Source organism: Meleagris gallopavo, chromosome 2 (genome assembly GCF_905368555.1).
Source record: "Meleagris gallopavo chromosome 2, MGAL_WU_HG_1.1, whole genome shotgun sequence".
Classification (NCBI taxonomy): domain Eukaryota; kingdom Metazoa; phylum Chordata; class Aves; order Galliformes; family Phasianidae; genus Meleagris; species Meleagris gallopavo.
This window is the reverse complement of record NC_139405.1, coordinates 15,584,161-16,675,848: the sequence shown is the minus strand read 5'-3', so window position 1 is coordinate 16,675,848 and position 1,091,688 is coordinate 15,584,161. Positions and strand designations below refer to the sequence as shown.

General features: G+C 42.6%; 32 protein-coding genes and 5 long non-coding RNA genes across 91 annotated transcripts; 16 read left to right on the top strand and 21 right to left on the bottom strand.

The window, feature by feature from the left end:
• Nucleotides 1-15,766: 15,766 nt before the first annotated feature.
• SRP9 (signal recognition particle 9) lies at nucleotides 15,767-22,837 on the top strand. Its single transcript, XM_003203825.5, has 3 exons — nucleotides 15,767-15,945; nucleotides 18,748-18,816; nucleotides 20,644-22,837. The coding sequence occupies exons 1-3, from the start codon at nucleotides 15,874-15,876 to the stop codon at nucleotides 20,761-20,763; spliced, it is 261 nt and encodes an 86-aa protein (XP_003203873.1). The 5' UTR covers nucleotides 15,767-15,873; the 3' UTR covers nucleotides 20,764-22,837.
• Nucleotides 22,838-29,469: 6,632 nt separating this feature from the next.
• On the top strand, nucleotides 29,470-48,104 carry EPHX1 (epoxide hydrolase 1). Of its 3 annotated transcripts, none has more exons than XM_085219145.1 (9): nucleotides 29,470-29,754; nucleotides 36,000-36,184; nucleotides 38,133-38,313; nucleotides 40,412-40,639; nucleotides 41,270-41,399; nucleotides 42,200-42,414; nucleotides 44,801-44,909; nucleotides 45,811-45,936; nucleotides 47,053-48,104. In XM_085219145.1, exons 2-9 carry the CDS (start codon nucleotides 36,005-36,007, stop codon nucleotides 47,276-47,278), a joined length of 1,395 nt encoding a protein of 464 aa, XP_085075271.1. In that variant the 5' UTR covers nucleotides 29,470-29,754; nucleotides 36,000-36,004; the 3' UTR covers nucleotides 47,279-48,104. The 3 variants fall into 3 exon arrangements, with proteins under 3 accessions (XP_085075271.1, XP_003203868.2, XP_010704963.2); XM_003203820.5 differs by lacking the exon at nucleotides 29,470-29,754 and adding an exon at nucleotides 32,678-32,831; XM_010706661.4 differs by lacking the exon at nucleotides 29,470-29,754 and adding an exon at nucleotides 33,001-33,109.
• A 9,603-nt stretch (nucleotides 48,105-57,707) lies between these two features.
• Nucleotides 57,708-85,679, bottom strand: TMEM63A (transmembrane protein 63A). 4 transcript variants are annotated; one of them, XM_085219139.1, is made up of 24 exons: nucleotides 85,531-85,679; nucleotides 84,698-84,811; nucleotides 83,641-83,836; nucleotides 81,480-81,559; nucleotides 79,597-79,660; nucleotides 78,598-78,635; nucleotides 77,317-77,459; nucleotides 76,279-76,330; nucleotides 75,036-75,144; nucleotides 74,514-74,584; nucleotides 73,997-74,077; nucleotides 73,320-73,443; nucleotides 72,853-72,986; nucleotides 70,120-70,257; nucleotides 68,630-68,783; nucleotides 67,631-67,737; nucleotides 65,954-66,040; nucleotides 65,283-65,345; nucleotides 64,152-64,314; nucleotides 63,614-63,719; nucleotides 62,627-62,794; nucleotides 59,853-59,968; nucleotides 59,401-59,460; nucleotides 57,708-58,812 (listed from the first exon to the last, which is right to left on the bottom strand). In XM_085219139.1, exons 3-24 carry the CDS (start codon nucleotides 83,824-83,826, stop codon nucleotides 58,648-58,650), a joined length of 2,409 nt encoding a protein of 802 aa, XP_085075265.1. In that variant the 5' UTR covers nucleotides 83,827-83,836; nucleotides 84,698-84,811; nucleotides 85,531-85,679; the 3' UTR covers nucleotides 57,708-58,647. The 4 variants fall into 4 exon arrangements, with proteins under 4 accessions (XP_085075265.1, XP_085075266.1, XP_085075268.1 ...); XM_085219140.1 differs by having other exon boundaries at nucleotides 85,469-85,568; XM_085219142.1 differs by lacking the exon at nucleotides 62,627-62,794.
• Nucleotides 85,680-99,017: 13,338 nt separating this feature from the next.
• On the top strand, nucleotides 99,018-102,489 carry LEFTY1 (left-right determination factor 1). Its single transcript, XM_010706659.4, has 4 exons — nucleotides 99,018-99,384; nucleotides 99,865-100,096; nucleotides 101,046-101,285; nucleotides 101,447-102,489. The coding sequence occupies exons 1-4, from the start codon at nucleotides 99,018-99,020 to the stop codon at nucleotides 101,784-101,786; spliced, it is 1,179 nt and encodes a 392-aa protein (XP_010704961.4). The 3' UTR covers nucleotides 101,787-102,489.
• Nucleotides 102,490-107,234: 4,745 nt separating this feature from the next.
• Nucleotides 107,235-115,883, bottom strand: SDE2 (spliceosome associated SDE2). Its single transcript, XM_085219146.1, has 7 exons — nucleotides 115,718-115,883; nucleotides 115,443-115,560; nucleotides 114,256-114,367; nucleotides 113,194-113,363; nucleotides 112,515-112,626; nucleotides 111,936-112,350; nucleotides 107,235-109,372 (listed from the first exon to the last, which is right to left on the bottom strand). The coding sequence occupies exons 1-7, from the start codon at nucleotides 115,823-115,825 to the stop codon at nucleotides 109,151-109,153; spliced, it is 1,257 nt and encodes a 418-aa protein (XP_085075272.1). The 5' UTR covers nucleotides 115,826-115,883; the 3' UTR covers nucleotides 107,235-109,150.
• A 3,556-nt stretch (nucleotides 115,884-119,439) lies between these two features.
• On the bottom strand, nucleotides 119,440-131,748 carry LOC146544882 (uncharacterized). 2 transcript variants are annotated; one of them, XR_014881898.1, is made up of 3 exons: nucleotides 131,622-131,748; nucleotides 122,210-122,428; nucleotides 119,440-121,776 (listed from the first exon to the last, which is right to left on the bottom strand). It is a non-coding gene; the product is annotated as an uncharacterized LOC146544882 (long non-coding RNA). The 2 variants fall into 2 exon arrangements; XR_014881897.1 differs by having other exon boundaries at nucleotides 119,440-122,428.
• On the top strand, nucleotides 129,913-134,717 carry H3-3A (H3.3 histone A). Its single transcript, XM_085219147.1, has 3 exons — nucleotides 129,913-130,054; nucleotides 130,921-131,074; nucleotides 134,067-134,717. The coding sequence occupies exons 1-3, from the start codon at nucleotides 129,927-129,929 to the stop codon at nucleotides 134,193-134,195; spliced, it is 411 nt and encodes a 136-aa protein (XP_085075273.1). The 5' UTR covers nucleotides 129,913-129,926; the 3' UTR covers nucleotides 134,196-134,717.
• LOC146544881 (uncharacterized) lies at nucleotides 134,376-140,875 on the bottom strand. Its single transcript, XR_014881895.1, has 2 exons — nucleotides 139,151-140,875; nucleotides 134,376-136,206 (listed from the first exon to the last, which is right to left on the bottom strand). It is a non-coding gene; the product is annotated as an uncharacterized LOC146544881 (long non-coding RNA).
• A 3,368-nt stretch (nucleotides 140,876-144,243) lies between these two features.
• On the bottom strand, nucleotides 144,244-161,630 carry ACBD3 (acyl-CoA binding domain containing 3). The gene is made up of 8 exons (XM_010706796.3): nucleotides 161,271-161,630; nucleotides 155,103-155,244; nucleotides 153,961-154,101; nucleotides 153,061-153,219; nucleotides 150,979-151,153; nucleotides 148,237-148,429; nucleotides 147,196-147,480; nucleotides 144,244-146,311 (listed from the first exon to the last, which is right to left on the bottom strand). Exons 1-8 carry the CDS (start codon nucleotides 161,548-161,550, stop codon nucleotides 146,100-146,102), a joined length of 1,587 nt encoding a protein of 528 aa, XP_010705098.2. The 5' UTR covers nucleotides 161,551-161,630; the 3' UTR covers nucleotides 144,244-146,099.
• An 18,592-nt stretch (nucleotides 161,631-180,222) lies between these two features.
• On the top strand, nucleotides 180,223-181,213 carry MIXL1 (Mix paired-like homeobox). The gene is made up of 2 exons (XM_085219133.1): nucleotides 180,223-180,569; nucleotides 180,644-181,213. The coding sequence occupies exons 1-2, from the start codon at nucleotides 180,261-180,263 to the stop codon at nucleotides 180,962-180,964; spliced, it is 630 nt and encodes a 209-aa protein (XP_085075259.1). The 5' UTR covers nucleotides 180,223-180,260; the 3' UTR covers nucleotides 180,965-181,213.
• A 1,924-nt stretch (nucleotides 181,214-183,137) lies between these two features.
• On the bottom strand, nucleotides 183,138-218,923 carry LIN9 (lin-9 DREAM MuvB core complex component). 4 transcript variants are annotated; one of them, XM_085219131.1, is made up of 15 exons: nucleotides 218,836-218,923; nucleotides 208,583-208,615; nucleotides 207,587-207,681; nucleotides 203,862-203,966; nucleotides 201,859-201,992; nucleotides 199,002-199,127; nucleotides 196,437-196,594; nucleotides 195,088-195,221; nucleotides 194,023-194,142; nucleotides 193,743-193,844; nucleotides 189,126-189,206; nucleotides 186,457-186,582; nucleotides 185,926-186,108; nucleotides 185,719-185,816; nucleotides 183,138-184,524 (listed from the first exon to the last, which is right to left on the bottom strand). In XM_085219131.1, exons 1-15 carry the CDS (start codon nucleotides 218,912-218,914, stop codon nucleotides 184,419-184,421), a joined length of 1,680 nt encoding a protein of 559 aa, XP_085075257.1. In that variant the 5' UTR covers nucleotides 218,915-218,923; the 3' UTR covers nucleotides 183,138-184,418. The 4 variants fall into 4 exon arrangements, with proteins under 4 accessions (XP_085075257.1, XP_010704960.1, XP_085075258.1 ...); XM_010706658.4 differs by lacking the exon at nucleotides 218,836-218,923 and adding an exon at nucleotides 209,063-209,245; XM_085219132.1 differs by lacking the exon at nucleotides 203,862-203,966.
• Nucleotides 218,924-222,645: 3,722 nt separating this feature from the next.
• On the bottom strand, nucleotides 222,646-250,851 carry PARP1 (poly(ADP-ribose) polymerase 1). Its single transcript, XM_085219130.1, has 23 exons — nucleotides 250,626-250,851; nucleotides 249,643-249,805; nucleotides 248,803-248,921; nucleotides 247,539-247,753; nucleotides 241,826-241,922; nucleotides 240,402-240,518; nucleotides 239,716-239,892; nucleotides 239,147-239,288; nucleotides 237,506-237,646; nucleotides 236,882-237,124; nucleotides 236,023-236,091; nucleotides 235,109-235,241; nucleotides 233,753-233,948; nucleotides 232,452-232,580; nucleotides 230,103-230,186; nucleotides 229,098-229,220; nucleotides 228,597-228,725; nucleotides 227,797-227,895; nucleotides 227,159-227,311; nucleotides 226,734-226,861; nucleotides 226,294-226,355; nucleotides 225,119-225,233; nucleotides 222,646-223,192 (listed from the first exon to the last, which is right to left on the bottom strand). Exons 1-23 carry the CDS (start codon nucleotides 250,743-250,745, stop codon nucleotides 223,111-223,113), a joined length of 3,036 nt encoding a protein of 1,011 aa, XP_085075256.1. The 5' UTR covers nucleotides 250,746-250,851; the 3' UTR covers nucleotides 222,646-223,110.
• A 5,224-nt stretch (nucleotides 250,852-256,075) lies between these two features.
• Nucleotides 256,076-262,261, bottom strand: LOC116216372 (uncharacterized). The gene is made up of 3 exons (XR_004159038.2): nucleotides 262,054-262,261; nucleotides 258,355-258,514; nucleotides 256,076-256,428 (listed from the first exon to the last, which is right to left on the bottom strand). It is a non-coding gene; the product is annotated as an uncharacterized LOC116216372 (long non-coding RNA).
• An 11,724-nt stretch (nucleotides 262,262-273,985) lies between these two features.
• LOC146544879 (uncharacterized) lies at nucleotides 273,986-278,056 on the bottom strand. Its single transcript, XR_014881783.1, has 3 exons — nucleotides 277,999-278,056; nucleotides 276,693-276,822; nucleotides 273,986-274,054 (listed from the first exon to the last, which is right to left on the bottom strand). It is a non-coding gene; the product is annotated as an uncharacterized LOC146544879 (long non-coding RNA).
• A 3,801-nt stretch (nucleotides 278,057-281,857) lies between these two features.
• LOC146544878 (uncharacterized) lies at nucleotides 281,858-325,597 on the bottom strand. Its single transcript, XR_014881892.1, has 4 exons — nucleotides 325,412-325,597; nucleotides 323,883-324,048; nucleotides 321,445-321,546; nucleotides 281,858-281,991 (listed from the first exon to the last, which is right to left on the bottom strand). It is a non-coding gene; the product is annotated as an uncharacterized LOC146544878 (long non-coding RNA).
• STUM (stum, mechanosensory transduction mediator homolog) lies at nucleotides 294,767-334,164 on the top strand. 2 transcript variants are annotated; one of them, XM_085219129.1, is made up of 4 exons: nucleotides 294,767-295,064; nucleotides 324,638-324,817; nucleotides 330,515-331,437; nucleotides 332,480-334,164. In XM_085219129.1, exons 1-3 carry the CDS (start codon nucleotides 294,878-294,880, stop codon nucleotides 330,547-330,549), a joined length of 402 nt encoding a protein of 133 aa, XP_085075255.1. In that variant the 5' UTR covers nucleotides 294,767-294,877; the 3' UTR covers nucleotides 330,550-331,437; nucleotides 332,480-334,164. The 2 variants fall into 2 exon arrangements, with proteins under 2 accessions (XP_085075255.1, XP_085075254.1); XM_085219128.1 differs by having other exon boundaries at nucleotides 294,768-295,064; nucleotides 330,687-331,437.
• Nucleotides 334,165-342,439: 8,275 nt separating this feature from the next.
• CRLS1 (cardiolipin synthase 1) lies at nucleotides 342,440-347,282 on the bottom strand. 2 transcript variants are annotated; one of them, XM_085219126.1, is made up of 7 exons: nucleotides 346,774-347,282; nucleotides 346,263-346,400; nucleotides 345,578-345,707; nucleotides 345,056-345,141; nucleotides 344,568-344,636; nucleotides 344,123-344,214; nucleotides 342,440-342,756 (listed from the first exon to the last, which is right to left on the bottom strand). In XM_085219126.1, the coding sequence occupies exons 1-7, from the start codon at nucleotides 347,089-347,091 to the stop codon at nucleotides 342,669-342,671; spliced, it is 921 nt and encodes a 306-aa protein (XP_085075252.1). In that variant the 5' UTR covers nucleotides 347,092-347,282; the 3' UTR covers nucleotides 342,440-342,668. The 2 variants fall into 2 exon arrangements, with proteins under 2 accessions (XP_085075252.1, XP_085075253.1); XM_085219127.1 differs by lacking the exon at nucleotides 346,263-346,400.
• A 1,336-nt stretch (nucleotides 347,283-348,618) lies between these two features.
• Nucleotides 348,619-364,188, bottom strand: MCM8 (minichromosome maintenance 8 homologous recombination repair factor). Of its 3 annotated transcripts, none has more exons than XM_010706652.4 (18): nucleotides 363,845-364,187; nucleotides 363,642-363,716; nucleotides 363,045-363,127; nucleotides 362,706-362,855; nucleotides 361,882-361,985; nucleotides 360,729-360,927; nucleotides 360,136-360,221; nucleotides 357,924-358,075; nucleotides 356,840-357,038; nucleotides 356,035-356,065; nucleotides 355,593-355,733; nucleotides 354,029-354,170; nucleotides 353,247-353,442; nucleotides 352,768-352,981; nucleotides 351,636-351,845; nucleotides 351,026-351,102; nucleotides 350,364-350,553; nucleotides 348,619-349,315 (listed from the first exon to the last, which is right to left on the bottom strand). In XM_010706652.4, the coding sequence occupies exons 1-18, from the start codon at nucleotides 363,993-363,995 to the stop codon at nucleotides 349,223-349,225; spliced, it is 2,493 nt and encodes an 830-aa protein (XP_010704954.2). In that variant the 5' UTR covers nucleotides 363,996-364,187; the 3' UTR covers nucleotides 348,619-349,222. The 3 variants fall into 3 exon arrangements, 2 of the variants coding, with proteins under 2 accessions (XP_010704954.2, XP_010704955.2); XM_010706653.3 differs by having other exon boundaries at nucleotides 364,108-364,163; XR_004158787.2 differs by lacking the exon at nucleotides 348,619-349,315 and having other exon boundaries at nucleotides 350,483-350,553; nucleotides 351,636-351,748; nucleotides 363,845-364,188.
• TRMT6 (tRNA methyltransferase 6 non-catalytic subunit) lies at nucleotides 364,185-376,308 on the top strand. Its single transcript, XM_003203785.5, has 11 exons — nucleotides 364,185-364,336; nucleotides 365,558-365,685; nucleotides 366,084-366,193; nucleotides 369,097-369,188; nucleotides 369,280-369,363; nucleotides 369,788-369,912; nucleotides 370,025-370,389; nucleotides 370,597-370,682; nucleotides 373,853-373,955; nucleotides 374,038-374,124; nucleotides 375,362-376,308. The coding sequence occupies exons 1-11, from the start codon at nucleotides 364,230-364,232 to the stop codon at nucleotides 375,533-375,535; spliced, it is 1,461 nt and encodes a 486-aa protein (XP_003203833.2). The 5' UTR covers nucleotides 364,185-364,229; the 3' UTR covers nucleotides 375,536-376,308.
• A 4,076-nt stretch (nucleotides 376,309-380,384) lies between these two features.
• CHGB (chromogranin B) lies at nucleotides 380,385-448,115 on the bottom strand. Of its 6 annotated transcripts, none has more exons than XM_003203784.5 (7): nucleotides 447,964-448,115; nucleotides 447,398-447,509; nucleotides 445,841-446,013; nucleotides 387,132-387,175; nucleotides 385,695-385,788; nucleotides 381,968-383,715; nucleotides 380,385-380,801 (listed from the first exon to the last, which is right to left on the bottom strand). In XM_003203784.5, exons 2-7 carry the CDS (start codon nucleotides 447,487-447,489, stop codon nucleotides 380,718-380,720), a joined length of 2,235 nt encoding a protein of 744 aa, XP_003203832.4. In that variant the 5' UTR covers nucleotides 447,490-447,509; nucleotides 447,964-448,115; the 3' UTR covers nucleotides 380,385-380,717. The 6 variants fall into 6 exon arrangements, with proteins under 6 accessions (XP_003203832.4, XP_085075246.1, XP_085075250.1 ...); XM_085219120.1 differs by having other exon boundaries at nucleotides 447,983-448,002; XM_085219124.1 differs by lacking the exons at nucleotides 445,841-446,013; nucleotides 447,398-447,509; nucleotides 447,964-448,115 and adding exons at nucleotides 393,725-393,805; nucleotides 407,249-408,723.
• A 27,826-nt stretch (nucleotides 448,116-475,941) lies between these two features.
• On the top strand, nucleotides 475,942-517,703 carry GPCPD1 (glycerophosphocholine phosphodiesterase 1). Of its 5 annotated transcripts, none has more exons than XM_085219114.1 (20): nucleotides 475,942-476,174; nucleotides 483,321-483,406; nucleotides 487,543-487,627; nucleotides 488,685-488,769; nucleotides 494,995-495,070; nucleotides 497,065-497,106; nucleotides 498,250-498,373; nucleotides 499,546-499,792; nucleotides 500,910-501,072; nucleotides 501,157-501,289; nucleotides 501,516-501,570; nucleotides 503,697-503,789; nucleotides 505,663-505,740; nucleotides 506,501-506,540; nucleotides 507,283-507,344; nucleotides 508,501-508,566; nucleotides 509,125-509,261; nucleotides 510,059-510,194; nucleotides 510,527-510,687; nucleotides 515,896-517,703. In XM_085219114.1, the coding sequence occupies exons 2-20, from the start codon at nucleotides 483,358-483,360 to the stop codon at nucleotides 516,098-516,100; spliced, it is 2,037 nt and encodes a 678-aa protein (XP_085075240.1). In that variant the 5' UTR covers nucleotides 475,942-476,174; nucleotides 483,321-483,357; the 3' UTR covers nucleotides 516,101-517,703. The 5 variants fall into 5 exon arrangements, with proteins under 5 accessions (XP_085075240.1, XP_085075241.1, XP_003203852.1 ...); XM_085219115.1 differs by lacking the exon at nucleotides 475,942-476,174 and adding an exon at nucleotides 476,241-476,549; XM_003203804.5 differs by lacking the exon at nucleotides 475,942-476,174 and adding an exon at nucleotides 480,678-482,538.
• Nucleotides 517,704-518,898: 1,195 nt separating this feature from the next.
• Nucleotides 518,899-527,475, top strand: THUMPD2 (THUMP domain 2 tRNA and snRNA guanosine methyltransferase). 2 transcript variants are annotated; one of them, XM_085219118.1, is made up of 10 exons: nucleotides 518,905-519,412; nucleotides 519,544-519,676; nucleotides 520,063-520,475; nucleotides 521,609-521,686; nucleotides 522,464-522,516; nucleotides 522,800-522,887; nucleotides 523,486-523,557; nucleotides 523,902-524,016; nucleotides 525,061-525,178; nucleotides 526,645-527,475. In XM_085219118.1, exons 1-10 carry the CDS (start codon nucleotides 519,188-519,190, stop codon nucleotides 526,955-526,957), a joined length of 1,608 nt encoding a protein of 535 aa, XP_085075244.1. In that variant the 5' UTR covers nucleotides 518,905-519,187; the 3' UTR covers nucleotides 526,958-527,475. The 2 variants fall into 2 exon arrangements, with proteins under 2 accessions (XP_085075245.1, XP_085075244.1); XM_085219119.1 differs by lacking the exons at nucleotides 521,609-521,686; nucleotides 522,464-522,516; nucleotides 522,800-522,887 and having other exon boundaries at nucleotides 518,899-519,412.
• A 5,490-nt stretch (nucleotides 527,476-532,965) lies between these two features.
• Nucleotides 532,966-613,751, top strand: MAP4K3 (mitogen-activated protein kinase kinase kinase kinase 3). Of its 5 annotated transcripts, none has more exons than XM_085219111.1 (34): nucleotides 532,966-533,239; nucleotides 542,356-542,413; nucleotides 545,436-545,526; nucleotides 550,478-550,542; nucleotides 552,642-552,697; nucleotides 554,901-554,948; nucleotides 557,113-557,155; nucleotides 557,834-557,906; nucleotides 560,470-560,601; nucleotides 563,008-563,070; nucleotides 563,144-563,225; nucleotides 563,341-563,451; nucleotides 568,023-568,098; nucleotides 569,391-569,449; nucleotides 571,909-571,971; nucleotides 580,548-580,606; nucleotides 581,685-581,723; nucleotides 582,022-582,078; nucleotides 585,529-585,571; nucleotides 586,404-586,566; nucleotides 587,124-587,233; nucleotides 588,885-588,926; nucleotides 593,221-593,305; nucleotides 594,452-594,531; nucleotides 597,258-597,318; nucleotides 597,406-597,517; nucleotides 599,985-600,043; nucleotides 602,676-602,779; nucleotides 603,589-603,760; nucleotides 606,256-606,324; nucleotides 606,441-606,533; nucleotides 607,816-607,886; nucleotides 610,248-610,303; nucleotides 612,365-613,751. In XM_085219111.1, the coding sequence occupies exons 1-34, from the start codon at nucleotides 533,132-533,134 to the stop codon at nucleotides 612,450-612,452; spliced, it is 2,691 nt and encodes an 896-aa protein (XP_085075237.1). In that variant the 5' UTR covers nucleotides 532,966-533,131; the 3' UTR covers nucleotides 612,453-613,751. The 5 variants fall into 5 exon arrangements, with proteins under 5 accessions (XP_085075237.1, XP_085075238.1, XP_085075236.1 ...); XM_085219110.1 differs by having other exon boundaries at nucleotides 532,967-533,239; nucleotides 597,400-597,517; XM_085219112.1 differs by lacking the exon at nucleotides 581,685-581,723 and having other exon boundaries at nucleotides 597,400-597,517.
• A 3,090-nt stretch (nucleotides 613,752-616,841) lies between these two features.
• SOS1 (SOS Ras/Rac guanine nucleotide exchange factor 1) lies at nucleotides 616,842-665,553 on the top strand. Its single transcript, XM_085219109.1, has 22 exons — nucleotides 616,842-617,311; nucleotides 625,100-625,225; nucleotides 627,384-627,515; nucleotides 628,052-628,216; nucleotides 630,223-630,432; nucleotides 630,907-631,050; nucleotides 632,329-632,439; nucleotides 632,543-632,641; nucleotides 644,294-644,421; nucleotides 645,391-646,046; nucleotides 650,765-650,846; nucleotides 651,230-651,352; nucleotides 651,872-651,975; nucleotides 653,415-653,637; nucleotides 654,324-654,443; nucleotides 654,751-654,913; nucleotides 655,304-655,421; nucleotides 656,516-656,688; nucleotides 657,503-657,619; nucleotides 657,792-658,056; nucleotides 659,138-659,256; nucleotides 660,565-665,553. Exons 1-22 carry the CDS (start codon nucleotides 617,225-617,227, stop codon nucleotides 661,057-661,059), a joined length of 3,960 nt encoding a protein of 1,319 aa, XP_085075235.1. The 5' UTR covers nucleotides 616,842-617,224; the 3' UTR covers nucleotides 661,060-665,553.
• A 1,768-nt stretch (nucleotides 665,554-667,321) lies between these two features.
• On the bottom strand, nucleotides 667,322-693,751 carry ARHGEF33 (Rho guanine nucleotide exchange factor 33). Its single transcript, XM_031552317.2, has 15 exons — nucleotides 693,553-693,751; nucleotides 690,446-690,495; nucleotides 684,864-685,028; nucleotides 683,423-683,544; nucleotides 682,429-682,571; nucleotides 681,115-681,174; nucleotides 679,717-679,932; nucleotides 678,971-679,100; nucleotides 677,634-677,766; nucleotides 676,638-676,721; nucleotides 675,738-675,821; nucleotides 674,839-674,987; nucleotides 674,009-674,167; nucleotides 671,924-672,677; nucleotides 667,322-670,200 (listed from the first exon to the last, which is right to left on the bottom strand). Exons 1-15 carry the CDS (start codon nucleotides 693,572-693,574, stop codon nucleotides 670,063-670,065), a joined length of 2,409 nt encoding a protein of 802 aa, XP_031408177.2. The 5' UTR covers nucleotides 693,575-693,751; the 3' UTR covers nucleotides 667,322-670,062.
• Nucleotides 693,752-700,282: 6,531 nt separating this feature from the next.
• On the bottom strand, nucleotides 700,283-705,046 carry MORN2 (MORN repeat containing 2). 2 transcript variants are annotated; one of them, XM_085219108.1, is made up of 5 exons: nucleotides 704,965-705,046; nucleotides 704,793-704,843; nucleotides 704,259-704,365; nucleotides 703,151-703,287; nucleotides 700,283-701,008 (listed from the first exon to the last, which is right to left on the bottom strand). In XM_085219108.1, the coding sequence occupies exons 1-5, from the start codon at nucleotides 704,969-704,971 to the stop codon at nucleotides 700,906-700,908; spliced, it is 405 nt and encodes a 134-aa protein (XP_085075234.1). In that variant the 5' UTR covers nucleotides 704,972-705,046; the 3' UTR covers nucleotides 700,283-700,905. The 2 variants fall into 2 exon arrangements, with proteins under 2 accessions (XP_085075234.1, XP_010704831.2); XM_010706529.4 differs by having other exon boundaries at nucleotides 704,259-704,378; nucleotides 704,793-704,986.
• DHX57 (DExH-box helicase 57) lies at nucleotides 704,939-725,193 on the top strand. 2 transcript variants are annotated; one of them, XM_085219101.1, is made up of 24 exons: nucleotides 704,939-705,067; nucleotides 706,055-706,286; nucleotides 706,976-707,128; nucleotides 707,378-707,548; nucleotides 708,203-709,014; nucleotides 710,389-710,579; nucleotides 711,271-711,392; nucleotides 712,304-712,499; nucleotides 713,106-713,230; nucleotides 714,516-714,649; nucleotides 715,244-715,298; nucleotides 716,322-716,524; nucleotides 718,177-718,293; nucleotides 718,598-718,694; nucleotides 718,914-719,087; nucleotides 719,309-719,509; nucleotides 720,260-720,536; nucleotides 720,880-720,975; nucleotides 721,070-721,153; nucleotides 721,288-721,425; nucleotides 722,169-722,243; nucleotides 722,704-722,838; nucleotides 723,797-723,997; nucleotides 724,083-725,193. In XM_085219101.1, exons 2-24 carry the CDS (start codon nucleotides 706,063-706,065, stop codon nucleotides 724,224-724,226), a joined length of 4,125 nt encoding a protein of 1,374 aa, XP_085075227.1. In that variant the 5' UTR covers nucleotides 704,939-705,067; nucleotides 706,055-706,062; the 3' UTR covers nucleotides 724,227-725,193. The 2 variants fall into 2 exon arrangements, with proteins under 2 accessions (XP_085075227.1, XP_085075228.1); XM_085219102.1 differs by lacking the exons at nucleotides 704,939-705,067; nucleotides 706,055-706,286 and having other exon boundaries at nucleotides 706,992-707,128; nucleotides 707,383-707,548.
• Nucleotides 725,194-726,592: 1,399 nt separating this feature from the next.
• Nucleotides 726,593-733,735, bottom strand: LOC100542161 (serine/arginine-rich splicing factor 7-like). 2 transcript variants are annotated; one of them, XM_085219105.1, is made up of 9 exons: nucleotides 733,575-733,735; nucleotides 732,962-733,142; nucleotides 732,647-732,823; nucleotides 731,653-731,727; nucleotides 731,419-731,520; nucleotides 730,614-730,667; nucleotides 728,408-728,452; nucleotides 727,786-727,821; nucleotides 726,593-726,900 (listed from the first exon to the last, which is right to left on the bottom strand). In XM_085219105.1, the coding sequence occupies exons 1-9, from the start codon at nucleotides 733,594-733,596 to the stop codon at nucleotides 726,876-726,878; spliced, it is 717 nt and encodes a 238-aa protein (XP_085075231.1). In that variant the 5' UTR covers nucleotides 733,597-733,735; the 3' UTR covers nucleotides 726,593-726,875. The 2 variants fall into 2 exon arrangements, with proteins under 2 accessions (XP_085075231.1, XP_085075232.1); XM_085219106.1 differs by lacking the exon at nucleotides 728,408-728,452.
• Nucleotides 733,736-734,421: 686 nt separating this feature from the next.
• Nucleotides 734,422-737,407, bottom strand: GEMIN6 (gem nuclear organelle associated protein 6). Its single transcript, XM_003203783.5, has 2 exons — nucleotides 737,073-737,407; nucleotides 734,422-735,077 (listed from the first exon to the last, which is right to left on the bottom strand). Exons 1-2 carry the CDS (start codon nucleotides 737,198-737,200, stop codon nucleotides 734,702-734,704), a joined length of 504 nt encoding a protein of 167 aa, XP_003203831.2. The 5' UTR covers nucleotides 737,201-737,407; the 3' UTR covers nucleotides 734,422-734,701.
• A 953-nt stretch (nucleotides 737,408-738,360) lies between these two features.
• LOC104909563 (serine/arginine-rich splicing factor 7-like) lies at nucleotides 738,361-745,260 on the top strand. Its single transcript, XM_085219107.1, has 9 exons — nucleotides 738,361-738,518; nucleotides 738,800-738,980; nucleotides 739,126-739,302; nucleotides 740,187-740,261; nucleotides 740,344-740,445; nucleotides 740,688-740,741; nucleotides 742,904-742,948; nucleotides 743,580-743,615; nucleotides 744,947-745,260. The coding sequence occupies exons 1-9, from the start codon at nucleotides 738,491-738,493 to the stop codon at nucleotides 744,999-745,001; spliced, it is 753 nt and encodes a 250-aa protein (XP_085075233.1). The 5' UTR covers nucleotides 738,361-738,490; the 3' UTR covers nucleotides 745,002-745,260.
• GALM (galactose mutarotase) lies at nucleotides 744,743-754,725 on the bottom strand. Of its 2 annotated transcripts, none has more exons than XM_085219104.1 (8): nucleotides 754,443-754,725; nucleotides 753,363-753,517; nucleotides 751,164-751,370; nucleotides 749,677-749,758; nucleotides 748,163-748,304; nucleotides 747,914-748,088; nucleotides 747,647-747,755; nucleotides 744,743-747,145 (listed from the first exon to the last, which is right to left on the bottom strand). In XM_085219104.1, the coding sequence occupies exons 1-7, from the start codon at nucleotides 754,636-754,638 to the stop codon at nucleotides 747,678-747,680; spliced, it is 1,035 nt and encodes a 344-aa protein (XP_085075230.1). In that variant the 5' UTR covers nucleotides 754,639-754,725; the 3' UTR covers nucleotides 744,743-747,145; nucleotides 747,647-747,677. The 2 variants fall into 2 exon arrangements, with proteins under 2 accessions (XP_085075230.1, XP_019468126.2); XM_019612581.2 differs by having other exon boundaries at nucleotides 744,743-744,984; nucleotides 754,443-754,724.
• A 10,788-nt stretch (nucleotides 754,726-765,513) lies between these two features.
• HNRNPLL (heterogeneous nuclear ribonucleoprotein L like) lies at nucleotides 765,514-791,258 on the top strand. 4 transcript variants are annotated; one of them, XM_085219098.1, is made up of 13 exons: nucleotides 765,514-765,835; nucleotides 773,242-773,360; nucleotides 774,472-774,709; nucleotides 778,696-778,781; nucleotides 781,569-781,665; nucleotides 781,754-781,826; nucleotides 785,729-785,800; nucleotides 787,173-787,390; nucleotides 787,571-787,692; nucleotides 788,099-788,300; nucleotides 789,232-789,289; nucleotides 789,406-789,504; nucleotides 789,761-791,022. In XM_085219098.1, exons 1-13 carry the CDS (start codon nucleotides 765,680-765,682, stop codon nucleotides 790,066-790,068), a joined length of 1,848 nt encoding a protein of 615 aa, XP_085075224.1. In that variant the 5' UTR covers nucleotides 765,514-765,679; the 3' UTR covers nucleotides 790,069-791,022. The 4 variants fall into 4 exon arrangements, with proteins under 4 accessions (XP_085075224.1, XP_085075223.1, XP_085075226.1 ...); XM_085219097.1 differs by having other exon boundaries at nucleotides 765,514-765,871; nucleotides 789,761-791,021; XM_085219099.1 differs by lacking the exon at nucleotides 789,761-791,022 and adding an exon at nucleotides 791,033-791,258 and having other exon boundaries at nucleotides 765,517-765,871.
• Nucleotides 791,259-811,231: 19,973 nt separating this feature from the next.
• On the top strand, nucleotides 811,232-848,993 carry ATL2 (atlastin GTPase 2). Of its 5 annotated transcripts, none has more exons than XM_085219094.1 (13): nucleotides 811,232-811,386; nucleotides 826,967-827,247; nucleotides 832,022-832,156; nucleotides 833,533-833,637; nucleotides 834,583-834,633; nucleotides 836,766-836,822; nucleotides 837,735-837,827; nucleotides 838,084-838,222; nucleotides 839,016-839,143; nucleotides 840,757-840,813; nucleotides 841,977-842,048; nucleotides 844,548-844,979; nucleotides 847,020-848,993. In XM_085219094.1, the coding sequence occupies exons 1-13, from the start codon at nucleotides 811,326-811,328 to the stop codon at nucleotides 847,137-847,139; spliced, it is 1,731 nt and encodes a 576-aa protein (XP_085075220.1). In that variant the 5' UTR covers nucleotides 811,232-811,325; the 3' UTR covers nucleotides 847,140-848,993. The 5 variants fall into 5 exon arrangements, with proteins under 5 accessions (XP_085075220.1, XP_085075218.1, XP_085075219.1 ...); XM_085219092.1 differs by lacking the exon at nucleotides 811,232-811,386 and adding an exon at nucleotides 817,313-817,439; XM_085219093.1 differs by lacking the exon at nucleotides 811,232-811,386 and adding an exon at nucleotides 817,313-817,439 and having other exon boundaries at nucleotides 846,510-848,993.
• Nucleotides 848,994-850,097: 1,104 nt separating this feature from the next.
• EIF4A3 (eukaryotic translation initiation factor 4A3) lies at nucleotides 850,098-856,609 on the bottom strand. The gene is made up of 12 exons (XM_085219089.1): nucleotides 856,312-856,609; nucleotides 856,124-856,196; nucleotides 855,972-856,038; nucleotides 855,243-855,305; nucleotides 854,662-854,794; nucleotides 853,322-853,402; nucleotides 852,754-852,895; nucleotides 851,893-852,031; nucleotides 851,304-851,419; nucleotides 850,717-850,824; nucleotides 850,508-850,635; nucleotides 850,098-850,304 (listed from the first exon to the last, which is right to left on the bottom strand). The coding sequence occupies exons 1-12, from the start codon at nucleotides 856,481-856,483 to the stop codon at nucleotides 850,288-850,290; spliced, it is 1,239 nt and encodes a 412-aa protein (XP_085075215.1). The 5' UTR covers nucleotides 856,484-856,609; the 3' UTR covers nucleotides 850,098-850,287.
• Nucleotides 856,610-856,657: 48 nt separating this feature from the next.
• NINL (ninein like) lies at nucleotides 856,658-880,925 on the top strand. 12 transcript variants are annotated; one of them, XM_085219082.1, is made up of 19 exons: nucleotides 856,658-856,794; nucleotides 858,352-858,596; nucleotides 858,774-858,901; nucleotides 858,989-859,126; nucleotides 859,422-859,560; nucleotides 860,501-860,611; nucleotides 861,240-861,329; nucleotides 862,962-863,058; nucleotides 863,574-863,641; nucleotides 864,606-864,928; nucleotides 867,779-867,886; nucleotides 868,511-868,580; nucleotides 870,026-870,277; nucleotides 870,631-870,843; nucleotides 871,426-871,542; nucleotides 871,631-871,870; nucleotides 872,272-872,507; nucleotides 879,063-879,143; nucleotides 880,247-880,925. In XM_085219082.1, the coding sequence occupies exons 3-16, from the start codon at nucleotides 858,834-858,836 to the stop codon at nucleotides 871,817-871,819; spliced, it is 1,983 nt and encodes a 660-aa protein (XP_085075208.1). In that variant the 5' UTR covers nucleotides 856,658-856,794; nucleotides 858,352-858,596; nucleotides 858,774-858,833; the 3' UTR covers nucleotides 871,820-871,870; nucleotides 872,272-872,507; nucleotides 879,063-879,143; nucleotides 880,247-880,925. The 12 variants fall into 12 exon arrangements, with proteins under 12 accessions (XP_085075208.1, XP_085075204.1, XP_085075209.1 ...); XM_085219080.1 differs by lacking the exons at nucleotides 856,658-856,794; nucleotides 879,063-879,143 and adding exons at nucleotides 856,806-856,958; nucleotides 857,089-857,210; XM_085219078.1 differs by lacking the exon at nucleotides 879,063-879,143 and having other exon boundaries at nucleotides 858,352-858,499.
• Nucleotides 878,553-882,468, bottom strand: GINS1 (GINS complex subunit 1). The gene is made up of 7 exons (XM_085219090.1): nucleotides 882,334-882,468; nucleotides 882,195-882,259; nucleotides 882,017-882,112; nucleotides 881,724-881,814; nucleotides 881,052-881,168; nucleotides 880,251-880,325; nucleotides 878,553-879,985 (listed from the first exon to the last, which is right to left on the bottom strand). The coding sequence occupies exons 1-7, from the start codon at nucleotides 882,406-882,408 to the stop codon at nucleotides 879,917-879,919; spliced, it is 588 nt and encodes a 195-aa protein (XP_085075216.1). The 5' UTR covers nucleotides 882,409-882,468; the 3' UTR covers nucleotides 878,553-879,916.
• Nucleotides 882,469-884,610: 2,142 nt separating this feature from the next.
• On the bottom strand, nucleotides 884,611-983,487 carry SLC8A1 (solute carrier family 8 member A1). 6 transcript variants are annotated; one of them, XM_085219072.1, is made up of 11 exons: nucleotides 983,334-983,487; nucleotides 957,641-959,473; nucleotides 899,510-899,616; nucleotides 897,139-897,159; nucleotides 896,466-896,483; nucleotides 896,342-896,356; nucleotides 895,949-896,017; nucleotides 895,044-895,174; nucleotides 894,193-894,292; nucleotides 891,930-892,205; nucleotides 884,611-890,228 (listed from the first exon to the last, which is right to left on the bottom strand). In XM_085219072.1, the coding sequence occupies exons 2-11, from the start codon at nucleotides 959,434-959,436 to the stop codon at nucleotides 889,852-889,854; spliced, it is 2,910 nt and encodes a 969-aa protein (XP_085075198.1). In that variant the 5' UTR covers nucleotides 959,437-959,473; nucleotides 983,334-983,487; the 3' UTR covers nucleotides 884,611-889,851. The 6 variants fall into 6 exon arrangements, with proteins under 6 accessions (XP_085075198.1, XP_085075197.1, XP_085075199.1 ...); XM_085219071.1 differs by lacking the exon at nucleotides 983,334-983,487 and adding an exon at nucleotides 968,012-968,388; XM_085219073.1 differs by lacking the exons at nucleotides 897,139-897,159; nucleotides 899,510-899,616; nucleotides 983,334-983,487 and adding exons at nucleotides 899,124-899,227; nucleotides 968,012-968,389.
• Between the last annotated feature and the right edge of the window lie 108,201 nt (nucleotides 983,488-1,091,688).

Below are 1,091,688 nucleotides of genomic sequence, written 5' to 3'. Positions count from 1 at the left end.
ACTGAATAAATATTAGTTACAATGTAACTTTAATCTATGCACAATCTATGCTCCTGGTGATATCAGTATGAAATCCAGTGATAACTGCGGAGATTGCAGTGAAACACGATAGCCTGCTTTCTTCTGTCAGCTCTGCTCTATCATCTTCCCGATCCATTCCTATTTTCTCTGCCTGGACCTGCCCAGCTCCTTCTGAAACGAATAGGAGCTTTGCCATTGACTTCAGGAGGAGCACAGTCGGGCCACACTGGTGGATTATCGCAAATTGAGGCCAGCCTGGGCAGTGCGCTTGCTGAGGGGCCGGTTCCATTGCAGGAAGCAGGGTACATTTTACTGACAGCTTTAATGCACTGTGGAGAAATAAAACTACAGGGCTCTGCCCTGTTATGGAGCAACATGGCAAAAATTGCAGAATCCACAATATTACCCTACCCGCAGTTTTCCATTGACCCTAATTATAGCTTTGTTGCTAAACCTATGTAATTTGATTTTCAGCAGCACAACAAAAAGACAGGAGCTCAGCAGTTCCTGGAGCAATTGCACGCAGTTTGCTGGACAAATGTATTTTGCTCGTAGCCAGGAATAAGCTGAATAACAAACTGCAAAAATACATGTCTAAACATTGGGTCTCTAGCTGGATTGAAGGGCAAGAAGGAACACCAGTTAGTCACAGCTGTCCTGCCTAGAGCTCAGCATCACGCCCAGATGTTTAATGCTGATGACTGCTTGTTACACTAGCAGCAGGTGGTAGATTCAGCCTAGGCCACGATGACCTTGCACTTTTATTCCAGCTGCAGTTCTCCTGTATTCGGAGATAACAGAAGGCTGAAGCACCACTGATGCGGCACTTGATCCTTGGGTACACAACAATAAAAGCACAAATCTTTTTCTGCTTGTCCTGGTTATTCATCTCACATGCCACGTTAAAGGCGACTTTATAACTCAGTGCCCGCAGGTTGCTCAGCCCCAATCCTTGCAGATCTCACTGCTCAGCATACTGAGCTGACAACCACAGCCTTCCCCACAACAGCCCAATCTGTGCCGTGCTGAGAACTTGTAGCCTGACTAGCACCAATATCCTACCAGGACCTGGACTGAAATCAGTAAGCCACTTCATAGCAGATACCGCTCTTGAATTGTAGCTCTCCAAATAAATTATCATTTATTCAACACATGAACTTTTCTTTGGATCCTAAAGCGTTCTGTTATTCCCACACGTACATATCCCCGTTGGCTTTGCTGCTCAAGGCCCTGCCCCCATTCTGGCCTACCTTACTGTTGCCACGCAGGTGTCACCTCCAGTCCCAACAGAGGAGTATCACTGGGGAGCACCAAGTCCATCTGGCTGCTCCATCCCTCTCATGGAGGCTCTCAGCAGGCAGCAGGGTACCTGACAAGAATGCCACGCTTCCACCTCAAAGCGGTGCAAATCCAGTCACAAATCCAATCGAGATGAGTTTAAGTAGGCAACTGGGCTTTCCACAAAGGAACTGAGGTGTGGCTGAGGTCCTTCCTGCCAGCTCATTCTTCACCACCAAAAAATGTTTGAGGGAACTGGGCATTCTCTGCTACAGTGAGAAGAAGCAAGGGACAAGATTTCAGATCATTATTAATTTTGTTTTGCTTTCTAAGGCAGCATGATTGAAACTTGGATTCTAATTACCTTTTTTTTTTTTTTTTTTTTTAAATAGAGGTGCTTAACTAATTCCCATCCGTGCTTTTCCTAAGTTCAGAAGCAAAGCTGCCTTTAAAATGTATTTTTCGGATTCCAAGCCAGTTATATTAGAACAGCGACCAAGACAAATCCATTCCACGGCGCTCTCATTCTGTGTTCAATAATAAATAGGGGGGAAAAAATACTATTGAAATGCCAAATCCTGCAAGGTGCTGAGAAATGCAGACTATTGTCTGAGCTTGCACTCTGACCCCAGCTCACATTTGTTGGCTACAGCAGAGTAAGCACACATGGTACTCAGAAAGCAAATCAAACACAATTTAGAAAATACATTTGGGCAGATAAAAATAATGAAAGGTTTACCACTTTGCAAAAATAATACACTTAGTAGAAGACAGCCCCTCGGAGCCTGGTATGTGTCAACATAACAACTTTCCATGCTTAAATTTTCTAAACTGCATAATACAGACATTTATGGGTATGTGCTTCAAATGTAAAATAATCTCTTTGGAAGAAGCAGACGATTGCTTTTTCTGACACACAGACGGGGAATAATGTTCATTGTTTATGCATTTGCTCAAGCACTGGAATTCCACATGGCTAAACGTTACTTCATCAGATGTATATCAGTTTAAATTAGCTCAAAATCCATCCTAATTTTCATTCTGAGATCTCAGCCTTCGGAGGAGCTGATTTATCAGGGTGGTTAAATCCAGATGCACTACCAATAAGCTGGGAAAGACAAATAAGCCTCTTGACATAAAACAAATGAGCTGAGAGGAAAAAAAAGAGCTCAGAGAAAGTAAGAAAAGAGAAAACATGCCAGTGAGAAAAATGCAGAGTTTCAAATCCCTTCTGCTGTCCTGCTTGGATTTCTTCTCGCCCCACTTTCCTCTCAGCCCCTCATTTCAGTTCCTTTTTTACACATTGCTTTCCGAACCACCTTCCCTGCTCCCATCCACTGGCTCTCCATGCTTCCATTTGCATTCCTTTTTAAATCACTTTTTTTTTTTTTTCTTTTTTTTAAAGAAAACTTATAAACCATTCAGAATGCCTGAAAGAGAAAGTTCAGAAGCACTGAAAAGCTTTGTGGACAATCAGATCAATGGCAGCCATCTGAGTACATGTTTAGCTCCCAGCAAATACAAAGAAAAGCACAGGAGGACCTTAAAATGAAATGCGGCTGGCAGCAAACCCCTTATCATCCTTCTGTTGCTTATATCAGTTTTCTGATTTGTGAAGGCTTTGTTTGAATGAAGGAGGAATGAAAAGCTTGCTCAGTGCTGGTGTTGGCTAGAGCTTGTGGCCAAGGGTGGAATAACTGCCCGTTAAGGACAAGAGGTAAAAGTAATATAAAAGTAATATCCTTCCAGGTAAGACCAGGTCTCCTCAGTCAGGGTGTGCCCCAGCAGGGAGAAATCTTTCCTCCTGCACAAGCTCTCCTTTTATGATGGCTAATTAACCTGGTGTTACCTTAAAGATGTACCATAATTTTCAGCTCTGACTCAGTTCTTATTCATTGCTATTTAAGGACACGGGAGAGATAACTTGTCTTGTTTTCCTCTGTGCTCGTGTCATTCGGCTTGGGTAGAGGGTTAAGTGAACTCCAAGAATTTAGTTCTCTTCAATGCTTACGGTTTTATCAGGCAGCGCTGACTGCATATAAGGCAGCCTGTGCCACGTATACTGCCATTATACTCCTCCAGTCTTGATCTTGCTGCTTTGTTTCCTGTCACGCTCCCAGGAGGTCATAGCTGGGGTTCATTCACTCTCTCAAACACCTTCCCAGATACTCAAATCCCACTTGTGTTATTGCACTTTCTTTCAAATTTGCCTGGATCCCTTGTGCAGAGTCAGGACTTTCCTGTTCCTCAGATCAGCACTGTGCTGGCTGAGCTCCAGCTCAGGTAATTATACCCAGCTCTCCTTAATGCTTCTCCACTTCAGCTGCATTCAGAGAAGTTTTTCTGTATTTTCTTCTACAAACTGCTTCATAACACTCTGGGTACCAAGGACAGATGAGATGGGTACTTCAGAGAGGCTGCACATTTCGTATTGAGGGTAAACCAACACCTTCCAAAGGTTGGCTGAGAGCATTGTCATGAGGGACATCTTCCTTTTCCTTTTTTTTTACACTGAAACGCTATTTTAAGTGAATAGCTGTCGTACAGACTAGAAGCTGAAGGACAAACACTTGGTCCAGATTAACCTGCAGTTGCTATTTGAACATGGAGACTTCTTGCTCTACATTATTATTCTGAGCCTCGCCTAGATGCGTTCGGTGCCTCGTGTCACTTGAGCTGGTTGTCACAAGGCACTCACAAAAATAGATGGCTCACTTATTGTTAGCAATATCAATAGAGAGGCTAAAGGCAGAATGAGCACTGCTAGAGGTAATGCTGCTATTTCAACCACGAGGCAAATTACAAAGCAAGACAAATTAAAAACTTAATTTTGCAATAAGCCATGGCTCAACCTGCTTCAACCCCATGCTTAACCATAGACAGCTCAGAATGTACTTTCCAATGCAAGAGGATTCAAATAATCATATTTAAGACAAGAAAGAATTTTTTTTTCTCTAAGTATAAACCATAAACTGAGGTCAATCGCGGAAAGCATACAGAGTATAGAAAGAAGAGGGTGAAAAATCTGCTTACTAGGCGATGCCCATTTCCTCCAGGCTGTGGCCATGAGCACTGGCTATAAGCACTTATGCAAGATCATCTAGCTGCTCCCTGCAGTGCAGTTCTGCCAAGGCAAGAAACAGAGATTCGCACTGCAAGCCAGTACATTACAATCAATTCCAACTCCCTCACCTTGGAGGGATCTGAGCTGTTGCTGTCAGTCAGAGGTGGTTAGCAGTTCAGGAAGAAGTGCTGCGCTTAGGAAATTCTTGGGAAGACAAATGATTCAGGAGAGGTTTATGCTCACAAGAAGTTTAAGGAATGTTTTTCTAATGTAAAATCAAGGGCTTTATTTTCTCCATGGGCCACCTATCCGAGATGGATTCTCAAGCAGCAGTCTTATATAATTGGTGCTGGTTGGAGTGGAGTTTGGAGCAAATTATCTCTGGAGGTCTACTTGATCCCAAGTTATTCTACAGTTATTCTCCAGCCGGCATGCTACAATGACAGCCTGTACCTGGAAAGAAGCCATCCATGCCCCTCGGCGCTCACAAGGAAATCCTTCACTCCAGAGAAATTCCTACTGGGAAAAAAAGGAAAAAAAAAACATCCACCTGGTACAAGAGTGACACAAACTATATTCAGCATTTGTTGCTTTTCTCTTTCTCCAAAATCTTCCAGGTTTTAAAAGCTACCAGGTCCAGCTCAGCTTTCACATTAAAAAAAAATCCAGCTATGCTGTGACTGAATGTGGATCAGGTGCTGAATTGGCTTCTGCAGAATGGTCACAGAGTGACCATCACAGACCTCATCTGATGGCATCCACCCGGTGGGGATGGCTTCTGCCCTTGTCCTAGAAGGGGCTGAGGGGACGGGAGAAAGGGAAGGAAAGGTTGGACCAGAGGTCTGCGGAAGCATACATCTGCAGTCTTAAGCTGATTTTACCCTACTGCAGAATTAAAGTAGCACAGTTCCCGCGCAGTTTTGATGACGGGACTTTGGCTAGTGCAAAAATAGCTGGTGCTCAGTTTCTTCCCCTTCTGCTAAACAGAGCTTTCATGCAAAAAGAAAACGACCCCACTGTTCTCAGTAACATTCTCCTCCCTTGCAGTTCATTGATACACAAGTAGTAATAAATCCATATTTAATGTACAATTCACTGCTTTAGAACTTAAACAGCAAAAGAAATAGTGTAAGCAAACAAGCACGTACCCTCACATAGTTAAAAAGGGTACTCAATACTAGAAATAACTAAAAGCAGGGTTGACTAAGGAACTAAATAAAACTGTAATGCACCACTGTAAGGTTTATGTCACATGGATTTTTTTTTTTAATCTTTATAAGTGGAAACCAGGAATGAGTGTGCATGCTTGCACATGACAAACTACAAGAACAAACTCATTTTAGAATCCTTACTGGAATCAAAGCGCTGGGAATGAGGAGAGAATCGAAGATGGAGAGTTCAAATGTTTATGAAGAAAAATTCGCTTTGTAATGACATCCATGTAGAACAGATAAAGTTAGCTTACATTACACCAAGAGAGATGAGTCTAGTGATGATGATGCTACTACACCAATAGCTAATAAGAAATGCAGTTAGTATTATTTCATACTCAGATATTTTCAAGAGGGGTGATATCAGAGTAAAGGCAATTCCACAGCTTCATAAAGTTCAAAATGTTTCTTTTTTTTTGTTGTTTGAAAACTTTGAGCATCAAATAAGTTTTGTAAAAATTGCCTTATCAGGGCCAACTCAGGATGCTCTCATTGATTATTACGGATTGAGATGTCTAACAGAAGAACAACAAAAGTCTAAATTTGTACAATATCAATCATCCAAATATTTCAAGTATTGTAAAAATATTACTTGATTGATTTGCATCAGACAATTATATCCATCTTATTAAAGAGAAGCAAAGGCACTGCAATCATGGGTCAAATTTTCAGCAGTTCTGCCAGCCTTACTCTTTACAGGGTCCTTACACACTGAGAAAGCTCATTGTGATGCAGGACCTGGGACAACTTGCTTAGTCGCTTATGGAAGAGACCCAGACTGACAGTGCACATTTTTGGAAATGCTATAACAATGTCCTGTTCTCAGAATTCCCAGAGACAGCTCTGTACTTTCTTTAAAAAAAAAAAAAAAAAAATTGCTAAAAAAAACAAAGTGAATGCTTGAACTGCTGCTTTACAAGGAAGTCCTTTTTATCTGCATGATTGTTAACATTTCCAGATGAGTGAAAATATCCTGAGTCAAACTTTAAATAAATGTGGAAATAACCATTAGTGAGCCAGGGGTGCCTGAAAAGATCATAGATGGTATAGAAAGGGATATCTTGAGAGAGTTGTGGTTCAGCTGGGGAAAATCAAACAGAACCAGCTAGCAGCCAGGGGACATCAGAGAACCATGAAAGTTGTTGAGGATGTAGGCAAAAGCTGTGTAGTGCTGCGGGACATCGGGGATGCTGAAGAAGAGATGTATGTGGAGAATGGTCTCATGGTGATACAGCACACAGAGGAGATGTCACCATGACAGAGCTGTATGAGAAAGCCTCACAGTGTTACAAAATGCAAGCACTGGGCCTCAGGATGATGATAAAAACCATAGAAGGCTGAGAACTACTGGGGACAGAAGGCAGTCAGCTGTCTGGGGAATTCACTAACCAGGCATTGTTGCTGAACGCAGTCTGATGAAGACAGGCTACAACTGCAGGGTATAGCTTACAAAGACCTTTGAAATAATAAAGTCACAAAGTGTGCATATTTAATGGAGAGTAACACATTCTGCAGAGATCACGGCATCACGGCATGTTAAAGGAAATGCAGAAGTACTTAGAAACCAAGGAACGCCAAGGAAAAAACATATTATATCATGAAACAGGAAAAAAAAAAAGAAAAACCTGAGCTAATTACATTCATTGCTGGAGTGCATGAGGGAGAATCTGAAAAGCTCCCCAGCCTTAGGAACCTTCTGGGAGCAGCTGCTGAACCTAAAGAAGGTTAAGCATGTTAGAGAATGAGAGAGCAACCGTAAGATGCCAGAAACAGCAAAACAGATTGTGAGTTGAATGACAAATGTGTAAACTGCTGGTTGTTACAAAGGACCACAGTGTCCAGAAACATTAGAGACTACTGTTCTGTTTCTGGAGGCACCCAAGAGGAATGCAAGTTGAAAGGATGTTGGGTATGTTGAATAGCACCAAGAAACATTGGAGAAGGCCACAAATACCTTCAAGGTGGGGGTCCAGAGAAAAACAGTGAATTAGTGAAGTGGTTAGCTATGCAGTCACATAGGAACCAAGGCAAGGTTGTGATCTCCCACAGGCCCAAGACACTAGGAAAAGCTCAAGAAGGAATGCAGATTGCCAGAGGGACTGAAAAATCCTGCATATAAACTAGAGACAACAGAAAACCTGTGAGATCTGTCCGGAAACACAGGGTAAGATCACAGACTGAAACAACTCAGATGTCTGGTTTCACTATTTGACTAATAGAAGAAGGATGTGACCCAAGATAATTCTGCCCACTTCTCTTTTAGAGTGGGAATCCCTTCCAGTACTCCTTTAAAGTAATGAATGATTCCTCTTGAACAACCAATGCCATGTATGGAAAATAGCTATCTACACTATGTCATTGTATGCATTTAAACTGAGCCTTGGAAACCACAGGAGGGTAGGACAGCAAAATAATCTCTTTGGGACAAAGGAAATTTTACAGGCTAGGCTGTACCTACCTCTGCTTACTCACACAGAGAGCCCTTCTGCCCCTCACGGCACAGCTGTGCAGCAGGCAGACATCGCTGGTCTCTCATCATGCGTTTGTAAAATACTAACAGAGAAGAACAGAGTTGAACATATGCTTTATTCATGAAATCTCCAGCTCCACATCACTAGTTCTGAATGGAGTAACATGGCTAATGTATTTATAATTCATGGTGCTGACTGGCCATGCCTCGCTCCAGAACATGGGCAGGATAGGGGGACTCAGCCCCTGCCTCGCAGCCCAGCTTTGCTGAAGAGTCACTAAATCTGTGTGAAACCTGCTCCTTGCTGCACAGCTTCCTAAGGGAACAACGCAGCACATCTCCCTCCCCCCAGCGCAGCTCAGCCTCAGGAGAGGCATTCTGCAGTCTGCATTTGGGTGGGGAGTGAAGGGGGAAGGAGACAATGAGTTGTTTTTCACAAGAACTGCTACGGAAGGCAGCAAACAGCAAGGTTTCCAACCTCTTCCCTTTGTTTGCCTTAGGTCTCTTGATTTCTATATCAGGCTCTGGTTCAGCTTCCATTAGCACTTCCTCATCAACATCGTTAACAATGGTTTTCTCACAGAGGGTATCACTAGGATTATACTTACTGCCAGAATCCTCTGGCACAAAATCACTGTCTGAGTCAGAGCAGAGAAATAATTAACCCTCATGATACTTCTCTGAGGAATGAATGGAATACATAATAAGATTTATGGGGCACTTAATTGATCTTGCTCCTAAGGAGAAGAGCTTCCACAAACTGAAGTTAGCGTTGCCACTGAAGAATGAGGAGGCCGCTGTGTCAGTGCTGGAAGTCAGTGGACTGCGCTACCTTGATTGCCTTAGCTACCTTACATGTCGGAACAGCAAACCACCTGTTTACCACTGATACTGGATTAGATCATGGTTTTGTTACCAAAAAAAACACTATCAGTGTCAACAGATTCTCAGCTACTGGGAGGGTGGATTCAGACAGAGTAGGACTATCTTACTTGAAATTATCAACACCTGATTTGAAAACGGCCTTCAAACACTCCTGAGCATATTCTCAATCCATAAGACTAGATTTATGATTCAATCTACCACTACTGCAGAACTGCTGGAAAATTTGCCCTGCGTGTGAGAAGAGTGCTGCCCCACAAAAGAGAAACGGGCATCAAGATTTGCACAAATTTGCATGTTTTTGCTGTTTTCAGCTCTAAAGATAAGAATTTTCCTCCCCTCAAGAAAATAATCAGTTACTTCAGTAGAAGACATTCCCAAGCAAAGCTAATTAACTTACTTGGTCCAGAAGCATCCCCTCCCACAAGCCGATAATATGTCTCAGCGGGATTGAAGCAGGATAGTACAGTCCTAGCTGGCAGGGAGGGATCTCTAGAGAAGTATATATCATATAGATTTCTGTCTGCAAAAAACAGCAGCCTGCTAAGATCTGGAAGCCTCAAAATCCTTTCACTTCTGCCGGGAATTTAGTTCAAAGCAGATGCATGTAAATTTTGCATGGCAAATGCTATGCTGGCAAATCTTCCTCATGATGCTTGTTTTTAAGTCAACAAGAGTAAACTGTATAGAAGAAGAGTTTGCTTTAGGGCACTGAGATTTACTCTAACTGTTTTAAAGAAAAATGAAAACAGCCCTATGAAAAAAAAAAGAATAAAGAATTTGAAATATGTATGAGCAGATGCACTGCCTTGCCTCATCTCTTTGTGCCACATAAAGGGGACACAGATTGGCTGAATCCTGATAAATAGAGATCTGGTATAGAGATTTCTCAGAAAACATGCAGCTACCATTCCCAGCTCCCGTCCCTCCCATCCAGCAGGAGGTAACAGGCTGAGAGATAGGGAGGGAGTGTCAGCACCAGGCTGTGAATTTCCTGCAGGCCTCTCATCTTCCCCCACGCCCTAAAACGAACAGAGCAGTAGATATTTCCTCATTCACTCACAATCTTTTCATACACGTTTCTGGTATCTGCACAATGCCTAAAATTCTGCCACATGAAAGTAGCAGACTTTCTAATTCATTTCTAAAGTAGATCGCATGAATTTTGGCTTATTTGATTTGCGTAACAATAATAAAAAAAAAAGAGATCACGAAAAGTTGTTGATGTAGAGAGGAAAATACTTTAGCAAGAATGCAGTTGTCAGGACACATTTCAAGTCTTGTTAGGAATTAGCCTTTTGGTATAAAGTCGCAGTCCTGACGTATCATTTATACAACGTTCTCCCTGCTCACACACCTATACCCTGCCAAGCTCCCCTTTCCTATTTTTTACATGCTCCAAATGTTATGAAAAAGCTAAACTTATGGATTTGATGTTAAAATTTCTCTGCAGACTAAAGCTAGTCGATGGGCCAGGTAAATACTTGCTATTTCCTTGACAGGGATCGTAACAGCAACACCATATGTCGGAAGTATGGAAGCACTTCCAGCACAGATTCCAGCTTTTGCATATGCTCTACGTGGGCCTGCAAGCCTGACAGCTACAAAAGCTCTGTATCAGATATATTTTATAGAAAGCTGCCATACTGTAGGCATCAGAGGAGCAACGTGCATGCCTGTGGTTGTTTTAGGATCTGGCAATGCCAATACTGAGCATCCACTTTGACACTTGGTCAAACTCAATTGTGAGCTCCACCTGCACCAACTCTTGAACAAGAACCAATGCTCAGTGGAAGTGCAGGAGCTTGCAGAGGCTTTGCTCTGTGCTCTAGGCAACAGCTGGTCTTCACAAAGTTTTTTTTTACTGTTGTGATGATGAGAATGGGAGTATGGGATAACAGCTGTGCCATTGCAGCTTCAGAAGTCGTGCTGCCAGTCAAGTGGCCCAGCACAGCCCTGTGTGTGGAGCAGGCCCTTCTCCATCCTCTTCCGCTGCAGCTGAGGGGATAGAAGAAGCTGCTGATTCAGATCCACTTCCCCGGCTCAGCTCATCCTACTTCTTCCTGTGGAAATCACCACCTCTTCAGCTCTGCCTGCAAAGGCTCGTGTGGGCACCCCCTAACCTACTTTTGGTAAACTTGAGCCAGACTTAGCTTAAATGGATTAAGTGGGAGGTTTTTCCTAACCCAGTTTAATTGAAGTGGGTTAAGGGGCACTCACACAAGCATCTCTGTAAACAGATCAGGAGAGGGCATTAATTCCTGGGAAAAGGCAGTGACAGGTGGCTGGGCCTACTGACCCCTTTTACCAGCAGCTAACTCAGGAGGATTCTCAAACAATCTTACGGTGCTCAAACATCTTATGGGCTGAGACGTAGCTTAGTCTTAGAAATCAGTGTAGTTAAAAGTACCTTCAGCTTTCACCACCTATGCAGTTATTCTGGGCCAGATGACTTCGGCAGGTATTGCCATAAGCATCTAATATGGCCTGTCCATTCCATTGGTTGTACTATTCAATTCTATCAGCCATAGTAGCATCAACACCACAGGTAAATCAGACTGAAGACATGTCTATTCAGTAGAAAATGTCTCTATTTAAAGATTAATGTAAGAAATCAGGGCACCTCCGGTCTGTACAAACTGATGATCTAACCCAATCCTAAGCATGCACAGAAACTTCATGTAACGATAACACAAAATCTGAGTAGCTAGTGCTGAGTGCCTGTCTGCTTCCTGTTTGACATATTGGCCCATGAGCTGTCTACCAGATGTGCTCCTCTTTACCCTGAAGGCCATCATGAGGACTGCTATTTCACTCTCAAATCTCAACAGTCAACGTTATGACAAGATACATTCTGCTCTCCAACATACGTTTCTTGCATAACAAGACATTAATTTAAATGCACTATTATGCTGAGGGGACTAAACTGACCACTGAACAGGAAGGGATATATTTTTCTAGCTATCAAAAACAAAGAAATTAACAAGAACTGCACCACAACAGCATACAAAAATAAAACAGCAGTTTCTATTAAGGCAAGACGGCCATATGTAGGGACAGCCCTCTGGCTCATGGAATGGCTATTGACATGTACCTATATAAACACCCTAAGATAGAGCAAGATTAGATTATTAATTATGACCATATTAAATGCCAGTGTTTTTTTTTTCAAATGGTTAAAGCAAACTAGCAGATAATGCTGCCTTGGGGAAGGCTATGGCTATAATGTGGCAAACACAGATGATGGCACAGCCAAGGCTTCCAATTCCCCAGGGACCCAGGGATTTGTTTGGAGTGTGTTTCCTTTCCTAGAAATAAGGCCAGTGGGGAAAAAGGAAGGAAATTAATGGGCATTCAGGTCTCATCCTGGCTAGTTGCTGTGACTTGGCTGGGACAGGCACGTATATTCATGAACAACAGCCCAGAACCCTGTCATCCCCAAACAGCCTTCACTGCCACAAGCCATACTTTTGCTCAATTACCCCAATATTTAATTATGCTGTTGTTAGGATGAGTCTCAATCACTTGATTAAATGCTGATGTACAAGAAAGGTAGGAAATTAGCATTGATGTAATTAATCATATGCTGTTCAGCCCAGCAAAACCATTAACCAAGGTGTTTAAAACATAAAACCCATAGAAAGCAGCAGTGTGTTTTGTGCTCCTTCAAGAGCTGCAGAATGAAAAAACTGTAGCCCAGTTTGGCATGTTATAACCCATCCAGGAGCATCAACTGCTTCTGACTGCAGACTCAGTTCTCATGGGTACTGAGGCTCAAAAACCAATGAGATGTCAAAAACCACTGAGCTTCCTGTCCTCAAGATCAATCTGCATCCTTATGCACATAAATAACCCCGCATAATTAAAGTTTGCATCAGTACAAATCCCAAGCCGTTTTAGAACATACACACACAAGAATGGAATGTGTAATCACCATGCCCATGCTTTTCCTTTAATTTCACCAAGGGAAGATATTTTGAAAGAACTGACTATATCTCCTTAAAGCACTAAGCATTCCTGGCAGTAGTAATTGCCTCGTAACTAACTCCTTATTAGAACTTTTTTAGACCTGTATAACTCCACTGACTTTATGTTGCTCTTGTTCCAAAAACAGCATCATCAGCTCAGCATCAACTTTTGTTCTTATTTAAACTGTTTCAGATACAAAAAAAGAAAAACAAAAAACCCAATCCACCTGAGATCAGAGTTTGTCCTATTGTTCCATCACAACTATCATTTTATCATGATAGCTCACAGTGTTCTGTATGAAGCTACTTTCAGCTGGAAGGAACCACCAGCAGTATGCTGTGGTGATAGAGAACTGTTTTAATGAATTCAATACACTTACCTGAAAAATACTTGCAAATAGTAAAACAGTATCTGCTATAGGCTAAATAAAAGTATTAATCAGTGAACAGGAACAAAATATTAAACCCTGAGTGATGCTGAGCAGCTACAGTTTCCATGATCTTTCTAAACTCAAGATCTCAGTGGATGATATTTAAGTGCAAGGTCTTTTTCTACTGTTTTCTTTCATTATTTCTTTTTCCTTTATGCAAAGGAAGACATTATGTAAAGAAAATAACAGCCTTTCCATGTGGAAACCAGGTGCCTGAACATAACTACACAGAGCAGGACTTGCAGTGGCAATACATGTAGAAGCATGATCAAAGAGAGATCATTCATCATGTATATACATGCTGGATGAGGGGAAAAGGCCTGAGGGAAAACCACACAAAAAATCTTCATCATGCAAGTAATTATATTATTACTTCATAGTTCTCTACGGCCTTAAATCCAAGCAAAAAAGACATTATCTAAGGTGGCCTAGGGAATATAGCAAGGATATAAAAGGAGACAGAGGGATCAATGAGGTTTTGTAGCATTCCTGATTTCACTTACTTAGTGACGGAATAGCCACAAGACTGCTGGAATGATTTCTTGCATGAAAGAAAGCAGGAGCTCAAGAAAAGTAAGCAAGATAAGTATGTGTGTTTTAGCAGAATTCTTTCTAACTGCTAAATTATTATTGGCTAACTATCAAATATTTCACACAGTGATAAACAACTGTTCTTTTTATTTCACCAAACAAAAAGCCCATTGAAAGATTTCTACTATTACTGCATTCACCAGAACTTACTTGAAAAATACAGTTTTGGACACACATAAAATACAACTCACAGATGAATAACTGCAACGGTCTGGGTTACTTTTCAAACATGTCAGGAAAATGTTCTGTTCTTCAGGGACACGAGAAGACAGTGAAGGTGAAGCAGCACACCAGCTCTTGGTTTCAGACATCCACTGAGTTTTGGAAATAGCCTATCTTTTTAATTGTTGAGATTTCAGCAAACAGCTTCTCTTCCACGAGAGCTGGGGTTTTCACGTAGAACCCCCTGGTTTTGGTGCCAACCCAGCAAAAGCAGTAGAAATTCCCACATCCTGCTTTGCCACCAAAAAAGGTGCATTTTCAACAGCTATGTCAGCACAGCAGTCCATACGGCCACAGAGTCAACTGGAAAAATGAACCGACATTGATTAAAAAATGTGTTACTAAAAATAGTGCTGCTTTTAATCCACTTGAGGTCATTGGTTTGATCCCCAGCTTGGAGTCACAAACAGCTGTGGCAGCACAAGCGTGGGGCCATAGGGTGGCAGTGGCAGAGAGCAGGAAATCCTTAAAACCTGCAGCCAAGAACAGGCTATGTAGACTCTACATCACGTTGTATACAACCGTCAGAGGGACACACTACATTTTCTTCAGAGATGAGGCAATGAAGAAATCCTTCTTTTAGTTTCTTGTCCTGGTTCCTGCAGTCTGCCGTCTCTAAAAGTGAGCACATACAAGAATTCTAGAAGATACTAATCTGGATCTCAGAAATCATGCTGGTTAAGAAAAAAGAAATCTCAAAATGTGCTGTTTTTCCTAACCATTCTCTGTTACATTGGCTTAACTGAAGAAATTATGAACAATGAGGCTAATAACTGAGTGCTGACAAGCTCTTAAGCCAGCTCTTGTGTTGAAGAACGTACAGAGGATCTTGAACATTAAAATGAAAATCCTCTAAAAATCAACCCTAAGTTGCTCCTGACTAGACAACCCAAAGCTGGGATTCCTCCTTCGGAAAGAAAATATCCGTGTCTGATTTGAAAAACAGGTTCCAAACTTGGTGCGCCACGGTTCTGTGAAGTGCTGGGTTGTGTTACAGGGTTTGCACCTCCCACACCTTTCACTTTCACATATTTACAGCCCTTCTTGTCTATAAAACTACCAAAAAGCATTTCCTACCTTGAAGTTATAAATGGCTGCCCCAAACGTAAGATGGGAGAGCAGTGCTCCCTCCAGGTTAGCTTCTGTGTTTGGGACAGCTGGTTCACACTCTGCCAATATATCTATTGCCTTTGATAAGAGCTGTTGATCTGGAAGACAACACGTTTCTGAAGGTGGGTTCTCAAGCAGCACGACAGCAATACTGTCATCAAGAATAGAATGTATGACCACCACACCCATGCCTTTCCTTTAATTTCACAGTTTGTGGCACTGCCTACATGCTAGGCTGCAGCTGGTGCTCAGCTCCCACACTCCACCATGGGTACCGGTGACCGGGTCACGCGCACCCCCTCAAGGCCGGATCCCGTTAGCCAGCGGAAGTCCAACGCCGGGCTGCCGCGGGACTCGAACCCGCGATCCCACGGAGGCACGGAGGAGGCGGAGCCGCCACCTGCGCGAACCTTTCCGCAATCCGCCGCTCCTGGCGGGATCGCTGTGCCGGCTGGGCCGCAAACTCTGAGTCACGGACTTCGTGATTGGGCAGCCGCTTCCCACCGGCCAATGGGAGGCGTCGTTTCGCGGCGAGGCAGCGCCCGCCTACGGCGCCATCTTGCCGGCGCCGGGAGGAGAGGAACGGATTGTAACGGCAGGCAGCGAGTCACCGTGCGGCCCCGCCATGCCGCACTACCAGGCCTGGGAGGAGTTCACTCGCGCCGCGGAGAAGCTCTACCTCGCCGATCCCATGAAGGTGGGTGGCGGCAGCGCCGGGCCGAGTAGGCCTGGCGGGTGGGCCGGGCCTCCGGCTCCCGAGGGAGGCCTCGAGTAACGTGGCGCATCTGGGGCTCTCGCCGCCGCGTTCTTCAGCCGCCCGGTGAGGGAAGCAGCGCCGTAAGGCGGCCGCTCCGGGCCGCGTGCCTGCCAGCGCCCTGCGCCAGGCGAAGGAGAGCGTTTCCCTGCGTTTAATCCCTTCAAGGTGGCCTTCAAGGATAAAAATGGAGCGGTAAGGAGGGAGCTCCTTGCTGATACATCATCGTCACGCTCCGAAAAGTAGAACCAGTTCCCGTGCAACTTGCACCGGAACCGCGTTACCCGTGACACATGGGGACCGCGAAGACCTGATCTCAGAGAACTTGCGTGCGTGCCGACCTGTGGTACTTCTGTACAGCAGGTGCACCGTGACATCCGGAAAGGGGATTAAAGCAGTTCTCTTGAATGAAAGTATACTGAGAGCTGGCTTACAGCATATGAGACCATATCTGTTTGAATTAAAGGAATCACAGAGCTGTTGGGAGGGACCTCTGGAGATCCAACCCAAAAGCATTGATTAGCTCCCGTGCCACATTATTACCCACAACATCACTACAGACTGGAAGGGCTTTGTTTCCTGGAGAGTAATTGCTCTAGGAATTAACTTCTTAATGATTGCTTTTTGTTTCCAGTAACCTTTTTCTTCAGTTTGCGCAAACATTAAAAACCCTCAGCCAGAAAGTCATACAGAAGGTAACAGGACTTACAAGCTTGATCACCAGTAAGATAGGCTTAGTTTCATTCACCAGAAGTAGCATCATAGAATTATGGAATAGCATTAATTAAAGGGGACCTTAAAGCCCATTCAGTCTCAGCCCCCAGCCATGAGCAGGACTGCCCCCCCAGCTCAGGCTGCCCAGGGCCCCCTCCAACCTGACCTCAAGCTCCTCCAGGGTTGCAGCATCTTCAGCTTCTCTGGGCAGCTGTGCCAGTGCTACACCATCCTCTCAGTGAAAAACTTCTTCCTGACATCTAATCTAGATCTCCCATCTTGTAGATTAAAACTGTTCACCCTTGTTTATTTTCTATCTACCTACATAAAAAGTTGATTTGCATTCTGATTATAAGCTCCCTTTAAGTTTTGGAGGGTCACAATGAGGTCAGAGCCTTCACTAGGCAGAACAAAACTTCTTTCTTGTGCTGGGGGTCCCAGACCTGCCATTAGCATTCATAACCACTTCTTGTGCGCTTGCCTCCTACCTACTGATAAAAAACAAAATAATTTATTATATACTGCTTTGCAATATCCAATTAAATTAAGAGTTTAGAAAGGTTGTCGTTGCAGCCAGGAGCAGCTTTCCCTCTTTTCATAAGGGACCTTAAAGGCACTCTCTTCCTTCACACTCCGCCATAGCTATCAACTTGGTTATTTACAAGAGAGTTTATGTAGGCTCCAGAATCACAGTTGGAGTACTTTTCTTTAACTTGCCTGAGAAGCCTTTGTATGTAACTACACTTATAAAAAAAAAACTAAGAACTGTGGGAGACAGGTCTGTGTTGTTTGGGAGCTGATGAGGCTGAATAGTGAGTGGTCTTGTTTCAGTGGGAGCAGTTACCTAGCCCATGTCTGTAACAGCCTCTGTTGTGCTTCTGGGCCTGCCTGGCTGAGAGGCGTAGTTTCACAGGTGCTGTAGTCAGAAGGCTTTCTTGAACAAGAAAGATAAGTCTGTGAAGAGATCTCTCACAGAGACAGTCTCAAAATGAGTTTTGTAGTCATGGTGATTGTTGACCATATCATAGGTCAACAAAGACCCATTTATAGCATGGGTTGTCTTAGTTCAGAATGTTCTCAAAAGCACAAGTTGCTTTGTTTATAGATACTAATGCCAGCTGAGATCAGAAACAATAGAAGTCCCCTTGATCAGTTCTGCATTCAGGAAAAATCATTGAGTGCTCAGTCAGCTGCTGAGAGTTGATTTTTATCACAATGGTTTTGAGAACTTCTATAACTGGAGAATGCAGAAGGGCTGTGGGTAGGTTGAATCTCAGGGCAGGTTACTGTGGTAGGAGCCGTTTTTAGCAAGTAGAATGCTTGCTTCCTGACTTCAGACCTAGCCTTGTTGAATCTTGAAAGCAAATTTGAAAGAGCCCTCTTCAGTCTTCTGTTTTTGTTTGTTGTTTTTTTAAATTACACTAGAAGTGTTTTGTTACGTCTCCCCCTCCACTTGTGAAAGCATTAGAATGATTCAAGTCTGCCTGAATGCTACTGAATTAACTGTATGACTGCAAGTAGAACAATTACATCATACTCACCTAATACATAATTAGATACTGTATAAGAAAAGAAGTAATGCTGAATTTATCCCACTCAGTCAAGCCTTCTCAAGCCTTCATACAGAACTATTTTCCTAAGTATTTTTTGTCTACAAACAAGCTTCCACTTAGTTTTGCTTACGTGTGATATATGGTGAGAGAGTGTCTTACATTGGCAGGACTCTTGTCATCTGTTTACCTGTCACTGGAGTCCCTGCAGATGTCACTGCTGTATTTAGTGTGGTTTGTACCATGCCTGATGCTATTGTAGTACTGATTTAGCACGTTAGGCAAGGAAATGTGGTGATATAACTTCCAAACCATCTTGTCTGTAAGGTTAATAGACAGTGGAGCTGGGGTCCACTGAGAGGCAGTGAAACTGAAGCAGTGCAGAATTCTAATAAAGGCAGTCTGAACTCAGGCACTCTTCCCCCATGCATTCTATAGCAAGTGATTTAGATATTAATTCTTAAAATGCTTGTCATTTCAGGTGCGAGTTGTTCTCAAATATCGACACTGTGATGGGAACCTCTGTATCAAAGTAACGGATGATGTAGCTGTAAGTACAGAACATACTCTCGGGGCTTACTGGACTTCAAGTATTTGCTTTTTGCAAGTATGAGCTCTTAGAAAACTGTCAGGTACACAAGGCAATGGCTAAAACCTTGTTTTGCTCAGGTTTCCCTAATTTCCTTCTGTGACTGAAACTGACTTCTGTAGTTCAGCTCTGCGTAGTCCACAAGAAGCTCTAACAAACACTTCAGTGTTCCTTATAGGTCTCCCTATACCTTTGGGTTTGTAGAATCCTAAAATAGTTATCTGAGCACTACAAAAAAAATCCATCTTCATGGAACTTCATTGGCACTTTCTGCTGAAGCGTTTCAGGAGCATCTTCAAACGTATTTACTACTGAGTATGGTCCCTTCACTTTGCTCAAAGTGGTGACAGGTTTAATCTGTAGGGTAAGCTGCTGCTTTGTGATGAGAAGACACTAAAGTGTTATCACAGTAAATTGTGACATTCATTCACAGCACAAAGATCCCATCCTCTGAAATGATATTATGGTACATGAACTGCATTTACTTACTATTTTTGTTCCAAATAGCCTGGAAGAATGCTTAGAAAACTTTCAAGGGATTAGAAGAGGGCAGCAGGTAGAAATAGAGTAAGTACATGCCAGCAACAAGTTTTGGTGGTAATAACATTACAGCCAAGTTGTTGTGCAGCCCAAGTAAGCAACAGTATTATGTCCATTCCTTACACTGAGATCTGGAAAAACCTGATTTTTCCTTCCCAGGAGTGGTCTGGCAGTGGTATTTCCAACACCTGGGCAAGATGCAAAACCAGTAATGACACTTCTTGGTGGTGTGACAGGGCTTAGTTTGAGTGAGATGCTGATCATAGTGTACTGATAACAGGGAAGTAAAAGGCAGTTCAGTTTGAAGTTTTCAGTAATGGAAGATTGGTGTCTGTGACTTGTAAGCTTCAGCTTTTTTATTTGCAGGCCTTCTTACCTGCTGCCAGTTGTGGAAGGCTGTTATGCCGATTATTTTGTAAAGGGAGGAAATAAAGGGTTTCCTTGCTGCTAAGTGTACAACTAATATAGCTAAAGGAAAAGAAAAAAAAGCTTTTCTCTATTGCTCATCTCTGAATTAAAATAGAATTTCATTGCTGGCAAAAGTTGCTGCATTCAGAGTGCTGGAGGATGGAGCATTGTTGTTTGTAATTGTTAGGGAGGTCTGAGCAGTCATACTGATGCTGTGCAGGTATAAGAAATTACTCATGCAGTGAAAGCTAAGCAGCCATTTTATGATTAGTCACTAACATATTGCTCTTGTTCCTTTTGCATTTACAGGCTTGTCACATGAAGGAATTCCTCTTTATCTTAATTAGATATTATTTCCCTTATTAGAACCATTAGAACCATCTTTAAAATGGATTTTGCTTAGGGGAGGAGGATCCTATTCAGTGGGAAATACTGATTGTGTCACTGTCAGTGTATAAGGACCATTAGAGACAGAATACACTTTCAAGATTAGAGAACAGGATAGTGAACACTTTTTCTAGATAAAATTCAACCTAAACCAAGTGTGCCCTTAAAGACAGCTTTAAAGCCCAAGTTTTAGCATCTTCGAGAGAGAGAAGATAACAGAATAAATGATGAGCTTCACTGTTTTCAAAACAGAAGGCAAGAACCTTTGAAAGAAAATTAAACAGGCATTTTAAAAGAAGGTAGATGGGTATTGCTGCTGCCACATAATAGCAACATACCACCAATGTTCATTGAAGTACTTGTTCCATTGGTTCAAGCACAAATTCGTTGCAGCTGTAAGCGGGGTAAAAGCAGTGCAAGTGGAATCTGATACTAAGCAACTTTCTCTTGCAGTGCTTGCTGTATAGAACAGACCAGGCACAGGATGTAAAGAAGATTGAGAAATTCCACAGTCAGCTGATGCGACTGATGGTGGCTAAGGAATCCCGCAGTGCTGCCATGGAAACAGACTGAGCTGCTGAAAATAAAGGAGCGCTCCGGATTTCACTGGAAGAAAACATCTCTTGGATTTGAACAAACAGTGGGACAGGAGATGCTTTTACATACCGAAGTGGACTGTTACAAGTCTAGAGTATCTTCCTCCCCAGACTCCACTTTGGAAAACTAAGAAAATTAATGCTTTCAATTGAAAGCTTATATTTATTTTTGGGAATTGAACAAGAAACTATTCTTACACGCTGAGTACGCTAAGAAGACAAATCTTTACAATTCTACAGTACTTGTGTGTGAATTTGGTGGGCCACAAGCATATTTCTGGAAAGTTGTAATAAAATTTCATATAGGTTTTGTTGTGTTCATATGTTATGCTGATGTATTCTCAGTGAGAGGCTTTATTAACATAATACTGTAGTATGATTAATGGACCTAATAAATATTTACATAAATAATATACTTCAGTGGGGTTTAGAAGAATGGTTGCTTTCTGAACTGAAATGTTAAAATTGCCAACGTATTAACACTGCACCTAGCAAAATTTCAGCTTTTAGTATTGATTTTGGTCACGCGTAACATCAGCGATGCGTTTGTAGAATACATGTTATATTGGGTAAATAATTAAGCTTCTCTGTTTGAAATGTTAAAGTAACACTTGCTGTATACAGTTAGCAATACTCAAGCAGTTTCTTTTCTGGTTAGGCAAATATTGATGAAAAATACCAGAACATCTTTTCAGTACTTGAACTAGTGCATACTAGAAAGGGAGACCTTTCCCATCCATGCCTCAGGCAGAGTTGAAGTATATCAGCAGGACTAATTCTAGAAGCTTTTGCCTTTTATGTTAATAGAGGAATGCAACCAACCACTATCCAGTCATCATTTTTAGCTACTTGTGAACTGTGCATTTTCAAATGTTACATGAGGCATGTGGATGTCAACCAGCTGAACAGGTAGATAAAAACCAGCTTAATAAATACCACTGTCAAAAACAGACCCATGCCCACTAGGCTTTGACTTTTTTTCCACATGCTTACCTCTGGTAGGCTGATGAAAACTGTCTTTTGCAAATGCTTTTATGCTTGACAACCCAGTAGCAAATTGATAGTGGACCATGCATACTTAAAACTACATTTTGTTTTTTATATAAATATGCTACTGGTGTATTGTATGCCCAGATTGTTTTGGCTTTAAAAAAAAAAGAAAAAAGCCATAGGCATACAAAGACTCATCTGTACTAGCATTTAAATATGGCAAAGCAATTCACTTCAGTAGCTACCTGTTGTCACTGACATTAAATAAGCACACTCTACTTAGAAGCAAAAGAATTCTCACATTTGCTGAGGTCTCTAACACAAAACACAGGCTCAGCTGCTGCAGTAGAGTACCCAACCAGGTGATGTGCAACATTGCATGCTTTTGGAGAGCCCTTGGGTGCTAAATTGCCAGTAGCTACTCTGTAGGAGTGACCTACAAGTAATGGTTTTGGATTGGCTTTTGAAATGCAGATAAGCCCAGAGAGAAGGCTAGACTTCGTCCACAATTAAGCTAGAATAAGATGCTGTGATCTGAAAATTTTCCTTGATGCTCCAAATTGTCATCTTAATATTGCAATATAGTATGTTAAATACTCAAGGCATTTTTTAATCTAGAATACTGTTCTGCAATGTACAGATGCTGTACAGAAGTCACACAAGTGAAGTTTTACACTGCTAACTTGGCAGGTGCAAAGGCTGCTGCTATCTCAGTGTGATTTTTGGCCACTTATAAATTGGTTTGGCACGTAGATGTCTTCTATGAGCAGAGGGATAGAAAGATTTGACTGTGCATGGAGTGCATTCGCTTGTGCATGGAGGATAAAGGTAAAGAGAGAGAGAGCTGCCTGTAAACTTTGTGCACCAGGGGGCTGAAAGGATTGAACTAGAGACCTGAGGAGGTTTTAAAGGGGAGTACTGGTGACTAGCAGAGGGAGGGATTACAGTGCTATACTAAATTGCAGCTGTCAAGAAAAAGAGGCAAGAAAGTTTCTGGTTGTCTAAATTCAGACATTATTGCTGTAAAATCACGAGGGAATTATTAAAGCTGCATTCTTAAAGGTGGTGTTATGCTTATTCTTTGTATACTTGCTGGAAAATGAAGATGGTACTATGCAATTATTTTTATTATATTGCTAAAGCTATTGCTTTAAAAACAAACAAAAAAGCCTTTAGAAACTCATTTAGGGAAAAAAGGTGATGTATGATGTATTTCACGCTTCTTGACTTTGCCCTGCAGCTTTCAGTCACTTCAGTACTCTGTGTTCATGGGATGGTAGAAACACTGAACTCAAAGCTCTGCTTTTTACTGCTTATACTCTTGATGAGAGTAGTTTGCACTTGCTGCATATGTACTGTAGTTACCCGTTCCTAATAAACTTTGTGAAGGAGTTAGGCCAAACTGCCAACTGCTCAAAGGTGTCTGTTGATACATGATGAAAAAAACAATCATCTTAACATGGCTGCTGCTTTAAAAGGTAACTGATGTGAGTAAATATCTGCACTCAGAAGCACTGAATGTGGCAGCCCAGCCTATCAGCAAATGCTTCTGGTTTCCGGAAGCAATTATGCCAATTAAAGGATTCAAACAGCCAGCTTAGGAACCTATACGTAACTTGTCTGGTAATGGGAATCTTTGCAGGAAGACTGAAGTTATTAAAATCAAAGGATGGTTTTGCTTGCTTTAGCTTATTTTATTGCTGCTTATGTTAGTTATCTTCAGTCACCATCTCATTCTGTGAGTGCAGTTTAATAAAAAGAAGGCTCTATTACCTTTAGAGTTTTTAATTCTAAACCTCTGGATATGCAAGCATATTCTGGATTACAGGAAGATCCTTTAATTATCTGTAGAAGTGAGAACTGGTTACAAGTCATGGTTTTAGAGATGACTGTGAAAGAGGCTTTTGTTTTCATCAAACTCTTGAGCTAATGCTTTCAAGAGCATCAGATTTATTCTGGAAAATTAAGTGCTTTTGTGCCGAGTCTGTGCAAATGGGGAATTGAACTGAAGCCAAGGCTTTAATAATGTTTTAACTTGTCAAAATAATTACATTTTATCTCCATAAGTTCTTTCCTGCAGTGCAAGAAAAAAAATGTGGATACTGCTCAACATTCCCTGTAATCAGTGTGGAGGAACCTTGGTTTCTGCCAGCCACTGTCAGTAAGCCTTTGATGGTTGTTGTTCCTTTGGGTTGATTTTAAGGGATTACATCATCTGTAAAGTGTGTTGCCCTCTTGCTTCCGAGGGAGCAAATCCGCTCACTTCTTTATAAGTACGGGAACACACTGTTGTCCTGTGCTTGTGCTTTTTCCCCTTCTTTTCTGCTTTAGGGGAAGATGTTCCACAGAAATGATACTGTGGCCACATCTAAAAGGCATTTGAGATTGATCTGAGGTGGAAAAAGGAATCTATAGTAAATACCTATCACACTTTTTTTTACTTCTGTGTATCTTCTCATCTAGACACCAGATTCTGCAACAGTTCCCATTCTTTCAAGAGATTGAACATGAACACATAGCCTTACAAAGTTGGATCTCAAACAGAGCCTGATTTGTACAAAGCACTGTGCTGAGGTAACTCTAAGTGTCATTGACTGAAACGAAGTTGCTTCTGTCAAGAATATTTAGGAAGCCTTCTTGTGAAGATCCATTAAGAAAGATATCCACTACCTTGGTTTTTTTTTTTTGTTGTTGTTGTTGTTTTTTTTAAATCTAGTCTGTGCTCCACATCTAATTTTTGCTTAAGTTAATAGTGATGTCACTTCCAAGAGATGAGGTATCTATTCTGAGAACTTGATACCACTTTAAAGATAGGTGCTGCATGACTCAAGATAAAAATCTTTGTAAGCAAACAGCTGCATTATCTTTCACACAGGCCTTGAAAGGTATTTCAATCCAGGCAAGAGTTAAATCATCTTTGTGCTGGAGATGACATAACACCTTTCATCTGTTGTTACTTTTACAGCAAATACTCTTCAGACTGACTTCCAGATAAGCCTCCCCAGCTTTTTATTGGGAGGAATTACCATGTGCTGTAGGTAGATGTGGCCTTTTTAGTCTGTAGAAGTGGTGCATTTATAAGAGAATGATACCACAGTATTTCAGGAAGAGAACAGTTACTCAGCAGAACACAAAGCGTGGTAGTCCACTAATCCCTGACAGTTGGTGTAGGCTCTCTGGCTGCTGTAACAGACCAGAAGCTGGCAGGAGAACGTGGGCTTAAATTGGACCACATAATACAAGTCTGTGGGAACTGTAAAAACACAGTCACAATGTGATAGAGTTAGTTACCTTCATGCAAGTGCAGTTGTTATTTTTGTACATTGTCTTTGTTTCTAGTGAATATGCATTTTTTCCCCCCTTACATTGTGCCTCAGTTAGTCACTTAGTCACAGGTGTTTGCTCTTGGAGTCAGTCCCCTGATGGGAACAAAGACTTTCTGCTATTCTAAAAACATCTCAAGTCATTAGTGCCATCTCTGAAGGCTCTTGGTTCAAGAGCTGGCCAGGCTCCCAGCCAGAGCCTGTGTGCTCAGCCTGGGAGTGCCCCCCCATAAGGGCAGCCCCTGATGCAGGGAATTTGGGTATTAGAAAACTAAGAATACAATTTCTCTTATACTGCAATTGATGGCATTCATGAAACTGTTTTCTATTTAAATCAAGACCAGCTTTGAAGGGATTTTTGATTCTGCACTCATTTTTCTGTCTGCTTTTTTGTGGTGATTCTCAGTCTTTTTGCTAGAACTTAAAATATTAGTCATGCTGAAAGGCCTGGGAGAGGTTTGGTTTGTTGCTTTCTCCTTTGAAGTTGTGCTAGCACACTGCATTCATCTGTTGTCTAGAAGTGGTATCTCCATAAAAGGCCCAGTCTATTCTGCTGATACTGAGAAGAATCCTCCTGAGCATTGCGTGTGTTTACAGCAAGATTTCAAACACCAGTTTCTTAGGGGAGTTGAGCTTTCTGGAAACCTATTGAAATACTTGCTGACTGGTAGTGAGCAATGAGAAGTCACTGCTCACACTGGCTAGTAAAAAAATACATATTTTAAGGGGTTGCTGATGCATGTAAATAGAGCCATGTAAAATACAGTTCTCTTGTCATTATGTGACTGAAAGATGAAAGGCTTGCCTCAGGGCACTAACAAATGAGCTCTGGCAAGTTTTGAGCAAGCCTTAGAGAAGCTACCTCCCAAAGATATCTTTTCCTTTAAGGAGTCAGCAGATAGGAGGATGAATTAATGCTTCAGGCATATCAGTGCAAAAGTTGATGTCTTACTTTAAATTGCTATAAAATACCTTTTAAAATCGGAGAACAAGGAGGGAGTCGACCTTCTCAGTGAGCATTTAACAATTGGTTCATAGAATGGTTTGTGTTGGAAGGGACCTTTAAGACCACACCTCGTTCCAACGCCCTGCTATAGGCAGGGATATTCCCCTCTAGACCAGGTTGCTCACAGCCCCATCCAGCCTGGCCTCAAATGCTTGGTTGCTTTTCTTTGTTTCATGACAAGTTTCCCATGGCAGTGCTACCCAATAGCTGAGGGCAGTAGCCAAAGAAATAAATGAGATTCACCTGGGCTTACGCTCAGAGAGAAGCCTTATGTATGCTTCTCACACAGCAGAGCTACATAACAGGTGACTGCACTTAAACATGCAGCCAACCAACCACGTTTTCAGTGTTTCCATGAGAGCAAACAGCTGCTTTCCAAACAGCTCCCTAACCACTGCAGCAGTGCTCCATGTCATCTGAACAACATGACAAGACCAGGACTCCACACTAGCCTAGGTCAATGTAACAGCTGGCTGCTGATTCCTGTCATCTCTATCACACAGTTTCTGGCACACCTCAGAGCTTTGGCTGAACCCTTTCTGTTTACCAATACATCAAAAAGCTCCTTAGTCTGGAGACCTGCTATTACGGTATTCTGCCTGATTTGTGTGCTGACAGAGCATCACCAAAGGTCAGATGAGTGCTTGGGGAAAGGAAAGTCTGGGCTTGGAGGCTCTCAGGAGGGCTGAGAAGAGTGATTGGAAGAGAAGAGCCAGCAGTTAGATTGGCTTAGACCACCACAGAACCTCTATTACTTATATTCTGTTATCTCCCTAGCCTGCTTGTAAAAACCTTACATTTGTCCATTAAATGCTCTACAATGTAGATTTTACATATTTAACTGGAAAACTGTCAGTAACTGAATATATTTTCATGTTGTTCTAGTTCATATAGACAGTACTTAGTAGTACAGAACCAAAAAGTGTAGGTTCTCACTCAGGGCCTCTAGAAGCCTCTCAGATGGAACATCCAGAACTGAACATGTGCTACAAGGTAAAGCAATATCCCACAGATTCACAGAACTGTGTGGTAACTCTTAAAATGCTGATTGTTGGGATTAAGAGTGAACAGCATGTAGGAAAGCATATGCAACATCAATAGTAGCTGCCCAATGCACAGCTACTCCAAAACAGAATGTTTTTAAGGTACCTCCTGACTGCACCCAGATGGCTCCTCACAATAACGCATTCAAACACCACAACATCTACAGGGTACCATTTCACTGATAGAATCACAAAGGCTGAAAAAGCTCACTAAGATTGTGTAAAACCAACAACCCACATCCCCCATAACTAACATTCTACTCACAAAGAAGCAATATCACTTCTAACAGGTCATTAGGAACACAAGGCAAAGTACTTGCAGGTATACCAATAATCATAGACGCAAAGAAGAGTTGAACTCACCCAGCTGTGATGGGGCTCTCTCACCACACAGCACACCTCCTCAGGAAGCAGCCCAGGTCCAAGAGATGCTTCCTTAGTGGCAGCCCTTACATGAGCCACCCTGGGCCCACCCCTTCTGGTTACATGGGGAGCACAGGTGCAAACACTTAGCCTGTGATTCCTAGGCCAGCCACACCTCTTCTCCAGGTGCTCAATCACCATTTCAAGCCATGATCTATCAGTTCCCCTACTAACCGACTTCCCTCAATGCCATATCTCTACGTTTCTTTAACCCCTCCAGGGATGGTGTCTCCACCACCTCCCTGGGCAGCCTGTGCTACTGTCTGAGAAGAAACGTCTCCTAATATCCAACACGAACTTCCCCTGGTGTAACTGAAGGCCACTACCTCTTGTTCTATCACTTAGAGAGATGGGGCTCTTTGATTTCAGGATCAGAAAAAAGGTTTTCCTTCCTCATTCTTCCAACTTCTCTTATTAAACTTCCTTTTGGACTCTTTTTTTCTTCTTTTCCATCTGTTTTAAACTTAATCTTGCTCTTTATATCTATAAGGCTAATTCATCTTATTTTCTTCTCGTAGTTGACTATGGTGACTTTTCTTTGGGAAGAGGATTGTTCTGCAGTTGCATCTTCACTTTCTCCTACTTGTGGATTTAATAATGATTTTGTTCTCAAATCTGAGCTTCAATAGAGGGAGATTCTGTATTGTCACATTTGTTGTATGTTCCATATGAACAAACTTCTTTATTCTGAGAGTGAAAGAGCATGGGAACAGGCTGCCCAGATGGTTGTAGAGACTCGAAGATCTTCAGAGGTCCCTTCCAACCCCTACAATTTTCTGTGATTCCATATATTGTAAAATAAAAAAGCTGTTCTCTAACCACATGTGTGGTTCTCAGTTTCTTCTTGTTTATATGGTCCTTCCTCAGGGTTCTATGCAGTTTCACTCACTGCTGGTCCTGTAAGTGTCTACCATGGCCATTCCCCTCCTCTATTTTTTGTTGGCTGTTAACAAATACCAGCTCTTAAAAAAACAAAAGTGATAGATGAAACCTGAGATGGAATGGCATGACCTCTAAGAGCCAAAAACGAGTGTAAGCTGCTTGCTTTGCTCTTACTTGATCTGGACAGGCTGGATCGCTGGGCTGAGACCAATAGAATGAACTTCGACAACACCAAATGCCGGATCCTGAACTTTGACCCCAACAATCCCAGGCAATGCTACAGGCTTAGGGTAGAGTGACTGGAAGACTGTGTAGAGGAAATGGACCTGAGGGTGTTGGTTGATGCTCAGCTGAACTTGAGCTAGCAGTGTGCCCAGGTGGCCAAGAAGGCCTATGGCATCCTGGCTTGCATCAGAAATAGTGTGGCCAGCAGGAGTGGGGAAGTAACTGTCCCTCTGTAGGGAGCCACCAGCCCTGGAGGTGTTCAAGGAACAGTTAGACAATGTGTTGAGGGACATGGTTTAGTGAGAACTATTGGTGATAGGTGGTTAGACTGGATGGTCTTGTAGGTCTTTTCCAACCTTGGTGAATCTATGACTATGATTTTACACTACTGGCAATAGTGGCTGCAGCTTGCTCTTCTGAGGCTCACTCTGATCTCTTTAACCAAGTTCAGATGACACTGAATCATAGAACCGTTGGAGCTGGATGGGAACCCTTGAAGGCCATCTAGTCCAACTGGATGAAATAGACTGAATGAACAGGGACACCTAGCTAGAGTACATAATGCCTTGGAGAAGAGGCCTGGGGAAGAAGCAGGCGTTCTCCGTGCTCTCCATCCATTTAATTCACAGTTGTTCTGCACAGCGCAGCAGCTCGGGGGGTGGAGGAGTCGGAATGCGTGTAAGCCAGCCCTGCACAGCGCTGCACGGGCCGGCGGCTCTGTCTGTGAAGACACGGGCAGCTCACCTGCGATCTCTCGCTACTTGCCCGTGCCGATTCCGCAGCGCAGCAGCAAATCGTTTGCCGGGTTGAATCCTCGGCTGCCCGCGTTTCGGAGCCCGGCGGGCCCGCTGCCCCGCAGCACGCGGTTTTGGCTCGACGTCGAACGCGACCCGCGCAGGAGGGGCCCGAGGCCGGTAGGGCCGCCCCCACCGCACATCGTCTCTCGCTCTCGCAGCGGCCCGGCCCCCCGCCGCAGAACTACATTTCCCGGCGGTTCGCGGCACCGCGCCACCGGCCCGGCCTGGCGCGGGGGGAGCAGGCGATCGGCGAGGCGAGGCGCGATCCGGCCGCGGCAGGTAGCGCGGGAGGGCGGGCGGGGGCCGGGTTGGCGGCGGGGGGCCGCGGGGTGCCCTCCGAGCGGCGGGCGCTGCGCCGCGCTGCCGGCCGTCCCTGTTGAAGAGCCGAGAGAAAAGGGAACTCCTCGCGAAGGAAGCAGCAGGAGCGGGATGTCGGGGCGCTCTGTTCAGCGCTGCGGTGCTGCTCCAAACGTGGCAAACGGAGCTCTAATTAGTGTGCAAGTCCCCAAAGAAAAGGCGTTTGGAAAGCAGTGCAGTCTTTCTCTCCGAAGAGCTCCGGTCTGCTTGTAATTAAGGCTGAAATACGTTTTGTTTTTTTTTCTCTTTCTGAAAATTACTACTGAAAAAATTCCGGATTCCTCCTCTGAACACGTTATTTTAATTAAAAGAGCTGTTGTGTGTGCAAATGGACCTCTATGTAAAGGGTAAAGCGTTAACAAAATTCTGCTTCTGAAATGACATTTGCTTGAGTGGTTGGTCACAGTCTGCACAGCCAGGTGGGCAGCTGGTGTAAAGATGTGGACATCCTCTGCATTCTGTTTGGAGTTTGGTTTTGTTTTAGAGCAGCGTTATTATCACCCGCTATGGATATTGAAGCAGTGTTACTGACTGAATGCTTTCTGCCTGCTGGAACGCTTCCGTGCGGATTGCTCTGTTGGTAGATGCAGTAGATGTTTTATTTTCATTTCTGCCTTGAAGGTACTTAGTTATTGCTCTGTCAGCTTGTTCTGTAGGTCCTAGCTGCCCACCACATCTGCACACTAAACATACTCTGCTGCCTCGTAGATCTTTCCGTCAGATTACGTGGCTTTATGTTAAGAATCCAAACTAAAGCATGATTGCAGGACCAGTCCTCTCGGCTACTTCATTTTCAGCATTAAGTGCTCTGATGTGGTGGGTACAGGTAGTGCACTTCTGAATGAAGCCCTCAAATCCAAAGAGAACTCAAATATTTAGTTATTATTAAGGGAGAGATGAAGAAGGAAGAATTGTTCTCATTACATGTTTACACTGGCACATCCTTTTGGTGTTGCAGTATTTGACAGAAAATGATGACTACCATCTGTTCCTCTCATCATCATCTAAAGTTCCTTTTCTCTTTGAGAATAAAGTCTTCATAGAGAGATTACAAGTTTTGGTCTCTTCCTGTTTCCATAGTCACAATTATTTAAGAAAAATATTCTTGTTTTAAATCTCTGATACATTTTCATTCATATTGTCTTTCGTGCTATCCCTTTCTGCTTGGAGTCATGATCCTCATTGAATTTACAATGTGCACTTCGTTTCATTGCCTTACAGATTGCCAGAAACATCTCCTGTCAGTCTTTTATTTGTCATTTCCGCCTCTAAACCTTCTTTTAAGTGAAAGATCATCATGTCCTTTGTTCTGATGTACTTTGGAGTACAACATTTCTAACTGCTGGCACTCTTTTTCCTCTGCTAGGCACCCCCGCGTGCATGTCAGTTCTGCATGTGTTAGTAATTAAAGGTTTTAATAACAGTTTCCTTGCAGCGCTAATACAAAAAGCTTGTAAAGCTGCTAGTTAATGAAGATCTCTCTGATTTAATGGAGGAATCTTAAGAGAATTACTCTGTAAAATCCCACTGTAAGCAGCAGGACATGTTCTGTGCCATAGCAGCAGCTGTGCAGGATGAATCTGCATCTGACCTGGAGGTCAGGCTGGGCAAAGTGTTGGCAATATCATTGCAAGGGAGGGAGGCAGCCTTTGAATATTTAGCACTGGAGAATTTGGTGAAGCTAAAAATAGAGCCTGAGCTTAGTTTAAGATCTGAGGAACAATTACCTCAATCTCATTTCCTTATCTGTTTATACCAAACTCTCTTAGTTCATGTGCACATTTTTCCATTCCCATCTGTAAAATGCAGATGTTGGCATACAAAGAGGTGGTTAAGCTCATTATTGCTAGAAGGCAAAATAGAACAATGTGCTATTCATCATTTCTTTTTTCACATTAGAAATTAAATGTTGAAGTAAAGCTCAAGATGTACTTTAGTGTCGATTTCATTGAACGGTGTCATTTAACTGGCTGGACAGTGGCTATGAACGGCCTGAAAAACTTTTTACTGGCATGATATCCTCGACTTGTTTAGCTGGATTTGAGAGATGCCTATCTGGGAGACCCAGCTTCCAGCTGCGTTCACCCCGAGCCGTGTGCCAGGCTGCTGTCACTTCTTTTCATGTGTGTAAATTATATTTTTCTTGTTTGCTTTTCTTGTTGGAATCGCTAGATAGGATAAATTGCACAGAACCTTTGTGTTTGCCAACCTTAACGTTGTAGCTGTCAAATGCTACTATGGAAGTTTAAACAGTTCTTTTGGCCTTCATTTTTCTAACAGAACCATGCTGATTTAAGAATCCTTTAGCAGTCTTCAGACACAGAGAAACAGATGATCTTTCCCCCAAATCATGCCCACCATTCAGGCATTTGGTTACAGTAACACGCAGCACAGACAGCCTGGGGCAGATTCTGCCACTGTGTGTTTATGCAACCTGTAGTTGTTGTTTTATTTGGGATTTTTGACTCTTTGGAGGAAATGGGGTTATTCAAACATCATAGAAGCAAAATAAAAAAACTGAGATAAACAAGACGTGTGTTAAAGTAGCACATAGGAATACATTGGGTATGGATTTGAAAGAGCAAGTAATGTTGCTTCAATATGTGTTCTTGTAAAGTGAGCTCATTCCTCTTAAAATACTGCATACTAAATTCTTAAATTATGAGATGAGCTTTGACCAGGCAGTGGTTGTATAAATACACCTTCTCTGGGTGAGGCAAATTGGCTAACAGTGAACTTAGTCCCATAATACTTTTACTTCATGCTTATCTAGGCTCGAGTCTCCCTGCCTATCAGATTTCAGTGCAGTGCTGAAAAGTTCATGCTGCTTGGCTATCATAGGATGGCAGAATAGGTGGGAATGTGTTATAAAGGTACTCAAATACTCTTCCAGAATGAGGTGCAGCAAACTAACTCGCAAGCAAAAGCTCTGAGTGGTGCATTCAGAACCTTAAACCAGCCTTCTGTTGATGGTTGTTGCTGTCCAAAGGGCAAAGCAGGTGGGTAACTGCTAGGGAGCCGTGCCGCACTGCCGCAGATGCTGGGTGTTCCTCTGCATAGCACTCAGTGGTGCTGGAGGCATAGCCCCAGCTCTGTCGTCACCTGCAGTCCCATTCCTGTGTGATGCCCAGCCGCCCTGTCCCAAGGGGACAGCAGGGCTCCCATTCTTGGGGAGGTGACCTCCTTCCTTGTTTGTAGGCCTCTCCTTAGGTCTTAGGTTCCTGCTGGACTGCAGAACTCCCAGCTGCGAACAATCTAGAAAAAGATTGTGGAATGGGTTTGTATCACCTCTTCCTGTTGTTTTGGAGGTATTACTGTATGCCACCTCCCTGTGGCAATAAAAATGTAAATGTTAAATTTCTTATCAAGACAAAGCAGAAACTCTCCTGGATGTGTATTTCCTGTCTTTGATTTGCTTTCTTGCGTGGGACGCTTTATTTCACCCGCTGCCTACCGCTCTTCTTTTCCTACAATGTTAATGTATCGTTTTGTGCTCACTCGGGAGATGTTATCAGTTGAATGCAAAGCAGTTCCTGCATTGCTTGGCTATTCTGAAGTTTGTCATCATGCTCCATAAACCACATAAGCAGGAAGCTTTTCTTATACAAATGTCCTCATTTTTTTCCTTGATTCTGGTGTTATGAAGTGCCAAAATGGGGTGCCCAAATATGGTAGGACAACAGGCTGAAGACGAAACACATGGCTTTGTCCCTTTTAGCTTGTCAGTGTGAAGAGACTCTGTTAGAGGTGCTGTGAGTTCATGAAGTCCTTCAGTGGTTCTTCTTTCCACATCTGCTGGGAAAAGTCACCTGTAATTGCTGCTCTCTGGGCAAATCGATCTGTAAACAGAGATGCTGTGGCAGAGGGGAACATGTTCAGTAAAACCTAATGGGGGGTTATGTAACAGAACAAAAATAAACTGAAACATCATCTGTAAATGGAGCCATTATTTCTCCTGCTGAGTAATTATTAATCAATAAATCCTGTATCCGTCAGTGTCGTAGTGTGCTAAGTGCTCTGAGCCACCTCACAATTTGCTAGTAAACCAACCTCAGAGCAAAAATGTTATTAGCAATAATCACAATAACCTCTGGTCTGTGTCTGAAAGCAGTATGGTCTCTTAGAGCTCTTGCTTCACCTATGCCCTTGCTGCTTTCTACTGATATGGCTTAATAGCACCATTCAGAGGTGTAAGTACTGCACATTATTCAAGCTATGGTAGCCGAATTGCGCAGTGTTTGAGTGCAAGATATTTCCTTTCATATGTGGTGTTTTCATAGCTTTGCTGGCAAACCTTTGTAGTCTAGATATGGCAGGAGTTGTGTCATGATTTGGGGGAAATTGCTGTTCTCTGTGAATACGTAGCAGGAGAAATCCTATCTACTAAATGCCATGGTAGTTATTATTTCTGTGTAAAGTGCTTTGAAGTTTCTAAAAGCCCCTCGAGTTCTGTTCCGCAGTAAAATGTAATTGTGCTCTTTAATTCTGGGATAATCCGTGGTTCAAGTATAGTGGAATCACATAGAGACTTGCCTTGTACGTGGCAGAGGAAAAGTAGCACTTTCTCAAATTACAGATAGTACGGAAGGACCCACGAAGCAAATAGATCAAGTTCTTCCAGTGCCAATCATTCTAATTTATCTGGCTCTTGAGGATTTGGGAATATTAGGTCACTTCCATGGCTGTAGCAGTTGTGTGTGTAAGTGATACATTTTTGTAGCTTGCTGTCCTATCTGCATAGGGCCTGACTTCTCTACAAACGTTTTATTGGGTGCTTCTTTCAATGCTTTTATCCATCTAATTGCCTTATTTATTATATGTCAACCTTCAGAAAGTTCAACTTAAGTGAACATGTCATATAAAGGCACTTACAAGATAAAGTCACCCTTACCCCTGTTACATGTGAACTTGAGTAACTTTTGCTACAGTTTCTTATTTTGACCCAGGAATACGATTGCTCTGTTCTGTTTACTATTTGAGCAATTCCAGAGCATCAAATTATTTCACATAGCAGCAATAAAACCAACAAAACCTCTCAAGTCTGGAGATAATGTGTGCTGCTCAGTGCCATCCTTAAACAATGCCTGCTCTATGGAAGTTTTGAAGTACTTAATATTTTATCAGTTCCTCAGTGTATGAGTGCTTGAATCACGACATCTTTAAAATTATACACTAAGAAGATGACACCAGTGTTCCCCAGCAAACATTTCTTGTACTTAAAGGGATGCTTGAAAATATTAATTGTTGAAGAGAATGAGTAACCATTTTTTTTCCTATTTGCAGCATGAAGAAGTTCAAATATATTCAAAATTAATTTTTTTTAAACAATATTCTGTTTGACTAAGGCACAGCAGCTCTGCAGGCAGGTAATGCATCTGTTGCCACAAGATCAGGTTGTTTTTCACCTCGAAAGAACTTTATTGCCTGTGGAGGGGTGTTCTAGAGCTGGAGTGCATGTCTGTGGTCTTTTGTTTTCTTTTCAAAAACATTCAGGAGGAGAAAGAAAGGGAAGGCCCTTCCACTCTTTGCCCTTCAAGGGTTATGCAAATACTTCCCCTCCTCCAGAGTGATGGGGAGATAAAGGTGGCTGCCCTCGTGTTCTTGCTTCTCATTCTGCATACACTTTTTCTTTTCCTTTTCCTTTTCCTTTTCCTTTTCCTTTTCCTTTTCCTTTTTCTTTTTCTTTTTCTTTTTCTTTTTCTTTTTCTTTTTCTTTTTCTTTTTCTTTTTCTCTTTTTTTTTAATATGAGCTTTACTGAAGAGATGCTCTACTTAGGATGCTCTGAACTTGAGTTACAGCCACAGTCACTCCCTTTGCTATTGAAGAAGTCCAGCAGCAATCAATAGCCAATGAGGAAGTGTGTTTAATCAGAGGACTGCTTAATTACCAAGCCGTATATTCTCCTGATCTGCTTTAACTCTTATTTTTACTAAGTTTCATTTATGTAAAATGCTTAATTCTTTCCCAGTTGAGCTATGTAGGTTAAAACATCCTATTTCTGAAATCTTACAGAAGTGTTGATATCCTGAGACTGACAGAACATCTTGTAAACATGTAGACCAAATCCTATCTTAGAAAGCGAGTAAACCTTTACAGTCTTAACCAAGTACATCACATGTCTCTGAGTTACCTGTTGGGGCTCATCAGTTCTGTTCTTCTCTTGCAGGCATTATGCTGCTGGAGATATTCCTGATTCTGGGGGCAATCATCATCTACTTCTTAGCTTCCAAAAAGAAAGAAGAGACGCTCCCATTCAAAGAGGGATGGTGGGGAAAGGGACAGAAGCCTGACACTGAAGAAGATGCAACAATTAGGCCATTCAAGGTGGAAACTACAGAAGAAGAGCTGAGTGTAAGCGAATCTCTGTACTGGGGAAAAAGAAGTCAGAAATGGCCAAATAAATACAGGCCTTGCTGGAAGTATTTTTTACATTGAACCAATGTGAAATATTTGTGAAAATGACTGACTAGTGTGGGGGGGTTTGGGGGAAGGGACTTCCCAGTATTTCAGAAGATTGAGAGAGATAGACAGATTTCACATTCTGCTACATTATTTTGTTTTCAGCTGTCTGTCTCAAGATTGCTAGTAAATAAGCCTCCTCTGGAAGGCCTAATAAACATGAAAATCATATTACAGATTACTCAGCTGTGTTCCTCTTTGTGCACCTTCCTCTGCTTGATTGTGTAGACCAGAATACAAAGAATATCTTTGCTTTTGAAAGAAAAAAAAAAGAATAATTATATCTCATTTTCTTGAGTGCCTCATGTTTGCAGCTGCCTTGGATGCTAATTCTGTAATTTATGATCTACTTGGGTCAACAGTATTACAGTGTTAATTACAGTAAATACGTGCTTTGCAGAATTTGCTAGATAACAAGGCCTTGATTGTGAGTGCTTGTCAGGAAATGCACAATTTCATAGATCTCTATGGAGTAATCATTCAAATGATACTTCTGGGACTGCTCATATTATTCATTTACAATGGGTCCCTAGATCACTATTTTCTCAGTTAGGCCTGGATTTTTTAGGACTTTGTTGTCTTCCTTAGTAATAGCAGTGGACACTCATTTCCAGTACATCTTCCCTTTATACTGCAGACATAAAGCTACATAATTTATAACTTTAGGATTTTAGTGATATGCATTATTTGGTTTTATAATAGCTATTGCAACATAATCTATTAGTAACAAACTGTTTTCAAATACATTCTTATGTAAGCTAGGAATTATACTAAGTTACAATTTTTTTTTTCTGAATGTTGAGTGTGGAGAAAAAAACTTGTACATCAAAATGTGTTAAAGGCTTCATTTAAAAATCCATATTTTCTGTACATGTGTTAATTGCCAAAAAAAAACAAAACATAACACCAAACTTATGTACTAATATCTGCCTGTTCAGTGTGGGGCATGAGCCAGCACATACACCTAACTTGTCTTAGTGAGTGTGAGTTGTCCTTATTGGAAAGTGCTGCTTAAGTTTAAGCTCCACAGAGACCTGAGCAGGGTAGGATTTCCAGTTCTCAACTATTCTGTGGTTCTGCTTCAGGAAGAAGGGGCTCTTGGCTGTCCTTCCCTGCTGAGTGATTTTGGACTGAATTTGCAGTATTGGCAGCATTCCCCATGACCGTGAAGTGCAGTAGTGACCTCACATGATTTGGAAGCATTCACTCCAGTTTAGTTTCACCAACTCTTTAACTGTGTGAAATCCTAAGTGTTTCACAGTGAAGGAGACCAGCAGCTTGGTCTGGGAAGGAGAGCAATGAGCATTCACTGCATTCTCTGTGAGACTGAGCTCAAAGGTAGTCTCGGGAATAACTCACTATGAAAAGGCAAGACAACTTACATTGTGAGGTTAATTTGATACTTTTGGTAATTGGTTTGTAAAGTGCCTTATCTTGTATTCAGCTGGCAAAAAAAAAAACACAAAAAAAAATCACAAAAACAGTAATAATACGATATGGAGGTGAATTGCATAAGCAAGCTTCTTCATAATGCAGTATTGCTTTTTGGGTTCTATCCTCTGTGGCTATCAGCTTGGCAGACAGATTAGCCAGTGCTGCTAAAGAAAGTGAAGGTGTTAAGAACAGCTATAACTGGAAGAGGAACAGAGTGCATCTGGAGGAGAACAAGGAGTGAAAAAAAGTGATGGAGCATGGGTGAAAGGCACAGTCATCACTGGAGACATTATTCAGACATTGTTCTTCTTCCACTTGGGAATGATTAGAAACCGTACACAGTAGAGCATAAGACAGCAGACACAAGTGCTTCTAACATCTCTCCCTTCTTTTCTTTTCCCTGTAGGACTTATTTAGAAGACTTGACCAGGCTAGATTCACTGAGCCACTGGAGGACAGTTTCTTCCATTATGGGATTAACTTGGCGTGTCTCAGGAAGGTTGTTTCCTACTGGAAAAACCAGTTCAACTGGAAGAAACAAGTTGAAGTTCTCAACAAGTATCCACACTTCAAAACTAAGATTCAAGGTATCTGGCTTTTTTCCTTAAAAATAAACAGTAATGCATAATCTCATTTACAGGGATCTCAGTGTAAGAATGCTCTTGGCCATGTTGCATGAGCCTTCCCTCTGTGGCTGCCATAACGTTGATCCTTGCCACTGTTACAGCAGAAGTGAGAAACTACCTCATTGTAACTGAAACCTCTTAGGACAAACAGAATTTCCCTGTGCATGGATGGGTTGTCCACTGGTGTTAAAGAGAGCCAAGCACAAGCATTTGGAAATGGATTTGCATCTTGAGATGTAGCAATGTTCTCTGATTTGCATGCAATCATGCAAAAATACCCACAGATGCTACCTCTTGTTCCATGCAGCTCCCCAGCTGCTGCCATCACGGTGATGCTGTCAGTCTGGCAGCATCATCAGCTGAGTGTGCTGGCTGATCATGTTTATCACTGCCTGGCAGGGCCAACGTGCCCTGCTGCACCATTTCATGCTCTCATAGACCTTGGAAGGCAGAATGTCTTTCCTTTAGAGTTGATGTGTTGCCAGGTCCAAGTGACTGCTTTGTCTTTTCATTCAAAACAGACACATTTTGAAAGAAGCCATTCAGTTAAGGTCTGTTATTATTGGAGCTTGGTCAAACTGGATGTTTTAAATACTTCAGTTAGGGATGTACTTGGGTGATGTGGTGATACAGCTATGGATTTAGGCAAAGCAGACAGTTGTTTTATGCAACTGTAAAATTCACGCTTGAGATTATGCAATATTATTTTTACTTGCCCCCCTGAATGCACATTATTTGAAATGGGGCAGTTAACTGTAATATTTAAAATAAATTTGTGACCAAAAAAAGGAGGGAAAAGAAGTACCACCTGAGACGAGAAAGGGAAAAGAAGTTAAGAACAATGCCATGTGTATAGCAACAAGAAGAGAGATTTGAACATTAAGAGTGATTGCCATGAAAAGACAAGATCAGACGTCGAATACTACTGGATCCTTAGCTTTTGTAATCCATTGAATGTTTTTCAGAGAATGCAGAAATCCACAGAATTGTAAAGGAGGGGGATTCTCAGCCAGTGAGAGAGGCTGGGATGAAGTGGAGTTGATGCAAGTGAAATGTGCTTAAATACATTATAAAATGAAGTATTCAGGCTCCACTGAGAGCAAATAATTGTTTCCTGGAAAGCAGAGCCCTGAATGGATTTGAAGAAAAGCAGTTAACTCTGTAGGTCCTAATGCAACACTTTGCAAAATCCACCAGTACATTGTAAGGATCGTGGGAAAAAAATAGAACTGCAGTTTTTACCTTCTTGCTTTACAATGACCAGGCTGGTACAAAAACATAATCTTCTATTTTGATTTATCAAAAATATACTGAAAGGCTTGGATAAAAGGTAGAATGGAATCAAGAAGTTGAACTCTTCAACTCTTAGCAACATGTTTTTTCAAATCCTTGATTCAGGTTAGTTAGTTCATCAAAAGTTAAGAAGTGTGACTTGATCACAGGCCTCCAGACAGAGAATGCATAGTGATGGCTTTTAAAATTCCTTTTGCTCTAACATTAAAAGATCAGTGGCTGGAGAAAGAAGCTAGACATGTTGAAATGAGAAGTCAGGCACGGATAAAATAAGGAAAGTGATTAATGCCCCCAAAGAAACAGCTGCTGCTTATGATGGATTCCTTATCTCTTGCTGCCTTCAAGTTGCAATTGTATGCCTTTGAGGAAGAAAAATCTGTGACTAACTGAAGCCTAGCTGGTGCCATATATGGATATTTGGGTAAAATTTAAGGGCTCTTGGTCTAGATGATGCAATCGTCTCGTCTGCTTTTAAATTAGTGTTAGCAGTGGTAGATTGCTTCACTTCTGTGTCTTATTTTTCCAATTTATTTTAAAAGAGAAAGATAACAACCTCATTTAGGTGTTGTCATGCTTAACTGTATATTATAAAGTGCTTTAAACTCCTTGGATAACATGGATCCAGAGCGGTGCAGGGTACTTGCATGCACATTAAAAAAAAAAAAAAAAAAAAGATTTATTCAGAATCTGTGTGTAATTAGTTTCAGTGTCATAGCAAACTTAGGCATGTTCTTTTTTTTTTTCTTTTTCTTTTTTTTTTTTTCAGGCATTGATATACACTTTGTTCATGTAAAGCCTCCTCATTTGCCTGAGGGCCAGTCTGCAAAGCCATTGTTAATGGTTCATGGTTGGCCTGGCTCATTTTATGAATTTTACAAAATTATTCCTCTCCTGACGGATCCTGCCAGCCACGGCCTCAGCAGTGAACATGTATTTGAAGTCATTTGCCCCTCTATCCCTGGATATGGCTTCTCAGAAGCACCTCACAAAAAAGGTAAGATGTATAAGAAGAAACTGAACTAACAAAAGTCCAGACTCGTAGCGAGACAGCTTCTACTGGCAGATGGTAACTTCTGTCTCTTCTTGTTTTCCTAATGTAGAAGCAAAGATTTCACATGTCACATGGAGAGAGAGAGATGAGTGAGACTTTAGGTGTCACCATTAATTAGATTCAGGAGTAATATATAGATCATTTAGAAAGGACTACACAAGGTTATGAAGTGAAAACTCATGAATAAGACAGTTTCTAGCTATCATTAAGATAAGACTCTTCTCACAGAGGCAAAAGGGAAACACATTTCCTAGGCAATGCCAAGTGTCTCTGACAGGGTTCAGCTAGAATATGACTGTGGTTTAGAAGGAGTCCAGCAACCCCTTAGTGGGCCAAATGCATGGAGAATAGGTGGGATTAAGGGAGTCTGTAGTGAAGGCTAGGCTTCCTCCTCTGGACCTCACCCAGTGTGACAAGGGCTTCCATATACTGTCAGACAGGTGAGGAAAAATGGACTTGTATCTTTTTAGGAATTTGACTGTTGTCATGACAGGGAGAGCAAATGCTGTACATTCAGAAGTGCAGCTGAAATTAATGCAAAATTAATGCAATATTTTTTTTTTTTTATTGCAGGCTTTGATTCTGTAAGCGCTGCTTCTGTATTTTATGAACTGATGCTCAGACTGGGATTCCATGAGTTCTACGCACAAGGTGGTGACTGGGGCTGGCTCATCTGCACCAATCTGGCCCAGATAGCCCCCAAGTGAGTACTCATTTGATACACTGCTCCATGACTGGTGTTTAAAGCTATTTTATTCTTTAAATAGCTATTGCTCACGGACTTTACAGTGAGAATGATAGAGCATGGGAACAGGCTGCCCGGAGATGTTGTGGAGTCTCCTTCCCTGGAGATATTCAAGACCCACCTCAATACTTTCCTATGTGACCCACTGCAGGGGAATCTGCTTTATCTGGGAGGAGGGTTGATCTCCAGAGGTCCTTTCCACCCCCTACAATTCTGTGATTCTGTGTGACTTGACTATTCCAAACCAAGTCCTTAAACAAGCGAATACTGTGTCGTTTTCCTCCTCAGTGCTCTACGCAAAGCAGTGATCCAGAACTGTACCCCAGCACAAACAGTTGTGCAGTAGCTTTGTGATGGTCCCAGAGGGAATGGAATGGTATGAGTACTTATACCAATAGGAGGATTTGGGGCTTAGTAGCTGGGTTTGTATGCTGACCACTGGCAGCTACCGCTTTGACTTGTTGTGTAAAAAGCAACATTACAAAGTACAACTAAGGTCATGAGCAATGATGTAATAGGGAGACTGGAATTAAAGGATTCCCATTTCCGTATATTTTAAGTGTAAATTTTTATATATGTACATTTATATACGTAACCTATTTTATATAGGTTATAGATTAGTAATATAACACCTAACAACATTTATATCTATCAAAGCATCATAAAATACTATTATATTGTTATATTTCACAATTAACAATTTTGAATCATATTTTATTTCAGTAATTTGCGGGGGCTTTTTCTATTTTTATTTTTAGTCATCTGAAAGGTCTTCATTTAAACCTAGCCTCAGTTACAAACATGGGGTTCACCCACCTGCTCTCCATTCTGCTGGGCCGCTACCTTCCAGGGCTCTTTGGTTTCCATGAGGAAGACGTCAGGCGGATGTTTCCCTTCTTGAAAAAAGGGCTCTACAAGATCTTGACGGAGTCTGGCTATGCTCACATACAGGCTACAAGACCTGACACTGTTGGTAAAGAAATAAACAAAAATATTTATTTAATTTTAGCTGTAATGTCATACAAACAGAACACCTTGCTGAAATACGCAGAAGATGAGTGTTTTTCACAGAAATTGAAGTAGGAATGTTAGAGGTTTTAAACAGCAGGTGGTTCTTCTGCATGCATGCAAGTCGTAACAGACTAGGAGGGGGGGTTGGAACGAGATGGTCTTTGGAATGGCTCTCAGCCCAAGCCATTGTATGGTAGATGGGTATCTAGTATTAAGCTCACTTTTACATACAAAAGGATACATCTGTACATCAAAAGCGAGCATCCTCCAAGTGCCACTGAACTCATTTTCAGTTTTCATAAATAAAAATGGCATAATACTTTTCCACATCTGCTGCCACTGGGGACTGTAATTGTATTACAAATGCAGCTATGCTGAGAACAAGAGTTTCTTTACAGAGAATCAATCACAGTCAAAAGATGTAAACTCCAAAAACCTTGTAGCTGTTTCAGCACGCAAGCTAGTTTATTTATAGACATACATAATACCTGAAAGGTAAAATCAAATTTGGTTCTTACTTATTGCTATGAATCACTTGCAGGCTTTCAAGAAAACAAAATGTGTATCTCTATGAATGTTCTGCTAATCACTCAGATTGCTTAACTGTTTTAATTATTAAGTGTTTCTATTTTAAAAGCATCTTTTGCAGCTGAATTGAAAAACAGAGTCAAGAATACTAAATGTATTTTATTCTAGTGCAGCAGGATTCACTCACTACAGGTTTTAATAAAAACAGAGCTGTAGAAACTATTTCTCAATGTCCTTCCATAAACTTAGCTACAGAAACGGGTATATTCTAAAAATGTTGGCAAAATAACAGTTTTATGGATTTAACATAATTTGGCTTGCTTTGATTTGTGATTTCCAAAAGTTATCAGTCTCTAATTCCTTGTTTGCTGTAAGAAAAGACGAGGAAGCTGGCAGGTACCTAGTCACAGGTGGGCCCTCTCTCTTGTGGTTTTCTGGTCCCTAGCTGCGATCTGTGGTCTGCCACAGCAGACTGTGTGGACTGTACAGATTGGGAACCAGCAGAAAGTTCATGTTCTGAGAGCTGAAGCAGGAGTAATTCTGAGCACAGTGAAGAGAGGGGGAAGAGCAGAGGGGAAGACTTCCTGGGAAAATGATACCCAGGAGAAGGAAGCTGAAAGGAGCTGAGAGAAGCCCAGCCAGGGAGGCTGCCAAGGTCCTCCTGAGTATTCTGGTGGTACATGGTATGACATAGAGCTGTCCTAAGCAGGGAAGTCATTTCTGACTTTTAGCTGATACTGTTATGTTGGCTGTTTCTGAGTTGGCTTTTGATCAGACTGGCCTGCATGAATCTGGTTTTATACTGACTTGCACGAAGTGTGAGTTCGTTTTCAGATGATTGAAGAGGCAGTGCCTGTATTCACAGTATTGTGAGGATCAATGTAAATTCTATCTATGTGTAAACTGATGCACTCTTCTTTGTTCCCGTCAAAGTGAAGTATGTGAGAAGTATATTGCTTGTGCAATTCTGCATGCTAAATCAGCTTTTTGGATCACTTAGTATCTATCTACTTCAAGTGTTACTTGTTTGTTAACTGAAACTCAACTAACACATTTAAATAGGATAAAGTTGTGCTAGCTGTAGTGTTAGTTGTCTTACAGCACAGCTAGGTTGCACAGGTGGAACTTCAAATATACTGCCATATCTCAGGAAAACCTTTTTCTAAGCAGCTTGAACAGTTTATAGTCCCTGTTTCATGGCACTAGGATTTATTAATAAAGTTCAAATTACATGTGTGTTTTGTTCAATCCAAACAAAACAATTGTAAAAGTTATATTAAGACTTGTTCTACATTAAGGCACTTTGCTTTTGCTAGTGTGGAAGGTGGGCCTTTTAACAAAGCCTTGTTCTTCTTTAATTACTTTCTAATAATCCTTAAAAAGTTTTTGCTGTTACACAATGGTGTAAATTCTTCTGGTCGTGTGTAGGCATGTGGGATTTGGCCCTGTAGAACTGTTTAATACGTGCTAAACTTCCAGATTAATGATAGCAAACCCTGCATGGCACATCTGCTTAATCTTATTAGCTTACAAAGAAAAGAAAAAATAAAAAATAAAAACCAGCAGAAATTCCAATACTGTTGCATCAGTTTAAAAACATTCAGTATGAGTTAATTTGGAGTCTGCTGACTTGCACGTACTGTGTTAATGATTCAACAATAGATTAATAGAACAAGTCAGAGCTATTTATTTAGGAACATAGGTGCTGGAATAGCTTTGTGAAGTTATTTCTCCTGTACTACAGTGGGCAGAATCTAAAACAGTTTGAGAACAGCAGTAGAACATCTCATTTTTAGTTAAATTTCCCTCCTCCTTTTCAGGCTGTGGTTTGAATGACTCTCCTGTAGGACTGGCTGCATACATCTTGGAGAAATTTTCTGTGTGGACCGATTCAGAATTCCGTGACTTAGAAGATGGAGGACTTGAGAGGTAAGTGCTATTTTGGATGAGGTGATTAAGCCTCAAGTCAAAGCTAAATGAATGTCTGTCACATCTCATAAGGAGCTTGCAGAGACTACAAATGGTGCAGTGCAAACTTCCCAGTTTGATCTCCTACAAAGAGATACATCCCCCAGCTTCTGTAGAATGAAAACTGACTTAAGTGGAAGTACAGTGTTGGGACAGACAAATGTAAAGTTAACCTGATCTAGGATGCTCAAAAACAGAACTCACATTTCACTTTAATATTAATACTTAACTGTTCTGTGAACTTGCTTTAAATTAATCAGTATTGCTTCATCTATGTACAGTTTGCTAATAAGAGATCACACTTACTCTGAGGTAAAAATATGAGGTAGTTGAAGTTCCGTTTGAAAATTACTGAGGTACTTAGCAGGAATTGAACAAAACAGCAATTTTACAAAAGGGTCCAATTCATGAAAATGAATTTGAATAGAATGTTTTCGCTGCAAACAGCTTACAACTTGATATTGAATATGCACTAATTATTGCATATGTTGGAGTAACTGCAATTCCTGTACTGAAAGCTTATGGTAGCGTTTTAAATTATGAATAATAGCGCAATCTGCTTTATGGACTCTGCTGCTTCTATTCTCCCAACTTGGACAGTATAGACAGCTATGCTGGAGTCTATCTTCCTTGTACAAGTTAAAATTTCACTTTCCAGTTTGTGTTTGAAAGCCTTTAACATGTTCATTTGGCCACTGACAGGAAGGGGGAAGTTAACACACTTCCTCTCTTCTTTTTTTTTTTTTTTTTTAATCTTAATGAGTTAAACAGTTCTTTCAACAAAACCAAAGTGAAGTCCTTATAACTAAATACTATTTTGCACTACTTAGTAACTAAGAAATATCTGGGGTTACCTGTTCAGGAAGTTTAACCTGGATGATCTTCTCACCAACATCATGATCTACTGGGTGTCGGGCTGCATTGTCTCCTCAATGCGTTTCTACAAAGAAAATATTCAGAAAGGAATAGGCACACAGAAACATGAAAAGTAAGTGCTTTTTTTCTTTAAAAATTTTGAACTTAATTCTGTGTTTGCAGATAAGTTGCTTGTGTCTTGTGTTTGCTGCAAGTTCATGAATACAGAGGTAAACCTGCCCTGAGGTATGTGCAACCACAGCACTGCTATGGTATTTATTTAGCTGTGAAATGATTCTCCCAGGAAGCTGACTCAGTTCTTGAACAGTTCTTGAAGCTGCTGTGGCTGCACTGTGGGCAGTATCCTGTTCCAGTTCTGCCTACATGAGATGAGCTATACAGAACTTCTACATGCCTAGAGGAAGGAATCTCAAGAACCTACGTAAGAGTAGGCATCCTCTTCTGTCTGAATCTTAAAATCTTTGTCAGACAAAGCAGCTCACGTGTATGGGATATTTAGGCCCTCAACACATATTACTCTGTTTATAACAAGCAAACACATATTACTCTGTTTATAACAAGCATGGACACTTCCACTTTAAGGTACTTTTCCCTTCAAATGCAGTTGCTTCTCTTTACTTCCTCGTGTAGAAAATATTCTGTAGAGCACATTCATGCCAGTTAAAAGCAAGAGCTGTCTACGGGAGTACTCTTTACAGGACAAAATCTCATAGTAAGAAATTTTTTCTCTGAGCTAGTCCAGATTTACTGTTATTGCTTTCCCTCTTCTCACCTTCACCTTGCAGCCACCATTCAGGTTCTTCTCCTCAAACCCTTCCACTGTCCTGACAGGCTCAACATGTCCTAGTTGTAATTTGCTGTAAATTTCTTTTCAGCCCTTGTCAATTTGCTTTTCCCTCTATACATTACTCTTGAGCCCTGATTGCAGCATGAGGAAACTTTATACTCACTGCCTCCTGGAGATCTCAGTTTCCATGCTTCTAACTGCTCTGTCATGGATCCCTTACAAAACTGCCACCTGTATCAGCTGTATGCAAAAAGTTAGTCTTTTGGCATTTTCCCCCTGAGAAACAGGAGTGTTGTCTAGTATTCAAATTCAAGACCTGAAGTCAGCTTTAATTGCCTAGTAGGTCTGCCTGACTGTTGAAGAACAGCATTTCCAAGGGACTTTCCATTTCTTGCTCAGTGAAGTGTTTGAAAGATAAAATTATTCTCTCTTCTCTCTCAGGCTCACAGTACAAGTACCTACTGGCATTGCCTCCTTTCCTAATGAACTCATGCACACACCCCAGGCTTGGGCCCAGAAGAAATACACCAACATAGTTTCCTTCCATTTCATGCCTCGAGGTGGCCACTTTGCAGCATTGGAGGAACCTGAACTTCTTGCTGAAGATATTCTGCAGTTTGTTGGGAAAGTAGAGAAAGAGCAACTCTGGACAAAGAAAAGAAAGTAACTCCCCTTAGGAAAAGGAGGGTAATTGCTTATAGCTTAGCACATGTACCAGCCTTAGTAAGTCTACTGTAATGAGTGTAATTAGATCTCACTCTCAACCAGATGTGAGAGGACAGCAAGAAAAATGCAGGATAGCTAGATAAAATACAGCTTTGGAAACTTAAATCTGCTTATTTTAAAATGTTTTAAATTTTCTTAGCAGCTAGGCTAAGAACATAGCATGAAGGTTGCTTGGTTATTTTCTCCCTCTCAGCAGAGACTTCTAAAATCTATTCTGTAACACTACTGCCTCATACATAGAAATTGAAAAATAGACCTTCCCACTAATTATGCTCAGTTTAATTGTTACTAACAGCTTTTCTCCATGACAGCAGTAAAAATTGAGTTGGTGTATGTGAGAGATTCCTCACATAAACAATGGGGAACAGCCTAACAAGACCTAACTGCATCCATTAATCAGCATTGATCTACAGTGCCCAGTAAGCCAGCCAGCTGGCTGCCTTTCTCTTACAGCTTGTGCTGTTAAGCAGCTTTCTGGCTGCAAGAAAGCTCCACTCCCCTGCACCGGGCTCTCCCAGGAAAACAATGTGTGAGGAGCAGCTGAAGCATCAGCTGAGTGCATGAGCCACATCGGCTCCCATAGCTTGAACCAGGAGGAGGAGCAAGGATACGCCAAGCTACCTCTGCATTGAATTTCTGCTCTTAACTAAAATGTACATGTAAAAGCCCTGGACAAGTTCAAGGCAGAGTATCTTTGCACTGCTTCTACAGGGTATTGTAAGCATCTCATATTAAAGAATAAAACAATGATTAACTTGAAATTAAAAGGAACTCGCTTTAAATTTTGAATAACATTTACACAGAAACATTTGTGTTATGTCTTTGAACAGGTGAGATTTTGCTTAGTGACAGCAAAACTAAATGTCAAATTAGAAACTATTGATTCTGTATTGTATCTGTTACAGAGATCAGGTTGAAGGCAAACAGTTACAAGAAAATTGAATTTGAAGGGCTGAGTATCTTTACTTAAAACAATCCCCAGTGAGTGCAGCTGAGCTTCAAGCACTCTTAAGCAGATGAGTGATTTCAGAATGGTTTTGTTCTCCCATCATTTCTGATATACTTCCTTATGCTTGCAGGGTAAATATAATCCATTAATAACACTTGTTTAGATTAATTTTATTTTACAGTATTAATTGGAATGGAAACTGTTAAATAGCAGTTACTGCTTCTTCCCACAGTTTGATTTGGGGAAGGCAACGCTGATGCTGGACACATTTGAATCTGAGGGCTCAAAGCCAGCTATTTAGCATGACAGACTGCTTGTGGACCAACTTTGGCCATTTTTCCAAGCAGAGACGAGAGCTCTCATTACCAGTACTCCAGCCTTCTGTGTTTCTGCAGAGAAAAACACAGGAGCTCTCAGGTCTCCCTGCAAGACTTTACTGCAGTACTACTTTAGACCTTCAGGCTGTATGTGTAGCTCTTTAACTTATCTTCCAGATAAGTAGTGAGCACTAATTCTACGTGTAGTTGTAACTGATTTCATTAGACAAAATCTGTGTTCTCATCTGCTAAATATTGAGGTTTAGGCTGGTGTGAAGAGACGGGCAAGAAAATATAGAATTGTTCAGGTTCAGTGTTACCAAAACATGGCTTATTCAGAAGAAATGGGCTTACCTCTGACAATGACAGCTGCTCATAGGTCCCGGGCTCCCTCCTGCACTAATCCTTGATCTCTGGCCATTTGTTTTAGTCTTATTTCTCTCTCTTGTGCGGCCTTGTATTTCAGAGCTGGAGATCATCCTCTCTCATCTTTAACACGCATGCAGACATCTGCTGTGGTGCTAGGGAACACTGCCATACATAGATATAACTGAATGCTTCCCTAGAGGCTGCTCAGTTTCAGTACAGATAAAGTAAGTGGGAAGGAAGTTGGCTACATGATACCTGGCAAACCCTTTTTCAGATGTAAGTAGAAGGCATGAAGCATTTCTGTCTTCCGTCTCCTTTTCTGGAGCAGATCTCCTCGAAGGGGACCAGTCTCAGTGAAAGGAGGCGCATCAGGGCTCACTTAGCAACATTCTGTTACAGCACCCATCCAGGCTCAGGCACCAGAAAAAAAAAAACAAAAAAAACCAACCACCCCTAGACCCTTCTACTTTCAAGTGTGCCTCACAGTGCTCAAAGGTAATGAACACATGCTAAGTGAGCATGTTCTTGCCCCACTCTACATGCCAGGTAGAGTTCAGCCAACTACAAATTAGTTGTCCTTACTGTCTGTTTGACTTAGCACAGAAGACAGTCATAGAAATTAAATGCAGCATGAAAATGGGTTTGATTGACTTCTACTTGAAGAAAGCAAAAAAGACCTAAAAGGATATAGACTTTAGAAGTTAAGAAATGGTGGGTAAGTACCTGTTACATATCAAAGATTGCTCTGAATTCTAATGTCACACTTCTCAAACCTTAAACCCACAGCAATCAGCAGCTGTTGTTCATCACCTGCTTATCCACACCTCAATACAGAGCTGAATCCTGTGGCAATGTGCAAGTGTGCCAGCTATAAAGCTTGTCATTAATTCCCCTCCCCTTTAAACAAAAAAAAAAAAACAAACACCTGTTTTTAGCAAAATACAGCCAATTGCACTGCCTGTAGTACAAGCTTTAATACTAATTAAGTGTCTGTGGGCTACTGACAGCATCTGCATCTCTTCCTGCAGGCAGGAACTCTCCCAGGAGAGTGAGGTTAGGATTATAATCACCTTTAGTGAACCCAGACTCACTTCTGAAACACACTCTGCTATTTAATAGTGGACAATTATTTGGTACAGTACTACAGCAAGCAGTGAAAAAGTGAGTGTCAGATAACCAGAAAAAATTTTAACATTCCTTTTAGCAAGTAACACTGTGTATCATATTAGTACAATAGTAATAATAGTAAATAAGAACCTATGCTTTGGGATACTTCAGTGAGCCAACAGAGTATCATTAGAGTCTCCTCTAATGAGGCCAAATACCCTGCCATAAAATATCCAGTTGTTGGGCTGGCTGAGCTGTTGCTGGGGAATAAGGCTCTCTGAAATAGAAGCTACATCCTTGAGGAGAACTCAGAATATGATGATGCTTAAAGCATTTTGTTCTGCTGAAGGGCCATTTCTTGGTGAAACTTCCATTTCTGGACCGTAGTTCCTCTAAAATTCCTGCTCAATGAAATTACTATTCCTCCTTAAGCTGCCCCAAAGCATACATCTATTCCTCGTTGAAAACAGAAATAGGTGACCTAAGCCCTGCTTTTCAGGCGTTATGGCCTGTGAAGAGTCCAGATGAAAATCTCAAAGCCAGAGCAATGCCACTGAAAATAAGTGGAACTTACTTTTCAAAGAACTTCAGTTAGGGGATGGAGTATACTTATTTCTGGTATAGAAAAACATTTTAAATCATCACTTTCTCATACACTCCAGCAAAACTAACTCCCACTACAACCAAATTTGACTTCTAATTTTTAAACTACAAATCATAAAGTCCTAAAAATCCAAGCCACTGCATGCTGTCTGTACAAGACTTCGTTCACATCAAGCAAAAAAGCCAGGCTTACCCAGAGTGTGAGTTAAAAACAGTGTGAATAGACCCCACGCTGTCTACATCAAAAAGGAATTTCAACCATCATTTAGTGAAAAATAAAATCTGTTAAGTCCAGCATCACAGTGCTTGAGGGGCCCCGTTCATCACCACCACATCAGCAAAGAGAAGGATGTGTTTGCTCAAGGCAGACAATTGAATGCATACACTGTTTCGAAACAAGTACAATACATAACATGCATTACATGAAGATACATTCTTGTCTGCAAGAGGAGTAGAAACATCTCTCTGGCTGTTGTAGGAAGAGACAAGGAATAAATTCATACTGATTTCAGGCTTGCTTATTTGAAAACACTGAGAAATGATGCCATTTGTTTGCTTTGCTGTGATAGCACTTGAAGGAACATAAGTCACACTCTTGCTTAGGATTAGTTCTCTTCTGTGGAAGAACTATCCTGTGCAGTGCCAGACAGCCCTGGTGGTGTTATGCCTATGCTACCAGAAAATGTAAACCAGTGCCAGTCATAATGGGACATCTGGAAACTAATCTGGGCTGCAACAGCTCACTCCCCTTGCTAGATGTAGTCTGAGCTTCAGTCTTCAGAATCCCCTCCCAACTGGATTTTAAGATGTTTAGAAGGATGCTCATGCTCCCTGTGTTTAATAACTGAGTATTATAATAGTAATAATAATAATAATAATAATAATAATATCTGGTTAATAGCTGTAGTTTTGAAAATGGGAGGAACAATGAGATTTCCTATTTAACTGACAAATTTCCATCTCCATAAGGATAACCCCCACGTGGTAGATTCACGCCACCATTTCATACCATTCAAATGGTACAAACAACAGCACATGATCACTGCAAAGAGAGCATAGCACAAAGAAAAGGAGAATAGAAATGCAGGAAGACCAAACCACGTACAACCACTCAGCTACTGAATCCAACATCAAAATGACAATCTCAACTATATGTGAAGACTGACTTGTGACGTTTCAACAGCACAAAAGAAGTGCAAGGTAAAAAACAAAAAAAGACTGCTTCACCTTGTCTACTCTGCTTCACGGCTGAGGGGCAGACCCTGCCCTGTGCTGGAATCCAGCTGTCTGCCTTGCTCAGCAGCTGCAGCCCCTTGGTCTGGGGGATGGATGGGCCCTAGGGGCAGGAACAAACAAGGAGACAGGTAAAAAAAGCACACCCAATGACCCAAAATTCCTCCCTGTCCCTGATCTGGTACTGGCATCCAGTTCACATCCAATGCAAAACCAACTTCTGTCCATCCTGCTGATGCTGACTACCAGAAAAATACCCTTTCCTTCCTTTTCAAGATGCTTCACTCCTAGATCCCTGTTGCAAAAGGGGATGCAAATATGTTCTGCCCAGAAGTACTCAAGATAAGTGATGTCAATCTCTCCTTGTCCAAAGGGATCTGAAAGGCCTGGCACAGCTCCCGCCTCTCTCTGCTTTCTGGACAGCAGCCCTCCCTCAGCACAATTTCAGGAATAAGACACTTGGGCTGCAGCTCCGTTCCCGCTGGGCCTAAGCAGTTCCTATAAGGCCATTGCTGCCTTTTCACCTCTGCTTAGAGTAGAGAGGTTAATTGTTCAGTCTAAGAATTTATTTTCCAGCAGTTATTAAGCTAATTTTCAACCAAGTCTGCACTCTTGGGGTGATTTTGGATGAATATATATTTGCAGCTCCTGAGTTCTAGGAATTCTCATGCAGCATCGAGGGAGATGAGGTCTGTCCATGCTTTTTTGTCTCACTGTTTGTTTATATCACCCACAGGTTTTTTCATGGCTGTTTAACTTTTTATAGTAATCAGAAAGAACCCTTCATGTTCCAGAGAAACAAGAGACAGATTAAGTAATATCTTATGCAAAACTGAGCAGCAGAACCCACTGCAAAACACAGATATCAATTCTCTTAACCTCGCCATTACGTCTTTTTCCTTTTTAGGAAAAGCAACAGCCATTATTGCCCAAATGAGTCCTCCTAGAGGCACAAAACATTTAGTTCTCTATTTACGCGCTTCCCAAGGAATAAGCAGGTTCTAATTTCTAGTGTCATAGTAGATTTAATTCTTCCTATTTTAGAAATAATTTTGAAATGACTGATGTAAAACATGGAAGAGTAAGAAAAGCCTACTCCATTCTTTACTGTGAGACCCTTGTCATAAAAAAATAATAATAATAATAATCTTATGCCTCCAGCCAAATTACTGTTCTTAGCAATTCTCTAAATCACTTTCTGTTCTCTTTTGGAGATAGCTGTTGGTTTAATTTCTCCACAGATATAGATGAAAAAAAAATCAAAATACAGCTGATCTGCCTTGGGCAAGAAAAAATGTAAAATTCGAAGTCTTAACATGAAACACCTTCACTTGAAACAAGTTGGTGCTTTACATTTCAGCACAGCTGACTATAATAAAGGCAATTGATCTGAAAAGCCAAATATAAATCAACAGTAAATGCGTGGAAGATTTTCATATAGAAAGAAGAGCTGTGTGCAAAAATAAATAAATAAATAAATAAATATCTTCCCTCTGCTCTCAGTCTTCTTCTTTTTTTAAACATCTGAGAAGCATAACAAATAGATACCTATTAAAACAGCCACTAACATCTATCACAAACCTTCACCCCTTTGTCTCACTACATATGAATTGGAGGTTCACAACCAGACAGCAGTAATGGTTTGAGATGGCAACTGACTCTGGCTCTACCTGCAGGAGTCTGCACACAAGTTTTCTGGAACTCCATTTTAAAGATTGGTTTTGTCATTTGCATTAGCTATTAACCAGCATTTAATTAGCCACTGAGTCTAGAAACAGATATGACCCATTTCCATCTCTCCTTGGCTGGTTACTGTCCCACACATTCCTTCTTGAATATTATGAAGAGAGGTGAGAGATAGCAGACATATAACCACTGTCCTGTGACTTCTCAGAAATCCTATTCTACTTCAAAACCTAATCTTTAGTTTGTAGTCATAAAGATAAAAGTGTTCTAAGGCCCTAAAATGACACTTATCACATCTATGTTACACGATAGGCTGTGGTAGTTACGTGCTCAAGCAGGGTCCCCTAGAATACATGACTCAGAAATGCGTCCAGGTAGGTTTTCAGTATCTCCAGGGAAGGAGACTTCACAGCCTGTTTGGGCAGTCAGTTCCAGTGCTCTGTCACCCTCACAAAGATTTTCCTCATGTTTGTATGGAACTTCCTGTGTTCTACTTTGTGCCTATTGCCTCTCGTTCTATTGCTGGGCATCACTGGGAAGAATCCAGATCCATCATTTTGACACCTGCCCTTCGAAGGGAGGAAACTGAGGCTGGAAATAAGGTTAGCCTGTGGCATTAGTGAAGTCCTTACTCAACACCAGAGTATTGCTTTCCACTGACCATAAAAGTTGGTCTTGAGGTAGCAATTTCAATCCATTCAAACCTAAGAATATCAGCAACACCAGACTTTCCCTAAGGCTACCACAGAAGAGAACAAATCCTCCCCTACAAAAACAACAAAGTTTGCTGTCCAGCAGAAATCCAGAGTCACCACACTGCAGGTCCCTGGTTGAAAGATCAGTAGTAAGGCACTTTGAACAGGGAGAAGCAGCTTCAAATACCCCAACAGTTACATCAGAGAACCACGTTCATTCTTTCATCAGTGGAATTAAAAGCTAATTGCAGTATATGCAATAGACAGACAGCTGATCTTTCTATACATTCTCTCCAAACAACAAATTCTTACCAATTCTGCTGACAAGTCAAGATAACCCAGGAACTCTGTATTTGAGCACAAACATTTGGGAACCTGCACTTGTTGCAGCTGAGATGCTACAGCTTAAGCAACATGATGTCAGATATGCAGCAAGAGTTAGGAGATAATCCACAAAGTGAGAAATTAGAGAGAATAATGTTCTATTATATGACCCAAATTTCAGTGCCTTCATGTTCAGCCATTTCCTTTCCAGTTTGATCTGGCTGACAGCTGCCCTCAGAGAGAAAGAACTTCAGCAGCTCTGGAATATCTGAAACAGGCACTTGCAGCTGTTACAGACAGGTGACAAGCAAAACCCTTCCAAAAAGTCTCGTCCAGATTAGACAGAAGAAGAATTTGCAGAGCCACTTAAAGAATATGGGCACCTGTCCTCTTAGAAAGCTATGGCCTTGGCCATCATATGGAATTAAAGTGTATGTTTCCTTGCACTGTTGCAGTTCAGAGACAAAAAAGTATTTTCTCTGAACTCAGTGGAATTGTATTCACATTAGTGACAAAAAAAAAAAAAAAAAAAAAAACCACCAACTTCTCCCCAAATCTTCCTGTGCTTCTCACATTACTTTTGGTAGGAGTCAGGGGAACAGTTATCTGTGATCCTCTGCAGGCTTGAAGATTAGCCCATCTTCTTCAAACCATTTATTTAAAGAGTATGGAACAGTTTTTGGTGTGCTGTTAGCTACCTGTGAGTACGCAAAGCTTCAGGGAATGGACTTCTGTGAAGAGACGGACAGAATACAGCCTTCTGCTGCACTGAAGCACATAGAAACAGCCAAGAGATTTGAGAGGTATGAACATACGCAAATGAGAAATTACAACACATCCTCAACACCTAAATGGAGGTTGTAAGAGGGCAGGCAAACCAGACAGAGCTTATTCTGTACATACACCCAACTGGCACAGAGTTAGGTAGCGTCTAAAGAAGCCCAGCTGTGTGTTGTTTTTTTTTTTGTTCTCTCTACTATGGAAGGAACTTAGTCTTTGCAGAACTCAACTGAATTGCACAAATATCACAGATGGGCTCAGTTCTTCAGCTTTTCAGATCTCATGTCCTCAGCTGTGTCACAAAGAATCCCATCAACCACTCTGCAGGGCTTATTCACATTGACCATCAGAGTGCCTACGATTCTCATTCCAAAGAAGCTGTTAGAATGTAAGCAAGGGCTTTGCAGGAGATGACACATGGGGTAGCAGCCATTCCAACTGAGCAAGGCAAGGCAAACAGCAGGCACTGGATCTCAGCAAATATGGCTTCTGGGAGCTGCAATCAGTAACTCCAGCTGGGCCATTTGCTTAGGCTTTCTGCCAAAGGGATTTATAAAAAGCACAGTAAAGAATGTGCAGTGGCTTTAAATATGAATTTCAAATACAGTGCAGCCAAAATCCACATTTGTCAAGGCTTCTATCCCTCACATTTCTCCGAAGCTCTGCAAGGAATGCAAGGAGTTTCTCCTGCTGATCTAATTTTATCCTCTCAGAGATATCCACCAGCATGAAGGAATGTATTTGGATCAGTGCAGTTTATTACTTCCAGATCTCAGAGACAGAGACCCAAATGACGCTAGATAAGCAAGGGCAGCCTGAGAAATCTGACAGACCAGCCCTTAATTTGTGTGCTGCTACACTAGGAAGTATTGTGCTAATTTACTAGAGGACTACCACCATCTTTACTCGAATGAGAGCATGTCCTAACATCACAGATACTTCCATGAGCTTAACTGCAGCAGATTCCAGTGGTGAAGAAAAGTGGCTGCTGCAAGACAGGTGAGACACGCAGGCAGTTTCCACATCAGATACGTTAGGTGGTTCCTTAAAGGCTAGCAACAACTATTTAACAACACAGGATTTTCCATTACCTAATAGGTTTTCCATTTTCTATGATCTGAAGCATGTTAATGTGACTGGAATTGAGTTTATTCAAGTTCACAGGAGAGCTGGCCCTGTTACTTCTCCTGCACATTCTGAATTTATGCCAGCCACAAGCAGCTTGGTCGGTCACCAAGGCTAAGCAGCATCTGAACACAAGAAGGAAATCCAACAGCCAAGGAGATTTTGTCCTTCATACGACACATGTAACTTTACAGTTAATATAGAAGGCCATTTGTTCAAAGTAAGTTCTATCACAGAACATAAAAATCCCCCAGTGCCAGAACTGCAGACAGGTCAAGTGGATCATTTATTTGCTTTCACAGTTAGTATACTTGTAAGTGTTCATTGCTTCTGTAGATTTGCTATAGTACCCCATCCCATACAGGAGTGCAACAACTAGACTTCTGATCAAATTAATGAAACAGACTCTGTCTCCACCTTCTGTCCTCACAACTGTATGAAACGCTCAGAGGCAAGAAAATGTAGTCTGAATCCCAGCCTTACATGCCAGTATGTATTCAGGGTACACTAAGACCACAATTGCTAGACAAGCAGATATCCTTAAAAACAAACAAATCACACCACCCCGAGAGTCCCCCCTCACTAAATTATAATACTAAAGTGACGGTATAAAGAAAACTGGCACAAATCTGTGCCATTGCTAGAGAGGGCTTCTCACTTACCTCTCATGAAGAAGGACTTATGCACATGTCTAACTACCAGGATAGGATTGTCACCAAGGTTACCAGAGCTCTGCGGGGTCTTTCTGGCAGCATGGCAGGCCTCCCACTCTGCAGTTGTCCAAACCACTGGTCCCAGGAAACTAGAGGCCATCCTGTAAGACACTAAGCATCTGCACACGTTTATCTGTGGCACAAATTTTGCTCCAATCATATATTCACAGATATACTAATAAAGGTCATGTTCAGGATCTAATAATTAAGCAGTGAGCAGGGCTTTGGAATGTCAGAATCATCTTCTTACCCACAAGTCACAAAGATTCATCCCCTCAAGAAATGAAGAAATGTAAAGGCATACAAATCTCTCACGGAACATGTCATTGTGAACCTTGTGACAGTGCTTTATGAACAGCTTACTGTGCTGCACACGTTGCAAAACAACCAAAAAAAAAAAACCAAACCAAAAAAAAAAAAAACAAAAAAACTGTTTCAACATGCAAAGAAAAAAAAAGAGCCTGAAATGTCTCGGAACCCAGTGTTTTATTGCTTTATGATCACTAGTTACACTTTGATGCAATGTAGTCTGAAATAAATTGGCACTTACTACATAATTTAAAATCTTAGTATTGTACACCTTATATTGGCATCAGAAAAAAAAAAAGCAAACAAAAAACAAAAAACCCAGAGAATTGTTCTTCTGGCCTAAGATTAAAAGAAAGATAAAATGTTTACATCCTTTATTGGTGGCAGGTAAGCATTCATTGTGGAAGGTCCTTAAAAATAGTGAACAAAAACTAACAACTAAGTGCCCTCCATAATTATATAAAAGCAGTATCAGGTAAGTGACTCCCTTTTTTACACTAGTCCTATGCTTTGGCACTTTTAGTATCCAAGTGCACAGTAACTCCCTCATCTCATATAGGAAAATAAAAGTGCTCAAGTGTATACCAACTACTTTGAGGGGCAAAAGGAGAGATTCCCACACACCATCCTCAGCTCCCACACAAACAGTACTTTTATCAAAAAGTGGCACTACTTTCAGGATTTAGCACATACCAAGGAGTTTATAAATACTAAAGCTTTTAAAAAATTAGAATCATTTTCAATAAATAAATGACATTTGGTAATAGAGCGGCATTTGCTTTGGTGATCAGATATCTATATGCAGCATAAGTTATCTTTGTAAGGAAAGCAATGAAGTAGCAGACATGAAGTCCCTGAGGATCAGTAGCTCCGTGTTCAACATGTTTATTTTGCAATGCTTGTAGACAGCAGGGTAAACAATCAGTCCCAAGGCATCTGCTTTTTAATCTCCAAGCACAGCTGCAGACCACACAATGAATCATTTCTGTATCTCTTCTGTAGGCAGTAATCTGTGAATCAGAATTCTTAATAGACAATGGTAAGGAATCAGTTCTTCCAAAGTTGGATCAAGTGCTCCACCTTGTGTTAGTCCTTGGCACTCAAATGGATCCTTCTGCTATTCTTTCAATTGCTGATTGGGCAGAGTAAGTTGTGACTTCTGCCCCTAAAGTATCGTTGCCCATGGTACCATATGTTTGCTTCTCCTCATGGGCAAACATCGTCCTTTCTGTAGCACGAGACTGCAAAACTCGAGGGATGTACATCTGAAATCACAAGCATTAAGGATTTTACTGGTCTCTCAGAGTATACTGGGAAAATTTACCGAGGATAATTTTTTCCCTTGCCATTCTTCTTTTCATCCATTTCCCATTCTTCACCTTAACAACTAAGGCCTTTTGCATCCTACAGGATGCTTCCTGGTGCAACACTCGTCTGAATGCGCACAATGTGTAGGCTGTGGCACAAAGACCTCTATTTCTACCCCAGTCTCACAGCCTTTTTAGCATCAAGGCAAAGACCTGCTGGTCACGTCACAACTTCAAAGTCACAAAGCAGTGGCAAACGACTACACCTGACTGCTGTCCAGAGGTTAGGTACTGGCTGATGTAAGGCCATAACACAGCGTACAGTAGCATATCTCAACTACTCCTAAAGCTTCAGCCGAAGGTACTTCTGGAACACCAGCTGGAACAGTCAAGGAGCCCAGCTGCAGAACTTGCTGGTCCCACCAACACATGGGAAGTCCTACAGTCCATTCAGACTAATGCATCCTACCCAAGCTCTTTGCAGGGTGAGAAATTAAGCTTCTCTAGGAAATGTAAGAGAACGTTAGTAACTTTTTAACTTCTTACAGAAGATGCCGGAATGGTTCGTACATCTATGTCTCCACTTTCACCTTGAATATCTTCTATCTGTAACCGGTAACAGGGGAGGGAAAGGGAAAGAGAACATCAAACTGTTAAGTCAAAACAATATTAAGAAATGGTAAGCATTTAAAAACCTGCAGAAATAAATCATTGGGCAGTGCCAGTTCTCTACTGCAGTCTCATAATGAACTCGCCTCTAGCTTTCTTTCATACACTCCCATACTGCTTTCTTCTCAAATCTTGCTAAAATTGCCACAATTTTCACTGTGCCAAATAATCCACCTCTACTGATCAGCCCTTGTTGGTCATCTCACTGTAACACACCTCTGTGGACAGGCACTGCTGCTGACAAGGCAAGAAACAATCCCACACAAACAGCTGGCACTACATTAGGTGCATAGCTTGGTGCCAAAAGGTGTTACTATACCATCACTTACCTTATAGTTCAGTGGGCTCAGGTGCTTGAAACACGCAAAACAAGTATAAGCCACGCAAACAGCAATTGTGATGCTGACAACTAGCAATGTAAACATTGTTGTAGGTGCTTTAAAGCCTAGAAAAATATTCAGAGAATACAATATAAAAATACACAGCAAGAAAAACGCATTTTGTCTTCCCCACTTTCAGAAGCCTCATTTTTTTTTTTTCCTTAGAGGACCAGACAATTCACTTCCAGCCTCAGCTTGGAGAGCATGGTTAAGCACAAATCTGGCCTGTAAAACTGCTGAACAAACCATTTTCCCAGCTTTTTTTTTTTTTTTTTTTTTCCCCCCAGAGGTCAAGAAAGGCAGCTGTAAAACTTGAGCGACAAAGCTCACAGGTCCTTCTCCTCATCCCTCAGTCAACTATTCTGGATCTATTTCTAAAATGCTTTTATTGATGATCTGTGAAATGTTATAGGTAGAGTCTATTTATTAAGTGTGGTGATGGCACTAAATGGAATGGCTTGCAAATAACCAAAAGAGAAAAGCGACCTTCACAGATTACAGATGAGTAATAAGACTGTAGCTCCATTGCATACAGCTAATGATTACAAACTGGATTGCAGTCAGTGGTGCAACCACCCTATTATCAAAAAAGCAAGTCTCAGGTATGTATACCAAACAATAAAGCTCTTCTGTACTACTGGCCTTTTAAAACCAAACTACAGGGCACTGCACTAGAAGTATGGACAGAACTAGGAGGAACCTAAGGAAAAGGAAAAAAGACAAAAGCTGAGGAAACACAAACAAGCAAGGTGGGATTCTCTGAGGTGGTGTGGTAGGAGCATGGAATGAACACAAAGAAAAGATCTAGAAGAAGATTAGTAAGAAAACAGTTAGAATGAATACAGAGATTGTTGTCCAGGTAAACTCAGGAAGTACTCTGAAGAAATTAATCACATTTTGCAGTAAAGACTATTTGAGTAAGTATTAAGGGGAAAAAAGTTAACTCATCTGTTCTAAGTTTCTTTGGCCAGAAAAATAAACACCAGTCCTGTTTGCTTGGTTGTTTTTTGTTGTTGATGTTGTGATAACACCAGCATAGGTAATGATATGGAACAAACAAGTTTTTAGTAGGTTATATGAACAGATCTGTATGGATTGGTTGGAGACAAAAACAACAACAACAACCACCAAGAACAAAATAGACGTTGCTGTTCAAACAGAAAAGGGAAGTGGAAAAATACTCCCCATGGGTATTCTGGAATGTCCTTTGAAAGGAGATGGTTGTATAATAGTATGTTACAACAGTATTTATCAGCTGTAAACTGTCCCTGTCAACAGATCTAGAGAATCGTGCTACTTAGATGAACATTCTAGGAGACAGTGGTTGGGCTGCATACATGTTCTCTGCAGCTACACTGAATTCATACTGTATCCACAGCATTCACACTGTACTATGCAAACTATACAAGTAACTGATTAAGCAATCAAGCTCTATACATAACAGACTGATGTATTTTGTAGATAAGGAAGCAGAGCACTCTTCCCACTCTTTCCTTCCACTTGCCACAAGCAGCAGCAGTGAAATCAAAACTTCAAGTTCCCACCTCTCAGACTTGCATCACTTCTATACTAAACCAACTAAGAACTCAGTCTTTATTTTCCATCATGAAGTTTCATGGTGAGTGGTGGTCTTACAACAGGTATAGAATCAGGAAACACTGTTAAAAAGGGTTTCATTTTTTACTATGTCAGGTTTTCCTTCATAATAATTACTAATGCATCAATTGCTGTATGGTTGTAGCTGATTTTTTCTAAAACATGCTCTAGAAATTGTGCTGTTATTTGAGAGGATGTGAATTTGTTAGACCTCCTGCTTGCAAAAACAGTTCTTGAAACATGGGAAAAAACAAGCTTTCAAGCATACAACTACTGCAGCAACAGCTGCTCAAACCCAAGGATAGCCTGAAGCAGTAGTTCTGAGTGCCTTTTAAATCTACTGGGAGCTACCTAAAGTTAAATGACAGTCTGCCAACAGTATTGTTTAACTACTGGTATGCTAGAAAAACATTACGAAGCATACTGATTTGTCATCAGTGCTGTGAGAGCAGAGAAGGTAAAACACATTACAAAGGGCTCCCTTCCCAAGAAGTGAAATTCAGCTCCTTCAAGTCTCACCCTCATCCCTGTTCCTTGCCAAATGCCTCCTCCCAGGGGTAAAGAGCCATCACGTACCTCTTCTGATGTCAAAGCTGCTAGCATATTACAGCCAATGCTATTAGTGTTTACAAAATAAAGAACACCCATATATCTAAAATAAATTACGTAAAACCATGAGTTTTCAAATTATAGAATGGGGAGGAGAGTCACTATCTCACTGCAATTTTTCACGTGAAGTTTCATGGACAGTGTATAACAGGTCTTAGTAGCATCATTAGCTAACATTCTAACACTTTTTTCTTAAACAAAAGAAGCAGTAGCCAATTCACTCAGGCTGATTATACAAATGCATGTAGTAAAGCCAGGAGCCATTCTACTAGAGAGAATTAGTTCTGAAGAGATTGTTTTATTTTGTGTGGGTTTTTTTTCTTAATTTGTTGTAATAAGTCTGTCACTCCACAGCTCAATTGGCCAGTTCAAACTCAGTGCAACACGTAACCACTGTAACTTCATATTTACTGGAGCAAAAAGAAAAGCCCATAATGTCTATGAAGTTTCACGTGTAATTTAGATATGTTGGCAAGAGAGGTAGGAGTATCTTCTCAGTGAGAACAGGTTATACTTACCCAACCTCAAAAAAGAAAAAAAATAAAGCCAGAAAAGGCAGAGAATTGGAGCTGCAAGAGCCTGATTCACCGCTGAAAAGTGCATCTTTTTCTCCAGCTTAGCAGGGAGGTATGCATAGTAAAGGTTATAACGGTCAACCATGTGTTTCAGGAGCATATATATTAACCCTGGAAGGAAAAAGAAAAAAAAAGAGAGAGCCAAGGAGAAGGGGGTTGCAAACGTGATAAAAGCAACAATTCTGTGAGGAAACCTGCATGAAGAAAGTGACCCAAAATTCAGATACTAATGGTGGATACAGGCCAAATATGAATGAGATACAGTTGCATGACAGCAGTTTTAGATTAAAAAAAGATTATACAAATACTATCAAATGACTTCGTACAACATGCCTGAGAGTGGAAATAAGTGTAGCTGCTGAAATAGCTCTGCATACATAAAAACAATCTTCATGAACAAGAGATGGAATAAAATGAAACATAGTTCAGATCACAGGCAGTGAAAATGGGCAATTCTCCGAGAGTTCTAGACAGTGGTATGTTTGCTGCATGCTCATAGTGCATTTAACAACTGGTACAGCAAAAGCAAAGAAATACTCAAACCTAGATAAGTAAGTAACTTAAGGCATAAATTTTAATTTTGTTTGTGGTACGGTGCAAAGGAAACTTCCTAGAAAAAAATGTAGCCTCTGACTTAGAGATTTGGATAACTTCTGAAGGTCCTGCTCTCCTAAATAGCTGGCAGTCTAAGCCAGCAGGGCTATTGGAGCATACAGTATTTCCCTTCTTGTTCAAAGGCAAGACTAAGACCATGTGCCAAACAAAGCATCTTCTGTCCTTTTCTCCACAAGAAGGGATGGAAATGTGGATCAAAGTCCTAAGAGTGATCAGCATCTGACGAGTACACTAAGAACCCAGATTTGGGCTTTCTGTAGCTCCCACTTGCCTCAGCCTCACCTATGCAGGGCCCACAGCTCATTGGAAACTTACCAAATGGGACAATGATAGGGCATGTAATGCTATAGGCCATGATGACAGTGAACACGCACAACATCCAGGCATACATTGCTCCAAATTCATATTCAAATGCCTGTTGCTAGGAAAGATAAAAAAAAAAAAAGCACTCTTATCTCTCAGGTAATCTATCAACATGTCAGAAGTTAAGGTAGATAGACTAAAGCAACAGTTCACCTTCTCTTATATCGTCCTAAGAGAGATCACTTATTTCCTTGAGGGGTATTAACAGTAATTATGCACTAGTATTACATGTTTTAAACAGTTATACTTACAGAAAATACATTACTACTTTCATAGTGTTACAGGAATTCCTCAAAGTTGTTTTCAATTACAAGAAGCAGCTACACGAAAGCACAAGGTTAAAAGTGTCTGTGCCAAACACAGAACCTTCATCTCACTGCATAGCCCATTGTATCTGTACTGATCCCTGTGCTGGCTTTAGCAGTAGAGAAAGCTTAAGATGCCACAGCTTTTGGCCAATATTCCCATTGCTAAGGAAAGGCTTTAATACCTGTTGAATATTTTTTCTTTCTGCACTGGACTTGGCCATTATCATGCGTATGGTGTAAAGGATGAGGCCAGGCAGGCGCAGCAGCTCCATCCCATTGCCAACAAAAGCAGAGGCAATCACATAGTTCACAAAGAACGCTCCCTGGTCAGGCAAAAAGACACATCTACAAGGAAATACATCAGACAGTGACTGGAAAGCACACAAACAAGTAGAAAGAACATACATACACTTCTAGAAATCTCTCTCCATAAGGAGAAGTACACGACACCATGAGAAGTAGCTACAAGCTATATAACCTTACTGAAAAAGAATACAACATAGCTATAAAGGCAGTAAGTGCAGTACACTGTAAAAGTGTACTTTGATAGTGCTATTGCAAATTAGCCTGTAAGAAGATTTGCTGAGTCACACAGTTTGGATAAGAAATAAATTGCTCAAGAAACGAGACAGTGCAGTCTGATGGGTGGCTGATAGCAGAAGAGAGCATCAGTTGATGTCTATTAACAGCAACTTGAGACAAGATGAGATAAAATTATCCTATGGCAGCCTTATCTCCCAGCTTAGAAACTCCTAACTGTCTTCTCGTTACTGATCTGAAATAGCGGTGGGAAAAAATCATCTCTTAGTAACTGCATCCTAATCTTTCCCTCCAGTCCCTCACAAACTAGCCACTGTGTCCAGCCCATAGTCACAGAGCTTCTAATAACCAATATCTGCAAGTTTGCAGTACTGGCATAAAAACATTTGTATTTCTTAAAATCAGAAGTGAGTCAATGGATTTCAAGAACTGCTGCAGCTATTTTGTCTCACTGCAGTCTCCAGGAGGACTGTCCCATCAATGACATGCAACAATCCTCACTACATTATCTAGTCCCTTCACCCCATCCTGTCTTTTTGCATCTTTGACAGAATTTTCAAAGACATGGAAAAATAACTCTTCATTGAAATTTTGCATACACTACCTAGCAGGAAAAAGTATGGAATTCTTCACAACAAAGGCATTTGCACTGTCTCCTACTCTTATTTTTCCAAAAGTACCATCCCAGTGCTAACTTTAATAAACACTAACCAAAATTAGTCACAGATAAAAAGCATTTTAAATAATCTTGCAAGAAGTTATTTAATACTTACTCCAGCCTAATGGCAGAATCAGACGACTCTCTGTCAAACAGCCAACGGAAGAAAAAATCAAGGCTGAAAGAAAGATGGCTACTGTAATTCAGAGTTTATTTGTAATTTATTTTGTAAAAATGCTTCTTTTTCAGTAGTTCAGAATACTATTTTAGCTTTATAGTTACTGACAGTCATAAGCTGGCAAAGAAAAAAAAAAGATGAATAATCAAATATCCACCTCATTCTAAAGTTTTAATGATTCATTTTTAGCAACCATCATATAGATAAGGCAAACACATGCTACCCAGTTAGCTAACCACTGTACAGGTCAAAAAAAAAAAAAAACTGTAACTGAAGAGTCAGGAAATTTGGCTCTTGGCTGTATCAGTATGGGCTACTTTCAACTAGAAATCATCTTTCATTGTCAGAGATCCCTTCGCTACAAGAAAATCAGACTCCAGAAAAATGAAGGGCTAAGAGATCCTCAGATGAAGCGTGAACACTGAGATACTGTAATATTATCTAGTTGTAATACTGCAATATCTAATGTGTAATGACAAGATTACCAGACAGTCTGGAAAAGAATGAAGGTACACTACCTAAGCTTCAACTAGCAAACAAAGGAATATTACAAAAATATTATAGGAATATTATTAAAATATTCAAACATTACCAAAATATGGTTTTACCTAGTGAGACCAAGGGAAGGCAGAATCAATACCATGAAGATCAGAAATATGTAGACTTTATGCATCATTATTCTGTTCTCTGCAGATCTACCAACAAAAGAAAATTAATAAGAAATTCGTATGAAAGCCTTCCATGCATGAAGAATTCTGCCCAAAGAACATCAGCACCCAGAAGACTTCCAGCTTCCCCTGCATATTGCATTGCTACAAGATACAACAGAAACGCCTTTGAGACACTCACTGATTTGGACCAAGCAGACTCTCAGTATCTTCTTGGGCACAGAAAATATTTTAGAACATTAATCCAGATGCTGGATTAACAAGACTACAGACCTGCACCCCAAGCAAGGAGATGCGCGCCCATCACAGCTGGTTTGTCATCCAGTGATACTCATCTCTCAAGAGCTTGTGAACAAGCCCCTCTCCAAACCTTATGCCAGGAGAGATTAGGCAGTATGCAGAATGGCACCACCTCCAAGAAATCAGACACTCAGACAAGCTACTTTACTTGCCAAACATCAACACTTTGAGAACAACATGGCAATACTAATAATTTACCACTCCTACAGCAGCAAGAACATCTTTTAGTGACTAACTGTCACCAGAAAACTGCAGAGATTGCCATAAACAACAGATTTTCTTAAGGATGGTATCAAACTAGGCATTAAAACCACAGTGGCTTTATAGGATCACATAGCCCTTGGGCACTATGGGATATATCAGTTAGTACAACTATAGTAAGGCTTGAAATCAGATCTGCTATCACTAGCAACTCTAGAAAACTTGCCATCAATTTAAAATGGCTCAAAGTTGATGAGTCAAGTGCAATTATCAATAAAAAACATTGATGAAATGCATGCAACTTTGACAAATCAACAGAAAATTCTGGACACAATGACTTGGAAGGGAATGGTACAAAAAATTAAAAGGATTTGACCTTAGAATAAAATAAATAAACAATGTCTATAGGGGGAAGACTAAACAAAGGCAGGGATTCAGTGCGCAGTAACACAGGTAAACTGAGCATGAAACCCAGTACACTAATCAAGAGCTCCACCAGGTTAGCAACACATCACTTGACATCTCTGAGTGGTCCAGCTGTATCTGGAAAGTCTTATGTCAACAGACCTGACAGGCTGCGGTCCTGTAGGCCTTCTCAGATCACCACTAGCAATATCTAAGAGCACAGATTTGTGCACTGTTACATCCAGGTCACTTTTCATGCAAAATAACAAGAATGATGGCTTTCTTATAAGTGGTGTATCAGTAGTTGCAGCCCTCAAAATAGGATTTGAGACTCCAGTGTTCTCAGCCTTAGGGGATCAAAACCCCCACTTCTTACCTTCCCAGAGAATGACCTCAGGGAGATTTGAGGTACTACTCATGCTCCTGTTGAAGGAGTATTTTTTTCTAATTAAGCTTTAAACACAAAGTTCGTATGAAGGGTGAGCAAAAGTGAATCATCTGGTTGGTTTTGTACTTAATACTACAAGTAGAATAACTCCAAAACATTGGTTACAATATTAGAAAGAGATGAAAAGATGATATTCCCTGTTACAAGAGGTCTACAAAAAAAAAAAAACAACCCACGACCATAAACAGTTGAGTGCTTCTCCTATTTTTTTTTCCCCTAGTAATTCAGCTGATAAGGCCAAAATAGTGGAAGATTTTGCTTACTTTGTCCAGTGGGACTCCAGCAATGTTGAATAATAAACAATTGTTGGCAGCAAAGCTGAGAAGGACCAGAGCAAGAGCGTTGGGAAGAATTGACTGATGATAGGATTCTGATGGGAATAAAAAAAAGAGGCGGGAATAAATGTTAAAGGCATTTTAATTCAGCTCTGCTAGAATTACAGAGGCTGCAATAATCAGCTTTTTATAAATGGTAGCAGGTCAGACTATGGCAATCTTTTTGAGATTCAAGTTTGAATCTGAATAAGTTCAGAATGAGCTAGAGCTCAGCACTTGTGTGCAAGACAAGAAACAGGAGTTGGACTGGGGATTGAATTCCATGAGGATGAAGTCCAAAAAGCAGTTTTTAGGTAGTACAAGCAAGCTTTGGGAAATATCTAAAATGAACAATTCGTAAGAGATTTTAGCTGAAATTGGACGTATAACGGCATCCTGGTTTTCAACCTAGTAAGCAAGATGAACCATGGCATTTTACTTCAGGGCTTAAAATCTGAATTCCCATCTTCTCATACTAAAATCAAAACACAAATTGGATACAAAACTGGCAAATGTTTCAGATTTTCAACATTTTAAATGTAGTAAAAACTACATTCCAAAGATACAAGTAAATATAAGATTGATAATAATATGAAGTTTCAGATGAAAATATTCAGCCTATCAAGGAACAGAAGAGGAGGAACCAGGGTCTGATTCTGGATATATATATACATTCATATATACACACACACACACACATATATGCATATACATACATGTATATATATATGTGTGTGTGTGTGTGTGTGTGTGCATATATATATATATAATGTATGCATATGTGTGTTTTTTTTTTTTTTGTAAGTCAGCAGCTACACAAAACACTTCTGAAAATTTCAACAGATTTAGCTTATATACATTGATTTTTAATTTTTTAAACTATACATCCATCCCTTTAATAACATTTTGGTCCAATATACAGCTATATCCAAACATGGCGATACTCACGTTAAGGTAGTGAATAGGTTTAGTGACATTGAACTTGTCCATGGTTGATATGATTATGGATGGAGTAGTAAGAAAAAAGAGCAAAATAAGAAGAGACAAATTAATGCACCACCATCTGACCCACCAGTTCAGCCCACGCACTGAAAGATTATTCCTGCAAAAAAAAAAAAAAAAAGCAGTCAGCTTTTGCTGCTAAAAGTCCATATAACCTGTGTAGCAACAGGTGGCACTACTTTTTCATATTCTCAAAGTTATATAAACAAAGCACTTCATTTGTACAAACAAGTTATATAAACAAAGTTCCAGTTGTTATTAGAAATAAGAAAAGTTGCAGTGGTTTCATTAAGTGATAACATAGCTTGCACTTGCAGGAGAACTTTTTCAGTCTTTTATAACACCTAAGCACAATGTTCAAAGTATTTAAGACGTAGGATGAAGCAATTTCTGTTTTGTACCTACGTATTAAACTGAGAAAGTTAGAACAAGAGACTGAAATTATATGAAGAACAGTTCTCAAAGGCAGAATCTACCAAGAAGCTGTGATTTAAAAAGTAAGGAAAAAACATCCAACTGAATCCACAGCGAAATCTGGTCTTAAACAGTCAACGTTCTTAATATTTTCTGAAACAATTCCCCAAAGGACCAGAACGATTTGAGCCTCAGCCAAAGCCAAGCATTTAAAGTAGACAAAACAGGGACAGAGAGGCTCTTTATCACCCCCAGCAATGACAACTATCACGGTGAACCCACAGCAACTTACTGTTTCTCTTCTTCATGGGAAAAAATAAACACCACATTTATTTGTGCCTAACTTGCAACAGAGACGCCACAACTAATCTACTGTCATATAAACTGGGCATTATATGAATCCTAAGTTACTTATGAAGCAACTAGAAAATGTTTAGTCATTTTTAGCCTGTAGTACAACAAAAGATAGCACAGAAACAGCCTGATTTCCATCACTCTCTCCTGCCTGTGATGGGTAAAGGTACTGGATCACTCAAAAGATATTGGCAGACAGACCACGGTTCACAGTGTGGATCAAGCTATATTTGTCCTGCAGCACCTCAAAAAAAAAAAAAAAAAAAAAAAGATACACACCTATACAAACTTGGAGAATATTCCATTCTAACATCAAATTCCTCACCTCAGACCTCAGCAACAGGTATACACAAACCTCGAAAGACAGAAATGCTGAGGTACAGTCTGATGAAGCTTTATTTTTATTATTATTTTTTTATTTATGTATCTATTTATTTATTTATTTCATGTTAACAGAAAAAGCAGATGCCACAACTTTGGGGTAGCAAAACCCCAGTCAGCCTCTGAGAGGCATCCCCAAGGTGAAAGAAGAACACCATTAATAGAAATAAGAATTTACATCAGTCTCATTTTTGGATTAGAGAAAAAAAAAATACAGACCCTTTCTTCTTTCCCTATTCAAAACCTAAAGTATTACAAATAAAATAGATGGAAGACAGGAATCTTACCAACATATATTCTCAGGATACGTAGCATACTTAACTTCCCAGTTTGTCACACGCAGTTCCTTGCTGTAGGATGATGGCTGGGGTTCTCCCTTACACTTAATACTCCGACATTTGCAGGCATTGAAGTCCTTAAGGATACTGCAAGGAGGAAAAGAAATTACTACACCTGAAAATGCTGAAGGAATACTGCCAATAGCAGTAAAAGGCATTTTTTTTCCTTCTAATAACCAGAGATCAAGACGGTGTTTAGATAACGTTGTAACTTTATCTCATGCATGCAGTGACCATTAGATACAGTTATTAACAGAGACCTTTGATACCTGACAAAACTGGAAAACAAAAAAGTAACCTTGAATCAAACTGTATAGAGCTGCTATCAGTGCAGCAGAGGCTCATATTAAAAATCAAACTCTACGAGCTTTGGAAAATAGAAACAAAGGCAGCCAGAACCCCAAACATTTCGTGTCATTACAACTGTTTTCAAGTCAAAGCAAATGAATCCTTTAGTCTACATTCAGATTTGATGTTGGCATAATGAAGTTTAACTAATTTTGATTTTTCACACAATTTTTTATAATGTAGGTAACCTAACAATTTGAAAAAACATCATCTTTCACCCACTCCCAGAATATCTAAAATACTTATCTCCTGAGTTTATTATCAGTGTACTTAAACTAAGTTTAAACACAGCCAGAGTAAATCCTTCCAAAGATTTCTCAGAACACACCAACAGAAATGCTTAGCATTTATTTAGACACAGTACAACTGCGTGTGTGCTATGGTGCAAAAGAAGTTCTCTACTACACTAGCATGGAAATAGCAATATATCATATCTGAATGAGTGGACTCTAAAATTCCTGGTTATGCCCATTTCTCAGTTGTGCTCATAACATTAAGAAAGCAGAGACAATTAAGAAACCACACAAACAACAAACAAAGCAAAAATGACAGAGCAGATCTTTACCTTACCAGAATTCAAGCAGGGACCTCAGCATCTTGCAGCAGTAAGTATTTAAGAAAGTTAATTATAATTCAACCATTTGTTTTTTAAAAGTAAATAAGGAGGGATCTTTAGCACTTCCAGACATGCTACACAAACGTCAGCACCAGCACTAATCAAGCTTCTACAGCTATCTGATTCCATGAACTTCAGTCCTGGCTTTCTGCTTCTCCCATCCTATTTCAGGACTCTGTGGAGCAGAGACCACTAGTGACACCATATAATTTTCTAATCCAGCGGCTTCAACATCAAATGAAATCTAATTTTCCAGAGAATAGAGTTTACAGCAATAAAAATCTTTTCAGTTCTCCATGATTCAACTCAGAGATGCCTGTAATGCAACTCTGATGCGTGCACCAAGAAATTATCACATCCAAATTATAAACAAGTTAACAGTCAGAGAAGAAACCTCAGTGCTTATTTCTTCTTCCAGTTTCACACATTGAAAAATTATTCTGTGCTCTAAAATATTTAAATACAGTGTGCAACATGACAAGATTAGAAGAGGAATGCAATTCACTGTTTTTAGTGGGAGCCACACAGAATTTCTCCAGCATTTCAAATTCTTGAAATCCTACAGCCTAGACTTCCCTGAAAAGACAAAGACCCTGGAAGACTCTATCTCCAATGTGATTTGAAGGTCAAAAGAATGTAGAAAACTAGAAAGGCTATAGGGAAAAGAGAAAAAATAAAAAGGCACGATGTGCTACATTTGTAACACAAGTATTATTCTATTTCCTTTTACTCAACCTTGTGTTAGCAGAGGATTCTCACAAACTGTCAATTGAAAAGGACAGGTTACATGCATCTTCTGTATAAACAACTGGGTAAAAGGGGCTTAGCTTCTGATACTGCATCTACACAAGTATCTACAGAAACAGGTAAGAGACACATAACTGTAAAATCTGTCAAGATCTTGAGGGTCATATAAGCAATATGCAAGCAAAAGGAATATTAAAACAGGTTGTGCCACATAATCACCTCCCATCTTGAAAAGTAGTCACTATTACCAAAATCTAGAGTATCTTGTATAAGTCCTACAACACAAATTTTATTTTACAGGGCTTTTGAATCATCTTATCCTAGGTTATCTAACAACTTGTGTATTGAACACAATGAAGGGTCTTTTTAAATATATACTCACACATTTATACACACACATACAACATAAAAAGGTTGAGTGCAGACATTTTTTTTCTGTAACCTGCATAGCAAGTGATTAAGCTTTCCTTCTACACATTTAAAGACACACAGTGCTGGGAAGTTAAGTTTCTTCTCTTTACTCCACTCAGTACTTCACCAACACCAAACATCTAGAACCTACTTCTAAAACAAGCTCACTACTTCGCCAAGGTTACTCAGTAGCACCCATTGTGATAGCTTAGTAACTACTTTTGTACACTACAAAATGGAGAAATCAGTAACCCCTTTCCAAGATCCAACTAATTTGGCCTACTACTAACCTAGACTACTGGATCCCACAAAGTAGGGATTCTTATCCCAGTAAGTACTGGAGCCACTTAGTCTCTTAGGCAATTAATTCTTCATTTGAAGTATAGAGGCTAAATGCATACTTGCAGAAAAACTTACCAGTAAGCAGAGCAGAACAAATCCACATGATGGTGAAGAAGAAGAAAGAAGAAGAAGCAACATAAGCAGACAAGCAACACAAACAAGATCAGTTGTACTATTAAAGTTAAAAGAGAACAAAGAAGATAGCAGACGAAACTTACTAGGTTGCCATGGATTTCTCTTGAAATGTCACAAATGCCATTCCTAATGGTTTGTTTTGAACTGCTCGTTCCTCTTTTGAGAATTCTTCAATCAGTTCATTTGTAACTCTAGTATAATAATCTACAGCATCTTCCTGTTAAGAAATTGATGAGTGTTACATCCAAGCATCAGATGGCTGATACCTTCATTAAAATACAGTCTACACAAACCATAGTCCTCCTCCTTCCACTACTCCCACAAATTACAAATCACGTCATCACATGAAGACAAACAAACAGAAGGTTCTCTTGTATTTAGTTTTTGCACTAAGGTTACATTACAAAAGTTTTGGGGAATCCTTTCCTCTATTGTACAAGAACATGAAAGATAAGTCCCCTGCAATGAATAAACAATTTTTTTAAGCTCACAATAAAAACTACTCGATGTGATCTACCCAGCCACTGTAAAAATGAACACGATCTCTCACCCTTTCACATCCTTTCATTTCACAGCAGCAGAACTGACCACATGGCTTAGGGTTGATTTTGACTCGATTGCCATGCTTCTCATACATATGTTTATAGTAACTCAGGCTTCTTTCTGCCTCATTTCTAGGAAAAACACATCCAAAACATTTTGCAAGAAAACAATATCAACAAGCTTACAAAGAACATAAACCCCAAGAGAAAATATTGTGTCAAAGACTGTCAGCAAATCAGTCAACAAAGGCATTCATAAACCTTATTCTAGCTAATTACTACAATTAATTTTCAAGCCTGTAATAGCATTGAAGAGTCTACACCCCTGAGGTTCCAGAAGAAAAAAGTTGCTATTGTATAGTCCAGAAGTAAACCTATTTTCCTCTTCCCCAACCACAGCAGTAGAGTCTGCTACAATTACTAATTAGTATTACTAATTCAGCAGCTGGGTTTTCTAATTTGTATTGTCTGACCAAGCAAACAATGATACCAGCCAAGCCTTTAGGAACACATACTTCAAAATACAGTTGAATCTGACTGAAAAGCAGACCAGAACTGTAAAAGCAGAATTCATTTCTAGTATGTGGAAACTTAGTACTACTGGTAAATGTCAAAATGTTGATTAAGAACCTGCAAGAGATCTACAAAATTATGCTAAATTCAGATAGATTACAAAAACAAGTACCTTTTTCTAAATAGATGAATAAGCCTGGTTACATCATAACATAGCTGGACTTCCAGCACAGTGCAAGTTGGGTAGGCAGTACTGAAAATAAAGCAATACAGGACAAGTACATTGAATAAACTGTTTCAAAGACCATCACTGGTGTCTAAATGGTATCTCAATCACTTCTGAATGAGGCAGCACAGAAAGGAGTCTTCCACAGAGACTGGTATTCAAAGTTACATTAGTATGAGATGTGCAGCACTATTCCCAATTAAAAGCCATGTGGGAATATTTATGGGAAAGTTGGAAACCGCCACATTTTAGGTTCTAATTTTAAGATTAGCTAACTAGTTCTATTGAAATATAGCATTTTTCATTCTATTCTCAATTCTTTCTAAGGATAGAGATCATTTTAGAAGATGGATACCATTACGTGATTTGAAATAGCACAAGAGTCAAACACATTTCTGCCTAGGAAGTTAAAACTACTAGGATAATTCTAAATCCTTTGTTCCTAACTAAGCGTGGAACTTACATGAAATGGCCTTGAATAGCTTCTTGTTTTGCATTTCTTGGAAGACCAGTTATAAACAATGTGCACTTAACCTGCAAAAGAAAAAATAACAAGAAATCGTATTTTGAAAAATAGCATCAGTAAAGAGAGAATATGCATCATCACTGCCTTCCTCCTAAGTAACTGCGTTTTAGAAGGAGAGAAAAAAAAAAAAAGGTAGGATATTTTAATGGGAGCTGTACCTATTCAAGATAGCAAAACACCTCCTGCACTGGTTAAAGGCACAACAATTTCATAAGGTCCTATTACCAACCCCATCCATCCCAATCTCCAGAACACTTTTCACAACTCACTCAGTGGAGATTCATTTGCAGTGAATTCTTTCAGTTACATTACATTCTAGCAAGGAGGAGGCATCCTAGCAATTTGCTTTTTTAGCACTGTCTACTTTCAAATAGACCTGTCTTGTTCCTGTTCTCTCCTCCCCACCCCCGCCCACACACACAGACTGATTGTTTTCCAAACCCCAACACAGGAACTTACCATATTTTCTTCTTTATATGTGACTGTTTTCATGTGATGACTCATGAAGACAACAGTCAGAATCAGGTAAACAACAGCAAAACATGTGTGCAGCCAAAGAAGATTGTTACTGTTGGACAAAATGTTATGAATATGAGAAACGGGAAGAATTAATTATCCTACTGATACAAATTGTCATCAAAATGCTAAGCAGATTAAAACCTTTCTTTAAACACAAAACAACAAAAAAGTTAGTAACTGATAAACACTCATACACATACAGATCCTTGGACAGCCATTAGGGTTACCCAATATATTTTACAATGCACAATTAATGAAGGTGCAAGAAAAACTGCTAATTTTAGCCAACGCTGGGCTTATGCCTTTGCATTCAGATGACTAATAGGAAGCTCCATGATATTAGCCAAGATACTTTTTATTGATCAGTGGTTACTGTGCTGAACACATAACTGAACTCTCCTTGAATGCAATCCTTATCCAAACCAGAAACATCCTAATATAGAGGCTAAACCCCACTTTTCTGATGGCTCCTTCCTCCAAACTTAAAAACAGAAAAGTGTTCTGTATGCAGCTCTTCAGTTTTGTGAAGAGTACTACTAATAAATTAACATAAAATACTGGGATCTATTTTGAAGATAAAAACCCAACCGAACAACAAAACCCTCACTAGCTGCTAGGAATCATAACAGACAAAAGCAAAGTACATTGGCAAATATTCTATTGGACATTACAGCATGGATAGAGAAGTTTTGAATAATGACATAAAAGAAAAGCTGTACAGATTAGTATTACAACCATTTTTACAGACTTTTTTTTTAAATGAAGTTATTTGAATTGTGACCTCAAATGGGAGAGACATTCACAAATCTGGTTCAAGAGAATTGAAGTTCTCTGAGTTACACATTACAGTAAAGCTGTCAACTTTGTTTTCCTTTCCACAGCACGGTTTCTTCTGGCATAGGTATTTTTGAAAACAGTATTGTTAGATGTGCAATCATTAGCCAAGACAAACAGGTAGTAAAAAAAAAAAAAAAGAGCTGAGAGAGCAGAAGCCAAGATCGTAGATTTCTTATCAGAGCCATAACATATAGCCTGAAGCAGAACACATCCTGATTTCAGTTGACAAGGCATGATTAAGTAATTCCTACCCCTGAGAGCCACGTTGCAAGCATCAACGCATGTATTCAGAAACTATGGTAGGAAACAGACATAAGCATAAAAGTACCTTCCAAGATTTACTCACCCAGTTTCTAAGTTCTGTATAGTTGTTCTTCCAAAACTGTAGGGATCTTTAACTAAGAAGGAAAAAAAAAAACAAAACACATAGCATCTTTAGCTGTTATAAAATTCACCTGCAAACTGAAAAAGTTGGTTTTTTTTTTCAGATGTTGATCTACTTCAACATCAAAACAATTTCGAATTATAATCAATATTGGTTGGAAGAATTACATTTTAAAATTCACAAAAAAAAAAAAAGCACCTCAATATCATACCACTTTCAGCCCATCTAAAGAAATAGTCATTTTAAAAATCTGAATATTAGATTTTTCACAGCATGTTTCCCCTCTTTCTGTAGTCTTCTTTCATATCCAATTAACAACATTAGAAAAGAATCAATACTGAAGGCACAGGGACAACATACCAAATTACAGAAGTACAGAAAGTCACAAGGGTCTTTAAAGCATAGGTAGTAGCAAATTGAAAACAAAAACTGGATCACTTTAAGGGCAGTAGAAGAGAGCAAGTTGTTTGCATCTTTTTTCTCCCCAAAACACTGTATAAGAGAAACCAGACAAAATATAAAGAAGCACTAGAGAGCTCCTGGGGAAAAAAAAATAAATAATCAAATGAATTGGTGAATAGCAGCATAAACCAAGATGATCAACTGAAGTCTGTACAAGTCTGTAAATATGATCTTAGCAAGACTGGTAGGAAGTCAGCTCATAAGCACATTTTATGGGCTAATAAAGGCTTGTTATCAAAAATGGAAACATGTTTAAACAAGATCTGTCAGAGTTGTGTTCATTAATATTCTATAGGATAGGTGGTAGACTAAAGGACACACTGTATTTGTTGAGTACCAGTCAATCAGGATTAAGACTGCAAGAAACATGAAACAATTCTTTCAGCCCAGTCAGCACTGACAAAGCCTCAGCAAAATGATTTGCTACTCAAAATGGGACAAAACCAGGGCAGAAGGGAGCAAACAAACAAAAGGTCCTGGAAGCTTTTACAATGGCATTAAAGCTAATTCCTTTCAGAATTAAAAAAAAATTCTTACCAAGAAGATCACCCGATAAGTTGACAGGCAATATGACACCAACAGACAAAATGCTGACAGCAACCAACAAGCAGATGATGTGACGTTGGAAGGTAAGGTAATGTATGGCATCTTCACCACATCTGTCATGAATCTCATCATCACTACGTCATAGACAAAAAAAGCACGTAATCAGTCTACTTAGTACTCGTGGGGTTGTTTCTTTGTTTGGGGGTTTTTGAACACACATTCTTTTCTCAGTTAACCCAATGACTTCCCCTCCAACTCCTATCAGTTTTCAACACCACTGTGTTCTCTCATCTATAAGTTTAACTGCTTTGAGTTTCAGAAGCGTCTTTTTCTTGCACAAAATCAACATACAAAAATTAATATAATGAAAATTAAGATGGAACCAAGTAATGTGAAAATATGCATGCAAGTTCCTTATATCAAGCTGGAAGAGGACAAAGACATCTGTCACAACTTCCTGCTTTAAGACAGTCACAGTGGAAAGCCTAGAACTCAAATTTTAGGGTCACACTGTGACAGTGTTCACACATCTCAAGAAAGGCTCTCTATGAGGAAAACGATAACAGAACCACCTTAACCTTAGAACTCTTGGCATCTACTCATTTTCATCAAGACAGATGAGTAAAACATGAGTTCTTGAGAAAGGAAGGGACTAACAAAAGGGGACAAAGTCTCAACTGCACTACTTTCCTGTTTCAAGGTATCCAAGCTAGAAGTGCATTTTTTAAAAATCATTATTTACTAAGCTCCAAGAGTCATAAAGAACCAACACCACACATCTAGTGCTCACTTTCTGGGAAACAACAGGATGGGCTTTTCTTTGTCCTGCAATTCCAGGCCCAACTAAGTCACCAGTTCTCCACAGAATTCTTTGCATGGAAACCATGTTTCCTGCTCAAGGGCCTACTGGTTTCAAACAGGGGAACGCCCACACAGTACCCTTTGAAGGGTGTAAGCCTGGAGCCAAGTTCTTAGCTCAGAATCCTACAAATGGCCTAGATTCAATTCAGTTCACACATTGTTCCTAGATCAGGAAGTCTCTGGCCTGTCAACTGAAAGACAAGTGTATCCTGGAGAAGCATTCCTATATAGTCTCCTCGTTTTCATTTTTTTTTTTCCCCAACCCTCTACTGCCCACACACTGGAGGCACCTGCATTGCTCTTTGTATTAAAATTCTGTCTACTCAGGAAAGAAAGAAAAAAATAGTCTTTTTTTTTTTTTTAATAAAAACAATTTTAAAAAGTGATTTACTGTTTATGTTTTGTACTTACTGCATCCGAAATGCAGCCGCCATCCAAGAACAAAAGCCCTGGAAAGAAAAAAGTTGTAGGAGTTAACACAGAAACACTTCTCTTAATTGGACAGGGTAGATATTACGGGCTTTTTCTATTAAGCCAATCTCTTAGCTAAAAAGTTGGCAGCCGGATAGTCTGAAATCATTGTTTAGAAAGAGAAAAATACAGAAAATACATATAGAAAAATAACTACTGCTCTACACACTTTCTAAAAGGTAATCTGTATGTCTGCCTTCACAGTATATTTAAAATTTGAGGTGCACTGCTTGTATATTTACTGCTTGGGCTCCTTGAACTTTTAGAAGTGTGTCCAGATCCCATCCTCACTGAAGTCAAGATTTAATCTCGCTATGAAAATTGGTATTTCATACACAATTTTGGAATAGTGGTTTTCTCCCCCTAAAAAGAACACTTTTAGAGATTCCAATTTCAAGGAGAAGCTGTATGAGAATCTTATACAAGTTAACATCTTAAACTCTAGTTAGAAATCATCTAGATTTAAAAATCCTCCTGAGGAGAGATCACATCCCACTGAATGTTCTAGTATGGTTAAGAACAAAAAAAAAAAAAAAATCTCCCTTGAAAGGCCTATTCTTTCATGTTAGTATTCAATCAAGAGACATTTTTATTCAACTGTTTCAATGACAGAATTGCTAAGTTTAACCAAAAAAATTCTTCCGCTACTAACTAGTTTTAGTATTACAACGTATAATCCCTCTCCTAATTGAGAGAGGGATTTAACAGCATTTACACAAGATACTGATTCGTTATACAACGATAACTTGTCAAGAAACAGAGAGATTATTAACAGTTCTATAAAAACACAGTACATGATGTACTACTAACTTTTACACTGAAAGACCATCTATGCAGAAGTATAAACTAATTAATTGGGCAAGGCGGAATAGCAAATTATAACAAACTGCATTAGGCAGTTTAAATCAGAAAAACTTAAAGAAACCCTAAAATACTTACACTGTCATATTCAAGAACTTCAGGTGCTGATGAAGATGCTGATGAGTGGGTATATCTTACTCCACTGAAATAAATTAAATGATGCTTTCAAGTATCTTTCATAACTGAGGCTGGAGTTTCACATAATTATTTCCACTTTAACAATTCTGAAGTAACTACCTGAAATAATATTAAAACACTTTTTCCACTTACAAAGGCAGTAGTTTTCACCTTGTAGCATATGCCTAACTACGGAAGCTTGTACAGTACCTCACGTTCAAAAGTCAGGACCTGTAAGCTCCTGAAATGAGAGTAACTGAACTAGAAATAAAAGTGAGCGTTTTATTGAGGTATTAAATTGCACTCATATAAAAGACCATAAAGCAGGTTTTTAAGTCTAGGCAAGATCAATTCTGCAAGGTATCTCAGATACTCCTCGTCACAAGAGACCAACTTGTTTCCCTCTACCTCTCTCCCTTCAACCTACAGCTACCACTCAGAATTTCTCTTTACCTGCAGGGTGCCCTCCTCATTCAAATTCAGCCCCGTAGCAAGGCTAAAAACAATTAGAGAACGTGCAGCTTTCAATAGAAAGAGCAAAGTACCTGTTTTCAGTTTGTTGCTAACAAGAAATGTTGCAATGGTGATGTGCACATAATGATGGGATTTGTGGATGTATTAACAATAATTTTGGCCTAGGCCACAATGCTGTAGGAACAGGAACAGACTGCAGTGCAACTGACTGCTCAAGGACCTGCTTGTCCCATGCAGATCTCTACAGCCCACAAAGAAGCCTATACTAGAGCATCTTCACTCTTGCTGCCTGAGTTGGCTAGATTAAAGCTGCCTCAGTTACTGCCCTTTTTTTTTTTTTTTTTTTTTCACATCTAATTTTCACACGTGTACATGGATTGAATCTAGAAACACTTTGAGCCATTTCCTTCTGCTTAACTGTGGACTTAACTACAACTTAGAGTTTGGACAAGGGGGGATGGTTTTAAACTGAAACAGAGCAGATTTAGGTTAGATCTTAGGAGGAAGTTTTTCATTCAGAGGGTGGTGATACGCTGGGACAGGTTGCCCAAGGAGGTTGTGGATGCCCCATCCCTGGAGGCATTCAAGGCCAGGCTGGATGTGGCTCTGGGCAGCCTGGTCTGGTGGTTGGCGACCCTGCCTGTGGCAGGGTAGTTGAAATTAGATATTTGAGGTCTTTTCAACCCAGGCCATTCTACGATTCTATGAATTTATCTATATCATTAAAACAAGCAAGAGTCTCTCATGTAAAGCTTATCCACTTCATAAGAGATGACTAGTTTTTGAACATCGAAACATCACCTCATAGAAATAATAGTAAAATTAAAAACATATAAATAAATCAAAAGCTCAGTTGCAGTTTTCAGTAAAAATCAGTGGGGAATTTCAGAAACCAGTTAGAAGACATTCTATTTTAAATTATTTTTAAACCCTTCATGATATAGTCTGTGTAGAGGCGCTCTGGGAAGATACTGGGCCTGAACTGAGACATGCACAACAGTCAGTATCCTTCTGTCACAGAAGCACTGTAAACATTAATATGTAGCCACATGACTTGTTAGCAGACAAGCAATCCATTCTCTCTTTTTTTTTTTTTTTTTTTTTTACATCCACTTCCTTAACCCACAGCCGGAGAAGGGAATTTACAATGACAAAGGCAAACAAGCAGTTTTCAAACTGACACTGCAAAGAGGAACTTGCAACAGAACATATTTCAAACAAAGTAGGTGGATTACATTTTTAACAAATACACATGTGATTACCAACATCTAACTGATACAAATTCACTTAAATTAAGCTCTGCTTAACTCCACTGCTTCCACATTCCCCAGAAGGTTTCAACAAATCAATCTGATTGCATATCTTTTTACCCTTCAGCTTCTGACACAAGGGCAACACGTCCGTAGTCCCAGAATCTCTTCCTTATAATGGAAAACAACAATATTAAAATCTAGAAAATAAAAACAGAGATTTTTATATTTTATTTTGTAATCAGCTTTCTTGGGTGCATAAGTACTGTTAAAAAAATGCTGTCCTAGGTCTTAAACCAGCTATCGCATGTCAACGTGCCCAGTGGTGATCGCACTGCAAACCAACCTACCGGGACCAAAGGACCAGAAGAGCCACCTTCCTGTCCTCATTTATGAAGGAATTCTGAATGTCATATTTCTGAACTGAATGCATATCCAGGTTTGTGAAAGACAGCAATCCAAAGCTTTCACATATACATCTTTACCGTTTTCCTTTACTTGCACCCAGAACTATGACGCTAGACTTTCAATCCAGTTTTTTTTATTATTTTTTATTTAACATTAATGTAACTGGCTATAGGGAGTTTAACCATTTTCTCCAGAATTATTTTATATCCTACTCAGTAGTAAGTAATGCATTAGTACAACTCATAAAACCCAGAAACGTTTATTTGATCTCTCCAGTTTACTTTTTGACTTCCTCCCAATATTTTCCTCTTTTGAAAGAGATTAAATAAAAAAAATAATCAATGTATTTCACAGATGTACTGCCCTATTATTATTATTTTATATATTTATTTATTTATTTTTAAGAAGAACTTGCTCTGTAAGAGGTAGAACTAACAAGACCTGTTTTCCATGCACCATGTTAACACGCACGCTCTCGCCTTCCAGCTCCTCCTACATCCCATACCTGTTTGGCCAGAAAGCAGTGCCAGTGATGTAACTTATCTCATGCTATGCAAGTACTGAAGGGTCAGCCAGGATACACGTCAAGATTACCCAGCTAACTTCCGCATTTTGCAATAAATAAAGCCTTCTTACAATAACCTTCTTCCCCACAGGAAATAAAAGTTGAGATCCTTTTCCTTTATCTGTCCATTAAGCTTCATGCAATTCATAAATTTCAGCAATGCCAAGTCCTCTATAGTCTAAGACAACTCAGGTTTAAACTGGCTAATATGTTCTCCAGCCATTAGGAGGAGGAACTGACAGGCAAAATGGGTGGATAATGCAACACACAAGCCTCACTTCCTCAGGAAACTAGGCTAGAAATAATATTCAGAAACCCATCAACTGGCAGTTATTAAAGGGATCTGCAATAAACATGTCATAACCATAGGAGGAGTGCAGAACTTGCTAAATAAACTGCAGTACTCAGTAGTTGAACAAGAAAAAGTCTTCTGCACTGCAGCTAGTTCTTCCTGTTTGAGGTGAGGGTGCAGTGCAGAGGCTCAGTATTTTTACATTCAACCACAGCTTAGGAAAAAAAAAAAAACAATTTGACAAAATACTAAATGCCACTAAATAATTTTTAGGTACATCTTCTAGTTCTTACAGAACTAGCAGCTCAGACCTCATATGACTTTCTAGAACTTGGGAACTGTGATCCCTTCAGTCTGATTTATTATCAGAACCTCAATTATCATACCAATTTGCCAGCCTACAGCTCTTATTTTTTCTAGTGACTTAGGAACACTGAGACCTAACTCATAAAAATAACCAAAACTTTTATGAGAACCCCAGGCCTGCCTTAGCAAACTAATCCATTTCTTCCTTTTATCCAGACTGAGCTTCTTAGTACACTATTTCCTTGACTGCTTTATAAAAATCTAATTTAAATGCTTGCGAAGTTGCAGATTTTTCATATTGCAACTTCTCTTGCAAAACAATCAGCACTAAATTGCTTGTCCAGAGGAAAATGCGATGGCATTCCCTTACCAAAAGTATACCCAGAGTAAGGAAAAAAAATAAGACAAAACGTAGAAGTTTGAGTTACCACTTCAAAGACCACCATGGCTCTAAATACAGACCCAATCATTCTGCACTCTTCCTACATTTATACATCCAATATACAGTTCACATACAGGTGGGATGACAGCATCATTGTTATTAATACTTGAAAAGTGCCTTGAAGTTCCCATGATGGCCTTAGCATATTTGTTATTTTTGATGATTCTTAGAAACAAATCACTACCCGATAAACACAGAATCCAGCACAATCTATAACTTTTGAGAAGTCCCTAATATTTTCAATATAATAAATAGAAACCAGACTTACAAAAAAGCAGGTGACATCAAGCAGCAAGACAGTTGGGATTCCACCGAAAGTTACTCCCTGGAGCACCGTGCTGCCCCGGGCAGTGCTGTAGCAGTATGTCTCATTTGTTGAGTTGAAAAATCCACTTCTAGTCCAGGAATAGGCCAGATGAGAATGTCCAATACCCAGAAAGAAGAAAGGGCTCATCTTGTCATTCCTTTAATAAAAAGAAAAGAAACTACATGAAAAGCCTGCTTGATATTTGCAAGATGTACTGAAAGAAAAGCACAGGAAGATTCAACAAGGAAACTACTTTGGAAAAAAAAGTCACATCTGACAAACACTCCTCTTTATTTGGGAAATACTTTCACAATAATTTATAGACTCAGTTGTTGGCAGTGCCCAAGTGAGAATGCCTGACATCTAACCAATTCTGTTTTCCACAGACACCTTAGGAAACCTACTGAAGAACACACAGACCTTTCCATCATCTAATCTAGAACATTAAACTACTTATTTCAGGCTGGATTCTGACCGTAGGAGTAACACAGGGCACTAGACATTCTAACACATTATAGCCGCTCAAAGACTTTGTTCCTAGTTGATGAGCATGTGTGACCATACTGGCTTGTAAATGTCAAGGCCTTGAGATCATTCACAACATTGTCACTAATTCTCCTGAGAAGAATTACTACACAGATACATTCCTCTTTCTCTGTTCTTTGGACATCGCATGTTTTCCCTTTTAACAGGAGAACTTAGCTAAGAGAACAGGCACAGTGACTACAGTACCTTGCTAACACAAAAGAATATTTTCATTTTTCTAAGACAATAGCTATTTACCTCATTTTATTCAATTGACTTGCTCAAATTATTTAGTAGACAACACACAAGACTCAGCAACTGATACAAACACTTTTTAATCAGTGCATACAGCTGCCCACTTATTTTGAGACTTTCAGCTTCAAGCATTGCTTTTCTTGGACCCTATAAGCATGATGGTTCTTATCTACTTCAGACAAAAATGTGCTCCATGTAGAACATGCTTCTGACTGATAAATTCATAAAGAAAGCATACCCCCAAAAGCTCTATCCTTTGGAATCAAAGACCACAGGTCCTCATCACAGGCCTAGATGCACTACTTCGGGGATATCACACCTCTACAAGAAGGCCACACATCACAGCGCTATTCTGGAGGATGTAAATGAAAGAATATGATTAACCACAAGATCTCTTTTTAAACAGAAACAAAACAAAACAAAAGCCACCAAAGACAGAACAGTTAGCATGGGAGAATGCTCCTCCCAAATCAGAATTTGCTCAGTGTTAGACCGCACAAAGCTGGGAGGAAAGAGGCAGCCTTGGTCCCAGCTGACAAAGATATACACGATGTGTGCTGCGAACCCGTTCTTGCTTTCTAAGAAATTTAGCACTGACGGAAGAGCAGTTTTTAGCATACTGCGGGACCTTCCATCACATCCATCGCAGAGACCGCGGGTTAGAACGGTAGCAACGCACCCGGCTCATCAGATACAGTGTCCGATTTTGCAAGCCTTTACTTTTAAACGAGGTAGCTGTTAAGAAGATAACGAGAACAGCAACACCCCCAGGTGGAGCTGCGCGGCGGCAGCCCAACGAGACCTCGCAAGGAACGCGAGCACCGAGACCCGCACTGCTCCCTCTGAAGGGCTGAGGGGAACGGGCAGTACGCGCCTCAGCCCCGCAGCCGCCCCTCAGGGCTCGGCTCGCCCTCTCTCCCGCCCCGCGGCCGTCCCTCAGGGCTCGGCTCGCCCTCTCTCCCGCCCCGCGGCCGCCTCACGCCGCCCCTACCCGCCCTCCCCCCTCTACCTTCACGGCCGCAGGCCCGCTGACCCCCGCCCTCCCTCTGACGCCGCACAGCCCCGAGTTACCGGCCCGAGCAACTAGTCCCCGTCCCCGCGCATGCGTGCCGTCCCGCGTCCAGGCTGGCGGCCGCCGATGAGGCAGCGGGCGGGGCGGCAAGCAGGGGCGGCCGTTGGTCCCCGGGCTCCCTGGCGGGGCAGCGCGGCGGGCGGGTTTTGCTTCCTGACTGCGGCCGCCTCCTTATTCATGTTTGGCAGAGCCTGAAACGCTGCCCCCGGAGAAGGAACGATACAGGAAAATCACGAGGGGAAGCTGCTCTTGCTTTCATGATCTCTTTCTTCTGTAGCGCTGCCAAAAGTATTGCACGGCAATTGGGAGATTCGGTTACACGCTTTCACCCGGCGAGGCTTTATTTTAGCACAGGACTAACTTGGCACTGGGTTTATTCCCAGATAGCAGAGTCAGCTAAAGGCTTTCAGGTGGAGGCCAGGGTCTGACAGAATTCCTTTAATACATCAAGAGCATCACACAGCACTTTATACATATATCGTTAAGCAACCAAACATCCACATATGCACGTGAACGACACGTCTCTAAGCATGGTCTCAATGGTCGGGTCTGGTTTGGTTTTGTATTCTTCATTTAAATACTGTACAGAATTCAAAGGCTACAAACTGATTTTGTGATGATCTAACGCCAATAGGTGGTATTCGTAGTGGCTCACAGCAGTTCTTTTAGGCTTTCACTACTTATCTGAAAATTTTACGCTGCTTCCTAAAGACAGCAATTTGCTGAAGACTAAAGGATTTTTTAGCTTCTTGATGATAGCTAAGTTTCGATGTCATTGTGGGCTACAGTGCTATCACAGAGTCAAAAAATCGTTAAGGATGGAAAAGATCTCTAAGATGATCGCATCCATAAGGTTGACGCATCCCCACTGTGCCTCAGTGCCACATCTCCATGCTTCTTGAGCACCTCCAGGGACTGCACCACCTCTCTGGGCAGCCTGTGCCACTGCACTGCTCTTTGTGAAGTTCAGAGGAAACCACTTTGTGTCTTCATGGTGTACATTATCAGTTAGCCTCCCAAAAAAATTATCTCTAAAGTGTTTTTTCTTTAGCAGAAAAGGAGGAAGAGCAGTGAGATTTCTACAGGGTCAGTGCATTTCCCAGCTCCCAGACTGTTCCAGGGTGCAAGCACACAGGTGCCGGTGGAGCAGTCCATATGCTGGGATGAACAGCTCTGAAATAAACTCAATAATAGTAGGAATATGAATGTCCCATGAAATATTCAAAGCCTCTTGTCTCCATGCACCTATAAAGACAGAAATAGAATTCAAATCTTGTAAATTGGAAAAAAATATATATAAAAATAAAACAAGACCTAGGGAGTTTAAGTTAACATGTTTGCGATAGGTCTGGGATAAGACTGATTCCCAGCCATCACAAAAGACATTCTATCCCTCACAGAACTCAATTGCTTCCAGTCAACAGACCAAAACACAGCGTGACAAGGCCCTGCTGTCTGCTGCTTCCCTATCCTTTATTTCAGTGTTCCCTCAACAGTCATTTTATACCTGGCATTGCCACCTTCATTGTCTCCCATTTCTGCATCCTTCACTCTCAGTTGACATGATCGACTTCGATGGGCAGCAGATACCTGAGGAAGGAGAAGGTAATGAAGAAAGTTAATGGTTCAGAGGGATGCAGGGAAATTAGACGCTGTAAAGGATTTGCATGCTGCCTCTGCTCTCATGGATGAAGTAGTAGTGGTGTTTCACAATGGTGATCCACCCTAAAAACAATCCAAGCCATCAGGGCATTGGAAGATTCATTCTTATTTTACACTGATCAAAATCTCAGGCCAGTACTCAGTCATCCACTGATTTTTATGTTTTAAAGAAATTAACATTTGAGCTGCCTGAAAGACAGCATCTCCTCCCACTGGTAATCCCACTCCTTCTTCTCTGTGCGTACTTGTTCAAACTGCATTTCTTTGGTGTCTGCATGCATGCCTGCTAACTTGCCATTTTATTAAGCCATATGAGAAGAATTGCTTCTTTGTCAAATCTGCATCTCGTTTTTCAGGAATGCCTGCTCAGTGTATGGCAGCTTGCGGCTGTATATGTGCTGTGTGCCTTCTCCCACTCCATCTGGCAAAAAGGGAAAAAGTCCCAGTTATATACAATGGTGAAGAGATAGAATTATTTAATAATTCTCCTAGCAGCTGCATAGTACATAATCTGGGACTCTAAATTGGCCATAAATATTTACATTAGATAGAAAATAGAACAAAAGTCCTCATTGTAAAGGGGAGCTTAACGAGTTCAGATTCACTGCTGGAATAAAAAAATTTCATTATTGTTGAATGGTGTTACAGCTTTCAACTTAAAAGCACGCTCTTTTCTACTTGGGGTTAAGGTGATGGGAAAGTTCGATGCATTACGGAGTAATTATTCTGTTCTGACTTTTATGAAATAGATCTTCACATGGACAGATTATTTAGAATCAGGAGTTCAAAGTAGAATACTTCTTTCTGAAATTAAACCTTACTTCTGGTGCTATAGTTCTTACACTTTTGGAACCAAAATCCACTTGGTTGATTTTATCACTGTTTCCCTAAGCTGTTTGTACTTTAGATTTTTGTCATACTTTTCAGAGTCATGGAGATCTTGCTACGGCTGGGCTGCCTTACTCTGTGATATAAAATAGGTGATGTTCAGTGGACTTGACATCATAGTCTTGACATTCTTGGTTCTGAAGACTTTTGTCCAGCTGCAGAATCATTTTTCTCTCTCAGAAGAATAACATCAAGCTTTTGTCATTTGTTTTTTTCGTTTCCTCTGTCTAGACAGGCTCTTTAGCTAAGTGGTGCGATGTTGTTTATCTCTAATTTCAGCAGCAGAGTCACATTTCCCTCCTCCCTACCTCTTGTAAATAGGGATTTGTTTACCATTGTCTGTTCTCTTGGTGACAAAAGCCACATACTGTCATTAGTTAACAAACATTTAATTATGTTGCTAGAGCAGATGGAAGTCCAGCCTTAGTACTGAGGGAGCAGGTCCTCAGAATTTAAAATTCTTCCATCTTTGTTGTATTTCCCACTCTCCATAACCCCTTCACAGCTCCTTAGCACTGAGTTGAACAAGTGTGCAGGGTATTTACACTTACTCGTGGGACTCTTGCTTTGCATGAGTAAGGCAAAGGTATTTGTTAAATGTTCTTATGGCCGAGGAGCAGAGCTGTCACTTTCCGTTTGATTTATCACAGCAGGGCTTCCCTTGATGGGTGAACTTTCAACAGGACATCAATAGTCTCTGGGCCCTGAGTATGAGGTGGCCTGATGCTTTACCATGCGTGGCAGCTCTTCACAGGGTTACAACTTCTGCTCTCTCAGAAGAAACCCATCAGCCCAGCTTGCTGTTCCTTACCTATTTGCTTATTCAAATCTATCTTAATGGGTTTAATTCAGGTTTCTAGCCTTGCAGCTCATTGCTACCTTTTAATCTTTGCTTTCATCTTGCAATCTGTTTACAAGCCTCAATATACCAAAGGATTTAGGTTGGGCATTATGGAGTCTTCCTCTGAAACCCTGACCATTTATATGTGCACAATAAAAACAGAAAAATGTAGACAGAGAGACAAATTTAAGTGAACTTTAATCATAATCCAAATAAGCAAATTTAAGTTAACAAACTTACTTATACTTGATTTCTCTCTTCTCCTTTACTCCTTTCTTAGTGCTGCTTCTCTTTCAAAGATAATGTTGATTTTCTAGGTAAAGATAGCCTTGTGTTAAGAGTTGAATGTATTTTCACTAATAAACAGAATTCACTGTTATACAAAATATTTAACTAAATATATCTAACAATATATTATAGAAATCTGCCTTGTTTTTCTTTCACAATTTTTGTCAGATAGGAAATGGTAAGTGTGCTGTCGGTGTTGATGGTTGAGCATATTCATTTTTCTTGTGATCTTTGTCAAGTTATATTTGCATGAAAGCTGGAATAGTGTTGAAATAGACAAGTAACTACAATCTGAATTAGCAGTACTGAAAAGTACATGAGAAATGTATGGGGAAAAAAAGTATTCTGAGTAAAATGTTTTTGTTTTTTTTTTTCATTAAAAATGGATTTATTAAACAGTGAAGTATTGTCCCTATTCTGTGCATTGAGCTCATTGTTTTTGATCATCCTGATCGTGTGTAAGTAGGAGTCTTTGGGAGTGTTCTTGGACTTCTGTAATGATACCTCAGCTGGGAATACTGCCAGACCCAGCCATGCCATCTGCCAAACCTTGCCATAGCCCTGTCTGGACTAAGACACACCTATGATTGCCCAAGGACAATGCATGGAATTCCCCATCGCTCACCTGAGTGCAGCATGAGATTTCAAACCTTTGTTTTGTGGCTAGGTGTAGCTGTGGATAATCTTTTGCTGATATATAGAAAGTTTAGGTTCATTACTAGCATGTGGAAATGAAACTATTGTTGATGTGACACATTTTGGTATAAAAATAGGATGAGGCAGCCTGAAATACAGATGACGTCATTGTTTTATGACTATACATATTATGTTAATGCCTATCCATGCACTGACCCTGTTAATTTGTCTGAAGGGACTTAATGCATAGGTAGGGTAGCACTATCTGTGATTAAAGTGGCTCCAAGGGAGAGAGGAGAATGGAGAAACCATCTGTCACAACCTGGTCTTTTCCACTGAAGTGGACTGCACCTGGCCCAGTGTTTGATTTAGGTGAAACAGAAGGCTGGCGTATTTATCCGCAGCGTAATACTACAAGTCATTTATGGCTCCTTATGCCTTGCTTTTCCTGGACACAATGTTAGCTTTTGCATGGTGCTCTAGTGTACTTGCCTCTGAGCTTAGCAGCTGTCCTGACCACACAAAGCAACTCCTGTTGCAACAGCACTGGGGTGAGACCTGGGCAGATATTTGCATTCTTTCCCTTGAGCAGAAAGCTGGGCAGTTGCTTCCACAGGAGCCACACAATGCTCCAGGAGATGTAACAGCTTCATCTATTGGAGGGCTGAGACCTGTATCACCAGGATGGGTTTAAACTGACTATCTTGTCAGCTAACCTCTTAAATTCTGTTTTTAATGAGAACAGAAGAACATTTTCCTTTTTTTTTTTTTTTAATTTTTATTTTTTAAACACTAATCAGTTTGACAACTTTGAGCAAGCCGGTCATTAAACTGGTCAGTCTGCTTCATCTACTCTGTACCTGCAGTCTGTGGCTTCCATCCTGAGAAAGTGGGCTTCAAGGCCCTCATGCTGGCCTTGCTCACTGGCCTGGCTTGCCCTAAAAGTCAGCATCAAGCACACGGCTTGGCCATTTAGAAATGTCTTTTACCACATTTTCAAGTTTTCAAAAGCTTCAGTGTTAATATAGATAGTTATAATTGAAATAAGTATGCTTTCAAAATAATAATATATTTAAATGGAAATGTGGATTAAATAATTTTTGAAAGGACTTTTAAAATGAGTGATCTTTATTTTCCTTGGGCAAAAAAATTTCCCCTTCCAACTCCTGGATTTAAGTATGAGAAAAAATAAATCTGAATATAGCCAAAGAGCTTTGATTTCATTTGCTAACTCAAAGCAATCTGAACAACTGTACTAAGAATTACATTTCACAGCACCTTTGTCCTGCCTTGGAGTTTGCACCAACAATTATCTCTGTAGATTTGTGTGACTCAGCCATTAGGTCTGATCTGTTAATTTAAGGGCTCGGTTTTGCAAAGAGCACAGAAGGACCCCATCACAGTTGGCACTGCAGCAGCGGCTCAGCCCCTTTGCACATCCATGCCATGGTGTTTGAGCGTGGGGGGCACTATTGGCAGCAGGATGATCGTGGTGAGCCCATGCAGGGGGTCAGGTGCAAGTGTGCAGAGCCAATTGGTGACAGGATGCCAAGTGTCTTAAGGTGTCTTAAGCAGGAAGCCGTGAAGCTGTTGCAGTGACAAACAACCATGAGCAAGGGCACTAGGGCTACATCCACACAGAAAGATCCTGCAGCCTGAGACTGGCTTGAGCAGAGCTTGGCTGGAAGATGTGGGGTGCAGCCTCCCCCCATTCATCCTTTCTTACAGCTCCTTTTTTGTGATGATTTTATTTCTCCTAATCTTTTTTTTTTTTTTAATTATTATTATTTTCTGTTTTTCTCCTTTCAAATGTGTGCAAAGGGTATAAAGGTATTCCTTCACACCCATTCCAGTGATGGAAATATGACATGTATAACATTGCTTCATGAGTGTGTGTCCGAGCTCTGTAAAAACAGAAAATCATGTCTTCACTGCAAGCTGATCTTAAACACACTGCTGATCTATGGACCACTGGAGAATTTTCCTCCCATAAATACACAGTAGCAGATGACAAGAGCTATATTGTTCATTTAACTAATATAGTTTATGTACAGAATTTAAGTCTACTGGTGATTAGAGTTTTGTTGATAGAAGCTGTGGTTGGCTGGTACCTTTGAAAATCAGGTTATTTATTTTGGTGTCTAAACAGGGACTTGAAAATATTGGCCAAAGCAATTTGCTCAAGGTCATTATACTGACTCAGGGACAGAATTTGGAGGAAAGCCTGGATCATTTCCATTCTCCTTTCCTCTTGATATATTCTGTACAGCTTCACTAAAGCAGGTGCTTATATGTGCAGATTATATATCAGATTATAATGAGGTGAATGATGAGAATTAATCCAGGCAGAGTTACAAGTAGATTCCAGAGTGAGACAGCCTCCAGGGCAGGAGGAAGGTCTGTATCCCATTGCAGAACTGGGCAGGCTATTCCTGCTTTCACAGCTCCTTTCATTTTGTATTTTCTGGATCAGTTCCTGGCACTGCCCCACACGTAGGTGTACGCAAACAGCTGAGAGGGTCAGTGCAAGCTGGCACTGCTGCTCAGAGCCCCAAGGAGAAGAGACCTGTGATCTAAGGCCCCAAATAAAAGACTGCTCTGGAGAAGAGCGAGGCAGCTTGATCATAGTTCCTTTGTGCTGTGGTTCCTGTGATGATTAGGAAGGGTTTTATATATCAGTATGAAACCACAAATTTATTAATCAGATTATCACAGTGTGAGTATTTCTCAGAGGATGTGAATTCATGTCAAGAAACCAGTTCCTATCCACTTTTCCTAGGAAACAAGACAGCTGTGCTCTGCAATTGCTGTGGTTTGTGTACCAGTTTCAAGACAAGCCCAGGCAATAGCATATTTCCATGTTCCACCATGCATCTGAGCCTTTCTGTATTTAAGTTAGCAGATGTTTAAGAGTTTTCCAGCCTGGGAAGATAGAAGTAAGCTGAGAGCAAGCCAAGTGATACACTCTCCAAAGCGTTTGGGGAGACAATTTTCCAACTCTGTTGCACACTGTGATTTTCACATCTCCTGCATTGGATTTGCAAAACCTGAGCTTTATTGAGAACATTTTCCTGTAGTCTGCCATTGGGAGGTTTAAACAGATCTGGTCAAATTGAGTATTTCAAAAGAATTCCAGGTTATTTACCTCTTTGCTCTGCTTGCAGTAATTGATGTTTAGTTTTGTTGTCAGAAAGGTAAAATATTCCTATTATAGAGTCAAACAAAAAAAAACCAGCACACAAATTTCCCTTGAATCAATGAAAGTTGAGCTTTAATTTCCTTTTTCTGCCTTTGAAAACCTTTTTCATGTGTATGACTTGCTAAATGACTCTGGCTTCTGTGCTGGTGACTGCTGCAGCTAGCAGCCATGCTGCAGAAATGCACCAAATTTAAGTCACTATATATTCACTGCATTGTTCCTATAAGTTTTGTTGGAAAGCTTATAGTTATCATCCTCAAATACATGGCATTTTCTGCAGAACCTTGTGTTAACACAAAATTAAGGTTTAGAAATGTATGTGTTTGCTATGTGGAAAAGTTGGCCTTTCCTGTATTAATGCATTTAAATAAGCAAATGGTTAAGTAAGAAAAAATCAAAAACCTGAAGTTCATGTTTCACGCTTTAAGTGGTCTGGCCAAGTGTGGCTAGATTCCCTTTTAAAATCAAATGAATCCGATGCATCTCCCAGAGCCCTGCAGTATGAATGCTAAAAGGATTAAAGCTAGTTAGATCACACCACTTTATTTTGCTCTTTACAAGAGACATGTTAAATCCTAGACTTTATACCCTTTGTTTTCACAGATATGGCTACATGGCAGGAAATTACATAATTTAGCCTCTGCCATGAAGAAAAGTACTCCTTTGTGCTCTGCTTTGGAGTCGAATACACAAAGAACTGTATTTTCTCTCATTCTTTCCTACTGAAATCTTTTTCATTAAAAAGAAACAACATACAAAAATGGTTTAAAAAACACTATAATGATAATATAAATATTTGAGTGGAAAACAGCCTTGTAGTGACTGCTTGTAAAAGGCATCTGACCCACACACCCCTTTCTTAGCATTGCAGCTCTGTTTGAAGGCAAAAGAAAATCAGGGGCTATTGTAGTATTGCTTGTTATGGGACTCTGAAAGCTGTCCACAATCTGGACGGAAAGGGAATGGAATGAACAGTGTAAATAAGAAATCAGCACAAAGAGTAAAGAGCTCGGTAGGTTTTAAAAATGAGTTACTATTAACTACTTGAAGTCTTTTAGCAGAAATAAATTATTTTAAAATGCTTTGGGAATACTCTGTAGCCCTTTACAGTTGCTCTCAGAAGAAATGGAAGAACTTTCTGAGGAGAAAGAAATAGTGCTGTATAATGCAAAGTTTGCAGCCAACTAAGCCTGGCTCTTTCTGTTATAACAGAATGAAAATTAAGATGAGGGGCTATGATCTGATCTCTATCATTATTTTTAAATTGGTTTTAACTCTTGGCTCTTCTGACCCCATCAAAATGCCCAGCAGCTCACCCAGGGTCAGACAGCAGCTCCAGAGGTACTGCTGGACACATTCTGAATTCCACTTCATCAGCCTTTCCATCACAGAGCTAAAGTGCTGTTAGCATCAAGGAAAAAAGCCACGTGCAAGTGATTATTTTGAAACAGAATCCATCTAGTGTAAAACCTGCTGACATGCAATAGCTCCAACATCACCACAGCAGCAGATATTACACATGGAAAACAACTTCTGCTAACATATTTGCTAAGGCTCCATTCATGCTAATGTTAAATATTTCAGTGAGGTCTACTGGAAACCTCTGGGCAATTACTCCACTATTTATCAGATGTATCAAATTAGTGAAGTCTAAAGTATTTATCAGTTCTATCTTGTCCTCTCTGTCCAAACTATGGCCTAATTTTGTCTTTCATCTCACACTGTGTTTTGTGTGTGCATGTGTGTGATTTCCTATCCAAGAAACATCCTTTTTTTTTCTTTTTTCTCTTTCTTTTTCTCTTTCTTTTTCTCTTTCTTTTTCTCATTTTCTCTTTCTTTTTCTTTTTCTCTTTCTTTTTCTCTTTCTTTTTCTTTTTCTTTGCACTAAACCAACACATTACTATTTTGCATGTCAGCTTACTATGCATAACAGAAGAGGTTAGATTTAGATATCCCACCTCTTGGCCTTTCATCTCCATGTTTGGCCTGCAGAGGAAAAGCATCTTCCAGCAAAGTTAGCAACACGAATTATTCAGCTTTCTTTAACATGTAGTTCATAATCTTTCTGCCTTTACACCTTCTCCTGGTAATGAAGTACAGCTCCTGGAATAAAGCATTCTTTCTTTGAGTGGGGAAAAAGTGACTGATATTCTCTTTTTCATTGCAAAAGAAGAAAGAACATTCAGAAAGAGCATATACATTTATTAGAAAAGTATGTGGTGTTCCTATAAAATAGTGGTGACACATACCCCTGCCCCAGCTACAAATAAAGCACAAGTGAGGACAGCAGGGAGGAGGCTGCTGGAAGGACAGAAAAAGCTGTATTTAAACAGTTGTGTTTGCTTTTCTGTAGGAAAAAAATACCTCAGAGAGCTCTTTTCTGCCAGAACACTGGCATTTTGCAAATGCTGCCAACACATACCCTGTGAGCAAGCCAGCTGACATCAGCTGACCAAGAACATGGTGGGACTTTGGACATTTTATCCATTCCTCTTCAAACAGATGTCTTTGTCAAGATTGTTTGACCAGGACAAGCCCATGAGTAAATACAGGAGCCTACTTAAGGAAGATGTGTTGCAAGTCAACGGGATCTAAGTTGGATAGCACCATAGTAATGGGAATTAATAGTAATACCATCGTAATGGGAGCTTAAGATCAGACCAGATTTGCAACCTCTCAAATTAAATGGGGTTTTTACTATACTGGATACTTCGTTTCGTGAAAGGACTCCTGGCATAAGGGAATGCCATTCCCATTGCTGCGTGGGGCTTCACCACCAGTATTTGCATGAGGAAACCCAACAGGACATGACCTGTAAGGCATTTTCATTGGAGATGGCCAATTTAGCCTTACTGCCCAGAACAATTTGAAATCCTGGGCCCTTTTCTGCAGAGCTACTTTGCAGATTTGAGGTCCCAAGCCCTGGTGCCTGGAGTTGCTTGTTCCCCGGTGCCAGGACTCTGCATTTACCCAGGCTGAACTATCTTCTAAAACTTTTCCATTCTAGATTTTGCACAACAGGATGAATTGTGAGGTGCGTTTATGCAAATTCCAATGAGCTAAACTGGTCTGGGTGCTGTTATTCTGGCTCTTTATGCAAGCTATTCTTGCCCTAATGAAAAAACAGCAGTCCTTAGTGGTAGAGGAGTAATGAAAGCCACCAACCTGGGGAGATAGTTTCCCAATATCTTTCAGCAGTCATCAGGCATTTTCAAAAAACAAGTATTGTGCAAATCAGAGCATTTCTAGACAAGGCTGGTGGCTGGCAGTGTCCGGAGCTAAAGTGGTCAAGAAATGAGAAAACAGCCCTGTGGCCTGCTCATTGCTTTTGTGGTAGAACGCCTCCAATTTTTTGGGAAGAAGGTCTCACCTCTGAGGAAGAAAGGAGCTTACCACGAGATTTTCTTGCATTGTCATTTTTGAGAACTGGAACTGCTATTTGCCAATTTAGGGAAGAGCTGTATCATGACCCACAGCAACTTGCTGATCTGGCTGAAAGCAAACCCTCAAAAAAGAAGCTGCAGATCCTGCTAGTGTCATTGAGCAGACCCTGTGCAATCATTCCACCAGAACCAAACCACTTCCACCCAGTACTGCCCAGACACCTCAAGGAGGAGAGCGAGGCTTTCCCAGCCTTTCTCTACATGCATAAAGACAACAACAAATCCCAGGACTACTTCCCTGGCAGGGAATGCATTGCTGTCCCACAGCCATGCATGCACAAGGGAACTTGAGACTGAAAAAAAAATCAGAAATGGAACCTCTGCTCGGATTCTTCTTTAATGTGGCAAGTTCATACCTGTATCTCAACATTATTTTTTAACCACGTTTCTAGACCCAAAGGACAATGATTTTGTTTAAAAAAAAAAACAAACAAAAACAGACCAAAGTCAGGACAGAGATGTGTTCCAATCTCTATACGGAAAGTCTGTTGAACAAATTAGAACATCTCTTGGAGCTGACAAAAACTGTGGCCTTTCACGTCACTCAAGCAAAGGCCATTCTGGTATGGGCCCAACTGTAATATAACAGAATTATGTTCATGAGAATTCAGTTCTTGGAAAATCAGATCCTCACTGATGCACTGCAAATGTGTTTGAACCGTTCTCGTTTCACAGAGTAGTAGCCACGTAATTAGGCTAACTCTTTCACACTTTCTCTTTTAACTCATTAGATTTATTTACCAAAAATCATTGCATAGATATCTCCAGTAAGTATCTTAGAGATCTGTTTGAAACTAGCTAAAAGCATAAATATGGAGGTTCTCTCTTCACTGCATTCAGGCATCCATTAAAACTGTAAGTTCCTCAGGCATCGTGCCCTGCAGTCCCCCATAAATCCTCTGTTTGACACCCTGAATGCACCATGGAGGCTCTAATACACATTACCCAAAAAGAGCTACTATAAAATTCCTGACCTTTTCTTGTTTGTGTGACAAAAGAAGAATGCCAACTCCACCAATTGGACCAGATAATCACTCTCCTGTGAAAAGCCTACAATCCACATCCTCTGTTTTCTTCTTAGCTGAACTTCCACCGCCTTTGCTCAATCATTTTTTTATGTGTGAAGTCCATAAATCACCATCCAATACACATAAGACAAGGAAGAGATTTCATCCTGGTAGTTCAGATATCAGCCACAGGAGACATCACATCTTGTATCCAGAAGTGCTGGGTGCTGTGGTGTTCTCAGGCATTATCATCTCTTACATGCAGGTTTATTTGAGCAGCCCTCACTGTACAGCAGGACCGATCGCTTGAGTAAAGATAAAATGGACAGATAAAGGTTTACAGGACATTTTCTGCAAAAGGCTCAATAGGCAGAACAGGCAGTACCAGAGATGCTCGGTCAAGTTCTCTCAGAAGCTTTGCCCTCCTCCTTGCCCAGGAAGTCTGCCTCGGCTCATACTGCCTCCAGTGGGAGATGAACTGCACCCGGGGCCTTTGTAAAAGCTCAGTACTTTGGGTCCTGCAGCCACACTTTTCTCAGGACACAGCATTCAGCCCATACGCTGGGTGAAAATGGACTGCTTCTTCCTCATTTACAGAGACAGAAGAAGTCCAAACATCTGTTGTTGATAATGAAAGTATTTTGTACTTGTGCTCCAGATATCCCGTGCTTGTTCCTGCTGGAGAAGGATGAGAATCTGCCCCAGATGCTGAGTTCCTCAAGAATGTCACTGTTCAAGTTTTATTTTTTCAATTATCTTCTCCTTTTCTCAGTTTTAAAAACATGCCAGCAAAGGCCAACAAAGTCAAAGATGTGAGCTCCAGGTTTTAAGATTACTTCAAGGCAAACAGCAGCCTCCTGCACCCAGCTCCCTTTACCTTTACTCTCCATAGCAAGCTTTCTTTTGTTTTTTGATACTGTTCAGAACACCAACAATTATAATTGGGGTTGTGGAGAAGCAGAGTGGTTTCTTGTGTTCACTGGGAGATTGTCTGCCTGAAAATAAAGCCATCTGCTCTTAAGCACAGGCATTATTCAGCCCACATCTAAAATGCCAGGACTGTGCCTCTTCCGCTTACCTCCCTGTGATCCATAGGCTATGTAAAAGGCCATAACCCATCCAACCACCTCGATTCAATGTTGTGATCATCTATTCAGAGATCATAGTGGGATCTACCCAGCCCCCTCCCCCCCCGATATTTTAAGTTATTTTGTAACGCCCACCATAAAGGCAGATGTTCTACTGGAGCTTTATTCTCCTGATAGATACTGGCCACTTCAGGCAGCAACTCCATCGATGTGTGATGCTGCTCACTCAGGGGATTTTTAGGCAGAAGTTTACAGGGAGTTAAAAGAGCAGGGAAATGTCTTCCCAGTGCAGGAATCTGGGAGCTCCCCTAAGCCCCCCATGTCAGCCTGGTGGTGTGCGGAGGTGTTAAACTGGCATGTGTCTATAGAGGCGGGGGTGAGCCTTTTAAGTCCCCTGCTTCTTCCCCACTTGTGGAATTTGTTGTGCCAGTGGGATGAGGCTGGCTATAAAACCTCTGTCCCACTCCACAGCCAGCGAGTGCATCACAGCCCCGCTGACATCCCCGTTCCTCCCTGCGAGCCACCAACAGGGTAGGATGGAGGCAAGCTTCACCCAGATGCTCTATGTGCTCTCTCTGGTTGCCATGGCCTATGCCTTCACCCAGGAAGGGTTCAAGGAAGTGATGCTGAAGCAGCTGGGGCTCTCTGAAGTCCCTAAGCTTCATAAGAGAGACCTGGTGGACCTGGTCATCCCCGAGCATGTGAAGAACAAGTATATCTCCATGCTGAAGCGGCACAGGGGGAAGCGTCGTGCCTCTCCCAGCTTGGCCAGCATCCTGCAGGGGATCCCCGGCAATGCAGGTAACACCCTGGGCAGGGCAAGCCACAGGGAGTGGGGCTGGGGTCAGGCTCTGAGGGGGAGCAGGGTGGAAAAAATATATGTACCCCATGATCCTGGAAAAAGGTGGGTGATAGAAAAATGCTGGTGCCCAGGCACATAGCATCCTGGGCAGCGAAGGCAAACTGCCTGCAAATTATTGCAATTTGTGTGGTTTCCTGATACCATGCACTGCACTGGCACCAAAGGGACACATGCTTTTTTGTGCTTGCTCTATTTAGGATGAAAAGATTTCTTCCTATTGTCCCCACATTGCTGTTTCAGATCTAGAGGAATTAGTTTATTCACAAGATACTAAGTATGGTTAGAAAAAGTACATTTAGGGGCTGTCTCTGCCACAAGGGATCGTGTTGGAGCATCCAAGCAATGTGCTGTGATAACTGTGGATGAAATGCAGAGGATAGCAATGACAGCGTGTCTTTTTGTCTCTACATCACGGACAGAAGTCTTCTACTCTGATCCCATGCGCCAGAACTTCATCTTTGACATGGAGGGAAGGATACCAAAAAACAGTGAAGTGACAATGGCTGAACTGAAGCTTTTCAAGAAGCCCTTGGACAGGGTGAACCTGCCAGCCAGGCAGCCCCATCGGCCTGTCTCCAATGCCAGGGTCAGCATCTACTGGGTGCAGAGACAGCATGATGGCACAAACAGGACCTCACTGATCGACTCCCGGTAGGTGATGGGGAGTGTGGAGCTGATGAGAGCAGACATTAGGTTAAGGCTGCAAATATGCAACGATGTGTTGAAGTGATGCATTTCTGTGCCAAACGATAGGCTGCATAGAACCAATCATAAAATCATAGAATCACAGAATCACTGAATGGCTTGAGTTGGAAGGGACCTCAAAGATTATCTAGTTCCAACCCTTCTGTTGCAGGCAGGGTAGCAAGACCCTGAATCAGGCACAGAATCAGGCTCTGATGGGGCCCCATCCAACCTGGCTGTGAACACCTCCAGGGATGGGGGATACACAGCTTCTCTGGGCAGTGTATTCCAGTGCCTTATCACTCCCTCAGTGAAAACCTTCCCCTGATATCTATTTTTAGTATTATTAGATATATCTATTTTAAGTTTTTTGTAGTTTATTCTACTTATCTCACCCTCTTTAATTTAAAACCATTCCTCCTTGTCCTATCACTATCAGACCATAAAAAGGTTGATTTTACTCTTGTTTCTAAGCTCCCTTTAAGTACTGGAAGCTCAGCTGGCTGGTGACACAAGCACTGCATATAACCTTGCACTGTATGAACAAATACCTTGACACAAAGGTTTTTATTTCATCATTCAGTGCCTGTTAGCCTTGCATGCCTTGTGGGTCCAGAGAGGTTGTGTAGTTTCCTTCTCTGGAGATACCCAAAGCACGTTTAGATGCTTTCCTGTGTGACTGCTGCAGGAAACCTGGTTTAGCATGTAATTAAACCAGATGACCTCCAGAGGTCCCTTGCAATCTCTATGGTTCTATGATTCTTTCAAATAGTTAACTGCTGTGAGTACATGCCCAGCGCTGCTCAGCAAGCGTTATCATATGATCAAGGCACATGACAATGCACAGGAAGCAAATTATTTCACAGCAAAAAAAGCACCATGAGCTTTGTATGATGGGCTTCTCTCTGCCTGGCAGGCTGGTTCCCATAAGAGAGTCTGGCTGGAAGAACTTTGACGTGACCCAGGCTGTGCACTACTGGCTGCGGAACAAGAGGCAAGAACCAATGGTGCTGCAGGTTTGGATCGAAGGGGAAATGGTGGGCAGCTATGCTGCAGAAGTTGCCAAGGCCGTGCGCTTCACCTCACAGGATGCTGGGGACAGAGCTGTGGGAAGACCCGAGCTGGTGCTCTACACCCTTGACTTGGAGGACTATGGGTGAGTACGAAACCTGCATCCATGCAGCTTTGTCCCTACGTTACTGCACTCACTTTGTTGCCTGAATTTTCAAATGAAACCTGAGCGTGGTCTGAGCTTCCTAGCTCAGGGCTGTGCCATCAGCCTTCTCTATTTGCTAACATTTCTCCCATCGCACACAGTGGCCCTGGGGACTGCAAGGATGGAGTGCAGGCAGGAAAGTCCACCTGCTGCCGGCAGAAGCACTACATCAACTTCCGTGAGCTCTCCTGGACGCAATACTGGATCATCGAGCCGGCAGGATACCAGGCTTACAGCTGCCGGGGAGGCTGCCTGCAGCTTCCCGGCCCACTGCAGCACTGGGGGGGCAGGGAGCGTGCCTGTGCTGTGGCTGAGAGCTCCCCGCTCCCTATCATGTACCTGGTCCAGAGGGGCAACCACACTGAGATCGAGGCAACTGAGTTTCCCAACATGATCACTGAGAAGTGCAGCTGCATGGCAGATGGTGCAGCATTTCTGTGAGGGACTGACGGAGGAGAGGAACAGTGCTGGTGGGCCTGGAGGAGGTGCACCTCCCTAGGTTTGGTGTGGCCGCCTCTGGGTAATTTCAGTCCCCACTGCAGGGCACTGCAAGCAGCTGCAGGTGAAAGGCAAGGACAGTGATCACAGTCAGGTGCAGAAGTCAAGCTTGGGTTTGGATTTCAGTTCCTTTGTTCCCTGTGCTTTGTACATTTCGGTCCTTGTCTACCCAAATTGTGTTTACTATGGATAGCAGAGCAAAAGCACTTACATGTACATGTTGTATACATACACAGATGCACATGTATCACAAATACATGTACATATATATGTACGTATTGTATACATGCATATTGTATATATACACATTTTCTACATACATACATATATGTACATAGAATACTGCCTAGAGCTAAAATGAATGTATATATATGTAAGTATGCATTGTATGCATATATCTGTAGATACACATGTACATACAATATTGCCCAGAATTCAAAGGACAGTGTTGTTGGTCCTTGTACCAAGGATTTGGCACAGTTTTAAGCAGAATTTAGAGTCCTGAAGCCAGTGAACATATTGGAACTTGGATTTGCTTGCACAAACAAATGTTTATAGATTCAGGTCCTCATTTTTCTGATTGTGTATTACAGTTTTTTCAGCTTTCAAAATTAAGTAAACAATAAAATATGATTATTTAAATAGCCATGTTTGCTTATAATTATTTCTAGGTGCAAAAGTGGAGGAAAAAAATCTGTAACATTTCTGACTGTACCCCAGTGCCCAGCTTCTTCATGCATACACCCAACAACAGTCCTCAGCTGTGCATATGTCTCTGCCTGCTCATGATAAAGATTATCTGCTCATGCAGGCAGGGGAAGGGCTGAATCAGTGAGGAGCATGCACCACTGGTGCTTCTCCCCATGCAATGTCAGGTGTAATCTCCTTTTGAAAAACACAATCATAGAAAATGCTCCTTGAACTCTGACACTGGGGCCGTTCCCACCATCCTCTGGTGCAGACCATTTCCCTAACCCCCAGCTACCCCTCTCCTGACACAGCCCCATGCCATCTCCTCAGGCCCTGTCGCTGTCACACAGAGCAGAGCTCAGCTCAGCACTGCCCTCCGCTCCCTGTAAGGAGCTGCAGCTGCCATGAGGCCTCCTCAGCTCCTCTGCTCTGGGCTGAGCAAATCCAGTGGCCTCAGCCACTCCTCACGCACCTTTGCCCTCCAGACCCTTCTCCATCCTTGCAGCTCTCCTTTGGACACTCTCTAATAGATATATGTCCTTCCACCCTCATACAAGTACTGGGTTGCTGACTGGAGTTTCACTGATGGTAACTGACTCCTACACCAGTGTAAGCTGCACGTGGAGCCTAGCCTATGGGCCACAGACAAGGCAAACCTTTCCCCAAGTGCCTACTTCCTTAAGAGATATTCAAAAGCTGTCTGGATGTAGTTCTGGACAACCTGCTCTAGGTGTCCCTGGTTGAGCAGCAGGGTTATGCAAGGTGACCCTCAGAGATGGCTTCTTACCTCAACCACTCTGGAATGATGCGAAGAGGGGGATTGGATGGGCCCAGCTGTGACTTCGGCTTATCCATCAGGAAGATTGAGAAGTAAGGTATCCCTGACACCCTGCAGGAGGCCAGCTCTGAGGTCACCAGCCATACCTGCCTTCACCTCAGCCTGTGGATGGGCTGGTACCTCTCACTTGTGTAAATGCTGGTGGAAAAAAAAAAAAAAAGCTTTAAAGGGAGAAGAAAAAAAAAAAAGGAGCTGGGTACATATCACCAAGGGTGACCCAGGTTTGAGCAGGATGAGCCAGACTGGTCTTGGCCATTTTCTTCTCACAATTACATGGCATCTTTCTCAATGAGCATTCAGTTCCAGTTCCTACCCACCCAGGAGGGACAGGCCACAGCCGGAACCTCAGCTGTGAGGAACAAAGCAGAAGATTTATCTACACCCCTCTGGCTTCTGGGGAAGAAAGTGTTTGAACTGGTGTTTGACTGAGGAAGAAAAGCATTAACTTTGTTGTCCCTCCAGGCCAGCCTGGGAGGAACTTGTACTATGGGGGCCAGGATGGTGGATGGCCAGCAGCACTGACCTCACCAACCCATCATGCCCAAATATCACAAGCACAGTATTCATGCTTCATGAGACACACAGCACATGTCTCTGCTGAGTCACCCTCACTGGCTTTGCAATGAAGATCAGCAGAGTGGGAGGTGGGTCTAAAATGAAGAAGATTCCAGAGACTTCTATAGTGCAAACTTGAAGGCAGAGGCTGCAGATGAAGCCCTGCTTCCTCAGACATCCCCCAGTGCAACAGAAATTATCCCCAGCCAGCCATCTTCAGCACAGGCAGCAGTTGCTGTGATATCACGCGCATGCTGCCTTGCTGCTTTTGTATTGGTACAAGCTGTAGCAGACACAAAGCCTGTCGAGCTGTCGTGTTATTCTTCCCACCGGAGCAGCAGCACAACCTCTGAGGAAAGGCAGAACACCTTACATGCATGACAGCAGCTTGTTTCAGCATTAACATTTAGGCTTCACTAGAAAAAAAAGAAATAATAAGGAGGAGTAGCGCAGTTTTCAAGCCACACAAAATGCCCCTGCCAGTTCAGCTACATTGCCCAGTCTGATCTTTCCACATTTTCATCCAAATCGAGGCTGCTCTTCTATTTTCTTTGAGAATCCATGAGAAGTTGCAGCTTTGCCCTGCTGGTGAGACCTCATTTCTGCATCTTTTTCTTTTTTCCCCTTTGCATTTCACAAACTCCTACAAATAGCGTCTGACACTTGGCCTCTCAGGACAGCCTCCTAATTGCTGGTGTAAGTAGAAAGCCAAATTCCCAATCCACATCTCAACAGAGGTGATAATCAAAGCAGCTCCTCTGCCCTGGTTGGGAACAGCTGGAGGCTGGGAAAGAGGGACCCAGCACAAACAGACAGGGAGTCAAGAGCTTTTCAGGCCACTGTGTAATCTCCTAAGACTTTGATATTTTTAAGGAACCATCCAAAAGACTCAACATCTAGTTTTTGCCACTAACTTAATGTAAAATGAAAAGCCAGCCAACCATTATCTGGGCTGCATCAAAAGCAACATGGCCAGCAGGTCAAGGGAAGTGATCCTGCCCCTCTGCTCTGTGCTCCGACACCTCACCTGGAGTACTGCATCCAGATGTGGAATCCTCAGTACAGGAGAGATGCGGACCTGCTGGAGTATGTCCAGAGGAGGGCCACAAAAATGACCCAAGGGAAGGAACACGTCCCCTATGAAGGCAGACTGAGAGAGCTGGGACTGTTTAGCCAGGAGAAGACACGGCTCCAAGGAGACCTGAGAGCAGCCTTTCGTATCTAAAGGGGAGCTGTAAGAAAGAAGGGGACAGATTCTTTAGCAGGGTCTGTGGTGATAGAAAAAGGGGAAATCCTTTTAAACTAAAGGAGATATTTAGATTGGATACAAGAAAGAAGCTTTTTTGCTATAAGAGTGGTGACGCACTGGTACAGGCTGGATGCCCCATCCCTGGAGACATCCATGGTCAGACTGGACAGGGCTCTGAACACCCTGATGAGCTGTAGGTGTCCCTGTTCACTGCAGGGGAGCTAGATTAGATGGCCTTTAAGGGTTCCTTCCAACTCAACCAATTATACAATACTATGACCTTGCACTGCATGCAGCAACATCTATAACCACCAGAGATGTTTTCAGGGAGCTGTGCAATAGCTCATAAAACTGCAGCAGAGGTTTCACGAGCCAACTGGTACCTGACCAGCAGCTCTCTGCTCTCCAGACCTCGCAGGCAGCTGAGGAGCTCCTTGCTCCCCATTGGACTCTACCAGAAGGCAAGCAGGGTTTACGATCACGCTTTTTCAGAGGCTTCCACCAGCACGGCCCGGAACAGGCCACATCCTCCTGTTAGTACACTGCCACCTGCAGTAGCAAGCCTAGAAGTTGCCCTGCTCAGAAAAACGAAGACATAGCTGCGTGCTGTCTGCATCCTTTCTGCCAGCGCAGGCACAGTGGCGTTTGTTCCAAAAACAACAAATGGGCTTTTTGGGAACTCATTTGTCTGCGTTGCAGAGGAAAGTGGGAAAGAAGCCTTTTGACTGAAGGCAGCCAGCTGCTCTGTTTGTTCTTTGCAAACTTCCACAAATTCTTTTTCCATACCTCAGTTTAGGAAGTGGAGATATTCAGCCATAATCTTGCAGCACTCTTGTGACTATAAACTCCGGGACTTCTTACACTGCTATGAGATCCCAGGATGGAAAACATCCACGGAAAACAAAAACGTTAAGTGTTATTACAAGATATTCTATTTCTCCGAGATGAGGGGGATGAGAAAACTAATTTTCACTTAACAGTGTCATTCAAGTCACAGAAAGATATTCTAGACAAAATTATTCAGGTATAGCAATGAATGCTCCTCTGGGTCATCCAAACTGCTCCTTAAGCTGACCAACAGACAAAAGCATTGCTAAAAAGCAACACAGAAGAAAACATGTTCCAATTCCGAACTTCCCAGAAGTAAATTTGTACCAAAAACATGTATTTCACCTGGGTAGTCACCTGCCCTGCTTCCTACTATTTTGTGTATGATTAAACTTTCTTCCAGATTATAAATGGATCTGCATGAAATAAAAAGCCTCTTCCTCAGGTGTGCGTCACTGGTTTCTCTGATTCTATTATCAGCTAATAACTGAGAAAATGCAAAAGGAGCAGAAGGCAGCGCTCCAGCTCTTTTACATGTTCGGGGAGGAAAAAAAAAAGTAGTAAAATGACTCCTCACATAGAGAAAAGCTCTCCTCACTCACTGTGTGTACACACAGTTATGAGAAGAGCAGTAAGCACACTGACAGCGCGCCAGCCAGGTGAGATTGCTGCTGAGATGTAACCTGCGTTGAGGTGACCCCCCACCTCTTCCCATTCTCTCATGAAACACACTCAGGAAACCAAACCTTTCCATGTAAGATCCACTTGTCCCGTCACAATCCCCATACGATTTGCGGCATCCTCATGTTTCTTTTGCCTTTTTTTTAAATTTTCTAAGTCCTTGATAAAGTGCCATACATGTAAAGTATCAAACATCAACTTACCTGCCATATATTATTTTTAGCTATCTGCTGCATATAAATCTTCTCATCAAATAAACCACATTATTCTAACAATAAGCTGCAAAATGACAAGTTCACAGCTTTTGGGTCACATGCGTAGGGGAACAGAAGCTTATGCACATTTCAGCCTCAGGTGTCGCGATCCATGTTTTCAGAACACTATGTCAAATAGATCCAGGAGTGCTGGATTTGTGTATGATGGTATAATTACCAGCAGCACAAATATCTTCTTTTTCATAATTCCTTGGGATACTAATGAGATTATTTCATGAATGCTGGTAATAGAACTTCAGGATGACCAGTTGAAAGATCCAACGGGATACTGAAGATTTGCATAGAGTATCTTGTACTCCTAAGAATGTTTTATTTAGATGCACCACACACGCTTACAATTAGTGAGCAGACTCAAATCCATCTTACAGTTAAAAAACAAATACAGGAAGCTCTTTTGACTTGCCTATTAGAGACTGCATTATAAATCAATCCTGCACTTCCCAGTTCACACGCCTTTCCTTGGTATGACTCGGCACCACCTCCTACAAACTGGAATGCAGAACAGAAGCCCTGGCTGCTGGCTGTGCTGGGGATGCTCACACCGGGGCCCTCCGAAGCCCACAGCGACACCTGGAGGAACACCAGGCTGCTCACATAGTAAATAGGCGGATATGTCTCCAGAGCCAGAAATCCTCCAGCTACATTTTCTAACCAAGCGCCTCAGGGGAGGAAAAAATTAAATAAAAATAAAAATAAAAATAAAAATAAAAATAAAAATAAAAATAAAAATAAAAATAAAGAGGGGAGCTCTGCTTTGGTCAAATGCCAGGGACTGTGCTGAGTGGATGAGGCGCAACCAGAAGTGACCACCGCACTCCAGCCTTAACTTTCTCCAGCATATTGGCAAGTCACAGAACAGGCTGACTGGTGACTGAGTATAAATTGTCAGATTAACCAGCATTTTGGAGCAGCTGCACAAACACAATTGTATTAGCAGCTTGCCTGTACAGTTTGTCAACAATACAACTTCAGCTTTAACACTGTCAATCCAAAGCTAACTCCCAAGTATAAACATAACAATTTCTGAGAAGAAAGGTTACAAGATTGCAAAATGCTCACAGCTAACTGAAATAGTAGATAAGCATTGCTCATGTTTGAGCCATGAAACACTGCAAGTGAACTTGTTCCCTAGCATTTGAAACCCATTTCCTGCCTCTACTGCTTGTACAGTGTCAGAAAGGGAGGGAAATCTTGATTTGGCCAAGTCTCTCCGAGGAAAGCTGATACACAGATAGATCATGCATGATACTCTCAGCATATGGTGGCCAAGTCTGAAGTACCAATCCAAAGCCTCTCCAACAGAAATGGCAGCTGTAGCTGCAGTCATAAAAGCATGCTACCGTTCTAACAGGAGCCTTTACCACCTCATGGGATAACACCCATCTCTGAGGTTACAGGCTGAGCTGGGATAAAGCACCACCACTGCAGATACTCAAGCCCTCAGGTGCCTACTCCATTGCTTTTGCCTCTGGAAAAAAGTTAAAACCTATACTAAATTTCCCACTCAGGTTCAGATGAACACTCGGTAATGTACTAATCTTTAGCAAGGAGCAAATGTACTTCATTCTTTTTAATTCCTTAAGGATGTAATTCTTTCTTCTTCCCCCTCACTCTTTTGTTTTTAAAGAGCAAAACAAATTCATTTATATAACTTCTTATAAAAAATATTTTTACCAATTAATTACTGATGCCTGACATCTCACTAATTCATAGAACAGCATTTATTAAGACTGACCCCATCCATATGAAAACATTCTTTTCATACAAAGAAACTTCAGCTTTTAAGCCCAAATCATAAGTTTGATGTTTGCCTTTTAATGTGCTAACTGGAATATATATTGAGATCCAATTCGAAGCTAATAAAGGATTGATATTCTTTAAAAGGGTGAGGATGGTGCCATACATTCATTCTCCAAAAAAAACACTCAGGTTCTTCCTTTCCATCTGCAGGGAAGGATTACATTAAGATTTGTTATAACCGTTGGTAAAGCTTATCAAAAGGCAGAATTTCACTCCTTTAATATTGACCACATAACTAACTTGCTATCTAACAGCTTCCTCTGTGCTATGTCAACTAAACTTCATTAAAATAGAAACAAAAAACTATCCGGAGATGCCAAAGAATTCTCTATAACAGTACAGAATGACAGCAGAATAAGGAAAAATTAAAAGTACACAGACACAAAGTAATTTAAGATTTCCCTTTTTTCCCTTTAGAAGGCTTTGCAAATAAGGAAGGATCAATCTGGTCTCTGGACAGACCTCTCACTGAAAAAAGCCTTGCTGCTCTTTCCTGTAAGGTGCCTCCACATTTCAGTCCTAAGGCCATCAATTGCATCTTCAGCTTATCTAACCCCAGCGCTTCCATTTCAGCAGCAGAGCTGAAAGCAAGTAGGTCGATTGGTTCCACATCCTGCAAAGAGAAAAACATCCCATGACAATCATTGCTTTCTTCCTGAAGGGGAGGGAAGAGAACAAGTACAGAAAAAACGCTTCATTTCACAGAAGCCCTTAAATTAGGTTTACCCAATAAATTAGTTCAAACTTTGAGATAAAGTTGAGCAATATCCCCACATATACTTCTATTGCATATTCCCATTATTAGTGATGTCTGCTATTCAGGACAAGCAATACTGCATCATGTGCAAGCAAACTGAGGCTAGCTAGCAGCAGGGCCATAACAACACAAATGATAGCAGTGCTAACATACCCCAGAGCACAGTGAATGTCCAGCTGGGCTTCCTATCCAATGTGCAGCTGTGCTCCTACAACTTCACTACTGGCAGTGTCTCTGAGCTAGTCAGAGGCTCAATCCTGCATGTCCAGACAAGCTGCAGATGGTGTTAAGCTTGGGATGTACACAGCCCCCAGGATGGAAGTGCTGCTCATTTTAAATGCTACGAACATGGATGAACTTTTAAAGTAACTCCAGCAGAATTAACACATTCAAAATAGAATCATAATGAAAAATAGTAACAGTACTTAATTTATTCTGCAGACAAAACAGATAGCACTGTCTTTATCCCCATGAGAGTTAAGTACTCTCAAGAAAAATGTACTGAAAACAACAGCCCACCATCTCACCTAGTGGTTCAGCAGCTTAAATTTGCCTTCCAGCATCATAGCAAAGCTGTGAGACCCTTTTTAACAACATGCAGAATACAACCAGTACGCCCATAACAGCAGTAGCAAGGGGCCACCAGCTGCAGTTGGTCAGAGCTTTGTCCACCGAAGAATACAGACAAGGACAGGACGTCTCAAAAGCTGGAATTTACTAACACCCAAAACAGGACACAAAACCCCACCTCGTTCAGTATATAGAGCATCTATTAGTCCTAGGGTAGGTATAATGCTGGAGGTATCAAAAGGACTTCAGAGCAAGTAGCACCAGTGCGGGAGCAAGACCACCCCCTTACAAGCTCAACAAAAGCCAGTAGTGCTAGCAGAACGAGAACCTGTGCTGCTGACCATACAAAAAAAAAAAAAAAAAAAAAGCCTGGCTGTCACATTATTCTAGTTCTACTTTAAAAATAATAATAAAAAAAAATCCATCAAGGACTATTATAAAAATATTTCCACCTGCAATAACAATCTGCCACAGCACTGGTGGAGTTTCCTGTTCTAAGAATAGACCGTCTCAAATACTAAGCTAAAGGTAAACAGTGGAGAATGGTAAACATCCAGTTCAAAGCTTCCCTGTCTTAATGGTACAATAGATGATAAAGTTCTAACTTATCAGATTCCAGCCTTGGTTTTTTTTCCATTTAACTGTACTAAATTTTCACTTATAAAGAATTCAGCCATTGTCAATGGCAGCTGATGGGAGACTTTCTGCTCACGTTGAACAAAGGAAGAAAACTCAATCAATCTCTTCAAGGCTGAAATAAATACATTTTTTAGTTTGATATCTAGAATAAGCTGTTTCCTTTCATGCTCCTCGCTACTGCCAGAGAAAGAATCTCATGGTCAGCACTGCTCCTGATGGGACACCAACCCCAACTGCCAGCAGGGTTAATGGTACAGTAACAATACAGAAATCCTTCTATCCCTGATAGACCAGCTGATCTTTTTTAAAGTCATTCTTCCACCATCTTTTGCAAATTCAGGTGAAGCCTAACACATTAATCCTAATTCTCTAGAAAGGAGCCACTGCTTTCTGACTTTTAATGATCAAATAAAAGCTGAAGTTTGTGTCAGTTTGGGAATTAGACTCAAGTCTTTTATAAATAAAACACTAAGAAATATTAATTAGCTGATTGGTTTACAAGTACGTCTACAAGTAACAACTTCTAATTTAAAAACTGTGGTCCAGATTATGGACAAAGTACATCATAAATAAGATTAGTCAAGTTGGCAAGTGTTTGGTAGCGTCTCAAAGAGTGTTGCTAGGAGTCTTTCATTCTACAGAAAGGTTTTATTTTCCTTCATTCACCAACCACAAGTGATACTTAGTGCATCTATTTATGTGGAAGGAGAAAAAAATAAATGAATCAAAAAAAGGGAAACACAGATGTTGGGAAAAACAATGCTACACAATCAAGAGCAACTGCATCTTAATAGAAACTAGAGACTATTAAAAATCTTCCATCTTAAAAAGTTTTGCCCTGACCTGCTCTAAGGATCTGTCAAGACTGCTACTTTACTACAATTGAGTTTTCAACATGTGGAGTTAATGGGGATCAGTAAAGAGACACTCAACCAAGAGCCTCTTTTGGCTGTAGCTGCCATTAACTTCCACACTCCCTTAACCTAAGTAGTGTAATTCTAACACATCATCTTCAGATCAGCTGTTTTTCCTTTTTAACTTTGGGATGTCTGGTCTGAATCAAACTCTCAAGATTCTATTAAATTCCTAGGAAAACTGATTCTAATTCAAGCACTTACAGCGACTGCATCAAATTCAGATGATACATACCCTCTCTACCTCTTCACTTTGTGGATCACACAAAATAAGTTTTGTACTGCTTCATACTTACTATGCTCAGTAACTGATTTGTTTCCTGGGCCTTAGAAGAAACATTTTCTTGCCGCTCTTCCTTCAGAGTCTGAGTTATTTCACTCTTTTCTCGGGCCTCTTCCTTCAGAGGTGCTTTTGTCATTTCACTGCTTTCATCAGCTGGAACTTCAGGTTGGCCACCTGCGTGGGTCTCCTCCTGCAGATCTATTCCGGTAAGCTCTGGTTGCTGCGATGCCTTCTCCTCAGCAGCACTGGCAGCTGGACTGTGCTCTACCGAATCCACAGAGCTGCTTGAACATTCATTGGCATTTCCAGCATTTTCATTATGCCTGCTTCCTAATGGACAGCTTCCATCAGATGTCTGAGGGGAATCATCTTCACTGCCATCATCAGAATCTGAACTGTCGGTATCATCCAATCCTTCCAACCCCAGCCTGGCATAAGCAGTACATGACAAATATTTAGATATGTTCTTCTCCAATTTAATCACCTCAATGTAGTCACTGCTATTTAAGTCTACATTAAGATGAGATGCTGTTTACTTGCACTGTACCTAACTTACACTGTGTTCAAACCTTTATGGAGTCCTAATACTTACCAAAAACATCTCTTTTTTCCATATTTTGTTCCTTTCTTTCCAGATTCACCAGGACGCTTCCGACCACTGCCACTTTCTGGTGACACTACTTTGCTAGATGAGGCCTGCAATCCTAAAAAGAAAAGGTGAAGTCTACCTCACTGATACACAACTCACGTCTGCCCTAAATTCTATTTCTTTTAATTTCAGATTCAGCCTAAAACACTAACTAAAAATAATCACTGCTGGTATATATTTATGGAAACTTGAAGATTCAGCAATCTCAGAAGCAGCAAAAGCTTTCTTACACTGCTTTATTAAGACACAGAGTCAATCTTACAATTGAATTCCTGACATGAGCTCTTAGTTTCTACATCGCAATCAGCCTCAATTTTCATTATGAGCTGCCAGTAAGGGACCAACTAGTGGGTAAATATAATAGCTACAAAGCATAGCAAATGAAACAAGATGTTTCACAGACGAAGCATCATTTGTATCTTTGTCATGCTGTTAAACGCAATTTAAGAAAAGCAGTAGACAAAGAGGAAAAATGAATTCAACAAATTTCACTGGAATTTAAAATGTAATTCAATTGAAAGAGTTATCATCAGCCACACTTTTTTCCTTAAATTCCATGCTGAACTGAGTTTTTAGTTTGCTTTATGTTTTGAGGAGAGAAAGCGAAGCTAAATTGTGGTACCTTTAAGGACTGAATCTTCTAGCCGTTCAGCCATTTCATGACACTGTTGCTGGTAGTCTGTGTTTGTAAACAGGTGCTTTGGCTCTGCAAGTTTCCGTTGCAGCCTTTCCAAGCGCCTTTGCTCTTTTTCTGCTTCCCGTTCCGCTTGCTGCTTCACCCATTCAGCCATCCTGCAGATTACAGATCCATGGAAATGAGAGCATCTCCAACATTCAACATATTATTATTTTGCAATTACCGATGCTTTTACCACTTGCTAGGATAGGAGACAAGGAGAAAAGAAGAACAAAACCACCCATGGGAAATATGGAAGGATGATACAGAAAGTCTTTCGGACCTTCTGTAATCAAAATAAAAACTGCTGTAATTGTCACATGACCTCTTTTGTTAATAGCAAACTCTATCACTGATTTCACAGAGTCACAGAATGGCCAGGGTCGGAAGGACCTCAAGGATCATGAATCTCCAACCACCCTGCCACATGCAGAGCCACCAACCTCCCCATTTGATACTAGACCAGGCTGCCCAGGGCCCCATCCAATCTGGTCTTGAACACCTCCAGGGACGGAGCATCCACAACCTCTCTGGGCAGTCTGTTCCAGCACCTCACCACTCTCTCTGTAAAGAACTTCCCCCTGACATCCAACCTAAATCTTCCCTTCCTCAACTTAAAACCATTTCCCCTTGTCCTGCAGTTATCAGCCCTTTCAAAGAGTTGATTCCCCTCCTGTTTGTAGGCTCCCTTTAGGTACTGAGAGGCTGCAATGAGGTCATGCCGCAGCCTTCTTTTCTCCAGGCTGAACAAGCCCAGCTCCCTCAGCCTGTCCTCACAGGGTAGGTGCTCCAATCCCCTGATCATCTTCGTGGCCCTCCTCTGGACCCTCTCCAACAGCTCCCTGTCTTTCTTGTACTGGGGCTCCAGATCTGGGCACAGTACTCCAAATGGGGACTCACAAGAGCAGAGTAGACGGGGACAATCACCTCCCTGTCCCTGCTGGCCATCTCTCTTCTGAAGAGTTTATTTAACAGTGCTAGCTTCTAAGAAAATGCCTAAATGCTCACGCTTTCTCATGATTGACATCTCGAAGCCTCCTTCCGCTGAGGTCCCGGCAAGCCTCTCTATTGGTTGTTTTTTCAATCTGAGCACCAAGTGCTCGGAGCATAGATCCAAATCCTGTGAAAAAGAGTAATCAAGAATTAGATATGCAGAAACAAAGTGAGATGAGTTAGTACATAATAGAATTGCCCATGGAAAAATAATAGTGATTTGATGCCTCACTTTCCTTCAAGGTTACTGAAATACAGAGTAACTTGAAAGTTATAATGTTAGAACATCACTAGGAACGTTTTCACAGTAAATAATAAAAAAAAAACCATCCAACATTTACCATTCATGTCATTTCTGCTTTCCTAATATTGCACACCAAGGTTAGCAGGACCTGCGTAGCACTCCTAACCTAAGAGCCTATCCCTGGATTTCCCCAGAAGAATGGTTTGCAATCTTCTCCATCTTCAACTTAACATTCCCAGTCCTTCCCAATTTATCCAGAATATACTGCTCCCCTATGTCCTTTTAGCTCCCATCAAACTTAAACCTCCTTTAAAAAAATATTTTAAAAAACCACCTAATTTTTAAGAGATAGCCATGTCATCAAGCTGACCACAATTATGCTGTAGAGCTGCTCCAAATAGATTTTGATGGCTGGACGTGTCAATTTCAGTGTTTTTTTCCCACCTTAGTGATTCCATACACTCCTCAGCCACTAGACATAGGCAACTTCTGCTAACTGCTAACTTCTCTCACTCAGTCGCACCTTACATTGTCTGAAGTTTGACAAAATCCCTCAGCTACCTCAAAGAGACACTACATGGACTAACATTAATATAATTTTAAGCAGCCTAAAAGAAGCAAGCACGGTTTTTCAAGCAGAAGCCGGAACACGTCTATATATTGATGCCTTTAAATAATCTTTAAGGAGTTTGTAAATACTAAACAGCCTGCCATACCACAGAGCACTATTGCATTCAGCTAATAAAGCCAATGAGAATTCACATAGTTCATGAACTACATGCTTCAGCATTTCACATTCGGAAGGACCCAGCTGCTACACCTGGGCAGGATACATTCCCCAAAATCAACAGCAACGAGCTCGTTCACGAAGGCAGCAGGAGCTGCACCAGGCCCGAGAACAGAACGCTCAGTTCTTAGAAGCCCGCACGACGTGTACGCGGTAACAGAGCACACAGACCTCCTTTCCCCCCGCACAGCCGCAGCTCCAGGCTGTACACGGCGCCATCCCGCAGCGCGTCTTCTCCAGCCGCCAGCCGCCCGTTACACTTCACGTACAAACTCTCTTCGGGAACGTTCTAAAGAAAACAACCAAACAACAATTCGTCACCCGACCGACCGAGAAACGGAACACCCAGCCGAGGCCCAACAAGGGAACAGCGCGACGACAGAGGCCGGCCTACGAGACTCGGAGTGCCGCCCGCGGGGCCGGAGCCCCGTCCCGCCGCCACTCACCAGCTCCCGAGCGCAGTCCCGCAGCAGGCCGCGCACCGAGCCGCCGCCGGAGGGCAGCGCCCGCAGCCGCACCCGCGAGCACAGCGGCTCCCGCACCAGCAGCGCCATCTTGCCTCGCCGCCGCCAACCGCCGCCCCGCGCGCCCGTGACGTCAGCGGCGCGCGGTCAGGTGACGCGCGGGGGTGGCGAGCGCCGTCTGGCGCGGGGCGATAAGGGGTGGGCGGTGCCTGAGCTCGGCGGTCGTTGTGCCGTGTTTCTTGTGCCGTTCGAGCTTTTGGGACGGGCTGTTAATGACAATTGACTGCTTGTATTTCATAGGGGCTATAAAAGGCTTCCTAGCGGCTTGGATTCCGTATTTAAACTGCGTCGCCTAAGGCAACCTGTAGTGTTACACCTTAACCTTCAGGGTCGATCTGATGTTTCGGTCCCTTCAGAGGCTCAGTTTATCGCTTTCGAGGCCGTCCCGAACGCTGGCTTACAGCAGTCAGTTTGTGAGTCCGTTGCCATGGTGTAGCAATGAGACAGCCCTGTGTGGCCTAGTAACAGGATGGGTTGGGTTGGAAAGGACTTAAAACCCATCCGGCCCCACCCCCAGCCATGGGCAGGGCTGCCCCCACCAGCTCAGGCTGCATCCAACCTGCCCTGCAGTGCTTCCAGTGATGGGGCGCCACAGCTGCTCTGGGCAGCTGCGCCAGGGCCTCACTGCCCTCCCACTGAAGTTTTCCCCCTGATATCTCACCTAAATCTCTCCTCTTTTAGTTTGAAACTGTTCCACGTTTTCATATCGTTATCTGACTGAAAAGTTGATTTTCCTCCTGTTTACAAGCTCCCTTCAAGCACTGAAAGGTTGCAATGAGGTCTCTCCAGAGCCTTTTACAGGCTGAAAAAACTATTCCCACTCAGTCTTTCTTCATAGGAGAGGTGCTCCAGCCCTCTGAGCGTCTTTGTAGCCTTTTCTGGACCCACTCTGAAAACTCCACATCTTTCTTTGGCTGGAGGCCCCACAAGAACATGGTGCGGCTCTGAGCATGGCACACCTGGATCTCACCGTGCAGAGGATGTGCCCAGCATTCCTGGACAGGAAGCAATCCTGAAGGTCATTCCCCAAACTGTGATGCTTGGGGCTGATCCAGTGGCATAGTTACATGGAGCATTTAGGGTGGAAGTTGAGCTCTCTGTGATGCGCTGCAGCTGCCCATAAGCAGGAGGCCTGAGGAGCGGTTAGAAGAAAGTGTGTACCTCTGCCTCTCAAAGAAGAGATCTGTGCAATGGTGTGATGGAGATCCAGACAAGTGGCTTTGGTCTCCTTCACATCCTCAGCACAGCTACCTAATGAGAGCACACTTTGAAGGCAGGGTGATGCCTCCCGCGCCTTGTTGCAAACACCATTGAAAACGTCGTTTGGCTAGGTGGCCTCCTACCCCCGTGTCACTATTAGTGTGTCATTGGTCCCATTCTCTCCCCAGCAGAAGCCATGAGCTTTTTAGAAGGCAGGCTGTGACATGTTCTGCCAGAGTGCAGTGCTCCTGCTTCTCTAGTGGGGAGCTGGGGCTTTTCTCTAGGTGCAACCGACGCAGATCTGGCCTGAGATCAAAGCCACCAGGGCTGGATCACAGGTAAAATGTTTTCAAGGTAAGAGACATCCTCTTAGTTTCACATATGAGTGCAACTAATTCAATCAGTGAATCATGCAGGAATGTAAAGCCTGAACCCAAATGTGGAAAATCAGAAATGTCTGCGACCTGAGCTTTGTAGCTGAGAGATGATGGCTATGGCTAGCAGTGAGGCAGGGGGCTGAGTACTGGCTGTGCATGCAGCAAGTGGAACACTGAGCGAAGCTGCAGATTCAGCATGCCTGTCCAGTCCCTTCCTGGAGGGGTTGGCAGGGAGACCCAGTTCAATGGAGCCATCCCAGGTGCCTGGGAAGGTGCTGGGCTGGCAGCTTATCTGGCACTGGGCAGCAGTGTAATCTGCCTGCTCCAGCCCTGGCCCAGTGGCTCTCAGCCACCCTGATGGTTTGGAAGTGAGAAGAGTGCATGTATCAGAGCCTGGGAGTAGCATAACGCTTTCGGTACTGACTGTGCCTCAACAAAATAAAACTCATGTCTGGGCTGCTCGGCTGTTTTGGAAGGCTCGGTGCCATGACTGTCCCACTGTGTTTTTGCTCAGGGGAGCAAGGTGCTGCTCGGCTTGGTCAGCATGAGCATGGGCTGTGCTGAAATGTAGCTCTCCTGCCAGGCAGTCTGAAGAATGTGTGGCAAAAAAGAGAAAGCTGAGAAACTCAGAAGCAGAGAGATGATGTGACCAGCAAGCATGGACTTCACATAAACAAATGAGTAATTAATTAAGGTAATATGCTTGTTTTGACCAAATAACAAGTCAAACTTGGCCCACTGTTGTTACACTGTTTTCATTTTAGCTGCAGTGTTTTCACAAAGTATTTTCACCCAGGTGGGACAATCCCTTAGGTCTTACTTCCTAGAGCAAGTGGTATTGCTGAATTATATGCCATGTTGCAACAGTACAAATCTGATATCTGTGTAGCCAGGAAGAGTTGTGGTTATTTTGTCCTGGATTGGGCTCCAATTCAACCTACATTGTATTTCGAATCACCTGATGCTGATAGTTTCATTTATAATCATGTACTTAAATCTTTGGAATGCCATCTAATGATGAATTCTAGTAGATTTGATAGAATCAAAGAATAATAGAATGGCCTGGGTTGAAAAGGGCCTCAAAGATCATCTAGTTTCAATCCCCTTGCCACAGGCAGAGTCATTGGCCACTAGACCAATTTGGGCATTTTTATTCATATATAATATCAGATTAAAACATAATAGGCAATACATGAATTACACTGATATATGACAGATGAATAACTATTTTCTTAGGTTTGTAGGATTTCAGTTTGCATTCTGAGGGCATGATTCATTTCCTACTGTGAAATTTGGGCTGTTGGCACTGAGGGTGTGGAGCTTGCCAGTACAGGCCAAAGAATAGATGGAGTTGTCCAGGAAAGAGTTGGACCACGGGACTGTCTGGAAGATATGTTTAAATCAGTGTAATTCACAGGTCATTTGATCCATGTCTTGTCTAAATGTTTTGTACTACTCTTACATCCATGCTGATGAATTCAGCATTGACTGAATGACAACATCCCTGTGATGGCAGGGAAAAGAGCACCAAAAAAGAGGTGCCACTGGAGGCTGAGAGAAGGGCTGTCTCCATTGCAGCAAACAGTCATTCATAACTCTGACGCACGGATCCTGCCTGCAGATGCATGCTACTGCTGCAGTGCACCTGTGAAATTGAGAGCTGACAATAGTGGAGTCATCGCGACATAAATCAAGACCTTTATAGATCACACATTGTCACTTGCAGGTAATTTGAAGCTATTAGTGCCACACCGCAGTTCTGGATGGTTATATGTAGGTGACTCGCATGGATCCCTGCAAGTCATCAGGCTCCAAGTGACATCTAATAGGTAGAAGGGTAGTTTTCTTTCAGCTTGGTCTGGCAGCAGCACTAGGTGTATAGTCCTATTCTCATGATTTATGCAATGCCATTTAGCCGGTACCACATTCATGGCAATAGAAGGGCTGGTTGAGTGTTCCTGTTTCTCTTGTTCTTGATTACCCTTCTACTGCTAGAACTCATAAAAAATCTATTGCTTTGCTCTCCAGAAAAGAAATCTAAATAAGTCAAAAAGGCTGTTACTGTAATTTCTAGTTTGAGATATATTTTATTAAAATGTTATCCTCTTGATAAAACAGTGATCAGTCTCTGATTGTGCAATAGTGTTTCAGAGTTAATTAATAAATCATGCCTACCACTTTTCATTTAGAAAAGATTTTACAGACATAATTAATTAAACCTGACACTATCCTTGTGGAATAAGGAAGCACTCCGACTTTTCAAATAGTGAAACTCAGGCAAACTGGTTATACTGCTTTCTCAAGTAAGTGGCAGGACCAAGGCTAGAATTTAAAATTCTGTACTATTTTGGTATCTTTTTCAGAGCACCCATTCTTTTCTTGTTTCATTCCTTGCATGTGATGTCTGAGTTACTGAATGTGGCTTTATGGTCTGTTACATGCAATGTGTTGGACTATTTTCTGCTTAAAATCTGTTACTTCATCTAACGTGCAGCAAGGGATTTTCTTTTTCAGTATCTGGAACCATGAGATATGTAATCATCAAAATGCTATTTGGTCATTCATTCACTCATCCTCATTATTTCCTCCACTATATTGCATTTTAATAGCAGTAGCAGCACTTTACAGCAGCTAATAATGGCCCCAGTCAAGACCAGGATCGCATTATGCAAGACTCTGTGCTGAGAGATACTCACTGGCCCATCATTTCTAATGTGTGCATACAAGATGCCTGTGGTAGGGAAGAGCACAGAAATGGTTGTTCACCAAGGTACCCAGATTAACAAACATTGAGTCAAAAGTTGTTCTGATAAGAATTCAACGTTTCTTACTTTTAAGTGTATCACTTACAATATGAAACAGACATACATTTTCCTTTTACAACATTGTAAGTGTGCAGAGATGTTAAAAAACAGAAGCCACTAAAAGAACTTGAAAACCTATCTTTTAGGAACTGGTTTTCCATCTGCTAGACAGTCTGTCACATTCTGTTGTGTATGTAGAGACTGGCTCACCTGGCTATATTTTCTTTTACATTTTCATGGTGTCTCAAAGTGTAAGTTGCAGATAGTATATTTACAAACCATAAACATTTTATGCAATTTCGTATTATTTTTGCAAGAAGATCAGGACAGCATGCGTGCATATTCTCAGAACGCTAAGTAAGAAACTGTATGACACAAGGGAACACTTTTTACTTCAGATACTGACATCATACTGTTTGACAAAAATGCGATTAACCCTAATGAATCTAAGTTGATATTTGCAGGTGCAGCTTCCTGCCAAGCATCAGTAGTCATCTGCTTCAGTTTTTGTGTCATCAGCACAATGGCTCGAGACAGTGCGTTATGATACCTGATACAGGATCAGCAGCAGCTGGAGAACTAGAGACATCACATTACTTATGTGACCCTGTATTAGTGCAATGGCGACTGTTAGATCTGCTTATTGTCTCACAGTGAACGCCTACATATCAATCTCCTAATAAGTCTGTGATGAATATTTATTCTCCTTATAGACCACAGTTGATGATGATGCAGATACTTGTTAAGATTTAAAAATAGCTGCTTTTTTTTTTTTTTTTTTTTTTTTTTTGGCCATCACAGCATTCTCTTTGTTGTGTGCATATTTTTGTCTTCATCCTATGCAGGGATATGGAAAGTGTTTTTTTTTTTTCAAAGAAACATGTATACAGCTCTGTGCATGTAAATATTGAACTTGAGACACTAAGGCTTGTTTTTGTTTGGCCAGGAGTATCAGCACCACAGTCTGCCTTGCTTGTGTTGTCAATGATAATTTTAAATTTGTCAGCAACAATTTGAGATAAATTGGCTAATTAGAAACCCAGGTAATACTGCAGTTGGTACTTCCCTGCTAGTGAGATTCTGGGATTTCCTTAACCTTATACATTTCCTCTTACTTATTAGTTTTAGTGCTTAGATTTGATCTGTTCTGATCAATTTTAACCGAATGCAGTGGGGGAGCAGTGAAGGGGTTGGTTGTTGTTTACAGTATATTTTACTGGAAAACAATACCAAAAGTAGGTCTCTGCCTCCATACTTCTGCTCTCCCTGTAATGCAGCTAACTGCTTTTAATTATAGCTTGTAGAGACACTGCCGAATTACTTAATCTCTGTTTAAAGTCTGGATTCTGGTTTCTTAATTAGCATCTGAATGTTTGGCAGCTTTGAAAAAAGTCCAAAGCTAAGAGAGAGCAGAATGAAATGTGTACCACGTACATGATAAATGTGTCAGACCTCTATACTATAAAGTCTTAAGAAACAGCAGAGATTGAACGTTCGCATGCCCTTGCAATGTGAGCTTTTCATCCAATTGTGATGTTGTTGCTTGCAATAACTAGAACTCCAAGAGCAGAAGAAATCACACTGTTCTTGAAATGATCGGCTGAAGTGGAAAAAAGGAAAAGAGATCAGGTATTCTCATTTTCTTTTCAACTGAGACGGAAGTCGATTTGGAAATGTTCCTTGCTGAAACTGGAGTTGCATTTCCAGTAGTTGGGAGGAGCTCCCAGATTACATTACCCCACCCACGTCTGGTTGCTTTCGGTTTACCTCGGGAAATTCTACAAGGAAATTGAAGTAGAGAAAGAGGACAGCAGCAAAAGGAGGAGCACAGGGAACCTATCTAAAAAGATAAAAAATTAAAGTAGTGCTTCAAACAGGTATGCCCTCATTTTGAGTTATGTTCAGCACATAACGAGTGGCTAGCAGTCTGTTTACTGGGCACGGCATACTGTGTGTATTCATAAATCTCATTTAAAGCAGATCACATCACCAATTTGTTCACCCCTTGATAAAACAATGAGTCAGATCCTCACCTATTGACCACTGTCAAAGCTCCACTGGCTTCAGGGAGAAGTGTCTTAACTGAAGGATCCAGTCTGCAGCATAGAGAAGCCTCATTCTTTGAATGCTGAGTTTGATATGGCTTCCTTTCAACCAGCTCTTTATGAGTGCCACATACATTCAGACAACTTTCTTGTAATAATAATATTTATCTTCTGGTTTAGAGATATTTCTGCTATCTTGAAGAGGACCTGCAAATGGATAATGACAGGTGCACGTTTTTCTTTTTAGAAGAAACACTTCTGGGGGGGGAAATGCTTCTCTTTGTTTTATAAATTCAATCACTGACTTTATAACATTACAGCCATGAGTAGATTCTTGTTTGCTTGACATTGGAATAGTTTGCCATTTTGTTTATACAACTTTTCACACACATTGTTGAAATTAGCATGGTGTTAGGAATATCATTGGTGTACCCCGGACCCCTCTCAGTATTTCTTCTAATCCTTTCCAAAACAAAAGTAATTATGTGTCATCTGTGAGGAATTTACAGTACAGAATAGTATGCCCCCTGAGGATCTTTCTTAAGACATATGTATGTCAGTCTTAGAAAAATCATGTCCTCGTATGGTTGCTTTTGAACATTAGTGACACGACAGTGATACTGTTGTGCATATTTTTCCCTTCGTTATCCTGTCTAGCTTGGGCTCTGGCCTAGAAGTTGGTGTCAGATGGCTTGATTCTGAAAGTAGTGCTATGAAGAAGTTGTGCCAGTGTATAAATGTCACAGCCAGAAAGTCTTGGTGATGGCGTTTGTTGTTGGGGTTTTTGTTTATTTTGTTTCTGTTTTGTTTGTTTTGCTCTCCCCCAACATATTGTTCTTTTGGAGCAGGAAATCACAGGAACAGTTTGTCAGAAGAAGCCTTGTGTCGCTGGAGCCACGTCTCCATGTCTCAGGTCTGCAGAAGTAAGAGACTGAAGCGAGTTCACTGCATGGTGTGTGCAGGCAGCCCTTTGCCTGCTCAGGCTCTCTACAAAACGATCTTTGGGGAGTCATAACCAAGAATCTTAAATACTGCAGAGGTGGCTGATCTTCATGGCCCTCTGAGCCACGTACCAAAATTGGGTAGTGCCAGATAGCCTGCTCATTCTTCAGCAAACCAAGTGAGAAGGGTGCTTTGTGCTTATTGCAGGTGGGAAATGATGGCATCTCCCAGGAATGTTCCGTGTGGGTCAGAGCCAGGCTAAAGGGTGGAACTTCAAGATGTAATGGCATCGACTTCAGTAGCATTGGATAAATTATTCCCTCTCTCAGTGGGGATTTAGCCTGTGTAAGCACAGCCCCTCTGTTGGATGCCAGCATGGGAGCTCTGCCTGAAAACCTTATAGCCCAGAGAAAACAGACTTGCAACCTTTCCTGCAGCTTTTTGCTGAGGTGTTTAGTGGTTCTTCCCTGCCTTTGTTTTGAGACTCATGCTCTGTAGTCTATGCTAAACTCAGCTGATGTTCACCACTTTGGTAGCTAGATTTCAGCTACTATCATAACATTGCTTGTATGCTTTAAGCATTAGTACCAGGAGTTAGCGTAACAAAACTGTAGTCAGTCCCCAGAGAACATAAGGTTTGCCAAAAACACCATAAGTTTGTGCATTCTCGTTTGCCTTCTGCTGCTTGTTTGTTTGTTTTGGTGGGTTTTGGAGCTGTTAGGGAATCAAACCTGTCTCTGCAAGCACAACTGCCTGACATTTTCTTCAGCATTCAAAAATAGAAGATGAACTTCTGATGTTATCACCTGTCTGAAAGGATTTAGGGCTTATTGGCAACCGGCTAAGATATGGAAGTCAAATAGGAAGAACTGGAGCTGCCTGAAAAATTCTTCTCATACAACAAGGAACACAGAACTCTCTTAAAGCATCTGGGCCGTGTGAAGGTGCCCACAAAGGGAATGTAACTTGGAAGGTATGGAGTGTGTTTGGAAGCCTGGAACTTCTAATTCTTGCTCTAGCACCAGGCAAATGGGCATATGTGAAGCTTTTTTTTTTTTTTTTTTTTTAAGACAGCTTTTAACTGTGGTTCCTGTCTTTGGGAATGCAGTTAAAGTCATACTAAGCCAGATTAAGAGCTCAATACCTTCAAATCCTTTAAATCTCAGCTGGGATCGAAGATACTCAGCAATGTGTAGTAAGAACAAGTTAGTTAGTCCAGAGAGGGCTCGGGTGTGAATTATGCTGGATAAGTTTCTGAGGATTTGGAAATTGTACCAAGCAGCATCAAGCACTGTTAACAGCAACTGTAGTTTTCGCACTGAGATGCCTCGTGAGATGCAAATTTGAAAAAAGGAGGAGAAATGAATAAAGATGATTTTAAAATGTGACACACTAAAGTATAGACTACAAAGTATGTGAGTTACAAAGAATGTTGGGAAAATAGGAAGCTTTAATTTCTCTAAAACCCCACAAACTCTGCAGCCTCCTAAGACTGAAAGGAACTTAATTAACGTTCTTTGCTGTCAATGTTCTGTATGCCACTCCACCTTCTCATTCCCTTTTTTGCTGTCACTCAGGAGACTAGGCTTCCCAAAGTAGGTTTTGAGATTTGGGAGCACTTGTTAAGAAAGACAGTGGTGCTAGGATCAGACCTCAGAATAATAATTTCATTTCTGAAAACCTTTCTCAGTAGATTCACAAGGTGGGCTTGTGAAGCATCAACGCCATTTCAAGACAGTCTTGTTCATGAGGTTTTACATGGAAGAAACAGATCTATTTTGAATGTAACTCTTCCACAAAATATTGTCACAAATAAATTATAATATTGGGCATCATACCAGATGCTTTGCTTTGCTGTTGGAGCCTGAGTACTATGCTCGGTGTTGTCTGCATTGTATTAAAGCATGGCTGAGTTTCACTCCAGCTGCTATCCCCAGGGCCCTCATGAAGAGGAGATTCATATCTCGTGAGATTACCCCACCGAGCAAAGAAATGGAATAAATAATACTACTCTTTTAGTTCTGTCAAGAATAGTAGCTCACAGAAAGAGCTTTTAAAGGCAGTGTCAGCATGGGCTAGATACGGCACCACTGTGGAAAAAAAAAGACATCCTTTACAAGAACAGCACTGCAAAATGAGGCCAATGTGAGCTTAATGGGTGGTGGAAAACAGTGAGCCGTTTTTTTCTCCTCCCTAATGCAAGCCTGCAGGGGTTTATTTGCCAGCGTGTATGAGTCTTAGGGCAAGTCATCTTGATGAAACTCTACTACAACAGGAACTCAAAATAAATCATTATAGTAGCGGGGATCTTATTTGGAACCAATTAGAGTTTGTGCAGCTGGTTTCCCCTTGACAGCTTTAATGAATCTATCAACACAGAAGTACCAGGACATAAAAGATTTTACAGTAGTCTCCATTAGGATGAAGGCCACCAGCCATCTAGTTCCTTCCGCAGTACTATGCAATGCTTTTAAAAGATGAAGAAGGTTGTTATGATAAGGTAGTCATGTGTGAAGAACCAGGAGAGCTAAAAAGAGTCGAATAATTTTGTGGTACTGTAAGTGGAGGAGGAGACACTCCCCAGGACAATTGCTCTTCCGTATGCTGCAGAAAGACTTGCAAAAACCTGCTTGAAATCAATGCAAACTAACTCAGCCAGGTACAGTAAATTCGAAAATCCCGTATTACCATTAAAGGAAATGAACTCCCTTTTTATTGGTCGTTCACTCAAGGCCATAACATAGTTTAATATTAAAAATTCATAGCATATTTCTAAAATATGTTATGCCGTTTGGTTATATTTCATCTGAAAATCACAGATAGTCTGCAGTATCATCTCCAGTCTTTGGTGAGTACAACCACCGCACAACAATCTGCTGAACACTATTCCCTGGCTCTTGCTGGAGTTCTGTTTCTGTTTTGTTTAACTCTTCAGTGCACTCCAGACTGATAATGTCTGCTTAAGTGCATGAAAAATAGCATAGCACTACTTAGAAAAGGAAGAAAAAAGGTATAAGCTCAACAAAGACATTAAGAAGGGGAGGTTCTGTTGACGAGGGGAGGTCCATGACTGTGTAAAAGTGCAGTCCTGTCTGTATTGTTATCATTTTCCTTTATCATCTCATGTGTTGTAACAAAAGAGAGTGTAATTATCCAGTATTAAGTGTGTAAGTCAGAGAGAAAACATAAAATAGAACATAGTTGTTTGAAAAGCTATTTAAATTTCTGTTGAGGGTTTTTACAGTGTCAGTATAATTGGAATGATGTTTTTTTGGGGTGAAATATTTGATGTGCTGTTTTCACCCAAAGATAAGGAACTATTGTACCCAAGCTCTTCAAAGATGATTAATAAGAATGGAGGCAATGGTTACAGCTACGGTGAACCTTAACGCATCTGAAACTCTGTTCTTAGCTGTGCATCAGGCAATTAAAGCTGTTTTTAACTTCTGGTCTTTAAAAGGAAATGGACTTGATATTTTAAAGGATATTAAAATACTAAGCATCTTTTAAAGGCTATTGTAAATAAAACTTAAAACCAAACAAATTAAAAGAGAATAGAACTTTGGGGTGTCATTACAGTGTTTTCGTACAGGTTTCCTGTGTAACACTCTTTCCTCCAAAGGAAACTCGGTAGACCAGGGAAAAGAAAGAATTAATGCTGTTTTATGTAATGTTATTTACTCTTTCATGTTCCGTAGGACCTCATTAGAAGGATGATAGATGAGTTCCAGCAGCATGTGCATGTTATAATAGGCAGTACAAATGAGATTATAATATGAGAATCCTTGATGATGCACAGGGAATTAAGAGGCAGTAGCACATATATATAGGCAAACATGTGCTCAGGGGGATTGAGCACTGGATAAGTCTTTCAAAGAGAGGAACCACAGAGCTGGAGGCTGAATTAAAGTCATCAGGCCTCAATCTTCATGAGTCCAACCCCTGTGCAAAGCAGGCTGCACAGGTAGACGACCAGACGGGTGCTGAATATCTCTGTAGAAGGAGACTCTATGACCTCCCTGGGCAGCCTGTTGCAGTGCTCCGTCACCCTCACCGTGAAGAAGTTGTTATGCTAACTGGTAACAACACAGACTCGCCCTGCGTGGGTAACGGGAAGGGAACCTCTCTGTCTGCTGAGTGGGAGCTAGGCAAAGCGGTTTGCATTTTTGCTTTGTGCTTTTTGTGTGGGTGGGAAACAAAGATTTCTTCTTTGATCAGAGGCCGCTTGGACTTTGTGTGGTGATATAACAAACTGTGAACGTCTTTTAGAGTGAAAACCTTTTTCAAACGTTTCTTAACGATGCCAGCAGTGTCGTTTGAAAACTGTTGTACTCTGAGCTCGCATCTTCGGCTTTGTACAAACCTCAGGAGAAGTACGATTCATCTACCCTGGGGTTTGCAACCTGTGCTGCCGCAGAGGGAGGTGGCTGCCATTGTTTGCGGACCTGCCTGCAGCCAGCGGCGACAGTGGGGATGATGTTGGCTGAGAGCACGAGATGCTAGCCGGGGCCGAAGCTTTCTGCCGGTGTTGGAGCGGGCTGGGGGCCGCCTGAAGGACTCGTTATGAGAAATGCACGCCTTTCCCTGCCCAGAACCTCCTCAGCAGGATAAGAGCGAGCTTCCCAAGGAAGGGAAGTATTTTGGAAAACGTGGATAGAGCCCAAATGCGAACGGGCTCTGCCCTCTGCGCTGAATGGTGGCTTCCTGCGGGAGGTTTTCACCGCATCCCACACAACTTCCATCGCAACGTGCCTCTTCTGCCCGGCAGCGCTTCAGTCCCTGGCCGCAGCCCGCGCCAGCCGTTCTCCACCCTAACCTCATTTCCTACAGTCGAAGTCCGAAGCTCCGCGGCCGCCCTCGGCGCGTTCCCGCCAGCCGCCGAGCCGGGGAAAACGGAGGGCGGTCGAAGCGAGGACGCCGAGCAGAAGGGGCGGGCCGGGAGGCGGGCGCCGCGCCGCCACGTCACGGAATTCCAGGCGCTCGGCCAATGGCGGCGCGGGGCGGCGGGACGGCGGCAGAGGGCGCCGGGCCGGGCCAGGGGCTGCCCGCGGGGCCCGCGCGTTCCTGAAGGGCAGCGCCGCGCGCTCCGGGCCGGAAGCCAGGGGCGGCACGGCCGCTTCCCGCCCGCGTTCGCGCAGCTCCGCGTGCGGCGGGTCGAGAGGGTTCGGCTCCCCGCCGGCCTCGTCTTTCCCCCTCGCCCTTCGCGGCGAGGCCCCGCGCGCCGCCAGGCGCCGTTGCGCGGCCGTTAAGCGCCCGGCGGGGGCGGGAATCCCCCACGGCGCGCGGCGTGCCTTTTGTGTTTGTACACACGGCGCCGAGGGAGGGGGCGGGGCCTCGGCCGGGGCGGGGCCTTCCCTCCATTGTGCCCCATTGGCCGGCGGGCGGGTCGGGGGCGCGGCCCGGCGGCGGCCCGGCCCACCCCGGTCAGCCATCTTTCAATTGTGCTCGCAGCCGCCGCCGCCGCCAGCAGCAGCCGCCGCAGCTCCGGCTCCTCCTCGCGCCCGCCCTCGGCCCGCCCTCCTCCCTCCCTCCCTCCCGCACGGCAGCCGCGCTCGCCCAGGCGGACGGGGTAAGTGCGGCGCCGCGCCCCGCGCCCCCCCGCCGCAGCCCCGCCGCCCCCCGGCCCTCCCCAAAAACTTTTGGTGCCCCGCGGCCCGCTCCCCGCCGCCGCCGCCCCGCGCCGCCCTCCCCTTCCCTCCCCCGCGTCGCCGCTCGCTCCGCCGGAACCCCCGCTCCGCGCGGCCGCCGCTCCCCGCTCGGCCCCGCTCCGGACCCCCCTCCTCCACCCCTTTCGGCGGCCTCCTCCGGCCCTCGGCGGCGCCCCGGACCCCGCGTCCCCCCGCATCGGGACCGGGGAGCGGCGGCGGAGCGCCGCCGGAGCCGCCCGGGACCTCCCGGCCGCCGCCGCCTTCCCCGCTCCCCGCGGTTGTTGCTCAGCTTCACCATCTTGTCTCTTTTCTCTGGTCACCGACCATATTTTTTTTCCCCCCTATCGCATAAAAAACAATCGGGAGGCAGAGAAACGCGCTCCGGGAACGGCCCCATCGCGCCGCGATTTGGGGGTTTTCGAGCGCAAACTTTTCCGCCGCCCCCCTCCAGCGGCACCCGCGCGGCTCGGAGCCGCCGGCGGGGTTCCGCGCCTCGTTTTTGGCGACCGATCCCTTCCTGCTCGGCGCGGGGCTGCGCTCGGCGGCTGTTTCCATCTTGTGCTGCGGCCGACGTCGGAGTTCGCCCGCGAGAGGCGCCGCGGAGCGGGGCGCTGCCGGGAGGCGCTCCCGCACGGACCGAGGGGGGCCCGGCCGCCGCTCCCCGAAAGTTGCCCTCTCCCTTCGCGCTCGTCCCGGCCCTTCCCCCGCCCTTCGGGCGCCGCGGACGCCCGTCGGCCGCTCGCTCGCTCGGCGGGGCCGCGGTGCGGGAGGGAGAGAGGGGCGCGGGCCGGCTCGGGGGGGGAAGGGGTGTTCGGAGCCGGCCGGGGGTGCCCTGCCGCACCGCACCGCTGCCCCCCGCCGCTCCCGACGGTCGGGGGGGCTGCGGGCTCCGCCGCTTCCCGAAGGGGGGGGGGGAGGAGCGGGAGGGCGCTCTGGGGTTAACGGCTCCGCTGGGCGGAGCGGGCCGGCGGCGCGGCCGCCCCCCGCTCCCCCCCCGCACCCCGCGAGCGGGTGGGGCGGCGGGGCAAGGCAGGGCGGGGGAAGAAGCGCCCCGGCCGCGGGGTGAGGCGGGCGGCTTGTCGCGGCAGGTGTAAGGCAGCGACGTCGGCAGCAGCATGGCCCGTACCAAGCAGACCGCCCGCAAGTCCACCGGCGGCAAGGCGCCCCGCAAGCAGCTGGCCACCAAGGCGGCCCGCAAGAGCGCGCCCTCTACTGGTGGGGTGAAGAAGCCGCACCGTTACCGGTACGCAGCGCCACCCGGCGGCACCGCGCCGCCCGGCTGCGGGGGGAGTGAGGGGGGGGGGGGGGAGTTGGGGCGGGTCGGGCGGCAGGGAAAGTTCGGCGTGGGGGGAGCGGGGCCGGGCGGGACGGAGCGTCCGCGGAAATCACTGTTAGCGGGAGAAGTGCGTGCTGTCGGTAGTGGCGGCGCCGAGGTGAGTGCCGGGAAATAACACCGCTCCTAAAGCGGGCTGCGCCATACAGCAGATACGTTTTGTTCTTTCTGGCAATTTTGACACGGCGTGAAGTCAGCAGGCAGGAAGAGCCGTGTCCCTCTGAGCGCGTGTAGCTGTCAGGCTGACTGTGGGGATGGTGGCTCTGGGGTCATTGCACCAGCTAACTGACAGCGCTGCGCTGAGCCTGCCGCGTACTGTCAGGACGTGTGCCCAGCACCCTGAGCGCTGTGATCAGGACCTCTGGCGGCCTGATGCTGTCCTGTGCTCGTGAGGGGAGGGATGCTGCTGGGACAGTGGGAGTGCACACAGATGAGTGGTGAGTAACAGGAAAACGGAAAAGGAGTTCCTGTTGCTGCCGCTGGGATGCTTCTACTGAAAGCAACACATTGACGGAGCACTGGAACAGGATGCCCAGAGAGGCTGTGGGGGTCTCCTTCCATAGAGATACTCAAGACCCACCCGGACACTCAAGTGTGCGCCCTGCTGTAGCAGAGGGTGGACAACATGATCTCCAGAGGTCTCTTCCATCCCCTAAAATTGCATGTGTTTTTTTTATGTTCAGTTCAGGTTAGGTCATGAACCCTCTTAAGGTAATGCAGAATTCTGTTTTGAATACTAATTCTCTTTTTTAAATGATTATCGTGTATTCTTAAAGGCCTGGTACTGTGGCCCTCCGTGAAATCAGGCGCTATCAGAAGTCTACCGAACTTTTGATCCGCAAACTTCCCTTCCAACGTCTGGTGCGTGAAATTGCTCAGGACTTCAAAACAGATCTGCGCTTCCAGAGCGCTGCTATCGGTGCTTTGCAGGTAAGTGGTACTGGGAGCAGCACCTCGCCCAGATGGCAATTAACAGCTCCCTCAAGAAGCTGTACTAAAGCACGCACCCATCTGCTTTCCCAAAGATCTGCAAGATCACTGGGAGAGGTTTCCAAAAAAATGGTAATTGTGACGACACCACTGCTCCTATTGTGAATGCCGCGACAAGGAGGCTCCCACCCTCCCTCAGAAATGGAAGGCAGGGCTCAGCCCCCCAGTCCTGTTGGGCAGTTTGATCTTACTGTTGGCTCCAGCTGCACTGTGCTGTGGTGGGCACAGCCTCTGCTGGCAGAGCTCCAACATGGAGGATGCACTGTGATGTGCATTCTTTGTTTACAGTTACCCTCATGTTGGTCTTCAGGTGCCACAGCTAAAATGACATAGTGACAGGTCAGCAGCTCCTTATAACAGCTGTCAAACTGTTATCTTATTTAACTGGCCATCCCACCCTTTCTCCCAGCAAAAGAATAGTACAGTTAATAAGACGCTGTAGATAAATCTATCTACTCTGTGTTCAAAACATGAACAGAAGTCTTACCTTTGGAAGAATGGAAAGCGTTGTCATGTGGAACTTGTTCCAATCTGTCCAAATGAATGGCTTGATGTCCTGAAATTCAGGTTAAAGAAAAACAGCTCACTGAGCCACATCTAAAAGTGGTTGATGAAATGGGTATTTGTGCAAAGTGGTTTATAGTAAGCACAATATTTTTTGTTGTGTTCGTTAAATAACTTAAAATATGTTGAGGGTGAAGCATTGATTGCTCCGCCTGAGCCAAATTCCTGACAGTCTAACTGAGTCTAGTATAAGCTACCTAGAACTCAGTATTCCTGTTCAATTAGTTCTACTGAGGTTCCTTTTGCTCTGTTTGTTCTGAAAACTGATGGACTCCAGCCATGTGGTTGTGCTTCCCAAATCAAGTGCCCAAAAGTTTAGTCTTGTTAGGTCTCCTCCAAGGCTTTGTTATTCTGAGAGTGAGAGAATTTTCTCATGATAGGAATATATTCCCGATTCCAAAACCTAGTTGTAGAGTGTCTTTTCTTTTCTGTAGAGTAGCTCTCTTTCTGACTATTGGCTTCCACTTGGAAAGGGCCAAAACGTGCATCATGAGGTCCTACAAACTTGAGCACATGCTTAGCTTTGAAAGGTGACTGCATGCATTTCCAAGGTTGCTGCTTTTTTTTTTTGGAGTTCTGACTTCACTCCTGGCTGTGAATATGGTAATTCTTCCATCCTGAGGTTTATTGATGTGTGTTTACATTGTTTTGTTCTAAACTGGAATTGCTTGCTAACATTTAGACTGTAGTTGATGCATCTTCAGAATACTAGCTTGAATGTTCCTGGTTGTGCACTAAGCAGTTGTTGGTACACAAGTTGTTTGTGGAATATTCATAGTGCTTCCTACTTGCATATTTCAGAAAAAGAAAAACAACCCCAGCCTTAACCCTTTCAGTACTGTATTATTTATGTATGGCTTACTTGGTGAAGTTTCTTAACTTTTCATGTAGTGGATTAGCAGAACTGTGTTGGAATAACACAGAATATGAAGTAACTTAGTACTACAGTCCTCATCTGTAGTAAATATTCTTCTTCTAATTAAATGTTGTATGTAACTTAATTGATTTTTTGCAGTTCACATAAGCTGTTGCTTTGGATGTATTCTGAGAGGGTGGATCTCAGACTTCTTTTTGGAAGTTAATCCCATCATTTTTGCCCGCTCACCCTGTGTGCCAAGTCATGTTGGCATGTTTCTTAGGAGGTTGTGAGATGCTGGAATTTTGAATCAACCTGAGAACGTCAAAACAGTTACCATTGCTGTGCTAGGCCTAATTAGCAGCAAGCTTAAAGTGAGCCAGGAGGATAATTAGGTCTAAGTGAGCATCTGTCTAACCCCAGATCCTGCCTGCAGTGGCATAGTAACAAGGACAGGATTGTGATTTTGCTAGGACTGGGCTTGTTCTTTTCATTCCTAAGGTGCTGGCCCTGGGATTCACAAGTATGAGAGCCTTCTGTATTAACAGGGCTGTGCCCTCCACACCCCAAACAAGCGGATGATGCTTAGAGAGTGTAATGGTAGAAAGACTAGCAGAGTAGAAAGATGTTACAAAGGAAGGGAAAAGATTGCTCACCTGTCTCCAAGGATCTAGGTTCACAGAGGAGGGATCTCCAGAAGGAGACCCTTCCACAGTAGCAGTAAGCCCTTAAATGAGGTTCAGGAGAGGTGGAGCCTGGCTCCACCTCAGCGTGAATTGCCTTCACCTGTACTCCCAGGGCTGATTGGGTCTTGTCTGCAGGTGTTAATCAGTGGTTTAGGCTGTGATTCAACAGTTCCCATACAGGGAGGAAGAGACTATAGGAAAAGGAGAGCTGTCTAGTGGTGGTTTTCAGACTGCTGTCCTGCTTTTGGTGATGGAAGGAGTTTCTGAGTTAAAGGTGTTGTCTCCTTACATCTAATAATTCTCCATATGGTTTTTTCTGTTAGTTTGTGACTTTAGAATTAAGCAACATTCTCAGTAGCCACAGATCTTGCAGCGAGGAGCCTTGTGCCTTCACTGCCTCTTGTGAAAGAATGCCTCCTCTTTTCCCTAGCAACAGCCAATTGCACCAGGTGCTCAGCAGCTCTTACTCTGGAAGAGCAGAGGAGCAACTCAAATGATGTAAGCCAGCCTTTAAAAAGAGAAGTTCCTAAACAAACTCACCTTTTGATAAGATGGTCCCTTATCTTGTGAGAGTGCTGTACAACATTTATTCAGTTGTGTTCCAGAGGATGTCCTCACCAAATGGCATTAGTACACAGCTTTGACATAGAGTGTATCTGATAATTTATGTGAAAACGGAGACTTTTTTTCTTTGAAATTCTCAACCTTTAGATGTGTATTAATAGAGATAGAAACTCAAACTCAATACTGTGTTATGTTGTACTTGGAATTCTTTTCCTCATACTCAGAAAGTGAAAGTGTTCTTTACTCTTTTCTTCTATACTAGGAGGCAAGTGAAGCCTACTTGGTTGGCCTGTTTGAAGATACCAACCTGTGTGCTATCCATGCCAAACGTGTCACAATCATGCCAAAAGATATCCAGCTAGCACGCCGCATTCGTGGGGAGCGTGCCTAAACTTCACCATGATGGGTTTGTCATTCTCGAAGCAAAATCTTCTTCCTGTTATTGGTAGTAATGAACGTTAGATATTTTTTCCATGGGGTTAAAAGGTACCTAAGTATATGGTTGCAAATGGAAAAATAGGGGACAGAATTGGGTATTGGCAAGTTTTTTTCCATTTTCATTTGTGTGTGGATTTTTAATATAAACGAGGGGACAAAACATTTAATGCGGTCAAAAAAATGTCTGAGTGAACAAGTTTCAACAATTCAACTTTATAAAAAAAAAAAAGAAAAAAAAGTATAAATAAGCCTGTCAAATTTTTCTGGACAATGCCAGCATTTGGATTTTTTTAAACAAGTAAATTTCTTACCAATGGCAACTAAATGGTGTTTGTAGCATTTTTATCATACAGTAGTTTCCATCCATTCACTATACTTTTCTAACTGAGTTGTCCTACATGCAAGTACATGTTTTTAATGTTGTCTGTCTTCTGTGCTGTTCCTGTAAGTTTGCTATTAAAATACATTAAATGATGCCTGGTTTTAGTCTTGATTCTTAAACGTTACGTTTGGGTTATATTTGATTAAAAAATTATCCTTCTGTATCTGGGTGCATCTTTTCCCTTCCCTTTTTCTCTTCCATTTGTGGTCCAAGTACTTCCAGTAGGTTTAGGAAACAAACAAGGGTTGCTACCTTGGCTGAAGTACTGCATATGTAATGGCTTTTTTCAGAGCTTTAAATCTGTCTGCAAGCTTGGTGTATATATTGCTGGGTAAAGTCTGGAGCTGAAATGAGCTCCCTAACTTAGTAATAGAGCTAAGGAAAAGCAAGCTTTGTTGCTGTTCAGATTCCTCTCTTATTCGTGTTAATGGCAAGTTTGGAACCTTCTCTGTTCTTCATGGTTCACCAGACAGCGCAGGCAGTGCAAGCTGTGTTTTGTTTGCTTTTATTAAAGCTTTTTACACTCCATTATCTGGTTTCTTGGTGTGTAGGTATTGGCTTCTTGGTTGACTACCTCCTTTCTGTTTCACTGACATCCTCCAGCACGTTTGAGAGCCGAGCCCACACACAATTAGTGCCCGTTGTACGTTCTAATCAAAAAGACACTTTCAGAACCACAGAATATCCCACACTGGAAGAGACCCACAGGGATTGCTGAGTCCAGCTCTTGGCTCTGCTCAGGACCACCCAAAATTAAAACCATAATGGTGTTTTTTTTTGTTTTTTTCTTCATAGTTACAGTACTTTATAGAAGCAGTTCTTAGGCAGGAACATACGTTTGAAACTTAATTTTTTTTTATATGCATCCCTCCAATCACTGATGAAAGTCACTGTGAAGAAATGTACACCTGAGGTCACATTCTGTTAAAATGTGGTTGTAATTTTTTACCTGAAACTTGGTTATGGATTCTGATGTCTGAAAATGAGTTACGTGGTGTGTTTCTTGGTGTCTCTACAGAAGAAAACAATGTAGACAATGAATGGATTTCACCTCTGTGCTAAGATTCCCTACAAAGCTTGTTAGCTGCTAACTTTTCAAGAAATTCTGAGTGAGCTCTAAGCACACGAGTGAGGTTGTCTGAAGATTTCCAAAGAGGATTAATAGAGAAGTATTCTCTGCTTTGGTATCTTGAACAGAGCCCAAAATTACAGAATAAATCACATTATTCATAACTTGCTGTCTACCAGGGTTGTGCTGTGTAAAGTCTGTTTTAATGGAGTAGTTTGTCACATTGAGAACTAATGCTAGGCAAAACGTGATCACACGCTTCTGATGCCAAGCAGTTCATAGCCACAAAGTAAAAATAAGGAGCATTTGTCTGGGAGCATCCAGAACAGCACATACAAAAGGTGAGTAACTGAGGTTTAACTTACTTGAGACTTTGCTCCTGTCAAGTTGGTAATAGCCCTGTTAAACTTGATACAAATGCATTTGAATGTAGCACATCTGCAGCTGTTATCTACTTGTGTTGTCCTTTACTTCAGAACTGCTTCATGCATCTGTTGACAATGTTGCAACCACCTGCACAAAAAAATAATTCGTTGCTCTTTTATTAATAACATGGAAGCATTAATAAAGGGACTGAAGTTTTTTTTATATCTAGATTAGAGAAATAAATCTAGAAATTCTGGTATGCAAATGAAAAACTGACTTCCTCCTTTTGAAAGAGAAATTCGGGACAATGACAATGCAGGGAAAGTGATCAAGCTAGAGAAATTCCTAAGGGAAAAGACCAAAGGATCAGGAATTACATAGGCAACAGTGCTTAAGCACGCGGTGCTACAGCTTAGGTGTAGGCACTGCTACTTGGGAACATTCAGTCAGGCTACTGGAGAGGCCACGTGCACATGCCTGTTGAGACCAGATGTGCTGTCTTGGTTTTATTCTGTAGAATCTTTGGCTATTGCATTTCTGGTCCTCGTTTGTCTTTTCAAGTTTGATGAATTTTCTTCCACTGTGTCACAGAAGAAATTATTTAAGCTCCAGCTCTCTCAACGCCCTGCCCTGAGTGCACCATCTCATCTCTGATGTGTCCAAAGAGTCTAATTTCAGATGGATCTCTTGTTTGATACTGGTTAGGTGGGGTTCATGGAAGAAGGATGGTATGAAAGGTGACTTTGCTTTTTTAAAATTAGTTATTTTGGAGGTGCTCCAGGCCAGGTTGGATGGGGCCCTGGGCTGCCTGAGCTGGTGGGGGGACTGCCCTGCCCACGGCTGGGGGATGGGTGGGCTTTGAGGTCCCTTCCAACCCAAACCATTTTTGTGATGTTATGATCCATGTGATGGAAAGGCTGCCAGGCTGACACAGGGCTGTGTGAATGCCACTGGGGAAGGAGCAGAGCCCTGGATATGGAAGGAGCCCCCAGCTGGTTGCGCCCCAGGACCAGCTCCTGCTGAGGAGCAGCATCTGGAGGCTGGGCAGCTTCCAGCAGTCCCTGCCAGCCAGTGCAGGGCTGGGAGAGCTGCCAGGCCTGGCATGTGCAGCCCTGAGACCTCAGGTCTTGGCTCAGCCACGAAGCAGGTAGGGAGCAGTGCAGGGCTGGTGCAGGACTGTCACTGTGCCTTTACTGGGGGCCCAGCTTTTTCCTTGTTTGAGGGACTTTCTTTTAGAGAACTTGGGGGGAGGGGAGGTGTATTTTGGTGCTACTTCCTGCCCCCACAACAAAGGAATCCTTCCTCTTTTCCATCCCTGGCAGACAAAATGCTTTAAATTGACAGCTCCTTGTGCTTGTTGCAGAGTTAGAGGACTGGCTCTGATATCACAGCCAGCTGGGGAAAGCAGGGAGGGGTTCTGCCTGGTGTCAGCTTGAGGCCTACCAGGCACTGCATCCTGCTAGAGGAGGGCACATCTGTTCAGGAATCTGATCTCATTTCTACCCTACAAATTCCCCCACTAAATAGACCATTTGCTTTCATGGCAGTAATTGCTTTGAACGCTGTAGAAGCAGCAGCCAAAGCCACAGACAGTACTGAACCTTGCTACTATTTATTCAGTAAATTAATAAACACTAACAGAGAAGCCTTGAAGTTCACAGCAGTAAAGTAAGATATTTTCAAGCCAGGTGCTTGGTGACACATGTGACACCAGCATCACAGACTAGGGGCATGGGTGGTGGAGGATGAAGAGCAGCCCCCCTGCCTTTTCCCATCCTCTGCTCTCCCTCCTCAAGGAGCTGTGTCTAAACGATGCCCTCTTTCTCACTTTCTTTCATTAGGTGCCAAAACAGTCCCCTGTCATGGTGTGATCCCAGCCAGTGCTTTGCAAGCTCCTCAGGGTTGAGGTGCCTCAAGCTCTGCAAAGGTGGGGCTTGACAAGCAGCAACTACAAACGCCCAACTTCAGCAGTCTCCCTAGGCAGTCTGGCATCAGGCACTTTTTCCCCTCTGCCTTTACATCCCTGCCCAGTGCAAATGAGAGGAAGGCAGAGCTGTGAATTAAAGGGCACTGTTGTCCTGTCCCGCGCTGGCCACTTCTGCCGTTGGTTTAACAGCAGTTTGTTGGTTCTGAGGTGCTCCTGCAGGTTGTGGAGGCTCTGCAGTACCCCAGAGTAAGTCCCCCTAAGGCAAGCTGCATCATTGCCAGGCCTTCCCTGCACTCGCCTAAAAGCGAGGTGACTGCTCTCACCCCTGCAGGGTGCAGATATTAGGACAGGTTGTGCTGGGGCTCCTTGGGGCAGATGCGGGAGTCCTTGCCAGTGGGATTCTTTTTCCAGGAGCGGCACTGAGCTCCCTGATGCTTTCACTGTTAGTGAAGATGTCAGTAAAGATGTAACTGCCCTACTGAACAGCTTCAAACAGCAGGAAGTGCACCCACTTTACTTAAAAGGCAGCTGAGGAAATGGATTTTTTTTTTTTTTTTTTTAAACCCAAATGGCACAGTGCTCTCCTGGCTGAGAGACCCATCCTTGCTGGTTCCTGCAGCCCTGCAGTGTGCACAGTGCTGGAGACAGTAGCCATGAGGGGTTTGGGAGGGGCAAACTGACCCCAAGGGCTGAGAGTTTTGGCTCCACATGGCACTAGCAAGCAGCTGGCCCTAATTGAAGCATAATTCCATGAAAAAACATATATCTTAACTAGAGTTAATTAATTCTCATGGGAAATCAGTGTGTAGCAAAGCAGCTACCACCTATTTTTCTTCTATGGCTCCTTTACCCTCTGCTTCAGGAGGGCAGCTCATCGGGCTGCCCTGGGCCTTCTGTGGCTGCAGCTGACCCGGGACCATGCATGACCCTGTCTTTCTCCTCCTCACTGCTGCTGTTCTCCAGGGTTACACAGCATGGCTCGGAGGGTCACAGCCCATTGTACCCAACTTGGGACCATCCTGCTCTTACACATGGGCACTGGAATGTGCCAACTGCTGTGGGTACACCAGGAGTTTCTAGGCACTAAGCAAGAGCTAATTAATGTGTAAATGTGGCCTCATTAACGGGGAGACTATAAATACTACTGTACCAATACTACTGTACCTGACTGTGCACTGCAAGAAGGAGGTAGCTCACTCCTCAATGCAAAGCAGAGCTGGCTTCCCATATTTCTCCATACTGGTCTCAGGGGTCATCCTTCCTTTGCACCAGGTTCGTTGCTTCAGAGTCCATTCAGCACAACTGGTTCCAGCAGCCTCTCTCCTGTTACTATCTATGCTGCTTTAAGCAGTGTGACATCCATGGAGGTATATGGCAGGAATCCCTCATGCTCCCTCCCCCTGCATCTTTAATAACCAGACATCACAACCATGATAACACCACCACATTTCACAGTTGGGCCCCTGTCCCTCTTTGTCAGCTGCTGGGAACAGAGCATCTCCAGCACCTAGCTAGGGACAGCAGGGCAGGCTAGGAACACAGAGCAGAGGTCAGTGGGATCCAAAATAGTTGCCTGAAAGATTGAGTTGCTTTTTGGCCACCAAAGGCCTCAGCATCAGGAGGAAGGGGGCCTTGGGTCATGATTCACCTCTGCTTTCCTCTCTGCTGTGCATGGCCAAGTGCCTTGGAGGTGGTATGCGAGACCTCTAGCAAGATATAACCATGTTGCATTCTTGACACCAGGATGGTTCCAAAAAAGCTTTTGACTCCACTAAAGCATTAACCATTATAGCCTTACAGCTTATTCACATGTTGGTGCGGTGCAGTGACACCTCCCGTCCTGTCCTGCCTGGGACTTGGCTGTGACAAGGCCTGAGGATGAGAAGGGCAGAGGAGGTGGCTGTCCTGTGGGAACACCCAGGTCCCAGGTGCAGCCCATCCCGGCCCCCCAGCGCCTGGAAAACCGCCCTGGCTTCCCCTGCGGAAAGTGACTCTGGAGACACAGCAGAAAGGCTTTGTCTCCATTTCCTATTGTTTTTCCTGCTCACCATGGCCAGGCTGCTGGTAGTCCTGGGGGTCCCAGCACAGCCCTTGCTCCAAGGGATGCCCCCCACTGCCCTCTGCCCCTCCAGCAGAGAGGAGCAGGACAGGTTTGGGGCAGGACAGAGCTTCCTCCCCCTCCTGCCTGCTGTTGGGATGTGGCTGCAAAATAATGGAGGTAACAGGGAGTGCTGCCAGGAGCCTGGCTGCTGCTGACAACACTGTGGCTTTTCCTACCATTTCCTTTGTTTGGGATTAAACAGCCAGTGAAAAAAAAAAAAAAAAAAAAAAAACACCACAAAATAACTTTCAGGCCCTGCTGGTGCTCCAGAAATCCCCCTGCGCCCAGGCACAACAAGAAGCCATGGTGGAGGCATTCCCACGGTGACCGCCCTACTCCTACTCACCCTGATGTGCCTACTGATCACCACACCATAGTGAGGAAATAAGTAAATGAAGAAGGGATCTCCAGTGGCAGCAGTCACGTCCTGAGCATGTGAGCCCTTGGGGAAGGAATGTCCCGTGATCAAACCATCCCTCAAGATGGTGCTTTGCAGGCACAGCATGCTGGCTTACCTCAAATCCATGCAGGTTTCCCCCTGGGCACCCAATGCCAACTCCATGGCTGGCAGGCCCACTGCTCTTGTGGTGCCTCAGGCCTCTGAAATTCCCATCCCGCACTGGGAAGGCAGAACCAATGGCAGAGACTCATCCTCTCCACTTTTCCTCACGGCAGGCTCTGAAGCTCTAATTCCCAAATCCTGATTCTTTAACCACAGCCCCATCTAACGGTACAAACGACAGCTGCTCCGTGTGAAGTGATGGTGGCAGAACTACAGGACTTGTCTGACTCACCAGAGGGCGATGCAGCCATCCAGAGGGACCTCAACAGGCTGAACAGACAGGATCATGGAGTTCAAGAAGGCAAAGCACTGCATCTGCAGAACAACCCCTGGGGCAACCCCTGGGGCCAGCCAGCTGGAAAGGGCCTGGGGGTCCTGGTGGACGCTGAGTTGAACACAAGTCAGCAACGTGTCTTTGCTGCTAAGAAGGCTGATGGTTGGTCAAGCAAGACTTCCCCTCTGTGAATTCATGCTATGTCTATGACTTTTTTTTTTTTTTCCTTTGTGTGCTTGGAAATGGTTTCATCACTTTCCCAGTGATCAAAATGAAGCTGACCTGCCTGTTCATCCCCAGGTCATCTTTCTTGGCCTTCCTGAAGATAGGACATCTGCTTTCCTCCAAGCTTTGGGCACTTCTAGTTGCCACCATGACCAAAGATTACAGAGTAGCTTTGCAGCGACATCTGCCAGCTCCCTCAGCACTTGTGGGTGCATCCCATCAGGGCGCATGGAAGTCCAGTTCAATATTCCTTGATATGATCATCCTCCACTAAGGATCCATCTTCCTGGCTCCTGCCTTTCAGCTCGGTTCTGGAATTCCTGAAGGCCAGTCTTGGGGAGGCACAGAAGGCATTCAGTACATCAGCCTTTCCACTGTCACATGTAACCAAATCTTTTCCCTTCAGGAGACGGCCCACACTTTCACTAGCCTTCCTTTAAGCCCTAGAGTAGCTATGCTTTGCAAAGGCCAGAGCCACTGAAGTACTTTCCACCCTGCTCTTCCTTTCATCACACTTGAACTGGACCCTACATCCCTACACACATAAAGCATACCAAACCTTAACTTTTTTTTTTAGAAGGGAAAAAAAACCTGCAAACCAGAACCAAACTGCAAAAGGGTTTTAAGAGTCACACAAATCTCTGCTAGTTGTTCCACACTCGCTTTGCAATCTTGTTGGAATATCCCCAAGCAGGATACAAATAACTTCCAGGTGTTTTATAGGTTGCTTCAGAGGCACACTGCTAAGCACAGTCTAGAAATCAGATCCAAGGTTATGAGTGTTTGAGCCCTCTGCTGTAATCTACACCTGCACTACAAAGAGCAGAGAGGCCTTGAGTGTCTTGTATTAGCACAGGGGTTTGGTCATCTTGCAGCTCATGTCCCTGCTTCCCACTAAACGAGAAGAGAGGTGGGGGGGGAAGGGCAGCACTGGTACAGCAGGAGGGATAAAGGCCAGGAACAGAACTTGTTACAAAGAACAAGTGGCACCTTTTTTTCTTCATTCCTTGTGATTCCCTGTCTCCTAGGATACCCAATGAGATCTTTGCATGCATAGTATCACCAATCCAAATATTTTCATGTACTTATTTAAGCCCAGCAGCAACTGTTTCCATGACCCCTGAAAGGCTGTCAGTGTGCAACCAGAAGGAAGGTGAGGGAAGGTTTGGGATAAAGTTTCATGCTCTGCCTTGATCTTCCAGTACACAGTGCTAGATGCAGCAGGTATTTAGTCGCTTTTTAAACAACAGATCTGTAAGTACAGAACTCGCACTTGACACTGCCATATCAGCACAGGCAGGTTGCCCCCAGGTGTCTTTTTTCAGCTCCCCCTTGTACTCCTTTCCCTGCAAATGCACTAATGAAAGGCATGGTAGGCTCAGCTGCCAGAAGAAACAGCATCAGTAACATCAGAAAGCAGCCTTTGCATTGCTGGTCTAGATGCTTACAACTGCACTAAGCTGTTAGTTTGGAGAAGAGCACCTAGAACATGGACGAAGGGTGGCTGCTTTGCTTCTCTTTACACTTCAACAGGTCCACAGAGTCTACTTTTTTACTTTCTAGAGCAACCACATAAATAGGAGATGGTTTAATGGCTGAACTATCCCTCAGTCCTCGCTTGACAGCAGACTGGGGTACCACAGCTTCTCTGGGCAGCTGTGCCGGGACCTCACTGCCCTCTGAGGAAAGAATTTCCTCCTAACACCTAACCTAAATCTCCTATCTTTTAGTTTAAAGCCATTCCTTCTTGACCATTTACTGTCAGGACAAGAAGTCAAGGAAGACCGTGCAGCTGCCTCAAACCAGAAGAGGAAGCACAAGCAAAATCCACATGAACTCTGTCTCAGAAAACAGTGTCGTTTCTAATGACTCTTCATATAGACCCAGTTTGTCCCTCAGATTAATTACTGAATGTTTTTCAAAGGTCCACTGTGTCTGGAATCTAGGTTGGCCAGTCTAGGTTGCACCACCTAGCTCTGTTGCAAGTGACTCGATTTCAGAAACATTTGATAACCCTCTTGTAGCAGAGAACTACCTTAAGTGAGCTGTAAGCAGTACAGTGCTTCACTTTTAATTGGAGAAAGGGGAGTTTACGTACACATGAAACACATCCATTTACAGTAGGCTTGCTGCTGTAATTACTTTGCTTTTTGATGCACTTGTCAGTTTCACGTGAAACTAATTTGTGACAGAACCAGACCAATATAGGGCAATTAGAAGAGAGATGATGAAAAGGAAGTTCAAACAGCACAGCACTTACTTGTTCTGTTTTCATTGAAGAGGCTGCTGCTGCTCCCCTGTGAGATCCTGAAGCACGAGCTCAAGAGGCAGCTGGCTACAAACACAGATGAAAAAATGACTGAACCTATGAGAAAAGCCTCTTCTGGCTTCAGTACCCTGCTTGCTAGCAGCTTGGATGCAGCCAAGGTTGATTTAGGCCAAGAGAAGCCTCAGTGTAACCTGGCTTTCTTGCCTTCCCTCCCTCTCGTAGTCCTGCCTGTCTCTTGCTCTTTGAGCCAAGAGCCATCCCAGGAGCCTGTAGCACAACCTCAGGCATCTGTTACTGCCACACAATCCCGTACCAGTCCAGGACTAACCAGCAGGTCCCACTTAAAACATGGGAACACAATCATGTGAATGACGCAGCTGTGCCAGCAGTACTTGGCTGAGTGAGTTGGAACCACCTCACTGCTGCAGGGGGTTCAGGCACTTCAGGAGAGCGCAGCAGGGCCTGCTGCTCCCTGGGGCTGGGCCCAGCTCATTAAACCTCAGGGGCAAAGGCAGGCACATTTCTCCCAGGCAGAAACCAGCTCACAGCTTTTTGGCTGCCTGCACCTGACCCGTTTTCATGCAGATCACTTCCCAAAGCGATTACGCTGTTCGAGCTCTTCCAGTATTGATAGACAGCATCATCCAACAAGCTGGAAATAATTGTTGAAGAGAGCTTTTAGCCCAAGTGGTTAGGCTACTGAAACCACGGCATTAGCACAGCACTGACTTGTTAAAAAAGGAAAGGGAAGATGACAAGCTTATCTCAGCTGAATAGCCATACACAGCAATGCCAAGGTTCCCAAATTAATGAAAAGCCAACAGTATTACAGATAAATGTATTTTAATTAGGATTAAATACTATCTCAGGGTATCTTGAAATCGCACTTGTACTGTACTAACCAACAGCCAGAGGCAATAAAAAAAGTTTGAAAACGTAAAAGTTTAACATCAAGACATGACAGTAAGTGCTGCCATGTAAAGCGACAAACACCGCTTCCAAAGACAGATATTCCTTAGAGGAAAAAAGTTGTAACATTTTCGTATGGACAAAAATCTAAATCCAAGACTGGAAGAAATATATTAGTGCCTGCCTTTTTTAAAAGTTTGTTTTTTTGTTTTTACATTAAATACATTTCTTTCTTTAAAAGCAAAGTACTTTCTAAATTCATGGTTTATATACTGTATGTACACAAGAGCAGAACATTGTACAGTGTTTTGGATAAAGCAGCACTAACTAGCTACAAGCTGGTACGGTGTTGCTGAACCAAACGCAAGTTGACAAGTTAAACACTCTAGGAGAAGTATCTCCATGGTTGGTATGAGTAAAGTAAAATATCATGTATGTACAAAGTGATTATTCTAACAAACTCCCCTAACTCAACGCCATTTGCTGTGGAACTGTACATGCTGCAGCTAACCAATGGAAATCTTACTGCAGAAACTGATCTGACGGACCCTAAATAACCGATTCCTTTTGGTAACAAAGTGCATTGCTGATGCAGAGAGCACTCCCACAAGACATCATCGTAACACATCAGCACTTGGGCGCAAGGCTCCAAGAAGAGCGGGTATTTATCACATTCTCAAACAGCCACCTGCATTTTTCAGCTACGCAGAACAAGAAATGCCTTAACCAAGCCATTCAAACCATATGAGACTGAGATGAAAGCTACATTGTTAAGTGTCTATGTGCATCCTGGATTTCTGCAGACAGTTACAGACTGAAGCAGAAAGTCTGCACGAAAGCACCACCAGTTCAGATTCGAATGGACTGGCAGTGATTTCCATAATTAGTGCAACACTAATTTCTACACTTCAAAGTGACTTACTGCTCTTCAGATGCACAACATGCTTATTCAGGTTTTACAAAAAAAAAAAAAGAGTTGTGCAGATTTTTTTTTTTTTTTTAAAGTCTACTCCATGAAAAACCCAAATTTATAAACAGTTTGTGCCCTATTTCAAAGACAGTTGCCTCAAAAAATGTTCTAAGGTTAACAGCAGGGCAGAGATTAAGGTTCTACTTGTTACGTATACTTACAACTGTCCTGCAGTTTGTGTCTTCAGAAGAGGTTACCTGCTGTACTTTCAAGATGTCGATCGTCCGTGCCTAAAGCTTACACTGGTTTAAGGAATTGAATGTTTCTTCTTTGATGAGGACAGACTCGAGACAACTTGTTTCTAAACTTGCATCAACTGAAATTTTAAGTTTTAATGGTGTAAAAATCTGACATTTGATTACAGTTAAGAGAAACTTGCTACACAGCAAACTGCATCCAAATCTACCGGTTACTGATGGGACCTTTAAATTAACTGTTAACAAGTTATTGAAAGCATCCAGACTTGGAAACCTCAGATCACCCAGCCAGTGAACTAGTGATCCCCTCCCCCTTTTCACACAAGGCTTTAACAAATACAGCTGATGTGACCTTAAGCACTGGAGCCAATGATTGCCATTGGTTAACTCCAATACCCCAAAGGGCTAGGGAGATCCTGTGTTAAGCCCAATGCAATATGCATTAGTGTCATGGAGCAGGAAGATCCCAGTGTTTACTTGTTGAAGTTCACACAAACCATACAGATACAGACAGGATAAGACAGACTCAAAAGGATCCATTATGCTTGAAGAAATTCCAAATAAAACGACATCTTCTGCACAGCCCAGCCTCAAACACAGCCATACTTATCTAGTATAATAAACTCTGTAGTAAACTGTTTTTGACCGCCATAGAGAGTAAGAGTTGTCAAATTTCAGGAGATAAACTCCTCTCCCTGGGTACTGGTGGCTGCCAGCATACACTTCTTCATGACAGTCTCGTCTGTACACAGGCACTATTTCATCTAGCTGAGGCTTGTTGGCATTCTTTTTGGCTTTTTCTTCACTGCCAGCATTTTCTGTAAGCAAAAAATAAAAAAGCATCAGTTAACAAGGGTGACTGACTTTTAAAACGAAGGTCTGACTCTCCCTTGTATTTGTTTGCAGCGGACAAAGCATTCTACTTTGTTAGCTAAAGGAGTTCATATCAAGCCTGCAGCTAAAGCATTGAAAGGGAAAAGGAACAAGCATGGGTTTGCGTGCTATGCTCCTTCACTGCAGAAGTACCAGTTTGAGAGACTTCTTTACCCATTTAAGAAAGCAAATCATCAGTTTACCATTGCAAAACTGCACTAGAGGAAAAGGAAGTTTGCCTTTGGTTCAGTCTAGACACTGCTTGCTTTAAAGACAAGTTTTACACTTCAATATTAGAACATTCCATATCCAACATAGCTGTACCAGTTTGCAAAGATGCTAAACTCTATTTCTGACCAAGGCATTGCCCACACTGACTGCCATTGATCTTTTAACATGTGTACTAATAACTGATCAGCTAACAGAAATACGCAGATCTTCTTACATCGGAGCAGTTCCATCTAAGCAAGTTGCATGACTGTTTCAGAACACTGCTTTTTTTCTGATGGTATGCAGGGTTCCCCTATAGATATAGGCTGCAACCTGGGTCTTGGCCAGTATAAAGAACTGTTCTTTTAAGCACTATAAATTGCAAGCACTATATTGGAAAAAAGTACTTTCCCATCTTCAACTATTACAACCAATCAATGATCGAGTGAGACATCTGAAGTTACGGTCAGAATTTTACTTTCTATTTGAAGATGAGATGCCAGCTAGATGGAAGCCATGCACTGCAGAGCTGTAAGAACTAGGAGATGACAGGACAGAGTGGTTTTCCTGCACAACAATCCCTGCAAGACTAGGATTTCATAAAAATAAGCATACTTACCTTCCTCTTCATCCTCATCATCACTGGATTCGCTGACATGCACACTCACTGCAGTATTAGGGGAGTCTGTCCATTCAAAATACACCCCAAAACCAATGTCATAATTGTCTGTAGCAAACTCCCAAAAGAGATAAGACCCCTCTTCATGAGTTGGTACTCTAACTGTAACCACTTCCCCTCGGCCCACTGTGATCACAGAGTCTGCATCCTGCCGGATTTTTTCTTTGAAGTCTTTTATCTGGGGTCGTGTCCACATTGATGGAGCAGCTATCACTGGAACAGAATCTAGAGGAAGGGAATAACCCAGTTAAGCTTTTGTTTCAGTTATTTACGTTGAACACTAAAGTGTGTTTGAGATGCACTTGAGGACAATAAACATCACAGTTGCTTCCACTCAGACAGGGACTGAGGTAGGGAAGATTTCTTATTAGGCTGCAATCATGTCTTTTGAGGACTGCTGATTGTGGATGAATGTAAGAGAACAACATCCAGAAACACCAGTGGGTGATGGGAGAGCTGCTGGGAGGCTACAATTCCTGCTCCACTTCTGCAGCTTCCTCGAAGCAATCAGAGGAAGGTGGGAGAAGCGAGAGGACAGTAGTCTGGACTGCACACAGGACAGGTTATGCCACAGGAAGGGCAGTAGACACAATAAGATTTGGCCTTCTTTTAATCTCCAAGACTAAATCAGCACTCAGTTTTGGGCAACATTTGAACATATTTCTGCACAGAACAGCTTTCTGCAAGAACTGTTACATTCCTTTCCAACACTGCTGCAATAAAGCTGTCTAAGTCAAGAGTGAAAAGAGCTTCTATATCCCATCCATGCTGCTTGAAGTGCTTTCACTTCTTCCTCTCTCCCTGCTCTCAAAAACTGTTTTGCCAACACGATACGTTCTCCTTTAGGAAAAAAAAAAAATCCAGAAATCACACCTAGCTCCTTCACAGATTAATGAAGCCAGGTATGATCAACTGTGGTTTTTAAGACACCCGGATCCTAGTGAAGGCTTCTGTTGTTCATCTTTATCTAGCTAATCCTACCTTTTGGTCCATTCTCCAATGCTTCTTCCAAAGCCTCTGGATCCAGCTCTTTTTCAGGGCTGTCTGTGTGTGCACTGGCTTGCCCATTAATAGATGGCATATCCCCTTGGGCAGGTACATTCATCTTGGATGCAGTAGTCAGAGGTGTCCCTGCTGCTGCTACAACTGCCTCCTGCTGTTTCTGCAAGGCTGCCTAAAATGAAAGGAATTAAATCAAGTAAAACAACAACAACAAAAACAAACCCTAAGCCGCCTCTCTTTTCCAGTAGAAGGTGTAAAAGCAGTTAAAAAATCCCCTCTCCTACCCACGAGGAGGCTCAGCATGAAGGACCTGAAGCTGTACTCATTAACCAGTGAGAATTACATGTACTCCGCATCATGGGAAGTCTTTCCAGGCTGGTGGATACAATCAGAACAAGAAGATTCATCTTTCAAATTAATTAGGGCATGTATAATAAACTTAGGCCTAGCTACAAAAGTACTGCATTTCAGTAACCTCTATAACATATCTTTAAAAAAAGAAAATAATTACTTAAAAAAAATAAAAAAAGAGTTCCAGCCTGAGCTAACTTAACTTCTATAGAGAGATGTTAACTATGTAAAACTTTATTAAACTCTGATCAATTTGTGAGTTAACATGGCAAAAGAGTTCTCCAGCAAATGCACAAGAAAGGGAGTTTATTAATTTGTGAGAAATAAGAGCCAGAAGGACTGTGAGTGATCTGGGAGAAGAGTTATCAAAGCTCAGAGGTGCAGCATGACTTACATGTTCTAAACTAAATTCTTTAGTTAGAATTTATCATGCTGTCCCCTGTGCAAAGAATTAAATAAATACGAGATTACACAAGGTAACAACCGTCCTTTTGGATTCAGGCTGGATGTGTTACCCCTTTAGTATCAAGGCTCGTTCTGCCCCCCCCACTCTACACATCTCTTCTTTTCCCACAAGTTATCAGTCAGATTACATGCACTTTACTGGTGGGACAGGAAAAAGGTAGAATTGACAACATCATCCTTTAAGGAATAACTTAATAAGCATGTAATTTTGATGAATGAATGGAATATAGGTATTTTAAAGGGCTAAGAAGACAATATAGGCAAATATTAGTTAGATTCCAGACTTGTGCAATAACAGAGATGCTATCCAGATCCACCTTCTACTACTGAAGTCCCATTTCAGTGTGAAGCAGCAAGGAACTTCTCTACAAAACTTCTGTATACAACCTTTCCAAAATTAATGCAATCAGAAGCTCACCTAGAAACAGCCATGACATGGCAGTGTTTTTAAATTGCATTAACACATTCCAAGTTGACTGAGTTATAGAAATCCAAAAGGAAAATACTCCCCAAAAAAGTGTTATTATGTAAGCTAACTGAATCCTCAGGAACAAGTGTAACTAGATAATATTAGCTCTGTTACCACTTCTTTTTCATCCTTCCCTATAGAAGAGTTGTCCAAGTATTGATCTGAAAGAAACCTCATTGCCTGGTAGGTGTACTATTTCATAAGCTGCTGTAAAGGAAAGGATGTTGTTTTTGCCCAGGGTCTCAGAGGACATTAGTCTTCCATACGTAGAAATCAGACAGCTATGATTGAGAGGAGGAGTGCTGAAAGCACAGAAGAAAACTGGCAGCAGTGCCTCAGACACCTCAGCCTCCAGGGAGTGGTATCAATTACAGAAGTCACTGAAGACAAGACTGATGAGACTGCAGCTTTCACTTACTACTATGATACCAAAGCATTGGTACCAAGGTGGTATTAAACTTCAAGAGCAACTGCAGCAGGGCAGGAAGCCTCTGATTTCCCTGTACCACTTCAACTCTGTTCCTTCTTTGGACAGCTTTTTGCTGAAGGCATCATTCTCTTCAAAACACAAATAATTCCACAGGAAATTAGTTAATAAATTTTAAGTCTTTAGCTCGAAAACAACAGACCTCAGGCTGACAGACACTGGCCACTTCAGATCCTGGCATGTCTGACCTCTATGGACAGGACCCAAATCTTAAGTCTGACTTGCATCTGTTTAGGATGCTTACAAATGGATATCTCTGAACTTAAAAATGACTTCAGAGAATACAGCACATTTGACAGAGATACAAGATTCCCCTGAAAACAGGAGTACCCTTTCAAGCCCACACACAAAATCTGTGGTACTACTCCTACCCTTTGCTACCAGAAATAAGAAAATGTCTTTTCACCTAGACCACAAGCAGCCTAATGCAGACAAGCAAACAACATGCTAGATACTGAGGTCAGGTGAGATACAAGAGGGGAAAAGAAGTCAGTACTGCTAGAAGCTGACAGAGCAACAACTTCAAACCCAGTAGCAATGCAAGGCCAGCTAAAGCCTGCTGCTCTTCAATCCTCACATATATGTATGTGAAGAATTGTTTGAAACTCTCAGTTTGTTCATGCTCAGCTGCACTGGTACATACTCCCATAAAACTGGGCATGCAATAGACACTGCAGCACAGCACTTAACATTCTGCTTTCAGGAATTGTATCCAAGTGATTAGTAAAAGTTGTTTAGAATTTTCTTAACTAACGGCTGCCTCAGAAAACTACTTGGAAAGATTAAATAAAAGAGCTTTGGTGTTTGAGAAAGCAGCAGCTTTAATTACTAGAACTTTTTCCTTCCTTCTAGCAATTAGCTTTTCAAGGAGATAAAAGTAGGTAAGTTAGCATCTTCCAAAGAGCTCAGAAAAAAAAAAAATCCAAGTTTCTCAGCTGGTCCATCTTACCTGTTGCTGTGCTAGCTGGACTTGATACAACTGCTGCATGTATTGTTGATAGTGCTGCTCTTGGAGCTGCCGAATGAGGATCTGCTGCTGTTCATAGTTGCCGGGATACTGCTGAGCAGCATACTGCTGGAACTGCATGGCAGTCTGGGAGTTCAGTGCTGCCATGATCTGCTGCCTATATTAGTGGGAGAAGAGCATGAAGATTATAAGCAGCTGGGGTTACTGGGGAACTCCCTGGACTTAAGTGACAGTTAATTTAATTTCTGCAAAAATAACAAAACAAAAAAACACACAAAATAAAAGCCAACAAAAAAAACCCAAACAAGTCTACATAACAGAATAAAGCCTAAAGGTATATGCAAATATGAATTTTGTCTACCTCATGCTTTGAAAACATCAGGTGTTAAAAAAAAAGTACATCAAAAGCTCTGAGACAGTTCTCAATCTATAGTCCAGGAAAGAGGCAGTGGTATAAACACATTACAGTATTTCCCAAATAGACAAGGGAAAAAATTCCACGTTTGGGTCCTCCAGAAAACATGCAGAAACCATCCCAGCAGCCCTTCTGTAGCTACTAATAGGAACAAGCCTGCTGTGGTAGCGCACGCCAAAGCTTTTTGTTAAGCCTAAGCCCACTGTGTTACTACCTTAACTTCCCAGGATAGCATGCAACCATAGGAAAAGCATGACTGATTGTGGCCTAATTCACAAACAAAAAACTGCAAAACAGAGCAACTGCATCTCCAACAAACAGAAATGTTGAAGCTTCAGGAGGAATGTACTGGTTCATCAAGCACAGGCTCCATTCTCCTTCCCTCTCCAAAAGGCCAACAGAAACCATACAGTAAAAACCCTCAGATTGACCTAGGATTCATTTTTTTTAACTTGTGTTACACTCATTAGCGATGAGCTACTGATATTTCAGAGGATTCAAGAACCACGCAAAAGGAAAATAGTTCTCTCTCACCCTTCTTCCTTACCCTCCTCTAACAAGCTTCAAGATTAAACTGCTTTTTATTTTAACGGGCAAGATTCACCACCTTTCAGCAAACTGTGACCACTTTGGATATGCTTGGCATCTATGTAACTCACCACATTCCTTTTCTGTCCAAACTCTTCATCTCTGTAACCTCCTACAACCCTTGATACACAATTATTATTTCCAGAAAACCTTTTTCTTCTGCTTCTTCATCACCTCCTTAGCACTCATTGCATCCTCTGCTCATTTACATCTGTGTATTTCATGCTCTCACCATATTAAACAGTCCAACTAAAACCTGTGAATTATTTGCTCCCTTTCCAAAACTACTGCTTCAGAGATACCAAACGAATAGGCATTACTACTAAAGAAAATACTGCTGAGAGATGTATGATACTATTCCTACACAGTGTGTGCAATGCTGGATCCATGTTTTCAGCATCTGGATACAGCAACAGTGAAATAGAACATACAGTTCTAGTTCTACGTAAGCCACCGAATGGGAGTGCAAACAGGTTAAGCCCACTTGAACATGAATTCTGAACTCCTTTGAGAAAAGTGCTAAGATCCAGTGATTGCCAGCACAAAACTAAGACCTGCAAGCGCTTCACAACTTCTAGAAAAAGGATGCTTTCAAGGAGGTAGCTTTAGACTTCCAAGTTAGAAAACCTCAACCATGCATTTGAAAAAAAAACTGAAGTGCAGTTACCCTTTTTTAAGGCACTGTCCTCTATGAAAGAATAGAAACTTTCAATCGACAGTTTAAATAGTTCAGTCAAGTGCAGCAGAGCCCATTTAAAAAGCAGAGCCACAAGTTTTGATGAGGTGCAGTGCTTGGAGTCACAATCCCCAAACAGAGATTCCCTTCAAACAAGATTTCTCTAGCAATTTTAGCTGAGAAGGCTGCACACAACAGCATATTGGTATACTCATTCTCTGCAAACTGTGTCTCTCTTAACTAAGGACTGCGAATGTCACTGTCAGACTAGAGTGCTCTCATTTCAGACATTCAGTTCTAGCAGAACTATTTAAACAGCCAGATACAACTGTCTCAAGTGCAAGACAGTTACTTCTTCCCAATGTCAGTTCTTTCAGCTACTCACTTTTGCTGTTCCATCCGAAGCCGCTCCTCCTCTATTCTCCTCCTCTCCTCTTCTTCCCTTCTCAGCCTCTCTTCTTCCTCTCGCCTGCGTTTTTCTTCTTCTTTCTGTAACCGCTCAAGCTCCTCTTCTTCACGGCGCCTTCGCTCTTCCTCCTCTCTTCTGCAACATCACTCAGTAAGCTATTGCAGCATTCCTACAACCCTAGGATAAGTTGTTTTCAACAAGCTGTAACCTGCCTTTTGCCTACCTAAGGAATCTTTTCATTTGGCATCATCTCTTCCCACTTCAACTCGGAGAAATATCTTATTACACACCAGAAGAAAACCCATCACTTGGTGTTACTGCACTTTGCAGTAACAACCACTTTGTAAACTCTGTATTTTAATTCCACACTCATTCTAACCTATTATACTTGTAGCAGAGAATGGTGGAAAAAAAGTATCAAGAAGCCTTAAATACGTCTTCCACGCTTCAATATATGTTCAATAATCACAGACACTACTGTTTAATAACCACATTATGTATAAAGGATGCAGGGTAGCCTTTATCAAGTCACTAACCCTTACTAAATGAGGAATTTCAAGCATCTGACAATTTTGTGTTTTATACAGCTTTAGTAAACTAAACTATGAGGGCAGATATCTTGTGAATTGCATATCTCTTAAAATGATGACAGTATGAGCCACATTTTTAAAAGTCCCTGCATTCTAGGTATATGCACCTCAGAAATGACCATCCATTACAAGTAAAGTAAAAAGCTTTAAAGAGAGCAAGTGGTACCACAGCTATCTGAACATCAAGCCTCTCTCCTCCAAAGTAACTTTATCAGCTTAAGCTATCCGTGACACTGTCCGTAGATCAAGAATTACATATTCAATATACTGGGAAATCAAAAGTTACCTTTTCTTTTCTTGTTCTTCTTTTTCTATCTTGTGAGAAGTAACATATGTTGAGAACAAGTGGCAGCACCTATTTAGGAGTTTAACAAACTCTGTCATAGCTTCTTGCTTCGACATGTTTCCAAGGGCAGCCCATTCCTTCCTAAGAGAGAGAGAAGACAACTCAACTCTTTGCAAGCCAGTAGGGAGCTCAGAAAACCCAGAAAAGGAATAACAGTTGGGAGACAAGCAACCAAATGCCAGCATGCAGCACTTCAGAGAAAACCTGATCCATTCAAAGACAGAACTTAAACCCGTAGATTTTAGTGTTCTCTTCTACCAAATAACCATTTCATACAAGAGCACCAAGTGCTTATATGAAATTTATACATACCGTGAAGCCTACTTAGAACTCTAAACTGTGTCCAAAAACTTCCCAGATACAAATCAGTTGGCAAATTAACTTGTATTATTACTCATTTAATCATTCTTCCACTCCAGTTTGTGGGGAAAAAAAAAAGCATACATTCTTCCAGATGAACAAATGCAGTAACTAACCTAATCAAATCAAATGCAACAGCTTGGTTCTTCCTAAAAAATCCATTTGAGCAGAAACAGTGCACTAAGTACAGGCTTGAGAAGCAAAGAGCAACACAGCACTGACCTTCATAACTAGAAATAGCAACAGTCAACAAGAGAACTGCAAGCAACAGAGATCATCCTGATCTCATCAAAATCTACTCAGGGACTGAATGCAACAGACATGATTTCAGAGGTTCTCCTTAATCTACTAACAGGAAGGCTCTGCCAAGTGCTGTTAGCACTGGCAAGGGACTTGGTTTGTTGCAACTCTGGTGTAAAATAAGGAGAAAGATGCTTAGGCCTGCATGTTAACCAAGTCTTTAAACTGCTATTAAAAAAAAACTGGGCTGTTGGCAGAGCAGCTTCTCCTAATGTAGTTAAAAAAACACTCAATAATTGCCTCATGGCTCCTTTACTGAATTGTGACTCAGATTTCAGTGATGTTTTTGACGAGGCTGCTCTCACTTTCTACTACCACACACACCCATACTGAGGCAATCCATGTACTTTTCTTACTGCTGAAATTGGATGGCATTTACTTCAGACGGGAAAAACAGAGCTAAGATCAACAAAGGCCTTTACCTTCTATCATTCCCCAGCACATCAAAGAACCCAACTTCAGGGCAAGTATCAGGGTTATAAGGTCCCAGCAGAACCTGCTTGTGCAGTGCCACAAGTCGGAGTTTTTCTTCATATGTTGGATGAAAGGCTTTGCCATCTTTTTCTGTAGAGGAAAAGAACGTTTCACTGTTATGATTAACTGGTTAAACATAGGACAGCAAAGAATATTTCATATAATCACAATCTCCTCTCTGAAAAAGAAGAGAGGACATCAAAAGTTAAGTCACAAATTAAGTCAGGTCTACTCAAATAAAACAGTTCGTCCAGAAGAAACACAACTAACTTCAGCTGAGCTGCCAAAAGGAAAACAGAATTAAGGGAAAATTTTCCCAGAGGCAATTGGATGGCTGCACACTGCCATGGCTGCTGGAATAAGCCCTCACAATGAGAAATCTTACAGGTGACTCAACGAGCATCAGGGCCTACAGAGAGTTCTGGCCTTAAGAACTCAATCGGAATTCCAGGAGTTCCATACTACCACCTTCTAAAGCAAACCTGGTTAGATGCCATCACACATTCTCTATTGAGGAAAATGTGCCCTGATTTAAAGTACCTGAATTTCTCAGCTAGGACTTACCTCAACCCATTTACCAAACTGTCGAAACAGATCTAAGAAACAGGCATCACTATATGCAACCATGCTGCTTGTTTAAAAAAAAAAAAGACCATTTCCTTGAACAGAAAAGCAAGTAAATAAGCATCACCTCTTTCTGAAAGGACTGAAATGAAGAAGCTGCAATCAGAGGAACACAACAGACATTTCACATGGCTGTACCAACTGCTTTCCGTTCAGTTGTGAATCAGAGCAGAGCTGCCAGCAGCCCCCAGCTCTCCTTTATCATGAAGGTCACCCTGGAGCAAGCTGTTCAGAGCCCAAACCGGACACTTCAATTCATACTCAGACTTTAGAGCTGACACAAATTGCAGAATTGCTCAGCTTGTGATTGTAAACAGAGTTATTACTGGGAAATCAGAACAGAAGGGGGGGGTAGGAGTGGGGATCTCCCTTGAGTCCTGCTCAGAATTTCTGAGCAAATATTTCTGAAAGCTGCAAACTGGAGACAACCCCACAGGGAAAGTGTTTGCAGGGCACAGTGAGAAGTGGTGTTTTTGACACAGTAAGTCTGGTACATCGCTGGACTTTCTTGGTCAAAAACTAACAAAGAACGACTGCATGCATGCCATTAGTATGTAAGCTAGGATCATGGTAGGAAGGTAAACATTCAATTTCTTATTTTCCACTCCTAGAAGCCCATTTCACTCTTTCAGAACCTCAAGTGCTTGCACTTTGCCCAGCATCACGTAGCCTTACAGCAAATAGCTATTTCAGCTTCAAAAGACCAGAAGCCTTGACAAGTCCCAGAGGTCCCTTCCCACCCCTGCCATCCTTCAAAGATGCAAACCACCACATCCTGCAACTTCACCTGAGGATATGGCACTTTTGGCAACAAAGCCAGTACAGGTAAAAACTCTCTCCCTAGGTCTCAGATCTCGCTCTTCAGCCACCCCAAGAGTGCTTCAGCTTTTTCCTCACTTCTTCCCACTTCACAATTAACTCAGAACTAACTAGCTAGCAAGCATTTCCTTTAACCTCAATAAATAGCAAGCAGTCTGAAAGCACGCTTCATATCCCGGGGCAGCACGCTTAAAACCAAGCCGCTTCATAAAGGCACTCATCTGAAGTTTTGCTGGGCTTCTGTGGCCACCACAGCATCCCCGACTTTGTGCAACCTGTGTGCACACAGATGTCTGTCTGCCAGGAAGCACTGCTATGTGCTCTGCAGGGCTGCTGCCTCCGCCACCTAATGTAAGGGTTTGGGCTCACTTTTGAATGGGGTTAAAGCCAAAGAAAAAGACCATTTCACTCTACAGCTAAGGGCGGCATGTCTACCTTTGCACAGCAGTCAGACCTCAAGGCTTAACTAACAAGGGAAACTCCGCATGTACAGAGAGTGGTGGCCCAAGGGAAGAAGAAAAGCAAGCTAAACAAGGGAGGACAAAAATAAGAGACATATCCAGTGACTTGGAGATAATGCAGATCAGAAGCAAGCTCTAAGCAAAGCATTTGGGGTCAGCCAAGGGAATGAAGTCACATCCTAGGCATTTTTCAGTTGAATTCTTCAGCAGGAACCACGCTGCACAATTACCCCAAAGACTCGGATGTGTTGAGAGTTAAAATGAACCAGAGGAGCTGGAGCCATCTGCAGAGCTAAATACGCCAAAAGACATCCTTAGTCAGCCCACATAAGCAGAAGTGCCAAATCCGTTCAAGCATCTGTGGAAGCACTAATCAGGTAGGTATCACCCTTGTACCCTATACAGGAGGCTGAAGAATATCAGACAGCTTCAAGTAATATACTGAGAAATCCATATGATTTGCAAAGGAATAGTACAGCAACTGTACAGCCTTCCGTATGCCACTGGTATTCCTCCTGCTACAAGGCCAGAGAAAGGCTCAGCTTTCCTACAGATGGTTCAGAGTCCTTACTGACAATATCTCAAACGGTCACTCACAGAAAAGGCAATGCTCATCACCTGAACATCATACAACAGCCACAAAGAGATCACACAAGCCTAAATAGTAATTAAGGTACGCTTGTATGAACAAGGCTTTCAGCATGCTGCAGTATGGCCCATACATACTTCACTTGTGACATGAAGCAGTTTACTCAAAACACTGCAAGGACCAGCTCCCACCTACTGCAAACTCAGGCCTCAGGGATGCGTGCCACGAAGACACAGCACTGTGTTCCTGTACTGTCAGGCCTGACAGGAAGGTCCCTGCACACCTACCATCAGCTATTCAGGCCAGAGCCCTCCTGACAGAGACTCTTTGTCCAGATGCCCACCAAACAGATTCCTCAGCAGGGATTCAGCATACAAAAAGATGAAGCCAGTCCAATAGCGAGTAATGAAAAGCAGATAATGGGAATGGATGTCACTGGGTGGCACTGCACTACTGGCATCACCACAAATTCAGGCTCCAGGGAGTTTAACAAATATGCTTCAATGTGTTCGATGTGCTTTTATTCCTCTGTAACAGGGAAGAAGTATATCTCAAGTAAGATACACTGCACAACTCACTGCAACTTCTGCTCCAGCTCATCTGCTGCACTCCCTCTAAATGTCCAACTCCCACAGGATGGCATTCAGTCCCAACTGTCTACGAGAAGCCAGAAAACAGTTTCAAGTGTGATTTGTTGCCTCACAGCTTTAAAAAGCAGGTATCACAGATATTAATGCTGCTCATTCGCAGAGCTTTGATGAGTGAGATCAAGACTGAGAAACATGAGAGGCGAATCCCTGCCTGCAGACCCCACTGACTGTTCTCTTACACTCAGTTCTTTCCTCCCAAAGATGTTCTGCATCAATAGAAGGGTAACCAACTAGCCCTTCCTGTCAGGTCTGATCGAAGCTTAACTTAGTAACAAATGCAGATACATTACAGGGTTTTTCCATATTCTTTAAAGCAAGCATCTATGTAACTAATGAACAACAATCATGCCATCAAATTAAGACACAAAAAACAAGATCAAACAACTCATTTTGGATGACATACTGCTGAGGTTGAAGTCGCATTCTTGTTAGGATAAGAGGAAATAACTTGGAGCAGTCAAACAACATTAGAAAACTTAAGATAGCAGGAGAGCTTTCAGATAACAGAATGATACAGTTTGTACACTGCCAACCCAGACATATGGCACCACAAACCACTGCAGGCAGCACATGAACACTCCAGGGGGTACGATGGTATTTCAAACATGATATGGAAAACTGTTCTGATACTGGAAGAGATCTGCTGGCACAGCTAGCAGGCTGCCCCCTCCGACTGCAGGACACAGCCTACACTTCACCAAGCCATCTCCACCAACAGAGCTTGTACCAGTTCCACAGGCAAAATTAGCTGTCAAAGGCACTTCTGTCAGCTGCCTCTGTCTTTCTCAGAGCTGGAATAAAGCAGCTTTGAAGGCTCCATACTGCAGCTCAGCTTCCGTTGTGCTTTTCACATTGTGTTTACATGCACTCCCACCATGTCCTGTCTCTAAGCAGTTCTGCAAGATACCACCTCAGACAAGCATCAGCAGTCACCATAATATGTCTGAAGTATTTTGTTCCAAATCAACTTTCCAGGAAGAGCATGCATTATGAATGCATTATGAGCAGAGAGCTCAGTTTACACAATGATACGGAAAAGCAGCTGCTGAACTGGTGATCACTGCTTACCCTTCAACATCCAGTGACTTCTTTAGCCTCCCTGCCCCAGATCCCTCCACACCAACAGCAGCACTTCATGCAAATACTAAAAAATCTCTTCAGGTGCCTTTCTTAACTAATAGCTTCTGTTTTTCTGCTTACTTCATGGAAGTGGCACGGGCAGTTAATATCATAAACAAAAGCTCTGATATCAACCAGCATTAAGAACAAGTCTGTCAAACATCATCCCACCTCTGGACCAGTACAGTCTTAAGAATAACGATCAGAAATGAGACCTCAGCACTAATCTGTGTTGACAAGCATCAACCTTCAGACCCCCAAGATGTTACTCCTTTAAGTAAAGTAGGAATCTGTACGTGTCTTTCAGCATCCACATGGCTACCCACTTCCACAGTTGTTTTCACAATGGATAAATCACAACAATTTGGAAACAAGACAACTTATTTTCAGTGCCATGCAGATGTAGAACAAGCTAGATGAATCAGTAATCTGACTACTGTACCTCACTGTCATATCTACCAATAGGAATCCTTGCCTTATATTGCTTTCATCAAGAAACTACATATGAAGATACGTGCAACCTCTTCACATGACTTGTAGTAGTCATAAGGATAAAAGAGCAAGGCTTTTGTTGGAACGTCTGACATCGTCATGTAATGTGGAAAGTTTTCCTCTCATGATAAGAATTGTGCATTACAGCAAATAATGTACAGCTAAAGAGCAGCAGCAAAGTGCAACTGAGCCTGCAATAAGAAGAAGGCAACAAGAAAGAGACATTTGAGACAAAACAGATACACCGCAGTATCTGTAATCTAGATATAAGTAACACCTCACTGACTTCTCACTCTTCAAAAGGAGATATAAAGTGTAATTATCACTACAGGATGAGAAGTAACAGAAGTACACTACACACTGTGGCTGCGTTGTTTCATTTTTACACCACCAATGCTTGTTTCAGCAGAATATTAAACTTAAGACATAATGAGACGACACTTGGCTGAGATAAGGAATTTCCTACTGCAGAGATGTTTCTTTCTGCATTGTGACTTACAAATACTCATTAGGAAACAAGCTCCCTCAAGCTTCTTGTTTTACAGAGAGCAGCAATTCAGGAGTTGCAGAGTCTCCAGCCCAACACGTGGCTGCAGCAGCTTCTGGCACAGAAGATCCAGACCCTTATGGTTCATAGAAAAGTACAACTTAAAACAAAACAAAACAAAAAAAAGAAAAACCCAAAGAAGCAAACATAGAAACTATGCCAGAATTGAAGTTAAAGGAAAAAAAGATGATTTGCAAAAGTGCATCAGTAGAGGGTCAGGGCACAAGAACACTGCTTCTACCTTCACACACTCCTAACAAGCAAGCCAAGCACAGTGAGGAAAGCAGGCAGTGACCGTCCCTCGGGCGTGCTTCCCACTTGTGGTGCACTCAGCTCCGAAGCGGCAGCTCTCCCGGTGCCACCAAACAGCAAAGAACCACCAGCCTACCACAGCACAGCCTCACGCCCCTAACGCAGGCACGGGGCCGCTGTGCCCTTAGTGAAGCTGCTGCATATTCAGACGGTGCCGCACAAGTAAGGCTACAACAGACGCACCTCCTCCTCGCAGAACGCGCGGTCCCGAAGGAGCGGAGCGCTGCGGCACCTCCCGCTTCCTGCAGCCGCACCTGGCGGGGGATCCCGGCGCAGACACACAGCTCTGCCCACGCAGCCGTGCCAGCGCTCCCTCCCCATAGCCACGACGGCACAAGGCGCAGCCCCGACGAGAGTTAAAGCAAACGCTCTTCCCCCACGTTTCCACGGTTTTCCCCTCGCACGCCAAAAGGAAGGATGATTTTTTTTTTTTTTTTTTGCCCCGTTTTTTCAGGCCGGGTGCTGCGCAGCTCCCCGCCCCCCGCGAGCCCCAAAGGAATTACCCTTGAAGAAGCGCAGCGCCAGGCCGTACAGCTCCTCCAGCGCGAAGCCCCAGCGCCGCTCCGGGCTCAGCGCCGCCGCCGCCGCCGCCGCCGCCGCCGCCGCCGCCTCCTCCCCGCCGGCCTCCGCTTGGCTCGGGCAGTCGGGGCCCGCTCGGTTCCGCCCCGCAGCCGAATCCCCGTGGACGGGCCGCGCTTCGCAGGGCGGCGCCTCGGCGTTGGGACTGAGCGTCAGCCCGTCCACCGACACCTCCAACCGCTCCGCGCTCAGTGCCGCCGCCATCCTCCGGCTCCGCTGCGGCGGCCACGTCCCGACTTCCCGTTCCCTCCGACCCGGAACTTCCGGTCCCGCCCCGCCAGGGCCCGCCTCAGGCCACGGCCCCTCCCGCACGGCCGCTCTAAGCCCCGCCCACTCGCTGCGGGAGCGTCGAGGAGCGCGGGCTTTGGTGCCGGCTGACGGGCGGCGGGAGGGCGGCTCCCGGCTTCTCCCTCTCTTCCCTCGGGAAACGCGGCTCGGAGCCGGCACGAGAAGTGTGCCAGGCCGTTATTTCTCCGGAGCTGTAGCTGCAGTGAGCTGGTGACCGCCAGGCAGTGTTCGCAGTAACGCACTGACGCGTCCGTCCCCAGCGCTGCCCAGGAGCTGCCGTTCCCTTCGGCGCGCCTCCACGTCTGCTCGCTCATCTCTCGGCAGAGCTGATTATTAAGTCACGCTTACAGCGTGCTTTGAAGCCTTCGGATGAAAGGCAGAAGAGATGTGAAAGCTGTATTTAAAGCACTTCCTTTCCAGTCAGTATTTCTTGAAAGCGCCAATGTTGCGGCCTCTTCAGTACAAACGTGCCCGGATAGAGGCAGAGTTTGGCTCAGATGATGGTTAACCTAAGCTTCAAAAGACATTTCACAGTCACTTAGAAATCCTTTGTAGCTTCTTCATTCGCTTCTGTTTGTTTTGCTTTTGGCTGAGGATCACAAACATCACGCTACTCCTTCCTTTTCCCCAAGACTACAGAACAAGGGTGCATCGTCCCCTTTGGAGCGTTTTGCTTCCTAGGGCACTCAGCTCTGTCTGTCTGGCACCATCTCATCCACAGAGCTAAGGGCAGCACAGATAACGCTATCTCCTCCTGCACACATGCCAGCACCCTGCTTTGCAAGAACCATTTCAGCATCAGATCTGGCTTTGCATCAAGATTTGTTAGTTCATCTGCAAGATTACTTTCAATCTATTCTCAAAGTTTTCATCTGGCACGTTTCCTGCTTGGTTTGCAGAGGCCATCCTTCATAGATACATAGATACATACACATACATATTTTTGCATTAATTCTGCGGTTTAATACATAGCTAGCTTAATATTAAACTTTCTACTTTAAGAAATGTTGAACTCTTTATCCTAAAATACATCCTTAAAGAAGCTGACATTTTGATCCCCATGGGGTTTGCTATGTTTCTCTCAAATGGAAGGAAATATTTTCATTTTATATACCAGCAAACCCAGAGGCGTTTCTGCTTCATGGCAGAAGCCACCTAATCAGACAGCCCTTCGTTTCCCCACATGTCTGGAGGCCAAGCTAAACGCAAGATGCTCTGTGAGCATCCTGTTTGACAAGCTGATTTGGAGAATGATGACAGAAAATTGATTTGTCTCATAACAGGATCTCTTCTGCAGCAAATGTTTGACACTTCTAGTAAACGTGTGACTATTCATCTCTTCTCGTGCCAGCCCTGCATTGCCAGCCCTGCTATGCCCTACAACAGGCGTGCCAGCACAGCAGGTTTCTCCACAACACGCAGTGTTGTCTGCTGGAGAGGTCCCAGCTGGAGGGCAAGACATCTGTCAGTGTAGCACCCAGCTGAGGCATGGCTATGGCCGGCATGCTCTGCTGCAGCTCTGCAGCCTGGTGTGTGGCTGTTCAGAGCCAGCAGGCTCAGCAAATTTATCCTCAGCGCCTCTCTGCACAGCTATCTGGTGAGCATGGAATTGGCCCACTACATCCACTCTCCTCTGCTCCATGCTGCTTTGGGGTCCTGCTTATAAAGACAGATATGGTGTCAGTACAAAATACCAGGAAAAAAAAAAAAAAAAAAGAAAAAAAAAAAAAGGCACATTCAGATTTTGAGTCTGGAAATCCTGGTCTGGAATAATGTAATAAAAAATGAATAAATATTTTTTCAGGAGAAAATTTTGAATTTCTAGTGATGGCTGTTTGAGATAGAGTAGAATATAGATGTGTTTATCTGGCTAAAAACAAAACAAATCTACCTGGAGCTGCATGTTGTCCAGGCATCCCCAGGGCATGGATGGAACATCCCTCCCTGCTCCCACAGGTCTGCCTGTTCCCTGGCACACAGCTGGTGTGTGACTGCCACATCAGACTTCTAACACCTTCAACAAATTGCTCGTGAGTCATGTAAATGAGGGAGATTTTACTGAATGACTATGACAAAGAGTTCTCAATAATTTATATCCTTGGATATAAATCATGGATAAGAGGAAGATGCTAAGTTGAGCCAGTAAATTACTTATTTCTTGTAACAACTGGCTACATGTGGCAAAGAGAGACTACATTCAAGACCCAGAGAGGCAGTTTAGTCCAGCAACAGTGGCCTCCACTAGGAAACACAGTCCTAGAAACTTCACGTAGAAAAAATCAATTATTTAATTCAAGCTGGTGAATGTTTAACAGTGAGAAATACCAGCCATCTGCAAGTGCACAGTGAACCATAAAAAAGTTATGGAACACCAGAATGTCTTAAACAAACTATTCTGCTTTTCCTGTGAAACACTTGTGCTCCCAGCTGCAGGGGTTGTGCCTTCAGGTGCCCCCTGGTGCAGGGCAATGAGCATGTGCTGTTTGCTAGAGCAAGGGCTGCTAAATATTTGGTTATTTCAAATGAGCATCTCTGAGCAGCTAGGTCTGCCACTGCTGTGAATATAGGGTTAGCAGCTTTGCAGGAATGGCTACATTGAATAAAACAGGTATGAACACTGTTGCCAGGCCCACTGTTGTCATACCAGCCCAGAGCTCCTGTAGCTCAGGACTGCACCTTTTGGCTTATACTGGGGAGAGGAAAGTGGACTGCCTGGTTGGTAGGGAGAGCTATGTGCACTTTTGGGAAGGTGCTCAGATTAATGGAAGGAGCTACAGTGCATCTGCCAGTATTGCCCACTTCAGTGATCACTCAACCTCGTCCATGGCCAAGCTGCTTTTCATAGGGGCTTCTAGGTTTTCCTGGAGAAGAGAAGCCCAGTGTAACCCTACTGCAAGTGCACAAACCAGTGAATCTTCTCAGGAACCCTTAAGATGTTCCAAACACATTTAACACAAAGATTACACTTCAGGCATTCATATACGCACAGTAAATTGGTTTTGGACATACTGGGATCAGCAGAGCTGGCACAATAATGTATAATGGTACCATAGGACTAATTGAGTGAAAATCTTAGTGAGTCATTTCAATCTGTCCTTTCTCATTAGTTCCTGTTTGTTGAATGAAATCTATGGAGAGAAATAAGCTCACTCAAGGTTTTATGCTTCTACTTTTCAGCTAAGCAAGAGAGCATTCTGTTTCTTCAAGACCTCCACCGCATTCAACTCCAGATTTCAGTTTCAGTTTTTCTAAAAAATAATGAAATCAGCAGGAACTAAGAGAAAGAAAAAAAATATATGGGAGTTTTTTACTAGAAACCAGTGGATTGTTTTTGTTGATGCCTGAAAATAACCATAGTACTGTTCTATTTTTTCTTCCAGTAAAGCACAGTGTAATCTTGCCTTGCACGCAAGAACAAACACTGCTGTGTGTTTCACATCCTGTTGGACAACTGAATGACTGCAGTACAGCTGCAACCTTTAAAACACATTGGATCCCTTCTGGGACCTCTACACGGCAGGGTGCACAATACCTGTCTTTACTTCAAAGATAACACAGTTCACTGTGCTGCTTGCTGCCTTGTATTTATATAGGAATTTATGGTGACATTCACGCTGACTTCTTTAAATTATGACATGAGCTGCGGGATAACAGTTAATCAGATGTAGAGCCTGGCAATACCTTTTTCACAGTGTCAGCAAACACTGCTGAGAAACAGCTTTATTGACAGAGTGCTAGAGAGACTCATAAGGAAAAATACACGTGTGAAAGGCTATCTTCCCACTATATTCTCATTTTGACAGAGAGCACATGTTCCTTAGGATGGATGCAGTTATAACAGATACAGATGATCATAAAAGAACAATTCAGACTAATAAAATAATTACACCAGTTCAATATATCTTATGCTGATGCAATTGCATCTGCAACAGTACAGCTCTGTAACCAATCATGCTCCTTACAGGCACATGAGCTGAGAGCAGTACAGCACTGTTATCAGTAAGTTCTTGCTAAGCAAGATATGGTTAGAAATTTAAGCACTTCCTGAATTTAACCAACTCCTCTAATAAACTGATTTTACAGAAGAGAGAACATGGAAATCAGTGCAATTAGCGATTGCATTGTTGGCTATCTGCCCAGAGAAAAACTGAATCAACCAGAACAATGACTTACACTCACGTAAGGTCAGAACACTTTTTGGTGCTCTTTTGAAACGCTGCCCTCTGGTTCAGGATCTAAACCCCACTAGCACGTGTTCCCAAGGGGCCCTGCAGGGCCAGCATGATCCTGCCCTGAGTTCTGCTGATATTTCAGAAAACATCAGCATCCTCCTCCATACTTTGCTGTTATACAGCTTCCTCCCTCCTGTATTTTTTTCCTTTTGGCTTGATTTTTAAATGAGCTATATCTGCCTTTGGGTCTTCCAGGCACCCAATAGCACAGGGACTAATAGGCAGAAAGGTGCTTTCTTTTCAAAACTGTTTGCTGAGCCTCCTGCCTGTGTTTTGGGAAGAGCAGAGCTATGCATGCACTAAGTGGTGCTATTCACGTCGCTCCTTTCCATCCAGCAACCAGATGGTAACATACCTTTCAAAAGTGTGCATTAAGCCTGTCCTTCTTCACCTAATGATGAGGTGAACGCTTTTCAACAGAGTGTACAGTTGGTTCCCATTTGCTCAGCTGTGGCTCTCTTTTTTTTATGCTGTTTATTTTCCTTCTTTGGGTTGAATTGAAAATAAGCTGTTGTGAAATGGCTGCAGTCAGAAGGAGCCACCCTGGCCTCCTCCCAGTCGCAGACACCACACAAGCTCATCAGCATCCTTGTGCCAGGACTTACACTCATCCCACCTCCCTCCTTCACCTAATTAAGTAGGCAGAATACTTTCTGTTTCTCAGGTGCTGGGTTAGTTTGCTGCTGACTTAGAGGCCTAGTTCCCTGAGGTCAAGCAAGCACTGTTAGTGGCAGGAATATGCTGCTCAGAGCAGGGAAGAGAGGATAGGAGCAGGTCATCCTTGCAGTTAGAGCCGCAAGCTAATGCCAAGTAGTGGTGATCTCACTCCATTACTGCTTCCAGCTGTGTTCTCCATCTTTCTCCCTTGTGCTGAATCCAGTGATGGAGTGAATTCTGGGTGAGTTGATTCAGCTGGCTGATCTGGCTGAAAACTATTCATTTTTATGGCATGGTTAGTTTTCTGCTGCTCTGATGAGCAGATTTTGCCCTGTGGCCACACAGCTACTAGATGCAATTTAAGGAAAGCAGTGTAAATGGGAAACAAGGACAGCAACTAGCTTGTAGACAAACTCAGCCGTAATACCAGACTGCACCTAAGAAGCAGCTAGATCAATCCAGCTCCCCTGCTGTCACTGAAATAACCAGATCACTAGGCAGCTTACTTTCCTACCTGTGTTCTTCTGCTCTAACAAGCATATTCTCAGTGCAGAAAGAGTATTTTTATCTCCCTTAATCTGTGCTCACAGAATTGCATTAGAGCAGGCAATTTCAATTTCTTCTGATACGTGGACTGCCAGTGGACAGGCAGATCCTGCACGGCAGAACTGAATTTATTCTCTTCCATCCCTTTATGGTTTTTGTGTTCACAGTGGCAACAAACATAGACTGAGATCTAGTGCACAGCTCAGAACCGCTGAGAATCATGAAAGTCCCACCAAAATGGTGACAGTTATTGGTATCATTTTCTCCTCTTATTTTTTTGTTTTTCATCCAGGATAATAAGTAAGAGCAGATTATGGGGAGCAAAGCAACTAAATAAAGATGGAAAGGTTGAGCTACAACCTGCTCACTCCTGTTTCTTATTGGGCATCAATGGACAAATTACTGAGACAGTAATTCTCGCAATTATGTATGAGTAGGATATCCTCAAAGGAGATAAGCAATAACATAATTTCTTACAAGAGTAACACGAGAGCATTTGTTACAAAGTAATGTAACAAGTCTAGGTTTGTTTCCAGGCTGCACTTGTAATTGCGCCTTCCTTGGCCTGCAGAAGTCCCTCTTTGAGAGTCTGTGGCTCCTCTCCCCATCACTACAGAAGGCTGTTTTGCTGCAGTGGGGTTATAATGCCAGTGCTGGATCTCAGGGAAATAGAGCCTCTCTCCTTCCTTTTTTTTTTTCTGTCCCCATCCTACTGTGTTGTTATTGTCGTTGTTGTTTTTAAGTGGCTTTATTCCCAGGTCTGGCACGTAGTCCAGTCACATAAAAAACTGAATCAGTACAACTGCCAGGGCAAAGGGCTGCAAAGAGATGAGTGTGAACGAGTTAAATGGCAGACAGGATTTTCTTAACCTGCCAAATCCTCATTTTTCATCACATCTTGAGTTCAGGACTGGCACATCTGTCACCTGAGCTAGCACCTTTGGCTTAAAGTGCCTGAACTTTATTTACATACATTCTCACCCCTACGTTGCTGATACTTGAGAGGAATAGCTGCTGAACAAGTCGTGTATTTCTCCTCTTGAATACAGAGAGATATGAATCCTCTTCCTTTTGCATGCTTTCCTGCAAGATAATGAAATCCTTGGGTACGGAAGGACATAATAACAAATAATTGGATGTAATCACAGAGTCATCTGCTGGGGACCTCATGTATCTCATACAAAACAGGGTCCGGTGTGGCTGGCATAAAGGGCAGTTTTGGGAGGGAAAAACAAAGTAAGAGGTAGAAAACAAGTTTATAAAGGAAAATCCTAACCGAGTTGATTACATCCCACTGGCTGGATTCCTGAATCCAGGAGAGAAGAGTCTGAATGCATCGTTCAGTGGTGATGTGCCCCTGCACACCAGTCCTAGAATAGCAGAGGTTAATGCTCAAAATGCCAGCACTAGGCCCCCAAGATAATAATATGCTATCATAATGAAAGAAGCAATTCTCTTACTTCTGTCTTCAGAAATTGCCTGCCACTTGAAGAGCCTTACTAGCGCAAGTATGTGAGTTAAGAGCTGTGTCCTTTGCTGACACAGTCACACCGATAAAAGCCTTCATTTAGATGCAGCTCTACAGACACAGGCAGGAAGACCACATCTTTAACCTCACAGAGACACCCACAGCAACAAAGTCTGTCTAGCAGAGACAAGCTCTTAGGCTCAAAAGGATGTGAATGTGAATCTCCTATGTGTTGCTTTTGTTACAGGACTCTATGGAGTGCTTATCATTGTAATCATTGTGTAGCCTTTATATAACAGCAAAACACAGAGAATAAAACATTCACATAAATACAAGACATGTAATGAAATACTGCTGTATTTTCCAGTTAAATGGAAGCAGATACTGAAATGTCTTTTCAGATCAAACCTGGATAAGAAAATCTTTTGCCAGATGGATTGCAAAGCGTCAGCAGCTCTGTGTCCAGTACCTCCCAGCACCCTGCTATCAAGAACAGGCAGCCAGTTCTTGCTAAGCTTCTCTATTCAAAAAGAGGGCAGTAGCAATCTTTGCTAGTTGAACCTGTGGTGTGAAATGTCCAGTTCAGGTCCTTGGGCATACATGATGACCCCTCATATCATTTTGCGTGTGAAATGTAATTATCTCACTGTTGATCACCTAAACAGAATAATCACAAGGTCATAGAACGTCCTGAGTTGCAAGGGAACCATGAAGACTATCAAGTCCAGCCCCAGTTCCCAGTCTGTTTTGATCATGAAAGTGAGGTTCCGGCCCTGATTAGGACTCCCAAATTCCACAAAACTAAATAAGTGTTGAACATGACCGGTTTGACAAAAATAATACTGTATATGTAAATGCAAATAACTTAATGCACTACAAAAAATCCAATCATTTTGATCTTCTCAACAGTCATTTATAGATGGGAGAAAAACATCCATCAGGGTGAATGGAAGGTCCTAAGGGTCCAAAAGGAAAATCTCTCTAGCCACAAGAAAACAGGTCAGTTTTAACCACGCATTAATTGCAAAATGATCCAAGTTTTCAATTTTTATTTCATATATGTATATATTTTTATTATTATTTTATTTATTTATTTATTTATTTATTTTTGAAGGAGCTTTTTTCCCTGGAATTTATAAAATACACTATCAGGAGAACACCTGCTTTCAGAGAAAACTTATTTTTCCCAGTGGCCCTCTGCAAGATCTTACCTTCTAACATGTTGGTAAGAGTTAGTTCAGCAATTCCCTTTGACAACGTGAAGCTCCAAGTCTCTGCAAAAAAGTAGTGAAAGGATTACACGAACTAGTCACTGTGGAAAACCATAGCCATAGGACCAAGATAGCAGGAGCCTACGGTTTCTGTGGCTACTGCATGAGACAGGCAGCTTCATCCTATCACCGGTGTGGAACTGCACAGCATTTTTCCTTTGAACAGATGAGCTCACTGCCAGCGGCTTACTGATTTCAATTCTGGAGATGCGGGAGCCACTTACCTATTGCACAGCCTCAGAAAAAGGTAGACAAGAGCTTTACAGAAGGTCTCAGGCACCCTTATTTAGACTGGAGACTGCTCAGTATCTAACAAAATGAATTGTCAGCTATCAATGGATATATAAAAGTCTTAACCTGTGGAGTGTTACAGGATAAATAAAGGCTCTGGTTGGGGAGTTATTGAATGCTTGAGGATTTCCAGTATCTTGATTTCTAGATGCCATTAAAAATCCACAACCTCAAATTTCACAGCAACTCAGCTCCCCCTGTGAGACCATTATGCATCCATGACTGGACACAAGGATGTGCCACTTCTTAACCTGACAGCATATTGCTACACACTGTAGCATGTAAATTCAGCTCTGCTGACACGTCAGCCTCCTTCAGTGTAAGTTTATTCAAGCAACCGTGCAGTGTGTTTGCATGGGTATTTTCACATACAAGAAACAAGTTCTCTCTGCTCCTTATTCCGCTAATTTTGCACTCACAGCTGTTTCTTGAGGGATTTCATCTCCTGGACTGCGAGGTTGGGTGCTGAGCCCCACTGGGTTCACTGCTGTGCTTCGTGCTTTCAGTTTGAGTCTAGTGGTCTCTAGGAAATTCTCTCAGTCTGATTCTTGCATGAGCTTGCAACATGAACTGTTGAATAAAAATATACAATCTTTTACCATCTCTATACTTGTATGAGAAGTACATCTGGTTTCAGTGAGCTGAGAAAGGACCAGAGATCCACGGGGATCGTTTTGGTTGAGCAGTTTCCAGAGCAAAGCAATCAAGCGATGGCAGTGCCATGCTGTGCTGCCTGCTGCTTGCGCCTCTGGGATCATGAAGTAGAAGCAAACCCCAGATGACAAGACCCTGCTCCCAGCAGCCTCTGCTGGGCTCATTAATCCACGGGGTCGTTATGTGGCACTGCTGCCGGAAAACAGCTGGGGTGGGTCTGTTTTTCTCCAGCCTGCATGTAACCAGAGCTGCCAGACACTGCTCACACCTGCAAACAGTGGGAAGTGAGTGAAAGCAGGGGAGCCTCCCCAAGGATTTTCAACAGAGCCAGGAAGCTGACATTGAGGCTGCTCCTTGGCTTGCTCACAAGCTTTCCGTGTGTCTTCAGGCCACTTGCTTTCATTTCTGGGTACTTCTGCAATGTCCCTGTGTGGGTGCTGGGTGCCAGGGCTCAGTGAGCTCAGGCAGGGCTCAGACACAGGCAAGCCTGTGCCATGGTGGGCTCGATTCCAGCCCAGAGGCTTTGCCTGATGCAAAATCACTCCTCACATTGCCTAACTGTCTTGTCACCTTTGGTAACAGCCGTGTTGGAAGCCGACCATTTCCTCTCAGACAAGTGAGCTCAATGCCACTTCAGACCTGTGTCAAAGGACTTTGCGTGTCACTTACAAACAGGCCATTCTCCATCCCCACTACAAAGGCCCTATCTGCACTACAAAACAAATACAACTGGCCCAGATACAACAGAGCAGCCTTTTTGCATTGGTTTGTCCCACCAAGGAAGGGACCTGGAGCAGAGGAGGCTTGGAGCTTTCCATCAGCCTGAAGGCTGCACTTTGCTGTCTGGGCTAATGCACACCCAGCCTGCCATGGCTGACCAAGCCACAGGGCGATGCTCCACTTCTCATATTGCCTCAGCACACTTCTTGAACATCATTTATTAGTACATGATTTACAAGTTGTCTCCAGGAGTGAAGCTTACTCCAGGAGACAACTTTTTTTTCCTATTCTCCAGGAATATTCAGAGGCCCAGCCAAGACCCCATTTCCAGTACTGCCACAGTGTATTTTGCTAGCACAATTCCACATTTATTACTCGCTGTCTGCTCACTCTGGGTAAACAGAACTTGTTTTCTGATTTTGACTCTAGGAGAACCCTGAATGTGGTTTCGAACATGTGGTCACACCCAGCTAAGGACAAAGATGTGCTTCATATGCTAGGTAATATACTGCTGAACTCACTCCATGCAGTCCAGACAAGCTCAGTTTATAACTGTATATGAGTAACATGCAGCAAAGCTGCCCAAAGCAAAGCTTTGCATGTCTGCTGTCATTGTGCTGGAATTGCTAATGGCATGCAGTCAACTGCTAAGGAAAAAGCATGCTACATTGCAAACCCAGATAAAATTACCTTTTTGTTAAAAAACTGTGTAAAATTGCCCAGTTTGGCTCACCTCAAGTTTCTCCTAGCTTCTAGGGAGTTTATCCCCCATTCCTTGAGTTATATAATGAGAGGATTGCTACAATATTTTGTTTTGGCTGTGTGGCACATGAAATAGGGCAGAGTGATAATACAGCAGAGAGGGTGTAGAACAGCAGCTGTTAGACTTTCAAAGAGCATTACTGATCTTTTTATAGTTGGCTGCAGTTGACATCACAGCTAAATAGAGTCTCACTCTAAAATATAACTTGCCCAGCCTATGCAGCCTTAAAGCCATGCATCGCTGGGAGGAGAGAGAGTCACAGGAAGTGGTGCAATGCCAGAAAGGCAGTAAAAAAGCATGGGGATATGGCTGCTTCTTTTCCCTGCATCCATTACAAAAGGCTTCCCCAGGAAGGCCAACCATCTCTGGAGAAAAGCAAGAGAGCGTAACCTCTAAAATCACAGTTGCTGCTTTTATACTGGTGTCACTGTGATGCTGCTAGAAGTGGGTAAAAGCAACTGTGCTGTACAATTCATTGGTGAGGAGTATCCCACAGCAGACTTCCCTCATGAGCCTGAGTGCATGAGCTTTCAGGAGCGTGCTTTCCACCAGCAGGCCGCTCACTAGTAAGAAAATAATGAAGCTGGGTTTAGGAGAGGTTCAGACAGAACTCAAGGGCAATGGAAATAATGTCACAGTGGTGGCTGAAACTCAGCCAAATAAATAGTTTTGGCACAGCAGATTCACCAGTGCCCATTGTGTGAGGTTTGGCCACCAGAAGTCCTAAATCCATTCCATGCGTGTACATGTCTGAAGATTAATATACAGTTGTGGTGATGCCTTGACAGTTGGACTTGATGGTTTTATAATCACTAAGGTTGGAAAAGATTTCTACCTTATTGTACATACTTCATAAGAATGGCTTGGGTTTCCTGAAGTAGCTTTCATGGCTTGACACATACTGCACCTCTCCTAGGGTTCTTTGAGCAAAGAATGTTTGGTTTCCATCTGTTTTCTTCTGAGATTTCCCATGGGAACATGCCCCCCTGAAGTGCCCTGTTTCATTCTGTAGGGATTTGCCATCACAACAAGAAGTTACCTTCACCAGGAAAGGCTGCAAAACATGAGGAGACAGCGCATCACCACAGTCTGAAAACCTTTCCTTGGCACTGGTTATATGGCATGCCAAAAACGTCCTGGGTAAGTTATGAGTACAGCATCTTTCACAGTCCGTCACTGTTTACTGTTTCAGGGGTGTTACGGCACACTCTGACCTTAAGAGAAAACTGCATACACACAAGCCTTCTCTGTGCTGGGAAACACATCACCATCAGCAAGTGAACTAGCACATATTCAGCACAGTGGCCAAGAATGATCAGCACTGCCTTCCTCCTTCCAAAAAAGGTCAAGTGAATTTCTGCCTAAGCATATGACACTGCAACACAAAAGTCCACTCCAGCCCCACACCAATGTCGTTGCTGCCCTGCTTATGCTGTGCTCCCACCTAGCGCTACAGGAGGGGATCTGGCCCAGTGTGTCACACCATCTCCTTGCCAAGGCATGCCCTGCCTGCTCTCCTGGCCTGGCTGTACGTTGAGCAGGGCAGCTGAGAGTGCTGCCCTACAGTGACCCCACGATGCCAGCAGCGCTGCCCTCCAGGCATGCCTTCACCATGCTTCACAGGAGGCATTTCTCCTTTTCTTGGGAAGAAAACTCAATCTTTCCTACTGTGTGATGTGGTCCATGGTTTTATATCAGCTGAAGACACTGGCAAGAGTTGAGAGCTGATCCTCAGAAACACCAACTAAGAAAGGAGCTCAGATAGACCTGCAGAGTGCCCATCTTCTGCAGCTCTTTTTGCATACCATTTATGTGGTCCTAAAAAAAATTCTAATCTAAAACCAGCTTTTCCATTTTGATTAACCAAAAGAATCTGATGAAATTGCACTGCTGCACACCTTGCAAGCAGGACAAGAGGGAGGCCTGGGCAGCAGGCACAAGTCCTGTTCTGGAACAAGGATCTCCTGGGAACAATCCTATGTGCTTTTGCTGGCTCACTATGCACATTTCCTTCAGCAACAGGACCACAAGCAAGAATTTATCTTCAACTATCAAGCAGAAGCCTGCTCCATGCAAACAGTGGAGAGATTACCATTAGTCTGGAGAGAAGCAAAGTCAAGCTCTTTAGGCAGGGAGGAATGGTCCTCAGTCTGCCAGGACACTCACAGTCAGCAGGCTCCCTGTTTCCCCTGAAATGTATGTCCTAGGACTCCTGCTGCATTATCTGGTAGGGGATACAAAACAAGGAGAAAGGACAGTTCAACCGAGTGAAACTTCTCTCTTTTTTTCTCCCCTTTGAATTTCCCAGCTTTTTCCATCCTGGCAAGATTTGTAAGGAAGACAGCACTTTCAAAGTGCCAGAAAACCATTAATGCTGCCATGATGTCACTGGCCAAGACACACTTGATATTTCAGACATCCAGGTGATGCTGTGACTAATGTGATATTGTGTCCAGTTTTGCAGTTCCCAGTCACTGTCATAAGGACTTGGTGTTCACACTTCGGGAATGGATGGCCAGGCCAAAGGGTGGTGATAGTCATGGAGGAACTCCAAACAGAAACACAGACTATGCTGCTGCTGCAACCTTTGTTGATCAGTCAGCCTTGCAGCAAATTCTCATTACTCCCTTATGTCTATTACCTCAAAAACCTAAGGACAACCTTCCAGATGTGAAAAATATGATTGCAGAAGAAAACAAATACTCTCTCCTAAGGATACAGGGCATGGATGCAGTTATCTCATTTTGAATAACAAATGCATTTGCTCTTTGGCCTGCACCCAATGGCATAGAGAAACTTCCAGGGAGTGGGGAAGAAAAGCTGTCAAAGAGAAACGTCTTAAATCCCCTAATACTGATAAGACAAGCTTGGTTAAATGCAAAAGAGAGGAGAGAGAGTCTACAAGACTAGAAGATAACGGAGAAAGAGATAAAGCTACCAATAAAAAGAGGAAGACCTCTTGACAACAAAGGAAAGGGTCAGACTAAAGAAGTGACAACAGTGCGCCCTTGACAAACAGGGCCAAAGTCAAATTTGCAAAAATGCCCGGGGCACTGGGCAGGACGAGGGCAGGAACAGGGCCTAGGAGGAGACAATCTGTTTGCAGTGAGGAGCGAGGCAGCCCTTGGGGTGGTACTGGGCTGCTGACATGGGACAGAAGAGCAGCTGGAGAGGATAAAAGAGATACTTTCCTATGCAAGCACATGGAGCTTCAGCGTGAGTCAGATGCCAGAAAATCATGCTTATAATCATGCTTATAAGAATCAGGATAACTCACAGAAATAATGCCTACTGAGTTTGTTACATAGAATTATCTTTCCTTTGCTTTTCTTCAGTGCACTTTTAAATAGCAAAGTAATATGAATCAATTAATGCATGGAAGAGAATTACTTCATCACATGGCATAGTAACTGCTGCACACCCCAGCTCTGAACATCAGAAACTGCTGATTTAATTAATCATCAGCCACAAATCGTCAGCTCGGATAGAACTTCCCTCATTCCACCTACATCTTAAAGCTGAAAATCTTCCCAGCTGTACAGGGGTCTGAAATAAAACACTTCAGAAAGAAAAAACGCCAAAGAAAAGCAAAACAACTTTTTTGCAAGTGCCAAAAAAAGAGACCAATAGTTACTTGTCTCTAAAACCAACCAGAAAAGAAGATCAGAAACATGTAGATTGAATGATAAGAACAAAACCCGGGCATCAACCTTGGCATGCAACAAGTACACACACTCCAGCAGCAGAAAGGAAGAGCAGGGCTGAAGAAATTTGCAGTCAATACCATTCAGAGAAAAACGACTTGTGTGGTATAACAGAACAGAGCAGCCAGAGGAAGGATGGTGGCTCTGTGTTAACCTTGTAATGGGCATCCAACCTTACCAGGAGAGTGCTGGTGCTTCCCATTGCTTTCTGGTGTGAACGATCAGAAGAGAGTTTGCTTCGTATTTGGGTTCTTCTCTTCATAACCACAAGACATTAGCTTTAAAACAACAACAAAAAGATAAAATCGAGATTCTCATAAAATCTATTGATTTCAGAAGCTGAAGGCACTAAGACAGATACCAAACACTGCAAGACAAAACCAAAAAATCTTGTGATTGCCGTTTGTTAAGCTGGGATAGATAGAAGAAAGACTTCATCATGTGTGGAATGAGGAGGGCTTAGGAGCCTGTCAAACAGTGATAGAAAACAATGCCTTAACACTGCTTGCTAAGACCAGGAAGTCTAAAAGCAGTAGATAGTGGACTCTTCAGAGCCTGTTAATTATTCAATGCTGTTAAAGAAGATGTAGCCCCTGTGCTATATATCACCCTTCTGTTTCCTGCCAGCCTTGCTGGGTTTGCACATTCTGACTGCACCCTGCAGAGTGGCTCCAGGTAAAGAGCTGAGTTGCAGCACAAGAAAGAGAAAAACAGGGCTCTGTTTTTTAACCTAACACTCCCCTTTTCATCTTCCTTTCTTCTTGCTATTCATCTGCAGAGACAGAGATTTTCCTTTGTTTGTGCTGTGAATTAACTAAAGATCACTGGAAGTTCAGGCAACCCAATAATTTTATATGTACAAATGCACACATCAACGAAAGTTAAAAAAAAATCCTTCTTTAAAGGAAAATACCTGTAAGAATAGAGCATGACTGTTCTACAGACCTCATTCAGAGGATGTGAATTCACATCATTCAGAGGCAACAGGAAGAAGTCAGTTAAATACATGCTTTAAGTTCTTCCACAGCATCGCACTATAAAACTAGAGAGGGCACAGAGAAAACAAGCGTCAACAGGACTTGCTTCAGCCTAAGGCTTGCTGCTAAAAAAAATCTTTGAGACTGCCCTCTCACTTCTGAAGCACCGTGACTGCCAGGTGTGTGCATCCTGCCGTTCTCAGGATATCTCCAAAGTCAAAAACAGGCTCAGGTTTCACAGTGTCTTAATTCACCCCTAAAAACCCAGGTGCCTTCCAACCAGGCTGCGTGCCTCCAGGTGGCATGCTCCCTTCTGCCTTCTCCTTTTCCCATCCCTGACACCATCTCCATTTGCTTTCCCTCTCCCAAATCCTCGACCTTCCTCACTCATAAGGTAGGGATCTGGCTGCCAGCAGTCAGACATACTCTGCTTTTGCCCCTTTGCTGTCTATGAGTTCCCTCTGGACGTGGGCATCTCACCCCAAATCTGTTCCTGTTAGGATTTAGCACATGCAGACCTTGATCCTTTCATATGTATTTGTGAGGTCTTTGCACCTTTCCCACTGCTTTCTTCCAGGCCTGCTATATGTCTGCAGCTCTTATCGACTCCCCGGGACGGAATACACGAATGCACCATGAGGTCCTGAAGCCACGTCTCACACCTTATAGGAAATGGTTCACCCAACCAGGTCACACCCTCCTCCCAAACACAGGCAATGAGTCACAGGGTGCTACCGGTGCCTGAATGTTGAAAGCAGAAAGGCAGCATTTCAATTCTCAAAGAAAAATGCATGTATACATATAACAGCCAAGCATGATAGAATCATCCTTCAGAAAGGACAGATCCCATTTATTTTAACCCCACAGAAAACTGTGGTATGCAGCCACTGAGCAGGACTGGACCTTTATCTGGTGACCTGGAATCCTTACGGCACTGCACAGCTGTATGAACCCATCCTACACAGGTCTGGTGTCAGCAGGGTCTGACTGCACTGGGACACACTTAGAGCAGAGGATAATGTGTGAGAATGATGTGTGGAGTCCCACAATGACCAGAAGACCTCAGCTTTCAGGGCCACAGCTGAAGACTCGTGACTGAGGTCTCAGAGGTCTCAGGAATACAGTTCTACACATCTGCAAACAGTCTCAGAGTGAGGACGAGGTGCAGCTCACTCCCTTGAGCTCTTCCTCTTTGCAGCCTCAGAGCTGGCAACACCAACACTGCCAAAGGACAGCTGTAAATGATCAACATGAGATCATGGTGAGATCAACTTAGCACGGATGTGTCTAAAAATACATAGATATTGGTACGTATGCATTAGGAAAACCTGAAAAACCTCTAAAAGCTTTTGGAGGTTGTAAGGAGCTTTGTCAGAGGAGTTACATGGTAACTTGGAGCAATTAGAGAGAAATTAAGCATTCATTCTAAAGATTTCCTCTTAGGGAGAAAGAAAAAGCCCTTAAAACCTGAGCCTGATGTGCATTAATGGTTGTTGGTATTGGAGTCGGGTGGGGAAGCTGGAAATTACTTGGCATTATCATGCCAGAAGAAACTCTGGAGCAAACACACTTACACACCCATAAAAATGTCTCTGGTCTACAACTAATTTCCTTTTTTTTTTTTTTTTGGACAAACTAATATCAATTATACAGGCACTGCTTCTTCTTCAGTATAGCTTAAATTTTAGCTTTTGCAGCAAAAATTTATTTTCATTTTTTTCTTAACATTTCTCTAAGGAGATGAAATTGGGTGCATGACCATTGCTACTTCTTATGTTAGGCTTCTCTCATCATCTTCTGAAGCTGCTGGCCACCTCCCATTAAAGATACCACATACATTGGGATCACCAAGACATCAAGATTTGTGAAAACATCCAAGTAGATGAGATACCTAAATTTGTGCTATTAAAAGGTTCAACATTGTTTTTAGAAATGAGAAAATTCCCATTAAGGACATTCCCCCTCCCGTATCATACACTTGGTAGAACAAAAAATGATCATACCGGAGTGCCCTGCCTGCAGAATCCCAGCACGAAGCAAACGAAGGAGTAAAAAGCAACAGAGGTTCACGCACAGGACACGTACCCTAGTGACTGACAAACCACTGCATGGCAATGCCTCATCCCCTCCAGGCAGAGCAGCAACACTGCTACAAACACTAGGTATCCCAAGGAGAGCATTTAAGATATGACTGAATGCCATGCTGCTCCTTATATCTGCAGGCATTCCAGTACTCTACACAAAACTCAGCTCCAACAGTCAGTAAGGAGGGATGTCAGTGTACATGGTTAAAAGATGACTCTGTGACCCACAGCAATTGGGGAGACTCTGAGCAGCTTGGAAACGGAGCAGGCCAGCAAATGTAGGGCCACCTCTCACAGCCTCTTTAAAGCTGCAGTGTTTCAGAGTCCTCCTTACCGTGCTAGGTGCCTGCTGATGGCAGCAATGACATGGCAGCATGCTCTCCACCTGCTTTTGTTGCTGCATTCCATATTTAGAAATAGCTATCTCAATTTCAGATGTATTAATTCAAAAATGCAATTCACTTCTGGACTGATGGTACAGATTCTGCTTTTCAAGGCGAGAGGTAGGATCGTTCTTTGTGCCCAGCCAGGACAGAAGTAACGACAGGGTGCAGAACAAGATGGGGAAGGAGTCTCAATTTCCTCCTCAGGACTCTGAATTCCTAGCCAGCACAGATCGCGGCAGATGCAGGCACCCCGTGATGCTCTCCGGTGCTGGGGTAAAGCTCTATGGGATCTGGTGGGAGGTTGCTGGCATTACGGGTAGAGATGGTGGGAGAAAGCCTACATGACTGAGTACCTGATCATCAAGTGTGCATGCGAAAGCACGAAGGTACAAACGCCTTACGAATAAAAGCTCTTTCAGAGCTGATGCTCAGCACACCGTCCCTTCAGAGGGAGCAGCACCTAACACGGTTCGCTGAGGACAACCCGTACGTCTCACGTCCGATGGCGGCCGTGCTGCAGCCTGGAACGGCTCCTCGCAGGCACAGCGGCGGGAAAGGTGGTGGCATGGCCCGGCTCTGCCCGCCGCAAGCTGAGCTCTGGGGCTCTTCAGGTGCGTTCACCTGCAGCTCGCACAGATGACAGCACACACCTCGCTTGCAGGACACAAACCCCACAGCAGCGCCGCCCAGACGCGGTGCCACACACGACCCAGCGGTGCGGCACCCAACCCCGTGGCACCGAGGGAGCTGCAGCCCCGGCTCCACGCAGGACCCCCCGGGCCGGGGCCGCCTCCCTTCGGCACCCCCGCCCCCGCCGGTCCCCTCCCGGCTATAAAGCCCCGCGGGCTACCGGACCCCTCCTGGCCCGCCGCCATGGCCGCGCTGCGCTTCGGGCCGCCCCCGGCGGAGCTGCCCGCGGTGCCGCCCTCCTGTCCGCCGGGCCGGTGGCTGTGCGGGACGGCCGGGGGCAGCGGGGGAGGGCCCGGCGCGGCCCCGGCGCCCCTCGCGGCGCCGCCCCCGGCGGCGGAGGGGGTTCCGTCGGCGCAACGTCGGAAACGGACGAGCTTCACGGCGGCGCAGCTGGAGACGCTGGAGCTGGTGTTCCAGGACACCATGTACCCCGACATCTACCTGCGGGAGCGGCTGGCCGACGCCACGCAGATCCCCGAGTCCCGCATCCAGGTGAGGGGCAGCGGGTGCCCGCCCTCCCCGCCGCCCGCCCTCGCCGCTCCCTCACGGCCGCCCTCTCTCCCCAGGTCTGGTTCCAGAACCGCCGCGCCAAGTCTCGCCGGCAGCGGGGGCCGCCCCGGCCGGGTCTCCCCCCCGCCCCGCCGCCGCCCCAGCGCCCGCCGTGCGGCGCGGCCCCGCTGCTCCGCGCCCGGGAGGAGCGCCGCGAGTGGCCGCCCCGCGCCGCCGGCCCGCCCGGCTCCGGGCCGCGCCCGCACGGGGGGAGCGGAGGTGCCCCGGCCGGGCCCTACCCGCCCCGCTCCGCGTTCCCCCTCTCGGCCGGCGGCGGCTTCTCGGAGCCGGGAATGGAGTGGGAGGAGAACGCCCTCGGCGCCTTCCGAGCCCTCTGACGGCCGCCCGGCCCTGCCCTGCCCGCGCCTCTTGCACTTTATCCCGGAGGGACTGCGCCTATTTATGACCGGGAGATGGGGGCGGCTGCGCCGGTTGCCGGCACCGTGTTATATTGTTTACAACTTCTATTTAACCTTTTAAAGCCACCAAGCCGACCGACTGCACTGTTCTAGGGAGGATGGGGGTGGGGAGGGGGCTGTTGTTACTTTTTGTGAGAGAAAAATAAATAAAAGTTCCCATTTCTGTGCTGCGCTGCTCTGGAGCCGAGTTATGTTCGTGATGCGGACAGGGACGGGCTGCTGATCTCGGAGGGCCACAGCCCCCGAGGCAGGGGCTGCTCTGGGCCCTGAGAGCCACGGGTGCAGCGAGGGGGAACAAGAGAGCACTAAACCAGCACCCTTTTCCCAAATGGGACAGTGTGAAGTTAGAACATAAGAAATGCAAAAAAAGCCCCTCGAAGGGGGGCATTTATTAACGACCGTATTAGTGTATGTGTATCTTGAGTCAGCACTTCCTGCTTAAAAGTAGAGCAAGCTGTCAGACTCCAGATAATAGAAGACCAGTAATATCATCCAGTCCAACTGTCAGCCCATCCTCATGGTGCCCGCTAAGCCATGTTCCTTAGTACCACATCAGCACAGCTCCTGAACACCTCCAGGAACAGTGACTCCACCTGGACAACTCTTCCAGCATCACCACTCTTTCTGAGAACAAATGTTTCCTAATATCCAACTTCAACCTCCCCATGTGCAACTTAAGGTCGTGACCTCTTGTCCTATCACCTGGGAAAAGAGGCCACTGGCCTTCTTGGCCACCTGGGCACACTCCTGGCTCACTTTCAGCCAGCTAACAGCCCCAAATCCTTTTCCTCCATGTCTTTCCTGCCACTCTGCCCCAAGCCTGTACCAATACATGGGGTTTTTTGTAACCGAAGTGCAGGACCCAAGCCTTGATCTTGTTGCAGCTCATACAATTGCTCTCAGCTCATTGATCCAACCTGCCCAGATCCCCCTGCAGGACCTTCCTACCCTCAGGCATATTGGCACTTACTCTCAACTTGGTGTCATCTGCAAACTTACCAAGGGTGCACTCAATCCCCTCATCCAGATCAGTAAAGATATTATGTAGGGTTGGCCCCAGTACTGACCTGATGAACATCATACGAGATAACACCTGAACATCACAAGGCTCTTTTGGAGACAAAAACAGAAACGAGGGGTGTGTGTACTGTCGGTACTGTCAGGGAAAATAACCTGTGTCAAGAATCACACCCCATAGGACAAGGTAACCAATATCCATAATCCTTTGGCGTAACCCATCGCATACCTGTGCTTGCCCGATCTGAGACAGCCAAATTCCTGTAGAGCTGCAAGCTTGTGAGGCTGAGTGGTGCAGCAGGAACGCTGACTGAGGAACTCTCTCCACAAACAAAATAACAGAGCTGTCCTTGGCCAAACTGTAGAGCAAACAAATAAAAATGAAAATGTGACACCATCCATCCCAAGTGGACTTGGGTGCCCAAGGAGCTGTTAGGGATGGAGTACTCACAACATTCACCTGCATGCTCAGCTTCCAAGTGTACAGCAGTGGCTTGCACACTGAGCCTGCAAGCTGCTGCTGGGAATGGCAGCCCCTGCTGCTCGTTTTCCATCGCACTCTGCAGTGACTGAACTCATTGAGCTACACGGGCAGCAAACAAGGAGACAAAGGTGAGCTGCTTCTCATCAGCACAGCTCCCTGCACTGTGCACCAGGTGTTCAGTGAGCACCCAGGAAGAAGGGGAGGGGTGGAAGTAAACTGCAAGAGGATTTTTTCCTTTCATGCCAGCAGTAGATCACATTAATTATTGTCAGACCAAACTTTTGTGCCCTAAGTGAGGCTCTGGCATTTCTCTCTGTTTAAATGAAAACTGTGAATGTGGGGAACCTTTCCATCTACTTTACCAAACAACACAAAATAAAGGCACTGGAAGAACACAACCATGTTCTGTTACATGATGAGAAGGGCAGCTCTGTGGCTAACTCGAGCAAAAGTAGTGCCTGGTGTTCTGTAATACTCCTTCTACATTTTCTGGATGTCTTTAAAACAGCCACTCACCTTGTTACCCAGGCCATGTTTCGTTTCCAGCAATTAACTTCTCTTAAAAAATGACCTGAAACCACGTGCCAGAAGTTTGCATTTTTGTGAAATATATCAACTCTTATAGTTCAATTTATTCAGTTACAAATTTCACCGAGAATAAAAGATTTATGCATTTCTCTTAATTAACAGAACAAGTTTAGCTAAATATAAACTCTGCACTAAAGTTTTGCAGTGGCACAATACCAACACAGAATACAGAAGCATCTTTAAACTATACAAAATTTTAAAATTGAAAATAATCCTGTTTACATATTCTTTATACATTAACATATAAAAGACCTCATTTAATGAGGCATCTAAAGGAATCCAAAACAACTCTACAGCTATCTCTGAAAATCCATATCTGGAAATGATTCATTACACAGAAGCTTTACAAGACTATTTAAACAAACCAATACACACTTTTTACAAGATTAACATTCCAAAAATGTACTCATAGGCAGGTTGTCACTTTTAATTTTTGCAGTTTACCTCACTGGTTATATTTTATTATAAAAATCTTCGTATTTATATATGTTGGGTATGTCAGATAACCAGGAATTTAATTTAAAAGTTGTGCAAAACAAACCAAAAGTTGGAAAAACAGTATGTTTTATCACTCATTTATATAAAATACCAACTAAAACACTTCTCTTTGCCCCACATAAAGAGAAAAAGCTGTAATGACTCTGTTTCTGGAAAGGTATCACTTCCATTTTTATATTCCTTCATTAGACTTCTTATATAAGTTATGATAAATTAAGTGTTCCAACAAAACACTGACTGATCTACAGACCTGCCCAACATCTTCTGCAACTTTAGTTCTCTGTCCACATCCCACCGCTGCTTCTTTAGGCCTGGAGCCCTCAGCCCATGCTATTACCATGCTAGCTGGTGGCATCTCAGGTACCTACAGAAGTGCAGCTTTAAGGAACAAAGACTGCCACATAGCTACTGACGTGAGCCATTTCCTCTTCATCACTTCATCTAACATACCAGGAGAGCCAACAACAAAAGGCGGGCAGAATTAATCTGAACTTTTAAAAACTAAGTTCAAATTATATGAAAGTACGTTTTCAGGTGTATTATAATAAATGCAATTACTAAGAGATTACCAGTTAGCAAAACTACTGCATGTGAATAACAAATGGAGAAATTTAATGTAATGCTTGCCAGTAATGCTGGTTTCCTTAAGAAGCAAATATAATATATTTAGAAGGGTCCGAGAAGTCGTCTTTTCCCTTATCTTCTGGCAGTTAGGGCATTTGTTGAAGCATATATAAATGAAGAGGATTTTCCAGAACTACTTGCTATACACTTGAAAGAAAGTTTTCAGTCTCTGTTGGTGTTATTAGCTGCAAAGGCATGTAAATTTCCCATCTGGCTCAGACCACTCTGAATATGTGCAACATGGATCTCGACATTATTCTGAAAACAACTAAAAGGGAGAGAGGAAAAAAAGAAAAGGATTAAACCTCTTACTTAAGGGTTGCATATGAGTACTTCTTCAAGGTACAAGCAGTCAAATAAATCATAGTAGTGCATTCATATCAGTTATCAGGTTGCATCAGTAAATAGCATTTACAAAAACAGTTGCATGAAGTCAAAATTACTGACTTGGGTTCTTTAAAGAGGACTGTAATGTGGTTGGAGCTAATGAAAGAAAAACATTGTGAAGAGATGCTAAAGTACCCAGACTGAGTACAGTGAAATGCAAAGATCATCACCTTCTTAGCAGTGTTTATCAGCCCTTAGTTGAATTCATTCTGACATTTACTTGCAGTGTTGATAACAGGAAGTTTTTTTCTTTTCTTTTTTTAATCAAAATGGAAAAGTGCTATTAAAAAACAGCTTTTTAAAATCAAAAAGCTGCCTTACTATCTTGGCAAAAAAAAAAAAACAAAAAAACCCATGTAGCAATACCAGTGTGGAGGGCATAAGAAAATGCTTATCATTTCAGCATTATTTTTTTTTAAATTATATAATCTAGTGACTATGCAAATCTTAAAAAAAAATCATGGTCACAGATTGTTGGAGTTCACAGTATACTCAGGAAGAGTATCATCATGTTCTTGCTATTTTTATAATGCCTCCGCAGGCACCTGCTTGTGACAACTGTTGAAAAATGGACACTGGACCAGAGGAGCCTTTGATCTGGCACAATATGGCTGTTCTTTTGTGGTTGGTTTGTTTTTTTTTTCCCATTTAAAGTATTGTTAATAGAAGCCAGGCAGAAATTCTAGTTGTCGCATATACCAATTCCTGATATTTACAGACAAGAGATTGAGTAACACTAAAAAAAAAAGAATATGGAAATTGTACAGAAAATATTCTAAAGTAACAGTTGTCAATGAATTTCTTGCTCCTCAGTCATTTTAGTTGTTGCTGTATCAATTTATCACTTTTTTTTTTTTTTTTTTTTTAAATCAGGTTACTTCACTGCTAGGTTCAAACAGAAAACTGCCTTTGCACTGCCTTTAAGAAGATCCCTTTAAATGGGACCACTTCCATAAACAGTTACCAGATTAAAATCCTTACTTATACTTACTTACATTCACCTCTAAAAGACATTAACAATTGCTTGCTGACACAAAACGTGTAATTAGGAATTAAATATTCAAAGTAGTAGTACCTGATATTTGAGGAGTCTATTGAATTCTTAATGTCATTTAATGAATCTGTTAGTGATTTAAATTCAAAGGAATTCAGGTCACCTCCTTCTGCTAGACACTGCAGGAGAAGAAAACAAAAAATGTTCTAACAGTTCAGCACAAAGAACCTGACAGAGGCTTAATATTACGTACTTAATTGGGAGATACTATTTTTGCAATTATTTTACCTTAATCTGCAGTAATATTGCTGTAAGCCTAGAGATAAGGTCAGTTAAATTTTCACTTTCGACACAAAGCTGTCCTGTTGTGGAGGAGTTTGCTTGCCTAACAATTTCCTGAGCCTCCTCTTCACACCTCCGCCTCAGATCTGTTGGCTGGTCTGCGGGCTGGAGGCCTTGGTCTGGAGCAAGCTATCCAGAGATAGAAAGAAGGATAAATGAAGATTAAAGAACTCCTTTGCATTTGGTGCACGTATGAACTGACAAACGATTGCAAAAAAGTCCACAGGTATATAGCCTGCTTTGTTTTTTCTTCATTTATATACATGCATGTCTATTCCAAAACTGGCCACTGGCATCATCAGAAGTGCCTGCATTCAGGTAAGAGAAACAGAGAGAAATAGAGACAACAAAACAGACACAGCTGCTACCAATTTCAGTTCCACATGAGCCCTGCTTATGCACTATTCCCAGAAAATTCTGATTTATTTTTTAACTCGGGTTAAGCAGAAACAAATGCAGGTTCCAGCAAAATCTTACCTCATAACAATACTGCTGAACTTTATGCAACACTTTATTTAAGTCTTTGTTTAGTTGTTCCAGATCTAGAACAATAGTTGCATATCTCCTCTGAAACTCAATGCTTATTGGCATAGAATAGGATTTCTGTGGAAAAGACAAAGCATGTTAAAGTTAATGGGATATAAGTGGAACTCATCAAAAGGAATTTTCACTTTAAAATAACACTGGGGTATTTGAAATCCCAGTGCCTAATAGAAATGTTAACATGAAAAAACTTAAAGCCTAGTATCACTGCTTAGAACTCCAAGTGACAATTGGTGCAGTAACTACTATGCTTTTATTCTCTTCAGAAAGCACTATGATAATCTGTGGCACTAAACACTGCAGATGATAACTACAGCTTGACCTGCTTATTTCACACATAGTGGGGCATGACTTCTTTCTACACTATGAACAGAAGATTATTCTGTCAGTAGAAGAACAGTACTAGACAACATATCCAGTAGCTCCAGAACATAAGACCTTCTTCCTTGACCAGCCCCCTCTAGAGCATGCTGGCCTAATATAGGCTAGCCATGGAAGCCACAGGGAATTGTGAATTCTGCATCGGAGAGAAATGGATGATGGCATTTTATGTTGGTGAAGATAAAAGATGTATTCCAACAGCACCAGCACTATTTATGATCCAGTAGCAATCCAGACACTGACAAACAGTTCAGCTTGCAGACAAAACATGTTTGGCTTTCAGCAGATGGAAACAGATAGCATCTCTGTCACAGGGCATCTATGCTTCTCTTGAATGACCAGCATCCCCTTTACCTCATCTTTGTTGCAGGTCAAGTGAAAAAAAATGAACCAGCTATCCTTCTTATTTGCATTTGTTTATGCAACAATGTTTAGTCATCAGAAAAGTGGATACTGTTTGAATTTATTACTATTTGAATTTATTACTATTGCCAGATAAAAACGGGCTATACTCAATATCACTTCTGATTTGGGTCAGTTCTTTTTACTTATATGTTGAATCATTAAAAAAACAAACAAACAAAAAAAACAAAAAAACTTTATTTCAACAATTTTATTAATGATTATTAAAGTCTGACAAACTCTACTTGAATGAATGAAGTCAAAGGATTCTATTTTACTCATGTTTAAGTTTGATACTGGTATTTAAGTGGACTATTGTTGAAGAGTCATGTTCAAAGAAAACGCATTCTAAAGGAGAAGCAACACATACTAAGTGGCACAAATGTAGATGGGATTACCAAGAGGACAAAAGAACATTACAGACAGGCTAAGAACATGACCCAATATGTGTCTTCTATTTTTATCAGGACATAAATAGTGACAAGAGTTGCTTTATGATTGCTGACTGAAAAAGCAAATAGCAGAAGAAGTGTTTAACAGCTATATCTCCAAGTCCTTATCTAGGCTACAACTGAGTTAAGATTTATTTATTCCTGGACCATCATCTTCTCTATTGTTTCTTTGCTCTCTCAGTGTTGTTATTTTTCTTGGTATTCTTATTCTATAAAAAAGTTAAATTTATGACGCAGCAGACAACTCACATGCTAATATCTGGATTTTTGTCAAGAGGGAAGCTAGTGAAAACTCAGCCCTTCCTATGGATTTCTTTACCCCTACAAAGGTAAAGACAACTGAATTGGAACAAATAGCTTTATCATTTGTATTAAGAAGAGCTGGTAATTTTTCTGGATCAGAATTACAGTTTGCAATAGCATGTCTTAATCTTGCCTCTTTTTGCATCTACTTTAATTATTAGTTTTATTAAGCACAATTAAAAGACAAAGCATTTGACGTACAGGAGAAATAATATAACAACTGAACTGATAAGAAGGTTTTGAAGAGCAGCCTTGGGGCAATAGGTAGCATGATAACAACGTGCACATTGCCACCGAAGGGATAAAGAAGAAAACCACACCACAATAAAGTCTTCAACATTCAAATATTTTACATTTAAAAAAAAAAAAAAAAAATAAAAATCAGCATTTTTGGTTTAAATAAATAAAATTCTTTTTCCTCTCCACAGACTTCAACATTCTGTCTGTAAATGATAGAGACAACTGTCTGAATGGACACTAGCAGAAGGTTGAGACTGATAGCTTTCCACTTTCAAGTTGATTGATAGCCATGGGTGGTAGAAGAGGCATTCTTGTTATTTTGATTCACAGACTGATGACTAGATAAAGCCTAGCAAGAAAACTGTCCTGCTTCTGATAATTATGCTGTTGCTGGTCATATATTGTAATTTTAAATGCAGGTCAAGGGCAGTCAGAGATTCACGTAGAAAAAATCTGAACTGAGTTATCTCTTTGTCCAAAAGCCTAAATGCATATCTACCATCTACAAAATAAAAGTAAGACAAATGCTTTACTGATTCCCCAAATCCTTAAAGTACATAGCATACATCAACTGACAAAACAAGGAAATATCATCATCAATTGACACATAAAACAAGGAAATATTATACCAACGCTAACATTAACCTGTTCCCAAAGCACAATGCTTTTAAAGCAACTGACCTCTCTGACTTACCTTAAAAAACTAATTTAAAAACTCAAACATTATAGAAAGCAATAAAGAGCTTTTTATCTAGACTTTGTTTTAATTGTATCAATTTGCACTAGCTATTAAAGTATATCCTTAAGATCTGAGAACAATCTTACCAGCTTTTCTGCTTCTGTATTCATCTCTCTTAACTGTTTGATGTGCTCCTTCTTGATCATAAGGATTTTCGATAACCTGGTCTAAAACAAAGGAGCTATTTTTAGAATGAGCAGGTCCTTATGTAGTTCTGAAATTGCATACAAATTCAAGATAATAAAGTGGATGTGTTTTTTACCATTTTAAAATACATTTCTCAGTTGTTTATAACATCAAAATGTAGAAATAAAAATTAATTGAGACTAAACGATGGATATTTCAGAGGCTTTTACAAGCATTTTCAAGTACCTTAGATTGGAGAAAGCTGAAATCCATCAGCTGGAATTCCCTCTAGGAAGACTAACATAATTTATATTGTTAGAGGCAGAAGAATCAAGAACCTAATTTTTCTTCTAGCCTGAAGGAAAGCTGTATCATCACGGTGATAACATGTACTACAATTAACAGCACTTGTCTTTCCATAGCTTTTGCTCAGAATTCTAGTCTCTTCTTAGCTGTGCCCTGGACTGATCACTAGCTCTTTGGGTACATTCTTGCAATAAAACCTGGTATACAGATTGGATCTATTTCCTACAGTCTTGCTCTGGGCATTCCACTTTTCCTGTTTCTTTCAGAATGTGTATATTCTGTTCTTCTGCCTTGGGGACCTAACAGGCTGAAGAGGAAATCACTGGGACTGCACTCAGCACATACATCACTTCTAAAACTGTTCATACTCTCTCAAGCCCACAGGGAGAAATTTTAGCTTCACTTCAATCAACAACGGTTTTGTTGTTGTTATCAACAGAGTCAAGATGCCAGGTTTTAAAAATTTCAAAGGGTTTAACTGCATTCTAGAAGGGGAACATAAGACTGGGAGAGATAGGAACTTCTGATTCAACATACTCCATATGATGCAATACTGCATAGGTACTTTTCCAATTCCTTCTGCTTGCTTCTAGCCTTGTACTATCCCCCAACGCTCACGGTGAGCCAGCACATGCAGTTTTGCAGCTACATGGAAAACCACATAAGGAAAATGAAAATGATAAACAATACATTCAGGAAAGACAGGAAAAATGCTTATAAATCATTACTTTTGAGATGGATTATTTCCCTGATCTAGTTCACTACCACGCAAATGCACATGATGGCATTAACTTTCTCATGGGAAAAAAAAGCAGCTTTTAAAATTAATAGCACCTGAATATAGAGCAAGGAAATGAAGGCTGCAGAATTAAACCCTAAGGGCATCCCAGCAGTAGTACAGCTGATCCAGATGTACCTCTCTACCTGGATAGGAGAGATTGCCTGGATAATGATAATTTTATTGTTATTGACACTGTACAGCAAAGTCCATCCTCGGCATGCTATGCAAATAAGGAAAAAAGATTCTTTCAATTTAAGACTTCCACGGAAGCACACTTAATATGCTTTTTGTTCAAAACAGAGGGAAAGTAGTTATATTCAAGTAGTTCTAGGAATATCTGGTATATATTCTTTTTATGAACGACTACAGAAAAGGTAAGGAAAGGAAAGTGTTGGGAAACTACAATACTGTATTTTACAGCCCACAGAGACCAATACAGCTGGACATTCAAGTTTTGTGCTGATCAGGTATCTAACAAACATCAGCATTATCTTCAAATTAAATGGAACTGACTTTTAGTTCTCAAAATTAATCTTATCATACCAGGGGCACGATACTGTGAGTCAACAGGAAGATTAACATACAGTTTTTCTGCACTGCTTTCCAAGCAAATCTCTCAAAGCCTATACATAAACATTTAACTAGCCTCACGGTGCCCACATGAAATAAGTAGATATAATTAAACCAATGCAAACACCTATACTTAAACCCAGAGGTGTTGGCAAATGGCATCTGGAAGGAGGGAAAGAACTGAATACTCTCTGACAGTGCTGCCAAAAAGTTCTTTGCTAAGTTATGCTGTCATCACCACCCAGCAACTAATATATTTAAGCCCCTCTGAGGAAGCTGGTGTGTTCCCAGCTTAGTGCAGGCTATTTTATCTTGCAAGTTTTGGGAACAAATTCTTGGCGATAAGCTTCTATGATGATGTTCATATGTATTCAAGGATGTGATCCAGTCCATGACCTTCATTGTTACATTATATTCACCCTACTTCTAGAAGTACTCCAGTGGTCAAGGTAATTTAATTTTCCCTGCAAGAAACTCCGATCTTCCGCTGTTTTAAGATATTTACCAACTTTCTCCCAGTGCTACATTGTATTAAACAGAACTCAATTTTCATTTGCCAGTATCACCAGTGAATGCTTTACTTCAGGTCAGTCTTCACCTCCTTGAGGGACTCTAGCCTAGCAGCTGCATTTTCAGCATAACTCTTCCTGCTTACTGTTAAATAGTTCTCACTAAACTGGAAAAGATGTTTTAGTAGAATATTTCTCCAGATGTGAAAATTAAAAGACATGAAGGCACAATCCTTACAGCATACTTAGTATTTTGTATTTTTTTTTTGAGTTAAAAAATAAACAACAAGAATACAAACATTTCAGTGTATGCAATAACTTGATGGGGAATATATTTCAAAAACTCTCACACACACAAAACCAGACAAAAATCTAGCATTCATGGCTCTTTCTTCCTGTCGTTAAGATGAGAAGATACTTCTTTTTCCACAGTCAACGGACTGCTACACTTCTCTGATTGTACTGCATTAACATTCTCCCTCTACTGGACATGGAGTTACACTGCAAACAGTTTTTTGGTCTTGGACTGATTCCCTCCCCATCTAAACTTAATCTTTTCCCAAACCAAAACCCAAAGAAGCAAACAAAGAGAAAAGCATATCTTTGTCCACAGTAAGGATCAGAAAGAAGCATGATGGCAAAGTATAAATATGCAGAAATTAAAATAATATCAATTAAAAAAAAAAATAAAAATCAACAGTGCTGATGAAAAGTGGTTGCTACAAGACCGAGTGTTTGCATGCAGCTCCAAGTTGTACCTAAGGACAATGTCCTCGTCACTTAATCACTGCATACATTTCTGGACACATTTTCTTTTGCTGTGAATTAGTTTTGGAACCCATAAAAGAGAACTAAAAGGCTTGGTTGAAACCTTTTTAAAGGCACACAATTATTTTTTTCTTTAAATCTTTCGTCCCCAATACAGCTTTCCCATGAAATTGTTTATTCTGTGGTATCATAAGCTATGTCCTAATAATAATTGTCCTGAAGTGTTCCTTCACAGAAAGATTTTCTGACCATTTAACTGCTGAGTCGTCATTAAATCAAAATGAGGGCTTTGACATTTTTACTGCAGCAGAGCACAAAAAAAGGACAGAACATGTTTAACAGTAGTCTTTAACATAAAACTACTTCTGCATTAGTGAATACAGTGATCAATATTCATTGATCGCGGTGTATTTTGCAACACTGGTTTCAGAATCATTCTTTACTTCTAACAAGTAGCTCTAGGCTGAAAAACAATGTAAACTCCCACAATAAAATTTGTTTTAAGCCTCTTGACACCTGTATCAGAAACCTCAATCAAGTATAAAGATAATCACAAACCAATGCAAAAAATCTACAGCTTCACTTTTTTCAAAAACTTGACAATCTTCAAGCAAAAAATGTATAATACGGTACCTCTCGAGTGCCTTCACTTAAAAATCTCAGATTAAAAATGTCAGGTTTTCTTATAATGAGTAACGGTGTACCACTAAACATGACAGAAATCATACAGTTTTCAGATTTGAAATACAGAAACACTTTCACAAATGGAGCAGTTTAGTACAAAAGTCATAAAGCTTCACTGATCATACTCAGTGATTCAAGGAGGATGATAGCTACAGACCCAGCTTAGTAGCATAAGCAAAGACTGTATCTTTTGTTTATTTCATTTCTTAACGTAACCAACCTTAGGATTGGACTTAGGACTTTTTCCAAAATTGGCTTCACTAAGCATTACTCCAAAAACCTGAGTAAATCATTCTGTTAAGTAAAATTAATTATGCTGAAAGGTCAACATGTAATGTATCAATGGGAACTACAGACAACTTGATTCTTTGAGCCAATTGTATACATTGAAAATCTGATAAAAGTTCACAAGAACACATCTCAATTCTTAATAATTTGAACACTGAGTATTCCAATTTCTTTTAGCACATTTCAAACTACTTTACACCATTAAATAATTCAACCATAGATTGTAAACCAAGCTCACATGATCAATTACTGAAGAGTAAATTGCTTAGATTATATTTGATATTCAATAAATCTCATCTTCCTAACATTAGTTGCCTATAATTTTCTGAACTGAAGAATTATTTCATGAAGATGAATCATAAAACAATTTGGATTTGGGGGATAAAAATTATATCTTTTTAGACCACTGGTAGAACTAGGAAAGATAAGAGAGACTTCTGGAGACATAAGATCTTTCTGAGGTCCAAGAAAAGAGGAACGTATTTTAAAGTTCATTAATAAATGAGGAAAAAATTTTAAAATGTACTACTAATTTCTTCTGATAATTTAATCATTTTGATATTACTATCTTTCATATATCACCAGCATTTCATTTAACTGCAGAAGAATAGGTAGAATAAACACAGAAATGGCAATACACAACAAAATGAAGAGCAGAAGTTAACACTTACCACTTGAATGAGGAACTCTACTGGAAAGCCACCTAGCGTTTCACTGTCTGTGCCTGAAATTTTGTTTTTCCATGACGACTGTCCTAATAAAGGATCGCTGTCCTATACAAGAAAGAGTATTTCATTTATTAGCTTATTTTTAGAGGGATTTGCTAAAATTACCTTATTGAGAAACCTGAGAAAACTTACCTCAAAGACTGTATGAAGCTAACAGCTTCAAGATTTATCATAAAATATTTCACTGAATAATGTTATAAATTACATGAAATAAACAACTTACTGTAATTGGAGACTGGAGTGAAGGTGTATAATGCAGCCGGGGAGGGGTCATAAAGAACCTAGAAGGTCGTTGTTTCTGCCCGAAGGCAGCAATTGGCATGGTTTCATGAGGTTCATTACTCTGCAAAGACAAGAAAAATAAGGATATTCTTCAGGTGTCAGGCTAATTTAAAAGCTTAACATACCTTCTCAAATACATATTTTATTTCTGGAATCTGGATTAGCCATGCCCAACTACGCTCCAAGCCCGAGCAACAAAAAGGAGAAGCATTTTGCTTTGGGGTTAATGGCAGCTTCAAAACTATATTCCGCAGCTGGAGTTTGAAAAGTGTTATAGCACTGCATTAAAACAAACAAAAAACCCCACCAACCCAAATCCTGCAAGAGAGAGTAGACCTCAGACAATTTTATCTTCCTTTAGTAGACTGAATGATACACAAGATACAAAAGAACATGCTGCCCTCTAAAAATCTTGCAGTCTAGGTCAGACTATTTATCAGAAACAATTCCCTGAAATTCATAAATCAATATAAAAGCATGAGAGCTAGGAAATAAGTCAATTTTTTTTGGCTGAAGTAACATTCTCACAATTAGTTTCATTACCACAAATGTTTCAAAATTACTCGATCAACATATAATACTTGCTTCCAACTATCTTAAGCCTTTCCTGACTTCGGCAAATTACAGAGTCAGGTTTCCTTGAACAACTCTAGAAATTCTGCCTAGATCCCACAGCAGAATTCTCTTTGAAAACTTACATTACTCATTATACTTCTTCATACTCAGTCTAAAACAGTAACTCTATTCTGTTATTTCAGCCTAAGTCATTACATTTGTATTAGAGAAAGTGATTCTATATAACAATCAGCAGAAGAAACTCATTCTCCTGGAAATTCCCATACATCTGTTATGCTTGTTTCTGGTTTATAACAACACTACCCTGGATGTAATTGATACTTTGAATTTTCTTCTTCTAGATTAAAGAATATAACTGTAGATTTAAAAAAAAAAAAAAAAAAAAGAATTTGCATTACAGCTATTTTGAGAATGTATCATTAATACTTACAAGAACTTCATAATCTGGGATTGTTTGTGTTCCAAGACCTGCCCTGTCAAAAGTGACTCTGTACGTAGCGTTAAGGGTGTCTACTGCTTCTATCTGTCCTGTGAATAGCCCATCGTGGACACCTCGTAATCGTGCTAAAAAAAACAAAACAAAACAAAACACCAACAAATGAAAGAAAAAAATATCAATAACAAAAACCTCCACAAAATCGCAAATATTATAATGCTCTGATGTCATTGAGAAGAACAGATGTAGCAAATCTTCTGCATGTAACCTTGGCACCATCCAATACATGTATAAAAAAAGCCAAACAAACAAAACTGACTAGATTAGATGAAAAAATTGTAAGCCCTGAAAAAAAACCTGTATCTGCTAGCAACACTACCCAATTTTTGTCAAATTTATTTTTGCAAGACAAATATTTCCCACATCTAATCTTCAGCACTACACTTATGTCTAGACAAAATACTATTTAACACCCAATACCTTCTGACAATTAGGTTTTGCAGGCAAAAATAAATTTTGGAATGATTTTGCACACCATTTCTCTATGACCACTTGCACTGATGACGGCATGCTTAGAAGATTTAGAGCACAATTCAAGGATATAGCTCTAGGAGAGTGAGAAGATACAGGGTGCTCTGCATGCCTGCTTTTCAGCAAGAACTAAGGACAGTGATGCTGAAGAACTCAGAAAGCAATGAACAGAAGAGGCTAGAGTGGGAGATATTGTGCTCAAGTGAAAAGTTTCCTGCTTCACAGACAGGAAGCAGGAATTTAAGACTTTTTACAAAATTAAGCAAAGCTGAACGCATTTCCTTCAAAAAGGAACTTTTTAAACAAGATTCCTTCCTTGGGTATTAGTATTTTTTTCCGTAAGACAATGTCCTGTTCAGCATATGTATTCAACTACACTGCAGTATCAATTGTATGTTTGTTTTGAGACATGTATTTTTATATTTATGGAAAATTAAGTTTTATATTAGCTCATATTTTGAACTTTCAGACAGCACTAAGCTCTTGGCATTGAAACCTCTCCAGGATTTGTTGGATATGCTTTACTTCAAACAAAACAAACCCAAACAATACCAACAATAAAAATAAACAACTACAGTTTCAACACCAGAAATAATAAACCACAAGATCATATCTCAAAGCCACGTCACTGTTTTATAAATACTAGGTAATCATTATAAGCAGTTTCTCAATGAGCTAGCAACAAAAGCAATGAGTTTTTAATGTTTTAAATTTATTTTATCTATGCACACTATATACACTACAGTTTACCAAAATCTTTGCAAAAATCTTGGGTATTGTTTATTAGGTTTTTTTTTTCTTTAAGAAATTACCTGTAACTTTTGTTCCTATTACAAGGGGTAATGGAATTTCATCTGGAAGATCTTTGAACTGTGAAATATCTGCAACTTTACGCTGCTGCAAAAGTCTTATTTTCTGCCGCTTCTGTTTTAATGCTGATCTTTCTTCCTCAAAGAACGCAGAGGAGCACCTACAGTATGATAAGGTAAAAAACTATACTTAAATTCGACACTGAAGACATACATATACAAAGACATAGCAAACAAAAGAGCACAGTTTACAACTCAATGAGAATAATTGAAAAAGCTTGGAGAGAAGTGCTCAAGAGAGAAAGATTTTGGTGAACAGATTTAGATGGTCTGAGTCTCTGGAATTATTGCTCCTAGAGTAACAGTTTACTTAAAATTACAACAACAGAAAAAACAACAACAAACAAACCTAAACAAACATCAAACCATCCACAGAACAACCAGAAAGACTCAGGTATGCTGTTTGCATTAATATTTCAAAAGAGTACAACTTTTGAGGGCTTTTTCTGCTTACAGTGGTCCATCTGGCTTCACAACAAAGCTGAAGCAAGCCTCACATTCAGCCTATCCTGAACACCACTTCAATGCTTGTACTCAGGATTTACTGTAAGGTACCTGCCTGCCATCACCTACTGTACACAGTAGAACTCTTTGAAGGTTAAACTTAGTATGAAAGGACAGTAGACTCAACATAAAAGGGCATTTCCCCGTCTCTTCTACTTGCATTCATGCCAAGTACCTCTTAGACGCAGATCTCTATTATGTAGATTAATTGTTCTGACACTGATCACAGTACAGTATAAATTTGTTTGAACAGAGGTTCTCGTGTAAAATCAGATCATCTCTAACATTCATCTCTCCCTTTGCTTTGGTCTTACAATGTAATTCAAGAGATTGCAGACTTACAAGGTCCTTATTTGGTTTTGTTCATTTTCACTTTTAATCTCCTGAATAGGCATGATGCACGAGAATAATACTGAAAGCACAAAGTCATTGCTCCTATCTCTATGCCTTATTAATTAAGGAATCATTCCTGTGTGGACAACAGAAACCCTTTAAAGGAGTACAGATGCTATCACAGGTCTGCATAATTGCAGAAGCAGTTATTTATGAAATAATTTACTACAACTTTATTAATTGCTTTACTGTAGTCAAGTGCAATTTAAGCATTCTCTGTAGAACTTATTAGTTAAATATTGATCAGCGATCAATAAAAAGTGCTATTTAATGAGGTTATTTTAGACAACACTGATAGTTTCTCCACTGGTTCCCCATTCCATACCACCAACTATTTTCTTTTTAAAAACTCATAAAGATCTTGCTTAGTTATTTATCTCTCATGTCGTATTGAGCAGCCAGCTCCTCTATTTCCAAGTCTCCTTATTACTCTTATTATATGCTGAAATAAACATTCGTATGTTTTCTTCTGTATATCCCTCACTCAAACTGTTTCACAAAGCCACTTTGCTAATCTCCAAAATTTCTCTTTCTTGCAGTATGTATGATCACAAGAACTAAGCTGTCAATGTGCTGAGGCCATTTCCTTTTGCACTGACTTGCAGTTTTATACTTGCTTGTCCATGTGCATGCATCATGGCCTTTTGTCTTACACATAGTTTCAAAGTTACATGGGGAATGGAGTGTCTGTGTTGCTCAGGCAACTAGAATGCTGAAGGCATCTGGTCCAACTGCCCTGCTCAAGCAGGGACACTGAGAGCAGGTTGCCCATGACCATGTCCAGATGGCCTTTGAGCATCTCCAGGGCAGGAACTTCTCCTGGCAACCTGCTCCAGTGAAAAATAAAATAAAACAATTCCTTATGTTCAGAAGGCACCCTCCTGTGTTTGAGTTTGTGCCCACTGCATTTTCTCTAGACACCACTGAAAAAAGCCAGTCTCTCTCGTTTTTATATCCTCCCTTCACGTGTTTGTACACATAGATAAGATCACCCCCTGAACCTTTTCTTCTCCAAGCTGTAACGGTTCTGACAGTGGGTTTAAAAGTTATTTTATATATATTTTTATATACATATATAATTATATATATTTTATACATAAAGAATATGAATTCTTAAATAGAGGAAAAACTATGCTCTTCATTCAATACTGGATTCTTGTCTACAATGTCTGATATTGTATGACTGAGTTTTCCCCTCTTTGTTTTGGCAGCCAAGCCAGAAGAGGTTGAAAATCTAGAAAATAGTTTAAAGAAATGATACAATAAACGAGATGAAAATGTGCACTTGTTTTCCCTATGAAGAGGTACTTATTTCTAGAAAATACATAGTGGAAAACTGCCCTGCTTTCCATTCCAGGAAGTAATGCAACATAGAAGATGCAGTAATAATTTCAACATACCCTAGCTTATCACATATCCAGAGTGGGTAGAGAACATCTCAAGTACAAGCTTATGAGAATGGAGGGGTAAGAAGTGATGTATATGCTCAGAGAACACTACTCCACACACATTTGTTATCTACTATCCGTATGCAAAGTGATTCAGAAAAAAACAATTCAGGTAACATGAAAACTACGTGCAGTTATTAAATGAAAAGAAAAAAAAACTTACCTCCGCGGTTTTCCCATTAATCGTCTGATTTTTCCCCATTCAACTCTTGTCAATTTTCTGGTTTTCAGATTTGGAAAAGATTCCTTCAGGCATACACAGAAATCATTATCTCCTTCAAATAGTGGTCTGTTAAAATATAATTGGTTCTCTATTAACTACACTCAGTAAAGTTTTGTCAGAAGATTCTTAAAAAAAAAAATCATCATAAGAAATACATCAAAAATGAAAAGTACAAATACATATAAATAAAAAAAACCCTAATTCTATTTCAAGGATACATTTAATCTGAAATCAAGTCACTTGAAAACAAAAGACAGAAAGTTTCCAGGACTATTGTTCTGCTTGAGCCTTACTATGAATTATGTTTAAAAGTGTTCATCTGTCTTGCTACTATGGGGAAACACAGTCATTCTGCTTTGTAATGTGTATAAGAGCATCAAAAGAAACTTCAGCAAAGCCAACAAAATGTCATGGAGACACTGCACCCCACTGAAGGAAACCATTAAGATGCAGCAAGGTATTAAGAATAAAGGAAGGGACAATAGTCATTTGCAAGGTGATACTGAGGAATAGAAAAATAGTTCCTTTTTCATAAATTCATTCAATAATAAATCAGATTCTCAGAGGGTTCCCAAAATACAAGAAATTGAGCCAATTTGTCACTGTAGCTCTTCAGGACAGATATACATCATACCATGACTCCACAATGAAGCAGAGGATTACTACAATAGAAGTGAAAGTTCAGAGAACCTACCAACTTACGAACTTCTCTTAGATGCTATGATCTGTCATAACACAAAGATACACCTTGTGTTTATGACTGCATTTTACTTTGTAGTACTACATTCTTCTTGGCCTGAGGAAACAAGGGAGCTGCAATGGATATGCCTATCTAATAGCAGGTTAATCATTACAGACCATTGCAACTGGAATAGATCTCACCTGGTGAGAACAAAAGAAATGCATCCAAGATAAAGCCACTTTCCTCCATTCTCTGCAGGGCATTGGGATTTAAGAGTGGAAAGAAAAACTGCTAAAGATCATCAATCACGCTCAAAAAACAGATTAGGGAGTGCAGAAAAAGTTTTATTTTAATCAGATTTACTTTCAGTAACATAAGACATCCCTGTAAAGGAAAGCTTTTTAAAAGAAAGAGAAAGAGAAACAATCTGTATTTGATTTTTACTGTCACTTAATTCTAAGCAGGCAAACTGTAAGCCCACAGCATTTACAAGTCTGGAAGCTCTGGGAAATGGTGTAAGCCAACTGGAGCCCTCTGATCCCTGTAGTAGTAAGATGCTCTTTAGAAGTTTCCAACCATAACAAAGTCAGTGAAATTTTACAGAAAAATGGTCCTAAGTACAGCACTGTAGATAGAATCCAACTGAAACAGTTTAAATCACCTAATAATCTCACAGATGACATTTGCCAAGATTAAAGTATTTTACAAACTTCCAGCAAGTAAATGGCACTTAAATTGATGATAATTTAGGATAAGATTTGGTTAAAATATTGTAAGATGTGTAAAAAGCACCACATTTCATCAGTTGACAGCTCTATGCTTTAAACTTCACTATGGTTCATCTTGTCTAGATCTTATCACTCACAACAACAAAGTTTTTCTTCCATAGAAATGTAGTTTCTTAATAAATTAAACTATGATAATATCTTCACAGGATTGTAACTTAGCAGCATTACAAGCATACACTAATAATTATGAAATATATTTTTGGATTTATCTGCTAAAACAAATTCTTGTTTACTGATAGCCCTAAGGCTTCACAGACATTTGGGAATAAAAAGTTCTTGGACTGTTGTATAATAAAAAAAAGGAAAAAGAACAAAAAAGATTGTATATGTCATATACTAAAATTACTACTAAGAATAAGTAGAGTTTCCACTCCCTCCCTCCTGGGGAAAAAAAAAAAAGGAAAAAAAAAATGTAAAAACTACTTCTTTCAAAAGAACTAACTCCCACAGAAGATGAATTTAGAACAAACTGAAATGAACATGTAATTTTTCTGGTTGTGGTGAACAGATTTGAAAATGTTTTTCTGTAGCATTCTGATTGCACGCTAAAGTTAACAAAAAGAGCTGCAGCAATTCTTATTAAATTTGGAAACAAAAACAGTAATTAGTAATAAATTCTGGAAAAGAATGCTTGTTAACTCTGAAGGCATCCTTTAATTTATTCAACGCTAGTGATTCATATAATAGTTAATCCGTAACAATTTTTGCATTTCATTCCTTGATTAGGACTAAGTTAAAATGGTTCTTTTAAACCACTTTTATACCACCTTATGGTGTTAAGCAATAAAGTACCAAAGCCTGAAGCATAGACTTTGGAGACAACCTGGGAGATTAGGAGATCTAAGAAGATGCTGACATCTAGGGAAGAGCTGAACAGTCACAAGCCAGTAGTCTGTTTGCAATCACAATAAAAACAACAGGGATAACAGGGAAGAAATATACGTAATAAAAGTTTACAACTTGTAGGGAATGGGTATCTTCTGAAGAGGCAGCCTCCTTTCCATCTTCATTGTACACCACTGACCCAAGGGTTCAAAAAACATAAGTGTTCTGCTAACTTCATAAAGCTAAAAACAAATGAATAAAATCTTGCAACTGCTAGAGGCAGAGGCCATAAAAGAATTAATTATTTCCACGAGGAGACATTCCAAGAACTAAAAGAACTACCCAAGTAGGTTGCTCATGATAAAAAAGAAAAAAAAAAATCATTTTCAAGAATAAATTGTGGAGTGTCTAAACAGTATATGGAAATATACAGTTCAATTTCAGAAAACAACTTGTTTCTATACTAATAGAATATCTATATGCTTACACGAAGGACACATACTTATCTATATTAGAATAGAACCATTCATATATGCACCACTTGTGAGCTTTGGGAAGTTTGAGTAGGTTACGAAGCCGTAAGCCAATCTTCTGTGAAGCTTTCTTGTCTGGTGTTGACATCGTTGTATTAAACTTCTGTATAGCAAAATAAAGGAAACAGTTAAACAGTCTACTGTTCTTCAATACTCAAATAATGTAACTAGATTTTCTTGATACAAGTTCATACATTAACAATTGCTACATTTTAATTCCACATATTGTTACATGAAATTTTTTTGTTGTTGCTGCAAATCTGTAATAAACCTTACTGCACTTTATCAGCAACACAATCAAACAAAACAGATAGCAAACTTTAGCAGTGATCCTGCTAAAATTATCAACAAATTATCTTCGCACAAAGCTCTTCTAAGGAAAGCTTTTTCCAACACTGAAACTACATTGCTAATAACAGTGTTGGTACTGAAGTACACACAGGCCTCAAATGTTTGAGGCTCTACAGAATAGTCTCAAGTTGGCATATGTGATCTGGTAGCTCAAATGCCAGCAACATCAGTCACCTCATCTACCCTACTGCTTCTACTCTTGATAACTCTTAAACTTAAGATGAAGCTAGCACAATAATGTCAAAGCCCCGAGCAGAGCATCTACTTTTTGAAAAGCTGGAAGAGTACCTAGCATGGACATAAGCAATCAAGTTTAAACTAAGTTTGACAGCTATTTTATAAATTGCAGAAAGGCACTGTCTTAGATCGCATGCATAATCTAAGAACTGTTTAAAGAAGACTAGGAAAATAGCTCTGTAATTTCCTTACAGGGATGGCTATCTTGACTAACAGAAAGAAAAGCTTCCTGAAAACTAACAGCTTTTCAAGAACATTAGTTTAACTGGGTCCCTATGTCATAATTAGTTGTTATCCTTTCCCAAACGCTCACAAATGATCTTTAGCAGCAGCAATAACAAAATAAAGCACAAGGTAGGCACCTTGCAGGAAAAAACTGGGAGGAAACAACCTGTTATGCCTTGTACATACAGCCCCCCTTTCTTCCATTGGAACTCAAAGAAACAAAGGCTAGCACAATGTTAAGATCCATGTGTTAAAGCAGCTATAGGCTCTCATAAAGGTTTTTCTAGCAATCGTGGGACCTCCAACATTGAAGAACAAATGAACTAGGCACAGGACATTATCCAGGCCTTTCGACTGTTAAGAAATCATAGTAACAAAAGAGAGAAACGTCTTTGACAAAACAAATCCAGCAAAACAGCAGTTACTAAGTCTTCCCCATTCTACACAGCACAGTACGGTTCACAAGGTGCACATTCAAGTACTACTTGTTCAGTGTGGCAATCTAGGCTCACAAGGTGATGGTACACAGAGAAGTGATTTGGATGACAGAAGTGTCAGAGAGCCAATTCTTTGAAACTAAGAAATGCTGCCTGGTTTAACACAGCAAATAAAGGGCAAGAAAAATAACTGCTACTCTTTTGTGCTATACCAAGAAGCAGACAATCAAGCAATGGAGCAGATAAACAAGCTATCTGAACTGGAGGATGGCATCATTTCAGGACAAAGGTAGAGATGGCTATGAATATATTGAAGGCTGTAACTCTACAGCAAGTTTCCTAACTACTGAAATATATTAATTTATATAGAAGTCTTCTAAATGATGTAATCTGGGGAAGAACCCTAGCCAGTTTTTAACTGAAGCGGAATAAATTTGTGCGGGAGTAAGATATGCTGTATCTCTGAACTGCTTTCTAGCTCTGTATTCTTATGTCCAGCATCAAAAAGAACAAGCACTCTCATAAACAATCGTAGGAACTTCTTATGATGAAGAAAATACAAATGTGGTTTGAATTGAGGCTTACTCCTAGCAACATCTTTCCTCACAGGCATTTTCACAGACAGATAGTGCAACTTGAAAAGCAAACATATTCTATTCTTCAACTAAAACAGATGGGCATGTTCCCATTTTTGGTAAAAATATCTGCATACATGTAGGTACCTGTGGAACCATCACAACCTTCTGATTTCTTTTGGGTGACCTTGTGTTTATTTGTCTGTCATCTTCTTCACAGAAGAGTCGACTCCGTTTTGAATTTCTGAAGGGCTGCACATATCAAAATTGAGAATGAATTATAAGAAAAAAATAAAAACAGATTTCTCTGTTCATGCACGGTATTCAGTGAGAGAAATGGAATGCCTTTTCTCTTGCCACCTACTAGTTTTAAGGCACAAGGAATTTAAGGTCAAGGCTTTCCAGTGCTAACTATTATCCATTACCATGCTGCTGGCCCAGTCCCAGGCAAGAATTTAGAACTTAACTCCCACTTGTATCCAGATGAGTTAGATGTCTGAACACTTGTATATCTAAGCTTAATGCATTACTTATGTTGGTTATAAACAACTCTCTTAAACAGTTTGTTCTAAATTTTTGGTAAAACAAATTGTCTAAACTGTGTTTTTGGTATGCTCTCATAAAAAAATATTAGCTGTATACATATTTTTTCAAGGATCATACGGGCCTATTATTTTACTATTATTATTTTTAATTTATTGGAAGTACCTACACTGGAGAATTTTAAGTTCACATCTGAAGAACGTAAAGCTTGTATAAGTTATCAAGCTATCAGATACGAGAAGAAATTAGAAATTATGCTGACAAAAATTTACTCATGCTAAGAGGTTATAACCCAAAAAGAATGAGAAGGCTGACTAAAAAATATACTGTAAATGTGTGTTAGGAAGCTTGTCCCTCCTTTCTAACACTTCTGTTTAGTTATTCCTCAACTCTACAGCAAAAATTTTGAGTTTTCAATGAGGTCAAAACAACAATCTCTGACTGGCTGTCAGTACTGAAAGCAAGAAGCTTTCCCTTCCATGAAAATTGCAGCAGGAGCCAGTCATAATTGAAGTGTCTCTCCTTTGCAGAATTTCAGGGCTGCACCATAGTAATTCAAACTATTAACAAAGGTTGCGAATAAAGGTCGAACAAATGAGGATATCACTTCTGCCAGTAGAAGTGGTGGAATGCTGCAAATTGGTATTGGTATGAAATCTGTAGCTCCCACTATGTGAAGAATATTAACAGCAAAAGTAAGTCCCCAGTAGCAATCATAAAATAAATCAAGAAAGAAAAATAAAATTTCACTAACAAGCATTTATATATGAGAAATTTATTTAATAAGCTTGTAACTGATTAAAATATCTATCTGAAAAGACACGTTCCTAATTAAATAAATCAGTAGTAGCAAAAAATTGGCTTGTCCCATGCCATGAGAACAGCTGGTGCTTTCCCAGAGAAGTGTGTTTTCCCCTTGCAGTTGGATAATAGTTCTGTATATGTACTGGACACCTAAGCACATTGAAGAAGGAAACTCCCATTTCTTATACACTTTATGAATCAAGAGAGAGACAAACATTGAACAGAGAACTATATATTAGCATGGTACCTGAACAGTGCCCACATCATATTATCAGTGATTAGTTTACCATGTTAATTGTTCTGGATATTGTTTCTCTGTCTTCATGTACACGTGTTGATTTTATTTCTTCAAATCTGACAACTTACTAAATCTTAAAAACAATATTAGATTTAAATTATAATGTCTTTATATTCTTTTATACCATTTTTGTTTAACTCGACAACCTATCAGCCTAAAAAAGGAAGGTCAGAACTACTCTAACATTTGAGCATGGAAAGAAATCACAATCCTGTTTCAATAAAAACTCTTATTATGTTACTAAATTATTTTTTTTTTCCTTTTTCTTTTTTTTTCCACCTTAATCACATCATCTGGCTACCTGATTTGGGGTCAAGTTCTCTAGGATATTTTCTATTAAATTTCAGTATTTATGTTTGAGATGCTGGTTCCAGAACACCTGTTTTTCACTTGCAAATGTCTGTACAGCAGTACTTGATGATGATTACCAGATTAAAATCATGTGCCGATATAGGAACAAAAATACTCCACCTAGAAAAAACTTAAAAGTTCCTTCAACTTTCCGCTAAGGCTACGTTACTGCAATAGAACTGCTTTCCAATCCTCAATAAAAGCTATCAAGTTCTATTCCAAGGAACCACCCAAAAGTTTTACAGTCTGGATTAGTGACGTCAAACACCAGAATAAAATAACAGCTGTCAAAAAGAAACAACATCCACCTTAGCTAAATAGGTCAGGCATTTTGGGAAAGACTTTTCAATCAATAGCACAACCTAAAGCTTCTAGTGTACAGGGGTCTCAAAATAGTATAGAAGACAACAAAACATGTTGTCATAACCTGTTCTATGCAGCACGCGCCATTACTAACATATTAATCTATCCTCTGACCCACGTCCCAGCTTTATATAAAATACTGAGTTAAATTCAAAGTTTGACTCCTTATTTTTGATATCTAGAGTACTTAGAGACAGACAAAGTTTTGATATTATAGTTTTTTGATAATGTTATAGCTAGTGACTTCTGTTGTTTAGAGCATATTATCTTTTAAATTGCCAGTAAAGCTTGTTTCTGTGAGAAGATAACCATTCCTGGGACACAGCTGGAAACTGTCATGATCTCTGTCAGGAAGTCAGGGCCATAGCAAAGTTCCAGCCACTGCCTGGAGCTGCATTTTGTAGACTTTTGTGGTTCCCCAGCATAAGCACTCAGCAATGTGTGTATATACATCTCCATGAATCCTCCCAAAACAAATACTTTCTCTGAGTAAGATTCTCTCCACAGGGAGAAAAAAAAATATCACTGAACAAACTAGGTGACAGATGTTAGTCACACTGCTTTAATGCACTACTAGATACTGCTCAGTATTTTGGTTGCATGCAGAGCTGGCAAATGCAATAGTTTCCAAACATAATTCTCCACTTCAAATAAACAAGCACTTCACAATAAATAAATTATAATTTGAATTTAAAAAAAAAAAAAAAAAAGGTGAGAGCTGGAAAGTTGATTGTAATTACTCTGGAAGAAGGTGGCATCAAAAAAGTGTAGGAGAAAGATCTGCATAGCAATTGAGAGAGTATTTCATACACTCTTCAGTCTGTAGTAAGAAGAGCACACTAACACACATGCAGACAAACCAGGTATTGGAGCTGCTGGCAAAACCAAACCAAACATCAAAGAGCTAGGTAAGGTTGAGAACACCTAGACTAATCAAGAAAAGGTTGAACTCGATACAATGGGGAAATAAGTGACAATGGAATATTTCAAACAGAGAGGGGGAAATGGTCAGCCTAAACAATGGCCACATGATCTTGGAAGATTCAGGCTCTTTGACTTTTACTTCCCTACACCAAGGACGTTCTTTAACTCAAGCTCCTCTTATGAGCCCTCTCAGAGTGCTGCAGAACATTTCACAGACATCCCTTCATCTTTATTAAAATATCCCCCTCAGAAGGCACAAGGATGGAAGTGACATTTCCCCTTCTTTTTCCTTACGTGTCAGTTCCGAGCCTAACTTAGAAATGAGATATTTCATGAGATTAAAAAAATGGCCAATGAGAGAAAATGATTACCAGCTATCTTGAACAAGGTCAGCAATTTAATTTGTTTGCTTATTCATTTATAAAAAATGCTTTCAATTCATATTGGAACCTCATAGGCTGCTTGTGAAGCAGAAAGTTTAACATTCTGAGATTATGAAACTATGAATTCTCAGCCAAATTTTTTGATGCATTTGATCAACTTCATCGTATTTTGCCAATCCAAAAGTTATCTTTTTATTGCTTCTTACCATTTCCACAGTAGAGCCAACATTCTTGCTTTTCCAAATGGGAGTTTTCTGCAGTGAATTATATTTTTCATTCCACGTATTGGACAAACTTCCCTCTGTTGTGAGGAATTCATGTCATTAATACATAAACATTATATAAACGTATATATGCATATATACTTAGAAGTATTAACTACTATCTGAAACCTAGTGTAACATCTGAACATCAGTTAAAAAAGGAGAAACGTGAAAAGAACTTCATTATTTCTGAAACAAAGTTTAGATTTCATAAAGCCTCCTTTGGTGAAATCAGTTACTTCCATTACTTCCCCCGTCAGGGTAACAGGCTAAAACTGAATCTTGGGGAAAATAAAGTGATTAAGCAGGTGCAAACCAACAAGTAAAACAAAATCTAAGTGAAACAAGCTATGTTAATTAAAAGATTCAGCAAACCATGTCATCTTCCTCGTGTAGTACAAGCCTCATAATATGTAATGAAACTTCTCTATTGTTAGGCAGATTTTAAGTATTCAGTTGTCTGTAACGCTCATGAAGACAATTTCAAAGAAAAGAAATAGATTTTTGAGTTAGCCTACAACTTGCTGACAGAAAACACAAAGAGATCATGAATTTCCTTCCTAATGTAAAATTTGTCACATGTATAGATCTCACCAAGAATCCTTCTCCTATCTCATCCTCCAGAGAGGAAAAATTACCTCAATTTTCTCATCAAAGCTGCCGCATAAGCAAGTAACACTGTTCAGGAATGCCATCCAGAAGAACAGCGTCTGAACACATCACAGCACACACAGTTTCAACCACTAAGTGTTACCAGTCTACAGAGTTAACTAGTAAGAACAACAAAACTAATGATATTTTAAGAAAACACAACAAAACATCAAAATCAAATATTCTTCAGTGTTATGTTCTTCATGTTTTAGAGCCAGAAATTAAGCACACATGAAAGTCAGAGTGGGTGTTTCATTTGCCCATGTAAATAGCACATTATCTTCTTACCTTTCAAGCTCACAAGTGCTTTTGCTGAAGAACCTGAAATATATCAGAAAATCCACATAAACAATTTTGAAGTATACAACTTATTCATTCTTAATTCTTAGGAAGAAATGAGAATATTAAAACTTTCACTGTTGAATGAGTGAACTCAAGACACCTCCCACTGCACCAAGGACAGTATTAGATGATTATGACCCAATAAAATTCTTTTTGTTCTTCCTTTAGCTTCACACTTACAGAATTGTTTCAGATGCTAAGCACTTTCATTCACCATAGCAGCTTCTCAACAGGCTTAACGTCCAAATAACACACAGGTGCAACTACATTACATGATTTACTAGGATATAGTAAGTAACTTTCTTTTAATCATCTGACTAATTCAAAATTCTTCCATGCCAAAAGTGTCCACACAAGAAGTAGTCTGTGTGTGCTAAGCTTGGATCAAAAGCAGGTGGTCAGATAGCCAGTTGCCCCCAGTAGTACCTCCTTGCAGCAGATTCAGGCATTAGAAATGTAGACACAATCCTTGCTTTGTTTTCAAACTGTGTAGTGCATCCATCAGAACTTCACTGCTCCCCTTGAATGGCATCTGTAAGATCTCTGCAGTGGTTCTGGGTGAGAAAAGTAAAAGCTAGGCCTCACCACTGTCCTCATGCTCTGCAGTCAGCAAATGGCTCTCTAAGAAGAAAACGTTGGAAGCACTTACATTAGGAGAAGACAAAGGGAAAGATATTTCTGCTTGAAAGTGCTTCCAGAACTTCACGGCTTCCTCTCAAATCAACCTTACCTTCCCACTTATGTCCCACTGTTGCAATCTTTCCTTCTAGCACTGCTTCCTCCTCTGCCTCCTCACTTTCCCCAGGTCCTTCCTTCAGCTTCTCACAAACTGCAGTTCCAGAGAGAAATTTTTACTCCAAAGGTCTGGAAATCCCTTTACTTGTGACTCTTCTATTTCTGTGCCCTAAGCCCACTAACTTCATAATGCCAGAGATCCTTGCTTCAGGAGGACATATTACAAGGAACATCACAGAGCCAAAAATGAAATATTGCCCCTTTCCAAGAGAACAAAGTATTTTGGCTTGGGGTGGGCTGTTGGAAGTGAACACAGGAAGAGTGAGGACAGGAAAAAAAAGAAAAAAAAGAAACAAAAAACAACCACTTGCATTCCTTATTCTTTCAGTGTTTGCTGACAACACCTGTTTGAGTTTGGGCAATGAAACAGAACTAGCTTTCACTCATTGGTGGTTTGGAAGGCCCCTCTCCCAGTTTCTTCCAAGCTGCTCAACTGCAAGGTAACAGACTTGGGCTACGCTGTTGCCCTTCCTGCACATTTCTTTCACAGGTGAAGTAAACTTTGACAGCTTGAATCACAGATTGATGGAATCGCCAAGGCTGGAAAAGACCTCCAAGATCATATAGTCCAACCATCCACCTACCACTAATACTACTTCCCCACTAAACCAAATCCCTTAGGGCAACATCTGAACATTCCTTGAACACCTAAAGGGATGATGACTCCACTACCTCCCTGGGCAGCCCATTCCAGCACCTGACCACTCTTTTGGAGAAGAAATGTTTCCTAATATTCCAACCTATGTTGAACCTCCTATGGCACAACTTGAGGTCATTCACTCTCATCCTATCGCTAGTTATCCAGGAGAAGAGCCTGAACCCCACCTGGCCACAAGCTCCTTTCAGGCAGACGTAGAGAGCAATAAGGTCACCCTGAACGTCTTTTCCAGATTGAACAATCTCAGTTCCCTGAGCTGCTCCTCATAAGACTTGTGCTCCAGACCCTTCACAGCCCTTTTCTGGACACGTTCCAGGGCCTCAGGGACATTCCTGAGAGGCCCAGCGCTGAACACAGCACTCAAGGTGCAGCCTCACCAGAGCTGAGTACAGGGGGACGATGCCCTCCCTGCTCCTGCTGGCTGCACTATTGCAGGATGCCATTGGCCTTCTTGGCCATACTGCTGGCTCATGTTCAGCCGAGTGTCAGCCAACACCCCCACATCCATTCTTCTACACAGGTCCTTCAGCCACTCTACCCCAAGCCCGTAACATCGCCTGGGGTTGTTGTGACCAAAGTGCGGGACCCAGCACTTGGTTGCGTTGAACTCCATCCCATTGGCTTCAGCCCATCCATCCAGCCTGTCCAGATACTGTCCTTCCTACTCCCCAGATCAACACTTCCTCCCAACTTGGTGTCAATTGCAAACTTCCTGAGGGTGCACTCAATCCTCTCATCCAGATCATCAGTAAAGCTATTAAACAGGACAGGCCCCAATACTGACCCCTGGGGAACACCACTGGTGACCGATCGCCTGCTGGATGTAATTCCATTCACCACCACTCTTTGGGCCCAGTCCTCCATCCAGCAAAGAGCCACAGGCTGCCAATTTCTCAGTAACAATAACTGGAAGACAGTGTCAAAGGCTTTGCTGCATTATAGGTAGAGTACAGCAACAGCCTTTCTCTCATCTACCAAGCAGGTCACTCGCTCATGGAAGGATCAGGTTGGTCAGGCAGAACCTGCCTTGGAGACATAAAAGTGGCTGGTACAGGAACTTGCTTCTGTGCTGACCTGGTTCCAAGTGGATTCACCTCTTGTAACTGAGGAGTAGCTTTGTATCACAAAGATATTACAGGGTAAATTAAAGCCATCGTATATTTTCTGATCTAGGTGAGTTTGAAGTAAAACTGAAATATTTTAATGTAACAAATTGAAGAAAATATCTAGTTTAAAGCATTAGAATAAATGTAGAAAATCAAAATGACAACAGAGATGTGTAACTAAGCTTAATTTTACTGACAATAATTTGATGCATAGATTTTCTTGTCAAGTTTTCTTGTCTTATCAAACTTCAAGGAAAACAGTCCAATCCCTTCTATTTTCCATTTAGTTTGGCAGTATTTCATGTTCAACCAGGGACACAAAAACTGAAAGTAGGATGACCTTCTGAGTAGTAACAGGTTTCAACAAAACACACCCAACGTTTAATACAGATAAAAACATTTCAGAAACCATAAAGATCACTATTGTTCAGAATAGACTAAGTTTTCTGAAACAATTCTAATTTTCGGTCACAATAATTACTGGATTCATACTATCACAACCCCACATTAAATTGGGGCTAATTTTGTACACTACTTCTGTTCTGAATACAATTACATAATCGCTGGCAGCCTTTTTAATCAGCATTTTAATTACAGAGATAAAAGCAGAACACACACATACGCTTGAATGTAAATACCTATTATGACAAGCAGGCAGATTTCATTTGTGCGAACATTAAGCACTTCACAAGAAATGGGTGGAAGCAAAGAAAGAAGGCCTACGCATCACATAGGATGTTGCGACCAAAATCTATTTCCAGGTCCTCCAGGTTCACTGCATCACGGAGGTGACTAATACTGGAAATAAGACAGCTTTGGGATGAAGCATGGCAAAATTCACAACTGCTGCCAGGGAGGTGGTGGAGTCACTGTGCCTGGGGGTGTTCCAAGAAACATGTAGATGTGGTACAAAGGAACGTGGTTTAGTGGGGAACATTGGTGTTAGGTGGACAGTTGGACTAGATTATTTTAGAGGTCTTTTCCAACCTTAATGATTCTATGATCGTTAAGGTCTCTTCCAACCTAAGCCATTCTGTGATTCTAGGAATATCACTGTGATTCAGTATGAGAAGCTGTGAATGCTCCAATGTAGATTTTCAATACTAGCATTAAGCAAAACAACTTCTCAATAATTATCCTTTTATTTTAAATAGGAACACAGACAAAAGCATTAAATTTGTGAAAGACCCTTCAGACACCCTTTCAAATAACGAATTTGTAACAGCTGATTATATTTTTGAAAACAAAAGTTACAAGTGACCCAAGTGATGTTCCACAGCTACTGATTTTAGTGGTACATGAGTACAAAGAGGTGCTCCAAGAGCATATCTAAATCAATATAGGCAATTATATCATTTAGATAAGTAATAATATAATAAGAAAACTTTCCTCATCAGATTGTTAAAACATTTTCTACATTTGGCACAGGTGAGCATTTATTTCATTGCTGGTTGCAGGAAAATCCCTAAAGCCCATGTCAACAAGCTACACTACTGGCTCTAAAAATGGTGTGGCTAAGGAAACTTGTGGAGAAGGGAAAAACACAAGCCTTTATTACAGGTTGAGTCATTAATCCTCCTAGACATCATTCATCTACACAAGCACAGTGTGACTTGTTTTATCAAAGGAAACACCTCAAATGAATGCCCGCTAAAACAGTAGCTCATTCAGGAAAGCTTAGAAAATTAAAACACACCACACAAAACCCTGAGTTTCAAAGCTTAAAAGCTCCCCAAAACCTCAGGTAACAACAGACCACTAACTTTTAGCTTCCAGTATGGATGGATCAGCATTCTCCTCATGTTATGAGCCTACTAATCAAACTGACATTTGCATATTTCCAAATCCTAGTTTAACTCGGGGTAGAAGGCAATTTTTTCAGCCTTGTGAATCCTTTTACAGGACTTGTGCAGAGAATAACCACAATGCCAAAGCATTTGTTTTAAAAACACTGCATTCTCATGTTGGGCAACACATATCATACCATGGTAATAGACAGTTCTGAAGGCAAGCTGTTCAAAACGATTGCTGTGGGTACTGTTCAGCAGCCACAAAACATGTCTTGTGCCCTTTCCCAAGTGCTGTAATCTCAAGGCTCTGTTGAGTTTTTGCCTCAAATGCCCAGAGTGGAGCCAGGCTCATGGCTGCTTTGCCCTGGGGATGGAAAACCAAAGTGGTGAGAGGTATGCTCCATCTCTCCTCCGGCAGCTGAGGGAAGTGTCAGAGCAGAACAACTGGCTATGCAGGGAAGGGTGCTTGGAACCATGGCTGGAAAATGCCGAGAGCAAAGATGATGATTTCTGCCTTAAATACGACCCCGTGCTGCACCTTCCATCTGTGGGATAAAAGATGCTCATCCCCTTCCCTTCTGTCTATGCTAAAACACAAGACCCTACAAACTGTATTAGTAACATCTACCAATACAGATTTGGCAACACACTACCACTGTCAGTACTTGCATTGCACAAGGTTAACACTGTGCTACCTCCTGCTATCACATTCTGGCTCTGATTCACCTGTAGCTTGCCAGTGTTTTTCTGTGTGCATCACAACCACAGCACTCAGCAGCAGCTCAGTGGCTCGCTCACTCATCAGCCCCATGCTGATGACCCCATACAAGCTTGGCATACCTGTATTTCTTCAGAGATGGCATCTCACTTCCATGGAACCCATTCTGAGGGCTTACTAGTGCACAGGAATGCAAAAATACATAGCTGTGTGCCAGGACTAACCCTGTCTGCTAACCACATCTGCACATTTTGTGCTGGATCATCGCCTCACCTCAGCTTTACTCCATGTACTTTAAAACCAAGCAATTCACAAGTAAGGTTGTATTACTAGAAGCAAGAGACAAGGCAGCATTATTTACACTTCAATACAATCAACTGCTTTTCCCTTCTGAGAGTAAGAGAAACAGCCATCTGGCTTGCACAGTACAACTGCCCACTGCTTACCCCCGCTGCAGAATCACCAGGAGACAAAGGGAGAAAAAGGAACTGACTAAAATTAGTCACCCATTGGGCATCAACCCAACTGTCTGAAGAAACAATTCTGTCTTCAAAATATAAATCCAATGATCAGTATTTAAGGTAATTCTGCATATTTTAATATTCTGGAATTTTTCAGTGACAGATTTTGCTATAGAAATGCTCTTTCTTCACAGGACTTTCTGCACACAGTGTTACTGTTTCCCTCTCCCCTTTGCAACACCAGTGAGAAAAGGCTTCAACTCCTTCAAATGCATGTTAATTCATATACTGCCACCTTTTTGGTTGTTGAGGTGGTTGGTGTTAACTCTCTCCTGGGTTAAGAAGTACCCACTGCCCAGTTGTGTTACACAACTTGCCAGAAGGCAGCAGGTGCTACCAGAACACTGGCACAAGCTCCACTGAATCAGATTTCCAATTTGAAAGTGAAGCTGCACAGTCTTACCATGTTACAAAATTTCATTTCTCTTGTCACTGTGTTTAATTAGAATTACATGTGAACACCCAGTTACAGCCCACTGTTGACTACAATCTACACTGGAGAAGTCACAAGGATCACACTTAAGCCAGTCATGAGCTATCCTAACATTTCAGACACTTATCTTTATAGCACTACGGAAGATTCCAAACACAATTTTGTGATGTTCATTCTAATTAATCCTTACAAACTAAGTTGTATACATATGAAGATGGTGTGAAATCAACCTAGAATGAAAATACAAGCTTGGTCTAAGAATTGAATAGGAAACAAAAGATCCAGATATAGCGATAGTTACAGCGTAACTGGAAAACATCCAGTTCACCAAAAGTAGAAGGAATAGGAATGGAAGCACAAGACATACTTTTGGAAACTTCCACATTTCTATTAGCTCACCAGCACTCCATAAAACATGAAGGTCCCTCTCTGTCCAATGAAAACAACTAAAAAACCCCTACTTGCACTAAACAGAGGCTTCTACTGCACTGACCTTGCTCCTAAGGTCTGTATTTACCCCTGACCTTCACAAATACAGGCACTGTGTGTCTGCTCCACATGCCAGGCAGACTCAGTGACAGCCACACCCCGGGTAAGGGCTTGTACTACAGCACAACTCTATGTGACACTAACACGATGCATTGGGTATCTGTTCCAGGTGAAACAGCACACTTAGCAAACCTCACTGGTGCCCTGTAGGCAACATGAAGGTGCCAAAGGGAAAACTATATTGAGTTAACCTCTTGAAATGCACAGTGCTTTCTCTGGAGCGTGGGTATGATCAAAGTAGGAAGAGTATCACAGAATCACTGTTATAGTGAGAATGGAAAATAGATCTAATGAGCAATAAAATGCTACTATCTATTAATTATGGCTCTCTTAGTTGATCCGTGACTTGCATTTATCATATTGTAACAAGGTACAGTATAGACAACTGAGCTGTACCAAAGGAGGAGTATCACTTCCATCCTTAATTTTCGATGATCCTTCATAAATCTCCTCAGTTAAAACAATGACACTGGCCACATCACACTGTTAACCCTTTTCTCCCTGCAGTTGTCAGAGCTGTAAGATCCACGCCAGGCAGTCAGAAACAGGATCTCAACCCCTAGCCACCTCCTGTTACAGAAGTAGTTGGCACGTTCACAAACCACTGCGATGCACAAAACAGCATCACTAAAGATTCAGAACTACTCTGTTGTACATACGTTCACCAAAATTACCAGCTGCCCTAGTTTTAGCCTAGCATGTATTTGCAGTTCTGCAATGCTTTACGTAAGCACGGTTCTGCTAGAGCTGACATTCAGAACAACAATAGACACTAAGTGGCAGGTCTGAAAGAGATTTTAAACCTCTCGGGTATCCCAAGAGTGATTTTTATTTCTTCTTTTTGGAAAAGCGACAGTTGGAGTAACTTTAAAAAGAAATGGTTATCGGTCTGCGTACCTTCCTTAACTGCTGAATTATTTAGTGAATAATCAGAGTCACTTTCTACAAAGATGTAAAACTATTAAACTGAAATCCATTATCAAAATGTCTGTTGTCATGACCATGCACTGACAATAGTCATGGCGTGGTCTACAAGACTATCGGCCAAGCCATTGAGGAGAGGCCCCCTTTTACCTGTAAACTCCTTTTTGCTTTGTAACTCATGGAGGAACAATGGATTCCACACACAGATCATTGCAACAAAGTCTCTGTACGTTAACAACCTAATTGTTTCTCTCCTTAGAACAAAGCTCATTAGAAACAAAATAGCAAAAATACAGCATATTGTAAAACATGCTCTACCACGCAGTGACTAATTAACATGACTTTTCCTGTATAAACTAATGTGAATATCTCATGTAAGCCTAACAACATTAGTGCCTCATGAGCAAGCCTAAAAGTCAGTACTGTAAGATGCACATACTCTAGAGCTAAGGAAGGTGCTGCACAAAGACCTATAACAGTAACACCACTGATCTTGTAAAAATACAAGTGTATACTTCAGACCAGTACTTCTATGTAAACAGTTGCACAAAAGTAACACCCACAAGTTTCTGTAGCTATGACTGATGCCTGCCTACAGGCAGGCACCTACCCTTTGCAAGCAGCAAATTCACGCTCACTCCTTTCCACCTCACCCATGAGTACCATCGTGCACCACCCCTGTAAGAAATGCAGGCTCAGTCTTCTAACTTGTTGCTCACAAAAGCCATCTTTTCCTCTGTCAGTCTCTGGACCTTCTTTGCTCAGATGCCATCTTCAGCTGTAAGTACCAGGACTTAAAGTACAGCAGTGATTACAAAAGCACACGATAAAACACGATTGATCTTACAGTATCCCTTATCAAGTGGTTTCAGACTGAGGAGCATGCCAGAGCAAAGGGGCAGGCACAGTAGTGACCAATAACAGAACCCAAGGGAACAGCATGAAGCTGTGTCGGGAAGGATCAGGTGGGGCTTAGGAAAAGATTCATCACCAGAGGGCGGTGCGCATGGCCCCAGTGCCAGAGTTGAAGGAGTGTTTGGAGAACGCTCTCAAAGGGTTTGGATTTTGGGTGGTGCTGAATGGAGCTACGAGTTGGGTTCAGTGATCCCTGTCCATTCCAACCTAGGATGTTCTATGAGTCTATGACTACGACTCCTGCTTATCATATCACTATAAACAAAAGGGTTCCAAAATACTTGTAATAGGATAAGGGGAAGACTGCAATACAAAGAGTACTAAAGCTAATATATATATACACACACACACACGCACACTATACATACATATATATACACACAGACATATTTAACAAGCTTCAATTCATAGAGTCATAAAACCATTTGATTTGGAAGGGACCCCTAAAAGTCATCTAGTCCAGCTCTCCTGCAATGAACAGAACACCCGTCGCTTGATCAGGTGCTCAGAGCCCCTCTGGCCTGACCCTGAATGTCACTAGGGATGAGGTATCCACCACCTCCCTGGGCAACCTATGCCACTGCCTTGCCACTCTGATTGCAAACAACTTCTCCCTTATGTCCAATCTAAATCTCCCCTCCACCAGCTTGAAACCATTTCCCCTTGTCCTGTCACAGCAGACTCTGCTAAAGAATCTGACCCCTTCCTTACTACAGCCCCCCTTTAGATACTGAAAGGCCACTCTCAGGTCTCCCCAGAGCCTTCTCTTCTCCAGGATGAACAGCTCCAGCTCTCTCAGCTTGTCTTTACTGAGTCTGTCCTTGTAGGCTGAGAGCTCTGTTCAGCCCTTACTGAGTATCAAGGAACCCTTGGGTTATTTTTTCCAGCAGGCAGTTTAGGGGTCTTATGGCACATGCTAACAGTACATCTACAAACCATAACACACATATACTAACTACTTCTAATATCATTGAAGAGCACAAAGAAAAACAAAACAAAACCCAAAGTAAGTCATAATCTTTCCTCCTTTATTCGCCCTTTTTTCCTTCGTGTTTTCTCATCCTGGCATACTAGCAGCTTCAGTTACTCACTTGAAAAACATCATCTTAGGAAGACTGCCATATAATTTAGGAGGACAACATGTCAGCAGGAACATTTTACACTGAAAATGCCCTCTCTTATATCACTCAAGCACACGGTGCTCGACTCCACACACAAAGAAAGGTGCGCCCTTCTCATCCATACTCCAGTTTCCACCCGGTCCTCGCGCTCCCTGAACGCCACGCTCACACAAACCCCACGCCGTCACACAGGTCTGGACGTGGGCACACCCGTCCGCCCATGCCCCCATCCCACACGACCGGCCTTCCCCCCCCGCACACGACATGGGGTCCCGGAGGCCTCCTCCAGCCCCCCGCGGTGCCCATAGCCCCCGGCGGCGCCCGCCCCGCCCGCACTACGCGCCCCAACACCCCGCAGCGCGCACCCCGCCCGGTGACGCTCGGCCACCGCGCCCGGGCAGGTCGGTGGCCCGCAGCGCGCACCTCCGAGGGCGGCGGGGTCGCGCACCCGGAACGGGAGTCCCCCGCTCGCCGCCCTCCTCGCGCCGCCGCCCGGGCCGGGGCCTCGCCGGGGACGGGTGACGGCGGCGGTGGGGGGGCGGCCCGCTCGCCGGGGAGGAGGCTCGGGCCGCCGCTTCGCGGCGAGACGGCGGCGAGACGGAGGCGGACCGGCGGCGGGTGGCCCGGCGGAGGGGCGAAGGGGTGGCGGCGGCACGGGTCGCTACTCACTCTCGTCAGGCAGCTGATCGAGCTCCGCCATCTTGAACGAGCCGCGCCGCTTTTTCAAAGGCTGCCTGGCGCGGTGCATTGTGGGGGAGGAGACGGGGCCTTGCGCGAGGCGGCGCTGGCGGGCGAGGCGCGCGACGGGGCGCGTGCGCGGGGCGGTAACGGCATCTCGCCTCAGCGCGGGCTGAGGGGACGCGGCGCGGACTGGGCTGCCTGAGCGCTCCGTCCGCAGCCCGCAGAGGCGGCGTAGAATCACCGAATAGCCCGAGTTAGAAGGGACCCACAAAGATCACCGAGCCCGACTCGTGGCTCCGCACAGCACCACCCAAGAAGTCAGACCATACGTCTGAGAGCGGTGTCCCACCGCTCCCTGAGCTCCGGCACAGAGCCGAGCCCACCGCCCTCAGAGTACAGCCTTTCCACAGCCCCCTGCCCTCCCGTGGAAGCAATTGATCCAATGGTGCATGTACAGTAAACTGTTCTTATTTTCCTTAAACACACTCATAATAGCTCAAAACAATCACGAATGTTTGTGTGGGTTTTTTTTGGTACAAAAAAAAAAAAAAAGCAAATATAAGTTCAAAATCAATTAACAATATCATCTTAGTGAAGTCTAAAGTAAGTGTTGCATCTCAGAAGGAAACACATTACCAATAGCACAGTGCTGCGATGCATTCTGCATCTCTACAAGCACCTAGCCGAGATCAGGGAGCCCACAAAACACAGGAAAGTGGACAGGAAAGCAGCAGTTATCCAACACCTCCTCAGTGCTACAGTATTCACCAAGGCAAGGCAATTTCAGGGGAGGGTGAAGGAATAAAACTTTTCTACAACACAGTCACATTTTGCACTATTCTTCAGAGCTTGAATTTCTTGGGGTGGGAAGAGAAAGATGAACTTAGGAGAAAACAACAACAACAACAACAAAAACAAACCAACCCAAAGCTAATACCTTTAACAGATTCTCTTTACCTCAAGACTTCAATGCCCCAGACATCTCCTACTGGTCATCTTAGAAATTACCAGGTCAGAAAGGAAAACTCAGCTCCAAACAGCATTACACCTGATATTTCTGCATTTGGAAAATGTTTAGCAGGAGCTATTACCATTTGCTATGTTGAAAAGGTAGAAATCTGTGCAATAAGGATTCCTTATAAACTATTTTGGTCTGTTGTACTATTTTATACTGCAGTATGTCTGCATTCTGGGTTTTTCACTATTGTGCATGGTGTTTCCAAGCCACACCAACATGACTGACAAAGCTGCATCCAGAGCCTTCTGCCAGTCTATGGTCTGTCAAATACACAATGCTTCCAGTGCATCTTCATATCATTTGGGCAAATTTGCAGTTCATGCTTGGGCAATACGGAAATGACACAATTGTACTGATAGACGCACACCATGACTGAGAACTTCTGTGCACACACTGCTAACAACCTGTAATTAGGTATTGCTGACTCTCTTGCCTTGCACAGGTGGAGGAAGATCCTTAAATTGGCTTCACTCATGCTATTAGCTTTCCCAGAGGGTAACGTTAAGCAATTACCCTTAATGGTGTGTGCTGAAATACTGCAAAAACCACTTCCATTTTTCCTCAATTACTGCAGATGGTGTTAAAACACAGGTTACACCACCACCTAATCAACAGGTCCATAGCCTTGTTAGCACAGTGCAAGTAGCACTACATCCCAGGGACACGAAGCAGCAGGGTGCCACTGTAACACAGACTCTAGGCAGGTCTGGTAGTAGGAAGAAAAGCAGAGATAACTGGCAGAAGCCACAAGTGTGCTCTTCAGAAACTGAAGGACATTCTTGTGAAGGCAGTCCTACCTTATGCAATCAGAATTCATAATGAAGGGGGAAGCAATGGTTTCTCCTCAGTAGTTGCAAAGCTGTATCTACTGCTTGCCTTCAGGCTGTGCTTGCATCTCACTTTCTGTGAAAGCAGCCCACAATTGCCCATTGGTTTGTGTGCTGCCTCCGCACTGGACCAAATGAATAATAAAAGCTGGGCAACCTGTGCTGTATTTCTCAGCCACTTCTTTCTTTCATGAAAACGGACAAATCACTATTTACAAGTTAGCAGTTAGTGAACTTAGGCTGGGTTCCTTCAATTTACCCACCCGATATAAATGTACAGACTACCTTAAACTTTGCAAGCCATTGGACAACAAAGTTTTCAGACATGAAATAAAGACAAATGATTAAATATTTATACATTGCTGCTCATAGTTCAACATTTAGATCATTAGTCATTCCTCAACACATCTCTAGAAAAGAAGTCACAGGACCCAGTGTTTCAACAGCTCACCGCTGCCAAGCAGTTCTGACAGAAGTGGGTCTACCCATCCACCCAGCTCTGCTCTGGGCGCATCCTCCAGACGCCTTCATTTGCTGTCACCGTGCAGCTTCCCTCAGCCAGGCCCTAGGAGGAGGCTGCCAGTGCAAGGTTAGAGACTGTGAGATATACTTGCTCACGCTGCAACTAAAACAGCGCTACATGCACATCATAAAAGTGCTCCTTTGCACTGTTACAGTAGCCTAACATTTATAGTCATCTCAGGGCAGGACATTCTCAGAGCAGGAAGGGACTTTGAGCTACCTCTGGTATAGGTGATAGAGGACACATCAAAACCATCTACCTTTACTTCCTGGTCCAAAACTGAACTGCAAGCTGGAGTTCTGAGGAAAAAAAAGTGTACCTTAACTAAACAGCGAGTTCTCATATTTTCTTGCAGAGTGTGAAAAGATTGCATTTAAGTCGCAGACAAAAAAATTCTGTAAGCAAAACAATTAGTCATTGACAAAGCTACTGAAAAATCGTAAGAAAACGGCCACTCTTTCCACTTCTTTTAAAACCCATGGACAGCATCCTCATTTGATTTTCTCAGTTCAGCTGTCCTCCAGTCACACAACTTACCTGCCCAATCCCCATGTTTTTCTCTCCTTGGTTTTCCATCTGTTTTTCATCCTCCTCTCCCTCAAGAATCCTGGAAACAGCTACACTGTAAGGAACCACTCTGGCTGGGAGCTCATCTTTCGAAAGGCACCAGGATATCACAACATCTTAGGAAACAGATCTGATGTTTCCACACAAATAGTCAGCATAAGCTTTAATGGTCTTTTCTTGGGAAGGGAACTTTGATTGCAGAGGATACCAACTGCAGTGTCCATGCAGAGCTGCACCAGGAAATTAGACAATCTGCCCTTCACAACTAGAGGAAAAGGTGGATGTATGGCTCAGGGAAATTAGTACTTTTAGAACAGAAATTAAACTGATGATGCTCTGTAGTCAAGTTATTTCTGTGTTGCTCAATGACTTCCTGAAAGTGAATTGGTTTCAGTAACAACCATCACTAAACAATGAAATTGCTATAGTTTCTATTGACAGTTCAAGAGAAGAAATTCAAGTGCACCCACAGAGTGGCAATATACCTCACTCCAGGTCATGATGAGTGAAGCTTACCTTCTTACATCCAAACTCAATTTGGAGTTCATAAGGCTTGAAGTCTACAACAACCAATTTACATCATGTTGAAGGCATATGTTTAAACGAGGTTTATTGGGGCCAACACTAGATTCAAACAGCTACAAGTTCATTTTTCATGTTTACCACATCAGCTGTTGACAGATGAAGTCTCAGTGGAAAGTCCAAGTTTTCATTTCACCACGACTTCCTGAGATAAGACTGCTGCAGATTTTAATGTTTGGCATTTGACTTTCAGAGAGATATATCTTCAAGAAAACGCCAGCAGATACATTTAAATAATTACTCAAAGCAGAACAATTTGGAAATTTTGAAACGTAAAGCTGTTAGTATGAAATTATCTTTTATTTTTTTTAAACTCAAAATAAATGCACATTTATCATTTATTCAAAATGAAAACTGAAAAAGGGTATCTTAAACAAGTGGGAACGCTAACAGAACAAACATCACGAACACCTCAAGTTCCTTCTCTGCTATTGCCCCTCTCTGGCTAAAAAACAGTTCTGTTGCTGTTGTCCATTTTGTTTGGCCAATCAAAGGAAACACCTGATAGCTCCCACAAATAGAAGTGGTATAAAACAAAACCAACTAAGCATTCTCAACAGAATTCAGGTCCTTGTGTTGCCACATTATATAAAAACTTTCACTAACTTTTGTACTAAATAGGATTTAGTAACCGCTCTTGCAGTTTAGCTCTCGGTATCTTGATAAGTGAAGTCAATGCTTAAGCATGTCAGAAGTCAACGCTATAGTGTAACTACAGTATAACTAACAGGACTCCTAATTACTGTTCACCAGAGTGATGTCTTATAGTTGAATTTCAGTTTCAGCAGGTACTTCAGATTTACCTGAGCAACATCATACACAATATATCTAGGAAGAATGTTAAGGAACAATTATAGCTGTTGATGATAAAAACACACAAAAACTCAAAACTCCAAATATAATCAAACTTCATCTTTGAGCTTAAGTTATCATACAGTAACTTGTGCTATTATGCATTTTTAACATTTCAAGCTGGGAATCTTTAAATTTGATTTTTCTTTGAATCTGAAAATATCTTATATGAGTTAGAAACTGTCAACTAAACTGCACGTGAAGAAAAAATGATGGCATAGTAGGAATCCTGTGTGACAGGCAAGTGAACTGACTTAGATATGAAGCTGTAGCTCTTGAACATTACTTTTGTCAGGCAGAAAATACACCATGTCTTTCCTGCTACCTAAATAGTGGAACAACATTACTTAAATAAGATCTGAAATTACAGACCTGGCATCACAGAATCGTAGAAATTAGAAGAAACCTCAAGAGATCATCAAGCATAACCCCCTTGTTAAAGCAGACTCCCTACAATAGGCTGCACAGGTAGATGTCCAGATGGGTCCTGAATGTCTTGAATATTTCCATAGAAGATGGACAACTGGGACCGGATTACTCTGAGAGGTATTGTCCATCACCCTTACTGTGAAGAAGTTCTTCCATATGTTTGTATGGAACTTCTTATCATCAAATTTCAGGCCACTGCTCCTTGTTCTATCACTATACACCAGTGAGAAGAGCCTGGCCTCAATCATTTGCTTCTCACCTTCCTTTAGATATTTGTAAACACTGATCAAATCACCCCTCAGTTTTCTTTTCCCCAGGCTGAATAGTTCGCTCAGCCTTCCCTTATAAGGGAGATGCTCCAGGCCCTTATCATCTTTGTGGCCCTCCGCTGGATGCTCTCTAGGAGATCCCCGCCTTTTTTGACCTGAGTAGCCCAGAACTGGACACAGTACTCCAGGTGTTGCCTCATCAGGCAGAACAGAGGGAAGGATCACCTCCCTTGACCTGCTGGCTACTCTTCAATGCACCTAGGATTCCACTTGGCATTCTTGGCCACAAGCTATGTGTAAGTTCTACTGCTACCTCCCAGCAAAAAGTCACTAATCTTACTTCCCCCAGACAAACGAACAAGAACAACAAACCTGGAAGAGCTCTACAGTTATTGGCAGCGCAGCAAAGTTTAAGTGGCTGTGCTGTATTTTTTCAGAATACAGTTCTTGTCAATTATTCTTAATGCTTTAGGCCACAAACTTACCTCAAATCTCAACTTAAGTCTGCTTCTAACAGGAAAACAACTTACCAAGTGAGAAGTCAGTTTCTACATAGTCTGGAGATTGCATTAACTAGCTACTTATTTCACTGAGAGCAAGCCAAGTAGCTGACAATCTTTACACTGAGACAATAGACATCACATTCTCATTACATTCTCAGAGCAATGCTGATTTGGGGGCACTTCTGCCTGGAAAGAGGCTTAAAGGCTACACTCTCTGAGAGACATTCTGATGTTTACCTTCATATTTGCAAATGATGTGGGGGACCTGAGAGAAGCTGTGTGATGAGACTCCAAGTAGCCTGCTCCTCCATCTCCTCCCAGTCAAGCTGACCAGCCACAGCATCCAGAGGAAGAAACTATGTTAGAGTGATGTGAAACCAAAGGTTGCATTCCCCTTCCCTTGTCCTGCCACATATCAGCAGAGCAAGGTACTTGGCAACATCCATCCAGGTCAATTCAATACCTTCAGCCATTGAGTCTCGCTAGAACAACAGCTAATTTGGTACTGTTTCCTTTTTAACAAGATGATAGCTTAAGCATGACAACTGTAAAACTGTCTCCCTTTGAAAATAGAGTCTAACAGATGTACTCAAAAACAGACCTAAAAATCAAAACACTGGCAAAACTCCTGACTAATATTAGCAAGAGCCTGCTAAAGTCAACAACACCAAGTGCACAACCAATGCCACAGCAAAGGATACTCATTGTACAGAAGACAGGTATCATTAATTCCTGTTGAGATCCCATTCCCTAAGGGAACTTCTACACCATCAAGGGTTGTAGTGGCTGTGGGATCAGGTGCAGTTTTACCCAAGCCTAGAAAAGGAAAAAACATTAGTTAACAAATCTCAAAGGCAGATATCAAACTTTGCACATAAAGAAAAAAGACTCAGCCAGTCATGTATTACATTCCATATGTTGTCATACGCGGACTGGGAGGAAAAATATCTTAAAGAGAACATAAAAGACATTGTCAGTTTATTCAGTTCAGCACCACTGTGTTTATAGTAGTTGTACTCTGCTACATTAAAAGAATAGTTTCTCTTTTTGCTGTTAGCTTTGTCATACAGACTAGACAATTAGACAGATCAGACTACTCTTATTGCTCTCATATCTTAGCACATACATGTGAAAACTGTAAAATTTTCAGGAAGTTTTAATAAATCAATTCTTATTCTTTAGATTCTTCAATACAAATCTAATTTGACATTTGAAATAGTTGGAATGCACTGAAAAAGTGTTAGATCGTGTTTTAATAAATTTTAGAAAACTCATTTATTAAGCCTCTCAAAACTGAGCATTCAAGAGAAGTTGTTCACTACCAAATGCTATCGATCTTTCCTACCTCTGTAAAGACAGTCATGATTACTACTACTTGTGCTTGAATTAGAGAATGAAGTCTTTTTTCATTTTTCTTTTACCCCCATCTTTTGCTGATAGAAATGCAATGAGAACAGCTGTTGTATCTGAACTTCCATCCTTAGCCTTTCCCTTCGCTACAAGCTTCCAATACACTTTGAAAGCTAAACAATTATTCCTCTGATTTATTAAGCCTCTCATCCTTCTTCTAAAACATATTGTTGTTGAAAGTGGATATGGAAGTGGAGAATACACCTTACTTTGTTCTTCTTGTACTATGAAATGAAAGTCTCCTCCTGAACTTCAGGCAGCCCATTAACTTCAGTTTTACGTTTTCAAGCATACTCTCATCTCAAAACACTCTATATACATGTATTCAGATGCAATCATAATGCTGCATATTATGCAAATACTTAAGGAAGCACAGCTACGAAAAGACTGTAGGTCTATTCACGAAGAAGAGAGACAGACATAAAACGAGTTTGCCATCAAAAATGCATTACCAAAGAAAACTTACCTTTCACACTATGCTTTCCTTTGGGCAATTTTGTTATGTGAGAAGCATTCTTTAGCTCATACCTGGATAGCATAAAGAACACACAGCAGTGTTGGACATTCATCTTAAAATTTCTTGGTAAAAAAAATACATCTATGTTTTTTCAGGCTTCAGATTATGGTGAGTTAATTTAAATTCTATTTTTCTAAAGCTCAGCCGCCTTTATACCTCATCTCAGTGACTAATTTTATTGATACTGGCATTTACAACATGATTCTAGACTTCCAGCATGTTTTTACACCACCCAACAGTTCTCATTTGACAAAAAAGGCCAACGTTGTTTTTAAAGAAATACAAAGCGCTCTTTTTTCACACTGAAGAAGCAGCTTTCAATTTTAACATTAGCTTCTATTATAACACTCTAAAGCATGTTTAGAAAATGCTCCTAATGAGCTACTTACATATTTCCAAGGGCAACTTCTCCCAGTAGTATTAACCCAATTGGATCAGCTTGAGATGTGTGACAGTAGTTGGCACTCTTGGACACCATGTCTGCAAAGTAGATGCCTTTCCCAAACATGTAGCCAGTCTGCAGCAAAGGGGGGAGTGAAGTGGGAAAAGAGATTGAAAAATTCATATAATAATATCAGTAATATAAAGGCAGTACTGAACCCATCTAGCTGAGCTCTCAGGAAAGCAAAGCTGCAACTCACGCTCTCATAGACACCATACAGCAACCCACTCTGGACACTGAATGCTGTCCTTGTACTCAGAGACAATACTGGGTCCTCCCCAAAAAGAAATCCTACTATTTAGATTTTCTCTGACCATGACCACTTTGGGGCACAAGATGGAGGCGACCAGAGAAGCTGTCTGTTGAACATACCACAGGAGCTTCAGGGGGAGCTATCCGGAGACCCTGCGAGAGGATACCAGCGAAGTTGGTGGTGCGGGAACCGTGCCACAGCAGCTGGCGATTATGAAGCTGCTTAAATGGCTTGTAACGCTGACTCTCTCCTTCACGTTCAATCCTGAAGATCTTCAATTCAAAACGGGATAGGAGAAGAAGAACAATTAAGTAAATAAGCCATTGCCTTCACACAATCAATCTGGCAAATAGGCCAATCTACTATGAGAATTGATCTAAATGTTCTTCAGTGCTCACAGCTTGCTATGTCACGCTCACAAAAGAGGTAGCCTTGATCACACAGAACTGTATTAATCCTTTACCCTCTCTTCTGTATTTTCATGAGACCATCGCTTTCTGAAAAAAATCATTTAGGGAACTAAAACTTGATTTCAGACAACTACTCTTTTATGCAGCAAATTAAGACAAAATTAAAAAAGCTTAGTCTCATCTCTGTCTAGACTTCCCTATTAAATAAAATACTAATTGGTCTATCAAAATTTGCCTTCAACACAGGAAATGAGAAGGTACTCAAAAATAAACTGAAGCCATAAGCAACTAAATAGAGCGATAAAGCTAATCTGCACGAACTTAAATCCCAGTATTCTAATACTTACTTCCACAACTTTGAGGTCATATGCATTGTGAGTAGCAGCATGAGTATTTTTCACATATTGTTTAATAATCTTGGCTTCTTCTGAATCTTTGTCAACTACCTGCAAAGAAGCAAATGATACATTTCTTTAGAATACAAATTAGCAAACTTGTTATAAAATGAAGACATTCACTCTATGCTCCCCAGTTTAAACTGCCTCTCTAATTGATCATTTAGGTGGAAATTTATTCTCAACTAGAGAATTTGTAAAGTCTAAAGAAAGCACTCAACCAGAGAACTGCTGCTGGTGGCAATAGGAAGGCACCTCTGGAAACCTGCATGACTTTCAATCACCCTGTTCAAAGCAGGGTTAGCTGTAGCAGATCGCTGTAGTCTGAGTCCAGTCACACTTTGCAAAGATAGATCCATCAGAACCTCTCTGGGCAACTCTCACAGTTAGGGGAAAAAAAATAATAAAGAAATCCATCATTTCAATTTGTTCCCATTGCCTTTCATTCTGCCAGTGCATACCACCATAATAAAACAAGTCTGTCATGATGTTCTCTATTTCTTCACACCACCTGGTATTCATACACACTGGTAAGATACACCCAAAGCTTTTTTTCCTCCATATTAAAAAGCCCAAGGTCTCTTAGGATCACCTTGTGCAACATGTGCCCCAGCACCATAGCCATCTTGGTAGCCCTTCTTTGAACTCATGCCAATACACCTGTCCACTTTGAGCTTAGATGATCTGTTAACACTCCAAAAAGACATCAGCATGCATTCCTGGTCAGTTGCTCTTTTTTTTTTTTTTTTTACCTTAATATCAGTTCGAAGCTTTTCATAATTGATATCAATTGGGTCTTTATCTCCATCTTCATTTCCACCTCTGAGAAGACTGTAGGCAACCTCAATATCAAGCAAGTTGTCCAACATCTGCACTTTAGCCTGAATAATTTAAATAAGTTATTTTACTTGTGTCTTTGATGTTCAAAGTAACTCTAGAACACTTCCAAATTATATAAATTTATGTGATGCACAGACATTGGCATTTAACAAGACTGCCTTTTAAATAAATACTTTATATAATACACGTGTTCACACATATCTATTCAACGTTATAACTATTTTTATGTATCTTCTAAAACCTTATATATAATCTCCATATGTAAACACAAATAAACAAAATCAGATATTCTGAACAAACCCACAAGCTTAACCTCATAAAAGCCAGGGGTTGAAATAATACTTCACACCTCATGAATTTGGTCTAGTATTAGGCCTGTTGCCTGCAAACAGCATACTATTTCTAGTAATTACCTGGATATATTCTAAGTTACTGAGAAGAGGTGGTTTCTTCATCCCAAAGTCATGAGGGATCAGAGTATAGAAACGGTTTGAGAGGTCCAAGATCTGGGATTCAGAACCACCATCAGAAACTGCCTATACAAGACAACAAGCAGCAAGAAAATTACTGAATAGGCCAGAATATGGCTCCACAGCAACAGGTGCACACAGGTTACTTGAAAACAAATAAACAGAAGCAGCAATAGAAAGCATTTCAATCCTGTAAGTCCCAAAGGAGTAAAAAGGGCAGCTTTACACAATTCTTTTGCACATAGTAAATGCCAGGGCTTGCTCAGAAAAAATCTAATGGGATTATGCTTTCCAAAAGGAAAAATAAAGGTGTGTGTGTGGAAGTATTCTCAGAAAGGTGAAATCAAAACTTCTTTTACCAATGCTTTCCCAAGGTGCCCATAACTAAGAAAAAAAAGCAAACAGCAGCATATGCTGATGTACTTTTGCAAGCTCTTTCAGGCAGTACTATGCAGTGATTCTTGGAATGGTCCATGTCATGATGTGTAAATACAGTAGCCATCAAGCCAGATGCTTCCCTGAGTCAACTACTTCTACTCTCATGCTCGAACAGATTCTCTGGGGTGGCAACACCAGCTTCACCAGCTGAAGTTTGTGATACAAAAGCTTGAAGTAGGTATAAGCACTACATAAACTTTGAAAGATACAAATACTGCTTAAACTTTTACAACAACAAAGAGAACTAACTAGTTCATCATGGAAACCACATACTCTTCTACACCTAACAGCAAGCTCAGATCTTCACACAAATCAGTAATCATTTACATTTCAACAAAAAGGTTTCCTCCAGTCCGTTTTAAGATAGAAGTATCCACTCTCTTCCCATTGTCTCTTAAATTATGTAAAAACAAAAGAAACCTCCAGCAAACACACACAGCTCACCATTCACCCCATTCCAAGCCCACAACAACCAAATTCCCCACTTGCTCAAACATCTGTCACACTCACCTGCTGAACTTCATTAAGGATGGAGTATGCACTTTGGATCTGTCGCTTGCTCAGTTTCCCCAGTGGCATCTTCTGCAGGTCGATCTGATAAAGTTGGAAACAATTAAAACAGGATTTCACTACACTGAAACTTTTGCAGCACTGTCTCTCTGGTTTCCAGGGAACGAATTGCTCCACATTTCAGACTTGATATTAATCAAGGAATGGTACCAGAAGGACAGGGTTTGCTACTGAAAAGATGTCCTATAAACAAAGCAATGCAGCAACAGGAGACTAGGCTTGGCAGAGTAACATAAAATGCATCCTAAGTGTCTGACTGGGATTTCAGTATTAACCTACTATCAAAGGTGCTTCTGAATCATTTTGGTGAGTATACATTTCAGGCTAACAATGAAGCAATATGTTAGAAAGAATTCTTGCACATAACATCTTCTGTATACATATGTACAACCTAGGCACTCTCTTCCAGCCCCCAGCTTTAATGCTACAATAATCAATGGACAAATGTAAAGAGGTTACAAAATACTTCAGATATTTCACATCCATGACTGAAAAAAAATGAAAAGCAACTAAGTCAGAATTGATGCCTTGACTGCTGACATTTATCTATTAATTTATTTCATTTGTCACTGTTCCTTTTGTATTCACGGATCTTGAATGAGTTTCAGATTTGCATTAAATTCTCTGCACAATTATGGGCTGCCTGAATACAAAAGCGCATAGCAAAAGTAAACACCAATGGAGTCATTTATCATGTTCACACATGTACTCTCTGGACTATTTACAATACTCATCATACACCTGCAAGCGTAAACTACCATTTACTTTACTTGGTGGGTTTATGATTCAGCTCAATGACAAAAAGATTCTACGAAACCATGTACACATGGTATATTATCTGGATAAGCTATACATTATTCATTCACTATAGAACAAGGAACCCTGGCTGTGTGCAAGTCTTCTCTGCAGGCTGAACTCAAAAGATGGTTCTGAGCTACAGAGACTGGTTTGAAAGCCCTGAAGTGATTTCCACCTTGTATTGGGCTAAGGAGAGCTCTTACTATTTGCTGCAACTACGTATACATACAGTCAGTTACTAAGAGGAGCCACGATGGATGCATAAGAGAAGACAGACTTCAAAACTGATCATGTGTTGAGGACAAATTTGAAGATTAATACTGCGAGGAACACTGAGGGCAACATGAAGAATTAGCTCTGTGTCAGAGCTGCATGTGCCAGGACTGTAATGAGGAGCAAGAGAGATATTTACCCATGCAAGAGAGGGCAAAACACTGGAACAGACTGCCCTGTAACCATCAGCCTCATGCAAGGCAATGACATGGATAACTGTAATAACATTCCAGACACTTGGTAAGGGGAAACTCTCAAAAATTAAGTTAGAAGCAGGAACAAAAGTGCATCAGAACTCCCAGTTTAGGCATAAATAGTGCCTAGTTAGAACGAAAAGCTCAACACCAGGCTTGTTAAAGGCATCACACAGCAATTTTCGGAGGATGCAGAGAAACATGAGACTAGGAGAAAAAACTCCTCCTCTAAAGAAAAACCAACTGTTCAGCAGCAGCAGGAGATAAATCTAGTAGGAAGTGAGTCCCATGATTTTCATGTCTCCTACAAACATGCAGCTGTATGAATTAACGGAGTTTCAGAGCTTTACAAAGCCAGATGACACCCGATAAACGATCTAGGGCCTTTTGCCAGTTCCAGGTACAAGCTATTAGTATTGTTTTAGAAAAACAACCAAGAGAGACACTGAATATATACAAGAACATAGCTAACCTACAGCAATACAAGATGTTGGGCAATACACCCAAAAACATTCAGATAAGCTGTTTAAATATGAAGTCTTAGAAGAGGATAACTAAGCTGGCTGAAGAAAATTGACATCTGTTATTTAGAGTCAAAGCAGTCTGACTTGCATTAAAACAACCTGTAGGATCTCTGCTCTTTCAATGCAAGCAGAGATATTACCAGACTGATTTCTAAAAGTTGAAAGAAAGAAGAATGGATGAAAAGAGGGTATCATTAGAACAAATGAGAAATAAAACAACAACAAAATCTATAGTTCAGCCCACTTCAGAAGGAGATCTGATAAAAACATTCCCTGCTGTAGAACAAAGAACACGCTCATGTGCATCATAAGTTACTACTTCCATGGCCTGTCAAACGTTGGTCAGACTCTTGACCGTATTCAGTGCTGATCTAAAACTAGCAGTGACTTCTGCAAAGTATGATACACCCTGGATTGCAAAGAACTTACTTCAGGCTGCGCAAGTACTATATAGAGAGAAAGGGAAGTTATAATTGAGACACACGCATGCATGTAGTCACCTCAAATTCCACCATAGCTTTCTTCATGCTCTCCACATCAAAAATCATCTTAATAAGGTCTTGGATTGGCTTAGCAAGCTTTGATTTAGTCCCAGCACCCACTGTCAGTTTCTTGACAGCTTCTTCATCCTGGGAAGAAAACGTAGTACCAGAATTAGTAAAGTCACAAAGGAAAAGGTAACAGACTGGCTGCCATGGTATCTAATCAAAACCAATTTAATGGACACATAATACTACTAGCCTGAAGTTCATAGGCAGTATTAGATGCTGGTCTGACTTTCTGGAGCTAAGTGGTGTCAAAAATCCACCTATTCAGTAACTGGGCAGAAGTGTTTCAAGAGGCGGCATCGTAAAATAAAGGTAGAATTAAGGGAATTGAACTGCATTCATCTCTGCTTTACCTCCAACAGCAGTATTCACTTATTCTGCAAGATTCTGTTGCAGACACCATGGTATGAAAAAAAAAAAAAAAAAGCTTATTTCATTGTTTTATAACAAATAATTAGTTTCAGAACATTTTTTTAAATAAAAATGGCCATCAGTAAGTATAGGCATCATCAGTTACAAGTGATACTTCCTAGGAATTTTCCTGGGTAGAGTGTTTCATCCATAAAGCATCTGCCAGACGCTTCAGTGTTATAGCACACTGCAGTATAACAGTTAATTTCCTGTTGCAATATTCAAATTTCCAGAAAGAAAGCTAAGCAGTGGCTACTTCACACTGAAAGACGACATCCAGTAATGTGGCTATAGAAAAATGCAGTGTCTTGAAAACATCTTCTCTGATGTCTTTATAGCTAGTAGCAGCATTCAGCTATGTCACCTGAAAATAGTTTAAGTTATGGGGTATAAGTATACACACTCTCCCAATGGGCAGAAGGAATAGAATTCCTATTTAGCATAGATGTCTAAACAGCCAAATCCTACTGGTAACAAATATTTTCTCCTCCTCAGCTTGCTCAACATGCACACAAAGCATTGGGCTGCAAAAGATTCGTTTCACCATTTGGGAGAATTTTGAATGCAGAAAACAGATGAAGCGTGTCTAATTTAAATAAAATAAAACAGGGAGTTTGTGAAATGACTGCTTACTTCATCTCAAATTAAATTCTATAAGATTACACAGAGTAAACAAGAATAATTATTCTCCCAGCAGTCTCCTTGCTATGCTTACATTATTTGTGCAGCAAAACCCCTGCACTTCATCCCTCAAGTTAAAGTGTCAGTAAGTGCAGAAGAGAAGAGTTACAGGAAAGCAGCTGAGCAATGCTTCACCTGGCACAGGGACATTTAACAGTTACCTGTCCATAATCTATTTCCAGTGGGTAGAATTTTTTTGGATATTTAGTGAAGTTCTTTGAATGCCAAGAATTGCCAGTTTTCTCTTCATACAAATTTAGGAAGTGTTCAACAGCATCTTCTTTTGATGGCATCTGCTCCAGCTTGTTACTCCCAATGACAGTGCCCACACGACCCCAGGATCTGAACACCCAGTACCTAGAGAAGTGAAACGCAAGAAAAGAGCAGATGTAAAGGCTCTGGCTCTAGATCTCAGTCCAAATGAAACTGATTCTGCAACTGTGAATCAGCCATTTGCATGTCGTTATTTTAAGGAGAGATATTCTGCAAGAAAGCTACAGAAGAGCCACCACAGTGCCTATGTCCAACAACAGGTGTAAAGAACACCTGCTGTAAACACACCAGATGTACAGCTCTGAAGATAAATGCATGCACAGTGAGAGAGAGAAGGGAAAAGAAAAAAGTAGCTATTACCACTTAAGTCAATATTTTTACAAATATACATCTTCAGTCTTTTGAGTTCATGTATTTAGGGGAAAAAAACAACATGCATACATAAGCCTGTAATTCAAAGTCATAGAGTTCAGTTTCTTAGGGACAACAGAAATAACTGAAGTATTTGTCTTACTACCATTAACTTGGATAGCTTCAGCAATCAATTCAATGTTTCCAATTCGTCAGGCAGAAAGCACAGGTGTTGGGATCCCTCCATCTGAATCCAGATCCAAACTCTGGATCACAGCTCCAGATACAAACTCCAAGTACAGGAGCTAGCAATACCCCCCTCAATTTCCGTATCTGTTATGAGAAGCATAACCACTGGACAGATCCACCACATTTGATGACAATCATCTCCTGACCCTTTCACTGCATTTTGCTAAGCCTCAGTACCCCTCTAAGTCAGAACTACACTGTGATGTTAAGAGACAGAATCTGGTTTTGTTTCCCAAGGTCACAGCTCTGCAATTAGAAGACAAAATTAAGTTGGAGAATATGGGGAAGATTCCCAACATTACATACTTCATGATTGGGCTCCTGGATGTCAAAACAGAAAAACTTGTATTTTCATGGGCGGCTGTCAGTCAGAGAGCACTGTGACCTTCCTGCTATCTTCTTTGGACTGGGTTAATTGGATATCTATTGTATGTGCCTCACTCATCCCAGGATGTACAAATGAATGCTACCAGACAATTCAACAGCTCCCCCTCAGCCCCTCCCACCTTTTTAAACAAACATATCTATCCATAACTCCTTACAAGAACATTACAAGACTACTTTCTTGCTTTTGTAGAAACCAAAAATCCAGTACTTACTAGAACAAAGTGAACAAAGACATTTCTAGGGAAAATTGAACTCACCTGCTCTCTCTGTCATCCTCTAGCAGCTGCAGTTTGTAATAGGAATTTGTTCCTTTCACAATATCTACTAGGCCAAGAGTTGCACTGAAAATCTTTCCACCTTTTTCAAAGACGTGAGCAGAATCCTCCAAGCCTACAGAGAAGGAACAGAATTAGAAGACAAAGGTTACTATTTTAGCTTTCTTTCCTACATTCATGTTCACCCAAGTGTTTCAAAATTGTGAGAAAATTAACAAAATATCAGAAAGAACAGTGGTAACATGCTCATTAAAAACTATTTTAAGCTTACTTTTCAACACCTTGTAGGTACGTGCTTTCAGGTACACTGGAATGAACCTCAACCCTAACTTGAAAAAAACTGTACATTTGAGAAAAGAACCTAGAATCCAGCCCTGAACACTGCATGACTGGCTAGAAGAATTCTCAAGAGAGATATAGTTTTACAGTTGTCACATTACAAAATGAAGTGAAAAAATGAAGGCTGGTCTTAGTTGGAGTATGAATTCTAAGGACAACATCTGTACATAATCAATTTGGAGAGTAGCGTCATTTGCCCCTGCTCAAAGAGTCTTGAGGCAAATGCTTATGGCACAACCATAGTCACTGCTGCCTGAGCTTTTATACACTCCTCTAACATGTTACTGAAGCAGAAAAATGCGTATACCTTAGTTTAAATGGACCTCCTGAGAGATGCACTAGAATATCCTAGAATATCCAAGCTTTAAGGCAAGGAATTCTTGCCTTAAAGAAGAAAATCTGTCTTAAAAAATACCACTTTCCTTTACAGCATCCTGAACTTTTATATTAATGACCAAAAATCCTTTTCCTTCCACAGAAAGATAAAAATAAGAATGCTGCAAACAATCATGCATCCTGAAGACTTTGGTGAAGGCTCAGCTATTGTTCTCACTCACCAGAGTCAGGATCTACTGCTGCTCCACCTTTAACTGTTAGCTTCATTTTCTTTTCAGACTTGCTAGGTCCTGCAGGGATAAGAAGTTAATTTTTTCCTACACAGGCAATACAGTTTGACTTGAATCAAGATATAAATTCTCAATTTGCATAATTACTACCTTAATAAGGCTTCAAATCAAATTCTTGGAATAATACCACCACACTTCAATGGTTTTTTACCTGCCTTTAGCAGCTAATTCACAGCTGCCATCCCCCAGAAGGAAATGAAAACCAAGATCTCCCCAGATAACATCTACCTTCTTTCTCCTGACCTCAATATCGTTTGTCCAACTACACAATAGATAGAAGTCACATTTGTGGTTGTATTTAAGTGGGATCTTAAAACTTCACAGGGCATGTGGGACATTCAGTACTCTTGGAGATCCTGCTGCTGTTAGTCTGGCAATAACACAAAACTGAACAAGCTAAAAGCTTGGGGGCTATGGAAAAGAAGTTGAGCACATCTAATGGTTTTGTTCACTTTCCAGCATAAATAATGCAAGCTTGCTGTGGCAGTTGTGAAGACTACTGAACAGTGGTGATGGGCTGACAGTTGAACTACATGGTCTTAGTGGTTTTTTCCAACCTTAATGATTCTACGATTCTAAGAGTGCTACTGGGACAGAAGCTGTCAAGAGATAGCTTCATACTCACTTAAACCTGGTCTTACCTAAAGCTTGATTATTTAAAATTTACTATGAGGGAAAAAAAAAAGTCAGAGAACTCTAGGAAAGGATGAGGCTAGACTATACCCAGATTTTCTTTGTGCACACAGAGCATTAAACAGGCCTCTGGAGAAACAACCACTTCATTCTTCACCTTGTTCTTCTTTGACCTTCCCAGCACTCTTCATATTTGGGGGCTTGCTGCACTTCCCATCCACCGCCACCTCCTGGTGCTCCGTTTTCACCTCTGCACCCCAAGGTGAAATTGCATGGAGAGAGAGAAGCTCCTGAAAGCTCTTGCTGCAAGATTTCACATCCTTAAGAAACTCCTCTGAGACCACACGAACTTTGGCATCCTTCACTTCTTCCATCTTCTTGCTCATTTTCTCCACCTCCTCTGCAGAGGCAGGAAAGGGAGGAAAACAAACAAACAAACAAAAAACAAACAGTGAGATTTCAAGACTTCAGCCTCTACTTCTGACAACAATTCAGAACTCTGTAAAACTTTGAGGAGATGCATTTCCACAACATACAAAGCTGCAGACTGGACTAGAACAGGAACTCTCATATTTTACTCGACTGGTCCAGCCTTTACGGCACAACCCACATGACTACTTTTTGCTAGGTGAGTAAAACTCAACCAACTCACGTTTCCTTTTACTTTTCCAAGGCCACATGCAAGTGCAAACACACTCCCTAATCCAAACACTAACCCACATAGAGCTCTAATCAAGTACATGCGTCCAGTGCTACCAGTGACCACCCCAAGGCTGCTCACTCTGAGTGCTGATGCACAGGGTGGCCTTGTTAGCTGTTGTTGTCATTTTTCCTCCCAACTCCTCCACAATATTCTTCACTTCCTCCTTGTTCTTGGACAGCTTTCCAAGGGTCAGGATCTTCATGTTGGTCAGTGGTTTGTCTAGGGGTTCAGAAACAAGACCAACACATTAGTTAAAAGCACAGAGTTCCCCACACAAATAATAAGCATAAAGAGACAGCATCCCACACACTCAGAAAAATCAGCACAGCCTGCAGGGAGATGAGTCCAAGTGGGTCTGACTAATGAGTGGGAGAAAGCTTCCATTCTCTAAGGGAGATGATGAAGCACGTACAACAAACAGAATAAATGGAAGGCTGGAAAAGATGCGTATGTGGGCACATTATTTGCCTGCATTTAGTGTTGTTGTGTTTTGTTTTGTTTAAGTTTGCTTCAGAACTGTCTACTAGAGACTTTGCTCAGCTTCCCTCTTCATCTGATGACTGGACAACATGAAAGGTCCTGCCTCTTCAAAAGGAAATCTGCTTTTGAGGAGCTGGAGAAAGTCTATCTCTCAAAGAACAGCATTCTCACATGTTACAGTATATTTGAGTCTTGATTTTACAGGCAGTTCAAAGTCGGAAACTGGCTGAATCATGCAAACCCTGCAACAAGCAAACTGGTAAGCAGTTGATGCTTCACTACTTTGTGGTGTCAATACTGATGCAATGAGCTTTGCAATGCAGGTGGATTCAGAGCACAATGAATGTCTGAAAGCTTTTCCTGCACTTCTAAAGATGAATGCTAAACTGAAAGGTTTTTGTTCCTCCCATCCACCATTCCAGACACAAATGAGTTAGGCTGCTAGCAAACAAAGTAACCTGGGCTTAATTCTAGTCAGTAGTTTGTATTTATTTTCAGAACACACTGGAATGGGAATCAAGTTGCCAGTTAAAATAACATGATCTGGCCAATATCAGCTAGACAGAAATTACTTTCACCCTCTTCACCAAGTAACAACATCCCCTTGCTCTCCAAACTACAGCCAGGGCTAAATAAACTAAATAAGAAGTTACAGTTCTTAGTGGACAAGGCACATCACTGAAGGGTGCAACTTGTGCCAGTGGCTTATGTGGAACTAGTGGAGTTGAACCATTTGCCAATTTGCAGATCGGAGACAGCACATCTGTTCTTGCACAATGCTAGTCAGCAGTTGTTGAGACTAAGTACACAAAGAGGATTTCAAACAACTTCCTGACCTTAAAAACCTAACACTGGGTGCAGAATATGGAAGTTGATATTACTGAGGATCCTGGATGCTCCCCAAGAAACCAAATCAGAAAGTATTTCACAGCAGGTCCCAGCTGGGACATGGGCCTTTAACTCTTTGATTCATTGTGAATACACCATCAAATACCCAAAATGATTTGTCAGAAAAAGAAACCAGTACCCACACACACATGAAAAAACAACAAGATCTCCCGGTGAGCCAGAAAAGGGTCTTCCTTCACTAGGAAGAGGTAGCACATGACAATTTACAATTCTGTTTCTCACCAGGAGAGCTCAGACTGCTCAGGGGTAAGAGAACCGCAAACAGCAGGCCTCTTCAAGGGGCCCATTTGGATGGAAACGGCATCAAACACCACCCTGAACTCCACTGACCTTGGGGTGTAGAGACAGTCTCTGTCAAAGGAGCAGATACAGATGGAGGTGGCACAGAGTTCACAGTTGCAGCCTCAGGAGGGAATATCCTGTCCTGCTTCTTACACTTAAACTTTTTGAGATAAGGAATTTCACGAAATTCCTGTATGATAGAAGCATACAGAGTTTAAAAACAACAAATACTATTACAAAATTTAAAAGCCAAGTTAAGCAGTGGCCAGATTCTGTCATTTATCATAGGTCTCAAAGGATTTCCAAGATACTCATATTAAGATAGGCAAATATTCACTTCACTGATTCAGAAAACAAAGCTAGAGGAGAGTAAACGACTGGTTTCAAATCAAATCAGCAATATCTCTTTTAATTTAGCGTTACTGGGAAAAGGGATGATTTTGTTCTATATTAACTGCCCCCAGAGAGATGGAGCCGTGACAGGATTCCCCGCTGTCACAGCTGCTGAGCACTGCAGCACACTTTGCTCTCCAGCATCCAACATCCAAACTCCTCACAAGAGGAAGCATCAATTAAGAAGCATGCTTCAGATCATCACATTTACAGTCAACACCCACCTTTGGGATTACCCAGTCTTTCCTGTTGGGAGTCTGTGTTTTAGCCACACACTTAGTCCAGGCAGTAATGTCCCCTGAACAGTAGTATGCATCGCTCTTGAACACAAACTGCCCCTTACATTCCTCGCAGGGAAGCAGAGCTCCAAACGCCATCCCATCTGCCACTCGGTCCAAAATCTAAAACAACAAAGAATACAGAACTGGGCATTCAGGAGAGCATAACTCCCACACAGAGCCTGACCAGACAGCACTGCTGGAGACGAAAAGAAGTAGATGAGCTACTGCATCTGAGCACAAGTATGTAGGTGGGAACGTAGGCTCAGACAAGCCCCAGTTTTCCTGCCTAGAGATTTTCTTGGCCATTTTGAGTCTAGACACTTCCCACACCTCATCCCACACTCTCTACAGCCTTAATAAACAAAAACACTTCATGTGACATGTGCCTCTGAAAGAGAGAAACCTTTTCCCAGTTACACAGTCTAAAATGTGACTTTTTTAGGAAGCGTGCCAGAAAATAACTAGAAAATAACTCAGTCTTTGCCTCCTCTAGCCTAACGTAACAGTTAGAAGGAGGCAATGCGAAGCACCACAGCCAATGTGCTTTTGCAGAGCCAGTGACAAAAATACCAATCAGTTGGGACATTCAAGACCCAGCAGACATGCAAAATGACTACAGACCAACTTACTGCATTCTCCCCTGAAGGCACCTCCTGCTTGTTGGCAATCAGCAGCTCTTTCAGGTCATTGGTGGAGCAGACCTTCCTCAGCTCATCCTTGATGCCCCAGATCAGCTCTGTCTGCTCCTGTGGACAAAGCCTGTCAGCTTAGCTATTTGCAGACACTCACTACTGAACACGTCCATAACTGCAGCATGGTGCTTCACCACAGGGAGAACCACATGTTTTATCCAAACAACTGGATCAGGTCTTTAAAGACACATGCTTCAGATTTCAGTATGAATATATATGCACATGATAGCTTTCAAAAGTACTCTCACAAGAAGATTGCAAGGGAAAGCTTGGCTTTATGGGATTCTGTATAAGACAATGCTTCTGCATTGTATATGTGAGCAGAAAGACTGTGGAACAAGTCTTACAGCACTACCCCATACAAAAAGATACAAGTTTTTATAGCAAAACAATTGGCTTTTAGGTGGAGCAGAACCTGTGTTTCTACCACACTTCTACTCTCAGTGTACTCTCAACAGCCTCTGCAAGCATCAACAATCCAGTTCACACTGCCAACAGCGGGGATATCACTGCATTAGAGTGTATTTTATTAAAATAAAAATCACAAATGCTGGAACACATTGTCCTTATTTTAAGACACTTAAGTGTAAGAAGTACTTTTAGATCAGAAACATGAAATGGCCCAGAAAGGCCTGCACGTTCTTTTAGGCCTTTCTACAAAAGGTGAAAGGGTTAGACAGAAAAGAGATGTTCTAAAAAATCAGATCATGTCATTTTCTTTACAGCTCCATTAAGCATTAGCTTTAGCAAAGCTGCTTGTTATTTTTTTTCTTGGAAAGTACCTATGCCAAACTTTCAATGAATATAAAATTCTCACAGCTCCATTAGGAATTCTTCCCACAGTATTCCAAAATTAAAAGGTAGAAAGCTGCAATCAATCACACTTTGTACTCAACAACTGCTTCTCATAGGGTGAGAGAGATATGACCTCTCTGTAATCTAATTCCACACTTTGCTTCATTTTTACAGTGAGCTCTTTATTGGTTGCCAAGCTCTTCTGAAACAGTGCTTGGTATCAGAGCTTCAGCAACCACAGTCAGATGAAACAGGAAGGTTCGTGAAACCAACTTCTCTGAGAGAAAGAAGGCATTTAGCCTAATCTATTTAAATCTAATAAGCCTAAGTCCTAGAAAAGTTCCTTCTTCTATTTCAGGAGACAACAGCAGGGAGAATCGCCTTCAGCAATGGCTTTGCATCAGGCCACCTCCTGTGCCAAGACATAAGGACCAGCTGTACTGCAACTCTGCTTCATCTAGGCAGCAGGTACAGTTCCTCTCCAGGTACCACAGCTCTTCAGTTAGTGTCTGACACTGCATTGTTCTAGCTAGGCAGTTTTTAGGATCTAATCAGCTAAAACTCACCTTCAGCTGTTTTTCCTGCTTTGATTCTTTTTCTTTTTCTTTTTTTGATTTCTTTTTTGCAATCACATTTCCATCTACCTCTTCTCCTTTTCTCTTTCTAAGAGAGAAAAAATAAAGAACATACATAGTGAAAATAAGTTATTTAAACGCCTATCCATTAAAATGGCTCAGGTTACTGACTGCTGATATCTGCAGAGACTTGAATAAGTGGCAAGACCACTTTTCAAAATTCCTCAGTGCTACATCACAGACACGTACTTGGCTCTGCAACAACTGCCTCAATTAGATCAGGCACACTTTTGGGCTTTTCACAGGATAATTATGATCTGGCAGAACAGCACATAAAATGCTACAACATTGGGAACTGCAGGCATATTCAGCCACATCTGTATTAGTTACTACAAGGGCATACACAAAGACCCACGAGAATACATACACCTCTCCACATATGAGGAGGTGTAGCAATGAAGGTTATGACTACCATGGAATCGTCACAGAATGCCTTGTGTTGAAAGTGACCTTAAAGACAATCCAGTTCCAATCCCCAGCCAGGAGCAGGGCTGCCACCAGCTCAGGCTGCCCAGGACCCCATCCAACCTGGCCTTGAGCACCACCAGGGATGGGGCACTCACACCTTTTCTGGTCAACTTGTTTCAGTGTCTCAGTGCCTTTTGGGTAAAGAATTCTCCACTTAACATCCAACCTAAATCTCTCCTCTTTTAGTTTAAAGCCACCCCCCCAGTCCTATCGCTATCAGACCATGTAAAAAGTTGGTCTTTCTCCTGCTTATCAACTCCCTTGAAGTACTGGAAGGCCGCAGCGAGATATCCCCACAGCCTCCTCCTCTCCATGCTGAACAATAACAGCTCCCTCAGACTTTCTTCATAGGAGAGGTGCTCCAGTCCTCTGAGCATCTCTGTCTTCCACTGGACACACTGCATTCTTCGTGTACTGGAGACCCCATACCTGGGCACAGTACTGCACGCAGGGCCTCACAAGGGCAGAGCACCGAGGAACAATTCCCTCCCTCCCCCTGCTGCCACCTCAGCATGGTGTGCGGCAATCCTCACAATCAGTACATGATGAGGGATGTAAGGATGGAGCACTACCCTGCTGAAAAGGACCTGACAGTATGAGTGGATAGCAGCTGGGCATGAGCCAGCTTGTGGCCTTGAAGCCCAGAAAGCCAAATGCACCAAAAGAAGCTGCACCAGAAAGAAGCATGGCCAGCAGGGTGAGGGAAGTGAACCTGCCCCTCTGCTCTGTGCTGGTGAGACCTCACCTACAGTACTGCATCCAGATGTAGAGTCTTCAGTATAGGAGAGATGGACCTGTTGGAGCGCGTCCAGAGAAAGGCCACAAAAATGACCTGAGGAATGGAACAGAACACCTCCCCCTCTGAGGACATGCTGAGTGAGCTGGGACTGTTCAGTCTGGAGAAGGCTTTAGAGAGACCTAACTGCAGCTTTTCAGTATCTACAAGGGAACTGTATGAAAGAAACTTAAGCAGGGTTTGTTGTGATAAGACATGGTTTCATGATGTACTATTGTGCCGCTTTGTGTGAGGAAATTTACTGTTATTAGCTGAACCATTACAGATGTGCATGGAGAAGGTACAGGAAACTTTGCACAGGAAAGACGAAAAAAGAGAAAGCCAAACAAGAGCCAGAGATTTTTGCAGGATTCTGAATGAGACCTCATAAGAATATTCAGGTTTCCAGAGTCATGTCACCCCCTTGGTCTGCCTGTAACAGTATCAATAAATCACTCTCAGTGCATGTTCTCATCACGAGGAAATAAAATTAAATTTTACCCCATTTGGGGCAGGATGGGCCTAGAAATTGAGGTACAGCATGAGCACAGCTTGGATGTTCCACTGCATTGTCAAACTCTGTCAAAGAGTTACAATCATTTAAAAACATCAGATAGACTTAAAAGTATGCATAAGCTGTGGCTGTTGGGTAAGTCAAAGTTAACATTCTCAATTGCTCTCCTATTCACAATACTGTTTCCTAAATGGCACGGACAAGAAACAGCAAGGCAAGACTGGATGCAGTACAAGCACAGCCATGCTTCCAAAGGTCCTCAGGCCACACAAGGGTGCTCCTCTCCCTTTGGCTGCAGGCTCCACAAGGCACAAGCCCAGAGCATCCATTGATCACTGCAGCACCAAACACAAAGTGCTCATCATGCAAATTACAGCTCCTGGAAGTTTAACCAAATCACAGGCATACAGAATAATAAGGGAAAAACACACCAGCATGAACACAATGCACACATTGCTGTACCTTCCCAAGCCAGAGGGCTTAATCATGCAAGTATTTAGGATGGGTGCCCAAACACTGTGCATCTGCAGTGTCTCTCGTTGGCAGGCTGAGAGCCAGGGTGCCTCCAGCAAGCCAAGGCTGATGGCTGTGCAGCAACTTGCCTCCAAAAGGAGGAAAGCCAAACAAATGGAAGGCAGTCACCCTGCTGAGAGGCCCCTGGACCAAGGGAAAGTATCCAAGTCCCAGCAGGATTCGTACTTCTGGCAGTTTCTCAGAGGGGGGGGGGGACGGGACAGTGGGTTGCTTTGCCTGTACCCAACAACTGTCATACCTGCTCCAGCCAATCTGCAGTGTGAGGGGGATCATATAGATTGCAGAGAGGTACATAGCTGGAAGTTTCTCACCTTCTCCCCCGTCCCTGCCTATGCCCAATACTTAAAGCAAACACCAATTGTTATTTTATACAGCTTCAAGAAGGGATGGACAAAAGTGAATTCATCTCCTATCTGTCCAAAGTCACAAATTTTACAAAAAACTAACAAAGCAGATACTCGTTGACGCACACTCCTTTTACCTGCCATCACTGGGACCAGACACTGTGCTGCTAATAGCAGCCGGGTGCTGCTGCATACAGCCTTTCTTCTGCTGCAGAAGGGAAAGTCTGTGCACTAAACAGATACAGTCCAACAGCTTGCTTAGAAGACTAGCACTGACCAGACAACAGAGAACACTTTTCACCTCCCTGGAAGATACAGAACTACGAGATCCACTCCAGCTTTAAAAAGGATGATGAGGAAGGTGAACCGGCCCACCCCCAATTGGCCCTTCCTTACCATTTACTCCATTTTTCATGTCCTCATAAGAATGAAAACAAAGACATAAGGACAGTAACCTTGGATAAAGACAAGCACCTGATATAGGAAGGATCTGGAACCCCCTTCCTCACTCTGTAAAGCACTTGCAGATTGTTGCTGACACGAGTACTTATTCTCTGCTTCAGATTATCTGCAGCTAATTGGGTGCTGCCTGACAACACCTCCAGAATGAGGCTTTGCTACCATACTGAGCAGCAGTTCCATGCAGGGGAGGACTGCATCCAGTAATGACCAATGAAAGGAGCTAGGATCCTTGCTGGATATCTTCCCATTTTTGTCCTTCAGAGGGAAGAGATTTTTCCATCCTATTCTCGGTAGCGTTGCTCAATGCCTCAGTTTCACTCACCTGCAACACGTATGTGAGATCATTGCTTTTATGCAAAGGGCTGACAGCAGCTCCAGTCAGAGTGTCTCTGCTGAGCACAGGCCAGACATGCAGAAGCAGCAGATGAATTTGGGTATGTCGTATCCAAACTGCAAACAGCTGACTGGATGTAATTTGAATGCAGCACAAGTAGAGATAACTGAAGATCACTTTCAGAATCTCACCTACAGCAGATGCTCTGATATTGTTTCTGCAAGAAGCTGCAATTTCTGTCATTAATACCTGTTATCTGATCGAATGCACAAGCTAAAAAATGGGAGAGAGCTGCACCTCATTCAAACTTCTGGATTTCCCCCCCACCTTCTTCTTAGCTTCTTCAGAACTCTGTACTTTCTTGTCAGATAATCCCCAGCGAGGAAGCACAACCACACCACTCCACTCATTCCACTTATTTACACTCCCACTCACTCAGTTAGCTCTGAGACAGATGGTCTCTTTGCCAATTCATCCTTAATACCCTCAGGTCAAGCACACAGCCCAAATGGCAAAGAAAGGTGATGGCTCACAAGAGCCAGTCAGCACCCTCACAGGCAAGAGGCTTGTTCATGCAGTGCTTTGGAAGCAGGAAAGGTGGCATTTCCTACTGTTTTTCTGGCATAAGGTCCTGGTTCACATTACCATACATCACCACACTAAGCTTTTTTCCAGTGCAATTCTAGACTCTTATTTACACAGTGACTTGGCAAACTGTCTTCTGGCCTACCTTTGCAAAGCCTTCATATTTTGAATATCATCCCAGAGAGTGGCCCAGAAAAGCAGAATCAGGGCAGACAAAAAACAAAAAACAAAAAAACAAAAAAGCAACCAGTCAAATCTCTAGTGCTTTGCTGAAGACATGGGAGAAAGTTACTAATAACCTTATTAAACTCATTCACTGCCCCAGGATGAAGTGGAATGCAAAAAGCAGCAAACATGTAAAAACTTGGTACTCCTACCTACATTCTGCAATGCACACAGAAGGAAGGTGCCTACTATGTGAAAGGAAAGCAGTCCCAGATAGCACAGCACAGTCTGAAGGGTACCAGACTCCAGCAGCTCAGGGGACAGGGCTGAACACTGGCATACAGACCCACGGAAAAGTATCTGCATGACACTGCAGAACCCTCCCCACAGCATCTGCACTGCTGCTGAATACATTCGGAACAACCGCTTGCCAACCAAGAATCAAGCACATAAGTTGAATGGCAGACTCTTAACACACAGATCAATTTATGCAAGCTCTACTCTGTTATCTATAATCAAAACCAACGCTGATACTCAGAAGCTCTGAACCATGCCCATCAGCCACACACTTACACAGGACCAAAACTGACAAAGACTGCACAGACTTGATACAACTACATCTTTTCAGAACCCGATGTCAGTCTCACTGGGCAGATTCACAGTGACTCCTTGCAGAAGTATTGCTGAATTCAGTCTAGGAAGTACACGGGGAAGCCCAACACCTTACAAGACAACATCGTTCCTGTTTGTAGAACCCAGTGATACTTTATGCTTCCTCCTTCATGGGAAAAATGCAGCATTGGCTTGTGTTAACAAATGTGATGCTAGGCAAAGTCACCTCAAACATAAAAGCCTTCATTAACTGAGAAAGATCAACCAAAACTAGCAAGCCACCTGGAAGGGCTTCTCTATCAGTTCAACTTCTGTTAAGAGCCTCCATTCAAAATTTCAGTGCAAAGCAATAAGATTTCAACTGTCTATCATAAAAGGCTTAGCAAACAAAAGCATCCAAGTGTAAGCACCATGCAGGCAATAAGCACTGTTATCAGACTCTGTATATCACAGATCAGCAGTGTGTAGATGTCAAACCAATTCTGTAACAAGTGGTTAGGTAGAGAAATCAAGGCTGATAACAACATCACACAACGAATCCAGAGCCCATATCCATTTCTACCACATGCGTAATATTTATGGCTGAAAACCCCACATCAGTCCTGTAAGTCACAGCTGCCAGCCTCAGCCTTTCCTCAGTGCAGTCACATGGATAAACAGACTGCAGCCTCCCAGGGTTGAGGAATCAGCCCACTGTTACCTGCTCTAATGCCACTGGATGACCACATCCTCCTACAAGCACTACTCTTTTAAGACCGAGATAACAATGCCACAACGCATACATCACAAACGTATACGAAGGCAAGTAGCTGTTCCTTGAAATCACACAATTTGCTGCATTCCCCACATACCCTTCAGTCTTGGCAGCCGGTAGTTGCTTCTTCAGAGTTTCTTTATCTTCAGCTTTCAAGATGCTGAAACCCAGGAGCTGGGTGGCCCCATATGCTGGGAGGAAGCCCAGCTCTGCCCGGCGGCTCACAAAGCAGTCCGGGTGGTACCAGTTATCGATCATCCCCAGCTGTGGTTTTTCGGGATGCACCATCTTCTTGGAAATCCGAATCTGGCCCTGGGGCAGGTTAAAAAGACACAACAGCAATTGTTAGGCTGTTCTGGGAGGAGCAGGATGTTAGTAAGCTCATTACCAACATGATGCTTCCTGCACACCTGCTAAATGCCAGTAGTTTCTCCACCAAAGCCTGCAACTATTGTCCAAACCCTTTCCTTACAGATCCACTGCTTTCACTAATACCTTGTCTTAGGTTGGAAAAACAGCCTATTAAGTAACTTTCTGTTGAAAAAAGAACACTTGAAACAGATAATTCTGTAGTCTTTACACTTTCAACTCCCTGCCAGTTAACCAGAATAAGCAAAGATCACATCACCAAGCCACACGGAGGAGACTCTGAAAGCTGACTTTATGTCCTTATCAGTCAATCTTTACTATGATCTCATTCTCTGCAAATTACTTTTCAGATGCCCAAAGAATTACTTGGCTTAAGTGCTTTTAGACTGCAATGCTTCACGCTCCAAGAAGGGATTGCCTACTCCCCAGCCACCAATGTTTCTGCAGACACAAGTACACCAGCACTGTCATGTGGTCCTCACCAACTGCACAGAACTGGCAGCTCTATTCTCACCTACCAGAGGCTCACAGCTTCGCTTTGCCGATTGTCTCTAAAAGTAGAGCAACAAGACAAGCTGAAATATGGGGCATTATCATTAATTAGGTACTGCTGTTTTTGTCTGATTCATATACTACACAGAAACAAAGAAGGAGAAAGAAACTGACATGTCTGCAGTGCCTGAACAAGTGGAAGACATGGTTAGCGGTGGCTCTCACCCTTTTATTCTAACAAAGCATGCTGGCAAGCAACATTTCAGTCTGCTGTAACATCCAAGAAAAAGGAAGCATCAGCAGATCTGAAGTCCAGGCTCCAGTGCCTGAGGGACAGCTTTATGTCAGTCTTCCGACAAGGCTGCTTCTCAGACCAAGAAAAGAAACTCTACAACTGCCTTCCAAATGCAGGACACGAGGAGGCAGTTAGAGAAACTTCTGTTTGAACTGGGACTGGTGGGAGAACAGGTGAGATGGAGAACTAAAGAAAAGCTTTTTACCTTTTCTATTTTCTGCTCACAACCTTTGCAAGTACTCCTGTTAGACTTGGCATACTCTGCAGCAAAGTCAGTTAGGCTCTTCTCAGCCTTGCCACCTCCTTCCTGGTCCCCTCCTTTTCCTGGAGAGCAAAAGCAAATACGGAGCTTCAAAAGGCACCCTCCCTCCTTTTTTGTTTCTTCCCATCTGTTCCGGATTGTTAGCAGTCTGGATTAATAAACCTCTGTGTTCTGCTTCCAAACATGAAAAATGAAAGTCTTCTTTCAAAGTGATAACTTCCTTTCAAAATGAAAGTCCTCTTTCAAAGTGATAACTTCCTTTTTTTTTTTTTTTAAATTATTAATACACTTCATCAGGCAGTCATCATTCTGAAACTGCACAAGCACTCAGATTCACACAGTCACTCGTTGGCTTTGGTCTGCTCTGTACTCAGAACGCCTCATTCCTCCCTGGCTCAGTTCATCACCTAAGGGCTCTACAAAGCTACCACGGCTCTATAGAGCTACCACAAACACATGCTGCAGTGGCAACACCGTAAGTATTGCGTGTCAAAAGAGTATTAATACCAAAGAACTGAAAACAAAATACAGTATTGATAACAAAAAATATTTGGCAACATGTCTGCCGACTGCCTTAGCTTTCTTCCACTCCCCCCCTTTCCCCTTCTGCTTTAAAACTGGTCTGAATCACAGTGCTAGCATCCTGGCTCTGGAGAGTGGACACATCACAGCAATTCTTCTGACACCATTTGCTGCAGGGATACGGTCATTAGGTAACTCTAACAACAGCCTGAGAAGACAGAGCACGGTTCCAGCTCTGGACACCAGGACAGCTCTGCTTACCTCCTCCAGGGCCTCCAGTTTCAATGGCCTTCTTGATTTTCTCCTGGTCCTCCCAGCGGAGCTCAGGGAAGCCATCGATGTCCGTGTGGGACACGATCCGCGCCCGCTTCCAGAAGCAGCTGTAGTGGTGCCAGTGAGGGACTTTGCCATCAAACATGGGTGACTACAAAAAACACACGAGGCTGAGGTGCAGCAGCTGAGAACCAACTGGGCGGGGTGAGGGGGAAATGAAGAGTATTTAGGTAAACGCTGGCTACCGGCCCTGCCCCATAGGGACCACAAACATGACGCAGAGTCCCCACGATGCAAGGGGAACACCACGGCCTCCAGCAGGACAGCATCCCGCCCCGCTGAGGGAGCTGTGCTGGGCCGACTTCGAGCCGCCGGGTCGCAGCCTGTCAGCGCTCCGGCACCCAGCGGAGGGAAGGGAACGGCGGTTTGGCACCAAACACCGCGCACAAACAACCGTGGCGTTAATGACACCCGGCGCTCGGCCACTGGCGCTTCCAGCACGGCTCTCCTAGCGAGCACACGCCTACCCCGCGGCACCGCAGCGAGCCGCTCCGTGCGCCCGAGGCCATACGGAGAAGCTGCGGGCGGCCCATCCCTGGACGAGCGTCGGACGCGGCCCCGGGCAGCCCGAGCCGGTGGGGGGCGGCCCCGCCCACTGCCGGTCTGCATCTCTCCCAACCCAAACCGTCCTGTGATTCCGCGCGTACCCGGCGCCACGACACGAGCGCAGCGCGTGGCCCAGTCGAGCCCGGCAGCGCGCGCCGCGTCCCGCAGACAAAAGGCGGAGGAAGCGGGGCCACGTGCGGCGCCGCTCCGCTCCATCGGGCGCCCCGCGCGGGATGGGCGCCGCGCTCCCTGCCGACCCCTGGGCCGCATGCGGGCGCCCCGCGGCGCCGTGAGGCTGAAGCCCCACGGGACGACGGCGGCGTGGGCCCCCGGCAGCGCAGCCGAGCCCCGGGGCCGCACCGTACCTGCACCATGAGGGCCAGGCGCAGCGAGTCCTTGGCGATGCTCTCGCCGCACTTCTTGCACGACGCCCGCCCGCTCTTGGCGTACTCCGCGCGGTACGGCTTGTCCCCCGTCTCCGCCATCGCCGCCGAACGCCGAGCCCCTCACCCCGAGCCCAGGCGCGCCGAACCGCGCCGCGCGCCCGCCGCAGGCAGCGCTAGCCGAACGCCGAGCGCCCTGCCCGCCCCATCGCCCGGCCGCCATCCGCCGCTCGGGCAGCGACTCGCCGTGTCTGGCGGCGCCTGGAACCTTCCGGTGCGGTGCGGGGTATCAATGGGGGGGCGGGGAGCGGCGGTCACGTGGCTGGGGCCGGGCCTTCTGTGTCCCTCTCATCTCGGAGGTGATAGCCTCTAACGGCAGCAGGGGGCGCTGGCAGTACAGCCTCGCTGGAGAACGGCGGTGCGAGGCGCTGAAGTTCCTCCAACTCGTCGCCAAGTGTTTTTCTGTTCCTTTGATGGCGACTGCGAGATTTGTGGCTCGGGGACTTCCTGCATACCATTACCCTTGGGGGAATTCTTCTTCCACGAATGTGTGCGGCGCCTCTGAAAATAGTTTTTGTTTATACGATATTTATTTATAGGGCTCCTGCAAAGGAGGAATGGCTCCCTGGTGGTGTTCCCTCCCACTGGGGCCACTAAATTAATGCTGTTCGAGTTAGGTTTGAGTGGATTTTCTTTTTAAAAGAGAGTAGCAGGTTCTTCTGCAGGAATAAGCTCAAACCCGGCTCTTGAAAGGATCAGGCTTGAAGTAAGGCTGTCTGCACAAAGCATTACACTGCTATGATTCTAACTGCATTGCAATGTAATTTCCTACACAGAGTGTCTCCTTGATTTGTGGTGTTGTAGTGTCCGCGTCACATTAGTTCCCCTCATAAATCTGTTGCTCTCTGAAGCCTCATCTCGCTCTGCATCTCTGTGTCTGAAGCCTGACATGTGGATCATAACACATTTCCCCTCTCACAAGGCAGCAAGGCACCGGTGAGCGAGGACTCGTCCAGGGCCCTCAGTGATGCTGACAGCACTGTGGATGCTGTGCTTTGTTACAAACCAGTGGATGCTCTGGTGGCATTGAGAACTGGTGCCTGCAACGGCATTTTCCCAGGGGATCATACATTGGAGTAAATTCGGTATTTCAGAAGCCTCACTGTTTGGCTGCTGAGTTTTACAATAAGCTGCAGCAGCAGTTAGAGAAAGTAAGATTTTTATGGTCCCATGCAGGCTCTCCACATGCCTTTCTAACAGCACACCAGTGTCAGTGGGCTGCTGACTTTTGGGATCCTGCTGGATGACAAGTGCCACAAAGACACACGAGACCTGTAGTTTGTTTCCCCTCTCTGTAACCAGAGCAGGCTAGAGCCTCCAGATCCTCAGAGCTAAGTTTTGTTTATGTCCAGTACTGACTGCTGGTGCATACAGTGCGGTACTTGCCAGGAAAAGCCATGTATCACATATGGGCTCCCTGCATTGTGCACAGCAGTGTAGGCGAGGAAAGGCATCCAGTTGTTAGGACTGATCTGCAGGCTTCATCATAAATATCAGGATCCATAGTACTTCCCTTAAAGCCTCCCTATCTGGAGTCATATGATTATATAGGAATTCCACCCACAGTTTATGACACCCCCAGCAGAATTACATTTTGACTTCAGGGCACTAGATTCCTCTGAAAGCCAGAGCAGAACTGAATCAAACTCCCTACCTGCATTCTGCAAGCGCAGGTCCCAGGAAGCCATAACACAGCTCCTGTTGAAACAGGACCAAGTGCTTCCCCTCGCATTGTGCTGGCAGTGCCTGGAGCACTAAATCCTCCATACTGTGCTGCACTGATCTCCATTTCTTATGTATGCAAAGATGCCTTCTGACAAGTTTTCCACCCTGTGGAGCATCTCATAAAGGGTGAGAAAATGTTGGAACACTACTGTATATATCCTGTAGGGGAGCCAGAACTGTTCTTACTCAGGTCTGGATTTGTTGCCGGGGGAGACAATTTATTACTAATTGAGAAATTTGTACAAAAAACCTTTTCAGTGCTATGTTATCCTGTCCACATGAATGATTTGTTTCTTCCATGGTGCTGCACAAAATCACTATAGCTGGTATTGTTTGCATTTAGGCAGCTGACTAGGTGCAACAAGTGGCTATGACTCAGCTGTGCCTTCTCTCTTCGTGCAAGTGATCAACCCCCAGACCACTCCAATGGGAATGGAATGCAAAACTATGCATCCCACATCTGAGTGTCATATTGTCTTGCCACAGAATAAATGAAAGGGATTATCCTACTGTCTGAGAGAGAATGTATCTCCTACCATGGCTTCTGTGCAAGGATGGGGCTTCGGTGCCTAGAGCTGACTGGCACTGAGAGACTTGGATAGTGGTGACACCTTAATGATTGGATATGATGCTCTAAGTGCTCTTTTCCGACCTTAATGGTTCTATGACTCTTCCTCATCAGTCCTGAGCAATTTTGCATTACAATGTAGCTCAGAGCTCTCTGGGAAGCAGCTCTGACGGTTTCCCCCTTTTTAGAAAGCTTCTTTAAATAAGCTTCTGTTTTTTTAGCGTTCCAGATGCATGGGAAAATGGATGTGGGAAGAGGCGAGGGAGGAGCGGTTGGTGGAGGAGAAGCAATATTTCAAACCAACTGAGAACTCCACTGAGCAGCCTCATCTCAGTAATTCAGTGGCAACATAACAGGAGTGTGACTTGTACATCTGGGGAAGTCTAAGGTCTATATCAGAGAGCTCAGCACAGCCACAGTGCTTGCCATAGTTAGCATCCAAATGCTTGCCAGGAACTGAGGTTATTTGCACTGACATTACCTCCGGGTAGAAATACTGTGCTATCATCCTTGTTTTACAGTCCCTGTGTGGCCACTGAGACACAAATGACTATTTGATGAAATTAGAGAGTGGGAAATTAAAAAAGGTAAGAGGAAATTTGTTCTTATGGCAGGTTAATTAAACCATGGAGTCTACAGCCAGAGGCAGGTGTTGCGGCAAAGCAACGCTGAAATATTATTTAGAGTTCTCCTAATTGCGAACATTAAAAGGGACGTAACACATTGGACTTTGAAGGTTAAATTCATACCTAATCAATTATGATCATGAGGAGACATGATAGAGGGAAGACATGATTGTAAGTCTTACAATGGGGCCTTTCTTTGAGATGCTCAGCATGGTGAGCTGGAGGTGGATGAGCACTGGCCAAGTAGGCACCTATGGCCCTTCCTTGATTTCTGCTGCCTGTCGACATGAGCAGGAAAACCACCTCTGGGCAAAAAGCAGGATGCAGGTCTCCTAATCTGGGTCATTCTTTATCCATTTGGTCAGCCCTGGGCAAAACTATGGAAGACTCTTTCCTGGGCCACTTGCTTTTTTATGTGGATGCTGTTCAGAAGCTTGTGTCCCCACTTGAGTTCCCAAGCACCTTTTTTCACCAGGTGGTGATGGTTGCATACAATGATCCTAGTTGTCTTTTCCAACCTTAGTGATTCTATCACTTTATTCCACCACCTCTTTTTATCAGGCGAAGGCTGGGCTTGCATTTGTTCAGATACTCTGCAGCTCTGCCCAGGCGAGCAGCAGGAATTTACATGGCAAATTCCACTAATTCATTAAGTGCAACTAATGAGCAGTGGAAGTGGAAGATACCCCATAATACACCACACTTGGCCCTTGGTGAGGAGACGACTCCTGTTATGCTGGCAGCCACATCCCAATTGCCCCCCTTACAGGCTCTGCCTCATTCCCAGTTGCCTTTAGACACAAACCTGTCTGGGCATCTGATGTATTCACAAATCTACCAAAACAAATTAAGCCACTTAATTCAGATGTCTCGCATTTTTTTCAGGGATCTGGTTAAGATCCCATTTGTACAGTGTGTGATTGGTAATGATCAGACAGAGAGGGAGGGCTGGAAGCAGACCCCAAGAGCCCTGATCTCTGCTTTCCTAATCTTAGAACACTGTCAGCACTGAGCGCAAACCCTCCAGTGCTGCTCTAATGAGTGCAAGCCAGCTACTATTGGGTTGCATTCATCTGCTCTGTGCTTGTAGACAAACTGCACAAAGCACACCAGAGAGTTAAAGTGTGCTGTGCAGTGATGACATAAATTAGAGAAAGAAACAAGGGAAACAACTCACTGATAAATGCATCAGCCAAAAGCAACACATTTCAGAGTAATATGTCGATTCTAAGTAAAGCTGCAGCTCTCCCTCCAGCTACGAGGTGAACTTTACAGTGGATTAGCAACCCTGGAAACTGAAGTCCCCTTATGCCAAGAAAAATGGCATGAAGGCAGTCATGGGCCAGTTTTGCCACCCATGTCTTATTCCACGGCATGCTGACCTCCTGTTGGGTGAGAGGGGAGCATATCATCTCTGTGCTGAGGCTGCATGGAGCCAGAGCTGGCCATTCTGGTTAGTGCTGCAAAAGGAACACGTCCTCTCTGCAAATGGGCTGAGACCAGGCACTCCTTCTATGAGGCCTTGCACATGTTAAGGCTGACAGGAGCTACTTACAGATAAAACCAACTTTCAGTGACCTGCGGGGAGATCGCATGGCCCTGACTTCCTGCAACATTGCTGACCGTGGTTTGGCACTGTAGGGATGATGCAGAGGACAAGCAGATCTTGCCTGCCCAGATGCGCTGGAAGCAGCTGCTGCTGGGATACCATTTCAGCATTTATCAAAGTGGATGGCTCCACATTTGCACACTGGCACTTGTTTACAGGTAGTTTGCCTTGTCCTGCTTTTGCTCTGTCTGAATAAGAGAGTTATCCCTGCATGCCCCAGAGATGAGATGAGGCCTCAGTTTTGGCAGAAGCCCCAGTGCTATTCACAGCCTCCTCAGGTCATAGCAAAGCTGCTGCATCAATGCAATCCTGCGGTCTACAGTTACATTTCAGAAACTGCTTTTGGAAAGCATGGCCCTTCCTTATAGCATCTCTTAAAAGAATGAGCCAGTTGCAGGGATCACTCCTGACTGAGGAGATAATCCTCCTTTTTCTTTAAGGGACCAAGAAATTGAAGACCTCCAGGAGAGATTCTGGGGTCCTGTGGTAATTATCTTTCAGGGTTGCATCCATAGCTGCTAATTTGTTGTCATGTGTACATTTATCTCAGAGGCTGCTCATTAAGTGAAACCCATTATCATTACTGCTGATGGGAGGAAATGCTCACACTCCCCACTGAACAGAAAGTCTATAGGAGAGTATGGGATATGATAGTTTTCATTATCTCTAACATCAGGAATTCAGCGACCAAAGCCAGCAGGGATGTAGCAAGCAACTTGCATTTCCTGGCCAAGGGAAACCATATGGAAATCACTTGTCTAAGGCATGAAATGCTCATGGTTCTTCCAAAGAAAATACTGCTTAGTTTAATCATTCTGCAACTAGTCTTAATTAGTTACCCTGCGTCATATTTCTATTCACATCCTCAGGAACCAAAATAGACCAAAAGATGACAGTGTATGCTTCTTGGGACGAAGTAAAAAATACATATAGCAGCACTTTGGTTTATAACAGCTTTCATATAGTGCATCTTTCACACTGCTTCTCCATCTTGGCTACTTGACACGTTGGAGCTCACAGCACCCTGGCCAGGAGGACCTTGGTGTAAAGCAGCCCCAACAGATACTCCCACCTCCACAACCCTTGTGAGCAAGCAGCCACTCAAAGGGAGTTCGGTTATGGTTGTGCTGGTCATGGCCAGTCTGCAATGCTTGGTGTGTGGGGGCACAGACTGCAAGGGCAGGTGTCAGTGATGGCCTGGGGGGAAAACAAAGTTTCTATTTACTAGCAGTTATCCCAGCCACATGGAAGAGCAACAAGGCAAGTGAAGGGACTAGAAAATAAGTGTTAAGAGGAGTGACTGAGAGAATTGTTCTTTTTTTTTAGTCTGGAGAAGAGGATGCTGAGGGGAGATCTCATTGGTCTCTACAACTGCCTACTGCCTCTGCAGAGCAGTCAAGGTGGTACAAGCAACTGAAAGTATGAGCTTCCACAAGAAAAGAGCCTTGCTACAGTTCTACAGATACTTAAGAGTTCCCAAGAGACATCTTACTTTCAGTTCTTTAAGTCTCTTGTTTCACAGATGTCACTCTCATCACTCTGCATTGCTGTCAGTGCTGTCAGGCGACCAACGTAATGAGCCAAATTCAGAGTGGACCTTGGAGCCATAAAACATTGACAGCATTATAGCCCATTACTCTATCTTTGGTTTTCACACATGATACCAATCAGTTTTAGGGGAATCTGTACTTCTAATGGAATCTGTGCTTAATAGCACACATAAAATCCAACCAGAAAAACAAATGACCATCTCAGATATGACTACCACAAAATGTTGGGGTACTCTGAGAACAGTTTCTTAAAAAGAAAGTTGGGCAATTTGGTTGGAAACTTGCTTGGAGTGGAGTTCCTCTTTGGATCGCCTTAGTGACAAATATATTCAAGTTCCTTGGTGTGTGCAATGCTCTGAGCAATATTTGGTTCTCAGATCAAATATGATTTTTGTACATTTTTGTTCCTCAATTAAATGGTGTCTGAACCAGTAGTTCTGATTAATCTCCCTGCAGCTCTGTAATACCTGAAGTCTCAGTCTTGAGGTACATTCTGCCACTCTGCCAAATCTTTTTTCTTTTTTTTCTTACATGATCCAGATTCTGGGAATTTACAGAAGACAGTCAGACCCTCTGGAGAGGTCTACGCTTAGAAGGATGAAAGACAATGGACAATTCGGGACAGGAAATTTTGACTTTGATACCAAGAAGGAAAGATCATAACGAGTCTGATAAAAAACTGAAACAGGTGCCCAGGGAGGTTGTGAGATCTATATCCTCGGAGATATTCAAAACTAGCTGTACAAGGCCCTGAGCAAACTGTTGCTGAACTCAATTTGAGTAGAGGTCTGCAGTGGTCCCTTTTCATCTGCACCAATCTCTGACTTTTATGAAGCCCATTAGCTTCATAAGCCCATTAACAGGAAAAAAAAAAGAATCATTTCCACGCTTGCTTGAAGGAACAGTAATTCTTATGATCCTGGTGAAGAACAAATGGAGCAATATGGCATTTTAATATGTTAGCTAAGGAGGAAGAATCATAAACTACTTACATGGGCATATAGCAAAGGGGACAAATCCTGCTGGTAGTGAGCACATGTACTGACCTTCTCAGGAATCGAGCCTGTTCATCATTTTGCAAATTCACATTATAAGAAAAGGAATGAGTGTGAGATCCTTTTTATGCAGAATTACGTAGAAAAATCCCTTTCAAGTTGAGTGAATGCAAGCATGGATGCCTCTGTTTCCAAGCTCGGAATACAGTGTGAGGGAGGCTGATAAAGATCTGTGAAAGTTCCTCACCCCATCCTTTTTTTTCAAGCTAAAAACAGATGGCACACCCTTAAAGGTTATGCGGTGGCTGCTCGCTGAAGGGAGGCCAAAATTGCAACCATTTCCCTTCCCCTTCCCCCTGGCCTCAGCAGTTCTGTATGGCTTTCTCACTCCCAGCAACTTTCTCTGCAAAACCTGTTCTCTCATCGAGTTGTCTCCTGTACAGAGGAAAGACACAAATACCAGCTTGTCTCTTTTCAATCAAAGAACATGCAGTGCCAAAGGATGAAGCATCAGATTCTTTACTTTTGATTGAGGCTAATTAGTGTTTTCTCTAAAGAACATTAGAAAAAATACTCACTGGGTATTCAGATTACTGGAACTCACAGCCAGAGAACTTCTACATGAAGCAATGGGGCTGCCTGGTACAACTCCAGAGGTTCTCACTGAGGGGTGAGGAGGGAAGCCCAATGAAGGCAGTTTCTTCTATTTGTTTTGCAAGCAGCTCTGCTTTTAGGAATCTACAAAAAAAACAAACAAAACAAAACAAAAAAAAAAAACAAAAAAAAACAACCCAAACAACAACAACAACAACAAAAAACAAAGCCATAACAAATGGGTGCAATGCTCTGTGCTTTATCTGTCCACACTTAGCAAGCATAATCAAAGTATCACTACTGGCAATGAGACAAGAGGTTCTACTTCTCCAGCTGGTCAGGTTTCTCCAGGAAAACTCATTTCTAGCCCAGCATCTGAGATGCAACATAGCGTTTTCTACACATCTTTCAGACAAATGTGAGTACAGGGCTCTGGGTTCAGTGCCTTCCAAGTTAATGCTGTGCATTAGCCTGTCAGGCAGTTCAGCACCACACACCAGTTCACTCTCTAGGCAAAAGGATGGGAGAAAGAATCGGAAAAAAAAAATAATAGAAAAGAAACTCAGGTGTTGGGATAACGATCATTTAATAAGAAAGAAAAAAAAGGGAACAAAAAACACAAAAACAAGTGATATACATGCCATTGCTCACCACCAGCCAGCTGATGCCCAGCCAGACCCGGAGCAATGCTAGCTACCCCCAAACAGCCAACTGTCTCAGTACCATTGCTGAGTGTGGTGTCATGTGGTACAGAACATCCCTTTGGACAGTCTGGATCAGCTATCCTGGTGCTGTTCCACCCCATCTCCTCACTGGCTGGGCAAATCCTTGCCCAAGTCTTTGACTCTGTGCAAGCATTGCTCAGCAACAACTAATCATCACTGCGCTATTTCCATTATTCTCATAATGAGTCCAAAACACAGCACTACATCAGCTGCAGTAATGAAAATTAACTACCCCAGCTGAAGCCAAGACTCTCTCAGATCTACATTTATGACTGGTGACTATCTTTACACTTGGCCAAGACAAGCTTTATATTTCAGTTTAGCTCAGCTGTGTGGAAATGTGCCCACAAGTCCAGGCAGAAAGATTGCGGCCTGGACATAACACTCCTCACATATTGCAAGAGATTTCTTTTGTAGGATGAAGTGAAATCTCATTGCTTAATGGTGAGGATCACATGGATCTGTGCTGAACAGATGGAAGAGATATTGCATAAGGCCTAGTTCATGCATTCTTTGATTACTGCCTGTTAGCCTTTATCTCAGACTCTTGGAAACACCAGCTTTCTATCAAAAGGAAATGTCACCACTTTAGCTAATAGACTTTTTTTTCTTTCCCTTGCAAGAGACTCTAATTGACTTTTTTCCAGTTGAATACAGCTTTGAAAATGAATATTTAATGTCATGCATTAAAGTTCGTACATTGGCTTGCAGAGGAAATCTTGACTCACACAGATGCTTGTCAAGAGACAGAAAAGGCAGACCGTGCTTCCCTCCCCTCCAAGACACAGAAAAGGATTTGTCTTGGTGCAGCTCTGCAGTATAAGTGATTTTATGCCTGAAGAGATATTTCCCCACCCAGCCCTTCCTGCAAGGCTCTGAGCAGTGGGGCAGCCACATCCAGCAGCCATTGCCTCCAACAGCCTCACACTTTATTCAGAGAAGTGCTGCAGCTGGCAGCCTTGAGGCTTGCTCCTGTGCAGAAGTCAAGGAGAGGTGCCAATTGCCGGCAATTAATATTTACACTTTTTTCCAGCTGAATAATTCCCCAGCTTTGCAGATCAAGCAAGAGACATACTCAAATTGCTTTGCAGTACTAAATGCTGGGAAGCAAATGGAGGACTTATAACAAATCTGTTGAACAACTTGTTTAATTTCGAGCATCTGCTCAAGCCCCTTGACTGCAGGCTTAAAGTGAAAGCATATGTCTCGTGCAGTAGCAAATCAAATATGAGCAGAATCAGGGCCATTTTGAGGCAGTGATCATACTACACTGCCATCTCTATCAGAGCTTCCTGCCACTCCATGGTAGCCTAATAAGTGATGTCAGACTTCCTCAAGGGAGAAGTGTTAATTCTGTGAAGTGCCACGGATAACATGGCCCCTCCTGAAACCAGCAAGTTAGTCTGTACTACAAAGCGTGGAGATTTCCATCTGCCTTGAAGATGGTGAACATTGCTTTTGTCCAGAGGATTAGCTGACCCTTCCTGCTAATCAGCTAAACCATTTGCTGTCCATGCAAATCACGCCAAGAACATTTGAATGCAGCTAATTGCTAAAAATACCCCAACTTTCAGCTGACAGTTCAGGAAAAGATGACAGTTCTTCCAAGTCATGTTAAAAATATTGCTTTAGTATGGCTTCAGTGGGAGCTGCATCCTGTGAGTGCTGAGAGCAGAGTGGGACTGCCTCATCCCTGGGTGGGATTCCTCTAACACGATATGTCTTGTGGGTCCCACAGCTTAGCAGGAGGGAAGCTACAAGTTCTGAAAGTGTGCTTGCAATAATAATGAAGTATTCTGGGTCTGTATTTTTTCCCCCCCTTTTCACAGCTTTGCTCTTTTCCCCCTCCCCCCCCCCCCAAGCCTACTTTATGGGTATTGCTCTGACTATTAGGTCAAGCCTTCTGGTTTCTTTGAGTGCAAGCCTGGATATCTGAAGCCCCAGGAACAACATACAAGGCTGTCGGCATTGGCTGATGAAAAACAAGTCACAAGTGCTGGAGAATTCCAGCCAGCAATCTTTCTGGATGGTGATGAAAAATGACTTCAGTGTACTGATATATCCCATTTCATCGTGTGAGCTTAGTGAATTTTGGTTATGCCACCCAAGTTTGGTTATAATGAGGAAGGCAGTTCTGAATGTCTTCGCACATTAGAAGGTAGACTGTTAGAAGTTATCCTTGGAGATGTTCAAGACCATGTTGGATGAGGCCCTGAGTAATCTGATCTAATGCCTGGTTCAGTGGTTGGCAACCCTGTCCACAACAGGGCATTAGAATTCGATGATCTTCGAGGTTCCTTCCAACCCCAGCCATTCTATGATTCTACAGTAAGTTTCTAAACAGATTTTCAGATTTTTTTCTCCATTCCTAAATCTAGAAGTCAAAAGATGACTACATTTTTTGGTATAGACATTTGAAATGTCAAGAGGATGTAATTATCACCTAATGTTAGGAGGAAGCTCCTAAGAACAACTGGAATCTGCTACTCTGGATAAAGGAACTCATGCAAAAGGTGTCAGTGCTGTGCCTTAAAAATCCAAACTTACAGTGCATCTTTGCTTCAGTGTTGAATCTTGCTCCTGAAGTTACTCTTAAATCAAACATTACATGTTAGCCTAGATGTACTTTGAATTTGTAAATTTGTGTATCTGTAAAGTATGCCTAGCTCACAGAATATTAAGGACAGTACAACTTGAACAGGACCAGGGGTGAAAGAAATCCAAATGTGCCCACAAGATATCCAGTGCACACAAGTGCTGACACATTGGTAGCCCTAGAGGAACAACATCACAGTCATTGTGTTATGGTCAAATAGCCTTTCGCTAACCTACAGCTACATCTCAACATTTTGATTCCTCTTTGTATCAAATGCTATGTATCTGAAAATTGGTTACCATTGCAATTCAACACATCTAATTAGAGAGTAAAGCTCAGGGGGAAAGAAAGAACAAACTTACATTAACCAAGAAGGAAATTTCTCATTCATCATCCAGTCAAGTGCTGAGCTCCCTGTTGTATTGTGGAACAAAAAATTAATCTGAAGAGATGCTGCCTCATAGGTAAAGGCCAGATCCAAAATTCTGGAAAGGAGGGAGGGAAGGAGAAAGGTTCACAGACAGTACCTAACACAAGAAATACACCAGATTCACTAAAACACATGCTGAGTATGATGATGTGACACACTTGCTGCATAGTCACATAGTGAAATTGTGTGCCGGAGGTTTGGAGGAGGGGACACAGTCAGGATGTGGTGGCTGTGGGCAGTTGGCACACAGCTGTTCCTGCTGCCCTCTGGGAGGAACATGAGCAGTGCATGCTTTGTGTGTGCAAATGGGTGTAAGAATATCTCCAGCACAGCAGGGAGTGCTGCTGGAGAGTAGAGGAATTTCTGCTGAAAAGCAGGCTGAATTCATAGAGACCTGGTATTCCTAACAGTTATGGGCTAACCTCCATAGAATAGATGAATAATACACGCGTCAGAGCAAGAAACCCTAACAATCCAGGAAGGGAGATAGAAAACTAAGAGGTGAGCTTGTTGAGCAGCTGCCAAAGAGACCAATGACTGGCTGGACTTTGGGAGAAATTTCTTCACAGAAAGAGAGATTATACATTGGCACATGCTGCCCGGGGGGGTTGTGGAGTCACCATTGCTGGAGGGGTTCAAGAAAAGGGTAGATATGGCACTGAGGGACATGGTATAAAGCCCACAGACGCGGGCTGATGGACAGACTAGGTGATCTTATAGAACCATTAAGGCCAGAAACACCAATGAGTCCCCTGTGCTACCGCACCAAGGCCTCAAGTGTATCCCAGGCACATCTCCTTCCTCATCACTAAGATGAGCCTGGCCTAGCAGAATCATCTGCTCATTTTAAAATGAAATGTTTCCATTCCTGGTAGTCCAATGTACTCTTGTCCAATAAATTATCTGAATTTATTTGAAATTCAGTGGTGTTGCACTAAACTGAACAGCAGCAAGAATTAATTCTCCCTTCCAGCCCTGACCTGTTGTACAGTGACTGCACACTTCCTTTCTTCATCCCCACCACCCCTTGCATGCTCCAGTTCAATATAGCCTCTCCTTACCCTGTCAGATCCCAGCCCTGGGGCACTGTTGTGATTTAATGGTCCCACTATTGCTACATAAATATAAGGTTTTTGCTGGATGTATTTGGGCTGATCTGCCCCTCAGCTGCCTTGAGGCAAGATTAGAGGAACATTTACAGTGTTTGCAGGCTGCCTCTCTCTGTACTCCTAGAAATACTGCCCAGGGGTTGGGGCTTTTAGTTTGCTTGCTGACCAGCATATTATGCCCTTGCACAGGATTTTTATTTGTTAATTGAAAACTGTTTGATCATTAGATAAGATCCCATTAATAAATGGAATCTTCAACTCCGTAGGCAAGGGAAAGAAAAAAAAAAAAGGAAAAAAAAATCAGTAGGATCTCCCAGTGCAAAGAGGCCACAAGCCCACAAGCCCACTGTGCAGCAGTAGCAGAGGTCAAGACAACCCAGCTCAGCCTCCTGCTCCAAGTGCTAATGGAGTTCCCTGCTGGTGACAGATCAATGGCATATGTGCCACATAAGATGATAATATTATATAAGTACAAAGTGGTAGGATTATAGGTGTGGGGGAGAAAGATCTCCTGGGGAGAGGGGACATTTTGCATCAATCACTCCCTCCCCCAGAGCCACCCACCAACTGCGGGGATTTTTCTGAGCACTCAAGATGATACAGTTTGGTACATTTCAATCAGTTTCTTACCCCATCAAAGTATGGTGGAAACAGTGCTAAAGGAAAAGCAGATACAGAGCAAGTAGGGGCTGTGTAACCTGTAACAGAGCAACAGTTATATGACAGCATATGCACTGCAGCTATCATGCAAGAGACTGCAGCTGCCACTTCATACCTCATTTCACCCCACTGAACAGGCACTGCACCAAGTAATAGGTCTGCAATTTAAAAAGTGGCTGAAATCTGAATGCTAAATAAAGTAGAGGAGCCCAAGAAAGGGCTGTGGCAATGGGAGATGCACGTTTCACTGGCAGACATGGGAAAACTAGATTGTGCTTAAGAAGGAAGAAAGTTAATTAGAAGTGGACTAGAGCAGGGACCTTGGGACTGCTGACATCATGCTGGCCACGGTCAAGGCATGCACATCTCTGCTTATGAAGAGGCTGTGCATGAAAGCCTCGTCCCTTGAGAGAGAGCATGGATAGCACTAAAGAAGGCAAATGCAGAAATGAGAGCAGGAAGTCTGTGCTTATGCTGCAAAATCCCTTCTGGGCTATAAATCTATCATCTCTAATTTTAACAAACCATTTGAATCTGACAGTCATGAAACACATCATCTACTTTAGATATTTATCCACAAGAAGTGTCTTTTATTTATCTCAGCCACCAGATAACCATAGGAACACAAAAAAAATACCCTGCTGGGCATCCAGACCCTCCACCTGTCTCAGCACACCTGTGCCAAGCCAATTTCTACAGCCCACTCCCTGCTTAGTCCCTCAGAATATACATTATATTACAATATATACAATATATAGAATATATGGGTTAGGTAATAGACTTGCAGAAGCTCACTCATGTTGCAGACAGATACACCTTGCACCTCTAAGAAATCCATTCCCTACAAGCTTTGTTCAGCATCCCTTAGTTCTACCACAGAGGGATTTGGGGAGTAACAGCTCTGCATCCATAGGGATGCACTGTGGCAAGGACCACTGGGGAAGCGTGTTTTGGAGAACACATGCTTAGGGAAAGGTTCTCTGTGAGAATTCCTCCCATATAACTTCGACATTCAACTGAGGTATTCACAGTGAAGACTAATATCCCTAGGCTCCTTGTTTTGTCAGTGGAGAGGCTCAGCTTACCCTCGAGAGCAGTTTCAGCCCCATGAGCACACCTTGTCATACTGCTCATACCTGAGCTGTCATGGTGTGCTTGGTTCATGCCTGACTTCTGTGCACAGGGAGGGGTAAGTGGGAAAGGAGAGCTCTCTCACTATTGATTTTTCTGCTAGTCTTACACCCAGCTTGGCTAAGAAGGAAGCTATGGAGGGCTCAGATCTCAGCTACACTGACAAATCCTGTTGATTTATTCCTGCTTCATTGTTACTGTGAGTCAAGTAAGGCAGAAAGTTTTACTCACATAAACTAATCTTGGGTACTAGTTAACTATACAGAAGTACTAATAAATAAATTTTTACTTTCTGAGTTGTATTTCCACCTCCCCCTCCTCCCACAAAGGAAGTGTTTGTTTCTGGAAAAATCACTGTCATACCTGTTTTGTGCAGCAATAGCACCTGCAGCTGTAAGAAGCAAGCACAACATTAGGGGATGCCCTTTTGCAGGCTGCATGGGAAAGAGAAAGCATGGGATGAATTTAGTATAATTCCCCCACTGAGGCTGAGCAGGACACCCTAGTGTCTCCTGATACAGCTGCTGCAGAACTGCAGTAAGCACTAACCCACTCCTGCCTGCTCCTCCCTCCCCTTTCAGTCACCACACTCCAGAGGTCAGCATGCCTTTCAGCTGCCCAGTGCTTCTGTGCTCACCTCCCCTGCTGTTATTAGTTGGTGTTGAGAGTCCGTTAAGAAAATCTGCTGGCCCAAATGTTGCCTTCCCTGCCACTGGATAACTCCAGAAAGCCTTGTGAGAAACCTGCAGCTGTTGGAACACAGATCTTTTAGAACAAGACAAAATACAGCTTTTTGAAGAACTGCTTGCTTATAGCAAGTGGAAGAGCAATTTGAAGATGCCTATTCGGCACACCCTTCCTTAGGGGAGTGGTTTAAATTGCACAGAAAGGCAGTTTGATAATGTAATCAATATCAAGCCTGCAAGATCTTCCACCTCTGTACAGCTGCCAGCAAACAGGTAAAGACAGAGCATGTTGCAAGCAAGAAAGACATTGGAAGAAACAACCTGACACACTTCATTCCAAGTTGCAAGCCCTTTTGTGTTTGGGCTGGTGGAAAAAAAATGACCAAAAAGTAAGTAATTTGGGAAAGGATGCTTAAGAGTTAAACAAAACCAGAGTGATCAGGAGCAGCCTAAAAAGAAATACTGCACCTTAAATGAAATTCTGATTGGAAGTGGCTGAAAGTTGATGCAGAACCTAATGTGTGAGAGCTCTCAGATGGTCACGGCTCACCACCACAGCTCTGATAATCAATCATTTCTTGACAGGAGGCCAAGGATATGCCATGGGTTGCTACCTCTTCTGTTCCAAACAATCCACAGGATCAGGAGTGAACCCTGGAGTACTTTCAATTGCATTGCTGCCATCTGTGCTTATTTCCAGCAGAAGGCATAGCTTCCCTGCCTTGTCTGAGCTTGGCTTTTTTCTTTACCGTGCCAGGCTACAAGCCTACAGGGCTATAGAGTTGTTAATGCAAAACTGTTTTGTTCCTTGCAAAACTTATCACCATGGAAAGCAGTTCTTAGATGCTCTAATGGTAGGATGGTTCTAGTTTAACCCAGCAGCAGCTCAGCACCGCACTTTCCCCCTCATAAGTGGAATGAAGGGGAAAACTGGGCGGAAAAATAAGGTAGAATTTGAGAGTTGAGATAAAAGCTATTTTTTAAATACAGAAAAAGAAGAGGGAAAAGAAAAATAACATCAGTGATAGCTATATATATATTTTTTACTTATTTTTTCCCTACCCCACACACTTCCACAATGCAAAGTCTCATCACCTGCCACCACTACTGACTGAGCAGTGAACCACTCCCGACAGCTCACCACCCACCCACTAAAACCCAGCCAGCCCTAAACAACTCCTCAGTCTTCTGGTCTTTCATCAGAAAGGCCATAGCTCTTCATTAAGTCACCTAGTCTTACTGTGATCACACCACTCAGCAACAACCAAGCCATCAGCATGCTATTAACATGCTTTTTCTATCAAGGCCAAAATATAGCATCACATCAGGCACTAAAAGGAAAAAATCAGCTCAGTTTCAACTGAAACCAAGGCAAGGCTACATTAAGCTACATTCTCTGCAGAAGAGGGAGAAGTTTCTTCTGTGAACACCCTAAATTTTTACTTGAAGTCCTCCTGGCAGGCTCCAACAGGGACAAATACTTAAGGGAAGGCAACGGTAAACAGTATCTCTCCATCTCACTGTCCTAAGGGCAAGTTCTTGTAATATAAGGAGCTGTCCTGAGGTAGACAGTAGGAAGAGATGAAGCAACACATCAGGAAGCTCTCTGCCCTGTAGGTCTGCCTCTTCGTGAAGCTTTGCCAAGGTTTCCCTTCACTAGCTAACAAGGATACTAAAAGCATCATAAAGTTCTAAACTTCGCTATAGCTGGAGCAAAAAGGGCTGGACTAGTGAGTCCTTTTTTCTCCCTGGTCAGCAGGAGTAAGTATAGGTGGCAGCAGACATAGTTGCTTTCAACCCAAGAAAGGTAGTAGCCTCAATCCAGTAAGAGAAAAGGAATCACTTACCCCCTTTCTAAGGATCAGAGCATACTGAAAAAGGAGGAGATCTCCAAATACAGATGCCTCCCTTGCGGCTGCCAGCCCTTAAATGAGGCTAGGTTCTGGTGGCACGAGTGAATCGCTCACACCTGTGCTCCCGGGGCTGGGTATGCCCCGTCACTGGGTGCTCAATCACTGTTTCAGGCTGTGACCTAACAGTTTCTCTGAAGCAGATCAGCAGACAGCGACAAATCTTCCTTCCTCGTAGGGTGCTCCTGCACCCTACCTGGCCCTTTTTTCTTAGGAGTGCTGCTGCTGTGTTTCATTACCCTAGGTTAATGTGAGAAAGAGTCCCACACAAGCAGGACCAATGGAACCCCATCCCTAGAGACATCCAAGGTCAGGCTGGACAGGGCTCTGAGCATCTGATTGAGCTGTGCTTGTCCTTGTTCATTGCGGGGGAATCGGACTAGGTGACCTTTAAAGGTCCCTTGCAGCTCAAGCCTTCTCTTTTTCAGCAGTATGAGCTACTAGGCTGGCTCATCCCATCTGCGAAAACACAGCCTGGAAATGTTTCACAGGTAAGAAGGGAACATCACGTTGAATAAGAACACCTCTTTTCAAACATATGTAAAATTCTGGTTGTTTAAATTCAGAAAGACTGAACCCAAATTGGAATAGATACAAAATGGTAAAGACGCACAAGCTGATGTTAAAAGAGGAGAATGGAAGAGGCTGACTTATTTAGCTTGATGAAATGAAGACTGAAAGAGACATTAGTGCTCCCAGTACTACTTCCCTGTATTATATTATAAAAACAAGACAACAATATTGTAGAAATAATACTTGACATCTCTGTCATGATAAAACTTTCATTTGAAAATGGAAAGATTAGTGAATAACAGGGGTGAAATATTTTAGAATTCCAACCTAAATGACTGCAATTATTCTAGCATTCTAGAAATGAAACTGGCTCTATGCCTCTGCTTGAGCAGGGTGGTTGGACCAGGTGACCTTCAGAATTCCTTCAAACATTCACCAGTCTGTGCTCTGTTACATTACAAATAAATTAAAATAAAGGATTGCCAGGGCCAGAACAGCCATAGGGATGGTGGCTCCGTGACTCCTGCCTTTGCCTCGTTGCTCCCCTTCACCCCTATGGAGAGATCTGCTCTCCTTGGCAGCGACATCATGTTTAACCTGAGCTCCAGGGGATGAGGTGAATAAGAGAGAAAAATCGGGGCCAGAGACAACATTAATAGAGCTTGAGGCTCAAGAATGAATGAAGTGATTGAGAGTTGTTCCGCTAAGGGTTTCTGGACATAAGGATTTTATATGTCATTTTAAAAACATTGTAATCAAGGTTGGCACACTCAAATCTACAATAACGGAAAAGAAAAGCCCTTTCCAGGGGTTCAGTTTCTCTCCACCCTCATGTTCCCTGGGAGAATCAATGTTTGTGGTTTGTCCTGGCTTCTCATGACAGCTTCCTTGGCAGTGAGCTTGGAAAGAATTCCTGGCTCTGCTCGTGTGGAGATGGCCTCTGCACAGAGCAAAAAGATACCTCCTCTATCTGATGGATCTCCCAGAGACAGCAGTAACAGCACTCTGCTTGTGCTTAAAGCTGCTGTCTCAACACTGCTTGGCTTTCCCAGGCAGAAGGCAGCCAAGCAGCTCTGCTTCCTGTACCCTCTGCAGATGAGTGAGCACAGAGAACAGTTTGGTGAGGTGAGTCCCTAAGGATGGACAGCACAGCAGGAGAGAGTGGAAAGTCATCAACTCCTAATTGGTTTCCACTCTTGAGCAAGAGAGAATGGGAAATGCCAGTCTACCCCACATGGTTAATTCTGCAACCTAACTAGCAATTGCTTCCTATTAAATGGGAACAAGTTTTCTTTAATTAACATTAATTTCCATTAGGATGCCACCACAGAGAGCTCATTCCCTCTGTGCGGAGGACTAGGCACCACTTTTGTGCTGTTCTGTGGGACTAAAGAGCCCTTACACTTTGTGTAGGGCTCACACACCCCTCCTTGAGGATGCTGGCACAGGGGTTAAGGGCTGCACCAATCGTTTCTGCACTGAACTTTGGGTGCCCAGCTGTTCCAAGTCTTTCTGACAACTTGGCAGCATCCTCTAAAACCTTTCCAGGGTGCCAGATCCTTCTCCTTGGATCCGATTCAGTGCTTTGAGTGCCCTCGCACACTGTCTGTGCAGATGTGGGGGAATACAGCTGTGTCAGGTGAAATTTAGCAGACTAAAACAGATTTGGACACTCAGTGGAAGTATTTCCTTTTGAATTATCATGAAGCAAGAGTAAGAAAAAAATATCACAAGATGAAAGAAGAGTGAAGATGGAATCTCCAACTTGAAAAAAAAACTTCCACAAAGTGGCTTGAATATTTCCAAGGCAAATGCAAACTTCTGGGTCACCTTACAGCCCAGAGGATAAAGTAGGAGGGATTGTGCTGCAAGTATAAATTCCCCTAACTGAGATGCACAGAAAACTGCCGTATCTTCATTTGTAGGGGTCTGTTGTTTGCCTGCTTCTAAGGAAGCAATTGTTCACACTTTGATTTTCCTAACACGCCAGGACACTGGAGGTTTAGGTGTCTCATCATCCAGAAGGCTGGGGAGGCAGAAGTGGCAGATTCATCTTTGCTTTAGGGTTCTGTCAGTATTATGGCTCATGAGGATGAGTACCTTCAGGGCAGTAAATTAACTTGAGACCTCTCTGGCCTTCTGTTTAGCTGAAGCATGCTCAGTAAACTAGTACCTGAGTGGAGAGGAACTGAATTCAATACAGAAAGAAATGAGTATGAGTAAGGGTGAGAAAGCCTCTGTATTTTTTTTGCAAAATAATGAAAATCCTGGTGTAATAAATAAGTATAATCAAATTTTCCTCCAGCGGTCTGTTGCTATGATTGCTTTTCTGTCAATAAACACTACAGACTATGTTCCAGAGTAACACAGAGAAAAATAAAGGTCTTTTGAATGCTTTGTGTAAATAGGGGATATGAGAGAACAGTAAGCTACGTCTATATCAGGCAATTATTTGTCACCAATTACCCTAGTCTCAAATTCTTTGACCCTTTCACTGTCATTGCAAGGACAGGCAATGCTGCAATCCCCATTCCATGAGGGAGAAGCACAGCAGGGAGATGGAGGTCTGCAATGTAGCACCTGAGCAGTGTGCTCCATCTCTTTGCAAGGACCTCCTGCCCCTTTGGCAGCAATGCTCTGCAGGACAGGGCCAAGACCTGGTGAGAGGTGCCCGATAAGCCCCGTCATTGCATTTTGCTATCTGATCCTCACATCAGGTTAAAGTCATGTCAGAACAGTACAGCAAAATAGAAGAACAAAAACAATCTGCTCAATGATAAATAAATCATTGAGATCCATTCTGCAATTCTGCTTTTTGCCATAGCTCAGTGCTCAGTACTGTACTTCAAGTCAATGAATTCTTACTGGCTTGCTTAACCAGGCTAGACCCAGAGGCAGAGAATTTCAGCCCCTCTTCAGTCTATTGCACTCACTGACCTATTTCAGTCCTTCAGAATGAGTTCAGAACTCTTGGTGCTGGTAGGAAAGGTGATAGCTTAGAAACATTTCCTCCTGTTCTGTAAATAAGTTGTTGCTGCAGCAGCTGTTGGAAGCAGCACAATTTCAACTCTACTTTATTTCAATACACTTAATACATGCCCTTGTTGGTTATTCAGACTATATACAGTGCTATGGCAGCTTTGCAAACTGTGAGGAGAACCTGAATATCAGTCCCTTGGTATATGTCAAATTCAGTGTTAAGGCATTTGCTCAAATATATTACCTGAGTATTTGCTTGAACGAAGATATGAATTAGTCTGGCTTCATACACTTTCCATTCTCTTATTAAAGTTCTAGAAAATGAAATTCCTGATATATGTTTGCATTGGCAGAACTTTTAAATTAATTCATCCAAACAAATACAGCCCTGGGATAAATACCTAAGTTCAGTGATCAACCCAAACAGATCGCAAGTCCCCGAGGATCATCACGTCCCATCAGCGCCTCCACAAAGTTCAAGCAGAAAGCTAGCAAAATACCTGGAGAATCACACTAGAGGGATAGACATAAAAAACACGTACTCCCTCTGAGATCTTCCTCAAGAGGACTACTTGTTTGGTGTGCAAAAAAATAGAGGAATTTTTGCCAGACAAACTAGTCCTTTTAAACTGAGCACTCAGCATAAAGGCTGTCATGGTGTGAATTACCACCATGCAGTAATGTCCCTGGAGGTGCTCAAGAAAAGGGTAGGATGTTGCATTGAGAGACATGGTTTAGTGGTAAGGTGGTGATGGGTTGAAGGTTGGACCAGAGGCTTTCCAACCCTAATGGCTATCATTTTCCATAGCATACATAAAGGAAATTTGTAGGCTTATGTAGAGGTCAAGTGTTGCCTAAATAAGAGACCATCTGCATAACTACACTGAACTAGATACCTAAATCTTTGCTGACTTGTACAGCTTTCACATATTCTTTCCAGAAAAGTACGTTACAATTATATTTAAGCACATTTTGCATTTATTTTAATGGCATATCCAATTGGGAGAAAAAAAGTAACTGAATGCCTCATTTCATTAGCCTGTAGAGCATCTATGAATGAATATTTCCATCCAAGGGGCACCTACAGGTTTGTTTAATCAATGGATATACAGATGGTATAGATATATATCCAGGAGCTTGGCTAATATAATTTATATTGGAGAAATAAGAGAAAGTCACTCACCCTATCCTGGGCTCGCGAGATGAACTCCTGATGGAGCAGATCTCCAGAGAGATCCTTCCCCACTGGCAGTCAGCTCTTAAATGGGTCTAGGAGAGGTGCAGCCAGGCTCCACCCCTTCCTGCACCACAGGTGAATTGCCTTCACCTGTGCTCCCGTGGCTGACTCATTGCTCGCCTCAGGTGGTCAATCAGAGGTTCAGGCCGTGATTCAGCAGCCCCATACAGGGTTGAAGCAAACAATTCTATACTTCAAGGTCTCATTTTCCTTTCCCCAGCTTATTCGTAGGCTAATCCAAGGGGCTCAGAATCACTTGGCTAAAGCCTCCCCCACTGATCTCAGAAGATAAAGAGCTGCAGCAGCCCTTGCTGGCAATCTGCAAGCAAGATACTCAAGTGTCATTCCAAGTCTCAAATCCCCCACTTTCCTGTGAATTAGGCTAATTCAGAAAAGGCTATTTTGCTTATAGTAATCACACACAAATAATCTTAGTTTCCACACACTCTTCCTTTCTTCTCCACAAACACACACACACACAAAAAGGAAAAACTAAAAAGGAAGAAAGAAAAGAGGAAGAAAGAAAAGAAAAAGAGTAGGAAATAAAGCAAGAAATTGTTCTGGCTCTGGGTCACTTTGCTCCATAGCCCACGCTAACTGACTACTTGCGTTATAAATAATTGTTTGGAGATGTCACTGATCTACACTCAAGGCAGAACTTACTGAAGAGTTGATTTATTCTTTGAGAACCACCTTGTTATTATTGCAATTAAGTTGTTCCTACTGTACTGACACAATGGCAGTTGAAGACTTTCTGCTAACATTTCCACAGGCAATCACAGCATAACAAAAGTATGTTTTATTAAGAGCCATAGGCTTCCATCAGAATTTCATCTCCTGAAAATGGATTTTCACATCATTCTCTCTAACCAGAGAGTTAGTAAGGAAAGTAAGAAACCTTTGCAGGTTAAGTACTAGTTATTCACAGGACCAGACATCTGCTTCTGTTATAGTCAAACATTTGGAATTTGAAATCATTAAACATTTTTTATTGGAGAAAGAGATTAAGAGAAAAACTTAAATGCAGAATAAATTTAAAAAGAAGTCCAAAGAAGCTTGCATTGTGCTTTCAGGACTGCTTTGTTATTTCTCTGCTGTTTGCTGCTCAGAGCTGTGCCTGCTCCATCTTTCCCAGCCCTGCTTCACCACTTACCCATTGCCACTGTGAGCCAAATCCCAGTGCTGAGCTGGCCAAATCCCGTTCCTCCTTTTCAGCGAAGCTGGGGTACTCTGCCAGTTGGTTACAGCCAGCCAGCCTAGCCCAGCTACCTGCCAGACTCTGCCCAGCCAAGAGAAACTGGATATATGTCACTTTAGGGATGTGTTTGCAGGCAGGAAAGAGATGCAGTCCACCAGTGAGTTACACTGCAGTGTGACAGTGGGATAAGAACACCACAGGAGTCTACAGCGATTTGGATATAGCAGCCCAGATATGCATGGCTCCTTCCTTCCTGGGAAGCAGAGTTTCCCAGCAATGTCTATGTTACTGTCACTGTGATGGTGATGGGATGTGTAAGAGCCACACCTCAGATGCTTGCTAAAAAGCTGCTCCTCCAGGGACTTCTCTGTTTTCCTAACCTATGAGTTAGGAGTAACAATCCAGCCCTGGCCTTTTCCAGGTACCTGAATGCCACCAAGACTCCAGACTCAGCCTCTCCTCTGCTGCTTTCTAAACATGTGATCTCTTCCTTGGATGTCTGATGCAGCTCTGTAAAACAGAGAAATAGAGACTGCAGGTCTTCATCAGAAGAGTGGTTGTTCTTGAAGTTTAACTACTTTTCATGAGAGCATTTGAGACTAGATGTGTGTGTATATGTGTAAGCCTGCTTGTTTTAATAGACTTACACATAGTATTAATGCAGTTATTTACTAACAGAAATGCTTTCAGTCGCATTTTCAGTATATACCCTGGATTTATTCTTTATTTGCATCTTTAAAGTCTACTTGCTGAGGAAGCTGAGGGACATATAAGACGTCAGTATTGCTAGTATTACAGCTGAGGTGTCAGATTTAACATCCATGAATTAGAGCAGTACTTTGTATTAGAGTCTGCTGGTGAGAACTGTAATCTTGTCAGATCTGATAAACTAAAGAAGGTTGAGCCTTAGATGGAAACCTTGGAAGAACACCCATGGCTTTGTGAAATATTTTACCTTCTGAGTCATCCCTGTTCTCCTGAGTCATATCTGTAGCAGGAGCTCTACTGGGTACTTTGTTGTTAGTTATTAAGTTTACTATAGTTATCAGCTATTCAAAATACATTCAAAGGGGGCTGTTACCACTTGTGGTCAATAAGGAGCACAGAATTCTTCTACCAAAAGAACAGAACTATGTACACAGGTATTTTGCAGGCTGTACTTCATCTTAGGAAATCCTGCCAGCAATTACATTTGGATCCAACCTTTTGGGTCTTTCACTGGCCAGGAAGAGCAACAGACTGCTACAGGTTTTATTTCTCCTGGACACTTGTGAATAATTGCTCTTAAGAGAGAACCAGATTCTGGCCATCTGGACTCCTGCAGTTTCCAGAGAACACGGAGCTGCAAGTATTCAACATGCCTCTGAATCTGGGACCAGAGGACTTTGAATTTTGGTCACAGCTGAGCACTGCTTCCACAATGCTCAAGAGGAGCACCCTCTGCTCCCCATGACTGCATCAAGATCAGGAGATCTCAGAGATAGTCCTTTGCGCACCCAGATGGCTGCTATGCAGGCAGTGTTTGGGCATTCTGCGTATGCTCCTGGCATTTGCTAGGATCCCAGCAAAGTCCCAGCAAATATTCAGGGTTCTTGTGTCCTCTGTTGTTATCGCTGAGGTGGAATTGAGCTGCCAAATTTCAATGTATAATTTCACCACTGGAACCCAAGCCTCTCTGGGCAAAAGTCATTTGTACTTGGAACACAGGATGAGGGATCATTTACATTTTTCCTTGTTATTAGTATAAAAAGTCTTTGTTGGCTTTCTTGCTTTGCAAAGAATAAAGCATAATTTGGCCACAAATATTGTTTGCTATTGCTTTAGCAAGACAAATGGCAGCTTTCTCTTCTTAAGCATCTCTACAAGCCAAAGGAGACATGCTCTCCTCAGTACATTCAATACTTTAGTAGAAAGAATTGCATTCTTCCCGTACAGAACCATTTATTATTTATTTTTAATTTGTATGTGTGGCATAGTCTTGCCTGGGGAGCCTGTGACTGCAGGTCTTATAATTTAATATTTCAGGAAGATTAGGATAAGAAATGGTTTGGAAAAACTCTATGTCATCTTTGTTATTTAGTTCTTTTAACCACAAAAGCTAGCCTGTGCTGCTTGCTTCTCACACAGATGGCTTTTCCTTCCTTTTTTTTTGGACTGTATCAGAGGTCTTCTCTCAGTGACTTGTATTTATACAGCTACTTGACCTATTTCAGGTGTGACAATTTATCAGCACAGTTATAAAATTTAATGTATTTCTGGGTGAAAAAATGATGATAAAGTGGAAAGCCTGAGAAAGTTGTTTTCAAAAACTTCTGAGACTGGGAAATCATAATTTATTCATTATATAAGAATGGTTTGTTGCAACTTCTGTTATCCTGCTGTCTAGCAGAGACAATGCTTGTGGTTTTTGCTTCTTGGCTCAGATTTGACACTATAAATTGTTCACCAATATTTTTTATGGCCTTTGCGTTCTGACGTGAGTGTTATCATTAGATGAATGCTTGATATTACACTAAAACAGCTTAAAATGTTATCATGCCTGAACCAGACGTACCAACAGCCCCATAACAAACACATTAATCAACTGTATGTACTCACACTGCCTTGGCATGACATAAGATACGTATGGATGAATCACTTTCAGCAGGTCATGGCAGGAATTAGGAGTGTGTGATGAAGAGTTACTGCTAGAATAAACTGGGATCAAGGATCATTACATTTCAGCCACCTGCCTGCATGCAAATGATGCCTTTTTCAGCAAAAAGGGACCAGCACAAAGCAGTTCAATCTCTTTTATATATAACTCACAGGCTTAATATTTACTTCAACTGTCTGGGACAAGAGATTCTTACTAGGAATAGTAAGGCACAAGAAAGCAGGTTCAAGGAATTCAAACTTTAGAGAATCTCTGAGGATTAACATAATAATAATAATATTGTGGCTTCTCAAGATCTGCTGGTCTCAAGTTGAGAAAAAAAAAATCACCAGCTCACAGCCCCTCTCCATGAGGCAGGATTATGAACTAACAATAATGGTGGCCCACCATCTGCTCAGCAATTGATTTGAAAAGGCTGGAAGATCTCAGTCCACTTCTTAGCTTAGTTCTTAGCCTATCCAAAGCACCCATATCCATCATAGATGTACTCACTTGTGTGTACAGTCAGCTGTGAGGAGATGGCAAGCTTCCACAAAGGGAATGACCACATGTTGCTTTTACATGTGTATATCTGTAAGCTCCTCTTTACAGCAGCAGTCTTATTTGCCTATAAGCCCATATTCTGTTGAAAGATGAAGAGCGTGATACGAGATTGGATCAAACACGAGACACATATCAGATTGTTCTAGGGCCCCCACTGATGTATTACACCCCTTTAATAACGCCCATGGCAAGGCACTAATGGAAAGCATGGTGATAAATTATGTCCATACAGCCATCTACTAACACCACAGCTGAGAATTTTTCTGCTGGCTGCATTCTCCCACTGCAGGTACATGCTCTTCCACTCCATCTGCAAGCTGCACCAACTTTTCAGTTTCACTATTTGTAAGTCACACAGTATCACACCTACAAGTTTTGGGTAGTTGAACGGCCTGCAACCAGAGCATAACCAGTCTGCCGGCTGTACAGCTACCTGTTGTGATGCTGCTTTAGTGTTTCTATGGAAACAGTAACACAATGTTAATTTTAAAACACACAAAAGGATATGCCTTCCAGATGGGTTACTACATATTTTCTTACCTGCACTACAGGTTTCAATAGCCTCTAATCTTGGGGGATAATTACTATAATGAACTGGATCAAGCTGTCTCAGGCCTCCTACATACACCTGACATAGCCAAGAGCTTTCCAGGAAAGCTGTGCTAGGAGGTCTACCTATAAGCGTGGAGACAATTCCCTGGGTAATTTTCATAGGTAGCTCTGGTTCTCCAGCCCTAAGGAGATCAGCAGGCCTGGCAGAGGCTCCTGTGGGACCTGCCCCTGTTGTTGCTAAAGATACCATGAGGACGGCAGGCCTTGAGCTTTCTCCTCACTCGCTACAGCCAGCCTGGTGTGTATGCAGCAAAGAATTGATCCAACTGTTCCTGAGAAAAGGATAAGAAATGGGAGAGGCAGGAGGTGGCAAGAGAAGGCATAGAGAAAATTGCCAGTGAAGCCAGTATTTGAACAGGAAGATGCTCGTCACATGTGGAAAGTGACAAGGTGGAGAACAGCCGAGAACTGCTACTGTCCTTGAGTTAAACAGGCTTGGTGAGGTACCAAAACAATAACACTAACAGACACTCATCAGCATCTACAAAGCCAAATGCCCTTTTCTTCTCCTAGAATATCAAATAGGGCTCAATCTTAGAAAATGCACTGAGACAGTAAGCCTGGAAATTATCCAGTCACTGGCAACCAAGGCTGCAGTTGTATTCTGAGGAAGAATCACTGTTGATTTTCCTCTTACACTCACCCCTGGGCATCCTTGGCCACCACCCAGAAACAGGATGCTGAGCCAGATGGACATTTACTCTGAGCAAGTATGGCTTTTATGAGTTTCCTCTGTAAAGTATGACAAGCTGGCAGCTGCAAAAAGCAGAACATTTTAATTTATTGCTGACAAAAATGTCAATTTAATATCCATTGTACCAATCCTTGACCTCTGATAAATACACAAATTCATTTTCTAATGAAAACAGCAATGCTAGTTAAATGCAAATATGCTCAGCACCATGCCTATTTACCAGCTTCTTGGTTAGCTAGTTGCTTGTAATTTTTCTAGTTTTTTTCTACTTCTCACTGCATAAGCCTCAAACGATCTCCGCCAACCTCTCTGCAAACAAGTTAGTGAGCAGCCTGGAACTGCTGCTCTATTGGACTGCACAGGCTGGTCAGGAATACAGCTTGTCTTCCTCTGAGAGCCCTGTGAGGGTGTCAAACCACAGATAAGCTGTTTACTATTGCAGTTAGGCACACAACCAGATAGGGAAATAGCCTCATAGAATTCCTTCTAAACTGTCAAAACTGGTGTTCCTTTAATAAATTGGAGGTTTGCAGATAAATCTCATGTGGCTTCAAGTGAGCTCATGATTTCTTTACTTTCTATCTTAAGTCATTATGTAGTATTGCTAAGCTCAATTAAAAAGATGTCCAGGGTGAGACTGATCTCTCTGTGCTACTTACTGATGTCATCTGGGTGCTTTTGGATTTAATTAATATTCCTAGAGTGTATTTTAACTGTTGAGTTAAAAGCCTTATAGCACCCAAATGGAGGTGTTTTCTATGTTAACCTGACAGCAGTGTGATATGGGAATAGTGATTTTAAAGAGTAAGAAAGAGTAAATTACCTCAAGGAGCAGGCCAAGCAGGGAAATGATATAATGAAGTGCAAAAAGTCAGCAGTGTGGCTTATGAATGATGAACTTGACATTAGTGAGTAGGCCAACAGGATTCTGTTGTCATTAACTAGGAAATAAAGGCCAATTTTTGTACGCTAACAGTTTCAGCAGGGACTGCAATCTACTGAATGTTAACAGTACAATGTTATTTTCCTAGAACAGGACTGTATCATCAAAAGCTACCAGCTGCAGATTGCTAGTTCTAGTCCCTATGGCCTCTTTTTCCAAAAGCTTCATGGATTTTTAAGCTACTTTTTTTTTTTTTTTTAGCAATGTTAAAAAATTGAATCCTCACTGTTCCTCTGAAAAAAAAAAAAACCTAACTGCAGGTACCTGATGTGGGCAGCTACTCAAGTCCAGAAAGAATAGCCTATTTGGAAGAGTGATGTTTCATAGCACACAACAATGAAAGGTAAGCAGCAGGATGCCCACAATAAGGGATAGTGAAGTTTGCACTCCTTCCCATCTTGAAGCACATTAATTTCACGTACAGGTCAGAAAATATTATTATAAACTAAGAACTAAGAATTAAGTACAAATGCATATGTGTGAACTCAAAGGCTCCTGAAGAGTGCATCACCAAACTCGAAATGATGACTGTGTGTCAGCAGGGCTGTACTGGGCTTACTGTGAAGACATGGAGGAAAAGTGAGGTTTGGAAGTTACAGGAGTGACTGAAGGTCAAAATCGTGGAGCTGGGGCTTAGGTCTGTTTCAAGAACCACTATTTCTGTCCTTTCAGCCAGAAGCTCATCTTGAACCACGGTTCCTGCAGTAAATGATTCTATAGCTGCCTTGGCCTGAGATCAGCTGGCAGAGAAACCCACACATGAGCACAGAGAATAAACTGTTGCAGCTGTGTGCTGGGATTGCTCAGAGAATACCTGCTTTGAGGAATAAATGCCAATTTGTAGCTGTTTGTGGATACGGATGCCTTAGGCAGGATTGGTTGTAATTAAGGTGTCTCCTTATTTTTGATATCTTATAGCTTTGACACCTTTCATTGATACAGACTGATTCTTATGTTGGCTGAGTTTGAATTAATGTTGGACATTCCCCTAAACTGGAAAGAGAATAGAGAAAAGGCACATTATTTTGTCCAAATTAACAGGCTTTTCTTTTGCTTCTAAAAAGCAGTTGCACATCCCTGTGACAGTGCTGTCATTTCATATGAAGAATGTAGTTGAAATACTTGATTCACTACAGTCAAAGCAAAATCATCATTAGCTTGAAAGGTAACAGCATGTCATTCTATGAGAAAAATGTACTGTCTTGTGGTTCTGAAGTTTAGCTTCCATTAACAAATAAGTGGACACTAAATTACTTAAGATCAGCTCTGCTATTTTCACCTGCACACAGAGACTCCTCTAGCCTCAGTATTACTTAGCAGAGTTCATTGCTTTTTAAGTAAAAATAAAAACCTTTAGTGATTTTGTTGGTGTTTTGTTGTTGTTGTTGCCTTTGTAAAGATACTTTTGATAAAAAACTTGTTTTCTTCTCCAAAATCAAAGATAACAATGATCATTAAAAATAAAAATCCATTTAATCATGCTAAGAATGGTATTTTTCACAAGTACACTCAAGGTAATTTTAGGTAAATATGAAAACGTTTAAACAGTTTAAATCTTGAAGCTGCTCTTTGCTTTAAAACCTGGCCACCTTTTATATTTGTCATATACATAAGAATCCCACACATAAATCTATATCATTTTCCAGATCTACTTGGGATGAAGTTTTGACGAAAGCTTCCCTGTTGTTAGAAGGGTAAGCCGACATCATCTTTTTTACATTGCTACTAACTAACCTAAAGCAATTCTGAAAACGTGTTGTCCTGGTGAGGCAGTCACATTAGGAACAGTTTTGGTTCACTCCAGTTACTGCTAGAAAGATGAAGAAAAAATAATTTCATCTTGTACAAATCTCTTAGAGAATCACAAACCACTACATTTATTATTATTGTTACTCTTGGCTTTGGGGACTGAGCCAAATAACGTTTAAAAAGCAGATGGGTCTCAGCTTGGTCCTTCTAATGCAAGTTGGATGTACTATGTTGAGCAAATGCCTAATAACTCTGAGGGTGTTTATGCTTAGAAATGGCATTTAGATTAAACAGTGCTTCAGTATCTGTACTTTAAAGGGTCCAGTGTTGTTGCTGGATTTGAAAGTGAATGAAATGTAAATGCTTGCGTTGGCCATTTAGAACAGGCAAAATTTATATTTCCTTTTAGAGAACAGAAAGCTACAGCAACAAACAAAACTCAGGAGTGTGGCAACAACAGTGTATCTTGTGCAGTGATGTGCCCAAGGAGACAATGCCTAACATGCACAGAGCTGCTCACACTCCTGACCCGTGTTACATGAGATCTGTTAGTTCCTGAGACATTTCCAGGCTGGCTGTACCATCAAGGTAAGGAGCGTTTGCTCCTCTGTTGGAAAAACCAAACCAAACCAAACACCAGTACCCTTGAACTGTTACACAGTGAAGTTGACTTTGTGACACTAGATCAAACTAGAGATGGTCCCTAGATGGAAAGTTCATATTTAGATTCATCTTTTAGGGACACATAGTCACAATCCTGAGCTCTGCTTCCATCTCTGACCTAATTTAGCACGACACTGGGCAAAAGCCTTGAATTGTTTCAGAGCATTCAAATGCAAGAACCAAAACTCTGGCAATGATGCAGCCCTGCTGAGAGTCAGAAATGGGTCAATATATGGAAGTCTGCAGTAATTAGATCTTTGTGTTCCTTACAGTGAACCTCCTGCTCACTGCCTAGGTATGTCCGGCCAAGCATGGATTCCTGGACTGGACATTATACATGCTGAATATGAATAAAAGGTCATTTTCCATCTTGATACTATTATAAGCTGCAAGTCAGTTTCCATACTCTCTTAAAACAGCCCTGCTGTACAATTCAGTTATGTTGCTGTAATTCCTCTTTACTCATGACAATGCTGTAGAAAACACTGTCCTTACCTTCTCAGTGCTGCCTGAGCAGTACAATAACCGTTGGATGTTTTGACAGAATCTCCTTTGCAGTCTTTGGAAACAGAGTTTGCTGGGAATACCTTAAATAGCAAATCAGAAATCTGAGTTTATAAAAGGGATTCTTTCTCAGTTTATCTGTTCTGTGTGTTTTGTAAATCTTATCTCTACTAATGAAACAGCAAGCAGGAAGGAATGAGCTGGATTCTGTCCTGTCTCTGGCACCACCAGCAGAACTGTCAGCTTAGCGCTATTTGTAGATTTTCTCTTGCCTGGGTGATGTGAGAGACAGAACATGTTGCTCAGGAAGGGGATGAGTCTGTGGGTCAGATTCTCTGCTGTGATACAGACTCAGTGATTTCAAAGTGAGCATTATGGGACAGTCTTGCTCCAAAAGTCATCACAAGCTTCTGTAAACCTTCTACTCAATGTTTTTCAGGCTTAAAGACAAACATCAGGAATATGATGCCAAATGTTTAGCTAATGTAGCTAGAAGTAGCATCCAATCTATATAAAATTACCGGACGTGAATCTCATCTTAAGGGACTTGCTGATTTTTTCCTATCTTATCTTCTCCTCTTAGGCTTCTTGCAGAGTAATTTGTAGTTAGCGTTTGAAGCAATGTTCCTGCTTTCTGGAGGAAGGCTACCTGGTGTGGGGCTCCCAACATCACACCTAGCAGTTTTCAGCTGGGGGATCAAACTGCCTGTTTTTTTGAAAGTAGTTACTGGTTTTAATAAGTGATCCCATACATTCCTATTAAGTCTACCTATATGCCTTCAGACTTTCTGGACAAATGGAGTTGGATTTTACTGCCTTCCCAGTCCAGTACCCCCTTTGACACCTCAGCTTCTTTCTACAGACCAACTGTACTAACAGATTACAAGACACCTCAAAGTCTTTTTTCTGAAGTTTCATAGAATCACCAAGGTTGGAAAAGACCTCAAAGATCATCCAGTCCAACTATCCACCTATCATCAATATTTCCCACTAACCCATGTCCCTCAGTACAACATCTAAACATTTCTTGAACACTCCCAGGGTTGGTGACTCCACACCTCCGTGGGCAGCCTGTTCCAGCACCTGACCACTCTCTTGGAGTGTGGCTCACATATATACATTCTTTCTCTCCTTTTCAGTACATTCATTTTTCTTAATTTCTCCTTTTACTACTTGATGGGCCAATCACTTCAGCTCTGTGCTTTCTGGCTCTTTCTGATTTACAGCGCAGTAAGACATGAGAGCAACTGAGCACAGGACAATTTAAAACTAGTATTGGAGCAGATATTGCAGTGTTTTACACTGTAAGGAAAATTATGGGAGCCATTACCTTTAGCTATTATGCAAACCAACATAGTGTAGGAAAACATTACAGAGTCAATGGTTCATTTACAAGGAACAGTCTAAGTAAGAGGAGCTAATAACCAGTTCTCTTCCCGTTTCAGCTTATCCTCAGTTACACCTAGAGTAAATGGCAGGTGCAGACGTGCAGTGCCTATGGAGCACTCTCTGCTGAGATAAATCAGATATGGGAGACAGTCAGTCAGATCAATCCCTGTCACCTTTGCTGTATGTGGTGAAGAATTTTCTCTTATAATACCAAACATCTGAAAAGTGTCTCTTCCATGCATATTTTTGAATGAGAGAGGAGGGCTGATAAACTGCAGTTCTAAGTAAATGTCAACATATTGAATAGGAAATTTGTAGCAGGAGGTTTGTCAAAGTGATCAGAACTAGATCTGGTTTAAATCTGGAAGAGAATTCAGAGTCTGTGTTTGCAGAGAAGCTGAGGCCCAGTCATACCAGCTGGTCTCAAGCTACAGCTCTGACTTCAAGATCTAGTTCTGATTTACAAAATACTTTCCACATCATTATTCCCAATGGAATTACCAGCTGCCAAGACAAGGTGTTAAATAAAAATTAGAACCTTTCTTCCTCTTCTTTTTTATGTGCTGGCATGGCATTAGAAGAAAAGGAAACTCATGCAAGTAAAGAAGAAATAATACTTCAATTCTGAATTCACTTTAATTCAGTATTGACCTGGCAGCTGTGAAAAAGAGGCACTTCAGAAGCTACAGTTACACTGCTTTCACACCATCACTACCTCTAATGCTTTGTAACGGCTTTAGCACAATGCCTCTCCAGGTATAAAGAAGCTAATGGCAGAGTTCCAGGGAGAAGTGCACACTGATATTTTTCTAGTAGGAGGTATGAGTTAAAAATATTCTGCTTAAACTCATTTCCTTCCTTTCCTCCCCTCTTCTTTCTTCTCTCCTTTCCTACTACATTTGAGATATATGTATTTTATATACAAAGAGGCTATTTTACATGAAGGAGAAGCACAGCCCCTGCTAGACAATGAACTTAAGCCTTATTTTAGTCTTCAAGGAAAGCAATGATATGGAAAATTACTTAATGTGTGATTCAGTCTGTGTTCATCCATCGTGGCATCACCAAGGTCACTGCTACAGCACATGTAGTTAACACACAGGAACACATACTTGGGTGCAACGTATAGCTTATAGGTAGGCACCATATTGACTACTAAACACACTTGACCCAAGAAATACACTGTGGGAGATCTTCAGAAACCAAATGAGCAAGAGGTTAAAATGCAAAGGAGAGACTTGAGACTCAGGCATCAGAGTGGCTGGTACACCCAAGCTCAGCATCTGTCTCTGTTTTTGCAGGAATGGTCTTCCACTGCATTGCAATATAGCAATAGGACAGTGCAAAGGGGAAGTCTCAGGGCTTACACTACCATCCTGCAAAGCACCAGTAAGTCAAGCAATGTTTTGGGGATCACATAAGGACAGCAGGTGAGCTGCCTGGCTCAGATAATAGTGAAGAATATCTACCTGTGTTGAAAATGAGAAGGATACAAATAATTTCCAAGGCTGCAAACATTTCTTTTCATCTGAAACCCTGCATCACTTTTTTTTCTCACTGGCATTACATTAGCACTAGAATAACCTATTTGTTAATGATGATTTTCTTGATACAGTGTGATATGGCTTGTGCTCTCACTAACTCTTCCTCCTCTCATTTCCCCTCTTTTCTGTGCTAAATCTTTTCTTCTCTTCCTTGCCTGACAAAGGGGACTGCACACACCCAGCAAGCAGTACTGTACCCATTGGGCCTGCTGTTGCTAAGAGACTAAATGAAAAGAAGGAGGGACCCTGCCCACACAACTTCCCCTCCTGCTCCCTGTATTCCTCCCATTGTTGCTGTCAGTTCTTGCAGTTGATGCAATCTTGGTATCATCTGATCCATATGGTTTTTAGGGTACGTTTCTTCCCACTGACCAGCACTAATGAGAAAGCTCTGAAACACAAAAGTCCTACTGAAACGGCATGTGGTTAATCAGTTACCATTGCTAACAGACACAAACTAGTCTTTTTTTTTTTTGAGAAATCACTAGTGCCAGAACAGGTACTATCTTGGCACAGATTACGCTAACCAAAATTGAAATTCATAACTTCCTTGGAAAACAAAACCAAAAGTGTGCTATTAGAGGTCCTAACAATTGGAAAAGTGCTGGATTTGGTACATTTCCGTTCTACTGCAGAAAGTCCCTCAAAACCTGACCAATTACGATTTTATTTCAGAGTTTTAAATCACATTTTCTTTTTCAGAAAGCAGGGGAGTTCACTCTGACAGTACTCATGACTGCAGAAAGGATAGCAAGCTCCAAATGATAACAATCCTACTGACATATGACAGTTCTGGGGAGATTTTAGAAATATCGTGTTGCTTGACAGACTTCTGTAGGATCAAAGCAGTTGGGACTGTGAAGCATGTTTGCTGCCTCCCTCTTTCAGGCACATAGCCTACAACTTGCTAGGTATCTTGCTCTCTATTAATATGTGGTCAGTGCTGAATATGTGTGGTCAGAGTTCAGCCATCACAACATAAGCATTCAGTATGCAAGTGGGTAATGTCATGATATCTTTGTATACGCCCAGAAACATCCAGGTTGGGAAGCTTTCCTGCTATCTTCATGAGCCATCTAGTTATGCCTTGGCAAACGAGACCAAAAAGTCTTCCACGTAGTCAGATCACATCTCTGCATAAATACGCACATAAGGGGATCAAACCTTTTGTTGACCTTCTCTTTGATTAGCTGGATAAATGAAGGCCGGTTTTCTACTCTCAAATCATTTGAAAGCAATTTCAGGGACTTTTAGGATTAGATCCATCTGTCTTGTGAGGATTAAGGACTAAACCTATGGTAATGTTACATGGCATTTTTAATCTGTAGCTACTGCAAAGATTGTCACCACACAAGTATTCCTCTCACACGTGATAGAAGACAGTTCAGGATTAAAGTTCTGAGCAGGCTACCTGAGGTCAGAAAACATCTGTAACATGATGCAAATAAATCAGAGATGCATGGGAAGCAGCAAGTGGAGACTGACAGAACTATTGCACAAATGTTTTCTCTGATGAAGAACTAGAGGTAGCTGGAAAACTCAGCAGGTTTGAGGAGACAGCTCCTCAGAAGGGTAAATCACATAGAGAAGAAGCAGACGCTGATAAAAAAAAGTTTTCTACTCAGTGTTTATAAGGAACAGGGAAGTGGAGAAGATGCCAAGGACAGCCATACATTTTCTAGGGAAGAAAGCAGAAATACTGTCAGAAGTTAAGATCACGCCAAAAATAGTTATAAAGTTATTTAGAATGTCACAAGGCTGACAAAACATCAGGAGCAGATGGGATCTGTCTCAGAAAAACCAAGCAATTAACTACAAAAATACAGCAGTATGTGAATCGAAGGAGCTGGGTCCATCGTACTTCACCATGCCAGTTTCACATGGGCAATGGAGTGATATAAGCCCTGCCTGGCCTCAGAAAAAGGTCATGCAGAATGTGATAAAACTCAGGAAGATCCTGATTCTTATGGGAAAAACTTCACACTGTTGCAGCCATTTTAATGCTGTGTGTGAGGCAGCGCATACTTTTTGGGAACATTACAGTTCACTTTCTATTGGTAGTTGAGCATGAGGGATGCTGACACTGCCTCTGGGACAAGAGCATTAAAAGACAGAGATACCACAGAAGAGGCTCTAGTGGGCTAGAGAGGTGTTAGTACATATGGAAGTTTGTGAGGGATCCAAGAGCCAGGAAGAGACCCGCAGCTTGATTTCCACAGTGAGGGGGAGGATGAGGAACAGAGGCACTAATTAAGGACACACAAGAACCACTCAGGAAGTTATGACTTCGCTAATGATAATGACTAGATGGAGAATCATACTTAACAAATCTGTTGAGCATGGATTTTCCAGTTTAATTGGATGTTAGAAATGCTCTTTTAAAAGCAGTACAATCTGATATGGAAGTCTGCTCAAATAGAAAGCACACAGGGGCAAAGGTTCTCAAACAACAAGAGTAAGGGTTTAATGATAGAGAAGAAGAGCTTGGAATGTGTATTTTTCTTACAGATAAAGCACTGAGATGCTTAGGGTGAGATCATGAGATTGAATGTCAATCTCCAGTGACATGCTGGGGCAGTTCTCTACAATTGCACAATAAACATTCTTATAGAGCCCTGGAGAATTGTATGCTGGAGAATTAAATTTTTGCCAGCTATTTGTGACACAGATTCCAGTGCACGTTTCCCAGTTTCTTTACTGCAGAAAATCATTTTGGGATGAAAAGAGACACAAACAACTACAGTCTTAAAAAATTTGTTTAGAAGAAATCAGGCAATTTTATTCAAGAGTGGGAAACCGTGAGCTGCTGTCCCTCCTCAAGCCCCCACTATGCTGTATTCTTTCCCTGAGCTCACCACAGTTGTCTATCTAGAATCTATGTAGCCTGGGAAATTCAGAAATGTTATAACCTCCAGTGTAAACACCCTTCCAGGGCTAAGGAAATGTTTCCTGCTAGTCAACATTGCACTTAACTCAATGGAGATCAGCAAACACAACACTGATCACACTCTAGATTAAAAGGAACTTAAGTAGGCGTTTTTCTATTCTAAGAAATAATTTAAAATAAACTTTCAACTCCAGAAGGAAGGATAAGAAAGAAGTGGATAGGTCTCAGGAATTGAAGCTTATATTAGGGAGCTGTGGCTCAGGCTGATAGTACAAAAACTCTTTTTCAGTCACTGGCATCTCTCCCCACATTCTTTCCTGAGGCCTTTTAGAACACAGCATTCACTCCTTCTGCATACTACCAATATCAGCTCTCACTGCCTGAGAAAGAGTTTCTGCCATTATTGCTTTCTTGGTTCTGCTAATCTTCACTTTTACATTCTCAGTTTGTGCCAGCATTAGTTGGGTGCATCATACTTCAAGTGAAGCTTTGTGATTTCCTCTTTTGCTGAACAAGCTTAAAAATATCGTTTTTCTCCTATTTTAATTCCTAATAGCCATGCAACAGTGCTATGATTTGTAGCTCTCTGAAGCATGTCAGTGTGGTATTTACAAAAGGGGAAAGTACAGTCCCAGAAAATTAAGTCCTTTACTTGCTCATAAGAGACATAGACTTGGCAGCATCTAAGAAAGTTAATACTGCAGTAACTACTTGACTGCACATAGATAAAACTTCAGAGCATAACAAAAGGCGTGCTGATGCATACGTAAATATCAAGTCAGTTTCTACTGAGAGGCACAAGAGGGCATACATTTTATATAGTTTTTTCACACATAAGAGAGGCTCCCCTGTACCTCGCAGAATGACAGCTCATTGAGTCTTATCTCTACTGGAAAGCTTGAAGTCCACTGGGTTATATCACAGAAAAAGTAGTCAATACCCCTCATGATTACATTTCACTGCCCATCAGTAAGCTCAAGAAAGCAACCTCAAGCAAAAGCCTTCATCCATTCTCAGCGCGTCTGGTTGGAACTGGTAAACTCATAGTGAGAATATCCATACCATGCTGTTCCACAAAGAGCTGGACAAAAGCTTCCACCACAGGTCAGGCAGCCATGTGTAAGAGAATATAAAGCTCCTCATACTTCACTTACAAAACTCTCCATCCAGATGGAGATCCCTGAGCTGACCAGCAGTTTCTTACTGCTTCTGTCTGTTCAGATGTGACCAGTATCAGTTGCCACTGATTTCAGTTCATCTGATGATACAAAGATATGGAAAATTATAGAATAGAGACAAAGACTGAATAGCTCACACTTAATGAACTTAACTCATTTTAAAAACTGGTCCCTCCAGATGACTTGTGGAAGAGTATAAAAAAAAAGCTTGCATGTTCACTGCTCTTGTGTTGGTAAATAAAAGATTTCATTAAAAATTTAATGTTAAATAGATGGGTGCCTTTCACTAAGATCAAAATTTATATATGCCAACAGGATCAGCACCATGGTTCAAGGGAAGCAGCACATGTTTTTCTATTTCACAGCTTTCCAAAAAGATTGTCTTACAAAACATAGCATTTAATCCTGTCTAAACCAGTTTTTAATTGAGAAATAGAAAGTCTCATAAGTGGTGAGAAATTTGATCTGATTTAAGACAGAGCATGGCAGCTCTGCATTAGTTTACTTGATAGACTCTGATGTTGCTCTCAAGTTGCAGATTGTAATTTCATTCCTTCAGGAATAGTTTGAGAGAAAAGTCTGTGTATTAGAGCTCCCATCTCATCTCACATTCATATTAGAAAACATCCAAGAATAACAACCTTGAAGAGGTCAACTCAACCCTACAAAGAAGAGAATATGTTTCTACCCAAGAGTTGCTCAAGTTGTAACTCAGATAACCTATACCCACAAAATCAGGCTGCCCAGGGAGATTAAGGATACTCCTCTGGAGATATTCAAAACCCGCCTAGGCACCTACCTGTACAGCCTGCTTTGCAGGGGGTTGGACTTGATGATCTATAGAGGTCCCTTCCAACCCCTACAATTCCGTGATTCTATGATCCTCACAGTAATCCAGTCCTGCTAACCTTTCAGGACTGTTTAGTATTTTAGCACCCAAACTGAGAGATGCTTGGCTAAACAAACAGGATATTTCCTTGTTATGTAATTTTAGACATCTGTAGCCACTTATTAGTGCTCCTCTATGGAGGCTGGTATCTCTCTCCTACCTGCAGTTCTACTGTGGTTTATTTTAGGCTTTTGAGTATAAGTAGGGATTGTACACAGCTATGTTAGATTAAGTTGATTGCTTTGGATGAAGTGCTGTACGTTTTGCCAAGGTAGCATGTTAAGTGTTATGGACCAGACCTGGGACAGTTCTGAACTGCTAAAGGCTGACCAGAATACGGCACAAGAGGAGAAAAATAATTAGGCCTGTCTGTTCTGTGTCCTTCTACTGCAAACAATCACACTGCAAGGGGAGTAAAAGTCTTAAAGCCAAATAGAGAAGGAACAAGTTTTGTTGTTGATGGACAGCAATTCAGATGACGCTGGGTCTGGAAGCTATAAGGCAAGGCAGAAAAGAAAAATGAAAAAGTGGAGATACTGGGACTGGCTGAACAAAGGGACTGTGACCAGCAAGAATGAGGAAAAAGGAGTAGGGATGAGTCTGGAAAAACAAACAAACAAAAAAACCATCACTGCCCAAACAGAACAGCAAGCCACAGGCATTTCCAAGCACACTAACCTATCTACTGAGCTGTGGGATGAGAAAAGTAAGCATTACAGAATAATAAACATCACAACAGTTAGTTCATAGGAACTTCATCATGCCCACCATGCTTACCACATGTCATCTCCAGGAGCATCATATAATGCCTGTCCCAAATTGTTCATGCTGAAGTGAAGAAGACTGGCTGCATCAAAGAACATGATGGAAGTGCACAGGAATGCTAGATGAATAATGAAGATGATTGAGCTATATTATAAGGTAAAGTGTTTCACAGAAGAAAGGGGCCGTAAAAAGGTGGTAATGAGGTTACGCTAGGGAGAAAAATTATTTTCTTGCAGTAATTAAGGAGACTCTCCATAAGCAAAAGTGGGGATAAATACATTTATAGTTGTTATGGAGAGAACACAAGTAGCCAGTGCCACAAGATGATTGCTCATGGCAGTGGTAGCCGCTGGTGCAATAGGATAAATCTATAGCCTTCCTGACGTTTTCCAGAAGTGTTTGTTTCAATGGCAGAAATCAGAAAAAAAAGTGTTGGTCCTTGCCCTATTCATTTTGCACAATATGCAATTATATTTCTTCCCTAAAGATCCTGAGGGATGTTTGGAAATGAATTAAAATCTGTTTCTAAATTTTGTCACTCAAGTACATTTCTAACAACAGATTTTTGATTTTTTTTTACATGAAAGAATAAAAGAATAAGAAAAAGAACATTACTTCTGCAGCAGAGAAATACCAGTAAGATGCAGTTCAGAGTGAAGGACTCCTATTTGACAAGCAGTTGGTGTCAATGGGCAAGTAAGGTAAAAGTAGCAATAACATGGAACAGTAACAGGTGAATTGCAGTCTCTGTGAACCTTTGGAAGTTGTGCTAAAGGTGCTGCCAGATCAGTCCTTCAGACAGGTGCAGACTGACAAGCCTAAGACATACTAGTCTGAGGCAGCAACAAGCAGCTGAACTGGCAGCAGACCCAAACTTAAGACTAGGACGCAAGCGTTGAGGGAATGGACTCCAGATTTCCATCTGTATCTCACTTAAGCACTTTATTGGAAAACCTGGAATGTGTTGAGACAGACTAGAGATTTTAGAGTGTAAGCCCTGAGCCAGCTGCCTAAGTTAAGGTCATCTGTTTTCTCAAACTCCACGACAACTGACATTTAACTCAGTGCTGGAAAGCAATTTCTAAAATGGAGCACTAGACAAGTCTGATATGCATATGTGGGAGAAGCTCTCATGTCTTGACACTGGACTTGAGAAAGTAAAACACAGCAGAGAACAAACATGCAATTTTTAATATTGCTAGATATTTCTCAAATTCAATTTTGCTTGGGCTCTCAGTCAAAAGGTCTGAATTTTGGATAGCTCTGTGTGAAGCCAGGAGTGGGACTCAATCCTTTTGTGGGTCCCTTTTCCATTTTGATACAGCGCAGCCTGGAAAGGAAGGCAGGAGCCAGAGGAACAGCTCTTATTGGTGCCCCAAGTACCTCCCAGTGACCTCGCCAGCAGCCTTGTGTGTGCAGAATGTACATATGTACTATGTAAGCAAGAAGTGTAGGTCTCAGGGCCTTAACAGTCCACTCATAGCAGAGTCTACATGGGCCACAAATGGTACCAGGTGAATAAGCCACACCTCTGCACAGAGCTGTTTCTCTCCATATCTCTCCATCTCCAATTTTGTCCAATAGAAAGGATTTGTTAATTACACTATTAGATCTGAGATCCAAGAACTCTGTTCTCCTGCACGCGAATAGACTTAGTTGACCTTTTATGTTCAGACAAAACCAGGCTCCTTGAACCAAGCTCACCAATCACAACACTCAGCGGAACATCGGAGTTAATTTGGTGTAACTGGAGCATAGATCTCCTCCTGCCCCCAGGGAACCCTTAGCGAGCAATAGTGCTGCTTAGCTCCTTGTTGTCTTTGTTAATAACATTTCTCAATTGATTTGTATTACTGTATCTCTCAACACACCGGTGTGATACTTAAGACAACGGCTTTGGGAAGGATCCAAGCTCAGCAGCAGGGCCTATTTCAGAGACAGACCTGTGCTTACTGTAGGGATGCCAGTGATATTCAGTTTGCAGGTTTCCTCCTTTCACAAAGCAAGGAAAGGAGAGAAGAAAAAAATATTATTTGAAATGCATCCTGGCTATCCATCATTGAAATCCAGTAAAATAAAAGCCTTCTACTATAAAAATCTCACAATATAGCTCCTCGAAAGTCAGCTAAAGTCTAACATGAACGACTAACTCCTGAACTCAGCCAGGAGACTATCCCCTCTGACTGGGGGATTTGGTGCCCGAGCCACACATTGGATTCTTCCAAGTCTGAGGCACACGGTACCTGGGGATGCTGACTGAAGCTCCAGCACGTGCTTTCTGCAGCACCTTCCCCCTGCAGCATAACTAACCACACTGCTGACTGACCGTACAGGAAATAAACAAATTAACTCCTTTTTGTTGAGTGTCTCCAGATATTCTGAGGAAATACTGCATAAAAGCACAATCTCCTCTTAAGTACTTCTGACAAAATATTGTTTCAATTTTTTTTTTTTTTTGTTATCTTCTCCTCCCTGTTTGGGAGATTTCCACAATGGCCTTTTGCCTGCTTTTAGTGGGATCACCCACACAATTTCTAGAACCAACACTTGCTCATCATCTGCTTGAGTCTGTAGTGAATTACATTACTGTAAGTTACTGATTATGTTCCAGCTGTGCATTTTGCTTTGCACGGGCTCTAATTAGCCAATATTCATGCCATGAGGATTTGTCACTTGACTGTGGCTTGGCCAACCCAAAGAGAAACACTGAGTTCACGTTGCTTCCGTCAAATCCTTCTCTAGGAAGGATGTGGCCCTTCAGTGACTTTGTGTATAGGAGATATAATAGAATGTCAAGAATTATCTGTATATTAATAAATGATGTCACTTTAAAAACCAAATAACCTCTAGCCAAGCCAGCTTGGCAGCATGCCCCAGAAACATGTCTAAGCTGTGTATTTAATCAAAAAGAGATCAGAAGAATATTTGGATAAAAGGCATGCAGCAAATAAATCCCACTATTGAAATATAAGGGCTGCTCTGAAAGTAATGCCTCCTATTTTACGATGTTGGCCCACAACATCAGAAGTGGATGTTGGTGGTATGCTAGCAGAGGCTGAACCTCCTCAGTAGTATCCCGTTACATTTTGTTGCCTTCGGTCTGATAGCAACACAGGGATAGCCTGACACAGTGGTGTCTGATGTGGGAGTGCACATGAAGCAAAAGGGTGTCACTGAACTTCTCCATGAAGAAAAAAAGGCCCTCACTGACATTCACTGAACATTTATGGATACAAATTTACTGATGTGAGCACAGTAATGCAGTGGGCGGTGCATTTCAGCAGCAGCAACATGAAAGACAAGCCATATTTTGGGCAGCCATGCACAGCTGTCACACCACAAATGAAGAGCAGCTTGACCAGCTCATCCACACAATTCAGCTAATGGTGGTAACTACATTGAAAAATAGTGTTTCGTAGCTGAGAACGTGCTCTATTGTAATAGTGTTATTGTGATCTTTGTATCTGTTGTAGTTTCCATGGAAATAAGCAGGAGGCATTACTTTCTGAGCAAGTGACACATTTTAGATGGGATGTGTATGTTTTTACTGTTGAGAATTCAGCTATCAGAAAACTAACACACACAACCTAGGAAGTGCATTCTGCACCAGTGCCAACTATTTCACTTAACACGTTCAGTGCGCTAATTTCACTGAAGTCAATCAAATTGCTCATAGAACCACAGGATCATTTGAGCTGGAAGGAACCCTTAGAGGCCATCAGGACCAATCCTCCTATGCTGAACAGGGACACCTACATCTCCATCAGGTTGCTCAGAGCCCCATCCAGCCTGACTTTGGATGTCTCCAAGGATGGGCACCCACCCCCACCTCTGGCCAAGTTCATCCACTCAGCAGCACACAGCTTGACGACCACCAGCCCTACAGGACATTTCACTTTGTGGCACCGACACGAACTGAGCCCCATTTCCACATCGTACTGAGCCACAAGTAACTCTTGTGCATTTTAATTTTCTAATTCTTGCGGCTCTCCATTCACTCCCCACAACAGCGGCACTTTCCCAACAAGAAACGAGCAGGGTTTAACTCGCTCCTTTCCCCACTCCCGAAAGCCGCTATGCTAAGAATGCGAGGGGCGTTATTTCCCACCGCTCCGACACTCCCGACCCCCGGCTGTGCCCCCCCCGTTCCGAGGGCAGAACCGCATTCCGGCCGGGCGGCGCGCACCCCGGGTTTGAGCTGGTGGCGGCGGGAGCGCGCACGGGGGACGGGCGCTCCAGCCCCCGGGCGGGGCCAGGCGGCAGCGCGCTCGGCGGCAGCCGGGAGCCCGCGAGGGCACCTCCAGCGCTGCTCCGGCCATGGATCCCCTGCCCAAAGACGGCGAGAGTGCGGCGGGCGGGGAGCCCAGCCGGGGCGCTGCCCCCTCCAGCGGGGTGGTGGTGCAGGTCCGGGAGAAGAAGGGCCCCCTGCGCGCAGCCATCCCCTACATGCCGTTCCCCGTGGCTGTCATCTGCCTCTTCCTCAACACCTTCGTGCCAGGGCTGGGTAAGGAGCTCCGCCGCCGAGGGAGGGAGCGAGCCCCTGAGGAAAGTTTCGCGACGGGAGCGGCGCTTCGCGCACCGCCCGACGGCCGCGTCGCGCCCCGGGGCTGAGGAGGGGGAAGGTGGGAGGTGGGGTCCCCAGATCGCGATGTGGCTCCCAGGGCCACGAAGGCAGGAGTTTGGAGCTGGCGTGCTGAGGAACCATGCGGATTCTGTTTTTCTTGCTGGCAAGTCCGGGTGAGAGATGCGGATAACGCATTAAGTTGCAGTTGTAATTCCTTTCGTGTTTCTGTTTGACCCCTTCTAATTAAGAAATCCTTGCATTTACCTCAGCTTGGGGCCAGCCGGAGCCTTGTGAGAGCGAGCCTTGCACCTGGAACAGCAGGCAGGGTGCGAGCCGTCTGGCAGCAAACAAAGTGCTCCTTTTTGGGAAAATCAAAGATCCCATCCTACCTTGAACCTCCTATAGCTCCCGTACACTGCTGCTGGGGCTGATACTGAAACTCACCCTGCAGTAACAAAAGCTCCCACCTCACCCACACCTGCTTTATTTGTTCCAGGTGGCTTCATTCCTTAATGAATCGGAAAGTCCTTCTGATTAAAGTGTGACCCCCCAACCTGGTGTATTGTGTGCAGCGTGTATAAGCTGTTGCTACTCCTGTGTGTATGCTGTTTGCCTACAGGAGTGTTCCAGAGGAAAATGTTAGCTTACTAAAGTCCCTTTGAATTTTCCTATAGAAAGAAAGCCACTGGGATATAAGCTGTGATAGTATCAAAGCTGTAGTGCTGCACTCTGAGGTGTGCTGTTGTCACAGCCTTTAGTGCAGGCACCTGAAGAACATAGAGCAATGAATCAAACTCTCCAGCCCAGTACTTTCATGATTTTTTGACCTATTGTTATCTAGCACTTAATTCCTCACTGTCTTCAGAAGGAAGTTTTCAAAATCAGAGCTAAGTGAATGTAGCTTCCCACTGCATTGAAAGTGCTATGTCTCCACTGTAGGTTAGAAGAAAAAAGACCCCACAAAACTATAGAGGAGATTTCCTGTATGCTTTTACTCTTCTGACTAATCCTACACTTCACAATGCCGCTTTTGACAGCACCTTAGAAAATCCCCACTGTTCTTCCCTCTTCCTAGGAGGGAAACCCCATAAACTGTCCTCACACCAGGATTACCTTGAGGTGTAGACATCTGCCCCAGCAATTCTCTTGCTGCTGCAGGATTGCTGGAGGCAGCGGGCGCTGTGCCTTCCCTCCCATAGAAAGGGTCAGTAAAGGATGGCAGAATGTAGAGCTGCCTTCTAAAGGCTAGGATATAGGCCCCCAGCCTATACTTGAGATGAATCTGGATTTTGTAGCCATGGTATTATTTTGTTAGGTAGGTAATTCGGATTTTTAACAGTCTTAGATTTTCCATTTGGTGCACTGATTTCAGCAGTACTTTCTGGCTGTCCATACCACCATTCATCCCAATCACCACTGTGAAAGTAGCAAAACAAACAAACTACAAAACAAATCCTTTCCTATGGCATTCTCTCGGATTAAGAACCTTGCTTTGGAGATGCATCCCCTACTCCGCACTGCAAAGCACAGTACATAGTCTGACATAAATGAACTGTTCTCTTAATGAAGCTGCTAATGTCCTGTGCATTCTCATAGAAATTTTGCTCAGCACTAATACACCCAAGTAGAATAGCTTTTTACTGTCTGTACCAAATCCTGGCATGTATCACACAGCCCACACATGAGGGGAAACAGGAGGAACACAAATCTGCTTGTAGGAACAGGATGAAAAGAGATCTCATGATCTCTTCAGCCTTCTCTGTGAACTGAGCAACACTTGTAAAACAAATAATATTTAATACTTATGGTGATGTGAAGTATTCACATCTAGCATCTTCCTAGCGAAGTAAATGGCAAAATTCCCATTGATTCCCGCAGTACGGAGATATAACAGGTTAAAATAATGCCTTGCAGGCTTGCTGTATATTTTTCCTACTTAGTGCATCCATATATTTGTGATAATGGAAGTTCTCTGTTTTCCAACCCCTGAGTTCAATTCCCCTTCTGTTTTGCATGTAGTTGTCACTGATTTGTAGTCTCTGCAGCACAAGTGCAATAAAGGGTCAGAAGCCACCAGAATGGGCAAGTGGGCAATACTGGATAAACCAAGTGTTCCACTGCTTGGAGACCAGTGCATGTTCACTAGTGCCCAGTGCCTTAAATCAGTAATACCCCTACAGAACCTGTGTGCTGATGCAAGCTACCAGATACACAGATGGGCAGAAAGACCTTATGCTGTTTGTGCTTTGCTTCAGTACTGTTTGACAGGAGAAGTAACACTTTCTATTTGTTTATAGTCATTTTTTTCTTTTTCTTCCTTTCTTTTATTTTTCACTTTTTTTTTCTTAACAGAAAAGCTGGGATGTTTTCAGGATTTTATGTAGTAACCCAGAACTGCAAGTTCTGCATTGTAAACTGGGTTTTCATTATTCTTTATATAAATGTTACAGAAGTCTCAGGTGAAATTTTTCATACCCAGGGGATACGTTAAACTTGTACTGCCAAAAAATTCAATTTCAGACCAAATACAGCCTAGAGAAGCCTGATTAACCCACCTGCTTGTGGTCTGTTTTGTGGAACAAGCTATTAGTTGCACACTGCTTCCACCCACTATGATAGACACAACTACTTGGCGATATCCTGGAGGAGAATTTTCTGTAATCTAGTGTAGTCTTCCTCACGTGAGTCTGGTAGAGCATGTCCCTAGTTCAGGTTCATAAAAGGAGCAGCTGGTATGAAAGGGAGAAGACGGAGCTGGTGTCCTCAGTAAGTGCTGTAGCAAAGGCCCTGGTGCCATCGACTGCCAGCGTTCACTGCATCACGTAGGTCACAGTGGCACAGGGGCTCTGGGGATGTCTCTGAGGCCCTGGGGCTAAGTCACGTCCCAACAAGCTCTGGAGGAAGTCAGACAAAGACATGGCAGAAGTAAATGGCAGGGTATGGTCTGTTTTTCAATTCCTGCAGGATTGAGCAGCGTGCACCTCCAGCCAGTACGTGCTGCAGATGGCAGATGAACGAAGGGGCTGGCCGTGCCCTATAGCTGGCAGACTGTGTTCTCCTGGAGCTGCCGCGTGCCAGTCAGTGTGGGAGAAGATCTGGCTCTCTGTCATTCCCTGAGATGATACACAGGAATCTTGCCCTCCTTCCTACCCGTTTTTCCTTCTCTCGACATCACGTGTGTGGGAGGGGGGGGGAAGCGAAGGGGGGAACTTGAGGGGAATGTGAGAAGTGAGTGAAATTAAGTATGAGGTATTCTCCAAGATGAATCCCTCGTGTCAGGAAGGGGGTGGACTTTTGGATCACAGCCTCAATTACACATGTATACTATTTTTATGCAGAGAGTAACTGAAATACATAGCATAAGATCATGTTAGCACAAGCTAGAAGAGCAGCCACCTGTGAGGCATGAAATAGCCTATGATGGAGATCATGTGTGACAGCCTGTCACAGGCATCTAGAGAAAGAAGGGATGAGTCCCAGCCTGCACAACCTTTTTCTTGGTGGTATACATCTCTCCTGCTCCTGAGAGCATCACCTCCACATCATGAGTCTTCTGCTATCTGTTCATCCTGCTTCAGTCATGATAGAATTCAAGGGCTAGTCTTTCAGCTGTGTAGAATCATAGAATCATAGAATCACTCAGGTTGGAAAAGACCTTAAAGATCATCGAGTCCAACCATGACCTAACCGTACCACCCTAACTAACAACCCTCCACTAAATCATGTCCCCAAGTCTTGATTTATACAAGCCAAGCAGAAGGTTCTCATTAGAAGCTAGTGCTCTCTTCAGCAGAATGAGCTCTCTAAAGAACTGAAGGGAAGGACACGAAGCACCACTCAGGAAAGCTGCAGGAATGAGATCTGCTTAAAGTTATCAATATCTATTTTATTTTTGTTGTTGAAATTGTAACTAGATGCCTCAAGCAAATACCCATTGTCTTCATTAGTGAAACAAAGAATTTTAAGGAATAAACACATTTTCTTATCTAAGGTTAACACTGCCAAAAAGAAGTTGAGACTTTCAGTCATTTGTGTATTAAAACTCAAGCTTGCTATGGCACTTGTGATCCTGTCAATTCTTTTTCTTTTCTGTGGATATGCAAATAAATGTAGTTGATTGACAAGACCCTAGGTGGAAAACAAAGATTTTTCAGGTGTTTGTATGAATTTGTGTTTATGAACTTTACTCCTGAGATTCTGTAGCTAGAAGTGTCTTTGAGCTTTTGTTGCATAGGACAGTGGTAGTCTGCAGGAAGAAGCTATATTTTCATGACAGTGTTCGTAGTTTCATAACAAAGCAAACCTTTTGCTAGTAGACTTCACTTATCAAGTTTGTGTATCCACTCAAAATGGTCCATATGCTGAAAAGATCAAGAAGTTCTTTGTGGTAGTTTCTTCACCTGCATGTGCAAAGCAGGAGAGGAGACCTGTGGTAGAATCTGTGCTTTCACAAGTTACTGCTCCATGGTACAGCAGCAGAGGTACCAGCTGTAATCTAATTATTCTTCATGGAGATATAATACTGGGCATAAGAACAACTGAATCTACAGATTTCTACTGTTGCAGGTTCTGTTCTGGCCAGCATGGAGAAGGCTATTGATTTCCTCCTTTTCTTTTTAACAGAGAGTCAGAATTAGAAGTGTGTTATATAATTTACTTGGCTGATCGTAGCAAACAGCCACTCAAAGATCTTGCCAGCACTCAGTAGTCTGGAATATTTTTGTTCCATGAAGTGTCTGGACCATCGAGGATGACAAACAAGTTTTTAAAATTCAACATTAATTCACAGGTAATTTGTGACCAGAATAAATTACAAATTACTTCAAGTTTGTAGCTCCTCATCACCATAGAATCATCATAGAATGGCCTGAGTTGAAAAGAACAACAATGATCATGTATTTTCAACCCCCCTGCTACGTGCAGGGTCACCAACCACCTGACCAGGCTGCCCAGAGCCACATCCAGCCTGGCCTTGAATGCCTCCAGGGATGGGGCATCCACAACCTCCTTGGGCAACCTGTTCCAGTGCGTCACCACCCTCTGTGTGAAAAGCTTCCTCCTCTTTTGAGACAACTCTAACCTATGAGTTAGATCAGTTAAAAACCAATAAGAGTTGTATCTCTAATGCCTCTGGCATGGCTCCTCAGTTTTAATCAGTGTCCAGTGGTGTACCCTGCAGTATTTTATGAAAAAAGCTGCTTTCTGCTTTGCAGTTGAATTTTATTAGCCTAGACTTACTTGAATACTTTATATATTCTTTTCTTCCTCCTTTTCCGTTGTTTTAGATTGGACCCCTTCTTTGTGTTATTCTGCTGAGCCTATGTGATCACTTGTACATCTTCTCATCATCCTCCAATGCCCTTGCTTTACAAATGCAGCTATGAACATAGACAGCACAAGCACAGCAACACTTTGTTCTTGACTACTGGCTCTGCCACAGTCCAAATATTTACTATTGTTTATGTTGTTTGGTCAGTTTTTACTCCTCATTCATTGTTGTTGGTAAAAGTCTGCTGTTGAGCTCTATTTGTGTTTATAAGGACTTTTTGGTTCATTTCACTGTCAAGCTGCATAACTTATCCAGTGCTGCTGCTTTTTGAACTGCGGTCATTTCCAGACCAGCTTGTATGCTAACAAATTCCCACCCCCCAACTTTTGCTTTCTTCAAAATAGAAGACAAAAGAAGTGGCCAATGACATTTTTGTTCACTGCTGTAGTTTCAGCAGCTCTGTGGATATACTAATTACTTAATGAATATGAGAGGAGACAGGGTTTGCTCAGCATCTTGCAGCCTAGTTTGTAATTTAATGCAGTTTGGACAGATGTACTTGAAGATTAAGAGTGAAGGTGGGGGCAGACAGCAGAGAAGAAATATTAAATGGCCAAGTGAACCAACTGAATTTTAAGGACTCTGGAAAGCTGTTCCAGACAAAGGGTGTGACATTGGAGAAAAATAGAGAATCAAGCCCAGGAGGAGAAAAGGACAGCCTGGGAGAGTGCCTTAGCAGAGATTTGGTGGGAAGAAACTGGAACTTCCTGCAGCAAGACAGAAAACAAATGAAAGGATTTGAATAGAATTATAGAATATTCCAAGTTGGAAGGGACCTGTAAGGATCATTGAGTCCAACTCCCTCTCCTCCCTTATGGAGGTCTCTTCTTCCAAGAGCTCCATACCCACTATAACACAGAGCAACAACCTCAAATTCTCCAGCCAGGATCAGAAATGCAGGGCTCTGATGCAAGTCACAGAGCTGAAGACCTCATGATCTCACCGAAGATGCAAATTGGGTGAGGAGAGTTCTTTAACAGGTGAATTTTGGCTAGTCTGCATTACAGGACAGAGGTAAATTTTTCTAGTGCTCTGAATCTGTGAGCACCAGAAAGATTTGCAAACTTTGCTGAAGAACTATTGCCCTTTCCTTTTTTCCCACCATTAAAAGACCACTGAGAGGTTGTATAGAGGATAAAGGGAGAAAAGGAAACCAGAACTTAGATTTCTCAGTCTCTTTCTTACCCATCAAATCAGATACAGCACCTTAAACAAAAACTCCAATAGGTGGCAGCAGCTGGCGTAAAGCAGAAGAATGAATTTTGGAATCCATCTACAATTTTGTAGAGACTTGAGACTGGATGGTAAAAGGGTTCTAGAGATAGTCTCTAAATTTGTAAAAGAGATTGGAGTTTGCAACAGATTTATGAAAGCTTTCAGAGATAACCTGGAAAGGAGAAATAGGAATGAAATTTCTTAATTTTCTAGAAGTTATAAAATCAGTCTGACCTAAAACAGTCTTTCTACATCTTCCTCACAAGGGGAGTGGAGGCACAGATGCTGATCCCTCTGGTGACAGTGACAGAACCCAAGGGAATGGCAAGGAGCTGTGCCAGAAATGATTAGCCTGGGTGTTAGGAAAAGGCTTTTCACCAGAGTGTGGTGCTGTGTGGCACCAGGTATTGGACTCAGTGATCACTATGATCCCTTCCAACTTGGGATATTCTATAATTCTTTTGTATTTAGTCTTCAGTTCAGTGCAGTGTCTTATTTTAAACTCCAGTTAGAGCCCACCTGCTCTTCAGGTGGTCTATGAATTGGGCAATTATGTAGTGATGCACATAGGGCAAAGCTAGTGTGGCAGTACTATTTCTCAGCAGATAGCTGGGCCCAGAATCACACAGAAATCTTAGCCATCCTGAACAGAAGTCAGACCCAGGACATCACATGGACTCAGACTCTCATGAAAATGAAAAATCGGTATTGACCAACCTTCTCTAGAGACTCCAGCCACGTCAATCCCATGTTTCCCTGGTTTTGCTGAAGTTTGGGAACTTTTTCATGAAGTGAAGGATTTGATCCCACTTCCTTCTTTTTTTCCCCTCCTTTCTTCAGAGTTTTTGAGTATTTGTGTTAACTAGGAACCACAAGATGAAAATATTGTGGGAACTTGAAAATCCCTGGAGAAAATTTGACCTTACTGTTGGTTTCTGTTATAAAGTTATAAGCTTTCTAGATTTCATAGTGTACAGAATCAAGGAAATTAAGTAGGTGGAAATTGAAATTTTGACTTGAAGTACTAATTTTCACACTCTCAATCTTTTTGCTCAGAGGTTTTCACAGTACTTCCTCCAGCAACATAATCATCTTTATTTAAATGCAAAGCTCAGTTTTTCCATTCCAAAAGAGCTAGAGACCAAACTCTTAGTTTCTCTCTAACTACTTGACAGACCCTCAAAAGGCCTAACAGTGCAATTATGACTGTCAAAATATTTGGTGTTTCCTTGGAACCCTGTCCCCTAAGGCTCTTGGTTAGATGAGAAACTATTCTTTAAAGAAGAGAAAAAATGTAACTAACTTTCATGGCTTTGGAGCAGGATTCGGGGATATGATGCTTTCTCAAGAAAAAGAGAGAGAGAAAGAACAGAAGAAAGAATAAGTTACATGTTTTTCAATCTCAGTATTGAAAAATCTGATTCATGACTTTTAAACACTGGAGGACAGCAATGTTATACTGAGATTTTAAATTAAAGAAGTGGATATATTGCCAACTAATTCATGACTCACGTAGACTAGACAAAACCACAGACATTTATGCATTCAAGTCTGTGATCAAGAAATATCCAAAGTAATAAATATGTTTGAGGAAAGCTAATTGGTAGTCTTCTAACTTAAATTAAAAATTTCTGTTATAAGCATACCTAAAAAATATGCCCAGAATTGATAATGCTCAAATCTTGCTAGAGGGCAGAGTGAACATGGTCAATAGAAGGACTCTGGGAACACAATTAGTGAACAAGGTTATGTTCACTGCAGAGATGTAACCTGTACTGCATTTTTAACTTCACTAATGTTTATACAAGGCACTGTGTAGGGAACTAAGTCTGCCATCTTTGGGAACATGAATTTGAACACACTGCAGCATAGCAGCAGCTTGTCATTTATTTAGGCTGCTTTTCAGCACGATACAAGCATTGATGAATATCCACACAATACTTACAAATTCTGCCAGCTTGAGTCTGTGGACAATTGCTTTGTAAAAGTCATAACAGGCTAGTTTCTACAGAATGGAAAACCTAAGTGGTGGTGAAATTCATCTTGAGAAGTAGAAAAAAAATCAGTCAAATGAGTGACTTTAAAAAGTAAGTAGGTAAGTGTTATAAGCCACTGAAGAACTGAGTTTTTTTAATGGAAATTAATAAACTGTGCTATAATGTGCCATGGTTTACAAGCTTACTATGTTGAAAAATTGACTCATTTTACAAAGTATGAATCATAAAATATGAAAATAATCTACTTGAGATAATAATAAGCCTGATGATCACATTAGTATAACACTGTCCAGATGAAAGCAACCTTTGCTCTTTTAGTTTAAAATATGTATTTATAGGTATGCATATATCAATTACTTATGCCAACATCATGAAGTGAAATCTTCGTTTTAAATGATTTTGTCCTTATGTAGGTAGAAAACCATTTATTGCATTTTTTTAAGTGCATTCATAAAATAATGGATCTTAGATTTCATAAATGTGTTTTGTTAATTCTCTATTTTTAAAATACTTGCGAGACCTCTTCTGTTGCCATGACAATTTAATTTCCATAAACATGATTTTTTATGTGTGAATATTCAGCATTGTATGTGATATGCTGTGCTGGGGAAAGGAGATGACAACTTGGCACCACAGAAATTGCTGTGTTAAATGGCCTGTAAAGTCATAGAAACATAGAATGGTTTGGATTGGAAGAGGCCTTTAAGATCATCTAGATCATTACCCAACTGCTGTGGGCAGCGACATCCCCTAGCAGATGAGGGTGCTGCTTCTAAACCCAGTTACACTGGTCTACTTAGCAAGCAAACCTTTGAAACAATAGGCAGGTTGGTTTTGATACAATTAGACAATTTATTTCTTGCAGAGTTTCTGAACTGGACTGTTAAATTATATCCGTCCTTCGCACGTGACTCCATGAAGTGACCAAACTTTCATCTTATTTACACTGTTCAACTGCAAACATTAACCTGGTTTTTGTGCCTTAAATGCTAATCCTCTTACATTATATTTGTGGTAGAAGGCTAGCGTTCTTTTACATCCCCTCTGCAAAGACCTAGATAGCAGCTCCAGTGTAAAGCAGAGCTTGAGGTAAGCCATGAGTGTGGATAGAAGAAAGGGGGGGAACTCTGTGTGTAGACATCAACCATTCTGTGTGACCAACACATTTGAATACAAATAACTCTTTAATCAAAACTGTGCCGAGAGGCAAATCCACATCTCCATCAAAACTGAAGATTGAATGGAGCAATCTATTTTGAAAGGTAGATTCAAGGCAACACAGTTAGAGGTGGGACATATCTCCTTGTGATGTATGCAGCTGATAGAAGAAATCTGTGGTGGAGCCAGAAATGGAATTTAGATCAAGTATCAGTTCCCAGGAACCACAGAGTGAGTCCTACTGATGCCACAATGAATAAATGCACTAGTATTGACACTAGGAAGAAAAGATTTTTCTTCTTTGTGGTAAATAGTTTCTGGTAGCTCTGGCTTGACTGAAGATCTGGCCTCTGTGCACGTGTGTTCCTCTCTCATATCACTATACATTCTTTCACTGCTTATTTTATCACTAAGACAGAGCTCAGAGATATTACAAAGAGGACATCTCTGAGGGCTCCAGCTCGCACTGTTTAGTGCAACAATCACCTGTGCCAGTGCAAAACAGGTACAAAATGTTCCCATTTCAAAACAAATTCAAAACTCTGATTCCACACTGTGCAGAGCAATATGGAACTGAGGCTCAAGAAACACTTTACCTCACATCCGTTCACCATTTTCACTTTTTTGTAACATTTAGGAGACAAGTCCATGGTGTCATGGTATCTTAAAAGTACTGAGAGAACTAGGCTCAAAGATAAGCACTAACATGAGTTCACCTATTGAGGTTGCTACTGTGAATAAATATTATTTTGAAGAGAATTTGTGGGACTGAGCTCTCATGTTCTTAAAAACAGATAAGATTCGTTCTAGTTTGCAGTAATAAGTGAAAAAGCCATTGAGAACTGTATGTCCCAAAATAGCCAATAAACAAAGCTACAAATCTGAGGCTGTTGCAGTCGCAAGACATATTCTGATTTCTCCCTTACTATTGTGGTTTTAAATATTCCTGACACTTCAAGATATACTAGTAAATGTTCTTTAGTATACTTTGTAAAAGGAATAATACCTGACATGAGACCTTATTCCCGTGTGATTAAGTCTTTCTTTGAGAAGGCTGCTATGAATGGGAGTAAGAAGTACCAAGTCAGCAGCTGAGCAAGCTTTCAGTGCATTATTACTTTAGTAATGCTGTAAAGTGCAGACTACACTCAAGGCCTCTTATGTCACAGAAATATGAAGGAAGACATGTCATACTTTGTCTGTTTATGGTCTGAATGGAGAACAGAACTTCCTGAATGAAGATGATGTTAGAACTGGCAAGAAATCTACATGACTTCTTGAAGTTCTGTGCCTCAGATGACACAGCCATACTTTGTTTTCCGTAATCTCTTCTCAGAAAACTGTTTTACGTAAGCTACCTCTAATCACTCTTGGACTTCCTCAAGAAACGAGATGTTTGTGCCACACATTAGTGGAAATGCAATCAATAGGAAGGACAAACAAGGCAGTCTGTAGTTCTTAAGTGCTGGTCACTCCCTGACATGGTCCTGTGATCTGCATTATGCTTGTGAAATACACATCTTGTACATGAAAAGAACATCAGCATGTTTTAGTTACTACATGGCAAAACAACAACAACAACAAACCACCACAAAACAAAACCAACAGCTCAAGTAAGTTAGTTTGCCTTGTAGCACCGATGCGCTCTGGAGTTGCCATTTCAAAGAATGCTAATTTGTACTGTGCATTGTATAGTGCTAACAGATATTTGCAGCAGCTCAGCTCCATTGTATCCCCTCTTATTTACATCACAGTGCAGAATGAGCTCTTACTGCATCCTTAAAATGTACAACTGTAAAATAGGTTTGTTACCTATACAGTTGTGTAGGTCACTGTGGCACTGCACAGACAATGGGAAAAGAACAGGTCTTATCCTAGTGGATTGTAATAGAGATGTAACCCCAAGAGTCAGATGACAGAAGTCTTGATAGAAACATACAATATAGTGTAATGAAAAATACTTCCTGAGTTGTATGCTTAAAGGCAAAGTCTTAAATACACAGTTGGCACTTGTTTCTTAGCAACAGTGCTCATCTGAGCCATGCAAACATTGTCATGTTGTAAAAAGATACCCTTGAAGAGAAAGGTAATATGAAAGAAGCTAACATCAAATTTAAGGGATGCCTTCCTGTCATTGCAAAAAAGACAACCACATTTTATCAGCATTGCAAAGCCTTCAGACAACAATCAAGATAATTTTGACAAACTGTAATGATCAGAACTAAGAACTCGTCTTTTCTTTCTCCACATGGAAGAATCGCAAAAATAACATTTGAATATATTTTCATTTGTATTACAGGAGTACCATAAAAATATAGTTGTCTTCTCTTCCTTCTGTGTCCATAACAGCATGCCTGTACTCTACACTGAATGCAGAGGAGTCCTGCCAAACTCACCTCTTGCTCTGCTCTGTCCAGTGCTAGATTTTCAGAGAGTGAGCTATAATGAACAAAGTTGAATGCAATAACCTGCCTGTAGCAGCAGCTCCTCCCAAGGGAGTTGATTAACTAGCTAATATATCAAATCAAGAGATAATGTATATTAGTATTAATTATTCAAAATAACTTACTGGCATTCTTTTCATTGGACATATTAGATGGGATTCATCTACCTGTACTCTGAGTTGGTTGCTGATATGATCTGTGAGAAGGAATTAGGCATTATCAGCATGTGACTCATTACTGCTCTGAAGCAGGTTAAGTGAATCACACTTTCTGGGGTCCTCTGTCATTTCTTTTATTTTTGACTAAAATGGAGCTAAAAATAACTGGCTGAGAGAGACACATCCCTTGCAGATACTTGAAGTTAAATGAAAGCTACCCATTAGGTGGTTGCAAAGCAAGGCATTGGCTTTAATCATTTCAAAACACATCATACATTTCCCACGTATCTTCCTAGATCTCCTCTTGTCATTAAAGAGATCAAGTAATTCTGATCTCTGGGCTGTTTCTTAATGTACAAACAACTATCATGTCTCAATACATTAGTATATTTCTGAAACTTAGACCTTCTCTCTTTCTCATGATTCCTCTTATTCCAATTATTGCCCTTCCCTGTAACTCTGCTAGCTCTTTCTGAATATGCATAGTGGGTGTTGGTGGCAAGGTTTCAGTAGTGAGGAGCCTCTGTGAGAGGTCAGAGAGACCTGCACAAAGAGCCAGTGCTGTAGCAGGTAATCCCAGCAGGGACTGCAGCCTTGTGGACTGCAGCCCCATGGAATGATTAACACTGGCCAGGAGGAAAAAGTGGCAGAGAAACTGCTGTGAACTAACTACTCTCTCCTCCCATTCCTCATTCAGCCACTTATCCAAACTGCTTGCTGCAGTCAGGAAGTAGAAGGATCAGGGAATGGAGAAGTGAAATTGTACTTGGGGCGAAAAAGGGGGGAAGGATGTTTTAATGTCTTTGTTTCTTTATCCAGACCTGCTTTAATTGGCAATAAATTAATTTTCCTGGAGTCAAGTCTGTTTTGCCTATGACAGTAATTGGTAAGTGATCTCCCTGTCCTTATCTTGACCCACAAGCTTTTTTATCTTATTTTCTCCTCCTGTCCTGTGGGGGAAGATGAATGAAAGCCAGCGAACCACAGCATGTTCCTGATTTCTGTAATGCTACTATAGCCTCTTCCATAGCATCTTTTCTTTAGTACAGCCTACTGCCATATTAACTTTGTTGACTATAGAACACTTGGAGCAAGTGTTCTCAATGCACTCACTGCTCATGATGACACTTACATCCTTCCTTGAAGCATGTGCTGAACATTCAGAGTTCTTTCCTCCATGCTCTGATCATGGTACAGAAGGTAGGAGAGAGAGGTTTGCATGTTCTTTATGCATAGCATTGAGAACTACTGTATTTAATAATAGGACTGTCAGATGAGTATTTGTAACTGCCAACTGCTTCTCCTTCTCTTGCCTCAGCTCACTTCACCCCAGCCAACCAAGACAATGCCTGACAGTGATCTCTGGCTACAGTGACTGATGGAGGTTACCCATCTCACTTTTCTTCTGACTTCTCGAGTGCTGACCCACTCGATCAGAAGCTTGATTGAGGCAGTGAGATTACACTACCTCACAACGGAGACAGCAGAAGAAAACATCTCCTAGAAAGAAAACTATGTTAAACTAAGCTACATTTAAGCTTACATAAGCTTCAGTAAGACTTTGCACTTGATTTGCTGTGGCACAGGTGCATGTTCCCTTCTGCTGACTCTGATACGAGCTTACAACCTATACTAAAAAGAAAATGACTGCCTGGCAGCTGGTTTACTTTAGGCCATTTTTTTCTTTCTTGTGTAGTTGCACCATATAAGCATTTGATAATACACCATTAGACCTGTTCTGTTCTCCTCAGTAAAAAAATGAACAACAGACCAACCACACAACAAAACGAACCAGTGCTGTTTAAACAGAAACACTAATTATGACAGCACAGGAAAGACATTTTCCAGACAAACATAACTACCTTAAACACTCTGCAGTGCTATCATTTTCTGGTACAACCTTATTTTCAGAAATTAATAGATTCATAATCCTAGTCTGTGTTTTACTTTCACTTTGCAAAGAGCCTTGGAGGGCAGTGAGACTGAACTAAGAGATTCAGAATTTATCAAGTACTTGATAACCCTTTCACTATGGCTTTAGACATGACCCAGGCATGATTTGGGCTGGAATTCCTTGAGTTCAGTGGGAATTATGTGCCTAAAATTCTTCAAAAGTCCACGCTTTAGCTTCTCTGCCTCCTTTCTTTCATTCCTCAGAAGGAGGAAAATGATAGCATACATAATTACATTGCCTCATGCTAGGTTATCATTGATAGTGACAAAATGCTATGATAAAAAAGATCTAGAGGAAGTGCTGCTGTTGCTCAGTATGTATCTTAGGAGAGAAGTGACAGTATGTTCAAAACAGAATAAGAAAAAAAATATATATGCGGTTAGTTTCATATGCTAAAAAATATTGAAGGATAAGTTCTTTAGCATCGGAAATCTGAGCAGGATAAGAACTATATTCATGTTCTCTTCTTGCCGAGCAGTTTGGCTAAGCTGTTAATCTTCACTGACTGAAAAACAAAAAGCACTTTTCTAGTAGACTAGTATTGCCTTAATCCTAGATCTGGAAATATATGTTTCATGTGCATGGTACCAGCTCTGCTGCTCTTGTATCATTTGCCATTCAGCCTGCAGTGAGCAGATTGACCTTCCCAACAACTCTAGGCAGATTCTGCTTTGTACGGGTAGCCAATGTTTCAGCACATATTTTTCTGACATACCATTCTTCCTTATGTTAGAACTTGTGGGTACAGTACAGATCCCTGTAATGTAGAAGCCTTCGTTGACCTTTCTTCTTTGATCAGTATTCATTCAATTAGTAGTGATGGGAGTTGGTCACATTATCTAACTGTTAAATCCTCTTTCCATTCTCAACCTATCCCAAATCTAGTCTCACTTTCTTTCAGATGGGTAAAAAGAGCTAGTTCCACATAACCTATTGCTCTTTGTATATGCATTAGCTTGAAACATCCTGCTGCCAGCCATACCATCTCTTGGATAAGGAATTGGAGGTTGAGTGGGCTTTGCACATATAACCTTGCCACAGGCCCTACGTTACTGCATTTCCCAAATACTCCACCAGCAGATAAAACACAATTCTGATGGCAGTTCACATTTGCCTGGTTTCCGCTAATTGCAAAGTTACTGAGGAGCTCAAGCAACAATATTTATGGCACTTCTGCTGAAAGAGACAGGTTTTGCTGCTCTTCCTGGAAAGGGCAGAGTGATCTGAGCATCTTTTGCAATAGCTGACACAACAAGTTGCAAAGGCAAATACAAATATTTCTAAAGAGTACTGGGCCTCCTGTTTCTTGTAGGGAGATACAGTAGGAACAGCCATGGGAGCTCATGCTATACTTAGTGATCCTTTATGAATCATGCATATCAGCTAGTGTGCTTTGCCTACATCCCAGGCCCACCCATAGTTTTGATTTTGCTCATCTCCCAATCTCAAGCACGCAATGCTTTTATTGTACGCAGAAATTCATTTTCAATATGACAAGTAGATTTTGGGTGAGAACTCAGGTGATCTGCATTACTTCAGGAACCTCTTATTAACGTAAGAAATTTGATCCACATTTCCTGTCCCTAAGCTTTCTTTCTCCTCCACTGTCATTGGTACCAACATGCTGCTGCCTTCCCCTGTAAGGAGCTGCCATAGGATAGCATTCCATTTGTAGAGCACAGTGTAATAATTACAGACTTGAGATCCCGTAATAGGGCCTTCTGCTTAGATTATCACACTCTCCTAATCACCCCAAAGTTTGAGAGAGTTGGGCAGTTCACTGTGGGTAGCTCTGATGGCCTCAAACATAGATGGTCCTGTTCAAGGACCAAGGATGGTTCCTCTCCAAGGAAAGTTTAGTAAGATGCTGTTGCTTTGTGATATGGTCCCAATGCATTGAAATCTCTAGATTTCATGTGAAACAGACATTTTTGTCTAGAAAATACTTATTGTAAAATCTTAGGTGATTTTTTCATAAATGCATCTGGTTGAACAAATGTTCCTTTGAATGACAACAGCAGGTTTCTGCTATCAAATTGTCCTGTGTAGCATAGTTAGCTAAAAATACTTGCTTATTTTTCCATTGCAGGCACAATAGAAGATGGCAGAATAGCTCTAATGTCAGACTGTTGCTTTTGTACAATACTGTACTGGAAGTCTTTTTGGCAAAAAACAAAATTAAATGCTATGTTTTTATCTCAAAACTGAAGAAAAGTGATTTACTTTAGCTAGAAACATGGGGTTATTTAATGCTTAAGTGCAGGAAGCTATAATGAGAGTAGAAATACACTTAAGGAACCCATGGGGATTAGAATAAAAGAGTAAAGAATTGTAGGTAGGAAGAGAACAGTGAGATATAACAATATCAGCGGTTCACTCTTTCAGAAAGCACATAGTACTTCATGCTTTAAGGTGGAGGAAAGATTTGGGGGGGTATTTAGGAACTGTTGCCTTTCCACTCCTGTATTGCCTTTTCTACTGTGCTAATCTTTCTGACTGTAACGGAGGGGAAAGGGAGAAGCATGGACTCCCTTCTGTGTTCACCAGCAGTGGTTTTTCAGCTACCATTCGTAGATTTTGGGCAGGAGAATATACATCCTTCTGAGGGTTTGGTGGTTAGAAATGCAGCTATCTACATGCAGAAGAAAAGAAATCTGGCCTACCTGTCAGTCTTAAATAAATTACACAACAATGAATGGATTTAGCTTTTGTAAATTCCTAAGACAGATGGGGACATATTAACCGCAGAAATAAATTGTTACAAAAGATTACATCATGTCAAACAGAAAGCAAAACAGATCCCTGGTTCAGGGGTAAAGGTTCTATGTTGCAGGATATATACATGGTAATAGCAACATATGTTCATCAACTCTGAAATTAAGTGTTGGAATGCATTTGATATGGTATGTGAAAGAACTGTGACCGGAGACTAGGTCACAGTGACTGAAGCAAACATAAGGAAAGAAAAAGATTGAACTTGTTGATGTGTGAGAAAAAGGAATAGCATTTGGGATGACCTAAATGCAGAGGAAAAGGAGAGGGAGGAGTTAAGTACAAAATTCTCTTCCTTTCCTCTTCTCTTGCAAGCCTGATCGATGGAAAGTTTGTTGATGGTGTCACTGGCAAAATGCATTCACCATGCAGAGAAATGGAGTTGGACTTTGTCATCTTTCAGCTCAGACAAGAGAATGCACAAATAGAGACAGCAGAAAGAAAGGGAAGGAAGTATCCTACAAAGGTGTAGGAGTTTGAGTCACTGTCATAGAGACAGAGATAGCACTTAAAAGGCTTGTGTGTGGATGAAGTTTAGAGAATATTGGCTTGGAGGGAGAAGAAAACAAGGGAAAAAGAATGGCAAAAGCTCAGTGAAGCTCTGTGAGGCAGGAAAAGAAAGATAATGACTTGATAGGAGAGAGGATAAAGACAGATGACAAGATGTTGAAGAGCAAAGAGCTCTTAATGGACTCCAGAGCAGCCAAGAGCCAGCAACTCTGCAGGTGGAATTGGGGTCCTGACAATCATTGAGATTCACTGCAGATCTTGATGGCCATGGCTTCAGCAAAAGGGACAGAAGCCTCCAATCATTATCAGCTCCTGGAAGCCGCAGGGTTACTGGAGCTGGAAAACTGCTCTCACAGCTGTACAACCTTTGGGTTGCCCTGCAGAGCTGTTCCAGTACATCACAAACTCAAAAGGTTTGGAAAGGAGATGGATTTGATGTTTTGTACATGTATGGTGTTGCATGCATACAGGACCAAATTCCTAATTTTGCTCAAATTGCATGGATTCATGTTTGTGGTAATCCTTTTCAAGTCCACATATGGATTTGATTCATCGGCTTCACAGAGAACAGCAGACAGTGGCTTCCACGGCCTGTTACTGTTAACTAAAGGAACAACATTTCTGGTATTTGCACTTTTGAATTGCTGCCAAGGTCAGGTTAGACCCAATGACCCAAATTAATCTCCAGTGCAACTCTGTGGCAATGGGTTTAGATCAGAGATTAAACTGGGCCCAAAGTAGATTTATTTTTTTTTTTTGCACAGTAGGAGTATAGCAACAGAGGAATGAATGCAGGCTAGATGGATGGTCCCTCAGCTGAACCTGCCCCTTCAAGAATTTTTCCCTCTGTATTCAGAGATTCTTTCTTTTCTTTAGAACAAGTAGAATATTTTGAGGTTCACACATTGCCTACCACAGTGAGGTACTGGCCCTGGCTAACACAGAAGCAGCAAATAGGAATTCCCTTTCTCTGCAGGCCTTAAAGTGACCCAATGGAATGGCATAGAGCTGTGACAGGGCAGTGGGCATGGCCCCAGTGCTGGAGTTCAAGGAGCATCTGGACAACATTCTCAGACATAGGGTTTCAACTTTCAGTGTGATTCTGTGCAGAGCAGCAAGCTGCACTCCACAAGCTTTGTGGATCCCTTCTAACCAAGGATTTTCTATGATTCTACAATTTTTGTAAAAGCAGCCTCTATTTTAGAATCCACTGTGGAGAAAATGGATAAGAACTGTAGCTATTCACAATTTGTCAAACTGGAGAATGTAAGAGCAGAAAAGCATCATCTTTGTTTAGTTTGTGAAGTCTGATGCTGCAACATCAGTCCTGGTTATCAAATTGGTCCCCTGGCCCCAGTCTGATGGTTTTTCAGTAAGATAAGAAAGGCTGTTTTAAAGTCTGAATCTCATCTCAGATGCATCCTTTAGCTTTTATTTAAGTGCTTCTAACATTCTTACACAGGAGAGTTAAATACTTTTACTGCTGTGTCTAGCCTTATTGTAAGCTATTCAACATGAGAATTAGAAAAAGAGAATAAAAAATAGATAAAGCTATGACAGTTTCCAGTTTCTCTTCGTATAACACTTACCTCGGTATATCCCACTCCATGCAAGTCTTCTCTAACCTCTGAACAATGATATCCTCGATTTATTTTATGAGGCACTACTTTTCCTATTTTCACTCAGGATAATACCTTGCTACACTGAGGTACTTGAAACTCAAACTTTTGCTGTATTTTGAAAAAGTGTATGCATTTTAATATAACAAATACCTGTAGCTAGATGGTTAATATCAGAAGTTACTTTGTAAGGGGAAAGTAAGTCTGTCCTATAACTTAAATCAGAGTAAATTAGTTGCCGATTCCTCAAGTTGGAAATATAAGAATTCCTAGAGATGATGTTACCCAGGGGGCATATTCAGGTGAATTGTTTTGTTTGAGGGACATCCTTAGAAAAGTCTCCATGCAAAATCCTGCAAGTTGCATACCCACACCATGCTAGAGGCATCTTGGCTGGCAGAGAGACATGGGCTGTTTGCAGAGAATTCAGCTCATGAACAGGACCTAATGCTTATCTGCTTTTCTGGCCTGCTCAGCTAAGCAATATTCTTCCCATTAGCTTTGTTTTCAGACGAAAGAGTAGCTAGATACTGAAGGAATTATTTTATCCAAATCAATATTCCTTTTAAATATTTCTATTAAGGCAATAGCACACTTTGATATAAGGTGCTATTCAACTTAGAACAAAGGTACCTCCATTCAGAAGCTGTTAGATACAAGCACGCATGCACCCAGAGGGCAACATCGAAGGGCTGGAGTTGCGTACTTAACATCCACCTGTTTTGACATAATTAGTAACTTCTGCTTTCTCCTTGGGAGTACCAATTGCTATGGGAATAATTGCATCTGATGTTTAAGAATGAGAATAGCGTCTCAAGAATAAATTGAAAGTCATTAAGTTTCTTATGTTCAAGAGCTGTTAGTTTTGTGGTGGTAAGAGGATATGATTCTGGAGAAATAAACTGTTCCCCTACAGAAGTCAAGATAGTTTGAGATGGCTGCTAGGAAAATAGAGTTTTACTCTGGTTCCTACGTATGAGAACTGAAATGGGGAGGAGAGAGAAAACAGAAATTAAACAGATGCTTCTTTATCACATATCATCTTACTTATTAAAAGTAAAGAAGCCTCAAAAAGTTCAGGAGTTCTTCTTTGGAAATGTGTTAAGAAATAACTGAAAGCGGTAAAATTAACATCCTAACTATGCTACTATAGGAATAAAACCACAGGTTCAGAACTGGTTGACAAGTGGTAGTAAATTTGAGCAGGACTGAGTAAAAAAGCTAGGATTGAATTCTGGTCTCCCAAACCATATCTCAGACTCCTGGGAGCAAGACCACACATTCAGGCTATGGAGTGCAACTCTACCGTGTTGTCTTTAAGTCCCCACTTGAGACACTTCAGCTCACAAAATGTATGCACTGAGTTTTCTGTATAAAAGCGTCTGTCTCCTGTCATCACTGCAGGCATCCAAACACCTGTGTCATGTTTGTGTTCTACATTCTTCTGCTGCTTGAAAGATGGCTTCTACTTTGCTGTGATTTTTTGGAGGCTGGTGCAATTTATTACACCTCCATTTCAGCTATCTTGTTCTGTAGCAAAACCTCTAATCGTTCTGTTTCCCCATCTAACTTTCTAACAAAATTAATTCTGTCTTATGTCTTAGTAGTCCCTAATTAACATGATTTGTCTTCACAGTTAAGGACTCCAGGGTATTGCAGCAAGACAAGACTCACTGCTCAGTACATCTCGGCAGTAGTTAATGGGTTCTTCCACAGAAGCAGAGCAATTGCTGTTAGGTAGCTTCAAGGAGCTCAATTAGCTGCAAGGCAGTTATCAGAAAAGCAGAGGGGGAGGCAACAAGAGTATAGACTGGCTTTGAACTGTGGATGCTTGATTCAGTACAGACAAACAGGACAGATAGACCTTTACACTGCTCTTAGACTGTTGCTCTTCTCCTGCTAAATTAGAGCACCCTGAGATGGGCATTACTGGCACTTATTTAAACTGTGTGTGAAGGCAGAGGTAGGAAAACAAGTGAGTGTTTGATCTGTCTTCATGCAGTAAAAGAGTGCCAGTTTGAACCTTATGCTAGGAGTTGAGATTTCAGTGTCACAGATGCCTGACTTCTGCTCTGTGTCTGATAAGCTTTCCCTGGTATAGACAATTAGGAATGAACTTAAGCTCATTGGTGAGAGACATTCTCAGAGTTCTTGTGAAATCGCTGCATTTTTCTTGTTATTTTTCACTGTTAGACAGCTTTTATTTTCAGGATTCTTTGGGAACTGAAGGTACGAGAAAAGCAAAAAGCTCTCCTTACAGCTTTCAGGGCCGCTCTGAAATGAGGAGGGGCCATCTCCGGAGCATCTGCTTTTGAAGGTTCCAGGCTGGTAACTTCCGGATGAAAAGACACATCCAAGTTATTTTGATATCAATAGCAATAAACTGAATGGCTCAAGGTTTGTTTGGCTTTTGGCTGTACATCAAGAAAACTGAAAACTGATTTCAGGAGGTGCTTGAGAATTGTGAATTAAGATCATAATCTTTAAAATTAGAGATTTCAATGAAAGGTTGTTTCCATCTCCTTGGTTCTTCTGGTACTTGGACCCTGAGCTCCTGCAGTGGTGGTTGCAGAGCAACCTGGAATGGGGGAGACTTGGCCAAGCACAAACTGATGTTCCTGCATGGCTGGGGGGAGAAAAGGGAGTGCAAAGTGAAATAAACAACCAGCTTAACAGTGAATGGCATGAATACAAGAAATTCTATATGGCAGCAGAAAAAAAAAACAACAACTGAGAATAGCTGTTTCCACAGAATAGAGCTGCTCACTGAAGTTACAGAACAGCATGACTGCATCCACTTAAGGCAGAAGAGCTCAAAGAAAAGAGCCCTGTGCCATAAAAGTTGGTGATGCCTTTTGTTCTCTTGTATATTTATTGTTATAATTGGAAGCCAACTGCATTATTCCTCTCAATACTGGTATACTTAATAAGGATGCAAATTGAAGAAAATCCTCTCCTAATTCCATTAGCAAAATTAAAAAAAGCGAGTAGTATCATGCAGAAGCAAGGCTGCACTGTCTCGGTCCTTTTCATATCAGCTCCCTTCTCTGGCAGGGGAATAACTGACATGACCTCCCTGTCTGTAATGTGCAGACACCTGTTGCCTGCAAATGCATGCCTCAAAATGCAGAGCACTACTGGAGATCTGCATTAGCTTTCACCAAGCCTGTCTAGCTGTGAATAAGAAACAGGCCAAGGTCTTATATATGAGGATCAACCTACAGTTGCTAAATTGCTGGCTGTACCTGCATTACAAATTGCTTATATCCAGCAGAGCATCTCTTTGCACCACCACAATCAGCAGCACAGGTGTACCCAACAGCTATGGTGCTGCTTGGGCAGCCAGGGATTCTCAAGTGTCCCATCAGGAGCCAGCACATGGCAGGAAATGAAGAGAACTGTTAGCAAGGTGTTAGCATTGCATCAGGAAGAAGATGGGAACAAGTGACAGGTTTATGTTTCTGGAGTTGATCTGAGCATCAGTTAAGAGTGATGAAGAATTTCTCCTTGCAGTACATTATCTTAGAAGTATGGCAAAGGATTGTTCTTCTGATGGGAACATGGTGGGGGAGAGCTTAAGTAACTTTTTTTTTTGTGAATGTGGCTGGTAGGTATTGCTTATTACACGTTTCTAATTTTGTACATGTATGTTTCTGCACAGTATTCTAGGGGTTGACCTGCTAGAGAGGAGTTCTGCAGAGGAAGCCTGGGTGTCCTGGAGAACAGCAGGGCAGCCATGAGCCAGCAGTGTGCACCAGTGGCCAAGAAGGCCAGTGGGATGCATTACAAAGAGTGTGGCCAACAGGATGAGGGAGGTGATCCTCTCTCTTTACTCTGCCCTGGTGAGACCACATCTGGAGTGCTGTGTCCTGTTCATGGCTCCCCAGGTCAAGAAAGACGGGATATTCTAGAGAGTCCAACAGAGGGCCATAGAGATGATAAGGGCCTGGAGCATCTCCTGAATGAGGAAAGGCTGAGAGACCTTTCAGCTTGAAGGAGACTGAGAGGGGATCTCATCAATTCTTCTAAACATCTAATAGGAAGAAGTCAAGTAGCTGGGGCCAGGCTCTTTTCAATGGTGTGCAGCAACAGAACAAGGGGCAATGGGCACAAACTGCAACACAGGAAGTTCCATATGAACACCACTTTACTGTGAGAGTGACAGAGCACTGGAACAGGTTGCCCAGAGAGATGGGGGAGTCTCCTTCTTTGGAGACATTCAATATCCACCTCAACACATTCCTGTTCAGCCTGCTCTAGGAATCCTGCTGTAGCAGAGAGGTAGACTAGATGATCTCCAGAAGTCCCTTCCAACCGCTATGATTCTGTGATTACAATTCCTCACCTCTCCTTTCCTTTTGGGAATCAATTTCTCTCCAGTCATTTTAACCATTACGATGTGCTATTCAAAACAGAAGTGGCAGTTCCAAGACCACTTTACTTTATCAAAGTGAGGAAGTTAGTTTGAGATCTGGGCTGGTACAGATTGGACACACAGCTCAACAGCAGAGTTCTGGCAGGAGCCTGAGGAGCGTTCTGCTGCTGAGGGTTATGCAGCAGAGCCCAGCAGCACAGTTCAGTAGAAATTTCAGTTTCAAGTACCCTAAGCACAGGCTTAATTTAAAGCATTAAGCTAACAGAACTAAACAATATGATAATACAGGAGTTTGAAATTTCTTACTGATTAAGACAGCTGTTTTTAAGTGTTGAGAATGTAGCAGAACTGCAGAATTAAAGAAAACAAACAGGAAAGCTGCTGATGAAAGTTGGTTGCAGCCTGTTATTGAAAGTTTCTGTTAGCTCTACTGAAAAGACAGAGTTTTATTTTTTTGCAAAAGATTAAAAAAATTCTCATTTTTGATACAAAAGCAGAGCTATCTTGCACGTGGGCTGTCTGCTGTAGATGCTAGATAAATACTGTCAAGTCTGCTCAGACCACATGACACAAACCTTCTAATAAAACGGGCACAAAGCACGAGCTGATATTAAACATGGTGAAGCAGTTGTAATCAGTCATGAACATACAACTTTTTGGGGGTGTGCCTGGCATTTTTTCATATAGTTAGGGATACCAGAAAGCAAACTCTTCATCAAGACCACCTTGTGCAGACGGAGCCATAACAAACCCTGTGGAGACAAAAACTACAAACACAAGCTTTCACTTGTCAAGTTACTGTATACTTCTGTCTGCAGTGAGTCCAGAAGGACTGTACAGAGTCAGAATCACTTCAAGTGTCCTTCCTAGGAGGAAGGAGGAGAAAAAAAAACAAAACATGCTGACAGAAGCTCAGCAATACATTTTTAATAGCAGGCCACGGAGGAAAATTCATGAGCTGCTCTCCATGGCAACATCTAGGCTCTGTCACGTTTGCCTGCCTCCACTCTTTCCTCTTCTCCCTCTCCTACTCCACCACTCCTGGTTTCCTTGCCTGGGTTCTGCATGCAGTGCTGCCCATTTGCCACGAGCCACTTTGCCACCAGGTGTCTTCAGGCCATTGATTTCCCCCGTTACAGCTCATGGCCACAGCATTGCTTACTCATAGTTCATTATGCTTGGCCTGTGAATTTTGGATTGGGATTGTCAGTTCTAAAAGGTGATGACTAGGACCAAGCAAACCTGTTATTATTTTAAGCAGTCCATGGGTTCCACTCTTCTCCCCTCTCAAACTGGGAAAGCCACCAATCTGTTCTAGCTCCTTTTCACCGTATGCAGGCTTGCTTTCAGAGTACTGGGCTAAAATACCTTTACTTATAAAAGAAAAGGGGATAATTGCATTGAGCACTACATTAATTCCAAGGCTCAAATGAATTGCAAGGGGAAGGACTTACCGAATACCACAGACAAACACTCAGTTTACATGTCATATTGCAGGCGACTCCCACATTTCACTGATGCTGCAGCCTCACATTGTAGTTTTGCCACCTCTACTTTCTTTAGACACCAAAAGAAGCCCATCCAGCACCCACTAATGGGGGAAGAATTGCTGCATATGTGGTGATGTCTGTGCCCTGGGCTGAGCACTAACGACAGACCATAGTGGCTACAGGAATGCTTCAGTTCTCCCAGATCACTTAGTGTTGAGAAGGCCACAGGCATATTGGTTTGAGCAGTCTTTTCTATACAGATAGCTGCAAATTTTAATAGCTCCCTTTCCCTCATCATGATCCAGAGGGTTACAGATGAGGATTTTAATTGGTGTCACCAATAATGAGAGGCCTCCCCAACTGAAATGATTCCTTACAAACTGGAGTATAAAATGAGTTCAGGCCACTCAGAATCTCCAGATATCTCAAACAGTCACTATAACACCAAGCAAACTGCAAAATTTATCATTCATTTTGTGCTATTTTTCTGGCCTACCCAAGAAAGAAGCAGCATATCTCTTTTTCAGCAAATCCACAACATCTGCCTCATACACCTGCCAACATTGTTTAATGACAGCTAATAATCATTTTACTTAAAAAATTCAAAGGCACATTAGACATGTCCCCACACAGAGCACTCCCCTGGCACAATACAGATATCTCTCCTCCTCCACAAAAGACATACTCATTAATTACATCTCCCACCATCGATCCTGCAGCCTTCATTGTTCCCACAGATACCTCAGATGCCATTCTTCTCCCTATTCTCCCTCCCTGTACTTGTGCTTACTAGCAGCTGCACGCATCCTGGAGCCTTGATCCAGATCCTCAGTCAAAGCATGAGTTGTTTGTTCCCTTTGGGAATCCAGAAAAAGAGCTACTTACTACCTGTTTCCTCACAGTAATACAAAAGATGATCTTATATGACTCCCAAACTTAAGGGAAAAGGAAAACATATTTCTTCAACCCCTCCCTAGCTCCAACCTTCATACTTCTGTGGGGTAGGGAGCTTGACTAGCAGCAGCTGTGTGTGCTACTCTCATTTGTCTTTCCCTTCTTGGTAGTGTCTACGGCTGCTTCAGAATGGAAGCCCACTTCCCTCTGATATCTCTGCAGCAGCCCGGCTGTGTGCACTTACTGCTAGTTCCAGGCAAGCAGTTTGGCTCATCCAAGTGCTTGCAATGAGCATTGATGCCCTTCAGCTAAGTTTACAGACTTGTTATGTGACACCTGATGTCCTTTCTTCATGACCTCCCCCTCTGTCCCCACAGGGGTTGTATTAATGCATGATTCACTTACTACTCAGCATAAGACCAGAAAACCAGCAATTCATGGGTCTTCTGTTTTCCTCTGCTGGTGCAGATATTCACAGGGTGTGTTGTCTTCATTGTGCATTTTCTCCTGATACAGGAAATAAATAAATAAATAAATAAATGATCTCTTAACGTGCTAGGTGTCTCTGTTCAGCCCCGGCCCTAATTCCAGCCTCCCCACAACCTCAGTTTCTGAGTTATCCTGTTGTTTCCCACCCATGGAACTAAGCAAACCACGTCTGCTAGTGCAGTCAGCTCCTACTCAGAGCTAAATAGAGAAAGCACATGGTTTAGAGTAATGCCAGATTGCACTGGGTTTGGGCTATTTTCTGTTAGGTAGATATGAGAAATGCTTCATATCACTTACTTATCTCATGGTATGCTGGCACGGCTGTAGAGACTTTTAGTTTTCATTTACTTGCAGCCTTAGCAGTTTGTGTTCACTTGTTACATTCATAGCCTGAGATCTTTTTGGATAGTTTGTTTAACTGGCCAACATAATCCCAGTTTAGGTTACAGGCTGTGGGTATCCCTCAGCTGGGATAAGGAGGTGAAGGCAGGGTGCCCTAACTAGTGTGGTTACACAGCATCAGCAGATGCAGCTTCTCTTCCTCCTCTTCAAGAATGTGCTTCCAGTTGGAAACTCTACCATATTTGGAAACATGGAGCCAAGAGAGTTTCTGGAAGAGAAATATGCTTAAGACTTTCTTCTGCCTCACGTTTTGAAGTGAAGCTGAGGTTGAGAAGTGCATTTTCCTCAGCTTTGGTGCAACATAGATAAAATGCTTTTCCTCAGAAAGAAACTATGTTGATTAGAAGAAGGCTGCTTCCTTTTTATATCTGCTGGCTTGTCTCAATTCTTGATTTAAAAATGCCAACCACCTCCCAAATGTTAATTAATCATAACTAGTAAAGAAAATGCATTGGCTCCCATGAGCAGGAAAGTCGTATGAATGGGAACCTAGAGGGCAAGGCTCCTGAGAAAACCCCAGTTTTTGTATCAGTTCTCCCTCCAGACACAGACACCTATCTGCCTTTTTTGCTTTCTTCCCTTTGGAATGAGATTGGATATTATTAGCTTAGTCACTGCTGTATGTAAGGGACTCATCAGCTAATTCAGCACCTCACTCTAATGATGTAAAAATATTAAAAGCTTCACTGGAAGGAATTGAAGCTGTTTCTTAAGAGTTATTGCTCATTTACAACCTTTTTTGGTAACACATCTTGGAAGAGCAAAGGTAAGGTGAGAGGGACAGATTTTCATTTTCATTTTAAAAACAGAAATGCATTGCCATTTGGCAAGATTTGGCATCCTGATGGGAAAACATGAACACCCAGTTCCTGACCCTACCTCAATCCTGCCCTATGTAATCCCAGATTGTGCTGCATTGTAACTGCAGAGAACTGTTTCGGATGCACTGGGGAATATTCCAGTCCTCCTTCTAGTTTGAAGAAGCTATGAGAGAAAATAAGGTGGGGAAAGCAGGACAGAGATCTGGGGTAATCATGATCATAGAATCATTAAGGTTGGAAAGGGCACTAAGTTAACTTAGTCCACCATGTCCACTAAGCCACGTCACTCACATCCCACATGGAAGTTGCCAAAGCCAGCGAGCAAACAACAGAGCTCTCTCTCAGCAAGTAGCAGGGAGGCTGATGTAACACCCTTTGGGATTAAAGCCATTCCCCCTTTTCTTCTTCCCAGCCCAGCAGCGTTGGGTTGCAGGGCTGCCTCCTACTGCACCTTGCTGCAGTGCTGCAGCATGGCTGCTGTGTGCTGGCTGCAGCACTGAGCGGGTGGGAGGATGAGAGACGGGTGGCAAGAAAGCATGTGGGTTTGGGGAGCCGATGGAGTGTTAGGAGTATGCTGAGCTGAAGGCTGCAGAAGATGGTGAGATTAAAAATAGGCTGTGGGCAGACTTCCTACCCTACTAACTGCCTGTTCGCCTTGTGACCCACTGAGATGACAGCAGCAGCAGAGAGCATCTGTCCTACCATCCCGGCAGGGCAGGACAGCATTGTTTTGTTCCTAAGCAGAACCTCCTGCTCTGTCTGCCTGCTGCAGTCTGCAGGACTGATGCAAACTGATCCTGATTCCTGCCACCTGCATCCAAGCCAAGTGACGCTCTCCTTCCCAAAAGTTCAGTAAGGCATCGGTGTACATCAAAGATGAGCATACTCATTTGCATCTCAGAGGTCATTCACATGCTCCTGCTCTTGCAAAGAGAAAAGGGCGAGTTCTTAAAAACCACTGGATGTTGTTCTGCAAGGTTTGTAATTCCAAATATTCACCAAAGAAACTTTCAGAGATCTGGGTTATCTAGCACAAACCACACACCTTTGTACCTACCTTGGCAATGCTGTATTTCGACCTAAAACAATAGAAAGACAATGTATAATGATAAGAAGTGTTGAAATGCATACTTAGATCAGATAATGCAATCTCCTGACCGGCAGCTCATACACAGTAGGTGTCAGCAGCAGTTTCTTCTGTTCTTTGCAGATGCTGTGTGTTGCTGCAGGTTGGCTGTGGGTACCATGAGTCCTCCCCAAACTGTATTCTCAGCTATCCATGGAAACAGAACATCAGCTGCAAATAAATGCTCAGGCTCATCCAATGGGCTAAATGCAGGGAAAATCTTGTAATTTCTGATGTGTTCTCCTTCCCCCCAGCTTTTACTTTCATACATGCATTATTATTCATTTGAATTGTTTTAGGAAATCTTGAGGGTGTGTGGAAGTTTTGGAAGTTTGGCTCCGGTGGGTCTGCATCACTCAGTGCTGAACATCAGTTTAGCTTTTTCTACTCTGTTAAACAGGTATCCCAGGTATCAGTTTGTGACTCAGGGGAGCGTTACGCTGAGCTGCAGTGCCTCAGCAGCACCTTTTTTTAGGTATGCTCCTTCTGGAGAAGTATTCAGGAGAATACCTCAGACTGAATTTTCATGGACATGTTGGAGATGTACTGCTTTGTACAGCCAGTAGTGCTGTAAGTCTGGGTAGAAGTTTCCCTTTTAAAGCTTCTGTGGAGAAAATATGTGCCTCCATTTGTCCTTTTGTATATTGTTTGCAGATCCACTACAGCAATAGGAGCAAGACGCTCTGAAAAGTGGGTTTAGATGAAGAAATCTGACATGAATCTGTGGCTTCAGTATGTTTTTTGGCTACTTTCTCCATAGGAACGTTTGTATCAGCTTTCACTGTGCTGTGTGGAGCCCGGACTGACCTCCCTGACAGGCACATATGCTGTGTCTTCTGGCTGAACATTGCTGCTGCATTGATCCAGATCCTGACAGCAATTGTGATGGTCGGCTGGATTATGAGTATATTCTGGGGAATGGACATGGTCATTCTTGCAAGTAAGTACAGTGCAATATCCATTCCATCTGCCTTATGTTGCTAGGACACAACTAATGCCCCTACAGTCCCCACACAGCTCTGTAGGGTGCAGAGTTTCTCTGGTGAGAAACTTGTGGCATGGTTAGGGACATTCATACCCAGGCTGCCCTGTTGCTTGTCTGGATGAGATGCTTGCATCTCACCATGAAGTTTAGAATCTTCTGTTCTTGTCTAAAACATTAAAAATGCAAGAGGGAGTGAGGACCTCAGCACTGCAAGCTCTGTTGACTGGGGCCCTTCCTCCCTGGTTGCACTGGTTTTCCTTCACAGTCCCAGCTGCACCTCTCCCACAGTGTCTGTCTGTCAGAAAAGCCCTGGGGATGCTCTAGGACCTTCCATCTTCCCTAGATTCATTTATCCAAAGGCTCTTTTTTATGTTTCATCAAGTTCTTAGGCTGAACTGGACTGCTGAGCTATTCCTGGAAGGAACTCTCCTTCGCCCTTTGATGATATGAAACATTAGTCTGGGGGGAGAAGAGTCTTTCATTGAAGTTAGGTCATCCAACTGGTTAACCACATATTACCACTCTAGAACCCAAACTCTATCACTTTACCTGCTAAAGACTTTGATTGGTGTGAAATGGAGCATCATTTCCAATCACACAGCAGAGAATAGAAGTAGCTGCTTCTGAAGGAGAATATCTTAGCATCAGCTTTTGTCATTTTGTTTGAAAGGGCTCCACGTGGTCATCTCTGCTGACCTTTGCTGGAGCAGGAAGGGGGATCTCAAGAAACTCCCAGGATCTGCAAAGAACGAAATGAGCGAAACTGAAAGGATAGCAGGAGACCAGGCACATCTTCAGCTGCCAAACCCATGGGTTAAACCCACTTGCCAAACCATCTGCTGCTTTCTGAGCCAGCCTCAGTTTGCAGGCTGAGTTCAGGGCGATCCCCACACAGGGCAAAAGTTGGTTGTTAAAAACTTGAATGCCAGTGAAACAAAAGGCTTTCCTCAGGACACAGGCAGCACTACACTTTGCTTTCTTGTGCAAACCAGCTGCCAGGTTTCATCTCAGATGCATCTGTGTGTCAGGGGTAGCCTGAGCTACTGTTGAGGATAAAATGTGAATGAGTCCTTCTCAGTGGAATGGCTCTAGGAACCTGCCCAATATGTTTGTAATCAGATCGTTGTTTGTACCTACACACACCATACCAATGCTACTGCTCTGCTGGACATCTTCAGCATGTCAGGCACTGCCAGCAAAACCAGTTTTGCAGTGACAGGCACCTGTTCAAAGAGCTGCAGCTAAAACTGTGACTTACCTTTCTCCATAGTCCTGCTTGTGTATGGCACAGACACAGGTAAGCTGAGCAGAGAGCTGACTTTGAGGAGGCTCCACCTGTTTTTCCCGGTTGATTGCCAGGGAAAAAATTACAGCTTCATCTGGTTCCCTCTGCTAGAAGAGAAGAGAAGAGAAAGTGGAACCTGTGTGCTTCATGATAACCAGCTCTATATAACCCAACAAGTTGCAGCCCTCAGCAGTTTCTTGCTGCCTCATTAAATAGTTAGGTTATAAGCTTCTTTACAACGCAGAGGAAATCATGGATAAGTAAAGCAGCTCTTGGTTAATGGAGGATAAAAAAAAATGTAGTTTTTCAGTCAAAGCAGAAAACAGAAGTGACCAGTTGTGCTCACTTGAATCAAACAGCATGCCAAGGATGAAGTAAAATGGTTTGGGGTTGTTGTTGGTTTTTTTTTGTCTTTTTTTTGTCTTTGTTTTCATGTTGAAACAAAACAAAGCAAAACCAAACCCCACCAAAACAGAGTCATTAAAAAATGAAACAAGGTTTCAAGTGCAAGAAATAAGACATTTCATCTAAAAATACTGCTACGCAAAATAGTTTGCTTTGGTTGGGTTTGGTTTGCTTAAAAGGAGAAAAAAGTTGTTTGTGATTTGTTCTGCACTGGGATAAAGCTGTAAGCTGTTGAAACTTGAGTCTGCATTTGGCTGGGGAGGAGTTAAAAGATACTGAAGCAGTGCCCACCTCTACTTTTCCTCACCATTAAATGGCTGAGCCCATGCATCCCCATGATGGGATTTTTGGTGGGCTAAAGGACAATCTAAGCATGTGATATCCCAGACAAATGTGCTGGAGGGCTTTTGCTCTGGATTTCCATGCAGTGGGGGATCAGTTCCTTTTTGACAGGCTCCAGGCAGAACCTGTGCTGCAAACCATGCTTGTGTTGTTGGTTGGCAGAGTGCTGGGCAGCAGCCGGGGAGGCTGGTTGCAATTCTCCCCTTCCTAAGGCTCCCTCATTCTCAGCCACTGAGAGAGGAGTCCTGCTGGAGCCTTGTCCAAGAGGAGAGCCTGGAGGATAAGTCATGCTGTCTGTCTTTAATGAGGGGGAAAATGAGAGGAATTGTAAGTCAGTCAGGTGCACTTCAATTCCTGGAACAAGTAATCAAATAGATGACTTGCATGCATTTAGGAAATAAAAAGAAATAAAGCAAGTCAGCCTGGTTTTGTCAAGAACAAGCTGTGTCAAACTGGCCTCATTCCCTTCTGTGGCAGAGGAATTCATTTTGTGAATTGAGAAGATGATCAGACATACATCTTGACTTTCAGGCATGGACATTGTGTCACACAGCACTCTTCCCAGCAGGCCAAGAGACATAGTCTGTGTGAAAGATTTGAGAGCAGTTCTCTGAATATGTTTTTCTTTAATTCATTCTGAAATTGAAGCTACAATGAGAGATGTTTTGTAAGGCCCCTCCTGAAACTAGTTCTGCTCAGTACTTTCATTCCGGACTGGCTGATGGTTTTGGGCAAGCAGCAGAGTCAGGGTTCAGGTCAGGGTCAGGACCCTGACAAACTGAAGAAATGGCATGAGAAACATTACCAGACACATGGCTTTGGGGTCAGCTCTTTGTTTTACCTGCTATCTGAAAGTAAAGGGAGATGGAAAAGAAGCCCCTAATTCTTTTGCAAAAAAATAATAAGCTGGACTCACCTCCCTGCAGTAACTCAGATATCTCACGGGCAACTGCAGCACTGTGCCCTCCCTGAGACCCTTCTGGCTCAGGATACAGAAGTCAGGGAGTATTTGTCCAGGCATTGTTGTACCTCTGATGAACACAGCCCAGAAGTCTGTGGGCTTTGAAGGAAGCCCTTACTCCACTTCTACCCTCTCAGTTAGGTGTGTGTGGCTGTGCCCATGGCTGAGTGAAGGCACTATCACCTGCAGACTCAGATGATGGAGACTCCTGCTGCAGCAACCCTTGGCCTCTCAAAGACTCACTGACATCCAGTAGCAAGAAATTACCAGTACTCATTCTGCCCACTCATCACTCCTTTGCTAATTGTGTTGTTTAGACCTTGCCATAAGCACCAGATGATTGCATGGTCACTGCACTGTACGTTTGGCACCCAGTGACTTTGGCTGTCACCAAGGCTCATCTTCTCCATACAGGGCCTATCCCAGGTGGGTTCTGCAGTTGCTCTGGTAAAGAAAGAATGGAAAGTGTTTGAGAGACTCAGAAGAGTAGAGCATCCTCAAATGGCTGGTGACCCTCTATGAAATGGAGCAAATTCTGAGAGCAAACTGCTTACTTAGATTTTTTTTTTTTTTTAATCTAAATAGAGCTGTACCCCAGACTGTGCCCAAGATAGGTAGGTGAAATAACATTTGTTTTGCTCTTCTACCAGATGCTGCAATGGTAGGGTATATTCTTGTTGTAGCTGATGAATACTTGGTCCAGCCTTAGCCAGCAGTACCAGCCAGGCCAAGATAGACAGCACACACATTTGTTGCCTCTGGGTATGAGCAAACGTAGCAGCCAGACTGGAGATAATCCATCAGGTGTAGTTTTCCTGGCTGTAGGACTACAAACAATGCATGGCACATGCTATCTTTTAGACTGTTCCTTTTCTATCCAGCCCATGCAATGGCAGTGCCACTGAGGAGAAGCAGTATCACCTCTTGGCCTCGGAGGAGTTCAGCTTAGGGACAGGAACCTCAAAAACAGAGGAAGATTCCCCTATGCTCTCTAAACAAGAACCCAAAACAAAAACAATCTGATTCAAACACAAAGATCTCAGATAAATAGAGCCTTGAAGAGGTTTTGTCCTGGTCTGAATGTTCGGTTGTAGAGCAGACGTTCTCTGTTCACTCCACAGCCCTGATTTATCCATTCTTTTCTGATTCTTCATGTGTTTTGGATATATTGTCTACAGTTACATTTCTCCCTCTCTCTTTCTTTCATGTTCCTTTGCCTCCTTTTGTTCATCATCAAAGTTTCACAAGGTAAGTTTGTTTCTGTTCCTCCTCTTCATCCTTGAATCTCAGGGCAGCAGCGGCACCTGTCTGGGAGGAGGAGTTCAGGCCTGGCTGGGGAAGGTGCTGCCCGCTCCCAACTGACATCCAGCTGTGACTGTGTGTCTGTGTGTCTGTCTGCCTGTCTTTGTCAGTCCTGTGGCTGTGCCAATGGGTGTGGGAGCACAGGAAGGACATGGCCTCTGGCTTGCAGCCAGCAACCCCATCCTGAGAGCAGGGTGCCCACAAATCCCAGTGCTCCCACAGCAGAGGATGCCTGAGCTCTCATGGAGAACCAGCCAACCACGGTGTTGGATGGAAGGTGTCATTGTATTGCTATGGCTGTAAGACAAACCCGGGTCAAAACATTTTCTGATGCCCTGAGGACATCCCTGGAGCACACTGCTCTGGTTTCTGAGAACCCGGAGTAGGGACATTGGGACTGTGACTAGGACAGTCTGTTTGCGGATTGGTTGGCTCTTGCCTCTAAACACAAGTTGGTAATGATTTACAGAAGTGCAATTTCAAGTAAACGAGGTTAACTTGTTGATTTGGGGCCCAGATGCTGAGCTTGGAGCTGTCTGTTTTACCAAACTCTGCCTCAACTGTATTGCTGCACAGGCACACTAACAGAGCACTGCTTTGCACAAAGTACCAACTGTTACATCACGAGCGTGGTAGCTGCTTTCCCATATAAACTATTTCATAAGACAGATAAGTATTTTAATTACTAAATTTAGCATAGGAGAGCTCATTTGGCTTACTCTGGTTGGGTAAAGAGAGATAAAAGCTCTGCCATTGCAGTTGGCTTCCATCCAGTTGCAAACCAAGAGGCAAGCCTGAAGGGAGTTCTATCATATCTTATTAAAGGCAAGGCTGCACAAACAGCAAGCAGTGGGGCCCTGGCCCCAAGGAGCCATGGTGAATAGGACAGGACACTCGAGCCCTTACAGATGTGATTTGTACACACCTTGGTAGTGACATGCACTGGATTTGCTACTGAAAAGCTCCATTTTCCCCGCTGCTGATGTGCCCTGACCAGAACACCTCATTCTGCTGGCCCAAAGCAAAGCAAATGGGTAATGAGGCAGTGAGAGCCTGTGAAGGACTGAGGTTACTTACTCTGCAGCCACAGGTACCCACAGCAGTCTGGAACCCCTCACAGGAGCCAAGCCAGGCACTGTGCTTGCTGCCAGCATCTGCAGGGCTGTGTGCTAGGGCAGCTGTGCCCACGGTGAAAAGGGGCAGCACGCTATCCCCCTGCCCGGCAGCAGGGAGGTAGCAGCCCCTGGTCTCTTCACAGGGGTACCTCAGGCTCCTGGTACAGCTGGCTACGGGCCCACACTGAGGGAACTCCTTAGAGACTGGCACTAACAATGTTCCCTTCCCCCCCTCCTCACAGGCTCCAAGGAGCAGGGAATCCCACAGCAGCTGTAGTGGCTGGGACAAGTATGTTCAGAGAAACACGGCGAGTGATTTCCTTGGGCAGCTGTGGGCCACGGACCTTCTCATTACCCTTTGTCTCTCTTCTTCCTTTTGTTTTGTGCCTGCCCCCGGTCCACCTGCCTGTCCAGCGGAGCGGCGGTACCGAGCACCCGAGGGAGACTTGCACTGACTGAGCAGCAGAGATGGGGCAAGCGATCGCACCTTGGGACTGGCCCCAGCGAGCCAGCGATGGGTGGCCAAGGAGGAGGAAGAGGAGGGTGCCAAGAGGAGGGAGGCCCCTGGGCAAGGTGGCACCCAGTCAGGCAGTGGCACCAAGGGGGTGGGAGATGCTGCACTCTCTGCTGTCCCAGCAGGAAGTGGCCAGAGCTATTCTGCCTCCTGTTTCGCTTGCTGTTAAAGAAAACCAGCTGTGAGCATCAAATGCCAAGGAGCTATTAATAGGTACATGTACAGTCTGTAAAAGCAAACAAGTTGTACAATTTTTCCCCTCCAAGAAGCCATCCTTGACTGCTTCGTGGCAACAAAGGGCTCAGCCCAGCCTCCTCTGCTGTGTATTTATGATGCTTGGCGAAGCTATATCATTGCAAACGTCTTGAGAAATGTGTTCTCTGTAAATCGTGTTGTACTGCTGAACTGAATTGGGCTATTCCCTCCTTCAATCCATTGGCACCATGCAAGCACCTGCCCCCACCGGGCCCAGGAGGCTCCTGGTAGCAGCAGACAGGGCACTCCAAGCTGCCAAAAGCTCCTTCTTTAAAGGCTTTTCCTCCCCTGCCCCTGGAAGGGATGTGCTGGCAGTGTCTCTTTGCTTTGGAAATGGATCCCTGCAGTGCAACCCACGGTACCGACTGACACTGCGACTCTGCTCTGCTACCCAGGGTAAGTGCCTGGGGCATGGGGATCACACATCCTGTGGTGCCTGTGGTCTGAGGCCTATGGCTCTTCAGGCATGTGATTAGCAAGAGGATAAGATACAAACAAGGAGAAAACGGATTTATGAAAGAGCCCTCAGGTTAAATGTAAACTGATATTCCACAGGTCCAGCTATTCACAGTAAGCCTCTCCACCTGCAGGCAGCAGTGAAGTGGCTCTTGGGAAGACAGGTGTCAACTGCTGCTGCTTGTTAATCCAGGCCTGGGTGTACTTAGGAGGAAAGGCAGCACAGCTGTCCCACCTTGATGCTGTGCACAGCAGCAGTGCTTGGGAAATCCATGCCAAATGGATGAGCTGTGAGTTGCACTAGGAAAGAAGCAACCTGGGAGCAGCCTGCTCTACAGCCAAGAGATAAGTTCCTCAGGATCACCCTGGTATTATAAAGCAGCCAGACAAACCCCTAAGGTGCAAAAGCCCTTCCCAAGGTTTGAAACAGGGGCAGCAAGAAAGCAGCCAAGTATCATCCAGGAACAATGTGTTTCAGTGCCCACAAGGATGAATTCATTTGCAGAAGGATATGAATATTCAGTGGCCACTCCTCTGCTGCAGTAAAAATTGCTCTTTTTGGGAGCGCTGCAGGAGTCCAGGAGCAGTTGTGTGGTTGGGAGGAACAAGCTGAGGGCTGAAGTCAGGATAGCTTGAGCTCTGCCACTGATATGTCATGTGTCCCAAGGCTCCCGTCCTTCCTTCACCCCACTCACTGCAGCCCAGCTGGAACAGCAGCAGGGCTCAGACAGTGCTGAAACCTGAGTTCACATCTCCCTGGGGCGTGGCCCCTGGCCTGCAGTTCCCTTCAGCACAGAGATGAGCAGATCTTATCAGAGGAGAGAAGGCATTTATGGGGTAGAGCTGTAAAATCTCCACTTGCACAGGGGTGAGAACCACAGCTCACACACTGGAGAGAAAAGCAATACAACGAAAGCACAGGTATAAATGCTACTCTGAAGCTCTCTCTCCTAAGCAGTGCTTTTCATTATTATTTTTTTAGGGCCAGAAGAATCACCCAGCACCTTCATTCCCCCCCCCCCCCGCTGCAGGAGCACATTGCATCCTGGAGGTCTCACTCGTGCCAGCAGGAGCAAAGCCCCGATCCTCTCCTCACTGGACATATCAGCTGATGCTTCCACCAGAATATTCCCCTCTGCCTCCCCTACTGCCTCCTTTCACAGTTATAGTACAGCGAGGCTGTGGCCGTGCTTCTTGCTGATCCCTGCACACAATCCAGCTGCCAACATGGACTTAGGCGTGTGGCACTGAGCTGGCTCTGTATCATCCTTAGCTTTGTGAGAATAAATGTTTTAGGTGCAAGTGTTACAGCTAAAAGCAATAGTAACTGATGAAGACTGCAACTGCTTCGCCACCATCAGCCAGCAACAAACTATTTTCTGCTGCTCTTTCCTGATTGTGAAAACCGGCTTTTTCAAAAAGGGCTGCAATGAAACAGTTTCAGCCAGGCTGAAATGCTGCTTTACTGCTTGTCGGGAAGCACTGTCAGGTAGAGACCAAACCAAACACTTTTCTGGATTTGTGGTCAGTCATCGTGTAGCTTCACAGCTGAAGCACTGCAGTGGGGAGAGAGTGGAAATGTTGATGAATTTGTTGGTGTTGTCAGTTCTGTACTTACCATAGAAAAAGGGCTGTGGAAAATGCTTGCTGTCCTGCCCAAATCCAAGAAAGCTGCATGTTCCTCCCCATGTGCATCAGCTGCCACACATTTCACTAAAGACTTTTTGCTGGACACTGCTCCTTGGCGCACAGCCTCTGTGCTGCAGGAGGTGTTACGCAGAGCTCCACCTCCGGGAAGATCACACATGAAGACTCACAGGGCCGATACTCTTCAGGGGCAGCTTTGTTCCATCCTGGTGTTGCATTCTCTCCTTTTTGGGATGACCCACACACATGCTCAGCCAGCAGACTCTCCTCTCGCCCTACCACTGCACAGCACCACGGGGGCACTGCACAGGGCTTTGTCCCACAAATACTTTTTTGAGCTATTCATTCTGAACAACAGCTTCTACATGTCAACACTGGCACTCAGAATAGCCTAAGAAGAGCCATAAATGCAGACAAACCTAATGTTTCTTCCAGCCTAAAGTGGAGGCTTCTCCCAGGTGCTCAGAGGCAATGCACCCCTTTGGATCCCAGCTGAGGTTTCTCTGTGTTTGTGCGCACAATTCACTTTCAGACAGTTTGGGGATTAATTTTCCTACCTGGAACTCAGCACTTCCAGTCTACCTGCATAACATCCCAAGTGACCATGGCACCAGATGGACTGGGATCAAGCAACAAGCCCAGCAGGAGCCCATACCACATACCACCAATCCTTCTTCCCCATCATCTGTAATTGTGACCTCTCCCTGCACTCACCCAGAGGGCAGCAGCACTCCCTTGGTATGCTTCCGCCCTAGTGAGGAGGGAACTGATGCCTGCGTGCATCATCTGCTCCCTATATGGAGTTGGTGCTGGTGCCCTGACGTTCAGCCTGCATTCTGTTTCTGTGCTGGTGCCTGACCTGACCCCTGCAGTTCATGGAGGAGGGCTTGTGTGCCACTGATCTTGCTGGTTGTGATGTGCTTTGATACCGTGGATTTTCTCTCCCTCTCTCTCTCTCTCTCTTTTTTTTTTTTTTTTTTTAAGTTAAATATATTCTATTGCTGTACAGCTGGAATGAAACACATTCTCTTTATGTAGCCCAGAGAAACTCTACCAGGCCTGAATTTAGATGAGATTTCTTCCCATGGGGCAGCAGAGGCCTGGCTGGGGTTCTCACTTCAGTGTGGCCATCCCTGTGCTGCTGAGACAGTGAGAGCAAAGCCTGCCCTGTAGCTGGCAGGGTGCTGTCTCACCTCGGTCTTCTCTGCAACCTTTGCACTTTGAAACGACTCTGGTCACATTCCCATACGTGAGCTGGTGCCACTGGGCAGGTGGGCTCTGGGGAGGGTATGAAGTTATCGTGGTGGGGTTGCGATGGGGTCCCTGCCGGGTGTGCCAGATACCTGTAGGCTCAGCTGGGGAGTTCTGCTTGGAGGAGGTCCCACAGGGCTGACAGCCCACCAAAATGCAACTGGGTATTTTGACTGAGAAGTCCCTTTCTGGATACCACTATCCAAGAGCAGCAATGACCCTTTCCTTTACTCCACAGCTACTCCACAGCAGGCACATTGCACACACAGGTAAGGATCTGGAAACCAGCCCCCTCCCAAACACAGGAACCTTCCCGAGCTGCTGGACCCCACCAGCACCAATCCAGGCATGCTCACGGTGACAGTCATCACCTAGAAGTGATCTCTGCAGCTGGAGCTCACCTGGGGGCAAAATAGGATTAGCGCAGGTTGTATACGTGCTAATCTCATAAACCTTACAGTCAAGCTGTTCAAACATACATATGAACCCTAATAAAGCCATGAGAGGAGAACAAACGATCCCAGAAATGATGTTGCAGTCACAGTACGCTTTGGAGAGAGTTTGCGAGGGAGAATCGGAGCAGCGTGGAGGAGGACGGAGCTCCGCGTGACGCCGCGGGAGCAGCGGCGGTGCTGCGGCCGTGCAGCGCCCCGCGCCTCGCAACCACGGCGGGAAGAGGAGAGCTATGCCGTGTCTTCTGGAGATAGAGTAGCCTTGATAGTATGCAAAGCCGCAGGATGTGAAGCCTGGGTGATCCCATCTCCTGCCCTACAGCCTGCGTCACACAAGTCTCCCATTTAGGCCCTTCACACGCTGACTCCCACGTGTACATGCAGTTTCCAGACCATCTAAAATAAATGTGACTTAAAAAAAGAAACTAGTGAAGAGGTTCTGGGGAAAATGGGCAAGGAAGCTCCTGTTTAACATCTGTTCTGAGACACTAGGGTTGGAGTATCTCCCCTACTGGGACAGGTTGACAGAGTTGGGGCTCTTCAGCCTGGAGAAGAGAAGGTTCTGGAAGGACCTGAGAGCGGCCTTTCAGTGCCTGAAGGGGCCTACAGGAAAGCTGGAGAGGGACTTTCATAAGGTCACATAGCTATGGGATGAGGGGAAATGGCTGTAAACTGGAAGAGGGTGGATTTAGACTAGATATTAGGAAGACATTCTTTATTGTGAGGGTGGTGAGACACTGGCACTGGATGCCTAGAGGCTGTGGATGCCCCTCCCTGCAGGCATTCAAAGGCCAGGTTGGATGAGGCTGTGAGCAACCTGGTCTAGAGGGAGGTGTCCCTGCCCACAGCAGGGTTGGAACAAGGTGGTCTTAAAGGTCCCTTCCAACACAAACCGTTCTATGATTCTATGCTGAGAGGAAAGCAGCATATTGCATCACTTTTCCTTTCATCCACACACTCTCCACTGACCTTCCATTTTCATTGGCTTGTACTGCTTCCGCAGCAGGGAAGAAAGCTCATGGAGTCAAGGCCAAAGGTCAAAAGGTCCCAGGATCACAGTAAAATTACAAAAGGTCACAAAAGTCATTACAAAAGTAATGGGACAGAATTCAAAGGTCACCACGTCAAGGGTCAAATGCCAAAATGTGAAAAGGTCATGGTGCCAAGGTCAAAAAACCTGAGTCAGTATCAAAGCTTAAAAAGTAAATCAGGCAAAGGTCTAAGATCAAAAGATGGCAGATGGAGGTCAGAGGTCTAAATGTCAGAGAGTCAAGGACAAAAGGTCAAATGTCAAACAGCACGTGCCAGGCTGTAGCAAAAAAGGGTTGAGGTGGAATTATACCTTTCACAGTGTGAGGGAGAGTCTTCCTACCTTGCATAGGATTCTCTGGGAAGATACTGTCTTGTGCAAGCATTTGCAGAAAACTTAGCTGGTGAGCATTAGATCTCTCTGGAGAATGAATACATGCCAGCCCAGATACTGTGCTGCAGCAGCACCACCTAGCTCCATTCTCAGGAAGAAACCAAGGGAAAGAAGCTGGGCTGGGAGTAAGCTTCACTTGCAGCAGGAAGGCTGCAGACAGGCACTGGATACCTCTGGGTTTCCCTGAGCACTGCTCTTGAGGAACAGGGGCTGATTTTTCCTCAGAATAGTCTATTTGTGATAAGAAGCCAGATGAATCACACCAAAGCGGGTGTGATTTAGTAAAATTCTGCCTGTTCCTTTCTCAACCGTCTTTGCGGGGTTTCATTTGCAGCTTGCTTTCAATCTACCCATAAGATCAAATGCAGCCTGAGAAAGGGATGGAGATAGGTGCCTACAGAGCTCCAGGCAGTTCAGGTGATGGCAGCATGCTCTGTAGGTGTGTGGCAACAGCAGCCAATGACAAGTTTAGCCTGCTTATAGATTGTTTGGCAATGGCATCCAGGTGTGCTTATTGCTGGCTGGGAGTGGGAAGCTTTTAATGGAACCCTCTTTCAGGGCTGGACTGAAAAAACAGCAGTAGGTACTGCCTAATCTAAGTGTGGGGAGAGGCTGGTTGCACCATGATTCTGCTATGCTCCTGTGCCTTCATTTTCCTTCTCAGCAGATCCCTTCTCACCAAAGAGGGCTGCACCTGCTGGATCAGCAAACAGCACAAACACAGTTTCCATGTGCTAAGGCCAGCTGGCAAGTGAGTTAACATAAATTTGTCCTCTGTAGAAGGAGACGCTTTGCCATGACTCTGATGAGAGTCAGCAGGAGATAAGTCAACTGCTTTGGTATTTTAGGAAATAACAGGAACATCCTTTTTCCTCAGAAAAATTTTCTGATTGTCCTGGGGAAGCCTGTAGGCAACGTATTCCCTTCTTCAAATCTTTATAGCCAGAAGTTGTTGCTGGGGGGGCTGGGACAAACAGTGGCCTGGGGTGAGGTGGTGGCTGTAGATATAGCAGCTCCTGCTGACATGCTTTGCCCCTGCCCCCAGGAAGCTACCTGTGCTATTGCTGGGCCCCTGCCTGGGTTACTGTTGTCAGCTGTATGGTAACTCTGGCTCATGAAGTGTGCTGTTCAAGGCTGTACCAGATCACCGCCCCTAGCAAGCAGCCTCTTCCTATGACAGAACTGCAAGGAAGAAAGTTGAAGAGGTTTGAGGGGCAGAGCCATCCTTGCACAAACTGGTGTCTGTAGTAGTGATACAAGGCCATATGTTTTAAACTCTGGACAGTCCTTCTCTGCATAGATTCCCTGTTCTTCTCCTATCCCTGCTTAGGAATAATAGAGCCACTGGAAGGTGCTTAATACAAAATATTATTTCCAGTATTTGTCTTTTACAGTGGCAAACCTGCTAGTTTCAGCATTGTGGCCACTGCTTTGTGTGCTCTGTGGAAGCCCCCCTAAGAACTCTGTGCCTGCCTTCTGCACTGAAGTCACAAATTCGTTCTGTATGTTGCTCTTGAGGACTAAATATGAACTCTGTTTCAATTTCATATGCTGCCTTATAAGGGTTTCTCTAAGTTTTAGGCATTCTGGTCAGAAGCACTGTATGCCAAATGTCAGGGAGTCAGCGGTGACTAGAAGACTGGAGAGTTATCTCCTCCTGTTATGGCAACTTGAAACAGGGACAGACCTAAGTGTACTGCCACAACACAACTCCACAGGGATGGTCTACAGCCATCCTATTGGCATGGTGTCCTATGGACTCCTATTCCCAGCTGTAGATGCAGCATCTTTCCTTTGTTATATCCCACAGCGTGGGGATCAAGCCACAAGTTCTACTTCATGTACTTCCCCAATTCTCCCTCCCCTCCCACTGGTGGGTTCAGAGAGTGAAGGGCTGCGCAACGTGGAGCTACAGCTGGATGAACCTACCACTGCCCTTTGGGTCCTCTATGTGTGGCTGAAGGGCTGAGATAATGACAGCTCTGACCAGAGCATGTTAGCACTTAGAACAGTTTGGCTTTATTGTAACTAAATAGTTGAGGGTCATAGCATTAACTGGTTAGTTATTTCCTGAGATCCTTGAGTCTTTTGTTGTAACTATGCTAGTTAGCACCATACTTGCTATTCCCTGTTGTGCTGTTCTCATCTCAGGGTGGATGTGAGGTTGGGGACGTTATTTTTGGGTAGGCATTATAGGGATGGTGGTTATAGGGAGATGTTAAAGGGAGGAGGGTGTTACATTGGGGATGCACATCAGAGGGGAACCGGCACTATACCAGGGCAGGCACTGTGTCACTGTGGGGGTTATACTGCTGTGCAAATTGCATGGGCAGTGGGCATGTATGGAGGATAACTTATGGGAGTATAAACTGTGTATGTGTCTGACACGGTTACAACACTGTCTGGCATAGAGAGAAATCATGGTCACTTAAAAAAAATGATGTGAAATAGGATTGGAATAACAAAAGCTCCTTGGGAGTGGAGCTTGCTGTCTAGTTCTTTATTGGACTGTACAATGTGCACCTCCATAGTGCTATGATTGCAGAATGCTCCACCCAAGTGGCGCCTGCTATACTGAGGTTATGCAATAAGGCATGGAGCCATGAGGTTGTTGTATGGAGGGTCACATATTGAGGGCATTGTACAGAAGGGGTGAGTGCTAATTGGAAGGGGCAGCATACAGAGACACAGGCTTTATAGTGTAGGCAGGTGTGTTATGCAGGAAATGGATTTGGAACCAGAACCAGTGTAAGCAGAAACAGAAATGGTAGTATAACCAGAAGCAGGAATGAAACGGAAGAATTAATGGATGCAGGAGTGGAATCAGAAGTAAAAATGAAACCAGAAGTGGAAACAGAGTCATTCCAAACTACGTTGAGCCCTTACAAAACATGCCAGGCCAAACAAAGTGCTGTGATGAGCTTTGCTGACATGCTAGGTTAACTGGAGCTGCGCTAAACCATGCCATTCACTGTGAAACCATCCCGATCCATTTCAAGCCAATCCAATCTGAACAAACCTGGGCCAATCTGACCTGAGCAAACTCATGGCAACTTGAGCCAAGTCATTCTGAACCCTGCCATGCCAGTCTGAGCCATGCAGAGCTATGCCAAATCATGCTAGGCCAACTCCACCTGATCCATTCTGAGCCCAGTCAAGCCAAACTGTCCCAGGCTGACCCAATCTGGGCCAACCCAGGTCAATCTGAGCCGAGCCACGCAGTCCCGAGCTGTGCCAACCCTAACTGATCTTTTCAGATCTCAGCTGAACTGACCAGTTCCAAGCTAAGCCAATCCATGCCCAGCCACACTGAACCAAGCAATGAATCATGAATGAATCGTGCTGATCCATGCTATGCCAACCCAAGTTGTGCCAGGATAACCTGACCAGGTCCATTTCAAGCCAAGTTGAACTGACCCTGGCCAACTTGGTCTGAGCCATGCTGTCTTGAAATGAGCCACTCTTGCCAATGCTGTGCTGAGCCAGGCTGACCTGATCCAACATGAGCCAACCCAAGTTGTGCCATACTGAGCCATTCTGAATGCTACAAGGCTGACCTAACCCCATTTGTTCAGAGCTGAGCCAAGCCAAACTGATTGGGTCCAAACCAATCTCAGCCAACCTCCAATCTGAGCCTGATACAAGTTGCAGCGTTAAGCTTGTTAATGCTCACTGACAGATAGCCCAGTCACTTGTACAGAAAACAGGAAGAATCTCTGCCCTTGTAACAAGATAAAGATATACTGAACTCCTTGGGCCAAGCAGATAAGGAAGCTCCACTTGAATCAGATAATTTTGTTAAAGCCAGTATTGTGTGAACAAGGCAATGAGCTAAGTGAGCATGCAAGATGATTAACTTTGTATCAGGCAAAGAGGTAACAATTGCCTCTAACCAGTTTTTAGGAGGACTCGTGAAAGGTATTAAACACAAGACCAGTAGTATGGAAGAAAAGCTTACCCCATCTCAAAGGCAAGGACTCACTGGAACCTTCCAGAGAGGAGCAATCTCCAAATAGAGATGTTTCTCTCTCAGCTGCTAGCACTTAAATGAGGTTAGGGAGGGGTGGATCCAGTCTCACAGGTGGACTGATTGCTAGCACCTGTGGCTAGCTCTCAGGGCTAGCCACACCTCTACATCAGATGTTCAATCACTGCCATGACCCAACAGTTCCCATACAGAGTTCAATGAGCAAACACAGTGAGGTCCCAGGACCACCACCACAAAAGACTGAACACGTACAAGGAGACAGAAGCCCATATTAATGATCTGGGGGGAGGTATTGAACATGTATGTACTGCTCGGGAAAACCTTTGTGTAAGAAAGATCTTTTGTACCAGGGATGTGCAATTAGGTAGAAAGATCTCCCCGTGCATCTAGTGCCAAGTATAAAGAATGCCTGCTTCCTAACAGTCCAATTCGAGACTTAAGAGAGTTTCATGATCAACCAGTATACAGTATCAAGCCAATCTGTGCCAACTTGTGCCAAGCTGTTCTAAATCGTGCCAGGCTGACCCAACCCAATACACCCTGTGCTGGGTCAAGCTGCCCTGATCTGAGCCAACCCGTCCCAGGCCAACCATTTCCAATCCAAACCATACCAGAGCAGGGCAGGCTGGCACAGCGAGGTGGATCCTACCACATGCCTTCCACCCTCCTATCATTATTCTGCCTCTGCAGCAGCTGTCTTCTTTGAAAGTTCCTATTTCACTCATGATCAGAATTCCGTTTCACTTCTGATTCTCCATCCATTTCCACTTCTGGTTATACTCCTGGTTATACCCCCGCTTCCAGTTCCAAATCCACTTCTGGTTTCACTTCTACTTTTGATCCCACTTCAGCATTTACTTCTGGGTCTACTTCCATTGCCAGTTTCACGTATACTTCTAGTTCCACTTCTGGTTGCAGTCATGCTTTTACTTCAAAAAAGAGAGCTTATACCAAAGCCCTTTATGCAAAAGGGAACTACTAAGTAAAAATGGAGCCAGAAGTAAAAGTGGAAAAGGGAGAAAACTGGAATGGGAAGCAAAACCGTATCCACATGTGGAACCAGAAGTTGAACAAACTGAGATCAGAAGTTAAATAGGCAAATTCAAAGAAGAGGGTTGCTTCCGAGGCAAAAAAGAACTGCTAGGGAAAAATGTGACCAGAAGTGGAAAAGGAAGGTGAACCAGAAGTCAAATCAGAAGTGTAATTGTAACCAGAAGCAAAATTGTAACTGGAAGTAGAAGTGTAATGGGGGGATGGTACCATACCTGGAAATCAAAATAGAAGCGTAGCCAGAAGTTGAACGAAACTGTGATAAGAAGTAGGAACTTCCAAAAACAGCTGCTCATGAAGCATAAGACTACAATGCAGGCAGAAAGTCACCAAAAGTGGAAAGAAGGCGGCTGCTACATAAGCAGAAGCAGAAAAAGATGAAGTATGACCAGCAGTTAAAGGGAAACTGTAACCGAAAGTTTGAATGGAAACAGAAGTAATAATGGAAGTGGATGTGTAACCAGAAATGAAGTGAATACTAATCAGAAGCAAAATATGAGCTCTCTAATGACTTTCCATTTTAACTGGCTCGTACTGCCTCCATAGCAGGGAAGAATGATCACAGGGGTCAATGCCAAACATCAAAAGCTCAAGCAATTGCGGTCATAGAAGATGCACCTTGTTTCAATCACTAGAAATCACTTGTAATGAGAAACATAACTCCATGCCTACTTTGTTTGGATAGACTGTTCAATGCACAGCTGGCCATTCTGAGACTCAACACTCTTCTCTGCTGAGTACAGTTAACATTTGCTTGTATCCAAAAACAAACAGGAAAAAAAAAAAGGCACAGGGAGAGAAATAACTCTTCAGCGGCCTGCCATATTACCCCAGAAAATGAAACAGTGTTTGCCATCACTCCCACTTAGATTTTTGAAGATTCTGTTTGATTCTGTTTGAACATTGTTTGTTCAGCTGCAGGCTGAAATATGTCATAAATACCAATAAGGAAAGCTACTTTATTGACTTAGGTTGAGGTACAAAGACAAATTCTTACAATTGCTTTTTCTTCTCAGATCTAGCCAGCGTATTATATGAAGATACCAAAAAAGCTGGTGAAAAGTGCGTATTTCTGACTTCAAAAACAATATAAAATTATTAAAGATGTGTATATCAGCAATTACTAACCCATGTGTTTAAGAACATTATTTATTTGTTTTTATAAAGAACCTCATCTTTAAACAAATTAAAAATACATTGAAAAGTCTCTATATATACACACAATACATGTTCAAACTTCATTTCACTGCGATGCCATGGTTCAAGCAGAAAAACACAGCTCTTTTTCACAAACCCAGCTGCATTACAACCATCTTCTTCAGTACAGCAAACCATGCTGCCAGGTCCTTTCAAGAATACTTCATTTGTTATTTATCACCTGAACTGTTTTTCGGCCATAGTGGTAATAGCTATATGCAGATGTTACCGTTGTGAAAGCTGTGATGCACCTTTGAAGAAAACAGCTCCTGTAAAGCCATCTGAGCTCAAGCATGACAGTAAACATTAACACTTGTTTGAGAGAAGACAACAAATCTGCTTCCATATTTGGGGCCTCCATAATTGTTACTAACATGAAAACTGACTGATGTGAGAAACTATCCCTTTGCAGCACAAAAGGGGATTGTTAAAAAAAATACAGAAGACTTGAACTTATTTTAAGAAGTTCCACAGCTAAAGCACAAGTGTTGGCTTCAGCCTCTTTTGGTCTTTTCCCAGACATTACGTAATAACCATAATTTATTTCCAAATTAGCAGTGCTTCTCTGTGTCAAAGGCTGACGCCATTCAGGTGTGAGTCAGTAACAGCCCTCTGCCAACACACTGCCAGGCTCATCTATACTATTTGTAGAGTACACTCACACAGTACCCGGCTAAGTATACCTAGCATTGCTTCACTACTAACAACATGCTACCTCTCACAAAGTCCCAGAGAATAGAAAGATGTGTCTTTCACAGATGCAGTTCCAGGTTTAGCTTTCCAACAGGGTGAAAAATACATTTGACTGTTAAGATAAAGGTTCCTTATTCCTTAAAAAGCTTTAGTGACTTTTTTTTTTTTTAAAGACAAGTAATACTGGATCTTCTACTACTTTAAACTCAGTTACTACATAATTCTGCTACTACAGTTCAGCCTCATGGTTGTGAACTCTTACCTAACACCTTAGGAGAAATACTGCCACTTGTAACACCTGCTGTCAGCTACAATTAGCTGTTCAGGTCTCCAGTGATGGCAGTGACACCCAAGGTAGGCATTTAAAGTGCACTCCAGTAGGCCTGTTTTCATTTAATGCCTCTCCTTCCTTCCCAGAGTCTAGGAGGAATTGCTGATGTTTGAAAAGGTTTCAGAAATCTAAATTTCTGGACAGTAGGTACAGTCTAAAGCAAGGTAAGAAAATACTTCCTGTCTATATTCACTGATATCAAGATGTTTTTTTTCAGGGGCACTTATGGGATGAATATAAGAAACCTGTACAGCCTCTCTCCCCACTCCCCCTCCTTTGATACTAATCTGAAGACATACTTTGCACTTTGTGTACACCATGTTTTTTCTAAAGTCTTCCTTCTTCACTGCAATCCCTGGATCTTAATGAGTCTCACACAAATTCAGTAACAATAAATATACAGTTGCTACATCATTTAAGAATAAACATGTAAAAATTCAGCCACTGGGGTCTGAGATCATTTGAGCATCGCCTTTTTGTCTCCCACAACTATTTATTTCAATTTACTCAACTATTTACTTCAATTACTCATTTCTTAAGAAGCACATTAAATTATCTTAAATAACCAAATTAAAGATGAAGAGATAGGTTACCATAATGTCTGTAGATACACGCTGTCCACATAATTGAAAACAGGAGCTGCTAAAGAAGCCGCCACCAAAATCAGTTGAACCGCTGTATTCATCTGGTGAGAGCAAAACAAGAAGCATGGCCAAAATGAAGTGTATTACACAAGGAATACCAATATACAGTTTTGTTACTTGTTTAAATATTAGTCTGTGTACTACTAAAAAATATATATATATATTAGAAAAAATATTTTAAAACTTCTTTCAATGAAACATCTTTTACACTTAAAACCAGCCTATGTCCTGATTGGTTTTCATGGTGAAAACCTTTCAGGACTTCAGCTGACTCCAAATCAGCTGGCACTACCTCAACACTGTACCCAGTAATACGAAACAGCCTCTTCCCTCCAAACTACATGCTGCCCCAATTAAGGAAAAATTATCTTTTATAATATGTTACTAGTCTTACCTTGCTAATGAATGTTGGTTTTAGTTGGGCTGTAGCATAACAGGGATTAAAATATCTACTGAGTGTTCTCTGTTGGGAGAGGAAAGGGAAAAATAAACGCAGTTCTAGCATATTCAGTTTGATATACATCTTCACATGATACACAACAAAAAAGCAATTACAGTATGAGAGAATTACACTGCTACTGCCCTTAGATGAACTATTAGCCATCGTACAGAGGAGAGGAGAAAAAGTTACCAGTAGCTCTGGCTCACCTTACTCAAACTTATTCTACAAAACATTGTTCTGCTCGCAAACCCAGTACAGCAATAAGCACCGGACGATCCACCCAAGTTTGGGGCAATCATCAGGACTGGAGAAAAATCTCTTGGTTACAACATGTTACACGCTTATTCTTTATATATACATGTAATAGCATATAAAAAGATTCAGTTGTACTAAAGAAAGATGACACGTTCACAACATTTCGTTTGATCTTACACACTCACCGGTGGAGAAAGAGTTTTGTATCGCACGTAAAAAACAGCAGCAATGAGCGCTACATCTCTCAGAATGATCATGGAAGTAAGTGAAACTGAAAAACAAGCCAACAGGATGTAGTGAAAAACCACCTCCAAGATTAAGAAGAAAACATGACAAAAAAGATCACAAAACACGAAGCAAGAAATAAGCACTGCCAACTTCTGAAACAGTTTTAGGCACAAGCGAAGGTGTTTAACATGATTTCTGAATTCGGATCATCTGATGGCTTCAACCGGTCTAAGAAATCTTACATGTTTGGATGTAACAGCTGGCTTTGAAGAAATTACACTTGAAAGTAGCAGCAGTGCGTTTTGTCTGGGCTGGAGGGAGCTGGGTTTTGTTTGAGTATTCAACAGCAACAAATAGCAAAGCACAACTGGCAAGCTGCTAAGAGCTAAACATGGTTTTCCTTCCAGAAACAGAAGAAATATTAACTTACACCAGATTAACTTTTAACACAGCGCATGCAAGCAATGACGTTTTCTCACCTGGGATAAGATTTGTACAAGTTAGGCTCACATAGAGCACGCTGATGAGAATTTTATCAGCCAGAGGATCAAGAGCACTTCCCAATGCTGATTTCTGATTAGCCCAATTGCGTGCAATGAACCCATCCAACTAGAAAGAACAACAGTCAGGAATATTGTGTTAAAAAGCAAAGAATAAAAACAGGTGTCACATGCTGCTGTTAAGCGAGGTTTCACAAAAATCACGCAACTCAGCTACGTATCTATGAGGAAGCCTGTTAGCAGATCCTTGTCCCACCCTTCCCACCCCCACCCGCATCACATTCTAGATTCTGCAAGTCTTTAAACATGTTCAATTCTCATTATTTAAAACAAACAAACAAACAACACAAACAATTGCTACAACTGACGTTTGAAAAGGCACATCTGAAATTCACCAACACTGCTCTGGCGGGTGCACTGTGCACAGCTGCCAACACCAGCACACCTCCAGTACAGCGGCAATGCCCACTTGGGGACGGTCAGCACGTCCCCTCAAGGGACGTAGGATGCTACAGAGCAACAAATGTAACGCAATAAACTTCATCTCTTCCTACAGAGTATAATTTCCACGCGAGACAGATTCTAAACTCCAACGCACATCGATGGGATCACAGCAACCCACACTGTACACCCCCAAAGTATTTCCAAACTCACGTCAACATACCAAATCCGTTACGCCAGCCAAAACAAAGACACCTAGCGCAACATTGAAATTTTCTTCAACAATCAAATAGCCTAAAACTGGCGCCAAACCCATCCTTGCCATTGACAGTATATTTGGGATCGTCCACGGGTTTTCATACTGCAAAGTAAGAAAGCAAACACTTCAGGCGGGAAGGCGGACCCCGGCGTCAACCGGCGCACAGCCGCGGCAGGCAGAAAGCCGCGCCCGCCTGGTAAGCGCCCCGCCGTCGGAGCAGGGCGGCACAACGCGGCGCCCACCTGCCCGCCTCGGCCCGCGCTTCGCCCCCAGGAGAGCGCGCCGTGCACCGCCGGCTCTAAGCTGCTCGGCACGCCTGTAGCGGCAGGCCGCGGCTCCGCACTACAATGCAGGCGCTCCGGCGGCCGGTCGGCGGGACGGCCCGGGCGGTTCGGTACACCGAAAGCGGCCCCGACCTCGCGCGGTTGCCGCGCTCGGCGCCCCCCCCCAGGCCCCGCTCCCGCGGCTCGCGTACCGGCTCGGCGTAGCGCCCGGCCACGCTCCGCTCCCGGGGTGGCTCCGGAGGCGCGGCCCCGCCGCTCCCCGCCCGCCGCGGCCCGGCCCCGCCGCCGAGGGGGCTCCAAAGGGGCGCGCGCAGCAGCCGCCGGGGCTCGCGCAGGGCGAGGGCGGCGCGCGCCCCCCCGGCCAGGCAGAACGCGCCGCCGTTGCCGTGGCGACGGCCTCCCGCCTCGGTCCGGCCGGCCGGAGGCCCGGCCCCGCCGCACGGCCGCCTCCGCCCCGCGCCGCGGAGCGTCCCCCAGAACCCCCTGCCCAGCCAAGCGGCGGCCAGCATGCTGCGAGGCGCCCGCCCGCCGTCCCCTACGCGCTCTGCGGCCCCGCCCGCCGGAGCGAGCGGCCGCCCGCCGCCGCCATCCGCCTCCCCGACAGAGCGACGGGGGCTCGGGGACAGGGAACGAGCCGCGGGCTGCGCCCGTGCGGCGCGAGGAGGGGCGGGGCGACGCTTTGCGACGCTTTACGGCAGCGCCCTAGGCGGCGGGCCGCGCGCCTTACGGCGGGCTCCCGGCCGCTTTTAGAGCTCCCGGCCCCGACCAGCTACCTGCAGCCGCGGCCGCTCCTCGCTCCTCCCCGAGGAACGGGAGCTGTGCGATTGGGAGAGGGGGAAACGGCCACCTCGGGCAAAATTCTTAGCTCATATGTTCCTTCACGAGTCCTTGAAGGAAGAAGTGGATGGTTTGCTTTGCCGTAAGGCTTCTCAGAGAGCAGAGACTCGTGCTCAGTACTTGGCGTCTCGCTCCTCTCAGTCGTGTTTGCCTTGGCTCGAGGAAGGGTGAGAGTTGACCTCTCCAGTTGCAGTAACTGGCTCGTTCTTGGCCCCCGTCCCTGACATTCAGTGGTGTTAAGCAGATACAAGTTTGCACTCCAGTTCCTGGCAGTGCTGCAGACTCCGGTCAAGGTTTGATCCCCTCTGTTCCATCCACTGACTACAGACAGTGGTCAGTAACTGGCAAAAGAAATGAGAGAAAGAAACCCAACCAACAAGAAACACCATTCACGTGTGTGTTTGGTAACTCTACCTCTCCCCCACTCACTTTGAAAGGTGTGGTTAAAAAGGAATAGGTGAATGCTGTGTGACCTCAAGAATGTATTACTTCTCTCGGTACACCACATAGAGGGGGTAGCCTCTAATTGTTTGCACGAAGATGGGAGTGAAAGAACATTACCACCTGCAGGCAGAGAGCACGTTGTGAGTGTGCAGAGAACACAAAATGGGGAGGGGTGGAGACACGCTGAGGGACTCCAGCAGGCTGGGGCCAGGAGCTGCCAGAAACCTCATGGCATTCAACAAGGGAAAGGGTAAAGTCCTGCAACTGGGGAGGAGGAAGGGCCCCAGGTACCGGCACAGGGGGGCACCCACCAGGAAGTACCTCTGCAGTGAAGGAACTCCACAAAGCAGGGGGAGATGAGGCACAACCCCACTTGTGAAATTCCAGAGCTGTGTTTTATTTATCTCTTACACAACGCTGCCCTAGGTCAGATTGTGCAAGGGTGAGATGGAGAGAGGGGAAGGAAGAAAAAAAAAAAGAAATCACTTAATGGAAAAGATGAAAGACTGAAACTAATATTCTTATAGTTTATACAGCTTATCATTCAGAATTAAAAAGGGAGAAAAATAATTCTATCATTTTTAAAATCCTTATGCAAAGCTTCTCATCTGCTATGTTACTGCATTAGGGCATGCTCCATTTCATAAAATCAGACAGCCTTCTGTGGCAGAACAGTTAAAAGAAGACATACGCAGTATGTAACATGAACGTGTTCTGTAACAGCTGTTAACACCCATACAAGTGTTCACTATTAATATTATTCCCATATATCATATTTAATGAGAAATAAAAAGACAATTCCCATTTTACACATTAAGCATTGTAATGAGGAGACTTTCATAAATTAGACTTGCACGTCAAATAAAATCTATTAGGAAGACAATAAATAAAGAGTTGCAAATCAAAAAACTAAATCCTTCCAGCTATAAAACTGCAGAGGTGAGTTTCTCAACACGAACGTTCCCAAATTTTTAGAAACATATCTATACATTAAATACCTCAAATGAACTGCAGTGCTAAAAACACAACTCGCACCGTCTTTTCACAAAAGATTTTGGTTTTAAAATTTGTGAGTCCAACAATCACTTTAAATTTAGAACTGAAATTTGTTGTTATGATCATTTGGGCTAGCAGCCTTGCAGGATGAATCAAGCAGCAGTACCACAGAGCAGCGTGTCTTACATTAGCTTCTAGCAAGCCTGCTGGCATTACCAATGTTTGAACAGGAACTTCCAGTAAACAACAGGGGCAGAGGTGCTCCTAGGGCAGGCTGCAAGTCAGGGAACTCTATTGCTGCATGTTCATCAGTCCATTCCAGATACAGTAATTATGTCTCAAAGTTTATTGCAGCAGCTCTTCTCACATAGTCTGAAGCTGATAAAGTCTCGAGCCTTTTTTCAAGAGATAACCCTGATCATTCAGGGATTCAATAAAGCTCTCAAAATCAAATACCTGCAGTTGGAAGAAGAGGGGAGAGGGGGAGTGAGGGGGAAAGGAGGAGAGAAAAAACATAAATGCCAAACTGGAAAAAATAAATTCCATCTGATAAAAAGCAACACAAATGATTTAAAAGAATTGTAGTATTCGTGCATTACTTAGTGAATTGAATTGAGCTAGAACTGAGTTAGTTTCCTTCACAAAGCAATGACCTACAAGCAGGTAACACACCATCAGTTACACCCTTTGGTGCTTTGCTTGTACACCATTCACAAATGCACACAAAGTATGCAGAGTAGCATACATATAAAACCAAGTTCTGAAACACAAATACTGAAGAAAAGTCTATTTTCCACAGCTCTCACTGACTTCCAACTATTTATAATGTATCTTTTGGCCATTCAATATTCTGTATTAAATACATTAAAGTAAAATTAGAATTCACTTAGCTACAAGTAACTAGTTGCTGAATAAATGAATGGCCTTGTGGGAAGAGAGATGGCAACAACATACTCTGCCACATGGGATTCACATCAAATCTAGTCTTGCTTATAGTCAGCATTTGGACAAGTTTGGAGACAGAAGTCATCTTGTCCCAGCAGGACAGGGTGTGTTAACCAGGTAGCAGGAAGAACAGCAATACTGCCCACATTAAGCTCCATACAAAGAAATTAATTGTTTCCACTTTCTCTCTTATTATGCCTGAAATCCAGTTTCAAGTTTTACATCGGAATTTAAAGCTTTTCTCTATTAATCAAAAAGGTAAATTAACTGCTAACATTTTCGTTTGGCAACCCTGCCCACCTCTCAAGTACAGAATGTAAAGTGTTACAGGATAAAACACATTTGTGGCCACGTGTCCCACATGATGTTCCCACTGTGTTATAGCACGAAGATGCCCAAAGCAGGAATGAAAACCCAAAAGGCGTGTGCAGGCCGCTGAAGGCCAAGCAGAAAGCTCATTGCACAGACAGAGCAGACACCTCAACACTCTAAATAAATACAATAAGTAATTCTGACCGCTTTTCTAGTTGTTAAAGAAATGTTTGATTTCCAAACTTACTCGTATTTGTAGCTCCTTTGCAACCTGTCGAAGTTGTTGCAAATCAAAGAGATTGTTGTAAGTTCTTTCTGCAATACTGTTAAGGGCAGAAACAAATCTTTTTGCTTGTGACCGATTGCTCATCCCAGACCCATGCTGTGAACGTTCAAAGTCCAGTTTTCCAAACTCATCTGAGTAGGTTCCCAGCATGCTAAGATAAATATATCAAAAGAAATGGGATGTAAAAGTAAAAATGTGTGAACTTCCTTCCTGAAACATCACCACTTGAGGTGCAAAGTTTTCAGAAGACAGATAGTGACTTTTTCCTAGGGGATAGTTTCCTATCAAGGGAAAATAGAAAAAGCATCTGTCCAAATCACTTTTGAACTTAATTTGTTCAACAGTTACAATAGAGAGTGGTCACACTAGAGGAAAATCTTCAGCAGCATCTAAATTACTGTGCACTGATATTAATAACTGCTGCAATGATACAACTCAAAGGTCTAAGTGGTAGTATTCAACTGAGGGCTGCTGTCAGTTTTTAAACGAGAATTAAAAACTCTCAATGTTGGTTTTGGGGGCCTAAGTTTGCTAAAGTCATTTCTTTCCTGTGTTTGCATGTCTATTTTAGAAAGTGAATGAATAGCAACACAGTGCTTTATTTTAAAAGCACTGTATATTACCTGTATTTCATTATTTCTATCACATCCTCAGCATCTTCCTTGGTACACTTCTCCCTTAATTCCAGCCTTGATCGTGCCTTAAAACAAAGTATATCAGAAAGGTATATTTAAGATATTACACCTGGTGAGGGAAAAAGCTACAGCTCTGCCCTACATAATGCTACAATAAGCACAATTTTTAGGAGCACGAAGACAGAATCTGAGCCTAGAGAGTATAGATGACAAGTCTTCTATTTTGATAGCATTTCAACATCATCTCTTTCACACGCACGATATCAAGATGTAGATTGCAGTTTTTAACAGCTTATTCTCAGGAAATTATACATCACAAATAATATTATTAAGATACAGTGTTAGATAAGACAGTAACAATTCAAGATGGGCAGCAGTTTGTCCTTGACAGATAGGTTTTACTTCTAGCTCCTTAAGGATGTTTTATTTCATAAGAGGCTTTTAGCAACAGTAGCTGTTAAGGCATTTCTAAGACTCTTACCATCTTAAAAAAAAAAAACACAAAAACCCACACACAAAGGATAACTCAGCACTATTGGTATCATACAGGAACAATGTCTTTGTTTTCAATCCTTCAAGTATTAAAGCTCAAATTTACCTCCGTAAGTCGAATCAGTGACTCCAGCTGCCTGGTGGTGATTGGTGTGCTGCTTGCTCCCTGGTTCTGTTTCCGAAGCTCCAGGTAGAACTCCTGAAGGACCTGAGCAGCTTCTGGAGATAAATGTGGGTGAACGTACTGCCGAGCATAACCCACATACTTCCTCAGCAGCTGATGTGGAATGGCATCGAAGTTTTCTCCTGGTGAGATCTAACCCAATTACAAACAAGGGCCTGAGATTTCTGATCTTTCACCGCAACCTTATAGAACACAACCCAGTTTTTAAACAAACTTTTCATCTCCTATGCTTTATGTGGTGACGTCTTTCTGAAGTTCTGAACATGTACTGAAAGGGCTTTTATTCTTTTACAGTCAATGCACCACATTTAGACATGTTATTCAACACACCTGGCCAGTTCACAAAAAGCAGAAGCTTGTAATCTGCACTCCTTAGTGTCAAATACGAATTAACCTTATCAAGAATTCTTTCTCAAAAAGAGAAAATCCAATTTCCTACTTGTTACAAGATACATCACTACAAAGGTTAAGCTGTCACTCCTGACATCTCATTTTGAAGAGTGCAGGGGCAGCAGTCTGTTTTTCCAAAAACTGTGCATTTGCAGCATCAGCACTTCTAACCACAGAAGTTTAATAAAAAAAATAGTTTTCCTCCTGTAATCCTCAATTTTCTTTGGTTTGCAAACATCCAAGTGTTTGCTTTCACACTGCTTTACCTGCATTCAGTATTTCAAAGCACATCATGTTAAAAAAATTTACTACACCAGTCTAGTTCTGTAGCTCCTTATTGAAATCAGCAAGTTTGGTTTAGAGCATTTTCATGCAAAATACCTTCCCATTGCCCACAATAAAAAATAATAATAAAGCAACCCAGCTGATAAACTCTCTTCTGTGTGAGTTGACACAATTCTAGCAAATCCAGCATAGATAGATGATGTCAGCTAAGTTAGATAAGTTGTAGAAACCAGAGATTTCAATACTTTTTACTTAATTCAGAGCCAATTCTCATGAGAAGAAGGGGAGACTGAAGACATCTAGCAAGTCAGGGCTGCCAGGCCCACGGCAAAGAACACCACAGGAACAGACACAGCAAGAGGCACAGGAGGAGTGCTACCTTTAGTCTTTCAAGGAGAGGCCGATCTGAAACAACTTCAAGAACAGAGCGATCCTGCAGGCTGGCCCGGCTCACAGCCGCGCTGCTGCACGCTGCCTGCTTCCCAGCTCGGATTGCCATCACGTGCTCCGACAGCAAATGGTCATGATCTTCATTTGGGGTGTCCAGCAAAATAAAAACTAAGTCAAATCTTGACAGTAAAGCACTCCCCATTCTACAGTAAAAACAAGAATACAATGCTTGTATAAAAGTAGCAAGACTACAGCAACTCCGTTCTATATCAAAGACACTTGTCTTGAGAATCTTGTCCATTTCATTCAAAATAAAACAGAACAGCAATTTATCTCCAAAGAAGCATGAAAAATTACTATAGCTTGTGCTCAAGCTCTAGAAAACTAGAAATCAATCTTATACGAGACTGGCAGAAGCTCCTTCTCCAGAATGCAAACCATACGAGCAGCATTTCAGGAAGTGCTTACTTTAAATTCTCAGACACTGTTTTGGCTTTGTTATAATGTCCTCCAACTGGGTTTGCTGCAGCAACAATAGATGTTCTGGCTGGCAAACTGCAAACAATACCAGCCTTGGCAAGGCTGATACTTTGCTGTTCCATGGCTTCCAGCAAAGCCTGATGCTGGCTTCCCATCTTATCAAATTCATCTATTCCACAAATACCTGGAAACAATTAGCACAGGACAAAGATTTATTAGAAAACACACGAACTGATAGACAAGTGTATGCTACAGTCCCACACAGTGTCAGAAACTCAACTTAGGTTCTAGGTACTGCAGGATACGTTGGAACAAGTTGTCCTTTGAACAACGTCCATTTCCATTTCATGTTGCTGCAGCCAGCCTGCCTTGCAGAAGCAATGTCTCAGTTTCTCATTGAGATGACACAATAAGCTTTTTTTTTTTAAAAAAAAAAAAGCAATAGATGGCAAAACTCATAAGCAAGCTATTTTTCAAAAGCAGTAAGAATCCAGTACCTGACATTAAGCCAGATTTCTCAAAAAGGAAATCTTACATCTCTGACACATTAAATAAGACTGGTATGTGAATTACAGAGCAGTGTTTTACACATAACTAAGGCCCTAGGAAAGCAGGAACCACTGCTGGTGAAGCTCAGAACTTCCCAGATTCGAAATGCCAGTACTATACTCCAAACTTACATTTTCAACCCAGCCACACAAGCTGTGTTGTCTTAGACTCAGCAGCACCTCGCCCCCTCCTGTTTGTTCTTAATAAGCATGTAACATTACCTTGATCTCCGAGCACTAAAGCACCAGCTTCCAAGGCAAAATCTCCAGAAGCACCATCTCTAGTCAGCGTAACAGTCAGGCCAGAGCTGGTGGAAGTATTACCACAAACATACACACCTCGAGGAGCAACGTTACACACCGCCTAGAAGAGAAGGAAGGACTTTTTTCTCTCCCCATGGTAAACAATTTCATAAGCCTTATTCTAGAGAAACAGTACAAAGCAAAACAGATCTGTTTCTTTCCATTTAACATGGCCCAACAGTCAAGTTAGAGCTCCTTTCAACCCCAAGAAACCTATTTCTATAAAATATTAGGTATAACTACAGGTACATTACTGGCAGAGTCCCATCTACTGTGTTATTAAAAGTGCTAGGACCCGAGGCACAACGCTTACATTTCAAAGCACATCAAAATGCTTGGTAACTTCCCATCCAAACATCACCAAATCACACATATATAGTTTCTGTATCTTCATATCCCAAAGTCAATTCAGACTAACATCTTGTTGGAGTGCTCAGCACAAGCTGTTTCAGAAGAGGCACGCAGAGTTTACCCCACAGCTAAGAGATGAAAGACAGTACTAGTCTTCTCTATGCCCCTAGCATCCAGAAAACTGCTTGTAATTTGAACAGACTGACAAAACACAGACATGCTGCAGTTAAATTTCTCTAGAATGCAGTTACCATCACTGGATTTTCCTAGTAAATCTCTATAGTTAGTGGTGCCTATACTTTAATCAAAAGATAACACCCAAAGTACATATGCTCAGTGCCAAATAGAGGCACTGACTACAGAGTTGAACAAACCCACAAAAAAAAGCAGAACAAGAAAACCCACCACAGACTGGCTCCTACACAGCTTTGTTTTCCCCAAGAGACAGTGATGATTAAGAGGTGCCTTGTCTCAGGGTCTTATCAGAGACTAATAGCTCATTTTGAATGACATTCTATTATTTAGGAATGACATTGAGAAAAGAGACATTTTTGTGATGCCAGAATTTCCTGACTCAGTGAAAAAGAAAAATTAAAAATTTGTTTAAGAGGAAGAAATTCCACTAGCAGCCAGCTCTGCCACAGTCATACAAAAATGCCCACCAGGACTCCTACAAAAGTAGCAGCAGGTTCCTTTCCCAAAGGAGAAAGGTCTGGGCCAGCAACATAGGAATAGTGTAAGAGAATGGAAATACACCTTGCTGAAGGTGAGTGTCATGGTCGTTCTAAGGAAGCACTTATTTTATTTGACAGTAGGTCAACTAAAAGAAGATAGGAAGGAGCAGGGAGGAAGGCCAGTGAAATAAGCTAACAAGGGAAGGACAGCAAGCCTACACAAGCCTAATATTTGAAATCTCTCAGGCTTGACTGAGTATATCTGCTTGGATAAGTGCTTTAACAGGCTAGTTCCCTTTTGCAAGGCTCTCTGTAAAGAGAGGACAGTTGGAAACCCATTTGGATACTGTGCTATACCTGAGGCCTTCATGCTACATGAAGAGATCTCTCCAGCTAGGTAAGGCAGCAAGGATTTCAAGAAAATTACAATTATACAGGAGTAACAAATAAACCCATACTTGCAACATTTGACTTTTTCCTAATCCTGGATCTCCAACAATCAGAACATGTGGGTCTCCTCGCACCGGGATTCTGTTCTTGTCATCGACAAACTTCTGACATCCTCCAAACAAGGCCAGGGCCAAGCCTGCCTTTACAATCTGAAGTGGTACATACAAACATCAGTAAGTGTTCAGTCCTGCTCATCAACACTGATGACTCCCCAGACCTGTCTGTAAGAGCTCTTTCCCTCTGAATGAAAGAACTTAAATCCCGTAAGAAAGTGCCAAGGGCATAAAGCTGCCTCGTCAGTTCACATACTGGAACAACACTGAAGTCACCCACAAATACAGCCCCTGCCCCTTCCCTGCACCTCCAATAAACTTCATACATCCTGCAGGAGTTGAATGTGGCACAAACACTTCAAACTGAAGCTGCAGGCAGAGCTGATACATTGCGTACCTCGTGGCCGTAGATAGCAGGACAAAGAGAGCTGAAAGACAAAACATACTGTGACCCAGGAGGAATACAGATCTCACGTTCATGTTAATCAATCACTTGTTCTGTCTCTTTGCCCCAGAATACTTCTATAAGCACATGCATTTTTTGCTTAGTTGTCGAACTGTTAGAGTGAGTTTAAATTTAAAAAAACAGCATTGAATTTCTCAAAATTTTCAGATAACCAGATATACTTGAAACAATAAGAAAAACCTTTCATTTGAGTTTGCACAAATGCAGAGAACCTGTTTCCCCATGGTTACTGCACCCATCCTGATCTTTATCAAATAACTACGTGGAACTCTCTTCCAAAAGTGCTGCAGTTTTCTGTCTTTGACTCCAGTGGGAGGAGCTGAGGGATGGTCCAGTTGGACAGGTACCCTTCTATCTGGGCTGAGGATCTTTAGAGAACCCTCTAATCAATTCTCTCATCTCTCTCCTCTGCTGTGTAAAAGCAGAGCAGACAGCAAAACAGGCTCGTGAGTTAAAATTAGTTACTGAAATGAATGGATTGCTTTATTTACCTGTGGCTTTCTATCTCAGAGTCGACCTGAAACTCTCTGAACTTCCCTGCATTCCAAAGTTCTAAAATCCTCAGCTTCCATTTGCATTCCCTATTGCAATACTTCCTCTGGAGCCTTTGCCCACTGCGGTGCATTAAATCTGTACACTATGTATTGTCCAAGCCTCAGACATCTCATAGCTTTAAGATCAGCTGCCACATTGGACTGAATTTGGTCATGCCTGACCTAGCTCTGACACAACTTACTTCACAATAATCCTGAAGAGATTTTCCTCAGCTTGAATTTCTTGAACAGCATAGAGGTCCTTAAGTGAAAACTCCATGAATGATCGTTGAAAAGTCTCCTCCTCAAAATTCTTTGTTTTTTGTCCTTTACTGTTGCTGACAGAATTTGCTTCAATGTACAACAAGAACACACACTTGTCATTCTTATTTTTAGACACTCCTGTTAGAAAGATTGACAGACAATTAAGAAATAATTTTTACATCGTAAGTACCAATGTTACTTAAAAATGGCACAAGGCAACTCACAAATGTAAGGTATAGGTACGTGCAAAATACAGGCTGTTCATATTTTAAATAGTTCAACGCCTACGTCTGCAAAAATTTATGTACAGTGACTTACAGCTTCTAGTTACATTTGTTCATTAAGTTCCATGCTTTTAGGTACACATGTACCTTAGCAGTTAAACATTTTCTATATCCTCAAGAGAATGATTACTGAGCAGTGAATGCAGGCACACAGTAAATCACTACTGAAATTCTCTGCAATATATTCACTCTATTACAGCTGTGCACAGCATAGTTTTTCACTTGGGGAAAAAAAGTTTCTCCAGGGAGGACTAAATTGAGAAAGATAATATGCCTTCACAGTAGCATGATGGTTTTCCTGTCCTTCAAAGAAACATCAAGGGGAAAAGGTTAAGCAAAAAAAAAAAAAAAAAAAGAATCTTAATGAGACTTGAAGAAATAAGGATGTCCTCCTCATATTATTAGTTCAGAGAAGGCTTTCCTACCAGCTGACATACTACGAAGCACTTTGTGTCAGCGCTGCCACTTCAGGAGTAGCATTACACACAGACCAGTGAGTTGCAGAAGACAAAGCCCAACTATCAGTAGACATTAGAGGTGGTGCTCCTCTCAAACAGCAAAGCACACTGCTTGTTCAAAATGAAGCCTTGTTGTGAAATTCTGGGAACTTCTGAAGAGATATACATTTAATTCTTGTACAACTTTGCAAGCTCAAATGAAAGGGGAGGGCTGTTTATCTCATATAATCAATAGAAAAGCCCCCCAGACAAAAAGAAGTCTTCCAGGATCCATCTCTTACCTTCCTCAGTGCTGGACACTTTAACTACCCCTGTAATTGTGACCACATCTCCTGGGACACAACTGTCCACAAGATCTTGAACCAGCTCACATTCGATCGTGCGAGGGATTCGGCCTGCTTCTCTCTGATCATCTGACATGAGCTCCTGAACCCTGCAGCACACAAACCCACACAACACAAACTCCGTGCATAACGTTCCAATGCAATTACAGCATACAAACTCCGTAGACACGAACTTCTAACCAGTCCTTTCTGAACTGAGAAGGGAGGCACAAGAAATGTCCTGATCAGTACTAAAAACAGCAATGCTGTATTTGGAGAAAAGCATTTTTCAGTTCAGACTTTAACAAACGGAAATATATTATACATAAAACCCCAAAAGACAGTAACAATGAACTCCTGAAATAACAGCTAGCACCAGTGAGCATGTTAACATAGAAATAAGTACAGTATGTGAAATAAGATAGACTTCATGTACAAAGTGAGGATGTCAGACATTACAGCCCCAATGAATGCACAATTGGCATTTTAACCTTAGCAAAGCCCAAGAATTTTCTCAGACCACAGCAAGACCAGTAGCTCACTCTGTGTAGCTGCAGAGGGCTGGCCAAGAAACAGCTCTCCTGAATGTGTGTTACAGAACAGTCAGCGGTGGTGACAGTACAGCAGGAGTGAGGAAAAAAAAGAAAAGAAATCCAATGTCTACCTCGCTACATTAACACTGTTAGTTTCTGTAGAAATGGAAACTGTAACATGTTCCCCCCTAGCAAAGTTCTGACATCTTTAGGCATGCTTGCTGATTGGACATAAAAAGCAGATGAATGGGAAGGCCCTGCACTACTGCTTTCTACAGGGTATGCCTGGGGTATTGGAGACATGAGTATCATTTTAAAACAAGATTTTTAGCCCTTAAGTTTACATTTTGCTCATTCAACTGTCACAACTGATGGATGTAATTTAACAGGGTTTTCCTAACTGACCTCCAGATCATTAAAAGGAATTATTAAGCAATAGATGTTAATTAAGCAATAGATGTTAAAGTTAACAACAATTGAAGAAAGATGCAGAGGGCACAAACTTAACATTTCTCAATAGTATTGGGATCAGCACTATTTACCATATTTGTCTGAGATATGGACAGGGATCGCATGTAACCCCAAGTGAGCCCACAAATGGCACCAAGCTAAGTCATGTAGTCAACAAATTGCAAGGAAGGGATGGCATCCAGAGGGACCTGGACAGGCTGGAGAGGTGGGCTGTGTGAACCTCATGGAGTCCAATGAAGCTAAGTGCCAGCCAGCATGCCATGCTTGAGTTGGGGCAACTCCTAGCACAAGGCTGGAGAAGAAACTGAGAGCAGCCCTGCAGAGGACTCAGGTGTTCTTGTGGACAAAAACTGGACATGAGCCAGCAGCGTGCACTTGCAGCCTGCAAGGCCAACAGTATCCTGGGCTGCAGCAACAGAGGGGTGGCGGAAATATATTATACATAAAACCCCAAAAGACAGTAACAATGAACTCCTGAAATAACAGCTAGCACCAGTGAGCATGTTAACATAGAAATAAGTACAGTATGTGAAATAAGATAGACTTCATGTACAAAGTGAGGATGTCAGACATTACAGCCCCAATGAATGCACAATTGGCATTTTAACCTTAGCAAAGCCCAAGAATTTTCTCAGACCACAGCAAGACCAGTAGCTCACTCTGTGTAGCTGCAGAGGGCTGGCCAAGAAACAGCTCTCCTGAATGTGTGTTACAGAACAGTAACAGAACAGGGACGGGGAGGGCGTTATTCCCCTCTGCTCTGCTCTCGTGAGGCCCCATCTAGAGAACTCCATCCAGCTGTGGAGCCCCCAGAACAAGAAAGATGTGGAGCTGTTGAAGCAGGTCCAGAGGAGGACCACAAAAATGCTCAGAGGGCTGGAGCACCTCTCCTATGAAGACAGTCTGAAGGAGTTGGGCATATTCAGCCAGGAGAAGAGAAAGCTCTGGGGAGATCTCACCGCAGCCTTCCACTACCCGAAGAAGCCTGTAGGAAAGTTGGGGAGGGACTCCAGCAGGGAGCACAGTGAAGGGACAGGACTAAGGGCTTTAAACTGAAAGAGCATAGAGAGATTAAAGTTACGCAGTATAAAGCACAGTGAGCCTCTCTGTCACTTCTGGACTGCCCTGTTGCATTACATTTTTGTGCAGAAGGGAAAGAAGCTTACTTAACAGACTGCCAGTCCACTGTGGTAGTTAAAGGAGAGCTCCTGTCAGGTGTGAATGACCGGCCACGGCACTCAGGAACAAGGCACTGTAACAGTATTAATTCTAATTCATTCTCAAATCTCTTTAATAATAGTTTTTAAATGTTGTTGTTTTTTTTTTTTCCTTCCCCCAAAAGAAAGTAAGTAAAACAATGAGATTTACTAACACAATTTCAGGAGAGAAAATCCAAGCGAAATTAGGGTTATAAATTAACATATACATCGATAATAAAGAGCACAGCCAGCTGATCCCTGATTCAGCTGTTGGAAAAAATACACACGATTGGTACAATCCCTTTTTTGGCAGGAGATTCTACAAACTGCTTTGTCTCACCAGAATACATTTTTTTCCAAATAACAGTGTTGTGTAGTAATGCAAAGTTGGACGGTAAGTTTAATTTTTTTCTAATGCGTTCACTGTTTAATCTAGCTTTAAACATCTGAACTACTCCCCCTCACACTCACCTATTTTAAATATTACCAGTGTTGTTATTTTTCAAAGCCCTACAAAAATGCAAAAGGGAAAAACATAAAGTTAGATGATTTTAACTTACCTTAGTGGGAAGAGTGTACTTTCCATCAGGCAGAGGAACACTCTGAACATCTCCACATGTGCCACATACAAAGGCCAGCTTAGTGCACAGAGGCTTAATGTTACTGACACGTACAACAGTGCCACGCAAGGCAATGTATTTCCCGTAACAGTTGGCCCGAACATTTTTCAGCTGAGTTAGTGGTTCATAGTTGTACAGTCTACAAAAGATGTTAAGTAAGAGCAATTTGAAAGTTTACCACACTTAACTGATGAACAAAAAATGCTGCAGCCAAGCAAAAAGAGGCGTACATGCTAACTACCAACAGTACTCTTGAGCAATGACTAGAATGATTTGATCTGTGAACGCACGACATACTGCCCAACTCCTGTTCTTGAAAGCAGCACATTTAATATCCTCCAGTTGTATATACCTTCACAGCTATACATGTTGCTTGTATGGCAATACATCTCTCCTGGAAACAACTAGGACTGATACAAACAGAAAATATTTCACCTACAAGTAGATTTAGGTCCTACTTTTCTTTGCCTTGCTCCTTCTTCTTAGGATCCTAAATTTCACCAACCCTCTGCTCCACCCTGCCTGTGTTGCAGAAATATTTTGGAAGTATCATATATTGATTGTCTTATGAATACTTTCTTCTGCAGAATCACAGTCCATAATTGCCCCACAGGATTTGAGATATTGTATACACCTTCTCTGGTCAGAGGTTTTCCTAAACACCTTCTTCCACTGTCTAATTAAAAGGATGCAGGTTTATAATAAACTTCCTAATTAAAGGCAAACCTTTTACTACCAAAGGCCTAGATCCTTTTGAATATTTTCCTATTTCCTTCAATAACGAGCAAATACGTAAATATATTTCTTTTTTTTTTAATAAACATGTTTTACATCATACTTCATTTATAAGCTGTTTCTTCATTTTACAAACAGGGTTGTAAGGGTCTTTCTGCTTTTGCTTTTTCCTTCACAAGGACAGCTTAGCTTTTGTCATTGTGAAGACAAAAACAGACTGCTCTGGAAGTAGATTCACAGAGCAAAGTCTCTCAGCAAAACAAGTACGCCTCCAGCAGCATGCATGGACACTGATGATCCTTACAAGAGAGGCTAAAAGATGCTCCTGCAAACAGAACAAATGCCCAACACCCATTACCTGGCATGAATGAGAGGAACATTTATTATAGGCTCTCCATCCAGTGGTATCCCTTCCTGCACCTGCAGCTCTGCAGCATGCCTTTCAAGGTCCTTGGTTAGCACCTACACAGAACAGAAGGGCAAACATGAACATAGCATGTCATACAACATGGATTCAGTTGGCTGTTCTTTGACTGCTATCTGTCACATTAGGGAAGTCTAGAGAGCTCTCTGCTATTCAGCGACTCCTGTTACAGTATTTTCCTGTTTCTTCCCAGTTCTAAGCTTCATTCTAAAAAGAATTTAAAATTATGACATTTGTAAAGTTTTCTCAGTTAAAAAAAGTATATAATAACCTTTAATCTTGGTCAACGTGTAGAGAGTTGTTTGACAAAAATGTCTGAGAATTCATCTTTAAATACCACAGGAGATATTGAATGGAGCCAGGAATTCCTGCACCTGCTCCCCCAGCCAGCCACCAGGAATGGCTCTACTGTGAGCTGGGACAAACCGCCCAGGCAACCCACAATACATTAATAAAACAGGAATAAGATGTCTCTGTTATGTATCTATTAGAATTCCACTTAGTTTTCGTCAACTGTTTTGATACAGATAGACAAAATGCAACAAAACCAAAGCATTTTCAGAACAGGATTTTGTGGGTCATACAGATAGGATACAGAAAAGGAGGTTGTTGAGTTTCTGAATAAACAGCAGGTTTCCGTAATAGAGAAAAGCACAGAAATACGTTGTGTGTTTTTTTAATAACATAATTGCCTTTAAATTTGACTGACTACTTAATCATGACAGTTATGTTCACATCTAAAAGAACTTCAAGTTTACCTGATGAATTGCCAAACCCATGCACTGCAGTATTTTCTGAGGCATATCCCGTAGCTCAGTAGATACATTTGGTATTGTTTTAGTTAATTCTCTATCTTCTATCAGTTCCTTGTAATCCACAAGGATGCTTCCCTTTCTTTCTATTTCATCCTGTGAAATATTTCAAGTCATAAAATACACTTAAAATGATAAGCACCACACAAACAAAATGTCATAAAACATTTCACAGCTGTGATGGAGATCATCTTTGAAAGAAAAAACACATTAAAAAACATATGCTACTGCATCAATATAATTAGAGAGATACATACATACACAAAGAAATACATATTTACTTACCTTATCATAAAGTTCAATGCGTTGCATAAAAAATTTTTCAAAGGCTTGTGTCTTCTGGACAAAAGGTGACTTGTCAGCATAAGCTAACCAGAAACACATAGCATTAGTAACTGACAGAAACTATTGTTCCCATTTCAATAAATACATAAACAGGCTGTTTCTCTTTCATTCTATTTCTGCTTTCCGGAACAGAGAAAGATGGCTGCTCTCTACAGTATGACAGTAATGTTGTTACAAGGTCTCTGACAGAAGAGAACCATGTCTATGCTGACATAGGTCAAGCAGGTAAGAGAAAAGCACAGCAGAGGTGCCCATGTGCCAGCATGACAGACTGCATGCTTCGTGTAGCTAACCGAACACGTTTCCATCAAGTTTATCAATAGACTGTATTTTATACTATTCAAAATTCCTTTCCAAGGTTCAGAACCCACAGATATTACAGTATGCTACAAGACTGATCTTTTATTGCATTTATCTTCTCACATAATAAACACGAATTTCAGTTGCTTTCTATTCCTCTTATCCGCTCTATGTGTAACCAGACTCAGAGAAAAGCGATCAGGATATTTGCTAGACTTAACTTTGACCTAAAAGTACCTTCAGAGAAATAAAGCTTCCAGCCCTTATATGGAATAAACTGGTCCAAAGTTGACTGAACGAGTCGAGAACTTGCTGAAAGAGATTGAGATTAAAACAAGGTGGGTATGACAGTTTCACAGATCTCAGCGCACCAGGAGACAACAAACTGCCGCTGTCCAGTGACAAGCAGGCTACGAGGCAGCAGGGAGGAGCTGGCTCACCAGGCTGAGGCTGTCTCTTCCACTCCACCTTTTGCGCCCTTCCCCGCCAGCCTCCCCGCCAGCCTCCCCGCCAGCCTCCTCGCCAGCCTCCTCGCCAGCCCTGGAAGCCCCGTCCTCGGGAACACCCCCTGCCCCTGAGGTCCCTGCTCATCTCAGCCTCGGCGCTTGAAGAAGCAGAGTAGATCAAAACACATCGGAGCAAAGTTAACAGAAATCGCTGAGGCCGAAACCCCGAAGGAGCCGCTAAACTCTGTAAGGCGCACCGCTTCCCTCACACCCCAACGCAGGCGGGAAACCGCTTCCTGAGCGGCGCCTGCGCACTGTCACCGGAAGCAGCGCGGGGGAACTTCCGGCGAGAGCACACACTTCCGGCGGGAGCACATCGATGGTCATGGAGGCTGAGCGGAGGTTGAGCTTGCGAATTTGTGAGGGGGACTGCGCCGTGCTGAAGCGGGGTGACGTCTTCAAAGCCGTGCCCGTGCTGCGGCAGAGGTGAGGGATCGGTGGGCGGTTTTCCATTTTCTTTTGCGGTCTTTCTGCAGCTTCCCGCGGTCGTCGCGCCGTGGGACCCTTCGCTGAAAACCTAGGAGGTGTCAGTTCTGTCCCGCGTGCGGCGGCTGAAAGCAGCGAGGATTTAGTTGCGTTTTTTTACAGAGATGTAACGAATTTAAAAGATAGCTGAGGTGCCGTTGTCGAAGTGATGTCAACTGAAGAGCTGAGAGAGAGCAGCAGGTTGGAGATGCCGTCGCCGTGCTTCCCTTGTTGTGTGCGCTGCATTCTGCAAGGGGCGGTGTTGTTTTTGTAGCAGGGCAGGGAGCAGCTTCAGTGGGACGGTGCTGTTGTGACAGTCTGCTTCCCTTTCCTAGGCCTGCTGGTATAGCTAGGAGCCCGTGTACCCCAGCAGGAAATACTGTAATCAAGGGACAGCCCTTCCAGTGCTCTTCCCAGTGCAGCAGATGAGTTTGTAGACCATTGCATTGGCGTTCTGGCCTTTTTATTTAGTGGAGACTGAAAGGTATTGTATGTGAGCAAAGCCTAGGAAATGAAGCTGGGAATGCTGGTTATTGAGAGGCTTTATGCTGAGCAGAAGAATCGGGTGCCGGAGGGGTTCTTCAGTTAATACTTGTAGCTATTCAAATGGTGGTTACTCTGTTGGCCTGCAGAGCATTACCAGGACATTGCTGTCAGATCCCTTTTTGCAAATCTGTGCATAGCCTTAGTTTTGTTTAAGCATCCATCATAAAGGAAAGAATAAAGTAAAAGAGCAAATATAGGGAATGAAATAACTTCTGTGTTAATTCGTTATTTTCTGTAATCTAATCAGAGTAAGGCTGAGAACATGTGGCAGTATCTGTGGTTGGATGCTTTGTTTCTCGTGTCGAAAATGGTGCTGTACAATTTAAATTCTATATCCCTATGTTTTACTTCTCATTTCAGAGTTCTTGTGAACTAAAAACACATTGCTCATGCTGCACACTGAATTCAAGTTTTTCATTCTTTTCCTCACCAGTTTCAGCATAATGTGGTGGTGTGGTTAATAGTAGTTAGCATTTCGTTCTTTATGGTTGTCCTGGTTTGCTTCAAAGGCATAGCTAAAACAGGTGTACATCAAGTTGACTTCCAGCTGTTGGGGGTTTTCAAATCCTGTCACCTGTCCTTTCAGACATGGTTAAAATGATGCCTTAAATGTCATTAACTTTTTTATTATTTCAGAAAAATTATTTTTGAGAAGCAGGGCTTCTATCTGGATAATGCCATTGGACATGTGTATGGAACTACATTTGAAGTAACAAGTGATGGAAACCTGCAGCCAAAGCGACAGGTGGAAGAGACTACCACAGGTATTGCAGACGATTGATTGATGCTTCTGGGGAAAAAAGCACTAACAAGTTATTCTTTGATAAGACCAAGGATGATGGAAAAGCTTTCTATTAATTTTTCATTAAATTATGTTACTTATTTCTGTCATAGAAGTGCATGTTTTTTACTTGATCTGCGGTTCCAGTTGTCCTGTAACAAATATACTTCTTAATATGGGAGAAAATTTGAACCTTAATTTGGGTGAATATATGGAGGAAGATGTATCTTACATGTTAATTGCTTACAAGATACTTGGCAAGAGCACAAAGCATGTGGGTTTAATGTGGAGAGGTCTGCTTTCTGTGAAACTTAAATCATGTTTCTCCAACTGAAAAGTACTTAGAGGTAGATTTTACAAATCTATATCCTTTTCTCTTAGAAACAAAAGAAGCAGGTACAGATAATCGTAACATAGTTGACGATGGAAAGTCTCAAAAACTGACTCATGATGACATAAAGGCTTTGAAGGACAAGGGTATTAAAGGACAGGTAAAAAATAAGGTTTTGGTGTCATTTCTGTGCTACCTTGATGGTTATCTTTCAGTTTATGGAACAGGCTATTCTTTTAATGGCGCATAGACTTCAGTGCTTTTTCTTTTTCTTCTGCTCAAGATCTGTTTTTACAAAAATGCAAAAGCTGTTTTCAGAGAAAACTTCATGTAAGGTTGATAACTTTATCAGTAGAAAGTCAAGTATGAATTAAGAGTCGTAACAGACATATAAGGGAATACAATAGATGTAAGATAAATATAAACCACGAAGGAAATATAATTCACATGATCACTTTTTCTGTTTGTTTCTTAAAAAATTCAAAATATTACTTGTATATTACAGATGTATTAAAATTGTCCAATAATAAAACTGTCAAAGATGTAGTGAAGGATTATGGACAAACATATACTCATTAACTAATGACACTATGTAACAAACATATTATAGGTGTGCCTCTAGGCTGCTGCCTACCAAACAGTGATGCATGTGTTTTATCTGCACCTCAAAAGCTAAGAGTATTCCCAAGAGATCAGTTCTTTTAGAAAAGGTGTTGGTTTATACCCCACACTTAATCCACAAGAAGTGAGGCCTTATTAAATGTTATGCAGCACGTTCTGTTCTGCAGATGTTGTCAGCCAAAATTCTCTCTCATCTTTGGTTTATCCTTTCTCATAAAAGATAAGAAATTGCTCATGCTTACATCAAGTTCATCTCGTCTTTTCACTTTGCTTTTTGTTGCTGCTGTTCAGAACAGCTGTTCTGCTTTTGCCAGCTTAATAATGGATGAGTCCCAGGAGTTTAGAACGGTATTTCCTGCGTTTCCATGGTTGTGCTTCTCTTGGTGTTCTCTCTTTGATAAGAATGTACTAATGAGTCTGATAGCTTTGACATTTTCTGTTAGTTCTCATTAGCTCTGTGGCAGAAGGTCACCCTGTCTTTTCTTTATGTCCTCTGCATGTCTGTGCTGTACATGTACCATACTGATAATGTAGGTCATTAAAATAGTCTGCTTTGTGAACTGTGGCTTCTGAATATTCATTTTAGACTGTTATATTAGCAGCAATAGATACTATCCTTCCATGAATATCTGGTAAAATTCGATTTTATTGTATGTGAATGACATGTCTTTGTCATCACCATAGAATTGCAGGATGGTCTGGGTTGGAGGAGACCTTATAGCCCACCCAGCCCAATCCCCAGCCATGGGCAGGGCTGTCTCGTCCGTCCGGCCATCCGCCCCTTCCCCCAGCTCAGGCTGCCCAGGGCCCCATCCAACCTGGCCTGGAGTACCTTTAGGGATAGGGCACCACAGCTTCTCTGGGTAGCTGTTCCAGGGCCTCACCACCCTGAATGAAGAATTCCTTCCTTGCATCTAACCTATGTCTTCCCTTTTTAAATTTAAAGCCATTCTCCTTTGTCCCATCACTATCAGACTGTGTAAAAAGTCAATGCCCAGGCTTTGTGATGCAGGCTTAGTTTGAGAGATGATTGCTCTGTGAAATTAAGCTTTTATTTTTCCCATCACCTTCCCAAATTCCTCCCATATTCTGAAGTGTGTGGTGTTAGGCTGTAGTATTCCTGGGGTACTGCAAAGTGCTGCAGCTTGCCTTTAGCTTGTTATGCTTACCCTGCAGGAATATTATCTCGTTTCATTTTACTGGTGGAAAAAAAAGTAGATACCACATTTAACTTTTTCCAAGAATAAGGCAAAATATGCACTGATTCACCCTCTTAATAACACAGCTTTCAAAGGCTTGAAAAACTAGCAAGTGAAAACTACTGGCACCATTGTATTTTGGACTAAGTTCTCAAAGCACAGTGGGAGCTTTCAGCTGTCCATGCTGAAAATACTCCTTGCGTCATTTCCTACCACCAGCCTCTCCAAACTCCTATTAGGCCAGTCTACACTGTTGCTCTTCACGCATATTTAATAGGAACATAGAATTCCGTCATTCCAACTTTGATCACAGCAACCAGAACAGCACTGTGCAGCATTTATTATCTTGCAGGCATGAAGAAAAATCTGAACAATGAAAGCTTTTTTTTTTTTTCTGTTGGAGGTCTTAATGATCACTCCAGCTGGAACCTGAAAGCATGAGAAATGAGAGTTGGATTGGCAAAGGGAGGAAATAAGAACAAGACCTGGAAACAAAAACTGGAAATCTGGGAAAATATGGAAGGTAGAGGAGGAAGAAGTACTAGGACTCCTAGTAGGAAATAGCAAATACTAAAGAGTTTGATGTCCTGCAAGGAGCTGGCACAGGACTCTAGCACAATTTGAAAGACAGAAGTAATTAAGTGGGGTAAGGGAGATGCCTGATAAATAGCCAGAATAGAGAGGAAAAACTAAAGTGGTCTAGACAAAAAAAGTATATATATGCAAAAGATATCCTCAGAGACAGAGATGCTGAAGTCAGAGACCCAGAGAAGGATTAGATTCAAGTAAATACTGCTTATGACATCAGGTTCCTTCTTTTGTTCAAAGATGTAGTAACTATTTTACATGGCTGTACCCAATGGTGAAAGTTAAACTGAGAACTTAGAATATGTGTTAACTGTTCCGTAATTGCCAACAGACATAACTCTGTCCCATTCTAAATACAGCGTGACTAAAAACAGCTGATCAGCTACAGAGAACAGGGTAGTCTCTTTCATATTCAGCATGAGATAAAAATATGTAGGTACTGAGGCTTCACAGTTAAAGCTGAATTAGTGACTGGCTGATTAGTAGAATTTTATTTTGCCATTAATGTCAGCAGAACTTTTTCTTCCAATAGAGAAATGTATGTAGTATTTTTTGTGCTTGTTAGAAAAAAACAAACAAAAATACCCACTAAATATGAAATGAATGAGAAATACATACCGGCTGTAATAAATTAATATAAATTGTCTCTTCTAAGGAAATTGTTCAACAGTTAATAGAGAACAGTACAACCTTCCGAGACAAAACAGAATTTGCTCAAGATAAATACATAAAGAAGAAGAAAAAAAAGTAAGTGAATTTTAAAATGTGGAAAATATTTAGTAGCTCCTGAATTTGTTGTGCTTGAAGTAAGGCTGTTGCTGCTGTGTACTTCTTACAGATACGAGGCAGTTATTACAATTGTAAAACCATCCACTCGCATTCTTTCAACAATGTATTATGCAAGGGAACCTGGCAAAATTATGTAAGTTTTTATTTTCATTCTCTTCTTGAACGATAACAGAGATATGAATATTTTGAAAAAATATTCTAGTATTATTGTATATAATACCACTCTTTTTCTTGCTAATGGAAGGACTGTAAATTAATGAAAAATAATGTGATATAGAAAATGAATCAATATGCTCCTGTAGTGAAGAAAAAAATTCTTTTGCATGCACCATCAGCTTTTACCACTTCCCTGCCACCTCTGTTTTGCTAATTACCTTTCTGGCAGTAGCTCTTTGCATTTGTAGAGGTCTCTTACTTCTTACCTTTTTGTTTTATCGAAGGTTTCTCAAACCTCTTTCCTTCTCCTTCCCCAACATCCTTTGTTTGGCCTCTATTGAGCTATGTGTCCGATTCTAAGAAAAGAAATTTGATATTTGTTGAAACCCTTTGTCTTCTAGCCATTTGCGTTATGACACTCTAGCTCAGATGCTTACTTTAGGAAATGTCCGTGCTGGCAACAAGATGGTCGTAATGGAAACATGTGCAGGCCTTGTGCTTGGGGCCGTGATGGAGCGAATGGGAGGTAAGTCGTACAGTAACACAGAGGATGAGGGCTAATTTGAAATTTAAGAAATACTCTTGGTTTTCATATTTTTAAAAGGAACTACTTCAAAATATTTTTTTCCCTTTTGTAGGCTATGGATCCATTATCCAGATGTATCCAGGAGGTGGTCCCGTTAGAGCTGCCACCAGTTGTTTTGGATTTCCAAAACCTTTTTTCAATAATCTTCATGAATTTCCTCTCAGCAAAGTGGATAGTCTTCTCTGTGGGACGTTGTCTGTGGAGACTCTGCCTTCAGAACCTGAAGACGCTGCATTAACAGAGGAAGAAATGAATGGACTGGTTGATGAGAAACAGACTTCTGTACAGGGAACAGAAGAGGAATCTTCTGCTGAAACAGCTATGGAGATCAACCAAACGGAAGAGCAGGAAACAATAGACATTAATGCCGAGGATGCAGAATTTAAAGAGAATAAAGAAAGAGAAAACAAAGAAAATGTAAGAATATTGATTATGGTTATTTGAGTTTTATGATGTCAATACAGTGTTGCTGATTTCAGACATGCTAAAGTATAGCTTATTCAGGTGTTGAAATTGAGTTTTGAAACTTGCTTTATGTTGAGCTGTCTAAGGTGCATAAAACAAAAATTCAGTTCATGCAGTAGTGATTCTGAGTTAAAGCACAAAATGCTTTATTGTTCGAAGGTTCGAGAAAAGCAAAGAAAACAATGGGAGAGAAGGAAAAAGCTAACAGAAACTGCTGCTTTGCTGAGAGAGAAGAATGCAGATGGGTGAGTCAGAAAGCTGTTCTGTCTGAAGTACATCTATAGAAAATCACTGCTTTTTGAAATGAATAAAAGCTTTGTCTTAAAAAAGTTAATTCTCAATATTCAGTAGCTAGCAGTCAAGCCAGATGTGTCTCGGGTCTCGTTTGGTTCTCACCTGGTTTTATGTTTTTTTCATCACTTAAAGGGTTTGAGATTTCCTGAGCTAATCTGGAAACCATCAGTTTTAGATATGAGTAAACATCTAAAAAATATATGTTTAATGTAGAGTAGACAGAATCCAGGTAGAATTTAATATTAAATGACTGCAGATAAAAAACAGGATTCTCTTCTGTAAAAATGAACTTGAGATCCTAAGCTTAATAAATTAGAACAGTACTTGTTATAAAAAAAAAAAAAAAGGAAACTAATTTGTTTTAAAACAACAACAGAAACTACTTAATTTCATTTTACCTGCATTAGCTGTGATTTTTTTTTTTTCCAACAAAGTATTTCCCTGATGATTTTAATATCAGAAGCTTAGAAGAAAAAAATAAACATATTCCTGTCAGTTCAGCCCCACGATAACATAAGAGCACTTTGAGGCTCTGACTTTCTCATCAAATGAGATAGCAAATGCTGAGGTGATTTGATTTAATTAACACTGATTTATTTAATAGCATTCCTATTCATCTTTCCTTATAGGAATATATATAGGGTTCATATGCTGCAAAACAAAACAATTTTGATGTGGTGGCTCACTGGGAATAGACCTGTTTTTCTCGGAAAACCAATAAAAGTGTGTTTTTTAATGTTTATTTTTATTACAAAATATTTTAACTAATTTTCACTTGTATTTTAGTGCATTTCATCTAGCATGGTTAGGTGGTAGAATTCGGCTGTTCTGTGAAAGTTCAGATACAGGTCATTCTGTGTTGTCTGAAGTAGCAAAACAAGGTTTGCAAAAAGCATTGCCTGTCTCCTTGCCATCAGCATCACCAGTGATGTCTGCAGGTTATCACTAAACTACCACTAAACTGCCTGAATAGTGGCTGTGTTTTGCTGTGTTTTTACTGCTCTCCCCTGCACATCTTAAAATAATAAACATCAGTGCACGATTTGACAAAGAAAAAAAGGGTTTGACTTTTCTTGATTCTTCCTGAAGTGTAAAATAGAATCCAGTTATTGATTTTGAGTTCAAGGAAGCCTCATTAGTCTTTTGTCTCTTGTACAAGTGATTGCAAACAAATGAATGTTTCTTCTTTTGTTTATTGGTAAAGCAAGAGGGGTGTAATAAATTACATATGTGAAGCGAGTACTTGCTCGAGGAAGTCTTGAGTATGGGGGGGAGGGGTGGGAGAAGGGGCGAGAAGCTTCTGGGTGCTTGAAAGCAGTGCCCCTCTCTGTAGTCACCTGCCTTGTATAGCCCTGCATTTGTTAAGGTCAACAATCATGACTGCTAAGGCAGGAGAAATCGGCATGGAATAAAGCAAGCGCTTCAAACTAATGACTCAGTTGGCATGGGAGTAAATAGCAGGTGAGGAAGTCCAGATTTTGTTTTGTTTTGCAAGAGAGAAATGGGAAGAAGATAGCTGAAAGCTTCTTACATCACAGATAGGGAGAAAGGATAAGACATTGTCAGAGTAAGGGAAAACTAGTAATTAGGTAAAGATGAGCTCCAGCTTTAGGAGATTACTTCTTGAGACCTTGACTTTAACAACATTTACTACTTAATGTGGAAGATACAACTTTAGGATTTATATTTCTTTTCTGCTGTTACATGGGGAAAGAGTACTTGTACTAGACCTGTTTGTCAGTTTCATTTGTGAGTTAAAGGCAGATGTATGTCTCTGCGGGGAAAGAAGGAAGGCATCTATTAGGGATGCAGTTTTTGTCTTAGAGTAGGCAGTGATGGATCATCACATTTTTTTCTGATACTATAAAATTGGAAATTGGATTATAGATGCTCCCTGTGTTCAGAATTAGACCACGCAGCCTTCTCTATACCTTTTGTGTCTTTTTCTCTCGCTATTCCTTCTCCTCTCTTGTCTGATACATTAATTTTGAGACTGAGCAGACTACCTGCTGACAGCAGTGTGTGCTGCCATATGAAAGAACATAACTTGATTTCTCACGTTCCCCCTCATCTCTCTCCTACCTTCCTGTTGTCTGGCAGAGTTCCTTTCAGTGTCAGTACGGTACTCAGACCCTTCTGGAATATGGTTTAGAGTCTTATTTCCTCATGGTCCACTTGGTTAATTACTGAGCACAGACATTTTGCAGTTTGGATTTGAGGAAAGCCTGGAGCCTGCACAGGATCTGTCCAACAGAAAACCAAAATGTAAACAACTGCAAAATAACTCCTTCATCTCTTATTTGTGTTTCAAAAAAAATTTAACATCTTTACCCCCATTTTATTAGGCAAGTTTGACAGAGCATCCAGTGCAGTACGTTCCCCTGGAGAACAGTTGTTGATTGACAGGTCCTCTTATATAGCCGTATAGTGGAGAAGCAGTTTAATTATTTTCTGCACAAGCACAACCTGTTAACTACTTGAATCTTAACCATTCTTGACCATCTTAACCCTTTCAGGTTTAGCAGTGACTTTTTATTAAAACTCTAGGTATCTATACAGAATCCTCAGCATCTGTAAATACAAGTTACGCTGGGATATTAAAATCAAGGTAAAGATTAAAATATGAAGATTTTCAGTTGTCAAGGACATAAGTTCTTTTTTAAAAAGATTTCTAGTCATGCCCATTCATGAATTTTCTCTTTAAATTACAACTTACTTAAATATTTAATGAAGATTACAGAGTTTAAAGAATTGTGACTGAAGCTACATTCTAAGAAACAGCTAGCAGTAAAAAAAAAAAAAATTGTTATATTTTAACTATTGTCATAGGGTATAAAAGCAGTTCTTGGGGTTGTAAGAAGTATTGCAGAGTTCAAAATAGCTGAAAGGAATGTTTCTGCAATGTGTTCAATAGGATGTACTGTATACAAGCTTTTTATCCTCTTAACAATGCAAGTAGGAAATAATTTATTTTTATATTTGGGGAATTGTTAGAGCCATGAAAACATGCTGATGAGCAACATTGAAGCTGTAATTGATGCGCTGTGCTAACTAGAAAATGTCACTTGATGAATAGGCTTTAAGAAGCAGAAAACTAATGTGCATGAAATTTCTTTTACAGATTACTTGTAGCCAGCAAGTTTCATCCCACTCCTCTATTACTGTCTTTACTGGAGTTTGTTGCTCCTTCACGGCCTTTTGTTGTCTACTGCCAATATAAGGAGGTAAATGGAGCATGTTGCTCTAGCTGTTATTACTGTAAGCTTGAGGTTATATTGCCATAAACCCGTTATTTCTTTTCTTAAGCCCTTATTAGAGTGTTACACAAAGCTGAGAGAAAGAGGTGGTGTTGTTAACCTAAAGCTGTCTGAAACATGGCTACGAAGCTACCAGGTAAGGATTACACTATATTTGGGGAAGTGAAATGTGTTTTGGATTGATTGAAATTACGTGCAAGCTCATACATTTGTTTATATGACAGTAGCAAGAAAATACTTTGGAGCATTTTAATGCGAAATGGCAATGTTTTTTGAATGAAAATACTTCATTTCTACTTCCAAAGCAATTCACTTGCATAAATAGAAAGGCAGCACACTGAAAAAAGTTCATAATTGTGCTGTGTCAGAGGTTATAATAGCTAAGTGACAATCTAATGTAATATTTCTGCTATATTTCTTGTACACAATATTTATTAATTTCTAGTTGGTTGGATAGCTTAAAAGACTTCTGTAGCACAAGAATGGTAATGACCTCTAAAGTTGGTATCTTCACGTAACACGTTTCCTGGAACTAAAGGAGGAATTTCAGGTCTAGGAACATCTCCACAGTGAAAAATACTGATTAGACTAACTGTGTTCAAACAAGGTGTATATAAACACAGAGCACCCTTCCCCACTATGAAGAGCAGAAACACACCTCATTTGTAAGCAGCTCACCCCCTTCAAGGTTCTTGCATTGTATTGGCTTGCTCCTCACCCATAGGCTTGTGGAATCCATAAGGAATTATTTATTGTACAGAGACTGACTTAAGGCAAGGGTGGCCATAGTTACTGGCTGTCAAGAATGATGGTGAGACAAATGGACGTTCACACGTCAGGCTTGGCAAGGCTTATTCTGCCCAGGTGCAGTACTTTGTGAATATCAGGAAACCCTAGCTAGGAACAACACAGTGTCCTGCACTGAAAACAGATAAATCAGCTTAAAGCTGTGAGGGCAGTCAAAGGAAGAAGGAAGCAAAACAGGAAAAGACTTATAGAAAAGCGGAGCTGAAAGTCGTAGTTCACTGCTGTGTCTTACAGTAGTAGTAGATAGATAAAGATTGCTGGTATAGTAGACCCATTGTGGTTTCTCACAAAGTATGTGAGTTCTGAACACTTTAATGAGACTTTCAGGAGTCTGAGCCTTGAATTTGTAATTCTGCTGGAAGAGCTACGAAGAAGTAGGACAGTAGGTGTTTCTGTAGGTGGTTTCTGATATGCAAACGCTTTGCCCTTTCAAAGTAAATGCACTTTTCAAATGTCGTGGCTGGAACAAATACTGTAAACTGAAATACACCATTTGATGTGCACATACAGCATGACTCCTCACAGATGCTTGGTTTTTCAGTTTTTTTCTTTGTTCTGTTTTAAAGGTCCTACCGGATCGAAGCCATCCAAAACTGACAATGAGCGGAGGCGGAGGTTACCTTCTATCTGGTATAACTGTTGTGCTGGATAAGGGCAAATCTGATTCCAGTAGTTTAGAAGCACTGAAGATGGAAGAGCCGTCATCTAAAAGATGCAAAGTTCAAGACCTTTGTTGTTAACAGTGAGAGAATTGATTTGTTTTTCAGATCTCAGGAGATACGTGGTTAGTAAAATAACAGGTACAGTTTCTGTGCTCTTGACAGCACAGAAATAGTACCTGTCATACATCAGTCAACGAAAAGCAGAAGAATTATGTGGTAGGGAGAACTGTCTCTTCTTACTAGTTTACATGGTCAGAATGAGAAGATAAACTGTTGGAAGCACACCTGTGTCAGACATCACGCTGAAAGCACACTAACATCAAAGAAAAGACCTGATGGGCAGACTGAGAAATTAATGTGGACATGAGTGCTTTCACTGATGCTTTGTCTTTTCTTGTTTGATGCCAAAACTGGATAGGATTACATAGTTTTTAAAACACTGAATCTGAATTAACACATGTAATTTTGCTTCTGATTTTCTTAGAACAAAATTGGAGTAAAACGTTCTGTGTAGTGATCTGCTCCCTCTTCAGACACTGAGTCCTGCAGTGTTGAGTAATCTAAGGAAGCAGCGTAAGCAGCAAAAATTATTAGTACAAAAAAGTATTTTTCTTTCCAAAGGAGCAATAAAAAGAGAACATTAATTCCAGAACTTTGTATAATGACTCAGTGCTTCCTGAAATAAAAACAGGGGAAAGCATATGTTAGTAAATTAAATACCAAACACTTAACCAATATCTTTGTTAGTGTTACCTGTCATTTTCCTGGTAGTTGTCCTGTGTTTAAGATGTGACCATTTTGAAAACTGCCATGTGTATATATATTTATTTTACAGTTCTATTCTTTCATAACGTGTAGTTTTTTTTTTTTTACCTTTGCATTTGCCATTGTAATTAAACTGTGGGATATTTTTCCTAATGAGATTTATTTTCTTATTTCTCAAGAGAGGGAAAATTACAGTTTAGTTAAGGTCTAGAAGAGGTTTTATGGAACGAATACCCGTGGTGCTGAACCCCTGGTTGGAAGCCTTAAGTGCATGTGGGAACTCAGAGCCAGGGATTGGGCTTTCTTTTTTGAACTCCATTGCTTGACTGGAATTTGGAGCTTTGGGATCAAGTGATTAAACTTCATAAAGCTGTAAAATTCTCTATATTAATAAGAATGCTCTTTTAGGAGACTATTAGCTCAAAATAAAAATGGGTTATATTTTGTGTAAAGCAGCTACAGAGTGAATAATTAGAGTGCACCTATATTCAACTTTTTTTTTTTTTTTTCTGGAAACTTCCAATCTTTTTTTCCCTCTTTTTTAGTGAAAAGATCTTCTCATTACTTGGATAGAAAAATTCAGAAGATTGTAGATTCCACCCTCTCTCCTATATCCTCACTCCTGTGCATACATAATCTATTGTACTTTCGCCTTATTACCTTTTAATAGAGTTTAATTATTGTAAATCATACATATGGAATAGAAATCTGATGTATGGCTTTTAGTAACTGTTTTTTTTTTTTTTTTTTTTAAACTGCCTTTCTTAAATTTTTTTTCCAAGAATTTTTAGGGGAATATGTTGGAAGAGTTCTCCTTTACAGCTGCATGTGCATGCTGTGTGATGAAATTGTGAGCCAGAGTATTTAAGGCCTGGAGCCTAAGAGCTGGTGAAAGGCAGGAAAATTATGAAATGGCTCTAAGGCAGGAGGTAAACAAATACAAAAAAAAAGAGATTTAGAAATTGCTAGAGTTTTCTTACCTATAAAGCAGCCATAGATACTCCCTCTGCCACCTGCACTGAGCTGATGTGGGGGGGTCACAAAACCACAATAGTTGCACAGTAAGAGCTGGGGCTAAGCAGTACCTTATGTTTTAAATCCCACTTGTTATCATGTGTAACCTGACAAATTAATAACTTGAAGAAAATTCTGTTGAATGTTTTATTTGTGTAATTTAAAAAAAAATTTTTTTGGAGGAAAAAAAAAACTTAAATAGCTGGAAAGCTACTATAGATCAAAGACAAACTGACTTCATTTCACATGCATTACCAGTATCAAATAATGTCCTGCATTTTCAAGTGTGCTGTAATGCCTGTAACACTGAAATGTAGTAAGAAACCAAGTATCAAGCACTTCATGTAAAATATTTCAAATTATTAATTTCACACTGATGAAACATATTCCTTATATTACTATGGTACAGCCCATCTTGATGTAACCTTCCCAGTTCAGTTGAAACACAATACCATCCTAAAAACTATAATGGAAAGAAAAAGGTTGAAATGCAAGTAATGATTGACTGAAACTGTAGGAAGCCTTTTAAAAAGTAACAAAGTAAACAAAATTTGGAACAAATGAGAATGAGTGCATCCTATAAAATCTTTAACAAATTAGGAAAAAAAAAAAACATTAAAAGAAACATTTCAAAGACAAAAGGAGAGGTAGAGAAAAAAGGAAGATGACAGTTGAATACCTGTATGCACAGCTTAGAAACGTAACTGTTGCTAGTTTCAAGAACTTCCATTTCTGGAGGTGCAGAACATAAATTACTCTAAGTTAATTTTAGTCAGTGACTTGTAAAGAATAAGGAAAGGTCAGGGGTACTAAACCAAAGATGTCTTGCTTAAAGCAACCCACTAAGTTCTGCAGAAGACATCCTTTTGATGAGGTAGAGAACTTGGCTTGCGCAGACTGCCTGATAAGGGCAACTTCCAACCCTCTGTCTTATGTGCTCTACAAATATCCATTGCTGAGGCGCCAGATCATGTTCACTGCTGTGTGTGTTAAGCAGAACCATCTTGGCTGTGGTTACATTCAGCTTAGGCAAACTGGGGCAGCTTGTTTTGGTGTCTGGAAATTAGGGGATTTTGTGTATCTGCCTGCATTCCTATCTCATAAAGTACTCACCTAAGCTGAACTCTGCACAATGAAAGTGACAAAGGAGAGCTAGGCGCTGTTTACACCTTTCAGCTTTTCTCTAACAGTTGGAAGTGTCCAGTCTCAAAAAGCAACTGAAGTTCTCAAGCCTCAGCTTCTATAATACAACAAGAACATCTGACAGGGTCAGGACCTGGTCTGATAAAGGTATCGCTGCCACAAGACCAGATAGCTGCTTCTACTTTTATCTTCAATCACAGAACTGCTTTCTCCAGGTAAATTTGCTAAAAATATGAACAGATTGAAAGTAGTAGTCACCAGGTTTTCCATTGCTGTGTTTTACTGGAAGTACACATCAAATCTGCTATTTCCCACGGGTACACACACCAGGAGCTGGAAACACTCAAAAGCCAAAGCCACTTAGTTCTGCTTCATTTTATATGGAACACATTTCTGCATCTCTAATACTTGTTTAAAGGTCTATCATCATTCAGCTTCAAAGCTGAAAAAAAAAAAAAAACAGACCTTTTTAAAAATGCAAATTAATATAAATGGTATCAGAGGACTGCTTAAAAAAGTATTCTAGCATTACTCATCGAAGTCTTGAAGAGGCAGTGCAAATGTTTAGATACAAATGGAACAGGCAGAAGCAGTCAGAACAGTTGTTTGACCCTCAGTGCTTGCAGTGGTGTCAGCCCCACAGAGTAACTTGAGCAGAACAGAGAAAGATGAGGGCTGTCAGAGCTATTGGAGCCCACTAAATGACACCTGGTTTTAAAGCAACCTCTTTCACATCATAAGTTTTTAAGCAAAACACTGCTGATTCATGAATGTTTGTATAAGCTGAGCTTTTTTTTAAAAAAAATAATCATTTACAAGAATTACACACTTGCGCAACTTTAGAAAGCTTTCTGTGTTACAACTAAAGTTATTTACTTCTAAGTATGCACAGACATGTTCTCTTTTGCATGCACAGGTCTGTTTTCTTTTCCACCAGCTCAGAAAAAAAAAAAAAAGATCATTCCGCAAAATTTGCTGTATTTACTGTACTGTAAATTTTTTTTTAAGAGTCTTGGACAATGAAAACAACAAAGTATTTCTGCAGCTGGGACACATTCTAACTTTCCTTACTGTTGTTGGAAATGCCTGATGAAATCAGTGTCCCACTGAAGTCAAACTATGAAGTCAAAACTCTTTTCACCTTCTCTAAGGTCGCAGTCTTCCTATACCTTAACCAAACAAAATGAAACATTTGAGAGCACTTACCAAAATCCCTAGGCACAGCTATACTCAGACAGTTCACAGATCAGCATCTCACCAAATATTTTCACTGCATGTTGCCTTACCATTAAATGGAGAGCGTTTGTGTTTTAATGAGCAGGTGGATTAAATGGGTTAAGGTGGGAGGGGAGATAATGCATATTTACTGATAATGTTGCTCAGCTGAATTCTTTGTATAGCACCTCTTGCATGTGGTATTACACAAGCAACTGATACAAAAGCACTGTCACAGCAGAAAGTCTGCAAAAAAAAAAAAAAAAAGCACATTTGGATGAGTTAAATTGAACCCCAGATATCTGGAGTAATTAAAACTAATTATGGTATTGTTTCTGCTTCATAATGACACGCGATTGCCAAACTACTCCTTTCACACAGTATTTGTTATTCTGTACAGTTTATTACACAGAACACATCCTGCTCTCGCTTTACTGCTACTGAGATACTCACGTGGTGCAAAATCAGCACCACTCTAACACAGGCTCTGTAACGCTGTTTCTGCTACCTGCTTCTACCACGTACTATGTGGTGTTGTGACCTTTTTGTTTCTTTAATGACTAATTTACAGAACTAAGTTATTCACAGGACATTTCTGAGTTACTACAGCAAATTTATCAGGATTCTTCCTTACCTTTCATGCTCCTGCTAACTGGCAAATAAAAAGAATAGGCAGACTCCCTGTAACTTTTAAAAATAATAGTGAACCACAAGTCAACATTCTGCACACAACCTATTCACCTCTTAGAGCTTAAGCAGAAATAACCCAGTGAGTCAAATAACAAGGAAGAAGTTTGCTCCAAAATCAATGCTTTTTATTATTTCAAACTCAGACATATATATTTCTGAAGAATACTAACACAATTATTTCCACAAGCAATATTAAAAATATCTGCCTTGCATGAAAGGTTATAATATTAAAATTCACGCTATTCAAATTTCAATAGCAAAATAGCAAATTAAAGACATTTCCAGCTTTATACATCACTACACTATAGTGGACAGTAAATAGTATTTCTTGTTTTTAGGGCAAACAACAATCCAGTGGCAGTGAATTTACCACAAAATACAGGTATTGTGAGTACAGCTACACCTAGCTTTGAAACACCAAAGCAGATCATCTTCAGCCTCTCCTGTTGTCATTAAATGTCTCAGCTATTTTCTGCAGCTCCAAATCCATAGCAGCCAGGTTTTCCAGCTCTTTTGCCTGTGAAAGCAAAAAGAGCATTTAACACATCAATCAATCAATATTAGCAAATGTTTTGTTGAAAACTAGAGACAAAGGTAGTTTCTCTGAGGATTATCTCCTGCTATGTACAGGTCCCTAGACATGCTGTGGGACAGGGAAGTGAGTGCTAGTCCAGCACATGCTTCAGAGATTCGTGCAATTTCATGCTTTTAACTGAATTAGTGCTGAGGAGAGTATAAAGCTACTCTTTCTGAAAGCTGGACTGAGCTACAATTTGATCTTTTCAGCTATAAAAAACATTATCTAGTCACGACTTCCTGCTACCTCACAGCTCCTAGAAGCATGAAGTCACATCTTCCTAGGTGAAGTCCCTCAGTCCTTAGGAGACCACAACCTTATGCTCACAGTGGTTCTGCCTTATGGCGCACAGCAAGCATGGTGTGCAGTAGATGGAAATCTTCCAAATTGCCAGATTGTAAGGGAATAACAGTTATGCAGTCAGTTATTGTGATAACTTGTAAACATGGTTAAACTACATAAATTCCTGTCAGATCTCCACTGCTCTCAGTCCAGTCCAGCTTTGTGCAATAGATACAGTGACGTACAAGACGAGCAGCTTGCTGATGGTTACAGCCTCAGTTTTCCTGAACATTGAAGCAGAACACCCAACAAGAAAGAAATTCCCATACATGGGAACTACATGCACTGATCAAGCACATGAATTTGAGCCCAGATCTGCTCTGCAGTTACAGACAGGACATCAACCCAACAGACAGCTGAATCTCAATAAATGTAAAACTTACTTTCCAGCTGTATAAGTTAAACATCCCAACACATCAACTGGTGCCTGCTTAATTACTCCCTCTCCTGTTGCAACGGGCATCTTTTATTCTGTAAAGGCACTAGAGGAAAGGAAGAATTTCCTTTCTCTCCCTGTCTTGAAGCAGACAGAAGCTAATGAGGATGCACACTGTCTTTTTTAAATTTTATAAACTGGTGTAGCTCCACTAAATTCATTCTAAGACAGCAACATTTTTAAGTTGGTAGAGATCTGGCTTTTAGTATAACTTAATCTTCTTCGTTTTTCCCACTCGCAGTTAACCAGCCATCTTAGGAATGGATTTAGAAGCGTGCGTGTAAAATCAGCTTCCACTGCCTCTTCCGAGAAACATTTGTACACATACCTCCTCCTCTGTCAGAGGCCTCTGGTTCAGAGTTCCTTTGTCATTCCTGATTATGTGACGTTTCTTCATGTCTTCTCCAGAGTTGTACAATTCCAGGAATTCAGCTGATTTCTTCCTGTAATTCAGGAGCTGTGCGAGTTGATCCATCTTGTCGTATTGCCTTTTCATATCGTATCTGTTCCTTTTGCTAAGATTCCTCTTCTCAGAGCGCCCACGGTTCAGAGCGCTCAGGAGCTGCTTTTTATCCCACCAGTCATAGTCGCCGTATTCAGGGAAAAGATTCTTCTCGCTCAAGGTGGGCCTGCTTTCCTCTTTACTCTCTGGAAGCCTCTCTCCTGCGCTGTTCCTTTTCTCAAAGTGCCGGCTCTTCCACCACAGAAGTGGGTATAGAGAGCTGTAGGATGCTGTGGTTCTCTTCTCATTCTCTGCAGGGAGATGGCTTCTGTACTCTTCCTTCTCTGTATATCCTTGTTCCATACTCTCCTCTTCATTTTCTATCTGATCACTGCTGTAATGTTTTTTTTCTACTTCCTCTTCCTCCTCATCACTGTTACCAGGGTAGTGCTGCTGCTCTATATTGTCCTCAGTGTTGTAGCGTGTTCTGGCCTGCCCTTTGTGCTCTTGAGTGTATGCTTTCAGTGTCCCTTCACCTTCATCGTCCCACAAGTGGTACCTTCCTCCAGCATGCTGCTGCTTCTCCTTGCTGCTGTCACTGTGATACCTGTCTAGCTCTTCCTCACTTTCATCGCCACGATATGCCCTTCCCTCAGAATGGTGTCTTCCCTCCTCGTGCCATTTCTCATTACTTTCTTCACTGTTGTGATGCCTCTTATTTTCCTCTTGGCTCTTCTCTTCATTCTGCTGCCACCTTTCTCTGTACTCCACACTTCCCTGGCCTACACGCCTCTTCTCCTCCATACCTTCAGACCCATGCCTCCCACGATAACCACTCTTCTCTTCATGCTGCTGCTCAGATTCTCCATGGTGGTGTTTCTGACGGTTGTTCCTTTTACCCCAGAGATGAGACTCTTCTACGTTTGATTCCTCAGCTAGTTCCTCTTTTTCACCACCAAGGCCTCTATTCTCTTCAGAGGAATCACCCATTCTGTGTTTCCCATGATACCGTTTTGGTTTGTAGGACTTTTTTTCTTCCTCCACTTCTTCATTTTCATGAGATTCTTCTTGCTCATTACGTTGGGAGAAATCATGTCCCTTAGACTCACTCAGGTGGTATTTCTCACTTCTTTCTTCCTCTGCCTCTTCTTCCTCACCTTCATGAGTTCCTTTGTAAGGGCTTTGCATTCCCTCCTCTGAATGCCAGTGATCCATGGGGCGTTGATCGTTCTCCTCAGTGACCTCCTCTGTGCTCATGCCTGCAGAGTGGGACTTCTTGTTGAGAACAGCATGGTCTACTTCTCCATCACTTTGCTTGCTCTCTTTGCCTTCTTCTTCACTGTGATAGCTGTTCTCCTCTCTTCTGATTTCCTGATAGAGTTTTTTTTCTTCTGTATGAAGTTTCTCTTCACGAACAGGTATGTGGTGTCCCTCCTCATCTTCCTTGCTGTTACCTTCCCCAGGATGAAGCTTCTCTTCATCACTTCCTTCCATGCGCTTTTTAGAGTCACCTTCTGCCTGACTCTGTTCCCTCTCTACATTTTCAGAGTGTGGGTTTTCAAGCTCCGATGGCTCTTTCAAATGCCTCACTTCAAGCTGTTTGTCTTCACTTCTCTCTCTATCAGTTTTACCACCTACAACAAAAAAAGGAAGCCTAATGAAGAAAATCAAGTGAAATGCTGTTTCAATTTACATACATAACTGGCTCCTGAAAGTAGCAAGATTTGGAAAAAACTGATTTAAGTTCTGCTCTTAATAATTGTTATTTTCATCTATTTTGTACATTTGCCTGAAAACATGAATTATTTATCATTTTAAAAGTCCCACAGACATTTCCAGAATCGGTTTTCTCCTTTGGCCCTTTTGTTTATTTGTGATGGCATTTTAAAAATTAAACTAACTCTCACTCCCACTAAAAACCAATCACATCTGGAATTCTTTGAATGTCAGGCCACAGCTATTGCATTTGTTTACTGACAAAAAAGACACATTCATTTTAAGCTACAAAAATATATTAGGAGTAGTAAAAATAGGCTTTTAGCAAATGTAAGACTGATTGCACATAAATGAACTTGTTATTTTGCAATTATTATGTTTAATCAAATCATGCACCTTCTGTTACTTTGAAAATCCTAAACATAAGTCTGACCAACTACAACAGTAACAGTATATTTCTATACTGGAAGGCATTTCCACCTCACTTGAGCCTCAGTAACATCAGAAATAGATCGCAAATTCTAAAAGGTTCAGACAACAGCTACACAGATTTAAAAATAGCTTATTCTTTGCAAAAAGCTTCTCATTATCTGATGTTCTTGGAGAATACTTGTATAATGATAAAAACAGGATTCTTATTTTCTCCTTTCAATGAACAAGTTTCTGTAAGTAGACAGGTTTATCTGAAACTAACACTGCCATGTGACATTCAGTGACATTCAGCATCAAGTAGAAACTTGGGGCTTAGATAGGTACCAATAGATGTATTCCTAAAGCTCAAAACCCATCCTTTTCTGATAAACGTATTACAGCCACACAATATTTCCTCTATAAAGAAGCATGAGACAGATGAGTTTCATTACTGCTTCTTGCTGGCAGGTAAGTTCAAAGAGCCTTTTTATTGTTCTGTAGTCAAATGAACATATTCTGGGCAGAAAAAAATACATGCATTTTGCAGTTTGGCACACTGTCAACCACATTTCACATGCAGGCTTATACCTCTACACTGAGGCAGCTGCAGGAACAAGTTCATCAGAAACTAGGATTCCCAAAGGGATTATTCAGCATACGTCTCCAGACCTCTGGAATCAGCACAACAAATTTAATCGCTTCTGGGCTGTTTACATCCCAAGTGAGAGTCCCTCTGCTGAGCTGGGCATGAATTCAGTTGCCACTGGGCACCTTGTTGATTTGAAAAGAGGTTAGCTGAAGCCAGCTCCTATGCTCTGGAATGCATTCAGCACCTGGTCAGAACCTGGCTGCACCTACTGACTGCCCAGGCTAGATGGGAGCTTTTCAAGTTCTCTCAGAAGCTGCAGGTGGCTGAAGCAGAGCCACACGTCAGCCAAGAATCCCTGAATCGCTGACCGTTACCAGGTAAGACTGGTTGTTCTTTGAGCCAGAAAGACTTCAGAGAGGGAAACGGGAATTCTGACACTGAAATTAGGAGGCAACAGATTCACATAAGCTGATTCATCAGTTCATTGGCACCAACACTAGACAGAACGCATCTGAAAGCTGGTTTTCTCAGTGTTACCAACCAGAGAGTCTAATGCTGAAACGCCTCTTTAAGAATATTTCTAACTTACCCTTCTCATTCCACATTAGTCATAGAAGTAAAAACCAGTGACCATAGCGGAATAATTTCTAAGACTGGGGGATGACAATTCATGTTGTTTGTACTTGGAACTTAAGACATTCTGAACTTAAGTTCAGATGATGAACTTGTAGAAGGCAAAACAAGAAGACTGGCACATCATGATTAATAATACAAAGTACATAACTTCCAATACATTATTCTTACGTGTGAAATTAAAATCATTAATCTCTCTTGAAAATTGTAGTTTATAAACAAATATCAAATTTCTTTCACAAGTTCATATAAGGTTTTACTTACCCTTCTTGAGGATTTCTTTGCATTCAGGATTAATTGGTGGGGCACTTGGCTTAGACAGAGCATTGGCTAGAACTTCCACTATGCACCTTGTTATCTAGAAGAAACAAAATCAGACAACAAATTCTCATGGTGAAAATAGAAATCCTGCTTTTGACCTGTCAGTGAGTGAAGCTAGTTTAGGATTAAAGCTCATGGTTAGTAGTTATGAGCTTAGCATACTACTTACGAGTTTTGGGCAACCCTCAGCTCTACCAATGCTTTTGGGTAAAAAGCATTGCTCTGCTCCTCACTCATATATTAGTATGAGAATAGTCATTAGCTCTATTTATTCTCCTCTTTTGTATGCATGGTTAACAGGCTCCTTTTGTATGTTTTTAAACATCCTGTTCTATACAAAGGAGTGTCAAACAACATGTGGTAACCCCAACAGAAAAAACACCACCACAATACATCCAAAATATGATGATCATCCAGTAGGATCTGCCCAAATGAGGACCAAGCAAAGGTGCTGCTAGGGCTGTGGATAAACTAAAAAATGCCCTTATAAGCGACATGCTCCACAAACGTATTTCAGGAGTTTACTCTGTGAAAATCAAAGCCTTCCTAGATAGGTATGTGCTTTAAAGCACCACCTCTTTCTGTATTTCACATTTAAACTGGAGAGTCTTCTAAATGCTAAGGAAATCCATTGAAAATGGCACAAACACCTTTAATCCTAACTGCCCAGCAAATTAGCTTTTCTGCACAAATTCATCCAAAATGGTTTTCAAGTTTGGAGTTGTTGGTTGTGAGGAAGCGCTCAGATCCTTGGATCCAAGACGCTCCTTAGGTTGACAACCTGGGTAACTGGATGGGAGGAGACAAGAAAAATATGTGTATGGCTGATTATCTTTTCCCCACTCCTAGCTATTTACAGCTGTTTACTAATGTAAATAACCAGTGGAGAGGCCCCAAGGTCAGATTAGAAATTCGGATAGCAGCCAGGAGATTTAATCAAACAGGTTAAGAAACTCTTTCCAAGGAACAAGCAAGGACCGTGTTAGAAAGGCCATTACATAACAACTGTAGACATTTTCTACTATTACGCTTTACTCCTAACCTACCATTTCACTTTGTACAGTCCGATTATATGTACTATTAAGTAATATTTCAGATTATTTTTCAGGCAGCTGCAAAACATAGAGTTTCTGACACAAGAAGCCAGCTTCTGTTTTCTACAAATGCACTGAAGGCTAAGGGACTCTGGGCTTTACATCACTGATGATCTCTTAAGCTTACCTGTAGGAAAACAAACAAACAACAACCACCAAGAAAGAAAAAAAAAAAAATTAAAACAAAAACATTTCCCTGAAAGCTTAAAAAGAAAACAGGAGCCAGAACACTGGGGAGCATGTGACTGATACTTTTCGAAGTTTGCTTTCACTTAAAGCTACCCACCATTTCTTCCATGTGGTCTTTTTCCACTGGAACTGTGCCGATACCTGCAATAAAAATAAATTATTACAAACTCATTAGTCCTAGCAGGACCATACATATCACTGACAGAAGACCTCAGTACATTAAGGCTGCTTGAACTTTGGGTTGGTAGAGTAAGTAAACCAGATGCATTTTATCTTTTCTTCCTCAGAATGGGAAAGCAGTGTAGAGTCTCACCCTAGCAGGAGAGAATCATAGAACAGCTTGGGTTGGAACAGATGCCAAAGGTGATCAGGTTCCAACACCCACGCCACAGGCAGGGCCACCAACATTTCTAGCACTAAAAGAATATAAACAAACAAACAAAAAAAAGCAACAATCCAAGAATGGAGCCTGACAGTAATGGGTATTCATGTAGATGTACCTGTTTGGTGGTGAAAGAAGAGGAAACAAAGTCTGTTTCCAAATTGAGATCTATTTCACCATCTGCAGGGGCTTAGTTTGCTCCAGGACCATCTCCCCGGCAAGAGACCACTTCAAATATGAAAAGCAACTACTGCCCTAATCCTTCTGGAACAATCCTGTCTCACCTGGATTTTTCCATTCACAAAGTGGTCCATTATAAGCTCAATAAATGAACAGGAAGTTAAATATCAGTGGGGGAGAGGCAGGGGAGAACAATTAAAAAACTCCAGAAAGAAGTGGTACAACTCCTCTCCATCATAAGGACACTTCAGGTAATTAAGACCTCCCCTTACCACTTCTACTGCTGGTCCAAGGTATATAGCTTTGGAAAGAACCTGCTGTAAACAAAACCTTCAGGCTGCTTTACTTTTGCCATCAGTGCTGCATCACTACCATAGAATCATTAGAGTTGGAAGAGACTGGTAAAGGCCATGTAGTCCAACTCCCCTGCACTGAATAGGAACACCTACAGCTCCATCAGGTTGCTCAGAGCCCCTCCAGACTGACCATGAATGTCTCCAGGGATGGGGCACTCACCACCTCTCTGGGCATCTTGTGCCAGTGCATCACCACTCTCTTTGGGGAAAACAAACCAAAACCAAAACCAAAACCCCACACTTTTTCCTTATCTCCAGTCTAAGTCTCCCTATTTTTAGTTTGAAACCACTCCCCTTTGTCCTATCACAGGAGAGCCTGCTAAAGAGTCTGTCCTCTTCTTTTTATCTTATTATGTCTCCAGCTGGTTAATGTGCTTGTCTGTTAGGCATTAATAAACTTTGTCAAGTCTTATCCACCTAGAGATTTGCTGAAGATAAACAACTCCGCCAGCCACACAAGAGTAGGTAAAAGCAAGAGTTATTGTACCACTGCTTCACAGACTTACTACGTTTATTTTAATTGCCATACCTAAACACACAGCTTGGGGTGCAGTTCTGGAGTTTTTACAAGTATCACCTTCTCTTCAATACTGCTTGAGTAGGATAGCATTTGACCCAATGAACACAAAGATTATGGAGAGGATAGAAGCCAATTTACCTTACAGTAGGCATGTCCAACTCCCAGCTCATGGCCTACGTGCAGCCCAACCCCTTCCCCACACAATCATGGTGGCAGATCTGCCATGCCAAGTAGCCCAGCCTCTCAGCACCAACCAAGTATTGGTGCACCATTAACCCTATCTGGGCTGAAACCAGGACACAGGACTTGGTGCAGTGGCAGCTCAAGCTTTGGCAAATAAGTTTACAGATTGTGATACATTGGCTAACTGTAGTCCTGTGAACAGCAAAAAAAAAAAAACACGAATCAGTGGGGCTGCTCAGAAACTAATGCCTCCTGCTTTATTATATTGCATCAGGATGTCAAAGGCAGATGGTATGGCAGTAGACATTGAACCACACCACCAATATCCCAGTACATTTTGTTGCCATGTGACAGATAGCAGCAGAGAGGTAGCTCAACCCAATGACATTGACATCTGACATGGAAGTGTCTATGAGCAAAGGTGTCGAACTGAATTCCTCAATGCTGAAAAAATTGCATTTGTTGACATTCACCAACACTTGCTGAATGTTTCTGGAGACCAAACAGTGGGTGTCAGCACAGAAGGACAAGTGATGTGTTTCAGCAGTAGCAACAGTGGGTCACCTCTGCTGGTGCACATTGTTACAAGGGAAACATGCAGACTCTTGATCATCACTGGTAAAAATACACAGCTAATGATGGTGACTGTATTGAAAAAGAGTGTGTTGTAGCTCAGAATTTGCTCTATTAAATACTGTTATTGTGCTCTTTGCATCTGTTGTAGATTCCATGGACATAATTACGAGGCACTACTTTTGGAGCAACCTTTGTAGATGCGGCCCTAGAAAATTCCTCTTCACTCAACACAGCTGAGGTGAGCCAAAAGACTGGACACCCATGCCAGTAAAACTGACACTTTCCCCAGGAAGTTTACTGCAAAAGAGAGGAGTGTGCAACTTTAGACTTCTGCAGAAGCAAAACTCTTCTTCTTTTCCATCTGCAGAGGAAGCAGATATTGAACACAGATTCCACTCTGTAGCTATTGAGCACTGATTCCACTGATTCTGCATAATATCTGAATACTACGCAAATAGCTCTCTCGATATTCCTACTGTCTTCTATTTTTGCTCCCTGAAACACATATGGAGGAATGTGCTTCTCCAGCCCAAGTATACAACTACAGAAAAGGGAACCCACACGAGGTAGCACAGAAGGGATCTCCCTAAAATAGCACTGCATCCCTAACCAAGCCATCCTCCCAGAACGCCAGGTGGTGTACGGGGGAGATGGGCTATGCAGAGCCAATCCACTCCCCCAGTGTTAGCTGCACTCAGTGCTGAACAAGGCAGGTTTTAAGTTACTTTATTTACTAACCTAGTTATGCAAATAATTACTGCATTACACATTGATGACACTGTTGCAGTCTCACTTGCCTGCATTTTCCACCTGAGCATGAAGAAAAAGGATGAAGCAGCAGAAGGGCAGTAAAGATCCTACTACTGAGAAGAAAAAAAAAAAAGAAAAAAAAAAAGAAAGAAAGAGAAAGAAAAGGTATCTACTAAAATCTATTTCTTCATTTCTTAAGGCTTGGAGACACTGCACTTATGACAAGCAGAGGGGACGATCTGCCACTCAGACTCTTTTTGACAAGGCTCCTTGTGTCACGAGAAATCGGGACATGCACAAGGGCAAACACCTGATTTTGTCCTTTGTAGCAGTTCTCCTGTGAAGTGCATTGTCCTGTGGTGTGACAGTGCTGGAACAGACAAGCTTCTGAACATTGTTAACTATTAGAGATGCCGACTTTCGGCTGCCTCTCATGCACTATCTCAGTGGTACATAACATAAAGTCAGGTTGTGCTGACTGCCTTTGCTCTGTCATTTCAAAGTCATCTCTCCAAGGAGATTTACAGTTAGATTAATGATCATTAAAACAAGTGCTTGTTTAATGGTGAAAGCTGACTTGCACAAAGAGCTGCATCAGGCTATTGTAACAGTATCAGAAGAAACAGTATTGGACATACATCACATTAGCCTGTGCAGATGGACAAGAAGCAGGATCTGATTCATTCTAGGGCCTGGAATAACACTCTGAAGAAGCTGCTTTGCCAGAGCTGAGAGAGACAGTCCATGGGGAATCAGCAAACCCCACTTCACACCTGTGCCAGCTGACGAGAGCTCTCTGTGGATCTCCTGCCAGCTGTAGACAGCAGCTAGCACCTTTCCAATCCCCTCCACATGTGTCCAGACCACAGGGCAAAGCTATCACCCAGCACTGCTGACACAGCCTGGTGGCAGTGCACCCATCCACCTATGAGGGGGCCTATGGGGACCTGCAGATGGTACTGCTGTGGAGCTGTGGAGCAGAGGAAACAAAGAGGAAACAAAGTCAGGGCACACACTGAAAACAAAACCTTTGCCCTGCCCATACAGACAGCTCTGGGTAAGCTTCCTCCTCCTGAACCAAATCTGCCCAGGAAGTTACAATCAGATTAATTCATTTTGCAAAAGTGCCAAAATGAACATCACTGAAGAGGATGAGAAACGCAGACTCTTTACACCTTTGAAAATAACACAGAACAAATTCACATGGCTTTTGCTTGCATCTCCACAATCGGGGCAAACCTTTCGGTGGGTCCGTGTTAAAATCCTCACACGGATCTTTTCAACAATGCCAATGACTCAGTGCAGTGCCACTGGTCACCAAAATTTCAGGAAGAATCCTTCCTATGGAAAGATCACGGAAACTTCAACGTATTGCTTTGGAGAAGGAATACTAGAAAGTTCCTGAAGTTAGTGTTCCACCCATCCTTAGCCCTAAGCTCCTTAGTTCATTGATCCCGGCTGAGATTTCATTCAACAAGAGAGCCACAAAAGCCACACAAAGAGGCAACTGCCCCATCCTATTGCGTTTAATTTCAATTTCACGGCTCGGTTTCAATATTTAATGCTACACGCAAAAAGAAATAAATAAAAACCCCAAGAGCTGTTAATGAAAGCTGTAGACCTGCTCCTTCAAAGTTGTCTCCCTACGGCACGAACAGGCGGCAGTGCCGGAGTAACGCCGTGCTGAAGTACCACGGCACTCCACCTGCTCTCCTCCCCTCAGCGCTAACGCCCAAGCCTCCCCGGCATCCAGAGCGTAAAGATTCCTCGCCTGGGACCTCGGGCATCGGCTGGTTCTCCTCCGCAGCCCCCGGCCCGCGTCGCTGTGCGGGGCGAACCCCGGCTGCGGGGCGCAGGGGTTGCACAGTCAGAACGCCAGTACTGCCAGCCACCAACCCCCGATATAGGTATTATACATATATATTTCAATAAAATGAACTCCTGCAGGGGCTTTCCATCCTCCTCTCCCTAGCGGCGAGGACGCCGGACCCCGTCTCTCACAGCCCCCTCCCCGCAGGCACCGCCCGCGGCCCCGCTCACCTGCCAGGGCGGCGGCCGCCAGGAGGCCGAGCAGCGCCAGCGACCCCATGCTCCGCTTCGCTCGGCTCCGAGCGGCTCTTCGCCGCTATTTAAAAGGGGGAGCGGGGGCGGAGGGCCCCGCCGGGAGCCTGCGTCACCGCGAGCCCCCGGGGCCGGAGGGGGAGGCGCCGCCACCACCACCTCCGCCGCCACTCTCCCCACGGAGCCGCCACGGCCCCTCCGCCCGCCCCCGGCCCCTCAGCTCTCCCCGCCAGCACGGCGGGTGTTTCCCTTTGTCACTACCGCAGCCCTACGGCGAAGCTCTCTGCGCCCACCCCGCCGAAAGGAGAGGGGGGGTTCCCCGGCCCTTTCCTCCCGCCGTGAGGATGCGCTATCATCCTCAGGTCTCTCCCGCATCCATAGGATGCCGAGCGCCAGCTACATGCAGCAGGGCGGGGAGGAGGTGCAGCGACCAGTCCCTTCCGGAACAGCTTTCAGAAATTACCGCTGTGTTAGTTCTCATCAGAGCCTTTCCAGGTGCCAAGGCATCCTTTTTTTTTTTTTCCCTCCCCCCCGAGAGGTTTCGCTCCCTTCCACCCAAATCGCTGCTCCTGCTGTGCGCAGCAAACCCAGAAGCAGAGCATTACTCGAAAGTGCTCCCCGTGCTTCTGTCAGCCGGCGAGTGAATGACACCGTTCCTCAAGAGCTTTTACTAGGAAAACCACCGCTCCCAGCATCCACCTCCACACAAACCTCTTATTTATTCTGGCACTGCTCTGGGGAACTGCAACAAATCTACCAAATATCCCCATTCGTCCTGAACATTCCCCCCTACTTCCTTCAGAGCCAAAGACACTGTAAGACCAAGACATGCTTTGTTTTCCTTTCTTTAACCCTTCGTGGTCATCTCCAAATTACTTGCATTTTTTTTATTGCTTTTTTTTGTACCTTCTCGTTGATAAGCAGGTGGCCCTCTAATTGCCAGCATTCACAGAAGAATCTGTACATCAAAATGGCAGTTCTCTATTGTTCTGTACAATCATTATATTGCATATTAGAAATGGCAGGCTGCTATAACCGTGCATCTTTTAAACATACAGAGCAGCACAGAACACACAGAAGCACACAACACAGCAGTACAACTCACACACAGCCTCCGCTTTGCATAAAGGAAGTCAAGAAGCTCCATTTTAAGTTTGTTTTGAAAGACAGCCTTCAACTCTGTGAGGCAGTGTCAGATGCCTTGCTCACCTTGCATTGATTACAATTTCTACACAACACCAGAGCCCAGTCATTTGGCCACCCTGAAAAGCAAATCAATGCCACTATAACTTTCACACTTCCTCATCCCTACTCTCCTTCACGCTGTTCCTTTATTGCCTACAAGACCCATATCAACAGGCAGATGCTCCTCTGGACATCACCAGTCTTGACTACAGGGAGCTGGGAAACAGATTCAAGAAACTGAAGGATGACACTGGTTTCAAGGCTCCCATGTCCTTCTCTGCATGAGGATTCAGCCAGGCCTCAATCTCCTCATCCACTCACAACAAAGAATTTTAGGTAAAACACTTGACAGTTAAGCATTCTCCACTTCCCTGGAAATATAAAAAGCACACTCTGGTTATCTTAGTGTAACTGCTTTATTCCAGCATTTGCTTGGCTACACTCCTCAACAAGTCAAAAGAGGCAAGCAATAAAAAGACCTTGAATAAAAATAGTACCTGGAAGGATTTTCGTACTAAGTGCCTGTTCCATGCAAGTCTTCTTAGCAGTGTACAACCATCACCACAGAAACCTTCTAGCTGCAAAACACACAAATGAGATTTAAAAAACAAAAAACAAAAAAACCCACACCTTCCTAGCTCCCATGGTTTCTAGTCCATCCCTTGCACTGCAACCACAATCCTTGGGGCTTCAAAGGCTTTTTTCCCCTCTTTACTGGTAGGCTGATTTATACTGGAACTGACAAGATTCCTCTGAAACACTCCTTCACCTCAGTTAGGTGACAGCTGGCACAAACTTTCCTTCAGATTAGGAAGGAAAAGTGCACAAAAGCAGAACTACAGCAGGCGGTACATTTCACTGGATCAGCTGTGAATGGCACACCCCAACCTCACTTCTCAAATGTGTCAGAACCTTAATTGCAGTGATACACATGCCTCATAATGATGTGACAATCTTTCACTCTATGAATAAAGTATTTATCCTACTGGATTCTCTCAAATTTAAATGCTTTAAAAAATACACATTTTGGCTCATCCTAGAAGCTAGAACTTAAAAGGATGACATGCGAATTTCCATGTCTGAGATCCTTCTAAGCTGAGAGGGAACTGCTTGGGGAATAGGGGATTGCTATCCCTTAATTAGATGCTCTAGCAGGATTATGTTTATTCCTGGAAGCCAATTAATTTTCATGGAATGAAAATCTTATAACTCATTTCATTCAGAAGTTGCTGAAAGGATGAATCTGAAAACAGACACCAAACAAATCTGAAAACCCAGCACCTAAGTGACATCCTCTAATCAGCTTCCTTAATGGCACTGAAAATCCTTTCAGAGGTGTACCCAATACTGTTTGCAACGTAGCAAATAAGGAGTTGCATGGATGCTGAGCCTTTGCTGCTGTTATTCATTACCATGTATGCCTATTATACAACGTAGATACTTGGGGATTTTAAAACACAGACACTGCTTTGGTCTTCCAGCTAAAGCTCTACAGAAGCTGTAAAGATACCATCAGGTAAAAAATAAATAAATAAATCACCACAGGTAAAAGTAAGATGCGGGACTTAGCCTAAACACAACCATCCCCCCCACATCCCATGTTTTCTACGCAGACACCCACATGTACACTGTCCACATACAGTCTTCTTTTTCATCACTCCTTTTTCACTGTTTGTCAGCTCAGAGAAGAGAAAGCTAGATTACTCTGCAATACACAGCAAAATAAAAGAAAAAGCAGATTTTGAGGCTGCAGAATCAAGAATAATTTTTCCACATGGCACTGTCTGCAAGACCAACACCAAGATCATGACCACTACCTAGGCCCTTCTGTGACAGCAATTTGCCTACCTTGCTTGCTTTAGATAGTAAACGTAACATATATCTTGCAATTGCAATGGTTTGGCAACCATGGTAAATAGGACACTGATAAAAAAAGACACATTTCTTGCCCTCCTACAAGAGGAAGTCAGAATACTGACTTCCTAAGCCTAATACCATTGCACCACTGGGATTTTTAGTCACAAGTCTCTTTGTATTATCCGCACTGCCACTTCGCACCATGGTATAAATTTCTGATTTGCTATCAGAAAACAATATACTGAAGTAACGGTCAAATGCTGACACTCAATACTAACTGATCACCAAGCTAAAACACTGCATTGAATCTACCAGAGCTCAAAAAGGCCTTAAACAATTACTCATGGCTTTATGAATTTGGCTATGACTAAAGCCTTTCCCAGCTCCAGCAGTAATGAAATTGTCTTGATGACAACAGGAGAAACCTTTGCAGCCCCAGCCACATCTACAGGCAGGGAGGCTGTAAAAACCTGGCACACTCCTCAATGGAGACAAGTGTCAGACAATGAACAGCAGCACCTCCCAAAAGCTGCCAGCACAATTGCCAGACCAAGCTTTCAGATGTTTGGTATTGCTACAGGACTGCAGCTTGCAGGCAGCCACTGCCCAGAGAGCAGCTTGAGAGCTTTGGGCACCTCATCCTCTGTTCTGGGCATGCTGAACTTACACATCCTACAACCAAACCCTGCCCCTCCCCTCACCTTCCCCCCAAACAACACCCCTATACAACTCCATAAAAAAATAAATCCACATTTTTTAAGCATCCAATTAACCATGCTTGTAACCTCCTAAATGAAGAAGCTTGGAGCCTGTGCAACTCCCATAAAAGAGGATGGAAATTTCTTTCACTAACTCACATGTTGATTTAAGACCTTGTATTCTGGGTGTTGCTTGTCATTAAGGAAAAATGACTTACAGTTGCCTTTACACTACAAATAATTACATTTAGGCAATGAAACAGACCCATTCAGTGTTTCTGCCTTCATTTTGTCAACTGCATATGTTCCATTTAATATTTACAGACTGGGGCACTAGTTTGGTTTAGTAATTCATTTCTTTAAATATTTATGGCTCTTAGTCTCCCAGCATGGGTTCTGTTTGGTAAGAATAATATTGTGCTGTGGTTGATTGTGGCATGGAAATTTCATAGAAGCAAATTTCAATGCTGTAAGATAAAATTATATAGATTTCTGCAACAGACTGTAAGCTTTTCCAAAGAAACTTTTCATTGCTATGTACTAAAATATTAAAATAAATCTAATTACAACCTTGCACAAAGTTCCAGACCAAAAGCATAGTGCTGAGAACTAGCTTGTAACACTAACATTCCCACAGCAAAAGAAAATTTTAAACACTCATACCACCAAAGAAATTTTAGATAAATTCTATTTTTCATTTGCCATTGCCACTAAAAGCAGAAGCCCAGCTACAAAAAGACCCTATTAAAGAGAGAGCAAAACCCACAAGATCCAGGAAGAATCTTTGCTAAGATTTCTTCCCACTGGAAAATCTCTTTTCTTTGCTCTCCATCATTTCAAGTCTTTCAGGCTGTCTGCGTGAAATGCCGTGTGCTTATAAAAAAGGCTTAAGGGACTTAAGTTTAAAGGCAGCCTTGGGAACTGAGAGTATCTGGCAGACAGTATGCCAATGTAAGCTTGTCTAGTTCCAGAGACTTTGGAGACTGCTTTCAAATGACACCATCTGAGGAGCCAGGACTGGAGAGCGTATCCCTGGCCTATCATTTTAGGCTTTGCCACAGACAAGGGAATTTTCCAGGCACTCCCTCCTGGACAGCTACCTACATTTGCGATGAGAGGACAATTTCCAGGAGGCAAACAATAGTTCTAATTAATCTACAAAATACCATACTTATGAGGCAAAGCTTGCTGGGGCTGCTGCCTTTCTTGCATAGATCTTCTTGCTCACTCGTCACCACCACCCTTTCTGCTGGTTTTTTTTTTGTTTATTTGTTTTGTTTTCTTCCCAGTCTCATCTCCCGTGTTACTACTCCAGGGATTTCAGATAACTCACACAACAGCAAGGCAGAGGAACTGGAGGAACCGCATTTCAGCGCTCACTTGACATTTCACAAAACACCTTCCCTGTGACTCCAACACGACAGCTGGGAGAGCATCCCTCTTGCTCCTGGAAAGGCAGCCCCCATGATTTGTAAAGTCAGTAGGAATGAGCAGCTGGGAATGAGTAGGAACAGTGGGAAAAAGCCAAACAGACAGCAGCTCTGTAAGCCATACAGCAACCATTTCTCATTGTCAGAAGAGTGCTCTGAACTTTGCTCCTAAAAAGAGAAGGCTCTCAAATGCAAAATAAATCTCCCCACCCTCCCTACTATAACCCAAAAACATCCTTTTAAGGATAATCACGAAATTCTCACAGTAGAACTGCTTTCTGCAAGAGGCAGAATTAACAACATAGGAACTCAATGTTTTTGAGCCTTCTCTCTCCCTGCTTTCCATCCAGGGCTTCCAGCTTGCTCCTGCCCATGGACCCAGCCACCTGGCTCCAATGCCCTTTCCAGACTCTTTTTCCAACTGTTTTGGCTGAGCACAAGGCAACCTTAAGGCATACAAGGGCTGACAGGATGCATGCTGAGTGACCAGCTGGCAGGATGGACAGGAGATGACTTTTAACTGTCTTTCCCTCAGGGAGGCTTTAATTTGGGTTCTCTCTTCTCTATTTACTTGCCAAGAACTTTAATTTAGTTTCTTCACTCACAAATAGTTACTAAACTTTTGGCTTTACTAACTAAGCCAGGTGACACCAGCATACCAGCACTCCAAGTGCAGATTTCACAAGTTGATTCCATGGCTCCATACACAGCTACCACCCTGTCTCTTCCCCAGAGGTCTCTTCAGAGCTGGGGAAAGGAGCACAGTGCACTAGAAACACCAGATGTCTTACCTTCATGCTGCCTGTCGCTTGCCCACCATCCCATCCACCTTAGCTGTTCTCAATGAGACCTTTATGACTTTGTGGCTGCCAAAAAGCAAACATCAGGCTTCCTGGAGAAGCTCCAGTTTTCAAGGAGCAGCACTTACTGCGAGCAACAGAGGCTCACTGCAGCTGGCACCTGTCAGCCTACAGGTAGGACTGGGCAGAAATCAATGGGTATCTTTGCTGATGTTCAAAATACCACCACACACGTCTACCTCTGCTGCTTTTCAGCCAAAAAAAAATTGCAAAGCAGTGTGGGTCCTTTGCCAAGGATATAGAGGTAACACAGAGCCTGCCAAGGAATACAGAGAAAAAGCTCTTTCAAGATTAAATGTCCTCACAAGGTGGAAATCTACAGATGCCAAGAGTCACAACCTGTTATCTAGAGGGACTAGCATAGGAACCTGCCTCCACATCTTCCTCCAGACCTAGTGAAAGTGGCTTTCACTCACTGGTAGCCTGACTCCCATAGGAAGGGGTATTTTCAGCCCTCTCTGGGCTCCTGGGCACGTTTGCTGCCATTTGTACAATGCACTAACTGATCAACAGGCTTTTCTCTTGAAAAACCACACATGGGACATTCTCCTTGGCACACTCTCTGCTGGACTTTCAGTCATCAGCTGTGCCTACTACCCTGGGCTTGATTCCATATCACAGCCTTTAGTGATACCCCTCAGTCTACTGAACCTTTTCTGCTGGCAGCTGTTCAGCCAACCTCTCGAGGGTGACTAAGCCTATCTAGTCCATGTGAAGCTTAGAAGCAGAGCAGAAAGTATTTTAAACACTCCCCGAGGAAAAAAAAAAAACAATTAAAAACTTGTGCTGGTAACAGCCCAGTGTTCAGTTGTAAACCTGCAGAATGAAGGGATGAACCAAGTGGCATAAGCAGAAGATAATAACCCCGAAAGAGATCTCTACTACTCTGGACATGAGCAAGTGCAACGTGATGGAAAGCACAGCAATAACAGCAGAGCAGAAAAGTCCCAGGCTGCAGCAAGTGAGGATTTGCTCAAATATAGCAGCTGTGGACACAGAAATAAAGAGGATACTTACCTTTGAAAGGCTTCAGATATGCAGGGATCTTTAGCAAGATATCTTTGCCCCCACTGCCAGCCCTCAAATGAGGTCTGGGAAGGGGTGAATCCCGGCTCCAGCCCTTCTGGTCATTCAGGCGTATTGCATGCACCTGAGCTCACCTGGGTTGGCCTTGCCTTCCCACCAGGTTTTCAATCACTGGTTCAAGCCATGACTTAGCATTTCCACTACAGCAAGCCATAGCCATTCTGCTCTTGGTTGCAGCCTACTGAATGTTGCTACCTAAAATAGCCAACTCCTTGCTAAGGACATAGGCGCTTTCACAGCACCCAGCCCAACCAGGGCAGCCAGCTAGTAGACCCTTGTGGCCTGCTGGGCTCTGCAGGGTCTTGCAAGCAGGGCTGGCTTGGCCTATTAACATTAGCAGCATCACTCCTGCTTAGAAGAGATGGCTGTTGAGAGCACCTGCTGCACTCAAATGCTGAACAAAAAGTGTCTGCATTTAATCAGGTTTGTTTCTTTCTCCTTCCAGCAGCCTCTGAAGACCAGGGCCCTAAGAGCTCATCTTCCCTGCAGAGGCTTGGAGAAACCACTCTCCACGAAACATTTGGAACATTTCAAAAACTGGTAAGGAAGGTACCTTTCTAGCACTGTTTAAGATTATAGATACTCTTGCACAGAACATTTTTAAAAATATTCTGGTGTTATTGCTCCACCTGTGTAAAATGGGCATTTTCCTGTCCCATAAGATTTTTCTTAATAATTCACACCTGGCAATTTTACTCTTGAACACCAGACAACCAGCATAAACCTTCAAGGAGTCAAAGACTCAGACCCAGCCTATAAACACGCTTTTCTCATCTCTCCTCATGGTTCTCCTCACACAGTATTCAACCTTACTTGATAACTCAACGGCTAATTGCAGCCTTTTTAGGGGAACTACTGCTGGGCAAAGACGGGAGTGTAAATCCCACCCTTTTCCTCCTCCTCTGAAGCTTTCAGTTGTCCAGAAAAAGTTGTAGGGAATGTAGAATTAACTAATTTGTGAAGGCCTCACACAAAGTGGATTGTAGGGCACAGCACTGAAACTAACCTTGCCATATCCCCACCTCAATACTTCTAATCATAGATACATTCCAATTTCCCTGGCTGGTTTTAGGTACTGATTTCTAACATTCATTTAGCAGCATTCCCTGCTGCCCATGCGCTGCATCTTAGCCAGAAATGTCGTCATTGCAGATAACACTGGATAGGGTTACCTGCCCTGAGAGTGACTGACATTTCCCATTACAAGAATCTGCCTTTTACTGCCAATAAAACTCTGCTCAACTTGAACTGAGGTGAGATTTTCCATGCCAGATGTTCCCTCATTACAGGGCTTTCCCTCTTAATTCACAGAACTGCTGCAAAGGCAATTTAAATAAAAATTTGACCTTTCAGCCATGAGCTTTCTGTCTTTGGTTAGCTCCAGCTACTGTCTTAATCACATCTTACTTACTATTTCATGCTCTGTGTTCTACTTTTAAGGAAGAAATGCTGGTATATGTTGTTGTCTAATAGGTATGTGGAGAAAAATAGTCATTAGGGAAAGCCTGCAGAAGAGGGTATTTTTAAAAATGAACTTTGGCATTGTGGGAAAACACATGCGCCACACAAAGGCACCTACGCTCCATAATGAAACAGACACATCTCTACAGGTTGTATACTGCCTGTTGTATTCTGATTTCAGAAACCATATGTCCTGATATACCCACATATGTCACATGATTAATTACATGATTACTCTTCAAACCATGACAATACCGAAAACATCTTAAGCTCCTAAGGAAATATCTTCTGTGGTGTAAACAGCCCTGACTCCATTCGCTGGCTGGGAGTTACTCCACAGACACTGCTGAGGATCTGCTCCGATGCCTGCCTGGCACAGGAGCTAAGCTTCCTCCCTGCCTTTTGGCACCAGTATCAGGCAGGTCACTGGCATGAATCAGTGCCTCCCACTTAGAAGCTGTGTGGGAGGGAAAATAAAAATTCAGTCAGAGTAGGCATCAGAGAGGCCACATATACTAAACAACCTGGAGGAGCAGAGGAAAGTGGAGAATGACTTAATAGCGGGAGGATTCGTCAATGATGACAAAATAATTTGGATCAGACATTTATATAGTGCTCATTGTGGGAATAGAGATGTAATGCTCTGTCAGACTCAGTCCAAAGATTAGTCCCAGGGTAGCTGGTGCGCATGGGCAAGGGGACCTGGGCTTGCAGTAGCATGAGTCACCCCAGCAAGGGATGATAGTCCTTTTCAGCTGGTAAAAACCCAAGCCAAAGAGCAAGCATCTCTAATGAGAGCCCTGCTCAGGACCTCAGATGGGCTTTGGATGGACTGTGAAGGGCTGATATGTCCTGGGATTTGCTCAATGTCATGCTGAGTGGCAGCAGGGAGCCAGTGCCAAGCAAGAGCATCTCCCCCTGAAGAGGATTTTGCCACAGTGAGGGCAGCTCTAAGTCCTTGTGACACACTGCAGACAATTCAAGTAACACAACTCCAGATGGGAGCCAAGGGAAAGGAACAGCACATTCTGTAATGTCCTTATGCTGATTTTACCACTCATGCTGCTCTCATATTCACAAGTATCGAGATGTACCTGGTCAATGATCTCTCCAGACCTGCTTGTGTACAGCATGGAGGACAAAGGGCACTGGCTGTCTTGTACTCACCATGTCCTATTTTCCTCTTGATTGGTGGCGAAGGACCAGTTTTGGCCCTGTTTGTAAGCATGTAAGGTGAACATTATTCCTGATTTTTATTTCCATTACACATTTCACTTGAAGTTCTTGTGGGATCTTGTTTACACTCAACCTTGAGCAATGCTGTATTTTTTAAGTGTTATCATAGTGCAGGTTCAGAGTGCTGCTCCTCTGCTGCAAGCCAAGAGACCCTGAGCAAGCAGAAAGAAGAAAATCCTCAGATTTGTTCTGCAATGGAAGGTACCAAATGCCATCACCAAGCAGCCTCCTTGTATTATTGGAGTGCGTATAGGGACAAACAGGAGGGAGGATGGATGGAGGCAAAGTGGCAGGGTTACTGCCACACAGGAGGAGACAAACATGACTTGCACGTTAATAGTCCCTGTTCTGCCATCTGTTCAAATTGCCAGAATTCTAGCAGAACAATTTGGGAAAACTGGGAAAATTCCCTCCTAGAGCTTATAGAACCAGCAGGGGGTATCTGACAGAGGCTGGGATTGCCCTTCCAGGCAGCTCTGCCCTGTAATCATGCAGCCAACTCCTCAGAATATCAAATCATGCCTGTTCCAGAACAGGGAAAAGTAGCAACTTGGAGAGTTGTCCTCTATTTAAAAAAAAAAAAAAAAAAAAAAGGGACAACTCACAAGCTGTCCTGCCCACAGGCAAAAATGGACAGGGCATTTTCAAAGAGACTGTAACTTCGGGTGCATTTTCTTTCCTCATCAGCTGTATCTCCGGTGGTTATAGCTAAATCTGCTTTTGAAAGCTGAACCAATGCAACCCAGCTGCTTACTAAGCTAACAAAGAATGTTTGAGTACAAAGTGGTTCAGCATCAACTGGTTTCTCCTCGAGGAGAACAGGTTATTTCCTGTCTTAAATAATGCAGCAGAGAAAAAAAAATAAAACAACAGCATAAGTCACAGGTGCAAACAAAGCAGAGACAAACCAAACAAGGAGCCACAGCAAAAGGCCTCCAAGAAGACAACAATTTGGGCTTCTCTAAGCTGCAAAAACCAATTAGGCTTTACAGCAAAGCATGAGCCAGGCAAAGAGGAAAGCACCTTGCTCCCTCACAAGAAAAAGTGAACAATTTCCCAGAGATTGTTTCATAGCCTGGCAAGAATGGTATGAACGTGGAACATTTTGGTGAGGGCCCTGTACAAAATCTAGGTATGTCAGTTGGTTTGAAAGCCACATTCTCAATACCTAAACATTCAGAAGGAAAACTGTTCTCCACCTGTGAATGGAGAACCATGAATGTCAACACTTCCAGGCCATTGCTTCATTCCTTCTGAGGGCAGCCAGGCAAAATCAGGTCAAAATCCATGAGCCCATCATGGTGCTTCTGTGGCATGCCGCAGTCACAGAAGGCAAAAACAACTCAGAAAGCAATAGGGCTGAAAATTCTTGAAGTACTTGAAATTCAGGGAAAAGCAACACAACAGGAGAAGGCAATGCTTCACACAGTAACAGACACCCTGATAGTGTAAGACTAGGAGCATACTGTGGAAACGGAGCATGAAGTCACCACCCAGGACCATTAAGACTAATAGGAACTAACATCTAAGGGCAGGAATGACTGCATGGGAGCTTGAACCCTTTTACAAGCACATGGATGGGGCAGGGCAGAGTGAACCCTTTTACAAGCACATGGATGGGGCAGGGGCAGAGTGAACCCTTTTACAAGCACATGGATGGGGCAGGGGCAGAGTGAGATCCCTTCAAAAGCATTGGGACTTGGGATAAATAGTATGGGTTGATATTTTTTACTTCAGGAGGTGTGAAAAAGAAAGACCTTTCACTACAATTCTAAGTGCAACTGCTATACTTATCTGAAGTTATATAAGATTTCATTTGTTTTCTAGGAAGGAGCTCCAAGTACAGAACTTCTAGTTTCACTCACAAAGGCTTCAAGTTTCCTCTCTCCTCTTTGCACCAAGTGTGGAGCTTTGCCTGCAAAGTCAGTGACCTGGAAATGCTTTGTTGTTCAGAAGATGCTCTGCAAGCACTCAAACAACACAAAATGGTTTCTTCACAGTTGCTGCTATGGCCAACTATTTCCAAACCACATCCCAGATATCAAATTAACACCCACATAATCAACAGCTGAACCAAGAGGTACCCCCCAGATCTCCTTGACCTATCCCATTTGCCTTGTAAGTAATTTAACTTTCCTCAAATCTATGCACTTAATCATCTACTGTGAACACCGGAACAAGCCTCATACTCTAGACAAGAAATCAGATACAGATAAGAAAAAACATCCTCTCCTCTAAACAAGACCTGCATCAAACTTAGCACCTGTTCCAGGGATGTTTAATCCAAGGGGCTCTGTTTTGCCCTTCCTTCTGTCCCAGTGTGAGACATAGATCTATTTTTGGCAGGCATATTGGCGTCAGCTGAACATCGTATCTGGAAGTGAACAGTGCAAAGAAGAACTGCAGGTGCTCCTGACCATTAGAGGTGCAAACTTTTCAAAAGACTGCATGTTTCAGCAGCTCGGAGTTTACTTGCCGCGTCCTCTGTGAGATGCCAGCCAATACTTGTAGATGTCAGTCACAAATGTAGTATTTCTGCTGCATCCAACTCTGCCTATGTCTCTCTTTCAAAACAGTTTTGTGCTCTCCTTTGCTGATATCTATCTTCATGCTCTTTCAGCAACCACCTATTTTGTCATTACTTGCATCTCATTTCCTGGAAGGCTGAAGAGAAATGCATCCTACAATCCCTTTTCTTGCTGCATCAGAAGTTTCTGGTGAGAAAGCCAGGAGACTGAAGGCATTGGTTGCTTCAACCCATAGAAGCTAAAGCAAAAGCTGATACATGTGTGTGTGTGTTGTGTGTGTGTGTATAAATATAAGAAACCAGGTGTTTTTTGAGCTAATTCACAGCACAGACCAATTCATCACCAAACCCAATCCAGCAAACAGAGGTGTTCAGATGCTTTGACTTTGATTTCTCTACCTCTTCTTCAGTGAGATTATTTGTCTTAAAATGCCAGTTAAATTGCTTTGTGCAGCATCTCACTTAACACAGTGGAACATCATAAAGTCATAAAGACAGGCAAAAACTATAAATGGCATTTGATTCACACTGAATTCCTTCCCCACTGAACCTCTGTAGCAATAGCTGCCTACACTCATCAGTATGAATGTCCTTGTAGCTGCAGCAGATCTGTGGTGGTTAAGCAATGCGAGCTGGCAGGGACAGGCTAATTATCAAGAGAACACTCAAGAGTACATTTATTTTTTTCCAGCTATATCTATTGCTGTAGCAGTTGATATTGTCCTCTTCCATAACCTTTCCTGCAGGATGCTATTCTCTAGATTCTGACAGAGCAGCACCTGCTGGGAGGAGATATTTAATACCACAGAACTGACTGGTTCCCTTCACCTGCCAGATCTCTTCTCAATTCTATTTTTTCCCCTAGTTCTATAAACTTATGTAGCTGGGGGAGCAGCTGAAGGTCTGCTCCGGTGTTTTGTGCACCTACCTGCACACGTGCAATTACAGCACCCTCACCATAAAATCAGCTAAAGCAAATTATTAAGCAGAACCATCAGGAAGCCGTATACCTCAGTCTCATGATGATTCAAGGACAGCAACCTAAGCCCAGACAATCCCAGCATAAACCTACCTGCACAGATTGCACCAAACCCAAGCATCTTGGCCATAGTTTGCAGTCAGCTGGATTTCTTCCCGCTCTGGTTGAAGTCAACAGCCCAATTTTTATTGTCTCAGCTGGCAATGCAGAGTACAGCAGCTGCATCAATCCCCAGGAATAGCAGCCCTGCATGAAACTGCAGTGTAGAATCTGACGTGCATGAAAAAAATATCTGTGCTGGAGATTTGGCCAGTGTGAAAAGGAAATGGTTAAGAGGTCTCAGCAGCTGGACTGGCAGGGTAGGAGCCATCTCCTAACAGAAATGCTGAAGACCAAATGCTAAAATCCATACGAGTGCTGTGCCTGTACTGTAATATAACAGAATCACAGAACTGTAGGGATTGGAAGGGACCTCTAGAGATCATTCAGTCCAGCTCCCTTGCCAAAGCAGGCTCTCTAGACCAGGTTGCACAAGTAGGCATCCATGCAGGTCTTGAATACCTCCAGAGAAGGAGACTCCATCACCTCTCTGGGTAGCCTAGTTCTAGCGCTCACAATGAGCTGCTGAGGCAGAGCTTAGTACAGGGTAGAGTGAGTTTGCCAGGATTTTTTTTTTTTCAGAACATTCTGACCAGGTGGGTAGAAACCGATACTAGCTCTGGTGAATAGCAGGTTAGAGAGAGCCTAGTATACATTGTCTTCCTGTCCCCCTTTCAAAAATGAAAGGCAACAGGTGAGTGATAAACCATATACGAAGTGTACCTTAGCACAACCATGCCAAGTCGACTGTGAGCCTGAGACACCGAGCGACAGGAGAGATCTTGTATGTCAGAGAAAGGGTATCAAATAGTATGGATTTCACTGATTAAGCATGCAATTTCTCCCTTGCCACGAGGGAGGTGCACACCCACTATTGCAATAACGAAAACCGCCACTTCACGAAGATCTTTGCCTGATTGGAAACTACTGATTTTGAGTGTTTCTTACAAAAGCAACCAGAGAGTCTCATTTGGAGCACGCGGAAAAGGAGAGGGATGCGTTCATCTCCCCGTGTCTTGAAGAAACTGAGATGTTTATCGAGAAAATGAGTAATGCAAAACATTTGGCTTTCAGCAGACTTGGAAATACATACAGCAGGTTCCAGCACAGGTTTGTAAAAAATTAATTAGCAGTGAGTGGGAAAGGGACTGATGGGTGTTATTCTCTGTGCAGCAGTTTTGTTTAACTTAGTAACAGCGATTAAACTATAAAATCCCAGTGAAACACCTCCTAAAATTAAGTGTTCCTCCAGAAATGGAAACAGTCACTTCACAGCAGTAACGATCAGGTATTCTGAACTCAAATGTAAGTAGGCTCCTAACTTCACAATCAAGTGTCTGGCACAATGGTCAGCCTCCCCTAAACATTTAGTTTGCTTTGTTATCATTTAAAATTCAATGGAATTTTGGAGCTTTATTCAGCTGAGTTCTGCTCTGCTTCTTTAAGCACCTAAAACATGAAAATCTGTCATAAAACATTTTTTTTTCCAATTTTTTATGAAACTTAAAGAAGACAAAACTCACAGTTTTTCCAGCAAGCCCTTTGAGAAAACTGTGAAGCAATGCAAAAGCTACAGAATAGTGGGCCCAATAACATCGCTAAGAACTGCCACATAACTGTCTTTGCTCTCTTAAGAATGTCTTTTAAAGCCTGAGACATCATTCAAGAACAGAATACTTATACTAATAATTGCAGCTTTAATGACTGATAACCTTAGAGATTAAAATAGGGGGGTTGGAACTACATGACTGCTAAGGACCCCTCTAAGTTAAGCTGTTCTATGATTACCTGTCCAGAAAGAAATCAGGAATCTGACTGCTCCTGAATGACCACTTCAAAGGACTCCCACATGAGGGGCCTGAACTGCAGCCCCACATGACAGCAGCACCCTCACACCAAAGCTTCAGCAGTCCAGTCTCCTTCATAAATTTGTTTTCCTTGGGATTCACTCCTGGTTTCCATAAGCACAGAGCAAAGCAGAATTAGACTTGCCAAATCCAGTAGGGATGCATCATACCCAGAGCTCTGTAAATTTCCCAGATGGCAGTGATGAAAAAGAACTGCTGGAAATGAGTCCTTCAAGTCATATCTTAATGTCATCTGGTAAGTGACAGAGTCACCACAATCCAAGCTGGGAAACCAGTGTGTTAGGCCAGTTTCCACTGCAGTCAGTGGTAATTTTGCCAACTAAAACCAGAGCAAGAAAGCTCTGGGTATAAGCAGCAGCAGATTGTGTTAGAAGGAGTAAGTCTTTGCTGCAGACAGCTACTGCCAGCTGATCCTTAACTGCACAGAAAGCATTCCCATGGTTCAAAACTCACACAGAACTTTTTTTACTTCATCCATGAACACAGTAGAAAAGTAATCCCAAGGTCTTTTGCAGTGTCAATAAAGATAACAGGTTGTACTAAAGCATCGAAGATTGGCTTCCTCTCTGTAAAAGCTCCAGGCTCATATTTCATGACAGCAGAAATCAGCAGAGGCTACTGGGCAGGGAGAGCCATACTACAGAATCAACCAAACAAACCACAGTCTTAGGCATGCTGAGATGTGGTCTCTGCTTTTCTTAGGTTCTCCGCATCTCACAGCAGGCATATACCGGAGCAGCTGGTATCAACTCCACAGTTTCTTTATGAACATGATTCTATGAACACATCTGCAGAGTCCCTGCTCAAGCCAGCTATTTCAAGTTGTTCTTAAAATGGCTCACATATATCAGCAGAAAACCCATTCTGTTTAGCTAGTACCTCTGAGGCGTTAGTAACATCACTAAGGTGATAACGCTTTGCTTTCTCTTTTTTCCCCTCCTGTAAAAAAATAACCTACTCAGAAGCCGTAGTTCCTTTGATTCACGTGTGCATGTTTCTTCTGTTGAAGAAACTCACCCATGCTGCAGTGATAACCTGTGGGATCATATGTCTGTGGGTAGGCACACCAACTTTCAACCACCATCTTGGAGACAGAGGCCTTACAGTATCAGTCAGGTACAGAACAAAATCTTAAGTTACTTCCTTAAGTCTAGGGCATACCATGCTGAGCTTGTTCAGTTGTCTGGTATATTCAACAGCACATGCCTGTGCAGGGGCTGAATTTGGACTGTAGATGCTCTTTAGTTGGTGCTACCCTGCAGAAACCAGGTGGGCAAGGTCTGCTCCTTATGAACCCTCTCCCATTGAATATGGGCTGTCAAAAGTGGTACTAAGAGGAACAGTGTCTTTCCAAGAAAGTCACCGGTGACACAAACAATCCAGCATTTTGATCAATTCTCATGCAGCACATCAGGACTACATTCTATCTGTGTTTGTTTGAAGAGGAATTGCAGGACGTCATCTGATAGTCCAGGTATTCTCTTTCTGTCCTCTAGCATGACTTCTCCTTCAGCTGGCTTGGAAAAACATGCAGTAGTGGGGTGGTTCGGAAAGACCTTACATCCGTCTCTGTTCAAGACCAGCTGGGCCATCTGTAGGCAACGCAATGTATATTTGGTACCATCCCGGTCTGCTAGCTCTGAAATCTTCTTCAAAAGACATTGTGATGCAGCCTCATAGGTGGGATCCGTGCTGTCTGGCTGTTTCTTGCAATATGTTTTGTAAAAGCTATCAAGAGATTTCCTGATGCTTGCATCTTCCATACTACTGTGTTCATACATACTTGAGAGAGCAGCATCATTAGGTTCAGTGTGCTCACACATCCTGGCTTCTGGATAACATCTCACATTTGCTTTCTCAGAGCCTCCAGCAGAAAAGTCTGCAGGAACTGTAGAGGGTAGATTGCTCTCTCCTGCAAGCACAAGATCAATGAAACTCATTAGTCACCAGGTCACCCCTGTGGCAAAATCTTTTTTTCCTCCTCCCTCAACGCAGTCTGGCAAACAGCCTCTGTACTGGAGCAAGCTAAGTACTGTTTTAAACATGGCTGCATTGCTAGAAGGGCTTGCTGCATAGACTGATAATTATGAATCTTGTATTGGGAGATCTCATAAATGTCCCAGTTTCATCTCTCTGCAGTCACTGGATGGTACACACCTCTACATTCCTCTCACTCATACTTTCAAAGAGGTGGAAATTGGGACCTGCTGCTGTTAAAGACAACAGCTGGCCTACATGAAAGTCTAGTTTTCAGCTGGAATACTTTTGCCTTTCTTTTTTTTGCTTTCTTCTGTTCTTTTTTTAATCCCTTTCTTTTCATAGTTCTTTGCTCCATTTTTGAGCAAGACCTACAGCCTCCAAGCCAACACTGTTATGGTGACCACACAGAGTTTGGAAGGACCTTATGTTTTCCCATGAAATTCCACATTCATAGCCCAGCTACACTAGTCACTCTTCCCACATTCTGAAGGAGTTCTCCCAGTAAAAGTCAAGGACTCACTCTTGCTCTTCTCCTCTTCCTTTGCTGACCCACATTTCTAGATAACAGTCAGAGCTCTAGATCTCTTTTGCTCCAGTGCAATGCAGGGGGAGATACCAAGCATAATTAATACACCAGCAGCACAAAGACACTTGGCAGTGGCATGACCAGGATGATCAGAAGCCACATTCAGCTTCTAGTGTAACAGGCCTCCCTAAAGGGATATGGATTTCAGCTCTGGTACCCAGGCAGTCTCTCTAACCACAATCTCATCCTTGAGCCTGCCTCACCAGCCTGTTTGCCAAGCACTTGAGTCACCAACAGGAAAATTTTACAGAGGTTGCATATCCATCATCTGCAGGTTTCATAAGCAGGATGCAGGGATCAGCACACTGCTTGATCTTCCCTAATTCTGTGAAATACGAAGCAGAGCACAGCCCTTCATTTCATTACGAGACGACAGTCAAAGGAAATCTCAGTGTTATGGCAGAAGGCTGCTCCTTACCTCCCTGTATACAAAGAGCTTCCCTCCCTTTCTGAGTGGTCAGATTAACTAAAATGAAATTAAGATGTCTGTGCAGCCATATTATGTGTTGCCGCTTTCTCCCTCACCCTACTTTATTTGATTTTTCCTTTCACTTTGTCTGATTCTGCTGTTTTAAGAACTTCTCTTGCAATGTTATTGCCAATGCAGTACAAAGACAAGCTTAGTGGCCTTCTTTTAACATGAATATATGCCATCAGAGTAGCAAATCAGAGATAATCAAAGAGAATAGGTCTATTTTGCCTCAATCTCTCAGCCTTGATGCCTATGTTAAGTTAGGACTGAAGCCTCATGCATCTCCTATAACTCAATCAAGTTTCACTTGTGCTCAGGCTCCAGTTGCAATTGCAAACCCCTGTGCTGTGCTGTCTTCTTGCTACTTCTTATGCTCAGCTTGCTGTTATATTCTGTAAAACAGCAGTAGCTGCCTCCAGCTACATATCTCAATCCTACTGCATGATCCAGGGAAAGTAAAATCCTGTTGACTTCATGGTATTGAGGAAGATTTTTGCAATTCTGTTCTGGCTTTCTCTGTAATTATAAATGAGCAGGAGCGATATTTAGCTACTGTCCTCTAATAAAGCACAGTCCATACAATCATCAAAGAAGTGAGGAGTATATGTTTCAGGAGCATACTCAGGGATTTGATTAGTCAGAAAATAATGAATTATATTATTAGGAAGAAAGTTTTCTTTCATTTACTGATTCAAATCTACATAGGTCTGTTTGCCCACAGTAGGCCCTATTCTCAGTAAATTACACTTCCAGTGAAGTCTTCTTAAAGCAAGACATGAAAACACAGATGCAGAATTTACCAATCTAAAATCCAAAAAGTTGCATCTTGCCTGAGCTTTCCTGACAATTTCCTGGTACCATCTCAAACTACGTTCAGAGACTGATCTTTACAAATACGTTGCACATTTTCCCCCCCTAGAAGTGATCGGTCAGGGAAGAGGTCCTTCCTCAACACACCTTGAAGAGCTGATGCTGCCATTCCAACACACAAATGTCCTGAAATATTTATGAACCATCGGGCACAATACCAATAGCTGGATGCCTGCTAGGTCCAGACAGAGCTTCTCAGCTAGGACACACGTATAGCACACAAGAGTGCCCCACATGCACAAAAGCAGCATTCTACTGATCAATCCCCATTCTTCTGCACCCACTAAGAAAGCTGGGTTTCTCTGATGACATTCAGCAGCATTGCTGCAAAGCTTACACCTCTCTGCTCATCCTTCCATAGCAAACTTAACACATCTTTGTGTTGGCTTGGCCCAGTATCTGCAAGTAGTCAACAGAGTTTCATCACTAGGGAATATGCCCCAAATAATTAACAATTTTTAATCATTGGTAGTATCAAAAAGGTGTTAAAAGGAGATAGAGAAGTAAATAAACAGGTCATTACTCATGTCTTGATTTCATTTTCACATGATGGGTAATCATCAGGAAGAACATATATTATTTCATCTGCGCCCCCACTCCACATTAATTGAAGATCAGCACTTGCAGCTTATTAGCACGAGGCCCGGGGGCTGATAAAAGGATATTCTTTGTGTTTATAGATCTGCTGATGAAAATTTAAAGTCTCCATCTGGTACAAGCACATAACCTTACCGCCAGAAGCACACAACCAAATCCTGCTTTGGACTTGGGCCATTTCCAAGGATACAACAGCTCTGCACTTCTACAAAAGCAGCTCATGCAGCCGTTTGTCTGTGTTCCAGCGCATTTATAAAATAAGACATCCCTTAAACAGCAGAGCTTCCACACTGCTGGCTTCCTAGGGAAAGAGATTTCCCCACTAAGGTGGGCAGCAAACCCTGCAGGTGCCTGGGGCTTATCAGAGCTGGTGCTGCCATGATGCCTGCCTCTGTCCCTTTCAGGGGCTTAGCTAGACAGAAGGAGCTGTTTATTCCTGAGTTATGCCTGCAGTTGGATTTGTCCGTGCCTCCTGCCTTCTCCCACATTGTCCACTGTGCACATGTGGGCTCCTTTCCAGCCCAATGCACAAAGGCCCGTCCTATTGTCAGGCCTGGAAGATACAGGCTGTAGATCTGAGTAGGTGAGAACCAAACTAGAGTGTTTGTCACAGAATTTCACATAAATGCTATGAAAACGGCAATTATATCTCTTGTTTTAGGGCGGGAACTGTTTATCCCATGGCTTAGGAATGACTCACTTCTGGCAGCTGTATGCAGAATGGAGCCCAAGTCCACCAAAACCGACACCAAACCCATACCCACCTTTAAAAATGCTCTGATGCTCTCAGGTGTTACTGGAGGAGTCATGTTCAACAAAGACAGAAAAGTCCCATCTCCAAATGCGGAGGGCTGCTATGTTACTGGGGCTGCGTTTGGTTTTGTTGTTCTTTCTGAAGTTCAAGCCCTTGATGTTTTAGCAATTTGATCGGTCAAACAGAATGGATAACTTGAATCAAGGGCCGTTCTTCTCCTTATCGCCTCTGTCGTACCACCCTAAATAAGCATCAAGAAAACTAGAGGATTAGGAAGTGTGAATCATTTATTTGAACAGAACTAAGCTAATGACACAAATCTCCCTTATGTTCACAGTGGTGACTGAAGTTCAACTAGACATCAGTTAGGTGATGCTAGAGCTCATCTCTACTATTGTAAAGTCAACAATGGGACTGCAAACCACAGAGACAGATTACTTGGGCATCCAACTATGCGACGGTACACTGAGAAAAAGTCTGCTTCCCGCTACAGCCATCCTCTGTGCTCTGAAGGCCAGAAAAGACCACGAGAATCAGCTCAATTGAGCAAATGTCCTTGAGCAATGATTACCACAGAACTGAGCAATGCGACAGTAGAAAGGAAAAACACAAAAGAGAGCTGTATAGAAATAAAATCTTTCATTGGGTGGGACTAATCCAGTAGTCATCCCTACTTTGCCTGTTCTGTCTGGGAGCAAATAGGGCTGAGCATAACTGAAATACAGCTTTTTTCCAGAGTAGCTGAAAAGCAGGAGAAGGAGACGTTCTAGCTGGGGAGACAAACTCCAGCTGTGGATTCCCACGTCAGAGCTCAAAATACTGCCTGGCCTGAGGCATCACTATGATTTGATGCCAATTTCAAGACCTGCAAGAGACCTCAGATCCTGCCTCTTGGCTCAATGCAGCAGAAAATTAATTGATGCTCCCAAACTTTTCCTCAGAGAGGAAGATCTTCCTGGCCTGCTAAGACAATCACCAAACCTGGACATATGTGCCATGCCAGAGAGCTGGTACAGCCCTCTTATCACTCCTAGAAAATCCCTTCTTGCCTCTCCATCAGACATGGGCATACATATGGGAAAGGCAGAGGCAACACAGCTTGGGCTTGAGCAGAGCTCCCACATGGCAGCAAACCTGTGCCAAACCACATAGGGTGGGGGATGCAGCTATCAGCACAGGCAACAAGAACAGTTCTCAACTTGCTGCAGAACTACCTACAAGACCATGCACCTTAAAAATATATGTGGTGAGCATTTGAGATAGCTCATGGAAAAAACACTTTTTCCCTATCCCCCAACGCCAATCTGGTTGATTTCCAGTGGAAGTGAGGTAATGCAATTCCCCTCTGCTCTAGGAAGAAAAAAAAAAACAATCGCATTATACCTCAGTCTCACATAGCATCTTGGCTTGCTGGTAATCCCATATGAGAGCACCTAGCTGGGAAGCTAGAGTTTTTGGGACCAAATCCTATTGCTCTGACTTGTATTAACAAAATCTCTACTGATTACAACTGTTAAAAACCCACATGTGAACTGCTGATTGCATCCCTTTAAATGAACATTGAACACAGGGCAATAGGTACAAACTGGAACACAAGAAGTTCCACATGAACATGAGAAAAAAAAATCTTCACTTTGAGAGTGACAGAGCACAGGGACAGGCTGCCCAGAGAGGGCATGGAGTCTCCTTCTCTGGAGATATCAAAATTCAGCTGGATATTTCCCTGTGCAACTTGCTGTAGGAAACCTGCTGTAACAGGGTCTGGACTCAATGGTCTCTAGAGGTCCTTTCCTATGATTCTGTGATCCTGTGAACTGGAATACGCTTGTATTTGCATTGTATTTCATATGAGTCCCATTACTAACATTTCAGTTGGAAAAGCATCAAAAAACTAACCTGAGGCCTAGGCCCTTTCTATTAGCTGCCATACAAACACCTATCACAGTTTCAGTAGCAAACAGATCCTAAAGCCTTTTGAGTACTGAAAAATTACTGCAGAGTTTACAGTTTCTCTGCACTCTCCTCTGCCTTACCAAGAACAGCTGCTTTCTTCCTGTATCATTGTTTGAAAAACCTTCCAGCAGTTAAAGCACAGGCAAAACTGAATTTAAATCATTTTAAGAAGAGTAAATTTGCTCCTCGAGGGTATTTAAATAATGAACTAAAAGTGAAAATAAGAATATTATAAACCTTGCTACCTTGCCATCTCCCTGATGATACAAAATCCAGCCTTCCCATGCCACACTGTGCAGCAGGCTACAGCTCACAAGGCAGTTATCTTTGAGGTTCTGCTTTACACGTGACACAATCAGCTATTTTGTCCACCAGCCCAGGGGACAGGCACATGTTGCTGGGTCTGATGCTAAGGAGCCGTGCAAATGCTGGCTGTTCTGCCAGGAGACCTGGAGAAGGTGAGCAGCAGCAAGAATGGAAGGAAGAAGCCAGAGGAATCTGGGGTATGGAGCAGAAAGGGGAAGCAGCGATGGAGGAGTAGCATTGGTCATAGCCCAGTACTGAGTCAGGCTCTCTGCCCTGCTCTTCTACATGCTACACGCTTGTGTAAAAAGCTAAGTGGAGAAGTGGGGGATCTTTAATTTGTGCGGGGAAAAGGCATACGCAGTTATTCTGGGGAAGCGTAAACCCTTCCTCTTCTAACTCCCCCAGGAATTTGAAATTCAAGAAAAAGCCTGGCAAATGGTAAAGTGCTTCTGAAATGCAATAAGCAGGCATAGCTCATCCCCCTAGACACTCTTCCAAATGTCACACTTGGTATTAAGCTCTACCCTGCTCTGAGAGCTCATAGTTGATGCCTGCTGCACCATGCTTTGAAGACAGCTGGAAACCTCAGCTAAACAAAAAGGTAAACAAAGTCTTTCAGAGGAAGCACTAGTTAGACACTCTGGATTTAATAAACCACTGAGCTAGTCAGCTACAGTATGAATTGATTAACACCCCTTATTTTCTGAACGCCAAGACATTGGCACAGCTGTCATCTCACAAATCTGTTCCTAGGCAACCAAACACCATGGTCCAGGGCAGTAAGGATGGGCAGAAGTAGCAGCAACACCATAAATACCTTCACATACAGCTGTGCCCCAGAAAGAGCCTTGTGTGGATTTATCCTCAGCAGTGGGCATTGGATGCAACTGCCTGTGAACAGGTTGCTCTGAGTTCTAAAATTAGAAATAGCAAAGTTGGAAAAAGCTTCTCATTTAAGTTATTTAGAGTGGTTCTGTAGCCAGTAAAAAAATCCAAGAATATCCTAGTTGTATCAAACTGTGATTAAATACAGCTCCTTAAGATCTAAGGTTAAAGATTCTACTACCAACTTCTCTGGAGCTGAAATAGGCAGCTGAAAACTATTGAAGTTGTTATCCTGCAGATGAGGGCATCGAGGGCTTTATTAAAACTGCAGCTATCTGCTGCTTTCCTACTACATACATAGTCTTGAGAAATGACAACAACTCACCTTGGCTGTGTAATACTAAAGGCACCAATTTCCAAGAAGAAACTCTGACAAGGCTTCTTAAGCTAATTGCTCAGATTCCAATTAGGCATTAGCAGAGCATGTTCACAGGCACAGATACAGCAGTGCTGTGCTAGATCAGTCTCTCCTTAGATACAGCAAAATATCCCAGTGGATTTTCAATCTTTGATAGACAAGATGCAACAGGAACATCCTTAAACCAAGCTTCCACCTTCTCCCAAAATGAAAGTAAGAATCATCCTCTTTTGTGAAGTCTCATCCTCGCCGTGAAAACACCAGTGTTGCCCACGGGGAGGATTTGCACCATTTGAGACTGGAGCCTAGTTTGACCCCTTTCTCCCTGTGACCTGGGAAAAATGTCTTATTAAAAAGATCATACTTTCCTCTCTGGTGAGAAATAATTCATTTCATAAGATCCGAAAAGAATTTCATGAAGGAAAACTAGGATCTGCATTTTATGGTGCCTTTCTCACTTACACTGCACAGCTAAAGCAAATGGAGTTATTTCTCTCTGTATTTTCTTCCTGCCTAGAGATTATGAAACCGCAGTCTTGTCTATTCTCTTTTTCCAGCTGACTCTATGACCTCTTCACAAACTGTTAAGCTTTCTGACATAACAAGAATTTTTCAAAGAATCTCAACTGAGAACTAAGGAATTCTTATTCAGCCCGTGGGTCTGGTTACTAACTAGTTAACTCCAGAATTGGGAGGAAGACTTGCTATGCCCTCCTCTTTGCCTGGGAGGTGAGCAACTCACTGGGGAACCTGAGTCATCCAAGGCGATCTCTTGCAGAGACAAAAAGAACTGATGAAACGCATCGTTCTTCACAGCTCTAAGGTAAAAGATGAGCAGGAAAAAACTTCTAGTTTCTGGCAAGATGCATAATGAGGGAAAGATACTGCCCTTGCTGATGTTGCCATGCAGAACTGATGAAGTCAAGAGCTTAAATTAAAAGAAAACTTGAACATCTACCTGAATGACAATTAGCGATCATACACAAGTCTGACAAAAAAATCTAAAGTTATTAAAGCCCATTCTTTAACAAATCCTCTGCTAGAGACAAGAATGGATCTCAACAGATAGCACATTACATGTTGTAGACACCCATTCTGGAGGATGGGGATGAAATAAGGAATAGAAAAGTACCTCTCATTCCAATAACGACCACTCACAATTACAGGAAGCAACTCTACAACACAAGTCTTACTAGGCAATACAGTACCATTATAGTTCCCAGAATTAAAAACAAAACCCAAAGCAATATTCCTCATTGATATATTAAATACTTTCATTCAGTCACACATCTTCAGCACTCAAGAGAAGCCAGCAATTTTCAGCTGATGCCTTTGGCAAGAAGACAAACAGACGATGATCAATAGCTCAAATTTCAACAACAGGTTTTAAAAAAAATTCTTCTCTCCGCATTTCATTGTAGAGTGACATGCATGACAGTTTTCCTGGGGAAAAAAAAACAAAACAAGAATACAATACTATTCATACAGATAAAGCAGAAGAGGATGAGCCTTCCAACCACTTATGCCCAGCTCTTGTCACTGCAAGCAACTTGAGAATCACATTTTTTTTTAAATCCAGACAGCTTCTAGACCAAGAAAATATTGCAGAGCAAGATAATTTTAAGCACCTTTCTTGAACAGTGGTTAAAATTATACTGCTCGTACATACTTATGAGAGCAAGAGACTAACATTCTACAATATTATCATTATCCATCTTAAAGGGGAGCATTGGAGGCCTGAATTCTGCAATGAAAATGATGCCTGGGTACCATAGGACACATGTAAATCTGGTACTGTGTGGAACAGAAAGCACTTTATAAAGAGCAGAGGTGGAAAATTCAGTCAAATATGGCAGACAAAGGTGAAGACTAAATATAACTTCCTCCCAATTCTTCAACCTCCCCAGTCATTTAGATCTGTTATTTTTATTATATATATTATATATATAATTTTATTATATTATCTGTTATATTATTCAGCAGTTTTGAGCACACAGATGTTCTTCTCAAGTTTCACAGAAGCCAGAGAGACTTCAGCTCTTTGGAAGACAGTGAGGTCACCTTTAACAACTTGAATGCTACTAATTCCTTAGTAGCAGCTCACTGTACACACATTGTACAACAGAGAAACAAGACAGGTGTGTTTGGCTATTAGATTTGGAAGTCCTCCTTTTTTGTCTTTTTCTAAGGCTGAAAGCATCAATATGGGCATACTAAAGAGGTGCTTAGAGATTGGACTTATTCTCTCTAATGTCAAAGAAATAGCTGAACATGTGCAGTCTGTCTTTCTTCAGATCAAAGTTTTCTACCTCCAGTCAGGACTAACTTTCACCAAGAACAACAGAGAGACATTGGCAAAGATCTAGGTTTTCTGAAATTACTTGCAGTAAGATGATTGTAAAGCTGTGCCTCTCATCTGCATCATGCTCCTGAAGATATGCCATATGTCACAGAAGCGTAGCAAGGCTTGCGTTTACTATAAATGTAAATGTAGAAGAAAAGCAAACAAAGAAAACCCTTAAAAAGCACAGGCAAATAGCACGTGCAAAAGTAAAGAAATCTACTGATATTCTGACAAAGATTTGAACACAGAGTGAGGCATTTCCCAGCCTCCCCACAGGCTGGATACAGCTGTGTGCACAGAGGACGCTGTGCAGACATGCAGTCAGCCCCACAACACCTGGGCACTGAAAGAGCAGCTCTGTCCTGTACCCAGCTCCAGTCACACAGCCTGGGGCTGCTATTTCTGCACTGCCAGAAAATGTTTGCACATCAGATATTGATTAAAATCTTTATTATTAAAAAAAAAAAACGACTAAAAAAGTTTCTTTCCGTATGGAAGCAAGATACCGATCTCCATCTATGAACTTTCCACAGGCTAAACAAAACATCCTCATATTGAAGAAAGCAGAGAGTCAGATATATCATACAGTCATCAAGAAATTTTCAAGAGGCAGAAAATGTAATTTCAACAGAGTACAATGAAAAGCAAGTGAGATATACAAGTTTAATAACTTAGAGGTATTTGTTCATCACTAGTCTGTGGCATTTCGGCTCGCCAGTTGAAATGCACGCTGTATAAACACCTGAGCTATCTAGTCCTTTTGCAATATTCCATGAAGGCAAGTAATGAGCAAAGAGAATATTAGACTGATGGGCACATTTAGAGGCCGTTCACAAATGCTGGAAAATGAGAAGCACAAGGGCTTCTTTTTAATTATCTGCATGTCTTGCTGGGAATCGCTGAAAGTCTCTTCATCAGAACCACAGAAAATTGGGTTTTGAACAGAAGTGCTTTGCCATTTAATCAATCAGCTTTCTGCAGGAATTTTGCATTGCAAGCATCCACAAACTGAAATTGGAAATGTTTATCAGGTAAGAAGTGCATGAGGAGTGAATCTTCGGGTCCTTAATGGGCTGGCTCACCTGCCAAGCTTCACTTCTCAGTGGCATGGCTGTGTGGCTCTATAAGCCTCTGAAAACCACACTAAAAACCAGAAAGACATAGCATAAGGGAGAAAGTCTTTAACAGAGGAGTATGACTTGACTTTAAAAAGGAGAAAAGTGAGAAAAGTCACTCAGCAATAAAATATAGCAGTCAACTTTCCTATTTTCTCACCTTGTCCTCTCAACCAGTCACGAGAAAGGCTTGGTGTTCCCCTACTGTAACAGCTTTGTCCTCCGAGGCCAAACAGTAAAAGCTTTTCCACACTTCAGGTTTGTTTGCATCCCTTTGCTGGCTCCACAGCCTATTAATCCTGCATTTTATGCTGGTTTCTTAGCCATAAGCAGATGTGTGTGCACTCAAACCTCTCACTTCAGCCTCAAACCAAAGACTTCAACTGAATTATTCATGCACACAACTGGAGGCAAACCATGAAGGTCAGTGAGAGCCCAGATCTTTTTAAAAGCCAACAAAGCAGAAGACCACATTCCCTATATCACATCAAGCACTGCGTAGCTGGCCAGCAGCAATTCTGTACTGGATGCTTTACTGAGAGGCTGTACAAAAGCCTGAGGCTTGGTGAGAACCGCTTGCTCAGACAGTTCTTCAGTAACATCTTCAATTACTGATGAACTGTGGTTAGCGATAGTTAGTGCAAACACAATGTATTTTTTCATTACATTTGCAACACAGATGCTTAAGCCACACAACAATGTTCAGAAACGTAAAGATTTTGCATTACTGCACACAGCTTGAAAATATTTATATGACTACTTGTGAACAAAAACTAATTCATTCCTGCAAAGTAAGGTAAATAAAAGGACAGATAAGGCAGAGCAAGTTGTGGCAATTCAAATTTTCCTTTACCCAAGGAAACGTTTTTCACTGATCTCAGATCATGATATTGTTTAACTGAACTTAGTTGCTTCATTCAAAACTAACAAGGTAGGGAAAAAAACAACGCTCTTCTAAAATAAGTAGGAGAGTTAGGGCTACATTAATCTTCATAAAAGCTGCATGGATCTACAAACACTGCAATGCATTTTTCAAAACCCATCTGATATTTGTTTGCGTAAGTATCTGCAGAATTTAAAAACAGCCAAGAACAGCACCTCAACTTTTTTCCAGGCAGTGGGAGAACATTTGTATGACTTCCACAAGAGCAGCGTGATGAATTACAAACATGTTTGCTTAGAATTTGTTCCCCAGGTATGGGTCTGGGAAAGCAGACAACCAGATACCAGGAAACAGCAATAAACTTGTAGTCAATTGATCAGAATCTCAGAGGTATCTGGTTTGTATTTTAAATGTGAAACAACCAATGTTATTGAGGCATTTAGCAATTTCCATTGCTCTTTTATCATCTAAATGAAAACACAGGTCTCCACGTGCAACTGCATCCTAAGTAGCAAGTAAAGGTCGGTATGTCTGCAAATAGTGCTCTACTTACTGAAAATTTCAGCAACTTCACATTGTCAGCTAGCATGAAAAAGTAATCTGAAAAGAAAACCTGTTTTGAAATCAGACTACATTGAAATAAAAGGGAGATATATATTTAAATCAGTCCCCACCAGGATGATATTTAGTTACTTCTGGTACTCTGGGAGCCACTTACCAGTGCTCCTGGCAAACACTGATGCAAACAGTACATCATATTAATGTAGCACTTCACCAGTTGGAAGGAAAAGGCAAATACTTAAAGCAACAAATGCCTAAATATTGAACATTTATAGCCAATGATAAAATTGAATTATGTATGTAGGATTCTTTTGGGTTTTGTTTTTTTTTTTTTGTTGTTGTTGTTGTTTTGTTTTTTTTTGCAAATTTTACAGTATTTGGTTTCTTATATCCAGTCCGGAATTTTTTCTTACAGTTGAGCTCTGGTATAAAAGACAGCATAATAATATGGGCATTAAGGACATCCTCAGTAAGTTTGCGGATGACACCAAGTTGGCTGGAAGTGTCGATCTGCCTGGGGGCATCGAGGCCCTACAGAGGGATCCGGACAGGCTGGATCACTGGGCTGAAGCCAATGGGATGAGTTTCAACAAGGCCAAATGCCGGGTCCTGCACTTTGGCCACAACAACCCCAGGCAACGCTACAGGCTTGGGGCGGAGAGGCTGGAAGATTGTGTAGAGGAAATACCCGGTGGTATTGATTGATGCTCAGCTGAACATGAGCCAGCAGTGTGCCCAGGTGGCCAAGAAGGCCAATGGCATTCTGGCTTGCATCAGGAACAGTGTTGCCAGCAAGAACAGGGAAGTGATTGCCTGTACTCAGCTCTGGTGAGGCCACACCTCGAGTACTGTGTCCAGTTTTGGGCCCCTCACTACAAGAAAGACATCGAGGCCCTGGAATGGGTTCAAAGAAGGGCAGCGAAGCTGGTGAGGGGTCTGGAGCACAGGGCTTATGAGGAACAGCTGAAGGAGCTGGGATTGTTCAGTCTGGAGAAGGCTCAGGGGAGACCTTATTGCTCTCTGTAACTACCTGAAGGGAGGTTGTAGCGAGTTGGAGGTCAGCCTCCTCATGTAACTGGTGATAGGACTAGAGGGAATGGCTTCAAGCTGCGCCAGGGGAAATTTAGGCTGGACATTAGGAAATACCACTTTTCTGAAAGAGTGGTCAGGCACTGGAATGGGCTGCCCAGGGAGGTGGTGGAGTCACTGACCCTGGAGGCGTTCAAGGACTGTTTAGATTTTGTGTTGAGGGACGTGGTTTAGTGAGCGCTATTGGTGATAGGTGGATGGCTGGACTAGATGACTTTGAAGACCTTCTCCAACCTTGGTGATTCTGTGAAGCTAAAGGCTCCTGGTTCAGATTTGAGATAGGTTGGTGAGGTGGGATTTGACAATATAGATAATATAGCCAGACTATACAAGTTGGTGACATTCTTTTAGTTGTTCTGTGTTGTTGGTTTTTTTAGCCCCAGCATTTATGATCAGTTTAATAATTTTGTTTTAAGTGGCCTAAAGAAAACCTAATTCAAACAGATTGGATTCTGTAATTAGTAGTAAATACATCTGTTTTATTTGTAAATAAAGCAGGGAATTCTGAAGTAAAAGCTTTCAGTGAACATTTTCAGCCCATGTTGAAATTGATCTTCAAAGTCTACTTAATGCTTATTTCAGTTCAAGTGTAGACAACATCTGGAATCCAAGGATAAAAGTAATGACTTAGTATTCTGCCACATTGACAACCACTTCCTTAATCTCACATTTTCTCAGCAGATTGATTTTCTCCTAAGCCACTCTCAGAGCCTCGCTGACCTCCTGAGGAATGGCACTTCTGCAGACTGCATGGACACTTATGTCTCTTAAAGATGGTGTAGCTACAGGTACAGAAACATGCCAGAAAATGCCAGCATCCAAAGATATTGTGGACCTGGAGCATGTCAAAGAGGGGCAATGAAACTGCAAAGGGTCTGGAGCTCAAGTCTTATGAGGAGTCGCTGAGGGAGCTGGAATTGCTCAGTCTGGAGAAGAGGAGGCTCGGGGAGACCTCATTGCTCTCCATAGCTGCTTGAAAGGAAAGTTGTAGTGAGGTGGTGGTTGGCCTCTTCTCCATGCAACAGCATAGAACAAAAGGGAATGGCCTTAAGCTGTTCCATGAGAAGGTTTGGTTTGGATACTGGAAAAACTTCTCCGAAAGAACAGTGAAGCAGTGGCACAGGCTGCCCATGGAGATAGTGGAATCACCGTGCCTGGAGGTATTAAAAAAAAAAAAAAAAACACCACAGATGTGGCACTGAGGGATGTGGTCAGTGGGCAATATTGGTGGTAGGTAGATGGTTGGACTTAGTCCTCTTTTCCAACCTTCGTGATTCTATGATTCTATTATGTGACTGCAAGAATAACCTGGATATGGACATCACCATTAACTTGCAAATTAAGTGAGTAGGTTCATATTCTATTAATTTAATTAAGTCGGGAACAACTCTCAGAAAATAAAATTGAATCCAAGGGATCCTCAGCTCCAAAACTTTAAAACCTATCACAGCACTACAGTCTTTCATTTTGTCCACTCTACAGACAAATCCACTTCCACATTCTTCCAGTTCCTTTTGACCACTTTCACTGCTCAAGGTTAATTGTGACTTTTAAGACAAAATAGATACAATCTAAAGCTACCTTTATCTGAAAGAATATTTTGTGTTAAAGGGACAAAGAAAGGCTGAAGCCCTTGAGTGAGGAATTGAGTCCAGATATAATAAAGGTCACTGAGAATTAAAATAAAACAAATACTTGGTATAGGGGAGGTGTCCTTGTCTAAAGAAAAGGGGGTTGGAACTAGTAGATCTTAAATGTCACTTCCAACACAGACCATTCTATGATTCTATGACTTTATCACTTTTCTGTAAAAAGGCTCTGCTGTGCCCTTAGCGCTCAAACTTAAAGAAGGTACATTTAGGCTGGATAGAAGGAAAATCTTTTACAGGGAGAGCGGTGAAGCACTGGAACAGGTTGCCCAGTTATGTGGTTGATGTCCTGTCCCTGGAGACTTCCAAGGTAATGCTGGATCAACCTTGTTCATTGCAGGGGAGTTGGACTAGCCAACCTTTAAAGATCCCTTCCAACTCTAAGGATCCTATGGTTCTAGCGTCCCTCCATCCGACAGATACCATCATTCTTTGTAATAAATAATAAAAAAAAAAAAACAGGTCAGTCTGCTATAGCACAGACCTGAAAAAATTCAGATTAAAAGTACTCAAAGAGAGATAGGGATAACAGGCAAACTTTATCAACAGTAGCTGCTGGCTTTCTAGCCTCCCCCTCTGTGGCACTGTTTCACACTGTTTGGTCAACTGAACACCAGTAGCATCAGAAGCTGCAGGACACCAGCTGCCCCATGTCACCTAGGGGTCTACTTGTGCCTCCCCATGACTGAGAAGTCAGACTCCCAACACAAATGTCCAGGGATTACAAATAACAAGGCATCTATTTTCTCCTTACAGAATTTTCCTTCCTGTTGCAAAACACAAATTTAAAGAAAATTTCAAATAAATACCAAAAAAAAAAAAAAACAGCAGCTCTTATGTTAGTACAGAAAGCCCTACACTTTTAAAATGTAATTTACATGAAAGGAGACAAAAGGATCTTCTAATCTTTAGCAAAAAAAAAAAAAACCAAAAAACAAACAAAAAAAAACAGCCCAAGGCAAAAAAAGGTGATTGGAAAGAAATTACGTCCTGGCTAAAAGTAAATTATATTACAGACAGCTAGCAGGACAACAGGAACACTGTGAACTGCGATACATATCAAAATAAATTTAATTACCCTTAAAAATCAGAGAATCTGTAAGTTTAACTAAAATATGGGAGTTGAGCTTTTAATTGTTTTCAATGCAGACACAAACAGAAGACGTTGATTAACTTACTGGGCTCAAGAGAGGTAATTACTTTGCAGAAGATGCATCTGTAAGAGCATTTCTGTGACAGCTTCAGATTTAATCTGCCTTTGTTTTATGAAGACCATCTGCACAAATTATTTTTTCGCCTCGATTTTGGGTTTTGAGATGAACTCTGCCCAGACAACCCAAAACTCAATTACAGCCCAGTATCAGGATCTTCTGTTGCTACAGAGACGTGCTACAGAAGTTGAATGAAAGCTCCCTAGCTGAAAACAATTTCCCTCTTAAAAAAAAAGTTTCCAATATTTAAAAAAATATTAAAAAGATGAAAGAAGAGATGAACAGATTACTGAGAAAATATGAAAGAATATTTTAAATTTTTTTTTCTTTTTACTGGAAACAAGCTAAGATGTATTAAAATAAAATACCCTCTTACAGCTAACTTGTTCATTTTGCAGCATCACCCAAAGAGCAAAGCATCCAGGTAGCAATATTCTTTCACACTATAAAACCACAGATTTGAAAGATGGTTACAAGAGACACCAACACCTTTGTAGCAGCTTTTCCAACACCGCTTCTCAGACTGCTGCAGACTGTAACACCAATGTCCAGCTCTCCCTGTGCTCTGCAGCAGCAGTGGAGAAGAGTGCAGTCTTACCACACTACAGGTGTGGATCAGTGACTCCAGCATCAGCCTCGAGCCTTTAATTCCCTTGGCTTTGCTGCCACTCTGATCTTGACTTTGTCAAGTGTTCCCCTCCTCAGGGCACTCTTGGCTCAGCATTTCATGTAGGGCAACACTCACCACCATCTGTGCTGCACCACATGAGTAGCCCAGTTTCTTGTCTGGCATTGACACTGCTCAGACCCACAAGCAACTCAAAGCCCTTGAGGCACAGGGATCACTCCAGCTCCCAGTCAAAGGACTTGCCATACTCTCTGTGCACAGGACTTGACTATGAAGGAAAAAAGCCTTACTGAGTAGAATTACAATTAGTCTCCAAAAAAAGCAAAGGAATCCTCCTTTGGACAGCTTCCCAACTATACTTTCAGCCAGAAATGTCCGTATTTATTCTTGATATCATCTTGAAGATATTGAATAAATCTAAGGCAAAGGACTATTAGACCTGTAGAATACCAAAAATTGCATCACCTTTTCTCCCATCTCAAGCTAACAGCTCATCAATACAGTGCCTCTCAATGAGCCTGCATAAAATGCTACTCTTCAAGCCTGTTTGTCCCCACCATCTTCCTGGAGCAAAGGTCTGCAGTTCAAGGCTAGGGAGAGCACACATTGGTTTCTGCAGTTGTGACAAACAAAAGCATTAGCTGTGTGTGAGCACCATTTTCTAATACATTATCAGCTGAAAAAGTCATCTCTCGGGCAAGGCTTGAGCTCTCCTCCAAGCTCCCATACCCACAGCTCACCACCTGCACTTGTTCCCCACACATTTTGTGTATGGAGCCACGGATGGGTAAGAAAAGATCAGTAGGTTTCACTTATTCAAATTAATCCACTCAATAATTACACCATCTATAGCAGGTCCTCTCTAATGTGCCCTGAGAAGTATGGTTCTGGGAGGCATTCACTGACTGACACCGTTCAAAATGAGGTGATTAGTGCTCACTTACATGCTGTCCTACAGATGCACGTTTGCTGCAGAGTGGCACATGCTGTACATCATCCAGCTCTAAGAGCACCCTTTGCATCAATATAGAGCTCATAGACAACAGATGGTTTACAGCACCTCCATTGTCTTAAGTGGGGTTTTTTTTGTTTGTTTTTTGCCTTTAAGCAGGATTTAACATGCACCAAGGCACATTTGGGACAGCAGTATTTTTCAAAGACCATACTTAGCCTCCGGGAGTAATTCACATGAACACTGATGAAACCAGAGAAACCATGTTCCTGCAAACATGCCCAGAGGAAAACAAAGACAGTTTCGTGAAAAGTGTTATAGAAAAGAACAAGAGTAAAATCAACATAGCCACATAGATGATGCACTAATAGATCCAGAATTGAGGACATTAACCTCTTCTTCAGGTTATTAACAGCTGTAGGAAGAGACAGAGACAACTGTGTTAAAGTCTTGGTGAGTCATAACACTAGATACCATTTAACTTCCAGAAATAGTTTGGCTCTGGCCTAATAACTTTTGTTCTGCAATAACATGTGCAGTAATGGTAGCAGTATACCCGGCAAGCAGAGTAGCACCTAGATCCATAGTCATACTCCAGCCTTAGGAAGAGAAAGCAGAGACCAGGTGCTACTTGGCACACCATTTCCTTCCCCGTTTTGGTTCCTCTCAATATCATAGCCTTACTATCAAAGTCAAGGCTTGCTCAAACCTGTCAGAAATAAAAGCAATATGCTCTCCCAAGTGCAAAACTTCAGAGTAACTGGACTCCAAGCAAGGTGGATGAGCATCAGGAGTATTGAGTCGACATAATCACAATCTCATTATATGCACTCCTATAATCCCTACAGTGTTTATACTAACAGTGCTACTCCTTGTTATGAAGGCAAGAAAGGCACAAAGGAAAAGCCTGACAGACACTGAACATGTGCCAAGTTGTCTAAGCAGAGCAGAAGGGCACCTGGAGCATTCACCCACAGTGAGCACTTGTCTGATCCCTGCAACCTTGAAGACAACGGGTTATGCTTCCACTTCATAGTTTGTTCCTTTCTCTCATCACAGGTGGAAAAAATATTAGAGCCAATACACAGGGTTATTCAGGTACATATCCAAACTCTTCACCCTGAAGTTTCAAGTAGAGGTCATCTGTCCTGTTCACTTGTTAGCTACCAAGGCAAGAACAATTAAGGGCATCACAATGTCCAGAAAAGAAGTGAAATCCACAGGGGCACATTTGCTCTTGAATGAGGAACGCAAACAACCTGTTCTCAAGTTATCAGAAAAAGCCTAAAGGAAAACTCCAAACATGTTACCAGTTACAACAACTTCCAAAACAGGAGTGAAGCTTGCTTACTTGATCATGCAACAGTCAAGGGAGAGACTCAGATTCCCATAGCAAGCCAACAACTTGCCAGCTGAGAAGAATTAGGAAGGTCTGTTTGAGAGGTGAGGAAAAGGAAAGGGCCTCGGCAGGGCTTCAAATATCCTGAAAGATTCAGATTACATCTGTTCACTGAGGCTACTGGACCAAACCAAGCTTTCTATCTTCTCTCATTGTCTTAGGATTGCTCTGGTCATACTGACATCTACTCCAGAACTAAACAAGAACTGAGATGTGCAGGATCTTAAGGCACATAGAATTATGATATTTATCAGGTGGATAGCACTGATTCACTGTAATGCTATATATTCCTTTCTACAGCAGTGCTGCATGGAGAATTTGGCTGTTGGACAGCCACTCATTTGTTTAGTATCAGCTTGGAAAGGAAAATTCTGTTTTTAGAGCACAGCTGCAAAAAGTTGAACTGATAGCAGACACCTCTAGAGCTTTTCAGAAGGATTTCCTTCTGAAATATCTTGCTTGTAAGAAGTGGCTACACTGGTTTGCTATTTTATTATTTTTTTAATAGAGCAATGAAGGAGGCAGGAGGAACATTGGTATAATATGAGAAAACACAGCCTGCAACACTATAGTACAAACAGACAGATATTGGCATCTAGAATCAGCATAGTGATTTAGTTCTGTGCAAAAGGGAAGATTTTCAGCAATAACAATGCATTTTTTTAAAGCTGGATTATTGTCTAAAAGATCCCATAAGGTTTTATACGACCTGTTCTATGACCAACTCTTAGCATGGTGTAAAGAAACAGCAGTCGACTAATCTATGATCAAACAGTAAGGCTTGTTTAGAAATGCCTCCTTAGCAGACATTGTTAGTGCAAGAGAAATTGACAAGAATTGAAGTGACTATTTTGTGCATGTGCGTGGGAACAGCATGGACAAAAACAGCACTCAGTTTTCTGTGTGAAGAATCACATCTGCCAACAACGTATGTTCACCCTCTTTCCCCACATGATTTAACTTACTCCTGTAGTCATGCAACTCACAGTTGTTAATTATAGAGCACGACACTTGCGTTCTCAATATAAGATCCAGCTTCCAACCTCATTTTTGCTTTCATCCTCGGCAAAAGAATGATTCCTCTTTTATAGGAGGAAAAAAAATCATAGCTACAGTAGACTGCCGAGGGCTGATATACAGCATTTCTTAACAGTACAAAAGTACTTTTCTTTCTGTTTCAAGGTTGCTGGGCTGAAGAACACTGAAACTTCCTCTCATTTAATCTAACACAGGAATGAAACCCACTGGCGCAAATTCAGTGACTCAGCCACTGGAGTTAACTTCACCTCTGGAATGCTGCCACAGGCTCTGCAGATGATTCACGCACTCACACATGCTATTAGACAAGTGCCTCATCTAAAATAATAATTAGCAGCAATAACAAACATCCTATCACAAAGCAATGGTGCAGCATGAAACGGATTTTCTCAAGTTATTGTATTTTGCATCTTCTGCTGCTTCCATTACATTTTAATTAAAACAGCATCAGGAGAAAAATTAACCTAGGAATAGCCTCATTAGACATCCAGAGAAGAAGCAATGCAGAGCAATGTTAAATTTAGCAGTGACTGCGGATGAAAGATTTGTAAATCAGTTTCTGCTTCAATCCAGAATTTCAACCAAAAGCTCATCTCTTTAAGAAATGACTCCTAAATTACAAGATGCCTTGAAGCAGATCCCACTTGTGCCATGCCACAACCAGGAGTAAGGATGACATGTTTAGCTGCAGTATTCATACAAGAACAAGTATAGAGGAATAACTGCATGTGCCAGTACATCAGGCTGACCTGCTGGAGAGGAGCTCTGCAGAGGAGGACCTGGGGCCCAGGTGGCCAACAGGTTGGTCATGAGCCAGAAGAGCATCCTGGTGGCCAAGGTGGCCAACGGGATCCTGGGGTGCACTCAAAATGGAGTGGCCAGCAGGTTGAGGGAGGTGATTTTCCCCCCATCTCTGCTCTGGTGAGGCCACATCTGGAGTCCTGCATCCAGTTCTGGGCTCACCGGTTCAAAAGACAGGAATCTCCTAGAGAGGGGCCAGCAGAGGGCTACAGAGATGAGGAGGGCCTGGAGCATCTCCTGAATACGGAAAGTCCCAGAGACCTGGAGTTATCCAGTCTGGAGAAGTCTGAGAGGGGATCTCATCAGTGTTTATAAACATCTAAAGACCAGGAGCCAAGTGGACGGAGCCAGACTCTTTTCAGTGTTGTGCAGCAACAAAACACAGGGCAACAGGCACAAACTGAAACACAAGATCATCCACATGAACAAGAGGAAAAGCTTTTTTACTGTGATAGAACTGGAACAGGCTGCCCAGGGTGGCTGTGGGATCTCCTTCTCTAGAGATATTCAGAACCTGCCTGGACACTTCCTTGCACAATCTAGAGAACTTGCTTTAGAAGAAGATTGGACTAGATGATCTCTAGAGGTCCTTTCCAACTCCTTGAGTTGTGATTGTGAACATTTTTTTAATTTTGAACTTGGAACATTAACCAACAACCAACCCCTATACTCAGTTTCTCTCTTGCTTCTGCTTTTGAGCAGGTTATCCAAGAAAGTACTTCAGAAGTACAGACTACAGAAGGCAAGAGTTGTGCCCATTAAAACATTGATAATAGCTTTACCATCTGCACAACAGAAATCTTGACCTTTCTAAAGAGGTAAGGAAGACATTTCCAGGCAGTATCAGATCACAAGTGTTCCAAGTCCATTGCATCCCTTCCACACGTGGTCTGTTCTACACGACAACAGAGAGATGTGCATGGGACCCAACACTTCCAACTAGGCAGAGATTAGTACAAGCTGTATATACCATCCTATATATTCAATGTCTCTGCAATGTGTCAGCAAGAACTACTTGGCATAAGTTACTCTTATTATCCAAGCCAGTGTATAATACCTTTTTTTCTTTAACATTGCTAAGCTCTCAACCTCAATTTCCTGTAACAGTGAGTTTTTGTAATCTTCTTACTTGCTGTGTAAAAAAGTGCTTAATATTGATTTTACTGCCCTTCCTTTTCCTCATCTCTTAGCCCATGCAGAAACAACATTGATTCCGCTCTAGATCATTAGTATTTTCTGGACTTACCTTTTCCTCTATACAAAATGGTCTGTATAAAATATACCCCTATGACACTGCTGGAACCGAAATGCAGATGTTATGCTACCTATCTGTTCTACTATATTAAATTTTCTCTGTTTTTTTTATTTGTCTTTTGAGATTTAAAAATTTTTTTTCCTGTAAGGCGTCAATAGCTTATGAACAGCCTGCAGTGCAAAACATAACATATAATTAGAGTTGTATAAAATAGTCTGTGGACAATTATGGATAGTAGAAATACAAAGGATTTATTTTCTTGACAAACTCAACTAACTTTTGGAATAAGACTATCTGTAGAACACAGGGAGTGCCTTCCTCATAAAACACAGTCAATCTGGAAAAAACTCAAACTACCACTTACCTCCATCCACAAATGAACATAAACAGAGCACAGCCAGGAAACCTTCAACATGCTGAAAAGAACAGCAAGCAGCACAGAATACTGCCATTTGCTTGCCAACGCTTATTACAGCAGTGAATAACTAGCTGTCTGCTACCCTTTGCATATAGCCTTAGAGGAGAGGCTCACTGTAAGCACAGAAGTACTGCTCAGGCTGACAGCCTTCCATCTGTTTGTGAAGATTTTATTGAAATATATACATGTGCCTGTACGAGCTAGCAAAGGGATTTAGCTACTGTGAAAACTATAGTATGCAACATTGGGAAGGCAGTCATTAAACTTAGGAAATGAAGGAAGAAATTAGAGGCAAGGCAGCTCCAGGATAAAACTTCATGCACTATAACCCACACTGATGCTGAGTCACAGGGCTACATTGTTTTGTTTAAAAAAAAAAAAAAATGGTGTGGATGATGAAAGTGTGCTGTATTTTATACTCGCAGTCTGCTCCTAAAGGGTTATGAGTCACTGTTTTATGTGCTTTTATGCTGCAGCCTTGTCAGCTGCACATCAACAAGCTCAGTTAAGTACAACACAGAAACAGGAAAAAAAAAAAATGAAGCCTGGAGTAAGGCAGACACAACTAGTTTAAATCCAGGGCCAGACTGCTCACTTACGTAATTTATTTTTGTGATAGGTGCCTGTGTTGTGAGACTCTAGGAATATTTCATCTGGACCCGATCCACATGGCACAAGCCAGATGTTATACAGCAGAAGCAAAGGGACATCAAGAACCGCATGTGAATTCAACAGCAGGGACTGAAAAAGTACACAGAAAAAGCAGGGATCAACTCCACAGTGATCCCCACAATCCTGGGACTGATTCAGCCACATCACTACAGAGAGCAGAGACATTTCAGAAGCTGGTATGGCTGACCAGGTAGCACCACTATGCCCTACCTTCTCACACAGCCACAGAGCATTGCCTGCAATGCTCCAGATGCTGAATCTGCTGGAGGCTCTGCTCACACGCAGAGAACAGAGGCATCCCTGCCTGCAGCCTTCTGCTTGGCTCTTACTCCAAATTTCCTGCGGCAGAATTGGTTTGGAACAAGTTGCATCCTCTCATAGTCTGGCCTCCCTACTAAGTAGAGTCCAGGGAGCATAGCAAGGATGACAGCTCCTTATTTCAACAGCGCCAGCAGCCCTTTTTCCTCCTCCTCCTCCCTGCTGACAGCCACTGAGGATTCCCTGAGATGTGTTTCTCTATTGCCAATTCAGAGCAGCATCTAAAAAAGCTTCAAAGTCACAGAATGAATTCAGAAGCAATATGAGACCACGACAATCAGGGCAGATGCATCATCTTTTCTCTTGCTGGGCATCAATTACAATTTCAGTGCATAGCTTTTCAGGTCTGACAAATGATCTTTTTTCTAGCACACAGCCATGCTCTATGTCTGTGAAAAAGTTTCAAGGATAGAAATGTGTGCAGGGAATGCCTTCCAGTGAAAAAGAGAAAGGAGAAATTTAGGCTGTGCATAAATGGTTGTTTAACAGATGCCTAGAAAAGGCTGAACTGCATAGTAACAATTTAGGTCTCTGAGAGATCTCCAAGATGTTTTGTGTAACAGGATACATAGCAGATAATTTACAAGGCAAGACTCTCTAGATTCAAATCAGAAAAAACACCTTGCTAAGAGACTAATGAGGAGAGAGAGAGCCTTCATTACTGAACAAGTTCACTGCTTAGGCTGTGCAAGTACTCATACAGGCTCATGTACCATCTTATCTCAGTGACACTCAGACAAGCTCAAGAGACATCAGTATTTCAGCACACAATGCTCTGGCACATGTTACTTACATAAGCTATCCTTGCAAATTGGTAATAAAAGAACATCTCTGATTATTTATTTATGCTGCTCCAGGAGGCTGTTTGCTATCTCAGCAGTAGCTATGATGGATTACATAAAAGCACTGTCAGAGTGGGAGGAACACTTATATAGAAACATGCTCAAATGCATGCTTCAGTGCAAACCACTGTCTTTCCATGGAGTGGAGCAGAAGGCAAAGCTTTGCAGTGTGAGTGGCAAGGCTGTGATGTGTACAGTTGGGAATATCAGAAATGAAAGTCACTGTCAGCAAGCCAGCAACTTTAAGAGAAGAAAGATGGACAACCATTTTTGAAGATTTGAGGAGTCACATTTTCTACCTAAGCTTTACACTACCAGAACATCAAATTTCCCCCTAAAGAACTAATGCTACTCAAAACTTTGGGGTGATACACCCTAAAGTGAATGAACGAACATGTGCTGCATGAAGGTCAGAGAAAACTGAGTGCTGTGCAACACCGTTACTGGGATCTCTGCCCTGGGCACAGCTGGATTTCAGGCTGATGCAGCTTCACTGCACCTCAAATTCTCAAACTAAGCTGGGTGACACACAGAGCTGTGTTATGACAAAAGTGTGCTGGCTAGCTGGCACATGGCTTTCCAAACCAATTTGCTCCGCCTCATCATTCTGACCTAACCAGACATACTCCTTGATTTAAATCAGGATTTTTAAGCCTTTTTCACAAAATGCTACCACCCACATCTAAGCAAATGCAGCCTGACAAGCAGGAAGATCAAAGCACAATCTGCAGACAGCATGGAACGGTAATGTCATTTTTACATAATGAGGTTATCACATTCATTTTGCCGTTTGCTGGCTGCTAAATGCACGTATATGTCTTGAGTCATTTTTGCAGTATCTGCACTGCAACAAGACCATAATGCCAAGTGTGAAGAGCAGATTTTTTATACGAGAAGGAACTAAGATCTTGGGAGCCCCAGAAAAATAACCAACAGATGTAAAGAACACACAAACAGGTGTGAGCATAATGAGGACTGTCACACTTCCGTACAGTTTTGCCAGTTATTTCACTGGCCTAAAGATTCAGGGCACGTATTTTCATTTTTCTTCAACTTAAAAAAAGTATTTAGTAGAAAAGTTTCTGCTGCGCAGCAATTCTTGCACTCCAAGGCAACTGGGAGCTTTAATGTGTACACCAGCTTGTTTCACAGTTGCTGTCATTGTACCACTGAAGTGTTTTATTACAAAACATGTACCCTACCTTACAAGCCTCATGACAGCTTTCTGTCTACTCTGTCCCAGCTGTTCAGGAAAATTGGAGTTGCACTGAAATTGTTCCCTGCAAAGCATGCTTGTCCTGGTTTTATCAGTACTCCATAACACAGCATCATGCAGCAAGCTGTTTAGTGCTGGAAAGCTGCATTTCCACAGCCTGCTCCTAACATTCTTTGCCATTTGCACTTCCTGAGCCTTACCTACAGGCAGTACCAGCTATTCTTACCATGAGTTCTGGCTCTCCAAGAGAAAGATAAACTGAGAATAAGCAGACTACAGTTCCCAGGAGTCTCCAATACTCCCTGTGCAATTCCAAGCGATAGGCGTGAACTGGTCTCTTCGCTTCCAGGCAGCATGGTAGCAGCACTGTCATTAAATCCTTCTCTCATTTATTTATTCCCTATAGCTCACTTATGTCATTATCTTATACCCTTTTACTATTTGTAGTAAATTTGTTATCTCTCCTTATCTTAATTTTTTTTTTTTTTGTCTGTCTTCCCCCCTGAAATGAGGTTGGAGGGTGAAAGCAGCCAGGGAGGCCTTCTCCCGCTCATGGTAAACATGAAACTGTGCCAGTGCTTCTCTTAAAACACTTCTCCCCTGCAGAAGAAGAAGTAAACTCTTTTCTTTGCCACTCAGTTTTTCAAACACAGAGCACCCAGAGCTCTCACATACAGAGAGATCTGGCTCCTATTATTCCTGTTTGGATAGCATGAAAAACCCAACTCAAGTTTTACTGAGACAGATATCCCCAGATGAGAGGCAGGGCACTTGCTGGATCTAAACAATATGAAAACACTGATCAGCAGTGACTTCTCACTGTTAAAAAAGTACAGCTATTGAAGGCTGTCTAGGAACTCAGCACACAAAAAAGTAACTTCAGTAGAAAAGAAGAAACGAACTGTAATTAAAATGGTATCCCAAGGAGAAAGCTAAGGAGGAAAGGCTCTCCACACCCACACATTCCAATATTCCCTCCATCAGTACCATTGCAATTCCCACATTGTTCAAGCCCCACAATAACATTGGTGATAGTTCCTAGAGCTCCTCTGCTTCAAAACAGTGACAAAATGAAACAAAACCCCAGAAACAGATTAAACAACAAAACCTGTTTTCCACAGGATCTTCCACTTCTAACTTCACAGATGCTTTAATTTCCTGTTTCCCTTTCCTGAATTCTGCATCTTGTTTCAACTCATATCCTTTCCATTGACACTTAGCATCCCCGCACAGCATCACAACATTGCAGAATGGAAAGGAGTCAGCTGGGATTCAGACAAGACTCTTCTCTGCAGGATAGTCTGTGCCTTCCACCCTAACCACATGAAGCAAACAGCACTCCTCGTCTGCTCAAAGCCAACACCTCGGTGTGGAACAAGGAGTAAAAACAGTCGCTAGACTAAGCAGGTGAGGCAAAGCAAAACATTTCTCTCACACAAAATCCACTGGAAACTGAAGCAATTATATCACAGTTCTGCAGTGCAAATGGATGCCATAGGAGAAATGAGAATCTCCAGCCACATCCCCCTGAATTGACAAGCCAGAGGCTCAGTGACTTGTAACAGGCAAGAAAAACCAAACTCATTTCAGATGGGGGCTCAGTGCAGTGTAGTGAGGGCACCCCAAGCAGGCCTTCATCTACAAGTGATGTTAGCTTCAGTAAACACTCTGCTCTCTTTGCGTCAGTCCACTGCCAACATTTGGCAACCACTTGCTCCAGGACAGATCCACCTCCACTGATGACTCAGAAGAGCAGAATTAATGTTTTTGACAAAGCCGAATAGGACTGAAAAAAAAAAACACCAAAACAACCAACTCCTTCAGACTCAGAAGCTTTGTGCTGGATACTCAGTAAAAACCTACAGAACAAGGAAGCATCCATTAAGGAGGAACCCATACAAAGAACAGCTTTCTGGCCACATCTGTACAGTTTTCTGCAGCTTTGCACAACTAGTAGCATCTGACTGCCCAAAGTCACCTGGCCCCATCCTGATCCACTGATATCAGTCTACCTCACTCAGTAAGAATGCTTGAGGTCTTCTTCTAATGGCTTAGAAATTCTTATATGGCCTGATAATATTGAATAGCAGTGTGGTGGTTACAAATGACAACTGAAAGGCACAGGCTTTATATAGTCTGAACTTGTCTATCATTCTCCTGTGAAACACACTTATGTGGTTTCTGTTCCCAATCTATAATTTTCCACATCAAAGTCGTCCACATTTGCACTTCAGAGGATAGAAAATGATTCATAAAGAACAGGACAAAGTCTTGTTCTCTGTCTTTTATTTACAGGATTTAATTCCCTCTTATTTAAACAGCTCAGACTACTAACTGGCCTGGTAAGATAAAATAGTGTTGGCATAAATATGTACAAAATTGCCTTGCAGCCACCTTCAGAACAATTGCCATAATGAAATTACTGCAGTTTGAATTAGATTAGGTCACAGCAGCGGACAAACACAGATAGCTATAATGAGAGGAATAAAAGCCCTGGACTGCAATGACAGCTTAGATAAAGATAAGGCAGAAACGGCCCACAGGGACTGTTATACTGCAGCCACGGAGCAAGGCAAGATTGAATGATCCCAGTCCCACCAGGGGGCAGGCACAGCATACGTACCTGTCACAGGCCACGCCATCTGGCACCAACAGCAAGCTTGGTATAGCCAGAAAGTGAACCAGGTCTTCTCTCCCTCATCAGACAACTGGTAAAAGACTAATGAGATCTTATATTATCTTCATATATACCATGTGTGTCGTTTTCAGAGCTTCACGAGTTTGCTATTCTACAGTTAACAACCAGACTGCTGGTGTTGGTGTAAGGTGAAGCATCCACAGTCTCTCATCTCCAGTAGATGGAGCTTTAAGAAAACCTACAAATGCATGTTACACTCATGGAATTAGCTATACTGCAGCCTGAATGCCTGCAGAATCTTCTGTGCAGCCTCCTTTTTGAAGTGAGCACCAACAATACTTCTTTTACCAGGACATTTCACACAGATACAAATATTTCTCTCACTTGAGATTCCATAAATACCTGTAATTGCTACTGAACCCAACTCCTAAGCCTGTCTGACCTTTTTAAAATCACAAACACTGTCTTCACATTTTAGTTTTGTCATTTCAAAGCCTAAGCTGAACCCTAGAGCATTATAACCAGGAAGGACTGAAAGAGCACCTTGGAAAACACAAGGACTAAAACTGAGCAAAAATCAACGGCAGGTGCAGAGCAAACAACCAGCAAAACAACGTACACAGAACTAAAAGCAAGGATTATGGCACCTCGACAGGCTGCTCTCAGCCATGTCACAGACACTGCACAGTACTCATCCATATATCCCTAGAAGATCACTGAATAGCTTGCAAGGGACACACACAAAAGGACAGAACAAAGATGGCCAATGTTATATAATGGCTGTTCTGTGAGATTTTATTAATTTTTTATTAATTTTTTTATTAATTTCTCTTAAAAAGATATATATATTTGTATATTATAATATATTTTATTGACACTGCTCATTCTCCACTCTGACCACTCATACTCACATGCTCAGTATTTTCTGCCTTGGAGATGCTGTCTGTTGCACTGTGCACCAGCTATAACTGACAGATATGCACAAATTATAAGTTTGCTTGTGGGAGGCTGTAACAATGGAAAGCACAGCAATGACAGCAGAGCAGAAAGGTCCTAGGCTGCAGCAAGTGAGGATTTGCTGAAATGCTGTGGGCACAGAAATAAAGGAAAGAAGCTGCTTACCTTCAGAAGGACTCAGGTACACAGGAATCTCCAGCAAGATCCTCTTGTCTCCACTACCAATCCTTAAATGAGGTTTGGAAGTGGTGGATCCTGGCTCCAGCCCTTCCAGTCACTCAGGAGCACTGCATACAGCTGAGCTCTCCTGGGTTGGCCCTGCCTTACCACCAGGTGCTCAATCACTGGTTCAAGCTGTGACTTAGCATTTCTGCTACAGAGGCCTTGTCAGTCAGACTCCAACACCTGGTGTCTTCTTAGCAAGGTGACTTGGTACTTAAATACTTCCAACTTGTACTTTACAAGAGAAATTTCTACCAAATGAAGGGTGCCAGAAGAAAATAATCCCATGCACTTCTGCATACAGGAAAATAAGAGCATAACTAAAATCTTTAATAATGTAAGAGATGCAGAAACACACACTCAGTTTCTAAGCTTTGCTTTGTACAAACATATTTGACAATATGGCAGACTATGCAGCATACTGCAAACAATTTAACATCATCACTGTAGCACACACTTTACATTTAAAATGGAAAATAACCCACAGATTCCAAATTCTGTGTTTTGCAAGCACTTTTAAAGGAGTTGGGGGTAACACACAACACACATTAGGCTCCTTTCTATGTCCTGAGACAGACTTGGTAGCTTAATTGGTAGTGCAGATGAAACTCAATGCCTAAAAAGTAAACCTACAGACCTTCTTATTCTGGGGTAAAAAGAAAAGAAAAAAAAAAGAGGAGATGGGTAGCATAAGACAACTCTAAATAAGTCAATGTAAAACCTCAGACTACAGCAGTAGTTGCGCTGCACAGTGTATAATCAATGAATATAAAGATGTTATAATTATGAAATAAACCAGAGTTTGGCTAAGCAGGTTATAACAACAAAAAGAGAATAGATAGAAAGCTTACCCATGCCCTAGGCTCGCTGCAAAACTCCAGAGGAGGAATCTCCAGAAGAGATCCTTCATCACTGGCAGTCAGCTCTTAAATGGGTCTAGGAGAGGTGCAGCCAGGCTCCACCCCTTCCTGCAGCACAGGTGAATTGCCTTCACCTGTGCTCCTGTGGCTGACTCATTGCTCACCTCAGGTGATCAATCAGAGGTTCAGGCCGTGATTCAGCAGTTCCCATACACACAGCTATACCACAACTGACACCAAACTCCCAAGTTTTCCTTTATGCACAGAAGCCCAGAATCTGCTCAGAGAACTTCAGTGTGAGAAAAGAACTCCTCGTCCTTGTTACAACAGCATCCCTCTCTACTTGATTTCTGATTATTAGTGGTTTAACAAATCTAGTCTGTTTTCACAGAACACAAATGTACTCTAAGACGCCGAAGTCTAAAAGGAAAGTTGCATGTCCCAGTTTCTTCCCTTTACTTTATAAGTATGGTGCTTAGTCACCTTAAAAAAGTCTGCAAAGAACAAAGCACTAGCTTTTTCTCATCCAGCATCTATTTTTGGCTGGATACTTTATATAATATATGCCTGAAAAAAACAATTTACCAAAGAGGTAGAGCTCTTCAGCAACTGAGCAGTACTGAGTTCTTTATTTTTATGTTGTGCATTTCTCTGTATCGCTTTTATGCACAATGGCATGAATTCTATTTTGCTGCTTCATTCAATATTCAACACAGTGGAGCCATAAGGAGACACTGGGAATTTTAATGCTGTCAAAGCCACAGAGCTATCCCACCTGAGGGACTGGCCATCACTCCTGTGGAGCTGGACAAATTCCCTTCATTGAATATGTGCCCTACTGGATCACCATTCTTAGCATTTGAGATATTTCACCTTTTCTTTCCCCTCTGGAAAACATTAAAAAAAATCTGTAATGTTTTGATGATATTTGAGATTACTTTGTTAGAAATCATCCATGAAACATACATACACCTTGAAAATAGGTGCTCCTTTGCTTTTGATAAGCTAAACAGATCTTCTGCCTTGACAAATAAATGGGTGCTTACACCAGCAGGGGTAAAAGAAGAGAAAGTTGATAAAAATAGAACCTTTGGGGAGGCTAGGAAATGACAGCTGCACCCCAAAAAGCAAAATAGCCAATGTTTAAAGATGCTTCATTCTCATAACACAATGAGATCTTGGTACGGTTGTAATTGTAACAGAAGATACAGAAAGGCTGTTCCCAGACAAAAACAAATACATCCTCTGCGAACTGGCAATATAAGCTTCCTTATGCCAAGATTCACACTCCGAATCGTGAGCAGCCAACATTCCCCAGAAACTTTCCCACATCAGCCTTGGAGACTGTCTAGCATCATTTCTCAGTGGCAGTAAACTAACAGGACTGAGCTCAGTACAGAGGCACACATCTGCACCAGCTGAAGAAAAGTGACCAACCCTCTAAGATTGGTAGCAAGGGAAACGAGTAACATCACTCACTAGAGGGCAGCCGAAACAAACCAAAACCCCAGTAATTCTCCAAACAGGAGCCACAACCCCCAGCAAGTCAAAAGCAGTTAAGAGTTAAGCACAGGCCATTTGTCTAGAAAGACACAGTTATTTCTAAAGGTGCTTGTCATCACAGGTCAAACCAAAATGCGTTTAACAAGTGGGAGAATGCTATCATCCTACAGTCCAAGATCCTTCATACCAGCACCCAGCACTTTTCTACTGTACCTTTGCCTTCACCTTCACATCAAATTAAATATAAGATACTTTTTGGGCAGCCTATATCTTTTTGGTAAAGAAGTTTCTATAACTTTTGCAGTCAGAAATACAAGTTAAAGGGTTGGGGTTTTTTTGTGTTTTTTTTTTGTTTTTTTTTTTTAAGTCCAGCTGTTGCTCATTCTCAAAATGATTTAAAATATCATTTTTGTTTTGGATTTACAAAACTAATGCAGGCCTCTTAAATGAGACCTTACATAAGACCTCTAGTCTTCTGTTTGTCTCCAGCACGTCCAGGCAAAATGATATTTTGGAAACTTTGCTACTTTTGGTAGCAGTGGCAGCCCAAACAGCCACCTCTAATTTCTATACCACATAATGAATGAATGCGCTGAGCTCAGGACTGAGCTGGAGCTCCAAGCACCCAACAAGTGCCAGCCCTGAAAGGTTGCTGCTGACATGAGAAGTACAGCCTGCTCCTTTCATTTCCAACTTCTACATCAGCACTTGTGTGCAACTCCCTTACAAAAAAAAAAAAGCACAAGCCATGCCAGATTTCAGTAAACACAACTCGATTCCGCAAGGGATTAAGCAACTCTTGACAGGCAAGAGGACGTGGTAAACAGGAGAGAGCTTTTAAGGACAAATCACATGCACTGACATTAACATGACTCCACAGACACAAACAAGCCGCTGCAAAAGGAAGCATGTGAACTCAGTAGGTATGTGCAGCATTTTTTTCAGAGAAATCATAATTATCTGTAGAACTGAGAGGTGCATTAACAGGTTGGGAATTTCTGCTTTGATTAACACAGGCTGCTTGAAAAAAAAAAAAAAAGCAATCCAAACAATCCAAAAACCATGACAGCTTTTAGGTTTAAACCAGAACTATCTGGTGGTCAGGCCTCTTCTTGATTTTAGCTGCAGCAGCAGCACCATGGGCAACTCACCACTTCACCCAAGCTTCTCTGGCTCTGGACCACACAGAACTGCTCTATAGTTCTGCTCAGCTTCTCCCAGGCCCTCACTAGTAGTTACTAACAACATGCTTTTGAAGGAACACCACCATTGATCAAAAGGAACCTAAAGTTGGCTGCCCACAAGGAAAAAGCAATTATGTTCTAACATTACTTTTTCCAGAAGCCACAGTTCTGGAAAAATTGTAACCCCGTAAGAAAGACAGGACACATTGCAGACCTCTGTATCTTCACACAAACCTCTGTTGCTGCCAGCAAGTGTAGCTGTCCTCACATCTGTATCTCCACCTGAGTACCAGTGCCAGCACTAAGGATAGAGCAGGAATAAGAACTAGGGCCAGCTTGGAACACTTGTTGTATTGAAGGGGTCACAGCAGTTCATGGACAATAACCAAGTCACTTCACGCTCAAACACAAAGCAAATTGTAAGAACGAAGTAGTGACTCCAGAGAGGGTTGAAAACCTCTATTTCCCAAACTGATACTTTTCTGAAAGCTAGCGTTTAGACATACGTGAGTCTCTCCAATCACACAGTAAATTATTTGTTTTCCCACTCCACCCAGCCACTCCATCATCATCTTTCTTCTTCTATAGTCAGCCTTCCTCTAGTTTCTCTGTTTCGCGATGCAACATTTTCCATACCTCTTCCCCTTTCACTGGATGATCCTGTCTACCTACTCATTCTCTTAAGGACAGATCTTCCTAACTTCTCGTGATAAAGAAAGAGACTGACAGAAGCTACACAACGTATAGGGAGGCTCAATCTTTCACAAGACTGGGATCTCTCAAAAAAGCCATGCAGGCAGACAGGGCTGAGCTCTGACCACGTGTCAGACAGGGACAGACAGGGACGGTGCCTCAAGCACAGTCCCATGCCTGCAGCCTATTCTCTAACCTTTCTTTAGGTTGTGAACTTTTCAGGCAAAGACTGTTTCAACCATCCTCGTTACACTCCGGTTCTGACCAGAAAAAGGAACATCACCAGTGACTTATTCCATTATAAACAGCTGTTTTTTAAATATTAAACCAAATAATTGAAGACCTTTCTCTTGTCCTGGTCACTGTCAAATAAGAAGTTTTGCTGGATGCTCTTCTCAGTTTAAAGGAAGTAGTAAGGTATTACTGTAGTATTGTACTCAGTGGTGAAGATTAGAAACACCATAGACAGTGAATGTCAGCTTTGATTTTTTTTTTAATTATTTTCCAGTTAAGATGGACATATAAGAAAAAAAATAATAGCAAAAAGTTCACTGATCCAATTTAATTTTTTCAATCTGCTGCTGCATAAACATTTGAACTCACAATAACAATACACAAAAAAAATACACATCTGTTACAACAGCACAGCCCTCACTTCCACACAAATCCTAAAAGTATTAATCTACGCATAACTTAGACAGTTAGCACTATTTCTGCAGGACTACTCTTCCCTTGCTTAGGGATGCCTACAGTATCACGAGGTCCTGTTTTCACAGCTAATGGGGACTATCTTCTGCTATCTCAGATGACATAGCCTCTCTAGAATAATAAGATCTATTACCAATGACTCAGGCACCAGGAACACCACATATTCATTTCCGAAACCTGAGGTTGGGATGGCACAGTATTTTAGTCAGACTCAAGTCCAGTTCATATGACAAACGTCAGATTAGATAGAGTGCAATGTCAGTCTGCTTCTTTGCTAAGGAAGCTGTCACATTCCCAGAGACTCAAAGGCCCTTGGGAAATGATTTTGAATCAGAGGAATGCCACCCCTAACAAAATTCTTTCTGGTTTAATGGGAGGACTCATCATCACACTGCTCAAGCCCATTGAGGGGTGCAGGCTATAGCCACCCCAGGCTGTGTCACAGCAGCAGTACACAATGTCTTATGAAAGACAAGTAAAGGAGCTTCCTTTTCCAAGCTATGGCTGACAGAATTTGTGTGCCAAAGAAAATCTGACAAAGCCATACTGCTTTTAGAACACTCCTTCCGCTTTTTTTGCTACACTGACCAAACTCCATGGGTTACTGAGTTGAAGTGTCATCAAAAAAAAAAAAAAGAGTTTAAGTGAGTAAGCACATCAGTTTGATACTGTTATAAAGAGAAAAGGAAGATGTTCAGAACATTAAATGGGTTTGTTGTGGTACTTAGTTACTTCACTACTGAACACTCCCTCCTACAGTGCATATCCCACTCTTACTGTGGAGTGGTTTTAGGCTGTGAGGGACTCAAAAAAAAAAAAAAAAAAAAGAGGAAGGAGAGGGCTCATGGGTCTGTTCTGCCCTTCTTAGAATATCAAAGCAGCAGGGAGTGCAGAGACAACAAGGAGGCAGGACCCAGCATCACAGCATACCTTGGTGCCAAAATTTAGCAATCTATTCTATGTGTGCATTGCAAACAAATCACCCAGTGTTATCATTTGGGCTTAGAGCTGTGTACCTTCATTTCCACATATGACACTGCTGCTATCCCTCAGACCAGTCTGAGGAGCGGTCACAAAGTTCTTCTGTGCTCCACATTCATCAGTGCAATCAAGTCTTCATGCCCCAAGACATACTAAATTGTGTTTGAGCAATTAAGCCACCTATACACATTACAGGAACTGTCTCAGAGCTACCAGAATTTCTTCATATCTGCAACATTGGGCTTCTGAAATATGAGTAGACAAAAGTCTTCCAGTTTGTCCCATCAAGGGAACTTCCCCATCCTCTTCTCACACAAAAGCAGAAAAAGGCTTATGCAGGACATTCTTTGCAGAGGTGGTCACCACCCTATTTCACAAAAATGAATGCAAAACCTCAAAGCAGACATTATTCCTCCAACAAGATAAGGATCGTGGTTTAGTAGAGCATCCAGTAGGAGACCTGCGTCATTAGAAGTCTAACATGCATGATTTCCTGGCCTGCGTAGGAAAGCCAAGCAAGGTTTGATATCTACTATTTACATATTTCATTACAGGTTCTGGATGACTTGCAATTAGAGGTGAGGACAACAGCACAGGCAAGCCATGAACATCAACTGAGCAAGATTAGTTTGGTAGATCCCACTGCCTATCTATTTAGCATGCAAAATAGCAGTATCCTCACTCACATATCTAATTCCAAGCAATTCTTTATTCTGCAAGGCCAAAATATGTCACCCAGCACCAGAAGAAGACAAGAGGCTTTACACTACTTTAGACTTCAAGGTAGTATCATCACCCTGTGGAATTGCCTTGAAAAACTATCTCCTCATGTTATTTGTGATCAAAGTTTTTTCCCCACCATTACATTACATATAATTACTACAACCTTCCATCCAGCCCGTATCGTGAATGGCAGGAAGCATCACTGGGCCTCTACATTGTGATTTGATGCCTCTTGCCATATATTCATACTGGTTGGGCTGAAGGGTATACTAATCAGAACATACCATCATTTCATCTCGTCAGAAATGCTAATACTCCTACAAATCAGAAGAGGACATTCTAAAACGCTTTTTCTGCAGGGATTCAGCCCTCCCTCAAGGAAAATGAGGAAAATGCTATTCCCCAGGAGCCAAAAGGAAACAGCTCTTATCATGCACAAGCAAATATTCACTCTCGTAATACTCAAGATTACAGAGGCCACATCCTGAGTTTTTTGGTAAAAGATGCATGATACAAAGAGCACATAAAGAGCTTAACAGAAGAGATTTTTTTTTTAAATTCTTACTGACAACAGTAATTTGAGACAGTATTTCCTCCTGATGCATGGAGGATTGCACTATGGGCTTGTTCAAGCAACTCTCTTCCTCCAAGATCACAGAAAACATGAAGAGATGGTGCTTTTAAAAACTGAGAGCATCCTTTGAACTCTCCTCTTATATATTTCCTCTACCTACAGTACAAATTATATCTATCAAGCTGGAAAAATAAACTGTGTTTTGAGACAAGGCAGATGCACCACAGTCAGACCATTGACTCATCCAAATGACACACTGACTAAAGAGATAACGCACTGGCTAAAGGAAGACCATGTAAAAAGACAGAAGCTGTTACCTGTGAGTGGAGAGGGAAAAGTATCCACAAAATTAAAAAGTTCCTCACTGCTCTCAGTGCTGTGCGGAGACAGAAAGCCCTCTGCTAGGTCACAGACAGAGGGGAGGTCCAATATGCTGCTCTCCTCTGAGTGATGATGACTTGGTGATGTCTCCTCTCTGTCCATGGTCCCACTGTAGACATAAAAACCTAGCTCAGTCAAATTTGTCTAGCATGAAAATCTGAGCAGAAGTCAACCCAGACAATCTTTGTTCAACTGCTCAGCTCACTTTGTGAGCAGAAAGAAACTGTGTCAACATATTGGTATTTAAGTAGAGAGTAAGATATTAAAAAACAACTACAAAAAAAAAAAAAAAAAAAAAAGAAACAAACACACCACCACACCAACACCAAAAACCATAGACAATAACCCTCAGTCCTGAATTGGATAATCAGGAGCCCACAGTCAATCAGATTTTCCTAGAGGGTTCTGAGAAGTACAGAACTGGGCCCCAGCACTAGAACAGTACTGAATATAATCTGCTGTGAATTTACTATGTGCACAATTTTGAAAGGAAATATGTTCTTTGGGATCTCATCTCCCTCACCAATCATGCTTCTAGATATGACAAGTTAAAAGCATTCCTCCTGGCTCTGTTCATAAAGTTCATCACTCTCAATAGCAAAAGAAACAAATATCCCTGCAATTTCATCCTGCAGGCATGGTAAGGATTTTCTGGTGTGAGGGCAGTTGAACTGTATATTCCACTCACAGTACTTTGGAAAGCTGTAGCTGAAGCACCCCCACATACCTACACCCTTCTTTAGAGCTCCTTGAACAGTTCACCAGGACAGAAATATAGAGCGAGTGGAGAGCATAGCTGGTACTACCCAGCTTCACAGTCAGCATCACACAGAGTAGGAAACAATTCTGGAGAGAATGGAACTAAAACATTCCCATCAAGCATCTCCAAACACAGCTGCACAATACCCTCAATTTCATTTTAATATCTCAATCACAAGCCTTTAGCCACCAGGAACTCACTCAACCACTCTGTGCTGCTTTCTCAATACACAAATACTTTACAGAACATTCTAATTCAGTTCTTGGTCTGAAAAACAAATAAAGGAATTCAACCACGAGTAAGTGGAAGGTTATAGTAAGAGGAGACACTGGCACAGTAGCAGAACAGTCTGAGGCCAACACTGACATAGGTAGGCTGCTGCAATCCTGGGCCTCTTTGTAGCAGTCTGTGCTGGCCTCTTCCCCTGTGTTACCACAACAGAGCTAACAACATTCGTAGCCATGTGATTATAAGAACCAGACAGCTGGTCCTAATGCAAACTAATGACTACTTCTTCTCTTTTTTTTCCTCCTGAAGTATTCCCCTCAGATCAACTCTGCAATTGCTCCAACAACTTCACAGTGCATTTTGACCACACAAGGACATTTAAATCAAGGCTATAGTGGTCCTACTCATATAGTGGGGAGATGTGTTTGTGAGGATGAACAAGACTGAGCTCAGCCTTGGCCCTTCAGACACGTGGAAGGGACATGCTGTTAGCCCTGTGCCATACCTAGGAACAGCACTGGTATGGGAGCAGTCCTCTGGGACAGGTGCCAGATGCAAAGAGCTTGTTGCTGCTTCAGGATCCTCTCCTTCCGTCATGGTTTGTCAAGCTCAGCTCGCTGGAATGAAACAAACAGGCCTGTTACATGCTTTGCATCAGCTGAGTGGGCTGACTGGACAGCGTGACCTTTCAAAACACATATGCCACCTGAAGTCAACAGCCAGTCATCACATACATTGCTGTTTGTCAAGGCTGGCACAGTGAAAGATTTTTTCTAGGAATCAGAAATAGCACATCCAATAATGCCCTTGAAACTTCTGACAGTGATGGAACCTCCTGAAAAGGTCTCAGAACACACTAGAAATCAAGCCCACACTTTCTTTACAAGCTGCTGCTGTTTACTCAAAACCTGTGAAGCAGCGGAGCAGGTCACAGCCAATAACCTTTCTTCTACGAGCAGTGGGAGCCACAGCTGCAAGCTTTCCCCCTCTCGCTACTGAAGAGAAAATCGGGCTGAAGCAAAATGCTGAATAAAAGGCGATAAGGTGAAAAATCCCGGTCCGCTTCCTTACCACCCCTCAGGCCCCGCACCCTGCGAGCAGAAGGAGGCGAGCGCGCCCACTATCAGAGCGCCGCGGGCAGAAGAAGCGGGCGGCGCCATCTTGATTTGGGGCACGCGCGCTGCCGGCGGGAGGCTCCTCCGTGTGGGGGCGGGGAGAAGAATATGGAGGGGAAAGACGTGCTGAAGAGGGTTGGGGGTGATGACGAACCGCGTGGTTTAAGTGGGTTGGGGTGAGGTTTGTTGAAAGGCTGGGGGGGATATGACGACGTGGGAGCGAAGTTCCCGCCACCAGAAAAGCTCTGGCAGTGGGGAACTTGGAAGGTCCCTCTGGCTCCTGAAGCAGCACACAGCTGCGGCAAGCAGGTGTGGCAGGGAAGATGTAATGCTCGTAAGCAGCCTTCTCTAGCTCACCAGTTCCTATCTGTGGCATTAGGCGGTGATCTTTGGACTTCCCCTTGTTTTCTTTACAAGAAGGGAGGGATCCCGTGCCCTACTGCTAGAGCAGCATACTCCCCTGCTGCCTCTGCTCCAGCCTTCACCTTCATTTCTCACACGCGTTACCAGCACAGAGATTCCACCTGCCTGCAGTATGTGGGGAAATCTCTCAATGTGCACTACATTCCTTTGTATTGGTGCATTCACGTTAGCACACATCAAAACTATGCCAGCTGCCACGTCTGAAGTTGGTTAGAGCAAGCCCAAGAAATGGGCCAAGAAATGCAGAATGAAGCCTCATGCTTGGTATTTTGCAAAGATCAACTGAGAGGCACGCGTGGGAAAAAGGAAATGCTTTCTGACTATGGCAGCTCTGTCGCAACCGGAGTTTTCAGAGTGTTGACAGTTTCAAGACCACTTGTAAGCTATACAGTTTCATGTCACTGAGCTAATGTGTATCTACTAACTTACCACCTTAAAGAGTAATTGATTTGAAAAAAAGACCTTCTCGTAAGCAGCAGGCCTAGGAACTTCCATATATTTCATTCCTTTCCCACTGTCACACCACAGAGGAACAACTCTGCTGACAAGACTTCCTCCTTTCACAATAGTTTGACATGAATTTAGTGCATGAAAACGGAACAATAGCTGAAGAGCTTCAGATCAGCAGGAAGTGCCCAGGGCAGAAGGGGTGCAGAGGGGGGTTCGAACATGGCTGATTTTTTCCCTATTGAATCATACAAAGTTTGTTCTGTTACTCTCACAACTGAAAGCATGAAAATATAGCAGTATTTAAATCCATTTTATGCATGCACTCTGCTACCCAGCTCTAGAGTTTACTGTTAAAATTGATGGAGGATCAGACTGTGCTGGGTTTCCACTGAGAAGCCCTCTCAAGCTCTCCAGACAGCACTTCATATGCTTTTTCTCTGTACAAACCTCTTGTAGTTATGCCAGTAAAGAGCAAAGGAAGGTCAAAAAAGAATTCTCCGCCACCCAAAAGGAGTAAGACACCTGTCATTCTTTAGTAATTTTTTTCACAGTCATTATCTCTTCACCTTCAGCTGTGTTCTTTGCTTGCACACCATAGCCTAAAATTGATTGATTTATCCAGCTGTGTTAGCTCATCAGATAAAGTATATTATCAGTATCCAAGGACCACATAAAAATGTTGTGTGTTTCATGTTTTGCCACATCAAAGCAATCACTTAAACCAGAAAGCCTCCTTCTAGGCTATCAGTTCCACTTAAACCTAAATATTCCTCCTTGTTATCACTGACTCCAAACAATGATAACTGAAGGGCTAGTGGGGTTTGGTGTGGCATGCTTTATCACAGCCTAACGCATTATCCTACCCCCATAAACTATACTCCAGTACTTCTCTTTGGGATGGGTTGGGGTTACTAACAGCAAGCAATCCTCTGTATTGCAAAAAATGGGTCAGCCAAGCATCTGAAAAACTCAGCCTGTGCTGGCCTTCTTTGCATGTAAGATAAATAATGCTTTTTGCTTCCTGTTTCAGTAATGAGAAATTTAAGTCTTATACTTGCTGCAATCAACACCCTAAGGTACAGGAAATTTCAAAGACCTAATGATATTTCTGCTGTAGCACATGCCAGTAAGTTGACTTCTTTTTTTTTTTTTTCCCTCCTGGGAATATGTTCCTATGGAACTACAAGTAATATCTGATTTTTTAAGGTGCCACTACAAAACCAGGCTTGAAATCATGGTGGTAGACAGCTAATGTTTTCCCCATGTCTTAACTCTGTCTTTTGGAATTTTATGATTTTGGGAGAAACTTGCTTTCTCTTCAGAAAATAGTTTTCAGTGGCAAAGCTTGAAAAACCGAATGTTCAGGATATTTCAGTACAATCAAGAATGGAAAGGAAACCTCTAGAACATTTAAGATTGTCAGTGTTAGCCTCATCAGGTCAGCTCAGAGTCTGAAGAGCTTTTATGTATATGAATCCTTTTCTGATTCATTCCTGAAATCCTCTTCCACTCTATGCACAGGAGGAAACTATACAAAATGTAAGAACTAGAGTTCGTAGCATGTGGCTGCCTCACATCCTTTCTGTTCTCCTGTTACAGTACCTGGAAGATCTCTGCTCTTCTTTCCCAACACTTCTGCTTGCCTTGATAATTCATCACCCCTCCTTGTCCACCTCACTTTGCACAGAAACATCCTTTTCACTGCTTCTCTCATCCCTTTTGTCTTTTGAGGCCTCTCACCATACTTAAATACGGCAATTTACTCCCAGTGCTCCTCTTTGCCAATACCAGTTATGACCTCTGAACCAGTGCTTCCTTTGGTATTTCATCCAAATGACCCTTACCAAAGCTCTCAATTGCTAAGACAAGGTGCCAAATAAAAGCCACACTCCTGTCCATCAGCTGCTCTGCTCTGTTCTTGAACCTTTGCTTCTATGATCATCTTTATTGTACTCTGCTTTCTCCCTCTAAGTTTCCTTTGGTGCATCCTTGTTGAGAATGTCTTAATCTTGCCACCAGAAGCCTCTCTCTGAGGGACACTGGTACTAGCACATTTAGTTCCATCCTCTACCAACTGATTCAAGTAAAGAATAGACATCAATATCAGGTTCAGAAACTACGGAGCCAAATCTATTTCTTACAACCCCCTGCCAAATCCTGTCCCCCACATTTCCTGCATTGAGTACAGGAAGCATGACTCCTGGCCCCTCTGACTGATATGGCCTCTTTTCTCTTGTGCTACCCACTTTGCATCTGCTGCATCTTGAAGCAATTTGAAGGAAAGCTTGTTATGATGCTAATACTATTCTTGTTCTGCTTAAACTTTTTGTACAGTAGATGCAGATGTTGGGTTCTTTCCCTCCCAACAAAGGAGCCTTTCTGCATCTTGCTAACCATAAAACAAAAGCATCGTGTGAAGGGAGGTTACACACAAAGCACACTGTAGCTACGCTCTCATCTTGTACCCAAACACAACTTGGGTCTGTGTTAACTAGCATTTATTTGCTTCTTCCAGGTTCCCCCTCCAGAAATGTACTTCTATATTAGTCTCAGCACCCACGCTCTTCCCTTGCATTCCTGTTCCCAGGGCTTTTGTACATTCTAATTACCCTTTGGTGCCTGTGGTGCAGCTGCTGTCTGATGGCAATCCTGCATTTCGCAGCTGTGATAGAGGAACATGGAAAGAACAGATACACTTGGAGTAGCAGATCCTACCTAGGCGCATCTTTTGTTCTCCATTTGGGGCAAAATTACCCTTTAAGCATCAGTGATCTGATATTTATCCCATTTCACTCTGATTTTAACTCTAAGAACCTAGTGAATTCCAGTCTCTTCTTAGATTCTCTAAACCTTACAATATACAGCAGTCAGCAACAGGACTGTGATTACACTGGCATAAGCGTGTGTCTGAATATCCAGATCCAGAATTTCCACAGAACTCCCTGAACTCTGGACAGAAACTGTTACAAAAGGACCTACATATGTCTATTCACACATAAATATCCCCCAACGATTTGTCATGTTCTCATGCCTTCAGATCTCCAGGGAATTTCCAAAAGATACTTCCAGCCTGACTTGAAGTAAATAGTCCCAGGAGCACAGGAAATAAAGGTTGGCTTCATGCCTGGATTTTCCAGTGCCTGATGTACTAAGGAGGTCCAATCAGAAGTGTCAACAGCAGCATTCACAGCACTTCACTCTGGGTCTTCTTATGCTCAGGAGCTGAGCCATTTTCACTGGACATGTACATTTGTAAGGTCTCTCCTCTGTCTTGTAACGGAGTTTTGTTACAGCAAGCACATTAGCTCCAAGACCATTACCTGTTTATCAGGTTAGATCAGAGTTCAAAAGTAACTTGAGATCAGCACGAACACATTGGCTTTCTTTCCCTTGGAAGCTAGGCTAAAAGTAAATAAAAAAGTCATGTCTTTCCTCTAAATGGCTGCTTTCCTGGAAGAGGGGTGATGGTGAATAGAGAGAAACCAAAGGCTAGAGAGCAGGGAGTGCTGGAAGAAATTGCCCTGTATTTATGCACAGCATTGTCTGCCCTGGCAGTTCTCTCCAGTGCATTGCTCTGGGAAATTTCTAACTAGGTTTTGCAGCTGTCTGCATACTGTTTTACTTTAATTAACTGAGGGTCTCATTCATAAGACATAAGATTGACAAGTGCTTTTGTATTAATTATACCCATCTATTACTCTTGGAGAGCATCTTTATGATGCTCCTTATGATGGAGGCTCCAGGCTAATCTGGTTCAATGCATTTTGATTTGAGACAACAGTCTTATTACCTGTCATCTCAACTGTTTGGGTGATGGCTCTTTTGTAGTAGCTACATTATCATTTTCCTGTGATTTTTATGAGGTTATGGCTGCCAAGGTCTTCTCTAGGGTCCACTCAAGATGTGTTCACTTCTAGCATTTGAAATCCAGCTTCAAGTGCTTAGTCCCAGTTAAAGGGACTAAAGTCAGGTACACATCAGTTCCCCTGCATGAAAGGGACACTGAAGAGCTGGAGATGTGCTGCTAATAGATAGTGCCATGAAAATGTTCCAAGCACTGTTAGCTCTTCTCCACCTGGTCAAGGCAGGGCTCTTTCCTTGTTATTCAGAGCCGGAGCTGTGAAATGCTCCCAAAGTCCTGACTTATCTGGGAGGCCTAGCAGTTATCATTAAAGGAAAGACTTTTATTCATTGCTACCTTTTTGCCTTAGGCTATTCAGCAGTAAATGGTTTTGAGCCTTCCTCTTTGAAGCTGCAAGCAGAAAGACATGGAAGCACAATGGAAATTCTCTCCCAGCCTGGAGACAGAGGAAAGCCAAGCTAAACCTGGCAGCAACACATTAATGCATAAACTGATCTTCCCCTCTGCCTGTAGCACCTTTGTACTTGCTTGCGAATGTTCACCTGAGCTACCCTGATCTTGTGTCACCAACTCTGAGCCATGTTATCATGCAATAAATCTACATAACCACCTCAGAAGGAACACAAAGCTATCATGCCCACCTGCTGCTTCAACACTCACAGCTCCTGAAGGCCCCATTACTACCAAAAGATTTGAGCCAAAAAGGTTTTTTCTTTATAGAAAAAGAGGTTGGATCCTTGTTGCTGGCTTTATACTAGTATTTCTGATGTTCACCTAGTAGCAACTATTCTTGGCCTCCAGTTAATACTGAGAGGCCACCATGTAAGTGTTTGGAGGCACATCAACAGGAAGAGCTGTGCAATTTCCAGAGCTGGCACATACCCACTGCTGCTTAGTGCAGACCCAGCTCTCCATTTGCACTCCCATCTTGTCCATGCCTTGCCCCGTATATCCCTTGAAACACAGAGAGTTTCACCTACTTTTCCACTCCCAGTATTGAGAAAGTTCAGGAGAAGAAAGAAGAAAGAATTGGACTTGGCCTGATGCAGGAGAGCCCTGCAAGACTCTTCTCTGTCCTACTGGAGCACAGTTTTCCACACCCTGTTCCTGAGTCAGCTGGAGAAGGCCTTGAATTCCTCACATCCAGCAAAGCATCAAATTCCTGGATCGGCATGAAACTAAGACTGCCTTAGGCTTGGTGGATAGCAGGGAAGAGGCCCTGCTCTCTGGCCTTATTTATGACCTAGAAGCAAAGGTAAAGAGCAGACAGACCATTGTTCTTTGTCCTTAGTTTCCAGACATAAGCTCCTTAACTGCTTTGAGGCAGAGCTCTCTCCCTAATCTCTGTTATTTTTAGATTAGCTGTTTGTAAGAGATTGTTTGATGCCCACTGTATACCTACTCTGAGGCTTTTGATGCTCCTATTTCTCAGTAGTGAACACTACTGTATCTCTGGTCATATTGCTCCAGTTCATATTCTACTTATCTGGATCACAGTCAGGGTTAGACCTGGGCAGACATGGTAACAAATACCTCAAATAAAACAAAACAAAACAAAATAAAATAAAATAAAATAAAATAAAATAAAATAAAATAAAATAAAATAGATTAATAAAAATCAAAGCTGCAGTGACTCAGTCACCAGCTCTCTCTCTGGGAACAGAGCCAACACCCAGGTAGAGACCCCTTTTCAGCACAGTGAGGTGATGCAATGCAGAATCTTGTCCTCTCAGCACTTTTTAAACCAGGCCTGCAGTAGGTGGAATTTGGCTTATGCCTCAGGGCTATGTTATGCTGACATACAGGCAGATATTCCTCTTGTACTTTCAACTGGAGTCTCCCCTGAAAGAGCAGGGGAATGAGGAGCAAGGAAAACCCTGCTCACAAAACTCCATCAGGATCTCAATAGAGATTTATCCTCCTCGCAGAGAAAAACCTCTGAAATCCCACGTGCTCAGTTTCACACAAACCTCCCTTCATAGGGAACAGCAGCCATCTGCCTCTTCCAGACCAAACTCCTGCCTGTGAATACCAAAGAGTCCAAACCACACTGCCAGTCATTGTGGCTTTGTGCTGCAAGGCTTTAAGGGCATCAAAGCCAAATGTTCCCAACTCTAAGGATGACTGAACTGAAAAGAAATGCTGAAGTTTTAGAAGGCAAACATTTAAAAGGAATGTCTGCAGTTTTTCAAGTGGCTATTAGAGTAAATGAACTTCTACATATAGAATTCATATATATGAGGTATGTATGTCCAACCTGAGAAAGGTATGCTTAGCAGCTTTTCGATAATCTGCTCAAGTGTGAAAAACAGTATACAAAGGTCTCCTAATGCATGACTACAGCATGAATAATGAATGCCTCTAAAAAAACTACCAAAAAGAAAAAATAAAACTTTGGTTATAGTGCAGAAGCCCCAGCAAGTCTTGTTCTGGCCCAAGTTACCCAGGGCTCAGCATAAAAAGGGGAGACATTGCCCATCACAGTTGTTGCCACAACTCTGAAAGCTTTAAGCCAAGAGTTCATTCTAAAATGGCAGCACCAGCACTGGCAAGTAAGCCAAGATACCTGCAGTGCATTTTTGAAGACCAACAGGGAACTAATCAGTAACTTAACAGGCTGACCTAACTTCACTTAGGCCTGCAAATTACTGCTGAAACTTGTTTTTAAACAAAGTTTAGATTCATCATATTTTTAATGAAGAAAGCAAGTGCTTAAATGGTTTCCATGCAGTAACCATTTTTACTCATGCTGTGGTTTCTTATTACTAGAGCCAATGTACCTTTCTTTTTCCTTTTATCCTACAGTGACAAGTGCTCATTTACTTCCCAAGGCAGAATTCTAATACACACACATCAGCACAAGTCACTTGAAGCTGGGAGAGCTCAGCCAGTTCCTACTTTGCCCACATGAAAGTCTGTGATTTTCTTTTTTAGTGTCACAATATTTTTCACAAAGCAAGCCAATATGACACTACTGTAGGTTAAGCGGCAGAGCTGTTACAGCCAGGACACATATAGCTGTAACTTACAAGGATTAGGCGGGTATTTTCCAAGTTTCCTGTTACATCAGTAATTGATGCAATGTTATACTTAACATTTTTGTGGGATCTGTCGCTGAGACTAAGAAATAGCTGTTTCCTTGGACAGCCCCTCCTCCCATCATTACTGTGTTGCCTCACATCAGGCCCCGCAGCTCCCCAGCAATGCTCAGCAGGTGTGTGTCACGCACAAACGTGGAGGCTAAGCACCAGACCTGGATCTCCACAGAGCTGCAATTGCCATGACTCACATCATTTTAATAGCAATGCACCATCAGACAACTTGGAGCTACAAAAATAAGAGCGATTTCCCATCGCTAGGAAATTAAGCTTGTCATTTTAGAGCACAGCATGTTTCATTTTACAGAAATTAAGACAGTTAACGTGATTCTTGCAAGTTGCACTGGCAGTGCTTCCTTCCTTCACTTGCCCTGCTACCTTCCAGGCCCCGTCCACCAATTTTTCATGAAGAGGATAGCATTTGCAAAGCAAGTGTTGTGTCCCCATGATATCCTCATTATTCCCTTAGAAAACCTCCTTGTTTCTTGGATAAATTAGGGCAATTGTTTAGATACTTATGGGAACAAAAGTGCAATGGGAGATAAACCTGAGAAAGATTTGGAGGGGAAATTTTATATAATGAAAGTGTTGATACGGGGTTTTGGTTTTATGTGAAAGGAATTCCACCTTCCACTTTTCTCATAAACATCATGGCTCATGATGCTTCCCTCCCACTCTTAAACTCTGCATTGGCATTTGTTTAGCAGTTCCCTGGCAGTACTACAAGTTTCCATAGCAAACAATGTTAAATGAGAATCTAATCACAAACTCAAACTACTGAGGACTGAAAGGCAACTAAAACAGACACAGAGCAGCAGAAAAATGCAAAACATCTATGGAATATCCCTACTGAAAATTTCCTATTAATACAGGGAGACAGTGTGAAAAATATTCCCTTTAGAAGTCCTGCCTAACTAGAGCATCCAAAAGTCTATGAACCATAGTTAAAACTGCCAGATTGGGTTCAAAATCTGAGTCTGACTGGATCAGAAGAGACACTAGGAATAGAAGCCCTACCTATCCTCTGTATCCACATAAATACCAAATCCATATAAAGTGTTGTGAAAACTGGTGATAATGGGATAAAACTTAAAAATCTATGGGACTTCTCTGCAGAGCTGTAAGTCAAACACTAATGCCTTTGGCCATCAGCACTCGAGCTGGCATCAGCTGGCATGATTCATGGGCTTCAGTATAAAGAAGGCTTCAGAAATGAATGAAAGCTCTATTTACAACTTCTAATGCCCCTTAAAAGGCCTTCTGTGTAGGAGACCACCACCTATGTTAGTGGGAGCACATCACTCAAAGCAGAGTTTAATCCTAATGGAAGCAGAAAGAAGACAGCCACTCTACAGGTAGCGAACGGTCATGTCTCCCTATGTACCTAAATCATTTTAATCAAAACTGAGGGGGCAGCAAAAACCTGACTTTCATTTTTTTTTTAAAGTAGGAGGTCTAATTCTTAGGGAGTGGGATCCCCCATCACTGAGAGCTCCTGTGAAATACAGGAGGTGTGTGTACTTCTCACCTACTCACAGGTATTGTGATACCAGGATTGGTGCTGGTCTCTGAGCCACCTTTACTCGGCACAGAAAGAAAACTTGAGTCACAGAGTCAAAAGGAAGAAGAGATCTGACGGACTGATCCAGTGAACCAGCCACTCCAGTTTTAAATGAGGGTTGGGTTAACACAAGGTGCTGGAAGAGGGCTGTATCCTCACATTTGTCTCCAGCAGCTCCAGCAATATGTCCAAGACCAGCATTACTTGGGATTACTGTGTTCAAGGCTGCATGTCAGCCTTGCATTCAACCACAGCAGCCACGCCTTTTGGAGATGGGTCATTGAACTGTCACTGGAAGGCAAACCCTTCCTCAGGGAACAGAGCACAGCCAGATGTGCCCTTTGTGCTTGGCCAAAGTGGCTGATACTGAATGCCAAATACACTAACCATCTGTAATGATACTGTATTACAACTGTTTTCAAAAAATGCATTTCAATAGAACTTTTGGTCAAAATTAAGCCAAGAATAGGCCCTGGATAACATGTTGCGTACTTCCAGAAATGCAATACCATCCCTATAAGTAATACAACCTCTGAACAATTGCAGTCATTAGCACTAACTAGTAAGAGAGATTACTACATTACATGTTAGTATAGCCTTTAAGCCAGTACACATGCATGGATATTGGACAGGCTTGGATGAGATATGGACAAGAAGGGTAAAAGTCATATGATCGGTTTTAATCAATGTTTGAACTTGTGCATTAATTTTTACTGATACAGAAAGTCAGGTTCACCAACCATTACATTCTACAGCTTTTTTCCTCCTCTGCATCTCCTCTATTCATGACAGGAGCCAAATATCTCATTTGTCTGCTCATTAGCACATGCCAGACTATAAGTGGTGTTCTCAGAGCTTAGACCCATTCTTGCAGCTGATCCATGCCCAGAGAAAAGCCAGAGAGGTTGCTGGCTGCTGAAACAGCAAGCAAGTCCTCCAGAAGCAACTGGTACCTGCCAGGTTCTTCCTCCATTCCCTCCCCTTGCACAGGCTTGTCAGACTTGATATTTGGAAATCCAGAGGCTCTATCCTACATCCTCCTGCAGATGTAGGATAGAGCCAACAAGCAAGATTTATCTTCTAAAGTGTTGTAATCAGATGAGTATTTGGTTGGAAAGAACCTCTGGAAGGGATCTCCAAACTCCTGCTCAGAAGAGAGTGATTGCCAGTGCCAAATCGGGTCAGTTACAGCTCTGTCTAGCAAATTCTTTAAACGCCTCCAGAGACTGACTCCCTGCCCCAGGGCTACATCCTCCCCAGGTGGAAGTTTTTTCCCCAGTATCCAAACTGGGCTTCAGCGTGTGGCTTTTTCTTCTTGTTACACCATCCGCCACCACTGTGAAGAATTTGTCTGAGAAGAGCTTGGCTCTGTCATCTTTTCAAGTGCCTTCCAAGAGGATGAAATCTACTATTACGTGGTTCTTTTGTCTTCTGGTCACGCTAGGGCTTTGTTGCTGGCACCAAGGATGAGACATTCTTCACTAAGAAGGTCACCAACAAGATCCTCCTGGATTCTTGTGGACACCTGGCACCATTCAGTTGTAGTCACTGTATTTGCTAACAAGCCACTTAGTATCCATGCAAGTGGGTGTGTACAGACAGAGCCAAGAGACTAAGTGCGCTGGGTTAGGGAGCCAAGTGCAAGATCCTCCCTGAGAAATCTCTTAAAAGCTGCTTACTCAGTTCTCCCACATCCTTCACAGATGGGGCAGGTGAGAGGTAGCTTTTATTTGCATTGATAATCACTTAGTAAACAAAAAATACAAAGTATGTAATAAAGGTAAGAAGCATCACTGAAGAACATCTCTGCCCAGGTCCAGCTCAGTTCATCCATATTCACAGAAATCTGGTGGAAGGCATGTCAAAGGAGTCCACTAAAGAGCTCAGCAACAACCGGCACAATGGAGTAAAAACCCAGAGTTTGGCAAGCACTTGTGGAAGAGGCAAGGAGAGTATTGCTCCACAGTGGCTGTGGATGCCATCGGTCAGTGCTTCTTGGCTTTAGAGACAGAGCTCATGGGATGCCCTTCTTGAGAGAGCAAGAGTAATGTGCAAGGTATGCAGGCAAGAGGAAATATGAGGTATGCAAAGAAGGGCATCAGCAGCCCTATGGAGAAGACATCTCAGCTGCATTCTTGTCTACCTGGCAGGTGAGGTGTGTCTTGCTGTGAGGTTGGTTGCAACAGCAAGATCTTCCCTGAAAAGAAAATGTGCCCAACAAGACTGTGCCTTGGCAGATACATCACCTCCTCTGAAGGCAGCTGCCAGCTATCAGAACAACTGGAACTGAATTTTAGGAATTCCACTCATTCCCAAGTCATGCACTACAGGCAGGGCCACAGTTTATTGATGCTTTCCAGTCTTCTTTTGGTTTGAATGCCAACAAGACAACATGCCTTATAAAAAAAACATTATGCATGTAAGCAAAAAAGGAGAAAAAAGACATTAAGTGTATTCGCAACACAAAGAGTTTAATAGGCTTCAGAAAGATATTAAGGATTATTTCCAGTCTGGGACTGCCGAATAGCCTTAGAAATGGATGTAAGGCTCCACTAGCATAATGTATAAGACACTGCTTAGCTATGGAGTGACCTAAGCAAGGATGTGATTCTTAGCTGCCTGGTAACATTTTGCTTCAGTCATTAAAACAGAGCTGCTGGTCAGTGAGTCAATGTTCACAAACCTTGAGTTCAGGATCTGACTCTCAGTCACCTTGATTAAGTTGCTTATGAAAAGGAAAAGATTCTTCTAAGACTGCAGTTAACCAGGTACACTAATTTTGCAATTATGTCTGTTGGTCCCCTTCCAACTGTGCTTTGCCAGCCTTCCCTTCAGCTGCGAGAAAGACAACGTGGTGCTGAGGAATGGGCAAAGGATGGGACTGCGTGGCTCTGCACTAGCATGACCTTGATGAAGTAATTTAATGTCCTCGTGCTTCAGATCCCTGTCTGTAAAATCAGAATGAACTAAAACTTCCTTTCTCCTACAGTGTATTTATTCATACGTCTTTAATGTCCTGCATTCGTTGACATTGGTTTGCCAAAGTTATTTGGCAGTTATAAATAGCTGTGCACCAAAGGCGGGAGCCACAGACGGTCATGGTTTTTGGAGATAAGGAGAAATCTTCTTTCATATGAAGAATTTATGAATGATCAGTAAGACAAATAAGCTTCCATTTTCCAAATAGAAAAAGATTAAATAAATTCCTGAACTGTCTTATTTTTAGTAATGAAAAAGTAAATCAGCATGAAAGCTATTAATCTGAGGTATGTGTGATTAAAACAGGTCTGGAAATAACAAAAAGAAGAAACCCAAAGAGAGTTACAGAGATAACTCATCAGGATGCTTCTGTGAACTCAGCTCCTTTTCCACAACATATAAGATGCTGTCCTGCATGAGTACAGGTTTCACAAGTAGCACTGAGCAAAGGATCAGAGCTACTGCAGTCTGACGCAGTGCAGATCTGCTTCCTGGGCAGGCAGCAGGACCTGTGCCAGCCAGCACCTGCCCCGAGATCAGCACAGACGTAAACCTGGTGCTCAGCTTGAGCAAGAAGGGCTTATTCCTATTCTAACTCTAGTGTGCGCTTGAAGGAAGTATCTTTGCCTTAGAAATTACTTCCTTATTTCTTGTGCGTTGATTCACTTCTTCTAGGATGCTAATTTTAGTGCTGGTGGATCACATGGGAGGACTTTGCACTTAAGGACAGCCTCATTAACTGACCGGTAAAACAGATTACCAGAGCTAAAAGATCCGTAACTGGCTCATGCCAACTTCTCCCCAGTTTTCACTTAAGCAACACTTTAAACTAGGTCAGAGCATTAATTAACTTCTGCATGAATTCTCTCATCAGCACATCCTGCTTCCCATTGGCTAGTTAATTAAAATCAGCACCAATATTAGGCTCCTACTTTGCAGCAAAGATAAAAAATAAAAAATAATTGCTTGCAATTATTCTGCTGGGGAATAAATTATTTATGGATTATTATGTCTTCAGGCTCACCTGCTCTGCTACAGCTGGAAGCAAAGATCCTTTCTGTTCTGCCTAGGTTTCCTAGGGTAGGAAGGTAAACAAGTCATAGGAACACAGGCCCTGGTTTCACTCTTGGCTGCACTTCTGCTTCAAATCTTTAGTGAAAATAATCTCCTTAAAACAGAGACTGGTTTCTTTCAGCCTTCCTGCTGAAGAACTGCCTCCCCGAGCACCTTGCAAGGCCATAGGTGACCTTGGAGAAGTTTGAATTTAATCTTGGTTTGGGAGTTTTGTGTAAGAGAGAACCTTTCTCTGTTCTCACAAGTGTTCTCAAACTCATACAGCAGGCAATGAGTTTAGATTTGGGTTCACGGAGTAATGGAGGAGACTATGCCAACTGCGCAGGCTTTTAGAACAAATCTGAGCAGATATTCAGCCAGTAGAAGGAAACAAGTACTTCTGCTGTTTATTACATCCTAAAGGAAACATCTAAATATCTCAGGATAACCCTTTCTCCTCCCTTGGCAAGGAAGGGAAGATAAAACAGAACCTGGCTGTAGATGGCTGCTTCGTGCAGTGGAAAAAATCTCACTCCTCAGAGCATCCCTTTTCCTTCTGGGAAGGATAGTGCTTGTGTTCTGTGCTGACTTTGGGAGAAAAGTGGTGCTCCTGGTGGCATCACTGCCAGCTTGAGGCTCTTTTGTCTGTGAGGTATAAAATAACTGCATGGCTTCAGAAAACTATAGTGATATTCTTGGTCAAGAAAAAACTCACAGCTTCCTTGAATATGTGGATAGTACATGTGTATCCAGTGGCCTGAACAGCACTGACCCGGGTCTGTGTTCCAGTTCCTCTCCTGACGTTGCCAACCAGGCTGTCATTCCTTCCTTGCTCTGCAGGGGTGAGGTGAAAATAGCTGGCAGCTGTTTCTCAGGGACAGAGATTTCATACTTTACAAAATCACCCACCAGAACAGCAAAATCTATCAATCTAGCTACTTTTGTTATGTGTGGTGGGAACACAGCAAAGTCGTTCCTGAATTTGTCAGTAGGCTTAGACTGAGCACTTGAACCCCATTCACAGATTCAAAATATCTAAGAAAATAAAAGAACACAATTTTAGATCTGGAGCTGAATTCTGAAGAAATGCAGACACAGCAAAAGCAAACTAAAGGTTTGAGATTTTTACTAATTTATTTTGTTCCTCTTGTATAAACTTTGACCACTTCAGCCTTAGTCTTCATCTGTGCTCTTCCTCATTTTGTACAACTGACTGCAAGACCAGGTCCTGTAATTACCTCTACAACAAACAAATGAAATGAATTGTTTTCTGGAATAAGATCTTTGCTATAGGGACTGTTTCTTTCACTTTGGGAACTATATAGGCCACCCTGGGAAATTTATCAGAAAGCAGTACTTCCTGCAAGATAGCCCCATGGCAAAGCCTGTATAAAGCACCAACATTTTTGATACTGGTTCTGGTCCATGTTAGAAGCTGCAGGATTTTTTGCCAGTTCAACAGGAATAGGGCTAAGGTTTTGATGGAAAACAAAGAGAACCGTTTCATTCATCATGAGGTGTTGCACATTCCTCAGATGAAGTGGTCTGTGCCAGGTTTGCAGTCTTTCACCTGCTCTCTAGCTCGGGGCAGTAATAAGACCATACAAAGGCTTTTAAGATATACAGTCATTTTTGTTATCTGGCAAACATATCAAAACTTTCATGATCAGCTTCCAGGAACCCAGGGCATGGTTTCTCTTGAGGATTGCTGGTCACCCAAAGCAGGCCACTGCAGGCGTGCCCAGATTTTTATCTCTCACAGTCTTTATCACACTAAGTTAATGCCTACCAGACATTGACAATGTTGACATAGCAATTTCTATTGAGCAGCACTTAGGCAGGAATCTACTTCCTGTTTTGAGATGGGTCTCTGTCATTCAAATGGCCCCCCAAAAATCTGTGATGTTGATTTGCTCATTACAAGCAAGTTGATTATATCCTGGGTAGAGTTTTTTAAAAATGACTTTTTCATTTGGGATATATGAAGAAGAACTGTAAAATCAATCAAAGTAATTGTCATGGTAGGTAAACTTAGAAACATTATGGGAAGTAGATGAAATGGAGATAAAAGAACACTTGTTTAGATTTGCCTTTGGTTGGCCATCAACACCACTTCGCTGCAGTTTTGAAGGAACTTGGCTGTATGTCACCAGATTGCTCTTGGCCTTTGAATGCAAGCTTTTTGTGCTAACAGTACACTTGAGTCCTGGAATCAAGTACTATTCTCTTAGTTCTTCAGGTGTATCTGTAAGAGGCACTATTCACAGGGATATGAAGCATTTATGAAGCAGTGTTTGAGGTCTGGGACTGATGAGCACAGTTGGAGTCTAAAACCTGCCAGAGTTGCCAAGTCAGCTTTCCTTTTACCCTTTAATTTTTGCTTCTTTGAGAGGTTGTTATACTTATCTACGTCCTTGCTCTGGAAGGACAGGGGCAGCCAAGAAGTATAACAGGCTTGACCACAGGATGAAAAGAATAAAACTGTGATGAAAAGAATGCAGCTAGCACAGAAGTTCTTAACAGCACGCTCTTTTATGGTGCAATCATGGCAAACAATGTACTTATTTTATGTTGAAAGGTGGGGCATGACTTGCACTTCTGCTCATCCTTAAATTGGTACAGAGTGTATGAGCTGTGACACAGCTCTTGGATTTAAAATGATCTCATCTTGCCCCAGGATGAAAGGTAAAAGATATTACCCTTGAGAACCTGACTTAATTTGCAATTCTTACTCTACCAAACAAAAGTATAACATGTAATCTGAAACACATGATTTCTTTTTCCAGAGATTTTCCCCAAGTTATCCTTTATACATTGCAAAATCAGAATTAAATGCTGTTCAAGACTTCGACAAATGAAGAAAATGCTCATGCACTGTGGGTGGAAGGATCAATTTTATGACCTTTTTTTAACTTGTCCAGAAAAACTGCTTCTTCTGTTGGAAGAACATTCTATCAGTGTTCTCTGGACTTCCCTTATCACCCAACCTTCATACCCCATGTTTCCTTTGCTATCCTTGTACGAGATAGGGTTATAGTGTTAGATAACTTAGTAATTCAAAATTGCTGTGGCATTTTACCTGAGAAAATAATAAAGCCATGTCTATTCATTGCAATACAAATACGACTACAGACAACAATAGATCCTTCCAGTTTCTCATCAAACTCTCAGCTCTACCAAAGTTAATTTCTAGCTTTAAGATTTTGTCTGACTATATGCTAGACTTCATCACACCACAAGAAATAGAAGGCACTAAGATTAGACATTTCACAAGGAAAATACAGCTACAAAACACTGATTATCCTAGGACATGTTCTCTTAACACAACAGTTGCAAGGCAATGGCTGATGTAAACAATGATAATTACTTCCTCTTGTCTTTTGAACAGTCAGTTGCAATGGAAGTGATGCTGTATTGTTCGTAAACCAGCTTATCTGTATGCAGAAAATAGTTGAGATCTAAAAAAAATACGTTGTTTCCATTTTCTATATTGATTGTCAATAATGTGGCTTATGACAGTGTTAAATGTAGGAACCTAGAATTTTTTATACCCTTATGTTCTATGAAAGGGGGGTCATTTGGCTCTGTCTGTTTTTCCATATGCAATCCATCCTCGTGGTGTTTGAACCACGTTCTGAAGTTTATTTCTATTTCTCCCTATTGTCTCCAGGATTGGTACCACCTCCTCAAGTAACTGCATAAAAGGTGGGAGCTCATGTAGTGGAGCTACTCCACGTCTCCCGTGTGTTCTCACTTTCTAAACACATTTCCTGCTGGCACTGTGGGCACAGACGATAAAAAAACACCATGTATCTGGCTTGATGAAACAGCTGAAAGTTTTTCTCTGTAAAGGGAAATCTCCACCAGCCATCTCAGGGATGGGAGAATCATAGAAGTGCAATATATTTGAGGTAGGAGTGACCTCTGAAGCTCATGCGGTACCACCTCCCTGCTCAAACAAGGCAACCTATTGCTGCCTGCCAGGACTGTGTCCAGCTATTGCCTAGGACTGATGAAGAATTGATGCTTTAACCCAAATAGACACTGGAGAGAGCCCAGGGTACTGAATAATCTGGCAAGATTCACCTCATTTTGTTCTCCCTTCCTTTCTATGTCTTCCTTGTCAAGCAGCTCTCCTCTTGAATGGGTCTGGCTCCAGGTGACATGCAGCACAGCTGTCTCCCTGCAGGAAAGAGAAGAAAGAAATGGGTCAGCACGATATGGAAGTGACAGGACCAAAGGCTTTGCCCCCAGCGTACACATCAGTGCAAGGTACGCAAGGCTTTCTCTTTGGTAGACTCAGAGCAGGTTGTGCTTAGTTTCTGCTGAGCAAGGCCGGAGTAAGAGTCAGGTTTTGTCCAATGGCAGTGATGGGAAAGCTCTGTAATCACCAGCATTCATTTTGCAAACCCTGGTACTAAAGAAATATATTCATCTGAAGCTTCTGCACATCAGTGATGCCAGGCCTGGTTAGCAGACCTTTGAACTGATGGCCACCACCTCTACAGGACAGCAAAGTACCATTGGAACCAGCTGGCCACAAGCCTTCTGTAGTACTGAACAAATGATTAAAAGGGCTGTGATTTCACCCCTTAAATTGCTTTCTGGGGGGAAGAGTTCAGATGCTGCTCTATGGGGCTCGTCTTTCTACTAGGTGCTGTTCACCGGTGGCAGCACTGCCCTGGAGGAGGACTGCAGGACTCACCCTAGCACTCCCCCAAAGAAAACATGGGGAAAACAGAAAAACAGCCCCAAATTTTGGTATCCCCTGTGTGAGTTTCCTTCTCCCATTCAACACAGCACCAGTTCTGATTGAGGTATTGATGGTGAGTGCAGATGAACAACAATTTTGAGAGCAAACAGGGGCCACAGGTAGTATATGTGAGCCCTCTGAAAATTGCCACCATCTAGAATAAAGGTCATAGATGCAGTAAAACACTAAGGACACATAAAATTTGTAGTGCATAAGCACTCATATTGTCCTTGTAGGCTTTGCTGAGCTGGGGGGAGTAGGAGGCCCTTTCTCCCCATGTGGGTAGTGCCTCTACAACTTTCCCAACCCTTGTCCTCCAGGATGGAGGCATTCAATGTGAGAGTCATCATCAGCTCTCAGAGGACAAGAAAGCATAGTACAAAAGCCCAAATTAAAGCATATTGAAGCCAACAAATATCCATTGATATCCACTGATGCTGGATCAGGCCTCTAGCAAATAACTAATTATTTCTGGAGTCAGGAATAGCTGAGTAGGCTATTTGTGGGGACTTGTACACATAATTTCCAGTTAATAATTTATTTACACAAATAATCCTCCTTCTTGCAATCAATCTTATTGAAAACAAGGATTACAACATGATTAAGGGCTGAAGGATGAAGTTCTGAGATAAGATACAGAGTAAACAAAGTAAGATATTACAGCCAATAATTAATGTTTAGAAACAGAGAATGAAGTCAGGATGACCGTAAGTCACAATGTTTCACTGCTCCCTGAGCTTATGAGCAAGACTCCTCAGTGCAAACCCATGGTTTTCATTTTAAATATATCTGCTGTCAGAAAAGTTACAGCTGAGACTCACATTTGTGAGTGAGCAAATAAAGATTATGACGTAACTGAAGCCCCAGGGCAAAAAGCTTTTGAAGAAGCCTGGTGTTGTTCTGTGGAAGTCATTCTGCCTGCTATCTTCTTAGACAGTGCCAAATTTGTTGTTCTGTTTTTAACATGCTATTTTTGTTTTCATCCAGCTTCTGAAGAAAATAGAGGTTAACACAGCTAGGCTGTATATTTGTATTTATCTATCTGTCTCTTCCCGCTTCCCAAAACATTTTGAATCCACCCACCAGTTTTGGAAAATATCCAAGGGGCAGAGTCTTTGGGAGCTCTGCAGACATTGTATCTGAGGAGCTGGCAACCACCATTTTGATTATATTGTATTGCAACAGCTACTTTATTACCTCATTTTGCTGGATGTTTTTTGCTGAGATTTGGAACGAGCCCTGCACTCTCTCCCTCTCACCCCTCCCAGTGCAGAGCAGGTTCTTGATGTTCTAGGACATACGGTGTGCAGCCAGGACAGGAGAGGCAACAACACATGTCAGCACTGAAAGAAAGAGATGCTGACTGCCAGGCTCCTCTAGCTCCGTATCTGTAAAATTTCTTTGTAACATACTTCTTCAAAAATTGTGCCTTAACTCAGAGATTAAAAAAAAAATCACCAAAAAACAGCTCTGAACAGTGCAGGCATTTTGTGTAATCTCATGTCTTGAAAAATCAGGACATCTTTGCTTAGTTTCTGTAATATCTTCCAAAATGCCGTGGTTAATGAAATGAAAGGCATTTTTTGAATGTGCATTTTTGCAAGAACATCTGCTTTGTGTAAAATTATTTGACAAAATAAACCACAGCCCCTTATTTAGATTAGAAAATATTCAATGTCTGGAGCTTGCTGCAGAATTAAACAGGAAATAAGCAGCTGAATAGCTATAGTATACTAAGGTCAGTTGATCATTGCTTTACATTATATCCTTTGCCACTGTTTATTTTTTTCCTTTTGTCTGTTCCTTTTCCTGTCCAGCTTTAACTGAGTCATTCATCCCCTTCTATCCTTTAGAGAGTTTGAAGAAATACACTTCTATGTCAGCTGGCCAGCTGGAGGTGGTGATCCCAGTGCACAAATCACAAATTGTATGTAATAGTATGCCGAATTGTGGTTCATTTACTATATTTTCAGTGACTTTGATTTCATTCAGCTTGACCCTTGGCTTGGTTCAGAATCATTTGCAAAATATCTATGAGATAAAGGAGTTAGAAAGCGAACGTAACAGCTCATCGAGGCAAGGCAGTTCCCTTTCCTTAGAAGCAGCCTAATCTGGTCAAAACCTTTCCAGTAGTTCAGTCCCTGGGTAGAAACAATGGGGTTTTGGAGGTGCCTTTCAACACCCATACCCTAAAAATGATACATTCCTCATTTTAACCCAAGCATGAGAACCTTAGCAGATTTTGGCCATGTGCACACTGTGGTACCCAGCCCCAAAAGAGGAACCCACTGAAAGATCAGATCACATTTGCTTTTGCTGTCCGATTCTTAGCTTTCTTTAATCTAAATGACTCTACTCAACAAAGGTGAATGTTTAGCCTCCAGAAAGTCTTTTGAGTGTTATACAATCCCTCAATACAGTTCATCTTCCCAGTTCCCAGGACTCTAGAGCACCATTTTGCCTTAATACTATTAAAAACTGGTTTGATTTTCAGAGGGCATAATTTTTTGTGGAACAACACTTTGACAGGAAACAGTAGAGACAATTATAGCTGCTTCTTATCCTGGTAAACAATACAGGGTTACCAGTGACACTAAAATAGAACAAATATGTGACCAGGAACTCAGTTCACTTCTTATACATTTATTTGTGCTTTAAAAGGTGAAGATTTGTACCACAATACATAGCTGACAGCAATTCAGCATTAGCAGATTTTCAAGACGAATATACTTCCACTCTGGAGGTAGGTGGCTGCTGTTTACAGAGCAGCATGACTTTCTATAACACATCATCAGCCCAGTGTCATCACTAACAAAAGCAGTAGGTTCTCCTCTCAAACCAGCAGGATTTTCTGCAGCCCTGAGAATGAGCAACACCGTATTTCCACAAGTATATGAAAATACATTTTTGTCTGAATTATTTTCTGGAGTAATTCATGCAGCTTAAGTCAAGTGACTGATGGTTGCATCTCAAAACAGTGCCCAGGACTGAGGCCCTGTACTCTGGTGATGACCAGCAGGAATGTGTTTTGACCAGCACAAACATGCTTTGTGCGTTTTGCAGAGCACTGGCCTGGGTTTGGGATGACCAAATTCAGCCTGGGACTGCAGCACAGCACTTCCTCTCTGGAAGCCTTTCCCATGGTCACCTTTAGCCATTATCCTCCTTACTTGCTCCCAAAAGGTCAGGTCCTGAGAGGAAGGGCTGAGACAGCACAGAGGGTTGTTCCTTCAGCAGCTGCAGAAATAGGCAGCTTCCCTGGAGTGTGAACAGCAACTGAGCTTTATGGCTGCAATACAGAGATAAAGCAGAGGCTCACACATCTAAGTTAATTGCTCCTCAGTCTGCCAGTAGTCAGTCAGACATAGCTCCATCCAAGCTGCCTTTGTGCACAGGCATGGGATCGGACCAGTCCTCTGGCAACCTGGTCCCCTTTTGTTCTTATGGCTGACAGCAGACAGAAAGATTTCCAGTCCTTGTCTGGGATTCTCAAAAAGAAGGTGTTCACATCCAGTCAACAAGCTCACTCTTGGGATCTCACTACCTCATAGCAGCTATAGCCTAGACTTCATATCTTTTGCTTTGCTGCCATTAGACATGGTATTCTTTTTGTTTGGTGAGAAGACCAGCCCATATATCAATAGATCCTCGCACCTTTGTTGTTTGGGTTTTTCTGTACTTTTTCATCCTTTGCATGCCTGTTAACCTGATAAGCCAGTTTCTGCTGCTGTCACATAAAGGCTGTGCATTGTTCAGCTGTGCATGTCATCTTAATCACCAGTCTTGCATGTTGATAGCTGTTGTTCTTAATCTAAAATGTGAACATCAAACTTGTGAGCAGTTTCATGTGAGCACACTGAAGAGAACTGTCAGACATCAAGAACAATGGTCTGTTGCAAGTAAATCTGTATTTACAAAACAAGGGATGTTGTCATCTTTAAAGTTATGTATGTCTATATATATCTGCAGAAGTAGGAGGTAGGAGTTCTTACTTCCTCCCAGCAATGATAACGAGAGTGAGAATTGCTCCAAAATCTTTCTTACATCTTTTTGGCCTTCAATATCTTAGTTTGGAACATTTTTAATGCTGTGTGTAGAATGGACATGGTCAGTTAACAAGAGCCATGTGTATGGCACAGACAGACAAGAGTAAAGAACACATGTAAAGTAACTGATGTGTTCCACATTTTTCTTTCAGAAGTCCTCTCAGGTTACTTACCAATGCTTGTTTCTGTTTCAAACCTCAAATGATTTCATCTGTCTCTGGACTGTTTTTGCTACAATTCCACTGTCTCAGAAGTTGCAACTTCCCAGCAACTAAAGCTGATTAAACTTCTGTTTGCTGCTGTCCCCCCTCATGGTAAACCAGCTCTAACATTCACCCAGTCTGGCTTTGAATTTTTTCAGCCCACCAGCCCAACACAGAACTAACCTAAATATATAAAAAAGCAAAAACTTTCTGGCAGAGAGATGGTATAACTCAGGGAAAGGTTAATGTAGGGCCAGATGAAGTACAGTAACAGGGGTAGTAAAGCCAAATTGTTGCAACCAGTTGCTAGACTGGCATAGGCCAGGCATAGTCTTAGCTTCTCCACATGCTGAGCTTTGGTCATGAGAAAAAAACCTGCATCTCTAGAGTATGGCTGCATTCCCAGGAACAACAGTGCAGTAAAGCCTAGGGTCACTGCAAGAGAATCTGGCATTTATTTAATGAGTATAAACACGATCAGTCACAGGCAGGAGTCTGTGCTTTGAAAGAGTTTAATGGCAATAACTCAAACTTACTCTAAGCACCTACATCTTTCATCATCAGTATGAGCAGCACATGGATGAGGAACAAAAGTGGTAGAGTGGGAAAAGCTAACTTTCACCTCTTCTGAATTTGAGGTCCTCCACTTACTTTCTGCACATGAGTACATTCCTGAAAGGCATTATTTCAAGAAAGGCTGAGTCTGGAAGTAGGCAGCTCCAATGGATGATATGAAGTGGCAAATTTCTGCCCCTGTTGGACACCTGGGTATTCACACAGGTACTGGTAACAGCAGTATTATTTAACCCTGAGAAGCACAGAGCACTGGCAGATGGCTACCCAGTGTTATCGCTACCCCTGACTCACGGAGTCCAAAGGAATCACTTGCATCACTACTATTGTTATCTGGCAAAGCATAAAATTCAGTCACACATTTCACTTAAAGCACAAACACGACCTTTGAAAGCGGATTTTGAACCGCAGCAGTCATACTGTTGTCACAGGAAACCAATCTCTACTTGTATTAAGGCAGGTGTTCCTCCCGTTCTTGAGATAAAACAAAACCAAACAAACCCACTAACTTAATCTGTGTCATATTCACAACTGCCATTGCTCTACATTTGTTGGGCACCCTTGTTTCTGACACAGTGAAACTGGTGCTGCTGACAAAATGAGCATGGCAGCTCCGAGGCAGAATTTCAGAGTCAACCAGATGGAGACTGTAAGAGCACAGGCAGTTTTACAGAAATGGCTCAAGAATAGTTTGCAATTGGCATGCAGACAGAGCTTGGGGTTTACAGAATAGTACAAATAGTACACATACATGAAATAAATGTTAAAATGTTGAAAGCTTCACAATAAAACTAATACGTCTTTCATTCCGGAAACGATCAAATTGCTTAGATTAAGAAGCAAATCATGCTGAGACAAGATCCCAGTGTGTCTTATTTCCAGTCCAAACCTCATTTCTGGGGTGTTTTATTAGCAAGTGGGGTTTTGGGAGATAATTTTCTGTGGTATAATCTCAAATCAGTTGTAGACAATGTTACATGAAAATTAACATCATTTCCAAATGACTGAGTCTTCTAAAGGAGAAAGTTGGATATCTCTATTTTCTACCATCACATAAATTTTGTATTTTTAACAGTAACTGCACAAGGTTATCATTTTAGTCATATAATATTTCTATCATTTTATATTTAGGGATGCTCTCCTCCACACTTACAATACATTATCATGTTTCTCACCGGCACATCTAGGTAACAATAATCTCCCCCAGCTAGAGGGAAATCTGAGCTATTACGAATCTGCAATAGCATTCCTCCACTCCCTCTACACCTCTTGCTTAACTTCTAGCTTTTCTCATTGCAAGCATTTGAAAGTTTGTAAAACACCCTTCTTTTCTTATTACTCACTAATCTGATGTGTTTCTGTGCTCCCTAACTGCTAACTTGTCCACAGGCAAACTGTATTACATAGTATTACAGTACACATTACAGAGAAAATTGCCATCGCAAAAACAGACCCTTTCCTACTAACCCTCTCATAACTCTCCCTGAGAATAAGAGGATTTTGCCGTGCTAATCTTGCAGTTTTCATTCTTGCTTGATACCTTCCAGTCCCTTAGCATCACTTTTCCTCAGCATGTGTAAGTTGTCCAGATTTCACACTACATAACGATACAGCAACATTCTCAGTACCAGGAAAAAGGTAACGAGGGAATTTTCAGGAATAAGGATAAAAAAAACAGCATTATTCCTAACTGGATACTGCATGCCTAATGCTATGCATCCATTTGCATAATATTATAAGATATTTCTATTCACAGCACCCCGGGAAGACTGCAGTAAAATAAGGACTGCAGTTCATCAAGATGTACACAGCTTTCATCAGCCGCAAGCACTGGTGGCAGTAGATCTACTTCACTGGAATTAATAATACAAACTGTAATTGAAGGAGGGAGCACATATAATTTGGCATTTAAAGTCTTTATAAGTGCTCACATTATGAATGAATCTTGATTTGTATGTTGAATCTTAAGTTCTGGCAGCAGGAGAAAATACTGCTTAGGCCACAGAAATGGCTGGAGACCTTAGAGGCATTTCTCTACTGCTTATTCAGAATAGATTTGCTAGTGCATTCTATACATGAAACCTTACTTCCTGCACTTGGGCTTTTGTCAATATTTGCAAAAACAGTCTGCTTAAGTGCCCTTGGACTTCTGAATCAGCACAGTCTCAAGAGTGCACTGATTTTCTGCCTGCAGCTCAGCCCTAGTCCCACTTCATGCCCTGTGTCATGCCTTGGGGCAAGGAGCAGTTTGTAGTCTAAGTTTCACATTGCTCAGGAAGAAAGCTTGCAGGGCATCCTTTTGCTCATTCACTCCTGCTCATAGAATTTGTCACCAAAGCACCATCACAGGAACAAAGTGGCTTGCCACACACTGCTGGTTTAGTTCTCCTAGTAACTTCTTAAACTACTAGAGTAAAAAGGGGAAAACAAGTTTTTCAGCATGCACACAGGTGAATAGACAGCTTGTGTTCGCACATGTCAAATTAATTTTGTACTCTTGTCCTTCTGAACCTCCTTGGGATTTCTTGCAAACACCAACTTGATTCAGTTCAGGCTTTCTGATATTACCAAGATTTAGGAATAGCTAAAGGGCAAGTGTCCAGAGGAGAGGGCCAGTCTCTTTTCAGTAGTGCCCAGCAATGGAAAAAGGGGCAATGGGCACAAACTGGAACACAGGAAGTTCCATATGAACATGAGAAAGAGCTTCTTTGTTTTGACAGTGACAGAGCGCTGGGACAGGCTGCCATGAGAGACTGTGGAGTCTCCTCTGGACCTGGATTTGAGATCCACCTGGACATTTTCCCACACACCCTGCTGTACAGAACCTGCTTTAGCAGCAGGTTGGACTTGATGATCCCCAGATTCCCCCACAAACCCGTACAATTCTGTGATATTAAACCCTGCTTCCTTTGTTTTCATTCTGTTGGTAGGTGAGAAAAGCAGAATATCAATCTTAACTTTTTCAATAGGTCTTTAAGGAAAGTTCTAAAAACTCACCTATGTGCTCTTACATTTTTATATGATCATAAGGAGTGGCTGAAACTTGTTTGCCAACACACAGCAAAGTACAGCCTTATCTGTCCCAACCATATTGTAGCACCTCCTTATGAGGGCGAGGAAGTATATAAATAATGCAATTTTTTTTTTTTTCGTTTAGCCTGGAAATAACAACATTTCCTATTCCACCCCTTCTCTCTTTGCTCCATTTTACAGTGAGTACAAGCGTAATCATCATTCTTAATTAGCTGGTTTTGTTTTGTTCAATAAGGCCAAGAAGTACTACAGTGGAATTATTTACAGGAATAATGTTATTGAAAATTATATTTCAGTGAAAAGCTTCAGAGCAAGGTAAGATAGGGATCTCACAGGTTGAGAGAAAGAGAGTACATGACTTGCCTCAAACCTACTGATGCAATCATGGTAACATTAATTGTTCAGAGACATTAATCATCAAGTTAAAACAAATTTCGTCCCTTTGAAAAGCCTTATTAATTATAGAATGAAGAATATCATCTTAGATTTTGACAGCTGAGTCATCTTCAGAAAGAAAATTAGTCTTTCAAAGTTGCCATGAGAAATTACGCTGTTTGGAATCAGCTGTCGCTCTTAATGCAGCATAACAATTGCTACTGCATTTGTTCATTTGGAAAGAATGCTAAACCAGTGAAGATATCTGAAGAACTAAAAAACAGTTTGCTTGAAAGAATGTCAGCTTCCAGCTGCAATCAACCACTTCAGTTTACAATATTTCTCTTTCTTACAGAAGAAAATATATCCTCAAACCATTTCAACTCTGCTGAATTATATTAGGAGGGAGATATAGACTTTAATGAAATTAATACATTAATGTTTTCTGAATCCAATTAGAGTTTAACTTGCAATTTTTGGCCATACTGAATTGTTGTAGGAAATGCAGTAATAGCTTTGACAAGACAGGGATATTTGTGGAATAAATGCTGGGGCTGGAAGAGTCTGAGTGCCACACGTCTAGCTGCTAACAGAAATTCAGCGGTACAATTTCATAGCATGATGCTGGCACCACATCACAAGGCCTACTTTTAAAAAGTTTAACACAGCAAAGCACGTTTCAAAGCGTTCAGTTCTCCACCAGCTCGACAACAAATTGTTTGGATAAATCTTGAAAATGAGCAAGAAAAAAAACCAAGGAGATAATCGATTTTTTAACTAGTATTTTCTCTTTCTCCCCCTATTCTCCCTCTTTCTTCAGCTCGCTGTTGACTGTAGCTGTAGAAGTGATGGTTCTTAGCACTTACTGGGGGTTTGTTACTGCAGCAGTCCACGCTCATCCTCAGTTTGCAATAAACGCTGCACCAACCCTCCTACCTCCTTACTCAGAGGAATTAACTCCTCATTGCCCTTCGGCTTTGGCACAAAGTGCTTTCAGCTGTAGTTGCTTTTATGTTATAATTCAGCCGTAGTTTTGAGCAGTAATTTTCTTTAATGCTTATCGCTCCCTGTTTTGCTTTTTGTTAGTTTGTTTCAGCAAGGTGCTCTGATTCTGCAGTACTCGCACGAGGACTCGAGCAACTCAGAAATCAGTAACGGCAGGCAAATTCTGACATTACGATTCATTTACAAGATTCATTTTCCTTACAACACGTAGGTCTTCTGCCAGAAATTGCTTACAAACACACTGCGGGGGATGAATGAGTGGAACATATTTACGTATATTTAGGGAACAGCCAGGACAGCACAGAGTCCCGATTACAGCACTAGTCCTCTTAGCACAAAATAGAGGATGCGCGGTTTCTCAGCCTACTCCAACCACAGCTTCCTCACCAACCGACACAAGCAGTATAGAGCGCAGTTTTCTCAGCGAACAATTTATGCGTCCTATGGCCCCGCCCCCCGCACGCCCCGCCCCCCGGATCCCGAGCAGCTTCTCATTGGCTGCGGCAGGCAGCGGGCCGAACGCGGGCGTCGGTGAGGTGACGTCACAGGGGTAGTTCCGCTCGACCCCGCGTTCCGCTGCGGCGGAGGGCAGCTGGAAGCGGTTGGCGGTCGTGCCGCCACCCCACCCCCTCCCCCGCGCCCCGCGCTGTCAGGCGGCCCTGGGCAGCGGCGGTGGCAGGAGGAGGGGCAGGGAGCGCGGGCGGCGAACGTACAAAGAGGGCGGAGAGCCTGGAGCCGCGCCTCCTGTGTCAGGTCAGTTCGCGTCGGCTGGGTCGGAGACGCGGCCGATCCGTGCCGTGGAGGGAACGCCAGGGGGAGGGAGAGAGCTGGCCGGAGGGCAGCGTGACAGTGCCGTACCGCCGCTCCTCGCGGCTACAGGGAGGGGAGCGAGGGCTGCCGGCGCCCTGCCGTGCAGGAGATCGGGCGCGGCGCCCCCTGCCCCTCGCGCGCGACCCCCCGGGGCTTTCGAGGAAAGGGCGCGGCCTTCCTTTCGGCTTCTCATTGGCTGCGTCTAGCAGGGGGGCGGGGCCGAGGCGGCCTCGGCGTCACGTGGGCCGCTCCGCTTCGCACCGCGCCTCCTCTGCCCGCTGCGGCCGGGGGCAGCTGGAACCGGTTGGCGGGTGCGAGGTGAGGGCGCGCGCGCGGGGGGCGGCCGTTGGCGCTGAGGAGAGGGGCGGCCGTGCGCGCGCCGAGCGGGCTGGGGCGTGGGTCGGCGCCGCTCTTTTGTTCGCTCTTTTTAGTCGGCGGCTTATCCCGTCAGGGCGCTGGAGTCGTGCCTCTCTCTGTACGATTACTCGTATAGAACGTTCTCACGTCTCCGCGCGGTGACGCTTTGCGGAGAGTAGAAGCCGCTCACGCGAGTGGGCTCGTCGGCTTCGGGCTTCTGGAGGCGGCGTACCTTTGTGTCGCTGCGGGAGCTGTGTGACGGCTCTGCGTGCGCTTTGCCTGCGGCCGAGGGGGGCGGGCTGGCGGTGCCCGCGGGCCCCTCGTTACCGCCTGGAGCGCCTTGTTGGCCGCGGGGACGTGAGCGAGAAACGGAGCGGGCGGCGGGATTACTGAAATGGTGCCGTTTATCGTGACCTTTTTTTAAAGAACACGGTCTAAAAAAGCACTGTGGCGTGGTAAAATTCCTGCCTTTGGGCCAGCGCGGTGTGTCTGCATCGCCCCTGCAAGTTTGTTTCTGTCCGCTGCTCGCACTGCAGTGCAGCAGGGAGCTGCTGGCTCTGTGGCCGTCCTGCGGAGAGCGCGCTGCGGGGCTGGCAGAACCCACTGGCTGTGCGGGAGGACGCGAAGGAGTTGGTGCTGTACTACGGCTTGTGAAATTCTCACCCAGTTGTTGTCATCTTCACAAGCATGCCCTCTCACCTTCTGAAAATCTGGTGCTAGCTAGGTGTAATAAAATTAAGTAGTGGTAATTGGGTACTTTAAATGTATTTTATAATATTCTGATGCCAACAGCAAGCGGTGAAGTCTGTTCTCTATGTTAAGTTTTAATTGTGTGTGAATAAATGCCATGCAAACCTGGGCTGCAGTGCCCTGTGCTGACCCCGCTCTGGCCAACGTGCACCCAGCTGTCAGACGGCTTGGCTGCGATTGCAGCACCTTTCCCTGACCTGAGCTGCACCTCTGCTTGGTGTCGATAAGTCTCACCAGTGTGCGCTTTTAAGGTGGAGAGTGTCTGTTTAAAACAAGGGACGTACAAAGCACAGCCTTGTGGATCTTGCTCTTTGGCTCTGTGTATGCAAAGCGGCAGCGATATTTTGAGATAATTGAGTATATGCTTGCTTTTTGCATTATCCTGTGTTGGTTGGCTTGATGAGGGAATGTGTGCTATTCGTGTGAAGGAGCCTCTTTGAGGTACACAGGTTGACTGCTGTTTTACAGATAACTAAGCAAATTCAGTGATATATGGTTAAAATATTTTTACTTTAAGGACCAGATTACTTGAGGTATTAAAGTACATTATGGGATTATTGTGGTACCAGGCTTTCTAACTTAAATGTTTTCTGTGTAAGCACCTTTGAAAAATCCTATTAAGTACAGATATAAAATTTAGATGCCTGGATTATATATATTTTTTAAATTAACCATTAAAAACTAGCTTTGGATGTATTTTATTCTTGTGGTGGGGGGAAAAAGTACGTTCTATGTTGTCCACTCATCTTTAAACGTAATGTTATTCAGGAGTTTCAGGACGACGGTTTTATGGCAGACCCTTCTACCAGTAGCGTCATTTACTGGATAGGGTCTGCAAGGAGAGGTGCAAAGAGGTTTCACACTGTATTTCAAGATAAGGTTGCTTTGTTTTGGCTTTCTCCTTGTTAGCTTGTTGAATACAAATTATCCTCAGTGGATAAAGTCATGGTAAACGGTCAATGTATCATTTGATCTAGGTCATCTAGCATTTAGGAACTTAAGTTGGTTTAGTTCATCAGATGCGTGAAAGGGAGCGTAGTTTACAAAGCTGGATTCTCCCCTTGCACTGGCAGAACAGCATTTAACTTCTTTTATCTTAAAGGTTTTTTTCTAAGTTCTTATTTTCAACAGAAGACCTTGGTTTGTACCTCACCCCTCCCTTTAGAAAGCTAATGTCGGTTTCTCCAGAGAGTTAGTCTGTTTCTTCTCTCTTTCCCTATTAGAATCATGAAATGGTTTGGGCTGGGAGGGACCTTAAAGCCCACAATGCAATTCCAACCCTCAGCTGCAGGCAGGGCTCCCCACCTCAGCTCAGCTGCTCAGGACCCCATTTGACCTGGCCTGGAGCGCCTCCAGGGATGGGGCACCACAGCTCTGGGCAGCTGTGCCAGGGCCTGACTGCCCTCTGTGTAAGGAGTTTCTTCCTAACATATACCCCAAATTTCCCCTCTTTCAGTTTAAAGCCATTCCTCATTGTCCTCTCATTGTTAGCCCCTGTATAAAATCAGTCTCCCTTGAGTACTGTAATGCTGCAGTGAGGTCTCTCCAGACCCTTCTGTTCTCCAGGCTGAACAAGCCCATCTCCCTCAGCCTGTATTTGTAAGACAGGTGCTCCAGCCCTCTGGTCACCTTTGCGACCTCGTCTGGACTCACTCCGGAGTGCTGAGGGCCCCAGGCGTGGGCACAGTTCTCCAGATGGGCCTCGTGAAGGCAGAGCAGAGGGGGACAATCCTTTCCCTCTCCCTGCTGCCACCCCTCTGTTATACAGCCCAGGATACTGTTGGCCTTGTAGTCTCTAAGCATGCACAGTAATCGGGCTTTTGTCCCCAAGTCCTTCCCTGCAGGGCTGCTTGCACTGAGTTCTCTCTGTGTCTATATACTAGTGTCTGGGATTGCCCCAACTTGAGATTTCAATATGTATTTTTCCTGCTACCGCTCACTGTACCCAACCATTCTGCAGCCCTTACAGACATCTCATGGTTGATAAAGTCAATGTTTTATTCATTCTTTGTTAATGCAGTTGCTTAAAATGGTTCCTGTCTAATATGTGGGTAGGAAAAAAACGTAACTTACAGACTGAGGAGCCTGGAGGCCTCTATGGGAGTGGAAGGGGGTGGAGGAGGAGGAAGATCACGTCATCTTTCAAGCCTATCTTGTTGTCCTGCAGGTGTTGAAGTCAGAGCCTCTCAATCCCATTGGAGATGTTATTACAAATCTTACTTGAGAGAACATGTCATTTGGCTTTGTGAATGCTGTGAATTTTGATGAGTCTAAAATTTGTTCAGTATTTGTAAGCTAGGATATTATGTTTCAGGATTGTCCCAGATTATTTGGTGTATGTTTATATAAGCCTGAAATACTGACTGCAAGATATGGGCTGGCAAACAGCCAGTATCTTTTGAAGTACTTGACTAAGGTGTGCATCTCTGAATTCACTGGAAAGCTTAAGGAAGTAAATGGTGGGGGGTGTGGTGGCAAGATGTGTCTGCTACTGCTGAAGAGTCATGAGGGGCTTGATGTACCTCCAAACCATAAGCCAGAAGGCTCAAATAAACTTCAGACTTGGAATTATTGAACTCCATGTTCTGGTATGTTTTGACTACGACTGAAAATCATCTTGGTCTTCTCTATCCATGATGACATCCCTAACCTGTTCTACCTCATTTGTAGAGAAAAGCTGTATTTTGTGATGTTAACAGTTGATTGTATTATGCTAGAAGGGAAGTGCAGAATGTTATGTTTCTCTTCTTCCAAGTGCCTTTAGAGGCTGTTTTTTGTCACTTCCCAAAGTGATTCTTCTAGAATGAGAAGAGGAGAGCTTGCAGACTGTATTTCAGGATGTCCATTACCTCCTGCCACTCCTTCAGGTGTCCATGAGGAACATGGAGATGTTTACAGGCTATGTTAGAACAAAGAGTACAATTTTTCTTTTCCATTCAGCATGCACATTACTGTGCTTGAGGCCTTTGTTGCCTTTCTTGTGGGTGCAAGAGGGAAGGTAAGCAGTTCTCTGAAACTGCAAGATTCCTGGTTTCAAGAGGAAAACTTTATCTCCTAGCAAGGGAACCAAGGTTGCACATAACCACCAGGCTATTGATCTTGTCGCTGCCCTGGAAGACTTGCAGATAGCCTGTTTTATTGTGAGGTTGACTGATGGGCAGGGTTTTTTGAGTCAGACTTAGGCAGGCAGGTCAGTTGGGCTTAGGACTCAGAGTACCGCTGCTGTGCAGTCACCATCTCCTTGGGGAGCCTCCAGAAGCTGTGGAAAGTAAGGTACTACTTTGCAAAGGGAGGGGTGATGGGAGGGAATAGAGCTGTGACATGGTGGGTAAAAAAAGGACTTGTTTCTGTTGCGAAAGCAAGAATCTCGAGGTGAAGAAGCACGTTTTTGATGTGACGTGCTGTAGGATTGAGTGAATGTCTACTGAGTTGGGCTTGTGTATCCCATGAGTAAATGGCTGAGATTCATTCAAGTGTTCATCGCTCCCCTGCACAAGGGGTTAGCTGCAGTACCCTTAAATCCAGCTGCAGGGAGGGGATGGCTCACAGGACGGGAGGCAGTTGTTTGTGCCCCAAGCTGGCGTTGAGTCGTGTGGTTACAGCAGATGTGAATTCAGCTTTAGTGGTATTGAACCCCAAGGTTGTTTATAAATGGTGGTTGTGCACGATCGTAAGTCTATATGGCTGAATTGGTTAATATTTGCTAATTAAGAAATGTATAACTTTTTTTTTCTTACTTGTTCCAACTTACTACGTGACCTTTTGGGGCTTTATCTTCTCCCCAGCAGTCCCTCTGTACATGAGTAGAGGATTTTGCTGTTCCTCCCCACCTTTAGCAAGGTGGTATTGAAGGCTTGAAAGCATGTAGGGTTTAGAACATGGGCATCATCTCACCTGCTGGTCACAGAATCTGAGTATTTAATCTAGGGTTTCTTGCCATTTCCCTCTAGGAATAGAACTCTGTCTCCTCAGGAGCAGTCATAACTGGACAGTGCAACCTTTGTGCTTTATGAAATTAAAGTGTTTTTTTCGTATTATGTTAAAGTACAGAATGATCTGCGGGTGCAAGATGATATACAACAGTTTTGATTTATGATCAAAAAGCGAATTTCTACAGAAATACAGTTGTTGAGTGAACATATGTTATTTCTTCTTCACTGTGCTGGCATTCAGTGCTCTGCTGGAGTAGACATTTATTTAAACTGAGAGGTAGTGCTGTAGGCATGAACTCATGCTTTACTCTGGGGGTGTGAGCTGGAGTTTTCTTGTCCTGCTGTGTGTGCCCTGGGCAGGTTGGGAAGGCCTTGGAGATAAAAGGCCTTTTTAGCAGAACTGTGAATTCTTTATGAAGTGAGTTTATTAAAATTCCTTACAGTTAGTTACTGTCGTATAGAGAAGTAATACTGTTTTGTTAGTCATTTTTTAAAGCTCACAAATATATTTTAAGTAGATACACAGAATTTTTACAGCTCCAAGTAAAATGCTTTATAGATTTGATAACAGAGATTCAGATTTTCCGTAAGAGTGGGTGGATGGTTAATTTGGAGCAGAACAGACGTGCTGGTTTTGGGCTTTGTTTTTGTCAGGCTGAATTTTGAGTCATGTTGCGTGAGCTGTGGAAATAGGTTTTATACATACTGAAAGCCTGTTCTTGCTTTAGGGAAGCGGGTTCAGGCCTTAGCTGACAGCTGCCTATTTTGTAGCCTTTGCCAAATCACTTTTGCCTGCTTCATTTCCCCTTTGGCTCTTTGCAATTAAAGGGTGTCCAAGCAAGGACAGTGTGTGAACCCAAGCAAGGCCGTGAGCCTGTCAGGGTCTTTATAACAAACACACTCATGGCTGGTATGTACTTCAAAGTGAAGCTTTTCTGTCACGCAGCACCAGTTTTGAAACCGCAGTTTTATTTTTGGCACTGAAATGCTGCATTTTAACCTTCTCCTGTCTATAAATAGTTGCCAAAAATAAGTTCTAGAGCGTGTTGCTGTTAATATACAGACCACCTAATGCAGGCACGTCCAACCCGCTGCCCAGCACAGCTCCTGTTGCCCTGCACAATCATGGCAGTGGCTCTGCCCCACCAAGTGGCCCGGCATGGCTGTGTGCCCATCGCTCACAGCAGCCACGCAGCTGTGTGCTGTTGGTGCTGGCTGGGCTGAAACCGGCGTGCAGGAGGGTGCAGAGCAGTGCTGAGTGAGTTTTGGTAAGTGACTGTGTGCAGTGTGATGCTTTAGCTGAGCACAGGCCTGAACAGCAACAAATACGCAGCTGTGCTTTCTGTTTTGATGAAGGAATGTGTGAATAGATTTCAAGATTGCTGAAAAAATCATTGTTTGGTATGTTCATTTGAGAGCAGTTTTCAAGGATGAAGTATAGGAAAAGCAAAATTTCGTCAGAAATCCGACAAGAACTCACTCAGAATTGCAACCCTTTCCACTGAACTGGGCTGTTGCATTAGGTCACAAAAATAAGACCAAATCTCCCACTAGTTTTTTGTTGTTGTTACCCTCTTTTTATATTTAAAAAAATATTAAGAACCAAAAAGTTTTGTTACTAATATACATGAATTATAAAATGTATTTTAAATGTGGCCCAAGACAGTCACTTAGTGCAGCCCTGACAAGCCAGAAGGTTGGAGACACAGGACCTAGTGATGCAGGCATGACCAAATTCATAGAAGGCGTCTGCTCCTTATGCAGTTTCTGAAGTGTACTTATTTCTAGCATCAGTACTTTGCATTGTTTGTTTGCAGCCGTGTTACTTATGAAGCTTAAGTGCAGAATGTGTGGCCTGTTTAGGAGCAAAGTTAGTTATGTATACATATAAAAACTGAATCCCAAGACTCTCATATGTTGCATGATATTGATACTTGCATATGCTGTTGGTTTCAATGGTCTTTTTGCGTGTGTTTCCTCTCTCATAGAACAAGCAAAAGATGTAGTATGCTGTTCCTGAAATGTCATATTTTTCTCTCTCTCACTATAGGAGATTTCAACTTTCCTAAGACAAAAATTCTGCAAGTATGACCTCATCTCAAGTGACTTTTGAAGTGAGAGGACCATCAGTACCAGGTAACACAATCATGCCTACCACAAGCTTTCTTTTTGCTATTGTAGAACTGGAAGAAAACTGATTAGAAGACCATTCGAAGGCTCTTTTTGTTTTCTTCAGGACTAAAGGAACGTGTCAGTTCTAGTATTAAAGTAATTCATTTTAAAATACCTTAAGAAATTAATTTTGCACAGAAATACAAACAATTTCATGCAACAATTTTGTTGCTCACTCAAAAAGTTATGGTACTTTAGAATTAGCATTCTGTGTCTAGTAGCTTCTTACTCAATGAGGAATATTTACATTCTGGGCTGTGATAATTAAACATACGTTGACGTGTTTATTCTATTTTTTTTATTGCTCATTGTCCCTGTTGAAAGTTCTGTGTAATGAGGTGTGACTTCTGCTGGGTGCTAAGGGCAGAAAGACACTGCAGCTGAATTTAATATTCCACCTTACATACTTCAAAAGAAACAGCTGACAATCCTGCAAGTGATAACAGTCACTTGTTCCTAATTTTAAATTTGTCCTGTAGGACGCCTCACATCCTGAAGCAAGAGGTTTAGGCTGATGTTGTATTTCTGCCTAATGTTACAACAGATAGTTTTGTTTGTAGAAAAGCACCTTAGAAATAAATTGATAAGATCCATGTCTCAGTTGCATTTGGTAACAGAAAGATCTCAGGAAGGTTCAAGTCCCTGTTTAATTCACAGAGTAACTACTGATAATAACTTTGCTTTCTGTTTTCAGCAGAATTTCCTGGCTTTTGGAAAAGAACAACGTTTGGTTATTTATTATTGACCTTGCAAATGTCTCTTAAGCTCAGATTGGTTCTCAGTAAGAACTGCAGCAGAGCTTAAAGTGTTTGCAGTTCCTTACAATATAGAAGTATTTCTGTAGCAGCTTTAGATTTTCTGTGGGGTCCCTCCTGTTTCAGCTGTGTTCTTAGAAATGGGGAATCAGAGCTAGACTATCCCAGAGCCTATGCTTGACTTGGATAGGGGAATTAAATTGTTTCATGTTTTGTTACAAGTATTTGTTAAATATGTAGAACTTTTTGTCACACTTTGCTTTGTTATAATGAGGAAGACGTATTTTTTTGTGTAATATGATTTCATGTTCTGCTGAGATGTGCAAATAGTTCAATTCTTCCTCCTGTATTATTACCTTGCATTTATCAATCCCACGTGAGATCTTGTATCACTTATCTACCCATTGTTTGTTACATTGTCACGATGTAAAAATCAGCTGTATGGAACTATTGCTATCTAGACATAAAAAATCATAGCAAAATTGAAAATCTTTGTTTTCAATTCCCCAAACCATTCATCAAGCACCAGGTTCAGCATAGCAGAACATTTCCTTTTTCTTTTATTAAAGTGAGTAGAAGCAGCAAGTTCTTAAGAGGATAAGTGACTTCATTAAATGTTTCAGTCAAAGGTGTTTGGTCGTAACCATCTGAAGGGTAGTACAGCAGTGATGCAGGTGTCCTGTAGGGGTTAAGAGCTGGAACATGCTGTAGACCGTGTGTCAGTGAGAACACTTTTGAAGTGGATGTAAGATTAAATTGTGATAATGTCATCTTGGCTCTTCAGAGCAGATGTGTCCATTCAGTGGCTCCCTTATACACCTCCCTTTTTACCCCTATCCCTGTAGTGATTAACTAGTTGATATTGACGTTGAAATCCAGCATCAGTTTATTTTATGTGTTGCTGGAGTGCTGAAATGCTGTGTCCGCATCACTCAATTTTCCTGCTGATATCACTGGTTCCAGCTAAAGGGTAAAAGGGCATCCTCAGCCTAGGAATAGTGCCTTATCTCACTCTAGTCAGACCACTTCTGGAGCCAACCCTGCTGATGAAGCATACACACTGGCATAAGCTCGTGGCATCAAGTGCTTCAGTTTTACTTCATCGGAGTGGGACGAAGACTGTCACTGGTGCGACTCGTGTAGGTGTGCTGTCCCTTAGCAGGACGTAGTCAGGTGGTCAAAGATAAGCTAACGTGAAGTAAAGAAACAACAAACCCAAACTCACAGGGTTTAGAATTGCCTTTGAAAAGACAATTCCACTTTCTGTATTTCTCTTGTATTCTCTTTGAATAATTTGATCAGAATTTTACTAATCTTGGTGCAGCCATTCAGTGTAATTGAGTAAAGGTGTGCCTGTATCTTGTTTCAGTGTTGCCTTTTGTGTGTTGAACCTTGCTGTCAGCGTTCCCCTTATGTTCAGGTTGCTGGGGATTTTTGTTGTTAGAGAAGGCCGAAAAGCTACTGTAGCTGGATGTTACAAAGAGGAATGTAACTTAGTTTGTGCTTGAGAGATTGGCTGGCACTGAGGTGTACTGAATGCCGCTGTTTTAAAGGAATTTTAAAAGAAAAAAATTAACTGTTTAACATCTCCAGTCAGAAACTGTTAACTGTACGTATTCAAATGGCCTTCCCTTCTTCCTTCATCTCCTTCTTGTAGTTAAAAAAAAAAAAGACACTGTGTTGTGCCATAGATGAATGAAAAAGGTGAAAAACTTCATGTGTGCAATAACTTACGCTATAAATACACAATCAAATCTTGTCTATACTTGTATACTTGGAGCAAGCATGCAACAGGCTGATTTTTTTTAAGTGAATTGGAACAGAAAATGTTTATTTAGAAAACAAAGAATTGCAGTCAATGATGATCTCAAATTATTTCATTTAGCAGTTTTTAAGATGAAATCCTTTCTGTTTGTCACTTGTGTCTACAGTGGCCTTGTTCATAAATGAACCTCTTTTTAAATTAGATTAACCTGTACAGCTGGAAAAAATAACTTCATGTTAGATGTCTGAGTAAATCCTCAGAGCTCTTATTTCAGACCTGAAGTTCCAGCTATGATATTTGGCTTAATGGAAGATAACATGTCTTTGTTGCGTACTGGCACTTTGTGTCCTCAGATTATTGCAGCTCCAGTGTCAGAATTGCTGCTTTCCTAGAGTGAGAACATGAAATTGCAATCAGAGACACTTTCATCTCACTTAAGATTGCTACTTGTTTTTCTGAGGCTGCTCACTTATACATCTGTTCCTTGCTTTTCCTATTGGTGAAGCACGCAAGCTCTTGATACTCTCCCCTTTTTTCTCAAATCCTAGGCTACACCGTAACTTCAGCAGATAGTCTTCATCAGCTTTTCACATTTAGATGTCATTTAGATACTGAAGTACTTTTTTTTATAAATTACATTTTAATATATAAGTGGTTCCAGTTCTTTGGTGGCTCTTTCATTTCATTTCAGAGGAAGACTAAAAGGCTCAGCAGATGGTGAATAAGTGTAACAACTTCACATTTCCTCCTCCTGTAACAGATTGTTCTTGCGTGTAATAATGCTGTTGAAACTCAGTAAAAAGCAAAATACTAATTTGTCCTTTCCAGTTGTATTTATCCTTGTTCTCACAGTCCTGCTTGTTGGGTTTCTATTAAAAAAAAAATAAAAAAAAAAAAAAAAACAAAAACAGGATAAATTGCAATATTAACTTTTATCTCTTGGATTCCCTAGAATTGAGCATTCTTCACTATTGTAGTCTTTTTTTGTTCTTTCAATATGCATGTAATATAAATTAAAGTGTGGTGATTTAATGCTTCTTGCATGGAAACCTCATATTTTTATATCCAATAAAAACTTTAAAACAGTAACTTTATTTCACACAGAAATTAAGCTGTATTTTTGCCTTGGAAATGATGCTATTAACCTCCTGTTTTATCTGCTTCTGAATTAATTCATATGAATTTTAGGAAATTACTTGTTTTTTGATGTGTTAGTACATGTGTGCTCTTACACATCTGTGATTATATACATATTCACACACGTGAAAACTTGCCCTTTGCATTTCCAAAGACTTATTTGAACAGTGTTAATGTAGGAAAATTTGGATGCCAGCCTTCTTAGGAGTTTGGGTTGTTTGTAGTGCCTCTCAGCGGTATCTTTGTGATGGAAGTGAAAACGCTGTTGTAATTCTGAGTGGGAGGGGATAAGACTCTTTGGAACCAAACAGAAGTTTGGATGGGGGGGCCTGCTGTACACATTAAAATTATTCAAATGTTTAACCATGTAGACTATATGTAGTAGTTCCATATAGGCTGGAGTTACGATAACCATGCTTTTAATTTGGTCTGTTCACTTTCAGGGGAGGTTTTTGCAATATGTGGGAGCTGCAGTGCTTTAGGAAGTTGGAATCCACAAGCTGCAGTGGTCCTCCAGACTGATGACTGGTAGGCTGTTTTTTCTTTAGAAATCGAAAGCAACAAACTGATTCTGGTTCTGAGTTTGTCTACTATCAGGCTACATAGGAATCTGTTTAAGAGACTGTTTAACTTTGGTATGCTTTGCTAGTTACAAATGACGCTTATACCATTGTGAGTGATACATTTCAGAAGTACAGTTGTAGTCACTTCTAATAAGAGGTTGCCAAGGATAACTCTCAGTCTTGTAATGATGCAAACACTAAATTGTGGGTTTACTTTCTTCTTAACCTGTACAAGTACTTATTGTGCTGTAGGAAGGTGGGAAGATGATAGTTTTAATGCTAAAACTTGTGTGATTTGTGTTCATATGAAAATGAACTTATATGAAGACAGTCTAGCACTTCAGAGGAGTTCAGTATTTCCTTAAAAACCCTTACCTGCTGTTATTTGTCCACGTGATGCAGGAAATAGGGTTATAAGTGTAATTCTGTCAGTGACTTCATATGTGATATTGGATGAATTCCTGAATGATACCATCATGTTTTTGCTATCTGTTAAATGAGCATGAGAGTTCTTGCTCCTGTAGAGCTCTTCAGATCTGAGATCCGAAAGTGCAGTTTCTGTTCTAAGTATGCCTTCTGAAAAACTTTCTTATAGCAGTAGACACTGTTTTATTTAGAATGGAGAATGACTGAACTAAAGAAGCAATAATGAATCAGAGTACGAAGTAACCTGTAAAGAGCAGTAAGCCTCACAACTGTTTTGAATACCATGGTGCAAAGTCAGTTTTCTCATCAAAGTTGCAAAAAATATCAGTGTATTTGCATGAGTGTTACTTCTATGCTATTTCTAGGATAGATTATTGTCCTAATTTAAAACAACACAAAAACACCTGAGAAGCTACAAGCGTACTTGGTAAGGAAAGTTATATTTCAAACAAACGTTTTCTGTCTTTATTAATAAACAATTATTTTTTTTTTTTAAGATGACAGTAGAGCTTTTAAGCTAAAACAGTGTTTAGAATGTTGGATCAAACATCAGAGAACTGAAGAAAATCAGTTTTTTGAACTTATTATTTTCACAGTGAATTATGGAAAGCTACCATAGAGCTTCCTAGAGGAGTTCCTGTTAAGTATCGATATTTTAAAGGGTACTTCTTAGAACCTAAGGTATGTACAACCTTTTCTGATTTAATTTGGCTCTTTTGTCTGTGAAAAATTTCTTCATTTGGAGAAAAAAGGATTTTCTGAGTTAAATCTCAGATTATAGAAAGAACTGTTAAATTGCAACACATGAAACATCAAAATACTTATGGAAATGCAAGCAACTCACTTCAGGAAGTATCAAACTGCTTTTGGTTAACTTTGTTTTAGTGAAAACATCTTTTGTCTTTACCTGCTCTTAATACTTTTTTGAAAATACCAAAGATAGTGAAATGCCTGAGACTGTTGTAATAGCTGAAGCAGTACGAGGAAGTTTTACTGGGTGTAGTAGGGCTATAACAATGGTTTTAAACTGAGACGGGAGGTTTAGGTTAGATCTTAGGAGGAAGTTTTTCACATAGAGGGTGGTGACTCACTGGAACAGGTTGCCCAAGGAGGTTGTGGATGCCCCATCCCTGGAGGCATTCAAAGCAGGGCTGGATGTGGGTCTGGGCAGCCTGGTCTGGTGATTGGTGACCCTGCACAAAGCAGAGGGTTGTAACTAGATGATCATGACCACGGCCATTCTATGATTGTATGATTCTATGAAAACGAGCAATAGCAGGAAAAAGTGTGGGCAGGTTTTATCTTACTACAGCTTTAAAATTTAACTGCAGATTTTTTTTGGTGAATTGTGAGATGGATTAATTTGCTGTTGTGCTGTGTAATTAACACATCTATCTCTTGGAGAAGGTAGATGGGGCATCCCAGTGTTTTCTCTAAGTTTGCATAGGTATTTGTACACCGTTCAAGGCTAGGCTGGGTGGAGCTTTAAACAGCGTGTTCTCTAGTGGAAGGTCCCAGCTCATGGCAGGAGAGTTGGAACCAGATGATCTTTAAGGTCCCTTCCAACCCAGCCCTTCCTTCAATTCTGCGATTTGCATGGCTTGACCAAAGGGACACCGATGTGTTACTGTGGGTATGGATGTCCAAGCTGAGCGTGAGTTGAGCGTATGGGGTGGTATCCTGGTCTGTAGATAAGGTAGGTGGATGGAGCTCTTTCATCTTCAGACTAATGATGAGACTGAACGGTGCCCAGAAAAAATGGCAGACTAATTTGGAAAAATAAGCAACTACTCTTCAGCTGTTTTCTTTAAAATGAATAATAACTGTAATAAATAAATAAAAATATATATATCTATCTATATATCTATCTTTGCTGTCTTGCTTACTCTGTGAATGTCTGGTAGGTGTTTACCTTGAACTTCAGTTTTTGTTTGAAATCAGGTTTTTGACTGCTAAGCTGAATGTGCAAAGGAGTTGTAGGATTATCTGGTTTGGGGTTTTGTTTTTTATATTTTAAATTACTGTCAAGAGTGTATGAGGTCAGCTAGACTCAGTTTAATTCCACTGAAAAAGGATTTGACAGAGGCGTCATGGAAGTACTCAGTGAAGGGTACTGATTTGAAACGAGGCATGAGACTGCTCTGCTTTTCATTTATATACAACAGTATAATCTGAAAGTCATGCTTTTGTTGTTATTTTGTGGGAAAAGAAGGGTCAGTAATAGTTGTTTGTTGTGTTGTTTAATTTTTGAGGCTGAAAGTAGATTTCTTTCATGATTTACCAGCTATGATGGGACTCTTCTGTTTCTTGTTAATGCCCTTAAGTTTAAAAGATAAACAATACCACATGAAAAAAGTACACTTAGTGAGAGCAAATTTGGCAGAAAATGTGCTCATAAACAAAGTTTGCTTTAACATTTGAAAAAGTTTACAATATGTATTGGTGAGTGTGTTTCTTTAAGTAGGTGCTCTGTATCGTGCACGCTTTTTGTACCGTGTGATGCAGAGTCTGCCAAGGTAAGTATGAATTTTATGGAATAACAGCATAAAGAGCTACTGTATATAAAAAGGAAGCCAAAACACCCTACAAAAGCCAAGTACCTGAATTGCCTGGGTACATGGTTATCCACTTAGCAGTCTCTAACCTGTACCCATTGAGTATGCAGTACCACAGGACTTCATTTTGTAAGAAATAGTCTTTTGTAGCTGGTATTTCTGCCCCTCAATGTTTTCTTTCTACATAAATAGATATACATAGTTTTTTTTGTTTGTTTGTTTTCAGAACTATAAAAACCAGGGTCCCTTAATTCCATAATACACAATGTACAATACAGTGCACGTAAGACAGTCTGTGATTACTTCATCATTAACAACCCTGATAAGGATAAGATGCTTCTAAATGAAATTATTCTGAATGTTTATTTCAGTTAATGTGTTTTATTATACACAGCATGTGATTAATTTCTCAAGCTTGCTATATGTGGTCCTTCAGACCCTGTTAACATTTTGTGAGTGCAATTGTATGTCATGGTCTGTAGTTGGGTAACTTAAATATATGTCTAGTTTTAATTACATGTTGAAGTCTGAATGTGAATTTGACACTAGGTAACTGAGTAAATGATGCTGAAAGGCAGATCCAGTTCCAATTACTGTTCCCTTTGATTCTCTAAGAACTGTGTCTTTGAAGATGCTTGACACGAAGAATCACACTGGCATGGGTGCATGTTGGCAAAGTGAAGTGATGCATGTTTACACAGAAATGATCTCAGACAAGATGTGAAAATGCATATGACTTGTGTTTTGGAGTTGAAAAAAATGGGGAAAGTATTTTTCTCATCTCTCTTTAAGAAATAGTCATTGTTTAGGTATGTTCTGTCAGGTATTTTGCTTGGGGTAGCACAATGTTGTGGAAAGTTTTGTTGCTTTGCATTGAAGCATTTTGATGTTAACATGATAATGGTTATATAAACAGAGTATCATTTTATACTCAATACAGAATATAGACTACCTTAGGAGTCCTAATATGAATATATACCCAAAGGGTATTTTACTGTAGAATTGGTACAAGTCTTGATTCCTAAATACCAAGAGCTTTTAATGTTATAAGCATTTTAATGTTATCATTTTTCTTAATGTTTTATTTCCTTAATTAAATAAGTGCATTGGATAAAACAAGACGGTAATTTAAATTGTTTTGCTCACATTTTTGTCTCAAAACATAGTCCAGTACCAGTTACCTTACTGTAACAATCTTTCTATCTTACTTTATATATACTTTCTGTCTGACTGGGGAGGGGAACCGCCTGCATACCTTGTTTCAAATTTAAATCTAGGGTATGTTATGCATTTTAGGATAATTTTTGATAGATACTGTTTGCACGATTCATGTTTGAAAACCTTAGTGAAGTAAACACAAACAGTATTCTGTTCTACAGTGTTCTATATGTTTTTCCAACAGTAAGTAATCATGCAAATTTGGGGTTATTTCCTTGAAGGAAAGTGAGAAATAGCTATCTGCCTGTGTAGGGGAACTTTTAAGATTGTGTTAATGAACGTGTTCCGTAATTCAGTATTGCTTGATGGAAGATATTTCAAATGAGAGCTGCTAGCTTTTCTAAAACTTAGTAAGTCAAATCTGTGTAGTGCTTGCAGTACAGTAACAGGGTGAAAGGTAGGTGCAGACTCAGTAATTTCTGATAGCCAAGTGCCTCAGAAGACCTCTTGCCAGGTGATTAACCCATGGTTAACCAGTTGATGCCACTGCTGCTAGGATTGACCTGAGGTGGAAGATTGTGTGTTAAATATTATGGGAAGTATGGGAGCTATAGGATATCTAGTTGGCCTAAGATGTTGTGGCAGGTGATGTGAAGATGCAGTTGCTTTGTGAAGTTAGTGGCAATGGCTGTAAAGCTTTTGCTGTTTGGTCTTGTGCTTAATTGTCATGTCTTACATAGTTGAGAATAAGACTAATTTGTTTGTAGTTTCATTTTCTTGAATTAGATTAGCATCCTTGAAATACAGTTTTAAGAAGTTTAGCCAAAAAGTGCGTGTTGTTAAATGTTCTGATCTCCTTTGTGGCTTTATTTTGTTCTGTTCCATCATCTTGTTTTTCTTAATGTCTACTCTGTTGTGTAGTCTTGGATCAGGAATCTTAGAACTGGCCTCCTAAATTTTCATTAAATAAAAGTAACTGTTTTAAAAACAAAGAGGCAAATGGATTTGCTATTTTATTTTTTAAATGTGTTAATAGATAGGCCTTGCCATACATTGCTGCTCTGTGTAATGTCAGTGTACTGCCCACAGGGATGTTTGAAGTGACACTTGAGGACATGTCATTTAAGCTACTGCTTGGACAACCTGACTTTTAAAATACCATATCCATACTATGAATACTGATGACACATCATTAACTTCTGCTGTACTGTTGTTCGGATGTCACTGTATGTAATTGGAATTGCATCAGTACTCTAACTTCACTTTAACCGTGACTTCTGTTGGGTGTGATTAAAACTTCTTGGAGGCATTTCAGTGAATTGCAGTTAAGCATCGAGTCTCTGCAGGGACTGTGAGAGGCTGCAGTCGTGACTGTGCCCATTCACTACCTGCTTGCTAGGCTTCTCTTAGTATGGAAAGTATTGTGGGATTAAATGTATAACCATCCCATTGTATCCCTTTCAGGGGTTGAAACTTAGTGATCTGCATCCAGTGCGTTGTGCTTGTTCTGGAAATAATATTACTCCAATTCTCTTTCATAATTTTAGTACCTAAAAGTTAAATGTGGAATTACAGTAGTGTATTTCACCCTTTCAGCTGGCGTTGTATTTCAGTGCAGTATGTGGGTTGCTTCTACAAGTGGAAACCTTTGCCTGCCTTCTGTAGGAAACAACCTAATGCGTGTGAGGGCAGGTTTGCGTTCCGCAGCACTGCAAACTGCAAACTCTGCAGCTGTTCGTGGGAGCTGCTGCTGGAGAGCAGCACACAGCGTTAGGGAATGTTAGGGGTTAGGAAATGTTGGCAAACAAAGGCTTCAGCTTTGGAAATTGAGATTGGAATGTACAAAGATGAGTCTGTGAAAAATGGGGGAAGAGACCTGTTATAACTCCATAGGAGCGTATGTTCTGGCAATGGCAGAGAAAAGGGGAATTAATACTGCCCCATAACTGGAATAAACTGAGAACAATAGTGGCATCTTGTTTATATTTACATGTATCATGTCCTTAGAGCAAAACTTTAAACATTTGCATTTTATTCTGATTTGATTATTAAGTATACACACTTCCAAATTTGGTAGAAAATTTGGTTAGGTTAAAAGCATTTGATCCAGGGCAAGAAATTCCATCAGCTGCTTAAGAATTAAGTGGGCTGTAAGATAGCAGATCTGGGTATCCGAATGCTTTGTGGAGTTTGAAGCTTGTCTGGATGTGTCCTTGAGCTGAAATCTGTTTAAGCAAGAACCTGCAGTACCAGGAAAGTCGGCTTTGAAGTTGGTATGAATGAGGTGGGCAGTGGTAGCTAGCCTTTCTGGAAATAAGAGTTCCTAGGAGCACCAAAAGAACAAATTGCAGCTGTTTGACAGACAGCAGTTTTTACTGATAGCAACAACCATGCAATGTTGAGGAAAACAAACAACTTCCTAGGGTGACTGAGCTGGAATTCAGGATGTTCTTCCTGTCAATAGCCATTGGCTACATTGAGGTTTTAACCTAGAAAGTATTTAGAGTTTTACTAAATTTACACTAGTCAACAAAAGAGTTAGTGTTTTTTTTTTGTTTTGTTTTTTGTTTGTTTTTTTTGTAAAGTAGCCTAATTTATTCTGCTTCAATCATAGGCCTGCAGGGGGCTTCATTTCTGGTCGATAGCACAGCATCAGTGTGTTCTTCCTCCCGAGGCAGCCAAATTCTAGTTGAGTAAGGGGGAGAACTGACCCAACAACTTCTGATGAGCAGATTCACTGTTTCAAACTGCAGAGAGGCAGCTTATATGGATTCTGTTTATGAATTGTAGTCATAGAAGAAAACTCACCCGATGAGTTCACGCGCTGGTTTGGTTGTTTTTTTGTTTTTTTTTTTTATCCAAAGGAAACTATGGTAGTCCAGAATAGTAGTTATAAGCAGTAAAGATGTAGTAGTTCTGTCTAACATCACCACTCTGTCGGACTTTTGACAAATTTTGTTGCATGTAGTGTGACCTGGCTTATCAGATAGCGGCAGTAGCAGCAGCAGTTACAAGGGATAAGAGCCAAGCTGACCTATTTTTCCTTTATTTCATTCTCTCTCTCTTTCTCTCTCACTCTCCTAGTCCTTTTAAATCTGTAATTTAAGTTCACAACCATCCCAAAGAGCTTCGTGGGTAGAAAATCAGATATAACAAAAGAAATTATTGTAGACATTTAACTTTTAAATTACAGACTATCGATGGTCCCTGCGAAGTCATAGTTCACACGTGGGAGACTCATCTACAACCACGATCAATTACCCCTTTAGGTATGGGCATAAACTGCATCTGTTTGAGGCATATGCATAAGATTGCTAATATGCTGCACATTGGTTTAGAGGGATTGATAATTATAGATATAAAATAGTTAAGTTTATTAATGTTTTGGAGGTATAAACTTTTCTTTGCACAGCATGGACCTTACTCTCAAAAAAACAACCCCATATATCTATCTGTATATATATGAATCAGTGACTTAAAAATGAAGTGGGTGTGGAATTCTTTGCTGCCATCCCTAAGATGATGTGGACTATTTTTTTTAACTTGAAATGTAATCCTTTTTTTCTAAGCTTAATTCTTTGAGACTAAGGATCCATTTTTTTTAATATATTTTTTTCCCTCCCAGAGAATGTGGGGAGGGGGAGGGCATGAATTCACTATTGGTTTTGTTTAAATACTGTATCATTAGTAAAATTTTAATGCAAACAAAAAAAAATGGGCTTCTTTAAATAAGTAAAATTAATGAAATAAATTTATATGGCTAATTTGTATGGCAATTTAGCAAAAAAAAAAGTTTTGCTGGAAGCAAGAGTGGCATGCGGACGTGCATACAAGTTCCTAATGCTTTTCTAAGGCGGGAGAATTTGGGTGTTTTGATAGTGTTTAAGTGATAACCTTTGACTGTAGCTTGTAATTTAGATCTAATGCTGCTTAGAATGGCATGTTCTATGCATTGTTCCTTCTAGAATGTGAGAAATGTTACTTTCTCCCCACTTCTCCACACAGAGTATTTGTCTGTTATATATCTTCTGGTTCACTGAAAAAATACATCTTTTATGAAGAAGATGATATTAAAGAAACTTAATAATTGATAATGCATGATCACTCTTTTTTTTTTTTTTATAATTTCTATTGAATTAATGCAGCTAAGTGCTTGTGTTCCTGTAACAATTTATTTCTGTGTTTTTCAGTAATTAATTAGGGAAGCAGTCTGCTCTCTCTTAGAGTTTATGTTTTATCTCTAAATTCAGATAACTCCATTTCATGCAATTAGGATACTTTTTTTTCCAAGTAATACTCAATACTTTTTGTCTCTTTAGTAAATGAATTAATGTCAAAAACATTTTCTGCAGATTTCTATGGTTAGGATGCTTAATACTTCAATGGAACATGAAGCTGAAATAAAATTGAGTCGTAGAAGTTAGATCTCCCATGTCTCCATGAAAATAGGGGCTTTCGTCCTAAGCAGTCTTTAAGAAAATGCAGCAATACCAGGATGTTAGCTCTTGGTTATTATGACCCTAAATTGTTGGTTGATAGTTAGTAAAAACGGAGGACGGAATTATGATTCCTCCTAGGAAAAAGTCAGGGTTAATGGCTGTAGCAACAAGATTTTATTGAGTCTTGTGAGAAACTCATAGCTTGTGTATGCTACTGCAGTTCTGCTAACGCTGGTGAATTCACCCAGTGCCTGAAGATTTCAGCTATTAAAATTTAGGAGAGAGGAAGGATAAAAGTAACTGTGAAATGAGTATTTTGATTATTTCATCCTAGAATAGGTTTCTGTTATGTGGACAGAATACACATTTTTTTGTGCCTAACTCAATTAATAAAATTTAACTGTAAATGTGCAGGAGAACAGCTTTCTTGTATATTTGCAAGAAATTGTAAGGGCTTGGACACTACCAAGAAAATCACTGTAGGTTCTAGTAGGATGTAGATGTCAGCAAACTATTACAGCAAACTGAAATTATGCAGCTTTCTTGATTTTTCTCAATTCAGATTAGCTCAAGCAAAGCACAAATCTTAGGGCATTTTTTTGGCTTGATGGGTTTTTCTTGCAGAATGAAATGCATGAAGTTGGAAAAAACTTGATAGAAGGTTGCAATAAACGTGCTTATTTTTTCTGTTTCAATTTTTGTACGTTTTATTAGGCTCTTTAGAAACAAAGTGGAAAAGTAGAATTTAGCTTGGCAACAATTCCTGCTGGTATTAATACTGATTAGTGTCTTCCGTTCTGTTTGTCCCCTCATTTCAATTCTAGAAAATGAAATGACCATTGACGATGGATACTTCGGAATTCATAGTAAGTGAAATATATTGATCTCTACCGTGTTTTTAACTTTGACAAGGTTAAGCATTTGTAGTTGAAAAACATACTGAAATACTTAGTTTAGACATGAATTTTCTGCTTTGCTAAAAGAAGAGCTGAAAGACTGTCAGCATAACGGTGCTGGATAACTCTAGGCTGTAAGTGTGTATGTGAATAGGCTGCTGCTGCTACTAGCCTTCTCTTTAAAACTAGCTGTAAAATGAACTCTCCTTGAGTAGGAGAACCACGCTAGATAAACACGATCTGCCTCTGGTTATGCATGTAACTGCCAAAATTTCTCAGGTTCAAATGTCATGCTCTTGTGTGTGCATAGGTGTTGCTTTTGCAGTTAAAACCCACTTCTCAATTAATGCTCTGTCCCTTGGCACCTGTGTTAACTCTTTGTTACATCTTATGCGTTTTGTCTCGAAGCTTTTCTATTTTCTTTCACATCCCTATCAGAGGTAATGTTTTGTTAGGAACTCTTCAAGTGGCATCTACTTGGATGGTTGGTCTGGCAGCTTGTGCTTCCTGGCCATCCTCCTTTGTAGACTTTCCTTCTCCTGATGGTGAGGTTGAGGATTCTTCTCTGTGCTTTTTCCCCACCATATCTGTTACTGTATTCTGTCCTCCAGTCTTATGCTGCTTTACTGGCCTTGCTTGTGATGATATTTCTATGCCAGTTGAAACAAGAAGTTTTGAATTGCTTTTGAACTTGCAGTTTCTGTCAGTGGTGATTCACGTACTGAGAAATCCCAGCACGTGAGACTGTTTTGTATACCTCTGGAGACATAGCTGTTGATATTCTAAATACAATTAATGCCAAAACACTCGGTGCTTTCCTTCGGACAGCTGCCATGTGAAGTTGGTGTGGATCGGTGTTCTTATTTGTTTCCTTTAAAAAACAATGAACTGCTACCTATCTGTTGCCTGTTCTAGGTAGCTCGGAATAGACAGGTGAAAGGATGTACACAGCAATTGCTTTGGGAATACTATCGAATAAAGCTGATAGAGGAGGACTGGCTGGAAGATGGTGCCAGAGGAATTGTATTTATATTTAACTGTCTAGGTTCTCCTTTAGAAATTAAAGAAGCTTTTAAGGTGCCTTTCTAATGGTTGTCGCTCAATTCTTAACAGATGGCATTGAAACAGTGGATGCCGGGTGGCTGACCTGTCAAGCAGAAATACGGTTACGTCTGCATTATTCTGAAAAGTCCCCTGTAATGATATCAAAGAAGAAATTCAAAACATCGAGGTTTAGGTGAGAGCCTGCTCATCTTGTTTGGCAATTTACCTCACGTTTTCCATATTCTGCCTAAAAAATAGAGTTGAATCTGCCCTGTTAGAGTTTTTGTGACTGTCACCTCCTTAGGCAATGCTATTTTTCAAGGTTGTAGAATATGTTTAAATACACTGTGGTGTCTTATTCTATGAGGGTATTCAGAATGTCCAATCTGTGTAAAGAATTTCTGGTTGTAATTGTTTTGATGCAAGTTCAATTTTAGTAGTGAGTTGACATCTAAAAATAACCCTGTATCCTGTCTGCTTTAAAATGACTTAGATGTAGATAGCTTAAATGTGCTTCCATTACTGATGTATTTGATTTTGTACATCAGTGAAATTGGATGTTATTTGGAATGTTTGTCCTATGTAGGTTTAAGTTGAGTCTTGGGGAGAAGGTCATTCATCTCAGTCCATTATATTGCAGAAACTTCTTTCTGTTTACTTTTAAAAGATTATTCTCAAGATGCTTACTAATAACTTCAGACTATCTTTTTTGTGATCTATATTCAGAGGCTAAAATTACACAAGAAATGTGTCTAGCAGCAGCTGTCAACATTCAGTGTTGATTTTGAAGAACTTTGTCACAGTGAGGGTGGTAGAGCACAGGAATAGGCTGCCCAGATAAGTCCCCTTCTTTGGAGATACTCAAAACCCATCTGGACACTTACCTGTGCAACCTGCTGTAGGGAACCTGCTTTAGCCAGGGGGTCGGACTCGATGATCTCTAGAGGTCCTTTACAACCCCTGCAATTCTGTGATTCTGTAACTACTGCTATTTCTGGTGCTTTTGCTTAGTTTCCCAACGTTTATGGGTATCAATCTTTAGAGAAAAGCTGTCTATTTTAGTAGCCCAAATCATTGCTTAATGTGGTAGAAGTCTGCTTTACTGACCATTACTACAGTTTTCATGTTTACCCACATTGCTGTATTAGCAGTGATTTGAGCACTGAAGTTAAACTAAAAAAAAAAAGGACTTAAAAAGCAACAATTCCAAATTTAAACTTATTAGGGTCCACTGTATGCACTACTTTCCTGTAGCTGGTGGTGTTGAAAATAATTCTTGTGTTTGCCTGTAGCTTCTGCTCAAGCTTCTTTTTAACTCTGGTATTTCTTCCTATAACAATTTGTTTTCTGTTTTTGATTGAATAGAGTGAAGTTGACTCTGGAAGGCCTGGAAAAGGATGATGATGATGAAGAGGGTCAAGAAAAAACATCTCCTACTGTTCCTCAGAAGATGGCAAACACTGTGGAGTTCTCCTTAATAAGCAACAATGAGTATAAATGCCGACACTCTCAGCCAGACTGTGGTTATGCTTTGCAGTCAGATCGATGGCTAGAATACACCATACAAACCATGGAGCCTGATAACTTGGAATTAATCTTTGATTTTTTTGAGGTATGTCACTTCAGCACTTAGAAGCAACTCCAATCTTAAATTCTGGAGTTAGTAGAGTCAATTAGCATCAAGTTTCCCTGTTAGGATTGAGCTGCTGACTGACATTTGAATTTTTGGATGTTGTTTGTATGGTACAGTTTGCTGCTGCGCCATTTTACAGAGAGGTTTAAGTCATCTCAGTATTACACTGCAAATTTTATGTGTTCTGCTTGTTTAGAAGTTAGTACAAATTGCAAATTGTGCTATTGCGTATAGTTAGGTTAGCTTGTTTTTTGTCCTTTACCAGAGATAATTTCTGTTTATCCTTTGGATCTTAACAGTGTGTACATGGACTAGTTAAATTGCAACTATTTCATCTTGCCTTTATGACAGGTTTCTCTGGACTAGCTAGTGCAAATTAGAACTGTGCTTATGTAGAGTCTCACTGTGACACCTGCAAGTTGCCTGAAATGTATTTCCTGAAATATTTTAATATTCCAAGTTCTTTTAGCAAATGGGAGTAAATTCTGTCCCAGGGCATACCGCTTATGCATTAAAAAAGTATTTGGAGTAAAGGTGCCCCTCTATCACTTAAAATTGTAAAGTGGTGCTATAGCTCCTGAACTTGACTTGATCAAGCACTTGTTCTGTGTGCTACTTATGTATCTCCTTCTTCCCTGCAAATGAACGCAAAGCTTTTTTTAAAAATGTGTATTGTACTATATATACATACATGAAATATATATGTATAATATTTTATACATATTATGTATGTATATACAATATATGTAGAAAAAATTGACTTTATCTTTGCTCTAAATGTAACATGGAAGTTTTAGAAGAGATCCTATTCTTTGTATCCAGTTGTGCTCTGAAAAGATTACCATACCTAAGAGTTTTTGAAAACAATTGTATGTAACTTTCTAGATTGCCACCAACAATTTCGTATTTCTGATCATAACTTGCAACACTGTTACACAAAAACAATTCTGGCCTGAAGTTTGCGTTTTCTGTAGCATGTGGGAGATAGCAAGACAGTCAGTGATGCCACCTGAGGAGCAAGGTTTTAATGAAGTAAGAATTTGTTAGTATTTTCATCCACGTGTAACAGTAAATGTTTTGGTTGGTTTGCTTTCAGGAAGATTTAAGTGAGAAAGTAGTGCAAGATGATGAGCACCCAGGTCATGTAGGTTCTGCCTGCCTCCTCTCATCCACAATTGCAGAATCTGGAAAGAGTGCTGGAATTCTTACACTTGCCATTATGGGCAGGAATCCACGGAAGACTATTGGAAAAGTCAGAGGTACAGGCGGTACAAATAAATGTGGATAACTTCACTGGAAGTCATTTACCTACTGACACATGCAGCTCTTGTTTTTTCTTCTAGTGGACTACATAATAATTAAGCCGATCCAGGGATACACTTGTGATATGAAGGCCTCATATGCAAAATACTGGAAACCAAGAACAACTCTCGATGTTGGACACAGGGGAGCTGGAAACTCTACAACAACAGCTAAGTAAGTTCATTTGTCCTCTAATCTGAGATTTTATTCTTTAATGTTTGGTTTCATGGATATCATGGAAACAGCTAATTTCAAATTATGAGCTGCAACTCGTAATCGTTTTAAGCCTCTTCAATATCAAATGTGAGTGTTCTGTAAAACACTTATTTGTATTTCTGTTGCTTTGATGGAGTATTGTGACATGCATCTAATAAAACCTTTTCCTTTGCTGTTATTTCAGACTTGCTAAGGTTCAAGAGAACACTATAGCTTCTCTGAGGAATGCTGCTAGTCATGTATGTACACGTTTGTGTAAACACAGTACTTAAGTAGCTCCCATGTTTAATTTTCATGATTCAAGATGATGAGTGTTAAATGTGCTGATTTTTTTTTTTTTTAATTAAAAAAAAGGCATCAAATCATGGAGGCACTGTGGAGAAATAAGAAGGAAAGTAATAGCTTAAACTCTTGTTCTTAAGTTATTAAAAAAAACCCTTCCATCTACAGGGACTGCTCCTATTTTATTATGTTGGCACATGATGTTAGAAATGGATGTTGGTGGTATGGCAGTAAAAGTTTAACCTTCCCACCAATATCCCATTGCATTTTGCTGTCTGACAGGTGGCAGCAGAAGGGCAGTCTGACAAAATGATGGAAAAGTGTTTGAGGCAAAAATGTGGTTCTGAATTCCTCCATGTAAAAAAAAAATCGCACCTACTGACACTCACTGACATTTCCTAAACGTTTCTGGAGACCAAACAGTGGGTGTGAACACAGTGAAGTGTTGAGTGGTGCGTTGTGACAGTGACCTGAAAGACAAATCACAATCATGATGACCATACAGACTTATACAAGCGCAGCATGCAGTCTCTTGTTCATTGCTAGTGAAAATACATAGCTAATGGTGGTGGCTGTATTGAAAAAGTGTGTTTGTGGCTAAGAATTTGCTCTATCAAATAGTGATATTGTGCTCTTTGTATCAGTCATAGTTTCCATGGAAATAATGACCTGTGTTTTTTATGTAACACATTCTAATGTTCTAGTACAGGGAAATTTTAACTTCAGTCCTGCAGAAGCATATTTGTTCATAATCCTATAAGAAGGTTTGGCTCTATGCTGACTGACTGCAGAATTCTCAGGCAGTAAAGTTTTATTTTTTTTTTTTTTTTTGAGACAGGTGAGTATCTAAATCTGGTCTCCAAAACAGGACTTAGGAGCTGAGTTTCTAGAATATGACAATTTTCTGATCCTGTAGTTTTTACAATGAAGAATTTAACTCCTGAGATGAGACTTTCAATTTGGAGATGCTAGCTTCAGGTTCTTTAATTCTCTAATAGAGGCAGTCAGTTTTTTTCCTTTCAGAAATAGTCACTGAAGTGATCTGAGGTAAGACTGAGCTAGGCAAAGAAACAATGAGACAATATAGCAGAGCAGCGTGAGTCCTATGGAGGACATTCCTTGTCTAGCTCCTGTTTTCATTGGAGATCTGCATACAGTAAGTTGTGGCTATGAGATCACCTGCTGCTTAACTTCTGAGTTTCCTTAGATTTCTCAGGTATGTCTCCACTAATGTGGTTTCTTACCAGGCATCTTCTGAAGTTGCTAAAGAGATGAGAGTAGAGTCTCTATTATTATTATTTATATTACTATATTTATTGACTTCTTAACTCCTGACTCTCCAAGAGTCATAGCTGAAAGCTTTCTCTCAGGTGAGTTTTGAAGTACAATTTGAAGATATTGACTGAAGCACGCACTGACTGCAGAGCAAATGAAAACTGCAATTACTAAAGAATCTGTTCAAACAGTACTTTTTCATTTCTAGGTGAATGCTGCAGGTTTACAGACAGCTTTGAAAAGCCCACAAAAAGTATGCTGAGGCAGAAATTAACTATACAATAATCATTATTACCAGATGCTTCCTACTGTTTCCAAAAATGAAAAGGCTTGTAGCCACTGCTACAAAAATAATTTTCATAGAAAGGAGTATTTAGAGACAGTCAAAATCTGTCAAAAGAAAAAAAAAAATGTGTTCCTGTCCTCCTACGGCCACCTCCATAATGATTATCCTTAGAGTCCTGGTTTAATCTTTGCTCCTTTTTAGGCTTAACAGAAAATAACATGCATTTTACAAGGATCAGAGAATGCTGGATGTAGCCATTTCTGCTCTTGCAGATACTATAACACACTGCTCTGCTGTTTTCTTGTTTCTTTGTTTTGTTTTATTTAATCCTTTGTTGAATATGATGTAATTGTTAATGACCAGCATTGCATTCAACTTCTGATTGATGTCCAGGACCTGGGAATATTTGGCAACTTGTACTCCTGTGTGTTGTGCTACTCTGTAGTCCTTGTGCGTTAGCAATTAAGTGTTTATTTGTTCTATTGTGATTTTTTTTTTTTTTTTTTTTACTATTTTCTTTAGGGAGCAGCCTATGTGGAATTTGATGTACATCTTTCTAAAGATCATGTACCCATTGTATACCACGATCTCACTTGTTGCATGGCCATGAAAAAGGTAAGGATGAGGATGATGTTTGTAACTGAAACGTGACCATTCCACGAACTAAAATAGTTTTTCATAGAAATAATTCTGAATATTCAAGGAATGGAAGGGAATGCAAATGTAGCTTTACTATATGCATAAACTTGAGCTGAGAACTTGAATTCTTCGTTTTGATAGCAACAGCATTTCAAGTGCAGTTATAAATGATAACTGGAGTTACTCCTTAGCTTTTGTTTATTTATTGTTTGAAAGAAAAATTTAGAGAACTTCACTGTAATCTGTCACACCTCTTGGGACCCCTTAGGTTGTCAGGAGTAAGACCTTCTGATGGGGTTTTTTGGGTGGGTTGTTTTTTTGAGAGAGGTCGATATGATTCTCAGCATGATTTCATCCCTCTGCTGATACTTTGTGGTATATTTGTCTTAAGCAGTAGTGTTCTTAAAAATGCTTAATAGGTCAAATCAAAGTCTGCTTTGCAGTATAATAGTGGCCAGTGGATGGAAGACAAAACACTGGAAGAAACAAAGATCTTCATTTAGGAGGTTGCTGAACAATTGGGTTAGCTACGAAGGGCTTGTCTGCCATTAATTTTTCCTATTCTTTCTTAATTCCATTTTTTTTCTCTGCATTTTGATCTTCCTTTAGCTGTCAGGTAAACAACGTACCTCATATCTTGTGGGGGCAGTAAGTGAGGCTGAAGAACTGCTTTGAACTGCTTGGTGGGTCAGAGGGAAAGGAGTTAAATGAAATGCTAGGAGTAGGAAAAGAAGACGTGAAAGCAAGCACCTTGTTCCTTTCCTTGCTTAACTTACCAGCTGCTGAAGTTGTTAACCAAAACTTTTCTGCTGTGAGCGCTGAGAGTACTATAACATAAGCAGTGAATGGTACTGCTACTCACCTACATAGATTATTCCTTGAAAGATATTCTGAACTTGCTTTCACAACACCTTTTAAATACGCAAGTTTTTTGAAGTGTAAAAATCAAATGTTTTCATAAAGTGACATTATGCTTCTCAGTAACAAGAGAAACAGAAGCAGAAGGGCTGCTAGTTCAAACACTGAGATATTTTTCCTTCTGATCTGTTGTGTATTTTTCTTTTTATTGAAACTAGAATGCATGTCCTCTACCACAGTGCAAAGAGGCTGGACTCCGTTCTGTTCTTGTGTTCTCTACTACTGGCAATAAAATCAAAGATAGCATAGCAAGATAGGCTGCAAGATAACTTCTCTTTGCTCTCTGTGCTAACTTGTCATCAAACCCTCGTGCCCATTCCAGTATGGCAATTTATAGCAAGTTGGTTTGGGACAGTTCTGGGAACAGAACTCTAAGAGAAGTACATACGTGGTAATATATTGAGTCAGTGCTGTCTCAGTGAACACAGATTTCTTTAGAGTGAGGAGAAGTGAGAATTGTATTGACAAATTTTTTTTTAACATGAGATGATTGCAGTGGGGGAGGGTTGTTTCAGTTTTATCAGGACATGTGTCTCTTTTTACTAGTTTCTGAGAGACCAGAGAAATAATAATAAACTGAATTGCCTTGGAGCATTTTAATGAATTTCTTTACTTGAGCACTTTTGTTTTTATTTTATTCCCCTGAATCCCCTGATCAAGTTATTACAGAACAAATGCATTGACTTTTATTGAAGGTTAGTGTGAAGAGAGAGTTGAAGCCTATGATTTGTGTAAATGACCAAATCCTGATTTTTTTCAAATTGACACCTGTTTTATGCATCTGAGTGAAAACAAACTGACTTGTTACCTGATTTGTATCTTTATCAATATAAGAAAGAAAATTTTAATATAGTAACATTAAAGGCAACTAAAAGCATACAGACTTTTATACTTTTCAGCGATTGTTATTACGTATTATTTCTCTTCAAAGAAACTGGATACAGAGCCTTTGGAGTTGTTTGAGATTGCAGTTAAAGAGCTCACATTTGATCAGCTGCAGTTGTTGAAGGTACTGTTACTTTGGCTGTTGTGATATGCTGAGTGTGGGATTTGTAGTTTTGGTTTCTGGTGTAGCTGTAGATAATGTGGGAGAGTATATGCTTTAAAAGTAGTAAAAGTAGAACAAGTAGTTAATTTCAAACATAGGACTTCTGTACCATCATTACAGCTTGATTAAATTTTGTTACTTTTTTTTTTTTTGAGAAATATCCAAACAACTAGAATAGATCCATATCATTATGCTATATGCTAATGTTATTTTTTTTTTAGAAGAGGAAAAAGAGGGATAGTGGTGATGAGGTTCATTGGAAGCCAATGCTTTGTAGTATTTGAAGAAAAGATGCTATTCACCAGGTCTATCTAGTTCTTAAATCTTCCTATTTAACAAGGGAGATGTGTGTGACCTTGGGGGCTGTGTGGAGGTTTAGAAGAGTCTCTGATTCAACATTATGGATTAAACAGACTGGCTAGAACTAACTTTATTATTTCAAATGGGTATTGCTGTATCTTCCAAACAGAAAAGATCTCCCTACATAAAAGGGGGCTGGAGAACAAGACTTGCTACTGAAGACCAAGCTGAGATGCCTGTCCTTAGACAGGGAAGCATGTTGCTGAATCATGTGTTTAATTTAATTTATAGTTACATAAAATGCGTCTGTAGTGGAACTCCGAACTTAAAAATAAGTAAAATAAAGATCATAAATTGTGTTTTATTTGTAATAAGATCTCTGTGGATAGAGCACTTGTAACTTTCTTCTTTTGTCTTACAGCTGGCTCATGTGACTGCCTTGAAAGTAAAAGATCACAATGGTGCGTAATAGTTGGCAAGAGCCTTGGGGTTCATGAGAGACACTGAGGGGTTGCAGTGACTTGTTCTAGTCACATTTGGCTTCTTGAACACTTCTAAACACATAAGTAATTTCTTGAATTTTGTGCAGATTGTAGAGTTAAGTTTTGTTTGTTTATTTTTGCCAGGATGTAAATACCTGGATGGGAGTTCTTCCTCAGGAAGAGAGGGGACAGGAGGGTAGAAGATGCATATATAGCCAAATATGTATTTGAGCAATAAGATAACAGCAACATAATTGCATGTAGTGTAACCTTACACTTCTCTAACTACTTTTTTGGCAATTCTACAGAAACTTTGGTAACTGCTACAGGTTGTCTTATTGGTGCTGTAAATCTGGGGCTGTAATTCATCTCCTTTATGGGGACAACAAAATGAGGCTAAGTACCTCACACATCCTACTTGTCTCAGAAAAGATAAAATAATAATAAGTCTTGACAGGCAAGGCTGCTTCTACTGGATGCGATTCAGTGACTGAGTGAAGCATGGGGGAAATTCCTTCTGATAAACATTCTGTGGGGGGGAAAAAATTTCCCACTATCAAAATAAGAATTGGCAACATGGTTGGCAGAGCGTGACAGTCAAAATATAGACCTGATTTCATTTTTCATGCTTAGAAACTTTGTGATGCTGAGCTCTTATTTTCTTGCTGGAATTAGGAGTGCTGCAGTCTGTTTTAATCTAAAATTTTGTATTTCTTTTCAGCATCCTTTAAAGAAGAAGAAAACTCTGCTTATGAGACTCAGCCGTTTCCTTCTCTACAGAGAGTAAGAATTAATCATCATCTCTATTGCTATATATTATGGAACATGAAAACATGTATTTTCCTTTCAGTGTTGCAGCACATCGTGAGAGATGCTCATTTTTTATTTAGCCATCCAATATCCATGGTGGAACTGAGAATTTAGGCTTTATTTGGCTACTGGATCTTTTCCAGCACTTAACAGTCTGCATACCTTTCAAGGTTCTAAATTCTTCATTTCCTTTGTATAGCTCAGGATATCAGCTGGCTAACATCTGAGCACTGCATTTTAGTGCACTGACAATTGTTTGTTAAATTTAAAGTAGGGAAAGAAGGGCCTCTGGCTGGCTGTGTGATTGAAAATGAGAATTTAGTGTGTTTCCCTTAATGGTGGTTTGCAGACTCTGGTCTTTGTACTGCCTTGTTTTTTTTTCTGGAAACAAGTGCCATGTAGTTTGGTCCCATTTGCAATAAGTTTGTTCATTTGTTTCTTAAATTGCTGTTTTTTTCACTTGATGATTTTTCCTAGTGTCTAGACTGTTCATTAATGTGACCTTTAGGAACTTGTTCTATATGTTAGTACTGCATTCTGTTTGGACCATAAAGGTTAATACTTGTTTAATACTTCTGGGAGAATGTGTATAAAATATCCATGTAACAAAGAACTTTGTGTCATAGATGTAACTACTGAGGTTCAATTCCTACATCTGTTTTGATGATTTCTTACTGTAAGAAAGGCTGCGTCACCTTTAAAGGCTTCAAGAATGATCTAGGTTGTTCTGGTTTTGTTTTTTTTAATCACCTTTTAAACTTACGAGTTTCATGCTTCAGATTATGGTCTACTGAAGATACTTTCTACATTCAAAAAAAAAAAAAAAAAAAAAAAGAACTTTGTACAGAAATACAAAACTTTTTTTGTGAGTACAAATGAGGCACTTAATCATAGGTGTTAAGGTGAATTGACTTACTTTTATACCTGATCCATTTTGAAGACAAAATTCTTTAAGACAAAATTTTGACTAATTTCTTTATATTTCCTATCTTTAAACTGATTTTTTTTTTTTAATCAGCTCTTAGCCCCCGTTGAGGTTAAATTCCAGTATATTATTCCAGTAATTACCCTAATAGTACTTAGTTCTCCCTCTTTGCTATACAGTCTGTTCATAATGAAATATTTTCAGGTTCTAGAGTCAGTTTCGGAAGATGTTGGGTTCAACATAGAAATAAAATGGATCTGCCAACAAAAGGTAAGTAAATGTACTGGTGATGTACGTTGGCTAAAGCTTGTAATTTGACGTGGCAATTTTTTATAAGCTACGGGAAAAAAAAATCATTTTTGTTTTAATGTAATTGTTTGGGTTTTTATGACCCATTGTCTTTAAAACAGAGTAAATGATCATATGCAAATACAATTTTCAAGTAATAGGATGTAATTATAAGACTGAGCTCATAGTGCAGCTCTGACAGCTTCTAGAAGGCCCTGTTGAAAATGAATGGGTCACAAGTGAGATATACTGTACATAGGGGAAAAGGGCAAACTCAAACTTCCCTGGCTTCGTGCAGGAATAAGAATACTGTGGACTGGATTGTTCAGTGCTCACTCTAGAGAGAAACAGATGTCTGGTCTAAGACTGGATGTCTAGAGTGGGAGAAGACAACTTAAGTGCAGTGGTAGGTGGAAGTCTTTGTGCATGGGCTTCAACCTAAGCCAAACAAGAATTCTGTTTGCAGGAGACTATAGCTTGTTAAAATAATTTTAGTAAGTGTTACTTTAAATGGCTGAAACTTGTCCTTTCTTTTTACAGGATGGACAGTGGGATGGCAACTTGTCAACTTACTTTGATATGAACCTCTTTTTAGATATTATTCTGAAAACTGTTCTGATGAATGCTGGGAGGAGGAGAATTGTTTTTTCTTCTTTTAATGCAGATATTTGCACAATGTAAGTTAAGAAGAGAGGAATTTTTTTTTTAACTTGATCAATTTTATTTTAGATTTAAGAATACTCAAAAGATTACTAACAAGTTCCATTTAGATGTAAAAGTTGGGTGCCAAAGTAGTTGGCAACTGAAACAAGAAACTTAAACACCTTTGCCACCTGAGCTGTGCCAAAAATGAAATAGGAAAATGAAGATTAAGTGGATTCTTTTTGTCAGGTGCCTTCCTGAATGCTGAAGTCTGTGTTGACATAACAAAAGAAGGCTGGGATTTCTTAGGGTATCACAGTCTTTTTTTTCCTTTTTTTTTTTTTCTTTTTTTTCAATTGTGACCAGAAGATATGCAAGCCTAATTTGCAAACCACTGCACTAATTCCAAAGCTTTGTGTTCATCTATTTTCACTTCATGCCACTGCACTGCTGTTATTCAACTTGAAGAATGCGACATTAGTTAATGTACATTAAGCATTATAAATTCTTATCATGAATTTTCATTTTATTCTATTATGCAGATAAGAAAATACAGAACTGGATAGTCTTTGAGGATTTTATATAAACATCTTGAGGATGTGGGTCAGAGATTAACACAAATTCTGCCTTTAACTTTGAATACAAATCTGTCACAGCAACAGACTGCTGGAATGGTTTGTCAGATAGTTTAGTATGAAAACACAGTACTGTCTTGTTGCACCAGATAGGGATTAAATGGACATGCATTAAAGGGGGAAACTTTTAAACAGTAAAGTTGAATTTCCATGATTTTTAAGCAACTTCTTACTTGGAATTTTTTTTTTAATAACAGGGTTCGACACAAACAAAATAAGTATCCCGTGTTATTTCTCACCCAAGGAGAATCTAAACTCTATCCTGAACTCATGGATCTTAGATCTCGTACAACTCCAATTGCCATTACTTTTGCACAATTTGAAAACTTGCTGGTAAGCTGACAAGTTCTGGTATCATTATGCAATAAAACGAAATTGAATTACTACCAATTGATGTAAATCCATCTTTTTTTGTTGCTGTCGTTTTTAACCTAAAATTGTTGTCAAACTCATACTAACATGAACAACTGCCAAAATTATGATCATTATTTTAAATGTCTCTTTAAATTTCTACGTTACTTAAAAAATAATATCAGTGACCTCGTATTAAATTATTTATGTGAAATTATAAGGAGCTCTAAGTGTCAGAGGATAAAAATGCTAGTGAGAGAACTTCTGAGAAACATAATTTTAATTTTTTTAATGGAAGTGTTTTTGTATTTCAGGGAGTCAACGTGCACTCTGAAGACCTGCTGAGGAATCCATCGTATATTAAACGAGCCATATCTAAAGGCTTAGTTATTTTCTCATGGGGTGATGATGCAAATGATCCAGATAACAGGAAGAAGCTGAGAGAATATGGTGTTCATGGGCTAATATATGACAGGTACCATATTGTGCTTAAAAAAATAATAATGAAGCTTATGAAACAGTGCTATACTGAATCCTGGGAAACTTCACATTCCTTTTTGGCTGACTGGGTGTAGATTATCTTCCTTAGTACTGCAAACACAGCAAGACTATAAACCTGGGTAAGGAGACACATGTTAATTTGTATTCAGACAGCTGTGTACATGAATCAAAATAATTTTTGGTTGTCCTGTGGCTAAGCAAATAAGTACGTAATATGATGTGTTGCTCTGAAAAGCTGGTGTGTAATATACACTTTCAGTAAGCTATTAACATTCCTGACAGTACCTGACATGGTGAGGGCAATCTATTTAACCATCTGACTGAAATTTCTGGCGTTCTACAGTCACTGATGGAGATGTTAACACAACTTTTAAGTGAATCAGTTTCTTTTTTTTCCCCAGCATTCTCTGTACCTGTGTTTGAAAGCTGTGAATGTGCAGTTGTACTGCTTTTCTGTACTGAAATTAGTTTGGTGTGACTCTCAGGGCAAACTGCCGAAAATGATCACTTCAGAAACCAGTTGATGGATATGTGCAGTTCAGGTGGACATCAAATGTCTGTGGCAAATCTTTAAACAAAGATGTTACTTTGATTTTTCTGAGAAACTCGAGATGTCAGTCCTTCGTAATAAAAGATATAAAACTAGTAGTGGAAAATAGTTGCACACATAAAGTTGTACATAAAAAGTGCTTAATTTGCATTACTGGAAGAATCTTGAATTTGAAAAGGTGAAATCTCTTTGGGAGAACATCTAAAACAAAGAATATGTAAGTGGGAAAACACTGAGTGTAATCAAGACGTCCAACTGAGAAGAGTCTCAAGCCTGCAGACTGTTTACTTTACTAAGGGAATTGTTTTGCACATTACTGGACCAGGGATAAAAAGGCATAGGAAGTTAAGTATTTGTCAGGGGTTCTGCTCTGTTCTTTTTCAAGTGAAAACCGAATGTCAAGTTAAGATGCATAGAGAAAGAAGGACAAATACACGCTCTTGTGGTTCTGGGCACTCAGTGCAAAAACAGTTAATGCTCATGAATCCCTTATCAGCTACTGAGAGTCCTCCCAAGTAGGTGGGCCCAGTGATGATCTGGATTGTTGATGGTCTTGTTTGTACTGTAGTAAGTCTGCTCCTTTTTGTGGATGCTAAAAAGGAATTTCAAGATTTTTGCACTAGGGATCAGCTTCAGACTTACATCACTGAAGGGGTAAGTCCTCTTCCTGGCTACAGCAGTGAGACACATTAGGCCTTTCTTACAACTCGAAACTCAGGGCCTTTTAGAGGCTGGGAAAAAAGATCTCTGGACTGGTATGGAAAAAGAAATGTGGCAGGTACTGTGTTTTAATCAAATTCTACTGCAGTAATGGTTCTTAGGAAATGTCTGTTCTTCTGATGTCTGCTAATCCAGTCTTTCCAAGTTGGTAATTACTCCTGGAATCTGCACTAGTGTAGTAAAATGGGTGATGGCTTCATTTCTGCCTTGGTGCTGCTTTCCCCACTTAGATATGGAAGTGCTTTTTGGATATGCAATTGCTCAACCCTACTGAAATACTACTGCACAGAATTGTAGCCCTGACAAGAATGAAGTGTCATCTTGTGTCCTTTTTTGCTTAGTGTTAAAGCTACAGCATGATAGCAGAACAAATTTCACCTACCGTTTAGAGTAACACATTCCTTGTAATTGTTTATAGGCTACACTGCCTGGTGGATTTGCCCTAACAAAAAGTCTTTATCCTTTCTGTACTGTCCAGACCATCCAGATTCTTGATAGTATTCCCTCATTCCTATTTCTTCCACCTTGCTGACATCTTCCTACAAAGATAATATCGATTCCTAACGTCTTCCTTAATCCTCAGTTATTTCTCCAAAGTTTGCAGTAAAATTAAACTTAAAACATATCCCTTATAGGGAACATGACACTTGCTGAAAATTGCATCATATCTTAAGCCCTGGATGCTTTGAAATGTGGGTGGTACTTGCAAATCCTGGATGGTATGCCTAAGTGTAAGACCTGACTGCGAGTGCTTCCACTCACGGTTGGAGTTGATGGGTTAAGAAGCAGTCTTTCAAATCACTTGAAAGAACTAAGTTAATATCAAGAGTTAAATTACCAAAATTTCAAGAGATGTGGTGTGAGCATCAATTAGGAGGTATACAGAATCTGTATTCTGTGGTGCTTGAAGTTTAGAGGTGGATAAATTCAGTACTGCTGTGAAGCAGAAATGAAGTAGTCAGGAGAGACAGATGGACAAGGCTGTTTGAAGGTCTAGAAATACGCAGGGACTTTAGTTACCTGTTCTATTATTGTAAAGCTATTTGCCTATTATTGTAAAGCTAATAAGCTTGGCATTTTATTTTGCTATTTACTTGTGCTTTACTAAACCATCTTTCTTAGTGTTGTTAGTCAGAATATTAGCAATTACAAGGATTTCAGTGAATTGAGCTTGCTTGGATATGGCCCTGAGTTATTGCTATTGCAAGCATCTGGTAGCTGTCAAAGCTCATGTACTGTCTGGATAGAGATGACTTCTATACGCTGTTTTTCTGAACTTTAGTCTTCCATGTAAAGATGAGCAAAAACGTTGTTGTGAAGATGGGAGAAAAACTGTGTCCTGAATACCAGAAGTTGCTGGTACCAAATGTTGGGCAAAACAAATGCAGGTAGGGGGGTCTGACTTTGTTTTGCATGGGGAAAAGTTGCAAGACTAAATCTGGGCAGCTTGCAAATGCCAGTGCTGTTTAAGGAGCCATATCACTGGGGCAAGGGGAAGAAACTTCTTCCATCCACTCCTTTCTCCACTCGGGCAATGATTATTAGACATACCTGAAGTCATTAAACTGAAAATGAATGGTCTTGTGTTGCATGCAGGACAATATTCTGCTTTTTTGCTATGTTCAACGATCTTAACACCTAAATGCTGGAACTACTTGTGTTAAAAGGATAGTCTGTAGAAAAGTGCAGCTTTGCCAGAATAGCCAGGCTTCTATTTGGGCCCTGAAAAGTGCATTGAAGATATGACTGGGCATCCTCCTTTAACACTAAAAGCTGAATATTGTGCTTAAAACACTTCTTGGGGCTTTTTTTTTGTTTGAAGTGTAGCTTTACTTAAAGAGGAAATACAAACCTGGTGTAGAAAAATTATTGGAATTGGCAGAAAAAATGCATGTTAAGGCAGGGTTTTGGAGGGCATTGTGGGTTGTTTGTTTTTTCTCCTGGAAAAGCTTTGTAAATAGTGCAGGAAATCCTTCTGTTGAATTTAGTTAGTAAGAACAGTAGTCCTAAGGTTCTATAAGAAGTTGGCTATCTACTAAATACCGATGTGGAGAGGGGGTGGCTGCTAACTTAAATTTGCATTGTGGGATTTTTTTCATCCTCTCTGTACAATCAGAGCTGTGCTTGTTTAGTAATACATCCAGCTGCATGGAAGTGGTGAAGCCAGTCAGCCTGCCATGTGTGCCAAAAGCTTTTTCATCAGAAATCTGAGTGCGTTGGTCTCCCCTCCACAGAAGGGTTCCGTGCTGGCTTCGGTATGGCTCCTTGCTCAGCTGGCAGGCTGTCACTGCGTTCTGTTTTCCAAAACTAATGCAAAATTAATTGCAATAAAAGGCAAAAGAATTTTAAAAACTTGTCGGAACTAAAAATCTGTTTTAAAATGTGCCATTTTATTTGCCTGCAACTGAGCATTACTGAAATAAATAACAGCATGCATATAAGCAGGAATAACTAGCAGAGGTTGATTTTTTTTATAATTGAATCTGCTTCTTAGTGATTAAGGCATTACCTGGTGGCAGGGTAAGCCTTTCCTGTTTTCTGAATTGCACGGTAAACCTGAGTTTGGCTTCAGATGGAATGAAATGGTGTTTGGTAGCTGAGAATCTGCTCTCTCAAGTAGTGTTATTGAGCTCTCTGTATCTATCAGTCGTCATGGACATAAATAGGAGGCATTACTTTTGTCCTTGTCTTTTTTTCACTCCTTTTTTGGATCAAGCTCCAGCCAAAGTTAGCAAGAAGTACTTCACTGAATTTTAATAAAAATTCATTAAGGAGGGAGATCTGCATTAATGCATCTGAAGCTGTTCCTAAAGAATGTTTACAGGAACATGAACACCTTTGCTTTATGATGCTACAGCAAAGTAGTATTTCAGTTACACTTGATGTGTGTGTTGTCTCACATAAAATATGTTTTGGATTTGGACAGTCTGGTACAGTGTTAACAAGTAAAGTCCTGCAGCTTTGTTTCCATGTGTGAAAAACATGGAAGTGAAAAGAGAATATACTGTTGAAACAGTATAGGTAGTTGATTGCATTTGGTATGATTTTCTGGCTTTTTATTCTTCACTTAGTACTGCAACAGTAGCTTAAAAAAAGTTTTTTTAAGAGGGAATACTTCTTTAAACAAGGGCTATGAGCTCCATTCAGTGTTACATGCAAGTCTGTTCAAATGATCTTGAAGCTCTGAACTTGCAGGTGCTGAGCTCTGCTCTCTGTGACAGCAACAGGGCCTGAGGGAACGGCATGGAGCTGTGGCAAGGAGGCAGCTGGGGGTTGGGGACAGGGACCCCACCAGAGGGCAGTGGGCACAGCCCTGGTTCCAGTGCTCAGGGAGCATTGGGACACTGCTCTCAGACATTGGGTTTGAGTTTAGGTGGTGCTGTGCAGAGCCAGGAGTTGGGCTCAGTGATCCTTATGGGTCCTTTCCAACTCAGGATGTTCTTGGGCTGTAGGGTTTAAAGCCTAAAATAATGTTTTTTGCTGCTTTGCGTCAACTGTAAAAACGTATTTTCAGAAGAGTAACAAGGGTAAATACCAGTGGGTAACTTCTTAGTACATCAAATCAACCATTGTGTAAAAGGCACAACGTTGTATGCTGCAAGATTAGAGACAAGACTTAAGGTAATAGTCTCAAAGATTGTGCTTTTATAGACTTACTGGTATCTTAGTTAGCATCACAGAAACATAGAATGGTTTGTGTTGGAAGGGACCTTTAAGACCACCTCGTTCCAACCTCCTGCTATAGGCAGGGACACCTCCCTTTCAGCCAGGTTGCTCATGACCCCATCCAGCCTGGCCTTGAATGATTTCAACCTTTATTAGGTTTACTTTATTACAAGCAATGGTTTAATTTAGTCTTTCTGTGAACTGTCAGGTTATACTGATAACTGTTATCTTTTCTTGTTTATTTAGGATATACGACTCAAATCCTGAACAACCAAATATATTCCAGGTAGAGCAACTGGAACGTCTAAAGAAGGAATTACCAGAGTTGAAAAGCTGCGTGTGTCCCACTGTTAGCCACTTTAAGTCCATATCTCCATGTAAATGTCATCATAGTTGCTTGGAAGAAAAGGTTGTAGATAACTTGCAGAGCGTTCAAATGCAAAAGGACTGACTCTAGGCAGAATGCTGGTTTGTATCTGTTTAATTGTGACCATTGAAACAGTGCTATCCATGCCTTCGTGTTTGTTTATTTTAAGTTTCCCAAACAGCAATAACTGCTTTCCTCCCTTCTGACAGTACTTGTTCAAGTTCCAAACAAGATTCAAGTATTGAGCCAACTGTAGCTGTTGTTCCAGTTTAGTAGTTTTAACTTTCTCATAATCGAGTCTCAAATTTTGAAAACAAAATTAACACTAAGTGTATTTTAAAAATAAGCACTCTGAGGAGTGGAATCTCAAAAACATTGTAGAGAAATTACAATGATCTGGTAATGAAAGTGTTTAAAAAAATATATTGATTTGACTTAAATTTTACTTGAATAGCACAGCTTGTTAGCCTGTACCTGACAACAGGAAATGAAGAGTGGTTGTAAGGCACATATAATTAGAACTGGCCTGAATAAATTGGTACCTCATATATATATATACATATATATTGTATGTATTTGCACTGAGACATCAATGTGTACAAAGCTTTGTGCCATTTCAAAAACATCTGTGTATTTTCTTTAAGTAAATTGCAATTCGTGTGAACTCATTTCCTCCCCCTCCAGTGGACATTCAGGCTGCTGCCACTGTTTCCTGATTTGCCAACCGAGTGGTACAGTGTCTGTGTGGAGCAGTGAGGGGTGAACCACTAGAGTGACATCTTTCATTTATCTCACACAAACCTGCTGAACTTTTTAGGAATTTGCTTAGAATTTTAACAGAATTACAGAAATACCTTCAGTGGTTGATAATCTTTTGCACAGTAACCTTAATAAACAAAATACGTACGAATGCACAAACTCTACAAAATGCATGCTTTAGTTATAAGCATGGGATTTAGGTGTTTGAAGTCCTTGCATCTTTACGGTGCTAGTTATGTGTGAAGGGTGCAAGGACTCGCTGAACTACTTCATTTTTTTTTTTTTTTTTTGCCTAAAACCACAAGCCTGTTATTCACAAACATTTGGAGGAGGAAAAAGAAGCTATACCATACATGGTTTGTCTTTTTCATATAATATAAGCCACTAGCTTTTGTATTTTGCAATATTTGATTTATTATTACTGGGTTTTTTTGTTTTGTTTTTTAGAGCAAGAATCACAAATGTTCTGAATTCAGATAATCTGTATGCTGTTGGCTGATACCTATCCCTTGTAATTTATTACCAACTCATAGTTTAGAATTCTTAGTAGAGATATACATGCATGTCCTTTTTCCTTCTCGAGTTGCAGGTCATGCCAACACAACAGCTGTAACTTTCTACTGAAGTGTTAATGTATAGTAAGAATGGAAAATATTTATTTTTTTCTCTTGTAAATTGACAATGAAAACAATAGTGTGTACTATATCTTTATATACAGTCATTGCAACATAGAACTGATTGTACAGAGTAAAGCCATTGCAAATACATGCTTGAGTTCACACCTCTGAGCAGTTTGAAACAGCTCGTTTCAATTTGCCTTGTGTATTTTAGTATTTAAAGTTTGTCTTGCACAAACAGCACAGTAATGACTAGAAACTTGGAAGCTGTCTTTTGTATATTAAAAAATAAATTAAATCTACCTTCAGAACTGTGCAGGCTGTGGGTTTTTTGGTGGGAGGGAGCACAGAACCTCATTTTTGAGATCAAGTATGATCACCTGTATCTCTTACTGAATACAGCGAGTCCAGATTGCTGACTTAGCAATGTGTATTGTTAATTCTTATTTTTAATTTGTATATCCCTTGTGTGGATTCTTTCTAAAGATGTTCAGGCCTTTCCTAGCTCATGTGAAAGCGCTCCCAGTTACATGTGCTGTTCATGAACACTGGGCAGTGCAACCACAGCGCTGTAGAAAGTGATAGCTACAGCGTGTGGAGGTGATGCTATCTGAAGCACGCTCTTGGAGCAGTCCCATGCGATGCTGAGAAGGGCTCATGGGCACTGAAAACTTTATTTCTTAACCTTCAGATGGACAGGGAACAGCATTTGCCTTTTCTGCTTTTCCCCTGGAGAGAAGAGAGGAAACTCTCGACATTATATGAGGACAAAATGATTCCTGAAGGAGGCTTACTTTGAAGAACTGTACAGCACTGAGGGAAAGCTGTTGCGGTGCCAAAGAGGATTTTTGGCTCTCTTGGGCAATTGTTCTACTCCTGCACCCTCATATGAGTGTGTGGTCACACTGTGCTGATGCCCAGTTGGGGTGTAGGCTCCTGGGCAACACAGGACTTCTGCTGTGACTGCTGCGCAGTCTGACTGTCACTAAGGTAAGCATGTTGCTTGGTGAAAGGCAGCTGTCAGTTTTCCACTTGGCCAGAGTGTAAATCAACACGGCACACTGCTGTGTGCCTCCAAGTCCTTCACAAGCTTAACCTTCCCCAGCTCTCAACCAGGATGTCCCTGCTGATTGCAGGGGAGTTGAACTGGAAGTTTCCCTTCCACTTCCTAAGGATTCTAGGATTGCACAGTGTCTTTGCGGGGGCACCACAATTTGCTGTGGGTTTGTGTTCGGATGCCCATCTTGGGACAGAGGTGTGCTAAGAGCCCGCAGTGTAAGTAACGGGAATTGCTAGCTGCTTCCAGGCGTCGGCCACGACTGCTGCCGTGGCGGGGCACTCCTGTTGCTCAGATCGGCACATACCCTGCTGGGCTGGTGCTGAGCCTGCTCGGCTGCTGTGTGTGCTGCTCCTGGGGCGGCCGGGAGCACGACTATGGAGGAAGAAAAAGCAAGAAACGGAAACGCTTCTGGCTGAGAAAGGGGAGCCAGGATACAGTTCCTGTTTTCGATTGGAATGCCTTCGGATCTGCCGCCTCTTTTGAGTGCTTGCTGGAAACTAGTGTGATCTGGAGCACAGTTTATTTTATTCCAGCCAAGGGACAGCTCCATTTTTTAAAAATTCTCTCTAGTTTAATCCAGTGCTCTCTGATTTGCGGCAGGTAAGACTGGATTTCACTCTTTCGGAGCGTTTCTCCCCTTTCGGGCTCAGACCGGACCGTACGGGACTGCTGGCAGCCGCGGCACTTCGTGATCTGCCTCTGTTCCCCCATACTAAGTGGGAAGGAAGAAGGCTGATGACGTTTCCCAACGTGTCGGCGCTCCGCACGTCTCGTTCCCTCCTCGGGCGCAGGGCGCAGCGCACGGCGCGAGGAGGGGCCTCGCTGCGCCCCGGGGGCGGCCCGAAATGGCAGCGGGGGCGGGCCAAGATGGCGGCGGGCGCGCGGTACTTCTGCACGGCGGGCCGCGGTCTCGAGCCTTTCCTAGCGCGGGAGGTGCGCGCGCGGCTCGGCGCTACTGAGGTGAGGGCGGCACCGCGCGCAGCGCTGTCTGCGGCCGCACTCCTCTCCCCTCCCCTCCCCCCACCGCGGGGAGGGAAGATCCTCAATGCTGACAGAAAGTGTGTTTCTGCGTGTCTGCTTGTTTCCCTAAGGTGGACTATGTCTTAGGGAAGGTTTTCTTCACTACCGCCGCGGAGCCGGGCGAGCTGAAGGAGCTCAAGTCGGGAGAGCGGCTGTTCCTGCTGCTGAAGAAGCGCGTCCCGCTTTCCGTTTCTAGAAATAAAGGTACCGCTCGCTGCTCGCCCCTGGAAGCCCCGACTCTAACCGAGACCGGTCGGCTCGGAAGCGTTTGCCCTTTCCTGTGCTGAAAACGGCCTTAAAATGGTTTTACACAGCCGTCTGAGCGGCTCGCGTGCTGCATCGGTGACTTCGCAGGACCAAAGGCAGTCTGATGAACGGCAAGGAGATACTCTCTTTATAAAAGAGTAAACTTGTGGCTTTGGGTCTGCGTATGTGTGTACAGAGAGCGGTCTGTGGCGTAGGCTGCTGCCCTTCTGGATTCACACCTCGATGGCACCTTAGCATGATTTCTGTTGACAGCTGTTCTAGAGCTGTAAGAGAATGAAGGGCTGAGATTGAACTGCTTAAACTGAAACTCCTTTTTCTTCCAGGGAAAATGCTGCATGAGATTAAAAGCCTTCTCACTGAGGAACCCAAGTCCTGCCTGGATGTTATCGCTGCTTGGAGAAAGCTTCGTAGTCTTGAGAGGAAAAAGGATGAGGTTTCTCAAGGAAGCTCAAAACCTCACAAGAGAAAACCAGAAGAGATTAATATTGCATCTAAAAGACAGAAAACAGAGCAAGTAAGAGAGATTGTGTCTGAAGAATGTCAAGCAGGAGCTGGAGAGAACTGTGTGGTGTCAGAGGAGGAGAGTGACCAGGACTGCCAGACTGAAAGCAAGGCTTCTTTAGAAGGCCCTCCCAAAAGCAGCATAGAAAAACCTACTGAGAATGAGAAGCAGAACTTCAGTTTCAGAGTTTCGTGTCGTTGTAGTGGAGCGATTGCCAAGATACTCACTTCACAGGTATGATAAAGTATCCGTGTTCTCACGATTTTAGCAGAGGTGAAAGGAGGCGTAGTTTATTTGCAGTTTAAATTCTGTTTTAGAGTAACAGACTGATCTAGACTTTTCCTGTCTCATCTCAAAGAAGAAGAAAAAGCCTTAAAACTTGCATCTACCTTAAGAAAGTGGAAATACAAGTGCTGTTGTTAACTTCAGGACTTTTTTTTTTTTTTTTTTTTTCCCCTAAATCAGTGCCTTTTTTTGAGGACCGGTAGAGGTAAGAGGCTGAGTAGCGGTGAAGCCTGGTGGCCAGAGGAGCAAAGTGCACGTAGCTCTCAGCTGCCTGGAGGGCTGCTGCAAGGACAGAGGAGCTGAGCACCTCCCGATTGTGACAGTTTGGAAAGGTGCTGCTTGAACATTCAAAGAGTTTGTTTCTCAGGAGATTGGTGCAGCCCTGGGGCATGCTCTGGGCTGTGGATCTCAGCCTTACTGGGCCCCAAAACTCTCTTGAATGATGTAGAGACCTTTGGAGGTGCTTTCCATCCAGCACTATTCTCAGCTGCAATGCATTTTCACTGTGAAAAAATAATAATAAAGGTAGCTGCAGTTTATTTAGGTTTCCCTTACCTGAAGGTAGCAGTAGTTATCAGTAGATTATTTTTCTCTACTGAAGTTGGTGCCTTGGGAAGATGGGATGTGCGAGGCTGCCAGCAGCAGTGTTTGCTTAAATTTGTGCTGTGTGTTTGAACTGTTAGTGTGAAGGCAGAGTCTTCTAGGGGTGACAAAAGCATTGAAACTGAGAATTGCGCTTACACATGGATAGGTTTCCCTGTAGGTGATCCAGTTTACAATCATCCAAAATACTTTGTGTGTGATGTGTGACCCTGAAATGACTACAGCTGTTTGCTCAAACTTGGTCAGGACTTGAATTTCAGCTTTCCACCCTCCAGGTGTGCAGCAGTTCTGAGATGTTTGCACATCTGTCAATCTGTGCTGTTGTTCCTCTTCTGGTCTTTGTACAATTTATTTTCTATGAATAAAGAGGGACTCTTCTCTTCCTGGGTACTTACGAGGGCTGTGCAATCAAGGCTGTGATCTGTAGTTCTCATATTTCTTTTATTTTTATTGCCTGGTCCTGGTCTTTCCCTTTGCAGGAGATTGGAAGAGCAGTTGGCATAGCGCTAAGGAAGCAGTTTGGATGGCAGGCTGATCTGCGGGCCCCTGACCTGGAGGTAGGGCACTTGTCTGCTGGGTGGCCTGTTGCTTCATCAGGAATTGTCCCCAGAGTCCTTTATTTTTTTCCTCTGTTCTCTTTGCTTGCAGTACCACAGCTTCCTCCCATTTGTCTTTCTGCTGCTGAGTTTAACTAGAAATCATCTGGTAGTGCTGAGCAAAGCTTTTTAGTGGCACGTATACACAGCTTGCAGAGCACTTTAGCTCCAGTCATAAATACTGGAAAGGCCAGCATGGGCCTGCACTGATTGGGAGAGGATCCACACAGGAGATGTCTCAGGATCTGGCACTCATATAAACTGCTTGACTCTCCACGTGTGGAAAATGGAGCTCCCTGAGCTGCCTGGAAGGATTATCTGTGTTGGCCTTCCAGCTGCAATGCTCCTTAATGGCAGTGCTTTTTTTAGAAAAACAAAGAATAAAAAAGGGCAGGAAGTGAATGGCCAAGTGCTAGTATGCAGTCAGTGATCTCTACTTGCAGTAAGTTTATAGGTAAAAAAAACATTATTTAAAAAAATAAAAAGTAGTTTCTGTAAAAATTGAAGTGCTTGCTGATGGATTCCTGACAAAAAACCTCCTCTGGATATTAAATACTCTTTGAACCGGCCTTCAGTTTATCTTGCGTGATTACTTCCAATTAATCATAAATTTGTAAAGCATGTATTTTCACTCTTAGACTGGGATTGGAAATTCATAGAATCATCTTCTTTGTCTGGCTGAAATGAGTTGAAGCTACTGCCATCTCAAGTTGAGAGATTCTGGTGTTATTCTTTCAGATCTTTCTACATCTTAATGACATTCACTCAGTCGTGGGGATTCCTCTTTTCAGGTAGGCGTTCTCATCACCAGATTTGTTTTGGCAGTACAGAACAGGCGTAATTTCTAAATAGTCCTGCTGTCCTCTGTATTTAGCTTTTGGATCAGTATTCTTGCAGTCTACCTGGAGTTTACCTGAGCACATAGGCCAGGCTTGGCAGTGTGCACATGGCTAAAAGCAGACTGGTTTCTGTCTGTCTGCAGACCTGGGAAGTTCAGTTCTTTTGGTATTTCATCTTACGTGGTCTTTTCTGGGTGGCTGTACCATTACCTTACATTGATTTTGGTGTCTACAGGCTTCCGTTGGCAAACAGGGAGTATATCAGAACAGCAGGCCTGCGGTCAACTGTTGCCTGGGCCATGGCATCTCTGGCTGAAATAAGTGTAAGTGAACGTTCATGGTGAAGATGCAGAGCCCTCCATAAGGTGGTTTACTGCTTGGCGGGGCTGAAGCTGGAGTTCTGGAGCAGTGTGGTGATTTCCACGCCCTATGTGTTCATCCACACGGATAAAGGTTGCCTTACTTGCGCTCAGAGTGCACTGTCAGCAGGTGTTCAGCCAGTTGCTCTATAGTTCCAGGTCTTACTAAGCACAGTGTTACTCCTTGTATAGATATGTTTAAATTGCAAGGGTTTTTTTCACTGTTCAGGTGTCGAAGCTAGTCTGGGGTTGTTTTTGCAAGGAAAACAGAAGTCTCTGTGCTCCACAGGTTAATTTGTAACCAGTATCTGTCTGCAGTCCAGTCATGAATTTTCCCCATATGTGACGTCAACACTAGATGCATTGTATTTGTTAATACTATTCATGCTTTATACTATATCATCTTACCAGCCAGTTTGGCCTGATAAAGCAATGACTTGTTATCTGCATTGGATTCTGTGCGACTGAGTAGAGGTGAGAAATTAGTACGTGACTGAGTAAGCTTTGTATTGAGGGAGGAGTGTGTCTTGCTCAGTGTGTGACAACCCCTTTATTCTTGTAGGTGGGTGCCTTCGTGCTGGATCCCATGTGTGGGCTGGGAACCATCCTGCTGGAAGCTGCCAAAGAGTGGCCTGTAAGTGTCTCACTCACGATAGCGAGGGTTTGAGCAAGATTTGTAGTTGCACCAAGAAAAAATCTGTACTATAGTTATACCAATGTCCATTAGTGAAAACCTGGAACCAAAATAATTTTTATAGACAGTTGTTTAAAGTGTCTTAGGACAGACATTCCTCCAGAAGGATGTAAAGCAAAGTCCTACGTGTTGTACAGTTGCAGTGAGCTCTCTGCTAATGGTCTGCAGGGCTTCTGTTTGGCACCCTTGGCCCTTCTTTTAAGAATGCCTGTCCTGGAAATGGAGGTGTCAGTGTAACAGAACAGCAAATTGCCTAAAAGACTTTTCTGTTTTTTTCTGAATAGGAAGCCTGTTACTGGGGTACGGATACAAGTGATGCACAATTAGAGGGTGCAAGTGTGAATATTAAGACTGCAGGCTTGGATGATAAGATTGAGTTGTTTAAAGCTTCTGTGAAAGGTATGTATGTAAGCTTTCAGAATGAGACTTTTGAAGTGCAAAGTCTTTTGTGGTTCAGTGGTTGTATAGGTGCTCTGGAGGTGTCTTTAAAAATAAATAGGTGGCCAGTGACTGCATAATTGTTTGCTCTGTGCCTCTCTGAAATTTGACAATAAGCTCAGAATAGAATAATCTTCAGACACAGGCAGTAACTGTCTTAATAGTAAATTCACAACCACAAAATAGTCTCTAGCCAGTTCTGGAAAGACTGGCACAGAATCACAGCAGGGTTTAGGTGGGAAAGGACTATTGGAGATCTTTAGTCATGTCATCTTGGAGCAGGGCTAACCCTAAAGCCACGTTCAGATTGCTCACCTCATCCAGTCAAGTCCTGAGCATCCTGTAGGATGAAGCACCCACGATCTTCCCTTTCACCTGAAGCCTATACTTTGGTCAACTCAGCCTGCTGTGTGATTGGCTTTTCACCACGAGGGTGCACTGCTGCATCATTATCAAGAAAACTAAATACCCCTGGGATGCAGAAACTTTGATTCTGTTAGAACTTACACCTTTTAAGTATTTTCCCAAAGTGATTCTGGTTGTAATATAATTACTGGGAGAAAGAGTGGGTAGAGGAGAATCCAACATGTGGCTTTTTGCCATTAATACCAGTACATTTAAACATCTGTGCTTGAGTACTTGCAAGCTTAGCTCTTACTTTGCATTTTGCTTGTAAAGATTTACCGTGTGTTGAGAAGCAGCAGTTAATTTGGAACTGTGCAGTGCCCTGCTAGGGAAGTCTTGCTGTTGGGGCAAACATATCACCAGTAACAGAGGATGTTGAGAGCTGGGCAGCGTTCTCATGGATTTGTCTCCACTCAGTCTGCATTAGGTTGGTAATATTCGTAGTGTTGTTCGTGAGGGAAAAAAAAAAAAAGGAGGAGCTGTGAATCTAGTGGCATAACCCATGAAAGAGCTGGCAGAACATTCTGTAAGGTGAATGAGGGCATGGCTGCTGTTCGTTTTGCAGACAGTCAGATGTCAAGGCCTACCTTTATTCTGCAGCGCTGCCGTTGCCCTCAGAAAGCTTTGATGCCGTGATTTCGGATATTCCATTTGGGAAGAAGTTCAAGATCACAAAAGACATACAGCTCCTACCAGATATTCTCCAGGAGATGGAGAGGTATGTGCGGCCTTTGGTGGAAATGTAACGATGTCTTGTGATCTTAAATCCGAAGCTACAATGTCTGCTTTGTTCGAAATGCTCTCCAGTTCAGTAACATGATCCTGTGCAGACTGCGAAAGTCTGAGTCCTTTACTTGTTCCTCAGAGGCTGTGGTGACTTGTCTTGCAAGCTGTGGAAGTGCTGATGGCAGTGCAGGCTAGAAAAGGAGTGAGATTGTTGTCTGAGCCGTGATGGTATCATGAGTGAGATGAAGGAGTAAAGGAGGGTAACCAAGCAAAATGTAAAGCCTGGAAAGGCAAATAAAGCAATAAATGTTTCTCAGTTGAGGCCTGTATAAAATCATATGCTTTAATTTTGGGTTCACAATCAAGCTTCTACCAGCCTGCCTTGGCAGGAAAGATCTCAGACTGGAAAGCAGTGATACGCATTTTTGACACTGTACTGAAATATCCAGCTAGCCACCTGGTCTTCTTTAGATGCCTCTCATCATATCTCACCCTGTCATTTTGTGGCAGAGTTATATCAAGCTAATAACAAGTTGCTTCTAACGAGCAGTTGAAGCTATCTGCCACCTAATTTAACTTTTTGGCTGAAAACAAGCCCTTTCTTTAGGATTGTTCAGCAGATGTTGGTCTCACGCAATGGAGGTGGGAAGATGGTGAAGAGGGTGAGGTAGCTCCACAGAATGGCAGGGCAGTCTTCTGTCAGCTCACATTGACTATCCCTGCTTTTTACTCATGTTTCACGTTCTTATCTTCTGATCTCATTTGCTCTGTTGGGTCATTCTAAGCAAAATATCTTCTTGGGAAGGGGGAAGTGAGGAAAGAACTGTTACCATGAGAGCCCTACCAGTAAGACTGTTCAATGCACTTGCAGTGAGAGCCAGGATAGCCTTTTTTCCCTTCTTTCAAAGCCAAGTGTAGTGTGTCTTTTATGTAGTAAGAAAAAATAAACTACAAACAGTGGTTAATTTTCCTGTTTCCTGTGTCTGACAGACTTGAAGGGTCAGTCGAGTACAGAAAGGGACAGATCTTTCAACATTTTCAAAGGGAAAGGTCAGCTTCAGAATTGCTTTACCAGCCTGGAAAGCTCTCCCTTTTGCTGTAATGGGAAGCTGTTCCTTTTCAGGCCAGTGAAGGCTCAGGCCTTGCTTCTCATAATGAGACTCAATTGTTGTAAGAATATGAAGAGCAAAGAAGCTGAGTCCCTCTTCCCTACTAATCAAATAGAAAGAGCTCCAAAGGTCAGAAAGGTTTGTGAGTCAGTAGAAGGCCTGGTTCTCCCATTCGGCTGGGGAATTTAAATTCCCTGGGTCAACTCAGTAAAGCAGTATTTGCAGTTACACTTAATGTGTTCAGGTGTTTCACTGAATGCAAATGATGTCTGAAGTATCACTGTTGTTGAGTTTTAAATGAATCCAGCAGGATGAACACGTAACCTTTATTATTTTCTGCAATTGCCAGAGTGCTTCGTGTTGGAGGCATTATTGTGTTGTTGCTGAATCAAGATCTCCGTAAGCGCATGGATGGCATTGCCAAGACTGAAAACGAATCTCTTAACGCCACTTCTGATGGTGCAGGTGAAACGACCGCTGTGAAAGCCTTGAACAATGATGGGAATTCATCCACCTCGGGGACTGGTGTTGAAGAACCTGTTCTCAGCTGCGGACAGATGTGTTTTGGGTCTCTGGTGCCAGATGGCATCTATGAAGTTAGTCTTGGAAAGACGGATGCTTTCATATACAAATACAGGAAGATCTCTACTGCTGGGAATTAGTAGCTTTTGTGCATGGTGCCAGTGTTGAACTTGAATCCTGATAGACTTGAAAGCAGCATGGCAGCGAACTGGTGGAACTCTGCTAGTCCAAACTCTGTGCCGTTTGCTAGCTCACCTCAGTTTAGTTGAGTGTACTAGGCTGTTGTTTTTCTCACTTTGGCTTTTAGATGGAAGATTCCTTTTCGTGTTTCAAATGTTTTTAATATAAACTGCTGTAACAAGACAGAGTCCTCAAATCCTTGTTTAGACAAATCCTCTCTATATCAGGATGAGTTCTTCATGAGAGAAAGACTTCAAATGCTGTACCACAAAAACATGGTAATACTACATGTAAATGGGTTTTCACCTCCTTTAATATTCTTAGGAAGTGCTTCTTAAGAAACCTCCAGCTATTCTTGAGGACTGAACAGAGAGCCTTACTACGTGCCTTGCAGACTTGTATTATTTTAAAGCTATCTTATGATGAATTTGAATTGTCAGATACCATGCTGTGGAAAATAAATTATTTTTAGTATTAACTCCTTGTGCGGTTTGCATGTATCTAATAGGAATGCTTCAGCTTTTAGCCTGAAAGCTTATTTCTATCAAGATTACGTTTTTCCTTGCTTGATAATATTGCTCTAAGGGTGTAGTGTAGAAGCCAGAAATGCTTGCAGAATGAGTTAACAGTTCGAAGTGACTTCTGTCTGCAAAGAAGCACGTAGATTTTTTTTTTCTTTTTCTGAAAAGAGAGAAGTCTTAGTTAATCTAGTCTGTGCAGTAGGGTTGCTGAGGGTGCACTTAGTCCCACTGTTGATGTCATGATGAAGATGTTACAGAGCGTTGGTCCCAGTACTGACCCATGAGGAACACCGCTTACCTCCATCCAGTCTGGACATTGAGCCATTGACCACCAGTGTCTGGGTACAATATCATAACCAGTTCCTTGTTCATCAAACGATCCACCTGCCAAGTCCATATCTTTCCTATTTGGAGAGAACAGTGTTATGGGGGACCATGTCAAAGGTCTTGTCCAGATAGTTGACATCAGTGGCTCTTCCCTTGGTCATTGATGCGGTTACGCTGTCGTAGAACACCAGTATGTTGTCAGGCAGCACCTGCCCCTCGTGATGTTATGTTGGTTGTTTAGTATTACCTCTGTCTTCCATGTGCCTTAGTATAGCTTCCATGAGGATCTGTTCCATGATCTTCCTCGGCACTGAGGTAAGGCTGTCTGGTCAGTAATTTCCTTGGTCATCCTTTCTGCACCTTTTAAAGATGTGTGTGACATTGCCTTTTTTCCAGTCACCAAGGATTTCACTTGTCTGCCATGACTTTTCAAATATCTCTGAGAGTGGCTTGGTGACCACATCAGCCAATTCCTTCAAGACTCTCTATTAGATCCATAAACCATTTTGATAGAGTATTATTGCATCCATTTGCTTTTGACAAGACAAATAAACAAGTGGATAAAATCCGGCTCTAACAGGACCTAACAGTGTTTAGTGAGAATTTTGCTCTGCTCAGTGGTAGAGCCAAGCACAGAAATGCAGGGAAGGCAAGCTCCAAGCTGTGCTTAGCTCTGATGCTGGTATATCCTGCCCTTGCTTCCTGGTGTCTTGATTCTTTCTAATTCAATTTACTGATCTGTTGGTTTTTAGTCTCTGTACAACTGTTTGCTGAATTTGCCACTGACTTTTTCTGCTGTCATTTAATGGATGATTATTGCATTAAGCATCAGTCTTTTGTTTTTCTCTCATTTCTCCCTTCTCTTCCCATCCCTATGCTCACAGTACACGTGGCTTGTTTACCTCCACCGTTCCTTTTTTTGTTCAGAGCCTATGCCTCCTGTGAAGCAGTCCAGCAGTCCCAGGAGTCCTGCCAGCTTTTTTTCCTGTGCCCACCTGGTATGAAACACCACTCGGGTAACAAATGCACGGATGCCATGCGCTGGGGGCAACAGTGGCTTTTAGGTGATGGCAGAGGATTGTAGTTTTGGATGAGTTGTGACAGATGCATCAACACAGCACAAAAGTATTTTAATTGTGGGGACTGGCACTGTCAGTTTGAGTGCTGTCTGACAGACCAGAGTGGTGCTTTGATCTGTTCACTCACCTGTCACTTCCATTAAGCACTGGAAAATGCAAAGCCGCTCCCCTCTAGAACTCGCCATTGCTTTGTTGCTGAGGTGGCATTTTGCCCAGACAAGAGAGGCTTTCTGGGGCTCTAACTTCCTGCTGTACTGCTTATAGTGAATGCTTGGAGTAAGCACCAACCATGTTGTGATCCTCCTGGTTTATGAACTCTTTCTCCTTTGCAAAAGACTACTTCCAAGCCGTGACATTGTAGCTGTAAATGTTTTAACAGAGGCAGGTTTGCCTCAGCAGGAAGAGTTCTTCCAGGAATGGAGTCATTTAACCTTTTCTTGCAGGGCAGCTCAGGTGCTCAGAAAGAAAATCTTGATTATTTACAAATTATGCGGGAACTTCATATACAAGAGATATATAAATATATGTATAAAAGATGCAGGCACATACTTTTTTAGTTTTAGGAAAAGGTGTATTTGGGCATTGGGAAACGGGGAGGGGCAACAAACCCTATCTTTAAGATCAAATGCAAATGTACTGAATCATTACACAAAATGCCCTGGGAAAAGGGATATAATTCTGTCTAGGGTTCATCTGGCAACAGTGACTTTTTCTTTATTTCTAAACTTACAGATCCTTGAAAATAGAAATAGTGCAAAATATTGCTGCAAATGAAATAATCACTTTGATATTCTGAGATGCAGCAGAGAGCAAGTAACAAAAGAAATGCCTTAATAATCAAATCACTTGAACCCAGCTTTGTTAATACGAGTTATCTTGGGTAGCACACAGGTTATAATTACTGGTATTCACGTTGTTCTAGTATATTACCCAATTGTGCTAATCTGTGCTGTAACTCTGTGGTTGTGAAGTGTTTCCAGTTAACTTCTTGGTTATTACTTTAAAAAAAAGGATTCCCCTCTGTGACCTCAGTCACGCCTGCCCCTTCAAACTGAGCATGATAGCAAAAGCCTCTGTTCACGATCAGACTTGACCCACGTGGCAAAATCACACTGAGCAGAAGTTGCAGCTGTGATGCAGAATCCCCTCAGTAGGAGCAGAGCATGCTTCTAAGGAACCAGGAAAATAGTTTTGCATGTGCTGTGTGTAATCTGATCTGAAGGTTACAGAGCAGGTAATCCACCTCGGTGGGTGGCCCTCACCAGCCTCCCACAGCATAGCTCTGCAGAGGGCAGCTGGGGGGTAAGTCTGTCCCCAGCTGTCTGCAGGCACCCACCTCCCAGCCTTGGCTCAGTCTTCGTTAGGCATTTTTCATCAGGCTAGGATTTTCATTAAGCTGCTATTTTAGCTATGCACAGCAAGCCTTTCCTCAGGCCTATGCTTTCTAAACTTTTTAAAGGAAAAAGAGCTATGCCTGTGCATTACAGCTGCTCGAATCAAAATATTTCCTTTGGCATGAGACAAAGCATTGTGCATAGCCTTGTGAATTTGGATGGTTCAAGCTCACACTGGATTCTTGTTAGGGGACTTTAGCTCTCCCACTGTAAACAACCATTAATTTTACAGCTAGCTTTTTTTTTTTTTTTTTTTTTTTTGGTGAAAGTGTTCCCCTTCCCTACCTCAGCATGAAGCATTCAATCCAACACCAAGGACTGCAAGCTCTAGGGAGGGACTGCTCTGCTCGTGAGAAAAGATATCACTTTGCATGTGATGGAGAGGGAGCGGTTGTTTTAGTCCCATGGTCCTGCTGCATGAGCCTTAGAACACTTCTCAGTTGTTCTTCTGTTTTGTTTTTTAATTACTGGTTATTCCACTTGTGTGAGTGAATTGGTTCTCGTAAGGCCCAATAACTGGAGATGAGAAGGAAAGGTGTGCTCCACTTACTGGCATCACATGCTGCCTACTCAAGGGAAACCTGGTAAAGCCTTCACACATAATTAGCTCGCTAGAATGGTGCATTACTATCACCTGTCATGAGGAGCAGAAGACCTGCAATGTGCTGGGTGAGGCTTTCCTCTGCAAGGAAACTGGTTGCTGCGATGATGCACCTGCAGAGATCAGCTGCAGCCATGCCTTGGAAATATGGTGACTCTTCCGAAGTCTGTTGCCACCAAAACAGAAATAAAAAGCGGGGTTTACAGTGAACATCCCTTCTCTTGCAGGAGAAAGAGGAGAAAGGATTAGAAACAGGCACTTGTGCAGCTGGCTGGTGCCAGGCAGACCAACAGCAGGAGCAACTCTATACCTACAAGTGCCTGTATGTAGAAAGTAATCCTCTCTAGGATCAAACCAATGAAACTGCTGCATATGGATGCTTTTGTAGCTGTGCTATGAACCTCTCACTTTTATGTGATCATACAGCTTCAGCCACAAAAGATTCAGGATGTAGGTGCAGTATGGATTTATGCAAACACACCATGATAGACTTTGCTCTCTATTTCATCTTTGAGTTTAAATTTAAAGTAACTTGGATGGACATAAATGTTCCAGTTTCTGAAAGCTGGGGAGTTTCCATGCAGATGGGTTTTGCCATAATTATTTAGCATGTGGCTCCTGACTTCAGCTCCTGAAACATCTGCTGCTGGATGTCCTCCAGAGATGCTGGAATGCAGTTTTCCAACTTAAGGTCTGATAACTCCTGCAGGGGCAAAAGGAAAGGCAACTTTTCTATGCGAGCCAGCATTTCATTCCTGCCTTGTTCTTAGGAAATGGACAGGGTGAGCTGTACTGATCACTTAGGGAGCAAGTGACATTTGTACTGCTGGATTGTCTTTGACAGGTTGAAAGGGATGTTGCACAAGCATACTCATTGGCTGGCAGACGTGCTGCATGTCAGCAATGCACCTCTGAGAGATACCTGCTGGAAAGGTAGATGAGGTGCTCTGGTCTCCCCTCCTGGCGCTGGTAATGCTCCTCCTTTCCTACAGCCAGCTCTCATTGCAATTGACTCCTGTCAGTCCTCCTCTGCCCTGTTCCTCCCAATACCAGTCCCAGTGTCCAGCGACCAAAGAGTGCCAGTAGCCCTCAGAAATCATTTCTTATTATGTGGGAGCATGACTGATTCTTCCCTCCTCTTTGTCCCTCCCATCCACAGGATACTGCTTCCTTCAGCAATTTCCCTCAGCAGTACACGCTGGCTGGGGCAGCAGTGTCCATGCTACTGAACTTGCAGGGAAGAGAAAAGGAAGGGCCAGAGTGGCTTTATTTATTTATTTATTTAGCAAGACCATTTCTCTCGTTTTTACTTTCCATGTTCTTCAAAGACACCAGTGCATCCTGCCACTGGCACCCTGCTCTTTGACATGACACCACAGAGGTGACTGCTTTACAAGGAGGTAAATAGCCATGCAGCTGTATACAGACAGTCAAGGCAAGCGGTGCAGAGGGTCCTGTCCTGCATACGTGCAGCTCCTTGAGCTTGCTCTGGTGAGGTGGTGCGACACCAACGCCTGTATCTCTAGCGGTTTCAAGAAGAGCTGTTTGCTTTGCTCTGCCTGGTTGTTGTGATTCAGGTAAGGCTGACAGTCTCCAAAGGATGGAATGGCAGGGAGCAGCAGCCCAGCCCGGCCCTGTGGCTCTGGAGGCATGGAACGTGTCCTGCAGTGCCTCAAAGCCCCAGAAGCTGCTGCCTTCAGATCGGTCCTTGGCACAGCCATCGTGTCCCTGTGGGTGTTCGTCTTGAGAAAAAGGAATGGGAAGGTATCTGGGTGGACAGGGATCAGAGTGGAGAAAACCCACGAGGTTTTCTGTAAGATCAAAGAAAGCCCAGGCAATACGTGGGGATGGAAAGCAGGCTTCAAGGAGAGAAACAAGCTCGACGCCCGAACACCGCAGCCGCCGCCACGGCGCAGGGCGCGGCGCTCACGTCCTTCGTGATCTCGGCCCCGCCCCGACGGGCCTCGCGGCTTCACCGCCTCACGCGGAGCTGCTGCGGCCGCGCATGCGCAAAAAAACACACGTCCGCCGCTCGTCGCGCACGCGCGGCCCGCCGGGGCGGGGCGGCGCGCGTGCGCGTTGTGGGGGGCAGCGCCATGTTGCCGGAGCGGGGCAGGGGGCGGCGGTGAGCGCTGCGGCCCGGCGCCCTCCCCTCCCCTCAGCTGCCCTCCCCCGTCCGGCGCCGCGGCCGAGCGGGGCTTCCCCCGGCACCATGAGCGGTGCCGGCGGGCGGGTGTGCGACCTGTCCCGGCGTAACCCCCAGGAGGACTTCGAGCTCATCCAGCGTATCGGCAGCGGCACTTACGGCGACGTCTACAAGGTACGGGCCCGAGAGCGGGACGGCCGGCATCGGTACCCGCGGGCGTGCGGGCCGGGCCCCGGGACGGCTCCGCGTTTAGGCCTTCCGTCGGGCTATGGAGCCGCGTCCCGTCGCTGCGGTGCCGGTTCGAGTAGCCGTGCCCCGGGCTGCCGCTGTCCGGGCCCGCTGCGGGCTCCGAGGGCGGGAGGCACCTGTGCGCACCTGGACTGGTGGGGCTGAGCCCGGGGCTCCCGTAGGGCTGGGCTGCTGGAAGTGTCGCTTCGGCACCGCGCTTCCCGAGCGGCATCGCAGTTTGTTTGCTTAACGAAATCGGTTCTGGCAGGCAGGGCTGTGCCGGAGCGGTCCGAAGTATTCTGCGGTGGGAGGTTCGGTCGCTTAAAAGTAGCGCTGACGTTACCTCTGCCTTGAAGTGAGCGTCCCTAGGGTGACGTCTTGTTTGGGTAGAGCATCTTTAGTTCAGGCTGTCTCGCATGGATGTTAAAAAATCTTCAGGACCTCAATCCTCGTGTGCCTGCCTTCTCAGTGCGCTAACCTCCAGCTCGATTCATTGCTTTATTGAAAAAGGTTATTGTGTTGTCTTGCCTACCTTGCCGGTTTGCAGTATTAGTATGCTGTGCTGATAGCCATCCAAGCCTGCTTGCTTCACACTGTTTCTTATTTTTCTGCAAACTGCCCGCTTGATGTTTATTGCATTTGAAACTGGCCTACTGCCTGCAGTCCCTTACTGATTGGGTTTGCTCAGTGCTCTGTATGTGACTGACAGATGTGAATTCTGTCTTCTGTATCCACAGTTTTATTTTAAGGATGTTACCTTCAAGCATAGGTTGAATATTTCCATTTAGGCTACCACTACCTGAGTGAGGTCTGCTAGTTTCTGTTGAATTTGTCATAGTTTTCTTGGTGATTATATTTACATTGCTGTCACCTTCAGTTCGCTGCTTGGTTAGCAGTCAGCATTCAGCGCTGCTTGTAACTTTTTGTTCTCTCTCAGAATGGATTTGTCTGTGTTTCATGTTTCCATGTGACAGCTGAGATGGAAGGTGATGTATTAGAACAAGGGTATGTTGGGCTAAGTTTAAAAGTATTTATTTCTTGTTGACAAAAGTGAGATAAACGCTTTCTTACTTTACAACTAGTTTGTGAACAGCACAGGGAAAATGAGTCATGCTTTTCTCCTGGGAGAATTATTGCCTGTTTCATTTCGAGGCAAGGTGTTGCCCAGGGTGCCTTCAAAGAGGAATGTGAAATTAGTCTGAGAATCATAATGTGGCATGGTTACTTCTACTGTCACAAAGAGGAAGTAATATACTCATGTGTGTCATCCACGTGTGAGCTTACTAGGCCTTTGTCCTGAATTTGTGAGGGGTTTAATATTAAAGCCTCTTTGATTTGCTTTGTCTTGCTTTCTGTGGGTGAACTTTGTGGTCAGTGAAGCAGTTGAGCAGACCTGAGGTTACCGATGTGACCACGGTGCTCGTCGGCGGTGGGGTTTCAGCGGATCTGATCCAAGTTCTGGGTGTACTCAGATGACCTCAGACTGTTCCTTGAAAACTTCATTTTTGCCCCCTTTAGCAGGGAGAGCTGTGTAGGAAGGTGTATTATTGCAGTAACAAGAGGACAGTCTCCTTATGTTGACATTCTTTCTGTATGCTGACCTTTCTGTAACCTGCTTTCCTGGCGAAGTTTGGAGGAGCTGAAAGCAGAGCGGGCTGGCATCCACTTCCTCAACTCTTTTTCATTGAGCTGAGCTATGGAACTGCATGGGCCTGCTGTTAGACAGGTGGAGCATTTTAAATAACAAAACAGATCTTAGTATTTATAAGAGCCAGTGGCATGGAATAAACTAATGAGTTTGTAGTAAGAAAAGTAATGGGTAGTGTTTCCATGTGATGAGCTCTTTATCAGATATGCGTAGTCAACCTTATCTCTTCCAACTAAAGTTTATTGTAGGAGATGAAGCTGGATCTAGTTTTATCTCGTTCTTAGTTATTAGGATATCCCAGGGGTATAAATGCTGACATAATGTTTTCTGTGAAGGTCTGAAAGATACCTAAAGGACTTAACAAATAACATTCCAGTGAAATTATGTTGCTGTGATAGATAAAGCAATATTACAGAGCTCTCATTATCCATTTAGATACAGTGGAGGATTTATAATTGATTCCCTTGTCCAGTGACGTCTCCTGGCAGGACTGCTAAAGTCAATTAATGGCAAAATCAAGTTACTACCTTGGTAGTCCAGCTGTAACAAAACACAGATGATCTTCTAGTAGTGTTTTCTTGGAGCTAAGTAATCTTCTGTTCTGCGTTTTGTCTTCTCACTCGTCTGATTTGTATGTCTTAACTATTGCACTTGTTAAGTAACTTAATCTCTAAACCAGACTTTATATGAAGCTGAGAGCAAAATTGCTTTTCTGGCTGCAGTTGCATTTCAGCAGAATTCTTATTTTTACTTTCTGTTTCTGTTGAATTTTCTCATCTATAACAAGACCTGCGAGAAAGGGCGAAGGCCTGTTCTGCTGTCACACAGTCAGTGTGTCTGTATTTCACTGTTAAGAAGACTTTCATTGCGTGACATGGCCAGCAAGGCGTAAAGGAGGAGTTGTCTTTTTCACAACCAAAACAGCATTACCCCATCCTGCTCCCTTTTGGGAAATAATTTTCTGGACTGAAGCGAGGCAATTGCTTAATTACTTTATTTTGTCTGATTTTTAGAATTTTTTTTTTTGTCTCTTGATATGAAATCTGATCAGACCTGTACCCAAGTTCTGTTTAGTTTTGGGTTGCAGCTTCCACATGGGATGTTCTAATGACTGTATTAATAATTAACATCCAAGTGCTGGAGTTTTCCTTTTCACATCCTTACCAACGCTTTTGGTTTTGTTTGTAACTACATATAGATTTGAAGTATATTCCGAGGTGATTGTAGGTCCATTTTGTTGGTTCATATAGTTAACTTTTATTACAGTGTATCTTAAAAAAAAAAAAAAAAAAAAAAATCATTTTGGTTTCATAAACATTGAACTTATTTGCTATTGTGCAGGTCTTTCATCTACTGTGGGTGGACCCTGCCAAATGTTTTCAGCATCTAAGAAAAAGACTCTTCTTTCCCTTTTACTGAAAGTGATGCTTAATGACAATTAGAGTGGACTGTTGTTTCTGCAGAGCTATTGGTTGTGTCAGGTCTGCTTCACCCCCGTTCTTTTCGTTTGCTTGACATCTGATTTCAGAACAGAAAAAGGCTGATTTGTCTGCCCTCCTGTCCTTCGGTTTGGATATTGTTTTTATTGAGGAAAGTCTCATTTAACCACCTCAACTGTTTGAGACCAAAATGCTCAGATTCTGTTTCAGTCTCTTATGTTCTGCTGGAGGAGAACGTGTCCAAAAGAGATGAACCTGAAGCGTCTTCCATTTTGCGGTCATGCAGGATTCATTTCTCTCCTTTGCTTCTCTTTCCTGGGGTGATCCGATAAGCCATCCGTTCTTCAGGAGCAGAGAAGATGCAGGAATATTTAAACAGTGCCTTTTACTTCTGTGCTTCTGATGCACAGTTTAGTATTTAGTACCTTGCAGTTGTTCAAGCTCCCTCTGAAGGATAAAGATCCTTTTTGAAGGATCTTTATTTCAGGATTTCTTTGTTACAAACAACAGCCCTGTTATCTAAGAATTGCTTTCTAAAATTGTAGCACTGTCAGGCTTTGGTGTCGTGCCTCCTACCAGAATGTGGAATGTCATTTATTTTTACCAGAACTCTTAGTAGTTCAATTCAGGTTAATTACAGCTGCAACTTCCTCCTAAGCTGTTAGATCAGATCAGCACATCTTACTATTGCCTGAGAGCCAGGGGATTCCCTGCCCTATTCCTAGCTTTAGTCGCTGCTCTCACTGCTTATCTTGCATCAGCTCTGGAGCTCAGCGTGCTGCCCAAGCCAGTGCACTTAGTTAGTCTGGCAGAAAAGGGACCAAAAAAGGAGTCAGGTGGATTGCTGTGTGCCCAGCATGGGCTCAGCTCCTGGCTTTGAGAGGGCAGCAAGCAGGGGGCTTGGGGAGCATGTTGGATGGCAGAGCTGAGCTGGGTCTTTCTGTGCTGCAGATGAATTATCCTAGGAAGTAGTAAGTTGTTTAGAAACTGCTTGTCCATGTTTTGGTCAGCAGTTAATGTGTGAAGTAGTTGAAACCAGAAGCAAGCTATAATTACTGTCTTAGACTTTGCTTCTTGGCCCAGTTTCTCTTGTAGCATTGTATATTTGATGTTACCAGCCTCCATTTGAAGGATGAATAGCTGGCAAGTGATTTACCTCTTTGGACCCTGGATTTTATGGCTGTACTGCACAGGCCTCTCCCTGTTGTACGTACACTGCTGAGGCATGTATTAGGCACGGTACTAAGTGTGAGCATTCCTCTCCTTTTGCAGACACATCCCATGCACATCTGCTTGTCTTCTGCTTGGCTAAGCAGAGCTCACGCACAGAGCTCATCTGACTGCTGTGCTCTTCCATTGCTCTTCCATTCTCTATTTTGGATAATAAGATCCGTCTAATTGTGAGGCATTTTTGATTAACACAGTTTTGTATAATGCAATAACAAAAAAAAAAAGACTTTTCTATCTTATATTTATAGTGAGCAGCAGTTTTTCAGGTAACATTTTGATCTGCCTACTGTCTTCACAGAGGTGCTGGTAATGATTCCTGTTTGAACAGGCAGTGCTTCTTCAGCTTGACTTAAGTTGTTGTTGTTTTTGTTTTTTTTTGTCCTCATCCACTGGTTAGGATGAGGAGCTTTGTATGGCTTTCCAGAGCAGAGCGTAAGGGCTGTATACATTTAATGGTATGCCTGTGGGCCAACACCTCCATCTTTGCTTCTGGAAAACCCATGCAATGCATTCTTGTTGAAATAGTTCACTTCTATAAATGGTGAATTGTACCCGTGTTGATTTCTAGATAGATGACATTGTGGTAAAGGTGGAGAAGTAGGGATTGTGTTTTGTGAAATCTGCATTTGCAGGACCTGGTAGAAACGCTGATGGGAGGTAAAGCTGCTGGTGTGTGCTGTGGCCTCATCCTCATGAGGGCTAGGAGTTGCAGCCCCCGAATTGTGTGGTTTTTTTTGACAGAGACAATGAGTCTTTGAAATTGTTGATTGCTTTTTCTGACTCGAAAGTACTTGTTTGAAATTGCTCTTCAGCCAGCTGTGCCTTATTTATGCTCTAATTTCAAAACCTGTATGTAATCGGCAGCTTGACTGGGATTATGCTAAATGAAAGCATAAGGCAGGTCCTCAGCATACCAAGCTATTGTATAGTATGTACACAAGCATCCTCCCAGTAGGGTTCAGAGCTGGCTACCATTTTCAGAGTGTCAATACAGTTTGAAGTGCTGTGTGTTTTCCAGTGTCTCATTTATGGGCGCTTGGGCAGGGAATTGTTTTCCAACAGATGTCTCCAAAGCGATTTGATGAGATCTAGGAATACTTGTTGGGGTACCTAGTCCTCATCCTTTGTGAGGAGCCCTTGTACCTCTACAGGCAGGATGCTCAACATTCAGTGTTAATAATCCAAATGGAATAGGATACAAACTGCTGCCTTACGTAAGTTGCTGATTTCAAGTCGTGTTGTCTTAAGGAATAACTCATGCCCTGAAGCAGCTGGTAGTCAGCCCTTCCCGAGGGCATTGCTGACCCGCATTAAATCAGATTGTGTTCCTGCTTTCTAATGTTTGTGAGTCCAAGAAGATAGTGGTTGAGAGAACGGCCAGCTGGCTGAGGAGTCCTGCTACTGCTGGTGTTGGAGAAAGGAAGAAATGCTGCATCTTTTCGGCTTCAGCATTTGTTCTTTTCCACCCATCGTTCTTCAATGTCATGTTCTCAAAAGAAGAGAAATGTTTGTGACAGGAGAGATGGTATCAGCCACAGAGTGTGGAGAGTGCAGGTTTGGCGAGGTTGCCAGCTGCTCAGCATTTCTTCCCTTGGTTGGAATGGAGCACGTCCTGCTGTGGTTGTATCTGTAGACTTGTCTGTCTGCCGTTGATAATTTTTCTGGCATTACTGTCACATGGTAATTAACTACAAGAATCTCACGTGTTTTATTTGGCAAAATTTACTTCAAATTTTTCATTAGTTTCTACCCAACTTGTATCTTGGTTTGGTTGCTGTAACATTCCGCGGAGCACAGTGACCTTCTGTTAGAGATTCCTGACAGCTGAACACAGCATGAGGTGAGTGTAGGGAGGATGTACCAAACAACTTGTTGACTTAGACTGGCAGCATCCCTGAAGCCTCTGCAGTGGACTCCCAGCTTTGTTTGCACGTCCCAGGTGAATTCAGGATGCCTAACTGCAGATCTCACTGTTTCCACTCACCACAGTGATATTTCATTGATTATCTATCTTACTAGCTGTTCTAAAACATGTCTTCTAGGATAAACAAGACTCGCAGATGATCTTATCTCTTCATTAAAGCATAATTAATCTTTCTTGTTGATCTCAGAGGTTAAAAGTATAGCGAGTTTCAGTTCATGAACATCTGGCCTCTGTTTCTTCCTATGAAAGTAGTTGTTAAGAAAAAGCAGTAAGGAGTAAAAATCCTACTTCAGCAGTGCCACTTTCTCTCTTGAGTCACCTTCATTCTCAGTTATGGATGAAAGGAACCGGTATTTTTGCTATTTTTAGTGTCTGTAGCATCTTCATTGCTGCCGCAAAGCGATGATCGGGGGGGACATTGCTGCCATCAGAGGAGCACACAAATAATGGCTTACTGGGAAAGGGCTGCCAGGCAGATTTTGTTTATCTCTTCTTTCTGTAACCTGTCACATTTGGACTACTGTCTGACTTCTGTGGGTTTTTTTTTTACTGACCTCAGATTCTATTCATAATCATCTGCCTCCAAAATATTTAGAAATGCCCGTGCTCCCAGCATCACGGAAGAGCACGGCCACCGCAAGGAGCAGCAAGAGGTCTGAGGTCAGCTGTGCAAGGAACTACCTGGGTAGACCCTTAAACACAGGAATGCACGCTGCATTTATTTCCAGACTTGCTATTTTTCATAGCATTTTGATTCGTCTTGCTTCTTTTCCACCAGTTATGGCAATGGAAAAGCCATCAGCCAGCTTTCAAGCCACTGTTGGGTCAGTGCCTTACAGCACTTGATGAGTCTCATGGCTTTGTAGAGCAGTACTATGGATCAGCGTTTGCTTTCTTTTTAATAAAATTAGTTTTAAAATATATTTGAGAAGGGGGATCTCACTAATAACCACAAGATCTGCTAAGTGACTTAAAACCAAGATGATTAACAAGTTAAAGGTGGTGGCCTCTGTGTCATTAAATTATATAATTCTTCCACAGATCTGGCACTTTTTTTGCTTTGAAAGTGGATGGGGAGAAAGGAAAAGCACGACAGGCCTTGTGTTCTGGGCTCTGTGTAGGACACAGAGTGGCATTTGGTGCAGCCAGTGACTGTCCTGTGCGATGCAGCACTGGGTACTGAGTCTGCCTTTTGGAGAGGGGAGGCAGAGCTGAGCATCCTTCAGAGCAACCAGGATTATTGTTAATTATGTTTCTTCTTAATGGCATTTTAAAAATTTAGTGACCTTGTTCATTCGGTTGTGGAGCTACTGTGTATGGAGGGAAAGGCTATTTTAATTCTTTCTAAATCATTCATTTGCACACTTGTCTTCTTTGCAGCCTTACAGGGAGAAAGCTGTCAGTGACTGAGTGCAGGGATCAAGGGGCAGGTGGTGCCTACAGGAGCAGAACGTGTTGCGTCTCTCTCTTGGGAGTCTCAGAAGTAGTTGCACACGGCAGGGTAGGAGCACGTGATCCTCCCTGGGCCCTGCTTGTCTGCTTTGAGATCTGTCCGTACTATGATTACTTTTCAAGCAACAGTCCAGTGGCCAACTTGTCGGAATTTAACAGGGAAGTACAGCACAGTCAAGGACTTGCATAATGTGGGGCTGTTGTGTGCCAGCACAGAGCTTCCTGAGCATGCTTGCAGTTTTAGAGCTCAATACAGAGCTCTGCTGAGAAGGACTGGGGTTGTGGTTGATGAAAAACTTAACGTGAGTTGGTGGTGTGTGCCTGCAGCCTGGAAGGCCGGTGCTATCCTGGGTTCCATCAGAAGAGGGGTGGCCAGCAGAATAAGAGAGGGGATTGTTCCCCTCTACTCTGCCCTCGTGAGGCCACATTGGTAGTGCTGCATCCAGGTCTGGGGCCCCCAGCACAGGAAGAATGTGGAGCTGTCAGAGAGGGTCCAGAGGATGGCCCTAGAGTGGAACACCTCCCCTGAATAGGCTAGGCTTGTTCAGCCCAGAAGACAGAAGGCTGTGGGCAGGTCTCATTGCAGCCTTCCAGTATTTAAAGGGAGTTTATAAACATGAGGGAAATCAACTTTTTAGACAGTGATAGAACAAGGGGGAATGGTTTTAAACTAAAGGAAGGAAGGTTTAGATTAGATATCAGGGGGAAGTTCTTCACTGAGAGTGGTGCAGTGCTGGCATTGGCTGCCCAGAAAGGCTGTGGATGCCCCTTGCCTGAAGGTGTTTAAGATCAGGTTGGATGGGGCCCTGGACAACCTGATCCTGGGCAACCAAAAGATTGACAACCCTGCATGTGACAGGGGGTGGGAGCTTGATCTTAGGATCTCTTCCAACCATTGTGTGATACAGGTTAGCTGCTTATTGTGTTTGTGACACAGTTTGCTTTGTCATTAGAAAAGAAATTCGGTATGAGAGGATCTGCTGGAAGCACACTTCCTACAAGTTTGTATTGGAGAAGAGCATGCTAGCTCAAGAGTTCTCTGGTTCAGTCATCAAGCACAGGCATGGATTATTTTAAGCTTATCAAGTCGAAATATATGCCGTAAGCTCAATGAAATATAAATGCATGCTGTATTTGCAAGTCTAACCTCACATTCAACATAAATATGCAAGACATTTTAATTTATTGCCTCCTTCTGTGGCTTTTCTGCTTTAAAATAACCCCAACAAATGATTTCATTGTTCTGGGCCCTTGTGTTCCTCAGTTGCACTTTGATTCTGCATTGTTAGAGAATCTCAAGCGGAGGGCACAGAATAGATTGCTGTGTTGTGCTCTCTAAATACTGATTTTATTGTTTGTTTTTTTGTAGGCTAGAAATGTCAACACGGGTGAGCTAGCAGCAATCAAAGTAATAAAGTTAGAACCAGGTAAGTGGTCACTGAGACAAAATTTATACGTGTTTGAAATACATTTTTGTAAAATCAATTGAGTTTAGTATTGAAAAAGGGATAATCGCTGTTAAGTAGAGGAGAAAATACTCTTTCAAAAACTGACATACATGACAAACAAGATGTGAGAGGAAAAACCATTATTAGAGAATGGTTAAAGGAAAGCTGATTAAAATTTCAGCGTGAGTTGGGTTTTTTGGTTTTAAGTACTGTATTTTCAACTCATGTGGTATGAAAATCTGCATAGAAGAAAACAAGTAAGGAAGACAGAAAATTGTCCTGGAGAAAATGAGAGGGAGAAATAAAAAGGAAGGGTGATATAATAGGTGAGCATTAGTTGACTATTGAGAATTGAGTAAATTTCCTGCAGTTCTCTGGCAAACTCTGATTAAAGCTTTATTATATGATAGATTTTTTGCTTGAACCATGCTTATGTTGTTATATTATAAGTGCATATGCCAGCATTTCTATTGCAGGGCTGTAAGTGCTGTTCTGTTGATATGATAGACATGTTGAACATGAGTGCAGTAATTTGGGGAGTAAAATGGCCAGCCTTTTTGACTCTTTAACTGTTGGTGTTCCATCTCAAGGTTTATGTTGAGGTAAGTGATGGAATACTTTAAATATTAGGTGGTTTTATTTTTACAGAGTTTGCAGCTGAGAACTAAAAGGAATTACTGCTTTCTCCCTTTTTTTTTTTTTTTTTTTTTTTTGTCTTAGATTCTGGTGGTGCATGTATGTTTGAAAATATAAATTCAGGACACAACAGTATGTTACACATAGTTCCAGAAGTGTATGTTCATCATGCAGCTTTTCATCAAAGCCACGGCTCAGTAGAGCAGCTCCCATCATTGGAGGACGTGGCTGTGTGTAGCGCGGGTTTTCTGCGGCTGGCTGCGTATCTCTGTGGAACTATAAAGCTAAAGCAGGGAAGGAGAGTTGCACAGTGAAGAAAGAAGAAAAGACAACGCCAACCTTTCATGTAATGCAGTTTTTCACTTAACTGATTCCTTCCACTCTTTCAGAAATATGGAGTGGCTTATTACATGGAGTGGGACTCGCTGAATTACACTGCGCACATTATCTGAACAGCAGGCAGCGAGAGGATGCACTGCTGCTGAGGGAGCTTGCCCTTGTGCTGTGTTGGCAGGGATAGCGTCTGGCATCTTGCAGCTGAATCAAGTATTTTTGGCAGCCTTTGGGCACTAAGAGGAGTACAAAAAGATGAGCTTTAGTTACCCTCAGTTTGCTTGGTGAGCTCAGCTTTTCTCTTCGTAATTGTCACTTCTAGTTGGAGTAGAGGGTTGACTCACAGCTTCGTAAGTGTCCACGTTCCAGAAGTGCAGTACTGGCTTACATGCCAAGTTTTGTGGACCTGGGGACAGTGTGAAAATTAAGAGCTAATTATGGTTGGTGCTCACACTGCTTTAATATTTTGGATGCAAATGAAAGGCACCCTTCAAAAACTGTAGGAATCACAGAATTGTAGAGGTTGGAAGGGACCTCTGGGGATCATCTTGTCCCAACCCCCTGCTAAAGCAGGTGTTTCCTGGCGTAGGTTACACAGGAGCTGTATCCCTTCACGGAGATAACTGCTTTCATGTTAAAATAATTTCTTCTTTGCTCTTCAGCATTTGCTTGGAGTATTTGGCTAATGGGAGAGTCAGGATACAGCACACCATCAATAATAAGCCATTGGTAATGAAGCTACCTTGCAGCTTGCAGTTTCAAATTTGCTTTCAGTAAATCTACATGTGGATATCAGATTTGAGGTACCAAACTGTTAGATGCCTGGTATGTTAATGGTTGGGAAAAACGTGAACCATATTTACTTAGATAATAGGTTGGCCAGTTCTGCTGGAGTTTATTGTGTTACATTTGAAACTTAGCAACAACTGTATCTGATAAGTGATTTTGGGTTGTGACAACCAGTAAGTAGAGGTGTATTATCTATATCGAGCTTTTTAGACAGTAGCTTTAGCTCCAATTAAAAAAAGTCTAATTTTAGCGTTTTGCTGAAGTGTCCTATAGCAGTAGAGAAGAGTTTTTACACACTTTGCCTTTCATATTTCTTGAATTTGCTTCAAGTGTTTCTTAACCATTTAGCTTCATGAACAAATTTAGAGCTTCAGGCCAATAAGAATGAGTTGGTTTTTGTACTGTGTATGTTTAGTAGCTAAGCAGACTTCAGAAGAAATCTGTCAGAAATAGCATACCAGAATAGCTGTAGTTTGCTACAGCTTGAGAGATTTCAGGAGAGTGCCACTGAAATGCAAAGGAACATTTGATGTGTTTCTCAAAAATAAAAAAAGCTGTCAGATGTGTTATTGGCATTGTCTTACATGTTGATTTCTCTCGCCTTCTCTAACTTACTTACAAAATCCCTGCATAGCACCACTGAAACAAAAACATCTCTGGTGCTCCATTTTGTGTACATCTGTCTCAATGTATGCATCTGGTAGGAGTCTTTCATAGAAAGACAGGTGCAGCCTAAGTACCAAGTCATAAGATGTCTGTCAGTGTTTTATCTGTATGTAAGTTATGTGCAGTCCATAAATGTGTGTGCTTGCCGAGTCTACTGAGAAGTTGCTGCGGTGTACTATTGAGTGGTTTTTTTGTTCAGGAAGGTGATAGGATGCACGTTGGACACATGGCCAAAAATAGCATAGTTTTGTTATGTTTGAGGAACCTGGAGTGTTGGCAGGGCATATGCAGATGGACGCAGTGGGGCCTCAGGGAAAACAGAGCTGAGAAAGATGTGACACTTCCGAAGAAGTATCCACAGATGTGAAGTCTGTCTGGCCACAATGAGACTTGTTATTTGTAAGAATGTTCTTACTTACTGCTAACAAGCATTGATTTACAGTTGTTTCACATGCATAGAAAATTGGCAGATAATTAATTTTAATTCCTCAAAATGCTTTTTTTGTAAACGTACTGAATGTCTAATTGAGACGCAGATATGGGCCAGGCCAATGATACTATTCATTCTTCTTTTCAGGAGAAGATTTTGCTGTTGTGCAGCAGGAAATCATTATGATGAAAGACTGTAAACATCCAAACATTGTTGCTTATTTTGGCAGCTATCTCAGGTACGGTTTGGTTCTTTTGCTCGCTTAAAAATGCCTCGATATTGACTTGAAAAGTATAAGTCCATAGTGTGACATAGGCAAAACACAATTTACCAAATAAGTACTATCTCCTTATTTACTTTTTTCCCTTTTACTGTGAAATCTGTTCACCTCGCTGCAGTTCTTTCTAGAAAGAATGTTTCTCTCAAAGTCTTTCAATGACTGGTAGTTAAATCCGTTTCAGAGAAATGTCTCTTAAATTTGCAGAACTTTAAAAAGTATAAATGTTGCATAACACAGAGTTTTTGGCAATACTGTGACTTAATTGCTCTTGTCACGTAAAATTGTGACGACTTGAAATTGAGTGTTATGGGGAAATAACAAACCACAATTCTTCATCTCCTTTTCTTTTTGTTTTCACCTCGTGTAAGAGTACTGGCGCTATAATGCTTTGTAATGGAGAGACTTCTTGCTTTCAGGTATTCACACATCTTTTATCTGGAACAGTATAGATAGAACACTATTTACTGCAGGACACTCTGCAATCTTGACGGTATGCTAGACCACCTTTGTAGTAGAAGGATGCCAGGTTGAGGTATTCATGTGCTTAGTAGCCTTCAGCAGCTCCTGCTGAAGTTTTCCGTGATAGCCATCTGCTGCAGACAAAGATTTTCAGCAGTATTGGCCAAGTGTTTCAGAGAAGATACAGGTGTTTCCACATGAAAAATCAGCACGTGAAAATGTTTGAAATTACCATCTCTGAAGAAGAAATTCTGCTTCTTTATTTGGTGTGCACCTTTTCTATTTAAATCTAAAATACTACATTTCTTTTACCTTAATTCCAGATCTGTTAGGGCTTGTGAAATCCAATTACTGTTTTCCTTGCAGCTGGCAGGCTTGGTGCACATTTGCAGTACTGCGGAAGAGCTGAATGTGCACTCCCTGGCTCACTCAGTCCTTGTGAGGTGTTCCCTGTCTTACTCTGAGTGATCCAAGATGGAATGTTGAAGTGGAGAGCATGGAGTGCTCCCTTGTGCTGGCGGTGACCTTGGCACTGAGTGCCTGTGTTGCTGCAGCTGGCCAAGCTGAGCCTGCCAGCACTGGGAGGCAGCAGTGGGAAGGAGGCAAGGCCCTGGCAGAAATGCTGGAGGAGTGGTTGTGTGCCCAGTAAAGAGTCCAGAGATGCTCTAAGGAGTTTGTTCTCCCTCCATCCTGAACACTCACTGAAACCATGTGTTACCAGTGGTGGGATTTCAGTGCATTGTACTCTGTTTCAGTATGTCCTTAGCTGTTTGATGAGTAAAGTATGGCACCCTCAGATGTGATTCAAGTCAAAAAGACTTGGGTTTTAATTAAATTTATGCTATAGCCATTTCAAAGGGCTGTAGTGGAAAACCTGCTTCACTGCCATAGGTTAGTGTGCACTGAGGAAGTGTCCAAGAGGAAAATGAATTTTCAGAGTAAGATGAAATACGCTGAAAGAGGAAAGCAGACCATCTGTGGTCAACAGATCACTGATAGGTGAACATCATCTGTGCTGTTCCTCATCCTGCTGGTTGAGGCAGGGAGTTGTTACCAAGAGCACGTGGTTATGTACTGCTTGTATTCTGAGGCACACAAAGGGAGCAAAGTCTGATTAAAATAAAATCAACAAGGCGTGCTGTTCTGGCATCCCATACCTCAGAGGGTGCTTGTCTTGGCAGCCTTAATGCTGAGCTGATCTGTGAGCTGTGTAATGCGAGGGGTTTGTGCGAGTATGTGTACAGATAGACTGTGTTCATGTAGGGACTCTTGGTTCTGCAGGCTTCCACTGCAAGTGTCTGTGCTTCAGTTTGAACTGCATAAGTTTAACTTGAAGGTCACGTGCATTCTGTGCAGTGCTGGCAGGCTTTTTTCCTGTGCATGAATAATCAAGTCTTAAATACTGATATGTACCCTGGAGTCACATAAAAGATTTTCTGTATTGAGAATTTGTGGATTTGTAAGCTGATGCCAAGCAGACTAACAGCTTGTCAGGTGGCAAAGTTGGCTCTTTAGGAGAGCGTTTGGAAGCTTGGTGTTATGGTGACTAAGCTTTTTGAATTAAAATTGCATGGTAAAATTGTGAGTTGGGATCAGATACTGTCCCACTCTCCGGTTGTTCCTCCTTAATCCTCTTCCCAGCCTCAAAGCCTACCGTTCTTTGGCAAGAGAGCACTTTCTTAAGATGTCCTCTTCCACATGGGATGCCTTTCTGCACCTTTCTGCAGTACTGGAAAGGAAGCAGTGTTGCCGTTTTTCTTGATGTGAGGACATTAGTCTTGCATGCTCCCATGACAAGCAAGTCATTGTTATGAAACTGTAAGGAAGACTAATTTTACAAGAAAGAAGTAATTGAATGGAAGAGGGGAGGGCTTACGATTTCTAGTGCTGTTGGATTTACCTTGAGTTGTTTTTCTAATGCTTAAACTTGTGATAAGAATGTGCCTGTTCTACTTGTGGCTGTTTCTGGAGGTGAGGTTGCTAGCTTTGTAGAGGCACTGACACGTGCATCCAGCTGCCTTATCAGCTGTGTTGTCTAACCAATCACAGTGGGAATTGATTGCTTAGGATAAATAGTAGAATGTTATTTGATGACTTTTTGAGATTTCATGTAAAAGCAGACCATGAGCAAACACTTTACAAACTTAAAAAATTGTTAAATTTCACTTCAGTGTGAGTTTTGAGATTTAATTGAAGCCTCTTGTGATACTTGAGCTGGAAATGCTTTTTCTGTATTGACGGGGTGAGGGGAAAGTAGTTTTCCTCTAATCAGAGGAGATTGAGGCATATCTTGGCATAGCTGGAATTCAGTTTTGGTACGTACAGTTGTATTTTGATGCTCCTGTGCTTCTGCTTGGTCCCTTTCACACATGGTAAACTGCTTCTCTTTTGTCTGGGGAGTTGAATGGCTGCCTTTGAACCCTCTCATTATCTGACCTTTTGTATCTTCCAATACTAAGAAAAATACCATCATCCTATGCTTGGCATTTCACTTTGTGTTGTGCCTGTGCTTTTCTTCTGTTTACATATGGATTTTCCAGGCAGTTGAATTTCTGCCGTGCTGTTAGCCTAGGTGTTAGGTTGCAGACTCTAAATGGTACTGTTGATCCTGTCTCTGTGTTTTGTTTGCTATGCTTGCCATTTGCTCTGAGGACTCAGACAACTGTATATGTATGCTGTAACTGTGGATTACATGGCTGTTCACCATGTCTCAGAGCACTTAAGCACAGTAAGAAAAGGTTAGTGAGTCAGAAACAGTCTTCTCTTTTCATGCTTTTACATTTTTTAACTTTTCTATAGGACTTTTCCACACTGGGAATTTGTGCCCAATGTGTGAAGATGTGAATTTACAGCATGTAACTCTTTCATTTCCTACTGTGCAGGCACTCTGCTGTTTCAGGGCTGCTGGGATTTTCCTAGTTTTTCCCCATTCCCATGCTGGCATCAAAATAGGGTGCAGCATGGGGAAGAGTGACTTTCATGTGTCCCCAGCTGAGTCCTGTATTGCTGTAGGGAGCAAGCACAGGACTTGCAAGTGTCTTTCTGATCTTCAAGGTGACTTTTCCACTCTTGTTCCACTGCTGATACTGATAATTCTAATGTCTTTCACAAGTACTGACATCATTTCTGTCTGATATTGATCAGTTATTTCAATGAAATGTCTTTGTATTATTTCAGAGTAGCAGTGCTTTAATTAACCCTTACAACTGCGTGCTGTAACTATGACTTCTGTTGCATGAAACCTTTTTAATACCTAAACAATGCCCTTCCTATCATTTATAAAAGCATCTAGGGCATTGTTTTGAGGAACATGTTGAGGATGGACATGTGGGAGGAGATTCATAAAAGACTTGGAATGGAGCCTATTTTGGCTGTTACCTGCTGGTGAGAAGTACGTGGTGAGAAATACAAGCAACTTAGAAGGGCAAGGAATAAGGTCATGGCCACACAAAATGCTTCCAGGAGTACTGGTGTTGCTCACAGGAGTGTCTAAGGTATTCTCACAAAGCCTTATGGACACAACAAACCTCAGACCGGGGGCCATAAGCAAGCTGCAGAGCATCACCAGTCTTCCCTTTGGTTGTCCTGTGTCTCAATCTGCCCTGAGGTGGCTGAGTGTGATTTTTCCCTCCCGTGTGTTTTGAAGGCCAGGAATGACCAGGTGTGTCCCAGATTTTCTGCTCTACAAAGTGCCTCTCTGCCTCTGCACTTGTGACATCTGTCTCACCAGTGAAAATTACTAAATGAAAATGGAAGATGAAAACCACAACTATACCTTTTGTGCTCTACTGTTCCTTTGATTCCTTCAGTCTGTTGCCTGTTCCTGGAAGGCACGTTTTACTGCGGTACAATGAATCAAGCTGAATTCATTCTCTCTGTCAGAGAAATGAAAGAGTTGCCATGTGCCCCCTGCCACCCAATATACCCACAAGTATTTTCCAGTGAAAAGACATCACCTGAATAGTCACTTAGTCACAACAGGGGCTCCACTCTGCCCAGCTTTGGCTGTAGCAGTAGCTTTACTCCACTTGTGAAAGAAATTGAGCTGAAAGATGTCCCTCGGGCTTTCTGTATTATGAGTTTGTTTCTTCACTTTGTTTTCTTTTAATTGTTCTGTTCTGAAAGATGTGGAGGAGAAAGGAAAATAAGGAAGAAATAAGAACCCACTGTATTTTCTCTACCCTTGATAAAAGCAGATTTCACTTTCATTGTACATCTTCAACAGTGTTTTCTGCACATACTTCTATTGCTTCAATAAATGCTGAATTTTTGGTTATTTTGTTAGTTATTTTGACAGTGAATTATCACATAATGATTAAATCATTTTAGCTCATACTTCTTATAACACAGAGCTCGTAGTGTTCTGCTTTATAATGCTTGAGTCTTCTGACGTGTTTTACAGATACAGTTCAAATCTGACAGGCAATGAATGGTTTTGTTCACTTTTTAGACGTGACAAGCTCTGGATCTGCATGGAGTTTTGTGGAGGTGGCTCTCTACAGGATATTTATCATGGTATGTCAAGACCGTAATTCCTTAAAAGCTAAGTAAAGGTTGTTTTAAGAAAATGGAGATGATTACAGTGTTTTGGAATCAAAGAGGATGAATCTTAAATTTAGTATCCATAATAATCCACTGCAGGTCAATCTTAACTTAAGTATCTATGCAATAGGTTGTTTTTTTTCTTTTTTGAAACACAATGAACTGCAGCAGGGTGGAGTAACAGAAGTTGTTTCCTTCCTTCATCAGTTCATGTACCAATCACTGCTTTCCTAAAACTGTAAAATTAGACAGTAATATATAGATAAAAAAAAAAAAAAAAAAACAGAACAAAAACTTGTATCCTGGTGTGCTATGTTCATAGTCATCTCATTTTTGAGCTTTTGAATTTTGCTTTAATGCAGTCGATACCACAGCCTACAGGTACCTAGAAAAACAGACAGATTAGCACTAATGCTCTTGTCTTTTCTGAGAAGTGACCTTCTGTCACAATGTTAGTGATTCAGTAGTGCCCAAAGGGCCTTTTCAGTGCATGACATGTAAAAAGTAAAGGTGGCCTACGTGTTTGCTTTAGACTTAAGTGCATTGGGTGGTTGAATAAACAAGGAGTGTGTGTAGTTCTATCACATGCAGTCAAGATTAGTCAATTGGTTGCTAATTTTTGACAGACAAAGTCGCTTCGAAGAGTTTTTTCTTGCCCTGGCAATAAGACTTGCTTAGGAAATGACTATGCTACGAACATTAATGGCTCTGTGATTGGGAGATAATGTTTTTCAGACAGGAAATCCATCCAGATTTTAAATAGTGAAGATTTTCCATGTTAGGTTCCTCACATCCTTCTCATGTACATAAACAGCTTGCACGTGTTTTTTTTACATTTAACTTGGGTGCAATTAAGACAAGGCAGTGATTCACAGATTCACACTGTGTTCACATTGCAGTCATTTGAGCGTGTTCTTGTTGATCCCTCACATCTTCACCAGTGTTGATGAGAGCATGGTGCCTGATAGGCTTTGTTTTGTGGAACACCTGTAGAGTAGGAAATGAGCTCATGTGGCTTAAATGCCTGAACAGATGTCGTGCGGGAGCTGTTTCCTGTCGCAGCTGATTTTTTGGCTTCTCTGCCAGCAGTGGCTAGAGTGGAAGGTTCTTTTCTGTTCTTAATTACATTACTGAGTTCTTAACTCCAGTTGAACCATAGGCCTCAGCAATTAAATCTTAAGTGAAATAATAATTCAAGTTAATTCAGTATCGGTTTCTCCAAATAAACATGGGTTTTGAAGAAACTGTAGTTTAGTGCTCGATTCTTACTTAATTTTTTAACTCTCTACTCATTTGTGAAACCACATCCAACTTTTCTGTTTGCAAGCTTCTCAGGTTTTGTCCAGAAAACAATGAAGACTGCATGTCTGGTCATAAAACCTTTTAATCTCAGGATCAAAGTCGAGTGACTGAGGACAAGTTGCAAGCTGTTCCTTGCTTGTGGTTCGGTGTTTGTTTTGCATTTCTGTTCCAAATGTAGTTATTTTAAGAAACTTGGGTGAGTTGGGACCCTGGAGCAAAGGGGAAGACTCTTGGGTAGCTGCTGAGTCTGCTCAGAGGGAGAGAATGTGGAAGGGTGCTTGGTGTGGCAGGCCCAGGAGCCACATTTTTGGCAGAGCATGCGGAGAAAGGACAGAGGAGCTTCAGACAGCAGGTCGTGTGACTGCAGGGGAGTAAGGGGGAGAGAGAAGGTTATAAGGGGTGGAGCTTGGAGGGGCTCCACCGGAGCCCGGGACATAGGAGATTTGTGCAGGGGAAAGAGCTGTGCTTAAATTGCTGCTTCTGTTGTTATAGAATATTTCTTGTGGGTTTTCTTTGTTTTTTTTTCCTTCCTTCTGACTGCTTTGAGATTAAAGCAATCTCGAAGCAAGAAATTTCCATTCCAACAGGACTAGATAATTTTTGAATTTGAAAACATTTTGGTAGTTCTTGTGATGTTCCTTCTGTGGGAAAGTTTAAACGTTCACAGGGTGATCCTACTGAATCCTGTGAGTGGAAATTAATTGATATATAGGTTTGGGAAGGGCAATGTCTTACCTGATATTGAGTGGGTTTTTTTTCTTCCATTTCAGTGACTGGACCACTTTCAGAACAGCAGATTGCCTACGTTAGCAGAGAAACACTACAGGTAGTGTACGCTAAGGTTTTTGTGGTCATATACATATAACTGTAATGTAAAAACATTAAAAGCTAAAACTAAAAGCTAAAAATATGAGTCGTCATGAAAGTACAGCGTATGGAGGGCTTAGCATTTTTCTCTGCTGAGGAAGTCCTCTGTTGTAGCCTAGAACTGGTTTGTTTAATTGTGTGACCCTAAATGATCCAGGATCATTTGAGGAAAACTGTCACCTACTTTCTGCCATTTTTTTTTTTGTTTTGTTTTAAAAGAGAGATAAAAAGCAATTTATTTATTTGTCTGTATTTGTGATGCAAGTTAGTTATTGCAAGTTTGAAGGAAAATTTTAAGACTCAGCTTTGTGTATCTGATAGATATGTTCCAACAAGGAGGGAAAAGAAATGTGTATACTCAAGGTGTTCTAATTATGGTCTTTAGTCTCTCTTTATGGTGTTAACTTTCATATTTCTTTCTTAAACAGAATAGTTAGCTCACCAGTAAAACATCACAAAAACCTTCATGTTATGTCTTGGTTCCATGTGAGAGAGCAGCTCTTGGCTTCCACTGAATGCTGAGCTCTCAAATGCTGTTTGTTGAGAGCCTCTCGCACTCGAGATAGAGCTGGCTCAGGGACAGAGCTATTGCATGCCACTGACCATTTCTCTATGCTGTGCCAGAGATTGCTGTCTTCTCATTTCCAGGACATGTCATTTTCTTACAGTAAAGTCTCGACTTAACTAGTATGCAGGAGTGGTTTTTGTTTTTTTGTTTTGTTTTGTTTTTTGGAATCTCGAATACCTGAAGTTAGATTTCGAGGTCTGTATTTAAAAACCCATTAAGTGGTCTGATGTCAAAAACAAACAAACAAAAAAAAATCAACAACAACCAGTCACTATCAGTTCTGATTGGAAGCAGTGATACTGATTCTGAAACTATAGGTACTGTAATATGGAACTTCCATGATTTTTTTGTGCTGTTGACATCTGGAGATGTACATGTGAAGAGTGCATGTGTGACGCTTCTAGCTAATGCCTGCTGTTGCAGTGGTGGAATTGATGTTTCAATTGTACTCTCTACTAAAAGCAAATTGAGTCCAATTTTGGGTATGCGTGCATCCCTGCAGTGAGGGCGCACAAGGTCTGTTGATCTATCTAGGTATCTTCAGCCATTTGCCCCAGAACCTGTGCTAAAACATCTCTGAGACTTTCAAGGAGTTGGATTCCACCATTAATTAGTACTTTTATATTGCATTTGGATTTTCATGAACTAACAAAAAATAGCCCCAAACTGCATTTTCAGTGGTATTGTTGTCAATCCATACATAGAAAATGTTGACCATTTCACTTGAAAATCTCAAGTGCTAAGTCATGTTAGCTAGCATTTCCCAGTTTTTCCTGTTGATGGGAATAGGACCATCCATGAAAATGCTCATAATTGAAAAGGATCCTAATATTGTTTTTGAAATCAACTATGTGATGTCTTGCTGAGGTAATTGAAAGTTAAAAAAAGAAAATGTCTTAATATGGATATCTTCAGTGAAATGTAGTCATTGCAGAGGCTGATGATTGCAGAGTGCTGCGGATGTTTATCTGCTGCTTGTCCATGAAAGAGGATTTCAGAGATAAGCCCAGAGTGTTAGAAGTGGTGTGCTCTGTGATTCCTCACATCAGGATTTGACTGTACAGTATTATTTCAGATCTCGTGTTGAGGCACTGAGTCCTAAAATGTTTCACTGCCATTACCACCTGCACAAATGCATGACTTAAAGTTGAAGCAGAGCATTAACCCTGAGGAGCTGCCTGCTGGTGTCCTTTTAGAGTTAATTGAGGCCTGTAATGGCACAGGTGATCTCTGTGCTAAATATCTGGTGATCAGACTGCTGAATAGAATGCTGTTAGGCAATTTAAAAGTAATTAACTTGCTCTAAAAAGGTGATAGTTAACATATCCAGAGGAAAACTTAACCAGAAAAGTCTTTTCTCTCAGTTGGCTGACGGTGATTGATATTCTTCCATTCCACCCCTGCATTTAGATGTTACACTACTATGTACATGGAATTTCCAAGTGCGTTCAAGAGTCACTGAAATAAAGGAATGTTCTTCAATCAGAAAGTTGTTTAGATGATGAATTGCATACTAAATACGTCTATTAATTGAGTAGGAAAAGCATATAAAGTAAAATACTGGATTTAATTATTGTTTAACTATTTTTTGCAGGGGCTCTATTACCTTCACAGTAAAGGAAAAATGCACAGAGACATAAAGGTGAGTAAAAACTGAATGGAATTTTGGTGTTTTTAGGATAATCTACATTATCACCTCTTAAGGGTTCTTACTGTTACACGGCAGTTTTGGGGATGCTTTCTAAACACATAAGGTTTTTCTGTTTATTGGAATAATATTTTCTGCCTGCCAGAAGAAAAATATCTTTCTTTAAAGTGCATGGGAATCATTTGTTCTTTTAATTGGAGCCACACATTTACTTTGAGCATGCAGCAGAATTTTGGCATCATCAACTGCTGTCCAGTTGTATTCAGATATCCAAAAGGATGCTTTCTGTGCAGAAGGAAAGGCTTGGTCTTTTCCACATCTTTCTGAGAAGCTTGGTGTACCCTTCTGACTGAATCAGCAAGTAAACAGAGCTGTTGCTTGGCTTCTTGCTTCTTTTCTTGGTGAGCAGATTGCAGGGCAGTGGCTGCTGTTCCTTGTGCTCCTTACAGACTAACTTGTCTCCTCCTTCACATCTAAAATTAGAGAGCACCACAAATCAGGCTCTTAGCACTGACTTCCTTAAACCTTCATCTCAACAAAGCTGTATCAAAGGTGGCTTGCTCATACTATTATACTCTCTGTTAATAGTTTCCTTCTGATACTTCCTGTTGACTTTTTGTCCCTGGAGTTTTATTACTTACTGTTTGCATTTCCAAACTGTTCCCTGCTCACATTCCAGCTTTAGTTTGGCAAGCTACCCTCCTGGAAATATGTCAGCAAATTACTGTATTCCTGTTCTATGTACTGTTGTACGTGCATTTTTGTTTACCTACATTGTGTTTCTTTCAAACTGGGGATGCAATAATTCATAGTAGCTTCAACTGAAGGTGCTTTAGTATAGGTAAACTCCAAGTCATCCTTGTTGTCTGCAGGAGGATACTTGGGTTTTGTGCCACCAGGAAAATAATTTCTGAATGAGAGATTAATTTGGACACTAAACTTGAACATTTTTTGTCATACTTGATGGGATGAGAAATGATGCTTGTTAGGCTGCAGTGCATAGGTACTCATTTCTAAACAGAAGTGTGCTAATGAAAACATGGAAGCGTGCGTTTTTAAAACAAGAACAAAAATAAACGTGAGCATGGAAAAATACTATCTTCATCTGCAACTCTCCTGACTATGAAGTTACATTTGCTTCCCTCAGTAGCTAAGTTATGTATTTAGTGTATCTGTTCTGTTAGTCTTGAAAGGTGAACAAGGTCAAGAGCATGTTAACTGGGCCGTCACATTATTTACCCAGCTCCATTTATGAGGCTCATTAACTGCACTGTGCAGCATTTGCCAAAGTAAGCCTTGTAGCTGGAGCATGACTGCAGGCCCGACTTCTTCCCCATGCAACCCCCTACCTGTATGAAAGCAGCAGTTTGGGAAGCCCTGCATGCTGCCTTTCTGTCCAGTCTGTGGGCAGGGCTGGTGGCTGTAGCACTGTCTGGCTGTGTGTTTGGCTTGCTCCAGCCTTTGCTCGGTACTGCTTAGAGCTGATTGCCCCCTTTGGAGCGGGTTTGCTCCCAGTTCTTTCTTGTGGCATTTTCATGGCACCAGCTATCATTTGGGGTTAGCTTTGGTTATTGAGCTGCTTCTGGAAGCGGTGCATGTAGCCACGCAGCATTGTGCCCTTCAGAGGGAGAGCTAGAGGAATCTCTGCTGCATAGAGACAGAAATAGTTTTGTTAAAACACTGGAGTTTCAAGGGTGGCCCTTAAGGCTATAATTATTGTGGCCCTGAAAGGAGACAAAACCAGCTTGGCATATGAAAAGAAAATCAAATTACTTCCGTTGTGACCTTTAGAGTTCCTATTTCCTTTCAGTCAGTGTAAATAGAAAAAAGAAAGTTAGAATTCATCTTCATAAGCAAATCATCATAATTCTGTGCTCTTTGAGAGGGCTTTGTGTACAACAGGGAACTTTGTAATACTGTGGGCTAAAGAATACTAAACATTCATGAAAAATACTGAATATCTGAATTCCTTTATATAATAGAATGGCAAGTTACTAATTTCACAGACATTTCCTTGTTAATGCTACATATTTCTCAAATGTACAGTCTTTGGTTTATCTTCTCACCGCTAATTTGCTGTCATATATCACAAAAATATTGGTTTTATATAGCATCACAAAAATCTGCCTGTTTTAATTCAAATACACTTTTTTTTAAGGGAGCAAACATTCTTTTAACGGATAATGGACATGTAAAATTAGGTAAGTTAATTAACGATCTGTTAATAACTGTAAGTTGTGTGTAGTCTGAAAACAAAACCTTACTGATTTTTGTCTGATTACGTAAGGGTTCGTTATGTAAGGGATTAGCACATGTCAGAATTCTTTTTCTCTTGCTGGTAAGATCTAACTCAGTAGCACCAATTTATTGTCTTAGGAGTAATTGGAGTCTGGTTTTGCAACACTGAGGTAAAACTTCCTGAGTTGCAGAGATGGGGTGGAAGTCAAATCAAAGGTTTTAAAAAACTTTTATTGAAATATACCATCCAGAATTCTTAAACATGAAATATACCTTTAAAAACTGCCTGAAATAACCCCTTGGATTTTATTAAATGATGTGTTTTATCTTATTAAAAGAATGTTAGTCGTTGTTAGAACTTCTGCGTTATCCCTGTGTTTCTTGCCCTAATGAGAGGGGCCTCCATGTTTGGTAGGCAGCCGTGTGGAATTAATCAAAAGTATCTGAGATTCACCAAGTCTCTGTTCTTTGGTTTTTTTTTGTTTGTTTGTTTTTGTTTTTTTTTTGTTTGTTTGTTTTGGTAAATTATTTTCCAGTATACTTAGGAAACTCATACGGTGAAGAAATCTCTGAAAAACTGTGATGTTCTTAATAAAATGAGCTACATCAGAACAGTTGTTAATGATCTATATTTTTTATAGCTGATTTTGGAGTATCTGCGCAGATAACAGCTACAATTGCCAAAAGGAAATCGTTCATTGGCACCCCATATTGGTAATTGTGTTTTGCTTCGTCTTCAATATATACATAGCAAACATCATTCTGTTGAAAAATTATGTATGTTAAAGCAAGCCACAAACTTTCTGGATAGACTCATCACAAAAAACTGATGTTTCTGGGATTGTGTCTTTCTTTTAATGCTGACCATTAGTGAAATCATTCAAATGCTCTTAAATGTTGAAAACCGTTTGGATGTGGTGCTCAGGGACATGATTGAGTGGAGGGCTGTTAGAGTTAGGGCAGAATGGTTAGCTCGTGGTTGGACTTGATAGTCTTTAAGGTCTTTTCCAACTTGAGCGATTCTGTGGTCCCATCTGTGTGCTGCTGTTACTATTGACTAATGAATTGCAGTTTAGTCTGATTTTAAGTATGTCTGCAGTTTTATGTTCTTAACTGTGATCTTGAATTTTTTTTCTTCTCAATTTCCTTTTTGGTGTCTTACATTTCTTCCCCTCTATCCCAGATAAGTCTTCTCTGTAACTCCTCAGTTGATAACAAGTTTCATTTGTTTGACTTCATGGATTCCTTTGCTGCTTGTGAAATGTTTTTTCTAAACTATGTTTTTTGTTGTTGTTGTTTTCAAGCAAGAACTAAAGCAAGAAAGCCCAACTGAATGCAAAATAAAGTTTTTATTGTCTGTACTGTATCTTTATTCTTCCCTCAGTAAACTGGTTTGTGTAATCTTTTCTAAAGTTCAGCTTTTTGTTTTCTCCTCTCTTTGTACTGAAAGTGATTGTTCCCTTTTTGCTTTTGAAGTACATGATACTCATTCTTCACTGTAAAAGGAGCAGTTTTGTATGTTTCTTAGAAAGATGCTCAAAGTTCTGTTACGTGGCAGCATAGTAAATACAAGGAAAATGTGTGGATGGTAAAAAGCCACGTTCAAATATTCGGTCTTTGAAACAGATTACAGCACAGCATTTTTAGCATTTTTCTGTAGTATAAGTCACGCCAAAGCACAGATTCACTTCCCATTCTGAGCAGCACAAACACCCATCGGTCATGATTGTGTAACTGATTTGTTGCTCTGTTTCCTGAGTAAGATGTCTGGGTGGCTTGAGTCCTGATCTGGATGACTGTGTAACTTCCAAATGGCACCAGGGTTCTCAAATGACATGCCATAACCTTAAACAATAATTATGAAAGCTTACATCAGTTAAATACTTACAAAATGCATCAGTTTTCCATAGCAAGTCTTTTCAGATTTGGGAGTGGAAGCAAGTAAGGAGAACTGTTGAGACTGTAGAGAAGTTGTAATGTGAAGGTTTGAGTGATCTTTATAGGTGCTGAGCAGGGAAGGGCATGGTAGTGGGATGGGGGAGAAGTGAAAGGCAAAACTGCTGTGCAGTGTTGTCAGTTCTAGTAACCACACTATTTACCCTTGCGTTCCTTCTCTTCTGTATCTTTCTAAAGTTAGTGCATGTTTCTCCTCTGCGTTGGTAATGCCTTCTGCCTTCAGCGTCTTTTTCGATTTAGTGTTGTTTTTTCTAATGAGTTCTATGTGAAAGTTTATGTAAATATTTCACATTTGTACCACCAAATTGGATGTTATCTTCAGATGCACAGTCAAGGATATCTGTGTTTAAATAGTGCATCATTTGAGATGTCCTCTGAGTAGTGCTGTTTACTGCCTTACTGTAGAACTCATTACGTTACATTCTTCTGTCCTACCTGTTTTGAGTTGTATGTCCTATTTCATTGATCCTTTTCAGGTGTTCTGAAAAAAAAAAATTGGAATGCGAACTGCATTTGATATGGTTGTATAGGACAATCAAATCCAAAACATGCGGCAATTCTTAGTGAATCATTTCATTTAGGTATTCTTCTTTGTGTAAATTGTTAGTTTTTTTCACCTATGAATCTGAAGTTACTTTGTAAACCTAAATAAGGTGTACTGATACTACAGTGAACCAGGTACTGTAGACAAGGAGTGTGCCAAGTTGACAGGCCTTATGCTTCCAGAAGGAAAAAAAACCTGTCATTTTGTTGCGTTTGGTCACTTATCTGGGGCGATGTGTGTATTTGCATACTGTTTACGTTTTATGCAACATCAAGGAATCTCCCTAAGCTGTTTAGTAGTCCAGAGATTCCTTGTGTTCCTGTAAAAGTACAAGACACATTAGTTTCATCCACTTCCTTCCTGTTTACAGGAAGATTATGGAGGAAAATTGCATGCTTGCTACAGAGGAGAGAATTTCTAACTTGGGGAATTATTTACCTATCACTGCTTTCAGCTGAATACACGAGTACCACAATGTTTATTCACTGAAAAGAGAACTGGGGAAAAACCTGGTGGTTTCTAAATATTGTAGTCCAGAGGGTGAATTTTTGAAGTTCAAAACAATAAATGTATGTTACATACTTTTTTACATGCACATACATACGTGTGTGTGTGTATATATATATGCATTTGTTTGCATGTATATATATACACACAGGCACATATAAATGTATATGCAGCATATTGAGAGCTGTTGAGAAATTATGGCTGCATGCAGAAGGATATTTGATTTGTGATGAGAAGTGTATCTTACATCAGATGTCTTCTACTGTGTAGGATGGCACCAGAAGTTGCTGCAGTAGAAAGAAAAGGTGGCTATAACCAACTCTGTGATCTGTGGGCAGTTGGAATAACTGCTATAGAGCTTGCTGAACTTCAGCCTCCAATGTTTGACCTGCATCCAATGAGGTTAGTGAGAGGTTAAAGTTTGGTGTGTAAATACAGCTTTATAAATAATCCATTTGGAATAGCTGGCTCTGTATACTTGTGGTGTCTGGGAGTACTGCATGGATGTTCAGAGAATTATAGAGTGGCCTAAGTTGACAGTGACCTCAGAGATCCCTTAATTCTATCTCCCCTACCATGAGCAGAGTTGCCAACCTCTAAATCAGGAGCCAGCTCAGGCTGCCCAGGGCTCTATCTAACCTGGCCTTCAGCATCTCCAGGTATGAGGCATCCACAGTTTCTCTTGGCAGCCTGTTCCAGCACCTCACCAGTCTTAGTTAAAAATTTCCAGTGACATGAAATATAAATCTCCCCTCTTTTAGGTTAAAAAGATTCATCCTTGTCTTATCACCATCAGACTGTGTTGAAAAAAAACAAAAACAAAACAAAGACAGTCAGTCTCCATCCCATAAGCTCTCATTAAGTATTTGGAAGCTGTAAAGTCTTCCTGGAGTATTCTTTTTTCCAGGCTGAACAAACCCAGCTCCCTCACCTTTCTTTGTGAAGTGCTCCAACCCTCTGAGCAACTTCAAGGCATTCCTCTGCACCCACTCCAACAGCTCCGCATCTTTCTTTTTCTGCAGGTGCTACGCCTGGTTGCAGTACTCCGGGTGAGGCCTCACAAGGGCAGAGTAGAGAGGGACAGTCTCCTCCCTTGCCCTGCTGCCACCTGTCTTTTGATGCAGCTAAGGATGATGATGTTGGCTTTCCAGATTGCAGTACACGGTGCTGGCTTGTATTAAATGTTTCATCTGCCAGGACCATGATGTCCTTCTTGGCAGAGCTGTTCTCAATAAGTTCTTTTCCCAGAGTGTAAATGTATCCGGGATTTCCCCAACCCAGGTGCAAGGCTGTGCTCTTGACCTTGTTGAACCTCATTACGTTCCTGTGGGCCCACCTTTAGAGCTTGTTCAAGTCTTGTGGATGGCACCCCTTCCTTCTTTTTTGTCAGCTGCACCACTCAGCTTGGTGTCATTTGTAAATTTACTGAGAGCACACTCAATCTCATCACCTTTGTCCTTGAGAAAGATGTTGAGGAGCACTGGTCCCAAGATGGAACCCAGGGGGACACCACTTGTGACCAGCCTCCCTCTGGACATAGAGCCATTGGCCACAATCCTCTGGCTGCAACCTTCCAGTCGATTCTTTATCCACTGAGTGTCCACCCTTCAAACCTACATCTCTCCATTTTAGAGATAAGGATGTGGTACGAGGCCATGTCAGAGGCCTTGCACAAGTCCAGGTAGGCAACATTAGTTGCCCTTCCTTGCACCACCAATGCTGTCACTTGATCGCAGAAGGTCGCAGATCTTTGCAATCTGCCCTTGGTGAAGATGTGCTGGCTGCCTTGGATCACTTGCTTGTCCCTTGTGTACCTAAAAATCTGTTCCAAGAGGATTTGTTCCTCGATATTCACAGGCATTAGAGGCATTTGGTTCCCTGGATCTTCCTTTCTTCCTTCCTTTAAAATTGGAGTGATGTTTCCCTTTTTCCAGTCGCCAGTGACTTCACCTGACAGTCACAGCTTTTCACATATAGTTGCCAAGCCGCTCTTCATCTTATGCTAGTTCCTTCAGGATTCTGGGACGCGTGTCATCAGGCCCCATAAATCTGTACATATGCAGTCTCAGGAACTAGTTTCGATCTTGCTTTTGTCTTACAGTGGGAGGGATTTTGCTCTCTCAGGTCCCACCTAGAGATTCAGTGATGTGAGAGAGACGAGAAGCCTGGCTTGCAGTGAAATCTGAGGCAAAGAACTTACTAAGTATCTCAGCCTTCTCCATGTCTGTTGCAGCTAATTTTCCCTTCTCATTTATCAGAGAGTGGGTGTATATTCTCTTTAGCCTGTCTCTTCTTGTTTTTTTTCACATCCCTTGCCAAGTGCATTTTGATCTGTGCCTTTTCTTTCCTGATTCCATATCTACGTGTTACATTATGTCATAATCATCCTCTAATAAATGCCATTCCTAATCTGCATCATCAAACAGTGAAGGACCCAGATTAGTGACATTGCTTTTACTATAGGGCCAACTCAGAGCCTTCTGAAGCATTTAAAACTGCAACTCAGGCACCAGCTCTAAATCTGTTAACTACATTGTTTTTTAAGTGTCATTTACCTCAAAATTTAGTTAAAAGATCCTTAATTTTTTATTTCAGACTTTGAATGTGGAGTTTATAAGCAGTACTGGTGTGGGAAGGCCTCCTGCCACAGCAATTAACAGCTCTTTTTTTATGCATAAATAAGCAGTGTTGTCCTGGTAGCATCTTTTAAACTGATGGGCTCACCGCCAGCAAAATAATGTCTATACTAATTTTGTGTGTGCATGCATGTGTGTGTGTGTATATATATTTATACCTTTTTTCTTTCAGAGCACTTTTTCTAATGACAAAAAGCAACTTCCAGCCTCCTAAACTAAAGGACAAAATGAAATGGTAAGCACTTCTCTGTTTCAATAGATAATGATCATGTATTTCACTGGGCTGATTTTACCATTTCATTTTACAGGTCCAATAGTTTCCATCATTTTGTGAAAATGGCACTTACAAAAAATCCTAAGAAAAGACCTACTGCTGAAAAATTACTGCAGGTATAAATTTGTTTGGTTTTCTTTAATTTTTCTTTTTTGTAAGTTATAAAATGGAAATGCACTTAATATGGCTGTTTGGAATTTTAATCTGTTTTTTTTTTGTTCTGTATTTCAGCATCCTTTTGTTACCCAGCCATTAAATCGAAGTCTTGCTATTGAACTTTTAGATAAAATGAATAATCCTGATCATTCCACTTACCATGACTTTGATGATGATGATCCTGAGGTAGGAATATGCTATATCTACAAAATCAGGTTGAATTTGTTTTCCGATAAAACTAAATGATTAGCTAATTAATTATTATTTGTTGAACCACAGAATGTTTTGTGATCTCAGAAGTCTCAAGAGTTCAGGTTATCCTACTGTTGAATTTTATATGTGACACTTAGCTAAATTTGTTGTGGTTCAGGAAGAAGTGCTCAAAAGAGAGTTGTAAATGTTATAGTTTTATTTACTGTTGTCCTTGTCCAATTTATGGTGTGAAAGTAGATGTGGAATATGTCAGTCCTGAGTTCTGCCATATGTCCTGCTATGTTTCTTCATGGAATTGTTGCCATCTTCTCAGGGTACATTCATAACACCATCTTGTACACATATTGAACTTGTTCTTTAGCTCTTAATCTACTTTCTGAACAACTTTCCTATGAGAATGTTTCAGTGGTTGTTTTTGTCAAATGTTTTGCTGTATGTGTTTTGCAAATTTTCTTTTCTGTCTGAGAATATGAGACTTGATTTCATTTACTGTGTTGTCAAAGTCTCTGATTTTTGTGCTTTAACAGCAGGGAAAAGACAGCATGCTTGTGTAAATACAGGGCTGAAATGCTACCTACATTAGAAAAAGCAGATATTTTGTATATTGCATCCTATCTTCGTATTTAATTCTGTTAATGAAGACTTTCCTAATGTTTACAGTACCCTAATTGATTATCTCTTTCAGGGAAAAGAAATTCTTTTGACACAAATGCCACTGACTCATTAATTACATGCTTGTGTGTTTTTTAGATTTGTGGGTTTTTTTCCCTAATGTGGTTAAACTAGTCTAAAAATGCCTTCAAATGAAAATAGGCTTAAAAGAAGCATCTACTTTAGTATACTCATTTTCAGATTTCAAAAGTTGAAAGAGCTTTAGTATTTTCTAGAACATCAAATACAAGACGTCACGCGCTGCATCTGTTTTATTCTTCCTTAGAAGTTGAAATGAATGATTTGTGGAAAGTGAAGGTGAAATCTACTGTGGAGAGCAGTGTTTAAGTACTTTTTAAACGGGTGAGGAAGGAGAGGAAGGCATAAGGACTGAATAATTAGCACTCTTAAAAGTGGTTCCTAGTAGTCAAGCTGTTAAAAATAATAATTAAAAAAAAAAAAAGGAAGTCAGAATGCAAGAAAATCCTTAATATGTTTGATTCTTGCAAGAGAGAGGTTTCTGTCTCTGTCAAGAATCAGCACTGAAGAGTTCGGATCCACTGCTTGCTCTGAGATCTGAAGATCAGGTGTCCTTTAGTTCAGCGTCTATTCAGTGATGGCAGAAAACTCTGGGATCTCCTTAAAGCAGTATTTCTGTGGAAACTAGAAAACTGGAGCTTTCATACGATGTCGTAAGAGGAAAAGATAGCTGTTCTCAGCTTGCTTTCATATTAGTGGAGCATTCAGATCAAGAAAGCTTGCACTGAGTAGCTTTCCTGGAAATTGTCCTGAATCACTGATGTGCCATTTTCCCGTGTCACTTCTACATATTTTCTAGCAAAAATCTCACCCTTCATTTTGGGCCAGTCACATGGGGAATCTCTGATTTTTGTGTACTGAAGTGACTCTGTAGACATCTTACTGACAGTTATCAGCAGCTTTCAAACTTGTATTCACTCAGATGTCCCTTCTGACTTTGCTTTAAGAAAACTCTTACTTTGTGCAATATATTACTTATCAGTTATTGCATAATGAAGCCTGATATCAGGGAAGAACTGTGCCTCGTCTGGGAGAAAATAATAAATAATCTCACAGCAGCGATAAGAGTGCCTATTTTCATGATCTTAAATAAACTGGGTGAGTTGATAGTGCTTAGGATATGTAAGCTGCCTTGCATGTCTTTTTAATTTTTATTCTTTCAAATGCTAGTTCATTGGCTGTTTACCTTACCTGACTCAGGGATATTTTGTTGCATTCATGGACTTCAGGGATAGGCATAATCTTCTCAGTCTTCATCACATGGCCTTGAGCTGTCCAGTGAGCTTCAAGCGCCATTACTTGTAGCATTGGATCATCTTTATCAGACAACTCAGATGTCATGTTACCAAATAATTTTCCATTGAGGCTTTTCATTTGCCTGCAAAATGAGTTGGATGTTTGGATTATGTTTATTTTGTAAGGAAACAAGTCTAGAATCTGCTTCTGTAATAAATTACTCAAGACATCTTGAGCAAGATCCGTGTTTTAGATTAAGAATTCTGTCATAATTAAAGCCATTGTTGTCACTGTGGTCATTCCTATAATTTATCAAAGCGGGTAAGAAGTGTACCTTCTCAAACATGCTCCACGACCTGCCTGCTCATAGACTGAAGATGTTCGTCAGAACTTGGGAAATCACCTCTCCAAACTAGTAGGATACACTGAATGCACCCATCAGAAATTGAAAGCAGCAACATAGCATGAGCTATGTTAGCTGTTTACCTGGCCCATGCTGATTTTGTAGGAATGCTGTTTGCTGCTGTTTGGGAAGGATAGTCTGGAAGCTTGTCTTACAAATGAAAAATTTAGTGTAGAGGAAAAAAAAAAAACAAAACAAAAACAAAATAACCATGGTCCATGGAATCAGGTTGTTTGGATATAATCAGGAAGGTGTCCCCTTGCTACAATAAGTATTTGGCAGCAATATCTGTGATTGTGGCATGTTCAGTGTTTTCTCACTAAAACTAACAGAGGACTTAATTGGGTTTCCAGTTCAGTCAAAGACAGGATTTCCAATTGTTACTCTGTGTTCACTCCCTTATAAGTAAACCATTGTATCTGCTGGCAACTGTCTGTTCTTCACTTTCCTGTGACAGTGACTCTTGTGGTGGTTACTGATATGATAACTGAAAAGGTTGCAGAGAGGAAAGTGCTTATGTTTGAACCTTAACACTGTGTGTTTTGGCTTTAAGACTGCTCTTGAGATCTATCCCATGCCTGAAATTGTACCAAAATGGCAATTGTGTTGGAAGCTAACATACATTCCTTTGTCCTCAAGCACAGTTTGGGTGTCTGCTGCTTCTATTGATGTGTTGTCAGCATAGGTCTTTCAAGGTGAGTTGAGGACTCCGTCCTTGTGACAGAGCAATGAGTATTTGGCTACTTCCAGTAATTCTGTTGACAAGGAAAAGGAAGTGTGAGGGCACGTTCTGCATGTAGCACAGTGTGAATATCAGTGAACATCTGTGGCAGGATGCAAGGAACTCGCAAAATAATACTGCAAAAGCAAAAATGCTTGTCCTCCCCTACTAAAACCTGGCTCATGAACTGATGTTATTAGTGCTCACGCACAGTGAGCAAGTGAGCAACGCCTTTCAGCAAAGGATTATGAGTAAGAAACCTTTCGGCACTTTGTGGTTGAAATACTCAAGTGGAAAATCAGATCAGATCTTGAAATGCATCTTGAGCTATCTATCAAGCCGTTTTTAAGCTGCGGTCCCAGTTTGTCTGTTTTGCATGAGTGGAGGGCTGGCACTTGGCACTGACAGTTCCAAAAGCAAACATGTGCCTGTGAGGTATATGGGGAAAAAATACCCTTAGTCCTGAAGCCCATCCAGCTTCAGAAAAGACAAAAGTGAATGTGGAAGTGAGGTGAAATGCTGTGTATGTGTGTAAGATCCTAATATAAAGCAGGGAAGTTGTGTGTGATGAAAACAGGAGGGGATTAATGCTTTCAGATAATATTTCATGATCAAATAGTTGCAGAGCTATTCATGACTCTTTGTGAACCAGTTAAAGCTCTTTTCCATTGTTTTGTAGATAAAGCTGCCAAGTGAAGATTAGAATTAGTATTTATAAAAGGAATGTTTACATCAAATTTCTGACCCTGTTATGTCAGATTACTTTCATTACAAATTGTTTTGCTGCCATATATTCAGAACAGAAATGTAGCAAATATGCAGTTCTCATAGATTACTTGTGGTGACGCTATGGAGAATGAGATTTTTTTTCTTGGAGACCAAGACTTATTCACAGAAGACCTTCTGAAAATTCAGTTTTAGGATTTATGTTACTAACTTCGGGGCCTGATTGCACATAGCAGACAGTTGGTCTTGTAGTCTTGCTAAGAAACCTCATGTTATAGTTTTTAAAAGAACCTGCAACAGTGGATGCGGAGGGAAGAGAGAGAATCCAACGGGGTTGAGGACAAGCAAGTGAGATCTTCAAGTCCATGATACTTCATTCTGTAGATAGAAGTAAATAGAAATCCATGGAAAAGGTATTTAAACAAAGGAAAATGCCGTCAACAAGTCTGAGTTAGTATTACTACTTATTTTGGATGCTGATAATACCTGTAAACTGAAAGGCACAAAAGGGAAGTGTTAACATGAGAAAAAGCAAATGTTGATCAGCATTGTCTTTACTTGCTCAAACTCGGAGTTTAAAAATACACTGAAATTAAAGCTGTTTTCAGGGGAAATGTCTCCAAATAACTTTAACATACAAAAAACATTATTTTTGGGTTCCACTTCTTTTCTTTGTTGATACTATGCTAAAGTAATGTGCTTTAAAAAAACTGCACGGTATTGTTTCAAGTGAAATATATTTTGAAGTATTTTATTTTTGTTTTCTAGCCTCTTGTTGTGCCTCATAGAATTCATTCGACAAGTAGAAATGTGAGAGAAGAAAAGACGCGCTCTGAAATAAACTGTAAGCACGTGCTTGTGACGATCTGAAATTAATTGTTGATAGTCACTTAAAGGGAGGCTATCAGAAAGAAGGGGACAAACTATTTATCAACTATTTCTCGTGATAGGATAATGGAAAATAGTTACAAATTAAAAGAGAGGGGAGATGTAGACTAGATAAAAGTAAAATGTGCTTTATGATAAGGGCGATGAGGCACTGGCACAAGTTGCCCAGAGATGTGGTAGAAACCCCATCCCTGGAGACACTCAAGGTCAGGCTGGACAGGGCTCTGAGCACCTGGTGGAGCTGTAGGTGTCCCTGTTCATTGCAGAGGGGTTGAACTAGATGGGCTTCGAAGGGACCTTCCAACTCAAATGTTTTTACGATTTTATGAAATTTTGACCACTATTCTGGGTATTTTAAATACTTAGAAACATCTCAATTGATATACAGTAAAATTTAAAAAAAAAAAAAGTGATATTTTACCTACAGATTTAGGTTTCAGATGATTAAGCAAAATAAATACTTATGTAAAATATTTGAATACACCCTTGTCTTGTCAGCACTTTAACAAGTCGTACCTTAATTACCTTAATTGAACAGGGTGCAACCTGAGCTCTTCTGAGAGGTGGTTGTTATAGCCCTGTGTCCCAAACCAGCAAAGGTATTCAGTGTGGTGCCAGATTATGCTGGGTAACAAAATGTCAAAGAAAGACTTTTCTTCCTTAGTTTAGTGTATTTGTTGTCTTGGCTTTTGAGTTGAAACAGACACGTAGGAATCAAGAAGGGAGGAAGTTGATCACTGGCTGTAAGAAAGAGACTCCATCCCCAAATTGTAGTCATTCCTTTGCTTGAATTAAACTAAAGCATTACTGGCAGCTTCAGTTGTCTTTTCTTAAGCTAAAATAGAGGGGAAGTGTACCTGCCAAAGACAAAGTGTTATTAGCTTTCCCCGAACTTGAATCGATTCTCTTTAGTGCTAATGAGACTCGAGAAGAACAGATCCAAGAGTGAATTCACAAAATCAGTTTTTTTCCTGTAAATTACAGCTGTGTTTCTCATTTAAAGAAGGCATTTCCCTGCCCTATTTGCTGAGTTCTTCTCCCAGTCCTTCTAATGATGATTGTGCTCCCTTTCCTGAGAGTAGTTTCTGTGCCTGTTACTTTCTAGCAGGCACAAGTTTGTGTCTGTGTGTCAAATGTTTCCATCAGTGGACATATGATATACTCATTAAACTGAATTACTTTTGCTAACCTTTGGAGTTAAGTGTTGCCTAATCACTGTCTAATTTGTTTTCCTTTTCTTCTCTTTAGTTGGTCAAGTAAAATTTGATCCACCCTTGAGGAAAGAAACAGAGCCACATCATGAATTTGTGAGTAACAAGCAAGATGTGCAGTGCACTATACATTATTCTCTGCAAATATCCATGGAGTAGGGGAAATCTAAGATGTATAGTGTACTTTCTTAACACTACTAAAATTTGTAGCAGTTTTCCCAGCAGGAACATACTAGTCCAAAATTGTTTGGTGCCATTACACTATACAGACAGACGCCTTATTTGTGGACTTTACCAGGTGTGATGTATGTGCTATGTGATGTATAGGTTTCCTCTGTCCTTTATACTTTGTTGCCAAGTGTATCGTTCCCTTATTGTTTTAGTTATAAAATTGCTCTGTATGTGTACTCAGATGCTTATCTCCCTCATGCTCACATTGACAATGGTAACTAATAAAAATAATTATAAAATTTAGAGCCTGGGAAGAGATGTAATGCATTTGAAAATAGATTTTTGTTGGTTTTTTATTTTCCCATGCAAACAAACTTTTTGTGGCCCTGGATCACACCTGAAATACACTGAGTTTGGTGGCTGCTGTTTTGTGTATAGTGCTGATGTTTTCCTCCTATGGATGTCTGCCAGTACAAGGTGTATGTGAACTCAGGCAGTGTGAGTGAAGGTGTTTGTGCTCTGTCACACCACTGCAGTAAATTCCTCTTCTATGGAGGCTACTGCTTTCCGTGTTCATACACTTTGGTGGTTTCTTCACAGTCCTAGACTTCCTAGTTAAAAAGATGCTTCCTTACTGCAGACTACTGTGTTCTCTGAAGCAGGTGTTAATGTAAATAAATTGATTTAGTACTTTAGGTGAGAGGGGCATCAGCTCAGATCCTGGAGTTGCAGTTGTTCCTAAGAGTTGGTTGGTGCCTGGGAATGTACTTCCTTTTCCGTAGTCTTCAGACCACAAGTGGGATTTCTGATGCTTATTGCCTTGGTATGGCTCTGTAGCTGTGCTTAAATCTCTTTCACAGTGCCCTGTTCTTTGTCAGTGGGCCAGGTGGCTCTGGGTGTATGAGGTTGTGCAATATTGCTCTTCTGCAACTGGCTGGGCAGGTAGTCTGATATTTCTGGAATCTAATCAAGATGGGGGAGAACAATTTCCCCATCATATTCAGGATGTCACAATGATTTTAGATACAGTATTTAGACGTCAGTGTAACTGCATTAGAGGTCCTAGCTGTAGCTGTGTGTGTAGATTTTCTGCAGAGGTTAAAGAGAGCACTTCTCAGAGCACTTCTTTGATAGGTATTCTTGGAAAGGGGAAATTGGACCTTCTTCCACAGTGGCTGTTAGCAATCAGGGCCTTTGGACTTTGGACCATTTGGAAGCCCTTGCTGCTGCAAGAAGAGGCTTGAAATGTCCAGATTAACTCTGGAAATTTTACTGTTTTGTGTTCCTGTCAGAGTTTGTGTGTTTCAAATCTTGCCTTATCTGCTTGTGGAGATTAACATCCTCCCTGCACATATTGAAATGAAGCAAGCAGACATGATCTGTCTTTTTGAGATAAAAATGTGTTCATTTTAAGGTATTTTATATCAAAGTAATAATATATTATGTCTGATGACCTGGTAGGAGTATTTTTTTAGAAGTAGTGTACAAGTTTGTTTTCAGTGTAGGTGTGAATGGAAAAGAATGGCCATTTATGAAATAACCATCAGCTCGTCTGTCACAGGATTACTGTGACATATCTGAAAATGCCACTGCAAGCAAGATACAGTTCCTGTTAAAAAACAAAACCGTAACAACTGCTTACATCAAATATTTGTATCTGCAGTAGCTGTTCTTATCACTGTGGATTGAGAGTTAGGAGAGTTGTGTTGATTATTACAACTGCTGTTAGCCAAGAGAGAGAGTGGGATTTTGAGAGTGATGATGTTCAGTCTAGAAACCAAAGACAAAATATATTTTGTTGCTGGACGTGGAAATAGTGGAAAACTCAAATTGGTGTGTCAGAAGCCAATGAGATCTTTCCAAGGAGTGGATTGAGTGGGGAAAGAATGATTTTAAATGGAAGCAGGGGCAAGAGGTACTATTTCTTCCTTCAACAATAACGATGTTGATCTCTTTAATTAAAGCAGTTCTTCTGACCCTTTTGCTTTTATCTCGCTAAAACATGCATAATCTTCATGCTGCTTGACCGAAGAGTACGAGTACTCAAGCCAAAGGACTGGACAACTGCTGCATGATAAGTTACTGTTGGTAATGCACTTTAATTTTAAGCTCGTGCATACCTGCATCTTACTGAGGCAGTTTTTCACCCAATACCACAGCTCAGGTGTTGAACAACGTCCTTATTTTGGTGTGATTCAGTAGCCTTTGGTGATGGCACAATGCCCTTTGCTGTGCTTTATCCTCCCTGAACTGCTCTAACATGGTTTGAGCTTCAACTAACAAATTGTTTTTCTTTTTTGCAAAAATGTTTCCCTTTATCTGTGCCTGGCTTTCAGCAACAATGTAAATAACTTGAATTTCTTGATCTCTTATCTAATGAACAGCCTGACAGTAGCGATTTTTTGGACAATACAGAAGACATATACTACACTGCAAGATCTAACCTGGTATATTTCATCTTATGCCTTTCTATGTCAGTGTTGGTTTTGTCCTTGTTTTACTTTTTCAGAGCTCGTGCTTTGTCCTGTTGTTGTGCTGGTGTTTTCATCTGTGTGAAAGCCATTGTAATGTAGAATGGAATTCTTAAAATGTGCAGTACTGCAAGTGTTTAATGCATGTTCATGTTTAGTTGAACCGCTTTAATGAGGGGGACTCAGTGTTAGGCAGTCATTCCAATTTATTTAACTACTTTACAGTGCATAACAGTAACTTTTTAGAGAGTTATTTAAAAATAGGAAAGAATGGTGTTGGTAGTTTTGTTTGGTAGTTCCTTTAAATAGTCCCCTGAAAGACTATAAAATGACATAAACTTAAATATCCAAATTCTCCAGATAGTAGTTAGTTACAGAATGAATATAAACTCAATACAAGTAACAGATGGCAGGGTCATAAGTATTTTCAATGGCGTTTGGCACCATTTTTGCTCTGATACCTTTTCCAAATTTTCTGCTACCACACTGCTAAGAATCTCAGCTGTTAGCACTGCAATACAAAAGTTACCGTGGAAAGTGAGTTTACTCATTCTTTTTGCTCTTTAGGCACTGCATAGATTGAAAAGTAATACTTTTGACTCTGACATCTTCCTGTACAGTGAAAAAAAAATAAGCTTTCTGTGTTAGATGAAGAGCATTGTTTTAGTGGCTTTCTTTGATTTGTGAGCTGCTTAATGCAAGTGTACTGTGGGGAAAAATGAAAAACTGAGCTGTTTGGGAATGTCTTGGTTTGTTGTTTTTTTTTTTTGTTTTTTTTTTTTTTTTAGTGTGATGGGTTTTATTTTGGATTTCTGGTTTTGGCTTCACTTGGCTTGATGTGCCTTGTATCTTCCAATGCTGTAATTACTGAGGGCTTTCACTCTGTCTTTTCCATTCTTGGAAGGAATTTCATGTAGCTTTGTTGATAGAAAAATATTTCAAAATAATTTGTGAAACAGAAGCTTAGGTTTCTCTGTATGAGAAACATCTCATCTGTGCAATTGCTTTAGTTTTGGGGGTACTTGCTTGGTTTTTGGCTTCAGTTTCTTTCATCTTGGTTTTTATTTTTTCAATTGATGCTTTTTGACGTTGCTTTTGGTGTTGTTTCCTGTGATGTTAACCTACAATCTGTGGGCCTGAGAAGCCAGTAACAACATGTCTCCCAGCTAGACTGTCCTTTCTTCCCTTTGAGAAATGATTACTTTACTAAAGCTTGTAAAGTACTAATGCTACAATCATGAGAGGGCATAGCAGGACCAAAATTATTGCCCTTAAAACGTTTTTGCTGTATTTAAAAATGCATTCAGAGGTAGTCTCAAGTATATAATATCTTGAGGAAAAAAATGTGCAACTTCTTCCAGGTTATTTTTTTCTATCACAGGGGTTGGACGGGACCTCTGGAGATCAGGTGGTCCAACCCTCTGCTCCAACAGATTCCCTACAGCAGGTTGTACAGGAAAGTTTCCCCAGGTGGGTTTTGACTATCTCTGGAGCCCCTCTGGGCAGCCTGTTCTGCTGCTCTGTCACCCTCACAGTAAATACGTTTTCCCTCATATTTGCATAGAACTTCCTGAGTTCCAGTTTTTGCCTTTGCCCCTCGTCCTGTTGCTGGGTACTGCTGAGAAGAGCCTGGCTTCTGGTGCAGGTTGTTTATGTATTTATTTATTTTGCACCACTGATGGTGAGATTATAAAGCAATGTATGGAAAATGTGACAGATATAATTTGTCCTGATTTTAAAAAACCTACAAACAAAAAAAACCTGAATTTTTCTAAAATCAGTTTGTCTCACCAGATCGTAAGAAGGTGAATCGAGGAAATAGAAAAATCTTTTAAAATAAATTTGGAGAATAAAGCTGCTAATTTGAAATTTTATGTTTTGGTGACAGATGGAAGTGCTGATGCTACGGACGTGGCTCAACTTATTGTGTTTGTTAGAGACATTGGTAACAAATGTAATGGTACTGAAGAAATGGCTGCTTTGGTGCCATTAAAAGACACAACTACATCTCTTGATTTGTACAAAGCACAAAAATTGCATGAAAACAATTTTCTTTGACCTTTGTCAACATATCTGTACGTATATACAGGCACCCTGGCAATGGCGGGTTAATTAAAAAAAAAAAAAAGAAAAAAAAAAAAGAAAAAAAAATTTATAAAATGAATAGAAAGCAGTGCAGTTGCTACCAGCAACTCTCTTTTGATGAAATAGCATTACTTTGTATGTCAAGAAGAGCTTGAATCATAGCCAATCCCACGAGTTCCTTAACAGTATGGATGCTGATAATGGGGACATCTTTTACACATCTGAAGGAAGGTGGTAAGTCAGGGTAAAACGTGAGAAAAAACTTCATGAATTGCAAAAGAATACAAGTAATTTATGGAATCAAAAGGAAAATTTATGCTAGAACTTGGAGATGAAAAATGGCTCAGAGTTAGCATTTTTGGTGGATTTGGCTTCTCATTTAAATGAGCTAAACATGCATCTTCAAAGTGAAAATCAACTTATCTGTGCTGTGTTTCAAACTATAACAATGTTCAGAATGAAACAGATTATGACAAGCAGATGTTATGGCAAATAATTGGATGCATTGTGATACAGTGACTAATTGCAGTCCTGTAAACAGTGAAAAATATGCAGTTGTACTTCCCATTGTGATTAAAAGAATTTGAGAATAGGTTTCAAGATTGATGATATTTTTGGCAATTATTTGTTATTTTTGACTGGTTTTAGTCAGTGTAAATACTTACCTCCAAATTTGCAAATGGAACATACAGAGTTGCAATCAAATTCAACTCGAGGGAAAGTTGGATCATGTCTCTTGGATTTGATGTGTCACGTTCTGGCTTGAAGTAGGCTGCTTTGACCTCCATGAGGTTTTATTGCCCACTTCTGCTAAGAGCCTCCTCTTTTAAGGCTGATGTGAAATGTACCTGTTACTAATTAGCAGAGCTCTCCCTCAGTTCCCACAAAGATGATGGAGAGGGATCTCACAACGACGCAGCAGCTCTCTTAGCACACTGGGTGCAGTACATCTGCTCCAAGTAACCGAATGATAACACTCTAGCCACTTTTTTTTTCTTTGCATTGGAGAATAAGTGATTCTGAGTTGGTCTTTATTTAATCTTAGGGTGTTCAACACACAGTGAAACACATTGAGTTTTACCTCCTTAGGAAGTGGGGACAGAGGAGTTGGAAGGAACTTGGATTGAAGTTGTTTTCAATTGCTATGAACTTGGCATTCATGTTAGACTTGTTTGACAAAGTATTTAGTAAGGGTTTTTGCTGTCACCATACAGTCCTTGCTGTTGTGGTTGCCAGATGCATTTATGCATTTGGTCTTATTTAATTTATATTTATTTATTTGCTTATGAGCATATTCTGGATGTAATAATTTTTAATAGTCTCTGGCTACAGTTAATTTTGAGAATGAGATGTTTCAGCATAGCTTTTCTGTGTTAATGTTTTGTGGCATAGAAATTGAAATCTTGGTAGGAAAATGTTAAATTAGAGAGGAGTGACTGACATAGATGATGAACTTTGCACAGTAGGGCTATTCTTTAATTTGATTAGTTTTTTTTTCTCCTCTCTATACATGCATACATATGATTTTCCTTTGTTAAAAACCACGAAGGTTTATATTCATAATTGTTTGCAATACTTATTTTAGAGTTATAATAGCTGCCAATTAGTTGGATTGCAGAATATCTTCATGCTTTGTTCTGTTTTGGATAATAAAATGATGTGTGGTCCTTATCATCAGAGGAAAGTAAATAGGAGTCAGGGTGAAAGTGCATAGAGATCAAGAACTTGGATTGGTTATTTCTTACTCTTCATCCTCCCTTTATATTTTGGATACTTTTGCTTTGGCATAAGAGATGAGATGTCTAATTTCATTGCTAGGAAGTGGTTTAAAAGTGTTGTGTACATTTGCCCTTTTCACTGAGGTCACACTGTAGTTATATAGCGGTGTTCCATTACATGGATTTGAAATAGTGCTGTTTGTGTGAAGTGGATACTCATAGAGAAAATGTGTAGAGAACTGAAACACAGGGAAAAGGAGAACTACAGCTATGTAGCAGTAGTGTGCAGGAAAACCTCAGTCAGTTGCCAGAGAGACATACTTTCATTTGTGTTTTAAAAAAAAGAAGTATGTGTTAAATCAGCTATTTTGTGGTGGTTTATGCCATCCAGTGAAATTCAAGAATGCATTTTTAACAAAATGAAGGCATTAAAAGTTTATCTTATTAATTAATATCAGAGTTTTCTTAAAATAAGCATTCTCTTTTATGAAGCAGCATGATAGGAACTGCATCATCTTAGCTTTTTTGAGAAACAGACACATGTATGTTCCTTCTTGTTTAAGTTAATAGTCCAAAGGTGTTTTGTAGTCTTCAAAATTCGGATTTCTTTCCCCAGCACTTTTTGGGATTTAAATCCTTAATTTTTGTTACTTTAGATGGTGACAAGACAAGGAAGAATGGTTTTAAACTGAAGGAAGGCAGATTTAGATTAGGTGTCAGAGGAAAGTTCTTCGCTGAGAGCGTGGTGAGGTGCTGACATAGGCTGCCAGAGAGGCTGTGGATCCCCGGAGGTGTTTAAGGCTGGGTTAGATGGGGCCCTGAGCAGTCTGATCTAGTACTGATCCAACAGTTGGCAACCCTGCCTGTGGCAAGGGGGTTGGAACTTGATGTCCTTGAGGGCTCTTCCAATCCTAGCCATTCTGTGATTCTAAGAAATTATCTTTTTTATTATGAAATTATCAGTTTTTTAATGGGCTGAAGTTCCAGGTAGCAGATGGAGAAGTAGCTGAATTAATAGTTCACTATATACATTCGGTTTTGCTTTTTGAAAGACTGAACATCTAAAAATATTTTTTTAGTACAGCTCATCCCTGGGGAGTAAGTATCTTAATTAGGAACAGTGTGTCAAAGTTCAAGTAATGATTCATCATGAAATTCTACTGAAAATTAAATAGCATTTTTTTTGAAGCTTCAACTGCTGAAGATATTGTAGTTTTGGTAGTTCCTGGGATATTTTATAGCATAGCCATACGCTCCCTCCAATTTGTCTTCTCTTTGAGGAAATCTTTATACTTTTGTAGTCATCGATTACTTTGCACAATAGATTACACTGAAAGGTGTGATTTGTCTTTTTATATGACCTGGAAAATTGTGTGAAGAAATAGTGATTATTTCTCGTATTATCTTTTCTTCCCAAAGCAGTTGTCATCTGCAAATAGCTTTTTGTCTTGTATGTGGTTGCCTTGGTTCAAGAGTTGGTCCTTAATAGCCTGAGTTTGAATGCATAGTGATCTGGGACTGCATCTTTGACAGCAAGGTTATTGACTGTATTCTCATTTGTTCTCACTTGGTTGTAGGCCTTGAGCTTCTTTTGGAGAATGTCTGCCTAGTTGTTCAGATTCTTCTAGTGTGAATGTCTTCAGTTAACTAATCAATGTTGAGTATATCTTAAATGAGAATATTCATGGAGATTATTAATGTCATTAGGCTACCTTTAGATGTGTAGAATGTGCCTTTGTTAAGTCAGTTTTTGCATCACTTAGCAATTAATGATATTCTCTTCTTCAAACGGGAATCCATACCTAATAATACTTCTGAAGTACGTTTGTGTTAGGCTTTAAAATGGGCTTATATTGGTTGTTCTGATAAAGTGCAACCGTGCTCTGGAGACTTTGCGTGGTACATGCAGTACTTAGTAATGTTTGTGTATTAAATATGTAGCTAAAGGGTTTAAGAAATTATAACTTCAAGATATATTTGAAATAGAGGGTACAAAAAAACTTAGCACTTTTAAAAAGCTTTCTAGCTTTGAGCATTTATTTGTCAAGAGTGCAAAGAGTAAATTCCCCTGGCACTAGTCACTTCACCCCACATTTTGGTTGAAAATGAACAATATTTTGAAAGTTTACAAGAAAACTAACAGTCTGGTTAAGGATAGGAGGTGAAAAATATACATATCCTATTTTAATCACAGTCAAATGTTGATAGTATTACAGTAAGCTGAATAAAAAACAGCTTTTGTCCTCTTAGAGTATTTAAACATAAGTAATTCTGGCAGATGTCATTTTTCATAAAGAGAATTCCAGCAAGATTAGGTGACAGATAAAGGCTCTTTATGTTATGGGGGTTATTTTCTCTTAGTAATTTTCCTGATGTTGCTCTGTTTTTTTAATATATATATAAAATATGTATATATGTAGTCAAGCGTTGTGTGGTGTGTAAATTAAATTGGACAGACATTTTGGCTCTGTGCAGCATAAGATTTTTGTTTCCTGCTTTTGATGAATGTGATTTTGCACCATGTAGACAAAACACTTGTCACTTAAGCTGAAAATCTCAGGTTTCATTATACTGGTCTGGGGTTGCTTTTCTCCAGCAGCCCTTGTTCTGCCATCCCCTCACGTGGCTTCGCACTGCCTGCTTAACCTCCTTGCTGGGGAGCCTGCTGACATCTTATGTTTCCGTTCTTGTTATTTTCTTCTCAGTGCCTGAATCCCCAAATACCTGTGTGCTTACATTTGGCATCTGTGGAATTTTTGGAGATGGCTTAGAAATAATTAAATCCTCTCAGGAGAGTTAAATCAGTGTGTCTATGTGGTGAATCGGAGTACGTTAACTAGTTAACAGAATTGACTGGGGAGGGTGACAGATTTAGAGATTAATGAAGAGATTGAATTTGCAGAGGGCATGAATGGCCTTCCTTTCATGGGGAGAGGAGACTCGCCAAGCAAGCTGTTGAGGTACAGAAGGAGAATGAAATTGTGAAGAAGGAAGAAAAAGAACAGTGTGTTTGTAGTGCTCGTGGCTGAAGTCTGCCTTGTGGAGCTGGAGGGAAAGGAGCCTTCCTCCCCACCTGCAGGACTGATTGCAAGCTCTTCTTCCCTGTCCCTTCATTTTCTGGTTCAGTTGACTGAGGTTTCAGTTGAAAGCTGGGTGGCCCATTTGAGTCACATGGTTGGAAGCGCACAGGGTTTGTTGGTGGTTTTGGGTTTCTTTAATTTCTTCTGTTTAATTCTAGAAATATATGCGTGATAAATTCGGTGCTAAGGTTAAAAAGTCAGTGTGTTGAAGGTTTAGGAAATGCCAGCAGTGGGCTTTTCTCTGCATTTTTTATTCAAACCTCTGATCTGTGCTTTCTTTTACATCACGTAATTATATACTGCTTGTTTCCACAATATCCCACTTGCTTTGGCAAAATATGGAAGCTCCTGGAAGCAGTCACGTGCTGCTGACAGCTATGGAAGGAACAACCATATGGAAATAACTGCTTAGCTTTAGAGAGCAGAGTTGAGGGTGCAGTTTGCAAGTCCTGGGACTCTTAGCCAAGTGAAAAAGCAATCTTCCATAGCATCCTATTAAGTAATGGCTCTTCAGTCTGCGATTTGAAGTAGTGGCGATTTGTGTTTTGTTTTCTTGGAGCACTGGCAAATCTCATAGGAGACTTTTCCCCTGACCTTTAAAATATTGTTTGAAAGATCAGCCCAAGTTGTTGTCTAGCCCAATTTTATTGTTCTTACAGCTTGGATACCTGAGCATTGTTCTGAGTGCTTTTGATACAGACTGCAGCTGAAAGGGGACTGTTGTGTAGAAGATATTAGGGGACCTTTAAAATGTTCCCTGTAAAGGAACTGTATACCATCATTTGTCACTAACTTAGGTGGTGAATAACTAATTTCTCATGGTGAATGCACACAGCATTTTTGGAAGGAGCAGGTCTACACGGGTTGTGATCCATTTGAAGAAGTAAATACCCTGTAATTGTATCAGTATTCTCCTCACAGATGCAAAGTTGATGGTGCTTCAGTATGCTCTCTGTATTCTGCCTAATGAATTAAATTTGTATGCCATACAACATCTATTGAATAGTAGTGTCTGCAGCCTGTTGGCACTTTTTTTCTGAGTAGCTTGCCCTCCACGATTGCTTTGCTTTGTTGCCCATTCTGATATTACTCTGTTTTTCTTTTTGATACAAAAGATGATGTTAAAATATACATGAGGACCAAGAGTTATCCTTAAAATGTGTATCAGAGCTATAAAAGCACTTTTACTGTCCTTTCTGCTTATTTTTTTTTTCACATCCCCATATGCTGAAGGCATTTCAGGCTCTCTGCCAGAAGAACTCCTTGTCTGGAAGAAGTACTGTTAATGCACCAGAGAGGGATGGATGGCAGGGGTCTGTAAAAAGTAGTACGATTGCTTTGATGGAGTTTGGTCTATCATAAAGTCTTGATGTTGTTACCTTTTTTGCAGCTCACTTATTTGAGTAAAGGATCTGTGTGTCCAAGAAGGAAGCTACTGACGGCTTTAGAGGGAATTACAGAGGGTAGTAATAGAGTTTTAGAAGGAAGGCAAACTCTGCAAACTGGCATAGAGGAGATTCTTGGGTGACAGGAGTGTAAGGGGCCAGGAGGGTTTGAACTAGTTTGTTCCATACTCAGATTTTGTGGAGAGGGTGACAGCAGCACGATGCAGGGTACAAGTCTGATGTTCACATTTTCATTTTAAAGATTCATTCTCTTTTATTTGTAGGATCTGCAGCTAGAATATGGTCATGGTCCTCAAGGTGGTTACTTCTTGGGTGCAAATAAGTGAGTAAGCAATGGCATTTTATCATCTCATACTCCCTTGAGGCTGTTAGAATACTGTACATATATGTTTAAATGCATCAGCTGTAACTGATGTAGTAAAATGTCATACCTGTTCATATCAATTACAATTCCAAAGTAACTCTTTATTTCTATAGCAATAGTAGTTACAGTGATAAAGAATTACAGCACTTTTCAAGTGTTTGAGGCTATGTTGCTTATACTGCCTCTGTGATGCTGTGAGCTGCAATCTCGGTCTGCTTGTTAACAGAACAGTAGTTGCTGTGGAGCACAATTTTACCCCATCTTGTAGCTCCTCCTAACAGTTGCTCAGTACTGAGAGCGCTAGGAATACTCAGTAAAATTTACTTTTTTCAAAGTCCTTTAACTTCCTAGGTTTAATAATTTTCTCATGTTTGTCAAGTGAAATAGTTTTCAATATAATCATTCTTTTCCACCTGATTTCTTAATTTCCATCTATGTTTGCCAGAATTAGGATGCCTACCTTTGCATTGCTAAATGAAATCATATTTTAAAAATGCATAGAATCTAAACATAGAGCATGCTGTTTTACAAAATCTTTTAGATTGGAAAATCTGAATACCGTAATCTTCAGTCATTTTGTTGCTTCCTATCCCTGTATTTTGCCTGCTATTCCTCTGTGTTTCCAAAGTCACAAAAATGAAGTTCAGAAAGTTAGAAAAATTAACTAGGGTAATACAGATTTGTTCCAGTAGTAGTTTAATCCTCATGTCATTCTAGCTTTTCTTTATTGTTACTGATTTTCTTAGATAGCATGGTTTTCTTTTAAATTGGACCAAGCTAAAACTGTCCTTGCTTTCCATTACTCAGATAACAATGAACACTGCATTTAATAGCAGTGCATTAATAAACGCAGGTGGAAGTGTGTTGTGTAACTTTGAAAAATGCAGCTCTGTTTGATTGATGTTCAGGAAACCAGCTAAAATAACACGTTTGGGGTTAATTACTGTCAAAATCATAGGAGCATTTGCCATGGCTTTTGATAATTAAGTTTGTGTGCCATAATTAAACTGTCTTCTTATTCTTATTTATGCTGAAGGAGTCTCTTAAAATCAGTTGAAGAAGAACTGCATCAGCGGTAATTCTGTTTTTCTTTCCTCTTGTGTGTTTCGCTCATTTGCTCTTTGATTTCTTACGTCTGTCACAACCAGTTCTTGTTTGTCTCTGTACATGCTGAGGAGATATGGGAGAGGCTTAGTTGTCTGGATTGCAACTATGCTTTAAATAATAATGTAATAACTAATAATAGTAACAAAAGGTAAAAGGGAATAAAGATCTGTAAAAGGGGTTGTAGCCCTTAGGCTCAGAATTTTACACAGTAGCCAAAGTCATTTTATTAAAATTGACTCAGCCATGTACTTCGTTCATTTTCGTAGGGGACATGTGGCACATTTAGAAGATGATGATGATGATGCAGATGATGATGCTAAACAGTAAGTAACTTTTTCTTCTTGTAAAAAAGTCTGTGTATATATGTGTGTGTGCGTGTGTTCAAGGCCTGGCTTTTGAATTGATGAAAATGAAGTTGAATTCAATTCAAGATGCATGTTTAACGTAGTTTCTAGATTAAATCTCCAGAATTTTGCTTTTTGTGCTGATGAACTTGTGGTAAATGAGGGGGAGAAAATGTTGTTCCTCATTTGATACAGTTGTCCTTTTGTTTTCTATTTTTGAACAAAATCTCAGTATACTTCTGTTTGAACCATGAAGTTGTCTGACCTCTTCCTGGTGTCATTAGAAGTGATAACTGTATTAAAAGCTCATGAAAATACATAAGCAGTATGTATAACCAGGCCTGAGTTTATTCTGTGCACATTCTCATCCAAGAGTTTTCCGGGACAGGGAGAACAAGCTTATGTGACTGCAAAGGCAGTGTCAGTAGGCAGTGCAAAAATAATAATGCTTATATTAAATTCCACTGGTAGAAGTATTTTGGAGCCTTTTCTGTTGACAGAGAAAAGCCAAAACAATTTAAAGTACACAGACAGTATGTGGAAATTTACATTCCTAAGTAAATCCAATGTAAAGACAGAAAAGAAAGTTGCCCTTGAGGCAGATTTCTTGCTTACTTTTCTGTTAATGGGTAATTTTGAAAGCTGTTGTTTCATGCCAGAAACCTGTAAAATGTGCATTATCTATCAATGGAATGTTTACTCTTTTATGGAGAAATAAATAACTATTTCTTTTCTTGAGTTGTTGTACTTATTTCCTTGTAAGAAAGGTGGGGCTTTTATCACTTCAGGGAGTGTTAGGGACAGCCCTCTTCAGGAGAGGTAAGGCTGCTGAGCTTTGCAGTGTCTGGTGTCAGCTAGGTGACAGGGCACGCAACTTGCTTTGATTAATGATCAACTTCTCAAAACACAAGTACGTTTGCTATTTGATGCAAGTGACTTTACAGAAGAAAAATGATTCTTAGTTTTTAGCAGGCTTTACTCCTTGAGAAATTCTTGCTATTTCATTAAGTTGTTGTCTAAAGACACGATCATTTACAACGTGAGCTACCAAGTGTTATCTTGAAGGGGAAGAGAGTGATAACACTACTCACTGATCTGTTCACGTGGTTTGGACCGAGCTAAGAATCTGCTTTGCTCATAGCTGCATAGGCCTTGATTATGGTAAGTCAGGCTTCCTTCACTGTAAAAAGAAACAGCCCTCTATAGGTCCATACTGCTAGCTCTGTTCTAATCTTCACTGAAGACTCTCTGGATATCTGCACTGCTGCAAGCCAGTTTAACTTGGTTCTTCCATCTGTATTGATCTCTAGATGTTTTTTTTGTATACAGCTCTCTCTTTGTTTTAATTTTTTTCTTTTCAAGCTCTGTTTGCAGCTAGTATCATCTACTTCAGTAATGGTTCAGGACTTGGAACCTCTTGATTCCTACTGTTGTGACATTCTTGCTCTGATTGCTTTGTCCTTTCACAGGCTCTGTCAGAACTTTGACCTAAAACATTGGCTTTAGGTGCTTTTGTTGCTGCTGTGTTTCTGTGAATTTTCTTGTTCAAATTAAACAAGAAAGCACCTCAGAGCTTGCAGAGAGATTCCAATTTGTCTGATCCTAAGCACAGTCACAGCTGGTGTTCTGAAAACATCCTGGGGATCTTGTTTCTTTCTCATACTTCATCCCCAATATTCTTGCCCTACAGCAAAGGTCTTAGCAGTTTCTACTCTTTTTTACCTGCTTGAGCCTGAAGCTCTGCTGTGGTGGGTGACCTGGGATGTTAGCTCAGTCTCTGGATAGATTTTTCTGGAGCCCGCTGAGATTCAAGGCTGTTGTTTGATTTGTATTCTGTGAGACGGAGCTGCAATTGAAGAGCATATGTGACATCAATTGCTTCTTCCCTCAGATGCAGAACACACACAATGAAGCAGCTGTCCCCCTGCCACTCCAAACTGATGCCACTGCATGACTCAAAACTGGGTGATTCGTAGCAGCAGAGAATCCACACACCTCAGAGAATAATATAAAATAATCTTTCTTCATTTAAATGTCTCTCTATATAATATATATTTTTTGCACATGCAGCAAACTTGATGATGTTGAAACTTCTGCTAATGGAAGTTGGGAAGGCAGAAATTACTGGGGCACTGCCCTGCATGGCTGGTAGTGACAAAGTGCACATAAGCCTTGCTGTTGAAACCAGGGCACGCCATCCTTTGTACAAACATCTGTCATACTTCTGCCTAAGCATTAGCTTTTTTTTTTTTTTAACACTTCACTGCCCAGTGATACTGGTGGTTGTCTGAAATGCAGGGAACAATATGAAGGAAACTGGATGGAGCTTGGACTCGCATAACTCTGAGAACTTAAGCATGGTGCCCTGTTCTGAGAAAAGATAGCTGCCACCATCATTGTGTCTGAAGTACTCAACACTGGGTAACCCATTCTCAGAAATTCCTTCCAGCTTCTCTAAAATACTAGCAACTGATAAGGTGCTCGAAAAGAAACTCTTGAGAATGATGTGAAGCAGGCAAGCTGTTGAGTTGTAAACAAGCGGACAGATATCTTGCTACTTCAGTTTTCTCCCAAAACTATGGAACGTAGTTTTATTAAAAAAAAAAAAAAAAAGAGGAGCAGCTGTGCAAGAATGTCAAGCTTTCACAGCTATGTTTCTGATTTATTTAATTGAAATAATCCTCTGTTCCAAAGGAAACAGTACAGTGCAAGAATTTATGAAAACTTCAAAATTTTAGGAAATTAAGAAAAATGCTGCATATTTTTTAAACCACAAAGCCAATAGGAATAATGCATCTGATGCTTCAGCTTTCTTGCTTCTTGCTGATAGTTTGTTTGTAGCCAAGTTGTTAAGTTAAAAAATTGTCTTTCTGAGAAGATTTCTATAATGAAAAAGAAACTCATGAAAGGAGGAGGAAAAAAGTGAGAGTAGGTTAGCTGTACACTACAGACTTTGCTTTCATGTGTGAAGATGTTCTGAAGAAGTTAGCAGTGAATTTTCCAACTTTGTTCTGCATTACATACTTGCAAGTGGCCCTGTGGGAAACCTTAATTATTCCCTAAACCTTTCTCCTCAGTAGAGTAAATACCAGGCCTGCTTTGCATTTCCTTGCTTTTTGGTTTGTTTGTTTGTTTGTTTGGCATGTGTGTCCATCTTTAACAAATCAGTTTGTTGTTTATGCTTTTGAGGGAGAATCTGCGATACCTGAGTTTTCTGATAGTATCTGTGGTATGCAGAGCATAAGGGAAGTGTTTGGAGGTATTCAAGTATGATGTGGTTGTTTTGATAGAATAGTGCTGTTGACAAGTTAATGGTGTTTGTATAAAAGTTATTTGTGGAGAACTCATGAAATTCTGTACTTTCTTGAACAATGCATTATGTGATTCCAAAAACTATACTGGACAGCAGTCTATCCTGTTTCTTTACAGTGCCACTATGAAACCTAAAGTGCCACCTCCTTTACCACCAAAGGTAAGTGAGGGCAGCTTTGTTGCACAGAAAAAAGGAACGCCTTTAAAATAAGTAAGTGTAGAAATGTCTAAGTGAATATGCTGACTTTTCTCTCAGTTGAACCATGACTTTGGGACTTTAATCAAGTTTTAAGTCGACGTTATGTTTCCGGAGGTATTGACTCCTGTGTTTGTAGCCTGACAAGTTTGCAGCAAGTCTTGCGCTGCTCACTGAATGAGTGGTGATACTTATAGAGGTATGCTTGGAGTAATTTTTATGTGTGACCTCTTGAAGAGTAACTGAATCTTCTCACACTGGCATTATCCAAATATGAGCAAAATGAAGAAGCAAAACAATTTATATATTTATTTGTCAGATAGCTGCTCGTTTGCAGGGCAAAAACTGAATATGTGATTCCTCACTGTTCTGTACCGTCTGTCTGTGTAACTGAGAAGGATTTTACAAGCAGCTTCAGTGCACCCAGTGGCTAAACAATGACCTCTTTTGTGATTCCCTTTCCTATTTGTGATTCCTAAAACAAAGCCATATCATTAAATGTTTTTTATTTTCTACTTGCTAGTTTGGTTATCTGTAGTCAAGAACATGATACCTCTGTATATTGAATAATCTTTTAATGTGTAACTTGATTTGTCTGTTGTCAGTTGCAAGATTTTTCTTTATTACTATCAAGTTTTTTCTAGCATGGATTTTTTTTTTTATAAACTTTCATGGCAGAATCCTGCTTTATCAATTTATTTGTGAAAACTGCTTTGTGAAAATTTCTCACTGAGATGCAGCATACATGCTTTGAGTCTTTGTTCATTAAGTGTTTATTATTACTATGTCTTTTCAGCCTAAATCCATCTTTATCCCTCAAGAAACTCATTCTTCTGAAAATGATAATCAAGGGACAATCAAGAGATGCCCAGCATCAGACAGTCCAGCAAAATCTGCATCTCACGTTCCACCGAGACCACCGCCACCACGGTTACCTCCACAGAAGTCTCATGTTTTAGGTGAGAGTGATGCCAAGAAGTGTACAGGTATTTCTTAAATAATCTGGTGTAATTATTTCTACATCTGTGTGGATATTAGATGCTGTTTTAATTTTTTTGTAGTGGATGCATTAAAACCAGGAAGCAATAAGGAAGCATACTAAAACACATTTAAGATCAAATGTGCCTTGCAGTGAAGCTATTGATGAAGACTGCTAGCTTTTCCTCTTTACATCTTTACTACTGCAATTGATGTGCTGAGAAATGCCTCGTGGCTTATTAAGAATCGATAATTGAATAGTTATCCATAACCAGGCTGCTCTTTAATTTATTAAATACTTTTTCCCCATTAACCGTGACTGCATCTCCTTCTCAGCCCATGCTGGATTAGTTGCTCTAATAACAAAAACGTGGGCTTTGATTATACCTGGCATTAAGGATGGTTTATGTGTGCATATTTTGGAACAAATATGCTTTAGAAATACAACGTTCTGGCATTATTTGAAACAAGGCAGCCAAAAATTGTACTTTTTGAATTGAAAGTAGAAGAACATATTCCTAAATATGAATCTTTCTAGGTAATGGAGTCACTTCTGTGCAATTAAATGGTGAAAGAGAGGGATCACCACATCAACAGAATGAAGCTAGAGACACTAGTTTTTCAAGGAAAGAAAAGAAAGAAATACTGGTAGGTGTAAAAGCTTCTAGATGTTCTTTTAATAGTGTCTTAACTGTCTTCTGCAGATTTATAGCATACTTTTTAGAATAGGAATTGTACTGAATGGCATCTTGTTTACATGATTGAAAGCACTGCTAGATCATCTACTTGTGATACAGTTTGAGTCCATATTTAGCAGTCATTAAAAACTAAAATAATCACGGATATACAAGATTTACTTATTTGTATCCAGTTACTTGAGAGATATATAATAAGAGAGCTGCAAGAGATATGTAATATGTCATACTGAGCAATAACTATGTAAGGAAATGGGGAAATTAAGGAATATGCTGCCACCTCGTGGCTTACTGGGGAATTCAAGTGATCCTGAAAAGGAGCTGCATCAGTACAGTTTCCAAATGAGTTGTGCTTCTATCACAGTGTAGGCATACAGTGTTTTTGATGGTCAGGGTGAAAAAAAGATGGGGAACTTGGATTTGAAGAGTCCAGATATTTGAACTGCTTGCCTGTTGGTGTCCAGAGCATCAGGTTTCAGGGCTTAATAGCTTGAATGCAGTGTCAGACTTGAGTCAGGCATGCTAATGTTAAGTTGTACTCATGGAGAAAATGCAGTTTTATACGATCTGATGCAGCTGTGCCCTGATTAAAAGGAATAATCCTGCATTACTTTCTCCTCTTCCAAGTGAGCTTCTCCCTTGAAGCAGCAAATGCCTTCTAGAGCAGATGCCTTGAGGAGTGGCAGTGGGAGTGTGGGATAAAATGGAGTGGGAAGCCTGATCAATCTTCAGTGTTTGAGGGGCCATTTGTGGCTTCTTCCAGGGATGAGCTTGGAGATGCAGTGCTTTTGCAAGAAGTAAACAGGAAATATAGGATGGGAGCATAGTGAGCATTTTTGGTTTGTTTTAAAGAAGTGCCAGTAGTGGTGATGATACTTTGGAAAGTATGGTTTCCTGAACTATTTGAGCTTAGCCTTTGAAATTGTATGTTTGAGACTTCCCGTGTACCTGTAAGAGTACTTATCTCCAGTGGTGTACTGTTCCTAGGTGAAATTGGTATTAACAGTGGAAAGGTTAGTTTAGTACTAATTGAGAGTTTTACATTGGTAATTGAACTACTGCTGCAATGTTGCTTAAACTTTGTGTTACTGATATGGCATTCTTTCAAACACCATGATGAGAGGACAGTGTCTAACAAGATGCAGGCATTCAAGGAGAAGAATACTAAGGAATCACAGAGGTTTTAACAAAGGAAAACCATGCTAGTGTAGTCACTAGGGAGTAGAAATAGGGAAGTTCAGGTTGGAAAGGAGGATCTCTGCTCAAAATGGGATTGTAGTCCATCTGATACATGACAGCAAACACAGCAGAGCGTCCCTGTAGGTACCTCATGCCTTCCATTTAGTTGGTGTAGAGATATGCAGTGCAACTTCGTTGCCCAAAAAATCTGCAGGGAGGGTTTCTGTCTATCTTACTTAGGTACAAGTACTGACTTCTCATTTTCTCCTAGTAAAATTATGATTGATGATTTATCAACCTGCTTTTAACAGTAGTGTAATTTTTTTTTTATTTTTGATTTTGCTGTAGTGTCAGAGAGAATAAGCGTATCCATGCATATGTGCTTTTGTGAGTATAAACATAATCTTTTAACTTTTATTTTCTAGAAACCAATTAGTAATGGCCTTCCTCCCACACCTAAAGTACATGTGAGTATTACTGAGTCATGTAAATGCATGTTTAAGGCAGAACATGTTTTCTTAATAAAGCTGAGGAAGCATACTTTGTGAATTGCTTGTTGTATTTAAAATAACAACAGTAATAAAGTATAAAAATATCTCTTGGAAATGTTAATCTGTAAGTGTACGGAGTACAGAAGTCACACTTGATCTTGTGCTAAGTGAGTTTTGAAGATCTTTTGGTTTGTTTCCATCATTAGAATGTAAATGAGAGTTCTGTGATCATAAATTAATTTCAAGTTCATGGAAGGTGCTAGCTGATCAGTCTTTCCCTGTAGGATCTGAGGAGCTGATGCCTCTCAGAAGTTGCAAATGATACTGAGTTTATACTGTGCAGCTGTAGATTTCGGAACTTCTGAACACTGTATTCACAGATGGCTTAGGGCTGGAAATAATTTGTTATGGTCCTCTGTGTGCACCTTCATAATCTAAAGCAAACTGGATTTTCATTGTATGTAGGTTGCTATGAAAGTAATGCCTCCTATTTATCCTCATGAAAACTTCAACAACTACAGAGAGTGCAATAAACTATTTAATACAGCAAAGTCACCGTTATTAGTTGTGCAATTTCGCAATGAACAAGAGCCTGCATGCTGCACTTGTGAAAAATAAAGTCTGTGCCAGCAGTGGTGACCCATTGTTGCCACTGCTGGAATGGCACCACTCACCCCTCACTGTGCTCACATCCTCTGTTTCATCTCCATCAATGCTGAACAAGTGTAGATACTGTCAGTAAGTGCCATTTTTTTCTGCACAGAGGAATTCAGTTCCTCACCTTTGCTGCATACACACTTCCATGTCAGATGCCGTTGTGTCAGATGCCCCTGATGCTGTTCTATCACAAGGCAACAAAATGTAATGGGATATTGGTGGGAAGGTTCAGCCTCTACTGCCATACCACCAGCATACACCTCTGATGTTGTGATCCAGCATTGTAACATAGGAGCATTACTTTGGAGCAGCCCTTGTAATGTCTTTGTGAACTTGTCACTGTGCTTCTAATCAGAACTGCCATCAGAAGAGCTCGTATGTCCCTCTTACTTGGCCATTTGCATCTGCCATGGCCCCTCTCATCCTTACATTCTAGAATGCGCATTCATGGAGTTGTCCTGGGAAACAAGTGGAGTATCGATGTGTTTAAAAGCTAACTTCTTTTGCTGCATTACTCCTAAGTCAGATCAATTTTTCATCTTTAGATAAGAAAATAGAATTACTGCTAGGGATGCATAAGTGCAAATAATTCTTTTTTTTTCTTTTCTACTTATTAAGCATTTTAGGGAAGTGGGAAGGGCTGAGGCTGAAGTCCTGCTTATGTTTCTTAGAATTATCATCTCTTGTGTAAATGCATAGGATTGATCCAGAGCTTCATATTCTTCATACATTTAGTATTATTTTTTGAGGTCAGTTCTGTTTTAATAAACTAAATTCCTAAATAAATACGTGGACATAGGTGTGCATAAATGTAATTAGTGGATGATAGCAATTTGAATGTACTTCAAGCATTAAGAGGAACACTGTCATCATGGCAAAGGAGAAATAAGTTCAATTAGTAAATGGAATGAGAAAAAAGGTAGAAAATACTACTTCTCATTTTGAGCTATTGTTTATGTTGAGCTCTTACTACAAGCTGTATGGACGTGCCACCAGAGAATGACTGCCAGCTGCCCATATAATAGAGCTAGAAAAGAGACTGAATGAATAGAAAAATTTCTGAAGTTGATCAAATAATTGTTACTGGACTGCTCTCTGCATATTCATATATCTTCATATTATGCTAATACTGTGGTTCTGCAGGTCCTGTTAAATAGTAGAGACTGATTTGGCATTTGCATGCCCATCTACTGCCTGTCTCCATCAGTTGCCAAATAAGTATGTTGCAGTATGTTGCTGCCCTCAAAAATAGCTGGATGTTCTGGGACTCTGTTTACAGTGGTATCTATGCATGGCTGTCTGTGTCTCTGGAGACTTGGTTCAAATTTCTTTATAACCTGCTCTGGTCGTGTGTTTTTTTTCCCTGCTATTTTAGGTGGCTTGCAGCTCAGGGGATACATCATATATCCTACCAATGAGGGGATGCCTCCTGAAATTCCTTCCAGACTGAAATGCCTCTGTGGCAGCAGGCAGTTCAAGCTGCCTTGCTTCAACCTTTTATCTTGTGTTTTTGTTTCTCGCATCCCCCTAGCAACTCAGTTTAATATTTTGTTCTGTATGATTCTCAGCTGTATCCTTGGGATTTGTTTGATATTTGGAGATGATACCCTTAGGCTCTGTTTACGCCTCCAAAGCATTTGCAGCAGCATCTTGGCTCTGCAGGCTTCCCAGAGATGAGGACTGAGAAAGAAGAAATCAACAATTTTTGTCTGGCCTGATTTCAACCCCATTTTCTTCATCCATCTTTATACTGCAGAGCTCAGCTAGGTTTTAGCAGTAAGCATAGCCCTGCCTGCACTGTGCAGCGCTTCTGTCCAGTGCTTGAAAAAGAATCAAGGAGAATTGCACAACTGGTTACAGGAACGGCAGAAATACTTCTCTTTCTTTTTTTCCAGGAGATCACTGCCTCGGTTCTTGTCTGAATTTTCAAGGTGTGCCTTTAGAGCCCTGCATCCTTGAGAGGAGGCTTCCATAGGATCCCTGTATTGCTTTCATTGATATCCCCCCTCCAAATTCCTTGCTGCCAAGAGTTTATGCAGCACGGAAGCTGTCAGTAGATTGAGATCACTCTGTGTCAATATCTTCTCATATTCCTGCCTCATTATCTGTATATTATCTCTTAGTTATTATGTTCTTATACCTGTGGAAGGTTCATCTTATTGTCTAGCAAGCAGCCAGCTCCCTCCTTTCTGCTGAGACTTGTTTAGTCATGCAGCAGTGCTGAAGTCTTTCCCCTTCTCTTTGTGCAGTGGGGTCTTCAACATTTTGCTGATGTCATCAATGAATTTCATTTTTCTCTTTTGGAAATAAATACAGACCAACTCATGGTGTTCCTGATAGTGATGTGAGAGAGAGATGTGTAAAACACAAAGAAAGATCTCAGTTCTGCTTCTTTTAATGTTAAATGGTTAATTCTGAAATCTTTTTCTTTTTACACTAAACTGTGTTCAGAAGGGACTGAAATTTGTGTTCCTGTTTCAGGAGATGGTTCACACAAAAAAATACCCAAATATTGATGAGGGAGCTATTTGCTAATTCAATTATAGGTCAATAATAATTCATAATGTTAATATAAAGTGAAGATATTGCCATTTCATAGCCCTTTACAGAGTATAGGAACCTTTGCATAAAGTTAATATCTGCTTGTATTTGGAACAGGAACAATTACAAGTGGCTCTTGTGTTTGCCTGTGTGAATGGTAGCATTTCCCTTTGCTAATTGTTTCTACTTTATCAGTTCTTTTCGTCTACACTACAACTGATCAACTCTGTTTCATAACAAAATAGTATGGGCAGTTATAAATGTTGGTGTTTAGGAAGGAAAGGAGGAAGTTCTGGCTTCTGCTTTTCAGTCATCTTGATGCAAATTTACCAATTGTTCTTGTGATTATATATATCTTGATATAAATATATATATATATAAAAATCAACATATATAGTACATAAGCGCATACATATTACTATATAATCTCGAGTGCTAGTGCATCCTTGAGGGGAAGATTCAGAGATTGATAATAATATTCTGTATGTGACTCTAATAGATAAACCAAGTTTATTAAGGTTATTCTGAAAAAGGATTGAAATCTTCTGCTAGAGATTTCTCTTCAGAAGCAGTCAGTACTGTAAATGTATCAGAATGTGTATCATTAGGTCATCAGAAATGTATCATTAGAAAAACTAATTAAAAATAAGTTTTTAATTGTTGTATGACTAAAAGATTTATTTTGTGTTTGTGAAGTATGGTAAAGAGTAAAATTACAGTATTGAGAGTTTTTGAAAATCACGAATTTCAGGGACCTTTTTCAGATTTCTCCCATTTATAGTGAGCGTGTGCTGGAATAGTAAATTTAAGGGCTACTTCACAAATGCTATTTGTGGCATATTTTTCAGAAGGGTCTTTAATCCATAACATAGCTCTTTAAAAAGCCAAATGAACAGCAAAATAAACCTAACCAAGTTGATTTGCAAGCATGTTATTTAGATGAGATTATTCTTCACCAGATGAATGAGTCTATTCTTAACTTGTTACTACTTATAAGTCAAAATAATTTCATTGAAAACGCCATGTCTTATTTTTATTTTACATATACATGTATATAATTATTTTTTCACAGATGGGCGCTTGCTTTTCAAAGGTTTTCAATGGCTGTCCATTAAAAATTCATTGTGCAACATCATGGATAAATCCAGATACAAGAGGTAGTATATTACATATCTTTTACCCAATTTTGTCCTCTCCTATGATTTCAGTAGTGTTCAGATGAGCAGGACTACTCTCCTTAAAATATCTTTTAATATTTATGTAGGCAGAAGTTCTCTAATTATACCACTGCTGCCTCAAGTGTTTTCTTAAATTATATTAAAGTATATGGGGCACAGTTTTCAGCTTTGATTAAAAAAAGAATAAATTGCATGCTAAATAAAGGTAAGTAAACATATTTTGATTATGATTCACAACTCTTTTCAACTCTGTAGTTCAAAAGATGCCACTCCTAATTTATTTCTAAAAATCCAACTTCCCAGAGTCCTGCTTCAGATTGGTTGCTTCTCTATCGTTCTCTTGATGTATATATATTTTTCCCCTACATCTTCCTGTTAGTACAAGTTTGAGATCTCTTCATTTTCACATATGTTTTATTAGTTTATTAAATAGCTTGACAGAAGTGAAAACTGGTAGCACCGTACTCGTATTACCTTCAGCTTCATCTTTAGATTATAGGTTGCTTAGACAGATACTGCTGAACCAATTAGCAAGAAAATACTTAGTTTTATAGAAACTGAAGTTATGAAAGTCAGTCTTTGCAGCTGACATCTTCTCAATATGAGATCCTTGACTGTCCAAATGCAAACAAGGCTGTTAATTAACTTCAGCTGCAATCACAGTAAACAGGTGAATCATACTCGAGGAGCGAGGCATACATGAAGTACTGAAAAATCCTTCCAGTCAATACTGCTGTTGACGTACTCCAAAAAAAATAGCCATGGATGTGTCATGAAATATATGGAAATGTTTAAGTCAGAAATCTGTATATGTGAATTCTTGCTTATAGTTGTGTCACTGCTGTTTTTTCTTCCTAGTTAGACACAAAAAAACTCCGAACTATTTTCATAAAGTCTTAGAACAGCTTCATCCATAGATGTGTAAGCTTCCTTGGAAAGATTAATTTTCTGTGCTTTCAACGTTGTAACTATTATAGGTTGTCCTGTTTTCCTGTATGTAATTGTTTTAGGTCTGTTTTTAATAAAGGATTTGCAAAGAGTGCTCTTACTTAAAAGAAAAACAACAAAATAACACCCTCCTTCCTCAAGTCAGTATTGCTGGAGGTTTTTTGTTTGTGTTTACAGATCAGTACTTGATATTTGGTGCAGAAGAAGGTATTTACACACTGAACCTCAATGAACTTCATGAAACATCAATGGAGCAGGTATATTTGTTTTGGCATCTTTGAAAAAACAATAACAGCCAAAACCGTCATTTCTGACATTTTTTAGCCACTGGTTAACCTGGTGTGATGTTTCTAAGAATTCTCTTCACTGTAGTTACATAGGCACTAGTTATACTGAGTTTTACCTTCCACGTTTACTATTGAGGATATGTTGCAATCATATGTAATGGTTTTTTTCTAGGTTGAACCGTAGTTAAGTAGGAGGTCTGCACATATTAATATGTTGAATTTCATCATAGTGCGTTATCTTGGAGTAAATGATTTGTTCAATAGCATTGAATTTCCCTGATACAGTTGGTGTGAAAGTTTTTGTTTTCCTTGAAGTTGTGTTATAAAGTAGACTGTTTAAGCAAAGATGGTGTTTTGGCTACAGAGAAGTGAGATCTGTACACTAAATTCTATCTTTTCAGTCTTAAAAGAGGCTTTGCGGATGAGACTCAAATTAATTGAACCCCAGTTTTAAAATTCTGTCTTTGCAGATCTCGTAAATAGTAATTTTTTTTTGCGGGGACACTCGGGAGGGGGAAATGCCAATGGCAGGCTTTTCTGTGTGGTGACTTCTCCGGCTCTTTTGTTAATTTCTAAGAGACTTGTTTTCTTTCCTGCCTTCTCCCTAACTTAGGGAGCTATGCATCTGCCATCGAGATGGAGGAATTTGCAAGGACAGCCTTTACACTGTAAGCTGGAGGCACTGGTGTTTGTTCATCTTTCAGGGTCCAGACTTTGTAGAGGTGTCTTTTGTGTGGGGAAGAAGGCCTAAATAGCTTGCGCTGAGCTCAATGTAACCCATAATCATTCTGGTAGTTAACTTAGTTCAGGTACCTTGCTGTTGCTGAAGTTGTTAAATATACCCTGAGAAATATCACTAATACAGTATCCCTGCAAGCTGAACAGACCTACAAAAGTTCTTGAAAAATGGCAAGGAAAATAGATAAACTGAAGTTCATGCACTCATGTCTATCTTTGTTTTCTGTAAGTGCCACGTTCTATATTTCATTGTTAAGTGAGCCTTTAAGGAAGCATTTTAATAAGTGCTTAAACACAAAGAGGTGCTAGTCAAAACAGCCAGCTGTATGTAAGTGGAGGAATGTGTGACAACTCAATCAACCTGAATATTTCAAGTACTGCTGTTTTTTTTCTCTAATTTTAAGATTCAAACATTCTCAGTCACAATATGGAACATCAACCAAACTTGCAAATTAAATTTGAATGTATCCAGACTGTTAGATTTTTTAGCATAGGTTTAGATGTTTTATAGTGTGTTTAGGTTATGAAAAGACTTCAGGAATAGAAGTGCATCCTCTGTGCTACCCATTTCCTACATAGAATCATAGAATGGCTTAGGTTGGAAGGGACCTTTAAAAATAACCTAGTTTCAACTTGCCTGCCATGATCTGGTTGCCACCACCCAGCTCAGGCTGCCCAGGGCCCCATCCTACCTGACCAGGAGCACCTCCAGGGATGGGGCACCACAGCTTCTCTGGGCAGCTGTGCCAGGACCTCGTTGCCCTATGAGTAAATAATTTCTTCTTAACATCTAACCTAAATCTCATTGTTTATTATAACAGTCAAAAAGATTTCAACTCAGGTAGTGTTTTTGAATCCTCTTTCACTTCATTATTTACCCTCTAGGTCTAGCCAAAGCATTATTCTTGGTTATTTTGCACTTCATTTCATTCCACTGGCAGATGAAACAGAAATAGTACGCGTTTTTTCAGAAGTTAGCACAGCTTAAAGATGATATTTTCCTTTCCTGCAGATAAAACTTTCAGTTAATTTACAGATCTCCTCAAATTTGTCGTGTTGTTGTTGTGATAAAGAGTGAAGGACATTGTCTGTTAGGTGGTCTCTCTAATGCAATGGTCAGTGGCAGGAGGAAATGCTTATGAGCTCTGCCACTGCCTGATGGCTGCTCCCCTCAAGCTCCTCTGTGGTCATTGAATTAGACTTGTTGGAGGGTACATCCCTGCCTGTTTGCCTTTGTATCCTTTTATGGACCTGCTGGACATGTTGATACTGTCCGTTTCCATGACCAATTGTGGCAGGAAACTTCAGAAGTTATATGAGAGGTGGGGAAAAAAGTATTTTTAATTTTTCTTTTTTCTTAAAGGATGTTTTGATAGTTGCAGTCCCTTCTTTCCAGTAATTGTCTAGTAATTTGACTAATAGCAGTTCTGCCTTGACCATTTGTTGCATTCTTTGATTACTTACGATAAATATGTAATCACATGAAGATTAAAAAAGTCATTTGAAGTGCCAGATTTAATTATTTTAAGACTTTGGAATACAACAGGCTTTAGAATAAAAACTAATTTAGAATTAGTTTTTATACCACACTTACGTTGTTAAGTGTTTCTCCTCTGAAGGAGAAAGGCTGGTGGTTATTAAAATTTCTGGGAAAAAAATGGATTGATCTTTATAATGACACTTTGCAGACTAATAGTACTATACTTGAAGACTTGGATATAAAATGTTCCAATTGTCTACATGTATATGTTTATGTTAAATATAATGTGTGTGCCTAAGGTATACTTGACTTAACTCTGGAATCCAGGTAAATATTAATTGTCTGGAGCTAATTCTGTTACAAAGAGCAAGTCGATACTAGTTTTGTCCTGTTGTCTACGAAGACATTAATTAATCAGTGTAATGTGTTTACATTTTGTGTAAATGAACTGAATGTTTGGTTTTCTTCTCTTCATTAGTTATTCCCTCGAAGGTGTACATGGTTATATGTCATGAACAATTGCTTATTATCAATATCTGGTAAGTTACTCTGCCATCTTTGGGTGGTAGTGCAGGTATACATTTGTTTTCGTATTTGAAGTGTTTTTTCCTAATTTCCAGGTAAAGCTTCTCAGCTATATTCTCATAATCTGCCAGGACTCTTTGATTATGCAAGGCAAATGCAAAAGTTACCTGTTGCTATTCCAGCACATAAACTTCCTGACCGAATACTTCCCAGGTAAGTTCACCTCATCAGATAATATCAGAATATCTTGATTGTAAGAATTCAGGTTTTGGTTGTGAAAGTCAGGGAATTCCAAACAATTTGGAGTTCTGTTCACACATTTCCGTAAGTAACTCTTGTTAATCAGAATGTAGACACCCCCATATTAACGTGAATTGAGATGTGAATATATTCTTAACAAAGAAATGGGCTTTGGTACATTTCACCTTGTGGTTGTGAAGCCTCTGGTTTCTGGACATAGCTCTTGAAAGCTGTAATCTAGTATAGCAAGCTGTGATCGTACCTGTGAAACAAAATCTTGGGTCAGTATTGTACCTGTGATATTTCAGGCAACTAGAAATAATGATCTTAAATTAGTTACTTGCATGTGTTCTTGGCACTCTTTTTCTGTTCTATCAAAAAAAAAAAAAAAAAAAAAAGTACTTTAAATGGATTTCCCCAACTTATCATCGGGGAGATTGTCAAGATGACCCTTACTGCAGAAGGAAGGGGCTGACAGGCTGTTCTGAAAGCTGAGCAAAATAGAACTGGAACACGGATTTGTCTCACATCATTGGCAAGTCATTTCTTGCAGGCCAGAGTGGAAAGTATTACAGGAGAATTTTTGTCGCCAGATGCTTACAGTGCATCATGCACGTAGTCCCTCCAACGTTATTTACTAGCAAGAGCATGCAAAATCCCATAGACTGGATGCATTGCTGGCTGCCAAACAAACCTTTAGAGCTCATTCAAATCGAGGAGGAGGAGATAGTAACACTAACCTAGTTTGCAAAGCAACTTGATTCTTAAAGGGCATAGTGAATCGTTGGATTTTCTTATTTGACAGGCTTTTTTGTTAGGAAATTGTTTTATAACAGACCTGATTCTCAGTTACCTTTGGTACCACTGCCAATTTGTTAACATTTCAGATCTGGGGAGGACTTCTTGTTCAGTCATCTGCAAGCATAGTGGTGCGACACTTATCTAAAAATTGTGCTCTTCCTAGAGGTTGAATTCTTAGAAATTTGTATTGAAATGTTTTTGTCTTTGTGTCTGCACAACAGTTCAGCTCCTTTGTCTTCCAAACTAACTTCATCTGGGTTGAGGATTGTAACAGCAGTAGACTGATAACCTTAATATTTACATGGATCATGTAAGGAACAAATTCACACTGTTTTCAATCTGAAATGATACCTCACCTAAGTTCCAGAAGGCTTGGAAAAATTTCCTGTTCGGTCTTGTTGCATCCCAAGAAAAATGCAGCATAACCTGAATGTACAAGTGCCAAGCTAGTCATTCAAAAGCAGGACAGATGTATTTAGATAATCTGTTTTGTTGCCTTATCCTTTAGCTATAAGGCATCACAGTAGTAACATTAGTCAGACAGACTACCAGAATTACATTTGACTTATTCAGAAGAGCGTAGTTCTTATTCCTTACCAAACCACAAAGTATATTCTGCAGCAAGATCTTAGTTACTATAGTGATGAGTACAATATGAAATAATGAACGTGAATTACAGACAGTTTCCTGCAGAGAAAATACAAAGCAAAATAAAATTTGAAGTTATTATGTAAGTTTCAGTATGGTCATCTGCCAAATGGTTGAAGCTCAGAATAATACTTGGTAGGCAAGCATTCAGAAACAGAAAGTAAGTCTGTGGTAAATCTCCTGTCCAGCTTCCTTATTTTGAGTGTCCCTGAGTAGGCCCTTTCAAGCCTTTCTTGACTTCTCCCAGCCTAAACTTGTGACTGATACTATTTTTGTGCATCTCAGTCCTAGTATGTTATTAGTCATTTCTGGACAGCTTTGAAATACTGTGCAAGTGTTTTCCTAGTTTGTAGCTTTGACTGCAGCATCAGTCTGTTGCTCCGCTTATTCCCATCTTATCTGCACCGTCTATCAAATGAGTAATTTTCACTGTTGAGGCTACTCTGGTCAACCTTCATACCTTCAACCTTCATTTGTTGTCATCTAGTCTGTTCAGAGGCATTGACTCCCATTTCCAGCAAAGAACACCATCTCCCCTTGCTTATTTGATAATTTTTCTCAATTATTCTCACAATTTCTCAGGGAATGTTCCCTGCACAGGAAATAAGATGTTGCAGATTGCCTTCCTGTCCTCCTTCAGATCTTCTCTTGAAACTCATGCTGCTCTGCCTACGAAAAGCTTTGAAAAACTTAAGGTGTTAGTTTGCAAGTGGCTCATAGCCATTACTAGTATGCCCTAATTTCCCATATCTTTGCTGTAACAGGTTACAGATTGTTTTCTAACTGCATTCATAATGCTGCATAAGTCAACAATACCTCAGTGCTTGAAAAGAGATCATCTTGTGTGTTCTAAGCATGTTCTTTTGAGAAGAGAGAGACAAATACGTTTTGTTTTTCTGATGGACAGATATAATTTTCACAGCAGCAACTTTCTGAAAGGAAATTCAGTTATTTTAGTTGATTGATTGATAGTTCTGTGTTTATCTTGCAGGAAATTTGCTGTGTCTACAAAAATTCCAGAGACTAAATGGTGTCAAAAATGTTGTGTCGGTAAGTAAAGATCTGCAGAATAAGCTCCAATAAGCAGTACAAATGGTAGCAATAGTAAGACTTGTTACTTTTCGGAGAAGAGGCTTTTCTGTAATTATTGTGGAACTATGCATCTGCAGATGGTGAACTCATTCGCATTAGTCCTTTTCTTTTAGGCAGTGAAAACTTCCCCATTTCTCTCTTAGTTTTTAAAGATAAAGACAGTTCTCAAGAAAACGTAGGGAAGCAGAATGCACCAAATTTAAGCCAGCCCTCAGGATGAAACAATCTCCATGGATGGAGTGTGACCTTTTTAAAATAAGTTATCAGGTTAAGTAGCCTGACTTTCTAGCAGAAGTTCCAATTTCTAATAGTGGTTGCTGAAAACAGTATTTTTGAATCTTTGAGGATGATCCCTGAAGTTTTTATAATTTCTTCAGAGTGCCAACTGCCTGAAACTTAAATACGTAATCTGTTAAGAAATGTTTTAAAAGGGAGAAATGACACTGGGAGATCATTCAGAGTTATATATATAACCAGTTCTTTGGTGTGAGGAATTATACAGGAGGTTTTGAGTGGTAAGCGAGCGTCTGTCAGCCTGATGAGAAATGAATATCTCCCTAATTTTGCTAAGAAATTTCTTACCTATGTTATTACTTCTGTGCCCAGTTTGCCTGTTAAAACTTGACTTTTTCTAGGATACAAATCCTCTAGGGTGTGGTAGGGTGTTAACATTGTGTACTATCTAATCCAGGCCTTGCCTTAGTTGAAGAGTCTGGTCTATCTGTGAATGTTAATGGATGCTGAAAGAAAACTCCCAGCCTCTTGCTCCTCAGTGTTCTAGATGTAATCTAGGGGTGTGGAGTGACAAAAGGCAGATCTAAGGGGAGAGGTGACAGATCCCCGGCCTTGGGCCCGGATCTGCAGCCTGGGTCTCTATTGCTGCGGGCGGTATATGTGATGGTCCCTTTGGCCTAGGGAAATCAGTAGGGCTGTAGGAGGCAGAAAAAGACCAGAAGTTCTGGTCTTTCTCTTGTTTACAGGTGTTGGTAATTGCTTGTTCTGTGGTTTCTGCTGCTGAGTTCAGCCTTACTGAGGGTCATGGCAAGTGCAACTTGTATTTTGCAGTTGGCTTGACTGGTAGCAAATGAGAACTTGCATTAATGAAACTGAGCTTTGGTGTTTCAAATACTAGTGGATTGCTAGTCGATTTTTGTGACAGTGGGGTAGCAAGAGTATGATTTGTCATGTATGTAGATCATTCTGGGTTAGGGGCTTGTTACTTGATTCTTGTTAATTACCTGATGGCTGATGGTTAGTTTGCAGCTGTTTAAGATCTGATCTTCAGAGAGGTTGCTCTGAAAGTAATGGTTCCTATTCATTTCCTTGGAAATGACAACAGATACAAACAGTGCAACAATGCTATTTGAAAGAGCAAATTCTCAGCTACAAAATACCACTAGCTATGCTTTTTTGTCAGCAGTGAACAAGAAACCTGTGTACCATGCTTGTACAAATCTGCACCAGCAGATGTGATCTGCTGAAACACACCACACACTGCCTCAGTGTGTTCACATCCACTGTGTGGTCTCCATCAGTGCTTAACAAGCGTTGAATGTCAGTGGATGCCATTTCCTCTCCATGGAGGAATTCACTTCCATGCCTTTACTTCACATGCACTTCCGTGTCAGATGCAGTTTTGTCAGACTGCCCCTGTGCTGCCATCTGTCATGCAGCAACAAAATGTAATGGGACATTTGTGGAAAGAGTCAACCTTTACTGTTGTGCCACCAACTTCTGCCTCTAGTGCTGTGGCCAGTGTAATGAAATAGGAGACATTACTTTTGGAGCAGCCCTTGTACTTCTTAAGCAATGCCTGCATATCCATTAAGGAGCGTAATTTTGTCATTAATGTAGAATCAATTTTGTTTCAAAGTGCTCAGTTTATCAACTTTATCAGCCTCTTTCCATTTTTTAACTGAGCTCTGATAAAAATAGGAAGTGCAGTTGAGTGGGAACGGTGTGTCACTTGAAAACTGGATTTCATGCTGACCTGCAAATGCTTATACAGTGCTTGGATTTCAGACTTGTCATTATGGTATTTAAAAAACATCTGAGCAGTTCTCAAACAACAGTAACTATTCAATTCCTAGTGTCTGTGTCTCATAGAAAAAAAAACTGTTCCTTAACAGCTTCTCATGGTAATTTGGAGATAATTTAGGCAAATCAACATGCTGGAGCAAGATGCTTAAAGTGTACATGTGTGCACCTTTATTATTAATAATGTTGTTATTTAGCCTGTCTAAAATAGTAAATCCTGTGTACAAGTTCAAGAATCAGCACTCAGCTTTGAGTTGAAGATGTCAAATGTACCACAGTTCCCTTGGTGAGAGTCAAAGTTTTTGTGGCTTATTTGGCCAAGCTGCTAGTTTGTTACACCCAGTAGAAAGGCAAGCCCTGCTCCAGCATGCTTGCTGCTGCCATTCTGCAAGTGTTGAATGTTGACTTTTCAGCAGCTTCCTTTTAGGAAAGGTTAGAGTGGAATTGGAGGGGTTATTTTCCAAAAATATGTGAAGTGTTATTTAGTTGAAAATTGTTTATAATTTGCATTTGCTTATTGTACTAATGTATATTACCTCTTCTTCTCTGACAGTGAGAAATCCCTACACAGGCCACAAGTACCTTTGTGGAGCACTACAGTCTAGTATTGTTTTATTAGAATGGGTTGAACCAATGCAAAAATTCATGTTAATCAAGGTAATATAATAAGATGAAATTCTCTGATGTTTGATTCTGTTTATCTTGTAATGAATTGTTAACTATTAGTTGTTTCTTGTGTCATTAAAAAACAGTAAATAAGTGAACAATTTAGTTGTTACCAGGCAGACACTTTTGTTTCTGTTAAATTACATTGAAGTTAATTACTCAAATGTCTGCAATTGATACTTACAGACTTTAAAATATATGAATGTTTTGGGGTTTTTTTGTTGTGTGCTTCAGTAGAAGAACAAAGTTCTTCTCTATATGAGCATTGTCATTTAGATAAATGTTAAAAAAAACTCTGGTCTTCAGACTGAGGCAAGGCCAAATGGAGAAATAACAGTTAAGACTGCACTTCCTCCCATGCTGGAGAGAAGGTAGCCACTTGTTCAGTGCTTTGTGACCCTGCAGGTGCCCAGAAATGCTTGTTTTCTCCCCATCTGACACCATCAGAAAAGGTGGGACTAAGGTGGATGTGTGTTTGCAGAGAGGCAGCTGCTATGACTTGATTGGCCTGGGAAGGTAGAGCTTAGAGGCTCCATGGCCAGGGAGAGCAATTCTAGGTATAGCACTCCTGTTCTCTGTGAGCAGCTGCACAGGGCTCGCATGATGAAAGACATTCAATCTATTTTAACCAAATCAGCATGAGGACTTTCTGATCTTCTCAACTCAGGCTTTCTGTATCTATCAGTTACTGTTATGTGAAGAAGTAAGTCTATGGGATAATATTTACAATACAGTTTAAATAGCTAATAGTAACTCCGACTTGTTTCCTTTCTAATATGTGTTTTTCTTTCTTAATCTAGCACATAGATTTTCCTGTACCTTGTCCACTGAGATTGTTTGAAATGTTGGTAGTTCCTGAGCAGGAATTCCCTTTAGTTTGTGTTGGTGTCAGTAGAGGAAGAGACTTCAACCAGGTGGTGAAGTTTGAGACTGTCAACCCAAATTCTACCTCTTCATGGTTTACAGAAACAGGTTTGTGCATGCTGTTGTGGTTACTTTCAGAAATGTTCCTTGCTCTTCTATTTCAGTTGTAGTACTAGAAAGATAGTTGCCTTTGACAAAACTAATGCTTTAAACTATTAAAGTAATTTTTTGTTTAAAGGGGTCTTTGTACCTGCTTGCTTATGTGTCCTTTTTTTTCTTTTTTAATTCTTCTATAATTGAACTGATTGAATTACAGTAACAATCTCGAGGATGGAGTTATAGTTTTTGCATTTTTGTAAATAAGGCTGCGCCTGACTGTTACCCACTGTGCCATTATGTGCTCTCCTCTGGCACTGTGAGTTCTGTTTATTTTGTGGATTTTAATAGAATAACACTCTGAGTGATTTCTTTCAAAATCTTTGTAGGCGTGGTTTGGTTTTGTCATAATTAGCCAATATGGTCAGAAATTGTGTTGTTGGCCTCCTGCTGAGGAGCAGCATGTTTCTTCTCTGCTTGATATTTATGGAATAAGAAAGAGTTAGGACTGCTGATAAGAGAAATCCAAGCACCTGTCCGTCACTAGTCTAGTGCTGTACAAGTGAGGAGGCCACCATCTGAATTAGAGTAGAAACTCTTAGAAAGGAAGTGTGCTAAGAATTATATTTCTAGAATTTGCAAAAATCTCTCTAAACCTAGGGACAGTAGTGAGCTGAGTCCAGTCATGGCTTGCAGGTATAGAAGCAGTAAATAACGTAGCTATTGCTAAGCGAAGAGTCTTTGTTGATCCATGGAGAATTTGTATATGCCAGCAAAGGACAACATAGGTGTGTATGGCTAATTGTATCCTCTGGAATTCACTAAGGAGTGGTTTCCACTGGAAGGATGCCTGCTGACTTTCTTGCTGCTGAAAAGCTTAAAAATTTTTTACAGAAAGCAAAGTGATCAGCGGTTGGACAATTAATGCACTTATCACTTGAGAGTTAGTGCCTTTTATTTTCAAACTTGTACATCCATTCTGTCACTTCAGTAGAGTCAATAAAAGTAGCATGCCAAATAGAATTTCTTTGAACCATAACATCTTGTTGTCATTCTTTCAGTATATTGTCTGTCAGTGTGTAAATATAAGAACGGTAATTCCTTCCCCGTTCCTTCTCGTTTTATTCACATGCATAATCTAACATTGCATTATTCTTTCCAAAAATACTTCTTTAGCCTCTTGAATCATTTATGTGTTCTCTCCTTATGTCTGTTACTTTCTCCTATTTGTTTAACACTAATTCTAACTCTTGGTTTCTTCTTGTCCTCTGCTGACAGGAAGGCAATAATGTGATCAGATTTTTTTGTGTTTTTAAGTGAGGAGAGCATTTAACATGGTCAGACTTTGACATTTGACATTTTGTTTGTAAATATCTGATGAAGACGTGAAGGAAAAAAGAAAAGTAGCTGTCATAAAGTTTATTGCAGGGACTTGCTTTTTTCTTCCCTTTCCCTCCCTTTCCTGTTGGGTTCAGCCAGTGCAGCACGTGCTTCTACATCACATGATGTGGGTGCACAAATATATGTCCTCCAGTCTTTTTGTTACATGCTTTCATCATGGCTATATCCAACTTTGGTTAAAGTAACACACTAGAAATGTGTTCAGGTTGTTAATGTATACCTTCCAAAACACCAAACAGCAGAATAAAAGATGGAGAGGCCATCTCAAGGAGCACACTCCTGACATCGTCTGTGAGAGGGTTTCAGCTTCTCAACAGGACCATGGCTTTATTAGATACTTCAGATAACATGCTGTAATTGCTCATCTCTAACAGATTTAATGAGTTTCTCTTTATGCAAAAAAGAAAGTGTACAGAATCACTGGCAGCAGTGCTGAGTTAGTGAAAGCTGTCTTCTGTTTAATTCTGAACAGCACTTCTTTTTGAATTGACATGTCCACTGATCACTTGTGGATCAGGTTTCCCTGTTTGCTGTGATGGAGACTGCTGCAGCTTAACTCAGAAGGCAGGTGTGGAGAAGGAAATTATACCCCAATAATACCCCCCCAGCCCCCCCCCTTTTTTTTTTTTTTAATATTTGTGGATAGAAAGAATAAAAATAGCGTCAAGAATTAAGTTCTAATAAAAATGTCCCTAGCAAGATCGAGAAATAAAGGTAGAAGCAAAATGGACTGGAACATTGTTCAGGTTTAGTGTGGACAGTCCCACATTATACATTTTTTGCAACAGCAATATTAAATGAGTCCTATAGAATAAAATGGGTGTACAAAATATAGTGTACGCGTGAGCTTGCTTTTGCAATATGGCTCAGGAAAGACTGGATTAAGTCCATGTTTTATTATTACAGCTTTAGTTTTCCTGTCACAATCAACAAGTTGGGTAAATGGACATTGCTCTGAAAGGGAAGAGAAATGTCACTGGTAGATGATGATTTTAAACAGATAAAAACACACTAACCCATTAAATTGTCTCAGTCTCTAGAAGTTCCATTTCAGATTTCATGGTAATTTATTTTATGAACTAACACTATCTTTTTTTTTTTTATAGACACTACAGAGACAAGTGTTGTGCATGTAACACAGCTGGAGAGAGATACCATTTTGGTGTGTTTGGATTGTAAGTTTGAGTATCAGCTAAATATATACATACACATGCATGTTCATGCGTACTGTATGTCTTCAAATTAGGTCATATTGAAGAATAACTGTTGGTGTATCCTATTTATTATCTAGGCTGCATAAAAATAGTGAATCTGCAAGGCAGGTTAAAATCCAGCCGCAAACTGTCATCAGAACTCACATTTGACTTTCAGATTGAATCAATAGGTAAGTCAGTATTAATATTGAATATTTGATTAGCTTGTTTTTCCTTACAGCACAGAATTAGAAATGCTAACTCTCAAGTCTTTTGGCATGTGAAGCATTATCTCGAGCGTTTCACTATGTGTTGGGTGGTTTAGCATGTTACATAGCGTGCTTCCCCTGGAGCAATCCAAACAGAGTAATAATTCTGGAGTCTTCCCTTGTTAGGCTAAATGGTCTGCAAATGATGGAGACCTTCAGCCTCTAAAAGAAAACTTTAATACAACCTACTTAAACCCTGTGACTCACTCATGGCTAACTCATTCTGCATGTGTGTTCATGCAGTCCGTCTTTATAAAGCAGCTCAAAGACTAAATCGATACACGTCACATTTCACATCGGTAACACCAGTTATTTTCTTGTAAAGAATCTCAGTGAGTTAGGTTTGTGAGATATATAATACATCCATTTTGATAATTTTCCAGTGGTGACATGGAAAACACTGCTTCTATGGTTCCTGTTAGTTAGGAACAAGAAGAGGGAAAGAGCAAGTGTACCTGAAGCTGCTTGCTGTTGGTACTTCTGCATGTGCTATAGTCCTGTCTCTGCTCATCACAAGTGAGCTACTGCTGTCCTTCTCAGTCCTTAAAAGTGTTTCTAAAGGGCTCTGCTCTATTTCTTGTATCCCTGCCCTGATTCACAGAGGTAGGATGCTGGATGCAGGTGGGACAGATTATTCCACGCTTACCCTCTCTGTGAGGAAGGCCCTTGACGGGTGTTTCCTTTCAGAAGATTTGAGTGCAGGGGTCTGTAACATTGTTCTGTTTGTATGACAAGGGGAAGGGCTGGAAGTAAAGGTTTCTGTAAAGCTTTGCATAGCTGTTGGATAAAGACCACGTCAGCCAATAGTTGTGTGATGGATTAAAAATATCACTACAGTGATATTTTCAGAAGTTACTGCTGCAACTTTTTGGCTAAAATTCACTTTGTATTTTCTGCAAGTATTAGACTTGGAAGGGACTGTCTTTTGAATGAGGACTGTTTTTAGGATAAAATCCTATGCAGAAAGGTGTTTTCCTAGTTGAGTGAGAATATTTTTAAACTCTGCTCTTTAAAGAAATAAATGCAGCTACTTCAGAGGCATGTTCAGTGATTCCTGTGAGATGTTTTGCAGTCCGTGTGGGTGAACTTGAAACTCTAATATGTATATATAAAAATTTAAAAACTGCAGCAATATGCTTTTGGCCTTAAAAGAATGATATGGTATTATGTATGAAAACTGATTCCGGTATTTATTTGTTACCAGTCTGTCTACAGGACAGTGTGTTAGCGTTCTGGAAACATGGGATGCAAGGAAGGAGTTTCAGATCAAATGAGGTGAGTAGTACATTTTGCTTCAAATTCTAGTTCCTAACATAAGTCAAGTCCAGGATAAATGCATGGTGCTGTGGGCTGAGAAAGATTAAAACTTTTCAGTGACTGTCTAGGTTAGACCTGGAAACTGGAATTTTTTTCAAAGTGTGTCTCATGCCATAAAAAGTATCCAACTCTAATTCTTGCTTACATTAATTTGAAGACGACTGCTATTAGCCCCTTAGCCTGCCACAGGTGGATGCCTGAATGTGGGCTTTGCCAGTAATGGTGTAAAATTGTACCAAATCGTTGTAAATACCTTCCCCACTCCTTTTTTCCTGCTGTAAATGTTGTGCAACCAGGTGTTAGTGAAAACACTGCATTGTATAGGATTTTAATGACTCTTTTAATTGGATTTTTAAAGAATGCTTACAGACTTCACCAGCTGCTTCATCGGTGTCACATTTGCTGAGAGAGTTCATTATGACCAGTTGTATTTTAAGACATATGTAGTCATTCCATGCCAAAGCTAGATATTCCACATTGTTACACCACTCCATTTATTTGCACAGAGCTACAGCTGACCTAATCTATACTGACAGTAATCCTGCTCTTTGTGGGAAGTTGGGCCAGACACTAGAGTCAGCCTGTTTTCTGTTTCCAAGTTTACAAATGCACTTCGTGGTATTTCTGCATGGTGGATCACCAGGCATGACTGTCCTTTTCCCAAGAACTCATAATGCTAAGTGAGCTGTAGCTCCTGTGCTGTTAGCACAGAGCATGAGGAGATGATGATGCCGCTAGGCACTTCTCCAACTCCAGACTGCTGCTAGCAGCATTGTGCAAAGCTCAGCATGTTACTCCACCCACTGGCACTCAGAAGCTCTGATCCATTTGTGAGAGGACATGCCCTAGAGTGCTGCAGCACAAATGGATGCTTTACATTGTTTATGTAAAGCATAAGCAGCACTGTCTTCCTGGTTTGTTATTATCAAGCCAAAGCCAGCATCCAGATGAAGAACAGACAGCTGAGCTGAGCAATTGCCAGAAAGTCACCCCAAACTTTTTTTATGTAGAGTGTACCTAGGGTAAGCTCTCAGGCCTTTTAAAATTCCTTATCACTCTTGGCTGTTTTAGTAGCCACAACTATTAAGAAAAAAAAAATAAACCAGTTTTCAGTGGTAATGTAAAAAGCCTGCATTCTTGGACATGGATCGTGACCACCTTTGTTACTCTGTGGGAATTGTGTAGTGTATAAGAAGCTATTACACCTGAAAACACCCTTACCATCCTAACACTGCAGTACATTTCTCTTTGAAGACTTTAGTAGAATCTGAATTATTACTAATTCTTTAGCCTAATATTGTCTAGTCTAATTGGGAATGATTTTTAGCAACTCGTAAAATTATTTCACCTTTTCCCTCCAGACTGTGACCTTACACAGTGACTTGATTGATTGATTGGGAAAGGTGAAACACCGTGTGAATGCTGAGTGAGACAAGACTAGAATGTGGGCCAAGACATAGACTTGAAGCAACTATCTTACAGTGGGAAACCTCATTGTTACGAATTATTTTATTTTTAAGTTCTCTGTGCCATAAGTGTATTCACTAAGACAGCTAATGCTGCTAGGGTCTAGGAAGGAGAGAAACATCTCTTCTGGCTTCAGAAATGAAATGTGGCTATGTAGGAAGGAAGCTTTGAAACACTTCTTCCCACTCACAGTATGACTTGATATCCTTTGGAGTATTCAGTGGACTTTGGCTGGCATTATTGGTTAAGATATTATTTTCTTTGCTACTTTTGGTATTCATATAATCATAGACATATCTCACAAGTACGATTCACCTGCAGTACACAGTGAAACGTCAGAGTACTGTACAGATTACTTTACACAATGGGTGTAAGTGCCACAAATTCAATTGTTCCCCTTTCAAGGTCTTCAAAAGCTGAACTTACTGCATCATTATGATTGAGAATTTCAGCGAAATGTATAGGCATTGTTCAGGCTTACCTGGACCATTTCAGACACCTACTGTAGAGTGAGACCAATTAGAGCCATACAGGTACTTATTTCAGTCATAATATGAAAAGAACTGTGCCAGTAGCTCAGGTGCTGTGCTATGCAGTGCTGAGCCTTGCTGATGTGATTGCAGTTGCTACCAGAGGGGCTCACATTACTTGGGAAGAACTGGGAAGAAACCAAAACCAAACATTTTAGATCTCATTTATGAGTGACATTTGCAATGAACTTGCTAGCCACCTTAATTGAGCAGTAGATTTGTAATGTTAGCCATAGTTTATTTTTTAATCAACCTAAAGAAAATAATTAAAAATCACCTGTGCACTTAACATGTAAATACTTGTTTTATTTTTGTTGTCTAGATCACACAAGAAATTTCTGATAATACAAGGATATTCAGGCTTCTGGGATCTGACAGGTATGAGAAGTGAATGCAGCATGCTAAAATTGAGGCATAATGTTTCCCTCCTACCTTCTAAAAATATTCTGTATGTTTCTGTGATTCCTTTTCTAGCTGTCTTACTCATTACTTTGTGTACATTTGTGTACCTTTCATCACTTTAAGTTTACTTCTCTTTCTTAAAAAAAATAAAGAAAAATTCTTCTAGAATAGTTTGTGAGCTTCCAGAAGTACTCAGCCATGACAGGAAGATCATAATTGGCTGTAGTTAAAATCTCCAAGGAGCTTTTTCCTTGCGTTGTAATTCTTTTAACTTACTAAAATCTTTGCTTTGAGATGTTCAGCTACATGAGACAAATGCAAAAAAAACAAACAAAAAAAAACCCCTCACCTTAAAAATGCAAATATCTCAATTTCACCCCTAGAAAGGAGTTGTATTCAACATGGCAGCTCAGGCCTTTTAAGAGCTCTTCATAATTCTCAGCATAGTTGTTCTTTGGTGTTTCTTTTGCAGGATGCAAATACTGTGTCTGTCTGACCCACTGATCACCTATTAGCTTGCAAAGTCAGTCACTACTATTTTAGGAGTGTCACTGACTTCTTCAGGTTTCTCTGCCGTGCTGTCAAACTTTATACTTAACTTTAACAGCCATGAAAGCAGCATATGTTTTGTCTCTGGAGAATGAGTGCTGACATGACAGTTTCACCTGCAGCACATTCATATGCAGTACAAAGGTAGACTTCAGTTCTTAAAAATTGTTTCTGTCTTAGTGAGTTACCTGCAAGTAGCCTCTCTTGTAGAGTTTTGGAACTACCAATAAGCTCCACAGCAACCAGAGGCTTTCCCCATATGCTACTTGTCCAAGCTTGATGCACAGCCCTATAATTACCTGTAACATCAACAGCACTGAATGGTGCTGTGGCTTTGTCAGCTAGCAACCTCATGGCAATTTTTGCTGTCTGGGGGTTGAGGGTTCTGCCTGATGTGCAATACCTGATAGCTCTCTGGTAATGAGTAATTGTAAGCAACACTCATCTCTGACCTGAGGGTTTTAATCTCCTGGTGCCAGTGAGATGTGCATGGAGCTCAGCTTTACTATGTCATTTCTCTTAGTTGTTAGGAGACAGCATAGCTTAAATTAAAAACAAGTCTGACTTCAGAATGGAGCATGACATTGCAAATCATCGCCTTGGAGAAAAATGCCTTCATAAGTACTGTTCCACTTGTTTCCATCTTAGACTAATAGTCTCCCAAGTCTGAGACAACGTTTAAAGACTTCATGCTGCAGTAAACTCTACTTCAGATTTTTCAGACATCATTTTTATTACAAGTCTCATATCTTCTGCTTGAGCTGTGAAACTTTTTCCAGCAACACGTCTCTCTCTGTAGCAGTTCATAAGAAGTGGGGTTCTGAGAAGTGAAAAAATCTAATATCAGTATGTTAAAAGCTTGCATGATTGCTCCTGGTGAGCAGGGGATGCCTCGTGGGGCATGCTGAGCAGAGCATTCGTTCTGAAGTAAGCTTTCTGTTCTTGGATGAATTCTTGATAGATGGACTTGAGTTTCTCAGAATGGGGAGAAAAATTGAGTCATAAGCAGTTCAGCAGTTTTAGCACTTCTTGCCTAATTAAACATCTCACAGTTTGTGAAACCAAGCTGTGATTGCCGATTTCTCCCCTTTAAATTTATGATTTATGGTCTTTGCAGGGGTAGTACAGATCTGCATGTAATTATGCTTCTTTTGAGAATTCTGTTGGCTTACATTTTTTTGTGTCTCTGGGACTTTCAGAGCTGGAAGAAGTTTCTGTGAATTCAGTGACGTTCGATCACTTGCATGAGCTCAGGGAAGGGCTAGGAATGCTCGCAGAAGGGTGGGCTTTGGTCATCTGGCATGTCCATAGGCAAAGAGCAGAGTGACAACATCCTGTTTAATGGATGAACTTTGCAAAGCTCCAGGGGAGCACAAGCACAGACAGCAGAAGTGGTGCTTTGGTGTGAGTTTTGGACGACAAGCCTCCAGGGAAAGAGAAATAATGTTTACTTTGTTTGACTTCGTGGTTGTTTTATTTTCATTTTAGGGTCGTGGTGCTGGAAAGCAGGCCGACAGATAACCCAACAGCCAACAGCAATCTATATATCCTTGCTGGGCACGAGAACAGTTACTGAGAATGGTGTGCAGCAGCTCACCTCGACAAGATAGCACTCCTGCAGCGGCATTCACGGCTGGCTGAAATTGCACAAAAGCTGCAGTAACCTGACTTCAGTTACTTTATAATTTATTATGGCATGAGAGGAAGATGAGAATTGTTTGTGGTATGGACACACAAGCATTAAGATGCCACAAAAGTGCTTAATTTACTGTTATGTAATCTTTGTACATATGCAGTATTTTTCAGTGAAACTTCTTGGTGAAGACCTACACTGACTTTCTGTAGATAGTGGTCCTCCTGTTAAGTACAAGTGTCTTACCTGTACAGATGTAAAAGTCACTGAGGATGCAAAAATGAAATCGGGGTACTATTTTAAGGATTTGTCATGTGTTTATTATAAAGTGGGATGCTAGGAACAAATATAGTACATTTAACGACACTATTGTATTTTATTATATGTAATTTACTAATACAAATAAATTTAACTTTTAGAAATTGTAGCCAAGGCTGTAATCAGATTACAATCTTGTTTTAATTTTGATGCAACACACTGGTGTTCATGTTTGCACAACATATTGAGATGTGATGTATTCAGTCACAAAGGTAAGCTGTGACTTTGTGGATATGACTTGGGCTTCAGAGTTCCCTTTCTTTTGTTTACGCGGGTAGTTTTCTTTGTGGAACAAACCAGTTAGACACCTGTATTTTATATTTAATTAAAACTCTCTTTACGATTACTTCTCTGTGCTTGAAAACAAGACTTTCTGGATGGGTGTCAGTCCCAGAATAGTGGTACCTTGCTGTAACACTGCAGTAGGTGTTTGAATTACTAGCATATACAGTGAAAAAAAATTAGTATTACTGTTTGTCTTACTAAATAGTTTCATATCACAGTGAAAAAGCAGCAGCATTCCACGTTGTGGAAATGGCTCGAAGATGATGTCATTTTGACTTTTTTTGGCCTTATAACCATTTTCACACTTTCTTTGATTTAGGATGTTAACACATGGCCAAAATAATTTAGTTACTACCTCATTCAAACAATACAATGGTTACTACGCATCACAGGAGCTTAGTTTTGATCAGAAGTATTTTTGATTGCTATTTTCCAATGGAGTATGTAAATGCCAAGTTTTAGCAAAATGCACACATTTGACTCCTTTTTTGTACATGTTCTTTTATATTTTATTGTGATAATATACACTAAAGCCAAACTAAATTTAAAGTGATTTATGGCCTGCATTATTGTTGTGATTGGTAATGCTTTGAAATATGTTCTCTAATGTATATAATGTAAAATAAACTTTTTTTAACATGTTGTTGTACAAGTAGATTACCACATGCACTAATTTCCACATAAGACTAAAATCTGCTGATGGAACATACTGAGTCTTGAATTCTGCTATTAAATGTTTGTGCCGAACACAGAAGCTGGGCGTTTCTGAATGTATGAAAGGTCAGACTGATGGAGCTCCACTGAATTTAGAGTAGCACTGAAGTGTAGGCGGTGTTACCCTTGTATGCCCCTAGGCAATGGATATATGTATTTTGGACACGTCCTTCCAAACTCTGGCTTGTTTAATTTCTTCCTCAGAGTAACTTCACCTCTCCCTCTATCAAGTGCACCTCTGTTGCTTGCAAAACCTGATTTTTATTTTAATCTTTTTGGCTGAGCTATTTCTTGTTGGTCTGTTTGTTTTTATAATGCCCATAGCTTGTTGGATCTGCTGGCCCCTTCTCCTCCCTTGCACTGAACCTCAACTCCGCCCTGTGGGAGAGGTGGTAAAGAGCCACGGTGCCGGGAAGCTGAATTCTCAGAAAAGGCAAGAAGTTCTGGGTGTTTCACTTGTATATTGCTGCTGCCCAAGGGGGATTTCCATCCTGCCTCTGTAGACTATTCCTCACTTCAATGTGCAAAAAGTAACAGGCTTTTAACCAAGTACAATATAGCTGATGTGCAAGCATGCTGCTTCCTCTTAGATTTCTGCAGCAGCTGGGGCCCCGTAGCTTGCTGTTTGGGGCTTCTGGGGGCACTGCTGAACAGCCAGCACCAGGAGCTCGGGGAAACTGTTTTTTGCTCAGGTTGAGCACTTCTGGTAGAAAGATGTACAGCTGCACATTTTAGCTGTATTGCTTGCTAAAATCAAGAAAAACAGGGAAAGAGAAAGGAGAGAGTGCATGTGCTAAGATGTGATTGTCTCAAGTTTATTTTTACAGCCAAGACAGCTTGTCTTCTCTGTACTACTTTCTAGTTTGGAACATGAGCTATGGCTGGATCCCGGCTCAGATGGAGCTTCTTCAACAGAACAAAGAAGCGGGGTTGTCCAGGTCCTTCACGGAAAGGAAAGCTGTGCCAGAACCCCCAGCCTGACACTGACAGCTCAGGTCATGCCAGCTTGGTGCAGTATTTTGGACTGCAGCCCTCACGGATTAATCTCCAGCTAGAAGAGCTTGTGAGCAAAGCACGAGTGTAATTTTACACCCAGTGTTGCACATATTTGATAGCAGGATTTAAACGCTGACAGGCTGATGTTTCACCATATGGCAGACTGTGAGATGCTGAGATGGCAACGCTGAACTTGCAGGCAGCCTGCTAGGCCAAGCAACCAGCTCTGAGAGGCAAAAACCCCCTCCTTTCATCCCCATCCCAGCGCGTTCAAAGCAGAAGTCTGACTCTTTCAGACAGCAGAGTCTGGCTGGAGGAAAATCACCTGAGGCAGAGCTGTGGGGTAAAGACAGTTCTTTCTGAGAAGCTCTATCCATTGTCTGCTGCAATGCTGTTCAGTGTCTGGGGATCATCTCCTGTCCTCAGAGCACTTCATATGCTAATTAAGCAAGCTTCCCCGTGTGCAAGCCATTCCTGACAGGTGTCTGTGATACCGGCCCTGGAAAAAGATGAGACTCTGCAGTCTGCCCAAGCGCTCTGTCTGGGTACCTCATTCTCCTCCCATCCAGGAAGCTGATCCCAAACCATTCTTCCAGCAATCTGCAGAGATTTCACACTTCTCACCCTCCCTGTGAGCATTAGCTGGCTGACTTCTCTGGTCCCCAGACTCCTCGTTTTGCAGAACAGGGCACAGTGAACCTGCATTTGATTTCCAGCATCCTTTGACCTGCCAGGCCCCACAGAGAGGGAACATCATTTGTGTTACAGCTGTGCTTTTCTTGGCCTTTTTTTCTCCCCCCACCCTTCAAGCTGCTCTTGCGCTGCTTGAACAGGCAGGGTGTTTACTTATCCTCGATCTCAGCCCACGGGAGGTGCCTGTGTCTTTCTAAGGACAAGCAACAGAGCTTCCCCGAGAGTAGTAACGCTGCCCATGGTCTCGAGCTGCCGGCCAATAGCCAGAGGCAGGCACCATCACCTGCCTGCATCTCCGTCAGCCACACAAGAAGCGAGGCCTGGGGCCAGAGTGAGCTGTCAGTATGTGGGCACTTGGCTGAGAGAGGGGCTGAGGGCTGCTTCCCCCCAGCCTGGCTCCCTCTCGAGCAACTAAACTTGAAGGTACAATAATTAAATCTGCAGACAGCATTACATTAGGAGGAGCTGTTTCTTCCCTCGAGGGCAGAGAGACCTTGCAGAAAAATCACGGCAAATTAGAGGGCCAAGCAATCACCAACTGCATGAATTCAGTGAGAGCAACAAGTGCTGGATTCTGCAGCTGGGTCGGGCAACCCTAAGTCTATGTACAGACTGGAGGATGAGAGGCTGGAGAGCAGCCGTGCTGACAGAGATGGTGGGGTTCTGGTTGGTGAACAAAACAATTAGTGTCCACGGGAGGGCTGCAAGGATGGAGAAGGGTCTGCAGGACAACGTGTGTGAGGAGTGCAGAGGGGCCTCGGTTTGCTCAGTGCAGAGCAGAGGAGCTGAGGGGAGGCCTCGTGGCGGCTGCAGCTCCCCACAGGGACCGGAGGGCAGCGCTGAGCTCTGCTCTGTGGGGACGGCACGGAGCTGCGTCAGGGCAGGAGCAGCTGGGGGATAGGGAACAGGGTCTGCACCAGAGACACGGAACGGGCTGCCCAGGGAAGTCATAGGCCTAATGCCGGAGCTCAGGGTCTGCCGAACACCGCTCTAAGACATCAGGTTTGGGTGGTGCTGTGCAGAGCCGGGAGTCGGGCCCGGTGATCCTCGCGTGTGAAAGAACGATGGGACGGCTCGGGTTGGAAAGGATCTTAAAGACCGGCGTGTCCTTCCAGCTCGGCTCAGTCCATGATCCTGTGATTCTATAAATGTGATCTCTCTCCTCCACACCTGCGCAGGGCTACTCGGGTCCCACAGCGGCTCGTCGCCGAGCTCCCCTCACGGACCGGGAGCAGCCCCGCGAGGGCGGAGCGGCGGCGTGAGGTCACCTCCACCGTGCAGGAAGGCCGCGGCGGCGGCGGCGCCCCTGCAGGCGCGCAGGCGCGGGGCGGGCCGGCGCCGCGCATGCTCCGCGGCCGCCAACCGTGCGGGCGAGGACGGGGAGCTCGGAGAGCGGGGAGGCGGCGGCGCTCGCGCTCCGGGCGCCCGACCCCGCCCCTCGCGGCCCGCGCGCCGCGCCGCGTGACCCCGCTCCCGCCGCCCCCATACCTCCGCGGCGCCGCGGGGCGACCACCGAGAGCCGGGCGGGGAATGCGGCAGCCGCCGCCTCCCCCCGCCGCTGCGGGCCTGCCGGCGGCGGCGGCGGCGGGGGGCCGCCGGGCCTCCTGGTGAGGGGGCGCCCAGCCCTCCCGCCGCGGCCTTTTCTCCGCGCCGAGCCCGGCCCGCCCTGCCCTGCCCGCCGCCCCGAGCGGGCCGGGCCCGGCGGCACCATGCAGGCGCAGCCGCTGCTCTACGAGTTCTTCAGCGAGGAGAACGCGCCCAAGTGGCGGGGGCTGCTGGTGCCCGCCCTGAAGAAGGTGAGGGGGAAGTGGGAGCGGCGCTCGGCCCTGCCGGCCGCACCGGGCCTTCTCCGTACCGCCCGTAGTGGCGGGGGGGGGAAGCTGCCGGGCCTCTCCGCTTCTCCCGCTCCGGAAGCGGCCCGGGGAGCGCGCCCGGCCCGGCCCGGCGGCGCGGTGACAGTCGGGGCTGCGGGCGCGGAGCGGGCCGGGCGCTGCGGGAGGGATCGCCGGGAGCTCCGGCTAGTTCACGCTCGAGGTTACCGGCCCTGGGTTGGGCCGGTCCGAGGGGTTCCGGTAGGACGCCGTCATCCCTCGGGATGTTGGAGCTGACGGGCGCGGACGGACGCTGTGAGGAAGAGAGGAGGAACGGTGAGCGCTTCTCCGTCCTCCTGCAGCCGGGCCCGGGAAGTGCAGGACGTGAGGGACGGCGGTGTCTGACGCTGCTGCCCGGACTGGCCTTGGATTGCCAGCGGAGCGCTTCTTGGTTGCACGGCAGTGTTTTCGTGTGGCTGTGTGTATCCACGGCAATGAACGGCAGCTGCTGGGTGAAGGACCTGCTCCCAGGGCCGGCTGACCTCTCGTTCCCCATCGCAGACTGGAGGTCTCAAGCACTGCAGTCATACCAGTGCAGCATTTCTTCCAAGTTTCCTCTTGCAACACGTCGCCCCGTTTTTCTGGCCCGCTCTGAGCTCTCAAACGCTTTGGCCCCATCCAGTTCTTGGAAGTCTTCTTGCTTGTCTTCTCTATAGTGTGCTTTGCTCGAGGTTCAAACCTTCGTGGTAGTAATTTCTTTGGTAGCAGATGGCTGGGCAGACTGTGTCACTCAGGTTCTCACTGCACCTCTGAGTGTGGTGGCCACCGGGTGGGGGCTGGAGCCACCTGCGGCCTCCAAGCACCTTCCAAAGGAGTGATCTTGCCCTGGACCTTCCATGGCATAATGGTTTGCCAGACTTGGAGCAAGGCTTGATGCTGAGTGCTGGAGGACACATACTGAGGGTCTCAAGGCAAAATTTAGCCTGGAATTATTTGCGTCAAGAACACGAGGTTTCATCCCAACGGACAAGCCGTTCACAGGGTTACCTTGGATTAAGGATGCTTGTTGGAGGAGTTGAGTGAATTGCTTGGGTGAAAGGAGGAAGAAGAGTCAGAAGTCACAAACAGGCCAATGGAGATAAGCTGCCAGGGGTGCCAGCTTGGCCCTGCAAGGTACAGTCGTCTTGGTTTTGTGGTGTGGTGCTCTCTGTGGGTAGTGGGACAGCTGGGGTGAGGTGGAGTTAGTTCTGAAGCTCGGATGCCCAGATGTGTGACTGTTGAGCAGATGTTAGTGCTTTGAACCTTTGCTTTCAGGAGGTTTACACCTGTTTCTTATCTTCTCTCATGCTGTTGCTCAGCATACTCCAGAAGTGTCGTCGTCTGCTGCTTCCTGCTGCTGTCCCCATAAATGCAGAAATAAAGAACCCGTCCGTATTGTTATCTTCTGTGCTGAACGGCCAAATACTTGAGTTACTGGAAAACTAAACGGTAGATGAGAACATACGGCTTCTTAATAGCTTCTTCATTAATTAAGAAGCCAAATGGAATATTTTACTAACTTAAGTGGGTACAAGTTATCTTGGCTAGCATGCTTAGTCCCGATAAAGGCCTCACAAAGTGACAAACCTGTCCTAAGTATCAGGTGCGAGCAGGAGAGCTGCAGTGTGCTTGCTCTGACAGCTGTCTGTTGTTGCTTGGGAGACAGGTGCAGTGTGCAGCCCTGCAGTGAGTAGCTCAGGGGCAGTGTCCCCATGCAATGCTGCCCAGAGCAACTTGCACCTGGAGCCTACATGTGGGACCAGTAAAACAGAGAATGTGGCAGCGAATGCCAGCAAGAGCAAAGGGCAGAACCTTCCCAGAAGGAGAGTGCTGTGTGCCTTTGCTAAATTGCTAGAGCACGTGCTCTCTGCGGTCAGGTTATCAGGTGCTGATGTGCACCCTGTCGTGAACCGAAGAGGATTTTCCCTTCTTGTCTCCAGTGAGCTGACCATGCTCTGGTGCCTGCTCTTGAGTAGTGGTAGCACTCTGGTTTCTGAGTTCCTCCTTGAAACCTGTTGGGTACCCAAACAGGATCGTTACATTCTGCGTAGCTGCAAGTGAGACTTGGGAGGATCTATGTTGAATTACTATTGCTGATTAGGAGAATGGTGTTTAACGTTGTTGGAGCACGTATACCAGCATAAAGCGTTCCCAGCTACTGGGGATGGCTACCATTATTCTTTTGTAACTTCACGTTGGCTTGTAATTTGGAGCTCAAACAGCACCCCTAGAATCACTTCCTAAAAAATAGGTATTGTTGAGTAATTGCAAAGGGTTTTCTCTTTCTTAATGAGTTATTTTGATTCTGTGTTTTTGTTAACAAAAGCAAGCATATATATAGTATAAATTGCTTCTTACATCAATGAAGTTTTACAAGCACGTGTCGTGTATTTCATTAGATATGGGCCTTAACAATGGAGTCTGTAATGCACTGTCTTTGCATTCAATGGCTGCATTTGAAAAAAGCAGCTTTTGTACCATTCAGATCATAATGTAATCCATTTTCTTCCTATTCTCCTTCAGATCCTGTCAAGATAGACTTCATTGCACTCAATTAGGAGGGAAATGATGCTTCTCTGCCTGGTCACTATTATTGTGAAGCATCAGAAGACAAAGTGTTACAGAGGCCCTCAGTTGCTGACAAAAGGCAGCAATCTTGATAATAAGCTTCAAGAAAAGGAAATCAGAATAGCAGCTGGTGTTTGAAATAGAAGTTGTAGAGGTGGGCAGGTGAGGTGCTGGGGATGAAGATGGAAGATTCAAGGCATACGAAACACCAGAGCTCTTGGGTGGCTGGAGACAGAGACCTGTGGATTTTGATGCACCATGGAAGACAGATTCAGAAGGAATGCCTGCAGAGCGATGCCTCTTCAGCTGGTGTTCCTTTGCTAGTGAACTTGCACGCTTTCTGCTGATAGTCATCTTTTTTGGATCATTTTTCTTGAACATCTTTCCTTGTGGCTTCATCTTCCCTGTGCAGTAGGAATTGCTCTGCATGCCCATGATATGCTTCTTCCCTGATACGTTGGTTTTTATCATGGAAAGTGTCATCCCTGCTGATCGATTAAACAATGTGATTATTTAGAGGAATAAAGAACATCCATACCATACACATACTCCACTGCTGAAGCACCTGGAGTTGCTCTGAATCTGTGGAGCAATTAATACGGGGAGCCGTTGGAATTCATTGTGGTCAAAATGATTGGATTGAAGTGGTTCAACAGCTGAAGAGGATTTGCTGCTTCAGCTAAGGGAAGTGTTGTAGGTGGTGAGCTTGCACGTATTCAGTGTATCGCGTAGTCAATCTTCTATACCCTTCATAGAGAAAAGAGATGAGCAGAGTTCCTGAAGTGACTAAAGAGTGCTCAGGAAGCTGTGGCTGATGAAAATATTTTTGCCTGACTCTTAATTACTTTGTTCTTTGAACCGATGGCAGTCCAATTGCTGCTTTTCACTCAGAGTGGTGGTAGTTCTTGTTGGCAGTGCCTCGCTGCAGGTGTAGGGTGTAATTAATTCTCAGTAGCTTTGGATTCTCTGTGCTCTGGATGGCTGTGCACAATACAGATAAGGTGCTGAAGTATGGATTTAAGACCTCTGTGCTTGGTTTAGTTTACAGAATGAATTGGTCGAGGTAACACCACCACTTGGGTGGGATTGCTGACTGTTGGCAAAGAGTACAAGAAGAAAAACACAGTTTTTGTGGAGTATTTGCTCTCTGAGGACGCCCAGTCACGCGAACTGTCCCTAAAATATTCGATCCCAGAGTGTTTTAGTGATAAGCAGCTGCAGTGGTTTTGTCATTGAGGGAATGTTAACAAAATCTGCTTGAGTGGAAATAAGGGTTATAATAGCTGTTAAGACTTTAAAAGCAACCGAAGTGGGGGAAAAGAAAAAGCCTGCTGTGTTACCAAATTGCTTCTAATAATAACCTGTCTGCCAAGGTCTGTATTTTCTGCTTCTACCCTTCGTATTTTGGTCTTGGAAAAATGCTTTTAATCAGTTGAGTCTCACCCTGTGTTTTGGAAAACAGCTTGGTGTTTGATTTGGGAGAAATGCCAGAGGCCTTGCCTCTTTCCACTATGTGATAGTGCAAGGAAAATCGTAGATTCCCCCTCCAATGGCAGTAGAATATTTGCTATCTAAGCAGGCAGGGAAAGATAATGAGTCTCTCTTTTCTTCTGCAGTCTGCCTTCTTATTGCAGCTTCTTCCATTTTTTATTAACAAGATGCTCTGTTCAATACAGTGTTTTTCCTTCAGCTGCTTCCTTGCAAGCACTTCAGCTGCCACCAAGCAAGACTGGCAGTGCAGTGGTACCCCTGCTCGGCAGGGAAGCTGCTTGTGCTTCAACACGTGGGTGTTTGGTTGCTGCTTTGCCATTTTTGTCATACTCCAGTAGATGGGCAGTGTGACCTAGATGTGGAAGTGGTGTTCTCTACACAGGAGTAGATTGGTTTGGGTCATTACTTAGCTTAGGATGATGCCCTTCTGTTATGCATCTTTCTGAAGCTTCTGCTGCTTGTGATGGGAGGCAGTTCTGTGTAGTTCTAGGCAGCCTTCATAGGCACAGTGAAGTGTTTTTTGCCATAAGCTGAAATGCTTCGGCTTCACATTGGGTGTACATTTGGCCTTTGCTCTTGGAGGCATGAGGAAAGGGTAACTGAAAGTTGTTGCAGAGAAAGCTTGGGTGTTAGTATTAGTCAGTTTGTCAAACTTACTGTGCGAGTCTTCCCTTCTTACCTGTTGTCAAACACAGGTAAGAAGGGCAGAATAAACTGCTGAATGTCAGCCTAGGCTTGGTTTGGAGTTATCTTGTGACCAGGTTCGGTACTGTTGTGTTGGGCCAGAGAAAAAAGCAGTCGGATGAACTGAGTTATAGCTGAGTAGGGGAGGCGGGTGTTCTAGCTGCTCTCACTTGTGCTGGCCCGCTAGGGTTTGTTGGGGTATCTCAAAGAATTGAAGCTTTTGTCAAAAGATGTTTTTAGGCTGTTCTTGTGGTAATTTCCCTTATCGCAAGATAGATGTTTTGGTGGGTGTGGGAGGGAGGGATGGGTTCTGCCAGTATTGAAGGGAGAGGTGAAATGTGTAGATAAGAATCTTATCTAAACATCGCTACACTTCAGAAGTTGTTTCTCTGTGTTTATCGGGTGTGCTCCTGTGGTGGGCCCTTCTAGGGGGTGGGGTGGCCCTCTTGTTCTAATTTTGATTCTGAGCTGCCTCTCAGGAGGATGGAAGCCTCTTCCCCTTTCCCCAGCTGGGCTGTCTCCTCTTTGGGACTCAGCCGTGTGGCAGAGCCTCTAGCAGGTGTTCTCACTTCATGCCTTCTTAGCAAACCCTGCCTCTTGCCCGTCTCACATCACACTCCTGCGCCTGCTGACCAGTGCGCTCAGCTGCGGCCAGCCTGGGCCCAGCCTTGGTGCCACCGTGCTTCAGATGACATGCTTTGTGCCCCTTGTGCACCTGGATCTCCTTTCATTTTCCTTGTTGGACTGATTGTTTTCTTGTTTTTGCTTGTATGACTTTGAACCGTAAACGATACTAAATCTCACTTCAGCTTCATTGCTGATGTTTACATTTACTGCCTCTCTAATAGAGATAAACAGTGCCGGCGACCCACAGCACCTCGTGCTCTGCTCTGGCTCAGCTCAGTGGTACCTGAAGACAGCAGACTTCAAGGAGAATGATGTAACTGCTCCCCAAACATAAAAAAAATGTTTGGAACTTTATCTCCTGAACTAGGAATAGGTTATCGTTGTTGACTCTGCTTTGGCTGACTATGGATAACGTTTCAGGTCATGGCCCGGTGTGGTATTTGTTTGTTCTTATTCCTATAGATTTACAGACAGAAGGGGTTTGAAGTCTGCCATCTGTTTTCTAAGCAAGGGAGAAAGCAGAGCGACTTCTCATTGCGCAGGTTTATCGTATTATGTATTCTTACTGTCTGGTTGACTTGATAATTTAGTATTTTCAAAATACAGAATGCTATAGCAACCTGTAGGGATAACCTGATGTGAATATGTTCAGATCTGCCTAAGAAAAACAACAAGAGGGCATCTCGTAGGCAGCTTAGACCTGTTGATCTTTAAGAGAATTTTTTCTGCAAGTGTGTAATTAGTGATGTGAGACCGCCCCGGGATGGCACGGTGTGTCAGGCAGCAGAGCTTGAATTGTAGGCCGTGCTGGGGGCCAGCGGGCGCACTGTTCCCCAGGTGCCTCCTGCAGTGTGCTGTGTGTTACTGGGAAAATGAAACCATCGGCATAATCAAAATGTTCCTCTTAGGGAGAGCTTCGCCTGTTCTATTTCTGCCTGCGTTTTCAAGTTAAAAAACAGCAAACGTTGGAGGTGTTTTTTAGGACGTAAAGCATCAGGGTATGCAACCTGCAAAAGCTAAACCCGTGATCAGGCACGTTTAATTCTCAGTAGCAGCTCTGTGAGCGGCGGGGCTGTGCCTAGACATGAAGTGCTCCAACTAATGAGTGCCTTAGCGAGCAAGTGGATTTCTATTTGAGGCTGTTGTGTGTTTGAACTTCGTAACATTTAATTCTTGCTATGGCTGCAAATAGGAACAAGAACTCAGCTGTGAAATTAAATAATTATGGCAGTAGAATTTGAGTATAGACATAGGCTTAATATTTGGATGAGACAAATTGTCGGGTTTTGGCTTAAGGTGGTTCTGCTCTTCTGTTAGCGATTGGGAGAACTGGAGGCGTCTTGAGTTGAATGCAGTGGGAATGGTAAAATGATGAAATGAGGGCTTGAAAAGCATTGCGAAAGTCAGCGACTGGCATGCTCTGCCATAATATTTGCCACCAGTGTTCAGGACTGAGATTCAACCGCCTGTTGGTTTTAGGCTCTCGGAGTGCGGAGCTTTGCACGCCTGCATTTCCAACGGGTTAAAATTGTGCTTCTGATCACTGCAGAGATGCAAAGAAAAACTGTCCCCACAAACTGGCTGTGGAAGTTTAAATGACCGTCTGGAAAAAAACGTGGGTAAGCTGACCCCTTGGGGGAGCTGAGCAGGAGCGTGTCTCTGTGGGTTTGCCCTGGGGAGAACCTGCAGACACTGGTGGCATATGTGGAGATGCGTGGGGAGTGAACTTCAAAAGCCTCATGCTGCTGAATGCCAGCGTGACCGCGGCCTACTTCAAGTGTTCCCGTTCTTCCTTCTAAACTAGAGCCTGACATCAAAACAAGGAGCATGGAAGCAGACTTCTAAACCAGCCTTACATAATGAGGGCCTGTTGAGAATGGATTGGACGATTTGTTGGCTAAATGCTGCTGAGGTCGTTTCTATTTCTGCAGGGCTCTCGCTTTGCAAAAGGTTCTGTGTATTACTGTGTTGTAGCTTGAGTGGTGCACGAGGGGGTGTGAAAAGGGAGGCAGCGCCATGCCTGACGTATATCCTGCACACAGTGGGGTGAAGAGATAGCGGAGAAAGATCAAGTGGGCAGTGTTTTTGAAGAGTTTTCCTAATTGCACTTCTGAACACCGTTATTAATTAGGTGGTTTCTGACATTAAATATTGCAGCAGTTTGGGTATTTTTAAACGTTTGAGGTTTCTATTTCTATCAAGTGTAAGTGAGCACTTCAGTTCTGTGCGGTGCGCCTTAGCAGAGGTACAGCACACGCACTTCTCAGTGGAGTTACCTGAGCTGTTCCACTCATCCTTATGTCATAATATTTGCATGTTTGGGGAAGAGCAAAAATAACGCATAAATCCTTCTATTTTGTTCAGGTTCAGGTGCAAGTCCATCCTAAGCTCTCCTCTACCGAAGATGCGTTGCAGTACGTGGAGGAGCTAATTCTCCAGTTGCTAAATATGTTGTGTCAAGCCCAGCCGAGAAGTTTTCTGGATGTAGAGGTATAGAGAGTGTTTATTATAAATCTGATCTCTCTTTTGCAACTTAATTTGAGCTGCTGTATGAAAAGTTAGTATAATAATAATTTCACAATGTAAAAGGCAACTGTTGGTATAAGAGGGAAAAGCACTAATTATGTATGTTTATGTAACAGAACCTTCAGCATGAAACCTCTGCTGAATTACCTAACAGGTGATTCTCCAATCAGTTGCCTTTGTAGTTTGGTGTGCAGTAAAACTGTCTCTGTGATCCACGTTACTTCGTAGCAGTTGGGAAGCATAACTTCTGAGCATAAAGCTGAAAGCTAACTGGTTCCTTTAAAAAGACTTTTATTTCACCGCCCCCAGTACTGCATGCTGACTCTACCTGCATAGACTGAGACCTCACACTGCTTTCTCAGCCTGCTGATAATAGCTGGTACCCCTCAGAACTCAGAACTAAAATAATTCAATCACTTGTCAGAATGAGTCAAAGAACACTTCTTTGTGTAGAAATGTCTTTTGATTCTTTTGTCAAAGACTTTCAGCCTGACGTTTGAGGAGAAGTGTCTTCATTTAAGAAACAAGCCAATTTAGTCATGCCCTAAGCCCATGAATATCTTGGTAGCCTTTTGTGCTTAGATGTGCTGCAGACTCCATTTGTAGTGAGCACACTGGTGTCCAGCACCTGGGGGCTGTGCCAGGTTAGGTTGCTAAACAAGATGCAACTTCCTTGCTTTCTGAGGAAAGTGTAGAAGAGAAGTACTGACAGGTATGTGGGGGGCTGAGGAGCTAACAGCCTAACAAAAAATCCACCAAGCTGTCTCAGAGCTCAAGATTCACGAGTTCTGTGTGTTTATGTAGAAGAACCGTCAGCATAAAACCTGCTGAGTTACCTAAGAGGTGTTTTTCCCATCAGTTGAACTTGTTGTTCAGTGCCCAGTAAAACTGTCTGTGTGAGCTGTCTTACTGCATAATAGCTGGTCATAAATTTCATCCTTCCTTTTCTGAATGCTGACTCCCCAGTGGTGGTCAGGATCCCCTCTCACGGCTGGCCTGTTTTGCAATGTTCTTCTGGTCAGCGGAGGTTTGTGGAAGATTGCATCAAGTGTTTTGTTGCTGCTGTTTAAAACACAACATCAAATGGAACGTTGCTTTAAGATTCCTGATGATGGTCAAATCAAGCCCTTAGGATGAGAAATAGAAGAACTGAAGATGATCAGGCAACCTCAGTTTACCCCCTTAGTGTTTATACGTGATGATGCTGTCTTTAATTACATGGTCTTACACGTTTGTTTTTCCCTCGGGTCACCTTAATTCTTCAGTCAGCAGTCTGAGCTGCATTAGGGGAATGATTTGGTGTTAGCAAATGAGTTGTAGGTTATTTTGTACAACACCTCCATTTTCCTTTTGCAGAGGTGAAGGGGGAAAAAAAGGTAGAAGGCTGTATTTCAGAGAGTTGGGTGCTATCTTTACAGAGCTGTAATCTGTCCCGTATGTTTTTTTGGAAACTTTTTGTTTGTGTACTTCGCCCTTTGTAGTGGTCATAAATTTCATCTTCCTCATTTCATGGTTGCTCAAATCGAGGTCATATTTACGTAAGTGAGCACTTGCAATTGTAACAGTCAGTGGTCCAAAAAATGAGATGTGAAGTTATCTGAAAAGTTAGATTTCTGACTGCTTTGTTTAAGCACCTGGGCTACCAAAACCAGGCAGGTTTTTGAATCTCTGGAGACCCGTGTGTGAGCTCCAACAGCAGAGCTCCTTGGAACGTGGTCCGTGCATAGGTATTTACTTTACGGGCATGCTGGATGAAGTAAATAAACTGCTGTGGCTGGTCTATACAAGGAGTAAAGCACTAGGATGAGACACAGTCCTGTATTTAAGTGCTGAATTATCAGCATATGTCTGGTGAGGAAACTGCGTACAGAGACAACTTAATTCTGGTGCTTCTCAAGTTTTGAGCACTAAGTTTGTTTTTGATGATGATTTTTTGGTACAGCATCGTGAATGTAGTGAGGAGCTTGTGCCCAAAACAGTAGAATTTCAAGCTCTTATAGTCTGAGTATTGACATTGGTAGACATTCATCTGTTAAGTAGTGGAAGAGATTTCATAGTGTAGTGATATCACTGAGGTCATTCAGATAATGCGTTTACCCTTTAGTCCTTCTCTTTTTTTAAGGATCGTGTTCAGAAAAGCTTTCCCCATCCTATTGATAAGTGGGCAATAGCTGATGCCCAGTCTGCCATTGAGAAACGAAAACGAAGAAATCCGTTATCTCTCCCAGTAGAAAAAATCCATCCTTTATTGAAGGTAAGTAGCAATGTCAGCTTGCTTTTGGAATGCAATTGGAAGTTGACTGTTTTGTTTTGTGTGATTTCTGTTTGCTGTCTGAAATGTAAACAAACAAAAAAACAACAACGTATGTTTCTTTCAACGTAATTTAATTGTCAGTGTTTCCAGTTTAGTTAATTGCATATATTTCTTCTGCTTACCCGTCTAAGGATATTTCTGGAAATTTCTTGATTGTTTTTTGAGTCGTACAAAATAAGAATAACCAAATATGTAGCAAATGAGTGCATAGCTTTCTTTATCCACTAGAGAGTGCACTAGCTTTCAAGCAAGATTTCTGGGACAGTTCTTCACTGTGGTCACTTCTGTAGCTGTTAGAGCAGCATTTACAGTGATACTTTTTGTTTACTTGGCCTACAGACTGTTGCATTACTGTTACTGAAAAAAATAGACTGTATGTTGTGGATGTTGAGTAGAATCTTAAACTTATAGCACAGCTTACAAATCATATATTTTGACACCTGAATAACATGGGATATTTGTTTTTTTCCTTTCAGGAGGTTCTAGGTTACAAAATTGACCACCAAGTGTCTGTTTACATAGTGGCAGTATTAGAATACATTTCTGCAGACATACTAAAATTGGTTGGGAATTATGTACGAAATATAAGGCATTATGAGATTACGAAACAAGATATTAAAGTGGCAATGTGTGCTGATAAGGTAAGTTTAACTTTTTTTCCGTGTTAAAAGAACATTTCAGTTGAATTTTAAGAGGACAATATCTATTCCTTAGTGAGTAGGAGGTGTTGCACATTTGAAAGAAGAAATTGCTGCAGTAAAATACTGTTCCACTGATACAGCAAAGCTTTCGAAAAGCTAATTGAGTTACAGAGCTGTTGCTCGTGCTTATTAACAGGTAAATGTCTCTTTCTTTTGATATTGCTTGCCTAATCCCAGCAATGTGTAAATGCTTTAAAAATGGTGAAGCAGCACTGACTTCAAAATTTCACATTCTTTAGCTGTAATAGTTGGGCCTTCTTTTCTTCTTTGTATCTTAAAAAAAGAAGGCTGATTTGAAGCATGGGTATTCTCCCAAAATAAGACTGTATTGCAGTATTGCTGTGGTCAAGTGGTTAAAAATAGATAAACGTGGGCATCTCTGTTTCTCTGTATGCATCCATACTTTTATTGTCAGGTCATCCTTCCTGTGGCTTCAGAGAAGTCATCAGATTCAGACAGCAGTTACCTCTTTACCCAGTGATCCAGCAGTGCTGGAGAGCAGCCCGTTGTGTTTCACGTGCCTTCGCACTCTAGTTTCTGTGGCCATCTCATCAGCATCTTGAGTTTTCCATTGTTTAAAAAAACCAAAGCCTGAAGTTAGTCCTTTAACAGATGGGACTTGAGAGACGCTCCTCCTGCTGTAGTCCAGTGGATGCTTTGTCTGGGGCTGTGTTAATCAGTATCTTTGGTTGGACTTGCATCTACTTCAGGGAGTGTCTTGTTCAAGCCTGCATTTTTTTTCCATCATGCTTCTATCTTCATCTCAAGAGGAAAGAAAGGTGTTGTGTGAGGTTGTGAGGAGTGAATTACTGGTCAGGAGAGTTGTCTTGGTCATTTGGCCTTACTTTTGGATGCACCCTCCTGGGTTGTTACCGCAGCGTTTGGAGCTGTGTGCTTGAATATCGAGTAGGAACAGTGCTGTTGCTGCATGTCTCTCTGTGTCTTAGGCAGGGATGGGTGATGAGTAGAAGAGGCTCATTTGGAAACTGCGTTGGGCACTTGTGCATTGGAGGAGGAACTCTTTTTAATATGTACGTAGAAGAAGCTTTTGGGAGCTCTGAAGTGGGCATATTGATTTACTGTCTCAGTGGAACAAGCCATTGGCAGGTATTCCCAAAATGTTTTCCAGCCACTTCAAGGACCTTTAGGTTCCTGCTGCCAGTGTGTGCATTCTACTTTTTTTTTTTTTTTAACAGAACAACCAAAAGTTTGTCTCTTTTCCAGATGCTTTCACACTTCTCTTTGTGCCACCTGTCCATCTGAAAAAATTCTACTTTGTTTAAAAAACAAAACAAAACAAAAAAACAGAAAAACCACAGAGCAAACAAAACCACACGAAAAAACCATCACCTGTATTAGAATGCAAGCTATTTTTATTTGACTGTCTGCTCATGCTTCTGAACGCTCTAAGTGATGCCAATTCAACAGAAGTGAGGAGCTATTTGGGACAAATCCTACCAGTGTGTGGGCACGCCAGAATTTATCACAGATATCGGGGTTCTGAGTTAGAGTCACAAATGGCTTTCTGTTAAAGCCTAAGGTGAAGAGCCAGAATGCACATGCTTCTTCATAATATTGCATCTTTAGAATCTTAGATTGTGTAGGCTTATTCAGTGTTACAGTACGTGACTACATGCTAACATCTCTGTACTTCATAGAGCTCTTAAAGCGATGATTGATTTTTAGGACCGTGTTCTGAAACATGCCAAGACTGGCCTGAGTGATGGGGTTCTTCAGAAATTTGCACTGCAAATAATGACTTGCAAATTCGTAACAGTGCGTGTTGCTTTCATAATGCTCAACCAATTGCAGAACAATACGTTCAAACGCTGCTGCTGCTTAGTTTGGTTTAGTAGAAATAATAATTTTATTTTCTGAGCGCTTACTGGTAGGTCTTGAGAAGTAATTCTTGTTGCTTGATGGCTTTCTCTCTCTTTGCTGCCTAGGTGTTAATGGATATGTTCCATCAAGATGTAGAAGATTTAAGTGCACTAACTTTATCTGATGAAGAGCCTTCCACTTCAGGGGAGCAAACCTATTATGACCTGGTGAAGTCATTCATGGCAGAAGTTCGGCAATATATAAGGGAACTTAATCTCATTATCAGAGTCTTTAGAGAGCCATATGCCTCCAACTCCAAACTATTTTCATCTCATGTAAGTGTTGTGTTTAAATAAATATATGTATATGTAACATAATGTATAAATCTCAGTAAACATTTATTAAACGGAATTTAACATGTCCGTAGCAGAGAAAACACTTCCCTTGAGTTCTGAAATGTGAATTGTAAAGGAATATTTGTGAGGAAGCATCTTCCTGTAGAAGAAACGATTCAATTTTATGTACTCACTTGCAGGAAGGACTAGTTTAAGGTTGGTCAATGCTCTCTGCCATGTTAAATTCATTGTAAATGCTTATATTTGTATACATACGTATACAAAGTCATTGTTTTAAAAATAAATGCTGTGATTTTGTATTTCAAAAGATACGCAATATAGATTATAAAATCTTGTTCTGATTAAGGAGATGTTTAATTCTCGTATCGTAACAGAGTTGTTTTGCACAGAACACTTTGTCTCGAATTGTGTCCAGCTCCTTGTTGATTTTTGTCTGTTTCTGCTGCTTTGCAGGACGTTGAAAATATATTTAGTCGTATATCAGACATTCATGAACTTAGTGTAAAGTTGTTGGGTCATATAGAAGACACTGTTGAAATGACAGATGAAGGTAGTCCTCATCCGTTAGTAGGCAGCTGTTTTGAAGATATGGCTGAGGTAAGAAAATACTGATTTTTCTGTTGTGTTGTTAATCACATGTGTTTTTGAGGATTTGCATATAGGTGCTAAGCGTATGCTTGCGCAAGCTGCCTTTGTTTATATTTTTATTTCCTTTTCTAACCCTCCCCCAGTCATGAGCAGACTATTTTTTTTCTAGAGTGCATTCACTTTTATAGTCTTAGTCTTCAATTTTTATAGGCTGTTTAATCTTTAGTTAACGTGGCAGGGGTGGGGAAGGGGGGATGGGAACAAACAACAACAACCCTGTGATTAGATTTCAACAGCAAAGTGAAGCAAGGGCTTCTTTGCCAGCAGGTGTCCTGAGGTGGTGAGGAGGGCTGTTGCACTAGGCTTTCTAGGGGATGGAGACTGAAGCTTGCAGAAGGAGGAAATCATAGAGGAAGGTCTTCAAAAGGAATGTTGTGCCTGAGCTTCTGCAAAAATTTACCAATCAAAAACTAATCGAAGCCTTCTTTAAGCAAGGAGTTACCTCTTTACCACAGACTATGGGTGAATAACTGTGTTGACATCTGTCGAGAGGACAAGTTACTGTGATTGAAGTAATTCAGGAGATTTCTACAGGTCATGAGAACTGATGTGGATTTGACAAGTGGAGTGTTTGATGGATGACGAACTGGTTGTGAGAATTATTCCCAGAGAGTGGTGATCAGTGGCTCAATGTCTAAATGGAAATCAGTGACAAGTAGTGTCCCTCAGAGTTTAGTACTGAGACTTATGCTCTTTAAACATCTTCATCAATGACATCAGCAGTGGGATTGAGTGTAAATTCAGAAAGTTTGTGAATGACAGCAAAGCTGTGTGGTGCAGTCGGCACACCTGGCTGGGATGCCATTCAGGGAGACCTAGACAGGCTCCAGCAGTGGATCCAGGTGAATCTTGTGAGATTCAAGTGCAAAGCCAAGCACAAGGTCTTGCCCGTGGGCTGTGGCAAACCCCACTTATCAGTACAAGCAGGTGAATGTTAGGATAGAGCACAGCCTTACAAAAACCACCTGGGGGTACTGGTGGATGGCAGTTGGACATGAAGCAGCCACGTACCCTCACAACCCAGAGATACCCAACTGTATGCAGGTAAGCTCTGCAGAGATTGTCCGACCTGAATTATTCCATGAGTCATTTTACATAAAGCTTGACAGTGTTGATTCATCTCTACGTTTTAGAATAACTGGGCAAACAAATCTCTCCAATGTAGTATGTGTATTTTCTTTCAGCAATAAGTTTTAGTTATTAAATCAGTTTTGTATTTCTTTGTAGGAACTAGCATTTGATCCTTACGAATCGTATGCACAAGATATTTTACGACCTGGTTTTCATGATCATTTTCTAAGTCAATTATCGAAGCCAGGAGCAGCATTTTATTTACAGGTAACTTTCTTTTTAGCAAGCATTATTATTATTTTTATTTTTATTACATTATATTGTTGCTTCAGTACGTTTGTTTTAAGACTGAAACTTATTTCTTTTCTAGTCAATAGGTGAAGGCTTTAAAGAAGCTGTTCAGTATGTTCTCCCCCGGCTCCTCCTTGCCCCTGTTTACCACTGCCTTCATTATTTTGAACTACTAAAAGTAAGAACATTGTGTCACTGAATATTTTTCATCATTCTCTGTGTTGGATATTAGAGCTTTGTGGGATCAGTTAGATGTAGTAAAAATTTTGCATTTAAATAATTTGAATTTGTTCTGGTATGTACTTGAACTGTTTTACATCTGCTAATGCTTTTTGTGTTGAATTATCAAGTCAATGTTAGTTCAGAAATCAGTAGGGATATAAGTACTAATGTTCTTGGAATGATGGTTTAAACAGTGATGAAAGATAATGGCATATGGCTGTATCACAGAAAATGCTCAAGACTTTCTCAAGCTGACATTTTGTACGTTTAAGACTGCAGTAAGATTTCTTTTTGTTTAGACTTTATTCTCATGAAATAGTGACCTTACAGTGCACATCCCATGACGGGTGGGTATACAAGTGTTATCCTTCCTTCCCAGGAAGGCTTGGTTGAATTTTTTGCAATGAGACCTCACATTATTGTTACCATGCCAAAGACTGGATAGTACACACATGTATAGGAAATATATATGGCTTAATCTAGATATTGACTTAATCTAAATTTCTGAGGGATACAGAGTTTCAAACTTCTTCGTGTTAATTGTGTGAGGTAGTTTGGCTCAGAAGTGAAGGAAAGCGTGAAAGTTTATTTGGTTGTCTTGAGAAATAACCAAGCAGGTCATTTTTAAAACTGTAAACATAGTCTCAACACCATCTTTACTGGTTTAGGTCTAAGAGTACAGTTTTAAAATGTAGCTTATCTCATATAACTTAAAAAAAAAAAATTTTTGAGATTTATGCTCTGTTTGTCTAGCTTATGGGTTTGTTCCAGTTTTTTAGATATTCTTAACATTTTAAACATTTCCTTTTCTGCCTGTTCCTTGGGAGAGAGGTGTGATGCAGCTTGTGTGTGTTTTTTAATTTAAGAGACCTACACAGATAAGATTCCTCTGTTCATGTTTCTATTATATAGTCTTAAAATGTACTACCTCACTGCTTTGCATGCTCCTACATGAGTGTGCTATTGTCTTGTGTAATAGACATGGCATAAGTTAATGCTGCCTGAAACACATGCATCCTGGGTTACCTCTTGCCACTGGTGATTTTAACAAAGGAGGGTGTATGTGCTTAGGGAAGGAGGGAGGAACAGCTTGTATTTCATCTCCCAGGGCAAACTGGGTTCTCAAATAAACCCAGCTCCGCGAGGTTATTGGTCCTTTCACAACTCTATACCTGTGCTTTATGTGAAATTCTTCCCTTCTCTCCCATTACCCCCTGTAGATATGATACTATTGAGTTGGATTTCGTTCAGCATGTGGTAATAACTTCACAGGCTTTCTTCACTGTGGTCTGCCAAATGGGATATATGTGATAGACAGTGATGGACAATAAGTGCATGTGAATTGAGACAGCAGCTTTCATGGCAGTAGTTTCATCTGTCAGTACATACATGGACACAACATATGAATACCTCCCTCAAACAGTTTCTGCTGGCAATTTTTGCTCTTACATCTAGAATCTTCAGACAGATTCTAGCTTGGTTGTGTTTAAAATTGGCCTAAATTGCTGCAAAAGGTGCTTGAGGAATTGTTCTGTTGTATAATCTTGCTATTTAATTGACACAAGATTGTATTGAATTATTTTGTACGGTAAGAATCCTGATTTAGTGTTGGTTAAGTGTATCTATGAATGATTAAGATGCATTCTACAAAAAGGGATCTCTTGAGACGAGGAAACAAAATGTAGGCAGAATATTGTATGGAAAAATGTTTTCTCTTGAATATGAGATTCTGAAGGATAAAGGGCTTAGCATTTTTCTTTGAGTGTGTTGTCTAATCTTACATGCTTTGAAGTTACCTGTTTAAAATGCATCTCAAAGTTACCTGCTAACAATGCAGACTACAAAAAAAATGCAGTTTCTCTCCACTGATGTTTATCATATTTAGAAGCTAAAGCCCATCTGAAGCCTGGCAGGGCACCAGGAACACACAAATACACGTTCTATTTTTGGCTGAAGCTCTTTGCTATAACTTTGTTGGAAAATCAGCATATGACTAAGGGCTGTGCTCTCCTTCAAAAAGCCTAAAAATTCCCAAACGTTTATGTAAGAAATTAAGCATATAAAATAGCAACTTCTTGTGAGACTGTGCCTTTGTGCAAATTTGCAGATACGGTGAATGGGCTTTCCTAGATGTTAACTCAACTTTATATGGAGTGGTACAGGTACTGCAATATTCAGGACCTTGAGTTACTGAAGATTCTTGCAAGATTTTTAAATTGAATTGGGCACAGTTTGAGATGCTGTAGATTTGTGTGTATGTGTGATGCTCTTTCCGTCTTTTTGGTAAATGGAAGATTATTCTAAAATTGATTTTTGTCTCAAAGCATATATAAATTTTGCTTGGACAAAATAATACTTTCTGGGAGACAGGATGGCTACATGGATATTTATGCAAGTACAGACTTGGCTACCATGACTTAAGAATGGAAATTTGTCTCTTAAGTATTTTTAACTTTGAATTCAAACTATAATAAGCTTAAATTTGCAAGGTGCTTTCATTTCAACAATAGCATTTTGTGCTTTCTACTTTTTTTTCCCCCCCCCCCCCCAAACACTGTTCTTAAATAACTTGCTAATCTTTACTGACTGACAATTTGGCTTGAGTGGAAGTACACCTCACTTGAACTTCTTCTTGTCTTCCTCTTTTGCTATATTAATGTAACTTTAAAAGAACAGTCTGGTTTGGCAGGCCTTCCGAGGTAAGGAACCACCCTTTCTCTAGCGTGGAGGAAAAGGATCCCAGGGATGTGAGCTGGCAGCCTGCTGAACATGAACCAGCAGTGTGCCCAGGTCAGGAGGGCCAACAGCATCCTGACTTGTGTCAACAACAGTACAGCCAGCAGGAGCAAGAAGGTCATTGTCCCCCTGTACTCAGCTCTGGTGAGGCTGTGCCTCGAGTGCCGTGTTCAGGGCTGGACCCCTCACTACAAGAAGGGCATTGAGGGACATGGTTTAGTGGGCAGTATTGGTGGTAGGTGGATGGTTGGGTGCAATGAGATGATCTTGGAGGTCTTTTCCAACCTTAATGATTCTGTGATAACACATAAGATAGTTTGTGATCCAGTCTGTACCTGGGCTGGATTACCTCGGTGTGGAGAATTGCTGAGTCTTAGTAGTTGAACTTTGGCAGTCTCCTAAGTTCTTACAGTGTCTGCAGTAATGGATTGTTGTCCTGAAATATTGTCTGTGTTGCTTGTATTTAGAGCTGGCAGTGTAATTATAGGTTCTGTAGTCTGATGTGCTTCTATCCAAGCACAGTAGCTTGTACATACAATATTGTTTTGAAAGTAAGAGAAAGAGCAAAAGTATTACTGCTTTACATGTATTCGTATACTTAACTGCAGATGGGAGTGAATTTGTTTTAGTTCTGTTGAAGATAATGTGCAGTTTTGTGTTTCTGCAGCAGTCGATGACTTACCTGCTGGGGAGCCTGATGCAACTGGGTGATAGTGTCTGCATGGTATATGAGTGTCTGGGAGGACAAAAGATTGGGTGATGTCAAAATAGGTCTCAAGTCTGATGTGGCTTGCTGGAATGTAAAGGTGAAAAAAACTAGCAACTTCTTCCTATTGTGAAGCCATGAAAACTTAAGTTACAGTGAAGACTTAAATTACTTGTGTAATGTTTCACTGGTACTGAACTTGTTCCTGTGGTAGGAGTTGGAGGCACATGCAGGTAAATGAAGCTCTGTAGTTCTTTGGTACCTCTTTGTGGTTGCCTTGATGACATTTCTCTTACTTTTCGCCTTTAAATGCTGAAGTGTTGGCCTCTAAGTCAGCTTTTTGTGTGTGACAGCCAAAGGAGGAAGATAAGGGAAAAGTAAGACTTTGTCCTACGTGCATGTGCAGTTTTCCCACAAAAGTGGTTACTAATTGGTCTCTCTGCAGCAACTTCTTAATTGAAAGAATTACCTAGAATGTATTTTTTGTCTGTTTAGCCGGGGTATTTCTGATGGGTTGTGTGTGTATCTGAGATGCATGCATTGGCATGCCTGTTGCTTGATTTGTTGGTGACAGCCATGTGTAATGGAGCTGTGATGTTCTGTTGCATTGGTGTTGCCTTTTTGTACTAGATACGTGTGGACTTTTGGAAAGCAGACTTCTATTTGGGGGAAACTTTCTAATGAGAAGGAATTACCTTGTAGAGTATTTTCTCCATTATTCTACTAAAATTGCTTTACTGCAAAAGCTGGATAAAATCTCAGCAGAACTAGAAGTAAAAATTCTTCCCTTTGCTCTACTTTCTGTGCTGCTCAGTGCTGTTTATGCAGTGTTATTGCCATTCTGCTGCCAGACCAACAAATGCTGCACTTTGGTCCCATGAAGCAAGGAGTAGGTTGGCATTGGGCCAGACTCTCCTTATCAAGGTGATGCCCTCTTTGGAGAAATCAAGTGCAACACTAACTATCTCTGCCTTTTTTTTCAGTGATGCATTTACATTCAGTTCCAGTACCCTATGTTCTGATCTGTGTTCTAGGATTTCCTGCAGGGCAAAGGCCTGGAACTTTGGGACCTAGGAAAGCTGGAGTGGGCAGACTGCCTTCTGGAGCTGATGATTAATTCCCAGTTCTCAGTGACAGCTGCTAATGTTGGTAGCTCCATCATACAGAATAGCAATTCAAGCTGAACACCCATGGCCAAGCTTTTGTGAGACTAAGCAAATGTATTACAGGAACTTGGACAAATTTTGGTATTTCTCCTTATAAATGAAAGTTCTGACACAAGGAATCACTACAGGACTGTGTAGGGGGGGAAAAAAACTTATTCTAGCTGGGACTTTGAACACCTGTTGGTAGTCATTAGTTTTTGGAACTGTGGTAGTCATGATACAGTCCTTGACAAACTTGTATTGTTGTGTTATCTTTTTAATAGCAGTAGCAGCCTGTTTCCCTGTTCTTCTTTTCTCCTTTGATTCCTGTGACCTTCTGTAGAAATGGAAGATCCTCAGATAATGATATATCTGTGTTTGAGACTGAATTTACTTGTTTTTTGTGTCTTTTTTCAGCAGAAATGTTTTTGGATGTGGAGATGGGGATTTAGTCTCACTACCAGTATGCTTTCTCCATTTACTTTTATTGCAATGGAGAAGGATATATGTAGGTTGCTCTGAAAGTAATGCCTCCTGTTTATTTCCATGGAAACTGCAACAGATACAAAGAGCACAATAACACTATTTGATAGAGCAAATTCTCAGATACAGCACACTCTTTTTCAACAATAGTAACCACCATTAGCTGTGTTTTTTCACCAGCAATGAAGAAGAGCCTGCATGCTGCGCTCGTACAGATCTGCACCAGTGGATATGAGCTGCTGTCTTCACTGCTGAAACACACCAACCACTGCCTCACTGTGCTCACATCCACTGTTGGATGTTTTGGCCTCTGATGTCATGAGCCAACGTAATAAAATGGAAGGCATTACTTTTGAAGCAGCCCTTAAAGTTCTCCAGTATTAAGGTCTAAGTTTTTTGTCAGTACTTTGATACCGCCAGTAGGAGCTGATGGAAAGATGTAAGAAATAACCAAGAAATAATAGAACATTCTGTATTCTTCATTCCTGTGGACTAAGTCAATAGATGGAGTCTTGCTTGTTGCTCACTTCCTCTGCTATTTTTTGTTAATCCTTTCTTAAATAAATTAACAGGGTTCTACCATTCCTACCCAGAAGGATCTCTGATACTGTGAATTCATCCAGAGTAGCATTCAAAAATTAATATGCTTCAACGCAAAGAGAAGTGTCATCTAGTTGAGCTCATGGCCTTGCAAACATACAGCAAGAATCAGATTCATTTGTGTTGGAGCAATAAAAGTAGATTTCAGTTTACTTTGGGGTTACTTTGGAGAGGAAAGGAAGATGTTTGCAGACTGTTGCTTTTATTGTGATGGAAAATTTTGGGGACAAAAGTAAAGAGTAGAAATACAAGTGTGGAAGCACATAGGTAAATGTTTTCTGGTACTTAAAATACAGATCTGATTAAGTGTTAACTTAAGTTATGCTTCTTGAATTTCTGATGTATTGTGCAAGTTGGCTGATAATTATGAGACAAACCAAAGTGACAGACAGTAAGAAAGAATTATAGAGCATGAAGACTCTGGAAGGATTTGTGCGAACTTGTATGTTTGTTGCAGAAAGGTAACGAATCTGTTGTGGAAGAGATGTCAGCACATACAAAAAACATACATTTTCAGAGAATACAGAGCACATATACTCTGAGAAAGCCTTCTGTAAACAAGTAGCCATTTTTCAAGTAATGAAATCTTGGCATTTAAAATGCATGCATAGCAGTTAATTGCCTACAAAAAGTCTGAATGTTTAGGAAATCCACAACATCAAGAAGTTTGCTTTCTTTTCATACGTCTTCTTTGCTGAAATAAATATTGGTCATGTAAGCTCAATAATGAGAATTGCTCATGTACATGAAACCCTTTGTCATTTTAAAATGGATTAAATAAATAAAAATATCCCAAAGTGAAGTCTGCTCTTTCCAGCTGAACTGTGGACTGCAATAAAGCTTGAGCAGACCTAATCTGTAACACAGTCTTCTAACAAGTCTTACCCATTCATGAGAACTCTGATGGCAGACTGGCACGTGAAGTCTGTTATGCGAGTGTTGAACTGGTGGGAAGCATCTCCTGACAGACTTCTGTGCTATGTATATTTCTGAATAGCTCTTCCTGACTTTTGCTCAGTGGCCATCCTAATTTGAAAAAGAAATTGTCAATATAATGTAATTTATTCCTGATGCAGACATATGGTAATTCCTACGCACTTTCGCCCTGCCCCAATAAGAGCACCCATATTAAATAAACAGTTCCTTTCTGTCATACCTTGCAGCCCGGAAGGCCAACTGTGTTCTGGGCTGCATTAAAAAAGGTGTGGCCAGCAGGGAGAGGGAGGTGATTGTCCCCCTCTACTCTGTCTAATCTGCTCTTGTGAGGCCCCATCTGCAGTACTGTGTTCAGGCCTAGGGTCCCCAGTACAGGAAGGATGTGGAGCTCTTGGAGCAGGTCCAGAGGAGGGTCCAGTACTTGAAGGGAGCATATAACCAGGAAGGGGAACAACTGTTTATGAGGATGGACAGTGATAGGACAAGGGGGAATGGTTTTAAACTGAGACGGGGAGGTTTAGGTTAGATCTTAGGAGGAAGTTTTTCACACAAAGAGTGGTGATGCAGTAGAACAGGTTGCCCAAGGAGGTTGTGGATGCCCCATCCCTGGAGGCATTCAGAGCCAGGCTGGATGTGGCTCTGGGCAGCCTGGTCTGTTGTTTGGCAACCCTGCACATAGCAGGGGGGTTGAAACTACGTGATCGTTGTGGTTCTTTTCAACCCAGACCATTCTATGATTCTGTGATGCTATGATTCTCTCTTTAACCCAAATGGTCTGGTTTTTTTTATACTCAAGTGGAGTTTGATACCTTTCATGTACCTTGCAGATCTACTTTAAGTTGTGTAGTCAAGCTGTGCAAGCATTGGGACATTTGTAGTAGAAGTTCAGGTGATGCATATTTTTCTGTTTTCACGCTTTACTCAATGGGCTGAGCACATGTTAACACTGAGAGTTAAGACTGGATGTGAAATAAGACAAGGGCCTTTTTGCTTCTCTGTTTTTCAATATGTATCTCCAAGAAAATGCTGGACTTCTTCAAAATAATTACCTAGTATCTGGGGTCTGATGTTGGACATGTTTATAGAAGACTACATAATAAGTTCTAAAAAGAGAATTCCTAACTAATAAATTTTGGGCGGAGAAAAAGATTTTACTGTTATTTTGATAATATATTAAGTTTTTCTACTGTTATTGGAAATAAGCTTCTTGCTGTAATGCAAATCTAAATAAAGTTACATGTATGTATATTTTTATTGCGCTGGCTCAAGATTGTCTGGGTTTGTATGAAAGAAAAATGATTTTTGAAATCAATACATTACAGCTGTGGGTGTGTGTTCAAGAATATTGAGTGTCCTTTATACTTGAACTGTGAATTGCCTTGTAGACTGTTTGCATTTTCCAAAAATGTAGTGTCACCTGTGATTTTTCCTACTTGATTTTGCAGATGGTTTCTCATTGGTTTCTAAATAGTAGAGAGATCTCTGGTATGAAAGCACGTTTCCCAGATTGCTACTACTTTGGGCTGAACTGCAATTATTTGGAGGAACTGTAAATTCAGAGGGAGCTCTCAGGAAATCAGTTATGTTAAGAAAACTGGCTTCCAGAATTGTTTTATAGCAGAGCGTTAGCTATTTTATCAGCCTGTGTTTCTAAGAGGAGAAGCCTGGTTGTTTTGTTATTGTTTTTTTTTTTTTTTTTAATCCCTGCTCGTGAAAGTTTTGGTTGAGAATTACCCTTCAGTCTGTCCCTCGTTCTAATGGAGCACTGCTGGAAGTGATGAGGCACTAGAACAGAAGCTGGAGTAATTTGTGTTGGCATCCTTCAAGTTGCCATGGATGTTGAGTTGCTCACTCACGTAGCATTACACTACAGAAAAGGCACTGAGATTGCACTACAGATCAGGTTCCCTTTGCTGGCTCTCCATGTGTTCTGTTGAGTCTCTGGGCTTTCAGTTGTCTGCCTCCTCTGTGCTGTTGTCTTTTACATGTGGTCATCTCAGATGAATCGGGGAACCTGTAGATCACAAATAGCAGTGATTAGATTTAGATTAGTTTCATAGGGGTGCAGCATTCTAGTTTGTACTCCTCATGACACTTACTACTACTGCTATATTTGCATATTATCATCATATGCAGATATGTTTTCATTCTTCGGGGTTTTTTTTGCATGAATGTGTCCCTGACACATCCCTGACAGACTAGGAGAAAGGACTGTAGTCTTAATTTGCGGTATAGAAGGATCTCATTTGTAACTGTTTGGAATTACCTTTTATTTTGACTTTATAAATATTATTTAGTCCTTGTATTTTGCAGCAAGATGCTTCATCTTCCACGTCTTGTTATCTTTTCAGTGTCTACTGCCTAGAATGTAAAGCACTTATCTTTAGATATTTAGACATTTCCCACAGGCAGTCTATTTTTCAAGCTTGTTTTCCTTGATTAGCTTGGAGCAACTGGTGTACTGCACTTCTAAAATTATTTATTAATTTTGACTAGCAAATATTCTCCTTATAAGACTATTAAAAATGTAATAGTGGTTGTAATACTACTCCTGATAATCTGAAGTTTACACCTTTTTCCTGTAATGTGGTATTCTTCACAAGAGATAATACTTAAAGAAGAAAATCATGCTTCTTAGCATCTACCTGATTCATTCGTTAGAGGGCACTGCATGTCTACAGAAATATCAGTGAGACTTGCAGAGGAATTTGCAAGCATTTCCAGTGTTGCCATTTCACTTCCTATGATCTCTTCTTCCAAAGAGATCATAGGCTGTCAGTGGTAGGGTGAAAGACATAGCTACAATGTTGGCTTAGTTTTGACGAAGAACTATTTTTGATAACTGTTTGTGGTAACTAGATAAAGCCAGAAAATAAAACTTTCAGGTTTCATTTCTGTGTTCCTGAGGACCGTCTTCAGAGCACCTTATGATTTGCCATTTGTGTTAGTCTGCCTGTAATTCATGCTTCTACATGCTTCTTTATAAATATTAAATGTAGAGTATGATTACAATAATTGGTAGGCTGAGTTTGTACATACAGTTGGAGAAATAGGTTGCTTCCATTGGATCAGCATGGAGAAATGTTGTTAGTGAAATCCCCTGGGATTCTGTCCTCAAGGACAAGGGAGCTGTGCGGAGCTGGCAGATCATTAAGAAAGTCTCCCTTAGGGCACAAGAGCATCTTGTCCAACCATCAACCCATCCCCTTCACAACCACTAACCGTGCCACATCTCCACATACATTGAACCCTTCTCACGGGGTGCCTCTACCACCTGTCTGGACAGCCTATGCCAGTGCATCATCAGTCTTTCCAGGAAGAGATTTCTTCCTAATATCCAGCCTGGACTGTTTTTATTCTACTTTATGCTAGGGTACTTTCTTCTCCCTGTTTGATTGGGGTATTTAAGTCATTGCTCAAGATAAAGAGCCTCCTTTGAATTCTTGAGTGGGAATGGTGAGGTTATACTTCTTTTTTTTCTTAGATTTCTTTCTGGCTTTCTGTTTTTATTGCTGCACTTACCTCATTTGTCTGAGATCCTTTCTAAACGCACAACTGAAGTAAAGGGAAGATGTTACCTGCATGTTAAATCCAGAGAGCAGAATATGATGAAAGTGGACTATTCCTGCTTGGAGTTGTATATTCCCTTAGGGCTTCCCGGGAGCAAAAGCTGTGCTGTTCTGTTGTTTTAGTGCCTGTCTTACGATTAGGCCCTCGTGGCTAATGCTGTTTAGGGCAAAAATATGGCAGATTGTGCTCATGAACCAAAGCTGCCTAGAATAAATGCTGTGGTTATCATGATGGCTAAAAAGTGCAAATAAAGCGTGGTGTGGCATTGATAGCTGTTGTACTGAATAATGAACTCTGGTCAGGGAAAAAAATAATGATGTTAGCTGACACATTCAAATGTCAGTTGTGGACACGTTGTATTTCGTTGGGTTTTTAGAAGACAATGCTTATGTTTTCCTCTGGAAGCAAATGGCACAGTTGTACTACCTCCAAAGATGTCTGTTAATCTGATATGTACCACTTTACTTTTACCTCTTCTGCCAAAATGGATCTTTCAGTTATGTGGAGTTGGTGGTGCGGTAGTCTGAAACTCATTAATCCTGTAAATAATTGATGTGATAACAAGGGTTATGTCTAAGCTGCAGTTGTAGGCAGTCACTTTTTTCACTCACTATAAAGTGAAACACTGCATTGTGTAGACTGCAAGACTTAAGGTGGAAGTATAAAAATTTAAGTATAAAAACATAGTAGAACTTGTTCTGTGTAATTCATGTCATAGTTGTAGTTAAGTACAAAATATTAGTTTTAACCCTTTTACTGTAGTTTTAGTTTATAAATGTGTTGCTTTGTCCTTTTAAGGAAGGTTGTGTTAGTAAACAGAGGCATGAATGTAGTTGTGTATTTGATCCTGTGCTGTGCTAGCAAGCATGTAGGCAGCGTAGTTGAGGGAAGTGGTAGTTTCTTACAGGCTTTCACATGTTCTACCATTAAAAGTCAGTGAGGAACATCATGACAAACTACTGAGCAGAGGAGGGACAAGAACTTGTTGGTCTGGTGATTGTGTTCCAAAAATAAATTGTTGAAAACAATTAATCTCATGCAGTAGAACTGTACACAGGCAAATCTGTACACAAGCACTGCACAAGCAAATCTCCTTCCTCCCTCACACCTTTTAAGAGGTGACGCTTCTACTGGGTTCTTCTTTGAAAATGAGAGGTGAACCAAAGTAGTTTTGTGGTAAAAAAAACTCAATTTGTTTGTGTATGGGGGACTGGTGAATTCTGCTCTTGCCTTAACTGGGATTGAGCTCTAATTAGAGAAGTGTCTCTTTTGCCTGTGTCAGTAATTCTGGTTATTCTGTTAATTTTAGTAGCAAACAGGAACATGCAAAATCATCAAGTGGTTGGATTTGTTCTTCCTATGTCAAACTTTGGGATCTGTGCATATCAAAATGCTTCTAGTACTTACTGTATCTGACTTTCAATGTTCACAGCAACTAGAAGAAAAAAGTGAGGATGAAGAGGATAAGGAGTGCTTGAAGCAAGCAATAACAGCCCTTCTGAATCTTCAAAGCAGTATGGAACGGATATGCTCCAAAAGTCTTGCAAAACGAAGGCTTAGGTAAACACAGTTCCATTTTTCCTGCTTTCTGCTCTTACTGCTTTGCTATAAATCTAGGGCTCCCAGTTTCCTCTTTTAGTAAACAATGAACAAAATAGTTTGTGACAAGCCTGCTTTTTCAGAGGAAGTGACATCAAAGCCAAGATAATTTGTTATTGTTTTAAAACCGTTCAAATTTCTCTCCGTACTCCTAGTTGAGACCTTGTGAAAATTCACTTGAAAGCTACAACGTTTGCAGGTTAGTTATACTCAGATAATAAATATCAATCTGAAAATATTTTTAAAGAGTGTTTATGTGTGCTTAGAAGGAAATGTTCCTGGATTTGAAACTATTTAAAGTAGTTTGAAGAGCTTTATATATAACGGCTAGTTAAAATTATAGCTGAATAGTGGAAGTAATCAGTAGAATGTAGTAATTAGTACAATCAGTAGATTGTAGTAAATTCTTGGGTCATACTGTCTGCCATTTGATTTAATGTTATTTTTTTTAACCTGTTGTTTAAATATTGCTTTTGTTCTGAAAATTGTTTCAGCATTTTCTTTGCTAAACAAGTTCTCTGCTGCAAAGTGTAATCTTTGGGCTCGGACAGGAGTGAATTTAACAACTTATTTTCTCTTTATATCATTCTCTTTCAAATTAATGCATTCTAAAATCATTCGTCCGCTATGGGAATGAGTGATGTGTTCGGCTAGGAAGCACTGACAGCTTTCTTGCTCTGGCTGTCTGCATTTAGGTAGAACTTCTGATGCATAGAAGCTAAAAACACTCTCAGATGTTACTTTCAAAAACATTCATCAAGCCTTGTAGTGCTGCTTTCAGAAGAAGATCCTGATCCTGGGTGCTTATACTGTATTCTCAGTGGGGTTTTCACCACTCAGAAAGATTATCTTGTATTTTTGTTGTTAGTGGTGGCTGTTTTTAAATATGTGTATACTAATAAGCTGCCTTTTTCCCATCCTGCACTGAAGTGAATCTGCGTGCCGATTCTATACTCAGCAGATGAAGGGGAAACAGCTGGCAATTAAGAAAATGAATGAAATCCAGAAAAATATCGATGGCTGGGAGGGTAAGGACATCGGACAATGCTGTAATGAGTTCATCATGGAAGGGACGCTCACGCGCGTTGGAGCAAAACATGAGAGACACATATTTCTATTTGATGGCTTGATGATTTGCTGTAAGTCAAATCATGGCCAGCCAAGGCTTCCTGGTGCTAGCAATGCAGAATATCGTCTAAAAGAAAAGTTCTTCATGCGAAAGGTACAAATCAATGATAAAGACGACACTAATGAGTACAGACATGCTTTTGAAATCATCTTAAAAGATGAGAACAGTGTTATTTTTGCTGCTAAATCAGCTGAAGAGAAAAATAACTGGATGGCAGCATTGATATCTTTGCAATATAGAAGCACGCTGGAAAGGATGTTGGACGTAACGATGCTGCAAGAAGAAAAAGAGGAGCAGATGAGATTTCCAAATCCTGAGCTTTACAGGTTTGCAGAACCTGACTCAGAGGAGAATATTGTGTTTGAAGAAAACATGCAACCCAAATCTGGAATCCCCATCATCAAAGCAGGAACTGTTGTCAAACTTATTGAGAGGCTGACTTACCACATGTATGCAGGTGAGGCACTTCATAATCAGAACAGGTGATGATTAGTTTATGCTTCTTGTTTTCCATATTACTTACAACAAACTGCATATCGTGTGTAGAAAACAAACACACTCTGCATTGTACATATTCTGAAGTGCTTTTTGAGTTAAGGTTTGGAATTCTAAATTTGCACCTCTGTAGCTGCAGCAGCTGAAAGTATGAATCCAGTTTGACTGACCGTAGTGGGACTTGCACGTGTCTGGTTATTCTCATGCATGGGATGGCAGGGGGCAGGATCCAGCAGGAGCTCCAGACAGTACGTTTTCCTGTAGGCCCCAGGCTGCAAGAATTGCCTTCCCTCGAGATTTCTGAGGCGAGATGGCACACGCAGTGCTAGCACTGCAGATGAGAGCTGTGGGCTCTTTTTCTTCAGTTAAGGGTTGTACTTTGTGAGGTACTGCCTGTGTTCACGTTGGCATGTAACAAGTAGGTCAAATAACAGCTTCCTTGAAGCAGTCACTTGAGTAATTTTTACCTTGTCATAATTTAAGTGAGGAATAGGATTAAGAATTTTCTGTGTAAAAGTTTCTGCTTGTGTTGAATCACATTTATGTGTGATGAATGTCATTTATGTGAAAGCAAATGGCTCATCCAGTCTGACCTCAGCATGTCTAGTCTTTCTTTGTAGTTTTCCAGGATTTTTCTAAGCAGTGCTGAAAAGCATGGGCTCTTATTTTATTTATTTATTTTCCCCTCAATCTTTTTCATCTTTGATTCTTCCTTTATGGGCAGTTATTCTGAACCTTTATGCATCTTGGTGTAAGTACTTCTCCTATTCAGCCATAGTTTTGTTTTTTTTTTTGTCTGTCTATCCTTACTCTGACAAATAGTTCTGCAGCTCAGTCTCAATGGAGAATGAATTCCAGAATGGAGCAGGAATATTTGTTTAGGAGAAGCAGAATATAATTAGTGTCTGATAGTACTTTTTTGTTTTATTTTTTTAGTGATTGCAAATAAATCTGTTTACTCTGCTGCTTTTTTTGCCATTCTCCACACTTCAGCTTAGCTTTTCTATCACTTACTAGAAACATAAAAGCAATATCTTGCTGGCAGTTTTTGTCAGAACAGTTTTTTGCCTGAGTTCATTTCCTTTTAGCTTCATCAACTTTAAGCCATTGGCTTCAGATTTTACAGGCATGATTTATAACATAATTTAATCTTTTTGGAAGTAGAACAGTTCTGCTCTAGAGAAAGGAAGAGGATTATTTTAAAAAGCTAAAATTGTAAATGGTAAAGAGATAGCAGGAGGAGTATTTCTTTTAATGCCCTTGTATGCATTCCCACTACTTGGGGCAGCTTGATCCCATTGAAGATTGCCTTTTCCATGTGCAGAGGATTCTCGCTGTACCCCTTGGCTGGGCTCCAACAGTGTTCTCCGTGCATTGTCTGTCCAGTGAGCTGTCTTCTGTAGTTCCTTAAAACAGCAGGGATGCCTGTTTTTGAAGAACATGTGGCTTTTGTGTTGCTTTTTCCATTTGACATGCAAGATAATCACATTCTTGCAGACACTTAAATCCCTGATCTTAATAAAGCTTCAATGGGTTGCTTAAAACGTAACCATTATGTGATGCAACCCAGCAATATGGGTACTGTAAGATAGTTTGAAGCACTTCAACCTATTCCCCCTTTCCTTCCCCACCCCCCCCCCCCCCCCAAAAAAAGAAAATAAACAGGTTGTCATGTGATGAATTTAGCTTATCTTTGTAACTTTAGAGATGTACAAACGACATACATGGATCTGCCACTGTATTGCTAGGTTGTGTGTGTTTCTCCAGATCTTTATCTTTCCTTTTATGCTTTCTTTTTTAGAGCTGGTTTTCTATGGGGGTGAAATGTAGTCGTTCTAACTGTTCTTTGCTATCTTTTCCAGGGAAACAAAGGAATAGAGATTTAGTGACTCAGCAAAAAAAAAAAAAAAAAAGCTCTTGTATAGGAAATGAGGTCCATTTCCTACATAAATCATTCAGTATTTTGTTGCATTTTGTGAGATGCAGCGAGGAGGTCAACCGCTTTCCATAGTAACCCTTTAGCTGTTCTGTACATACACAACTGAGTGCAGAGCTTCTCTTCTGCTTTGAGATGTAGGAAAATGGTTATCCCTGTGGTATGTAACCATGTAGCTACAGATTGTTGTTGTTTCTTTTTTTGCACCACAGTAGGGCTGTGCATATGTGATTGTAATCTTAAAAGAAGAGCATTGGCTTAGGCTAGAATGGCAAGACCTGACTTCTCTGATGTCTGATCTCAGATGCATTGTGGTTATGCTAGTCCTGGATCTATCCAAAGGCAATTTTTTGGTGTAGCTGTGAATCTTTGCTAAGATGCTCTTATAAGGAGTAATCACAGATGTAATCGCAGAGGTTGTGCTGATTTGTTGGAAGTAGCTGAAGTTGAGGGTAGTTGATTATTGAAGTCAGAGAGCACTCAAGTCATGTCTCTGCTTTTCTGTCCTATGTAAAGATCCACGTGAGACAGCAGGTAGGTGTGTTTGACCTTTTGCTTTTCCTCCCTCACGTCGAAGACGAGGCACAAAACAGCTTTTCAGCAGATTGTTTTGTTTCGTTGTAGTAGAATAGAGAGTCCCTGGCAGCTGAGCCGTAACACAGCCGCTCTGTGCTGGGATCCAGCCCCCGAGAAGGGAAGGCAGGCTGTCCACATAGCCCTGGGCTGGAGCAGCCAAGCTGGGAAGGAGGTTCCCCAGCACAATAGCTTTCCTTGTATTTCAACCTGAGGGAAGCAGCCCTGCCATTGGAAATTCAAATTCTCATTCCATTTGCATATTGTGGTGGATTTTACTAGTTTTAGTGTGCTCTGTGTTTATTATCTCCTCCTTTTCCTGATACTTACTTAATAGCAGCTAGGCTAGGTGGTACCAAGATTGGAAACTCAGGGCATTTTTTTTATCTATAGAGCAGTGCTCTTCTATTTTTAAAGCTTTGATATGTTAAGAGTGCTTGTGCGTCATCATAGTGTCCGTTTCCTTTCTTAAGGAATTCAAGGGTGATTATTTATAAATCCTTGTAGAACAAGTTATTGTTCTTTTTTAGCTTTAAAATGGGCTGTATTGAAGAGAGAATTATCACATGAGCAGACATCCTGACTAACTGGTGTTGTCTGTATTTTTTTTAACACTTGCTCATATATTGTACGCTGGTTTGAGTTGCAGATTTTGCTAGTGAGATAACAAGGTTAGATTTGATTTTCTGATGTACTTCATTTGAAATTCAATATGTATTGTGGTTTTAGGCACCGAGTCTACCTGTAAATAACAATAGGCATGACTCAGAGCTTGCTTCTCTTTCACATAGACAAACACCATTTAGGGTGGATGAAGTCTGCAGAATGCAAGCTGTGAAAATGTGAGCGACTGTATTTGGTTATGTACTTGGGTTTTAGGACATGAAAAATCATGCAGTTTTGTGATGAGGATGGAGACAGAGAGAATGTTCTTTATGCAGAAGGATTTGGAGTTTGGCTTTTGAAAAGTGCAGCTTCAAGCAGAGGTATCATGTTAAGAAAAAATGAGTAACAAAGGAAACAAAGATGATAAAGCAGACTAGCCAATGTATCGTTCAGGAAATAGGAATTAGCATACAACAGAAATGCAAGGAAATGCTAGGTGACACAAGGCATGGCTCATCTGTGCAGTGTGTCACTACAGACTGCTGCCTCAGTGAAGGGCATAGCAAGGTTTCAGAAAAGGCATTGTTCGTGGTGGACAACATGAATAGTTCAAGAGGATTTTTGTCAAGGTCATGAAACAAATTTGATGATCTGATGTGTAAACTTGGTGATATAATGCAGCGTTTCTTCCTGCATTACAGTTTATAAGGGCTCCTGTTTCAAGTCCTGTGTGCTGTTCAGCTACTCTATGAGAAAAATTACCCATTTGGTTTTGTTTTTGTAAAATCTGTATACGTGTTTAATGTGCAAAGCCACTGCAACCTGCTCATTAACTTTCAGTGATAGCAACGTTGACCTTTTTCAAGTCAGCTCTGTGTAGTGCCAGCAAGCTGTCACTGTACTTCCTCATACTCGAAAATAAATAGGTTTGCTTTTGTAATTAAGGGAAATGCTTTGGTTTTCTGTTTTCAATTCTTACTTTGTTATTAAAACTATTTTGAATATCTTAAACTAGTACATAATCAGTGTATATTAAATCTGTTTGTTTTCTTGAAGTAAAATGAACCTGGTATAACTGAAAAAATACCTCATCTTCCTTAGCAGACATGAGCTGGGCATGAGTTGTACCAGTTTGGGGAAAACAGTCTCCATGCCAGAGAGTTACATCATTCCTATCCAATGCAAAGTTACCTGCTGTGATTTTTGAGTTATTTTATCACAATTTTTGTCAAAAAACAAAGTTGTTTACTATATGTCTCATAAACTCATCTATTTAATGTTTTCGGAGTGTTTCAAAAGAAATCCAGTCTTCTAATAATGGAAGGGAGATGAAGTCATTTTTATGTTTTTCAAACAGAATTAAAATTGCTTTTTGAGTTCTACTTTTTATTGCTATTCTGGATTCTGGATTGTTACCAAAGCAGTTTTATTTTACATTACCTTCTCTGTAAGTTTGATAGTCTAACGTTCTTAATTTCAATGGATATAGTTTGACTTCAGGCTATTTTTAAGTATAAAACACTAGAGAATTGCTGACATGAGCATAAAATTATTCTTTCTCTTAGATCCCAACTTTGTTCGGACTTTTCTCACAACATACAGATCCTTCTGTAAACCCCAGGAGTTGTTGAGTCTGCTAATAGAAAGGTATGCCACTGGTGTTGTTTAAATGAAGTGCGTTATTTGTTTCAGTTTTTACTTGGAGTAGAATTGTAAGACTTTTCTGGTTGGCTTTGTTCTATTCCAAACAATTTTTAAGCAGTTGTCAAAGATTGAAGGGTACCAAGGATTGCAGGTAAAATGCACAAGCTGTATCCAGAAGTTTTAGGATTATGTAGATAGCACAATTTTGTTTCTGAAATCTGTATAGTTATTGAATTGAGCTGATTTTCCTATGGTTACCAAAAAATAAAATCCTGACATGTGGAAACCATCTGAATTTCAAGTTACCTTAATCACCATTTATTCATATGAGCAAGATTAGTGTAATAGGTGATGTGATTGGTGCTTATCCCTATCTCTTGTGCTAGATTTGAAATTCCAGAACCTGAGCCAACAGAAGCTGATCGTATTGCTATGGAGAATGGAGACCAACCTCTTAGTGCTGAGCTAAAAAGATTTAGAAAGGAGTACATTCAACCTGTGCAGCTACGGTGAGTACTGGAGCAATGGGAACGAAAGTTGCTTCCTTTTAAGTTTTTTAAATGCCACATTTTGGCTGCAGGGGCTCTTTTTGATAGTCTTTCTTGCAGATGATTTGTTGGACAGCATAGGGGGTCAGTTGGCTGTTTTGGCTTTGCTGCTTGAAAATCTGTGGGAATTTGAATTCATGGCATGAAAGGCCTCGGTAAAGGCTTTTCCTGAGTTTTAAACTGTAGATGTGCCACTCCGTTTCAAGTAGTCATGGCTTGTAGGCTTTTACAGAATCCATCTTTCAGCAAGGCATAGCTTTCCCAAAAAGATTAAACTTTTTTTTTTTTTTAAAAACGAATCATAACATTACTGTGGCTTCTTTAAAGTAAAACATGTCTTTAGCTGGTGAAATGTGGACAGTAGAATGATTTCATTTGTTCTCCTGTTTCTGATTTTCTGTGAACTCTTGACTTCTCAAAGTTTTGAAATGCTAGCCATGTAGATAGACCATGTTGTGGACTGATGCTTTATTTTTACAGAGTATTAAACGTATGTCGACACTGGGTAGAGCACCACTTCTATGACTTTGAAAGAGATGCTGATCTTCTGCAACGTTTGGAGGAATTCATTGGAACAGTACGAGGTATTTATGTTGTCTTATTTGTGTTTATCTTAAAGCATACGTATGGAATGGAATCACTTCTCCTTTCAGTGTCTGGATAAAGAAAAATGTTACTTCCTGCTTATTAAATACTTGAGGGGGAAAAAAAGAGCATAAAAAAACTCAAAACAAAACCTAGTCTTGAAAGTCTGACCTCTGTTCAGAAGAAATAATACTTTATTTACATCCTTAATTATGAGTTCTGTCCAATAAGGTGACTGAAGCCTATGAAAAATAATGAGAATTGAGTGGTGCTCGGGGCGGAATAATTGCTTTGATTGTCCTCGTAAGCTATTGTATGGGGCTGCTGAATCACGGCCTGAACCTCTGATTGACCACCTGAGGCGAGCAATGAGTCAGCCACGGGAGCACAGGTGAAGGCAAATCACCTGTGCTGTAGGAAGGGGTGGAGCCTGGCTGCACCTCTCCTAGACCCATTTAAGAGCTGACTGCCAATGGGGAAGGATCTCTCTGGAGATCCGCTCCATCGGAGTTCATCTCGCAAGCCCAGGACAGGGTGAGTGACTTTCTCTCATTACTCCAATATAAATTATATTAGTCAAGCTCCTGGATAGATAGATACCATCTGTATATCCACTGACTATATACCATCTGTATATCCATTGATTATACAGCTATACGCAGGTGTAATATTTTGTGCATGTTTGGCAGTAGAGACCACTATTTTGTTAAAACAAGGATTTCTCAACTATTTCACAGCCTTCCATGCCAGGCCTATAGATCATCTTGTACAGGTCTTTTCTGTTCCCTTGTAAGAACAACTGGAACAGCTACAGGAATAATTTGTAGGAAAAGACTGCACTGGAAAAGTATTCAGTGCTTCTTAAGCAGAGAATGAGCCAGCTTGACTGTGAATTACTTGTAAATTTTCAGTGAATTTGCCATTGAATGTGTAAAATGCTTAGCCTGTAGAGCTAAACAGGCATTTGTCCTTTGGGTTTAATTCACTGTTTTGATGATAGATGTGATTGAGGGAGAAGCTTCTCTCTCTTCATTCTTCTGTCCTTTGTGATCTGAGGTAAGCAAATACTTTTGCCAAAAATGTGAAGTTGAGGTTTTTCACAGAAGTGCACTTTGGCCAAAAAAAAAAAAAAAGTTAGTTCCCGTAAACTCGTAAAGTCAAAAAAATAAAAATACCACTTAAGAGCAGGAGCCTAATTTGAGGTGTTCGGAGTTATGCCTGGGCAAGCTGATCATGCTTAGCATTGACTTTAGAGGGATTCTTCTTTATATATTTGAAAGTTTTGAGAGTTGTGTGGGAATATCATGTATGCCATTCTAAGGAATTGGGTGGCCTTACTGTACTGGGGGAGAGAGTTGCAGTGAAAATGTCCAATTATGCAGATGTCATTGAAAAAGCAGCAGTAAGAGTAACTAAGAAGTAATTTTGTCTCTGCCAGGCAAAGCAATGAAGAAATGGGTTGAATCGATCACAAAGATAATCAACCGGAAGAAGCAGGCACAAGCCATTGGGCCAAGTCACAACATTACTTTTGAAAGCCCACCTCCAGCGATTGAATGGCACATAAGCAAACCAGGACACACAGAGACTTTTGACTTGCTCACTTTGCATCCAATAGAAATTGCTCGGCAGCTCACTTTACTTGAGTCAGATTTTTACAGGTAACTTTCCTCCATTGAAAAACACATGACCAAAAAAAAAAAAACACAAAATGTCCTCCAGCATGAAATTGTTTCTGCGGTCCCCTGCTGTGAAGCCCCACGGTAGGTCAAGGGACTTTACCAATATTGTATATTAATTTGTTGTTTTTTTAGAAAACAAAAATCTTAAAGCCACTACCTGAATCACAGTCTTACCCTCCCCAATTCAACATGCAGCAGCTGATGTGTACTATTAGTTGCACTGTGCTGCAGGTTTCTCATGATACTTTCCAAGTAGATCAGTCCTTGAGAAGTATGAATGTGAATTAAATCAGTTTTCTTCATATCCTAGTTTGTGAAGTAAATTATGGAACATGTCAGATCTCATCAGATGTCTGTGAGAGGTCGTTCTGGTGCTGGGAGCTCACATCTTATTGTGGTGAATGGATGTGGACTTCATTCTACATTTAGATGAACAGAGTTGATTAATAGTCATATAAATTGAAAAATATTTACATACTTAGAAACCAACCAAACATAAAAATACCACTCGCCCAAGTCACAAGTTGAGTCTGAGATCATAGATGGAACTGAGAATTCAGTTCCAAGTACTAATTTCAAGTTCCCAGGAAGTAAAAAGGGTTTGGAAAAATATCTTTTTTCATGCCTGTAATTACATGTTTTAATGCATGCGTCTGCTTTTCTAGAGCTGTGCAGCCATCTGAACTAGTTGGAAGTGTGTGGACGAAGGAAGATAAAGAAATTAATTCTCCCAATCTTCTCAAAATGATAAGGCATACAACTAATCTTACTTTGTGGTTTGAAAAGTAAGTGACTTTCCTAAATCTGCATGTACACCATTATTAAACATTCGCTGTACATTTGGAAGTATACTGTGAAAAATTCTAGATTGTGATGTTTGGATGCTACATGTGGTCACTGAAAGAATTTTACCGTAACGATCTCAGCCTTTTTAGTCTTTATTCTTAGAAGCAGTCTTTAGTCTAAAAATGTTCAAAACTGTGTCAAATAATTTGATACACGTCTCATACTTGTTTTTGTTACAAATTAATATTTGCTTTTAAAAAACTCAAAAACAGTTCAGCACAAAACCAAATGTTCTTGTTTATTTAGATGCATTGTAGAAACAGAAAACCTAGAGGAAAGAGTAATTGTAGTGAGCCGAATAATTGAAATCCTGCAAGTTTTTCAAGAGCTAAACAACTTCAATGGCGTCCTTGAGATTGTCAGTGCCATGAACTCTGCAGCAGTGTATAGGTTGGATCACACATTTGAGGTACAGTGAATTGTTTTCCATTATTGGTGTGGAAGGGTAATGCAGTACACAGTAGCTAACCAGAAGTCTTTGTGAAGCGTGTCCTTCATTGAAGGAACAGGGAAGGTAAATCCCTTCCTCCCCTCCCTGCTCCTCATCCCCCCCCACAAAAAAAAAAAAAAGAATCACTTAGGATGTAAAAGGAAGGGTTTTTTTTTTACCCATTTATTTTTTCTTGATTTCAGAAGCTAGAAATCAATCCTCATTTAAGAAAGGTGGAAAAAGCTACTGAGATCCTGAGATATTGGGGCACTGACTTAAGCATCAGTGGGAGGCCATTACACTCATGATTGTTGCTGGGCTGTGCCGTTACACTGTCTTTACAAGAACCTGTTTCATCTCTCTCTTTAGCAAATTCCCAGTCGTCAGAAGAAGATTTTAGAAGAAGCTTACGAACTGAGTGAGGATCACTATAAGAAATACTTGGCAAAACTCAGGTCCATTAATCCTCCTTGTGTGCCTTTTTTTGGTATGTATCTTTGTTTCTCAGTGAGCTGTATTCTGCATTTGGAAAGTATTGTGAACAGCAGTGAGAAGTCAGTTTTAACAAGATATTCAGGTTTGAATTTCAGCTGCCCAGACATCAAAGCATTTGCTTAAAATAGCAGATATTATTTGTGGGAAAAATAAGTTTATCTGGAATACCTTATTTATATTTGTGCTTTTTTTTTTGCCTTTTTTTTTTTTTTAACCTTAAGTGCAGTTTGAACTGTGTCGTGACTGTAACTGCCTTAAGTGGAAGGTGGGCACTTTTAGAAATATTGATGTTCAACACCTCCAGAGAATTATGCAAATAGCATTTCTGTTCTGTAGCAAGCTGCTTGGACTCTTGTTGCTGATCATTTCTGATTCTCACAGTACGTTGTTCTTGTCCAGCATAGACATCAGACCAGAAATGAAAGAAAATTATTTTAATAGCTTTTTTAGCATTTTAGAGATTTGGGGAAGATGCACTCTAGAGTTCTGCAGAGAAAGACAAGATTAACTAAGAAAACTTATGTCCTGCTTCAGAGATAAGTAGGTTAGCAGGACCAGAAGTGGAGAGTTACAGTTCTCTTAAGCTATGCTCAGAGGGGTCATAATGGCAGTTCCCCACAGGTCATTCATGGACTTAAGAAGTCTCTTTTCTCTTTTAACATCACAATATGATGTAATTATGAAGGCAGGAGTGGAACAGAAGAATAAAACATTGAAATAGCTTTTTTGAGCTTATCCAGGGTCTCTCACGTAGTAGAGCTGAACTGAGGCAGAGTAGTTCAGAGAAAACACTTCTATGTACTCTTGTGTTGCAGAATGCTCGTAGTATTCAGTTGTGTAAGCTTCCTAAACTGTGGAAAGATGCGAAGACTAAGATTTTGATGCAAAAGGCAGATTTCATGTGAAGGCATATTAAAATATTTAAATTATTGCTTTCAAAATGAACTCTGACTCTTACAGAACCCAACTGAGAATTCTTCTAAGTAATCAAAATACAGAAATTAAGTTAAGAATTATTTGTATTCCATCCATACCATTTCTCTCTGTTCTGCACTATGTATTTAGAATCCTTTGTGTTCTCCCCAGGAATTTACTTAACTAACATTTTAAAGACAGAAGAAGGCAATCCTGAATTTCTAAAGCGGCATGGAAAAGAACTCATAAATTTCAGCAAGAGAAGAAAAGTAGCTGAAATAACTGGAGAGATACAGCAGTACCAGAACCAGCCATATTGTTTAAGAGTAGAATTTGACATTAGGGTAAGTGATATCACTTCCATGTGTCTGCACACAGATACTTGTGTTGATTATGCCAGCTGATAGGCCATAGAGATCAACTGCATTAGGAATGAGCAAAAAGTCTGCATTAACATTTCTGTCAATGTAAGAAGGGAAGTAATCTCCGTGATTGCGGGTTTTTTGTTTTTTTGGGAGGAGGGGAAAGGAGATGAGGGGTTAATTTCAGATGTTGAGGTACTGGTCAATTGTTCTTGGTCATTTCTAAACAGGAACAGAAAGTACCAGATTCTCACTGTCCTCAGTCAGTCACATGCTTGCAGTCAGACCAGTTGTCTCTTTCTTTCTTTGTTATTTCCTTTACTTTTACAGATTTACCTGGCAGCACTATGTGCACTTCTTATATTCGTGGTGATGATGCTTACAATTATGTCTGAGGTTGTGTTTATTCTGCTTGATCTTTGGTGTTCATGAGATCTTTTGGTATTTTTTCTTCCACAGAGTTTGACAAAATCATTCTGGGAGCAGTCTTGCCCTGCATCAGTGTAGAGATAGACTGTGTACAACTTCTTCTGAGGGCGTTTAGGCTAACCTGTTCTGATTTTTGCCCTGCAGAAAATACTTAGGGTACTAGTACAGCTAGTTCTGCAGGCCAGGCACAGTGCTAACAGGGTCAAACAGAGCACTGGCAACATGCAAGTTTACTAACTTTAAAATCTGTCCTCGCTACTGACCTGAGTGCTTTCTGTGGAACAGTTAGGATCACTTACACAGTAGGTGGAAACATCACAGAAATGTTTTAGTTGATGTAATTTTTATTTGCCTTCCTGTATTTCAGAGATTTTTTGAAAACCTGAATCCGATGGGAAGCAGCATGGAGACAGAATTTACAGATTATCTGTTCAACAAGTCGCTAGAGATAGAGCCGAGAAATGTGAAGCCTCCACCAAGATTTGTTAGTATTTGTATTCTTTTTCATTTTCTCCCCAAAAATGCTTACATTTGTCTTTCAGAGATAGAAGTGGTCTTAGATCTCTAACTTCATAAATGCAAAACAATACTTTGGTGATGGTTTTTGTTGTTGGTGGCTTTTTTTAATTTTTTTTTTGTCTTTTTTGTTATTTCAGCCCAAAAAGTACAACTATCCTCTCAAGTCCCCAGGTGTTCGGCCATCTAATCCAAGGCCAGGTACCATGAGACACCCTACACCCCTGCAACAGGAACCAAGAAAAATTAGTTACAGCCGCATCCCAGAGAGTGAGACAGAAACTACAGCATCTGCACCAAACTCTCCACGAACGCCTTTGACCCCGCCCCCTGCTTCTGCTACTTCAAGTACTACGGATGCCTGCAGTGTATTTGACTCAGATCCTTCAAGTCCTTTTCATGCAAGTAGGTGAAGTAGATAGTGTGCAAAGGCTATATGTTTTTGTGCTATATATTTTGTGATCTTAAGCAAGTAAAACCATGCTTAGTCTACTAAAGTGACTATAGAAACATAATAACTTTTTGTCTCTTTGCAGCAGGAAAAACTTTACGTTTTACTACATTTTTATTGTTAGTTCTTGTTGTAAGGGGAGAAACTGAATAGAATGAGGCATGTTGGGTATTACATGTCTTTGGAGAAACTGTTAAAACAGAAAGACAAAGTTGCATCGTCTTTGCTCATGCATGTCTCAAACCAGTATTCGTAGCATTTGCTGCCAGTTGTGTGTGCGGTGAGTGTGTTTGGTGACTAGTGAGAATAGACATGAATGTTTTGCAGGTGACTTAGTCTACTGCCTGCCATTACAAATCAGTTTCAGGGCGCATGAGTGTTCTTCCTGAATAACTTAAATTCTATGTTGTCCTGCTTTAAATCAATCAAGACATATGACACTACCTTTCTTCTGTCTTCACCAGCATGCAAGGAAGCTCATATTTTATGGTGTGCTTTCAGTAATTTTTACAGGACACGGTGCCCTGTAATGTATGAGGGCTTTCAAAGGAAATACAGGGTTGCACATTGAGCAGGTTGCCACAAAGAGGTGAAGTAACTTGATAAAAGCAGAAGTTGCTTAGCAGTGAAGTGGCATTGCTGATTTCCTGAATATTTCTTCATAAGAAAATATTTGTTCACTGTTGGATTGACACATCAGCTGCAAGTTCAGGATATGGTTTTAGTGCTGTTGTGATACAAGAACAGCTTTGTGGTGTGGGTTTTGATCTTGAGGATTACTTACAAAAGTGTAAGAATTAATGGCCACAGAGGTTTATTGCAGTTCAGAAAAGCAGTTTGGAGTCTTCAAGTTAGGTGGCTGTTCAGTGGTACATTTCTTTAACACCTTCTTGCTTCATGCTGCGTTTTATGAGCAAATAATTTACTAAAGTAAAGGTATGTTGCCTTTAATGAACCTTTATTGGCATGATAAAGGAAATAAGCTGTATTGAACAAAAACTCTTTATTGAGGTTTTTTTGCTCTGTGTTCACTAGGATCTGCTTCTGTGTCATCCATAAGCTTTACCAAAACTTCAGATGAAGCTCACGTTCCCCCACCAGTTCCTCCACGAAGAAGACCAGAATCTGCCCCAGCTGAATCCTCCCCATCAAAAGTAAGTTACAGCTAAAAAGGGCATTTTTTCTAGGAGAAAGGAGAAGATATTTGTAGGAAAAATAAACTTTTAAAGATAGTACTGCATTTTTGAACATCTATATGTTAAACATTAAGCAACCACGTATTTCAGGCCCGCCCAGTTCAGCCTCACCATCTTGCCTGCTCATTTGCTGTGATTAGGTCCTTGTGAGAACTTAAAGCTTTGGACAGATATTTCTGTCTGCCATAATTGTTGTAGAAGATTATTTTGGGTTGTATGGTTTAGGGTAAAGAATTGAAGAAATAGTAATGATGGAATGTGATGAGCACTCCTTAGTCCCCTGAAATAATTCACTACAGTATTTGACTCTGGATGCTGTGCTGCTCATTGCTTTCATTTTCAATTGCCTGTCCTGTTTTCCTGCCTGCTTGAGCCACTGCTACTTTTTCCTTCTGCGTTTGCGAGCCAATCTAGCTTTTGTTTAGACAGTGTTAAATTTCTCTTGGTTTCAGTGGGAGTTGGCTGATGGCTACAGAGAATTGGATAGATTTGAAGACCCCAGTCAAAATTACGTTGTAGCATATATGCCTTTCAACTTTCAAGAGAGCTTCTATATATCACTAAAGCAAGATGTCCTTTTCAGACTGTAGGTGACTGTGTTGTTAGCCAACAGACTTCAATGTGTCACGATCCTATCAAAATGCAGTTGAAAACATTATAGATATGTGTGGTGACAACCAATTACCCTGTGATTGTGGACTACAACTTGGGAACCATTTGCTTCGTTAATTCTACTTAGCTCCATCTTCTGAGTGTAGTGTATTTTTTTTTTTTTCCTCTGTTCAGCACCATTTGCTCCTCTTTGTTCCTCATTTTCTTGGAGAAATACCTGGTTATCCATGTATTTCCGTTTCTATTATCCATCCTTGGTGCCTGTTACTAGGGAGGCAGTGGAAGATACCTAGACCTACCCAGCAGGCAGATCTGGAACCAAGATGTTGCTCTGATCACTCCTTGGCTTGCCTTTTTCCCCTTCCATGCATATTCACTCCCTGCATCCCTGCCTATTAACTCAATATTGATATACTCATGCTCTCTCCTGGTACACATCTAGTCTGCTTGTCTTTTCTACGTGCATCATGCTGAGAAACATATTTTTCAGGCGCTGCTTGGCTACTCCCCATCTTCATTGCGCGCTTGCTTGCTGTGTCTCCTGCTTAAGTGGATAGATCAGTCTGCATGGCAGGAGTCCCGCTTCCATTTCACAGCAGGGTCTTGTTCTTTGCCACTCTAAAACTTATTAAATGAAATGTTTGTGTACCTCAGATTACTTCTGCGCACCTGGACAGCCCGCCAGCAATCCCTCCTAGGCAACCAACCTCTAAAGTGTATTCACCAAGGTACTCGGTGCCTGACCGGACCTGCATCTCTGACCCCCCTGAAAGCCCTCCTGTGTTACCACCACGAGAACCTGTGCGAACTCCAGATGTTTTCTCTAGCTCACCACTACACCTCCAGCCTCCACCACTGGGGAGAAAAAGCGAACTTGGTAACACCTTTTTCCCAAACAGTCCCTCTCCATTTACTCCCCCTCCCCCTCAGACACCTTCTCCACATGTAGCACGGAGGCATCTTCCATCACCACCATTGATACAACAAGATGTGGACCTCCATTCTGTCGCTGGACCACCTGTTCCTCCACGACAAAGCACTTCTCAACATATCCCAAAGCTTCCTCCAAAAACTTACAAAAGGGAGCACACACACCCATCGATGCATCGAGACGGACCGCCCTTGCTTCAGAATGCCCACTCCTCCTGAACTGTCCCCTGCGCTGGGAGTTGCGTTTTCCTGGTGCTACGTCTGTTGCTGGCAATGGATGCACTGAACCTGGTGGTGCCAAGGAGTTGGGATGTGTATATGCCAAACACTAAAGACTCTCCAGTAAATTGGAAATGCAGTGTACAGAAACGGAATTGCAAAAACAGACATTCGAGTGGAAGAACTGGTTAACTCGCTGTTCTTGTTCTAGTATGCCAGTCATTGTTCTAAGATAATTGGACAACTGATTGTACCAGAAAACAGACTTGAGGGACTTCTTTGGCCAATGAGCAGAGACTGTATTTGTGTAATGATCTGTAATGTCCAGTACAGGAAGGAAAACAGCCTTGTATCCATCGGTTCCATACAGTGGCACAGTTTTTGGAATGAGAACATTATGCACTTTTTTTAAATCTCAAACAGGGAACTTTGTATCCTTCTTAATTTTCTTTTGCTTTACTCCCTGCTTTAAAATACTTTCCTAAAATTGTGAGAAGGACTGTGAGGAAGATCTGTGGTACCTAACTGAGTTAGACTTTAAGGCGTAGCACTGTATTGCGGTCCTGTTTACAAGTTGTTACGATGAGTAGTAGGGGGTACCTAGGCTTCACCAAAGAGGTACTTTATTATTATTTTCTGAAATATTGTGGTGCCAGTTCGAAAATAAATTTTTGCCAGAAAGCATAATGTCTAATTACTGCTTTCTTTAGGTAGAGCAGATGAAAGTCTTACATCATTACAGTGACAGCAAATTGTCTTTAAAAGGCAGCACTATCATCTGAAATAAATATACTACTACATTTAGAAGACTGTTAATTTCTGCTAGGTTATGTCACATTCTTTTTAAGGTTTACTGATAATCCATTTCATGGCTAGTAGCTATTTTTTTGGTCATGCCATGAAAAGAGTCACTTGTGAAAAAGAGCACTCACTGGCCAACTTCCATAGCTATTGTCATATTTTACTAACAATAGATTAATCAGCATACATAGAATTGCCTTGCAGTTGCATAAATCATGTGTATATAGTGAATGTTGCATAAATATACTTGCAGATTGTTTTTAATTTAATTGAAATAAAGATACAAATATGTTTGGCTGACATATGTTAAATTATTACATGGACAAATTACAACTCTTTTTTTTTTTTTTAGTTAAGCACTGGAGGATATGAAAGTACATGTTTTGGTACATTTTTCCCAGTTCAGTCTGTCTACTTCAGTTATAAGAGTCTCAAAAGAAGTTGGTTTTGGCATATGTATCAAAGTAATATCTCAGGATAGGTTCATCGCAAAGTGAATTATTATGTAAGACTTCCTCAGACCTCTTGTATGTCACTTGTTAGGGAAATTCAAACTTATATTAATCTTTACAGTAGCTTGCTGTCTGAAATAGACATGACAGAACATATACTGGCATAAGTTTCATGACATGGATTATCCATAAACCTGTGCAGTTTTTTAACTCTAGACAATACAGTAATGCATGCCAGCTGTTGAAGAAAGAACTCTGTAGTCACCATTACAGTATGTTTGTGAAGTATCTCACCTTCAGTTAATGAGGTTTGTGAGTCTTAAGTAAAATTCTGTCTTGTATCTTTGGGAGAAGAGTACATTTCAGCATCTTGAGAAGTTGTGTCACTAGGGATGATGTCAGTAGACTGGTGATAAAGCTTACCTTTTTAATGCTTTCTGCAATGCCATTGATCAATGCACCTTATCTTTTTGTGTGGTCTTTACATTTCAGAAAGTGTTTTGATCCCATCAACAAAAAACGGCAGTTTTTATCATGGACAAATGTTGTAATGTGTCAGTTGTCTTCTTTCTTTGATGTCTAAAATTTTATTTTGAAACATTTTTCTGGCAAATGAAGAAAAATGAAGATCTCTATCCGTTGGCTTCAGAAGAGAGTGTTCTTACAGGGGAGCTTGGCAGAAACACTCAAGCTACAGGAGGTATAATTTAGATTACTGGTTCTTTGGATGTAAACAGCACGATGGACATAATGTTGAAAACATCATATAAATTATTAGCGCATCCATGGATTACCAGGAAAAGCTCCTTAAGTTTAGACTTTCTGATCTTTCTCTCTCCTTCTGTGCTATTTAGTAGTCAAGGCAGACCAGGCAGAAGGAATACTCAGCTTCTGAGGTGGTCCAACTAGAATGGAAGATGTCACCTTGCTCCTGCTCATCAACAGGCCTCTTGAATGTCAATAGGCCTCTATTTTCCTTTGTGAAATGGGCAGGATGCTGACTTGCATCCCTGTAGTTGAGGTTAAAATTCCCTTATTGGTGGGGTACTCGGACAATAGGTGATAATGATAACCATGCAAGAATCTAGCTTAAATTTAGCACTTTAGAACCCAGCAGAACAGGTCAGGCGTGCAGTGAACAAGTCATTGTGTTGACTCAGCTACAAACAAGAAAGAAAAAGAACCAAACCTATTGCATTTAGGGTGGGAGTTTTGAGTACAATTTGTAAGCCTCCGATTCGTCTCATGGCAGTTTTGTTAGTAATTATTTAACCTACAATAACTTTTTTATTTGGTTGATGTTTGCTTTACTAACAATACTTCTTATGTGGAAAATGAAGTAATTTTTATGATGTTATGTGGCTGTGGCTAAAATGACTCTGGAATGATCTGGTGTGACTTGAGGTGACAACGTGCTGGATAAAGAAATGTGTTTGCTTGAAGGCTGGTCATTGGTTTGGATGAGTTGCTGTGCATCTCTGGAGTGCCTTACAAGTGGGTAAGAGCTGAAACAGGAGCTGTGTGGCTATGTGGTTAAAAATGTGAAGTGCTTAAATAGATCAGAAATTTATGGCTGAGCTGTGTCACCTCAAGATTTCTACTTCAAGTGTAGGCTAAAGCGACAGTGGACTGTGATTGGGTTTGTTCATTTTCTTCCAGAAAAAATGTCGTAGCTGTGTGTTTGCTTAGAGAAGCCCTCTGGAAATTGAGGAGTGCTGATATTGCAAGCACTGTGCATTTACTTTCTCAGGAAACCATCTCTAACCCGTTTCTGTAATATGTCTCTCTTAAATCAGGGAGAGAGTGGTCTTTCTTGGTGAGAGTGTACTCATGCTAATGCATGGGATTTACATACTTTGGGATTTAGACTGACAGTCACTGGATGTGTAATCATTTTTCTTCTATGGGTTGATTCAAAAGCAGTTGTGTTACTATTAAGTCAGTAGACTGTTGTGCTTGTGATAGAGCGTTTTATTTTATTGCACACAAGGGAGGGTGCTTGCACACAAGCTGAAGAGCTGCTTGATCTAATTTGCATCGCAGCAGACTGTGCTGTGTTATACTGAGTTAGTTCACTTTGCGGCTCTTGTCCAGTTGTTAGGTGTGGTATTTTATCGAGGCAGCCTCTACTGCTGGCATTTCTGACAGTACTGCCATTTCAGCTCTGCTAGAATGCCCCAATTATTAATGTTTGTCTTACAATTTAGAAGCAAGTGAAACAAAATGTTACTTAAAGCTTTCTTAAAGCTTTGCTGCTGCGAGCAGTGCATTTAGTTGCTGTGAGCAGTGCATTTAGCTGTAGCATGTTAAGGTCCTTCCTTGGCTTTCTCTTCAAAGCTAATGTCTTTTCCAGACAGGAAGAAGGAGCTTAGTCAGGATATTTTAAGGTAATATTTTGAAGTTTGAAAAATCTCATGGTTATTTGCTGCCTTTTTTAGTCGTTGAGTTGTCATTTCCACACCTAGATGATGGGTGATCTGGAGGTGTTACAGTTCATGTTCCCTAAGGAGAGAAACATGTGACCCGATACTGTTGTAAAGCCAAAAGTGCTTTTAACATAGTTTGTAAATCCCATGCCTTAATTTCCACTGAAAGCACATTAAGTGCATTTTTCTGTCAACTGTGAGCAAATACTTTTGCCTTTAATAAAAACCAACACATTTAGTAGCCAACTGCTGCAGCAACACCAGGCAAACAAATTAGAGTTGCTTCTTTTGACTGCTAGCAAGCAAATGGGAAATTTTTATGTGTCAGCTGCCTGGAAGTGAAAGGAGTACAAAGTGCCAGATGTATGACAATTTCCATAGCCGCCAAAGGTGCCACTTGTTAAAGAACACCAGTATTATTTTTAAAAAGAAGGACAAACGAAGGTAGAGAATTGAAAGTGCGTGTTATTGGATTTGTTTTGGCCAAATTCACTCAAATATTCTTGAGATTTATCCTTTTGTTGTTGTTTTTCTTTTCATAAGAACAAACTTTGGATTACAGTATATTTACTCTAGCATGTGTGTCCTTTTGTTTTGTTTAATGACATGGTTACTTGCCAAAATCAGTAAATGGTAAAAGCTGTGTTGGTCCAGGACAAGTAAACTTCATTGGGCACGTCTGATGGCGTGTACTTCATTGTCTGTAAGGGATCTTTACATGCTGTGTCTGCAGTGGTTTTCAGAATGCATGTGAAAATTTAGTAGTGGCTATTATCGTTTGGCATTAAAAGCCATGTTCTAAAAATATTAAGAAAGCCTTACGTATCCTAGAAGCATACACTTTTGAGTATGTAAGGTACTTTGAAAGTGCTAGTAGTCTGAGACAGGCTGCCTTAAACTTAATAGCACATGTTTTACATTAATGATAACTGAGTCTGCTTCAAACCTAGACTTTATTCTGAGTAGTAAAACTATAAAATGCACAGTAACTTCAGAGCAGAGGAACTTTATGGAGTAAAAGGTGAGATGTGTTTGCAGCAGGGGAATGGCTTCCTGGAGCTGATGGCATCTTCTAACTGTTCTCTGACATGGGATTTTGTTGTAGGTGTTGCTCCAGCTCTGTCTTCCTGTTACAACTTATTGCATCACCAGCCCTGTAGTCCATGGGTAAATACTGTCAGTTTCGTTTTACTGTGTGAAGATCTTGGTTGGTTTCATATAAGAGCCTCTGTCTTGTCTCCATGTTGAATCACAGTAAATAAGGGACATCGTGCTTAATAGCCTGTATCTGGCAACAGGCAAAACATTCACTTTTAAGGAGAGGAGTGAGTGAATGAAAGCCACATGCAACTAGAAACTGGTTAATATTCATGATAACCTCCATCTAAGTCACTCTGCAAATCCTGCAAAACCAGGCAGTGGGCAAAGACAGTGCTACGTGTATCCCAGCTCCCCATCTATTCAGATGTGAGCATAGGGTCCAAATACTTTATGAGCAGCTGGAAAAAGTAACTGTCATCTTTGGAACATGTTGCTTACCAATAAATATTTGCATAACTTGTATTGAGGTGAAAGGACTTCAGGAACACGAAGAGGAAGCTATGATACATTGCAGCTTGGGAAAAGAAAGAGAAGGTACCCAAGTTGTATAGTCATTCTCACTGATGCTGTCTTAGAGGAATATAGTGATGAGAGAATACATTTGAGCCAATCTGGCAGTAAGTCACAATCGGAGTAGAATTTAGGCAGGCTGCCCAAAGCAGGGAGTACAGCTGTGGTGATCTGGAAAAGTCACAGCTGTGGTGATGGTGTCTGATTGAGCTGTTCCCCAGTGGCTAATAGACATGTTCTGCATCCACAGGATTGAAAGGGATTTTTGAGGAAGAAACACTCCAAGTAGATTTACATGAGAGTCAAACTGTATCTTTGCCATTGCTATAAAACTCAGCTGGTATGTTCTTGTCTCTGAGACCGCTGTCCCTGAGTGATGCAAGGCTGCCTGCAGGTGCTGTGTGGTGGGAGGTGTGAGCACCAGGAACTGAGGTGTCCCTGTCTGTGGTGTCATTGGTTTGGAGCTGCTGAGAATGTGGTGAAGGTCAGATGGTAACAGACAGAATTGAAATTAAATTTTGGAAAAAAACTTTGTATGTGACATGTTTGTGATTTACAGGAATACGCTAAGATCTCTTACTGAGGTGGTAGTTGAAATTACAGTGGTGTGTGTGGCAGTGGAGGAGGCCTGTGGGATTTCTTTTGTGAAGGCTCAAGTGTATGTAACAGAAGCAGTGGAAAGAGATGAAGAGTGGCACTGAGGTAATGTTGGTCAGCTCTGAATGAACAAGTGGGATCAATCAGATCTTGACCTGACCAGAAGCTTTAGAGGGAGCGAGGGCTTCACAGCTGAGTGCTGAGTAAGAGTCTTGAAATGAGGTGTATCGAAACAATCTCCTTATGATACTGTGTGCACAAAGGAATGGAGTTTTGTCAGTAGTGCTGCCTCAGGAAGGGACCAGAGGAAATGTATGTTTCTCCTTTTAATGCATACAGTCTTACAGCTGAGTCAGTGCAAAAAAGAGAACAGCATTATTTAAAAGCAACATTTATTTGGCAAAGAAATTAAAATAATAGAGAGCGCACGTACTAAAGGTGAAGTTGAGTTGCATCCTGCAAGAGGCACCTTTTGTGGTGCTGAGCTTTATTTACTGGTTTTCTGTACATTTTGCAGATTCTGAGCAGTTACAAGGAAATACTCAGGACATCTCAAATGATGAGTATAGGCCTGTAAGTAAGAACTCTTACAGAATCAGAAATAATAACCATTAATTCTGACCATGCCTTAAATGACTAAAACAGAAGCTAGAATCCATATGCATTTTACAAGCAAGGGTCTGCCACTTTGGAAGGATTTCCTTCCACAGAAGATTTTAGAACACAGGTTTTCCTCTTTGCCCTCTTTTTGGCCTGACATCTGCCTGGCAAGTGTGGAGGAGCAAGTTTCTTCTATGAAGAGTAGAAATCTCATTGTGTGCTACCCAAATATGTAAGAATCAGAGCCCTTGAGAGCATTAGTGCATTACAGGCCTAAAATTTAAAATCCAAATAATTATTTGGGATGTTCTTATCGTGGCATGGTTACCATGGTCTCCAAGCCCACCATCTCTTTAAACACTAACACTGTGTAGTCATCCCCAAGATGAGGGGTGTCAGGTGTCACAGCAAGTATTCATTGCTTTGCTTTTGTCTGTACAGAAAAGGGAGAGCCACACTAGGTGGTATGTGTAGCAGTTCTTATCAGTGGCTTCTGAGCAACCACCCGTGGCTTGGGCAAGTGGTTTTGAGAGCCCCTTACTGGCACTGGCACTGTATGTGTCCCCAGAGCTTGTGACTGAGTGCTCTGAGTGGAGATGGGCAGTTGCACTTTTTACTAGCTACCAAGACTATGCATACATCTCCTCGTGTCTTTCCAGTCTTTTGTCTTCCTTCTTCCTTTCCTCATCTCTGTTCCTGATAGATTCGCCTACATCTTGGCAGGGCAGGGTGGGAAAGGAAACCCATCCATTGTGATAAAACTCTGGTTCCATGGACAAACAGGGAGGCCTGTCTATAGAAGTAATAACCATCAGTTCTAACTATTTCTTTGCAAAACAAACAGGCTTTGATGGCTCAGTTACAAGTACCTGGTTCTTCTTTCATATCTCTTTCTAGTGCATATACTGTCTGGGTTGACACCTCTGAAAGTCCTAGGAGGCTCTTGGTGATGCAGTGGCTGGTCAGTGTGGAGCCGCTTCAGCTGGGAGAGATCAAAGAACTGATAATGTAGTGAAGATGTGAGGGAGAGGGAAAGAGATTGAATTCTTTCTGTAATTAAAAACTTTAACTATTCTGGGGAGGTTTTGATTTGTTGTTTTGTTTTGTTTTTTTTATGCAGAAGATAAAGGAAAAAGCCCAAGAAGATATCTTCTTGCCTTTCAGGAGAATTGGATTTCTCGGTGCAGTTTGGCCCCAGTAAAGTCTAATGAGCAGACATAGGCTGAAACATTTTAATCCCTGAAGTTTTATCTTAATCACTTTCTTGAAATGCTGAGAAAACTTTGATTGTACTAAGAAATTACTTTTGTTTTAGCTGAAATGACTCTTTTTCCAGCTACCTCATCCCTCCAGCAGAGGAGGAAAAAGAAAGTGCAGTCAGTTAGCACTGTGGGAGAGCTGTAAGCCAGAGGGCTTTGATTCCCTTTCCTTACTATATTTTTAACAGAATCTGTAGGCTTGTCCAGAGAACAGTACTGCTAAGGGTTCGTCCTTTGAGATGTGGGTGGGACATGCATGTGGCTTTGTTGTGGGAGGAGGAGTGTCCTTGCACCTGAAGGAATGCTGTGACTTCAAAAATGGGGCACCATTGTCTTTCCTGCCCTTGTGTCTCAGTTTTTTTCTAGATCTGCTCCAAAGCAGGGTGCTTCTTGTGCTGGAGCTTGTAAAGTGGAGTCAGGTCAAAAAGAGCTGGCCAAGAGCACTCAAGATGTACTGCAGACCAGGAGCCACAATGCTAGTTGACTGTGTCAGTATCTGCGTCGATCCATGGTGAGTGTAGAGTGTGGACGAGTCTTTCTCTTATGGCAGGCCCTGTGCTTAGCCTGTGTCCTCCGCGTGGAGACCTGAGCAATTCTGACATCAAGAGCAGAGATTTGTACAGTAGGAGGCGGTTTGAGAAACAGCATGTTGATTAAAAGGTGGAAGAGGATTTCAGTCCAAAAGAAAAGACAATGCTGATTAAGCAGAATAAAATCTAGGTGCTTCAGCTGATGCTTATTAGACCTTCTCAAACCAGCTGGATAGTGTGAGCTGTCCTTCTGGAAGACATCTTCATTTTTCTTCAGGAAGTGGAGGAAAGAAAAGAATTTTGGACTTCTGGCCAGGATGCCAAGGCACCTGTCTGTTGTGGGTGAGCCTGAATTAGTCCTGGCTTGAATTTGGAAGAGTGAAGATGTATGGCAGAGAAAACAGTTTTGGGGGATGAGGGGGAAGAGAACATGGAAGTATTTGGCCCAAGCTTTCCAAAACTCTGAAGAAAATTAAATCAGGCAGGAGTAAAAGCTAGCAAATTCCTCTGCTTACTGGATTTGCTGGCTGAGCTTTGCTTGAACCCATAGCCTGGCCCTCCCCTGTGCTATGAAGAGCAGGATGCATTTGTGACAGTCTTCTCTCCCACCCCTCCACCTATTATATTAGTCAGGGGACATCTCAGGACCTTGCTGTCTGTCTCCACCCTTAGGGACCCAGGGAAGTACTGTTGCACTTGGGCTGTGGCCTGCCTTTCCTGGGGCTGCTTATTTCTTTTTGAAGAGCTTGCGGAAGGAGCTCCGGAAACCCCCTTTGGGTTCGTGCCGTGGGTTGTGGTCGCTGAAGGATGTTTGCTCATTGTCATCCTTCTGGCAGAACCTGGTGTTGTCTTCTGCATGGAGCTCCTAAAAGGGAAAAGACAATTTAACCAGCATTTGCAACCTCACATCCTTGTCCCCTTCTCTTTTTCTCTCTCTGTCTGCTAGGAGGGACTTGGTGGGTCAGGAGGTGCTGGCAAGGTTGGGAGACAATGCATCACTTGGGCCTCAGCAGCATTGGTACCTCTACATAGAGCTTGTTGCTGGCTCTGAATCTGAGGCATTGGCAGAGGACTGGAGAGAGAAGCACTCTTAGAGGGAACTGGAGCCTTCCTTGCTAGATTTTGGTTTAGGTGGACTTACTAGCCCCTTCTTTTGTCAGCAAGGGCGCAAGCCAGCATGAGGAGTTGAAGGAGTAGGTTCTTCCCAACTCCTCCTTGCTCATGAGCTCTTTACCCCAGGACTGGCAGGCTTTCTGAGTTGATACGATGTGAAAGACTCTTCTGTTGACTCTGCTGCTCCCTGGTTTTACATCTGTGGTGCAGGAAGCTTTGGTAGCACACACACATTGTGGTAAATGCGCCTCTAAAATATCTCTTCCCCTTTCAGGAAAGAGTGGAGTTCCTCTCAGTGTTGCTCTGGGGACAGTTCTGTCCACCACCACACAGTGGTCTCTATTGCTCTGTGGGAATGAACATGACCCCTATCCACACCCTGCTGTGGGGCATAGATCTGTGCACGTGAGTGCCAGGCAGCCCACAGACTGTTGTTTCTGAGTGGGCTGTGTCCCCACAGCTCTTCTTTGCCTCATCACCCTGTTCTACCATCTCCTTCATTCACTCTTTTTTTTTTTTCTCTTTTGAAGTTTCCCTACTGCCTTTCCAGTCAGATTGTTGGAAATTTCCTTCTATCATCACCTGCATTTACAGCCTCATCTGCGCCTTGTCTTGTTTGAGCAGGTGGGTCTTTCTCTACGTGTCACTGAGGAAGTATACTAAGCACATCACAGCACTCTCAGCCCCTTCTCAAAGAAGGGTGGAGGTCATGGGGCCTGGATGTCCATTCGGGGTTTTCTTCCCTGACTGCACAAGCCCAAAGCTGACTGAGCAGGCACTGCAAGCTACAGAGACATTCCTGCTGTATCTGATGTCCCTGAAGAGCTGGAGCGCTGCCTGCTATGTCAGTGGCTGTCTGAGGGACAGGGACATGGTCGCTGGGCCCTGTCTGATTTTCCACAGACTTACTGGTTCACCAACAAACACAGGTGCAACAAAACCAATGGACCAGATCCTTAGATGTATAAATGGGTTGAGCTCAGCAGAGTCATCCTGGTTTGTACCAAATGAGGATCTGATACTAAATCCATCAGTTTTCTCAACCCAGCTCTCCTTGTAGCAGGTTAGAAGTCACCTTTTCAACTGGGTGCCACCCTCTAGAATTCATTTTGAACAGCTTTGCTCACTCTTAATGACCCTGATGAGGTAGAACATTCGCTCATGGGGGAAGCTCAGTGACAGCTAGAGATGCATGAGAGGCTAGCTCCTCTCAAGAGTGTTCTCACTGTCACTCAGCCAGCTGAGCGCCTCAAGCCCATGTTTGTCCCTGGGGAAGATGTGTTTGAAAAGCAGCTGTCCTGTGTCCTGTTCCCTCCCTTGGGTACATACATGCAAATGAGGGCTTTGAATGTGTGAACTTGGAAGCTAGTTTGGCAAGTTCTGCCCTAACTGATTCTCAGATCTTTATCTTGCTGCTTCTGCACAACCATGTGCCTTTTTTTTTTTTTTTCCTCCTCCTATTTAAGCCTCCTTACTTCCAAAAAGCTTGGTTTTTCACCCGCTCCTCTCTGTGGGGGGAAGTAGCTCCTTTGGGAGCTTCGAGATGAGGCTGAGATCATGTGAGGCTGGACATTCCTCTCCTGCTTCTGCTGCAGCCGGCTCCCACTGCTGCTCCGTGTGCTGTAGAGTCTGGAGCTCACACCCTCAGCGCTCCTCGGCAGCTCCTTCAGAGACCTGCTCAGCTGCTTGCCTTTGCTGTGGAACATCTCACGCTTGTAAGTGCTGCTGCTCACAGGAGTACTGCTCTTAGGCAGTGGCTGTAAGGCATGATCTGTCCTCTCTGGTTCTGATGTGAAGTTAACAGGCCTAAGGAAACAAATGTCTAAGCTGGATTCTGAGGAGGCTGGGGAGCAATTCTCAAAGAGAGCAAGATTTTGGAAAGTATCATCTTCATAGGGACCTGGCATGGTGAAGACTTCCCCAGGGTAATCAAACTCTTCATAGCTTGGTGCAAAGTTCCTCGCATCCTGCAGCAGCTCCACAGAGGTCCTGATAGCTCTCTCTGGGTTTCCCACCGCATCGGCAGGTGGTGCTTCATACTCCATTTCAGGGATGGATTGTAAAGGAGCTGTCAGAGCCTTGAGTTCCTGCTCAGTGAGCTGAGAGGATGCAAGGATGTTCTCTGGCCTCTCGTGTTTTCTGCTTTCCATTTCCCAGTCAGGGGGCTTTACAGCCTGGATGTTCTCCAGGACAGTAGGCTGAGGTTTCTTCATCTGAGGCAACAAATGCCTTAAAATAAGAAAAAAACACAAAAAAAACAGAAGAAAGTGGAATACTGGTGGACTACAGAGACATCTCTCCCCACCTTACTCCCACCCAGTTCTCTTGGTTTTATGACCCCAAATTGTTTTAATATGTTGGAGAAGAGTAACATTGCTGCTGCTGCTAAAAATCACCTAGCTAGGTTAGCAGGAACAAGCTTCCACAGACAGGGTTGCTTGTCTAAGGACTTTCACTTATATTTTAATTTAAACCATAAAAAAAATGTATAAAAAAAAAGGAAATACCAACTGGTGTGTCTCTTTGTCCTGTTCATCCTCATTCTCAATTTTTACTCTCCTTCCCCTTTTTTTGGAATGGGGCTATGTTTTATTTTCCTGTGGTCTGACTTTCTTTTTAGGTGTTTAAGATTCCTCTCTTGTGGTGGAACTCTGTCCCCAGGAGTGTTTTGAGAATACTTGGATAGCTCTTATGGAGTTTGCATCACAGGACGCGGACCTTGTCCAGAGCTGTCCGGCAACATCTGGGGAGCTGTTTTTTCCCCACCTCCGCTCAGTGCTGATGAGGTCCCACCTGGCCTATCTTGGATTCCTGGTTTGAGATTCATTAGGGAAGGTGGGGAGGTGTCAGCTGAGGTTCCCAAGGCAAGAGCCTGGAGTGACTTTGGGCAAGAGGAAGATTGGTTTGGGTAGTCTGGGGAAAAGGAGGCTAAAGCTTGATCTAACAACACTACTACTTGAGGGGCACTGAGAAAGATAGAGCCAAACTCTTGTTAATGTCAAATAACATAAGAAAGCACAGCAGCCACAAATTGCTTACATAAGAAATAGTCAAGTCTTAGTGTGCTAGCATTCATCATCTCTGCTGGCAACTCTCAATGGCCAAAGAATACAGGGTTCTTATAATTATTATTGTAACTTTCTGAACCTACATGGACTTGTGTCTTGTGATAGTGGGTTCCATTGTATAAAAAGACATCTTTTTTACTTGTCAGAGTCCTTGGTCATGTTCCCTAGCTTTTGTGATGTTGACAGCAGTGAATAACACAAAGTGCAGCTTTGCACATTGATGCCGTCCTTACCAAATACATGTCCTCCCCAGCTAGCCAGACAGCTAGCAAGAGCACTGGCAACTGTGGGTAGAGTTCTGAAACACTGCCTACTAGTAAGGCATGGCAGTGGATAGCAGGAAGGAGATAGCCAGCCCTTCATCTCTACATGTACACAGGGAGCAGTGTTGGAAATGACAGTCTGCTAGAGAGTGTCACTAGCATAGTGTATGGGTGAGGAAAGAGTTTTCAGCCTGCTTTGAAAGCCTTCTGCTAGGACAATATGGCTTACGGGGTGGTCGTGCCAGAGGAAGGTGCTGGTTGGAATGACTGCATTGCCTCTTCGGAGTGAATCCCGCTGTCACGGATAGAGGCTGTGCTGGGTGTTGGAGAAACCTCTTGGCTTGTGCACTGGGAAGTGAGACCTTTGTACAGCTTCACCAGGGACGACCTGAGGGAGGAGAAATCCATCGTCGTGCTAAGAAATAAGGCAGGGAATGAGCACGAGCAAGTAAGATCAAAGAAAACAGGGCTGGAAGGGTCCTTAATATTCCCATGCACCTCTTCCCACCCAGAGGAAGGATCTATTCTACCTTGTCTGTCCCGGTCAGCAAGGGGTTCTGCTTCCTGTCCCGTTCTTAATGTCTCCCTTAAAAACAGCCCCTTCCCAACAATTATGGATTTTTTTTTCCCTCCCCCAGTAAAAACAGAGAGCACTACTCTCTCAATCTTTTGCTTAGCTTGTAATGGGCTTCAGGACATGGGCTGGGCGTTCACCAGTACCCTGACTTGCTGAGGCAGCTAAATTTCCATGTATTCTACTGGGGGCCAACTTTTTGTTCCCTAAAGCAATGGCAATACTATAATGCATGTTGGCTGCTATAGAAGGATTAAACTGTTTCATTTAACTGAGTTAGGTGGAAAGGCTCACAGCAAGTCTGACCTCAATTTGAAGGACAAATGGCAGTAGTGGGTTTTTTCCAGCATTCATATGCACAGGGTTTATTTTATTTCAAGGGGGTAATGTACCTGTTGGTCTAGGACAAAAGCCCCATACTACTGGGCTGGCCTCACACCTCCCCTTCCCTTGTAATTGAGAGAATGAGCTGATGTTGTGCTTACTTCTTCAGTTTTTTCCTCTTCTGTATAAGCAGATCTTCATTGCACTGGAAGAGGAGGCTGTAGTGTGAGATGAAGACCCGGAGACGCTGCACACACACCAGCAGCAGGTAATAATCGGGATGCTCTTGCTCCGTGAACTTCAGGACGTTCTGGGGCACAGAGGAGAGTAGGCAGTTTGAAGGACATCCTTGCCCTTACTGGGGAAAAGGTGCTCTTTGGGGCTGTGAATTGACGCTGTGGAGAACACATGACACTGCCCTATGTGCTGTGGGAGTTTTTCTAGGCAGCACCAGTTTCTGAAAGACTTGGACAGGGCCTGCAATCTACTGTTACAGTGCAAATACATGAGTGACCACCATAAATACAATCGTGGGAGATGGGGGTGATTCACTGGTTGAGTTTAGTATTGGAGAAATAAACCAATCTCTTGGTTTTTATAGGGCTCTGTGACATTTGCCTTCTTTGAAATATTTCAGTACAGTTCAGATTATCCTCCTGTGAAGCAAAACTGTGTTCTTAAGCAAGCTCTGCATAAGAAAACTCCTAGCCTTAGTTGTCAAAAGCTAAAATGCATGTGGACAGCTCAGCAAAGTGCCTAGCTCTCTTACTAGAGTTAATTACAAAAAACTTTTGACTTCCCAGGGAAAGGGTTGGTTCTGTCAGGTCAAATGGCAAAAATAGCAAACAGAAAAAAGCTTCAGGTATGAAATGAAAATCAGGCACTGTCAGCTGGCTTTTATTTTCATTTTTGGTGGTGGTGGTTGGTTTTTTTTTTCCTTTACAGAGCCTGTTGAGTTAGCCAGAAGCCCTGTAAATGCACAGGCCCATGTCCCAGTTCTGAGTTAAGTCATGTGTTGTTATAAGGGTTAAACACGGCAGTTTCCATCCTGGGACCCTACCTGTAGATGAATTAGGTATTCAGGGATTCGCTGGACTATATGGAAGAACAGAATGTAGAGATCGGATTTGATTTCTTCTTCTACCTGAAATAGAGAAAGCACCTTCAGAGTCTCTTTCATCCATGAAACATCTGCTTTCAGATAGTTCTGAGCATTGACAAGTGCTTTACCATAAGTGGTTATAGCAGTTCACAGAAGCACAGCAGCCAAGTGGTGGTTGCTTGTGATGATGCAGTGATCTTCGCTCTTCCACAAGCAATAGCAGAGGATTATTTGCGGGAGACACTCAGCATAATTAAGTAGGGGTGTGTATCTGAAGCATGCTAGTCAGTTTGCGTGGAAGGCCTAGGTAGACACTGCTGTTCACAACGAAGTCCCAAACAGAACTGAACAAAATGGGATTGACTTCTTAGGATGTCTTGGAAGGAAATTACAGTGGTTTACTTCCTGCACTTTAAAACTACCTTTATTGATTTTTAACTTCCCTCGTTTAAAGAATTAATAATGTGAGAGACCAGATGTCTAACACTGAGCAGTTCAGGGTGTTTTCTCCCTCAAGGAGCACTTCAGCACTTACAGCCTCAGACTTGGTGTCCCTGTTTGGACAATTCCTCCATCAGGGACATTCTGTTCAGACAGAGCAGATCTGGATAGCGTGTGCATGGTTTGATCTGAGGTGCTGTGTCTCAGTGGAAATACGGTTTCCATTACAAGCAGCAGTTACTGTGTAAAAGCTGCTTTCTGTAGGTGCCTGTCAGCCATGGAAACATTCAGGAAACTGACATTGAGTGACAGAACAACTGGATTGGCAGGAAAGTCCTTTCTTGGGAAAGCACAGCAGGAAGAGAGCCAAGCATGCATGTTACCATTATGTATGTGTGAAGCAGGAAGGAAGTTTACCTCCTTCAAGATCACCACGTGGATCAGGGAGATGCATTCTGGCAGGTCCCTCAGGTAAGCAACGTAGTAGTCCAGAAAATTGTTCTTATAAACAAGGGAAAAATAAAAACAACAAAAAGAACAAAGAAACTCAAAAGAAATATTTGTCACAGAGACAGCCAGCACAATAAACTGTTGATTCCCCTCTGTCACTTCTGGGAGCTCATGACTGCAGCAGAGCTACTAACTGTGCAAAGCTTCAGGGCTCTGGACTTCATAAGAGAGGCTTATTTAGTAAGATGGATTAGCTGTTGAGCACAGTGTGTAAAACACCAGAGCAGGCAGGAGATGTAGAGAGGCTTGTGAGGAAGAAGCTTTTCTTATGAGTCTTAAAATTCATAAAGATCAGAGCAGTTTTTACACATCTTTCTAGGAGAGGTCTTGCTGTGGTTTGGGCAGACCCTTCACCTTGAAAAGGAGAGGCTTTGCCTCTGGAGAAATAGACATTGTAACGCAACAGTGACAGGGCTGTTTTACTGGGAGCTAGAAACCAATACAGAACGAGACCTGCCTACCTGCTTATCAAAACCAAGCAAAATATATTGAAGGAGAGGACTGTATGAAAAATGTAGGCTCTTTTCACACCTCCACTGTGAATACAGACACCTAAGCTGTCAAGGCTCACATGTGGCTTCTCTAGCCAGGTCTGGGATTCATGCATTAATATTATATATTATTGTTCATCTTTATCAACGTGTTACCATCATTGCACTGTGCTGTGGCCCTGTGGAGCTCCAAGTGGGTCTGGCATGTGGATATCCTGACCAAGAGGAGCTGCAACCAGAGGGGGCTACCATGTACTGGGGCTGCATTTAAAAGAGAGTGGCAGAAAGGCATTGTTGTAGCTGCAGCTTCACAGTACTACCCTTCTGCTGCTCTTCTGTCTTTGATCACTGATGGGCCATCAGCACATTGTCATGCATCACAACAGAAGAGTCCAGAGGTTTTATAACATACCTCATCATTTGTTAACTTCAGGAAGATGTCACCTAGAATTCCTTGGCGTGGCCAACTCAGGACTCGCTCCTGGAGAGCGTGAAGTAAATCGACATGCTGCTGGACCAGGTACCGCAAAGAATTGGGGAAGAAACTGAAAGGAGACAATATCAGTCTGATTACAGAGCACAAGCTCAGCCTTAAGCATGCACTGCTGAAGTTTGCATTCATGGGCCTTTACACGCCTGCACCAGGAAGCCTTGTTTTGTACAGGGCTGTAGCAGGCTGCTACGTACATACAGGTACCCTCTCCAATAGACTATTATTGGGTGTTTTGAAGGTTTCTTAGGCTGGCTCTCCAATACACTGTGTAACTGGCTGGAATTTGCAGAACTGAAAAGCCCAGACTTCTGTGGCTAATGGAGCAGGACTGTGATTGTGAGCCATCCCATAGGGTGCTTGGAGGAATGCTTCCCAGATTTGTACACTGCATCATTTGTCAAGCCCTTTGATGCAATATTGGTCAAAATGTCCTTCTTCCTTTCTGTTATTTTGTCCTGATCTCATCCATAATCAGAATGATGTCACATACTAAACTGTTCTCCCAGATGAGAAGTTCCCAGGGAAAAAAAGAGTAAAAGTAAAAACAAACTTGAAACTGTCACATTACAGTTTGTATTATCTGTCATGAAACTGCTTAACTGAGTCCACATCAACTACGTGTTCCACAGTGGACTTTGGTCAAATGACTCCTAGGGATGGTGAAAAGAGAAGAAAAAGAGAGCTACCATACAGTTGACATCACAAATGTGCTCAGGGCTAGGAACACCCTGGCTAAAACTGAGGAATGGGGACAACTATAAGAACTATCTCCTCACGGGAAATAACGTAGCAAAAAAACTGTTTTGAACTGCTAAGCTAGGTCAGTCCCACAGATTTCGTATATCCTTGTAAATACATGCGAGTTGTCTATACATACTGATACTTGATGGATGGCAGCTACTGGCAAGGGGCTTATTACCTACATTAACCTTTAGAACTGAAGCTGTAGACTGGGAGAAGCAGTACGTATACAAGCTTTGTTCCCACTCAGGCAGGACAAATGGGAAGGAGGAAAAGGAGACTGATAGGACCCAGAAGACTGAAGTGGTTATAGAAGGGTTTGGGATGTAAGGACGGGCAGGAAAGTCTTTAATCACAGCAAAAACCTTTCAGTGCCTCCAGTTTTTTAACAAGAAATGACCTTTAAGTGTTTAAAGATCTCTGTGTGGATAAAAGAAAAGCGGGAGAGAGGGTGAACCAGAAAGAACAGACTGAGGAAAATTCCCCAAAAGAGAGAGCACACTAAATGGAAGTACCTTCTCTCTTTGGTGCTCCTTTTCACATCTGGCCCTTGCAACGTTGCCTTGATCTTCAGGATAAGGGAAAGGTTGATGACATACTTCCTCTCTGACTCCAACAGCTCCAAAGCGATGTTCTGCCTTTTGGCTTCCAGAAAATAATGTTTAAGTTTAAAAAAGTAAGGAAATGATGACTTCAAGGACAGCCTCCCTCATGTTGGAGTGCATTTCCCCTGGGGATCTGGCATTAAATCATGAAGAGAAACTGCTGCAGAGAAGATCAACGTCCTGTGTTTGTGTTAGCTTTACCCCAAATACCAAGTTGTAGCCTCATGCTACAGTGTGCTCCAGGGATGATTGGAGTCACATTGCTTACTAAGAAAGCTCCAAAGCAAATGTGTTCTGCCCTGTAAGTTCTAGTTTCCCCCCAAGATTTTGGGGGGAAAAAAAGCAAGTCATCAAAAGCAAAACAACTCATGCCAGGGAATCAGATCCAGTTTCCCACAGAACATTTTTTACCCACATAATATTATTCTGAACCTGGCAAGTCTTGGAAGGGGGCATGAGTGTCTTGAGTGCAGAGCATGTTTGTGTATTTTCTGATAGCACTAACCAGCAAGTGGAAAAAACAGGAGTCGTGGAGACAGGAGACCCTGAGGCATTTCTTCCAACCAGGGAAAACTGCCTTATGTGTCTCCGTCTGTAAAAGGTGATTAGCAGCTCGTGCCAGGTGTGAGTGCAGCTCTGAGCCCCTCTGTCCTTACCAGCCAAAGAGGGTTCACATATAATGTTGTCTGCTGAGCTGTATCTGCTTTGGCCCACGTCTTTCCCTCTTTCTGGTTGCTCTTTGGAAATGTATTCATCTCCCCAGTCCTTGGTGTCTTTGGGCTGCTTCCACACTGTTGATTGCAGGTGCACCTTTGTCTGACCATCTGCTGTCAGCGAAGGCTTGAGGCTGTCCTCTGTCTCTATGGCTGCTCCTGCAATGACAAACAGCTGCATGGAGTGTGACATCTTAGCTGACATTAGCTCGTTATGCTCTAGCTGTAGGTAAACCTGCATTGTTATCCATCTAAAGGAATAGGAATCTGAAGCATTTTCAGTGCTTCAGCAGTGGTGGAGTCATTTGGAATTCATTTATGACAAAAAATGGAAGTGCAGCTGGTGAGCCCTTCTGCAGAACAAGGTTTGAATTCTTCCAGGATTTATTTTCTGCCCAAATAAGATACATGTTCCTAGTGTATTGCACTCTATGGTTTTGGGACATTTAAGGACTTGGTAATACAACAGGTTGACTGAGAGGTATTGTGGGAAGAAAAAAAGTATCATTGTAATTAAGATTTAAATGTCCCTCTTAATGGGTGTACATTGTCATAGCTCTTAAAGTTTTCATTAGTGATCATGCAAGCAGCAGCAGGACTGGTAGTCTGAGGCTATTAAATCACAGAGAACATACAGGAGAGGGTACATCAGTGCCATTGGTCTGAAATTGCTTTAACGACAATCTTTTGAATTTGGATTGCAGTGAACCATTCTGTAATGTTTGTTCTCTCTTTCCTTCAAGTGGATTCAAGGAAAAGAGCTATCCGAACAGCAAATGCTTCAAGTGAACAGTGCAGGTACCTGGCAGTTGTTCTCATGTGTCCTTTTGCTGGCCAGGACCATGTCCTTATTAAGCTTGTCACTAAGTTATTACTCGTTTTTGTTTTTGCTGGAGAAATTTCTCTGCTACTATTCAGGCATCTCTAGAAGAAGTCTGTTTGGAAACTGATGAGTAAATAATTGTTTCAACAGATCTGCTAGTGTGTAGTCACCGCAAAGGCCATCTCTTCCCAAGTGGAAGAATGGCTCTCCAATTATTCTTTGTCATATCAGTAAACCTCTACTCTTCCTTTCTGCAAAGGCACTTACAGCCTGCAAAGATAGCAGCATCAGAAAGGCTTTTCCTGCTGAACATCAATGCTTTGCATTTCCACCAGTTATTTGGTGCTTCAGGGATATATATTTACCCTGACATCTCAACTACAAATATGAAAATAGAGATGCATAGCAATGTGTGAAAGTTGTTCCTGAGAAATGCATCCCTCAAAACATTTATTGAGTGAAGTAAAGTAAGTGTTGTCACTGAATCATTGTTTTTCAGCAGTTCAGTTTATTCCTACCTGGACCTCCTATGACTTTCACGCTTCCTTCTCCTATCGGCATGATCCTGGTGTCAGACACTGTTGAAAAGCAAAGGAAAACATGAGAGAAGATAGTTGTAGAGCAGGCTTCCTCCTTCCAAACCCAGTTAGTGTGGTTAGAGCCTCTAGCCATTCACATTTTTGAAGTGGGAATATCCCTATTAGTTCCTCCATGGGAGAAAAAGCTGCTCTGTTTTGCCGTGGCTTTTCTTGTGATCTTTGTGTCAGTAGCACCTCTAGGCAGGCTAACATGGGGTTTCTGTTGTGCTCATTGCTGCCTGACCTTGGAGCCTGAGTAGTCCTAGCTTGCTCAGGAAGTGCCCTTTGGTAGATGACACCCAGCAGGCAGAACAAAAGGACTGATACCTGACACAGAGACACAGCTGCTATTTGAGGGTGATAAAGAGCTTATTGAAGAGTGGATGGAGGGGTGAGATGACTGGAAAGAAAGAGGGGCAGTGAGGAATTTAAGGGAGAAGGCTCAAGGAAGGGCAGAAGATGAGCTGAACAGAGAAAAAGACAGTACACAGTTTTCTTCCAGACTCTGTGCCTTTGTTAACATTTTAAATATGTATGGTTTTGGTGCCTTCCTTGTGTGTAGAGCAGGAGGGTGAAAGACAAGCTTAGACTCCTCCCCCAGCCCCTCCGAGTTAGTTATAGGAAAAAAAGGCACTGGGCCATCGCCTGTTTTTGATTTCAGACTTCACAAGCATTTAGCAGTTGGCATTGTTTTCCTGGAGCAAGGTATAACCTTAATCCTGTGGGTCAGCAGCTTTCATAGCTAGCAGAGAGCAGTGTTGCCCCTAGTAGTGTATGTTCCAGCTCCTACCACCCTAATCAACCGCAAGTGTTCCCCTAATGACACTAGGTGTTCTCTGACAGCCCAATCCCTGCTATCCTCCCGTCTGTGCCCTGCTCCCTGGCATGAAAACAGCTTGACAAGTTGTATTTCCATCAGGGCTTCCATTCACTTGAGTGTATGCCACGAGCGTTACAGGGGATAAGATCCAGTCTAGTTCCCTTTTCCTTGGAGTAAGTGAGGAATGGTTTTTGGGGCAACTTACACAGAGCAGCATCTCCTGAATCCAGGCCAGTGTTAAAGCCATGCTTGAGTTCTCGAGACACAATGTGAATTTGTGTGCACAGACCTGGGAGCCATGCTGCTACAGGGAGCAGCTCCATTCTCTTTCTGCTGTTGGTACCTGAGCAAAACTCAGTGCCCTCTTAATCTAGTGATCTTTTTTGGACTTTTTTCCTAAGAAAGGCACTGCACTTACCTATTCTCTTTCCTACCTTTTTCATAAGTCACGTTGTGTAAAAGACTTGTAAAATCTTCATTGATCAGTACAGGTTCTGGGAGGTTTATGGATCGAAATGGGCTGCCCTGGAGAGGTGTAGGCACTGTTTGTGAGCTGTGATCATCCTTCTGTGCTCTTCTGTACAAACACAAAGAATGAGACAGCTAGAAAACATGAATGCTACAGGAGAAGCTATGCTACATTTGTGGCTGACAACAGTATAAGTACAAGCACAGTCAGAAAAAGTATAGCTCCTGCAAAGATGAGGAAAGGAGTTGGTTTTGATGCATTCAGTCCATGAACAATATTATGGAAGTAATTTCACTGACTGTAGGAGAAGGTTATTTCTGTTCTTTTGCAGAGCATATTTCATCTAATTAAATGGCTTAATTAGCTAAGGGGCTAGCCTAGATTTGCAAAGTATTTGCATCAAGGCAGCTGTACATCCATCATCAAGAGAGGCTAATCACGGCCAAGGTGGATGAGCAGTCTGCCTATTCACAGTAACAGTAGTGTTCAGATATGCTGCTGTATCCTTGCTTGAAGAAGAAAAGATTGGAGACAGGAAAGCAATACGTGACTGCACTACCAGGATCACACAGAGTCCTGTGCACTTGACAGCAGGAGAAGGGAAGGAAAACTGTAGTGCTGTTGTCTGGATAGAGGTAGCTTACCAATAGCTTTTAACAGTGAAGGCCCCTGACTTTCGATTCCTGCCCTAATAAATCCCTACCAGATCAAACTGTTTCACCAGGACTTGATTTTCCTAAGGGCTGCTGGGGCTATCTTGGTGTGTGTCTGCTGTATTTGCTCTGTGGTAGAAGTGTCTAAGAGCCAGGAGGAAACTGAGGGCTGCAGCTTCCAGTAATTACAGAAGTTTATACATATGTCCAGCCAGGAAAAGATTAAGAGATTGAACTGTTAGAAATAAACAAAATGGACACCACCACTCATTAGCACTTCCAGAGTCCTGGAGCTCAGGCTCTTACTTAGCTTTCACTTTCCGTGATTCACGCCGCTTCTCCTGCTGCAGCTGCTCAATTTTCTGTTGCATTTCCTCCTGCTTGGCACTGATTTCTTCGATCATTGACTTCGCATCACTGAGTTCCTCCTGAGAAACAAACAAAAGCACAAGCGTTCCAACTGTGCCCATCAGTCTTACAGAGCACAGCTTTGAATGCTGGCTGGTGTGGACTAGAGGTGCTTCAGGAGGGTGTCTCTGTGATTTTCCTTTGCAAGATCATATGTGTATATGGGGTTATTACGACACTGGTAGAAGGTAAAGATGTAGGGCTTCAACCACTACTAGTTGAAATAGGGCCTCAAAGCTGCCTTTTTAGCCTGGTTTTTGAAGGAAAGGAGGCCTGCTCTAACCTCATGTGTGTGTCTCACTGCCAGCATCCTCCCTCGGGCAGTTTCAGCCAAGCTTTATATGTACATAGAGTTATCTTTATGCATGAAGTTCTTGCAAGTTTCATCAAGATTTAAATTGTTTCTTGTAAACTGAAAGAGGGATTTCCCTGAGCAAGGAAGTGACTTCACTGGGAGTTCAATACTTAGACAGTCAGCATAGGCATGAGGCAGAGGAAGATCAGCTTTTGCACCTCCTGTTGCTTGACTAACTCCTTCTATCTGGATTTTAAAACCATTTTTCCCCCTATAACAACATCTTGGATAACCCTGTCTGCTTTGAAACCTCTGCTACATGCCCTCGCACTTTTGTTCAGCTGGGCACATAGAGCCCCTTTAGCCTGGTGCTGTCCATCTTTCCCCATCACGGGGACAGATGGGCTTTTCCAGCCCTGTTTAACTTCACAAGATATTATTGACTCAGCAAAACCCCATGGGGAAAATTTACCATTAAAACAATAAAACAGTTCCTCAGCCTGCCTCCTCGCAGGCAGTTGTCCAGTTTCTGCATGGAGAAGCTGGCTGGTTTAAAGTGCGCATCGAGCCCTCTTGCTAGGCTCTCTTCCCCAGTCCTTTGTTTCTAATCCTCATGGGCCACATCAAACCAGGCAGCACTTCCTCCCAGCCGTGTGGGAATGAACAACTTCAAAAGCTTTGGCATTACGTATTAATTCCCTGGTCCCCAGCAGCTTTGGTTTCTGCAGGAAGTGCAGGAGACCTGGCCCAGGCAGAGCTATGGCACAGTGGCTGGCTGCCTGTGAGCATGCTGTATGCATGTTGCATGTGCAGCCCAGAGTAAGAGTCTCTTTTGCTCCTGGAGAAGGCTGTATAGACCAGGGCACAGGTTACATTGGATTTGGAGCTCCAAGTCTGGAAGGAGACACAGAGCCGAAGGTGCTGCACCAGATACATCTGAAATGATTACCAGCTCACAAGAAGGATTGATGGAAGCAGGTGAGAGCTCCTTGCCACCCAAGATAATGGGGCACATATGCAGCCCCCTGTCAGTCACACTCCTACCTTGAAGGTATTGAGGGAGTTCTTCATCTCAGCCACTTTCTCTTCCATGGCACAGCGGCAGCTCTTGACCTTCTCCTCCAAGGCGTACTCGCCATGCTGGATTCGTGACAGCTCCTGCATCGCTTCTGTGAAACCCGCCTTCAACTCAGAGGCTAATGCCTGCAACTAGAGGAACCACAAACATGGTGGTACAGCCTCTCATCCTAGAAGAAGGTGGTTGTGTCCCCAAGAGTCACCCCTGGTTCAGTCTGGCATGAAGGCTAGGTGCATCCCCTCCTGTAAGGTGCTGTTCTCTTTCTCCTTTCATGGCTGGGAGGCATGGGGGGAGGTTTGGTTCCTGCTGCAGCCGCAGTACGTGGTAGGAGATGTTTGTGTTGGGCAATCAATGTGCCCCTTTTTGGACCCAGAGTTTTTCCAGGCTCCCTGGCAGGTTTGCAGCCTGTCAGTCTCCAGAAGGAGTGGACAGCCTGAAACATGCCAAGCACTTTGCAATAATAGCAGCCAGGTTATCAATGCCAGAAGCAGCTGAGTGATCAAAAATACAGCCATTTTTGAGCAAAGCCTCCTCCCGCATATGCTGATGGGGCTGGTGCTCTCCCTGGTCAGACCTAACACCTTACTCAGAGGACTGTGAAGAAGCTTTGTTCTTTGTCAGCAGGCCCTTTCCAGGGAAGGAGACAGCTCTCTAATTCTTAGAGGGAAGGGAACTGGGGGTATTTCCCTAGCATAGACACTGTGCCCACAATCCCTGTTTTCTTTCTCTAGAGGCCCTAGCACTGCTGGAAGACCTCGTGATCTAAGCTGGAGGCAGCCGGTTGACAGCTGGGCGAAGCAGGAGACAGAGCAGGGTGAGCCAGGCTGGCACAGCGAGCAGACAAGGCAGATTTGGAGGTGGGCAGTGAGGGGAGGCAGGCAGCTTGTGGAAGGCCAAGCAGGGACGCCCTCTCTGGGGGTAGCTTGGGCTGTCAGTTCTGCCCCCACTGCTGTGAGCAAGGCACTCATTCTGCCTGCACAAAGCCCACAGTGAGGTCGCGGCCCAAGGCGCTTCAATACCAGTGTTTTTTACCTTTACAACAGAAATTCGGCCTAACATCTGGTTATAAACTGAGTCCAAAACAGGAGCACTGATGGTAAGAGGACAGCCACCCCGGGGAACTCAGGCGCTTGAGTCCTGTAAATGGAGCAGAGATGGCTTCCGATACCTCAGGGCAATGGCATGCACCATCCTCCTCTGATCAAGACCAACAGCGTCTTTACAGAGGATGTCTGCCTGATATCCCCACTTATACCCCACTGATTACCCCACAGACCCCCATTCATTCCTAGAGCAGCCTGGGCAGGAGGAGCTGGACTGACAAGAGCTGGAACAAGGCAGGGGGGAAGAGGCTAGAGATGAGGGCAGAGAACATCTTCCCTCCTCAGGCAGTCATTCTTGACTCCCCAGGCCAGCTGGAGCTCAAGATCCCTTGGTTCAGCCTGTTTGCAGTGTATTATGGTGAACACCTTCGTATGATGCAGGAATGTCACAGGAATGTCACCCTGTGAGCAGTGCTTGGATCTATGGCTGTGAGGGGAGATCACACTGCTTCTGCTATCTGTGTGTTTACCAGCACCTAGTGGGGTCTGGCATCAGACATCATAATGTACGTGCCTGGAGAAGTGTGGGATCATAAAGTAATGCAGCTGTGCAAAATGTTAGTATTCCTGTTCCTGCTCACTGGTGCTTGCCAGTCCCTTACACATTAAGCTGATGTTGCCAAAGCAGAGTCTCTCTATAGCCTGCACTGAGGTTAGGCATTGTATGCTTTCTTTAGAATGAAAAGATGTGATTCATCAGATCCATTTTAGCGATCTGCTTCAGTACTCCAAGTTATGCTAACTAACAGTGGAGCACTCTGGAAGCTGGCTCTGGAGGTATCTATATATCTGGGCACAATAAGATCAAAGTGAAATGCTTTTTTCCCTGAAGCCTGGCTGTATCCTGAGATGCTTGCAGAAAGGGGGTGATCTAGACAGAACTTCAGAGTCAAAAACTGCTAGGCATCAGCAGAGTCAGCCAAACAGAGACCTCTATGTAGAATTCTGTGTACTGAAACAAAAGTTCAGGTAGCCAAAAGAGAGACTTGGACTAGTGACTGGACCAAATTATATCGTGCATTTCAGCAAATAGATCTAAGAGCAGACAGTCAATTTTTATTTTGCAGCTCACTGTTGTTGAGACTCTGCTTTTCTAGTCACTCTGCTAGCTTGGTTTCTTTGTATATCCTGCAGGACAGTGCTCTGTGTGTCTGTCCTGCCTGGTACATGCTTTCTTGGCCCCATGCAGCTGGCTATGGCTATTTCAGATACAGAAATGCATCTTATGTTCACATTTCACTTTGTCATTGGATGGATGAAAGCAGCAGCACATCAGCCACATCTTGCCAGAGCTTGCATGAAGTGCTGAAACCCTGGGAACTCCCTCTGCTGCCCACAGCGCTTGGAGCATAAAGAAGCACAAACAACCTTGCAGCATTGGATACAAGCTTCATCCAAACTTAAGTGGAATGGCATAGGAGCAACACATTATTCTTGAACTCTTGCCAAGTGCATAATTGTGCTTAGGCACTGCATTTTAGTCTGAGCTCTTTTCTAATGGTAGGAACCCATCCTTTAAATCCCATGGGCTGTTACAACAAATGGAAGCCTGTGAAGCATCAGCTCGTGTTTATGTTTTATTCTGCAAGCACAATCATCTAGATGAGAGACCATTAAGTGTTTTGTGAACCCTTGGAAAGTTAAGCTGATTCAGGGTTTCTAAAGGTTCTACAGTGCAATATATATAAAAACAAACAAACAGAAAAACCCAAATTTTATGCCTGGATGGAAACTTGGCAAGAGTTCAACTGTAATGTGTTACCTTGCTCACCTATTCGTAAGAATAAGTGAAGCTGAAGAGGAACACATTTTAGCAAGTTAATTTGAACTACCTAATGCTTAGAGGACAAATCAGTCTGCGTGGTCACAGCACATCCTTACAACCTGTCCAAGAACTGAGAAGGGTCTGTTCCAAAAAAAAGCACTCAGGCATCTAAATAATTTAGTATGAGAAAGAAACTTCAGCCCAAGCTTGCCCTCTGAGTCTGGCCCTTAAACCTGGCAAAGCAGTGCAGTGTGGGCTCCAGTGCTATGCATCTGTAGCAGGTTATCTTGTGGGGGCTACAACTCCCATTTTATCAGCCTACCTGAAGTTTTTCAGCTGTACGTGAAAAAACTGCAAGTAAAATCTCTAGCAAGATCCAATAATCGCGCTGTGCTCTGTGAGTGGCCCTGCATGTGGAAATAAAGGATTCTTTTCCTGTCTTTGCATGACTCAAGAGGACAGCGTGCAACAGTCCCTTATGACTATCATTTGACCTACAACCCAGTGGCAATATGAATTCTCTGTAGAAGTGCCCCTGGTTAGTGGAGCAAGCATTTACCAATGTGGAGGGAGGAAACTATGACCATGAGGAAGTAATGGGGCTGGGCAGGCTGAGAAGAGTGGGATCAGAGGATGAACAAGAACCATTTCTCAGCATGGTTTTGATTTTACTTTTTTAGAGTGGATCTATAGATCTATATTGTCTGCAGAATCTTTGCTGAGCCTCTAGTCCTGTCTCACCTGCTGTGCTAGCCCAAAAGTGCGGAATGAACAGATGCTGCATTCAGGAGCAGAAGCAGCAGCGGAACTGCAAAGACTTCCCATCCTCCCTTGGCAGGTGCCAGCAGTTTGACCTGTTTGCTAAAGAAGGTGACCAGCCCTGCTGCATGAAATCTTGCTCACACTTTGAGGCAGCCTGAGAAAGATCATCTTGATCAGATGAAAATGGTTTATGGATTGAATGACCTGGGATGCAAAACAGAGAAGAGCTTTGTAAAGCAGATGATAAATCTTGGTGAGCTGCGTTTACTGCCTTGGCTGCTACAGAGAGTGTCCACATGGAAGCAAGGACTTCCATGAGTAGCTGTGCTCACACATATCCCTCATTATCAGACAGGCTGTCCAGGACTGTTTCTCCAAAGAGTCCTTGGCAGCTGCTACAGCATTTTACACTAGCACTTCTCCTGTTCTTAGTGTCCTTGAGCTGAAGACTGTCAGCATTGCTAGTAAAGGCAGCACAACTACAGCCAATCATTAGGAAGGCTTGTAATGCCTCACAGTGTGAAGTTAACTGAGCTGTGCTGATTTACAGCCTGGCTCTAAGAGAATATTCACTATTTACATTTACATAGGTAAGGATGGTGGAAATAAACAGCAAGCAGTTGGGTAAGGACAGAAGGGAAGGGTATATCTAAAGGAGTCTGCAAGCTCCTGCACATTTCAGCTCATTTCAAGCTGTGCAGTCCTTTTTTGGTCACTGCAGTGTCCATAGGGCCCTTGCAGAAGCAGAAGGGGACAGCCAGCTATTAACTTTAATTTAAATGATTATTTAGGAAGCATACTTGACCTGCAATGCACAGGCTCTTCATACATGCTAGACTTACTGTGCCAGGCCTTTCAACAGCCCAGTCACAGCTCTGGCTTGGAGCCATCTGAATGCAAAAAAAAACAAGCACCAATTTGTTTATGGAAAGCAGTACCTTTTCTGTTATGGCAAGAGGCATCCCATAACTCTGCAACTGCTTGCCATGGTGCTCTTACAAGCAGTTATGGGTATTTAGTTTGTGACGATGGTGACAAGGCTAGTGGTAGACAGGGTTTCCAGTTCAGGGAAATGTTTATCTGTTAGATACAGTTCCAGATTGAACTGCATCAAGGTTTAAAGTGTTCAGAACTCCACTGTGTTTCCTGCAGACTGGAAATGCCTAGAAAACATCACTGTGGAAGCACTGAAACTGCATCTTACAGGAAGGATGCTCCCTGAGTCATGATACAGACAGTCTCATCACATCCACAATGGCTAATAGCAGCAAGAACGTCAACTTAAAGAGACTACAAAGCTCTGGAAGTCCTGATCACCTTGAGCCCACGTGGACTCAAACATGGTGTTTCCAAGCCTGGGGAGCCATGCAGCAAGACTTGATGTTCTGGTCTGCCCAGCTGACCTGGTCTAATAGGCAATAGCACCCCATGGTCCAAGGAGCCATGAGGTTGCTGCAATCACTCAGAGCCCCCCCAGAGATTTCCTTTCTGCTAGGGAAGACCCCCCTGACATCCCCTTCCTTGTGCAATCAATGCATCCTTGCTCCTGGGATGGTTCCATGAGTTTGGTGAAAGTTCATCAGAACTCAGCCATGAAATCTGCCTCCAGCTCAGTGAACAGACATTCTCTAATTCATGCTAATGATGCCAGTCAGTTAATTAGCTGAGCACACAAATCGCCTGTCTAGGCACAGTTAACCAGTTGTGAGCAGAGAAATTTTACTGAAGTGTCTCTTAAAATCAGGCCCAAGATATGATATGTGTGACATACATTCATGCAGTATGTGTATTTTAGATGCCATGTTCCTCATTAGTGCCTACATTTTTCCTTCCACTTAATTTAGCTTTAACTACTACTTATCCATTAGTAAATCTTTAAAATCTTATGAGTTATTTAGGGCATTTTGCTCATCTTTACCTGGGAAATCTGTGTTGCAGGGGTACTCACAGGCACACTTTCAGTCTCTCCTGTGGGAATAAAGAACTTCAGTCAATTAAAATGACTTATTATAGTTGCTATAAATAACTGGAACAGAGATGTTGAAAGTCCCTCTTGAGGTATAAATCAGTTTTAAAGGACTCAAGTCTCACTGTAGGAGGTGTGAACACTGTATAGTTTGTAAAATAAACTGCAGTTGTAAAATGGGAACGGCTCAACTAAACCAGATGTTAAATTCACCTCATTTGCTGCCCTCTTTCAGTCCAGAGCTGGTCCATGTGAAGGGGTGAGAGTTGAGTTATATTTTGTCACAACACATTCTGAGCAGTAGTGGTGTCTTTTCTAATACCAGACAAATATATATAAATATATCTTTACCATTAGTTTCAAATTCCTGCTTTCTTGTGGCATTGTGATTTCCAGCTGATTTTGTTTAATGGAATGAGGCTTAACATTTCTGAAAGAGACTTAGCTCATGAAGGAGTTGTATCTGTTTCACAAAAGTATTTGGGCACCCCAGAGACACAACCTCTAGGCATTTGTTGGTTTTTATTGAAAAAGTATATGTTTATTATTTCCTTTTCTAACATTGTCTTTTCTGTGCATAAGCCCTTCAGTTATCCACCAGAAGTTACTGCTGGTTGTGATGCCATGACACTTGGAGGGAATTGCAGTCTGTTTGCCATCAATTCAAATTTTATTCCCTATGTCAGGCTGGCCTCCACCTCCCAGAAAACACCGTCCCACCCAGTTCCTCGTCTGCATTGCCTCCTGTTGACAACATAAATTCCCAGGGTGAGTTTTCTCTTGCCTCCTAGAATTTGCTTAATCTCCCTCTGCTGTCAGTCACCAGTATGGCCAGTGACCCCATACCCAGTTCTGGGGGCAGCCAGGATCCCTCTTCCTGTGCTGGCTGCAGGTGCTCAGTCATTTATCTACCTGTGCCTTCAGGACCAGAGAAATTTGATCTTGCAGAGGCTTGAAATGTATGTGGGGAGGGCTCTAAACAGTTAGGAAGTACATTAAATACTAAAGCTGAAGCCTAGAAGTCAGAGCTGTACAAGGCACAGTTATGTTCTGATTACTTTGCCCCTGAGGGGGAATATCGGCTACTGCCAAGGGCACCTACACATTGGCCCTGTTCTGGTCTCTAGGATTTGTCCTGATTCAAAGGAATGTAAGCAAATTCCCCAGTGAATCACAGAAGTGGGAGGCAGAGGACGAGAGGCCACGTGTCCCTTTCTACCCATGTGCCACTTACTCCCTGTGTCTCACAGCTGTGGGTTTCTGTTGTAGGGTCAGATACTGACCCTGCAGGGAATATCCTCCAAGGTTTCCTCTGCGGAAAACAGGACAGCAGACTGACTGGGAAAAGTAGCCATCACCAAAACTGCCAGCAATCTGGGGTCAGAAATCACCAGCCAGCCCTCACCAGGTGCCAAGGTTCATCTTCTAAACGACAGGTTGTTTTTATTGTATAGTCTGGTTCTTCAGGGTCTGTTTTCTGGGCTTTTTTTTAATTCAACCCTATGCACTAGAAATCAGTTTTGTGGCCTGATGAATGATGAAACTTTCTTTGGATTTCTCAAGTTGAATCCTGAAATCCCAGGCAGTGTGTCTGCTCTGGTGTAAGTGGTAATGCTTACTGTGGAGGGGAGTAATGACTGATCAGAATAGAGCAAGAGGATATATGTATTGATTAACAGCACAGTACGAATCAGGGACAGGACAGGGAAATGTTGTTTTTTCAAAGTATTGGATATATTGGATGCTGAGCTTTGTGAAGAATTGGAGGTGACAAGTAGAAGTGTGGCACAATGAGGAAGGGCCATGGTCACTCACTTCTCTCATTTTGTTTGGGCCTTTTTCAAGCTAATATATAACACAGAAGGCTTGAGCCAGCCCTGCAGAAGTCTCTAGTGATCTTTCATTTGGGTTTGGAGATGGATCAGTCTGTGTCCTCAGGCACACTCAAAGTGGGGAAGCGCTACTGGAAAAGGCCATAAGAATGGAGAGGATTTCTGTCTCTGTGCTTTTACCTCCCACCTTTGCCATGGATGTGAGCAGAAGTACTCTCTGAAAGTTGCATGTAGCCACACATACCCAGGTCATCTTTGCAAAGTTGTTGCCAGGAGCTGGAACAGTGTGTTGCTCCCTTGCACTATGGGAAGCAAAGGGCTTCATGGTTATCTCCCAGTTTCTGCAGTATCTGCCGCCCATGGGGGCATACCAATTAATTGGAAAAAATCCTTGAGATAATTTCCTTTTCAGACTATACTGTAGCGTAGGGGCCTAGGTACATAGACCTAATTTAGTCAAATTAGAATAACAATAATAGAGGAATTAACTCTTCCATTACCTATGCCATGGCAACACCAACATCTTTTAGAGGAAAGAGAGATAGTTCAGGCTCACTCTCTTGAGCTGACAGTTACGGGCACTCCTGAAGGCTGCCCCTTCTGCTCTTCATCGTATGAATTCCTCAGCATATGAACACAATCACTTCTCAGGTGGCAAGGCAGAGCACAGTCCTACAAGCGGTTTGGGGTGAAAAGCAAGTACCACCAGGCCCACATTCCTCTGCAAGAAGAACATCTTAAGCCAATAACCGCACTTTCCAGAAATGCTGCTGACAGTAGCAGGTCTGGTTGTGTACAGGCAGTGTGGCATAGTTACATCTTGGTGCTTGTGAAGCCAGGACTGGCAGAGAAATCTTTCTTGTGGCACTCACATGAACAAAAACCCCATGCAACAAAGCATGTGGGGGAGAAAAGCAGATCCTCACTGCAGTGAGATGTAGCTTTCAACAGCTGGAGGTCTCTGTTCATCCCAAGGTAAGAGAGAGCAATGACTTCCAATCTGGCACTTTACCTAAGCCATGGGATTATTTTTCAGAGGGGAAGAGGGAGGTGTTTTTAAAATAAGATGGAGAAACTTCAAGCCCCAAATATTTCTGTGAAACTAAGAGAAGGGAGAGTTTACTCGCAGTTGCTGAGAGGTGCTCTCATGGGGATAGTCATACAAAGGCAGCTTTCTTCCTATCTCTCTTTCATACTATCAAGAAGTGAAATTAGAGGATGCTTTACCTTCTTGTTTGTTTGTGTCCATGGCTGCTCTAAGGTGTGCGTCCTCGCAGGGACTCCTGTCCTCACACTGGAGGGTTCTGGCTGGTCACTGGGAACATCCCATGGCTTAGAGCTGCCCACATGTGAGCCCTGCGATGGGTCAGCTGGTGTGAACCCTGAGTGCAGAAAGATGTAAAAAGGGTTTATTGAGCGGAGATGCTCAAAGTTCAGAAAACAAGGCAAGAAAAAGAGACGTGAGATGGAATGAAGCATCCCGAAGGTTTGTTTGGGTTCACAGAGCCTTCACAAGCTGATTGGGCTGCTGGTACAAATGTTTCCCTCCGCCCAAGGCCATTTGTGCTTATGTTGATGGGTGACTGAGGTGCTATATAATCCCAGAGAAACTATTTGCTGATCAAGAGGCTTCCTGTTTGAACACAGAAGCAAAATGAGATGTATTTTGAAAAGTGAAATGCACAGAAACTCTCCCATGGGTGCTGTAGATCAAAGAACCAGCTTTTTGCTATGCAACTGATCGCTCGGAACGTTCCCCTGACTCGTGTTTGTCCTTTCATTGTGTCCATGAGAAGAGCCTGTCTCCTCTGTAACCCCTTGGGGTAGTTGCTGGTGAGAGTAGAACCCTTCATCCGTCCCTTCCCAAGCTGAACAATCCCAACTCCACCAGCCTCCCCTTTGCTCTGGCCCTCTTTAGCACAGAAAAAAAATGATTTATGTCTCCAATAGGTACTCTGACAAACAGCAAGAACGTTATTTGCTTCTGAAACACACAAATATGCTGTTGTTTTTAAAGTAACTACCCCTTCCTTTAGTAGTTTCGAGAAGAAGGCACAAAATTTTGGATCTCTGAGTGAAACAGACTTAACTTCATTTTTTGTAGCAGTTTATTTAATAGCAGAATTGTCATTAAACTTTTTGCCAGTTTAGAGTCAATACTGTAGCAAATTCCTGAGTGTTTTGTTTTGGGGTCAGTGAATTGACACCAGCTGCTTTAGCACCAAGAACTGGTTTCAGAATTCAGATATTTTTTTGCAGTGATGAGGGAAAAGAAGCAAATTGGAAAGGCAAAACAGATATGAGGAAACTAAAATCTTCTCTGTGCTCTGTGATAAACATTTTCAGTGAAAACAGCCTTTTCCAGAAATCCTTTTTTTTTTCCTTTTTAAGAAAACTACATATTTTTAATGGTTTTACTTTTAAGTTATTAGTATTTTACTGTAGCAGTTATAGCAATATGTAATAGTATATACTAGTTAACTCTTAATAATTAACAGTAATCAATTAGTATGGAATTAATTATATTGATGTGCTATCTTAACTGGAAACAGCTGTTTCAACCCTCAGCTGCTGGGCAGCATTATACAGCTGCTTACTGAGTGAGTGTCATGGGTGTGTACCTTTGTGGAGGGGAAAGAAAACATTTCTGTATGCTGAGGAAGGATGGAGAAGTCTGAAACTGAGGGAAAGTATCACTACACAGTGAAATTCTTATGTTTTGTTTTTTTTTTTTCTCCAAGAAAGTGTATCCAAAAAGTTCCAAACAGACAAAAAGGAGAAAATGTAACCCATACTGCTGCACAGTTTCAAACAGGGAAGTTAGGGAACTGTAATGCGTGGGAAAAGTACAAATAAACAGGTTGCAGTGTTTGGCACCCAAGGTGAGGAAAAACCAGAATTAAACTATCAATCTGTTCTACCATATTCTGTCTGCTTCTTCTCTTAGACCAGCTCCTCCAAGTCACCTGAGACCTCAGAACGTGTCCCTGTCTAGGTCACACTTCTGTAGCCCCCCCTATCCCAGCACAACAGCAGGAGCTGTGCAGTCATCCTCACAGCAGTGATTTGGAGTGAAGGATGTGATATGAAGAACATCTATGGTGACACAAGGAAACTTGCAGTTGTCATTAGGGACAGTGCACTTAATGAGGAGTAACTCACGGGAGGCATCCCCCATCTGATATGCTACAGGTAATGTCTCTTGGGCCCAGTAAAAAGAATGAGGTTTGTCTGATATGGAGAAAAATAACCTCCCTGGAGTTTTAACTAGGGAGAAGTAATTCTTGTAGATGAACAGCTTTTATGAGAGCCTGTCGTTGCCCTGTTACCTATCCTGTGATTTCATGCATTTTCAACTCAGACGCACATAAGACTGGAAGGGGAACTCTTGCCATTGCATGTTATCTTCTGGGTTGTAAAAATACCATGGATTCCTGTTATTTACAGAAATTTTTCATTACAGGGGGAACTGAAAACAGTTTCCATGCAGGGAGAACCATGCAGAACTGACTGAGGAGCATCCACATCACACTCATGCAGACAAGGGCAGTGCTTGAGCACGATCTCTGTTCTCTGCAGAGCACAGGAGTGAAGCTTTGAAACTGGGACCTCAGGGATGCCACCATGCCCTCCTGCTCCAGGCACCACCAGGAGCTCTGCTATATGACCACACTGCAAAGTAGGTTGACCTTGGTTAAATGGGTCCAGAAAAAATCTTCCTCGTTTTACTAGAATGGCTGTCTTTCACACGTCCTCTAGCTGCAGCCTGCAATTTCCTGAGTCACTCCTTGTTTCTTTGTTACATTAAATAATTGCCTTATGTTGGCTGCTTTCCAGCATTTAAGGACTCACTGCTGGACTCCATGAATGTATAACATTGCCTGTCTGTCCCTGTTTCTTTTGAATTCCTGGAGGAAAAGTAGTCAGTCCTTTCTCAGCACTAAAACAAACAAGACCTCACTGTGGTTTGATGCAAGTGCTTGTCCTCTGCCCCTTCTGACTGCCGGATGGGGAAGCTGTTAACCCTGTCCCCACTGGGACAAGGAATTTGATCAGCCTGAGCTGGCTGAGCAATGTCTCATTTGTTCCTTAAGGATGCCAGAAAGTGTTGGAAAATAGAACCATGGTTTGCCCCTGAGGCCTTGAGTGTGAGCTGCTTGTTCAAATCTTCACTATGATGATCTTAAGCTCACACAGATCGAGGTGAGGAGGTACCTCCTTCCTGGTCCAGCTTCCTGTTCAAATCAAGGCTAATGTGAAGCTACATTGGGTGCTTAGGGCTGTGTCCAGGTGAAGTTTGAGTAGCTCTCATACTGGAGGCCTTGCAGCCTCTCTGGTCCTCCAGTAGTACCCTAGGGAAGAATTTTTTTCCTTATGCCCAACTGGCATAAACTTTTCCATTTTCTGCAGCTCATTTCACTTGTCTTATGTCCTTTCACTGTTCACATCTGGGAAGAGTCTGGACCTTAGCTCTGTTATAACCCCCTTAAGGCAGCTAAAAGCAGCAAGAGGATCCCCTTTCTTCACTTTCTTTTCTCAATACCAAGCAAGCCCCACTCCTTTATTCTTTTCCCATGTGCACATACATAAATGTATATGCACATTAGCAGTGAGCACAAGCCCTGCACATCCTCCATGGGGCTATTTTGTAAACCACTGTCAGACCTTTACCTACAGCAAATCCATGGTCTGCCTGGCATGCTAGCCCACCACAGAGCACTTTCCTCATCAATAAGTAGCTAGGAGATGTTAGTGTTCCTTTGGATAGGCTTAACAAGCAAATACAAAGCTGTTAGAAGTCTGCCTGCAACCTAAGCCCACCTCTCCCCACTTTAGGCATAAGAAAATACAAGGATGCTCATTTCTTCAGAGCTGAGCATTAAAACTCATTTTCCCTGCTGTTCATCAAGACCAGAGAATAGAATCTTTATGGTTGGAAAAGACTTCTAAAAACATCACATCCAACCATCCACCTACCACCAATGTTGCCCACTAAACCATGTCCCTCAGTGCCACATCTCCACATTTCTCAAACACCGCCAGATGACTCCATCACCTCCCAGGGCAGCCTGCTCCAGTGCCCAACCACTCTTTCAGAGAAGAATTTTTTCCCAGTATACAGCCTGAACCTCCCCTGAATAGTTGCAATGTGTTAAATCCACCAGATTGCTCTACTGAGCAGAAGGAAGTATACTCCCCTATGATCCTGTCTTTCACCAGCACCAAAATCTGCTAAGTCCAAGAACCAAAGCTGAATGCCACCTCTCCATCAGTGATCACCATGGTAATGTCCACCACTGTCTAGCAAAGAATGATCCCCTGGAATCTTTCAGGAGCAGAAGAGCAGGCAATCCATGAAAGTTAACAGAGCTTTGAGTGAGAACCTGCTTCCCATGAGACCCCCCAAGGGAGAAGGAGGACCAGGAGGACCCATTAATCACCTTGTGTAGTTATGCCCTAGGCACAGGGTCAAAGACAGGAGGGAGCTGTCACTAAGACATAGAAAGGATGAGAGCCCTCCCTGTGTGCATGGGCAATGGAGAGGAAGCAGGTTTCATCAGGCTGTGCAGGCTGTTTGTGACTTTGTTCCCCCTTTACTGGCTTCCCCCAATGTAGAATGACACACCTTGGAGAAATAATCAACTGTACATAGGATCACTTGTTAAACAGACCAAATGACCCAAGCATCAGCATGAGAATAGTCAGGTAAATTAACAGCTTTGCCTTGATGGACATCAGTTAGTTATTTGATTTTCTCTCCCACCTTGTTCATGGGATCATGAATTGAGGAACAACGCAAGGGAATCCATACACACTTTGTCTGTGTCTGTAGATGTTGCTCAACACATGCAATTCTCCAAAAAAAAAAAAAATGCTTGGGATCTTCCTGGGGTCTGTCTCACAATCCTGCTGGCTGAGATTGCTGTGTGTTTTAAATATCCCACTTTGAGAACAACCCCAGTCCTCCTTAGAGGAGCAAAAAAATCATTAATCTACTCTTATCAGTATCATGCTTTATTTCCAGCTAATTCTAACACAGTTGTCATTCAAATACTTCAAGCTAGCAAGAGACCCCAATTTAGCTCTTAAACAGTAAAAGCAAAAAAGGTCTTTTTAACCTCTCTTTCTGTAGCCCTTAGTATAAATTCAGCCTCACAAAATTCTCTGGCATGCTAAAGCTGGATCTCCATTCACAGTCCTAGAAGAAATCAGCTGGAAATAACTGGGCATTGAAGATAGAAAATATTTTCTATGCCATTTTACGTGCATTTTAAATACCTACAGCTCATTCTTTATCCAGCAATGTGAAAAATGGCATTACTAATCCCACACTTCATCCCATGCCGCATACATTTTAAACTTACCTCAGGCAAGTTGAAGAGCCTTCAGCACTGGTGGTTGCCAGAGTTGGGAATTACGCTGTGAGAAAGGAGAGCAATGGTGGCTTGATGTTTCCCAGGATGGGACTGTCACATGCTAATCACTGATTTGAAATGCAGGCATAACAAATGCCTTCTAATTATATAATCTTCAGGTCACATCCTTGCATCCCCATGCAAAAATCAGGACTGTGCACTTGGAAGGAGAAAATACTGACTTTTTTCTTGCTTAATTAGAACTGCTGCAAAGGGAGAGTGAGAAGCCTTGTGCAGTGACTGGCAGAGAGGGCTGTGTAGTATGAGCTGGGTACTGGTGTGGTCTGTGCTACCTAGATGAGCTCAGGGACTGGTAAGTACCTCCCATGGCACCCAAGGAAGGCAGCCAACACAGAGTACCAGCTCCTCCCTGCTTCCCCTGACACCCTTACGCCCCTACCCTCCCCTGCATGGCCTCATTAGGGATGCTAGGGCCAAAACAGCGTCTTGTTTGAGCATTTTCTCATTCTGGGCTGAAAGCAAAATAGCCAGGGCAGGGGAGCAGGAACCACCAGTATTTGTGTATCTTCTGCTTCTTGTTAGATCATGACAAGTTTCCTTTGAGGAAAAAAAAAAAAAAAAAAAAAAGGAAGGCAGGAGCACAGTGTTTGAGGGATGTTTGAGGGAGGAGGGGTAGGGGGAGGCAGCAGCCCTCCATGTCAGTATTTAGTCACTAAGGACCTGTAGGGCTTTTTGCACCAAATGGCATGGAGAAAACATTAAGAAAACACGGGGAAAAAGCAGGTGATGCATGGCCAGAGGTGTCAAGAAATGACTTGATCTAGTCCAGTGGGTTACTCCAAAGCAGAGGCATAAAAGAGGGGAAAGAGTAGAAAAAGGAAGAATAAATTCTCACCGAAAGACAAGTATCAGCTTACAAGATATCCTTCAGGCAGAAAATGAAACAGCAGTACCTAAGTCGGTATAATTACCATGCAGCACTGATAAAAGCAGGTGATAAATGGAGCTAAGGAGCTGAAGAAGCTGAGGAGCTGAAAGGACAAGCTCACAGGTTCATGGAAGCTCTCTGGAAGATGTCACTGCCTCTGAAGTTGAGGGCTTAATACAAGGACACTGTATTTCTTTTGGGGACCTTGTTATTTCGGGAGCAAAACAACACAACAAAATTGAGCACAGGAAAATGGCAATTCTGAAGAATACTTGTAAGTGTAACCCACGGGGTTAAATTGTCAGAATGAGCAATGAGCAGTTATGTTTCTGTGTGCTGATAATGTGCTGGCTTTTCAATTTTGCTAAGAAACTAAAAGCCAAAGATTTTTCCAAATCATACCAAAATGAGCTGAGTATTTGAAGGCATATGTGAAGGAATACCTTTTGTTCATTGTGTCTGAGAATGGAGGCAATGTCAGATATTTACTCCACTAAACTTCTGGCAAACAAGGACTAAATGCATATTTTTTCATGGCAATGCTGATGTGCTTTTTTTTTTTTTTTTTTAACTAGAAAGCAATTTTTCTGCTTATCAAAGTATTTAGATTTGTAGTGCAAAGCGACCTTTGAAGTACAAACCCAAACAAAAATAGAAGTATATTTATTTTATTGCATTAGACCTTCTGCTAGGAACAGCAACAGCGGTAGCAGTCAGCCTCCTATGAGCTCACTTGCCCACTTCCCCCCCAGAGAAAAAAAACCTTGGCACATATTTTTGAGCAGTGTACTGCTGGAGCCTGGGTTGTGCGGATCGTCCTGGGAGGAGTAACTGCCATGCTGCAGCTGCACTTGCTCTCTGTCCTGATCCCGCTGCGCAGTGCCAGGCTTAGTGCAAATGCAAGCACTGTATTTCCAAAGGCTTCTGTGGGTTGGCGGGTTTGTTTTCCAGGGAAAAATTAGAGAAGTTGAACATAAATTAGGATTAGTTTGCTGATATATGTTTTTTTGCAACCCAGCAAGAAGGAAATTCCTAGGTTGAGTTAAAAAAAAAATTTAAAAAAAAAATTCCAGTCATTAACTGCTCTGCTTCTAAATCTAACCTATTCAACCCCATTCCTCTGTTTACATCATCTGATCAATTTACAATGAAAAAGTAACTATTTTATTTACCAGTGATCTAAGGCATTATTTTTAATGAATACATGAAGAAATCAATGACAGCTGTTGAACTTAGGTGAGATCAAAAGGGGTTGCTTTTGACAGTGTCAAATAGCTACATTTTCAGCTTATGCTTCAGTCCTGCTGCTCTTGTGCCATTGAATGTGCCAGTCCACACCACTCCATTTTCATCTACGAAGTCTCCTTCACCTTCCATCCTGTAACAACATAAATCCAGCCTGTTAATAAAGCATGCGGTCAGATTGTGGCAGCACAGTGATCTGTGCATAAGCTGGATAAGCAAACTGCCAGGAATCAGAACACCCATAGTCTAGCCCAAATACCTGCCTTCACTTTCTCCTACATGTAAAAGTTTTGATTTACAAGACAGGAAAACTTATGAAGCACATAGATAGCACAGGTGAACTTTGTTACAGCCAAGTAACGTACTCCTTTGCAAAAGTGTACTTACACCAACATCTTGCCAGCATGTAGCCTGTACTGGAAAAAAAAAGTAGTTGTCCCAATCTTGATTTGAAATTGTCAGGGTTTGAGTCCTATCACATTTATCTTGACTTTCAGCAGGGTATCCTAGAGATATGTGTAGTGTATGCAGCCAGCTGTGGTGTGACCCTATTGCCGTAAAAAATAATTTTCTCCTAACCTTTCCCTGTCCTGTGTATTTTTATGACAAAATGCAAGGATTTACAGCCTCCAGTGGGAAGAAAAGTAACTGCCACGTTAACTGAGTTCTTGTAAATCATTTATTTCTGCTGATCTTTGAAAGCTGTGACCAAGCTCATCATTAAACCTGAGAACTGCTGTAAAGAGGAAATGTCTGTATATCAACATGACTTGCAAATGAGGGGAAATAACTTCTAAAACCAATTACTGGGGATTTGTTCCCCTTGAAAATGAAGTCACTCAGCAGTCACAGTGAGTTCCGTGGTGCTGCCTATCTGTGTTCTCTCACGAAAGCTACAGTGATCTGGTGAACTAACGCCTAGCTTGTGTGAGTAGGTGGAAACTAGCAATGCTGAAGCTTGGCAAAAGAGCCTGCTTTGAGGCTGCCAGGGAGCACCGTGTGCTAATGATCAGAAACCAGTGTCAAGAAAGGAAAAGCAGGGTGCATCAGCAGCAGTGTTTTAATTAAATTAAATCACAGGTTTGAAGCAGTACTATTAGTTTTTCTGCCAGCAACAAGCACTGTGCCAGCCCTTTTGCACTGGGCTGCATTTTCCCATGAGGCATCACCCTAAGATTTTTGAAAGAAACCACCTGTAAAGCCACGTGTGTGATCTGGTGCTGAATGCCCTCACTATTGTGGTGGCTATTCGGTTTTAGACTTCACATAGAAGTCACATCTGACATTTAGTATGACCACAAAGGACAGCAACTCTGTGGTAAATGTTAACATGCCAGGTAGTAGTGTAAAATGTCTTTAACTTTCCACCAAAAACTTGAGTTTAATATACAGGTTCCCATTTTGTATTCAGGTATGTTCTGCAAATGCTTACTTCATTTAGTGTCTAATTATTTAAAAATTAGCCCTGATTCTGTACTACTGTGGCTGTACTGTGTCAGCAAGGCAAGGCAGGGCTGCTTTCAGATGAAATACATATTATGCATATATATTTCTGATTTATTTCAGATACTCAACTGAGGAGATATTTAAAGAAAAATCTGAATCAAATCTAGCAAAATTGACAGAGAGGTCATTCATGGAGAATAAACGTGAACATTCTCATGTGAGTTTCTGCAGTTATTTTTCTCATTAAATCTGTTTTGTGGGTTATAAAGTGGGTATAAATTTCTTGTTTTAGGAAAAGATGTGGTATCTTTGCAATTCAAAACACCCTTATTCAAATTAGCTCAGTTGATGTTTAATAGGAGTGGCACTAAAATACTTCATTCTGACTGACAGAAATAAAGCTCTGCCTTTTTTTTATCTCTATGGAATTTATACTTCACCTCCAAAATAAGTAAGAAAAAACTTCACAAACTATCAGTGCAAAACTGTGCTGTATTTTTGCATGTGTCTGTAGGCAGACAGCTTGAAAAAATTCTGAAAGGGGCCTGAAATATTCTATTCCTCTGAACTTTGCCTGAGCTCGGAGACCTGTTAACACAAAACCAGATGGGTCTCTGTAATAACCATCCTGAAAACTGTTGACTGGGATCAAATCTCCGGCTTTTGACTGCTCTAGTGAGATGGATATAGCTGGGATCTGCAATCTCAGGTAGCCAGTGCAAGCTTCAGTGGTAGCAAGGGAAACATACTCCCATGCTGGGTGAATTTCATGTTGACTTCGTACCTTATGAAATCAAAACTCACAGAAAAACTTCCGCATCAAACATACTTGTTTTCATTGAATGGTCCAATGTACTTTGCTCCATTTGGAAATGTGTAGGTTCCTGCCCCGTGATACATGTTGTCTTTGAACTCGCCTTCATAAACAGCCCCAGAAGGATGTTCTAGCCTTCCAGTACCATTCATCTGCATTTAGTGAGAGATGATGGATAAAGGGTGAATGTTTATTCTTATGGTATTATTTCCTTTTATGACAGTATTCTTTCAGATTGCTACTTGTGAGCGTTCTATCCCATTCAGGTAAGTGGAGAGGACTGTTTTCTTAAGATTTAGACAGGTTTCTACCTCTACAAGCACTTTAAATAACAGCTTAGAGTTTCTGGCCAGCCACAGCATCCATTAAATCTTTCCTCTGATGATAGTCTCACAGGACCTTTATAATCTGTGCAGCAGGGAATTGCTGTCCCCAGCCCTACAAATAACTCATCTACTCTGACAGCCTGAGGGGTTAATTATGTTTTCTGGAATTTCTTTCTGATCAAGGCAGAGCAAATCTTTCATTTGTTCAGCCTCAGCCACTAAGCCAAGCATTTTTGTAATGTATGTTCTTGTATAAGGGTGAGAAAAGGATAGACTAGATCTAATAAAGACGCTATTTTTTAATTTCTGTCTCTTATTTATTTCAGAGATGTCTCCATTATCAACAAAATAAGAAGTTTTTATGTACCTAATAATTCATCTGGGGAATTCAATAACCAAGGACAGCCAAAAACAGTGGTATATCTATTGATGATCAGAGCTCTCCTGTTTGGTCAAGGGAGGTGTGTATAGGGTGCACACACACACACAGGTAGGCTGTGTGCAGCCCACTGTGCACACACAGCCCATCAGCAGTGCACCACTCCCTTGGTGTTTCAGCAGGGTCAACAGTGACTGGTGTATCTGCGAGAGCCTCTGGAGGCAGCAAGGTGTCCAAATACTCTACGAGCCTGAAGTGTTCAGGCTGGGCTTTGCCAAGATTCCCCAGTGGATGAAGAGCCTAGTGTTGATCTGGTCCTTCTCAGGTAATGGCTTTCCTTTCCATGCATCTAAGAGTAGGTGTACTGAGACATTCCAAGCCCAGACAAAGTTTGAAATGAAGGAATACTTAAAATTACCTTGTCATTTAACCAGCTACCAATGTATATCATTCCGTTGGCACTGGTATGAACTCCAAGCCCATTCCTCTGTAACAAACCCTCAGGTGTCTTTTTGCATTCCCCTTCTAGGAAAAGAAACTGGTATTTTCAGTTAAAACATCACTGAGTCAACAACCACAAAAAAAAAGCAACTATGAGCTCCTGAAGGGTACATCTTGCATCTGCAGGTGGGCTGCCCCAACTGGGCAGGTGGGGTGAGCAAGGCCAGCCGGAGCAGCTCAGGGCTGTTCCTTGCCACCACGGAGCCCCAGTGCTGGGGGCACAGGGCAGAGCAACCCCTGGGGACCATCGCGGGAGTGGCACCTTTTTTTTTTTACGACCTGGAGGAGGTCGCCCTGAAGGGTTATGGGTGCTCCTGCCTCAGTGCGCAGAGGTCAGGGGAGGCAGGTTCAGCTGACATCCCCAAAGTGCATCTCTTCTCTTCTCATCCCACGCAAAATGAAAAAAAAAAAAAAAAAAAAAAAAAAAATTAGTGCCTAACGACTTTCTTACCATACTTTTCTTTGTTTGGGAACGTAAAAGATACTTTAAAAACGACAGCATCTGTTGAGAAAGAAAGACGAGCGTGGAGTGCAGTTAGCTGAAACCCCGGCCCTCGCACATCAGCTGGAAATAGCCGTCATTTGCGGCGGGGCAGGAGGAGGGAAAAGGGGGGACGGAGTACCCGCCATGGTTGCTATGCGGAAGTGTCCGCCGTCGCTAGGGAGGTGGGCGCACCGGAAGAGGAAGGCCGCAACTTCCGGGTCGGGGAGAGCTGCGGCGGGCCGGTGAGGAGAGCAGCGGGGAGCGGGAGCCTGGGCTGTGGGGGCATGAGGGGGCTGGGGCTGGGGCTGGGGCTGGCGCTGGGGCTGGGGCTGGGGCTGGGGCTGGCGCTGGCCGAGGTGCGCAGCTGTCCCTGCAGCAGCTCTCACGGAATGGTTCGAGTTGGAAGGGGCCGTAAAAGCCGTCCGCATCCGTACCCTGCCGTGGGCAGCGGCGCTTTCCACCAGCTCAGCTCCCCAGGGCCCCATCCAGCCTGGCCTGGAGAACTTCCAGGGATGGGGCACCACGGCTTCTATGGGCAGCAGCGCCAGGGTTCCCCTCATGCTAGAGATTTTTCTCTTCATGTTTTACCTAAATCTGCCCTCTTTCAGTTAAAACCAACCCCCTTGTATTATTACTACATGCCCTCGTAAAACAATCTGTCCATCTGAGGGGTGATGATGCTGTGCGCATGTTAATATCGGACAGCAGAACTGAAAACAGCTGCTTTACACTGAGGGACTTTCCTTGAGGCTGGTGGGGGTGCTGCTGTGAGAAGGGCTCCCTCATTACCCCTCTGTCTGAGTGCTCAGCTGTTTGGGCAGCTCTTTGCAGAAGGAACGGGTCAGGAGCAGATTTAAACTCTCTGCTGTGAAATGTCCCATGGAGGCTTGTTCTTTGCACTCCCATGCTCAAGGAAGTGTCATCAGAGTACAGATCTGGGACTCCAGGGTTGGGCAGAACTGCTGGTAGGCTCACCCTGCTTTCTCAGGACCTGCAATTAGAGCAGCTGTGAGAAAAATTTGGATCACTTTTGTGTTCTAAAACCACAGAACTTGTGTGACAGTGTTCTAGAAGAATGTCCTTACTTTCAGGTGCATACAGTTGATTAATTGTGTTTTTAGAAGAGAGCTGCTCTTGTCACACTGAAAAACAAATAATGTGCACCCGGATGGTTATTTTGTACTAAGTCACCTTCATAACTAAGGGCTATTTTTTTTTTTTCTCTCCAGCAAGAAACATGAGCTCAGGAGCAAAGAAGAGAGGAAGGCCCAACAGAGGAGGAGGAAGAGGAAGAGGAGGAGGAGGAAAAGGGAGAGGAGGAGGTGGTAGGGATGGAAGAGGAGGAGGCAGCAGTGGCCGTTCAAACAAGCCTCAGCTCGGTGGAAATAGGAAATGTTCAACCAGAATTTGGGATGATGGTGATGATTTTTGTCTCTTCGAAGAACCGAGGCTGGAAACCAGGTCCTTCCATTAATTTTGAAATACAGCGGTGTTGGGGATGATTTGGGGCTGTATTTTGGGGTGTAATTGAATATGCACAAGAGTGAAGGAATATTGAAGCTGTTTCTTCAAGTATGAATCAATCTTTACTTGTATTTTTTTTTAATCAACTTGTAGCATTTTATAGCCAGGAAAGTTCTTAAAAGGTTTGAAGCTCTGATTTTCTTCTTTGCCCATGAAGTAATGTCAAAACATATTTGATCAGAAGACACTAATAAACAGAGGATACTCATTTATTTATATTCCAAAGCAGAAGCTAAATCATGGAAAATAAGCAGTAAATGGATGAGTTTGGTATCCTAAACCAATTGTGACCAATCTAGCTTAGAAATACTTGGCAGTGCTCTTGTCTGAAAATAGTGGAACCTGGCACAGTTTTTCCTAAATCACATTGGATGTGACATAGAATAAAATATGTGTGTGCATCCACTTGTGCACTAACGCAGGTGCACACATCCTGGTCACGTAAGAATGAACCCAAGTGAACAAGAATGAACCCAAGTGAACACTGCTTTGTAATGGGAGTGTCTGTTTTGAAGTTCAGGGTTTTCTTGTTTTGAAATTTAGGGTTCGATTGAGTCCTGAAGTTCAGCTGTTGACCTGCTCAGTCAACAGTAGGCAGGCAAATAAGCCATTGTTTTCTTTTTTAGATCAAATGTTTCTGCCAGAAGAGGAGGGCAAACGAAACAAAGACCTGAAGCCAAAATGCCTCTGCAGACCATACATATGACAACAGAGAATCAGAGAAGAGTGAAGGAACTTCTTCGAGAGCTTCAAGGGCAGGATCTGGCTCCTGAATCAGAGTTAGTTTAAGCTTCTAAATGCGTTAATAGGCACTGTTAGGAAAAAAAAATTGTATTCTTTTCCTCCCCATAACTTTTATCTCAAGTCATGTGATTTTGAATCTACTCTGTTCCTCTATGATGTTAACTCAGAGAAAGGGAAGGTACAATTCCTCATTAATGTGGAGGATTTAAAGTTGCAGGGACACAATCTTGTATCTATTCTGCAGTATAATTTTGTTTCACTTTAATTTGATAACTTTTTATCAGAGTAGCTGGTTCTGGTGAAGATGACGATGAACCTGATTACCTTGATGATGAACAGTGCTGGTCAACAGATCAGGAAGTTTCTGACATGACACCAAGGTCTTCTGCTGAGGCAGCTGCCCACAAAATTGTGGAAAGCGAAGTGTCTCCATTTGCTGTGCACAAGCTCTCCAGGTGATTATTTCCAGTTAATAATTTGTATGCTGAGGGGGCAAATCATTAGTCTCAGTACTGTAAACCCTCAGTGCTTTGAATTCCACTTGACCCCAGAGAGAGTCTGTGTTCAGAAATTCCGGGTTTGTATCTCCTCAAAATTTGATCCTCAAGTGGATGAACTTAAAATAACGGTTTTATGAAAATAAAGAGTTGTAGCATTTTTACAGTAAAACTTTCAATTCTTTCGCTAAGATAATGAAACAAGTACTGGGAAAGCTCAGGCAGCACTGCTGTCATATATGTTTATCCTAGGTAGGTGTAATTTTGTTAGCTTTCTTCATCCATTTTGCTTAGATATGAGCATTTCTTAACTATTTTTTATTTCTTTGAGTGTTTTCTATGTGAGAGGGCTCAGCTTTTTCTGAAGAGCTTTATAGTGGGCAGTATCCTCTAACTACTGTGTGCTACGTTCTGATAGGAGACAGTTGCTACATAAACTTTAAAAACCTTTAAAAACAACAGACCTTTGGGGCTTTTGTTTTTCAGGCAGTAGCAGTACTATCTCATGCTGTATATACTTCCTTACTTTGAGCCTCATTTAGCAGATCTGTGGTTGTTTTACTTCATTCTCTGTTACTCACTTGTTGCCATGTGGTCTCTGTGTTGTTGTAGGTATGGTTTTGACAGTGAGCGTTGTAGGACTGTCCTGAGATCCTGCAATGGTAACATTGGGGCATCTTTGGAGCATTTGCTATTGCAGTGCTTTGCTGAGAGATATGGAGACAAGATGCAGATTTCTGCAACAGCTGCTCAGGCCAGTCAAGAAGAATGTTTAGAACAGAGACAAGAAGAAGCTTTTGCCCTACGGTCAATCTATGGAGAAAAATTTGTAGAAAGAATTCAAAACAGAGTTTGGACGTTTAGTTTGGAACTGGAATACCTAACAAACAGGCTCAGCAAATCTAAACAAAACGGTGGTTGTGCAAGGGACACAGCAAAACAGACTTCAAAAGAATTATGTAAATTTTATCTCCAAGGAGGCTGCAAATTTGGTTCAAAATGCAGATTCGGACATGAATTCCCTCCAAACCACCCACTGAGATCAGCCAAGAACTCTGTAGATGATTCCCACCTCAGATCTAACAGTGATGGTCCCATATATGAACTTGAAGTAAGATTTCCTGAAGAAAACAAGTATCCACTCCAGGCACCTCTTGTGGCATTTTACACCACCAATGAGAATCTACCTCTTGCCTGTCGTCTGCACATTGCTGAATTCCTTTTTGGAAAGGCTTTGATAGCTGCAGAGTCTAGTGAACCAGTGGTGTACGCGTTAGTGACTTCCTTAGAAGATGAATCTGAAATAGGCGAGTTGCTTGAAAACACTCACCACAAATACAGTGCTCCTCCTGTTCCCCATCTGGCAACACGTCCAGTAAAGCTGCATACAGAGTCTGCGTCTGGTTCAAATCAAATATCAGAAGGTACACCAAATTTTCATCTAGGGTTTCTGGGCTTAAACAGAAAAAGAAGGCAGGGAGCACAATTATGGCATCTGTTCCAAATCTCTTTCTGGAAATGAAGGTCATGTGGTGAGCCAGATCCACATTCTGTCCATCCTCAGGAAGTCGTTTAGTAAAACTGCAGGGGAAGAGTTTTCTGCTGGCTGCAAGTGAGTTAAAGGAGTGCACAGCTAATGTCTTCAGCTTGGTAGTGTGAATGTGTTGTGTTCCAACATACTGGATAAAATGCCATGGAGAGATGTGGCACTTGGAACTGACCTGGTGTGTGTCCAGAAGCATGTTTGGAAGGTAATGGGGAAGGTTATTGGTGAGCTTTCACACACCTGTTACTCATCAATGCAACAATGTCTTAATAGGGAAAAAAAATTACCTACCCTTCCTCACATCTAATTTGTGAAGTTGGATTTTGTGCATAGCAAGTGCTACAGGCAAGTCTAGGATGGCTCTCTAGGTATCTCTTTTTCATTAATTCTTTTGCAAGCTCATGCAGCTAGATATTATTTCACAGGGGGAAAGTTGTGACCTTGTGTCATTTGTGGCAGGGTGACAAGCAACTGCATGGCTTAATTTACTTTCCAACTCCCAGTTCCAAAGCTGTTTTATCTAAGGCAAACTTTCTTAAAGAGAGCTTGCAAGAATAATAGCATCACAATTTAGAGCACCTGAATAGCATCAGCCTGTTTTTTGCTGTTTTGTTTTATTATAGTAAAATACATTATTCCTATTTTTAACAGCTCCACAGAAAAGTAGCTTTGTTCCAGAAATTGAAATCAGAGCTTTCAAAGAAACTTCCTTGTGTTACAAAGTACTCAACTTTGATAAATGCAGCCTTAATGCTTTTGAGGGCTGGCTTACTGTGTGAGCAGTCCTATTTATACCGGTAGGCACTAAGCACTAAAGTGTCTACTCCAGTTTCAGTCTTGGCTTAAAAGTCATTGGCAGCGGCCTACTACTTAATGTTACAGTGGAGTTTTAATCAGTTTAGGCTGGTGTAGCCATCACAGTTCTGTGCTGCATCCCAGTAGTTCTGTGGTGATTTGGAGCAGACCGGTTGCCATTCAGGTTCGCCGTGTGGCCACCCAGGCTGTGGTGCTGCAGAGCACAGCTGGGGTACGTTGTGACAAGTGGGATGCAGCTGGAGAAGTTGTGCTTTGTCTGACAGGAGGTTTGCTGGTGGTGCTGGACTGAATGCATGTCAAAAACTGTCCTACAGGTCCTCATCTCCTGTTTAGCAAGGTTCTTTATTGAGAGCACTTCTAGAAAATGTCTCTTCTCTACTGTGCTGATGGAGTTATCTGCCTTGATAATACCTGAATGTATGTTCTCTGTTTCAAGCCTCAGCAGCAGCAGAGCCTCCAGAGGAAGAGGTGGCAGAAGAAGAGGAGGAAGATGAGCCCCAACAAGTCATTGTGGAGAATGAGAGTTATGTGAACCTCAAGAAAAAGCTTTCTAGAAAGTATGATGTCCACTCCAAATCTACATATAATGAAAACATTAAAATCTGTATGCAATTTCGGCTGAAAAAGGTATAGTATACAAAGCAGGATGTCTCTTTTCATGCACGCTATAGAGAAATACATATTTAAAACAGTGGGCTGCTGTTTCACTCTGTTTTCTTACTGCTGTTGTTCATCTTCCATTAGTTCAGCAAACAGTACATCTAACATCTGTCACCAGTTGTGTACTTCCCCTGAAAGAGAATGAAATAGGCATTGCTAATTGTTGTTTCAGAAGAGATGTAGGCTAGATTGATTTGTTTATTTGTGTTGGTCTTTTGCAAACAAATTGCATCTTGTTCTCAGTGCAGAAGCTGCTGGTTCATCTGATAGGATTCTGCTGCCTTTGAGCAACCTGCAAGGAATCTCGCAAAGCTATTTATTTCACCACTGTCAGATAGTTAGAAGGGAAAAATCAATAGTAATTTATATACGGGAGCTTTCATCTGGCTATCAGATAGCATATCCTGGTAGAAGGCTGCTGAGACTGCTTCTGCATGCTAAGATACATCAAATACTTCAGAGAATAACAGCAACATTAATTTGGTGTTTTAGAAAATATCCTTTTGCTCTATTTAATAGAAAAGTTTGATGCAAGGAAAGAAATATGTGGATTATTGTATGCAGGAAGTCTCTTTAAGGTCAAAAGGACTGTTAGCATCCAATATTGTTGAATCTAGAACACCACAAATACAGCTTTCTTAACTGTATTGCGTATCAGTCTTCTAGACGCTTCCAGTCCATGTTGCATGAAAGGCAGAAGCTCCCCGCGTGGCAAGAGAGAGAAACTATTCTTGATTTGCTGACAAGTCACCAAGTTCTTGTTGTGAGTGGCATGACAGGGTAAGAGTGTGATTGTGCATTCAGACGTTATGTATTTTAAACTATGTATATTGGGGGGTTGGTCTCGATGATCTCTAGAGGTCCCTTCCAACCCCTACAATTCTGTGATTCTGTAAACTATACACAGAAGAATGTGAAACATGGAATCATAGAATATTCCAAGTTGAAAGGGACCTGTAAAGATCATCAAGTCCAACTCTTGGCTCCACACAGCACTCCCAAAAGTCAGACCATATGTCTGCAAGCATCTTCCAGGTGCTTCCTGAACTCATCTGTTTGGTGTCATGAGCACTGCCTTGTTCCAATGCCCAACCACTCTCTGGAGAAGAACCTTTTTATGATATCCACTCTGAGCCTCCCATTTCACAGCTTCATGCTGTTCTCTTGGGTTCTATCTCTGGTCACTGGAAAGAGATCAGCGCTGCTCCTCCACTCCCCCCTGTGAGAAAGCCGTAGGCTGCCCAACAGCCTCCCCTCGGCCTCCTCTGCTCTGGGCTGAACAAACCAAGAAACCTCAGCTCCTCACATCCCTTGCCCTCTAGACTCTTCACCATCTTTGTAGGCCTCTTTTGGACACTCTGTAATAATTTCATGGCCTTTTGACGCTGTGGCACCCAAAAAGATTTTCTCTGTGAGGTCGTTTGTTCATACTTGAATCAAGTCAGCTCTTTTATACCTTTTCAAAAATGAATTGCCTGAAAGCTAATGTGGGAGAAAAGATTAGGGTTATTAATCATCCCTGACCAGTGGCAGCAATCTTACATGAAGTTCATATAAAGTATGACATTAATGGACCAAAGCAGATTGCAGGTGGAATGCAGTCAATTTATGTGGATGGAAGGTGTTTGCCTTTTATTGAGCTTTGTTTTTTGTCATTGTGTTTTAATTGATGCCTGATTTTTGTCACGCAGATGTGGGAAAACCACTCAGATTCCTCAGTTTATTTTGGATGCCTCATTGCAAGGTTCTCCAAACACAGTTGCAAACATCATCTGTACTCAGCCTCGCAGGATCTCTGCCATTTCTGTGGCTGAGCGTGTAGCCAAAGAGAGAACAGAAAGGGTTGGAGTTACTGTCGGCTATCAGATCCGCTTAGAAAGTGTAAAGGTATGTCTGCTTTGCTTGCTGGTTTTCATTTAGTTCTATTGAAACAAGCTTAGTGCTTGTCTAGGATGCAGAATGTCTATCCTATATCACCATATAGTGAGATCAGGAAGTCTGTATCGCCCATATTTTATAATGTATTATAAAAATATATATATTTCATCCCGAATTGCACAGTCCATTTCACAGAATGAGAGTGCAATTCTGCATCTTGTATTGTTGGTTGTTTCTGTTGAGACAGCGGGTGAAGGGTCTGAGAGTGTGATGCTCAATACTAGAAATACTTTTCCTCTAGAAGGTTACCTGAGCACACTGACTTCATTTCCCTGCCTGTTTCCGTTTTATCTCCAAGTTGGTTGTCACAAAACAACTTCCAAAGGAAAAGCAGTTGCTTGTTTGTTTACTACTTACAGTTAGCAATGCCCCCTTGTATGAAGTGGATGCTCTTAAGTTTTAATCAACAAAGAAAGATTATCCAGTCCTGTCTCCATCAAGGATTGTTTGTTTCCTTACTGTCGTACCCAGCCCCCAGCAGAAGCTCTATAGCCACACTTTGCACTGTGTTAAGTTGTGCACAGTTCATCCAAGAGCTTTATTTTACCTTTCCAGTCCTCAGCTACCAGACTGCTGTACTGCACCACTGGTGTGCTGCTGAGAAGGCTTGAAGGCGATCTGACTTTGCAGGGCATTACACACGTTATTGTCGATGAGGTTCATGAAAGAACGGAAGAAAGGTGAGTGATCTTTCATCCCCTAAGGAAAATGAAGAAACAATCAGAAAGAGAGGTGATGATGGAGATGCAGTATCTGAAGTTGTTTGTGGCAGTAATAAAGGGCTAGTGGAATGAGTCTGGTTTAAGGTTTTTATCTTGAGGCTCTTAATGTGTTGTGTTGTAGCAGCTGTAAAGTGAGCACATCTCTTAAATTCTGTTCCAATCTGCCATCATGTTGCAGTGGTGTTAAAAAGAGGTTTTGGATGATGAAGGGGAATTGGTAACTTTTTAAACAGGATTTCCTGGTTCTCACTCCTCCCTTGTTTCAGCTTTTTATGAAATAAGCACAGTTCTTCAGATGACCTTGTGGGAACTGTTTTTCTTTCTGTAAACTAGGTGGCAGAGGTCTTTTTCTTTGATGCTTTCCTTGTGAAATACTGAAATACAGTGGGCTTTGAGGAGGCTTTGATTGTGACCTGTTAGTCTACAGCTGTGGTTGTATTTTAGCCCCATAAAAGGATGCGTCTCTCTCAAGGATTCTTCTTTCTTCTCATCTAAAATTGCTTGTAAGCCTTAGGCATGTCACAAAAACCATTAATGCTTAGGGAAAAATATAGCAAGCGGGGAAGAGTACAGAAGTTTGAGTAGCTCTCTCAGTGGGGAAGGAGCAAAAGTGACTCATCTGTTAATTAATTTGTTACCTAATATTCTTGTCTTGTCACTTACGTAGTTATTTTATCAGGTAAGTAGAGCATTTTAAATAAATTTGCCAAGTAATCCTGGCTCTCTAGTAAGGAAAAGCCAGAAAATAAGCTGTGTGGGAAACATAGGGTCACAGCCTAACCAGTGATTGAGCACCTGGTGACAGGGTGTAGCCAGCCCTGGAAGCACAGGTGTGAGCAATTCAGCTGTGTCCCCAGAACCTAACCTCATTTAAGGGCTGGCAGCTGCAAGGGGAAGCATTTCTATTTAGAGATGGTCTCCTTTGGAATGTTCAGCCAGCCCTGGTCCTCACAAAGGGGTAAGTGATTCCTCCTTTGTTACCTGCTCATGACCACTGCCTTTCTTGGGTGATCTGAAACTGGTTAAAGGCAATTGTATCTGCTGTCTGTCTGTCCTCACAGAAGTAGGTGGGCTTCCGCTGATTCACTGCATTGTTAGCTCCTGCCATACTGAGAAGCTCACGATGTTGATGTGATTCTATTGCCATGCTACTGAAAACACTGAAAGTGGAGAGAATACGGATGGAAAAAAGAGGTCTGAAAGCTAACAATGAAAAAAATGTCTTTTTGCTTGCTTTCTTCAGTGACTTCTTGCTGCTGGTTTTGAAGGATATAATGGTTCAGAGACCAGACCTGCGCATTATCCTAATGAGTGCCACCTTGAATGCAGAGCTTTTCTCTCAGTACTTTCACTCCTGTCCAATTATTAACATACCAGGTGAAAACAGTCATTTTTATTATCTTGTCAATATTCATTGCTTTAGAGCTTTGGTTTTGTTTTTCTTCTGCTTGTGGAATGTTTCTATATTCCTGTGTACATCAGTGTTGAATGGGAAAAAGATGGTTTTAACTCGGGTTCTAAGCAAAGGGCCAACTATACGTAGTTGCAAGATACAATAACTGCAATTACAAGGTCTTAAATGAAAAAGCTAATGAGTTTATCAGAAAAGTCTTGGAAATTGAGTCTTTTTGATGCTTTCCTTATACCAGCAGAATTTCCCTTCCTAAAAGCTGAAAGTGACAAGATGTATGGTGTGGTTCCCTGAGCTATTTTCACCACAGCTTAAACTTCCTGTAAGGGTAGCAGCCCTCCTCTGACTGTGTGTGTGCACGTTACCAAACCACCTGCTGTAAGAGCACAGATGGATATAGATGAGAGTCTCATGTTAGGTTTTTTAGGTCGCAGACGTGGATTAAGGATTAAAGTGGTGAAGCCTGTATGTGAAATCATAAGCAGTGTAACATAATTGACATCTTTTGTCTTTTTTCTTTTCTGTGGCATGTAGATTTACTTCCTTACATTCCCTTTTAGGTAGAACATTTCCTGTAGATCAGTTTTTTCTGGAAGATGTGATTGCAATGACAAGGTATGAAATTGCCAAGCTGTCTCAGATGTATTTGACATTTAAAGTTGCACTGCTGACTGCATTGACCTGTGCATAAATTAAAAAAAAAAAAAAGTACAATCAGATATCCCCATTACTTAAAGACCTGGAGTTCTGCTAAAGCACAGACTGTAAAAGATGCTTCTTATACCACAATGGGATCTAAAATACTGTGCCAAAACCTTTTCTGAATTAGATACCATGTAAACACTCAAGAAGAGGTGAACTTTGCTAACTTCTGTTAGTGCTTGTGTATTGACAGAATTACCTCCTCATCCACCCCTTGTTTGTTTCAGTGGTGGTTAGATGTTGGCAAGCAAAAGTTGTTAGATTTCTTCATTGCAGGTGAAAAATAGCAGAATTTCCTTTTTGTAAGCTCTACTGTGCAGCAGAAAGTGAGACAAATATTCCTGCTATCAGTTGTAGCTACTGGAGAGTCATAGCAGCTCAGATATTCCAGATAATAAATCAGTCAGCTGTTTTAAGTTACATGCAGATTGTTGCTCTGAGCTGCTCTCTTAGTTTAGTTCACATTTGCAGTCCAGGTGTTTCTCATTACAGTTTTTAGAACACTCTCCTCCCAGTATGGAGACCTTTCCCTTCACCCCAAAGCTGGCTAAAACTTTCAGTACTGATGACTTGTTAGCATGGGAGAGAAGAGCTGTAGTGCAGGTGATCACACTTTCTTGGCAGTTTATTCTGAAGCTCCCTTGCACTAAAGTTAGAGCTGCTCAATAACTTGAGTTGCGCTGGGGCTTAACAGCTCACTTTGCCATGCCTTTCCATCAGTAAAATTGAATCTATTTTAAAAGTACTGCTTTACCTGTCCTTACAGTGGAGTTGGAGCAGTAACATGAATTGCAGTGAGTGTGAAATATAACTGCATATGAATCTGAGAGGAACTTTGTATAGCTGCGATACCCTGTCTCTGTAGCTAATTACTACATGGAGACTGTTGGGCTTCTTTCCTGCCACTTGAAGATTATTCCTTCTTCTGCTGTTCAGGTATGTCTTAGAGGACAACAGTCCCTACAGGCGCAAGACAAAGCAAGAAAACAAACTGACTGCAAGACACAAAAGAACTGCATTTGAAGAAGTGGAGGAGGACTTGAGACGTGCTGGTTTGCTGGAAGACACTGACTCAGCTGTCAAGGATTCAGACCCAGACCAAAAACTAACTCTGAAGCAGCTGCTTAAACGATACAAAGGTGAGCCCCTTCTTAAATCTAGTAGGTTTGCACGTAAGATTTGTAAGCCAACGTGTTATGCTAGCATATAATACTGTATGTTGAATGCAGGTGTGTAATTCAGAATTCTGTAGTGGTGAAGTTAAGCAAGTTGCTGCTTTCTAGATGAGATGAGAAACCTTGTAAGCTTTGAAAAACAAAATAAACTTCATTTTCTTAAACTATAACAAACATCTGGACTGCAAACAGCTTTTTAAGCATCTGAAAAGGGGTAGTTTTCAGCTACTGTCTATTTCCATCTCTTTTTGGATAGCTAGTTGACTTTGAGTTTCCTTTCTTTACCTGTTCTTTCTGGATCAGCTTTACATAATGCTTAGCATGCATCTGCCTCAAGGATCAGCATCACTTCAGCATCATGAGCCTTCCTTGAGAAGACAAGTCACTGTGAAAGGCTTAATGAAGAGGGCAGACCTTTCCATTAACTCCCACTCAACATCAAAATACTCCCTGTGCTTTGTCTCCTTCCTGCACACCCTCATGCCATAATGTGAGCTCTCCAGTGGCAGTGGGTGAGAGTCATTGCTCTCAATTGCTCTTCAAATTCCTACTGGAGATTTAGCACCTCAGAAGGGTAATGAGGTTGGTCTGTTTTTGAGTTGATGTAAGAAACGTTGGAAGGGAGAAGAGAGAGAGCCTGAGAAGGTATCAGTAAATCACAGAATCATATAATGACCTGGGTTGAAATGGACTTTAAAGATCATCTATTTCTAACCCCCAGCCATGGGCAGGGTTGCCCCCCCCAGCTCAGGCTGCCCAGGGCCACATCCAGCTTGGCCTGGAGCGTCTCCAGGATAGGGCACTACAGCTTCTCTGAGCAGCAGTGCCAGGGCCTTGCTGTCCTGTGAATGAAAAAAATCCCCCTAAACATCTAATCTAAATATCCCTTTTAGCTTAAAGCCATCCTTCCTTGTCCTATCACTATCAGACCGTGTAAAAGTAGATCTTCCTCCTGGTTATAAGCTCCCCTCGAGTACTGAAAGGCTGCAGTGAGATCTCCCTGGAGCCTTCTTGGCTCCAGGTTGAACAAGCCCAGCTCCCTCAGCCTTCCTTCATAGGAGAGGAAGGGACAGTCTCTTCCTTCTCCCTGCTGCCACCCCTCCATTGATGCAGCCCACAGTACTGTTGGCCTTGTGGGCTGCAAGCGCACAGGTGGCTCACGTCCAGCTTTGGTCTCGGTGAGTTCTTTTCCCAGTCTGTGCACATATCTGGGATTGCTCCAGCCTAAGAGCAACACTGTGCACTTGGCCTTGTAGAACCTCATTAGGTTTGTGTGGGCCCACTTCTTGAGCCTGTCCAGGTCCCTTTGGATGGCATCCCTTCCTTTTATTATATCAACTGCACCACTGACCATGTGAAGGCTTCCAGCTCCTCCTACTGTAAGTATGCTCACAGATAAATCCTGGTCTAGGCTCTATACAGAGCAAATGGGAACCCTGATAAGGTGTGAGAAAAGAAGAGCTGGACCAGAGTGACTTGTGAGGCTGCCTCTGTCTGGTATAAACCAGGTGCTGTTTAGGCTGAGTTGTGCAGTTTACACAGCCGTGGTGATTGGCTGTATCCAGCATGTGTATTTATGATAGATGACCTTAACTGTGTTGTTTCTTTTTCCCTAGGGGTTAACAAGACAGTGTTAAAAACAATGTCTGTCATGGACTTGGACAAAGTTAATCTGGAATTAATTGAAGCCTTGCTGGAGTGGATAGTTGATGGCAAACATTCATACCCCCCAGGTATCTCACACTGAGAGATGAACAGAGGTAGATTCACAGAGATTGTGCACTTGTATACAGCCTCAGGATAATGTTTTGTGCTCAGTATTCTGAGTGACAAAAACCCTGATATGCATAGGATGGGGTAAGATGAGAGTTGTCTACTTTGGAAAGTCTTTGGTGAGAAATTGTTGCGGCCTTATGCTTTTTGTACAAGAACTGCAGAACAGAGCTGGAGTTTTGCCTTGGCCTTCTGCACATTAATAACATGTCCTACTGTCATTTCTATTGAGTGATTATTATTTTTCTTGATTGACATATTTAGGTGCTGTGTTGATATTTTTGCCTGGTCTAGCAGAAATCAAGATGCTTTATGAGCAGCTCCAGTCTAATGCCCTTTTTAATAACAGACACAGCAAGAGGTAAGGCACAAAAACTTCCAGATGATATCTTTACCCATTTAAAAAAAGAGTAGTTTTCTGCACAGTTTGCCTTTATCAAGGGACAAATAAAGTTTATTAAATGTGTGAGTTTGTGATGTGAATGGCTGGCAGTGCAAAAGTGCATACAGTCAGACTGTTCCCAGGAGAAAAAAAGCAGAGATGTGCTGAGCATACTCTCATACTTTACTTTTCCTCCAGGTGTGTTGTTTATCCACTTCATTCTTCACTGTCCAGTGAAGAACAGCAGTCTGTGTTCCTCCGCCCTCCTGCAGGAGTTATCAAAATCATCATCTCTACCAACATTGCAGAGACATCTGTCACCATTGATGATGTGGTCTATGTGATTGATTCCGGAAAAATGAAAGAGAAAAGGTACTGGGATTCATTCCTGCTCTGTGCAAAGAGCTGGGAAGAACCTGAAGGAGTTTGATCTGCAGAAAGTTGCTAGGAAGTGGGGGAACCAGTCTGGATCCAGATCCAGCTGCAGGGGTGGGAATTGGGTCCCTATAGAGGTTGGCAGCATCTGTCTGCTTGAGCTGCAGCTTGTTCGCCCTGCACCCACAAATATAAGCCTATTTCTTGCTCTCCTGCAGATATGACCCGAGTAAAGGAATGGAAAGTCTGGAAGACACGTTTGTGTCCAGGGCCAATGCTCTGCAAAGGAAAGGGCGAGCAGGCCGTGTGGCCTCAGGTGTCTGCTTCCATCTTTTCAGTAGCCATCACTATAACCATCAGCTCATAAAACAGCAGTTACCAGAAATACAAAGAGTGCCCTTGGAGCAGCTTTGTCTAAGGTGAGCTGTTGTTTCTATATTACCTGAAAGACTCAGTGTAGAATGTCCTCCCTCCACATCAGGAAGTATCTGAAATGTCCTTATTAAGGAATTTAGTTCCTTCAGTAGCATCACAAAACCAAGAAATTTGCTTTGGAGGTTTCAGGTTCTCTTGATCTCACTATCACAGTCCCTCTGAATCCAGAGATCTAATCATACTGTGTCTCAGATCTCCCTATATTCTTGCATAGTGCTTAGCTCTTATTTGGCACTAGGAAAAGGGTCTCACCCCCTGAGAAGATGCTCACATTCCTGTGCTCTGGACCCACACCAGATGTTTATCTCTCTACACTAAATTCTCCCTTGGAGTTGTTGGGCAACGTAGTGCAGTAAATCCAAACCTGGATCCAACATCACCATAACAGCGATGAAATGGTGAATAAATGAAGAGGCTTTTTTGCTCCTGCCTCACTCTGTACACGCCTTTATACAAAAAAGAAACAAAACAAGAAAAAATATTTTTTCAGAGAAAGCTTCATTTTAAAACCCTGTGTGATAAATAAGAATCTGTTCTTCCTGACTGTGAGACTGGATGGAGGTAAGCCATCCTCATATGGCTTCCTGAGTTTAATCACTCTTTACAGAACCTCTTCAAGGGGCTGTGTTCTTGAAAGTAAATTTGCTGTATTTTTGATAAATGCTTGCTCTGGCATCCTGTCTATGGAACTAAACTGCCTTCTTTTTCTTTCAATTTTTTTGCCCCTCCTTAAGAATTAAGATTCTGGAGATGTTTTCTGCACAGAGCCTTCATTCTGTTTTATCACGACTAATTGAGCCCCCTAGAACTGAGTCTTTGCGGGCATCAAAGCTGCGTCTACAAGACTTGGGAGCGTTAACTGCAGATGAAAAGCTCACTCCTCTGGGATATCACTTGGCTTCCCTGCCTGTTGATGTCAGGATTGGCAAACTAATGCTGTTTGGCACCATCTTCCGCTGCCTGGATCCTGCACTCACAATAGCAGCCAGTCTGGCTTTTAAGTCACCCTTTGTAAGTATTCTTAGTCACATTTCCAGCTTTGAAAGCAGTACGTTGTCATACAGCAGTGAACTCTGCTGTAAAGTGCAGCATACTACACCTAAGTATTTTTATTCTCCTTTTTAGCCTCCCCAGTTTATATGCTTGATGCAGTGCTCATCATTGCAAGTAGATGATGAAAATCATGCAGCAGTGACACAAATAGTAGTTATAAGCAAGCGTTGAAACAGTGCCGTTATTACAGTTAATGAACATTAAGTGCTGCCAGTCTGTTTTGTCCAGATTTAGTGTAAAAATTGAAAGCGAATATAAGAAGCAGTTACATTGTGAGATCAATCTGCTCCTGCCTTTCTAGGTGTCCCCATGGGATAAAAGGGAAGAAGCAAACAAAAAGAAGTTGGACTTTGCAGTAGGAAACAGTGACTATCTGGCTCTGCTTCAGGCGTATAAGGTGAGCTAAAAATGATGAGCCTCTATCAGAGGTCTGTGATGTGTCACTGCGTGAATTTCAGTACTTTAAGGTTTGCTCTTGTCTTTTCAATTAGGGATGGCGTTTAAGTACCAAAGAGGGCTCTCAGGCAAGCTACAACTATTGCAGGGAGAACTTCTTATCAGGAAGAGTTCTTCAGGTAAGTCAGTTTTTGTGGCCTCATGCAGGGACTGGTTGAGGACACTGAGGCAGAGTTCTGGTGCCTAAAGCGAGCAAGCTGTTGGCTCTCTTGCCTCTGTGGGTCTCAGATCACAGACCTTACTTTCTTTGTAGGAAATTGCCAGTCTGAAAAGACAGTTCACAGAGCTGCTTTCCGACATTGGGTTTGTGAAGGAGGGGTTAAGAGCCAGGGACATTGAGAGGAAGTGGTCCCAGGAAGGTGATGGTGTCTTGGATGCCACAGGAGAAGAGGTAATTTGCAGCATTTTGGTGCTTTGAACAGATGCTGCAGCTTTTGATGCAGCCTGAATGCCAGCTGTTAGCTCTACCCTGATGGGCTTCTGGACGCAACCTTGCAACAAACCACCTCCTACCTGTTATGTTTTTCCTCCCTGTATGGTATTAACCTCCACACTACTTCAGACCCTACGTGCCCAAGAACAGGACCAGGTGTGGAGGTGAGAAGGACACAGCAGTGTGTTCTGAGAAAGTGAAATGCTGCTGTCCTGGCACACATGATGGCAGCGAGTGCTAGAAGGACGCAGGTCTGATTCATGGACTGGACTGAATGTTGGCATTAGTGCAGGCTTTATTTTTGGGAATGGAATTACGTTACAGAGCAGGCAGTGAAATACTTCAGCATTGCAGACAATCCTCAGAAAGCAATATCTGCTGAGCCAGAGATCTCCTGGGGCTATAAGAGCTTGGTAGCTGTAGTGTCTCCCTGCATGTTGGAACAACGTGTGCTTTCTTTCCCTGCTTTGTAGCCAGACACGGGAACAATTAGATAGCTATTTGGAGCACATCAGACACCAGCTATCAGGTAGCACTTCAGTCTAGTCTGAGACCTCAGGACCAATAACTGGTCCTTCTCTGTAAAACACAGCAGTGCAGCTATGAAAGGAAACCAATTTCAGCAGTGGATTCATTCCAGAAGCAGGGCTTTGTCTTTTGACCTACCTGCAGGATGCCTGATGTGTTTATTAATTTCGTAGGCAAATTCAAATGCGGAGAACATCAAGCTGATCTCAGCTATGTTGTGTGCTGCGCTGTATCCCAACGTTGTCCAGGTAAAAGAATGCTTTTTCACTCTTGGAAGTTGATGCATGCCATTAGGAATGCTGCTACACAGCAGTTACACAGCGTTTCCACTCTGCCAGCTTCAGCATGGCCTGACTGTGGCGGACCACAGCCTGCTTTAGGTTCCCAAAGCTTGCTGCTTGTTGTGCCAGAGCCAGGTTGCCCAACTCCTGTTTGTACTGCTTGGTACCACTGCTGTTCCTACAGTTTTTTAGTGCCACGTAAATGCCAGCAGCAAATGTTTTTTTTTAAGAAACTACTGTAAATTTCAACTTTTTAGAAGACAGTGGTTACAAATGAAATGTCAGTGTTTGGACAGCAGTATAGCATCTGTCTTTAGTGACTTGTTTACTACCTGAGAATCTGTTGTTGATAAAACATAAGTTCTAAAAGTGAATTCAGTATTCTGGTACAGCAGATTTTTGTAACTTTTTGTCTTACACTATACAGGTTAAAAAGCCAGAGGGCAAATATCAGAAGACCAGTACAGGAGCTGTCAAAATGCAACCAAAAGCAGAAGAGCTGAAGTTTGTTACAAAAAATGATGGTTATGTTCACATTCACCCTTCATCTGTGAATTATCAGGTCAGGATTTTTTTTTTTTTTTTTTTTTTTTTTTTTCCCTTCAAGCAAACTTTCTTTTATTAAAAAAGAAATTGCCTTTCTTTGAACAGATGAGAAGTGAGGGACCCTTTTGAAGCTTAAGAAAAAAAGTGCTTCATGATTGAAGTCTCCCTGTTGATAAATAAGGGTGTAATGCTCTTGAGCACAGAATTAAACTCCATCCTCTGGAGTCGAATTAGAAGACGAGGAGTCCCCCCCAATCAATGTTTTGCTATGTCTACAAAGCTGCACACAAAAATGCAGTTGTGGCACTCCCCAGCTTCTCCTTGCTATTAAGATATCATGCACGCAGTGTCTTTCTACATACAGATCACCCAACCTGAGGCTGAGATATGTATTGGTAAATAATCCCTGTTTCTTCATGGGTCCTCAAAACTCAACAGTTTCCCTTCTGTCTTAATAGTCATTTTTAGATAAGAGCTCTTCTCCTTACCATGATAGATGGTAGCACTTGTCTAATGAGGTCTGCCTCCGTATTTAATGATTCTGTTTTCCAGGTTATAATTCTGTTTTCCAGGTTATAAATTACTTGCTTAAATCGTGGGGCTCCTATCGCTAACTGCAAAATGAAGTTTTAAAGCCTTTGAACTCTTCAGTTCAAAGTTCTTCAGAGCATAACAAGTATGCACATGGAAAATCTCTGTAGTGTGGAAAAGAGAGCTGGGCCCTTGAATTGAAGTTGGCTGATTTGTCACAAGCTTTCTGCAGAGTGGGTAGGAGCAGGACTAACTCAAAAAGTTGAGGGCAGCTGTCATTGCCTGAAGAGTCTGTGAAACGTGTGGGCACATTTGCTGCTCCTTGCAGCTCTTGCAGGCAATCCCATATTTGCCCGAGCGAGCTGCAGTACAAATGATGCTATAAGGAGGGTAGCATACATGTTCTTTGTATTTAACCAGTCTTCTGGGCTCTGCCATTGCAGACCAGGCACTTTGAGAGCCCCTACCTGGTGTACCACGAGAAGATCAAGACCAGCCGCGTGTTCATTCGAGACTGCAGCATGGTGTCAGTGTACCCACTGGTGCTGCTGGGAGGCGGGCAGGTTCACATGCAGCTGCAGAAGGGAGAGTTTGTCATTTCCCTCGATGACGGGTGGATACGGTTTGTGGCGGCCTCTCACCAGGTAATGAAAAGGGATAATGCTGGGTGTTCTGCACAGCTCCTACGTTTGAGTTTTGTGCTCACCTGTGTTGTACTGTGCATGCTAGGTGGCTGAGCTGGTGAAAGAGCTGCGCTGTGAACTCGACCAGTTGCTGCAGGATAAAATCAAGAATCCCAGCATGGATTTATGCATGTGCCCTCGTGGGTCTCGCATCATCGGTATGATTGTAAAGCTTGTGACCACACAGTAATGTGTGAGTGGCTTTCTGTAAAGACGCAGCCTGCGTCGTTAGAGCCTGATAATAGACCATGTAACATCAGTGTCTTTATGTATTTGTTATCTAAGAACACGGTGCTGATCTCTGAAGACCGAGCTGATAGTGATGCTGTTGTCTGGTGTGGGTTTTTATTTTCAGTTTGCAGAGAGCTTGCCTGTTGATAACAGCATGCCTTACAGTAGGAAACAGGAAAATAGCAAATTTTGCAGAAGGAGTAGAAATCAACTATAAGAGCACATTATTCTGTGAAACAGTACATTGGCAGTAAGGGATTTTGTCACAAAACATCTACACAGCTGCTTCTTATAATAATGTCTGAAAGAATCTGCTCTTAAATTGGTTCAAACTCAATTCTAAGTTTTGAGCGAGAGTTCACTGAGGCAGTTGGTCTTTAACTCAAAGCCCTTAAAAAGGGAGACTTGCTGTAGGAGTTCAGTTGGACTAACTTCCTGGATCAGCACAGAATTTGTTGTGGCTTACATGTATTACTGCAGGGAAAGGTGGGTATTTCTCCTGAAAGAAGGGCCTCCTGAACTGTGGAACACAGCAGAGGGGGGACTGCTGTAGCCCCCTAAAAAAATTACTTTGCTGGAACGTACTGCTGATCTTCTGTAGCTGCATACCTGGATGTCACTGCTTGGTTTTTCTGAGGTCTGGCAAAGAGCTGCTTAAAGCCAACTACTCTTGTAGAATTTTATAGCACTTCAGAGAAGTTCTTAGCGTGGCAGTGTGCAGCCATTAGCAGTATGAGGTGGCATCATCAGAAGTGATGCTGCTTCTGTGTACAGCTGGCAGTCACTCCTGTCCAGGGTCAACAACCAGCAGCTACGTGAAGGTTGGCTGCAGAGTGCAATAGGAACAGATCCCATTTCTCACTTTGGACTTTTGTACACTTTCAAAATGGTATCCCTCTTCAATAAAAGGATTTTGCAACCATCAAGGAGTGTAGTGCTTTGGATGGAAACTAGCACTCAAGGAAGTTCTGCGGGATTCTTTTCTCTCCCTCTCATGCTAAATTTTGAAGCAAAGGTGAGGGGACAAGGGCAGCAGGGGCTGCTACAGGCTATATTTAGAAGCATTCAACTTCTGAATAGCGAGCACTCATGGAATCATGGAACATCCTAGTGCCTTGTGTGGTGGTAGAAGAAAAAAGGAAGCCACGGGCAGGAATAACGCACATCCATGCAGTCAGGAGCTAACAGCAGGTAATGTCCTTGTTTCCTTCATCATTCCTCTAAAACACCTCCTGGGCTGCTGTGCCACCTTACTTCAGGAGGGGTTTGATGTGGTAGTGCCCTCCCCCCCTTCTCACAGACTGCCAGCTCCCCAGAGGCACTAATCTGTTTTATCAACTGGAGCACTTCTTATTACTTCCTTTAGCAGAAGGTGGCTGCATTGGGCTGATGTGTGGATGTGATAAAGCCTTTATGCAGTATAACTGTGACTTCTTTTGTTAAAGTATAATCTCAGTTTATGAGTTTTGTTGTTGTTTTTTTTTTTTTTTTTTTTTTAACTTTTACAGAGATCTAGGGCATTCATACACAGTGCAATACCTTTAAACACCATTACATGCATCTCAGGTAGGCTTTTATGTGGGTAACCGTTGCCCCTCTGTGCAACATCTCTATTTCCACAGTGCCACTTTTTTCCAGCTACAGCACTCTAAGGGCTGGAAAGCCATTCTAATGCGTCAGGTGATTGGAGGAGAAAAAGCCAGAGTCCAGCTGCCCTGTACCCCCCAAAGCACAGGACAAACTCTCCACACTACTACTGAGCTGCATCTGAGTTTTCTCTGGAGTCAGTATGTAACAGGACATGACCATATGAAATCCAAGTGACTGACTCTGAACAAAGAGCAGTGCTAGTATTAAGTGACTGGGAAGCACATCTCACCCCTTCCAGCAGTGCTCCCAGTTTCAGATGGAACACTTCTGTTCTATCACTGACCTCCTTCCTGGGAGCTGCCTCTCAACCAACTCTTGGCAGAGGAGCAAAGATGTCTGTAAGAAAAGCTTTTTTTCCTCCTACCCAAATGCATTTTTTTCAGCACTGGCTCTTCCACCTTATCATAAACATCAATCCTTCCCTCCAAAATTGTAGTGCTTTTAACTGTTTGGACAACTGGAATACAAAATGAGAATTCTAAAGTCAGTTACTTCAATTGTTTACATCCCAAAATTATTCCAAGTACCTTGAGTTCGTTGGTCCTTTAATCACGAGGAAAGAAAAACCAGAAGTTTCATATTCCTTGTATTTCCATGCTCAGCTCACGGTGCCTAACAGCCTCCTGGGAGTCAGCTCAACGAGTAATGAACAGCAGGGTTAGAGCAAAGTATCTCTTAGTTAGAAATGCACTGTTTATTCCAATGCACCAAATACAAAAAGCCCTATATTTCCAGATCACTGAACATTAACACAACAAAGGAGTTTTGCATTAGTCTACTTTTAAAAGATCCAAATTCATGCCTGTTGTTAGGCAATAGAAACAACCTTCTAGGACTAAGCCCTTGCGTTTATAAAGACACCACAAAATCCCTTATAATAATGTAAACAAAATAAATCTTCTTCTTAAACTTTAACCTTTTAACTTGAATCCATTTTTTCAGGACATGCATTCCTCCTTCAAGGGCTTCCTGATGGTGAATGACTGAAAGAGAAACAAAAAGGAGTAAGGACAACTCTTAGAGCCAAAGCAGCTGAAAACATGCATGCTGCCCCAGGTTTCCTTTGTTTGGGAACAACTCCCCCAGATTGCCTCTATTCAGAGTTTTCATTTGCAGCTCAGGGGCGTTAGAAATGTTAAGTTTTACATCACCTAAATTGCAACTTGAAACATGAAAGGGCCAGTGAAAATGAGAGCCAGCTATGCTACCTAGGGTAAGACAAGGAACATGCTCAAGAAGAGCACCTGTGAGGCTCCAGCCATGCACAGATGGATTCTCATCTGCTAAGGTGATAATCTACACATCTCCAGTTTGGAACTAGCCATGAGGCTGTAGGTCAGGCTACTGAAAGTCCACTATCTTCATCTCTGGTTATGCAGAGGAATTCTTTCTTACTTCAGCATGCAGCTGTGCACCTGAGTTAAGAGCCAACTGTGAAGATTCACCAAGAAGAATTGAATCCTGCCAAATACTGGTGGTTTCCTTCATACTACATCGCCTCCTTTCATCGCCTCCTTTCATCGCCTCCTTTCCAGCTGTGCTCAGAGCCATTTTGTTTCCTCTGTTACTTGCTACATTTTCCTGCCTTTTCTATTGTCCTTTCCAAGTTTCACTGAAGTAGGTTACCTTAGAGGATTCCAACTAACAGTAAGTGGACACAGGATACCTACACTAGAGTTCTTTTCTAGAAACAGCATTGTTAAAAACTTGTGACTCATAGAAGAAAACATCCATGCAAATTCAAATTTTATACTTCATGAGGAATGTTCATGATTTTATTTTTGCAGAAGTTAATCTTTATAGCAACCTCTACAGACATTAATTTGTTCAATATAATCAGATGGGGGTACTCTACTTTTTATTCTTACCTTCTCTTTGGAGATGGTGATCTTGACTTTGAGCGACTGTAAAAGAAAGAAAAAGCAATGTAATGCTTCACATAGTAACTTCCATGCACTCAACACTTCTGACCAATTTAGAGCAGTAAGAACTCTGATATTCTTTGTGTACAATAGAGATAGCACCCTTAACACTGTTGATAGCAAGTACGCCCAATTTAGAGGCTTACTTTAAGCAAGAAGCTGCAGTTGAGAGAGAAAACTGCTGAAAGCTGAAGCTCTCAGTAGAAAGTTGCCATAGCTTTGAAGCAGCTATAAAGTGACAACAGGTAGTGAAACAAGTGAAGAAAAGACAGGACTGAGAAAAGAGGGGGGACAAGATGTGCCCCAAATCCTGCCAAAATACTCTACCATCATAGTCATGGGTTAGACAAGAGCTTGCTAGGTACCAACAATCCTTCCGGAAGAATTGTGGACCAACCCACGAAAATCATTATAGAAAATAAAAGTAATTTTAAAAAAATCTTTAAAATATGATTAAAAAACAGTCATTAAAGAGGCTCTTCTACATGCAACTGAGATACTGGTCCAAAAAGATTCGGAATCATGACCAAAAAAAATTACTGAGTGCTAGTTATGTTTATACGCTCACCTTTTAGCAGGTAAGCCAGATTTAGATCTACCATGGGACCCAGACCTACAATAGGAGAAAAATAAAGCTCAGCAAAGCAGCCAGTGGCATGCACATACAATGAAGGTTAGCTTAACCAGCAACAGCAATTTCACACTACATAGCACCACAAACCAGAGAGGAACGCTCCACTCTGGGCTGGCGGCCCTTCTTCATGACATTGCTGAAGAATCCTTCAGCTCTTACTGCAGAGACTCCGCTTGTCAGGAAGCAACAGAACACACCCAAGAAGCTCCCAGCAAAGCTTTGGCTACTACTTTTACAAAATAGAAACCTCACCCACCCCCCTGTCCTTTTCACAAATAGAAGAATACTTACAAGTGTCATTTAAGACAAGATTTTAATTAAACATCATTCAGCCATGTAAGAGCTGATGCATTCTTCAGTTCTCAATGCCACTTTCATTCAAGTAAATTAAACAGTTTTCATTTGCTATCTCAATTAAAATAGTATTTTAGTTGTGTTACATACATTGCTATAAGGACTTCATCATTTGTAAATTATTCTTGGGTCATCTTATGGCTTGAAATCTAACTCAAACTTTTCTCATGCATTTTGCATGTTAATGTAGATACTCAAGTGTTTGCTGTGTTATTTAGGATATAATTTTCATACATGTAGCAGAAATGCTGTCACAGCTTGAAGCAGTGACTGAGCACCTGGTGGGAAGGCAGGGCCAACCCAGGGGAGCTCAGGTGCATGCAATGTACCTGACTGACTGAAAAGGGAGGAGCCAGGATCCAGCCCTTCCCAGACCTCATTTAAGGGCTGGCAGTGAAGGTGAGGGGATCTCACTGGAGATCCCTACCTGCCAGAGACATTCCAAAGGTAAGTCGATTTTTTTCCTTCATTTCATTTCAGCTGCTGTATTTAGGCTTTTTTTTGCTCCAGCTTTGGATTGTGCCACTCAGCTATTATTGCTGTACTTTCCATCATATTATAGCATTACAATGCTCTTTTGGCTGTTTCTTTTTGAAGACTGGAATGTGAAGCTTTCTGATATTCTATAATATCCCACTGCTGAATTCTGACTCTTCCTTGGTTTTTGCCTGCAACTGTTTATAGTTGCTTTTATTTGCCTATTATTTTACAGAAATACTGCGCAGATACTGTTAGCCAAGTTAAATGGTTCAGTGCTATTGCTTTTAAACCTTCCTGGTCGTTACACTGAGCTACATCTGTATCAGTAGCTAACACTGTAACCAGCAGATTTCTTACTGCCTCCAAGGTCCACAGAACAGTTCTTCACATCTACCCAGAACGTGTATTTTGTAGCATGAGCACAACTTCCTTTGGCCAATAACACAAGAGCGTCATTATCTTACTACAAACATTGGCAAAACCTCATTGCAAGAGGCACATCAACATGAGGAGTGCCAATCAGAGGCTCTACAAGTAGGACAATTTACCCTTTCCGTAATGTTTCTATATTTCTAGTCTGTAACTACACCACTGTTCACCACTGCAATTGCAGGTATATGAAATCAGCATTTCAGAAAGTGTCAAGCATCTCCTGTGCAAGAACTGGACCACTCTAGAGGCAGAAGTTACCAAGCAACACAGCAGCATCCCTATTTACTGCAGCCTGCAAGCTGCACCTGGCTGGAAATCTCCTGCATCACTAGCATGTAGCAGTGCTGGGTCAGGATAGCTGTAGGAGTAAGCAACCACCACCATCCCTTGAAAAGTCAGCATGCAGCCAGTCCCCTAATGAAGCCTGTCTTGCCTCTTCACCCATTCTACAGTAATGATAATTGGTAAGCAAGAGCTGAGTTCATAGTATGAATCCTCTCACTGCTTATATTCAGCATTTGGGACTTAAAAAATACAACAAGAAAAAAACTATGCAACGTCTCCTGCAAGATACAAGTTCAAGCATAACCAACAAACAGCTTTCTAAACTTCTCCCCATAGAACATAAATGACAAATATATTTTACTTTTGGCTATAAGCATATATACATGCAGCCATAGAATAAAGCAAACTCATGAATTACGAGACACAAATCAATGATATGGTCTCTACAAAGGTGTATGAGAAGTGCAAACACTGCTATGTTACACAACCTTCTAATCCCTTCCACGGGACAAAAAGAAAAAATAAAGGGATAGAGGGAGAGAACTCTTCAACTGATTTCAGTCAGAAGAAATTAGAACAAGCACTTTACCTGCTTCGAGGCCATACAACAGACCGAGACCTTGAGCGTGATCTGGACCTAGATCTAAAAAAAAGCAGTGAAAGATCAGCTCTGGTGTGTGACTCATGCAGCTGAGATCCTTCAGCACAGTTCTCTGAAGTCATCAGCGTAACACAAATAGCTGAAGTTACTCAAGTTACTTCTTCAAGTTACTCATTGTCAGCTCCAAAAAATACAGGGACTCAAATAAGCTAACGTATCTCCTTAGTATAGACAAGACCAAAAATGGAAAAACAATGGATGCCCACGGAAGAATAGTGAATGCCCCATTCCTGGAGGCATTCAAGGCCAGGCTGGATGTGGCTCTGGACAGCCTGGTCTAGTGGCTGGTGACCCTGCACACATCGGGGGAGTTGAAACTAGATTATCATTGTGATCCTTTTTGAGCCAGGCCGTTCTATGGTTCAAAACTGACAGTATTACTAGAAAGCAACAGTAGATTCTGCCAGAAATATCACCCATGTACGAAATCCTGCTGCCATGGTTAATTAGACATCATTACTCTCTGTATCACTTAAGACAAAGTAGAAATCCTTAGCCAGAGATCAAAATCACAACCTTAATTTCAATGCAGTGTGAAAAACATCAGAAACAGCAGTTTTGAATTTACACGTACAGGTTTTTAACTTCAAAGTAAATGTTCAGATGAACTCTGGGATTTCACTCCATGAAGCTATCAGCATTACAGACTGCAAAAAATGTAAGCACTAATTCCAGCCGTTATATTTCTTTAAGCACTCTTTCAGCAGTATTGTGAGCTCACAGAATCACATACCTTGATCTCCTTAAAGAGCCAGACCGTGATCTGCGAGGTGAAAATGATCTATACCTACGAGGAGAGATTGACCTGGACCTGCGGTAGGAAGCTGACCTTGACCTACAAAAAAACAAAACACAAGCTATCAAAAGGTATTTTTCACAAAGGATGCAAAGGAGTATCCTTTCCAAAATGAAGGGAAAAGTAAAAACAGTAAAATAAACAGCAAGGCTGCTGCACTTGAAATCTTACCTCCTACCACGGCTTCGACTGCGTGAGCGAGAATACCTTCTTCCTCGGGACCTGGAGCGGGATCGAGACCGGGACCTGGTTTTAGGTTAGAGAAAACACGTATCAGGAAACAGCCTCAGCCAACAGTGCTCGTGAGGCCCTGCTGAAGTCAAAATTTTCAGACAACTAAGAAGAAAAAAATAAACAAAACAAAGAAAACAAAACAAAAACAAAACCACACCACTAGCATCTGTCAGTTGGAAAAAATGCCTGGGCCTACTTGTCTTGAGCATTTTTACTACCTAGAAAAATGTTAAAAAGCTGAATTACATTGCAGAATTACATTAGAATAAAAAAATACTGTAATGCGTATTTAAAATAAACCTTGCAAGTTTGCAGGTCGACCCTCTTTGGCCCAAGGTCTAGCAGATCTAGACGATCTAGAAGTATCTATAGCCGATCGCTGCATCTAGGTGTTCTCTTCAATCTAACGACGATCAAACTGACAGCCCAATGAGCCAGGGTGAGGCTTGATTGACGCAAGAAGATTTTTCTAGCTGGGAATGTGGTCAATCTGGTGTTCCTCTTTCTAAACCGGAGGGGGGGGCCCCAATTGAAAGCCAAATTTACTGTTACGGCGGTCACCGTCTCAAATTTTCTGCCCTTAAAGAATAAGGTCGAGCTAGGTGGAGATGGCTCGAGGGGATCTGGCCTCTTATGCTGATCACCTCAAGGTCTAGGAGGATCTTAAGTGTCGGATTTGCAAGGCGCCTCAGCATGAAATCTTAAGGCTCGTGACATTCTGAATCAAGGCGACTGACTCAAACGAAGAAACCTGAAAGGTTTTGACCAGGTTGATTATTAAGATAGCAACATTCGATATGTATTAGCAACAAATTGTGATATACACCTGTTGACTTATAACATTAAGAGTTAAAACTGGCTTTTTGTTTGCTAAGAAGCGCTACACAAAGTGAACCGGCGAAGCAACCCCGCCGCTCCATCCCACCCGTACCTGCTCCTCCTCCGGCGGCTGTAGCGATGGCAGTCGTAGGCATAGTGGCCTTTCTCACCACACTCATAGCATCTGTCGTTGGGGTCAAAGGGGCGCCGTGCAGGAGGCCTGTCGTAACGGGAGCGACGGGGCATGCCCGTCGACACTTCCACTCGAACCCTGGAGCCACAGATGATCCTGCAAGACACAGCTCTCGTTAGTCACTGCTTTTCTGCCTGACTCCCATTTCACAGGAGCTGATACTGCTGTCAGCTACAGGCCAACGAGGTCAGGTGCTGCTGACAGAACAGCCAAGGGGTCTCGGCACACACGTACTTCCCATCGAGGCCGAGCACAGCATCTTCAGCATCCCTCGGGTCTTCAAACTCCACGAAGGCGAACCCCGGCGGGTTCCTGGCGATCCACACGGTTCTCAGCGGCCCATAGTAGCTGAAGGCTCTCTCCAGCTCGCCTTTGCCCGCGCCCGTGCCCAGGTTCCCCACGTACACCTTGGTCTCTGCAGGGAAAGCGGCCATGTCAACAGGAGCCCGCGGGCGGCATCGCGCAGGCGCAGCGCAGGGCACGAGACGCGCACGCGGCGCGGCCACCCCTCCCCCCGCGGCCCGCAGGCGCCGCCATCTTTAACGCCGTCTCCATTTTGTTGCGTTCCCCTCAACGCCGCGCCGCCCGCCCGTCCGTCACCCTCAGAGCCCGCTTCCCTCTGGAGAGCCTCTCCGCGGCCCCAGCCGACCGGCGGCGCCCGCTCCCCGCCCGCCCCTCCTCGTCGACCGTTCTTACAACCGACGACCCGACAGCGCCCGCCTCCCCACTCGGCCTGGCCCGAGGCAAAGCTCCCCACGCCGCCCATCCCCGCTGCCAGCAGCAGCTCGCTCCCCTCCTCCGCCGCGCCGAGCCTTCCCCTCGCGTCCTTCGCCGCTGCCCGCCCTACCATAACGCCCGTAGCGCGACATCGTCCCAGCTACAGGCCAAGCCCCGCGCGCGTCCCTGAGAAAGAGGGAACCGCCTGCGCGCCGCACCCCAACGGCCGCACGCCGGGGCGGGGCTCCGGTCGCTAGAGAACGCGGGGCGGGAGGAACGCGCTGTTCGAGCGGTCGCGGAGATCTCGCGAGAGCTGCGGTTGCAGTACTGCGCATGCGCAGGACGGGACCTATATGGCAGGCATTCAGGGCATGAGATGGGGAGTGGGAGGTGTTCTGGGTTCCGCGTGTGCGGACGGTAGTGCGCCGGCAGCTTCACGGCGGGGGGTACGGACCGCGCTGCCTTTTTGGAGCGATCGGCAGGAACCTCACTGACTTGAAGTACTTCTTAACGAACCGCAAGAAGAATAAGGAAAGCCTTTTGTTAATGAGGATCTGGGCTTTTTAAAAGTGTTTGTTCGTGCTGATTTTTTTCCTTTAGTAGTCATACAGCAATTGCTGCATCATGCGTTGGCATAAAATAGTGCTAAAGCCTAAAGTGGAAACACCAAGTTCTTGAGCTGCAAGGAATCCTAAGGTATGAGGTCCTGCCAAATGCTGCTGCTCCAAATTAATGAATGCAGATAGGGAACAACGTTGGTAAAACCTGCTGCTTGCTGCTGCCTCTCCCTGGTAATTTTACACAGCTTATCCTACATTAAAGGCCATGTGTTAAAACAAAGGCTGCTGTAGTAAAAAGCTTTCTCAAAACAGTCTTTTGGCTTGATAAGCCAGAGTCCTTTCTGAAAAAATACTCTATGGAAGCCGTTCAACTAAATGTGTAAAGATGTCTCCATTAGAAAAATAATGAAGTAAATGTTAGTCAGAGGAATACCATTTATGTTTCTGATCTGTCATCTTTCACAATGCTGTTTAAAAAAATGACAGTGATACAGCAGTTTAACGTGTTATCTGTTTGTTTTAACTGAACATAACAGTGCATGCTTTGTGCTTTTTGTTTACACCACTTGTAGTCCCTTCTTAAAGTACAAAAATCAGACAAAGGCACCTATATCCAGCACTTCTGGATAGTTTAGGTACAGGCACCCAGAGCAGTCTGTGAGGCGGGGTGTGCAGGCCCATCTGCTTTAGGCAGGCATCATTGCTGCTTTTCTAGGTAGCTCTGTACCAAGCCTTGAACCCGAGACAGGATGATCTCGTTGGAGCTGCTGCACTCCTCTGGGCTGTAGGGTGGGTCGATGGTTAGCACCCCTGCCACACACAGCGTTCTGCCTGATTCGCCTTGCTCTGTTACAGGGATGTGGTTTGTTTCCAGCCACTTCTTCAAGTCGTTCTTCCTCTTGTGGAGCTCCTCCGGGCTGTAAGCTTTAGTTTCCTCAGGCTCAAATATGCGGGAAAGCCGTGCCTTCATCTCATCGTCCGCATCTTGCATTATGTTGACCTCCTGAACAGCATGGCCTAGCACAACTAAAATGGACACTGGTTCATTCTCCGGGAAGTTTGCAAGGACAACACTGTCAGGGAAAGAAGAACATATGATTGACTGTGCTTAACTGAAGACGAAGAAACACAGCCCAAGAGTCTTGGAGATGAGTGCTCGGAAGCCCTGGTGTAATCTAGGCTTTCAGGCAACACTGACAACCCAGCATCTTTCTTAAAAATAGGCTATTCCTTAAAATCATGCAACTGTGGGGCCTGGAATTTGAGACTACTCTAGGTACCAACAAGCAAAGCCTCACATTATAATAAAAAAGGAAAAAAAGCAGAGGTGGGTATCAGAATCTGGACTGGGAACCTGACATTTATGGGCAGCATTCCAGCCTTCCTTAAGTCTTCAAAAATTCAGAAACAGTACCTTCATACAGTCAACACTTGGAAAGCTAATAGTGCAATGGTGGCACCTCACAGTGTAACATCAGAACCTATTAATGATTAATATTTAATTATTGATCAAATAGTAATATATTTCTTCTCTTTTAATGAGTACTGCTAGCTTCTTAACTACTATAGCTTGAGTTCTGCAGCAAGAACACACTGCAGCATGGACAGACTCGTGGTGCAGCTGTTTAAGACTGTTTCCTGTTCTTTTCGGAGGGCACTTATATTCCAGAAGTCCTAAAACAGAAGCAGGAAAACAACCTATTCTACAATCTCCTCACATATCACAGAAAATAATCAGAAACCATTTTCTTCCTTTCATGGAAATTGAAATTCCATAATTCTAAGCCAGCTATTTATTAATATGCTGTTGCCACCATTAGTGGAGAGAAAGGCTTTCTGTGATATGTCCACTGAAATACGCCTTGATTTTTGCCTGAGGCATCCCTCAAGTCATTCACAGCTTAACAGACCTTTCCTATCAAAAAGGCAAGCATCTCCACGAGAATATAAGCACACCAGAGCTACTACATAGCTGAAACAACTGTTCTGAAATATATCACGAGCTGGATGCTTTTGTTTCTAGCCTCTATATTGAGCTTATATTAGAAAGCTTCCAATTAAAAGGTAAGAAAAACCTCTGACATCAATGAGAAAAATTTCTGCCTGTTCTCTGCTGTCTTTCAAGTCCTGTTTTCCTGCTCACTTGAGATGCTAGAGACCTGTGCTACCACTTCCTGCTTCCTCTCCTGCAGCCACTGCATCACCTCACAGGTATCTGCTAGAGGGGAAAGCAGGGCACTGACAGGAGAACTCTGGACAGAGGATAAGAGGTTAAACATCGAACACATATAAAAATGTTCCTGTGTTCCTACTCTCTTTACGATGCAGGGCTTGATGTTATTAAAGGCACTCTTCTCAACAAGAGAATAGCATGTTAGCACTAATAATGCCAGATCCACCGTAAAGGCAACATGAATTCAGGTACTATTAATTCCCCAAACTTATCAGTCCACTGAATGAGATTAATTATAGAATCATAGGATGGCTTAGGTTGGAAAGGACCTTAAAGCTCATCCAGTTCCAACCTAAGCCCTGGGCAGGGCTGCTCCTCACCAGTTCAAGTTTTCAGCATTCCATCCAACCTGGCCTTGAGCACCTCCAGGGATGCAACACCACAGCCTCTTGGCAGCACTGCAAAGGTTTCACTGCCCTCTCAGTGAAAAATTTCCCCTTGATATCTAACCTAAATCTCCCCCCTTTTAGTTTAAAGCCATTTCCCCTTCTCCTGTCACTATCAGACCAAGTAAAAAGCCAGTCCCCCTCCTGCTTGTAAGCTCCCCTAAGCAATGGAAGGCCGCAATGAGCTCTCCCCAGAGCCTCCTCCAGGCTGAACAAGCCCAGCTCCTTCAGCCTGTCTTCACAGGAGAGGTGCTCTGATTAACGTGGATTTGGGTCTCATCAACTACAGCACCTTTTTCTCTTAGGTACTGCCAACTAAACACACAGGACACAAAGCATCAACAAGCAGGTTTTGCTCCATGTAAGCTTGCTTCAGTCTTAGAATCTTATTTTCCTGAAAAAAAATTGTTCTCTCTTAGCTTGAGGAAAACGAAAGTTCTGATACTTACCTGGCAGAAACAGGATCAATCGTTAAGACCCATCCTTCGTATTCATTTTTCTCATCTGCTGCAACTTTCACCCTTTTCTTCACATAGGTCTCCCACTCTAGAGGGCTTTTCTTTTGCCAGTCATTCATACCGGCTACACTCAGCGCCTAGTAAACAGCCAGATCAACAAGCAAAAGTACTGAATCCCCTCGCTTTGTCCTTCTCATCGGTTTGTCTCCAAGTAAGGATCCTCCATGCGTTTTCAGCCCCATTCGCTACTGCACACGGGAGCTGCCGGCCCCGCCGCTTCCTGCCGCCAGCCCGCCCCCCGCGCGGCTCTTTTGAAAGCGCGGAGCCCGAGGACCGCTCGGAGCCGGAGTGTTTTGCGAGCGTGCGTGCGCGCACGACATTTATGGATGACAGACGTGAGGCCAAGCTGCAAAACGAGGAGGCGTAGCGCTCGGTGCAGTCGGTGCCCTGCCTCCTGCTGGGAGGCTGCGAGCCCTTGGCTGCAGCTTGGGCCACCTGCCAACAAACGGGGAGATGCATGGGGTGCGTGAGGGTCGTGGCGGCTTTGCTCAGTCGCCTTCAGTGAGTTCTCTTAACGAGCTTTCCCGTGCAGTTGCAAACGTGGGGAACTCCCCGCCATTCCAACCTCCTGAGAAGCTCAGTGTTTTCAGAACGCTTAATGAAAAGCTCCCCGAGGATGAAGCAGTACAGAAGATTAAAAAATACGAAGGGAGATAGTTGGTATTCTGCAGGTTTAAGGGGGTAATTTGGTTTCTTCTTGTAAAGTTTCCAACCCCAGCGTGGTGGAAATTGTTTAGGAAGGAGCTAGCGAGGTTACTCAGCTACTGCTTTCTCTCCATTTATCAAGAAAGCTGAGATCAGCAAACACGGCTGTTCTTGCTGTAAGCGTGAGCATCAGGGGGAAATTCTGACTCTGGTTTGAGAGAAAAGCAGCAGAAGAGGAATGTAGTGTGTTTTCATATGTAGGTATCTAAAGATTATGCATTTAAGTCCCTCCAGTTTTTAACAGAATCCCAACAGGTGCCTTTCTGGATCAGATTGGATTTCCTTCAAAGGCACTACTGGGCAAAAACCCCAAGCATCTTCAATTTTAATTATCGTTTCGTTTCGGCCTCTGCTGTTTTTTGTCTTGCTTTTGTTTCTTTCCTCATTTGTTTCATTGTCGCTAGTTTAATTGCCCTCCTGAAAGACTTAGCACGGAGCGCCTCCCGCCCGCCCCCAGGATCCGTCCCCTCAGGCGATAACGGCCGTAACCGCCGTCGCCACAGCAACCGCCGCTTCCCGCCCTGCCCTCGGGCGCCCGCCGCCGCCCCGCGCGCATGCGTGCCGCCTGAGGGCCGCGGGCAGAGAGGGTAGAGGAGGGCTGGCGCGTGCGCGACGCGGAGCGGCGGTTTGGCGGAGCCGTTGGGATGTCGCGTTACGGCCGCTATGGAGGCGGTGAGCTCCCGGGGCGGCGCGAGGCGGCGGGGAATGCAGTCGGCGGGGACGGGGGAGGTATCAAGGAGAGCCGAGCCGCCGAGCCACCGGCTGAGGGAGCGAAGGAAGGAGGGGAAGAGGAGAGGCGAGGCGAAGCGGCCGCGGCTGCTGCCGCCATTTTGCGTCAGCGACCGAGGGAAGGGGGGAGGCAGCGCGTGCCGCCGCCGTGTTAAGGGCGGGAGGGAGCGGGCGGCGCGGACAAGATGGCGGCCCCGGCACTGACCCAGCGCTTCCCTGCGCAGAAACCAAGGTGTACGTGGGGAACCTGGGCACGGGCGCGGGCAAAGGCGAGCTGGAGAGAGCCTTCAGCTACTATGGGCCGCTGAGAACCGTGTGGATCGCCAGGAACCCGCCGGGGTTCGCCTTCGTGGAGTTTGAAGACCCGAGGGATGCTGAAGATGCTGTCCGTGGACTCGATGGGAAGTACGTGAGCGTTCCAGGTGTTGGCGGGGGTTACAGTCGTTTTTTAGACTGGAGAGAGAATCAGGGTCTGGTCGCTGGTTCTCCTTTTCGTAGTTCTGCCATAAGCAGCAACAGCTAAATTGGGGGAATCGTGGACTTGTTGCAGGGTGATCTGTGGCTCCAGAGTTCGAGTGGAAGTGTCGACGGGCATGCCCCGTCGCTCCCGTTACGACAGGCCTCCTGCACGGCGCCCCTTTGACCCCAACGACAGATGCTATGAGTGTGGTGAGAAAGGCCACTATGCCTACGACTGCCATCGCTACAGCCGCCGGAGGAGGAGCAGGTACGGGTGGGATGGAGCGGCGGGGTTGCTTCGCCGGTTCACTTTGTGTAGCGCTTCTTAGCAAAGAACAGAATGTTACGCCAATTTTCTTTAAACTTTAACTCTAGATTAAATGTATAGGTGTATATTACATTATGTTGATATTTCTATCAAATGTTGCTATCTTAATAATCAACCTGGTCAAAACCTTTCAGGTTTCTTCGTTTGAGTCAGTCGCCTTGATTCAGAATGTCACGAGCCTTAAGATTTCATGCTGAGGCGCCTTGCAAATCCGACACTTAAGATCCTCCTAGACCTTGAGGTGATCAGCATAAGAGGCCAGATCCCCTCGAGCCATCTCCACCTAGCTCGACCTTATTCTTTAAGGGCAGAAAATTTGAGACGGTGACCGCCGTAACAGTAAATTTGGCTTTCAATTGGGGCCCCCCCCTCCGGTTTAGAAAGAGGAACACCAGATTGACCACATTCCCAGCTAGAAAAATCTTCTTGCGTCAATCAAGCCTCACCCTGGCTCATTGGGCTGTCAGTTTGATCGTCGTTAGATTGAAGAGAACACCTAGATGCAGCGATCGGCTATAGATACTTCTAGATCGTCTAGATCTGCTAGACCTTGGGCCAAAGAGGGTCGACCTGCAAACTTGCAAGGTTTATTTTAAATACGCATTACAGTATTTTTTTATTCTAATGTAATTCTGCAATGTAATTCAGCTTTTTAACATTTTTCTAGGTAGTAAAAATGCTCAAGACAAGTAGGCCCAGGCATTTTTTCCAACTGACAGATGCTAGTTATTTAGTTGTCTGAAAATTTTGACTTCAGCAGGGCCTCACGAGCACTGTTGGCTGAGGCTGTTTCCTGATACGTGTTTTCTCTAACCTAAAACCAGGTCCCGGTCTCGATCCCGCTCCAGGTCCCGAGGAAGAAGGTATTCTCGCTCACGCAGTCGAAGTCGTGGTAGGAGGTATGCTTATGTTTGCTGCTTCTTGTTTGTTTGGCGTAGAACTGTTTACGCAACTGAACGGCTTTATTTGACTTTCCTGCAGGTCCAGGTCTGCTTCCTATCGTAGGTCACGGTCGGTTTCACCTCGTAGGTCTAGGTCTGTGTCTCCACGCCGGTCCCGCTCGGGCTCCTTGAAGAGATCAAGGTAATTAATAATTTCTTAGAAGTTTTCGGTTTTGTGTTGCTGTTTCAGAAACTTTTAGAAGCATTCTTAGTCTGATAAATCTAGTTAAATTTATAATAATCTTGTTAGTTTTTGAGACCTTAGCTGCATATCCCATGTTGAGTTTTGATGCCTAAAATGTTGAACAATCGTGCAGGACTTATATTTCAGTGTACAGATGTTACGTAGTGCTGTAACAGTCTTTGATTTATTTTTCATTTTAGGTCGAGATCAAGATCAAGGTCGAGATCCAGATCTGTTACATGGCCCCGAAGCAGGTAGGTTACATTGCTCAGGGTTATGTAGTAAAGTTAGTTGAGGCTGTTGAGGTTTTCTGTCAGATGTTAAAATTTTCAGGAAAAAGCACGTTCCCTTTAGTAACTCAGGGTTCTGAAGCTTCTATAGACTAGTGCAGAACACTGTACTTTCTCTTGTTTGGTCTGTGAAGTTTGTTGGCTTGTTTGTGTGTGGTTAACGTGCCAGTGATATCTAGGTCTTTATGGTGATCAGAAGTACTGTTTTTATTAGTTTGCATTATTTGTTGTCTAACATAGCATACATCTAGAATTTATCTGTTTGTTTTTTTTTTCATTTGCTTTATTTAGCACATAAGAAACTCTGGATTCTTCCAGATACATGTCAGAAATTAGGGTACCCTTTTGATAACGTGTATGTAATGCATGTGCTGGAAAGTGCTGAAGAACTTTCTAGTGCAGTTACAGCTGTTTCCAGCTGTCTTGAGTACTTGTCCATTCATTCACAAGTGTCACTTTTGCAGCTGAATTAAGTGTGTGATAAACACTACACCAAGTTATTTTGTACTATCCAGCATACCTGTAGAATGATACCAGATTTGAGAAAAATACAGGATGCCGTTAATTCTCCTTAATGTTGTGGTTTACTGCTTCCATGCTAAGTGAGCATAGTGCATGTTTCTTGAGAGCTTGTCAGATACGTGGCTGGCATAGGTGACCTGGATGTCTTCAGGTAGCTGCCTTGTTCAGTGGAGAGTGCTCTTTGCCCACCCTGTTCCTTGGTCTGCCGTTCTGCTTTAATGACTGCTCTTAGACATAAGAAACACAATAGGCATTGGTGAAGAAACAAAGCAGAAAAAGGAATCTTCAGCTGGATTAACTGGAAGAATCCACAGCTGAGGATGGTAAAAGGTGGTAGTAGAGGCTTTTATGAGGAGTGGTACGGAGGGCTGTAAGGAGTTCCTAGGGAAAGAAGAGATGGAGATCAGAAGATGGCTCAGTTAAGAGCAAAAAGTCACATAGGCTTTCCAAAACCTGGTGAAAAGAAAAGGGAATTTGCCTGAGGTATCAGAATGATGCTTTTGCATTGATCAAATGCACTTTTTCTCTCTCTCTTGCTAAAATCTGTTGAATCTTAATACCAGTTGTTGCAATGTGATTTAACTGTGGCTCATCATTGTTCACTGAGTATGATGAGCAGAAAGTAGCTAAGGTCAGCAGGCTCTCAAGGGGAAAATTCTGTTGAAGCTATTATCATTATTTTCCTTTTTTAGTACCAGGACTGTTTTCTACATTGTAAAGGATGCTGCTCAAACTCTGCATTGTGACGTGTTTCTTAGTAATTTAGTGATTGAGGTGGAGAAAATTTCATACACAGAACTACAGAGAAATGGCAAAACTTTGATGTTCAATTTATAATGGAGTCATTGTTAAATTTATACATCAGGCAGTTGAAAGACAGTTTTTTTTTCTTGAAGAATCAAAGGAATGCAAAACACCCAGAGACAGATTCATAGGGAAGAAAGTCTGAAGAAGTATTACACAATGTTTGCTAGACTGACAGCATCAAAGAGTACATCTGGAAGCAGTCATGGAAAGCCATGGATATGGAAAGTAGAACACTTCCTTTGGGAACTTAGAAATTTCATTTTTTGTAAGTGATGTTAGTGTTCTGGTGCAGCAGTTTTATCTCCAAAGGGCTGGAAAAGACTGAAAGTCTTTTCACAATGCTTAAATTTGACAGATCTGAAAGAATATTTTTGTCAGGTGCATACGAAAGATGAAGTACACTGAGAAGAAGACGTCTGTAAGAGTGTACTGCCTGCAGCTGGTTTCAGCTGTAGTGGTAGCTGTTGCTCAAGGCTAATAATACTCGCAAGTTTAAAGTCTGGTGTTTTACAAGCTGTTTGAAGATACTGGTCTGAACTTGGGTGGCTGATATGTTTCCTGCCACTTGCACCAGCATGCATAAATTACTGGCCTGGGACCAAAGTCCAGAGTAAGTGTACAGCATCCGTTTGAAATCTTTGTTCTGAAAGATAGTTAGCTAAAGCCCTGTGAGTTTCCAGCATTCTGTCTGCGTTCAGCATTACGGTTCTTATATACTTAGTGTAAACTTTGCTGTCTCAGATGTGGTGATACGCATGCCACTGGCTTTCTTGCTGAGCTGTTTTTACTTCTTGTAGGTCTAGGTCTCACGGCAGATCTAAATCTGGCACGCCGGCTAAGAGGTGAGCATACAGAGAGGTAGCCTACAGTAGCATCTAGAATTCAGTGTTGTTTTCATGTGATTAACAAAGCCTCTGGTCCTCTAGAGGAAAAAAAAAGTCCCCGAAACATGAGTGTCCAATTAATTCACTTCAGATACGACTCTGATTATAAAATTTTCTCTACAGGCCTTTGGAATATGTTCTTTATCCGTTTTATTGTTTCCTAGTAGCTCTTTGCAGTTTCTAGTTCAGTACTTATTTGCTTGCTTGTTTTGTGCTCAGTTCTGTTTTATTCTCCCAACCATCAGAGAAAAGGTTTTATTAAAGCAGTCATAGATTCCTTCAATTCAGCAGCATTTTTTTTTCCCCCCCTTAATGCCTCACCTGTACTATCCCTTCTTTTCCTGTTTTCTTCACTGAAGATGGTTGCATAAATGCAGTCTCCATACTAAATGAATGGAGAATCCCCCCAGTGTAAAAGCTGATGGGAAAACGGTCATCTTCAAGAGCTTCTGCCTAGAATCCCGTAATAATTCCACTGCTATGCTGTTGTGGTGGTTTTCATGTTTGTTGATTGTTTTGTTGGGGGGGTGTGTGTGTGTGTGTGTGTATTTTAATTGTATACTGCAATGATTGTGTTCTGTTTTGACAGTCGGTCAAAGTCCCGATCACCATCTCCAAAGAGAAGGTATGTTGGTCTCTCTGCTGGTAACACATACTGTAGAACTGGCATTTTAGTATCTGCAGTGCTGTTTGCTGAGGAGTGTGACTGCTGCCTGTAGGAGAATATGGGGAAGATATTTTTCTGCAATCTCTTTGCCAGAGATAACATGATTGTGGTTTGATGTGTGGTGATATAGATGTGGAAATAAAAAATTCCTCTGTGTGCTGGTTAGATGCCTTGGCTTTGGCTGCTCCTGTATTAACTAGGAGTTCACTAGTTCTTTACTGCACAGAGACTTTCTGCTGGTAAGCTTGAAACACAAAATAAAGATGGGATGCAGCTCTGAGTCTCATTAAAAGCTGCAGTGGGACTGCGAAGGTAGAGTGGAGTAACCTGGTGTAATAGTTGGGAAGGGGAGATTGAGTCTGATTTTACTGCTGTTGCTTATAGTTGTTGTTTGTTTGTTTGTTTTTTCCCCAAAAATGCTAGTAAATAATTGTCTGTGCACATACATGTAGTGACAGAATAGGCTGCTATATTTTTAAATTATTTTTACATACTTTTAGAACTTCTGTTAGGCTGCTTACATGGGTTGATTGTGACAGGACAAGTGGGAATGGCTTTAAACTAAGACAGAGGAGGTTTATGTTGGATATTAGGCTTTTCACACAGAGGGTGGTGATGCACTGGAACAGGTTGCCCGAGGAGGTTGTGGATGCCCCATCCCTGGAGGCATTCAAGGCCAGGCTGGATGTGGTTCTGGGCAGCCTGGTCTGGTGGATGGCAACCCTGCACATAGCAGGGGGGTTGAAACTACGTGATCATTGTGGTTCTTTTCAACCCACACCATTCTATGATTCTAAGGCAGCTTTTGTAAAAGTATAATAATTATTTTTAAAACTTCAATATTAGCTCTAACTTCGCAATTACAGGGGAATTGAACAAATGCTTGTTATATCTAAGTGATCACCATAACAGGTTTTGGCATCTTGCTGTATAATGATGTATCCTGTCATCTGTGAGAGCCACTATAAGTTACAGCTCAGATGACTTCACGATGATCTCATTTAAATTGCAATACAATAATAACAATATAATTAATACGCAAATTAATTACGCAAATATAATAAAATAGAAAAATGCAGAGGAGGTGAAAGTAAAAAATAAATGTATTGTCTCATCATTAGCCTACTTATTTTGTCAACAGTAATTGGTTATTTTATTCAGGAAAAAAAAGACAAAAAACAGTGCCTGTAGGGTTATGGAGTAGTCCAGGTATCCTCCTGATCTTCTTCCCATGTTTGTGAATCCCAGATCGTTGCTGAAATGTTAACTGCAGGTTCTTTTCCTTTCAGTCGTTCGCCATCAGGAAGCCCTCAAAGAAGCGCAAGCCCTGAAAGAATGGATTAAAGTTATGAATTTAACCTTTTAGGAAGAAAGTTATTTTGCTTACATTATTATAAGGGATTTTGTGGTGTCTTTGTAAATGTAAGAATGTAGATAGAAGAGTATATCAATTAAAATTTGGCATGATCTGGGTCTTCTGAGTTAGTCACACCAATAGACTAGCACAGGTCTCTTTTTATTGTATGAATTAACTTCCTGTGATATGAAAATGTGGGACTTTTTTATTGGCACATTGAAATAAAATGTGTATTTTTAACTAAAATTTCTCTGTAGTAACCCTGCTGCTTCTGTTAACGTTGGGGTAATTCTAGCTGTGTGCCATGTAACATGGATGGGTGATGTCTAAGGTGGGAATGACTAATAGCATCCTCTCAAACTGTCACTTACTGTTGGATCATCTGAAGAAAGGATCGCTTTCTGCTTTCTTTTAAGACAGAACTTATCTCCTCTGTCTGCAGATGGTGAAAACTTTGCATATGCTTTTTTAATTCCTTTATGCCTTTAATGGGCATTTGTTTTTCTCACTGATCTAATAAGCACTGCAGTTGAGTTGTAATCTGCGATTCCAAAAATCAAACAAGCGTTTGTTCAAAACATCTATTTTAAGTGAATACATCTGCAGAAACATCCAGACACGCAGCAGTGATAATGTGAGCGCTTTCTCAACTTGTTGCATTTTTAGTTATTTCGTCTACTCGTATAAAGAAGACTTCAAATGTCTCAAAGCACGTTTTCCTTCTCTGGGGGAAGAGGTAAGGTGGTCTGACCTACTTTCTGAGGGTGCGTTTGCTTGGGAGACAAAAGGAAGTGTTAAGAAGCTTTCTGCTGTTGGCTTGAACTTTCCTCCTCAAGTGAAAGTCTCACAGCTGACCTCAGGAATTCAAACCTGCTGCACAGAATGAGTATGGCCTTAAAGCAGCCCAAATCCTGGAGATGGTTGTTAATGAAGCTAATTTCTTGCAGTATCTGCACCACCTTCAGGTTTAATGATTTGTATATAGTTCTGTCACTCTGTACTTGTCCTCATTCTGTAGTAAAGAACTGCATGATACAGCACTTTGTTGACACAGATCACAGGAAAAGACTGGAAACAGTGTTAGACTGAGCAAACAAATGGTTGGAGGGGAAAAAAGCTGACTTATATTTTATTCATCTTTTTTTTATAATGTGATGGGAGAGCTATCAGAAACATGCCAGTTTTGGTGGTAAAGGAAAGTGGAAAAACTAAAACAAGTTTCTGCCCAAAGCACTGAAGTGGAAAATGAGTCCTGTTTGGGCTTCGAAGATCTCTAATGGCAGATTGCTTTCATTGTGTAACAGAGCTTCTTAAATGCAAGAAGATGACAAAATTAACTTCGCTCACTCCTTTGGTAACCCATGGGTTTTTTGTTTGTTTGTTTGTTTTTTGTTGGTTGGGGTTTTTTTGTTTGTTTGTTTCTGGTTTCCTGTTAATAACAAGTTTGTGGCAATTTGAGCAAATAGTGCAGATGCTGAACATACTGTCATGTTACTGCAGTGTTTGGCCTTTGTCCATCATCCTGATGTGTTTGGTGTCCATGTGAACACCACCATGGTGCTTAGCAGTGAAACCCAGTGTTTCATTGGCCAGGTGCAGTGATCTGTATTTTAGCAATATTTATAATGTTCTGCCAGAGGAGCGATGGAGTGGCACAAAATGCTGCCCTGGAATGAAATACCTGAAGCCTGTGACTTGTGCTTGTTGGTTGTGTACTGCCTCCCCAGCTCATAGCACACCTGGTGAGAAGCACATGTATGCTGCTGCTCTGGAATTTGATCAGTTTTTTTCTCTTCTGTACTCATGAGGTAAACCTACTCCCTAATAAACCTGCAGACTGCACGACAGATGTACTGGTACCTGTTTTTCAGTACCCAAAGACACCATGGAAGATGGATCCCTGTGTGAGAATACAGGGCTGTGCTGTCGGGGCAGCTGTGCTGGCCACTGTGGCCTGGTGCAAAAGACAGGAAGCACTGCAGAGACGTGTGAAGGGGCAGCAACAAATCCCATGCCCAAAAAGGAGTAGGGTGTCTGCGGCCGCTCTGGGCTTGAGTCGTCCTCAGGATTTCCGCTTCATTCCTGTAGCCAGGGTACGTGGAAGATGCTCTTGTACAGTTACTGCTGTTGGCTTCAAAATAGGAGTTAAGCCAGAGGAGCTGGCAGTGAACCAGTGTAATTCCAGCACTCCTTCCCTCCACAAGGCTGTATGTGTGTGAGCGGGACAATGCTGTCAGCTGTGATTGCAGGGCACCCTTGGATTAGTTGACCTTGAGTTATGGGGCAATTCTGAACAGCTGAATAACGCAACAGCCAGCACCTCTAGAGCTGTTTTGGGACTAGCTGATGCTCTCTGAAATGGCTGCTGAGCCATGTCTCCAGCAGTCCCCTGCTGTAGGTTGAACTCTGGTAGGCTGTGTGCCTAAGTGCTGTTTTCAGAGCAATTTTCCATGGAACAAAACCTGTTGTGCAGCAGTGAGGCTGGGGGGAGAGTGAGGGCAGTGTAGAGACAGGATAGCAGTGGAGTTAAAGTATAAAGAATGCAGACAGGAAGAAGAAAGCTTTCAAGCGGGTTGTGGGGCAGCTCCTGTGACCTGCAGGGTTTTTGAGGGAACCTGCTGGAGATGCTTACCCCTTCCTGCAGTAGGAACTGGCCTCTCTCCTCAGGCAGTGCCAAAGCACAGCCAGGTGGTGTGGTTGTATTCCTCCCCGGGCAGGAGCAGAGGGCAGGGGAAGTGAGGCTGCGAGAGGCAATGAGCACTGGTAAGAATGATGGGCACCAGGGAGGGCCGTGTGCCCACAGCCTTCCTGGAGCAGAACCCCAGGGCATCTCCCCACCATGGGCATTTCTTACAGCTCTTCAAACAGACCCAGAAGCCACAGGCCCTGAGTGGCTCACCTTGTTCACAGCATCGGGCCAGTTTTGGGTTTCCAGACAGAAAGCTGAGTGCTTGGGGTAGATGGCAGCACCTTTGCCCTTCAGGGAACCATCCAGGTTGTTTCCAGTGTAGAACTGGAGGCCAGGCTGGGTGGTGTGAACCTCCATGGTCCTGCCGCTGGGCGGGTGGTGAGCCCTGCAGAGAAAATGCTGTAGGTGGGCAAGTGGATGCTGGCGCTTCAGGAGCACCCTCAGGGCTGCCAGCCTTACCTGGCCACGAGGCGCCGAGTCTGCCCCAGTGGCAGGCAGAAGTTGTGATCGAAGCCATCCAGGTGGAACTGCTTCAGGTGCTTCCCCAACTGCACCGGCTGACGGAGGTCAAAGCCAGTGCCCTGCACGGCAGCCACCTCCCCTAGGCCAGGAGAGCAGCAGCATCAACACTTGCATCCAGTGCCCTGCGCACCAGAAGCTGTGCCAGGCTGAGGTACCAGCACAGCTTCAGCCTCTGCTCCCTGCAGCTCTGCACCGGTTCTGCTCTGCAAACCCTGAAAATCATCAGGCTCCCTATGACAAGCAGTGAACTTGTGTGGCTTCTGAGCCTATCTAAGAGAAACGCTTTTACAGCTGCGGAGTAGAAAAACACCTTGAGGAAAAAAAAAAAGCCACTTTGATTACAGCACTGATGTAAAATACAGCGCCGTTGCACGTGAGCAGACTGTGCTTAATAGCTGCACAAATCTCATCTTTGCCTCTGGGGCTAAAACCATACGCAGTTTTATCAGCTTCAAGGGCTAAGGTTATGCAAAGCTTTGAGTGAGTGCTGTGAAAAGCCGGGGAGAGAGCTAGCTGCAATTAAGATGCAAAATAAATTAACTACCCTCCAAGACAACTGTTGTTGAGGCCTGATGGAATTAGTAGGGAGAAGCAGGGCAGTGGGTTTGCTACAGCATTGAGTTTTTTCCCAGTTTAGCAACATGCTAGGCTGAGCAAAAGCTGCTGCAACTTGGAAGCCCCACTCCTCCAGGTGCAAGCTGGTGCATGCATGCACAGTGGTAAACGCAGGCATAACACTACTTCTATCAGACACCTGAGCTAAAAAGCTTTCTTGTTTGCTTTGTTTTTTAAGCTTATTTTGTCTCAGTCAGATGTTTCTTTTTCTTTTTTCCTTTTTTGTGAAATAATGCTTCTAATTCCTCAAAGCAACCTCCTCCAACATCAAACCTGGTGTGAGATATGTTTTGCACTGAGGTTGGCTCTTGCTGCAGCTCAGTGCAGTTGCTTGCACAGCTCAACAGGAGGGTGCTGGAGTGGGCACCAGGAATGCACATTCTGCCTCAGCTTGCTTAGATTGTTTAACTTGGAGGCAGGATCTTTCATAGGGAGAAACACAGGTGGGTAAACAAGCCAACAACAACAACAAAAAACAACTAGGAAGCTGTTTTCCCCATTTCACCCCCAAATGATGTAGTACAAGAAATTGCCAGTCTGCTTCTATGCTCTGACGCCAGAGAAAGCAGCAATGTCACCCTCATTGAATTAACCTGCTTAACATGCAAAATGCGTTGTCTTCCTTCGCAGGCTTTCCTCTTTCTGAACGTTAAAGACAGGAAAGAAAAATCCTGGGTTTGCGTGCTCAGGCTCCCAGCCAGCAGCGCTAGCTCTCTGTCCCTCTGTAGAGATGGGTAAGATGTTATTCCATAGAATATCCCAGTACAGGAGTATGGTAAAGCAAAACTCTGTACAGACCCCCATCTGTGAAGCTCTCTCTGCTATGTGTCACCCACCGGTTGGTATCTTGGTGTCATCCACAGGCAAGTAGGAATCCGCTTCAATAGAAATCTCATGGTCATAGATGTCAGGTGAGCCCTGTGGGAGGAAGGGAAATGCTGGGATTCCTGCAAGGGTCTTCAAACACTCAGGTGTGGTGATGCTGCAGCTGATCTTGTAGTGCCTGGGGGGCATCCCAGGCATTCCCACCTTGTCCTCATTAGAGGACAAGTTGCCAGCATGGGTGAAAGGCTGTGTGGGACCTCTTCCATGGGACTATCAGCCTGAACTTGCACCTTGCCAAGCACCAACACACTGCCAGCTGGCTAGCCTAAATATGCCAGGATATAGTAGCAGGCAAAAAGGGGGAGGAAGCAAGCATGGTGGGAAGTGCAGCCTGTGCTCCTGCCTCGTGTCTCATGCTCCTCTTCCTCCCTGGGAGCCTCAGGGATGCTGGCAAGGGACTTGCTGGGCAGGTAGAGGAACAAAGTCGAAGCTAAACCTGCACGTTACTGTCTAACCTGAGCAGTAGTTTCGTGCCCAAAGGTCTCCTGTTCCTCTGGAAATATGCCTGAGCTGCATTCCATAGGTGTTGATATTGCTGTATGGCTAGGAGGACAATCTGAGAGTAAGCTAATAACTGCACTGCCATTTTTTAGGGCAATATCATGAGCAGACCTGCAGAGAAAAGCTGGAATGCTTCTCACTAATGCTTTCGCAGTTCTCTGTTACACATTTTCCCTTCCTGTGCCCTCTGCCCAGCAATATTTAATTGCCCAGGTCCTCTTCTTCCAAACCAAGTTATAAATACAAAGGTGCAGGAGACCAAAGTGCAGCTGCAATGCAGTGCCAATCACTGTGGGTCTGCTCTGCAACCCACTGATGCCCCACTGTACAACTGGCCATATCACATCCCTTCTCCATGATGTTCTTTCTCCTCCTATTTTGACCTGGATCTTTGTCTGCTACACTGACTGGTTTCAATTGCAGCCTCTAGACAAGGGTTTCAGGACCTTGTCTCAAAGGGATTCATAGAGGCCAGCCAAAAATACCAGTCCATCACTAGGAGATGCCAATTCTGCTCTTCCTGTGTAATCTTTTCAAGGGTCCACAACTACCCAGTTACAAACAAAAGATGGGGTAATATTCATGACCAGGTGGCTGTGTTCACAAAGCACTGGGATAATACAGCCTTCCTTGAGGTCCACGTGAGGTCTTTTGCAGCTTGTAGGCTGGGACACCACTTCTTTGTCCCTGTGAATCACCACCTTTCTGAGTTCCCTTTTCTCCTTTGCTGAAAATACTCCTTCCATATGCTAGATGCTGGGAACGTCCTGAAGCAGTCAGTGCTAGCCTCCCTTACCCCGTCTCCTGCCAGCAGGATCTGACAGCTGAGGCCACCATGCTGGTCCCAACAATCCCACGCAAAGCCCTTCCCAGTGGGAGCCTGGGCTTCTTCACTCCTGCATGGTGCCCTCTGTGGAGTTGGTCTCCCCATACCTACCTGCCCTGCCAGGTTGAAGTATGCATGGTTTGTCAGGCTGATGGGTGTCTTCTTGCTGGTCTGGGCTCGATAGTTGATAGCCAGCTCACTGCCATTGAGCGTGTAGGTGACCCAGACCTTCAGCTCACCAGGGTAGCCCTCCTCACCATCAGGGCTGAGCCGGTAGAAGCAGACGCCATTTGGGAGGATTTGGGGGCTCCAAAGAACCTGCAAGGACAATGTGTTAGAAGAGTAGTCCCCCTCTCTCCTTCCCCAGGCTGAAGTTGGGGACAAAAGGCACACAGGGAAGTGTGCACTGAAACAAAGGTTTCTGTCGATCATTTTCTCTGCTCTTTCTCCTAGGGGAAAAAAAGAAAAAAGAAAAAAAAATACGAAACAACAACTCAACATCCTCTTGCTGGGGGAAAAAAAAAAAAGGGAAGTGGTAGAAAACACAAACATTAACCTGCTGGCTCTGGGTGACTAAGGAAAACAAGTTTTTCCATGAGTGACTGAAGAAAGGAGACAGTTTGCTATGGTGAGGCATCTGTTCTGGAACTCTGTTACTCCATGCCTCAGAGGGCCTGGGCTGTGATTGATTTTTACTTTGCAGTTGGATCTATTTCCCTTCCTGTGGATCTTTTGGTAGGCAACATCAGCTCATGAGGCTGCTGCCTTTCCTGGACTACCTCAGGGCTGGCTTTTAGGGCACTGGTAGCAATGTAAATCTAAACTGTGCTAAGGTAAGTGGTACCTGATGTATGACACTGACTCTTTGGAGATTTGCAGCTAAGAGAGATGTTTCTAGCCAAAGAGGACAGGTCTAGAGGCAGGAGCTGGATCATGCCTCTGGAATGACTGCTTTCATGCCTTGTGCAGAGATCACAGCTGGAGAGGACTCTTCAAAATGCAAGATTTTCATCCAGCACAGGAACCAAGGTTGCCAAATATGATAACCAGGCTGTGGATCCTGCACTAAGTACAGTTCAGCTGCAGTTCCCACTGCTGTGGGACTCTAGTTTAATATTTTGAGTTTCTACTTAAGTTCAGCAGAGGAAATCTACTTATGGTCAGTTAGCATGTAGATATTTTTAAAGCTAGGAGAGTTATTTTTCTGAAGTTTTCCAATTCCCCAGCAACGTGATCAAGTATCATCACCACAAAGCAAGGCTGCAAGCTTCCATGTCATCAAGCCACATGTTGATCACTGAGGTCTGCAAGATTATGAAAAACTGAGAAGATCACCAAGATAGTAACAGCCAAGAGCTATCGCATCTTGTTTGTGTTCAGTCTGACCACAGGCCTCTGCATGGTGGCTGTCACCTGGCTGAAAGGCGTCCAGGGGAAGCCCATGGAAATCTGATCCCAGTCTGATGGCAGGTCACAGAGATTAATCTAATCATGCTTTGTTACTGGTGCTGCCCAGAAGTGACATTTTTCCAGACTCTCTGATTCTTGCCCCATCAGCCTGGATGTTCTCTCACAAAACAAACATTAGCTAAGGAAAGCATCTGCACCAGCATGTTTGCATGAGTTCCTCTGGGGAAGCGGAGGATCAGCTCCTGCTGCTTACACATGCATTCAATTTGATACAGCCTAGGGCTTCAGGAAAGCAGAGACCTCTGGAATCTATTGTGAAATCTGCAGCATGGTCAGCAAGGCTTTTAAGAAAGCTGCCCTTCTACTGACAGATTCTGCCTCACTTACTACTGACAGAGTGCAGGTGGCACACAGACCTCTGAATCAGCTCCTGGGAGAATATAGGAGGGTCTGAGCGTTCTAAGCCCAGTAGGAGGTGATTTTGTATGGGAAGGACAGAAAGGCAGGCTGTGGAATGGAAGGGGTGGTCTTCTCCAGGGCTCCTGCAGTTGGAAGCTCCACTGCAGCCTGGTGCACAGCAGCATACAGAGCTTCAAGGCAACATCCTTGAAAACACAGGTGTGGATGTATCACTGTGGGTCAGTGTTGCCACAGTGGAACAATGTGTGGCACCTGAGGATAACACAAGCCACCCAGGCAAAGCCAAGTACTTTGTGGCTGCCGAAACACCAAATCTTGTCTTCCTCTCATCCCTGCATGTACAGCATTTTCAGGGAGCTGAACCAACTCAGTAACCACCAGAAAGTCCTGCAGGATCAGTACGGAAGACGTCATATCTCTTTGCCACGACCCTGGAGGCTGTGTGCTGAAAGCCATAGGACCCACCAGCCCAAAATTCACCTTGTCGAAGCCCCTGGCTCCTCCATGCAGTGAGTTGGGCCCATTATTAAGGAATAGCTGATACTCTTTTCCATCCATGGTGAACTTCCCTTTGGCAATCCTGTTGGCAACACGACCTACTACAGCTCCAAAGAAGGGGTGCTTCCTTGTGTAGCCTGCATGGAGAAAGCAGTGTGCTGTTACGTGGAAGGAACGGGGAAGGACAGGCAGTCTCCAGGTGTGCTTGTGGGCTCAGAGATTTCCCTCTTGGCTTCCTTCCAGTGCAGGGGGCTGCAGTCCTGGTGTCTCACAGGACACAGTTCTGCACGTGACCTTATTGCTCTCTTCCTATATCTGAAGGGTGCTTACATTTGGGAGCGGGGTTGGTCTCTTCTCACTGGTGACAGGTGACTGGACAAGGGGAAATGGCCTCAAGTTGTGCCAGGGTAAGTTTAAGTTGGATATTAGGAAACACTTCTTTATAGGAAGGGTTGTTAAGCACTGGAATAGGCTCTCCGGGGAGGTGGTTGAGTCACCATCCCTGGATGTGTTTAAAAACCATTTGGATGTGGTGCTCAGGGACATGATTTAGCGGAGGGTTGTTAGGGTAGTATGGATAGGTCGGGTTGCATTTTATGATCTTTAAGGACTTTTCCAACCTGAGTGATTATATGATTCTATGATTCTATATGGATGTGGCACTGAGGGACATGGTTTAGTGCTAAGCCTCGGTAAGTCAGGCTGATGGTTGGATTTGGTGATCCTGAAGTTGCTTGCCAACCTAGGTGATTGTGTTTCTATGTTCTTTGACTGAAACAGCTCAGGTGGAGACCTGCAATGTTTACAAATTTGCAGAAAAGCTCAATGAGGCAGACTTGTTAGAGGAGCATAGTGCAACAGAGGGCCACCAGTGTCCCCACACCCACTGCTAAGCCCAGGACAGGGAGCAGGAATTGCACTTATACAATCCATTATTTGGGGGTGCCTTCAGGAGCGGATCAGAGAGTAGGAGCAATCAAGTAATCTGTCTGATTTCTTTTTTTTTTTCTCTCTCTCTCTCTCTCTTTTTTTTTTTTTTTAAGGAAACAGATTAAGACCCACCTTCTAGAGTGTCAAAGCCCAGGACAATGTCTGCAAACTGCTTGGCCCTGTCTCTTGTCTCCAGTGCGGCGATTATGCACCCAAAGGATAGGATTTCCACTCTGACGCTGTCTGACTGCAGCACAAATTTCTCCACCTCCCCTCCTCCATCCTCCAGGGGCATGTGCCCGAAAATCTCTCTCTTCACCTCTGCCATCTCTCCCCGATCCCTGTCCTTGCGCGGCTGCTGGGAAGGAAGTCCGGGAGGAAGTGAGGGTGGCTGGGAATGGAGCAACGAGGGTTATGGAGAGCAGAGTCCTAAAAATCACATGATTGCCTCCAGCGTGGCAGAGCTGGGAGGAGTCAGACCGTGCAGTTGCTCCCTGGCAGGCTTGGGTGCAGGCTGAGGGAAAAATGAGCTTTTGGAGGTGCGTGCCCCTAGCCTGGGCTCCATTACACACTACATTTTGAAACAGCTGCTTCCAATTGCCCTGGGGAAGCAACCTCAGTGTGCGGGAGAACCCCAGGAATATGAAAGTAATCTGTGCATGAATTCTTCTGAGCACCTGTTTTCAGATTTTTTGGGGGGAGGGAGAGAAGGGAAACCAGTCTCTAAATATTTATTTCCAGCAAGTGCTTCCCTCCAGGCAACACAGCACACAGCTTCCAAACTGCCCCCAAAACAGCCTTCACGGGACAGTTGTGCAACCTGTACTTTGTCAGTGCTGCCTTTCTGCCTGCAGTAAAACACAGGCTGCTGTGTTCAGGTGCTTCCTCCCGCACCCTTATGGCCCCGACATCTAAGACCATGCAGGTGCAAGGGTGATACCACAGACAAATCTGCTCGTGAACCCTGCACCAGATTTTCAAGCTGGTGGGTAAACCAAAAGAGACATCAGCCTGCACAAGGACACATATTACATGAAAGAGTAACAGAGTGGAGAAACGCAGTTTTCAGTGTTTGAGCAAGGCAGTTCCAAGAGCCTGGCTTTGATGCCTACAGGATTGCTCACGGATGTCCTATGCCTGTATTTCTCTTGCCTCTGGCAGATGGGGATGTAGGCAGCTACAGTAGATCTTTTCAGTCGCTCTTATTTTATAGGAAAAGTATGTTTCATTGCTGTACAGAGTTTTGCTTATAATGAGGGTCAAATATAAGATCTTTTCATTTTTCCCTTTTTGCTTCTAGTAAGAAAAATATGAAACCAGGCCTGGACATGTTTGATGGTGGAAGCCAGGCATTTCCACAGCTGATGAGCATTCACAAAAAGCTGTTCCACATCTAGGCTTTGGGTTCACCTCTCTCTTATAGCGAAGTGACCGCAACAGCTACTCCTCTGCCTCGAGGCTCTTGCAAACAGCTGGGCAGTGCATCTGTTTTCTCCTCTTTCCCCTCACTTTCATCACAGTTATCACATCAGGCTTTTGCAACCCAACAAATGTCCAAACGCTGGGCACCAAGGATTTCATGGTGGTGTCCCCATCTATAGAAATAGTTAAGAGACGTGTGGATGTGCTGCTGAGGGAAGTGGTTTAGTGATAGGACTTGCTGGATCAGGTTGATGATTTGGCCTTGGCGATCTTGATATTTCTTCCAACCTACATGATTCTGCTATTCCATGATTTATCAGCTCCATCACTGTAAGCGGCCCTGCAGGCTGACATAGGCATGACATGAATGCAGGCTGTGTGCATGGTCCAGCTTCTCTAACCTGGGCAAGAGGCTTCAGTTGCAAAGGAGAACTGGAAATTCAGACTTGGAGTGAATGGTCCCTTATTTCCCCAATCAAAGCCCTAGCAAAAATGCATACCATAAAAAAGGTTGTTTTTTTGTTTTGCTTGTGTGTGTGTGTGTGTGAGCCATTTACTGCACCATGCATTCTCAGGAAATATATTTGTTATGAGAAAAATTACGGATATTTCCCTGAGATCAGCAGTTTGGAAATTCCTGGTGCCTGCAGGAAAGCTACAATGTTCCAAGGCAGAAATGAAGCATCATTTTACATATGATTGTGCTGTTCCCTTAGGATTTCTTTAGTTTTGCGCTTTTTTAAGATGTTTTGGCTTTTGTTTGTTTGTTTGTTTTTAGTCCAAAATAAAGTGACTTTGCTTAAGATGTGACAGTTAACAAGAAGAAAAAGGCATTTCCATACTCAAATTACAAGCTCCCTTCTTACCAGCACTGTCAAAATGAAGCTTAAGAAAAGATTTAGTACTTCTGACCCAGACTTTAGCATCAGTTTTGTATCAAAAAGCCACAAATCTGAAACAATAAAGAAACCATTCTCCATATGACTTTGCATGACTTGCTGTTTGCAAGCAACAGCAGGGGAGGAGATCTCACAGATCTCTCATTTTGCAGACACCTATTTTTAATGAGGAGAAGCTGTGGCAGTGTAGTTCTAGGGGAGCTGAAACAGGGAGCACAGCCAAGCCAAGATGACCACAAGAAGACCAATACCCCCATTACTGTCAGTACACATGCTCAGCTGGCGTTGCCATGCACTTTCCAGGTCTGACTCCATGCACAGCAAAATCATCCCTGGGACACAGTTATTTATCCTATTGCATGTTTTCCTTGTTGGCCACTGGAAGCTCTTTGGACATGGAGGCTGTTTCTTATCCAGTGCCATGCAGTACCTGCTGCCCAAGATCCTGTTTTGGTCGCTCCTGAGATGCTTCTGTAACAGACTGCATTATTACACTTCCTTCCATATTTCTGTCTTTAGTTTAGCTGTGGCTTTCAGCTTGTGTGGGATCCAGAGCAAGACTTCAGGACTCGGCAATGAAAAAATCCTCGTGGACAGCTCAGGTTATTGCTGATATTCCATTCCTTTTTTGCTGGTAACAACAGCAGTGAACACTGCAGACGGAGACAAGCTGTGCTGGGGCTGATGGCTGCATAGACACAGCAGAGAAGGCAAACATCACTTGTTACACCTCCCAGCATTACAAGCCTGTAATTAAATCCCTTTTCTTTGACAAACTTTGTGTAAGCTGCTGGAGCTGAGCCAACACTGGAGCTGCAGGGAGGTTGCATCTGTGGGCAGAATAAGAGGGGAGACGTCCCCTCCTCCATCTTATTGCCTGTTTGTCAAATGCATCTTCAGCTCTGCTGGGTGCTTCACCGCACACAGCCTTAAAATGGAGCCTGCACTGCTTTGTGCTTCATCTCTTCAGGGGCAAACACACCGAGCCATTGATTAGGTTATTTTAGGATTGTGGCTTGCTGCTGCTCTGGCGGTCGTTCATCAGCAGCCAGTTACACGTGTTTCAGAAAGCTCTTCAAAAAACACAGATGCCCAAGAGCACTCCTCACACAGCACGTTTCAGATGTGCCTTTGTGCACGAGCTGTTTGTGCCTCAGCAGCAGCTGAAGAGCCATTCGGATGTGCCGGTTGCTATAGAAATTACTTTCCTCAGGAGCTAAAATAATAGCTTGCAGCTCCTGCAACTTGCTGTTGTGTGGGCTGCCTGGGGCCAGAGACACTTCCATGTAGCACTGGGGGCTGGGGAGCGTTCTTGCATACTCTGAGACAGATCTTCCTTTCTCTGTGCTCATGCAGCTACTTTTGAATTTAAGCTTTGCAGAGGATGTGTCACAGGTCTAAAGGTTCAGAAATAAAAGCTGCCTATGAAATGGCAGGATGGCCTTGCGGCTGAGGTTTCTGATGGGGGTGAAGAAGATTTGGGTTCCGTTTCCATTTCTGCTTCTGAAAGCTGACAGGCTATGGGACTGCTCACACTGAGACAAATTTTAGTGCAGGAGACACTGCACAACTTGTGGGGGCTTACAGGTCTTTGAAAGCACCTAAGCAAGTCAAGCAGGAAGACAACAAGCAGGTCAATTTGGCTTCATTCCTCATTTTTTCACTGGTGAAAGTACTGGGGGGAAGTAGATGCTCTATGGACCAACAGCTCTGGAGAAGTTAGTGAGTCTATAGATAGTTTTGGGCTCCAGGCCTGACTTGCACAGCAGCTCTGCTATCTGCCAAGGAGACAGAGGAGAGGCAGGAGCAAGAGGCATGAGAAACAATTGGATGCACCTGTGTCAAGAAGCAGGGGCATGGTGGTCAGGTTTGTGACTCATGGCACACAGCCTATGTTTGGTCCCATCAGCTGCAGCTAGCACTGGTTTGCTTTTGCAGATGGCGAGCAGCAAAAGAGTAAGAGAAGGAGGCAGAAGGGTATAGGATGAAAGGAGAGAGAAAACAAACAGGGTATCACAGCACAAACCCTGTGCTGTCCTAGAAAATTCGCTCTCAGATGTGTGCATGACTGCATTGGCAACTGGCAGGGAGATGCCAAATGGAGATAAAAGAACTGCACACTCTGCTGAAGGCAGCAAGCTCAATCAGTTCCTGTCTGAGCAGCAGCAACATATAGATGCAGGGAGGAGGGTGTTTGGGGAAACCACAGGACAAAACCGGGCCTTCGGATGTGAGGCAGCTGTACTTGGCTTACAGGCAGTTAGTGATAAGAACTTGTTTCACACATGTAGACATGTGGATTTATCTCCTTCCAAATTTAGATGTAGCATGCACATAGGTTCTGTGCCTGCTCAGTTTTGCTGGAGTTGTATCAGGGGAAAGCTGACCTCATATATCTACCCATCATGACTTCACTGAGCTTGATTTCTCCACCTCCATCACAACACTGTCATCTTCATCTGCCAGCAGCAGCAGCCATTTCGCTGGCATTTTCCCTTCCTTGCGAAATCGAAACAACAGAAGCAATACTTGCAAAGTCAACTCCTTCTGTTGAGGCAAAATCCATGCGCTACTGTGTTGCTTTGAGAGCCTGGGAAGGCTCTCAATACAGTTACACTATAGGGAAGTTACAACAGATTCAAACATGGCTATTGCTGCTAGCAAGGTGAAATGGTTCCAAACGTTTTGTTGGGATTTAGACAGAAGAAAATTCTTTGCAATGGGGGCAACATTTTAAGGTTAATCAATAACTGGAGCCTAATGTTCTAGTTAAGTTTTCATCATCAAAGGGCAAGACACAAACCACATAACATCATTAAGCGTTTTAGAAACACATATCCTTTCTGGTAGATCTCCACAGGAGCTTCCTGAACAGTGATTCTGGGAAACAACCCACTTCACATATTGAACACTGCTCGTTTTTGGGAGCTGTTGCCTAAGATAAATCTAGTGTTGTGATGTCTTCTGCATCGGAAGCTGCAACACTCAGGAGCAAAGAATATTTCCAGAATCTCTATCTTTGAAACACAGTAGCTGCTTCAGAGGAGGATGACACTCCTGGTGCCTGGATTGCTGTGCTCACAGCTGGCTATTTAGCTGCCACAGATAGCCTTTAGAGCCAGGCTTTGCTAAAGACATGAATTGAGTCCACTTGATGGGCAAGCTGCATGTTTAGTCTGCAGGAGAAGCTGCTCTGAGAGAATTTTGCGCAAGAAGCTCTGCAAGGAAATTTCCTAGGTCAGTAAGGGAGCCACACCTCTGCTACCCTGCTTAGCTAATCCAGAGACTTGGAGAGCCCTACTGCAAAGAGAGTCCATGGGGTGGATGCTTTGAGGCACAGACAGCATACTTCTATAGGTGTTGGAGTTGCCCATCTCTTCTGGGCATGCTGATAGATGGACAACTCGACAGCAAAAGGAAGAGTTTTCAGAACTGCAGTTATTTCCTGAAATTGTCCAGAAGAAGCAAAACCAGAAAACCCTTCCCAGATGGGGATGTGAAAGTTCCAGTACAGTGTCTTGGAGAACATTCAGTATCTCGTATTTATGCAGAGAAAGGTGATCTTAAGCAGACAGGAAGTACTGAAGAGGCAGACGTTTCACCATGTTCGTCCAAGACAAATGCTGGCAACCAGAGAAGCACTGAAAATCAGACAAACATAAACAGGCAAGAGCTGTGACACCAGAACTTTCATCTTTGGTGTTGCTGCATTAGCTTGAAGTCAGAGGCCTGTGAACAAACATAGTTCTGGATTGCTGCTGTGCCCCTGCTGCACTCACATCTGAGAAATACCAAAGAATGGCTGTCTGCTTATCTGTTTTTGCGAAGAACATCCATGCCAAGACTACAAAATAAAAAGTGTGTAAAGTCAAAAACGTAAGTAATATGAAATAACAAGGTACAAATGCAAGCTTATTTTGTCCCCCCCCTCCATGCTTATCTTGTTGTGATAAAGGCTTGTTTTCATCAACGTCTCTCAGCCTGTCTTGGTGCATTGGACAGGCTATAATCAAGAGCTCTGTCTTTGCCCTCCTCCTACTTGCACAAGAGCCCCAGCAATCCCTGCAGTGCTCTCCTCACCTCTTCCACTGGTGCAAGACTGACTTGTTTTCTTCTCAGTATTTTTCACTACTATTGGGAAGTGTGTTGCTGCCATGAAAGGTGAACAGGTGCTGGAACCTCCTGTAGAGGGTGAATACATAGACAGCTTTTGGCTAGGTGGCCAACCAGTAAGGTAGCTCTTACTGTTTTTCAAGGGACTGTTTGAAATGGCTAGGGCTTGACACCACAGATAATGCAATTTTATTTTCTACTCAGATCTGAATATCAGTTCTGAGATTGTTAGCACAGATGTCAGAAAACATGGAAAAAATAGTGAATGATGTACCATGAGTAACTGGTTTAAGTGGCTGCATCAGTCTGGGGAGAAAGCAAGGAGCAGCTGCACTTTTAAATAGTGCATGTGTGTGCATGTATATATATAGAAAAGCCACAGCAACAAACTGAAACATGTGAAAATGTTAGATCAGGCCATCCAAAAGACAACATGAGATCTAATTGTAGCAGATCTTTGAATTGAAGCATTTGAGAATTACATTTTTAAGTTGCAAAAGAATTTTGTTTTTCCAAAACATAAGTAAACTTCTTTAACCATCAGACTCCAATCTGATACTTTAAGAAACAATAAATATAATATTTGTGATTGTTTTGAAAGTGCTGGTAATAGTGAGAGGCTTGTAGATTCTGCTATGCAAGGCAAGTCATTACTGGCTGCTGGATCTGACCCATGCCAAGCTGCTTATTGACCCAAGTGCACATCCATGTAGGTGTTCAAGCCAGCAACAAACACGCTGAGCAGCAGTTTCTCTTGATACTAACTAGTGTATTGCATGATTAGTGCTTCAGGTTTTTGTTCAAAAATCTTGCAATGAATGCCCCAAATTAGACATCTATAACCTACCAGTGGATTGAAAAGAGAGAGGATTGCAGATGCTCTACAGCCTAGAGATAGCATGGATAAATCTAGATAAAATGAAACAAAAATGAAAACAAAGATAAATTTTCTGGTTGTTTGTCCAGGCACTGCAGTGTTTTCCCCGTCCCTCTGCAGCTGAGGCAGTGGTGACTTCCAGTGTGGGGAGTAGGCAGATCACCAATTTCTTGCACTGTCGAGACTAAAGCCAAGAAAGGGAACAAAACCCCTGCACATTCATGACACAGCTGCAGATAATGAACACTGATGTAACTGTCCTCTGCACTGCTATGTGCCAGAATTCACACTCAATCTGCATGCTACATGCTTATCTTGTACACATAACTGAGTGAGTCCACCAACCCTCAGTGGGCTCTGAGGCTGTTGGCAAAGGGTATGAGTTGAAATGACCAATGTGTGAAAGCTACACTAAAGAGCGTCATTGGAAAGGAGACCTTAAGCCTTGAAAGCAAGTCTAGCAGCGCAGATCTTTCCAGGAGCTGCCATCCACCCCTGCAAGTCAAGACCCTATCATCCTTCTTGATAAGAGCAGCTGAGTTTTGACTGAGAAAAACTGCAGAATGAATCCTTCAGCAGCAGTCTCCCTCAGCACCATTGGGTGCTTCTATGGATGACAGTCACTTTTACCAGCATCTCTTGTAAATCAGAAATATGATCCCTGGAGGAGACATTTAATGGAGGCAAAAACATAAATGGGACCAAAAGAAGTAGAAAAAAAAAAAACAAAACTTGCTCAAGGCTATTTATTAAACAGAAAAATATGGAAGTGGCTTCTGACTCATAAGTTCCTTAAACTTGTGACTGCTGAAAATTACAAAGTGTACCTGAGAGCACTTACTCCATATATCCAATTTTTTTCCATTTTGCTATGTACACCTGCTGCTGGCAGCTCTTCAGGACAGGATATGGACTTACCTGTGGTCTGACCCATTTTTCTGTCACCTCTTCTTGACTCAATCGAAAAGCACAGATCATGTCTGAGTATCATGTCACCCCTAAATCCGCAGCCCTGTATTGTGTGATGGCTAAAGCACTCACTTCAGCTTACATTTGAAAGTCATATCCAGACCATTTTCAGGAATCACCAGTTTGTTAGCATTCCCTTACAAACGATATTATTGAATCAATGAATGTTAACTGTTTTTCACTTATGATCAAGCAAACAGAAAACTTTTCCCATTTTTCTTCTGGCTGTTACTTGCATTTCCATGGCACCTAAATACAGTAATCTTAGTAATGGATGTGTAATATTAGTACAGCAAGAAACATTGCTCACTACGATGAGCTAATAGCTTAATGCAATGCAAATTACAGCACAGGATGTAAGAAACACAAGGCAGCAGGAGAAGAGGAGAGGAGAGAAAATTGTACTGGTAAAAACATGTGCTTCCAAACTATGTTCATAATTAGGTGCTTTACATTCCTACAGGGCTTGAGGATTTTTCTTCATGTCATTGCTTTGGCCTTTATATAATTATGTGGTTGTACTTGACTATGTGGTATAAGTAAAGAACACTAATTGCTTTTCTTATTTGAGGGTAGTGGACTGAAACCATGACTTCTCTTTATCAGCTCTGGATAATAAAAATTATATGAAAACAAAACAAAACAAAACTATTTCAGATAGTATTGGCAGCTTTCCTCTATCTCTCCTTTATACAAAAGGAGGAGATCTGAGTAGAAAAATAACAGCAAAATCAGACTGCTGAGTCAGATACTTACAAACTTACATAATGGGGATGCATTTCCATATTTCCTCCTGTCTTTTGTACACTTGAAGCACAGAGGGAAGGACTGATCCAAGTCTGCTCATGGTAGCTTAGTGCAGGTGCTTCAATGTTGCAACTGAAATATGAAAAATATCTTATCATAATGTCTCCATCATGGAATAATTAAATATGACATTAAATCAGTGAAGCAGGGTCTACGTGCTGCATGGATACATGGTGAAACTTCTCTCTGAACACTCAGTAAATACAGATTTTGTCCAACAGTAAGCCACTTCTTCATTTTCAGACAAATGATTATGAATACACCAGGGAAAAGCAAATTTAATTAGTACAAAAATTATCACAGCCTTTCAATGCCATTTTCTGACCATAAGTCTGGTATGTTCTGTGATTTCTCGGGCTGTTATTTTTTGCAATGGTGTGGTGCAAACGTCTGCTAAAATCCACAGATTTAAGCACACAAAATTAATTTGCTTCATATGGCATGTAAACTCTTGGGTCCAAAGTAGAAACATCAGTAGGGTAACATATGTTGAGTATTTAGAAATAAGACAAGTGCCAAGAAAAGTAAGTTTAATGTCATCACAGACACCATGTTCCTCATTGTCCGCTTGAACTTTGAAAAGATATTTATACATCTTCAACTCTTTGGGCTGCATACCCTTGAAGTCATAATGAATATTTTACTAGAAATTAAAACTAGGTACAACAAATACTGAAATAAAAGCATAAGACATAAAACAAAGACCAAAAAGAAAAAAACGAGAAGGTGAGACACACTGCAGGCAAAGTGAAATCAAATGTGTGTTTGTAGATGACTTAAATGACAGGACAAGGGAAAATGGCTTTAAATTAGAAGAGGGTAGATTTAGACTAGATGTTAGGAAGAAATTCTTTACTGTGAGGGTGGTGAGACACCGGCACTGGATGCCCAGAGGCTGTGGATGCTCCTCCTGGAGGCATTCAAAGGCCAGTCTGGATGGGCTGTGAGCAGCCTGGTCTAGCAGGGGGTTGGAACGAGGTGGTCTTAAAGGTCCCTTCCAACACAAACCACTCTGTGATTCTATGATGCCTGAGGGATGCAGATTTGAGTCAGGTCAGGTAGAAAGAGAAACCAAACCTGGGCCTCCCGCTTCTTGGAGGAGTGCCTTTACCAGTAAGTTCCAGGGTAGCAGAATGTTTAAACAGCAAACCATTTTCTTTCTTTTCTAGCTTACAAGCTAGAAAACAACCATTTCAGCCCCACGCTCTTTCTCCATTGACGTGCTTCCTGCAGGGCTCCACTTTGCGTTCACCTGGGCTTGGCAGCCCCAGCAGCATCATCTGCCACAGCCACAAAGCACTGTGAGCCACTTCAGCTGCCAAAGCCTTCTCCCTCCCTGAGGAAGCCGGACCCGCAGACAGGTGTGGGCTGTGAGACACATCTTCGCAACACCTCCACGAGAAGTAACCCCGAGCAGAAGCTTTGCGTCACTGCACGAGGCCACAGGCATCTCGGTCCTGTTATAGGGGCAGTGTGCCAGGAAGGAGCCCTCACGGGGCAGCAATCCGTGCGTTCTGAGCTCGTAGAGGAACGCTTGTTTTGGTCTTACTCCTCACCTGAGGAACGTAGGGCCACGCCAGCCCGCACGGAGAGGCACGCGAGCTCTCTCTCTTGCCACGGGCAGGGGCTCGCTGCTGGGCGCAGTCAGACTCTTTGCTGAGCAGGGAGCAGCCAGCGCTCCCAGTGATCTTGCGACTGGCGGGATGCCGTCACCAGAAAAGCCGCGGTAGGAGACGCGGGATCGTAAGGGGCACCGCTCCTTTACCGGCCGCGAGGGAGACAAAGGCGGACGGGGGCGAGGGCGGGAGGAGGCGGCCGCGCGAGGAGAGCGCGCGGAGGGGCCGTGAGCGCGGCGCGCGCCCCCACGACTATTGCGCCATTCGGCGCCTCGCGCTCCCCCCGCCCTCCCTTATTCCCGGGCTCTCAGACATCAAAGAGCGATGGAGAGGAGCCGCGGGGGGCGGCACCGAGGAGTCTCGCCGTGCGGTGACGGGCACGCCCATCGACCAATCGCAGTGCCGATGGCGGCCGATGGGCGCGCCCGCTAGCCAATAGCCAAGGAGACCTCGCTCCCTCCCCGGCTCGGAACCAATCGCGGAGCCGGTGAGCGGCGGGGAGGCGCGACCCGCTCCCGGGGCGGGGAGGGGGCGTGCGGGGGGACGGAGCGCAGAGCATCTTTGGCGCTCGCTGCCGCCGGGCTCCGTACCCGCTCCTCCTCCCCGTCGCGTGTGCGCCCTCCGCCAGGAGCCGGCCCGCTCCCACCCTCCTCCTTCCTCCTGGCGATGTCGTCTCCGTCGTCCGGGGATCGGTATGAAGAAGAGGAGGAGGAGGACGGCGCCTACGAGAGCCAGGCCAAGCGGCTGAAGCCCAGCGCGGCCGCCGAGGAAGGCGAGATCGAGTACAGCGGCGCCGAGGAGAGCGAGAGTCGGCGGGACAAGGTTCCCCCGCAGCGCGGAGGCGGCTTTTCGGGCGGGGTGAGGGCTCCTTCCCTCCGCACGGCGGCGGGGAGCGGGGCGAGGGTGGGGGCGGGCAGCGGAGCCCCCTCCTCGTGGCGTGGCAAAGCGGGGCCTCCGGGCTCGGGGCGGCCTTCGGGCGGCTTCCCTCCGTGCCCACCAGCGGCCTGCCGGAGGCCGCAGCCCGCTGCCCGCCGGCCCTTTCCCATGGGCACGGAGGCGCTTCCGGGGCGGGGGGTGCGCCGCTTTGCCCCGCTCCGAGGCGGTGGGCCGCCGGCTCGGGGCCGTGCTGCTGAGCCCGGGCTGCGAGGCGGGTTGTGGCGAAGCGCGGAGCTGGCCGCCGCTCCGTGGGCTGCGAGGCGCCTTTTGGGATATCGCCGGGACGAGTTTTGCGCTCGCCCTGTTGCTGAGCGTAACTATAGAAACGTGCGGCGGGGGAAGAAAGCGGGCGGAGGGTTCCTTTCGTCCGCCCGTTTGACCTTATTGTCTGGCGGCGCCGGGCCGTGAGGCTGATGGCGAGTGGCTGCCGCTCCCTTAAGTTCCCCCGTTCCTCCCGTTGCTTCCCCCGCTGTGAGCCGGGCTGATGGGCGCCTTAGGTCGGTGTGCTTGCTTTGCTGCGCTCTTTGTGTATTCGAATCAAAGCAGCAAAACGAGACCCATCGATTTGGGCTAACGGCACTTCTGCGTCTATCCTTTGATTTCTTACTTCGCCGAATTGCCCGGGTGATTTGAACCGTTTATTCAATTCTCGATGGCACTTTGTTTTCTCTCTGGAAAGCAAGATCAACGAGAGCTTGATTCCATGGCATTTAGAGTAGTTCTGTGTTATGATTTGGCTGAATGACCTTGCTTAACAACGGCATGAGAGTGCCTTTGCTGTTACCATCTTTCCATCAGCTGAACCTCTTTCTGGACTGCGATCACCTGCTGAATGCGTAGAAAAGTTCCCTGGTAAACTGTAGTAAAGTTGCACCTTGTGGGACAACTGTTCTAAGTGTTATACCTTGTCACAGAGCATCAGCTATGGTGCAGCGAAGCCTTAGTAATGTATTCTTAGAGGATGCATCTGAATTAAATCCTTATGTTTGCACAAGTTATCTTGACATTTTGTCATACAGGAGAGCTGGGCATCACACAGAGCGTTTCAAGTAGGAACAAGATACTGCTCTTACCTTTCTAAGTTGCCACTTATTATTTTTAACTTTCCTTCATTTTGGCTTTGATTGTCTTTTTTTTTTTTTTTTTTTTACCTTAGTATCTCAGTTTTTGTGCTAGTTAATGCACAGGGCATACAGCCCTGCTAGGTAACGAGTATAAAGTATGTCTGTAACCTGACATTTTGGATTTTGGCTGTGTTTCGTGAGCAAAGAGACTGAAACAAGTATGTAGGAGGTCTAGAGGAGAAGAATTTTAGGCAGCGTGTCATATCAGTTGCAGTGTGCCTCAAGAGGGTGCGTGGTCACAAACTCTTGACTCTCCTAATGCTCAGTGATGGTTTGTTGGCAAAGCTGTACTGATAGCTCCACTACTGGAGAGGCAGCAGTTTTCTGGATAATAGAGATCGTACTAGGCTCTTAAGAGCAAACTGTAACATCAAGAGAATATGTAAAAAATGAACAACTGAGCGCTTTTGTCTGGGGTTTGTAAGAGCAAAATGCCAGTATCTATTCATTAGAGTTAGTTCATGTAAATGTTAGTTTTTTTTCTTTCATTGGTTTAAAAAAAAGTGCAGGAAATGGATATTTTTTTTTCCCCTAAGACATACCACCTTCATTTTGTTCCCGGATAAACGTTCTTAGCACATAAAAATTAGTTTCGGTTCAAGGTGAAGACGTACAAGATAGGAGTAGGCTGAGGGAGTAAGTGCAGGTACGCTGGGTTGCTAGAAAGAAGCAGAAAAAGAATATGTAAAATGAAGTACAAAGAACAATAGGGAATGGGGAATTAGGAGGGAGAAATGGGAAAATGGATGACTGGAGTAGGGGAGTCTGTTAGCCTCACGTTTTTCCTCTCTTAATGTGTCCTAAAATAATGGTGAATTGTCATCAGTTCCATACAGGTTGTGAGAGAAAAGCTGTTTCATAGTGGGCCCTTGTAGTTATCCCCTTGGCAGGATCTCCCTGCTCGGCTGTGTTTATTGTTGTGGTGTTTTCCCATTCCTCTGGGATTGCCTTGTGAGTTGCGTAGTCCCTTACTACCTCTAAGTTCTGTGTTTCTGCAAATGGGTGCCTAGAAGTCTTTCCTGATACGCAGATTACAGATGGGTAAGAATATTTTTGTTTTTTTTTTTTCTTCCTTTGCCTCTGTTCCCCACCAGTACTGACGCTGCACACAGCCCAGGGGTTTGTGCTCCTTCCTACTGGCTCATCTGAGTGCTGAGGAGCATGGAGAGCTGTGACTAGAGAGTTGACAGGGAGAGGAATAGACGTGGTCCTACAGCAGTATTCTATGGGGGAGAGTGAGATTTGGAAGGACGACACTTAAAGAAGCTGTGCTGTGGTGGGAGACGAGGGCAGAGGAGTCAGAACTGGGTTGTAGCAGAGTCAGGACAAAGGGAGAAAGTGGGGTGGGAAATAAGAGCTGCGTTTGAGGGTGGTTGGGGGGCCTCTCAGCTCTCTCCCTCATGTAAATTTCTTCCATTCGTTAGTGTTGTAGTTCACTTTTTTTCTTTTTGGCAGCATTAACTTGCCTCGCTGTCTCTTACGTGCTTTATAGAAATATTGAAGAATAGGTAAGGATGATTCTTACGTTTGGGGAAGTGGGATGTGGTGTCAAAATACACAAACATGAAACCAGGTTCCTGCAAGGTTAGCTAGGAGTGTGAACTTGCAGCGTCTGAGCTGCTCTGCTCTAAGTTCGGATGTGCAATGTTCTTGCTTTGCAGTGTAAGTGGGAAGCAACGCACCTCAGGAGTAAATTGCTTCATGTCTGTCGCAGGCAGTAGCAGTGGCTAGATGGAAATGAGTTCAGAGCCTAGAAGTCTATTATGGAGCAATCTGAGTGTAAATCATCCTTCTTCCTTTGTCCTCCATCACAAAGGCAACTCAGGCTAGTTCCTCTTCCAGCGCCTCAGGTATTTGTTCCTGGTAATTGTCTCCTCATAATGCTCCGTATTTGTTTTATTTCAGGTTTTAAGAGATGCATTCGGATTGCCCTGAGCACAGGGGGAAAATAAAGAACCATAGAATTGTTGTTGAAGACTATGCAGGAAATGCTGCGTATACTTCAGAAAGCCTTTTTTCTCTATCACACCACCTCCAATGGGCAGAGCTGAAATTACTGGGGAATGTGTAGTGTACCTTCACTTTCCCTTTACCACATGGTAACTGTGCAGCTGTGTTCATAGCTAGGCATTAACAATGTTTTAGGCACTTACATACAGAATAAGCAACCTTTTGGGGTTCTCCCAATTGCTGTTGTAAATATAACAACTATTTCAGAGCGTGTGAGAAGGATGCAGTGAGGAAGAAGTTGTAAGTGCGTGTGATGTTCTGAATGATGAGAAATAAAATAGCAGGGTGTATAGGTATCCAGGGGAGAGAATGTGAAGGAGAATAGCATCCTTCTGCAGTAAAGAGAAAGAGAGATGGAATAGACAAGCAGAGGAATGGTAAAGAAGCAGATGGTCCAAAAAAAGGTAAGATGAACTCTGGTGAATATATTGACTAGAAAGGTGTCTGGAGAAAGGATGCAGAACAGGTGTCTGTGCAAATAGTGCAAAATTCTCTGATCTAGAATTAGTGAACAGATGAGGCTTCATACAGCTAGAACCCTTCACGACTTTCTTCCTTTTTGGAATAACAGAATCAAAATTTACTAGCAAGACACCAGTGATATATTTGAAATGTTGCCTAGGAATATGTAGGTCAGTAAAGAAAAGATATATTAAAATGCTGCAGTTGTTCTTTGGAGCCGCTTCCATTACAGTCATGCGTATATGAAATAACCAAGCACATGAGGCATGATGCAGTTATTCTAGGACTTCCTTCTCTCTCTGGAAACACAGTTTCAACGTAATGTTACGTTGGTAGTCTTTTTTTCCGAGGAATCTCTTCTGTTCTTGTTACTGGTCTTTAGCACTTAGAGGAAGTCTGTTTCCATTATCTATTTAAGTACCGCTTTTTCTGCCCGGCTAATGATTCTTTAAGAAACTGTTAGTGAGCTTTGAGAAGACATCCTGGGCAATATATATTTAGCAGGCACAGCAGTAACACGAGCTGGTCTGTTTCCTGGCTCTGTTGGAGGGCATCGTGCTGGGGTTAGGCGTGGGGTTCCTGTGCCATTGGAAGAAATGGAGTTACGGAGAGACCCCTCCGTAAGCAGAGGAGCACTGGTGTTGGCTCATCTGTGTTACGTGCTCTGATGTAACCACTCTCTGTGCCAGCTGTAGCACATGCAGACTTCTCAGGATAGGGCGACTGTGAGGCCTTGGTCAAAGTGCTGTGTTTCTTGTCTGTGGAAAGGGAAGATGGCAAGCAGTGGGATGAGTTCTGACCTTAGCTGTGAAGGTGCTTTACACTGATGGATGTATTTGCATTTTCATTTAGACTACTGACTTTATTTTTTCCTTTTAGGGGAAATCCAGGATTGTTCTAGATTTGCAGCTTGGTAGCTACAGAACTTATTTGATGATAATATGCACGTCTGCCTTCGTGAATGCTTTTTTGCACTCAAACATATGCCAGTAGCACATGTTGGTGTCTTTCAGCAATATGCTCTGTGAATGTCAGTTTGTGACTTCCTGGCTTCAGGCTGACTGGTGCTTCATTCCTGCACTGCTGTTTGCTGCTTCTGGTCAGAGGCTATTCTGAGGAAAGCAGACTCCCTCCGCTTTGGCCATGTGTACCTTCACTGGTTTTATCAGTCTAAACACTGTGATGAGACAGTTACACAGAAATGCTATGCAGACAAGCCCTCAGCTTCATGGCAAGTGACTGAGATTTCATCTCTCTCTTTTTTTTTTTTTTTTTAATAAAGCTTCGTGCTTCTCAGGCTTTTGTGTAAGTTTCTACAATAGCAGCAGTGTTATGATTTATTCTTGCTTAATCTCCTACTGTACTACATCCTAATAAATAATGCTTTCTATACAGCATTATGAATGAAAGAAATTTGTCTTAGAAAGCTAAATGTTTTAAATATAAAAGAAAACAGTATTTGCTGATGGTTCTGTGAATCATTCCAGCTGCAGTAACGTGGACACTCCTGTATGTGCATGTAACTGATGTATAATGGATTCAGAAACGCAAGCATAAAAGTAAATGTTTGTAATAAGGTTAGAAAGCTTTATATCATGATTAGGCAAGCTTTAATGCAAATACAAAGAAAAATGAGTGACAAGAAATATGAACTAGAGCAGGAATTAAACTAGAAAGGGGACAGAGACATAATGTACCATTAGGATGCATACTCTGAAAAACTTGGATTATTTGGGGGTGCTCGTTCACTAAGGTAGCTCTTCCTAGCGAGCCTTTTTTTCAGTGAGAAAACATTACTTATATTTATCATCTGGTATACAATGAAATATTCTTAGGTACAATTTATTGAATGTGTTAAAAGGAGAAGGAAAAAAAGAAGGGAATGCATATTCATAGCATTAACAGGGATCTTAATACAGTAGCGAGTATGTGGGGCAATGAATAATTGATTTAATAACTTCTAAATAAAGTAAAGCTACCTGCTGTCTGAACATCTTAGAGCACTAGACTTTGCAGGAAAAAATGGTAATTACTGTTTTCTCTTGAAGAGTTCTTCAGGTGCTTCTTTCAGCTTTGAAATTTATGCGTGGGTAAAGAAGAAAGAAGTTGAGAATAAAAGTATGTGTGGAGCTCTGTTCCTTCAGCAATTCTCTGAGTACCTGCAGTTCAGAGTTTTAACCTTTATTAATAATTTGATCACTGCTACCAGAGCTTGAGTGGTTAATTCAGGATTATGTAACTACCACTCATTGCGTTTACCTACAGTTGCCACAGCTCTTATTCAAAGAAGTATGTTGCAAGTGAAAATGCTTTCATGGTGCAAATGACTCGGACATAAATGAAGATTTAAAAAATAGTGCAGCAGGTTGTTCTGAAGGCTGACAACATCCCACGGCCTGCTTTACGGTTCACACAGAATGTTCACGTCCTCAAAGGAAGGAGAAAATATGTAGTTGTTTCAGGAGAGCCGCGTGTGGAACGCAGGAGTTGGATACAGGAGACTCAATTTGTAGTTACCTGGGAAATGTTATTTCCTCAAGTCTGTAGTTTAACAAGATAGGGAAAGGAAGAATGTGTGTAGCACGCGCTCAGCGGAGCTGAAAGCTCCTTTGTACTGCAGATGAGAATCTCTCTCGACTTCCAGAAGGTGCTGTGCTTCTTACTACACAGAAGTGAAAATTCAACAAGACTTGTTAGATCAAACAAACGCACTGACGCGGTGAATTCGTAAACAAGAATTTGACATTGCTGTTACCTCTACTAAATCTGCGTGTTACTCAGTACAGTGTATTTCATGTGGTCTTTATTATGTCTGGTCTGCCTTTGTGTATCTCTGTCATTATTGACTAATATTATTTCATTAATTTTTTTTTTTTTCTCTTGGCTTAGAATAAACAAGGTGCATTTCAGCCCTATGTCAGGCTTCAGACAGAAGGATGGAGCTGATCCCTGTCTAAAAGGTTCAGTTGCACAGAACTCACTGCAGCTCTACTAGCTCCCTGAGAAACATTTACTGTGGCAATTCTGTGTGCCTGTATACAAGGGCTGAAACCTGTTGATGACAATCAGCCTTGGTGTAAAAGAAAGAGCGTGCCCATCTGTACTGAAATAGAATCTTTTAAAAATATATATCAAGAGCACTCGGAATTGCTAGAGATTGCTGGTTTGTTTCCAGTATTGGACTGAGCTGGTATTTGCTTGCACTGGAAGATACAGGTCTGCACAGATTAGGAAAGTAAACAGTTTTGATTGAGTTTATTGATGGCCCTTGTTTGTTGCTGCTTTTTTGCTTTACTTCTTCAGGAAACAAGACTTGTCTCAGATGTCATAAGCAAACAGGAAGCATGTCAAAAATATTTTAGGTGTTGTGCATGTTGAAATATCTTCTGTTTGGTACAAATAGGGTGGAAGACCTTTTTTAATTTAGGCACATTTTTTAGAATACACTTCATTTTATATTGGAAAAATCTGGCCTGTGTGAACATGTTAACAAAGTCTGCAAATAATTTCAAGTAGGCTTCAGCAGTTGAACTCTGCAGTCTGTTTGGAAAGAAAAGTGGCATTGTTTAAAATGTACTTTGTACATTTAAATGGCTGCTTCTGGACCCAATGTAGTGTCTGCCCAATAACTTTAGCTAACGATATCAATGTTCCTTGTTCTGTACTGAATTTTAAATATTGTTTTGTTGTTGTTAGGATGCAGGGGGAAGTCATCACAAAGTCTCTGTTTCTCCTGTCGTCCATGTCCGAGGGCTGTGTGAATCAGTTGTGGAAGCAGATCTTGTGGAAGCTCTGGAAAAGTTTGGAACCATATGGTACGTCAAACATTGTTGAGGGATGTGACTTCACAAGTCGGAAGCATTATCTAGAAGTCACTCGGATCTCTTTAAATATCTTATGATAGCCACTTCAAGTCTCAAATTTAGTTATGAGCAAAGCAAACAACTTTCTAGCAGTGTGAAGATTCTCCTTTTGTACACGTTAGAAGTCTGGTTAAGCAGTTACCTTTTCTGTGTACCCTAGTACCTGCTGTCAGACTGCTAGTCTTAGCCTGAAGTGTGAACTGTAAGAAAACTGGACTTCAGAACAGAATGAGCCTTTTTCCACTGGTTTCATATGGGAGAAATGCTTATGACATGAGATGGTTATTCAGAGAGAGCTTCTAACCTGTCAAAGCAGCTGTAAGCAGAATAGTAGAGGTGAATTGGTAGAGCCGGTTTATTCATTTTAGAAGCATGCATTTCTTTTCAGTGATATGCTAGTATTGAAGTTAAATGAGTTTTGGAGATAGTACAGTGGTATTTTTCATTCTCTAAATATTCATCTATCTGAAGAGCACTTGCATTAATGTCTTAAAATAAATAAAACGAGGTGCCAAAAGCTTGTTTAGGCGTACAAGTAAGTACATTTTAGCCTGAGAAGCTACCTTTTCCAAAAAAGAAATCGGCTGAAAAAAAGTTTGGTTAACTAGAATGCTTCTGTTTATTTCTTCCAAAGTAGTTTTGTGTCAGGAAAACAATAACCTTTTAAATTTCTTGGTTTAGTGTACAAAGTTTAATTTTTTTTCTGTAAATTGCATTTACTTTAATCCTTTAACTCATAAATAACTTAATGAGCTTTTTTAAAAATTGTAGTGCTAGTAAATAATTACCTAATTATTGTGTTGGTTAAATGTTCTTGTCTATTATACATTTTCAAGACACTTTCAACTGCTTATTATTTATTTTTCTAATAAATGCATTTCTTTGCTTCATGTGAGTGCTTTAGAAATACGTGACCGGGCTTGGGAAGTGCAAAAGGGAAGACCTGGCTTCCTTGTATGTCCTTGTTTGGACTTGTGTAGAAAAGCAGAACGTATCATATATGACTGTTACTGAATTTCAGAGTAAGCATATGGAGAATTCACTGTATTATTTCTCTCCCCAGTTATGTCATGATGATGCCGTTTAAACGTCAGGCTCTGGTAGAGTTTGAAAAAGTAGAAAGTGCCAAGAAGTGCGTGACATTTGCAGCAGATGAACCTGTATACATTGCGGGGCAGCAAGCTTTTTTCAACTACTCGACAAGTAAAAGGATTACTCGGCCGGGGAACACCGATGACCCATCTGGTGGAAATAAAGTTCTCCTGTTGTCAATCCAGAATCCTCTCTACCCAATTACAGTGGTATGTTTCTCTTAATTTAATAATGCAACACTGGGAAATCGCAGTCTCAGTTATTTGCATTGTGTGCTCTGAGGGCTGCTCCAAAAGTAATGCCTCTTATTTTATGATGTTGACTGACGGTGTCAGAGGCAGATGTTGGTGGTATGGCAGTAGAGGTTGAACCTTCCTGTCGATATCTCATTACATTTTGTTGCTGTGGAACAGATGGCAGCAGAGGTGCAGTCTGATAAAATGGCGTATGGCATGGAAGTGCATATGGACCAAAGGTGTAGAATTCCACCATGCTGACGAAATTTATTGGCATTAATCAACACTTGTTAAACGTTTATGGAGACCAAACAGTGGGTGTAAGCACAGTGATGTAGTGAGTGGTATATTTCAGCAGTGGTGACAGTAATGGTGGGTCATTTCTGCTGGCGCACGTTTTTGAGTGCAGCATGCAGGCTCTTGTTCATCACTGCAGAAATGCACAGCTAATGGTGACTGTGTTGAAAAATAGTGTTTTGTAGATGAGAACTTGCTCTATCAATTAGTGTTACTCTATTCTTATCTGTTGTCGTTTCTGTTTCAGTAAATAGGAGGGATTATTTTTGGAGCAACCTGTGTACTTGTTTAAATTCTATACTGTTAATCTTGAGTCAAGAATTAGTCATCTACCAAATCTTTATATCATCTTTACATAAGTATCATTCAGGTTCTGGAAAAAATGTTTGTTTGGTTTTTTTTTTCTATTGTTTTTAAGATGATTCAGTCCTGTTGTGCAGATATTTTGCAATACATCTGAAAACTTCAGTGGTCAAGATTTTGTAATGTTGCTACATACTTGAAAAATATTTCTGAATATGTTGCCACAACGTCAGGAATGTTGTTATCTTTTAGGCCCCCAGGGAGGTATGTTTAAATAGCAAGTCAGTTTCCCAGTAAGAAAGGGTTATTTTATTGCGGCCATTCATTCTTAAAGTATTTTCTTTGCAGAAAGTTGCAACTTTGATCTGTTGATGATCAACGCCAGTTTGGTGGAATCTTCCTCGCTTTTTATTTGGGCTGATGTATTTATTTATTTTTTTTCAGTATCTCTGATCATAGTATTTATATACAGTTCATTTTTTGTTTAACAATACTGTAATTAAGAACACAGAATATCTTTTCCACTGAATGTCTGCTTATGTTTTTTCATAAAGACTTACAGCCTATGTTAAATTACACAGGAATATTCTGGGGGAGAAGGGGAGGCATGTCTCCTTAAGGCAGACTTGTTAAACTATGACATATACATAAGTTACTTAATCTTGGAGAAACATGTAGATATTAGATAGTAGAGATCAGTCCGAGCATCTGGCTTGTGTGGAACCATGTAACTTCAGTATTCTGTTTTATGCACCATGTATTATGTTAGCAAATTGAGTGAAGCTTAACAGTTCTGGAATTACTTAATCACAAACAATTGGTTCCATATCATGCTTTCTGCTTTGTTGTGTTGTGAATGTAGGTAGGTTTTTGCCTACTGATTCATTAGTGGATAATGAATGTGCTTTCTTCTCAATGTTTTCTTTATAGAAAAGCATGGCAACGTATGACTTTATAATCAGGTTTAAAAATAGACCTTCCTTGATCTGTATGAACAAATTTATTGACTGAGTTGGATTGTTCTTTGCATGTAAATGTAATACAGATTTTTGGAAGCTGTTTCATTAAAGCATTTTAAAGTTGGATTGCAAAAGCAACTGAGATCAATGCAGATGCTTGAATAAGCTGTGGGAGCAGAAGCACCATTCTTGGCTAGGAGTATTTGAAAATTCTGAACGTGAAACCTCTAGCATAGCAGCATCATGGAAAACAAACCAAAACCCACTTTCTTTTCCTTTCTGCTGCCCCTTGACTGTCTAGTGTATACTGATGAGTTCTAGAAGACAACATATTTCCAAAATTACTTAAAAAGCACCAGAGCTCATCAAAGATAGTACAGACCAATTGAGTCTGTAGCAACTGGGAAGAGCAATTGTGTAGAGTTCTAGAATGGTCTGGGTTGGAAGAGACCTTAAAGATCATCTGGATCAACCCTGTGAGAGTGATTTGCTGTGGTAGTTGCAATGTTTTAAACGACTATCAACTTCATTTGATATTAGGTTGCTGCAACTCTTTTAGGTATTCTAATGTGCAGATAATGTTAGTTTTAAGTTAATTTGGTAATCTGAAATAGGTGAATTAATTTTAAAAAACAAAAAGAATTTAAAGCTGTATGTGTGCCTGTTGGCTAACTGCACTAATAATGTTTTGAGTAGAGCTTGAATATTGAAAGAACTTTTTTTTAGTTAACTGAGGAAACTATTTGGATGATGAATTGTGAAAGAAAGTCGTATGCCCTAAAATTGATGTCACATTGACTTTCCAGCTTCAGATGACACTTCTCTTTCAATCCAGAAGAGTTGAAGGATAAAAATATGTGCTATTTAGTATACCTACAAAACGTTCCTATGGTGTAGTCTGCTATTTTTTTTTTTTTAAGGCTGTTTTAATCTTTTCTAAAAATGCGTGTTCATCTTCTGAAAAACTTTGGGTTGACAATCTCCTCTGCTTGCTTCATTTAGCTGTGTAAAACACTCACAGGAGTGCCTGGTGTAAACCCCTGAGCACACTGAATTCTTTTTTTAGTAGTTGTACACACATGTATTAAGGCTTATGGTGCTTTATATACACCAAGACTTGCACCACTGCAGCTGTACCAGAAAGAAGGCATCCTTTTTTCTTCCTCTCCTCCCTCCCCCCACTTCATTTGTGTGCTTTGTTTTAAGAAATCCAGCATAGCTTCCTGCTTTGTCTCTTAATTTCTATACTGTTCTACTGAAGATAATAAATACTATAGTTAACCCCGTGGATGTACACCAAATTCTTGGAATGAGTATTTTGGAGTTATATGGTTTGGATATACAGAAAGGAAGGAGAAAAACAGATGGTGATAGTGTTCCACTGAGGTGTCTCTGCCACTGTGTGCTATAGTTAACTGCCAACTGGCTGTTTAGTAAACCTTAGGTGCTCTCAACTGTTTGAACATTATCTAACAGGTATATTGTTTCAAGAAGTCACGATTCCTGTTTGTTCAGATTCTCAAGACCTGTTCTTTGGATTTCTAAGTGGGGATGTACAGTCACCATATCAAATAAATGCATTTTTCTTGGCTAAATTCAAGCTTTAGCCTAGTTTCTGGCACCATTATATCTGAATTCTGTGTAATGGGTAGTTGTTTGAGATACTGTGCATCAGACCAAGCCAGTATTATAATACTTTGAGAATAAGGCAAGATTCCATCCTTGGTATTTCATTCCCCTGCTGCAGTGAGATTGGTCTTGAATTTTATTGGTTCCTTGCAATATAGTGAAATGCTGGTGAAAACATTGCTCTGACAGTGAGCTTCTGTGAGCCTAGGGTTTCCTCTTTAACTTTTCTGTGCTTTAAGTGGAGAAACACAGCATCTACTTACACTGTCTTTGACTCAGGTGCACATAATTGAATTTCTCATTTTGATAAGCTACCTAAGCTTCTCTAAGTTATTTTTCTGAAGATAACTGTGAATGATTACAAAGCACCAACAAAATCGAAACCTCAGCTATAAGGGTTTTATGAAATGAACTGTGCTGTAACTACAGCATCATCACGTCTGTTTGCTTTGGTGGAACTACTAACTACTACAGTGTGTGATTAAAGGGGAGGACAGTCTTGAAACATGCATGCTGTTATTGAGTTTTAACACTCTTTGTAGATACTTCTTTGTATGAGTACTTCTTGTATAAGTTTTTTCCTGTTGTTAATATTTGACTGCCTATGCTACGCTATCCTTTAAAATGCTAAATGTAAAAGTAGAAATTGTACAGAGAAAATTGTAATTTAAAAGTTAACAAGCATTTAAAAGCTAATAGAAGATAACGTTCTGTAAAACCAAGTTGTTTGAATTTTTGCTCTAGTTAAAGCAGTTTTTTCTTCTTTCTTAGGATGTCTTGTATACTGTGTGCAACCCTGTTGGAAAAGTTCAGCGCATTGTTATATTCAAGAGGAATGGAATACAAGCTATGGTTGAATATCCTTTTTAGACTGTAATTTTTTTTTTTCTGTAGGTTCTCAACTGCAGATAGGATTTCAGAATGTCAGAAAAATACTATTTAATTTTAAGGCCAAAAATCTCTCATAAATTACAGTGTTTTGGATATAAATTTTAGAGTTTTATAAGGGAAAATATCACTTTATGTGTAATCTTTGGAGGGAAGTGATGCTGTCAACAATGATCTTGATAATCATGTTTATAAGTGACTTTAAGGCTAATAATTATTGGCATGAAATATGCCTCGAATTTGGCAATACACTGGGCAAAAAAATGTTGTGATTTCTACCTGTATGGACACTCAAGAAATTGGTAAGGGATTGCAGAGGTGCAGTTTAACTTCCTCAAACTCTTCTAAAATAGGTCTCATACACTGTTTGAATTTTGTTCTGACTTTAATAAAATGTGAGACCAGCTGAGGCCTCATGGAGGAAACAACCTGCTCTGTTATCCTTCTGTTTATTGTATTTGCAGCATTAAGTTGTAGATTGTATGAGTATTGTTAATATGTTACTATTGTTTGTGGAGTCCAAAGTCTGATATGATTAAGCCTTAGTTCATAAAACTTGAATAGACCTATTCCTGGAGACTGATTACCTTCCATATATGAAGATGGTATTCAGAGAAAATTGTACTGAAATCTCAAGTGCTCTTTTGTGATTTTGCATACTATCCATGTGACAGGCTTTATGAGTGGATCATTTCTGTAATATGTGAATGACTTAACTAGTGCTGCTGATTTGCCAGGCAAAAAGAATTGCCTCAAAGTCCATTAAAGCAAGCTAATTGCTGTTTATCTGACTTAAACTGTGCATCTTAACAGATGCACACAGTTCCTGTAGTAGCATAGTAAGTTGTGGTAAGCAGCATTGTTTAAATTAGATGTCTGTATAGTTAAGGATTATTCTGTGTCATATGAAAGATTAGGGTAATTGTGGGGAGGACCCTGCGTGTGCTCTGAAACTGCCATGTTTCTGTCCTTTGAATTAAATTATACAATGTGGCTTTTATTTGAAAAGCAGACAAAAAAACACCATATAACCAGCAATTAAAAGAAAGTTTGTAAATGTAAGCAAAGTATTGCATCAATATAAGTGAACTGTTGCTGGGGAAAGCTTCATGACAAGACTTGTCTGAAAGTTTCCAAAATTTACTCAAATTTTACTGCTATGTAGGTTGCTCCAAAAGTAATTCCTCCTATTTATTTCCATGGAAATGACAACAGATATAAAGAGCACGACGACACTGTTTGATAGAGCAATTTCTCAACTATGTTAAGAACCACTGTTCTTAATCAGTCACCACCATTAGCTATGTGTTTTTGCCAGCAAAGAACAACAGCCTGGATGCCATGCTTGTAAAAATTTGCTCCAGTGGAGGTGACTCACTGTCATCTGTTGGTGATGCTGAAATGCACCACCTGTTGCCTCTCTGTGCTCACATCCACTGTTTGGTCTTTGTAAATGTTCAGCAAGCACTGATGAATGTTAGTGGTGCAAGTTTCTCCATATGGAGGAATTCACTTCAGTCCCTTTGCTCCTTATCCACTTCCTCATCAGATGCTATTCTGTCAGACTGCTGCTCTGCTGCCATCTGTTGCACTGCAACAAAATGTAATGGAATTTGTGTGGTAAGGTTCAATGTCTACTGCCACACCACCACCATCTGCCTCTGATGTTGTGGGCAAACATAATAAAACAAGAGGCATTACTTTTGGAGCAGTTCCCATAGTTGCATTACACATCACTCCTGGAGATGTGTTCCCACAGTTCTAGCCAGCATCTGACAATTTCCTAGAGGTGTGAGCAGCTTAACTTTTCTTGCTGTAACCTTTGGCAGTCTCAAGTCAGTTAAAAAATTCTGCTGTGAACCGACATCACAGTGGAAGAAGTTGGGTTGTGTGGTTATGGTAAAACACAACATTGTTTTAAATATAATAAACATATACTTCCAAGAATTCATGTAACTATATCAACTGATGGCACAAAATATCTGGTTTATTACAGGGTTTGTGCTGTCTGATGCAGTATGTTACCGATTATGTCTGAGATCATGCATTGCCATGAGCCAAGGCTTGTATATGTTTTTTCTGCTAGTAATAGAATCAATCTTAGGGGTATGTACAGGATATGAAATAACCTGTTTGTTGCAGCCTGGTACATACATCTGCCTTGAGCAATGGATTTAAAGCAATCTCCTTGCTGTATTCTTGATGCAAATTGGTTCATTCAAAGCATCCCTTTTGGTTCTGTGGCTTTCTTCAGCTAAAAGGATATGCTCTTTCTTAGTTCTTTTCACTGAAGAGTAACTGCTGAGTTAATGAGACTCCCTACCCGCATTTGTCTAACTCATGCTAGCTATTAGAAGGGATGCATTGTTTGAAGTCACGCCTTCTCACCCACTAGCTCCCATCTCTTTCCCAATGATGCAGTTTGACCTTTCCATTTTGATTTTGATCCAAATATTCTCTAGGTTTGTTGACAGCTTCCATGTCCTCTGCTTAAATTTACTAAACCCATCAGAATATTCCTGTCAAAATGAATCTGTAGTGAAGAATTTGTTTATGAGTGCTCACGTTATGTGCTGTTTGCACATCAGAAGTAAGTGCTTAGCGTAGGTAAACCCATGTGTATTGTTAGTAACTTTACATTGAAATCTGTTCAGAGTTCTGGTAGGATTCATACATTGCAGTCTAAAAAAATAAAGGTATTTCAGAAGAAAGGGACATGGATGAGACGCCTTGGGAAAAATCCTTAACATGTGCACGTTTGAATCAGTTTTTTGTGCCCAGAAGGCGAAGGCAGCACTCAATGGAGCAGATATCTATGCAGGATGCTGTACACTAAAAATTGAATACGCAAGGGTAATGCATGGACCTTCTCTCTTACCTTTACTGGCAAAACATGTATACACCATACTTAACATTTTTCACTTTTACTTTATTTGAACAGCCAACTCGACTTAATGTCATTAGAAACGACAACGATAGTTGGGACTACACTAAGCCGTATCTGGGCCGACGAGGTAGGTTTTCCTATGTTACTGCTGTAGATGTATGACTGTACTAATGACAATCCTTTATACGTGGTCAGGCCGTATCTCAATAGTCATTTCAAAGCAAGCCAGAGCTGCTGCTGTGTTCACAAGCCAACCTGTAACCCAGGAAATTAACCCTGAGCCCTAGTGCCCCCTACTGCCGTGTGCTTGAGCCACTTAGTTCAACAAGGAGCCCACACCTGCAAGCACCTTCGCAGTTCTCAAGGACTTGCATTTCTCCAAGCAGCTCTCTCTCTTTGGAGGAGAGGAAACCTGATACAGACTATTCCTTACAAACTACAAACTTGCACACTGCTTCTCCTTCGAAAGGACTCTTTTTCCCCTATGTTGGACGAGGCATTAAGAAGGATAGAGGACTTCAGCAGGCTGACTCTACACTTCTTCATGCACCACATCGGCATCAGCAAAGCCAAAACAAAAAACACCAAACCCTCTGAAAAACCTCAGACTTGCAATTCACCTTGTCTGCATACTGCATGCACCACTACCACAAGTTTTTAAAAGGAGGACACTTTCAGTACTTCAGATTTGTATGGGATGAATAACACGATAGACTGTACCCATTCTGTTCAAGTTTGTATGTATGCTGGTCATATTTCCCTTAAAATTAAAACTGAAAAGTTGAGACCCTCCAAAATTAAGAACCTCTTTTGTTGATATCATTGACATTGTAATCTTTTTATTACTTGCTGTATGTGAGAGTTGCATTCAGTCTTAATGATGTAAATATTGTCTAGTAATAGAGAAATTTCATCCTGATCTATAGATAGTTGGAACTGAGAAGTGCAATATCAGATAGGTCCCCTCAGTTATATTTAAGTATTAAAATAGGGAGATTCATAATTGATACAGGCATACTGTCTCTTCAGTATTCAGCTGTAACAGTCTCCAAAGCTTGACTCCTGTCAGTGGGAAATTATGACTGCTTTTGTAAAGACAAACTACTGTATAGCCTGACTCCTGTAAAGTGTTCACTTAAAACGATAATAATGTGTAACAATTGAGCGCAGTATTCAGTAACTTATGTACAATAATGCGTGCAATGTAAAGTTAGAAAAGCAAAGAGATGTCCAAGTCAGAGTACTTTTCAAAGGCTATATGAGAGCCTGGGCTTTGGCCATCTCAAGAGACATGCACTTTCAAAGTAATTCTGCAAGACACCGGGTTTGTAAAACTGTTGTACCACTAAAAACACAGGGCTTGAATTTTCAGAATGAAGTTCTTGTAAAAAGTTAACAAGGGAGCTACAGTATTGGTTGCAGCTTATAGTTTATGACTATTTTTATGAGGATTTTTTTCTCAAATTCCTATGTTCAAAAAAGCAACTTATCGAAGTAAAAAAACTTGAGGGCAAGAAAGAAAAAGGATTGCATATGAAAATTCTGATGGATTAATTTGACCCTCTTATCTTCCAATCATTGCAGTGATTGGAGAGTAACTTGTAACATGCTGCCCCTAATTACATTAGCTAATTGGTCTGCAGATTTGTATGAACCGTTTCCCAAGCAAAAAACAGTGGAAAATGAAAACATTAAGATAGATATAACTTGCTCTTTCTCAAGAACTCTCACTCTACTCTTTTGCTTTTCCTTTTTTGTTACTCTGAATGCCTATCTCTACATCGCTCCACTGCACTTAAAAGGAAAATGACTGGATTTGTACTATGCAGCATGAGTTTTCATTTACCATAGTCCACATCCACTTGTCTAGAAAATGAGAATATGAATTTTTGAACGAACACTGAAGGGAAAGTAGGCAGCTAGATTATGTCCATGAAGTAATCCAGGACTTGTTTTGAGAGAGTTCTGGTATGTGTGCTTCTATGTGCTCCCACAACAGCGTTTGGCTTTTGAACTTAATCTGACTGAAACTGTAAGGGTCTGACACCAGCAAGGAAGATTTTAGCCCTGGGGGAATTTCATTTTGAGGACACACGCTGCTAATAATAAGCCTTTCAGAACTTAATTCCTCCCACTGATCCTAGGACACAGAAATGCATTTAGCTAATTATTTTTTTAAATAACTATTTTATTTGTGGTAACAAATCATTTACTTCCCCTGAGCATTTCTTCACCGAAGTAAGCTTCTTAACAAGTACTTGAGGCTATGAGCCCATACTGCATTAAATTGAACTGTCAAAAAAAAAAAAAAACCCAACCAAAACAAACAGCCCCTCAAAAAACCAACGCCTACCTGTCTTTTAGCATTCTACTGGCCCTTAGCCAGATAGTTCAAACTAGTTTGGAACATTTCTTTTGGCAGTAATACTGGGTTACTCAGCAACTCAATGAGCTGATTTAAAAAGCAAAAACAAACACCCCTAGATTATAAAGAATCTTTTTGTTCAGAATTAATTTTAGCCCAGATCAGTTCTCATTTTCATTGCCTGTTTGCACAAAATATTTCTTCTGGCACAGTTAAGTTAGTTGAATGAAGGAACAAGTGTTAGGGAGGGGAGAGGGTAAAGGACTGTTCCACCAGGAGGAAGTATTTGTCAAACTGCTATCCTGGAATTACTTGAAAGCTACTATCTTTTGTGCACTCTTTCAATTGATTTGACTCCTTAGACTTTAATGATAAAGTTTAGTTTTCTGAAAGACAATTCCTGCATATAGGTTAAATGTTCAAAATATTCGATGTGATTCTGTAGTTACTTCCCGGAGCTAAGAGATTCAGAGCTGTTATCTGAAAAGGAAAGGAAAAAGAAAACTAGGCAAAAAAAATAATTATTCTATACAGTTGAAGGCAGTCAGCACTTTTCTGTCTCCAGTCTGTATTTCCGAAGTAAATGCCTGACTTGAAATCTGTTCTCAAATTCCTGAGCAGAAATGGCACCTGTTTTCATTTCCTACTGTTGTGCTGTCTATCATGAGTAGTCTGCTTTTGTTAGGGAAATACCTCTGGCTGCAGTGAGCTGAATTGCCATTTTCAGCAGTCACATTTAAATTTTCCTTGGATCTGTACTAAACTGAAAAATGTCTTGCCCCATCTTTTCAATGTAGCAGTGTGAGAACTGATATTATTTTTTCCAAATGTGAGACATCAATTTTTACTTACCACGATGAAATCTGCAAATTTAGACTTTTCCTTGCCATGAAACATGCATTTGATTAGAAAATACGGTTTTGACTGTACTGCACTGCTTTCTTCCAGTAATGTAGACCCTTTGCTTAACTTTATAACACAGAGAACTTGGTCTTCTTAAAGGATTGACCTTTTGCTAAGTGCATTATTCAGTGATGTTTCTCTTCAGTCAACCTGTTATGAGCTGCTGATAATGCAATAATGTACAATCCTTTCAGCACGCCCTTAAATCAGTAGGTGTTCTGTAAGTTTATATGTACACGAATGTAATGCTCTCTGTTTACTGATTATGAAACCATGTAATACAGGTTGTTGTTGGCTTATGCTGAAACTTCTTGAAAGAAGCCCACTTTGAAAATGTGTTGCTGTTGAAGCTAATATTATGATTCAGGTACTGTCTTTCAAAAGTACTGCATTTCAAATTTGTTTTAAGAGATGCATAGGTAAATCCTGCTGTATGGTGTTTTCTATACTAATGTGTGGTGTCTGTTTAGGAAAATTGTTGGGTATTTCCTTAGACTTTAAATGTCTACATCTCCTCATTGGCCATTACGGCCAATCAGCTTAAGTGGAATTTGTTATACAAATGACTATCTTTTAATTTTGGAATCCCAGGGCTACAGCTTGTGGTTTTAGATTTATAACAAATGAGAAATTGTTGATAAAATTAACAAGGACTCAGATTGCATTTTTGCTTCTTAACTAGAAGCTTTGTGTCTTAACTGGAGAAATCAAGTGCATACTTGTCCATACTGAATTGTATTTTTTCCCTTCCCATATGTTAGACAGAGGGAAGGGACGCCAGAGGCAAGCTATTCTGGGAGAGCACCCATCATCATTTAGACATGATGGTTATGGTAAGTAACATAGGTTGACAGATGGTTTTGATTTCTGTACGTGCTATGTGGAATTCCAAATATTCAATCAATGTATAACTGGACCTCTGAACTGTGAGTAGTTCACTGATCTGTGCATGTGGTGCCGTCAGTCCCTGTACAAAAATTGATAGCGATGGATTGAAATGCATAGTGCCTTTTTTTTTTTTTTTGCCATACGTCTTCTTTCTATGAAGAGCATCCAGCTCTGCGAATGTATTCCTTTGAAGAATACTTTCTTTTAGTTGCTATCACCATAGCAGTGAAAAGATAATAACGTAACTACTGGGGAAGCTCTTTTCTTACAGAAAATGGCAGCAGAGTTTGATCAGTGGTTTGATACAACCCAGAGCCCTTTGATGTTTTTGCATGCAAAGCTGTGAATTGTGGCTTTGTGTTTCTTCTAATTTAGCTAATTCTGAAAAGGTACAGCAGTGTGATTTGCTAAGGATGACCTTTTGGAATTAGTGCTGTAAAGTGGTGCAGTTGTTACCAGGGCTAACTGTAAATGAAGACCTGCCATACTGCTCTTTCCCTCATTATTGCATTTTACTGTGGAAAAATGAGGCAATAGGTGCTTTTTATACTCTGTGAATTTCACAATATTCATTTTCTCAGAGGATCGCGAATCCTCTCTTCAATAACACTGATGTTTTCTGTAAACAAAAGTTAATGCATATCAGTTAAGTCTCTTCATTTATTTAAAAAAAAAAAAAAAAAAAAAAAGATGGGGTTTGGAGAGGAATGTGAACAAGGACAGAGAAAAGAAAGTATTTCAGCGAAACCTGTCACTTTACCCGTAGTGGAAAATAGGACAGCTTTGTTTTGCATTAATGCTGTGCTTTAAGTATTCCTGTTTCTTCCAAAAGTTGCCTGTAGAAAGCCAGTTTCCTGACTTTGTCATATCTCTGGAAAAAGAGCTGTATCATCCTCCTTCTCTCCTGACCACTGGCTAAAAATTCACTCCTTTTTTACTTTCCCTCCCTTGTAGTAATTTTTTAAAAGAATTTTTATTATTTTTTGCCACAAAGCACGATCAGTAGAAATGACAATATTGCTGAAGGTAATCAGGTATATTTTAAAACATTCATGTATGTTCAAATTCATTAAAGAAAGATTAAACTTTGATATGGTGCAGGGAAGATAGTATTTTTGAGAAAACTGGTAATTCTGAAGGAGCATAGCTTGTAATTCAAACCATCATTATTTACTGAAAGACTTTTTTTTTCCCATTTGTATATAAAAACCATACCATGAAACAGTTTGTTCATTTTAAAATGGAAAAAGAACAAATGGAAACTGCTGTAGTCCTTTTCCCCCCCATTTTAATGAACATGGTCTTTCATTTCCATAGGTTCACATGGTCCTTTGTTGCCATTACCAAATCGCTACCGAATGGGATCTCGGGACACTCCTGAACTTGTTGCTTATCCATTGCCCCAGGCATCATCCTCATACATGCATGGTGGAAATCCTTCTGGATCAGTTGTCATGGTTAGTGGGTTGCATCAGCTAAAGATGAACTGTTCAAGGGTCTTCAACCTTTTCTGCTTGTATGGAAACATTGAGAAGGTAAGGCATCATCTGTGAGAAACTCTGAATCTACTGCAGTTGGGTTTTTTATTGTTGTTTTTCAAAACAAGCAAACAAAAATAAAGTCTAGTTGGGATGGTCACTCCTGACAATGTTTGAAATTCTTATTTCAGGCTGCTTGTTGCAATGTCATTTTTTTTTTTTCTTCATCTGTCTTAGGTGAAATTTATGAAGACTATTCCAGGCACAGCACTGGTTGAAATGGGTGATGAATATGCTGTAGAAAGAGCTGTCACACATCTCAACAATGTCAAGTTATTTGGAAAGAGACTTAATGTCTGGTAAATAAGTTCTATATGATTAATGGTCAGCTAGTAAGGAGATATAATGAAGTTGCAAAGACAGAGTATCCAGTCTTTTCATCAGTGTTAGATTTGTGATTTCCAGTTTACAACTATTATTTTTCACCAAAATATTTTTGTGAATGTGACAGCTGTCAATATCAGTTCAAACTTACAACACCTATATCCTATAACTTTGGCTGTCAGAAAGTTGTATTCACTAATATATTTTATCCACCCTTTCTACAGTCTTTTTAGGAAGGTGTCAAATCCAACTTGTCTTGTTCCTCTTTGAAATTGTTCTAAAGAAATGTCAGTTTTTATTTAGTTAGATGAATAATCTGTGTGTGAAGTTTGCAAGTTTTTGATTGTTTAAAAAACTTTCATGCATATCCTTAAATCCCAGTGTTTCCAAGCAGCATTCAGTAGTTCCAAGCCAGATATTTGAGCTGGAGGATGGCACGAGTAGCTATAAGGATTTTGCAATGAGTAAGAATAATCGGTTCACCAGTGCTGGCCAAGCGTCTAAGAACATCATCCAACCACCCTCTTGTGTGCTGCATTATTATAATGTTCCCCTGTGTGTAACTGAAGAAACATTTGTGAAGGTAGGCAGTTAAAATCACTGTGGCATGTAGTGCTTTGGGGCCTTATCCTAGCTGTATGGTATGCTACTTTTAAAATGAAATAATTGGGATAGTTTTGGTACAGCAACTGGAAAATAATTCTTAAAATAACCTCTCTATAGAAGGTGCTATATTTGTGCTTTTTTTTTTTTTCTCCCCATTATTCTGTCTCTCTCTCTCTCTCTCTCTTTTTTTTTTTTTTTTTTTTTTAATGAGAAACAAGATGTTGGAAGTAAAGTGGCGAAGTTGAGAATCTTAATGAGGTTTTTGTGGAAGCGGGGAAAAATCTTAAAGCCAAATACAGGAAAAACTGAGAGTACAGCCAACAAAAGATTTACTAACTTGAGATGGTTATTCTGATGACTGATAAGATGTTTTGGAATGGAGAGAAACATGCACATAGGATGTTTTGCATGGTTGGGTCCTAAATGAAAACTGGATGCTTAAAACATGCAATAGCAGATACAGAGGCAGTTCCTTTTCAGTTCTGTGAGACTTTATTTTTTTGAATTTGAGCTGAATCTTGAGAGTTAATTCTGGTTTGAGAGTTGTGTGCTTATTTGTGCAGCTTCTGAGATGCTGTGTTGAAGTAGGAATGTCAAGAAGAATAATTTGTTTTTCAGACATGAATTGCTTGAGGAAATGGTGATGTTTGTATTCTAGCAATTATTGTGCCTATAAAATATTTGGGAAAGCACAAATAAAGAATCTTGTTTTGCAGACTATGGGATGGTATTCTAAAGAGTTACCCAACATGCTTCTTAAAAATTATTATTTGCTATAAAATCTTGGAAGCTCTTTTAAAGACTCAGTATTTTCCTTTCTGTGTCTCTTCCAGGAACTTGGGATTTTTGCTAATGTATTTATGTGCATTTTTGCTGAGGTTTTACATCTTATTTTATTTTTGTGACAGCTATGTGAGGATCATGAAGTTCTCAGCTTTATTAAATACAAAGTGTTTGATCCAAAACGTAAGTCACGTTTGACCTATTTGAGGGGTTATCTGAAGTCCAGTTTTTATAAGAGTGTGCAGTAGCCCAAAGACATTATTGATCTTTCTCCCCTCTTTTGCTTCTTATGTTGAAAGCCTCTGCCAAAACACTCTCTGGCCTGCTGGAATGGGAATGTAAGACAGATGCTGTGGAAGCTCTCACTGTACTTAATCACTACCAGATAAGAGTCCCAAGTAAGTTAGTTTTACTGATCTTACTGCTATCATTTTGTTTCTTGTTTTCTTTCATGTTGATATTGCCTTAAAAAAAAAAAAAAAAAAGTAAAGTTTCAGCAGCTTAGTCTGCATCTAAAAATTGCATTCTTTTCATTATAGGTATATATTCTGTATATGTACAAACATATACGCTCATTTATCTTCTGTTGTGTGTATAATGATCTGCAGTTTAGGTTCCATTACATTTTATTTAAATGGCACTCTTTCTTCCTAGCTTTTGAATCAACCTGTAGAGCTCAAAATATGCTCTGCAGCTCTGAAGCTATAGAAAGTTTAAAAAAAACAAAACAAAAAACCACTAACAAGAAAACAACAACAAAAAAAGCCAACAAACAAAAGAACAACAGTCTAGGATGCAAAAAGGAAGGCAGGAAAGGTATTGCTTACAATCTACTGTCATTAAAATCAAATCTAATGTACAATGTCTTACTGAAGCTTTTATCATGTTCCTCAATAAATGCAGAGAAATCTGCAGTACCTTTGGATAGAAGATTCTTTAGGTTGCACAGCTTACTGCTCTGAATTAACTGCTCTTGTAGTAAGTTCTTTTTCAAACCAGAAATTTTGATGTCAAGTTGAGTTTAACACCAAACTAGTAAGGACAGAGATGAAGTTCACCTGCTAAACTGTTACACAGTGGACCAGATCTGTGTTGGACAATTAAGGCAGTTTATTGGAGTAAATTGAATTATTCCAAGTGTTTACAGACATCTTTGAATCTAGCTCAGTGCCTAACATTATTTTAAGCTACCTTCTTCAATCTATTAAGAATTTGTCTCTGCCCTTGACAGTCTTTCCTATCCACTCCACTCTTTGTCCACCTTCTCAAAGAAGAGCTGTTGGTTAAGACTTAATGTAACAAGTTTGTCTGAGGTTGGCTGAACCAGGAGGATGCGTCTTCCATCGCCCGAGAATACCTAATTATGTGCTGCTGCCATTAGCAGCCTTTCCATGTAAAGGGGCACTGTTTTATGCTTAGCTTTCTGGAGAGTCCTGAAGGGGGAGCCGGGTTTCCTGCTTTTCCTTATTCATCAAACATGCATAAACAATCTCCAGTGTCACTCTGCCTCTGATGGGAATACCATATTCTGTATTTCCTTATCCTGTATATCCTTAAATATCTATGCATTTTGCTTTGGAAGTTCTGTTGGATACTACTCTTGTAAATAGTTCAGGTGGGAAACAGACAGCAATAACCGTAAAGTCTTTGTTGTGTACAGAACATTTTAGAATACTGTCTGCATTCCTTTGTGATCAAATCCATCACGTTGCTTTTCCATCTTTTCCATCTGAAAAATGCTGATAGACTGTAAAGAACACTTCATTACTGGTCATCTGGTATCTGTGGGCCATCAGGGGTTTGGGGGGAACATTTCATCTTCTGAAGTGGTAAACATGTCACATCAAGCAAGATGATTTCCTCAATCAGCAGGAGAGCCATACACATGGCGTATTACTGAGCATGTTCTGTGTTGTCTCCCGACAGATGGCTCTAACCCTTATACCTTGAAACTTTGCTTCTCTACTTCATCACATTTATAGAGAAGAGGACTGCATGTTAAGAGCTACATTCACCTTGATTTGCAAGTTTGAAACTACACTTCGTTCACAAAGCTCTAAAGTGGTTGCTCTAATGTTGCCTTGTTTCAACTTAATTCTAATATCTTTTATCTTGTTTTATAATAAATGGATGTTCATTCTTAAATACAAAACAGGTTTTTCTTTTTGCCTCTAAGAAGTACATGTTGTAAACTTACTACAAAGTTTGTATTTTGTTGGTGTAGTATCTTCAGATGTCTAAAGAAAATCCAGTAGTGTGAACAAGGCAGTGTACCACTCAGACTTCAGTTGTTTTCTTCCAAAATGGAAATATATTTGCATTTTCAATAATGTTAAAGCTTAGCAAGTATTTTTCAGTTGTAGTCTTAATGGGCAGATAGAACTGTTACATCAGAATTTTAAATGTAGAATCTGTTTTTCAGTATGTTAGGTAGTGAAGTATGTTGCAATTCTAAAAATCTTGTATTTATAAAATGCTTTCATCAGGTTAATGTTGCACATACAGAACTTTTAATAGTATGGACTTACTTGATTTATAGTTTAAAAAAAAGCTAACAGAAAATTATTACATATACATATGTATGGTGTGAATTCATGCTTATTTAAGGTGTTGTTTTTAAAAAACAAACAAACCTATTTTCCGTCTGCATTAGCATGATGCCATCTCTAACTAGTCCCACCATAGGGGCCTTTTTAAAATTAAAATTGCAAGCCTGTATCAATGTGTTCATCCTCATTTTCCATAACTTTAAATTTAAATCTTTGGTGTTAACATATCTTCTTGTTATCTTTTAAAATAGTTATTAGGACTTATTAAACTTAGAAAAGTTGGCTAGTTGAGAACAGAAGATTGATCACAATAGAAACCAAGGTGGTGGAAAAAAGTTAAAACAAAAAAAAAAAAGCCCACAGTACTCTTATACCTGGATTGTTAATTTTATGTACACTGGATGCTTATATCAATGTTTTCTTTTGTCTGATATCTCTTATTTTCTATTATGATGATGAAAGGATACATAGGGTGAATAGAATGGCTAGCTTCTCATTTAAACTGTGGTGATGGAGGTGGGGTTCAGGTAATACAACTCTATCATGCGATGTGAAACTAATGAGCTGAGAGATCTTTCACTTTGGGGAAGATTTGTGTTGCACCAGCACATTGGAGCCTCTGTTCTCTCTTTTAGAACTGGAGCTTCATTGTATTTGGGCCCAACCCTCAGGAATGGGAATCCAGGCAGAGAGTCCGGGATCTGCTGTTGTAGGCCTGGTGTTTGTTCCCCTCTCTGAATATGGAGCAGTTAGTGCTCTTTTAGTTTTGCTCTTAGTGATCAAAGAGAAATTGTTTCATCACGTTTTCTTTTATCACACAAGTTCTTCATTCCATCTTTATGGGTTTTATCTGTATCCATACAAGATACATTAATGTGCTATGCTTGCCCTTGAGAGCACGTTGTGTGATGTTTACAGACTGTGGGCACTGCACGTGTTTTTAAATACCGACTCAATTTTCCTCATTCTTAATTTGAAGATAAATACACGTAATTATACCAGGGAAAATGTGTCAACTGTCCTTTGGCTTTTCTCATCAACTATAATTGATTTTCCTCCTGTCTACCTCTGTTTTATTCATCTTTCAGATAACGAATATTTCATGAATTCAAAGCAGGCTTTTAACATGTTTGAACTGGGAGATGGAGGCTGCTTAGTGCCTCTTTCTGTATAGAGTTTGGAATAATACTGCCTTCCTGTATGGAAGATGGCAAACTGGCTTGCATTTTAGGGGCACTGCTAGCATTCTTTCTGCCTTAGTGTTTCCCCCTCAGAAACAGCGTTCAGTGAGCTCTAGCCTGGAAGGCTGGGTGCCAAGTCCAGCTACTTGCCAACATAACTGCTGGGTACTAGTGAAATGTTCTGTGCTGCATTGTTTTTTAACTGTAAAAGGTCTCTGTCATTAATTTATCTTACATCAGAATGTTCTGCAAATACCAGTTTCTTTTGTCGTAAGTTGCGTTGCTTTGTTTCAGAATCAAATTGTTTATGTTTGAGCATTGAAAAGAGCATGTTATCTGTTGGTCCACTTGGGGATGTAGGAAGTGACCCTAAAAGCATTCAGGTTTCTTAAAAAAAAAAAAAAAAAAGAAAGAAAAAAAAAAAGAAAAAAAAAAAAGGAAAAAAAAGCACTTTAATGTTTCCATGTCCTTCATGGATCCCAGAATTCAGTGCCTGAGATGCTCAGGGGAATGGTATTTTTCTTGTGGCTGCTCAGATCAGTCAACAGACATACCAGTTCTAGGTGATATCAGCTAGAAGTCCCTATTTTGCAAAATGAGTAGCCTGTCATGTGGGGAAGAAAAGACAAGAGCCTAAGGAACTGTTCAACATTCTTTCTACATAAAATAATAATCTTCATGTAAGTTGAGAACGTGAAAAATTCCTTTTTGGTGTTTTTCTGTTTAAAAAAAAAAAAAAAAAAAGTCATTTCCTGGCCCTCCAGGGCTGGCTAATTGTTCTCAGGGAGGAATGAGGTTGGTCTCCTCCTTCCAGAAATAAGGTCTGTATTCACCTATAATTTAGGATAAAGGATAGAGACAAAGCAGTGAAGCAAGTAAAGAGTTTCTCCAACAGGAATGAAGTTTGTAATTTGTCAGCCACCCACTTACCGTATTTCTTAGATCAAAACTGAAGTATTAAGATCTCTCAATGCAATTTTTCTGTCCCTTTTGCATAAGCCATATACGCAAAATAGTGAAAAATGCTATGCATGTTTCCTGCTTGCAAGCAGCTTGCATTCACACTGTAATATATTCACGTCTGTTCCAATGTTAAAAAAGTTATATTTTCTAATCAATAACCTTTCATTGGAAGTAAATGATATACTGGGAGATTTGTTCACCTTCTCTCACCATACTCATATTTTTGTTTTAACTTATTTCCCCTTATAAGGAGGAATTGGAAAGAGTTGCTTTTTGATTTTTCTATACCACCACACCAAGATAGAGTGCTAAGGTGATATAAGAAAAGATTTAAAAGAAAACATTCAGGAAATGTTTGGGTGTTTTACTTTATGAAAGGAATTATAAAACTTAATATGTTGTCACAAAGTCTGTCTTTGAGTAAGGGATAGCATGGGGTAAGCTGGCTTGTAACTGGCTGAAACCCTCTTTGTTGTAATTAAATTTAACTTGCTCCTTTTCCTATTGTGTGTTTTCTTGTAAACAAAGCTTGAACGTATTCAAATGTTTTGATGACTTAGCAGGAGATGTTCAGTCTCTTCATTTAAATAGTTCATTGAAGTCTGAGAGCATGAATGCACTTTCTCAATTTATTTTTCTCCTCCTGGAATGTGTTTAAATATCTTCTGGGTTTTCTTCTTTTGAAAATACGTTATGTTCTTACATCTGTAGGTACTTAAGTATTTTTGGGCAATCCAGCTTTTTATGTCTACCCAATCTCTTGGTTTACTCTCTTTTGGCATTTACAGAGGTGGAATTACAAATAATCTTGTTTGCATTGGTATGGCTTTGGCCAGAAATACAAGAAGGCATACAAAAATAAAATCTGGATATGAGCTCCACTTTATGTGAAGAATTCTTAAAGCAGGAAATATTATTCTGATTTTTAACCTTAAACTAGATACAGCTGTGTTGAAGTTCAGAGCCTTCCCCTCCACGGATCTGGAATTTCGAAGGTAACTTAGTCCTGCTTTAAAATTTGGCATGCAGTAATTTCATTTAGCAGTTTGCATATTTCATGCTATGACCAGGCCCTGGCGTACTGTCATAGAAGAGCTGATATTGCCCTCTGAATATGTGGCTTAATACAAAAATCTGTCAGCCTTGAAGAAACAAATCTTCTTGATTTGGGTCCTCTGGTGGCAATGATCTCAAAGGAAGAAAAATATTTTCACTGGTGCTCCACAGAGTGCTTCGGGTGTGTGTTGGTTCACTGCCAATACTTCTGTAGGTTGTGTTCTGTCATGACCCGTAAGAAAGGCATCACTCTTACGAGTGAGAAGTATATGCTTTGTGACCTGCTTTGTTATGAAATTCAAGAGTGAGCAACAGACCTACCTAAGCAAGGGAGAATCACTGCTGTGAGACCTCTGGAAGGGAGGCTCAAGCAGATGAGGGGTGTGCTCAGTTCACTAGACGTACATTTCTCTCCCTATCTGGCTAAGTGCTGTCAGGGATGAGAGGTGGGTGTTAAACTGCAGCCAGATGAAGTGGTCTGATGTGCAGGTTCTCACTTAAAGGCCATCCTGTGTTAGAAGGGAGGTGATTGCCACTTTCTTTGTTTATTATAGCCTGTGCTGTTTTTGCTTCAAGTTGTTAAGAGTGCAAATTTAAAATTAATCTGGCTTCTTCCCAGCCCACCTCTGCTTCTATAAGGAATTATCTGGGAATGGACTGGAATGTGAAAAATGTTAATATTACTCACAAAGCAAGTCTAAATTGAGAAATACTTATCATTATTCTTCATTTATAAAACAAAGGGTATGTTTTTTTTTTTTTCTTTACTAATTTCACTCTGTATTAAGTCCATAGTAAAAGAGGATCTTGTTCTCAGCTGTGCCATGAAAATGAACTTCTGGAGAAGGGTGATGGGTTGTGTTCACATGGCAAGGTGCTATTTCTGGCGTGCTGTTCAGGTACTTTGCTAAAGCTGGTGCAGGGCAAAGTCTGAGTTGAAACAAATAGCTGTTCAGGGCTAGGGACGAAGGCCCAAAGTTCTTCAGCTAAAGTATCTAATTTGTAAAGAGCTTCCATTTCTAGGCAGTTGTGTAATCAAGTTAAAAGCATGCAATATTTGTGTTCCATTAAGTCTCTTAATGCATAATGTGCTTTCCCTGTTAAAAATAAAAAGGTTTCTTTCTCCATGGACTGTGATTCCCACAGGATGTGGAGGAACTTAGCATAGCCAGATTACTCGTGCTTTGGCTCTTTTCCTCTAAAGGAAATAACTTCAGTCCCTTTTCTTGTGTTCAGAATGCCTTGGTATCTGTCTTGTGCCAAGCCTTCCTGTGCTGTTCTTTCACAGCCAGCTCTCTGGGCTAGAGCCATGCATTAATTCAGATAGGTTCGCTTCTCTTCCTTTTTTGACTGTTGCAGCTGCTGATGTGAGGTCTCAATTTATTTTTCCTTCTCTGGTATTTGTAGAGCAGCTGCAACTTCAGTGGACCTTCATGCAAGGGAATGAGTGCTGCAGGAATGCAACAAGGAGCCAGCAGATATGTGGTACATTAAAAAGCAAGACAATTAACCCTCTTTTCCAAGCATTCAGGAATGTAGATTGGTTTTGGCAGGGGCCATATAGCAGTATTCAGAATATAACATAGGTTATATTCTGAGGTATGGTTGAGGATAGCAGTTGCTGCAGAATACAGGATGTAGTTATTCATTTAAATGTAAGCCATTATCTGTTTGTTTTGTCTTGCCACCATTTCCTCTCTCCATTAGAGGAATCATCCTTCTTTAACCTAGTAAGAAAATTAAATTGCAAATATTTGCGCTCCACTCAAATTTAAGTGGGTAGTAGTCAAATAAGCCCCTAGAAATTGCAGTGCTTGCTTGATAAAACTCTTCTCTCTTTGGGACTAATTTTCTTTCACTTAGGCTCTTAATGCAGCAGGCTTTGGATATTTCAGGAAACACACTTGTGTTAACTGATTATTTCCCTCTGGATGGGAATTTCTGGCCTTCTAAAATTTAAGACATTGATGTTGGGATTTGCATGTAATATAGACTGTGCTTATATCTTTTCTTCTGTTCACCACAGCGATGAAACTGCTACTTCCAGATTAAATGAGTGAGCATTAGATAAGCATCCTGTCCAAAGGCTTCAAGACAGTGTCTGAGAAACTGACCTGAGTAATCTTTTCGTGAAGGTACTGGGTAGCTTACGTTGCCATGTTTCAGACAAAAAACCCTAGTTTGTAGTAGGAATCCTATTCACTTCACTTACCTGTGAAGTGTTTTGTTGGAGAAGGAAGGAAATGATGGTGTTAATTTAAAAACAAAGTCTTAAGTTCTTAAACCAGAATATTTTATGAGGACTGCTCTGAAAGGAATGCCTCCTATTTTATGCAGTTGACCCATATTCAAAGGTGGATTGGTGGTATGGCATTTGGGAATGGAACCTTCCCAACCAAATATCCCATGGCATTTTCTTGACATGCAACAAGTGGCAGCAAAGGGACAGTCTGACTGTGTGTGTGTGTGTGTGTGTGTGTGTGAAACAGAAGTGGAACTGAATTTCTTTACGCAAAAAAAAAAAAAAAAATTGTGCCGACATTCATCAATGCTTGCTGAACATTTATGGAGATTGGATAATGGATGTGAGCACAGTGAGGCTGTGGGTGGTGATTTCAGCAGTGGTGACAGTGACGTGAAAGACAAGTCATGCTCCAGATGGCAGATTTTAACAAGTGCAGCATGCAGGATCTTATTGATCACTGGTGAAAATGCATAGCTGATGGTGGTGACTGTGTTGGAAAATAGTTTTTGTAGCAGAGAATTTGCCCTATAAAATCACGTAGTTACTGTGCTCTATCTGTTGTATTTTTCAAGGAAATAAATAGGAGGCATTACTTTTGGAGCAATCTGTGTAGTTATACTTATTTTCATCTTTTCTGATAGCTCTGTAGAGGTTTATAATCTGTCTGTTTTTGAAGAAAGAGATCCTTGTGCCTCTAACTCTTCCTTTTTGTGTATTCCTAATATGAAGCAAGCAGAGCTCACAACGGAATTTCAGATTAGGACTGTACTGTTGATATTATTTCAACGTATTTCACAATAATTTCACAATAATTCACAATAAAACGCTCTCTAGTCTTGCTTTTATAAGCTATAGCTTTTATCTGATAATGATGAAAACCTACCCTAACACGTACAGCACAAGTTTCTCTCATGAAGAGAGACAAGGTGATGGTACATCCACATGTCATTTGTGATATGGACACCAAGTTAATCTGTTAAGTGTGACTCCATGGCTTTTCTAGCATAGGCTATAATACACCATTTCTTTTCCATCTGACTGTGTCATTGCCTCTCACATCTGTATCCTTGCTGACAATGTCATTGCAAAAAAAAAACAAAAAAAAAAACCACACAACACCAGCAACAAACAAATACAGTTCTCCCTTTTTATCTCCTGAAGCTTTGTAGCAAAGATAGTTCATCTGCCTTTGTTTTCTACACATTCTGAAACTTCTTAGGAAACTGAGCAAGGATATTCAGGGATGTAGGGTCAGCAGAAAACCGATCTCACCCTTTTGAGCTGGCAGAGAATGAGCAGTAGCACCAGTCCCACAACTGCCAGCACAATCTCTGCTTCTTACTGCTGAAAACAGACTCTGCTTTTCAGGAAGTCTCCCCACCTTTCCAGTGAGGACTCTGCTAAGAATAAGTCTCTTTTAACACTGAGCAGAGTGGAGTTCAAGAACCCTGATAGCATCTGTTCACTTCTGGTATGCATATAGGGTCTGGCTTTATATTCCAAGCAGATAATTGCTTCTTGCTTGTAGCGTGCAGCCATTGCAACAGCTTTGGCCTGAGACTTACCACCCATAAACTGCTCACAGCTGACCGGTATTTGAGAGGGGCTAGTCTTTGCTTTCCCAAGCAAAGCTGCTCTTCAGCCATTTTGCAAGCACTTGGACTACTTCTATCATTGTCCTTATCAGGAGCTGTTGTTTCCTATCTCCCCAGTGACTGCCTGTACCCCCTGGTTCCTATTAAAGACCATGAAAATCAGTGTTTTCAGCAGTGCCAACCTCTTCCATTTAAGTTGTGTATAAGATTTGTGCTTAGGATTTGTTCTGGAAGGTTAGCTCCTGAGTCAAGGCAGGCACAGTAAAACCCTGACAACAATTCTCCAGAGCTCCTTGTGTCACCAGCAGCTCAGAAACTTGTCTGCACCTGTCTTTGCAGCTCTGTGAGGACTCTGTTTAGCCACTTGCAAAACATGCTGCCGACCAAGCTGATAAGCAGCATGTTTGCTTTGTGTCTTTTCCAACTACAAGCAAGTTTCACTGCTGAGGTCTAAAGAAAGGGCAAGTGGAGAAGCTGATACTGCACTCACCTAGGAGATACTGCTCTAATCTGCCCTATTAGCAGGGAACTGGCCAAGAGAAACACCAAACACACCTCTGGCTCTAGTTATGCCAGTAATCTGAGTGCACAATACCCACAAATGTCAGTGCTGTTAGACTGGAAAGCAAGAGAGCTTTCAGAGCAATGCGAAGTTGGGTTTTGATCAGAGAGGTGGCTGGAGCACTTACTGTTGTAAAATTTAAGTTTTTCATTGTGTTGATTAGGTAGCCTAGGCTCTATAAGGTAGCTCTGTGTACCTGTCTCGAACATAGGAGGCCTGAGATCTTTGGAACAGGATGTTCATGTTGTTCCCCTGCCAGTTTTCCATGGCTCCCTAGTGAGGGTGAAGTGGAGCTGCTCACCCCTTCAGTGTGCTCATGTGGCTCACTGTGGCGTGGCCAGGGTGCCTTCCTTTCTGCCAGCACTTTCTTTGGATCAGGGAGGCCCAAGGCACTGTGGGGAAAGCTACGGGACTACTTGCTCTGGTGTGTGCAGCAGGTGCAGCGGGAACCTCTCCCTGCTGAGAGGGGTGAGGACCTGCTGATTTCTGCTCGCAATCTGGTGAAAGTGAGTAGGTGAGGGCAGGGAGGGACAGAGAACTGTTACCACAACTGCATTTTGCCTTCCCTGCAGACCTCCCATTACAGGGTTAAACCTTTCATCCCTCTCCTGGCTGCTTTCAGGGCCTTTAGTTCTGCCTGTAAATAAACGATACAGTACTTAATAAAGAACATGCAAAAACTGCTTTCAATATTTTCACATTCCCTTTGTGCCAGGTACAGCCCAGCTGATGTAGTTTATCTGGCTGCAGTGTCCAGAAAAGCTGTCTCTGAATTACATTGCTCATGTTGCTTTTTTCTCAGTCTCCTTTGCACAAGGATTGCAAATAAAGCAGCTCTTTCAAGTCTGCTCCAATTTTGGCATGAGATTCAAGCTCAACAATTCTATCAGACATGCTTTTGGAGCATGTGACCAGGAGGATTAGGAAAGAAAGCCATGGGCTTTATTTCTCTGGTACCACGTCTCTGGGTCTGCAGGGCAGGCTTTGAGGTCTCCGATACTCTACAGGAGACGGTGGGGCAAGGCCTGCCTTGCTGGTGGAGAACAGCAGGTGGCAGCAAGGAATTTGGTCCCTTTGTTCCAAGTTCAGTGCCAAGGGAAACGCACCCACTTCTCCCCAGCACTTCACCTGCAGGCAGAGGTCTGTAGCCAGAGGGTCAGTCATTTCTAGACTGGGACAGTGACATTTGAAGTTATGTAGCCTTTATGCTGCTTTTGCTTTGTGCTCGTAGGCTGCTTGAGGTCATGGGATACTCTTCTGCAGCATCTGTTCTGTATCAATGTATGAAGCTAGATGTGTGCAAGGACTCCAGCTGCTTGAGTTTGGACTCTGTTATTAGGCAGGACAGCCATTCTGGCTCGTGCAGGGTTGTTTGCTGAAACATCTGTAAAAGAAGAGACAGACTGCAGCAAGAAGCATGCCAAGGGCAGCAAGAAGCATGCCAAGGGCAGCAAGCTCATATATTGCTGTACTATGCTTTGGAGTGGGCAGTGCATACAACTTTAGCTGCAGAAACCAATCGCTGGCCTGGAAATCCTTCCTAGCTTATGCAGAAACTTCCAAGTTGGAAAACAAAATGTTTGAATCTTTCTTGCAGTCTTGTCAGCTCGGGGGTGTGAGCTAAGATGTCTCTGCAACCCCTCTCCTACAGAGCAGTGTTGCAAAAGAGCTCCACCAGATAACTGAGAAATTTGGATTTGATTCCACTTGTGTAAGCAGTTAAACTATCGGGTGAGAAAGGATATTTCATCCCTTTTTCTGGAGAGAGCTGATATGCTTCCAGTTGTGTGCAAATGCTCTTGATATTTCAGTGAAAATGGATAAATAGCAGCCTAGATTAGGAAGAACAAATGCCACACAAACAGGTATTCTTCCACAGGAGAACAGAATGCACATGGATCTAATAACCAGATGTGTGAGCACTGCCTGCAATGGCCTGGGACCTCAGAGTATTTAAATGCATGGACTTCCGGTGAAGAGGTATGGGGCTGTATTGTCATAATGGACTGCAGAAGGAAGGTGCTCTTGGGAGAGGAACATGAATGCTAGCGGAGGCTAGTCTCAGCAGCTGTTCGCTGTCAAGCTCTGTCTTGTTCTCTGGCTTCCTTCATGCTGCCTTTTTCTCCTGCCAAAACCAGGACCAGCTGCAACACTGGAGCTAGGTAGTCTGTTTCCAAAAGACAGATTTTTTGATACGACATAACCCATGCTGGTTATTTTGAGAAGGTTTCTTCCTTCTTTTTGTTTTCTGTCCTCATTAAAGGTAACGCAGACTGGCTTCAGACAAATTCAGAATGGTGTTAGTCATGCAGCTGCTATGCAGTATGGTAAATAAGTGAACACCTTAACTGAGTTGCGCCATTGTACTCCCTGGATTCAGCCTGAGCTCTGCTCTGCTCTCCTTCTGGGTTTGTGCTTGTTATTTTTCTTTTGTCCAGAGCACGTATTCCCTAAGGGGCAGCTTGAGTCCAGAGGTCTTGTCCAAGTGTTTAACCTTGGCCATGGTTTTTATGTAATACTTGTGAAAGCTCAGTTTGGCATTTCTAGCAATCCTCTACCTCTAGGTTCTGTGTTGCTTATCGCACAAGCTGTCCTGGGGCTGCCTTGCTGGAGACAGAAGTGAACAGACAGAGCCAGCCAGCATCCCCTTCCCCACGAGCTTGTGGCAGGTACAGAACACGATGACGTTTGTCAAGGAACGTTTGGATTTTGTATTGAGGGATTGAGGGACATGGTATAATGAGTACTATTGAGGATAGCTGGATGGCTGGACTGGATGATCTTGAAGGTCTTTTCCAACCTTGGTGATTCTGTGATTGTCCTGCGGGCAGGAGTGAGCCATGGGTCCCTCTCCATGTCAGGATGCATCCAATAGCTGTGACTTGATGAATCTCCTTGCCATGCAACGTTGGATTATATCCTTAAGGCATAAAATGCTGCTGGATCATTGTGATCATAAGGCAAAAGCAGTGGTGGTCTCCTGCCCTTTGTGCAGTAGAAATGGAGCAGCTTGCGTATGTATTACAAGGGAGTGACACACCTGGATATGCTCCTTGGGCAAAGCCGTTACCTGGAGCTGATAGATAGTGGCAGGTGCTCTGTGCCCTCAGCCTCCTGTGCCCAGCATCACTTGCAGTATTGCTGTCTGCTCTTGCTATGAGGGGCAAAGTGCAAAGCATGGGACTTTAACCACATCAGTGGGCATGCAGATCAGGCAGGGGCTGTGCCAGCCAGCAGGAGCAGTGGAGGTCTGAGAAGCTCACCTGCAGCACACCCAGGATCCAAAGCTTTGTGGTGTACATACAAAGCTTTTAAAATCCAAGGACCAGCTCAAAGCCGATTTCTGTGGCCTGCAAATGAAGCAGAACAACTTTGCAAAACCAAAATACTCCTAGCAAGACAGCTGCTTCCTCTAGCTGAGATTTGAATTGCCCAAGGGGAGGTCAGTTTCTCTTTGAAACTTTTTCGAAGTTTTCTGGGTTAAAGAACCAGCATGCTTCTTTGAAAGCACTGACACCTACCACCTACCTATAAGGCATCTCCAAATGCTGACACGCACAGACCTCAGGCTTGGTAATGAGCATCGTGCCTTTCCAGCCCCTTGTTTAATGGTTAGACTTAATTGCATTGCAGCAGCTGTCTCCTTTGACCAACTGTGGAAAGAGTAATGGATTTTGCATATCAGATTTTGTCCTTTGAATTATTTATTTATTGTGACTATTGTGTGTTTCGCTGTAAACTGTAAGCTCCTGAAGTCAGCCTGCTGCTGCAAAATCCTCTGTGGGCTGCTGCATCCCTGAGCAGGTACACCTTTGGAAGTTTTATGAACAGTGTTTGAAAAAATTGAGCAAGTATGTCTAAAGGCAGAAGTTGTTTTTTCCACGCAGCCTCACAGAAGTACTGGCATGGGAAGGAGCTTGTGCATGGTCTCCATCCTCCCAGCATCTCTGTGCTTATTCTGGTTAGATGCCTACAGACCCTGAAACCAGCTGAGAAAGCATGCTGAGAGTTTAGACAACCTGAAGCCAAGTTCAGAAACAAATTCCTTGTTGCATCTGTTGGAATAAGGCTCCAGAAGTCCCTGGTTTTAATTGATTACAGAATGAGCTGGGTCTGAACCAGGTGGATCCATCCTTGAGCCTTGAGTGGATTATTAAGATCCCTCCTCTCCTCTTCCTCCTTGTGCATCTGGGATGTTCCAGGCAGCTCCAGGTCCCCTCTCATTGCTGTTCTCTGAGGGATGGTGTCAGATGCCCAAGGTTGCTCCCCCCAAGTCTGAAAGATTAGATGGAAGTTTTCTGGGTGGGAAATGTCCCAGGGCTGAGGTCAGTGACAGAAATGTAACATTGGTTATACAATCTGCTGTTAAATAATCGTTCAGGGCCACTGTGCCTGCCAGTTGGCTGCTGCTGGCAGTGGGGCTGCCTGGAAAACTGGCTGTGCTTTGCAAGACAAGAAGCAGGAAAAACAGTTACATGCTTTGGGGCATCCCACACTTCCCTAGTTGTGCCTTGGAGTTTCCTGTTGCACGGTGCTTTTTGGTGAAGGACACACCAGCCTCTCAATGGCACAGCTTATTTGCAAACGGAGCATCATGATGTTTGCAGCAGGGAGCTGCTCTCTGCATCTCTTAGAGCTGCCCTGAGGGAAAATCTGGGGCTGGGACCACCCAGCACAAACCCCTCTGGGTGAGGATGAGCCCTCCAGAGTTACCAGTGTTGTTTACCAGTGTGCAAGGCCCAGGCCAGTGTCACACTCTCAGGCACCAATTTTGTGTGACGCTGCCCATCTGGGACTGGGTCTCATTTAATAGCACTGCATTAATGATTTCAAACATGTTGCAGAAGAAAGAAGCTGAGAAAAGAATATGGAAAACACTGAGAAATGTGTAGGAAGGGCTTAGAATGATCTGTGTTGGTTGCAAACAAGCAGTCTCCAGGGTGCTGTGACAATTTGTTGTAGGAAATAGAGGCCAAGTCCAGCGGGAGAGGCTGCACTTGCGGTGTGGGGAGAGCTCCCAGAGCAAAGCTGGAAAGTGGTCGTGCTATGCTCTGAGTCTAAGCTTTGCTGCCCTGAGTTGCCTTCCTTTAGCATTTACAGCTAGTTAGCCTATTTTTGCTGGGTATTTTCTTCCTAATGAGGGTATTTGGCAGCTGGCTGTTCTCCCCTGAGGGTGAGGGAGAGCACCTCAACAAAGTGATGTAGGGCCTGTCAAACTCCTGTTTTCAGTTTGAAGAGTGAGAAATAGAAACACTGAAGGATGGCTGGATGGTGCAAACCTGGCATGAGTTATCCCTTACTTGTGTTGTGCCCTGCTAAATCCTGCATTAATAGGTGCAGAACTGGGCACCAGTGTGGTTCTGTGAAGCTGCATGAACGAGGTTCTTGGTTTCACCTGTTGCTGCTCTGCCTCCCTCTGTTCTGAGGTCCAAAGGCTGCAAGCATGGGGCTGTGCTAGGAACTGGCTTAAGAAATGGAAGCTGGTGCTGATATAGGAGCAACAAGGTTAGGGATAATGCCAAGCACCCTTCACCTTCATGTCCTTCACAGAACTTCTCACAAAGCAGGTGGGAGTCATAAGCTGGGTCTCCTGCCATCCCTTCTGCTCCACACCAGAGGCAGTGGGGACCCCAAACTGGCAGATCACTGGCACATGCAGCTTACCTGCCTCTGATATCAGGCTGTTCTGCTTTTCCTTTACAGTGAATTGCTCAACACTCAAGTGCTGTTAAGCTGTGGCACAGTGTGCTCTTTGATGCCTAGTTTCATGTGATCCAGGGAGGCATTCTGGCTTAATGCTGCTATTTTGTTGTTTAATCCTGCTTGATTTTCCTTAACACCTTTCCAAATGTTTTAAGCTATTCTTTGTGGTGTTCATCCACTATTTAATCTGAGATCAAATGATTGTATCTTAATCTCTGGATCTCAAATGAATTTGAGTTTGGGCAGCTAGCCTTCTACTGCAGCCAGGCTGCATTTACTCAGGATGGGGTGGATCAGGTAAGGAATGAAATGCCTTTTCTCTCTGTTTTTTTTTCACTCAAGCTAACGTTACTGATCTGTTCAAAATAGGTGACATCACCCTGATGGATATTTTGAAATGATTCTGTGTTGGTTTTTCTCTTGTGATAAGCCACTGGAACCTTCTTCTGTCAAACTACCAAAATATGATCAAAGCTGGTGTTGCACTGTGCCTTTTGTGGCTGACCTTGCCTTTTGTGGCAAAGAGCGAGCTGACATGGAACAAATGCCAAGGACAGCAGCTAAGCCTATTTTACTTCTGGAAAAATAGTCTTTCTGGAGACATGCTCTTGATAAGCAGTCCCCAGTAACAAAGATGTGCTGTGCTTCTGTGTGCTTCACTTTGGTGGTATTGGAGCAGGTCTGGAGCTATCAGGTACCCGCCCCTGTGACTATGCCTTGCCCATGGTCTGATCTGTCCTCTCATTCCTTTGTCACACAGAGAGGTTTTGAGGCAGGAGGACCATTCCATCAGGCCAGTATAAAGCCAAGACAACAGAACCCTCATCTCAGCCCCATCATCTGGATGCTGCTAAAACTTGACTGCTTGTTTCACAGAATCATAGGGGTTGGAAAGGACCTCTGGAGATCATCAAGTCCAACTCCCCTGCTAAAGCAGGCTCCCTAGAGTAGGTTATGCAGAAAAATGTCCAGGCAAGATGTGCCTATGGCCATGGTGCAGGCCCACAACTCAGGCACACTGAAAGATGCTTGGAGAAAAACTGAATGTGTATTCTCATTTTCATTGAAAGTATGTAAATTAAATTTGCATGCTAATCCAGAGTGATTAAGCAGCACATTCTGTTTTGTGTCCAAGGCTTGGCACAGGGCTTGACTGAATCTGGAAATGCAGATGGCAAGGCTGGTCTGATACTTCACGTCTAATCTCAGCCCCAGGTTTTGATTTCATGCCAGAGATTGAATCCAGGCAGTTTCATTGGTGTATTAAGGATTATGCCCCAGCCCTGGGCCTGGCTCAAAGCAGAGCATGGATATCTGCTTTTCCGGGAGGGTGTTTCTGCTTCAGGCATCCTGTCATAAGCCCACAGTGCTGGTGAAAGATCCCCAGAGATCAAGGCACTGTTGGAACTGAGTCTTAAACCAGCTCCTGCTGGTGACTATCACATTTTTGAGGCTTGGGTTTTGCTACCTGTGTGCTTGATGAGGAAGCCCACAATAACCCAAATCTTCTCTTGCTGAGGAGAGTTGAGCACAGTGGGTTGTGGTTACATTACATCCAGACCTGTCCTGATGTGGGCAATGGGCTGATACAGTCTCATCCGAGGGTGTGGGGATGGAATGTGGAGGACAGGGCTGGTGAGAGTTTCCTTCCTTGGAAAGGATCATGAGAGCTGCAACTTGGCTTCTTTGGTGTCTTGGGAATTCACAGAAGAATCCCTCTTTTGAACTAATTCATCACTATGCAGCCAGTCTGGACCTGCAGGCGAAGAAATCATGTGAAACCCTGGGAACGAACCACCCACTTTCTTAAGGGACCTGTAAATCTCGCCCAGCAGGACCCGAGTCACGTAGCTGTGAAGGATGCAAATAAACTCTTCTGTAATGAGCACCTTTTGTACAGTGGGCCAGTCACATTCAGTCCTGCAAACAACCCAGAGCCAGGCCTACCTCCACAGGGCTCAATGTAAAATACCTTCCCCAGGTATAAAGCTGCTTTATTCAAATCAGTACCACAGCGATGCTTTTCCCTGTGGCAGAGGAGTTAGCTTGTGATACGAAAGACCAGTTAATCCGCAAGGAAAAATAACCTCTTCTGAAAGTTACAACCTGTGCTGATAGGAATGTTAGAAAAAAAGAGCACTGGCCTAAGCAATTGGTCTTACTGTATTACACTAAATAATAAAATGTCTACTAAGCATTTTTTTTTCAAATGAGACTCTGAATCAACACTGATGCTCATGTGATGATGGAGTACTTTCATCTCAAACTGACTCTGGTATCCACATCTTTTTTGCTGCATCATGCAGGAAAAGCACCAGCAGCGTGTACTGAAGCACAGTATCATGCATTGCATAGACACCACTGGGGTCTCTTCTTTCCCTCAGCCACGTGTCTTCTTGTTTGTATTAAGCAGAGCAGAAATAGGTCTATGCTGTGGAGAGAGGCTTCAGTGGCTGGTGTGATTATATCTGCAAGATTTTTGATGGGCCTCATACTGACAGCTGGAGCAATTCCTCTTTTTCTAGGACAAGAGGTTTGGGAGCTAGACTCTCTAGCTAGAGCTAGAGGGATATGGTGAGGTCTTTTATTTGTGGTGGCTTTCCTGTGCTAAGCAGCTATTAGGAAATGCCAACAAAAGGGCCTTGAACCACAGAGGTACATAGAGAGACCCACATCAAGTGAGAAAAAGCAGTTAAAAACTCGTGTGGAAAAGCTAACATCATGCTGGCATTTAACGTGTGTGTACTCCCAGGTTGGTGTCATTTTTGAACGCAGAGGCAGGTCACAAACCAAGGCAGACACATCCTCGGGGTGAGGCCGGGGGCAGTGCAATGACTGTAGGCAGAGAGGCTTCTCTTTGTTGCAGGTTCTTTAGCATTCTGTAAGCAGTCTTTAAGGGAGTCATTTTTTAGCCCTGGCTTTTGAACTGTCCTCATCTCATTATGCTTTTGCCTAACAGTGAGATGGAAATTGCACTGCGTTTATAGAGACCGAAATGACAGAAGTTGGTTTGAGCGAATGCTTGTAAATGAATGCTTCAGCTGGTTAGAGATCTTCATTTCCACCACTAGAAGTAAATCACTTAGCTATTCACTCCTCTGAAAACTTCAACCATCCTGAAGTCAGGGCAGAACAGGGGAGAAGATTCCCTCTCCATTCGCACTTCTGGAATTGCCACCATCTCGCAGAGGGGAGACCTAAACCAAAGCATTACTCTGGAGTCTGCCCATTGTCCTTCCTCCAGCAGTGCCACAGCCTCTTGATGTAAGCCCTTAATCTTGGGAAAATCGTGCAACAACTCCTTCAGGCTGAACATGGATTATGTCCTGCTTCAAAGGTACTCAGGCTGCAATCCCAGTTTTGTCTTGGGAGAGACCAGCAAAGTGGCCCAATCCCTCCTGTGAAAGCACCTGCAGGCAATTCCTGCAGCTGGTGCCTAGCAACGTGCTCTGAGCTGCTCTAACAACAGCTAAAATTCAACGTTATTTCATTCTTCCTCCCCAAAGGAGCTGCTCTTGAGTCATCACAGAGGAGATGGGATGTGTCTCCCACTCGGCTTGCTATAAATGAGTGGTATGTGAGGGGCTGCTCTCTGCCTCTTAAGTGCATGCACTGCTGCCAGCTGAAATGCCGTCTCCACTGAGCATGCAGAACAGCTGCAGGTTCAGGAGATTTGGTAAACTGTTTTTTTCTTCCCCTTCCTAACTCACTTTCTACTCCCAATAGCCTCTCTGCTTTTTCAGAGCTCTCTGCAGGGAAGCTGCTTGCCCAGGTTTGCTATCCCATGTTTCAGCACACACTGCTGAAAGCATCCAATCAAGTATGGATCTTTGTTAAGCACTCTCTTGGTTTTGCCTGGGCAAACCCCAAGCTGCATGCTTGCTACCCACCACAGCAAACACACAAATAGGTACAAGCTCAGGGCTGTGGTGGGCACTTTCTAAATCAGACACACAAGAAGTCTGAGATAACCTGCATGATGGTTGCAGACATCCCTCAGTTCAAGAGATTGCCATGAGAAACAGTGAATATCAGTGAGAAAAAATGCATTGGAAGCCAAGCTTGTCTGTGGGGCTGGAATCCTCGGTGAGATGGTGAGGCAAATGCCAGACAGCTCAGGAAGAATCTAGCAGTATGTGTCTGTGGGAGCATGGTTTCTATAGCTTGGGTGGCCTTCACATGGAAAAAGAAGACAAGGTGTCTTGCAGGGTTTGTCCTAGCTCTGAGGGGAACATGCTTGACTCTTTGAGCAAGCCTGAGATCTGGGTGGATTTCTTAATGGGAGACTGTTTGGAAATCTAAGTGACGTGGCTCCCTCAGTGATTTCTAGTCAGATAGCAGATCACTGTCTGACCAGAGCAGAGCAGCCACTGCTCCCCAGATATGTTTTGTTGCTTAGGGGGCTGCCAGAAGTCCACCTTTATCTCACAGCTGGCTTTCTTCAGCTCTGTCTGTACCCCTCTGCAGCCTGGAGGGAAGGCTGAAACTGGCCTTATCATTCATTTGGATTCTAAAGCTCCATGCAAATGAGGAAAGATATTACTAAGCTCAGTGCCTCCGACAGAAACCTCTCCAGCTCAACCCAGGACCCTCAGCCCTTCAGGATGCGAGACTGCCCTGTTCCCCAGTGCCAGCACGGTGTTTACAGTGACTCAGGTAGGTGGTGGGTTTGCTGATTTGTCACTGCACAAGTTACCTTTCACAAGCAGCATACAGGTTAGAGATGGTGACAGAGCCTAATTTTATATGGAAAAGTGTAAAGAATCTGAATCTGATCTGGGCTTTCTCAGTATGAAATCAGTGTTTGGCTTAAGAAGTTTCAGTACTAACTCCTTGCTAGCCTGGTCAGAGGCAAGCAGCAAGCAACTGGGAGAGTGGTGAAGTTGGGGATCTTTGCAGACAGGAATATGCAAGTCTGCAGTCCTGAGGCAAAATCCTCAGCTTGGAAAATGTCTCCTTTCTTCGTGTGAACAGAGCAGAATTAAGGTTGAGCTTTCTGACCTCTGCGTTCTTCATATCTGTTCTCACGTTACAGCAGCAGTAAATCCTGCTGCATGGAATAGAAATCTATCCATCTGTATATGCAGTATTTCAAACTCTTCTTTGCATGAACTCTTCTGGACTTGATCAGAAATAAGACTGTTTACTAGCAACAGAACTTGGAAACGTCTTTATTGTTTTTTATTTTTTTTCCAACTCCTTAGATTCATACTGAGCTGCTGAATCTTAACTATGTCATACTAACAGGGTTTCTGGCTTTCAACGTGTTTTACTTCAGGGCTTTTCCATTTGCCTGATCTATGTATGTCTGAAATACCCCCAGATCCCTCCTTTCTTGAAAGTCACAAATCCAGAACTTGTAGAGTGTGTTCTGGTTTCTTTCTGATGTCAGGAAAGTGTGCCTTTTGACTTGGGCTGAGGTGAGAAGGACAGGCAGTGACGCACTCACTTTCCATAGCAAGCTGCCACAAATAAGTGGGGGATATTAAACTGCAGAAGGCCAATGGCACTGTTTTCCTCTGCACTTCTATACAGAGCATTCTGCTTCCATTTGTGCGAGCTTAAATACAGCATAGGAAAATCCTTCTTGTCAGTTTCACAGTGACTCGTACAAGCCACTGTTCTCCTTCTGCAGTGCTCAGCTGCTGTGGTTATGCCATCTCTTTCCGACACTGAGCTGCTGGAGGCAAGGCCTGTCAGTGTTGTGCTGGGTCTCAGTGACACAAAGCCCCTTATACCCAGCTGAAAGCAGGGTGTGCAGGTTCAGAAGGCGCTCACTGGGGCCACAGCAGAACACATTGGTTTTCAACCTCGTCTGACTTTTCCTTCCACCTGTTTAGGCATTGGTGTTTTTAGCTTGCTGCCACTCAAAGCCGCGTCCCCAGAACCAACTCAGCTAGCATAGCTCAGGACCCTGAGAAGGGTAAGGTCTACACAAGGAGCGTTGCTGCACTCAGATGGGTTTCAGCAACGCCGCTGCCCGCCTCACGAACTCATTTACCACTCAAATGTGACCTCTACCAACAGGCAACCTCGCAGGCCTAAAGCCTTTCCGCAGCCAGTCCGCACAGCTGCTGGGCAGAGCCAGGTGCTGAACCGCACAAGGGAGCCCGAAGCGGCGGCACCCGCTCTGCCCTCCCTACGCCGAGACAGCCCTCTCACCCCTCGGGGCCCGTCAAACGCAAACCGCGCATGCGCTCTTCCCCACCCGCCACCGGCAGGGCTGCGGGTTGCGCATGCGCCGTCCCTCCCGCGGCGGGCAGCCGAAGGCGCTAGGACCCGCATCCCGCGCGCCGCCGCCGGGCGATAAAGGTCTCGCGGCGGAGTTCTGACGTCACGGCGAGTTAATTTTAAACCCGGACAAGATGGCGGAAAGGGACGCGGCGCGGCGCGCGGGGTCGACCCGCCAACGGCCCGAGCCGGCAGGTAGCGCAGCCCGCCGGGCGGCCGGCGGCGGCGGGGACCGGCAGCGGGAGCTCCGCCAGGGCCGTCGAGGCCGCGCGGGGCCGGGTGGCGGGAGCCGTCCGCGGGCGGCACGGGGGAGGCCCCGGGTTCTCCCCCCTCCTCAAAATGGCGGGGGAGGCCGCCAGCCCCGGCGGGGTGAGGGCGGTGGGGGCCGTAGCGCCGTTCCCTTCGCCCGGCCCGGCGCTCGCTCCCGGTGGCGGTGACCGCGCTCTGCCCGGGTCCGCCGCTATGCAGGGCGGAGAGGGGCTGCGGGCTCGGGGCAGCCGACCCCGCTCATCGCTGCGGCACGGCCGACGTGTGCGTGGCCGGGAATCCGGCGGTGGGCTGCGGGTACCTCGGGCCGCCGGGGGCCGAGGGAGCTCTGGTCGCCTGGCAGGGCGGACGGCCGCTCGGCCCTGGGCCGCTCTCCGTGCGGAGCCCGTGCCCTGCACCGTGCTCGCTCCTAACGCGTCTTCTGGTAGCGATGGGACGTGTTTCTACTTGGGGCTGAGCCTCAGATGGGCTGGTGTTTGCGCAGTGTGGGGTTTCTTTAATACATATGTACATCTATATGGTTAGCTCTCAAGGATATTTTAAACTTCAGAATGTAGGTCTGCATTACTGCATGGATGGGGACTATCACTGGGGCTGGCAGAGTTAGTACTAGCTTAAACACAGATATCAATTGCATCAGGTTTTAGTGCTACAATCAGATGCTGAGCTATTTGAACAACTTCTAACAACTCTCGCTTAATTTGGAAGCAGAAGGGTGGAACTAAGCATGATTAAACAAAGCTAGCAGATGCCATGTGGCAGTATTGGTTCAAATTGCTTCTTCTGCAAGCCAGCTAGGAGCTGGGAAGGCTGACAGTGCTGTAAGCTGGCAGGTGCAGAGCTGCTGTTCTGACTTTCTTATAGGGGAGGGGTAGGAGAAAGCTACTGAGCTGTTTCATTGAAGTTGCAGTGCTGCCAGATGCATTCAGAGATGGAAACTGAGGATGCGATGCCGCTTGGCTACTTGGTGTTCTGTTTTCCATTCCTCCACTCCTAGTGCTGTTGAATTTTATTTGATGGTTCTGTCTGTATTTTCAGTAGTATGTGGCGTAATAATCTTAAAAGTATTGGGTTATTGCTTAACTTGCACAGGGTCAGAAGTGTAGCAGCACACATGTAATAAATGGCCTTTAAGGTAGCTGTGTCATCATTAGTGAGGGAAACAAGAGTATGTCACTGTTAAGTTGCTTAGGTATTTTAGGAATGGAACAACATAGCTGAGAGGGTCTGCATGTAAAGATATGGGTGATCCTTTCATGCCTGCAGAATACCTTTCTGTACAACGAAATAAAGCAGCGTGGAAGATTAGAGTAGTTACAAAGAAAGATAAGTAACAGGAGAGGCCTATAACTGCTTCTGTACCATTACTAAACATTACTTTACAGCTGTTATGTTCTAGCTTACAGTAAAGCCACTCATGATGTTACAGTTCTTTCTCAAATAATAGCCAGAGCTCTGTGATATTTCATCTGTGAGTCTTTTGAAAGCTGAGTGTAGGGCTGAGGAAAGCTGCATTCTTTCCTTTTCATGTTGTTCACCTGCCTGTAGCTTAAGTACACTTCTAGAATAGTGCAGGTAAAGCTGTTCTATACTGGAACTGTTGTGGAAGCATTCCTTTAAGCATGGCATACTCTCCTAGATCAGAGAGGCCAGGCTGCCCTTGTTTATTCCAGGTGGTCTGGAGTGCCTGAGCCAAGTCTTGTGGGGCTGCTGATACTTCTTGGGTACATTATGCCAGCTGTGGTCCCCATGTATCAGTTAAATATCCGTGATTAACATCTGCTTATTGACTGGACTACTAAGGTACTGCTGAATGGAGCAAGGCATGATGATACAGGAGTGATTGGTTTCTCTTCTTGTCCTGGTAAGAATAGGAGTGCAACCTCAAGCTGGCTAGGCTGGATAAGTGCAGGTGTGTGTGGGAGGGAAGGAGGGTTGGGGATTTTTCTCTGATGTAATAGCAGGGTGCTTATCTCCTGATGGCTGTGTTGCAACCCCTCTGACTTTGAGTTTTGTCCAGCTGTGAAATCAGATGTAACAAATGCAGGTGAACTGTTTTCTGTGTTCTTCGGTAGTGAAATGTATTGATGTGCTAGTCTCCAACAGTACTTGGGTCACCAGTTTTACTTGATCACTGTGATAACTTGTTCCAACTTCGTGCTTGTTCTTAGCAAACTGTTACACATTTTTAGCACAATCCATAAAGTAAGTTTTAACTGTTCCAAGGACATTCGTAAGGAAAACTGCCAGGTTTCACATCAAACTTAACTGGAAGTCAGATTAAAGTTGTTACTGCACTGCAGATGCAGACAGACCCTGTCCTGGCAATGATTTTTGGGCTGCTGGCATGGCAGTCTTTGAGTGGGAAGTTTTCAGCTTTAATACCAGGTGGAATTGTGTCCTTGTTTTTGTTGTTGCTGTATGCTGTGTTTATAATGAGATCTTCAACTTGCCAGTCTGAGTACGCTTTGCCAAAGTTTTGCTAAATTCTGTCTTAATGTCTCAAACTTGCTGTACTAATTGTTGACATTGCAGGGTTTTATCTTACCTCTTAACTATGTAAGGTGAACGAGGAAACAAATATTCTATGAGCATCTGCTTAGACTTGCAGAATGTGTCATTTGTAGCAGTCAGAAGCTTTCAAAAGTAATTACATGCATAGTTTCTTAAGACTATTCTTAGTGGAAAATGGTTGGGTCTATTTCTCAAAACACTTCCAGCAACCCAAACTTTAAACTTGAGCTGTCTGGGAGGAAAGATGAAAGTGGCTTTCCCTGGTTACAGAAGGCTGTTTGTGACACTAAGAATATTATTTTGTTCTGGAGCAGATTTGGAGGTCAGAGTGCTGTAAAGCTGATTTACGCATGGATTAATTTGTGGTGTTGGGAATTGTCTATGAAACAAATAGATCTGTTCTGTGAGTGAGTTTAGGGTACATGTGAACATCACTAAGATTGATGTCTGCAGTTAAACAGAACAGCAAAGTGACGATTGATATGAAGCGAGTTATTCCGTTAGAATAAGGATTGTAATGAAGTCATTTCTAGCAATAAATTAACATGTATTAGGGACTAATTTTCTGAGAGCATTGATGCCTGACTTGTCACTTCTGTGTATTTCTGAAAGGAATTACTACATTTTTATCTAGTGTTCATTTTCAGGAGAGGAAGACCTTATGTGCTTGCTAAATATATGTTTTGGAACACATCCAGTATAAAAATCTGAGGAATTTAAACTTTGGAAGTCTTTTTTCTGTCCAACCAGGAAGCCTGAAATGAACTCTGCGGGACAGATTTCCCACTCTTAAGTCTTGATTGACTGTGTTTATCTTCTAAGACTTGAAGATAAGGTTCATTACTTTCTGTGGCTGCACAAACAAGTTACTGTGAGATGATCAAGAGCATAAAGTAATGCCAGGCAAGCACCTACCTGCTGCTGTCTAACTGGAGTTGTCACTGCTGCAAAGAAAGGAACTTGCCCTCCTGTCTCCTTTTGGGAGGGAGCATATGCGTGCTATTACAGTGCTATTGATGGCATATTCACCCAGTGAGTTACCTCCATAGCAGGTTGTTCATATACTTATATATTCAAAAGCTATCCAGTTGCCTTGTGTGGAGTTGGTCACTGCAAGCCGCTGCTCCTACATACAGATATTACTCCCTGAAGTAACAAAGCCAGTTGGTTTCTCGTTCTGGTGTGAGAATAGTGGTAGGTCTCAGTGCTCATTATGACTTCTGGAGTTGAAATAAGCATTTTCTGACTTTGACCATTATTGCATTAACTGAACAGAAAGTAGCTGCCTCCTGTTTATAGCTGGAAGATCTTAAGGCAAAACATTTGGCACCTAAGATGGCATTATTGAGTCATGCGGCATCTAGAGCAGCCTGACAAGTTACCTGAATGAATGCAGCAAGCCATGTATGGGAGGTCTTGTTGGTGCCTCCTGGTGAATGCTTGCACGGAGCTAATAGGCAATCGAATATATGGAAATGGGTTATGAAAGACCAGGATTTGGAGGTATTTTGTCCTGCTCTTCACTGTTGCACAGTAATAGATGAGGGAACAGCCAGAGCTTTAAAACCATGCTGTGTTGCTCTTGGAAGACTGAAATAGAAGCTAAACTGGAAAGACAGAAAAGTTGAGGACTCAAATTAATAAAATGTACAGGTTACAGACATGGAGTTTAGAATATAATTTAGAATGTAATTTTGAGTAAATTGAAAGCAGAATGTGGTTTGATCTTATGCAGTTGTTGCTTAAGTGGGGTGAGGATCAAGATTCCTGTCAGTAGTTACTGTCAAACTGTAATATGGTCATATTGAATTTATAAGGTTTTTTTTGGGTTTCAGTACAGTATTTGAAGTGGCTTTTGAGCAAAGTGTTGTATAACCATTCCAGCACAACAAGGCTTTTTTGTGTTTCTTTTATTTGGCTTCTATACAGTTTTCAACCTGTTGCAGAATGTATCAACTGCTTGTACTGACGTGTTAGGATTAATTCTTGTGTGTTGTGTGTACTTGGAAAAACTGTTCTTGCCTCTTATCTTCTCAAACAGGGTGGTACTGGTGAGTGGAAGAATAACCACGGTTATTTTAACCATCTCTGGAAGTCCAGTCCTGTGATATTACAGCCTGTAAGCTTGAGTGCTGTGTCTTATTCCTTTCCCCTGTAACCTTGTCTGTGTTCACAGCTCCTGAGGCAGATGTAAGAAACGCTCCTCTGGCTTTTGCTTGTGACTGTCTCACTTTGTCTGTGTAGTGAGATCTTGTGGTCTCTTGTGGAACCTTAGATAACTGGGGGAAGTGAAAGATAACATTTGTAAATCCTCTGCTTAATGCAGAAATCGGTATAGTACTGATTTCAGGGTGCGAACAATCACTCAAAGTACATGAAATCACTTGGGAAGTTATCTTGTTTTTTTAAGAGAGATGTTTTCTTAAACTTTCTAGTTTGGAATAAATCTGAAGGAATTGTTTTTAGTAATGCCAACAGTGTTACTCTAAGCCTGGCCTGAAAATTGCCCTTGAGGCAGTTATCACATATCTTTCAGGCAGTGAAGTCTTAAGGTTGCCACAGGGATAAGGGAGGAAATGCAGTACAAAATACATAAAAGGAAATGTTCTTAAACGCTGGTGCGTCAGACTGATTAGTACAGGAATTGTTTGGGAAAAGGGCATTCAGTAATGCTTTTAGGGGCTGGGGCAACAAACTGGGCTATCTTCTAGAACTAGTAGTGCTACAGAAATAAGTGGCTTTCTGCAGATGTGCCTAAATACCTTCAAGTCCTACCAGAAATCCTACTTGTTTGAGAAGAGCCTTGAAATTCAGCCTCTTGCATTTAAAGAGGTTGGAAGTTGGCTCATGTGATACACTGAGACTCTAAGAATAACACTCAGTCTAAGTACTTTGAGTTGCAGACATATCACTGTTTCATTAATCAAATATCAAACTGAGCTGTTTGGTGATGCAAACTGTTGCCGATTTCTCATTCCTGTAGTGTACTAGAACTGACCACATGAAGCCTTTGTGAGATCTAAAAAAGCAACACACTGCTATCTATCCCTGTTTTGGTTCTTTTTGTAAACTTGGACTTATCTTCCCCCTATTTATCCTCTACATGCTCTGAAGAAGGATTTCCTGAAGCCACAGAATGGCATCGCTGAATATGCTCTGCAGAAGAAAACTGTTGACTGCTGAGATGTTAAACATTTAGTCTGCAGACAGTCACATATTTCCCTCTTCCTTTACCCAAGTGAAAGATGGCTATAAAAGTGTACTTCCGACATACAGCAGAAAAGTAGTTGGTTTGCCTGGATGTACTCACACTGAGAACTGGAAGTAAAGAGAAGTAGTAACTTGCTCCCTTTACATGTTGTTTGGATCAGGAGAATGGTGTGGCTTGCTTTTCATCTGGGATTATCATCATCTTCCCCCAGCGCTGTACTCTGCTGAGCTTGACTTTCACAACCCTTGGCATACAGGTAACAATGGCATTTACTGTTTCAGAAAAGTGCTATTAACAGCAATGTTCTTGTTCAGGCTCTCAGTTATCACAGAGGCTGCTGTGGTAACAAGTGTTGGACAAGATGGTACAGAGCATTAGGTAAATAGGTAAGTCTGGAGCCCTTTGAACTAATGCAAAGGTGCTTGTTGCGTGGCACTGAGATACTGAAGAGAGAAACTTTTACAGCATCCTTATGACAATTTAACAGCTGCAATTTCAAAAATCACGTAGCGGAGACTGCTGTTAGCAGGCTGAGTGCATTCAGTAGGTACGTTCAAGGGCAGCTTCCTCCAGTGCAGGAGGACTGGGAGACCTCAAGGTCTTCCCACCAGTTGCACAACCTAACCTACCTTATTGATAAAACTGAAGCTGGTGTTTAATTGCATATACAGAGGAGGGGAACCTGTTAAGTGACCATTAAAAAAGTATTGGTTATCCGAATCTAAATCTGTGCTCTTTCAGCTTGAGACAAATCTTTGGCAACGCAGTGTCTGATCCTGTTACAGCCCAGTTGTCTACCCTTCTTTGCAGCATTATCATGTATCGTTGACTTACTACATGAACATGCTTCTTAAATGCACTTCAGCTTTTTGGGGATGGGAGAAGTCTTCCAGCTTGCCTAGGCTATAATCACAAAGCCAAACTTGCCTTTTGGCACCAGTGCTGAGTCAAGCAGCTTGTGCCTCCCCCTCACTTGTGCTGTGCACCCTACAGCCTCTGAAACAGCTGTACCAGCACATCACTTTGTGTTTCTTCAAGATAAGCTTTTGTGGGGACCAAGGACAGTGGTGCCAACTCGGATGGCAGCTGTGCTATACGGTTCAGCAATACGGATGAACTAGGCTCGGATCAGATAACAAAGTTGCATAGCTATGCTGTTTGTTTTTCTTCACCTCAGCTACTTGTTGAACTCTTACAGCTTGCAATCCAATATGAATTACTTTCTACTTTTTCTGCTGTCGTATAATTTAACTGGTTTGCCTCTTAGCAGAGTTGGATATGTGGCAAAGCTAGCAGGAAAGGCTGTATATTGGTGCTGGAAATGAGAAGGAGTGGGAGAGCCCACGTGTGAGTGGGAGGTTAAAGCTCAGTCATGAAGAGGTGGCAGGGAGGGAGGAGGCAGGTACTGGCACTGTCTCCTTGGCAAGAGAAGTGTACTTCGAGTTGTTGTCTTAGCAGAGGAGTTCTGTGCAGCAGCGACGATGTCTGGCGGAGACTCAGCAGTGGTGGAGAGTGAGTGTGGGGTTCTGGAGAACTTGGGCTCGATGAGGTGCTGTATCACCTATTGTGGCTCAGCTGCAGAACTTTGATAGGGCAGCCCAGGGCTCTTTCTGTGCATGGTTAGCAGTGGGGACTGTGAAAACTGTGTTGTAGCCTTGTGAAAACAGTTTCTTCTTCAGTGCAAAATGTGTTCATTTTGCTTTTGTTTCAGTTCTCCCTAAAGTGGGATTTGCATGGTATGCTTTATTTTCTCCTGTTTTGATTCTGCTTCTTGTTCTGAGCACTAACTTTGCATGCATTTTCCCCGGTCATGCTTTGGTTTCACCTGGTGCATGTGTGTGTTAGTGATACTGCCAGCTTAAGAACCACTTTCCGTGACATAGAGGGGGGAGGGATTGAAATACCCCCTCAAGATTTCTGAAGGTAGTTACTATACACATTTTGCAAGGTATGTGATCTAGAGAAGGCAGTTTCTTAATGTAAATGCAGTTACTTCCTGTACAGCTCTTAGCTCTTTGAAATTTAATGTGGAAGTCTGTAATAAAACTAAATTATGGCATTCCATGCTGGAAAAGCTGGATGGGAGGCTTCCTAAGTTACGTGTTTTGAACGGAAAGCAGGAAGCTGGGTGTAACCTGGAGACTGGACTAAATGATCATTTCTACTTAGAAGGTTCAGATCAAAAGCATGAGCGGGGAAAAAAAAAAACAACAAAAAACTAAAGCCTCTTTGAATTGCTCTTTTTCTTAAGCCTGTTGGTATTCCTACTGACATCTTGTTTATCGTGAAATGAATATGAAAACTGGCCCTCTGACATAGCTGCTTGTACAGCCCAATTGAGCACTTCCTTGAGCTCTTCTGTGACCGCAGTGCAGATGGGGCTGGTGGCTTAACCTATTCTGGCTAGTAATCTAATGATCAAACATGGGATAATTGCAGCTGGCATTTCTCACCTTATCTTATCTCCCTATCTCCACTCAAAACTGTGGTTTGGGGCAGCTAATGATTTTCTGAATTAGTATCTGCTGGTGTGAGAGAACTACATATAATGTATGTAACATGTAATTACAGCCTAAAATGATTAGAAAATGCTGCTTGAATCTTCTAGGATGAGCAGCAAAATGAAATAGTGTCATACTCTAATCTTCAACTCTGTCTGTAATGGCCTACAAGGATCCAGTTAGCCTGCAGTGTTCGTACACCTTTCACTTGGCAGTGTTAGAATCCATGGTGGACACAGGCATTGCCACATCTGTTACATGCTTGTTCCCATCCTTAAGAACTTGGATGTGGTGAGAAAGGGAAGAAAAGGTTAGTAATTCTGTGTACCTTAGTCTTAGTGTTCTGAAGTAGTGTCCTTTGAGGGGGCTGGAAAAATGCTGATAAACCTTTTTGTAGGTAGAAATCCTGTTGTACTCTCCAGTGATGTGCTAATAATAGCTGTGGTTTTTAGGCAGAGAGGAAGAGGGCTGAGGAGCATGCTTTGTCACTATCACTACCGTCCAAGTTTTTCCTTGTAGCTATGGAGAAACATCTCTCTGAGTTCATGATGTGCTTTCAGGAAAGCAGTTCTTTCATATACAGTTTTTTGCTACTTATTTTCTGAGACTGAGTTCGGGGTTGTGCTGCTTCTTTCTTAGCCTTTGCTTCTTGGTGTTAATGAATATAGCTGAATTGGAAGGTTGACTTTTCTTGCTCATCATTACAGTGAAGTCCCCCTTTAGCCTCTCTCTCCCCTTAAATGGAGAATTCAAAATGCCAGCTTACAAGTACTTCGACTGGGGATGAGAGAGCTGACTGCTCCTCTGCATGTGCTGATCATTCAACAGAGGAAGCAATTTAAAGCACTTCAGGAGTAGACAGACCTATTGTCTGATTAGTTATTTAGGTCATTGGAGTATCTTTCCCTCCCCTTTGCTGGCAGAACTGTAGCTTCAGGTGTTTTTTTTTGCTTCTTCTAGTACTTTATGTAACAGTTCTAGATCCCTCCCTCAACATCCCATTGCCCCGAAAGAAGAGAGAGAGTTAAACATGGCTTTCTTCCCTCTCCCCCATTCTCCTCTGTCAGTCTTATTGGGTATCCAAACAAGTCTTTGGAACTTAGCTTGTCAGTCCTATTTATAGCTGAAATATTCAAAACATTTAATTATTTCTGGCCTTAAAATGAGCTACTTGGCAGTATTTGCTAGTCAGCAGTGAGAAAGCAGTGATGCATTAAGTTCTGCAGCAGCCCCTTAACTTTCATGTGGGTCTTGCTGTGAGTTAACTGCATGGAGTAGGACTGATGGAGAAAGGGAGGATTTGGGCTTAAATCTAGTTGTTGTTTTTTTTTATAATTTATTTTTATAGTGGATCTGTCAGGTTTTTTTTTTGTCTTTTTCAAATAAAGCTTGAAAGTTAACCTACTTTTTTTTCTATGCTCTGGAACTTAATTTACACCTGCCTACGCTCTCCTTGGTTCACTACACCAAAATGAGAAACATTTAAATAATTTGTTTCCTTTCTCTCTAATGAAAATTTCCTAGGTAAGCTCTGAGAGAATGCATTATTTTTAAATGTGGTGCAATGATTTCTTCATAAGATCTTGTTTTAAGCTTTTAATTAAAATTGCAAGCTTCCACAAGCTGTTGAAGTACACCAGAATTTCAAGCCGGATGTTTTAAGATCAGTGCAGTCCACTTCAGCTTGCTTTGCCATTCAGTTGTGTGGACAAAGTGATGGTGCATCTACACTGAGGGAGGAGATATAGGTCGTTTTGTATGGCCACAGATGGTCAGGAGAAGGGCTCAGGGGTGCTGAGAGCTGAAGAAGCAAGACTTCCACCAAAGTGTGGGCTTGTAAGTGAACACGATTCTAAGACTACTAGCTTGGAGGCTTAGACTTTCTCATCTCTCTGTAACTCCTTGAGAGAGCAAATAGAGGGAATACTGATGCACCATCTATGCTAAATGAAAGTGACTGATTTAGCTGACTGTTTATAGAGCTACTAAAGAGCAAACAAAATTTATTTTAATGTGTCGGCTCCAGTGTCCAGAGACGCTTACATGCAGTGTTAGTTGATGAGAAACAGACTGTATCTAACACCAGCTGAATTTAGTAGTTATGTAATTTTTTTAACCTTATGAAAGAGTGTGAGTGATGTGTTTAACCTGCTCAGGCTCTATTTGGGTTGAAGCTTAAAGGTAGATCTGATGCTTGGGTTCAATGAATATGTGGGTTCCTCCTCCTAAGCATTTAAAGCAGGCTGTCTCTTTTATTTTCATAGCATGCAAGTTGAGCTCTTGCTCCCATGTTCTTACATTGGAGGACAAATAGGTCATCAGCTGCTCACTGTGCCCTTAGGGGAAGCAGGAATTAGCTTTTGTTCATTTTACTTCATACTTTAAGAAATGGGTTATTTAGTTGAGTTTGTTCAATTGAAATATTCTCTTTAGCTACACAAGAAGCTACTGTTCTCACAATCTGGCTTAGCATTTCAACAAATGTTGCTTGTTTTGGATACTTAGCTGTTGTGTCAGTAGTCCTGCTCTAGTGGTTGCTGAGCAGAGTGCAGAACTTCTGGGGAAGCTGGGCATAGTTGGTTCCTGTGGCTGTATCTGCTTCCATTCAAGTCTGTCTACTTTTGTGATTGCTTCTCCTGCATCTCTTAGGCTGTTTGACCTGGCTTAGGAAGCTATTGCAGTAGCTCAAATCCTTAATCTGAATTATTCAGGCTGTGAGGGGCTGAAATGGAGTAGGGAGTGATTAGCAAATCGTTGTAGTCATAGGGCTGAATGGACAGCAGGCTTCAGGGCAGGTCCAGTCGGTGATCTTTCTGCATCAGCTTCTTCCAGAACTGTATGTGACTATAGTCCAAAGTATGTTAGTTTAGTAGTGCAGGATGTATTGCTTGAAAAAAACTTAGCTGTGGCTTTCTGGGCCTGTTATCGCTGCTCTATGAACTCTGTGAATGCCATATGTTTTGTCAGGTGAGAGCTCTTCTGTAGGTACTGAAAGCCTTAGGTCCAGCGTTCTGTGCACATGGGTGTTTCTAACATTGAGGCAAGCTTTATGCCATGCCTCCGAAAAAAAACCTCTTCTCCTATTGTTTGTGAATGAGTGCACTGGGACCATAACCCCATTTCTGGAATGGAGCTAGACTTCCCCACAGTGTCAAGCTTTTTGAAAGAGCCGACAACAAAAACTGACAAAAAATCCACGCAAGGCAACAGAATTCAACTACTTTGACTGCTTCTTCTGCAGTACTGAATGCCCTGTCATGGAGACCTATACAGAGAGATTGCCATGAGCTTGGTGAATTCAAACTGTCTGGTTGTCTAGAAACGCTCAGTGCAGGGATGACCATTCTGGGAAAGCCACTGCTTGTACCTGGTTTGTTGGAGTACTAGAAGAACCTTGAGCAGAGTGTGGTCCTTAGATGAGGCTGTAGGACAAATATGCATAAATTCTGACTTGGTATTTGTGCACTATGTCTGTGCTGGGATAGGGGAGGAATGGGGGACAAAAAAAACCAAACAATGCACCAAACCAACCAGAAAAAAACCAAGAACACCCAACCGACAATGAGTAGAGCAGTAAGGAGTATTCTGCATTTCATCAATCCTGGCTTGACTTGACAGTGCTCAGCATGTTTCTTTTATGAACTACATGCAGGCTTACTGTAATGCTCCTGCCATTTTTGATGAACATTGGACTATGGAGTGGGACTTCTAATCATTGTTTTGAGACAGTGCTGTGGAAGTACTTCTTAGAAGTGGAATGCAATCCTTCTGCCCAGGACTCCAAAACCTCCAGGGAAGCCTTCCAGAGTATTCTAGTGCTACCTGAGACAGCAGCTAGCAAAGTGACAGGGTAAGCAGTCAGAAAGCAATATCAAGAGGCCAGATAGCTTGTGATATCTGCCTGGGAGCCAGTGGCAGGTTAGTATATGTTGGTTATGTTGCTGGGCTGAGCGGTAGTACTTGTTCCACAGTTACAGTATTTAACATTGCAATGTCTGTCCAGTTAACTGGTTTAAAATCTCCTGAAAGGAGGGGTATTCTGTGCCACCTGAGAATGGATTTATGAAACCAGCTCTTCTGGATGGATCAGGTTTCCTTCACAGCTGTCAACACTGTAGTTCTCCACCCTCAAAGTGCTTGATTCATGGCTATGATAGTGTTTTCTGTAGGCAGTTTGGGAACTTTAGATATATTAAGCTGTCTAGTCTGACCTTCCCCCCCCCCCCTCCCCAAAGGGGGAAAAAAAAAAGCAACAAAAAATAAACAACCCAACAAAAGAATATCCCAAACCAACCCACTCTGCCTCCTGACCTGGTGCATTGGACTTCTCTTTCTAGTCTCTATTGGTGAGCAAAATATAATGGACATTGAACAGGACCAGAGATTAAACTTCCATACTCTGTTATTTAAGCTGCAGGGTACAGAAGACTATTAACAAGGCGTTGTGGACCTTTAGCAGACCTAACGCATCCAAGCTCTTGATAGCATTATCAACTTGTGATAGGGAGAACGTTTGTTTAGAAAAAAAAAAAACTAATGATAAAAGATCACACTACTTGTTTGTCAGGAAAGTGTTTTGGCTTGAGGAGGCTTTGGGTGGCCGCTCTATGTGTTGGCAAAAGAATGTTGCTAAGGCTCAAGCTTTGAGATCTGCTAAGGATCTGATGACTTCCAGGAAGGAAAAGGTGGTTAGTGTCTGGCTCCTATTCAGTGAAGAGAAATAGCAGATGTTGCTTGAGCTTATAGAATCATAGAATCCTTAGCATTGGAAAGGGCCTTTAAAGGTCATCTAGTCCAATTCCCCTGCAATGAAAAGGGATGTGCACTGCTAGATCAGGTAGCCCAGTGTCTGATCCATCCTTGCCTTGAAAGTCTCCAGGGATGGGGCATCCACCACATCTCTTGGCAGTCTGTGCTGGTGCCTTGCTGCCTTGATAATAAAAAATGCAACACAGTCTATATTTTAGTTTACAAAACTGATGTTTTATTGCAGTTGAAATGAACAGTTTTAAGAATACAAGGCTTTTACGAAGCAGAGTTAAATGTTGTCTAGGGAATACGTAAAAGCAGAGGTATACTTTGCTATAATTTGAAAGCTGCTTTTTTCTATTTTATGTTTTTATCAATAGAATTATTCTCTTTCTTTCTGTCAAAAAGACAAGGGCTATCTTCTATGTTTTCTGACCTACAAAGAATGCTTCCTATATGGGGCAAATTTCCAAGTTTTTGTGAAATTCTTTCAAAAAAGAGTGTGTGTTTAACTTCTGAGAAGAAAAAAGCTTTAGGAGGAAGGTGGAGTTTTTCTTCTGAAATGGCGACCATTATTGTGTCAGTGTACTTTGGTGTCCAACTGATAGCTAATCTTAAAGCTACTCCTGTTTGTCAGGCCTGTGGGTGCAGCTGAATGTTTTGGCCTGCTTTATCAGCCAGTCTGGGTTAGGGTGCTGCTGGGAACTGTTTTGTGCACTCACTTGGATAATGCTGGATAACTTGACTCTAGCTCCTTAGGATTTAAACACTCAAGATTATCATATAATCATTTGAGTTGGAAGAAACCTTTAAAGGTCATCTAGTTCAACTCTCCTGCAACGAAAAGAGATACCTGCAGCTTGATCAGGTTGCTCAGGTCCCTGTCCAGCCTGACCTTGAATGTCTCCAGGGATGGAGAATCTACCACATCTCTGGGCAATCTGCACATGGGCAGACTCGCTACCGCTCCCCTCCCCTAGTTTGAAGCCCTACTAGCTTTTCCCCAAGGACTCTCTTTCCCTTGAGAAATGTGGTAGGCATCTGGTGACTGCAAGCCCAGATGCATGTAGGCCACCCCATTGACAAAAAAAAAAAACAACAATATTTTGGTTGTGGCACCAGCCATAAAGCCAGGTATTTAAAGGTAGGATCTTTCCACCTGAAGTTCTACACTAGCTTTGTATTATATTCAAAGCAATACATACGTGCATTTTTAAAGATTTGCTGCCACTGACCTTTGAAGCAACACAAATGCGATGCTTGAAAATGGAGTTGTCCACTCTAATTTACAGTAAAATGAAATGCTGTCAGAACTGGCTAAAGAGGCAGCCTTTGGAAAAACTCCAGGGTCACTGTGTTGCCAGGCTTTCAAGTACATGGTAATGATTCAAATGTCTCATTACGTCAACGAAACAGTGCGTTGGAGCACTCTTCAAAGTCTTTTGCTGGGGATGGGATCTAAGATGCATAGTCTGGCAGGAATGACTTGGCTGAACCTGTGGATGTTGGTGGGATCTCTGCCATGTATGAATCCAACTGCATGGGTTCCATGGTGCCTTGTGACACGGCCCCTGGTCTGCTTCCATAGGGAACGCTGGGCTGTGTAATAACAAACCTACATACAGCTGCTTCCTCTCTTTGATAAAAGCCATGCTTGGGAATGTAGGCGTGACAAGCCATCCAACATAGTGAAGCTGGTGCACTGATGTTCCCACATGCGTAACTGCTAGGGAGATGCCTCAATCAGCTTTGTGCACGTGGAGTTCTATAACTAAATCTGACCTGAGCTGTAGTTCTTTCAGCTACTGAAAGAATTGGCTCTCAAAGGTTATTGATTCTTAGTGTGAATAAAATGAGCTCCCAATATTCTTTTTCTTTTTGTAGTAACCTGTACTTGCTGTTATTGAATCATGCTTAATGTGTCAGAAAACCAGCGTGGGACTGTTTTGGTGTTTCTTGCTTTGTTTTAGACCCCAAGATGTTACTCCTTATATATGTGTGAGGTTTTCTCCTCTTTCAAGCAATGAACAGGCATTCTGCTGTGTTTGAGAACTGAAGCAGGTGTTGGAATTAGAAAGGAATTTCATCGTCTGCTGTGGTAATCTTGGTCTTGCTTGCATATGTTGGTAACCAAAATGGACTGAAAACAGTTGTTTTGACAGCAGTAGCAGGTGATTACCTAAACTTTTTTTTTTTTACCTCTTTGGAGCTTGTTCTAAACAAACTAATTTCTTGATAGGAGAAGAAACCTGCAATTTTTAATGCAAGCATATAAGAAGCCTTGAAAATGGGTCTTGGTGCTGAGAAACAGTTTCCTTCTGTGACTTCTTAAAACCTGTGGAATACTGGAATCTGAAATGCAGACTATGTGCAAAACTCATGAAAATGTACAGACAGCAGCTGTTGATCTCATCTGCACGTGTGCATTCCTAACAGCAATCCTCTTGTTGTTGGAATGAAAGCCTAGCATGGGTTTTCATAGAAATGTCTTAAGCTGTGACTTACTAATGCAATGTAACCTGTCAATTTGCAGGTAAGCATTATGAGGAGGAAGAAGAGGAGGATGCCCTACCTGACTCGGATGTCATGCCAGATTCAGATGACGAGGTGGATTTGGATAAGCCACGCCCCATACAGATTGTTCTCGCTCATGAAGATGACCATAACTTTGAGTTAGATGAAGAAGCATTGGAAAAAATCTTGCTTCAGGAACACATCAAAGATCTTAACATAGTAGTTGTGTCTGTAGCAGGAGCTTTCCGCAAAGGAAAATCTTTTCTGCTGGACTTCATGCTTAGATACATGTATAACAGGGTGAGTAATTTGGACTTTTTCTTGCAGCAAAAAAAAAAAAAGTAGTTTAGTCTTTCAGTTGTTCACTTTTGTATTTGTTGACTTGAATATAAATATAGCAGGTAAAACTTCTTACAGAGGAAGAGGGGAAGCCAGCTGCTGTGTGCTATGACTCTGTAAAGAAGTGTGTTTAAGGTGATGGTTGTTCAATATATAATTGCTGTAGTTATCACTGAAATTACTGGGATCCTGATGTAAGTGGATTTGAGAAGATCTTGAGTAAGGTGAGCATAGTGGCCTTCTAGTTGAGGTTTGCAGAAGGTCTTATCCAGATGGTGGATTGGAAGAGTATTGCTTTGACTTGGTCTCCTACAATCGTGTTGTGGCACTGTCTTATCCATTGCTGCAAAAAGAAGAATCTTAGCAGATAGCTGTTAGAGGGCTAAATCTGCTTACTGAGATATGGCAAACGGGAGAAAGTCTCCTACCTTCTTGCTTGGAATGCGTCCCTGAACACAATCCAGGAACTTTTCTGGTACTTTTTAGTCATTGGTTAATTAATGCCTGATCTGAAGTTTAATTCCTCTGTATTTTGTAGCTTTTGGCTTGTCTTCTATATTTTGAATTTTTGGCTGATACAGAAGGTGGCATAGGGCCTCCTGTAATTGTATTCATTTGCCTGTCATAGGTTGTGATGTTTCTTTGTACAGTGAATATTAACAGTTCAGTACTTAGCTGCTTTTTGAAAGTCTTAAGTGACAGAACAAGAGCAAATTCCTTTTTGGTCACTTCTTGGAGTTTGTGATAGTGGAAACTAACCGTGACTACATCTATTTTGCCTTTGTGCTAGCTGGCTTGAGGAGAAATCAAGCTGACCCCTGCTATTTCAGGAAATATGGGAATATTGTAAAGAAGCTGCTGGTAGCTGGCAGATAAAGACTTTCTTTCCCTTGCTCCAAGTAATGCCTGCTATTGAATTCTCGCTGATTTGCCAAAAGCCCCATAAGACACTCACTAAGGGTGTAGTAGGAGGAATGAATACTAAGTAGTAAGTTGGCACTTGCAACTTTTTAAGACTCTTCTAGGCTACAGAGAAATAAGCATTTCATTGATATGGCTGTCCAGTGGGTGACTCTTCGTGTGTATAAACCTTCTGTAGTGTCCTATTTATAATAATACCAAAAAACCCCCACCCAAAACAACCACCAACAAAACTCCCAAGAAATACAGCCATCTGATCTAGATGAGTGGAGACAAAAATAGATTCTCCCAAAAATAGGTTTGCTCTTCAAACAAATACTGTAACTTTCAGATTGCAAAATAAAAGTTCAGAGAGCAAAATATATTGGAATGTTTTCAGTCTTCTGTAGTAATATTCTCTATTCACTGTACTATACAAACACTTTTTTCAGTTTTCTATAGGTGTCCTTCAAAATACCATTTGTTGACAAGCTCAGCCATTTGGTGTGACAGCTATCTCTTCCCTGAAAAGAGGAGGTCTTGCTCTCCATGCGATGCTTCTGGCCAGGCATTTGTGTTCTGAAGCAGTGATGCTTGCAGGCCCTTAGCTGAGTTGATTGTACTCATGGATGCATCAGAAGATGTTGCACTTTGCTGAATTGTTTCCTGCCAGCTCAGTGACATAAACTGGCTTTGCAACAAAAGCGTAAGAGCAACTTCAAACTTGAATAATAGAAGTTGGGGATGAGAAAAGATGAGTGCAGTGCCTCTACTTCTGAGCCTGATGAATTTTAAGTCAGGTGGTGTCATCTATGCTTACACAAATTTTCATAGAATCATAGAATCACAAGGTTGGAGATGACCTATAAGATCATCTAGTCCAACTGTCTTCTCACTACCACTGCTACCACAGGCTACTAAAGCATATCTCACAGCTTCTCATCCAGACGCCTCTTGAGCACTGCCAGGGACAGTGACTCCACGACCTCTCTGGGCAGGCCATTCCAGTGCCTGACCACTCTCTCAGAGAGAAAGCTTTTCTTTTTTTGGTACAGGAGGGGAGGTCTTGGTGGAGCTTTATAATGCTCTTAAGTCTGATCTCTCTAACTTCATTAGAGTCTGTATTTATTGTGAACTGAATTTTGGCCTTTGCACAAAATACCAGTGCATCCATGTTCAATTCATACACTAATCAAGCAATCCTTGGATATTCTGTCCCAATGATATTAAAATATTTGAAAGTCTTTCCAATGTAACTTTGACATCCCATTTTCTTGTCTAAGACCAAGAGCTAGGAGTTGTGTGAGATGTTCCCATTCTAAAAATCTAACTTGTGCTGCTGAAGTCAAAGGTAGGAGTTTTAAAAGTCTGAAACTGGTTGCTGACTTCAGGGAGAGCAGACATCTCATTTCAAGCACTGATAATTAATGTTATCATTGCTTATTTGAAATGAAACAGGAGCTGCTATTGAAAAGCAGCAGTGTGTGTTCAGTAAAGCTGCTGCAGTGATCTTGTGATCTCTGCATAATGAGCCTTATAAAGAATTGGGTGCAGTAACAGTAGTAAATTTAAATTGGAAAGGTTTTTTTTTATTTAGAAGTATGACCATAGCTTGTATTAATCTGCAAGATGTACCTCACGTTGATGGTACTAACAAAATAAAGCTGCCTTGGACCTTTCTTTGATATGAAATACGTTTAGAGAGATTAATACAGTATTGTGGTGCTTCTTACAGTTTGATTTCCTGTAGGAGCAAAGCCTTCCAAAAGCCAGCTTAGTGGATGAAGAGTAATGCAAAGCTCAGAGTCGGACCCAGGCTTTGTCTGCATCACCTACAGGATGAAGCAGCTTGAGCTGAACTTCTGCTTATTAAGACACCAAAGTCTCCTGTTGCATGAGTCACATGAAGTAAAAAGTGATTCTATGCAGTTCTCACTGAGATACTTATCAAAACTTCAGGTAGTTTTGGTCTGAGTTTCTGTGCATAGGGCAATACGTTTCTGGACTAAATTGGGAAAAAGTATTCTTCCTCTTAAGTATGGATTATATTGCTGAATAACATAACAGCTTCTTTTGGAAAAAAAAAAAAGTGCAGGTTAGTCTGCTACAGTACATCTGTGAAATCTGATTGAGCCTTGCAGAGTCTTGGGTGTACTGAGTCCCAAAGCAGGCATGGAGCTTTGATTTCTGCTGTGGTCAGTGGGTGTGTAATTATGGGATACAAACAAACAAAACCTCAAAAATATTCCCTGGCAGCTTTATTCTTTTTGTGTTGTGCTTCTTCTCGTTGGTTGTAGGAATGTGCATGTTAAAAACAAAGACTAATAAAAAAAAAACACCTGTAAAGAGCAGTAGTTTGCTTCCCTTAGGTGAATACCTCTTCTGTATTTTTTTAATCTGCTTAGTTAATTTGCTTTTGCCATATATGATCCAAGTAGCAAAGATGAATGGTGTGCACTTAGCTCGGGAGGATGCTGATGCAGAATTGCTTAATTGACTTTTCCTTTTAGTACATGGGTTTTCTGTGTAGAAAGTAACAGTAGTATGTATGAAGCATACTTTTTTTTCTCCTTCTTTTGAAATAAGGAGTTTAATTTATCCATAGCAAATATTTGTGTATGTGCAGCTTCTGAGTGCCACGTGATGCTCTTTGAGATGTGAAGAAGTCTGTCATGAGCTATTCTGAAAAGATTCAACGTGGAGTTAGCAAGTTAGGCCATAGCTTAGTGAGTGGAGGAGATGCCCCTTTGACCTTCTTTACGAGCACACTTACCTTGCTGATGATATTCTCTGGGTGCTCAGAGGCAAATTCATTGAAAATCTGTTCCTGTGTTATAAAGGCTTTTCCCTAAGCTTCTTCTTCACTTAAAAATTTGCTTCCTGCTTTTCCAGAATTTCAGTGTGTGTAACCTATACCAGTTAGAGTTCCTTAGAGTGCCTGTTCATGTTCCCTTACTTCCCCAGTACGTAAGCTGCTTTTGTGGGCTAAATCAGTTCACATCACATCTGGAATCTTCTATGTGAGCCAGTGCTCCATTCATTGCCAGTCCTTGAGGTCTGAAGACCTTGCTACCGTACCAGCAGGCAGACCTGTTAGCTTCAGACTGTATTTGACTGCCCAACAGCCTTTTCCAAAGCAGGAGACTTGGTCTGTGAGCTTGTAACTTGCATGTATTGATTGGTACACATCAGACTCTCAATTTTACCTTGTAAGGTGAATCCTAATCACTTGGGAAAAGTACTTTCTGTGACTGATGTATAGGAATCTTCTAATCCTTATGCTTTCTTTTTGCCTTCTGCAAGCAGCAGTGGGATTCTTGACTTTTGCCTCTGTTAGTGCAGTGGTTTAGAGGCTTAGGTGCTTATTTAATTTCAGCAGTTGACCAGTTTGCAAGGGAGAAGGGGGAGGATCAAGTTGAAATTAGTTCTCTGTTCCTCACAGAGGTTCAGCTGTTTCTGTAGTTAAAATATATGGTGTTTACAACTGTGTTTTGGAAAGGAAGAGTCGGGCAAAGTGAAATTGATGGATGAAACTGAGCTGTTCTCACTGCTGACTCTGGGTGCTTGAGACTTCAAAGTTACGCATGTACGCTCTGCAGTGGATAAAGATCTGGGCAACTGCTGAAATACAGTAGACCACAAAGCAAAATTTTTTTATCATCTACAATGTACAGTTGAGTAGCACTGTGGTTTTTAATCCTTAGTGTAACGTTGCTATTCAGCTTTGACAAAAATGAAAGAATGATATGAAAGTCTGCTCTAAAACATACTTGGAATAAGAAAAAAAAAAAAAAAACCCTTTCTTGGTATTAAATAAGATTTTCTTGTTTTATAGACTTCTCCTTGCTGGATAGGTGGAAACACTGAGCCTTTGACTGGGTTTACATGGAGAGGTGGATGTGAACGGGAAACCACTGGCATCCAGATCTGGAGTGAAGTGTTTGTAATTGATAAACCCAATGGAACAAAGGTAAGTGCTTGAATTAAAGATGTATTTAGTGATTTTTGCCTCTGGGTGAAGAGTTTTAATGCCATGGGTTTTGTGGAGGCAATTCAACATCAGCTGGTTCCTTTCTATTTACTGGCTGTGTAACGCATTTGGAAACCTTATATCAGTGCAGGTGTGTGGTTTCCTGCTGGTATTCAATCTTCAACAATAGTCCCATTTTAAAATTACTTTGGCGAAGCCTGTTTTGTCCAGGCCAATAGGTGGGTTATCCTGTGAATGTTTTAAAACTACGTTGGTTATAAATACTGTGTATAGACAAGTGCTGTGATAAGAACAGCTCTAACAAATACTGCTTTTTGAGTTGAGATGTGCTCTGGCTTGTAACTGTTCTGGCGACGTGTAGCACATAGCTGTAAGCACTAGAAATGCAGCTTCAGTGACTAGAAGCTGGTTGTTCTGCATAGTTCATCAGCTGGCTCATAAAAACAGAAAGCACATCTACTTCTGGGCAAATGCTTTATATACTAACTATACTTATCAAAACTGGTGCACCTTTGAACTCTAAATTGCTGTAACTACAGCGTTTGATTTCAGATGTTTATTTTCATACTGAAACAGTCTCAGTGTTGTCAGTACTTACTCCCTAACATCAGCACTGTATTCTTAACTGTTCTCCTGAACTGTAAACTTTTACTTAACTTCCATAGTCCTTATATCGCTAAAGTGCAATGGGAGCATTTGTTGATTAATTAGTATGGGAAGCTGATCTTAAACAGCTAGTAATTTAGAGGGCTGCAGTGGGTTTTACCATGTTTTCGAGCTAACCATGCAGTTCTCTGGCTGAAAAGCAGTTGAGTTATGAGGATCTGTTGGTGCTCTGAAAAAAAAAAAAACTTATTTATTATTGCTTATTTGTTGTCTGCAACTGAAAAAAAAAAAAAAAAAGGGAGTTGTACTAGATCCCAAAGATATTGGGCAAATTAATTCTTATCATTAAGACCACTTTATTTCCATGTCACTTCAGCAGATGGTCAGTGCCATTTGTCTAGCTTTCTTTTGAAAATAATTAGTTTAAGACATCTGTCTTTTAAAGGAGCCATCTCATACTTAGTTGACAATCCAGTACAGCTTATCAAAGCTGAGACTGATATTTTTACAGTTATTTCTGTGGGAGAGGATGAATAGTATAGCAAGACCAAGGACATAAGGCTGATGCATTTATTGTTGTTTGCTAATCTGTAGGTATATATAAATGTTTGTACAGGAAACTAGTTGAGGCTTTAAGTAGGTGTGGAAGCAGAAACAATACTGTACTGTAAACAGAACTTACCCCAATGACCTGGGGTTTGAAACTGTAACAACTTGGTTAACTGTTGCTGCTCTTCAAAAATCTCTAGGTTGCTGTACTACTCATGGATACCCAAGGTGCCTTTGATAGCCAATCCACTATCAAAGACTGTGCAACGGTTTTTGCCCTGAGCACCATGACAAGTTCTGTCCAGGTGAGAATACCTGCGCTGACAAGTAATGGCAGCTATAGGAACCCTCTTGCCTGAGTCTGCAGTTTCTCTTTAGCTATGCTTAGCAAGTTCACCTGCACGTTTTCCTCCAGTTATTATGTATGCTTTCATACTTAATGGCACATTTGCAGTATTGTGTAGATCACCTTGATTCCAGAAAGGCATCCAAGACCAGGCTGGGTTAAATTGCTGAGTGTACTGGTAAATCCCAAACAAAAATGTCATAGTAACAACCACTCCTGTACTGATACAGTAGAGAACCTTTAAGACTTTGGATAGTACAGCTAGGGTGAAATTACACTGCAGTCTCTTAAAGGTACAGCTACTGATATTAAAAACATCAAAGTAACAGGAGGATGTGGAACTCTGCTTCTGACTTCCGCCCCTTTGTTCCTATTGTTAGGATAAGGTGTGGATCGCTGTTGCATCTTTGAGCTAAGTGCTCTTCAGTATTGATGTCATTGGAGCTCCCTAGAAAAAGTCAGATTTCCTTGGAAAGATTTGAGAGCAAAAAGGACTGGTGAACCATCAGCCCAGCTGTTTTTAAAATAGGGATGATGCCACTGGAGCACTTAAACTTGAGAACAGCAGATGGACATGCCCATCTTAGTCCTTCGCTCTCACCACTGTACTGTAATTAGAGGCATTCCAGCATTATTCCTAGATTTCTTTATGACTTGCTTTCTTGGAGAGAGGATGTTCTAAGAAGGATTAGGGTAGTCAGCAGTGATTTTTGTTGTTGTTGTTGTTGCCTCTAGATAAAGGTAGTGACTGATCTTGAAATGTTTTCTTTGACTGGTTCTGGACACTGGCTTTCGGGTAGTTGGATGTTTCTGGAGGTGGTGAAAATACTCAAGAGGTCTAAAGGAGCCTACATAAAAGATGATGGTTTCAAGTTATGTTTTAATTTCTTTACTTTCCTTCTAGGTATACAACTTGTCCCAGAATATTCAGGAAGATGACCTTCAACATTTGCAGGTAAGAATATACAAAACTTATATTAAGCTACGTCTGAGCCGACAATCTTGAAATTGTTCTTGAATTTACTGCTGATAGAACTGTGACTTGGTAGCTGCTTTGTACTTAGTGCAAAGACTGAGTCTGACCTGATGCTAAAACTAACACTGCCTATAAAAAACATTATTTGCATCAACTCCATGATGTTGTGATGTTTCCTCTTTGACAGCATAAGAGTAATATAGCATAAACTTCTCATTTGGTGAAGTCTTCCTAAAGTCTGTTCTCTACACAAGAAGTGCCAAAATTCCAGAGAGGATTAGAATGGGAAATAATTCCTGAAAGCACTTAATGAGAAGTTTCCAATATTTCTTCTTTTTTCCCTAAAATTAGAAAACTGACAGTGTTTCATAACTGGTTTCTACTGAAATTTGGGAACGTGACTTGGAGAAGAAAGAGCATCTGCTGCCTGGAAACCTTTTCTAGTTTTTCAGCTGAGAAACTTCTAGAGAGTCCGATTCTGTCTGGAAACAAAAGTCATAAGAGTTGTCCACTCTACTGTGAGATTTTCATCCTCTAATGGGATGTTGTAGTCAAATGTCACTGAATTGTGGCTTCATGTGAATGGTACAAGAGTTTTATCTCCTTAACGTAAAACCTTAGCTTCAAAAACCGTTTTGTATCAACTTATGTTTGCCTGTGCTCAGGTCGTGACCGTGTCACAGCTTGATTACTCCATATATCATCTGATTGAAAGGACTTCTGTCTTATTCAGTGCTGCAGAAGACTGGCTTCCAGTGCTGGGAGTAGAAATGAATTAACTAAACATAGTCTTCTGATTCTGTTCTCAGTTAAGAGTGGTATGCCAAAGAGAGGAAAGAAAAATGACCAAGAAATTCGAGTCCACAAAACAAATCCCATAAAAAACACATTTCTAAGCAAACAGGAAGCATCAGGAAAGTCTGGCTTTTAAATAATTTACTAATAATTTTTAATAACCTTTGACAACCTCAGTGTAGTCAGAATAGATAAATCTCTGTGTTACAGTGAATAGTGAGATTTGAGGGAAGTGCAATTAAAAAGAAGCAAATGCACAGGCATTCCCTACCCACTGAAGATGGGGACAAGGGGTCATGGGCTGAGGGAAGAAAATGTGCTAGTCTGAAATACTCTCACTCTGTCTTTTTCACGTAGCAGGGAGGTGAGTGCAGTGGACAGTTAAGATCACAGAAACAAGCCATTCTCACATGGATGCTTGGCCTCTTCAAAGCTTTATGCTCAGGATGACAGGGACTTGGAAGTTCACTTGTATTAAGTTTGTCTTGTAAGTTCTCAGATGTTCTTCTGACAAACCAAGGGAAAATTGTCCACGTAGGTTTTTTTTTTCCTGAGGTGTCAGAGATTAGCTTTAATGGAGAGGAACAGTTGCAACAATTGCCTGATTATAGAGGGTACTGGCATGCTTCCTTCGTCTTACTCTCATAGAAAAAAGGGCTAGTAGAAAGCCATATCTGAGTGTTAAGCTGTGCTGAAACAGCCAGCATGTGACTTGTGTTCTCGTGAGTTTGCTGGCCCACTTAACATGGAGACGAAGAGTGCTGCTTTTAGCATTAAAGATGGTGAAAGTAACCAGAGGAAGACAGTTAAGTTAGCACTTGATTTTATGCTGAAGAGTAAGAAAAATTATTACAAGTCGATCACAGGCTGAAGTAGAGATCTGGGAAGCTGCTGAACTTGACTTGTATTTGAATGTCTGCTACTTTGGGTCTAGGCAAGTTCCTTGAAATTCTGAGGAATAAATCTTTTGTGTAAGTAAGGGACAAGTGTTAGGCAGGCTTACCTCCTTAGCCTTCCAAAGTGTTGGAAACTGACTGGAGACCTGGTCAACTTTCCTCTGAGAACAGCCTGCAGGCTGCCCACTTTGAGCTGCAGTGCCATGACAGTTCTGGTATGGCACTGTGAAACCAGTGGAAATTATCTCCTTCCTGAGTTTTACAGAAGTTTGATGTGCTTGTTCTCGAGCTGCATTGGCCATTTTAAACCATAATGGGATTTAAGATTGAATGCTTTGTTTATTAGTGATGTAATGTGACAGTGAGTTGTTACAGTAGAAAACTGTTTTATGTGTTGCGCTCTTATGCTCTTTCTATCAGTTGTTTACAGAATATGGAAGACTAGCAATGGAAGAAATTTACCAAAAGCCGTTTCAAGTAAGTGTGTGTGTTAAATGTGTTGTAAGCAATTGAATGTGTAGAAAATGAGCTCAGGATAATTTATGAAGATAAATTAGTTTGCCTGAAGCTAGTCTCATCTTTACAAGATGAGCTTAAGCATAGAAGGTATTAAAGTCAAGTCTTGTGCTGACATTAGGGAGAAAAAGTTTCATTTTTCCTTCCTAGTCATTACTTCTTGAGCTGTGGTTGGTCTTTGTGTGTTTATAAGTTTAGGTCGTATGGCTTTGAAATATTGTTGAGGGCCATATTATGTTTCATTTACTTGAAGCATCAGTGATGTTAGTGTTTGAGTTCTCTAGATTGTTAACTTCCTCTGATTATTGGCTAATCTAGAGAAAGGTTTGAGGCTTCTTACGTTTAGTGGAGACAAAGTCTGAGATTCCTTTCAAGCTGAATTATCAAATGATCCTTCTGAACGTGTAAAGGTATTAGAGGTGAGTTTTTACAACTTGTGTCTCTAGAATATTCAGTCTACAAGTGTGAGTCCTTTGCATTCTTGTGATTTGACGCAGGTAAGATGGAGCCTTTAAAAGCACCTCATCAAATATAAGACTAACATCAAAGTTAGTTCTATATCTTGAGCTAATAAATAGGAGGATGGAACATGTAATCCCACAGAGGTAGCAAAAAGTAAACCCACGGAAAAGAAAAGCTATCTTTGAGATGCTGGAATGCTTCTTTTCAGATAAGAAATCAGTCACATTTGCATAAGTGGTTGGTGTGTGGTGTCTTTTAAACAAACAGCTACTTGCACCACAAAGCTGTAAGGCTAATTCATTCACAGTAGCCAAGTTTTAGACTTTTTAAATTATAAAATAATCATGTGTCGTAATTCTTGACTTTGGGAATGATACAAACCATTAACCACTGTTGTTTTTCCTGTTACAGACACTAATGTTCTTAATTAGAGACTGGAGTTACCCTTATGAGCATGCATATGGCTTGGAAGGAGGAAAAAAGTTCCTAGAGAAAAGGTTGCAGGTAAATTATTTACAGTAGTCCTAGTATCATGGTCTGGCATATGTGACACCTCACTGTCAAGATAGTGATGCATAATGAACTAGCTCTTTGTGCTTTTCCACTTGTATAGAGTTCTGGGATTTAGAACTCTACATTTTTAGGTTCAAGAATGAAAGCTTAAAAACAATCTTGTGCTTTTACTGCTTTTAAACTGATACTCAATCATTCTTGCAGTGCTGCAAAACTGTTAGCAATTCTTGATGCTTTTTTTCTTCAGGTAAAGCAAAACCAACATGAAGAGCTACAGAATGTAAGGAAGCATATTCACTCCTGTTTCAGTAACCTTGGCTGTTTCCTGTTGCCCCACCCTGGTCTTAAAGTTGCAACAAATCCAAATTTTGATGGGAGATTAAATGGTAAGAATTTCTATTGTGTTCTTTATTCAGGTCACTGAATTAATTTTGTCATGAAAGTTAAACACTGAAATAGTCGGCCATTGAAATGCTTGATTGGAAAAATGTGGAGCTAAAAGGTGAAATGATATTTAGAAACGTGTATTGTGTGTTCTTATCAATTTAAAGGGAATGGATATCTTTCTTTGCATCTGGGTGTTGACTGTAGTGTCAACTAACCTGAGACATACCTAAAGGTCATTAAATAGGATTCCAAAAAAAAAAAAATTGCAGACATGAGCATTTGTAAAATTAAGACTTAAATTTTTTTAATATTGAAAGGCTTTTCTTTCGGAGCTCGCTAAATGAAAAGGTCTAAACCAGAATGATTGTAAAATAACTGTAGTATTTTGCCACTGTGGAATGGGAGGCAGCTAGGATTTCTTCATTATTCTGCTTCTCCCAGTAGAGAGAACGTATCAGAGTGGAAAGGGCTGAAAATATGATTGTGCAATAGTGGGATGCTGACTAGTTCTGTGCTGAAGGCACAAACAACCTCTGGGTTGTGTAAGAGACTGGTGTAATTGGGAAATGTACTTTAAATATTACAAGGACTACAGGACTCAGTTTTCTGTTTGAATTCAAGCTTTCAGGAGTAAATAGAAATTAATGGAGGCATAGCCTCCACTGTGTTGTTGCAGTTGTGTTGCTATTTTGAACGGTTAAGGGTTATGGGTTATCGGTGTTCCTTTAGGAAATATAAGATTGAAAAGAAAACTAATGATTGTTTTCTGAAACTGAAACTGAATTTTTCCAGATATTGATGAGGATTTTAAGAAGGAGCTGCGGAATTTGGTACCGTTACTGCTTGCCCCTGAAAACTTGGTAGAAAAAGAGATTAGTGGATCCAAGGTGACCTGTAGAGATCTTGTAGAATACTTCAAGGTAAGCAAACTCATGCTAATTATTTTTGTTAATGGCTTGAAAGAAAATATTCTAATTTTAGGATATCTTGTTCCCAGAGAAGATAAAGGTATCTAGGCTGACATCCACTGATCATCTCAGTTTTACTTTCATTTCATTATTCTGACTTTCCAGAACTGGCACACAGCTTAACAAAATAACTCTTTGCAACCTGCTGTTAGCAATTTTTTTCTTTGTAATAAGCTAAAATACTTCAAGTTCTATTAGATAGAGATTTTTTTCTTTGTTTTTACTATTTTGAGAATCTAGTTTATCTGGATTTATGTGAGTGGGTGTTTTTTTTTTTTTAAGGCTCTCACTGGCAGGTAGAAATCCAGCTCTTAACCTTCTGGATGTGCAGTAAAAATCTCATCTTATTTTCTATCCCTCCAAATTTGTAATATGCAAGGAAGATGCTTTCTTACACTCGTGTCACAACCTTGTGTGCTATAAAATTCATGGGTACTTGCAGCTGTTAAACTCTTGAGCTGTTCTGATATCATGATGACATCAGTAGTAACATGGTAGCGTAATTCTGACATCACCAGGAATTGGTCTGGTTTATAGCTCTTTTTGAATTGGAAGGACTTAGCTGGCTTCATATGAGAAAACAGCATCCCTAATGACATGAATTTTACATTACTACTTCTGAGCATGCATGTTGAAGGCAAGTCAGCTGGTGTTATGGAAGTGCTTACGTGGAGTGGAATCTGAGACCAGAACTCTTAACACGTAGATGTTGCTTTATGTATGCTTAGAAGAAGATGCTTTATGGAAGGCATGATGTGGGATGCAGTACTCATGGCTGCTCTGACAAGCGTAAAATCTACTCTGAAGCTGGTGTGTTCAGTCTCTTGGTGTTCACATGGTCGTTTATCACTTGCTCCATTTTCTTCTTTAATAAGGATTGATCCCATAGGGTGCAGGGAGTACATATTCAATGGCAGTTTGAAAAGGAGTGCATCCTAAAACTGTGTGTGAAACCTTGGCTATTGAAAAGCAGTCTAATTCATGTTGCAGTAGCCAATCTGGGAACAGTTGTGCAGGGTGCTGTGCATATACTGCATAACTAGGGAAAAGTGTTCCCTGGTCTGGATTTAAAGCTGAAATCGTGAACTCTGAGTTGGAAACCTGAGGGTTTTTAGTTGGAGGAAATAGCTACCAAAGTAATACTACCAAAGAGTAAAAAAAAAAAAAAAAAAAAGTAGTACAAGCCAAATTTCATAGTTTATTGGTGCTTGCATGTTAAGAAAGCCTGCCAGTGGCTATTGAAAGAGAACCATTTTGATAGAGATGAAAGAGCTTATTTTTAATACCTGTAAAAGCATGTTACTTGAAATGCTTTGTTAAAACAAAGTACTGCTTCAATTTGCTATAACTGGAGATTATAGGAACTTTGTGTTAGGCTTCTGAAATGCAAAGGGGTTAAAGCACTAGGGATAAATAGGCAAGTGACAGATATGGAGAAACTTGTTTGAGTATTTAGCATTATGATAAAATAATAATTCATGAGCTTTGTCTCTATATAATGCCTTTTCTTTCCTTCTTACCCTCATATGCTTAAGAAATAAGAAACCTCTTCTTTTTGATTCTAGGCTTACATTAAAATCTATCAAGGAGAGGAGCTACCTCATCCAAAGTCTATGCTGCAGGTATTTTGATAGTAGATGTGTATTTCATAAGTCCTGGTCATGACCCTTGGGAATGTGAAGCTTCCACACATACATTTGTAGTTCTTGAAGGAACTGTGTGCTTTGAAAGCAAGTGAAGCAGGGGGCATTATTTCTTTTTTTAGCTGCTTCAATTTCAGGCATAAGTTTCCTTTAATAACTTGCTCTTCTGTCAGTGTCTTTCAGACAGTATTCAGAGGGCTTTTAGTATCAGCCTTAGTAGACAAAATGGAGAAAGATTATAGTAGTGCAGCTAATACTACTGTCTCACAGTGTTGGGCTCCTAACAAACAAACATGTGCAACAAAGATCAGGTAACTACACTGAACTTTCCTTTCTGTGTTGATCTAAAGAGGGTGTAATCAGCTATAAAGTAACTTGAAGATGTAGTGATTGTATAAAAGCTATGTGATGAACATTCAGATTTTTATGATGAAGTTTTCTTCTAAGTACGTACTCTAGAGCCAGTTAAAAAATATTACCCACATGAAATGGTTAAAATTAAGCTTTTAGTGTCACTTCATTAAGACATGGAGGGCAAGTCAATACCCAGAATAGTTGAGGAACCAATTTTTGAGACTTTTGGGGAGAGTGGGTGATTGAGAGAACTTTTCACAATGAAACAAAGGTGGTTACCGTGCCCTCTAATTAACATGCTATAAATGTGGCTGAGCGGTAAAGATGACGACATCTTGCATTATGAGCCAGAATAACTGTCCCTGATGTGACACAATTTGAAAGTAGTGTAAGTTCTTACAGATTGACACCAAAACTGCACATACACAGTGTGGAATTAATACCAGCTTGCAGCTTTCCTCACAGTGAGGCAGTGATGTCAGGATTAATGTTCAATAGTTTAGAGATCCTTATTTGCTTTTTGACAGTAGAACATTCAGAAGAGATTGCTCACAGTAACAAGCCTGTACAAGCACATAGGAGTTTGTCCAGAGTTGTATTAGCGGAAAAAACCTTTCTCCTAGTCCATAATGTGTCTTAATGTATATCACCAACCTTCACTTGTTTGTGTGGGGCATTTTCTTGGCAGTCTATGTTTGGTGGTTGCTGGGATATGTTGGGCAGTGCAGATACATGTGTATAACTAGCTGGTAGTGCTGTAGTGATATGTGGTTCTCAATGTTTTCTAGGCAACAGCTGAGGCAAATAATCTTGCTGCTGTGGCAGGAGCAAAAGACTTGTACAGTAAAGGCATGGAGCAGGTATGGTAACAAAACTTTTTCTAACTGAATGTAAATACACGCCTTCTGTTTTAGTGTTTGGTGTAGGTTGGGAGTGTTAATGGGGGAAAAAATAGCTTAGTCAGGATGGGTGTCTGATCTAGTGCATCTGGGGTTCTTTCCAATAGGAATTGGTGGGGAGGTGTGGGAATGGCAGTTCTTAAGAAACCACCTGTGGATTGCTGCTGCTGCTCCTGACACATCTTAAAGATCTTGTAACATGAAATAGACGGGTAAGTGAGGAGATGTGGTGTCAGGGCAGGTCTGAGGGTAGAGTTCTAGTATAGTTTCACAGTTTGGAGTAGCAATTGTCTATTAGCTGTCAAATGTGTGGATTAAAATCCTTTGAAGCAAACCCTTGATATAACAAAGCTATGTATGCAATTTCCTACTTGATTTTTCTCTTTAAGTTAGTAACTTATATAGGTGGACTTTGTAGTGTTACACGAGGTTTTTATCACAGACAATTCTGAAAGCAGTTGCATGTCTTAAAGCTTAATGAGACTATGCTTATTGTAAAATTTTATATTGGGAGTAGACCAGTGGGTGTGATAATATGCTACAAACATAGCTCCCCACTAAGCAGGCAAATTCTGGTCTTAATCACTGAAGTAACTTTCTGTTTTGAAGTTAGAATAAGACCTAGTGCTAGTGGCAGGCTAGGCAGTTTCAGCTGTTAGCAGGCTGAGCTGAGAATGTTGATGTAGAGGGATTCCTTCGTTTGTTTCCATTTTTGGACATCTCTTGAAATAATTTATGTTGTGTATTTGAAGGAAAGAAAAAGTCCAATCTGTTTTCCTGTCTTGACTTTTTATTGGCTAGTAAGATACCATAGTTGTAGGACTTCTTACTTGGAGCAAGGAATAAACAGAAACAAATGTTCTTCTAAACAGACTTGTGTTTCCATAGTAATTTTTCAGTATTATATATTTTTATATTGCTGTAGAGATAAAACAGAAATATCTTAAATCAGTTTTTATCCAGAAGTCCCAAATGTTCATAATGTGACACAGCTTTGAAACTTCTGTTTTCAGGAACGAGACTTAAGACTGGATTATGTATGGATATTTCTTACCGTAGTGCCTTGAGCTCTCCTCATGAGCTAACCCCCTTTTTTTTTTTTTGAGTATGCATGAACATTCTCCCCTTAATGACCTTAAATGTAAGGAAAAAGAAGTGCAGGCACACAGAGCGTAAGAGAACAGTAGTGTTTGTATGGCAAACCGTGGTTTGATGCACAAGGATCTCCTCTTATTACAATACTCTGGGGAATGTGAAAAGACTGTTCTGGAAAATGAGGGATTAGTAACTGTTTTCCAGGGAGCTTTCTAGCTATGGAGAACTGTAATAAAGAAAAAGCAGAAAGGTGCTTATTCAACTTGAGCAGATGGGGTGATGGTGTCAGGATTTTAACAGTGAGATTTTCTTTGAAGAAGCTAGCCAGTGAAGCCATACATCTTGTGAGGCAGAAAGGACGAGCTGTACTCTGAGAAAATGATCTTTTCTGTGTCCAGCTGCAGGAGAAAGTTAAGGTTGTGTTTGAAGAATGAGATGATTAGCACTGTGATAAGTCTGCCTTGTGGCACAGGATGAAGGCTGTAGGTCATATGGAAAGAATCTTCAGTCTTCAGACATAGTCTGACTGTAAGGGACTCAAGGAGTCGGAACTGATGTGAGCAGTTTGGATCAGTGTCTTAAGTACTCTCTGACTGTAGCCCTTATGTGGCTGGTCACGTCAGTGTTACAGAGTAGTCCTTAAGAGCATAACCATTTTTGTGCTTGTGCTTATTATAGGGGGAGGAAGGTGATGGGTGTCCTTAATGCAGGTATCCATCTGAGTCCATGCTCTCTTCCCTTCAGCAGAAACTTGCTCTCTCAAGTTGATCTGAATCAACTGTCATAGAGGGCAGCCTAGGGAAGAATAGGCTAAAGATGCTGCCAGCAGGTAGTTCTTGTTAATTCGTATCACCTGGTAAGTTCCCTGGAGCCTGTGAGTGGCAGCAATGAACAAGAAGTTACTGAGTGGGTGAAGTCTGCCCTGCTTGTCCAAATTCATTGCTGAACCTCTCATTGGGGGGTGGTCTGAACTAAAAAGCTGAGGGGAGGGCGTAAGAGTGCTATTTAACCTTTCTCTAGCCGAGCTTTCTCTGCTTCTGGATGTTCCTTGTTTTACCTCTTCATAACAGGAAATTACAGTGGAGTTGATGTCCTCTCCTTATGGGCTTACCTGACAGGACTAATGCTTTCAGTATTCTCCTTCATGTGCTATGGCTTTGTATACAGTCAGACAGTTTAGGCATTTACTGGTCCATGATGCAGAGTACTTTTAGCTGCTTCCCTTGGGATGGGACTCCAGACCTCCCAGAAGAAAATTGCAGGAGTCAGTCTGATAGAGGTTTGAGGGGTAGGTGGCAAGGAGCAGGTTTGCTTTCTGTACAGGATAAGATGCTTTGTGTTGACACCACCTGATTGTTCCTGCAGATTTGTGGAGGAGATAAGCCTTATATTGCCCCATCGGATCTTGAACGGAAGCACCAGGATTTCAAAGAGTCAGCTGTCAAGCAGTTCTGCTCTGTGAAGAAGATGGGAGGGGAGGAGTTTTGTCGGCGCTACCAGGATCAGCTTGAGGCAGAAATCGACGAGATCTATGCAAACTTTGTGAAGCACAATGATGGCAAAAACATATTTTACGCTGCTCGTACCCCTGCCACTCTATTTGCAGTCATGTTTGCCATGTATATAATCTCAGGACTGACTGGGTTCCTTGGTATGAACTCCATAGCTACCCTGTGTAATCTTGTGCTGGGGATGGCTCTTATATCCTTTTGTACGTGGGCATACGTTAAGTACTCTGGGGAATTCAGAGAAGTTGGAACAGCCATCGATCAGATCGCTGAAGCTATATGGGAACAGGTTGGTATCTATTTTAATGAAAAATCTTTTTTTGAGCAAACATATAAAATAGTTTCTGTTCAGTGCTGTGAGTAAAAAGCTGGTGTAGACTTAATAAAGAATGCTAGTTTTGCTGAAGGGAAAATTAGCTTAGAAATGTGACTGATCTCTTTAGTAGGAGAGCATACAAGGAATGCTAGCCCAGGAATGTTACAGGCCTTATTAGATGCTTGAATGGTAAGAGTGGATGGACTCTTCAAAAATCTTACTACTTCTTGAAGCAGAAAAATTCTGCTTTTAAAGGTAAGTTTAAAGTGGCAGGCTTGCACTGTGGATGAGCTGGGTAGAATATTTCCAGTGGTTCAAGAAATGTGGATGTTAGAAACAGCGCTGTCCTTTTGCAATTCACCAGATGGTGTGACTCTGAAGGATTAATTAGACCTGAAGGGAAATGGCTGATGGGTGACCAGACAGACTTGCAATAGTTGTTGTTCACCAAGTTTCTTCCTCTTCCTGGCAGACTTGTGCTGTGTGTGATACTTCAGATAGAATGGTTGTTGTGATGGTTGTTAGGCAAATTTCTGAAAGAACGAGAAGACTTGAGTGTCAAGAGTACCAAAGGCCTGTGTACAAAAATCTTGTTATCTGAATCCAGTTAACATAGCTATCCCAGTACAGCCAGTGTGAAGATCTTGACCAACTGACCAACTCTTTCAAGTAGCTTTTGGAACATTCCTAGTAGCTATGTTAGGTGTCAACAAAAGGGAAATGCTTTTAGAGCTGTTGTTACTACCATTAAAAGGGCTGACTGAATTGACCCAGAATGATACTAAAATAGGTCCTGCTCAGCACAAACAAATAACTGGAGCGTCCTATGCTGATGCAGTCTTGTACATCTCAAGTGACTTTGTTCCAGGCTTTTTGTAGGCAGTGGTATACTCAACCTGTCTGTGGCAGCTGTATAGGGTTATGAATTACTCTGAAGTAACTGGAGAGAAAGTGGATTTCTAATAAAAGGAGGGAAATGAGAAAATATACTAAATTGAGTTACACTGCTTGATTAGTGGTTAAAATTGAGGCTCTTCTGTACCGCTGTAGCTTCTTGCTTTGGAGCTTGGAGCTGAAGAGCACTGCAGAAAAAGTGGAGGGTGTCAGCTGGTTGTGCAGTGCTCGCTATGAGAGCAGTTCTGCTGGAGAATACCTAGAGCACATGGAGTTTAGTTTGATCACTGGCCTTCCTGAGGAGGGGAGGAACTTGGTTTATGGCAGCAGGAGCTTTTTATGGGCTAGAGGAAGGTGTTCTCCGAAGGAGTTTCTTTTGTTACAGTTCTACATCACAGATAATGGGCAAAGCATTTACGGGTCCTGGTCGGAGTCACTCTTTTTATATCCCATATTCTTTCTATTGATTTTTCTTTCTTTTTCCTCCATGCTTCAGAGGAATCCCAGGAAGGTAAGAAGTTGCTGGCAATCAGATTTTTCTGAACTTAACTGACTTTATCTGCTGCCTTCTGAGAGCCACGTTTCCTAACAGCTCAATTCATGTTCTAGGTGTTTTTCAAACTCTTTGAAGTCCTTAGATGCCGAACAATTCGCCGTGCTCTTACATCAGTGCCGCGACAGCGACTCTCATCCAACAATAACAAGAAGAAAAACTAGCCAGTATTTTTAACTTTCTTTCTGTATCTGAAGTGTTCACAACTTACACATATAGGACAATAAGCTGGACCGTCTGGGCCGGTCTGCATAAATGCTGTAACCATACCAGACTGATGCTGCATATAGGGTATGGAATTGCACATCCACCTTCTAGGAACTGTAAAGTGGTTTGCATTTGGAGAAATACTGCTGTGTAGGAGGGATATCACTTGTGTTCATAGCATGTGACTCATTAGTGTAGCAGCAAAACTCATCTGTTTCAGTTCATGCCAGTTTGTGTCAGACTTCAGCATTCCAAATTTTTCCATTATTTCAAGTCTCATCTTTTTGTATGATTTTTTATATTTTATTTTCTTTGGTTACCTCATTTTTTTGTTTCTTTGCACGTTTCTCATTCCACAGGTGTTGAAGCCCATGAGTGATAATTTGGTGGAGGATCATATGAGGCAGTCTGTTAGAAACTCTATCAAAGCAGGCCTGACCGAGCAGGTGTCTCACCATGCCAGACTAAAGACAGACTGACAGTACATCTCCTCTTCAACTCTGCCCTCTCATCCTAGACATGCTTGCTGTACCATGAGAACTCAATAAAAAAAAAATAAAAATAAACCAAAGTTTACAATCAACTGTAGAAGTAGTTTAGTGTGACTGGCTTCACAGACTGCTGCCATCACCTGGGGAGAGTAAGTTTGTCAAGTGCTCTGCTTCCAAGACAAACTGGTGCCATGGAGACTGGGGGTGGGTGGGAGGGGTGTGTTTTTAAGCATAGTCCTGGTGAACCGTGCATGTGTGCGTTTTGGGGTGTGTGTGGGGGAGGGATCTTCCCCCCAGTGTTTGAGTTGATGCAGTGTCTGGCTTACAGTGGGAGCCTGTCCTCTGCGGGAGATAACTTCAGGGAAGTAATGATCAGACCATGTAAGGGGTGCTGTGCTGTCCCCAGATGTACCTAGCTCTGCAACACCCCTTTGCCACCTCTAAGGCCAGAATGTTTCTGTGCATGGAGTTGGTGAAGCTATTAGAGCCACTATGTTAGATATGCATCTTGCTTTACTGCCTTTTATACCAGTGTTACACAAACGCATATATTGGTTCCTCACCGCTGATGGCAGAATAGCTCGTAAGGGAGGCAGTGGGTCTGAGCATCTGGTGTCTTGCCTTGAACTTGCAGACCTGGTCCAGAGGAAGGTGCATATCAGAACTGAGCTGTTTTTTTCTGCAGTTTAGCCTTCATGTATATAATATTGCCATTAATTCTACTGGGGGAAGAAGTTCCATTGAAAAACGTTGCCTACAGCTACCAAGCAATGAGTTAGGATTGTCTGTACAGTGTGTTTAGTTTTTATTTTTTAAGAAATCACAGATAGGGCATGTATATGAAATATAAATATATAAATACAATTTTGTATCAAAGTTTTGTAGTTTATGGCAAAACCTGGTTCTGTGGTAGCTAAGTGCAGTCCCTGTAAGGGAATGTTTGTGGCTCATGTAAATGTGTGAATGCATCAACAATTTGAAGTTTTTTGATATATTTGTGATATTTACCTGCCTTGAGCACTGCAATCTCACTCCCTTGGGAAAATCGGTGGGAATGTTTGTTGTGAAACTCTTGTCTTCTGTTGCATTTTAAAGTTATTTCCTGTAATTTATTTTCAGTACATGATTAAAATCAGTTGTGTATATATGAAATGAAATCCGTGCTTATTTTTAAAAGATGTTTAAGTATGTATTCTACTACATAAACTATGTCAAATACTTATCCTGACAATTATATAAACAAATTGTCTATTGTACTTCATAGCTTTCTATTGAAGCTGATGTTTCTTTCATGCTCGTCTCTGAAAGATGACATCTGTCTAGGTCCTATCCCCTCCCTGTTTAGGAAAACTCTGCTTTTCTGAAGCACGCTTCTTGACTTTACTGAACTGTTTGTCAGCTTCTGCCCTTCAACAACTGTATCATTCTGAACTCTTGTTACAGGCTGTTTTCACTTGACTAAGCATCAATTAAGGTGTTTTCAGAAGTGTGGAGTATAAGGGCAGCTAAACAGTTAACTGCTGTAGTTTCAGCTGGAAAATGACTGTGTGCAATAGCTTGTATTTTATTATTTCTTCATTCCGAAGTAGTACAAATTTCCATCAATGTTTGAGCTGTATCAGGCTCCCCTCTCATCAGGGAGGGAAACTTATTTGTTTAAACTAAAGCAATTGCACTGTGACTTTTGTACCCTACGGAGCTGCTAGGGGTTGGTGGTTGTTACCTGTCCTCCAGAGATTAGGGCTCAGCTCCAGGTGAATGATGCTGAAGATGAGGTAGGAATGTTGCATTTTATGCTATCTTCTCTCAAACTGTACAGATTAAATACTGTTATTTAAACAATCTATTGCTCTTGTGCTGAATCTGTTTTTCTTCTTGGTCAAAAAACTGAGGAATCACAAAGGTGGCTTAGAGTGCCACACTTGCTTTGTACCTTCCTGGAGAATGTAAGAACTGAGAGTCAGATCTGATGCTGTGCCATGCCCTACAGCGATGGTGAGAGCAGAGCTCTACGTAGTGTGACTGCCAGTGAGGCTGGAAGTCTTGATCCAGCCTCTACCCTTCTAGTGGCAGGAGGACTGCTGGTTATGAAGGTGTGCATGTGGTGGGATGGGGAGAAAAGTTGTAGACCCTGCCCCAGGAAGCTACAAAGCAAATAATACAAGGACACAGAGAATAGGAGGGGTAATTGTCATCTTCATCCTTTCTCTGCTGTTTTTAGTGCTGAAGGTTTAGGTTACTGATGCAGGAAAGAGCGCTTGGGAATTGTGCAAACCTTGCTGTGGGATGTTTTTGAGAGGATCCAAAGGCAGGAAGAAAGAGGGATCAATTTTTCTTTTTTTGGAAGCAACAAGTGTGGGGCAAAAAGATTGAAAGTATAAAACATACTGGGCATATGTCAGCAGGTGCCCAATTGCTGCAGCCTGCTCCTGCAAATTCTGCTTCCTGGAGGAACTGCAGTGTGACTTAAGTGCCAGCAACTGGACTAGGGACCTTGACACAGGGATTGTGCTGAGAATGAATACATGGAAAGCAATCACCAGCAACTGCAGAGCCAGGATGCATGTTGGTATTTGAATGTGGATTAGCCAGCGATAGGTAAGCCTCCTGGGGTATTGGAGCAGCCCTAGTCTGGGTTGGATGTACATGTTGTTCTCCCTGAGGCAGCTAGAGGGACCAAACCTATTGTAACAGAGGGGCCACTGAGATGCATTTGAATGGTGTGGAGACTAAAAAGGCCTTGAACACTGGTTATTGGACAGGTTATTGTCTCAAGGTCAGTACTGGTGTGTGGAAGGGAGGGTCTGAACCAGCAGATATGTGGGGTGTTGGGCCAGTTAATGTGGTGCAGCAATTAGAAGGGGAGGAGAACAGGAAACTGTATTTTATGGCAGTATCTCAAAACTCTGCCTGTTACTATTTTGGGTTAAAGTAATCAGCACAGGATATGGTAAAATTTCACTTTTATTGAAAAACATGGGCAGGAGAAAAGACATTATTTACACAAGTTCCCAACTGCAACCCCAACTCAAGAACACATGACCAGCAGTATGACAAATGGAGGGGGGTCCAAAACATAATTATGGAAGCTAAGGACAAGGTATGATGGGTACAACTCCCTCGTCAATGCGGACCTTCAGATAAGATCAGCAACTGAAAAGAAAATAAGAAAAATAAGTATGCTGAGAACTGTAGCCCAGTAGGAAAATGCACGTACTGCTGGGCTTCTCTCCAGGGGAAGGAGAAGAGGGGTTGTGGTTGGGAACAAAGCACATGGCAGAACAAAGCACTTTCAGATGCAGCGCACCAACCTCCAAGCAGGGGAGGGCAGCAGCTTGGGGCAGGCCTGCACTCACCGTTCATGGGCATCTCATCTATCTGAGTGGAGTAGTACTGCTCAATGTCTCTAAGGATGCGGATGTCGTCATTCTTCACAAAGTTGATAGCTACACCTTTTCGGCCGTATCGGCCTGAGCGGCCAATTCTGCAGAGACAGGAGAAACAATGAAGCCACTGTGGGTAAGGGTAATCCAGCCGTGTTCCCTAACGTGAACAGCAAGCTTACCTGTGTATGTACAGTTCTCTGTTGTTGGGTAAGTCATAATTAATGATCAGAGATACCTGAGGCACATCCAGACCTCTTGCCCAAACATCTGTTGAAATAAGGACTCGGCTGCAAAGAGAAGGGGATGGTCACTGAGCACAGATGTGAGCTGAGGAGTCAGGCTGCCCGGTGCTAGAAACATCTGCTATTCTGCCCTCCCCACTGCACTTCCACAAGTGTGCTGCTAGAAAAGCTGGTCCCATAGAACCATCAAACTTCTTGATGAAATGGTGCAAAGCCAGCTCTGGTCTTACATTTTAATTCCTTATTTTAAATGCACCAACTCCCAGTCTCCTCAGCAAAACAAATGGGATAATTCTATGTCTAAAACTATGAGCATCCCTCCTTGGGCAGTAGACATCTCCCATCTCTGAGACACTACAAAGGGATGAAGGAAAATCAAGAATTCTGATTTCTGAACTAAACCAGAAACAAGACCTTGACAGAAGGGAGGGTTTATAGGCTTCTAAGACTGTTTCCTCTGAGGCACTCGAAGACCTCTTGCCTTGTGTAGCAATACTGTAAGCAACGCTACTGAAATAACTTACCTTGCACCAGATCTGAATTCTTTCATGATGGACTCTCTCTCCTTCTGTGGCATGTCCCCATGCATGGATGAAACGGTGAAGTTGGCTTCTCTCATTTTCTCTGTGAGCCAGTCTACCTGTGTGTACAGCCAAGCAGCCTGGGTTAGCAATCTGCTCATGCCAGCCAAAAGTGTTAGTTCTGTTTAGAGAACGTTTGCTGGTAAGGATTGAGAGACTTTAACGACTGTTTTGGAGCAGAAGGAACTAAATAGTCCTTGCAGGGGATCACCCATATGACAGGGTTCTATGAACCCTGAAAAGAAAGGAATTAAAGGCATTCAGAGTGATTTTCTTCTAGGAATTGAAATTAATAAGCGTATTCTTACCTTACCAGTCCTACTAATCTAAAAAGGCAGTTGCTGCCAACTATATCAAGTCTGCCTGTAGCTTGCTGTCTACATCAAGCATCTCCTAAAGACACATTTAACTGCTGTTCTTACTAGACACTTCTCAACCAGGGAAAGAACCAGACACTTTGGCTTGGCCCAGCATTTTCTTCTATGTTGCTCACTGCAAGTGAGATAACATGCCCATCTCGTGGCTGCTGTACCTTTCTCTTGGTGTTACAGAAGATGACAGCCTGGGTGATAGTGAGCGTGTCGTAGAGATCGCACAAGGTGTCGAACTTCCATTCTTCCCTCTCCACAGCCACAAAGAACTGCTTGATTCCTTCAAGGGTCAATTCATCACTTTAGGAAAGAAGAACAGCTTTAAGACACTGCAAGTGGGCGAGTGCATACAATGCAGCTAAAAGGACTGGATGCTCACATGTCTGTCTCAAGTTCCTCTATAAAGTCCCTGGAGAAGACTGCCCTAAGAAAGGCTTCAAGCATGACCCACACAACAGAGGCTCAAAACTTAGCACCCTCTCTGCTCTAGGCAGACAACTTCAAAGGGAAACATTTCTGTTCTCACTTTTATGTGCAAACATCTTGGCAAGAAGAGTGTATAGTGAGGTAACTGGGGCAATGTAAGAGACCGGGCACGGGTCAGGCCTTTCCAGTCAGGCTGCCTACACTTACTTCTTTGACACCTGCTGAGCTGCAGCACATAAGGACCTGTTACAATGCCAGACATAAGCTGTGCATCTAGGGCCTTAGGATCAATCAGCTTTAAGCTTTCTAGCCATACTCTATAATATCAGTGGAAGATACCTACAAAAATTTAATGGAGGAGCACAGGAATTGGGTAGGATGAAAGACAGATTTCCAGAAGAGATTACTGTACTTGGGAAGACGAGGGAAGTCAGATGAGCAGCAGCAAACAGAAATGGACAAGGATAAAGCCAGAGAGCCAATCTGGCCTCTGCTGCAAAGTGCAACATGAGGATGTCTGTAAATACCTACTCAAACTGCAGTGCTGAGAAGGAACATGATTAAGACAAGAATTACTCTTCCCAGGAAAAACTCACCGTTTCACCAAGATGCGAATGGGGTCTGTCATGAATTTGTTGGTCATCTCCAGAATTTCATGAGGCAAAGTGGCACTGATCAGCACCACCTGTGTAGCTGGAGGTAAATATCTGTACACATCATAAATCTGCTCCTTGAAACCTGCAAAAGGAAATCAAGTAGCATTGGGAAGTTAGCACATCTTTCTCCTGAATATCCTTTTATTTCAGTTTAGAATTAGATTAATTCAGCATTGGGCCTATGCTCTAAGAAAAACAGAGTGTTTTTATCATACAGCCAGTGTCACCCATCATTTATCTCTCCCCAGTTCTCCCAGACTTATGGTGACATGGCTGTGTTGCACAGTACAGTACAAAAAGCAACACTCCAGAATTTATAACTACTGAAAAGGACGTGATAACTGAATTAGGCAAAGCGTATTAAGTTTCTTCCTACAGCCCATAATGTAACTGTGCTTGCCTAATTCTGGTAAAAGAGTTGTTTTAAGAAGCAGGACTACCAACTGGGGCGATATCAGAATCTCAAAGAAGTGAGTAAAGAGAAGCACAGGGGAGATAAATATTTCACCTTTGTTGAGCATTTCATCTGCTTCATCCAAAACCAGCATTTTGATAGCACGCGTCCTTAAACTTCGTCGCCGGATCATATCTGTAAGATTTCACTTTGTAAGATGAAAAGGCTCAGAAAGCAAGCGAGCCTACATTGCTCCCAGCTGCTGTCACAGTGCATTTCACTGGAGGAGGGACTGGCACTTCCCCTGTGGCCAACAGAGACCGGTGTTTGGTGATGGAAAAGCACAGCCAAGTGCCAGTTCTCCCCAATATCCTGCAACCAGAGGCTTGTTTCTGCTGCCCAGATAAGGAAGCACAGGCTACAGGGAAGCTGAGTCCGAGCTGTGGAATACTACTTGCTAACTGCACACAAGTACATCAAACTCACATAGCAACTGCAGCTGGATGCCAGAAATGTAATGTGCTACCTCAACTTTGTGTCCAGTGGGCAAATCTACTTCCTGTTTGAAGGAGCACATGGCTCTGTGTAATTCCTTCATCCTGTCACAGAACTATTTGCTCTAAGAGTTGTTAAGAGCCACCCAGTTTGGCAGCTACAAAATTGTTTTGTGGTTGTTATTATTAGTTATTTTTGTCTATGGAGACTAGCTCTGTGTTCTCCCAGTCGTATGTATTCATATAACAAAGTACTACTCTGTTTCAGAAATCCATAACTTACGAGCTTGAAGGCTGACTCTCTCTTTGTACCAACTGCCAGGAACAGTAAATATAAAAAATTTCATGATGTGGAACTAGATAATAAAGTTGCACATGCACTGTTTTGACAAAGAGCTAATGAGGGTCAGTACAGAGAACATATGGGCCTAATATTTATCCCTACATGCGAGAGAGATGGATTTGAAGGCTAGACTAGTTGACTATAACAAAGTGGACACAACAGAGAAGGCTCCAGGGAAACCTCATTGCAGCCTTCCAGTAGTGGAAGGGAGCTTATGAGCAGGAAGGAGACAGACTTTTTACACAGGCATTTTATGTCTCTTGTTTTGACACTCAAACAGACCTAGTTCCTATCTCTTCCATGACACGGAGATAATCCTGGGATTGCAATATTACCACCATTACAAATATTGTTTTCTATGCTACAATGTAAAGAACCACTTCATTAATGAAAAGCAAAGTATAAACAGAAAATCCTAATTCTTGCCCTAGTGTTTTGTCTCATCTCTTCCAGCTACTACTACAGTAAATTTATACTTTGTTGCTCTTCATACTGCATACATTAACAATAAATGTAGTTTCCATGCTATTTCAAATCTAAATGCTTTAAATCTGTGGGATGATCCCATGACTCAATTGAAGCATGAACACAGAAGCATGAAGCCTCCCAGATCTTACCAAACACGCGGCCTGGAGTGCCAGCAACAACATGCTGCCCGTAATCCAGCTTTCGGATATCTTCACCCACATTGGTTCCCCCGATGCAGGCGTGACACTGGACATTCATGTAGTCTCCCAAAGCAAGAAGACCCTGTTTTGACATAAATAATAAATCAATCATCTGAGCTCTTATGAAATTTGTTATTTATCAAGTCATATTGGGCTGAATAGCCACATGATATTTTTCTAGAGATAAAAGCATAAAGATTTTTTCTATTGTTCTCCAAACCTTCTCAATGGCAGGCTTTCAAAGGCCGGGGATCTGGTTATTTCCCAGGGATCACAACTACTTTTAAAGAGTACTGTACTTAGAAATTCAGATAGGAATATATAAAACATCGGACTGCTAACTAACCTGCCATGTAAGGAAGAATGGATATAACACAAATGGGAAAAACAGTTAGGACTTCTTATTCCATTCAGGAAAACGCATTCCCTTTAAAAGCAGAAGTTGCACTTCTAGCTCTGTCGGAGAATGCTTTGAGAATCTGCACTAGTCTTTATCAATGCTTTACAGGCAATGATTTAGATGTTCCTACCTTCTGAATCTGCACAGCCAGCTCTCGAGTTGGTGCTAAGATCAGTGCCTGGGTCTCGCGAACCTGTCGAGCACATGGCAGTTAATTACATAGCAAATATAATGCAAGCAGTAACAAACAGAATAGAGCCCACAGCACCCTAAACTGTCACACTTGAAGGATCAATTGTACAATTTTGTGCTAAAACTTATGGGTTTGCAAGCATTGGTACACCAAGAAAGCTGCACCTGCATGGAACACATACATGTTTATAGCCCTTACATTAAGTTACAAGACTCTGCTTGAGCAGCTCTTCACTGGACAGCTTGTTTTATTCATCCAATTGCTGAGAACAGCTGATCTTCTTGTTCAGAACACAGTGTTTGTCAAACATTCGTCAGTCAGAAGCCTGTGTCTGACCACACAATGCGTGCCAGCTGTTCAGATGAATCCAAGAGGCTCTCAGAGCTGTGAGCACAATTCTGACTGGTGAGAAATCGATTCAGCCCTCCAATGAAAGCAATCACAGAAACATAGAATGGTTTGTGTTGGAAGGGACCTTTAAGACCACCTCATTCCAACCCTGCTATAGGCAGGGACACCTCCCTCTAGACCAGGTTGCTCACAGCCCCATCCAGCCTGGCCTTTGAATGCCTGCAGGGAGGGGGCATCCACAGCCTCTGGGCATCCAGTGCCGGTGTCTCACCACCCTCACAGAAAAGACAACAGACATTTTCAACCCGTGACTACCTGTATGTCCAGACACTGCAGCACAGAGATGGAGAACGTCGCTGTTTTCCCCGTTCCCGACTGTGACCTGAGAACAGAGGTGCGCTGAAGGCTCTGGCGTTCCGGACGAGCCACCCATCCCGCTCCCACGTCCCGCCCCCCCGCCCACGTACTGCGCGATCACGTCGCGGCCCTTGATGATCTGCTTGATGGCTCTCTGCTGGATGGCCGACGGCTTCTCGAACCCTGCGGGGACACGGCCGTTACAGCGCGCTGCCGCGCATGCGCACCGCCCCTCGCCGCCGCCGCCATTTCCCTCGCCCCCGCCCTCTCCCCCTCCCGCCGCCGCCCCGCCGCGTACCGTAGGCGTAGATGCCGCGCAGCAGGTCCTCCCGCAGCCCCATGGTGTCGAAAGTGGGTGTCACGTCCACCTCTTCGCTCGTCTCGAACTCTACCTTCGTCATGTCTTCCTCCTTCATGATCCGCTTCCTCGCCGAGCCGGTGGTGCCGCCGGAGCCCGCGGACCCCGACATGGCTCAGTCAGGCCTTCCCGCCGCCCTACCCGCGCACGACGACGATGGCGCGGCCGCCACGCACCCAGAGAACTGGCTGCTGCGCATGCGCGGGAATCCCGACGGAGGCGGTGGGTGCGGAGCGCGCATGGGCGGTGGGCGGGCGGAAGGGGCGGGGAGAGGCGTGCGCATGCGCGTCGGGGGTAGTTGAGAGGGTCGCGCATGCGCGACGCCAGAGTGAGCGGAAATGGGAGGTGTGCGCGGAGATGAGAGGCATGCACATGCGCGGCAGGAGTGTGTTGTAGTGAGCTGTGCGCATGCGCCGTGGGGCGGTAAGTCCGGTATCTTCTGTCCTTTCCCCTTTTAACAGCGGTTTGGTGCTGGTCTCTTCTCTCTGCGGTAGGATCTGCGGGAACAGCTTGAAGCTGCCTCGAAAAAAAGAGGAGAGCTATTTTAAAACCCCGTTTGGCTGCTCTCAGCTGTGTTCCTGCGGCTGGTGAGCTCCTGTCATCCTCCTTTAGGAGCCCAAAGATGTATTCACTAAATCAAACAAGGCTGGGCGCTGCAGGGTGATCTCTGAGGAGCTGCAGACTGGTTTGCTCAGCCACACGACCTTCTCTTCCCAGAGTGCGCTGAGATCTCTAAATCAACTGAGGCTGTTAGCACTTCATGTGGTGAGCTGAAAGGCAGAAAACGCTCTTTGTGAAAAAGATCCTGATTCGTGGCCTTGATCTGCAACTTCTCAGAGGTGATTTCCATTAGCTTTGATTAAGGAGCCATAAGTCATTGCCAGTTCTGTGCATAGGGCGGTTCATTTCTGTCTGATGTTTCTGCAACATTCTGAAGGGAACCTGGACACAAGTCCAGCTATCACATCTCTGTTTTTCCCCCACCCAAACATAAAACAAAATTGCTAAAGAATGGGTTCTTCTGAGGACAATTCAGACGAAGATGCTGTTTTTCACAGGGGGCTGATTTAATAGATGTTACTTGGTGTGGTGAGTTGGAGAGAGTTCTCAGCTTGTTCCTTGTAGAGATGGTCTGGGCCTTACCCACTGTGTAGTGTCTGAATGACCCTCTTGGGAGCTACTTGAGTGGAAGAGGGAGCAAACCCTGTGCAGGTGGGGTGAGACAATAGTGCAGAAGGAAAGAGAGCTGTTAAGTCTTGCCTCTTTACTGGGAGACAAAATAAAAGGGAAAAAATCACTGCAATTCTAATATTGGCTTCAGAAACACTGACGTTACTGCACATCTTGTAACTGAGGTTTTCATCCTCTTTAGTTCATCCATGTTTTCCTTGTTTGGTGTAAATTATGTCTTTATAGCGCTTTTAATCCCAAGAACTGACAAAGCAGTTGCAAATGCATGTGAAGTGCTTTAATGCACTAAAGTGGAAAAGGGAAGGCTTCCTCCAAACCTGAAATGAAAGTGGTGTTCTTGAGGGTGTTAACAACTCTGTGTGGGCTTTCTGGCATTCGAGTTCTTTTGAGTCAACTTGGCTGAATCTCACTTAGCTTTGAGGCAGGAAGGCCTAAACTGACCTCAGCCCAATTTTAGCTTCTAGATCAAACAAGTATCAGCTATCTTGACAGCTTTCAGATGACCCTCTGATGCTGTATAACTTTCAGAGTTGGTCTTTCTGTGGATACTGACTTTTCATCGTTTAGCAGGGAGACCAAAGTGCTTGGTCTGTGGCGTCCAGCTCTCTTCTTATGGCTGCCTTAGAGGTGACTCTGGACATCTCCAAGCTAGCTTCTGGCAGCTTGATGTTATTAGAACTTGATCCAATATCAGTGGAATCCCTGGAATTTTGATTTTAAGAGATATCAGTTTTTCTTTGCCAATTTTGCCTCACTGACTTAACTCTTGCTTTTTTTTCTTGGTGTCAGAGGAGAGCGAGCAGAAAAGCAGTCCATCCTTCCTGCCAAGCTGCATAAGCCCATATCTCCTCTCCAGCACCAGCAGCTGCACTAGATTTGCCAAGCCTGAATTTGTCATTGCCATCTGAGCCCTGGAAGAACTCGGCAGATACTCAAGGTGCTTAGCATTACCATGTCTGGTGGTGGCAGGTGAAACGAGGAACAAGACCTTCTTGCAAGTGTCTCTCTGGGGTGGAAGAAGTGCTCGTGGGCAGGTTTGTAATGGGAGGGTGAAGTTTGGCCATCCCAGGGTTGGGGAAGGTCTGGGGTGGGTGTTAACTAGGGCTCTTTTTGAAATGGGAGGCCGTCTCTTGAGAGCAGAGTGCTGGTGTAACCATGGAAGTGTTATTGGAAGAGAGGAAGAGTGATTTCACTCAGTGCTTCTGTTTCAGAGACTGATTAGCAGCACAGAGGAGCCCAGCAGAGCTGCCTGCAGCCTTGGACAGCACATCATGGTCTCAAGGAGTGGGCTTCAGCATGCAGCCATCACCTCCTATGCATACAAACTCCAGTGCCTCAAGTAAGGATGCTGCTCTTCATGAGAGGTAGTGGGCCTTCATTGGACTGTAAGAGGTGTCTCTGAATGCATTGCTTACTGTGCCTGCAGAAGCCAGGTGAGGCAAATCTCCAGGGAGAGGGACAAGGCCAGACTGGACTTAGAGAAAGCAGAGCGACACTGCCTGCAGCTCAGCAGGGAGTTGGACAAGCAGTACATCGCCCTCAAGCATAACCAGAGCAAGCTCAAGTAGGAGGGGTTCTTTTGTTTGAACAGAGAAAATGGTTTTCCTGTGGGTGCCCACTGCCTCTCCTTCCTATGCCAGTCTTCCTTTCTGAATCTCTCACTTGTTTGGACATTGTGTGAGTGGCAGAGAAGTCCCTGAAGACACCTTAACTTGTGTGCACTTCACTTATGCTTCCAGTATCTCTCCAAACAAGTTCTTCTCTTCTGCTTTTTGTGGGGTGAGCATGGACGCCTGGACCTCACAGTAATCTCAGAATATGTTTCAGCTGCCCCCAGGCATGTTCCTTATCTGTTCCAGGGATGTTCGGACTGAAATGGAGGCGAAAGAGCTCCTTTTGCAGCAAGCCATCAACCATCAAGTGAAGCTGGAGGCTGATGCACAGTTCGTCCGGGGCAGAGAGGCCACTCTTCATGGGAGACTGAACCTCATAATGAAGGTAAGTAAAACTGCCCTGAAGGGAAGGGCAGGATTTTATGGAGAAATTGTGAGCCACATCCATACTACACAATTAAAATAAGGATCTTATTTGCTGGCCAGGACATTATTGAACCCTCATGTAGTCTGTTGAGAATGATTTGGCCCTTAGTGACACCTGAACTGATGGCTGAGGCTAAAATTGTGTGAAGGAGCATATAGTAGCAGAGACAAAGGTGTCCTTGTGCCTGAGATATTATCTTAGAATCATTCAGGTTAAAGGTTGTCTCGTCCAACCCCCCTGCAATGAACGGGGACATCTGCAGCTAGATCAGTTTGCTCAGAGCCCAGTTCTGCCTGACCTTGAATGTCTCCAAGGATGGGATATCTACCATATCTCTGGGCAACCTGTGCCAGTGTTTCACTATCCTCACTGTAAAAAAAAAAAATACCCTTTTTTCTTTTATCCAATCTAAATCTCCCCTCTTTTAGTTTGAAGCCATTTCTTCTTGTCCTGTCACAGCAAAATCTAGTAAAGAGTCCCTCCCCTTCTTTCTTATACCCCCCCTTTTAGATACTGAAAGGCCTCTACCAAGTCTCCTCAGTGGCTTCTGTTGATGTAGTTATATCACTGAAAGTGACTAGGTTGATCAGGGAGGACTCTTTCTTCTCAACATACTAGCACAGATAGTTTTGTGAAGCAGAGGAACAGACAAGCCTACAGGGCTGTCTAGCTCTTATTCTATAAAACCTATGCCTCTGTCTGTTGTTTGGAGAGATGAGCCAATCCCTAGCCCACGTGGCATGTATCAGCACTGTCCTGCCCAAAGTGGGATTTCCTGTGAGCAGTGCTGCGATCATATGCTGATGTGCTAGCAGTTCTGCAGCTCCCCTCTGAAGGTCCGTAACTGACAAACTGATCACCCACAACGCAAAGAGAATCTTCTCTGCTTTTACTGCAGGAGAACACGCAGCTGCAAAACAAAGTCATGGAGATGGGTGAGAAACTGGCTGCCTCTGAGAAGCTGGTGTTAGAGCTTCAGAAAGAGCTCAACCTCGTTGTGAAGGACAAGGTAGCCTTTGTTTCTGTGTTGTGGTTAAGTCTTCTGAAGAACTCTTCAAAAGGTTAATCTTTTTTTTTTTTTTTTTGAAATTTGGTTTATTACAGCTCAGTTGTTGTGTTACCCTCCCTGCCCCTCTTTGAATTCTCCTGCATATTAATGACAACCTGGAAAGAAGAATTACTGTTTTAATTTAGGCCTTTCAAAGTTTGAAAGGAGGAAACTTGCAAGTATAGAAAACTATACGAATCTGAGGTTTTCAAGTGAAAATTAGATGTTCAAAACAATTTCTTCTTAACAAGTATTGCATAAAGGGTTTGTTCTTGTTAGTATTAGTAGTTGAAGCTTCCACTCCAGTGAGGAGAATGGTGAAGTGGATCTGGGAAAGAAATGAGTTAGTGTTCTCAGTAGCTGGTTTGGGGAAGCCAGCCTGTCTGTAGTTAGGTATCTTTGACTTAAGAAGAAAGATGTTCTTTCCCCTCTTTCTGCACTTGACCCATCCCACTGGTGTCAGTAGGAACCCTTCTTCTGAATCTAGGGCTTTAGGCCTGTGACTCCAGTGATTTTGTAGAGCTTCCGTCTCTCCACTTGGAGAGATGACAATTTCCTTGATGAGAAGTGTTTCCCTGTGCTTGTGCAGCTGGACCAGGAGGAGCCCCACAACCCAGAGCTCCTGAGCCATGGCAAATACTTTGCAGAGATTGTGCTGGAATACGAGCGGCAATGCCAGGTACAAATGGGCAGCTCTTCAGCAATGCTGTCGTGAAGCATGCATCTGCACATCTGTTGGGTGCTGCAGTCTGGGGCGGAGGAATGGGGCAGTGGTGAACAAAGTGTGAAGGGGTGGTTTTCCTTCTTGCCTTGCTCAGCATCCTTTGGCAGGAGGCAGGGCACAGCTATGCCCCTAGCAAAGGAACCTGATGCCTTGCTCCCACAGCATGCAACGCTCTGTGTGTTGGTTCCCCTGCCAAGTGAGGGGAGTAGGGGTGGGTTGTAAGTGTCACCCTTCCTGCTACCCTGTAGCCATGGACTGTTTCGTGTGGGAATCATGTAGTTCCTTATATACAGGTAGACCACTCCAGGCTCTGCTGTAAGTTATTTTCTCTTGAATGGAAAGAGAAAGCTGTGCTCCTTTGGAATGCACACTATCAGTTAAATTCTTCTACCTTTTTGTTTTTCCCTTTCTTTTTCTGTTCCCTGCTTCACAACCCCTACAAAATTACTGGGCTCTGGTAGAGAGTCAAGGTAAGCCTATCCAGGTACTTGGTGCGTGCACGGTCCTGGTATTGGTGTAGTGTGCGTTGCACCTCCTTCTCAGCACTGCGCTGCTGCCCAGAGCTTTGGCTCTCTGGGATGTGAGCACAACCTCTTGTCATCTTTTTCTGGTTTCTAAGCAATGTGTATCTCTTGCATGTTTTGCACTGCTGGATGTTCTCTGTGTTGAGTGTGCAGTGTCCTGTACTTATTGCATTGTCTGTGTTTCAAGTGCTATGTGTGATTATAGAGCACCACCAGGTAGAGATGATGACTTACCAAATCTCTTCAGAAGCTAAAATCTGTGCATTTGCAGCAAAGCCATTGATGGATTCAGCAGATAGCTCCTCTTGAAGCTGTAGCTAAAGGCAAACATGCTGAAACACTATCCAATATAGCAGTGCTCCAGGTGGCACCAGAGGGCTGAAGATGCTTCCCGCTGTAATTCTTCCTAGGGCTGAGCTGTCCCAGGGTTGTTGACGCAAATGCAGCTGGATGGAGATGCCTTTGGCTTCATCCTGCCATGTGAGGCACCCAACTGGGTGCTGAATCCTGAATACTGGCAGTCTATGTCCTCCTGTCTGCTCTTCTGTTTAGAATGGAGGTTAAACAAACTAGGTTTACTTTTTTCTAGACCTGCTTGGTAATATTCATTAGTTTGGATTTGTGGAAGTTCTCTAGCTCATATTCTTATGCAACCCATTCATTTTCTGGATAGTGTAGCATATAGGATGTAATTAGATGTCAGTTCAAAGTGGAGAGGGCGCAGGATTCCTCACACGCTCTTGCATCTGGTGTAGGATTCAGAATGTAAAGTGAAACAAGGGGGTTCCCACATCCAGATACTGCATGGAAGTGGCTCATTGCTCAACGTGGTGTTTATCTGTGAGACTCTTTGCTGTGGAGTGATGACAGCACTGAGACTGGATAAACTCCTGTGCTGCCTTTGGAGCTCTCTCTTCTAAACAGGCAGTGGGACCCGTTTTGTGCAGTGCTTCCCAAGGGATCAGCACCTTTTCACCTCATTTTGTTCCCTCTGCAACCTGGGAACATTCTGCTCCAGTCCTGGGAAGCTTCACAGCTGGGTCATGGCCTGTCTCTACCTCAGGTGCTGTGGGACCAGAATGACGTGCTGCAAAGAGAGCTGGAAGAGCTGCGTCTTCAGCTGCAGGAGAACAGGGCTGAGAGAGGGCTGCTGGCTGGAGGTAAAATGCAGGGGTGTTTGGGGCATCTCTGTTTGGCAAGAGCAAGGTTTTGTGATGATGGGAGTAGTGGCAGTGTAGAGTTGGCTGCTCCTGGTTTTGGCACTGGGCAACCATGCAATGGAAGAAAGGAATGATGGATGGTGAAGGAGTGAGAGAGGTGGTTCCAACGTGTGAGCTTGTGACAGCAACATGAGGACTTGGCAGCTGGGAACGAGCTGGCAGATTTTCACTGTAGAGTGGCGAGGAAACACAATATAATTAAGTGGGATTGGAGATTCAAGCTGAGCATTAGGAAAAAACTTCTTGAGATTGGTTGCCATATAGATGGGGGAATCTGGCTTTGGTGATAGTCTTTCTCTGAGCAGGATTTGGACTATAGAGCCAGAGGACTAGACTCCAGCACTTCACAGAGTGTGGGGCAATCCTAAATATCAAGCACAAGGGCAGTGGACCAAAGACTGTCCTCGCAGTGCATCTTTTTCCCAACCATCTGGTTCCTATTTCTGTGTGTGCAGAGATGTCAATCACGACGCAGCAGCTCCAAGAACAGCTGCGGGACCTGAAAGTGCAGCTGGAAACCAAGGTGAGTTGTGGGGGTTGATGTTCTGAATTCTCTGCACAGCTGCTTGGCGAATAGAGATGGGAAATCTGTATTCCCATGCCCATTTTAGCAGTCAGGAAGATGCAGAGTCTTCATGGGTGGGCAAAAGCTTTGTGAATGACTCTGTCACCTTGCAGAAATTTTGCATAAGTGTTGCTTCTTACCTGGAACTAGAGATTATTTCTACTTTGCATTGTCCCTGTAAAATCAGTACAAGGACCAGGAGGAGAAGCAGCAATGTGCCTCCTGAGAGCATGGAAATTACCAGAGCTCTGTCTCCCTGGGCTTCCAGCCCACTTTTAACCTGCTTGCACTAAGATGACAGTGTGAGCCCAGCCCTCTAGACAGCAGCAGGATAGATTATCCTGAGTTGGAACGGACCAACGGGGATCAGTTTCCACCTTCACTTCTTTTTCTGCTGAACTAGAGGTCATGCATTCTTGCTGGGTTTCCACTGCAGCACTGCAACTGTAAATCCTAAACTGCCACACAGATGACAGACAGTTCAAGGAGCACAAAGCTGCTTGCAGACCTTCTGCCTCCGTTGTGCTAATCCCACCCTGCGTTTTATGTTTTTTTTTGCAGGGAGCTGTGGAGAGCAGCAGCTCCTCACCGCCACCTCTAGGGCAAGGGACTACTCTGCAGGGTGGAGGAAGGATGTAGGAGTGTAGAGATGATGCCTCTCCTTTCTCTATAGAGTCCCAGTGCTTCAAACAAGGAGAGAGAGAGAGAGGTGTGCTGACAGCTGGGAAAACTGGGACCCACTGATATTTGCTTCTACTGTGTGCAACTGATTATTGTCCTGAGTTCACTAGGGAGCAGAAATGTCTTGAGAGTGTCTCCTGCTGGGAGGAACCATTAGAGTGGTCCAAATCAGAGTTACCAAAAGAGAGAGGGGCCCTCAGGAGCACAGTGCTAATGTTCAAACCCTGTTTCTTTCCAACAGGTAAACTATTGTGAGGAGGAAATGGAGCTAATGAGGAAAAACTTTGAAAGAGAGAAGGACAGCAAGGAAAACGTCAAGGCTGAGATGAGCAAGGTGGAAGACCAGGAAGAAGACCTGAAAGAAACAGTTTCAAAGAACCAGGCTATAACTGATGTCATGAAAGAGCAAAAAGGTGTGCAGAGCCTGCAGCTGAAGGAGAGGTTTGAGATGAAGCCAGCCAGGGTTGAACTTCAGCACACTGAGGACATAGGCCATCCAAGGCAGCAGCTGAACCAGGAAGGAGAAGAGCTGAGAACACATTGCAGGAACAGAGGGAGCCTCAGGTATGGTGTTCTTTTTTTGGGTCTAAGTGGGTGACAGAGGGTGAATACATCCCCTGCCCATACTAGAATGGACCAGGGAGAATTCTTATGAAGCTGGAGAGCTTCTTCAATTGGGGGAAAAAAATCTAGGCATTAGGGTGAGGATACAGCAGTCTGAATTGGGACATCCGAACTCCTCTTACATAACTGCTTTTATTTGAAGACTTCAGTTTTCCTTCTGTGTTGTACAGATGAGTCAGAGGAAGTGCCCAGCAAAAACTGTGCCTAACAGCAGAGAGGGAAACAGGATGGTTTTTATCAGTGTTTTCATATGATATTTCTCTTTCTTGGTTCTTTAGCAAACTTGCTGCTACTTGCTAGATCATCGCAGTTTGCTGTCTGAAAAGCGACAAAAGATGGCTTAAATTTCTCTGTTTGACCAAAACAAACTGACTTATAGAAAAGTAAGGCAATCTGTGAGTAGGTGATCATCCTCCTTTCCTGTGCTTGTGGTGCCAATTCTGCAAACTTCCTAGGGATTAGATTGGCTTTGTGAAAGAGACTAAAGAGGGAAGAATAGGAACATTGTGGAGGAAACTGTTCATGCCTGCCCCGTCCTGCTTCCCAGTGCACCCTACCACTGTCCCCTGTTTCCTTTTGCCTTGCTGTCTCTTTGTTTGTCTCCACTGCCTATTTTCAGCATCTAAGACCCCTTTCACAATATGCAGGTGGATGACTTCTCTGTTGCTCTCTGTTATAGGGCACAGTGGTGTGGGAGCTTGCTGTAATATCTAATAATTTTGCAACCTAAGGAATACTGTTTCATCTCTCCAGCAAAAATGTGTTCCAGGGCTGGTTGAGCTTTTCAAGCTGTGCCTGCCATGTGTGCTATCAAATCCAGGTCAGAGAAATGTTAGTTATCTTTCGGAAAGATGCAGAGGTTGAATGTAATCAAGAGCAGTAATGGAGTGAATGTCAGTGTGAAGGCAGCTGTAGTGTAGCAGCAGCACTGTTGTGAGAGGAAGTAATTTCTCAATGGTAAAGGCTACAGAGGAGCAACATGTCCAGGAAAGGCAGCGATGGGTCCAGAAGGAAAAGGATGCAGTGTCCCTGTGGAGGATAAGATGTAAGAGAAGGCAAATGGGAAGCAAGTCAAGATGTGTGAAATGGTGGCTGTTAAGAGGGTGGAAAGAAAACAAAGTAAAACAACAAAAAACACCAGGATGGAATGGATGTAATGTACAGAACACAAGGCTGAGGACTCTGTTACTGAAGGGATGATGTAGCTGGAGAGTTGCCCTCCAGTTGGAAAGGAGCATGTACCCAAGACTTGGGGAAATAGACCGGCAACTCCTGTTGCAACCTCAGCATCAAAGGAATAGAGAAGAAATGAAAGGTGTTTTGATAGGCTGGTACAGATGTCTGTTGCAGCAAATGGACTGCTCAATCCAGAAGCTGGAGCCAAAGCTGAATGCACTTGTCATGGAGAAACAAAATCTTGATAGACAAAGGGCTGTGCTTGGGAAGGAAACAGAGAAAGCAAAGATTGATTTGCCTTCACCCAGCAGAGGCAGCAGGATGTCAGGACATAATGTGATCTGGAGGGAGGTAGAGCAACATAGCAGCACAGGGGGAAACATGACAGTCAGGCTGTCAAAATGGAGCTGCAGAGGGAGAGGAACAGACTGAAGCTGCAGCTGATGCAGCTCGAGGACCTTGTGCAGTAGTTGGAAAATGATCCCCAAACCTTAAGAGAGTGGTGAGTTTGAGCAGTCAGGCAGTTTGCAGAACTGAGTGCTGCAGCAGCAAAAAAAGACCGGATGTCTTGTGTAACACAGGGCTGCTTAACATGTTGGTCCAAGACACTGACAGCAGCTCTGTACCGGCTTGCTGTCCCCCACATCTTTTCCTAACTGGGGGAGTGTGGTCAGAGAGCCGGGATGTGCTCACGTGGCCCCGGCTGACTGTGCACTTGTCTCCTCTGCCTTGTACAGCTGTATGCGGGTCCTGGAGATTCCACAGGAAGAACAAAATGTGAATCCTGATGTAAAACTGACTCAGAGAGTGGCTGCTGTGTGGAGCATCCCGCTAAGCAGGGGGGAGCAAACACTAGGCAGTGCACTAGTACTCCTTGCTGGGGGAGTAAAGCAAGAACTTCCCTGCTCAGCTCCTCTGCCTTTCACGTTGAGTGACAAAAACTGCAGTGCTGTTTTCCATGCTGAGCTAGATAGGCTCTTCTCCCATGCTCTTCTCTGCTGAGGAATGTGGAGCCTGTAAGGACCTAGAGGTTAGCACTAACTGTTGGATAGGACTGTGCTGTTTAACGCAGGGCTTACCTGCCTTTCAGCAGATGCCAGTATTTGTGGCCTCATGGGAGGCTAAAAGTAGCAGAAGGAGAGGAAAGACAATGAGGCTGAGAGGTTTCCTTGCATTTGGGCTCATAGCTAGCACCCCCAGGACTGTAAAATCACCAACAAGCTGGCTTTTCCGGACATGGGCACTCAGGTGTTGGGCTTGCCACCTGGTTATCCTGAAATGAAGTCTAGGTATGTCTTGATGGGCCAACAGATTTGCAAACAGATTTTAGTCAGCTGCAACATAAATTCAGGGTCTTATGCTATTTGTCCATATTCCCTTTTATTTTCCTTCCATCAAGACTTACTACTCTTTCTCCACCTTTGACAGTTCTTTATTCTCCCTACACATTCTGCTTGAGCTATTGGATGGATATTTCTCAGAATTCTTTAGTTCTTCCTGTCCTCACAACATGGATGTGAACAGAAAAGGAAGATTGTGTAAGATGCCAAGAGCAAACTGGGCTTTTGTATGGTTTTTGTGTGATTGTTCACATTTCTCTCTCTCTCCCACCAGGGGAGAGCAGAGCTGGCTTCTGGAGGAGGACAGCTTGCTGAAAAATCAACCTGGGAGACTCCAGCAAGAGCAGAGGAAGGCTAAGGAGGAGTGCAGCAGACATGAAGAGTAAGAGAGGAGCCAGCTGTGGGAAGGCTGACAAATGGGTGGACAGCTAATACTTGTGAAAGAAACTGCTGCTCAGGTGCATTTACCCAATTTCAGCTGTCCCAAGCTGCCTTTTGTTTGCTCATTTCCAAAAGCCAGCACTTTCACCCTCTTCACTTCATGCAAAAGCAGCCAATGCTGGATCAGGCTTGGCCAAAGGCTGGGGTAGGCCAGAGGACAGGGTTCAGACCTGCATTTGGAGAAGACACTGGGGGCAGAGGTGTGCTGAGTGTGGAAAGTTTGAGATTCTTGTTTACACAAACATTTTTATCAGTGGCCATCTGCTGCCTTTGTAAGCTTGAGATAGATACTGGTGTCTCTCGCTCAACCACAAATCAGGAAGCCAGGCTTCCCCATTGTACTTCATACTCTGATTTTTAGGTCTCTAACACTGTTGCAGGACATCAGGTGTCCCCACCTCTCTGCCCTGAGCTGAAACACCCACTCTGGAATCAATTCAGGACCATGTCTGTTTTGGCCTGGTTTGTCTCCTTTTGCAGACCAAGACCAGCTGTGTGGGTCCCCAAAACAGGCTGTGTTTGCTGCTTTCTGTTATGAAGCTAATCATGTCCCTCTCCCTGACAGGAAACACATGAGCAAGTTGAGCAGAGAGAAGGTAGAAAAGCTGGCTGTAGCAATAAAGCTGAAGAAGTCGGTAAGAAGCCATTAACACTGACAGACTCTTGGATGTGGGGTTTAGGAGGACAAAAACTGCATGGGCCTATAGGGGAAGATGCAAATGTCTTATCTCAAGCAACCAAATCTAATCTTACTTGGAAGAAACTGCTTTGTTTTATAACTATATCAAGGAGGGAAAAAATATGTGACAAAAGCCTGGGAAGGTCTTTGCAGAAGAGAAAGGTGGTACTTAATAAGTCTCTAAAAAGATTAGTTTTAAGCACTTGCACTCATTCCCTGAGTTTCTGCTCAATCCCAGTCTCAAACACTCATGCTCCCAAGCCCGTGAACAAGTATGTGCAAAAGGCTTGGTCAGAATACTTGTGTGATTGAGGATGGCAGGTTTTCAAGTGCTTACCCTGTTTCTGGGATTCTTCCTGGCTAATAACTGCAAGCTGCTCTCCGGAGATATCTTTTTCACTGTTTGGGTCTGTAATGCTGTAGTGCTATAACGTGATGGAAAGTACAGCAATAATAGCAGGGTAACACAATCCTAGGCTGCAGTAAAAGAGAACAAGTCCAAATGCTGCAGCCATGGATGCAGAAATGAAGGAAGAAAAATCTTCTACCCTTTGGAAGGCTTCCAGCAGGCAGAGATCTCCAGCATGGTCACTTTACTTTCACTGCTGGCCCTTAAATGAGGTCTGGGAAGGGGTGGATCCTGGCTCCACCTTTTTCAGTCACTCAGGAGTATTGCATGCACCTGAGCTCCCCTGGGTTGACCCTGCCTTCCCACCAGGTGCTCAGTCACTGCTTCAAGCCCTGACTTAGCATTTCCACTACAGAGGCCATCATCTGCAATAGGGTGGTCCTTTCCTGACCCTTGCTGAGGTCAGCTTCCATAAACCTTAGGCCCAAGTACACTGCATGCTTTTCCTCCATTTGAAGAAAGCTATGTGTGTTACCTGTTTTCCTGAGAAGCTAACAGGAATGAGGAGAGTGTGAGATGTATGCTGGTAGGCGCAGGCTTTCTGCTGACACGTTAACCAGAGAAACTGCACCTTGCTCAGCATTGCTGCTGAGAGTGTGATGTCCTGGGAATGTCAAGGGGATGGTGCCCTTTGGTGTTGGTGGAGGTTGCGTTTGTAGCCCTTCTTCCATTATGATAATCCACTCATATTGCACTGATGCCAATCTCAATTTTTCTGTTACATGGCTCTACTGTCAGACCCTAGGACCCCCTCTCTTCCTTCCCCAGCAACCTCTTCCAGGGTTGTAATCTGTGTAGTTTTTCCTAAGTATGAGGCTGTTCTTGGCTTTGGGGTTTGGTTCAGGCTGGAAAATGAGTTCTGGGTGCACCTAGCCTTGTTCTGGGTGCGCACAAGGTCCTGTGGTGACAGCAGTGTTCCTATGTAGAGACCCAGCAGTTTCTGCTAATATTCCCACTCCAAACTTTTGTGCATGTTTTTATTTTATTTACAGAGTGGAAAGAGCAATGTGGAGGTCTCCCAGACGAACATCAAAGTGAGTAAGCTGAGCCATGAGCTCCTGGAGCATGAGACCGGCTGCAGCGCCAGCACTGGGTCCACCCAGCTGCAGAACCAGAGGCTCATGGAAGTCAAGCAACTACAAGGAGTGGAGATGGCCATGAGGCTGGAGCACTGCCAGCAGCATGCAGTGTGTCGGTCAGAGATGGAGCTGCTCCGGCAGCGGCTTGAGGCATCGCAAGAGGAAGTAGGTGCTGTTTGGTCATTGACAAGGTAGCAGGCAGCTGAGTGGTCCTTGTGATGTTGGTTTCCCCACTTAGGGCTGTATTGAACACCTTCCGCAGACAGAAAAGACTGTCCTCTTTGAGGGCTACAAAGAGTCACCCTTCTGTAGCTCCCAGCACTGTCAATATGTGGCTTTGCAGGCTGCCTGTTAAGCATCACTGTCATGATTCTACTGGTTCTGCTGTGGCCATGATGACATCAGGCCTGGAGTGGGGGCTGAGTGTGCTGCTTAACCCCTCCCTTTATTTGCAGCACACCTTTAACCTGTCCTATTGCTGGCACAATGCTGTAACTGGCAACCTTTCTCTGTTGCAGCTCTTTGAAGCCAAAGCAAGCCTGAGTCTGGCTCAGACTCAGCATGCACTGCAGCTGCAGCAGGCCAAGGCGCAGCTGAACAACATGGTGCCAAGGAAACAGTTTGAACAGCTGCAAGCCAGCTTGAGAGAGGAACAGTGCAAGGTTCAGCAGCTCCAGGCAAACCTCCAGCAGCAGGCTGAGCAGGCATGCAGGCAGCTGGTCAGGATCCAGGTAAGCAGGGAGCTGCAGGAGTTCTATCAAGGGTACCAGAGAGGAGGCACTACCAGCCTAGAATAGAGCTGTGGTCAAGGGCACCAAAAGATTGGGTGGAAAATTCCGTACCTGAAAAATGCAATTGATCTTCAAATTCCAGCTGCAGTTTTCATTCCTCATGAATCTTGTCACCACCCTGTGCTTGATCAGGAGTACACTCCACTTCTAGTCATCTACCTCAGACCATCTACCTCATCTACAAGATGCTGTGTGCCTAGAGGGCAGGAACCATTTAGGGAGACACTTTGTATTGGCTTAGACTGTGGAAAGAAAGCTTGAGCCCTCTACATGGACATGCAGAGTAGGCTGGCTTTAAACGTAGGGCACCAAGTCGACAAGGTATTGGGTTTTAAAACAAACCGGTGCTGAACTAGGGAAGGTGGTGCTGGTCTTAAGCACTCCCCACCTGGCTCTTTGCATCTTGCAACAACTCCACTGCTCCCCCATTCACACTTCAGGGAGTGTGCTGGGGACCTGGTGGGATGTATACATTACCTGGGACAGCCCAACATAATATCGGGCTTTTGTTTCCTGCTGAAGAAAGAACATGAGCGCCTGTTGCAGGCAGCTGTGGAGCAGGCAGAGGGGTTGCACTGTGACTTAAGGAGTGCTGAAGCTGCACTTGCAGACAGGGCAGCTCATCTCAAGGATGCACAGGTGAGTGCTGCTGGTGCCACTTGTCTCTGCTGGGCTGTCGATTTCTGTAGAGGGACACTGAACCTTAAGCCTCCTGTCTGTACTGCAGGCTCAACTCTCCAGGAACAAACTGCTGATTAAAGATCTCCATGAAGAAAACAGAGGGTTTGCAATGGCCCTGCAGGCAGCTGAACTGAAGCAGATGAACACTGAGAAGAAGAACCACATGCTGGAGGAGCAGGCCTTGGCCTTGAAGAAACTCATTGAAAAAATCACACCAGCATCTCTGAGTGCATGATGGAGCACGGCTGTGGCAGCCTTGCTCCTGAGCCTGGCTGAGGTTTGTCAGGTATGAAAGGAGAAATCTGGCTGGGTAATCAGCTTTGTCCTTGCTGATCTTCCCAGGATTTCCCTGGGTAGAAAGTAGAAAATAGAGATGCTAGTCCTTCAAGGAAACTAGTCCTGTGGGTAGTTTATAATAAAAAAAATTAAACACCATCTTGGGTGCTGGTCCCAGTGGCACTGTGTGCTGTTGTCTCGGAGCAGCCATTCCCCAGGAACGGCCTGCATGTGGAAAGTCAGGGCAGAAGGGGCTGCAGGTTCCTGCATCTGGTGTACTCTGAGCAGAAAGCTGTATTCTGTATTGTGGAATCAGTACTTCCTGCCATCTCCAGCCTCCTCTGAATTTCAGGTGTCTCCTACAACTATTGCTGAACTTTTTTTTTTTCTTTTCCTTTTCCTTCCCTACAGTTCCTCTTGGTCTCTAGGAGGCTCTGAGCCTGAAGTTTCCTAAAGCATGAGCCTAGGATCCAAACTAACTTTTCGTGGGTTGTAGCCTCTGCCATAAGCAAACCAGAGCATCTGAGGGAAGAGTCCTCTTCAGATTTGAATCTCCAAGGCTTGGGGCAGGGCTGGTGTCCTCTGTGCAGCACTATACTTCAGCAAGCTGTCCTTACTGCACTTCCTCAGGGAGAGCAGAAAGCATGGTAAGTAAAGCGCAGAGTTTCGCCTTCCTTGTTAAGTCTTCACAAACTGGCAAGCTTTCTAAGATGCCACAAAGCAAAGCATTCACATGAGCAGATAACAGATATATTGATCAGCCCAGGGTGTTACCCTCGTACATCATTGTCGTTACACTCCTGCCTTGCTCTGTGCCAGGCCATGAAAGGACTCCTGTGATTCTCAAGGGACTGTAGTGGCTGTTGCAAAGACTAAACAAGCCTGACTGCAACAGAGTGGTGACACAGAGGCTGACAGTCAATATATGCAAAAGGGCTTCAATGTAGATCAAGCTGCTGTTGGCATGAAAATAAGTGGGGGTTACTTGGCTCTTAACTCCTAGCCTGGCAGTGCTGGGATGTTCTCCAGCCCTGCTTCTATAAGGGACAGGATGGGGACAACACCAGGAGAGGGCTGACTGAAGAGGCCTCAGGTCTAGGGGTGATTTTTCTGTTGTGGTGGAGGACGGCAGAGACTTCTCTTGTCTTGGGACAGCCCTAAAGTGTAGTGTACAATCAATGAATATACAGATGATACAGTATATCCAGGAATTTGGCTGATGTCATTATTATACTAGAGTAGGAAAAAAGGACACTCACCCTATCCTGCGCTCACGTGATAGACTCTGGTGGAGCAGATCTCCAGAAGAGATCCTTCCCCACTGGAAGTCAGCTCTTAAATGGCTCTAAGAGAGGTGCAGCCAGGCTCCACCTCTTCCTGCAGCACAGGTGTATTGCCTTCACCTGTGCTCCCGTGGCTGACTCACTGCTCACCTCAGGTGATTAATCAGAGGTTCAGGCCATGATTCAGCAGCCCTGTACACTCCCATCCCTTCATGGTGTGAACCAATGATTAGGTTGACTAAAGGGTGAGCTTTTCCTAATACAAAGATCAAATACACCACGATGCTTATACAATTTCATTGCGACACATGTTGGTAAAATTCAAGATGAGTGACAATCGATGAATGTTGATATTCTTTTATGGGCCAGTGCTCGATGATGCTACTCGAGACATGCAGTCGTGAGGTGCCGGTCCGTCTTGTGTTCCATCAGTCCCATGTAGACCATCACCGCGTGTTACACATGATCCGACAGTAACACTGGAATGCTTTTGATTTCGTTCCTTCAGTGATCCTGAAGGCTCAAAGACTCACGGGGAGAAATACAGTATGTATTCAGATGTTTCAGAGGTACCAGGAGGGGAAGGTCTGCTCTCCAGGGCAAGATACAGGCCGTGTTTCTATCCTGGGTCAACACTTCTGCTTGTACAGAGGCATGTCCTGGCCGCCTGTACCACACTTTCTGGCCGGATGTCTGCGGCTGCATAATAATATCAGGCACCAAAGGTGTCCTGATTTGCCCTAGGGACATGATGGGAGTCCCTTTAGCAATGAAAATTGGAGTGTTGACCACAACATCAGTAGGCCATGTACCTATTACTGGATGGACTACTGAGCCTCCTGCCTCCAACAATCTCCCCAAGTGCAAGTAGGACACACCACTTGGGTCCTACCTGTACCTTCCAAGGCCATTTTATTCTATGGGTACCAGGATCTAAATTCTCAGGGGCAGGGAGCAGAATATTATTTTCATTACCAATCTGCGGTCTTACCTGATGATCAGTGCCCGTAATTTGGATCCTAAGCGGGGTGGCCCATGTGTTATGCAACATTCTCAGGGCGCTGGGTCTGCCATCTTGTGGTCTTTCATTCACGTCCCACAAGGTTTCATACAGTCTTTTTGTCCACCCCTGCAGGGACTGGGACTGGGCAGCCTTAAGAATACCATTATAACATTCGATGAGGCCTGCCCCCGTTGGATTATATGGCAGGTGGAATTGCCATTCGATGTTATTTTCTTCTGCCCAGTGTTGTATCAGTGCACCAGTAAAATGAGTTCCTTAGTCGCTCTCGAGGACTTGAGGTGTCCCATAGGCAGAAATCAGTTTGGTGAGTGCCTTGATGGTATATGCCTGGTTTGCTTTCGGCACTGGATAGGCCTGCAGTAGCCCACTTACAGTGTTGACGCAGGTCAGGGCATATCTCACCCCCTCAGACTGAGGGAGGGGCCCGATGTAATCGACCTGCCATCACTGGAGAGGATTATGTCCTCTAGCAAGATGGGCTGTTGTTTCGGGCAACGATCTCGGTCTCATCTTGGAGCAAGTGTCGCAATCCCAGCATGCCTGGATGATGTCAGATAGCTGTATGGGCAGTCCCCATGCTTTAGCAGCTGCCCACATTGTCTTGTGTCCCGCATGCTGTAGCTTCTGATGTAACCAACGGGCAATGTTCTCAAATGGTGAATTCTCAATCCATCGTATTCGGGCCAGCGTGTTGGCTTCATTGTTTCCTGGTGACTGTAGGGGCTGATGACCAGAAGCATGGTAGACACCTACAGTCCTGTGTTTGACTGTATTCCATGTCTATTCCACATGGCCTTGCCCCAGATCGGCCAGGCATGGATAGTCCATTCCGCAATCCACAGTGAGCCCCTGCTACACAGCCCAACTATCTGTACAGATATTCAGGATACCATCACCGTGTTCCTTAGTTATAACCATCCACACGGCTCGCAGTTCTGCCCATTGGCTGCTCTGACCATCCCCCTAGTAAACCAGATTGTTTCAGTAGAAGGATGGTATGCTACTGCTCTCCACTTGCTTGGGTTGTCCTTGCTGGACCCATCTGTGTACCAGGCATCTTCAGGGATAGGGTATTTTCTCTCCTGAACGGGACTCTTCTGCGGTGGAGCAACCAGTATTTCTTTTGGTGCATCACTGTTATACGTTACTGGGCCTAGGATCTTCTGGAGTTCTTCTTTCAAAGGTGATGAAGACAGATAACTCCTTTGGCTGAGATAGGCGACCCATCGTGCCACTGTTTGTGAGTGGGCCACCCCTGTTTTAGGAAGGTGGGTCGGATCTTTTACCCACCTCTGAATCGGCAGAGTGGTCTTGACTATAACTTCAGCCGTTTGAGTTATTGGCTCTACTGCCTGCAATGCCGAATAGGCAGCCAATAACTGTTTTTCAATCATACTGTATTTTCCTTCTGCTCCGTGCCAAACCCGAGACCAGAAACCAATTTGGGTTTGAACAGAACTCTGGCTTTGCCACAGGCCTCAACCAAAGCCATGTTGCGTAACATGAACATCCAACTCGGCTGGGAGGGTAGGATCAAATATACCCAATGCCTGGGCTTTTTTAACTGCCAGTTTCACCTGTTGGAAAGCATCCTGTTCTGTTTTCCCCCAGTCCCAAAGCTGCCCCTTTTTTGTGAGTCTCTACAGTGGCCTTAGCAGCTGCACTAGGTGACGTATAAAAGAACGCCTATAACCTAATACACCTAGAAACTCTTGCAGCTGCTTCGATGTTGTAGGGACTGGGAACGCCTGAACCTTATCTATGACAGCACTGGGCAGTACTTTGGTCTTTCCTGACCAAACCACCCCCAGGAATTTTACGGACAGGCCCAGACCTTGCACCTTTTCAGGATTTATAGCCCATCCCCTCTGTTGTAAATAGGCAGTTAATGAATCCGTTGCCTGCCCTACTGCCTCCAGTGAGTCGGATGTCAGCAGCAGATCATCAATATAGTGATACAGGTTAACCTTATCAGGTTTTTTCCAATCAGCCAGGTCACGCACCACTAGATTGTGACAATACGTTGGTGAATGCACATACTCCTGTGGCAGGACCTGAAAGGTCCACTGCCTGCCTCCCCATGTAAATGCAAACTGATCTTGCAATTCTTCAGTAATTGGGATACTGAAGAATGCATTTGCTAAATCTAGGACACAATTATAGGTTTTTATCTCCCTACTGAATGTGTCTATGAGGGAGGCACTATTGGGTACAACTGCATGAATAGGCATTGTGACTTTATTTAATTCTCTGTAATCTACCATCATTCTCCATGTGCCATGCGACTTCCACACTGGCCATATGGGGTAATTATATAGGCTGTGAGCAGGTCTTATAACACCCACTTTTTCTAATTCCTGCACCATTTTTGATATTTCATCCTGCCCACCCAGGACTCTATACTGTCTCACATTAGTAATCCAGCGCAGTTTTGGCAGGCAAATTGGCCCATGTTTCACATGGCCTCTTAATATTGCCTGTACCACCCAGATACTAATACATCTCTGTCGAAGTCTGAACTCTCCCACAGTTGTCTGGAGAGCCAGACCGCATAGAATATCTATGCCTAAGATGTATTCCTGGACTGGGGCAATAGATACCTTATACTCCTGGGTGGGAGACGCCCAACCCCCAGTTTTAACCATGTTTGGGTGACAGGAATAGTTTGTCCCCCAAAACCACCTATCATCACTCTGTCTCCATGAAATTTGTTCGGATTTCCGTAAATAACTGATGTTTCTGCGCCAGTATCAACATGTGCCATAACTCTCTGGACATTTTTCTGGGACTAATATATTGTTAACTCTACATATGGCCTCTGGTCTTGTCTGGAGGCCCTAGGGGGACTAACATCCCTCGTCACTCCACGAAGTGGGCCAAAATCAAGTCTTTTGCTTCAGGTGGTTCAGGCATTGTAGCCTGAGACACCTGAGGGAACTTTTTTTTTCTATTGGGAATAATGAAATCCTCAAAATTCCACATCATCATCCTCTAATCTTACCCTTGGTTTCTTAGGGTAGTTCTGGAATCACTGATTGTAAGATCAAATCTGAGGATGTGATTGGGCTGGCAAATTGGACCCCAGCCCGAATAAGGTCATTAAACATTTGTTTCGTGAGACCCTTACAGGCCCCAACTCAGAGTTCCGCATAGGTGGCCGCTTGGTTTTAACTACTGGGAGCACCTCTGCTTCTTCTACTACTTGGATATTGTGCCTAGTGCACAGACGCTCCATCTCCCCCACATCAGCTGCTAACTGGGCAGCTTGTTGAACCACAGCTTCCTAGGCCACCAGAGGGTTTAATATAGAAACTAAGGTCCCATATAGGTGGGAAGGGGCCTGTTGTAAGATTAAATCTTGCATACTTGCTGAGAACTTTATCATATCTGGGCTATCAAGCAAGTCTTCATATATCGCTTCTCTCATGCCTAATTCACAAATATAATTTTGAAGGTCCTTCATGGAGGACCATAGTCCTGTGTTTAATGGAATGCCTGATTTGTTTGGCTAGACTATATGGCATGCTGCCATTAATCAGTCTATTATTGAATGGTTCTCATTGCTACACTGGACAGCAGCGTATAGTCTCTGCCTGACAGCAAGGTGTACCATTATGGTGGCCAGCTTTGCTACTTCTGACCCATTAACCATGACACTTCCCCCCCTGAAACCCATAATCTAAACAACCATGCAGCTACACTCTCTCTTGGCCTCTGCCGAAATCGCTGCACCATATCCATTAATTCAGTTGGAGTATATGGCCTAGCTGTTACATGTAAGTGCATTTCAACAGGGGGCCATTGGTCAGGGGGCACCCCTGCTGGTCTATCTTGTATTTTCTTCATCTTTTGAGTTATGGCGGACTCCCTGGAACTCCATCCTATTATAAGTGGAACTTCTAGATCTGATTTAAAGTTTCTGCTTTCCTGTTCAACCAGGTCCACTACTTCAGAGGTATGACTACTATCTATTGAAATACGTGGATCTGACCTAGAGAGTGTAAAATTGTTTCTTTTCCTGTTAGTACATTAAGTTCCTGTTCCAGTTTGTCAATATGGGCTTTTAATAGCTGATTTTCACTTTCTAATGTGTCTGATCTTGTCTCAGCTTGATTTAAAGCATTTAACAGTGGCTATGCCACTGTGGATGCAGCTAACTGCCTTTCTTTTGTGGTTAGAATATCTCTGTCTAGTCCTTGAGAGTATTCTGTCATGCATACTAGGGAAATATTCCCCATAGAATGCAGGGGACCCCATTTCTCAATTATGGTCACTAATTGGTAGTAAGGAGATTTCAGAAACCCTGAGATCTGCCCAGGGATCATTTTATCTAGGGGAAATGGTGTTCTCTCCCTTGACCCATTTATAGAAATTCCACAAAAAAAGCCATGATATAACGTATATTTTGCCTGCCTGGCTCACCAATTGTACAATCAATGAATATACAGATACAGTATATCCAGGAATTTGGCTGATGTCATTATTATACTAGAGTAGGAAAAAAGGACACTCACCTATCCTGGGCCTGTGCGATAGACTCTGGTGGAGAGATCTCCAGAAGAGATCCTTCCCCACTGGCAGTCAGCTCTTAAATGGCTCTAAGAGAGGTGGAGCCAGGCTCCACCCCTTCCTGCAGCACAGGTGTATTGCCTTCACCTGTGCTCCCGTAGCTGACTCATTGCTCACCTCAGGTGATTAATCAGAGGTTCAGGCCATGATTCAGTAGCCCCATACAGTAGGGCTACTGGAGAAGCTGGTAAGGATGAAAGCCCACATAGGGTAACAAAACACAAGCTGGAGTTAGCTCAAGGGTCTTCTCTGACTGAGGCTGGGAGCAGCAGTACAAAAACTGCTTGGATTCTTCCTTAAGATACTGCTTTTTTTGCTTCTGTTAGATGGGCATCAAGCCAGGAAAGCCTGTGGTCTTACCTGGAGCTTATGCTTTTGGAAGCATTGTCTCTCAGCCACTACTGAAGGTGAGCAGCTCCACTAAGAAAACCATGGGGAAAGCAACTTCTCAGTCTCATCAGTTTTGTGCTAACAAAACTTCTAGAACCTTCTGCTCCCTCTCCCATCCCTCTTCCAAATAGTGATAGTGCTTTGGGGAAAGCATCTCCACAGAGAAACCTGAAGCACAGCACAAGCATGCTGGGAGAAACTTGGGCTAGGCCTGTGACCCAGGCTGCCAGTGCTTGTTCACTCACCAGCTTAAGAAACCACATTCCTATGCTTCTGATGGGAGGCACAAAGCTTTGTGTCTAGCCCCAGAAAGAAACTCTTGGAGCTGACCTGGTGGTTGAAGTTCACTGAGACACGTAATGACCACCTAACAAAAGAGCCAGGTCAGAGAGCTTTTACTGAACATAACATAGACTCTCGAAGAGCTATTAACATTGAAAGCTGAAGCAGTTTTTTTATTTGGCAGCTGTGGAACTCTGCCAGCTGGTCAGTCTCTTACTTCCCAAGGCACAAAGAACTGCTCCAAGCAAAACTGCATTAACAAACCCTGCCTGTAGCTGTGGGGCTTACAAACATCCCTCCACCCACTGCAGGACTCTCGGGCTTATGGTGTTACTGCTACGCACCCTTTGGTCATGAAGTGCTGGTCATGAAGTTGCATACTTTATAAGCTTGGAGCTGATCTTCTTGTCAAGCTGTTATGAGCAGTTGGAGGGTGCTCTGAAATACTGAAGTGGCTGAAGTCCTGCACACACCACCAAGCAAAGGCTGTCCCTCCTGTCCTGCATGCTTATGACAGAATGTGCTCCAGGACTCCTTGTCTGATTAACTGCTCACATTTCCAGCGGGGCAAGAAATGCTGCACAGAAACACAGACAGATTTTCCCTAAAAGACAGGCAGACTGGATTTGTTATTACACAGCCAATTCTGCTACATCACAGATCAGGCAGGCTGAAGTGCAGTCCTAGTACACACAGACAGCTTGCAGCACACACAAGGGAGCCACACATGGGGGAACTATGACATGCTGTGAAACTGGGATAAGCAGGGCTATGTCACAAGAGTGGAAGGGAAGGAAAAGAACAGGAGAGGATTTAAAACCTTGTTTTCATGTCACAGATACCTGGCTGTTCTTCTTCAACAAGACAGTGGTGCCATCATCGATCTCAAATTCTCCATAGTCTCTCAAACACCGCACCTGTGAAGCATGAAGGTAGCTGTGTCTGCATCAGCACACCTCACACAGAAAATATCAGACATCACTGCCGACGTAAGAGTTATGGAGCATGTGTTTGAAGTGTGGACATATTCCTACCCGCCTCACACCGCCCTGACCTGAAAATACAAAACCAGATGGACCCCATAGTCTAAGGGCCCTACCTGATGTTCTCTTCATGCCTCTACCTGCAACAAGAAGCACCAGTGGGCAGAGCAGGCACTCCAGAGACCAGGGAAAGAGGAGCACTGCACAACAGCAGCATTTCTAGAACCTCCTCACACACGTAGCAGAGAATGTCAGTCTGTTAACGGTGAAACAGTTATAAAGAGCAGACTGGTTGCCTGTGTTTTCTTTCTAAGAGAACACAGCACTTCAGCTACTGACTCTGAAATCATTTTCCACTTGCTTTTGCTTTGTTGTATCAATGGCATAAAATGATTTATAGTCTGATTTGTGAAAAATCTATTCAAAACAATGACAAGAAAGCACCAACAACTAGTTAACAGTGCTTAAGTGAGAACAAGGTTTCTAATTGATCTGAAGAAGTCTTTAGAAAAATAATTAAATTTCTACAAACTACATGCTGAAAGAACTTTTCACTGCCACTCAGACCACTCACCACTACTACACACATTTCCTGCAGACTAGTCATGCATTTGTCAGCATACTTTGTTCATAGGCAGAAGCCAGCATTTGTGCACTTACTTCGATGTACAGGCTTTTAGGAGGCTTTATGTCCTGTGTAAGGTCCAGTCCCTCCTCTCCTCCCACTGACCTCATGTAAGTTGCCAGGGACTTCTTGTACCGATTGAACCACTCCACCTGCAGATGCCAACAGCAATCCCTCAGGCAGAGCCACACAACTTATGCTGAAGGACATGTTCCTGATGGATGAGATCTGGTTTGTTTGTGCTGTCAGAGCTCTCCTTTGAGTATGAGTTCTGTCCTGGGCAGGGCAGTCTGGATTTGGGCTAGCAAACATGCTGACAACACAACCAGCAGCTCTGCGCTTCAGTCTAGGGACAGCATTTGAGAGCAGCATGTGGAGACTACGATGGTCAGACCAGATGACCTTAATGGTCTTTCCAACCTTTACGCTTCTATGAACAAAGTTCTGTGGTCTGCGAGTCTGATCTGATGAAGGTGATGATGCTTGAAGTGGTCATGCATTACTGGTACTTATCACGCATTTGGGATTGCATCCTTCAGGCATAAAGAAGGAAATTGGTATTTACAGTAGGGCACATCAAGTGTCCCAAGTTTATAGTGGCAGAAAAAGAGGTAGTGCTGTCCTGACGGTACTAAATAATCATTTGGGAGGAGTAAGGGAATACGGAGAGAGAAAGAGAGGAACAGTTGAAAAGCAGGCTGACTCACTTCCTCGGCTGCCATGTGGAACTGGATGGCATTGGGCAGGACGCTTCCATACTCCCACCGGAGCGCCCGGATCCGCAGCAGCCGGTCGTACCTGGGGGGGACACAAGTAGCAAACACTGCATCTTTGTTGATGCAGCACCTGTTTGCCCTCGCAGCATAGGGCAAAAGCTCCGCTTAGGGCACCCTCCTTCCTTTGAAGGATGCCGTTTTTGACCCGCTCGTTAGCTCGAACTTTTCGAGCAGAGGAGGAAGCCGGGGCGGTGCAGGCCGGGGCACCAGCACGCAGCACTCACAGGTAAGCCACGATGCAGCGCTGGTTGCGGAGCAGGCAACAGTGCCGAAACCGGATGAGGAAAATCAGATCCGTCCGGCCCGACTTCGCTTCAGACCTGGAGGACGACGATCCCGGTTACAGGGCGGCGTTACGGAGTTCCGCGGCCCCGCTCCCCCAGGCCCCACCGCGGCACTCACACATCCGCCTGGTTCCGCTCATACAGCGTCCGCATCTCCTCCAGCGCCTGCCGCAGCTCCTCCGCCTGCAGCACCGCACACGCCCGGTGAGGACGGGCCGTCCTCGGCTCGCCCCTCGCCCCGCTGCCCCCGCACTCACCCGGAAGGGCGGCAGCCGCCCGCCCGCAGCGCTCTGCAGTTCCCGCACCAGGCCGACCGCCCGCTCCCCCGCCATGCCGCCGTGCCGCTCGCGCGGGAAACTTGGCCGCCCCGCAGCCAATGGGGGCCGAGAGGCGGGGCCAGGAGGGGGCCGCGGCTCTCGGGAACGGGGCTGAGGGCAGGGAAGAGGCGGGGAGTCCGACACTGGGAGTGGGATTGTGCGGGAAGGTGCGGTGAAAAAGGGCAAATAAATAAATAAATAAATAAATAAGTATTAAGCGGTCATTTTGAATTGCCTTTTTGACATGCACTTTTGAATTGAGTTTTTAAATTGCGCTTTGAAATGCGCTTTATAATTGGAACAAATGCAGTCAGCGTTTAAAATTGGACCAAATGCGATAAGCAATATAATGTTTAGAATATAAAGCTGCACCTGTGCTCCTCTGTACGGCCTTCCCGAGGCTGGCCTCTCCCCCAGCCCACCCTGCTCCCTCTGCCTTTGGTCCCCATCCCATCCCCAGGTGCTGCCCAAACCCAAGTCAATGGGGGATGAAGTGGGGGGCTCCTGCAGGTGGGCAGGACATCTGGCAGCCCGTGGCCAGGCACCCAGCCCTGTCCTGCTGTGGGCATTCACTGCTGGACCTGCGTCTCTCTGGTTTTGTGGGTCTCTACATTGACACCATTGGGCACACACAGGCAGTGCTGGTGCTTCAGGAACCCGTCCTGCTGAGCCGGGAAGGATCGCAGTGATCAGCATCCTTCCCCACTTCCATCCATCCCCCATTACATCGTCCCCAGTTCCATCGATCCCCAGTTCGACCCATCCTCAGTTCCATCCATCCCCAGTTCCAGCTGCAGGGAGCCACTGGGTACATAAGCCATGAGCAGGGGTGTTGGTTTGGGGCAGCTCTTTGCCAAATTAGAAAACATAAAGATAGACAAAATGAATGAAGAATTTACAAACATCTATATTTTGTGTTAGGAAATGTGATAAAATTAGGAAAACAGCTGAAGACACTGATTTGTACAACTCTGGGCTACTTCAGGCAATGAGAGGTTTACATAGCACGGGTTTAACAAGATAAAGCTCTCCCACGAAGCACACGGATGACGGACAGCTCGTCAGAACCGGACACAACACAGCACCAGTACACATGTGATGTGATGGACAGTGCCAGGCCATTCCCCAGGTGGGTAACAGACAACCTCTGGATAAGGCAATTCTTAATTCAAGTCACAACATACCCAGGCAGCATGCAGGGAAAAGTCATTTATTTTGTACATTGGGATGACACACCTCGCAATGTTTCCATGTTATGTAGCATATAAACCATTCAAATAACATATATATATATGCTTTATATGTATATATATATATATATATATATCTCAAGTCAACAGTTGTCTTTACCGGAATAAAGATTATCTGTTTGTTGGCTTTTTTTCTTTTTTTTCTTTTTTGGTAAAAATAAAACTATTTGAATTCCCTAATTAACAAAATGCACAGTGATCAGAAACCCAGTTCTTCTCCCAGCTGCTGCCCATCCCCGTGATGCTGTGGCTGCAGACGCTGCCGGGGGCTCCATCCCACACACCCCACATCCCCGCTTCACCCCCTGCACCCCACACTACTGCCTCCTCTCCACCACAAATGCATGAGGAGCCGTTCCCGACCCATTCCTTCATCACCGATCCGTTCCTCTGGCTTTTTAACATCAAGAAGTTTTATGACTCTGCTCAGAAGCAAAAAACGAACCACCCGACCCCGCGACCCATCCAACCCAACCTCTCCGCCATACGTATCTCTGGTAAGGTGGGGTCTGATGGGTACAGATAAGGACGAGTTCCTGGCGCAACAGGTGTAAGGATCACAGACGATGATGGGAGGTGTTTTTCTAGCATTAAAAGCTCTTTCGAGCAGAAACTATGAGGAAGGGAAATAAGACTCTTGTTTTTTTTTTTTTCCCCTGACATATAAAATAAAGAAATCTCTAATTTCGGAGCAGATGGATCTGGGCAGCTTCACCCCTGGTTAACCCCACACCCACCACACCCAGCCCTGACTTGAGGGACTGCAGATGGGGTTGCAGGGCCATATAAGCGTGATCCCTCGAGGAGCCCAGCTCATCCACAGGTGCTCAAACCTGGGGAGGGGGCACGTGCCCACATCTCCTCCCCTTTGCTGTGTCCCATCCATCACCCGACTGGTAAGAAGTCATCCTACATCTCCCTGTGCCCCTCCGCATCCCTCTGCTCCTCTACCTACTGCTTTGGTTAAAAAAAAAAAAAAAAAAAAAAAAAAAAAATCCAAAACATGGGTCTTTTTTGTTGCCCTTAAATACACCAAAATAAAAGCAAGTCTTCCCAAGAAAGCAGGGAGAAAGGTGCTTTCACAATGACATTCAGAGCAAAGAGAGAGAAACGACGCTTACAGATCATTAAGAGAGCTATCTTTGGCAGAATATTTCAAATAAATTATTATTACAAATAATTTCCGCAGTTGTATGTTTATTTTGAACATGTCACTTTCAGCTATAGGGGTACTTGTTCACTACTCTCTATGAACTGGGAAACACCACAGATATAAAAATAGATGAACTCAGCACAATTTCTTGAGGCTGCCACGACTGTCTCTGATGGTTTCAAACGACACAGAAAGCACAGGGCAGGCTCTATGGCCATGGGATGGTTGGGCTCCAGTGGGGATGGGATATGTGGCCTCACCATGGCTTTGGATGTGGCCTTGCATCTCTGGGTGCACTGCCCCATTTTTGGGCCAGGTCCCATCCCCATGTCCGCACTCACTCCAAGGGATGCCAGGTAGTCCGGTGGCTGGCCTCCCCTCACCCCGCAAACATTTAGGCTTAAATACTTTGCTTTGTTTATACAGCATGTACAGAATATACAGCACTGGTTGATTGCTCCCCAGTAGACTACGAGCATCTCCCAAGATGACCTCTTTTATCAACAAATATATATAAATCAACAGTCCGAAAAAGAGTCGTACCAACAAATAGTATGGCTTTTCAAATAGTGTAGCTGCATCGTGTGAGCCGACAAGGAACTGTGCGAGAGAAGAGATGGGGAGGATCAAGCTGGGGGCTGCCAGGCATGGTGCGCCCACCAGGGCTCGAAAGGCTGAGGAGTGCTGCTGGGCTCTCCCTCCTGCCCCAGTGAGGTTCTGCATTGCTGAGGGAAGCCTCCGATGAGGCTGCAAGAGCTCTGCTCCTGAGGTGGCTTTACCACCGTGTGGCTGTTTGTCCCAGCATCAGCCTGGAGCTCGAAGGAGGGCTCCCCCGCTGCCTTCTCTCCATCCACAAAGAGTCCCATCTGGCCACGCTGCTGAGCTGCGGCCTCCTCGGGAAGCCTGAAGAGCTGGGTTATCAGCAGCGCCCAGCCTCCTGCCACGGGGCACCATGGGCTTAGTGCTCTGTGCAGAGCATGAGCTGGAGGAGCCTTGTAAGGATGGTGGTCATTGGGGAACAAACACACATTGACTTGGGAAGGAGAGGAAAGCCATGTGGAACAGATAGGTGAGGATATGGGAGGTGCTGGCTTGTCTTTTTGCTCAGGGCAGTTCTCACTGCTCAGCAAGACCAGACCGCCACAGAGCCAGCAGCCTGTGAAAGCTGGTTTCACCCCCAGACCGGCCTGGGATAGGCTTTGAGTTGCGCATAAAAGAGGGGAAATAAATCCAGCCTCTATAGAGAGGCCAAGAGAGGGCCCTGTGAGTGTCCCCCATGTCCCGTGAAGGTCCAGGAGCTCTAAGGGTGGGTCAGTATCAGAAGTTGCTGCATCTGGAGGTCTCCCAGCAAGGACGTTGTCTCCTGCCTGTTTTGAACATGCTATCACCATGCAGCAGGACTGGGCCTTGATTGAGCTCTGCCCACTGTAATGTGGAGCAAGTGGGTTTTTTAGAACATTTAGTGCTGAGAACAGACGCTTTTTTGAGCTGAAAGAGGTGAAGTGGACCTCGAGCCCCCAGTTACAGTGTTCAGTTTGCTCTGACATACTTGGGTGGGGGAACAACAGCATCTGTGGGCCTTGATGACATGGAAATTCAGCAGAAACACTGGAACTTCCAACACCCCATGAGGGAGCAACAATAAAAGCGAGCAGGAAGGGCTCAGTGTGCCCGCCTTCTCCACTGCCACCTGGAAACATGCACGGTGGCCATCGCTTGCCTGGCCGCACGCCCAAGATGCTGGGGAGCATTGCTGTCACTGTGTCCCAGCCATCAGGTGCATCCAGCTGACAGTCACAGCATTTGGGTTGGGGGCAGCCCCTCAATAGGGTTTCCAGCAGTGGAGGGGCACAGTGGTGCTACCCCTGTCCCCATAGCGGACATCCAGACAGCAGCGCCTGTGTCAGCAGCATTCCCACCCCTTCATGCCAGGGCTGGTGACGAGCTTGGCACCTCCGCTTCCAAAAGAGGGAAGTCTCAAGTCCTTAAAAGGTGAGGAATCTGGCTGTATTTATTGTCCCTCGGCACATTTTGCAAGAATACAGAGGCCTCTGGATGCTTTCCTGCACAAGTCGAGTTTTTACAAGATAAACAGGCTTTCCCGCAGCTGTGTGTGCGTGTGTGGTTGGGCATCTTGTGAGGCCGGGGAGGCTCCTGGTGCTCTGCAAATGTGCTGCCTGGGATTCGCGCAGGTGCCAAAGCCTGTGGAAAAATCCTGCAAAGGCTTCTCCCAGAATTATTCCCTCCAGCATGAAGCTTTTCCTCTTCTCTCTCCCTCTGGCACACCGGCACTTTTGGGCTGGTAAGGTGTCCGATCCTCCTCCGTAGGCACATACGGTACTGGTAGTCCCCAGTACTGCCGCTCTTGCTTCATACCCAAGCGTTTAAAAATAACCCTAACAATAACACACATGCTCCAGCTCTCTCCTCCTGGCACGCAGCAAAAATAAATAGCACACTGAATTTACAGATCACATCCAGTTGCTTGGCATAGTTGAGGCATGTGTCTACCGGAAAGGGTCTCCAGCCCTCCCCTGCCCTCTTGTCCTTGTAGGAAGTGATGAACATAGGGAGAAAATCACCCCCAAAACTGGAGGCATCCAGAGCCTGTGTGTCTCGAGGAGTGTGGTTTGCTGGGCAAAGAGGCATCATGCTTTGCACGAGCTCGTTAAGGATGCCAAAAGCATGCGGCTGGCAGAGTAATAGCATAAACAAGGCTGGCGTTAACTGCGTGATTTAGGCCGTGTCCTAAGCAAGCAGTGCTCCATCATCCCCGCTGGAAGGCTCTTTGAGCAGAACAGTTATTTACTGCCTCTTAAAGCAGGCTGCTGCACAAGTCCCATTTGACTTGTTAATTACTTCGGTGAGTGCAGTTCATGGCAGAGAAGCGAAGGATGATGAGAGTGAAACACCAGCATCACCTTTCCGGAGATGTAATTACTGGGTCAGGAGAGCTGCTCTGCTCATACAGTTCAGGGCCTGGGGAAAGCACGTGGGTGTGAGCGACTGTGCTCGGCTTAATGCTGCTGATGCTCGACCTGTGCTCGTCCTGAAGGATGCTGAGTGCTTGTGGGCAGATCGGGTGGCACAAAGCAGCCTTGGGTTTTTGGGTAGGAGGGCCAGGCTCAGTGATAGTGTTCAATCCTCACCCATGGGGCAGGAGCGGGCACGTGGGGGCCCTTGTTGGCAGCAGAAACACAACAAAGGCAAAGCGATGAAGAAATAAGAGGTGGGTGCCATGTACAGGACAACAACAAGGGGGAAGGGGAGGGTTCTCCGTAGAGAATATGCAGGAGCACTACTGGGTCCATGAGGAATCATTGCAAACTTTATTTGTCTGTGCATTGTGTACCATTGATAAGGATCATCACAATTAGTGGATCACTGGCTATAGTGGTGGGCAATACACACAATGAAAAATCAACGAAGGCAAACAAATGAAAATGAAGTCATTGTACATAAAGGTAATCACACACCTGAACAACCTGCATCTGTGTTCAATTCTTCCCTTAAAACAAACAAACAAACAAACAAACAAACAAAAAAAGAAAACCACAATAACCCTTCAAAAGTGACAAGAGGATTGACAAGGAAAAAAAAATCTTCAGACTCCTGGAGAAACTCTTACAACAGGTTCATTGAAGTTCCTGCAGATTGTTCACAATGGATACAAATACCCCAGCCCAAGGGTTATGGTGCAGAGGTGCATTCCAGCCAGGTTGGAGGAGCTCACCAGTGGATGCACATGCTGGGCCACTGGTATGGCTGGTGGGAAGCGCAGGTAGGGGACATCCCCCAGACACTGCGGGCATCCTGAAGTGGCCCTGTTGTGCCCCTTCCATTGGTTTCAGAAGGGGCACGTGCCAGACACATCCCTTGCTCTGCCTCCTCCCTGTCACCCTGCTCACCAGCCCCTCACCTCTGTGCCAGGGCTGTGCCCCAATGTGGCACGAGGAGAACTCCTTACAGCCCTTGTGCTGAATTATTCCAAATGGCTGTGGGGAAGGAGCAACCCCAGGGACAGATCCTGAAACGAGGGCTGCCAGTTGGCCTCCAAGAACACAGAAAACCTATGTTCATGTGGCTGTTTTTGCTTCTTGGGGACACATGCACAGAGCAGGGAGTGGGGAAAGCTTTCCCTCCTGTCACTCCCTGTGGAAGAGGAAACAAACAACCAAAGAACAACAACAACAACAACAACAAAAAACCTCAAACCTATGGGAGAAACTAAACTAACTATAATAAATAAAACCAGGTGAAAAGAAAACACTTGTATCAGCAATGCTCAACCCACACATCTGGAAGGACTATCACTATAGGATGCTATATACAGCTAGGGATCGTTTTGTTCATGCAAATGTTACTAGTACCATGACAGCATGCCCAGGGAAGGATGAGGTGGGACCTCAGCTCAGGACACCAGACATGTGGCTGCGTCCCCAAAGCACGGAGAACATGGGGAAAGGGGAAAATGGAGCGGGGAGAAAGGGAGGAATGCTAATTGTACACACGTCAAAATGAAAAAAAAAAAAAATCAAATGATGAAAATGGTTGTGTTCTATTCTTAGGAGGCTCCCAATTTCCCCTTGTCTTCAGTCTGGTCTCTCGCTTCTTTCCAATAGGGCCGGAGGAGATGTTCCCAAGTGGCGAAGGCAGACGGAGGATGATCGGAGGTCGGGACCCTTGCTCTCCTTTCCTTGCCCACTTCTAGCCAGCTGTTCGGCCTTCCCTGTGCCGACTCACCCAGTTGCCTTCGCATCCATCCTCCCGGAGTCAGTGGGAGCAATGGGAAAGGGCTCAGGGGCTGCCGGCTGCTCTCAATGGTAGAGTTGCAAAGAAGGGACCCCTGAGGAGGGGTCCAGCCGACTTTGGGGTCCTGCCTAGTTCATAGGACGCTCCAAAGCTGCTTTCCATCAGCAGGTGTGTGAACATGGCAAATCTCTTTTATTCTTTCTCTGTTCATTATACACAGCTTTATATCTATATCTATACCTATATATTGCTCTATATAGATACATATAGATATACATATATTTACTATCTCTGATTGTTCCTTTAGAAGCCTTTTATGTGGCAGTAGGCTTCCAGAGATGAGAAGAATATGTACAAGAGCCAGAGGAGGATAAAGAGTGAGGATGTGAGCAGCTTGGAAGTCCGCGGCCCACCTAGCTCACCTCCAATTTCGGGTCTCCTCCGGTAGAGCAGCACGCCCACACTGATAAAAGCAAAAATAGTGAAGAGAGTGACGGAGAAGGCCAGAGTGCCGGGTGAGACTTCAAAGGATTGTCCATGTGCTGCGTGGTAGATGGCTGCGATGGACCAGGCCACTCCGATGCCCAAGAAAACGTTCACAGCATTGCTCCCGGTGACGTTCCCGATGGAGGCGTCCGCATACTGGTCCTGTGTTGCTGCTACTTTACTGGCAAACGTGTCTGCAAAGGGAAGGTGGAGAGAAACCCTCAGGAAACAGACAGGTAGGGAGAGCTGGTGGAGGGCATCTTGGGGACAGATGCCACAAAGCATTGCTTAAGGATACATACTTGTCTACAAGCGTTCTCAAGGAAGGACAGTCAGGGTCCAGAAATTCCCAGGAAGGAAATCTCAAGGTCCAGAAATATGGGGCACCTCCCCCAGTATGATCCCCAGATGCCCCATGGCGCTTCAAGCTAAGGCAGCCCTTCCCAGTACCACTGTGTATCGGCCTCTGGCCCACATCCACTGACAGGCTAACTTGGTTGGAAAAGCTCTGTGGGAGCCACAATGGTTTGTCTCTATCCATCAGGTCTGCTGAAGTTTGTATTTGCATTTCTGTGTTTACTTTAATGATTTCCCTCCAATGCCTTTTCCCTCACTAAATTCCAGAGCCTTGTGCAGAGCCTAACATTTTGGTAATCAAGAGCTCATCTTTTACCCCTTTAACAGGGACTAAAAGCCATGCAGATGAGCGCACACTTGCTGTTTCACCAGCTTCAACAGCAAAAGATCTGTAATAAACCTGACTGGCCTCTTACACTGCAGACTTCGTGTCCAGTAGACCAGCGTGATGTGCCATAGGGAAGTGCTGGTTCTACATGCAAATCCAGGAGCCCAGCTAACACCGCACCATCTGTGAGCATCTGCTAATTCAAACAAGAAGCCAAATATATCCTAAAAAGAATTTCTCGCTTTCTCTTGTTTCCCGAAATGCCAACTTTTGTCAACAAAAACAGAAGGGGAGATTTTGTATGTTGAGGCTATGAGACAGCCCTGCAAAACCCACACCTAGCACTAGTGCCAGAAGACTATAAATTGCTTCTTTTTTTTCCTTGCCCAAATCTGCTCTCCCTTTTGGTTCTTTTGATTCCCTTTTGGGCTTTGATAGTGCTAAGTCAGTTTCAAGATCTCTGAGCACTTAAGTGTTGATCACTAGAAGTCTGGGACTGGTGAGACTGAAGCAGGAGAGGGTCAGGGTGAGTTACAGCCCCTTCTCCAGGAACCAGACTGTGCCTGGTCAGCACAGTGGTATACAGCAATGGAAACTCATCTTTTATATCTCCCAGGTCAGTCCTCAGTCTCTGCTGTCTTCTGAAGCTGGATGACTTGATCAAGTGATCAGAGACACATCTCTGAACATGTGTGCATACCGGACCTTCTACAGCTTTTACAAAAGGCATTTCTAGCAGCTCCCCTTGGCTCAGTGGCCTCATCTTGATCAATCTGAATCTCGTGCAGAAACGCCTGTACTGTGTAGCGCACCCTAAGTACAAGCAAGCATTTACTTCACTTGGGGAGAATGTCAAAGGAGCAGACATTCCAAAAGAAAGTGCACAATGGTCAGCACTGGTAGCATTTTTAATAAGACTAATTTCCCACTCTGAGAGCCAATGCTATGGAGGCTATCCAAAGAAATAGAGGCTTCACAGCCTTTGCAAGAGGGAAGACCCTTGAAAGCATTGCCAGAGGAGTGAAATCACATCTTGGTTTATCCTCCTGTCTCATCTGAGACTGAAAAACAACTCCCATGTTCATCTCCAATTGCCCCTCACTAGGTCCTGCAGAACACAGCTGAGGACCTTGCTGGCTTTCCCAACCCAAACCCCGGACCAGACTGGACAGAGATGGACCTTTCCAACAAACTCTGCTGTTATCCTTACCTGGCACTGATGTTCCCAGTGCCACAAACACAACTGCAGTGACGGAGTCCTTCAAGCCGATGGTGCAGCCGAAGTGGGATGCCAGGTCACCAATGAATGCTGTCAGGATGCCAATCATGAGGATGGAGACAACGAAGCAGGCCCAGCCATTCCAGTAGTCTGTCGGGGGTACGAAGGCAAAAAGGACCTTCCAGAAGACGGTCAGAAAGTGCATCACGTAGTCAAAGCAGGAGGGCAGCTTCTCCTCCCCACATTCATCGTCATCATCATCTTCCCCTGGAGAGAAACACCTGGTTAGACTCACCCATGTTGGGGGAAGACTGATTTGTAGGTGTCAATTAAACCTACATACCATTACAAAGGACCTATTGGGGAAAGCTAAATAAGGCAATGACCAGTCTGGGAAAAGTCCTACTCAGCACCCTGCTGGGAGGGCAACATTACACACATACCATTTGGCTTCAAAGCATTTTTGCAGTTCAAGATCAACATGTAAACATGGTTTCTCTAGAATAACTTGATGGAAAATCATGTGTTCGTTGGTTTTAAAGCACTGCACTCACCATGGCAGAAGCGGTAGCAAATCAGGAGCATGGTATTACTATTTTGGCTAATATAAATAACCTATTCCTGTGCATTGTGGTGGATATAAGGAACATTTTTTCAGCCTGGGAAGCTTGCACCTGCCTTTTTTTGCTTGTTGCACAAAAGCTGCTACTGGCAGGATACACTGTGCTGTGCTGACATTGTAATTTTGCAGCAGGTATTTTAATCCTTTTCCCAAGCTACTTGGCAGCAAGACTGCTGTGGATCTAGATCTTTAGGGAGATGATAAAACAGACTGAAAAATGAACATGAGTGCTACTGTCATAATGCTCATCCACCTCTGTCTGTCATTTTGTTAAGCAGGAATAATGGCTCTCTTTTGAATTGCTGGCCAGATCCTGCTGAAGTGAATCGAAACACAGAACAAGGCTGGGCAGTGACACTCTCAGGAATAAGCACACCAATTGCAGGATGTTTTTGCTTGAGGAGCTAAATCCTAGCAAAAATGTAGGGACAAACTTCTCTTTCCCAGATGCAAGGGGACAGGTCATTTCCACTAAATTATGTCACACTTATTAAATGTCTATTAATCATTCTGTTAGCACTGATGGTAGCTGTATATTCAAGGCATGACAGTGGTGAGGCTTTCACATAACTGCAGCCTTTACATGCGTCACAGAGATGAGATCCGAGTACCAGTGATTATCTTTGCTTTAATATGGGATGCAATTAAATAATTGATTCTGGCATAGATTATTTTAACCATATTAGCTATGAAACCTGCAGCGAGGATTGTCTTGCATGATATGTTCATTCTGTATCTGAAATAATAGGAAGCTCTTGGCTGGAGGCTCTAAGAATAACTACGATACAAAAAGAGGGATGGCAATTTGAGGAGATAGCTGCTGCACGATGTCCTGTCCTCATTTTCAGATGCAAAGGGTAAATGGTACAGCCATCACTTTTAATTAATCTGTGCTGGGCAGAGTTTGCCCTGTATAGTAGAGCTCGAGGTAGGAAATGTGAGTGTTCCCCCAATCCTTTTCAAAGCCAAATTATCCAGGTGGGCTCAGATTGCCTTCCGTTGTGATTTAATCTCAGCTGGTTGATTTTGCCTTAATGCTTGCAGACACAGAACCCAGGCTGGGCTGTAACATCCAGCCAGTGAGTTATAATGTCCCCAGTTGTTGAAACAAAATCTACCTTTCTCAGAACTGGGAGCAGTACTGGGTTGCAGAGCCATAAATACGGCTGGCTGGAGGAGCATTGCTGTCCTGAATGCAGGGGATCAAGGGCAAATTTTTGGCCATCAGAGGGGGATGCAGAGGCTGTCTTCAAGGCCTGTTACCCTGGCCCTTGCACAGCCCCCACTGCAGGGAGCACCAAGGGCAGGGAGCAGTACCACTTCCTACCAGCACCATCTGTGCTAATCTGAATTTAAACACAGCGTTTGCACCCCAAAGCTCTCCCACTGAAATCACTTTTCCCTTCTGCCATGCGGTAGCAGCCAGGGTGGTTCTCTGCCGGGCACTACAAATACACTTACTGCAGGAGGTTTCCCGTGCATCAGACAAGGTGATCTCACCAAAGGGTTTAATCAGCTGCCTTATTTATGCAGCCTCCTCTTGCTCCACTATGATCCATATTACTTCTACAGCCAATCTGAGACATGAGTGAGGTTGACTGTAATTCACCTGGAGCCGAAGACCAAACTCACCCGCGCTGACAGTAATAGCCTCAATAAACTGCTCTCTCCAGCTGTTTGTGCCAACCACCAAGGCCAGGTTTGTCTTCTTAATGAGCTTGTCCACAGTGTTCTGCAGATGGAGATGCAGAAGAGAGAATCAGGGCCATGAGGCTGGAGATGCTGGACTAAAACCCACCAGTGCTGGTGCTTACAGCTGTATCTTTATGGATAAAGCTTAGCAGAGGCTAAGTTCAGGTCAAGTGCCCCTGCAGTGAAAGCAAATGTAAGTGTCAGCAATTCCTCTTATTGCCACTCATAAAGACCTTTTGAATCTGCTCACAGTGGGAGTTTGAGTGGTCTTGCTGGAGGTTTAACAGCAAATAGCAGTGAGATGCTGCAGCTCATGTTGTTCGTAACACCTTGGGAGGATTTTTTACTGGGCTTCTTCAAAGAATTGTAAATAACTGGAACTTGAGTAAGATACTGTGTGCTGCTCAGGAGGAGAAGTTCAGTGCTGCTGGAGAAGGCAGGAGATGCTCCTGGGAAGGCTTCACCACAGAGTCACAATGACTGCTTGCATTTAGGGTATCAGCCCTTTGCCATAGGAGTCCCACGACCAGGGGGAGTACTCAACCAGGGTCCCACGACCAGGGACCACTCAAGACTGAATGTAAATAGAGTGTAAAGCATGGCTATGATAGCAAGCTTATATTTGAAAACAGCTTGCTTGTATAACGGTGATCACAGACTGCTGTCTGAGCCCTAGTGATGTCAGGAGCTGCCCTGCTTTGCTGCGATGCCATTAGCATGTGTTTGCCAACGCTGTGCAAACTCAAAAGCCAGAGGAGATGAAGGATGGAGGCATGAGATACGAGCAGTACCTTGAATTCATAGGATTCCTCAATGATGACTTCAAGCTTGGTGTGCTCCCCCAGGACAGGGCGACCCATCTCTGCGATTCGACGCTCTTCCTCCTCCTTGCTGGTCAGTGGCTGCTTCTCTTCGTTCTCCTCTGTAAAGCAAAGAGCCCACCTGTGAGCCAGGCCCAGCTGGCCACTCCATTGAGCTGGCTTCCCATCAGCTGGTGGTTGGGAAGCCTTTGGGGGAAACATGAGCAACAGAGCAGGCAAGAAGAAGGAGGTCATGGAGCGATAGATGAGGCAGTTTTGCTGGGAAGTGGTAGCAAAATTGGTTTGCAACTTGTCCAATATCAAGAAGAGTTGAGTTCGCCCTTAGGGTGGAGGAATTGTGTATTGCCTGGTGACTGCTGCCTCTCCTACAGAGTTGCTGGAGAGAACAGATTGCCTCTAAAGCTACTACGATTCCTAGCTCTTCAGGTCTACGATTAGCATATTTCTATCACTCCACTGCAACCGGACAGAGCCACCTGCAGCCCCAGGCCTGAGATGGGCATGAGACCCTCCTGAGCAGGACCTGACCTTGAGGGAGAGCAGCCTGGCAGCTGCAGAGCATGGGGTTGGAGGGAAGAGCTGGGCTAGCACTGTGTGAGGAGCCATCCCCAAGGGCATGAATTGGTCTCAGATGTTAAAGAGCTGGCAGTGACAGGACTGCAAGAGCCACGGAGCTGATCTGCACCTTTGCTGACACCTTTGCAACCTCAAGGCAGGGGACGTTCTGTCACCGTCCCTGAGCAGACCCCCACGTTGCTCTCTGCCAGCCCCCCCCATCAGGGCCCAAGGGGAACCAGGTTTGCTGAAGAAATGGGTTAATCTGCCTGGGTCAGTAAACAAACACACCAATCAGTCTGTGTTAGACCCTTGGGTACCTCGGATGGTGACCACGGTGCAAGGAAGAGGACGCTCTCTAGCCTGTACCTTCCTGAAGACAGGTTTGCCTATTGGAGCGATCAACAGGAGATCAGTCGGAGGCACTGCATGCCCCGTGCACACCCATGTTGTGCTGTTAGTAAACTCTATGTCCTACGCAAACGGGGTTAGCGTGGCTTCCACCCGGCTGCCCCACCGCCTGCATAGAGCTGCTCGTGGCCAGAGCCTTGCTATAGCCTCAGGCATCACTGACAGTGCTCCTGAGGGGCTGCTCTGCAGCCTGCTGGGCCTTTTCCCAACCATCATGTCCTGCCAAGGGCCACATGCGTAGCAGGCTGGGTATGCTATGAGGGGACGCGGTGTGAGCGAGGGTGGCCTCACCACCTGCTTACCCTTCCAGAGTTTCCCTCCAGGGCGGAACAAAAGCAAAGAGGAAACCAAGAGGAAAGAGCAGGATGAGCATACAGTCAATAGGAAGGGAAGGGGGAGGGACAGGGGGAAAGCAGAAATCCGTACCTGTGATGGTGAAGCCACCTAGACAAATCAAAAAAGAGAGAGACAGAAAGAGAGAAAGAGAAAGAGAGAAAGAGAGAGTTAGCATCATCACAGCAGTCCTCTGCAGCCTACAGTGACATGGAGGACCTTCCCTGCCCCACATGGGGATGGGGGCTGATTCCTTACTTCTAGCTTGGAGATGGCATGGGGACACCCTGCCCAAAAGTATTTGTAATTCCCTGGCACCTAAAATAGCCTGCCAGGGGCCTTGGGATGCTTCACTTCCCTCCCAGTCTTCCAAACAGGAGGTATCACCTCTTTCAGATGGGTTGGCCAATTCTGCTGACCGTAAGTCACCAGCCCACTCTATTTTTGCCATGTCAGCATAGGTGGCCATGGGCTAGTCATGGTGCAGTTTCGTGAACCAGGGTCGTTGGCGGGTTTGCTATGCCTGTTACTACTCCACTCCCAAAAAATGTTCTTTGCCATGGTGGGTTACTGCTCATTAACAATGACTTTTGGGCTCTATTCTGAGGGTTGATGGGGCATCAGATACCTGAGCTTACTTAAATAGTGCTGACCGCCCTAGAAGAGAATGTTGTGAGCAAGGAAAAACGTCAAACAAAATCAATCATCTTCTGAAAATATGCAGACAAACTGGAAAAATGGAAAAGAAAAAGGAATGCACGCTTACCAAGCTCATTCAATAACAGCGCTGTGAAGGAGACAGACAGAGACAAACACAGAAGAAGAAAAGTAAATGAATAATGAAATCAAAAGGAATATTCACAGAAAAACTCCAGATCCCAGGGCAGAGCTTTCAGATCTGTAAAACTGCAGGATACCATTAGTGTTGAGAGAGATGCACTAAAAATAAAGGAATGAAAACGTTTCATGGGACTGTGGATTTAAAATAAAAATGACTGCAGACACGGAGTGGATATGAGATAAAAGGCACACTCCCAGAATTCATTTTTCCCCTTTGAATCATATGTGCAAGATCTTCCATTGGTCTCAGGGGCAGTTTTGCCTTGGAGGGGGACACAACGTGTCCCGTGTGCAGTGGGTAATGGCTTTGACCTCTTCCAGCTGCTTAACGGGGAGCAAGAACTACTGCTGACAGCTGTGCTTCTAACATATGGAATGAGAGGAAAAAAGTCTGGGGCAAAGTTTGGCTCAGGGATCTGCTTACTCAACATTTGAGGTTTTTGAAATGAAAGAAAAAAGCTCTCCTTGGTGCATAGTGGGTCTCTGGCTTCCAAGGCACAGACCGCAGCGTGGCTACATGGCCCAGCGGTGACGTTTCAGGAGTGCTCCCATCTGCAGGTTGTGAGCGCTGCTGACCCCATCTCGCTGCCTCTTGTAAAATCAAGCACAAAATCTGGCTCAACAAAAAAACCCAACACAGCACGGCCAGAGCAGCAAATAGCATCCCTTTAAATCCTGACTTGACTTTCAACTAGCTAGTTTGCAAAACTGAACATCTCTCAGCTACTCTCAGATTGTGACCAGGAGAGCGAGAAACTGATTTTTTTTTAGCCTGACTCCTCCTACCAGTTCACATAATGCAGCTAGCTACAAAAACCAGCAGGAAACCTGACAGAGAAGATGGCAAAGCTGACCTGCATGGCACTTTTTTGGAGGGGGAATGCAGCATCACTGCCAGATATTAGGCTGAAATAGAGAGGCATCTCCCTGCTCAGCATGGGAACTGCTGGGGACCTTCTCTGCCCTGAACAGTAGTATGTGCCAGCCCTGTGGCTGCTGCAGGGAGAGCTTCTGTCCCAGAAACCAGACAGGTAGGACAACCATTCCTGCCAATTTGTTACAAAGGCTTTCATAAGGGACTGTTGTAGGGCAACTAATTATCTTAAGTAGCTCTAAAATTGCTTCTTGCTTGGCAACCAATAGCATGGAGGATTAGCCTTGACATTAATTTTTAGTTAATTTCTTGGGAGGAAAAAAAAAAAGAAAAGAAAAAAGAAAAGAAAAAAGCAAGCTTGGAAAACGAAGTGAGCCATGCTTTTCGGGAAGGTCTGTAGTTAGTTGAGAAATGTTTTTATTTTATGTAATGAAAGAGGAAATTGTTTTTATTATTCCTATGAGGAGCTATTATCCAGTGCAGAGCCATGAAACTTTATTTGAGTGTAACCTGATTTCTCCTGGATTGATTGCATCTTACAGCATTACCTGCTTGTGCCGTGATTCTGAGCTATTTTCAGACCCTAGTGCTAGCGTAAAAAAGACTGAAACAACTGCTCTGGCCATGCATTTTACTTCAAGCAGAGGCTACTTTATCTTCTGATAAAAATGATGCAGCACTGCTTGCTTCTGGAGGCTGGATTGATTTCTACTGAATTCTACTGATCTTCTACTGAATTGAATGAAGCTGCAGCTGCGGGGTGGTGGGACGATACACTCAAAATGTCCACGGGGGCTGGCGACGCTCATCGTCCCCTGCCTGGATACCGGGGGGAGCCCTTGCCAGTGAGACAGCGTCCCCCCCAAAACAAAAGAGAAAAGAAAACAGAGTAAAAAGCTGCAGGGGCCAAGCTTCGAAGGAAGGAGGGCAAAACGGCCGGGAGCCAGAGTGCGAGGAGAAAGGAGTGTGAGAGTAGGGAGACACAGAGAAAAGCGGACGGCAGCGTCTCGAGAGCTGGTCTGGTGTTACTCTCACACCTTTCACTCCTCGTCGTAGCCACACCGGGTCCCCAAGCACAAGGAAGAAACTGCACTCTTTCTCATACTCCTCACGGTCAAGTATTCTAAGGGTAATGAATTTCCTGTGGGAACACAAGACAAAGGCAAACACATGATTGGCGTCGCACGCGCATGCAGTTCACGTCCGCCGTGGTGCCGAGATGGTTGGGGAGGGAGGGAAGCGGCTGCACATCCCAATGGGGCAGGCGGGGAAGGGCAGGAGCATCCCTGGGGGTTTCTGGGGGCACAGCTCCTGCCCTTTTCCGCAGGCGCTGCGGATGTGAGCTCGGTGTTGCAGGTGCTAGGCATGAGTGAGCCAGACAGGGACACACAGGCTGGGCTCAGCCCCGGAGCACGTCCCCCACCTTTCTTCTCACTCATCTCCACCAGCCGGGGCTCCCCGATCTCTAGGTAGAAGGTCTTGTTTTTCTCATACTCCTCATCATCTATCACCTTGATTGATATCGTTTTGCTGGAACAGAGAAGAAGAAATAGAGATTCAAGAGTAAGGGGGGAAGAGGGAGGTGGGAGACAGGGAGAGGAGGAGGGTGGAAAGGCCAGGAGAAGGAGGCTGCGGAGAGAGAACAGTGGATTTGGTAGCACAGCTAGAGGGGCAGCACAGCCGAAAGCAAAAGGCAGAGGCTGAGAGGGCAAGAGGACAAGCAGGGAGGTCCATGGGGTCAGGATGCCTCCAAAAACTCTAGGTGCAAAGCAGCCCCTTGATGGCTTGCTCCCACTTAACCAGCCCCAGCACGGCAAATCTGCAGCAGTACCATCGGCTGTTCCATTTGGGCTTTGTGGGCTTTGGTGGACGAGTTCAAGGGGGATGCAGCGGTCCCATCTGCTGCATCCTCCTAGGCAGAGCCCCTCTGCCTAGCTGACAGGTATTTGGCAGCAGAGGTGACGTTTTACTCTCTTTCACAGCAAATACTGCCAAGCACTCGGAGGAACAGCCAGGATGATTTCTTGTGCCGTTTGCTGTGAGTCAGAAGTGTATTAAGTTTGCCCTTCATGCTTATAATGAAACCATTTACTCAAGAGCAAGCGATGGCTGTGAAAAGTGTAACAATGCAGCACAGTATGGAGTAATGGTATCTTAGAATGAATATCCGTAATAATTTGTTCTGTTTGTAATTATCGCTGCAACGGTTTTGTACGTAGGAAAAATGGTTACCAAGCATGCAGCTGATCTTGCTATGCATTGATGAGTTAGGGGAAATTATTGCGTATTAGAAACCTAATGCTCTCAGCCAAGCTATCAGAGGACCTGACAGAATTAGCAGAATGGCACTATTTCAGAAACGTTACTCGCCAAATCAATAATTCTCCTGACAACTCCCATTAAAATGCATTCTGCACCTTCCCTACACATATGAAACAAAGCCCTTCTCAGGAAAGTTAATTAAAAAAGCTGTCTTCAGCAATGCTGAGGGCAGCACAGCTATCAAGACGTAAGCTTCCTATGGGTGTGCTCTGCCTTCCTACATGCGGGATTTCTGAGCCCTGCAAAATAATTCTCTCTCACAAGAAGAAACTGGAAGAAGAAAGCTGCTGCCAGTGCTTAGACTCAACACCAACAGGACTTGAATATGGAGCCTCTGGGCTGAATCTCCCATTGCCAGTAGGTGTTGCTGGCAATGAAGTTTTCTGGCTGCTATTTCCAAGGTGTGAGCAAGTGCTCTGTGTCAGGCAGACACGTGCACTGCTCATTTTTTCTGCACAAGGTTAGAGGAACAAACAGCAAGTCTGCTCACTGGATGCATTTCCAATCAGCAAAAAATTGCTGAGGCAAATTTGTTCCTGGGATGATACTGCAATCCCAGAGAAAAGACTTTCCTTCTGATGATGTTCGAGACCACATCTGCTTGAGAAACAGCTATATGGAAATAACACAGATTATTCTTAGAGCATAGATCATCTTCACTGCACCGCATTTTGCTTCCTGGATTCTGCAGAGCACCCTGAAACCCTCTCCACTGTGCCCCAGCCGAACTCCTGGGTCCTCAGTAGGAGAGGAGTTATTGCCTTTCCCAGTGTTATGCTCCAGTTGAGTGCATGGGAGGATTAATCAGACCAGTGATGCATTCTCTGCTGGTAAAAGAAAGCACTTGGATCAGCCCAGCCATTCATGGTTATTGCAGGGAAGCTGGTGCCATGAAACATCACGGACATTTAGTGCACAGACACTGTGTGCGTGGAAGATGGATAAAATATTGGAGAAATGTGCTTGGTGCCTCCTCTTAGCATTGCCAAAACCCATGGAAGCCATCTGGGCCCAGCATCCACCTCGGTGCTCGCACCAACAAAAAGTTGGGCAAAATGTTGCCAAGGAGAAACCACACAAGTGTCTGCGTTTCTGTATCAAAAATTGCTTGTCCCTGAGTCTGTAGCCAAGGCAATCTCTGAGGGAATGATTTTCAGCTCATTTCCATGCACCAGCAATCAAAGAATGAAACAAATCTTGCAGTACTGCAGCTCCAGCTCTTCTTTCCCAAAAAGATTATGCCTTCAGGGACACAACATCCCTACTCTTGCTCTAAGCCCTGTGCTCTCCACCAGGATAACAGCATTCTTTTCAAATCATGCTGTTTCAGTTAAACTGCAGAGCTCTTTCAGCACAGCCGCCACGCACAACCGTCAGTCACTGGAGCTCATGGAAAGCTTCAGTACCAATCTCTTGGTTGGCAATGCCCTAGAAGGGTAAGTACTCTATGAACAACCTCATACACAAGCAGGGACAGGTCCACGAATGATAAGTTAGCTCAGACTGGCAGGAGCCAGATGGAGGACAACAGAGGAATATTTCTCTGCAAGTATTTTTTTGACCAAGGCTATATCAGACTATGGTGGCATCACAGATGCAAGGAGCTGGGACTCCCACCTCAACTATCTCTGCCAGACTTGTCTCTCTTGTGGGGTCAGGAGTGCCTGGTGGCAGCCTGCCTGGAACTTACATTCATTCTGAACCCGAATATCTGCACAGTCACTGGGCAAATTCTCCATGTGCTTGCAAAAATCCTGCTGCTCCCAATCCAGACGGTATCATTCAGTGACGTGAAATGGCACAAGACCCTCTCATGACTCAGACAAGCACTGAACACAGCAGAGCATCAGCAATAGGCTCCAGAGAGATGCAGGCAGGACGTGCTGGGGGATGTCCTCCTTGACAGGTCCAGATGTCCAAGAGCAGGGATGTGTCAGGTCCAGCACGGATGTCTGGCTGTCTGCTCGGGCTCAGCATGGAGAAAGATGGCTTTCATCACAGCACAACACATCTGTTAGCTCTCTTACAGAACCCTAGCAATGCCTTTTTAACACTGCTTTTGTTTTTTCCCTTTTTTTTTTTTTTCCTTCCTTGAAGTGAGAGGACAAGGCCAACTATCTCCACCCTTGGAGATGTGCAAAACTTGCCTAAGCTACTGCTCGTGCTATGATGTTGGTCTTCTGAGCAGAGGTCAGACCAGAGACCTTCCAAGGCCCCTGTCCACCTTCACCCTGCTGTGCACCTAGATCAGAGATCTTATGGCTAAGAAAGCATCACTGTGCTCAGTGAGCTGGTGCTGCAATAACTAAGTGCTGCATGTAGTCAGTCATGGTGTGTGCCCTGTGGGACATGAAAATAAACATCTCTAAGCACAGATGACCATCTGATACAGCAGCCAGCAGCTAACTTGATGATAAGCACGTAGCATGCTTTTGCTGCTGGGACAGACACTTATTCCAGAATCAACAGAGACAGTTATGTTCTTATGCAGCTTGTCACCCATTCAACTTCCAGCAATCACCCAGGAGAGCTATATGTATAGACTGGAGGACTTCCAACTCCAGATTCACTACGACAACATCGAGGGCTGAGGGCCGTGATGTCCTAAGTCCAAATCCCACAATAACTAAGCACTTCCCAGCCCAGTGGGTCAGTGATGGCAGTAAGAGAATAATCACAAAGGATGCATGCTCTGGAGATGATGTTTTGCTGGGGCTGTCCATTCCAGCCTGTGTTCTTAGACTCCTGCAGAAAGCTGCCACATTGATTTCTCATACATCTGCTTGTCAGCCAGTCACTTAATTAGTCACGGTTAAAGCTAGAGATGGCACGTGGCTGGAAACGCTCCCTGCTTCATGCAGTTCATGTAGGTGCTGGAAACGGTGTAGAGGGGCAAGCATGGCCCAGGGGGCTGCTGCAGGGCATAAAAATCAGCACCAGCGCTGAGTAAAACCAAAGCCAGTGGCTAAGGCCAACTGAACTAGACCTAAGCCATTAGAAGCAGGGAGCAGATCCCAATGCATGGCTGGAGACAGCCACCAAGAGCAAAGCAGATCTTTCTCTTCCCATCCCCACCTCCTCCGGGGTCTGCTGTCCATCTGCCTTGCTGTTTTCACCTTTTTGGTGAGCTCTCATCTGCCTGGAGACGGCAAGGGTTCAAGGCCCTGTCCATGCTGTGAAAGATGCAAAGAGCCCTAGCTGCTCTTGTGCTTCCCTCTGCAGCACACACCTTTTCAGACCCAGATGCCGGAGAGCATTTTTGTGCACTTAGCAGCTTCACTGCTCACATTTCTGACAGCTACTCGAGGAGGGAAGTTGTCTTGTTGCTGGGAAGTAAAAAGGAGGAGATGAGGTTTTTCTTCCACCGGTTGACAACAAAATTGCACCTGATAGCAAGAGGTGACAGCTTTGTGTGCAGAGGCCCTAAGATGAAAGTGCTCATCCTGCCTGCAGTTGACACACGTCTGGCAGGGGACATGTGGGAGGTACACGCAATGTCCGTTGTGCCAGCGCAGGGACACCTGCTCCTGAGGGACAGAAGATGCAGCTGTGGAGCAGAATGTACAAAACAACTTATCACATGTGGTTTGTAGCTGTTACCCAGGGGTCTCTGACAGAGGCAAAGGTTCATTAGGGTTTCTGCCCCTTCCATGCAGGGCCATGCTGTCTGGAGGCCTCTACCACCCAGCTGTATGGGGAGGGAAGCAGCAGCAGCAGGCTATGATTCTGTGTGGAAAGACACAAAGATCGTGCAGCCCAATCTTGGATCCATTTCATGCCAACAGACAGGAGATGTCCCCTCTGAGGAGTCTCAGTTCTCTGTCAGCTCTCAGCCACCAATTCAGGCTGCCTAAGGGCCATAAAATCTCTTCTGGGAGACTGTGAGACTCACAGAGCTCAGATTCAGCCTCTTCTCTAGATGCACAAACACTAAAAATCCAATGGAAGGCAGGGGGAGCCATTGCAATCTCCTCCAGCACAAGCATAAAGGCAGAGCAAAACCCCTCACCTCTAGGGCAGGCTCAGAAATAAGATGTGCAGTGGCCTGTAGAGGCTCAGCAACTCTCTGTACCAGCAGCATGGTGGTCCTGACTTTCCAAGGGACAGACTTGTGGGAATCCTACAAAAACACACTGGAATAGGGTGGACAAGACTCCCGGAGCCTCCTGGCAACTCAAAGAGCACACATATGGAGAGTTACAGCACCTGCATGTCTGAAGAGAATTTCTTGCACTTTTTTTCTTCTGAAGCATCCTCAGATGTTTTGAGAATGAGCAGGTGATCAGATCTGGAGGGAGAGGCTGTCCCTTCAGCTCCATCACTGGCAGTGCATGGATCTGCCCTATCCCTCTCATTGTGGTAGCACACTGAGTCAAGAAATGACCATCTCCAGCACTGCCAGCTTTATCCCAGCAGCACCACATGGGAAATGCTCCGTGAAACACCTGACTTTACTCATCCCCTATCTACCAAAAAGCAGAGAAACACAGCCCTTATCCTCAGATAGAGCAAAGACCTGAGTGATCATTCCATCAACAGTATGGAGACCATGACGGTGACCGCCAGTAACAGAATCATCCTTGGTTCAAAGATTTTTCCCACTTGCAGGATCTGATCTGAAGAGTTCCTTTGCAAAGATGCCCACTGCCTTTTATCATAGGTGAAGGAGAGATATGAGACAGAGAGCATACACGGTGCAGTAAATCCAAACTCCGTGCTAAATGGGTGTGAAAGAAAGCAATTGCAAAAGTGGTCCAAACTTTGCTCTTTCTATTGCTCAAATCTGGAATGACAACAACTTGCCCAGGTGGTGAGAAAAGCATCTCAGGACACTGATGATGCCACAGTTCTACTGCAGATGCTGGGGATGGACAGTACACGGCTGAGCTGTGGGAACCAGACAGGGCTCCTGGCTTGCTACAGGTCCGACTCCATCACATATGAGCTTTGGTGTGCAAAGCTTGCAGGTGGTTATCAGCATGACACGTACTTCTTTCCACTGGGCTAATTAGACCCCCATGGAGAATAAATTGCACAACTGACTGTAGATGAAGGTCAAATAGAAATGGGAGTATGAGGGGAGACAGGGGTGATGGCTATCCCTGACCCCGCGCTGATGGGATCCCATGTTTGTGTGATGCCCCATGAGTCAGCCTTGCAGGGCCTTTTTCAGAACCGGTGCTTGCTTATCCAAAATGTCCGTGCTTGATGAAAATTTGCCTGAAGCATGCTGCAAACATGACGTGGAGGGCAAAGGAAAACCTGCCTGAAACTAGGCCTGACACATGCTTTGGGAAGGGTAAAGTGAGCAGATTTGATGAGGCAGCTCAGTTTGCAGGTCCAGCAGCCCAGATCTGAATGGAGCTGTACAGCCTAATGTCTGCAAAACGGTCAGCACACCAACCTGGCACTGAGATTCGTGAAGGGTGGGGAAACAATCATTTTCCCCTCACGTCTGGAGCCAAAATTTATTTGGCTGCTCTTATTTTCTTTGTTGCCCCGCACTTCTTTTTTTTCCGAGAAATCAAGCTCACTGAATCAATGCTTCTAAGAGCACAGATGATGTGTTGTTGTCATCTCCCTGGCAGCATGAAACAACTGCTCCTCTGGCCTCAGGATGCATTAAGTCTAAATGACAACACACAGCTCAAACACACAACGTTGGTCTGCTCCAGAGCGTCGCTACTAGAAGAGCCCTGGCAAAGCCGTATCTGTCCAGCCCATTCCCCCACAGCCTTGTGGAGAGGCAAGACATGGGAGGTAGTTTGCAGGGGCAGCAGAATCAATGATTTCACATGCAAGGCTGAATGCTGCTTTTAATTTCTACTTAGGAAGGCCATACTGGGCAGGATTTGTCAGATTAGAAACAAAACACTGCTTTTCTGGGGAATCCCTGATGTTTGCTCTGATCTGACTGTGAATTTTGCACTCTAGCTCATCTGCCAATGTCACATTTTCCAAAAAGCCATGACGCATTCTTGAAGTGCCCCAAAACAAAACCTGAACCCTCAGTCACACTTAAAGGTTTCACCATCCCCAGATAGCTGAAGGTGTGATCAAACAAACTGGAGTTTTGCTGTTCCTTCACACTCCCTTAGCTGTGTACATCAAGAGGTGGTGAGCACCTGGCACAGGCTGTCCAGAGAGGTGGTAGAGTCACAATCCCTGGAGGTATTCAAGAAGAGAGCAGATATGGCACTGAGGGACTGGTCTAGAGCAGTCACAGTCATGGGCTGATGTTGGACATGATAATCTTAGTGATCTTTCCAACCTCAATGATTCTATGATTCTATGAGCTACCACATAAAGCTCATTGGGTGCCTGCTGCAGGCAGGACCATGGGGACACTGAACAGGAGACATTCTGTCTACATCAGTGTCTGGATTTCCAAGGAGAGCATCACAGACAGTGCAGTGCAAGTGACAACGACTAGGAGAAAAAACACATTTAATGTGAATTTGATCAAAAACACCCCCAACAGCAATTGCTTAAGGCGCCTGGGAAAGCTGACAAGGCAGAAATAACTCAACCCCTGGCACTGCACTGCCTTGCCCATGCCAGCTAAAAACTTTCATTATTTCCAAAAAATTCAGCTTGTGCTGCAAGCAAAGGGTTGAGTGCCCAGGGCTCAGTCTAGCCCAATACTCTTGCTGCATATCAATGCTTGCAAATGCCATTTCTAAGAAGCCTTCAGAGTTCAGAGCCAAAAGTTGGTATTTTACCTCTTCCCCCACTCCTGGTTGTTCTCATACACACTTTCCCCAAGAGAAAGCACTTGGAAACTCATTCAATCGCTTCTCACTTCTCCGCACACCTGAGTACATAGAAGCTTTTCTTTACAGGCAGGTTCCTCTTTACAACAATAATTGCTCCGTTCTTCCAATAAATGCTTGTTGCCCTTCTCTGTGTGTGCCTGGCATAGTTGCCATGACTATGCTCCTCAAAGGGAAGACATCACTCTCATCAAAATGATTTTGGCACTCCTGAGAATGAATTTCAATGAGCAACAGCCAGCAGAGGGGACTTCTCTGCAGCCTTATAAATTATTTAGCAGACTTTGCTGCTTTTATGCTGAGTAAACAAAACAGAGAGCAGCATGCCAAACTGGGCAGCAAGGCTTCAGCACCAGGAATCAAGGCTGAAGGAAGCCTAGAACACATCTCTGGTGCAGCTCAGTGCTGCCACTGCAGAGAGATAGTATATGAACGTCAGTAGTGCTTCCTTCCAAAAGAAGGTACCTTTCAGAGTTCCTAGCATGGGTTTCTGTGGGAAACAGACTTTTGAAATGACCCAAACGCTCTGACAAGAAGTGCAAAAAGCATTCTACCATCACTACTTTTATCTTCTTTTGTCTGGTGATTGAGTGAGTGGCTTTGAGAGTGGGAATGTGCCCATGGTTCTGGTGTGCTGCTCACCCCAGCATGCCTGCTGCTCTCGACAACTGTTCAAACTTGGCAAAACATGCGTGCATGTGCACACACACAAGGTGCTGAGCAAAACATCTGCCCTGACTTGCGTGTGCACATTGATGCAGATGTGATATGTATCTGCAACCCAGCACAAAGCAAACATCCTACCTTCTCTCCATGCTGGGGCTCTGCAGATGCTAACGGGCTTCCGAGATACAGAAGAGCCTTTTGATCTTTTATGAGCTTGTCAGTGAGTGTCACATTGAACTTTTATTAGGAGAAGTTGTAAGTAATTGTGTGTCAAGGAAGGTTCCGATGCAACGCTCCTGTTTTAGCAATTTAAATGACTCGCTGCAGGGTGCCCACATGCTCCAGCCTCCCTTGGGCCATTCACCTGTGCTGGTCCAGACCTGGCTGAAAAAACACAAAGCCTGTGGGCATCAGCACACGAGATGCTGCTGTGCTGCAGGCTTCAAATTCCAGGGACGCTCATTTCTGACGACAGGAACCCCACCCCTGAGCTTCCCCCCTGGTGCTATGCAAAGCCATTTCTTCCCAGACCTTATCAGACATCTTCAGACCTCTGGCAGCTGCTATAGCAATTGGTGCTCAGCCCCTCAGAAAGGCATTTCTGAAACTGCCACAAGAGGAACAGAGGACTCTCATGGACTTCCTGGACTTGAGACAGGGATCACGTGGACAATTTCAAGAGCCACCACTTGCTGACTGACATGCTGTTGATTTGCTGCCAAATAAATTAAACTGTGAAATACAGTCCTCTCTGTTAAACTCTAGGTATGGAAAGTCTTTTTAAAGAGACATCACATCTCCTGAAATCCCCAGTGATCAGTGGGGTTAAAATCCGCGGTGGGAGCACTGAAGCAAACGTTTGCTAATAAGGACATTTCATTGTGAGACCTTTCATGCCTCCTTCTGGCGCTGAGATAGGCAGGACGAGGATGAAAGAATTCTGCTTTTCCTTCCCGTTACCAAGGAGACTGTTTAAACAAAGCTAAAAACAAAAGGAACCGGGTGGCCGAGGGGAAGGCGAGCATGGAGGAGCACGTGAGTGCTTTCTCACTGCTTGCTGCAAGCCCTGCCAGGGGCTGTCCCCCTCCTCGTGGGGGAGTGCGTAAACCTGGGTGAAGCTGTAAAGGAACATTTTAAAATGGCAACATAAAAAAGTGCCTAACCACAGGCTGCTCTTCGTGGCCAGTTCAGCACCTCCAATCACCATCTATATGCCCAGACGGTTGATGGACATATAAAATGCTGGATGAAAAATCCTACTGCAGAACTCCATGGAGGCAGATGCGCTGCATTGCTCCTGTAATAGTCAAAAGCCTGCAGCTAAAGCCCAGAAGACCTTATGCAAAGGCAGGGCTTTTCCAAGCCCTACATACTGCATGCTCCAGCCCCGTCTGGAAACCACTGACATGAGGTGGAAGTGGTGATTCCCCCATCGACAGCAGAGGCTAAGAGCTGGTTTCCATCCCACTGTGACCCCCTGCTTCAGACATCAGAAGGGAAACAGTTCCCAGATGTCATTTCTCCATCTGATCCTCGTCTCTTATACTTGCTCATCTGCATGATTGAAACCCTCAGGGCTTTGAGATTCAGGCAGAGCATGCTGAAGTGCCTGTAGTTACATCTGCCTGGGACTTTCTATGGAAACTTTGCCAGAGTTCAGCTATTGAGATGGAAACTTTCCATGTGGGGTGGCCACTGCTGAGAGAGTTACAAAGAGCCATCTCGCTGAGTGCTTCTTGCACTGAAGGCTCAGCTTAGGGGAGAAATAAGCTGCTTTGCCCATGTTTTTTTTCTTTTTTTTCCCCCAAACACTGCAGCGAGTAATTTTCTCCTTCTGCTTCACCAGAGAATGAAACTTAGAAGAAAGCTCTCTCCAGTGCTTAGGATGTGCCAATCCCATAAAAATTTGCTTAAATTAGACTGAGTTATAAGACTCAAAAAAGTTTGAAAACACGTAGGTTCCTCTGAACTGGCAGCTCAAGGTCTTGGAAGATTTCATCTCCTCTGGAAACGCTCCATCCTATCCCAGGGCCAACCTGACATTACAGATGCTGTGCTCTCAGCAGGGCTTTCCCTGTGTCTGGGAGTTGCTGGGGAGTTCTGTCCATGACCAGCTCTTCCTTTTCTGATCCTGATCCTGAGCTCGACTCTGCAAAAGCCAGAAATGGGACCATGCTCCAACATGCCCCTGGGTGCAGGAGGGACCCAGGAAACAAGCGGACAATTTAAAACAAGATCTAAAGGCACTCAAAACACCAAGAGATTGAAGAACATGTACGGAGTGTCCTTGGGAGCATCTAGCCTGGGCTCTGTGGGAACTGCAGGGATGGTTTGGAAAATGTTGGAAGGACAGAGGGCAAAGTTGCCCAAAGCCCTCCTAGTGCAATGCCTAGGGTGAAGGCAGGCAGAAACAAAGGTGTTGTTAATTGCCTTTGGTGACAGAAACCTATGTTGCTGTCAATCACATTCACTACAGTACCCACCACCTCGCTGTGATACCTATTTTCTGACTGACTCCCAATCTGACCATGTACGTGTTTATTTGTTACAGCCCAGTAATGATCCTCTAATAGTCACAGACAGCTGCAGCTCCAACTTTTCACTAAAGCTCACCTTTTTAAAAGTTATATAGGTGTTTAAGGTTAGCTTAACCCTAATCACAATCACTGCTGCAGGGCCCAAGCAAGGCTAGGCTTCTGGCCATGCGCCTGCGGCTTCCAACCCCAGCCTGCATCAAAGAACAAAAAACATGCCTTTTTTTTTTCTTTTTTTTCCTTTTTTTTTTTTTTTTTAAGAGAAGGAACCCTTAGTAATCATCCTTATTGTTTTCTAATTCAGAGCTGCCAGAGAGCCTGGAGGATTATTTTGTGCAGAGCTGTAAATGATGTCCCATGATAATGATTGCTTTCACTGATCTTTGGAGGAAAATTCCAATTTCCAATTGTGAAAAAGATATTTTCCATTTCTGTGCCTCAAATAAACAGCTTCACATCCAAAACCTAGCAGATAGGCTTCAGAAAAGTGTGCTTCCAAGCTCCCAGAAAGCCAGACAGAAATGCCCAAGGTGTATTCCAAATGGATGACGTGCAAAGCACAGCAGGGAGCAGACTCAACCTCTAGCCAGCTGGGTTACGTCCCTGCTACACATATGGTGCCCCACATACAGCAGGACCATGTATATTTAATAGGCACTTGCACACACACAGCCCAGAGAGTCAGGCAAAGCTGCAGCAGCCTCAGATATGCATAGCCTTGATACTGGATTGTGTTGAGAGGGTGATGGCACAAGCAGAGGAAACCTGTTTGCTGACATGTCAGGGCTATATCTACCATGAATTTTGTCCTTTATTAGGTCTGTTATTCACTCTATTATTCATGAGCTCAGCCTTGTTTCCTCAAGAGCTAATCAGAATGAGTAATTCTGGGACAGCTGCTTTGTCAGTGAGTTGCTCACACTGACTCCCCACCTGTTGTTCCCTCAGACAGTGATCTCCCTGAGAAGACAGGGTTAAGCTCAGCAGGGTTTTCACCAGTTAAGGGGGATGTTCAAGGCTGGATTTATGTTCACTCCTTGGCTTAGGGCTTTGCCAGCTGATCCAAACGTGATCCCAGTCTTAATCATAGTGCCCATACAAGCACAGCAGTACCTGGCTGCTCCATTCCTCACTGCCTTCATGTGGCCTTGAGGGAGTCAGGATTTCCATCCCAGGGAAAATTAGCAATATCCAGGCAAATCAAGACCAGCTGTGAAAGTCACTAGAGCCATTGGGAAATATTCAACCAGCCCATAGGGCTTCCCTTTTTCTAGCCTGTTGATAGCTACAGGAAACACACACGTTTTAAAGTTTTCACAACTGTGTTTCAAGAGGACTCATCAGCCTTATTTATTTATTTCTCTTGGCCCTGCCATCTCCATGAAGCTGCCTGGAAGTGAGGAAACATGGCCTTGCCGCATTTCAGACTGAAGCAGCACTATAGGTCTGCAAGCCAACGAGGAATAGCAGATGAGTTAAAAATATACATTCACATATATTTGCAATTATTCTTTGTGGCAAGCGTTTGGGAATTTGTTTTCTTGCTTTCATTGGGTTTATAGACCTTTCCAGATTTGATACTTAGGGAACATCTTTAGTTGCTATATCCAGCAAAAATTATGGCATTTTGATTTGCAATGTAACTGGCTATTCCAGCCAGCGGGCTCCAGACAGTCCATGGTAAACAAGAGGAACAAAGCTGGGAAGAGAGCTATGTGGAAGATTTCTTTGTGTGGTTTCTAGCTGTTTATTTAACTGAGATCTTTGCACAGGCTAGATTCCATGTATTGCTGCAGCCCAGACTGATGCTGGTCAGTGCGTGCTTTCAGGCTGACTTTTACCACTCTTTCTATGCAGTTGGGTTCAGCTGTGCACTCACATCACTGCTGGGTTCATCCTGTTCTTCCACTGAAAGAACTCAAATGCCTCAGAGAAAATTAAAGTTTCCAACTTCAGAGCTGGCTGTGCACAGCAGAGATTTGCACCGATTTGCATATGATTTGCATTTCATCTCTAATCACTGCACAAATGTGCGGAAAATACTCTTTTAATCATCTGACTGCGGGCCAACCAAGTAACCTCACTCACAGTTGGGAGCTGGCTGTCCCCTGTCACGGCATCAGCAGTGGGCAAACTAGGCTGCTTAGCCCACGGCCACAAAGCCACCCACCCAGCATGATACACTGAGGAACAGGACTCATCCCAGATCTCTGCCATCAGACAGATAGATGTCTACAGAGGACACTGCTCAAGCTGACCAGGGCCAAACACTGTGATCAACCCACTTTCACAGCCAGGACAGTCCCTCCAGCTCCGTGCAGTTCATTGGAGGTATTCATAGGCAAACCAAGACTCGTCGATCAGCCAGGTAGCAAGCTGAACCGCACTCATGCCAGCACTTGCAAAAAGGCTCCTCTAATTTCAAAAACAGACCTGTTTGTTACACCTTCTAGAGGTTTGCTATTAGGTAAGGACAGAAGATGGGAGATTCTTATCCAAAGAGGGAGTTCCTGGGGAAGTGCACTGTGACCTGGTTTCTGTTGGACAGAAATGGATGTTTGTGATCCTGAGGCCGAGATATTCAGCAGAGATCCCAGCTCTGCTCATGACCCACTGTGTGAGGTCTCAGGAGGATGAGTTAGGACAACAATTTCAGTGCAGTCTTTGGAGGAGGATACTGAAGTCACCCAGTCAAACTGGCCCAGTGCCCGGTGGCCAGTGTCACCCCAGTGGGCAACTGGCCAGTTCAGCAGCTCTGTAAATAATACGCCTTTTTAATGAAAGTACTGAACTGGATCTGGATGCTTGGCCCTAACAAATCCAAATTAACTGCGGTCTGACTCCAATCTGTTGCTATTTTTAGCCTCAAGAAATGATCAGACCATGGGCTGCCCAACTCCCTGGTTGTGAATCCTTCCAGCATGGTTTGAATCAGAAACTGATTCAACACAAGCAGCACCATTTCTGTTACTCTACTATGTCCATGATGCTGTCAACCACCCCTTCCCTCAACATGCCCATTCTGGGCTGCATTTCGATCCACGTGGATGCCTTTGGGAATGCCTTCACATGCCTTCACCGCAAAACTATCTGAAAGTGCACAAATCCCCCCCAGATTTCAAGGGATACTTGAAAGTTGAGTTCAGGATGCTTGATTCAAATTTAGGAAGAATTTCTTAGTGAACAAGCATTGAAATGGGCTGCCAAGGGCAGTGGTGGAGTCCCCATCCCTGGAGATATTTAAAAGATGTGTGGACCTGGCACTAAGGGACATGGTTCAGCAATTGGACTTGGCTGATCAGGTTGATGGTTGGAATTGATGATCTGAAGGTTGTTTCCAACCTAGATAATTTTGTGATTCTCTCATTCTCTAAAAATCACTTGGGTCAAAATGGAAAGGAAGATGTGATGGGCCTGAATTGGCCAAGAGGCAGAAACAGCTCATCAGCGTTGGATTTGATTGAGCGCTCTGGTATGTGCTGGCTGAAATGTCCCAGCCCGGCTGGTGGCACAGGAAGGGCTGCTCACATGTCAGGATGTCCAAATCTGTCTGCAAAAATTATGTCTCGCTGGGCTGAAGCCAAGTAGATACAGCCATGGCTGCCTTTCTCTTAACACCTCCAGGGCAACTATGCCAAATGCTTCTTCCCAGATAGGTACGGCGCAGCAAAAACAGAAACTCACTGATAATGGAGGTGTGAAAACCAGCACTGAGCTCATGCTTCACAGAAGTCCTGAAGGACTCCTTATCTCTCCTGCTCCATGACGGCAGCCATACAAGGCTTTGGAAAACAGGTTACGGGTTTTTCCCCCCTTGTAGTCCCCAAAGAAAGATGAAGTCTTTAAACATCTAGGCAGTTAGTGCTCTGGCTCTGTTGTTCCCCAAATTTCTGACCAGCAGAAGAAGAGGATTAAGTTTTGGTCTGGAAGTAAAAATTTGCCCTGCTGAAGACCAGGCATCACTTGCCACCAGATCTGAAGCGGCTCTGGGAGCACAAATGGCTTCTGGCACTCCTGCTAGCACCTGTGGTGCTGAGCTGACTCTGTTATATATCCCAGACATAAAACCTCCTTGCCCTGGAGGAACAAGGTGCTAAAAGAGGGTAGATCAGAACAGAATTCTTCCTCAGATATTCTCTTTATGATCCAAAAAAGGTAGTTTACATTTTTATTAACAATGATGCATTGCTCTATTATTCCAGGATGCATCCAGAGTACTTTACTCTATCATTTAAATGTCAATTCATTTATAGTCTTAGTTTCTATGTTAATAACATAAGGGTCATAATGTTCCTACAAGTATCTTCATCAGATTCTTGCCAAAATGAATCTCACTTGTAAGGAAGCAACTTCACCATCCTAAAAGCTTTCCTTTTCTCCCCATTTGAGCACTGCTCCAAGAGACCATTAGGTAACAAAGCTATTCGGCCTTCTGTCTCCAAAAATAACAACCAAACACCTTTCCCCAGTTGAAAGGCAAACTGTGGGATTCCCATTGCTATTTCACCACCCATTGCAGTTTCTAAGCAGATGGGGTGCAGCTCCACCAGCTAACTGCAAAAAGACTCAGCAACCCCACCCATAGCCTGGTACCTTTAAAAGGACATGGATGACCTTGAGATGCATTGCAGGATGTTTGTGCTAGAGGCAGCTTCTGCCACACTGGGAGAACTCATGGAGTGACTTTTCACCAGATCTCTCTGCTTTTCTCCCCATTCCTCCATGCTTTCGGCATGGAAGGAAGCCTCCTCTCCAACTGCATGCACTGTGTGCAAAACAGGGCTGGAGCTGGCTGCCGGGAGGTCTGGCGTAGCAAAACCTGGGGGCTCAAGGAGGGATTATCATGCGCCTGTTGCGCGCGTGGGACTTGATGTCCAGCTTAGTTAATGCCTGCTTAATCGCTCCTAAGCCACTCTGTTCTGAAAGAGTAATAACAATAATAGAAAACCCTCTTTAGTCTCTTTGCTTTGCTTTCCTGTTTGTAAATCCCAAGGCCTTCAATGAAGCATTGTCACTGCTCAGTGAACTTAACCTACAAAGATCCACCAGTGATTACATCTCTGAAAATAGATTTTATCCCTTCTCTCACTCTCCCTTACTGATCGACACACAAAAACGCTTAGTGATTGTTACTTGGCAACCATGGTAAAAATGTACCACAAGTGGCTCAACAGGATGAAATCACTATCATGAAATTTCCAAAATAAGTACCATAATACCAGAACTCTTACTCCTAAGAGAAACAAATACCTCCCTTCCTTCCTTACTTCTTAAAAAAAAAAAAAAAAAAAAAAAGGACACATGCAAGAATTTTTAATTGGCAATCCTGTGTTCCCTGTTGCTTCTTTGTGAAGCAGGGACTTCATTCAGCTAATTTTTCTCTACTCTACACAGACATTTCCATATCTATACGGGCTAATAGGGTTCAGGGAAGTACATTCTCTCTTTAAGTCTGATTCTGATCAGAAACGTACCACTGCGGAGGATTTGGGTGGGCAGGAACCTCTGAAGCTCTCTGGTCCAACCCTTGCTGAAACTCAACCTCAAAGTTTGCTCAGAGTGCTCACATATGTCACCATATAGGTGAGTGCACACACAACCATATGGGATATTTCCCAGGCTCTCAGAAGCAAGCCCAGACCACATCAGAAGAGGTCAACCCACATGAGAGTGCCTTAAAACAGATATCACTAACAAGAGCAAAAACTGGGATGGAAATCGGTTATTGATTAATCACTGCCTGAGTCTACAGTTGTCACATGCCCAACTCACATCGCCCTAAACCTATCCATCCTTTTCCTATGCCTCAGCTCCCGTATTTAATGCCAAGTAACCCCAGGGACTACAAAAAAGAAGAAAAAAAAAAAAAAAGAAAAAAAGGAGATGCAACTTGTAGGAGATAATTTTCCAGTTAATAAATATCTAAGCTTTAATCTTTAATAAAATGTTTCACAGTGAGAAAATGTTTGTGTCAGGGCTCTTGTATGGAAAGCTGTGCCTTTACATCTGATTGAAAGCAGTCTTAGGTTGTCTTTGATTAATAAATGTTTCTCTGCTGGTGTCTCAATAAAAATGGGGAAGAATTAATACTTTTATGTCTTTCTCAAAGACAAAGTTCAAAACACTTGGAGGCTGGCCAGCTTCTGGGTAGACAGCTCTGCACAATCAGAGAGATCTAAAAGCGATGTGCATCAGGCTTAATTTTTCAAACAGGAGCCTCTTGGAGTTTTTCAGTTTCTCACCAGGGAAATATTTAATTCCAGAGATTAAACATTCTGTCTGGAGACTCAGAGGCAAAATGTAATGCTGATTAGCATTTGTCTCAACGCCTAATTATTCACACCGTTCTCCACTTAGGGAACATACCTCTTTCAGGTCTGCACATAAATTTGTGCCCACAGATCTCTTTTCTCCTCTGATCGATACCCATTAGTTGCAACTTTCCCTAGGTCTCAGCAATAAGTGCATCCTTTGCTCTGTGGGCCAGTGTCACGGTGGACCGGCCATTTCAGATCAGCCTCACCGCAGTTTTCAGTCCAACCCAGCCCCAAAGCCTCTGCGTGCCATGCTGCTGCAAGGACCAGGAGCACGAGGAGATGCTCATCCCTTCTGTCTCCCCTCTCCTGCAAAGGAAAGGAGATGCCTTTACCCGTAAAGCAACACAAAGCATTGCTGAGGGGGTGAGATCCATGCACACAGGGAAATTTTTACCTAACTTGTCTGAATCAGCAAGAGAAAACAAGCCTTAAGGAGACCACACAATATTTTGCATCTGTTTCCTGAAGCTTGTGATCAGCTGGGCTCTGAACTCCCCCAGAAAGTATTCCCGCTGCCTACAAGCACTTTAGGAATGGTTTTGGACACTGGCTTTTTATCTGGTGAGAGCTGCCAAACCATATCCTGTCTCCCATACTTAAAAGCCAATTTTTCACAAGTGCACATTTAGAAAATTCTTTCAAAAAATCCCCTAGCCAGCTAAATTGCATCTGCTTTCTAAATGTATGGTGCAGACATGCAGAGCTGTGGGTGACTAATAGGTATTTAAGCTAGCTATTATTTTCTTCTGCAAACAGTGGCAAACCACAAGCACTAGTCATAGGGGAGTTCATTAGCTCACGTGCAGAAGACTTAGCACTCCAGAATGCTGATGCACAGGGAGAAATTCCAACTCTGCATCTCAAAAATACAAGCCCTAAAGGAGCTGTGCTGAAGGAAGTCAAGCCCAAACCTATCTCCTGCGGGCGCAATTTGGGATTGTTGACTTGCTGGCACGAGCAAGGCTGCAGGTATTTGAGTGCACTGTGTTCTCAGAGGAGTGATGGTGGCTGCATCACACCGAGAAGCCATATGCAAGGGGAGCTACGCTCTAGCCAAGGCTAGCATCCCCTCGTTTGTAACAACATCACCCAAGAGGCGGTGAATCGCCCTGATCTCCATAGTGCTGTGGAACACACGTGAGGACCAGACAAAAGGACGTCTGTGGCTCCGAAACCATTCAAAGGTAAAGAGGTAAAGATCAGAGACCACAGGAAAGCAGCAGGAGCTGCTGGAGGAGCCAAGGGATGGATTACTTTGCATAATTCATTCCTGCACTTCAAGGGGAGGCTCGTGAGCCAAGGTCTCCTCTTGCTGAAGCTGCTCTCTTCCATTGGCACGCAGCAGAGACAAGATCAATCATGGCTGCTGCAGCTCTCCGGTGACATTTCTAAGTGCTCCACTGAGAGGAGATGAATTAGAGACGGTCGCAGCATGACCATGGGGTGCCCAGGTCTCCCTCCTGGGCTACAGCCTTGCTCTTCCTCCAGACCACACTTCCCGAGACAGATGGGATCAAGGAGATAAGGCTTGTACATAGCGGCACCAATCCTGATAACAAGCTATTAACAAGAAGTGCTTTCAAACTGTATCACTTTTAACAGGAGACTGACAACTGCAGAGTAAATAACACAAAGCAGATAAAACCAGAGTGCTCCTCTGCCGGTGCAGAGCACTGATCGCAGCCACGGGGCAGAGCTCAGACCATGAGCGAGATACTGGGAAATGCAGCCATGTGGCGTAAACCAGCACGCAGCCCCTCCCTCACACTTCCTGGGCTTCACTTTCCTTTGTCTCAATGTGTCACCATGGGCTTTGTGAACTGCTTGGGGACCTCTGAGATAAAACTGCTAGATAAGACCCTCGATATTGCTGCAGATGTTCAAGCTGCTGCACGTTTACATTTGGGATGAGTACGGGTGACAGAGAGCAGCGCAGTCAGTTGGGATTTGCCCTTCAGAGCCCAAATGTGCCCTGGATCTCCTGTGTGGCCATTTCATCCCTGTTGGTAGCAGCTGCCCTCTGTCAGCAAGGAGCAACCTGCTGCCAGGCTCATCGCGGCACACAGTGCACTCCGCAGGGCTGCAGCCGCGCAGTGCTCTCTGCTCGCCCAACCGTCCTGACCTGGAGAGGAAAGCCTCCAGCTGCACAGCCTCATCTCTTGGCTTCTGGCAAGGAAAGAACCAAGATCTGTCCGCATCTTTCGCTCCCGCCCAGGGCAAGGACCGCCCCCTCCTGGAAGTGCCTGCTTGCGGTGACGTTTCCTTAGAGGGACTGCGCTGCCCAATGCCAGATACAGCTCCTAGGCTGCAACTCTTCTTTTCAAACCGGCTTGCTGTTTGTGCTGCACGATGCTTTCACAGCTTTCAGGACCTTCTGCTCTGCCCAAGGAGCTGTCAATCTGCTGGGCAGCTGTTTGCACAGCTGGGAAGGAGGGACAGAGCCCTTGGGCTGCATTAGCCCCAGAATGGTGCAGTCTGAATGTAGTACCCTCTGATGCCTGCCCAGCAGCCTGAGGGGATCTTTATTTGTCACCAGCATTTCCTGGGCCACAAAGCTGGCACATGGCCCCAGCACGGAGAGCTAAAAATAAACCATTTCTGCTACAGCCCTGGGAAAGAGTGGAATTCCCATGGCACGGCCAAAAATGCAGGGAGAACAGTGGCACCAGGGCTGCCATGCAAACCCCCCCCTCCACCTCAGGCAAGTACAGTCCGTGGGCATGCAGATGGAGTCCTACAGGCACACTTCTACGGGGTCAAGAAGGTATGGGGTAGGGAGAGGGAAACCCTGGGAACAGCTTCTGGGAAGAGCACCCTATTTTTGCTCTCAGCTCAACGGGTCAGTCATTGATGAACAAGGAAGTTAAATGGCTGCCATCTATCAAAAAGATGGCGATGACGTTGCTAATCAGGGCACAGGACCTGAGCTGGTCTCCCCACAGAACAATCAGGGTTTTGAGTGACAGGAGGTGGCATTTTGGAGAACAGACACTCATTGCCCAGCTGTGGAGTGGGCATGAGGGTAACCATGCTGGCCAAGGCTTGCTTTGTTTAGAGGCAATGTTCTTGCCAATCTGAGCAATAGAGGATGATGTAAGTGTATCATTCATTCTCTATTTTCACTTTTGACACAAGGAAAAATTAATTTTCTTTTAAAAAGTGATGTATGAAGAACCGAGATTTGCCTGAATAATATAAGAACCTCTAATCTGGCTGTTACCCTTTGTCTGAAGCATTAACATTAGCAAAAGGCAATTTAGGATGATTGCTTTTAAGTTGTAAAGCCAATGTTCAATTAGAGCATGAAATGAAAGACTTATCACTAGGACTGACACAAAGATTTATTCTCAAAGTATTTCCTTTCAGCCACAAAGATGCTGGTTTTGTCTAAAGTGACATGTTTAGAACAAGCTGCTCTTGTCTAATATTACTAGGAGAAAAGGCTTGGAATTAAACATTTTTATATTTAGGATAATGAGAGCATTATGTTAAAGATTTCTACACCGCACTGTGAATTTTGGTTAATGAGCTCTCTTTGAGGAGAATCAAAAGAAGGTGGGTTCATCTGCTAGGGCGATGTGGTGGGAGGTATGGTGGTACCATGAAATGCTTTTATGACCAAACAGAGCCCTCAGCAGACCAGGTGTTTTAAAATGGTAATTCCCATTTTGTTCACTCCTTTGGATGTTCAACACACTGGGCTTTCCAGTGAACTTTCAAGGGAAGCGGTGTGTGGTTGGGCCACTGGCCACCGATGTGGGACTTGCCCCATGCTAGGCACAGAGTAACTGCTACCAAAATGATGGAAAAACAAACAAACAAACAAAAAAAATCAAAACCTCACTGGCTCACTGCTTGCTGTGTTTAGCAATAGCTGGAGGACAGGGACGAGAAAGCCCCATGCCACATGCTGTGGGGCAGCCGCGATCTGCTCAGACCTGAGGAAGCTTGCCAGTACGCCTTGTTCCTGCTCAGCACTATTAATTTGGCTAAGCAGTCAGGGCTGGTGAGTAGCCTCCGCAGAGCCCTGAGCTGAATAATAAGCCCTGACATCGAGATGCAATGCATGGCCAAGGCAAAGCAGCCAGCACGTTCTGCCAGCCATTCCTCACTGCCCCGCCACCAGGACCCTTTCCTTTTGGAAAGTGAAGTTTGTCTGCTGTGGTTTTTGTGTGCTTGGGTTGGCAATAGTTCAATTTAATGCTATCATAGAGCTAGGATTTGGAAACAGGAGTCTGAGAAAGCCAAGCGGATATCTGCAGTCAGTCTGTGCCTGGAATGGACTGAAAATGAGCAATGCAGCTTGGTTTGGTCTTGGGGTGCTGCTCTGGAAATCCTAGGGAAAAGATTAAAGGAGGACAAGGACGGAATAGCTACAAGGGGAGTTTATTGCTACAAAAGAAATCACTGGGTTCATTTATTCAAATCTATTTCTCAAGGCTGTAGAGATTATCACCTCGCTAAGATATTTTCCAGCCGCGCTTTTCAGAGGCCTGAACAGATCAGAATTACACCTTGGTTCTGGGCAGCTTCTGGCAAAAGTTTATATTGCATCAAGAAATGGAAAAAAGTACTAGAAAGTTTCTTGCAATGAGAACATTTGTCACCGAGTTGTTTCACAGAATAAACCCTGGGCAGGGGACCAAGAGAAGTAATTGGACTGGCCTTACTCCATGTTTAAGATATTTGTCTTAGGCTTTTGAAATATGAAAGGAATATCAGGTCATTCTTCCAGAGAGCGAGGAAGAGAGGGGCTCATGGCATTTGTTTCCTCAGCCCTTGAAGCTCACATATCCTAACACTGCTGAAGGCGCAGGAGCTGACAAACTGCTGGATGAGCGTGTGATGTGCAAAGGCAGCTGAAAGCTGACTTCCACCCTGGGAAGGTGTTGTTCTTACCTCCTCATGTTATGACAGCGTTGACAAAGGCTTCCTGCCTTTGGGAGGAGATCGCTACCATGAGAGCAGGCTCTCTATAGAGGCCCACAATGCTCTCATTTAACTCCCACCATTTGCTTCCAGGTGGCTGTATTTAGCCTCCCAAATGGTTGGTTGGTTTGAAAAGACCTCAAGGGGTGATAAAACATCCTCCTGGTAGAACAGGGGCAAGGTGATTATGGATGAATAGTTCTGAAGAACATCAATGGCTTTGCAGGCACTTTGCAACCCTGCTCTTCAAACGCTACGGGCAGTCTCAGCATTGAGAAATTCATCCTCACAAGCCCAACAAGAACAAACCTGGACATTGTAGTTGATGTCACCCTCTCTGGCATGGGAGAGATGAAAACTTGTTGTTTACTGCCAGCCTGAAAGCCCAAAATGCATATTGCCAGAGCACTCTGTGTGCCACGTGGGAGTCACGCTGCAGCACGCAGTGACGCTTGGCTGGGAGTCGTGCAAGGACAGCATCTCCAGAGAGGCACCTCTCCATGTGCTTATGGCCCAGGAGAGCTGGCAAAGACATCTCCAGCATGCCTTTTGCTTGCTACTCCCCCTGGCCATCCATCTGTCACCTCAGTCCCAGAGGAGCTGCTGAGGAGAGAACAAAGCCCAGCTCTCGATGCACAACTCCCTTCCCAAATTCCTGACAGTTTCTGACTGATGTATAGATCAGCATATTACAGACTGCAGCTTACTGATGCTTTATTGTCAGGTAGGCACGTCCTCAAGCATAGATTAATTGCCTCGCTGTAGCAGGTAATGTAAGGGTATCTAAGCCCACTTTCACCCTAGCCAGTACAGACCACAGGACTCAGCCCATGCAACTGCACAAACCCTCTGCCTCCCAAACAGGACCAGCGAGCCGAGGACGATGGATTTACACAATATTTGTTTGCCAGCAGAAGGTTCACCATCAATATTCAAAGCTAAATGAGTCTCAAGAGTAGAGATGAAGAGCCCTTCATAAGGCAGCATCCATCATTTTGGTTTTTAATTTTGCGCTTGCTCACTTGCCGCACAGCATTATATGCACACTGGGTAAATGAATAATGGATAAATAATTAATCAAATTGCTCAACCTTTTGATTTTCCCAGTCATCACTGAGCTTGGGCACCCTGCACGGGGATCTTGTTCTCACTCTCAATGGGTTTTGGGTGAAGGCACGGTATCAATAGTTTACTCAATGCTTCTGAAATAACCTTGCTAACAGCAGAACACTGCAGAAGCCCAGCCAAACATACTGCCCTCACACTCTCCAAAAAACACAGCTCTGCTGGGAGAGCGCTCAAGATACTTGGGAGAGCAAACCCAAAGTGCTGCAGAGCTCCCCTGGTCCAGCTTTTCTTTCTGGCTACCAGGCACAACTGAGCTGCTGGGAGAACCTTGCTCCTGAGCCCTACAACAGGATTTATGTCACCATTTACGGTGACAAATTGCAAACCGCCTGCTTTTGATGCAAAGAGACCAGCAGTTCCTGCTGGGAGATGCTGCATGCACGAAAGCTGAATTTCCCCAGTAGCAATCAGTAGGCTCTAAACCTATCTAAAGCAGCTTGTTTTGTGGTCTGACAGTTTTACAGCAACACCAGGACTTTTGCAACCTCTGTTCTCAGAGGGGTGAGCAGGTGCTGCCACCTGCTCCAGTGCAATTTCAGCCCTTCCCTGCCTGCAGAAGCATTGATTTGATGTGACAGTTCCAGTCCAGGTTTGCTCTGGCCTCAGACCCAGCTTGTGAGGTGCCACCTTGCAGTTTTGTCCCTCCCTAGGTCACTCTAGGGCTGCTGATATGCGGGAGCTCACCAGCTCCATCTGGTTGAAGCCAGCCTATAGGAAATATAGCTCAGGGCTTTGCAGGCACTCTGTTAATTTGTCGGTCCTTATACTGCCAATAAGCGTTTATACTTTGGGGGGGGGTAAAAGTGGAGATTGGGAGGTTCGCTCCTGTTCCTTCCCCCCACCACAGCTGCAAGAAGAGAAGGAAGAGCACAGCATCAAAGCAAAACCATTTTCCCTCTGCCTCTCTGCTTTGTTTTGTGATGACCTTTAATAGTCGCAGAAGGGAAAATGGGCTGGTCAGTTTGCATTAGAAATTCACTCAAGTGTCTGGTGCTTTCTTCAGCTTATCAAATCCAAGCCGCTTGGATGAGCCCAGTGAGCAATTAGTGCTACAACCTACAGCCAGAGATTTAAGAAGCCCATTTGCATATAGTTAGGAAGAAAAATGTTGATTAATTTGTTCTGATATGCTCCAGAAAAAAAATCCTGCTCAAATAGCACCAGGGAGTTTAGGCAGATTATAAACTGCTCTGCTCCAGATTGTAAATATCGTACCCGTGCCTCCCTTTGTGTTTTAAAGGCATCTCCATAGGCTGTGCCTTTGTGGAAGAGATTTGTTTTAATATTTTACCCAGGAATGCATATTTCATTTGTAAGGTGCATGTGAGGGAGGGATTTTTAATTTTGAAAAGCTTCTTCAGCTGTGGGGAGAGCAAAAATGGATGATACACAGACACATAACTGCAATAAGCCAGGATGCTGCAGCTGCCGTGAGATATGATTTAAAATGCACAGGGCAGAAGAGAGAAAAACAACAACAAAACAACACACAAGCACGGCACTGAGCTTAGAGCCTCTCATCATATCCCTAAAGGCAGGATAACAAAACTGTAAGTCACCTGGACCAGCTGATGGCCTCTTGTGCAACATAAGCAGCTGATATCACATTTTCTTTTTTCCTCTAAAGTAGGTAACATCAATTAAATTTTTGACCCTCAGGGAGTGATCTTCACAGACCATTGAGAAGTCACTTGTGAACTGTCACAAGCTGCAGCTGTTGGTACTGAGCACAGGATGCATCCCAGCTGGGGTCTGGGGCCCTGACCCTAATGTGCAGTGCTGCAGTGAGTGTTTAATTTGCAGGGCTCTGCACAGTGCTAGCTGATGCTCTCCTGAAGATACAGTGTCCTCAAGCTATGGAAATAACTACATTTTTCTTAAAACATTGTACCTAGGAGGTTTCTTGCAGTACTAGGGCTTCTTGAGATGATATTCCCACCCTGGACTGTGAAAGGTGGTCCCCTAGGAAGAAGGCTTTCTGCAGCTCCTTGCTGTGATGGGCTGCAGCTCCAAGTGCTCAGTAGCCTGCAAAGGCAGCTCCCAGCTACATCACAGAATAGAATCATAGAATTCTCAGTGATGGAAGGGACTTGGTGATCCTGAAGTTGTATTGCAACCCAGATGCTTCTGCGATTCTATGATCACTAACAGTGAGTTGGCACATTGGTGCAGAAAGGTGACAAAAATCCACCTAAGACCCTACCACAACTGCAGCTCTGAGTGCCAGCAAAGCTTTAAACCTCAGCTGCAGGACTAGAAAGCAATGTGGCCTCTGTGCAACCAGCAGCATTTTATGGGGAAGGTTAGGAAGACAGATTGAAAGCAGTGCCTTTTAAAGAGCTGGCAACATTTAAAGACTGTATTTTTTGTGTGTGTAAGTGCTGTCCTTTGAGCACTGCTGATCTAAATGAAGTTCAGCTATGCTTTCACAAACACATGCAGCTCTGGTTTAGCTTTGCACAAAACCTGGCCCTGTACACTTGGGAAATGAGCCCACTATTAAAAATGGGAGGAAGCATGCAGAGGAGAATGATGCTATGAAAAAACACAGTGGGTTCAGCCCATGCATTTGCAGGATACAAAGTTTACATGTATTTAACTATAGTTATTCTGAGAAGCTGCAGGCAAGCAGCTAATTCATCAGCAATCCTCTCCTTAGTCTGTTTTTTTCACCCATTTTTGAGGCAAAAACTGTCCACCACAGAGAGTCCCCAGGCTTTTGTCAGTACTGAATACTAGCTGAGCTGCCCCTAAAAGTTAACCATGTGTATTATGGGCGTTTACAGAAGACAGGTGCTCAGGCTTTTATCCATCTATCTCTTCCTGAGCAGAACCAGCTGGCACCCACTCCAGGACCCCAAGTGGTGTATGTGTCCAGGCACAGGGCTCCCAGCACAAGACAGATACAAAGCTGTAAAAGGAGCTCAGGCTGTGTCTCAGCTGTAAGAAGAAGGGCCTTGCAAGGGACACGGCGGCTGGACCAGGGGAGACAGCTAGGCTGCAGTGGAGAGAGCTGTCTTCACCTCCACACCACATCAGCCCTGGTTCACGCAGAGGAGAGAAATCCTTGGGCACACCCGACCTCTGTTAGAGAGCTCTGCCTACTTCCCAATGGTGATTTATGGTCTTGTTCTGCTACCACTGCAGCCCTTTATACCAGATAGCTTTTATCTCAAAATAAGCCCTGGAAAAATACCACAGGCTTTGTCATTTGCTCTGGGAAAGTTTTGAGCTAAAAAATAAAGCTAAGTTATTTTAAAGAGCAGCAGCAGCTTTCCTGAAAATTTAAATTCAGGGCTCTTGACAGATACAACAATACCTCCATTGCCTCGATACCCGTAACCCCAGTTCCAGCAAAATTAGGTTTCTCAGACTGCAAAGAACATAACTTTGCAAATTGAACTGCTTCATACTCATGTAATTAGCAATTATCTCCCTGGTGGAAAATGATTCCTCCACACAATATTTGGGTGAATCATACCCAAGTTTTTTTTCTTTTTTTTTTTTTTTTTTTTCCCCCTTTTTGCATGTGCACACATACTGACGTTCCTCAGTGCTTGTATCTCGGCCAAGTTTTCCCCTCCTGTTTTTTTTAACATCCTTCATTTTAATACAGTTCAGATTGGAGGTCTCAGATCTTAAGCCATGGGAGGTTTCCAAGTGCTGGTACAGCACTGCCCCACTGACACTGAAAGAAAAATCACATCTGGGTCAGGACTGCGATCCTGCTCTGTAACATGGTCAGACCAGGACTCTTGAGGACAGCTGAATAGTTTCTGCGTGGTTTTGCAGAGCTGTGTACAGTGCTGGGGCAAGAAGATGGGAGCACAACATCTCCATAAAGGTATGGCCATGCAGCAGGCCACAGCATCATGTGGGAGAGGGAGTCTTCACCATGAGCCATGTTTTGCACCTTCGTTTTCACATGATAGATAAGAGTTATCACATCCTCTGCTAGGACTCACTTTTGCTTCCTCCCTGTTGAAGCATCTGTCATATGAGACTCCCCTCCAGGAACACCTCCATATTTCTGCTTATTCTCCTGTCTTTGTGCCAGCAGATAACGCTTTTAATCTCTCCCCGCTGAAAAAAAAAAACAAAAAACTTTGTAGGGTGAATTTGAAAAATGGACTTTGATAATTTCATCCAATGATGTTGGCCAAGATTTGTTGAGTCCCCTTGCTCAGGACACTAACGCAATAGTAAGCACTAGAATCATAGGATCACTAAGGTTGGAAAAGATCTCCAAGATCATTCAGGCCAACTGTCCACCTACCACCAATACTTTCTCACTAAACCATGTTCATTTAATGCAACATTTTAACATTTCTTGAATGCCTTCAGGAATGTGATTCAACCACCTCCCTGGGCAGCTAGTTTCAGTGCCTGACCACTCTTTTGGAGAAGAAATGTTTCCTAACATCCAACTTGAACCTCTCCTGGCACAGCATGAGAACATTCCCTCTCATCCTATCACTACTTACATAGAAACAGGCCAACCCCCAGCTCACTACAACCTCCTTTCAGGTAGTTGTAGAGAATGATGCTCTCCTGAGCCTTCTCTTCTCCAGACTGAACAATCCCAATTTCTTCAGCTGCTTCTCAGAAGACCTTTGCTCCAGACCTGCAGGACAACGTATATCTACATATGTACCCATATTCTAGTGGCGACTTCTGAAAGTTGTGCTTCAAAGATATTTAAACTCTTTAGTTGGTTCAGCTCCTAAATCAGCAACAAAAGCACAGAAAACCAAACAGTTTAGTATAAAATACCACTGCCTCTACTCTGAAATTCGTAGCCTTAGGGCTTTGCCTTGGAAGCGATGGTTTATATAGATTTTACATCTAATCCAAGAGCCCTTAATCACCTCCCAAAGGCAAAATCCCTATGGTCCTAAGAAGCAACATAGCATATGTGCCCATGAGAGAAATGTAGACAGGGAGCCACAGAAGGATATGCATTTTCCTTTTAGACCTGCTGAGACAGGGATCCGTGCGAACAACTGCCTGCCACCCAGCGGAGAATGCAAAGGCAGCTCTAGCAAGCAAGGCTGAAGGGTGCTTGGAGCAGTATCACTTTACATGCAGTGCTGTCCCCAGACTTCATATGTCTGCAGAATGCACTGTCCCTCTCCTATGTCACTTTAATGCACAGCTTGACCAGGTCAACTCAGGATGCTACCAGCATTTCTGCCTCTCAAGTAGATGCCTTACAAGGTAATTAGTGCTCTTTAATGGGACTTGTTTTCCAGTTTGAAGGGAACTGTGATTATGTTGAAATGCAGCACTTCTGAATTCCACCCCCAACACACACACCCAGCAATGCTGTTTTGGGATAAAAAAAAAAAAAAAACTCGTAATCTTTTTTTTTTTTTTTTTTTTAAATGTTCTCTTTCCCCTTTACACTATTTAACATTGTTTCACAATGGCTCAGTGACAGCATGCATGATACACTCCATTTCTCCCAGCATGGTGAACTAGAATTTTATTTACAGAACCATTTATAGAGTACCTCTTTGAGTTGAATGAGAGACCAGCCTGCACTAGAGCAAAACACTCCACTTGCCTTGTCATCAGATTATTTGTCATCAAGGGACTTGCTGAACATAGAATTAGCTTTTTTTTTTTTTTTAATAACTTCATGAAATGAAGGCTCCCCTCAAGGCGAGTCTGAAACTGAAAGGCTAGAAAGGCTATAACACAAGGTGTCATGTTCACAGAAGGGGCTACCACTCATCTTCATAGAATCACGGAATCATTTGTGTTGGAAGGTCACATAGTTCAACCCCCCTGCAATGAACAGGGACTCCTACAGCTAGAACAGGTTGCTCACAGCCCTGTTCTGCCTGACGAATGTCTCCCAGGACAGGATTGCCCTCTGCGGGCAACCTGTTCCAATGCCTTGCCAAGATGTATCAGCGGCCACTAAATTCCCTACCGTATCACGTAAAACTTGCTTTTGTTGTTTCGACCTCCTTAAGGATTCCTAGAGATGCTGCCCACCTTCCTCTGCCAATGGAGACTTTCTGGTTCTGCTGCTTCATGACTCACCTGGAAAAATAAGAACTGTCCTATGAAGTGACTTCAACAGGAAGCAGTGAGAGCTGTCTCTTTGCTTCTGAGAGGGTTACCAAAGGGGATTTACATCTGCTTGTATATTTGCTTATTCAGGTTTTGGAAAATGTAACAGCAGGGCTAATGTTTTCCTGTTATACCAAGACAGGCAGCAACGCACGGCGCAGCACTGAGCCCTGGATGCGCTCAGCCTCATGAGCTCACTGGTAGAGCAATATCAGCCCTTCAGTGTTTTGGCTTTCTCTCCTGCCTCCTTGCAGGATAACGTCTAACAATTTCTTTCTCAGTGAGCAAAATGGCTTCAGGCAGTAACTGGATTAGATTTTGAGAGAGGGTGAGCTATCACTGAAGGTGTCTGGTGTCAGAGCAGGAAATTTGATGATAAGAATCTAAGAGCATTCTGTGCAGCACTATCTAGTGTATAGTTCAAACAGCTTCAACCTGGTCCAGGCCTCACAAAAAGATAGCAGTGACAGACAGTGATCACCATTAAAAAGATCGAGACAGGTCACGGGTTTAAAAACAGCTCAAAAGTGGAAAACAAGGGAGAAAAGCAAAAGCTCTATTTTCAAGAGACTTAACAGTAAGGTGCCATCCAGTTGCACTAGAGAATATAGAGGGTTTTGTAAAGTCTTCAAAACCCTGAGAAAACACACACACAAAGCCGTGTGTGTGTGTGCGCGTGTGTGTATTTCCCTCACTACAGGGAAAGACACTGAAGCCCTGGAGCACGTCCAGAGAAGGGCAGCAAAGTTGTGGAGGGTCTGAAGCACAAGTCTTACACGGAGCAGCCAAGGGAACTGAGATTGTTCTGTTTGGAGAACAGGCGGCTCAGGAGAGACCTTTATTGCCCTTTATAGGTGCCTGAAAGGAGGTTGTGGCAAAGTGGGGGTTGGCCTCTTCTCTCAGGTAACAGTGATAGAGGGAAGGATCTCAAGTTGTACCAGCGGAGGTTCAGGTTAAATATTAAGAAACATTTCTTCTCAAAAGAGAAAGAGCAGTGAAGCACTGGCACTGCCACCTAAGGAGGTGGTGGAGTCACCATCCCTGGAGATGTTCAAGAACCATGGAGATTGGCACTGAGGGATGTGGTCAGTAGGCATAGAGGCGATGGATTGATGGTTGGACATGGTGATCTTGGTGGTCTTTCCAACCTTAATGATTCTACACACGTGAATTTGACTCAAGCTCAGACTGGGAAATTTCAAATCACCTGCAAAGGGTGGAGAAATAGGAAGACGAAATCCATAGAAATTAATGCAAAGCAATACATGCATTGATGGAAAACAAACAAGTAAACTGCACCTACATACCCTACATTGCAAATAAGCTACAGTAGTTGGCAAAAAGGACTAGTATTTGCTGTAGTCAGCCCTGTGCAGAGCTCCTCTCTGACATCAAGAAAACCAAGTAAACTCTTGGACACGCAAATAGCAGATTGAAAAAAATAGTATCAAACCAGCACAAATGCCATTTGTTAAATCTGCAGGCAGTGCACATACTCACTTTCTGTCATTCTGCCCCCAAAGGAGACAACATCAGTAACAGGGTGACAACTGACTAAGGGGTGTAGACATTTCCATAGTAAAGTTGCATAGAGTGGATTGGTTTTGATCAAAGATAAAGCAATATATAAAAGGTCTGCCTGACACTTCTTATTTATCCTTACTTAACACAAGAGCAAGTGATCTCTCAGAGAAATTAAAGCAACAGACTTAAAAGCAACAAAAGGTTTTTTCTATTCTTTCTCAAAGAATGATAGCGTGCAGCACTGACAAAGTATTTTTAAGGTCAGAAGATTAGTAGGATTTAAGAAAGAATTAGATGTTTACATGGAAAATACAGTGACTTTAAATGCAAATTTAGAAAAAAAAAACAAACATGGTTCTTGGAGGGCTCAAAAACTGCAAGCAAGTTAAGGTCTGGAAAACCTCAGCTGGCAGACTAGACCCTCTGCTCATCTAGCAGAGACTCATCTAAACCCAATAGCCAACTGCTGAATTTGTGCTCAGAGAAGCCTGAGAAACTCATGTGGTGATCAAAGCGTGTAAATGCATGCAAATGATTAAGAAAATTGCTAAGCCTGCAGACAGAACAAAAGGATTGAATTTGCTTGGAAAGTAAGCAACTGAGCTTGATTTTCTTGGGTCCATGCAAGACTTGCATAGCCCTGTGGGAAGGGTTTCCACTGACTCCCAATGAATAGGACTTTGACCCTCATCAGTTTCTATCCTAGAGCAGCCCTATTTCCCCATCCTCCCTTCCTAGTTTGACTGCTTTCAACCTTGTGCTTCATGGCTGCATGCTTCAGCCAGAAGCACTAGGTTAGGAAATGGCTTGCATGCTGCAGAGGGCAAGCAAGTAGCCCACGATTTGAGTCACCTTTGGCCTTTCCCATGGGAAAGGGCTCTCTAAATCTACTCACACCCATCATCGCAGATTCAGACCCTGAAGAAAATTCTTGCCATGTTGTGTGGGGAGGTGTTTCTAGAGGAAAGTAGCTTTATTTCTTAGCTCCATCTGTCCTAGGATATATCAGTGTTTTCCTCTCATGCTACAGAAGCATTAGTAGATGCTGGGACACGCTACCTCTCTGTAGGTGTGCTCCCCAGCCGGAACGAGCAGTGCTGTTCCCAGCCACAGAAGCAAAAGCGAGATTTGCCTCGTGCAGAAAAAGGGTAACCAGAGCTCGGGCAAGGCAATTCCTGCAGCAGCAAATGAGGTACAGAGCCCCACAGCTCACTGGGACTGGTGGCTAGCTCCCTTTCAGCACTCTCCCCAGAAGACATGGATGCTACTCCCAGCAACTGAGGTAGGAACCATCTCAAAGGGGACCTGTCAAATGTGATGAGAAGGAGAACACAGTACCTTCCTGCATTGATGCAGAGGGGTACTGTGCATGTGATGGACGTGTTACTTGTATTTGTAAATGAGCTATACATGGCCAAGACGTGCTATAGCCACTGCAGTAGAAAAAGAATAATGGCCATAACTTGTCTCCATGCATGCAGAGCCCAAAGAGACCCCTGCCTCAGTTCCCTTTGGAAGGAGAGCAGCAGCTACAGCTTTGCATCTCAAAGCTATCAACATGCATTGAACATGCTCTCCTACAGTCCCAGTCACTATTTCTGGCACTGGGTTTGCAGTTTCTCCTAGCTATGCCAGGGTGGTGTCCAATTAACTTATCAGTCGCGGCTCTGTGAGCTCTGCTGGTGCAGACTCTCAAATGTATAAATAATAAATAGGAAAATTAACATGCTGTCTCTGTTTCTCCACTCCTTTCAATTGCAAACGCATGTGATGTGGACACCATGGTGTCCACACAGACACAACCATGCACACATACAGGGTAGCTAAGTGCCTGCTCTCCAGTTTAATACTGCATTTGGTGATGAGTTCAGTTCGTGGCAAGGCTGCACACACGACTTCAGACTGACAGTAGCTTTAATAGACCTAATTTTCATTAATCTTTCTGCTTCTCTCTCTCTGCCTCACCAAGGAGAAAACTGAAGTTAATCAGAAAAAAAAGGAGTCTCCTTCACAGAGCTGGTGGGAGTTCACAAAGAGCTGCATTGGTTATTTTCCATATTCCCCTGGGGCTCATGTAGGAACAGACATTTAGTCCAAACTATATTACTTGGCTAACAAGATTTACAAGCAGTTTGAGATAATGCAATCATTTCCAAAATGAAGGAAAGGCATTCTCTACAAAGTAAAGCTGGGAGGAGGGAGCTGAGGGCTCATTTTCTCAAAATCCATTATGTGCAGCCTGGGCTTTGCATATGCGAGTGTGCGTGTTGCTTTCAGACTCTGAAGACTGATTTAAAGACCAGCTCAGAATACTCCCCACTAGCCTTTATTTGCAACGTTATTTTTCATCTTCATCTAGATTATTCTCCCTCTATCTCACATGAATCTTCCGCAAGCAAACAGCAGAATCAAATCAGGCTGCCCAGCCTTGCCTCACTCTCGCTGCACATTGCTCCACACATTGTCAGCAGCCATGCAAGAGCAAAGCATGCAGCAATAGAACCGGAATGCTTAGCTAATGCAATAACAACCCTGGCAAACAGATGCCTGATTTGCAGCGTGTCAGATCCTCAGGGATCATGCCCACTCCTTATTCACCTGGAACTGCGGAGGAATACAATTACTTTTCCAAAATGATTGACGACCACTGAATTGTAGAAAGCAGAGATGGAAAAGTCAACTGCGCAATCCTGCTGCTCCACATTTCACCTATGTGCACACCCATGCACAATCCAAGCTCACTGACCAGGCATCACCACTGACAGTGCCTCCTCCCCAACCCATGAATTTGCACTTGCTCCATCATCCTTGTTAAGCATCCTTCAGGTTTCTCCTGCACAATGAGGCTTGGTAGGCACACAGGCTATTTAATATTAAATGCGCTATTTATTATTTACACAGCAAAAAGCATGTGCTAAGGAGTGCTTCTAACACAGATGCACAGAGCCTGGCCCCAAAAAACCTCTCTTGCTCCTCTCAGTGTGGCTAAGAGGAACAAAAATCTAGAAACGCATCCATGCCAGTGTGGATGTATGTAGGTCATAGCAACACAGCAGGTACTGCGGTCATGGCCAGGCTGGGTCATGCTGCTTGGGACCATCGTATGGCCATCCTTTTCCTCAAGCTCTTCCAGCATATACAGGCTCATGTGTGCTGACATGAAAATGCAAACCACAGCTCCAGAAAATACATATAAAGCCAAATTGCCCCCAAACACCCTGCAGGGACTGTGCCTCCTCACGACCAAAACAATGTGTGGTTAGCCCTCAAAACCAGCAACAGATGCCTAGCAAATGCTTTAAGAGGGGTTGGATAAATAAGTCAGCCAAGTCTCTGGATCATAGGCAGGATGGATTGCTTCATACTCATGCTTACACAGCAGCCTATTTGCAAGGAACCATCCCCACTCCCTATGTTGCAGAAGACTCAGATAAAAGGATGATAATAGCTGCCAAAACCAGGCAACACAAAGCAAAATTTTCATTTGTTCCTGAGAGGAATTATTCTGCATTCCTGATCTCTGCCATTGGGGAGCACTTGATATGCACAGCTATGCAAAACCCTGAATGGACACATGGCTGTGAATAGTTTGAGAATAGTTATGCCCAGAAATTCAAAGACAAATTTGCCCTGATGTCCTATACCTTGCAATGCTGCACTGATTTACGCCCTTTGGAATGCTGCTAAAATTCAGAGAACAAAATATCACAGGGGAACCTGTGACAGGGGGTGCAGAATCTGCAAGCATCCTTCTTCCAACCCCATCCAGTCACCACCCCCAGCCTGTCCATGCTGCTTCCCTGGCTGTATGCCTCAGGATTTTTCCCCAGGCTATCTCCACTTTGTGGCTCTTTCAAGGTAAACCAGTTGCAGACAGGTCTCCACAAAATCTATTCCCTATTTTGAATTGCATTAATTATATAGATACACAGACAAACTAGCAAGAAACTTGCCTTGTTCTCCAACGGGATTTTGGGTCAGCATTTTTGAAGACTTTGCTTGCTACATGAAATCTTCTGCTGTGTGTGCAGGATCTGCCCCATGTGTGCAGGATACTCAGACACCTGCTCCCTTGCAGTCTGAGACACAGAGACACTGAGTGGAAATATCAGTCAAAGCAGCCTTAATGAATTGCATTTGCAGCAAAACATACAAAAACATGGAGCTGACAAGGGGAGCTGGGGCTTTCCAGTGAGTGCCTTTCCAGAAGCATTTGTCCTCCTGAGAGGCTGATGCTGGTCACTGGGTCAGCAGAACTGCCTGTTCTCATGGACACGAGTTCTCAGATGCAACTGTGTCCTGCACTTAAAACACCCATTGTAATACTGCAGAAGAAACAAGCTTTTGCCGCAGTCCATAACCAGCCCTCCTTCCAGCTTGTTAGACCTCTTCAGATGGGGACTGCTATCACATTGCCCTGGTCCCCAGTCTTCCCTTGAGCCATGCTACACTCAGCAGCAGCAGCACTTGCTCTGTGCTGGGGGAAATTTGAGGTAAGCATACATAGCAGTGCTAGAAATTATAGCAGTCAGAGCTCTCTTTCCATAGAAAATGAAGATGCTACAAAGAGGTGCGCCTTAATCTTTCATCAGTGAATTCTGAACACCAACTGGATCATTAGTGGGGAAAACAAACAGCAAACAGGGAATTTCTCCCACTTGCTCTGAGAATGTGAATATCTCCCTTGCAGATGGCAAGTTGCCAGCAACTCCCAAATATGCCACAGTCTGGACCACACTTAAGAAGCCATTCTGTCACATTAATAGCTTCATCAACTGTCAGTCAGTCCTTTTTCCTTCCTGCCTTCAGGTCACTGAAGTGCTGAGGACTGGTGTTGCTCCAGAGGTGCTAGTTCCCTTCCTCAGTCATTTCATACCCATCCCTCCTCTCCAGCCAGCTTGTGCCTTCCCCATTTTCAAAGGGATGTGAGACCTAATAGTCTAACTCAACCTTGGTTATGGCCAGTACCACCAGTGCCTGGCATCCTACATTTTCTACCCTGAACAGAACAGAACATATTACAGCAAACCTACATGAAGTACTCTGGTTTCATAAGACAAAAAGCTTCTTTAGAGCAATGGAAAAACACCTATTTGCTGTGTTAAACTAGGATTCGCGCATCTGTCTTCAGCGCCTTACACAAGGAATTATGGCTGCATCATTGGCAGGATTTAGGGCTTCAGTCAGCTCAGAAAGATCATGAGACTGAATTTACTTTCTGAGCGAGGCACTATTTTATGACATCCTCTGCCTTGAATATATATGCCCTTGAGTATATATGCACCCAAAGTCTCCTTAGGCAGAGCTCAGAATACAACTCAGCGAAGATGGTGACCTTTTCCCAGGCAGTTAAGCTCCCAGTCCAAGCCCAGTAGGACTGATGGCACAAGACAGGTTTCCTCAGTTGTACAATGTACCAGTTTGGGGCTAATTGGCTCTGCCTGCCAGCTTCTTGTATGAAAAGTACTTTAACCAGACATGTTCTTAGAGTGCTTCCACTGCTCATGCGTGCTGAGGTAAATGGTTGTACACTGCAGTTGTGCATCTAAAATTATGGCAGCTGATAAACTGGAGGCAGAAAAGGAAGATAGAGCTCAAGGAAAAGTCTGCCAAGTTTCTAACAAAATTCAAAACACAGCAATATTTAAGAGTGCACATGAAGCCAGCATTTGTCTGTGTTTCAGTCTGCCTTGAAATCCCCTGAGCAATCAACCCACGTGGAGGCAGCTTAAGGAATGGAAAAATCAGTCACTTCTATTTCTCATGTCTTTTTTAGCCTGCAAAGTATGATATGCAGTGGGAAAATGAGATCCAAACCACTTACTCGGCAACAAAAGCAGTTTTGGTTGTCTTCAACTTAAGAAAACCAATGATACATCTTTCTATGGCCTGTCATAACAGAAGTCCACAGATGCTTGACTAAGCACATGGGGAGAGGTAATATATATATATATCATCAGATATGAATGTTTCTCAGAAGAGTCCAGTTGTTCACTCATTCCCCGAACAATCCTTTTCCATTCTGCATGGACACACACACTGTGATCCAGGAGATTTGTTCACAAGTCTAACCAATGAAAAAAAATCAATTCTTTCCAGTATTAACTTTGCAGTGCTGTGTATTTAAGCACAGGTTTTTAGTTGCTTCATATTTAATATCTGAAAAGGAAGACACACAGTCATTTGTATTGGGCTGTGGTTGTATTCACCTTGTAAAGACAAGGCCCTAATTTGACCAGTGTCCCTGTACACATTGCAGTGGCCTGACAAAGAACTAGCGCAAACCAGAGGGCCATCTACAACTTGCAGCTGTGCCATGCACACCTCTGGCAGAGCTGCACAAGGAGGGATTGAGAGACCAGTCTGGCTTGGGACATCTGTAGAAGTATGCCAAGATGATCATTTCAGAGTAGAAGGAACAAGATGTTAGGCTTGGTGTGCAGAACAGTATACAAGGACTATGCCATAGCTAGTTTCCCCTAGCTGGCAGGGAAAGCTTCTTATATGCCCTTCCTCCCAACCAGGCTGTAGCTATGAGAAGTTCCACCCTTCTGTGTAGGAAACAAGCTTCAATCCCAAGACACAGTGAGTGCTTACTGTTGAGAACAACGTCAAGGGAGGCTCAAGTCTGAGGCAACAAAACCTAGATCAACGTAAATATTCAGAGTGTGGAGAGCAATAAGATCAGCCTCCTGTATACTACAGCTCAATTTCACTCACCCATTATAACACTAACTCACATGATTTGAGTAGTGCCTTACAGTCAGAAATACCTCTGCTCATGACAGTACTCTCTCAAGTACTAATTGTCCTTATGGAGGAGTTTTCCCCAGCTTTCCTAGGGAAGGGAGCTCAGATTCTTAAACAAGGCAGAGGAAATCTATATTTGTGTAGAATGCAGTGATTCAGCTTACGAAAAAATTCATTATTTCCTCTGAAAGTCCCCAAATCTCTTCAGAGGAATAAAGTTACTACCAGAGCTTTAAAAAAAAAACAAAACAAAACAAAAAAAAAACCATACTAGAAGGTTTTCCCCCCTATGAAAGTTATCTTGCAATTCTCTGCTGAAAATTTCAAGCCCTCACCATCCTTGAAACAAAGTGTTTAAATACCACATTTTACCTGCCTATTCAATTTCTTTTAGTTCTCATTCTTGCTGTTTCTTAACCATTTATTTTACTTCCAACTTTTTGAAACTGTCAAGAATGCAGGGGAAAAAAGGAGGATCTGTTCTCCCACTTCTTATATGAGGGCTGCTCCAAAATTAACGCATCCTATTTTATTATGGGAACCTATCTGTCAGAGGCAGATGTTATGGCAGAAGAGGCTGAACCTTCCCACCACTATTCTGTTTCATTTCATTGCTATGGGACAGACATCAGCAGAGGGGCAGTCTGACACAATGGGAGTGCATATAGAACAAAGGTGTGGAACTGAATTCCTCCATCTGGAAAAAAAATGGCACCCATTGACACAGATCAATGCTTGCTAATGTTTCTTCAGACCAAAATGAATGTGAGCACAGTGAGGTGGTGGGTGTACATTCCAGCAGTGGCAACAGAGACCTGAAAGAAATCATGTTCTGGATGGCCATACAGATTTTTTTGAGCACAGCATGCAGGCTCTTGTTTACTGCTGGCAAAAAAAAAAAAAAAAAAAAAGCATAGCTGATGATGGTGACAATGTTGAAAAGTGTTTTTTAGCTGAGAACTTTCTCAGTGTTACTGCATTCCTTGTTGTCCTTTCCATGGAAATAGGAGGCATTACTTTCAGAGCAACCTACGTAGTTGAAGAAACCTTCTAAAGCTGAAGGAATTCTAACACACTATAGAATTTCAACAGATACAGTTTTACTTTCTATTTGCCATATCAGAACTTTCTTTCTACAAACCCAAGGAATTCTGGAAGAGCAGAAAAAGCAGAAACAACCTTAGAATGAGAAGGAAAAAAAGTAAGTAATTAGTTCCCCAACCTTCCCTGTGACTCGGCAGTCATTTACAGTCCTGACTGGTAAGATATAATAAGAACCTGGAAGTAAAAACATGAGGATTCTAGTTTGGGGATTTTCTTTTTCCCCCCCCAGCACCATGAAGTTTTATATTTTCAGTTAAATTTCTTTTCTGCCTTTTCAACCAGTCCTATCCTTTAGACTGCATAATAATTTCCCGTTTAATATTTTTCTAGCTCATCTTGCATTTGCTTTCAACAATAAGGCTCAGCATTAATTATTTTTGGTTCTGGGAATAATTAGCTCAGACAAGAACCCTCCCCATACACAACCTTGCTCCTGCCTACACATTGCATTGTGTCTACATTTATCACATCTGAACACAGTTTACAATCCTTTGTGCAAAGAAAACCATAAGACATGGGGCCCCGTGCCCTGCCCTGGTATTTTGGTTGCCCTCAGCTCCAAGTGCACCCTAAAGCCTCCATACTGGTGACCTTTGTGTCTCTAGGGACACACTACCTTATATAAATACACTAAGGAAGTTCAGTGGTGGGCAGTTTCCTAGTTACATGGTGTTTGCCTTCCGCACCAAGCATCCATCTACCGCTGGTGAGATATGGAGAATGAAGGCTCTGGGGCATTATCAGCCTATGTCAACACACTATTAATAATCATTACTTCTGCACTGCCTATTGCTCGGCACCCCCAGCCGGATTAGCTCTGCTTTTTGCATCTCAGCTGTACACACACTTATTACCACACCATCTTTACAACCAATGCAATTACTTGGCAGATTACTAAACGCTACAGATATAGCAGACTTATCTCTGAAACCATCACAAAACCTCCAGGGCTAAAAAACAATAATAAAGTAATTATAACAGAGATTAACTAATTTTTTCCCCCCCATAAGTTTGAGTGTTTGCTTTTCTTCCAGTTTGCATGGAGAACTGCTCTGCTTGTTCTGGTGGTGGCAGTGATAGGCACTGAGAGGAGCAGCAGGCAGGAGCCTGCCTGAGGTGATGTGGCCACGAGCGCAGTCACTCCGGGTAGGACCAGGGCAGGTGTGATGGTGAGAACTGCTGCCCCTTCTTCACCACCTTCTGGCTACTTCCAGAGCCTGACCGAATAAGCTTGTCTGCTTTTTGTTCACAAGCATAATATTTACAAGTCCTTTCAACTATCTGAATTAAGAGGGAAAATAAAAAGAAAAGAGAACCTCGAATAAGGGCAAAGCAAACAAAAATGATTCTCACAGAAGCCTCTCAATACCTCTCAGTGTCCCATGCTAGACAGGAAGAGAAATGCTAAGATCTTAAGCTTTCCTACTTTGAGGATGTGCCTGCCCAGGGCAGCAGTGAAGTCCCCATCCCTGGAGGCACTTAAGAGACAGGTGGACATGGCACTAAGGGGCATAGTTCTGTAATGGGGCTCCGCAGGCCAGGCTGATGGCTGGACTCAGTGATCTTGAAGCTCTTTTCTAATCTGGATCATTCTGTGATTCTATGGGCAGAAAATCCTGGCTCTGCAAAGGCACCCCCACACACTCTGGTTCATTCCCGTTCACAGTCTCAGGCAAATGGGATATGCTGGATGCCAACTTGAGCTACGCACAGCAGGGCAACGATTCTCCTCGCTACACTGACATCTATTTTTAAACTACTGCATATGTTTCCTTTCATTACCAGTCACACTCATTTGCTTTGAAAGGAGGTTACAAATAAGGAGAAAGCCCCTCATTAATTAAGTGACTGGATGGGTCTATGCTTTTGGCTGAAGAGATTTATTGCCTCCTCCCTCCCTCAGCAGCCACACAGGCTTAAAGGCTGCACGAAGAAGAGCTGCTCAGCTCTGGTTTTGAAACAAACTGGCCGAACACCAACATTCAAAAGATAGGACTGACCCAAGTTTTCCTTTTAATTTCTTGGCCTACTAGAATCAGACAGTTTCAGAGCAGCAGAGATAGGTCCCTCTGTAAGAACATTAGGAAACATTTCAGATTGGATATTAAGAAAAGTTTCTTCTCAGGGTGGTGAGGCACTGGCACAGGCTGCCCGGAGAGGTGGCGGAGTAAACATCCCTGGAGGTGTTCAAGGAAAGGGAAGATGTGGTACTTTCAGGGTTTAGTGGGCAATATTAGTGGTAGGTAGACAGTTGGACATGATCACCTAAGGAGGTCTTTTCCGACCTTAATGATTCTATGAAGGCCAGAGAGTGCCACCAGGAACTGGGCTTCCCTGTGCTGTGAGAAAGGGAGGAAAAAAGGGCCTAAAGGAAAAACGTAGAAGGAATAGTGTAACAGAAAAGGGAAAATAAAGTTTGAAATAAGCCTCAACTACCCTAATGGAAACAAAATAAAACAATCCTGGCCTCCAACAAGGTGTTCAAATGCCTCAGTTCTCTGTATCTGGAGAGCTTGGGCAGGCAAACATCTGAAGGATGTTATTTGGAGCAGCTTGCTGGCTTTTCCTGGAGTTTAATAATAGCAACTGTATTTATAAGACTAAAATGTTTTTGTTAAAAGGCTAAGTAGTGGTATGTCACGCTAGTCACTTTAATTTAAAATAAATTCTAGAAGTTCTCACTGGAAAGGCTTGCAGCAAACTATAAATACATGCAATATGCAGATGGATTTTTTTTGAAAGCAGATTTATTCTTCTTTGGAAACTGCACGAGGGCACAGCATTTCTGTGGCATAGATTTCCAGAGGCCCTAGGAGTCAGGATTTCTCACTGATCTTGCTGCAGTTTTGTTTTTTTCCAGCTCTTCTACATGGAGTGGTTACAAATTCCTGGATTCCCACAGCATCCATCCCCATCTCTGGGAGAAATTAGAGGAGAATACAGATGGCCCTTCTCACCGCACGCGTTCACCTCCTTTACAAGCTCAACATTCCAGATCCCAGCAGCTCCCCTCTGTTCATGCTCACAGAGAGCCTCACAGTGTTGTTGATGGTCTTTCTTTGGCTCCTGAGCTGGAGCGCATGATGCCAGATGCATGTGTTGCCCTAGCAGCAATCCCACAGCAAAGCAACAGAGCTGTGGCAAGGTTGGCAGAATTCTGCAGCCATGCAGGGCTTTGGCCCCACATCCCTCCTGTGCACCGTGGGGTTGGGCAGCTCTGGGGCTTACTTCCCTTAAATGCTTTTATCAAGGGTAGGGTTTTTATTGTAGCAGTTGTAAGAGATGATGGCGGTGAATTCCTTAGAAGGGACTGAAGTCAGGCCGCTACCAGATAGTGGGAAATATTTATAACAATCACTTCCAACTGCAGCCTTTCATCTAAAACCTAAACAGAAAGCTGAAATCCCCAGGCCTGTAAGTTGACACCTTGGCTATATATGGTCAAAGAAAAGGATGCTAAGTCCCTAGCAATGAGATCCATTAACCTCTGTTAAAATTAACAAGCCTGCATTGTCAGCCAGCTTCAAGGCTCGGTTGCCATGCTGTGCATGTGAAGAGCTCTGCTGTCCCAGGGATGTGCCGGCATGCTGTGCTCACCGCTGCATCTGCAGCAGCCTAACTTGCTGGCAACACACGGAGGCATCCCGCTGCATTCGATATACATCAGTCGTTGCCATTGCAAAGCAACTGGGTGACCCACAGGGCTCTGAAAGCACAGCAATGTGGAGCAGAGGCATTTAGCAAGATGTTTGAACATCTGAATTTCAAAAACAGATTATAAAAGAAAATGAATGCTTCATTTTTTGAGTTCTAACACGTCATCTCAACCTGCTTATTGTTACTGGGAAAACAGCAGAAAATTCATTTCTGCATGTGTCCCTGCCATATGCAGTGACAAAACCATGAGAACTATTTCTGTTTAAACATGAGCCCTCTTTTGTTTCTCTTCCTCTAACTCACACTTAAGCCACCAACCACTCAGTCTCTGATCTCCATCAGTGCTAAAGCAATGCCAACTGGTTACACCACAGCAAACGGTGAGCACTCAGGGCAGAAACAACCATCAGACGCAATAAGACTCTTTACAGCAAGGAAGACGATGCTGGCTTGAGAACTGCAGTTTAAAATACAACCCACCACAGCTTTTTGCTGGTGGTGATTGTGTGGTCTGTGTCACAATGCATATTTGACAACAGAAACATCTTAAGATAATGCAGGAGGTGAAGACAATCTACTGACATGCTGGGTTCAGCATTTTTTCTGGCTCCTTCCAGCCAATCTTCCAGGAAGCCACCTGGTCAGGGTGCATGGCCTTCAAGTGCCAGCATCTCTGCTGCACCTCTTGACAGGCTGCCTGCAAGCCATTTCTCACCACTAAAAATACCCTTCTTCACATCCACAGATTTACAGATAGACAGTTATCATTTAGCAACTCCCTGCGACCTTGCTTTGCTTCTCAGGACCTGGGAGAAGCACAATGCCATAAAACTCAGAACATGAGCAGGGGAAACCAGGGTTGGAGGGGAGGTTTGGACATGGGTGCAATTGGGAAAAAAGGGACTCTGTGTGAAGAAGGATGGACAGTATTTTCCACCCTCAGATAGGGATACGGTGCGGTGATACACTGATGCCTGCTGACCCTTCCCAGCTTCCTCATCTGTTCTAGAGCCACTTTGCCATCAGGCATGATTGTTTCTGCACTCCTCAGAAGCCTGAGAAACCTCTGGCCACTGGTTGGATTGCTAGCCATTTGAGTTTTTCCTCAGAAATTTCAAGAACTAAACCTCAGGGGTTTAGCCCATAGAATGGCTTGGAAGGGACCTTAAAGATCATCTAGTCCTCACTCCCTACCAGGAGAAACTTCTCCAGGTTTATCTTCTCTTGTTACTCCACTAGATTTTAAAACAGGAAGCAGTTGACAATGAGAAATTAGGTAATGAAAGCTCGAATATAACTCATAGCTCTGCCTTTTTCCCATGCTAACCCCAGCCAGCGCGATCACATCTAAACATGACATGGCTATGTATGCTGAGATTACTCAGAATGGCACGTACAGACCACTTTGGTTGTCTCCCTATGGGGAGAGTGTTGTACAGGCATACTGGTTTCAGTCCTACAACAGCTGGAGCCAGGAAAATACTTGATTAATAGTTTTCCTCAGGAGTCCCTCAGTGTAATTCCTCCTTTCAGTGGAAGTGAGGAACATTGGAAACTTCTCACAGAAGTGAGAAGTTTTATTTTTAAATTAAGAACTAGAGAAGGAAGAATCACAGATTTTACAGGATTTTTTTTTTTTTTTAGCAAAGACACCTGGAGCAAAATAAGATGTCAGCCTTTCCCACACCTGTTCTCAATGGCAGAAACCCACAATACAACACTGCCAGTAAGTGACCTGCAGCCACATAACCTTTAGACCAGCTATGAGATAAAGCCTTTATTTGCAAGCTGTCATTGGTATTTAAAAATTGATGGCTTCTATTCTGACACAAGGAATTAAACCTCACTTTAGTGTGAATCATAGAATCATTAAGGCTGGAAAGACCAATAAGACCACCATGTCCAACCATCAACCCATGCCTTTGACCACTCCAAATCATATCCCTCAGTGATACATCTCTACAGTTCTTGAATACCTCCAGGGACAGTGATTCCCCCACATCCCTGGGCAGTCTGTCCCAGTGCCTCATCACTCCTTCTTAGGATAGATGTTTCTTAAAAGTTAACCTGAACCTCTCCTAGCACAACTTGAGGCAATTCCCTCTCATCCTATCACTGTTCTCTGGGAGAAGAGGCCAACCCCCACCTCACAACAACCTTCTTTCAGGCAGTTGTAGAGGGCAATACTCCCCTGAGCCTCCTCTCCTCGACTGGAGAACATTCCAGTTCCTTCAGCTGCTCCCCATCAGACTTGTGCTCCACACCCCTCACAGCTTTGTTGCCTTTCTCTGGACACGATCCAGGGCTTCAATACCTTTCTTGTAGTGATGAGCCCAGCACCAAACATAGTACTTGAGACACAGCCTCACCAGAGCTGAGTACAGGGTGATGATGACCTCCCTGCTCCTGCTGACTGCACTATTGTTGACATAAGTCATGATGCCATTGGCCTTCCTGACCTGGGCACACTGCCAGTTCATGTTCAGCTAGTTGTCATTCACACACTCCCAGATCCTTTTCCTCTATGCACCTTCCTAGCCACTCTGCCCTGAGCCTCTAGCAGTGCATGGGGTCATTGTGACTAATGTGCAGGACCCAGCACCCAATCACATTGAACTTCATCCCATTGGTCTCATCAGTCCAGTCTCCCACTGTAGGTACTTCCTACCTTCAGGCAGGAAGGACATTTCCTTCCAACTTGGCATCATCTGCAGACTTACTGCAGGTGCACTCAATCCCTACATCACTTGGGCTGCCTGGGTACATCAGCGGAAGAATCAGAGAAGATCCTCAGGAGACAGGAGGTGAGCTTCCCTGGGAGACTTTCACCAGGCCTAACAATGAGAAAACTGTAGTTTACTGGAAAGCCCCTGACAAGGTGAGCCTCCCCTTTCCATGCAGTGGGTTCACACCACACTCCTGTGTTAATGACGCTCTTTTCATGTTAAAAGTCATTAGTGCTACAGTGTTGAGAAGTTAACTGCTGCCAAATCAAGGCCCTTGCTCACAGAAGCTGGTGCAAAGAGATCATCATTTCACTTCATTTTTAATGATCCAAATGCAAGCCTGAAGCTACCCGTGTTTAAATGCGTTAGCAGAGCTCACCAGTTCCCCTCTAATTAGCACATGTGCTTAAGCTCCAGAAGAAAGAAATGAATATAACCAATGCCACAAACTGAGGAGTACTGTGCCCTACTTCCCACAGCTGCTGGTGGACATCACCACCACACTCAGTTCCAGGCACAGAGCTGGCATGCAGCCCTGCTACTCCCTGCTGCTCCTTCGTAGGATTTTCTGTCACCTAACAAGGGTGCCAGGAGCAACTGTCTGCCTGCAAGGAGCTGTTGCAGAAGCTACATGACACAGTATACACCTTTTTAACCCTCTGGCTTTTACATAGACAGAGATGCAATGTTATTGCTTAAAACTACTGTGGCAGAAGGCAAAGACATTTGACTGAAATCCAGCTCCTGCTTAAGTTTCCAACATTAATAAATGAAAGTTAGGTTCAAGTTGCAACTTGAATTTTCTGTTAAGTAGTAAGTTAAAAAAAAAAAAAAAAAAAACAACACTGGAGTTCAATTAACCTTTTCAGATGCCTATTTAGTCACTTGCAACATTCCTAAAAGATAAAGCCTTTTTCCCAAAGTAAACGCTATTGCAATGCAACAGAAAGCACAGCAAGACAGCAGAGCAGCAAAGTCCTATGCCACAGCAAGCACAGATCCATTCAAACAAGACAGCAGCAGGTACAAAACAAGGTAAAGAAACTGCTTACCTTTGGAAGGCCTGCAAGGTCCTGAGGTAGACAGGAATCCCCAGATGAGACACCCTCACCTTCACTGCCAGCCTTTAGATGAGGTTTGGAAGTGGTGGGTCCTGGCTCCAGCCCTTCCGGTCACTCAGGAGTATTGCATGCACCTGAGCTCTCCTGGGTTGGCCCTGCCTTACCACCAGGTGCTCAATCGCTGCTTCGCTGCTTCAGGCTGTGACTCAGCATTTCCACTACACTATTCACACAGACTGGCATATTTTCCCTTGCTTTTCAGGAAAGTGATTTTTAATCTCTGCTGTAGCTGAGAGAGAAGGGATCAACACAGTCTTAAACATGAAACTCTTCACATTACCTTTTTCCTTCCCATCTCTCGTGAGTGCATGCACATAATCACCCATAAAGAGTCTGGCTACCTTGGCACCAAAATGCTGAACAATAGCAGATTAATTCGGATCACTTTAGCTCTCTCTTTCACATGCACAATTTGAAACTGAGTTGGCATTGGTGGCTATTTTTCTTCCTAAGCCCAAATTAATTTTCTTTTCCTTATTGCTTTTATTATGGCTGCCTAGCATCAAGCAAGGCCTTTCCCTGCAAGCACACTAAAGCTGAAATATGTGCAGTACCAGTTCAATTAATTTAAGACATGGATTATGTAGCAGCAGCCCAACAGTTTTTCATAACCAGCCTCTTTTCTAATTCCCAAGAGCCTAGCTGGGTTTTCCAGAAGGTCTCTGGAAGGTCTCATGTGTACCCTGCACATGGCAAAGTGTCCAGGTAGGCTGCTGTGGTTCTTCCTTCACCTTGCTCTCCTCTCCTCCATTTTGCACCTGAGACATGGCCATAAATGATCGCAGCATGGTATCAACATGCTAGCAGCCTGGCCATGAGTTGATGGTGATTGGGGCTGGGAATCAAAGCCACGTTCAACAGCACAGCCTGTCACAGAGGCGGTGCTGGTTTCTCTTGCAGGTTTCCTCTTTGTGCTGCTGAGTCTCTTCGGTGGCTTCCTGGGATCTCCACTAAAAATACACTGCTTTAGAAGCATAATGAGCTCCCCAAGTTGAGTCTTTTACTGACTCCCTGCAAATCACTGAAAGGACAAACTGCTGTTTCGATTCATTAGCAAGTGCTTTGTAGAAATCTGTTTGCATATTCGCAAGAGACCAACGCACTCATTTATGTGAGGCCCAAGAAGACTGGCATGGAGGAGCCTCTCCCCTTCCCTTCCAGCTCTGCAGGGTAGACAATGGAGATCAATTTTCCTCCTAAAAGCACAGCAAATTCTCCCCTGGCACAGTAAGGGCCAGACAGGGCTCTCTGGATGTTATTCAGCATTTTTCTTAAAACCTCAACTCTGGGAGCTCTGGGATTCAACAAGAAATTTAATTTTCACCTAAAACACAATGTGCAAAAAGCCCCTGGAGAATTTAGTTCTTAGCACTGCAGAGGAAAACATCACCAGAAAGGCTCAGGCAAATAAAATAAAATAAACCTCATGACATTGGCGTAATTTGCAGATCTAAGCAGATTTAAGCAACCAAATCACCACGGCAGCTGTTTGTTATAATATTGTAAATGTGACCCACAGAGTCCATGCAGGATCTACAAGAAAGTGGAGCCAAAGACCAGGCAAGAGAGAGGAATACTAGGAGACAAGAATGCAGGAAATAAAGCTCTACGCTATTGCTTGGACTTTTCAAACTTACTGCCTTTAGGCACTTAATATTTGCTAATTAAAAGAAGTACCACAGCTTTGACACCCAAAGCTGAGCTAAAGCTTTCCTAAAGGTTTGTGGTCGCTGGAGAAGAGGAATTTCAGAAAACTTCCGGTTGGTTCAGCAGTTCTCTGCTGGATGGTACAGATCCATCCAAACTTTCCCTCATCATCTTTTTTACAACACTAACATCCAGAAGCAGCTATGGGATAGAAGCTACTGCTGCAGCCCACAAAGCTTGCTAGCTCAGTTAGCCTGGAGTGCAACAGCATGTGTTTGAACCCAAGGCAGGTGCTTTGCAGAGAGAGCAAACTCTCTTCTTACCTTGGAGAGGGCAGGGTGAAGAATCAGAGGTTAGGGGCTATCTGTGTTAGTAAGACAAAAGAGCAAGGAGGGGAAGTAACTGTGTTAAGATCTGTGCTCAGATACCCATAGGAGTAGAGAAATCCCCCCACACAGTGCCAGAGCACTGGATTCCCATTACCCACTCTGGGAGAGGAAGGACACTACGCAGAAATAAGAAGGCAGTGGTCCAAGTGAATTTTCCAAGGTCTTCTAATTGCCAGGTGAAGTTTAATATGCCCTCAGTCCATCACCACCTTCAGAACAGTTCATTAGCACCTTTGGGAGTGTTCTCCAAGACCGCCAGTTCTCAGGGGGCTGAGATGCAGTGTTTTAATTGTATATAATTAAATACTGCTCCCTTATCTAGATTTCAAAGTTTGCTGCTGGGGCTTCAGTACCAATGCTCTCTTTCCTTCTAATTAGCTTCCTTAATCTGTGCAGCCTTGCTACTTCCCCCACAGGGACAGGGCTCTCCTGCAGGGAAGCTTGGATTGTGTCTAATTATTAACAAAGGAGACAGACGGCAGGCGAGCACCATCCCCATCCCAGATACCTATTGGGAGCAAAGAGCCCATATGGGGTAGCCACAGGGAAGCTCTGAAGGCTGTATGGATGGATTTGGTCTTTGCTCCATCTGTAGGTTGCTTTGCATATTACCCCACCAGCCATTTGCAGCAGGAGATCATGCAGGACAAAGGCCTCTTGACTGAAGTACAGCTTACACAATGAATGCTTTTGCCCGGCTGGCATGTAAAAAAAGAAGATGGAGAGTTCCCAAGACCTCATCTGACCCAGTGCTGTCCTAAAAGAGACAAGACACCAAACACCTCCAGTAAATCTTCAATCAGCTCCTCTAAGTTTTCCTCTGTTGTTGATAGAAATTGCCCACTCCCGAGCTACTCCTGGGTGGATCTACACATACATGGAAATTCCTTCCTGTCTAATTTGAACTTCCTCTGCTGCGGCTTCAAGACCCTGAAGACACAGATTGCCCTTTACATAGCTCAAGGCTTAGATCTCCCCTAGGCCACTGTCTAAATTTATAAGTCCTAGTTCTCTCAGTCTCTCTCCTAGGGTCGCATTTCTCAGACCACCGGTCATTTTCTGTGCTCAGGACTCTCCTCAACTTTTTCTGGATTTTATGAATATCTCCAGGATGATGTCAGTCTCATTCATTACAGAAGCATGACACTGTGAACTCAGATTTGGCTGCTGGCTCATGATGGCCTCAGTCACTCTCCTCCCGCTTGGATTTGTGCTTATGACTCTTCTTGCGCGAGCACTTGTCTTTAAAATGTCCTGCTTCCTCTCAGCCTATTTCTCAGCTCATCTCTCTAAATCTCCATCCTAGCTACAGTAATGGTTCCAGTGTATCCACTCTATCCGCATGTTTAACAGCAAACTTTTCTGCTCCCAACAAGCTTCATTCAGGATAACACCTGTAAACACCTCTTCACCCTTGTCCACTGCCACATTTCTCTTTTCACACAGGTGTGACCCCATCACCCCAGTGGCCTATTCAGCCAGCATCTCTTTACAGAGATACTGAACTAGGTAATATTAAAACCCTTCTGAAGCTGAGTTATGTGACAAGCACTGTTTCTCTCGTACCCAAAAGTCTGGCATAAAAGGAAATTAGGTTGGCTTGATAAGATTTGTTCTTGACAAATCTGTGCTGGCTGTTACTCATCTCCTTGTTATCTTTGAGGTACTTACAAATAATGTGTTGATTTATTCTAGACTCTTTCAGGTATAGAAGCAGACCTAATCTGATTGAAATGCTATTGAAGGCAGCGTTGGAGCTTGACTACAGATGGACTACAGGGGACTGCTAGGAGCTCTGACAGACCCTCTGGCATTCCCCTAACAACACAAAGCTAAACGTTAGTATCCACACTTACTCTGAGAACAGGTAGGTTAAATCATCTCCATCCTCCACATGTGAGATTCGTGGAGAGCCCCACAAGAACAGACTGAAGCATATTGAGGGAGGGATGTGCTTCTTGGTGGGAACTGCCATTCAGCTCCACTCTCCTTCTCCCTCTGCGCTACTAATGTGTGGGCAAGACATCTCCTTCCCCTCTAATTCTCATCCAGCTCCTGCCCAACCTGACTCCAACCAATGCTCCCATGCAGCGCTGTTACATTCCTCCAACTCAGCCAGCCCATTTTCTGGTTTTTGTATGATTCTTTCCAAGTTCCAGGTCACTGGAGAGCTCGTGAGTCAGGTAAATCTCCTGTTCCCTCCCTTTCCCCTGCAGTAGGATCATTTGTGCACAGCCCATTAATACTGACTTTGTTTATATTATTTTTAACCTGTGCAGAAGTGATATCTTATCCCCCTAGGTCCCATCACACATCCAGTCAGTAAGGAGGAACATAAATTTCAAAAAACAGTCCTGAACTGGGAGTGCAGATCTACTGAACTAAGAAAAGGCAAAGCCCTGTGCAGTCTCTGGTGCCAGGCAAACCCTGCTCCCCGCTCAAGCCAAAGCAATACCTCTCCTCTCAGATCCAGTCACCTGTTCTCAAAAAAAACAGCCTGGGAAGGCTCAATAGGTGATGGACCATTTAGTGGATTAGTATATTTCTACTCCAAATTGTTTGCAAAGGCCCAATTTATAACTGTTTTATTCTCCTAGAGGCAAGCAACTTTATTCAGCAGAGATTGAAAAAGAGCTCCTCAGAATAAAGGAACTTCCTGGCAATGATGCCATAAAGTGAAAACCACCTCTATGAAAAAAAAAACAACACCATCCCACAAAGGTAGTATCATATCCACTAGGCCTCTGAACTAGGGACCCTTCAGCCCAGTTCCATATCTGTTCTCAGCAATCTGGGAGCATCTGCACTGGGAAGACTTCCTCTGGAATGGGCTTTGCTCTGATCTGCTCCTTCTCTCTCCTCCTGGGGCCCAGTTCGTGGGGATCTAGTCTGTGCCCCAGTTCTTTGCCAGTGCTTTGTTGCTTGCTGCCAGGCACATTTTATTGTCACTGTGATTGTGTAGGAAGGCGTCCAGGCACTATGGAAATGGAACCATATAGGGACTGGACAGAAAAGGCACATGCTGGTCACACTCTCATTTGCACAGCAGTGGGAATATTTGTTCTCTTATGCTAAGATATTTTTAAAACAGAGAATGCCGTTATTATTCGTTGTCACCCAGGATCCAGCACTGCCGTACTTGGAAACCAGCACAATGCCTCCTCTTTCAGCATCTGAAATGTTATTAGCAGACTTTTTGATATCTCCCCATATGTCGTCAGGTTAAATGGCATTTAGGACACGGACAAGGCTGGCACGATCTGCGACTGTGCCTATGATCACAAAGCAGAGGATGTACCTCCACCAGTTCCAGTGCAGGTGGCCATGAACTCAGCCATTGCATACTCTGTCTGTGAATGACTAACCTTTATCAAAGCTTCTGGCCTGACAGTGCTGTAGGGATACATGTGGTTAAGCCAGACCAGAGCATGGGTCTGCTTCTGACTCAGCCGCCTGTCTGCCAGGGCCAGCTTTTCCTCTCTGCTTGGCTTTGGATGACAGCAGATGTTTCTCTGCCCATCTGCTTGGATGCTGGCTGTAATCAGCTGTCTGCTTTTTGTTCTATTGGTCTCACATTAAGCCCACAAAACTACTAAGTACGATCCACTGAGGTCAGGCCTGGGGGCAAACTGTCAGAGGGAAGGAAGCCTATTCCCAAGGAAGGGACACTACGTGAACTCAGGGGTGCTGCACACATTTTTGATTTGAATTTACCCAGGATAGGATCCCGTGTGGATGGGATGGAGAAGGGTGGGTGCATGCTGCAGCTGGTGCTAGTGCCACTGCCAGCAGCGCTCGGGCCCACCATGGGGAAGGAAGAGCACCTGCGAAGGGGGACAGGGCTTCTCCTGCCCACTGTTCTCATCTCCCCACCAAGAAACCAAGGAGTCATGTGCTGCAGGATGACTTTCCCACACCAACAGGCTTTGCTAGGATAGCTGCTTTAGTTTCTCAAAACAAGCCTAGATCCTGTGTTTTATAAATTACTACAATGCTTTTAATAGGTAGCCTTTTTATAAAGGAGCACAGTGGATGTGTACACAGGCCCTGATGAAGCTAATAACTGCCTCTCAATAGCTTTCAGAGAGTTATTACATATTTAAGATCCAAGTTCCCTAAATCAACCACAGAGATGCAGCTGGTAGCGGTAAATTGCCAACAACAGCTCATTACAAATAAGGAAACATTGTTTTTTCAAGGACAAAAACTGTGTCAGTCCTTCAGCAAGAGCTAACCACTCTTGTCTTCACCCCTCTTCCCCCCTGTCCCCTCAAGTGATGTGCTGGCACATCTCGCTTCATCCAATAATACAGCCTTGCTGCCTAATCTACTCCACAGGGGACATCATCAGATCAAGTTCCTAGATCTCATGCACATGCATCATGACTTATTTGGGCAAACAGCACAGACTGCATTCTGTGTGCACCCTCCCCAGGCAAGCCACGGGCAGGGCTTGTCCTACAACACCGCAATGACTTGCTGCAGGAGCACACCCACTGGCTTTCCTCTGAGGAGGACCAGATCAGCCCAAAAGACATACAGAGAAACTGTTATGAGAAAGCACATTGTAGGCTTGAGACCTGGGAATCCTCTTCCCAGCCAAAACATATACGCACAGTATCCTCATCACCTCATGCCCAGTTTGCATACACAGGCCAACAGCGAGCACAAGTCAGGCCTAGTGAGGTGCACGTTCAGCCAGCTCTAAATGTGCCTCAACATCGCACACGCACTTTTAGTGGTCCTCCTGAGATGACTGAGAAAACAAAATCCAGCACCCAGCCCTATGCAACACAGGGTTTCTGCTGCAGGCAGCACCATTCCTCAAGGCCCCACACTGCATTTCCTTCTCCATCATCCCTGCGACACACAGCACAGTTGCCACCCTCAGGTATTTCTGCCCTCAGATGAGAAAGGCTTCCTGAATGGTAAAGCCATATGGACTCTCATTTTCAACTAGCGGTGAATTTCCTTTCTTTCATGCCAAATGCTTAGCCCCATAGTGCTTTCATTTTGCTCAGTGTTGGAAGACTCAGACTGCCCTAAGCACACTGGGAAGCCAAAATTCAGATCAATCCCCCTGAAGAAAATATTTCAAGCTTGCTTGGTTTCTTCCTCCTACATAGTGGTATCAATCTGTAAAGCACAAAGCAGTGAACTCCACACTACATGGCCTTATTTCCCTACTGTCTCCTAACATGGCACTCTGCTGTATAAGTAAGACATGAGCACAGCAGCTTAAAAGTATTCAGGAAAGGCTAAACATGTCAACAGAAAGGAGAAAAAGAAGAGAGAGCTTATCCTATTACAGTTGCATCTTCCCCTGCTGAAGAAGGGACAATCAGCTCAGGACTCAAAGCAAAGCTGCATTTCAGCCCTCGGAAACTTCTACTTCCCAAAACTCCCTTGGAAAGGGAAGCAAGGCCCTGTGACATACCACAGCCCTGTACTACCCGTATGCTCAGCTTTGCTCTGTGCCACCTCCAGGGGCCGGATCCAGGACCCTGGGTGCTCATGCCAAGATCCCAGGATCTAGGTCCTGGTGGTTGTATTTGAGCTGCGTGCAAATCCCACCAAGCCAGGTAGGACTGCTGCTGGCTAGGGGGAAATATGCTCCAAAGCCCAAGCTGGGCAGTGGAAGCCAGATGAATAAATTTAATCTTTGGTCAGTTTTGCTACCTCATGCTGTGCCTCCAGCCATGAACCCTGTGCAAACCAGGGCCTGTGAGGGGACACACACCAACCAACCCAAAGAGAGAAAGAGAGAAACAATGTGTTTGATGACAAAAAATGGAAAGTGGAATGTTTGCTTGATTCACCTTCAGCCTCATTTACACCTCTGCCACACTGGGTTGGTCCCTGCTCCTCAACTGCATTCTACTGTAAGGCTGGCAGTGCTGGAGGTTTCATTTCATCTCCTGAAGCTGTAAGTCACAGATGCAAAGCTGAGCTAGAGAAGGGTGAGCCAGGATTTTATTTTTTGCTATTTCTGTAGAAATACCTCACTCAACTTTTTCTGGAAAAGGAGAACTTAAAAAAGCAGTACTACTTGGTTTCCCCCTCCCGCCACAATCTATATTTATTGACACTGGCATTTTTAAAAAGCCCTTGGGAGGGACATTCACTCTGGGGATATTTTCCATACAAATCAGAGAGTTTAGCAGGTGTTTATGTCACTGTCCTAGATTTGTGCTTCCAGAGAAATGCCAAAGCTGGCTTGGACAAGAAACTTTCAATGGGCCAAGAACTTCCCTCCCTAAGCCGGCAGCAGGCACCTTTTAGAAAAACAGCGAAACCATACATTGTAAACAGCAAGATACATTAATAAAAGATTGTACATGCATTTATACAGCTTAGCTGAAGTACGCGTAGAATTCATTATCTGTATAATTTAGTCTAACGTCTTCCTCACTGCAGAAAAAACTTTTCTGCTCGATACTCAGGGGGAGGCAGACATCTGGAGTACAGGTTGCAATAGTTCTCTAGTTGCAATGACAGCTCTAGAAAAGCTGCTATTTCTTGACTGTGAAAGAACATGTAGTTTTCTTGCAGCTCTGCAATCACATCTGGAAGAGACGCACCTCCTGATATTTCAAGACAGCAAGGAGAAGAGATCCCATCAGCTGGGGAAAAGACTGCTTCTTCCTCCAAGATAGGAGGCTAGATTCCTTTTGAACTATTTGGCATTTCATCAGGGGATAAAAATACACTGGCTAGATGAACCTCTGACCTCTTTGACGGTTACAATACCTGCAGCAGATGGGTTGCAGGAAAAGCCTGCAACTGCACATCTTACTAGTCCACGTTCTCATCAAGAAAGCTTTACTCATCAACAGAGATGCAAGACAAGGCCAGAGACACCTTGCTGAGGTGGCCCCAGAGGAAAGGGTGTCTCTTAAACTTTACATCATAGCCCCTTGTCCTAAATGTATGTCTCACACCAGAGGTCCCTGTGCAGCATCATGAGATGCTGGCTTTACTGAGATGCAGGTTGGACACCTATAGCTTTCCCACATAACTTGGGACAACCTGTTGAAATGCTCAGCAGAGGCTTCAGCATTTACACTGCAGTTTTGTGTATTCTGAGAAAGGAGAAATCAACAGATTGCAAAATAGGAAATTCTCTCTGGTATCCACAAACAAATAACATGTTACGTAACTGGGCCTTTTGGGAGTTGGAGGGAGTTGGAGATCCATGCTCTCCCAGCACTTCCTAATTTTACTGGGACTTACCAGCAAGCCAGTCCTCTAATTTAAATACAGTCTTCCACACTGTTTTCTTTCACCTTCTCACTTTCCTGCTCTTGCTCTACCCTCTTTGTTAGTGTCCCAGAGAAACGTATCTTGCTCAGTTTTATTGAGCTGATCGATACATCCTAGATGGCAGAGCTGAAGAAGCACTGAAGATACTTAGAATGGGCAGCAAAGCAATTTCTTGGCCAGTCAAGCATGGGAAATATTAATGTTTTAGAACTTTGACTTTACTGAGTCAAATACTGCAGAATGGCAGCACTCTACATAGCTGTGATTTAGCTGAAGCACTGCACTAACACCCAGTGACGTAGTAAACAGGCTTTATCTCTGTAACCCGCACACTGTGCTAGCACATCTTGATTCCCATCAAGGCAAGGGGAGAATACCTATAAACAGCAGCTCAGCTTCAGGACCAGATTTGCCTCTGTGCTGCAGAGCTGTCCTTAACTTACACCCAGGCAAACATGGGCTTGTGGGAGCTCTTCTGCAAGTCAGATCATACTATCCAACACCTGAACATGGACTGTAGTAGTTATGCTTCAGAAAAACGCCTACTGCCTGCTAAGCACATGGGCAGATGGCAATTTGTAAAATCAGTACCATCAACCTCCCAAAATATAAGATACATGCATGTCTTCTCCAACCTGAATGAAATAAGCCCCAAGCTCTCATCTGCTCTAGGCTGCCAATGCTAAAGTGCACACTGGTGCTTCCCATGTACTGTCCCTACAGTATCAGCAGAAAATGGTTTAAAGACAGCAGAGATATAACGGCAATACCTTGGCATTCGCACAGAAAAAAAAACAACTCCATTTTCTAAGAAAGCTGTTTTTCCCATTTTTTGCATGGTGTGTGCATACAGATGACTGGTTAGAAAAGGAAGGAGAAGGCTTGCAGTGACAAAGACACAGCAGTTCTTCCTGAGAGGTCAGGGAACAGCAATAGTAGAATGTGGCCAGCCCATTTCCAGCCTACTACCTGCTCACTAGGCTCTCAGCAAAAACCAGCAGTGAAGAGTTGGGTGGAAAATCCACCAGCAGCAGTCCCACTGCCTGGCCCCATGTCATGAGCTGAGCACTGACAGGAAGCATGGATGTAGGTGGCACAGAGATCTCAGCCAGAGCACTGACTCCAAGACAAAGGGGAAGTGAAATCAAATGTCAAGGTCTTCCTGCTGGCAGTCACATTTTGCTGGTAGTGATTCGGTTAAAAACTAAAGAGCCTTTTGTGGATATCCTTATAGACTAGTTCATTGCATCTCTGCAGATATCTTCCTATGTCTCCTACAAGGAAAAAAATTGAATCAAATCCAGTAACTAGATTCCTGTCTACTGTGACTACTGCTCAGGAGCCTGGACCAGGAGCAATTGTGTATTGTGTGCTCCTGACCCTAGCAGGAACAACATACACATTTTGGCCTCCAGAGTGCTGGAGCTGTGAAGTTCTTGCTTAGTTATTTCTGAGAAGTTGAAACACCATCTGGTTACTAATACCCTGACTAAAACTTATGAATCATGTTTTTATTTCTTGCTGCTCCTAGGAGTTTTACGATTCTTCTGTTTGTGTCATTCTCCCTATTCACATGGAGCAAGTATGAATAATGGAGAGAACATACAGCCTACTCTCCTCAATCACCTTGGGTCAGCCCCAGCTCCCAAAAGACCAGCTGTGCAAGATGCAGTATCCAAGCCACTGTTTAGGTCTCTCTTGACACAGCAGTGCCCTTTATCTAGGACTGCTCTGAGTCCTACGCAGTGGCTCTGTGCTACCGTGTCTACTGTTGGCAGGGTCTTGTCTACAGGCACAGACTTCAATGCAGGAGGAATCTGATGGTGGGGCAACACAGCTCCAAGCTCTTGCTCTCCCAGAGCCACAGTTGGGCAACATGATGTCTTTCAAACATACCAAAAGACAAATGTTTTCAGCTGTCATTTACTGAGTTAACAGACATTCTCAGCATAACATGATAAAGAAGGCAGAGCACAGTTTTTCCACTAGCCATCTAGCAATACTTCATCAGTAGACATTCATCTTTTAATAATTTGCGAACAGCCAGATATGCCTCCACTTGCATCCTAACCATGAAGCTTCTTTTCATGACAATACTTTTTCAGGAAATGCATTAGACAAGTCACCCAAGCCCACAGTCCTTAAAAAGAGAGGAAGAAGAAGTGACCTTGTCCAAATCCAGCAGCATTGAAGGGAGGAGTATCAGTGGCACAGGCCCAGAGAAACTCAGGCAAGTGGATGCAGTTACCACAACTCACACTCTTGATTTAAACAGGTAACTTCATGGAACTGGGGGGTAACAGCCAGCTTGGTGTTCTCTCCTCCACTATAGAGCCAAAGCTATAGAGAACTGCTTGGCTCCTGGATAGAAGGTGGAAGGCTGGCCTTACACACCAGTTCCATTCTGTTTCTGGGAGGATGGAGCGCCTCTGAGTAGGCACAACTCTCTGACCTGCTAGCAAAGCAGGACCATAGCATTTCAGGCTCCCAAAAGCACACAAGAGCATTCAAAGCTTGCTGTAGCACACTGGCACCTGCACAACGCCAGTGCAGCTCTGGTAGCCATGTGCATTTAATTTCAGGAGAATGACAGACTATAAGTTAAAATAAAACCTCCACTTACACTATCTCATCGTTCTGGAACTCCAGCTCCCCACAGGTGTCTTCGAAGTCTTCTCCTCCACCTTTCGCTGAGCCTTCAATGGTTTTATAGGGCACAATAACATTTCCTCGTGCACCAGAGGTTCGCAACACTTTCACTTCCATGGTCCCCACACTCTCACTGACATGTGTTACTGGTTCCTCAAAGGTGAATATGCCAGCATGGTCGTCATCAAAGATGGTGACAGTGGCAGTAGATGGTGAGCCCAGGCAGGCAAGTGTGGAGACACGACTGGCCTCGAGAATACCCTCATCTGCCTCAGTGCTCACACGGACATTGCTGAGATGGACCAGAAAATTCTCATCCTCCTCAAATATGTCATCATCGATTATGCCTACACGGATTTCCTTCTGGGTCTCTCCAGGCTTGAAGACCACTGTCCCTTCAGTGAATTCATAGTCAGAGCCCGCGTTGGCCGTCCCATCCTCTGTCCGGAAGTCAACATAGACTGTGTTGGTCAAATCGCCACCCCGACGGATGATGGTCAGGGCAACGGTACCACAGTTCTCCAGACACTGGTAGGTACCCTGTTCAAAGTACAGCTTGCTGATGGGATCATTTTCTGCCACCTCACTGTTGACCTCATGCATGCTAACAGCTTTGCGGGCCTGGTCTGCAGCATGTCTCTTCAGGATGTTGCCAGCTCCTGTCATAAGTCGAGTGGCCTGGATGCGATAGAAAGCCCTGCTCTTCTGCTGCTGACTTAGGACCTGGTAGTTGGCCAACTCTATAAGCTGCTCAATTTCCTTGTCAGGGTGTTTTTGTTTCAGTTCCTTCAGGATCCGAGCCATTTCCCTTCTGGCTTCCTCATCATCCTGGTCTTTTTCATCTACCTCCAACACCAGTGTCCCATCTAAAAAGTTCTCCACATGAGAATTAGCAACTTTTCCGTCCATCTCAATATCAGCTTTGGAGGAGGGTCGGTCACCCTCATGCTCTATGATCATGCCTCTCTGTTTGCCAGCTCGGTATTTCTTGTAGACGTACTTGTAAAATAAAAGCCTCCTGTCAGCTATCCAGGCAAACACTACACAGATTGGGAAGAAGAAGAAGGTGAGCAAGCCTTCCCAAACCTCTACAATCCCAGGAGAAGACACCGATAAAATAATGTAAAGCCAAGTGTAGGCAAAGATGCTCCAGGCTGCTGTAACAAAAAACACTCGCAAGTGCTTGATCTTCCTTATTTCTCCATCAGGAACAACATAAACGCAGATTGCAATGATGACAAACATATTAAATGCAGCACTCCCCACAATTGTGCTTGGCCCCAAGTCCCCCGCTGTGAAGCCATGGCCACACACTTCAATGACGGATAGAAGGATCTCAGGAGCGGATGAGCCCAAGGCCATCAGTGTGAGGTTGGAAACAGTCTCATTCCAGATCCTCACTGTGGTTTTGCTGGTCTCGCCATTGGGCTTCTTGATGGTTATTTCCCGTTCTTGGGATGTGATGACTTCAATGGAGGACATGAAGCGGTCAGCTATGATGGATACTCCCAGGAACATGTACACCATTGCTACAAAATACACTGTTGCTCGAGCTATTTTGTCACCAAATGAGGGATCTTGGGGTTCCCATATTGGTAAGATCACACCCTTTTTGCAGATGTACGAGCCTGTGCACACCTCAGATTTGTTTGCAGGCACTTCACTGGGACTTTCTGCGTGTATGCTGTCTGCATGGAAGAGCAGCACCACCACAATGCTCAGGAGTTGGAAGTTCACCAGGAAGGTGGGTGGGTGAGTTGTTTGCGACATGGCCGCTTCCACTTAGCAGTTCCCACACGTTCGCAACCTGCAGAGACAAAAGGAAAGACACGCTGAGGCTGGCAAGAGACAACAGATCTTCCTCTCCATCCAATTTTTTTCCACCTTTCCCAAACGTATAATCAAATTACCCTGTTGCTCAAGAAGACCCATTTAATGAGCCCTAATTGTGTTATGATCACTGCAGTTTTCCATGTACAAATCATCTTCAGATCAGCTATCTGAACAAGGATTTAATCAGATGCTACCACTGGGCTAGCACCTACCTCCTTCAGCTATACCACTGTTTAATGCCTCTTTCTCACTCTTTGCTGGAAGCCTATTTCTTCTACTATATTTTCTTGGTTTCCATCTAATTAGAATCCATCGTTCAACTTAACAGCTAGCAGAAGTATTTCGTATTTCAAAGTTACAGAGCATTTCGCACTGGACGTCAGGGTGAGAGTAGAAGATGACAGGGAGATCTACTACCCTCCAATCATTTTTTCAAATATCTTTGTAAAGATTTTTTACAGTCTTTTCTTGCTCACAGTCCTCCCAAGCAACTATTCCATATCCATACAAAGCAAGCTCAAGCCTTGTCAAAATCTTGTTCTTGACAGTATTTTGGTCATAAGGCACACCAGAAGGGCAGTCTTTAATTAATGATTTTGGAGCCATTTCTTCCACAGTGCATCACTTTGCACCTTCCTGAAACTGGAAAGAGCCCCATATGCATCCAAGCATGGTTATCTTGGCATGCTTCAAGAGGAAACCTGTCCTTACACTCTTTTCCCACTAGGTCAGCTTTGCTGGCTTCCCCTGCAAGGGCCTTTCTCACTCCATTTACAACATCAGTCACCAAGCATGACAGCAGTATTTGCCCTTGTCCTGCCTCAGGATTTTCCAGCAGTGTCAGGGAGCTGTTAAAGAGGTTTGCAGTTAGTTAACAGTGCATAAAGCTACAGACCAGATGTCTTTAAGTACATAGAGATCCTTAGTGCAAATACCCGAGCATGCTCAGTGTTAAATTCTCAATTTTACTAGGCAATAAAAGTTATTAAAGCTATATTTTCTTCTCAAGGAGAGCCTTTGCCATACTGCATTTCTCCCTTCCAAGTTAATTTAATCACACAGTGCTTAAAAACGTTTCTATGAAGAGAAGGAAATGAGCATGTCAATACCTTTACTTTGCTGTAGCCTACAAAAGGCTGAATTAGTTTTGCTCATAAAAAGAAAACAACACCCCAGAAACAAAAATGAAAAGAACAAAGCTGTGGAAGACTTCAATTTTTTAAGAGAAGGATGATATTTCCAGCCATGTTCAAACCAGAGACAGTGACATAAGCAGGAGGTCAAACCAGCATCACTGCCACGCCTGGCAGGTCTTGCCCTCCGCATGCCATCTGCCTGGACTCTGGTAAACGCAGAAGAGGTCTAACAGATCACAGTATCACAGAGGCATCTAGGTTGGAAAATACCTTCAAGACCATCAAGTCCAACCATCAACCTGACCATCACTAAGCCATGTCACTTAGCACCAGATGTACAGCTGCATGCAGTTGGAGCTGTAGATTAGTTAAAGGCTGCATTTCAGTTGTCACTTGCACCTAGGTATGACCTGAGTGAGGTGGCAAAGTGCACCTCTCCTCTTCCTTCTTGAGGAGGACTTGTTTCTTAGCATAGCCAGGAGCTAGGCTGGCTCCACACCCAGCATTGCTGATTGCATTCCAAGGAGATACATTTATTCTCCTCAACAGGGACACACCAACACCTACTTAAAGAAAAGTGCCTGATCACCACGACTCATCTCCTTATGATGCCAAAATCATCCCTTCTCATCAGGGCAGGGGCTTGTTATGCAGGGACAGGCTGCGTGCAAATGAAGAACTGTCTGGAGGAGTGAGTACCATCTTGCACCCACGCTACAGAATCTACTCCTCAAACAGATGTCGTAACGAGGGATGAATTTCCTCTGCTCGGTTAGATTTTATTGAAGGATGCCGTAGTAGATAATTGATGTGGAAGAATAATACAGAAAATATATTAAAACAGTTTTATGTAAATGACATCTCCTTACTGGGAATTGTTGGTCTGTGCCACAATCCACTCCTTCGGTTTTCTAATTAAGTAAAGAAAAGGATACACTGAACAGGAAGTGAGCAATTCACAGAGTTAGGTGCTAAGAACAGATAAGATGAACAAGATGCTATGAAAAGCTCTTATTGCTGGAGTCAGAAGTCTCTAATCTCTGTGCACGTTCTGCTTCTCAGAATGCAGGCATGAGTCGATTACAGATCTGAAGTAAAAAGCTGAAAATGTGATGTCTGTAAAGAAGAGTACCTTGTTGCATGCCATTTGGTAGATAGCTAAGTTGAAGCAGAAATACTTTCACGGTCATTGAAGTTTAGCCAAAGCATGACCCAAACATCTGTAATTCTGACTGTGTTTCATGCTGCTTTAAAGCACGTCTTGGAGATGTTTGATACAGGGAAACACAGGCTGACTTAGTATCTAATCTGTTTATCCGAGATATCTCCTAAGTGCTTCTTTATTGTTAGTATTATTTTAAAATATGTATGCTTAAGAAAACAATAGTGTGGGCATAAAGTATTACTTATCTTTGTGGTTCTTCACCATCTCTTTCTAAAGGGCAGTGGTTTCAGCAGAAAATTCTAAACATCCACCTGCCCTTGTTTAGTTAATTTTCTCCCTGTGGCAAGTTATATCCTCGTACATGTACAATTATTCAGAGCAACCAGGCATTGTGAAATCCCTTTGGCAAGAGGAGAAAACAGATGGTTCTAGAGAAAATATTATGCTTTGGGTCACTGATTTAGGTCATAAAGAATAGGAGAGTCCCATCACACTTTAGACCAACTCTGCCGTCTTAAAAGGATTTGAGCACTGGAATTCTCAGCCAGAAAAAAAAGAAGAAAAAAAAAAAAACACTCACTAAATCAGATTAATAAATCACTTGAACCTTATTTGCCATCTTCTTCTCTTTCAAATATTCTACTACAATTTTTTTCTTTTAATCAAGTCCCATATTTTGTTAAACGGGAGGAACAAAGGCCTAGAGGCTTGCACCTGAACAATCCATCTTTCTGGGCTTCCCATGCAGCTCTCCTGTACAAACAACATTTTTCCCTTAGACTGCTGGAGACAAGAGATGTGGAACTTTTCTGGAGGGCTCAGATGAGTGGAGAAGTGCTGGACCTTAATAAGGAAAAATATGCTAGCCTTGGCAATGTGCAAGTGGCTTTCTTTGAGTGGTCATAGCATCCTCCAACTTTGCACTGGACACTCCAACATTCTGTGGCGCAGTCATCAAGAAAGATTCACAAGCCACCTCCTCTTCTCCCCCGTTCCTCCTGGAACCAATTCACAATCAATGTTATTAACACCAGACTTAGAAATTATGGAGGGTTAGAAAATGCTTGGCCACAGCATGCTGGTTATGTGTATACAACTGGAGTCTGACACGCAAAATCTCTCAGAGAAGCAGCTGCTATAAAATTAGCAGTGTTTCTTTATTTGCTCAATCCAAAATAAACAGCTCAGTCCCCGGAGACCCTCTTGCTCCGCATTTGCACGGGGTCTCGGCCCATGCTCAGCACGCTGCTGCAGAGGCAGCGGTAGGAATATTCCCAGACAAATCATTCATATTATTCTGTATCAAGAAGCAAGGCTACCAGAATGCCAGCTCTCCCTTCAAAGCCGACTTTGCTAGCTTTTCATTAAGGTATCTCAATTGCATTTCCCAGCCAGGCCATCAACAAGAAAAGCAAACGCATCAGCTGGCTGTATGTGTGTGGTGACGAGCCACAAGCCACCACGCTGGGTCGGCACAACCCTGCCAATAACCATTGCCCTTACACCAAAGAGCAGTGCCAGAGCTTCTTTTCTCCTTGGATCTGGTGCTGGGGTCTTTCAAGTAGAGCTGGAGCTAACTGAGAGCCAGCCCCCAGCTTGGCTCCCCAGAAGCTCCCAAAGCACTAGCGGCAGCTTTCGCATAATCAGAGGGGAAAGCCTGCAGGAATGTGTGATCCCTTCGAGGCAAGCTCAGCTTCCATCCAGACCCCAGCCAAGGGACATTTGTCCAGCTTTTATTCCTGCCTTCAGGGTTGTAAAACCCCAGGAGAGCAGCTTCTGCACAGAGCGAGGCTATGAGGGTTGCAAAGATATTTGCCTTTCAGATGGAAAAGGGACCTTGAGTTTTTCCCCCAGACCTAGGCTTTACAGATTGGTAGGGGAGAACTCGCATTCCTAGCTTGTGCTCCAGCCTGCAGCTCAGGAGAAACCAGCTTTTGGGACCCTCCTTCGATCATTCCCTGGCAGGAATAGTCTTCAGGTTGGCTGCTTGCTGCACGCAAAGCCAGCCTGAAAGCTGGTCTGAGCTTCAGCAATGCACAGCTTTTCCTTGCAGCAGCCTTTCCAAAGTCCCATTCCCATCTGGGCATTTCGCCCTTACCATGTCTACTTTTAGACCCTGCACCTTTGTGTGATGAGGTTTGCGACCAACTGCAACAGGCAGCATTGCTATTCAGAGCACTGAAATAATACTGCTAGCTTGGATGCCTTTGATATAGGATTTGGGCAAGAAAGGTTGGGTTCACGAGGAAAGAGTGGCCACACAAAAAGACTTTCCATAGGAAATATTTTTCGAGCATTCGACAGCAAACTTTCTGCAACACATAGCAGCTGTAACCCAGTGGCATTCACATCATTACAGCCAGCACCACAGACAGATACCCAGCTGTGCTTGCCCCACTGTACCATCAGCACGATGGTGAATTTGCTGCCAGCTTGTACAGCATTCCTATGGCTGTGCCACCAGTGCAAGATGAGAGCAGCACTGTTTGAATCCTGACTTCTTCAAATCCTCACACCCTTCTCCCAGGTTGTCTTGCAGGCAAGCAGCACCCAATAGTCAAATGCAAGCCATTTCCCTTTGGGAAAGCTCTGCACACCTTACCTCCACGGCATCTATCTTGTCTCTCCATCTCCGGAGGACTAACAGCCTCCTCCACCCCCCTTCTGACCTTTCCCGGCCATGCTGCATCCTGCACACCTGCACCTTGTTGAAAGCAGCACTGTGATTTACAGCAGAGCGGCTCGAGCAGATCCTGCACTGGGAAAAGACGTGATGATTGTAGGAAAAAGCAGCAACAAATTGTCTGAGCTCTGAGAATCAACCAGGAAATTAGCAAGGAGCCTACATCCAGCTTCCTGAAGCTGAGGGACACAAAAGGAACGCAACAGCCTTGATCTGGACATTGCCCTATGGCGCAACTCCTGCAAGCTGTGATTTTTACCCATCCAAGCAGGAGAAGGAGCTGAATACCATGCTGGCCAGACATCTGAACCCATAGAGGAAAGCTGCTATGTCCAAATGCGCTGCAGAGTGCGATGTCACTTTAAACGCAGCTTGGAAAGCCCTTGGCTCGCAGCCCTACTCCTTCTTCTTTCTCCCAGCTCTGCCATGCTGAAGCTGTTGGCATTCCCTGCCCATGACCCTCCGGATCTCCACATCAGGAAAATGATTTCCAGGCCGTCAGCATCCTGATTGCATCAGTACAAAAACCATCAAAACCTTTCCAAATATAGTCAGAGGCACAAGCCCTTTGCGAAGCCAATTGGGTAAAATACACATCAGACCACCCTGTTTTCTGTAAAGGCCATTAAGAAGTTAGAATAATTATCAGCCTGTGGCTGATTTTTCCAAGTATCCTATCTATCTCTTGCATACAGCATCCAATCCCCTCCTACAATCTCCCCAGCAACTTTCCAAAATAAACAGATAAATAGAGAAAACAAAGCGGCCCTGATGTAAAATTTCAGCCAGATTGGTTGAATTTGGGGGCAAGCCTGTAGAGAATGAGCTTAGGAGTGTTTGTGAGGGAAACTCCAGCTTTGTTTTTTAATGCATGGAGACCAAGTGGCGAGCTGTACCTTTTCCCTGCGATACACAAGCTCAGCAAGGAAAATGCCAGGAAATGAGAAGCAAGGGAGAAATCCTTAATTTCTTTTTGTGCTGTGTTGTTGTTTTTTAACATCTCCCCTCTTCATTGCTGCTGTCTTCAAACCATTTCCCTATCCTCACAACACCTTTTTGTCTTTTCTTTATCGAGCGGCATCCTTTCTCACTATAAAATGACTGTTTAGAGGATAAAATGCTGTCAAACAAGCTCGGAGCTCCCGGGTAGCCTGGGGGTGGAATCATCTGCCCAGACGTGAGGGCTACCAAAGGACAGAAGGAATTAGTAGGCCTGTTGCTCTCCTCGTGCCTGCCTGTGCCCACTTGTCCCTCGGGTTGGCAGCTGCGTGTGGAATGCTCTCCTGGGCTCCACGGCAGGACGGAGCAGGAGGGATTGGGGACCCCTCCTGTGTCCCCAGCTCCACGTGGATATTAGATCTCTAGGTCCCAGGAAAGGCAGCTGAGCCCCAGTGCCACTTGGTCAGGCCCCAGTGCTGCCAGGCTTACCTCATGTCAGGGTTGGCCATCCCTCCACCCCACTTTGCCCACCTTCTCCACCTCCGCAGCAGCAAATCTCCTTAGGAAGCCAGGCCTATGAAATCACACTTTCCATGTCTATCTGTCCATCGCCCCCCCACCCAATTTCAGCTGAACTTGCCAGAGGGGTAGAGATAACAGAGAAAGCCAAAGCTCCTCTGAGCTTCCTGAATATAGCTGGTTGCAGTCAGCACCCAGCACTTAGGCTGCTCAGGTTGCTTGTGGTGCCCATATCACAATCATTTGTGTTGGCCACGAGGAATTTGGTCCTCTGGTGATGACAGTGCCTCAGGCTTTATTACAGGATTTGAATTTCATTGGGATGCTGGAGAACAGAGGCTTTTCTCCCATAAGCTGGCAGGACTGTACAGTACCAAAAACAGAGCAGAAAATCAACATTTGTCCTATATGGAATGCTAGAAAACTGCAACCGTGATGGCCCTGAGCAGAGCGGGACATCACCAAAGAAAGGCCAAGGCAACCAGAGAAGTGGTTGTGTCTACATGGCATCATGAGAGCAGGGATGTGAGACAAGCTCATACCATGTACAGCAGTGCCCAGAGAGCAAACCTGTTCAGTCTGGGCAGCCCTGGAACAGCCAGTGTTGCCATCTCAGGGGAAATATACAAATAAGATCTCAAACAGCTCAATGAGGGCAGGGTAGAAAGAAGCAGGCAAAATTTCATTGGCTTAGAACTGCTATTTAGTGTTGGCATGCTAGGATGAAAAGTGAGCGCATCCTCGAATATTTTGAAGACAAACCCTCGTACAAAGGGAGCTTTGAGCAACACATTTCCCAACCTGGGCTTCGGAGCTGTTTGTACCTCCAGAGAAAAAGAGGTGGTGCGGCATGAGGGGAGTCAGGCCACAAATCAACTTCCCTGCGGAGATGGAGGGGGGGGGTTCTGGTCGTACAAATGCTTGGCTGTGCCTTTGTTTGGTTTAAATGCAGTAAGAGGGGCAAAGCTGTGATTAAAGAACCAGCTGGAAAGAAAAGGGGGAGATGGAGACGTTTATCAGACGCATCCAAGTGAACACAAATGCCTTTCTTTGGTGACGTCCATTGCCCCAGCCAAAGCCACGCAGCACAGCTGTTTTTTCCCGGCTGCCATCACCACATCAATGTGCGAACATCCCAGCTTCCCTCTTCTGAATAAAAGCACACCTCTTCTCTTCATGGTGGCGTGAAAAAAGCATCAGAGAATCAAAGTGGGAACTGGCAGAGCGCGTGGAGAACCCCAACCTCTCTGTAACCCTGTTCCCATCACCCGTCTCACAGCTTTCCAACATCTGGGAGTGGAGGAAAGGCTTCAAGTAAGCATGAGCAAGAGGAGCCCTGAAATCAACCGCTCGCACCCACATGCCCGTGACCTTGTGGTTTTACTACAGCTTTCATTTCCAAACACCGGATCTCCCTAACGCTTGCTGCATTTCTACAACATCTTGGCAGTTTGCTTTCGCCCTGGAGAAAGAGCAGAGCTCGAGGTTGCTTAGCATGGCTCGGCGGGAGGGAAGCAACAAGGCTACGATTGAAGAATTAAACTAGAGATGACGGAAGAGCCCCAGCCATGCTTCCACCTAGACAAAGCCTACGTGATGCATGCTGCTTCATGCCAGCCTTTCAGAACGCATGCCGCTCGAGAGGAAAACGGGAATTTCGGCGTGGCCGCAGGTGTCTCTATCGCTCACCTCGGGAAGCATTTCGAGGCAGAAAACCCCGGGGCTGGCGGAAAGCAGCCCGGCCCGGGGGAGCCCGCAGCGCTGCTGGGCGGGGGCGCGGCACCCCCCGCGGCAGATGCCAGAAGCCCCCCGGGGGGGCGGCTCGCCGCAGCCCGCTCTTCGCTCCCGCATTCCCGAGTAAGGGGAGGCGTCCCCAACGTCGCCATCGGCCCCATCGCTTCGCCTCAAGGTACGCGGCCGGCTCGCAAAAAGCATCCCTGGGGCAGGGGGCGGCATCCCCCCTCTCCGCTCAGCCGGCGGCTCCCGTACGGCTCCGGCCACCTCGTCCCCGCCCGGTATCGGGGACCCTCGAATGCGGTAGGGCGGGGGCCGGCGAGTCGCGGTCCTTACCTGGCGGTGCGGCGGTTGGGGGACGGCGGCGGGTGCGGCCGGGGCCGGCTCAGCAGCGGCGGGGCATCGCGGCGGGGCGCGGGGCGGCTGCCGGAGCCCCGGTGCGCGGCTGCGGCGGCAGCGGGCGGGCAGGCGGGCGGGAGAGGGGAGGGAGGGAGAGATGGAAGGATGGATGGAGAAGCGCACACACGCGCAGCCCCGGGGATGCGCTCAGCCGGCCCGCCCCGCAGGCAGCCTCCCCTCCCTCCACATCCCCCCGCGGAGAAAGCCGCCGTCCCCCCTCCGCGGCTCCAGCCCTCCTCCTCCTGCTGCTGCTGCTGCTGCTGCTGCCGCTATTGCTGCTGGAAATATTTCCCGATTTCCTCCTCGGAGCGAGGGACTTTGAAAGGCAGGGCTGGCTGCGGACCCACCCCCGGCCGTCCTGCCCGCCCTGCCCTGTCCTGCCCGGAGCAGCCCCCAGCCCTGCCCTGCTTGCCCCCTGTCCTGCCAACTCCCTGTCCCACAGCCCCGGCTGCCCTGCAGCCTGCCGCCTGCCGGAGCAAGTCCGACCCCATTTGCACCCTGCAGAGTAAGGGAGCAGCTGGCATAGCTCTGCCTCCTCTTCCCCCCCCAGCCCCCCCATCCCCCCCGCTCCCTCTATCACTGGGTTAGGGAGCCTTGGGAGGAATGGAAAGATTGGCAGTGGGGTGCAAGGAGTATATTGCTGTGTTTGTCGCAGTCCCCTTTGCTACTGTCTGGAGGCAGAGAGGCCAGGAGAGTCCCAAGGTGCCCGGATTTGGGGTTCACTCCCTTCATCACATTCCCAGTGTCATGTTTGCATAGGACAGTGGGTATCATGGGACTGTGAGGTGACAATCAAGGGATGCTCCAGTCATTTAGTGTCTTGGGAATTTCTTCTGCATCTGGCCACATCCAGGACTGACACTGAACCCTCAGAGCCTTCTTTCCTGCAGGGGTTCAGTGGAGTTGGGCGGAATTGTAGAATCATAGAATATCCCAAGTTGGAAGGGACCCAAGAAGAGTACCATTAGATCACTGAATTATTAAGGCTGGAAACAAGCACTAAGATCATCATCCCGACCATCGAGGGATCATCACGTCCAACTCCTGGCTCCACAAAGGAGCCAAAAATCAGACCATATGTCTGAGAGTGTTGTCCAGATCCTTCTTGAATTCTGCCATGTTCAGTGCCATGCCCACTGCCCTGGGCAGCCTGTTCTGTGCCCACCGCCCTCTGGAGCAGACCCTGTCCCTAATCCCCAGCTGCCCCTCCCCTGGCAGCTCCATGCCGTTCCCTCAGGCCCTATCGCTGTCACAGAGAGCAGAGCTCAGTGCTCCCTGTGAGGAGCTGCAGCCACCATGAGGCCTCTCCTCAGCTCCTCTGCACTGGGCTGAGCAGGGGACCTCTGCACTCCTCATATACCTTGTCCTACAGCCCCTTCCCCATCTTTGCATCCCTCCTTTGGATGCTCTCTAGTAGTTTTACATCCATTTTGTGCTGTGGCACCCAGACTGCACCCAGCGCAGGAGATGAGGCCGCACAGCGCAAAGCAGAGGGGACATGCTGGCCTGGTGGCAGTGCTGGGCCTGGTGCCCCCCAGGTTGGCCCTCCTGGTGCCAGGGCACAATGCTGGCTCCTGTGCAACTTGCTGTCAGCCAGAGCCCCCCCCCATCCCTTTCAGTGGGGCTGCTGTTCAGCATCACACCCCCAGCCTGCTGCTGGGGGCTGCTCTTCTCCCCAGGTGCAGAATCAGGCACTTCTTTTAAACTCTATGGCTCGTGATTGCCCAGCTCTCCAATTTGTCTAGGTCTGTCTCTGAGGCCTCTCCACCCTTGATGCAGTCAACATCTCCTCCTAAATTAATACTGTCAGCAAACTTGCTCAAAACATCTTCTAGTCCTACACCCATGTCATTTATGAAAACACAAAGGAGAACTGGCCCTAAAATGGAGCCCTGGGGAATCCCGCTACTGAGCAGCCACTGGCCTGATATAACTCCATTTACCGTAACCCTTTGGGCCTGATTCATCAGCCAATTGCTCACCCATTGATTATATTTTTGTCTACTTCTGTGATGGGCATTTTGTCCCAGTGATGGGCATTTTGGAGGATACTGTGGGAAGGTGTAGGAAGGTGCTTTCTATCAAAAGCTTTACTGAAGTCCTAAAAGATACCTTCAACTGGCTTCTCTTGCTCAAATAGATAGTTGTCCATGGGAGATCCTGCGGGAAGCCAGCAGCTCCAGAGAACTCAGCCAACATAGACTTGCTGCACCTCAGGCTGACCCAAGAGTGGGCAGTTCCCCTCCTGCAATGCCCGAACAGCTCCTCCACCCTCTGCTGGCACCAGCAAGAAGTAGATGAACCCGTTGTCCTGCCCTCCAGAAAAAACTCCATCACTTTAACTACTTAAAGTAGGACCAAAGCTAATGACCCACAATCTGGTAGCTGCAAGTACCCAGTGACCTTGAGCAGCCCTCTGTGCTTAGGTCCTCAGGTGCAACGTGAACCCTGCAGAGGCAGAGCCACACTCCCAGCTCTTGCACCTTTCTACACTTCCTTCTCTCACCTGGTCAGTCATGTGTGTAATTTATGTCACCACTGGCACAATAGCAAGCCAGAATCCATCCATCCATTCATCCATCCATTCATCCATCCATGCATCCATCCTTCCATCCTTCCTTCCTTCCTTCCTTCCTTCCTTCCTTCCTTCCTTCCTTCCTTCCTCCTTCCTTCCCTCCTTCCCTCTCTCCTTCCTCTCTATCTATCTATCTATCTATCTATCTATCTATCTATCTATCTATCTATTTATTTTCTGATGGGGAGGATAAGATTTCTGCATCACCATTTTCCCCAGTAAGGATAGGAAACCACATTTCTCTGGTTGGGATCTGGTGTAAGACATGGATAACATCACAAAACCCATTTGAAAAATTCTCTGTGATGAAATGACCAATAACAAACCAATGAGTTGTTACAAGTGTTGCCACAGTTATTGGTATGTAATTCTGGTTTCACTTTAAGAACTTATTACCTACACACTGGATGAAAAGCATTTCCAAATAATTTGGTTTAGGGAAGACCCTTTTGTGTCCAGTAGTTGGGTCTGGTTTGGCAGCAGCTGCTGAGTGTAAGGCACTGTGCAAGCTGGCACAAGCTGTGTGATCTAAAGCAAGTGGCTCCCTTGCAGCAAACACAATCCCTGCTGATGCTCTTCACCCTGCATGCTGAAATCTAATCGGTGCAATAGTAAGCAGTAGAACTCAGATTTTAATTAGCTGTCAGCTGTGAAATTCTCCCTAAAGCTCCTCGTTTCTCTCAGTTATGTTGCTGACCTACTTCCCAGCTTTATCACTGGATATGGTACACAATTCCTCTGGAGCAGGGAGATATTAACTTGGTGCACCCTGCTAACTGCTGGGCTGCTTGCTCAAGAACCAGGCACGTCCCCAGCCTGCCTCTCCCTGCCTTTCAGCAGACTCCTTCCTCACCCCCAGGCTTCTCCAGCTGGAAGACCTTTTTGTGATATCAGAGGAATGGAGGAATGAAGAAAACCAAAGTCTGTCAGCATCGTGGTAATGCTCATTAGCCCATACAAATGTGCCCTTCACATCACCCAGTCGGAACTCCAAGGAGACAAGAAAAGTGAAACCAAAGAAGCAGAATTATCTCACCCTATCTGTGAGTTTCCTTCATCTGTATGAGAAGTGCCTGGTTGGGAGGGTCATGAGGCTGATAGGCTGGAGGCTGAAAGAAGATGTCTTTCATTCTCCAGCCCCTCACACACCTCTTTCCAGGCACATTCAGACCTTTTCTTTTCAAAATTGCCATTTAAAATGTGGAGCTGGGCTGGGAAAGAAAAAGCATAACCCAAGGGGTAGCTATCTTTCTTCCCTGCCTCTCTTTGCAACCATGCAAGTGAACACCTACCACTGCAAACACACTTACAACCACTAATTAGCGGTCTCAAAATCATGGAGATTCTCGTGCCGATGCTAAGGAATGGTTCATTCATTCATTCATTCACACACACCCACAGCTCCTTCCGACAGCAGCCTGCACCTCCCTGCAATTGCTGGAGGAGGTTTCTGGATATTGGCTACATATGCAGAGCAGAAAGACGATTCCTTCCTGCAAATAAAGGAGTTAGTGGACTGTGGAGTCTGCAGGACAGAATGGTGCAGGCCAAATCTCCACTCAGTGCTTTGCAAAGACACCTGAGTTCCTGCATGCTTTGGAGGGGGGAGACACAAACATCTAGATATTTCTTGCATTTAAAAATCTTGCCCCAAATTCCCTATAAAAGATGTATTTCTGAGCAGCTGTCCTATCACCCTTTTTCAGCCTTGTCTGGAGCATCTCAGTGGGAAGTTTTAGTCTCAGCTCTCTTTTTGTGGGTACAAATAATGCTGGAGTATAACCAGTGAGCCCTCAGCTAATGCTTAGTCATTTCTGTACACGTGTTCCTTGAGTCCCTCAGGAAGTGCCAGGGAGATCCAATGGGAGCAGATGGGATGTCACCTCTGGCTTGCCATCCATCTGTTGTCGCTCCTCCCTGCAGCAGGCTTGTGAGTGTGCCCACTGAACCTTCCCTTGGCTCTCCTCTGTCTGTTCTTGGCAGAGACCTGGAGATCCCTATGAACTGTGTTTCCAGAAAAGATGTTTCCCAGGCATAGTTTCCAGAAATTTTGAACATTCGCTTTCAGTCTCACCTTCACACCTGCCTTTGCTGGTTGGAGGATAAATCAGGCATTTAGAGACATGATGGATGGAATGGGGCACAGCAAGGAGCAGGAAGGGCAGTCCTCTGCACTCTACCTTGTACACTTTTGTTTGAGCCCTCCAGGCAGTGCCTGCCTAGCTATTTCCCAGCATATGGCACAGTCTGAGTCCTGATCATCCTGGGGAGGTCTGAACACATGGCAGGGGTTCATTGGCCTGACTGAGCCCTTGGATGTGGAAACCTGCCATGTGGCTGAGCATAAAGCAGAACTTGTAGGGCACAAATTTAGGGGCTGCACATATTTCGCAAACATCTAGTGTGCAAAACTACATGCACACTTTGAACGCAGCCTCAGAATCTCACTTTTCTGGGAGTAGAAGCTCTAAAGCCTTCTGGCAGCTGTCATTTGTCTCAACAGCACCAGCATCTCACTCTCATCCCTGTTCCACAGGCCAAAACCGCCTCCTAGCCTGAGTCACTGTAAAATGAAGGACCAGATGTCCCCTGCTTGACTGCCTGTCCCTTAGCATCTTTTCCCACCACCACCAAAAAAAAAAATCAGCTTTGTTTTGCTGTTGCAAAACTGCAGAATACAGGAACTAGAAAAGCAGATGCAAGGCAAGGTCAATCAAAGAGTGTTTATAGCCCAGGGACTCTCTGCCTCCAGAGGAGTCTCCTGCAAAGGGCTGCAGAACTGAAGTGTGCCAGCTGGGACTTCAAGAAACAACAAAAGTGCAAGCATCAAGATAATGGTGGCAAGACCTGGAAAGCCACGGATTGCCAGCTGAAGACAGTATGATGCTTCCTCAGCAGCTCCAGTGTCATACGAGGCCATATCCATCATTTGATCTTCCTGCGATGCTCCCATGGCTATCAGTGGGAGCGCCAGGGCAAATTAGATGTAATGCATAGCTCTGGCTGTGGCCCCTGGTTGTGAAGGTAATTTGGCCTCCTCAGCACAATCTGTTTGCCAGCCCTAAGCTAGGCTGTGTACTCCAGGGAAAAGAGGCCTTTTCATTAAAAGTGAAGAGTGCCTCAGCTGCATTGAGGCACCTTCTCTATATTTTATTTATATATTCCAAGCCAAGAAAGCTGCTGGAACACCTCACAAAACTCAAGCCCATTAGAAAAGAGGAGTAGAAATGACTTCTCTTAAAGGAGAACCTGAATGAATGGGCTCTAACCCATGCCGCACTAGCAGGGGGGTCCTGAGTTGCAAGTCCAGGGAATGGGAACCTCTACTGAGATATGATCTTGCTGTTTTGGAGAAATGTTCTCTCTTTTGCACCCCTGAAGATGCATGGACCAGAAATGGCTCATCTTCTCTGTGCTATGCTTCTTGTTCTAAATGTAGTAATTGAAGTCCTGCACATGAAGAGCACGCAAACAAAGAAGAAACCACATTTAACTTCCTGAGAACCTAATGACTTTTTTTTTTTCCTGGGGGATTTTGGAGAAATGAAACTACACTGTTTGTGAGACTATGTTCTCTGTTTCAAATTCCCTGTGAAGCCATGTACCAGCCTGCTCTCCAACTGGAATTTCGAACAGGGCCTCTACAGAACTGCTTAGAGCTGAAGAGCTTTCCATATTTCACAGTGCTTTAAAACACTGGGAGATGGTACTTTGCCAACCATATCAAGGTTAGAAAACCCCAGTTCCGTTGTGAAAATCTGCTCCTATGGGAAGTTGTGCTTCTGGCAAAGTAGTGTGGGTTGTGAGGCTGCATTCCTGGATTTGCAAGTGCAGGAGAGACATGGGTGGGTTTGTGAAGGAACACATGCGTGCAGATGTTTCTTAATGCAGATTGTGCAAGACCCAGCTTCTTCTCTCTGCATTTCTGCTTATTCAGACAAACTCTTTCTCTCCCATGGGTGCTCCCGTCTCTTCAATGGGTGAGACAATTTCCTGTACATAGCTGTCAATCTGAAAACACACGTTGCCGCAATGTTGTTATTTATGTGCAGCACTGGGGAGACAGAATAGAGCAGAGACTTGGGGATTCACACACGCATTGGCTCTGAACCAAAACTACTGCTTCACCTCCTGCCTCACCTGGGCTTTTCTTCTTCATTTGTCTCTCTTCCACGTAGTTCACACACACTAAGAAAGCTTCTGGGTCCTGCATCTTCAAGATATCAGTGTGGTATTTCTGGTATTTGTGCCAGAGCTGTTAACAATATCTGGCATTTTATTTGCATTAGTAGACTCCAGAGTTAATAGCTTTATTTACAGTATTATTTGCATCAGGAAGGTGGGAATAAATAGGAGAAGTGAGAGGCCTAGAAGACGTGAAGAGACACTGAAGGAATGTGGACTGTCAAGTCCACAGAAGACATAACCTCATCAATCTGAAGGAATAGATGTTTCCCACTCCACTGTTGATAAGATAAGAAGTCAGGAGGTTAATCTTCAGCTGGGGAAACTGAAGTTCCATGCGAGGAGAAACTTTCTAGCCATGAGAGCAGTGGTGTGGGTAGCTGGATTGTCTGCAGAGAGTGGGGAGTCTGCGTCATGGAAAGCTTTCAAGATCGAATGTGCAAACCTCTATTGCGCTCAGATCAGGTGTCAGCATCCCAGCTCTCAGCATCATTTCATAAAGAAGGTGACGAGCAGATGAACAATCAGGAGACATACATCCTTTACCTCTCTTAGCAACCTCTTCTGATCATTTTTGTGCTTGAAGCTTTCCCAGATGCTTTCAGGAGCAGGTGACATGGAAAGACTTGTTTTGTGAATATCTGTCCTGCCTCAAATCCTTATCAAATCCTTCACTCTCCCTTCTGCCCTCTTGACAGCTATATGTAAGGTGGGCAGACAAATTCCCTGCCTAAGCTGCAGCATGAGGAATGGCTGGCTGTTCCCCAGAGCAATGTAATGTCCATGCCGGTGACTAACTTTAGGCATGTCACAATGAAATGGTTTGAGAAGCTACCAGACCCTACTGGGAATAAACAGAGGAACAATGACTATGCAGCTGAGTATCCCTGACCAGTAGTTACGCTAAGTAGACAGCAGCATGAAAAATGGCAGAAAAGAAACATCAAATGTAACGAAACCAAACCACCAGCTTAACTGTTGACTGAAGTAGGAATTACCAAGGCAACCATATCATGAATAACAAACAAGTGTAGACAGTCAGCAACCCAGGGCCAGTGAGGAAAGAATAAATATGTATGTATGGATGGCTTGTCTGGGAGAATCTGAACTTGGTAAAGAAGCAGAACCTGGGGAGATTCAAAGGGGCAAAACAAGAATATAAAATAAAGCACTATGAATGAGCTGTATCAGCCAGGTCTGAGGTCAGCCAGGCCTTTCTCTGGCTCTTTGCAGGGCCCAACACATTGTGGTGAGGGCTCTGGGAGGACAGAACTGGCTCAAGTGGAGTGTTTGCACAAATCATAGTCAAAAAAGCAAGGACACGTGTCACATGAAATCCCCTCCTAAGACAAGCAAGGCAGCTACAAGTCAGGATATAAGCGGGGAGTTAGCATGGTGAAACATTAGCTTTATTAAGGTTAAAGGCTTCAAACTTGTCTTGTTAGTTTCCGTAGGCTGCATACATCAAGGCACGTTTCAAGATAATCAAACTGTCTGTTTCAAAGAGAAGAATGTTAAAATTGGATATGTTTTTATCAACAGGGACAGAAAATGTCTTGGAAACATGAGTAGTGGCACATCTTGAAATGCTTACAAACTTGCCCTGTTTTGTAGCATTCCTCTAGGTTTGTGCATCAAAGCATGCTTTAAAAATAGTCTGTCTGGCTATTTTTAAGGTATGAACATTTAATTTGGATACCTTTACATTGCTAAAGGCCAAAGGTTTTCTAGTGCACCATCACAGAGGTGCATCTTCAGGCATTTTAACACATACCAGGCGTACTTGGAAGAGGCTTACCCTGGCCTCTAGGAATGCAAGGACTGTGACCATATTATGGATTATCAGGTGAGTCTCTGGGGATTTAAAATGGAGATTTGCAAGAATCTACAAAAAGAATGATTAATTGTTATGAAGTACTCATGATTTGTCCTGAATCTTACTCAGTGATTCGTTGCTAAACAGACAGTTGCTCACTGAGCAGATTTTCACTGATAGCCAGTACAAAGCTTTTCCTTTTTGATAAGGAAACATGAAAGGTCTGTATACACTTTACTCCTCCATATCATAACAGACAGCTTCATTCATACTCACAGCAGCAAACCTTCAAAATTAACTCTTTCATTTAGGTTAGGATGCAGACCTGTCATATGTCAGAGGAATGATGAGGTTATCAGCACTGCTCTAAAGTGCTCCAGTATTGGTTGCTGTTGTTCTTAAGAATTCACTTCAAATCAAAGCAGCTCAAGAGAAAGGGTAAATGTCTCAGTTGTGGAGAGAGATGTTTCTTGAAGCATGCATTTTCCACAATCAGTGGCAAAAAGTTTTTAAAAATGCGAGAATGCATTTGGTTCCCAAGATGTTCTGTGGACTGGGTCCAGTGAAGAATGTGGCAGCAGCACAAGCACAGGGTCTGCTATGGTGCTGGGACTATTTTATTTTTTTATGTTAATCTTTGAGTAATATAGCCAGAGTGCAAGAAGGGCACCTTTCACAGGTGTACGTCTGTATTTGTACAGGATTTTGCACACAAATTAACACTACCAATAAGATTTGGATGACCTGCTAGAATGTTTCCACAAATATTTGGTTAGGCTGCAATTCTGAAAGACATGCAGGGGAGGTGAATGCTAAGAAGTTAAACCTGTATGAGCTCCTCAGTCAGGATGGGGATTCTGCCTTGTGCCAGAGCATTGGTATAACATGTGGCTAGCATTTGAAAGCTGTCCCAGCAGTCAGCAAAGCAGTAAACACCACTTTTCTGGATGGTCAACAGAAATGAAGACCTACTTATCCAGCTCAAGTTGGGGCAATCCAGAGCATCTGTCCTGCTTCTGAATCAGCCACTTACCCTGAACAGAAAATACTTTCAGAGCTGTGCCTTGAATAGCTAAGCTCCAAAAGAGCAGCCTAAATCCAGGAGGTCATCTTGGAACAATATTTGGCGGGCCAAAGTGACTTAGCATGCTGTAAGGGACCATATGGAATAAGTTATGCCGCAGTAAAACAAACACTTGTCTCTCACATCCAGTGTTATTGTTAGCAATTTATTTGACTGAGCATATTTCTCAGCAGCGACAATGACTCACTGAATAACAGGATAATACCACGAATTGCTAGCATGTTGTGGTCTGTGGCCACAGGAAGGGTTTTACTTTTACTATATACATGTTGGCAGTTTGAGTGCACTAGCAGCAAATCCAAAAGTTTATTGCTGCATCTAGTGCAGAAGCACAAGATCTCTGCTTGGAGCCTTTCTGTAAGCCAAAAAGAAAGCATGGGGGTATTTTTAATGTCATGCTTCCCAACTGCAGCAAAAGCAAAGAGTTGAGAATTGGTTGCCAGAAGAGAAGACGTCACCTTTACTTTGCTTTTCTTCCTAATCCCATTGGATATGGTGATCACTGGAGCTGGGAACCAGCATGAGAGCAGGCTGTCCCAAAGGGATGGACTCTGTGGTCCCCATGTAAAGATTCAACCTTGCTGCAGGTTGCTAATTTTGAACATGGACTTCAAAGCACGCTGATTTGGAAGGGTGAAGAGGTTGCAGGACAAGAGATAAGACTGGTCCATCATACCCCAGTCCAATCATGTTGTAGAAGAATTTGTATCCAGTGCACCTCAAAGCAGAGAAGAAAGCAAAAGGGAAGCATCTGTTGTGCAGAAGTTTCCAAGAGGGACTCAAGGAAGTTTTGGTGGGAGGATAGAAAGGCAGCAGCTTTGCAGGACGCTTTCCTGCACTTAATGTATTTTGTTATTTATCCATTTTCACATTTTCATTTAGCTCCCTGCTTTTGCTTATGTAAGAGGAAAAAGGAAAACAAGCCAAGTCAATGTTCCAGTGAGAGGAAGGACAATTCTCTGAAAGGACAGGAAATGGTGTGTGCTGGTGTCATGCAGGAGTAGTCTGCAACCTCAAGGGCATGCTGTGGTCTGCAGGACAACCTGGGAAACATCCCAGAGACAAAACCTCTGCTGAAACATCCTGGACAGGATGAAGGAAGGGCTTGAAAGCACTGGGAGACTGAGGAGAGGAAAAGGGCTTTACACCTCATTCCATATAGCATATTCCCATGGGAATTAAAACAGTCCCTACGTATAGCTTCCAGTCCAGTGGGGAAAATTCTGTATTCAAACAGAACTCTTTGACAGAAGGAGCTCTAGAACGTTTGTCTTCTCTAGATATTCACAGAAAAGCCATTAAGAATCATTAAGCAGATTCGAACCCAACCCAGTTTGGAACATGTATCTTCCTGCTTTACTGAAATTTTGGCATTTGCTGAAATCCCAGTTCCATGATTGCTTTCCCTTCTACCTCTGCCCACATTTCTGTACAGATGAATTGACATGGAGTTCTCCAGAGTCTGGAGAAGGCCCAGATGGAGAGATCAGAAACTGAAACCTGTATTTTATGTTAGCAGTGTCAGAGTTCTACATTCCAGGGATTTGGGAAAGATCCTAAGAGCAAACATCCCAAACTTAGAAAGAAATTTAGCAGTAAATGCAAAAGAAATCCAAGTATATTGAAGTATGGAAACTAAAACAACTTCGGCTTTGCCCTGCAGTGACCCCATGCAGTAAGAATACAATTACGATTAGATCACAGGAACAGTTGGAGCCCTAGATAAGAATAAACCAAGTTTTGAAGGCCTCCAGACATACTGTGTTGATTTGCCATATTTTCTCCCAATGTAGTGCCAGAATAACACAGAGTTCCTTAAAGAATCAATTAAAAACTGTCAACTCAGAAATTGCCTGATCTGCTTGTAAGTTGGCGGAAAACAACACCACTACTTAAGGCTGTCATTTTGCTGCTTCCTCCCATAGCAGCACATGGAAGATTGGAGGGAACGATAACAAAATCTCCCTCTGTTTGTAGGATTAGATGTTTGGTGACAGCAATGTCCTCTCCAACACATATAGCTTGGACCACTTCCAGGCAAACCCCTTCCACCACCTGGTGTCTGAGCATGTTTCCTTTGTACTTTTCTGTGCTCTTCTTCCTCATGCATAACTGAGAGGTCTCCCATTCCTTTCTGGAAAAATACCTCTGTGCATCTTAGTAGAACGACTGCACTCTGATCTTGAATGTCTTCACCCAAAACTGAACTTTTTAGGTAATGCAACTCTGCATTCATGCCATTTTTTACCTCCTACACTTGTAAAGAGGCTTTCTCTGTGCACTGGATACCTTGCCTGCAAATCTCTGTCCCTGGGTTTCCCTTGTATGAGCACAATACAGCAGCACTGTGGCTCAGTATACTAACTAGATCCTAATTCCTGAAAACTGAGTACCACAAAGAACTGACTTGTAAGAGTGAGTCTGCATTAAAGGCAACTTGTGTCATGGGACAGAAGTTTGGAAGTATTTTCTGTCTGTAAAGTGACTAAAAAGGACAACTGGATTTAGACCAGCAGAATGTTATTTACTCATCTCACCAAAATGTGCAGTTAGTTATTATACATTGAAGTTTTATAAAGAAGAAAAAGCTTGTGAAGCTGGATAGCACACAGTTTAGCACCATGACACAAAAATGGCAGCAGTTTCTCTAAAGCATAGGCGTATAAGTGTATTTTTAAGTCCCATTTGAAATGCTACGCTTATTTGAAAGGTTGGTGGCCACATGCATAAAAGATGCTGAATGGCTTTGTGTGGACAGCTGCACCAGGTGGCAATTGCAGGACATACTGCAGTGCCTTCATGTGGTGTTCACAGCCTGCAAAGCCAGACTTTTCCCCAAACACCATTCATTTTGGAAAACTGCCTGTGTTGTGTTTGTGAGTCCCCTAGTGAAACCTTCTCCAGGTCAATTGCTGTCCCACATCCTAAATATGTAGAGAAGCAAAAAAGAGAGCATGTTCTGGGCACAAGAAAACCAAAGAAGACAGCTGCACTTTTTCACAAGATTTTTGAAGCCTTATATTCCTCAGATATCAGCTTTTTGGTTAAACCAGAGGCAGGGCCATCCTGTAAAGGACCATCATAAAACACTTTCTAACTTTCTGTGGTATGTCTTGAATGGGGAATGGTCACTCCTTCCATCTCCTTACAGGATGGATGTGACACATCCTACAAACCGTTTTCCTTAGAAGAAAGGCAATAAAAAGTATTTGGTTGGATAAGCAAATCGGTCTGTTAGCGTGTCCCCAGAATCTGCTCCAATCTTCTGACTCATTAAGACTCCATCATTCAGGAATCACCATAAAAATATATAAGTCATTGGAGTGAGGAGGATGTACACTTGGACTGATGCAAGCCAGAGCCAGTTTGCAAAATCCTTGCTGAGTGACATCATGGCATAGCCCTCTTCCATGTGATTTATTTTGAGGACCGTCTCTTCTTGGGCATACTAAAGAGCAGAAATGTCCCTTCCCACAAGAAACTCTGCATTTAGGACCAGGCCAACACAACCTCACTTGCTCCAGATGCCGCCAGAGTTGAGACAGCTTTCTCTTCCACAGCACCAGCAAGGACAGCTTCCAAGTGTGGCTTTGCCTTTGATGCCTCACCAGTGAGTTTTGTGCCCAAGCGCACTCAGCGTCCAGTGGGCTGCTGGTGAGGAAAAGGAGCAGTGAGTGTGAGCACCTCGCAGTGGGTGCTCAGGGACCACTTGTTGTGACTTGTTGCTTGTAAAAGGCTCCCTAGCAATATGACTACAAAGGTGATTTGACTATTTATATTCATGCCCAGGGTGAGAGTGAGATCCTGCCAGCTTTGCACAAGAGACCAAACAAACACCAGCAATACCCAGGACTAATTGACAGTAAATATTTATAACAGCTAGTATGCTGATAATAATAATAAACTTTAGGGATGAAACAATCTGTGTGGTATTGCTGCTGATGGAGGGGGACACAAAGGAGAGGTCACTTGCAAGGTCTCGGTGCAGCTCTACCCAATAGCAATGGAAGCAGTCCCAGTAAGCGAGGAGTGTAGGAGTGTCCTTTCATTGTAATAGCAGCATAAAGGATTGTTTACTAGCGGCTTGATAGCAATTAAAAAGCTATTGGCCCCGTTTAGTTTAGGATTAATTTCCGTGCTTGCATTTCTATAGAAAGGCGATAAGTGCTTGAAAGGTACTTGTCATAAAAAATAGAAGTTCGTCTGGCATAGACAAATCTCAGCTGCAGCCTAATTGCGAACATTTCCAGCACATGGGAAGAAACCAGGCAAAGGGAAGATAAGCAGCTCAGTGAGTGTGAAAGCCGGGCTTGTGGGAATGTCCATAGAAATGCTTGCTAAATAAGGGGAAACCAGGGCTGCACTCACAGACCCTCTCGGCAGCAGACTTTACTACGGAGTTTCAAGTGAACGCTCCCATTATATTCTCCTTATGTAACAACAAGGGAAAGCATTTTCATTCATGAATGGAAATGCTTATGACATTTGTGGTCTAGTAATTTCCCTTTATGATCATCTGTCATCGTATCTCTGGAAATCTCTGACAATTTCAGTCATATTCCTGATATTATGTTTAGCTCTTTCTGTATAATTTCACTTCACCTGCTCTGCTGTTTTTTCCAGTCTATCAACCATCTGAAAAATGAGAAAGCTTTACCTGGCACTTTGCAGTGGGAGCATGAATACTGCGTTTTAACACCTGAAAGCACATGAACCTATGTACAGATGCGATTCTGTAGCCTTTAAAGAAAAATCTCATGTTAAACTGTATGGCCCCAAACCAACAAGATTTCAAGCCAAGGCTACAAGAAGATGATTGTGTGGTGCGGGTTTTTTTGGTGTGTGTTCTGTTTAACAAAACACTGCCGAGGAGAAAGCCTTTCTGCCAAGGGTATGCTTTGCTTTTTTTTTGCCAGTGCCCAGCTCAAAGAGCTAACGTCTTTCCCTGTGAGTTTGAAGGAGAGCGATTACTTTTGTGCTTTGGAAATAGTCACAATAGTGCACAGCTGTTTTCACTGGGGTCGACTTCCACCACGCTGTAATGACAGTTCAAGCCATACCAAAAATCCTCGCACAGGATGTAGTCAACCTCAAATCTGGAGAGAAACATTGAGAAACTGCCTCCGAGTGCCAAGAAAAACAGCAGCCGTTTACAACATGCTTTTCCTAATGTCCACTCAGCTCAACCCACACGTCAAACTGGACGTCTCAAAGCGAAAGTAGGGCAGTCCAGAGGAGAAAAACCCCTTGACTATTGTGAAGAATTTTCTAAGCATAACATGACAGGGCTCAGGCTCTGGGAGCCACCTCTGATCTCTCCTACCCCTTCATTGAAGCCCTAGCATGGGGTGTACTGAAAGACCACATCAGGAGTGATAAAATGCTTGTTTTCCAAGAATCTTTTTCTTGCCTCTTTCAGACACTTGGAAAATTTCTGTCCCTCCAACAACAAAGCTGCTATATGTCGCGTTCCACGCTCGGAGCTTAACTGTCTATGCTGCTACAGGAGCCAGCCCACAGCACCAGATTTAATGCAGGATGCTGCATTAACCAAAACCCTAATTATCCCCGAGAAACGCTTGAATCCATTTTCACTTACCCCAGCTGAGTCTCAGCAGTTGTGGATACAGTAGAATGGAAAAAAGCCCTCGTATGATAGTGTCTCTAAATTTACCAGAAAGAAAGGAGCGGGGGTACTTGTCCTTTAAGTGTCTCTAAAGATGGTTTGCATAGCTGGATCTCAGCTTATCTATGCTTTTCTGCTTTTGCTTCCATACATGGATCTGTTCCCAACAGTAACTTCAAGCTGTCGAAAAGAAGCTATCTGGCAGCTTTCAGTTTCACCTGGCACATCAATGAGCAGAAATAAATAAATAACAATCTTTTCTACTAGATCCCCTATTTGATTTGTACTCCTCTTTGTTTCTTCCTTCTTTCTTCCTCCCTCCCTTCCTTTACCTCCCTTCCTCCCTTCCTTCCTTCCTCTCTTTTCTCTCTCCTTTTCCTTTTTTCTCTCTTTTTTTCTCCCCAGATTAAATTTTTTTTTTACTGTTGTTTCCAAAATCATTCTTAAGTGGGGGCAAGTAGAAACGACCAAAACAGATTTTTCTTCACTCTTTCCTGCAAGCTCATGCACTTTATTCTCAGAAATATCTTTTTGTTGCTGTTGTTTTTTCGCTTTGCTTGTAGGTCAGGGTTTTGAATGTTTATTACTTGGAAGCATTTCAATGCAATATACATCATGTCTGCAGCAAGGGAAGGTTAAAAGTCAAATTTTTTGGAGAGAGGGATTATAGAAGAGCCACGTGACTGCTCCCAGATTAGCAGCAGTAGCAGGAGGAAGCATTCCTCTGATAATACAGTAACTACCATGGGACGTGCCTGAAGCACCAAAGAGTGGAAGCTGTTGTTTGGAAGCTTCTTGCAGATGTGTTATGATTAAATTACTCCTCGTCCTCCTTCCCACCCCTCCAATCTCACCAGGTTTCAAAAAGGGCTGATAATGGACAAAACAATTTTTTTTAACATGGGGCATACCATGCCACAGGTCAGAAAACCAATCATAGGAGGGCTGCTCTGAAAGTAATGCTTCTTATTTCATTACATTGGTCCAGAGCATCAAAGGCAGATGGCAGTTGGTGGCATGGCAGTAGAGGCTGAACCTTCCCACCAATATCCCATTACATTTTGTTGCCATGTGACAGATGGCAGCAGAGGGGCAGTCTGACACAATGGCATCTGACATGGAAGTGTGTTTGGAGCAAAGGTGTGGAACTGAATTCCTCAGTGTAAAAAAACCAGCACCCACTGACGTTGACCCATCAACGCTTACTTGAGATTTTTCCTAAATATCTGTTAAACACATGGCAGAATAAAAGTTTTTTAAGATCTCACCAGCTCCAGCCCTACAATTAGTGACAAACTGTAATTTTGTTATTACAAATTACCCAATCGAGAGATGCTGCTTCAAACAACGTATTCATCTCCTGCTCTTTGATGCATAAGAAACTGGGGGAAGGTGTATATTTTGATGTGGCTTCTGGGAGGTTTCTAGCATCTACCTGGCATCCTGTGCCCTGAGAGCACACTTCTGTGTCCCACATTGAGCAGAAGTCCTGTGTGGCTTGGATATACAAAACAGGCAGGAAAAGGACTCATTTGCAGAAAATGAATGAGTACAAACTTGATGATCTTGGAGGCCTTTGCCAAACTAGATAGTGGTTCTATGATTCAGTGAAGGAGACCCTCCTGTTTCTGGCAGGCCAGTCAAATGATTAGTGCCTGTTGTATGAAGCAGTGGGAATCTGGAAATCTGACCCAGGATTTCTCCAGCCTTTCAAGAAGAGCCAAGCTCATCTCAGGAAGGTGCTCAGATGGGAATCCATGCCATTGATGCCTGTCAGACAGACCTGGTGACTCAGGAGAGAACCTCTTGTCCTATATTGCATGCATCAGCAAAGCCTTTGAACTCCTGCTTAATTTTAAATATGCAAATAATATTTTTGACTTCCCTGGGGTTAGCCATGTCATCATTCTGTGCTTGATTTGGTTGTATAGAAGTGGAAATGAAGCTGTCAAAAAGTGGCACAAAAAAAAAGAAAAAAAAAGAAAAAAAAAAAAAAGGACTCAAACAAGAATGACATTATCTGAGTTTCCCAGGTCTCTTGGCTGTGACTGTATTGCTCCAAAGAAGCTGTAGAGTTTACCAGAATGAGTTAAAAAAAAGCAAGATTTTTGGCTTCAACTCATTTTAGAAGTGTCCTCTTTTCTGTAAAGGAAATGTTGAAACCCAAATGTGCACATAACTTAAGAAAAATGTACGTTGCTTTGGGTTCTTGCAAATAAGATGATGACACAGCCCTCAGGGTTTGGGGAACTGAAAGGTGAAAAGAGCAGGCAATTTTCTGGCTATGTCCTGCCCTTCAGCACAGCCGCTGTGTGTCATCCCTGGTATGAGTGACACCACCTGCTTTGAACTCAGCTCTCTACACTGACTGGCCAAAGAGCTGCTCATATTTTCCATCAAGAGCTTTTCCATTTGTCCCCGATGAGAGAGGTGAAGTTGGTGTCAGGGCATGCGGATGGTGAGAGGAAAGGTATTTTTCTAATCAAAATAAAAAAGATAGATAATAGTGTCACCATCTAGTCCAGGCAAATCTGACCAATTGCCCATGACCTGCATGCAGCCTGGCCCAGCCCGCCCTGTGACTGTCCCCTGCCCCACACCATCATGGCGGCTCTGCCACACTGAGCGGCCCAACCCAACCTCCTCCCAGCAACCACACAGCGGTGTGCGATCAGCATGGGCTGAAACCAGCACACAGGGAGGGCAGAGTGCGGGGCTGAGTCGGTTATGGCAAATGGTTGTGTGCGTTGTGATATGTTTGCTAAACACAGGCCTGTCAACAGCAAAAAATATGCAGCCATGCCTTGCTTTTTGATACAGGGATTTGAGAACGGGTTTCAAGATTGCTGAAATAAATGATGAACTTTTTTTGTATATCTGAGACTCCATTTTCAATCTACATAAATACATTACCTGTGAATTTCAGAATGGAATGCATAGAGTTGCAATCAGATATTCAACTCAAAAATCTGACTCTGTCTCTCTACCATGCCTTTATAAGCCCTCTCCTACGAGAGAGAAACACCCCCCCCTCTTTGCAGTCACACCTTATCCGTGTCACCACTTTTTGGCAGTATGTACATTTGTGAGCAACCGTTTTCAAGGATGAAGCTCAGGAAGAGTAAAACGTCATCAGAAATCTCTGACAAACACCCAGGAGTTCACTTAGGATTGCAACCACTGCCACTGAACCCGACTGATGAATCAGTGTGGCAAAACAAGGTGAAATATCCCACTAGTTTATGAAGAGCGGCCGCCATGATGATGCAGGCCAGAGGGTGGGCTGGGCCACAGGTGGCCTATGAGTTGAACATGCTTGAGCTACTCAGCAGACCACAAGGAAATGGAAATAAACACCTCAGCCCTTCATGCCCATTGAGTCCTCTCGTCTTCCCTAAAACAAACAGAAGAGGGGGTGAAAACCCATCTTTGGGGGTGAGACAGGCAGAAGACATCTGAGGCTCTGCCTGGCACAGCATCAGGCAAAACGGCAGGAATTCAGGTCTGGGAGCAGGGCTGGTGCCTATGCCAGAGCAGGATGGTCAGACCTCACCTACTTAGCCTGATCCCCCTATGGACACCTTCAGTCCGCAGTGCCAACCCTGCCTGTGCTGCAGTTTCAAGCTACCAAAGAGGCATTGAAGCCTCTCTTCTGAATATCAATGTGAGTTTCACAAGTGTGGTTTAAATATAGCTGCTTGCTTTCCTGGGAGACCCTGTAGCAGTATTCTCGCTGCAGCAAAAGCTGCACCATATGCCCAGCATTCACAGCCGTTTCCCAAAGACCGCCAGGGAGTTGTTATTCTGCATTTGGCTTGCATGCCGTTCCAAATGAAAGGCTTGCTGGGGAGGAAGGCTGGAGGAACAGGCTGCAGCTGACGTCTTTCACACGTTCAGATGTGCTGCTCAGGTGCGCTTATGCAGTGTTACGAGCTGCGAGAGCTGGATGCAGCTCTGAACAACCTGATCTAACATGGAAGCCAGCCCAGCTCCGGGCAGGGGCTGGACCTCCAGAGGCCTCTCACCACTGAAATTATCCTTAACTCAACTTAGGATACAGTCATATGGCAGAGGAACAGAAAGGAAATCTGAATTTCTGGGTCATTTTCTGTCTTACTTTTTTATTGGTTTTTATTTTATTTTATTTTTTTATTACCATTTATCTTACAAACCCTTGGTCCGTGGTCCATTTCTCATCATACACAGGGCTTGTCTCCAAAGTAACTTGGACCTTACTGCACTGCAAGTGAAAAACCCACAATTCCCTCTTTTTTTTTTCTTAAAGCAAACAGATTAAAATGCAGTTGGGCCCATGCCCAGGTAAAGTGCAAGAAAGTCGGGCAGCCATTCTTTCCCTGTGTTAAGTATGTAAAGCTCTGCAAGTGAGCAAGTCTTTTTCATTCAGGATAAGCAAAGATGCTTAAAACCTGGGGAGTGTCCAATTCTTAGCCATCATTAAGTGATAAATTAACCATCATTAAGACATATATTACCATGCCTTCAGGACAAAGCTAATAGAAAAAAATGCTAATTAGTGCTGGTCAGAAATTTTCCAGTGGAACATTTTTCTGTCAGAAACTCCCCTGATTAGTTTAAATTGATGCTTTCCAGAAGAATGCGTTGGTTCTCTGAATCCCTACTGCAACACAGTGGACTGTGGTGGGATGGGAGTAGGGAAAGAGGGACTCCATCAAAACCTTAGTGTTGATGCCTTGCCAAATTATCTGCCTGACTGCAAGCTTTGTGGCAGCAGCAAGGACCGCAGTTTGGGGCTGTCTGCCCCACAGACTGCTGGTAGATGAACCCTGAACATTCCTGGTTTTTGTGTTGAGGGACTTGGAGATCATACCTGCAACCAGCAGCATACTTAGGTGGTGTATGTAGCATTGCATGTTGGCTCTGCTCATGCCTGACTCCTTACTCCATTCCTGCTGAAGCCCTCCTAACACTCTGAGCTTCCACGCTTTCCTCCCGCAAAGAGTGTCCCTGGAGCTGAGCACACAAGAAGGGCTAAATGGGACCCTCTCGATCTTCAGATTGGCAGAAGATGGCTCAAATGCTGATCAGAGTACTGCAGCAACCAGGACTGAGGATATCCTGAATTGCCAAACATTAATATTTGATGCATTTCAATATTTAAAGAGCTTGATAAGATAATTTAAGAAACACTGTTGCTTTTTAAATTATTTGTAGACGATTTATAACGGGAGCAAATCCACTTGGAATGAGCAATATTTTGGCTAGAATAGACGTGTAGCTTAGACAGCTGCCTTCATTTATTTAAAGCATTGGAGATATGATGGTTTTGAACTCCTCTGCTAGAAACCTCACATCTCACCAGCCCAGACTCCCATCCAGCAGAAGCAAGTGAACCGTAGAATCATTAAGGTTGGAAAAGACCTCCAAGGCCATCCAGTCCAACCATTCGCCTACCTCCAATATTGCAGACTAACCATGTCCTTTTCCTTAAACACCTTCAGAGATGGTGACTCCACCACCTCCCTGCGCAGCCTGTTCCAATGTATCAGCACTCTTTCTGAGAAGAAATTCTTCCTAATATCCAACCTGAACCTCCCCTGCTGCAACTTGAGGATTCAGAAGTGTCTTTAGGCTGGTTGTGGTGTTGTTGAAGGAAAGTTTTGCTTTTGGAAACAAAGTAAAAGAGATGGAGGGTTTCCCTGAAAATTTTGTTTTCAGTGAAAATATTTGGGTTGTCATCTAGAACTAGAAAACCACAGCTGGAAAAAAATAAGCTGCTGGTTGCCAAGAAAAAAAAAACCCACCCTGTTGCCATTCTTTCTTGATTTATTTGTTTTCTTGGAAACATCTTGGTGTAAGCGGCTCCAGCAGTTTACACCTGGTCAGGATCAGTCCCAGCGCTGATAGCATTGTCATTCACTTGACAAATGCCATATGAGTCTGTAGAGAGCTCCCCGCGGCAGTCCATCACCCATATACATCATATCTGCCTAAAGTGGAGCGCAGGGAGGCAAGGGCACAATTCATGCAATGTTAAAATGAGCCGCTTTATTTAACACAGTATGCCTCGGATGCACTGTGTGAAGGAAGCCAATAAACTTCTCTACTGCAGCACAAGCAGAAGCACATGGTTAGCAGTAGGGAACATTTTGCATCGGGCAGCCCCTTTATTTCCAGTCTTCCCATCCTGATTGCCAAAGGAGTTCTCCAAACATACCATCAAATTTAGAGTCACTACACTTTTGTTTTTGCTCTGACCACTTTGAGCCTCAGGTCTTTGCCAGTTCTGCAGTCAACACATAAGGGCTGTGCAGGGAAATGATTTCTCTGTGGTGATGCTGACAGTTTCCTATGGAAACCAACACATTGCTCCACAGGTATCTGCACTAGGTGCAAAAAGTATACAGTTTTATCACAGAATTGTGGAATCATTGGGGTGGGAAAGCATCTTTGGATGCTATCTGCATCAACCTCTGCTCCAGCAGGGCCACCCAGAACTGCCCAAATGTCCCTGTCTCAGCAAATGTCCTGGGAATCCCTTACCCCTCTAAGATTACAAATGGAGTTTTCCACACTGTGGGAGGAGAAGTGTGGCTGAGGGGCTCCCCTGCTTCTGCAGTCTTGTCTGGATGATGGGATTTTGACAACCTTTCTCCTGAGTGTTTTCGTTTCTGTTCATCAGCTTGTTGGTCTGATAACATTAATCAGCACTGTGGAAACACTGCTTTCAGAAATGAACATTGTAATCAGAATGAAGAGACACTGATGAGTATTGCTAAAATTAAAGAGTCTAAATCCAGCAAAATTGCTTTCGCTGGGAAAAAGTATGTTTATCTATAGCCAGTGTTACCCACTAGATCCATGCTATCTTGACAACACGAGGCATGATCCTTGTAGGAAGGTGTGGCATCTCTGGAGGAGCCCCACAAAGATGTTCTTACAGCTCACATTTTCCCCGTGTGTCAGTTGGCTGAGGAAACTGGGATGGTTCAGTCTGGAAAAGAAAAGGCTCAGGGAGATCTTATCATTCTTTATCAGCCTGAAAGGTGGTTGAGGTGGAGATTGGCCTCTTCTCCCAGGTAACAGCAATAGGACCAGAAGAAATGGCCTCCAATTGCACAAGGGGAGGTTCAGGTTGGATATTAGGAGGTGTTCAAGAAAAGGGTAGATGTGGCACTGAGGGACATGATTAGTGAGCATGGTGGGGAAGGATCAACAGTTGGACACAGTGATCTTAGAGGTCTTTTCCAATCTTTATGAGTCTATGATTCTACGATTCTCTCTCCTGCTCTATCAGCTGGCACAGACTCGTAGCAAGCAGCATTGGCTCCCAGAAGCCAGAAAACCTGGCCCCACGTTGGTGCTGGAAGTTCTTCATCCCAGCCCTGCTGCACGTTGAAAAGATTAAGCATTTCTACCATTTACCTCAGTCCAAAAATATGTCTAAAAATGGCCTGCTGGTGAATTCTAGCATATTTAAACATGATGAGATGATGCATGAGCTTGAAGGCAAGTGGCAAAACTGAAATCTCCACTTAATATTTTCCTTTCGAGGCTGCAAAGATCTCCAATCTAGGGAGTGGTGCAAGAATATATCATAACTGCTAGCGTAGCTGGGATTAGGTAATTTGTGTGTGAATGTGGCTAGATATTAGAGGAAGAGAACTATTTGTTGATAAGCCTGACAAAGGTGAAGCATTTCAGAAACATCTCATGGTCTATAAAACTGAAGTGCAATTCCTAAGCATATTGCTGCCCCTTGAAAAGCATTAAATATAGCTCCTGGCACAAATACCAGGGCCATAAAGCTGCAAGTGCACAGCTCGAGGGCACCCTGAGCTTCTGCTTTCCCACTTCACCAGTTGTGTGAGGAAAACGGGGGATAAAACAGAATTTCTTACTTTTGGATACTACTGCTTATAGTTCACACATTGCCAATTAATATTGTTAATACAGTTCATACAATGCAGGATGGAGCAGTATACAGTTAAGCATCATCACTAGACAATCATTAATCATTTCCTTCTTGCTCTCAGAGGTCTAAAGCCACGCCTCGGGCTGCCAGGGTAGAAGTCCCACACAGCATGTCTGATCAATGGTTTCATTTCTTACTTTTTTTTCCTTTCTCAAGAATATCTGCTCAAAATGCTTTATCCACTCTTAGTTGAAGGGCAGAAAGGGGAAAGAGGGAGCTGATTTTGCCTGCTGTTTCTTTGTGTACTGGATGGGCATGCCCTTGCCACTGCTTTTACAGTGACTTGATGAAATGGTGGCTTCTGGACCCTCAGTACTGAATGAGCTGCCTGGTCCTAGGTCAAGAAGGGAACCACCTGCACCCAAAATCAACCATGTGTTTGTGAGTGGGGAGATGATGTTCAAGAGACAACATCTCAAAGCATCTCAACCTTCATAGACAGCTGTCATCTTCCCAATAGTGCTAATCAATACTGATACCCAAAGATCCTCATCATGGGAGAAGGCTCAGCACCAACCTTCACCGTGCCAATGAGTGATGCCAACATTCTCATGCTTTTCTCAAGGCATAAAAAAGGGAATGCTGCAGTCAGTCAGAGGGAAGTAAGAAATTATGCTAGGAAATCCTTATTCTCCTTAGGGGTGATTCCTCTATGGGAACAGAGAAATATAGGGGTTGTATTATCTCCATCCTTGGAATCACTCAAATTCTATATGGATGCAACCTGGAGCAGCCTCACGCAAGCTGGAATACAACCCCTTTCCTACCTCAATTTTTAAGTAATTCTTTGTATTTTCAAGACCACAAATTTGATATACATTCTTTTATGAAACTAATACCTATTGCTTGAGGAGGGCCCAGGGCAGAGGCACAGAGACAGGTATTTCTATCATTGAAATGAGCTGTTTCCAGAGATGCCCCAGTGACAGACACCCTAATCTTGTGCATAGTGTTTTTTCTGCTAGTTTAATATTCAAGGTTGAAAGGCAAAGTGAACAGAGATTGATTATCTGATACCTTAGCAGTGATTATTATAATTTGTAAAATCATAGAATCATAAATTGAGTTGGAAGGGACCTTAAATGTCATCTGATTTCAACCACCCTGCCATAGACAGGGCTGCCCCACACCAGCTCAGGCTGCCCAGGGCCCCATCCAACCTGACCTGGAGCACCTCTAGGGACGGAGCATCTACAGCTTCTCTGATTAGCAGTGCCAGTGCCTCAGCACTTTATGAGTGAAAATTTCCCCCCGGCATCTAATTTAAATCTCCCCTCTTTTAGTTCAAAACCATCCTCCTTGTCCTATCACTATCTGTCTGTGTAAAAACTCACTCCCCCTTTTGCTTGTAAGCTCCTCTTAATACTGGAAGGCCGCAATGAGGTCTCTTCAGAGCTTTCTCTTCTCCAGGCTGAAGACGCCCAACTCCCTCAACCTTTCTTCATAGCAAAGGTGCTCTAGCCCTCTGAGCATCTTCACGGTCCTCCTCTGAGCCTGCTCCACCAGCTTCCATGTCTTTCTTGTGCTGGGGGCATGGAGCAGTACTCCGGATGAATTCATTCATTCATTCATTTTAACTAATTTGGATTTTTTCCTGTTCTTGAAGGCAGTCTTTGGATAGTTTAATAACATTACAACTAGTGACTGCAAAAATAAATATCTGACACCCCTAGTTTTGCTATGTGTCATCTGAATGGAAGTTTTCTGATGTATAATAATAAAAACATGCTTGTTAGGAATATATAATCTATAAATCAGACTTTTCCAAGGTCTTTGATTAATCTTTGTGAGTGATGTAAGAAAGATTGCTTTCAACCTGTGACAAGTGATCCCTGCTCTGGGCTTCAGCGGTGTTCACTGGCACTGAGGTCATAAACCACTTTCCAGTCAAAGTCTTTTGTTTTCATTTCCCTGTAAGTTTCTGAGACAATCACCTACAGAGCTAAAATTTTCCATGCTGAGCCTCCGCCCGAGAGGGACTTCAGATGCTGTATTTTGGGAGGGAGAGTGCAGAGGGCAGCCAGAGGCACTATTTTCCCTTCCCTTCCTCCTCCTTTCCCTTCCAGGGAAAATTGGTTAACATAGGCAAAATAGCATGGAAGTCCTCATTCTCTCCAAGGAGATGTGTATAAACTGTGGCTGGAACGAGCTGGTGGTGACAGACTTACAAACACATGAAAAATATTACATCAAGTGTGAATTCAAATGAGTGGCATGGGAAAAAGTGTGGTACAGCCCCAGACCACGACTCCATCCTTGCACAGGGAATGCCTATTCTCATCCTGGCATCATCCCCAGGAGATGATGTGTGGGGAAGGCAGACGTTTCCAAGAAAGCAGAAAAGTGTAGAAGTGTGTCTTTCTTTTCCCAGGCTTGCTGACAATATGAGTCAAACTCATAGTTTAACTCATGCTAAGTTTAGGCAGTTTGAGGATGGATCTTTGGGCCCTGCTGAGGTCTGCATAACAGCGCGAAAAGCTGGTGCATCTTCCTAGCCAGGTTATTCACTGAAATAACAGCTTGGAAAGTTGAAAATTAAAAAATCCCCCATGCCTTTTCTTACAGTTAAGTAGGACAGCCTGGGCTTTAAATGTGCAACAGCCTCCCCTAAATGCTATTGTCAAGGACAATACCTTCTGCCAGTCACCAGTGTAACTCGTGTTTTTCCAGAGCTCCTCTGAGCTTCTGAGCTGCCTGCTGACTCTGTGCTCAGAGCAAACTGGAGCTGTCTAGGTGGCCCTGCTTGTGAGCAGGGTTGGGCCAGGTGACCTCCAGAGGTTTCTTCCCACCTCAACTATTCTGTGATTCTTTGATTATTATTGGTCTCAAACAGAGCAGGATTTTTGCCAGAATTTTTTTCACTTTTCTTGTAAAGGGTTGTAACAGCATAAAGCATCTGATTGAAGTCCACTTGGAGTTGCTGAAGAATTGCATAGCTCCTGTGGTTCATAGTAGTCCTTATTCAAATTGTTGCTCTTTGACATCATTTGACATTAAATGCTGTATTAGGCAGATGTTACTGGGGTGCTGGGGTCAGCTGTTGTAGAGTGATCAGGCTTGTGGCTGCTTCCAGATAGCACTCATGAAGTCTGACATGCACTGTACTAAGACAGGTACTTGTGCACTCTGACTAATTGTGCACACTGCTGTGCAGCTCATACTGAATTATGTTGGAGCTGGGAATCCCGCTGCAGGAAGGCAAGGACACAATGAAATACAGCTGGCAGTTTTGCAGGCCTGTGACACATTAACTTCTTGGTTAATGGTTTTGATGTTTCTATTAAGAAAAAAAGATGGCAAGGACATGGGTGGTATAGCTCTTAAGGTAGGAGAGTCGGATGAGAGGTTAAAGAGGAAGATAAACAGCAAGAAGTGTAGTGAGATGGTGTTGCCGGAACTGAGGAGCAGAGGCGAAAAAGAGTAAGATATGGCAGGACAGCTGTATGAGGAGAACTATGAGAAAGTAGCCAGAAAGCAAGTGCTTTGTTTGGGCTACTCCTCCAGCAGAGGGTGGAACAGGCTCCCTGGGGCAGTGGGCATGGCCCCAAGTTGCTGGAGCTCAAGAGGTGTTTGGACATTGCTCTGAGACATAGGGTTTGATTTGAGGTTGTATTGGGTGGAACCTTGGGTTGGGCTCAGTGATTTCCGTTGGTCCCTTACAACCTGTGAAATCCTATGATTACTTGCAGCCTGGAAAACCTGGCTGGCTGAGCCTGCACCATTGCTCATATCCCTGCCCTGTGCTACCAGAGCCATTGCAGTTTTTATATTTGCCTCCCTGCCTGTCCACTACCCGTAATTATCCTCAGTTAACAGTTCTGCTGTGCCACAGCCTCCTTAGTTGAGATTAAATAGCACAAGCAGCTGAGAATACATGGATGGATGCCAAAGAATGAAAGTCAAAAGAATTAGTTTTTATGGTTTATTGAGTATAGTGACATATTAAGGCCTGCTAGAAAAGCTGGAGCAGCTGGCTTTTAGATAACTTCAGTCATTTTAAGGCCATCTTTTTGAAGGTTTCAGTGGGTGCCTTTTAATTCTTGATGTTCTGTCAGCTGGAGTTGTTGACTACCCTGCTGTATAGCATCCAGTGTTGGTCCTGGTTGTCACCTGGCTGTGCTGCTGGGAAGGTACCTGTGGTGCTTCTTGACAACTAGGGGCTTTGGTGACGATTTTGACCACATATGCAAAGCACAGCACATTTCTGGCAGTTATCAGTCGCCTCCTAAGGAGACCTCCTCATTTAGTGCCACATGGGCAGATTGTTTTAGACAAATAAACACAAATGTACAAGTACTAAATAAACACAAGAGGTGCCTAGCATTTTTATGACCATAAGCTTGTCCTATTGGAAAGCTGAGCAACCACACATATAGTTTTTTTTCCACAGCATTATCCTTGTCAGTTCAGATGAGAAGATGTGATCTCTTCAGATCTGAGTTTAGCAAGATAATCAAAGATGTGTATAAAACCCTACAGTTTTTGCAATGGAGTCATGTTTTTAGCTAAATTCTAGCCTTAGCTTTAAGTATACGTAGATTTTCTGGATTAAACTTTTAATTTCAAACTCATATAGTTATTCTTAGCAGCCTAAACTCTTAAGGGTGCCAGAAGTGTAAGCATTCTGGTTTTAAAACATCCAAGAGATTTTATATCTGTTCTTCAAATTTATCTGGAAGCAATGACAGATTCTCAATAATTTCAACTCCATTTGCAGAGCTGCACTGCACTGTGATCCTGCTAAAGCTTCCTATCTGCCTGGAACTGAGTCAAATGGTGCTGCGACAAGTATGGGAGCAGCCGGTGTGCTGTTGGCATCAGCCTGAGCACCTCCTCAGAATGAACATATGTTTCCCAGTTCAGCCACTTCTTTTGCTCTTCCCTTTTTAACTTTTACTGTATGCTTTTTTTCTCCCTTAATTAAGAGCTTTGAATTATTGGGAATTTTTTTTTTTTTTTCATTTTCCCACATCTGTGGATGTGAGCAAGGACAGATGCTAAAGGACAGAAGCTTTTGTTGATGAAACTAATCAGATTTTAATGAAACTAATCAGATAATTCCTTCCTATCAAAGAAGGAATTGGAACAAAGACATCAGTAATTTGAACAGTGTTCTGAAAAATCACCATGTTTGGCTGTTTGTTAAAACTGCATCACTGATAAAGAGGGAGAAAAATTAGATGGAGTTACACCTGCGCTGGTGAACTCTAAAGACTCCAGAGTCTTCAGTTTGGCTCAGAAATGTTCTGCAAACTTGATGGGTGTGGCAGAAGATGAGATCTAATGGGCACATTAGCAGAAATCATAATAATGACCAGTATTAGTGGGAGCATGAGGATAAGAAGTAGAGTAGAGTGATGAAGCTAGAATAAAAGTCCTTTGCTTAACAATAAATGTTTTGAAAGGTGAAATATTGCTTATTTTTTCCATGGGGAGATGTTGGCTATGGAAGCCCCTACATGTCTTTGAAAATGATGGAGAAGGTGGTCAAAATTGCTGCTGCTGATACAGACCTGTTCTGGACAGACCAAACCAATTGAAGAGCTGCAGAAGACTCTTGCAAATAAAATCCACTATTTAAGTGCATAATGATGTTTGTGCTTAGGGGGGGAGGGGTGTGCATGTGTGTTGTTGGTCTCTAAATCACTGTGTACCACTACTCACAATGATGATGCAAGAGGTATTAACTTGTTGGAATGTGTCCAGAGGAGGGTCATAAAAATTACTGAAGGGATGGAACATCTCTCCTACTAGGACAGGCTGAGAGAGCTGGGGCTGTTCAGCCTGGAGAAGAGAAGGCTCCAGGGAGACCTGAGAGTGGCCTTTCAGTACCTAAAGGTGGGCAGTAAGAAAGAAGAGGACAGACTCTTTAGCAGAGTCTGCTGTGGTAGGACAAAGGGAAATGGTTTCAAACTAAAAGAGGGGACGTTTAGACTGTATATATGGAAGAAGGTTTTTACAGTCAGAGTGGTGAGGCACTGGCACAGATTGCCCAGAGAAGTGGATGCTTCATCCCTGGAGACACTCAAGGTCAGGATGGGGCTATGAGCACCTGATTGAGCTGTAGTGTAGATTCATTGCAGGGGAGTTGGACGAAATGGCCTTTTAGTGCCCCGTCCACCTCAAATTATTCTATGATTCAATGATTCAAGGATTTGTGAAGAATTGTGTATAGCTTCCTAAAAACATCAATTCACATCTCAGCATGTTCAAAGCGAGATGTAATTGTTATGAAAGATATAGAGAAAAAAAAGTGACACTGCTATACCTCTGTATAAATCCCACTTGTGCCTCAGACTTACACATGGCATAAGCCTTTGTGCACTCTTTCTCAGAAAACACTATGGGAGCAATGAATGCACGAATGGATGCCTTTTCTTGAACACCTCCAGAGACTCCACCACCTCCCTGGGCAGCCTGTGCCAATGCCTCACCACTTTTTCTGGGAAGAAAATTTTGCTAATATCCAACCTGAATCTCCCCTGGCACAACTTGAGGCCATTCCCTCTCATCCTATCACTGTTACCTGGGAGGAGAGGCCGATCCCCACCTCACCACAACCTCCTTTCAGGGAGTTACAGATAGAGAAAGATAAAATCTCTCCTGAGCCTCTTCTTTTTACTCCTGTATGTTAACAAATAGGAGCAGGAATGAGTAGATGATACTTCTTATAACTGAAAAACGTTCAAACATTAAAAAAAAAAATCACAACATTCCAAAGGAAAGATCCTTTCTCATGCATTGCATAACGAAGCTGCAGAGCTCCCTTCCAGAAGATGCTTCAATAAATCAATCAGTCAATCAATCATTAAATTAGAAATCTCATAAACTATCAGAGGTTATTTAAGATGGTAATAGCCACCATGGCCATCACTGTGGCTAAGATAGAAGGCAAATATGGTGAGAAAGAGGTGTTTTTTTAATATCTCCCATAGAATTTGTCACTGACAGCACGTGATGATGCAAAATGCAGGCAGGTCTATAATGATTCTGTCTGGTCTGCATACCTATGAAAAAATAGCTTTTCTCCCTGCGCATTTTCTGTTCTGCTATTGAGATTCAAGCTGTTTAGAGGGGGGCTGAGTCATATGACCAACAGACCTGTTGGGACCCTCTTGATTGGAATCTCCACTGTAGTTCCTGAAAAGGATAATGACAATAGCATACAAGGACAGACTTCAGTGAGATATTTGCAGTATATTTGAGTAAATAAAGTCTATTTCATTCTATACAATCCCAAGAGACCAAGTACAAGGTGTCTTGCAGTCAGCTTTTTTTCCTTGTGCCCCGAATGAGTTGAAACAAGAATGTGAAATGTGATTTATCAGGTTCAAAGACTCTCCTTAAAAGCAGTGGCATCTTGGCAGTGTGGGATTCCACTGCAAGCCTTTTTTTCTGAGCTTAGGAATCTTCCAAGTGAAGACACTTTGCATGTTTTGAGTTACTCTAACAGCTATTGCTTTCAGAAGTGTGAAAATTTGTGCTTATTTCCACCACTTGCTAATCCTGTTTTGGCTGGTGCAGTGCCTGCAAGGGGACCTCTCCAAGGGATGTGTTACTCAGAAATGAGCCGTACTATCGTTGAGATTTGGGAAGGGCTTTGATCTGCTTTATGAAGTGCTTCACTTGTAGAGAAAACCTGGTGAGTATTTGCTTGCTGCCAATTTGGTGCAAAGGAGTAACAGTTATTTTATCCCTTTGCTTGATGTGGACAATTTTGCTTCTTGTATTTATGCTAGTTTTCAACCTGGGAAGCTTTAAGAGTCAGTCTTTGTCAGTACAAACTAGTTCCATCATTCAGCATCAGGCCAATGTGCTCAGAGCAGATGTCCTCTAAACTGTCCCTGCTCTGTTAGTAGATGGCAGATGAGCCAGAAGTGTGCACACAGATGATGAATTATATGGCTGTTCAGAGAGGAAATTGGAAGAAGGATGTTGCTGGCTGACAGGCTCACAAATGAACCACAAAGCAGTTTTTGTATCTTGATATGTCTCTTGTCAGCATGCAGCACCAGTTGCTTCGAAAGCAAGGTTGAGGAAGGACTCTGGCAGGATATGCTCAGCACACTGTTCTCTGTCCCAAGGTAAGGTTTGATGTGGGTTAGTGGGCATCATGGTGATGGCTTGATGGCTGGGCTAGATGATCTTAAAGGTCTTTTCCAATCTTAATGATTCTGTGATTCTATATGTCTCATGGCCTGTCCCCATGAGAAGCCACGTTTGGAGGAGAACTTTCAAAAGATGAGAACATGTGTACCTTGGAAGAAAACAACGGTCCTTTTAATCTCTTGGATAGCAGTGGTTGAAATCAGGTTGCCCAAAGCTTCCTGGGGGGAAGGCTGTCCCTATCTGCTGGTGGCTTCAGGAATCTCACTTCATTTTCTCCAGGCTACCTGCCTAGGGCTGGGGGAATGAGAGCATCTGCCTGCAACACAGGCTTTGTACCGTGTGGTAAGCAGCATCCAAAACAGCACATGATGCAGAATGCTGAATTTTAAACTAGAGGAGAGACCTTCATCTATCCATCTGGTGTCTGAAGAAAACTGATATCCTATGGACAAGATGAACATTTTATTAAAAAAAAAGGAAATAATTGAAGCCACAACAAAACCCATCTAATGCACACACAAGCTGGCAGCTATGTAATGGGCAGACTTGCAAATGCATTTCTGGGAACTTTTTTAGTATTACCTGAGCTAGGACTGACTCCAAGAGTCATAGCATTCCAGTCCATAGCTGTGTTCAAAATACAGCTTAAAATGTTCTCTGAATTTAAGGAAGGTTAAACACTTTTGGAACAGCCACATAAGTCTTTGTGGTGCAATAATTTAGTAATCAAAGCCTGCGTCTGGAGAGGGAGGAACAAATTGTGCTGCTTCTGCTTTTCTGCTGATGGACCCTGATTTCTCTTTGGTAGCTCTTCTATATGGCTTATTACTTTTACTACCTTTTTCATATTAATAGCATCTTTGCTTTCCTGATGTGTATTTCTTGTGAGAGCTGTCAATTCCTCATAGCCTCACCAGTGAACAAGTCTGGCAAACATGTTTATGCGCTGGATCAGATGCCAGTTCCTCCAGAGCAAAATGAAACCAAAGTTACACCAGCTGGTGTGCAAATCTGCTGACACTGCATTCCCCTGGGAACGACCTGGTTTACTTAATCAGAAAGCCTGTGTGGAGCCTTTCAAAGAGCTGAGCTGAGCCCAAGTCAGGAAGACAGACAAGGCAGGCCTGAGACATGGTGCTGAATAGAATTGTAGAATTGCAAATCATTAAGGCTGGAAAAGACTTCTAAGATCATTATGTTCAACTGCCCACCTACCACCAAAATTGCCCACTAACCACGTCCCTCAGTGCCACATGTCCACAGCTCTTGAACACCTCCAGGGACAGTGACTCCATCACCTCCCTGGGCAGCCTGTGCCAATGCATCACCACTCTTTCAGAGAAGAAATTGTTGCTAATATCCGACTTGATTCACTCCTCGCACAGTTTAAAGAAGAGCCTGAAGGAGGGAAAGTTTCTTCAGGTTCCCTTTCAAGTTTCCAAAGGAAATGAACCCAAGGATAAAGATACTTTTTCCTAAACACATTTGGATTTTAGGCAACTCTTATACCTTGTTACAGACTCTTTCTAGCAGTGAATTGTGAAATCTAGGCAGCCATAACTCTAATAGAATTTCTTTATGGTGTGGCAGTTATGGTGATTGATATGGATAAATGTGATCTTGAAGGAGTAATAATAAGACAATACAGCTCAATATTAAAACAAATGCATTTTGAAAATCAGTTTTTGAAATGACTGGCAAAGAAAATGGTGCAAGTGTGTGCATTTATGCCTGGCTCTCTCATTTTTGTCTGGCTTTTGATCTGCAAAATTTGTAGCGGTGACCTCAGCCATGCTGACATAGATTATTGCTCTCTGGGAAGGCTGTGATGTGACTGAGATGCTTACCTGCTTACATCTAAAGGTTGGAAGTTAAAAATGTATGTTGCTATCTATTATCTTTTCAGAGGGACGTTCAGAAATATGTGCAGCACTAGTGAAAGGAAAATATGAATCTATCACAGAGCCAAAGATAAAAACTCATTTTGTGTGTCCAAAAATGTATGGCGCAGATGCTCTGCAGAAAGCAGGAGAGAAGTTAGACTGAGCCATGCATCAGACCTAGCAAAGGAGTCTGCAAACACATTCTCCAAGCATTCACTTGGCTCCACAAACAAGCAGATGAGAACAGAAACACACATCCAGTTCTTTGCAAATCTTTGTAAGCAGGGAACTGACCTTTAGCAATAATCTCATCTAGCAGCAGCTTCTTTCCAAATTTCCTTCTCTGAATGCCTGCTGACCTCAGCCTGCTTTTCCAAGAGACTCGAGAAGGAACGTGGTGTTTTTCACCGATACTTGTTCAAGATGGAATCTTGTCCCAGACATGGTGCAGATGCCAAGCTCTCCCCTTCTCCTGCTGCACAGGCTGCACTCCCCTCTGCTGGAGGGATCTCGGGGCTCACCTTGCCACAGAACACAGAAACTGTGCTCTTGCTCAGGGAGGGAGCCTTTTCCTTGTGTTGCATGCTGAAAGGCTCTGGGAGAGACTGGAGATGCTGCGTCCTGTCCCTGGTGGTGCACGCACACAGTTTAACGACTGCATTTTGCTGACATGGATTGCTTACTCTTGTCACTATGAGATGTTTCTCTCTCAAACACTATATTTAACCTGATGCTTTGTCATGCTGCCGTCTCTGAATAACAAGCAGATATCTTTAGTGAGCTCGCTGCAGTATTTCCCAGATATACGCCCTTTAATAACCTTATTAGATTTTTCTTGCTAGTATGTATTATGATACTTTTATCTAAATTATGACAGGAAGATATCATGATTTCCAAATTCTCAGCGTATCTGGATATGTTTGGAGTTGGCGTGCTCTAGGACTAAACACTAGCATGAAACAGCATTGACAAAGATGGAAGCATACTCGTGAAATAGGAGTACTTCTTTTCATAGAATCACAGGATAGACTGGGTTGGAAGGGACCTTAAAGTCCACCCAGTTCCAACCCCCAGCCATGGGCAGGGCTGCCCCCCCCCAGTTCAGGCTGCACAGGGCCCATTCAACCTGGCCTGGAGCCCCTCCAGTGATGGGGTACCACAGCTTCTCTGGGCAGCTGTGCCAGAGCCTCACTGCCCTCTGAGTAAAGAATTTCCTCCTCACATCTAATTTAAATCTCCCCTCTTTTAGTTCAAAACTACTCCCCTTGTCTTATCACTATCTACCAGTGTAAAAAGTTGATTTCCCTCCTATTTATAATCTCCCTTTAAGTACTGAAAGGCCACAATGAGGTCTTTTTTTCTTCAAGAAAATCAAACATCAGAAAAAAGTGATGCAACCTGGACAACCCAAACTTTCCCTGTTACCAGATACAGCACTCCCAGCAGGTCTGTCTGACTCCAACAAGACACATCAGGGAATCAGGGGAGTGCTGAGTGCTGTAGACTTGTCCATTGCTCTGATTGGCCAGAAAGATCTCACTCTTCCATATGAGATAAGAGGAAAAGCCTCAATAGGACAGACAGTATTTGGGATTTGTCACTGGAGTCTGAGCCAGGAGAACACGGCCTTAATTCTCTCAATTCTTTTGTTGGTACAGCTCTAACCATTTGCTTTACTTCAATGGTGGTATTTTCATGGATGGCATGCCACACTCAGAAAACACACTGTGCTGGAATCTGTTGTCCTAGCATCACCTCTCTTGAGTTTAGGTGTTAGAAAGGACAGACACAGACTGGGAAAATGGTTCCGACCAGGGTGACGTGCAGCAGCCCAACATTGAGACATCCTGGAGGTTTTCTTACTACACTGTAAAAAATCTGCAGCACTGAAATATTCATTAAGGCATTTCTTTAACCCATATTGGCTTTCTGGTGCTGGAAACTAGCCTGACACATATTAAATTATATTGGAATATTGCCATTACTTCGCTGAACGCTGGATAGGACACTTTTCTTTTTCTTAACATTCATTTTGATAATCTTAAACAGTCTTTGAAATTGAGAAATGAGAGCTGCCTTTGGAAGTAAGTGACTAATGACAAATGAATCAGCATATTTAACAGGGTCAGTAGAATGGCTGGGAATTGCAAGAACCCTCTGATTTCTTGTTCTGCTGTTCTCACTGCATTAGTGTAAAGAATTACCTGAAAAATTGTTGCATTCAAACAGAAGAAAGGGGAAAATAGGAAGAGAGGAAAAAAGTCATCACTGGATTTTTGAAGTGTGACTGGGCAAGGGGATGAGCTTGAGCTCTGATCTGCCCTGCCACAAGCACAGAGTCAAACCAGGGATTCCTGGATTACTCAACAGTTCTGCAAATTTTCCTGAATAAGTTCTCAAGCTACAATCTACTTCTATCTAAACACACAATGCACGTAATCTTGTCTTTTCAATGTTATCCTGCTGTACGTCAGCAGAGTTACATCCAATAATGGAGATGTTGAAGATAAATCAAAATTAGTCTCAAGAGAAAATTAATTCTGGGCTTTCCTACATAGGAAAATAAATGAACATGTAAACATCCTCTTATATGAGGGCTGCTCTGAAAGTAGTGCCACTTGTTTTATGATGTTTTTCCATGATGTCAGAGGCAGATGCTGATGGTATGACAAAAGAGCTGGAGCCTTCCCACCAACATCACATTCCATTTTGTTCTGTGCAACCTTAATGGACTTACATCAGCAGCAGGTATAGAAGTTCACCACACTTCAAAGCGCATTTACATGGATTTTTAAGGGATGAAATGCAAGATTATTGCATTCAAATAAAACCAACTGTTGAAAATCTCACATGGGACCATAAAAAGTAGGATGTGCTCCAGCGATTAAAAGCAGTGAGTGTTCACTGAAGTCAGTGTTGGGCCATCTACATTCCACTAAGCTAAGCAGAATGTGGTTAAGAGCCTACTTGGACCCAGGAAAGCATAAGGAGTTTGGGAACAGAGCACAGTCTGGCTGGGGAGATTTCTAGACCTAAGGATGTATTTATACCAGACTAACAACTGAGATACATCCGCTCATTTTAAGCCAGGGTATACTGAATGTCAGCAGTTCTCTGTTAATGTTTTCAAGAGCGGGCAAGGGCTTAGATGCTTGTGGAGTACAAATGAAAGCTGAGCCATGACTGAGCCCTCACAAAATGATCAACCTCAGAACATCATGGAATCATTTTTCCTCCTGTTACATCTTAGACACTTCACACCGTTTCCTCCTTTTCTGATTTTTTTTTTTTTCCACATGGCTTCTCTCCTTAATTCCAGATGTTGAAAAAAAAGAGGCATAAAATGACCAAAAGCACAACTTCTTCAAAGCAGTTAATCCCAAATAAAGTCAGGTTCCAAGTCACTCTATGTAAAAATGAGCACGACCGATGATTTTCTTGAAAATTGGATCTTGTCCTTGGTGAAGGAAAAAAGAGTTCCAAATTACTGAATATTCTGGATTGGTTCATTTATTTACTGCTGCCACTTCAAAGGGCTCAAAGCAGCATTGTGGATTTTTATCTTGGCATTCAGCAGCTATTCTGGAAATACTTACCTACTAAATACTAGTGTTGACTTATGTTAGTTTTCAGGTGATTTCCACATATGTTTCAGATCCCTTACGTGTGTCCCATGCTATCTCCCAGAGCTACGAGAGGACAGTGCAGTGTCCTTTACTCAAATCCAGCATTGTTCTCTCAAATGCTGCTTGGAATCAAGCAATTCTCAGAATAAAATCTTGATGAAAGTTGAATGATGAATAAAATCTTGATGAAAGGCTTTCCTCATAAGTAGGAAACCATCTCAACCTGATTCAAAACATGAAACTGAGTCACTACCTGTGGTATCTGCACTTCAAACTCATGATCTATATTTCAGACAGGACTAGTGCTACGTTGGTGATAAGTTATCTGTGGGTGCATACGTGGGACTTTGCTCCTGAGCTTTTTTCCTGATACTGCCTTATGGAGGATTACTTTGAGGATGACGGCAAATTGAATTCATCCTGTGAGGAATCTACATTTGGCACCTTCATTCACTTATTAAAGCAGAGGCAGTGTTTAACATTTCTTCAACACAGTATTAGAGGGAAGTGAATGAATTATTGAATGAACTATCTTCAAAAGTTCCCTGAGGCTTATATCATCCTGCACTTACCGAAAGTATGATGCCCGCTGTGCTCAGCTAATCCATTTACAAAGCTTTTAAAAATATTTAAGGGTGACCTTTGTCTTTCTTAAAGGCTTTTCTTAAAGAAAAAAAGAAAAAAAAAAAAAAAAAAAAAAGCTCTGTTTAATTGGATATAAGAAAAGTACAAAATCTCACTGTTTAAAATAATTTTGATACTTGCTCCCAGTTCCCAATAGCCCTCTCTGTTCTTTTAACTGATTTTTTTCTATAATGCTATCTTGAATATGTCAGTTTATCTTCAGCTTTCCATCTCTGATTACCGGACGTGGTTCGGGGTACATTGCACACCTAGAAATCTGCCCTGTGACTCAGAATGAGATAAAATTGCTGGCTTCTGGGAAGTGTGCCGAGTGCTAAGGAAGGCATTTTTGTCATGCTTTATGGACTCGTGGCAGTGTTGGTGGGAAGGACTGCTGGGGATCTACAGTCCAACCACCTACCCCTGCACTTTGGTCAGAGCTCAGCCAAAAAACACTCAGTGACAGAGATTGTCCCCATCCAACAGCCTGGTGACCTGGATCCAGGGGAAGAAATTTTTCCGATGTCCATCCTGAACTACCAGGCTGCAGCTTCACACTGCTGCTCTCTGATGCATCATCTCCCAGGAACAAGGCTCCTTGTTACTCCATCTCCCTTCACACAGTTGTGGCCTGCTTTCTGGTGTCTCTTCAATCTCCTCTTCCTTGAGTGTGCAATCATAGCTTTGCAGCGCTTTTTCCAAATTATGCGCTGCTTGGTCACTGCTAGGAATAGGGTGGTGAGTATTGCTTCCTCCAGTTGTTTTTGTCCTTTTCCTGCAATTGTTGAATTTCAGGCTCCTATTCAGAAGGGTCAGCCCCAAAGCGGATGATGAGGTTCAACTCAAAATCTCAGACCATGTAACCAGACACACAGCGCATGCAGCTTTCAGAGAAGCCCGCGTAGAACCTATATGCTCGTGCCAAGGAGACCAAAGACAGTCTGTAAACTCCCTGCCAGCTTTTGGGTAGTGAGGAACGTTCATGGAAGGCAAGAACACGGCTCAGGCTCAAGGGATGTGTTCATGCCATCTATTACGGATTTTTTGAGTTGTAATTTGAAGATGTAAGGAGGACACACTGAGAGTGGAGCAGGAGAACAAAAGACTCACAATAGAAAACTGCAAGAAGGCCAATTTGAGCAGCACAGGTGGTGAGGTAAAGCAAATAAGTGTGCTCATGTGTAGTGGTCAACTGTTAGCAAGACCCAACTAGTGCAAGAGGATACTGCTGGCATCAGGTGGGAGTCAGGTTTGAGAACTCCTGCAGTCCCTCCCTGCCTTCAGTCCTGCCACTTGCTGCTGTAGGAGTCTCATCCATCACAAAAAAGGAATGAGCTTCCTGCTTTTTGACAGCAACAGCCAGATGATCTGCTTCTGATATCTACTACAGCAGGTCTGGAGCTGTATGTTACAGATGAGATGCTGTGATGGCTCTATTTACTCCTATGGAGAACCTCTCCAGGTTAGACAGTGCTAAAGGAAGCAAAGAAATGAATGTATCTCTACTCTCTGAAACTGTTTTGAATTGACTTTCTTTAATTTCCCTGAGGCAAAGTCACAGGAGGGTACTAAAAAATTTCGAAGCAAGAAACTCAACACCTCAAACTTTGAAAATTATACCTAAAATAGAGTTTTAGGTATATAAAACCCCAGGGTATTTGGCAGTCTAACTAATCTCTAAGCAATAAATAAGGTTTTAAACTCTTTCTCTGAAAACATAGAGGCTTTAATTTTGGTAAAACGATGTCAACACGCTGTCAGTTACCTCCTTGTAGATAATTACAGAGAACAATAAATGTTTTTGAACTCCTAGATGTGGGCTATATCAAGGGGAGAAGGTTTTAAAGGCAATCCACCTCCTGGCTTGGATGTGCCTCTGGCAGATACCTCAGCTGCCTGGTCACTGACTAGCACAGAGCATCCAAGAAGTTCTAAGCATTGTGTGAACAGCTCACCTCTGTGTTGCTAAACCTTAGCAGCTTGGCCAGAGTTGTGCAAGGGACTCTGTAGCTGGGATGCTGCTGAAATGTGTCCTCCTGTGTCTCACCTTACAGCAAACAGGATAAAACAGGGACTTAAGGGAAGTGTTTAGAAGACAAAGTAGAACTGTAACTAAAATCCTGTATAAATGCAGTAGTGTAGTTGTGTGATCATAAATATTCATCTCAAATTAGAAGGAAGTCTGGGCACTGTGTGAGATGAAGCCAAGGAGATGGCACAGTGCAGAGGTGGGTGTTTGGGGAGTACCTTAGTCAGGTTCAAGACACATTTTTGTGTTTTCATATCATAGAATCACGGAATTGTAGGGTTGGAAGGGACTTCTAGAGATCATTGTGTCCAATCCCCACCTAAAGCAGTTCTCCATAGTATTGCACAGGTCAGTGTCCTGATAGGTCTTGAATGAATCAGGTCCCTATAAACATAGATAAAATCCCTCAAAACAGTGATCAGGTCCCCACAAACACGGATCAGTTCCCTACAAACATGGATCAAATCCCACTTTTTTCATGATACACAAAGTCCAAGAATATTTAGGGGTGGGACTTTTGGCCTTTCTAAAAGTTATTTTATATTTTTAGCTTAGTATCTGGTAGGGGTAGCAAGTGGACATAATGTCATTTTTTTCTTATATTACCTACAAGCTCACATCTCTTGAGTCCATTTGCCAAATTCAATGAGATCTGACCAAAGGGAAGAGATTTCAGAGCTGTCAACTTAAATTATATTCCAGTTAGCTCTGAGCTGCTGCATTACGTTTTGTATGCTTAATGAAAATTGGCATTTACATGGAGATAATAGCTCCATTTTGGGCTTGAGTTCCCTTGAAAAAAGGCCAAGAGCAGCACTTGCCCCTCCCATATGAACTGGGTCATTTGTCCTACAGAAGTCAGTCCAAATATTATTATTATTTTAATATTAATAACTGTTTTCCAGTTTGTGAAAATTTCTGGGCTAGCTTTTGCTATTCATTGATATTAATCATAGATGGGACTACTCCATTATGATGGTGTGAGGGGAAATCAGGGGAAACCTGATTTTCTTCCCTTTCAAGACCTGTGCTCGTTGAGTACATCATAAACCAGAGAAATGGGCACAGAGTGAGCAAAAAAGAGAATGGAAGTAATGTTGCTAGGGCAACTTTCTCATGATTTCCAAATACATTAAAAAAAACAACAACACACACACCAAAAATGTTAGTCACGCTCATTTCTTAATGCATTATTTTTATCTATCAATTTGGAGTTTGCTTTGCCGTAGCAACCTGCCAGGAGAGCAGCAGTCACACGTGCTCACCAAGCAGCATGATGAAGCCTTGTGCACTGTGCACCAGGAGGAGCTGGTTCATCAGGAGGATGGCCATTAGGTTTCATGCTGAAAACAGCCCAGAATGCATTATTCACGGGTATTACTGCACTCTGGTTTTGCGAGAGGAGCTGCGATGCACTCTGTAGCTGCACAGCCACTGCAATAAAGCTCTACCAGTTATACATTTATTCTCTTCCCAGATACTTGATTTAGCACAGAGCATTTCCAGCATGCCTTGCAAGAAGAAAGATTTCTGTTGATGAACATTTTCACCTTGCCTAGTGTGGTTAAGTGAAACTAGGAAATCACAGTCGTTCCTTGTAGGGCTGTGGAGATATTCCTTTTTTTTTTTCCTCCAAACATGACATTACAAAGCCATAAAAAAAGGAAAATATTTGGCAAATGGAAAATTTGAAATCACTCTTGTGACATTATTTTTGCTTTGATAGTAAGCGATTTCTTTACTTGAAACAATTAGCTTGCAGGAAAAGCATAGGAACAAGTGCCATGACTGAAGAAATGTACTTAATCCTGAAAGTGCAGGGAAAGGAGCTTGGCATTTATCTGAATTATGTAACCAAGCCCTCGGTGGAACTGACAAGATTTTCAGGAGCATGTCAGTCTGCAAATTCCTTGCAAATCCTCACTGGGGCACAGAAATTTTCATTGCTGCTGAAGGTGCTATGTACCCTATCTCACAGAAGCATACCCACTGTTTTTTTGGAGATGTGCCCTCGAGATGTTCACGTGCCTCTTTGTGGGAGCCCTTGTGCTCACAGAAACCCAGCCCGTGGCTGATGGGAGCGAATCCCCTGCCACAGCCAGTATGTCACAACAGGAACCGTGCTTCCTCTTTGTGATTCATTCCACCTTCAAAATGAAACCGGTCATTTCCCAGCCCTGTCAGAAATGGGGGAGAAGTATGGAGCTGAGCTAGGTTGCTCACAAGCAGCCAAGCCAATTTGTTCACTTAAACTGGTTGTATGTGAAAGCACGCCTAGCTTCAGAGCCCAGGGTCTGAGTGCAGAGGCTGTGAGGGATTTCAGAAGAAGATTGTGTCACAGTTTCTATGCAGAATAGAATCATACAATCATTTGAATTGGAAGGGACCCTCAAAGACCATCTGCTCCAACTGCCCTGCAGTGAACATCTCAAACAGGTGCTCAGAGCCCTGTTCAGCCTGATCTTGAGCATCTCCAGGGATGGGGCATCCACCACTTCTCTGGGCAATCTGTGCCGGTGCCTCACTACCATTACTTTAAAAAACTTTTTCCTTCTATCCAATCTAAGTCTCCCCTCTTTTAGTTTAAAATAATTTCCCCTTGTCCTATCACAACATACCCTGCTAAAGAGTTTGTTCCCTTCCTTCTTGTAGTCCTGCTTTAGCTACTGAAACATTGCTAGATGTTGGAATTCTTTGAGAAGTGAATGAAAGTACAGGTCATAAACTGGCCTTGTCCTCACAGCATTTCTGCAGTAGATGGTCTTCAGATACCCTGGTTTCAAAGTTACTGTGGTCCCTGCAAAACCTGCTTTGAACAAAGACTATGCTTATCACTTTATACAATGTTTTGTTTTGAGATCTTGTCTCACAAATAACAGGTAATGGGACCTTGGATGCAACTTCAGAAACTTATCACCTTTCAGCATCTTCCTTGATCTCCAAAGTCTCTCCTTGCTGGTGGAGAGGGAAATACTTAGGTTTTATTCAGAATGTTGAACATCTAGATGACAGACTGTGGCTGGCATGGCCAGGGGGTTTGACATCCTCACTCCTTGTCAGTTTGTTAGAGATTGTGTCTGCAAGGATAGAAGCAAAAATTTTGTATGTTGGTCTTTGCTGGGCCTTCTGTGTCACGTGCCAGGTTGTTTCATGCGAGTAACTCACTTGGTGCTCAGCAAATTCACTCTCCAGCCTATTAGCCATCATCTCAAGAAAGTGGAAGAAGTGAGGGGCTCTGGAGTGGGCAGTGGGATAGCAGCCAGCTCAGCTCAGAAAGGAATGGCTTGTTGTGTCACCAGCTGTGTGTTACCAGATTTAATCCAGGCAAATTCTTGCCTCAAGTACCAGAAGTTTGCTGAACACTGGCTAAAACTCAGTAGTGTGACTGGATCAGAAGAGGGGTATTCACAAAATCATGCATCTATCAATGAAACCTGTTGGGTAGCAAAGCAGTCTTGCAATTAATCTACTACCTGAGTGTCCCAAAACATCACCTTATAGATCTGCAGTATCATAGAATGGCTTGGGTTAGAAGGGACCTTAAAGCCTATCCAGTTCAAACCCCCTACCATGGGCTGGTTACCCCCACCAGCTCAGGCTGCCCAGGGCCCCATCCAATCTGGCATGGAGCACCTCCAGGGATGGGGCACCACAACTTCTCTGGGCAATGTGCCAGGGCCTCACTGCCCTCTGAGTAAAGAATTTCTTCCTAACATTTACCCTAAATCTCCCACATCTATCAAAAATCTCCTAAATCTTGATGCTGCTACTTTGAACACAGAAGCAGGTGAGGGTCAGGGCACTTGATGAGCTAATGATTAGACAAGAACTCTGGGAGATGAGCAGGTGTCCTCATATCATTGGATTTGCTTCCAGGGGTCTTCAGGAGATGCTCTTCCTAACCAAAGTTTTCAGGTTGAATAGACGTGAATGCCAAGAAGAGTGAGGAAGAAATATTCTGCACAGGGCCCAGGAGCTAAGATAAGCCCAGAAAAGAAATTCTTCACTATGAGGTGGTGAAGCACTGGCACAGGCTGCACAGAGAGGCTGTGGTACCCCATTCCTGGAAGTGCTCAAGGCCAGATTGGATGGGGCCCTGGGCAGCCTGGTCTAGAAGGAAGTGTCTCTATCCATGGCAGGGGCTTGGAACCAGGTTGTGTGGAAGGTTTCTTCCAACCCAAACCATCCTACGATTCTATGATTCTGTGAAAGCAGATCTGCAAAGTCTGACTTTCTGCACCAAGATTTGCCTCTTCCTCAGCCAGGTAGGATGATGCAGAGCCCAAACCTTGTTTCTGTTTTCCACGCCACCACACACACTCCTCACCATTTGGCTTTACTGTGTTAATGTTGTAAAACACCCTGGAGCAGAAAGTCTTGTCCAGGTAGTATTTGGCTGCTTGTTCTTTTGTTTCCCTCATGGTAGGGACAGCATTACTGCAAACTACTTCTGCAAAGTACTGTGAAATTAAAAAACTGCTAGATGAGAACCAAGAACATAATTTTTTAAAGGCAGCTTCTGTGCTCAGATGGTTTTCTCTCTTACAGTTCTTACAACAAAATTCAATGAAACATGGAGAAAAAAGCCATGGAAGGAGTTTATGTGAGCAGATGTTGCCACAGTCAGGTACAGCTTATTAATTCATTTATGATCTGAGCTGATCAGTGCTACATTTGTCTGGGAATATATGGTTTAGAAGAAAAAAAGATGTTTCAGGGCTTGCCTACACACAGCTGCTAGTCCCACAGTGAAATGGATTTAGTGAACTGGTAAGGTGTTACTGCTGCTCAGCTCTGAACTGTTTTCTTTTTTTCTCAGGGATAGTTTTGCATACCTGACAGAGTGAAAGAGATTCTGTGTTATCTCATTTCTCTCTGGGAGACTGATGTTGAGTTTAAATTTAACTTAAGATGAAAACATTTGGTATTCTTCAGAGAAAATATGTTCTGATACCCTCCAATTGATTATCACAAAATTCAGAGCACCTAAATGAGAGGCTTTTAAAATCATTACTTTTTATACTTGGAGAAGGAGTAGCAACATTGTTTCTCACTCTTATGAGTCATGACTAGAAGTAACGAAAACTCCTTCAGAATGTGGTGACGACTGAAAAGGGGTTGTAGATGTTCATATATTTTCAGCAAACAAACAAAACAAAACAAACAAACAAACAAAAAAACAGCCTGAAAAAAGCATGTTGTAGATTGGCAGTATTGTTATGATCTTATGAAAAATTCACATTTTCCCTATTAGCTGACTAGAGCCTACAGGAGTGTCTGTAATTGCTATTGTTACGCTAAGTCATTATTTACATTGCAGTTGTGCCTGGAGATCTTAAACATGCATTCATATCTTATTGTGGTAGGTGTAGGCACATGGAAAATAATAAAGCAAAATGTCATCTCACAGCCTGTTTCATTTTCCCTCTTTCCCAGCTGAGAAGGAAGGGCGAAAGGGCAGGCTGTCTCTCTGACTGTTATGCCAAGTGCCCCTGGTCTTGTCTCTTCAGCATTAAATTGTGGGTTTGAATGACTGGGTGCCATGCACTCCTTTTCAGTACAAAGTAGCTTCATTTGAGCCACCAAACTAACCTAAATAATTCTATGATTCTGTGTGATGGGACTCGTTAAGTTAAGTTGATGGTTGGACTTGATGATATTGAAGGAATCCTCCAATCTAAACAGTTCTGTGATTCTATGATCAATGCAGAGAGACTTTCACATAAATATAAAATTTGAACAGTTTCTCCTATTTCTTATTTTGCTACAACAAATCCTTTCTTACCTTTCCTCTTCAAGGTCTTTCTCCTTCCAGCTCTCCAATTTGGTGACTTCCCAGTCCAGAATAGTTTGTACTTTTGTCTATTGACAAACTTTACTCATATCATTTTATGATACTATGAATACACTTTACAGTGTAAAGGCCTGTGGCCTTCAGTATAGGAGGGATGTGCAGCTGTTGGAACAGGTCCAGAGGAGGGCCACAAAGATTCTCAGAGGACTGGACCACCTCTCCTATGAAGACAAGCTGAAAGAATTGGGCTCATTCAGCCTGGAGAAGGGGAGACCTCACTGGGCCTTCCAGTACTTGAAGGGAGCTTATAAACATGAGAAAGAGCAACTTTTTACATGATCTGATAGTGATAGGACAATAGGAATGACTTTAAACTAAAGGAGGGGAGATTTAGGTCAGATATGAGGAGGACATTCTTTATCCAGAGGGCAGTGAGGTCCTGGCTCTGCTGCCCATAAAAGCTGTAGTGCCCCATCACTGAAGGGGCTCCAGACCAGACTGGATGGGGCCCTGGGCAGCCTGAGCTGGTGGAGGGCAGCCCTGTCCTTGGCTTGGGGCTGGGAGAGCTTTATTGTCCCTTAGAATCATGGCCATACAACAGGAACCCCATGTTTGCCCAGGGCTGGCAGGTGCTTACTGCAATTTGCTCATTTCTTTTTGATTTGTCAAAGACAGAGTTCATGCAGGTCACTTCAGTCCTTTCATCTGGGCACAACAAAGTGTGTCCCTGAGCTATTTGCACTCCACTGAGATCTACACCTGTATCTTTGCTGGCATTTATCTCCTGTACCTCCTCCCTGATTCCTTGCTTTCACCTTATTTTACGTGCAGCCCACTAAAATTCATCTGGGCATTTTGAAATCACTATTTTATTTTGTTCTGGTACAGTATTAGTCTGTTCAGCCTGTTTGTGGATTTATGTTTTTAAGCTCTTCTCTGATTTAATGAACCTCTCTGCTCTGCCTCACTGGAGGAGTTGCTAACAGATGGTTGGCATTTGTTTTTCCATTTAAAAGATTGAAAAGCAATCCTGTGAGGTTAGTGAGATGCCCAGGTGCCTCAGTTACAGCTAGGCTATTTGGCTGTGTTGCTGTACCATCTTCCACCAAGCTCCTCGCTGCCTTGTCCCTGCCAGAGGCTGCTCTGGCTTCCAGCAGTGTGATATTCCTGCAGCCCAGAGGGGAGGCCTTGCTTTGCATACCACACAGTCCAGATTGCATGGGATGATGTTTCCATCAGGAGCTTTGGCCCAATCCCTCAGGAATTTAATTCCAGTCCTTGGTCAGTGGGTTAGGACAGCAGCATCCTTTGTTCCTCAGGAAGGATTCTAGGTCACTGTGGGTTATTAAACCAGTATTTGCTTGCTGGGCCTCTTTGGGCAAAGGGCAAAAGCCTTACAGCAATGGGAGACTGCCTTTCTCCTTGAGAGACTTCAAGCTGATCTTACTCAACCCACAAAAAAATAAATGAATGTTCTGGCACAAATGAAACTCAGCAGATTTTTCTAATAACTCTCTGCTCCATCTATGTGAAGAAATAAAGAAATTGTGGAAGGAAAGCTGTGAAGACTTTCCAGAAACCCTAGTATTGACAGACTGGTCGCTTGCTGCTGTGTAGGCTGAGCCATCACTAATGGAGTGACCAAGGCCTGCTTCCTCCAGCAGTCCCCCAAGTTTGCCTCTCTTCACTAAAACAGTTGCTGTCCTCTGATACCCTGCAAAGGGATGAGTGTTCCTGGCTGCACTGGTACAGCGGTAAGTACTGGTAAAGACTTATTTGCTGTCTCAAAATTTGGATGTAGCTTATTTCTTTTGGAAGATAGGATGTCATGGTACGCATGTAGATGTTTTATCTTAAATCTGGCTTCTGCATCAGGGCAAGTTTGGTTCGCCAGCTGAGGCATAGCTTTGTCTCTTTTCTTTTTACAATATGGCATGTGTCACAGAGCAAGAAATCTCTGACTGAGGCTGCTTTAAAGAGAGCAGAGACATAAAGCATGTTAAGTTTTCTGTCAGATAGTGAAGTGTATCAGAAGGCCACTACCTCTTGTCCTATGTTATGTTGTACCAGGGGAGGTTCAGGTCCAATATGCAGAAACATTTATTCTCTGTAAAAACGATGGGGGATTGGAACAGGTTGTCCAGTGAGGTGGTGGATTCAGCGTCCCTGGAGTGCTCAAGAAATAGATGTGGCACTGAGGTACATGGTCTAGAGCAGTAACAGACACGGGCTGATGGTTGGACTAGATGATCTTAGAGGCCTTTGCAAACTTAATGATTCTATAAACTAAGTATGGGTAGAGATTTGAACCACCTACACAAAGACTTCTGTTAGAAGTGTTTCAATGAGTCAATATATATATATATATTTAATAGGATATACTCACACAGAGAAAATCCTATCACCATTAGTTATTTCATGTGCTCCAATGAATGTAATTCCTCTCCTATTCTGACCCATGGCTGGTACACGTACAATCTCTTCATTTATTAAAAAAAACACTTGTGCCACTGAGATTGTGGAAATACAGATAATGGGTGAGACTTCTACCCTGTAAGGGCAATTAGTCACCGTGACAGTCATCTAGCCTGCTTCAGTTGAGGAAGGCATACAAATGCCTACCCATAGAAATAGCTGGCCATCAAGGCATTTACTGTGATAAGTAAACTACTAAAAAGTCACATTTATATTGCAAAAGAAGGCAATAACAGTGTCTAGTAGGACACAAACTCCCTAGAGCAATAGCAGATAAAAAAGAAGGAAAATTTGCTCACTCTTCCAACGACAAGTGACAGCTCAAGAGGAGTACAATCTCCATCCAGAGAGATACTGCTCTTAGCTGCTAACCCTTACATAAAGGTGAGGAGGGGTTTGATCCTGGCTCTACCCCTTCCAGTCACTCAGGTGCACTGCTTGTACCTGAGCTCCCTGGGTTAAGCATACCTTCTCACCTGGTGCTCATCTATTGGTTCAAACTGTGACCTGGCAATTCCATTGCACGTGTTCTTCACAGATCGCTTGAGAAAAAAAAATAATGATAACCAAGTAAAATTTGGCTTTTTTAAAGTTATCATATTAAATTATATACCTTTGTTTATAGAAGGAAAACCAGTACGTTGTAAAACAAATAGCTTCTAGCTCTTTCCTTATTTCCTCATCAAAGTGTCAGTCCCTCCCCTGCAGGAACTAGTCACTGGATCTGGATATAACAGTTGCACTCCATGTCTGTTATTGCTGCTTAATTTCCTCTTCTGAAGTACGCTGCCTTATGCTAGAAGGGTTATGAAGACACACACCAGAAATACTTTGATGTCCTATAAAACAAGGTTCTTAACGAACAGCAGAAGTAACTAAACCTTGCAGCCTAAATAAGCCTGGTTCATGTCCGGTTTCCTTTGTAGGCAGCTTCGCCTCTGTCATCTTTGATGCTTGCAGGTAATGATGAGCTGCATCCCTGCTCATCAGGCAGCCAGCGCATTTGTGCTGATGGGTTGCTAGCTGCTGCCAAGCACAACTTACAACAGACAGCAGAAACACTTCCTGGACTGCTATCCTATAGCTAGATGCCAGTTTTCACAAAACTTGTAGCAGTGCAACATCCTGGAAACATCAACTGCTCAGTGATACCGATTGGTGAGTTAAAATGTATTACACAAATATTGAAAGGTACATGAGAAATGTGATCTCTTAAACACCATGGATGTGCAGAATCAGGCCAAAAAGAAAGAGCAGAATATATTATATGTACAACCAGGACTGATTACTTGTGTCTTCATCTCTTTTTTGTCTCTCTGCAAAAGATCTGTTGTTAAACTGTTTAAAGAATCTAAAAGATCAGAATCTAACTCAGTGTTTTTGCTTATTGCTCCTGCTGCAGAAAATATATTGAATGCATGTTCTGCAAAAATTGTGTACTTTAAGTACACAGTTTAAGTATGTTAACATAAGTTATTTTGTCAGAACAGCAATGTCTTCTTTTAAGTATCAAAGGATGTTTTTATTGCTTTTATTGTTATTTTATTGACTACAAAGTCTAGACTAAGGATGTCAATCTTTTGGCTTGCTTGGGCCACACTGAGTGAAAAGGAATTTTCTTGGGCCTATTTAAAATATCTAAAATAATTAACGGATAAGAGAACTTTAAAAATATTTATTTTATTAAAACATAAAAAGAGTAGCAAAACCATAAAATCAATCAGCTATTTGACCTTGTTTTTGTGAAACTAATGCATCAGGATGGCTCAGTGGCAGTGACTGCAATTCTTACTGAGTTCTCAGGTGCTCCTCAGAGGTTTCTGATGATATTTTACTCTTCCTGTGCTTTGTCCTTGAAAACAGTTGTTCATTATATACTGCCAAAAAGTAATGACATGAATAAGTCTGATTGTGAAGGGAGGGGTGTTTTGTTTGGTAGGAGAGGGCTTATGAAAGTCTGATAAAGAGATATAGTCACATTTTTCTTTGAGTTGTACGTCTGATTCCATTTGCAAATTTGCAGGTAATGTATTTATGTCAACTGAAAATGGATTCACAAATATATCAAGTAATTAATTTTTTTTTTTTTTTTTCAATCTTGAAACTTATTCTCAAATTCCTTTATCACAATGGAAAACACAGCTGCACATTTTTTACTGTTCACAGGACTGTGTTCAGCCAATGTTACTTGCCATAACTTCAGTTTGTCATAATGTAAATTTCATTTTGAACACTGTTATGGTATGAAACACAGCACAGATAAGCTGATTTTCACCTTGAAGATGCATGTTTAGCTCATTCAAATGAGCAGTCAAATCCACAAAAAATGCTAAATCCGAGCCATTTTTCATCTTCAAGTTCTGGCACAATTTTTCCTTTTGATTCCATAAGTGGTTTGATTTTATTTTGCAAACCATAAAACATTTTTAGCACTTTACCCTGACTTAGCCACTTCCCATCGGATATGTAAAAGATGTCTCCATTATCAGCATCCATACTTCTAAGGAACTCCCAGAATTGATGATGATTCAAGCCCTTGGATTTATGGAATTCATAGCTTTGGTGATGATTTGCATGACACTATCTATTTTTAAAGCTTTCATACATACATTCTCTTGACGTACAATGCAATATTATTTCCTCAAACGTGAGCTGCTGGCAGCATACGCATTGTCTTCTATTAATGTTATTAGCCCCACTTTTTTACCAACCATCACCTGGGCACCATCTGTAGCTATTGCCAGATATGTTGACAAAGGTTAAAGAAAATCACTTTAAAGTAACTTTTACAGCTTTGTACAAATCAAGAGATTTAGTTGTGTGTTTTAATGGCACCAAAGAAGCCATTTCGTCAGTGATATTATATTCATTATCAATGTCTGTAATAAAATCAGCAAGTTGAGCTGTAACCATAGCATCAGTACTTTCATTTGTCACCAAAGCATAAAATTTGAAATTAGCAGCTTTACTCTCCAAATTTGTTTTCATAGATATTCCTGCTCCTTCATTTCACTTGACTACAGTCTTTTGAGACTATATAAATATCAGTGGTTGTCTTATGGATTGCCCTTGGGATGAAAGCAGGAATGGCTATAATTATGAAGAACTAAGTGCATCAGTCCCTGAAGTGCTGTTAGTACCTAATTGGAACACAATAGGTAAAAACCTTGTTATTTTGACAACAGAAAAAGGATAATGCAAGATCCTCCAATGTATATGTGGTAAGCAGCTAGAGGATGTGAACAGGGAGGAGATACGAGCAGTTTCACACTTCTTAAGGAGGAATGCAATATATGTATCTTTCCAGTGTTACTGGGAAACAACTGCTGTTTCTACTGAATTATTTCAAATGACAAAGCAAAACTTCCTTTACTGTAAGCATTTAGAATTGTTGGCCAATGCGTATCATAGGCAAGCCTTGGTAAGAAGAAGCTCATGAGCTTTTTACTACATGATCCAAGGTGCAAAGAAGGACAGAAAGTCTCTTGCAATTCTGAATTACTGTGCCAGCACCTGTAGTAGGGCTGGGAAGCTCTGTGTTCAGGATGTCGACATTGCCTCAATAGAGGAAAGAAAGATATTCTTCAGCGCTGTTGCTCAGATTTGCTTTATGACGAAGTTTTCACAGAGCTGGGAGATTCCCTTCTGCGCTGATAAATATAGCATTAAGCAAAAAATATCTAATGATGTATCTTATAGAACAGATACACATGACAAGTAATTTGAAAAGGTGGCAGCTGAACCTACGCAAGACAGATGTCTCGGTGTGCACGGAAAGAACTTCAAGCCTGATTTTTGAGAAGGAGAAAAAAATACGAAAATATTTCTTTGAACAAAATTAGAGACATGCAGCTTTCTGCATTTGATTTGCCAAGGCAATAGGTTGCTTTTTACAGGGGGAAAAAAAAAAAAGTGAAAGACAGCGAAGACAGTGTGCCTGCTCAGCCTGGTTTAGATGGAATTGGCATGTCCCCTAAGGATTAGACAACCATATATATTATACAGAAGTAATCACATGTATGATGTGAGGATTACAAACTTCTGAGAGTGGGTGGCTTGTCACAGCCTCTGCACATTTCCAAGTGGCGGAACACGGGAAGGATACAGCTAAACCTTGTAGTTTTGCTGGGTTTGATGATTTGCTTACATCTCAGATCATTCCACTGACTTTGAGATCCTTGATTCCTCAGAATAGCAAGGTCACACCATTTCACCACAGCACTTAAAATATGTTCCTTATCTCCAGCCAGTGAGCTGTGGCTGTTCTCAGTTGTCTGTGTTGCAACTCTGTCTCTCAGCTTGGAAATCCCACTGCATAACTCCCGCTAAGCCTTTCCCTGGATGCTAGCTCTAATGCAGATATGGTCAAATTTGTCTGACCTTCCTGTGTCTCCTGGCAAAAATAGCCATAACCCAGCAATGTGTCTTGAGGCTGAGAGGTGTCAGGTCAGCTTCCATATGGTGGCCAAGCACTCCTGCAAGTCAAGCATGCCTAGAAGGGAATGGGGGGCAAACAGCGAATGAACGTAGATGGGAAATTTGCTTGAAAATCTCCAGCATTTCTCTTTAGTGAAAAAGGTGCACAAGGTACTTCTAGGAAATGTATCTTCCTTGTCATGCTCTGCTGAAGGCAAATTCACAGGAGAAGAGACAAAAAAGAAAAAGCTCCACTTATCTGCTGTACTTCCCTTTTCCTGCAGCTCACTGCCAAGTGCAATAAGCCTTGTTTTGGTATAGACTGAAGCATCACAGGCAAAACTTGATTTCATTATTACATTTCATTTGCTTTCTTGGCATTGTCTTGTTCCTGTCAGGCCCTCTGATAATCCATTTTTCTTTTCATTTTGCTGTTTTCTTCCATCCACTTACGTTTACTTAGTGCCCAAATCAATCTCCTGTTACCAGTCATTTATCTCAAATCCTTCCACTTCATAGAGACTACAAACGACTTGGAAAAGTCACTTGTGTTTTATTTTCAAAGGTCATTTGCCAATAACAATGCAACATCACATCAGGTTTCATACTTGATGGAAATCAGCAAAATAGGTCATTTTTTTCCTCCCATAGATGAACTCTACATTTGCTTATTTGGACTTCAGCTTTCTTCTTAGACTCCAGTGAATGATGTTTCCAAGTGCTCAAAAGCACTTGGCGCAGCAAACTGAACTGGGAGCCCGATAGTTAGCTGTGTTTCTTCTTTTGTTTTGCTTTGGTTATGATAGCAGACACATTCTGATGGGTGTGCTTTAAATCAGAAAAATCCTCCTAATAGCAACCGACAATTTAATTGGTGTCTTGGCTTTTCTGTTCTTCATTTTTGGCAGCAGCACACCTACTACTGCACAATGTCTAATCTGGCACTATTAATATACTAAGCTCAGCAGCATGTACCTGCAATCTATTTCAGAAAAAGAACATGTATAAATGACCATGCAACAGCATTTCTTTGTGGGGAGGCTGTTGCTTATACAGTCAAGGACATGCTGTTCCTGTGCATGAAAACAGAAAGGAAATTGAGAAAATTGAAAACAATTCAATTGAAAGTTGAAAAAGAAATTGAAAGAAAATTGAAACTGCATGAAAATGAAAGGTAAAAAAAATGGCAATAAGGCATCGGAAGGAGGGAGACGATCGCTACAATAGCATTATAGATTTTAACAATCTTTTTGAAGGGTTGCTAAGTACCCTGGGGAAGAGCTTGTAAATACTTTCCACACAGGAAAGAGCCAAAAATTGAACCTGAACCTACCTCAGTGACATTGGCATTGGAGCAGTAGGTGAAATGACAAGGCCCTGCAAGTATAATGAAAATAGATGGCTGGGTAGAAAGGTTAAATCCTGATACTGCTGAGGAGTAGGCAGGAGAACAGATCCAGTCTGTATTAGATATCACAGAAACTGTGCATACTCTCCCTTCATTCCTCTGCTCCCAGAGTCACTAATTTCCTCGCACTACCTCTTTCCTTTAAAAGATGGGAAATAAACTACACTGAAATTAACATTTCCATGACGACACACTGATTTTAGTCTTGTTCTCAAAGTTTAAAATTTTTAAACAGTCTGTTCAGAGTTCTTACACTGATGTATTTTTTTCTGATCTATTTTTCTTAGAAAGGATTGGCCACTGACTGTGTTCATTTTCTTCTGCATCTTTTCAGCATTTTTTTTATTGGTTTGTTTTATATTTCTTTTTGTTTTTCCCCACTGCAGTCAGCAGCATCAGCAGCGCTTGGTTCGTCAGATAAATACCTCATGGTGCCTGTGACATTTCCCTGCCTTTGTATTGCTGAAGATAAACTGCTGTGGCTGGAGTGATAAAAACATGTTGCAAGAATGAGTTTTTATAGTCTGTTGGGTAATTCTGGCTGCACAGAGGATCATTTTCTTTCATGTGGCCTGCAGGTGAAACCACAGTAATGACAAACACCGTGAAAAGAGATTTTACATGGAGAGGTACCTCATCGTTGTCCCTCTGGCTGATTTCATTTCCCTGTGAAGAAAAAAAACCCAAAATCTGGAGTGTCTTATCTCCTGAGCAGTCTCAGCTGAGTATGTGGGATTAGGGGTTGTTTCTCGGAAATGAAGAAAACAGACACACCAGGAGAGTTGTACCAGGCCTGCTGGCACTGTGTGGTGGTGTCTCATGGGCATTTCTCACCACGAGCCTGCTTTTTATCAAATTCTCTCTTTTTTTCCTCCACAAAGAAGTAGTGATGTGAAAAAACTCTGGTTACGAAGCATGCAAAGAAGCCCTAAGGGATTGATCAGGCAATGGCGTGGGTTCTACCTGATCAAATCTCCTCTTTGCCAGCATCTATATCAAGGCTGCTCAAAATATTTGGCATGCATTTCCCTGTCATTCAAGTGCTTCTGTTTGTAGGTCCTGGGGGGCTGTGGCTCTGCCTTTGGATTCTCCTTTCTTGGGCCATGTTTGAATTCATTGTGGATTTTATTCTGTTTGAGGGTTGTCTTAGCTGTTAGAGGGTAAACTTTAGTTGTGTGCACGTTCAAAGCACAATTTTCTTCCTGTCTTGCTGTTGTTTGGAATATAGACTTTTTTTTTTTTTTTTTTTTTTTTTTAATGTAAGTTCTAGTTAGTTGCTTAGGTTTTAGTGTCTTCATAGAACAGCTTGGGGAAATGGAAGAGAGTGACTTATATCAGTAGGCCAGCAGGCCAGCAGAGAAAAGGCACTTCAGAGAGATGGAAACTATTTGTGGGCTGAATTTAGCAAGTGGTCTTGTCTGAGAAAATAGTTTCCACAAGTGATGAAATACTTCCCCTCACACAGTCCTTTAAGCAGGTTCCCTATGCCATGCCATGCAAAATCAGAACATATAGTGAATAGCCACAGATAGGCTGTGGGAGGGATGAAGGGTTTCACTACAGTTAAATTAAATACAGCTTTTTTGACTCAGAGTGTAGCTAAAAATTGTTCAAAGCACATAGAATCATAAAGTCACAGAATGGCTTGGATAGGATGGGACCTTAAAGGTCATCTAGTTTCAACTCCTTGTTGGAACCTCATAGTGAAGAATTTATTCCCAATTTCCAGTCTAAATCTACTCTCTTTTAGTTTAAAACCATTACTGGTTTTAACAGGTTAGAATTCTTATAATGTCAGGTGTGCCTTTGTGGGCCAATCCACATCAAATAAGTTCTTCCTTGTATATACCATAACCAAGTCTACAAACTGGCTGCATTCTACAATAAGTATCCTAGAAATCCGCTGCCACTCATGGTACCAACAGCTACAGGATTTTATTTTGGACCATTGGCTCATGGAAGAAAAAGTGTACCCTGTGTCAGTACCTCGTGGGTGAGCTCCGTTCTGTATCTGTAGGCAGGTGTAAGCTGAGGGCTGGAAGAGAGGAAGGAATGCAGTGGGTCACAGCTTCACATTGTAGTGTTTACTCTTGGCTCTCAAAGCTAAGGTCCACTTCATTTGGAAGAGAGAAAAACCCATAACCATGATCAGAAATCAGGTGTTGGTGGTGGCAAAGTGAATGAACTCTCTCATTCCTGGCAAGAACAGTGGAACAAAATCAATACTTTAATAAAAACAATTTAGTATTTCACACTTGCACTTCTTTCTGTCTTTCAGCACGTTGCAAATAACGGAGTAGTTATAAATTAAGCTACCCTGCTAAGTAAGCAACTTAGGCTGGCCTTAGGAAGATGAGATCAATTAATTTCTATTCACAACAGCAAGCAATATTCAACTCTCTTACATAATGAGCTTCTCTGGGGGCAGCACTGCCTTACTGCTATCCCTATCCCTTCTGGTATGCAGGATATAGATCTGCAGCTGTGAGGAGAGAAATCCACTGTCCTGTGATGAAAGGATAAAAATAAGCGATAAGGATTAGACAAAATTTCCTTGTGCAGGACAACTAGGAGATGAGGCCCAGTCAGCATGGGTTCATGAAAGGCAGGTCCTTCTTGACCAATCTGATCTCCTTCTATGACTGGGTGACCTGCCTGCTGGAAAGGCTGTTAATGTAGTTTACATAGACTTCAGCAAAGTGGTCTTGTCTGAAAAATAGTTTCCACAAGTGATGAAATACTTCCCCTCACACAGTCCTTTAAGCAGGTTCCCTATGCCATGCCATGCAAAATCAGAACATATAGTGAATAGCCACAGAAAGGCTGTGGGAGGGATGAAGGGTTTCACTACAGTTAAATTAAACACAACTTACACCGTCTCCCACAGTATTGTCATGGAGAAGCTGGCAGCCCATGGCTAGGACAGGCACACTCTTATCTGAATAAAAAACTGGCTGGAATGCCAGGCCCAGAGACTGGTGTTGAATGGATTAAATCCAGCTGGTTCTGGACTGTTCACAAGTGGTGTTCTTCTGGGATTGGTACTGGGGCCTGTCCTGTTTAATATCTTTATTGATTATGTGATTGAGGAGATTGAGTGCACCTTCAGTAAGTTTGCAGATGACACCAAGTTGGGAGGAAGTGTCAATCTGCCTGAAGGTAGGAAGGCCCTTTAGAGGGATCAGGATGGACTGGATGGATGGGCTGAGGCCATGAGGATGAAGTTCAACATGACCAAGTGCCAGGACCTGCACTTTGGTCAAAATGACCCCATGCATTGCTACAGGCTTGGGGCAGAGTGGCTGGAAGACTTTGTGGAAGAAATGGACCAGGGGGTGTTGGTCAATGCTTGGCTAAACATGAGCCAGCAGCGTGCCCAGATGGCACAGCCTCCTGACTTGTATCAGCTCTAGTGCAGCCAGCAGGAGCAGGGAGGGGACCATGCCTCTTACTAGCTCCGCTGAGACCTCACCTCAAGTGCTGTGTTCACTGTTGGGCCCCTCACTACAAGAAAGGCATTCAAGCCCTGGACTGTGTCCGGTGAAGGGCAATGAAGCCCCCCCCAAAGCTTTCCCCTTAAAGAAAAATGACATTTATAAGTATGGCTGGGTGTTAGGAAAGTCTACTAATGGAAGCAGTATGAAACTGGGAGGAGGTAACATTTAATAATAATCTAATGAAGCTTTTCTTCCATTAAAATGCTGCTTCAGGCAGGAGTATTCTTTGTGATCAGTTTTTTGGAGAGCAGATTTTCATTCATAACAAGAACATACATCTCAGCCATTGTTATTCAGGCGAACATGCTCCAAAACGAAAACAGAAAGAATCCTACACCAAAACCTGTCAAGGCAGCTTAAAATGGTGTCAGATCATGACAAGGTGGGTTATTTAGTCCCATAGCAATGCTCAGGTACTCTGGGAGACATGTGCTCTGTGCAAGTCACTAATGTCAGTGCGGCAGTCACTCATATAGTGGCAGATTGGATCTCTGCTTCCTCTCCAAACAGTGGTCTGTTTGGAGTGAGCACCCATCACTAGTGTTGCTTTGCTTTCCTTGGCTTATAGGACAGAGTTTTTCCCTGAAAACCATCTAGATTTTTTCTCTCATAGTATTTCTGCTACCGTATCTGTTTTGAGATATGATAAATAGGGAATAGTTAAAATTGTTACAAAAAAATGTCAAAATGAACTCCTGAACTTAAAAAACACACTCATGAATTACTGTTTTCTAGCCCTGTTTGCTTTTGGGATTCCTTCTGACATGGAAATTTCTATTATTATTGTAGTCTTGCCAGGAAAGTTAAAGCAGGAAATCCTGCTGGATAACTTGTTCACAGGAGTTTTCCAGACAAAGAGGTAAAACTACATAAATATCTTAAGGCTCAGACACACTTTGGAGCTAAATTAAGCTGCAACTCTGCCTAGCTTTGCTCCTTTGCTGTGTTTGCTGTGTGACAGTCTCCCAAATTTCATGCAAGCTGCAGAACAATTGAGGATGCTGTTTTTCATGCTTGCCATTTCTCCCAGTGTACTGGAGGTACTAGCTCCTGTGCTTGATGTTTTCTCCCTGCTGTAACACTAGCCACTTGACATATTAATAGTGTGTATTTTTTTATCTGTCAATTTTTATAGTGCGCTGTGTGCTCTGGGAGTATTTCTAAGCCGATCATTTTCTCCAGAAAATGAGGGATTATTTGTAATTTTTCCTACCAGTTCAGGCCAGAAGACAATCTGGGACAATCTGTACATGCATTCACCTTTCACAGGAATATCAGCTTTCTCAACTTAAATTTTTTTACTTATTCACTTACCTAATCCTTTGGTTCAAAGGCTGAATAGTTCCAAGAGAGCAGTGAAGTCTCTTATCCATTTTCCAGACTGATATTTTTATCTAAGCCTACAGATCAAGCATCAAGTCTGGGTCTTGCCATTAAATATACTGTGAGATGAGTCTTCTCATCACCCAAACCATATGCATGTGCCTGCATGAGAAAATGAACTAATTACATAAAAAGATCTGGAAGTGTTTAAATACATGAGGAAGGTTGTTAGCTCAAAAGATGCTCTGCTGGAGAGGAAAAAGAACATAAATGGCATAAGCAAAATGGGGTTCAGGAGAGGATTCAATGCTCCAGAGGAACATTAGTTGATTTCCCAATTTCCGCAGAGGCTCTTCAGCTCCTTAAGGACTATCAGAGTCTCATTTGTCCCTAGCCATCTGGAATGATTTATATCCCATTCCTCCCATTCCTAGCTCCACAAGGCCATTAGATTGCTTGCAGTACATTTTAGACTGAGAAATGGGCAATAATTATCTCTAGGAGACTGAGGCTTTGGCTTGTGAGGGGCAGGAGACCTTTCCATTTGATTCTTAATTGTTTGAGCTCTTCTTGTCTGAGTAGGAACCCATGTCTGGGGAGAACAGGGTGCAGAATGAAGGCAAACAGAAATACTTGCTCCCAAACACTGCCAGTTGCAATGAATACAGAAGTGAAAGTTAGTGAGATGCATTTTTCTGAAATTCTGATGGAGTTACCGAGGCTCTAGTCTGGTTTAGGGTCTTGAAGAGGAGCCTCTATGCTAGAACTGGATGTTTCAATTTAGAAAAGAGAAGAGCAAAGAGAGGCATGGTAGTAAAACAGCTGCTCTTTCTCCATAGAAGGGGACTTAACTATTGTTCATGTCTTCTCGGATAGGACAAGATATGAACAACTTTCCACAGATATGGCGAGGGACATTGATTGAGTCTAGATGTAAAGAAATCTTAATATTATTTAATTGCTTATGGTAACAAATATTAGATGTAGGATTAGATGTTCAATTAGGAGAGCTAAGATTGCCTCTGGTAGATGGAGAGGCAGACTCACTTTGGTACTGGACTTGCCAAAGGCACTGGAGAACAATTTTGGCTTCAGAGTGAAAAGTACTGGATGTGCTTAAAGCTCTTCAGCAGCCCATGGGTTTTGTGTCCAGGATCTGGCAGGTGTGAGGATCTTTCATACGGAGTCTCCCACACAGAGTCAAGACAAGATGGGAGGGAAAGATCTGCTCTGAGACACCATCAAAATGGCTGGAACAGGGCTTCTGTGAGCAGAAAGGTGCTCACACATGGATGGAAGGCAGAGGAGGTCTCTTTCAGTACAAGCGTTCACAAAATCCAATCAATGAGAAGAAAATGACTAGTGAGAAAAGCATGCCTTGGAGGAGAGGAGAAGGAGGGAAGTGGAGACATGAGATAACCCAGAAGTTATAGTAAGCTGAATACTGAATTATTAGTTCTGATCTGGACCATTAATGGTGGTCCACTACTTGATTCCCAAGGATTTTTTTCTTCTTCTCTCATGCTTTAGTAGTTATTTGTGCTCCTAGGACATCTATTGTACAAGGAGCTGATTCAGAGCTCAGACCTGCGGTGTTCCTTAGGGCTTAAACTCAGGACAGAAATACACACATCAAATTTAATTTCTCTAGTCAAACTGACACTCTCCAGACCACTAGGCTTATAATATGGGCTTATGGATTTCTTCTGATTGAAAATTGAAAATAAAATGTCTTTGTTCCCTATCTCCCTTCTAAAACATATGTTATATTTAAATATCTGTATCTACAGATGTCCCTATCTCTATACGCACAACATCGTATTTTAAATTATGCATTCAAATAACACTCAAATATTCAAACTGAAGCTATCACCTGGAAATGCAAGAAAGGAGAAACAGCAAGATAAAGAGGCCAGTGTTGTCTTCATATTTCTAGATGGCAGCAGGTGAAAAGCAGTGTCACAATGTTGGTCTTCTAACACAAACACAAAGTTGTACCCAGCGGATTGCACATATGAAAACCCTGTCAGAGCATGAGATATGTTTTCATCTCAACTGCAAAAAGGATTATAGCTTCTGGAGAGTGCTACACATTCTGGGAAATCCATCCTCTTCATTTTTTGTGTTGGGAATCTGGTCTTGAGCTGCTACTCAGAAAAAGGTACAATTCTGCTTCTCTTTATTTTTTGTTTTTTTGGGGGGGTGGAAGGGAAGTGGATACGGAGCATAGAAAGTTGACTCAAGGAATTATCTCAGCAGCAACTTCAGGCATTCGTGGTAGAATCAGATCATTTGGAGAGAAAGAATACATAAATGTGTGATGAATAACAACACTGGGAAATAAATAGCAAAGAAAAGAGAAGTTGATGTAATTGTTGTAAACAAAGCCAAGTATACAATTACAGCTACTCAAGGCTTTTGTTATGAGAAAGCCAGTTAAACCAACAACAACTTTGCTCAGCTCATTTTAAAAACAAACCCCATTTAAAAAAAAAAATAAGAAAATACGGCCAAAGATGCAAACTATTTTCCTTCCCAATGGAATTTAGTGAGGGTACCAGCAACTGGTGAGACTGGAATGCAAGAGCAGAGGGCCAGTTACTGGACAGATTGGGAGTCTGAGTCTAGCTGCTGGAGACATCCACCTTGCACATAAGTGTATATGTGAGAATATATATGTGTATATATTCTCATTGTACCTGGGGCATCTCTAAAACCTACGTAGTACCTGCTGACCTTAGTGGAGATTTTTCCTTGATGTCAGACCCATTTCATGGGCTGGCATAGGGGTATATCAACATGGCAGACAGTTTTCAAAGCTGGTTGAGTCCCTTTCGTAGGAGACCATGAGTTTGCTCTTCCTTTTTGGTCTGTAGATCCATGTTCCTTTCACACAAAGTGCTCCAAAGCCATTGGATTGTTCATGATCCACATTTTATGGAAAGCTGAGCAAAATGAGCTGTGGCTTACAGCCAACAATAGCTGAGATAAGAACTAGTGGGAACTCTGAACTTCAATTTGACAAGGGGAAAAATGCAGCATAGAGGGTAGTTCTGTGGCTTGCTTAGCAACAGCATGATCTCATTTCTGACACTTCTTGTCATCTGGGAGATGAGAAGGGCATTTATACCCACTGCAGGAACATTGCCATAAGGTGACTGGCTTTGATGCTCCATTTAGAAAACAGATGTTTAAGCAAAAAAGAAAAGTTATGTATATGTGCGTGTGTGTAGTACTAGTTGAGGATTTTTAGATGGTGTGTTTACTGCCTGCAAATGCTACAGTTCATCAAAACTGAAATTTTGTGTGAACGTGTTTAGTAGTACTTTCATCATGATTAATATGCCTTGCACAATCCAACTCAGACTTTACTGAAGTTCTCATCTCCCTGCCAGCTGTTGCTTGTGCTTGCATAGTCAGGTTGTAGTTCTGCTCCTGGCAACACAGAGATGCTGAAGGCCCTCAGAGAAAATCTGCAGCAAATGTTTTGCCTTCTCCAACATCAACTCGCTGCCCTGATGACCATAAATATCCCTACAGCAGCTTTTCTTCAGCCTTGCCATTCTTGAGTGCAGTGAAGCTGGGAAAAAAACAAAACAAAAAAAAACAAACCAAAACAAAAAAACAATGGGTTTAGAAAAGCCCTAGCAGAACATTAGAGAGAGGAAAGGAAAAAAACAAACCTGATTCCTTGGTCTCTTCTGGCAGAGAACAGACATCAAGACAAAAGATGGGGTCATCCTTTATCTATTGTGCGCTCTGTTTGTAGGTTGTCTCTGACATACGATTTATCATTAAATACCTGCTGCCTCTCCTTGAAGGGAACTCTGTTACTTCGGCAGGTACAGGAACTTCCCACTGAGATAATCTGGTCTATTCAGTGCAGCCATCTGACTTGCTGAACTGTACTTCTTGGGATCATTTGGTGTGGGTCTGCCTAACTTCACCAGCACAGTGCAATAAATACAGCTGCCTGCATTGGATTCCTCTCAGAGAGGAAGATTATGAGCTGCTGCCGAGAAACAAAGGTTTTTTGGAGGCTCCAGTGCCACATTTTCTCCTCATCGTTTCTACACAAGCATTCCTGGCAGCTCTGAGAGTTGTTGTGTCCTGGCAGCTGTGGGAGACTGAACAGGAAAGCATCTTTGAATAGCTCCCGGTGACTTGTTCTCCATGCCTTTCTCTGGAGACAAGTTGAATGTTGCTTTAGTACATTGCCTTTTCTTCTTGCCATTTCTTCTTTCATACATCTAGGAGAAAAAAAAAAGAAGTATGGGTAATCTTAATCTGTTTTTTCTTCCTCTTTTTTTTTTTTTTTTTTTTAACATATTAAGCTGTCTTGAGTTCAACCCACGAGTTTCTAACTTTTACCCTTCTAATTCCCTTCCCCCATTTCATTGGAGCAGCAACAGAGTGGCTGTGTGGTGCTGAGCTGCCTGCTTGGGTTAAACCACAGCAACGGGTAAGGTCTTTCATTGCCCTAAAGTTTCATTTGCAAAGATTTTCAGGATGAAACTGTCTTCTTTGTGCAATATATGTGTCCATCAGGAGAATCTGTTATCCTTTTCTGGCCTGAATCACAGAATCACATGGGTTGGAAGGGATCTCTGGAGATCATCAAACCCAACCCCCTGCTAAAGCAGGTACACAGGAAAGCATCCAGGTGGGCTTGAATGTCTCCACAATTTCTCTGGGCAGCCTGTTCAATGTTCAGTCACTCTCACAGCAAACTTCTTCCTTGAGTTTCTATGGAACTTCCTATGTTGCCTATTGCCCCTTATCCTGTCATTGCACGTCACCAAAAAGGCCCCATCCACTTGACTCCTACCCATTAGATACTTATAAACATTGATAAGATCCCCCTTCAGTCTTCTCTTCCGCACGCTGAACAGCCCCAGCTCTCAGCCTGTCCTCCTACAGGAGTTGCTCCAGGCCATCTTCATGGCCCTCTGCTGGATTCTCTCTAGAACTTTCTGAAAGTCTGCAAAAATCTGCTTCACGCTTACCTTTCTCCTTGAAAGCTGAGCATTTACTCCTCAAGTTCCTCCATGACTTCTCATTTGCCCCGATTTGCAGTCATTTGTGAAGGACTCCTGAATAATTCAACATCATGAAAGGAGTTTCAGCAGCCTTGGCTTAGCACTGCCCAGAGAAGCGCTGTGCACGCAGCCACAGGCTCCAGCACATCCCCAGCTGTCCCTTCTGAGCCACATAAGACTCCTGAAGCATTTCTTTCTCCATAAAAACACCTCTGATTTCTATTAACTGCAGCTCAGCTCTGTATCAAGCAACCAGCTAAATCCCAATAATCCTGGTGAGCAGATACTTCCACACACTCACCAAGCTGTTATCAGATCTTGCAGTTAGAATAGGCAGCCCTGTGCACTGACATGAAGTATACATCACTGACCATTTAGATGGCTTGTATGTGCATATGTATGACCTGCTGATGGACATGTTTCTTCTGATTAGGTTCAGGATTAGGTTTTAAGTGTCGGGCTAGGAGTCAGGCTTAAGGTTAGTGTTAGGGATCGGGGTGGGTTAGTTGTTAGGAGTTGGAGTTAGGCTTTAGGATTAGGGTTTAGAGCTAGGTTAGGCTAAGCTTAGGGTTGGGATCACAAGGAGAACAGACTTGACTTGGGGAACATTTATTTATTGCCTACTAATAGCAGACTACTGCTGTGAGATCTAAAGGCAAACTTAAAATACCTTTCCCATATCCATGCTCTTGTACCACCTTTCACAGAGTGCTGCAGCAGAATGAGGGCTGCAGTTGTCCATAATATTGGTTTTAGGGTAGATAAGTAGGTATTACAATGATTTTCTTAGGAGTGGGGACTGTTTCCATCACTTGAAATCTCGGATGAGACTTTGTGAAGTGACATGTTCCAATTCAGCAAGCAGTTGTCAGATTTCATCACACAGCCTTTAGATGGAAAGGAAAAAAACTATTGGGTGGTTATTACAAGCCTGTGTTATTTTTGTGTCTATGAGCAGTTGGTTAAAGTGTTGCTTAACATATTAATGTTCTGTATGATGGACCAGCCCTTAGAGTCATAGGAAGAGTTTCTTGAAGAAATTAAACCTATCAGAACTGGTTCCTAACTGGGATAACAGCAACAGGGGATGTCCATACTTTAGAGCAAGGGCATCTGGGATTTCAATTTTACCTTTCCAGAATAGAACGATTTTGCATCCTGATACTCTCAGTCAAGCAGCTGTGTAGTTCTGGTGGATATTAGAACAATTCTGAAATGAGGGCAGCATTATTGCTGATGTGATGAATCAGTCAGACTTCTGATTTCTTTTTTATCCACCCCAGAGCAGGTATAGGTCAGCAGTGACAGCCTGAGCTGTTTGCATGCATTTTCTCCCCAGGTGTTTTGCAAAGGATTACCTACGTTATCTGGGTTTGAGCTTACGTCAGAAACAAGGCTTTTTTCTTTTTTCTTTTTCTCCTTTTTTTTTCCCCTGGAAGAAGAACCTGTAGAAAAATTTGACTGCTCTTGAAATACATGGTCTCCTAATCCTTCAAACACCTCATGACCAGAGTGCACAAGAGATAGCAGGAGAATCTGGTAAAAACAAATTAGCAAGAAACAATAACAAAGATTTAAAAATGGGACTTTGGTAAGCTGCTTAGAGAAGGGCATTTAAATCTTCTTTCTGAAGTTGCGCATTCTTAGATTTATACATTATTACAAAACTAATCAGGGTTCTGCAATGCTGAATATCACCTTTTGTCATTTCTCATGGCTGCATAGCCTTTTACATGTGCTGCATTCCGTTAATTTTCTTTATGAAGAACTTCACATCTTTTTTCTTTTTCTTTCCAGTTTGATGTGGTATTCTTCTTTCTTCTCTGAATATTTATTATATTTATTCCACGTTTCATTTACCCAATAGTGAACTTCTGATTTCCTTTGAGAATCCTCTGCATAAAAAAAAGTCTTTATTCATTTATCAGGGAGAGTCCAGATGTCTCCGGCTAAACTGATGTTGTATTTTGCACAAACCTATAAAGTCAGGGTATTAAAAGGCTCTAATCCCCTCCCAGCAAAGGAATTATATTAGTGTCACAACAATTTAACTAGATTCAGATTCTATCTTGTTGTCTTCAGACAACTCTTTTCCTACAGGGTGCCTGGGAAAATACGAGACGTTATGGCATCTGGATTGAGATTTAAGAGCAGCAAAAATATGTTAGGTGCGCAGCTCTGCTTTCACTCTTATTCTGATAGGGTCAGAAAAGGCTGAGGGATAAGATTTCACTAGAAATGAGAAATACTTGGAATATTCTTGCTTCCCTCACTATACCTCATATCTTCTTGATGCTTGGGGTTAAAAATGCATTGTTTGCACTCTTTATGTTGACACAGATCTCCAAGTTAAGATTGTTGTATTCCAGAAGAAATAACTTACCATTTCCTTCTCTTTAAAAACTATTTGGACTTTAATACATCTGGAAGCTAGAAATGGGAATTAACCATATCATTTTGAAACTAAGCCTAACATGTACATTCAGGTATGCATCACATTTTCTACCTGCAGCACCAAAATTAACTTCCTGCTGCCCCTCAGTGATTTCACCCTGATCTTCCCTATTTACTTTCCACCTTTCCTTATGCAAAAGTTTGTTTCCATAAACATGTCTGTGAGCAAGAAGTATACAGATCCATGAATCTTAGCTCTGGCCAGTGGCCCAATTTACACACATAGCTGTTGAAGTGTCATCTTTATGTGGCTGTATAATCAGCAGTAAATTAAATATACTACTGTTTGTTTGCATAGCTGCCTCTCAGCTACAACAGGTTCAAACAGGTTCAAAAAACAGAAGAGCTCCTAAATCAATGTCTATGTGCTTATTTTTCAAGTGTCTGCAGCAACATGCACATCCCAATGGCATAATTCATTGTTCAGAGTAAGTTCTGTTTGCAGCATCACAGTCTGGATAAACTTTGCTTTTTCCTTTGCACAGTCTAATGATGGTAAGAGCAAAGATGTTGCTCTGTGAGTGATGGTGCAGCCTCCAAGTTACAACTCACCATACCTCATGGACTCATGGCTGTGTCAGTCCTCGAAAAAAGCAAGAGTTTGACCATCCCCTGGAGTTTTGCAGCCTTGTTAAATCTTTCACGCAGGCCTTGAATCTTTGCAGTTCTGGCCATGCTGCATCTACATCAAATGCAATGGCACAGCTGCTCTCTTCTTGCATACCCCTACAAAGGGCTGTCCTATGGGCCTGCTACGTGGAGTTGTGGCAGGGGAGGGGAACTGGGGCTCCTGCTGGCTGTGTCATTTCCCACGGTTTTGGGATCAAAAAGGCCTCATGGAAAATCACCTCTGGCAGATACAGCCTGTCTTCGTGACTCTTTCCTACCCTGCATCACAGGGTATATGGGACACGTTTCCTACCACGTTGCGCTCCGCTTGTGCCTCAGAAACATGAGAACTCTACCTCCAGCAAAGGAGAAGACCACGCTTACTAACCCTACTGTCTGCAAATCTCCTTCAGAGGCTGAGAAAATCTCTGATCAGCTAAGCAGCTTTTTCCACTCTTCTCTGCAATACTGGTACCAGACTTTATGAATGTACCTTCGGCGTTACAATGTTTGGGGCAACACTGTTAAGTCTCAACAGTCACTCTCTGATAACTTGATAGCCAATGCTGCTTGATTTTTGAGTGCTGAAAATCAGGCTCAAGGGGTACACGCAAATTGTCGTAGGCAAAGGAATCTCTGTCCCGCTCCTGACGCAGCCTACGCATTTCCAAGGCAGTGCCTTAATACGCTGGATTTTAGCATGGTTTCCTAGGAAACGAGGTTTGTATGATCATGCTTTCTGTCATTCAGTTGCACCTCGGAGCACTTGAGTCTCTCGACCAACCTTAGCCAAATTTGACAGTTGTATCGCAGATACTGATTCCTTTGAAATTTTGTGAAATTGGGCAAAGATAGAGCAGTCTTTATCATGGCACCAATGTAAGATCAGCCCAACCCTTGCGAGACATCAAAGCAAGAAGCTTGGTCCTGGGGACACTACTGGCCAGGACAACATGCCAAGTATGACATGAAACTAGGCTCTGAATTCCCCAAATTGGGTTGGGTAATTTCAAATTAAATAAGCTACAGCTTTTCAAGGCGCTTCTGATTTGGACAAATCCAAGGGTCTTGCTGTTCAAATACTTGAGGTGACTTCTTCCCATTGCCTTTCACTCAGGCCAGTGTCACAGTGGCAGTGATGCTATTCCAAGGAACGCACTGTTTCCCTTCACACATATTGTGGCAGTTTGCAGATCATAGAGTCAAAAAATCATTATGGTTAGAAAGACCACCAAGATCATCAAGTCCAGTGATGGACCCCTCCCAACCATGCCCACTACCATATCCCAGAGTGCCACATCTCCACAGTTCTTGAACACCTCCAGGGATGATGACTCCATCATCTCCCTGGGCCACCTATTCCAATATTGCACTACTGTTTCAGAGAAGAAATTTTTCCTAATATCCAACCTAAATGATAGTTAGGATGTTTTCTGTACAGCTGCTTCCCAGAGAATTATGGATAACTCACCGTAACTGTTCATTCTCATGCAGCTTGCATGGGGTTGCTTTAAAAACCAATGGGAAAAGGTTGAGTTCATTTCTCTTCCTTCTCTTTCCCAGGTGCTGAAACACAAAACCACACTAAGCAGATGCCTATACTTTATATGCTAAACGTTCCTTGTAGAAACTCATTTTAAAAACCAGCTCTGGTACTCAGTTTCTTTCCCTTAGATTCTTTTCATTGTTTCTCATTACAGAACAGGGGAACTAACTGCTATTCTCTCTGTTCTTGATAATTCTGCCTTTAAAACTCCATAATACTCAACTCGTATTGCCTGGTGCCAGGTAACAGTTAAAATAATGATATAAGGTGCATCTTACTTCTTAAATTTTTCTATCCTTTACAAAATACTACATACTCTCCATAGAGACAAATCATAAAATGCTTTTCTCTTCCAGTTTTACCTTCCACTTGTGACTGGGAGCAACATAGCACAGCCACATTTCTCATGGCTTTGGAGAGAATCTCCTTAGATGTGCATGACTCATGCAGAGCTAAACAGCTCATCAGTTGGATTCTGCAGAACTGATCAGGAGAGAAAATGTCTTTTAAAAGGATCCCTTCTGGGATGATATTTGCAATCCAGAACTGCTGTGAAAATGGAAAGATTGGGAAACACTATTCCTGTGACTCATAGCATGTCAGGTCTGGATACCCTCATTCTTTCTCTTCTGCAGACAAGTTTCCAGTCCTGTCTGATGGGAGAGCTTGTTAGTTCTAAGAATGGAGAATGGCCACGTGAAAAAGTGTGCTGAAATTCCCACAAAAGTTCCTGCAAGCTATTCCACCCTGCTAGACTCAGGCCACAGGTGTTTTAGGAAAAAATAATATTTTTTTCAGAGATCAAAGTGTTAGAAGGAAGTGCTAGAGGAAATGAAGGAGCTAGCAGAAAGTGGAGTAGACCAGAGATTATGCCCCCATCTTCTCCAGTTTACCACACCCTAAATTCTACCATTTTAATTTTATTGCATAGTTAAAAGGTAAAATAACTGTGCCTTACAGCAATTTTGAATCATCACAAGGACAGTGCAAAAATAAAGTTGACAAAACGTGGAGAGAGCAAGGAGAGACAGAAAGAGAAACATACTTGCCGTAATCCCTGAAGAAGGTGTAATAGCAACTTCATGCCTATATAGTTCTACCTGTCTGCTGCTGGTATATATCAAATTCCACAATATGGTAGCTGTTCTGTCCCTCCCCCACAGGGACAGGCTGAGAGAGCTGGGGCTGTTCAATCTAGAGAAGAGAAGGCTCCGGGGAGATTTGAGAGCAGCCTTTCAGTATCTAAAGGTGGGCAGTAAGAAAGCAGAGTCAGTTGTGATAGGACAGGGGGAAGTGGTTTCAAACTAAAAGTGGGGACATTTAGACTGCATATAAGAAAGAATGTTTTTGCAGTCAGGGTAGTGAGGCCCTGGAACTGGTTGCTCAGAGAGGTGGTGGGTTACCTGTCCGTAGAGAAACCCACAGCCAGGATGGGGAGGGCTCTGAGCACCCTGATGTAGCTGTGGGTGTCCCTGTTCACTGCAGGGGAGTTGAACTAGATACTTAAAACTTCCAACTCAAATGATTCTACGATTCTGTGAAGTTATCATATATCCCTCATTTAAATTCCCGGAGATACCAATGTCGAAATGGTTGTCTGTGTAATCTCTTAGGGGTAAGATGTTAGAGATTTCTTTCTCACGGTACATTTTTAAGGTGAAGAAATCATGGAATCAGTTGGAAACAAAGCATGAGAATCCACCATTAATACTGTTTCTGTTCACAGAGGCAAACAGGTGTTCAGATCTGTTTGAAGTAGTTCTTAATTCCAACAGGAAGCTATTGTGAAGGGAAGATGTTTTATTCTTATATCTAGGCAACAAAATCATCACCTCCTTCCTGTTGACAAAAATTTTCATGACCAAAATCCTTGAAGTATTCTAATAGAAAATAGAAAAAATAGACTCCTTAATGAAACAGCCTGAGGATCCCAGTTGGGAACCTCAGTTGGGATAAGGAAAGGCAGAGGGGTCAACTGGGAAACTGGATCCTATTCTGCACTTTAGGGACAAAGAAAAATGGGCTCCCTTTACTGTTGTTCTCATGCAGACCATTTTCTCCTGGCTGTGCTGTTTCCAAGCTGAAATTTTTGTCTAGAAAATGGTTACTAGGAAAATGTCTCCAACTGAGTTAAGAAGAACTGAAACTGCCTATCATCTCACATGCTCTATGTCCCAAAAGAACTGCATCCCCTGCTAAATGTGACCTGACACGTATGCCCTCTCTTGCCAGATATGTGAGCTCCTCTGGAACATGTCAAGCAAATAAAGTTACTGTAAAAAAAGTCCTGCCCTGTGCCTGAGTTAGGGTTCTGCTGATGTACAGCATGCACAATCAGCATGGGCTAATGAGCTGGGTGGCAGTTATGAGACTACTTACGGTTGCTAATGGGAATAAAAGGTTGGGCAGTTCTATTTGGCAGATTTTCTGCTCCTCTTTTTATCAGCTTGCTTTATTTAGGTCATACTGTTTTCACGGCCACAGATGCCTGTCACCAAACAGTGGGTCTTAGAGCAATCATATGATCACAAAAAAGGAGTAAACTGCTGGAAGTATGATGTCTTTAGGAAAGCATGCCTTAGCTTAAGCATTTTCCACACAGATCACTGTGGCAGCTTGCCCTCCCCCTCCATTACCTAGCTAAGAGGACAAGTAGACAAGTTTGAGCTGGTGGACAAGTGCAAGGAAGCTGAGCATGTGCTGCCACTGGTCATCTTGCTCCTCAGAACAATGGAGCCTGGGGCTAGTGGCATGGGATGGCCATGTGCTGGTGCTGGGGCTGGCTCCAGGAGGAAAAAGTTGTCAGCAGGAAGATCTCTATATGCGGTTTTGCAAATTTTGAGCTGACCAACGATCCAATGGAGAATTTTGGTGCTTTGCTTACTTCTTTTTCCCAAGAAACCTCTGAAAAATGGGAAAATGAGAGACAGAGGAAGAAAGGAAACCAAAGCTTGGGACTTGGTGAAATGACTGAAGGTCCTGGCACATCTGGGCTCTCGTACATCCCATAAAGCTGAGTGCATTTCATTTATGTCACAGCTTTGAATGAGCTTGCATGCACAATGAGCTGTGCTGTCTGCCAGCAGAGGAAATGGAATAAAAGCAAAGCCAGCCAGAATGCCATGAGAGCTGTTCCAAGACCTAGCAGCATACCTGGCTGCATTTTCAAAAGGTTATTTAATCTTCCCGCTGTTTTATATTGAGGCAATAATAGTCACAGACAAGAATCACTGATGCTTGTCAGGTCAAGCATCGACGGCAGTGTCTTGTCAGCTCTGGCTGTAAACCAAGACGAGGCTCCCAGGAATAAAGGCCCTTAAATGTTTCACCTGCTCCTTCTGCAGGGCTCTAATGTACTCCAGCCACGACATGGAGCAGCTGCCAGCTGTCAACAGCAGGAGAGCATGGGACCATGCAAGCTGCACTCAAAAAATGCACACTGCCATGCATGAGGGTGGGAATATCTTTGTGTGAGAAGGAGGAGAAAACAGACCTCCTGTGGAGGACTGTTGTTGCCTAAAGCTTTTAGAGTTGGGTATGGCACAAAGATGACTTATGTCGCTATCCCAAATGTTCTTGGCACAGTCCTAGGGAAGGGTAGCTGAGCCCTGCTGCGAAGAGCCCCCTTAGGTCTGGCTTTCTGAATTTTACCATGTTTCCCCTCAGGCTGCTACTGTCCCCTGTTTCCTGGCACAGTGAGCTCTTAGGCTAGACAGGCAGAAAGATGCAGACAAGAGTTTACTGGGTTTGTCAAAGAAAAATGCATCTTTTGTACTTCATTTCCCTGCTGGCACGACACGTGCTGATTGACTCCTGCTCTATGCTCTCCACGTGTGGTTGTGTCTCCTGTGCCAAGACAGGCACATTGTTCATCAAAATGCAACACTAAGCTAAATTACTCAGAACTTTTTCAAATAAACAATCTGAGATTCTCTCTTTCTCTTCTCTCACGTTTAGGGCAGCGATAAGCAAAGCTATTCAGTAGCCTAGAGGAATATTCCAGATAATAATTTCCTAGCTTTGTAGTTGCAGGCTTTCAACTTTGCTGTGACCCCAAGCTGCTCTCCTAGCAAGACATAGAAGGAGCTCCATCTTATTGCAAGCATATTGTGCACAGAATGGGAGTGCAAGGGTTGCAAGCATTGAAGGGCTGCAGGATACTGCATACCAGCAAAGAGCTTGGCCCTGCCTGGTGTGTGTCTGATGCCTTGGGCATTGTCTTACCTCATGCTGTTTTAATGGCCATCCTACCTCTGCTACTACACAGTGAAACCGCTGAGGTCCACAGCTTCAAAAGGATTTCTAAATGCCTAAAAATATATTAGCTCAAAGAACTGCATTCAAGGTTTCTTCTGAGAGTGACAGTGAAACAGAAAAATGTGAAAGGTGTCAAGAGTGCTGGGGTGCTCAAGATGCTGAGGTGGCAAAAGAATACAAGGGGCAAAGAGAGAAAAAGCTCTATACTTCAATGAAGGAACTATGTTTTAATAAATGTTAGGAGTATCCTGTCTTCCAAGGACATCAAAATTTCTGGGGAAAAAAAGGAGAATTTCCATAGCAACAGGACAGAAGGGTGGTGGAACAGGCTAGGGTTGTTTTCAACCCTTTTATTCACTTTGTTTCAAGACTGGGATCAGGTTGACCTAAGCTTCACTGATCCCCTACTAGTGATGCTTTTCTCTACAGGAGAAAAGTCACTTGGTAAGACAGTCCTACCCTCCCCCCCCATGGAGCAGAGACTCTGAAAATATACTTTTTGTGTATTTGTTCTTGTTCAGTTTGTACTAACTGGGGACCCCTTGATAAATTTTGTTTCTTTTTCCAAGTGTGAGGAGAAGGTCAAGGTGGGAGAAGAAAGGAGCTTTCAGCAGAGTGCTTGCAGAGCTTTGCTGCAACCTTCTGCACTGCAACAAGAGAAAACTGAAACTTGCCTTTGGCTTTCAGTCCCAAACTGTGGGTTCTTGCAGGCCACATTTTGACTGGGGAAGAGAACTAGGGAGCTGAGAGCCATTGTCTGTGCTTGCTGTGAGTTTGATTTGTATTTCAGACCTCTTACCCTAAATTTCCCTCTAAAACCTGGGACCAGCACAACCTCCTTGCCATGTATCCAGCCTACCAGCTCTTCTTGCAGTGCTATCTCCCCTTTTCATTTGTTAGTGCTTTCACATCCCTTTCTGCTGCTTTACCAAATCTCTGTGTAGAGTGTGGTAAGACTTGCAGTACTGTCACAACTGTGCCAGTTTTGGTACCAACTCTGAGTAATGAAGAACAAACAAGGGATGAAAGTCAGCAGTGTGAATATCAGACCAAATGTGCCTCCACGGGAAGAGATGGATTATCTTTAATAAGTGCTGCTTGTGAAGCATCTCTGTTGACAACAGAAATCCTGCAACATGAGATGGAATCCAACATGATAAGAGCTGAGTCTTCCTTGCACAGTGCCACTGAGCTGTACAATGCAAAGCCTTGTTTGAAGAAGGTAAGACTGCCTCTACTAAGCAGCTCATTTCTAGGCTTTCAGGGTCACCAACCTTCACAGGCTTTGGGCAGCATTTGTTTTAGGTACTGAGGAGCTCTTTTTATCTAACAAAGACATGACTGACTGTTTTTTTCTACTGATCCGGAGCTTCCTAGAGCTCCTCAGCTGATAGCCTGTGAAATATCTAATAAGCCCTGCAAGACAAAAGAGGTGTGTTGTATTTTCTGAACATGAGGGTTCTTCCTAACAGCCGTGTGGGGAGTATGATCACAGTCTAGTCATTTCCTCCATACTTCAGTACAGTTCTGGGGAGGTCTCTGGAGCAAAGAGAGTTTCCACTAGTTAATTCAGGTGATTAAATGATTGCCAGTGTGTTTTGGATGTATTTGATAGGGAAAATCTGATGGCATAAAACTTAGGAAAGATTATGAAAAAAATTCTTGTTGCAAAAAAAATTGCTTAGTAGGAAAAATAAATCTTTATTAGGAAGAATGTCTTCTCTGAAAGAGCAGTGAGGCACTGGCACAGGCTGCCCAGGGGGGTGATGGAGTCACTGTCCCTGGAGGTGTTTAAGAACCATGAAAATGTGGCACTGAGGGACATGGTCAGTGGGCATGGCGGAAGTGGGTTGGTGGATAGACTTTCTGGTCTTGGTAGTCTTTTCCAACCTGAATGACTCTGTGATTCTATGATTCTATCTGAGCATCAGGGTAACCCTGCAATCCTCAGCTGTGCAAGGTGAATCCAGTTTTTGTTCTTCCCTATTTGTAAAAATCAAAGACAAATTAGAGTGGAGTGAGCATATTTTGTGTTAAAATCAGAGGGACTGCCCATGACTTTTAGGGACATTTTCCAAATATGATCACAGATGGTCACCTGTGCTTCTAGCAGCAAACTGTGTAAGGAATTCTCCCTTTTTCTTCCATGAGCTGGTTTCATTAGCAAGAAAGCAGTCAGCAGTGGTGGCATTAAAGAGATCAGCATTAGACCTCTGAGTAGAGATGAAAGGGAAGACACAGCCGCTGGTTTTCTGCAGTATCAGCCAAGCAGCTCTGCACCAGTTATACTTATTTCAATGTCTGCAAGACTTTCTTCTTATGCAGAAGGGATTAATACTTCTTATTGTCAAAAAAGAGATGCGTCTTCAGGAAGAGTCACAGACAACATCAAACACCTTAGCAGGGGTTTCAGAAGAAAAAAAATATTGTAAAATTGAAAAATTCCTAAGGAAAGTATTTATATCATCAGGCCCCCCACACAAACGTGCAGCAGCTATCTGCTGCACAGATGATATATCAGTTGTGAGAGCAGATATCTGGGGTTTACGAGTTCTTTGAAAAGTGGACTGGTGTAAAGCAACTGGGACACAAGGTTGTAGCTTGTCTGTGATCCTTTGTTTCACTGAAGACCTGCTGAGTTTTTGCTTTCAGCCAGCTTCCCATAAAGATAAGGATTAAAATTAAGAACTTTGACGGTTTCTTTTATCAGAGAAGATTGGAGTGTTATGTCCAGTGCTCCCACATGGCGAATGAAACCATTAAGCTAAAACACAATGCACTCTAGCAGTAAACAAACAAACAAACAAACAAACACACCACTATCAAACCATAAAGACATTTTGGTCCACAAAAGGGAATATGTTTTGGCATTTTGCACTCAGTCGGAGGTGCCTTTCCAGTGGGACTTCCCACTTACACCACTCAGGAATGGTATCGCCTTGTGAAGGAGCCAGGGCAGTGCTGCCTCGGGCCAGTGGGGAATCCAAAATGCCCATTGGACTCAGAGATCAGAGGAAAATGGCTTTCAGCCCCTTTAACTGTGAGGAGAAAGGGAATGTGTGCAGTTGTGTATGGTATGAACAGATATCCCTCAAGCTGATCTGATAAAGATAGAATATTCTGGCTATTTGTCCCCACAGGACAAGTCCTTTGTACCCTCAGAGGAAAAGCAAGGTTCCGGGCTTTCTTCTTTGTTTTGTATATTTCATTTCTGTTTGTTTGTTTGTTTCCTTCATAACTTCTATACTGCATAAAGGTAAACACTTTGCACGACCCAGGTGGTAATTTTACAGTCAGTTTTACTAAGGACAGAATTTTCCTTTGAAAATACAACTCAAATTTTATCTTCAGAAGATGTCAAGAACTGTAGCATGGTACACACAGCATTTTCCCTTTATATCACCACCTGGGAGTAAGGTACTGGGTGCCCTGGTGCAGGAAGCACAGAGAGAGATCAGTTTCCTGCAGTATCCTGTCCTGAGACTCAAGGTGAAAAAAGAGCAAGGACTCCAGGCTGCTATTGCAGGCAGTAACTGGGGGAATCAGTTGGCAAGGCACAGACAATTCTTCTGGCTCACACCTTTCAGCTGTCATTAGAACAAAATCCTAAATCAATATTATTGGTCCCAAGAGAGGTTTAGTGGAGCTAAATTAACATAACCTTATAAATGACAGGCTTTCCCATCCATCTCAGTCACTAGCAAGAAACTGTTGTTGCTCTACAGCAGCAGTTCACAGGCGCAGCCCCTGTGTTTCAGATGGTCCTAAATGACCCGAACCAAAAACCCTGGTCTTTGCTTGCCAGCAAACTCCGCAGACTTTGTACATCTCTTTATGTCTATAGAAAGGACAAAACATACAAGATTCTAAAACTCTTTCCACTCTGTCATGGGAACTTAGAATCATACAATCCTTATGGTTGGAAAAGACCTCTATGATCATCTAGTCCGGCCATTCACCTCCCACCAACATTGCCCACGAACCCATGTCCCTCAGCACTGCATCTACCCTTCCCTTAAACCACTTCCCTGCACAGCCCAGTCAGAACCAGCGCTCTACTGGGGAGAAGGTTAATTCACTTCAAAGGCAATAGGCAATGCTGTGCTCTAAAGTGAAAATCAGCCAATCTTTTAGAAATGGAAATAGTAAACAATTATTTTTGCATCCTGACACACAGAGGAATGAGTATTTTTCTCTAAAATCTCATACAAGTTGGAAAAGGAGAGGCTTAGCCAAACATTTTGTTTTCAGCAAACCAGACTGATGAGCGATTTTTTTTTAAATGTCAGAGATGGAAAAGTACTGGTATGTAAAAACGGTCTTAACTGCAGGCAGATGAGATGATCAGATCCTACTTGAAGAATTCAGTATATCCTTTCACTTTCTTTTTTTTTCACTCTGTCAAATTCCATAATCCGGTATTTTGTCAATTTATTGATATTCAAGCTAAGGAGATTGCCACAGCAGCTCAATGTACTGGGGAGAAGCATGCACTCAGTGGCTGGGCAAATGCGGAGTGCAAACCCTGAGCCTCCCTCCAGAGTCTGCTCCTGCTCCCAGCAAGGGTTCTGAGAAAGCTATTGGTGACACAGACAAACAGCAAATAGATGTTACTCAGTTCCCTACAGATGCATTACACACATACACAATCCCCACAGGCTGGAATTTTCGTGCACATAAGGCTTCTGCTCCCCTTGCGGAAGGATGTCTGCTACATTGACCACAGCCACTCTGGCTTCCTGCAGGGTGCCCTGGGCATTGCAGCAGCAAATACGTGGGAGTCAGTGGGGAGTTCAAACAAAATGCAGGGGTGAAGAGCAAGCTGAGGAAGGTGTTTTCCTCATTTTGTTTCTCCTCATCAGGAGAAACAGAGCTCTTTGCTTTCTCTAGAAGATTATTTATGGAAAGGGCTGGATGAGAAATTGAGAACAGGAGGACTTCAAGTTTGGGAAAAAACATGGATTTAGATATGACCTAGTTTTCTATGCTAGGAAACGCTCTTTATTAGCTATTTGTTGCTCTCACTTTTTAGTATGCATCATAGATATCTCGTTAATTTTGAACTATACCCCTCATGAAAAAAAGGCCATTTGTATGTACACAGAGCTTCTCAGACTTGGAGGTCTCAGGTGTTTTCATTATCTTTCTAAATATCTCAAGGTCATGGGGATATGATGAATAAGTGAGACTAAACTGCTTCTTATTGTTCATGGTAGTTTGCAGAATGCACAGCAATTTTCTCTATTGGAGATGGACCATTGTGTCTTGTAACAGTAAAATTAAAGATAGCACACAGAATGAAAGAAAGATGTATTTCTCCTGTATTGTCAGGGAGGTGATTTTACAATAACAATCAGCTTGCTGGAAGTCCCATAATGGCTCTGATCTGTGGACTCACTTCTATGTTTTCCCATCTTTCTGATTGTTTTGCAGGTGGGGGGGGGGAGGTTGATTTAATTTTCTTAGTTTAGGGGTTTTATTATGTTTACAGGGCAGAGAACTGGGACTGAGAACGTCTCCCTTACCTGTCTTCTGTCACTGCCTTGTGTCTTCCACAACGAGTCCTTCCACACAGTGTCTCCATCCTTGAACAGAGAAGGGCTAAGCTATGGAATGTGACAAAAACTCTGATTTCTTTGGTCTGCCAGGACAAATCATCAGAAAAAAACTCCAGTACTTTGCCACTCACACACCTCCAGGTTTTGGAGTGTGGTCTCCCTCCCCAAAGTATCTGTCCTCTGAGCACTTCTGCTGAGACGTATTCAGGAACAAGACCTCATTAAGTGTTGTCAGACAGAGATGTGAGCTTTGACTTTATGAGAAGGCTAGGATAAGCATCCTTTACCCTCTGGAAGCACATACCAACTCAGCAGGTGTAGGAGGGCTTCCCAGGGGAAGGTGCATGGCAGTATGGACACACAGGCAGGAGCAGAAATGGGCAGAGGCTGACAGCTGTAGCCCAGGGTAGGTATGGAATGTGGTAAGGATGTGACATTGTCAAGCCAATGCTCTGATCCCTCAGAGGCTGGTCCCTCAAAATGCCATCCTTCTCTCATCTCAACACCCTCTAAACTGCTTTAAGAATCTTCCTGGACCTACTGAAACACAGAATATCCAAAGTTGGATCATCAAGTCCAACTTCTAGAGGGGATCCATTGAGTCCAACTGTAGAAGGCAGAAGGAGCTGAGGACTGGCATGGACCTTTGGGACAAAAGTGGCCACGGTAGATTTTTCCACATCTTTGCTTTAAAAACTGATTTAGTATGTGCAGTGACAAGATACTTAAAAAGATCTTTAAAAGTTTCACAAAGGAACACAGATCCTAGATGGAAGAAAAATGAAACACCGTTACAAAGCAAAGAACATAGTTAATAAATGGGTCCAAAGAAATGAGCCTTGAATGACTGCATGCCGCCTTTTGGGTGGAAAGATGGTGGCTGGCTCATTGTTAAAACAGCCCATATTTTTTGTGGGAAGTAACCATGCAGAGTAGTAACACTAATGCAAATAGAAATTCTCTCCAGAAATGACTTCTGAGAACGCCAAGAGTATTAAAATAGTTGCTTGCTCTCTCCAAATAGACACCACTGAGATAATGAAGAACTGACAAATTGGTGTAATTCCAGCAATGAGCCTGTAACTTTCTTCTGCAGTCATATTGTTGATTTACTGGGTGAGAAGAAGAAGAAAAAAAAAACACAACAGGCAGCTCTAACACAGCAAGGCAAGTAGGGCTGGATTTTTGCTGTCCAAAAGAACAGTTTACAAAGCCAGTCTGGAACAAGTCAAGGCAGCCACCCAGATGGAGCTTCCCTTGGGTGAGGCTGCTGTGCAGCAGTGGGCCATAACCCCTGCAGCTCACCCGTCCTTGTGCAGGATGGTGGGAGACTCACCTGTGCCAGGTGTGTTCTGATGGAGTCACTCAGGCAGTGGGTGCAGGAGCTGCAGCAGCGAGTCAGCAGACTGCGCTGTATTAGAGAGGGGAAACAAGAAATAGAATGATACTTGGGCTGGTGAAAGGAGAAATATTAAGACCTTGTGGCAGGGACCTCCAAAGACTGCCAGACAAAGGGCATCAACAGCAAACAGAGAACACCTTGGGGAAGGAGGCATCGTGGTCTCTGGTACTTTGTGGCAACAGGATGATTCTTCCCCGTTTGTCCAAATGTACCATCAAGTAACAAATACAAAGCCTTGGGCAGTGGATGAAGTCAATAAGCAGGATTCACTGTGATAAACACACCAGCTGTGTGTGCTAACAGCCATAAAACAAAGCATCCAGGGTGAGGACTTTGCTAGGAGGCACCAGTAGCTGTGATTTTCTGGGTCAACTGTGCTAAAAGCAGGGTCTGGGATGGGCTTGCAGTGCAGAACAATTCCTGAGCCTCTCCTGGAAGCTGACAATGAATAGAGCTAAGCTTTTTTTTGTAGCAGACATGGTATGGGCTCAGGGTAAACTGACCTATATAACACCCAGCTATTACTTTGCAATAGGACTTTGGGGCTTTTTGTTTGAATAAGCTTTCCTCTGTATTATATTAACAACTTTGTGATCAAGTATTGCATCTGAATTATTTCATTTCATGCCTGTCTTCCTCTTCATATTAATAGTATTTTATGCATTTAAATTTCAGGGTAAGCTAAACAAAAGGCATTGTAGCACAAGCACATCTAACAGACTCGTTTGTCAGTGCCACTTAAGGGGATGCTATCTCTGCTGAGTCAGAAACCTGCCCATTGATTTATGACCACCTGCTGGTTGGAGGAAGCTTTTCTTGGGCCACAGCACTTAAGGCCTAAAGAGGTTTTTCAGATCACCTACAGTGGCTGTCCATATATTACCATGTGTTCAGGCTGTTCCCTTGAGACCCTGAGCTGTTTTTGGCTATAAGGAGAGCTCCCAGAAACTGATCCACTTGGGACAAGTGATCCTACATTCATTGGAATTTGAAGCTCAGAGCTGTTGGTTCTAGCTGTGTCTCTCTATTGGACCAATATTGCTCTGGGCCTGGTGTGTCTTTTATTCCATAGGGTAGTGCTGTGCAGATGAAAAATAACAGTCAGGTAACTCATTGGCCATTTTAGTAAATGATTCTTATAAAATGAGATAAGGCTGATAGGCAGTCTGTTGGGCAGACTTGCATGCACATGCAGTGTGTGCAGTGGCTCAAGTGGGACCTTACAGGGTTGCTTCCTGGGTTATGAGCATCAGGTGGTGTCTCAAAAGAGTCAAAGCTTGTCATAGGGCTTAAGGCTTAATTTGTATGTTAATAATATGACTGACATTGGTATTGTTCTGTTCAGTTGAGAATAAATTAACTTTTGAGCACAAATAACTAATGATGATTTTTGGCAGAGTTTAAACATCCAAGTGTTGATTGCTGCAGCTATCCTGGGCTTCAAGTTACTCAATGACCCGATATTCTCGAGTAAATGCAGAGGAATCTTGAGAATTGAAAAGAGAAGTACTTACTAGGATAAGAAAGCCAGGCTTTGGAGGTTTTAGTCTGGGAGGAGATGGCTGAAATATTCTTGATTACTGTATATTCTGGAGGTTGGAGGCAGCCCTGCTAGGACACTGCGAGTGGCACAAGGAAGACAGCTGTGGGTGGGATGTGTTTTCCAGTTTGTTGTTATCTGGAAGAGGAGGGCAGGGGATAGCGTTTGAGTTCTTGAAGTCTTACAGTGTTAATAGAGGTCTGCAACAAAAGTCAGCAAGATGGCTTTGCCGTTTATTAGACTCAGCTGTGCTGTGCCTGCTACCAGAGCTTTCTACTCAGAGCCAAGCAAAAACATTTCCTTCCAAGGTTATCTGCAACATGTTGCCAGGTTTTCAGGCTGATGGTACTAGGATGTTAGGACTCCAAGCGCATAAAAGTGTAAGCGTGGTTTAAGACAGGTCAGAGAGAAACGTCATTAACTACGATCATAGTGAGAGGATGCCCTGGCAGCATTTTTCCCTCTACTCCTCTGTTCTCTGCCAAGGGATTGCGCAGACCCTGCTTGATACAGATTCAAAGAGGTAAAGAAAAATTCATGCTTATGTTAACACAGCCAAGTGTGCATTCTTTGAGGGAACGGGCTCTAGGTTACCATGTATGTGTTAAGAAAGCCAAGTGCCTATGCCTGAGAGAGATGGACTCCTTTCAACTGCCACCATTATTTTACCACTGCAATGACAACTAGTTTTGTTCAAAGAAAATGTCCAGTTAACTTAGTGCAGCCCAGCACGTCTTCTGATCTTTGGTAGAAAAGGAAGAACCAGAAAACGCCATCAAAAGGTACCTCTGCTCTGAGGTATTTCTGGGAACAAGAGACTCACTTTTCAGGGAAGGCAGATGCCCAGCTTGGTAAAATTAGGAACATTTCTTTAAGATTTAAGTTTCCTTTCTCATCAAAGACCAATTCTGCAGTTATTCACTTTAAAGATACCAGTTTGCTGTAATAGCGGTGGACTTGAGCCAGGTGCAAATATCTAACCCCTGCTCAGGTGTTTTATTGTCTCTAATATAGAGCCTGTTGATTTATAGGAGCACAGCTAGAAGGAGACCAGCTCTTAACGAGGTGCCTTAAAGCTGAGTTACTTAGCAGGGCCACATGAATTGTGAGTGCACAGCTTCCAGGAAATTAAAAGCAAGTGAATAGGTAAGAATTTTGTGCTGAACTCTCAGGCATAGGTATTTTTACTCAGTTGTGTGGGAATAAGTGATTTCATATCTCTTCTGTCACATTATGGCTGAACACTGTAAACAGTACTAATGAGGATCTCTGTTGTTTTGTAGTACCTGTAATAAATCTCCTCCAAGTAAAATTCAGTTAGGCTTTATTTTGTTTTTAACCTTTTGAATGTTTTCAAAGTGTTGGTGATTTATCTATTTAAAAAACGAGATGCGATTGATTTGGAAATGGTTGTAGGTGTACCTTTTAGATACGGCCCCTGAAAGGAACAGAAAAAAAGGAAGCAGCTAGCAGAGTTTGAGAATACCAATTGCTGGTGCTATATTGCACCTGCAAATGTAAGCTGGGAGAGCGTTGGTGCTGCATAGTGAAGTGGCAGGGAGGACTTAAAGCAGTGCTCCAACCTGCCCAGGCAGCCTGGTATTTCACTAACAGGAAATGTTTAAAAGATGTGTGGACTTAGCAATGGTTGGACGTGGTGATCTTAAAGGTCTTTTCCAATCTAAATGATTATATGAAATGGTGGTAGGTGTCACGAATGCTTTGTGTCTTACTGTTTTCACTTCTTAATAAGCCACTTTCAGGCCTCTCTCATGATTTTTGTTTAATCTGCAGGTGGCCTACATAGCTCCAAGGAACTTCAGCACATCACTGCATCAGGCTGGTAAGATGAATCTTTTTGTTTTCTTCCTAATGATTGACTGACCAAGCTTAGATTTGCTAGGAAAAAAAAAAAAACACAAACTTTTTTTTTTTCTTTCTTTGGATCCTAAATTTAGTCTAACAGTTCTTTAGAAATACATCATTGTAATAATCAGTGACTATAAAGATATTATAATTATGAAATAAACAAGAGAGTTTGGCAAAGCAGGTCATAATAACAACAAGAGAATAGATAGAATGCTTACCCATGTCCTGGGCTCACTGCAAAACTCCAGAGGAGGGATCTCCAGAGAGATCCTTCCCTACTGGCAGTCAGCTCTTAAATGGGTCTAGGAGAGGTGCAGCCAGGCTCCACCCCTTCCTGCAGCACAGGTGTATTGCCTTCACCTGTGCTCCCGTGGCTGACTCATTGCTCACCTCAGGTGATCAATCAGAGGTTCAGGCCATGATTCAGCAGTTCCCATACAATCATACAGAGGAAAATCAATGAAAATACTGGAGCAATGGGTTTATTATATAGAAATAGGCTGTTCTATTTCTTTCTGTGTCTTTCTATGGAATGAATGTCTGTTTTCCTGAAAATTAAATATAGTGATGTGCACTGAATGCTGACACAGATTTCTCTAGTGTAAAAATGTTATAGACTGAACTTCTGTAATTCTGCAGGGGTTGAGTATGTATCTTCAACCATTAAATATATCTAAAATATTGCAGACCAATCAAAGAAATGTTAAGCACACTTTGTATTTCTGAGAGTATTTTTAAAGGATGAGGATTCAGAAATGTTTAAAGGAAAGCATCCAGCTTTGGACAGTGTGGAATGCCTGCTCAAGCTAGAATCTATCCTTTAAAAATTCTTGTGTTTCCTGAAAATGTTCTTATCTGGACCATGCTTTGATCTCTGTACCTCACAGTTTCTCAGGAATGACTGAGATATTATTAGCTGTTGATATAAGAAGCCCAACTAATTTCTACAATGCTATCATGCTTCATCTCTGCTATCTTAATCAGCACCATTCAGCTAAATACTGCAGCAGGGGTGCCCAACCTAAGGGGTTTAACAACCAGTGCACCTGAGAATGTTGCAAAAGAGCAATCCTACCCTAAGTTATATTAGCAAACCTGGAGGATGTGCTGGGAAGGATGGGGTTAAGGCTGGGGAAGTACCTGGCTGAGGATGCATTAGAAAGAGAAGTGCCTGTCCTCTCCCAAGTAGTGGGAGCCTGATTCAAGCCCCTAGGAGAGAGAGCTTTTCCTCTGAGGCCTGGTAGGGAGGGTAGGGTATGCTTGTTATTTCAGCATGCAGGTGAAGCTCTACTCAAGCTCAGAGGGGGACCAGCAGCCTTGTAGAGGAAGTTATATTCTCATTCCAGCACTGTATCCAAATGACCCACTCCAGCCCTGTGAGGCAATCTGGAGAGGGAGAGAACTGCAGACTTGCCTCTCTTCCTTCTGATGGGGTTCAACTCTAAGACAGCTTTGTGTGCTGCAGCCAGTGCGTACAGCATCTCTGCAGGCAATGTCTCTCTCAGGAGCCAGTTTTCCTGCTATGCAAAAGGGAGAATTGCCTAGACTGAGCTCCATACATTTGTAGCAGCCTAGTCCAGAGGCTGATGTTGCAGACTGCCTTATTTCTGTGTTCTGTGGTATAATTTGTACTAAAACTGAGCCTAGGCAGCTGCTAAATCCACATATAGTTGACTAAAAGCAAGCTGAAAGGTCTTTAGTAAGCCTAATTATACTGCAGAGACAGTGCTGTCAATGCAGTAATATTATGTACATGCTAGATTTGTTCTCTTATGCTAGTGAGACAACTCAGACCCCTAATGCTTTCACTTAGCATGTAACTAAGCTGCTTGTGCATCATGCAGCCAAGCCTGATTAAAGGCTCTTCTCTACTTCTCCCCAGAAAGGTATAAATAAAAGCAAATTTAGATACATTCCTTGCTTAGAGACATGTCTTTGTGAAGATGCAGATTATAGGATTTTTTTTTTCCTTTAAGCTCCAGTGATTTTATGTTCAGATTCAAGTGAAACAATCATCAGGTTTTTAATGGGGAATATAGTGGTAATGACACTGTGACTGAGCTTTGAGGGATCTAGGAACCTGCTAGGTTCTGGCATCTAGGAACTCAGGGTTGATCTGCTAACAACTGTGGCTGCCAGGTGCTTCTCCAGGGGAAAGCCAAGACTCTATATGTCCCACAACCATTCATCTGGTACCCAAATGTTTGCTGGCAAAAGTACAGAGAACTGCCCACTAAACAGGAGTGACTGAGTAGAGAGCATCTATCAGCTATCTGGACTGAGGTGAAGGCTTGACTCTGTACTGACCAGAAGCCCAGTGCTCCAGAGTAACTGTTAGTGGGCATACCAGCACCTCACCTTTCTAAAGCATTGCTTGCCAGTGCATTGCAAAGAGATATCAGTTGTTCCTGAATCTTTAGATGTCCTAGTATGTGCTTTAGTACCACTGAAGAGGGAAGGTGGTACTGCAAAATAATCAGAGGTTGAGATTAACAGGATCCCCTTGGCTCAGCTCTTCCCAGTGAGCCTTCTTACCCCATTTGTGCAGTGAGACACAGGCCATGCTGTTCTCTTAGAGGAGAAGCACCTCTTGCACCTCTGGCTGATGTCTCATCCTTGGCAAGGAGCAGTGCAGGCAGACCAAGGGTAGGCTGTGGTGTGCAGGAGTAGAGAGCTTTCTAGCAGCTCTTCAGAAAGCTCACATTGGCAAAATCGACTCTTGAGGAAAAGTGGAACTGCAATTTTAAGTGCCCTAAGAGACTTTTAAAAGCACAGGTTGTGTTTTCACATCCAAAATTGCTAATGTTTTGATAATCTCCAGATTAATTGAAGGATGTTTCTGTCTGATTTAATTTGCTTGTTGCTCTGCTGCCAAATCACATATTTCAGATATGAGTGGATGTCTTTATGCTTTTGATCCTAATTATTGATAAATAAGTGTGAACCATAATGGTGCTTAACCCGTACCTCAGAGGATGAGCTTGCTTTTAATCATCAGATTTGTTGAGCATGACTGCAAATGGGGAGAGTGCATTATTTTAGGGTTAGGAAAGCAGAGTTCTTAGGGGATGTATCCTGTCCAAGGCTTGTGACTAAAGCTGCCTTTAGCATTATGATAGAATCGTTAAAGTTGGAAGGACCACTAAGATCATCATGACAAACCACGAACCCATTCCCTTCATGCCCACTAACCATGTTCCTCAATGCCACATCTACCCTTTCCTTGAACCCCCCCAGGGATGGTGACTGCACCATCACCCTGGGCAGCCTGTGCCAGTGCGTCACCACTCTTTCCGAGAAGAAATCTTTCCTAATATCCAGCCTGAACCTCCTCTAGTGCAACTTGAAGTCATTCTCTCTCATCCTATCACTGTTCCCTGGGGGAAGAGGCCAACCCCCACCTCAATACAACCTCCTTTCAGGCAGTAGTAGAGAGTGATAAAGTCTTGCCTGAGCCTTCTTTTCTCCAGACTGAACCATCCAAATTCCAGAAAATGCTTTCTGGAAGAGTTGTATTAGTCTCAGGTAATGCTGCCAACTCACCAATTCTGTTAGAACAACCCCAGAAGTCTACTTGTTCTCATTCCAGCCGCCTGCTCCTTGGTGCTCGTTTCTTAGGTGCTTAGCATGAGTCTGGCAAACTTCTGATGTTATGCAATGAGATTTCTCATCATAGTGTCACATGTGATTTGAGTTCTAATTTGATTTCAATTTCTGGCTGCTGCCCTTCTTTCTCAAATCCTGCTGATGGTAAGAAGCATGTTTGACTTCCTGATTGATATGGTTTGAGCAGGGTTAAAAAAAAAAAAAACAAAACACAAAACAGGTACTGATTTTTGGCACTTAACATATTCATATGAAACTATCTTTCTAGGCGCTCTTCCAGAATGTAGATAATTTCTTAACAAGAATTTTGTCATTTCACAGTGAGCTGTACGAGCCTTGCATGTATCAGAATACATAATATTCATTTCAACTGTGGGGCATCATAGTGATATGGAATATTAAAAATAATAATAAAACTGTCCTGGATTAAAAAATAGCAATTTCTGCAACATCAAGAGTTTAAATGCTGGGAGAAGATCACATCTTGCCCCCTGTTGAACTCCGCTGATCTAACTATCTTCCAATTTTTCCAGTGTGATGGAAAACATTTTACAAACAAATGGAAGTAGAAATGGTGGGCATTCCAGTCTAGTTGTGTAATAGAGATAAATGATGGAGAAGCAGAAATTTAATACTGTGGAATTTGTGCATAAGAATTAGGCTTGTACCCTGTAAGGGAACTGTTATGTCACAGCCTGAACTGATGACTGAGCACCTGGTGAAGGGGATGGTCGGCCCAGGAACATCATCTCCAGCTGGGTGAGTCAACTTTTTCCTATATATGCTATTGGTATTCCTAATGGTACTTTGCCTGATATTGCAAAGAACTTGTCAGAAGCAGTTTTGCTGCTTTCTAGGACAAAGAGATCCTTTCTCATGTTTAATGGAATTGTGTGAGATTGCTTAAGATGAAAACTGAGGTTTCCAGCCCAAAATAAGTGCCTGCCCCCTTGCAATAGTTAAAAAGGGCAAATGAATTTTTGTTAAGCGTAGAAGCAGGATTTTACAGAATACAGGAGCAGTCTGATTTCTGGGCTGGAGCTCTGGATAAAGGAATTGCTTTTTTATGTGTTATTATTATTCACTCACCCCCTAAGGTACAACATACCTCTCCAGGTAGGACCATGTAGGCTTTGGGTGCCATCTGCTAGACTAGAGCATCACTGCATAGAGCCACTGTCTGGAGGAGGAAAATGGAGAAGAGGAGGCTGTGTGCCTCAGCCATAGTTCTTCCTAGGTTAAGCGTTGCAGCCCAGAATTGGTACTGCTGTGCTCATGGTGCTTTGTGGCTCTGTGAACAGAAAAATCATCAGGTGCCTTGTTGGTTCCAGTGAGGCTGGCAGGGAAAAGAGACCAAAGAGACAGCAGGAGGTTAGAGGAGTAAGCAATATGCTGGTCTACCTTGAACTTTCTTGATTTCCCAGTATCTTTGAAGGGGCTCTGTTTGGAGATGGATCTGGAGCCCAGCCTAGCTCTCTCCCAGGCCCATATCCTCTCCTTTTCTGGGGGATAAAAACAAAAAAAAGGCATTGTTCTCTAATAATGGGTAAAATTCTAATTATGCCCAGTGTGGCTGAGGAGAGCATTGCCCCAGTTACAGCTATGGCAAAAGGGCCTCTGGCTTTTCAGTTGTTTCTGCAGAGAAAAAGGTGCTCCAGTAATTTAGGGGAAAATGTTCAGAACTGAATTTTCAGTGAAAATCTGAAAGTTTTCTGAAGTCTTTTCTAGTTTAGGAGAACACAAAAGAAAATGTCGTCTTTATGAAAACCTCTAATTCATCTCTGCTATTTAGAAATGCTTTTAATTGGGATGACCAGGGAAAACTGGATAGCAACAGTCTGGGGACAGATTCCATCTACAGGTTCCTTCTGTCTTTCTGTGAAAGCACTCTGCAACCTCCCAGCTGATGTGCTGGTTGGTCTTGTTTTTATTTTCCTTTTCTAAATATGCTTCTGGAAGGAACGTCTGATGCAGCAGTTCTTGATTGTGTGTCCTGATTGCAGAGCTGTCATTTTGAGTCTGCTTGGCAGCATGACAAGATCAATACCACGGAGGGGTGTAAGTGGGTATTTCACTGCTCTCCCTTCTTGAATAAATTGACTGATTGTTCTATAATTTACATGCTAGGTGAAGGACAGCTGAGTCAGGTACCCACAGGTACCCATGCCAGCACATTGCTAGAAGCAAGCCTTGTGCTTTCCAGCAGCGGCCTGGAGGGGCTATGAGGATTAATAGGCTGGTGTAAATTAGCACACTCCCCAGCGCTAGCAGTACTACAAGACTGGCTTCTTAAATAAATAAGGTTTGCTTGATCGTTGTCTGTCTGGTCTTTCTTCCACTCCCAGTAATTCCTGACTATAGTGGACAAGCCTGATCAATCTGATGAATGAGCAGAGTTCCCCAAATTAATGAATTTTCTACCATGAATTCGGAAAATTACTAGCCAAGGAGGGTCGTGATGGAGTCAGCAATTTGGTGCTGGTTTAGTCAACTGGTAGTTAGTCCAAATCAGAAACAAGCCTCCTGGGAGGCATGGGGGAAAGCTGAGAGTACTGCAGTGGGGAAAAATAGTAAAGAAAAAGTTTAAAGATGCAAATGTGCTGAAATTAATTCCACCGAGTGGCAAATGGGCTTGTGAATGAGGTACATAAGGAAGGAGAAGTCTGTATATAAAGCTTTATTGCTTTTTCTGTTGCTACAGTGTCTGAGTATTTTCCAGTCTTCTGTGAAGTCGTACAGCTAGCCTCCATCATGTGTGACTTGTTTTTCTTTCAAATAGACCCTCTTCACCTGCTCTCTCGGGATAGACTGCTTGTCCCTAGAGTGCTTGCTATACCAAGCTTATGCTCACATTGGCGGCCTGGTGGCAGCAAGGGCAGGCCAGAAACACAGTTTGGCACCTTCAGCCTGGAGCATTGCTTTGGTGATGGCTGAAGCCTGGCCTGTTCAGGAGCTGACTTGTTTGTCCAACTGCAGTGGACTTTCTACTTTGCGACTGGCAGGTTGCAGCAGCACACATGCGTGCTGTCACCAGAGGTAACAGAACCACGGTAGAAAGCTGATCCTTACAGAAGTGACCCTGTGCAATTGTTTTTGCTGTAACCATCCTTGCTCCTTCATTACACATCCAAAATCCAAATTCTGTTTAAATGAAGTTGTGCTAAAAATGCATATCCTGGGTGGGGAAAATATACTGAAAAGGCAGTCTGGCAATATCAGTGAAAATCAGTGAAGCCGTACTCGGAGGAAGATGTAGACGTCATTCCAGGCATGTGAAGGGCTCTGTGCCGATCTCCTTCCTGCATAGATGGATTTATTATGTACCAAGGGTTCCTTCTGCCATTCTGATTTGCTCTTAAAAAGAGATGCATAAACACCTGTTAGGCACTATTCATCAGCAGTGAACATGAGATTGTATCCATGTGGTTTAAATGACCACACGGTCACCATGAGCTGCAGAGAAGGAAAACATGCTGCAAGACCTTCTGATGCAAATGCAGCAGCTGCTTGCTGCATGGGGTCTTGGCACAGCCATCTTTGCAGTCCCTAGTAGATATATGCATGTATATGACTGGGAAGTATGTTGAGCTGTTCTGAGCTGAACTTGGCCTGATTACCTGATGTAAAGTAGATCATAGGCAAAAGAGCAGAGGGAATTTACCCAGCTGTAGGTGCTTTACTATTCGGGGCATCTACCTGGACAGAACTGGAGGAGACTGTGAAGACTTATCACTAAGCTCATAAGGGCAACCCCTCTGCCAGTTGTAAGCATGGAGAATCCTTCCCCAGCAAGAGATACTCTGTAGGGGATAGATAGATTCAGGAGCACATGATAACATGGAGATGTGCCTGAGTGGCCACATGGAAAGCAAAGAACACAGCAACTGGGGAATTGCAGCTGGAAAGGAAATGTTAGACACAAAGTACAGTGATGTGTCTGCTGCACAAATCCTGGCCATTTCTGTCACTTTATTGCTGTGTGATGCAGCAGGAGTTTGCTAGCCTTGGGTGGAGTTGAAGGATGACTCATGTAAAGTATGATCAGGCTTTGAATTAAAAGGTTAAGCTTCAGCTGGCCTGCTGTAGGGACTGCACAGGAGATGATACAGAGAGCACTTTAGCTTGTGTGCGTGCAGATCAGCACCATGCATAGCTGTGATTTGTGCGCTGGCCCAGCTCCTTTCCATGTTGTTGTCTCCAGACATGCTTTGCTCTGAGTCTGTCGTCCTTCAAGACAGGAGATGAGGGAAAGAAAACCCAACTCTTCCCCCTACTTTAGCAAGGCCTGTGCCTAATACTCTCTGCTAGCTTATAGAAATTTCAGCCTTAGCTGCTCATGTCAAAATGTATAGAGCACAACACTAAAAGGTAGGGGTTCATGTTTGTTAATGTCTTAGATGTTCTGTGAAGAAATTTCAAGGGTTTGGTCTGAAGGACTTCTGCAAGATCCTTAAAACTTGGTTATTGAATGGATTTGTATTACAGAGCAAAAATGCAGAGACATGACACTACTTTGGTTTGGTAGAGAAAGACTAACATCAAAGATTTTCTCTATGCAAATTCAGATTGGACATTGGATACATATTTTTCCATAATGTTGCAGTAAAGATCCCTCTGTTACTTCAGTTCTTGATGTTTTTGAATTATAATTGGATCCCTGCATGCACCCTTCTGCAGAAATATCACTTTCCAAGAAGAGTGCTGGAGATATGGAGTCTCTGATCCTAAGGGTCTGTGCGTTGAGTGGGGTTGCTAGCACAAGCTGTGACTGCTGGTTCAGGCTCTGTTACCCTGGGGTTTGGCTTGAATCTCAAGCTCCAGAACATCTCTGATTACTCACGTTCACAGTACGGATGCTTTTGCTTTAGAGGATTAAGTGAAATGTCATGTCTAGAAGCTGAAGGGAGGGAGTGTTGCATTTCTCTCTAAGCCATCAATCACTTGAAGCTTCTTGTTGCCGGAGTGGGTGGGTGTGGTATATTAGCACTGACAGGGAACCCTGAGATGCTTTTTGTGCCCAGCTAATCACCACCTTGCACTTGCTCTTAAGGCTATTGTTGCATAAGGCCCACAATCAGGCTTAGGCTGATTTTTAAATGGAGCTGCTGGAAGTGACACATGAGGGACCAAGTTCCTTAAAATCATTGCTGCCATTATGACAGAGAGGCTGCTTTCAGTCTGAATGCATCCCTCTCATTCTGAATGATTATAGCATTTGTGCTAGAGCATTAGAGCCAAAGGTCTAATTACCGCCTCCCTTCTTTTTCTTACTTGGGGTGGGCTGGGAAAGGAGAGCACGTTGGGTTAGCCAGGATGCTTTCCGTGCCTCTCAGTCTGGTTGATTTTCTAGTGACCCTCTTCAACTTAAGTCATGTCTCCCAGTTGCTCTGTGGCACAGCTTCTCAGAGGATAGCTAAATTTACCATGGTGTTTCAAAGCACTGAGCTCAAGCTGGCTTCTTCAGCCAGGCTGTGCCTTTGATAGGAAGAATTGGCTTCAAGCTGTCTCGTGTAGAGCTTAGGACTGCGGCATTTTTCTCAAAGTGGGGATATAGAATTATACACAAAATCAAAGAGCTGAGTGTGGCTGATTTTCAAAAGGCTGCTCTCAGTGCTGCAGGAAGCTTTCTCGTTTCACGCAGTGAATGCAGCAATAGTGATTGTTTTCTTTTTCATATTATGAGCTGTGGGTTGTCTTTACTGTTTTCCATTGCTTAGTAATTCTCTTGAGTTATTTTCCTCCTTATTCTCATCCACTGAAGATGGGCTGCTTGGAGAAGAAGCCATTTCCCTAACTGTATTGCCATTGCTAACCTGTTGCAAGTTTTGCCAGGCGAAAAGTGAATGATGTTTTGGAGGTTGCAAAGGAGAGAGAAATCCCATGCACTCTCAGTCTGTGCTGTTGCAGTGAGGTACCACACTGTTGTCTGAGCACAACCAGTACTTTTCTTTCCTCTCCTCTCTAATGCTACCACCTCAATTCTTTGCTCTTTGTTTCAGAGGCCCCTAGGTTCTCAGGCTCTCTGTTTCTCAGTTCTCCTCTCCTGCCTCCCCACTGCTTTGTAGTTGCTCCCCTGATGTCTAGTACGGGGGATATTTCTGTTCCTTTGTTCCTGTACCCTTTGGCTGCTTCTCCTTTATTCCACACATACTTCCAGCCTTTCTCATATAATATACATGCTAATTCCAATTGGTTCACATCCCTCCACAAGGATTTCCAAAGATACTTCAGTGACTTCATCAAAGTGATCCAGTGAATATTCAGTCACAGCAGCTACAGAAAAAATGTTTCTCAGTCTGTGGTTCTTGCTGCAGCTGAAGAAGAAAGTAATAGCTTGCAGGAGTCTGTGCTGTGCTATGTGTCAGGTATTAATAGAGAAGGTAGGGATCGTTAAGAGATATGAGAATCTTCCAGGACACAGCTCATGGGCTGTTTGACTCATCTGAATCACGTGAAACAAAACACGCTTGGCAGATTGATATAACCTCAAGCATTATGAGGATGCATACACGTACCCAAAAGGGAGAGGAGTACGGTGTTGGTAAAGCCCAAACATCCCATTTAGGCAGGCGCTGAACGGCTTGCAGAGAATCAGGGTGTGTTGTTTAGGTAGTTGATGGTCTGGTCACCATCCTCAAGATAAGGACTGTGTTCAATTTTGTGTCCCTCACTGCAAGAAAGACAGTGAGGCCCTGGAGTGTGTCCAGAGAAGGGCAATAAGGCTGTGAAGGATCTGGAGTACAAGTCTTATGGGAGCAGCTGAGGGAGCTGGGATGGTTCAGTCTGGAGAAGAGGAGGCTCAGAGGAGATCTGATTGCTCTCTACAACTGCCTGAAGGGAGGCTGTGGCAAGGTGGAGGTTGGCCTCTTCTCTTGTGTGACTAGTGATAGGATGAGAGGGAATGGCCTCAAGTTGCACCATGGGAGGTTGAGGCTGGATGTTAGGAAAGAGTGGTCAGGCAGTGGAATGGGCTGCCCAAGGAGGTGGTGGAGTCACTGAACTTGGAGGTGTTCAAGGAATGTTTGGATGTTGTGTTGAGGGACATGGTTTAGTGAGAACTATTGGTGACTGGTGGATGGTTGGACTGCATGATCTTGTAGGTCTTTTCTAGCCTTGGTGACTCTACAATTCTGTAACTATATCAACTTCAGTGTCTTCTGGTCAGAAAATAATGCTGCTGCTTAGATTCCTGAAATGAAAGAAAATCTGCCTGGAGCCCAATAGGCTCAGGCTTTAAATTCTTTGGGTGTTAGGACTATTTCTCTGAAGTGCTTAGTGCTCTGGCTGTGGAGCTCTGGTTTCCTTCCTGTTTAGTTAAATTCAGCTTTTAAGTTTGCCCCCCTATTTCCTGATTAAGATGGGAAGATCCCTATAACTTATACCTCCTCAGCCAAATATAACATCTCTTCTCCTCATGGTTGCTCCAACAATATGAATAACCTGTGTTGGAATGGGCTGCAGAGTGCAAATGTTTTTAGAGAAACCTGTGGTTTTACCCAACAGGTAGCTCAGTATCACGCAGTCATTTGCTCACTCCCCCCTTTCCCTGTGGGGTGGAGGAGAGAAACGGGTGGGGAGAAAAAATACAAAGTAGGGCCTGTGGGTTGAGATAAAAGCTATTTACTAAGACAGAGAAGGGAAAAAAGTAATAATGATAATAACATATATATGTATATGCATGATGCAATTGCTCACCTGTCAATTGATGCTCAGGCAGGACAGAAGAAGCTGAGAAACTGCAGTGTCCCTGGCTCTGTATAGCACTGCTCAGCAATGACTGGAAGCATTCATATGTTATCTACATTGTTTTTCTCCTGATGCCAAAGCATAGCATCCTACTAGATACCATCAACTCCATCCCAGCTGAAACCAGGACAAATCCCATCAAACAGAGGGGCTGCAGTTGTTAATTAGGGTTGTTACCCAGTTCAAGGCTATAGAGGCCAGCTGAACAAGTCTCTTGGTACAGTCTGTGCAGTAAATATCATTAAGCCAAATAGAATCATGGGCAGAATGACGTGAAAACATGCCATCCATCACACTTGATGTGGCAGTTCTGGTATTAACTAGGACAGTGTGATGTGGCATTTTGCCACTTCCTGCTGCAGTCATTCATCTTTACCATGAAAGCACAGTATTCTCCTCTATGAAATACTGGAGCTCACCACCTCCTGTGGTAAAGATGACCCTTATTCTGCTGTCTGATCAGTTCTCTGCAGAGACACTTAATTTAAGGGGGAAGTTGAAAATAAATGCATCTATGGGAGGCTTTTTTACTGAAGTTTAATTTAGCAAGTGATTTTTTTTTGGCTCAGAAATGAATATGTGAAATGTTATCCTTCTTTCTTCCTTTTTTCTTCGGCTCTGCATTAAAGGAACAAGAAGCATAGCAAAATATGCATTTCTGATCTGTAAGCATGTAAAACCAATCCAATCTGGCCTTGTAGGAATATAGCTTATGGTGATTCAAATAACTCCTGTGTGCATTTGCAGGTGGGAGTGGGGGGAAGAGATCCATGCCTATCTTTAAAGGAATAGCACCAAGCAATTGGCGTATGTTAAATACTTGTTATTCTCTGGTGTTTCTAGCACTTCAGCTGGGGCAATTAGGTCAATAAGACACAGATGTAACTTTTTGTCCTAAATATCTGTAGCACAGAGGCCACTGTTCTCAGATCAGTGATGCATGTGCTGTGCATCCATCTTGGCAAGTGTGTGTTGTAGACCCTGGGCAGGCTCAGGTCCACAGGCAGTCCTCTTCCTGTCTGAACATGGTCTTACTTTGGTACAAAACACTCTGCACCCTTTCACCTGGCACAGAGCTGGAAGTGGTCATACCCTACAAAACTTGTGCTGAAATTGCTATGTTTTTCATATGTCCAGAAGTTTGCAAGGAGCCCCTTCGAAGCTCCTAGAGTCTCCTCCTGCCTCTGCCATGTCTCTTTTTTCTTCTCCCTGTTCTTTTACTGAGCAGTACTGCGAATCTTCAGTCCTCTCCCTGTTGGGCTAGTTGTTAAAGACCCAAAGGCTCTAATGTAGGATGTGCTGCTGCTAGAGTTGTTTACCATAGGCAGTGGCCTTCTTCACTATCCAAAGGTCTGTGAATCCAACATAGTTAATTAGGTGAAAATATATTGGGGTTCCCTGAGTCTCAGTACAAAACAAAGGCTCTGACCTGTTCCTTGATGCGATCACAAGCATGCAGAGCAGATGGTGAAACTGAGGTGCAGAATGAGTTTTAAAATAGAACGTATTCTCAATCTTTCTTCAACAAGCTTCAGAGATGGCCTTTTGAGTGCTCATGCCACTAATTACAGATGCATTTACAAAACCCTTTTAAGAAAACAACTAATTCTTTGGGTACAGTTAATCGGCTTAATTTTTAAGGATGTTTCTTGCCACCAGGAATGTATTCATATCATCTCGTTGTTGAAGAGTAGTGCAATTAGATGTTTAAAACTACTGATAATTTTTTTTACTATTTCTCATCCTTTAGCATTACTTTTTCAATTTTTTTCTTTATTCCCTTTCCATCAGCACAGCTAAAGCTCTTCATCACTAAATTGAAATGAGTCAGTTGCTTCCATCTTCTGAAGTTTGAAGTTCAAAGGCTTAATGCCTTTATTCAGTGGCATTTTCCAAAAGGAAAAGGTTACTTTTCATGGTGTATTGAAGAACATTTGGAAAGAATATCAGTAAGGGGAAAATCTGTTCAGATTTTCTGTTTGCTTTTATTTCTAGCTAGCTTCTGCTACCTTTCAGAACTGCCATCGTGTGCTCTAAGAGCTCTGTACAGCTCAGCTTCAAGACGATGTCGTGCCTTGATAGCAACTGAGTATTCTGGGAGAGCAGCTGAGAGGAGGAAAGAAATCTGTCAGTACAGAAAAGGCAAGGGGCTCCTGTATTCCGCACATAAAAGTCTCATCCCCTCAGAAACTGGTTTTTTGGTTCTTGACAGAGCCAGATTGCTCTCAGAAGCACCTCGTAGGAGATGTAGGAAGAATATTTCTATCTGAACATGCTGGGAAAAGTTTCACCTTGGCACAGGAACCATGCTGCAACAAGCCCAGATGTGACTGTGGGGTCTTCATATTTTGCAAATACTCAGTGCTTGACTGGATGAGCAATTTGACCTAACTTCAGAGCTCTGAGCAGGAGGCTGGACCAGAGTTCTTCACGAGTCATAGAATCATTTCAGTTGGAAGAAAGTCTTAAAGACCATCTTGTCCTTGCAATGAACAGGAACACCTACAGTTTGATCAGGTGCTCAGAGCCCCATCCAGCCTGACCTTGAATTTCTCCGGGGATGGGGACCGCCTCTCTGGGCATCTTTTGCCAGTGCCTCACCACCCTTATTAGAAAAACTTTTTTCCTTATATCCAGTCTAAATGTCCTCTCTTCTAGTTTGTGATGTAAACATTCTGTTACATCTACAATGCTTAATATCATAGGTTTATGCGTATTTTCTGAGACAAACAAGAAGGAAATGTATCTGAAAGGGAGCTTCTCAGGTAAGGATGGAAACAAAGAAGAGGAAAGAAATAACAAGTCAATATCACTCAGTAATGTTAGGTATTTCCAGCACTCTCCAGTACCTCTTTCCTAGCAAGTAGTCATCCACTGAACAGTTTAATATCCCAGTAGCAACAAGCAGTAGACTCAAAGCAATGAAGCAGCATAGCAATGAGGACTAAACAAGTCCTACCTTGCCTTACATTCATTACTTCAGGTTGCTGATCAAAGTCTGCAAGCCCAAAGCAAACAGATGTGATCTCTGGAAAGGCAGCACCCTGGGGTGAAACCTGACAGTATCTGTGCCCAAACCTCTGAAGATACAGGAAGAATAAGATTTTACAGAGAAAAGGACAGAGCTGTGCACAGCAATGGATGTTTTCCCATGTGAAATTTGAAGGAAACCGCTTTTCAGGCTATACTTTTTTCCCCCCTTGCTTTTGTGAAATAAAAGAGCAGCTCCTCCACCACCTTTTGCCTTATGCCAAAGTAGTTTCCTGTGATCTGCCCCCCAGTAGGGTGGCAGAAGTTATGAAAGTCCCAGTTATTAAGTAAAATATTGTAGGAAAAAGTCTGGGAAAGTATCCTGCCTGTCAGGAGGGGCGAAGACTTGCTAGGACAGGGCAGACACTGGGATACCAGATCCAAATCCCCTGGGACTGCTGGTGACAGGATACTATGTCTTTGGTAACTGGGAACAGGCAACCCCTGAAAGAAGAAAGCAAAGAAAACCAAGCAGCAGAGAGATGCTCAAGGAAGGTATGGAAATATAAAATCTGTCCAGGAGACAAACCCATCTCAGATAAATTATGTAAAAGCTGTTTTGGAAGGAAATTATGTAATTTAATTACATAAAAGCAATTTTGCTTCCTTGACCAGGACAGCTGCCCTGCAGTCCTAGTGGGAAGACCACAGGAAAGCATGTCTGTATAATTTAAACCAGGAGCTAGGAGAAGAGTGTGCCACTTGGTGAACCTATGCTGTGCCATCGGTGTCAATAGGTGGTCCAGCAGAGCTGGGCAGCCAAGCAGGGAAGGCTTAAGGAGCTACAACCAGCATAGGCAAGCGTGCTGACCTAACATCTGCAAAGAAGACTTCACTCCCAAATCCAGTCTTTTCCCTGTGTGACTGGGGAGATATCCTACTTCTGACTTTGAAGTTGGATGCTTAAATAGCTCTAGCCTCTAGCTTTTGCAGTTTCTCTCAAAGTAGAAGTTGTGAAGTTTTTTTTTTTTTAAGTAGTCTCTTCCTTAGCTTGTGTAAATTGCCAAGAAAAGGATGCAATTTTTAATTAAACCACATGTCTCTGCAGACCTGCCTTGTTCCGTGCCCAGACACAGTCTTCCAATGTCACCTCCCTGCATCTACTCTTATCTACTATGTCCCCAGGCAGCAAATGTGCACTGAACTGCCACCCTCGGAGTGCTAGGTGTAGATGCTCAGATGTTGTGCACTGGAAAGCTTGTTTGAACAGCTAGCTATGCATCTCCACCCCTGGTGTGCACTTACATTATGTGCTGCAGAGAGTTTATAACAATAAATAAAATATTGAGGACCCAAACTCTGGTGACGCCATTGTTAGTAACTGCTTGACTACCCTGAGGACGTGGCCAAGGGCAAATTTATCAGGTAAGCTACTCAGAAAACTGTCAAGTCAGGCTTTTGCCGTGTGCTTCAGCAGGACAACTAAATCATTTGGGAGAACATCAGTTATAGAGCAGAGGGTTAAATGTAATCTTTCATACAGGTTTACAACGTTTCTACATATAAACGTGTCTTTTCTTCCCCAAAGCACAACATGAGACCTTTTTAAGACTAGAAAATTCTGTTTAATGTTTCACAGAGCATTTGAAGTCCAGCACAGAAACTTTTTCCTTGCATTCAGCTATGTCTAAATCTGCCTTGGTTTCTCAGGAGAAATGCTTGCTAGGATGGAGAGCAGTCTGAGATCTCTTTTGATGTACTGATGAATTCATTGCTGTGTTCTGTATTCCAGCAGGCGTGCTGCTGTGCTTTATTTATACTTTTAATGTAATGCCATTTTGTATGTATCAAAACTGGCAATGAAATTAATATACGGTATATAAATGCATTAAAGAAAAAAAGAACACCGGCAGTTGCTTTAGAGAAGTGATTAAAATTTAAAAGGCAATTTTCCAGTGGAGAAAACAAAATAAACTCATTATTTACCATGGCTACATCCCTAATGGAGTGTGGAAATTATTTTATTAATGATTTTGATATTTCAGAGCTTTTTTTTTTCTAATTGACAATTACAGAAGATCTCTACAGGAAGGATGATTGCTCCAAAATTTAACACTTTCTGTGATAAACCCAGCTGCTCTGGCAACAGCTTCCCTTCGAGAAGATAATATTCAATAAGTATATATTTTTCTTCCTTTTCAACCAACGTATTTGTAAGTCAACTTACCTTACTCCTCTAGATGCTCAGGCCAGAAATAAATCTGTGCAAAGGTGTAGTCCATGAGGTCATCAGGTGGGACAAGGGGAAATGGTTTCAAACTAAAAGAGAGAAGGTATAGATTGAAAATAAGAGGTATTTTACACTAAGGGTGGTGAGGCACTTGCAGAGGATGCCCAGAGAGGTGGTGGGTGCCCCATCCCTGAACGCATCCGAGGTCAGGCGGAACTGGGCTCTGAGCACCTGATGGAGCTGTAGGTGTCCATGTTCACAGCAGGGGAGTTGGGCTAGATGGCCTTTGGCGTCCCATCCAGCTGAAAGGATTCTGTGATCATTCTATGATCTTAACCTGTTAAATCAACTGGGGATACAAACCAACCCAGGCAGCAGGCTGCTAACCTGATAAAGCAGCGGAACCCCTGAAATCTGCGACTGCCGGTGTATGTTTATTTATTTATTAAATTAGCTTAGCAGAAAGAGAAGTGGAAGTGATTTTCTTTTGGCGCAGAGAGAGGCTTTAGGGTTTGTTAATTAAACAGCAAGACAGTAAAGTCTTGATGTATTAATTGGCTATGTTGAGACGTGTATTGATTGAATGAACAATTAGAGTGCTACTGCAAGAAGATGGTGATTGTGTTAAGGTGGTTTTGGGGCTGGACTGTTCTGATGCAGAGATTTTGGAAACTGGTACTTGTTAAAATAACTGCTGCCTGAATAGGATAGTGGAAATGTTGAAGCATTGGACGGTAGTGCCCTGAATAGATTGTGGAATTGACACCGGCTGCATTTTAACTATATTCAGGAATGTGATTAATTTTATTTTATTTTGGCTGTCTGTTTACTTACTGCAGGAGGCTATGAGTACAAAAGAGATAATAAGCCCTTGTGTTGTAAGAATGGTACTTTAATGCTGCTAATCAAAGGATATGAATGGTACCTTCTGCTTTTTGTGTGTGACTCTGCGATTATTGTAGTAGAGCAAAAATCACAGCTGTAGCCTGTTTTTATCTCCTCAAGATAATCTGACTGTCAGCAAAGGTATCTTAGCCTGGTATCTAAGTTTATTCAGTCAAGACTTGGGACTAATTAAATTCAGATTTAACCTTAACATAGGTTCTGATAGGCCTTGAAACTCCTAAGCTCCAGAGGATGACTTTTTCATATTTTTTAATAAATTGAATACAGTCCTACTAAGATATGATTGCAGGTACTGCTCTTGAGGAATTTTAATGCGTTCCTTTCTTTTAAAACTAAGAAAGTAAAAGCAGTGTTGCAGTAAAAGCAATTCAGTGGAGCACAGTGTAAGGAAACAGCTGAATCTCAATAAGCAAATTGGATGCTTACCTGTCCTGATGCAGACTATTTATCTTGGTCCCCTTGGGTCTGGAATTCCTGTTCTCTTAGGTCCTATGCCTGCATATCTGGACCAGGAAGCCACCCCATTTCCTACATGATAGCTGTGGCAGCCTAGAGATGCCCTAGTCAGCCTATTACTAGGATACTAGGAATAGTTTATCAGCCTACTTTTGTCTTTCCATCAAGTAGGTCTTGTGTAGCATGCACTTTCCCATCCAGAACAGTGGAGGTGCCCAACATTCTCCTTTAACTACTACACCTGAACATGGGAAGGGAAATTTCCAGCTTGTTTCTAAAGAAATCCTGCTGTTCAGGATTGCGGGTTTGGGAAAGCGCAGCATACTGTGATTGAGTCCTTTTGGAGTAGGGCTGAAAGGCCTTGCTCTGACTAATGTTTGACACCTTTTAGAAGCAAGGCATAGTTTGGTGGTAGCTTCTGAGTTCCAGTCATTTGTTTTTAGTGGAGGTTGGTTTTGCTTGGTTTTTTTTTTTTTTTTTTTTTTTTATCTCTCCCCTCCCCGCCACCCCCTTCTTTGTTGTTTCTTTTTGTTTGTTGTGTTATTATTTTTTCCCAATCAAACCTGCTTAGATCAGCATTTCCTCATTCACAACCAGACTTGCTGTTGGAGAATTTGACAAGACCTCCAGGCAATGTCACCTTCTCTTGATATTAACAATCCCTTCCTATGATATATGGTAACTATCATTATTTGCCTCTGAGCAGCCCAGATACTTTTTGAGCCTATCCTCAGGTGACTCTGGACATCCTTTTCCAGTTCATTTGCCTTGTCTCCAAGGCTAGCTTTCACCTGCAAAACCAGGGAAAGGCAGAATGATTTGGACAGCAGTTGAATTCTTCTATGCTGCCTGATGCCATCAGCTGAAGGACAAATCCCAACTATGGGAAAACACTTACAGGTGAACCTGTTCTCCCTGACCCATGGCTGCCCTGGCTATACTAGGAAAGCAACTTGAAACTGAACAACTGAAGTGTGCTAAATATGGTTCTATCAGATAGGAATCTTTCTTCCAAGCAGAGGTTACCTGGAGGGTGAGCTGCTCATGGCAAATTAACATTACTGAAATAATAAAGAGAGTTTAAACTGGTTTCTATTCATCTGGCAAGTGCTTTCATGCTAATAATAGAAAGGGCAGCAGTATTATGTAGTAATGGGCCTCCTTTCCATTGTTCTGTGAAACTGCACTTCATTAAATGGCAACCTTTCTCCTGGCCCTAAATAGTAAACTAGAGCAGTAGCAATATAAAAGCACTTCAATATTTTATAACAGCTAAGGCTGCCTGCTATCTATAATTACAGTCAATACTTGGACTGGAGGGAAATGCCTAATTTTCTTAATGTTTCATGCATGGAAAAACAATCAGGCTTTTCCTGTATTTGTAATTGCATTGACTGGCTATAGATGAGTGTGCTTTTCCAAATTATTAGCTGGCCCTGGCAAAAGTAGCACTGAAGTAAAAGCTTCTTGCAACTAAATGCTATTTCTTCTTGCAGACTTCTTGCACAAGTCCCTGCCTCTATTCCTATTTATCTTTGGGATTACCAGCTTCACATTCATAGACCTTAAACCTTGATTGAATTCTGCCTGGAAAGCAATGAGCCTAAGAGCTTTTTGTAATCCAGTCTCTGTCCTGACAAGCTCATGGTGTGCCATCACCTGCAAATCTGTAGTCCTGCTGGGAAAGGGGAAATAGAAACTTGAGATTTGGGATAGGGAAGAGACAGAGCAATTGCTCAGCTAAGCAATTACAGGCAGGAGAGAGGAGAACAAGGAAGAAGCCATAAATTGTAGGGATCTTTCTGTTTTGCTATGGGACCTCTTTCTTTTCCTTAGAAAAGGAACATCAGGGCCATGAGAGCTCAGTAAAGTCTTGAACAAAGAGAATCTAAACTTGCTCATGTGTGCATGCTCATCCAACACTCGTGTACTGCAGACCTTGTCCTTGGGACAGTGATGAGCAATCCCACCAGGATCAGATGGAAGCTAATGGGAAGTTTTAGTAATGAAGGGACAAATAAATGAGAGTGGAAAAGCATTTTCTGTCCAATACTGCTTGGATGAGGAGAGCTGAAACAAAGGCACAGTAGGATGTGAGTTTCCCTCTTTATTGGTTCTGTCCCTAAAAGCCACATCAGAAGTAGAGGTGATATCATTTTTCAGGTCCTTTACAAGCAGCCTGGGCTGGTCTACTACTTGATTTTCCCAGAGAGAACACCGGCCTACAAAAAACATCATTTATCTTCTGTTGTCATAAACCGAAGGCTTATGACTGTGTAATGCAGGAAAACTGTCCTCTGGTGATGTCGTCTTCATCTCTCTCCAGAAGGCTTGCAGATATATGAGTATTCAAGGTGTCTCCTTGTCTTTGTGTTAAAGGCTGTTTCTAACTGGTCTGGCCCCAGTCTTTCCAAGGTAGGAAGGTGTGGATATAGCTACTGTGCACAGATGTCTAGAAAGATGTGGTATCTTCAGAATCTTTCAGGCTACCTGTATACTAAAGAACCCATCACTTGGACCACGGTGCCTGCTATGTTACAGTGAAGAACAATCTGATGCTTACACTGAAAAGCAAGGGCTTGTAAATACATATTGTGCCATAATGCATATAGCTTACCTTTAAGAAAGCCCCCCATCCTTTGTTGTTGTCATTACTGTGTCCCAGTAACACTGGTTGGGTAGTCAAATAGGGAGAGATGATTTCTGCACAGCTGACACCCTAACTGTGGCTTAGCTGAAATAGCTATAACATTGCTGAAACCTTGCTCTAAGCCTAGTTTGGCTAACACTGACCTCTGCCCAAGCACAAAACAGTGCAGAAATTTTCCCGTCACCTACTGATGTAAATGGTAAACTTGCACACTCTTGCATTACTGGTGGTCGCTCCTCTGTACCTGCAGTCTAGGCTACCTTGGTATGTTACTAGTTTGTTGGAATTCAACTGAAGAATCATAGGATGACTTGGGTTGAAAGGGACCTCATATGTCATCCAGTTCCGACCTCCTGCTATGAGCAGGATTGCCAATCCCTATATCATTCACCACATTGTGCTGTCCAGGGCCCCATCCAACCTGACTTTGAACACCTCCAGAGATGTGGCATCCATAGCTTCTCTAGGCAGCCTGTACCAGCATCTTACCAGTCTCTCAGCAAAAAACTTGCATCTAAGTTTCCCCCCTCTCAGTTTAAAACCATTCCCTCTTGTCCTATCATTATCTACCTGTGTAAAAAGTTATAAGTTCACTTTATGTACTGGAAGGCCGCAATGAGGTTTCCCTGGAGCCTTCTCCTTTCCAGGCTGAACACGTCCAACTCCTTTATGTGAAAGCTTTGATGATAAGACCGAATTATTTGCTAACCAGAGACCTGGGATATCCTAGCCAAGTGTGTGAAAGCTAATGGAGCCAATGCGTAGGTAGCCCTGACACCAAGCTCTGCAATCCGTCAGGACTAGATGCTGTAGGGCTGAGTTTTCTGTTGCTGAAGATATATGCTTGTTACTGGAGCAGCTGCAGATTCAGGGTGCGCTGGCAAAGAGGCTACATGAAGGAGGTGTTTGCTGCCTGTCAGCTTGGCAGCTCCTTTCCTTGTGCTGGTGGCTATGAACATCCAGGCAGAGGCTGAAAGAGGAAACCTCACCACCTAGCTGAAGGAAAGGCTTGGCAAAGCAAGAGAGCACCTCTGACAAGGTTCTGGGTATGGGCAAAGAAAGAAGTGCCTTCCTGTGAAGGCTGTGGCTATTCAGCAAGCTTGGTCTGCTCCCCACAATTACTGTGTTTCTGCCCATGAGGCCTCTTTCTATCTCCTCTTCTCCAACAGGAATTCAGGGCAATACCTCAGCATTATTCAGTAAATCTCGTCCTCTGTACAGCTCCTCACGATACTCGCACACAGTGGGTATGTAGCTTGATGTGGTGCAGGTTGGGCTGAGAACCAGGGCCCTGGGTTGCTCTGGGGCTAACTGCTGAATCCTTTGCATATTGCCACTCTCAACAAACAAACAAACAAAAAAACAACTCCATGCCTTTATCTCCTCAGAAGCAGACCCAACTTATCTTATACTCAGAAGATGTTTTGTGCTGATAAGCATAAACATTTGTTTCTAATCTTCCTCCAAGTGAATGCACTTCTCTTTTGAGGTCTAGTTCCCAGCGACATTCCCCTCTGCTCTCAGCTCTCTGCCTTCCACTGTTTTTGGAACATGTCCTATGTGATGCTGAGCTGCCTGCCAGGTTAAACCAAAACATAATGATAGATGACTTAAGGAGAGATTCCAGCCCAAACTCTTAGGGGGAGAAAGGCATTTCTCTACAGGTCATTACAAATCTCTCATGAATTTGTGCTCCCCTTTGCTGTAGATTCATGAACTCCAAGGAATCCACCTGTCTACTGGTTTGATGCTCTGGTTGTTTAGAGGTTGCAAGGAGTTCCTGTTTTCATGGAAGCTGGATTTGCAGCTAGATAAGTAGGATCACTCAGATAACTTTGCCTTGAGTTTCTTTAGTTCTTCCCCTGCTATTTCTTACCCATTTCAGGAAAATATCATTGCTTAGAGAAGAGTCTTTCTCTGGAAAAGCCATCAAAGCCTTGGTAGTTTGCTCAGGATGCTGTGGCTTGAACTGGTGACCCGAGTCTGGTAGAGAAGGTGTTCCAAGAAAGAGAGGAGCAGAACTGCCAGAAAAGGGGAAAGCATTCACTGTAAAGGAAAAAAAAAAAGCAAACGAAAAACAAGAAAACCCCAAAACATAGTTCTGCTGTTAGAGAAATTGGCATCCCCACTTCAGAGCATATTTGAACAAGATGACTGCCAGTAGCTTAGGCAAGGATTGGAACTCAGCAATTGCATGTTCTGGTAAGAATTCCCTTATGTGTAAGGAAAAATATTGATAGAAGCGTGGTCTGGTGTTATAACTCAGAGCCATTAGCACCAGAGCAAATTCAAGATGGCCTTCAGCACAGGTTAAGAAGGGGAAGAAAAAAAAAGAGAAAAAAACAGAAATCAAAGCTCTTAATTCAATATCATTTCACAGCATTTAAAGGAGAGCCCTGTAGCACAAAGACTAAGTTATCATAGAGAAACACAGTTGTATAATCCCTTCTACGTCATTTTGAGACTGAATGCCAGTTTTGTCAACCTCCTTCACGCAAAATGTTGCATATCTGTCTTCAGCTTTCATCTTCCTTGTCAGCCAGGTCATGTTTGACAGTTCCTTCTCTAGAAGAACGTACTCACATTTTCCATCTCTTTGCAAGTGAGAGGTTATGATATTTCTGCTGATTAATAGAAACCGTTGTCTCACAACCCTTAGCTTTGTTTTGGTCCTATCTCCTTTCCTAGGATCATGGCCAGAAAGACCCTTAGCGTACAGCTCCTGCAGCCTTTCGACTCAGGAGGCATGCCATCAGCACTGGTTGACTTGGCCTGCCTCCGTCCTTGTTTTCTTTCACCGTTTCTCAATTGCCATGCCTCATTTTTGTGCTCGCTTCCCAACCTACCCTGGGAGAACCCAGGCAGCCGCTGTCCCTGCATGCCGCTCCTGCAGGCTGGCTCCTGCTGCTGACAAGCACTCTGCTGCGGTCAGGATGGTCTTGCTCACAATGCTCCTCAGGGGTCTTTTGAGCCTGGGCAGTGGGATGCTAATTCATTCAGAGAAAGCAGACATGTACAGAGAAGTATTAAATATTTAGGCCAAAACACAGTGCTCCCTTCCCCCCGAGATGTGGTTTTGGAAAATGCCACACTCTGTGCTAGATTATGAGGAAATATTTCATGAAATGGAAGTTAAGAGTAAAACTTTTTTTTTTAGTCACTAAAAAAGTTTCAGTACAAGAAGAGCTAAACCAGTTTTCAAATTTAGCTTATATCCTCATATATTGACTGAGTAGAGGATAATAGGACAAAATATGAAGAGGTTTGGCAGGGAGATGGTACATTCAATGTGAAATATTTTTCTTTTGCTTTAAAGACAGACATCTAACAACTAAATGATTTTAAACAGGCTTTTCAGACAACCATCAGACAGACACAAATATGTGTTTATTTTAGGGTGAGAAAACCTCGTATTCTTCCCAAATGATTTTATAATCTTTTCCTAGTTTTAAGACCAGCTGTGATACTGTAAATTTGACCCCATGGCATTTGGCTACATGCCAAACACTGAAGCTGGGGCAGGAATTAATGCCAATGCAAAGGCTACCTTCATCCTAGCCAAAATCACTTGGGTTTGCAGAGGAGCCTGTATCTCATCCTGGAAGTCTTCCCACTTCCCTATTTCGTAGAATCGTAATATCATTTGAGTTGGAAGAGATCCCCAAAGGCCATGTAGTCCAACTCCCCTGCTGTGAACAGGGATGCCTACAGCTCCATCAGGTGCTCAGAGCCCAGTTCCGCCTGACCTTGGATGTGTTCAGGGATGGGGCACCCACCACCTCTCTGGGCATCCTCTGCAAGCGCCTCACCACCCTTAGTGTAAAATACTTTTTCCTTATGTCCAATCCATTCTCCCATTTTCTAGTTTGAAACCATCTCCCCTTGTCCTGTCACAACAAGCCCTGCTAAAGAGTCTGTCCCCTTCCTTCTTACAGCCCCCCTTTAGGTACAAAGGCTGCTCTTAGGTCTCCCTGGGGCCTTCTCTTCTCCAGGCTGAACAGCCCCAGCTCTCTCAACGTGACTCAGTTACTGAGCCAAAGAATCAGTTATTTAGAAAACTCTAGTTTTCCTCTGCAGTTTGGCTTGGGATTTTGTTGCGATTCCTTTTTTTGCCTCCCTGACTTCACATTTTAATCTTAAGCAACAGTAAATTTCCTGTTCATTCAAACCTCTGGAACCCTTGCAGAAGAAAAAAAAAAAAAAAGCACTTGTGGGAAAAATTAGCCCTCTAAATTCATCACAAAACTTGAGAATGGTTTCAAGTATTATTAAATAGAAAAAACTGGAATATTCTTCTGGTTACTTGGAGGAATAGAGAAGAAAAAACCTTGAGCATGTGTTTCTTCAGTATTTTTTTCTCGTTCTTAGATTTTGTACAAATGTGAAAATTAATTAGGATGCAGAATGATGGATCTTATTTATGTGAACATATTTGTTGAAAGTTTATGAGGGCTGGATATTGCAGTAATTGATGCGTGCTTGTATTTCAGTTCTTTGCGGATGCCATCTGGTCAAGTTAAGTTGCTCTGATGTTTTATATGTTGTGTTGTTTTTGTTGTTTTTTTTTAATGATTTTGTGCTTGCTGTTGTGAGGGGAGAGAGAGAGGGAAGTGTGGACAAGTTGGAGGAGGGCTGAAATATCTGTGAAAGCATAGGAACAGGATGAGTTCTGAGGAATTGGGTTTGTGTCTGAACATCAGTGCTTTACGCCGGGACTGGCAGCATGTGACCAAAGGGATGGATATATTTGATGCAGATTTTTGAACAGCAGTCAGCTAATGTTAGGAAGAAGGAAGAATGCCTGCAAAGCTGCTGGTGGCAAATATGCATTTTTTCATCCTCTACAGAAATGGACATTTTCATAGCTACAAATAGGATGTGTAGGGGGAGAATTGAATTCTTCCTGGAAAGGCCATACCTGGGCAGAGCAACTATTCTGCTGAACGTGCTCTTTCTCACGCTTCCCATCCCTCAGCAAGCAATGTATTGTGGGTAGTGACATTTCTTTCTGTTCTCCCTTATGTTGGTGTCAAGGAGGAGCAACCCACTACTGAAACACAGCCACGGGGCTCCAGATCTCTCTGGCGTTGCCTTTCCATTCCATGAGTTCAGTTCCCTCCCTGTTGGCACGGGACTCTTCCCTCCCAAAATGGACTTTGCTTAGCCTGGCAGTCCCATGGGCAGCCCTGTGTTTGTATGCAGTGTTCTGCGTTCTGTTCCTGTGCTTTGCCGAACGACCGCCATCCTTCCCTGGCTGCCAGCCCAGTACTGTGCTGCCAGAGTGGTTTTCATCTCCTTGCTGGCAGCTTTTCCCTCCATCTCCCAGGTCCTCATCAGCAAGCATTAACCCCATGTTTGGGCCATCTGTTCCCATCTCGCTCTACACAGGCAGCAGCAGATCTATTGCAAAACCAATTTCTCTTCCACAGAAATAAACTTCTCTCCCCATTGTGGCCTAGAGGGAAGCTATGCTAGTGCACAGACAGTTGGGGCTGGTCCAGGAAAAGCCACGTGCTAAATGGCCAGCCACAACACACGTGCTGATCAGTCAGCTGGCTGCCACCACCAATGCTGATGATGACACATCTATCTCCCTTTGGGGGCCTTGTAGAGCGTTTCTCTCTTCTGGACAATGATTTTTATCATACATATAGATTAGTTTTATTTCAGGTTTCTTTGTGGAATTGGGCTGAAATCAGCTAATGGACTCAAGAGTGATCACAGTGACTGTGCTAACAAAGCCAGGCAAAGAGCACCATTTCAGGCAATATGTAAATGGCTGTATCTTGCTAACCTGAATGCATTGTATTGAATACTCCTTGTCAGCAATACTTAAGGTTCCAAAATGCTCTTGGCTCTTCTCTGCAGATGAGAAGAAAATGTTAGTCAAGAGATAACGATACCATGAATAAGCTTTGCACATAATGTAGCAAAAACTTCTGTGTGTGGAGGGCTATATATTTCCTTGCAGAAGCAACAATTAGTACAGTTAAAACTGCTTCTTTCTTATGGCTCTCCTTAGATATAAGAGCTCTCTTAATCCCTGCACATTTTAGAAGACATGTTTTTAATTCCCTAGAAAGAGTTAAAACTTTAATACGTAAACACAAACGTAAAAATTACAGAGCCATAAACTCTACTCTGAGCCGAGCTGATTAGGAATAGTTTGGCCTTCCTGAAAAGTGGAAACTGCAACCTTTTTCAAAAGGCAGTGTTCCCCATATGATACTTTTGTTTTTCCAAAATATAGACAAGTAAGATAAAGCAATAATAATGTTCTCTTCCGTGGGTTGGGTTCAATCACCAAGCAGTATCTCCCAAGATGTGCTATATCCTGGATTACATGGCATTTAGGACAAAATTAATTATTTAAAAATTGAGGTAATCTCAAGGATAGATTTCTACTTATTAATTTTATTTTTTCAAGACAGTATCTGGAGGAAATTACTGAAGAGTGAAACGACATTTTCCTTTCATAACTGATGCTGAGTCATTTCTCCATTGGACGGTGAGGCAGAAACTGAATTATGGCAGAAGACAGACTGTGATTAGGTTTATCTGACAGCATAACTATCTTTCATAGCTGGAGATCCAAGGTCCAAGAACAGACTGAACTGGATTTTAAATCAGACCTTCCCCTCCAGCTACTCCCAAGGTCTCAGTAGCCATTTATAAGCATATGGTAATTTACCAGTGTTCTGCTCAGGATGAAACCCATCTTTTCTCCTGGTTTATTGTTGGCTAGCTGGTTGGCTTCAAAGTGTTCTGCCAAATGTAGGAACTGTGGTGTCTGCTTTAGCTGCCCAGAAAGCAGTTAATTGATGTAGAGGAGAGCTGAATGGTTTAAGTAGAACTGTCTTTTCAGTTATCTTGACTTTGTATTGGCTTTCAAAGGCCATGCAATTGATCCTGCTGTGTGCTGCAGCAAGGACCTAAGTTCACCCAGTCCCTAAGCCAGTGCATCCTTCCTTGTCATTCTGGTGAACCACTGTGCTCAGGATTGTGGAACTTTCCAAAAAGCCTGCACAGTAGAAAACCTGTTCCTGTGGCATTAATCCTGTGTGAAAGTCTACTCTTGATTGTCTTTCTAAGCAGATCTCTTGATCTTAGCTGTCTTGTCTCGATCCAGGTCAATGCCATGGGTTTGCCTTCCCTGTCTCTACCACCCAGGGCCCAGACTGGCCTTGGGTATAGCTTCCTAACTCTTTTGTAGTATTAAATGTCAAGAAGAGCAAAAACCATTGGAAAAAATATTTTCAGAAACAGTGGTGAGGTTTGGTACAGAACTGCCAGGAGAGGTAATGGAGTCACTGTCCTTGGAGGCATTCAAGAAATGTGGAGATTGGCACTCAAGGATGTGGGCATGGTGGAAATGGGTTGCACGTGTTCTTCAACAGCAACTTTGGAAACAAAGGGGGCACTTCTGGAAAAAATACCTTGCAGAACTTCTTGAAGGGCTCAGTCTGAATTTTGAGAAGATCTAAAAGAAGCTTTGTTTGCAGGCTATAAGAACCTCATAGTGAGGAAATAGCAGGTATTGAGAGTCATATTAATGGACTCTAGTCCATCTAGTCTTCTAGTGGAGAAAACCTTAACAGAAAACAACATCATAGAATCATAGAATGGTTTGGGTTGGAAGGGACCTTCAAGATCATCAAGTTCCAACCCCAGCAGGGATGCCTCTCACAATGTCAGGTTGCTCAAATGTCTGGAAATGAAAATTCGTATGAGGGGGGAAAAAAATCATGTTTTCTAGCAGGGAGGGGGACAAGAAGTACTGTGAGATGCTAGTAAGCTTAACAAAGCTTCTTTTTGTAGGTGCATGCAAGTTCAGATTCACAGCTGTTTGGGGGAGATGAGTGCACCTTTAAACAACTGCCCCGAGCATCATAGATAGTGCTGAACAGAGGTTAGGGCTTAAGGTGTGCCTGCTGTTTGTCTACTTACCTGATCCTCTTCTGCATCATGATTTTGAGCCAAGAGCACCTGGGGGCCAGAGACAGTCTTGTTGGGCTCAGTGATGCAAAGAAAAACCTTTTTTTGTGTCCAGGTTACCACAAGTAGGTACCTCAGAAAAGCTATGTTTGAATTTTGTCAGCTTCAGGCTATTCACAGAATTGCAGGAGTTGGAAGGGACCTCAAGAGATTGAGTGCAATGCCCTTGCTAAAGCAGGTTGCATAGGTCAAGCAGATCTTGAAAGTCTCCATAGAAGAAGACTCCACAACCAAATGTTTATTGTTCTCCCAACGAGGACATCAGATTTGTGATTAATTAAGGAGTTCCATTGGTTGAAGTACAAATAATTGAACCCCTGAACCACACTCATTTTTAGTTTTCTTTATCTAGGTAAATTAGTAAAGAAAGCTGGAAGAAATCCATATCTCTGAGTATGAGTAGATGGGAGTTGTTATTTCAATCCCAAACTTGCAGTTGGGGCAGAGGTGGTGTGTGATGTCTGGAAAACAGCCTTTCCATCCCATGCCCTGCTGCTAACAGCTCACTCTACACCAGCAGCCTCCTGAGTGGAGGAAATGAAATTCTCATGGAAAGCATCTCCTCGTTCCAACAACAGATTGCACTCACTCTGCTAACACCTGCTGGGGCAGCGCAGCCATTGCTGCACCATGTGCCATGTTCCAGCTTTGGGAAAGCACGTACTGCCCACAGCAAAGAAACCCTCTGCACCCTGCTGAGCTTGCTCATCGAAGGAGTTGGCGTGGCCAAAGGGATACTCTAGGTTGATACACTCCTATTATTAAGCGGCCCTGGATGGAAGTCTGTATCTCGCTCAGCATCTGGGAAGGTCCCCCTGCAAAATGCTTCCTCTCCAAACTGTTCTCCTGACTTTGTCACCAGTGCTTGTGCACTGGAACAGGGAGGGCTCATGCCTTTACTTTTAGAGTTGTTTCTAGGGAGCTTGGGGGCTCTTAATGTCCTCATCATCTACACGAAATAAACTATCATTGAAGTAAAAGGAACTTTTAATCCAGAAAGTTTCACCACTTAAAATTTTTTGTCTTGTAACTATTGGAAACAGACATAGCCACACTGCAGTTAGCTAATTTTTTCCAGTGCTTTTGAGAAAAATAATGAGCTAATTAAGCAATCTCCTCCTTGGTCATGACATTACTGTTTCGTTGCATGAACCTCTTTCTGGTGTGTAGGATATGTTATTTCTGATGAAATCTGTTCAGTTCAGTACATGCTTATTTATCAGATAGACCTTGAAATTTGTAAAAAAATAATTGGGCAGATGTGCTCAGCTTTCAATAGCCAAACTTCTTGGTCTGAGTTATCAAGAAATAGAGATGCCGCAGAAAGGCATGTAGGTATTTGTGTGTCCTTTCCCTCTAACAGTAATCTCTGGTATTTTTTTGAGCTTTTCTTCAAGACTTCTTTTCTTCCCTTGCCACTTCCTCAGTACAGCTTCTCAGTAGTCTAGCTGTCAGTAAAGATTTTCTTCGTTTCTTTGAATATTTGTTTCATCGAAGCCTAAGAAGATTTTGAGGGGTATTTGTCTCAAGTCTTCCCACAGAGAAGACGTAAGATGTGTGTGCAAAAAAATCTCCGCTATTAATTAAAGAGCAACATTTTGCTTTCCCATCTCTTGGGATACTTGTCCCCTGGGTTATCCTGTGGAAAAATTAACATACGTTATAATCTCTGTTACATTTATTTGTTTAGGGCTCTTTTTTGCTTTTAGCATCCTTATTTGAAGACGATAATGGGTGTTTGAATTGCTGGGTTGTCTAGGCTTGGAGGATTTGGAGATTTGGCCAGACAAAGACACAACTGATTTCATCTAGTGTTGGGAACTGCCAGGCAGGTCTGGAAGCCTCCAGAGATCCCTACCAAGTCACATACAGGACAAAAGTCATATGACATCAGCAGTGAGGACTTAAAGGTGGATGCCATGATCACGCTGGGTGTTTGCTCTCTTTCTCTCATCAGACATTGCTGGAAACAGACTGAAATGTCTTCATCATTTTCAGCATCTACCCCTTCAAACTTTTGGGGATGCAAATGACACTAAAGGCTTTAGTAGTAGGAATTGCAAGCAGTGAGGAGAGACAACAGCTGAATTAAATGCATAACAGTCCTCATCTAATAAGCACTATACAGTACAACTGGGTACAATTTGGACACAAACACAAAGACTGGAATGAAAAGATGTCAGAATGTACACTAATCTTTTTACTTTCAAGTTTCTCAGCCTTTCTTGCTAGAAGGACCATCTCTCCTTAATTTTATTTTCTTTTTGCCTTTATGGTTGGAAATCTTCATGTTATTTTTTATTTTTACGATATATATATCAGTCTCTCTGGAATGCTCTTCCAATAATTCACAGACAGTGCTGGTGGGACAATTGACAGTAGAGGATCCCAAAACTATAGCATCCTTTCCATAAAATTTTCCCTTTAATTTATGTTTGGGAATCAAGCAGATTTTGAAATGTCTTAAAATATTAATATACCATAAGCGAGAACTGAGTAGGTGGGGATTCAACTACTCCAATGCCAGCAACCAGAATAAAACAGATTAACTCTAAGGATTTGTCAGGAAAATGTCATCTTTTCTATGTTTTCTTGTTAGTCTATATAAAAAGAGATGAGGAAGCAAGATTCCCTCCTCCTCACTGCCCAACAGCAAAGCTTGTCAGACTGCTTAATGGAAGGGATGCTCACCTTCTTGAAAAAAGTGTCCTACAGTACTATTTAACTGTTTTTATTTACAGCTGATAAAAAAATGGGCACAACTTTTAGTAGTCATTTCCTAATTATGTAGCTTTTAGGATAGGCAAGAATGTCTCCATTTGACTTCATTCTCTAAAAGAACACCTTGTGAGGGTGCATTTTAATGGAAGATTTTCAGGCACCAAAGATTTATATAAGTTTTTTTTTCTGTATAAACTTTCTTGTTTTTCCTCAAAAAGACCTGGTTGGTCTCCTTTGGTTTATTGAAATTATTTTCAAAATAACATTTCTTTTCCTTTATTTCTTCTTTCCCATCTAGATTCTTCTCCATTTTCTTCCCCTTCCTGCACTATTACAAAAAAAAGAGGAGATGAGAACATCACTTCCTGGTGAATCCTCTTCCCAATACCTTCCAGTTATTATGACTTAAAGTGACGGTCTGCTGGTTGTCTGCTCTCTGCATCCTGTTTCTGCCTACCTTTCTTGTTAGGAAGTATTTATTGTGAGTGAGCTAAAGAAGCTTAGGAAGGGCTTTCAAAAGTGATAGATTTTATTCTCTGGTTTACTAAGAAACCAAACGTATTCCAAAACTGAGGAGCTGTGCAATAATAAGTAATAAGAGAACTCACTCTGCGTAGCAAGTTGAAAACACCATATGCTATCTCACAGTACTTATCCCAGTATTTATTTCTTTCTCGTTTTTTCGGCAGCTGGAAAGGCTTACAGTATTTGTTGGTAATTGAATTAATGGGATATTGTCAGTTTGTTTACACAATTTGTCTAAAGAAGCATATCTTGCCTCATAATCTGGAATAGTAGATGAAATACAGGTTGCATGGAGAGCTGCAGAGAGCTGCACAAAACCACTGGCCATGCAAAAGTTAGGCAGATCCAAACACCACTGTCATTCTGCTTTGGGCCATAGTTTGTTTAAGTTCACCAACGTTGTAATTAAAACTAACAAGCAACAACAGCAAAACAGCTTTAAATACGATAAAAGCATCTTTAAGGCTTTCCTTAAAGTATGCAAAATTTCATGTTGCTCTCATACGAAAGAAAAGGTCACAGTTCAGTGCAAGAATCCATTTTCCAAAGAATTTTTAAGATTTGTACAGCTTAGTAAAGATGCCTAAGCACACAGTTCAGCTTCTTGTATACTTTTCTGCTGCTATCCCTGGCACTAAAGCTTGTTCCCCCAGCCTTTTCCATGTGGCATATTTGCAGGTGACATCTGCTTATTTTTCTGCAGGAAAAAGGATGCAAGTCTGTGCTCGTTACTGCTAAAAACAAGGGAATGGGAGCACTGTGCTCCCAGTGGCAGAGAAACAGCCTCAATACCCAGCACCATAAATGCATGCATTCACTGCTGTGCCAGTGTTACATCAGTGACAAGTTACCTTCAGACTCAGGTGTCTTGTTAGCTTAGCTACAACAGTCCCCAGGCTGCACAGCCTTGGACGCTGAAGAAGTTATCTGTCCGAATGGGCGCATCTCCATGGCCCAGCATGTTGGCCAATGAAGTTTCTGCTGACTTCTCTTTCACCGTTCAGGCTTGACACTCTGGCAGGAATGAATTATGAGATGGGATAACTAGAAGACAATATTTCTTAATGCATTTTTGCTGTGCTTGGTATCAGCTCCTCTCTGACTTAGTGACTGAACTGTGGACTGCCAGGCCAGTCCATCCTGAGATAAGGCAGAACAGGCAGTAGCTGGCCTATTTTTTGGCTTCCAGCCTGATGCTAGTCCTTGCAAACCTGCTATCTCTGAGAGAGGTGACTACTACAGGCTCTGACCCTTGCTTGTGGCTTTCCTGCTGTCAGTACATGTGTGCAGACAGTAAGAGCAGTGCTTTTCTTCCTGCTTGTAACGATCCACTTCTTCTGTAGCTACTTCAGAGTTAAATGGGTTTAGGCACCAGAGGCAAGAGATTAAAATGACAACCTCTTGAGACAATGGAGTTTAGATTGTAAAGAACCTTTTCAAAAGGTAGACTTGTTTGAGATAAAATAATAGCCGAAAAAAGTTTGGAATTGAAATGTATGTTGCCATTTCAGTTTTGACATTGGAAGTTGTCAACGTCAGATATTTTCCTGCTGAATGTTAGAAAATCCTGGGGCATGATTTGCAAGCTTCCATGATATTCTCAACTTGAGAAAAATTAGAGATGAGAAGAAAAAGCAACTTGGCTACTTTTTGCCTGTTGATAGGTCAAGGAAGATTGCAAGTAAGCAAGCAAAGAATCAAACCTCCTAATCTTTCAAACCTGAAAATGGAAGAAAAAGAAAAAAACTTTCTGGATATCAAAAATGGATAAATTGATGATTCATACACTTGATGGTATGCAGTCTGAGAGATTAGGAAATTGTGACGTTTTTTATTTTTGGTTTTGAATTCTGTAAAAAGATCATGAAAATTCATAGTGTTTGAGCACTGTTCCTCATTTTCAGATCGCTTTCTTTTTAAATATAATGAATGATATTATGCATTTCTTCTGCTGTGCTGATTGTCAGCATCCACATGGTAACTGCAGGTTTCTCTTGGTGTGGTGTTATGCAGTGTATGGCGAAGTACCTGCTTGTCTCCACACCTATGCCTTTCTGATTCTGCGGAGTCCAGCCCTTTGAGTAGGTATGGGTGCTTGAAGGGAATTAACAGTGAGGATGGTTGTGATAGACATTATAACCAGGGTAATAACCAGAAACTGTGGTGCTGGAAATTCAGGTTGAAGGTAGGAAAAGCCCTGGCCCAGGGTGGTGCAGCCACCTGGAAATGTGGGGGATCTCTGTCCTTGGAGTTTTCTAAAGACCCTTCCAACCAGAGTGCACTGTGTTGCTTCTCAACACTGTATTCTGCCACTGATAAATTGTTCAGTGGTGCCTGAACACTGAGCAGTCTTCCTCTGTTCCCTGCACACGTTGGAAGGCTTTACCAAAACTGAGCTGGTACTTTCTAGACTAAATGTAGATAATGACAGCAGCTTCCCCTCGCCTCTGTTTGACAAGGCTGTGTACCAGTGAACCAAGACTTGCACTTTGCCATCCACCTGATGAGGACTGTAAGCATCTTGTAGAAGCCTTTAACTTTGTATCATCACCAAAATTGTTCGCAGCTTTTTTTTTTTTTTTTTTTTTTTTTTTGCCAAGATTAGGAGTGACTAATAGGCTGTATTGTAGCATCAGCTCAATCATTTTCCTCCTTCATCTTGGCAAGATGAAAATCTTGTTTAGGGTGGATCTGAGATGAGATTCAGCATTCAGCATTGAACTTGTGCTGTGGGGTGGAAGATGGGAGGGGAATGGCAGGGGATTTTCAAAGAGTTAGCGATGGCTGTTGCCAGTTTGCTCACATCTTGGACAAGTAAAACACAGGTACAACAGAAGCCTTGTGGATATGCAAGGTTGTGCTTTAACCCATTAAGCAACTTAGTGCCACACAGCCTTTTGCTCACTCTGTCTCCCCACAGTGCAATGGAGGAGAGAATCTGAAAAAAGAAAAAAGTAGAACTTGTAAGTTGAGATTAAAAAAACCACACCTATTTACAAATACAGAAAAGGAAGAGAGAAATAACAGTAATTACTAATTTACCCTCACCGTGGCCAACTCCCCTCAGTTTTATAGTTTTTTTCACATGACACCATATATTATGAAATATCTCTTTGGCCAGTTTAGACCAGCTGCCCCAGCTCTGTGCACCTCAGCACCCTCGCCATCAGGACAGTACGAGAAGCTGAAAAACTGAACTGTCCTTAGCTCTGTACAGCACCAGCTAAAACATTGGTGTGTTGTCAAAACTGTTTTCTCCTAAAGCCAAAACGTAGCATCATTTCAGACTCTAGGAAGAAAATCAACCCTGTCCCATCTGAAACCAAGATGATATTCCATACCATTTACATCATGCTCAGGTCCCACAGTTTCCCCCCAACATCATAATTAATTATCATCATCTACCTTGCCTTTTGATATATACACAAACCTGTCATTCCTGTGGTTTATTGGCCATCCCTGTAAATTGTCCATGGAGTTCATTTAGTTCATGACCTTGGGCTTCATCTGTCCTAACAGTCTTTCACGGCAGAATTGAGTTCCAAAAGAATTCATTCTTCTTTAATCTGTGTGATTCTTACAGTAATACCATTGATAGGCCATATAAGAGCCATAGTAATGATGACATGAAGTATTATGCATGTATATTATGTTAATATCATGCAAATATCAAATTACTGACCATTCTCACCCAGCACCAAATCCCCTTGAGGTGCACATCAGACATCCTAGAACAGCCTAGAACAGAGATCTCAAGCAAGAGGAGTTATGATAGAGAAGGCTTATGTGAAAATCTCCCTGGAAAGGATGCTGGGGAGGAATCATAGATGTTAGTTACAAGGCTGGGTGTGCATGTGTGCTTTTTAACTAGTATTGGGTCTTTGTGCACAGTGGCAGCTGTAGTTAATCAGAAATGATTAGTGATTCTTAAATACGTTCTTATTTTTGTATTGTTTTGCCAATTCCAAGATGTTTTCAGAAATATTTCTTCTGTTCCAGCTAAAAAATGATGGTTGCTCGGAACCTCTTGAAATTAAATGCAGTTCAAGAGATAATGGGCAAGCACTTCAGCAGCAGATGTTCACTTTCACTGAAGACCTTAGCAGTCCAGAGCACAGGAGCCCACGGCTCCCAGTAAGCTCTGCTCCACTGCTTCCTCACTGATCATGGAGCCTATTGAAACCAGGAACTTATTCAGCAAAGGGAAAAAAAAAGAAGCAACAAAATCTCCAAACTATCAAAAGAAAACACAAGGTGTCCTGATAGTCCCCCTACGGTTATCTGAAATGAAGAAAAATGATCTCCAGCTACTTTGTGGACAGATGTGTTTATATCTGATGCTAATCTTCAATTCAAACTAATCTTCCTTCTTCAGAGAGGGAAAGAAAACATTTTTTTTTCCCAAAACGTTTACACATTGCCAGAGCTTGATGTATTATTGTTACAGTGGCATGGACAGCTGGTATTTCCCTTCCAACTATCTGGGCAGCAGAAAAAGTGAGCAAGTAGCTTTGAATAATAGTTGAAGCAGAGCAAACCATGGAGGGAACAAATAACTGGTTTTTTTTTTTTTCCCTTGAATGGAATATCTTTCAATAATTTTCAACACACCTGGTGCAAATGAGTCTAAAATTCAATATTGGTGGGGGGGGAGATTTTTTTATCCTTTGGATCCAATTTAATATTTTGGTAGATGTGAAATGTGAGGATTTCATATGGGAAGAATTTGAAATATTCTCAGTCCTAATCTTATTCCTTTTACACCTGCAGTGACTCAAAGATTGTAGAATACAACATAATGAGGCAATGTTTTTAGGGATGGAGCTCCTCTCCTATGAGGACAGGCTGAGAGAGCAGGGGCTGTTCAGCCTGGAAAAGAGAAGGCTCTGGAGAGAGCTGAGAGTAGCCTTTCAGTGTCTAAAGGAGGGCCATATGAAACAAGGAGACAGACTCTTTAGCAGGGTCTATTGTGATAGGACAAGTTTGATTTCAAACTAAAGGAGGGGAGATATAGATCGGATATAAAGAATAAGTTTTTTACTCTGTGTGTGGTGATACACTGGCACAGGTTGCCCAGAGAGGTGATGGATGCCCCATCCCTGGTGACATTCAGGGCCAGGCTGAACTGGGCTCCAAGCACCTGATGGAGCTGCAGGTGTCCCTGTTCATTGCAGGGAAGTTGGACTGGATGGCCTTTAAAATTCCCTTCCAACTCAAACAATTCTATGATTTTTCTCTTTTGTTTCTTGTGAACTTGTTTTTGCAGAACTAGGTCATTTCATGTAATGAGTTTCTTTAAAACCCCCTTACGCCTGTTCAGCTCTACCAAGCCTTCAGTTTCTCTCTTGTTCTTCTGAACTTCTTCTTTCTCCCTCTTCTGAACAAATGCCAAGATAGAATCACAGAATCATTTGAGTTGGAAGGGACCCCTATGGGGCACCACTTGTCACTTATCTCCATCCCGATATTGAGCCATTGACCACTGCTCTTTGGACTCGATGCCCTGACCCTGGACTTCTGTTTGTGTGCAGCTCTAGTGGGGAGTGGTAGAGTTATGTGCATCCACCCTATGCCTGCACTCACGGGATGGAATGTGAAGTCTGATAGCCCTTGCCCCCCTCTTCTGCAGCAGGCAGAACATGCTTGTGTCTGTGTCATCTCCTTCATCTCCCCTGCCCAAGGCTGTTGAAGCAGGGAATGGAAACACATGCCCCCCTATGTAGTTCATTGCTAAAGCTTCTAATTAGGTCTTTAGTATTTTTGAAGGTTCACACAAACCTTAGAAGTGCTGATTTTTAAATAGCTTACTATGCAGATTGTGCATCTACCAAGGAGATTTCAAAGGTGTTTTTGCCCTCTTGCGTTGTTCGTTGTGTTTGTCATTGTTGTGGACACTTTGGCTGAAGCAGCATTTTTCCAGCTAATAAGATGGCAATTCTGCCTGCCTTAGAGAACTAATGAAGCACATAGAGAAGGACTCGTGAAGATGGAGGAAGTAACTTCAGAAGGAAATAGCTCTCTGGGTGGCATTTTTTCAACAAGCTGGTCCATTTTACATAAGCTTTTTGAAGAATTGGTAGAGATTTCAGTTTGGGGCTCAGGAAACAGGGAAATGAGGAAAAGAAAGAGAGACTCAGATTCTTGCTATTCTTGATACTGCCTAACAGCTGTGGTGAGGCTTTTGACCTCTCCCAACTTGCTTCTCTTTTCCAAAAACTGAGATTACAAATCTTGCAGATAAAATTCTTAAGGCAGAACAGTACAGCCTTACTACCTCAGAGCAGTTATTTGGAGGGGACAATTTATTTGTCCCCCTGTTAATGTAACAAGGACCTGGAAGAGATCTTTGCCTTCTCCTGTGTGCAGGAGCAATCTCAGTGATGTTTAGAGAGCATGAAGCAGTGCCATATTCTAACTTGATGAAGCTCAGCAGTATGAGCAATTGGTGTTGCATTCAGCACTTCGTGAACAAACCTGCAGGGATCCTGTGTGGCCATAAGGCCACAGCTCCTGCTTTTAGAGAGGACAGTGCACCTCCTGAACATGGGATGAGCCCATGTGTCAGCCTGCAGGGTAAGGAACCTTGCAGATGCAAGTTTATGATGAAGGCTCTGATGTGTATGTAGATTGCTCCAAAAGTAATGCCTCCCATGACAGATACAAAGAACATGATAACACTATTTAATAGAACAAATTCTCAGCTACAAAACACCATTTTTCCATATAATCACTGTCATTAGCTATTCATTTTTGCCAGCAAAAATTGTTCAAGAGCCTGCATGCTGCCCTTGTAGCAATCTGCACCAGTGGAGGTGACCCACTGTTGCTGTTGTCACTGCTGAAACGCACCACCCACTGCCTCACTGTGCTCACATCCGCTGTTTGGTCTCCAGAAACGTTTGACAAATGTCAGTGAATGTCAATGAGTGTCATTTTTTCTGCATGGAAGAATTCAATTCCACACCTTTGCTCCAAACACACTTCCATGTCAGATGCCATTGTGTCAGACTGCCCCTCTGCTGTCACCTGTCCCATGGCAACAAAATGTAATGGGATATTGGTGGGAGGGTTCAACTCTGCTGCCATCCCACCAACATCTGCTTCTGATACCATGGGCCAACATAATGAAATAGTAAGCATTACTTTCAGAGCAGCCCTTGTATATGTAGTGCAAATTAACTTCAGATGGGAATAAACAGAACTGTTTCTAAATGAACTCATAAATGAACACTGTACTTTCCTGAGACCATGTTTTATTTTATAGGTGACTAATAATGTCTATTTCTTGGTGAGAGCAGTGCTGAGGAGGGAGGTGCCATTTTCACATTTTATATGTTTAACTTCTGCTCAAAAGAAATGCACAAATGAGCAGCATAGCTAAATCAATCTGTTGCTCATAAGTGCTCAACAAAAACATCTACGTGAAATCAAGGCAGTTCTGAACGGTTAATCAATGGTAAGTGAATCTGCATTAAAATAGGTGAGAATGCTGTGCTGCTATGCTCCAGTTTCGACAGACTTAAGAAGATTTAATGCAGTGAAAAAGGTACTGTACAACAGTGGGAGGACAGAGGCAGCATTTCCTCCCTTGTTAACTACAGATCATCTGCAGAGAGACCTGTCCCCAACTTCCAGGGCTTTATCCCTTTCTGCCCAAATGTCATTCAGTAAGTTTTCCTCTAATCGTAAGGTAGAACCACAACTCTGAAACCAGCCTCTCTATGTTGTAACCAGGAATCAGGTACTGTCACTGTATTTCAAACTAAAGAGGATTTGGAGAGGATTTTTCCTCCTTTAGTGAGATTCCATGGTGACACGATCCTTGACTGAGGGAGAAGCTGAGTGTGTCAGTGTCCTACATGTACCAGGATAGGTTGTGAATGGAGAGACAGCAGGGATATGATAACAGCAGGACAGTTCTTGTCTCTTGGAACCTTGTGAGGAACTTGCGTTCTACTTGCATATGGCAAGTGGAGGTTCCATGGCCACCCCTTCTCTGCATTTCATCTGCACACACATGAGATCATGTGAGCCAATGTGTGAAAACCACAGCAGGGTAAGAGCCTCTCCAGAGATGTTTCTGGTTGTTTTACGACAGCCAGGAAATCTTCAGCAGTTCCTGAGATCAAAATCTTCAAAGAGCCTCTCATTTATTTGCTTCAACCTTGTTTGTTGTGAAAGCCAAGGTAATACAGGGACACTTGTGCACAGAGCAACAGCTCTAAACAAATGTTAAAAAAAAGAAGATGACGATAAGCAGGATGACTCTATCTTGAGATGTTATTAACATTTCCAGCAAAAGACCTTCAAGCGCTCTCTATATATAGCAATTAGTTAAGCTTTATAGTTAAATGACGTGACTCCAAACTGCATTAGACAATCAAGCCTTCAGGTGAGAGTGCAGCAGCTACAAGGATGGCATGGATGCTTTTGAACAGAAATGCTCAGCTCTGCCTGTAAATTATTACCCTGTTTCTCGTCAGCCTCCCAGCTGACGTGAGAGCTGCAGTGATATTAGCTAAATCTGAAGGTATTTATTTCACAAACGTGGTGTAGCCAGCAGCAGAACAGGTAGAGCTCTCCGTGATGTCATGAAGGGGGTTTCAGTCTGTGGCAGGACTAGAGTTATTTGTGGCTCTCCTCAAAATGTTTGTTGTTAAGCAGGCAAAATAACTGAAGTAATTCTGTTTAATTTCCTTGCTATTTGCCACCAATTAGAGATTAAAAAGTAATTGCTATCCTTAATGAGACTAGGAGTGACACTGACAGATGTCAGTGATAGCAGATTGTGAAGGGAAAGCCTCTTATGTGTGCTGGGTGAGTTGTGCTACCACAAACCTAGGAAATGAGGGGCCCTGAAGATTTTAATTGATAAGCTTGGAAGGCGTGGGCCTGAGGAGGGCTTAGTAGGTCCTGCCCTGTCTGTTCATGAATGTACTGCATAGCCTTGTCTAACCAGGGAGCTCAGTGCCAGCCAGCGCAGTGCCTCAACAGAGCAAGGAATTTCCCTGAGTTATTCATCACCCCACCTGTTCAATCTGGGCAAAAAAGTAAAAACAGTGTTATTTTACTGATGACTTCGACCATGTAAGTTGAGTTCAATGTAAGGAA

What these genes read in the sequence shown, in the direction of transcription:
- SRP9 (XM_003203825.5), top strand. Translation starts at nt 15,874, where the DNA reads ATGCCGCACTACCAGGCCTGGGAGGAGTTCACTCGCGCCGCGGAGAAG. An exon ending in ACCTCGCCGATCCCATGAAG is followed by an intron (nt 15,946 to 18,747) that starts GTGGGTGGCGGC and finishes TTGTCATTTCAG; the next exon opens with GTGCGAGTTGTTCTCAAATA. An exon ending in AAGTAACGGATGATGTAGCT is followed by an intron (nt 18,817 to 20,643) that starts GTAAGTACAGAA and finishes TTTCTCTTGCAG; the next exon opens with TGCTTGCTGTATAGAACAGA.
- EPHX1 (XM_003203820.5), top strand. Translation starts at nt 32,693, where the DNA reads ATGTGTTATAAAGGTACTCAAATACTCTTCCAGAATGAGGTGCAGCAA. An exon ending in CTGGCCCAGATAGCCCCCAA is followed by an intron (nt 41,400 to 42,199) that starts GTGAGTACTCAT and finishes TTTTATTTTTAG; the next exon opens with TCATCTGAAAGGTCTTCATT. An exon ending in GGCACACAGAAACATGAAAA is followed by an intron (nt 45,937 to 47,052) that starts GTAAGTGCTTTT and finishes CTTCTCTCTCAG; the next exon opens with GCTCACAGTACAAGTACCTA.
- TMEM63A (XM_085219139.1), bottom strand. Translation starts at nt 83,826, where the DNA reads ATGAGCCCTTTCTTCTTTCTGGGTATTGGACATTCTCATCTGGCCTAT. An exon ending in TATCCTGAGAATATATGTTG is followed by an intron (nt 68,784 to 70,119) that starts GTAAGATTCCTG and finishes TTTTTTTTGCAG; the next exon opens with GAATAATCTTTCAGTGCGTG. An exon ending in GATTCTGCCATTAGGCTGGA is followed by an intron (nt 64,315 to 65,282) that starts GTAAGTATTAAA and finishes ATTTCCTTGTAG; the next exon opens with ATGTGTCTTTTTGCCTGACC.
- LEFTY1 (XM_010706659.4), top strand. Translation starts at nt 99,018, where the DNA reads ATGAGGCTGGCTATAAAACCTCTGTCCCACTCCACAGCCAGCGAGTGC. An exon ending in GGGGATCCCCGGCAATGCAG is followed by an intron (nt 99,385 to 99,864) that starts GTAACACCCTGG and finishes CATCACGGACAG; the next exon opens with AAGTCTTCTACTCTGATCCC. An exon ending in CTTGACTTGGAGGACTATGG is followed by an intron (nt 101,286 to 101,446) that starts GTGAGTACGAAA and finishes CATCGCACACAG; the next exon opens with TGGCCCTGGGGACTGCAAGG.
- SDE2 (XM_085219146.1), bottom strand. Translation starts at nt 115,825, where the DNA reads ATGGCGCTGCTGGTGCGGGAGCCGCTGTGCTCGCGGGTGCGGCTGCGG. An exon ending in GATGTCAATCATGAGAAAGC is followed by an intron (nt 113,364 to 114,255) that starts GTGAGCATTTAG and finishes TGTAATCTGCAG; the next exon opens with GATGGCTGAATGGGTGAAGC. An exon ending in GGAAAAAAGAGATGTTTTTG is followed by an intron (nt 112,351 to 112,514) that starts GTAAGTATTAGG and finishes TGCTTATGCCAG; the next exon opens with GCTGGGGTTGGAAGGATTGG.
- H3-3A (XM_085219147.1), top strand. Translation starts at nt 129,927, where the DNA reads ATGGCCCGTACCAAGCAGACCGCCCGCAAGTCCACCGGCGGCAAGGCG. An exon ending in AAGAAGCCGCACCGTTACCG is followed by an intron (nt 130,055 to 130,920) that starts GTACGCAGCGCC and finishes GTATTCTTAAAG; the next exon opens with GCCTGGTACTGTGGCCCTCC. An exon ending in CTGCTATCGGTGCTTTGCAG is followed by an intron (nt 131,075 to 134,066) that starts GTAAGTGGTACT and finishes CTTCTATACTAG; the next exon opens with GAGGCAAGTGAAGCCTACTT.
- ACBD3 (XM_010706796.3), bottom strand. Translation starts at nt 161,550, where the DNA reads ATGGCGGCGGCACTGAGCGCGGAGCGGTTGGAGGTGTCGGTGGACGGG. An exon ending in GTGCTGGGGAATGATAGAAG is followed by an intron (nt 154,102 to 155,102) that starts GTAAAGGCCTTT and finishes TCTCTCTCTTAG; the next exon opens with GAAGGAATGGGCTGCCCTTG. An exon ending in TGATGAGGATGAAGAGGAAG is followed by an intron (nt 146,312 to 147,195) that starts GTAAGTATGCTT and finishes TTTTGCTTACAG; the next exon opens with AAAATGCTGGCAGTGAAGAA.
- MIXL1 (XM_085219133.1), top strand. Translation starts at nt 180,261, where the DNA reads ATGGCCGCGCTGCGCTTCGGGCCGCCCCCGGCGGAGCTGCCCGCGGTG. An exon ending in TCCCCGAGTCCCGCATCCAG is followed by an intron (nt 180,570 to 180,643) that starts GTGAGGGGCAGC and finishes CTCTCTCCCCAG; the next exon opens with GTCTGGTTCCAGAACCGCCG.
- LIN9 (XM_085219131.1), bottom strand. Translation starts at nt 218,914, where the DNA reads ATGCACCGCGCCAGGCAGCCTTTGAAAAAGCGGCGCGGCTCGTTCAAG. An exon ending in AGGTTGTGATGGTTCCACAG is followed by an intron (nt 201,993 to 203,861) that starts GTACCTACATGT and finishes TTTGCTATACAG; the next exon opens with AAGTTTAATACAACGATGTC. An exon ending in ATAGACTCCTCAAATATCAG is followed by an intron (nt 184,525 to 185,718) that starts GTACTACTACTT and finishes TCTCCCTTTTAG; the next exon opens with TTGTTTTCAGAATAATGTCG.
- PARP1 (XM_085219130.1), bottom strand. Translation starts at nt 250,745, where the DNA reads ATGGCGGAGACGGGGGACAAGCCGTACCGCGCGGAGTACGCCAAGAGC. An exon ending in GAGGATGACAGAGAGAGCAG is followed by an intron (nt 233,949 to 235,108) that starts GTGAGTTCAATT and finishes TCACTTCTCTAG; the next exon opens with GTACTGGGTGTTCAGATCCT. An exon ending in AAGCTATGGTGGAATTTGAG is followed by an intron (nt 230,187 to 232,451) that starts GTGACTACATGC and finishes CAACTTTATCAG; the next exon opens with ATCGACCTGCAGAAGATGCC.
- STUM (XM_085219128.1), top strand. Translation starts at nt 294,878, where the DNA reads ATGGATCCCCTGCCCAAAGACGGCGAGAGTGCGGCGGGCGGGGAGCCC. An exon ending in CACCTTCGTGCCAGGGCTGG is followed by an intron (nt 295,065 to 324,637) that starts GTAAGGAGCTCC and finishes CTTTCTCCATAG; the next exon opens with GAACGTTTGTATCAGCTTTC. An exon ending in GGACATGGTCATTCTTGCAA is followed by an intron (nt 324,818 to 330,686) that starts GTAAGTACAGTG and finishes CTGCCTGTCCAG; the next exon opens with CGGAGCGGCGGTACCGAGCA.
- CRLS1 (XM_085219126.1), bottom strand. Translation starts at nt 347,091, where the DNA reads ATGCTGGCCGCCGCTTGGCTGGGCAGGGGGTTCTGGGGGACGCTCCGC. An exon ending in TGGCTGGCGTAACGGATTTG is followed by an intron (nt 345,708 to 346,262) that starts GTATGTTGACGT and finishes TGTTCTTTCTAG; the next exon opens with TTGGATGGGTTCATTGCACG. An exon ending in TTGTACAAATCTTATCCCAG is followed by an intron (nt 345,142 to 345,577) that starts GTGAGAAAACGT and finishes CTTGTTTTTCAG; the next exon opens with TTTCACTTACTTCCATGATC.
- MCM8 (XM_010706652.4), bottom strand. Translation starts at nt 363,995, where the DNA reads ATGAGCAGGGACCTCAGGGGCAGGGGGTGTTCCCGAGGACGGGGCTTC. An exon ending in GTGGACTGGCAGTCTGTTAA is followed by an intron (nt 358,076 to 360,135) that starts GTAAGCTTCTTT and finishes TGTGTGCTGCAG; the next exon opens with GGTTCAGGAGCTCATGTCAG. An exon ending in CACTGATTCGACTTACGGAG is followed by an intron (nt 351,103 to 351,635) that starts GTAAATTTGAGC and finishes CTTTGTTTTAAG; the next exon opens with GCACGATCAAGGCTGGAATT.
- TRMT6 (XM_003203785.5), top strand. Translation starts at nt 364,230, where the DNA reads ATGGTCATGGAGGCTGAGCGGAGGTTGAGCTTGCGAATTTGTGAGGGG. An exon ending in ATAAAGAAGAAGAAAAAAAA is followed by an intron (nt 369,189 to 369,279) that starts GTAAGTGAATTT and finishes TACTTCTTACAG; the next exon opens with ATACGAGGCAGTTATTACAA. An exon ending in TCTACTGCCAATATAAGGAG is followed by an intron (nt 373,956 to 374,037) that starts GTAAATGGAGCA and finishes TCTTTTCTTAAG; the next exon opens with CCCTTATTAGAGTGTTACAC.
- CHGB (XM_003203784.5), bottom strand. Translation starts at nt 447,489, where the DNA reads ATGACGGAAGGAGAGGATCCTGAAGCAGCAACAAGCTCTTTGCATCTG. An exon ending in CATACCAGTGCTGTTCCTAG is followed by an intron (nt 446,014 to 447,397) that starts GTATGGCACAGG and finishes TTATGTCTACAG; the next exon opens with TGGGACCATGGACAGAGAGG. An exon ending in AAGACCACATGGAAGAAATG is followed by an intron (nt 385,789 to 387,131) that starts GTGGGTAGCTTT and finishes TGTTTCTTCTAG; the next exon opens with ATAACAAGGTGCATAGTGGA.
- GPCPD1 (XM_085219114.1), top strand. Translation starts at nt 483,358, where the DNA reads ATGACCTCATCTCAAGTGACTTTTGAAGTGAGAGGACCATCAGTACCA. An exon ending in GACTATTGGAAAAGTCAGAG is followed by an intron (nt 501,073 to 501,156) that starts GTACAGGCGGTA and finishes TTTTTCTTCTAG; the next exon opens with TGGACTACATAATAATTAAG. An exon ending in TGAGGAATGCTGCTAGTCAT is followed by an intron (nt 501,571 to 503,696) that starts GTATGTACACGT and finishes TATTTTCTTTAG; the next exon opens with GGAGCAGCCTATGTGGAATT.
- THUMPD2 (XM_085219118.1), top strand. Translation starts at nt 519,188, where the DNA reads ATGACGTTTCCCAACGTGTCGGCGCTCCGCACGTCTCGTTCCCTCCTC. An exon ending in CGCGGCTCGGCGCTACTGAG is followed by an intron (nt 519,413 to 519,543) that starts GTGAGGGCGGCA and finishes TGTTTCCCTAAG; the next exon opens with GTGGACTATGTCTTAGGGAA. An exon ending in TTCCGTTTCTAGAAATAAAG is followed by an intron (nt 519,677 to 520,062) that starts GTACCGCTCGCT and finishes TTTTTCTTCCAG; the next exon opens with GGAAAATGCTGCATGAGATT.
- MAP4K3 (XM_085219110.1), top strand. Translation starts at nt 533,132, where the DNA reads ATGAGCGGTGCCGGCGGGCGGGTGTGCGACCTGTCCCGGCGTAACCCC. An exon ending in CTCCCACACCTAAAGTACAT is followed by an intron (nt 588,927 to 593,220) that starts GTGAGTATTACT and finishes ATTTTTTCACAG; the next exon opens with ATGGGCGCTTGCTTTTCAAA. An exon ending in GGAGTTTCAGATCAAATGAG is followed by an intron (nt 607,887 to 610,247) that starts GTGAGTAGTACA and finishes TTTGTTGTCTAG; the next exon opens with ATCACACAAGAAATTTCTGA.
- SOS1 (XM_085219109.1), top strand. Translation starts at nt 617,225, where the DNA reads ATGCAGGCGCAGCCGCTGCTCTACGAGTTCTTCAGCGAGGAGAACGCG. An exon ending in TTCAAGTCCTTTTCATGCAA is followed by an intron (nt 658,057 to 659,137) that starts GTAGGTGAAGTA and finishes TGTGTTCACTAG; the next exon opens with GATCTGCTTCTGTGTCATCC. An exon ending in CTGAATCCTCCCCATCAAAA is followed by an intron (nt 659,257 to 660,564) that starts GTAAGTTACAGC and finishes TGTGTACCTCAG; the next exon opens with ATTACTTCTGCGCACCTGGA.
- ARHGEF33 (XM_031552317.2), bottom strand. Translation starts at nt 693,574, where the DNA reads ATGGACACAAACAAACAAGAAG. An exon ending in TCACGGAAAGTGAAAGCTAA is followed by an intron (nt 682,572 to 683,422) that starts GTAAGAGCCTGA and finishes GTGTTTGTACAG; the next exon opens with AAGAGCACAGAAGGATGATC. An exon ending in AGGAGCACCAAAGAGAGAAG is followed by an intron (nt 677,767 to 678,970) that starts GTACTTCCATTT and finishes GTCTCCTTTCAG; the next exon opens with TTTCTTCCCCAATTCTTTGC.
- MORN2 (XM_010706529.4), bottom strand. Translation starts at nt 704,843, where the DNA reads ATGCTGTCGTTTTTAAAGTATCTTTTACGTTCCCAAACAAAGAAAAGT. An exon ending in GTAGCTGGTTAAATGACAAG is followed by an intron (nt 703,288 to 704,258) that starts GTAATTTTAAGT and finishes CACTAAATGCAG; the next exon opens with ATGAATGGTACTGGAAGGCT. An exon ending in GGACCATTCAATGAAAACAA is followed by an intron (nt 701,009 to 703,150) that starts GTATGTTTGATG and finishes ATGTTGTTACAG; the next exon opens with GATGGAAGGTGAAGGAGACT.
- DHX57 (XM_085219101.1), top strand. Translation starts at nt 706,063, where the DNA reads ATGAGCTCAGGAGCAAAGAAGAGAGGAAGGCCCAACAGAGGAGGAGGA. An exon ending in GCTGTGCACAAGCTCTCCAG is followed by an intron (nt 707,549 to 708,202) that starts GTGATTATTTCC and finishes GTGTTGTTGTAG; the next exon opens with GTATGGTTTTGACAGTGAGC. An exon ending in GTTGTGAGTGGCATGACAGG is followed by an intron (nt 711,393 to 712,303) that starts GTAAGAGTGTGA and finishes TTTGTCACGCAG; the next exon opens with ATGTGGGAAAACCACTCAGA.
- LOC100542161 (XM_085219105.1), bottom strand. Translation starts at nt 733,596, where the DNA reads ATGTCGCGCTACGGGCGTTATG. An exon ending in GTGCTCGGCCTCGATGGGAA is followed by an intron (nt 732,824 to 732,961) that starts GTACGTGTGTGC and finishes TGTGTCTTGCAG; the next exon opens with GATCATCTGTGGCTCCAGGG. An exon ending in GTTGTATGGCCTCGAAGCAG is followed by an intron (nt 728,453 to 730,613) that starts GTAAAGTGCTTG and finishes CTCCTATTGTAG; the next exon opens with GTCTGGGTCCCATGGTAGAT.
- GEMIN6 (XM_003203783.5), bottom strand. Translation starts at nt 737,200, where the DNA reads ATGAATGACTGGCAAAAGAAAAGCCCTCTAGAGTGGGAGACCTATGTG. An exon ending in ATTGATCCTGTTTCTGCCAG is followed by an intron (nt 735,078 to 737,072) that starts GTAAGTATCAGA and finishes TTTCCCTGACAG; the next exon opens with TGTTGTCCTTGCAAACTTCC.
- LOC104909563 (XM_085219107.1), top strand. Translation starts at nt 738,491, where the DNA reads ATGTCGCGTTACGGCCGCTATGGAGGCG. An exon ending in AGCCGCCGGAGGAGGAGCAG is followed by an intron (nt 739,303 to 740,186) that starts GTACGGGTGGGA and finishes ACCTAAAACCAG; the next exon opens with GTCCCGGTCTCGATCCCGCT. An exon ending in TCTGGCACGCCGGCTAAGAG is followed by an intron (nt 742,949 to 743,579) that starts GTGAGCATACAG and finishes CTGTTTTGACAG; the next exon opens with TCGGTCAAAGTCCCGATCAC.
- GALM (XM_085219104.1), bottom strand. Translation starts at nt 754,638, where the DNA reads ATGGCAGAGGTGAAGAGAGAGATTTTCGGGCACATGCCCCTGGAGGAT. An exon ending in GAGCCAGGGGCTTCGACAAG is followed by an intron (nt 751,371 to 753,362) that starts GTGAATTTTGGG and finishes TTGTCCTTGCAG; the next exon opens with GTTCTTTGGAGCCCCCAAAT. An exon ending in TGACACCAAGATACCAACCG is followed by an intron (nt 748,305 to 749,676) that starts GTGGGTGACACA and finishes CTCCTGGCCTAG; the next exon opens with GGGAGGTGGCTGCCGTGCAG.
- HNRNPLL (XM_085219097.1), top strand. Translation starts at nt 765,680, where the DNA reads ATGTCGTCTCCGTCGTCCGGGGATCGGTATGAAGAAGAGGAGGAGGAG. An exon ending in ATTTAGACATGATGGTTATG is followed by an intron (nt 785,801 to 787,172) that starts GTAAGTAACATA and finishes TCATTTCCATAG; the next exon opens with GTTCACATGGTCCTTTGTTG. An exon ending in GGAAAGAGACTTAATGTCTG is followed by an intron (nt 787,693 to 788,098) that starts GTAAATAAGTTC and finishes CTTAAATCCCAG; the next exon opens with TGTTTCCAAGCAGCATTCAG.
- ATL2 (XM_085219092.1), top strand. Translation starts at nt 817,328, where the DNA reads ATGTTGTTTGGATCAGGAGAATGGTGTGGCTTGCTTTTCATCTGGGAT. An exon ending in TCCTAGAGAAAAGGTTGCAG is followed by an intron (nt 837,828 to 838,083) that starts GTAAATTATTTA and finishes TTTTTTCTTCAG; the next exon opens with GTAAAGCAAAACCAACATGA. An exon ending in ATCTTGTAGAATACTTCAAG is followed by an intron (nt 839,144 to 840,756) that starts GTAAGCAAACTC and finishes TTTTGATTCTAG; the next exon opens with GCTTACATTAAAATCTATCA.
- EIF4A3 (XM_085219089.1), bottom strand. Translation starts at nt 856,483, where the DNA reads ATGTCGGGGTCCGCGGGCTCCGGCGGCACCACCGGCTCGGCGAGGAAG. An exon ending in ATTCGCATCTTGGTGAAACG is followed by an intron (nt 852,032 to 852,753) that starts GTGAGTTTTTCC and finishes TCTTTCCTAAAG; the next exon opens with TGATGAATTGACCCTTGAAG. An exon ending in GAATTCAGATCTGGTGCAAG is followed by an intron (nt 850,825 to 851,303) that starts GTAAGTTATTTC and finishes TTCTCTTTGCAG; the next exon opens with CCGAGTCCTTATTTCAACAG.
- NINL (XM_085219078.1), top strand. Translation starts at nt 858,834, where the DNA reads ATGGTCTCAAGGAGTGGGCTTCAGCATGCAGCCATCACCTCCTATGCA. An exon ending in AAGTGCAGCTGGAAACCAAG is followed by an intron (nt 863,642 to 864,605) that starts GTGAGTTGTGGG and finishes TCTTTCCAACAG; the next exon opens with GTAAACTATTGTGAGGAGGA. An exon ending in CAATAAAGCTGAAGAAGTCG is followed by an intron (nt 868,581 to 870,025) that starts GTAAGAAGCCAT and finishes TTTTATTTACAG; the next exon opens with AGTGGAAAGAGCAATGTGGA.
- GINS1 (XM_085219090.1), bottom strand. Translation starts at nt 882,408, where the DNA reads ATGGCGGGGGAGCGGGCGGTCGGCCTGGTGCGGGAACTGCAGAGCGCT. An exon ending in GGCGGCTGCCGCCCTTCCGG is followed by an intron (nt 882,260 to 882,333) that starts GTGAGTGCGGGG and finishes GCGGTGCTGCAG; the next exon opens with GCGGAGGAGCTGCGGCAGGC. An exon ending in CTAAAAGCCTGTACATCGAA is followed by an intron (nt 880,326 to 881,051) that starts GTAAGTGCACAA and finishes CATGCTTCACAG; the next exon opens with GTGCGGTGTTTGAGAGACTA.
- SLC8A1 (XM_085219072.1), bottom strand. Translation starts at nt 959,436, where the DNA reads ATGTCGCAAACAACTCACCCACCCACCTTCCTGGTGAACTTCCAACTC. An exon ending in TTCCAGAACGATGAGATAGT is followed by an intron (nt 899,617 to 957,640) that starts GTAAGTGGAGGT and finishes TCTCTGTTCCAG; the next exon opens with CAAAACGATATCAATCAAGG. An exon ending in ACTGGGAACATCAGTGCCAG is followed by an intron (nt 890,229 to 891,929) that starts GTAAGGATAACA and finishes TTCCCTTTGCAG; the next exon opens with ACACGTTTGCCAGTAAAGTA.